The following is a 1,153,433-nucleotide window of genomic DNA, read 5'->3' as shown; positions in this document are numbered from 1 at the left end:
CATATCCGGTGCACCCTGCAATGCCCCAATAAATCATTATTTTGCCAGTAAATTCCCCATATGTAGTATAGAGACACACACGTCCATATATTTGACTGTGATCATATGATACGCACAGGCCCAAATGATCCCTTAATGCAACCCATTGATGTTGTCCCCTTATGTAAGTTATAGCCCCACATGTTCAGGTGCTGGCAAAGACAATTTACAGCATCAAATGCCCGAGGTATACCAAATCCTTATGTGTATTCATGTAAACCAAGACTGAAATAGATATTTGTGAGAAGGGGGCACTGGGTACAAGCTTAGGAGATACAAGCTTAGGAGAACAAGGGGGGGGGGGGTTCATGAAGATAGCGTGAGTAAATGCTCATACTCGAGCGAAGACAGCTACCTTGTAAATAATCCTGTTCAGGAGGGTGCACCGGCCGTCAAGTTCAACCCTTAGCCAATGACCTTTCGGTAGTAGCCTTTAGTCTATATGGGAAGCAGTATGAGGCTTTACCACGAGAGTCCCAATTGGTTATGTGGTTTCCAGAGCATTTTGTTTTCATATGTGTAGCATTGCTGGCAAAGGAGCAAGCAGGCGTTCTTGTGGGTAGGAGGTAGATGATAGCCTTGTCCATACTCCAATTCCATGCCACAGTCAACATGTGTGTTGACTATCCTGTGATATGTGCAGTAGAAAAACAACCATTTCTCATTTGTGTTTGCAGTGAGGAATAAATTGAAGCACACGTTTTGCTGTCTATGTATCAACGAGCTCTTCTTCAATAAACTGTTAAACAATAATTTGTTAGCTTCGGAGAGTTAAACAACATATGGAAAGCTTTCCTTGAGAGTTTCATTGCGCCAATTATTAATCCTTCTCCGATTACTGTCTCATTTCTCCAAAAATGCCTGGCAGAATCAGGCACATTATTATTACGAGTAATGACACTAGGGATCCATCTGTTACCCTGCAGATTGCCATTTAGTTCAGGGATAGCATCAGCCTCTGATATACGACCAGAACTTTAAAGCAAATCTTTTTCCAAGGGTTTAACTAAACATGCTGAAGTCCTTCCACTATTAATATTCGTTTCCCACATTTGATATGGAAATGCATTTACACAGATGACAATTAGTTTAAAAGACTGCCACTCTAGAAAATTACACAGTGGTAAACGAAAACGGTAACATGAGCTAGAAGGAAGTCATGTACGGAAACATTTCATGGAAACATGTAAATAGATTCCACACCTAATGTCTGAGTTTACAATCAGGCCTTGGAGATTTGGGAAATGGTACAAACTGTACAGACCTAATTGTGTTGAAGTAGGAGCAAAGACAATACTCAGGTTTAGGTGTAAAGTGCACCATTCACAGTATGCCGAGACAAGGGACCGTTTTACAGAAAATTGCAACAGTGGCGTAGAATTTGTGTGCATGCACAATTAAATTCACCAATGCAAATGTATAATGTTTCGAAATTATTAACACTGTCTCATTTCACTGGCAGTAAAACTGCATAGTGTCTTTACTGATAGTTTGGAATTCATGGTGGGCCAATATGGAGGTGGTAGACACACCTGTGCCCCGAACAAGCCACAGAATCGGACACATCTAATTTCGCCTCGTCTCATTTCATTTCAGTTTATTTAATCCCATCTAATCTCATGAAATACCCAAACTTTTCCCTCATAACTAGGCAAAATGGGTGGCATGTAGCTTGTATGCAGTACTGACCTGAATGTTAAAAGGTAGTGGGTACTAACATGTGGCCATCTGTGTATCTACCAACTCCCACATCCCTATGCCAGACATTCTTGAAATGAGTGATGAACCGTGCTTTAGAGCACCCATGTTCATATTAGTGAATAATAGATACAGGGTTATTATTTTGTTTAAGCATAACATTCATTAACATTGATCAAGAAGCCTTTGAATCGGGTGTCTTTATGCCAGGAAGGTTGTAAATCAAGTTGTCCTCCTCTAGGAAAAGTTATTTTTCAGGGGCAGCATAGTGATCTCGGAATTCTTTGCCTACTGACCTTCGCTTGAGCCCTGATTACTTGAAGTTTAGAAAAACGTTCAAAGCCTGGCTGTGTCAATCTGTTTTTAAATTTTTGTATTGATTAGCCTCTCTTAATTGTACATTTCAGGACATGTTGTATAGTTTTAATTGTTGTGGGTTCTGTTTGTTTACGAATGTGTTATATATGTTTGGAATGTGTAAAGTACTCTGATGCATGTGTGCCTGGTTTGCACAATAGAAGAATTTTAAATAAATAAATAAATGCTTTTGATTTCGGACACAATAGGATTGCGAATATGGGGTCTATGCTGTGCGCTTTTGCCCACACGAAAATCTTTGAGACGGACTAAGCTGCAGTGCACAGTTCACAAAATAGGCGTACCCGCTAACACCTAATAATTTGAACTGTTTAGGGTTGTGACATGCATCACACTTTTCCCTTTTGATTATCTATAGGCAAATATAAATATAATAAGATTCTGGCTCCAATCAATTCTGATTATTTATTGATGTTGTAGCACCAGCCGACACGTGTTTCGACTTGAGCGTCGTTTTCAAGACTGACAACATCTTTTAATGTAATTGTGTAGTGATTTACAAAATGTTCAACATGAAATGGGATATGCGAGTACAAAATCATATTCAAAATCACAAACCATACATTTAAAATGCAACAAGATTCACATACCCCAATAGCAGTCATAATCACAGGATACAGGGAGGGAGAACAGAACAGCAAAGGACAGAATAAATAAAAACATTTTTTAATTTTTTTTTTAGTAACAAAGTTCTGCATATGTTAGAACTGTTGGTTATGAAGTACTGACAGCATTGATGCAGTCGAGCCACATGCCCAAGTGAGAACAGAAATTAATATCCTAAGCAGTTTTCAAAAAGGAAATATCTCCATTGAATATATAGACATGTTCATCACTCCTTAGCACCAGACAAACTATGGTGAAAACCGAGCTATGAGTTTCTAGGTAACCAGAAGAACTACACGCCAGTGAAGACAGAGTGAGCACTCCAATGAGTCCATGCGAGAAAGTGTGGACATTTTTATATGGAAGTGGAGCTCATCTCACCTATCTTCTTTGGTTTGATTGATCAATTAGCATCTCTGCTTGAAAATGGTTGTGAGGATTTTTTTCTAATGCACGAGTAATGTGAATGTGTAGAGAATTAGTACATAACCAAACATTTGGCATAATGGATAGATCTGTTTGGAAAATTAGTATAATGGTGATTTGACATTAAAGAATTTATAACCAAAAGACTCACCAATTCAAATGTGATGTGACCAGAACATTGGGTTCGATAACCTAGGCAATTACTATGATGCAGTGACTTCAAATGTTGCCTTGGTGCCGTTAGGCATACTAATCTGGTTGATCTATTGAAAGTATTGAAAAAGAGATAGCCAGAGTTATGAGTGGGATTATTGATTCAGATCTTGGATAACAAAAGTATGTTTCATGTCTAACTTGATGAAGTGTACTTACCAATTCTTGCAGGCTCAATCCCCTGTCACAGATTATATTGAACACTCGAGCGTTACTTCCGTCCGTATTTATCTGTAGTAACTGGCGTATAAAGCATTGTGATTGGTTATCATAAGACTACGCATTGTGCATGCTCGGGAGGAAGCCACTAATTACGTGTGCATGATTGGTTTTCATAAAACAACGAATTGCGCATGCTCGGGAGGAAGCGACTAATTACGTGCGCATGACTTGAATAGAAGCCACTATTTTACGATGCTATCGCAATGCGCTTATGTATATTGTTAGCGTTGTGAATGTCTTAATGTACTTAACAATTGAGTATGGAAAGATGCGAAAATGTATAACTCAAAAAAAGCTGTCTATAATGGAGTTGACAAATACGTATGTTAAAGTGAGAAACATTTTGATTTTTAAATGATATCACAAAGCCAGTGGCTCAAGCACACTGGGCTCATTATTGAATTACTGTTTAAACCTTGAATGGGAGTAATTAGCTTAGTTGCAAGACAAATTAATTGAGCTATAAATTAGCACGCACAATATCAATTGCGCGCAATAGGATTCAAATGTAAAATTACTTTTATGTCACAGGGACGGTGGCTCGAGCACATCAATGTTCACAATTATTAGTGCAATTCTCCAAGCCATAATTTTTACACACTTATTGAAAGTTAGTAGCTCAATTGCCAGCTAGTAAGACAAATTAGTGATGTACATACATGTATCTGACACTGATGTGAATCTGCCACATACAAAGCGGCAGAATCACAAAAACACATTTCATTGTCAGTGTTAAGACCGTCCTGTGTGCAGTGTAATAAACAAATACATTTGGCTTCCAATTGTGTCAATTTCAATACAGTGTCACCACCTCTTTCTCCTTTCTTGGCCTTCATTAAGCCAATAAAGTGTATATCTTCCTTATTGCTTGTCTAATGCATTGTTTGCCAGTGGATGGCAAGAGGGAGTTTCGGGTCTTGACTACTCAAGCTTGCCATATGTTCCCAAATCCTGACGCACAATTTTCTAATAGTGGATCCTACATAGGACTTGTTGCAAACGCATCTTAAGGCATAAACCACATATGTACTTCTGCAATTAATAAAATCATGTATCTGAATTTGGGTGTTTATATTCAGTTGTATGGTTAAGAGCAAATTTACACATCGAACAGTTGCCACATTTATGAAATCCTGTGACTGAGTCAGCCATGTAGTGCTTCTCTCAATTGTGTCTCGCAAAGGTTTGAAAAATGAAGGACTAATCTTGTCTAGTATAGTTGCTGCTCCAGTGTCGACAAGTTTACGTTTCTCTGCCAAGAAGGGCTTCATGTCTTTATCTAATAAAATAATATTCCAATGTCTTAGCAATAGCCAATATAGGCAATTGGTTTCCCTTGAGTATTTAGTAATAAAGTCAACACTATTCTGTGAGTTAGATATATGTTTCTTTGGTTCAAGCGTAATAGACCTGTCCATTGTAGAATATCTACTAAGGCTATTTCTATTAGTAAGTTCAGAATAACCTCTTTGCTTAAACCTTTCTGATACAAGCTCACATTCCTTTTCAAAGTCTTCATCTCTACTACAATTTCTATGAGCTCTATAGAAATCTCCCCTAGGAATATTCTGGATAGTGGATGGCCGATGGCAACTCATTGAATGCAGAATCGAGTTGACCTTGGTTGCTTTACGAAAAGTCTTTATGCTGATCATACCATCTACTATAAAGATTCTAAGATCAAGAAAGTCAATATACTCTCTACTAGATTCTCCTGTGAACTTGATGCCAAATGAGTAAGCGTTGATATGCTCTGTGAAACATGCAAAGTCTTCTTCTGTATCAAACCAAATCATAAACACATAATCAATAAATCTCTTCCAGAGGACAGTATTGTGAATGTAATGTGTGTTAATTAAAATGTGAGTCTCTTCCATTTGAGCCATGAATACGTTAGCAAGAAAAGGAGCATATTTAGCTCCAATGGCCACGTGAGCATGTCCGCAGACGGATGCGCTCAACATCAACACTATCCAAAAACTCAGGGGGTATCTTAAATTGTTGTATCATGCAATAAAAACACTGAACATGTTCAAAAAGCAGCACATAAATAAATTACATACAATAATAAATAAGGATTTTAAACTGTATAAGTAAGACACCAACAGTCAAATTACATTGCATATGCAACATAATGGAACATACCAAAAGAAATTAAATATTCCTCCAGCATAATCACCTCATAGAAACTGCACAGCAAAACTAGACAACACACCTATGCAGCAGTAACAGCAAAACTTAAAAAGAAACTGGTAAGCACACTACATTAATTTCATATATTTATTCATTTTCTGTATTAGGCTACACTAAAAGTATTTTTTTATTCACAAAGAAATGTCTAGTACTTTGGAATGGCTAGAAGAACATTTTCCTCAGGACGAAATGAGTGAAAACATTGATACTAATGGTAGACACTACACTTCTCTAAATAAACCAATTAATAACCATTATTTTATGTGTACTTAACATATTTTTTTAACAGACCATACAGACAATAAAAATAATACAGAAACAGACACCTTTGAAAATCATCTGCAGCATGTACAGCAAAATATACATCTATTCATGACAAATTTCATTCTTTTAAAAAACGTTGTGGAGGACCATATGAAGAAAACAAATAAATATCACTGTCCCATGTGTACATGTACCCCTTCTCCATCTCCCAGCCAACTATCCCCAAAAACTTTCCAGCAAGAAAAACATTTTAATGAAACTTCAATCCCTTCCTCCCCTAGCATTCAACATATACAAATCCCTAATTCCCCAGTATATGTATCAGTTTTTGCTTCCCCCTCTCTTTCATAATGTTTATATTTTTATACAATAATATTATATTATGTCTGCTGTTACTATATTCCTCTCTTTCTTATTTTCTTTTAAAGGCAACCAAAATGGGGGTGTCCTGAGGACAATATACCTGTTCGCACTGTCCGCAATCAAAATGGAGGTGTCCTTAGGACACATAAGATGTCCGCTTGTCCTCATTTAACCAAAATGGGGATGTCCTAAGGATACTCTACCTGGGGTGTTAAGGTGTCCTAAGAACATACCCCCTTCCCATTCGCAAACGTGTCCGCAATGTCATCATGTGACCGCACCTATGCTAAGCATGGGTCCTTGTTCATGAACAAAGTCTGGACCCCCGGACACCTGAAAAGTGTTTTATGAGCAATCCAAGGTATTTTCCTGTGAAAGTTCACCCTTGTAAATATCCCAGACCATATCCCTAGCGATCTGCATACTTTTTGGTACTTTTTAAACCCTTTTTTGTTTGGTGTTCAAAGTGTTCGTGGACAGTGCGGGTATCTGCGAAGTGCGCCCCAGCACCCCTATAAAAGGCCACACCCCAGAACTGCTCCTCGTTCTGTTTTTGGTGTTCCAGGACATACACTGCTGAATTTTATATTCTGCTAATTGTTGCCTTTGCTGTGCCTCCTGACACCATTGAAGATGGCAACCATGGCTGCTGCTGCTCCTGCTGGTGCTACTTTTGCCTCAGCACCACCCCACCCCCTCCACCATGACCACCTCCCCAAGGGCCTGCAGAGGGGAACAGGTGTGAGGATGCAGAGGGGATGAAGAGGATGATGAGGATGAGGTAGTGGAAGTCCCTACTACTAGCACTCACCATGAATCTTGGGTGTGGAGGTTGTTTGCCACTCTTGATGGAGTACTGAAAGCTTGTGTAAACAAGGTGCGCTGCACTCAGTGCCAGTTGTACGGTTGTTCCATCGTGGGACCTTGTGATAAATGTAGTAGGTTGAGTTCCCCTGCAGTATCCTCTGTTTCTGCTCCTGCCACCACAAGAGACATTCCTGCAGGGCAGCGCATCCCTCCAGCTGCCTTGCAGGCCATACGTGATGCTGTTGACCCTTACCTTTCGAAGATCACAGTGTTGTTTATGTTCTGCGACGCAGTACTCTGCAGGGGGGAGACCCTTTGAAGTGCTTTCGAGGCTCTGGTCCAGGAGCATGAGAAGGCCTGCTCACTACCGGAATAAGGCCCACCCTACATCTTCCTCTCTCCATTTGCCCTTTCTGATCCCCGTGGTTAGTGCCCCTTCCTTACCCTCTCTTCCCTCCCTTTCCTTATGTGTCATGTCTGAAAAACAAAGCAAAAATATAAAAACAACAAAAACCAAACAAAAGGCTCTTTTCAGAGTCGCCTTTCACAGTTCAAAAATAGAAGTATCAATGAAATGCTGCGGGCCCTGTGCATTTTTAGATGTCTGCGGACAATGTGCAGGCATTTAAATAGTTTGGGGTGCTGTCCTACCAGAACCATTGCCCTTTTCTCTGGGAGGAAGTGGTGGCTCTGAAGAAAGCCTTTTTGTTGTGTTTCTTTGTGTTTCAAGAACTTCCAATGGTCAAAACATACTGCAAAATGGATTGTTATAATTCCAAAAAGGGTCGCAATGTATTTTGTATATTTCACAGAAAAATCTGATTGCCAGCATAAGTAAGATGAAATGTGTGTACTATGAAACATAATATTTTCATTGTGAAAAGAGGACATGCCAACATCTCTCAAAAAGGCACAAACAGCCTTGTTGACATTGCGCCTCGCTTTCTCCATTTGTTGACCAAATTAAGAAGAATGCAGCCACATTTGTCTCTGTGCAATACGAGAAAATATTACTCTGGAGTTTGGAAACATATCCATGACTTTCTGAAGTCCTTCTTTCATTGCAAATTGCAAATAGATTCCAGAGACATGTTCTAAACTGTTCCCTCCACAATGAATAATAATAATGTCTGGATGACGCTGTGTCACCAAAGTAGCACAAAGAGGTACCAAATCCAGCCACGTCATTCCACACACTCCATGCCAGTGCACTTCCACATGAGGGAATCCAAGATGTGCAGCCACTCCACAGTGATCTGCATGCACCTCCAACCTATTTATCCACAAGTTTCCCAATATCCAGACAATCTGCCTTCTGAAAGACAAAGCCATAGCTATCTGCTCTCCTCTCAGGAAAATGACTTTCTGCCAAAGTCTCTCCTTACACATTACACCCAGTAATCCTTATTGACCAATCCCTTGCTCTACTAAGTCTCATTTGCATGCCTCTCAGCCTCAACATCCCTGTATGTAATATGCGCTGTCCACAGGCAACTGCAGAGTCCTCGGACAAACTGTAAAATCTGAGAGTGGGGGAATGAAAATTTAAATTGTGCGCCCCGTTTCCCCTTTGAGGTTGGCTCTGAAAAGATCCTTTTTTGGGTTTTTTTAAAGATGCTTCAGAAACACCTTTTATTTTGTACATTTTTTTGTTTTTCCCCCTTATTTTCCTCCAAATAGCTTCACATTAGCTTCTCTAAAGCAATCCTTATGTTCCAAAACAGCATGGCATTTCCATAAAAGACAAAGCCATGCCATCTTCTTTAAAGTAAACAACATTAACAGAATCAATGTTGTCATTATTGCAAAAGAACATAAAAGCAAACATGCCTTGGTTAATTAAACACCTAGCAACATTTTGCTGAGGACGGACAAAAAACAGAACTGTTGTCCCATACTGCCCTAGTTACCAAAGCAGAAAAAATAACCTTAGCATTTGGAAGTACTTTCATGAATGCCTGAACCAAGTTTTCCAGATCTTGCAACAAAGTAGGGGCACTGACGTAGCCCAAATGCAAAGCACCACAGTGCAGGACAACTACATGTGGACTATTACATCTAGCCATATCCTGACAAACTTTTAGCATTGCCTGCAAATTAAAACCAGGCACATTGCACCTCACCACCTCCACTCCTTTTATGTCAAAATTGTTAGCCACATTCCTAGATTTAGCATACTGCTCCAAACCATTCACAAACATTTCTCCAACCACCAACACCCTGACTTTCTCCACCTCTACCATCTTCACTACACACAACCTCTCTCAATACAAAGCAGAACCTCAACCCCTGATTGGCTAATCCCCAAAATACACTCCCATTTCATGCTCAGAAGCCCCAAATGGGACACGCCGTGTCCGGAGACAGCCGTGGTGTCCGCGGAGTGTGTAACACTGGGGCAGCCCTTCTAACCTTTCCACTTCGTTCTCTGCACCATTCCGTCATATGCTATGGTTAAACAGTCACACAGCCATCCACCAATCACATCCAAGAACTCTACATCTAACTCCATCATCACAGTCCAGCATTTTATATGTACTGTTCATCACTCTGAGTACAATTAGGCTGTGATTGCAATGCACCTACAGCAACAACTACTATAAAACTCTCCAAGATTTCTACTTGCAGATTCATGCACATCCACATGCATGAACACAAACTACAGGTATGAATATGTTCTGCACAGTACATGTACAGCTCTTGTATACATGCATGTAAACAGGGTAACTGCCACTTACCCTGTATAACCTGTAAAAAGAGCTTACTGTCATTTCTCCCATCTACTATGATCACATGTCACTTGCAAAGCTGTCTGCTCTCCACATTTTTGTTTACCCATATTACTAACTGTAATGTGCAAACTGTTATTTTCTCATTCATTCTATCTTTTGTGTAACCACTGCCACCTATTTATCCACATTTCAATCATAATAGCATTTAATGCATTATAGTGTATAGGATTTACATACAATGTCCTTTCTATACATTCTGCATATTTAACATACAATCTATCATTTGAACTTCCTTTAGAAATGATTATAATAGTAATCAGTCACAACACACACAGCTGTCTAACAATGTGTCATTTCATGTTAAAAGGTGGAGGAAATAACAGTATAATTGTAGGGAAAGGCTTTGTAGAGTGTTATACAGTGACACACAGCCAGGATGAGTACATGCATCTTTATTCATGCACACGGATATCCAATATCATTTGAATGGCTCCCAGCTGAAACAACACCACTGCCTCTACAACTGTTTTTCCAATCTAGACAGCTCTCTCATTCCAGCTAGTTGAGCATCCTGTTCTAGAATTTACAACAGCATTCAACTATACACAGGTGCAGTCATGTCTATCACATCATGTACAACTATGTACAAACAGTGTAGTAAACCAAGACATACAACATCTCCCCCCTTCTCTTCAGTCTGCAACGCAAATACCAGACCCTTCATTGCAACCCTTACTTAATTTCAGGCTCTCCCATCTCTAAGCACCACAGGATCACCCATTAGTTTGCTAATCACCTGCAGTCTGGTAAACTTGCTTTGTCCCTTTGACACTTCTCCAGGTTTTCTTATTTGAATATTCTCCCTTACAACTATCCTGGACAGTAATTAGCTGCTGAACCCATGAAATCATTCTGCTTTATTTCCCACACCTTCACACATGCATACAGTGCATGCTTTTCCCCACAGTTCCTGCCATTTACCCTGTATAAATAGCAAGAAAAGCATACAGTTATTTCTTCTATCTCCTAACATCCAATAACACTGCCTTAAAAAGCCAAGTGTGCTCTGTGGCTTACTATGATAATCATTTCTAAAGCACGTTCAACTGACCGATTCTAAGTAAAATATACAGACTGCACACAGGCAAGGGAAAGTGCATCTGCATGCTATGCACAGTTATCAGAAAGCATTACTACTGCAAAAAAAAGAAATCAATGTCTACATTAACAACATTGCTATTAACACACATATTTACTAATTTCTTTCTTTCACAATTGCAGTGAAGACCATTCTCCTGAAAAGCAGCGTCTGACGTACGAACCAGAACTCAGAAGATACCTACTCCTTCCATCCAAAAAAGTAAGTGCAACACTGCCATAATTTCCTTATTGGTTGGTCAAACACTGTAGAATTCTAGTATTGTAGATCAAACAATTGTATTAACCCTGCAGCATTAGATTCATTATTACTGCTTTCCCCTCAGCATCTGCATACTTTGTATTGTCATCTGAACACCAGTATAGTAACACACAAATACGAGAATAGCCTTCCCAACCTGAAGTAGCAGCCCACTGCACAATCACACACCTCTACAAACATCCTTACCCTCATACTCAGACACTCATGCATAAAGCACACATACACTGCACAACATCCCAACCCACACTTTCTTTTTTTCTCCAACAGACCCCAAAGAATCCTTACCAAAAAGCAAGTCTGTAGAAAGCAACACAGAAGCAAACAAAATCAAAATAAAAGTCTCTAAAATAAGCATCTACCTGTAGCAGAATTTTTACAAAAAGTTCAAACAAAACAGCTAATACAGTCACTGAGCGAAACAAAACCAGCTTCCATTACAGAAACTTTGCCTCTTCTTTCAAAATGTAAAACAAAACAGAAAGTGATTAACAAGACTGCAGCTACCACTAGTGCTAACACTGCACCTATAAATCTTGAGGTAGCCGCAAGTAAGCATACCAGAAAAAATAATCTACAAAAAAAGAGTCCTTCAGGACCTTATAAAAACAGGGGCGAAATCACGTACATCCCTTAAAATCTACCAAAGAAAATGAATAATAGAAACTCTCATAGACAGTGCAATCCTTCTCAAAAGGAAATTATTTATTTAGTTTTAAACAGAATGAAACCACTAACAAAACTAAGTTCTAAACTACAAAAAAGACTTATCAATAAATGGAATATCAACAAAGATAGCTTCACAAACATATATGGAGGTGAATGGAATCACACCACGAGCACAGAACCATATTTCAATGAAGAGGCATACACACAAAAGCAAATAAACCCAATTGCCATACATAGCAGTGGACGAGAGTACGAAAAATGGAACAATACTGTTATGGAACAAGAAACGCTGCTCACACAAATATCCCCAGAAACTTAGTTCCAACTCTCCATTCCACTGAACCAATACGTCCGGTCTACAAATGACAGTGAACATCAATGTGTAACATAGCCAAAAAATCCTTCAAATCTTTACACCAGTTCCTCAATCAGTATGTGAAAGGTAAAGACAAATTCATAATAAAACTACTACAAAATATGGACTCCTGTCCAGTGTTCAAATACACAGGACTACAAGGACATTCATTGGCCTGCATTTCTGGACCTATTTGCAAAAGCACCTTCCACCATATCAAAATGATATCAACACACCATTCAACTATAAGAAATCTGGTTCATAAACTGTACTATGCCAAAAGCGTTAGCAGTAGCCAATTTAAATAACAATCTTGGTACAGCCAAAGAACAACTCGAAAAAATAGAGCTTATCCAGAGAAAATATTTTGGAAGTGAAAGCCACTTACAAAATGCAATAACTTTACAACAGACTAGTAACAACTTTACAGAAATCTTCTATTACACACGTACAAAAAAAGAAATACTAAAGTTTAAAAGTATATCTTCTGAAGTCCCAAACCATGTGTGTTGCTGCAGAACTTTTTTAAAAAATAGCACAGAAACATAACATACAAAATAGAAGACAATGAAGATTCCAAGTGGTTCCAATCAGCACTATAACAGACGTAAACTTTACACAGTATAAAACAATGTTGCACAATGAAAAGCAACATGAAGAAGAACTCCAGGCGCAACTAGATGTGGATACTCCTGACAGTAGTCAACCTTCTGTAACAGGAAGCCAAGACCCACTTGGACAGCCACTAATAGCTAATGAGGCAGAATTAGCCATGAAAGAATTAGAAAACACCATGTGTCAGTATGAGCAGTATGAGCAGAATAGCATTTTCCAAGAAGTAACACAACAAATTGAACATGGATTGCAAAATGACAGTAAAAATTGTACCTGCCAAGACTACAAACCTATACTGCTATACCTGAGTGCTCAAGCTGGTTCAGGCAAAACGTTCTTAAACAAAATCATCAGCAAGTTCCTCCACTCCAACAATTGACAAACAACAAACTGTCAGCTGTTGTAACTGCACCCACAGGTTTAGCTGCCACAACATAGGCGGTGCTACTTTACACTGACTACTACTCCTTCCAGTAGAACACAAAAACAAATTAGACTATTACAAACTTTCTCCAGAAGCTTCAATGGAACTACGCAGAGTTTTCAAACAAATGAAAATGCTGCTAATAGATGAGGTAAGCATGGTTTCCAATCTAATGTTAGCCTTCATTCACCTCAGATTACAAGAGGTTCTGAAAACAGACTATGAAGAACTCTTTTGAGTAAAACACATTATAGTGTTCGGAGATCTTATTCAATTAATACCAGTTAAAGGTGAACCTATTTTTAAAACCTTAGGACACAAACTATGCCGTAAACCTCTTGGCAGCATAGGAATTGTCAACCTTTGGCTACATTTCCAATACAGAGAATTAACTGAAAACATGCGTCAGTCTGCAGACTGTTTGTGCCCTCCCTGTCTTACACGTGCAAAAGAATGAAATAGACACACCCCGGACGGGGAATAAGGCAAAGAGAGCAGGCTGCAAGAGTTCAAGGCAAGGTTTATCTAATAAATGGCATTCAAAAGATCTCTATGAGCGCTCTGCCAAAATTACTGTTACATTACATTTTATAAGCTGAGTGACGCCACTAACATAGGATACTACGTTGGTCCCGGATTGGCCAGGTTGCGTGGTGCCTTAGGTGTGGTGGCATCTCTTCCTCTGGGTTGGTTGCTTGTTTGGTGGGAGGATGGACGTCAGACATCTGTGCTCTGAACGGGTGAAGGACAGGTCACTGGGAAGCAGGGTGGTCACTATCTAAGCAAACATGATATATTCTCAAAAATGCATGCACTAGATAACAATTGTTCAAAGTCTTTCAGTAGTTCATCATGTCTCTATAAAAGTCACACATATATCTACACTATCAATAACATTGGATTATACAGGTCTTAGGTTAAGGGTCTTGACCACTATAATACACTGGTTGAAGTTAAGGTCTGCACTCATAAGAATCTCTGATATGTGGCATTTGTTAGTGGTGGGCAACGATATACTGCAGCAGAGGTCTAATGTTAGTTTGGGATCTGCTGGGTGGGCATCATGGCGTGCTCAGTGGTCTGGCACATGAAAGGAATATCTTGCAGGGACACAGGGTCACAATAGCAGTAAGTTTGCACTGGCGAGGGTGCGGGGGCAAGGACACGTTTGTGGAGATGGACGAGCTATGTGCTTAGCTCATGCTGGTTCACATGCAGGAGAGTGATCTCAGAGGAAGAGTGATGTGGTACATTTATTATTTGTTGCAAGCATCTCCGGCTTCAGCGTGAGAATGGAGCCGCAGAGTTTTCCAGCCAAAGTGAGAACAGGGTGGGGGCCCTGTGCCCTGCATGCCTGGCTGCTGCGAGAAAGGGAGGAGAAGCGCTTTTGTAATATCACAGTGAGGCCGAGTCACCAAGATGGAGTTGAAATGGGGTACAAAAATGGATGCCCCGTTTCCTGCTCAGTGGTCCCATCTACGCGAAAGTCAACCAGAGTTAACATCGCATAAGGGCTGATGGCCCCTCACTCCCACACAAGACCGCACATACGCCAACATTTTAAAAATTATTAGAGTTGGTGTACTATCTCAAGAAGCACAATCTATATTAAAAACCAGGCACATCCATGCACTCTACGGATATAACTCATGTGCTACTGATGTCATGGAACAGTTAGAACACAAAAATGTAAACTGTATGTCCTTGATGCCAACTCTTGCAAGCTGTTCAAAATTTAATGAAACAATGTAAAAAAAAGAAATGCAACCAATACTTCAGATTTGCTCCACAGACAAACTGGATGTACATGGTATGAAACTACCCATGTGTCAACAAAGCCACAACAAGGCCAAATACCTTAGAAAACGCTATCTCTAACAAAGCTAGTTTGGAGAAAATATTAAAATGATCTTTAAACTTTAGCGTAATGCTTAAATTTAACATTTTTTTGTTGTCTTTTTTTTTATGAGCCTATTTTCCCCCACACTCTGTTCCTGCATCACGTGGTAGGGTCTCCCTTTCCGTGGGTTCTGTTAGATCTTGTATTGATCCAAACAATTCCGCTATCAATGATTTCCAGGACCTCAGGGTTCGCGCCTCCTCCTCACCCCCACATTGCTCGCCTCCTGCAATGCCATGGTTTCTGCATCTGCCAATTTCTGCAACTCTTTCCACCACACCTACACCCGTGGTTTATGACATGTCTTCCACCCCATGACAATTCTCCTTTTTGCAAGCACATATGCTAGATCCTTCAGTTTACTTACATGCTTGAGTTTCCGTGATCTGGGGAACCCCCCAAAAGACAGGCCTATACTTCATCTATTACAATCCTGACCCCCTTCTCTGCAAGTTTTTGTGTTACTTCACCCCAGAAACGCTCAATAACCGGGCATGACCAAAACATATGTACCATGCTGGCCTTCTCGTCGTCATATTTGGGACATGCTTGTCGTCCTGCATTTTCAAACCTAGATATCCTCTGGGGTGTCATATATGCCCTGTGTGTTATATACAGTTGTATCTGTTTTAATCTTGCATTCCTTGACACCTTCTTCTGGTACCCCAGGGCACGCTCCCACATCCCGCCCTCCATTGGGGCTCCTACTTACACTTCCCAGTCTAGTCTCAATTGTATTAATTCCTTCCCAACCTTGGACATCATCATCTCGTACAGTCTAGAGATCTTGTGCCCCCCTTCCGTTATATCATATATTGTATCTATGATAGCATCTGGTTCCTCTTCCAGTACTCTTTCAGGGCATGTTCTCCTAATTCTATGCACCATTCTATCATACGTGATATACTGGCCTGTGTGTAACCATGTTTCCTCCCCCAGCACTTTGAAATCCATGATATCCCCCTCCCGCCAGATATCCCCCATCGTGACTAACCCAACCGTTTCCCAGTGGTTCCTGATTATCATCCTCAGTTGCATTTCTCCCCCTGGCAGTGCATCTTGTGGTAACTGCGGGGAACATGGGAATGGGTTCTTCATCATCAGGCATGCCCAGCGCCACATCTTCCATCCAAGTATCATCATCTTGGGGCGCCCTCCCATTTCCGTCTTGGACAGCCAGATCATCTCTTTTAAATAATATGGAGCACAGTCTTGTTCAAACAACCTGGATTCGGGGTCATTTCATCTGAGAGCCATTTGGCAATATACTGCAGTTAGCTCGCAATATAGTAGACCTCGTAATTAGGCAATTTTATCCCTTCTTCCAGGAGGGAGGAGCCTAGGTAGGACCACCATCTTTAGCATTGCCCCCCAGCCCCATCATTGTTAGGGGCAGCTTCGCCCAGAATCTCATGAAATTCTCAATTTTCTTAATGGCTACCTCAGTGCTGTGTCTATGCTCCTCTTCCACTGTGTGGTATGATATATGATATGATATGATATGGCATTTGTAACGCGCCTATACACAAGTGTTTCAAGGCGCGACACGTCTATCCCAAGATAACGAAAAGTATTATCTGCCCATGGTATTTGTCACACCGGTACTTGTCCCACTGGGGTCCCTTTATAGCCGCCTAGCGGGAAAATGCTTGATTTTTGAGGATCCACTGCTATACTAAATAGCCCCGCATATCTCCATCACCTTCAGGATGTACTGAAGATTCTCCTCCGGGTGCCGCAGGTACAGCAGCAAATCGTCCGCATGAAAGGAGATCAAGTGTTGCTCCCCTCCCACCGCAATGCCTACAATATCATATTGTTGCCTAAGGTATATTGCTAGGGGTTCCAGGGCTAATATATAGAGCATTGGGGACCATGGACATCCCTGTCTGGTGCCCCTATGGAGTTGCCACCTTTCCGATATCACTGTTCCCTATCTAACTCTGGCCAACGGTTCGCTGTATAGCATCTTTGCCCACCGTATATATCCAGGCCCCATCCCATAGCCCGCCAGGGCCACCATCAGCCATGGCCACTTGACCGAGTCGAAGGCTTTTACCGTGTCCAAGGAAACAATTGCCATTTTGCCCTCGTTCTCATTCCAAACTCGATAACCTGTTGGAGTCGTCTGTGATTATTAGTTATATTTCTATTCGGCAGATAGCCTGTCTGGTCGGGGTGAATTAGTTTGCTAATAACTCTCTGCAGTCTGTTTACCAAAACAGCCGTCAATATCTTGCTGTCTTGGTTCAACATCGACAAAGGTCTGTAGGAACCAGAGCTATGCCCAGGCTTGTTGGGCTTCTGAAGCAGTATTATGATCGCTTCTCTAAGTGACTCCGGCAGCCTTCCCACCTGAAATGCTTCATTTAACATTTCTAACATTGGGGGGAGCACCTCTTCTTTATATACTTCATACAATTCACTTGGGAATCCATCAGCCCCCGGAGTCTTACTAGTGGGCAGCTGCCTTACCACCTCTTCTAGCTCCTCCAAAGTAATCGGTGCATCCTCTCCTCAACACTTATCTTAGGCAATCCTATGTCCCCCAGAGTTTCTGTTATCATTGTGTGATTTTCTCCCCCCTCATCCTCATATAGCAACCTATAATATTCTGCAAACTCCTGATTGACTCCCTCTTCGATGTTAGCTACACTTCCGTCTTCTCTCGTTATTGTTCTAATCGTGGGTCTGGGGGTTTCACTCTTATATAACCATGCCAAGAGCCTTCCTGTCTTGTCCCCTCCCGCATGCTGTCTCTCTATATATTTTTTAGAGTTGAGGTTACACAATCTCTCCCAGTGCCCCGCGCATTTCTGCTGCAGTGTTAGTGTCAGCTCCATGTCTTCCTTCGTGTTACTTCCTCCTTTCAGTGCCTTTTCCAGATCCCTCTCTGTTTCTTGTAGGCCAGCCAAGATCCCACCCTGCAGGCCTTTAGATTTTGCAATGGCTATCCCTCTCATCACAACCTTGAAAGCTTCCCATAATGTGCCCGCAGAATCCACACTACCAGCATTTGTCTCAAAATAGTTTATAATCTCCTCCCTCATATCTTCCCTAAAAAGGGGTTCCTTGAGTGCCTCTGCTCGGAGGCGCCATGTCAGGATCCTTGCTCTCGGGGGGCAGTATTGCCATCAGAGGACCAGGGGCGAGTGTTCTGAAAGGACCCTTGCTTTATATTCTGCCTGTGTAATCTCCCTCATTACCTCTGATGTGGCAAAGACATAGTCCTGACTCGTATGTAACTGCTGCGGGGCAGAAAAATGCAAATATTGTCTTTCTTGGGAGTGTCTCATCCTCCAGACATCCTCCATATCAAAATCATCTAGTAGTGTCTGTAACGCTTTAGCAGCTGGGGCAGGTCTAGCCATCTTCCCATCTGATCTATCCACCCTCGGATTTAATACACAGTTAAAGTCCCCACCCCAGATCACTGCACTCCCCATACACATGCTAAGGTTAGTGCACAAAGTTCTGAAATATGCCGCTGTATTTTGATTCGGGGCATAAGTATTTACAATGCTTATCTCCCTGTTCTCTACCAATCCCCTTATTATGACCATCCTTCCGTCCATCTCCGCTATCTTCTGCAACAGTTGATATGGGACATGCAGCGCAACCCAGATAAGCACTCCCTTTAGCATAAGCGGAATATGACGAGCCCCCCACAACCCCTTTCCATTTCTTCGCAACCATCTCCATCTTTTCCCTTGTCAGGTGAGTCTCCTGAAACAGTGCAATATCTATGTTTTGTCTACGCAGGTACAACATGACCTTGTTTCTCTTTAAATAGCTATTCAGCCCCCTGACATTCCACGTAACTATTTTAAGATCCCCCATGGCCTATTAGAGTTCCCTCTCCCCCCTTACCGGTGCAGTCCTAATCCCACTTCCATCTCAATGCATATAGGCTTGTTCCCCATGTCAAACTCCCAATAACTACAAACACCTGAAACACCCCTTTCCCAATCATTCCCACCTCCCTTCCCTTCCCCAACTTCACTCCCCCCAACTGTCACCCAGCTCCATCCCTGGATCTCAGGCACCCCTGCATCTAGCTCTTTCTGGCGATAGCCTGTACTCCAAGCTCAGCAGGGTGAGGTCGCCCTAATGGCTATCCTGCTACTACTTGGGGGGTAAGGTGCCTGTATCCTGCCACTCCTTTCGCTGCAATTCAACCACACAATGCTGTCCAGTTTACTCATTGTTCAATACTCTATATTCCAGTCCATTACGTATCAACCAAATCAGGAATATCACAACCTGGCCTCAACACTATGCATCCGCACCCGTCTATCAATGTCTTATCAGGTCTCTACTGGGATACCCCGCAATGTGATATGCCAGTATACATATAGCATCCCAATCACTTATCGTGCTCTTCTTGGGCCTGCTCCGCTTCTCGTTCCGGACAGCCCTGCCGGTCCAGCCATGTAGCTGCTTCCTCCGGGGTGTCAGAAAAGAACATTCTACATTTATGTAATATTTTCAATCTTGCAGGGTACAGGAGCATATACTTGATGCCGGCCGTGCGCAACCTCCTCTTCACCGCCACATAGCTATACCACTGCCTTTGGACCAGCATTGTATAATCAGGATACGCTGTGATACTAGCCGAAGCTCTTTCGATTGTTCCCCCTTTGCAAAAGTACTCCAAAATCTTCTTGCAGTCTTTATAGTTCAATATCTTGGCAATTATTGTGCGGGGAGAGGCTCCAGGCTTTGGTTTTCTCATGAGGGCTCTGTGCGCTCCTTCTACTGTGAATCCTTGCAAGAGTTTGTCGGCCCCTATTTCTTGCAGGATCATGTTCTCCACATAATCTGTAGGGTCCTGGCTTTCTTCTCCCTCCGGCAGGCCCACCACACGGATGTTATTCCGTCTTGCTTTCCCTTCGGCTTACTCCGCACGGTTCTCCAGGTTAGCCACTTGTTGCTTTAGTATGTGGACCTCCTTTGCATTGACGGCGCTGGTGGCTGTGTTTGTTTTGACCGCACTCTCCAGGCTGCTTGTTCTGTCTGCCAGCGCTCTGATGTCTTGTCGCAACAGATTAACCTCAATCCCCACTGTGTCTATTTTAGCCTCCAATGAGGTTCGCAGATCCGCCATTGCTATCCCCCATGAGTCTCTTAGCTCCGTTATGGCAGTTAGTATCTGGTGATTTTCAGTCGCCGGGGAGCTTTCCATGGGTACATTTGCGCCACTGTGCGTCGATGCCACTGGAGACTGCTGCGTCTTAGCAAACGCTTCCAGCGTGGGCTGTTTGCTTTTGCTCTTAACCACTCATCTTGCGATCTTGATCTAGTTTCCAAGATTACTTGTCTGTAGTGCAGCAGTTCTATCTCTCTATCTCGCCGTACCGCCAGTGAGTCACTCTAGGCCCGGGCTGTTATCCTTGGTGTGCCCGTATGGATTCGTGTGCACTGATCGTTGTCTTCGGGTGGATTATGTCCTCCCACGGTTTAAGTTGGCACTATACCGGCCCCTTTAATTCTTGCACAGCATGACCTGCTACGTGTTGATTGTTCTAAGTGACCTTGGTCTGCTTAACAATGCTCCACGAGTGGTTGCAGCTGTGGCTCGGGGGACTATCAATGTTCACTCAAGGCTTCACTGTCTTTTAACCGCTCCTGCACCCCGCTATTATTCGGTGCGAGAGCCTCTCCACCATGGTCAGTTCAACCCAGTATTGGTTGTGTGCAGCTAGGGGCGCCTTATTGTAATGCCCGCGTCGTTGTGCTCCCGCTTGTGTGATGGCAGCGCTTCGTTTCGGTTATTTTAGCATTTAATTTCGCCTACCGTGTAGGAAAAATGTCCAGCAAGCCGCACAGATCTTCTATTCCATAATGTCTAACGCTCGATGAATCACTTGAATTAGCAAGCCTTAACACGGCAGTCCCGCTCGCACGGGTGCCTTCATGTATTCATGGAGCGCCCAACGCGCATACAAGGGACCTCCGTTCTATGTTGGCACTCCGCCCAGCAGCTATTCCTCGCACGGGTCATTCGCCACACCTCCTCTCTTGATATGCAGCCCCTGTGCCTCCAAAGCATCCTCACACGCGGGTGGCAGGGAGCCGCATGCACGATAGTCTCATGTAGCTGGGGGGGCTGCGTGGGCTCCAGACACCGGTCCCCACCATTCCTTACGTGCGGCCACCGCACTCACAGCCTGGGTCCGCCCGCTACTCGGAGCCCCACACGATGGCACGCGACCTTGATGACAATCGCGGCTCACTGTTCCAGAAGCAAAGATCCACGCGACCTCCAGGGGACAACGTCTCTGTATTCTCTTCGCGCTCAGGTCTGTTCAGCTGATCCTGCCACTCTGTATTTGCTTCTGCTGCTCACACGATTAGCTCAGTTTTTGTAGTGGTGGCGGGGCGTCTATTCACATGCTCGTGCTTCCATTCTTGAAGTAGGTTGTTCATTTTTAATGCATGTTCTTACGGTTCGATGTCGGATCCCTGGAGCAGCTCTCTCAGACACGTCCTATTTCATGGCTAGTTACCCACGCTGCCCCCTGCTTAAACGTAACATTGACGAGAACCAAGGACTAGTTAGTGGAGCACTTGGTACAGTTGTTGGATTTCAAACATACCCACGTGACAACAACATTCTGTTTGTCAATATTCTCTTTGGCAAACTATCAGAAGTTAAAAGGATAGGACGATCAACAGCCCACTTCCTTCTGTTCAAAGACATGTATGTACACAGAGAACATTTTTCTCTAACTCTAACATACGCAGTCACCTAGATAATCCATTGATCGATATTGGTAGCACAGTCTTTAAAGAAAGCATGAGCTATGTAGCACTATCATGCTTACATACACTTGACAGATTATTTCTAATCAACTTTGATGCAAGTAAAGTAAATACTGATATTCCATGCATTCTATAATACAATAGACTGCGTTCACTTTACACCCCACATCTAAAAACCTATCCTGTTCTGCAAAAAGCAAAACTTTGTAAAACAAAACTACTTCAGACTCAAACTATCCTGGATCTCACAGCAATTCCTCCGAAGAAAGTAAAGGAAGCTAATACTTAATCAAGGACCACAACCAAAGAAGTATCTACTGCTCAAAATAACTCAACTACCCCTTCAAAGAAACAACACACACTCCGAACAAATGACTTGGACACAGAACTGTTAGGTCCATTAAAATTTTCAAATACAACTGGTGTAAATTGCTACGCAAATGTAGCAATCAATGTTCTATTCCAATTGCCAACAATAATTGACAACATTTACTTACACGGGCCAGACCAATTGTGTTTGCAAATGTTAGTCCTTCACAGAAATGCAACCAACAATCCTGATAACACTTACAGTGTTTCTGGAATAAGGCAGGAATTAGACTATTGTGCTGGAATAATCAAATTCCCTATAAACACACAAGAAGATCCACAAGAATGTCTAATGTACTTACTAGAAGTACTAGAAAACAAAAACATACCTATAAATGAAATCTTCCAGATTTCATACATGTGTAAATATAAATGCACTCTGTTCAGCCATGTAGCACAAGAAGAAGTTCTTAATGAACGCTTTGTATATGTATCCATACCTAACTGTAAATCCATTCAATTTCAGCAACTTGTACAAAATGCAAACCATAGCAGATTATGTATTACCTGCAATTCAGATAATCGCTCCACCTTACAAATACAGACACATAGTAAATACGTAATAGTAATGCTTTTACGTTACAATGCAGATGGTACCAAAAATAACTGCAAGCTGACTGGATTTACACATGCGCAAGTATCACTAGGTAAGAAAACCTCCACAACAATAGGTATAATCTACCATGGAGGAGCCACAACCAATGCAGTTCACTACACTGCATATATGAAAAAGAATTGTGCATGGTTTGAATGTAATGATACTACCATTACTCTAAAACAGAGATTACCAGCAAATCTTGTAAATGCTTACTTAATATTCTTATAAACAAAAGTTAATAACTAATCTGTGTATGAACATAAATAAAACTTCAACTTAAAAACTATGAACAGTTAGAATACGCCAACAGGTATCTAACTGCTCCAAGATTCTGCAACAAGCAAACAGATAAATGAATACCACTAAAATGAAACAAGAAATAACCAGCTAGAATACGCCAAGAGGTATCTAACTGCCCCAAGATTCTGCAACAAGCAAACAGATAAATGAATACCACTAAAATGAAACAAGAAATAAACAGTTAGAATACACCAACAGGTATCTAACTGCTCCAAGATTCTGCAACAAGCAAACAGATAAATGAAAACCACTAAAATGAAACAAGAAATAACCAGCTAGAATACGCCAACAGGTATCTAACTGCCCCAAAAATCTGCAACAAGCCAACAGTTAGATGATTACCACTAAAATGGAAAAAGAAATGCAAAAATAGAATACACCAACTGCTATCTAATTGCAACAATACTACCACCACTTCAAAATCAAAAACCACACACCTATTTAATTCCTCCTACTGAAATCAATGAAATAAATATAGTGTACCACAACGTAGAAAGTTTGTTTTTTTATATCCAACATAGATTTTTTTCCCATAGACCAAATGATTTAATAAACAAACATAGGATTTGAGCAAATTGCACAGTGCACTGGTTTGAGCTATAGTAGTTATACAGTACTAACTATGAGGTTCGACAAAATACAGAAATGTCTACTATACAATGCAATACCTATTATAAACTACCTACACTAACATGTGATTTTTTCTTTTATCACAGTGATTGAAAAAAAAATGTCTGCTCCAACTACCCATGTCATGAAAAAACTGCATACAACCACAAAAAGTCAAACAGTAAGTATATAATGATTGGACTCACAAACACCACAGCATAACACGCCCATTCCAGCAAACACTTGACCACAGACCAGAATCCAAAATGTTTGCTTCCATGGGTATCTTATGCTGCAGTGTTTGTTGCCAAACACCACAATTCTGACTGCATGGCCTGGCCAAAACTCTACATTCAGCCTCAACAAAGGAAACAGTAAGTATATAATGATTGGACTCTCAAATACCGCAACATAACACAGCCATGCAAAGGAACACCTCACCAATAAATACAACCCAAAATCCCAACAGTCTTCATTACCAACATTCTGAACACAATCCAACAAACAAACCAGCACACATCATCTCACTACCCTATAAACAATATTGCCCATCAGTACTCATATTTTGAAAACATATCCCCTAAGCAGCCCACATGCCACAGTCAAAATGTTTGGCAACATTGGTGTATTATGCTGCGGTGGTTGTGGCCAGGGCTTATAGTCTCAGGTGCATGGCCAAGTGAGCCTTTGGCCATGCACCCGGGACTCTAGGCCCTGGCCACAAATACCACAGCATAATACACCCATAGAAAAAAACACTTACTGAATGAACACAACCCAAAAACATAACACATCCACCTCAAAACCTAACCACTTCAATTAACATTCTAAAATAATAATTACAACCAACGCACAAACTCTACAATACATACCCTCTTCACCCAGTGCTCTACTAACAACCCAAAAACCAACATCATAGCAAAGTAAAATAGCCAGCAGTGCGCCCAGTGTTTAGTATGTCCACGTACAACCCCGGTGACCGTGGACACCGTGAACACATCACTGCCTTCTCCCACCTAAACAAACACATCATTTGACCCATCTCTTACTCCCCCACCCTCTCCAAGCACTCCTACACACCAACACACTGCCCAAAATTGGATTTTTACTCACTTCCACGCCGCTCTGTCCGCGGATCCAATATGGCAGGCACATCAAAACAATGTGACGCACCTCACGCTTCATCACAACCAATCAGCGAACACGTTGCATGTCCGCGGACATGACACAAGCCGATTATCCAATCGGTGTCCTGTCGGCAGAGCGAACAGGGAAGTGTGACCACGGAGTGGACATAGATATCACTATTTTTTTTATACCCACTTTTTGGTCATTTTTTTACAAAAAACTACTAGACGCATTTTCACCAAATTAACAAAAGCACGCTTTCGGGATGAAGCGGATTTGGTGAAAATCCGTCCAGCGGTTTGGGCTGTAGGTGTGAGCAAAAAATGTTTTCTCCATTTAGTCTATGGGAAAAATGGACATTTTGGGACCCCACTATAACGTTGCCCCCGCTGGACCTAATCCTCAACAAACTTTGCAATTTCAGAATGTGCCATATACTGTTTTTGCAAAGTTTGGTGAGGATTCATCCAGGGGGAGTGAAGTTATAAGCCACCCAAAAAGTGCTATTCCAGTAACTTAACCATAACTACATGGCTACCGCAGGCCATGTAATATATTAGTTAAGTTGAGTCGGAGACGCATTGGGGCCCCTCAAAATTCTATTTTTAATAACCTTAGATTCGAGTAGATTTTGCCAAAATTTTGAAAGAGAATAAAAGTCTGCGGGCCTCCCCAGACTGCAACGTTTTGTAAATATTCGTACCCTACTTCCCATTAATTTTCCCATAGGTAAAAAAGGTCAATTTATGCCAAATCGCACAGCCTAAACTGCTGGATGGATTTGGACCAGGTCTGAAACAACTTGGGCACCAAGCGTTGACTCGCGGTCCTTTTGTAGTTGGGGGTTATTCCATGCAGTTGTTATTTTAAAATTTGACAGAGAAGGGGGTGCCCCCATCCCTGAAAAAAATATATTTATAACTCCCATGGTGCATTGCAGGATCATGTTTTTCAGAACGGAAAGTACTGCCATCTTGTTTTTCACTTGATGTGAGAGATTTTTGCGGCTATAGCCAGGTTAATGGGAAAACGAAACAAAGTAAAAAGCTACTTTTAGGTAAAAAAAAACATACAAATGTTGTCAGGATAGAAGTGGGGGTATGGCCATAGGGTACTGAGTGAAATTTGCGATTTGGAGGGGGTGTAGCGACTGAGTTTGCAGCACAAAGCTTTCTGTAAACTCGGCTGTAGCCACGAATAGCTGACATCTCGATGCAAACTGCATCACAGAAGCAGTGTGTGTTCTGGAGTGAAAGGGAGAGGGCAGAGGAGGTGAGGAGGCCATCCGGGGATTGGGGGGAGCTGTCAAAGATGAAGGGGGCAATTGGTGAGGGCTTGGGTGGGCATGGAAGCATATTTTTCTGCTGTTTTGATGATATTTGCGGCTACATTCGAGGCAACAAAAAAAACTACAGATAGCCGCAGGTATGTGTAGTTTGGTATGCGCAGCTATATAGTTTGGGGTGTCAGTGTTTTATATTTTTTGGAAAGTTCTCTGTTTAGGTATTGTCACATCGGGAGAGAAAAATCCCTGGCCAAAGGCCATGGTCAGAGAGTTGGTAGGTATTAGAGAGTGTTTTTGTTTATTTTGGATATATGTTTTCAGACTTCTGAGGATAAGGAGAGAAATAGAAGAAAATAGTTTAACAAAATTAGTATGAAAAGGAAGAATTTTAGTGTAGTTTTAGATGTACAATAGAATGTATTTTAGGGTTTGTAATATCAAATATGGTTTTATATTGTGTGGCTGTGGAATGTTAGTCTACCTAGTTTATTGTTACATATTTTTTATTGTGTCTCAGTTAGTTTATATAAGTACATGAGCATTGTTGTTCGGTATGGATTAATGAAGTTGCATAGTAGTATAAATGTTAAAGTCAGTCCCCTTCTCAACTAACTTTTTGTAACCGCGGCAATGATAAAAGTCAATGAACTGTAGCCGCGGGTATAATAAAAAATGTTTTTTTTGTTATTATTTTTTGTATTTGTGTATTTATGTATGATAAGTAGTCCTTAAAAAGACTATTTGGTGGAACAGTGAGTGCAGAACTTTAGCACACCAGGCATATTGTTTTGATATTATCAAGGAACAATGCATTACCTTCATCAATTAGGTGTACTGTGTCATGCCTATAGAAATTGGCCATGTAGAGTTGTATGCTGTTGTTCGAAATCCATAATTGGTTGGGGTCTCTCATGAATGCTGAAATGGCTTTGCTAACATTTCTCTGGGATTTCTCAATTGTACCATTAAATCTGGTGGTCCATCTCCATTTTTGCCTCTGAGTTATATTGGAAAAAATTAAGATGGTGTGAGGAAATAGTTCCATTAGTTATTCCTCAAATCATTGCCTTCACCACGAATTAGTATGACGTCTGGGTGCCTTGTACTTCTCAGACTTAAGAATTTTGGAAAAACATGGAACCAGCAGCCAATTGTTTCAAATCAGCCACACAGTTTTGAAAGCAGCCATGATATCTGCAGTATTTGTCTGTTTCCAGGAAAATAATACCTTCTTTGAATTTCTAGTAGTTTGTATGAGTAAGGTATGTATGATGTGTGTGTGCTGTACTTAGTAATTTGTGGATGGTGCTATTGTTAGTATTCGCAGCTAACAAACAGCCGCCCAGCGTGTGGCATTGCTAGTCACGGGTAGACACCTCCCCCATTGCAGACATGACTATAATAGAACAAATGACAAGTCGTGTGTTTGTGGACATGTGGTAGTTGCGGCTATCTGAAATTTTGGGTGGGGAGGTATGTTATATGCATTGAGTGTTTCGGGGGATTTTAAGAGACTAGGGGGGTGGCAGAGGATTATGAGGAGTGGAAGGGGTGCTGGTAAGCATGTAGGCATGTTGGAAACAGTTTGGGGAGTTTGGTGTAGTGGAAATGCAATTTTTAATTTAATGTGTTTGTGGATAGCCACGGCTATCAACATACTTCAAAGAGGGGCACTGGTTTAGTCACATCTATAAAAAAAAGCATGTGCATGTGTCAGTAGTACTCTGCATTTCATTCATTGCGGGTGGGGCCACGGGCATATAGTCGCTCTATAAATATAAATGGTCTGTGCAATAATCATACATTTATGTGGATGATACAGTACAGCTTTTTATTTGTTTATATTATTTAATGTACTTGGCTCTTCACTTATTTGATTTGAAGGTTTCAAGGCCAATTTAGTTTGATTTGGGTCTTGCAGAAAAATGTACAAGTGAGCGTTGTAGCCGCGCTCAACATATGTTTGATGCTGAGCAGGGTTTGTATGTGTTTTGGTATTTATAGTTGGGTAGTGTTCATTTTATTAATGTGTACTTCATTGTAATAGGTTGTAGTGAACATGTTGGATATTTGATTAGTTTTCTTATAACATAGTTCTCTTTTTGTGGTTTTGATTTTGTAAAGTATTAAACTCCCCTTTTGGTCAACTGTACTCATTTTGACTGCAGAACTTACACAGTGCAGTTCATGTTACCTGTTATAAAATATGGTTGGCATTCATCAGTCGTTGGTGATTGTTATGTTGAAAGTTGTATTTGATAATATGTTCATAATGGGGCTCTGTGGTTTTCTTTGTTGTTTACTGCATTTGTCAACAATGAAGTGCTGCTGCTGTATATGTATAAAATGGGTGGGAATAATTTTTGAAAGTAATTTTTTTAGGAAATACATTGAATTTTAGTGAGGCGCATGATATAAAATCATGAAGTATGCTTGTTGTTTTCAAAATAAAATATTTATCTCAGAGCAGTAGAAATGTGATTTTATCTACAATGCTTTTCTAATCATGTATGGGGCCTCATTACAACCTTGGTGCTAAGTGCACCAACTTTACCACCATGGTGTAAACTCTGTTTACATCATGGTGGATGGCGGATTTACCGCCCCATTCCAAGGTGAGTGGGGCGGTAAATCCCCATTTCCCATTTTCCCTTCCCCATTCCCATTTTTGCCCCATAGGGCATAATGGGAGTGGGGAAGGCGCTAATTACGCCGCCGTAAATTACGGCGGCGTAATTAGCACCATGGCAGGTTAGCGCCATGGATTTTAACGCCTGCTAAAAGCAGGCGTTAAAATCAGAATCAGGCGTTAAGGGTTAACGGTGGCGTTAACCCTTAACGCCTGAGTTGTAATGAGGCCCATGGTGTGTGTTGAAGTACTTTTTGGGGTAATATAAATTGTGTTTGACCCAACCTTGAATGTTTGTGCAAAGTCTGAATGGATTTTCTGATGTCGGGGCTAAGTCATATGACTATTGTATAGACATACGTTTTGACAGTTTTGAACAAATAAAACATGGGCGGATTTCCAGCAAAGTCGTATAAGGAGCATTGGCAAGGACCTGAAAGCATGATTAGTTTTTGAGAAGTGGCATAATGTAGGTACAAAAATAATGATACATCAGCAGTGATTGAGGTATAGCCTGTGGCCATGGGCAGTGGACAGATTTTCTGGGTCATGGCATAAGGTTATGACCCGGACAATATAAATAATGGCCATGATGAAGAGGGACAACCAATGGGGTTAAAGAGCCATGTGCAAAAGGGACCAGCTATGTGGCAAGGTTTTTTTTAAAAAACTGGAATAGGTTTGAAAGGGAAAAAAAAATGGGCTTATGGGTACAGGTTGAAGTGCTGGATGGTATTGCGGCACATTTGTACAAGGGATCAGCAAGAACTGGAAAGCATGGTTTTGCAAATATGTCTTGTGTTTTTTTAAAGTATAAATAATAAGTACACAACACAGTGATATAACTCTGGTGACAGGGCAATGGTACGGGTGTTAGCATGGAGAAATGTGTACTGTAATTTCCTAATTGTGGCATGTGGCATTGTCGAAGCGGTAGGTTTGCATGGGTAAACATATTTAGCTTGTGGTTACAATCTGAATTGGTGGACTAGATTACAACAAACCTGTGCAACAAGCTTTATCAAGGACATGCAGGCATGTTTTAGGAAATTTGTGTTGTGTTTTATTTTTTCAAAGTGTAAGCATGTAAGTAGAATAACTGGGTAGTGGGCCTGACCCTTGGCAAATGCAAATGTGTACTCTGATTTGCTTATTGGGGAATGTGGCATGGCTGATGCCTATGCTCCATAGATTTGGAGACTTGCCATGGTTGCATGCCATAACCAGTGGCCATTGGTTACATTATTATGGGAAAGTGGACAATGAACTAGAATGCACGGTAGGTGCAACGAATAATAGGGGGTGTTTGGTTTGACTGGGGTCATGGCGGAGCCTTATGACATAGGCAATTGAATGATGATTTCCATCCCCGGCATGCGCTGCTGATAACAACAGACATACGTATGTGTTGAAAACAATGGGCCACATTACGAGCTTGTCCGTCCGGATACACCGGTACCGGTAAGCTTGCTGGTACCATTGTTTCCGGACCGGCAAACTCCGAGTTGTGCTCGCGGGAGACTTTCATTTCACCAGGTCTGACCTGGCGGAATGAAAGGCACCCACGAGCACAGCATGCCTATAGCACAGGCACCTTTATGAACAGAACCGGTGCTACAGGCATCCCTATTCCCATTGAGCCCTACGGGGCTCAAACGGTAATGGTGATCACCCAATTCCGGCACCCACGAAAGGGCAATTACCGGGGCTCGCGGGGTCATAATATCCCGGTATTGCCCACTTGCGGTGTCAGACTTTCTTGCAAGTTTGAAAGCAGCTACCTCCAACCTTGTAATGAGGCCCAATATGTTTCTTGAAGGAGCTTTATAGTTCTTTCATGTATGTGAAGAGTGGCATATCTAATGTTCTGTTTTAAAGCATGGGGATATTAATTATGATAAATTATGTGGTGCAGGTTTCCTGAAATGATGTGGATGATGCGTATTAGAAATTGCATGAGCACTACAAAAAATAAAATGCTTGGGGCTCAATTGGATTTTGTGAAGAGCGGCAAAATTAGAGGGGGTTCAAAAATAAAACATGGGCGGATTTCCAGCTAAACCATGCAAGGAGCATTGGCAAGCACGTAAAATGAGGTGGATGATGCGTATTGGAAATTGCATGAGGACCACAAGAAACAGAATGCTTGGGGCGCATGTGTTATGTGTATGGAAATCGGCTGCACGTGGAGTAGGTAATACCCATAGTGCGATGGCACCAGTACTTAATGAACCGTTGGTTTTGACAATAGTGTCTACTTTACATGTCCCAGTTTTTCCTTCTGCTAATGTCTAAGTGTTCTGATCCATAAAAATCCTCACTTTGAAAAAATGGGCTGCATGTTTGAAATATCTAATCCAAGAATACATTTACCCTAAAAATAGCACAATCTCCTAAAACTACACGTCACTCATATGTATATGTAAAATGAGACTAACAATAATGTTTTCAGAAATAAATATCAGTCACCAAACACATATAGATTGTCTGTCTACTATACATTTTGTATACAAACAACACAATTATTTTTAAAGTGTGTTATATCTTCAATTGTTTCCAAATATTTGAAATATTTTCAACCATGTGAAGAAGTTATTGTAGTAAGACAAAGCATGTTGGAAAAGATGTACAATCAATTAAAAAGGATATTGAAAATTTAAGATAAATTTAGTAAAAATCACATTGAGTGAGAAAACATGAAGATGTGACATTTTTAATGGTCTGTCACAAAATGTGCAAACATGAATCATAATAAATCATGTGGGGCGAGTAACCTGGGATTATATGGATGATGTGTATTGGAAATTGGACGAGATGGTCTGGCCCATACTGGACTGCAGTCTTTTTTTACTTATATGTGGTGTTATATCTTTACTGTAGCTGTGACCAGTGGTTATGTAGAATAAACCTCACCCCATTAAAGGTGCTACAAGCAATACGCAGGGTATTCAATCACTGGCAGCACTAAAACATTCTATTTGAAGAATTATTAGAGAGGTTCTGAGAGGAGGCTTTTCATGAAGTGTGTTTATATGTGGTGTTCCTAACTGCAGTAGTTGCACTAAGATGAGCGAGAGGTCTTCCTAGGATCTTTTCTTTTTTATGCCATGCATCTGCTTGAAGTTTTCATCCACTTCATTGAGTGGTACTAATACTGTATTTTTTCGATTGAAGACACACCAGCATTTCAGAACTGAGAAAAGAAAAAAAAGATGTGGAACATCAATTATGATAAAGCATTTGGTGCAAGTCTCTTGGGATGATGTGTACTGGAAATTGTATGAGATGGTCTGGACCATACTGGGCTGCAGTCTTTTTTGGATTACATGTGGTCTGATATGTTTATTGTAGCTGTGGATTGGTGGCTGTGCATCATCAACCTCCACCCATTAAAGGTGCTGTTAGCAATAGCCAGAGATTCAAACACTGGTATCACTGGCACACTCTATTTGAAGAGTCATTAGAAATGCTAGAGAGGTTCAAAGAGGATGCTTTATTTTTTGTGACGTTTTCTTTTTTCAGAATTGTAATTTTTGTTATTTTATATTGTCGTGACCATTCGGACATTTGAATATGTCTAACATTGTGCAAGAAAATAGTAAGACATAGGGCCTCATTACAAGGTGGGCGGTAAGGTATTACCGGCACCGGTAAGGGCACTGGTGCCGGTAATTCCTTACCACCCTACTACGAGTTCCCTTTCCGGGTCCTCCCTTAACACCTGGTTTTTCCAGGCGTTCAGGACGGGACCTGCATAGGGACTCTGGAGCTAATAACGGTGTCGCAATTTGCGGTACCATTATTAGCACCTTCCCCATTCCCATTGAGCCCTTCTAATATTCCCTTTTTTTAAATGTTTTGAGACATTGGGCCTCATTACAACTGTTGCGGTAAGGCAACAACGGCGCTGGTAGTGCTACCGGCGCCATTGTTGCCATGCCGTAACATTACGAGTTTGCTTGTGGGCGCCTCTCTGGATGCCTGGTCAGACCAGGCGTGCAGAGCGGCACCCGCAAGCAGACCAGGATGGTGGCAACAGTACCATTGCTACCATCCTCCCCATTCCCATTGAGCCCTATTGGAGCTCAAATGGGAATGGGGACATACCGGCTCCGGGTCCCGCATAAGGGAATTTACCAGGCCCACCAAGGTCAGAATGGCCTGGTAACTCCCCTTTTTTGGGTCCCGGAGCCAGACCCGGGTTTAGGGGTAGCCATGCCCTTATTATTATTATTAGCACCATGGCTACCCCCTTACTGCATACCGGGTCCGGGTTCCCGAAATAGGGATTTACCGGGTTATTCCTTGTTTAACATTACTCAGAACTCTGATAAGGTAGCATTCAGTATTTTACTATCCAAAATTACCAGATTTACAATATTGTACTCCTACAGTGCCTGCTTCAACCATTGCCTATCTGTATGTATGATTAGGTTGCTGTATTAACAACAACACTCCAATATAATGTTCTGTTTAGATGAGTATATTCTTTATTATAGTAAGCAGTTCATGATAGGTGTCCCGATCACCACAGGCATTGTGTTACCAACATTATAAACAAAACCCTTTGTAGGGACTTTTCATCTAAATTAATTTCTTATGTGATGTCATCAGTGATGTCATCAACCATAATGCCCCTTTAACAACGTTTTTTTCTGTGAGTTTTATAGGTTGTTATGAATTAAAATGTTTCATGATGTTACATCGCTGTATATACATTATTAATAATTCCTCTTATAAAAAAAAAACAATATGTAATATATATGGGATACATTGCTCACCTTAATCGTATTTCTGATGCTTGTATCTGCTTAGATTCACATGCTGTGCATAGGCCGACATCTAGTGGAAGCTACGGAGTATTACAGTTTGTTTTTCGAAACTCGAAAATGGGCGTCGACACAGGGCGTGCCAGTAATACTATCCCTAGTGTGACGTCCACTGTACCCAATATCCCTCACGCGTCTAGGATCCTCAGATTGTATTTTTTCTGACATGAGGTAGCATGAGGAGTAGCGTGAGTACAGATAATCCAAGCAGATAGACAGAAAGGTAAGACTACAAGCAATCATGCGCCTTCTCTCAGAGTGGAGGAAGGGTGGGTCGCATGTGAATCTAAGCAGAAACAAGCATCAGAAATACGATTACGGTGAGTAATGTATCGCTTCTGAGGCTTGTGGAATCTGCTTAGATCACATGCTGTGCATAGATTAGCGAGCAGTACCAGAAGAAGGAGGTGGGATGTGAGAAGGATCATGAGCAAATAAGTGTCTTAGAACCGCTTGTCCCACTTGTGTATCTGCCTTGGAATGGGTGTCAGTGCAGTAATGCTGAGTAAAAGTGTGAATAGAGCTCCAAGTAGCTGCTTTGCAAATGGTGTCAAGGGGTACATTTGCAATGAAAGCCAGAGTGGCCCCAATGCCTCTAGTAGAGTGGACCCTTGGCGTGAAAGGCAGAGTTTTTTCAGAGAGTGAGTAACACAGCTGGATACAGTTAATAATCCACTTCGAGATGGCACCTTTAGAGACGAGATCCCCCTCTTTGCCTTTAGCTACGGAGACAAACAGTTTATCTGTTTTTCTTAGCGGTCTGGTTTTATTTACATAGTAGAGGACCGCCCTACGCACATCTAGGGTGTGTAGTTTCACCTCAGCCGAGCTTTGCGGGTTCTGGAAGAAAGCCGGAAACTCGATGGACTGGTTTACATGGAATTTTGATATACATTTAGGTGAGAACCTAGGGGTGTGTGCGTAAAACCAGTTTGTCTTTATGGATAGCAAAGAAGGGATCCTGCACTGACAGAGCCTGAATTTCACTGACCCTTCTTATAAAAGTAATAGCTACTAAGAAGGCCATTTTATAAGTCAGGTGTTTGAGACTGCTCTTATGCATGGGTTCGAAAGGGGGGCCCATGAGCTTGGCTAGCACCACATTAAGGTCCCACCCTGGTGGTGGGTTAGAAATAGGAGGGTGAAGTCTCTTTACTCCTTCCATGAAGGCTTTAACTACTTGTACCTTCCACCACAAAACCTTGCTATGGGAAGTGGTGTAAGCCGACAGGGCTGCCAGTTGTACTTTCAGTGAGTTAAAAACCAATCCTGCATCTAGCAGGTGGAGCATGTATGTAACAATAGTGGAAGGAGTGCAATCAACTGGGTTGATTTGTCTACTCTGGCACCAGATAACGAACCTCTTCCAGTTGTCAAAGTAACAGTGCCTTGTGTTTGGTTTCCTAGATTCCTTTAGGATGTCCATACACCTCTGTGGCAAATTGAGGTGTCCAAACTCTATGACCTCAGGAGCCATGCTGCCAGGTTCATTGAGTTGGGTTGCTGGTGCACTGTTTGACCTTGGTGCTGGGACAGTAGGTTGTACCAGGCTGGAAGTTTGATGCGCTCGCACACCGCCATCCTGCGTAGGTGTGGGAACCACGGTTGTCTTGCCCAGATGGGAGCAACTAGGACGAGCGTCATCAATTCCCTGTTCATCTTGTTCACCACTTTCCTGATGAGAGGAGTTGGTGGAAAAGTGTACGCAAACATCCCTGACCAGTTCATCCACAGGGCGTCCCCCTGGGAGTCTGGTTGGGGGAACCTGGATGCAAATCCTGGGCATTGTCTGTTTTCACTTGTGGCGAAGAAGTCTATAGTGGGGAAACCCCACTGAGAGAAGATATCTTCTACGACCTCTCTGTGAAGAACCCATTCATGTTCCTCTGGGAGGGAGTCTCTGCTCAGAGCATCCACTAGGGAATTGAGCTCCCCTGGAACATGTTGTGATGACAGGAAGATGTGCCGTCTGAGTGCCCATATCCAGATTTTCTGGGCAAGCTTGGACAGATTTGGCGAGCGAGTCCCTCCTTGCTTGTTCAGGTAGAACATGGCTGTAGTGCTGTCCGTCCGGATTTGCACTGACAGGTTTAGTAGGTGGGGCTTGAACGCCTGAAGCGCTCTGAATACTGCCAGAAGCTCTAGCAGGTTGATGTGGTTCTTGGCCACTGAGTGAGACCAGAGACCCTGAGCTGTGTGGTGGAGATGGTGAGCTCCCCACCCCGTCAGACATGCATCTGTAGTGACTACTGCCTGTACTTCGGGATCGTAAAAAGGTTTCCCCTGTGTGAGATTTTCTCTTGTCCACCAGTGAAGGCTTTGTACCAGTGTTGACGAAACGACCACTAGATCGTCCCACTGACCACTTGCCTGAGACCACTGTTTTGCCAACCATTCCTGCATGGGACGCATGCGCAGGCGCGCGTGGGGGACCAGGTAAATACATGACGCCATCATGCCCAGTAAACGCATTGCTTTGCGTACCGTTATTTGTTGACCGGACTGATAATGCGGAATTTGCAGTAGTATATTCTGAATTCTTTCTTCTGAAGGAAAGGTCAACCCCTCCTGGGTATCCAGGATTGCTCCTAGGAATTGTTTTGAGGTGCTTGGCACCAGGCTTGACTTCTTCTCGTTGATTGAGAAGCCTAACTCGTGGAGGAGGTTGATAGTTCTTTGAATGTTTGTCCTGCAAATTCCTGGGGTTTCCCCCGTTATGAGCCAGTCGTCCAGATAAGGGTACACTGGGATTGCCTCCCTGTGTAGGTGTGCAGCCGCCACCGCCAGTACCTTGGTGAATACCCTTGGTGCTGAAGCTATCCCGAAGGGCAGTACCTTGAATTGGTAGTGGCGACTGTCCACCTTGAAGCGCAAGTACTTTCTGTGCGCTGGGAACATGGAAATATGAAAATAAGCATCTTTCATATGCAAAGTTGCCATGTAATCCCCCTTTTTTAGGATGGGGATTACCTCTTGTAGCGTGGTCATACGAAATTTTTGGGGCTTGACATACTTGTTGGCAGGCCGTAAATCCAATACTGGGCGCATTGTCAAGTCTTTCTTTGGCACAAGGAAGTAAGTTGAATAAATACCCTTGTTTACCTGGTGTCCCGGGACGAGTTCTATCGCGTCCTTTTGTAGAATAATGGCGATCTCCTCAAGGAGAATCTTCTGATGTTCTAAGGAGTGTACTCTTTGTCGTGGAGGATGGTTCCGGGGACGCTGCATTAGCTCTATACAATATCCTGTGGATACTGTTGACAGCACCCATCTGTCTGATGTGATCCCTTCCCAAGCCTAGGTGAAGTTTGAAATGTGTCCCCCTACTGGGGTTGCGTGAGAAGGGACCCTGAACTGAGCGTCACTGCTTTGGTGGAGGCGTGCTGCCTCCCTTGCTGGGGCTGCCTCTGCCTTTACCACGACCTCTCCTATTACCTCTGCCATAACCCTGGGTAGACTGTTGGTTGTTGTTCCACTGTGTACCCTGCCCCTGGGAATAGTTAGATCCTCTCTGGGAATTATGGCCGCGTGGGCGACGAAAATTACTATTCCCTCTCTGGTTAGGGGGTTTATTGGTTAACTGGCCACGGGATTTGAGTGTCTCGTATTCGTCCTTGGCATTTTTCAGTGCGTCTTCGACCGCCTTACCAAACAACAGATCGGTTTCCACCGCTTTGTCCAACAATGATGCCTGGGTTCTGCTTTAAAACCAGACTGCCGTAACCACGCATGTCTCTTGATAACAGTGCCCTCCGCTATCAATCTGCCTGCGTTGTCCGCGGCATCAAAGATTGCTTTCAAAATGCAACCAGACACGGCTCTACCCTCTGCGGAAATCCGAGCTAATTGGCCCTTGAATGGTTCAGGAGCAGAGGCTATGAGTGCCGCGACTTCTTCCCACTGATGGCAGTTGTAGCTAGCCAACAGGTTGGTGGAGTTAGCAATCCTTGCTTGATAGGCGGACGTTGAGGCTACCTTCCTGCCGAAACCATATAGTTTTTTGCTCTCCTTGTCGGGAGGAGCTTCTGACGAAGACAAGGGTGTCCCAGCCCTCTTATGAGTGTTGGTGACAACTAGGGAGTCTGGCTTCAGATGTCCTCTTATATAGAGAGGGTCAGACTGTGCCGCCCCAAAAAGTTTTTCAACCCTGGGATTGACTGCTCTGGTGAGGTTGGGGTTCACCAGGGACGGATCTATTCTCCGCTGAATAGATTTAAGGATAGGGATGGTCTGGGCAACAGGCCTCCTTTCTCCCACTAACTCTTCTGCGAAGTCCCTTTCCTCCTGTACACCGTGGGTGTCAATGTGGAAATGTTCTGCTGCGCGAGCGAGAACCTCATTTAGGAGGGGTTGGTTATCGACCATGGAGTCGGTAACCGGGGCTTCGTTCTCTACCGGGGAATCTACTCTGTATGTTTCCGGGTCATTTTCTTCTTCCTGGTCCTCATCATCCCCATAGTAGCCCGTCCCGGTTTGCTCTTCTATCATACCAAATTCTTGGTCTTCACAACAGGAAGCCTCTCATTGATACCGTGAGTATGGTCTTGCGTAAGATTGTACCTCGAAGGGTTCTGACCTCATCTGAGTTTCAAACCGGGCCTTTTTACTCGAGGGGATAGGATCAGTAGAGCCTGAGGGTGTGGCCCCTTGTGGATCATACGAGAGGAAATTTTCTGGATTTTTATCATAAAAATCAGCCAAAGAAGACATTCTTGACATGACCCTATCTATGTCTTCACTGGACCATTTTTTGGAACTGGGAATGACTCTCTCAGCAAGTCTATGGGATTTATCTTGAGTAGCTTTGCTGGTTTTGGACCTATCAGCAGACCTGGGCTTGTCTGTCTGTTTAGGGGGGGTGGAGTGTTTCAAAGGTGTGGAAGAATGTACAGGTAGTTTCTTCTGCTGTTTTCCCCCCTCCCCGTGCGTAGAAAAATGTTTTCCCTGTCCCTTAGTGGCTCCAGAGTTTTTCGACGCCTGGCCTCAAGGATCGGGAGAGGTGTCCCTGTCCTTTGAGCGTGGGGCCTCGCTGGCTTTAATTGCGGGCTCCGACTCCTGGAGCACGGCCTGGGGGTGGAAGTCGTCTTCGTCTTCCGACGATCAAACTTCTGTTAGCCTAGGGAGCGAGGCACTCTTGGCAAGAGTGGATGATTGCCTGGAGTCATGCAGCGATCTTGATCGAGAGCGCCCAGAGGACACCGAATTGGACCGTTCTGTCTGTGCCTCTTTCCGAGAACTCGACGTCGTCGAGTCTCGGTTGGACATAGTGTGTTCAGTGTGTGTAGTATGTGCAGCGCTAGTGTCGCCGGGGGTCTTCCCCATAGCCGCCCTGCTGGAAGACCTTCTGAGGTCGGGGACCTGCGCTCGATTGTCTTTCGACGCCGTAATGCCCTCGCCGTCCAAAAGTACGGCGGCGCTGCCATCGCTGAAGGCGCCCTCCGCTGCCATGGCCGCCTGCCTGGCGTGGTGGGCCCAACGCTTCGTCGAACGGTCCTTATGTGTCTTAGGTTTAAACCTACTACACGCTCTGCAGTTCGCTTTGGGGTGGTCCCTCGGCAAGCAGAGATTGCACGTGGCGTGCCTGTCGACCCAAGGGTATTTGCGATTGCACTTGGGGCAGAATTGAAAAGGGGAACCCTCCATACGCACCTTGAGGCAGCGGGCTGTTAAGTGTAGGAAATGTATAAGGTGTACCTATATAACAAGAGTGTAGAGTATGTACCACCCCCCACTCTCCCTACTTGCAGGGCCGAGGCCAGCGGCCTACCAGGCCCGAGCCAAGGCCAGCGGCCTACCAGGCCCGGGCCGAGGCCAGCGGCCTTCCGAGGCCCAAATCCGTTGTGCAGCAGCCGACGGTCGATTTCTTCTCCAGCCGGCGTCGAGTGTCGAAGTTCGACGTTGGGGTGGGGAAGGATGTCAATAGATTATTATTTTAAATTTCAGCAAAAGTATGGCTAAGGCCAGGGGACTCCGCAAAATGCTTCCGACCAGTATGGCGGAAAAAAACAATCTGAGGATCCTAGACGCGTGAGGGATCTTGGGTTCGGTGGACGTCACACTAGGGATAGTATTACTGGCACGCCCTGTGTCGACGCCTATTTTCGAGTTTCGAAAAACAAACTGTAATACTCTGCAGCTTCCACTAGATGTCGGCCTATGCACAGCATGTGATCTAAGCAGATTCCACAAGCCTCAGAAATATATATATTTACAAAAATAATAATAATAAAAATTATAATAATAAATAAATCAATAAAAGGGGGCAGAAAAGGTGTGATGCAAAAGTCAAAAAGCAATAGCAATTCATAACATTGACCTGAAAACAACCTTCTAGAAAACTTTGGTATAGCAACAAATCAAGAAGCAAAAGACATGAACATTATAATGAGTAAATTGAAACATGCATGTCTACTTATCTGAATACAGGTAAACTCGTCACAGGAAGCTCCAACGACTGACTAACCCTTATCCAAAAAGGCCTTCCATATTTTATCAAAAATACGTCCTTCCCCATTCACAGAATATATCAGTTTTTCAATATTGCTTGTGCGACAGATCTCCTCCATCCATTTTTTATTTTTTTATTTTATTTTTTTCATTTTTTTTAATGAATTTTATTATTAATGTTTTTTTTCTCAATATATTTTTCATTATTATTGTATGGAAAATTGTCTATTGTATCTCTTTGTTACACTGATTTCTTCTGTTAATATTTAATAAATTGGTTTAATAATTCCTCTTTTAATATATGTCAAAGAACTGTAATCCTTCTTACATATTTTTTTGTGACGCATACTGATATGTGTTGTTATCAGCAGTGCATTCTGGGGATGCAAGTCATGGTAGAAATGCCTATTGCATGAGGCTCGACCATGACCCCCAGACCCACCAAACCACCACCATTATCCACTGCACCTACCCTGCATCCTAGTTCAGTGTCCAATATAACCCCCTAATGTGACCAATGGCCAGTCCATAGGGCATAGGCTTCGGCCATGCCGCATTCCCCAATAGGCAATCAGAGTAGACATTTGTCCTTGCACAGGGCCAGGCCCACCGTCCAGGCAAGGAGGTTATATTACTGTTTTTTGTGCTTACATTTTGACACTTTCAAAAAAGTAAAACACTGGACAGGTTTGCAAAAGCATGGATTGTTCTTGCTCATGCTCCTTGCGCAGAATTGCTGTAATCTCTTACAAGCAGAATTTTTTTCCCCATTTAAAACTAGGGCTTCGGCCTTGCTGCATGTCCCAATAAGTAAATCAGAGTAGGCCTTTGTCTTTGCCGAGGACCAGACCCACTGTCCATGCACCAAAATCATATCACTATTTTTTGTACTTACATTTTGATACTTGGAAAAATAATAAAACACAAGACAGATTTACAAAAGAATGCTTTCAGGTCTTTGCTGATGCTCCTCATGCAGGTTTGTTATAATTCAGTCCAGCACTTCAGGCGTAGCCGCAAGCAGAATATTTGTTCCCACTCAAACCTAGGGCTTCGGCCATGGTGCATGCCCCAATAAGCAAATCAAAGTACACATTTGTTCTTGCTCAGGGCCAGGCCTATTGCCCAGACACCAACGTTATATCACACTTTTTTGTCCTTACATTTTGACCCTTTATACAAAATAAATCACAGGACTAATTTGCAGAACCGTGCTTCGAGGTCCTTGCTGATGCTCCTCACAAATGTTTGCTGGAGGAATCCGGTCCAGCACTTCTGGCCATAGCCACAAGCAGAATTTGTTTTCCCCCATTCAAACCTATCCCAATTTCGAAAATATTTACCACATAGCCGGTACCTGGTGGACCTGCCCACTTTAACCCCATTGCTGTTCCCTCATGGTAATGAACAGTAGCCAGATTGTCCAGACAATCTGGCCACTGCCCAATGGCTCAGGTCATACCTCAGTCGCCAAAGGGATATTTCTATTTGCTGTACCTACATTATCACACTTTTCAAAAAATAAAACACAGGCACATTCACAAAACTATTTTTTCGGGTGCATGCAAATGCTCCTTGCACAGGTTTGCTGCAAATCCAGCCATTTCCAGTTTTATTTTTTGAAAAGTGTCAAAATAAACGTCAAAGTTTTAGTTTTTGAAAAGTGTCAAAATTAACGTTAAAAAAATAGTCATGTATTTAGCCCCCGCTTGACAAAATCCATTCAGACTTTTCACAAACATTTAAAGTTGGACCTATAACCTTTCTGAAAACGTTTGTGCGATTCATCAACAGTTTTAAACCATCTAAAAATGTTGAGACCCCCCTCGAATATTGTCCCTCTTGCCAAAATCCCACCAAGCTTTGCAAATCTGGCCCTAAAATCTTGTTTTCAAACTTTAGTTCAGACTCGTCAAACGTCACAAAATTTATAAGCCTTTCAGATATTTTGGGACTCCGCTTCTAATATTGCACCCTCTTGGTGAAACAACAACAAACTTTGCATAAACATTCAGGGTCAGGTCTAATTTATAGTGCACATTTCCATGCAGTGTCTTTGAGTGGCCCCAAAGTTATAAGCAATCCAAAAACTGATTTTCACCGACCTTGTAATGCAGAAATATGAATGGATGGCCCACAACATCTGAATGTTCACAAACATCACAGGAATGTCCCTTAACATCTGAGATGTTTGCAGACATCAGAGAGGAAAAAACACATGGGGCCTCATTGCGACTTAGGAGGTAGTCATGGCACTATTAGCGCCATGGCTGCCTCCAAAATCGTGTCTGGGTCTGGTCTGGTGGAGTGGGGACTTACCAGGACATTCCGCCGTTGGTGGATCCGGTAAGTCCCCATTCCAAATGCCATTCCCCATTGCCATTTGAGCCCCCATAGCAGGCCCGTAATTAGAGCCTTGGTCCCCTAACGGGACCTCAGAATTGGGCGGTAAGGGATTACCGGCACCGGTCTCCTTAACGGTGCCCGGTATCCCTTCCCGCCCACCTCAGAATGAGGCCCATGATTTTGAACATATCCCATACGATTCCTCATCACCCCTCAGCTCCCAGAGACTGTTTCATTTGTTTGACAAGTGCAATGTTGTGTTTTTTAATATGTTTTTACTGCGATGTCCGCAGACTACGGGTGCTGTTCGCGAATGAAACATGGCGTCTATTTTAAGAGTTTTGACATACCTTGAGTATTTAATTGACCAATCAGTGGGCGCATACAGTGTCCCCGGGCATCGCACCGGATTGGTCAAGAGGGGTATCCGCAGACAGAATAGGGAAGTGAATTGGAGAACCAGACCCCGATATTACTAATTTGTGTTTACCTACTTTTTGGGATTTTAAAAAAAAATACTGTACTTATTAACACCAAACAAAAACACACTTTTAGGACCAAGCCTGGCACAAATTTGGTGAAAATCCCTCCAGTGGCTTGGGCTATAGGCATGAGTAAAATTTTTGTTTTCATTGCGTCTATGAGTATAACTTTGGACCTATGGGTTTAGTAACTGAACCATAACTACAGGGCCACTACTGTTCAAGTTTCGTCAAGGGGTGGGCAAAGCTATCAGGGGGGGTCCCAGAATGTGTGTTTTTTCCTATAGACACAATGGGGGAAAACAATTTGCTCACGCCTACAGCCGAAACCACTGAATGGATTGCCACCAAATTTGTCACAGGAGTGGCACATTGGTCCCGAAAGTGTGCTTTTGTAAATTTGGTGTAAATCCATTCAGTATTTTTTTTTTAAACAACCAAAAAAAGGTCCACAATGTTTTCTAATATCAGGGTTCAATCTGTGGACCGAGACTGGGCAAAATTAGAGGGGGGTCTCAACATTTTTTGATGGCTTATAACTTTGTAGCCGTTTGACGAATGTGGAGAAAGGTTTTCAGAAATATTATAGACCCCAAACAAGTTTGTGCAAAGTCTGACAAGTGGGGGCTAAGTTATATGACTATTGTATGTACGTATATTTTGACACTTTTGAAAAAATAAAACATGGGCAGATATGCAGCAAACTTGTGTAAGGAGCATTGGCAAGCTCCTGAAAGCATGGTTTTGTAAATGTGTCAGTGTTTTATTTTTTGAAAAGTGTCATAACTTAAGTACAAAAAATTGTGATATACCTTTAGTGACTGAGGTAAAGCCTATGGCCATGGGCAGTGGCCAGATTGTCAGTGTCATGGCATAAGGTCATGACCCGGACAATCTGGCTACTGGCCATGACCACGAAGGGCGACCAATGCAGTTAAAGTTTGTATGTCCACCAGGAACCGACTATGTGGTAAAGTTTTTCGAAATTGGATAGGTGTGTAAGCACGAGGGTGGTCAGCAATAGTTGGAAAGCATGGTTTTGCAAATATGTCCTTTGGTTTTATTTATTTTTTTAAGTGTAAAGAGTAAGCACACAACATAGTGATATTACTTTGGTATCTGGGCAATGGGCCTGGCCATCAGCAAACAGAAATGTGTACTGTAATTTGCTTACTTTCCACCCTATTAGCTTCAAAAGTACACACTCTCACACTCCACGCACTCAAAACAAGCCGCTATTTACACAATGCACCTCCCGGTCCTCCACCCTACACAAAAAAGAATTCCAAAAACACAAAAACAAAAAGCTAAAATGACAAGCTAAAATAGCAACCACTACTTTATCCAAGCCCACTAATTATGTGGGGCTCCAATGTATTTCCTTTTCCTCCATGGCATACACAATATAGGTGGTACCAGCTTCTCCCCTCACTCCGGCAGGCTCGCTACACTCCTGTTTTCCTTTCTGTAATGTTCTCCGGAAAAAATAATTGGTAATAAAATCAAAAAATCACACCCACACCATACAAACAACCTCATTCTCCACTTGCTCACAACCCACACTCTTTCCCATATACCAATCCCCTACTTGTTTTCACTTGCAAGAATATACACACATATGCATGTTCAACCAAACTCCTGCATCATGGGGTTCCAACTATCTGCCCTCTCTCCTCTCTCTGGAGCCACGCCCCACTTCAAAGAGCAGACAGTTATTCTGTAAAAACAGCTCATGCACACCTCTGGGACTGACGCTTCTGGGACTGGTCACTGCAGGTGGGCAAGGCCCTTTTGGAGAAGTGGCCTGGAAGCCCCTGTCAGTGTTGGGGTTGCTGGGATCACATCTGGATCACCAATAGAAGGCACGCCCCTGCACGCTCACCAGAAAAAAGACAGCTTGTTAGGGAAAAGGCCCAAGACACGCTTGAAAGGAGAAGTATTTTTTTTCAACAAAATAGAAATGCAACAACAAAGAACTCTGCTGCTGCGAAACGTCCTGAGTTCTGTAGGCATGTGTGGCACATTATAAGTACAAACAACATAACTGATGATGCAATTCCATATGGTATAATTCTGCAATACGGATTGGAAGAGCCCTATACATGTAGGGCCTGCTCCATGCGGGATTTCAGGCCATTGGTCTGTCTTCATCTGTCCATCTTCATCCACGTGGGCGTCACTGGGCTCGACATCCGCGGTGAAGCTGGCTTAACAATTAATTAGCTACTTGCACAAACAATGGTATTTTATCATTGTAATAATACACCTGGCAGATACAGGGATGAGCTCGGGTGAAGAGCTGAGGTCACACTAACTCACGTGCTTCACTCTCTACCAGATGGATCAGCAACTCTCAAGGTCCTCCACCCTAGTATTAGGCTTATGACGCTACCCTGCACCTAACTGCACAAATCACGTGACACGTTTCTGAAGGCATGACAGCTTTGCCTTCTGATCTTAGTGATCGATTGAGGGGTATACGGGTTTTATGGTTGGTGGTCTGGGTTTCGATGCTACTGTGGTATGCGGGGGTCATGGGATGAAAGCATGACAATGCTGGATTTCTCATGTGGGGATTTTTGGGGGTAGGAAGGCCTTGGTATCTGTTGCGTGGGATGGTACTACCAAGAGGCAATCTGCTCCCTTCTCACGGCCTTGCAGGGCACATTGTTTCCAGGACGCAAGGGCCTGTAACTTTCTGAACAATGGAGGATGTTGTGGATCTCTCGCTCATGCAAGGGGTCTAATACTAACACAGTAAATGTTGTTCGCCGTGCTTGGGCCAGCATTCTAAGATGGCTGACACTTGCAAAGATGGAGTTCACACCTGCCAAATAGCTTGCAATGCATGCACTATGGTGATCGCGCACCCTCCTCTATGTGCACCCCCTGCCCTGTGGATGTGCTCCCTTAGAGTTTTGTTCTCATTCTGTATCGCCTAGGGTGGTGGGAAGATTCTCTCTTCTTCCCAACACCATCTTCCCACTAAACTGCTCTAGCTCCACTCCAGTATTGCTGCTTTCCCTAAATATCCTAAACCTGTCTTTAGCAATGACGTCCTGCTTCCCTGAGGAAAAGCACACCAGTGTCCTGCCTGCACCGTGACCCGTTGCCATTTTCGCATTGGTTAAATATAACTAGAACGTGCTTTAATGGCATATGCAATTACTTTATTGTGGATATTTTTATGGTATAGAACAGCTGCCAGGCTAGTATCTAGGACCAATTACTTACCTTAATAGGATACACCATTCAGAGAGCATGGCATAGACTTCTATCAGAATGTTGTGCTGCTTGACTTTTCTGCTTTCCTAATTTACATTTAACTTTTAACAGCTGCACGAGTGGTGGGGTCCTTCCTTCAAAATAATGCATTTCAGCTAAAAGAAGCAGCGACATGCTTCAATGCAATCGATGTCACTGCTGTAGGGTAATGAACCCCCAAGGATAGTGGGAGTGCCGAGGCTGTGACCACTGGCCTTCCACGACATTGGCAGAAGAGGGTCCACGTCCTTGGCAGCAAAGGGGTTACATTCTTCATGTGAAGGGAGGCTGCCACAGCACGAGTGTAAATGTGACGGCTACCTAGCTTTCATTTTGGTCAGTAAAAAACCCAACCCCCCTAACCTTGGGTCTGTGCACTTCTTCAACACTGTTCACTCGACCATCACATATCATGGGCTCATCTTGTCTCTTTTCTTCATTTCGAGCAGGAAGAGTCTATTATTACATTGCAATTTATGCCATTTTTCTCACATCAACTAGCTATTTAAATTATAGATTGCCAGGCAGATCATTACACACACAAGGATAGACATGTTTTTCTTTCATTTGCATCATCGACTAAAATATGTAAAGGAGGGTTACTTTTCGCTGCTTTACAGAATGTTTCCTCAGCGCGCCGTGCATCTGTATGTAGCGTTGCTCAAGCCCACGCTGCATTCCATTCTGCAATTTTAGAAGTAGGTGGAACAGCTCTATGAAGGGAGTCCTTGAGTCATTTCCTGCAAACAATGGTACATATCATGTGGATTCAACATAATCACGTGTTCGCATTCTATATGTAGAAGGAGAGGATGTCCTTGGTCACACTCTCACAATGGATAGTCTGTAAATAAACAAGTGCTCATCGGGTTATTTCAGCGGCAATAGATGAACATAAAAACATGTCATCTCCTCTCCCTGAGAAACAAAAATCTGATGCTCTGCACTGAAATGCGGCTGCTGCAGTTAGCGTTCAGAAACAGGCAACGGAGCGTAAACAACATATAGGAGAGCGCATCCTTTCTAACATTGAGACCCGCGTGCGCCTCAGATACTTTCACATTTTAGGTCAGAGTTTTTTTTTGTCAAGACTTTTTAAACCCACTGTAACTTTACTGATGTTTGCTAAACATGCCCCAATACTCCAACCACAAGAGTATCAGCCTGTATTGCACTGATTTGTTTGTTTGTTTGATTTAATATTTATATTGCATGTAGGACCTGAGGGTACCAGGGCGCAGAAAGGCAGTAAGGATATTTTCAGCTTGCTTACATTGCTGTACAGGAGAGGGAGTTCCAGTGTTGTGCAGCTTTCACCTGACAGCTAGTGCCTCCAGTTTTGGAACGTTTGTATCTAGGCACTATGAGGGTGTTGGAGTTGGATGTTCTGGTGGGGCGGTTGGAAGAATATCTAGTGAATCTGTCGGTGAGGTATCGTGGAGTAGCGGTGTTGAGGCATTTGTGAGTGATGCTATTTTCAGAGGAATTTTGTCTTTGGTCGTTAGCCAATTATGAGATCTTCTAAGGTCAGAGATGTGCTCTTTTTTGGGGAAGCTCAATGCCACTCTCAGAGCATTGTTTTGTAGGATCTAGATTTTATTTGTGATGTATTTATTTGCTCCTATGTAGAGGGTGTTGCAGTAATCTAACTTTGATAGAATAAGGGCTCTGGCCAGGGTCATACAGCTGTAAGGGGAGAGGAAGTGTTTAGCTGCTCTGATTAGTTTACACGTATAAGCTGTGGTGGAGGCCATGGAGCTGACCTGTTTTTTGAAGGAGAGGGTGGAGTCTATGTAAAAACCTAACGTTTTTACTTCCTTGGCTACCTTGATGGTGGTTCCGTCAATGGTGAAGCTTGAATAGTTGTGTCTGTGCCTCTTTCCGAGAACTCGACGTCGTCGAGTCTCGGTTGGACTTAGTGTGTTCAGTGTGTGTAGTATGTGCAGCGCTTGTGTCGCCGGGGGTCTTCCCCATAGTCGCCCTGCCGGACGACCTTCCGAGGTCGGGGACCTGCGCTCGACTGTCTTTCGACGCCGTAATGCCCTCGCTGTCCGAAAGTACGGCGGCGCTGCCATCGCTGAAGGCGCCCTCCGCTGCCATGGCCGCCTGCCTGGCGTGGTGGGCCCAACGCTTCGTTGAACGGTCCTTAAGTGTCTTAGGTTTAAACCTACTACACGCTCTGCAGTTCGCTTCGGGGTGGTCCCTCGGCAATCAGAGATTGCATGTGGCATGCCTGTCGACCCAAGGATATTTGCGATTGCACTTGGGGCAGAATTGAAAAGGGGTACCCTCCATACGCACCTTGAGGCAGCGGGCTGTTAAGTGTAGGAAATGTATAAGGTGTACCTATATAAGAAGAGTGTAGAGTATGTACCACCCCCCACTCTCCCTACTTGCAGGGCCGAGGCCAGCGGCCTACCAGGCCCGGGCCGAGGCCAGCGGCCTACCAGGCCCAGGCCAAGGCCAGCGGCCTTCCGAGGCCCAAATCCGTTGTGCAGCAGCCGACGGTCGATTTCTTCTCCAGCCGGCGTCGAGTGTCGAAGTTCGACGTTGGGGTGGGGAAGGATGTCAATAGATTATTATTTTAAATTTCAGCAAAAGTAAGGCTAAAGCCAGGGGAATCCGCGAAATGCATCCGACCAGTATGGCGGAAAAAAAACAATCTGAGGATCCTAGATGCGTGAGGGATCTTGGGTTCAGTGGACGTCACACTAGGGATAGTATTACTGGCACGCCCTGTGTCGACGCCCATTTTCGAGTTTCGAAAAACAAACTGTAATACTCTGCAGCTTCCACTAGATGTCGGCCTATGCACAGCATGTGATCTAAGCAGATTCCACAAGCCTCAGAAATATATATATATTTACAAAAATAATAATAATAAAAATTATAATAATAAATAAATCAATAAAAGGGGGCAGAAAAGGTGTGATGCAAAAGTCAAAATGCAATAGCAATTCATAACATTGACCTGAAAACAACCTTCTAGAAAACTTTGGCTAGCAACAAACTAAGAAGCAAAAGACATGAACATTATAATGAGTAAATTGAAACATGCATGTCTACTTATCTGAATACAGGTAAACTCGTCACAGGAAGCTCCAACGACTGACTAACCCTTATCCAAAAAGGCCTTCCATATTTTATCAAAAATACGTCCTTCCCCATTCACAGAATATATCACATTTTCAATATTGCTCGTGCGACAGATCTCCTCTATCCATTTTTTATTTTTTTATTTTATTTTTTTCATTTTTTTAAATGAATTTTATTATTAATTTTTTTTTCTCAATATATTTTTCATTATTATTGTATGGATAATTGTCTATTGTATCTCTTTGTTACACTGATTTCTTCTGTTAATATTTAATAAATTGGTTTAATAATTCCTCTTTTAATATATGTCAAAGAACTGTAATCCTTCTTACATATTTTTTGTGACGCATACTGATATGTGTCGTTATCAGCAGTGCATTCTGGGGATGCAAGTCATGGTAGAAATGCCTATTGCATGAGGCTCGACCATGACCCCCAGACCCACCAAACCACCACCATTATCCACTGCACCTACCCTGCATCCTAGTCCAGTGTCCAATATAACCCCCTAATGTGACCAATGGCCAGTCCATAGGGCATAGGCTTCGGCCATGCCGCATTCCCCAATAGGCAATCAGAGTAGACATTTGTCCTTGCCCAGGGCCAGGCCCACTGTCCAGGCAAGGAGGTTATATTACTGTTTTTTGTGCTTACATTTTGACACTTTCAAAAAAGTAAAACACAGGACAGGTTTGCAAAAGCATGCATTGTTCTTGCTCATGCTCCTTGCGCAGATTTGCTGTAATCTCTTACAAGCAGAATTTTTTTCCCCATTTAAAACTAGGGCTTCGGCCTTGCTGCATGTCTCAATAAGTAAATCAGAGTAGGCATTTGTCTTTGCCGAGGACCAGACCCACTGTCCATGCACCAAAATCATATCACTATTTTTTGTACTTACATTTTGATACTTGGAAAAATAATAAAACACAAGACAGATTTACAAAAGCATGCTTTCAGGTCTTTGCTGATGCTCCTCATGCAGGTTTGTTATAATTCAGTCCAGCACGTCAGGCGTAGCCGCAAGCAGAATATTTGTTCCCACTCAAACCTAGGGCTTCGGCCATGGTGCATGCCCCAATAAGCAAATCAAAGTACACATTTGTTCTTGCTCAGGGCCAGGCCTATTGGCCAGACACCAACGTTATATCACACTTTTTTGTCCTTACATTTTGACCCTTTATACAAAATAAATCACAGGACTAATTTGCAGAACCGTGCTTCGAGGTCCTTGCTGATGCTCCTCACAAATGTTTGCTGGAGGAATCCGGTCCAGCACTTCTGGCCATAGCCACAAGCAGAATTTGTTTTCCCCCATTTAAACCTATCCCAATTTCGAAAACATTTACCACATAGCCGGTACCTGGTGGCCCTGCCCACTTTAACCCCATTGCTGCTCCCTCATGGTAATGAACAGTAGCCAGATTGTCCAGACAATCTGGCCACTGCCCAATGGCTCAGGTCATACCTCAGTCGCCAAAGGGATATTACTATTTGCTGTACCTACATTATGACACTTTTCAAAAAATAAAACACAGACACATTCACAAAACTATTTTTTCGGGTGCTTGCAAATGCTCCTTGCACAGGTTTGCTGCAAATCCAGCCATTTCCAGTTTTATTTTTTGAAAAGTGTCAAAATAAACATCAAAGTTTTAGTTTTTGAAAAGTGTCAAAATTAACGTTAAAAAAATAGTCATGTATTTAGCCCCCGCTTGACAAAATCCATTCAGACTTTTCACAAACATTTAAAGTTGGACCTATAACCTTTCTGAAAACGTTTGTGCGATTCATCAACAGTTTTAAACCATCTAAAAATGTTGAGACCCCCCTCGAATATTGTCCCTCTTGCCAAAATCCCACCAAACTTTGCAAATCTGGCCCTAAAATCTTGTTTTCAAACTTTAGTTCAGACTCGTCAAACGTCACAAAATTTATAAGCCTTTCAGATATTTTGGGACTCCGCTTCTAATATTGCACCCTCTTGGTGAAACAACAACAAACTTTGCATAAACATTCAGGGTCAGGTCTAATTTATAGTGCACATTTCCATGCAGTGTCTTTGAGTGGCCCCAAAGTTATAAGCAATCCAAAAACTGATTTTCACCGACCTTGTAATGCAGAAATATGAATGGATGGCCCACAACATCTGAATGTTCACAAACATCACAGGAATGTCCCTGAACATCTGAGATGTTTGCAGACTTCAGAGAAGAAAAAACACATGGGGCCTCATTGCGACTTAGGAGGTAGCCATAGCACTATTAGCGCCATGACTGCCTCCAAAATCGTGTCTGGGTCCGGTCTGGTGGAGTGGGGACTTACCAGGACATTCCGCCCTTGGTGGATCCGGTAAGTCCCCATTCCAAATGCCATTACCCATTGCCATTTGAGCCCCCATAGCAGGCCCGTAATTAGAGCCTTGGTCCCCTAACGGGACCTCAGAATTGGGCGTTAAGGGATTACCGGCACCGGTCTCCTTAACGGTGCCCGGTATCCCTTACCGCCCACCTCAGAATGAGGCCCATGATTTTGAACATATCCCATACGATTCCTCATCACCCCTCAGCTCCCAGAGACTGTTTCATTTGTTTGACAAGTGCAATGTTGTGTTTTTTAATATGTTTTTACTGCAATGTCCGCAGACTACGGGTGCTGTTCGCGAATGAAACATGGCGTCTATTTTAAGAGTTTTGACACACCTTGAGTTTTTAATTGACCAATCAGCGGGCGCATACAGTGTCCCCGGGCATCGCACCGGATCCTGATTGGTCAAGAGGGGTATCCGCAGACAGAATAGGGAAGTGAGTTGGAGAACCAGACCCCGATATTACTAATTTGTGTTTACCTACTTTTTGGGATTTAAAAAAAAAAATACTGTACTGATTAACACCAAACAAAAACACACTTTTAGGACCAAGCCTCGCACAAATTTGGTGAAAATCCCTCCAGTGGCTTGGGCTATAGGCATGAGTAAAATTTTTGTTTTCATTGCGTCTATGAGTATAACTTTGGACCTATGGGTTTAGTAACTGAACCATAACTACAGGGCCGCTACTGTTCAAGTTTCGTCAAGGGGTGGGCAAAGCTATCAGGGGGGGTCCCAGAATGTGTGTTTTTTCCTATAGACACAATGGGGAAAACAATTTGCTCACGCCTACAGCCGAAACCACTGAATGGATTGCCACCAAATTTGTCACAGGAGTGGCACATTGGTCCCGAAAGTGTGCTTTTGTAAATTTGGTGTAAATCCATTCAGTATTTTTTTTTTAAACAACCAAAAAAAGGTCCACAATGTTTTCTGATATCAGGGTTCGATCTGTGGACCGAGACGGGGCAAAATTAGAGGGGGGTCTCAACATTTTTTGATGGCTTATAACTTTGTAGCCGTTTGACGAATGTGGAGAAAGGTTTTCAGAAATATTATAGACCCCAAACAAGTTAGTGCAAAGTCTGACAAGTGGGGGCTAAGTTATGTGACTATTGTATGTATGTATATTTTGACACTTTTGAAAAAATAAAACATGGGCAGATTTGCAGCAAACTTGTGTAAGGAGCATTGGCAAGCTCCTGAAACCATGGTTTTGTAAATGTGTCAGTGTTTTATTTTTTGAAAAGTGTCATAACTTAAGTACAAAAAATTGTGATATACCTTTAGTGACTGAGGTAAAGCCTATGGCCATGGGCAGTGGCCAGATTGTCAGTGTCATGGCATGTATGTCCACCAGGGACCGACTATGTGGTAAAGTTTTTCGAAATTGGATAGGTGTGAAAGCACGAGGATGGTCAGCAATAGTTGGAAAGCATGGTTTTGCAAATATGTCCTTTGGTTTAATTTATTTTTTAAGTGTAAAGAGTAAGCACACAACATAGTGATATTACTTTGGTATCTGGGCAATGGGCCTGGCCGTCAGCAAACAGAAATGTGTACTGTAATTTGCTTACTTTCCACCCTATTAGCTTCAAAAGTACACACTCTCACACTCCACGCACTCAAAACAAGCCGCTATTTACACAATGCATCTCCCCGGTCCTCCACCCTACACAAAAAAGAATTCCAAAAACACAAAAACAAAAAGCTAAAATGACAAGCTAAAATAGCAACCACTACTTTATCCAAGCCCACTAATTATGTGGGGCTCCAATGTATTTCCTTTACCTCCATGGCATACACAATATAGGTGGTACCACCTTCTCCCCTCACTCCGGCAGGCTCGCTACACTCCTGTTTTCCTTTCTGTAATGTTCCCTGGAAAAAATAATTGGTAATAAAATCAAAAAATCACACCCACACCATACAAACAACCTCATTCTCCACTTGCTCACAACCCACACTCTTTCCCATATACCAATCCCCTACTTGTTTTCACTTGCAAGAATATACACACATATGCATGTTCAACCAAACTCCTCCATCATGGGGTTCCAACTATCTGCCCTCTCTCTGGAGCCACGCCCCACTTCAAAGAGCAGACAGTTATTCTGTAAAAACAGCTCATGCACACCTCTGGGACTGACGCTTCTGGGACTGGTCACTGCAGGTGGGCATGGCCCTTTTGGAGAAGTGGCCTGGAAGCCTCTGTCAGTGTGGGGGTTGCTGGGATCACATCTGGATCACCAATAGAAGGCACGCACCTGCACGCTCACCAGAAAAAAGACAGCTTGTTAGGGAAAAGGCCCAAGACACGCTTGAAAGGAGAAGTATTTTTTTTCAACAAAATAGAAATGCAACAACAAAGAACTCTGCTGCTGCGAAACTTCCTGAGCTCTGTAGGCATGTGTGGCACATTATAAGTACAAACAACATAACTGATGATGCAATTCCATATGGTATAATTCTGCAATACGGATTGGAGGAGCCCTATACATGTAGGGCCTGCTCCATGCGGGATTTCAGGCCATTGGTCTGTCTTCATCTGTCCATCTTCATCCACGTGGGCGTCACTGGGCTCGTCATCCGCGGTGAAGCTTGCTTAACAATTAATTAGCTACTTGCACAAACAATGGTATTTTATCATTGTAATAATACACCTGGCAGATACAGGGATGAGCTCGTGGGAAGAGCTGAGGTCACACTAACTCACGTGCTTCACTCTCTACCAGATGGATCAGCAACTCTCAAGGTCCTCCACCCTAGTATTAGGCTTATGATGCTACCCTGCACCTAACTGCACAAATCACGTGACACGTTTCTGAAGGCATGATAGCTTTGCCTTCTGATCTTAGTGATCGATTGAGGGGTATACGGGTTTTATGGTTGGTGGTCTGGGTTTCGATGCTACTGTGGTATGCGGGGGTCATGGGATGAAAGCATGACAATGCTGGATTTCTCATGTGGAGATTTTTGGGGGTAGGAAGGCCTTGGTATCTGTTGCGTGGGATGGTACTACCAAGAGGCAATCTGCTCCCTTCTCACGGCCTTGCAGGGCACATTGTTTCCAGGACGCAAGGGCCTGTAACTTTCTGAACAATGGAGGATGTTGTGGATCTCTCGCTCATGCAAGGGGTCTAATACTAACACAGTAAATGTTGTTCGCCGTGCTTGGGCCAGCATTCTAAGATGGCTGACACTTGCAAAGATGGAGTTCACACCTGCCATATAGCTTGCAATGAATGCACTATGGTGATCGCGCACCCTCCTCTATGTGCACCCCCTGCCCTGTGGATGTGCTCCATTAGCGTTTTGTTCTCATTCTGTATCGCCTAGGGTGGTGGGAAGATTCTCTCTTCTTCCCAACACCATCTTCCCACTAAACTGATCTAGCTCCACTCCAGTATTCCTGCTTTCCCTAAATATCCTAAACCTGTCTTTAGCAATGACGTCCTGCTTCCCTGAGGAAAAGCACACCAGTGTCCTGCCTGCACCGTGACCCGTTGCCATTTTCGCATTGGTTAAATATAACTAGAACGTGCTTTAATGGCATATGCAATTTCTTTATTGTGGATATTTTTTGGGTATAGAACAGCTGCCAGGCTAGTATCTAGGACCAATTACTTACCTTAATAGGATACACCATTCAGAGAGCATGGCATAGACTTCTATCAGAATGTTGTGCTGCTTGACTTTTCTGCTTTGCTAATTTACATTTAACTTTTAACAGCTGCACAAGTGGTGGGGTCCTTCCTTCAAAATAATGCATTTCAGCTAAAAGAAGCAGCGCCATGTTTCAATGCAATCGATGTCACTGCTGTAGGGTAATGAACCCCCAAGGATAGTGGGAGTGCCGAGGCTGTGACCACTGGCCTTCCACGACATTGGCAGAAGAGGGTCCACGTCCTTGGCAGCAAAGGGGTTACATTCTTCATGTGAAGGGAGGCTGCCACAGCACGAGTGTAAATTTGACGGCTACCTAGCTTTCATTTTGGTCAGTAAAAAACCCAACCCCCCTAACCTTGGGTCTGTGCACTTCTTCAACACTGTTCACTCGATCATCACATATCATGGGCTCATCTTGTCTCTTTTCTTCATTTCGAGCAGGAAGAGTCTATTATTACATTGCAATTTATGCCATTTTTCTCACATCAACTAGCTATTTAAATTATAGATTGCCAGGCAGATCATTACACACACAAGGATAGACATGTTTTTCTTTCATTTGCATCATCGACTAAAATATGTAAAGAAGGGTCACTTTTCGCTGCTTTACAGAATGTTTCCTCAGCGCGCCGTGCATCTGTATGTAGCGTTGCTCAAGCCCACGCTGCATTCCATTCTGCAATTTTAGAAGTAGGTGGAACAGCTCTATGAAGGGAGTCCTTGAGTCATTTCCTGCAAACAATGGTACATATCATGTGGATTCAACATAATCACGTGTTCGCATTCTATATGTAGAAGGAGAGGATGTCCTTGGTCACACTCTCACAATGGATAGTCTGTAAATAAACAAGTGCTCATCGGGTTATTTCAGCGGCAATAGATGAACATAAAAACATGTCATCTCGTCTCCCTGAGAAACAAAGGTATCCAATCCGATGCTCTGCACTGAAATGCGGCTGCTGCAGTTAGCGTTCAGAAACAGGCAACGGAGCGTAAACAACATATAGGAGAGCGCATCCTTTCTAACATTGAGACCCGCGTGCGCCTCAGATGCTTTCACATTTTAGGTCAGAGTTTTTTTTGTCAAGACTTTTTAAACCCACTGTAACTTTACTGATGTTTGCTAAACATGCCCCAATACTCCAACCACAAGAGTATCAGCCTGTATTGCACTGATTTGTTTGTTTGTTTGATTTAATATTTATATTGCGCGCAGGACCTGAGGGTACCAGGGCGCAGAAAGGCAGTAAGGATATTTTCAGCTTGCTTACATTGCTGTACAGGAGAGAGGGAGTTCCAGTGTTGTGCAGCTTTCACCTGACAGCTAGTGCCTCCAGTTTTGTAACGTTTGTATCTAGGCACTATGAGGGTGTTGGAGTTGGATGTTCTGGTGGGGCGGTTGGAAGAAAATCTGGTGAATCTGTCGTTGAGGTATCGTGGAGCAGCGTTGTTGAGGCATTTGTGAGTGATGCTATTTTCAGAGGAATTTTGTCTTTGGTCGATAGGCAATTATGAGATCTTCTAAGGTCAGAGATGTGCTCTTTTTTGGGGAAGCTCAATGCCACTCTCAGAGCATTGTTTTGTAGGATCTAGATTTTATTTGTGATGTATTAATTTGCTCCTATGTAGAGGGTGTTGCAGTGATCTAACTTTGATAGAATAAGGGCTCTGGCCAGGGTCATACAGCTGTAAGGGGAGAGGAAGTGTTTAGCTGCTCTGATTAGTTTACACGTATAAGCTGTGGAGGAGGCCATGGAGCTGACCTGTTTTTTGAAGGAGAGGGTGGAGTCTATGTAAAAACCTGAAGTTTTTACTTCCTTGGCTACCTTGATGGTGGTTCCGTCAATGGTGAAGCTTGAATAGTTGCGACCTAGTTTGTTGATGTTGGGGGTTGTGCCAAGGATGATGAGCTCAGTCTTGTCATCATTCAGGCATAGACCATGCAAAGCCATCCATGCCTGAATGATGAGGTACAGCCTGTTCACCAAGGCCAAATCCTTGTCATAATCTCCCGTCAGTGGAAAGAGGATCTGGGTATCATTCGCATAGTTAGTGTAGGTGATATCCAGACCGTCGAGATCATAGAAAAGGGGCTTTGTGAAAATATTGTACAGAGTGGGGGAGACACAAGATCCCTGGGGCACACCGCAGGTGATTGAGATTGGATCGGCCGCTGCGGATGTGGAAAAAACGCACATAGTTCTGTTGCTGATGAATGATTGTATCCAGCTTACTCCTAAAAAGGGGGAAACCAGGTCTGAAGTTGTCCGCCGCCTTGAGAATTGTTTGTCTTGGGATAATTGAGATCTGTTTACAATAACACTGCCCTTTCTTGAGCAAAACGTTTAAATGTGGCCTAACTTGCCTACCCACAATGCTGTGCTCATGTGGTTCAGAACTCCAGGTGATCATCCAGTCATCAGTACTCAGTGGTGCTCCTGCAAAAAAGAGATATATCAGAAAATATATTTGGATGGCATGATTAACCACTTAAGTGTTTATGTAACAGATTTAACAGCAGAAGAGAGTGTACTATCCTCACTGATCTTTGATACGGATTTGGGGTTATGAATTGGATAGGGTGGTGGAAACACATTTGGGCCACAAAACTAGTTAGATACATTAAATCCAGGTGTGGAATCCAAATGTTTTTAAAGGTTTCCAATATGGTCTTTTCCAGTGAGGCCATTAAGAGATTATATGAGTTTTATACATTCGACATCAAGTGAGCAATTATATGATTTTTAAAAATTAAGTTAGGATGCTGGCTTGACCCACCAGCATACATATCTTCGAGCGCAATGATACAGTAGTTATGAAGTGTGTGCTGCAACGTCACGAAAAAAGAATCAGCAGAAATATGTCAAGTCTTTGTATTAATTTGCATAACAGTGGGGATGAGCAGGGGGAAACATTCATTTCTATCCAATGAGAAGACACATACACTAAACAATGCTCTTATTGGTGGGGCTTTCCTCAAGTGATTCTGTGGAATGGCATTTTTTACTGAGCATGATCAAGGCTACAGCAAACATGATAAGTGTCATTACGTGTCTGGCCTACATTTTACAGCCAGTTTTAACATGCTTTCTTATGGGGGCATTGCATTTTCAAAAGCAAAGTGGTAAGATAGCTCAGTGAGCTGAGCACTCGCTGCTGCGATCTGTGTATGATCTGCAGGTCGCAAGTTCAAATCCTGGCAAGGTCAACCCAGACTTTCATTCTTCCAATGTTGATAAATGAGACCCAACTTTGGTGGGATGATAATTGTATGTAAATATGAGCTATATACCGCGCTTTTGTGAAAGCGCTATATATTTAACACACCATTATCATTAAAGCATTAATGCTCCTGTGCACTGAAAGTGACTTGCATTTATTGGATTTTTGGATACTGTATTATCGCAGCAACTGGCAATTTAGGGGATCTAATTTTCATAAAATGACAATACCAGACATGCAAATATAATTGGCATGATATTGAAGTAACTGGCCTTACAATGCTGAAGTGGAATATCTATGGCAGTGCCTCTTCCTATTTTCTTTGTGTATGTATAGTCTATTAAAACTTTAACACATTTTCAATCATATACTTCACAACTATTAGTTTATTACAAATAGCAATGCATTACTTCAGGCACAACATTCTAGAACAAACATTACATACATTAATTCGTTCAACACATCACAATATTATTAAGGCTTCCAGGGTTCTGTTTTAACGGATTTGTACACATTAATACAGACTACGATGTCACTCATAAAAATAAAAATAGGATTAAAGTTCTTCAAATTGCTGATAGCATAAATTTTAAGGCAGCAACAGTCACGGAGAAACTGTTATGAAAAAAATATAGCTAGCATGTCTTTCCTATATGGCTGCATTTGTGCTTTAATAAATGCATTTGTTATGAGAATAAATGCAAAGAAATACTGGTTGCAAATTATCTTTTTATATGACAACAAATAAATGTGGATAAATACAGGAAAAAAAATGAGCAAGAAATATATATGGGTAGATACAGATGGAAATGGCAGAAAAATAAATGCCATAACACTGTAAGCCTTAACTATTATATCATGTTCTATATACCTATCAGGGCCTCTCTTTCTATCCCCCAAGATTACATTTTCCACCTATCTGACAAATTACTGCCTTCCCTACTTCGTTATGGTGGACTAATCGAGAAAAACATTTTCTTCAAACTCTTTTTGTACCATTAAGATATTCATTAAAGCAATGGTCATTGAGATAGAGTATCCATACAAGAGACTAGCCAACTTGACTTCACTGTTTAAATCCTCTAATTTCCTTATGAACATTTTCCTTGGCCAAAGTGTTGTGCTACAGCCAATCAGCCAATGTTTTAGCGTTTCTGCCTCCCATGGCTTTTTACAAAGCCGAAAATGTCTTTCTTGCCAAGTGATTGCTCTTATGGGACCCCACCTTTGTAGGGAGTCTAGTAAGCTAAGACGAAAGAGCATGTAAATGTTACACTATTTTGTCCCAGGGAATCTCATCACAGAGGACTGCATCTCCTTATGTGTCCCCTCTGGTGTGTGGTTAGCTCCCTTTTGTAGTGCACATAATGGGCCTCATTACACAGTAGGCGGTAAAGGTTAACGGTCACTGGTAAGGGTACCGGTGACCGTTAACACTTACCGCCTTACTACGATGTCCCTTTGCGGGTTGGTACTTTAACGCCAGCTTTTAGCAGGGACCTTGGTGCTAATTACGGTACCGCAATTTGCGGTACCGTAATTAGCGCCTTCCCCATTCCCTTTATGCCCTATGGGGGCATAATGGGAATGGGGAAGGGCCTTGGTGAATGGGGAATTACCGCCCCCGCTCCCTTGGAGTAGGGCGGGAATTCCTCCATCCACCAAGGCGGACACGGTAAAAAACTGGCGGCAACCATGGCGCTAATTGCGCCATGGTTACCGCCTACCGTGTAATGAGGCCCAATGACATTCTCTGTATATCTTTTCCCATTGTACATCTTCACTGGGCTTTCCATCAATGTGAGATTATCTGTGTCCATTTCATCAAGAATTGGATCACAGCACTTCCCAAATTTGCACAAAGCTTTGTCTTAAATATTGCTTGAAGATATATTCAACCTTCAAATAGTGAACCTGATGGTTGAACCAATATTGTCACGGCCCATGATGTACTATTGGGTCTAACGCTATTATATCATGACTCCATCCATAGCACATGATGGCACACCCCTGTTGAAATGTGGTTGGTTTCTAAAATATTCTTGTCTGCCTCAGTACGTATTTGGTATTTTAAAATGTTTACGTTCATGTCCTTTTTTTACTGCCGCAAGCCACTTGCGGTAATGTCACCAGGGTTAAAGAGAAACGTATGCTATCTGGGTCAAAGGTCAAGTTACATCACTTCCTGTGATGTCATCAGGTCTGCAATGTCACTTCCGCAACACCTCCCATTTTGGTGAATCGATGTCCCTGCAAGTGAAGCACTGGGCCGGAGCACTTTGGATTGGGAAAAATCATCATGAAAATAATAATATGCCATGCACTAAATAAATGATTACACACACTGCACAGGTAAAACCAGTGAAATGCAACAGAAATAAAGATACATTGTTATTTATTTTCTATCTTTGAAGTTAAGTATTTATTACAGGCACCTTACCTCAGTACGCAAGAGCACACCCCTTCACAATTTATAAAATAGACCTCAGGCCTTTGCATAAATGCTGTGCTAGTGCGCTGAAAGACACGTTCATCATTGCTTGTCACAATCTGTATTTCAGAGTGCACCAGGCATTGCATGTGGCAGGTGCACACTTCAGGGGATTGCACATACCCTGTGCAGTGGGGACCTCCATGTTAATTTCCATCTATCTCAACAGATACCTGTGCATTCATTTAGCACCTTCTCCAATGATGGCCCATCATTACTTATTTAAGAGCTGATGTTATTTAAAGTCATACATTGCATCGAGGGGCGTATTATGTTTGCATTTATATGCAAAGAGTTAGGTAAAAAAAGAATGCTAAATCATCTTTGTGCCTCCCTTTTGTACTTCACTGTGAGAATTGATTAAAATGCTGCCTACCATTTGCACATGGCATGCAACATGTTCAATGGATTCCAGTGGGATCCGCCTGCTCTTTGCTAGTGTAATAAAAACTGACAGGTCCCAAAGGAATCCACTGGTTTTATGCCAGCATAAAAATGTCATAATAGTGTACATGCTAGTGGGGCTAATTTCCCATGTCCGGGCATAAACAAAGGAGCAAAAGGCAGACTTAAAGCTGTTATACCCGTCTTGACACCTTTGTTCATGCTCCGGGACATTTTTGTGTTTTTACAATGAGAGGGTGAGGAGTGGGGGTTACATTGCTGCATCCCTTTCTCCCTCCACCTCCAAAAACCACTTGAGGTACACAGCATGACTGTGACAAATTGGATTCTGCTCCACATAAGTACAAGAATGTGTAGAGGTAAAATGGCCCATTCAACCCTCACACTTCTACAAACCAAAACCCAATTAAATCATGAAGTTAAAACAGGGACAGAAGAGATATAACTTCTTTGCCTTTTGTGGCAATGTGGGCTGAGGGAAGGCTATGCTTTTAAGAGGGGTTTGGAAGTGAAGCAATAATGACCCAAACAACGCAGTATCACTGTCCAAAATAAAGGGAATGTCTAATCAAGGTTGCAAACTTTAATCAAACACACCATATGCAAAAAGAGCAAATTGAAAATACTGTTCAAAAACCCACCCTGTAGGAACAACAGAGAAGATGTGACAGACTGAGGAAAGTAGCAGTCTGAGTGTGGTTCCAGGAGAAGTAGGTAAATTACTAACCGCAAAAAAGGATATGTTGTTGGTGATAACAGGAGCAATCATGATCTACCTGTCTCTAGGGTCCGACCGAGATGGCAATACAGAGTCAACAGTACCTGGATTCAGTTTGTTATGGGCTGACAGAGTCACGCCCAGTGTCGAATGGTGATGCGAGCGGATCAAGCCGCGTTCTGACACATTGGATCATGTGTATCAAAGGAGAAAGCAAGTGCTGAGTATGAACGAATGTGGTTGCGTGGTGCGGTTGAAGGGTGGCTCTCGAGGATTCAGGTTGGGGCAGTCCCAGGATCACTTGGCAGTTGGGCCAGGCCGAGTTGGGCTTTACACGCTGGGAGGGGTCGATGAATGATGTTCAAACAGTTACTGTCAGCGGGCCATAATCATCAAAGTGTTGATCTTGGGTGTGTCGATGAGGTGGCCAAGGGCTAGCTGGGTCGAGGCATGGTTGTAACTCCTGGTCAGAGTCTGCGTGTGACTTATCAGTGATTCGGTTTCGGTTTCGATCATGGCTTTGAGCAGTTGTTTTGGGCATAGCAGGTGACAAGCTTAGCCAGTGCACGATGCAGCATCATTTGAAGTGCAAGCAATAGTTTGGATTGGTGGAGGGGTACAAAAGCCAGTGATGGTGCCTTCCCTCTCATGCAAGGTCTGGTGAACACAGAGCGACTGGTTGGTGTGGTGGAACAGGGAGCTTTGGCTGGTCTGGCCCTATGGTTGCTCTAAGTCTCACTCAGAGGGACTGAAGGACAGGATGGTTCCTTTCAGGGTTTGGCTCCCAGCTCTCGGAGACGACAGTGCAAATGTGTGGGTCCCGGTCCACAGCAGAGGTCACTCCTGATGTTCCCTGGATAATGTGATGGGAACAGATCTTCCTTTTGCCTTGGATGACTCCTTCTTCATTTCAGGCTAGGGGTTTTAGAATTCACAACTTTCCAGAAGGAATTCTGGTGAGTTCTTCCAGAGCGAATGTGTGGGTCTTGAGAGGATCCGGCAGGATTGGGAATCTGAAGAGAATCTGATGAAGTGGTGGGAGACCTCTTCTTTTAATGGTAATTGTCCTCTGGTGATTGGGCTAAAGCTAGCCTGTCTTACTGGTCCAATCCCTGCTCTTCGATTAAGTGGACTTTGACCTTCTGATGTCACATCCAAATTGCTTTGCTCACAAGAGAAAGTGAAGGGGAAAGGAAAGGGAAAAGGCAGAGAGATACAAAACGGTGGAAGTCTCCTTCCATTGAACAGAGCACCCCTGACTAATCTAATACTGCCCCTTCCCTTCTCACTACAAATAAATGCCTTTTGAGATGCAGCACCCTGGCATGATACTACTCCTTTTGAATGGGTGTGCTCCTTTGATGCCCATGCCCAGGACTGCTGCCTGGGGTGTGGCTGTATCTAGTAGAGGTTGTTACCTGTCTCACAATAGTATCAAATAAGAGACCAGGCTAATGTCCTGCCATTTGGCAGACTCCACACGGCTGACCAGACTACACATCATCTTCCACAGGAGAGCTGACTCTCATGGTGGTCGTTCATCGTTCTTATTTCCGTCAGTACCAAGTTCCACACTTTTGCTATCAAATAGGAGAATGCAGTTCCTCAGAATTATTTAGACAGCTTTAAAGTAAATGCATTTTTTTTAATTGATTGCCAGTGTATACTCCTCAAGGCTGATGTGAAGAGGTCTCTTCTATTGAGTCTCAGGAGTAGTCTTACTGCAGTATTTTGGAGTTGTAGTTTTTTTTGTGAGGTGTTCTGGCATTCCAAAGTAGAGGCTGTCTATACATATTTACCAATTACCCTCTCTGCTGGGTGTTGGAGACCATTTTGTGAAGAACCCCATGTCTATCATATCAAAAATGGGAGCTGCATTAACACAGAGGGCTTATTATTATTTTCCCCTCCCCATTCTGAAGGGACTGAACACTGTTGTACCAGCAGAGAACCTAAAGTATGTGGCATGCACAGCCAGTAGCCTAGAGAAGAAGACTGATGAATGGCCAAACACAGCCCATCCAGAGTAAGACCCAATGCTGGCCCCTAGATCACCATAATATCCACAAGCCCAACAAAGGAGGTACCTCATTGGCAGTCAGGACCGATGCCCCTTACACAAACTGGGACACTACTTAGCCTCCATTGCCAAGCAGTGACAGCAGTGCACAGAGCAAGAGAGTGCTGCTTAATGGGCCATGTAATGCTTTACATGTGTGCAACCTTCCCTTACAGGGCCAGATGGGCCAGGGCCAGAGAACCAATACACTAAGGGGGAGGAACATAAAAGGAGGGACAGGAAACAGGAAGTTGAATGTCTTTTGGGTCCGAGGAGGTGATTGTGAAGGATCAAGAAATTAGCAGAGGAAAGAAGTGAAGCAGGAGGTATCTTTTTTTAGATGGATGTGTAATGTGGAGAGGGAATTGTAGTGAAGGGAGTGAATTTGTAGAGAGGAAAGGGTAGTTGTAGTGTGGAGAGGAGAGCTGTAGAGTAGAGAGGGGTGTTGTAACATAGGGAGGGGAGTTTTTGATTTGAGAGGGAATTTGTATTGCAGAGAGGGTGTTGCAGTGAAAAGGAGGGAGTTGTGGTATAGAGAGGGGAGAAGGAGTAAAGAAAACATTAGAGGTAAGATCAACGGGTGGAGGCAAAGCATAGAAGCAGTGAGTAACATTGGAAGGACAAAGGAGGGTGACAGAGTAGAGTAAGTGAATAGGGTGGACATGGGAATAGGAAAGCAGAGAGATAGAGAAGGGAACATCAGAGGTGGAGAGAGGGGGGGCATGGGCACAATACAGGATAGGGTACATGAGGCAGTGTGCCTTCAAGGCACAACCCAGTACCATCATAGACCACTAACCACTGTTAGAGTAGGGAGGCTAGGTAGATAAGACACTAGACTTCATGTACATCTCCTCCATAACAAGGAAGAGCTTAGACAGTAGGGTTCTATCTTCACTAGCTATTAACCTATGGGTGAGGAATGCTTGGCTTTGAGAGCAAGTACTTTTCGAATTGATGGAGAGGGCTGACCATAGGGCCCATTGCAAAAAATATTAAATTGTATTTGGGTCTTGGAGTGTTCTTTCAGCTATTTGTGACAACTTTTATAGTATGTTCTGCTAGGTTTAAAATCAGGGTATATTTGAATATATATAGAGCATGAAGACGCAGGGGCAACAAGTAAGATTTCAGCTGTACTCTGGTTCAGTCACAACCACTTTTGAGCCATACATTGTTCTACAAACCTAAAGATGGGTTATATTTGACTAATATTTTGATGAACATCGCCATCAATACACAAGATAACCTGAGTATCATTGACATAGTTCTGAAAAACTGCACCCAAATTTACAAGGAGGTAATTTAGGGGTTTCATGCATTGTATATGATAAATAAATAGGGGAAATACATGGCCCCTGCAGAAGTCTAAATTCAGCTAATTCAGTATTGGGACTGAGTACACTTACTTGTATGTGTTATGATGAATCTCAGGGTATTGTCGCTGCTCCCAAGAGGGAGGTCCCTTTCCATGAGGCCAGAGAGGTGACGCTGCTACCCAATATTCTCCCTGGGGGTGGTGCTAAGCGGGTGGATCTCATGGGGTGGGAAACCCTTCATGGGATTGGTGACAATGGAGCTATGAGAACGCAGTATCCATTGGGCCCCTTGATATCCGCAACCTCCTTAAGCCACACTCATGTCCCTCTGATCCCCCACAAAACTATGTATTGCAGTGAGGTAGAGGATGTCCTTGAAAGGACTGAAATGAGGAAGAGGGAAACTCACCTAAGCTGGATGCAAAATATCACTGCAATGAGGAAAATGGTTCAAGGAGGAGAAGGGCCAATGCAGAACAACACACGTGGTACAGTTATCCAACAAGAACCTTGATCATAAAAAGGGAAGAAGGACTTATTGTCTTGTAAAGCCAGCCCTGGAGGAGCAGGGAATGAGACAGTTGCACTGAAGCAAAATAACTAAAAGCTGGAAGCAGAGATGTGCAAGGTCGCTAGTATCCTGGAGGTCCTGCCAAGACAGACCTATCCGGTGGAAGAGAAGCAGGCAGCCCGACCAATGAACACAGAAGCAGATGAAGAATGTGGGCAGCCAAAGGCATAAAGGCGAATCTGGAGCTGCAGAGCCATGAAAGGAGAACGCTGAGAATTGCAGCAGAAGGGACCTGAAACAGAGCATTAAGGGAGCTAAAGGAATTAAGCTGCATTGTGAAAGCATCCAGAAGAGCAAAAGGGGGCACAAGAGATCCCAAACAAACTAATATGAACTTTGTAAATCGCATGAAAGCATCCTGAGGAGCACAGGGGGCAAAAGGGATCCCATACATATAAATGCAAACTTTGTAAATTATATGAACACATCCCTAAAAGCACAAGGCGCTGAAAGGAATCTGATACCAGTTGATAAGAACTTTGTAAACCATATAAATCTCAGCCCGAAGATTACAAGGGGATGGAATAGGAAACATCAAGATATATGATAACATGATGAAACAGATAAACCCATACCAAGGGGTATAAAGAGATAACAGAAAAGGTGCATACTCTGACACAAGGACAGGAGAGTCCACCAGTTCTGTCCAAATAGACAATAAGTAAAGTGGGAACAGGAATCTCATTAAAGCAATGGAACAATGTCTGGGACCCAGACAGAGATGTGCAGAGCCCATCAATGGAATGTATAAGGGTAAAAGCTCACACAAGGGATACTGGCAGGAGATTAGACCAGGTCTGTCCAAATGGACAATAAGTAACGTTGGAACATGAACCCCTTTAAAGCAGAGGAACAGGGTCTGGGGACCAGATGGAGATGAACAAGGCCCATCAGTGGAATGGATAAGGGTCAAAGACCCATTTCAGTGCAAGAAAACTGAAAGCTGCTAACAACAAGTCTGGCAGGCTAGTAAACCAGGCATGATACATCATTTGGAAAGTCTACGGTAAGGCGTAGGCGGTTAGTGAAACAGGCGTTCGTACAGTTCAGATAACACTTTATTACACTTCTGATTCTACTCAAAAGGAGATTACTTTGACCTTAGATTGTTATCATTCCCTTGGTAATGTCTTCCATTTGTTTGTTCCTTTCATCTTTACTTTTACTACTAAGATTTATTCATCTCTTTTCCTAGCGCAACGTCATCCAAACATTGTGAATCTCTCTCTCTTGAGACTACCTTCCCTTCTGCGCAAATCACAACCTTTGTTCCCTCTAATGAATCTGTCTTTGAACTTATATAAAATGTGTCCTTCTCTTCAGGCTTTTCTCTTATATTTGTGCTTTCTTTCTTGACTATGCTTTCTTTAATTTGACTGAGACGAGTATGTGTACTCCAATAAGATTCTCATCCACTTCTCTCACTTTCAGGGTGATAGTCTTACTATATTAACTGGGACGAGTATGAGAAGTCCCGTAATGGTTTGTAAAGATGATAGCAACCCAAAACCTGAACAATAAAATTACTCCAAGAGATCAAATTATCACTGCACCTCTTTGCAAGGGAAAATAAGGTGTATTAATTCCCAAGAAGTTACAGGTTATGTACTGGAAAACCAGAAAAATCTGAATACATAGGTTACAATGTCATCCCACCACCCTCATTGACTACCACCTGTTGAACATACTAATACCACTCTATAGTCAATGGACCAATTGGCCACACCTTATGTAAACCCATTCCCTTAGACAGTGGCCATTGCATCATCACTATAAAATCCAGGTACGGGATTGGTTGTTTGAACATATTGATAGGGCAGTAGTGCTCTAAATCTTTGCCATGCCTGTTGGTATCACAGAACCTTATGCCCTACTCTCATGGATATGTCCTTCAAAGAGTGCATCCCTTCATACTCTGCTCAGAGTAAACATTCTGTTCCCACCACATTCAGGCCCAGCAGGTGGATATAGGTAGTGCTTATCTGTGCACCGCGGGTGCCTCTGACCTCAGCTTCTTGCCCGCGGAACGGAAAAGGGATTTGTTTTGGAAGTGAGATAAACAGAGCTACAGCTCCACATCAGGGCCTGTGTTATATTCTGTTAATTGTTTACTCAGCCTTAACATCCAATATGGAGACAATTCTGCCATGTTAACTTGCTGACCTTATTTCTACCACAGTACCTTTTTGACTCCATCTTCCGTCAGTTTCAGCTCTTCCGCACACCTCACAAAAAACATAACTTTAGATACACCAGCGAAACAGAGGGCCTAGAATACTGCCCTATCTCTAACCTTTGCAACTGCCAAATTAATATGTTTGTTGCTCCTTCTGTATTGCTGTATGTGGGTATCTATTATGTGTCAAAACTAACTAGAAATGATATGTGCGCCTTCTGTGTCACCAACCTGACCCTGCTCACATGAACATGGGAACTGATAGGTTTGTCTCAGCCTGAACCTGTTTGCCTGGCTGGGACGCTGTATGTGCATCCCAACAGCCCCCCCTCTAGTTAATATTCCATTAACTAACACTGATGCTTCCTTTCTTCTAGTGACATCATCTTTGGGTATCAATGCCCTACACACTTTCCATAACCACCCCATGGGCATATTCTTGAAGAACGCCTTTCATAAAGCAACACCCCCCATCTCCTGCTAAGTAAACCCAGTGCTCTATATAGCTCTCTGGTTTGGGTGGGGGTTTGGTCAAGGTACCCAGGTGCCTGAAATCCTGCTCTATTTTCACCATCCTGGGATTTATGACCCCATCCCATTTATCATTATGATTGTAATTGTGTTTGTGAGAGGAGGAGCTCTACCCATCGTTATTGACACCATCATTGTTGCATTCTTATCACATCTCAGGATCATCTAACATGAACAAAAAACGATGAGCAGAAAAACCACGATGGGAACTGGTAATTTTACTGCTATTTCTAACCACAGTGTGGCCCAAGAAAATATTGAATCGACTAAGTCATCAGCATTTCCTCCTGCTTCTTTCTCCATGGCAATCCTCAAATTATGAAGGGCCCCTATTGCATGGGTCAGAGACTTATTTATTTATTTATTTATTTATTTATTTATTTATTTATTTATTATGCATTGTAAAGTGCTTATACATCAAGTAAATTGTGTTTCAAAGCGCCCACAGGGCAAAGGGGTAGGGAACATAGGAGTGAAAGGCAAATATAACAATCAAAGGGAGATGCAGTCCTACTAGGCCTTGTGAGCATTCAGACTGAGTATTCAGGCCAAGCATTGCCTGCATCATTTGGGGGACTGTACATGCAACAAGACAAGACAGACCAATTTTAATTTCTTACACACACACACCTCCATAGCCGTGGGCAAATCCCGAATATAGCTGTTCTGGAAGGTCATAAACCTGCTTGTCTATAATAAAGTCTTTATTAAGTTAAGACCCTACTGTGTCTGGTTCACCAAACGAAGCGTCTCCCACTGAGTAATCTGCATCTACTTGGCATTGGTTGCAGTGTGCATACCTGCCACCAGGAGGGAAGTGAAAATAGTTTCAGTTTTAGTAAATAATGTATACTTCTCTTCAATTTGTCAGAAGAGTCTTTGGACAAATAGTTGGATCTTTTCTGGTGATGAAGTCTTGGGGAGCCACGGTCAGGCTTATTGTATGGGTACTTAGCTGTTTCTGGGGGTGGCACATTGATAACAGTTAGATACGCATCAGGAACTAGCAGAGATGCTGAGTGCAAGGTGATGAGTGAACATACACTGCCCCCATGATGGCGGGAGGTTTAGGCATAAGTATTGTCCACACAACCAATCGACATTCATGAATGCCGCTGTACCTTTGGTCGGTCAGGGATGAATGTGTTTTATTGCAATTAATGTTTGTTCCTACAGGTATAATGCCATTTCCTCGGAAGCAAAAGGAATACTCTGTTGCCCTCTGTGCTTTTGTTGTGGTCACACTTAACTCTGTAGAGGAGGTGTTAGAGACTCCCCTCCCTCAAACTAAATGCAGATAACTTGTCAGGCTGATCAATAGTTCCAGTATTACAAAAATCAGAATTGTAGCACGTTTTAGGCCAAAAAAGCACATTTTAGGGTGACATATATAAGGGTCAAGTATTGAGACGGGGCTGTATTCTTAAATGGCTGCTAGAAAAACAAGATTGTGGAATTTCACATAGTCATGCTGAAATAATTAAATAATTCTCTAATCACATTTCATTGAAAGTTCACTGAAGAAGGATATGGTCGGGTGTATTTTAGAACATTTTGGCAGCAATTCTGACATTGATGTGCCAGGGATGGCAAGTTAGTGTTCTGGGATAGTAGCAATAAGAGCAGCCAGCTGTTAAACTAGCAACAATTGTGTGGAGTTCATGGGCAGTCCACTGCAGCTGATACTTATAGTTAGACTTCTTTGGCAAGAAAGCATGGTATTGCCTGCCAAAATGACCCTGACAGGGGCTTCCAAAGCTTTTCTTTCTCTAGACATCAAAGGATGTATAATAAAGGTCAGTAGGATATCACACAAATTTAATTAGCTTATATGCCAGTCAAGTGAGGCATGACAAGGCATATTATGGGGACCTGGTGAGTGGCAGTTAAGCCAGCAAAGCAGAGGGACATGAGGGCTTGTCTTTAATTGTAAAGAGCCAATCAGTGTGTATTGTGTAATAAAGTATTGCACCAGCTGTAGAACAGTATAACAGGCGCCAATGTTAAGAGTCTGTTGCTGTCTTTTATGATGTCTTGAATAAAGATGACATTGAAATTAGCCCACGTTCCTGTCTTCCTCTCTGCCTCCTGAGTCCAGTCTCTGCTGCTTTAACCCACAGGTGCCTATGTCCAGGGAGGGCATGGGCTCTCCTCTTCACTTGGCATCAACAAAGGGAACCTGAAGACTGTCCTTCCAGGGTCAAGAATCCAGACAGAAGCACATGCTCACAGTGCTGGGAGATGGGCCCTGACAAGGGTGGCAGGGTAATTAAATGAATCTGCAGTGTGCCGCCATCCTTGCCATGGGGGGTCTCCTATGGCTGTCGGCATGTGATGATAGCATGGCGCTGTCGCACCTTTGGATTTTGGTATGTATATGGGTACTGCGGTAAAGAGGGAGAGAATAAAAATATGTCTTTTTAAGGGGTCAGGTAGTTTAGAAATGTAACATGGGGTTGTCTTAAGTATTTGGTTTAATGATGAAGAGCGTCAAGTAAGTGAAGGACAAGGAGTGTCAGAGTTTAAGCCCATTAATCATTAATCCTACGTCAAGGGACATCTAGAAGGAGTTGTTTTGCAATCCAAGTGGATGCATAGGCTACGAACAGATAGAAATGTTAAAGAAAACAATTCACACTCCAATTGGAATCATTATTAGGGGCAAGAGTAGCCACAAGGAGCGTTGGTAGAGATTTGTGTTGGGGCCGGCCAGTTTGTCTGTATGTATATTGTATGTATTTTATGTAGAGAGGAGAAAATGAGATGTTGGGAAGCAAAAATGAGGTGTAAATAATTGAAACAGGTTAAGAAAATATAATATTTATTTAAGAAAAATAATTAGCACCAATCCAAACAAGTAAGGTGAAGAATAAGTGAAGAAAAAATATAGGTATGAGTAAGCTATTTATGAGAGTGCACTTATGTGCAAGATTTAAAATGTGATTAAAGTAAAAATCCAGAAAAAATAACGAAAACATAGCCAGAAAATGTCCTCGTTTGAACCCTTGTAGTGGGCAGGTATTGTTAGATACAGGGTTATTTTTTATATTCCTACGTAGTAGACATTCTTGGCCAGCTAAAAAGCTTTGAACAATATAAATCCACATTTTCCTTCATACTAAAGATGGAGCAATAAACTAATTACAGAAATGAAAAAAGATTAATCAGGGTTTAAACAGCCAGCTACACAGTTGCAAAGGAAAGCATTTAGGGAAGTATAAATCAAGGTGAAACATAAATCCGCCATCAAATTCCTTTCTTGCTAGAGAGAGCAGAGCTAATAAGACGCAGTACAGTGCTTGAAGAAAAAAGTTCATGAAATTAGAACCATTTTTAGAGGTGCTAAGCAGCTGATAAACGTAAGCGTTGACAAGTGGGAAAAGGGAGATGTGTGTGTTTGAAATCGCACAGAAAGTAACTGCGGTGCCTGATTCAAAGGACTGAGAGATCAGTTGGAAGGGTTAAAGGAAGTTATTTATGATTTTAGAAAAATGCAAGGCTGTTGCTTAGAAAGACACAGGGATGTATAGTTATTTCAGCTAATGTAACTAAGGCAGTTTGCATAGGAGGAACAGTAATATGTCATTGTTAATTCGATGGATAAGGAAACTGTATGTATATTCATGATGAAAAAATAGGGAGAAATTGTATTCAGAAAATTATGAAATACTGATTTAAATTAAGTAGGATTAACACTAGTATATATGAAAGCATGCACGGAAAGTGCTTAGAAATGTATTTTGTGTGATTTTCAAAAACAGTTTTTTCTAATGCCTAACTTAATGTGGCCTTTGACTCGCAAGGATGCATATGGAAATGTGGACTTGAACCCGGATGTATTCAATACATTTGTTATTGTTTGAGATTTCTAAGGTGTAGATGTGTAGTGGTGATGGTCTGTAGTGGGGACACTGAGTTAGGGGTTGAAATGACTAAAAATTATTGAGCAATTGATAGATGAAGTATTTAGAAAAAATTAATTTCTTTAATGGCATTTAAATGTATGGTTGTTAGAAATCAGATGCTGAGTAAAAGCGCTGGTTTTAATTTGATATGCTGCAAGTTGAGTTAACCCCTAGTTACCTAACCAAGAAAGATGCATATTTTGAAAAATATAGAATCTATGTTAGAAAAGCGATGTATAGTTGAACTTTGTTGTGAATACACCACCTTTGTACTAGAGGTTGTTCCCAGTTTATATGAGAGTCCTGAGGGAGACACTGTTTAAGAATTGCACAAGTTATTTCCCATTGTAAAGGGGTTGGCTAGTCATTTAATGAAATAATGGTGGATGTTGTATGTGTGAGCACACACTGAGAAGTGCCACTATGTTGTTGATTTTATATGTGGCAAATAGCCATCCATTATTGAGAAGGGAATGGGACATTTAGAATGGACATGGGTTATTGAGGCGTGTATGGGCTGATTGTGCAAATGAGAAAGAGAGAGAAAAAAACATTTAATTAAATGATCTTCAGTGCGCTTTGAGGGGAAAGAAAAAAGACATATTGTCAAAGGGAGACGCGGGAGGGAGCTTTAGGTAACCAGAATTATGAAAATGCTTGGAGTTGGGAATAGAAAGACGGCATGGGATCGGCATTGCAATATAATGAAGAAGTATTGGGTGCTGTGCATGTAAATGTAAGATTTGCTCCAAGAAATGTAGAGTGCATTAGAGAGGTGCCACACATGGGAACAAAGGGCCTCATTACGAGTAGGGCGGTAAGGGATACTGGGCACCGGTAAGGAGACCGGTGCCAGTAATCCCTTACCGCCCTAGCATGTTCCCTTAGCGGGTCCCTCCTTTAACGCCTGGTCCGACGAGGCGTTATGGACGGGACCCACTAAGGGAAATCAGAGCCAATAATGGTACCGCAAATTGCACTACTGTTATTAGCTACTTACCCATTCCCATTGAGACCTATGGGGGCTCAAATGGGAATGGGGAATGTTTTTTTCAATGGGGACTTACCAGTCCCGCAAAGGTCGGACTACAAAGGTAAGTCCCCATTGAACAAGACCGGTGCCAGTACCGTTATTGGAGGCAGTCATGGCGCAAAAAGCGCCATGACAACCTCCAATCTCAGAATGAGGCCCAATGTTTCCTCACAATACATTATGGGCCTCATTCTGAGTTGGGCGGTAAGAGTTAACGGTCACCGGTAATGATGTTGGTGCCGTTAAACCCTTACTGCCCAATTCTGAGGTCCCTTAGCAGGACCCACAAAGGACGTGTGGTCTGACCACACGTCCTTTGCGGGTTCCGCTAAGGGACCAGGGTGCTAATAATGGGCCCACTATTTGCGGGCCGTAATTAGCGCCTTCCCCATTCCCATTGAGCCCTATGAGGGCTCAAATGGGAATGGGGAACGGTCTACAGAATGGGGACTTACCGGGTCATTCTGACCTTGGAGTCCCCATTCTGTCAGACCGGACCTGGACCCGTCTCTGAAGTATTGAGACATTTAGAGAAAAAAATTGAAAAATAAGTGTGTCGAGGATCACAAATTGGAAAAGGTGTTGCAGAGATTTAAAATGTCATTATGAGTGTGAATTACAGTAGAATGTAGGCTAATGTGTTAGTAGATGACACTAAACTAAGTACAATGAATATTTATGGGGAAAAGTAAAATAAATGAAATTAAAAAACATTTTTTTTAAAATGTAGGAATGCATGTAAAAATGCCAAAATCTGTGTTTAGCATAAAAAAGCAGTGAGCAATGAAAGAAGTGCTTGCAACGCACGCTGAGACTGAAACCACACAAATACACACACACACACATACTTGCACACGCATACATGCAAGCCCACACGCAAACGCATGCATGCATGCATGCATGCACACACGCACATATGCACATAAGAAGGCAGAGGGCATGTAACATTGAATGGAGAAAGAACTAATGGAACCAAATCCAGTAGTGGCATGGGAGGACAAAGACAAGTTCTTCCCAGTACAAGAAGCCAGGACCCTCTAGAATAGATCTTGAGGATAATTTTGAGATAGGAAATATTGGAGGCAGAATCAAGAAGGATTAGTAGAAGATGAGGACAAAAGGTGAATCGAGAAGCAAAGGGAACGATGACTGATTTGAAGGTGTTCAGTCGAGTGGCAAAGATGGGGGCCTGTCCAGCCTCAAGCACAGAGCCTTGTTTTTGGACGGGCTGACTTTAAACAGAGATGGGAAAGGTGATAGCCACACTAGTTGGGAACAAGATATGTCAGACAAAGAAAGGGAAACCTTGTTTGGGGAGCAGGGCGCTGGTGTGTGTGGTCCCGAGGGGTGTTCCCGGATAGACAAGGAAGTGAGGTGGTTGGATCTGGATCTACCTAAACCAAGGACGCCAGAGCCCCTGGCATGGCCAGATCAAACTAAAAGGTGACCTCTTAATGAGAGGGAGGATTTGACACCATATGTGGACAGGTTGAGGTCATTAACAGGAAGAAGGCGATCAGGAACCATTGTCCCTGCTCTGAATAGGAAGACGATGGGAGACTAGCGTGGAAAAGGGCCAGGATTACAGCATACAGCAGGTAGGCCACAGGTAAATTACCAACGGCAGTTGGATCAAGGAGGGAACAGATTTATGCCAAGAGGCAGGGGAGGCTCCGCGGAAGAGGAGGCTTTCTGAATAATCAGCGAGAATTTCAGAATAGCCAAGGTAGTTTTCAGAATATGCAGAATGAGAATCAAGGCATGCAGGGAGGGAAAATCAGAAGACTCCCTCCTGTGTGTTGGACATCTGGAATGGCAGGCCATATTGCGTGTTGGAGCCAAGGATATTTACAGAATGTGCAATTCTCAAGAGTGGGGACCGCTTATCCACCAGTATATAGCTCATAAACTAGGGAAGGGTTTGGCCAGGGTCAGACATTGTATAAGATTTAAGCACTGAGAGAGCAACTATCAACATCATCTAGAGCAAGTGTAAAAACGAGTTCACTGCAGGGGCGAGTGTAGTGAGCCCCCATGCAGATTCAGCAATATGCAAACACAGGACAGATATTGACACCTAAGATAGCACATGCCGCTGGGGTAGGAAAATATACTTTCACAGGAACAGGGGTATGCATACACCCACAGCAAAGGGAGACTTGATGTGCTGAGAATTAATAGTGACACTAGGCCCCAAAAAGGTCTAAGGGTTAATGTGACACTAGGAGGAAAAAATCTTTGTTCTATTGGTAGACACTGGGACTGCATGTCCATGGAACAAAGGCAGAAAAATGTTGGATGATGAGAATTATCAGAAGTTTGAGGGTTCTTTTGTAGCTACAAGTGGATTTTCTTTTTTGTTTGATGAACTATCAGTCTCTTTAGGAGAGTTTGTTTGTGTTATGACTGGTAAAACCAGAGGTCTTTTTTGTCATGAGGTGAGCATGTTTTAAACATGGTTATTTGGCCTGGTGTAAAAAAGTTGTGAGAATATTTGATGACTTTTGTGTTTAAACCGCAGATACCTATGGATGAAGAGGGGTGACTAACCCCCAGAAAACTAAAAGTAGCCATAGTGCGAAAGAAAATGAACATGCTCAAAGTAAGGGACAATAAGAACGGACTGTGGGGGAAAGTGATGGTTCTCATGGAAAGGTCTAGGTTGATTGACATCATTAATGACAACATATTTAGACAGGACTCAACAGATGATGAAGTAGTGCTTCTTTAAAAGCATCACACGCTGTAAAAAGAAAAAAGGAAGATCTTATAGCATGTGGCAATAATGTAGCAGTATTCAGCCTAATTTCAGGAAGACTTGGAAAGAGTGCCTAGTGTCCTGTGGACCACAGGCCCTCAACCCATGCGTCCAGTAAAATGAATAGAGGAAGATGAAATACATGATTGACCTTAAACAGCACAGGAATAAGAAACTCAAAAACTAGAGGTTTGATGACAACATTTAGGGAGCCCAATAAAAATAAAAATAAATAAATAAAAAATGAATGAAGGAATTAATAAATGAAGGAATTAATGATTGGACGAATGAATTATTGAATATTAAAACAGCGAGAACCATCAAAAAATAAAATATTTGAAGTTGGAAAAAATATAATTGAACAATGTAGTGTATTTTAATAAAAAGGACAATATGATTAATGAAGGGCCAAAGGGGTATGGTTGGCCATAGTCCTTCTGATCATATTAGAAAACCTTTAGTACAATTGCACGAAAGAACATATGTGTGGCCATAGTCGTCCATATTATATTAGAAAGACTTTAGTACAATTGCACGAAAGAACATACGTGAATAAGTAACACAATAGTATTTACATGTATATAATGGTATTGATTTATATTTTATAGATGAAGATTATTCACCTTTCTTGTGCAAAGGAGGAATGTCTACATGGCCTTAGCAAGGGAAGAGACATTATACTACAACAAAAGTAAGTATTTACTGTACAGGTAGGCAAGAAAGAGGTGAGTATTGGTTCACATCGCAGTATGAGGACACACTGCTGATCACTATTAGGAGTAAGAGGACCCAGGTGAGTACAGAAAAAGGCAGTAAGGGATACAGTCTTTTCAAATATGTAGCATTTTCCCAAGATAGGTCACAAAGGAGTGAGTATAGAATAGCATGTATTCACACATCATCTGCATCCAAGCAGAATGCGGCCATCCTTGAAATCACCCTAGATCTGCAGCAGCCTACTTATCTGGTGACAATGAGAGTCCATAAAACAGTGAGACCCCCAGTACAAATCCCTCTTAACAATGGGATCTTCCCTGCCTTGTGTTTATGGCTGGATCTATTGCAATCTTGAGATGTCAACTTTACAGAGTAAGATTTGTAATCTCAACCCTGCACACACAGAGCATGGACATAGGTTGTCAACAGAAAAGGTTGCAAAGTCAAGGCTGACAAAACGATTCTGCCTTGCTAGGCAATGAAAATTGCTCCATTATTTTATTGCCCAGTCACTCAAATGGTAGATTATAAATACAATCCCAGAATGTAAATGGGTCTGATTGGAACAAGGCGTGTGTGTTAAACCGAACTAGTCGAGTAATGTTCCTCAATGACCAGTGCATGCTTGTGTGCTACTGTACTGTCTGTTCTCCCTGCCTCTTTTTTACGTTACATGCATGTTGCATTAGTTTAAGTGCAATTGTTTACCCTGGCCATGTTTGTCCATTTGCTTCAATGCCAGGTTTCTACATCCTGTGGCACAGGACTGGGAGCAGGACAGCCTGAGCACACCAACACCCAGTAGGAGCAGCTTGTATTGTCTTTTCCGGAACCTCCATATCACCGCAACTGCAGGCAAACCAAGGTAGGTGCAAAGGCTTACATTCACAGTAATTTAGTAATATGAATGCTACATATGGTGATGCCTTCTTGCATGAAATGTATATCATATTACAGTGATATCGTAACCATATTTTACTTAGTATGCTGCAGAACAATGCTATGTGTTGCCACTTTTATGTTTTGTCAAGGGTTAAAAGGAACGGTCATGTGCCTTCATTTCCTGTGATGTCACGTGGGGGTGGGGTCAAATCACACAACTTCCGGTGATGTCATCAGAGGTCAAGGGTCCTGTGATGTCACGTCTGCTACCCCTGGCATTTTGGTGAAATGACGTCCCTGCATGTCACATTGTAATTTGGTGCGTACATCCTTCATTTACAATGTGTAAAGTACAAGTGTTGCAGAGGAAATCAAAATGCCCCACATGCCCTAAAACCCACGACTTGCACAACATGATCCCTGTTGCTGCATGTTTTGGGAAAACAAGAGTGTGAATGTGATAGCTGAAAGCGAGACAATGGGCAGCAAGGGCTGCATGTATTATATGGTCTTGGGTTTTCTTAATCAACATTTAGTTTCTGAGCTGATGTCGTTATGTGACAGAAGAGATAAACCTTTACTTCTGCAGTTAAGTAGGTTCAAATCATGGCCAGGAACCAAAGAGCTTTAGTGATATGTGTGTAACCTGAATGCCTATGTTTGAGATCTGGCAGGGCCATCTCAGCTTGCATGTGAACTTGTAGCTACACATCTGCATACGATCCTGGGCAAATAAAACTCTTTCCAGTTCATGAGACATCATGTTGGGTGATTCACCTGTGAACCTTAAACTGGATCTGTAGCTGTGTGGGCATATAATGATGGGATAGCAGCATATGTCTAAATACCTGTGCATGTGATGGATAACCTTGGATTATAGAACTGAGCATAGGTATGTGAGCCTACATCTGGTCCTATGCTGGTGTTCCTGCCATATGGTCACACGTCATTTAAGACTTGAACTTTGCACATGATGGTCCCCCTGACCTACATAGCGGTACATTGGAAACTGAGGTATAGGTGAATGTGCATACATAAGGAAAATGCCAATGTCACCTTTCTGAACACCTGAAGAGTCCATTGGGTGATTGCTGATCCCCTCCGTTTTGGGTTGTCTTCTGAGCATCCCCAAATAATTGCTCCACAACAGCAACACATTCATGGGGGTGTTGGTTCCTGTTGTTGGATTGTTACATAATTATTATATTGCAAACATTAGTGAATTAAGTAGATAAGATAAGAAGCGTTATACTTGATTGTACAAAAAAGAAAGTAAAAAAGCAAAAGTCAAATAAAGGAGAGAAAATACCAATAAGGGAGACATAATTGAACAAGCAGGGTACAATCCTAGTAGTCTGTGGACGTCTAACATAAGAGCTCTGGGAAAGCAAAAGGTGTAAAAGTGATGGGATAGAGCCCTTATGGCAGAGCCACTTCAAGAAAAGAAGGTGACTGAGACATTGCAACACCAAAATGACTCAATGTATTGGAATAAATCAAAAAATAGAATTAGAGTGATGCAAAACAAAAGGCGAAACGAAAAGAAAATACAAAGAATCAAATGTCAGTTTACAACATTACAAAACTGTCTGACGGTATGTGTGAGAAAAAGGAAAAGGAATTGGAAAATACCTTAAATCGGTCAAGTCCAATACTTTCTCAAAGGAGAAACTAATGAGTGCTAAAACACTCGATTCCACAAGCTGAAAACAAACCAGAGTCGGTTAAGAATGAAAGCGTGTGAGATATACACAATATGCAAGGAAAGTGTATTACGGGTCGTGGCGCGCAGGGTAGCTGCTTACCTGCTGCAGCCATAGGTGCACCCAGTCAGTAGGGAACGTGCATGATTGCGCGCCTCTCATGATTAAATATGGTTGTTATAGAGACTGCTAGGACACCACAGTGCAGATGACCTGGGGGTTGTGGCCAGACCTACATCGCCTTGTGTCCCGATCCCTCCACTAATGGATACCTACCCTTCACTGCAGCGCCTTACCTATCCAGCCTACCTCTACTGAGACACCAATTCTCATGATGTTGCACTCAGCCACCTACTCAGGTCACAACCTGCCATTAAACCAGAGAGAACCTACGCACAGTCCAGCCCTGCCCAGTGCCCTGCAGCACTGTACTAGCACCTCATTGACATTCACAACACATTCTACCAACCCTTACCTGCCCCTGCCAAACCCTCCCCAACCATGCACCTTGCACGCTAGGAAGCTCAGACTTGGCTCCAGAGTCCCTTGTGCAGCCCGTCAACATCACAATAACAACAGTACTACAAAACCACAACTATCTCTAGCAACCACCACCTTCACCCCTTTGTCTACTTGCATTAAGAACACCAACGCCAATACGAGCACCTCCAACATCCCTAAAGAAACCGTGATTAAGGGCACCCTGGTCAATGCTAGATCCCTCCCGGCTGATGCGCTGGACATAGCTGATCTTTTCACATGCAAGATTTAGATTTGCTCGCCATTACAGAGACTTGGTTACATGCAGCCTCCAGGCCTTTACCCTCCCTTGCCATCCCCAATGGATATTCCATCATCAGATGCGACTGTAATACTAATCAAACTAAAGGCGGTGTGGTTGCCATTATTCACAAAAGCTCCATTGGCCTCAGAGTCATTCCCAACCAACAGATTCCCTCGGCAGAGTTACTGTCAGTCAAACTATCTATCTCACCCAACCAAACTGCCACATTACATCTCATCTATAGGCCTACAGGACCACTCACCACGTTTGACGAAGACATTACCTCCATCCTAGCAGATAAAACTAAGAATACATCTCTAATTATCCTACTTGGAGACTTTAAACTTGGTTTCCAAAATCCCAATGACCTCAAAGCACTGGACATTGCCAACACCCTACCCGAACTGGGCTTCTCCCACCGCATCAGTGAACCTACCCACAACAAGGGGAGAACACTTGATTGGCTGGTCGATTTAAACTGCAGCATCAATATAGAGTCAAACGAACCGTGCGCTGGGTCCGACCATCATACGATTATCTTCAACATCAAAGCCAACGACCTTTGTGTCAAACAGGACATTGCACCCTCAATTTGCACGAGAAACAAAAGGGACATAACATGCGAAAAACTGCTCCCCCTTCCCCTACCTATTCTAAACAAACTTTCACTGTCATTCTCGGACTGCACAGTCCTAGTGGATACCTTCAACCAGACCATGCTTAAAGTCTTCAATTCCATCGCACCTATCAAATCCAAGAAACCCAAACCGCGTGCACACCTCAATTCATGGTTCACATCCCACCTGAGAGTAATAGGCAAAGAAAAACATAACTTAGAAGCCTGCTAGAAAAGCATCCCACCGGCATTAACAAGGACAGCCTCTTTATAGCATCCCTTAACTATAAAGATGCCATCCTCCATGCTAAAAAAGATAACTATAATAAGCGCATCTTGCAAGCGGAATCCAACACCAAGGAGTTCTTCAAGATATTAAAAGAACTCCAATCCCCTTAAACCCCACCGGACACCTGCAATACAGACAGTACCTGCTGTGCCAATATTTAAAAAGCGCTCCTTGACAAAATCTCCACACACAAAGACAAAATCAATGACAAAAAAAATGTGCCTCCAGATTGACCCGCAGTTCAATTCTCCCACTGGCAAAACCATACCTATTACTCACACCCACAAACCCTTCAGCTTCACACCTCTAACTATCCTAGAGGTTGTAAGTATCATCAGTAAACTCAAACCCTCTAACTGTGAGGGCGATGCGTGCCCAGCTCCCATTATCAAGGATTCTACACATGAACTAGCTCCTTTTATCACTACCCTTATAAACTCTTTGTTCAACACAGGCATTGTCCCTGACATCCTTAAGGACGCCTGGGTTATCCCCTTTCTTAAAAAGCCCACCCTGGACCCTAGCATACCTACTAATTACAAGACCATCAACACCATGCCCTTTCTGCTTAAAATCCTTGAACATGCGGCCTATCTGCAGATCCAGGACTACTTGGAATCCAACAAACTCCTCAGTCTCAGACAATCAGGCTTCCGTCCTAGACACAGAACCGAGACTGCCCTCATTGATTTAAAAACTCAAATTGAGGATCTGAAAGATAACGGGAATCTGGCCCTACTACTACTTGACTTATCGGCAGCATTTGATTTGGTTAACCATCAAAGCCACTACATGGATCAAATCCTTCTTGGACAACAGATCCATGAGAGTCTTCTCCCTCTCTGCTGAACCCTCACCAGTCATGTGTGGGGTACCCCGAGGATCGTGCATCTCGCCAACACTCTACAACGTGTTTACGAAACCACTTTTCGATATCCTTGACTATCTGGGTGTCATCTATATGAACTATGCCAATGACACCCAGATACTTATCCCCATCACCGGAGATAATATGTCAGACATGAAAGCCTTAAATTATGTCTATCAGGTCATTCAGGCTTGGATGGCACAACATGAGCTCTGTCTCAATGACGATAAGACAGAGCTGCTCATATTGGGCTCCCATCATCGACTTTATAGATTAGATCCTTCCTTTAAATCTTTCATCATTGATGGCAATACCATCAAGGTATCCACCGATACAAAAACCCTAGGCATCTATCTTGATTCAAACCTATCACTCTCCAGAAAAACCAATGCTGTAATCTCGGGATCCGCTTACATGTGCAAACTTAACACAGCTTGCCGTCCTTTCCTTACTACGGCGAATGGCACCACCCTGGCCAGAACCCTGATTATGTCGAAACTCGACTACTGTAATGCCCTTTATCTAGGAACGAGTCAACGAAACCTCAGCAAGCTACAGGTCACCCAGAACAACGCCATCAGAGCAGCGCTAAATATTTCCAGGAACCAACACATCTCTGATACCAGATGCAGACTATGCTGGCTCTCAGTATCCCAAACAGTCTCCCTCAAAACTCTCTCCCTAGCGCATAAATGACTGGCCAACCAGGAGCCCAGCTACCTGGCTAGCCGATTCACTCATCACATCTCTAGCTACCCCCAGAGAGTTGCCCAGGCTCATTGTCTCTCCTTACCTAGGTTCAAAGTATGGTTGTTCACTCAAGACCCTATAAACTCTCACCGGCCATAATCCACCCTGGAATGTCTCTGCACTGCTGCCAGTGCCTATGCCTTTACGGCAAGCTCCCTGAATGTAAATACACTGTAAATTCACTGTAAATATCCTGTAAGTAATTTGACTGTATTTTCTGTTTGTATCCTGTCACTGTTTCTGATGTATATTATTTCATTGAAACCTAAGTTCATGTCATTGATGCTTATTATGTCACATATGGGCCCAGATGCCTTAGGGCCAGGCGCGCTATACTAATAAACAAAATACAAATACAAATTATATTTAGGAACACAGGACCTCCAAAATGGCTATGTGAATGGTTTTGCTGCAAACCTTTTTATCATATGCCACAACTATGTTTAGGAGAAAACACTGGAGCCAGTAGATCCGAGGCCTTAATGAGTCACAAATTGCAGGACATGTCAACAACCTAAAGAAACACAAATAAATAAATAAAATGCTACACATTGCATAAAGAATGCTTTTACAACCATATCAGAAAACCGAAACCTCAAACAGAAAGTAACTACATACCACATGTGAAGTGTCTTTTATACTGCAGCAATCCACCCTTGTCGTAGTCTTATTGTGCCATGATAAATAGGGATACAAAATAACACAGATTGTTGACTAAAGTTAGAGAGACAAAGCAATAGACAGGAAAGATGACATATGGTGATGAGCATGATGTGGATGGGGAAGATGTGGTGTTGTTATGTGTATATGTATGTGCATTGTGCAACTTTTGAAAAATAGTCATGATGAAACAAAAGGAAAATGTGATTCCTCATGGAAACAAATATTTTTCTGTAAAGGCAGTTTTTTTCAAAAATTCCGAGGCAAGGGATCAGGAACTTAGTGATGCATGGATGCTTGATGCGCCCAAGAAGTGCTCATCTTTTCACAAATAAATTGTTGGCCCAAGGTTTGTCAGTTAGAAATGATAGCTGCCTGTGCTGTCACAATTATGTAAACTGGGGTCTGGCAGTCCGTTTGACAGAGGTGGCATTGCACATCTGGCTGTGTAAACTCTTACGTGGGGCACAGGGAAGGAAAGCTGGGAGAGGGAAATGATATGAACACTATATCTAAGTGCTGCGTGTGTGGGTTTGATCACTGCATTGGCGGTGTGGAGGTCATATCTTGGTGTCATAAAGTGAAGGTCTAGATAGAGTGACCAGCTAAGATACTTCAGGAGGCACAAACCCATTTAACTATTAGACCCCCTTCTTTACTCTGATCTGCCTCCCTGCTTCTCACCCTTGGTGGTATCACCAAGCTCTGGAACTTCTGATGCTCTAGCAAAACTCCATTAGCTCCCCAATCCTGAGCCCCAAAACATCAATCTACCTGCCACAGTCAGTCAGATGTACCTCACATAACGCTACTTCAAAATGGGGGAGGTCTAAAATAGTGCAATCATGATGGGAATCACAAAATGACATTATCCTGGAATAAGCATGTTGTGATATTTCAAAGGAAGACCATCACTTACATATCACAATATTGCAATAATACTTGAATGATGCATGTTTGGCAAAACGTTCTAACTTCCACACCTACCATTCATTGCTGATCTATTGCAACTCACATAGACACTTAAAAACCTCATCTGGAACAAACTTTCATCTACACCCTTAGGAAAGATTACACATCTGAACATCTCATATGCATTAACTAAGAACAGGGACTTCTCATAGCAGCTAGTGTCAAGAGAAGGTAGAGCAAACTCTACAAATTACAAAGTAAAGCATTCACTCAGAGTGTGTCAGTAGAAACATCACGAAATATCAACTGTGTTAATAACCAAAAACAGAACTACCTTATTATCTACAATTAGTAACAACTCATTAAATTAATGGCATGCAGTTAATTGCATGAATCAGTTGCAAAATTATCACCTATCTAACCCTTGGAACCAACATTTTTTTATTTATTTGGAGGTTGGTCAAATGGACCAGGGGCTGTCATGGGCTACTGGACGCTCGATCCAGGGAAGGTAAACAGGGAATCCCAGGACCATTCAAACTGGCTACCCACAATCACGCAGGAGGCAGTCACAGAAGCATTCACATTCACCCCAACAGTGCAGACAACTGTGGCCACCATGGAGTCAATGGCGAGCGACAGACCATGAACGATCCTCCTTTGCCTAAGGTTGACCCACCTCGAGAGCCATTTCATCTGGCAAACCCCCACAGATAAAAAGTTGCAGGCAAAGTGAAACAGATTGATAATACACATGATAGAAGGAAAGTTAATAAAGCACCCCCTCTCACCCCCCAAACTGGTCAACATCTCAGGAGTTACAAACTTGCGATGTTCCTATGATGAAGGAGATCAAAATATACCAGGCAGTGTCACAGGTTTACAAGAGGGTGTTCTGCCATATAATCCGCATGGTAAGCAGGAATGGGACATAGGGTAACGTTGGGAATAGAAACAGAGTTTCTAGAAGGGTGGGTCATCTAATAGATGCCCATGACACCTCTAACATAAAATATTATGGAAGACCAGAATGTAAGCTTAGGCCAACCCTCCCTCAGCCAACCTGTCTCTATGAACATTACCCAATCACATTACTAACATTACCCAATTGCAGTACAGCTTAGCATGCACAGCCTATGTGCAGTGTTGGGGTATGTTGAGCCCCAGAGACACAGGACTACGTGGTCTGATTCTTATATTGGGATCACGAGCGGCAAACCAAAAGCCAGACCTAGTGCGTACCTTAGTGGTATTTCATTGTTGGCATTGTGTTGTTGGTATTTCATTGGTGGTTTGGTATAGAAACTCGGAATAGACTTACCAGGTCAATTAAACACTGTAATATGGGAAATCAGCTCTTTATGATTTGCCCCAGCTCAAAGTGTTTGACATATCTTGCTTTTTACCATCACAAGTAACTAGAACACACAATAAATAGACCAAAGCTGATCTAATTCTTTTCAGGTACTCTACAAGCAATTATGGTTTATGAGTAATACAAGAAACATGTGCAGTGCAATGAGTTTAACATGACCTTCTTTGTGATCCAAGAATGAAAGCGCACATCTCAAAATCTTGTTTCCCTTTCAGTGATAACAGATTCTATTCTTCAGGGTAAAACATAACTACAAGCACATTTCATAGTTATGCTTGACCAGCGATAAATAGTTTTTTCCCAAAATAAACTTCAATCACCTTTTTAGCATTGCAGTTCAAAACACTGCTATCTAATAGCCTTGAAATATATTGTTCATTTTTGCAGAGCCTTGGGCTTTCAGTTTATATATGAGAAATCTGCTTCTTGGATGGAGCGGAAAATACATGAAAATAGTTATCTACGTTTGTAATTGTAAAATGTTACACACACACAAAAAGCTGGCAACTCTCTCACTTGTACTTTATGCTCACCTAAAGAATGCTTGAAATAGCCATACCAGCAGACTCAGTGAGGAATAGGTTCAGTGTGCCGTCACTCTCGTCATAGTTGTCTCCCCCTCAGTGCACCCTCCTTCCTCTGAAGCAGGACAAACACAGAAAAAACCTCTCCAGATCATCCATATTACCGCCCCTTGACTTTCTCTGCACATCCCTTTGTAAGGCCTCTCTCTGTGATCTGCCCCTTGATTTATGTTCTACCTACAGAAAGTGTAAGATCTGCCTTTCCCTTGACCGTGATCTCACATGCCAATCAGACACCACCTCCTCCAACCAAACCTTAAGAATCTTCCAGAGAACACATGCATTGCCTGTCACCTTTCCATAGAGTTTCAGGCAGCAAACAGATGCCAGAAAGTTACATTTCTCTATGATGGCTTCCTGCAGAAGAACATGAACAATGGAGCTATTTTGACCAACGTGGCTTTTCACATTCCACATCTTCATTGCAGATGCAGCTTTACTTCTTGCATTTTTCAAGCAACGCCACACAGCCTGTATTTGTGAACTCATGAATTGGACCAATTTGTACCCATAATCTACACCAATGATTAGCACCAATGAGCAATGGATTTAGCTGCCTTCAATATTAGCAATGTATTAGAGATTAGTTGGTTAGGGGTTAATAATTGGTAATTGTGTGCTTCATTGCTTCTATGCTATGGTATGGCTACCATGCAGAGGTAGGTTCAAATTAACTTTTTGCTTTTATGTCTTCATGTTAGGGAGAATTCTCCAGAATGGCTAATTTCCCTTACCTACTGAGTCCCTCAGCAGCGGTTGGATTTCTAGGATTCACCTGGTAAGAGTGTGAGCTTTTTTCCCACTCTTAAAGTGTTTTGCTGTGTGTGTTTAACATTCTTGTGTTCATAGACTGTGGAGTCTCACCTACTCCATAAGATTCATCGTTTTACTGTGTGTTACACAGCACCTTCAGTGCAGTGACACAGGGTTGTCTTTTGCACTTGCCAACTCAGACTCCATTTTCTGGGATTGACTACTGTCTCCCAGAACATATAAAGTTGCCATTGACTTTATTAGTCTCTTTAAAATCCATCGACACAGTGCAAATGATCTTACATAGAGTAGTGGAAAGGGTTAATACCTATCCCTTTTTGTCTGTTTCTGTTGGAGCCTTGTTTCACTCCCTTTTCATCAAAACTTGGCTGGTGGCAGTGGTAACTAGCCTATTTTTCCTACTGCGGTTATCTTAAATAACCTTGGTTTTGTTTTAGGCTATCTTGGTAGCCTCGAACTTAAACCCGCTGGACCATATACGTTTTAAACAGTTCCAGCTAGGTTTATTTGCCATTTCTTTTTGAAAATGTCTTTCTCGTGTTTTACTCTGCATGCCAAGCCAGGTTTGGTTCCTTTGTTCACCGTCTTTTCACGGGCTTCACCGCAGAAGCACTCCTTAGGCGCCTGAAAGTCTGGGTAGGCAGGATGTGAGGGAGGGGTTTTAGGACCCCTGCCATGGGTTCCCTTGGTAACCCAGGTCACACTCCTGTTTGATTGGCTAGGTGACTGTCCCGCCAGGACAGCCACCCTGCTGTGTGATTGACAGCCAGGCTGTGTGAATGGGGGAAAACTGCATAAAAAGCTGGTCTCTGTCATTGGAAAGGCAGAGTCGCCACTGGAACGAAAGAACCGACGAGGAGCTGACAGAAGAGGACCTCTACAATGACTGAACCACCCGGTGAGCCCTGATGCAGTTCCGAATCTTCAGACTCCAACGACAGAGAAGATCTACCAGGAATCTTCTTCCCCTGAGCTGGTGGGACCAACCAGTTCACCCAAACTGCAAGCCAGGACTCCCTCCTCTGGTCGAATTTGCTGTGCGGAGCTACAGTGAACCGGATAGCCTGGAAGGTCAGATCCTGCTTGGGTTTTAAGGAGCGCACCTTTTATTTGTTGCTTTGCTCTGCTGCTGGTTTCTTCCTTGGGCAGTGTAGGACCCTCCAGTCTTCCTACTTCATGTCAGTCTCACAGTCGCTTCAGGAACCATGAGCCTGCAGGAACTGCCAGGAATGTCCGCCTCAGCTACAGCTTCTCCATTTAAAGGTACTGTGCAAATCCGGTTGTTCGTTTCGTCCAGCCGCGGTGAAGGTGTGGGAAACCTTTCGCCAATCCGAGGGCTTGTCCTTCTCTACTCTTTAAACTAACTTTTCTGCCAACCAACTTCGTCTGGAACTCTTGGCAAAGACTTAACCGCGAACTACCCTGAACTTTGATCTTGCGCAAAATACTTTTTTCCTATTAACTTTGGCCTTAAGCCTTTTTGATTTGATTCAATAACTGTAGTTCCTCTTTCTAGATTGCCGTGCTTACTTATCTGTTGGTTTTGCTCAATTTTTTACCTAACTTTGTCTTTCCCTCCCTTTTTAAATTACTGGAGTGCCATTTTGCTTATACTTCATTTTGAGTTTAACTTGTCCAGAATCTGTTGGGAGTGGTATGGTGTATTAAGAGTGTGATTTTCAACTGCTTCTCTTTAGTGAGATGTTATACAACTAAGGTGTAAATAAATGTATGTTCTTTTACTCAGAGACCTTGAGTCTGTGCTTGTTTGAATCGTAGCAATTGCTGTCCTTTGTGTTACTATTAATACTGCTCACTTGCTCTAAGTCTGGCTGCTCAGCCATTGCTACCACTTTACTGTGTAGTACAAGCTTGTAGCAAAGGTCAATTTGTACTGTCACTCGTAGTCTTAATTATGTGTAGTGTTCCCAAAGGGTACTGCATATAATTCCGCCTAACACTTCACAGTACTAAATCGCACCAGATTCACATCAGAGTCTAATACCAGAGTCTCAGTCCTTGATAAAAGAGGATGTCCTGGCTGAAATTCAAAGTCTCTTTTTCCCTACAGAAGTCAATGTCCATAAACACTACCTAGAATGAGAGCCAACCCTATAAAAATAGTCAGTCCAGCCTGAAAGTATGGGGTATTTGGTAATGAGATGTTGGATGGCATTTGGAGGATGTTTACAAGGGTGAAAACATTTGTCAGGTGAAGTGAATGGGAGAGCTGTAGGTTAGAGAAACATGAACCTGGAAATACAACCATGTGAGAGAGATAAATAGAGGGAGAGAGGGTTATATGAAGATATGAGGTAGAGTATTGCAGACTGAAGGAGGAGGTGATACTTTTGAGATGGATTTCTAGAATATTGACTGGTGGACCAATTTTTGGATGCCACCCTAGTTATAGTGTACATGGTAACTGTGAGAGGTTAGACAAAACCCAACCAATGTAGCAGAAGAGAGCCATCAAGGCTATTCTCAGGAGAGTGTTAGTGGGGCCAGGTGTCCACAATGAGTCCACACAGTAAAGCACACAATAATTCAATTTAGACAGGAAAGTACACAAATACTATATTTATTCTATGCCCAAAACACGCAATAAAAAATGCAACAAGCAGGTGATAATATTACACAGCACTGCATTATAAACATATAAACAGTCACCATAGGTTTTTATGAATGCATTTACATTCAATACATTTTTAAACAAATGAAAGTGAGTATGTGATGCAGTAAGATTAAACAAAGTCACAAGAAACGTGCCCTAACTTCAGAGGTCCTATCCCTATGAGTGGGACTTATGCCCAAAAGCCACAAAACTTCTCTCCAAAAAAAATCTTAAGCAGATAAGGTTCATGTGTAGGGGAATGTTTGAGAGAAGATAAGCAACAAGTTACTGGAAGGTAAAATTATGCATCCATCCTTCGAGTTCAGCTGCTCTTTTACGCGATGATCAGTATAAATACGATGAAATTGAATAACCAAACTTTATTCTAAGGAGAACGGCGGGGAATGATATACATTTAATTAGCCCCGCAGACTCAGATTTTCCCAAATGACTAGGTGGATTGACTGGAAGTATGCTTTCCCACCATTGGTTCCTGTGAGAAGTACCCAGGAGCTGCAAGTGCAAGGATTCTTCCGGTCGGTTCCAGGAGCAGAGTGCAACTCTTGGCGATGAAGAAATTCAGAAGGCACCAATGCAGACTTCTTCAGGAAACTTCCCCAGACGGGGAAAGAGGAGTTCCAGCAATGGCCACTGAACACAGGCAACAGCAGGTGTCCCTCCATTCACAGTTGAAGACCTTCCAGAGCAGGATTCCTTGAAACTGGGAGGCTGACATTCGTCAGTAAGGTGTTTTAGACAACAAGCTGGCGACTCTTGAAGATCCGGCGATGAACACAGAATGGCAACGGTTCTAGCGAGATAACCCACTGGAGCACTGGTCAGTACACTGGGTGGAAAAGAGAAAGTTCCCTACTAGGGAACTCACGTCCCCTGCACTCCATTTTATAACCTAAATAAGGCAAGTAGATAATAGTAAGTGGCTCCTAATGGGTAACAGGACTTGCTACTTGTAGATTTGATGAAGTACAGTAAATAAATATACAAATTATGTGAGGTTCAAAATGTAATGCTTAAACAATATTCAAATAACCATTCAGTAGTCAATTAATTCATGCATTTAATGCACAATCCGCCCAACACATTTTGAGTATTACTCTTCATCAGGGGATTCTAATCACAAGATTTCTACAAAGAAATATAAACAGAGATAACTTAAGTGTCAGAAATCAGTTTGTAACATAGGTTTGTGACATGTTCAGAGTGGTAATATATCTCAATTCAAGAATAAACAATAAAACCTTAATTGTTACTACAGCAATTTACATGCTTGTCCTCTCCACCAGTGATGGCCACTTATGGGTATAAGGTCTATAGCCTTATTGTCAACATATTATGCTGTTGGTGGGTCTCAAGTGCTAAACCTATTGTGTGCCTATCTGAGTTGTTGAGATACACATTGAAAGAGTTCAAATACCTTGATTAACTAGTAGTTTAGTATGTAAGTATCTGCACATATATTGTAAAGCTAAGCCAAAATTCAAACCTCATATTATGTCCACATTGTTCCATGGGACCAAGTATATTTTTCTCTTGAAGAATTCACCTTACAGTATGCTTGCCTGCAGATAAAGTGTGTGCTCTGTATAGAGGTGAATAAAAGCTAAATAACATTTTTTGTAATTTATTTAAGAGATAAAATAGTAAAAGCTTATAATACGCTGAGCAAACTTTAAGGGAGTCTTACCATAAGATGTCATTGCTAGTAGTATGCTACTGAATCTTTAACTGTAAGTACGGCAATGATAATGCAACATGCCTCTCTTGCTGCTAAGTAAAAGACACTCACTGTCAAGAAAAAATAGAGTAATTACAGAAAAGAATGGCGATACCTCGGGTACTTCTATAATAAAGGACAAAGAATGGCTACTTACAAGATTAAGAAGTTCAAGAAGGAACTTCATGCTGGAACCAGTATCGCTGGGTAAGGAAATTCTTGAAGCATCAGGGCTTTATTTGGTGCTGTGCCTGTAAACTGGGGATTTGTTAATGGCCATTCTAATGCTGGATTGTGCTCTGTCCATGTCTCTTTGGCCCTTACGGTTGTTTTCCCAACGTAGGTCTTCCCGCATAGACACCGCAATACATACACCATGTTTTTTCTGTCACAGGTTGCGTAGTCTTTCAGGGGGATTTTTTTACCCGTATTAGGGTGTCTGATGTAATCAGCTTTAATAATACTGGTACAATTCTGAAAATTCAGGCATGCAAATGTACCACACTTAGGCTTGTTAAAGGTGATTAGTTCCATTTTTTTCGGTCTTTCTGCTATCACCAAAGTGTCTCAGAGATGTTTACCTCTTTTGTAGACTAGCATGGGAGGTTCGGGAAATAGCCGATTGAGATTGGCATCCTCCTTGATAAGGTTCCAATTTTTGTGAATGATCCGTTTGATAGGGAACTTTCTCTTTTTCATTGTTATTTATAGAACCTATATGCCAAGGTTGTGGTTTTTCTGCCACGCACCTGAAATACCATTGAGTATCTCGTTATAAAATTACATGAGTTTATTTAAAAGCTTTTGGCTGGTAAATCCCTTTACCATATTACAAGTTTGTGTGCATTGTGTCAACTTAGTGTGGTCAGTCCACTGGGTGGTGCAGGGGCTCTGCCGAAGGCTCGGGTTGGCTGGATCCTTGAAAATGCATCAAGATTGGTTGGTCCCACCATTCCAAGGGCTGAATGACTGCTCATGGCCTTCGCAGATCAGGTAGTCCAGCTGGACTTCAATTGGCCAATTGCAAGAAGGGATGCTTAGCATCTTTGGGAGTTGTCCAACGATCTTCCATTCGGCTGCTCTTCCACACAGGACACTTGTCTCCAATGCTGATCTGAAGAAATAGCTGCAGGAGTCCTCTCCTTATCCGTGAATCTGCCTGGACGTAAGCCCAAGCCCAGGTTCTGCACCATTCAATCAGTCAGCAGTGGTCCAACCAGGGGTCAGTTTGGGTTTCACTCATGCCACACCTAGACTTTCAGGCATCATGGACGTGGAGTGGGATACACAGTCCCATCCCTTCCTGGGCCACACACATACAAAGGCATCACTAGCCCATAAAAGCAGCAGCTTTCCCAGGCAAGTCCATGACCTTATATGGAATTTCCTGACCTGGCAAGGCAGGAAGAAGGCCAAACAACAATATTTGCAAAGAACATGCAAAGATCTCATGGCATGGCAATTTTAGGGCACTAGCTATGTTCAGTAACCATACATGGTAAACACAAATGTGCATTTTATGAATAATACAAACATTGTAAAAATGTGTTTGCTTCCTCCAGTTTATGCACATAAAAAGTAGCCAAAAATACCAAGTGTAAAAGTCTAGGGGATACAAAACTATCCCCTCTTCAGTGCATTGTAAGATGCTGTCTGTACTGTTAAAAAGTTCCCGAAAAGTAAAAAGGTAAAAAGACAAAAGGGAAACATAGTTTCCTAGTACTGATAGTCTGAATGACTGATCAGTTTCACTGTAACAAATTAGCAAAATCTGAAGGCTTCACTTCCTGTTAAAAAGTCGTGACAGGTTCAAAGACAAAAGCAAAAGGCTTGGGCGGCCATGGAAATATGGATGGAAAATTACTAACAGAGAAATCTTTCCTAACAGATAACATATGTAGGAAAGAGTATGAGGAAGAGTATTAAAGAGGTTTTAGGAGCTATTAACACTATCTAGAAAGAAAAACCTTGAGGGGGTTGAAGGAGAGGAGTTTCCTGGTGATAGTTGTGCAGTGGGTGAGTCATATACTCAACACTCTCTAGGGTGGAGGACTGAAGATATGTAGAGAGCCAGGTAGACCCACTCAACCTGAGAAGGCATGAGGAGAACCGGTGACCTCTATAGAAATAACAAGTGGAGAGGTTACGGTGGACCAGGTGGGTCCAGAACATATTACAGAGTCAGGAGAAAGTATGAAATGGTGCAAGGGAGCTTATGACAGGGACCATCAAGAGAGAAGAGGTCTGGGGACCAGGACACTGGAGCGGGTAGGTTGTCAATTGAGAACCAAGCCCCTCAGACTATTCTGCAGACCATGGGAGAGTAACACTATCCAAAGGAAGAACCAATGGTTGCTCAAGCTGCTGGAGGAGTCCTAATGACTACTACAAGGCCAGGACTAGTGGGTCTCAGTTAGCCTGTACCCTAGGCACAGAGGAAGAGGTTTCCGGAAATCCAAAAACCCTGTAGCCTTGAGTAAAAGACAAAGGTACACTACTGGATATAGGAGCAGGGTCAGGGCATGCCCAGAACCTTGGAAGAGACTCTTTCTTTTCATCATTACTTACTGGATATTTAGCATGATATTTCATTTTGCTTTGTGGATAAACCTTGTTGCTTTTGCAAATGATATCATTACGTCATTCTTTTTTTTATAATAAGTAAACTGGGCAAATACAAACATGAACGTCTCCACTTTCACATTCACATTTATGTGCATTCCAGAGTGTTTGCAGAACTCAGTAATCACAACCACCTTAGGCTACTATGAGACTGCTGCATTTAAGGCTTCATCCCTGATACGTTGCATAGAGTAAATTCATATTATTGTAGCAAAAAAATAATATAACTATTATATGGCATTGGCCATGGGCACAGTCATTAGCATGCTTTCAACCTATTCACACCTCCACAACGCTCTAGTATCACCAAATACAACTTGGGGTTTATTGAACAGCTAATCAGCACCTATTGGGAACACGTGCTATTCACACCATAACTGTAAAAACAGCCACAGCATTAAATTCCTCTACATACCTGTCCATTGCACAGGCACCTGGGTCCCAAGAAAATTGCAATGTATACACTACAAACACACCAAAACAGACAACGTCATACACAAATACACTAACTATATCATCCACTAACATCACTAAACTATGCCATACAAATAAAAACACCTACAATAAGAAATCATTATCTACATTCCCCCAGGGCTACTTATGACACAAAATCAGACAATTGTTCTCCTGATATTTGGAAGACATACCCACGTCCAAGGTCAAAATTCAAATAAAGAAAATCAACAACTATTATCAGCGGAAAAATAACAATTTTGTCAGTGACGGAAAACGAGCATAACAAATTAAATGTTATAATATAAACGGCAGGATAATTGCTTCCCTGGCAATATTCAATACATTTCCATTAGGAAAAAAGAAACAAAAACTTGGGGTTATTTCTTAAGTACTTGCAAAAAGGCCACACAGCCAATGTAAGATGAATCAGCGACTTGTCTCAAATATCCAATATGCAAGGACTCACCACTGTAATTTTTATCACACACTTACAAGAAAGTCTATACATAATAATTAAAAGATGAGGGAACATGCGCACAGGAGCGTTGCACCTAAAACACAAATGAAAAAACAAAACAAATAAACATGTGCAAACATACATACAAGATAATATAATCTCATTAAGAGAGTCCCCTTAGTACACACATGCAACTGCAAACATTATACCTAACAATGGCAATCATCTCACTAGACCATCAAGCCTTGCTTCCCAGAAGCCTTCATCAGAGTACAAACGTAACATCATTTAATCCGTGGATGAAACAATGCATGCTAGGAAAGTCATCTTGGTACACAGAGATCAGCATTTGATCCATGAAAAAATGGCAACACATTCTTCTAATAAAAAACAGTGCTTTGGGAGAAAAGGAGTATGCATGCGTGACTTAACAGGACAAAATGTTCCCTCACTAAACCATGGATAAACAACGTGCCACTGAACACATAACGCAAACTATAAATAACACTCCTTCGCCCTATTTTGGTAAAAAAATGTTGTATAATGTTCCACTAGTCAAACTGAATGGTGTACACCTCTAAAGCCGATGCTGGAATCAATTGAAAAATGTTTCCCTGAAATACAACCAAAAAACCCTCTATAAAAAGAGAATACCATACAAAAGTTAATAGAGTACCCACATACAAAAGTAAACAGCAGAATAAAGAAAGGACCACAAGAAGATCAAGAAGATATAGAAACAAGTGCACCTGACAAAACATACATTAAAACTTGAATGAGGAAAAAGACTCACATCTATGAAGACAAACAAAACTTGCATCTCATTTGGATATAAATACAGGAACCTCAATATACATCATTCTTAAAAGCACTAATCAAGGTGTATGTTTTTTCCCACCACCCCATCCCAAGAATTATGCAACAAAGTATGCCCACATGACATTTCATCAGGTCCATTGACAGTCCAGCTAACTTCTTAATCTCCATACATCAAACAGAGTGCAGATTCCTAACCTCAAGCTACGTCCCATAGAAGTGTTTTAAAACCAAATTAGAAGCCCCTTCGTAATAAAGTGCAAGTGCTCTCCCTGTATCTACAATCTCAAATGAGTTTAGCTATCTGTATACTATAGCTGCCATTCCAAACATGTATGCTATAAACTACGGTCTACATCTACATCAACTGCTGACGCTGTTTTTCAATATTGCACTGTAATCTTTCTCTACACATTTTTAAAACCTTAAAAACACAACCCTAATAAAGTGAAGGGCTTTCCCAACATCGATCATCTTGACTAACTTTATCTACATATGTGCAATAGCTGCCATCCGTAAAATGTGTACTGTAAACTACATTCTATACCTACATAAAGTGCAGTTGCTGTCCTTTAATATTTTTACTATAGTCTTTCTTTACACTTCATGAAGGTATACATGGATACATTATGTGACCATTGTTAAGTATATTGTTTGACTTGTATGGCGTTTGCCGTAATAACGTCATAATAAGCAAGTAAACCAAACATACTGCAACAATAACAACATATTTTTAACACTGACCTACTCCTGCCTGAAAACAACCACATCGAGTTCATGCACACAAGATACATCTACAAATCCGTTGCTGCACTGTCTGACCTCCACAAAAGCACACACACTGCAGGAAAACAAAAACTGCCATTTAGCCCTTTATCAATACAAGGCTACCCATACACAACTCCACACTTGCTTAACATCCACATATTGTACAACATGTACACATCAATTGAAAGGCCAAGTTACAAAATGTTGCCATTACCTAAATATAAAATCGGACACATCACAAATAGAAAACAAGCATTGGCAAAGCCAATAGTTTTGGAGTTTACTGATGTTATTTGCATTTTGCAATTGTAGGCACCAGGGTGTGAGGTGGAGAGAGCATAGTTTCAAAGGGGATGCGATAAAGGGTGTGGGTGTGCAAGAGAATGAGAAGGAACGGGAATAGACTTATGTGATAGGCCCAAAAACCCATTGCAACAATCAATCCAAGGGAGCAATAATGGAGTGCACCATTTGGAAGCAAAACTGCTTTAATAAATGCAAATTGCGGCCGGAAGGGTCAGTCGACTCCTTAGAACTGAAAACTGAAAACTTTCTCGACCGGCCAACATTGAGTTACAGTATTTAAAGACAAAAACCACAGAATTTGAATACATTGCAAGTGTCAAGTACATGTTAATCCCACATTCGCTATTGGCACTCACCTTTATAGAAATCTAAACACAATATACATTACTACACTCTGTTTGTTAGTACATTACCCATGACCAATCTACGTGCAGTCCCCTACGAATGACCTATTTCGTTCTAAAACCTATTCCCTTTTTCTTTCTAAAACAAGGATTGCCTTACAGAAGAGAAACCTCCCTAGAAGGCATGGTAAAAACACAATTAGTGATACCCAAAAGCCACTGAAAGGCTGTATTGGAAATCACACATTCCTATCTTACCGCAGGGCATCTAGGGCAATCTAAATCACAGGCGCTTATTAGTGGGAGGTATTACTGGCCAGGTATCGACGCTGATGTAAAAACTTTCATCCAGACGTTCAAAATATGTCGAAAGACCAGCACACACATCCGACCACCTGCCCCTCTGAATCCATTGCCGATCATAAAAATCCCTTTTTTAAGAATTGGTATGGACATAATTGGACCACTTGAAACATCCAGATTAGGTAAGAAATATGTCCTGGTGATCGTAGATTATGCAACCCGATATCTCCAGGCATTCCCAAAGAGAAATAATACTACCCAGAAGATCCTTAAACATCTTCTACCGTATTTCTCTAGGGTAGGTTTTCCCAAGGAAATACTAATGGACCAAGGCTTGAATTTTATGAGTATGCTGATGGCCGAAGTCATGGAGCTACTCCACATTACCCTCTTGCAAACTTCTGTGTACCATCCTCAGACTGATGGCTTGGTAGAACAATTCAATAAAACCCTGAAACTAATTCTAAGAAAACTGGTAGACAAGGACGGGAAGGACTGGGACCAAATAATCCCATGGGCACTATTGCAGTTGCTCCATGGAAGAGAACCGAAAGATGTCTTGGACGTGCTCCACGAAACCTAGGAAGAACGCAAGGAGGCCCCTATTACCATCTCAACAAGTGCCACCCGAATGCGAGAAAATATGAAATTGGTCTGATACTTAGTTTCTACTCATATGGAAAAGGCCCAGAGCCAACAAAGACCACTTATGACAAACAAGTGAATTTAAGATCATTCTCCATAGGACAAAAAGTACTGGTCCTCTTACCAACCTCAGAGAACAAGCTCGTAAAGACCTTATGAGATAGTGGAAAGAACGGGAACCTGTACTTATAGAGTAGCCCAACTAGAAAGAAAACAGAAAATCCGATGATATCATGTAAATCTCTTGAAAGAGTGGAAAGAGAACACATCAGCCACTCATGCCAAAGTACTAGCCTGTCTGGTTCCCATAGATATAGATAATTTTGATTTAATTCCTTCTGAGTTATCTACTCATCACCAACAAGATCTAAAAGATAGAATCATTTAATTCACTGATGTATTCTCAGAAAAACCAGGAAGAGTAAAAGGTGCATATCACTATATTAGAACAGCTAAAGGTAAAGTGGTACAATTAAAACTGTATTGACTTTGAGAAGCCCGTAAACAGATAGTGATTGAGGAAGTCAACAAAATGTTGAAAGCTGACATCATTGAGCCCTCCTTAAGTCCATGGTCCTCTTCTGTTGCATTGGTCAATAAACCTGACCTTTCCTGGAGATTCTGTTTAGATTTCTATCAAGTCAATGCCATATCAGATTTCGATGCCTATCCAATGCCAAGCATTAACGATCTAATTGATAAACTCAGAGCAGCCACCTTTCGATCAACCCTAGGTTTAACTAAGGGGTACTGGCAAGTTCCCGTATATGGACCAGATAAGGAAGCGACAGCGTTTTCAACACTGCTAGGATTATTATTCCAATTTAAAGTCCTTCCTTTCGGTCTGCACAGTGTGGAACGGGAATGCACAACCCCAACATAAGAAGGTAAAAGCTGTCTTAGATACACCAACGCCCAAGACCAAAAGAGATCTTAGAGCTTTTCTCGGCTTAATAGGATATTACCGAAGATTTATCCCTAACTTTTCAGACAAAATAGCCCGGCTGACAGATAAACTTAAGAATGTCGAACCCCAGAAACTTCATTGGAATGACAAAGATGAGATATGTTATAACACCTTGAAGCAGAAGTTGTGCAAGAACCCAATCCTAAAGGTACCCAACTTCTCTTAGGAGTTTGTCTTACAGACAGATGCCTCCCTTAACCCTTTAAGTGCCATGGGTTTTTCCACCCAGTGCCAAGGCCTTTTTTGGTGATTTCGGTATGTCACCATTCAATGCATTGTAACTTTTTAATCCTAGGTTGCTTTAGGGGGGTGAGAGGAAATACCCAAAAAGTGCAAAAATGTTGTGTTTTTTTTTAAAAATGCCAATAAAATGATGTACAAAGAAGACTGTGGTTTTTTTCCTTGTAAGAGCTAGGAACAAATGGTTTTCTGTGCCGAATTCCCCAATTTTCTGGCTTTCAAGAACAGGTTGAGTGGAAACGAAAGAAAATTATTTTGATGTGGTTATTAACCATTTTGTGAGAGGTAGGCGATTTTGGCCAATTTTGCCAATTTGACATGCATGGACGGAATGGAAGAAAAGGGTAGGAAAGCTGAATTGGAGGACAGAAAGGCATACATTCCTGAAAAGTAGACAACATTCCAAGTTTAAGAATGGGTGATTTGCGCAGGTCGGGCAACAACTAGGTGGAGGAAAATGCCATAGTTTGGGGAAAAAGCGGGACAATGACCAAAAAAAGAAGGTATGTGGGGGATATGGTTGGCTTGGTATGGCAATAGCTTCTATGAATTTTGAGAAAAACAATGCTGTGATACATTCCCCCGACTCTTTCAGGTAGGAAAGCACACATTTTTTGTAGTGTTTCACAAAACAACCAATACCACTAGCCAAACACTGCACCATGGTACACAGGAGTTTTATGCTTACGGCCTGAACAGAGGTACTTAGCATGTATAAATCAGGAAAACCAATGTGGAGAGGAATGACAAGCATACATGTTTTGAAAGAGAACAGGCAGACCTTTGTGCAGTTTACAAAAGTGTATGGTGCCTAAAGCAGCGACTAAATGTAGGGCACATTTGGGAAATGAAAGGGTTCTGTTACAAAGGGCACAAGCAAATGGGTTGAAATGTTATGAAAACCACACAAACACAACAAATGTCATACCTTTCCTCATTCCCACACGTGTCCCAATGAAAACGGTACTTCATATGTGTGGGTGCACCTACCTGAGCGCCAAGGGGAAAACCTAAAACAACCCTAACCCCAAGTCTTTTCCGACAGCTGAATTTCACTATTTATTCAGACGGGCACACCATACAGATATGGGCCTAGGGTGTCCAAGCCACCAAGGAAAACAGGGAACCCCATGTATTTCTGAAAAGAGGACATCCGTGGGAATGCGCAGAGGTCTGGCTTGCGTAAATCGGCCCATAATTTATTAGCCAGAAAGCCTGGCAAATTCCTAAATGTGGCCAAAAAAACACAATTGCCACACATTTCACTCAGCTCACCCAGCGAAACACGCCGCCAACAACACATGGCCTACCTTCCTGCATTCCCACAGGTGTCCTGATGAAAACGGTACCTCACATGTGTGGGTGCACCTACCTGGGCGCCAAGGGGAAAGCCTAAAACACCCCTAAACCCAAGTCTTTTCAGACAGCTAAATTTCACGATTTTTCCAGACAGGCACACCATACAGATATGGGCCTCGGGTGTCCAAGCCACCAAAGAAAACAGGGAACCCCATGCATTTCTGAAAAGAGGACATCCGTGGGAATCGGCAGAGGTCTGACTTGGTGTGCCAATCTGGCCCCAGTGTGCCCAAACCTTACTGCCTCTCTCCCTGGGGGGGGCCTGTCCCACAATTTCTGGTGGCCCTCTCCCCCCTCACCCCAAATGGGTGCCGGGCCACCTCATGCAGGCCTCCCTGGGCCTCCTACAAACGGCTGCGTGAGGTACACCCCTCTCCATTCGGGGTGGGGAGGAGAGGGCCACCAAAAATTGTGGGACAGGCCCCCAGTGGGTGGGGCAGTAAGGTTTTGACACCCTGAGGCCAGATTGGCACATCAATGTGCCCCTCTGCGACAAGGCAAGTTTGGTAAACAAAGAACAAAATTGAAACTGGCAGGCTGCACTTTAGGGGGAGCTGAGGGGCACCCTAAACGGGCAGGTAATGTTCTACTGTAATGGGGGGTGACCCCCCCACACCAAATGCAGGGGGGCATCTCATTCAGCCCTCCCTGGGGGCAGATAAGAGGGGGGCATCTCATGCAGCCCTCCCTTGGGTCAGATGCCCCTTCCTAGGAGAAGATATCTGCCCCCAGGGAGGGCTACAAGGGGCTCCCCATATCCCCTTGGGGTAAGGGGGAGAGGGCCACCCCCATTTTCCGTAAAATCCCTGGTGGCTAGTGACCCCCGCTCCCACCCAAATCCCATGTTGGTTATTTTTTTTTTTGTTTCTTTTATTTTCATTTTGCCCCCTTCCCTGGGGGCAGATTATCAGCCATCTGCCCCCAGGGGGGCCCTAACCTGCAGGGCCCATCCTTTGGGGGGCCTGCACACTTATTCCTGATGGCTCCTCCAATTGGATGGGGGGCCACCTCATGTACTCCTGCCACTCGGTGTGGGAGGGCCACCACCTTTCCATGAGTAAAGAAATCCCTGGTGCCTAGTGGCCCCCCATCCCCTTTGCATTTTTTTTTAATGTGCCCCCCTCCATGGGGGCAGATGATCAGCCATCTGCCCCCAGGGTTCTGCACATATGTGCCTCCCATGCTTTGGGGGCCAGGGCTGCTTATTGTAAGCAGCCCCCACGTCCCCCCGGCTCTCAGACATATCCCTGGTGTCTAGTGGGCATTTCTGGGCACGGATCGAGATATCTGTGCCCGATCCATGCCCAGCAATACTTTCATAAAAGGTGTTGTTGGAAAGAGGAGAATCTCCCCTTTCCAACAACACCTCCCTCGATATCCGGCTTGAATTACAGCCAGATATCGAGGGGGAGAAAGGTGGAGACTCACCTTCCATTTTCACCGCGGCAGCCCGAAATGGCTGCTGCTGTGAAAATTACTTTCACTTTCATGCCGGCGTGCATTACGAATGCCGACGTGAAATTGAAGGTAATCCAGCCCCCTGGCAGTGAGAAAGGACCTCCCCCTCACATAGCCCGGGGGTTGGATTACAGTTTTGAGTGATCCCTTTGTTCAAATCAACGTGCCAAAAAGGATGAGGTATCTCGTCCTTGGCACTATGGAGGTAATAAGGGGATAAAGGGTTAGGAACCGTCTTGTCCCACATTTGCAATGGATAGGAACATCCCTTCACCAGCCGCAAGCTGTTCCCACGTGAACAAAAATACTCTGTGTTGGAACTGGAGGCCCTGGCCATCAAGTAGGCCATTATCCCTCTTAGGTACTACCTATTGGGATAAAGGTTCACACTCGACACAGAACACTCACCTCTAGTTTGGATTAGCCAATGCAAAGATTCCAACCCTCAGGTCATGTGATGGTTTCTAGACCTTTCACTGTGGAACGCTGAAAAGGAAAAGACATAGGAAATGCAGATTTTCTTCCTCGGTTACCTGTGAAAGAAATGTGGCTCCATCACATGGAGGAAGGGTATCTGAGAAACCAAACATGTCTCCCTAGCTAGTGCCTGTTGATCTGTTATCCATATTGCCAGGACACAGCCATCACTGTTGGTTCCAGTATCTGGGGGTGGAGCTGCGAGGGAGCATCACCTGGATGGGGGATCCTTAGAGAGTAGGCGTGAGACATTGATGGGGGAGATCCGGTATCCCCTGTCTTTCAACACCATTTCCCCATCCTACTACGTTGGATATTCCAAAACACTGTCTCCCCCTTTTCTGACGCAAACACTTTCGCACAAAACGAAAGACAATGGACTAACACCAAAGCCATGTACCTGACATGTCACAATACAAGTGTCAGGCAAAGTCAGGCAATAGACCAGAATCACATACACCTGACGGGCCTTTCCCTTCCCCACAGGGATAAAAGTTGTAGCACGAGAGGTCAGGATGGGCAAGGCAGACCGCACAACGTAAGAGCTAACTCAGCACAATAGTTTAGGAGGAGGCAAAAGATGGCACATACATAAGGGGTGACAAGGAGAGAAGCAAAATTGCCCTTTCCAATGAAGGCCCGTGAAACCTCTGCAGATGGAAACCCAAGACTGAGAGGCGACGAGAGGTCAAAGTGGTCATACATAACTTTTGTAAAATCCTCTGTACCGTTGAAAGTCTTTGTCCAACAGATGATTGTGAAGGAAATGCAAATTAATCCTGCTTGAACAGAGTGTAGTAAAAGTTGGCATGAGTGAACCCAGCTGAGGGAGGCTAACAAGACGGACAAAGTCTAAAGTACCATGGTGAACTATTTGTGTAAAGTTGGCGAGAGTGAACCCGGCCGAGGGAATCCGACACTCAGGGGCTAAGCCCAAAGAACTGTTTAACAGGACATTAAAACTTGTTAAAGTGAAAGCATTAGAAGATCAGGGGAAGTGAATGGTCCCCCTTGTCAAGTTGTGAAGAACCTGGTCGAGGGAGATCCAAGGGTGAAAAGTCCTCGCCCAAAGTTCATTGAGAAAGGAACTTTTTGTTTATTTGTTTGTTGTTGAATACACCAGGCCCTTGAAGGCAAGAGACTTGTATTTGAAAAGAGACATGGCAATCAAAGAACCTGATAGCTGGAACGGAACTGTCGGCTCGAGCTGAGAATGCTCAAGCATTTGTTGTGCTCAAAGGTCCACCTAGTCCCATGCTGAAAACTTGTGAATACTTCTTTCTTTAAGGAACTCTTATCCCACACTCTTTTTGTAATTAGTTGTAAGGAATTGGCAATAGATTTTTTTAGTATAGGTTTTTTTTATTGGACACAATGCCACAAGGACTGCCTTAATTTTCATTTAATGGTCAACTATTGCTCCCATCATAGATTTAGGTTTAGAATAGGCATTTTTCCACCCTGCATTTGCAGTTTAATAAACACCCTTGAACTGTGATCTCATGTGTCTGTTATTACTGTTGCCACCATGAGTAACATACAGTAGGGAGAGTGGAGGTAAGGTAGGTGGGTGGGGTAGAAAGAGTGGAGATAGGGTGTGTGGGTGCAGCAGAGAGAGTAGAGGTTGGATGGAAGTGGTCAGAGAGAGTGGAGGTAGGGTGGGTGGGTGCAACGTGAGTATAGTTTTGGTACGTGGGTGAGGGCAGAGAGATTGGTGGTAGAGTGGGTAGGTGGGGCAGTAAGAGTGGAGGTAGGGTGCATAGGTGTGGGAAGAGACTGGTGTTAGGGTCAGTGGGGAGGGCAGACAGTGTGGAGATATGGGCGGTGGGGCAGATAGAGTGTAGGTAGGGTGAGTGGGTGATAGCAGACAGAGTGTAGGTAAGTTGAGTGGGGTCAGAAAGAGTGACGTTTGGGTGGGTCGGTGGTGACAGAGAGTGGTTGTAGGCTGGGTAGGTGGGGGCAGAGTGGAGGTAGGGTGGGTAGGTGTGGGAAGAGAGCAGAGGTAGGGTGGGTAGGTTTGATAAGAGAGTTCAGGTAGGGGCAGTGGGGGCAGAGAGAGTAAAGTTTGGGTGGGTGGGTGAGGGCAGAGAGTGTTGTGATAGGGTGGGTAGGTAGGGGCAGAAATATCTTAGGAAGGGTGGCTAGGTATGGGAATAGAGTGGAGGTAGGGTCAGTGGGTGGGGCAGAGAGAGTAGAGATTGAGGAGGTGGGGCAGAAAGAGTGGAGGTAGGGTGGGCGGGTGTTAGCAGACATAGTGGGGGGTAGGGTGGGTGAGTGTGGGCAGAGAGAATAGAGGTACAGTGGGTGGGGCATAAAGAGTGAAGGTAGGGTCGGTATGGGCAGAGTGATGATATGGTGCATGGGTGGAGGCATAGAGAGTAGAGGTAGGGTGGGTGGGTGTGGGTAAAGAGAGTAGAAGTACGATAGAGAGTGGAGTTAGGGTGGGTGGGTATGGTCAGAGAGAGTGGAGGTAGGGCAGGTTGGTGCATTTAGAAAGAGTGGAGGTAGTGCAGGTTAGTGCAGGCAGGGAGAGGGAGGTAGGGTGTTGGGTTGGGGCAGAGAGAGTGGAGGTTGGGTGGGGTAGAGAGAGTGATGGTTGGATGGGTGGGTGGAGGCAGAGAAAGTGGAGGTAGGTTAGGTGGGTAGGGAAAGAGAGTGGAGGTAGGGTGTTTGGGTGGGGCAGAGAGCATGGTGGTAGGGTTAGTGGGTGTTGCGGAGAGAGTAGAGGTATCATAGGTGAGTGGGGCAGAGAGTCTGGAGGTAGGATGGGTGGGGTGGAGTGAGTAGAGGTAGGATGAGTGAGTGGGGCAGATAGAATGGAGGTAGGTTAGGTGGGGGCAAAGAGAATGGGGGTAACATGGGTGGTTAGGGGCAGAGATAATGGAGGTAAGTGGTGCGATGGAAAAGAGAGCATGGCGGTAGGGTAAGTGGGTGTTGCAGAGAGAGTAGAGGTATCATAGGTGGGTGGGGAAGAGAGTCTGGAGGTAGGGTGGGTGGGGTGGAGTGAGTAGAGGTAGGTGAGTGAGTGGGGCAGATAGAGTGGAGGTAGGTTAGGTGGGGGCAAAGAGAATGGGGGTAACATGGTTGGGTAGGGGCAGAGAGAATGGAGGTAGAGTTGGGCGATGGGGAAGAGAGAATGGAGGTTGAAGAGAGAATGGAGGTAGGGAGGGTGGGTGGGGGCAGAGAGAATGGAGGTATGGTGTGTGTGTGTGGGGAAAGGATAGTCGAGGTTGGGTGGGGCAGAGAGAGTGAAGTTGAGGTGGGTGGATGGGTTCAGAGATAGTAGAGGTAGGTTAGGAGGGTGGGGGAGAGAGAGGAGGTACAGTGATTGGGTGGGGGAGAAAGAGGTGAGGTAGGGTAGGTGGGACTGCAGAGAGAGTGGAGGTAGGGTGGTCAGTTCAGAGAGAGTGGCAGTAGGGTGGGTGTGTCAGGCACAGAGAGAGCAGATGTATCATAGGTGGGTGGGGCAGAGTATCTGGAGGTATGGTGGGTAGGGTGGAGAGAGTGGAGGTAGACTGAGTCGGGGCAGATAGAATGGAGGTAGGGTGGGTGCGGACAGAGGGAAAGGAGGTAGGGTGGGTGGTTAGGGGTGGAGCGAATGGAGGTAAGGTGGGTGGTTGGGGGAAGAGAGAATGGAGGTAGGGTGGGTAGATGGGGGCAGAGAGAATGTAGGTAGGGTGGGTGGGTGGTGCAGATAGAATGGAGATAGTGTGGGAGGGTGCCACAGAGAGAATGGAGGTTGGGTGATTAGGTGTGGCAGAGAGTTTAGGTAAAGTGGGTTGGTAGGTACAGAGAGAGTGGAGGTTCAGTGATGCAGAGATAGTTGAATTAATTTGTGTTGGTAAGAGCACAGAGAGTAGAGGTAGGGCTGCTGGGTGTATTTAGAGAGGGAGGAGGTAGTGAGTTTTAGTGCAGGCAAGGAGAGTGGAGGTAGGGTGTTGGGTGGTGGCAGAGAGAATGGAGGTTGGGTGGGTGTCTTGGGGCAGAGAGAATTAAGGTAGAGTGGGTGTGGGCAGAGAGAATAGAGGTAGGGTGGGTTGGTGTTATCAGACATAGTGGAGGTAGGGTGGGTGAGTGTGGGTAGAGAGAATAGAGGTACAGTGGGTGGGGCATAAAGAGTGGAGGTAGGGTCATTATGGGCAGAGAGAGTGATGATATGGTGCATGAGTGGAGGCATAGAGAGTGGAGGTAGGCTGGGGGGTGTGGGTAGAGAGAGTAGAAGTATGATAGAGAGTGGAGTTAGGGTGGGTGGGTAGGGGCAGGGAGAGTGGAGGTAGGACAGGTGGGTGCATTTAGAAAGAGTGGAGGTAGTGCAGGTTAGTGTAGGCAGGGGGAGGGAGGTAGGGTGTTTGATTGCGGCAGAGAGAGTGAAGGTAGGGTGGGGGCAGAGAAAGTGGAGCTTGGTTAGGTGGGTGGGGAAAGAGAGTGGAGGTAGACTGGTTGGGTGGGGGAGAGAGCATGGCGGTAGGGTGGGTGGGTGTTGCAGAGAAAGTGGAGGTCTTATAGGTGGGTGGGGCAGAGAGTCTGGAGGTAGGGTGGGTTGGGTGGAATGAGCAGAGCTAGGGTGAGAGAGTGGGGGTAGATAGAATGGAGGTAGGGTAGGTGGGGGCAAAGAGAATGGGGGTAGGGTGGGTCGTTAGGGGCAGAGAGAATGAGGGCAGGTGGGGGAATGGGGAAGAGAGAATGGCAGTAGGGTGGGTTGGTGGGCGCAGAGAGATTGGAGGTATGGTGTGTGGGTGGGGGGAAAGAGAGTCGAGGTTAGGTGGGGCAGAGAGAGTGAAGGTAGGGTGGATGGATGGGTGCAGAGATAGTAGAGGTAGGTTAGGATGTTGGGTGGAGAGAGCGCAGGTATGGTGAGTGGGTCGGGCAGAAAGAGTGGAGGTAGGGTAGGTGGATGGGCAGAGAGAGTGGAGGTTGGGTGGGTAGATGGGGCAGAGAGAATGTAGGTAGGGTGGGTGGGTGGTGCAGATAGAATGGAGATATTGTGGGAGGGTGCCACAGAGACAATGGAGGTTGGGTGATTAGGTGTGGCAGAGAGTTTAGGTAAAGTGGGTTGGTAGGTACAGAGAGAGTGGAGGTTCAGTGATGCAGAGATAGTTGAATTAATTTGTGTTGGTAAGAGCACAGAGAGTAGAGGTAGGGCGGCTGGGTGCATTTAAAGAGGGAGGAGGTAGTGAGTTTTAGTGCAGGCAAGAAGAGTGGAGGTAGGGTGATGGGTGTGGGCAGAGAGAATGGAGGTTGGGTGGGTGTCTTGGGGCAGAGAGAATTAAGGTAGAGTGGGTGTGGGCAGAGAGAATAGAGGTAGGGTGGGTTGGTGTTATCAGACATAGTGGAGGTTAGGGTGGGTGAGTGTGGGTAGAGAGAATAGAGGTACAGTGGGTGGGGCATAAAGAGTGGAGGTAGGGTCATTATGGGCAGAGAGAGTGATGATATGGTGCATGAGTGGAGGCATAGAGAGTGGAGGTAGCCTGGGGGTGTGGGTAGAGAGAGTAGAAGTATGATAGAGAGTGGAGTTAGGGTGGGTGGGTAGGGGCAGGGAGAGTGGAGGTAGGACAGGCGGGTGCATTTAGAAAGAGTGGAGGTAGTGCAGGTTAGTGTAGGCTAGGGGAAGGAGGTAGGGTGTTGGGTTGGGGCAGAGAGAGTGAAGGTAGGGTGGGGGCAGAGAAAGTGGAGCTTGGTTAGGTGGGTAGGGAAAGAGAGTGGAGGTAGAGTGGTTGGGTGGGGGAGAGAGCATGGCGGTAGGGTGGGTGGGTGTTGCAGAGAAAGTGGAGGTATTATAGGTGGGTGGGGCAGAGAGTCTGGAGGTAGGGTGGGTTGGGTGGAATGAGCAGAGCTAGGGTGAGAGAGTGAGGGTAGATAGAATGGAGGTAGGGTAGGTGGGGCAAAGAGAATGGGGGTAGGGTGGGTGGTTAGGGGCAGAGAGAATGAGGGCGGGTGGGGGAATGGGGAAGAGAGAATGGCAGTAGGGTGGGTTGGTGGGCGGAGAGAGATTGGAGGTATGGTGTGTGAGTGGGGGGAAAGAGAGTCGAGGTTAGGTGGGGCAGAGAGAGTGAATGTAGGGTGGGTGGATGGGTGCAGAGATAGTAGAGGTAGGTTAGGAGGTTGGGTGGAGAGAGCGCAGGTATGGTGAGTGGGTCGGGCAGAAAGAGTGGAGGTAGGGTAGGTGGGTGGGCAGAGAGAGTGGAGGTTGGGTGGTCGGGCAGGGCAGAGAGAGTGGCAGTAGGGTGGGTGGGTCAGGCAGAGAGAGCAGGGGTATCATAGGTGGGTGGGGCAGAGTGTCTGAAGGTATGGTGGGTAGAGTGGAAAGAGTAGAGATAGAGTGAGTGAGTCGGGCAGATAGAATGAAGGTAGGGTGGGTGCGGACAGAGAGAATGAAGGTATAGTGGGTGGTTAGGGGTAGAGAGAATGGAGGTAAGGTGGTGGGTTGGGGAAGAGAGAATGGAGGGAGGTTGGGTGGGTGGGGGCGGAGAGAATGGAGGTAGGGTAGGTGGTTGTTGGCAGAGAGGGGAAGAGAGAATGGAGGTAGGGTGGGTGGATGGGGCAGAGAGAATGGAGATAAGGTGGGAGGGTGGGGCAGAGAGAATGGAGTTTGGGTGGTCAGGTGTGGAAGAGAGTTTAGATAAAGTGGGTTGGTAGGTACAGAGAGTGTGGAGGTTGAGTGGGGCAGAGAGAGTTGAATTAGTGTTTGTGGGTAGGAGCACAGAGAGTGGAGGTAGGGTGGGTGGGCGCATTTAGAGAGAGAGGAGGTAGTGCAGGTTAGTGCAGACAAGGAGAGTGGAGATAGGGTGTTGGGTGGGAGCAGAGAGAGTGGAGGTTGGGGTGGGCAGAGAGAGTGGAGGTAGGGTGGTCAGGCGGGGCAGAGAGAGTGGCAGTAGGGTAGGTGGGTCAGGCAGAGAGAGCAGGGGTATCATAGGTGGGTGGGGCAGAGTGTCTGGAGGTATGGTGGGTAAGGTGGAGAGAGTAGAGATAGCGTGAGTGAGTCGGGGCAAATAAAATGAAGGTAGGGTGGGTGCGGACAGAGAGAATGGAGGTAGGGTGGGTGGTTAGGGTAGAGAGAATGGAGGTACGGTGGTGGGTTGGGGAAGAGAGAATGGAGGTAGGGTGGGTGGGTGTTATCAGACATAGTGGAGGTAGGGTGGGTGAGTGTGGGCAGAGAGAATAGAAGTACAGTGGGCGGAGCATAAAGAGCGGAGGTAGGGTCATTATGGGCAGAGAGAGTGATGATATGGTGCATGGGTGGAGGCATAGAGAGTGGAGGTGGCTGGATGGATGTGAGGGGAGAGAGAGAACAAATATGATAGAGAGTGGGGTTAGGGTGGGTAGGGGCAGTGAGAGTGGAGTTAGGGCAGGTGTGCATTTAGAAAGAGTGGAGGTAGTGCAGGTTAGTGCAGGCAGGTAGAGGGAGGTAGGGTGTTGGGTTGGGGCAGAGAGAGTGAAGGTAGGGTGGGTGGGGACAGAGAGAGTGAAGGTATTGTGGGTGGGTTTCGGCAGAGAGAGTGAAGGTAGGGTGGGTGGGTGGGGGCAGAGATAGTGAAGGTATATGCAGAGAGAGTGAAGGTAGGGTGGGTGGGTGTTAGCAGAGAAAGTGGATTTAGGTTAGGTGGGTTGGGAAAGAGAGTGGAGGTAGGGCGGTTGGGTAGGGGCAGAGAGAATGGCGGTAGGGTGGGTGGTGGTTGCGGAGAAAGTAGAGGTATCATAGGTGGGTGGGTGCAGAGTCTGGAGGTAGAATGGGTGGGGTGGAGTGAGTAGAGATAGAGTGAGTGAGTGGGGGAAGATAGAATGGAGATAGGGTAGGTGGAGGCAAAGAGAATGGGGGGTAGTATCGGTGGTTAGCGGCAGAGAGAATGGATGTAGGGTGCAGAGAAGGTAAGAGAGAATAGAGGTAGGGTGGGTGGGTGGTTGCAGAGAGAATGGAGGTAGGGTGAGTGGGTGTGGCAGAGAGTTTAAGTACAGTAGGTTGGTAGGTGCAGAGAGAGTGGAGGTTGGGTGGGGCAGAGGGAGTTGAATTAGTGTGGGTGGGTAGGGGCAGAGAGAGTGGAGGTAGTGCGGGTTAGTGAATGCAAGGAGAGTGGAGGTAGGGTGTTGGGTGGGGGCAGAGAGAGTGGAGTTTGGATGGCTGCAGGTATGGTGGGTGGGTTGGGGCAGAGAGTATTAAGGTAGAGAGGGTGGGGCAGAGAGAATGGAGGCTGGGTGGGTGGGGGCAGAGAGAATAGAGGCAGGGTGAGTGGTGGGGCAGAGAGAATAGTGGTAGGCAGGAGGCAGAGGGAGTGGAGGTAGGCTAGGTGATTGCGGGTGGGGAGAGTGGAGGTGAGGTAGGTGGGTAGGGCAGAGAGTTTGGAGGTAGGGTGAATGGATGTGGCAAAGAGTGGAGGTTGGGTGGAAGTTGTCAGAGAGAATGGCGGTAGAATGGATGGGTATGCAGCATAGATAGTGGAGGTATGGCAGAGAGAGTATAGCTGTGGTGGGTGGGGAAGAGTGTTTGTAGGTATGGCAGAGCGAGTGTAGGTTGGATGGGTGCATGGGGGCAGAGAAAGTGGAGGCAGGGTGAATTTGTGAGGCATAGAGTGTAGGTATGGTGGGTCGGTGTTGTCAAATAGTGGTTGGGGCAAAGAGTGTGTAAGTAGTTTGGGTGAGTGGGGGGCAGAGAGTGTGTAAGAATGGTGGTGGGGGCAGAGAGAGTGTGGGTCGGGTGAGTGGAGGCAGGGTGGGTGGGTGTATCAAAGAGAGTGAAGATCGGGTGGGCAGGTGTGCCAGAGCCAGAAAATTTAGGTAAAGTGGGTTGGTAGGTGCAGGTTGGGTGGGGCAGAGAGAGTTGAATTAGTGTGGGTGGGTAGGGGCGCAGAGAGTGGAGGTAGAGTGGGTGGGTGTATTTAGAGAGAGTGGAGGTAGTGCGGGTTAGGGCATGCATGGAGAGTGGAGGTATGGTGTTGGGTGGAGGCAGAGAGAGTGGAGGCTGGGTGCCTGCAGAGAGAGTGAAGATAGGGTGGGTGGGTTGGGGCATAGAGTATTAAGGTAGAGAAGGTGGGGCAGAGAAAATGAAGGTAGGGTGGGTGGGGGCAGAGAGAATAGAGGCAGGGTGAGTGGTGGGGCAGAGAGAATACTGGTAGGGTGGGTGGGTGGGGCAGAGAGAATACTGGTAGGGTGGGTGGGTGGGGCAGAGAGAATACTGGTAGGGTGGGTGGGTGGGGCCGAGAGAGTAGAGGTTGGGTGGGTGGGTGGGGCCGAGAGAGTAGAGGTTGGGTGGGTGGGTGGGGCCGAGAGAGTAGAGGTTGGGTGGGCGGGTGGGGCCGAGAGAGTAGAGGTTGGGTGGGCGGGTGGGGCCGAGAGAGTAGAGGTAGGGTGGGCGGGTGGGGCCGAGAGAGTAGAGGTAGGGTGGGCGGGTGGGGCCGAGAGAGTAGAGGTAGGGTGGGCCCGAGAGAGTAGAGGTAGGGTGGGCGGGTGGGGCCGAGAGAGTAGAGGTAGGGTGGGCGGGTGGGGCCGAGAGAGTAGAGGTAGGGTGGGCGGGTGGGGGCCGAGAGAGTAGAGGTAGGGTGGGCGGGTGGGGGCCGAGAGAGTAGAGGTAGGGTGGGCGGGTGGGGGCCGAGAGAGTAGAGGTAGGGTGGGCGGGTGGGGGCCGAGAGAGTAGAGGTAGGGTGGGCGGGTGGGGGCCGAGAGAGTAGAGGTAGGGTGGGCGGGTGGGGGCCGAGAGAGTAGAGGTAGGGTGGGCGGGTGGGGCCCGAGAGAGTAGAGGTAGGGTGGGCGGGGCCCGAGAGAGTAGAGGTAGGGTGGGCGGGTGGGTGGGGCCCGAGAGAGTAGAGGTAGGGTGGGCGGGTGGGGCCCGAGAGAGTAGATGTAGGGTGGGCGGGTGGGGCCCGAGAGAGTAGAGGTAGGGTGGTCGGGTGGGGCCCGAGAGAGTAGAGGTAGGGTGGATGGGTGGGGTCGAGAGAGTAGAGGTAGGGTGGGCGGGTGGGGTCGAGAGAGTAGAGGTAGGGTGGGCGGGTGGGGTCGAGAGAGTAGAGGTAGGGTGGGTGGGTGGGGCCGAGAGAGTAGAGTTTGGGTGGGCGGGTGGGGCCGAGAGAGTAGAGGTAGGGTGGGCGGGTGGGGCCGAGAGAGTAGAGGTAGGGTGGGCCCGAGAGAGTAGAGGAAGGGTGGGCGGGTGGGCCCGAGAGAGTAGAGGAAGGGTGGGCGGGTGGGCCCGAGAGAGTAGAGGAAGGGTGGGCGGGTGGGCCCGAGAGAGTAGAGGAAGGGTGGGCGGGTGGGACCGAGAGAGTAGAGGAAGGGTGGGCGGGTGGGGCCGAGAGAGCAGAGGAAGGGTGGGCGGGTGGGGCCGAGAGAGCAGAGGTAGGGTGGGCGGGTGGGGCCGAGAGAGCAGAGGTAGGGTGGGCGGGTGGGGCCGAGAGAGCAGAGGTAGGGTGGGCGGGTGGGGCCGAGAGAGCAGAGGTAGGGTGGGCGGGTGGGGCCGAGAGAGCAGAGGTAGGGTGGGCGGGTGGGGCCGAGAGAGCAGAGGTAGGGTGGGCGGGTGGGGCCGAGAGAGCAGAGGTAGGGTGGGCGGGTGGGGCCGAGAGAGCGGAGGCAGGGTGGGCGGGTGGGGCCGAGAGAGCGGAGGCAGGGTGGGCGGGTGGGGCCGAGAGAGCGGAGGCAGGGTGGGCGGGTGGGGCCGAGAGAGCGGAGGCAGGGTGGGCGGGTGGGGCCGAGAGAGCGGAGGCAGGGTGGGCGGGTGGGGCCGAGAGAGCGGAGGTAGGGTGGGCGGCTGGGGCCGAGAGAGCGGAGGTAGGGTGGGCGGCTGGGGCCGAGAGAGCGGAGGTAGGGTGGGCGGGTGGGGCCGAGAGAGCGGAGGTAGGGTGGGCGGGTGGGGCCGAGAGAGCGGAGGTAGGGTGGGCGGGTGGGGCCGAGAGAGCGGAGGTAGGGTGGGCGGGTGGGGCCGAGAGAGCGGAGGTAGGGTGGGCGGGTGGGGCCGAGAGAGCGGAGGTAGGGTTGTAGGGTGGGGCCGAGAGAGCGGTGGAAGGGTGGGCGGGTTTGGCCGAGAGAGTGGAGGAAGGGTGGGCGGGTGGGGCCGAGAGAGTGGAGGAAGGGTGGGCGGGTGGGGCCGAGAGAGTGGAGGAAGGGTGGGCGGGTGGGGCCGAGAGAGTGGAGGAAGGGTGGGCGGGTGGGGCCGAGAGAGTGGAGGAAGGGTGGGCGGGTGGGGCCGAGAGAGTGGAGGAAGGGTGGGCGGGTGGGGCCGAGAGAGTGGAGGAAGGGTGGGCGGGTGGGGCCGAGAGAGTGGAGGAAGGGTGGGCGGGTGGGGCCGAGAGAGTGGAGGAAGGGTGGGCGGGTGGGGCCGAGAGAGTGGAGGAAGGGTGGGCGGGTGGGGCCGAGAGAGTGGAGGAAGGGTGGGCGGGTGGGGCCGAGAGAGTGGAGGAAGGGTGGGCGGGTGGGGCCGAGAGAGTGGAGGAAGGGTGGGCGGGTGGGGCCGAGAGAGTGGAGGAAGGGTGGGCGGGTGGGGCGAGAGAGTGGAGGAAGGGTGGCCGGGTGGGGGCGAGAGAGTGGAGGAAGGGTGGCCGGGTGGGGGCGAGAGAGTGGAGGAAGGGTGGCCGGGTGGGGGCGAGAGAGTGGAGGAAGGGTGGGCGGGTGGGGCCGAGCGAGTGGAGGAAGGGTGGGCGGGTGGGGCCGAGCGAGTGGAGGAAGGGTGGGCGGGTGGGGCCGAGCGAGTGGAGGAAGGGTGGGCGGGTGGGGCCGAGCGAGTGGAGGAAGGGTGGGCGGGTGGGGCCGAGCGAGTGGAGGAAGGGTGGGCGGGTGGGGCCGAGCGAGTGGAGGAAGGGTGGGCGGGTGGGGCCGAGAGAGTGGAGGAAGGGTGGGCGGGTGGGGCCGAGAGAGTGGAGGAAGGGTGGGCGGGTGGGGCCGAGAGAGTGGAGGTAGGGTGGGCGGGTGGGGCCGAGAGAGTGGAGGTAGGGTGGGCGGGTGGGGCCGAGAGAGTGGAGGTAGGGTGGGCGGGTGGGGCCGAGAGAGTGGAGGTAGGGTGGGCGGGTGGGGCCGAGAGAGTGGAGGTAGGGTGGGCGGGTGGGGCCGAGAGAGTGGAGGTAGGGTGGGCGGGTGGGGCCGAGAGAGCGGAGGTAGGGTGGGCGGGTGGGGCCGAGAGAGCGGAGGTAGGGTTGTAGGGTGGGGCCGAGAGAGCGGTGGAAGGGTGGGCGGGTTTGGCCGAGAGAGTGGAGGAAGGGTGGGCGGGTGGGGCCGAGAGAGTGGAGGAAGGGTGGGCGGGTGGGGCCGAGAGAGTGGAGGAAGGGTGGGCGGGTGGGGCCGAGAGAGTGGAGGAAGGGTGGGCGGGTGGGGCCGAGAGAGTGGAGGAAGGGTGGGCGGGTGGGGCCGAGAGAGTGGAGGAAGGGTGGGCGGGTTTGGCCGAGAGAGTGGAGGAAGGGTGGGCGGGTGGGGCCGAGAGAGTGGAGGAAGGGTGGGCGGGTGGGGCCGAGAGAGTGGAGGAAGGGTGGGCGGGTGGGGCCGAGAGAGTGGAGGAAGGGTGGGCGGGTGGGGCCGAGAGAGTGGAGGAAGGGTGGGCGGGTGGGGCCGAGAGAGTGGAGGAAGGGTGGGCGGGTGGGGCCGAGAGAGTGGAGGAAGGGTGGGCGGGTGGGGCCGAGAGAGTGGAGGAAGGGTGGGCGGGTGGGGCCGAGAGAGTGGAGGAAGGGTGGGCGGGTGGGGCCGAGAGAGTGGAGGAAGGGTGGGCGGGTGGGGCCGAGAGAGTGGAGGAAGGGTGGGCGGGTGGGGCCGAGAGAGTGGAGGAAGGGTGGGCGGGTGGGGCCGAGAGAGTGGAGGAAGGGTGGGCGGGTGGGGCCGAGAGAGTGGAGGAAGGGTGGGCGGGTGGGGCCGAGAGAGTGGAGGAAGGGTGGGCGGGTGGGGCGAGAGAGTGGAGGAAGGGTGGCCGGGTGGGGGCGAGAGAGTGGAGGAAGGGTGGCCGGGTGGGGGCGAGAGAGTGGAGGAAGGGTGGCCGGGTGGGGGCGAGAGAGTGGAGGAAGGGTGGGCGGGTGGGGCCGAGCGAGTGGAGGAAGGGTGGGCGGGTGGGGCCGAGCGAGTGGAGGAAGGGTGGGCGGGTGGGGCCGAGCGAGTGGAGGAAGGGTGGGCGGGTGGGGCCGAGCGAGTGGAGGAAGGGTGGGCGGGTGGGGCCGAGCGAGTGGAGGAAGGGTGGGCGGGTGGGGCCGAGAGAGTGGAGGAAGGGTGGGCGGGTGGGGCCGAGAGAGTGGAGGAAGGGTGGGCGGGTGGGGCCGAGAGAGTGGAGGTAGGGTGGGCGGGTGGGGCCGAGAGAGTGGAGGTAGGGTGGGCGGGTGGGGCCGAGAGAGTGGAGGTAGGGTGGGCGGGTGGGGCCGAGAGAGTGGAGGTAGGGTGGGCGGGTGGGGCCGAGAGAGTGGAGGTAGGGTGGGCGGGTGGGGCCGAGAGAGTGGAGGTAGGGTGGGCGGGTGGGGCCGAGAGAGTGGAGGTAGGGTGGGCGGGTGGGGCCGAGAGAGTGGAGGTAGGGTGGGCGGGTGGGGCCGAGAGAGTGGAGGAAGGGTGGGCGGGTGGGGCCGAGAGAGTGGAGGAAGGGTGGGCGGGTGGGGCCGAGAGAGTGGAGGAAGGGTGGAAGTTGTCAGAGAGAATGGCGGTAGAATGGATGGGTATGCAGTAGAAATAGTGGAGGTATGGCAGAGAGTATAGCTGTGGTGAGTGGGGCAGATTGTTTGTAGGTATGGCAGAGTGAGTGTTTGGGGGCAGAGAAAGTGGAGGTAGGGTGAATGGGTGAGGCATAGAGTGTAGGTATGGTGGGTCTGTGTTGTCAAAGAGGAGATAGATTGGGGCAAAGAGTTTGTTAGTAGCGTTGGTTAGTGGGGGGCAGAGAGTGTGTAAGAATGGTGGTGGGGGCAGAGAGAGTGTGGGTCAGGTGAGTGGGTGGTGGCATTGAGAGTCCAGGGTAGGGTGGGTTGGTGGTGCAGGGTTGACAGGTTGCTCCTGAGAGAGCACTGGTAGGGTACTGGGTTGGGGCATAGATAGTGGAGGTAAATTAGGTGTGTGGGGGAGAGAATGGAGGTACGGTGAGTGGGTGGGGGAAAAGTGTGGATGTAGGGTGATTGGGTTGGACAGAGAGAGTGCAGGTATGGTGGGTGGGCGGGTCAGAGAGAGTGGAGGTAGGGTGGATGGGTGGGTCAGAGAGAGTGGATTGGGCAGAGAGAGTGGAGGCCATTTTAGGGCACTAGCCACTTCAGTAGCCATACCCAGTAAACACGAATGTGCATACTAGATATAACGCAAATATGGTAGAAATATGATTGCTGCCACCAGCTTGTCCTTTGGCACATAAAATGTGATAAGGCATGCATATAGATCCTGTCAGGTGAGAGTGGGAGCACACCCCAAACAATCCGCAGTGCCCACATGGGTGTGTACAGGTCCCCTCCCCTCCCCACCTTACCTGTAATGATGGCCATGTGCCAGCCGCAGGAGACAACTGATGGGGAGAAGTTGCATCAGGTGGCAACAGAAGGAAGACACCACCCAGCAGCAGTCCACACTTTGCTGCAGGATGCATCACGCTGCATATCACCGGCCGCAAGACATAGCAATGCTGCAAAGACTCTATGAGTCTAAGCGGCCTCCAGGAACAGAAACCTTATTAATGAAACTCCCATCAGCCCACCAGAGAAATTAACATTAAAAGGCCCAGCAGAATGCATTATCAAATGGGGACTCCAATACTTCAGAAAATGTTATTTTCTTTGCAAGAGATGCTGCCAGAAAAAGGGGCGAGCTTTACAAACCCTTTTCAAAGCATGCCTAAGCACTTCCCCTGCTGCACCCCCTTCAGCCTTGTAAGTTATTTGACAAGGAGTTAGTGGGGTATTTAAGGAGGTGCATTGTGCAATGTGCGTTAGTTAGGTGAGGGCAGGAGTTGGATGAGGATGTCTGAGAGACCAGAGGAGGCGAAAGCTAAATGAGTGCAGAGGCAATTGGTGAGAGGGATTGTGTGTGTTTGAGAGTAAGGAGTGTGTGAAATAGCAATAGAGTAGAACCTTATAGTAGTTGGAAGTGGTGTTAGTAGAGGATGGCAGTGAGTGGTAGCAAAAGTGTTGGAAGTGACAGCAGAGGGAAAGAGAGAGAGTGAGATTAGTAGTGGTAGTAGGAGTAGTAGGCACAACAGAGAGGTAGTTGTGGTAGCGTGGAAGTAGTGCTAACATTAGGGTGGGAGTAGAAGGTGGAGTAGTAGTGAGGAGGAAGGAAGGAGATAATAGCAGAGTCATTGGTAGTAGAGTGGTGATTGGAGATAGAAGAATAAGGAAAGTGGTCACATCTAGGTTGGAGGTAGGAAGGCAGCGTATTAGAGCAGAGGGACAGTAGTACGCTGGTTGAGGAACATACTGGGGTCCAGTGTCGAGAAGGGTGAGTAGATAATGTGTGTGCAAGGAGAACAAGTGGAAGTGGCTGGAAGGAGGCACCAAACCGTATTTCCCATATAGTACTACGTGTGGCTAGGTCAGGTAGGTACTCAGCCACCATTTTAGGGATACCCCTTTTAGCCTAAGGAAGAAAAACAGACAGTAGGAGTCACCTTGTGATATTACTAACACCCTGTTACTGCCATCTGGGCTAGGGAGGAGGAAAAGGCTGAGGTAGTTGAGTTAGAAAATACAAACCTTGCACCAAACATCATAATAACTCATTAGGCCCTACCAGCTATTTTGATTGTTGTAATAGCTACAATAAAGACACTTAGAACGTATTGCCATCTCCCAAAGTGGTTCTTTGTGTCACAAGAAGTAATAAAACATCCTAGTGTGATACAAAAGTATCCATGCTGCACTGAATTGTAAAATGCTGTGTGCACTGTCAAACATTTACCAAAAAGAGAACAGGTAAAAAGACAAAATACTGATAGTCTGAAGGACTGATCCATTTCCCGCTAACAAAATGAGCAAATGGCCACAAGAGCGAAGGCTTCACTTCTCTGTGAAAAGTCAGGACAGATTCAAAAACAAAAGCAATACATTTCTGGGTCCATAGAAATATGGAGGGAAAGTTGCCAAAAGATAAATCGTTCCTAACAGTACATTTTATGTAATTTTACAAAACCACCACAGAAGCCTACACATATTTCTGGAATTATTTACACAATGCAATCACATGCTACTATAATAATTTAGTAGAATGCAAAAATATACTTATATACAAAGACAATACCATTACTAATACATTTTTACACATGTCACACATTCCTATTATGAGCCAGTATGATGTTTATAAAGGAACCCACTTCAATACAATCAAATATAATCAAACCACATGGTGTAGCGCAGGGGCCGAGCAACATTGCTTTTTTGTGTAGATGTTTGTAATCATAGTTAAAAGAGAAGGCTTGGGCGGCGGATGCAGCATTGCATGCACTAGGCCCAAACTCCGAGATGAGGGAAATCTCCAGCCATGCCCAAGGTCCCATGAGAACAGCCCACACCCCCAACCACCACAACACCTATTCATTGTTCTAACAGTGTTGCAAATATGTGTTTTTCACTCAAGTGGAATGCACCCTACAAGGCTGTGATCACAGACAAGCACCTAGTGTGCATGTTATCTCACAATGGCCAAAGCATGTCCCAGTCCATCCCAGGGGGACCACGAGTTATAGCCCATATAACTGACTAAACCTTAAAATCCCTTAATTCCATGGTATCAGGTGCCCTCTGACCACCAACACCAAAGTAAAAAGTCCTGAAATGTTCAAAGTGGACATACAGTGCACGTTGTTGGGTGAAAATTGTATGATTTGTATTGCAAGCTACTGGGAGGGATACATAATAGTTTAAAATGATGGTGGATACCTTAGAGCCGGCTGTTGCGGAAGGGAGTAAGTGAAATGTGTGTGTGAAGGCTAGAGTGCCCCAGAACCACCTGTGTGCCCGTTTTAAGGCCTGCCAGATGCACAGCATAGTGATAAAGTAGCATTGTGTTAGGAGTGTAGTTAATTCTGTTCTTTGACCTTCGACATGAGAAGAAGATCATCACTGCAGCATCCACGGATGGAAGACGGAAGGACTGGGCTGGAACCAATGACCTGGCATCTCATATGGAGCAGGCAAATCATGTATAGGAACACACCAACCAGCCGCACAGGTTTCTACTGTATGTGTTGCGTCATCAATGTGTTTCTTCATAAGATTCTGCTTGTACTACTTTTTGGCAGAACATTCATAGCAGCAGAGTTCTTTGCTGTTGCTCTCCTTTGCGTGTGAGATTACAACTTGTTATCTTTACAAGAGCGACTTGTGCGTTTCTTTCCTAGCGGGTTGTATTGTCTATGGTGTGAGCCTTCATGTACTTACCTTCACCAATTTCTCTAATATTTTGCTGGCATTAAAAACATTGAAATAAGAATTAAACTGTCTCCAGAAATAAGTGTAGCATGTACATCAGCACACCATCTAAATATCAATTTGACACACTAGTACAAATATGAATTTGTACATCCCATTTTATGAAAAAAAGGAACACAAGATTGCAGAGTGCTAGTACTGTCTCTAGTCATTTAATGTTCCAATATTTATAGTGAAGCAATTTGAAATATCAAATGTTTTACCTTTTTGAATGCTATTACACATTGTATGCATTCAATATTTCTATGATCTTTAAACACAATCTGAGTTGCTACATCTCCATCCACCACTAATCTTGAGCTATGTGAAGCCATGCTGCTAAAAATAAATACTGACTCAGTTCACTCACTTAGGGCCTGATTCATGGAATTGTTTTATAATGGCTCAATCCCATAAGAAAACATTCCATGAATCAGGCCATTCCATGAATCAGTTCTGATTTTGTATAGGCCCCCTAGGGTTACGCCTCTATTTGAAAAAACACTCCTAGCTTTTATAGGAAGCACATCCAAAAGAACTACTGCCTTTATCATCCGTGGTGATTTTAACTTGTGGGCTAACAATCCACAGGATTTTGAAGCTATATCCTTTCTACAGACTCTTAAGTCTGTGGGTTTTACATGTTGACACTCCAACGCACAAGGAAGGTAATACCTTGGACTGGATTCTATCCAAGAACCTGTCGTTGACATTAGGTTTAGTAGAAAAGTGCATTTGGCCTGATCATTTTCTTCTTCATTTTCAATTTCCCTTTTTTCTCACACTATTCTTAATCCAGCAAGACTACTAGTCCCAACCTGCAATCGTAAGAAAGTTAGTTTTGATGCATTTAATTCAGTAGTAGTCCCACTGTTAACATCATTGGTAGAGAATCTACCTCTTGATGAGTTTATGCATTCTTTTAGGTCAACCATTAATCAAGCCTTTGATCTTGTAGGTGCCTTTCCCCGGCTTACTACGTGTGAGAGAAAATAAAATAACCACTCCTGTCGGGGAAGGAGGCACTGAGACCCAGCTGCAAGAGTTCAAAGGATGGTTTATTTCTCCAGCTAGGAAATAACCCAAAAAAACCCTACCAAACATTTACATCGTACTCGTATATATATCAATTAAAGTAACTCTAACAAAAAGTGCTAAATGGACCCAATTGGCCAGGCGGTGTGGTGCTGTAGGTGTGGGTGGCATCTCTTCCTTCTGGTTGGCTGAGTGGCTGACGAGATGACAGACGTCAAATATCTTGTGCTCCACGCAGGTCAGGGTCCGGTCACTGTGGTCACTACCTAAGCTAATATGTTGCATTCAAAAAACACTAAATAACAAATTATCCAAAACATTTTATGCTACTTTTCATATTTCTACACAAGTTACACATAATAATTATTGTCAGTACAATTGGGACATTCGTGGCTTTAATTAGAGGCCTTGACCTTTATTGTGCATGTAAAAAGAATCAAGCTGTGTTTCACATATCTCCTAAACTTCAAACCTATTAGTATGAGAAAAAAACATATATTGAAGTAAAATTCTTAAGGTTAGTAGTGGGTGTGTTGGGTGGGTTTCGTAGCACAGGCGAGGGTCTGGCACTTGAAAGAAATACCTTACAGGGAGCACAGGGTCAAGATGGCAATAAATTGTTCTAAATGGGGGTGGGTGGCTTGCACGTTTATGGGGACGAACAAGCAGAAAGTGCTTAGCTCATCCTGGTTCACATACTGGTTCTCATGCTAGCAGTGATCTCAGAGGAAGAAAACTGTATCATATTGGTTGTTGCAGCTTTCTCTGGCTTCTGCGTGAGAATGGGAGAGCAGAGCTTTCCTTCACAGGGGGAGTGCAAGGGTGGGGGCCAGCCAGCTGCCTTCGTGCCTTGTGTGTGTGTGCCTCTGTCATTGGCTGCTGCGGTGGAAGGGGAGCTGAGCATTGCTGTACTATCGCAGTGAGGCCTGTTTACCCAAGATGGAGTCGAAAGGGGGCACAAAAGATGGATGCCCCGTGTCCTGCTCAGTAGTCCCATCTATGTAGCAGTCAACCGTGGTTAACTTTACCTAAGAGCAAGGGGCAATCCCACTACCGGAGGCACGTGGTCCAAGCCTCGTACTGAGGAGTGTACGGCGCAAAGGGGCCTGGGGGCCCCTCACTCCCATACATTCCCCCCTTTCGTTACATCTAAAGTTACAAACTACTTATCTCGTTCTTTCCGTTCTCCCTTTGGTAGCGCTCAGCTTCAGCCACAGCCTCATCCCAAGCAGGTGTACCCTTTATTGGCATCCATGCTTTGCACACACTTCTTAAGCTGTTACCTCTTCTTGCGTATTCTTCTGGGGTGACCATTAAGTATATCCCACTATCCCCATCTAAATCTATCCAAACCTCGTTATCCCACAGCAAGTTCTTTGGTTCTTTAATGGTAGTGTGATGTAGACAATCGACCATGTCCCCATACTGCCTATAGATGGCAATCATTCTATACTGCAGTGTGGTGTATTCTCCAGTTTGTACTTGGGCATCTATCATGGTAGCCACCGTTGTCTGTCGGCCCACTGTTACCATCATCATCGCTGAATTAGGCATATTATTTTCACAGCATCTTAGTCCCAATTGGCACACACAGAATATTAGGAGAAGAAAGACAATAATGGGAATGAGTATCTTCGCTGCTATGTTCACCCATGATGGTATCCAGCTGAACAGATTGTCGAACCACGTGTTGTTGTCTGCTCCACCTTCTGCTCTCATTCTTTCTCCTAAATTATGCACTGCTGTTATCACGTGTGACAGTGTCCCGTTATCAGCATCTGAAGTTGGTACAAACGTACAACACGCCCCCCCAATTTTTTTGCAAACACTGCCGTCCATCGCCGTGATAAGATCTAAGACATATCTGTTTTGCATCATCATCAGGCGCAGTGCACGGAGCTCTATTTTTATGATGTTGAATCCTTCTTCAGTGTCATTAGCCAGCTGGATGAGCTCTCAGCGTGTTATCTGCAGCCATTTCGCGTTTGTCCTTGCTTGAACACCTGGTGCTAGAAATGATGCAAAAAAATGTCCCTGCAGATGAGAAAAGCTTGTACTGCTGTGGGATTTCAGCAAGGAGTTCTGGCGATTTGGACGAAATATAATTGGATCTTTTGCTGCGTGACAACTTGGTTCTCAATGTTTCTTCTGACAATAGTTCGTATGCTGGGGGCTCCGTGATTGTCTCATCGGGTGCTGTCGATGGTTCAGCCAATTGCTGTGCTGCCGATATGTCAGCCGATTGGCCTGCTGTCGAACGGTCAGCCGAAGGCCTTGCTGTAAACTGAACGTGGCTCTCTGGTATCACCATTAGTGCTGAGTGAAGTGTGGCTAGGGCACAGGTGCCCCTCCAGGATGCTGGGAGATGCAGGTAAGCTCGTTTGCCACAGATCCAGTATAGGTCCATTAATGCAGCAGTGCCTTTTTTCATATCTGATATTATTAAAGTCTTATTGCACTGCTGTGCGGTTCTCATATTCACCTTCCCCTCTCCATGGAAGCAAAGTTTGTGCTGTATTTCCCTTTGAATCTTTATGGGTCTCTCCAGGGGTGTGACCCATGTCAGCTTGGTGATATGCTGTGACCAGATGGGGATGCACGTTTCTTTTGCCCACTCGTATGTTTCGTCTGGCAGCCCTCGAAGCCCCTCAGCTTTGCATTTCATCATTTCATCATGCCACTTGTCGTCTGCATACCTTGTCCCTTTTATGATGAAAAATGGCTCTTGGAGGCAGATTACTCCTTGTCGTCTGTGTGTGCCTGAAATGTCTTTTTTATTCTACAAAGCATCAGATGAATCAAACATTGGGCCTCAGACAAGGGTACTTTCTGTGGAACTAACATTTTTGGGGTTCCAGTTGCATGAGGAATAAGTGAGTACACGTAGCAACTTTCATACTTGCTTGCTTTGCTGCGGCGCTCATGTCTGAATACCATTTATTTGATTGGTCAGGGTGTCGGGGGTCCTCTATTTCATCTAACCCCAGATTGTGATAAATATCATATCTGTTTTTTCCCGCCCCCCTTTGTCTCCTCCTTCTTTTGTTTTTTAATTGGGTACCAACTCGTTGATATTGCAGCGGGAATATTCTGGACCATGCATCATCAATGTTGTTCATGGTGACATGTGTGTATTCAGTAGTGGTTTCTGGTGCCGTGTGTGTGTGTATGCTTGTATTTCTGGAGTTAGTCAACCAATAGTAATCGTCATTTACATTCCATCCAAGCACTATTTCCTTAGCCATAGTATTACTCAACAATGGAATAGCAGTTTTGTTCACGTGTAATTGTACATAGGGTGGTGTTGCATTTATGCTATTTGATTCAACATTATAAGTGTCCTTCAAAATGGTTGTTACTCCAGTCCATATTAGTTTAGACCCTGGTTTTGTCGTATTAGCCCCGGTCCCCCCTTTGTTCATTTCATTTGCCACAAATAAAACAACATTATATCAAATAAAATAAAACATCATTATTGCAAATATTATCGCAGCATATTTTATAACGCATTCCACATTACTTAATCTACTGGCCCTAGTGGCATCCCTATTTCTATCTAACATTTCAGCATGCTCAGCCGTTTCATCGCATTGGCTCATGTTGAACCTATGTGGGCGAGACAAATTCGTTAAGTCATCATGAAAAGAAACATATTTGCATTTGTTCATTCTTTTTCATCTTTTTGCTCAATTAGGCATTTAACAATTTCTTTCCATTTATCATGTAAACAATGAAGAAAAATAGAAACAAATAACACGATTCATATGAGATTTAAAAAGAAAAAAAGAAAAAAGAGAGAGAGAGAAAGACAGAATATATAAAAAAACATTTTGCTTTTTCACAATTCTTTCTGTCTTAGTTGCAGTTTTCATCATGTTAGACTGTGTTAGCGGTGCCATCCACACCGTCTGTTTCATTTTGGGGGAGTGCACCCAGTATTTCAGTCCCTTCACTTTGACTGCAGTTGGGGTGCTGTACACCACTGTGTATGGACCATGAAATCTTGGTGAATTCCACCTTCTTACAAAGCTTCTAACATAGATGTGTTCCCCTGGCATTAATGGCCCCTCCGGGCTATCTGCTACCGGCATGGAGGTGTCTGTTGCTACATCTTCAGTAAATGGCGGAGCAATTTGTTTTGCTATGCTGCGTACTGCACGCGTTAGTTGTGCTAGGTATTCCTTAAACTCTTCCCCCAGCACTGTGGCAGCCCTGTGTGCATCAGACGCCCTCCTAACAGGAGAGAGCGGCGTGTGCATTCTTCTCCCGTCACGATTTCGTGCGGGCTTAAATGGTGATCCTTGCATGGTTGCTTTCTGAGTTGGAACAGTGCTAGGGGCAGACAATATACCCAATTTTTTTTCAACGTGCTGCATAATTTCGATAAATTGCTTTTGAGCAGCCGTTGATCCTCTCCACAACTCCATTGGCCATTGGATGATAAATCGAACATAGTTTATGTTTCACCCCCAGAAGGGAGGTTACTTCTTTGAAGAGATCATTCACAAAGTGCGTGCCGTTGTCTGAACGGATCACGTCACATATTCCCCACCGCGAGAATGCTTCTCGCACAAGGAACTTGGCAGCACATTTTGCATCAGGATGGGGAAAAGGGCATACCACCACAATCAAGTATCTCGCTCCATTACATCTTTCTCCCATATCGGCATAGTCGATATGTAGTTCTCTGAATGGACCTGTAGGGCGTGGCAAAGTGCCATGCAGAGTTCGTAATGTCATTCCTGAATTGTAAGTTTGGCATGTAATACATTCAATCACAAATTTAGACAAGTATTTGTGCAGATTGGCAACAAACCAATCCTCCTGAATGTCTGAGGTGATGTTTTGTTTTGCAACGTGAGCTGGGAAATGCAGTTGTTGGAACGCTACTTCTAATAATTCTATAGGCATCACTACCTTGCCTGTCGTTTCCTGTCTCCAAATGAGATCTGTGGCTGATTGTTTACATCCTCGTTTGCCCCACAACTCCTGTTCTTCCGATGGGGCCCTTCTCTGGAGTTCTATCAATTGTGCTATGGGCGTGTTACTGTGTGCTTCTGCTGGTGGTTCTGCTGTGGCTGTTTTTACAACGTACTCTGATGTTGGTGTCTCATTGAAGTACGAGGCCTCCTTCGCTGCTGTGTCGGCTGCCGCGTTCCCCAATGAGACAGCGTCTGTGTTATTGGTATGGGCTTGGCATTTAACCACTGCCACTACCGATGGCTCTGCTAAAGCTTCTATTAGTTCATTTAGTAACATGGCATGTTGTACGGGGGACCTGTCTGCTCTTCTGAACCCTCTATTTCGCCAGCGTGATAGCCCTGAGTGAACTGTGGTGGTGACGTAAGCTGAGTCTGAATATATTGTTACGGCACAATCTTTGGCTGTGTGTAACGCACTGATTAGTGCAGTCAGTTCGGCTGCTTGTGCAGAGTAATGTGAGGGGAGGCGCTTTTGAACAATCACTTTGTATGTGTCTTCTTCCATGCGCACTACTGCCATCCCCACATGTTTCTCTCCTGTCTCTGAGTTTATGGATGCTGACCCGTCTATGAAATAGATTTCTCCTTCTGTAAGGGCATTTTCTCTTGCTTTGGGAATGTCATCGCCCTCTCCCTCATACGTGCTACAATCGTGTTCCTGTAAATCCTCAGTTGTGCATGGCTCTGTAATGAATGTGGCTGGGTTCACTGTCTTGCATCTGACCACATGTACATTTGGACTGGATATTATTATTTCATAAGCAGATGCTCTCTGAGAGTAGATTTTGATCTTTCCAAGATAGCAAATAATGAGTGTTCCGCATATAGCGTCACTGAACATCCCATTACGATTGTGGCACTTTTCTCAATGGCGAAGGCCGCTGCAGCGAGGGCCTGTTCGCAAGCGAAATGTACCTGCATTACTGGGTCTAATATTCCACTGTAGTACGCTAATGGTTTGTGGCCTAGCGATGTCTTTTGTGTCAATACTGCTGCCATCAATGTTCCATTGCTGTGTGAAAACAGGAAAAATTCCCTTTCATAATATGGATTTGCAAGGACTGGGGCATCTGCAATAAGGTCTTTTAATCGAGAGAATTGGACAATTGTCTCAAGTGTCCATTTTATTGGGGCCCTGTTCTTCTGTGCTTCATTCAGTGCTTGTAGCATTGGCCGTGTGTATGCTGCATAATCGAGAATCCATGCTCGGCAATAGTTACATATGCCAAGAAATTTCTGCATGTCCTTCACTGTTTTTGGTATGATATCCAACCCAGGCGTTAAGGGGTTTACGGCGCCGTAAACAGCGCCGACCCTTAACGCCTAATTATCTCCAAGGTCCCTTAGCGCCATGGTGAGTTTAACGCCTGCTTTTTGCAGGCGTTAAAATCCATGGCACTAAGGGACCTTGGAGATAATTACGGCACCATAATTTACGGTGGCATAATTATCTCCTTCCCCACTCCCATTATGCCCTATGGGGCAAAAATGGGAATCTGGAAGGGTAAATGCAAAATGGGGCGCCATTGGAATGGGGCGGTAAATCCGCCAACCACCATGGCGTAAACATAGTTTACGCCATGGCGGTAAAGGTACGACCCAGGCGGTAACTTACCGCCTGGGTTGTAATAAGGCACAATGTGTCGAATGGCAGCAGCTCTGTCTGGTGGTATTCTTTTTCCATCTTTAGGTATTTGCTGACTGAGATATACAACGTCTGCAAGGCAGTATTGTTACTTTCCTTTGTCCACCTTGTATCCCTTGGCAGCCAATACGTTAAGCAGTGCTATCGAGTCTTCTCTACACTCTTCTTCTGTTTTGCTGCAGACGAGTAAATCATCTACGTACTATATAATGGTGCTCCCTATATCTATGTTGGCGATGTCTTCTCCTAGTACTCTGTTAAAAATGCTTGGGCTCTCGCAATACCCCTGTGGGAATCTGCTGTGTTCATATCTGCTGTTTCCTAATGTAAAGGCTGTGAGGTGCTGTGATTCTGGTGCAAGTGGCACAGAGAAAAAGGCATTTTTCAAATCAATGACAGTGAAGCAAGTTGCCTCTTTTGGTATACTGCACAATATTGATGCCGAGTTAGGCACTAATGGGAACTCTTTTTGGATGACGTCATTGAGTGGGAGGAGGTCCTGGACCATTCTCCACGCCCCTCCTTTCGCTTTTTCAATCGGAAAATCACTGTGTTGCATGGGGAAGTTGATGGCACTAAGATACCTTGGCTTAGGTGTGCGTTCACTGTTTCTCTAATACCTTCCTCTGCTTCTTTGGATATTGGGTATTGTTTCACTCTGGGTGGGAGGGCACCTGGTTTCAGTTTTATCTTTATGGGAGTCACCTCATGCAACAATCCCACATCGTGTGGCCCTGTAGTCCAAATTTCAGGTGCTACCCTGGCCATGTCTTCCTCAAATGGTGTCAGTGGGGCCTTTATGTTAGCCATTAGTGGGTTGTGTATTTCTCTGTATTGGATCATAATGTCATATGGTATGCTTATTTCCATTATTATTTCTTCATCCCCTTCGTAATCGGTAAACAATTCTTCATCAGTTATATCTTTTAGCATTATGTTCGGCTCTATGCATAGCACACTTCTCCACTTGCGTCTCTGCGCGTCCAGGCCTATGACCACAATGCGTTTGTTGTAAACTTGAACTGCCTCAATGTCTATAGATGTAATTGTGCCTGGCACTACATCTGTTGGTGTGATTGGGCGGAATATGAAGTCTGATGGTATTCTCCACTCTTTTTATGTTATTTCAGGCACTACTCGGGCTAATACCTGTATTCCATAGACGAACATGTCCATGTCAATGGGGATCCCTCTTACTGCAACTTCCTTTGTAATCGTGCTTATTATCAGGAGTGCTTGTACGGGGCATACCCCTGGCGTTGAGCACACTATCCCTCTTTCAGTAAAGGCTATGGTCATGTTTAACTTACTGAGCAAGTCTCGTCCCATCAAATTGATTGGCGCGTCTTCGTAATACAATAAGGGTGCGCGCACGGTTTTCCCCCCTACTTTTAAATCAAGATCTTTTGTATAAGGAACTTTTAAAATAGCCCCAGAGAACCCCTGCGTCTCCAAATTTCTTCCCGAGAGCTGAAACCGCCCTTATGTGAGGCATGATTTTTCTGCTCCAGAGTCTACCATAAAGATAAACTGCTTGTTTCCTATCTACGCCGCCACTAGTGGTTCCTCATTTGCACTTTGGGTGGTGGATAGGACTGGACACGCAAGTACTCCCTGTGGGCTGTCCTAGTCTTGGTATCTTTGCTGACCTGCCACTGAAAAAACGTTGTCACCTGCGACCGTTATGCCACGGAATGGTGCAGGGGCACCGTTTGCGGCCGCTGAAAAAGGGTTATTATTTATGTTCCCTACTGAGTTTTGTCTTGCCATGGGCTGTGGTGCGTTTTGCTGTTGTGGCTGCTGATGCTGTTGTGGGGCTGGCTGTCTTTGTTGCATTTGGGGGTCATAGCAGTACTGATCTTGTTGTCCCCCTCTCCCCATTGGAGCTCCACAAGGGCTACCTGGGTGTGGGCAGCCCCACCCGTGTTCATTGTTCATGGGCTGCTGCTGCTGAAAATACCCTGATGGTCGCATTCTACAATCTTGTGAATAATGTCCCCATCTTCCACAATTCCAACATGACCCCTGTTGTCCTCCTCTTGGTCCTTGCCCACCATACCCTTTGTTTCCCATTCCTCCATATCCTCCCCTCTGCCCAGGGTACCCACCTCTTCCTTGGGCCGGCCTGTTCTGCCACTGTGATCCTTGGCATGGCTGTCCCTCTCCGTTCCACTGTCCTTGGTCCTCTCCAACCCACTGCGCTGCTATCCCAATGGATCTTCCTCCCGCGTTTTCCTCTCCTTCGTTACCTCTGTCTGCGGTTACGCTGGCAGTAAGGGCAGCAACCTTCACTAATTTCATCTGCACTAATTTTGCTTCGCCAGCCAGCCTCTTTTGCGTGTCCTCCTTTTCTTTCTCTTTGATCCTCCTCCAATGGTGTACAATTATGCTCTGAATTTCAGGCCACCCTTTGGCTTCGATCCCAGCTATTTTGTCCAAAGCTTTCTGCACCTCTTTCGGCAACCCCTTTTTAATGATAAAATAAAATAAAGCTGTTGATTCATTCCATGCCGTACCAGTTTCGCTTCTCCGTAAGTCTTGCACTCGCAAAATGAATTGCGCAGGGTCCTCGTTCTCCTCCATCGTGCACTGCATCACTGCATGTAAATCTGGAATGTCTGGAAATACCCGCCGCAATGCATCCCACACTTGTGCTCGAACATTGTTGAATGAAGATCCATCGTGGCGATCACAGTTCATTGTTACTCCCGGGAACTCTGCCCTTTCCCAGATTGTGTCTACTTGGTCCCCGATTGCTGATACTAATAAGCTTTTCACATCACCTATAGCTAACGGCACGCCTGCCGTGTTCTTCTCAAATACATGTATCCACTTACCTGCTCCTCCCGTCAGCGGGGGGAGGAGTTTTAACAGGTTGTTTTTGTCCATTTGGGCCCACGGAATATAGTTTGGCCTACCTGCTCCTTTATGTATCAGTGGCATTTGTAGTTTCTGTTTCTTTCCTGTTTTGCTCGTTCTCCCTTTTTTCGTTTTACTTACCAGTATGTTCCCTGTCCTCCCTGTTCGTTGTCTTAATCTACCTTGCCATAATGGTGGTGATAGTGTGTCTGGGTAACGGCAGTTTGGCAGTGGGGAACCTTCTATGGCAGCTGCCTCTTCATATTCATCTAAATCATCCCATACTGCTTCTATTTCTGACTCTAGCTCGTTATTATCCTCCCAGTTTTCCTTGGGTTCACTTCCTTGTCTTTCACCCTGATCTCCACTTTGTTGACTCTCCGGTGTATCTGGGCGTATAATTCTTACTGGCTTGTTATTCAATTGGAACAGGAACTGTCCTGACTGCCACTCTTGTTCTTGTCTTTGCTGTGATGACGTCCCTTGTGATGCTATAGATTGCCCTGATACCGAGGCTGCTGGGGTTCTATTGCTTACTGCCCCTATCGGGGGTGTGAGATCTGCCAGTGACAGCGGGGGTACCTCCCCTCCCCCTGGCAACATTTGCCCTTTGTCACATAGAGCTCTTAACCGCGTTATTTCTATTTGTGCGTGTGCTAGCTGGCAATTTATATCGCCTGTTAAACGTGCTATGTCCAAAGGAGGCGCACTTGTGGGGCCGTACAGGCCTCCTTTGTCATATGGTGGAAGCTCGGGTGCTGTTGCCCCACCCTGAGCAGTGGGGGTGGGTGGTATATACAGGGGTTCACTAAACACTACTGCTGGCCTGGTCATTAAGGGATAGATTTTTGTTACTTCATTCTCGGTTGTAGTTGTTGAGCACTCCCCTTTTGGTGTCCTGCTTACTTCTTCAGGTATTTTCTGCTTTTCTATCATTCGGCTGGTACCTACCTCTACCCTTAGGGGTAACTTCCTCAAACATTCGCCATAAATCTAATACTTCTCTCCGGTTCTGTAACTGTTTCCCTTTGTTTCGTGCTAGCAAATGTGTTGATACTAGGTCCAACACTCTTTTGTCGAACGGCCCTCCTTCTGGCCAAATTGGTATAACCCCATCTCCTTTTATCTCAGTGATCCACTGATCGTGATACTTCTGTATCCTGTCACTATATAGTGGAAGGTGCTGGCAAATATGTGCCAGTGGTGTTACTCCCCCCATGGCAATGCTTCTTTTCCTTTCTTGCCTGTTCTGGTACCCTTGAGTCCCTTCCCACCTCTCACTTGATATGTCAGTTACAATATGTGAAAAATACGTTCTTTATCAAAGCTTGCAATTATGGTATGTCACATTAGCTGTTCTTTCTGAGAGGTGTTACCTGGTCACCTCTCACAATTTATTTCTTTGCCTATTATACATTAATCAAAAAAGTTACTTGTACTGAAATACTTTAGCGTGTTCATCAAAACATGGACACAAAGCAGACCGACAAACATATAATCATGCAACATACACATGCACTTCCTGCGCGCGTTTGTTCTTTCCCTATTCCCGTTACTGTCCCTCGTTTTTCTTCTTCCCTATTCTACCTACTATTTCGCATTCGCTCCCCACCTCTTTCACCTTTATTATGTCTCAAGATTTCTTACTTCCACGGAAAAGGAATATTCTAAAAAACTACTCTGAGTCTACTCAATATACGAGACCCCTACTATTTTTCTCTTTATCTCTATTCTGCACTTGGTCGGGACAAATGCTACGCGGCAACGCCTTCTACCGCGTACGGGCTAGGATACCACTTCTCTTCTTCTCACTTCTTACAACACCTAATGGCCATATAAAGGATAGATCAGAAAAGCCTCACCATCACTCACACAGACCCTATTCTTAACTACCTTCCCTTTGTTTGCTAATTCCCTTCTTCCCGTATTTTCCCCTTACCTTCCTTTGGGGTCTTTGCAACCGGGACTCCACGTGTTCAGTCAGGTACTCCGAGGGTCACCGCTCACGGCCGGACCTCGCTCAGGTCTGTCCCCCAACCAAGCCGTGGCCGGCCTTGGCGAGCAGCCTTTTCGATCGGGTATTCGTCAACCGGGAACCCTTGACCCTTTCTTCTTGGTGTGCACAGTCTGGTCAACCGCGGAGGCGATGGTTTTGATGGGGGTGCCCTGGATCTCGCTGCCGGGCGGTGCAGGCCTTGAGGCACCTCTCTAAATCACGTTGCGGGGTCACCAAAAATGTAGGTGCCTTTCCCCGGCTTACTACGTGTGAGAGAAAATAAAATAATCACCCCTGTCAGGGAAGGAGGCAGTGAGACCCGGCTGCAAGAGTTCCAAGGATGGTTTATTTCTCCAGCTAGGAAATAACCCAAAAAAACCCTACCAAACATTTACATCGTACTCGTATATATATCAATTAAAGTAACTCTAACATAAAGTGCTAAATGGACCTGATTGGCCAGGCAGTGTGGTGCTGTAGGTGTGGGTGGCATCTCTTCCTTCTGGTTGGCTGAGTGGCTGACGAGATGACGGACGTCAAATATCTTGTGCTCCACGCAGGTCAGGGTCCGGTCACTGTGGTCACTACCTAAGCTAATATGTTGCATTCGAAAAACACTAAATAACAAATTATCCAAAACATTTTATGCTACTTTTCATATTTCTACACAAGTTACACATAATAATTATTGTCAGTACAATTGGGTCATTCGTGGCTTTAATTAGAGGCCTTGACCTTTATTGTGCATGTAAAAAGAATCAAGCTGTGTTTCACATATCTCCTAAACTTCAAACCTATTAGTATGAGAAAAATAACATATATTGTAGTCAAATGCTTAAGGTTAGTAGTGGGTGTGTTGGGTGGGTTTCGTAGCACAGGCGAGGGTCTGGCACTTGAAAGAAATACCTTACAAGGAGCGCAGGGTCAAGATGGCAATACATTGTTCTAAATGGGGGTGGGTGGCTTGCACGTTTATGGGGATGAACGAGCAGAAAGTGCTTAGCTCATCCTGGTTCACATGCTGGTTCTCATGCTAGCAGTGATCTCAGAGGAAGAAAACTGTATCATATTGGTTGTTGCAACTTTCTGCGGCTTCTGCGTGAGAATGGGAGTGCAGAGCTTTCCTTCGCAGGGGGAGTGCAAGGGTGGGGGCCAGCCAGCTGCCTGCGCGCCTTGTGTGTGTGTGTCTCTGTCCTTGGCTGCTGCGGTGGAAGGGGAGCTGAGCATTGCTGTGCTATCGCAGTGACGCCTGTTTACCCAAGATGAAGTCGAAAGGGGGCACAAAAGATGGATGCCCCATGTCCTGCTCAGTAGTCCCATCTGTGTAGCAGTCAACCGTGGTTAACTTTACATAAGGGCAAGGGGCAATCCCACTACCGGAGGCACGCGGTCCAAGCCTCATACTGAGGAGTGTACGGCGCGAGGGGGCCTAGGGGCCCCTCACTCCCATACAATCTCCTGTCCTCCCTTTTTTCAGTTGAACATAATAAAGTGGCTGTACATAACCAATGGTTCACCCCAGAAATTGTGTTAGAGGGGTGAAACAGAAAGCAGAACAAAATTGGAGAAGTCATCCATCAGATGACTCAGCTTTGGCTTATAAACACTCCGATAGACTTTTTAAGGCTGCAGTGTTTACAGCTAAAGAGCTTAATTTTAATGCTAGGGTTGAAAGGGCTACATCTAAACTTAAGGAACTTTTCTCAGTCCTTCAGGAACTAAGAGGGTCTACTGCTGAGCCCTCCCTTCCTATGGACGATGACTGGTATCAGCATATCCTTGATGATTTCACTCAGAAGACCCTACAACATCAGATACCTATTCAGGACCAGGTTAAGGTGTTTCAGCATACAAATGATACATCTACACCACCCGTCAAAGAATTTACTCCGGGCACGAGTCTCTTGTCTTTTCAAGAAGTTTCAGAAAGTGAGGTTTTAGAGATTATTTAAAAAATGAAGCCCACATCATGCAAAGGTGATATTTTCGTGGACACACTATTTAAAGATGTTGACCTGCACTGGTCCCATGGGTGACAAGTTGTATTAATCGTTCTATTCAAGAGGATTATGTCCTTGAGAATATCAAGGAGGCATAGATAACCCCTCTACTGAAAAAGGAGAATCTTGACCCCTTAGCAGTTGGAAACTGCAGCCTACTAGGAATGTTTCTTTTATTCTAAAAATATTCAATAAGGTAGCATGCTCCCAATATCAATCTGTTTTGGTACTGCATGATATCCTAGTTAGAGAGCAATCAGTGTTCCATGTAAATTACAGAACAGAGACTGCTCTACTAGATTTAAAATTTAATTTAACATCACAGAAATTATCGAGGAAGGGAACGCAGCATTGCTTCTGCTGTTGGATTTCTCATCGGTGTTCGATTTTGCCCAATCCTAAATGACGCTACTAACATGCGGTGTCCCTCAGGGATCATGTCTGTCACCACTACTTTTTAATATATATGTCAAATGCTTGTGCTATCTCCTTATCTCTCCGGGATTCAAGTTTTCAAACTATGCAGATGATACCCAGATAGTATTTAATCTCTCTGGGGTGTATAAGGATGATGTATCACGCATTATCGAAGTGTTCAAAGCCATTCAAAAGTGGATGGCCATGAATTCCTTGGCCTTAAATGATTCAAAGACTAAGTTACTTATCTTGGGAACACCACACAGACTAAAGAACGTAGATGTACAATATAAATGGCATGTTATTAATGGGAATATTATCCCAGTAGCTGACTCATTCAAGACACTTGGAGTCTTTTTTGATTCCCATCTCTCCTATAAAAAAAAGTTTCCTATCTGAAATCTTCATGTTCGAACTATGTTCACTTGTTGTGGCAGGTCCATCCCTACCTATAAGAAGAAAATAGGGCCATGGTTGCAGCAGCTATAGTGAACACAAAGCTGGACTACTGCAATAGTCTTTTGGTGGGCAGTTCTCAAGCCAATATTAAGAAGTGCTAGATGACACAGAATGGAGCAGTACGTGCAGTCTATGGACTTGGCCGTTGCTCACAGTTCTCAGACTCTCACAGGAAATTGCACTGGCTCCCAGTTGTGCAGCATATCAGTTACAAGGGCTCTGTTCCGGTGTTTATATGTTTGGCGGGCAAAGCACCACTCTACCTTTCCTCTAGAGTGAAAAGAACCCCTGCTCTACGAACCCTCTGGTCAAACAATAGGGAAACCTTAGATCAACTACGTGTAATCTTAAAAAAGATTGGTGGGCCGATTTTAATGCCTGGGCTCCTTCTCTTTGGAACTCACTTCCACAAGACATTAGGGTTTGTTTAGCTATACTACACTTTAATAAACGTCTAAAAACACTTCTCTTTGAAAGAAAATCTTACTTAAGTAGGCATTTGATCACAGTCTTCCTTAGGGGCTTGTCCCATTATTGTGTGTGTTAACTCACACATCTCTTTTAAGTTTCATGTCCGTGGGTCCTGTGAGTGCCCTAAGTCCTTCGGGTGAGCAGCGCTATATACAAAATCTTTAGATAGATAGATAGATAGATAGATAGATAGATAGATAGATAGATAGATAGATAGATAGATAGATAGATAGATTATAATATGCTTATAAAGTACTACCTAATTATATTACAAACTACCATGTAAAACAATATACCGATTAGTATCAAAACCAATGTTCATAGAGTATAATAATGGCATCTTTATTTAAACTAAATCTACACACTAAAATTAAATAAGCACTCTAAGATACCTAGGCAATCTAGGCTTGAAAGAAACCAAATAATCATTGCTCATATGACAAACCAACAAGCAAGTCAACAGAAATATGTTCATTTTGTACAACCTGAAAGATTGACATGAGAAACACATGTGCCTCTTGTTGGGAAGTTTCAGAAAAATATGAACATTCACTTGCAGCTGCAACCACAAGACAAATTGATGATACATAATGCACATCCTCTGGAGCTGCCTTTATTAATTATTGGAGAGTGGTTAATTTACCACAGAGGATATTGCTGCATGCGTGTTTGCACTTTATATTGCATTTTATATTAATGTTGCCATCTACACCATCAAAATTAAAGTTGATTTGCATTAGCATTCAACTCCTGTTCAGTTACTGAAAGCTAATTCAGTGAATCCATGAAAAGAAACACTACTGTTGTCTTCCATTACCAATATTTACTTTTTAAAGGGATCATTTAATCTCTTTGTCTTTCAGTGACAGCATATGTCTTTATTTAAAACTAGCCCTCACAGGAATTGGCAGTTAACCCAGGTTAGGAGCTTACTGTAAACATAGACTGTAATATTCTACCCTACATTCCGTGCCAGCAGCCTAGACTCCTCAAACGCTACTAAACATAAAGAAAACATCTTAAGGGAGACAATCCCACGTAAGACATGCCTTCTTTAAAGATAGTCCACCCAACAGCCACCAGTTTAATGTCTAAACTTAAACCTTGAGATGTGGGCACTGTGATGGCATAAGCAGAGCACAGAGGAAACCATGCCCTTTAGACATACATATGTTTACAATGTTGAAACCAAGCAGAGGTTCTCCCTACCAACTGTGGGTCTTTAATGTGGTAAACCTGCACAAGAATGACATATAATGACATATTCTGGGAATAAGGCAGACACCAGCTTCTCTTCCCATTGCTCCAATAACAAGTCCAGCCTCCACATTTAAGTTACATCTTCACATAACTCCGAATTTCACAACCAATTTTGAATTTGGCTCGAATCCTGCTGTTCACAAAAGTTACTTTTTCAAGTTAACCAGATGTAACTTTGCTTTTCTGTTTAATGCTATTGAATTACTTGGCCTTCTAAAACATCTACAGATTTTATTTCAAAATATCTTCTTGTTCACTTGCTGTGATTACACTATTGAATCTATCACATTCTACAACGGTAGACAACAATCACAATCACTGCATCCTTTGTGGTATGTTAGAAATTAGTCTATTTTGAAAGTCCTTTTGTGCAACATCATGCAACACTCCCACACATGCATCTTTTAAGATATCCGCCCACTCAAAATCTGTATATTGCCTCATGCTGACAGTAAGTTTATGACATTGGAAATGTCCCTACATGTTCAAATTTCCTACACTCCCAATGCACCTATGCACTTTTTTACTACACGGGGTATTCAAAACAGGCTGACCCTTTACAAGAGTTAACTACAGGAGATCACCAAACACAATCACATGATTTCCACCAAACAGTTCCTCATAATCTGACAATCAAATCTTCAGCAACTCCTGCATTTGCAAAAGTACAAAAGCAAGAATGAGATTGGACACCATGCTAAATTCATCAACAACAAAAACTTTCATTTTCCTAAGAATACTACCAACTTCATGAGCAGTTTCTTCTGAGAGATTTCAAAATTCCAACTTGTCATGTTCAATAGGTCACATACACAAGCAGTGCAGAGCAACACCTCTTACGTGAAATGCTGCCAAACCAGTGGGAGCAGTCAAAAACACAAGAGAGAGAAGAGCTGGTGCTTTCCTGGACAAATGCTTGCAGGGCATGAATTAAAAAAAAAACGTTTCCTGTTCCATTTTGTCCATTTGTGTACAGTAACAAAGGACAACAATCTGACAAATATGTTCAGTAACTTGCTTGAAGTTTGCTTCCTGCTCATTGTTTAGTTTTGCTACTAAATCAGGAGGTTGAAGTTCAGAATACCTAGATTTTTGCATGACATTTTCCACTTCTTCCATAGCAATTTCAGCCTCATTTCATAAAACTGGTTTTCAAAGAGCACTTTTACTGTTTTGAACAGACTCTTGACTTACTTTTGGAGTTTCCTGTTACAATTCCAGCTGCCACCTTTTTCTCCTGGCAAATGTCATCCTCTAGCATCCTTAAGTAACTTTCTAATTTGGGATAAGATATTCCCTTCTTTGTTGTCAAACGCTGCTTGATAAGACTCAAATGTACCAAGCTATTCTTCCCCACTATGCAAAGTTAAAAAACAAATGCAAGATACACAAGTAAATCAATTATTTTTTCTCTACAGTTTCATATAATAGCTTTGTGTTGTTGGAGAGATGCATTCTCATGTCTCACTAGCGACCCTGGACAATCACGTAAATTGAAATATGCAATTCTATGTGTGCCATGTGGTTAGTGCTCTGCTGCATCATACAAGCATAGGTCCTCCATAACAAATGAATCTGTGTACACTATGATAGTTTTCAAGTATATCTTTACAGTACAGTTCTTTTTGTTTATAACTATTCAATTTCAAACAATACTTTTAACAATAGTTTCTTAGAAATGGCAGGTCCAGGGCTCAATCACAAAATGTCAAAGTGGAACATTCTCTTTGATGCATATGACATTCAAAATATCTAGAAAACAACAATGGAAAAAGCGAGTCACAAGAAGAGGGTTCATTTCACAGAGCTCATCTGGTGTCATATGCTCTATCCCAATTATTGATGAGTTGCTTTCATAATAAAGTCCACTGGATCATCTCATCCATTCTCTGCACAGCTCAGTTACACTTGGAACAACTGACTCCTGATACATGTGGACTAATAGTTAATCCCTGAGATAGAGGATTATGATTTTAAGTGACTGGACAAATGGTGATGGTTTAAAAAGTGGTGTTGTGATTTAATATATTTCATTGTATATGGGGAGACACATTCCATCACTATGAATTGTCTGTGAAACACTTTTTTAGATCAACCCTATTTGTACATGTGGAATACATTTTACCTTTGGTGAATGTTTAGATGTTCTAATACTGTTTTATATATGATATTGGTGCCAATTGATTGTGGGTTCTCATTCTTGCAAATTCAATGATTGCAGAGCCACTGGATTCTGATAAAGCTTGAGAACTTGGGTCACGTTCAAATGTTTTTCAGCTCAGAGTTACATACCAAGTGGTAGGGCTTATATTTTGCAGAATGTACCTGGCCTCTAAATGACGCCTGTACCAGAAATCTTTGATTCTACTCATGTTAGTAAGAATTATGGTTATCTTGCTTTCTAATTCCTCATCCTTCTCTTTCACCTTCTGCACCATTTCACTTGCAGGGACATTTTGAAAATGACTGCGAGACTTCAGTTTGTGTGCCGCTAAATATCAAAGAGTAAAGAACACACTACAGCAAGTGGAAAATGTACTCTTTTTGTCTTGAATTGTGGATCCTCAGAATATATGTGTGCACAATGATATTCTGATGCATAAATCAGTGAAGGGCGTTCATCCAATCGGCCACCTCTTTCAGAAGGATAAAACATTGGGAATCATCATGCCTCCAAAAATATTTCGCCCACAAACTAATTGGTGAGCCCCTAACTGGCTGCAATTGACATAATCTGATTGCATCAACCATTAACTCATGAAAATGCAAAGGATGAATAGTGTAGTGTTTATATAAGCCCTTAAATACCTGAGTGACAAAATTGTCCTTAAAACCGCAGTTAGACCTACGAAATCAGCTAACTCCCAATGTATGATTGTGCCTCGCTACAACCTAAAAAGTGCCGGAGGTACCAGCTTCCAGTGCAAGCAGCCTTAGCCTGGAATGCCCTCCCTCTTAACCTACTTACTGACGGTAACCTCCATAGTTTTAGGACCAACACCAAAGAATGGCTCTTTACTAAGGACACCATACTCACTGCCTGATACAAAATAATCTCGACTGTAACTGCCACTTCACTGACAAACGTATTCATGTATACTTAGCTTGCGGAAGAAACCTTGATTCTAATGTTATTTTCTTTGATGTACTTGATTATTACCTTTTTTCACTGCAACCTGTATTAATGCCTCCTCTTATGTATGTATGTATACTAAGTTGTCTTGAAAAGCACCCAGATACCTCAGGGTGTGGCACGCTGTACAAATAATAAACAAACAAACAAACAAACAAGCCAGATGCCAGAAGCCTCAGCATTAGTAACAGAGTGAAATTGTCCGCCTGCCATTGAATGCATATCAATAAATGGAATGTTCTTTGCAATCTGAAAATCAGCATACAATTCATTATTCCCCATCAGAAGTGCTCTTTTCACCTTATTCAAATCAACAGGTTTTTGCCAGAATGTTTTGTCTTTTTTTTGCTACACTATTTATCAATATCAACAATGAACCCTCAATCGGCCATCCAACACCCTAATTCTGATCATTTTCTTACAAATCTTTTACTCCCGCACAAGTGCTTTTGAAAGAAGCTTTGACAAGTTTGTCTCCACCCTGGCTATAACCTCAAATGGATGAACTGTTTCTAATGCAATCATCTCAAACATATTCAGGTTCTGCCGAGCTGAGGGAATCGCACACACTTCCATTTTGTACAAAACAATCCTTGACAACATTGCAAATGTGTTGATACAACTGAAGCAATACTTAAACAAGATCTGAGAATCAGCAAGATCAAATTGACCCTTTCACAAACAAATACAAGAAGAGTGCTTCCACACATCATCTCTGTCAGGATGCACCTTACTCTCAATTTCCCATTTTTGTTCTTGTGACTTTGTTTGGCTTTTGACTGGCAACTGTTTTAGAGACATACCAACATACCTCTTCCCGATTTTTCCATTATTCCTTCAATCTGAAAATCAGCATAACACTCTTTATTTCTCATCATAAGTGCTCTTTTCACTTTATTCAAATCAACAGGTTTTTGCCAGATTGTTTTGTCTTTTGTTGCTACACCATTTACGAATATAAACAATGAATCCTCAATCGGCCATCCAACACCCTGTTTCTTGACATTTTCTTTCAAATCTTTCACTCCCGGCACAAGTGTTTTTGAAAGAAATGTTGACGAGTTTGTCTCCGACCTGACAATAACCTCAAATGGATGAACAGTTTCTAATGCAATCATCTCAAACATATTCAGGTTCTGCTGAGGTGAGGGAATAGCACACACTTCCATATTGTACAAAACAATCCTTGAGGACATTGCACATTTTTTGATACTACTGAAGCAATACTTAAACAAGATCTGAGAATCAGCAACATCAAATTGACACTTCGCAAACAAATACAAGAAGAGTGCTTCCACACATCATCTCTGTCAGGATGCACCTTACTTTCAATTTCCCATTTTTGTTCTTGTGACTTTGTTTGGCTTTTAACTGGCAACTGATTCAGAGGCATACCAACATACCTCTTCCAGTTTTTTCCATTATTCCTTACTTGGGAAGCATGACATTAATTTCCACTACTCCCGCATCTGATCCCAACCATGTCTTCTGTAATGATTTTACTACTGTGTTCAGTTCTTACATAGTACCACAAATCAATACCTTGTTCAAAAGTCCAAGTGAAAGAGCTTGTGCCTTTTAAAAGTATAACTCTGTACGTAGGTGACACATGTTAGTATTATGTGTTGCTAGCTGGTGTATATGGTGTAACTTACTTGAACATTTATATTCAGCTAAACATGCTAAATAGTGGCCGTGTACACCAGTGAATTATTTTAATTCACAATGATCCACACATTGAAGCATTTTGTCACCTTTTTCTTATGTTTGCTCATGCGAAAACCAGTAAGAAATGGCCTTACCATTGTGCAGGATTTCAGTAAAATATTGCAAATCGAAGTACATGTTCATTGCAGGACAGCCTTCATGTTGGCATAATTTGAAGTATCAGTATTATCTTTAATTCTAAGCACCCACTGCTTTCAGTTTATAATTCACTAAGAATGCCATCTCGATCCTCATAACCGCGACCAAGCTCAATTTTTATGTACCTTGCTTCATTAAAATACCACTCTGTGTGGGAAGTGTGCACCCACTTACCTCCAAGCAGTTCACAAAAATTCCTAGCAGTTACCCTGCTCTTAGAATTACAACTCTTTAAAAGCACATGTACAACTTTTTCAATCTTGTCCTGCAATTGAGAATCAAAATAAACAACTTACTTTTGAAGACAAAAGATTCTCTTTAAGAATTCTTTTTGCATAAATTGAGCAAGGAAAGAATGTTCTTGTACTGTGGTAAAAGGGTTTCAAAACACCTTATGGTAAAACATCTTGCGATGCACATCTGTAAACCCCTGTATATTTCTACGACTACATTTTCTTGAATGCTGTTTCAATGCATCAAACTGTTTCTTGGACTTTGTTTATCTATTTCATTGCTTCTTTTCTGTCTACTTGGCTGTTTACCATTAGAAATTATCCCACCAATCTCTATATCTAAACTGATGGCTTCAATTTTACTATCTGCAGGTCCAGAAAACATGGTAAATAATCACTTTCATTAATGTGTTTATGTCTAACATGTGCAGGAAATGAAAAGTGCATGCGGTTACACTGACATGTGACCCATGCGCCCACGTTTTACAGAGAAAGAAGACAAATGACCCCTTTCTCCGTGTTCCAATGTGATTTTTTGGTTTCTTTTTTCTTTTTTCGAAGTGACACTTCTACACAAGACCAAATAATGGAGGCTGGGATTTAACCCGTGACTTGATACCAAAGACCTAAAGACTATCTAATCAAACAAGCACCATTGGCCCTGATTTGAGAAAGACAGGAATACCGTCAAAACACGTGTAATCACAAAGGGCACTGTCAAATGTGTAATACTTTTGAAGAAATCAAAAAAAGAAAAAAATAAACTAAAAAAATCACAGAGAAAGGGGTGATTTGTCTTCTTTCTTTGTAAAACGTGGGCGCATGGGTCACATGTCAGTGTTACCGCATTAACTTTTCTTTCAACTAAACGGAGTGGAGGAACCAGATACTTTGTTGTTACCCTTCCATGCGACCCTGAAAAGGCGATTACTAAATACACACTAGGGCACTGAGGTCCAACTACAGGAAAACCCCCCTTAAAAGGTTCCTCAATTTTGCATCAATGTTCACGAAAAGCACTGTAAATCATTATTACATTCTGTACTTTCCTACTCATAACACTGATGCCACTTTTCACTGCTTCTGCTGCTTCCTTGATAGCATCTTTTGAAGTCACACAACAAAAAACAAATAATGTCATATTTGCAAGTAGATCAACTTAAGTGAGCATCTGTGCCCTGTTCACATAATCATCTGCCTACTCCACTCTATCAGATCATGTAGGTGATCGAGTTGTACAAATTACGATGAGTATGGGGTCTGCTTCATGATCCCAGTTGAATCTATCTAATTGCAATGTATTTGTCTTTCATGTTTATGTTCTTTTCCAAATTGTTTAATATGTGATGTGATGGTCATCTCAACACCAATAATATTATATAATGTGAATAGAGGTTTGTAACTTGGAAGTTTCCTTTTTACATGTACGTATGTTTTTATTATTTTTTTAGATGTTTACGGTTGGGCACTGGAGTAGGAAGATGTTGGATACTTTCATCATAGTGTTGCATTTATATTCCCTCCAATCACCCAAATTAAATGTTTGAATGTGTGTAGTGTAGGAGGCTGTATTGTGGTTGTATAAAATATACGTACCCTACCCCTATAAGTTTAGTTGTTTTCATCTCTTGCATAGTACTTAGCTTTTTACTTTTGTGAAGCCTAATTGGCTCATCTACATTTGGCATATATCGCACAAAACATAGTACTTTATAGGTGTGAAGCCTAGTGTTTAAGATGTTCCACACTTGCATATTAGAGTAGGATGTTTGTTTACTGCACAGCACAAAGCACTTTATTTGAGGAATAGTTTACATGGGCAGTTTTACAAATATTTTAAAGGTGGAGAATTTGGATTTATCAATCTCCTCAGTTTATAGTATTCATTAAGCACTGGACACTTTAAATTTTCATATGTGCAATAACTTTGCTTTTGACATCAAAGTCTGGCTTTTTTGTTACAGTTGATCTGATGGGTGACTCCCTTTATAACCTGGTAATTTGTTAACCACAATGTCCAATGATTAATGAAAAAATGTGCTTGGAGTGGTTGCATTCTCCTGGAGTCAGGGGTATAAAGCCTAACCCGCTTGTTAATTAGGTATAAGGTGAGAGAAGACTCCTTGACTCCAGGAAAACGAGAAGACAGCCAATGCGAATGACTCAGCGGATCTAGGATGAATTTCTGGGATTAATCCTGAGACAAAGGAGCACCATAAAAACCACAGAGAAAAATACTTTGCGCGATTTGGTGATTACGAATATGATAAGATATTTGTGGTTGTAACAATCAGCCCAGATTTTAGGAAGGCTTGGAAGAGCCGAATCACGTGTTATCAAGGGCTTTGATCTGATTAACATACAATTAATTTTGAATATTTGGCGCAGAGTCAAGGAGTCTTCTCTCAACTTTGCTTTTGAGTTTTAGAAATATGACAAATTCTTTTCCAGCCAATGACAATATTATAAAATCCTAATTCATTACAGCATGTTTGACATTTTGCACACCATAAAGCACTTTATACGCACAATACTGCATTCAATCAGCAACACAGTATTTAATCAGAGACGGTGGGTCTCTGAAAATCTGTATTGAGATTTGTCATTATTTCATAATATCATTTTGTTGGAATGACCTATCTATATGGTTGCTACAATGTTATTGTTTATTGATGTGTAATGGTTTATGGTCAAGTGCTGAAGTCCATGTCTAATTCCTATATAACACTGAACACTGTGTGTAATGGCATTTGGCTGATTTGTGAACTTAACTTGTAGAAATAAAATGTTTTGTTTTTCTATGACATTGATCAGTGATAGAGCATTTTGCTCCATTTTTCTAATGCTATTATGTTGTTGACATCGATCCTATGATGATATGCAAAAAAAACATTGTACATCCCTTTCTGTGATGGTTTATTTGTGTGTGCCGGAACGTGCTATAGTGTCAGCGCTTTTAACCTAGTCTGTCCTGCAAGCACTGTCTGATGCATGCTACTGTGGGAACCTGGGTTATTTAACAGAGGTTATGAACACCACATGTTTCGGTGCATATATTGACAGCAGATACTCATTTATGCTGCCACTTTGGAGCCCAATGTGTGTTCCATATTCCTGTCCCTTTCGTGACTAGATATTTGCTAGAAATGCACACTATAAAGGTGCAAAGTAAACATACAGGCAGTTATCTACTGTCCATATTTTACATATGGCTGATATGATGGTATGAGCTAGGACACCTATTGGCCCCCTACACTTTCGATGAATGATAGAAACAAAGAAATGACATAGAAAAACTAATGTACAGGCATCTTTTAAATAATGTTGTGTTTGTCAATGAAACTTAATGTGAACAAGCATCTAGCATGATGTGAAATGCGTCATGCAGCCATGCCTTACCACCTGGTTATGGGATTTTTAACAATAACATATTTTTATTAATTAAATCTTGCTGCGGCCATCAGGATTTGGCTATAATTTCTGCCAATTGGGGTGCAACTCAAATTTTCCTGTGGTTTGTCTACACAGGTTGTTTGAAGAATATTTGGTAGTTATGGCTAAGTTGCTCAACTCATAGGAAGAACACTTTTTTGGTGGCTCATAACTTTGGCGCAGTTTGACGAATCCTCACAAAAATTTGCAAACAAAGTATATGGCCACCTCAAACTGATGTTGCGAAGTTTGGTGTGGTTTCATTCAGGGAGGTCAAAGTTATAGACAAGGTCCCAAAACTTTTGAAATCCTCTTAGACATAATGGGAAAAATAATGTTGCTCATGACTACAGCCTAAACCACTGGACGGATTTTCCCCAAACTCACACAAGAAGAATGGGCTTAGTCCTGAAAGTGTGCTTTTGTAAATCTGGTGGTAATCCATCCAGTACTTTTAAATGAAATGTAGGTAATACAAAAGGGTGATATCTGTGTCCAGTTCGCAGACTCACTTCCTGGTTCGGTGTCCCCGAATGCCTCTTGGACAATCAGGGGGTGGCTTTGTGTTGAAATGCTGATTGTATGTTTGAAAATGTGAAATGCGTCATCATTTTTTAAATGGTTGCCATGTTCGATTCGCGGACCACAGCCTTTGTTTGTGGACACCACAGTGAGAACAAATTCTTGAAAATACATTTGGGGTTATTTTGTGTTCAAAAGAGTCTCTGGAAACAATGGGGGAGTGTTCAAAAGTTGATATGGAGCTATTTCTGTAGGTGAAAAAAGCTATGAAGGTGCCGCTGAGTCACCGGTCAATTTTACTGTTTGCAGACATGTCAGCAAACGTCATTGGGATTGGGGGGGATGTTTCTGGATGAGTCTTGTTTTCTGAAGGTATATTCTACATACTTGATTTATGGTTTAATTCTGGCCATTCCCCAAGGAATTTGGTCTCTGGCCACAACCACAGTAATATGTGTACAGTAATAATAGGTACTGTAAGGGGAGTATAAAGTATTTGTAATATGTGGAATGATATAGTTGTAGTGTACATGGTATTTATGGTTGTAGTACAATTCAGGATTGTCTTTATGGAATATGTAGTTGTTTCTTTGTAAGTATATTGAATCCTGAAACAAAATGAAGTCTTCCTGATAGATAAGGTAAGCATGCTTTCCAACTTCATGTTGGCTTCTGCCGATAATCTGTATTATTCTAATTTTATATGGTGTTCTAATGAGAGGAGCAGTAGTCGGTATAAATTTACACCTCCTATGTTGTTGGCAGCTAGACCTGTTGGGGCTGTTACAACAGCTGAAAGGATGTTGTTTGTTAAGTCTTGTAGAAATGTGTTGATTATTTTAATTAAGAATGTTTTACCAGAACCAGCTTTCACACTTACATACCAGGGCAGAGATTTATAATTTTTACAGCTACAAGTTTCACTTTCATGTTTAAAACCATGTTTAATTTCTTCAGTGACTTCTAAATAAATGGTGAGTTGTTCATCATTTAGTTGTGATTTGAGCACTGACAAGACTTCTTTAGATTGTTTATGTTGAAACATTGTATTTTATACCTCAGTCATGCCTATTTCTGCTTCATTTAGAATGAGTGGTTCTCCAAGTGGTTGTTGGCTTCCTTTAATCTATGGTTGACTGCCTTCAGGACTCTCTTATCTAGTAGAAGTGAAATGCCTTCTTCTTGATGGCGTTCATTGTCCAACATTTCATTGAATTGCTTAAAATTGACATTTGTTATGCTGCTTTCATTTGCATTGACTGCAGCTTGAAATGAGTCATAGTCACATAATAATTCTCATTCTTTTCTCCAAGGTTTAAAAAGTTGTAGGAGGGCCATGTCATAAAGAGATCTCTCTTGTGGAGATTTAAATGATAACGTTATATGATTAATTAGGCTTCCTTCACAAGTTGAGATCGAATATTTGTCAGTTTTCTGGCATGACATTCTTTTTGTAGGCGTAGTTTTGGGCTATGTCGTACAGGCACATGTTCTCCAAAGTAGCACTTCTGTTTGGTTAGTATATGTCAATTACATTGCTTTTAAAATGTCCTGGTTGTTGGGATCATTTATGGATATTGTTTCTATCTCTTGGTAGGATTTTTGCACACTTTTTCATGATGAAGCTGGAAGAATATTTAGTCAGGCAGTCTTTAGAGATTTCCCATATAAGGTTGTACCTATTAAACAGTCTGCCGTTTCGTAGCACCTGCATTCTCTATGGGAGAGCATTTTGATACCAAAGTTGTACAAACAGTGTTTTGTCAGATGATATGTCATCCCAGAGAACTTTTAGCTCTGTTTTCTCAACTTTGGTACATAGGCTATGACATATCTTGCAACTGCAGTAGAATTATTTGCAATGTATTGTATGTCTATTTTTGCATTTCACAAGAGCACAATGATTGCATTATAATCATTGATGTACTTCGATAATTGAAATGTTTTAATGGTGTATGCCTTCTTATGGGATTTTCCATTTATACTGTGTCTAACAGAAGACAGCAAGCTGTTAACTTGTCCTTTTGTGCAAATTGGTCTAGGGAAGCCAAAGCGACATTTGGTACAGTATTTAACTTTGTTTGTATATCAATGTTGGCAGAATTTGCCACACTGTTTTTGGAAGCGTAAGGTTTGTGAACGTAGGTCACAATGTGTGATTTCTGAAGGTATGTCACAGGCAATTAATTATCCAATACATTGTAAAACAGTGGCATTTATGTCCTGGCTTAATTCGGGAGCTTCTTTTATCGACAAAAGCATGTGGATGTGTGCTGCTCCTCTCGATTGATTTTCTTTTCTCCAAAAGAAGTTTTTCACTTCTCTGAGGGGAGGAATTGTTTTATTACAGATGAAGTGCAGCATGGCAAAAAAGCAGTGGTGGAAGTACCCTGATACATTGACAGGGTGAAGAGAACAGAGTTCTCCTGGTGTTTTTATTGCCTCTTAATTTTGGTTTGTAGTGCTTAAGAAGTAATGCAAGTCATCCCATGTGTATTCTGCACAACTTAAAGTAGCAAACTATGTGGTTGGGCCTATGTTCCTTAGCATACAACGTATATCAGCTTCACATCGGAACCAGAATTCTGTTGTACCACGCTTGTTTGCCAAGAGGGATTTGTGATACTAGACTGCAAAACGTCATCTTTGTCGTTCATCTTTTGAAGAAGTTAGGCAGCAGACATATTTAAGAAATTGGAGCCTGTTTTTAATGTGTATGCAACTCCATAACATAGGGCCTCATTACGAGTCTGGCGGTAGCCATGCTGGAAAAACCAGCAGGCTGCCACCGGACCGAAAATACCATTCCACCTCCGTGATTGCAGAATCACTGGAGCATTACAACCCTGGTGACCCGGTAATTCTGGAGGCAGAATTCAGTAAATCCCCCCTAGAACAGGACATTTTGAATGGAACAGTCTATGGAGAAGATTTGGTATAGCAGAATGGTGTGATGCTAACATTTTGATGTGGTGGAAGGTGCTTTTACAAGCCAGTGTGGATGCGCACTGGGCAGGAGTCTATTGTTTGTAAACTTTTCATTCTACTTTCGTCTGTTAGTTTCACATAGTTATTGAGGAATTGTCATAAAGTTTCAAGGATTGTTGGTGTACGTTACATAGTTAGCTGCACATCCATTTGTACACTGGATGATTTGTTTGGTCAAATGGAACACTTGGTTGAACATTTGTTGGGAAATTATTTTCTATAAGGATTAGTTTTGCAATAGTGGTTTCTCCTACCATTTCATACACTAAACCATTGCTGTCTATGGCAATTGTTTTTTTTTGTTCTTGTTTATAAGCCTTTTCAAGCAAAAACATCACTTCAAAAAGACCTGATGGAAATTATTTCAAAAAAGGACCTAGGAATGCACCAGCAAATAAAAAATTAATAAAACCAAAATACAAAAATTGGTTATTTGCGTCCAAAGAGCTCAACACGATGCAGAACTAATGCTAATGGCTATTGGAAATAAAAACACCACAGGTCTATGGGAGCTCATCAATAATGATGGCAGATTTCAAGCTGCCACACAAGCTGTGAATGTATCAGAAGCTTCATGGAAGCTCACTTTACAAAAAGTTTTACTCCAGTACAAACTAGGGGAGCAGGACACTGCCTGACAACCAAAGGATCATGAACCTTTGAGTGCTCAACATCAGACCTCAAAACGGCATTAAAAAAAATGGAATCCTTCCCGCGCCCCAGGCCGTGATGCCCTGACAAACACCATGCTGAAAGAACATAGTGAATATTGGGTGGAATTTATCCACCTCCTCTTTAACCCGATAAAATACAGAAAAATGATTCCATCCTCTTGGAAGCACACAATCATAATTCCCATCCTTAAAAAAGGGAACAGAGAAGATCCATGGAATTACTGCCTGAAAGCCTCCTTAGACTTCACAGGCAAATTATTTGGATCTGTCCTCTTACGTGACCTCAACAAATGGGCAAGGCGCGGTGGTAGGCTCGACAGTAGACAAAATGGTTTTGTTCAGGGAGTCAGAACATCCTTAAATCTTTTCATCCGAAATATATTAAAACTCCAAGCAATTGACCTAAAAATATGTTACTATTTAGCCTTCATTGTCTTAGAACAGGAATTCAACTGCATTAACAGAGAGAAGATATGGCACAAACTTCACACATGGGGATGCCCAAATGGTCTCTTAAACGCAATCATAGTTATGTACTCTGAGACAATGATTGAAGTGAGATTATCAAAGAATGAAGAAATGATTAAGAGAATACACACATATTGCAGATTAAAGTAGGGCTGCCCGCTCGCAGAAACTCTATTCAACTTATATATATATCAGATATTCAAATCTCACAAAAGGATGTTATAGCCTTTCCACCCAAAATACAAGGCAAATGCATCCCCTGGATCCTTTAAGCAGACAATCTTGTCATCATGGACAAAACCCTGATAGGCCTAGAACGCAGACAGAATACATTCTTGCAATATACTTTTGGCAATGACCTAAAGATAAACATGAAGATACCTGCATCATGTAACTAGCAAGCCTTGTGAAATGTCAGTGGAAAAGAAAGGGAGGCTTTATGTTGAAATTAGAGGAGGAGAGGATCTAAAAAGTCAATGCAGTAACATAACATACTTCGGGGTTCATTTAAATAGATCAAGAAACAATGTGGAATGGACCATCAAATTGGGAGCAAGAATTAAGAGCTTATCATCCTAAACACAAAACATACTTAAACGATGTAATACCAGCGATAACATTCTATAAACAAAAGGTATTACCAATAATCTCATATGGTGCAAAGGCAAACATGGTCGATTTTGGAAGGAAAATTCTGGAGAGATGTTCTAAACTTGCCAAATAGACTCACATTAGCTTCGCTCAGATTGGAGCTTGGCCTACAATCAATGGCACCGTACTTTGGAAATCAATATCCCTATATAAGAAAGCCATGATGACTGACAAGCTCCCATCAATGGAGATCATCAGAAATGCAGGGAAGCTGAGCACCAACCCGATAATAAAAAAAATGGCAACAGAATTGTGCCCTTTGGTTAGTAACAATAGGAACAACTCTTAACATTCTGATCATTTATACAAATATGGTCAAAAAGAGACTAAAAGAACATGATTCGATATCTACTCAAGATCAGAGACTCAAATACAAACTGACTATCAACCATAACTCAGAAAAATTAATGTTCAACATTCTACCCTCCTATCTGGCCAAATTTCCATCATGACATTATAGAGATCTTTTCTTGTGATTCCGACTCAACATCATGCCCACGGCTGAAGTTCTCAAATATAGAAGTCAACGGAGATCACAAACACCTTGGTGCCATTTTTTGCAACGATTGGTATACTGTAGAGGCCTTATTTCTCATGTGCACGGAATGCAAACAGTTGTGTGAGAGCAGAACAAAATACCTAGCTTATCCAGTTGTGTGAGAGCAGAACAAAATACCTAGCTGATCTAGTGGGAAAGACACCACATTTATCTGCCCAGGAAAGGTGGGAGATGCTCAGACTTGGAGAAAATATACGCTGTCATGACATTTCTTGAAGAAACTGTACTAAATCTTGATCAGGAAAATCAGGATAAATTAGACAAGACCACCCTGCTCTAAGATAATCAAATTAAAGACAAACGTGTCAAGGAAAGAGTGGAAAGAACGTAACACATGATGATCTTTGCACTGAAGAAGTGGAAACCTAGATGAATTGGTATGAATAAAGATGAAATGTGATATTGAAATGTGATGTTTAAAAATTGTTTCTACACAGTCTTGAAAGGATTGATACAAACCAATGACTTAATAACAAAATAAAAGATAAAAGAAATAAGCCTCTTCATTGAAATATTGTTCTGTGCTGCTTGTGTGAATCCATTTCACCTTCACAGAAGTTTGAAAAGCTATCTATAGTGACAATAATCCAGAACAGGACTGCGAGACTTGCCCTTGGCCTCAAGCCCTGGGATTGTATCTCTCCAGCTCTGAAATCTCTCCATTGGCTCCCAGTGGATGCAAGGATTAAATTCAAAACCCTCTGCATTGTCCACAAGGCTTTCTGGGGCCTGAGTCCAAAATACCTTCTGCTATCCTTCCGCAAATCCCTCCCCTTTCAAGCTCTTCGCTCCTCTACCTCTAACTCCCTCAGTGTTAGTCGTTTTTCAAAGAAACAAGCTGGGGGTAGATCTCTGTCTTTGGCTGGGGCCTCCCTCTGGAACAGCCTCCCTGCCACTCTAAAACTTGAGGAGAACCATCTCCGGTTCCGGAAGCACCTCAAGACCGTCCTCTTTTTTTCTGCCTTCTCTCCCCCTCTCCCCTGCTGATCTGTTCTCTCTTGGCACTGTGCACCTGGCCACCCTCTGTCCTCCGGGCCCAGGTACCTGCTCAACCTGCCACCCTCCGGCACTGCCTCCGAGCCACCCCTTGCACTGGGGTCTGTATCTGTACCCATACAGCCCCCCCTTTTTATTCCTGCACTTATCAGACCTACCCTGTCTGCTGCCTTAATCCTAGCACTTGCAAATTGCTGGCTGCACTACCACTGTTTGTTGCCTTTATTATTTATTTATTGTTATCTGTTTCTCCTCTGCTTCGTACTTTCCACTTCTCCCCTTCTATGCACTTTTCCCCTCCCCCGCTCCCATGCACTTGCGCGTTCTCAAAGTCACTGGGCCTAGTAAGATCGCTGTTTTGTTCTCCCCTGTTCCCCTTCCTTGCCTTGTAGCGCTCTGAAACACTTGTGTATGAGCGTGATAGAAATAAAATATCAATAACAATATCAACATTGTGCATGTTTAGAAGTAGTTTTCGTAATTTATTGATTCATTTATTTAGTAGTTTCATTCTGTTTAAAGTAAAAATAAACAACTTTCTCTTTACTATAAATTCACTGTCAATTAGAGCCTAGAGGATTAGTCTTCTGCAGTCGTTTTTAAGGGTAGAGTGTGGCTTTTCAGCTGTCTTGATAAGATTGTGAAGAACTCTACGGTTGAAAGGTTTTTGCAAAATACATTTTTGGAATTGTTTTTCTGTGGCTACGTTAACAATGGCAGATATAGTGTTAGGTCCATTAGTAGGTTTGCTTGCATTAATACATCTTTTTTTTTACTTTCTGTCTTTGGAAGAGGGGTCTTCCTTTTTTTAGTGGTTGATGGTTTCGTTTTGTTGAGTGAGGTTACTAGTTGTTTTGGTTTAATGCTTTTCTGTAAATAATGTTTTCTTTAAATGAGTACATTTTTTAATGTCTCCCAATCACCCTTTACTTCTTTTTACCAACATTACAACACAACACCTTGTAGGAACTTTTCATCAAAATGTATTTCATTTCTGATGTCATCTTTGATGTTCTGGGTGTCAATCTTAGCAGTGCACAGTGGTGGCACGTGTTATGGTTGCGTAGCTTACCATAACTGGCAAATTTTATTTTTCTTATTTTTTTACATAGCGCCAAAGTTGAACAAAGTTTTTTCACTGTATATTTGGGGACAAATTGAGAGTGCCACAGCACACACTTTGAATACCCTAGTGGTGGAATTAGTGCTGTTGCCTAACCCCTTTGTTTTTTCACTTTGTTTTCTGTTTCCTTGTTTGTTTTATATTTGTTTTTGTTTATTTATTCAGTTTTTAGGGACATTTTGATTCTGCAATGCAGAGTGATTATCCCAAGTATAATCCAGCGATAAAGAAGAGCTTCCCAAAATCCCTGTGCTGGAGGTACCTCAAAGTACCCAAGGACACTCCTCTTTCAGATGTATAACAGGAACAGCGCACCTTATGTGGAGAGGTGCACAGAAGAAGACGGTCAACGGTCGCAGTACAGCACTTGCGCATCACCACTTTGTGAAACACCTGATCCATTACCACTGGTGGCCAGTAGACCAACCATTCAGGGACTGGTTCAGTCAGCAAGCTATCTTTATTTTAGTGCTGTCCACCCCACCTTCGGGCATACAACATCAGAGTCCACAGAGGAAGCAGCACCACCACCACAACTATATCTTCCTCTGAACATTTTCCATCTTCATCATACTATGTTGATGATGATTGGAGTACCTCCTCTGCCACCACTGTGTTGGTTACTCTATGCCAATGCAGGTCTCCAGAAGGTTGCATTGTACCCACAGAAGGTACCCTATGCCTACAGCACTGAATGCAGCTAGTTATTAGGCATTTGAGGATGCCTGGCTAGTGTGAAGCAGAAATTGCCAATAGTATCCTTTAGTTATTTAGAGTTTTTTTACTCAGTTCATTAAAATAAATATAGAACTTGTCCAAAAAATGTCTACTTTACACCTCTCTTCCCCACCTCCTCCCCACCACCACCCCCTTCTTAAACCCCAAAGGTTTCTTTTCAGAACTAGCCAAGAAAGTTATAAAAATAATTAAACTGGTGGAGAGCGGGATTTACAATATGGACACATGTAACATCCCTGACTGTACAGGATGGCAACAGCCCACCACCCAAGTTAATAGGTCCAATCAAAGCGAGGTCCTTTAATAATGATCAACGCTGACCAAATTCCACAAGCCTCTACGGCTCCCCCACCGGCTAAATAAATAAAAGCAAGGAAAAGAGCCTGCAAAACAAAGAAACGCCAGGCAAATGGCCCTGGCACTTTGACTAGCTGGATCTTATCAGAAAAATTGAGTGATACATCAGCAATAAACAGTAATGATATGGGCTCAACATTTAATACAACAGACGAAGACAGTGAAGGTGAAAAGTACTCTTCCTCGCGTAAAAGGAATACATCAAGGGTCCCAGTGATTGTGTCACCAGAAGTAGACAGGTCCACCTCACGTGGGAAAACTAAAACATAAGAAAGTGCAATATGTATTATAAAAAATATGAACCAAAAGAAGAGGGATAAATGGCTAACAAGATCAGAAGTTCTAACTAAGTTACACCTTATACCTCAGCTGCGAATTATCCTATTTGAAGACTTTTTATTTGTGGAACCGCTCAGTAGCCGTAATCCTAATGCAACACTGCTATATTGTAGAGTCCTGGCTACCTCGCAACTGATACGGGACTATAAAAACAGTCTTTTGCAAGTCGATTTAGAAGTGGATGCAGACCAAGAAGCAGAAGATAGCAGCTTACCTCCGAGAGTCACCAATCAATCTAAAAATAATTGCAAACCAATGCTATCTGGAGGGAAGAAGGTGCAAACGAGTGACATCCAGGAAACCCTAAAATGGCTGGCTGATTCTCTTCCGCTAGTGTTTCAGAAGCCCTGAGATTGTTTGTTAATATCGTGGAACACCCGGGGCTTCAAGCACCTCTTATCCGACGATGGATCATTGCCTGCCATTGTAAATCATACCTTTTTATTACACCAGGAGACCTGGTTAACGACACCCATTGTAATCGATGGGTTTACTCTCTACCACTCGCCTGCAAGTAAGGGGATGTGGGGCCGTCCCTTCGGTGGCCTGATAACTGGTGTTGCTAATTCACTGACTAGCAGGAAGCTCATAACCACCTCTGAAGACTTTGTGAGTGCTGTAGAGATTAAGTTCCCTAGGGGGAGGAAGATGACAATCTATTACTGGTCAACGTTTATAACCCCCCTGATTGAGTCTTCGCTACATGATCTTCTAGGTGATTGGCTGTTTGAGACAAAAAACCACTCTGTTATTGTGGCAGGGGATTTCAACTGTCATATTAAAGGATGCAGTGGCACGGCTAATAATCCGCTATTACATCCGCACTGCATTATGGACCACAATATTGATGACACGGAGGGAGATTGTTGGCTGAACTTTTGCGATGGATGGGAACTTGAAATCGTCAATGGCCGCACTCCAAGTGACAGGCCGGGTAGGTGCACCTGGAGCAATGGCTCTTCCTGGAGTAATCTTGATTATATCTTTACAACTGACACTGTGGCTACTAGGATTAGAGACATGGGAATATTGAGAAAAAAAACATATCGACCATGATCCATTGATTATGAACCTGGGATTAATCAATCAATTCCCTAGGATTGCCAATGCTGGTGAGCCATTGGTGAACCACACTGCTAACCAGATACAATGGTCATACAGGAACATCAGAAATACTCTAATTGCATCCTGCGACTGGGACGAGTGCAACGCAGAGATATTCAACTCAATGACACTCGAAGAAATTGAAGGATGGATCACTAGGTTTGTGTGCAAATGTGCCACTACCCGTGTCCCTATAGTCATAAAGGATCAGATGAAAGATGAGACTTACCATAAGGAAATCAGAGACGCTAAGCGCAAGCTGAGAAGGAGAATTCGTGAAATAAGGGCAAAATATTGCTCTTTGATTGTGATCCATAGAAATATCAGAGCTCTTAAAAATACATATAGACACTGGATTAAAGTATGGAAGAGGAAGAATAAGCTGGAACAATGGCAGGAAACGGTCCACACACTATGCTCCAAAAATACCCGTAATATATGGGCACTCCTAGGGGAAGCCTGGGGAAATCGGAAGAAACCACTGATTAATCCAAACGGTGCAAGTGAGTGGACTAAGTATCTGGAAGATCTGAATGGGCCAGAGACCATCCAAAAGGGGGAATCCACGAAGAGAGCTTGGCCCGTTCGACCGTTCACAGTCTCCATCGACTAACTTTTGGTTAAGATCAGTATGTTGAAATCCTCAAGGGCACCGGGGCCTAATGGCTGTCCAATATGGTCATGAAAGGCAACCATAAATTCTGGGCCTGCCTGATGAAGATCTTAATTGACATAGGGCCTCATTACATGGAAGGCGGTAAGGGTTAACGGTCACCGGTAATGCTACCGGTGTCCGTTAACCCTTAGCGCCTTGCTACGAGTTCCCTTCGCGGGACCTGACTTTAACGTCTGGTTTTACCAGCCGTTAAAGTAGGGTACCGCAAAGGGACCTTGGTGCTAATTACGGTACCGCAATTTGCAGTACCGTAATTAGCGCCTTCCCCATTCCCATAATGCCCTATGGGGGCAAAAATGGGAATGGGGAAGGGCCTTGGTGAATGGGGAATTACTGCCCCCGCTCAGCTTGGAGTAGGGCGGTAATTCCGCCATCCACCAAGGCGGACACAGTAAAATACCGGTGGCAACCATGGCGCTAATAGCACCATGGTTACCGCCTACCGTGTAATGAGGCCCATAGTATTAACAGACGGCAGAATCCCAACATCCTGGAAATCAGCCATACTAGTCCCTGTCCATAAAAAGGGAAATAAATCAGACCCGGAAAATTATCGATTGCTTTCTATGCTTGATTGTACAGGAAAACTATTTGCCTCTTTTCTACTAAAAGAACTCCAAGCATGGACAGATAACGGCAGGATTCTGGACTGTTTCCAGAGTGGCTTCAGAAAGGGCTACTCCACGTCACACAATCTGATAATTATGGACTTTCTAAGGAACAATGCCCTGAAACCGAACAGCCTCCCACTATATGCATAATATATTGATTTCAGATCAGCTTTTGATCTTGTAAATAGGGAAAAATGATGCCATAAATTACGCATTATGAATTGTCCCGAGGAATTAATATATTATCTGAGACTCCTCCACACTAACACCTCTGTCCAACTCAAACTCGATCACAAGGGGACTAGGACTAATCTGATTAAACAGAATCATGGTGTAACACAGGGATGTACTACCGCTCCCCTGCTCTACAACCTTTTTGTCTCAGCCATCCCAGAATTCATAGCCGGTTCACACAATTGTCCACCTAGGGTTGGCAATTCAAAATATGTTATTATGGCATATGCAGATGGTATTGTGCTTTTTGACCACACATTTAGCGGCCTATTAAGATCGGCAACACAACTTTGGAAATACGCTGAGTTAAATGAATTGGTCATAAATCACAATAAAAATGAACTCATACTATTCACTGCTGGGAAGGTTGCTCACCCATGCATGCTGCGGGAAACAGTAGAAAGTAGAAATTAGATATTTGCACTCTTATAAATATCTCGGAGTGGATTCTGAAAGCAGGGGCAATTATGAGCAGTGCATTCAGCATCGTAAAATAAACACGGCACAATTGACTGCAATGATCTACAGGTTCATACAAAATCAGAGTGGTGGGGTGCTCGACACTACAGTGTTTGATACCTATGATAACTTATGGTCTGGAGGCACTTATTACTATGAATCTTGAATGGCTCCAGATAATAGAAGGACATTTCTGGAGAAAGTTATTGGGCCTATCGCAATGTATCCCCATGGCTATCCTAATGCTTGAACTGGGAATACTGTCGATGAAAGCGATAGTCCTGGGGAAAGGGCAGAATTATATCTCAAAATCTGCTCTCGTCCTAACAATGCCCTACTTAAGTCCCTAAAGGAGTCTTTGACGGTACGTACGCAATCTAGGTTAACAGCTGCAATGAATAGCCTTTTTGAGTCAATGGGCCTCATTACATGGATGGCGGAGAACCATGGCGCTATTAGCGCCATGGTTCATGCCGGTAAAATACTGGCACCGCCTTGGCGGAAAGGGGAATTACCGCCCCATTCCAAGGTTGGCGGGGCAGTAATTCCCCCTTCCACCATTGCCCTTCCCCATTCCCATTTTTGGCCCATAGGGCTCAATGGGAATGGGGAAGGCGCTAATTACGGTACTGCAAATTGCGGTACCGTAATTAGCTCCCTGGGTCCCTTTGCGGGTTGGTTTTTAACGCCTGCAAAAAGCAACCCGTGAAGGGACCTCGTACCGGTAAATCCTTACCGCCATCCGTGTAATGAGGCCCAAATGAGTTGGACACCCCATTGGGAAGAGGACACTGAATGCATAAAGCACCATATGTGCAAACGATTAAAACTCTGGGATTGGCAGCAGAACTACGCTCATCTAGCTAGCCTAAAAAGCTATCAGTTTTTGTCCCATGTTTTATATACTTATAAAAAAGCACAAAAATACCTGAACCTCTGCCCATCGGAACACCTTAGGTGATTCATTCTATTATTAAGAATCAATCACCTTCCAACTCTGTCGACTCTAGGACCTGAAAGATCCATACCTGAAGTGGATAGCTATTGCAGGTTGTGCAAACAACGAACTTCCCCAGAAACAGCCAGGCACATACTTACATGCTGCACCATCCTCACTACTAGCTATACTAGGAAATACGAGATGCATGTCCACAATATTGACCACATTATGGGAAAGGATTTCTGGCACCGGTGTGTAAATACCCTTGGCGTTAAGCTTCTAATAGCACTTTATAGAGTTGGGAATGACGCTGACAAAATGATGAACTTGGAGTTAACACTTGGGCGCAGAAATAATAATAATAATAATAATAGATAATAAATGACATTCAATAACAACCTCTGTAAATAAGTGATGATTATCGTCTATCTTTTGTTATTGTAATTGAAACAACAATACTCACCGTGTCTACTAACTATCAAGTCTGCTATCTGATAGGTAGCACTGAAATCACCACATTAATGATCATAAAAATTGTTTGTATGCTATGGTCCTTTGATTATTCAATTAACTATTTTCAATTAACTATTACTCTTCCCCCTTTTTACTCATTTTATCCATTTTTATTTCTATTGATATTTTATTCACTCTCATTCTTATTCCTATTATCTCTTTATGCTGAATTAGAATGTGATTTTATGATTAAGCTTGAATTTTTGGATATTAAATTTTAAGTTGGAAAATAATTATATGTATTTATATAAAACTGTATCACATTAAAACAAAATAAATAAAATAAAATAATGATCAGTAAGCTATCACCCCATGCAATCCAGGTTCTCAGAGATTATTGCTATTCGCATCCCAGGCTAAGATCATGCAGTGCAAGTAGCAATGCATTTCTTTGAATGAATAAATTGCAGCAAACAGACAACTCATTAATTCAACCAAATAAACATTCAAAATGGCAACCATACAAAACAGGGCAGCGAACAGAGCCCCTCTTCCATTTCCATTTCACTTCAGGATAAAGAAACGGGAGTGGATGCACAAACACTGATTATTGGTAATAGACATGCAATCAAGATGATGGAGCAAGTGCAATGAACCATCCTTTATTTGCATAATTATGAAACAATCAAATCTGCCATTAGGTGTTCAAGAATGAAATATATTTTGCACGTGAGTGTCATTAGGTGGGTGACACTTTCTTGTACCTTTTTTGTTATGCAACCCATGCACCCCATGTATTTCATAAAATATAATGTGATGATATACCTAACAAGATGTCATCAGTGACCAAAACAATGGCATTTATTATGAAACAGGAAATGTTCTAATGCTAGAATTTGTATGCACTCGTGTGCACATTCCTCTTTTAACCATATATGACCATTCTTGTTCATTTGTTTCTAGTAATCTCAGCAACAAAAATAATGATAATAACAACCTTTTAACACTTTCAAGGTGGATCTATGTATCAACAAACCTTTTTCTTACATTCGATTTTTTGAGGATTAGATTTCCAATTCAATCTATAGAGACCATAACCTTCAATCAGATTCTGATCATGGTCCGATTTCTCTGCAAATTATGCTGTTCTGTCTTTCCTATTAAAGGCACACTTAAAACTTAAATTATCCAAAACATATGTAAACATATAGTGACGAAATGTGAAACCACAAACATCAGGCCGAATCATGAAATTAATGTGCGCCGAAAATTCCGGCGCAGAGGTGCCAAAACGTGCGAAATCGCAGTGCAAGTGCAAAAATCGCAGGGAAACCAAGGCACATCGATTCATGGAAGTCCGTGCGTGAGAAAAATAGTGGATGTGAGCTGAAAAAGTGCGCGGCGCACGCCGGCACACATGTCATTCAACGGCGTGTGCCACGGCCACAGCGAAATCGCACATAGCGCGGCGCACATAACAAAAGTAGGCGGAACACGGGGCGTAACACTCGGAATGGGGAACAACGCGTGAAAATATGGGCGTCACGGGAGAAGTACAGGAGGCAAGTGCGCGGAACGCCCACACGCTCACCTACAACTCGTATTCATGGAATCGAATAGCGCAAACCAGCGCATGGGCAAAGACGCGCACAGGGCCAAACAAGTCCGCCACAAGAAAGCAGGCGGAAGCGTCCCTGCGCCTGAAATAAATGTGCGCCAAAATGTGCGCTAACAAAAAGCACCTATATACAGCTATGATGAACGATCCATACTGTGGCCCCCTAGGACAAATGAGGTGCAAATGGGTATGCGACAAACACGGACACCCGATGTGTGAAAAATAGCCTGTGCATGTATTTTGGGGTGCGTTGGGAAGTTCGACACGCGATTGGCCTGGGTACGTGTATTTCGGGGTGCGCAGGAAGTTCCATACGCGATTGTCCTTGGTACGTGTATTTTGGGGTGCGCGTGAAGTTTCACACGCGATTTCAGCAGGGTGCGTGTATTCCAAGGTGCGCGGGAAGTTTCACACGCAAATTTGCAGGGTACGTGTATTTCGGGGTGCGTGTGAAATTCCACATGCAATTTCAGCAGGGTACGTGTACTTCGGGTGCGCAGGAAGTTCCACACGCGAATCCAGCAGCCTATGTGTATTTCGGGGGTGCCGGGGAGTACTACAAGTGAATTGGCCGTGTGGGTCCTCTCAGGTGTTCCCTTTACACCCTCCACGGCCCCTGCAGGCAGCCCACATCACAGGGGACTACCCTGCACCCCTGCACATGTCCCGCAGGCAGCCCATCCACCATGGCTATGCCCCCCAGCCAACCCACATGTCACCTTGCACTACTGCCCACCAACGCATGTCTACCAGCACCCCCACCCCCCAGCATCCAGGGGCACCCTCCACCAGGCCCCCACTCATGTCCAACTCATGTCTCCCTGTACCCCCACCCCCCAGCAGTCAGGGGCACCCTCCACCAGGCCCCCACTCATGTCTCCCTGCACCCCCCCCTAGCATCCAGGGGCACCCTCCACCAGGCCCCCACTCATGTCCCCCTGCACCCCCACCCCCCAGCATCCAAGGGCACCTGCCAGCAGACCCCACTCATGTCCAACTCATGTCCCCCTGCACCCCCACCCCCCAGCACTGTGGGGCACCTGCCAGCAGGCCCCCATTCATGTCCAACTCATGTCTCCCTGCACCCCCACCCCCCAGCAATCAGGGGCACCCTCCACCAGGCCCCCACTCATGTCCCCCTGCACCCCCAACCCCCCAGCACTGTGGGGCACCTGCCAGCAGGCCCCCATTCATGTCCAACTCATGTCTCCCAGCACCCCACCCCCCAGCAGTCAGGGGCACCCTCCACCAGGCCCCTACTCATGTCTCTCAGCACCCCCATGCCCAGCAGTCAGGGGCACCCTCCACCAGGCCCCCACTCATGTCTCCCAGCACCCCCACCCCCCAGCAGTGCAGGGCACCTGCCAGCAGGTCCCCACTCATGTCCAACTCATGTCCCCCTGCACCCCCACCCACCAGCAGTCAGGGGCACCCTCCACCAGGCCCCCACTCATGTCTCCCAGCAGCCCCACCCCCCAGCATCCAGGGGCACCCTCCACCAGGCCCCCACTCATGTCCAACTCATGTCTCCCTGCACCCCCACCCCCCAGCAGTCAGGGGCACCCTCCACCAGGCCCCCACTCATGTCTCCCAGCATCCCCACGCCCCAGCAGTGCAGGGCACATGCCAGCAGGCCCCCACTCATGTTCAATTCATGTCCCCCTATACCCCCAGCCCCCAGCACTGTGGGGCACCTGCCAGCAGGCCCCCACTCATGTCCAACTCATGTCTCCCTGTATCCCCACCCCCCAGCAGTCAGGGGCACCCTCCACCAGGCCCCACTCATGTCTCCCAGCACCCCCACCCCCCAGCAGTGCAGGGCACCTGCCAGCAGGCCCCCACTCATGTCCAACTCATGTCTCCCTGCACCCCCACCCCACAGCAGTCAGGGGCACCCTCTACATGTCTCCCAGCACCCCCACCCCCCAGCAGTGCAGGGCACCTGCCGGCAGGCCCCCACTCATGTCTCCCAGCATCCTCACCCCCCAGCATCCAGGGGCACCCTCCACCAGGCCCCCACTCATGTCCAACTCATGTCTCCCTGCACCCCCACCCCCCAGCAGTCAGGGGCACCCTCCACCAGGCACTCACTCATGTCCAACTCATGTCTCCCTCCACCCCCACGCCCCAGCAATCAGGGGCACCCTCCACCAGGCCCCCACTCATGTCCCCCTGCACCACCACCCCCAGCATCCAGGGGCATCCTCCACCAGGCCCCACTCATGTCTCCCAGCACCCCCACCCCCCAGCAGTGCGATTGGCCTGGGTACGTGCATTTCAGGGGTGCGCGGGTAGTTTTACACGGGATTTCAGCAGGGTACGTGTATTATGGGTTCGCGTGAACTTCCACACGCGATATCAGCAGGGTATTTGTATTACGGGGTTCGTGTGAACTTCCACACGTGACTGGGCCTGGGAGAGTGGGGTACGTGTATTCCTGGGGTGGCCGGGAAGATATACACGCGACTGGGCCTGGGAGAGCGTGTTACGTGTATTCCTGGGGTGGGCAGGAAGATTTACACAGTCGCCTACAACCCACCAAAAAAGACGGTCCAACCCAGAAACACGTACGCCAGCATGAAGCAGGCGCACGTCGACTCGCAGGAAGCAGGCGTACGTTGACCCGCACAGCATAAAAGTGTGTGCAAACAACAAACAAGCCCAGACGCCAGGATGAATATACCGTTCCTAGCAGCAGTGGCCGTGGGATACCGCAGGAGGAGGAGGAGGATAGTCAGGGCCAGAATCTTTACACCCAGAACCAGCCTTTTTGGTATGCCTGATGACCAGGTGTATGGGAGGTACAGGTTTCCACCTCACATAATACTCGACCTGGTCAGTGAGTGGGAGGATGACCTCACATCACCCCCCCCTGTGCTCCCAAGCACTCAGCCCCCTGGAGAAAGTCCTCAATGTACTGCACTTCTTGGCTACCGGATCATTTCAGCGGACAAGTGCCACAGTGGGGGGGGGGGTGTCACAGGCCACGCTGTCACGGTGCCTACACCAGGTATTGGCCATCATCACTGCACGCACATCAGTCCGCAGGCACATATACCTGCCCAGAACACCTGCAGAAAGGCAGGCTGTCATCCAGGATTTCTACGGGGTGGCACAATTCCCCAAAGTGCTAGGTGCCATTGATTGCACCCATGATATGATATGATATGATATGGTATTTGTAACGCGCCTATACACAAGTGTTTCAAGGCGCGACGAGGCAGGGAGGGAGGGAAACAAGGGGAAAACAGACAAACGATCCTACTAGGCCAGGTGTCATTCAGATCGCGCAAGTGCAGAGGTAAGGGGAAAGGAGGAAGTGCAGGGGGGAGGAGGTGGGGGGGAAGTGCAGTACAAGGTAAGTAGCGTAGAAAATAATAATAAATAATAAATAGAAAGGGCCAGCTGGTGGCAAGTGCGAGGTAAGTGCAGAGCAAGTGCTGGGAAAGGGGCTGTAGGGATACAGTGACAGTCCCACAGTGCAGGGGGAGCCGGGGAGGCAGTGCAAGTGGAGAGTGGCTGGGCCCTGGACCGAGGTTGCTGAGAGTGGCCCAGATGCAGGTTTAGTGCTGAATTCAGTGGGGAGTTAAGCAGGATTAGCAGGGGAGAGGGAGAGAGAAGGCAGAAGCGAAGAGGAAGGTTTTGAGGTGCTTCCGGAACCGGAGATGGTTCTCCTCAAGTTTCAGGGAGGCAGGAAGGCTGTTCCAGAGGGAGGCCCCAGCTGCGGAGAGAGATCTACCCCCAGCTCGTTGCTTCGAGAAGCGGCTGACCATGAGGGAGTTGGAGACGGATGAGCGAAGGGCTCGTGAAGGAAGATATTTAGGAAGAGAGAGTTGGAGGTATTTAGGTCCCAGGCCCCAGAAGGCCTTGTGGACAATGCAGAGGGTTTTGAACTTAATCCTCGCAGCCACTGGGAGCCAGTGAAGAGATTTCAGTCCTGGAGAGATACGGTCCCTGGGCTTGAGGCCAAGGACAAGTCTCGCAGTTCTGTTCTGGATAAGTTGCAGAGGGCGGAGAGTGGAGGCAGGCAGATTAAGATAGAGGCTGTTACAGTAGTCCAGCCTTGAGAGAACCAGGGCTCGAGAGACAGTGAGCTTCTGGGGGAAGGAGAGGAAGGGAAGAATACCTCTGAGGAGGTGCAGCTGGTAGTGTGACTTCTTAGAGACGTCAGATATATGAGGAGAGAAGGAGAGTGTGGAGTCGAAGATGACCCCGAGGTTTTTAGCCTTGCAGGTAGGGGCAGGAAGGGGGCCAAGGGAGGCCGGCCAGAGAGCTGCAGGGAAGGAGGGAGTGGGTGTGCCGATGAGTAGAATCTCAGTCTTACTGGCGTTGAGGCAGAGGTCATTGGCGGCGCACCATTCATGGATAGCAGACAGACAGTCGGAGATGAGGGAAGGAGAGGAGGAGGCTGAGGGTAGCCTGAAAATGAGCTGGGTATCGTCTCCATAGCACTGGAAGTGGGGGCAGAGAGCGGCGATGCGGTGGGCAAGGAGTGCCAGATACTGGTTGAAAAGCCAGGGAGAGAGGTTGGATCCCTGGGGGACACCACAGGTGGAGAAAAAGATGTCAGAGAGGAAGGAGCCCATTTGGACCTGGGAGGGTCGATCGGAGAGGAAAGAAGTCAGCCAGGCCAGAGCCTGACCAGTGATACCCAGGTTATCACGGAGACAGTTGAGCAGGATGGCATGGTTGACAGTGTCAAAGGCAGAGGAGAGATCGAGCAGAATGAGAACACAGGGAGTGTTGGTATCGAGGTTCAGGAGCAGGTCCTCACGGATGTTCAGGAGAGCAGTTTCCGTGCTTCTGGCAGCTCTGAAGCCAGATTGATGGTCATGAAGATTACCAACAGAGTCAGCATGGAGGCTCTACGTCCCCCCAGGGCATCTGAGCACATCTATAGAAACCGCAAGCACTGGCATTCCATCAACGTCCAGGTAGTATGTGATGCCAAGGGAATCATCACCTCAGTATATGCCAACTATCCAGGGTCCACCCACGACAGCTTCATTTACCGAATGTCTACCCTAAGCCGGGACCTAGAAGCTGGGCGGCATGGCGATACATGGCTGCTTGGTGAGTATGAATGCCACTGCACATGCATGCTTGTCAGATACAGAGCAATGTCACTACCCCACTAATGATACCCATCACCACTTCCCCAGGGGACAGTGCCTACCCTCTGAGCACCCACATGATGACGCCAATTCGGAACCCCATCACGCCTCCTGAGGTAAGATAAAACACAGCCCATATTGCAACCCGGGGCATAGTGGAGTGCACATTCGGAGTGCTCAAGTCACGCTTTCGCTCCCTTGACCGTTCTGGCGGGCAGCTGTCATACGCTCCCCCAGTAGTGTGCAGGATCATAGTGGCAGCATGTGTCCTGCACAATGTTGCAACACGCCGGGGCCTGGCTGTGGACATGGTGGTGCCCCCACATCCCCAACCACATGCACGCCCGCTGCGCATGGGAGGGGAAAGGGCACGGGGTGAGGCAGCCCGTACGCAGCTGGTGGTTAATTACTTCACATAGAAATCACACCCCTGTGGAGTGCACACAGCCCTGGCACATACCATCTGACAATCAATGATGACTCAATCTGACAATGATGATGAATGAAGGGACAGTCAACTGTCAGAACCATAGCAGCCTGAGATTGTTCTCCTGGAAGTGTCACAATGTGTGCATCCCTACCTACACAAACACCACCAATGCAGTGTCATCAAAAGACACACTTCTATGCAGCAAAAATGAATACCCACTTGCAAAATACAACATGAGAACAGTGCCATGTCACCCAACCCCTCCCTGGCACCGCCACACAACACACCATGGCATGTCATGCTATGTGAGAGCAAACAAAGTAATCCCCACAACATGACAAAAGTGTCACAAAGTACAGTGCCCCTAATGGAAACTGGCCACACATGAAATGCTCACAGTAATGCAGGACCAACAACACACATTACCAAATATTTAGCAATAATACAAATCACCTACACAACCTCAAACCTACCATAAACATGACAGTACAGATTTAAAAAATTGGTAGTCTCACTACCTGATAATGCCAGCACTTCGACCACTTCCAACTGTACAGTGTTAGCGCCACGCAAAAGTGTAGGTGCACTGCTTACAACATGGACTCCATTTCCAAAGTAGACCGCCTTGTGAAGACATGAGGAATGGACCTGCAAATTAGGAGGATGAGATGGATGCAGAGGCACATATCAATACACCATGCAGTGTACAATACAACAACAATATGCACTAGGAATGTATACACAGTATTGACGAGAGACTGCCCACACAGCAAATGGGAGTCCAACGTCACTGTGTAAGTCAATGTCACTTGGGCACACCCTTTGCAAGCCCATGGAAACGGGAAGCAGGAGGGGGGTGTGTCACACAAACCCAAGCATCTAACCCAAATTCAGGACAAGCCTGCATGTGCCCAGCCACAATACAGCGTATGCCCACGGGAGCCACACAAGGCAACACACTGTTAAAAAAATCAAAAATCAAAAATCAAAAATGGCCATGTATGGGCCAGGGGTGTGGGGGAAGCCACCCAGGAGGTCCGAGGACAGGGTGCACACCAAAACCCACCTGTGTGGATTTTGGGAAAAAAACACCTCCATGGGCTCATGGCCTGCACGGCTACCCTATTGTGAGAGAATCGCTGCTGTCACTCTCCTCACCCTCTGCAGCTGCATCAGGAGGTGGTGGTACCATGGGAGGCAGCCCTAGTCTGATCCTCCATGGCAGCAAGCATGCGGGTGTGGAAGGTCTGGTTCTGGAGGATAATCATGCGGAGGTCCCCATGCAACAACTCACGGGATGCCCGGACCTCCTCCCGAGTTGCCTGCATCTCAGCTGAGAGCGTACGTGTGAGCTGCTCCAGCTGCTGTTCTGTCCTCGTGTCAGTTGAAGCCTCAAGCTCAACAAGAGTCACCCTGAGCTGACGGAGTTCCACTCTCAGGGCTTCCCTGTGGCCCTGGGACTCAATAGAAATGGCTTCCCGCAGAGTCTCCAGTGCCGCACGTCTGTCCCTGTTGGACGCCAATATGTCCTCCCTGTGTGACTGGCATATGGAGTCTGTTGCCTGCTGTAGTTGTTCCATCAGCCTTTCTTGGGGGACAATGGAAGTGGCCACCCTATCCATGGCCTGAGCCATCATCTCAGATGATGCTGCCTGTTGGTTTGCCATACCGTATATGGATTGCTCCCATGCGGTATTGCCAGGTGGCGTACGGCCACTGCGTCGGTGGGCACCACACCTGTCTGGGGCAAAGCGAACTGCGCCTTGCTGTGCCGGCACTGCCTGAGGCTGCAGGACTGCATTCCTCCTCTGATCTGCTGGCCCAGGAACAGGATCAGATGTTGCAGAGTGTGACCCTGTATCCGTAACCACCAAAGGCGGACCTACCAACACTGACATCCCCATTGAGGGTTCTACCCCTGGTGCAGGTGGGTTGGACAGTACAGAATCCCTCCCTCATCATCCGAATCGACACCTGAATAGAGCTCGGGGAGGTGCACCCAGAGACACCCCTTGAGAGAATGGTCTGCAGCAAGTGTGGGTTCTCACCCACCACCACACCACGTCCCTCACTGGTGCCCGGTCGGGCCTAAGACCCCTCCTGGGTCTGCACCATCTCCACAACCACAGCAGTATCAAGTGCATCATCCCCTGCAAAGACATGAAAGAAAAGAAATGGGAACAGGCATTAGCACCATGGCACACAATTAGGGCTGAGAAGCAACAGAACCAGTACTTCATTGACACATGTCCCACATGACTATAACCCTCCCATGCATGCACCGTCACTGCGTATGAAGGGGAGGCAAATGGCACACATTGATGACACCAAGATGGAAGACCAACACATTTGCTGCATGCTGGCTAGAAGTGCCATCACACATTGGCCTGTGATTGGCATGTCCAATACACATACATGACACATGCCATCACACAGATGGCATGTACCATATCCATGTCTAGTGAAAGTGGTGGAATGCAAACAATCAGCCTGAATGAACACAGAATAATACGCAACAATGTTGTGGCAAAATGACACTTCAAGGGCAACTGGCGTGATGTTGGGCTAAATGTCTACTGTTGCCAGAAGGGATACTGCAATACCCAAATCCTAGTGCCCAGAATGTATTGGATGAAGCAGATGGGTGACCCAAACAACTCAGGCACACACATCCTCACCTGGCACTCAATCAGAAGCCCTCACACACACACCATGCACATGGATGACACACACATGCATGTGCACTCACCGGCAATGCCTCGTAATCTGGCAGGTCTCCCACGCCTTGTATCTGTCCCTCCGTGACGTAGGTCCCAGCAACATACTCATGTGGAGTGAGTTCAATGTCCTCTGCTGGAAACCGACCTCCAGTCACTAGAGTAGCGCATGACTTGAGGCCAGCTTTTTCTTTGACCTACGCTTCAGGTCATTCCAGCGCTTGTAGCAATCATTAGCTGTGCGCCTCACGAATCCAAGGGCACTTATGATGTCTGCGATGGTCTGCCAGTCTGCCAGACGTTGTGCAGGTTTGGTCTTGCATCCTGCAGTAATCACCATTTCGTGGTCATATGCGGACACATACTCCACAAGACAAGTGCATCAAGTTCGGCCTGATTGAAGCTGGGCTTCCTTGGCAGGCCGGACTGTGTAGCGGTGTCTGGGGCATCAGCCTGTACTGGACGAGCACTCTTCCTCTTCCGCTTGGAAGGTGGTGGGGATCCTGAGTGTCCTACGCCACTCTGGACACTAGGGGCCGGAACCCCGGTGGACTGTGGAGTAGGAGTGTGGGAATGAACACTCACCATGGGACTTGGTGCAGGCATTAGCTGAAGTGTGATGTAGTCAGGGGGAACGTCAGCAGGATGGACTGGGACCGACACTGTCCTGGCTGGGAGACTCAGAGCTGGGGTGGATGGAGCCGCAGCTGCCCCTGCAGCCTCCCAACCCTGCCTACTCGGGGCAGCAGATGACATAGCTGCCCCTGATCCACGTGGCCTGGTGACACCAACGTGCACCGCCACACGTGGCCTAGACCTGCTGACCTGGAAGTCAGACATGGAGTCACCCTGTGCCAGGTCTGGTGCCACAATGGGCTGGTCCAACAAGGGCTGAGCAGGGATGGTGTCAGCCACGTTACCCTCAACCATGGGGGGGCATGGGTGTCCCTGACTGGTCATCCACAAATGGGGGGCTAGGGTCACCCTGCAAGTCCTGGCCACGTCCCCTACCGTATCCACCACGCCCACCTCTTGAGTCTCGGCCACCCTTGCCACCCTTACCGCATGCTCGCCTCCCAACCATGGCACTGATGTTGTTGTGCATATGGGAGTTGCAGTGAACTATTGTCCTGGGTAATTGGGGGTCAAAGGAGTAAGGTACTAGATGAAATTCGTACCCTAGTGCTCTAGCAAGGCTGTATGTGACCCCTGGGGGAAGATGACGGGTCACGCAACGCACAGGCACCCCAAAAAAGGGAGATAATGTGCACGCAACCCCTCCTAGACCACGTGCATGGAAAAATAAACCTGAACTACGCTGTGGCACCCAGAAACACAAAAATGAACGTATGCGTGTCACATGCAGCCTAGAATGACCTCTGAAGGGGTACGCGACAAACGGGGCAAGCACAGATGTTAAATACGTGCGCGACTCTCCGTCTGCCTGGAAAAATAGTGTGAAAAAGACGCGACACCCCCGCCAAAAGAAGAATTGTACGCTGTCTGAGGAGACAGGACAACAGAAGAAGTGAACGCTGTTTGAGGAAACAGGCCCAGGAAAAAGACAAAAAGAGAAAAAGCTGTCAGAGGTAACAGGGGGTACGAACTTGGAACGCCGTGAAGTAAATCGCGTGTGAACCGACAAGAAGTACAGTTTTCACCCACTCGCTCTCCACGAAAAGCATGTACAAGGAAATGGCGTTCTACACGTACCTTTTAAACATGCCCACACGTCCAGCGTCACTTCCGCGTGTACGCGCTAAGGCCCTATCCTCCAATTACACGAGCTGACACTCTGACGTGCAGTCATTGGACGTGTAATATGCACCTGTGTACAGGGAAATGCCCACACACGCACGTCACAGACGCGCATATGCGCTGAGGCCCTTTCCACCAATTACACGCTTTGACACTCTGACGTGCTTATTTTTTCTACACGCCATGGAAAACGCACGTGCGCGTAACGTCATAGACGCGCCTACACGCTGGGGGCCTTTGGCCCAATGAATTTGCGTACGTGTGCTGACTCGCTTACGCGCTAAGGGCCTTTCCTCGAATTACACGCAGACCTGCTGGGTTTTAACGTGCCAAATCACTCCGTATCAAGCTGGCCACGCGTAAGCACACAGAAGACCACGCTCCTGCCCAGAATGCCGAATTACTGCAACCCAGAGCCCCAAGCACGCTCCCACCTGCCATCTGCTGCTGCCTGACTGCCTGCTGCCCACGTGCCCTGCCATTTGCTGCCTGCACATCAGCCAGGGGTGCTGTTGCTGTGACCACCCGTGCTGGAACTGAAGACTCCCGACTGGGATTCCATCACTTCACAGACCAGCCCCAGGACCCAGTTGCCCACCCACTCCTGCCTCTGGGGTTGTCATGTCAGGCACTGCAACATCTGGCACCACTGGCAACCCCCGGCCAGAGAGGCAGAGGGGCACCAGCTTCACTGCCACCGAAGTTGGTGTCCTGGTGGAGCAAGTCCTGGGGCAGTATGATGCCCTCTTCGGAAGTTTGTGCGCCGACAAGGAAGGACGGACTCAGATCTGGACGGACATTGTGACTGCCATCAACGCGGAGGGGGTGGCAGTCCGACTATTCCATCATGTCAAGAAGCGCTGGGAGGACTTTAGGTCCAGGACCCTCAACAAGGCCTGGCGCCTCTTGAAGGCAGCGGATGCTGAGGGGCGCTGGGGCCTCTTGTCGGAAGATCAGATGAGGGTCCTGGAACGCATATCCCCAGCGCTCCACGTCCAGGTCCTTGAGAGCCAGACCCGTCTGGAGTCGAGCGATAAGTGTACATGCATCCTGATTGTAAGCTGTGCATGTGGTGGTGTGCCAGTATTGTGCAGGTTGCACATGTGTTTTTATGGGCCCAAGTATGGGGGGTGTACAGGGCCGTGAGGCAAACACATGCGAGGGCTCTCATGTGTGAGACATGGATGGTGCTTGTGTGTGTAGGCTTGCATGCCAAATGCAGATGTGTGGGCACACATGTTTGAATGAATGTGTATGTAAGTAGGCATGTTCGTGATGTCACACATGGATGTTGGTTTCAGCTGCATGTATCTGCACTGTGTACATGTGCATGTGTGTGTATTTGACAAGGGTGCAACAGTGATGCAACATGGATGCATGTGACACCGGGATGTGGAAGAGTGATTGGCAGATGTGACATGGATGCCGATCTCAACACTGCGACAGTTGGCAGAGGTGTACACATGCATGCAAGTGTGGTGGTGTGTGTGCATGTGTAGTGCACTCCCTGTGTTGCATGTGATGTCTGGCTCACCTTTGCCTGCTCATGCTGTTGTATGTGTATGGATGGTGCTGGCTGTTGCGATATGGCTGTGGTATGGTTCATGTGTGCAAGTTGAAATGACATGTGTGTTGGCGATTGTGATGCCATGTCTGAGGTTTGCCAATGCCACTCATGTACAACTGTCATGTGTGTATGTGTCCATTGTACAGTGCCCTGATGACTGTATTTTATTTCTCCCTGTCTGCAGCGTCAACTGATGAAGAGGGCGGAGAAGGTGCTGTGGAGCACAGCGGCAGGGATCGCACCGCCAGCCGGAGACGCAAGGCCCGTCTCCCCTCCCAGGTTGTCATCTCGTCAGGGAGTGAGGAGTCCGGTGCCGCGTCCCAGGCCGCAGCTGCCGGGGGGAGGTCCAAGAGACAGAGGTCGGAGTTGGACTCCTCGGCAGCAGAAGGGGCAGCTGGGACCCCACAGGGCCCAACGGGGAAGATGGCACGGAGTCATCCAGGTTGGTGGGGGGTTTGGTGGAGGAGGAGGCCGTGCAAGCAACAGAGACGGGGTCTGGAGGTGGGGATTCCACTGGTGCTAGTGGTGCAGTGCAGGACCAGGGACAGGAGGCAGCACAGGCCACTGCGGAGGTGCCTGTGTGCAATCCTGTCCCTGATCCTGTCACTGCATCATCTTGTACCAGCAGGGATGCCTACGTCCAGACCCGTTTTCAGGCAGGGGATGAGCTTACAACAACTGGCCTTCCTCTGCCTGTGGATGTGGCTATCCAGGTACGGGTTGAACCTGTCCTGACTGGTGTGGCGTTGTGTCAACGGGCCATGCGAGGTGACCTGCAGTCTTTTCATGAGGAGACTGCACGTCATCTCGAATGGCTCGTTGACCGCGTCGGCCTACTGGGTCAGGTCACCCAGGCCGGATTCCTCCGTTTGCTGGAGCTTGTTCCGACCCCCTCCTCAACTGAACACCCTATACGCCAGTCGTCCTCCGTGCCATCTTTCCACCCATTTGTCACCTGGGTGCCCTGTGAAGCTGCCTCTGGCGGTGCGGCCAGGCTGGTGGAGGACACATCCCTGCCACAGTCGGGAGTCGGACGTCCAGCAGGGGTGGCCACATCAATGACTGCACCCTGGCCGGTGGAGGATGTGCAAGCAGCAGGAGCCAGGGCACAGGCACAGGCACAGCAGCAGCAGCAACGAGGTGGGTGCCATGATGGCTCGGGGCCTTCGACATCAGAGGGGCAGGCATCGGCCGGAGGGCAGGAGGACCCAGGATGGGAAGTGTCTTCCGTGTGGCAGCGGTTGGGCCATGCCATAGATGCGGAGTGGCAGCAGGCGGAAGAGGCACGGCTCACGATGGTCAGGGCGGAGAACTCCATGCGGAGGGCCCTGAGGCGGGCCGAGTGCCTCGAGACAATCCGCAGGGAGTTGGAGGAGAACATGTCGTCATCCCTGCGGACCCTCGGGGCCACGGAAGAGGACCGCCTCCGGGACATTGAGCAGGAGTTCGATGATGCCCTGGCCCGGAACATCCAGAAGTGAGCCGTCGGACTAGCCCGCTGCCCTTGTAAATAGTTCTTTAGTGTTAAGTTTCCTTTCGGTTTTGTTTTGTTTTGGGGCGCTTGGACAATGCCCCAACTTCTTGTATATAGTTCTTCATTAGGTAAGATTTTATTTTATAGGTTTCATTTAAAGGATTGGGCACATGGACCCTGGATGTTCACTTTGTACATAGTTTGACAATGGATTTGGATTGTTGATCTTGGTTTTTTATTATTTTTGCACCTTGGATTTATTTTCTCAGACTGACACTTTGGAGACTTGCTTTTGGATTGCTTTTCATTTGGATTTCATGCATCTTTTTCATTTATTGGACATGCTGGATTTCATTTATTATTTGCATTTTCTTCTGTTCCATTTCATTGCCTTGCTTTTCTGTTTAATACATTATCATATGGTACTTCAATGTGTGGTATTCTCTCTTTGGTTTCATGCATGTCACAATGTATGTTTTATCCTTCACATGCTGTCATTGTGTGGGTTTGACGGATATATGTTGATGTGCAGACTAGCGATTTGGGATGCATCATGTGCTGGTGATTTCTTTGTGGGGTGGATGTCATACCTGGTGGTGTGTTCGGACTGGGGTGGCGTAGGCAGTGTATTGAGGGTGCATGGGGGCCATGATGTTGGATCGTCATGAGGTGTTGGGGGGACATGTATGGGGGCCTGCTGGCAGGTGCCCCACAGTGCTGGGGGGCGGGGGTGCAGGGGGACATGAGTTGGACATGAGTGGGGGCCTGCTGGCAGGTGCCCTGCACTGCTGGGGGGTGGGGGTGCTGGGAGACATGAGTGGGGGCCTGGCCGAGGGTGCCCCTAACTGCTGGCGGGTGGGGGTGCTGGGAGACATGAGTTGGACATGAGCAGGGGCCTGCTGGCAGGTGCCCCACAGTGCTGGGGGGTGGGGTTGCAGGGGGACATGAGTTGGACATGAGTGGGGGCCTGCTGGCAGGTGACCTGCACTGCTGGGGGGTGGGGCTGCTGGGAGACATGTGTGGGGGCCTGGTGGAGGGTGCCCCTGACTGCTGGGGGGTGGGGATGCAGGGGGAAATGAGTTGGACATGAGTGGGGGCCTGGTGGAGGGTGCCCCTGGATGCTGGGGGGTGGTGGTGCAGGGGGACATGAGTGGGGGCCTGGTGGAGGGTGCCCCTGACTGCTGGGGGGTGGGGGTGCTAGGAGACATGAGTTGGACATGAGTGGGGGCCTGCTGGCAGGTGCCCCACAGTGCTGGGGGTTGGGGGTGCAGGGGGACATGAGTTGGACATGAGTGGGGGACTGCTGGCAGGTGCCCTGCACTGCTGGGGGGTGTGGGTGCTGGGAGACATGAGTGGGGGCCTGCTGGCAGGTGCCCTGCACTGCTGGGGGGTGGGGGTGCTGGGAGACATGAGTGGGGGCCTGGTGGAGGGTGCCCCTGGATGCTGGGGGTGGTGGTGCAGGGGGACATGAGTGGGGGCCTGCTATCAGGTGCCCTGCACTGCTGGGGGGTAGGGGTGCTGGGAGACATGAGTGGGGGCCTGCTGGCAGGTGCCCTGCACTGCTGGGGGGTGGGGGTGCTGGGAGACATGAGTGGGGGCCTGGTCGAGGGTGCCACTGGATGCTGGGGGTGGGGGTGCAGGGGGACATGAGTTGGACATGAATGGGGGCCTGGTGGAGGGTGCCCCTGGATGCTGGGGGTGGGGGTGCAGGGGGACATGAGTTGGATAAGAGTGGGGGCATGGTGGAGGGTGCCCCTGGATGCTGGGGGGTGGTGGTGCAGGGGGACATGAGTGGGGGCCTGGTGGAGGGTGCCCCTGACTGCTGGGGGGTGGGGGTGCAGGGAGACATGAGTTGGACATGAGTGGGGGCCTGCCGGCAGGTGCCCTGCACTGCTGGAGGGTGGGGGTGCAGGGGGACATGAGTGGGGGCCTGGTGGAGGGTGCCCCTGGATGCTGGGGGGTGGTGGTGCAGGGGGACATGAGTGGGGGCCTGGTGGAGGGTGCCCCTGACTGCTGGGGGGTGGGGGTGCTGGGAGACATGAGTTGGACATGAGTGGGGGCCTGCTGGCAGGTGCCCCACAGTGCTGGGGGGTGGGGGTGCAGGGGGACATGAGCTGGACATGAGTGGGGGCCTGCTGGCAGGTGCCCTGCACTGCTGGGGGGTGTGGGTGCTGGGAGACATGAGTGCGGGCCTGCTGGCAGGTGCCCTGCACTGCTGGGGGGTGGGGGTGCTGGGAGACATGAGTGGGGGCCTGGTGGAGGGTGCCCCTGGATGCTGGGGGTGGTTGTGCAGGGGGACATGAGTGGGGGCCTGCTGGCAGGTGCCCTGCACTGCTGGGGGGTGGGGGTGCTGGGAGACATGAGTGGGGGCCTGCCGGCAGGTGCCCTGCACTGCTGGGGGGTGGGGGTGCTGGGAGACATAAGTGGGGGCCTGGTGGAGGGTGCCCCTGGATGCTGGGGGGTGGGGGTGCAGGGGACATGAGTTGGACATGAATGGGGGCTTGGTGGAGGGTGCCCCTGGATGCTGGGGGTGGGGGTGCAGGGGGACATGAGTTGGACATGAGTGGGGGCATGGTGGAGGGTGCCCCTGGATGCTGGGGGGTGGTGGTGCAGGGGGACATGAGTGGGGGCCTGGTGGCAGGTGCCCTGCACTGCTGGGGGGTGGGGGTGCTGGGAGACATGAGTGGGGGCCTGGTGGAGGGTGCCCCTGGATGCTGGGGGTGGTGGTGCAGGGGGACATGAGTGGGGGCCTGCTGGCAGGTGCCCTGCACTGCTGGGGGGTGGGGGTGCTGGGAGACATGAGTGGGGGCCTGCCGGCAGGTGCCCTGCACTGCTGGGGGGTGGGGGTGCTGGGAGACATAAGTGGGGGCCTGGTGGAGGGTGCCCCTGGATGCTGGGGGGTGGGGGTGCAGGGGACATGAGTTGGACATGAATGGGGGCTTGGTGGAGGGTGCCCCTGGATGCTGGGGGGTGGGGGTGCAGAGAGACATGAGTTGGACATGAGTGGGGGCCTGCTGGCAGGTGCCCTGCACTGCTGGGGGGTGGGGGTGCAGGGGGAACTGAGTGGGGGCCTGGTGGAGGGTGCCCCTGGATGCTGGGGGGTGGGGGTGCAGGGGGACATGAGTTGGACATGAGTGGGGGCCTGGTGGAGGGTGCCCCTGGATGCTGGGGGGTGGGGGTGCAGGAGGACATGAGTTGGACATGAGTGGGGGCCTGGTGGAGGGTGCCCCTGGATGCTGGGGGTGGTGGAGCAGGGGGACATGAGTGGGGGCCTGGTGGAGGGTGCCCCTGCACTGCTGGGGGGTGGGGGTGCTGCAAGATATGAGTGGAGGCCTGCTGGCAGGTGCACTGCACTGCTGGGGGGCGGGGGTGCTGGGAGACATGAGTTGGGGCCTGGTGGAGGGTGCCCCTGGATGCTGGGGGTTGGGGGTTTAGGGGGACATGAGTTGGACATGAGTTGGGGCCTGCTGGCAGATGCCCTGCACTGCTGGGGGGTGGAGGTGCTGGGAGACATGAGTGGGGGCCTGGTGAAAGGTGCCCCTGACTGCTGGGGGGTGGGGGTGCTGGGAGACATGAGTTGGACATGAGTGGGGGCCTGGTGGAGGGTGCCCCTGGATGCTGGGGGTTGGGGGTGCAGGGGGACATGAGTTGGACATGAGTGGGGGCCTGCTGGCAGATGCCCCACAGTGCTTGGGGGTCGGGGTGCTGGGAGACATGCGTTGTTGATCAGTAGTGCAAGGTGACATGTGGCTTGGCTGGGGGGCATGGGCATGGTGGATGGGCTTCCTGCGGGACATGAGCAGGGGTGCAGGGTAGTCCCCTGTGGTGTGGGCTGCCTGCAGGGGCCGTGGAGGGTGTAGAGGGAACACCTGGGAGGACCCAGATGGCCAATTCATGTGTAGTACTCCCCGGAACCCCTGAAATACACAAACCCTGCTGAATTCGCTTGTGAAACTTCCCGCGCACCCTGAAATACACGTACCCTGCAGGATTTGCGTGTGAAACTTCACGCGCACCCCGAAATACACGTACCCAGGGCAATCGTGTGTGGAACTTCCCGCGCACCCCTGAAATACACGTACCCTGCTGAATTTGCCTGTGAAACTTCCTGCGCACCCTGAAATACACGTATCCAGGGCAGTTGCGTGTGGAACTTCCCGCGCACCCCTGAAATATACGTACCCTGCTGAATTTGCGTATGGAAATTCCCGCGCACCTTGAGATACACGTACCCTGCTGGAATTGCGTGTGAAAATTCACGCGCACCCCGAAATACACGTACCCAGGCCAATCACGTGTGGATCTTCCCGCGCACCCCGAAATACACGTGCCCTGATGGAATCGCATGTGACACTTCACGCGCACCCCTGAAATACACGTACCCTGTTGGGATCGCGTGTGAAACTTCCCACGAACACATGAAATACACGTTCCCCGCTTGGCGTTTGCTGTTTGGCAGCCCTGTAAACTGGTCCAGACTTAGCGCAGATATTTGCGATGAATTGGGGATTTTGATGGATTTTCCGTGCGCGAGGGCGTTCTTGGGGGCATAACTGGCACTGCTGCAGGGTCGCTGCGCCACTTGGAGGCTAAAACCCATGAATACGCTGTGCGATGAAATGGATTTTATCGCACACGGCTGGCGCAGTGTATCGCACGGGGACACTGTGCGCCAGACGCGTGCGCTACTTTTGTGCGAAATTCTATGAATTACCCAGTTATTCTTAAAGTAACATATCACGGCACACAGTGAGTTATATGCAGAAAACAAGCAAATATATTCAAGAAGATTCTGCTGGACAGGGTATGCCGGTTTCATCCTGAAATTATGTAGAAAACATACATTCAAAACGTGAATAAATTACAACTGTTCGCCTTAATGCAAGCTCTTGTTGTGTGATGCAACCTATACAAACTAGGTGTATATTTGACCTATATACTTCTGTGGGTCTAGGCTCCTGCCGGATTCTTATTGGCTCTAGGAGTTTTTTAAGATTCAAAGTGTCCTATTTATTGTCATTAATTAATGAAAGGTCACTTGACTAGTCCTCGGTCGATGTCGCTATCTATTAGCTATTGGTTTGGACATTAACTCAATATTTATGGTCCTGTCCTCTGCGTGACTGTTTCAGCAAGTTTTAAGTTGGTCTGCCTTCTTCCAGACATGGAACACAGTACACCTAGTGTGGGAATACCAAATGACTCAATAACTTGTATATGGTTGCAAATACATGAACAAAACAAAAAATACTAAATCAGGGCTTATCTGCATGGCCCAGACATGACTGACCTTGAGTAATACCGACCCTTCCATGTTGTGTCGAACGAGGGCACAAACAGCATGTGGTGTAGCACTCAATGATGTAGGGAATCTCCAAAATTGGGAATCTGGAAAGTAAGTATATGTGTGATTACAGATTTGTTACATCCAACTATATCAGTTGTCAAATATATTGTTTAAATATCACAGACCTGAAGTGGATACTTCTGTCAGGTAGTCTGAGGATGTGAGTTTTAGTGCTGTATCCTCTGAGGAATAATAAGGGAAAAAGAGAAGACGAGACAGGGTGTCATGTTTGATGACCTTGAAGTGACACTTGGGCTATACAAAAAAGGGGGTACTCGGTCAAAGCTACTTCACCTGTTTGGTTTTGTGTCCTGGCAATCCTCATCAAGGAGATCATAAAATTAATGAAGCGGTGGCCCGTTAGGCGCTCCTGCTGCCGGATTGTTTTGGGATCAGTCATCCGCTCTACTGCAAAGAGCAAATGACATAGGATTAGCATAACTACGACCGCACTGGTGCTGTACTGGGTGCACTGGATGCTGATTGGATCAGCAAATGTGATGGGGCTCACCTGAGGGTCAGCTTCTCTGGAGCTCGTTGTGCCATGACACAAAATGCACATGGCCCGCTGCAATGGCATCTTAAGGTGTCTTACGAGTTGGGCATGTGTGCCTCCCAGAGAAATGGATTAGTAGAGTCTGTATGTATGCCGGCGGCCATTTTATAGTGGAGTCATATGCCTGTATAGAACATGTACAGAGCTTATGTTTCATATTACTGTCTGGTCCTGATTGTCACCCATCTGATACAGGGCACCGGCCAGTTGTCATTAATGTGTCTCTAGAGTCAGTTATATACTGTGTGTGTTGTGATGATGCACATATATCAGCGCATAGAGGAGGCTATGATGTGTCCCTCCAGTATTGGTGGAGCAGTGTACTGTTTGTTGGTGCGGACCTATGTATAATTCAGAGTGCCTAGGTTGGATACTGCATTGGTCGCTGAGCATATCAATGGGCTTATATCAGAGTGGGGTAAATCCTATTGCCACCTGCCAAAGGTGTTTAAATGGATGAGCCGAGTTACCTTTGATGACAGCAGTTAAACTATAAGCTTATACAGTGTTTTAGAAATGCGGTGCCTGCTAGGTATTGTACATCCTCTAACATGGGTGAATGAGTCCCCATAAAGTAAAGTCTCTGGGTGCATGCATGGTGTTCTGTGTGCTGAGGCACATCTTGTAGTGTATTGTGCTCCTGGTGAGTGACCTGTGGGCCTTCAGAGGCAGAAGTACTTGTAATAACATATCCCTTGTGTAGTTGTGTGTTGGGGCAGGAGGGTACTACGCGTTACAGGAAGTGTGGGACTAATGCTTTAAGCATAAACCAGCATAAGTTAATTGAGGCCAATGGTTTGAGTCTGGAGCTTGCAAATCCACCATGCTTCTTTACATAGTAGTGTGTTGGTTTTATTTGTTTTACTGTTCACCAGGTCTACCACCCTCCATAGAATATCATCGGGTCCATGTTGGAATTCCATAAAGAATGAGACTAATAGTACTGTATGAACCCTAAATCTAATGCTCCCCAATTCTTTTGTTCAATGGACGCACCGTTTGACCCACATAGAGTAATTTGCATGAGCACTGAATCACAAAGATTACTCTGCTTGTCTTGCAATTAGAAAAGTGCCAGAGGGACCAGTCTCTCTGTGCTACTTTGAATGATTTGGTTTTTCTAGTGAATTTACACACCGTGCAGTTGGCGCATGGATAGTGCCCAGTGATTTCTCTGAGATTCCATAATGAGCTTCTTGTTTCCTGTTTTCACATTCATGAATGTGTCAAGCATTCTTAAAATGTGTATATCTTTTTAGGGCCATGCATGGTAGTGGTTCACTCGGCATGCTTATGTGTACAATTGGCCAGAACTTCTTAATTATTGATCCAAACCGAATGTCGTTATGCAAGTTAGGCTGTTATAACCACTGTTTCTGCTTCTGGGAACCAAAAGATCTCTCCAATAAGGTTTCTTTGGGTGTGCTTTTATCCCACTTTTTAGAATTTCTCTGTAGATTTTTGGGTATCCTCTTGATCTTAGCTTTTTCTCCAATGTGTCCGCATGATGTTGGTACTCAGCAATTTCTGAGCAGTTTCTGTGGATACGTAGGCACTGGATGTAGGGGAGGTTCTCTTTTAAATTTCTTTTGGTGGTGGTTCTCAAAATGTAGTAGCATGTTCCTCTCAGTGCATTTTTGTACAAGGTGCAGTATAGGCTCCCTCCTTTATTATGAATTGTTATATTCAGGAAATTGGTGGTGTGTCAGCTGCAGCACATGTTGAATTTTATTTCAAGTGTTCTATTATTTAGCCAGACCTGTAACTCCATTCGTGTGTATAGGTCCCCTTGCCAGATGAAGATAATGTCTTCTATGTACTGCCTTAATTTCTTAATCCTGTGAAGGAACAGAATTCCACAAACACATGGGTCTCTTCATACATGACCATGGTCAGAATGGATAGACTGGGGGTGAATGCCATTCCCATCATCGTGATGCTGACTTAGAGGTAAAATGTCTCATTGAATTGAAAGAAGTTCTTGGAGAGAGTTATTGTGAGAAGTTACACAATAAAGTTGACTGTGTTGGGTATTTTGTATAGATCTGGGGCCTAGCGGTATTTTCTTACTGCCAAAATGAAAATAATTCAGTAATAATCACTCTTTGCATTCAGATTAGATTTGGTATATAGTATATATACATTATTTCAGCACACTGATACATTTAGTGGTATAAATTATGTTGGTATGCGTTATTGGTGGTATTTATGGGTGAGCATAAATCCTTTGTTTTATATATGTGACCACAATATCCAGAACCCCTTATTTTTGTTTAGTTTGTTCGTGTGATCACTAGAGAGACCTCAGGCTTGCATTTCAGAAACACCACATTTCCAATTGGAGTGCCACCATGGGCTGTTCTCACTGACTTATCTACGACAGCAAGCTGTATGTGGTATTTATCACCAACTTATTTACGTTTGGTGAGCTATGTCCAGGGCCTCTCTTTCTGCCGACTCATAGACCTTCGGCAGCAAACTATTTCATTTTGTTATAATTATGTTCCATTCAGAAAACACACACACACTCATACACTGAATGGATTCATGCACACAGCTACCGCCATGTCTTATCTTTTAGCAACTTTTAAAAATGACAATTGCACTGTGCAAAGATCTTCCCATATTACCAGTGTTATAATGATATATGCACAAAGGACAAGATAAAAATGAAACACACTTCCCGCCTGCTTTCAGATCATTTTTTTGTATTATAAAACTTACATTTCAACACGAGCTTACTCTTTTTTTACAGAAATAAATGGAAAACTCACAGTAACAACATTATCTGTAACAAAATGAAAAGAGAGTGGCGAGGAACAAGAATTCAATTTGCAATATTAAACATGTGGTTAAAACACAGGAATCTCCTCTCCTACTCTGACTGAATATTTTCGCAAACATACGCACAGCCCCCACACTTCAACGAGATAATTACCAGGCTTGTTCAGCATGTACTTCTTTGGCTGGTCGCCTTCAGAAGGGGTTCACCCAGCAAGGACAAGCATTTGCTGTCACTCAAACTGGGACTTGTTGACTGGAAGTCCCAGCCTCTGTAGCAGTATTTAATCTGCTTTAGGAATCAGGCATCCCCAGCTATCAACCCAGTCCTTCTCCGAGCTGTGTCAAGATGTCCTCTCCTAGCTTCTTCCCCGAGATTATACATGAAAACTCTGGTTACCTCCTACCAAAGGATCCTAACCAATAAAATTCTATCATGTCCTATCCACCCTCTGCACACAATAGAAATCTTTTACAGTAAGCAACTGTAACAAAACGGATTTCCTGCTATTCGAATCCTTGCTTCCTGCAAATACTGTGGACAAAGCAGCACAGAAAAACAAAAAGAAAAAAAAAAATCTGCACACAGTCTGAAATGCGTTTCAGCCTGCCTCATTTTGCAGTGGAGAACACATTATATTATTAAGAAGTTAGAATCATGTTAGTATGGTTAATTATATTAGTTTATTAATCTTCAAATGTGTCTCTTGCAACATAGGCATGTCAGATGAAAAGAAAAAAACAAAAAATTGTGTGCATTTTGAATATGAAAAATAAAATGCGCTTTTAAATGAGAAAATGGTTTGTTTTTAACCTGTGTAGCCTGTCTTCATTTACATATCCATATGTTGCACTGGCAACACATAGCTTGAAGCAATTGCATTAAACCCATGCAGTGGCGCTGCATAAAAGAAAATGCTCAATAACACATGTCTTGCTGTACCACATTGTAGCAATGCACCAAACCCATGCCGTGGTGCTGCATGAAAAAAATGCTATACATTGATTCTGTGTAGTGGCGCTGTACTCCAAAAACACACCAAACAATCCTACATATCCCCTCCTTTTTTTGAGAATTTGGCTAATCCGAGCCACAATTGGAAAAAATCCAACCTGCTCCTTTTCTTCTTTCAAAATGTAACAATCCAATACAATTAAAATTCTTGTTGTGAAGATGAACATTGAAAAATCACTGTTCAATCAACATAATATTAAAATTCATCTGAATTCATCAATTCTTATAAAATGTTCTACATTTGCCTTCCCAATGGAAGTGTCCATAGTCCAGTGTTTCAATTTTATACTTGGTCAATTGAAAATAATAAAATAAAACAACTAACTAAAACAAATAATTAACATAACAGATTAAAACAATTAATTAAAATAATAAATACGTGGTACTCCATATGCCAGGACACTTGTCTGCCTCTTTTGGTTCATTCGGGTACTCTTTCATCTTGGTACTCTTGGATCCTTTTCTATAGAAGTCATCTTTTCTTTGGCATTCCGGTTATTTTGTCTTCACCTCCACCCGGAGGCAGGCATCTTTTGGTCTTCATCCAGGGGACTCCAGGACTCCATCGTCTCCCGTGACCTCCGGTACAAATATGTTAATATTCTAAATCAAATAGAAAAGAAACAGATTAAGTATATAGCAAAACACTAATTTCACCCTTTTGCCAAAATAAAACCCGCCTTGTAAAATATTTCGTCCTTTTTCTTTCGCATTCTGAAATTAAACACAGGTTATAGAGAACAAGCATACATAAAACAACATTCAATATTTAATGCATTTTCATTCTGCACACCGACCATGAGCTTACATTATTTTTTTTTTATTTACTTTTTATATTATTTATATTTTATATATATTTACATATATTACAGTGTTTATGTACCATTTCAACCATCTTTTTTTTAACTTCTCTGTCACTGCCTCCTGACTAGACATAGTCACTCCACCTTTTTATGTTCAAGGGACTTACCTGTTTCTACATGCTCAAGCTGCCTGATCTTTTGTCTGGGATGGCATGGCTTAATCTGATTTACATGCACAAATTGCTCTATTGTTGTTTCACCTTCAGTCTTTAAAATTTTATAAACTACAGGAGAAACCTTATCTATAATTCGAAATGGCCCCTGCCAGGCTGCTAGAAATTTAGAATTTTTCTGTTTACTTTTTCCAAAATGAAACTTATACACCTGATCCCCTAAACTGTATTCTCTCACTGATGTTCTTTTATCGTAGTATGACTTTGCACTGTCAGCAGCTCTTTCTAGATTTCTCTGCACAAAAGCAAATGCATGTTGCAAATGCTTCCTCAATTCATCAATGTAATCATGAACTGTGGATGCACTCACAAGTGTCTGCTCATGTGTTCTGTATAGTAGGTGTTGTGATAACACCATTTTCCTACCTGTTAATACCTCATGTGGACTAATACCTGTTGCTTTGGCAGGAGTTGATCTGATTGCCATCAAAACCAACGGTAAACGTAAATCCCAGCTGGAACCTGCTTCTGCCACAAATTTCTTTAATATGTCCACAACAGACTTATTGCTCCGTTCAACTCCACCTGAAGAGGCTGCCCGATATGCGATATGTAGTTTCCTTTTCACAACCAGTATTTGCCATACCTTACTCATTAGAGTATTTGTGAAATTACTTCCTCTGTCTGACTCAATTCTTTGTGGCAACCCAAACCTTGAGAACACGTGGTTCACCAGCAATGTGGCTGCTGTTGGCACACTACAATCTGGTGCAGGAATACATTCAATCCACTTCGACATCAAACATATCATACTTAAAATGTAATGGTTTCCTCTGCTTGACCTTTTTAAAGGGCCTACATAGTCTATTATCAAATCGGACCATGGAAGAGTTAGGCCTCTTCATCAATGGGGCTCTATGCATTGATGAAGCAGTTTTAAATTGGGCGCATACTAGACATCCTCTAGTATATAATTCCACATATTGGGACATATGTGGCCAGTTAGCATAATCTTTTAGTATTTCCAATGTTTTTTGTGAACCTCTGTGGCCTGCAGTTATTGCATCATGTGCATGTTGTAGCATTAGCCCTCTGAATGAAAGGGGTACCACCCACTGTATTTGTCCTGTTATGGACTCTCTAATCATGAGTCCATCCTGCAGTCTAACTCGTTTTTTATTCTTTAATAGCACCCTCAACTCTTCTTTTCCCATACAATCATTTTCTGTTAGAGTTTTGTTCAGGATCTATCAAATGGTTATAATAGATTCCCAAAATTCGATCATTCTTTTGTGCCTCAATGAACTCTTGGTCTGGCATATCATGACCCCACTGTACCACTGGTTGATCTACCTCCTTTGGTGCTTTAGAACGTGGTACTGCATCAATTTGTATTTCACCCAGTAAATCATCTAGAGGTAGCAATTCTCCCATCACAGCCCCAATTTTAGCCACGTGGTCTGCCTTATCATTTCCCTCCTTATCCTCTCCGGGTGTTTTTAAATGCCCACACATTTTTCTCCAGTATATTGTCAAATCATTTTCTGACACCAATTTGTCTATGGCTTGTATCATTTTTCCATGTTTAAGTGGCTTTTTGTTGTATGTAACCATGCCTCTCGCTTTCCAGCCAGGTAAATACTCCACAAAGCTATTTCGTGCATAGTCAGAATCAGTCACCAGGACAATTTCACTGAATTTATTATCAACTGCAGTAGCAATTGCTTTATAAATGGCCGCCAATTCCGCCACTTGACTGCTTCTAGCTCCAATCCTCATCACTACACTGGGGACGCCTTCACATTTCAACCAGACATTCCCTATTCCTGACACTAATTGTTTATTACTGTCATTTTCAATGTGAAAAGCACAACCATCCACATATACAGTTGGCAGATCCATGCATGTTTTTTCATCAAAAGCTTTGTGTGGTGATTGTTCAAATTCCTGCAAACTAGGTTCCACTTCCATTTCGTTTGGTACTTGTTCAGCTGCACAGTCATGTAAGTCAGCTAACCCTTGAGCAATTGGGCTCTTTTTATTTTGTCCATATCTCACTTCTACAGGAAAACCTTGTAATGCCAGCGTCCATGAAGTGATTCTGGACTGCGCTAGATTACCTGACCTAATTCTTTTACTCTCTAAAAACTGCAAAGGTTGATGATTTGTTTCAATAATCATCTTTTCTCCCTGAACAATAGGGCGGCAATGTTGTAGCGCCCACACCGTGGTTAATAGGGCCTTTTCACATTCATTGAATTTCATTTCAACTTGGGAAAATGCTTTACTTGCATATGCAATGGTTTTGTGATTCACATCATGTTTTTGTGATAACACTGCTGACATACAATGTTCAGAGAAACCTATTTCTATAAAGAAATCCCTATCCTTTATGGGATATGCTAAACATGGTGCCTTTACAAGACATTCCTTCAATTTAGCTACTGCCTCAGACTGCTCTTTTTCCCATATCCAGGGTGTATTCAGTTTAAGCAGTTTAGTCAATGGTTGAGTGATTTCAGCATAATTTTCAATAAACTTTCTGTTATAGCCTGTCATCCCTAATAAACTTTTTACCCCTTTCACATTTTTAGGGTCCTTTAGTTTTTGTATGGCCTCTATTTTCTTCGTTTGTGGATTTAGCCCATGTTCAGTCACTTCATGGCCTAGAAAGTTCACTTTTTTCTTTCACCATTGTGCTTTTTGTAAAGACACTTTGGTGCCTGCTTTCAGCAATTGGCCTAGCACATGTCTTATTTCATCAAAATGGCTTTTCAGGCTTTCATTTTTTATCAGGACATCATCCACATAAACTATGGTTCCTCTTTCCGCTGCATCTGGCATACCTTTCTCAAAAATATGCCAAATTCACTCCCACTATTGATGTACCCGAACAGAGCTCTAAGCCAGGCGTATTGAGTCCTGTCAAATGTAAAGGAAAATAAATTGTGTATCTCCTCTGCCAATGGCACACACCAATATCCAGAGGTGAGATCTAATGTGGTAAACACTTTTGAACCATGTACCTGAGCTAGGCCCTGATCAATGAATGGCAGTGGCCATCTGGATACTGGCACTCTGTTATTTAACTCCCTCAAGTCTGTACATAGCCGCCATTGACCATTTGGCTTTAGCACACCTAAAATAGGTGTATTGGATGTGCTATGAATGGGCCTGATGATTCCCGAGCTTCCAAATTCTTTATAATCTCTGCTAATGATTCTAAACATGCCAGCGGTAGTCTATACTGGCGTAAAAATACTGGACTTCTGCTACACCCTTCCAGAAGTGTGGCCACATGTAAATCAGTTAAACCGCAATCATAAGCATCTTTTGCAAATACATCTTTAAATTCCATAAATAGCTTTCTCAGTTCGTTCCTATCCTCATCGTTGTCACACGCATCCGCTAAGGAGATCTGCTCTTCTACCATTTTTGAAAATTCTGGAAAATCTTCTGGTAAGGGAATCTCGGCGCTTTCCTCTAACTGTGTGGCTGTGTCTTTTTGTAAAGCTGCCACTTTTAAATATTTTGGCATATCAGCTTCCACTTCAATGGGCTGATTTTCTGTTTTATTTTCATTTAAATTAAATGTTATGCAATCCTCTTGATGGCAGCACACTGTCTCATTTGAATCATAAGGATACACAGAATGAATTTTAAATATTCCTTTGGGCTGAGAGTCCAGGTGTTCTGGCAACTCACCCTTGACATCTACATACTTTTCAGGGATATTTCCAATCACCATTGAAGTTGGAGAATGGAACAACAGGCTCCCACCAATCCCCTCTCGCGCTTGGCCTAGAGGATCACGGCCTAGGCACCCACCACAAGATGAGTTTGCCCATCTACCAGACGACCAAATACCCTGGTACAGGAACCTACGGATGTGCCCGCCTACCTGCCCTACCTGCCCAGCAGCTCGCCCTACCCAGGCCGACACCTGCAACATGGATCAACTCGACTAAACCAACACATTGTTAGAGATGCCATGACGACCTAGCCAACGGCCACACCTGTACGACCATGCACACTGGACACTCCTACACCAACCTACACGAAGAATATACTCAACGCTATGACGTAGGTGACGAACACATCCACGGACGTGCATCTTTATTATTTTTCACATAGGCTTTTAAGATGCAGAAACGCAAGACGCACGATGAACTTATCTAAATGGCTTGCTTACGCTTCACATAAACCCTATAACCTAAAGCACCTGTGCACTCAACGGCTCCATTTATGTACCTGATTCAAGTAGGCCACAAGCAAGAGCTTCCATGAACATTAAAATGAACAAGAGTCCGGTTGCTGATCCTGCAAAATGAGCTCGACGAAAGGCAGACAGCCAAGCCACAATGTTGCAATCTCGCACGCCGCACACCAACGTCAAGGTCGCACCTGCAAATTAAACAAGGCACACTGTGGAAAAAACAATATTAATTGTGCAGATTTCGGCCTCAAACACGGTCCCGCCTCACGTGACCAAGCCAAACCTGAAAGGATGCGTAGAGAACGGGGGCGCCTGTATCCCTCGTTACAAGACACAGGCAGATACAAATAAAAGACTCAATGGACATCTGCGACAGTGGGAGTAGTCGGCCTTCCAGCCTATGAATAAGTCCTCGCATTGTCTGCACGTACCCATAGTGAAACATTGTTGCAAATGACAGGTGCACCGCGAGCTGGGAACGGCGATGGTCCCAGGCTGGGAGGCTCGCGAGCGCACCAATCAGAACATGGGGCTCTTATCACTGACGCCATTAACATTGACCAATCCTCAGGGGTCTTCATGTAACAATTCTCATGTATCTAATTGCAGGGACAACCCAGGTATACCACCTGACTGACCCTCAGCCACTAACACCCTTCTCTATATGTATGCTATACTAACCCTACCACTCAAGTAACCAATCCAGAGTGGAGATAGGTTTTTTGCTAACTTTTCGAGGTGACGCAAGTAGCGCGTCATACCAAGGTAAAAAGGGCCTGCGAGCCCCACGAGTGTGTGTGTGTCAGGACGGACGCGTACAATCCTTGACCCATCCCTGCCGTTTGTATAATAAACAGCAGAACCACCTTGCTTCTTGCGTGTGCCTCATACTCATTTTTGTTATACGCGGGAGTCCCTGCCCGGAGGTCCGCGGACGGCCCAGCCGACCCCGGCAGAATTTCCCCCCGACAAGTTGGAGGCACTGCTGAGATCTGTTTAAGGTCTGCTTTTATTTTATTTTTCCGAGTGCTCCCGCTGCGACGAGGCCCGGCGGCGCGGCCCCCTCTGCCGCTGCCCCCTTCTGAGGACTACAGGACCATCGCGGAACTGCGAGAAGACCGGACAGCGCAATCCGGATATTGGCCTTCGGGAGCCGGTTGAGAAGTATCCCGCCCGCGGTTGGCGAGTGTTCAGACGTGGTCCAGACGAGGGGAGGTGGCAGGCCGCTTGGAGGGGTGCACGCAGTCGAGCGACCCCGCATCAAGAGAACTTGGTGAGTATGCCACACCCAACAAGCAATGTGAAATTGTGAGGGAGGGGGGAGGAATTAAAATAAGGGAGGTGGGAGGTGTTGCACAGGTGCGCGGCGAAGGTTTGACAATTTAGTGTTGGCTATGAAATGAATGGTAGCCGAACGAGCGCGAGAGCAGTCGGCTACGCTACGCGAAAGAGGGGGGCGGAGCACGAAAACATCACGTGCGGCCGCTCGTAGACACTGATTGGCCTGGGTCGCGACTACGTGTACGGGTGTGGGTGTGTGCGGTTTCCTACGATTTGGTGATTATTGATCAATGAGTAGATGAGGATCCCTATTGATCGAGCAAGAAACTCGATAGGTAGATGACGTTTCCCTGTAGGCGGTAGCTAGTTGGTTGCCCAATACGGAAGATAATTGGCTGGTTAAGCCCTCCTGTCGAGGGGCGTATCACACGCGAGGCGACGCAGCGTGCGCAGTCCGATTATACATTGTTGATTACCTTGTTCCAGGCGTGACAGGAAGACAGCTGTGGGGTTAACGGGGGTAGAGTGCAAGTGTATTAAGAGCTGACTAATAGTTTGAAGAGATCGGTGACGTCACCAGTAGGGCTTTCATAGGATATCCCGAGCACAAGGCATCTCTCTTTCGGAGGGCGGTGGGGAAGAGAGTTGTGGTAAGCGAGTGGAAACGGAGATAAACGGTAACGAGTTGATCGGGAAAAGGCGAAACGGGCAAGTATAGAAGAGGGAGGAGGAGCAAATGAAAATAGGACGACTGTATAAAAACGTCACAAGGAGTACGCAGCCGTAGGGGGCTACGTGCGCCTCGGCCGCAGGGGGCCGTAAGGGTGTTCTGTAAGGAAAGACAAGAAAGAAAAGAATATGCAAATGTAAATAATATATTTTAATAATTTTCCTTAGCGGACTATCGCAAGTCCCCAAACTCACAGGGCCAGGTAAAGGTAAAAGGTTGTGTATTGTAGGTGGTAGTAAAACAACAGCTACCAAATAGGGAAAGGATAACAAGTGGAGCGCTGCTATGTCACACGGAGCAGGATCGGGAGGGTGGGGGAACACCCTCACTACCCCACTACAGCACATATGCAAAACACTGTCACCCCATCGGGAGAAATTGATCAAGTATAGCATTGAATGGACACAGGGGACGGACAACAAAATGACAACACCATGGCCGCCTAATGGTAGCTTCGATCCATATACCCAACATTCACTATTAAACCATCTGCATAATACATACAAGGGGAAGAAATTGACAAACCATGTGGAGATGTTTAACTTATGGCGGATGTTCCAGGGGTCCCGACCAGGACCAAATGGAATGTTCACTGTGGGGGAAACACCGGAAGAAAAAGAGATTAAGGAGGAAGGAGAGAATGGGGAGAAGGAGAGAGAAGGCCCAAAGAACACGGGGAACGGACAAGAGGGAGGAGAAAAGAATAACAACCCAAAAGAAAATGAACTAAAAAAGGAACAGAGCGACGATATAACCCTAGCAAAGTTAGTGAAAACAGAGGGAGGGGGGTTGTACCCTTTAAGAGAACTGGGAGAAATAGGAAGAGAACAACTAAGGGCAGCTGAGGGGTACTCGAACCCGACATACAGCCCGCCACCATATGCAGTGACAGGTGTCCACAAGGGAGGGGAGCGGACTAGTACGACGGGATCAGCCTATAGGAAGATGCCAGAAGGGGAGGGGAGGACTGGAGAAGAGCAAACTGAGGAAATAGGACATGATGAGTGGGTAGCTGCACAGATACTATTAAAATTACGAGGTACATTAACAGGAGAAGAGAGGGAGGTAGTGAGGAAGATGGACGAGGATAATACCAGGGAGAGTGAAGTAAGGGGAGAAGAGCTGATAAGACAAAAGGAAGAGGTTTTGGAGGAACGGCTAGCAGATCTAAGGGATGAGCAGAATGAACTAATCAAACAGCTCGAGAGGGAGGAAAGAGAGAGAGCAAGGGAAAGGAAAGAAGGTAGGAACGAGTTGGAAAGAATAAGGGAACGAAATGAGGAGCAAAGAAGAGAAGCCGAAAGGGTAAAAGCAGCAGCAGAAAGGGTATCAAGAGCAGTACTACGAGAGAGGAAAAAGGAAGAAGAAGAGAAAGAAAAAGAAATGGCAATGTGGAAGAAGAGATTACTATCAGAAACGACCAGGAAATACGAAGAAGGGAGGGTGATAGAGAGTATATTAGAAAGGGAGAGGGTGAGAAGGGAAAGGAAGGAAGAGGATGAAAGGGTATTGGAAAAGAAGAGTAGTGAAGTAATGGAGGAATTAAAAAGGAAAAGGGAGGAAATTGGTAGAGAGATGGAGGAGAGAAATGGAGGGTAAAGAGAAGATAGGAGAGGAGAGATTGAAGAAAGGAGGTATGTATATAGAGATAGAGAAGTAGCAACAACATCAGCACAAAGGGGAGCGGGTGGTAAAGGAGAAAGGGGAGAGACAGACCTAATAGACTTAAAAACAGTAACGATCAAGGGGAGAAAGACAGAGTGGGGGCAGCCATATACAGATGACTTTTGTAGTGAGGAAGAAGAAGGAATGGAGAAGGAAGGAAGAAACAGTGACAGGGAAAGCCTAGATAAACTATACACCACTCGGACCAATACAGACTCACCATGGATATGTATGAGAAAGGATGAACTGGAGAAAAGTGAGGAGGAAGAGCGAGGAATAGCGATAGGACGGATACATGAAGCCACACCCTCACCATCCTACACTAAGTCAACCACCCCACGCTCACTACGTACAACTAAACTTGCGCCTTTCATAAACGAAATGACACCTTATGTAGGTAGGCTTAGAGACCTCCCTAGACGTAGGCAGGAAGGACGAATACACACGCCCACATTAAATACAGGAAATGATGAAAGAAGGGGAAAAGATGGAGAAGAAAGAGTTACGAGCAGGGGAACTACGGACGGAATCAACGATATAAGAGAGAGGGAAGAAGAGGAGGGGTGTGGGGATTCAATGTTATGGAACCCAAGGGAGATAACGAGACACAACTTAATGCCACTTCTGGAGAGGGGAGGGGTGAGACCACAATACGTCCCTTGGAAGCATGTAGACAAAGAAAATATAAAGTGCAGGCTCCCATCATTAAGTGGAGGTGCAGGTAAATGGATATATAAAATGAAAAAACACACCGCAGGACAGAAACTGGCAGTGGGAGATGTAAAGGGCCTTCTAATATCCATATTAGGGGATGCAGTGGATGACATTTGGAAAAGAGCGGGATTCACTGGGGTAACAATAACCAACACATCACACGATGGGGCACCATTCGCAAACTGCAGACATGCATTATGGCAGGCACTAAGGGTACAGTACCCAGACACATCAGACATAGGAGCAATTACCTCACGCAAGATGCGTGAGAACGAAGATCCTGTTGATTATATCCAGGAAATTCAAGAGAAGTGGCGCATGGAAACTAGAGAACAATGGGACAAAACACCAGCAATATTCTATCATATACTGGTACAAGGGCTCCCAGAAGGAGTTCAGAAACAACTGAAGAAAGTGGTGGGAATGGAAGCAAAAGCATGGCCAGAAATACAATTGACAATAGTACATCATTGTAGGACATGGCAAGGTAAAATGAAACAAAAGGAAGAGGACAGGAAAACGGAAGAGGCTAAACTTGTACAGAAAAAACTTACTAAATCCACAATGGAAGGGGCACTAATAACTACACCTGCAACAATGACCCAAAGCCCCACACAAGTAGTGGCTGCACAAGACCCCTCCCAAATACAACCCTCCCAGACTATAACACAACAGATGCCGCCACTCCAACCGTACACGACCAACTTGGGAGGAGGATACTCAATGCCAGGAGCTGGGTATAATAATTACAATAGGGGAAGAGGAGGAATAATGAGAGGGAGAGGATACGGATATAACACACAACAACAGGTGGGAGGACTTAGAAATTCCTACCCCACCGGTCAACCGGTATACCAGGACAACACAGGAAGCTTTCCATGGCAGAGTAGGGAACCACCAGTGTGTTGGATTTGCGGATTAGTAGGGCACATGTCACGCACGTGTAGAGTAAGACTAGGAACACCATCATGGAGCGAGCAGGGACAATTAAGGCCCACACAGGAACAGCAGGGGATACAGCAACAGCAGACGTTGCAACAGGGAAATGACCAGCAACAACTAGTAACACAACAACAACCCCAAGCACAACAAACACAACTGGGTAGGGTGACAGTACTAGGACACAACCCTTACACAGGAAACAGTCAATCGTTGTACCCTCAATAGGACAGCCCACAGGCGGCCTTGGTGTGTCCCATCCTGTCAGTAACCCCTAATAGTGCGGAGGAACCACGCATAGAGGTAACGATAGGTGACAAAAAGTTATCATTCCTTGTTGATACCGGGGCGACCCGGTCTTGCATAAGGGAAGGTAAGTTTAAGATGTCAGGCGAAGCCATGAACACCCAAGGATTCTCTGGGGCTAGGGGGTTGGTTCCCTTTACTGATAACGTTCCCTTATCAATAGGGGATTACGACATGTCAGTCCCACTTTTATATTCTAGGGCCTCACCAGTAAATATACTGGGGAGAGACATCATGAACAGGTTGAATATGACGATCTCCTTTACGGAAAACGGCATAATTTGCTCTACTCCAGGGATCAACATGCTCACAGCACAACAAACCATGCAAGCATACTGCGGACAGACAGCGATTAGGGCTGAGCCAGTTGATGGTGAACTATTCCAGTACGGGACAGACATGGCATTTGCCTGGGTGCCAGGGATAGAAGGAAAGATCTGGAGGAGGCCAGCAGCCTATTAGTTTAGACCAGAAACTCCAGCCAATGAACCAGATGGAAAGGTGATTTCAGTGAACATAGAGAGCATTATAGCAACAGCTGATTACATTGCAGTGCATGCCCAAGACAGCGAAGGAAGAGCATGGAGAGCAGTAATAGCACTAGCAGAGGGATGTAGGCTCACCCAGGTGTCAGACGAGGAGCTCTTTTCAGAAGAAAAGGAGGAAGGTGAAATGGTGTTTATGATGAGTGTGGAGACATGGCTAAGAGTGGCGTATAAACAAGTGGCACAAAAAATTGCAATGGCACTTGAGGCACCCGCACCCACCCCAGTTCCTTTCTTTGAGGAGGATATGACAAAGGTACCCACATCGCTATGGACTACTAGCCCCTATGACGTAGGATGTATAAAAAGTATAGGGGTGTAAGGATAAAATTGAAAAAAGGTGCAATACTCCCCAGAGTAAAACAGTACCCACTATCAAAAGAGGCAGATGAGGGCATATATGAAACCATAACGGCCCTCATAAATAATGGCATACTGGTCCCATCAGAATCACCATGTAACACAGCTGTATACCCAGTGCGCAAGGCTAAAGGGGGGTCTTGGCGCTTCATACAGGACCTCAGGCCCTTGAACAACATAGTGGAGGCAGAGTACCCCATAGCAGCAAACCCGGCCACAATATTGTGTGGCATTCCAGCAGAAGCATCACGATTTACAGTGATCGACCTTAAAAATGCTTTTTTCTCAATACCATTGCATCCAGACTCACAAGATTTGACAGGCTTCACGTACAGAAACACAAAGTGGAAACACACTAGATTGCCACAAGGATACTGCGAGTCACCCTCAATATTCAACAGAGTAATACAGATGGATTTGGGTAACATTGAAGTAGAAAGCACAGTGTTACAGAATGTAGACGACATAATAATTTGCAGCACAAACGAAAAAAGATGTAGAGAGGACTCATTAAAGATGCTGACAATATTCGCTGAAAAAGGTTACAAGGTAGACATGGAAAAGTTACAGTACTGTCAGGAACAGGTACTTAACATTGGTCAGCTCATATCCCAACATGGAAGAAAGATTGCACCACAAAGAGCACAGGCCATTTCAAAAACGCCATTGCCACAAACAGTGAGGGAACTGCAGCAGTTCCTAGGTCTGTGCAACTACTGTAGAGCATGGGTATTTGATTACAGCTCATACATAGGACCCCTGCTTGAGGGGTTAAAAGAAGCTAACAAAGGGGAGAAACAGTTGGGGTGGACAATGGAAATGAAAGAGGCTTTTGATGAACTGAAAGATGCGATATCAACTGCTCCAGTATTGGCCACCCCAGATTATGAGCGACAATTTTTCATATTTTCACATTGCGACTCAGCAGTAATGAAAGCAGTGTTGGCTCAAAAAACAAGCATGGGCTACAAACCAGTAGCGTTTTACAGCGGCCACTTAGATCCTGTAATGTTGGGTCATTTCCCTTGTGAACAAGGTCTCGCCGCGCTGCTTTTGCGGTCGAAAAAGCATCAGCAATCACCATGGGGTGCCCAACCACACTATTTGTGGAACATGCACTATTTGCAATATTGAATAAACCCAAGTCCACCCTAACCACGCAGAGGGCATCAGGTTATGAGATCATCTTATCTAAAGCTGAACTATCAATTGTTAGATGTAGCACGGTCAACCCTGCAAGGTTTTTAGTAGAAATAATTGAGGAAGGAGATTATGCACACGATTGTACGCAAACCACTGAAATGTACTCATGTGCTAGAAAAGTTGAAGAAAACGCACTAGAGGGAGGTGAGCTCCTGTTCATTGATGGGTCATCAACAATTGACCAAAAAGATGGGATAAGGAGGACTGGGGCAGCAGTGGTGAAAATGATGGAGGTACCGGTGTGTGTGGCAATGAAATGTGTGCAATTACCACAGCATTACTCTGCTCAAGCGGCAGAGCTAATTGCTCTGATCTTGGCATTGAAGGAAAGCTTTAATAAACGAGTGACTATATATTCTGACAGCGCATATGTCACGTCCACTGTCCACTCAGGGCTGTCAAAATGGAGAAGAAGAGGGTTTAGAAGAGCTGACGGCACTCCAGTGCAACATGCTCTTTTATTGGCAGAACTAATTGAAGTAATAAACAACCCCCAGGAATTAGCCTTGGTCAAGTGTACCGCACACACCAATGGAGAAGACCATGTCTCAAGAGGGAATGCAGCGGCAGACGCACATGCGAAGTATGCTGCATACTTTGGTGAGATATGGAACCCCCCAGAATCAGACAGAGGGAGAGGGAGGGGAATGGCTAAGGAGATGTTGATAAGAGAAGGGTACACCCCTCTCCCAGCCACACAGATAATGGAGCTACAAGCGGCTGCACCAATGGCAGAAAAAGAAATATGGGTAAAAAGAGGATGCACAATGTCACCAACTGACGCACTATGGCGCCAGGGTAACACTGGAAAAATTGTAATACCACTGCCACTATTGAATACCGCCCTGAGCCAACTACACCACCCAGCCCATACAGGCAAGGAAGTAATTGCAGCAGGAATTAGGGAAGACTGGTTTTGCCCCGAGTTAAATTCTCATGTGTCAAATTTTATAAGTAACTGTCTCACATGTCAACAGTTTATGGCCAGTCACACTCTGAAGGTGATAAAAGGTACTATACCCCGGCCAGAGGGACCCTTCCGACATCTCCATATTGACTATGTTGATATGATCAACGTATGTCAAGGAAACAGGTATATGATTGTAGTAGTATGCCCATTTTCGAGGTGGATTGAAGGAGGGCCATGTTCACACCCAGATGCATTCAGAGCAGCTAAATTCCTAGTGAGGGAGGTCTTCCCCAGGTGGGGGGTGTGCGAGGTACTGCGGTCAGATAATGGCCCACATTTCGCAAACGAAATGTTCCAGCACATCACGTCCTTATTGAGCATCAAGCATAAATTTGCATGTGCATACCACCCGCAGGCCAACGGTTTATGCGAACGCCTGAACGGCCTATTAAAAGAGGCAATTGCAAAAATACAGCAAACAACAAAGAAGAGTTGGTTGTATTGCCTTCCGCTAGCCCTATTTGAGCTAAGGAATAAACCAGGTTCCGACCACCACCTCACCCCTCACGAGGTGGTTACCGGACGCCAAATGCGCCTTCCTCTGACACCAACATCAAGAGCATTCACCGATCACGATAGTACTGCCACTGTTTTTGGTGATGAAATGTACCAATATGTGTCTTCTTTGATTACTAGTGTAGTGTTTGTGTCTCAACAGCTCGAGCGCACACGAGGCGGGTCTAACAGTGATCAACAAGAAGAGGCGGATAAAGAATTGGAAAAGGAAAGACTGTGTAAAATTGCTAAAGGTGACCACGTGCTACTCCGCAATTTCAATAGGAAGTGGAACAGCCCACGTTTCACTGGCCCCCATCTGGTAGAGGAGCTATCAACAAGAGCAGTAAAGCTACAGGACAAACGTGCCTGGAATCACCTACATGACGTAAAGATCTACAAACTCCAGACCCGCCCCAGCGCCACCGACAGGGCCATCGGAAGAACAACAACAGCGTCACCAACGGAGGAAGAGACTTCTGCCATTACTGACGGCTTAAGTGTCCCCATACCCCGTCAACCCCCACCCCCAGATCCCCCAGAGACAACTATTGGACCCACCCACCCCATGGTCAAACGATCAAAGAGTAAAGAGACTTCCGCCAGCTAAGCCCCAAACCCTCTGCCCATTGACCCCCTACCCACTACAGTAACGACCAAACTGAAGGACATTGTTTTGCACATATACACATGTAAACACTTGAATGTTCTCTTTTTCTTTTCTCTCGCACATGCAGGTACTGCGTATTATTGTACTGTTAAGAAAGTAAGCTAACTAACAAATTCACTGCCCAGGAGTAGATGGTACCCTCAGATGATAACTACCCAGAAGAATTGTCACACCAATTTGTATATGAAGTAAGAAGGCCAACGTACCTGAACAAAAGAAGGGTACGTGTCTACTACACAGCATTCCTCTTTATTTAAATCTGCCGTATAATGTGATTTTTGTATGGCCATTCCTAATGGGGAGTTTTCCTCTAAATGAATATCCTGACAACCTTTATTATTTACCATAATTTTTACAGATCCTTCACCAATATCTACCAATGGAATGTATTCATAATCCAGGTCTTGCTGTTTTATGGATTCATTCAGGCATACAAATGCATCAGAGTTTTTCATCTGCTGTCCATTTTTGCATTTCAGTGTTATTGCAAACTGTTTTGTAAATGCAGGAATAATAGTATCTTTCCTCATTTGTAATTCAATTGCATAAGGAACCAGTTGTGCACAATGATAAGCCCTTCTTTTGTCTTCAAATACAGGTGCCGGCCCACCTAGGCGTGACCATATTTTTTGATTAAGGAAATCTAACACCATACACATTCTGTGCATGATGTAATTGCCCATGTAAAAGTCATTTTGTGCTCCACTCACTATCCATACATTATGGTAAATTGTTTTCTGCCCAGTGCTAATTTTAAGCATGCATCTGCCTGCAATTCGGTTTTCAAAGCCTGGACTGTCCAACCCAGAAACATATTGGTTTTTAATCCTAAATTTCGGGATCTCTTCCCTCTCCATTATCTTTTGCAACAATTTCTCATTAATGAAGCTCCTCTCCTGTTCAAGCGCTAAAGTGGCTTTTATTGTTTTCAAACAGTCATTTATACCAACATGAACCCCTGGTTGCTCATCTTCCATGTGTATTTCAGCAAGAGTGGTAATGTGTTTTTCTGAATCTGTTTTAGGAGCAATATTCTGTTTGATTGTTTTCTCTTTTAAATAAAAACGTAATGTGTGCTCATCTATGGCAGTCTGCTAATTTTTCCTTGGGTCCAAGTATATTTGTACAGGTAGTTTTTCTTTGTCGCTCTGCATTTTGTCTTGACACATTAATATAACCGTGACACTAGGTATGCAACTATTCTGGAGATATACCTCCATAGCATCATTTGTTTTGGCAACGGTGTGACATTCATTTATGTTGCTGTTTTGTGATTTTAGTTTCTTAGGTCTCAATGGTTTTTTGGTTAAGGACCACAGCACTCCATTCACCCCATCTATGAGAGGAGACAATCTTTTCAGGCAATCTGTCCCCATCAGAAATGGAATTTCACAAATAGATGTGATCTTGTGGCCTGTGCGCCAGTGTCAATCATAACAAATGTTTGGCATTTTTCTTCTACAGTGATGGGTGCATAATATCTGTCCTCAACTTCCTCTAATACACATAAGAAGTGTGAATTCTTACTGATTTCAGGGCTCACCTTTCTCAGGCCTTTTTCACTTTTGGCTAAGCACATTGGTAAATGGAAAGACATTTTTCCTTCCTTTTTACCCATTTCTGCGCGAGAGACTTTATTCATTTCTCCATGTTCAGAGGTTTTTTGGAGTGTGGCCACTGTTCGCCCACCCATCTGGGTATCATCAATTTTGGGACCAAACAATTGGTCTCCCTCGAAAGGCATGTCTAATACCTTTGACTGAACATCTTCCCTATAATTTGTGCATTTTAACCATGCCTGTCTTCGTAGCACGACACCATTATTGACTTGTTTAAACCCAGTCTCCACTATATATATGTTGATTGCATGATTTGAGGAGTCTTCCCCTTCTCGCAGGATGTCTAGTGCCTGCTTTCATTTATCTTCTGGCAAGTACTCTAATAGCAGGGCCATCTGAATCCACATCTCACGGTCGTATCTTGAGAGTGTTGCCAGTGAATTTGCCGCTTTTATTGCCGTGGCTCCTATGGCTAGAATTTTCTTGCCAAAAGCATGTTGTTTCCTGCCGTCATTGTTTCATGAGTCGGGTGGTATCCCAAAGCTAATTGCATTGGAATACCGGCCAACAGAACTAGCGTTAACACAACTCAGTCCGGCGCAATTTGCGGCAGAGCCAGAGTTGCAGGGGTGGCGGTAAGTCCCCAGTGGGGCGGGAGGGCGCTATTGGTGCCGGCAGTAATAGTGCTGAAAATTGCCTTCAAGCCGGCGCATTCACCTCCAGCTCACAGCTGGAGGTGAATACCCTGTAACACAGGATTGGGCAGAGCAGTAAATGCAGTGGTAGTAGCGTTACCGCTGCATTTTCCCATTCCGCCCAACTAGCGATGACCCCCATTGACAGGTGGAACTTCACATTTATGACTGCGTTTATTAGATTTCTGGCACCCTACTGCTGAAACCGAGTCAGGGGTTGGTTGGGATGCAAGGCATTTTGGGGATATCTCTGGTGCTTTCAATTTTTTCTCTCGGCAGCCTTTTAATGCCAGTTCTGAGAAGGGTTTCTTCAAGAGCAACAGCCCTTCTTCCCAAATATGGTCTAGAATGGGGGTTGACATTAGCGCCTTTCTGCATGTGTGCATTAAATCGAACAGGAAACTATCTTTTTTTCTGCTCCGATGGAACTAGGCCAAATTCTTCACAAGCCTTTTGGACTGTATTGTGGAATGCAGTTATGTCATCAGGTGGGGACTGTCATGACTGTTCTTCCGCTTTTTGGTTTAGGTCTAACTGTGGTGATTTTGAGGTAGAAGAGTCAGTGTCCTCGTTGTCTCCCTCGTCGTCCGTAGTAGAGGACTGTAGTTCTCCTTCCTCTTGACTGTAAGGAGAATGTTGTGTTCTTGGAGAAGACCCTTGTTTTCTAGTTGGAGAAGACCTCTGTGTTTTAGTGGAGTTGTTCAGTCACTTGTGCCTCGTGGCTTGATAGGCAGCCTTTGCAGTGAGGTTGTACACCTGGAGGGTGTATTACCCCTTGGTTCATTAAGTTGGCCCCTTGCTGTTATATCCGACTTGCTGGGTTCTCCCGAAGGGTCTGGTGCGTTATCGGGTGTTTGTGGTTGTGGTTGGCCGATTGGCAATCTAGTGTCCAGGTGCTGAAGTAGAGACTGGAGAGTAGATAAAACTTGTATTTATAACAAGGACTGTGGGTTAAGTAAAGGTTCAGTTGGCCTTAAAGGGGTGTACGGGACCGATGGTGTCTGTTCCATTAACTCTTGTGACCCTGGTTCCACAATATCTTCCCCTGGCGAAAACTGGCTTTCTTCAAACGACTGGGGAGAGTACCCCTGTTCAAATTCTGAATCAATATGGTGCTCCGGTATCTGGTCTGGAAGAATTGACGAGATTGGAGATGGGGCCAGACCTTTAGGCTCCATTGGGTGATCAGCGTCTCCCATCTGGTTGAGGCGAGTATGGGCCATTTCCGCTGAATATAGTCTGGTTGACTACGATATTTGAGTGCGGGGGCCTGACCGGTATTTTGAGGACTATTGGGCTCTGTACAGGGACAGAGTCTCCCATTGGTCCTTGTTTCTTTCTGGCATGTGTTTGCCTCCCGACCTGTGTTTGTGCTTTAACTTTTCTAGTTTCCCTGATTTTCAACATTTTCTTGTCCCTGTGGACGAGGATGCTTTAATGTCCTTTTTCTGCCCCCGCCCTCTGTTGACAGCGCAGACAGGCGCTGTCAATGTTGTTTGGACTTCCATGGACGGTACCGTCATCGAGGGAGCAGCTGGTGCAGCCGACGAGGCCTTTGAAGGCATGGTTGATGTCATCGAGTGTGTAGGTGACATTGTTAACGATTTTGCATGTTTTGCCTTCGACGAGGTTGCAAATGACTGTTTGATGGTCGTCGATGGTGACGAAACAGACAATGCTTTAACAGCAGTCGATGATGAGTGAGTCACAGACAGTCGTGGCCCTTTCGTTGAAGGTGTTTGGGGGGTTGCAGGAATGGTCGCGCTCACCGAGCGCTTGTTCTCAACGGATCTCTTGTCAGCGAGGTCGACAGGCAGATTTTTCTGTTTTTCCTTTTTTCTTTTTAAAAGTAGCAGAAGAAGAAGACATTCTGCCCTCTGACCTGGCCCTTTTCTGAGTTTTTGGCCTGTCAGATTTGTCCTTCACCACACTTAGAGGGCTCAGCCTCTGAAAGATGGTACCTGCCCTCGTTCAACCAAAGGGCTAGTCTCCTTTCTCTATCCTTGAGGGGTGTTGTGCTAAACCAGGCACACATTTCACAATCCTCCTGGATGTGAGCATAGCTGCCTTCCAAGCAGTTGACCCGGGTTCGTTTCCCGGCCAACGCACCATAAATATGTTAGGTATTTTGTATAGATCTGGGGCCTAGCAGTATTTTCTTACCGCCAAAATGAAAATAATTCAGTAATAATCACTCTTTGCATTCAGATTAGATTTGGTATATAGTACTATAGTATACATACATTATTTCAGCACACTGATACATTTAGTGGTGTACATCATTATGTTTGTATGCGTTATTGGTGGTATTTATGGGTGAGCATAAATCCTTTGTTTTATATATGTGACCACAATATCCAGAACCCCTTATTTTTGTTTAGTTTGTTCGTGTGATCACTAGAGAGACCTCAGGCTTGCATTTCAGAAACACCACATTTCCAATTGGAGTGCCACCATGGGCTGTTCTCATTGACTTATCTACGACAGCAAGCTATATGTGGTATTTATCACCAACTTATTTACGTTTGGTGAGCTATGTCCAGGGCCTCTCTTTCTGCCGACTCATAGACCTTCGGCAGCAGGCTATTTCATTTTGTTATTATTATGTTCCATTCAGAAAACACACACACACTCATACACTGAATGGATTCATGCACACAGCTACCGCCATGTCTTATCTTTTAGCAACTTTTAAAAATGACAATTGCACTGTGCAAAGATCTTCCCATATTACCAGTGTTATAATGATAGATGCACAAAGGATAAGATAAAAATGAAACACACTTCCCGCCTGCTTTCAGATAATTTTTTTGTATTATAAAACTTGCATTTCAACACGAGCTTACTCTTTTTTTTACAGAAATAAATGGAAAACTCACAGTAACAACATTATCTGTAACAAATCGAAAAGAGAGTGGCGAGGAACAAGAATTCAATTTGCAACATTAAACATGTGGTTAAAACACAGGAATCTCCTCTCCTACTCTGACTGAATATTTTCGCACACATACACACAGCCCCCACACTTCAGCGAGATAATTACCAGGCTTGTTCAGCATGTAACTTCTTTGGCTGGTCGCCTTCTGGAAGGGTTCACCCAGCAAGGACAAGCATTTGCTGTCACTCAAACTGGCACTTGTTGACTGGAAATCCCAGTCTATGTAGCAGTATTGAATCTGCTTTAGGAATCAGGCATCCCCAGCTATCAACCCAGTCCTTCTCCGAGCTGTGTCAAGATGTCCTCTCCTAGCTTCTTCCCCGAGATTATACATGAAAACTCTGGTTCCCTCCTACCAAAGGATCCTAACCAATACAATTCTATCATGTCCTATCCACCCTCTGCACACAATAGAAATCTTTTACAGTAAGCAACTGTAACAAAACTGATTTCCTGCTATTCGAATCCTTGCTTCCTGCAAATACTGTGGACAAAGCAGCACAGAAACACAAGAAGAAAAAAAAATCTGCACACAGTCTGAAATGAGTTTCAACCTGGCTCATTTTGCACTGGAGAACACATTATATTATTAAGAAGTTAGAATCATGTTAGTACGGTTAATTATATTAGTTCATTAATCTTCAAATGTGTCTCTTGCAACATAGGCATTTCAGATCAAAAGAAAAAAAAATGTGTGAATTTTGAATATGAAAATAAAATGTGCTTTTAAATGAGAAAATGGTTTGTTTTTAACCTGTGTAGCCTGTCTTCATTTACATATCCATATGTTGCACTGGCAACACATAGCATGAAGCAATTGCATCAAACCCATGCAGTGGTGCTGCATAAAAAAATGCTCAATAACACATGTCTTGCTGTACCACATTGTAGCAATGCACCAAACCCATGCAGTGGTGCTGCATGAAAAAAATGCTATGCATTGATCCTGTGTAGTGGCGCTGTACTCCAAAAACACACCAAACAATCCTACACTGTTACACAATGTTGAACCATGTGGTATGTAAGATGGTCCCTGATGCATTCTTGTGCTGCTTCCTGTGGAATGTTAGTAACAACCGACTTGATATTCATAATGACCAGAAGTTGATTTAGTGGGTTAAAGGGTTTGTCCTCAAAAGTGTGTGATGGTACTCATGGTGTCTTTTTTTCGTTTCTTGGCTTAAAGGTTTTAGAAATTAAACAGTAAATGTACATACTGGCTCTAATATTGAGCCACAACCAGACACTATTGGTCTTCCAGGCGCATCCTTGGGTCTTTATGTATCTTAGGCACCACATAGAACGCTGAAATTCTACCTTGGAAGATATTCAGATATTCAAAGTTGTTGTTTGTGATCCATTTTTGTTGGTAAGAGTAATTCATTGTTTCCTCAATCTGTTGTAGGATCTCTACTGTAGGGTCTTTCTAAGTTTCCTGGAGTTACTGTCATCATTGATGAGGTCTCCTACCATCTGTTGGTATTGTTCCATAGACTGGATGACTATCCTACTCCCCTTGTCTGCTGCTTGATGACTATTTCCATGCTATCACTCAAAGATTTCAGGGATGCTATTTCGTTAATCAATAGGTTATGCCTTATCTGATATATGTTAGATTGAAAGTTGGCTATTTCCTTTAGCACACATTTTTCAAAGCAGATGATCTCCCGGGTGTCTGATTCTCATTAGGATTGAAGGTCAATTTTGTTCTTAGTCCTGTGTCAACTTCTAGCTCCTTCCTTGGTATCTCACTAAACAAGGATTTGAGTTTGATTTTCTGGAAGAATTGTTTCATTTCTCTTTCTAGGACAAACCATTTGGTTGGGTTGGAGGGTACACAAAAATACCTTTTTCTAGAACAGATTCTTCATCTATGGTAAACCGGATATTTACATGGCTTCTCAATTAGTAAATGGTGCTCTATTTGTACAATTTATCTTACAGAGGGCAGTGTTGTCCCTTATTCATTCTATCTCGTCAATCAGGTTTTCACACTGCTTATTTTTTTGTCCTCGCTGGCTTGTGACCGTATTTATTTAATGTATTTATTTGTTGGGCATTTGTAAGGCGCTTGTACGAAAATAGTGTAAAAAGGGGCCAATAGGGAAAAAAGTGTGGGGGGAAGAACAAGGTAGAGAGATAACAATAGCAGTCCTACTTGCCTTGTGACATTCGGATCATGCAAGTGCAGTAACAAGAAGTACGAGGGAGAGGAGGGGAGAAGTGCCAGAAGACCAAAATACGAAAAACGAGGGTAGGAAGGGAATTGAGAGGTACGAGGAGAGAGTGCAGGAGAAAAGAGGGCTGAGGAAGGGTGTCAAAGATGGCCGACAGGGGCCAGACAAGTACTACGCAAGGCCAGGAGGGCAAGTGCCAGGGATTGCACAGGGTGTTTGGGGAGAGAGTCTACATGCTAAGTGCATCAACATGTATTATAATACATTTTGATGTACTACTCAGGAACATAAATAGTTGCATCTCTTTTAAACATGGGCTTGGGAACTGAGCTGGGCCAGGGTGTTTGGACCAATCAGTGTACAGTGTCTTTTACTTTGACTCTGGGTCTGATATATTTCTTTGTTGCTCTGTCATGACCTCCTTGCCACATATCAAACCTGTGAACTGATTCACACCCCTTGTCTTAGCCGATCACTGAATAGCATTTAGCCTTTTACTCTGGAAAGTTACAATTGAGATGTGTGTGTGCATCTTTGCAAAGGTTGGGCTGATGATTTCTGCTGTGAGGGTGAGGATGTCACTCCTTGTGAGGTGGCTAACTAGATTTGAAGGCCCACATGTAGTGCATGTTCAGTTTAGTGTAAAGGGCTACTGTAATTCATTATTATTGTTAATACTTTCTTAGGTATCCCTAACTGATGTTGAATGCAACGGTTGTCATTACTGCACAGGGTTATATTCAGCTAAAAATTGAATGTATTGTCATTACTGCACAGGGTTGTGTTCAGCTATAAATTGAATGTGCTATGGTTCACTAAAGCGTGGCTACCTGTACTTTGTTGGATCTACACAAGGGATCTCTTTGGGTGTGTGAGTATATGGCTACTGGCTCCCATGCTGTGCACTCATTTTACAAGGACTTTTACAGCTTGTACTTTTGCACACTTTTAGGGCAGTGGATGTACTTTCCAACACATTCTCATCCTCCACAACAATCCCCCGTTCATCCATTGAGGTTTGAATCTTTCCCTAAACTCTCTCTCATATTCTTCTTCCTCTTGTTGCCAGTCATAGGCACTCCTGGGTATTGATATTTTATGTATATCTCTTAAATCTCCTCCACATATGGCATAATCCCATGAGTTGCACCTTAAGTACCTGGTCGGCCAGTCTGATTTGATGTTTACATAACACTCAAGATAATTGGCAGGGTCAGCAGGTGGTGACTAAAATGCATTGTCTGGGCAACAATGTCCATTTACTGGGTACCTCTTTGTTTCTTTTACCTGTGGTTGCTCATCTGTTTGACAGCTTTCATCTTTCCAATGAGGAGTGGCACTACCTGTCATAACTGCCAGAAGGGTATTTTAATTACCAGGGGACACACAACAAATTACTATTATTTGATGAGTTCAACAGAGTATTATTACAATAACAAGGATAGGAAACATCACTGTGCAACATTTTATTAGCCACTGATGCAGCCATGATGTTAGAACCATTAGCCAGTCATCATCTGTCCAAATTTCTCCTGCTCTCTCCATGTCTGTTCTCAACTTGCTCATCTGTTTGATGGCAAGGGTCAAAGATCCATTGTCTGTGCATTGGGAGGCATTTACGTGCGGTACATGCTCCCTATTTTTCTACAGATCCAGCCCTCCATTGCTGGGAGTAGGTCGAGCACCATCTGGTTCTGAAGTACCACGAGCCACAGTGCGCAATGCTCTTCATGTATTGCATTGTGTCCATTTGTCGTGGCATTTGAGAGTTCCATCAAATCCCAGCTAATTTTCTAGCGCCATTTCAAATTTGTAGCAGTATGTATCTCTGGAGCTAGTAGCAAGGTAAAAAAATACTTTTGTCTTTGAAAATAAAAAAAACTGGGCAGGCACCTTCTTCAGGGCTTCGTCAGCTTCCTTTGAGAAATATCCTGATCGTTTATTTCTTTGCACCCTGGATGAGTTTATTTTTCCTACAATCGTTGAGGGCTGTTCAGGGGATTGGGATTGTCCTTTGGCAATTGGACATGCTTTACAGGTATCATCATTGCGGGAGCATGCAAAGTTACCAGAGAGCAGAGGCCACTCCAAGAGGGTAGTAGGTAAAAGTAGGCCTTTGTGCCGCACTGCCATGGGAAATCCATGTTGGTGGCTGTGCCCTCACTTAGTGCTGGCATCATGTATGTTCGGTTACAATTGCTGTTGGTGCCTACGGGCACACTCTCTTTTCCTCTGAAACAAAATGAAGATCAAGTGAGTTTTTGTACTTTTATAGGTTGTTCTTGTTGATGCAGACTTGTCAATTTATTCACATGCAATGCCCATATTTGCCTACAGCTTTTATCCGTTTGCATTATTTCTTCTTCTGTAAATCCCATTAGTCCCTCAGCATTAAACATAGCTTGCCCCTTCACACATGTCTTGTTCTAGAATGTTGCACCTTCTCATCTGTTGTTTTGCTGGACATTGTGCTTCATCGTCACTTCCCATCCTTTCACACTCATCTTTGGACCTCTTGTCCATTTATTTTATAACTGTGTGTCCATGGGATTGCCCTTGCATTCTGCATATTATTAAATGATTTAGACACTGTGCCTCTAAAGTCAGCACTTCCTGAGATAAGAATAGTCAGAGGGTATGAACCACATGCAGAATTAAGCCCACATATATAACATGATTCAATTACTTGTACCCTACTAATGGCTTTCATGAGGTCGTACCACACATTGGTACTCTCTGAATGATATTCATCAAATGTGTTATTTGCTCCTTCACTGAACTGAACTGTTGTTTATGCCTGGTCATGAGGTTAGTGCTAAATATAGGTGCAGCCTCTATCTTTGTAATACGAAGAGAAGAGAAAAAAAAACATATCCCTATAAGCCTATTCTTTACATTTCTATGATTATTTTCTTTATCTTTTTGCATATCGATTATTGCACTTGTTCTGTTGGGCCCAAAAGGGTTCATTCTCATCTTGTACTTGTTCTTCAGTTCAAAACTAATACTCAACTTTCACTGTTGCTCCTTTGTTTGAGTCCCAATGTCTGTTGATCCTCAAGGTTGCGGTGCTCTGCCTGTGTCTTTGTGGATATCAGTGAGGTGAACCCAGGCATGACGATCTTTCAGCTTGGCTGCAGACTCTGCTGCCTTTTCTACCTCTTGGGGAGTGGTGAATTTGGGGTCTTTTATTTCTGCTTGTGCTGCCTGGTGTAAACTCTGTCTCCGGGATGTAGCTGAAGAGGTTCTTCTGTTGCTGTGTTGTGCTGATATGTTGGGGCCCATTTGCGTGCTTTGTTGTCTATCTGTGAAGAAATTAACTTTGTACGGGTTGACATATTCTCAAGCTATACATTGAATTCTTCTCCTGATGAATTTGAACTCCTGTAGGCATCAGACACCGATTGTGGGGGCACAGCTGGGGTATACATTATCCCTCCTGTCTCTATCCTGGGTGGTGTAAGGTGGTGGTCCTTAACAGGCTGATTACGTAAATTGAACAGGGCCAAGAGAAGGCAGTATAGCAGGCTCCTTTTGAGAGTATCACATATTTTAGCAAACATTAGTTTTAGCAAACAAGTCATACTTTCCACCATCCAATTTGCTTGTGGGTGGTAGGCGGTGCTTATCTTATGCCTTTTTCCTAACAGTTGCTTAACCTCTCCTAGAAACTCATTCACACAGTGCGGCCCATTATCGGACCTCCTACCTCACCAGAAACCTAGTCACAGGTTTAGCATCTGCATTGACGCAAGGTTTGGGCTCTGTCAAGAAAGAATATGGGCACACTACCACTAGTACATACCTGTAGGTTTTGCATTGATTCACAGTCGATATGGAGTTCCTTAAATGGGCCTGTGGGGCAGAGCAATGTTGCCTTCAATGTATTAAGTATGTACCGAGGATGAAATGTGTGGCATGTGGTGGAATATGCCACATACCTGTTGATTTGTTTGGCCAATTGTCCACAAACCAATCCCCACTAATGTCAGCAGCAATGTGCTGCCTAGATGCATGAATACGAAAATGGCGGTACTCTAGGGAAATCTTTGGTAGCTCTACAGGGATTACTACCTTGCCTGTGCTATTTTGTCTCCAGATGATGTCCGTGGGTGACTTTGTACAACCTCGTTTTATCCATAATGCTTTTTCCCCTGCTGGGGCTCTTTCCTGAAACTCAATTATGTGTTCCTTTGATAGTGCAATGTAGATGTCTGGTAGCCTTCCCTGCTGTATGGCTGTAACATGTCTTGTGCTTTCCTCTGGAAAAGGCATATAAGTTGCCTGCTTTGCAACTGCATCCGCAGCTGCATTTCCACGCAAAACTATATAGTTTCCTTTGGAGTGTGCTGCACACTTCACTATGGCTATATGCAAAGAACCTTTCAATGATTCAATTAGTCTGGCTAAAATGACTGCATGCTGAAATGGTGACCCACCTGCCCATCTGTAACCTCTTCTCTTCCACCTTGATAAACCCGAGAGCACTCTAGGCAGAGTTGGTGTATATGGTTTATATGGTAACATCTTCATACACAATATTTGTAGGGCTTCTATGAGCTCTACAAGATCTGCTGCTTGTGCTGAATAGTGTTAGGGTAGTCACTGCTGCATCACTATTTGGAATTCTTCCTCTTGATCATTTACATAGTTTACTGCTGCTCCTGTGTGTGACCTCTCTCCTGATCTATGTTTGATGAGCCATCTACATAATATACTTCTGCTATGTACATATGGTCTTACCTCTCTCTTTTATATTCGTCTGGCTCTCCTTCATATACTGTACAGTCATAGACTTTGTCCTGCGGCTCGACTGGTGTAGCAGTGCATGTTGCTGTTTTAACTGTGTGACACTGTGATGCTGGAAATGCATCGGAGGGACAGGGCCTCCGTATCCTTGTCCTTTACTGCTTTTTATCATGTGTTCTGTTGTGTTTTCTGCGCAGGAATTCATGTGGGACTCCTGGCAGTGCAGCTCTCTCTCTTTTGGTTTGGTGAACAGACCCATGGGATACTCTTATGGCAATTCTGGGTAGGGGCGCAACCCTGTGCCCCTAGTGTATATTTATGGGCATCTGTGTGTGACCCACAGAGCAGGGTACAGGCAGGTGGCAGCTCCGTGCTGAAATGACTGGTGCCCTCAGCGTTCTCCATTTTGGGATGCCCATGCCCTGTCATTGGAATCGGTAGATTCCGGATGGAGACAAAATGGCCCCCATGGCCTCTTGCCTTCCATCACCTGTTACCTTGATCTTCCCGCAGTCCCGGGAAGCCCTGTGTCTGTCCCTTCTCAACAACCGTATGTTGTGGGTACGCCTGTGGGTGGGACCTGGGTGAATGGAGTCTGTGACAAATATACATTCTATGTTGTGGCTGTCTAGTATCTGGTGGTTGACACAATGGTTGAGACAGCCCTGCCCGAAACCGGTGTGAATGCAGCTTGGAATGTTGAATGGCTCGGTACTTATTCCAATACACATAACTTGTTGTGAGTGTATGGAGAGAAGTGAATGGCCTAAATGCCCTGTGTGCCTGGTTGGCTGCCTGCCTGTATGAATAACTGTAGTTGTGATTGGATGCTTGAGTGTGACCCAGCAGAATGAATGGGAGATCAACAGTATATCTGGGGAACTCTTACTGCTAGGAATCGTGTTCAGAAGCTGAAGTCCACTACGACGAGTAACTGGGATAACTGAAGCTTGATCTTGAAACCCTGCTGGACGAGAAGAATTGCTGTAGCTCTCCTTCACAATCGGAAAGCTGCTGTGCTTCAAGAACTGACCCAGAGAGGACTTGGTAAGGCTCCATCTTCCTGAGCTACGAGGGACCATCGTGCACAGCTGATCTTTACCTAATCTCCCTGGTAGACAGACCTTCGACAGGCTGCCGACCCCAAATAGGGATTGCTGAGGAACTCCAAGGAGAAGCACCCGGACTGTTGTCTGCCACTGTTGACGACCACCATCACCGACTGGAGCCGCCATGCTCCCGTTGCCTAAGAACTTCATTGACCCAAGGACGCTCTCATCCGCATCGTCGCTGCTGTATCCTGCTGGAGAAGGCCTGACCGTCGAAGCGCCGAGGAGCATCCACCGGTGGGTTTCCCACCACCCAAAGACCACAGAGACGCCGACGACTCAACGCCCTTGCTGGGCCACAGTTCTTCAACTCTTTGCGGTCCAGAACTATTGACACGAGGTGCCCCGCACACCTCTTCCTGGCAGGCCGTTTACGCTTCCCTGTCAACGAGCACTGCTAGGAACGACACGGCCACCTCACCGTTGTAGCTCAACCTGTTCTCCGTCGGACGTTCGACGACCCGTGACTCCTGCCTGAAAGGGAGGACACCCAAGAAGGGCTGTCAATTCCCCAACGCGGAACGCTACAACACCAAGGTACTTTGGGGTTGCAGAAATATTGGAAAGTCTAGTGTGAACAATATATGGACTGGGCTTGTATCTTTCTTCTACAGGTTGCCCAGGTGGGGGGATCTCCACACAGAACTGTGTCTAGTGGTACAGGGCCAGTATTCTGCCAATTGTTCAAACATCTTGCTTTCCTTCCTCTCTCTACTGCTGGTTTCCTCTTTATTTGGATCTGTGTGTCATTCTGATCGTATGCACTTTAAGGAGATCTAATAACGTTAGTGGTACCACTTTAGAATTGTATATATTTACCATTGTTGATTTTCGGAGTACACAGTGAGTTATCGTGATCGTGTATACGACCTTGAATATTAATTATATAAAGACTGTGTTTTAACCAATACAGTGTATGGACATTGCTTGGGGACTACACTGTACTTATGAACCAGCTTGCATCACCTCCCAAGAAGCTAGGCATTGATTGCTCGTCCGTTGCTACCGTAATAGAGAACCTTGGCAGGGGTAGCTGTGCCTCCCCTCTACCATATAGAGAGCGGAAGTGCAGACCCCCCCCTCCGGGCTTTACAGACACCTCACTATGGTAATGGCTGGATTTGTTACAATTACCTCATACCCACTTGCTTGCTGTGTGGTAAGTGTTGATTTATCTCTCTCTAAAATGGGGACCACTACATACTCAATGTGCAAACTGAGTGGACATCCAGTAACTATGGTGGCAGATTTCTGTATAGCAAATGCTGTGGCAACTAACGCTTGCTCGTTTGGTAAATGGCCTTGCATCACTGGATCCAAAATACCACTATAGTATGCTAAAAGCTTGTGTTTTTTTTCGATGATCGCAGTGTGAGTATTGCTGTCATGACATGTCCATTTCAATGTGAAAATAGAAAGAATGACTTATTGTAATCTGGAGTTGCTATCACTGGTGCACTGCTCATTGCTATTTGTAGGTCCTCAAAGCATTCTGCCATCTCTTCTGTCCATGTGAGTGTTCCTTTAATTTTGTTTGCTTCCTTTAGCACCTGCAATATACCATACCCCTGGAGTATCACACAACTCCTTCCTAACACGGAAGCCAGATCTAGTGACCTCTTCCACCTTGGTTGGCAGAGGTGTTAGAGAGAATTCTCTTTAAAGGCTAATTTCCGTTACCTATAGAGTCCCCCAGCAGCTTTGCTGGATTTCCAGGTTTTTTTTTTTCTCCTGCTAAGAGTGAGACTCTTTTTCCCACTCTTAGGCATATTTTTGATGTGTGTTTGAGGCTATTTTTGTGCTTGTGGTCTATGGGGTTTTTCTCACCCCCATAGGTATCATCTTATTTATGTGTGTTACACAGGACCCTCAGTGCAGTAACACAGGGGTGTCATAGTGACCCCCGAACATAGACTCCATACCCTGGGGCTGACTACTGTCTCCCAGGGCATGCAAAGTTACCATTGACTTTGCTAGTCCATAGTTATGAACAAAACCAGTACACACCATCTTACTATGGAGGTACTGGGAAGGGTTAATAGTTTTTCCCTGGTGTTCATTTTAGAGAGGGTACTGTCCAGTCCCTCTTTCCAAAGTTTCTAGCTGGTGGCAGTGGTTACTACCATTAATATTCAACCACAAATATTTTCCTATGGGATTTTCCCATTGTTCGAGGCTACCACTTTTTATGACAGTCTTTAACATACCGGTGGTTTATCTTTTTATTAACTTTACTCTGCTGGATTTTTTTGCCAGATCTTTGATAATATTTCTTTCTTGTGTCTCGCTCTGTAATCCAAACCCAGGTCGGGCCCCTTTGTTCGTCCTTTTGTCGGGCTTCTGGAAAGAAGCCTTCCTTCAGGCGCCAGTAAGTCTGGGGTAGATAGGATGTGTGGGAGGGGGAGTAGACACCCTGGACAGGGTTGCCTAAGCAAACCAAGTCGCACTCTGCCCTGATAGGCTGGGGGGTTATCCCGCCAGGATAACCACCCCGCTGTGTGAGTGACAGCAAGGCTGTATGAATGGGGGTTTTTCTGCATAAAAGCAGGGATCTGAGGACTGGAGAGAAGCCAAAGACATTTGCAACGACTGAGCAAAACCGGCGAATCCCTGCTGCAGATCGTCTCCACTTTTCTCCAACGATAAGAGAAGATCTTCACCTGCAAGAGCCTTCTTCCCTTGAGCTGGTGGGGCCAACCAGTTCGCCAATTGCCTTCCCGGGCCTGCCTTGGTCGTATTGCCAGTTCCAAGCACTAGGAGACTGGATAGCCAGGCACCCGTCCACCACAACCACAATTTAAATGAGCGGACCTTTTATTCTGTTTTTGCATCACGACGGCCGGCTTCTTCCCTGGGCAGTGCAGTGACTCGAACCTTCCTCCATGATGAGAGCCTCTCTTCCTCTGCTGGATCTCCCAAACTGCAGGAACTGCCAGAAACTACCGCCACTGCCAGAACCTACTCCACTTTTAAGGTACATTGTTCGGCCAGGCCTCCCGTTTCGTTGGGTACTGCTAAAGGTGTTTTAAATCCTTTACTTACCTTCTGGGCTGGCCGCCCCTATCATCTAACATATTCTTTTTACCTTCTGCAACCTCCTTTTCAACCGTTAAACAAAGACTTGACTGCAGCTACTAGAACCGTTTGATCCTGGGCACTTTGCCTCGTACCACTGACTCTGGCACAGGCCTATTGACTCAGGCTAATTCTGTTACAACTGCCTTCTCTAGATTGCTTTTCATCAAGAAATGTGTTGGTGCACCTAAACTCTTATAACCACCTTTCCTCCACCTTTATATATTGTTGAAGTGCCATTTTGCTCGGTTTTCACCTAAGTATTGCTTATGCTAAAATACTACCTTGCCTAACTTGTTCACAATCCAATTGGGAAGTGTTGCGGGTGTGTTCAGGAGTCTAACCCTGTATAACTTGACCTTTCCCTCTCTCTGAAAAAATTGTTAGAGTGCCATTTCTGCTTGGTTTACACTGTGTCATTTAGCTCATTTTTAGCTCTTGCTCAAACTTGTCCACAATTTAAATAGGGAGTTGTGTATACTTTTCTTGACTGTTTTAACTTGCTTGTGACTTGTGTGTTGAATTAAGAGTGTATAACATAAATATGTATATTCTTTTTGATACAAAGCTTTGGTCAGTGATTTCCTGTCCCATAGTGCTGTAGTCCTATTGTGCAAACCCTGAATACTGCTCATCTCCCTCTTGAGATAAGTCTGACTGCTCAGCCACAGTTACCGACTAAATCTGTGTGGTACAGACTGATACCAAAGGGGATTTATTGCATATTCCTGTAGTCCTAATCTTCTGTAGTGCTCCCTAAGGGAACTGCATAGGATTCTGCCTAACAAGAGGTTCCTGGTTTGAGTACCAACAGGCACCACAAGACAGCCAATGGGGAAAGAGGTTTAAGATGAGGTTGTGAAAGGTAAGGGGTATTTAGGATAACCGGTAAAAGGTGTAGGGTGTACCCACATAAACTAACATGTAACCAATCTTGTCTGATAACCAAGTATTCCAAGAGATAAGTACACTTCCTGAGTGCCCTGAACCCTTGCTCTTTGCTCCTAGAGATCTAGCAGCAAGCACATGTAGCATGAAATGACTCAATGCTATGATGACACAACATACATAAATGAACAGACTTGTTGCCACTGTACTTCTTGTCTAGTACTGCCTTTAAACGGTGCCTCCCTTCTTGATTGAGGCTCCAACAAGCTTTTACACATATTATTTGACTTACAATAGCAATGAATGTGACATGAAACGAGAATAGGCACGAGAACAGGCACATGAGCAGTATAAGCAGCACAGCGTTAGTTCACACCATGTAAAAGCTCCATAGACACACGAGCAACATACTGAACACTGCACTACTTCCAGGCATAGTAAGTCCCCTGGAACACATGCACCATACACAGTGTTACTGCAAACTATGTAAATGTTCTATACTCCTATGCTGTGAGTGTAATTTGATCCCACAGGAATATTGCTGATGCCCCAACATGAGTTTGTGAGCTCAGAAAAGTCATGCTTTCAGCAAGTCTCTCACGCGGTGCAAACAGCACACACCAGAAACAAACATATACTTGATACTGCATGTGTTTTCATTAAGTACTTATGTGAGGCCAGGGGGGGCAAACTGGCTCCACCCCAGGCAGTGACTATCCCGTGTTGAAAGGTCTGCCACTGTGTTCCTGCTCCTTCCCTCCGTGACACATGGAGCGCTGCTACGTTAAGCAGACGGTCACCGCTCAGCCCGCGTTCAACAGCTGGCTCCCTTATCACATGCAAATAGCCTATCATGCTAGGCCCACTGATTTTATTACTTTAACTACATTAAACCTTCACACATGAAAACGAATCAAGAGTTGCAAACTTATTTCAACAACCTAGAAGCAAGAAATCAATGGTCACAACCAATCTCCAGCGCCTGTACTCAACAAGGTTTGCCTACCCACCCTTCTGAATCACATACACGGGCTCTGCAATTATTATTGGAGCACCGTCATGAGCATTACTTTATAGCTGTGCTCCCGGATACCATGCTTGTTCCCAAATTGTGTTTGTCTGATCTCCAATTATGCTGGCTAGTAGGGTTTTCATGTCCCCAATTGCTAAGGTAACCCCTGCCGTATGTATTTCTACTGCACTTATCCACTTACCTGCCCCCACTGTAGGAGGTGGCTGTATTTTAGTTACATTATTCTTGTCCATGTGTGGCCATGGTTTATATTGTGATCTGCCCCCTTCCTTCTGTATCATTGGGAACAGATTTCCTCATTTTGGGCTATGATGTTTTCAAGCCTTTTTCCTCCCTTTTACCACTGACATGGTTCAGGGGTGAGGCCTTAATCGCCTTTCCCAAGGAGTCCTCTTCAGTTTCCCAATTCTTCTCACCACCTTCCTGCTCATCTTCACTTTCAATAACTTCCAATTCATGTAGTTTTATTTATTTATTTATGTATTTATTTGGTATACCAAACCCAGAGGTAGCTAGGTGCTTATGCTTCAGAAATTGGTTACAGTGGTTACAGTGCTTAAAGTTACATGAGAAGTAGGTACATCATAAAGTAGTAGGCAAATGCTGCAAAATGTGGTTACAGTATGAGAGTGCAAGGACACAAAATGCAAAAGTCAATCAAGTGGACACATTTGAAGTAGCCTAACCCTAAATTGCCAAGCCGCTATGATCCAAAAAACAAAAGTCAATCAAGTGGAACCATTTGAGGAACTTACCCCCATGTTGCAGGGCAGCTGTGCTACAAAATGCAAAAGTCCATCAAGTGGACACATTTGAAGAAGTCTAACCCCATTTTGCAGGGCAACTCTGATACAGAATGCAAAAGTCAATCAAGTGGAAACATTTCAGGAGCCTAACCCCATGTTGCAAGGTGGCTGCACTATGAAATGCAAAAAGTTAATCAAGAGGAAACATTTGAAGAAGCCTAACCCCATGTTGCTGGGCGGTTGTGATACAGAATGCACAAGTCAATCAAGTGGAAACATTTGAGGAGCCTAACCCCATTTTGCAAGGCAGCTGCACTATGAAATGTAAAAGTCAATCAAGAGGACACATTTGAAGGAGCCTAACCCCATGTTGCAGCGTGGCAGCGATACAGAATGCAAAAGTCAATCAAGTGGAAGCATTTGAGGAGCCTAACCACATGTTGCAAGGCGGCTGCAATACAGAATGCAGCGAGACACGTGGGCACATACAAACAAACAAGGGGGAACTAGGAACAGAAGTATAGACACACTCACAGAGGTTACGCCAGTATGGATTCGGATAGCGGACAGGGAGCATACAGGGGCCTTTGGAGTGGGCCTTTGGTGGGAGGGCTGGCAAGCCTGCTGGCCTTCTGATAGGCCCCTCTGATGAAGGTAGGGGCCAATCCCAGGCCGGCCGCAATTTTGCATCAAGCACTCCAGTGCTTACAATGCGAACAGCCTAACAGCAAAGATTGAAAACGGGAATCAAAGAGAGAGTACCTAAATAGGCGTGTAATCCAAGCTCAGATAGCTCTTGTAAGTGAATGAATGCACAGGATGATGGTGCAGATGGTCCCAGTGGCCAATAAATCAAGCATTTAAACTGATGTAGCGCGGTCGTATACGCGCTCACTGTGGCCCAGGGGAGGGCTTACCTTCTTGAATTAAATGCACTGAGTGCAGTGCAGGGCTCCATATGGCGTGTGGAAGCTGTGCAGCAGCCACTCTGGCGACAATCTCAACAGAAGAGGGGCAGACGAGTAGAACAATCTTTTTGCAGGGGCCAAGAGTGGGCCTTTATACATAGTCTACATCCTGGTGCTCTGCCTATTTGGTTTCTACTTTTACATCTTTAATTACTGCTTTGTGTGATTTCAATAATATTTCTCCTGCTGCCCATGTTTCTGCATCTACCGTATGTCAGGGCCCCTCCCTTTTCCTTGATGCCCTTCGAAATTCTTCCTCTGTCTTACATATCCCAGCTTCTAAACCTTTGCACAGTTCATTTTCTATTTGCAATATTGCTGGGACTCATCTGTCACTTAGTGTGCTTGCTCTTTTTAATGGGTTTGCTATGGAATATGCAGGGAGTTTATATGGGGGGGTTGCATATCCTGCAGCTGGTTTTAATGGGTAGTGGCCCATTACGGCCGGAGCTGCCAGATGCACAGGTGCTGGAGCCTGTGCCGAGTGGGTGCCATTCTGTACACTCGCCTGTGCTGTATTTGCACTACCTGGCAGGGGCAGGGTACATACTCTCTCAGTATTCCCCTTTCCTGTACTACCGCCATTGTCTTCTTCATATAACTTCTGAAGTTCTAATACACTTTGCCTCTTTTTTGGGTTCTTACCCTTATAGCTGGACAATAAATGGGTATAAATGTGCTCTATGATACTCTTGTCATGCGTGCCCTCAGCTGGCCAAGCTGTAAACATGTTTTCTTCTGTTCCTACGGCCCATTCATTATTGTATTTAACTATCTTTCCCTTGTAAATTGGTAATTCCTTACACATGTGTTCTAATGGAGTACTCATTTCTCTTCTATACACTAAAGCAAAAACACAACTGATCCTTATAGCTCTTTGCACAAAGAATAAAATCAAAACAATGCCTTCAATAATGTCTTGTAGGGCTGCCCCTGTATGGCACAACCCTAACTTGCTTCAAAAAACCACAAAGTGTAAACGTCAATATGAAAATCAACACCTGAACACAAAATCCCAGTGTGCTCATGCACATTAAGAAGCATTTCCAAAACCACACCTCTCCCCAATTGTAATTCCGCTCTTCACTGCACCATTCCAGGACTAGCCTTCCGCAAAGCACTGAAAACCACCCTCTTCTCATAAGGTCCCTCGCAGCAGCATGAATACCAACCATAGGACCCACTGCTTAAGTTGTATTGACCAACCGCATAAGCTGTAATGATAACCTTGCTTGTTCCTATCTGTAATATGCCTCTTACTGATACCATGCCTGTAACTAAGCTCATGCAAGTAACAGCGCCTCAATGCCCCTGGGCTGCTTGCGCGCTATACAAATTTAAATAAATAAATAAATAACTAAATAAATAAATAAATAAATCCCTGACTATATGCGGATAACATCCCACAGTGGTAAGTGCCCTTGACTTGATTCGTAGTAATCCATTTAGCATGATGAACTTGGTTTTTTCCCTAAATACAATTGTGACTCTAAAGTGCATTCTTTTATATAGAATTGAAATATTCATTTGAGCAACTTTAAATTACTGCGCTTGTTTAGCCATAGATAGTGTGCAGGGGACGGGAGTTCCCAAATAGGGAACTTATTCTGGTTCTATTGTATCGACAACCCATATGCCAGGGTTGTTTGTATTCTCCTCTGCACCTCTAACCACATTAAAATCTTTAACCATAGAGGAATACAATCTATTTTCCCTACAAAATAATAAAAGACCTTTTTACACTAGGAGTGCATGGTGTATAAATTTGATTGGTTGCCCACTCAAAATCTTACCAACATTTGCCTCTGATCATTCACCAATATGTAAAAATATATACAATGCAAGGCCTTCTAGGTAACCCCGGTGCCTGCTACCTCCCCATTGTTTGCACATTCTTCTGCTCCCTCCAGATGGGCCTCGCTTGTCCCCAAAGTGTGCCGGGGGAGCCTGCAGCTATCCGGAAACACCTGTATCACTGTACTTAGACCACCAAATAAGTATGGCAAGTCTGGATCCAAGTATCAAAATTCAAAACAAAACAGCCAAAAAATGAATGCATGAGATATGAGAAAAACAAAAATGTACTTTAACAGCCTAAGCAGGGAAACATCTAAACAGAAATTCATTTGTATTCTGAAAGAATTTACAGTTTTATAGCTAGTTACAGAGAGCAAAAGACAACAAATGTTACAACTCAATCACATTTTCCAGGCTTCTGATTCACCATTGCCATTGGCACTATAGGCGCGTCCATACATTTCCTAACTCTATTGGTTCATTCTAACCTTGGGACTAAATTAGATTGTCAAAATATTGGTTCATTAGAATTGGGTTCATCCAATTTCACCTGTTTTACTGATAGGATGACACTCTTTTAAACATGTATCAGTTCAACTTACAATTGGCTGCTCCATGAGGAGTATGAGTGGAGTGAATGATTACGTACATGTCAACCAATCCCTAAGTGAGGTATGACAGTGTGGCATTGAGATTATAACCTAACACCTTTTCCCATTGACCTAAGCAGCTTGGCACTATATTACATGACTTGCCTGGATTGCTTTCTTGTGATTGTATCTATCCTGTCTTTGACCTTTCGCGCTGAGACTTAGCTGCTTGCAAACTCCAGTTTCTTACAATGACAAGGATATGTGCATGTGTATACAAATAGATTCAAGGAAGAAACTTTAGTTGCAGGGATGTTAAGGTGAGAACATAATGCAACAAAACCCCTGAAATTCAGCTAAAAGCCCCTTAACATTTTGTCCCCTGTTGCAATGCCTATGACCACAATTATGATGTCACAGATCACAAAACTGATGACATCACTAATTACATGTCGTCGGAGAACAATTATAACATTACAAATCACATCACTGATGTCATCCTTTGTGACAAGACTAAAAAGATTGGATATAACGGATTACATCAATAATGGAATTAGACATAACATCATTTATAAGTTAGCTCATGAAAACTTTGATTACCTTAATCACAATTCAGGCCATGGACTTGGCCATGACAAAGGCTGTGGTCACTGGCCAGCATCAAAGGCCATAGCTAATGGTCGGTTAGTGTTAAAAAATACCAAAGTGCATGGTTAAAAGCCATGCATAGCAGCCCATCACTGTATTAAAATATACAGTTGAAATAACTGTGGTTGGTAGCTACAAGACGGATGGAAAGGCAAAGAGGCTGCCCTCTTACCACATGAGAGACAAGAGTTCCTTTCTAACCTGTAGAGGTTGAAGAAGTCTTGTTTATGTTGCCTAAATATTTTAAAGTTGAAGTAGTAGCAGTTTAATTGTGGTTGGAAGCTGCAAGGTGGAAGGAAAGGCAAATAGGCTGCCCTATCTTACTACATGAGTGAGAAGACTGACTTGCCAACCTGTACAAGTCGAAGAAGTCTTGTGGAAGTTGCCTAACCATATAAAATGCAGTGGCAGCAGCAGAACTGTCGCCACCAATACAATTGTCAGAACTGTAGGAGTTGAATGTAGCAGAAGCCAAAGTCAACTGTGGGGCAAGGGAATCAGTTTAATGAAGGGAATTGCAGGAGAGAGAGAAGACCTCAAGCAGAAGCATCCTGACAAAACTTTATATAATAGACACCACAGTAGTTGCAAGTAGAATAGTTGTTAAGCAGAAGTCGCACTTTTGTATTCAACTTTGTTCATTCTTTCCTGGAAGGAGGCTATCCAGGAAACCCATTGGTGCTGTTGATTTCTTTGTGGAAGTATGAGAGAGAAATCTTTTTATCCAGCGAAGAAGAACTGTTACCAGTGTATTTTTATTTGGGTGAACTTTTATTTATATGGTACTTTACAATACTTTTCTTTTCTTTGGAAGAATTGACTTTGGAACATTGCTGGGAGCACAATATCTGACCAGGTCATATAGAAGTTATCCAAGACACTGGTTGTTTGTGTTACATTTAATTTACGTTGTTTACATGTTACGTTGAATGTTTCTGTCGTTTATTGTGAGTGAATGCAAGGAGGATTTCCCTTAGATCTTAGACTAGGAAGGTAATCCCGTGGTAGAGTAGGTTTAGTTAGGGTTTATTGTTAATTTCAGTTTGAAATAAAATGTTGAACCTTGAGAAAATTGAACCATGTCTTGAGGCTCACATTGGTAAATCCTCACAATATTTAATAGGATTTTACATGGCTTCTCCTTTAGTAAATGGTGCTCTATTAGTACAATGTACCCTACATGAGGCAGTGTTGTTCCTTATTCATTCTATCTCATCCGGAAGTTTTTCACAATGCTTATTGTTCTGTCCTTGCTGGCTTGTGACCTTCATTATAAAACATTTTGCTGTATTACTCAGGAAGATAAATAGTAATATCTCTTTTGAACATGGGCCTGCGAGCTGAGCTAGACTGGTGTGTTCAGACCAGTGTGCAGTGTCTTGTCTTTTGACTCTTGGGTCCGATATATTTCTTTGTTGCTCTTTCATGACCTCACTGCCGTATCTCAAACCTGTAAACTGGTTTGCCCTCCCTTGTCTTAGCCAATCACTGCAGCAATTAGCCTTTCGCTCTGGGAAATTACAATTGAGATGTGTGTGTGCTTCCTTGCGAAGGTTGGGCTGATCTTTTCTGCTCTGGGGGGTGTGAGGATTTTCATCCTTGTGATGTGGCTAACTAGATGTTGGGGCCTACATTTACTGGGTGCTCAGTTTAGTGTAAAGGTTTACTGTCATTCATTATTATTTGTTCATACTTTCTTATGTTTCCCTAATTAATGTTGAATGTAGCTGTTGTCACTACGGCACAGGGTTATGTTCAGCTACAAATTGAATGTGCTATGGTTCACTAAAGCATGGCTACCGGTACTTTGTTGCACCTACACAAGGGAATCTATTTTAGGTGTATGTTGCTGCTAGCTTCCTTGCCGTACGCTCATTTTACCAGGACATTTGCAGCTTGGACTTTTGCACTTGTTTAGGGTGCTCACTGTATTCTGCAACTCTGTTGTAATCCCCCATATTCTCATACTCCCCAAAAGCCCTGTCAAGAATCTCTGGATCAAATATTAACTCAGCTGATTGTAAATAATGAGGTTAGCAACCTATTTCCAGTTTTTGGGCTTCATTATGATGTGGCCGGTTTTCCGGCAGTAAATCTTCCCAACGGAATAACTGTTACCGCCACTTGGTTTGCAGAATTTACTGCTGCATTACAATTGATGGTGGCAGTGTTAGTCCCCATTAATTTGACTATATAGGACTGCATTTGGGGGATTTTGGTGGAATTACCGCTGGTGGAATTACTGCAGAGGTAATCCCGCTGATTTTGCAAATTTTTCAGCAGAAAGTGGAGATTTGCCTCCAGCATGATTATGAAGTTAAATCCCTCACTCCAGGGCCAAACCAGTAGTATGGTGGAGCAGAAAAAGTGCTGGTAATTTCATTACCACCACTTTTTTCGCATGCCACCCAACAGTTCAACATTTCCTATTTCCTAAACCCCATGGCGCCACCACATAAAGTACTGTCAATACAGAAAGTTTATTCACAGATTCAGATCCAGCAGTGGCACGGAACAGGCAGAAAGGACCACTCACTGGAGTATAATGAGTGATCGTCCTGACCGAGCAAGAGGCTCAGGCTGGGAGAACCAAAGAGGTGGAAGCAGAAACATGTTAGCTGATGGTGCGACCACAGGAGAGCAGCAACCGATGCCGAGACCAGCAGAATGAAGGGAGCATGTGTCACTGAGCTCCACCTGGCAAGAGCATTTTCCGCCAATACAGACAGCATCAGTGAAGCAAACGCTCCCAAAGCAACAACGCCAATGAGGGCTATGAATTTTGAGGTCCAAGAAGGGAAAACCCACCAAGGTTGCAGAGTCACAGTCATATGTAAAACAGAATGAAAGAGATACGAACACTTTCCTCACAGGCTCGAGTAGCCCCAAAAGTATGAAAGTCTAATAGAACAGCACAGGCTCATGCCCTTTGTAACTCAGAGTGAAAGAGATTCCTATGTTGTATGCCAAGACTGCGAACACCAATAAGGGTACGAGGAACATATAGAGTCAGCCCCGCAGGCATCCAATATGAAACAGGTTGAAAGGAGCGTGAATCCTCCGCAACAAGGTTGTAAAAGCGAAATTGGTTATGGGACGTGCAAATTCCTAAACAGACAGATGTCCCGTGTGTTTTGAGCTGAATTGAAGAGGAGTCATTAGACTGTGGAGAGTCCTTGTTCAATGAAAATTGGGCATGACAGCATTGTGTTACCATTGGTCCTGGAGGGATTTGAAATACCTGGTCAGAATATCTGAGAAAAGTAGTCTGAGGAACCCCTTCTTTTCCTAAGAAGAGGAGAGAACAATATAAAGAATGAAATACACTTCTATATTGGAAGACTGAGAACAAATCATCAAAGTGTTGGGCCAGACGGAAGCCAACAACAGAGGCTATTACTATGGACTCCTTCTCTGTGTTAAGTTTTTCTTAAGTGCTAGGTTTTTAGTTTTAGTATAGTACACAGGAAACATCCCTCATAGCAGTTGAGCCAGATAGTCATTTTATTTTATTTCATTAAAAACCCTTGAATCATGACCCATTGTAGTCGGGGTCCTTCCTCTAGTATGCCACAGTAGTAATTCAACCGCTGTGAACAAGTGATTTATTTCACATGTGGCTCTAGAGCTGTTTTAGCTGACAACTCCCATTACTGCTTTACATTCCAGATTCTGGATGAGACTCATTGTAGTTGTCAGCCTATGAAGATTTATCAGCCTATAGTGGCCTATCACCTTGCTGAACTCTTTAACCTGTCCTTTGATTCTGCTTGCTTTCCCTCTGTTTTCAAAACAGCCATGGTCATCCCTCTCCTAAAAAGCTGGGGCTGACCTGAATTTACCAGCGAACTTTCACCCTGTGTCTCTCCTTCTGCACTACTCTAAAGTGCTCAAAATGGTTGTGTTCAACCGTGTTACCAATTTCTTAGACTTCCACAGCCTTTGAGACTCCTTATATGCAAGTTTCCGCTCCTGTCACTCCACTGAAACTGCTCTCCTGAATGTGTCCAACCTCATCGCCTGTGCTAAGTTCTCAAATGTATCCTCTATCCTATGCTGTTCTGTGCCCAGATGGGAATTTCTTTTGCCCGGTTCCATTGGGGATATGCGCTATACAAATTCTGAAATACATACATACATATTCTATCCTAATTCTCCTTGACATGTCCGCTGCCTTCGACATTGTTGAACACTGTGATCGCCTTAATACTCTCTTTCTTATGGGAATTCATGATCAACCCATTGCCTGGATTGAATCCTGTCTTCCACCTTGCAATTCTATGTGTCCTGGAGCAGCAACACCTCTCAACCCACTCCTCTAATTGAGTTCTACAAGGCTCTGACTAAGGCCCACTCCTCTTTACACTATACACTTCTTCTTTTGGGACACTAATCTCCTTTTTTGGGTTATCGACCCACCTCTTTGCAGACAACACCCACATCTTCTTCTCTTTTCCTGAACTCTTCTCTGATCTCTCTATCAAAATGTCCAACTGTCTCTCTGCCATTTCGTATTGGATGGCTTTGCACTCTCTGATTTTAAATTCTACCAAAACAGAGGTAATCTTCTTCCATGCCAAAAACTCTCTCTCATCTCTTCCTCTGCCTATCCAGTTCCCACCTGACACTCTCCTCTACTCTTCTTCAGCTAGAAACCTTGGCGTCATCTATGATCCTTCTTACACCTTCTCTACTTTCATCTCCAAAACTGGAACATCAACTCGCCTCAACCTCCTAGATATTAGGAAAAACAGGCACCTCCTTCCTTTCAACACCACCAAGCATATCTTAACCACACCTGTCTTCTCTAAACTAGACTACTGTGCCAGCATCCTCTTTCGTCTCCCCAACTATGTTTTCTGTCTTCTCGACAAGATTATTAACTTCGCTACCAGGACTCTCTTTTAACTCCCTCGCTTCAAATCTACTTCCTGGTACCATCACCAGGATGGATAGCTGATGATGCAAAACAGGGCCAAATTTCAATTGATTGCCTAATTACTTCTGTCCCTCTTGTCCCACGTTTTCAGTAGATTTTATTGTTCATTTTCAATTTTAAATACTGTGCTTTTTAAATTGTGCTAATTTCACTTTTCGCTTACCTGATAGGCTTCACTCTGCATACTTACTTTTTCTTGATGCCTTTCCTTCTGCTCTCAGGAAGGCCGTTAATCAATCTTTCAAATCTCTGGCCCCCCTCGAACAACTTTGCCAGCAGAATTCATTTTCTTCTCAATTGTGGTTTTCCACTGACATCTTAGATGCAGAGGGAATAAAAGGAGAGCTGAACGCCATTGGCATAAGAATCCTTCTGCTGATTCCCTCAATATATATAAGGCTGCTGCAAGACTATTAAAAAGTCTTCTTCTGAAAGCCAAAGAAGAAAAACTTAATGCCAAGATTGAAATTGATAAATCTAAGCCCAGAGAACGGTTTAAGGTGCTAGCTGAACTCAAGGGTAGCCCTGTAGACGCTCTTCCAGAAGCAGATAATACATGGTGCCAGCATAGACATGATAGTTTTGCTCAGAAATGTACCTTACACCAACAAAACATCTCTAATCAATTGATTCTATTCAATCATCTGTTCAAGACACAATGTCAGTGTGTCCCCTCTCTAACTCATCCTTTCCCTGTTTCTCCTTTCATGATGTATCAGAAAGTGAGGTTAATGAAGTCATAACTCAGTTAAAGCCCACATCATGCAAAGGGGTCTGTTTCCCGTCATCACTTTTCCTGGGTTTCCAAGCTACTATGACACCTTGGGTTACCACCCTTTTCAACTACTCCTTTACTGAGCTTGTTGTCCCTGATAACATCAAGGAGGCATGGATCACCCCCTTGTTGAAAAAGGAGAATATTGATATCACGGATCATGGGAACTTTAGGCCTATTACTAACATTTCCTTTCTATTAAAGATCCTGGATAAGATAGCACTCGACCAATATCAACATTTTATTTCACAGAATTACATTCTTGGTATTGGTCAATCCTGTTTCCCTGTAAATAATGGAACCCAGGCGGCCTTACTCGATCTCAAGTCCAACATAGTGGAGATAACAGACAAGGGTGGGCAGCAATAACTGCTTCTGTTAGATCTTTCGGCAGCCTTTGATTTGTTCGACCATGCAATTTTGGCAGACAGGCTAATCAAGTTGGGCAGATGTTCCAAGTCTGCGGCAAATTGACTTAGATCTTTTCTTGGCCTGTGCTCTGCTTTTGTGACTAAGGCTAGTGCACAGTCCCTTAAGGCAACACTGATTTGTGGGGTCCCACAAGGCTCCTGCCTGTCACATCTATTTAATATTTACATGAATCCACTATGCGATCTTCTCTCCTCACTGGTGTTCGTCATTTTGCAAACTAGGCTGATGACACCCAGATTGTGATAGAATTGTCAGGCCTTTACAGTAAGGACCTTGAGAAAGTTAATGCCATCTTTCATGCCATACAACTCTGTAAGGCTAAGAATTCCCTGACTCTCAACAACAAGAAAACTGAGCTCCTCGTGTTGGGAACACCAGCCAAACCTAGTCATATGGATCCATCTTATGCTCGTTTTCGCATTGCAGGTAATACTATTAAGGTCTCTGATTCGGTGAAAACAGTAGGAGTCTATTTCGACTTCCACCTTACTTTTAATAAGCATGTCCTTAACCTTAAATCCTCTTGCTCCTTCTATATCCATCTTCTATGGCAAAATCACCCTTACCTCTAGGAGACAAACCGAGCTATGAATGCAGCATCCATTATTAACTCTAAATTGGATTACTGTAATAGTCTGCTTATTGGATCTCCCCAGGTAAATGTAAAAGGTCTAAAGGTAATCCAAAATGGAGCAGTTTGGGCCACCTGCGTCCTTGGTCGATGTACCCATGTCACAGAGGTCCATAGAAAACTACACTGTCTCACCATTAAACAAAGAATCAAATTCAAAGGCACTATGCTTGTTCATAACTGCCTGGCAGACAAAGCCCCAAAATACTTGTCAGTCGGATCTCCAGAGTTCCTTTCTAGTGAACCCTCCACTCCAACAAAGATATACTTTTGATGCAACCTCAAATCCTACTGAAGGGGATCGACAGTGCAGGCTTTCATGCCTGTTCCTCAGATCTCTGAAAAAAGTGTCTGTCCATTGTCAGGGGCTGCGAGTCTACCACCCAGTTTAGTAAACAATTAAAAACACATATATTTGACCTGGGCTAATGTTACTACTGTTCTTCTAGTAAAGACTCTCCCTTTTCTGACCCAATCTTTGTTCTTTTTTTGTTTTTGTCTCGTGAGCACCTTGAGGCCTATGGGCAAATGGCGCTATACAAGAATATGATAGATAGATAGATAGATAGATAGATAGATAGATAGATAGATAGATAGATAGATAGATAGATAGATAGATAGATAGATAGATTGATAGAATCTATTTTCCTGGCTCACAAATCAATCAAAAGTAAGGCACCACTGTATCTATTCTCCTGTATTCATCTCTGTAAGCCTTCTTGTAGTCTCTGCTCTGCCTCCACAACTACCCTTGTGGCCCTTCTCCCTCCCTGGGCTCCCTGTGCTTCTGCTCTATCTCTCTTCTTGTTCCACTTGCATGGAATTCTCTTCCACAGGACATCTGAGAAACGGTCCACAAGGATTTGATCAAAACCAAACTAAAGGTCTGCCTCCTCACCTCTGAGTTACCTTCTTAACATACCTCTCACCTGTCTGCTAGCTAACATGTTTCCCTCATCTCTAACCTGCCTCTGTCTCTCACATTCTCTGCCTCCAATGTAGCACTTCACCCATCATGTCACATCCTGAGCACAGATGGCTGTTCTGCCTACCTGCACTTACAAATGTCCAATGTTGATTCTTCTAAACCTATGTATGTCCACTTATGTATTGTCGTATGTGACTGTTTCATTTCCTCGCAGACACAACCTGGTCAGAATGTCCTTCAAACTCACCTCATTTTAAGAAGCTCAATGCTTCCAGTCAAATCTGATTTCTTATCTTTTGTGATGAAAAGAACATTGTTCCTCTTGTATATAAATACATGAATGAATACAAATAAATACAAACATAAATGTGGACTCTTCATGGGTCATGAAGAAATAGCTTGAAAAAACACGCTTAACTTTCATGGTCTGTATAGGCTCTGCTTGCATTCCCTAAATCCTTCTGCTGGAAAGGTGAAGAAAAGCTAAATGCAAACCCTAGTTTTTATGGTGTTCAGTAGCAATGGGTAGATCTAAAAGGGAGCCTTTAGTCTCCAACAGCCTTGAAGTGATCATTTACAATGGTGGGATATTGTACGCATGAAAGAAAGAACATGCATCATCATACATTCATGTTATAATCGTGTGATTATGGCCATAAGAGACCTACTTGAAACAATATTAGTGATCCTAGAGGTGTATTTATTAGAACCAGACACAAGCTTAATTTTTGTTTGTGACTTGAAGAGTGAATGCTTAGAAGTCACTTAGCTTAATATTGAAGGTATCCCAGGATTTGAGAGCGAGAGCGAGGGAGAGTAATTCAAATGATTTTAGATGAATGGGAAATCTACGTATTAAATGGTAATCTGTTGGTAATATCCCGACCAATTTCACAAGGTCAAATGGTGTAGCGAAATCTACAGACTATGTGTGTGTTTCGAGTGGGTTGGTGCCATTCTGTAGTAGGTAAGAAGTAATTGATCACAGGGGGAGTGATCATTGTCAAATGATTCTAACCTTGGACTGGTAATGTACAAAGGCAATACAGGCTCTAGACCTTAGAATTTTAGTAAGGCCAAGAGATCAAGGAGTTATTTAGCGCCCACAAATGGTATCTAGGTTCAACTTAGAGGTTGAAGCCTATTACAACAGTGGGGGTTTTGCAGGTGGTGCTCCTGCAGACTTTGCACCATATATGCAGCAGGTTTTAAGAGGCTTAACCTTGGAGAGGGATTTGAATACAAGTTCTGGATACACTGCACACACTCATAGATTTGATATACTTGTCCAGGAGAAGAAAAAACTGCTTAGGAAACAGGCCAGAGAGGCTCAGAAGCAAGTTATGGTTGGTATCTCTAAGATAAAAAAAGATAAGACAAATATATACAAATTGGCTAAATGGACACAGATTTTTTATTATATATAGAATGATTCTGCAGCAAAAGTAAAATTCGATACAAGCAAGTAATGGAGCAGCCTTTTTACCCTGTTAAATAAACTTAAACACTTTCCAATATATATGTCAGGTGCAAATGATAGCGAACACTGTATGGGAATCATACTTTATAAAGCTTTATTCCAATATCTCAAGAGGAAATCAGGCATTGATTAGTAGTGAGGGGATACTGTTTCATAGGATATTTTGGACATTGACATTTTGATGCGCAACATGAAATTATAAGTGCAACAGTGTCCTGATGGCCTTTCAAATCAAACATTAATGTCAGATCCAGCTTTATGGGCAAAAACCTTACTTGATCAGTTTGAGAACATTCAACATCTTGAATTATTTCCTCCATCATGGAAGGGACTCAATGGTCATAGTAGTTTACAAGTGGATACAGATCGAGTCCATCAAAGTATCGCCCAATTTCATTGTTAGATGTGTCTTATGAAATATACTCCACATTTATTCTAAGAAAGCTTAATAGCTGGTACAAGGATTTGAAGTGCTCAGATTATTATCAATCTGGTTTTAAAAGAGGCACTAGTACCTCACTAAGCTGTTGTGCAATTCATCTTTTATATAAATAGGCTAAATGTGCAAAAAGGCAGATTTTCTTATCTTTTTTAGGTATTAATAAAGCCTTGGCATGTGTGATAAGAGCAAAGCTATGGGAGAGGTTGAGAGAGCAGAAGTGCCCTGAGGCACTGCTAATATTGTTGACACTACTACACACAGATACAAGAATCAGGGTCCAAAGAACGTTGTTGCCTGGATACCAACTGAACACAGCTATGCCAGGGTTGTGTTTAGGCAGGGCCCATTCATGTTTAATACATATATTTCAGATTTGAATGAATGCTTGTGTGAGTTAGGGGTAAATCCCACAAAGTTAAGCTCTCTTCCTATTCATTTTCTCCTGTATGCGGATGATGTGGTCCTGTGTGATTATACGCCAATCAGACTGCAGTGCTCACTAACATCAGTACAAAAGTATTTCCAGAATCTAGACTTAGAGCTTCATAGACTATGATCTTGAATCCCATTGGTAAGCCAAGAGGCCAAAAAACCTTGTTTGGTTGGAAGATTGGTAATCTAAAATGGAGTGTGTTCAAAGCTTTAAATATTTAGGAATTAAGGTGATTGGTAAAGAAATAAGGGAGGGCAGAAAGGCTACTTTGAATAGTGCAGGATCTGTTGCTGCTGCACAACTTTGGGCTTTGGACAAAATATTTGGTTGCTGCTTTTCATTACATCCAGTAATCAAATTGTATAATCGGAAAATAGTACCACTAGTCATATATAGAGCAGAGACCCAGGGATTCAAGGTTAAATGGGACATTTTGAATCCCAGCTATGGAAAAGAGTGTTGTCACTTCCACCAGGAATCCCCTTGGCAGCGAACGGACATGAATTAGGGATTACCTCATTTAAGGCACAAATAGTTTCAACAGCATATGCAGCTGAAGAGAAGTCTGCTTAGGCCGCCGGAGGGTGCTCTTTTTGTCAAACTAAATGAACTTTGGCACTTCGGTTCATGTAAAATGCTGTTGCTATGGATAGGTGCAGGCATACAATTCCTGGGCTTGATTGATTCCTCAGTAGATGAATTGTTTTCCCTACATAAAATGAAAAGGAAAAGCTTTTTACAAGATAAACAACAGACAAGCTTTATCTGGTTACAAGATATTTGACCATTTTAAGTTTGAGATCAAACCATTTAATGCTTTACAACCATATTTCTGGAGACACCCTTCTAAGAAACATGGAATTGTGCACTATTAGATGTTGTGGGCACGAGATGTACAATTCCTAAAAATTAAAGAATATGTAGCTTTTGTGGTGAAAATGCAGAAATACTATATCATCTATATGTGGAAAGTATGGCATTAATTGCCATGCGTGCACCTTTATTCGGTAATTTTATGATAAAACAAAGATGTCATCATGGGAATGGATGTGGTTGTCCATTCTATCTGGACCAACAGACGAACCTTGTATAGCACCATGGTGGTTTGCAAACCAAATACTTGGAGAAGAAGCTTTGTAATATACTGATGAACGAGGTAATTGTTGATTCTATTTTTAATTGTTAATATGTATTAATATGAACTTTTATGTACTGTTGTTAGTGGTGATTTAGATATTTATTGTTTTCTATGAATGAAATGTTTTTTTAATGTGATCTTTTTACTCTGATCTTTTAGTAGAACTGCACAGTGTGAGAAGTTTCAGGTTATTGCATTATTTGCCTTGGAATCTAAAACACACTATAAATAAATTAATACATAAATAAAATAAACAAGGTCCACTTTACTGCTTATGATTGGCAAATGCCACTTCTATTTGCACAATGTATTGAAACTCCTCTGCATTGAGGAAAGTAGTTGCTGGGGGCAGCCATGCAGGTGTTTGTCTCTTTCTAGGGCAACCGGAGGTCTTTGTTCTTCATTGAAATGGCTATTTGCCTCCTCCTCCTTCACCCACTTTTCCTGCTCCTCTGCTTCATCAGAATGAATGTAGGCATGCCGAACACAACAAACGGCACTGTACCCCATATCACATTTCCCCAAAAAACAGATAATGAATGGCTTACACGCCAATAGGAACAAAACAGTACTGTAGAGACACGAGAAATTCATAAGGTCTACACAAAATGTACTACGGTAGTTTACAACATAGAAAGATAAATGTGTTCTATTTTGTACGAATTGGAATTTCTGTGGCTTTTCATGGGATGTTCTGTTTCCGAGGCATCCTAATCAAGCCTGGCACATCATGTCCCAAAATTAGTCTAGCAATGAATTTAAGCCCTTTGAGTTGCATGGTGCACCCAATGTAGAACATGTTGTTAGCCTTTCAGAGATCAATGCCTTGGCAAACAGAGTTCAACTGACGAAAGGGTGTGGAATTGTATAAGGAAAAACACTTTGCCAAGCCACAAACCCACACATTCAGAGTTTTGCTGAAAGGGTTGAGGTGTCCACATTTCATGTGGCCAGTAATGTCCCGAGGTTCCTAAGAGCTAACTATGCAAAATGTGGTGCAGATTGGTGAAACATTTTTGAATTGTATAAGGAACATTCATGCTCCCACTTTTTCACAACATTCTGCATAGTCACCCACTTACAGCCTTGCACAGAAACGTGCTCCCTTTAGTTATTATAAGTAGAAAGTTGCCTGCATGATCGTTATTGCATGCAGACAGCTACCTTATCGTTTGTTGATCATCTCGCCAAGCTCGCCACTGTCCGCAGCATGAACCTGCACGGACTGGCAGGGAACACGTCACACGCAGCCCTTAGGCGTGGCATGGCTCTAAACAACTAGATCGTTGCTGTCCAGTGTTGGTGAACGAATACATACTCCAACCTGTCGACTCAAACAATTGGAGCATTACTATCTTGAATGTGTTTATGTCCCTTTGTAAGAGGGATTACATCCGCAGGATTTCAAAAAGGATTAAATGCCTTGGCAATGCAGGCTCTCTTTCGTGGAGACCGGTGGGGACTACTCCATCACTCATTCATACTACTTTGTATGATCATGAATTTAGGGAGCCCTATTGCACACAGACATTGAATCCTTCCTTTGCTGTGTCGAAGCACCTAAAGAATTGTTGTTCTGCTTTTAACAACCGAAGATCAACATTGCCTCCTCCTGATTTATTTTTACTTGCAAAATCACAAACCAAAAATGTGTTCTACCTCATGTTGTTTTGTACAAAATGATCAACTAGTGGTTTTTCCAGCAAACTGTTTCTTACAAAAGATCTATGCTCGCAGATGCCCTGCCAGATATCTCTCTTAGTTTTTCCTATGTAGAGGAGATTACAGGGACATGTAATCCCATACATAACATTTCTGCGTTCATAGCTTGAAAACTGTCCCAATTTCCAAATCGTACGATCCAAGTCAACCTCTTTGATGTTCTTTGTGAGTGCACATACTCAGTACTGGCCACACTTAAAGTGACCCATCACAGGCAGCAACCCCCATAGGGTCCCAATCTCTGGTGCATCTCTTGGTTTTACATGCTGGCCATGTACCAAGCTCTGTCATATATTTTTATATTTTTACTTCTTAGTAATGCAAACGGTGGTCTTGGCACAACACAATTTGCTGTCCAAATTAAAGGCCATTGTTCCCAGATGACCTTCCTAACTTGATTGCTTAGTGGACTAAAAGTAGTCACACAGACCAACTTCTCATTTTTCAGGCGTGCCTGTTTCTGAAGACACATCTCCTGGTTCGTATTTACCACCCGTAGCTTACATTGCTTGATCATCTCTTTTGGATCACTGCATTTGGTCAAGTTTTGTTCCAGACTGTGAATGTGTTGGTATTCGCTGCCCGGGAACCCCGGGGAGGCCCACACATCGTAATTAAATTCAGGGACAGAAGTCTGCTACCTTTGTGCTCCGGGCACGCTCTGCTTGGGAACAAACTGAACATAGGACTTGGTCAGTTGTGAACAATACAAAACTCGTGACTCAATGCGGGTAGTAAAATGGGATGATAAAACATGACTGTAACATTGTATGAACATCAAATGAACCTGAATATTTTGCGTATACAGTGAAGTTTACCACCTCCCCACGTTGCTTGTCCCATAGCTGCCTTAGTCTGACATCACATAGTCATCAGACCGGGTAGGCCTCCTTCTACTTTCACGACTTGGATACCTGCCAGCTCTGCCCTTTACCAGTACCTGTTCACTTACCAGAACAGGGGCATCAGGCTTTTGGGTGGGCCCTGAGTCGTCATCACTCTCAAAGCTTTGGGAATTATTTTCCTCTCTTACCTCTCCAGACAACATACTACCTTCAACCACCCTAATAAAAAACAACTAGAGTGTCGTGTCACTGTTCGTCTGGTGTCCACTGCCATGACTATGGACCCCTTCACCTGAGCAGCATCCATGGGACAGGTTTTGTAGGTGAGGGACTACTTTCCCTCGGGATGTCTGTTCCTTACTAACACGGTGTCACCCACAACTAGGTCTGGTTGTTTTAGGTTATTTTTTGTATTTTCTCTGGTATATCGTCATCTCCTTTCCTCAAAAACTCTTTAATGGTCGATTTCACCTGGGACTCTCCCTTCCATCTCAGGAATCAGTCCTCGGGGACACCTTTGAAAATGGGCCTACTCCTGTTGCACTGTTCGGCATGGACCTGTACTCCCGCTAGAATTGATATAGCATACCTTTGAGGCAGTTTCCTTGTCCTTCAGCAATGCTTGTTCAGAGTGTGCATGAAACGCATCGTGACCAAACAGGTGATATCTTCCGATGCACTATTCCACACTCTCTGCAAAGCATTGCCCATGAAATGGAGGACCATTGTCCGAGCAAATAAACCAGGGAAATCCGTGGGTCATGAATATCTTCTCCATCACATGCGCCACTTGCTCGAATTATGTGGAGTCTACCAGCTCTACCTGCGGGCATCTAGACCACTGGTCAAGCATGACCAGAAAATGTGACCCATGAACCGTGGAGCCAAAATCAATGTGTATGATGTCCCATGGCCTATCACTCTCGGTCATGGACTCCATTTGTGGCTGTTGGTTATCTGGCATTGCAGCTTGGTATTTTACGCACCCGCTGATAAAGTCACCTACACTCTTTTCTAAATTGGGAAACCATACTTTCAGACTCAGTCTGACTTTTGTCTTTGCCAAACCATGATGTCCGCTATCACTCTCAGTATGAGCACCATTGCGATCACCATTCTACTAACTCTCAGCAGGAGTCCTTTGTCATAGCATACTCTCCACAACTGCTCCAACTCCAGTTTGGCCACCTGGACTTTCCGGGTGAGATCTGTCAGTACGTTCTTCCAGTCACCACTTGACATGGCTGCCTTGCCAAGGCAGAAACACTCACCCCAGTTTGGCCAATTCCACTATTGAATGGATGCGGTCCACTAGGTTGTGCACCCTGTGCCTGTACATTAGCTTCACCCTATGCTCCAACCAGTTTGAGCATCCACCGCTCAATTCTTGGGGGTGGCTTTCGAGGATGAGCCTGCCATGATGGGTAACAGCTGCTTATGGTCAGTGATGACTGTCACCAGCTTTCCCAGAATGTATAGATGGAAGTGCCGATGCCCCCACAAGACTGGCAGTGCTTCCCTCTCGATTTGGGAGTACCATTGTTCAGTGCTGGACAGGGCCTTACTCACAAACGCCACTGGCCTCACCTGGGCTTGCGAGTCAATACGAGTCAGAACCACTCCCAAACCAACCGGGCTGGCGTCCACCATGATTTCTGACTCTTTCTGCAGATCGAAGAATGCATTTTTTTTTTCTTTCCGTCAGATATGATATGATATGATATGGCATTTGTAACGCGCCTATACACAAGTGTTTCAAGGCGCGACGAGGCAAGGGGGGGGAACAAAGGGAGACAGACAACGATCCTACTAGGCCAGGTGTCATTCAGCTCGCGCAAGTGCAAGAGTAGAGGAGAAAGGGAGAAGTGCAAGGGGGAAAGGGAGAGGGGAAAGTGCATTACCGGGTCAATAGCATATAGGAAATAACAAGGGCCAACTAGTGGCAGTGCGAGTAAGTGCAGATAAATGCTGAGACGTGGGGGCTGTGGGATACAGACACAGCCCCGTAGTGCAGGGAGTGCCAGGGAGGCAGTGCAGGGGAGAGTGGCTGGGCCAAGGACCGAGAACAGCGAGTGGCCCAGTTGCAGATTCAGTGCAGTTTCAGTAACTTTAGCAGGGGAGAGGGGGAGAGAAAGCAGAGGCGAAGAGGAAGGTTTTGAGGTGCTTCCGGAACCGGAGATGATTCTCCTCAAGTTTCAGGGAGGCAGGAAGGCTGTTCCAGAGGGAGGCCCCTGCAGCGGAGAGAGATCTGCCACCAACTCGTTGTTTGGAGAAGCGGCTGACCCTGAGGGAGTTGGAGGCGGATGACCGAAGAGCTCGAGAAGGAAGATATTTAGGAAGAGAGAGTTGAAGGTATTTTGGCCCAAGGCCCCAGAAGGCCTTGTGGACAATGCAGAGGGTTTTGAACTTGATCCTCGCAGTCACTGGGAGCCAGTGAAGTGATTTCAGTCCTGGAGAGATACAGTCCCTGGGCTTGGGGCTTCAGTCCTGTTCTGGATGAATTGCAAAGGGCGCAGAGTAGAGGCAGGCAGATTTAGATAGAGGCTGTTACAGTAGTCCAGCTTCGAGAGAACCAGAGCTCTAGAGACAGTGAGCTTCTGGGGGAAGGAGAGGAAAGGAAGGATACCTCTGAGGAGGTGTAGCTGGTAATGTGACTTCTTAGAGACATCAGATATGTGAGGAGAGAAGGAGAGTGTGGAGTCGAAGATGACCCCAAGGTTTTTTGCCTTGCAGGTAGGAGCAGGAAGAGGGCCAAGAGAGGCCGGCCAGAGAGCTGCAGGGAAGGAGGGAGTGGGTGTGCCGATGAGTAGAATCTCAGTCTTACTGGCATTAAGGCAGAGGTCATTGGCGGCACACCAGTCCTGGATAGCAGAAAGACAATCAGAGATGAGGGAAGGAGAAGAGGAGGCCGAGGGTAGCCTGAAAATGAGCTGGGTATCATCCGCATAGCACTGCAAGTAGGGGCAGAGAGCGGCGATGCGGTGGGCGAGAAGTTCCAGATACTGGTTGAAGAGCCAGAGGGAGAGGTTAGAACCCTGGGGGACACCACAGGTAGAGAAAAAGATGTCAGAAAGGAAAGACCCCAGTTGGACCTGGGAGGGTCAATTAGAGAGGAAAGAGGTCAGCCACGCCAGAGCCTGACCAGTGATACCCAGGTCAGCACCTTCTTGGTGGTTTCAAATGCCTCCTCTTCTATCTAGGTCCATTTCCATGCCATATCTTTTCTTGTTAGAAGTCTGAGAGGCTCGGATATAGATGCAAGGTTTGGAATGAAGTGTCCACAGTATGTGACCATTCCGAGGAAGCTCTAGATTTCCCATTCATTCCATGGTGGCCTTGCCACCTTCATGAATGATGAATCCAAAGAACTCAATGCATTTTAGCAAAAATGTGCCCTTTCCCTGTGAAAGTTAAGTCCCAGCTGCTGAATTCTCTGAAGCATCTTTTCTAATCTTTCCATGTGTTCCAATGTTGCAAATACCAGTATATCGTCTCTTATATTAAGGACTCTGTCCAGTCCTGCCAAGATCCTATGGATCACATTCTGAAACACCTCTGCTGCTGAGGATACACCAAAGCTGAGGCGCTTTTACTGGTATAAGCCTCGTACATTGTAAATGTTGTGATGTAGCGGGAGTCTGGGTGGAGTACCAACTGGTGATACCCCGCTCTCAGATCGAGTTTGGAGAACATGCATGTCCCTTGTAACTCCTCCACCACAATGTCTACTGTTGGGGGCAGGTGTCTCTCCTTCCTGATGGCCTGGTTGGGGAGCCTCATGTCGATTCGCACTGACCCTGGCATTTTCTGTTTCTGCGCCACAACTATGGCAGACACCCGTGGGGTCGGCCCTTCCACTTTCTCGATAATGTCTAGATTGACTAAGCTTTTGAGCTCCTGATCCACCTGTCCACTTAGGTGAAATGGTATCCGACGGTGCTTGAGTGCCACATGGCAGACCGACTCATCGATGTGTAATATAATGAGTTTTCCCATCATCTTCCCCACACCCACAAACACATTCTTGAATTACTCCAGGACTGCATTATTTATTAATGTCCTCCACATAAACCCCATTTGCAAAATGCACAATCCTTAACGTTTCGGCTGCCGCACAGCTTACCATCATGTTCTTACTGATGTCTGTGACAAAGAACTTTGCCTTGATGTGATGTTCATCATGTTCTACCTTGGTTATGAAAACGCCTTTCAATAGAAAGGGGTGCTTGCCCCCGAATATGAAGATTTTGGCTTTTACAGCTGCTAGTGGAAGCGGGCTCGGCAGAGCCTCATAATGTTGTAATGCCATCATGCACACTGATGCCCCTTATCCACAAGGACCCGTGTCTCTGCCCCTTCTAATGCAACCATGCACTTCGGTTGTCTTCTCTTCTTCGTCTTCAATGAGCCAATGCTAGAGATGAAGAAGCCCTCCTCCTCTTCTTCTTCCTCTTCCGCTAGGTCATGCTACTCAAAGTCGACCCCTTTTCCCACCATTGCAAAGTTTGGTTGTCCTCTCGCGGCATTGATATTTGTCCTGTTCAGCCCTCTAGAGATTGCCACGGGAGTGAGGGCCTTGCACATTCTTGCAAAGTGTCCCGTTACTCCACACCATCTACACACCGTACCCTATGCCGGGCATTCACTCAAATGTGGGAGGTCATAACCGCACTTTGAACAAGGTGCAGGATTTCCCCTCTCTCTCTTCTGGGAACCCACCTTGGCTTCACAGATGTGGCTCCTTGCTGCCATCCCACTGCGCACACCTCCTCCAGGTTGAATTAGTGGATTGCTGCATCCATCTTGGAAGCCCTTACTTCCACCAGCTCTTATGACCTGCCAATCTCTAGGATGCAGGCAAGCATGAGTCCAAGCTCTCTCAGCGCTTGGTGCTGTAATTTGTCAGAAATGCAACCCTGTATAAGCTGATTGCGGACCATTACATCTTCGTTTTCCCAATCCCTTCTCAACGCAAGATGTCTGAGACGTCCATAAAACTTGTCAAGGGATTCATCCTCCTGCTTGGCGGCACACATAATGAACTACTCATAGGGCCTCATTACACGTATGGCGGAGAACCATGGCGCTATTAGCGCCATGGTTCATGCCGGTAAAATGCCGGCACCGCCTTGGCGGAAAGGGGAATTACCGCCCCATTCCAAGGTTGGCGGGGCGGTAATTCCCCCTTCCACCATTGCCCTTCCCCATTCCCATTTTTGCCCCGTAGGGCATAATGGGAATGGGGAAGGCGCTAATTACGATACCGCAAATTGCGGTACCGTAATTATCTCCCTGGGTCCCTTTGCGGGTTGGTTTTTAACGCCTGCAAAAAGCAGGCATTAAATTCCCCAACCCGCAAAGGGACCTCGTAGTAAGGCGGTAAGGTTTTTTTGGTACCGGTAAAATACCGGTACCGGTAAATCCTTACCGCCATCCGTGTAATGAGGCCCATAGTCTTGCTTTTTCAGTGGCATGAAATGTTCTCTTAGACAGTCTTTTGCCACTTGGTATGAGTTATCTACCGGTATTATGGTTTTAAAAACTTTGTGTACCTCTGATCCAGCCGAGTACATGAGCATGGACAGTTTCGCGTCCTCATCCGTCTCCCAAATGGCTCCAATTTACATATCCAACTTCTCGAAACAGAAGTTTTCTACCACCGGAACCTCCTGCAGACCCCTGATCATCCTCCAGCGCATCACCTTGGTTCTCAATCATGGCTACCTGCTTCTTCAAAGTCCACACATGTCCGTGTTCCTTCTGCACTCCAAAAGACCTCCTGACCGCTTAAGCTCCTTTCTGTGTTCTTGTTTTTTTAGTTGGGCCCCTAGACCCTTCCAAGTGCTGGGCACACCACAAGGTACTGCACAGTGACTCAAACAGTTTCCCTCTGGGAACACAAGCCCTCCAAATGGGAGCTGCTGCCATCAGGAAAGTAAAATGGCAGTCTGAACCTTACCGCGATTAGTGAGCGGCAGGCACAGAGAGGTGTATGAACGCTGCCACCTGCCGTCGCAGTATAAACCAAAGTCCTCTATCCCACCGCGGTGTCCGCCTCGTCGCCAATGTGAATTTGTTGGTATTCGCTGCTCGGGAACCCCGGGGAGGCCCACCTGACATAATGAAAGACGCGGACACAGGTATTCTACCATTGGGCTTTGGGCATGCCCTGCTTGCACAGACATAGGAGGACCTCTTTATTAATCACGTGTGACAGCTCAACGTAGCTGTCGCAAATCATTTGATACACTACACAGACTATGAACCTCTTACAAAAATCACTCTTCTTTAAACAATACTTTTGGATAAGTAAAAAGAGGACATATCGTGGATTATCTTTCATGCTCTTGGGAGAGAAGCCTTCGTAATGCAGTAAACTGTTCAATAAACTATAAATGATGGGGGGACAATTTCAGCAACACCTTCTCTGGTGTCAAGAAAAGATTTAAACTGTGCAATTTTGGGATGTTGATAAATAAGGACTCCACATCAAGAGTCACCAGAATATCATCTTTCCATGTCACAAATGGTTTCAGAAAAAAGTCCACATATGTTGATAGTGGTTCCAAAAGTGACGTGATTTCCGAAACAATAGGTCTGCCAGGAGGTGCATTGATATTCTTGTGACCTTTTGAGAGCATGTAAAAGACTGAAACTCTCGGTTTTCGTTTGCATGAAAATTCTTTCTCATCTTGACAAATCAATCCTTCGCTTTCTGCATGTTTGCATAAAAGCAAAATATCTTTCTGTAATCGTTCAGTTGGATTCTCACTATGTGCTTTTTATAGTGCTCTGGATTCCCAAAGAGGCGCAAAGCTTCCCTAGCGTATGCTTCAATATTCCACGAAACATTGCTCCCTTCTTTATCTGCTGGTTTTTGATGATATGATTGTCATTTTGAAGCAAACAGAGGGCTGCTTTGTCACCTAATGATGCATTATCCGGATGTGAATTCGATTGAGCGCCTGGCTCTAAGATCTCTCACAAAATCTTGATCTCAAAGGTTTGAATTTCGTGACTTATCACTATCTAGGGTGGTTGACAAATAGAGGGTAGCTTGAATCCAGTCACGTTCTCTTTAAGTTAAAATAGTTGATCTTCAAAAGAACTTTAATTTGATCAATCTAGAGAACGTTCTCAATTGCTATTTCGAACAAATCAGCTCCCTTGACTGGCACAACATTGCGATGCTTATTGAGCACACTTATCACTCAGCAGAAAGAATATGTTCAGCAATTATGCATAGAAATGTGATTTGCATACATTCACTTTATATATGAAAACATAAAGTACAGAAATATACCGCAAACATATAGCAGGACACTCATTTCCCACATATACTCGAAACAACAAAGTAAACAACATATACCAAACAATGGGCCTCATTACACGGTAGGCGGTAACCATGGTGCTATTAGCGCCATGGTTGCTGCCGGTATTTTACTGTGTCCGCCTTGGTGGATGGCGGAATTACCGCCCTACTCCAAGGTGAGCGGGGGCGGTATTCCCCATTCACCAAGGCCCTTCCCCATTCCCATTTTTGCCCCCATAGGGCATTCTGAGAATGGGGAAGGCGCTAATTACGGTACCGCAAATTGCGGTACCGTAATTAGCACCGAGGTCCCTTTGCGGCACCCTACTGTAACGGCTGGTAAAACCAGCCGTTAAGGTCGGGTCCCGCAAAGGGATATCGTAGTAAGGCGGTAAGGGTTTACCGGTACTGGTGCCCTTACCGGTACCGGTAAACCCTTACCGCCTACCGTGTAATGAGGCCCAATAAGTTCTAACAAGCGAACGCAGAAAAATCTAAGCTTCTATAACCACTACTGTTAAATTATAAAACTGCATTTGGTTGAGGGAGTGTCAAGAACACCAAATATGTACAGTGGTCGGAAAAATGTAAACCAAAAGAATACAGACAAAAGTTAGCACCAGTGTTTTTCTTTAAGCCTGACTCTGTGATTCCATCCTCATGATTAAGCTTTTCATGGCCAATATCTTTCACACTAACAGCAACTTAAGTTATAGACCTTTGCACCATTATAAATATGACAACGGCCTTCTTCAGTGCAGAGCAACTTATTTTGAGTGGCATGTTCCACTCTAGAGGAACTTGAAAAGAGTCATAGAAAAAGTATTTCTTTGGTTTATTTATCACACCACATTGCAAATTAATCAAAAAGCAAAGTAAATTATACCTGCTCTATGAACGCACTATTTTCTTCCAGGGCATTCAGCTCTATTGCAGTTAAACCCATCTCAGCACAGGTACCTGCCAACCCAAGCAGCACCCATATGTAAACCAAAAAAGGCAATTGAACCGATATTCAGGGACTTCTCATTAACTTAAAAGCTTAGTCCATATTCTGTTCAATACATGTCCATTATCTTGCCCCATCAGTCCAGTTTGATGCCCAACAATGTGGTTGACGTTCGACGTCTTCCTTTGTCCTTTTCAGTTGAAGATAATCCAACACTTTAGTAAGCACGATGTGAACCTCATATTATTTGTCAGATGTAAGCGAGATGGCAATTTATTTTATTTCCATTTATTTTTATATTTATACCACACCAAAGTCTGAGGGCATTCAGGCGACAAAAACAGGGATGAAGCCAGCCAGAAGTGATGACAACAATTGTATTCATTATTCAGTAATAAAGTGGTTTTCAGCTGTGCCATCCATTGCCATCCATTGAGCAGTATGAACATGGCATACCATTGTTGAAATTTGCATGCAATTCTTGGGTAGCAATTTGAATCTGACATTTTCTGAAGTAAAGGGGAAACTGGTATAATCAGTTTCTGAGTTAGTGTGAGACAACTGTGAAAATGGCATAAGACATCTATGGAGACAGTACGAAACTAGCATTGTCATGTTCTGGAGGCAATGTAAACAATGGGTGGCAATTGACTGGAGCAATGCAGAAACCGGCATAGCAATGTACCTGATGGGGAGTTAATTTGAATTCCACATCTAAACTTGCATGACAGTTTACTGAATGTTTTTTTTTTTTTTCTAAAAGTAATGTAGAAACTAGAAAAACGGTGGGTCTCCTTACAAGTTCTGCAATGTGGTCAAACAGTGGTGGTAATTCTATGTCTGCCTCTTTTTTTGTTGATGGTAACAGAATTGTTGCATCATGTACCGCACCGCCAAACTACGACCTTGGTTTGAAATGCGAATTTAACTGCAGCATAATGCTGGAGGTACAGCCTTCACTTGCACTTCAAAAATCAGCACATTTATGCAGCACAATACTGCCTGCTTTAAATCCGCCAAAGTCCCAATAGAGTCCTACGGGCTCCAAACATGGGCACTAATACCACCATAACACCACCCAGAGTCATGTGGTAAGTCCATGGAACTCAGTGGTAATAACAGTAATCAAGTTTGGTGGTAATTCGCAGATATACCACCCAGTTACTACCAAACTCACCACCAAACTCATGATGAGGCCCATGTGCTCAAAAAAGTCGTAGTTTGAAACTGGCATGACAGTTTGGAAGTGGAAGTGCTGGGATGTTGAGAGCTGGAATCTGGCCTATCTGCAAGCTCCATGACATATTGGACCACTTCCCTGAAGTTAATACTTTACAAGTCAGATTATTTGCAGCAAGGGGAACATTTGAGAGCCCCTTTCATACGAACAAAAACTTGGATTATTTTAGCACAAACATTCATAGAAAGTAGCATTGCATGTCATATGAAACCTTTTAGACTAATTATAGATTATGTTCAGGACGCTAGGTGCTGTGGTGTAATGCAGTTTACATTGTGTGCTGCATATTCACCTAAGAAACTTTAAATGTTTGTTTGTAGTTGCATTTTATTGAGATTTATGAAGTGCATTAACCAAGGCACTGAACAATTGGATATTATCATTCAAACAAGAAGAAAATACATGAATCATGACAAACATTATGTTTAAAAGTCAGAAAGTGAAGACGGAAGATTGGATTTTAAGCAAGAACTAAAGGTATGGTATGAGTGTGAGGAGCGAATGGGCAAGGGAAAGGCATTCCAGAGTGTAGGAGCGAGGAGAGAGAAGGAACAGAAGCAGGAAGAGGCACAGGGGGGTTTAGGGACAGAGAGAAGAAAGGGGAATTGAGAGCACAGGGTTTGAGAAGGTGTGTGAACTGAGAGCAAGCACGGAAGATAGAGAGGGACAAGGTCATAGAGGTATTTGTAGAAAATGAAGAGAATGTGAAAAGAAGTCCAAGATTCAAAGGGAAGGATCGAGATGTTGAGGAGGGAAGATGAGAGGGAAGAGCAAATTGGTATTAAGAAAAATACATGGATGGCTGGGTTGTAGACAGAGCACAGGGGGTAATGTGAGTTTGGGAAGACCAACTAGCAGAGCAGAGCAGTAGTCATGGCGAGAATAGATAAGATAAGATGTAAGATATTTGGGGGCATAAGAGGAGGGAAACGGTCACACGTGGCAAATATTATGATCCTAAGAAAGGACAAGTGTGGGTGGTGTTAGTGAAGAAAAGGGAGAATGAAAGATAAGAGTCAAAGATAATGCAGTGATCAAGGGCTGAAGGGGAGAAGGACAGGACAGAGGGTGTAACTAGGAGGCCAGTAGGTGGGGCCTGGGAAGGAGAAGAAGAAGGAAAAGATCATTTATTTTTATAAAGGAAATGAGGTGAATTAAGTGGACATACAGCCAATATTGGATTACAGCAAGACACGAGGAAACAGTTGAGTGAAGTGAGACAGAAAAGGAAGGAATTGAAAAGCAAATGTGTGAATCATTAGCATTGAAAATATAAGAAAGATTGAAAGAGTCCATCAAGGAAGAAAGGGCAAGGATATCAAGAGGACAGAGTAAAGGACCAAATACAGAACCCTGTTGGGCAGGAGTAGTAAGCATGAATAAGAAAGATTGAATCCATTTGAAAACGGCACCCAAAAAGCCAAGAGAGTGAAGAGAAGATAGGAGAGTAGGTTCATCCAACGTGTCAAATGCAACCGAAAGATTTAGAGGTATGCGTATAGAAAACAGCTTGTAATGTTGATCAGGTAGAAAGGAGTTTGAGGCATGGATAGAGCTGTTTCAGGAGAATGGGCTGGATGGAAGACAGATTGATAGAGAGGAAGTAAAGAGTGCAGATTGAGAATCGAGGAGATTTGGTAGTAAAGGAAAAGTACTATTTAAATGAGTTTGGGCAAGAAATGGAGAAGAGAAATAGGTTTGAAGTTGGAGGAAATTGTCAGATCAAGGGGGATTTTTTTCTCAGATAGCAATTTTGTTTCTAGGTATTAAAAATGCTAGAAAGGTGGAGCAGGAAAAAAAGATTGAAAAGACAGGTTAGATAAAGTAGGACAGAGGGATTGATGACAAGAAATGAAGGAAGAGGGAAGGAAGTCAAGGGAAGATGCAATTGCTTGAGCAAGGGATATGAGGAAGCAGTGTCAGAGTTCAATAGAGGGGTACATAAAGAGAGTAAGGGGGAATGTTGGGAATCAGGGGAACTAGGGTGAGAGGATAAGTCATTGATGAAGAAGAAATAAAGGAGGTATAGAGTGAAAAAATGTTTGTGGTAAATAGTAGGAAAAGTGAAGAGCCGAGTGAGTAGTAAGGTCATTACTGCAGAGAGATTTGTCACCATTGAGGCCAATGGGACAGAGATACATTTCCTAGACCTCCAGATCATCAATCAAGGAAATTAACTACTGGCACGGGTCTATAAAAAAGACACCGACAGAAACTCACTATTGCAATATAACAGCTATCACCCAAAAGCCGTGAGGGACAATCTCCCCTTTGCCCAATTTCTCCGGTATCGCAGGACATGCACAAGATTAGAAGATTATAAAGAACAATCCGGGGCTCTCCAAAAACAACTGCAAAAAAGAGGTTACCCAAAAAGAATCATCAACGATACATGCAAACGGGCTAAAAATATACCAAGGGAAACCACGCTCCAACAACACAAAAAAGATCATAAAAGAGAAGAAATAACGGCAGTAATGAGCTACTCCCCCATGTTCAACGCCATCAAAATAGAAATAAAAAACTTTGGCCTATCTTAAACACAGGCTCCAGCTTCTTGGCTCCACTATCCTTTGCCATCAAAAGACGCAGAAACTTAAGAGACAGCCTGGTACATACCATGAAAGAAAAAAAACAACAACGAGGCAGAGAACACCATTTGGGGAGCAAATAAACCAATGGGACATACTCCCTGTGAGGGATGCTCCATGTGTGCACAAACCTCTAGAAGCAATACCATCGAGATTGGATGGCACACACCGTGGCAACAAGGAAGCTTCACCAATTGTAAATCCAAAGGGGTAGTCTACCTCATCACATGCCCATGTACCCTCCGATATGTGGGCATGACAACGAGGGAGGTGAAAAAAAGACTGATTGAACATGAATCATGCATCCAAACTAGAAAATTGACTGCCCCGCTTGTGAATCACTTTGTCAAAAAAGGACACACACAGGATGATTTCACATGGACCATTCTCGAAAGACTAACCCCACCAAGAAGAGGCGGGGAATTTGGGCAAATGCTCCTCAAACTGTGGATTATTAGACTCAACACAGTAAAAAATGGACTGAATGAGGAAATTCAATGGCATAACCTGGCCCAAATGAAATGAACATACAACATCGATGCCAAAAGATCTCGCATGAAGATCGTCTAAGACTCTGCAACACTGCCCACCAGGGATGCAGCCTGATGGAACATCCTAAGAAGGACTTTGTGTATGTCTTATACATGTGGAACCTCCTTTCCAAAGTCAATTGGTCCATGTGATGTAAAACACACCCCATATACAATCTGGCATCCCCTCAATTAACCAATTGCAACATTTCAGAACCCATGGATATCAGCATAGCACCAATGATGAAGGAAGAAGGTGCATACAAGTGTATAATTAATTAAAGTGTATAATTAATTAATTTGTTGATATGCTTATAGAATACGTAAACTGTGTCAAAAAGAATTTAATAACTGCACGCACGATCTCTTGCCATAGTGTACAATTATAATGGATAGAGGGATCCAGGCACGTTTAACTACTTCAGTTACTTCCTTGCATTGCAGAATTACATCCTAACAGGTAGCGCCCATATTATTAAATTAAATCCAAGACATCTCAAAATGGCCGCCAAAAAACGAGGGCCACTAACAGAAAAGAGGGACCACTTAAAAGCGTCCCCATTGCTGGGCAACCATTGCTAAACACAGAGCAACAGCGTTGCCGTCTCACGGCTAGATGCGAGCAGAAGCCGCTCAAGACACGTGGTGAGTGGCGTCCCTGCATTCTACGATTAATCATGCGCCCCCACTTAGAACGAATCACTCTCCAACTTCGCGCATGATCGTGAGCTGCAGCAAGCCATCCCGGCTGCTGCACACGCGATCGCGATCACCAATACCCACGAGCTCCGGGACGGGCAGTCAGACACACATTTGTGTTCCGAACGCCGACGACCGGCTGCAGGGCTGCCATCGCTCATTAAAAAAAGAGTGCACAAGACCCAGCGCTGCAGGGCTGCCATCCTTCATTACAAAATAGTGCGTAATACTGAACATTCTGCTAAACTTAGATTCTACCCGGCATGCGCAGGCGGCAATTGAAAATTGAAAATAATACAACAGTGCCCAAAGTGGGTATGTCCTGACACATTCCCCCGTGGTCTCTTATAGGTTATTAGAGACACACTACTACAGCCGTATACCCCTGATACTCGGCTGACAGCATCCGCACGCCAGAGCTGTTATGAGGTAACAACAAGCAGTGAATGCCATTAACCTGTCTCAATTAGCCTAAAAAAAGACTGTTCAGATATTCTTACTGTAAATTAATTTTGTTTGTTCTAAAATAACCAGTAATTACCCTGAAATATGATAAAGTAAATGATCTATAGTGACCTCAAGAAGTAAAACCCACTGTGGTTTTCTTTCTCTTAGGTAGATGGGATGATGGCCTCCCCAATCCCCCTCACCTCTTGATCTTACCAAGACAAGCGCAAAAATCACAGTCCTGAAGAAGATGATAACTAACAATCATCGAAACCGGACGACCACCTTTTAACCAAGGATATCCCAAAAACCAACCCGGGATACCCCGTGAACAAAACCATACAACATTGTGCTGTGGAAGAAGTTCCTTGTATTTAAAACATCTTTCCATGACTTGGGGACCACACAATTCTTAAGAAGGTCAATAAAAGAAAAAAAGGTCTAATGACCCATTCAAACAGTTCCTCTCGGAAATGTGGCCCCAAGCTCCTCTGAAACACCCTATCCCCCTAAATGGGCAGCAGATCCATACACCCCACATCTAAGAACAGAAGCCCACAGATATTATGAGGAGTCTTTTGTGAAAATTGTTCTTTGAGGTCACCCATTAAATGGCACCAGAACATCAATCAGTCTCCACACTGAAAAAGTGGACCCCAAGAAGTGTTCATGTGTGTTAAAAACATTTCTTCAAATAACACTTCGGGCTAAATTATGAATTAAAACTCACCGTCTCCCTGAATGTGATTTAGTACTTTCTCCAGTCTGTCACATCTTCTTTGTCCTTCTATTTGTGGTGTGTTTTGGTACAGTGTTTCTATTTGTTCTTCATGAATATGGTGTGTTCTAATTAAAGTATTTATAGTTTTGTATAATCTTGATTGGACATTCCCTTTATTTTGGCTGTGATACTGTGTTGTTTGGGTCAATATTGGTTCACTTTGACACACCTTTTAAGAGCACAGCCTTCCCTCTGCTATCGTTACCACAAAAAGCGGGTGAGGTATATCTCTTAACTGTCAATGATTTACCTTTATGATTGCATTGTGTTTTAGTTTCTAGAAGTGTGTGGGCTGAGTGGCTACATTTACTGGCTACATTTACTGATCCTTGTACTCCTGCGAGGCAGTATCCAATTCATCACATAAGTTACAGTAGGAATGAAAGAGAATACCCACTACACCACCATTGCCAGTGAGACGAGGGGTGTGAGTCAAGTTAATACTGGGAGAAGACCAACAGGAAGGGGGAAAGTATTAGAGGGAGAAATCCAAGTTTCAGTATGACAAAGAAAATGGAAATTACATTTTAACAACACGTCAAGGTTAGACTTGGATTAATTGTAGATCGAGTGGGTATTGAAAAGCCCAATAGAGATGCAACAAAGAAGGAATGAAGATAGGAGATGCTGGAATGATAAGGAAGTAGGCAATTGTCTATAGGGGTCATGGATAGGAATAGAAAACGTCATAATGATGAGGCTGAAGAGGAGCACAGAATTGTGAGAGAGAAAGAAAGGAAGAGAGGAATAGTGTCATGACAAGGGTGAGTTGTCAGTGCAGGATGCAGATATAGAAGAGTAGGAGATGGTAATGCAAAGTGTGCAAGCCGGAACGAACAGTGGCAAACAGGGGAGAAATCTGTTGTTTGATACCCCCCCTTCAATATGGATATGCACGGCAAGGACACACTATTGGGGCAGAAGATGTGGACAGAATGCTGCACATGATCAATTACATGATCACCTTAAAGGTGTAGATGCAGAGGCGACTCAAGAAGGTCCAGGAAGGGCCAAGTAAGGCGAAGCAGTGATGAAAGGGGCGCCTAAGGTTAGGCTATTGTCACCTGATCACCCTAATGTTATCATATCCATATCCATAGCCACACACACAGAGTGTGTCGTGGAGTGTGGAGCAGAGTGTGTTTGCTGTTGTTGCTGCCTTGCTACTCAGGAAGTCTTTCCACCGTTTTCATAACCAGTTGATTTCGGATTTTGGAAAACTCTCAAATCCATAGCCGCACACGCAGAGTGGGTGGAGGAGAGTGTGTTTGCTGCTGTTGCTGCCTTGCTACTCAGGCGGTATTTCCACCAATTTCATCACCAGCTGATTTTCGATTTCAGAAAACTCTTATATCCATAGCCGCACAAGCGGAGCATATCGCGAAGTATGGAAGAGAGTGTGTTTGCTATGTTTGGCGTGTAGTGTGTAGTGTGTTGTTTTCCATGCTCTGGACTCTTTAATCTGCATGGAGCCTCCACTGAATCTTTGTGATCACGCAGAACTGGACTTGGTGAGTCTTTTGCGCTATGCACTCCCTGATTTCCTCCTCTTCTTGTGTCGTATTCATATAATCTGCTCATTCTCCTGATGCAGCACTCTACTAAAAATGGCTGACTGCAATTGCTGAATGTTTGTTATTGATACTAACCATCCGGGTGTGCTTGCGGCAAAGCAGATTTGGGGGGGGGCTATCTGCTGACCACACGCTGTTACTATGGGGACACGTAGTGCCATTGCAGCTGCGGCCGCTGCTGCCTCTTTTCTCAATCTGCCCCCAGCTGCTGCCGCCCGGCCATGCCCTGATGATCTTCAGCACGATCTTGGGGTTCAGGGCTCTCAATTGTTGGTGCTATTAAAGGAGCTACTAAAGAAGTGGCTCTTGGAGCTACACCTGGCTCTACATCAGTGGGGCGGTTTAAGCCCCTATGCAGTGTGCTGGGCCCTCCACTCTGTCCGTATGAACCTATTGCTTTTAATAGCACTTCTACTAGCATGTTTATAAGTGCTTTGGCTCCAGTCACAGAGCTTGTCCTTTCGCCCCAGCCGCCTGAGGGCATAGCCAAGTCTTGTCCACTGAAGATTTACTGTGTTGGAGGTAATACAAGGAAAACAATTGCCAAATCTTCAACTTGTCTAAAATCCCCTCCTAAAATCAGTGACTACTATCCAAAGCTGTTGGCTCCATCTGTCTCATATGCAGCTACAGACTCTACTATGACTGTAGCATGTTTATCTTTGACCCCCTGTGAACTAGCCAACCAGTGGGAGGCAGATCTATCTGCATCTATTCATTGCCTGGGTTCCAAGCTCATCAAGTCTGTATCATCTGTTTTGGGGACTGGTAATGTGATCCTGGATTTTCCCCTCACTCCCCTTATTCCTATTTCCCAATTGTGTCCCGCAACCCTGTAGCCAGTGAGTGCTCATGGGGACAAAATGGTGGTGGAATCTTCTCCAGCTGTCACAGTAAGAGATCTAACAGCACTATCGCATGTTTCTCTGGGTGGATCTGCTAGCTCTCCTACTACTACTGTGAATACTAATCTGCATGAATGCATGCACAGCAAGGTGGTGGTCTCGATGGTTGTCCATCCTTCTACCACCCCATTGGATTTAAATCTGTCTTTTTCACCAGATGACACTATCAATGACTCTACAGAATCTGCTGCTGTGCAGGAGGACACAGATCTACATGATCTGCTTACTAACCCTCACACCACATCTACTCCCTCGCGGTTGAGTAGAGGCAGTAGGAGCAGCTGTGATTCGGCATCAATATTTAGCACCCTGGAATATCTGCTGTCTAACCTTTTTGCATGGTTGGACTCAACTTTGTCCCATCTTGAGTCTCAGTACATTATAATGTCTGCCCACGCTGCTGCCATCAAATCATTTGACCATACTCTTTTGGCACTTACTGCACTTGTAAAAACCTTCTGTGAACAGCATGATCGTGTAATCCTGACAGTAGCTTTGTTTGCCAAACTTGGGTACCCTAACCGGGCTATTGATGCAATATTTCAACCTGTGGTGCCAAAATGAGCGTATTGATGCTCAGGAAAAAGGGAAAATTGTTTTCCAAGCAATGTAATACACTAACAAAAGACCCAATACTTCTTAGCCCGAACACATGCAGGGCACAAGCTGTATTAATGGAAGGTTGGCTAGTAAGCCTCTCGTGCCTGCTATGGATAATGTCTCTACTGATACCATCTTCTGCAGGACTTCAAGTGCAAACATTGCATTGACTAGTGTGGACCATACTTCATGTCCAGCAAAACAGCTGGGTAGGAATAAATGTGCTGTTCAGACTTCCTTTTCTATCTCGGATCCTAACTCATCTGAAAGTGACCCCTCTGTACTGCCTGCCAATGTTAGTGAGGCAGTCAAAAAGCCTCTGCCTATTCAACCTACCGCTGTTTCCAAGACATGGGAAAGGGCTTTAAATACCTTGAAGGATGTGGGGGGGAAATTGAGTAAATGTCTGGGGAAGGACTTCACCCCTGTGTACTCTAAAACATCTGTTTGTGGACCCTAAGTCAAAACTTCTCTCCAATAAGTCTGTGAGCCCCACGATTGGCCCTGTGAGTTAATCTGTGGAGGAGCTCGGGGGGTCATCGGCCGGGCTGTAAGCGGTGCAAAGTGATGTAAATTCCTCTGCAGGCCCCACGGAAAGGGCAATATTAATTCAAAGTCTTTTCTGGAGAGACCAATCCGATTATTTGAATCAGGCTCAAATTCTGGAGCTCTTCCATTCAATTATTCCTCTCCGTTCAATCTGCAGCAATGACATCTGGGCTGTAGTTCAATTTGAGGGGGCAGAGTATGTCTGTCTTATGGTCCTACATATATCTATATATGGATTTCATGGTCGACTATGTTGTTGTACATTTAAAGCTGTTCTTAAAGGCTGGCTATAAATGCACTCCCAGGCACTTTAAGTTTCTTCCATTATTAATGCATTGGGGTGTTTGGTGGTTGGGGCTAAAGCCGTAACCAGTAAACATATCAATGAAACAGTGCCTTTTATCTCAATGAATGCCCCAGCTGTTTGATCAATGCTTCCCCCTGATTCCACCAATATCCCACTGGGTTGTGGGATCTCCAACATGAATGTGAGGGTGGCAGCCATTGGCAACATTGACAAAGATATTCACTGGGAGTGGCTTGCAGGGATGCTGCAGCAGGGAAATCTGAGGCATCCCTAACCATTCCTCGTTCCTTATCAGTTGGAACAACAGGGTGGAACAGGCATCTGTTTGAGGATGAGGGGTTGTTTGAGATGGTGGACTGCTTTAGTGTCGTAGCCTTGCAGGAAAACTGGATGATTGACCCACTGGTGCTTGATGGGTGGACAATACTGCACAAGTCAGCAGTGAAAGGGATGCTCGGTAGACCAAAGGGCAGCCTAATTATGGGGGCTAAAGAACCACTGTGTTTGACTGAGATTGATTGTGGTTCACCCAATATTCTGATTGGCAGACTGTCTGGGATTAATTTATCTGGGGCACAGGACATTTTGCTTTTGTACGTATATGACACCTAATATGCTGCATCAAACAGCGCCCTAAAGAAAGACCTAGTGTGGTGGCTTGATTCTGAGACTAATGTTAAAACTACAATTATGGTTGGGGATTTTAATTCTAATATCCCTAGCAACCAAAACTCTGATATTAAGCAGATGGTAATGAATGCCAGTAGTCCCAGGTGTGAGACTAGACTTGACCATAGTTTCTCTAGGGGCTTGATTTGGGTAATGCTCCTTTACTCATAGGGATACGTCATGGTGAATGGGGCATGTCATTCGGACTGTCCACCACAGTTCAAGCAGTGTTCCCCCTCTAGCTCCAGCATCTTTGATCATGCTTTTGTGGCCAATGATGCTGCTGTTGTTATTGACATGGGTATTCAACCTCGACCATAGAGTGACCAGTTTCCTGTTATTTTATCTCTGGATTTGGCGTCTCCTAGCTATAAAGATCACAATACAGGGTCTGTAAGTATTAATAAAGCTAAGACTAGAGTGAGCTGGAATCCCACCCAAATTCAGGCTGCATTGGTAACTGCACATCCCTATGGCTAATAAGGGGAACAATCGGAGGGCCGTTGGGACCTCTTAGTCACACAGTCAATCCTATGACAAAATCATCTGTGAGAAAAAAAGGTCAGTTTGTAAAGTGTTGCAGATATTATCAAAGGCAGCGATGGATCCCGTGGCCCACGCTACAGAAAGGAGGGAGATTAAGATCTTCTATTCTACCTGGCTTAGATCCCATAAATATCTGAAAGAATGCCAAAAGAGTCATGATCTGGTGTTGACTATCAATAACGAAATGAAAACATTTTGGCAGATTGTCAATGGCCAAGGTTCCCTCAAGCTAGATCGTAATGGCGTCCCTGAGTCTTATTGGATTGGTTGCACTGCATCCACCTTGGGTCATCCACAGCTGAGAATGCCTTTTGTCCCCAGAGAAATAGAGCATTGGTGTTTTGAGAAAAGTGTGCAGGAGGTTGCCAGACTAATTGGTGCCAGTAGGTCCTCCTGAGCTCCCGTGCCGGATGGGCACTGTAATTTAATTCTTAAGGCAGATAGCCCCCTCTGGGCTAAGATCCTCCACCATCTGTTTAGCTGTATTTCTATTACCCAGGTTTTCCCTGCTCCTGGCATGATAGTGTCTTGGTTCCTGTATATAAGAAGGGTGCCCGTACTGATCCGTGCAACTATCGCCTGCTGGCAATGTTGAACGTCTCGTCCAAGGTCTTTGCACGCATTTAGAGCTGACCTCTTGGGCAGAGAATAATAACATGATTCCCTGGAACCAGACCACTTTCAGAAAGGGCTGTTCAACATTTGTTAACATACTGGCACCCTCGACTATTGTAGAACAGGCAGAGATGATCTGCAAGCGACCTATATACGCTGTGTTTGTGTTTTATAGTGCTGCCTTTGACAGGCTGGACCGTGACAGATTTTGGGGGAAGCTAGATGGTTGGGGGATTCCCTCTGGCCTATTAAAGATGATTATGCTTCTGCATGCTGCGACCCATGTCAAAATAAGGTTGAAGGGAGACGGGGGAACATCAGCTTGGATTTCAATGAAGATAGGTTTGAAGAAGGGTTGTCTCCTGGCCCGATCCTCTTCAACCTGTACCTCTCTGAAATGGGATTCACTTTGGCAGATCCAAAGTGCCTTCCTCCAAAGCTGGGTGATACAGTGGCACTATGGATGGGCTATGCAGATGACATTGTCATCTTGGACATGACACCAAGTGACTTCCGAACCTCCTTGGATAACCTTGGCTACTACTCAACTAGGAACTCCCTGAAGGTGAATATCAATGAAACCAAGATCGTGGTATTTGAAACCTGTCGCAGACAAGCAGCCAGGGTGGGCTGGAACATTAAGGGTGTTGCTATTGAGGTAGTGAGCCAGTATGTCTATCTGGGTATTATCCTTGAGGCAGGTCCAGGAGGCACGTCTCACATGAGCGGTCTTAAGGTGCGCACGGCTCGAATTGTTGGAGCAATATGCTCTTTTGCATTCTGCGGGTGGAGGCTACCCAATGGGGATCCTGCTTAAACTATTAATTGCAAAAGTCGTGCCTATCTTCTGCTATGTAGCAGAGGTCTGGGCACATTGGGGGACATCACTAAGATTGAGATCAAGCTCCTATGGCCTCTTCTGAGATCACCATCTTTTGTCCTGGCAGAGATAATCGCCATGGAATTTAATCTCACTATGATTCATGAGCACATCGTATTGAGCAGCTTCATGCTTAACTGGAGACTCGCACATGCTGAGAGTAACACCCTGATGGGGATCCTGTTTAATGTCATCGCCATCAAGGCTGTTTACATGAAGTGTTGAATTCTGGGAAAGGTGCTGAACTTGGTTGATCAGTGGTTGATCAGTGGCCGAGGAGTGCCCCGGAGGGCTTAATGATGCTAGGTGCTAATGAATTCAAGACTGTCATGAGGGGTAAATAAGTCTCATTTAAATGTGAGCAAATGTTTGTCACCTTGGCTGCTAAATCTACGGCAGATGGTTTCTTCCAGTATATACTTGAAAGACAGTGGATCCCTCCATACATCTGCAAGTTCCTGGGGAATTCTATTGTTTGGGCCTACCTTCGCCTCAAATTCAATGCAGTGAACACATTTGAAATTGTTGGTCAGTGGTGCAAAATTCCTAGTGGGAGCAAATGCTGTTGGTTCTGTGATAATGAGGTTGGGACTGTGCACCATCTTTTGTCACATCGCGATGCACTTGTTGAGCTACGCAGAAAGGCCCTCAGGGCATCAGGTTTGGAACCCTCCCTTCCCTCGACTGCTTTATGGGGCCTATTTATGTTATTAATTTAACTGTATGATACAATAAAACAAGCAAAGAATGAGCAAATATTCAGTCCCACACGTGCCCCCCAACACTAGTGTATTCTAGAAATATTGAAAATAAGTAGAAACAATAACAGCATTTCAGACTGAGGCTGTTACCTAGTGAGCAGATAGACATTAAGGTCCGGATGCAAAGAATTCTGTGCATAGTTCGAAATGACTTTGCACTGCTGAAAAGTGACTGCACTGCCGACACAAACCCTGATTCCAGGAACTGTGCAAAGTGTATTTTTGCAGTGCAAAGGCCGTGCAACGTCATTTTGCACTGCAAAAATGACTATGCAAGGACTTTGCACTGCAAAAATACACTTTGCACAGTTCCATGAATCAGGGTTTGTATCGGCAGTGAAAAAGTCACTTTTCAGCAGTGCAAAGTCACTTTGAACTGGGGAAAACATTCCATGAATCGGGCCCATAGTCCTGACACTGTTGTAATCACTAATGCAGTGTCAATCAATTTCAGCACAGAAAAGTTTCATGTGCGGCGCATTCCAGCTTCTTGAAAATTAGTTATGTTTTTATTGTGTTAGGCTTTTCCTGCTCTGGCATTAGTCCACAGCATTATTTCTACATGAAGATCCTAATCAATTATATGCAGATGGAAGATTATCACGAGGAAGCAGCTGACGACTTTTAAAATAAAAGGGCAGTGCTCCAGATGCCAAGGGGGCAGAGGAAATTCCATTATTCCCATTGATCCTACATTCTCGACGGGTGGCACATTGTTTTTTGCAGATTTCCAACCTCTGCCCTTCCTTACTTCCTTAGCCGATCATTTTCACACACATGGTTCAATCTGGAGTGCTCAAATGGGTTTAACTTGCAGTCAAATGGCTCACAAAATCACACTAGAATTAAACAGGAGCACTAGTACTCATCTGTATGCAGCAGAGTTATCACAGTGGGATAAAATACAGATCATTGTAGACCATGCTCACACAAAAAATCAAAAATGTTCAGAAAACAAACATCCCATTCAGGAGGCTTCATGAGACAATTGGGAACAACCAGCTACAGCAGTTTACAATTTGATAAAGTGCAGACACATTTTCACAGAATATCCTGAAAATAAAGAAGCATATAGATCTGCTGTTTTCAGATGCCTCGTTTTTGAAATGCGCAGGTCACCCTATTCTCAAAGGTGACCTGCACATTTTATGGGGGCTGAGCTGTAGCACAAATGATGCTCTGGCCAGGAATGTTCAACAGGATGCCAGTGCTTTTCACCATGACGGGACCTCAAAGGGCCTGTCACTGACTGTACTTCTGATAAAACAAATATTTCTATCCCGTCGGTGTAGTACATATGCAAGTGAGACAGCAGTGGTTCATACCGCTCCTGTTAGACTTAAAACAAACTGCATTACAGGGTCAGGAAAGAGCCCCTCATGCAAAGAACACCCCTCTGCACCTAGCAGGTGCATGAGTTTTCTTCACATTTAAAGGTGCATCCGGTTTGTGAATTTGCGATGTGTGCATATGTGCAAGGAAGTAACATTGGGCTTCTCCTTTTTTCTCGCACAAGTGATGAGATGTGCTAGTGCATTTCATTGCTTGAGGGGAAAGGTTTTGCAAACCTGGCCCTTTCTGGCTATTTTTGCAAAAACGTGCTGCTTTGCAGGTGTTTTTGTAAAAATTGCAGTTGCACATTTTTTTAAAAACAGCCATATTCGTGGCATTGTGTGGGATTGCGATAGGCTGAAGGGTCTGGGGACTAGAACCGACTCCACCGCCCTTTACTGAGTGGGTGACTATTGTTGGCATACTAGTAAAAGTGAGGGAAGCATGGTGGAATCAGGAGTGGACTGGGAACCAAAAGAGGCCCAGGAAATAATGTTCAAAGTAGCCCCATTTTACGCATTCTCAGCAAGCCCAAACCTTTTCCTATGGGAACATTTACAAATACCACACAAAAGAGGCCCAGGGTGCAGAAGCCTACCAGGAAATCTCCAAAGTTCCCTATGGGCCAGTCCTCCCCTGGGTGGAGTAAACACTACCCAGTGATTTCACTGTAGTAAATTCACTTCACAGATTTTTCAGTGCAGAATAGTCATCACCGAGAACTTCACCTAAAATGTACAATTAAAGAGATATAGATAAATACATTTGGGAAGGGTATATTATGTGTGTATTTCAGTGAGGGTATATTGGGGATAATGGTGGGCTGTGAGGGTGGGCTTCCACTGAAAATTTCATACTGTGCATAACGAAAGCTACTTAAACTAAATTTGAAAATGTTAAGGAGTCATTTAGATTCTGATGAAGTTAGTGTGAATGTAACTCCCATACTATCCCTCATTCTGAATTTGCACAGTGAGATTCATATGTGATTGCGAGGGGGAGGGTTACTTATATGTATTCAATGCAATCCGAAAAACATTTTCTCAGGTTGGGTGAGTGAGTCAAACAAGTTTGCCCATTGTAATTGAAAACTTTACCTAATCCAAAAGCTACAGATCCAAGTTGCACATACATGTTAGTAGCCCACAACACCACATTTATGTGAGAAGTAGAACATCTGAAATATTTATTTAATTGTAGCTTACATCTGTGTCATTGGGGAAAATAAAGCTCTATGATTCACTTGTGAATGTGACATTGTATGTAGTGTTGAGATGGTATAGTGAAGCTAAGGATTTTGAGATACTAACCAACAAGCAATAGAAGTACAATTAGAATGTCCAGTGTTTTACAGAGCATGTTACATATATAAACTTGAACATGGACATATATCCATGTGTTGGAGAAATATTGTGATTCATGTAGATAGGCCATTGTTGTTTTTGTAGACTAGCTGTGTGCTATTGTCTAAAATTGTAGTAACTTCCCTTGCATGAAGCTGGATACCACCTTTGCTTTGATTCCACCTGTAATTTCTGTATTTAAATACATTTGAGTTTTGAGCAGACCACCTGTTTCTTGCCCAAAATTGTAGGGTGGGATGGTATATGAGAGGGCATGAGATCTGGGTGTACACCTGATGAACAACCCACATATAAGCATATAAATCAAATTATATATTACAATGCACAGGGACATGTTGTACCTTTAAAACAATGGTTCACTGCTGTTATTGGATCAAGAGGAACACACCCTTAAATAAATAAAACACATCAGGATCAAGTAGTCTCATCATACCAAAATATAAAGAACAGAATAGGATCACAGATGAAAAGAAACAACAAAGGCAGCCTGCTTACTTCAAGTGGAGGGGGAATTAATGCACCAGCCCCACTTTAGGCCCTTCAGTGTTGCAGGTGGAGTTCTGGCAATGTGATGAAACACTATAATGGATTGCTTTCCTTTGCTTTTTCCAAATTCCAAACCCCAGCAGTGAGCTCACGGCAGCACAGTGTGTTGGCAGGCTTTGATGTTCTGTGTGTCCTCTTCATTAGTGCTGGAAGGTTTGCTGGAGGCAGTATACAGTTTTAGCACCCCCACAACAAGTATGGCAGTGCTTTTCTTTACTACATTGAATGGCGGTGTGAGGAGAGAGGGAATCTTCTCCTTTGGGAGGAAAAGGGAATCCCCTTACTGTTCTTTAGAAACATTGTACAGCACAAATAAAAAGGGCCCAGTTTAGTCTGACACTAAACTTCCATTGAAAGACAAAGACCTTTGGTGTTCCAGGTGGGACGAGAAGGTCTTGGCCAGGATATGTGGACAAGAATGCCTGAGCAATGCAGTCCTCCAGTCACATCACACTGCCCCACGCAACCCTGATTTTATTTGGATCTATGTGATATTTTCGAAAATAAAATACTGCATCCCAAAATACAGACCTTTTTTTTCTTTCACCCCATATAGTAACTGTATTCACCCTCCCACATATATATCCAGGGAAATGGGAAATCTGCAATTCAGTATTTTGGGATTAAGCGTTTTTTTGCGGCAAAACAATGGGGTTATACCCATGTATTCAATATGTCCCTTACACGAGGGATGTTTCAAATGTCTGAACCTCAAGGTGCAGACACTATTCAAAGAAACATATAATGAAGATGCTTGCAGACAATCGTCATGGGAACATCTTGAGGGAACTAGTGTTTGGTTAGTACCATGTGAGCATTGAATTCTAAAGACAAACACTGCTGTGCGTTTTAGAATGTATTCAATTGTAACATGTTTCCTTTAATTTGTGGAACTTTTTAAAGCTACATATACTGTTTGCAGGACAATTATTGTCTACAAGAAGCTTCATTATATGTACCTTTAAAGAGTGACTGCACCCTGCCATAAATGAATGGAAACATGTTCCAATTGGTTATTGCCACTAGAGCGACGCAACCTTAAGACACACATCAGTGCCATAAAAAGACATCTTGGTGGTTCAGAGCACATAAAGCTGCCGATGCTCTATAGGAAAAATTATTGTAACATGTTTCCTGCAATTTGTAGCAAGGTGTAGGCACTGTGTAAAGATGTACAACTAAAGGTCAAACCTCTTCTTTAAGGTTAAGGATCAGATTCGATTGGGAGTTAGTAAAACAAAACATTGTGTTTATCTGGTTAGAATCAGTGAATGTTAAGTAACACATAACACTATGTGGGTGATTTTCATTGCAATGTGGCGCGTATACAACACGTTAAAACAATGTATGTGTAATACATGGTTTTAACAGATATTACATTTTGATGCAATTGTTTGACACAGAAGGGGCCGAGCTCCAAAAGACCAACTCCAACACCTTCATCTGGTTTTTAAGATAAATCTAACTGCGTCTGTGCCTGCGTATGATTTTGATCTGAGGATAGATACCGTGGATTCCAAAGAAACTGAATTTTTTTGAACCTGCAATCAGATTGTTACATTGGGTTATCACTTTGTCCCCCAGTGTGCTGCCCGAGAGCGAGGTGTAAGTGTATCCCAGACTGCAATCCCGGGATGGACATTCACATGGTAAAACATAAGACAGGCATGACTTGCAAAAGTAAATACAAAACTAATGCAACCTAGAAAAGAAAGAACATGAGATGGTTAACACTAATCTCACAAATTAAGCACCATAATCTCTAGTTTATACTTTAGGGGACAGGACAATATGGTTACAAGTAAAATCGAAAAACCCAAGAAATGTAGCAGTTATGGTAAACTATGCAACCATAACTCACACACACGCTATGCATTGTTAAGACTAACACCCAGGACATCAAAGATGACATCACAAATTACATCATTGATGACATCACATATCCAGAGCTGTTATTTTTGTTCTGTGACAGTGCACATTTTAAGCAGAATACGTAATTTGGTCATGCTACATTGAAAATATGATACACATACTCTAAAGCTGCTGTATATGTAAATGTTAAGCATTTGCTCTGTTCTAAAGGTACTTTCGTTAAATTCTGGCCTGGGCTCACGCTACACATACATGGGACAATAAACAGGTCAGAGATAGACAATTCATTTTTTGTACATAACTATAACCTGATTGACCGTGGTGTTTGTTTACTACTTACTATATATCCCTGTCTGTGCCTCAGATTTGTATGCATTGATGCTCTCATTATGTATTGTTGTGTACTAACATATTTGTGTAGTAATTCTTGTATTGTTAACTGTTAATTCCAAGTTTAACATTAGTAAAGATTCTGATAGGCTTGGATTATTCTACTGGCCATTATTACCAGATTAAACATACTCTACTTCAATGGTCTATGCCTCAGACAATGTGCATATGTATTGATTATTATTTTGCTAAATAAGCAGCAACACTTCAATAGAACGTTTATCTCGCACTAAGTACATTGAATGATATATGCAGTAGATCATGAGAGGTCTCTCAAAAAAGTGGTGGCATATGTTACAAAAGACATATTGTGAAGAATAGCCATGTGACAAATTTAGGTAGAGTTGTGAAGATTAGCCATATGTCATAATAGATTTGTGAAGATTAGCCTTGCAAATAATAGACATGCCTCACAGTTAGATAGATTTGTGAAGAGTAGACCTGCCTCATATTTAAATAGAATTATGAAGAATAGACATGTGTCATATTTAGATAGATTTGTGAAGATTAGTCATGCGTCGCTTTTAGATAGATTTGTGAAGATTAGCCATTTAGATAGATTTGTGGAGATTGGCAACAGAGAAAAACTTTGCTCAATGTACTAACTCCCCCACTCCTGCCCCCCTCCTTCACACATCCCTTGAACTATGCATGCCCATGGGATAGACAAACTACACACAAACACACACCCAACATAACTAACATTTGCATACAACAATCCCAGGCACTGGCCCATACCCTTGCAGACACAACATACCAGTGTGCACAACCATGACCTTAAACACCAGCCAATGTACACATAAAACACACAAAACACACAAACACACACCCAATAACAAACATTCACATTCATCAAACAGCCCAGGCACTGGACCTAACCCTTACAGATACACAAGCCAGTATGCTCAACCACAACCTTACATCTCAGCCAATTTACACATAAAACACAGAAACACACACCCAATATAACAGACATTCTCATACAACAAACATGCCAGGCATTGGCCCTCACCCTTATGGATGCAAAAAGCCAGTGCACTCAAACAGCCCATCTGCAACCCAACACACTCAGACACCAGTTTGTCCTTGTTCTAGGCCTATCCTATACCTCTAACCTCAACCATGTCCTCTTTCTTGCAGAGCCAAGTGAGCACCTCGAGATTGTCCCTGGTTGGTAGTGGTGCGTGGTATAAGTCAACATAATATAACATAACAGAACATGCGATGTCAGCAGTGATGTCATCAATGATGACATGTGTGATGTCGATGGTGTTAGTCTTAGAAGTGCATGGTGAAGGCGTGATTTATGGTTGCATAGTTTACCATAACAGTTAAATTTCTCGTTTTCTGATTTTACTCGTAATCATAACGTGCCTTTAACAACATTTTCTCATTGAATTTGATCTGTTTTTATTAGTGCAACTTAACCATAACGTCCCTTTAACAAAGTTGTTTCCAAAGAATTTCATAGTTTTTTTTTTGTTTTTTTACCAGTGCACTCTAATCTATATATATAAAACACTTAGGTATGTTTCCGTACTCAGCTGATGCAACTCATCACTGTTAGGTTGCCCTATGTTGTCCAAATGGAAAACAGTGCACCTCTGTGTGCCCTCCCACTTCATTTTTAACAAACAGAATGAACATGGTTCTACGCGATCATATTCACCACTATAGTTGGAATATTTTCAATGTACTTCTTTCCACTCCCACTTCTCTCCTCAGAGGGTACACCGGTTCCAGTGTCAATGAACAGTTAATTACTGGCTCAACGTTGCAGTCTCCAAAGAGAAAAACGCTTTAAGCAGAAAATGCCTCCCCACGAGCCAAAACTGAAAATAGGTGCTGTAACTATGCTGATGCGCACCTTATGCCATTACGGGGACTCCGCAATGGAACAAGGTTGACAATCATGCGTCTACAAAGATACAAAGACACATCAATGAGGCCCATGTAATTGGCAGAACTTAGATACTGTTCTTATACTGTGCACACCTCTCATTCCATCTGATAGAAAATTGCCTTTCAAATTCAAAATAAGACAGTTACCTATATGTTTAGCCTTTTCAATGACCATTAATAAGTCACAGGGACCTACGCCTTTCCTGAAAGTGTTCAGTGTTAATTCTGATATTTAAGAAGGGAGACAGAAGTGACCCTATGAATTATTGACTAATATTGACCTTTAAGATCTGTTTGAACAGCGCATGTTACACCGGGAAGGGCTAGTTTCCTAGGAGCTCCTTATATCTATTTTGAATGGTTACACCTAAAAATCACACTTGCCTCCAATGTAGCTTCTCTACCATTCGTGGGCAGTATAAAAGTCTGCTGACCTGCCTGACACCAGGTAGCACCAACATAACCCAAAAGCACAGGGGAAAACACAATATTGTGTACCCTTCGAACATCAAAAACATATTCATAAACCAACATTGCTAATATTTAGTACACCCAAATACAATTAAAGGTTTACAAGTGTAAAAATACATGTTTGCTATAGTAAATAATTTCATGGAGTATACCAAACACAAGGCTTAACTGTACACGTCATAAGTGTACTGCAACTGTCCACACACACTGAGGCATAGAAACCACACTGTGTCACCAAATAGTAAGTAAACTTTATTCACGTTTGTATTGCAACCATTTATAATAGCTCTGGTGATGGCTAAAGGAGTGAAGTGGGGCCTACTGGTGACATGCCACCCAAATGAGGAGATCGGAAGAGGCTGGGAGTCCCCACATAGAGGCAGATCAGAGAGTGACCTGAAAAGAACATCTGTCCCCCTCTGCATGAGTAGCAAGGTAATAGGGCTATTTGGAAGGAGACCACAAGTCCCATCTGCCATCTTGGACCATGAGAACCTGAAGCAAGGAGGCCAGGAATCCGAGGTGGAGATTGGAGGAGCTGGTTAGTACTTTTCTCCTGTGGTCAATCCTGAGTAGGGAGGTCCGGCGGGTGGGTGCAACCATTATACTACCATAGATCTCCCGCTTCATCTGATGAGTCTCCATTGAGCATGGAAGTTGGTTACGAGAATAAGTGCAATGTGATGTGTAGTATCCCCAGTGCCCCTGGCTAAGGCTTAAGGGGTTTTGGGTCACAGGTGCTGTAGCTACAGCCTATGTGAGTAAGACCAAGGCATTTGGCTGGGAGTAAGCCTGCCACAGATCCACGCTGCCTCTAATAGTGGCAACCACTGTAATTCTAATGGAGGCCTTCCGGTTGGGCGAAGAACGCAGGTGAGGTCACACCGGCAGGGAATTTCTGCCTCTCCCAGGGTGGGTGCAGGCAGTAGCCCTTGGAAGCCTGGGGGGAAAAAGTTAAAAAATGATCTCCTGGTCTCCAATCCATGTCTGCAATTGCCGACAGCTACGTCAATGCTTCCTCCATGCAGATTGTCCCCAACATTGTCTTTGTCGCTCCTTCCCCTGACCTATGGAGCCACCAAATGGTCTCTGTCCTCTCTCCTTTCTCTTTGTCACCCATTAATGGTGGCACCAGATGGGAAATACTCTTAGCAGGCTTCTCATCTTCTAGATTCATCATTAATATCTATCAGAATGACACTGTCACAGCACAGGGCTCTCAGCCCATCCTTCTCCTAATTGATAGGTGACTTCTGCCTCTCATCAACTTCTTCCCTTTGCCCTCCACTTCTCCTTCTTCCTATCCTCTTTCCCCTTCTCCACCACTGATGGACATACCACATCCCTGTAACCCTCCCCTGGAAGACCTTCAAAGGTGGCAACCAGCCCCCTAAACTCTTTCTCTGCTGTTAAGCACTTGTCCGATATTTGTCTCCTTCTTGAAGACTTTGACCATGACGTTCTCGCTCTCACTGACAGTTGGTTCACTGCCAGCTCTGTCATTGCTTTTGGCACTCCCTTCCCTGAGGGCTACACTATCCTCTCTAACCAGTGTGGAGGTGGAGTTGCCTTGATCTTCCTTGATTGGATCTATGCTACTATCATTCACACTCAGAACTACTCTTCCTTCGAGTGCCTTGTCTGCAGGCTTGGAGTCTCTCCATCCCTCCCTCTGACTTTCGCCACCATTTACAGGACCCCTGGTTTAGTCTTCCTCTCCAGCTCAGAGTGGTCTACTGCCTCCTCATCCTCCTCCTTCATCCCTGACTGTCCGACTACTATTCAGTCATGATGTGCTTCAAATGATCTCTTCCTTAATGCCAGTAAGACTGAGATCCTACTCATTGGGACCCCAGCTTACACCTTCCTCTCACACCCTCTGGCCAACCTCTATGGGTCCCCTCCCATCACCCTGTTGTGAGGCAAAGCACCTTGGTGTCATCTTTGATTCCTTTCTCTCTTCTTCTCTCCTCACATTGCGGACCATGCCAAGAAGGCCTACTATCAGCGTGACCTCCTCAAAGGGATTCTCACGTTCCTCACCTTCGCCAGAAACTCCATGTCTCCAGAGCTCTTGTTCTCTCTAGGCTTGACCACTGCAACATCCTATTCCTCAATCTTTCTTTATCCTTCCTTTGCCCCCTTCAACTAATCCAGAATAGGACTGCAAGACATATGCTTGTCCTCAATTAGTTCAGGAACTGCATCTCTCCAGCCCTGATGTCTCTCCACTGGCTCCCGGTTACTGCTAGGATCAAATTGAAGACCCTTGCATCATCCTCAAGGATTTATGGGTCCTGGCACCAACTGCATCCAACTCTCTCCCCCTAAATACCTCCCTCCTAGAACCCTTCCGTCTACTTGCTCCAACTCTCTGCAGATCAGATTCTTCTCTCAGCAGAGAGTGGATGGTAGATATCTCTCCTCTGCAGGAGCCTCCCTCTGGAATGGTCTCCCTGCCCCTCTCAGGCTTGAGCCGAATCTCCTTAAGTTATGGAAGCTCCTCAAGACCCTCCTTCTCTCCTCTTCCCTCTCCCCCTCCACTACTAACTCCTCCGGCTGCTGCAGTGACTGGCTGCTTGGTTCCATCTGAGCTCTACAGGGCTCCAGTCCCCCCCCCGCCCAGTCCACCAGCCTTCCTTGCACTTAGTATGCAAACCCTCACCACCGCAATCCCTGGCACTTGCTTTACTGGCCTACCCTGAGCACTTGCAACTGCTCCTCTTACCTTGCTTTTCCCTTCCCACCCTAGCACTTTGCTTATTGCACAGACTGGCACTCCCGCCTCACACTTTTAGTTCTGCACTTGCACAATCTGAATGTCACAAGGCCAGTAGGACCGTTTGTGTATATTTCTCCCTTATTCCACCACCCGTGTTTGTCTTGTGGCGCCTTGAAACAGCATTTGTTGTATAGGTGCCTTACAAAAATCCAAGAAATATAAACAAATAAATATTATATAAACACTAGAAGTTGGACCTGTGTTTTGCCCTATAATTCCTACAAACAAAAAAAATTAGACAATGGTACATTTAGACATTAGGACAATATTTGCCCTGGTGATTTATAATATGCCAAACTGCACTTGTTTTGTGCATTGGTTTCTAATATATCCCAGTATTTTTTTTTAATTAATGCACACTTTGCCCTAGTGCTAATACCTTGCAAATGTGCACTTGCACCAGTGCAAATATTCTGTAATCTGGTCCAGATAGTGACAACATAGTTAACATACTTAAGTACTCCACACATAACAAAACATTTTTCACTCCTTTTTCCAATAACTGCTCCTACTACAATAAATAAGCTGTGCTTCTGAACCTACATAAACATTACCACATATACCAACTAACTCTTTTTTACAATTACCAAAAAAAGATTGCCTAAACATCTACCAAACAAAGAAAACAATTCACATGCTACAAAGTAGGTATATTAAAAGCATGAATTTCTCTCTAATTGAAATAAAGTAATTTCACTATGTGTTTGCCTAGACCATTCTTTTCTACTCAACACTATTGTATTACACTCACACTCATTCCATTGCAGTCGTCACACTATTTCAAGTCCTATCTAAACATTGCTCTTTATTCAATAGACCACCAATTCCTTATTGCCTAACACCACAACTTCCTCTCATAAACTTCTATGCAACACTTTCATGACTTCATTCTTCCCTTCTGCTATCCTTATCAACTCTTCAATTCAAATCCAAAAATGTTCTCAATCATTGCATTCCAAATTGCTAACACACATTACCACACATACACTCTCTCACCCCATGATAATTACACCCATACAATCCTCAAACCTCTACTGTTAATCACACCATTACAGCAACCACTGTTTTTTCATCACATCATAGTATTCCTACATATTCAATGACAGTTCCACTCCCTTACTCACTAACACCAGTATTGTGCAACACATAGTACTATAAATAATTTAACAACCAATGTTTCACTTAAACATACTTATTTCACACAGCACTACCCGATTTCAATGTCATATTTACCCAAACCCACACCACCTATACAACCACTTACTTTTACAACCTTCCCTACCACACCTATAATACCACCACACAACCGCAGAACACTCTTTCTCAACCCTCTACAATCACACCAACACACCCATTATTTTTATATAATAACACATGCATACACATTTGACAACTATAAAACACACACTTTATTTTTTTCAACAGATTCAACAGAATGCCTACTAAAAAGAAAATATAGAGCAGGTAAACATACGGACAATCCATATAGGCCCCTGCCAATAAAACTATGTATAGAAAACATTCAAACTGAAAAGCTAGTAACCTCAGTCAACGAAGCAAAACCAGTCCGTACTAAAAACAATATGCCCCTCTTTCAAAAATAAAAGTAAGAAAAGATGTACAATGGAAACTATACCTAAAGATGAACATCACACTGTATCTACCAATGCTAACGTAGCCACAGCAAAACATTTCAAAAAGTAAATTTTACCCTAAAAAATACAGCGTGTAGTTCTTAGCAATCTCCTAAAAAATCAGAGAAGTCACATTCTATGCTTAAAAACTACCACAGAATACTAATCCTTGAAGCTCTGATTGACAGAGCATCTAAACTTAAGAGGGCGTTTTTTATACTGATGTTAAACAGAATGAAAGAGACCAAGGCTTGTGAGCCATCGTTGTGGGCAGCACACCCTAATGCCCAGAAACGGTTAATCTATTTTTAAAAATTGCGTTTAACTTTCTTATTTACGGTATTCTAGTGAAACACAGTTGAAGAAAAAGATTCTCAAGTTCATTTGTAGTACCAAAACATTGTTATTTATTGTTTATTTATTGTTTATTTATTTATCTATTTATTTATTTATTATTTGTATGGGCTATACATAACCTTTACAAAAGCGATTCAATATACAAAAAGCAAAACTAGACATATAAAAACAATTAATCTTACAATACATAAACAATTGATATAAACAGAATAGAAAAGATTATACCTTAGGTTGCATATTTCATAGAGGCTAAATTATATAAACAGCTGGTATGTGGGTATAAAAGAGGTGGTAGCATGGAGCCACACCTGATTACATTTCCAGATACAAGATGGCGCAATTAATTTATGCATTTTAAATGTAATGTGTTGCTGACTAGGGAAATCACAGACCTGTGGGGAAGGGGGAATGAAATACCATCATTGTGTAGGTTCTGTGGCATCTCTGGGCTGTTTCAGACTCTGCAGCATCTTTTAATTTATTGTGATTAATAGCAAAATGATGGTATACATTATTTCTTAAAATTTGTGAACGGGGATAATGTGGATCTTGAAAGACTATGGCTTGAAATGTTATATGGGAATGGCATTTCATTGCAGCTTGCGGTATTTAGATTTGTGAGAAATATCTGCCAGTTAGTACCACCATACGATCTCAGTAAAGGAATTGAATTTCCAGTGAATATTAGTGATTGATCTGGTGGGTTGTTGTAGAAGACATAGCATTAGATAGTGAATGTATTTGTATACTCAACCTCTATGAAATATGCGACCTAAGGTATAATCTTTTCTATTCTGTTTTATATCAATTGTTTTTTAAATTGTTTATGTATTGTAAGATGAATTGTTATTATATATCTAGTTTTGCTTTTTGTATATTGAATCGCTTTTTTAAAGGTTATGTATAACCCATACAAATAAATAAAACATTGTACACATCTCATAACAAAGGGCAAGGATAGGCCTGTGCATTTCGGACCAAATGTCCTTCATCGGGGCCACATGCCATGCTTTTCAACAAAAACAATCCTTTTGATGTAAAAAACAATCAGTGAATATCATCAACATCATTGTGTGTATTATAATATCATTTCAATTCCCAACATACATTTAGTTTTCATATCAAGTACCAAAAACAATTAACAGGGCGCCCACAACACACAACATGACATATAGCACATAAATGGGAGATACAAGATAGTACAGTCAGTTAGATGCATTTTAGTTTATAGACCGCATATATCATGCAATCAAATCACCTGGAATAACGTAAATAAGAATGTTAAACACATTTATTTGGAAAAGATTAACCCTTCCTGGGCATTAGGGTGTGCGATCCAAACCGATGGCTCACAAGCCTTGGTCTCTTTCTCTCACATCTACTTAGAAGTACCCTGCACGGTGGTACTTGACAGTGGGCTGCACCCCATGGAAATTACAAACAGCAAAATCACGAAACTGAGATTTGTTTAAATAACTATTGCAAAGCATGCCCACACACCGACATAGATCATTTAAACAGAATTAAACCATTGTCTCAGGAGGATAGCTCAGTGGCGACATGCTCATCTTGGAAGCAAGTGGACACAGGGCAGCACAGGTTCGATCCCTGGGTACCCGCTTAGAAACCTTTGGGTATTAAGCACGTTATAAATAGCCTATTGGATCAGATCACTATCTAAATTAATCAAGAAACTACAAAGACTGCTTCTAAATAATCCTTTTATCAATATAGCAACCTTGTCCAACTTCTGGTAAAGGTGAATGGTTTCACACTAGCAGCACAGAACCATATTTCAATGAAGAGTTTTATAAACAAGAGCAAAGAAACCCAATTGCCACAGAAAATAATGGATGAGGCTATGAAGTAGTAGCAGACACCATTATGGCAAAATAAACCCTTACATGAAAATCAACCCTTACAAACTCTCAACCAAATGTTCCTTTTTTCCAAACAAGTCATCCAGTGTACAAATGGATGTGCAGCTCGATATATGTGCACCAACAGGCGTTTAAATGTTCATGACAATTCCTCAATCACTATGTCAAACTAAAAGACAAAAGTAGAATTAAAACTTTACAAACCATAGACTCCTGCCCAGTAAAGCATCCACACTCGACTGCAAGGACATTCATTTGCCTGCACTTCAGGAACTGCTTGTAAAAGCACCTTCCATACATCAAAATGTTAGTAACACAACATGTTGCTATGCAAATCCTTGTCCAAAGACTGAACTATGCAAAATGTCTTACTCTAGAACTCCATAAATGAAATAATACTCTCGGAACATCCAAACAACTCCTTGAAAAATGGGACACATCAAAACTAAATATTATTTAACTGAAGATGACTTGGAAAATGCAGTTAGGTTATTTTTCTAAACTACCTAAATTGTCCAAGTCAACTTAGTAAACACCTCACCAGTTCCAATCTCCTTACAAACACATACAAAAAAGAAATACCAGCCAAGGTATGTGTCTGTTGTTGCAGAACCTTTGATAAAAATAGTACAAAAATAGTAGATATGGCATACAACATACAAGACAATGAAGAATCCCAATGGTTCCAATTAGCTGTATAACTAACACCAGAAAATAAATACTAAATAACAGACCTCTCAATAGTTTGCACATACTGCAATACAAATCTTGACAATAACCAAATGCCATGACGGGCAATCACTAATAACTTAGAAATCGCCCCTCTTCCCAAAGCTCTCCAACAACTTAACTTATATGAGAGAATCGTAATTCAAACAGTACACCCATTTCAAGCTATAATAAGCCTCCTACCCAAAACTGCCAAATTGCCTCCATCTGTGTTACTGAAAGGCATTTGTGGCAATGTAAAATAATGTACAGCCTCTCGGAGTAGAACGGATATTAGAACAATCTTTAATTGTACTAGTTAAGGGTGCACAAACAAAAGACAAAAAAAGTGGCAACAACTAGTTCACTTAAATAAACTTAGAGAAGCCCTAGAATATCTTAAACAAAACAACGAATGCTCCAGAGATAAGTACAAGCATGGCTGTCCAGGAACTATGATACCGGTAAGCATGCTGGTACCGTAGTTCCTGGACCGCCATACTACGAGCTGTGCTTGCGGGTGCCTGTCAGCCCACCAGGTCTGACCTGGCTGGCAGAGTGGCACCTGCGAGCACAACAAGTCGGATGCACCGGCACCACTCTGAATGGTGCCGGTACATCCGACGTCCCATTCCCATTCAGCTCTATGGGGTCGAATGGGGATGGGGAGTCCCTCATTACCAGCACCCGCAAATGGGCAAGTACCGGGTCCGCCAAACTTGGCCTGATCCCGTAATTGCTTAGTCAAGGGTGATGGAAAAAAAAAAGGATACCTGAGGCTGCCGTGCCTGTACTACAGGCACGGCTACCGCCAGCCTCGTAATGAGGCCCATAGACATAGAAGAAAACGTATAAAAACACCCAAATAATTCATGATCCACCACAAAATGGTCAATTTCAATGGGTGGATCCTGTTACTGCAGCCAACATTTTACACCAGTACACAATTCACCCACTACATTCCAAACACACCATACAACATGCATTAGAAACATATCAAATGCATCAAGCCAAGGGATTGCCAATGAGCACATGGGAGAAAAGTGTAGAACCATGTTCATTTCCTTTACTTTTTCCTACTAGAAAAGGAGGATGATATGATCAAAAGCCACACAAATTACGAATGTATTCTGAAGACCAAAGATTCTGACAAAATGTATAATACTTTACCCACCTCTTGTTAGAAATCAAACTAGCAACCCTTTGTTATGGACACACTAAAAACAGGCTCTCGTTGCTTAAACATGTCTGCTAGCCAACTCCTTCAAGAAATAAAAAATGAAGATGTTTTGCAGTCAAGTATCACAAATCTCTTGGCAAACATGCGTGGTTCAAAGGAATACTGGTTCCGACATCACACTGATGTACTCTGTATGCTAAGGAACCTCGGCCCACTCATATGGTTTGTTACTTTATGTGTGTGAATATGAATGGCATAACTTGCACAATTTCTTATGCATAGGAAACCAAAACAAAGAAGGAATAGACATGAAAACACAAGAGAACTCTGTTCTCTTGACCCTGTAAATGTATCAAGATACTTACACCACCGCTTTATTGCCATGCTACACTTCATCTGTGATAAAAATGTCCCTCCCCTCAGAGAAGAGGAACACTTATTTTGGAGAAAAGAATATCAATCCAGAGGTGCACCACACATCCACATGCTTTTGTGGATAAAATATGCCCCTAAATTTGGTCATGACAGTGATGTCACTGTTTTGCTGCAGTTTATTCACAAATACATATGCTGCGACATCCCTTCGGAAACCACACATACTGAGCTATGTACACATATGTTACGCTTCCAAAAACATAAGTGTGGCAAATACTGCCGATGCAGATATAAAAACAAAGGTAAATACTACACCAAATGCTGCTTTGGTTTCTCTAGACCAGTTTCAGCAAAAGGACACGTTAACAGCTTGATGTCTTTTGTTAGACATAGTGTGAAAGTCAAATCACCTAAAAACACATACAGCATAAAAAGAAACAAAACTTCACAGTATATCAATGATTACAATGCAATTATTGCCCTCTTTTGGAATGCAAACATAGATATACAATATATTGCAGACAATTCCACTGCTGTTGCAAAATATGTCACAGCCTGTCTAACGAAAGCTGAGAAAACAGAGCTAAAAGACCTCTGGGATGACATATCATCTGACAAAACACTGTCACAAAAATTGTACAGCTTTGGCATAAAAATGCTGTCCCACAGAGAATGTGGATGCTATGAAGCTGCAGACGGTTTAACAGGCACAGCCCTATATGGCAAATCTGAACACATAATCTGGTTAAGCCTTGGTCCAGGTGCATCCAGAAAAAGAGTGCTGAAATCCTACCTAGACATAGAAAAAATAGCCAGAAATGATCCCTAAAGCCAGGGCATTTTAAAAAAAAATATTTATTAGACACATGCTACCCAAACAGAAGTACTGCCTTGGAACACATGTGCCTGTACCACATAGCCCAAAATCTCTCCTAAAAAAATGATGTGAAACCAGGTGAAAAATGTGGAACATACATGGTCTCAGCTTGTGAAGGAAGCCTTGTCAAACTTACCAAACCCAGCCTATTTAATCATATGAAATGATCATTTAAAACTCCTCAACATAGATAACTTTACTATATGGCCCTACTGCAACTTTTTAAACCATGGAGAAAAGAAGAGGATTTATTAGGTAACCATGACTCATTTGAAGCTGCATTCAATGTAAATGAAAGCAGTGTAACAAACGTCAATTTCAAGCAATACAAAAACATGCTGGACAATGAATGCCAAAAGAGGTAGACGTTCAAACACAACTAAATGAAGACACTCCTGAGGGGAGTCAACCTTGTCTTACAGGAAGCCAAGAACCACTTGGAGAGCCACTCATTCTAAATGACAAAGAAATAGTCATGACCGAAGTAGAAAACATCGTGTATCAAAATGAACAGTCAAAAGAATACATGTCAGTGCTGAAATCACAGCTAAATGATAAGAAATTTAGCATTTACATAGAAGTCACTAAAGAAATAGAACATGGATTCAAGCATGAAAGTACAACTTGTAGCTTCCTTTATGTAAGTGGTGAAGCTGGTTCTGGAAAAAACATTCTTAATTAAAATCATCAGCAAATTCCTCAAAAACTTAACAGACAACAACCTTTCAGCTGTTGTACCAGCTCCCACAGGTTTAGCTGCCTACAACATAGGAGGTGTGACTTTACACTGATTACTGCTCTTTCTAGTAGAATACCAAAACAAATTAGAGTACTACAAACTATCAGCAGAAGCTACTACTGAAGTGCGCAGAATTCTGAAACACATGAAAATGATCCTAATAGATGAGGTAAGCATGGTTTCCAACATAATGTTGGCATTAATTCACCTCAGATTGCAAGAAGTCTTTAAAACAGACTACAAAGAACTCTTTGGATGAAAACACGTTATTGTTTTTGGAGATCTCCTACAATTAACACCAGTGAAAGGTGGCCCTATCTTTCAAACCTTAGGACACAAACAGTACTGCAACACACTTGCAAGCATAGGAAATGATCCAGCTGGAGAATGATACAGAACAAGGATTGAACGTGAACAAGAGCGAGATGCAGGCTCTTAGGCTGATGACCCTCCAGAACCATTATGTGCTGGATCTATTGATGCCTATAGAAGGAGGGTCTGCAAAAAATGAGACTGTCTTGCTGCAGGTATATACCCACAATAGATGAAGAAAATGGGTCCCTGTTGCACATCAAAGGGGCCCTACACAGATGAAAGACTGGCATGAAAAGTTAGGGAGGAATTGAAGTGGATAATATATGCAATGTTCTTGTGGGAGCCATCATGGGTGGAAACAGTGGTGAAGATCTTGGTCCCTATCATGGCACTCCTGTTGGTGATATGATATGATATGATATGATATTTTATTTGTATCACACTCATGCACACGTGTTTCAGAGCACGAAATGTGATGTTCTGCACATGCCAGATGATCCTTCGCTGCTGCGTGAAAACACTCCCAAGTAGCACAATTATGATGGTTTTAATTAGGGCAAGTAGAGCACCTTGTGGTACAAAAGATGGGCAGGCTCAAACAGATGATTGTACCAAGCCTGGTTTTGTAAGGATTGAGAGATCTATAGATCCCCCAGAGCCTGTGACCACACCCTTACCAGACCCATACAATTAGACCGAACACTGTGTTGACCTAACAGCGTATGGTGTATTTACCTTACATGTACCCCTGAACAATATGCCCTTGCTGGGGAAAGTTTGCAGAATGTGTGTAGAGTATGGATACCCAAGGAGGAAACCTGGAGGGCCAAAGAAGCCACAAGATTGGCAGCAGAGTTAGTTAATGTAGGATTAAATAAAGGGGGAATGTTGGGATGCATATCCAGGTCCCCTGCCTCCCAAAGCTATTCAGGCCGAGGAAGATGTGCTAAGGATACATGGAAGTGTAGAAGGTGGCTGTAGGGGGAAGGGCATGCCATGTAGGGGTTTGAGAACATTATAGATAACAGTACTAAAGGGTAGATGAGCCAGTTTAGCTTTGCGCAAATAAGCACTGAACTGTCACCATTTTAAGATTGAGGCCTAGGACGGCCATGCTCTAGCAGTAGCACATCGTAGTATCTTAATATCAACACACTTCCCCATCACTGATCCCAGCCCAAGGCACAGATGAACAGGCCTTCACACCAAACAGATACATCCTCCCCATTATCTCATGCAGCAGACAGATACAACTAGAAAGGAATGTGAATAGCCTAGTGAGAGCAGGGCTGCGGCTGTCCCTAACGACGATCTCCTGGGAGCCAGGGCAGTAATCTTCTGCTGCCAAAACAACCCTGTTCAGATTTACAGCCCCGATGCCCACATGAGACTGGTTACTTTATTTGAACTAACATGCCACCAATATAACTCTTAAATCCCTCACAAGCTAACTGATTAGTATGGCCTGAGCAGAGCCCAGGTGAATGTCCATGGAGGGGGTTGCTTCCAAGGGGGAGTACCAAGTAGAATTGCCAATTTGACCTCGAGATTATCCACTGAGCTCCTGTACGACTACCATTTGAACTTCACGTGATCTGTCCATGGTAAGAAAAGAAGTATCAATTAGGGATCCTATCGCTTTTCTGGGACCCAACACTAACAAGGCCAGAGACCATGAAGCAATGATAACCAACCACTTGGCATCCCATGTTGAGTGGGTGGTACGTATATAGGGGAGGGCCAATCAGCGGGAGGCATTAATACTTTATACTGGTTGCATGATATGTGACAACAATTGCATTTAAAAGGTTTTGCATTGCCTTGAACTAACCGGTGAGCTCCATTGCAGTAGGGTATGAATGCTCCTGATGACATGTTATTTCCTTTATTTGTGAAATAAAACCTTGTTATCCGTGCAAGAGGTGGGCAAACACCTAGAGTGACCATATGTATGATGCAATTAGTTAAATTATCATTGATGTCAGTTATGTTATTAGTGATGTCACCAGTGATGTCATCAGTGATGCCATCTGAAATGTCATAAGTGATGTCAATAGTGATGTCATCATTGTGGTCATAGGCTATGCAACAGGGGGCACGAAGTTAAGGTGGCTTTAGCTGATTTTATGGGGTTTGGTGTGTTAAGTTCTCACCTTAACATCCCAGGAACAAAAGTTTTTTCCTTGAAGTTGAAAGGTTTTGTTACAATGTATTGCTCACCTTAATATCCATGCAACTAAAGTGTTTTCCTTGAATTTCAAGGGTTTTTGCCATAGATTTACAGAACACTACCATACCACTAGCAATGGCCTTCGGTCATGGTCAGTGGGCATGGTCTCTAGCCATGTCTGCTGTCCATTTTAAAACATTAGCAGACCACGAGGTGGGCATGGCCACTCTATATTTTAAAACTCTTGCAACCCATCGCACAGAGACGTTCATCAATCACAAACTGATTTTGACCTGTTTTGACAATGGTATTGTTATGTATAAAAGATTGCAAGCTTTGAGAACTCACAATGTTTTTAGGCAATGCACAGCGAGATTAAATTATTGTGGACCACACACTTTGGTTAAGCAGTGTGCTACAAGCCCCATTGTTTCATGGCCAGTCTCTTGGTGACTGTTGTGATACATTGCACAACCCCTACTAACTGCATTTAAGCAGCACGGAAAAGGGAAAAAAAAACATGACATGCCGCTTGAATTAAATATGCCTATGTACTTATGACTTACTTGCCCTCTTATTATGTCCCCTCCTCATTTCCATGTCTGCTTTTAACAATACTCTGCTTTATAAAGATACCTCGAAAAGTACACTTTCCATAGTGTCACTCAAATATATAAATCTGCAGTGAACTATGTTATGCAGTAAGTGTAAAATGTTGGCATTATTCCTCCATCTTGACTGGGAGACTGCAAATAACAGAATACAATTGACTTTACTTCCAAAGACTTTCTCCTGTCTACCACTCCTTCCACTCAAATAGCCTATATAAGAAGAAAGATCAAGTAAAGAGCTAAACAATGCCACCAGCATGCAAGAAGGCAAACCACACAGAAGACAGCACAGTAATGTGAGATATATGAGATGATTTGACCAGGATCTCTGTATCATCTGCTGGCAAACCAAGGATACAAGCATCAACACGTTGGTTCCACAGTCTTGAATTTGGATACTTATTCACCTCTTGACTAATAGTTTATGCTCATCTTTGGAAGGGATTGCCTAGGTTTTAGAACACCCCATCGGAAAAACCAATTTCTAGACCATCACCAACGAATGACATGTTAGTTTGTATAGCAACCCCTATCTGGTGCAGGGACATTGCTGATAATAGCACCTATTATGCTGCAAAACCAAGTACATATGCTGGTATGTTTATAAACTTCAGACATACGAAATTTTCAGCCAGCCTTGCTGGAATGTGCTCTTCTAATCTTGCATATGAACACATATTTCTGAAATGAGTGCTTAACATACTGAGCTAACTTCTGAACCATTGTCGCACTCAATTTATCAATATAGATTTCAACGTTGGCTATTGCACATGATCATCATAATTCCCATAGGAAGGAAAGAATGCTACAGAAGTTGTGCCATACGTAACACACAAACTATATATTTCACAGTGAACACAGAAAACATTACATGATTAATTGATCAAGGCAGAATGTACTTGTCAAAACAGACATGCAATAGGTTTAGCGCCTCAGCAGCATGCCATAAAATCTCCCGGCATGTGCTATTTCAGTCTGGTGAACAATAGAATCTTACTTTAGATCAGGTACGCTTGTGGGGGCCCCTTCCAAGGTGGGGTTCCTGGACAGGTGCCCCTTTTGCCCTCCCATAAAAACGTCTCTGCTTCCCCTTAGAAGAAAGTGTGAAAGACAAACTAACATTGGACTTTAAAAAAAATGTAATGAACACCAGAAAAATGACAGGAGAGAGAAAATGTTCAAAAACATATGCTGGCAAAGTATTAAAGGTGCTCACCCAGCAACCTGTTGTGAGATTTTCTCTGGAAAACAAAATCCCAATATGAAACAAGTGCTTGTGGTCTTGTGGGTAAGCATCTGCACTGGGATCATGATCACCTGGGTAAAATCCTGGTACCCAAATACTTGAGCAAACTTGGGTTTGCATCTGCCCTCTTAAAGAACATTACACTGTCCACCCACATGTGTCCTTTACTGGTGCCCTGAAAATCAACCACAATCAGGTGCAAATAACTGAACCAGTGTCCAGGATTGTAAACTCTCTTGCCACATAAGTGAACAATACTCATGACTTACTTGCCCTCTCATTCCCCCACCTCACCCACATGTCTGACTTTCTACAATACTCTGCTTTATAAAGATAACTTGAAAAGTACACATACCATATTGTCACACAAATATAAAAATCATAATCAAAATATGTTAGGCAAAAAGTATACAGGCATTATCCTCTCCATCTTCACTGGGAGGCTTAAAATACCAGAATGCAAAATATTGTCTTTCAGAGCTAGCTCTCAGAGAGCACTGGGAACATAGAAGATCTTCAAATCATATGGGGCATATTATATACATTACATGGCCTGCGGTAGCGGCTATGTGGTTATGGTTAGGTTGCTAAACCCATAGGAAGAGCACTTTTTGGGCGGCTTATAACTTCGCTCCCCTGGACAAATCCTCACCAAACATTGCAAAAACAGTGTATGGCCCACTCTGAATTTTGGTGAGGTTTGGTCAAGGGGTGGGGGCAACGTTATAGGGGGCCCCAAAATGTCTTTTTTCCCATACATAATGGGAAAAAACTTTGCTCACACCTACAGCCCTAACGCTGGACGGATTTTCACATAATTTGCAGCAGAAACTTGGTCCCAAAAGTGTGTTTTTGTTAATTTGGTGTAAATCCGTCCAGTAGTTATTTTTAAACAACCAAAATGTAAGGCAAAACAATTAGTGATATCTATGTCTGCTCCGTGGACACACTTCCCTGTTCGGTCCCCGGATAGGACTCCGATTGGCTTAGAGGGCAATGTGGTGTCTGCGGACATCGGACATGCTCACTGATTGAATGGTGAAAAGCGTGAAGTGCGTCCGATTTTTGGAAACGCCCGCCATCTTGGATTCGCGGACAGCAGCCAGTGTTCGCAGACATTGCAGTAAAAACATATTAAAAAACACAACATTGCAATTAACAAACTTATCAAATAATCTGTGGGGAGGTGAGGGGTGATGAGGATGGGATGGGATATGGCTGCAAGAAGCAAAAAACAGGTGTTTTTTGCCATGAATGCCTGCAAGCACATTTTGGGCGGCTTATAGCTTCTCTCCCCCTGGACGAATCTGTAACGCTCACCTGATTCCCACGGAGGCGCTGGTCCCGGCTGAACTGTTATAGTCTCTTCAATTGAGAAGCGTAGAGCTCGGATGACTTTCTGGACTGGGCTTCCTCTTATTGACCGTCTGGCTTGCAGGGTAAGGTTTCTGCAGGCGGAAGAAAAAATGGTTAATGACCGTTTGGCTGGACTTCCTCCTCACTAATTGCCAACTCTCCGAAAGTCCAATGTCCTGGTGAGCTCTCACCTTAGGCGTATAAATGCTGGGCTCTTTATCCTGCGACTTATGCAGGGGTGCGTGGGTTCCAGTTACGTCACTGGAGATCCTCAAAGTCTTTTGTGGCCTTAGAAGTGGCACAGGTGCTGAGATGCCAAAAGGTGATGCCGCCGTTACTGCACGAGCGGATGCCAGTAGGTATAAAGAGTTTATAGTCTTGAAGAGATGGGCACCTTTAATGAAGTCTTTGCATTGTCTTTTTCAGGTGCCTGGATGCTGAGGGCGTGGTCACTGAGAGCGTGACACGTGCGGTTGTACGTAGGTATGGGAATTTCAATGACACCTCAATAATGTCCCTGGTTTTCTGTTTTCCGGTCTTGAGATGTTGTGGGCGTTTTCCCAGTCGCGGATGCACGTGGGGAAACACGTAAGTGTTAGGCTTTCTTGCAGTCTTTAATGGCACTTAAATAATGTCTTTTCTTGTTTTCAGGTGCCGGGCTGCTGCGGTTGAAGAGATCGTAATACGCGCACAAAAGCAGGTAAGAAAAGTAAATGCGGCCGCCTTCACCCGATTCCTACTTAACAATGTTCTTTGTCTTTACAGGTGCCGTTAGGCTGCTGAAGAGAAGGCCGCGAAGAATCCGTGAAAGCACAGATGGATCAGGTAAGCGAGCGCGGCTGCGAACGTGTTGTAACTTGCTAACCTTATGTTTCTTTTGCTTGCAGGTTCTGCCGGTGTCTGGATTCCTGGATGGTAAGTATAGTTCTCGTGTCTTTCTTCCACAGGTTGCTGAGCTGAAGCTGGAGATGTCACTGGAATGCTGGAGCTGACTCGGTGAGCGTCCTGCTGCAGATGCAGAATAACGCGAAGCACGTTTTCCCAATCGGGTGTGGTTTAAATAGTGTTGGAGTGATTGGGTGTCTTCTTCCTCAGCCTCGCCCAGGTAAAAGAGTTCCTATGTTCCAGAGCTAAGGAGTGGCACCAGCCCCACCCAGGTAAGAAAGTAGTCCCAGTTCAGGGAATAGTTCCTCCCAGCAGAAGGCTGGGGACTTCATCCTGCCAGTATTTGCAAAGGTGAGTATGCAGCATGGTCTGCTACAGGTAGGTCCACCCAAGCACCTTTGCAAGAATTATGAGCCCGGCGCCCCTGGCACCGGGACTGAGGTTCCTTATGAGCCTGGTGCCAGAGGCGCCAGGACATGGTCCAAAGGGCCCCAATAGGGGTTTGCTGGAGCCGGGGACGAGGGTCGTGAGCCTGCTTCCGGGGATGCTGGGCTTGACTTGGCTTCTAGGGAGCAGTGCTCATGACAGAATCCTCACCAAACTTTGCAAAAAAAGTATATGGCCCACTCAGTTTTTTTTTCAAAGTTTGGTAACGTTTGGTCCAGAGGGGGCAAAGTTATAGGGGGTCTCAAAACGTTTTTTTTTCCCATAGACTGAATGGGGCACGGCTACAGGCCAAACTGCTGGATGGATTTGCACCAAATTTGAGGCAGTGGCAATGGCTTGGGCGTGAAAGCGTGCTTTTGCAAATTTTGTGACAATCCATCCAGTAGTTCCCTTAAAAACGATCAAAAAGTATGCCTCTAAAAATTAGTGATATCTATGTCCGCTCTGCGGTCACACTTCCCTGTTTGCTGCATGGAGAAGATTGCAATTGGCTATTCCGTGGCGTGCTGCCTGCGACCATGTTGCGCTTTCACCGATTGGTTGTGGCACAGCGTGAAGTGCATCGTAATCTTTCGATACGTCTGCCATGTCTACTTCGTTTTCTGTTGAACGCGAACATCGGCGCTAAAATACCTAAACGAAGAAGGCACCAATGCACTTATAACACTTATGGAACACTTTTTCGAAAGGTGAGCGTTAATGAGATGTCGTAGTAGAAAGTCAAACATTGAAGTATTCTTGTTAGCACTGTCATACGGTACAGTGGGACTTGCTACTCATTGTACGAAATGAATTTACTGCGTCCATTGCACAATACATTAACAGAATTACTGTGATTGGCTGGCGTCCTACTGTTTGAAATCTCAGCCAGCCACCTGCACTATTTCGTACACAAAGCCCTTATGTATGTGTACGCCAGTAGCGGTTCTCATGAATAGCCGCTGATATGTTGTTGCAAAATGAGAATGTATTTGCATTCGGATTGAAGGCCACTGCATTTTCTCTTTTCAACACGAGCTCAGTACGGCCGCATATTTGTTGACACCCATAAGGGTCCCTTGTTTTTTAACCTTGAGGTACAGGGAAAGAGTAGAAAGAATGTAGGGAGTAACAGTTTGAAAAACATATCATTTGATAAGGTCATGCTTCAAAAACGTTTGCACCGACCATGAGAAATTTGTTCCCGAACAAGCAGTCTTCCACATACACTACTGTCTGACTACAGCAAACGCAATGGAGGCGCCCCACATCATCTAAGTGTATTTTTGCCACCTATGTACCGAATTGACGTTATGTTTTAGTTTGTAAAAAAAAAAATTCTTTTCCCTAATGATTTACAAGTTTTATGTGCTGTTGCAATTTTTTTCCTATTATGGACATAATGTAGGTTTGTAGGTTGCCACTACATTTCCCCAAATTAAAATAATATTTCATAAAAAGGTATGTGTTACAATTTTGTTTTGTGCACAGGTTGTGCACTGATACACGTTTCATTTCCCCTTCCACCGCGCAGCTTCTTCCAAACAAAAATTGTATTATTAATAACGACTTTCCTGCTTTCTGTGCCGTTCGATTTATGTTTCCAATTATGGACATTGCACATTGTCGCAGTCCCTAGGTTTCCTCCTATTGAATTAAATTTTTATTAAAAATGTATGTATTGCAACTCTGGTTTATCCAAAGTTTGCATATTCATACATCTTTTAATTTCCATTTCCTCCTCAGATACTTCCTTCCGTATTGTGATTGTCACAGATTACAGTTGTCCAGTATCGGCTTCTTTACCCGTCAAATGCAACTGTTCTTAACCGGCTGTCTGAGTGTCATAATTCACTGGGATGATCGCGTGGGCCCTTTGTGTCCCTACGCTGCTGTCGCTATAAGAAGTAACATTCCATTGTTTCTGGTGCTGTAGGTCACAGCAGTTGACATCATCTTGCACATCAATGTGGGAGGAAAACGACTACTGTGGCGGCAACGCTTACTTTCTGTGTGTGGAAAAAAAAAACGTGACCTTTAACATTCTCATTGTTGACCAAAGAGACAAACTTAATACTTCTAGGGAAAAATGAATAGTGCCATCTTTTCGCACAGTTCATTGTGAAACAAAACTACTTTACTACTTGCATAGGGCAATGATTTCACTCAGTTTATTGTGAAATAAAACTACTGGACACATTTTTAAATGTTACTGTTTTCTTTACAAATGTACTCTCTGTTTTCACAATGTGGCATGCTATGTTGCAGGTCGTAATGTGTTCTTTTGTAGGCGCTACAGCACGGCATGTACGTCCATATGGACGCATTTGTTTAAGCTGCCAAGGAACGTTATGGAGAAAGGTACTCCATACCACTTGCATTGGCTACGGGAGGGTCAGGCCCATCTCATATGCATTAGTGCCGTCAGGCCAATTTCTGTCACTGTTAGCCCAATTTCTGTCACCCAGATGCCCTATGCACAGAAATGTTTGTACAATAATATATGGTTACACCCTCCCAATACACATATCTTCACACCTTTCAACCTGTGTCACTTACAAAATGATGTGTCGAAAGGTGAGTGGTAATGGTGTTGCATCCAGTATTTCTGATGTCATTGCGCTTCCCATCACAGAGTTTGTTTGGCATTTTATGTCAACGTAAGTACACTACTCCTTTGTTTTTTTTACGCACATTTTTATAGAAAAAAATGTGTACATGTACAACACATGCATGTAAAGGGCATTGACAACGACTGAAAAGCTTCATGTTGTGCATGTGATAGTCTTTTCATATTTAACAAGTGTCGTAATGTACATAACAAATCAACGGTACAGCTTCCGTCTCTGAGGGGTAGCCTCTATGTATGGGCAGTGGCCACAATGTCGGGGATATGGCTGCTGGCCTTTACTGCAAGGGAGAAAACATTGCATTGAGGTCGCCATGTCCACCAGGGACTGCCTTTCTGGTAAATGTCTTGCTCATCACCACACATATATCAAGGAACACAATTGTGGTGCTGCCATAACAGTAACAGTTTCTTTTTTGCTTTCTGCAGCCTGCAATGGAAAGTGAAGAAGTCTTTCTATCCAATGCCCGTCTTCCCTTTGCATGGTGGCCATCTTGAAAAAGGATTTGTTTTCTTCAGCCGGGAACGCCGGAGGTGTTCCAGTTAAAGACACAAAATTCTCTTTCTTGATACCATGGATTACTGCTGTAAAATCTCGATTGCCAATGACATTCATCCGCCACTCATTGGGGAGGAATGGGGGTGAATGATCCAGAAACATCGGTATGCACTCTTGCTTATATTGTGTTGCGCACTTGCATTGTGGAGTTCTGCGCCGGAAAGTTTGCAGTTAGAAGTTCTTACAAGAATACCTAATGTACTTTCGCACTATCAACCAGTCACACATGTCATTGTGAAGTGTGTATGACTGTTCGAACACGCCCCCATGCTGTACGTCAGCATATGATAATGTGGAATTCTTCGTAAGGTGGGCAGTTACTTCAAATGTTCCTTTAGAGTCGTATGCTTATGTGTTACTATTAGAACCCTGATAAATGTAGTCAAAAATGTTGTTAAAGTAATGTTATGAAGCATTTATACTACTAAAAACCTATGGCATTCACTTAAAAAAAACCTTTGTTACAGAGACGTTATGGTTATGTTGCCCTCCCAAAAACCTGTCAAATTCATTCAAAAAAAACTTTGTTGAGTGGACGTCATGGTTAAGTTGCCCTATGAAAAACCTGTGCACTTCACTAAAAAAATGTTTGCCCTCCCCATTGTGGTTCAAATTAAAACCGAAAAACCCCTGAAATTCACCAGTTATGGCAGACTGATCCCCCATACTTGACATCAACACTGTGCTCTGCTAACAGTCACACCCAGAACATGAAAGATGTATCTCAAATGTAACTGATGACATCACTGACCACATCACATGTTTAGCCCTTTTGTTTTCGTTCCCTGCTCTATATATATATATATGTACATTCAGTAAAAAAAAACTTTGTTAACGGGATGTTATACTTCACAGTGAAACCAAAAAACACTGCACATTCCCCCATTATGGTAAGCTCAGCAACCATAACTCGCAGCATCTACGTGCATTGCTAAGACTAACACCCAGGAAATCAAAGATGACATCACAAATACCATTGATTACACTGTGCATATGCTAAGTCTGTCGCTGATGTGGAAGTAAGTGTCCATACATAGGTTTGTTGGCAGTGTGGAGTGCAGGTAATTATATATTTTTTTGTTGCTGAAGATTATTAATTCGATTTTTTATTAAGATTATATTCTGTGCTGCATGGTCATTTTTTTGGAAGGGATAACTTTTAAGATAGTAAGTTTCATTTAATATTTACAGGTTTATTCGCTATTGAAATTCTGAGAGTGTGTTTGTCCTGTGATTCAGAGCTTGCTGTACATTAAACTGTTGTTCACCTTCTTGAAGATTTCTATTTGGAGATTCAAGAAGATGTGTGTGAATTCCTTTCTTGGGTCCAACAGCAAATATATTGTTTAGGTGCACTGATCCATGTACAATGTTTGTCTTGTGAAGGGATTGAGGTTGATCTGCAGTCTGCAGTTTTCTATGGCGGAAAATTACATTTTCTTCCAGGATCCAATTGTGGCATATGCAGCACACAACTTGATATTGTGATAGATTGTAGGTTTGTAGCAGTGGAAGAGGTTGAGTAGTACTTCTTGATGATTGGGTCGGTAATGTGTATTTTTGAACATATAAAACATGTGTGAGACAGCCGTGGCTTTCAAGAATGTTTTTTTTTTATTAAAAAAAATAGGTTTTCTATGTGCTTTGGTGTTTGCACTTGGTAAATGTTATAGTTGGAATTGTGTAGTTGTCTGTAATGGGGTCCTTACTATAGTTCTCTTTTTGTGCCATTGATTTTGGTAAGTGTAATAGACACCATGCTGTAACGTTTTGTCATTTTGCACTATGCCCTATGCTAAAATGGGATGTACCTACCTAAAGAAACTAAGGATAGTCTGAGTTAGTAAGTTCAACTTAAAAGTCTGTCTGTTTCAAAAACATATACTTGCCCTCCCAACAAAAGCTAAACAGGGATGTCAGCAACAAAAGAAATAGCCTTCCAATTAAAGTTCTGAGTTTCTTCCAGCTCATGGCTTAGTTTCCAGCTCCCCTTCCCCAAGTTCAAAGCAGTTCCAAAAAACCCTTGGGGTTCCCTTCACCAAGACGACAACACAGATCAAAAAAGGGCTTTGGGGTTCCCTTCCCCAAGGCAACAACACAGTTCTGAAAATACCTCAGGGTTCCCTTGCCCTAGTTGTCAGCTATTAAAGCTTTCCAACTCACAATCAGTTCAAGTCGCTTAATTCTCAAAACCAGTTCCAGGTCGACTTTACAATCCTGCAGGCTCTTCAATGATTATTCAGATTGCTATCCTCTGCATTCACTTTAGCAATCTAATTTGCAAGTGAAGATTCATTATCTGTATTTTTCCTTGGCTTTTCCAGACAGCGTTACCTTGGTCTTGGCACAGTTGTCAGACCAAACGGTTCACCCATTACAGGTCATGCAACCGAGAACCCTAGGCTTCCTTGACCACACATGTTTCTCTGTCACTGCACCTCTGCTCTGGTTTACATTCACTTGGATTCTCCTTGCCATTCCCTTGGCTTTGCAACAGTGTGTTTTTCCACAAAACTCACTCTGTGGTGCTCACACTCTTCCACCACCTTGCTTTCACAGTCTTCAGAAGTGCTCATTACTTGCTTTTCTCTTTATTCATAAATATTCTTTCGGTGTCTTTCAGTGTTCATTACATGTGTTTCACACATGTTTAATTTGTAGGCTTATCAAAGTGCTCCTTTAGTTCAGTATTCAATAATGCTTGCTTTATATTCAAGTTCCTTTATTTATTGCTCAACATTTACTTGCATTGCTCAAAACTGTGGGTTTGATTTCAATGGCACACATATTTCAGTTCATCTGAAAATTAATATGTGCCCTATGGTTGTTCCAGGAGTACCCCAGTACATGTGCTCCCTTGTACACACTTCTCTGGAGCTCTGTGGGCAGTGCTTGCCTTCTGCAAAGCTTTCTGAGGATTTCCAGTAGCTCCGCTAGTCACTCATGGATGCTACCAGTGGCCTGCAGCACTTGGGACTCCTCCGTGCTCTACAGCTCTGGCCAAGGGAACCCGGCAGAGAGGCCCTGTCAGTTTTGACCCTATCAAGGCATGCTCGGGCCTCAGCGTCACAGTCCCTCTTTGGCAGTAGCTGGCATCCTGGCCTCCAGGCAGCCTCTTTCTGGACAGCCCAGCTTCTCTCCTGCTGTTTTTCCATTCCTTGCGGGCAGCTCTACCTTTTATGCACCTGTGACCTATTAACAGGTTGCAAGTGTGTGCCCTTCAGTCCAATTGCCTAACTACAACTAATTATGTTCTTTGGACATGCATGACCCTCGCAATAGTTTCCAGGCATCTTCCTAGTCTCAGTACCAGAGTGGTATAACTGTCAGTGTGTACAACTCCTAGTTGCCTCTTCCTCATCCCAGTACTGGAGTGGTGTTACTGAGGGGAACTATGCACACATCTCGGTTGTCTTTTTTACTATTTTGGCCTGATGTTTCTCTGAAGGAATATTACAGGGTTGATAGGTGTTGACCTTCCCTGAATAAAAAAAATCCTCCTATTTAACCACTTCCTAGTGTCAATACATTGATGGCATTTTCTAGAGTAATCCTGAAGGGATTAAAAGGGGAAGGATGACAATATCACATAAACTCTGCCGGGACTGACGATTCATCATGACATTGAAATGAGGGATACCGTGCTTCACCTAAGGACATCCTCCCTCTATTCCCCAAATCTTCTCCACCTAGGTGATCCTTGCTCGCACATCCACCCCAAGGGTCGAGATCGAAAAGCAATGGCCTTTCCCTGGCCACCTAAGCAGAGGAAGTTGGGGAGAAGGAATCACATCATACACTTCAGACAGGAACTAGATTTCAAAATGATTCTGCATGTGAGAGACTGCAGTAAGTAAATGAAAAAAAACAATTTTAGAAGGATACTTTGCCAATATCCTTGCGACAATGAGAGGAACTAAGGAATAATGGTATAGAAGACACTGAGAGGTTTGATGCATGATCAGAAATGTGGGCCATCCAACTTGGTTTGTGACTTTAAGTTGCACTGAGTATGGTTGGGCTGATCTTGCAGAGTGGATATGTGAAAACAATGCACAGAAAGAAGACATAGAACACATGACAACAGGAAAATTATATTCCATGGACCCTGTAAGTGTATCACGTTTATTCCATCTCTAACATTTAGCCATGTTACACTTTATATGTAATACAGACATTGGTCCAGTAGATTCTGTGGAACATTTGTTTTGGAGAAAACAGTATCAGACATGTGGGGCTATACATATAGATATGCTGTTGTGGATTAAAAATGCTGTTCAGTTTGGTAAAGAATGTGATGGCGTGTATACACAAATATGTTACCTGTTCCATTCCTGCTCAGCATGTGAATGCTGATTTATGGAACAAGGTGGAAAACACTCATGTGGAAAGTACTGTGAGAAATAATATAAATACTATACAAGTGCTACAACCAGTGCAGATTTGGCTTTCATGTGCCTTTTACAGCATTTAGTCAAGCAAATAGTTTAATGTCATTGTTCAACACCATGTTAGTGGTAAATTCCCCAGGAATATGTACCGGTTAAAAAGAGATAAGGGATGACAAATCATTAATGATTACAATACTGTCATTGTTCAGCATTGGAATCCACATACTGATGTACAGTACATTACAGATGATACAACAGCTGTTGCTTGTTATGTTACAGCATACATGACAAAAGGTGAAAAGAGAAATGCAGCGGACAACAGTCTTAGTCAAAAACTTCTAAGCTTGGTCCCAAGATGCTCTCTCATAGTGAGTGTGTAAGCTAGTTTGCAAACTAGTTTGTCTCTGTATGGATGTACCATTAATGTACTATGGTTCAATATTGGGCCATCTACTACAAGAAATCGGTTACTGAAGCCTTTGAGTGAAATTCAGCAGTTAGCTGAAAGAGTACTCAATAGTACAGAGATTCTCAAAACCAAATTGATTGATACATATTATCCAAATAGGTCTGCAGAGCGGGAGGATCTTTGTATGATGTAGCAGAACACTACTCATATTGAAACATTGAATCAAACAATGGCAGAGGACCAAGTCTCATCAACCACATGAAACTGTCTAGCCAAACTGCAGAGAAAAAGGAATTATTTTATGTTTGCCTTTTGCAGTTCTTTTCATAGTGCACAGAGAGTGATTTGCTTGGAAGTTTTGAAACTTTTGAACAATCAGTTTTTGCAAAAAAATACTTAATTAAATATCCAAAATTTGAACAGTACTTAGAGTTGCTGGAAAAATAACTATGTAAAGAAGAACTTTCATCAGATACATTGGCAAAAGAGACTCCTGAGGGTGGTCCAGATTCTGCACAAGGAAGTGAAAATATGTAGGCAAACCCATTATTCAAACTGATGTTGAGCTCACCATGCAAGAAGTAGAAAGTGCAATGCAATAGACAAAACTTGCAGATGCAAATAATCAGAGATTACTAAGTAAACACAATGTAGCACAGAAGGAAAGTTATTTAAAAATCAAACGTAGGTTTTTACACAGTTTACATGACAAGCATGAATGTCCTTGCATTGAATATGGACCTCTATTGATGTTTTTAAGTTGACAAGCAGGGACAGGAAAATCATTTTTAATGAATGCAGTGAGAGCAATGATACAAAATGTAACTGATTGCTCTCTGTTGTATATTGTAAGTGCTCTAACAGGTTTAGCAACATTGAACATACAGGGTGTTACTTCACATTGATTGTTGATGTTACCAGTGGAGTATGACAATGGACTTGAGTATTGAAAACTTGTATCAAGTGCAGCACAAAAAGTAGGGAAAATTCTAAGACCATGAAATACCTTGCTGGTAGATGAAGTAAGCATGGTGTCTAACTTGATGCTCATCTTCATTTACTTGCGAATGAAGAGGGCTTGAAGACTGACTGTGACATTTTCTTTGGAGGTAAACGTTTCCTTGTTTTCAGAGATTTTTAAAGATTAACTCTTGTGAAAGTTCAACCAGTCTTCATGAAACTGCAATCTAAGGATAGTAAATAGACTATAGGCAGCATTGGTGATTTCAACCTCTGGAACTGTTTTGAATTCCATTAATATTAGGCAATCTGCAGACAGAGTATGCAGAAATGCTTAGTAGGATTTGTATAGGTATCCTTTAGTAGAATATGAAACTAGTCTAAAAAGGGAGAGGGATTTCTAACATCTTTCATGCAGGTTGTACTGCACCTGGTGTCGGGCTGACTCTTCAAGAAAATAACATTTATTGTGTTGCTTTGATATCTACACTTGGAGAGTGTGACAAGTTCAACTTTACAATCCTGGTTCTGAGAAGCAAGACATTGTAGAGATAAAATAGTGCAATGTTTTAGATGGCCAAGTTATGACATTAGTGTTAGATAAATGAGCAATGACATGAATAATTCAATTAGAGAGTTCAATTTCTAAAACAACAGTTCTAGAATCACTTTTTAAACTGTGCATCAATGCACAAATAATGTTAAAGAGGTACTTGAATGTATACATGGGTCTAGTCAATGTAGCAATGGGAAGAATGGCTGCATTGCACACTTTTCCAGACAGTACAAATATTGAACATATTCGTGTAAAGTTTGTCATGTAGAGGAACCTCATTTGATTTCTCGGATGACTGCACACTTCATGGTATACCTTTGTGATAATACTATGCAATTGCACACTTCATGCATTTGAAGGATACCTTTGTGATAATAATATACAATTACTATTCATAAATCAGAAGGATTGTTTTTCGAAGCAGCACTGAATGACATTGGTCAAAACAGTGTTCAGAGAAGGAATGTCATATGTAGCCCTGTCATGTGTACAACATATTGAAGGTTTATTTTTAATTAACTTTGATTAATCAAAAGTGACAGCTGATATTTCCTGCATTGAAGAATATAGCAGATTACTTGCACTGTCTGCTCCTCACCTTGACCTTATACTTCTTCCTGTTAAGCATATAGCAAGAGAAAATGAGCAACCAGTGAAACTACATTCAAATAAAGTGGTTCCTCTTAAGTCTGCAAAACATAAGAATTTAGCAGTATTTGAAAGTCAAACAAATATGACATACTGTCACTGTAGATTTAGTAATCAAACAAGAGTTGAATGCTATTCAAATGCAGTTTTGTGCATGTTGTTTCAAATGAAACCACTGATACAAGAAATAGCTTCAACAGTAGAGAAACCGCTATGTGTGGAACGTTCAATTCTTAAAGTATCTGCAAATGAAAGACCATACAAAACACATTCGGCAATGCCAATCCGAAGTATAGTAGCTGTTTCAAGTGGAAGTGAATGTTTTTCTCAAAATACACAGGAAGATAGTCACACATTTGTAAAGAATGTAAGAACTTAATGCAACAAAACCCCTGAAATTCAGCTAAAGCCACCTTAACTTCACACCCCCTGTTGTGCAGCATGTGACCACAATGATGACATCACAGATCACATCACTGATGACATCACTAATTACATTACAACAGTAACTGGCATTAAGCATGGCCTTCAGCCATGGTCAGTGTGCATGGCCAAATATAATTGAACAAATGAATGGGTACTAGTCATGGCCTTCAGCTATAGACAGTGGTCACAACCTTAAACTATGGAAACTGAATATTTTAAAACACTAAAAGGCTACCAACCATAGATGTTGGCCTTTACAAGTTGATACAGCTTTCAACCGTGTCCACTGTAAATGATATGGACTGATTAGGCACTAGCCAGGGACTTTAGCACAATACTGGCCAGTGGCAACAACCTTTGCCTGTGCCCATCATATATTCTAACATATAAATGGGCCACTAGCAAGGTGAGTAAGCAATGGCCTTCGGCAGTGCCCGCTGTATATTATATACACTAATCAGCCACAAACCATGGTCTTCAACACAATACTAGCCAGTGGCCACAGCCTTTACCTCTGCCAACTGTAAATTCTAGCATATGAATGGGCACTAGCTATGGCCTTTAGCCATGGCCACCGACTACAGTGTTCAACGTTGCCCACTGTATAGTTTAAAACGGTGATGGGCTACTAGGCTTTTCGCCATGCACATTGGTATTTTTAAACACTAACCAACCACTATAAATGGCCGTCAGTGCTGGCCAGGGACCCCAGCCTTTGTCATGGGCAAGTACATGGCCCAAATTGTTAATAAGGTAATCAGGTTTGAAGAGCTAACTTATAAATAATGTTATGTCTAATTCCTTTATTGATGTAATAAGTTATTTACAATGTAATTAGGGTTGTCACCAGAGATGGCATCAGTGATGTGATTTCAAATGTCATCAGTATTCTCAAACAACATGTAATTAGTGACGTCATCAGAGATGTCATAATTGTGGTCAAAGGCTGCGCAACAGGGGGTGCTAAGGTAAGGTGGCTCTAGCTGAATTTCAAGGGTTTTGTTGTGTTCAATTCTCACCGTAACATCCCTATCCTTCAACTAAAGTTTTTCCCTTAAAAAAAAAAAAAATATATATATATATATACACGAAAAATTACACGAGGGAGGAGAGTTGTAACACTGCAAAAAACTCCCCAAACAACGTGTTGAACACAATCCCTTGCACACAAGATACTTACCAAAATCTAGTGAAAAGGGTGGGCATAAAATTAATAGCCTCTCCCCATGGCATACAGGTCTAAAGAAACACTTACCCCCCCAGGGTGAAAGTTTGCCACGCGTTCCGCTTGTCTCTCCAAGCTTCTTCAGGCTAATTAACCTCCACATTCGTCAACAAAACCATTTAAAATGAAGAAACGGGAACAAATGCGGCTTGAGTGTTAGGCTCCTCCCCTTCCTCCTACTATTCAAAGTCATGTGTTTACCTCGGGTCTAAATCCCAAACGATGTAAATGATCCCGCCATATTGGACTGGCTCGTAAGCCCAATTGAGCTATACATGAAACAATTTCATCTAGCTGTAAAATACATAAATGACTTTTCTACGAGGAACTGAGTTTATCCCACAGCTCAAAAAGCCACGCTTGTAATTCCCAGTTAAAAAAACATTTTATGCAAAATACACAATCTGCTAATGGTGTTTAGCGCCAATGCGGTAATTTTTAACAAGGTTATTGTTTATCTAACTTGATAAACATCTAACCTGTACGCCCCAAGATTCTGAGTGTTTCAGAAGTCTAAGATCTTAGCGCAGCACAGACTTTTTTTAACAATTGCAATTGAAGCTCATTACAGTGTGCTTCAATGTTCCCCCGGGTTGACTGAATGCCACTTTGTAAGTTTACCTACATTTTTCTATCCCACGATGCAAGTGCACAAGTCTATCTAAAAACACACGTGCAGAATAAGTTATAAATACACACATTATAAATGCAATATATTAAAATACTAATTTCTCGGGCAGCAGCATATATATATCTGATATACGGCAACATTCTCTTACAGGATACATGATACTGTAACCCATTAATGAAGGGTGCACCTACTGTTTACAATTGGCAATTGGAGACAGTAACATCCAAAAGAAAAGTGCTAGTGCATTAATAAAACATACTACATAAATGTACATTAAATAATGTACTCATTGTTGTAAAGTGCTAGTATTTAGACATTCAGATATGAAAGTCTCCATAACCATCAAATTATGGTTTAAAACAGCAAATTCACTTCTAAAGTGCTAGTGCAACAATGCAACATTTTAGTAGATGAATGAATGAACAACCGATGAATAAAGTGCTAATGCAATGTTATCCATGATTATGAGAAAAACAGCTCCCAGCCATAAATTTGAAGATAAGACATAAAATCAAAAATACATAATCAAAAATGCAAAATTTGGGAGAGGTTTTTGGATTTAAAAAAGATATCAAAGATAAAATATCTAAATCTCAGTTATCACATTCATTACTATTGTTGTAATTGTACATAAGTACCAGGAGGCACTTTGCTAAAATAAACAGGCCACGTGGTTGCCACTTTCTTCATATTTGGATTCACTTTTAACCTTTATGTCATAATCTAAATGGTTTACTGTAAGAATACATACAATTCTGGGTCAATGTTAAGCCCATTGGGCCTCAAGGTATCAAATTTACAAATCAGTGATGCCTCCAGCTGTCTCAATTTAAGTTCTCTATTCCCCAGTCTCCTGTGTACAGGGACATGTGCAAGTCCCACAAATGTCATTTCATTTACATTTCCTCCATGTTTCTCCAAGAAATGTCCTGTCAATGGATTCGTCACATCGCCATTCTTGATCGCTCTATAATGCTGCATGATGCGTAGCTTTAAAGGCCCTATAGTTGAGCCTATGTAATGTAGACCACAGGTACATGTGATAGCATATACCACACATTTAGTAATGTATGTCATTTTGTGTTTGTACTTCCATCTCATACCATTGTGCCCAATAAATGGCTGTTTTGACACAAAGTCACACATTTTGCAATTTGCACATTTGCAGAAACCTGCCTCATTAGATTTAAAAACTGTGGTAGGGGATTTAATGTCAGTGATGACCATACTTGGAGAAAGTATATTTTTGAGAGTAGGGGCCTTGCGGTATGTGACATTTGGAGTATTGCCCAGTACTTTATTCAAATCAGGAGCAATTAGAAGAACATTTCAATGTGTTTTCATTATACGTTTGATGTTGTGGGCTTGATGGTTATATCCCATGATGAATCTCATCTTTTCATCATTGAGTTTTTTGTGAATTTTGAATAATTCAGATCTATTGATACCTTCAGCTTTATCAAAACAGTCTGATACAACCTTTCTGTCATAGCCTCGTTCTATGACTCTACGGCCGATGTGTCTTGCTTCTGTTTGGTAGTCAGTTTCCTTGCTACATGCCTTTTTGCTCTCGAAAACTTCCCATAGGGGATCGAGTTTATCAATGAGGAGAGGTGTTGTCTACATTCATGCAGAGTAGAATTGGAGCTGGTTTGTTTCCTAAATAATTTGTATGTTAATATATTGTTGGCTATGAAAAACCGCACATCCAGAAAGACCAGTTCTTTATTGCTCACAACTGATGTCAATTCTAGATTTAAGTTGTTAACATTCAGAGTACTCACATAGTTGTCTAGCTGTGTCTCGGTACCGTCCCATATTAAAAACAGGTAATCTTTGAACCGGTACCACACAATAATATGTTTCGTGAACTCTTCCATCTTTTCTGCCCATGCCACTTGTGTTTCCCACCACCCCATATAAAGGTTGGTGTAAGTAGGGGCCATGCATGACCCCACAGCCGTCCCTTGTATCTGCTTATAAATAGAAGACTCATGTAGAAAGTAGTAGTGTTCCAAACAGAATAGAAGCATGTCTAACAGCATTTCATTGTGCTGTCGACGGCTGATGGATCTGGTTTCTAAAAATGCTTTCACCCTGCTGTATGTTTTATCGAAGTGTATAATGAGACAACATCAAGTGAGACCAGGAGGTATTCTGATTCACAATTGACGTTGTCAAGTTTAGTCAGCAGATCCGTAGCGTCCCGTATATAAGAACTGAGGCTAATGACAAAACATTGAAGTATTCTCAAGAAGACTCCCCATGGAAGAAACTATAGGGCGACCAGGGGGATCAACCAGACTTCTATGGATTTTAGGATTGAAGTAGATTAAAGGTGTAACGGGTTAAGGGGTCTTGAGAAAGAAATGTTCTTCATCACTAATTAGTTCACTAATTAGTTCCAGTTCGTACCGTTATGCAACATAGAATAATATAGGATATTAGTTTCTATTAGTACATTTTTGTCCACCTTTATGTAGTTGTATGTTATGCCCAATTGTCTGCAAGCTTCCAAGTTATATTTTTCACTGTCCATGATGACTATCCCACCTCCTTTGTCTGAGGGTCGTATGACTATAGTATGATCATTTTTCAAGCCCTCTAATGCATCGAGTTGTCGAAAATTCAAATTTCTGCAGGAGGATGGTATTGCGGTAGATAGCTTGAGATCTTGTAGGACCAGACTTTCAAAAGTGTCAATAGGGCTGCATGCATTGATATATATATATCAGGGAAAAACTTTGTTAAAGAGACATTATGGTTACAAGTAAAACCGAAAAACCCTATTTGCTAGTTATGGTACGCTATGGTACGCTGAGCAACCATAACTCGTGCCACATATGTGCAATGCTAAGAGTAACACCCAGGACATCAAAGATGACCTCACAAATGTCTCAGAGGGACCCACCCATTACTTTTCCTCATTCTCAATCTGGCTATCCAGGGGAGAGCATCTTCCAGGACCTGCTTTCCAGAACTTTCTTTGTGGACAGTGGACAGCATAATGGCATCTGCTATGTCACCGTCTAATACACAACCACCCCCACCACCACCACCATCACCATCACCATCTGGAGGGCCTGGACAGGAGAATAGGCAAGATGATGTAGAGGCAGCTCAAGAGAAAGACAAAGATGAGGTAGTGGAAGGGCCTACCTCCAGCACCCGGAGTAAGACTTGAGTGTGGTGGTTCTTTAAGACCATGGCGGGGTCCAGAAGATGAAGGCTGAGCGTGTTGAATGCATTGAGTTTGGGGTGAAACTCAGTCATGGACAACAGGTGCACTACCCCTTCAGGACCACATCAATGCACTGCCACATCCGGTTTAACCACCCGGTTGCACTGGGAAAGGCTACTCCTTTCTCAGTGCCATCTTCTCCCGCTCCTGCCCGTACACAGGGTATGCCTGTGGGGCAGAGGATCCCACCAACCACCTCGCAGGCCATACAGGATGCTGTAGATCCTTACCTTTCAACGGTCACAGTGTGCTGCATGTACTGCGACACACCACTCTGCAAGGGTGAAACATTTTGCAGTGCTTTTGAGGCAGTTGTCAAAGAACATGAGAAACAAGCGAGGCGAGAAATTTAAGTCACACCCAACATCTTCCCCTGTCCATCTGTCCCTCCATCTATGTGGTTCGTGCTCCTTCCCTCCCTTCCCTTCCCCACCTTAACTTCCCTCTCCTGCAAATCAAACTGAAATATCCCCCAAAAAAATACAAACACAAAAAAACACACAAAAATTGTTCCAGTAGGAGCCATGTTTCATGGTTAAAAAACAGAAGTGAGAAAAAAGTCAAAGGCCCTGTGCAGCCTGAATAGTCTGCAGACATCTAAACAATATTCAAGGCATGGGACATTTGAAATCATTTTAAATATGTTGCATTGAAAAAGGGTGGCTCTAAAAATATTTTTTTTTCATGTTTTTGGCTTTTCAATATTTTTTTAAATGTTTGGTTTTCCAAACTGAACTAAAACAACCTTTCACTAATTTTCAATATTTCTTCTCACTTCCACAAAAATGGCTTCAAAGCATTTTGAATGTTTTCCACAAAACTCTCTGATTACCTACATCAGTTAGATGAACTCCATCTTGCCGAGAAATGTTGGCTCTGTCAAGGGATTAACACTGTATTGATCGTATTATTAATCCGCACCAGGGAGGACTCACAGCCTGATGTTTATTTAGTTAATTCAAGCAATATCCCTGCTTGCACTTGTACCTCTGTTTTTAAAAGTTTGAAAACTGAGACCAAGGAATTTAAGACAAAGCTCAGGGCTGTGAGAGTGGCTTCATTTGTTTGTGGGCTCACCCAGCTGTCTCCCAACCCCAGTTCAATATCCCCTTCTTCAGGTTGCACCCCTTCCCCTTCTGCCATGATGCCTTGGGGAACAGGGCCAAGCTCCTGGTCGGAATCCTGGGAGTTCCTTACCTCACCATAGTTAGATTTTCCACTCTGGCCATCTCCACCCGATATTCTGGGGTTTCTATCTTTTGCATCGTTGAGGCCCCTACTGTCAAGGAGGTTGGGCGCCCCACTCGGTCATTCACACTCCTACTTCTTTTCCTGGAGAAATGCTCATCTATTCTCCTCTGAATTTTCTTGGTGGTGATTGTGTATTGCAAGCCCCGTTTCCATGCTTGACTTATAGAGGGCATTTCCCCTTGGTAGCCTCCTCCGGGCTAGCTAAAAGATGGGAATGCCCCATGTGGACTTGTGCCTGTATTACCTGGGGTGCAGCTCCAGAAGTACTCTGATATAGACCTTGGTGTACTTGCTGATGCCCCAGTCACTGGGATGGCTGATGTTTCCATAAACGAGCCATCACATTCTGGGGCTCTTACATCATGCATAAGCATAGTACTCTGGAGCTTCATTTCAGTTTGTGCAGCTTGTGTCTACCAAATGCTCCTGTGACCCACTCTTCCTGCTGTTTAAGCATTGATCTTTATGTGCTTCCAAGCGCTTCAGAGTACCCCTACACCTGTTACCGCCTGGGTTCTCATATCCTAGAGGGCTCCTCTGCTGCCCTGTGTATTATTACTTATGAGCACAACTGCTGGAAGGTTTACAGGTTTGCAGGATCACGACAGTGCCACTTAAAAAAAAAGAGTCTTGCACTATCCTACACAGTTTCAGGCACCACACAGTCTAAATGCAGCTCAAAATGTTGTTTTACCATCCTTGTGCAGCCCCATATCCTCTGTGTGATCTGTGTGCTCTGCTGCCCAACTCCTTTATGATAACAGCGCTGAAGCCGATGAGACTATTCCTAATAGCACACCGACAGAGCGCCAAGCCGCGAGTCCGCCAAGTCAGAAGACCCAAGACTCTTGCCTGACTCCGCGGCCACTCCTCAGTGTTATGCAGTGTTAGGCAAAATCACCTGCAGTACCATTTGGGAACACTACAGGCAATTAGGACTACAAGTGTAAGCACAATTTCACCTTTGGTACAAGCCTGTACAACACAGTAAAGGGGTAGCGATGGCTGAGAAGCCAGACTTATCTCAAGAGTTTAAGTGAGCAGTAGAACAAGTTACACAAAGGATCAACAAATGCAGTGATTCAAGTAAACACTTACTCAGTTTCTTGGTAAAAGACTATCAGGGTAATTCATAGAATTTCGCAGAAAAGTGTCGCAAGCGGCTGGCGCAGAGTGTCCTCGTGCGATTGTCTGCGCCAGGCGCGTGCGCCAAAACCGATTTCCGCGCACAGCGTATTCATGGATTTTAGGCTCCCAAACCAGCCGTGGTGCAGAGTATCGCAGCGACCCTGCAGCAGTGCCAGTAACGCCCCCCAAGAACGCCCTCGCGCAAGGAAAAGCCATCAAAATCGCTAAATCATCGCAAAGGGCTGCGCTAACCCCGGACCAGTTTACAGGGCTGCCAAACAAGGAACGCAAAGCGGGTAACGTTCATATCAGGGGTACGCGGGAAGTTTTACATGCGATTAGCCAGGGTACGTGTATGACAGGGGTACGCGTGAAGTTAAACACGCGATTAGCCAGGGTACGTGTATTACAGGGGTACGCGGGAATTTTCACACGCGATTTGGCTGGGTACGTGTATGACAGGGGTACGCGTGAAGTTTTACACGCGATTAGCCAGGGTACGTGTATTACAGGGGTGCGCAGAAATTATCACACGCGATTTGGCTGGGTACGTGTATTACAGGGGTGCGCGGGAATAATCACACGCGATTAGGCTGGGTGGGCCCTCACAGGTGTTCCCTGTACACCCTCCACGGCCCCTGCAGGCAGCCCACAAAACAGGGGACTACCCTGCACACCTGCTCATGTCTCCCACCCCCCACGCCCCCCCCAGCAGTGTGGGGCACCCTCCACGAGGCCCCCACTCATGTCTCCCACCACCCCCACCCCCCAGAAGTGCAGGGGCAGACTCCACCAGGCCCCCACTCATGTCTCCCACCACCCCCACCCCCCAGCCACCATGGGCAGCCCCCACCAGGCCCCTACTCATGTCTCCCCCCACCCCCACCCCCCCAGCAGTGTGGGGCACCCTCCACCAGGCCCCCACCCATGTCTACCACCCCCCCAACCCCCCAGCCACCATGGGCAGCCCCCACCAGGTATTAAAAACAACAGTAATGGCAATCAAAATTAAACACAATACACAAGTAAAAAAAAAAAAAAATTAAGTTGGCTGTCCCTTTTCAAATTAAAATCAATAAATGATAATCCAAAAAAATGTCTTCCAAAGTTCAAGTCCATAAAAAGGAAATGAAGGGAAAAAAGAAATAGAAAACCATTGCTCCATGGAAAAAAAAATTCATAGTAAAAAAAATATCCAAATGCAAAGTCCAACTATGTACAAAGTATTCAGGGTCCATCATCCCAACAGAAGAAATGAAACCTACAAAAAAACCTATCTAAAATAGAACTATATACAAAAGGTGGAGCAGTGTCCGTCGACTCCAAATAAAAATAAATAAAGGAAACCTATCACTAAATAACTATATACAATGGCGGCGGGCCAGTCCAGTGGCTCACTCGGTGGTGTTCCAGGCCAGGGCATCATCGAACTCCTCGTCTATGTCCCAGAGACGGTCCTGTTCCATGGCCCCGAGGGTCCGCAGGGACACCGACATGTTCACCTCCAACTCCCTGCGGATTGCCTCGAGGCACTCGGCCCGCCTCAGGGCCCTCCGCATGGAGTTCTCCGCCCTGACCATCGTGAGCTGCGCCTCTTCCGCCCGCCGCCCCTCCGCATCTATGGCGTGGCCCAACCGCTGCCACACGGAAGACACTTCCCGTCCAGGCTCCTCCTCCCCTCCGGCCGATGCCTGCCCCTCCGATGTTGAAGGCCCCAAGCTATCGTGGCTCCCACCTACAGCCTCCTGCTGCTGCAGCTGCTGCTGTCCATGTGCCCTGTCCGATGGTGCCTGCACATCCTCCTCCAGCTGGGGTGCAGTCGTTGATGTGGCCACCCCTGCTGGACGTCCGACTCCCGACTGTGGCAGGGATCTGTTGTCCACCAGCCTGGCCGCACGGTCGGAGGCAGCTCCACAGGGCACCCAGGTGATACATGGGTGGGAAGATGGCATGGAGGACGACTGGGGCATAGGGGTTCTGTGGAGGAGGGGGTCGGAACAAGGTCCAGGAAACGGAGGAATCCAGCCCTGGTGAGCTGTCCCAGTGGGTCAACGCGGTCAACGAGCCATGCGAGAAGACGTGCAGACTCATCATGAAAAGACTGCAGGTCAGCTCGCATGGCCCGTTGACGCAACACCACCCCACCCTGGACAGGCTCAACCTGGTGCAGGATAGCCACATCCGCAGGGAGAGGAAGGCCAGGTGTTGTAAGCCAATCCCCTCCCTGAGAACGGGTCTGGAGGTAGGCATCCCCGCTGGTGCAAGATGATGCAGTGACAGGAGCAGGGACAGGATTGCACACAGGCACCTCTGCGGCGGCCTGTGCTGCCTCCTGTCCCAGATCCTGCACTGCACCACTAGCACCAGTGGAATCCCCACCTCCAGACCCCGCCTCTGTCGCTTGCACGGCCTCCTCCTCCTCCAAACCCCCCACCAACCTGGATGACTCCGTGCCATCTTCCTCCATTGGGCCCTGTGGGGTCCCAGCTGCCCCTTCTGCTGCCGAGGAGTCTAACTCCAACCTCCGCCTCTTGGACCTCCCCTCGGCAGCTGCGGCCTGAGACACGGCACCGGACTCCTCACTCCCCGACGAGATCAGAACCTGGGAGGGGATCCGGGCCTTGCGTCTCCGGCTGGTGGTGCGACCACTGCCGCTGTGCTCCACAGCACCTTCTCCGCCCTCTTCATCAGTTGACGCTGCAGACAGGGAGAAAGAAAACACAGGCATCAGGGCACTGTCCAATGGACTCATACACACATGACAGTCATACATGAGTGGCATTGGTAAACCTCAGACATGGCATCACAATCCCCAACACACATGTCATTTCAACTTGCACACATGAGCCATACCACAGCCATATTGCAACAGCCAGCACCATCCATTCACATACAACAGCATGAGCAGCCAAAGGTCATCCACACATCACATGCAACATAGGGAGTACACTACACATGCACACACACCACCAAACTTGCATGCATGTGTACACCTCCGCCAACTGTCGCAGTGTTCTGATCGATATCCATGTCACACCTGACAATCATTCCTCCACATCCTGTGCCATGCAAGCCCACACACACAAGCACCATCCATGTGTCACACATGAGACCCCTCGCATGTGTCACCCTCACGGCCCTGTACACCCCCCCCTACTTGCCCACATAAAAATACATGTTCAACCTGCACACTCCTGGCACACCACACGCACAGCTTACAATCAGTATGCATGTAAACTTACCGCTCGACTCCAGAGGGGTCTGCCTCTCAAGGACCTGGACGTGGAGCGCTGGGGATATGCGTTCCAGGATCCTCATCTGTTCTTCCGACAAGTGGCCCCGGCGCCCCTTAGCATCCGCTGCCTTCAGGAGGCGCCGGGCCTTGTTGAGGGTCCTGGACCTGAAGTCCTCCCAGCGCTTCCTGACACGTTCGTAGTCGCGGACTGCCACCTCCTCCGCGTTGATGGCAGTCACGATGTCCATCCAGATCCGAGTCCGTCCTTCCTTGTCGGCGCGCAACCTTCCGAAGAGGGCATCATACTGCCCCAGGACATGCTCCACCAGGACACCAACTTCGGTGGCAGTGAAGCTGGTGCCCCTCTGCCTCCTTGGCCGGGGGTTGCCACTGGTGCCAGATGTTGCAGTGCCCGACATGGCAACCCCAGAGGCAGGGGTGGGTGGGCAACTGGGTCCTGGGGCTGGGCTGTGAGGCGATGGAAAAGCAGTCGGGAGTCTTCGGTTCCAGCAGGGGTGGTCACAGGAACAGCACCCCTGGCTGATGTGCAGGCAGCAAATGGCAGGGCACGTGGGCAGCAGGCAGTCAGGCAGCAGCAGATGGCAGGTAGGAGCGTGCTCAGGGATCTGGGGGGCAGTAATTCGGCCTTCTGGGCAGGAGCGTGGTCTTCCGTGTGTGAACGCGTGGCCAGCTTGATACGGAGTGATTTTGCACGTGAAAATCCAGCACGTCTGCGTGTAATTCGAGGAAAGGCCCTTAGCGCGAAAGCGCGTCAGCACACGTCTGTACATTCATTGGCCCAAAGGCCACCAGCGTATGCGCGTCTATGAAGTCACGTGCACGTTGAATATGGCACACGTTTGAAATGTTGCGTGTTAAAAAAATGAAAGACACGTCAGAGTTTCAAAGCGTGTAATTGGTGGAAATGGCCTTAGCGCGTACACGCGGAAGTGACAAAGCATGTAATTGGTGGAAATGGCCCTACACGCGGAAGTGACAAAGCGTGTAATTGGTGGAAATGGCCCTAGCGCGTACACGCGGAAGTGACGCTGGACGTGTGGGCCTGCATAAAAGGTACGTGTAGAACACCATTTCCTTGTACGTGCTTTTCGTGGAGAGCGAGTGGGTGAAATCTGTACTTCTTGTCGTTTCACACGCGATTTACTTCACGGCGTTTCAAGTTCGTACTCCCTCTTACCTCTGACAGCTTTTTCTCTTTTTCTGGTTTTCCTGGGCCTGTTCCCTCAAACAGCATTCCCTTCTACTGTTGTCCTGTCTCCTCAGACAGCGTACAATTCTTCTTTTGGCGGGGGTGTTGCCAACGCGCACACGCGCTTCTTTTTCACGCTCTTTTTCCTGGCAGACGGTGAGTCACGCACGTATCTAACATCTGTGCTTGCCCCGTGTGTAGCCTACCCCTTCAGAGGTCATTCTAGGCTGCGTGTGACACGCATACGTTCATTCTTGTGTTACTGGGTGCCACAGCGTAGTGCAGGTTTTTTTTTCTGCACACGTGGTCTAGGAGGGGTTGCGTGCACGTCATCTCCCTTTTTTGGGCTTCCTGTGCGTTGCGTGACCCGTCATCTTTCCCCAGGGGTCCCATTCAGCCTTGCTAGAGCACTAGGGTACAATTACCATCTGGTACCCAACCCCTTTGACCCCCAATTGCCCAGGACAATAGTTTACAGTCACTCCCATACGCACATTAACATCAGTGCCATGGTTGGGAGGCGAGGAATCCGTAAGGGTGGCAAAGGTGGACGAGCCACAAGTGGTGGCCGTGGTGGATCCGGTAGGGGACGTGGTCGTTACTTGCAGGGTGACCCTGTCCCCCCATGTGTGGAGGACCAGTCAAGGGCACCCATAATCCCCCCCACCCCCCCTGGTTGAGGCTGATGTGGCTGACACCATCCATGCTCAGCCCTTGTTGGACCAGCCCATTGTGGCACCAGACCTGGCTGACTCCATGGCTGACTTCCAGGTCAGCAGGCCTATGACACGTGCGCTGGTGCACGTTGATGTCATCAGGCCACGTGGATCAGGGGCAGCAAGGTCATCTGCTGCACCAAGTAGGCAGGGTGGAGAGGCTGCAGGGGCAGCTGCGGCTCCATCCACCCCAGCTCTCACACACCCAGCCAGGACAGTGTCGGTCCTAGTCCATCCTGCTGACATTCCCCCTGACACCATTACACTTGAGCCAATGCCTGCACCAACTCCCATGCTGAGTGTGCAATCCCACACTCCTGATACAGAGTCCACCAGGGCTCCTGCCCCTAGTGTCCAGAGTGGCGTAGGACACTCAGGATCACCACCACCTTCCAAGGGGAAGAGGAAGAGTGCTCGTCCAGCACAGGCTGATGCCCCAGACACGGCTACACAGTCCGGCCCGTCGAGGAAGCCCAGCTTCACGGATGCCGAACTGAATGCACTTGTCCAGTATGTGTCCGCACATGATAACAAAATGGTCATTGTTGCAGGATCCAAGACCACACCTGCACAACGTCAGGCACACTGGCAGACCGTTGCGGACATTGTAAGTGCCCTTTGAATCGTGAGGTGCACAGCCAATGATTGCTATAAGTGCTGGAATGACCTAAAGCGCAGGGCAAAGAATAAGCTGGCCTCAAGTCATGCCGCAACTCTAGTGACTGGAGGTGGGTCTCCAGTAGAAGACATGGAACTCACTCCACATGAGTCAGTCGCTGGGACCTACGTCACGGAGGAACAGATCCAAGGCGTGGGAGATCTGCCTGATTATGAGGCATTGTCCGGTGAGTGCACATGCATGTGTGCGTCATCCATGTGCATGGTGTGTGTGTGAGGGCTTCTGTTTGTGTGCCAGGTGAGGGTGTGTGCGCCTGAGTCGTTTGGGTCACCCATGTGCTTCATGCAATACATTCTGCGCAGCAGCATTTGGCCATAGCAGTATCCCTTCTGCCAACACTAGACATCTAGCCCAACAGCACGCCAGTTGCCCTTGAAGTGTCACCTTGCCACAACATTGTTGCTTATTTTTCTCTGTTCATTCAGGCAGATTGTTTGCATTCCACCACTTTTACTAGGCATTTCTCAGTCCTCTAGTCACATGTCTGACATGGCTATGGTAAAGTGGAGTGACTTTGTTACCTGGATATCATTTGTTTAGACAAGTCCCTGTGCAATCGGACCATTTTGGACTGGCAGCTCCAGGTGAAAAATCAGACCTGTTTGAATTAGAAAAGCTATTACATGAGGGAACTGGACTGAATGAATAAGTGCTGCCCTCCTCTCCATCTTCACTCAATAGCAATGGTACATGCCATCTGTGTAATGGCATGTGTATTTCACCTGGCAATCACAGGCCAATGTGTGATGCCACTGCCAGGCAGCATGCAGAAAATGTGTTCATATTCCATCTTTGTGTCATCAGTGTGTGCCATTTGCCTACCCTTCATACGCAGTGAGGGTGCATGCATGGGAGGGTTTTAGTCATGTGGGACATGTGTCAATCAAGTACTGGTTCTGTTGCTTCTCGGCCCTCATTGTGTGCCATGGTGCTAATGCTTGTTTCCATTTGTTTGCTTTTATGTCTTTGCAGGGGAAGACGCACCTGATACTGCTGGGGTTGTGGAGATGGTGCAGACCCAGGAGGGGTCTGAGGGCCGACCGACCACCAGTGAGGGACGTGGTGTGGTGGTGGGTGAGAACCCACAACTGCTGCAGGTCGTGCTCTCAAGGGGTGTCTCTGGCTGCACCTCCCCCGAGCTGTACTCAGGTGTTGATTCGGATGATGAGACCTACGTGCCGTCGCAGGTGAGTGTTCCTGGGAGGGATTCTGTTCTGTCCCACCCACCTGCACCAGGGTCAGAACCCTCAATGGGGATGTCAGTGTTGGCAGCTACGCCTTTGGTGGTTACGGATGCAGGGTCACACTCCGCGACATCTGATCCTGTTCCTGGGCCAGCAGATCAGAGGGGGAATGCAGTCCTGCAGCCTCAGGCAGTGCCGGCACAGCAAGGCGCAGTTCGCCTTGCCCCAGACAGGTGTGGTGCCCGCCGACGTGGTGGCCGTATGCCACCTGGCAATACCGCATGGGAGCAATCCATTTACGGTATGGCAACCCAACAGGCAGCATCATCAGAGATGATGGCTCAGGCCATGGATAGGGTGGCCACTTCCATTGTCCCCCCCGAAAGGCTGATGGAGCGACTACAGCAGGCAACCGACTCCATCTGCCAGTCACACAGGGAGGACATGTTGGCATCCAACAGGGACAGGCGGGCGGCACTGGCGACTCTGCAGGAAGCCATCTCCATAGAGTCCCAGGGCCACAGGGAAGCCCTGAGGCTGGAACTCCTTCACCTCAGGACGACTCTTGTTGAGCTTGAGGCTTCAACAAACCGAAGGACAGAACAGCAGCTGGAGCATCTCACCCGTACGCTCTCAGCTGAGATGTAGGCAACTAGGGCGGAGGTCCGGACATCCCGTGAGTAGTTGCATGGGGACCTCCGCACACTCATCCTCCAGAACGAGACCTACCACACCTGCATGCTTGCAGCCATGGAGGAACAGACTAGGGCCTTGCGTGGGCTGCCTCCCATAGTGCCACCACCTCCGGATGCAGCTGCACAGGGTGATAATAGCGACAGCAGTGATACTCCCACAATAGGGTAGCCGTGTGGGCCATGAGCCCATGGAGGTGTTTTTTTTTCGCAAGATCCACACAGGTGGGTTTTGGTGTGCACCCTGTCCTCGGACCTCCTGGGTGGCCTCCCCAACCCCCCCGGGCCCATTAATGAAAGTTTTTGATTTTTTTTTTTCTTTTTTTTTTTTTTTTGGGACAGTGTGTTGCCTTGTGTGGCTCCCGTGGGCATACGCTGCATTGTGGCTGGGCACATGCAGGCTTGTCATGTATTTGGTTCAGATGCTTGGGTTTTTGTCACACACACCCCTCCTGCTTCCCGTTTCCATGGGCTTGCAAAGGGTGTGCCCAAGTGACATTGACGTACATGGTGACATTGGACTCCCACTACATGTGTTGGTAGTCTAGTCAATACTGTGTATACATTCCTAGTGCATATTGCTTTTGTGTTGTACACTGCATGTTGCATTGATGTGTAACTCATCATCCATGTCTACCTCCTAATTTGCAGGTCCTTTCCTCATGTCTACACAAGGCCCTCTACTTTGGAGATGGGGTCCATGTTGGCAGCAGTGCACCTACAACTCTAAATGGCGGCAACACTGTACAGTTGGAAGTGGTGGGAGTGCAGGCATTTCCAGGTGGTGAGACTACTGATTCCTTACATTCGTAATGTCATGTTAATGGTAGTTTTGAGGGTCAGTAGCTGATAAGTGTTATTGCTAAATACCTGCTCAAGTGTGTTGTTGGTCCTGCATTACTGTGAGCATTTCAGGTGTCGCAAGTTTCAATTAGGGACACTGTACTTTGTGACACTTGTGTCATGTTGTGGGGATTACTTTGTTTACCTGCACATAGCATGACATGGCATGGTGTGTCGTGTGGCGGTGCTGGGGATGGGTTGGGTGACATGGCACTGTCCTCATGTTGCATTTTGCAAGTGGGTATTCATTTTAGCTGCATGAATGTGTTTTTTTCACGAAACTGCATTGGTGGTGTCTGTGTAGGTAGGAATGCACACATTGTAACACTTCCAGGTGAACAATCTCAGGCTGATATGGTTTTGACGGTTGATTCTCCAGACATTCAGGATCAGTGTCAGGTTGAGTCATCATTGATTGTCAGATGGTATGTGCACTCCACAGGGGTGTGATTTCTATGTGAAGTAATTAGCCACTAGCTGTGTACGGGCTGCCTCCCCCCGTGCCCTTTCCCCTCCCATGCGCAGCGGGTGTGCATGTGGTTGGGGATGTGGGGGCACCACCATGTCCACGGCCAGGCCCCGGCGTGTTGCAACGTTGTGCAGGACACATGCTGCCACTATGATCCTGCACACTACTGGGGGAGCGTATAACAGCTGCCCGCCAGAACGGTCAAGGGAGCGAAAGCGTGACTTAAGCACTCCGAATGTGCGCTCCACTATGCCCCGGGTTGCAATGTGGGCTGTGTTATATCTTACCTCGGGTGGCGTGGTGGGGTTCCGAATTGGCGTCATCATGTGGGGGCTGAGAGGGTAGGCACTGTCCCCTGTGGAGGTGGTGATGGGTATCATTGGTGGGGTTGTGACCTTGCTCAGTATCTGACATGCATGCATGTGCAGTGGCATTCATACTCACCAAGCAGCCATGTATCGCCATGCCGCCCAGCTTCTAGGTCCCGGCTTAGGGTGGACATTCGGTAAATGAAGCTGTCGTGGGTGGACCCGGGATAGTTGGCATATACTGAGGTGATGATTCCCTTGGCATTACATACTACCTGCACGTTGATGGAATGCCAGTGCTTGCGGTTCCTATAGATGTGCTCAGATGCCCTGGGGGGACGTAGAGCCACATCGGTGCAGTCGATGGCACCTAGCACTTTGGGGAATCGTGCCACACCGTAAAAATCCAGGGCGGCAGCATGCCTTTCTGCAGGTGTTCTGGGCAGGTATATGTGCCTGCGGACTGATGGGCGTGCAGTGATGATGTTCAAGACCTGGTGTAGGCAGCGTGACTGCGTGGCCTGTGACACCCCACCAACTATGGCACTTGTCCGCTGAAATGATCCAGTGGCTAAGAAGTGCAGTACATTGAGGACCTTCTCCAGGGGGTTGAGTGCTTGGGAGCACAGGGTGGGTGATGTGAGGTCATCCTCCCACTCACTCACCAGGTCCAGTATTATGTGTGGTGGAAACCTGTACCTCCCATACACCTGGTCATCAGGCATCCTGAAAAGGCTGGTTCTGGGTGTGAAAATTCTGGCCCTGACTATCCTCCTCCTCCTCCTTTGGTAGCCCACGGCCACTGCTGCTAGGAACGGTATATTCATCCTGGCGTCTGAGCTTGTTAGTTTTTTGCGCGCAAATGTATGCGTCGCGGGTCGGCGTATGCCTGCTTCCTACTGGCGTACGTGTTTCTTTGCGCGTGTTGTAGGCGAGTGTGTGAAACTTCCCGCGCACCCCTGAAATCCAGTACCCAGGCCAATAGCGTGTGGAAATTTCCGCGCACCCCGGAATACACGTGCATAGGCCAATCGCGTGTACGCGCACTTTTGTCCAATTACACACGATGACACTCTGACGTGCAGTCTTTCCACGTATGCTCCATGATCACGTGCTATGAGGGAAACACCCGTGCAGGTCACGTCACAGACGCGCTTACGCGCTGAGGGCCTTTGGTCCAATAGAATCGCGTATGCGTGCTGACGCGCTTATGCGCTAAGGGCCTTTCCTCGAATTTCACGCTGACGTGCAGGATTTTCACGTGCCAAATCACTCCGTATCAAGCTGGCCACGCGAAAACACACGGAAGACCACGCTCCTGCCCAGAAGGCCGAATTACTGCCCCCCAGTGCCCCGAGCAGCCTCCCACGTGCCATCTGCTGCTGCCTGCCTGCCTGCCTGCTGCCACCGTGCCCTGCCATTTGGTGCCTGCACATCAGCCATCTGCAGGGGTCCAGTTGCTGTGTCCACCCCTGCTGGAACAGAAGACTCCCGACTGGGATAACATCGCTCCACAGCCCAGCCCCAGGACCCAGTTGCCCACCCACTCCTGCCTCTGGGGTTGCCAAGTCGGGCACTTCGACATCTGGCACCAGTGGCAACCCCAGGCCAGAGGGGCAGAGGGGCACCAGCTTCACTGCCACCGAAGTTGGTGTCCTGGTGGAGCATGTCCTGGGGCAGTATGATGCCCTCTTTGGATCGTCCCATGCCAGCAAGGAAGGACGGGAGAGGATCTGGGCCGACTGTGTGGTTGCCATCAACGCGGAGGGGGTGGCAACCCGCAACATCCAGAAGATCAAGAAGCGCTGGGAGGACTTGAGGTCCAGGACCCTCGTGAAGGCCGGGCGCCTCGTGGAGGGGGGCCGGGGCCGCATGAGTTCCATCCAGATGAGGGTCCTGGAACGCGTACGCCCAGCGCTCCACGCCCAGATCCTTAAGAGGGAGACCCGTCTGGAGTTGAGCGGTAAGTGGCCAAGCATTGCTGTGTGAGACAGGGCATGTTGCGGTGTGTTGGTTGTCTGATACTTGCCTGTATGTGTGACATAGGCCATGTATGCATGTATGTGTGCAGGGACATCATGGCAATGCATGTGCGACCAGTGATGTGTGAACCACATGGTTGTTGCATGTGTTTAAATGCGACATGGGGAGCCCTATGCAGATTTTACACATGAGAGCATGCCAGTCTCTGTTCCTGGACATGGGTGGGGGTGAGGGATGGGTGCTGATGCCAGGTACATATATGGTAGCCATGTCTGTGTGCCTGACCTGCGTGTCTGTGACTTGTGAATGCCATGGATGCATGACACATGTGTGTGACAATGCACAGATTCACTGATGCAGCCTAGTTATCCTTGTATCCGCTGTGTTTGGGGTGTATGAGGCCAGATGGATGTGACTGAGGTGAAGTGTGTGCATGTGATAGGCATGACCCATGATGCATGTGAGTTCCATATCATTGTATGTTTCAAGAGTCCATTGGACATGTATGGAAATGTCCAAGGCATGCACCATGCCTGTTACTGTATGTGTTTTGCCTGGACTGACCCATGTGTTGTGGAGGGACATGATGGAAGTGTACTTTGACAGTGGTACTCATCTGCTATTGCTTCCTGTCTAGGGGACCATTGTACAGTACCCTGATGCTTGTGTTCTATGTCTCCCTCTACGCAGCGGCTAGTGAAGAAGAGGGCGGAGACGGCGCTGTGGAGCAAGGCGGCGGGGATGCCCCCATGGCTGCAGCGGAAGGGGTGGGTGAGCCCCCACAGGGGCCTGCTACGGCAGAAGACGGTGAGGAGCCATCCAGGTTGGTGGTTTCCACAGAGGAGGAGGAGGCCGCCACTGAGGCACACATGGGGCCTGGTGGGGGCATCCCTGCTGGTGCAAGTGGTGCAGTCCAGGGGCAGGGGCAGGAGGCAGCACAGGTCACCGTGGAGGGGCCTGTGCATGTCGCTGTCCCTGACCCTGTGAGTGCACCACCATGCACCAGCAGGGATGCCCCATCCCAGGCCCGTCCACAGGTAGAGGGGATGTCCATATCACCTGACTCCCCTCCACCTGTGGACGAGGGGACCCGTGGCCGTATGGAGAAGGTCCTGATTGGGGTCGCGATGCGCACGGTGCAATTCGTGATGACGTGCATGCTTCCCGGGAGGAGCACGCACGTCATCACGAAGAGCACCGTGCCGACGTGGCCCAATTGGGATCTTCCATGTTCGGGGGTTTCCTGCATGTGTCGGCCAATCTGGCGGCCCTCTCCTCATCTGTGGAGGCTATACGCCGGTCGTTCTCCTTGCCGTCTTCCGGCCCAGATGCCACCAGGGCCCCCTGTGTACCTGCCCTGACCAATGCAGCCAGCTCGGTGGGGATCCCATCCCTGCCACAGTCGGGAGTCGGAGGTCCAGCAGGGGTGGACACCACAGCAACTGTACCCCAGCAGATGGAGGATGTGCCGGCATCATCAGGCAGGGCACATGCACAACGGCGTCGGTGGATTCCATCAGCCTGGATGCCGTCGTGCTGGCAGAGGCAGTTGCGTCGGAGGCAGAAGCAGAGTCAACGTGGGAGGCATCATGGCTCGGGGCCATCAACATCGGAGGGGCAGGCATCGACCGGAGGGCAGGAGGACCCAGGACAGGAAGTGTCTTCCGTGTGGCTGCGGTTGGGCCAGCAGATAGGTGCGGAACGGCGGCGGGCGGAAGAGGCGCGGCTCACGATGGTCAGGGCGGAGAAGTCCATGCGGAGGGCCCTGAGGCGGGCCGAGTGCCTCGAGGCAATCCGCAGGGGGTTGGAGGAGCAGATGGCGTCGTCCCTGCGGACCCTCGGGGCCATGGAACAGGACCGCCTCCGGGACATAGACGAGGAGTTTGATGATGCCCTGGCCCGGAACACCACGGAGTGAGCCGCTGGACTTGCCCGCCGCCTTTGTATATAGTTCTTTAGTTTTAGGTTTCCTTTGTTTCTTCTTATGATTTGGAGTCGACGGACACTGCTCCACTTTTTGTATATAGTTGCATTTTAGTTAGGGTTTTTTGTAGGTTTCCTTTGTTCAGTTGGGCTCATGGACCCTTGGATGTTTTGTACATAGTTCTTCATAGGATTGTTTTTTTTTTTTTTTTATTTATTCACCATGGAGCAACGGTCTTTGCATTTATTTTTCTCTCTCGGATTGATTTTATTTTTAATGTGACTTTGGAAAACATTTTTCTGGATTTGGATTTGTAGTTTTGATTTTTTTGGACGGACATGCAGCTTATCTTTTTTTCATTGCCATTGTAGTTTGTTTCATTTCATTTGCATTCAATTTTTTTAATACAATTTTGTTTTCATACTTCACTGTGTGGTATCATCTCATTGGTTTCATGCATGTCATGTTGGGTGTTTTCCCATTCAATTGCAACCATTGTGTGTGACGGACATGGGTTCATTTGCTTTATGAACATTGGGGGTGTAACATGTAATTTCCATTTCCATATGGGTGAATAGGTTACTTGGTAGGGCCTTTTGGCTGTGGAGGCTGACCATAACGCACATGATTGGGGATTGTGAGGACCTGGGTGCAGGGGGACATGAGTGGGGGCCTGGTGGAGGGTGCCCCTGGATGCTGGGGGGTGGGGGTGCAGGGGGACATGAGTGGGGGCCTGGTGGAGGGTGCCCCTGGATGCTGGGGGGTGGGGGTGGTGGGAGACATGAGTTGGACATGAGTGGGGGCCTGGTGGAGGGTGCCCTGCACTGCTGGGGGGTGGGGGTGCAGGGGGACATGAGTGGGGGCCTGGTGGAGGGTGCCCCTGGATGCTGGGGGGTGGGGGTGGTGGGAGACATGAGTTGGACATGAGTGGGGGCCTGGTGGAGGGTGCCCTGGATGCTGGGGGGTGGGGGTGGTGGGAGACATGAGTTGGACATGAGTGGGGGCCTGGTGGAGGGTGCCCTGCACTGCTGGGGGGTGGGGGTGCAGGGGGACATGAGTGGGGACCTGGTGGAGGGTGCCCCTGGATGCTGGGGGGTGGGGGTGCATGGGGACATGAGTGGGGGCCTGGTGGAGGGTGCCCCTGGATGCTGGGGGGTGGGGGTGATAGGGGACATGAATGGTGGCCTGGTGGAGGGTGCAACTGGATGCTGGGGGGTGGGGGTGCAGGGGGACATGAGTTGGACATGAGTGGGGGCCTGGTGGAGGGTGCCCTGCACTGCTGGGGGGTGGGGGTGATGTGAGACATGAGTGGGGGCCTGGTGGAGGGTGCCCCTGGATGCTGGGGGGTGGGGTGATGGGGGACATGAGTGGGGGCCTGGTGGAGGGTGCCCCTGGATGCTGGGGGTGGGGGTGCAGGGGGACATGAGTTGGACATGAGTGGGGGCCTGGTGGAGGGTGCCCTGGATGCTGGGGGGGTGGGGGTGGTGAGAGACATGAGTTGGACATGAGTGGGGGCCTGGTGGAGGGTGCCCCTGGATGCTGGGGGGTGGGGGTGCAGGGGGACATGAGTTGGACATGAGTGGAGGCCTGGTGGAGGGTGCCCTGGATGCTGGGGGGTGGGGGTGCATGGGGACATGAGTTGGACATGAGTGGGGGGCCTGGTGGAGGGTGCCCTGCACTGCTGGGGGGTGGGGGTGGTGGGAGACATGAGTGGGGGCCTGGTGGAGGGTGCCCCTGGATGCTGGGGGGTGGGGGTGCAGGGGGACATGAGTGGGGGCCTGGTGGAGGGAGCCCCTGCACTGCTGGGGGGTGGGGGTGGTGGGAGGCATCAGTTGGCCATGAGTGGGGGCCTGGTGGTGCTGCCCCTGCACTGCGGGGGGGTGGGGGTGATAGGGGCCATGAGTGGGGGCCTGGTGGAGGGTGCACCTGGATGCTGGGGGGTGGGGGTGCAGGGGGACATGAGTTGGACATGAGTGGGGGCCTGGTGGAGGGTGCCCTGCACTGCTGGGGGGTGGGGGTGATGGGAGACATGAGTGGGGGCCTGGTGGAGGGTGCCCCTGGATGCTGGGGGGTGGGGGTGCAGGGGGACATGAGTGGGGTCCTGGTGGAGGGTGCCCCTGCACTGCTGGGGGGTGGGGGTGGTGGGAGACATGAGTTGGACATGAGTGGGGGCCTGGTGGAGGGTGCCCTGGATGCTGGGGGGTGGGGGTGCAGGAGGACATGAGTGGGGGCCTGGTGGAGGGTGCCCCTGCACTGCGGGGGGGTGGGGGTGATAGGGGCCATGAGTGGGGGCCTGGTGGAGGGTGCACCTGGATGCTGGGGGGTGGGGGTGCAGGGGGACATGAGTTGGACATGAGTGGGGGCCTGGTGGAGGGTGCCCTGCACTGCTGGGGGGTGGGGGTGATGGGAGACATGAGTGGGGGCCTGGTGGAGGGTGCCCCTGAATGCTGGGGGGTGGGGGTGCAGGGGGGACATGAGTGGGGGCCTGGTGGAGGGTGCCCCTGGATGCTGGGGGGTGGGGGTGATAGGGGACATGAGTGGGGGCCTGGTGGAGGGTGCCCATGGATGCTGGGGGGTGGGGGTGTAGGGGGACATGAGTTGGACATGAGTGGAGGCCTGGTGGAGGGCGCCCTGGCTGCTGGGGGGTGGGGGTGCATGGGGACATGAGTTGGACATGAGTGGGGGGCCTGGTGGAGGGTGCCCTGCACTGCTGGGGGGTGGGGGTGGTGGCAGACATGAGTGGGGGCCTGGTGGAGGGTGCCCCTGGATGCTGGGGGGTGGGGGTGCAGGGGGACATGAGTGGGGGCCTGGTGGAGGGAGCCCCTGCACTGCTGGGGGGTGGGGGTGGTGGGAGGCATCTGTTGGCCATGAGTGGGGGCCTGGTGGTGCTGCCCCTGCACTGCGGGGGGGTGGGGGTGATAGGGGCCATGAGTGGGGGCCTGGTGGAGGGTGCACCTGGATGCTGGGGGGTGGGGGTGCAGGGGGACATGAGTTGGACATGAGTGGGGGCCTGGTGGAGGGTGCCCTGCACTGCTGGGGGGTGGGGGTGATGGGAGACATGAGTGGGGGCCTGGTGGAGGGTGCCCCTGGATGCTGGGGGGTGGGGGTGCAGGGGGACATGAGTGGGGTCCTGGTGGAGGGTGCCCCTGCACTGCTGGGTGGTGGGGGTGGTGGGAGACATGAGTTGGACATGAGTGGGGGCCTGGTGGAGGGTGCCCTGGATGCTGGGGGGTGGGGGTGCAGGAGGACATGAGTGGGGGCCTGGTGGAGGGTGCCCCTGCACTGCTGGGGGGGTGGGGGTGGTGGGAGACATGAGTGAGGGCCTGGTGGTGCTGCCCCTGCACTGCTGGGTGGTGGGGGTGGTGGGAGACATGAGTGGGGGCCTGGTGGTGCTGCCCCTGCACTGCTGGGGGGTGGGGTGATAGGGGCCATGAGTGGGGGCCTGGTGGAGGGTGCCCCTGGATGCTGGGGGGTGGGGTGCAGGGGGACATGAGTTGGACATGAGTGGGGGCCTGGTGGAGGGTGCCCTGCACTGTTGGGGGGTGGGGGTGGTGGGAGACATGAGTGGGGGCCTGGTGGTGCTGCCCCTGCACTGCTGGGGGGTGGGGTGATAGGGGCCATGAGTGGGGGCCTGGTGGAGGGTGCCCCTGGATGCAGGGGGTGGGGGTGCAGAGGGACATGAGTGGGGGCCTGGTTGAGGGTGCCCCTGCACTGCTGGGGGGTGGGGGTGGTGGGAGACATGAGTTGGACATGAGTGGGGGCCTGGTGGAGGGTGCCCTGGATGCTGGGGGGTGGGGGTGCAGGAGGACATGAGTGGGGGCCTGGTGGAGGGTGCCCCTGCACTGCTGGGGGGTGGGGGTGGTGGGAGACATGAGTGGGGGCCTGGTGGTGCTGCCCCTGCACTGGTGGGGGTGGTGGGAGACATGAGTGGGGGCCTGGTGGTGCTGCCCCTGCACTGCTGGGGGGTGGGGGTGATAGGGGCCATGAGTGGGGGCCTGGTGGAGGGTGCCCTGGATGCTGGGGGGTGGGGGAGCAGGGGGACATGAGTTGGACATGAATGGGGGCCTGGTGGAGGGTGCCCCTGGATGCTGGTGGGTGGGGGTGCAGGGGGATATGAGTGGGGGCCTGGTGGAGGGTGCCCCTGCACTGCTGGGGGTGGGGGTGGTGGCAGACATGAGTTCGACATGAGTGGGGGCCTGGTGGAGGGTGCCCTGCAGTGCTGGGGGGTGGGGGTGCAGGGGACATGAGTGGGGGCCTGGTGGAGGGTGCCCCTGGATGCTGGGGGGTGGGGGTGCAGGGGGACATGAGTGGGGGCCTGGTGGACGGTGCCCCTGGATGCTGGGGGGTGGGGGTGATAGGGGACATGAGTGGGGGCCTGGTGGAGGGTGCCCCTGGATGCTGGGGGGTGGGGGTGCAGGGGGACATGAGTTGGACATGAGTGGGGGCCTGGTGGAGGGTGCCCTGGATGCTGGGGGGTGGGGGTGCAGGGGGACATGAGTGGGGGCCTGGTGGAGGGTGCCCCTGCACTGCTGGGGGGTGGGGGTGGTGGGAGACATGAGTTGGACATGAGTGGGGGCCTGGTGGTGCTGCCCCCGCACTGCTCGGGGGTGGGGGTGATGGGGCCATGGTTGGGGGCCTGGTGAAGGGTACACCTGGATGCTGGGGGGTGGGGGTGCAGGGGGACATGAGTTGGACATGAGTGGGGGCCTGGTGGAGGGTGCCCTGCACTGCTGGGGGGTGGGGGTGATGGGAGACATGAGTGGGGGCCTGGTGGAGTGTGCCCCTGGATGCTGGGGGGTGGGGGTGCAGGGGGACATGAGTGGGGGCCTGGTGGAGGGTGCCCCTGCAATGCTGGGGGGTGGGGGTGGTGGGAGACATGAGTTGGACATGAGTGGGGGCCTGGTGGAGGGTGCCCTGCAATGCTGGGGGGTGGGGTGCAGGGGGACATGAGTGGGGGCCTGGTGGAGGGTGCCCCTGGACTGCTGGGGGGTGGGGGTGGTGGGAGACATGAGTGGGGGCCTGGTGGTGCTGCCCCTGCACTGCTGGGGGGTGGGGGTGATAGGGGCCATGAGTGGGGGCCTGGTGGAGGGTGCCCCTGGATGCTGGGGGGTGGGGATGCAGGGGGACATGATTTGGACATGAGTGGGGGCCTGGTGGAGGGTGCCCTGGATGCTCGGGGGTGGGGGTGCAGGGGGACATGAGTTGGACATGAGTGGGGGCCTGGTGGAGGGTGCCGTGCACTGCTGGGGGGTGGGGGTGGTGGGAGAAATGAGTGGGGGCCTGGTGGAGGGTGCCCTGGATGCTGGGGGGTGGGGGTGCAGGGGGACATGAGTTGGACATGAGTGGGGGCCTGGTGGAGGGTGCCCTGCACTGCTGGGGGTTGGGGGTGGTGGGAGACATGAGTGGGGGCCTGGTGGTGCTGCCCCTGCACTGCTGGGGGGTGGGGGTGATAGGGGCCATGAGTGGGGGCCTGGTGGAGGGTGCCCCTGGATGCTGGGGGGTGGGGGTGCAGGGGGACATGAGTGGGGGTCTGGTGGAGGGTGCCCCTGCACTTCTGGGGGGTGGGGGTGGGGGTGGTGGGAAACATGACTTGGACATGAGTGGGGGCCTGGTGGAGGGTGCCCTGAATGCTGGGGGGTGGGGGTGCAGGGGGACATGAGTGGGGGCCTGGTGGAGGGTGCCCTGGATGCTGGGGGGTGGGGGTGCAGGGGGACATGAGTTGGACATGAGTGGGGGCCTGGTGGAGGGTGCCCTGCACTGCTGGGGGGTGGGGGTGGTGGGAGACATGAGTTGGGGCTTGGTGGTGCTGCCCCTGCACTGCTGGGGGGTGGGGGTGATAGGGGCCATGAGTGGGGGCCTGGTGGAGGGTGCCCCTGGATGCTGGGGGGTGGGGGTGCAGGGGGACATGAGTGGGGGCCTGGTGGAGGGTGCCCCTGCACTGCTGGGGGGTGGGGGTGGTGGGAGACATGAGTTGGACATGAGTGGGGGACTGGTGGAGGGTGCCCTGCACTGCTGGGGGGTGGGGCTGCAGGGGGACATGAGTGGGGGCCTGGTGGAGGGTGCCCCTGGATGCTGGGGGGTGGGGGTGCAGGGGGACATGAGTGGGGGCCTGGTGGAGGGTGCCCCTGCACTTCTGGGGGGTGGGGGTGGTGGGAGACATGAGTTGGACATGAGTTGGGGCCTGGTGGAGGGTGCCCTGGATGCTGGGGGGTGGGAGTGCAGGGGGACATGAGTGGGGGCCTGGTGGAGGGTGCCCCTGCACTGCTGGGGGGTGGGGGTGGTGGGAGACATGAGTGAGGGCCTGGTGGTGCTGCCCCTGCACTGCTGGGGGGTGGGGGTGATAGGGGCCATGAGTGGGGGCCTGGTGGAGGGTGCCCTGGATGCTGGGGGGTGGGGGTGCAGGGGGACATGAGTGGGGGCCTGGTGGTGGGTGCCCCTGGATGCTGGGGGGTGGGGGTCATAGCGGACATGAGTGGTGGCCTGGTGGAGGGTGCCCCTGGATGCTGGGGGGTGGGGGTGCAGGGGGACATGAGTTGGACATGAGTGGGGGCCTGGTGGAGGGTGCCCTGCACTGTTGGGGGGTGGGGGTGGTGGGAGACATGAGTGGGGGCCTGGTGGTGCTGCCCCTGCACTGCTGGGGGGTGGGGTGATAGGGGCCATGAGTGGGGGCCTGGTGGAGGGTGCCCCTGGATGCAGGGGGTGGGGGTGCAGAGGGACATGAGTGGGGGCCTGGTTGAGGGTGCCCCTGCACTGCTGGGGGGTGGGGGTGGTGGGAGACATGAGTTGGACATGAGTGGGGGCCTGGTGGAGGGTGCCCTGGATGCTGGGGGGTGGGGGTGCAGGAGGACATGAGTGGGGGCCTGGTGGAGGGTGCCCCTGCACTGCTGGGGGGTGGGGGTGGTGGGAGACATGAGTGAGGGCCTGGTGGTGCTGCCCCTGCACTGCTGGGGGGTGGGGGTGGTGGGAGACATGAGTGGGGGCCTGGTGGTGCTGCCCCTGCACTGGTGGGGGTGGTGGGAGACATGAGTGGGGGCCTGGTGGTGCTGCCCCTGCACTGCTGGGGGGTGGGGGTGATAGGGGCCATGAGTGGGGGCCTGGTGGAGGGTGCCCTGGATGCTGGGGGGTGGGGGAGCAGGGGGACATGAGTTGGACATGAATGGGGGCCTGGTGGAGGGTGCCCCTGGATGCTGGTGGGTGGGGGTGCAGGGGGATATGAGTGGGGGCCTGGTGGAGGGTGCCCCTGCACTGCTGGGGGTGGGGGTGGTGGCAGACATGAGTTCGACATGAGTGGGGGCCTGGTGGAGGGTGCCCTGCAGTGCTGGGGGGTGGGGGTGCAGGGGACATGAGTGGGGGCCTGGTGGAGGGTGCCCCTGGATGCTGGGGGGTGGGGGTGCAGGGGGACATGAGTGGGGGCCTGGTGGACGGTGCCCCTGGATGCTGGGGGGTGGGGGTGATAGGGGACATGAGTGGGGGCCTGGTGGAGGGTGCCCCTGGATGCTGGGGGGTGGGGGTGCAGGGGGACATGAGTTGGACATGAGTGGGGGCCTGGTGGAGGGTGCCCTGGATGCTGGGGGGTGGGGGTGCAGGGGGACATGAGTGGGGGCCTGGTGGAGGGTGCCCCTGCACTGCTGGGGGGTGGGGGTGGTGGGAGACATGAGTTGGACATGAGTGGGGGCCTGGTGGTGCTGCCCCCGCACTGCTCGGGGGTGGGGGTGATGGGGCCATGGTTGGGGGCCTGGTGAAGGGTACACCTGGATGCTGGGGGGTGGGGGTGCAGGGGGACATGAGTTGGACATGAGTGGGGGCCTGGTGGAGGGTGCCCTGCACTGCTGGGGGGTGGGGGTGATGGGAGACATGAGTGGGGGCCTGGTGGAGTGTGCCCCTGGATGCTGGGGGGTGGGGGTGCAGGGGGACATGAGTGGGGGCCTGGTGGAGGGTGCCCCTGCAATGCTGGGGGGTGGGGGTGGTGGGAGACATGAGTTGGACATGAGTGGGGGCCTGGTGGAGGGTGCCCTGCAATGCTGGGGGGTGGGGTGCAGGGGGACATGAGTGGGGGCCTGGTGGAGGGTGCCCCTGGACTGCTGGGGGGTGGGGGTGGTGGGAGACATGAGTGGGGGCCTGGTGGTGCTGCCCCTGCACTGCTGGGGGGTGGGGGTGATAGGGGCCATGAGTGGGGGCCTGGTGGAGGGTGCCCCTGGATGCTGGGGGGTGGGGATGCAGGGGGACATGATTTGGACATGAGTGGGGGCCTGGTGGAGGGTGCCGTGCACTGCTGGGGGGTGGGGGTGGTGGGAGAAATGAGTGGGGGCCTGGTGGAGGGTGCCCTGGATGCTGGGGGGTGGGGGTGCAGGGGGACATGAGTTGGACATGAGTGGGGGCCTGGTGGAGGGTGCCCTGCACTGCTGGGGGTTGGGGGTGGTGGGAGACATGAGTGGGGGCCTGGTGGTGCTGCCCCTGCACTGCTGGGGGGTGGGGGTGATAGGGGCCATGAGTGGGGGCCTGGTGGAGGGTGCCCCTGGATGCTGGGGGGTGGGGGTGCAGGGGGACATGAGTGGGGGTCTGGTGGAGGGTGCCCCTGCACTTCTGGGGGGTGGGGGTGGTGGGAAACATGACTTGGACATGAGTGGGGGCCTGGTGGAGGGTGCCCTGAATGCTGGGGGGTGGGGGTGCAGGGGGACATGAGTGGGGGCCTGGTGGAGGGTGCCCTGGATGCTGGGGGGTGGGGGTGCAGGGGGACATGAGTTGGACATGAGTGGGGGCCTGGTGGAGGGTGCCCTGCACTGCTGGGGGGTGGGGGTGGTGGGAGACATGAGTTGGGGCTTGGTGGTGCTGCCCCTGCACTGCTGGGGGGTGGGGGTGATAGGGGCCATGAGTGGGGGCCTGGTGGAGGGTGCCCCTGGATGCTGGGGGGTGGGGGTGCAGGGGGACATGAGTGGGGGCCTGGTGGAGGGTGCCCCTGCACTGCTGGGGGGTGGGGGTGGTGGGAGACATGAGTTGGACATGAGTGGGGGACTGGTGGAGGGTGCCCTGCACTGCTGGGGGGTGGGGCTGCAGGGGGACATGAGTGGGGGCCTGGTGGAGGGTGCCCCTGGATGCTGGGGGGTGGGGGTGCAGGGGGACATGAGTGGGGGCCTGGTGGAGGGTGCCCCTGCACTTCTGGGGGGTGGGGGTGGTGGGAGACATGAGTTGGACATGAGTTGGGGCCTGGTGGAGGGTGCCCTGGATGCTGGGGGGTGGGAGTGCAGGGGGACATGAGTGGGGGCCTGGTGGAGGGTGCCCCTGCACTGCTGGGGGGTGGGGGTGGTGGGAGACATGAGTGAGGGCCTGGTGGTGCTGCCCCTGCACTGCTGGGGGGTGGGGGTGATAGGGGCCATGAGTGGGGGCCTGGTGGAGGGTGCCCTGGATGCTGGGGGGTGGGGGTGCAGGGGGACATGAGTGGGGGCCTGGTGGTGGGTGCCCCTGGATGCTGGGGGGTGGGGGTCATAGCGGACATGAGTGGTGGCCTGGTGGAGGGTGCCCCTGGATGCTGGGGGGTGGGGGTGCAGGGGGACATGAGTTGGACATTAATGGGGGCCTGGTGGAGGGTGCCCTGGATGCTGGGGGGTGGGGGTGCAGGGGGACATGAGTTGGACATGAGTGGGGGCCTGGTGGAGGGTGCCCTGCACTGCTGGGGGGTGGGGGTGGTGGGAGACATGAGTGGGGGCCTGGTGGAGGGTGCCCCTGGATGCTGGGGGGTTGGGGTGCAGGAGGACATGAGTGGGGGCCTGGTGGAGGGTGCCCCTGCACTGCTGGGGGGTGGGGGTGGTGGGAGACATGAGTTGGACATGAGTGGGGGCCTGGTGGTGCTGCCCCTGCACTGCTGGGGGGTGGGGGTGATAGGGGCCATGAGTGGGGGCCTGGTGGAGGGTGCCCTGCACTGCTGGGGGGTGGGGGTGATAGGGGCCATGAGTGGGGGCCTGGTGGAGGGTGCCCCTGCACTGCTGGGGGGTGGGGGTGGTGGGAGACATGAGTTGGACATGAGTGGGGGCCTGGTGGTGCTGCCCCTGCACTGCTGGGGGGTGGGGGTGATGGGGGCCATGAGTGGGGGCCTGGTGGAGGGTGCACCTGGATGATGGGGTACAGGGGGACATGAGTTGGACATGAGTGGGGGCCTGGTGGAGGGTGACCTGCACTGCTGGGGGATGGGGGTGATGGGAGACATGAGTGGGGGCCTGGTGGAGGGTGCCCCTGGATGCTGGGGGTGGGGGTGCAAGGGGACATGAGTGGGGGCCTGGTGGAGGGTGCCCCTGCACTGCTGGGGGGTGGGGGTGGTGGGAGACATGAGTGGGGGCCTGGTGGTGCTGCCTCTGCACTGCTGGGGGGTGGGGGTGATAGGGGCCATGAGTGGGGGCCTGGTGGAGGGTGCCCCTGGATGCTGGGGGGTGGGGGTGCAGGGGGACATGCGTGGGGGCCTGGTGGAGGGTGCCCCTGCACTGCTGGGGGGTGGGGGTGATAGGGGCCATGAGTGGGGGCCTGGTGGAGGGTGCCCCTGGATGCTGGGGGGTGGGGGTGATAGGGGCCATGAGTGGGGGCCTGGTGGTGCTGCCCTTGCACTGCTGGGGGGTGGGGGTGATAGGGGCCATGAGTGGGGGCCTGGTGGAGGGTGCCCCTCGATGCTTGGGGTTGGGGGTGCAGGGGGACATGAGTTGGACATGAGTGGGGGCCTGGTGGAGGGTACCCTGCACTGCTGGGGGGTGGGGGTGATGGGAGACATGAGTGGGGGCCTGGTGGAGGGTGCCCTGCACTGCTGGGGGGTGGGGGTGATAGGGGCCATGAGTGGGGGCCTGGTGGTGCTGCCCCTGCACTGCTGGGGGGTGGGGGTGATGGGGGCCATGAGTGCGGGCCTGGTGGAGGGTGCACCTGGATGATGGGGTACAGGGGGACATGAGTTGGACATGAGTGGGGGCCTGGTGGAGGGTGACCTGCACTGCTGGGGGATGGGGGTGATGGGAGACATGAGTGGGGGCCTGGTGGAGGGTGCCCCTGGATGCTGGGGGTGGGGGTGCAAGGGGACATGAGTGGGGGCCTGGTGGAAGGTGCCCCTGCACTGCTGGGGGGTGGGGGTGGTGGGAGACATGAGCTGGACATGAGTGGGGGTCTGGTGGAGGGTGTCCTGCAATGCTGGGGGGTGAGGGTGCAGGGGGACATGAGTGGGGGCCTGGTGGAGGGTGCCCCTGCACTGCTGGGGGGTGGGGGTGGTGGGAGACATGAGTGGGGGCCTGGTGGTGCTGCCTCTGCACTGCTGGGGGGTGGGGGTGATAGGGGCCATGAGTGGGGGCCTGGTGGAGGGTGCCCCTGGATGCTGGGGGGTGGGGGTGCAGGGGGACATGCGTGGGGGCCTGGTGGAGGGTGCCCCTGGATGCTGGGGGGTGGGGGTGCAGGGGGACATGAGTGGGGGTCTGGTGGAGGGTGCCCCTGCACTTCTGGGGGGTGGGGGTGGTGGGAAACATGACTTGGACATGAGTGGGGGCCTGGTGGAGGGTGCCCTGAATGCTGGGGGGTGGGGGTGCAGGGGGACATGAGTGGGGGCCTGGTGGAGGGTGCCCTGGATGCTGGGGGGTGGGGGTGCAGGGGGACATGAGTTGGACATGAGTGGGGGCCTGGTGGAGGGTGCCCTGCACTGCTGGGGGGTGGGGGTGGTGGGAGACATGGGTTGGGGCTTGGTGGTGCTGCCCCTGCACTGCTGGGGGGTGGGGGTGATAGGGGCCATGAGTGGGGGCCTGGTGGAGGGTGCCCCTGGATGCTGGGGGGTGGGGGTGCAGGGGGACATGAGTGGGGGCCTGGTGGAGGGTGCCCCTGCACTGCTGGGGGGTGGGGGTGGTGGGAGACATGAGTTGGACATGAGTGGGGGACTGGTGGAGGGTGCCCTGCACTGCTGGGGGGTGGGGCTGCAGGGGGACATGAGTGGGGGCCTGGTGGAGGGTGCCCCTGGATGCTGGGGGGTGGGGGTGCAGGGGGACATGAGTGGGGGCCTGGTGGAGGGTGCCCCTGCACTTCTGGGGGGTGGGGGTGGTGGGAGACATGAGTTGGACATGAGTTGGGGCCTGGTGGAGGGTGCCCTGGATGCTGGGGGGTGGGAGTGCAGGGGGACATGAGTGGGGGCCTGGTGGAGGGTGCCCCTGCACTGCTGGGGGGTGGGGGTGGTGGGAGACATGAGTGAGGGCCTGGTGGTGCTGCCCCTGCACTGCTGGGGGGTGGGGGTGATAGGGGCCATGAGTGGGGGCCTGGTGGAGGGTGCCCTGGATGCTGGGGGGTGGGGGTGCAGGGGGACATGAGTGGGGGCCTGGTGGTGGGTGCCCCTGGATGCTGGGGGGTGGGGGTCATAGCGGACATGAGTGGGGGCCTGGTGGAGGGTGCCCCTGGATGCTGGGGGGTGGGGGTGCAGGGGGACATGAGTTGGACATTAATGGGGGCCTGGTGGAGGGTGCCCTGGATGCTGGGGGGTGGGGGTGCAGGGGGACATGAGTTGGACATGAGTGGGGGCCTGGTGGAGGGTGCCCTGCACTGCTGGGGGGTGGGGGTGGTGGGAGACATGAGTGGGGGCCTGGTGGAGGGTGCCCCTGGATGCTGGGGGGTGGGGGTGCAGGAGGACATGAGTGGGGGCCTGGTGGAGGGTGCCCCTGCACTGCTGGGGGGTGGGGGTGGTGGGAGACATGAGTTGGACATGAGTGGGGGCCTGGTGGTGCTGCCCCTGCACTGCTGGGGGGTGGGGGTGATAGGGGCCATGAGTGGGGGCCTGGTGGAGGGTGCCCTGCACTGCTGGGGGGTGGGGGTGATAGGGGCCATGAGTGGGGGCCTGGTGGAGGGTGCCCCTGCACTGCTGGGGGGTGGGGGTGGTGGGAGACATGAGTTGGACATGAGTGGGGGCCTGGTGGTGCTGCCCCTGCACTGCTGGGGGGTGGGGGTGATGGGGGCCATGAGTGGGGGCCATGAGTGGGGGCCTGGTGGAGGGTGCACCTGGATGATGGGGTACAGGGGGACATGAGTTGGACATGAGTGGGGGGCTGGTGGAGGGTGACCTGCACTGCTGGGGGATGGGGGTGATGGGAGACATGAGTGGGGGCCTGGTGGAGGGTGCCCCTGGATGCTGGGGGTGGGGGTGCAAGGGGACATGAGTGGGGGCCTGGTTGAGGGTGCCCCTGCACTGCTGGGGGGTGGGGGTGGTGGGAGACATGAGTGGGGGCCTGGTGGTGCTGCCTCTGCACTGCTGGGGGGTGGGGGTGATAGGGGCCATGAGTGGGGGCCTGGTGGAGGGTGCCCCTGGATGCTGGGGGGTGGGGGTGCAGGGGGACATGCGTGGGGGCCTGGTGGAGGGTGCCCCTGCACTGCTGGGGGGTGGGGGTGATAGGGGCCATGAGTGGGGGCCTGGTGGAGGGTGCCCCTGGATGCTGGGGGGTGGGGGTGATAGGGGCCATGAGTGGGGGCCTGGTGGTGCTGCCCCTGCACTGCTGGGGGGTGGGGGTGATAGGGGCCATGAGTGGGGGCCTGGTGGAGGGTGCCCCTCGATGCTTGGGGGTGGGGGTGCAGGGGGACATGAGTTGGACATGAGTGGGGGCCTGGTGGAGGGTACCCTGCACTGCTGGGGGGTGGGGGTGATGGGAGACATGAGTGGGGGCCTGGTGGAGGGTGCCCTGCACTGCTGGGGGGTGGGGGTGATAGGGGCCATGAGTGGGGGCCTGGTGGTGCTGCCCCTGCACTGCTGGGGGGTGGGGGTGATGGGGGCCATGAGTGCGGGCCTGGTGGAGGGTGCACCTGGATGATGGGGTACAGGGGGACATGAGTTGGACATGAGTGGGGGCCTGGTGGAGGGTGACCTGCACTGCTGGGGGATGGGGGTGATGGGAGACATGAGTGGGGGCCTGGTGGAGGGTGCCCCTGGATGCTGGGGGTGGGGGTGCAAGGGGACATGAGTGGGGGCCTGGTGGAAGGTGCCCCTGCACTGCTGGGGGGTGGGGGTGGTGGGAGACATGAGCTGGACATGAGTGGGGGTCTGGTGGAGGGTGTCCTGCAATGCTGGGGGGTGAGGGTGCAGGGGGACATGAGTGGGGGCCTGGTGGAGGGTGCCCCTGCACTGCTGGGGGGTGGGGGTGGTGGGAGACATGAGTGGGGGCCTGGTGGTGCTGCCTCTGCACTGCTGGGGGGTGGGGGTGATAGGGGCCATGAGTGGGGGCCTGGTGGAGGGTGCCCCTGGATGCTGGGGGGTGGGGGTGCAGGGGGACATGCGTGGGGGCCTGGTGGAGGGTGCCCCTGCACTGCTGGGGGGTGGGGGTGATAGGGGCCATGAGTGGGGGCCTGGTGGAGGGTGCCCCTGGATGCTGGGGGGTGGGGGTGATAGGGGCCATGAGTGGGGGCCTGGTGGTGCTGCCCCTGCACTGCTGGGGGGTGGGGGTGATAGGGGCCATGAGTGGGGGCCTGGTGGAGGGTGCCCCTCGATGCTTGGGGGTGGGGGTGCAGGGGGACATGAGTTGGACATGAGTGGGGGCCTGGTGGAGGGTACCCTGCACTGCTGGGGGGTGGGGGTGATGGGAGACATGAGTGGGGGCCTGGTGGAGGGTGCCCCTGGATGCTGGGGGGTGGGGGTGCAGGGGGACATGAGTGGGGGCCTGGTGGAGGGTGCCCCACACTGCTGGGGGGTGGGGGTGCTGGGTGACATGAGCAGGTGTGCAGGGTAGTCCCCTGTGGTGTCGGCTGCCTGCAGGGGCCGTGGAGGGTTTACAGGGAATACCTGGGAGCACACAGCCAAATTGCGTGTAGAATTTCCCACGTACCCCTGAAATACACGTACCCAGCCAAATCGCGTGTGGAAATTCCCGCGCACGTACCCGGCCAAATCGCGTGTGGGACTTCCCGCACACCCCTGAGATCCACGTACCCAGCCAAGTCGCGTGTGGAAATTCCCGCGCACGTACCCGGCCAAATCGCGCGTGGAACTCCGCGCGCACCCCTGTAATCCACGTACCTTTCCAAATCGCGTGTGAGTCTTCCCGCGCACCCCTGAGATCCACGTACCCAGCCAAATCGCATGTGAGACTTCCCGCGCACCCCTGAGATCCACGTACCCAGCCAAATCGCGTGTGGAAATTCCCGCGCACGTACCCGGCCAAATCGCGTGTGGAACTTCCCGCGCACCCCTGAAATCCACGTACCCTGCCAAATCGCGTGTGAAAGTTCCCGCGCACCCCGGAATACACGCACACGTTATTTTTCAGTCAGCGGGTGTCCGTGTTTGTGGGTACCCCTTTGCACGTCATTTGTCCTGGAGGGCCACAGTATAGGACATTCATCATAGCTGTATATAGGTGCTATTTGTTGGCGCACCTTTTGGCGCACATTTATTACAGGCGCAGAGACGCTACCGCCTGCTTTCTTGTGGCGGTCGTGTTTGTGCCTGTGCGCTGGTTTGACCGTGCGCTTTTTTGCCCTATTCGATTCCATGAATATGTGTTGTAGGCGAGCGTGTGGGCGTTCCGCGCACTTGCACCCTGTACTTCCCCCGTGACGCCCACATTTTGGCAAGTTGTTCCCCATTCCGAGTGTTACGCCCCGTGTTCCGCCTACTTTTGTTGTGTGCGCCGCGCTATGTGCGATTTTCGCTGTGGCCTGTGCGATTTTCGCTGTGACCTGGCGCACGCCGTTAGATGGCCTGTGCGCCAACGTGCGCCGCGCACTTTTTTAGCGCACATCCGATGGTTTTCTCGTGCACGGCCTTCCATGAATCGATGTGCGCTGCTTTTCGTGCGATTTTCGCACTTGCACTGCGATTTTCGCTATTCCACTGCGAATCGCACGTTTTTGGCCACTTGCGCCACGCTAATTATTCCATGAATCGGCCTGTATACATTTATTTACTCATTCAGTTATTAAACATTACACTAGCACAAGCAGCTCAATATCACACACTAATACACCACAACAATCAAACCGGTAAGTAAATGAACAAGTTTAGCTCACAAATGAAGTAGGAGCAAAATGGCACTTCAGATACTTAATAAGGGAGGGAAAAGACAAGGTTATAAGAATAGACAGCCCAAATTCATTCATAGGCAGAGCGAAGGATTTCAGTTAAATACAACCACAATTCTTCTCTATAGGCCTGGGCCAAAGTCAATGGTTTAGAGACTTTTGAATAGGATAGCACGGTTCTGGAAGATAACGGTTAAGTCTTTGCCAGATATCTTTAAAGGATTTGGCTAGGCGAAAAGTTTGATGAATATTTAGGGAAGGACAAGCCTTCATAGTGAGGAAATTTTCACGCACTTTCTCGATGGCCGAAAAGATTTCCGGACCACGGTTGCACAGTACCTTGTCAATGAAGAAAGCTATAGCTGAGGCAGTTGTTCCTAACAGTTCTAGCAGATCTCGCTGTTCCTGAGCTTCAGTCATGGGGACAAGAGGGAGGACGTCGGGAGGTTCCTGCACTGCCAGGGAAGAGGCCAAAAGCTGTAGCAAGACATTGGTTTAAGGTGTGAGTGCCTTACAGTTCACAAGCTGGTTTCCTTCCCTCTGGCTATCCGGTTTTCAACAGCACTCTGATGAAATTCGACCAGAATAGGCCGATGTCCAGGTGGCTTGCAAGTTGGTTGTTCTCACCAAACTCAAGGGAAGAAGTTCACTTTGATGGGCTTCTCTGTCGTCAGAGTATCAGGCAATTCGGACCTGCAACAGGCTTCACCGGTCACCCAGGAGTTGCAGCAGTCCTCTTCCTTCCTCGTCTCTTCGGTTCTTTCGTTCCAATGGTCAACTCTGTTTTCAAGTCCCAGAGACCTGCTTTTAAACAGTTTTCCCCCATTCATTCCAGCATGGCTGTCACTCACACAGCAGGGTGGCTGTCCTTGCCGGACAGCCAGCCAGCCAATCACGCCAGAGTGCATTCAGGTCTCCTAGCACAAGGAGTTTTGGGCACCTCCCTCACATCCTGACCACCCCAGACACCCTGACGCCAGAGGAGGGCCTCAGCACTGACGCCCTCCAAAGGCCAACGAACAAAGGGACCAAACCTGCTTTGGGGCGCAGAGACAAACACAAGAAGGACATTTCCTAAAAGAAATGGCACAAAAAGTCGACCGGAGTCTGTTTTTACAGATAGGTCTTGAGCGCCATATTGAAAAACATGGCTGACCCGATTTTTAGCTACCGTTGTTAGCGGTCAGGAAAAATCACAGTAGTTGATCTAAACCACTGCCACCAGCCATTTAAAGTAGGAAAGGGTAACATTTTACTGTTACGTGAGTGTTGTGACTCAGGGGAAGCTAGGCAACCCTTCCAGCACTCTATAGGAAGATAGTGTGTGCTGGGTCAGTAAATTTAAAAAGACTAGTAAAGCGAATTTAACTTTACATGCTCTAGGAGAAGGTAGTCAGTCCCAGAGAAGGTATTTAAGCCTTTGGGGAGTCTGAAAGACACCCCTGTGCAACTGCACTGATGGTGCTGTGTGACACACAGAATAAGATGATGCCACTGGAGTTGTTTTAAAAATACATAACCAAAGAACATAAAAGTAAAATACACTGAAAATGAAAAGTTCAAAGCCCCAAAATATAGCAGAAGAGCTGGAGGGCTCTAAGTTCGATGGAATTAAGCATGTGTGTGAGCAATCGCCCTAACATGCAGTTTTTGTAGAGTCAAACACAGAAAGAGGACTGGAGGCCTTCCAAGGTGCCCCTCGGGCCGTGAAAGCAGCAAACAACAAAAGCAGCATGCACTGAGTTGTTTCCAAAGCCTCTGCTGCCTGACTCTGTGGCCGCTCCACAGTGTTTTGCAGTTTTTGTACAGTCAAACACAGAAAGGGGACTGGACGCCTTCCAAGGTGCTCCTCGGGCTCTGAAAGCAGCAAACAAAAAAAGCAGCATGCACTGAGTCGTTACCCAAGACTGCTGCCCGAGGGGTATAATCTGTTGAACTGTCATACAATGCAAGCTTCCAAAAATTATGGAGAATGGACAGAAAATCATTTCATCTAAGATGTCTCATAAAAAGGGTGGAGGGTAACGATTTATAAAATTCTAAAACCTATGGAGACAACAACATATTTGGGGAACATTGAGAGCAGAACGACAGAGATTCCTGGAAGAATATCATGGATCCCAAGTTTAGACAGAATTACTTTAACAGACAAAAGAGAAGGAACAATCATGGAAGAAGGGCCCTAAAACCAATTTGGGAAATTCTATTGTAGACCAGAACAAATCAGGTGTCCAGTGTTTAGGAGCAAAACAAAATGGCAGACATCTGGAGTTGGTTCTAGGGAGAACCCGAAGGGCCTGCTGATGATCATGTAGTGGGGAGAGATTTGTCAGATGGAGCCATTAGAGTGTCCAGGTTGTACAGAAGCCTGACACCATGTGTTAATTGAAAGAACTCTACAAATAAGTGAGTTAATACCTGAAAGGTGCATTTCCATAGGAATCAAATATATTGCAGGGCATACTGGCCTCTTGTTAACATAATTAAATGTATGACCTTGGTATTCACAGAAGCAAAGTGACATTCCAGTCTGTGAGATACAGTGCACAACCAATTTGACGATTAACAGCAATTATACGTCTTTCATAAGATGACCAAAGCCTAAATAAGTTAATGAATGAACTTATTTGCTAGTCCATAAAGAAACTTGAATAGGGAGTGGAGAAAGGTGGAACAGAATCCCAATCGATACCCGCGGATTGGTAAGATCTCCTCAACTTTTACCATAGATTATAGATTGTCATTTTAAAAAGACACATTTAAATGGCATTTCAAATTTTAGGAGCACAAATCTCAGGATGTTTTGCAGTAAGTAAACTCCTGTGAGTGAGAAAACTATATAACTTCACCTCCAGATAAGCAGCAATTCCTGTTGTTAGGACTTAAACCTAGGCGAGCCCCTTTCATTTAAAGGAACCTCTGTGTTACTCTGTGTTACTGAACTTCATTAGAAGGTAATGACGAAAAATCAAAGGGCTCGGGTATGCCTTAATGTATTTAGGAACATATTTATGATGCAAATAATACTGGCAAGAATGGCCACTGTGCACACGTGTGGCTAGTTCAACAATATGACCTTCTCTATAGTATGTTGCCAGTTGCCCCTACAGCCAGCGTTTCCGGTGAGCAAAGGATATTGCCCCCGGTGGCTGTAAGTAATCATTCAGCCATTTCTCATGCATGCATTTTAACATGCAGAGTGTACCCATTTCTGAGTTTCTATCTATGGTTATGAAGGCCTGCATGTGGAGTACTATTATGGTATCATTTGTTTGCTTAGTTAAATTCTCGTAGCTCATAACTGATCTATCCTATTCTGCTTGAATACACTTAATGCCAAATTCCAGGTACAAATATTCCACGGATATGGTCATGGGAAGACAGATATGTTTCCGAATTAACAACGCTTCAAATTTAACTAAGCAGAAGATATATTTATGGCCCCATATCTTAATGGAATTTAAGAGCATGGATTGTATTTTTGCCATATACATTAGTAATACAGCTTGAGCAGAGTAGCCCTCATTCCTGCCTATGAAAGCACTAATCATATTGGCTCATGTAAGGCACTACGTTTTTATTGCTAGCCAATGTGTTTCCCAGGATAATTTAGTATCAAGTTCAATTCCCAAATACTTATAATTGGATACTTGTTCTAGGGGAATGTTATTCATCGTCCACACGTTTGTTGACATTGGCCTTTAGTGGGAGCACCATAATCTTGCTTTTGTCAACATTTATTTTGAGACCATTGGCATTAGAGTATGCCGCCACTGCATTCAGCATGCTCTGGAGGCCAACTGGTGTATTTTATTTTTTATTTTTTTATTAATACATTTAGTTTATATTCAATCAAGAACAATCTTTTGCACATAAAAAAACAAATTAAAATAGCATTACCTGCTACACAACTTAAAATGGCATTACCTGCTACATTTGGGGAGAAAACAGATTCAACAACACTAGTAATTAAAATAAAACACCTCTATATATAAAATATAAAAATACAATGACACATTTCTATGTTCACTGTCTAGATTTGCAATATGCTAGCTTCTTTTATAACAAAGTTTTTATCAACTCATGTCTGATCAGTCACCTTTTGTCATATATGGTAGGCAGCAGCGTTTTGTACTATTGATTCTGCCCCTATAAGGTTCGACCAAAATTAGTCCTTGCTTATACTCTTTAGGTGTGTGCCACGACCTCCATAACCTTTGATGTAAAGGGATGTCAATAAAATGCATGCAGTCAATAGATGTTGAATTGTTTCCACTTCTGTATCGCCTACAAGTTATAGCTTCAACTTTGTGGGCAGCCTTGTTCCACTTGTTTGTGTTTGTGTTTGTGTATTCTTTAGTTCCAACTGGTGTATAATTGAGCAAGATAAGGTCATCCGCATAGGCTAACCATCCAAATGAAGATGAGACTAACTTTTCAGGATAATTACCAAGATTCGCAAAAGCCTGGACTATGTCTGCCAGGTATAAGTTGAACAGGGTTGCTGCCACAATGCATCCCTGTTTAACTCCACAACTAGTAGGTGTGCTAGCAGACAACTTCCCCCTTGTGTCCGAACGTGTCCTTACTGATGTATTGGAATATAACAACATTAGCATTTTCAGAAGCACTTTGGGTATATTCCAGGCACAGAGCTTCTGCCATAAACAGTTCCATAGCACTGAGGCGAAGGCGGCTGAAAAATCGATTTGTGCACAATATACATTCAGCTTCCTTCGTTGATGGGCATATTCAATTGCAGATGTCAGTACTATTAAGTTTTGTGTAGTACTTGAGTGTTTCCTGAAACCAATCTGGTTTGCTGGTAGTATGTTATTGGTAGAAATACACTCATTTAGTTCTAATAGCAATACTCGAGCAAAAATCTTTGACGAAATATCGAGCATTGACAACATTCTGTAATTTTTTGGGTCATTCCATGCGCCCTTTTTGTGTAATGCCAGAATGTGGCTAGTGCACCATGGTTGCAGAATTCTACCGTGCAAACCAATCTGGACAAATAATAAGTGCAGAGCAGCTGCCCAGAGGTCAGGATTCATTTATGATATGATATGATATGGCATTTGTAACGCGCCTATACACAAGCGTTTCAAGTGTTTCAAGGCGCAAATTTTCAGGAGTTTATTACAAACACCATCTGGACCTGCTGTTCGGGAGCTATTGAGTTCAATAATAACAGTAATACCGAGAACAGACACTTTCGATGTTACATTCAATTTGACCTAAGGTTGCTGTGATATGGGCACACCAGACTTTCTATGGTATACAATTTATCGATAGATAATGTGGTTTGGCACTTCGAATCACCTCCCAAATGTTGGAATTGTCATTTGCCAAGATCATAGAGGCGATGCGTTGCCAATGCTCAGTTTCTTGCACCTTTTGATACAATTTAAGCCAACGTCGGTACCAATTGATTTTACCCTTGAGTTGACTACTGTGTTATAAGGCCATGTCGTAGGGCCATAAACCACATCTGCAATAGCTTTGCTCATTGTTTTTTTTGTCTGTGCGAATGGACTTATCCACAGATCTTTTATTAGGTATGTTTTTGTTGGACCTTTCTATGGGCGACTTATATGCACGACTGGACATCACATGATTTTGGATCTGTTCCATCATCTCAGGAAAGCACAATGCAACTATGGTATTCGCGTCAACTTCATGGTTGTGACAAGCTTCGAGGAATTTTAGAAGCAGTGATTGTGCTGCTATGTGTGCCAATTCTAAATTATTTGGATGCCATTTAATGCAATGTTTTCCCTCGTTCACATTGGCCTGACTGTTCCTATCAGAGTCATTTACTGATCTATTAGTATATGCGAGAAATAAGAGCATACCCATTGGCAAGTTATCACTCTCTTCTCTAATTGAAATTCCCATGTCAGAAATATAGTCTCTCCCCTTGTCATTTACAAATACATATTCTAGGGTAGCAGCCGAGCGTCCTGCTATTCTTGTTGCTGCCATATTAGCATCACTGTGAGTACTCCCATTTAACATCCTTAGACTATGTGATAACAAGGTTAGATAGCATTGCTTCCCTTGTTTGTTGTTTACATAGCTCCCACTAGGCGATGATACACCCTCCGTCACCTTTAATTCATTCCAAGGTAAAGAACTGATCTTAGTGTTGAAGTCACCACTTATCCATACAGGATATTTGTGGTTATACTGTTTCACAATAATATTAACCTCCTTGGTGGATCATATATTACACAGCCCGTGGTAGCAGCCATGTAGTTATGGTTAAGTTGCTAAACCCATAGGAAGACCACTTTTTGGGCAGCTTATAACTTCGTTCCCCTGGAGGAATCCTCACCAAAAAAGTGTATGGCCCGCTCTGAATTTCTTCAGCAAGTTTGGTGCAATTTCGTGGAGGGGGGGGCAAAGTTATAGGGGGAGTCCCAATTTTCTTTTTCCATAGACTGAATGGGGAACAATTTTGCGCACAGCTACGTGCCAAACGGCTGGGTGGATTTTAGCCAAATTTGCAGCAGGAGCTTGGTTCATAGAGCGTGCTTTTGTGTGTTTGGTGTAAATCTCATCAGTACTTTTGGTGCAAAGAACTCAAATGTACGTCTCAAAAAATTAGTGATATTTGGCTCCGCTCCATGGACCCATTTCCTTGTTCACTCCACAGACAAAGGTCTCATTGGCTTGCAGTACGCCATGATGTCGGTGAACATTGGACATGGTCGGTGGTTGGCTGGTGAGAAGAGTGCTGTGCGTCAATTTTTTGGGAAATGCTGCAATGGTATATATGTGGACAGTAAGGCACCCTAGAGGGCCTGGCAAACATACTTTACGCCATCGTGTGGTGGGACGAAGGGATGGAAAGGGTGGGCAGTTAGAAGTGGTTCATCTGAGATATGTTCTTAAGTAGAAGACGACGGTGGTGTGCCTGCAGTATCGGTGCGTACTGTGGCAATTCACGGGTCACTCCACAGGCGACTACCATGTGTGGGGAATGCAGGCAGCCTTCGTTTCGGCACGGTAGCTTGTGCCGCAACCTCTTACCATGGTGACTGGTGGCAGCTGAATTGCAGAAGGGGAGTGCATTGCACATGATATAAACATTGTACCATAGCGTGTGCTATGCTGTGTTGTGTGTAGTAAGCCTGTAGCCCCTTCCATGTATAGCTGGAGGCCTTGCACCAACAACTATGGGCCCTGGTTGCAAGTAGGTTTGACATTGTTGCCTTGTGTGTGTGGTTTGTCAACATTGCATTCATTGTTGGTTCGATGGGAGCACCAGAAGTGAGCTGACATGCGTCTATTGTTGGTTGCATGGGTGTGGTAATTGTTAGAACATCCTACAGTTTTTGGTGTATGGCTGGAAATGGTACAGTGCCAAGTCCTGCAGTGTCCACACTGGGTGCAGTGTTGGAATACTGTGGGTCGCGACCCCCTAGGGGTCCGCGGGTGCATCCCAGGGGGGGCCCTGAGAGCTCAGCATGAAAAAAGATTTATTTTATTTATTTATTTATTTATTTATTTTTTAGATTGGAAGAAATGGGCAGGGGTGGCCCACATGGGCGGGCTGAAGCATGAAACTGTCTCAGGCAACAATGAAAAAGTGGCCCACAGTTGTAAATGGATATTCATTCCTTTAGTCACAGACTGGGCCTCATTACTACTATGGCGGACCAGTAACAACGGTGCTGGTAAGCTACCGGCACCGTTGCTACCGTTCCGCCATAGTAAGAGTTGTGCTCGTGGGTGCTTGACAGCCCCCGCCAGGTCTGACCTCAGCTCGTCGGATGCACCAGCACCGTTATTAACGGTGCCGGTGCATCCGAGCTCCCCCTTCCCATTTGAGCCATATGGGGCTCAAATGGGAATGGGGATCTACCGGCACCTTCGAAAGGGCAATTATCATGTCCGCCTAACTCGGCATGACCTAGTAATTGCCCATTCGCGGGTGCCAGACCCGGATGCAACTCCAGTGGCAGCTGTGCCGGTTTTACCGGCACAGCTACCGCCAGAGTAATTATGAAGCCCACTGTTTCAATAGTACCCAAAGGGGTGCTTTGTGTTAAAATGTAAGTAAATTGTGATATATTCAGCAACAATGGTCAACATTACTAACTGCATAGTGGCCCCTCACCCATTATGGAGGAGCTAAGGAGCCAGCCCAGTGAAACAGTGAGCACTCCCTCAGCTGCTTTATCCAGCTAATGGAGTGCTCCTGGGCTGGCTGAACTGTCAAAGGGAAACACTGTTTCCCTTTGACAGTTCAGTTTAGTTCCCCAGCCGCACATGCTCACTGAGCCATGCAAGTGCTGGGGCGTTTTGCTTCGCCAGCATTGCATAGCTCATTGGAAATGTTGGCTGGGGCACTGCATGTCTTTATGTCCGAGGGGGAGCTCCTGCGCCTCCTCGCACATACGGACAGAGCAGCTGGAGCAGCACCCACACACAGGCCAATGCAGAAGGTACGTTTATGTTCATTGTTTTTATTTAAACATGTGTATGGATGCGATACGAGTGAGTGTATGGTGATGGATGCTCATGTGAATGATAGAGTGATTGCTGTATGAATGTGCAGCGCCTTGCATATACACATAATCATGTTCATTGTGTTAGGACCAGTGGGGCCCAGGGGACAGGGATGGTATCTTTTTACCGGACATCTATCATTCAAAACCCTCTGCCTTGTCCACAAGGCTTTCTGGGGCCTCGGTCCAAAATACCTTCAGCTATTCCTCCGCAAATACCTCCCCTCTCGAGCTCTTCACTCCTCTACCTCCAACTCCCTCAGGGTCAGTCGTTTATCAAAGAAACGAGCTGGGGGTAGATCTCCGTCTTCGGCTGGGGCCTCCCTCTGGAACAGCGCCCTGCCACTCTAAAACTTGAGGAGAACCATCTTTCTTCCTGCACTTATCAGACCTACCCTGTCTGCTGCCTTAAACGTAGCACTTGCAAATTGCTGGCTGCACTACCACTGTTTGTTGCCTTTATTATTTATTTATTGTTATTTATCTGTTTCTCCTCTGCTTCGCACTTTCCACTTCTCCCCCCTTCCATGCACTTTTCCCCTCACACTTGCACGTTCTCAATGTCACTGGGCCTAGTAAGATCGCTGTTTTATTCTCCTCTGTTCCCCTCCCTTGCCTTGTCACGCTCTGAAACACTTGTGTACGAGCGCGATAGAAATAAACTATCAATGCCTGCCCCCTGGACTCCCAGCAACAATTGCAAACTGTTTGGCTATTTACCCATTTTTTGTTAAAAGTATGCTCTACAATGCAACATTTTAACCTATTATTTAAAAAAAAATTCACAGGGGGAAACCCCCCCGAACCTCCCCTTAATGCCCCTCCACTTAAAAGAGATTCACCAGCCGCCACTGGCCCTCAGACTGTGTTGGGAACGGGATGGGGGAACCGAGGGACTATGGTGGGAGCACAATGGGCGGGAACCATGGGATAGTGATGGGAGCAGAGTGGGGAGAGCCCTGGGTGTGTGATGGGGTGGGGAGAGACCAGCGACTGGGTAGGAGTGGGATGAGGGAGCCCAGCGACTTTGATGGGAGCAGGTGACGGCGCGCAATATATACTGTCCATTTGGCATTTCTGGGGGGTCCCGACCTGCCCAAATTTTGCTCAGGGGGGCCCTGGCCAAAAAAGATTGAAGACCACTGGTGTAGAAGAAGGTAGGGTTCAAGTGCATCTTCTAAGTGCTTGGGGACTGCAGTGTGTCAACTGGGTGCAATGTTCTAATAGTGTGTGCATACAAGTGGATAGGGTTGAAGTGCATATTTTATGGGCTTCGGTAGTGTCCATTGCATGGAGTGCTGACTACTGTACTGCACTGTGAAGTATTGGTTGTATGGACTGAATAGACTGTTGTGAGCAGGGCCACTGTTGTGAGCAATTGTTTGAGTCGGTTGGCAATAACAACATAGTATGTGAATGGAAGTGGGTAGGGGTGCCGGAGGCTGTGTTATGTTTGTAGATTCTGCTAACTGTTGCATGCTCCATGTATAGCTGTATCATGGTGCAGCGGTTGGGTAGGAGTACCGGTGGCTGTGGTAAGTTTGTGGATTCTGGTACTTGATCACATGTTGGCATACATGGTTGCATTACGATGCTGTGGTTGTGTCCAAGGTCTATACTCTTGGGTGCATAGCCAAAGGCCGTAGGGCATGCACCCAAGAGCCAAGGCCTTGACCACACCCACTGCAGCAATGCAGTTTGGACTCTGCATCAGTGAGAGGGTGGTGATCTGTAAGGAATACGTGTGGAGAACAATTTAGACTTGATAGAGCTGATAGAGCACCAGAAGTGAGCTGGCCTGTGTAAATTGTTGGTTCCATGGGTGTGGTCATTGTTAGAACATCCTACAGTTTTCAGTGTATGGCTGGAGATGGTGCAGTAACAAGTCCTGTGGTGTGGACACTGGGTGCAGTGTTGGAATGCTGTCAGTATAGAAGAGGGTAGGGTTGAGGTGTATCTTCTATGTCCTTGGATACTCAGCTTTGTGTATGTTGGTGGGAGTAGGGCCAATGCTGTGAAGATTTTGTGGTTTGGTTGGCAGTGACACAATACTTAGTGAATGGAAGTGGGTAGGGGGACCGGAGGCTGTGGTATGTTTATGGATTCTGCTAATTTTTACATGTTTCTATGCATCACTATGTTATGGTTCTGGGGTTGGGTAGATGTGCCGCTGGCTTCTGTTACATTTGTGGATTGTGGTATCTGAGCACATATTCACATGCATGGCTCCATTATGTTGTGCTGGGTTTGGGCAAGGCCTAGACGCTTGTGTGCATGGCCAAAGTCATGCTGGGTGCCGCTCTGGATGATTTTGGATGCTGAAATCGTGGATTATTTTGCAGAACTTTCTACTGGAGGTGCTTTGGAAGCACATGCGTTGGGCACTCACAGTGTGTAACAGTAAATATGGAGTGCTGTCCGCAAATTATGCGTTGGATGCAGAGGTCTTGGCTGTCATTGGTGCATGCGTGTGTGAATTTCTCACAGTACGCAATGAGGGAGTGCTGGAAAAAAGAACATTGGAAATGGAAGGAGTACTGCCCCTGCTTTACTGGTGTGCTGCCCTCGCTGCAGCTGGGAAAGCACACCTGTCACATCATGCCATTCTGAGCAAGGTTGGCATGGAAATGGAACTGTGGGGATTATGCAATAAGGTGTTCAGGGTGTGGTTGCCAGGAAGGGGTGGTTCTATTTATTCCCAAAACTCTGTGTAGTGAGGTTGGTAGAGATGGAGAGACACAGTGCTGATCGTGGGTGATACCTTTGTGCAACATCTGCACAAGTGTGCCGTGCAAAGAGGGGTTGCTGCTAATTTTGGGTTGGAAGGAATGGACGCTTTGTAGGGCAGTCTCTATGAATGCAGTTTCCGCAGGATGGTTTGCCTTTGCAGATGTGTGGCTTCTGTGGCTACCATTTATGTTGTTGTGGTGCATTATGGAAGTCTATATTTGGGTTACATGTCATGTGGACGTTTGCTCCGCCACCTGAAGAAGTTGCTGAATGCAGTGATTCAGATTTTTCCCACTGCCAAGGTCGTTTTCTCATGCATAACACCAAGAAGAGTATAGGACCATGCCGGTGTATTTTGTACACAGCCAGAGGTCGGATGTGTCTTATAAACAGAAGTATGTGTGAATTTATGCCCACTGCTGGGATGTTCTCCACCCACTATGAGATCATGAGGTCGCAACACATGCAGTGGTTCCATAGAAATGGCATTTATTTGACCGCCATTGACAAAGTCATTTTCTTTTACACTGTGCAAGAAAACATAAGGAGGAGAAGCAATCAAAAACATACGTAAAGAGAAAAAAAGTTTGTTTGCAAGCACGTAAAAAAAAACATCCAAAATATAGATTTATTTTCAGACCACTACAGACCCAATCCTGTACCCTGTTTAAAATGTCTTTACCCCTCCCCTTCCTAGCATGATAACGCTGCAGATTCCGCAGTAGTTTCAGTATTACACATGCCACATCCGACCATTTTCAGCATGGCAGGCATGGAAATAGGACTGTGGAGGCTAACGCATTGCGCAATAAGGTTTGTGGTTGTGGTATACGCAAAAACTGTGGCAGAAGTTGAAGTGTGCAAGGCAAGGGGAAGGCATCCTATTTGTATCCATGCACTGTACGTACTTGATGTACGTTGCTAAGAAACATTGAATGCTGCTTTTTCTGCAATATTTTTACGAATCTTGTAGGAGATGGGTATGTGCAGAACAACATTTGTAGCATTGTTGGAAGTCAAGAAGACAGTTAATGTTTGAATATTCGAATGGCTAATATGGGTAAATGAAAATGTTGAAAGCATTTTCTATTGAAGTGGCACTAGATGGTAGGTGATGGGAGAAAGAACAGTACATCCTGTAAGTAAGTTGTGGACGTTAAGTGGCAGACAGCCTGCTCAGAGGCACTTACAATAGAGATGTAAAAATAGTGTACATAAAATATTTCTACCTCTACTTTATGGTGATGGGTGGCCGTGTGGATGTATGTGGATGCAGAAATCTTGGATAGTTTTACCGAACTTTCTACTGGAGGTGCTCTCGATTCACCCGGCACTTGCACCCTGCTTGTGTAACGGTACATATGAAGTGTTGTACAGAACCGACAGTATTATATGCTGACGTCTTTGATGTGATTGTGGATGTGTGTGTGACCATTTAACAGTATCCAATGAGGTAGTGCTGGACTAAAAATAGTGGAAAGGGAAGAAGGACTGGTCCTGCTTTACTGGGGCGCAGCCCTCGCGGTACTTGGGGAAGCACACGTGCCACAGTCTGTGCTTCTCACCATGCGGGCCAATGAAAATGGGACTCTGGGGATTATCCAATCAGGTACTGAGGGTGTGGTTCACAGGAAGGGGCGGTAATACTATTTTTCATTACTCTGAGTAGTGAGGAGGGCTGACATGGAGAAACAAATTGTATTGATTTTGGGTGATGCCTTTGTGGTAGATCTGCACAGGTTTGTTCAGGAAAGGCACGTTGATAGTGATTTTGGTTTGGAAGGAGTGGACGCATTGTGGTGCGCTGTTGATGTCCACAGCTTTTTCGTTATTCTTGACCTTTGCAGAGAAGTGGCCAATTTTGCTACACTGCACGTTGTTGTCGTGCACTATGGTGGCATGCATTTGGGTTACTGACTTGTTCAAGTGTGTTCCATTAACTGAAGAGGTTGATGAAGGCAGTGAAGAGGCTTTTTCCCACTGCCCACATGGTTTTCTCTGCCATAACACCAAGAAGAGTATGGGACTATTCTAATGTATGCTGTGCCCAGCCAGAGGCTGGAAGGGGTCTCATCAATAGAAGCATGTGTGATTTTTTGTCTGCTCGTGTGTTGTTCTTCTGCAACATTTGTTCTTGAAATGCAGTGTGTTTCTGTGCAGATGGCATTTCCTTGTCCAGCATTGGTGATGCTATTTGGTTTGCCTATATACAGGAGGCATTGAAAAGTCTAGTGAAAGAATGTGAGGAGGAGAAGAAAACAGAAAACCCTATCAAAACCAAAAATAAAGGTGTTTCTCCACGTCTCTCCATTACTGTGCGTTGGGAGCCGGGCTGACATGGTTGCCATTACTTGCAAAGGTAATGTAGCATAGCAGAAATTGTTCCAAACTCAGTTACAGCTCACAGCTGTGTAGTCAGCTACTCTGTTCTGAAAAGCTACAAACAGAATGGAGAGCAGGTCTGGGGTGTGACCTTTTCTAGGGCTGCTGTGGAGACCTTTCAACCGGCAAAAGGCCTACATCAGTGACCCAAATACATACATGTGCAATGGCACATTGTGGGGAGTTTGTAAGAATGCAATTTCTCAATAACACTTTGTAGATCGCAGAACATTGCACTTTTCCACTGTTCAAGGGTCCAGATTGTGTTTGTGCCATAAGGGCCCACGCACAGGGTGGGTGCGGTCCCAGGGTGATGTCATGCATGTTCTCCATTGGGATGGCTGTCTGCAGGACGTGTTTTGGGCAGAATATTTTGTGCGCATGTCCATAGGTGTCCTATGCACACCGTTGGGATCTCTGCAGTTATTAATAGTGTGTCAAACATGTGCCAATCATTTTGGGACATGCTGGGTGTTTGTAGGGTATGGTAGGTGGGATGTTTGTGTGTACAGCTACCGCTAAGACGTGGGTGGGCACCTCGACCTATTTAAAGTTCATCACAAGTTTCTTTGCATACGCTGGACAGGGGCGGTGTTACCAGGAGATAGAGGAAGAGATGTGCATGTGCATACTTGTGCAATGGACAAACGTCCTCTCCCACAACTAGTTTTAGGTGGTTCACAAGGTGCATCATGCAGTTCATACTGGCATGGTACAGTTGCCTCCATTGTGATTGCGGATAGGGCAGGTAGGTGCAGTGTCAGTAGGACACCTCCATTTTCCTTAATTGCGGTGATTCCCACCAGTACTGTGCGCCAGTGAGTCATAACAGCATTTTAAAACCAAAGGAAAAGGCACATATACACCCAGCAACAACTTACATATAAATGTTTATTTCCACACATTCATACATGCCAATAGGAAAGGGAGGGGTAGCAGAAGTGGATACTTGTTGTGGGGACTTATGGATTTGCACAAGTTGGCCGTGAGGGGAGGAAGGGATTGAGGTAGCAGCATAACATCTCTAATCACACAGATTTTGATGGGATGGTGGGATGGGAAATGGGGAAGGGGTACACTTGCAGGTCTGGCAGTGATATTTTGGTTTGACCATATTATGTCCTTGTACGTCATCTTTTAAGGCGGCAAAATTGTTCACCAACCCCTCCATTTTTACTTCCAGGCTGTCCAATTTTCTATTTACAGAGTTTCTTTCTTTCCTGTGCCCGTATGCTGTTGCCGAAAGGGTCCCGCTTGTGCTACCTTGCTTTCCTTTGCAATATGTTCTCTTACAGAAAAAGAATCTGTTAGGTGTACATGAAGCGAAAGATATTACATATTTTACATTTCAGACTGCGGTGTGTACTGTAAGAGGATTCAATTCAACACTACAGCTAAGTCAATGCCTAGTCTGGGATACTGAATGGAAACCCTTATTGATATATCTTTATGTCCAGTTCATGCGTTCTGGATGACTACCCCTATATAACACCCCTCCCTTGGAATCCCCCTGACCCCACTGAGCCAAGAAGTAGTTCTGTTTTGCAAGTTTAAAGGTTTATTTGATAATTTAAACAATATCTATATATATCACACTTTATAATAAATTAATAATTGAATATCACACTTAATCTGATCAGTAATCAATAATGGATAGTCTGGCACTAGCACACTTCTTTATAATCAATGATGAGTGGTTATAGGATGGATAAGATAGCAACAATACTTTTATGGTTTCAAATGGATGCAATGTGAAATGAAATGCAGTACAGAAAATAACTTGATAGGATTTCAGCAAAAGACAATGTAATCACTTTCTTGGACAATTCACCCCCCCCCCCTTTTATGCAATGCAAGGAAATGGAAGGAAGGCACACAGTTCTCAGAAATGCAATCAAATGTGATTCAGTTCACCCCAGCAAGCTTAGATTACAGATCGGAGTTTTAAACACAGGCCCAAAATGCTTTTATATGTGCTGGCAATGAAGTGAAAAATATACTAAAATGCTTTTAATTCATTGGCCACTAGGGGGCGCACGGATGAGTCGCCTCTCCGTGTGAGCGCTCATCACAGGGTCCGGAAAGTGGCAGTGAGCCCCCACTTCGAGACCACCCCCAGAGTTGGTTCTTGAGCGAGAGACGTGGGACGGTGTCCCCCCCAGATGAGAGAAAACCCGGAGAAAATCGGAGGCGGCATCGTGGTGAAATCAACATCGGCGCTCTGAGGCCTTCGGCGCGGCGTGCGTCCTGCGGAACTTCCAGTCCAGGCCTGCGTATACGCGGGAAGAGTCGCCTTCTGTGACTGACCCCGCGCTCTTCTTGGAGCTCCGTGAGGAACCTGCTGTGCACTACTGCTCAGTGCGGCTGGGAGCCCCCTCTTGGGGCTCGCTGACACCCCCGCCACGGCACGGTAAGCGGATCCTTCGTCTACGAGTACATATCGGAACAAAACTCGAGAGGCCCTGGTGGCTCGTGTCCGTATCAAGAGCTGGTCCTTCGCGCTGTCCCGCGACTGCGGGTGCTAACGTTACATCGATAGGAGACCGCTAGGACATTTTTCACCCCGCTTTTGGGTGCCGCCCTTCATGGACCCTAAAACCAAGTTGGCGAAATACACGTTTTCACCAATTGCCAGATCCCCAGGGCCCTCCTCGACTCCTACAATGTCAACAGCAGGATCCGAGGCTGCCGCGACCAAGGCGGATGTAGCTGATTTGCTTGCCGAACTGAGGGGTATGCGAGCAGATATTGGTAACAGGATAGATAAGATCACGCAGAGGATGGACAAAATGGACGACAGGCTCGAGCAGGTTGAGCACAACCAAACATCTCTGAACGTACTGGAAGCACAGATGGATCACCGCATTGCAGACATATCGAACAGAGAAGACGAATTGCGCCTTAAGGTCGACGACCTCGAAAATAGGGAGCGTCGTAACAATATTCGAGTCTTTGGCCTTCCTGAGAAAGAGGGTGAAACCGAACTAGACCTGAAGCAATCGTTACACACTATCCTGAAGCTCCTCTACAACGATGACTCAGTTGACGCACCTAAAATTGACCGAATCCATAGGGCTGGAGGTAGACCGGGGGCCCCGAGATCGGTCCTGGCTCGATTCCACAACTACGCGGACAGAGCACGAATCTTGGAAAAGGCCAGAACCGCCCCACAATTGTCCGTGGAGAACTCCGCCATTTCTCTCTACCAGGACTTGTCATCTCTCACACTAGCAATGAGAAAAAAGTGCTCTCCGATCACGAAAATGTTGAAAGACAAGGGCGTCAGGTACCGATGGGGGTACCCATTCTCCCTCACCTTCGAATGGGAAGGCTCGACACTGAGACTTGTCACGGAGAAGGACATTGCTGATTGTGCTTCGGACCTGATAGGCTCGCCGGAAGGTGCCCCCTCTCACGAGGATCAAGGAACATCTGGTGGTGAGTGGAAAATCAAGGCTTCACGGCGGAGGAAGATCCCAGGTTCCAGGAAATTCAGAAAGATGAACACCTCCCAGGACATGGAACACTGACAAGGTGCCTGAAGCGCTTTGGCATACCCTTGGGTAAAAAGTAAACTGGGCAAATTACTCTGCCGAGGGGGTTACGAACTCATGCATAAGAATCAACCTCCTGCTACGAGACTTCCATAGATGGCCTGCAGGCCAAACTGTGTAAGGTCACTTTTCTCCAAGTGTGAGGTATCTTTAGCTCTGTGTGTCTCAGACGCTCGGTATGTGATATGGCGTAATACTCACTGCGCCAGCTCCTGGGGGATGGTTGATGACTCTGTTATTGGACTATTGTTATTGTTAGGTGCACACAAAAGTTGGGGGCTCACTGATATATGTGACTTTATTATGGTAGGACCGCCTGTTTTGCGGTCTCCACTGGTGGTCCGAGTTCGGCTGGGTGATGTTAACCTGGGCGAATCAGGCGCCAAATGTGTTGGGGATGGGGTGGTGGGTGGGGGAGGGGGAGGTTGAGGAACACACACTTTGCAACAATCTTGATCCAAAAGATATGCAGACGCACCTTGGCCACACTGAGGTCTATGGTAGGCACTGGACGATTTGGTCGTCGGCCTCCGTGGGATTTTTTGGGATCTACTCTTATAATGACGACCCATGCATAACGATGGCCGGCAGGACATGTGCCGTGGCACAGATGGAATGGCCGCCCACGATCACTAATTACACCTACGATGGCACTCGCACCCCGTAGGGACACATTACGCATTTGCACACTCAACGTCAAAGGCTTGAACTCTCCCACAAAACGATCAATGGTGGCCAGGGAATTCAGAAGATCGAACGTAGACATCTTGTTCCTTCAAGAAACAAGATACCGGAGGGGTGAGGAGAGAGCCATCCCGTCACGGGAGATTGGCCTCGCCTACTGGAGCTCGGGTATATTGAAAAAGGCAGGGGTGGGAATTCTGGTTCGCAAATGCCTCCGAATGACAATTCTTGACATATGGACGGACACTGAGGGTAGGGCGATCACGGTTGTGGGTAATATAGGGGGCATAACAATCACTCTGGCCACGCTTTACGCACCCAATCAAGGGCAGAATCGTTTTCTTCACAAAATCTCTGAAAAGGTCTTTAACATGGCTAAGGGGCACACGGTCCTGGGCGGGGACTTTAACACATGGATGGACAGCTCTATTGACAGGCAGACCAGGGCCGACGCATTAGACCCGCCCAACACTCGAACTGAGGCTGAAATTAAGTCTACCCTACACCCGTTGGACAGAGGTTTTACCTTTCACTCCCTCCCCCACGACACACTCACACGCATCGACTATATCTTTCTCTCCAACGATCTTCTACGTGTACTGCAAGCTGCCACTATATACCCCTCCGCATGGTCAGACCATGACATGGTTGCAATTGATATATCTTGGGATGAGCTGTCACCCCGCAACACCAAATGGAGGTGTAACGAATCCCTCTGGGCTGACCCGGTCTTTAAGGAGACCTTTGAAAATGAGATCGAGCAATTCTTTCCCACTAATGATACAGGGGAAGTAGGGAAGGTAGCTGTGTGGGAAGCAGCCAAGGCTACCTGGAGGGGAATCCTTATAAGGGAAGGGGCCCGAAGGAAAAGGGAACGTGCCCTGATAGAAAGGGGCATTAGGGAGAAGCTTGCTGTGGCTCAGAACTTGGCGCAGACCACCCCGTCTGACAGACCAAGGTATTTAACTGAAGCTAAACAACTCAGAGAAGAATTGAGGATTCTTATCGCTGGCAAAACAGCCCAGACCTTACAGTGCCTTAAGCAAAAATATTACGAGAAGGGGGACAAAGCAGATGCTCTGTTAGCAGCTCGCCTCCGTGCGCAGAGAGCGGAGAGATGGGTCGATCGAATTGAGAGGACTGATGGCACTCTAATAGATATGACGGTCACGTCCCCGAAGGACATACAGGAGGCATTTGCCTACTTCTACGAAGATCTATATATGTGTGACCCCCCTCCCTCTGTAGGAAGCGTAGACGAATATCTTGAGGGAGCGCGTCTTCCCACCCTCACAGGTGCAGAGGCCGAATCCCTAGATACTCCGGTCACTGAGGAAGAAGTGGAGAGTGCCATTAAGAGGCTGAAAATAGGGAGAGCCCCAGGGGACGATGGATTTACACCGGGTTTCTATAAAGCATTTTCTACCCTCCTTGCCCCCTTCCTAGCATCCTTGTTCAACCATATTTTCAATACGGGTCAGGCCCCCCCATCCTTCTCTCAAGCCCTCCTGGCTGTAATTCCTAAGGAAGGTCGAGACCCCGAATACTGTAGTTCTTATCGACCCATCTCGCTTCTTAATATCGACGCTAAGGTGTATGCTAGAGTCATTGCGGCTCGACTCGAAACATATCTTCCTAGATTGGTACACTCTGACCAAGTTGGCTTTGTTCTTGGCAGGCAGGGGGCGGATACCATGCGGAAAACACTCCACTTACTACACGAGGCACAGGGAATGAAGGGGGACCCATCTCTTTTATCGTTGGATGCTGAGAAGGCTTTTGATAGAGTGTCTTGGGACTTTTTAGAAAGAGTGTTGGTGTCATATGGGTTGGGACCGAAACTCTGCCGCGCCATTAAAGCATTGTACACCTCCCCCACGACATCGGTGGCGGTGAATGGAGGATATTCACGCTGGTTTCCCCTTGAAAGAGGTACGAGACAGGGTTGCCCACTGTCAGCAATATTGTTTGTGATGTCCCTTGAACCATTGGCGCAGAAACTAAGAAGTGACGGTAGAGTTAAGGGCATCACGGTGGGAGACAGGGAGTACAAACTAGGGCTATACGCGGATGATATTTTGCTTCACCTGACCGACCCCTTAGACTCGATCCCAGCTGCGCTTGATATAATTGAGGAATACGGTGCACTGGCTGGCCTAAAGATCAACACAAGGAAGTCAGTCCTCCTCCCGATTGACAAGAGTAGGGATTCCGAAATCGTACGCTTTGCCCCGCTAGGAGTCCAAGTCAGCCTTACTACCCTTCGCTACTTGGGCATTAATGTCACCCGCGACCTTGACTCCTTATATGAAGCTAACTTCCCACCACTGTCACACGCTTTACAGAAAGATAGCCAACGGTGGTCCAAGCTCACAATCTCCTGGATGGGCCGTTTAAATGCCATAAAGATGGTCTTTCTCCCTAAGATATTATATTTGTTCCAGATGCTCCCCATTAGGATGCCCCCGGAATTCTTCATCGATGTGCGAAAAATGTTTTTGTCCTTCCTGTGGCAGGGCCAGAGACCTAGAATTCCAAGACCCTTACTCCAGCTCCGCAAAGACAACGCGGGAGTGGGCCTCCCGGACATGGAAACGTATTACAGGGCGGCGCAACTTAGAGTTCTTGTCCCACACTTTAGGCAACGTTCGGAACCCCAGTGGATAGCGCTGGATAATTATCACCTTCGTCCCTTTATTGTGCCTGAATGGTTATGGGTCCCCAGATCCCAGTTGCGTGAAAAAGTCAGATCCCACCCCATCTTGGGTACGTTATGGGCAATTTGGAAACCAGGCAGGAAAATGATGGGAGTCACGACGTGGCCAGCTCCCCTGGGTCACCTTTGGTCACCAGGGATCCGAGACGCAATCCCAGAACCAGGAAGCTATGAAACGTGGTACCAAGCGGGGCTGGAAAGAGCGGGCCAATTATGGCGCGACAGGACCTTTGTGACCGTACAGGAGCTCCAAGAGGCGCTTGGCATAGGCACGCTTTCAGTCTTCCTGTATTTGAGGCTCAAAGGGGTAATGACAAGGTCAATCTGGAAGGACCAGCTGCAGAGGGATCTTACCCCATTTGAAATGATCCTTGATCGATGTACGGGCTCCAGTGGTCTGATAAGCGCTATGTATTCGGCCCTGATTGAGACTGATATCTCCCCCTCATTGGTGCTTAAGGGCAGATGGGAAGCAGATATGGGCAGACAAATCTCTGAAAAGCTGTGGCTAAACATCTGCAGACGCACTGCGAAATCCTCAATATCCTGCCAGTACAAACTGCATGCCATAAAACTTTTGTATAGATGGCAGTACGACCCGATCAGGCTTGCCAAAATGTATCAGGGGGTTAGCCCATATTGTTGGAGGGGCTGTGGGAAGCGGGCGGGTTACTGGCATATGTGGTGGGGGTGTACCATGGTCCAGACCTACTGGTCAGAGGTTCTTAGCTGGATCAGGGATCTGGACGATGAAGAAAGGGTGAAGCAGCCAATGTTTATCTTGTTTGGTCTGATCGAAACAGGGGACAAAGTTGTAAAAGCACCTAGGATGGTACAAGGTCTGTTGATGGCTGCACGAGCCTGCCTCACTATGGTGTGGAAGAGGGCCAAGCTCCCTACTAAAACTGAATGGCTTGCGGTTGCCCAGACTCTCTATAGGATGGACTACCTAACCGCCGCTTTACGCGGAGATCTTACTGTTGTCAAAGGTGCCTGGTCCGAGTTCAGAGCCAAACATGCCTTGTAAAGACAATGCGTGCAGTATATTGTTGCGATTCGTGCCAATAACGATAACAAACGAAGATTTTTGCTGTGGCGGACCCTTGGATCATGCTATGTGTCCTGGTCGGATATCATATTTATATTAGAAGCTTTCTGGTGTTGTCTCATTGTTTAATGGTGTTTCTCAATCACGTATTTGGAGATAATAGAGAGAGGGGGGGAGGGGGAGGTGAAACTGGGTTTTGTTGATCTTATTCATTATAATGTTTAATTTTCAGGAACTACTCCACATGATATGTGAAGATGGTACTTGCCTTATATGCTCCCTTTACTTATTTACTGGAGATTTTGGATGTAAGTGACTGTTGAACTTGTACAAAATCAATAAATCTTGAATTTTAAAAAAAAAATGCTTTTAATTCCCTCTAGAGGTTCAGGGTGAGTGGTATCAAGTTAACATTAGCCCAGGCTCACTTTAGCAAGGATCTAGGAGTAACTAGCAGGTTAAACGAATTTCTGGCAAATGGAAGCAAGAAAACTGCTGTTTTCACACGTTGAGAAATTTTCAAATCGCTGCAAAATTCGCGCACATATAAAAGCATTTTGGGCCTGTGTTTAAAACTCCGATCTGTAATCTAAGCTTGCTGGGGTGAACTGAATCACATTTGATTGCATTTCTGAGAACTGTGTGCCTTCCTTCCATTTCCTTGCATTGCATAAAAGGGGGGGGTGAATTGTCCAAGAAAGTGATTACATTGTCTTTTGCTGAAATCCTATCAAGTTATTTTCTGTACTGCATTTCATTTCACATTGCATCCATTTGAAACCATAAAAGTATTGTTGCTATCTTATCCATCCTATAACCACTCGTTATTGATTATAAAGAAGTGTGCTAGTGCCAGACTATCCATTATTGATTACTGATCAGATTAAGTGTGATATTCAATTATTAATTTATTATAAAGTGTGATATATATAGATATTGTTTAAATTATCAAATAAACCTTTAAACTTGCAAAACAGAACTACTTCTTGGCTCAGTGGGGTCAGGGGGATTCCAAGGGAGGGGTGTTATATAGGGGTAGTCATCCAGAACGCATGAACTGGACATAAAGATATATCAATAAGGGTTTCCATTCAGTATCCCAGACTAGGCATTGACTTAGCTGTAGTGTTGAATTGAATCCTCTTACAAATTGGGGGCTCGTGCCGGACGTTTGGGTTAGATCTATCACTTGTGCAGATTAATACAGCGTGCCAGCTGACCAGATACCCATATTCGGTCGGATCACCACGCTGTGTTACGCTGTAAAGCACTCCTCAAAGGAACGCTCTAAGAAAAAGGTCTGTTTTGCAAAAATAAAATACTAATTTCTGTAAGTCAGGACAGAGACCAATCTCTACAATGACGACCTTAGTAGACATGAAAATAGCCAGAGAGCACTTCTTACATAAGTTATTTGTGAGAGGTGAGTGGACTCACCAGGACCGCATGGTCTGGTTGCAGGCCATACGCAACAGGTCACGGAAACAGGGTCAGATATATGGAGAGATCAGGGTCCCTTACATGTGGCCCTGAGTGAACTATACATGGCTCCTAAAGCTAAGGATGAACAAGACAAGATGGTTAGGATAGCGGCATACCTGTACCTATATATGAGAGACATGCAGGATAAATGTACTGAAAGCCAAGATCTGGCGAATAAGCGACAGATGGCGTTAGAGAAAGTCCAATCTGACCTGGTCTCTTCTGAGCAGAGGCTGCAGGGGAGCCAGGAGTCAGAAAATGAGAGTAGACAGCACATCATTAAAATAAAGAGGGATATGGACATCCTGCAACAGGAAAAGGCTGACCAGGATACCAGATTTCTGGCCTTGCAGAAGGAGTACCAAGAAGGTTTGGACTCCCTGCTGCAGAGCCAGAAAAAGCTGGAGCATCAATTAGACTTTAACAGGGCATGCACAGAGCAGGTAGCCACCCTGCAAAGTCATCTAGATAGAGTGAAGGCAGAGAGCAATAAACTGATTCTGAAAGACCTGGATACCCAGGCAGAGTTTGATGAAGAACGCCAGAGAGCTGGTGCCTTTCAAAGGCAGAGGGACGACCTGGCGGCACAAATGCAGGCTCTTAGCCAGGAAAGAGACGCCTTAGGCCAGGAAGTCTGCCATTTAAAAAGAAAAACAGAAGAAAATCACCTGGCCCACCAGGGATTGGGTGACCTCCAAAAAGAACACCAGGACTGGCTAGAGCACACCAGGAGGGTGGAGGAGGCTCTGGCAAGACAGGAGCAGGCCAATAGGGACACAGCTCAGGAGGTAACCCTCCTGCAGCAAAGACTGGCCCAGTGCTCCAGGACCAATCAGGAAACACAGAGAGAGAATGAGGCTCTCTGCCAGCACAATGATAGGCTCCAACAACAGGTAGCGATGCAGGAGAGACTGATAGAGTCTAGTAAGGCCTTAACTGAGGAACTGAAGGCGCAGGCTCTTGCATTGCAACAGGGAGCAGGGGCGGATAGAGACCAAGTTCGCTGGGAAAGGGAAACTCCTGAGCCTAACCTCAGGAGCCCTAGTACCAGAGGCCTTTATCTCTCTCAGTCCCTGGACTCTGCCACCCCCATGTCCCCTGGCGCACATGAGCACAGGGACACAGGGATGGCAGATTACTATCCAGCCAGAAGCATGGGGCTCATAGGCCAGTACCACCCAGGAATGGAGGGGCGGGCATCCGGGTATGGGCACCCAAGCACAGTGCAATCTAGTGGGGAACCCCAGGAGAGTAGGCCCATTAAGGGCATCCTGAAAACCTCTGCCCAGTTAGGTCAGTGGGGGGGGGGGTACCCATCAAATCCTGGCAGCAAGGAGGGATCTGAAGACTCCTCTGAGCGGTACAGGACACAAGAGACCAGGTCCCCACATTCTGCCAGCCATTCCCAGGCTCGCAGAATCCGGGAAAACCTGGAAGAACAGACGGGAACCTCTGGGAGCAGTGCCTCTGAGTCAGAAGATGAATGGACCAGGGTTACCCGGACCAAAAGGGCCAATAAGACAAAAAGGGCCTTGCTTAAGCACCCCTTAAAGCAGATTAAGGCAATCAGGACCGTCATCACGCCGTATCATAAGAATGCCAAGTATTCTGTTTGGGAGCACTTAGAGTTGTTTGAGCAAATGATGGAGACTTTCCATTTGAAGGACAGCCAAAGCTGTATCCAATATGTAAAGTGGACATTCTCCGCAGAGTACTCCAGTTTCTTTGCAGGGCTGGAGGACCAAAATCATTCCAGGTGGTCCACCTATAGGGCGGCCATATTGAAACATTTTTCTGTTCACAGAAATCCTCAAGAGGCTCGCAAGGCAGCCTACAATTTACAATGTTGGGAGGATCAGGCCCCACAAGAATTTGTGCAGGAGTTAAAGCTTGCTTTTGCACAGACCACAAGAAGGGTGCGCACGGATAGCAGAGAATTTATTAATACGTTTTTCCATGCCTTGCCCAAATACATAATGACCCAGCTCGTGAGGGATTTTCACGAGAAAAGATCTTTAGACTGGGTCATTGAACAGGCGACCCGGATCTATGAGGTGCAGAAGCCAATAGAAAATAAAAATAATGCGCCCAAAAACCCCAAAGTCAACAACACCCCTGCTGCTGTCAAGGTGGCAGAGGTAAAGGTCACCCCCGTTTTAGAGTTGGAGATGGGGGGGCCTAAAAACCTACCTGCACCTAATAATGCTAGGCCCAGAAGGTCCTCGGGCCAGGCACAGACAGGGAGCCAGGGAGGCAGCCCCACAAATGGGGTCCCTCGCTCTCCTGATTATGTAAGCCCCCGTTACAAGGGAAACAGACCCATCCTGGGTTATGTGTGGACTCCTCCAGCCCAAGGGGGGGGATCCAGCCAAGCACCTAACCCAGGGAAATTCCCTCCCAACTTCCCACAGGAGGGCAGAAATTCTCCAAATCCTGGGCAGAACTTTTTCCCCAGGTATCCACCCAATTTCCAGCCCCAAAATCCTCCACCCTTCTTTCCCCAATTCCCTGAGCCCAGACAACCGAATCCGGGAGAGGGGAGGCCAAGGGCGGAGGGGTATTCAAATCTTCCCAACCAGGGGTACTACCAAAGAAGGGATAGCTACCCTTCCCGGGATCAGCCCAGGGGAGAAAACAGGGCCCCGTATCAGCCTGAGCGGGTTTCCCAGTTAGAGCGCCAGGTTCAAAACATGGCGCGGGATCTGGGTCACATACTGAGGGCTCAGCAGAACCCTCAGATGGGCATGCCGGCGCAGCACACACCCAACTCTGGACCTGGTGCTCCAGAACAAAGACGGGGGCAGCACCCCGATAACTCACCGGTTCCCAGGGAGGAGGCACAAAGGGAAGGGGGGTGTAAAGCCTTGGAGGAAGCTTCCTTCCTCATTTGTAAACAGCCCCTGGAAACCCAGGAACCGGAAACAAAATCTCTTGCCCCTGAAAGTCTGCCTCCCAAGGAGCAGAGGGGGGGTAGGAGAAACAAAAGACCCAAACAGACACAGTTTGAGGAGGAGGTACAGATCTTCCAATTTGAGGGAGAGGTATCCTCAGAGGATCCTGGGAAAAGGATCTTCTCCTTCAGAGATGGGGGAACTCCTCCCAAGGAAAAATGGGTCCCAAAAGATTCCAATATAGACTGGGGAGATGTGGAGACAGCTACCGCCGCCCACTATCTTATCCCAGAACCAACAGCAAGAAAATCCCCTGGTTCAAACCCATCCTGATGACTGCCTCCAAAAAGGGGGGGCGGCCCAGAACCGGAGCCAGGGGAACCCACAATGGCTCTGATCTCCAGTTGCCAACTTTTTCTTTCAGATTCCCAAGGCTCTCCACAGAATTCTGCCCAAATCTCTTCGCTAGCAATGTCCAAAACCAGAAAATTAGCCCACCAGTTGTCCAAAAATGTGCATTATCTGTGCCCCCTTGAGGAGAAGGAGGGAAGATACTATGCCCCGGTACAAGTACAGGGGCAGGGTACAATTTTGGCGCTGGTGGACATGGGATCTCAAGCTACCCTTCTGTCCAGAAGGGCCTTTGACGAACTGAATGCAGGAAGGGGAGGGAATTACCAAATTCCTCTCACCTCACTTCCTGGACAACTCCAGAACTTTGACGGGAAGGAAATTCCCGTTGAGGGGACTGCAGATTTGGACATTAAAATTGGGCGACACAAGTTGAAACATCCGGTCATAGTTGTGACTCCAGGGGGCACCCCTTGTTTACTAGGGAATGACCTCCTCAGAAGGTTGTCACCCCTAATAGATTGTGTAAACAAGGTCCTCTGGACCCAGACTAGCCGACCAATAAAATTAAAACAGAGTGTCAACCATGTTAGTTTAAACGGCACCTGCCACATGGTTGAACAAAAATCTGACCAAGTAGAATTTCACTTCCAGAATAACCAGATTCCAGACGTGACAGTAATAGCAGTAGGACAACAGACTGGTGATGGAGGGTCCTCTCTATTTCTGAAAATCAACCTTCCTTCCAGTCTAAAGTGGTACTCCACGCTGGAAGGAAACACTCTGAGATTCTATACTAATCCACAATCAGAAACTCCCACTCCTATAGTCCAGAAAGATGTGAAATCATCTCAGAGCCTGACTGATATTCAGCAAATTGGAGAGCAGTTGTTCATCCCTGTCCAGTTAAATGATGGGAAGGACTCTGTTCTCGCTCGAGTGTGTGTGAACAACGCTAAGAGCTTCATCAGCGAAGCCATGTTCCGCCAACTCCCAAAAGATCCAGCCATTCCCACATTCAAACTGATAGACAAATGGGAAATGGACCTGGAAGCGCCTAATTCCAAACATCTCCTGCCAAGCAGGTGTATGCTCAAAATCTCCATTGGCAACAAGAGCATAGTCCATAATTGTTGGGTCGTGCGAGACGTCCCTGCCGCCTTTTACTTAGGCAGTGACATTCTCAATCGCTTTGCCATTAGTTTGGACCTAATAAACTTCAAAGCTTGGTCCCGATTAACGGATAATCGCATGGGCTTTGATGATCCAGAAAAAGCATTTAGGTCAGCTCAATTGCTACCTTATGCAGTTGAAATTCAGATTAAAGAGGAAGTCACCATCCCAGAAAGGACCCGACAATTCTCCCTGGAAGTGAAAGTTAAAAGGGGACAAGTGTTAGCAGAGTGTTTGGTGCCTGTGCCTGGAAGCTACCCTGCTGGACCTGAGTATCTTTTCTCTTTTCACTGCCTGGAGGTGGTGCCTGAACATAAGCTCACTCTAGACGCGGAGCGTCCGCGGAGTGTTAGCAGAGTGTTTGGTGCCTGTGCCTGGAAGCTACCCTGCTGGACCTGAGTATCTTTTCTCTTTTCACTGCCTGGAGGTGGTGCCTGAACATAAGCTCACTCTAGACGCGGAGCGTCCGCGGAGTGTTAGCAGAGTGTTCGCAGAGTGTTCGCAGAGAGGGCGCAGAAGGCGACATGGATATAAGACAAACAGCGTTAAACCACCCAAAGAAACAAGCACCTCATACACGGAGCCGCTCAAAAATGACCGATGCCTTGTATGAAGTAGATGAGGCGCCTTACCCTGTGCCTTCTGATGAAACGCAGATGGTCAAAAACAACACTCGGAATGAACATGTCACTGGCTTCGGCATGCCAATATGCAATGGACCCCAACGCGTCAGCGTTGAACACAACAGAGAGCCAGAGGATACTATCTCCGCCCCCGCAGCTGGCCTGTCAGAAACAGGTGCCCTGCGGCTGGCGGCTTCTCCCAATACGGAAACTGCGGTCAATGGATCAAAAGGTACGTGCCAAACAACCTGTTCCCCAGTTTCGAAAAACTTTAAGGCCTCCTCCCTTACGAGGTGCCTCCCCTCACCAGCGGCTGCCGTGCGGCTCGTTGAGTCTGGAGTGGCTTCGTTGGCCCTCTGCTCCGGCCGCTCGCTGCGGGGGGCGGGTGGAGGTGCCTCTGGGAGTGCGGCCGGTGTGTCGGGGGGTTTTCTGGAGCCGGTGAGCGGGCCTCCCCTGCCGGGGGTTTGTGGGGAGTACGTCCTCAAGACCCTTGGTGCTAGGGTAGCTGTGTGCGCTCAGACAGGAAGGTCGAATGACCGCCCCCCGATCACTGGTGGTGGCGGTGCGGTGGGGAGAGAGGGAGTGGGCGTGGCCAGAAGGGCTGTGTGTTTGGACGATACACCTACTGACTCGCGGATCGGAGATACGGCCCCAACAGTGTCGCAAATGAAAGAGGACAGGATTCAAACCTTCGTAGGAGTCGAAGAGACAGAGAGCGCGGGAAAATTTGTTTTCTGCGCACCACGTGAAGAAGCCTTTTTCACGTTTCCACAAACACAGCTAAATAAAGGAACTGAAGAGTTATGTGAAAGCCCAACTTCTCCTGCATATGTGGATGCCATGGGAGACCTCTGGAACGACAATGAACTTTCCCCGAACCCCCGTTCTTCCACTAAAAAGCAAAGTCTGGCTCTCTCTCAAAAAGTCCACGCCCCCCTGACCTTGGAAGAGCCCCCGATTCAAAAAGGACAAAACCAAAACTGCAGTTTAAAGCAACCAGCAAAATCAACCATGTGCAAAAGCATTAAATCAACAAGCCCACCAGCCGCAAAAAAGGACTTACTCAGAGCAAATAAAAGCCATACTCAAAATTTTACTCAAAAGAGCAAAGCAAGAGCAAATTCTCTCACGGACATAAAATCAATTAGATGGCACTTTAATAAAAAAGACCTCGGAACAGCAACAAAAGTAGCCTCCGGTATCAACGGAGAACAATGTTCAATGACAGCTGCACTAGAAGTCACTGATCAAGAATTACTTCAAGCGTCTGGAACCGGAGAACCAGTTGCAAGCGTAACGAACCAGACATTAGCAAAAGATGGAGACCGGAGGAGTCTTCTTTCAGAGAATCACAGTCCATGCAATCCTGCTCGCATAGAGCTACCGCAAACTGTAGCTGGTCCAGTCCCCAGCCAAGACTGCTCCTCGAAGCCACAAGATGCACAAAATGGACAAACATCAATCATTTCAATTACAGAAGCTGAGGCCCTGGCGGTGTTTACCAGCCCAACAAAAACCTCAACTCCTCACCCAAATAGATCGAAACGAGGTTTGGGAGAAGAAGTAATAACTCCAGCTAACTTCAAAACAGCCCCAGAAATAAAATCTAAATCTGTATTGCCGCAGCCAAGCCAAATGAAAGAGTTCTACAACGAATTGCTGTTCTCAGCTACAGCAAATATCAGTTTGCAGAAACAAGCAGGACAAACGAAAAGAAAGGACAGTGACATCGAGCCAACCACAATTGAAAGTACAGATGACGAAAACGAGATTCCGCCTGCTAAAGTATCTTCAAAGCGCTGTCAGGCAGAGATTGCCTATGACAAAATTGCACCAGCAATATTAAAAGCTAATGCAGAAGCCTGCGCTAACATGCAAGCTGCAGTGGGATCTATGATGACAATAACCATGGCACCGTTCCTCAAATTATACGAAGTACTTTATGAAAACTACAAGGATCAATCAACTCTTTTGGCTCTAATTCAACCCAAATTAATATACATAGAATCGTATATTACGACTATTAAAGAAAAGAGAGCAAGAGAGGAAGAAACAGAACATGTCATTTTCAAAACTCTCATCGATCTGATGAAAGATGCCAGAGAAGACAAGAAGGCGTTTCTCCACTGTTTCAGTGATACAATAACAATGATGAAACCGGATGTACTCAGGTATCAAGGCCAAACTATGGAAAAATATACGTCCACAGAAAACACATGGAGTTGTGCGAACGAAATTGATAATATGTCAGATAAAACAGCGGTTATTGACAGTCATCCAGAACTGGTGAGGCCGGAGTCATCAATGGGACAACAAAACACCACCTGTAAAGAAAGACCCGTGAATGCCCCAGCAACTGGTCCTGCTGCACAATCGGACATACAGGATTTGATAATAAATCCATTGACAGGCCATGTTGACAACTGTCCTAAGGTAGATAAAAATAAAGCCCTATTTCCTTTATTTGCCATAGAAAGTCCACTTGCAACAAAGGAAAAGGAAACGGGTGGCCAACCCAAACAAACTGCTGTGAAAATCTCCAAAAAAAAGGAAATTGCTTTGGGGAAAACAGCTAAGAAGTTAAAAAATCTTCCACTGCCAAAACACACCTCGGCAGAAGGAACCCGTTACTTCATTCGTAATTTGAAACCTATTGGAACCTTGCCGCATAATGTTGAAAGAAGTTTTCAACTAAACGGCTCACAAAAATGCCAAAACTATAAAAATCGAGAATTCGTTCCAAAACCGATAACTGTAGATACAGAGGAAGACGAATCAAATACTAGCGAAGACATAGATGCCCTCCTGCAACTCTCGGTCCACGAGTGCGACAGATCTGTAGACTCTGCCAGTCAAGAAGACCTAGTGAACGCCGACCAACAGGACGACGAGAACGAGGAACTAAATCACAGCGAGACCCAATCACCAATATTCAAAACCTTACAGGAAAAAAGAGATTTGCTGGAACGCAAAAGCATAAACGAAATGAGACAAAAACAATTATTGGACGCTATGTTGGACCATTCAAATCAGGAGAACCAGAAAAAGAAAGATCTGCCTCGACGAGAAACCATAAGGAAAGAAACAAAAAAACAATCTGATCGACTCGTGCGGAATGCGTCCACGGAAAAGCGAGCTAAAAAGGAGGAGAAAGGCCATATAATCATAGTCGAACGAGTGTTGAAAGCTAGAGATGGTCTGATCTTAAATAGATCAAATCTTATGAGACTTTTGCATAACGTACCACAACTACGAGTCATTGAGCCTAAAGACATCAAGATAGTGGCTTTTCCTAAAGAAGACGAAACCGATCGAATTTGCCTCCATCTGTTTTCAAAAGCAATCATGAATCTTATTTGGTTAGCTGCCGATGCACTCAGATCCCTTGGCTTTGACATCAAATCGGTTGAATCTAAAAACCAAGACCAAGGATTAAATCAGTTGCATAATTTGCCACGGTCCCCGAGCCACTCTCCATCAAGGGCCGCCCTGACAACAGACGATTTGAATGCAAAACCAATAAGGTTCTCTCCAACAATTTTGCGAGGACCCACCGCTCTCAGAATGAGAATAAAAGGAAACGTAGGATGCAAGGCGTTGTGTCCTTTAGCTGGTAGCGAAGCAGCTCTTGTGACAAAAATCGACACAACTAAACCTTGGAATTGGCTCGCTGGAACATTATCTACAAAAAACAACCTTTAGATCGACTGCGGAGACGTCTCAAATAACCTGCGAATAGTGTCATGGAATACTCGTGGGCATCGACATCTGCTAGATCATCTGAATAAGGAATTACAAGCGTCAGACATTATTTGTATCCAAGAATGCTGGCTTTTAGAACCCCCAGTCATGGGGGGGTCCACATGTTTGCTTAACAAAGGATATAAAGGTCTGAAAGGGAGACCTTCCGCAGGACTGTTGACAGTGATAAAAAACGAATACAAAGGAAATATATTCCGGGTTATGACTCCCTCACCACTTATACAAATAACCATAATTCAAGAGTATAACGGAGGCTTTCATCAATCCAAGAAGCATTATCAAATTATTATTAATCTTTACTGGAATCCTAAAGCTAAGGATGGAGAGAAGTTCCTAGGAACTGTGCTTCAACACATTGACGAACTGAGAGCCGAATTTGAGAAACCCACATTAATCATTTGTGGTGATCTCAATATAGACTGTATAAAGAAGTCTCATGTTGAACAAAGAGGAGTCTCACAACAGAGAGCAACGCGTATGAAAAGATGGTTAGCGGAGATGAATAGTCGAGACCTCTTGCAGGTAAATGGAAATGTGAACGGCGACCGACAAGGAGCAGTCACATGGGCTTCATATAATCAAAACGCAACCCTTGACTATTTCTTTGTAGATAGAGAAACGTTCAAAACAATCTCTTCGCTGAATATAATTCCAACAAGCAAAAGCGACCACAAAATACTTCTCCTTACGTGTGTATCTACAATCAAACCACAGGAAAGTGCATCGGCCTACCAAAAAAACTGGCCTTACAAGGTTGAAACGAACAATGGCCTTAACAGATTACGAATAGCACCAAAAATGACATCGAAGCTCAAAAAAACCATAGAACGCTGGAAACTAACAACTAACATGGGAGTTGAATACGAAACATGTCTTTCCACCTTCAGAGTAAAATCGGGCCACAAGATACAGCGAAAAATTCCTCGACTGCATAAATATAACTCTGAACTGGCTGAAAGAAAATCAAAGCTAGCAATAAAGATAAGAGCTCTAAACAAACTGAACACCGAGGGGGCATGTGAAGAAAGGGCAATGTTAAAAAAAGCCTACCGGAATTGGGCCAAATCTCACAGGGCCTTACTGTTTCAAAGAGACTCTGAAGAGATGCTGTCTGCTACCGCCAATAAAAACGCTAAATTCATGTGGGCCCTAATGAATCAAACAAGCGTACCACAAGGAATAGAACAGATAAACCCGATTCACGAAGGAAAATGGATCCAATATTTCCAAAAAGCGTATAGCCAAGAGATGCTAGAAGAGGCTCAGACGCAAATAATCACGGACAAGACTCCTTGGAACATTCCATTCGAGAAATCGGAAATCATTGTACTAATCAACAAGGCAAGCAGTTCGCGGGCACCTGGGCCCGATGGCCTAACAAACGCCATATTAAAACAATCACCTGAAGTGTGGGCCGACATGTGCTACGTACTGTTTGAATGAATCATCAAAACTAAACAAATACCGGAATCTTGGACTAAAGCGATTATTATTCCCATTCACAAAAAGGGAGATAGATGCAAGCCTGAGAATTATCGTCCAATATCTTTGTTGGACGTAATAGGCAAAATATTTGCAGGTATCCTCTTAAAGAGATTAAAGGAATGGATCATAGACTCAAGAAACTACGACCATCGGCAGACAGGGTTCGTTGAAAAAGTTGACTGCGGGTTAAATCTGCTCATACTCAACCTATTAAAGGCTAAAATCATCTGCGAAAAACAGAAACTTTACCTGGCGTGCATAGACATGGCTGCCGCTTTTGATAAAGTGGATAGACAAATCCTGTGGAAAAAGCTAAAGCAAAGGGGATGTCCTGAAGATCTCGTGGCCGCTATTAAAGCCATGCATACTGACACATGTATCCAAGTAAGGTTAAACCAAAAAGGTAACCTAACCAAACCGATCCCGACAACAAGAGGCCTAAAGCAAGGGTGCCCTATGGCAGCGATCCTTTATAACTTTTACATTCTGGAGATAAAGGACCGGCTTGTCATACCGAGAGGCTGTTCGCCTAAAATAGGCACCTTAGCAGTGGGCCATCTGTTGTACGCAGATGATTTGATCATCATAGATAAGACCCCAATCGGTTTGCAGAAAAAACTGGAAGCCCTAGAAACATATGTCAAAGAAAATAATCAAGAAATAAATCCTGAAAAATCTGAAATCCTAATAATGAAAACATCAAGAGCCAGAGAGAAAAAGTCTTTCAAATGGTATGTCGGGAATAAAGTTATTCCAATAACAACGAGCGCAAAATATCTGGGAGCAATAATAAGTGCAGACTGGAATGACCGACCGTGGATAGAGCACATAATGCGTAAAATGAGTCAACTAACGGCACAAGCGCTTATATTGAAACAAAAATTCGGAAAGTTTTCGATCCAACCAACAGTTGACTTTTATAACACAAAAGTTATTCCGTCTGTTGCTTATGCCGGAGACACAGCACTCAGAATACCATCAGAATTTTGGGGTAAGGTCAAAGCTACATTTTGGAGAAGACTAATGAGACTACCTCAATGTGTCCCAATGATTATAATACGACATGAACTGGGCTTGTATTCCTTGCAGGCCACAATTATATGGAAAGCCCTATTAACATTCAGAAAGACACTAATCAAAGACTGTCCACCTCAATATGAAATCTTAAAGAACGAAAACATAAAAGCGCAATTCTGGCCACTGTCTAGTTGGAAAGAAAAATGCAAAGATCTCTTACAGAACTTAAATATGCCTGAGGACACACTATGCAATAACCCTAAAAGGGTGAAGATTGCGTTACTGTGTGCTGACTGGGATAAAACAGAAACTGCTCGCGCCAATTCCAAATTTCACACTCTCTCAAACAATCTCAGATCAGTACCAAAAACTCTACCTAGCTATCTGAAAAAGAGTGGGAATCCTATTCATCGGGATCTAATCTTACGATTTAGATTAAATATCCTAAGAACAAAAACAAATTTGAAAAAATACGGCACAGTACGTGATAACATGTGCCGGCTCTGTGAGCAGGAAGTGGAAACTCTAAAACACTTAATAATGTTTTGTCCTGAACTAAGATTAGCAAGAGATTTATTCCTACACCCAGCATTAACTCCGACGTGCGGGGTGGATTCTGATTTATGGTGGGAAACTTTGTACGTTAACCCTAATCAGAAAACCACGAGAGCTCTTGGAATTTTTCTCCAAACGATGATGGTCAAATTGGAAAACAAACAGGAATTACACAGTGAAATAGAAAAGGATCTCATGACGAAGGAAAAAGCATAACCTTTGATATATGTCTATACTTAGGCCAAACCAAAGAGGACTTGAATAAACAATTAAAAAGTGGCAAGTATGGGAGGAAATGCCATAGAAATATAAGGAAGACTTCAATATATGGTTTGGCTTTGTAAGTGAGCGAAACAAGCAAAAGTTTGTATTTATTTACTCTATATGCTTAATAAAAAAAAAAAAAAAAAAAAAAAAAAAAAAGGGGACAAGAGTTGAAAAACCCTGATGCTTACATACATCTAAATGCTTCTCTCCAACAGCAAGGGTTGGGGGTAAACCCAACTCCATTAGTCAACATAGAACATGACACCATTCTAATAGAGGTGGATAACAGTGACTTAAAGAGTAGTACTCTAGCCGCAGGCACCATTATTGGAATGGCGGTTGATGACCGACATTTTTCCATAGATTTAGGTAATGAACTGTTAGGGCCAATCCCCAAGGACTGCTTTGGCAGTGACAGTGACGACAATACAACACCAGACAGGATTTTTACCCAGCATGGGGGGAACTTCCTGGTGTACACTTCTTGCCCTTATGGTAAGGAAGATGTGACTTGTGACTGCAGGAGGGATGAGGTGATTTTCCAAGTCCATGAGGGCTGCCTTTCCCACCTGAAGCCTCCAGTCCAAATCAGCACTCTGACCAGGGACTTCTCCACCCAGCTGGAGGAGGCTGCGGAGATAGCCAAACCAGAAGTCTTTCCAGGCTTCAGGCAGATGGTGGAAGAGAGAGTCAACCTAGCTGATGCCTGTGTGACTCTGGAACAAAAGCAAAAGTTGAAACAAGTTTTCTTGGATTTCCAAGATCTCTTTGCGGTAGACTCATATGACTGTGGTCGCACTGACATCCACACGACAACAATCCCCACGGACCCTGGCATGACTCCAGTGTTTGTGAAGCAATATCGTTTGCCCCTCGCATCCATGGAGTCCCTTACTGAAATAATTAAGAACCTTGAGTCCAGGGGAATAATCCGTCCAGTCCACAGCACCTTCAATAATCCGGTGCTGGGAATATTGAAGCCAAACGGCCAGTGGAGACTCTGTGCCGACCTCAGGGAGCTCAACAAACGGGTCCATACTTCCCGATGGCCTCTTCCCTACATTGACCAAGGGCTGGCCCAGATCCAGGGGTCACAGGTATTCACTGCAATAGACCTGACCAATGGATACTGGACTGTGCCTGTCAGTAGGGAGGACCAATACAAGCTGGCTTTTACCTTTGGGGGCCAGCAGTATACATGGACCCGGACTCCCTTCGGATACCTCAACTCCGGCAATGAATTCAACATTTTCCTACATAAGGCCATGCCCGACCTGGGTGCGAGGGGTAACCTGGCTTATGTAGATGATGTCCTCATCAAAAGTTTATCTGTTGAGGAACACATAGCGGAGATCCGTTATGTTCTGACGCAGTTGAGGGCCGCCGGAGCAAAACTTTCCTTTCAGAAAGCACAGTGGTGTAGAACCCGTGTTAATTTCTTGGGGCATGAGATTACTCCTCAGGGTCTCTGTCCCCAGGAAAAGAAAGTGGAAGCACTTCAGAAACTGAAAGACCCCACAACTCTGCGGGAACTAAGGAGCCTCCTTGGACTGACGAATTACACCAGAAAGTTCATTGAGGGCTACGCAGAGATCACCAGACCCCTGATTCATCTCCTGAAGGGGGGGGTCAAGTGGGAATGGGGTCCAGAACTACTGAGGCAGTAAGACAACTCAAAAGAAGCCTCTCACAAGCGCCTTGCCTAGCTTACCCTGTCAGAAACAAGGAGTTCTTCCTGGAGACGGGGTTCTCTAATACGTGCTTGACGGCGGTATTATACCAAAAGCATGACAAGGTCAATAAAGTAATCTCCTATGCGAGCAAAACTTTATCCTCTGTGGAGGAAAAATTCAACCATTGTGAGAAGGCACTCCTGGCAATGGTGTGGGCATTGAAGAATTACCGCCCGTTTATCCAGGGGGAACACATCATAGTGGAGACTCCACACCAGCCTCTGCAATATCTCCAAAGTGATAGAATCCGGGCCGGAAATGTGAGTAATTCCCGAATTACTTCCTGGATTCTGTCAATGCAAGGCTTTCCTGTGGAGGTCAGATATGGCCAAAACAAGAAGAGTCCCCTCGCGCAAGGTCTGGCTGACTTGCATGATTGTGCCAGAGAAAACTGTCTCGAGGACGAAAGTCTAAAAATCAAGGACAACACGGAGGCATACCTTAATTCCCCACACAAAGTCTTTGAAGAGGACAAGTGTGAGGGAATGCCCACTGTCTATGTGGATGGATGCTCGTACCATGTTGACAACAACGGGGAGAAAGAACTGGTGGCCGGCGTAGGGAATGCATGGGTGAATGAGTCCCCAGAACCCTCCGCTGGATACAAAATTGGTCCCCGAAGTAGTCAGGTGGCAGAATTGATGGCTGTGCATCAGGCCATCCTCACTGCTGTCTAGCATCAACTCCACGAACTGGTCATAATCACAGATTCGGATTATGTACGGAACGGGTTCGTGGAGCACCTGGTTAATTGGAAAACCAGAGGCATGTTATGTGCTAACAACAAACCCTTGAAACATGGGAAGTTGATCCAAAACATTGATGATCTGGTCACCTCGAATGAGATGACCATCTATTGGAAAAAGATCAAGGGTCATTCCAAAGTAGAGGGACCAGACAAAACTGGAAATGACTTAGCTGATCAGCTGGCCAAAACCGGGGCCATCCAAGGGGATCTAATTGAGATTGAGTCCCTGTTGGGGGAAATCCAGGTCACTGCTATCACTAGGTCCCAGACAAATGCTCACAACGACCTTTCAATTGCACAATGGAGTAAGGAGACCCCTGATGCTGATTTGATTACAGCTCAGAAGGGGGATCCAATAATTGGTAAATTTTACCAGCACATTGAGGACCCTGAGAACTTTCCCCTGACGGATACCGATTACATTGGGAAAGAGGACCTAAGAGTGTTGATGAAATGTCCAAAAATGTTCCGAATCCAAGACGGTTTGCTGGTAAGGAAATCCAAAACTGGCCACGATCAGTGGGTGGTTCCTACCTCATTCCGAAGCCTGATGTTAAGTCACGCCCATGATGCGGCCACCGCCGGTCATAGGGGGTTTCACACAACATTGGAAATCTTAAGAGAGGTTGCATACTGGCCACACATGGGGCAGGACCTCGACCAATACTTGAAGGGGTGTCTTGTGTGTGCACAATTTCATCCATCATCCCTCACGCACCGTGCGCCTCTCCAAAAGAGGGGGATGACACTGCCATGGTCAGATTTACAAATCGACTTTGTAGGCCCCGTGATTCGCTCTGCTAGGGGGAATAAGTACATGTTGACCGTCACATGCTTGTTCACCAAGTGGGTGGAATGTCTCCCAGCCCCAAACTGCAAGGCAGAAACTGCAGCTGCCTTGATGATTAACCACATCTTTTCCCGTTTCGGTCTACCTCAAAGGATTGAGTCAGACAGAGGTAGCCACTTCACCAGTGAAGTGATGACAAAGATGTGGGAGATACTGGGGGTCAAAAGGAAGTTACATATTGCTTACAGGCCAGCTTCTTCTGGGGGAGTAGAGAGATATAACCGAACCATTGTGAGCATATTAAAAAAGTTTGTGGCAGATTCTGGGCCAAGTTGGGATATCCGATTACCTCTGGTCCTAATGGCCATCAGATCTACCCCTTCATCTGCAACCAAAATGTCACCATTTGAGTTGATGACTGGGCGCAAGATGGTGCTTCCGCAGCATTTGCTCTATAGGACCCAAGAGCAGACACTGATAAATGCCTCCACTACTCATGAGTATGTGGAGAATTTAAGGAAACACCTCCAACATGCTTTTGCTTACGCTCAGCGGAATCTAGAAAGATCAGCTGATAGCATGAAGACCCACTATGACCTGAAGACTTCCAGGAAGGAATATCAGGTGGGGGACCGGGTCTATCTATACAACTTCCAAAGAAACCAGGCAAAACAGCGGAAATTCTTACCTACATGGAAGGGACCCTTTGAGATCATCGACAAGATCTCCCCTGTGGCCTACAAAATCCACATCCCCAAAGGTCATTTGGCAGAGGGGGAAGACAAGTGGGTCCACATGAACCAGTTGAAATGTTGCCATCCCAGGCACACTCTGCAACAACTGGAGGAATCCTCTGGAATCCTAGCGGGTACTGTCTCAGATTAATTCAGTTCTAACCATAAAACATACCACATCTAGTCTCTAAAATTTTGTGATTTGCATGAAACTGTCTTAGTTATACTGTTTTTTTTTTTTTCAAAATAAGAATGTAATGTTTCGTTATGATGAAATGCATATGCTGCCCCACTATCTCAACAGTGGTGGAAAAACGTCTATGAATAGGTATTGCCGCTCTTCCTTTGTCGTCCTAGGAGAAAGAAAACCGGGAGACGGGCCAAGGAGGACGATCCGGAGACCGGGAACAGAGTCGCAACGGGCCCAGAGTACCGCCCAATATTCCCATCAGGACCGGCGAGGAGAACCGATCGATCCGACCGGATGGAGAAAAAGATGCTGAACTGTGCCATCTATTGGAAGAAGATGAGGAAACATCCCAGGTCTTGCGAGTTCCATTAGTGAAATAGAATGGCCATCGCAAGAGGGGGGCTTGTGGGATGTTTTATCCACGCATCCAAGCCCTACCTCAAAACTGTGCAGTACTGACATGGAAAACATCATGATGGCCAGAGCTTCCCAGAAAATGCACAGGGCAATGCATGAAGAATAGGCTGCCACTCATTTTTGCCGATGTTATGGGCACAGAAGGACACTGCCTAAAACCACCATTGGACTACCCACACAGTAGTCTGAAACCATTGGGAATGGCAATGCTGATTGCCAAAAGCAAACCCATAACTGTTGGGAATTCATTTTCTTAAATCCCAAAAAGGGGTGCAGTACCAGTACTCACCACTATCCAAAAGCCGGCGTTTTAAAACAACACCAGATTTTACTTTTTGTAGAAAACTGAATAAATGAACCCAAAACATGCCAAAGAAAGACTTACTGAGAGGTGGATACAATGTAAAGTTATATTCTGAAGTGACATGTTATTGAAGGTTTATAACAAGACTGGCTGAGCTGTGGATTTCAGCAGTTTAAGTAAATTTGGACTGAAAGACACTAAAAATCTAAATGTTTAAATTGACTGAGTGACCTACTTTTGAGTGTCACATAGGCTGCAATTGTTTAAATGTCATAGTTTTAAACTTAGAATCAGCATTCTAGCTGCATATGTAAAAATGTTTAGTTTTATTTGAATGCAGAAAAACTGGGGAACAGAAATGACATGTAGCTAAAAACTGGCTTAAAGAGATTCCAATTCTGCCTGGCAACTACCCCCCATCAGGAGTGAAACTTGAGTCACAGCTGTGTTCCCAGGCCTATCTGCCTTTTGCTGGCCACACTAAGGATATGCCATCTTTCTGATAATTGAATTAAGGGGAGCCCCCACAGAATACAGGAGCTCTGAACAAAGCCCTGTCCTGACTCAGGCAAATGTTTTATTGGCGGGAGTCGTGAATGGAGCTTCCTCCTGGAAGGACAGGGGAGGGGCACTGCCTGTGAGAGCAAGCTGGCTTGGCAGAACTGGAAAAACCAGAAATTCAACCTTGTGCTGGGGGGAAACCACACCCCTTTGGGGCCAGAACATAACTCTAAAAAGATGAATAACTCATAGTACGGACTTGTGAAAATTATTTAAATGACACCATAATTATTGTGATTTTTCTGCCCACATTTTAAGACGTGTTAGGACCCGGTGGTATGTTCAGGGGGGTTTTAGCGGAAAAGAGGATATTACTCAAAATGTGTGCATGTGAAAAATCTGACACTTCATCAACTAATGTCCATACTCCTTGCGCACATGTGTGTAAATTTGGGGTAATGTCCGGTATTGCAAACCAGTTAAAAAGTGCAAAATATTGCCATTTCTGAATGCAAGCCCCCAGGAAGAGCAGGGTTTGAACAGGGGATACCTCCTGTGATATGTGAGGGGTGCATGTAATTTTAAACAAATGTGTACCTGTGCAAATATGTTTTTTGAGCAAATATAGATTGTGTGTAAAGTTGACAGGGGTGGGTTCTCTGTATCATAAACCAAATCAAAAGGAGGACTATTTTTAGGGTAATGCAACTGTGTGTTGCCCAATTTTGTTTTCACACTAATAATAACACAGTCCTATCGATTGTAAAGAGTTTGTCAAAGAAAAGCCAATATGCCTAATTGCGCTTTCCGAATAGTCTCTTAGTGCACTGATGTTGTGCTAAAAGACACATGCTCCACCACTTTGGCTTTGGCATGTGTTGGCTGCCCCCCAAATGAAGATAAACATTAATTTTATTGGGTTTTCTCTGGGTAGGCAGGTGCAAATGCAAGTTAGTTAAAATTGTGAAGAATTTTCTTCAACAAGGGTCTCTCTTGAGGTAGGTCACCTCAGATTGAGAAGGGGTCCCTGGATGCTTTTAGCAGGGTAGCCTCAAATTGAACGAACAAAGACTGTGCGGTACGTATTCAGCACTAGGTTAGAGTCGTTCTCTTAGCCCAGAAAACCCAATAAGTGATGCTGCACACACACCCATTTTAAAAACAGATAAAAGCAGACAGACAGGACAGATAGGGACCTTCAAATCCATTTGCAGCTGGAAGCTCTGCCGGGAAAATCCATACTTTACCTCCCTCAACCTTCAGAGAGCAGACATAGAGACTTCAAATCTATCAAATTTCCAGAACCAGAGAGAGAGCAGAGCTGACCCAGATCACTGTTAGCAGAACCAGAGACCCAGACCAGACCAGCAGAGTAGAGCTGACCCAGACGCTGTGCGCAGAGACCGTCCGGGGCGAGTGAAGAAAACCTGACCAGATCCGTGGCGAGGCCCATTTAATTCAAGAATATAGTGTACCTAGCAAACTGTGCAGAACCAATCTCTTAGTTAAAATAATATAATTCAATCTATTTTAATCTAAGTAGAACTGCCTCCTAACTGTCACCTGTCATTTGCAAAGCTGTCACCTGTCATTTTCTAGTTGCAAGCTGCACTTGTCTTTTTGAACTTTAAAATTTCAAATCTGAAAAACGACCTTCAATTAATCGCTCATATCTCCGTAACCGTTTGTGCTAGAGACTTGCAGTAACTTTCATCTGGAAGCTGAGATCCTAGGCTGTCCTAGGACCCCACAAGGATAGTGATAGTCCTTGTAGTTCCTCTGTAATCGCACCCGGCGCACCCGCGAATTTTGCCGTGATTTGCAAGTTTCTCCACGTGTAAAAATCTGCTGCTGCTTGCCTTCCGTTAAAGAAAAAATTTGTTTAACCTGCTAGATCCTTGCTAAAGTGAGCCTGGACTAATATTAACTTGATACCACTCACCCTGAACCTCTAGAGGGAATTAAAAGCATTTTAGCATATTCCTCACTTCATTGCCAGCACATATAAAAGCATTTTGGGCCTGTGTTTAAAACTCCGATCTGTAGTCTAAGCTTGCTGGGGTGAACTGAATTACATTTGATTGCATTTCTGAGAACTGTGTGCTTTCCTTCCATTTCCTTGCATTGCATAAAGGGGGGAGGGGATTGCCAGAGAAAAGTGATTACATTGTTTTGTTGAAATCATATTGAGTATTTTCTGTATTGCATTTTCATTCAACATTACATCCATCTGAGCTTATATAAAGCATTCTCTAGCACCTTATTCTTCTGTTCCTATTCACAAGTGTGCTAGTGCCAGACTATCCATTATTGATTACTGATCAGATTAAGTGTGATATTCAATTATTAATTTATTATAAAGCGTGATATATATATATATATATATATTGTTTAATTTATCAAATAAACATTTTAAACTTGCAAAACAGAACTACTTCTTGGCTCAGTGGGGTCAGGAGGATTCCAAGAGAGGGGTGTTATATAGGGGTAGTCTTCCAGAACGCATGAACTGGACATAAAGATATATCAATAAGGGTTTCCATTCAATATCCCAGACTAGGCATTGACTTAGCTGTAGTGTTGAATTGAATCCTCTTACAGTACCAATGGGGTTACTATCGTAAGTCATTGAGTCATGAGTGACATTTTTTTCCAGCACTCTTAGGTGCTGGCCATTGCTGCGTAAAAAAAACAAATGTCATGCTTCTCAACTGTTGCATACTGCACCACCTGTGCAATTATCAGACAAACTTCAGTGTGCTTACTACATAGTAGTGACGTTCTGGTCTTAGTACTTTCCAGTCCTTACTCAGCCCGTTCATTCTTTGTTAACATGTAAAGTAGCAGTGCGGTAAGATTGTTGAAGGCAGACGTCACTTCTCTTGTTGGTGCATTTCGCTATGGTGTACTACCTTGCCTTTGTGCTGTTTGTTTGATATACAGTTTGCAGACCTCCTCTATTTTCCCTTGCACTTCATGCACATGGTGCTGTTTGTATATGTTCATTGGGTTTGGTGAATGGCACCACTAAGCAAAAAAGCCCCTACCTTCCTGAGCAGGTTGGATGCCACCGAAAGTCTGCAACCAGACGCATAGTCTGCGACTGCTGTGCGCATTAACATGGTGCCAGCAGTTTCAGTATGTTCTACAGTACATCTTTACAAACTAAAGGTATCCTGGTAAAAACATATGAAATTCAGTTAAAAAAACATTGTTAAAGGGACACAGTGGTAGCGTGAGTTATGGTTGCTTAGCTCACCATAACTGACGAATTTCTGGGGTTTTCGGTTTTACCTGTAACCATAACGTCCCCGTAACAACGTATTTCCATTGAATTGCATAGGTTTTTACTAGCGCAACTTAACCATAACGTCCCTTTAACAACATTTTTTCACTGAATATTAATAAGTATGATTGCTGTTTGCTGTAGCGACATCTTAGCTACTAATAACTGAGGTGTAGATTCTTTCAACATTAGAACTTGCCATGGGAGCTTCACTGAGATCAGCAGCCCCCAGTTCTTGCTCAGCCGGTTGTTGAAAGGTTGTGTGACCATCAAATAGGATTTTACTGGATAGCCAGGTCTCCTGAAGAGCTATTATCAGAAAATGATCGAATTCTGAGACTAAGCCCTCCTCAGTAAATAAATGATTGTGTCCTCTGGTATTCCATGATAACATTAAATTATCTCAACATTGACCCGTTGAAAAATGCTGCTTAAACGCCACTGGTACCCATTGCCAATACCTTTGTTCCGTTATTGCCTTTACTGTACCATCGCAACCTTGTGCTACATCAGACATGCCTAATAAGAGCTGGATATTCAGTTATGTGGACCCTGATTGTGGCAAATTCGATGTAGTTGTATCACTAGGCTGAGGAATAGTAGGTATTTTGTGAGCTGACACCTGTGACCATGTGGTAATTGACTGTACTCTGGTATCCATGCATTTCAGAGGTTGCTCTCTATTTACATGTGATGACGTTGGTAGGGTTAGCTTCATAGTTAGATTATTCGTCATAGGTCTCGGGGGTATCCAATTCAGGACGTGCTTTGACCAAAGGTGTTTGTACAATCTCACTTGAGTAGCCCAATTGTAGAAAATCAGCTTCAAAACTCGATCAACCAACACAATGTCCCTCGAGATGATAGACCTTAGGGGAACAATCACATGGAAAATACTCAGCACTGCTGATCTATTTAGTGGAGGAACATGGGTCTTCTGAAAAACTTGTTCTAACTGTAACGCTTTTTCAGCATTGCACACCACTACAGATTCCTTATTCGCTACACTGGGGTTATCAACAACAATTTGTTGCCCACTATTACACCCATTTGGATGCCATAGATTAATAAGCAGATTCTGTGATCGAGAGGGTACTGATAGGGCAGCATCAAGCCCCCTTTTTTGACCTGGTCTGATCACATTATCTACTGGGGCTTTAGGGGGCTTGGCAATGGTTTTGGAATTAGATGGGGAGGGCGCTATAATGGGTGTTTCATTTAATGCCATGCCCAGGTTCGCAACTTTGGCAGGCTCTATCGCTTCTACTGGAGGTGGATTGTGGGTCTTCTAGATAGTGGAGCCAGCCTCCTTAATCAACTCAATGGGGAAGATGTCTTTGGTTATAAGCTTTTTGTGGTTCCGCAATATGGGTTTATTGCTGTACATAAAGGCATGATGTGTCAAGTTGGATCCTTTTGTTTTGGGCAATTTATTACCAACTTTCTTAATCATCTGCTTATTGCATTTTACATATTTCCTTTTTGGCACAGAGGATACTTTAGCGATGTCACCGGTAAACAGGGCAGCACACTCAACAGGTGGCATGCTTGTGCCCTGATTGCAAACAGTTTTCAGACCAAACTTCAAGTTCAGAATTTTGTGCAGCAACAATGCTTGAATGTCGAGTTTAACTTCAAGCCGTTCGCATTTGGCAATCAAAGTTGTTAAAAGATTGTCGAAGGCGTTAGAGATTTCGTCTGAAGACATACTATTATCTAAAGTATTAGGTACTGTTCTCTCGCTAGGATCATAAACCACTTTAGTCATACCGTCAGCAACACTAGTGGCCTTACTGATTTTAAAACCAATCCCCATTGGTGACACATCTTGGGCATTCTGAGTGACAGATTCGACAATAGTGTTAGATATATTGCCTTGTATAATATCTTAATTAAAAAATAAAGGGAAGCGTTCCTGCAGCAAACATCTTAGGTTTATTGGGCGGTGTTTCCAGGGAAGTTTGTATACTTGGTGCAGTCAGGGAAGGAGGAGTTCAGGTTGATTCCTATGCACACTCTTCGAGGTCCCTACTCGGAATATCAATGGACGTTAGCAGCAGCCTGAATGCCTTCAGGATTGGCACTTGATAAGAACTTGGTCACAATATTTGACCGGCCGCATTCTACTCCCACACTACACATATCAGGCTTGGACCTCGTTGAATCCGCTTCACTGCCCTTTTTATTGTTAGACAACATACCACTTGCATGATCTGGTGAATGTTTATCATTGATGACAGATATTACACTCATATTTGAAGTGCAACCTGTTTCTCGACAAAACACCTCATTGAGCAGTTTCGAGCTGACACACCCCAGTTCTCTGGTGAGGTCACCAACTAACTCATTAACCACACTCAGGGGGTTGGTATCAATTCTACCCCCCACAGATACACTAGAGCTAGACGTGATGGTATGGGGCGTAACTTTAGGAAAGTAGGTTGTTATACTTTGCAGTTTAGGTTTAGTGATAATTTTTGGGACGCATGTCCGTCTCCCATGCAAAACCATTTGCGTGTCCAGGTTTTGAGGCTCGGAACCACAGGATAAGGAAATTAGCATATTTTCAAATTATAAGCTCACGGTGCTACTTGCTACGTATTGTATTTATTGTTATTTTATTATACTGATAGAACGTCAGACAGAGCTAACTCACTACTCCTAAACAATGTGAGACAACAGTGACACTGCAATATTACCGCCAGGTGTTTACACTTTACATGTTCAACAGTCCTAGCAGATTTTTTTTTTACCAGAGCAGTGAAGAGTAACAGAGGTGACAGAGATAACAAGCCATACCTCACCTCACGTTTCTGCCGTTTTTGCCGCAATTCCCAATTCAGCACAAATCAACACAACTCACTTGCTGAGGCACTCCAAAGCTTGCATACACTATTCCGGCCAGGTTCGCAAGCTCCTAAGTGGTAGCAGACTGTAACAGTTCTACACAATGTTACCGAATTCAATGGGTTAATAGAACGGTGCAATGCTTACTGGCAACAATGCGATTGATAGTTCTAAAATGGTTTAGTTAACCTAAAGACATAAAAGCCTAAAAGCATGGGCATGTAAATCGTAAAAACTCATAAAAATCAGTTCATAGACATCTCGTCACGTTGGAATCAAATACATAAAGAGACTGCTGTTTACCGAGCTAACATCAACGGACATGAACTGCTATGAGTGCTCCCTCCACACACCACGCGTCGCACAGCCAAACAGCACAACCGCGACTTCCCAAGCAACTTGCTGGAAGCGCGCACGCAGAAGCGTGCGGTTGCTGGGTTAAATTGCTTTCTGGGAAAGAGGGGCGTGGCCTCTACGAATAACAGCAAATAAATACAATTAGATGATGTTAAACGTTAAAAGTTTAAGTTCATTAAAAGTCCATCAATCAAGTTGCAAATCCAAGGTAAAGAAGCTGTACCAGTCTCAGGTTGCAGTATTACACAGGTACTACGTCTCCTCGAAGGGCTACTTCAACGTTTTCCACAGCACAACAACGACTTACTTACATTTCCAAATTTTGTGATTTGATGACATTTACAAAGTCTGTTTTGTTTTTCCAAAACACTTTAAAATGCCATTGACTGAAAATGATTGGATTTTGCTCTTGCTCAGAGTAAACGATCAGCCACTCCTGCCCCAACCGCTTTGCCACTGGTTAAACACAGTCATGATCATAGAATCTGCTTGGGAAGAAACAATACAGAACCAGCACCAAAGTGACATAATCACTTTATAGAAAGGCACTGTGAGAATTTAACCCAAGTTGATCTTGGCACAGACAAGCAAGTGCTGATGACTTTGCTACATAATCAGTACGATCAAGGTATTACTTCTCCCCTCTCTGGGGGTCCTCGCTGTGGTCTTTTGGGTGCTGTTAGGATTGTAGTTAGCTCGTTGTTGTGTCGCTTTATTAATACTCAAAGCAGGATTGGTCACCAGCTTATAACCAAGAAAAATCTTTCTCTCCTAGAAAGTAGCAGATGTAGGTATTGAGAAACAGAAGAGCTTTCTGATCAGAAATGTTGTCCATGAAAATAATAAGAGTGAAGCAATTTCTATGCAGGATGCAAAACAAAAATGTCAAGTTGATCATTACATAATTAGTGGTATAGACGTGGCGGGGTAAATCTTAGCACATAGACTAAATAATCAAAGTATATACTAAAATATGATAGGTGCATAATACATGCAGCTGAATGACTGAACATACATTATGTAAAGTGAGGGAGAACGTGTATCAAAGGGAAGGGATTATGTTATAAGATTATCTGTCCCATTAGTTAATTTTACCTTTGTGATGGCTGTTTCATAAACACTGAGTATAGCCTTCCACCATACACGAGAAGGCAAGCTAATGAAGACACATGAGCAGTAAACTGCAGCATATAAAATGCATGGCAGTAAGTTGTGTGAAATGCATTCACATATCCAGCGTGAGGGAAAATGGCAAAACACCTTCATAAAGATAATATGAATAAAATACATTAAGTATGAAGCTTGAATGCGTGCCGTGGCTGACAAGAATACTTGGGAACTACCATTCTCAGAAGCCCCAATGTTGCATAAAACGAAAACGTCAGGCCCTTCACCGCTGGTGCTTCCGCAATGAAGCCTGTCTACGCCAGTCCCGGCGGACTGCCTTCTTAAACCTTTGGAATCTTCTGCTGCTCAAGGTTATTAGTTGTCCGACAGCTGTAGTTCAACGCTGCCAAACAGCGCGCCATATCGTAGACTGTCTTTTTCATGCAAATACTGATAGAATTTGCCTAGCTAGACCAGTACGCATTGAAAACGTACTTGTTTAGCTTGAAAATTAGAATTGTGAACAACTTCTATCATTGTAACCTGTGAAACTGAATTGTGAAGTCTGCATAACTTGTGACTTGTGACTACCATAGTTATCACGGAAATCAGAATTTGACTAACACGTACTGCTCGATTTACATGAGCGCATGCTGGAGGGGATTTAAACTCCAGCATCACGTGCTTCTTCCTAGCTTTGTCACCCTATTGTATTTTTCTCGTGCACAAACCAACATCTGTTCAGGCTTGAGCTCGTGCCGTGGCTGACAAGAATACTTGGGAACTACCATTCCCAGGAGCCCCAACGTCACCTAAAGCGAAATGGCAGGCGCTTCAGCATCGGAGCGTCCGCGACAAAGCCGCTCTATGCTGGTCCCGACAGACATCTGCTCATCGGCAGAGAATTCTGTCCAAATCCCTCCTGGCCATAACATACCCTGGTAAGAAATGGGTTATTTAAGGACTTTAGAACTATTAGCTCAAGCTAACCAGATTCACAATCAATATATAGTACAAAAATATATACAGACCAAAAACACCTCGATTAGCTTACATGCCACAGAGGATACTCCTGGCACGGCAAACGTGCCTCACCTCAATCAAAACCCCTTCACGGCTGTCACTCAGTGCTCACAAATTATCTGCAACCAACAGAAAATATCCTAGAAAATCCACTCAGCAGCCCTGCCACCTCTACACATGATGCAGGTAAACATCAGGCAAGCTTATTCCCGAAACCCCTCCCAAATACAGACATACCCCATCCACATATTAAAATCGCCGTACTAAACACAAGATCTCTCAACAAACATGCCCAGAACATCCATGATTATATCATGGAGGACAATCTACACGTCTTATTCCTCACTGAAACTTGGCTACAAGAGCCAGCAGGACCAACCATAAGCACTGCAGTCCCCCAAGACTATAACATCTTATTTCAGAACAGAGAGTCCAGGAAAGGAGGTGGGGTGGCTATAATAGCCAGACAAAACCTCACACTCTTTCCCTCCACCATTCAATGCACTGGATGAAATGTCCTACTCCTAAAAACGGCCAAAACTCAACACCTCTGCACAAACTTCATCGTCATCTACAGGCCCCCTTCGATAATGCCAGAATTGAATGATGAGCTCTGTCATAACCTTAACAACTTGAGAGGACGTAACACAGGGACCCTGGTCCCAGGTGACTTAAACAGATGGAGAGAAAATGCCATAGATAAAGACGCCATGCACCTAGAAAGGGACCTGAAAAACATGGACTACACAGTAGCGAATGAAACCCCCACTTGCATATCAGGAAATCAATTAGATTGGATTATAACAAACAAAGTGGACGTGACAGTGACAAATACACTGCCCTGCATCTGGTAAGATCACCATAAAGTTGAAGCCAGCTTCTCCTTATCTTACACAAATACAAAATTCAACAACACTCATAAGATAACCAGAAATTTAAAAAACATCATGCAAGCCATCCTATCACAGGGAATTACCCATATTATGAATGCCACAACGAATAAAGACCCATGTGATTTTATTGCATCCGCCTACAGCAACCATTTTCAAAAGATACTCGACCAACATGCTCCCCTTAAAAACAAACAAGTCCATCCAAACCCCACCCATCAAGGCTGGTTTATGGCAGAAACTGGTGAACTTAAGAAAACAAAAAGAAAACTTGAAAGAAAGTGGCGGAAAGACTCCTCTGAGACAAATAAAGAAAATTGGAAAAACATTGACTATATATACAGATCCAAGCTAACTGAACTGAAACAAGATTATTACAATGACCAGATATCATCGGCCAAAACTTCCACTGGGAAATTGTTGAAAATATTAAAATCCATCAAGAGACCATGTACACTTTCTCCTCCATTCCAGCCCACCTCAGAAGAATGTGAACCTGTACAAACAGCTTTTTAGAATAAAGTCAAAAAAGCCAGAGAAAACAATAATAAGCTGTAAAGTCAAAGAGAACCCAGATATTCCACTGATAATACAGGGCCGTATTGAGCTCAATGAGCCTAGGTTCCAGTTCTCTCCAATTTGATTGGAAGACATAATGAGCGTTCTTTCATCCATAAACTGTACTTCAAGGCCAGAGAATGTTCTACCCCCAAAACTCATTATTGATAATGCGTAAATATTTGCTCCCTTCATCTGTGTTTTGAGAAATACCTAATTCAGGGACTGTAAAGTCCCAGTGGAAATAAAGGCAGTCACAGTCACCCCTCTAGTTAAAAAAACACAGGTCTGGATCAGCAGGGGCAGTCAGTACACGCATCTCGGAACACCGTTCAAAAATCAGATGCAAAACCCTGACGGCTCCCCTGGTGGAGCATTACCTTACTATGAACCACACCCCCAACGACATCTTGTGGTGGGTGATGGAAAAAATTAAAGGCGGGCCTTACATTCAACACAGCCTTTTGAAAAAAGAATCTAGGTGGATCCACCGCCTAGACACATACCATCAAGGTCTGAATGAGATTTTTCAGCCTCCTTATCTAAATCATTCATACTATGAGGAACATGCTGCCCAGACCACCACACTGCACCCCTCCTGACTGCATTATTCCCAACCTCACGGACATACTGTACTATCACTTGTGCTTTTTATCCCCGAATGCCCCCTTAGGCACTGTGCACCTGTGAGATTCAAGCTCCACACACAGACGCCACGGCACATCATACAGTACCACCACAAGTCTCATACTCCGACATCACTTTACATCAGTCTCTGCTGCCTTATACACTATTTGTTTACTAACAGACAATTATGTGTGTATCCTGGCACTCAGGTCATATACAGACCTACACCACCATGTGCAGGTTTGTTCTGCTATACACTAACCTGCCATGAGGGACAAGCACTGGGCTTTACTTGAGCAGCGCTTCATGCTCTGCGGACCCGTGCTTCTCACGGGTCGCCATGGCTACTAATAAATCAACAAGTCTGCGAGAGCGCGTGCCCGCACTCTCACACGACCACACTTCCTGGCCAAACGGGATTGGCCCGCGTCATGGAGCTTCGAGCTCCACGCACGCACGGTCGTCAGGGACGCCTTTATTTTTACAACGGTATCCAGCGGTCGCGTAACTCCTGACATCGCTCATTAGCATTCTACGCCAGTCGGCCAGCACGTTCCCTGTGTGTGAGATGGACCAGCAAGTGCCTTTAGCTAAGGTACTGTATCACTCTTGTTTCTACAATCCCAGATGAAAACTAACACACTTCGGGTGCGGTCCGTTACATAAATGGGTTTGCATTTTGCAACAGACATAATACCTGCACTCGTACGGCGAGTGTGCAAGTTACCCTTGACTATTCCCTATCACCTGCATAATATTAACGCCACTCTTGCACTTTACCAGTCCGTATCAGTTTACCACAGTACCACCGGCGAGTTTTTGATTTTTCCTCTTGCATTCTCTTTCCATCTTGCACAACCTGTAAAAACTCGTAATAATGTCCTGCAGTTAAAACACTGTAGGCTACCATTGTCTGTCTAGCTCACTCTTGGGTTTTTTCCCCTTTAGTGATCCCGACTTATCCAGGAATCATTTAAAGTAATCAATCGGTTGACAGAAGAAATAACACTGTACTCTTAACCCACCCACCTTCCAGTTAATCATTATTACCCGACCAGCAGGTACCTATTTCATTTATTATTCTTTTTATCTACTACTGGGAATCGCTATTATGATGGTGCAGTGCCCCCGCCGGTTGCCACCACAAGCAGTGTGGTCCCCTTCAGCAGCTCCTCATGCACCACTTCACTTTCTTTCTGTCCTCTACACAGCATCATTGTGTAGAGCACACCCACCACTGTACGGGTCCGCATCTTGCAGTAGGACCAAGCCTGAGGAAGTCCCGGGCCCAGCCACTGGCCTCTTGGTGAATTAAACCCGAGAACTTGGGATTTAAATCACCGGCAGGTAAGCTGCCAGCACAGTGTTATGAGAATTTTGTGGTTTATTAAACAATGCCCTATGAGTACCGGCATTTCTTAAATATACTCACTGGAATTTTCTATATACATTGCAGGGTCGCCCCTACGGAGCCCTGATGAAGATGGATGCAATTAGATGCAAATCCGCCGAAACGTGATACGAACTGGGAATACCCGTTTTCTTATGGTTCACTGTTGTACCAGACTCTGTATATTCAGTCTCTGCCACGTTGGCCTAAAATATATCTTGTTTTCCCTATGACCCTGGAACATTTATTGTCATAATTAGAAGAAATACAAAACATAAACAGGAAATTTCCTATGAATTAGGATACTTTTTGAAATGTGGGCGATTTTATAGCCCCTCCTGTATTCATTCATTTTTTCCTTTGGATTTATTCACAAAAATACCCATCCACCTATATTAGCACGTATGTTGTCACACAATAATGAGAGTATTGAAATCCATCTGTATACTAATCATACAGTATTCTATGTTCACTTTGTTGTATACATTACACTCTTCTTTTGTTATTTGATGTCATTATGATCTTTCTTTTGTTATTTGATGTCATTATGATCTGTTATTGATTTTTCATATGTATGTTGCATTTTTCAGCGTTTTCTTAAATTCCATGCACTATATGTTTGTTTGTATTAGCAAATAAATTATTGCTTTCAAATTGTTGTATTTTTGACCACAGTGAGCGGTTTGTACATTTTTTTGACCCCTTGCTTGGATATGCCACTTAGCAGACCAACCCTCTGATTAAGCTTGTGGACCGGCCTAAACACCTGTATCGGTCCAATTAAATAATTGTGTTGAGTTTTGTTCACTAGTAAGGGTACACTCATTTGTTTTCCTGGATCAGCAGGACCCCTCCAACCTAAGACCAATTACGAATTGCAATTCTTTGTTAAAGATACTTGAAAAATTGCCACTAATCAACTTCGGAATTACGCTGACAAAAATAACCTCCTTCACCCTCAATAATCTGACTACAGAAGTGCACACAGCACAGAGTCTGCACTGTGGTCTTACAAACCAAGATGCTTGGCATCCTGGACAAAGGAAAAACAGGCCTCCTGATTCTCCTGGACCTCTCGGCAGCTTTTGATTTGTTAGATCATCGGAAGCTCCGAGAGGTCCTGAATACAGCATGAAACTGCTCTAAAGAGGCCATTGATTGGGTCGCCTCATTCCTCGAAGATAGGAGTTCCAAAATCACCTGGGGATGTCATTCCTCCAAATCCAGGACTGTGGACTGCAGAGTTCCACAAGGGGCTAGTTTCTCACCAATACTATTTAATCTTTACCTATGCTGTCTCTGCGTCCTTCCAACAAAAATAGGGGTTTATTTAACGAATTTCGCAGATGGCACACAATTGATCATGGAACTGTGCGGAGATCACACCATTGATAATAACAGACTTTCAGCCATCTACAATTCCGTTGAAATATGGATGAAACTAACCTGGATGTGCCTGAATGGCTCAAAAACAGAGCTCATGACTTTTGGTTCAACCAAAGCCATGAGCAAATTAGGCCCTGCATAATCCAAATTTTTAATAAAAGACTCCACCATCAAAGTGTCAGCAAAGTTAAGACGCTTGGAGTCTATCTACAATCTACGTTAGGAGCTGAAGCCCAAACATCTTATCTTAAACGTAACTGTCAATATTACCAAAGGCTACTATGCCGCATTACACCATTGCTGAACAAACAGAACAGTGCGATGATAGCTTGGGCTACGATTCTATCACGCCTCGACTACGGAAACGCATTGCTTCTTGGAGCAAGCACTAAATGCATTAAACAATGCCAGTTAATACAGAATAATGCTGTCAGATCCATCTCGGGCAAAACCAGAAGAGAACACTTTACTAATGACAGAAAGAACCTCCATTTGCTAGCTATGGAGGAATGCATTGCGTTCAAATCTTTGACACTGGTTCACCGCTGCCTATAAGAAAAGGACCTCACTTACTTAAAACAGGGTTTCAAATTATATGAACCCAGCCGGAATCTCAGATCGGAAAATCAGGCACTACTGGAAGTTGGTCCCGTAAAAAAGGCATTGGGCTAAGGCAGAGCTTTCTCCTCCAAAGCCATTACAAAATGGAACAAGCTACCTTGCCATCTTAGACTCGGATGCAACTTCCTACATTTTAGAAAGCTGCTGAAACTACCCTCTTCGGATAACACCAGAGCCGCCATTCCTTACTCCCAGACATATGTGCTATTACTTCTCTTCTTCTCTCCTGTTTGTCCCCTGTCCCTACCAGTCCACGTGTTTTTGTTCCGCGCCCTGGTGCTTGCAAGCTTCGGCACGTTATAAAAATATAAATAAATAAAAATAAATAAATAAGTAGAAACATATCAGTGATGGTGTTATTAGAAACCAACGTACCATGGATAACCAATGGCAAATTGAATACAACCATTTATCTTGAGATGCCCAGACAATAGACTGGTGTTGGCCAAAAAGGGTTGAGAACATGATGGTAATATGGGACATCACATCAAATTCAAACTATGTATGGCAATGGAGATGGACTACCGATATTAGAACACAACACAAAGTGATAAACTTAAATAGGCATGATATGGAACAGTGGGTTAAGTTTGTTGTATCTTTCAGAGGAAGAGAACAAATTGAGAAGGTATCAATGATTGTGTTTTTAATCGAGCAGCAGCAAGTGGCATCCTGCTGAAGATGATCTGGTTACCTTGAAAAGGTTTGGCAAATTACATTGCCCATCTGATTCGAGAAACAAGTTGTTCTGTGATTACATTTATCATCCTTTGTTGGGAAGTCAAACTATGGGCCTCATTACATGGTAGGCGGTGGACAAAGGTGCTACTAGCACCTTGGTCCATGCCGGTAAAATACCGGCACCGCCTTGGAGGAAAGGGGAATTACCGCCCTATTCCAAGGTTGGCGGGGCGATAATTCTCCCTTTCCCCCATTGCCCTTTCCCATTCCCATGTTTGCCCCATAGGGCTTAATGGGAATGGGGAAGTTGCTTATTACGGTACCGCAAATTGCGGTACCGTAATTAGCACCCTGGTCCCTTTGCGGGTTGGTTTTTAACGCCTGCTAAAAAGCAGGCGTTAAAGTATCAACCCGCAAAGGGACCTCGTAATCAGGCGGTAAGGGTTAACGGTCACCGGTACCATTACCAGTGACCGTTAACCCTTACCGCCTTCCGTGTAATGAGGCCGTATGTGTCCTTGCTTTAATAGAATTTGGTCTTTGGTGATGCTAAAGCTAATACTGCTCTTTTGCAGACTACATCGAGTGGTTTTCACATTGTTGGATTTTTTAAAGAATAGTTTTTAAATGCCCCAAATTTGGAATATGCACGTGAGTTGGATACAGTCTTTGCTGTTCATGGAGAATTGTTTTCTTCTGGACATGTACATCCTAAACCAAGACAGTTGTGTCAATTTCACTTTCGACTTTTGGGATTCTGCAGTTAGAGAGTCAGAAGCCTTTTCTTTTATAAACTGGACCTCTGAGTCTTTCATTAGCAAACATTTCTTTTATGAGAGAATTTGTTTGTCTAATGCTGAGACGACAATTTGGATGTAACCTGTTGGAGACGTAAAATAAAATCCTTGGGGAGGATGGTAATTGTTATGCCTAACTAGTTCTGTCTCTGTATCATGAGCTTCTTGGTTATTTTTCAGAAATATGTTGCCAATGCTCTCCTTGCGTTTCCAAGAAGAGCCTGCTAATGATATTGAGTAAAGTTTGTTCTGGGGTCATATTTGGGTTGCTATATACTTTATCTGAACATGCAAATGAGGCAGTGAAGTCATATGTGCTGTCGATTTTATGTTATGGACTCATTGATGCTTCTAAGTACACAGAAGGAACATCAGTTGTGTGTCAAAAAAGACATTGGAATTTTGCGCTATGCGGATTATAGAGTTTTCAATAACATAAACGCATTCCCACATTCACTTACCCGAAAACCCCTAAGGATTACAGAGGATATTGTGATCTTTTAGGCCAGCATCATCCCATCATATTGCAGACTCTGATTGCAGCAGAAATCGCCTGCCGAAATCATGGTGTCAATTCAAGACATTTTTTAGACTGTTTGTGATCCTTCCATGTTTGCTAAGTCATATTTGAAGGGGTCTTATCACCTAATGATCTGTTATTATTAAAAACCATTTGGTCAATACAAATAATACTTAATGCTATTTGACAAATGCACTCTTCAGCAATTTCTCAGGTAAGCATGGGTTCGCTATTTAAAATCTTGAAACAAAAGAATGATTGTGTGTTTATATGCGTTCATCTTTTATTCAGAAGCAACATAGTCGTGTGCGAATGTGCCTTAAGATCTGCATACATGTACATGTCCAGCAAGACCTTAAAACCTGTGCCTTAAGAAGTAGAATGTTGAATGCGTGGTGTTCATACTATGTTCCATGATTTTCCATAGACCCAAAGCAGTAAAATGTTTTACACATTTAGAAATGTGGCATCTGTTTTGGACATTCACCGATTTTAAATGTTCAATGTTATAGAGAATATGTATTCAGAATGATTTACACACGCATTGCATGATTAACCACTGTTTCATCTAGGGAACTCTGGTTAGGTGTATACACTCGGATAATTCAGCCAAGAAGACTTTCCTCTTTCTTGCATGGATCTTACATCAAGACCATTGTTGAAACTGACACGTTCAAGTCCAGGCTAATGGTTCAATTTCAGCAATGAAGTCATCGTGTTCATAATGTAGACAACAGAGCATACGATTTGCAGGAATTTCACATGGAATGTAAGAACATATTTAATACGACGTCAGTATACTTATTTACTTAGTATATTTATTGTATAAAATGCATCCTGGGTTCTAGCAATGTGAATGCAGGTGTGTATTCAAGAGGGCGTCCTAAATTGGCCTGTGATGCCGCACGATGCCAGGTCCATTTGTTTGGTGAGTTCTTTTTTACAGGTTGTTATGAAGTGTTAAGTTCCGATTATTGAGACTGATTATTATACTGATTGTCAGGTATATTTTGGGATTCAGACTCTTTGTGAATGTTAGAGACTACATGTTAACTATTGTGGATAAGTTGTGTCCTGCCCTGAAGTTGCCTGGTGTGTTCCTTGTGAACAATGTATCCTTCTTTAGTCTTCTGGGGGAGAATTACACCTGTCAGGGGCACTCAAAGTATTTTTAACACATTGAGCATTCCCTCAGTTGAAAGAACTATCACATTGTCATATAGCTCTTGCTATAACATGCTGGATGGCTTCTGTGTGCTGTAATTATACATGTTTTATTTTTTTAGAATTCCTCGTTCATAGCTGAGGTAGAAATGGAAGTACATGCATTTGGATTGGCAGTTTCTTTAGGACAATCACTGCATATGTTCTCACTGCTCAATATGAGCACGGGACTGGCCTCCACCCCCAACAACATAAGAACAGACAGTCGAAATTCAAGTGTCAGATGATTCAATGCTGAATTTTCCTGGAGAGGCTGGGTGTCGTAAAATCAAAGAAAAATGGGTTGAAGGTTTTAAATTAATCATACACTCCTCTGTCACATGTTTCTTCAGCAAGGCTCTACTTCATTTCCAAGTTCACACAATGATTTGGGAACTTCTGCTTGGAAAATTGAAACTGCAAAAGATTTTGGAAATCTTCTCCTTTGTCTACATCCATCTTGGTCTAATTGGCTGTGGCTAACTCGTGAATGTCAGGCAAACACTTAGCATCCAGACCCGTTATGAATCCTATTAGCACACTGGGTTGCTAATACGGTAACCTGAGGTGCTGAATGAGTTGTATTTTGTTGAAATTAATGGGATGCCTTGCTGGTCCTGTTCATTCAAACAAAATACTTTAGCAAGATGGCCGCCACGCAGCTGGAAGACGGGGACTTCATACACAGCCCCCCTTCCATTTCCATGGCGGCCAGCGGCGACAATGCGAGGAGGCAGCAGTAGCTGCAGCAGGTGACACAGCTGCAGTATTCAGGTGTGTGGAGGGGATTAAAAAAGAAGGGAAGTGGGGCTGGAGGGAGGATGGCATGGTGGGGAAGCAGCCATCAGGTTGCTCGGGAACGCGGTCTTAGATCGGTAGTTGCAGCCTGATTTCCGAGAAACCTGATTGGTTGCTTCCTCTGCCCCGGGTACTAATGTGAATTGTGTCCTCTCAATTTAGAGAATCAGAGTAGCATGTAAAGGCCTTTGGAGGTTTGTGGCATTGTAAATATGTTCACACTCTTACCACAAGAGGGCAGGCTATGCTTTCAGATGTAGAGATCCCCCTCACAATGGAAATTCCATTAGCTTTACAGCCATCTACATGTGCAAGGTGTTCAACCACTGCACCTTCAACTCCAGCCTGAAATGCACAGCCAATTCCAGGGAGACCTCGCACCCCCATTCAACAGACAACATTAGCGATTTACTTTCTGCCTTACTTCAAATGACCTCAGATCACAGCATGCATTACTGAATATTGACTTTACATAGACCTGTACCGAGACGAGTAAAACAATAACCACAATTCTGAAAGGAGCCTTCATAGCCTGTTTAATGGTGAATTTGGCACACAAAAGAGCCGAGCAAGCATCAACCCACTTTTCTCCCTGTCCACTAAAAGGACAGAGAGCAACTCCAGAATTTCATATCTGCCTCCTGATCAATGGCAATTTCATATTCAAACACAGCACAAATATCTCTAACCTGGTCATCAAAGAAGCACAGCTGTACTCTTCATTAGCAACATCACACTGGAAAGAGGGGATGATGAATCATGCTGATACAAATGGACTTAATTGATGTAACGTTTCACCCCCAGACATGACATGCTCATGCTCAGTTAATCCATCCTAGTGCATTATGTCTACCACATCTATATTTACTTTCATCTAAATCTACACACTGCCCCAACACAACCACTCATTTGCAGAAAATATTCCAGATGCATTGGGAAATCTTAAAGTCGGCCACCAATGCATCAGCATTGTTGGGTGTCCTGACCCACGTTTAAGCTACCCTGCTACAACATTTGGTGCTGTGGGCTTAGAAAATTCAAGATGGCGGAAAACCCACATGTGCGCTGAAATCCAGGAAAGATGCGCAGTTTGTGCGCCCACCAAAATGGTTGCCTCACTTGCCACCCACCAGTGCGAGAATGAAAGGCCGGGTTGCCATGAGGGAAATGGGTTGCCAAAGGAAAAACAGTAGCGCCGGTTAGCTTCAAAGCGCTTTAAAACCACCATTGGACTACCCGCACAGTAGTCTGAAACCATTGGGAATGGCAATGCTGATTGCCAAACGCAACCTAGAATTGTGGGGAATTCATTTCTTAAATCCCAAAAATGGGTGCAGTACCAGTACTCACCACTATCCAAAAGCCGGCGTTTTAAAACCACTCTGTGTGTTTTTCTGAAGGCAAGCAAAATGCCTATTTCAAACCTTGCAACATGTGCAAAATATTCACTGAACACCAGCAGACATTTGGCAGAATGGAGTTTTGTGTGCCTACAAAATCTGGGAAATGAAGAGCCCAAAAACAATGCTTATAACAAAAATGCTATGGAGTCAGCAGCTTAAGCCTAACTGCAACTGGATTTAAAACCACCAAAATCGAAAATGTTAAATTAAATGAGTGACCTATGTTTGGTGTCACATGCCTTTGTAACTGTTGAAATGTCATAGTTTTGCACTTAGAATCAGCATTCTAGCTGCATGTGTAAAATTACAAGTTATTTTAAAAGCAACAAAAAGTTAGCTGAAGGTCTGGCTTAAGGAACTTGATTTTGCCTAGCAACTACCCATCAGGAGTGAAACTTGAGTCACCACTGTGTTCCCAGGCCAACCTTCCTTTTGCTGCCCAGGCTAAGGATATGCCATCTATCTGATAATTGAATTTCCTGTGCTCTGCCAGAGAGTGAACAAAGCCCTCTCCACTCAGGCAAAGGTTTTTTATTACAGACGTCGTAAAAAGTGGCTTCCTCCTGGAGAAGCTGGGAGGAGCACTGCCTGTGAGAAGCAAGCTGGCTTGGCAGAAACTGGAAAGACTGGTTTCTGTACCATGTGACCTGAAAAGACACACCCCTGCAGCAAGGATATGGTTTTATAAAAAGGGGGATAATTCATAGAGCGGACATGTGAAAATTTTATAAATGATACCATAATTCTTGTGATTTTTCTGCCCACAGTTTAAGACGTGGTAGGAACCGGTGGTATGTTCAGGGGGGTTTTAGCGGAAAAGTGGATATTACTCTAAATGTGTGCATGTTAAAAATCTGAAACTTCATCAGTTAATGTCCCTACCCCCTGCACACATGTATGTAAAGTTGGGTCCATGTCGGAAATTGGAAAAGCAGTTAAAAAGTCAATTATGTACACTCTTTGAATGCAAGCTCCGAGAATGAGCAGAGTTGGACATAGACATGGCTAAATTCAGCCACACCATGTATATGTAATTTTAAACAAATGTGTACCTGTGCAAATATGTTTTTAGGTCAGATATAGATTGTGTGTAAAGTTGACAGGGGTGGGTTCTCTGTATCATAAACAGACCTCATCATGATGACACTTCATTTCATTCCCCCAATCAAGTAAGGGATGAAAGTTTGACCAATTAGAAGCTGAGAGAGAGGTAGGGTCAGTGATGCTAGAACACACCCACATTCTAAACACATAAAAGCAGACAGACAGGACAGATAGAGACCTTCAAAATCCATCTGCCGCTGGAAGCCCTGCCGGAAAAATCCATACTTACCTCCATCAAACTCCAGAAAGCCAAACTAGAGACTTCAATCTATCCAGACCAGAGAGAAAGCAGTGCTGTGCCCAGCTGAGACCAGACTAGAGAGAAAGCAGTGCTGTGCCTAGCAGAGACCAGACCAGGCGCTGTGAGCAGAACCCGGAAAGACCTGACCAGACTGTTGACCAGATCGTGACAAAGCCGCTTTCCGGTTCAAAATCTCTTGTGAGTACTTAGCAAAACTCAGAACACATCTCTTAGTTTAAATTCATCTAATTCAATCTATTTAACCTAAGTAGAACAGTCTCCTAACTGTCACCTGTCACTTGTAAAGCTGTCACTTGTCATTTGCTAGTTGCAAGCTGCACTTGTCTTTTTGAACTTTAAAATTTCAAATCTGAAAAACGACCTTCACAAAATCGTTCATATCTCCGCAACCGTTTGAGCTAGAGACTTGCAGTAACTTTCCTCTGATAGCTTAGAATCGTGGCTTTCCTAGGAACCTAGAACCGCATTCCTACCTCTTATAGTTTTACCGCAATCGCGGAACACGCATCCGCGAATTTTACCGCGATTTGCAATTTCTTCACATGTAAAAACTGATGCTGTTTGCCTTCCATTTGCCAGAAATTCGTTTGACCTGCTAACTATCCCTGCATCATTGCTAGTGTGAGCCTGGACTAATATTAACTAGATACCACTCACCCTGAACCTCTGTAAGGGAATTAAAAGCGCTTAGCATATTTCTCATCCATTGCTAGCACATATCAAAGCATTTGGGCCTGTGTTTTCAAAACTCCTATCTGTTTTCTGTTGTCTAAGCTTGCTGGATTGAACTGATTACATTGATTGCATTTCTGAGAACTGTGTGCTTTCCTCCCATTCCCTTGCATTGCATAAAGAGGGGGGGAGTGAATAGCCAGAGAAAAGTGATTACATTGTTTGGTTGAAATCATATTGAGTATTTTCTGTACTGCATTCATTGAATATTGCATCCACCTGAGCTTACATAAAGCATCCTCTACCACATTATACTTTTGTTCCTATTTCCCAGTGTGCTATCTCATCCATTTCATGTCAACTCATTAGTGATTATAAGAAGTGTGTTAGTGCCAGATTCTCCGTTGTTGATCTTTATCATATCAGATTAAGTGTGCTATTCAATTATTAATTTATTATAAAGCGTGATATAATATATATTGTAAATTATCAAATAAACCCTTTTAACTTGCAAAACAGAACTACTTCTTGGCTCAGTGGGGTCAGGGGGATTCCAAGAGAGGGGTGTTATATAGGGGTAGTCATCCAGAACGCATGAACTGGACCTAAAGATATATCAATAAGGGTTTTCATTCAGTATTATAGACTAGGCGTTGATTTAGCTGTAGTGTTGAATTGAATCCTCTTACAAAGTGGGGGCTCGAGCCGAGACGTTGGGTTAGATTTACCATTTGTGCAGATTAATACAGTGTGCTAACTGACGGGATACATACATCCAGTCGGATCACCACGCTGCATTACGCTGTGAAGCATTCCTCAAAAGGGACACTCCAAGAAAAGTTCTGTTCTGCAAAAATAAAATACAAACTTCTGTAAGTCAGGACAGAGACCAATCTCTAGAATGACGACCTTAGTAGACATGAAAATAGCCAGAGAGCACCTCTTGCATAAGCTATTTGTGAGAGGTGAATGGACCGAACAGGGCCAGGATGTGTGGTTGCAGGCCATCACACAACAGGTCACTGAAACAGGGTCAGATATATATAGAGATCAGGGTCCCTTACATGTGGCCCTGAGTGAACTATATATGGCTCCTAAAGCCAAAGAGGAACACAATAAGATTGCCAGGATAGCAGCATACCTGTACCTATACGTTGGAGACATGCAGGATAGATGTGCGGAAAGCCAAAATCTGGCAAATAGGCAACAGATGGCATTACAGAAGGCCCAATCTGATCTGGACTCTTCTGAGCAGAGGCTGCAGAGGAGCCAGGAGTCAGAAAATGAGACCAGACAGTACATCACTAAAATAAAGGAGGATATGGATGTGCTGCAAAAGGAAAAGTCAGAACAGGATACCAGATTTCTGGCCCTACAGAAGGAGCACCAAGACAGTTTGGACTCCTTACTGCAGAGCCAGAAAAAGCTGGAGCAACAATTAGACTTTAACAGGGCATGCACGGAGCAGGTAGCCACCCTGCAAAGTCATCTAGATAGAGTGAAGGTAGAGAGCAACAAGCTGATCTTGAAAGACCTGGATACCCAGGCAGAGTTTGATGAGGAGCGCCAAAAAGCTGGTGCCCTTCAACGGCAAAGGGACGACCTGGCGGCACAAATGCAGGCTCTTAGTCAGGAAAGAGACGCCTTAGGCCAGGAAGTCTGCCATTTAAAAAGGAAAATGGAAGAAAATCACCTGGCCCACCAGGGGCTGGGTGACCTCCAAAAAGAAAACCAGAACTTGGTAGAGCACACCAGAAGGGTGGAGGATGCTCTAGCAAGAAAGGAGCAGGCCAATAGGGACACAGCTCAGGAGGTAACCCTCCTGCAGCAAAGACTGGCCCAGTTCTCCAGGACCAACCAGGAAGCACAGAGGGAAAATGAGGCCCTCTGTCAACACAATGATAGGCTCCAACAGCAGGTAGCGATGCAGGAGAGACTGATAGAGTCGAGTAAGGCCTTAACTGAGGAACTGAAGGCACAAATGCAGGCTCTTGCATTGCAACAGGGAGCAGGGGCGGATAGAGATGAGGTTCGCTGGGAAATGGAAACTCCGGAGCATAACCTCAGGAGCCCTAGTACCAGAGGCCCTCATACCTCTCAGTCCCTGGACTCTGCCACCCCCATGTCCCCTGGCGCACATGAGCACAGGGCCACAGGGATGGCAGATTACTATCCAGCCAGAAGCATGGGGCTCATAGGCCAGTACCATCCAGGAATGGAGGGGTGGGCATCCGGGTATGGGCACCCAAGTACAATACAGTTCAGTGGGGAACCCCAGGAGAGTAGGCCCATTAAGGGCATCCTGAAAACCTCTGCCCAGTTAGGTCAGTGGAGGGGGTACCCATCAAATCCTGACAGCAAGGAGGAATCTGAAGACTCCTCTGAACTGCGCAGGACACAGGAGACCAGGTCCCCACATTCTGCCAGCCATTCCCAGGCTCGCAGAATCCGGGAAAACCTGGAAGAACAGACGGGAACCTCTGGGAGCAGTGCCTCTGAGTCCGACGAAGAATGGACAAGGGTTACCCGAACCAAAAAGGCCAATAAGGCAAAAAGGGCCTTGCTCAAGGACCCCTTAAAGCAGATTAAGGCGATCAGGAGCGTCGTCACGCCTTACCATAAGAACGCTAAGTATTCTGTTTGGGAGCACTTAGAGTTGTTTGAACAAATGATGGAGACTTTCCATTTGAAGGACAGCCAAAGCTGCATTCAATATGTAAAGTGGACCTTCTCCCCGGAATACTCCAGTTTCTTTGCGGGGCTGGAGGACCAAAATCATTTAAGATGGTCCACCTATAAGGCGGCCATCCTGAAACATTTTTCTGTTCACAGAAATCCTCAAGAGGCTCGCAAGGCAGCCTACAATTTGCAATGTGGGGAGGATCAGGCCCCACAAGAATTTGTGCAGGAGTTAAAGCGGGCTTTTGCACAGACCACAAGAAGGGTGCGCACGGATAGCCGTGAATTTATAAACACGTTTTTCCATGCCTTGCCCAAATATATCATGACCCAGCTCGTGAGGGATTTTCACGAGAAAAGATCTTTAGACTGGGTCATTGAACAGGCTACCCGCATCTATGAGGTGCAGAAGCCCATAGAAAATAAAAGCAATGCCCAGAAAAACCCCAAAGCCAACAGCACCCCTGCTGCTGCCAAGGTGGCAGAGGTAAAGGTCACCCCCGTTTTGGATTTGGAGATGGGGGGGCCTAAAAACCTACCTGCACCTAATAATGCTAGGCCCAGAAGGTCCTCGGGCCAGTCGCAGACAGGGAGCCAGGGAGGCAGCCCCACAAATGGGGTCCCTCGCTCTCCTGACTATGTAAGTCCTCGCTACAAAGGTAACAGACCCATCCTGGGTTATGTGTGGACTCCTCCAGCCCAAGGGGGGGGATCCAGCCAAGCACCTAACCCAGGGAACTTCCCTCCAAACTTCCCACAGGAGGGCAGAAATTTACCAAACCCTGGGCAGAACTTTTTCCCCAGATATCCACCCGACTTCCAGCCCCAAAACCATCCATCCTTCTTTCCCCAATTCCCTGAGACCAGACCACTGAATCCGGGAGAGGGGAGGCCAAGGGTGGAGGGGTACCCAAATCTTCCCAACCCGGGGTATTACCAGAGGAGGGACAGCTACCCTTCCCGGGATCAGCCCAGGGGAGAAAACAGGGCCCCGTATCAGCCTGAGCGGGTTTCCCAGTTAGAGCGCCAGGTTCAAAACATGGCGCGGGATCTGGGTCACATACTGAGGGCTCAGCAGAACCCTCAGATGGGCGTGCAGGCGCAGAACGCACCCAACTCTGGACCTGGTGCTCCAGAACAATGACGGGGGCAGCACCCCGATAACTCACCGGTTCCCAGGGAGGAGGCACAAAGGGAAGGGGGGTGTAAAGCCTTGGAGGAAGCTTCCTTCCTCACTTGTAAACAGCCCCTGGAAACCCAGGAACCGGAAACAAAATCTCTTGCCCCTGAAAGTCTGCCTCCTAAGGAGCAGAGGGGGGGTAGGAGAAACAAAAGACCCAAACAGACTCAGTTTGGGGAGGAGGTACAGATCTTCCAATTGGAGGGAGAGGGATCCTCAGAGGATCCTGGGAAAAGGATCTTCTCCTTCAGAGAGGGGGGAACTCCTCCCAAAGAAAAATGGGTCCCTAGGGATGCAAATCCAGACTGGGGAGATGTGGAGACTGAGCTACCGCCGCCCACCATCTCATCCCAGAACCAACCGCGAGAAAATCCCCTGGTTCAAACCCATCCTGGTGACTGCCTCCAAAAAGGGGGGGCGGCCCAGAACCGGAGCCAGGGGAACCCACAATGGCTCTGATCTCCAGTTGCCAACTTTTTCTTTCAGATTCCCAAGGCTCTCCACAGAATTCTGCCCAAAATTCTTCTCTCGCGATGTCCAAAACCAGAAAGTTAGCCCACCAGTTGTCCAAAAATGTACATTATCTGTGCCCCCTTGAGGAGAAGGAGGGAAGATATTATGCCCCGGTACAAGTACAGGGGCAGGGTACAATCTCAGCACTGGTGGACACTGGATCTCAAGCTACCCTTCTGTCCAGAAGGGCCTTTGACGAACTGAATGCAGGAAGGGGAGAGAATTACCAAATTCCTCTCACCTCTCTTCCGGGACAACTACAGAACTTTGACGGGAAGGAAATTCCCGTCGAGGGGACGGCAGATTTGGACATTAAAATTGGGCGACATAAGTTGAAACACCCGGTCATAGTTGTGACCCCAGAGGGCACCCCTTGTTTACTAGGGAATGACCTCCTGAGAAGGTTGTCACCCCTAATAGATTGTGTAAACAAGGTCCTCTGGACCCAGACTAGCCGACCAATAAAATTAAAACAGAGTGTCAACCATGTTAGTTTAAACGGCACATGCCACATGGTTGAACAAAAATCTGACCAAGTAGAATTTCACTTCCAGAACAACCAAATTCCAGACGTGACAGTAATAGCAGTAGGACAACAGACTGGTGATGGGGGGTCCTCTCTATTTCTGAAAATTAACCTTCCTTCCAGTCTAAAGTGGTATTCCACGCTGGAAGGAAACACTCTGAAATTCTATACTAATCCACAATCAGAAACTCCCACTCCTATAGTCCAGAAAGATGTGAAATCAGCTCAGAGCCTGGCTGAGATTCAGCAAATTGGAGAGCAGTTGTTCATCCCTGTTCAGTTAAATAATGGGAAGGACTCTGTTCTCGCTCGAGTGTGTGTGAACAACGGTAAGAGCTTCATCAGCGAAGCCATGTTCCGCCGACTCCCAAAAGATCCAGCCATTCCCACCTTCAAACTGATAGACAAATGGGAGATGGACCTGGAAGCACCTAATTCCAAACATCTCCTGCCAAGCAGGTGTATGCTCAAAATCTCCATTGGCAACAAGAGCATAGTCCATAATTGTTGGGTCGTGCGAGACGTCACTGCCGCCTTTTACTTAGGCAGTGACATTCTCAATCGCTTTGCCATTAGTTTGGACCTAATAAACTTCAAAGCTTGGTCCCGATTAGCGGATAATCCCATGGGCTTTGATGATCCAGAAAAAGCATTTAGGTCAGCTCAATTGCTACCTTATGCAGTTGAAATTCAGGTTAAAGAGGAAGTCACCATCCCAGAAAGGACCCGACAATTCTCCCTGGAAGTGAAAGTTAAAAGGGGACAAGAGTTGAAAAACCCTGATGCTTACATACATCTAAATGCTTCTTTCCAACAGCAAGGGTTGGGGGTAAACCCAACTCCATTAGTCAACATAGAACATGACACCATTCTAATAGAGGTGGATAACAGCGACTTAAAGAGTATTACTCTAGCCGCAGGCACCATTATTGGAATGGCGGTTGATGACCGACATTTCTCCATTGATCTTGTAAATGAACTGTTAGGACCCATCCCCAAGGACTGTTTTGACAGTGACAGTGATGACAACGCAACACCAGACAGGATTTTTACCCGGCATGGGGGGAACTTCCTGGTGTACACTTCCTGCCCCTATGGTAAGGAAGATGTGACCTGTGACTTCAGGAGGGATGAGGTGATTTTCCAGGTCCATGAGGGCTGCCTTTCCCACCTGAAGCCTCCGGTCCAAATCAGCACTCTGACCAGGGACTTCTCCACCCAGCTGGAGGAGGCCGCGGAGATAGCCAAACCAGAAGTCTTTCCAGGCTTCAGGCAGATGGTGGAAGAGAGAGTCAACCTAGCTGATGCCTGTGTGACTCTGGAACAAAAGCAAAAGTTGAAACAAGTTTTCTTGGATTTCCAAGATCTCTTTGCGGTAGACTCATATGACTGTGGTCGCACCGACATCCACACCACAACAATCCCCACGGACCCTGGCATGACTCCAGTGTTTGTGAAGCAATATCGCTTGCCTCTCGCATCAATGGAGTCCCTTACTGAAATAATTAAGAACCTTGAGTCCCGGGGAATAATCCGTCCAGTCCACAGCACCTTCAATAATCCGGTGCTGGGAATATTGAAGCCAAACGGCCAGTGGAGACTCTGCGCTGACCTCAGGGAGCTCAACAAACGGGTCCACACTTCCCGATGGCCTCTTCCCTACATTGACCAAGGGCTGGCCCAGATTCAGGGGTCACAGGTATTCACTGCAATAGACCTGACCAATGGATACTGGACCGTGCCTGTCAGTAGGGAGGACCAATACAAGCTGGCTTTTACCTTTGGGGGCCAGCAGTACACATGGACCCGGACTCCCTTCGGATACCTTAACTCCGGTAATGAGTTCAATATTTTCCTACATAAGGCCATGCCCGACCTGGGTGCAAGGGGTAACCTGGCTTATGTAGATGATGTCCTCATCAAAAGTTCATCTGTGGAGGAACACATAGCAGAGATCCGTTATGTTCTGACACAGTTGAGGGCCGCCGGAGCAAAACTTTCCTTTCAGAAAGCACAGTGGTGTAGAACCCGTGTTAATTTCTTGGGGCATGAGATTACTCCTCAGGGTCTCTGTCCCCAGGAAAAGAAAGTGGAAGCACTTCAGAAACTGAAAGACCCCACAACTCTGCGGGAACTAAGGAGCCTCCTTGGACTGACTAATTACAGCAGAAAGTTCATTGAGGGCTACGCAGAGATCACCAGACCCCTGATTCATCTCCTGAAGGGGGGGGTCAAGTGGGAATGGGGTCCAGAACAAGCCGAGGCAGTAAAACAACTCAAGAGAAGCCTCTCACAAGCGCCTTGCCTAGCTTACCCTGTCAGAAACAAGGAGTTCTTCCTGGAGACAGGGTTCTCTAATACGTGCTTGACGGCAGTATTATACCAAAAGCATGACAAGGTCAATAAAGTAATCTCCTATGCGAGCAAAACTTTATCCTCTGTGGAGGAAAAATTCAACGATTGTGAGAAGGCACTCCTGGCAACGGTGTGGGCATTGAAGAATTACCGCCCGTTTATCCAGGGGGAACACATCATAGTGGAGACTCCACACCAGCCTCTGCAATATCTCCAAAGTGACAGAATCCGGGCCGGAAATGTGAGTAATTCCCGAATTACTTCCTGGATTCTGTCAATGCAAGGCTTTCCTGTGGAGGTCAGATATGGCCAAAACAAGAAGAGTCCCCTCGCGCAAGGTCTGGCTGACTTGCATGATTGTGCCAGAGAAAACTGTCTCGAGGACGAAAGTCTAAAAATCAAGGACAACATGGAGGCATACCTTAATTCCCCACACAAAGTCTTTGAAGAAGACAAGTGTGAGGGAATGCCCACTGTCTATGTGGATGGATGCTCTTACCATGTTGACAACAACGGGGAGAAAGAACTGGTGGCCGGCGTAGGGAATGCATGGGTGAATGAGTCCCCAGAACCCTCCGCTGGATACAAAATTGGTCCCCGAAGTAGTCAGGTGGCAGAATTGATGGCTGTGCATCAGGCCATCCTCACTGCTGTCCAGCATCAACTCCACGAACTGGTCATAATCACAGATTCGGATTATGTACGGAACGGGTTCGTGGAGCACCTGGTTAATTGGAAAACCAGAGGCATGTTATGTGCTAACAACAAACCCTTGAAACATGGGAAGTTGATCCAAAACATTGATGATCTGGTCACCTCGAACGAGATGACCATCTATTGGAAGAAGATCAAGGGTCATTCCAAAGTAGAGGGACCAGACAAAACTGGAAATGACTTAGCTGATCAGCTGGCCAAAACCGGGGCCATCCAAGGGGATCTAATTGAGATTGAGTCCCTGTTGGGGGAAATCCAGGTCACTGCTATCACTAGGTCCCAGACAAATGCTCACAACGACCTTTCAATTGCACAATGGAGTAAGGAGACCCCTGATGCTGATTTGATTACTGCTCAGAAGGGGGATCCAATAATTGGTAAATTTTACCAGCACCTTGAGGACCCTGAGAACTTTCCCCTGACGGATACCGATTACATTGGGAAAGAGGACCTAAGAGTGTTGATGAAATGTCCAAAAATGTTCCGAATCCAAGACGGTTTGCTGGTAAGGAAATCCAAAGCTGGCCACGATCAGTGGGTGGTTCCTACCTCATTCCGAAGCCTGATGTTAAGTCACGCCCATGATGCGGCCACCGCCGGTCATAGGGGGTTTCACACAACATTGGAAATCTTAAGAGAGGTTGCATACTGGCCACACATGGGGCAGGACCTCGACCAATACTTGAAGGGGTGTCTTGTGTGTGCACAATTTCAGCCGACATCCCTCACACACCGGGCGCCTTTACAAAAGAGGGGAATGACACTGCCATGGTCAGATTTACAAATCGACTTTGTAGGCCCTGTGATTCGCTCGGCTAGGGGGAATAAGTACATGTTGACTGTGACATGTTTGTTTACCAAGTGGGTGGAATGTCTCCCAGCCCCAAACTGCAAGGCAGAAACTGCAGCTGCCTTGATGATTAACCACATCTTTTCCCGTTTTGGTCTACCTCAAAGGATTGAGTCAGACAGAGGTAGCCACTTCACCAGTGAAGTAATGACAAAGATGTGGGAGATACTGGGGGTCAAGAGAAAGCTGCATATTGCTTACAGACCAGCTTCTTCTGGGGCAGTAGAGAGATATAACCGGACAATTGTGAGCCTCTTAAAAAAGTTTGTGGCAGATTCTGGGCCAAGTTGGGATATCCGATTACCTCTGGTCCTAATGGCCATCAGATCTACCCCTTCATCTGCAACCAAAATGTCACCATTTGAGTTGATGACTGGGCGCAAGATGGTGCTTCCTCAGCATTTGCTCTACCGGACCCAAGAGCAGACACTAATAAATGCCTCCACTACTCATGAGTATGTGGAGAATTTAAGGAAACACCTTCAACATGCTTTTGCTTACGCTCAGCGGAATCTAGAAAGATCGACTGATAGCATGAAGACCCATTATGACCTGAAAACTTCCAGGAAGGAATATCAGGTGGGAGACCGGGTCTATCTATACAACTTCCAAAGGAACCAGGCCAAGCAGCGCAAATTTTTGCCTACATGGAAGGGACCCTTTGAGATCGTCGACAAGATCTCCCCTGTGGCCTACAAAATCCACATCCCCAAAGGTCCTTCGGCAGAGGGGGAAGACAAGTGGGTCCACATAAACCAGTTGAAATGTTGCCATCCCAGGCACACTCTGCAACAACTGGAGGAATCCTCTGGAATCCTAGCGGGTACTGTATCAGACTAATTCAGTTCCAATCATAAAACATACCACATCTAGTCTCTAACATACTGTGATTGTATGAAACTGTCTCTTAGTTATATATTGTTTTTATTAAAATAAGAATGTAATGTTTCGTTATGATAAAATGCATATGCTGCCCCACTATCTCAACAGTGGTGGAAAAAATCGCCTATGAGTAGATATTGCCGCTTTTGCTTTATCATCCTAGGAGAGATGAAACCATGAAGGATGACCAAGAAGAACGATCCGGAGACCGGGAGCAGAGACGCAACGGGCCCGGGGTACCGCCCAATCTTCCCATCAGGACCGGCGAGGAGAACCGATCGATCAGTACCGGATGGAGAAGAAAACGCTGAACTGTGTCATCTACAGAAGAGGAAGAAGATTATGCGGACAGACCGGTGCATGGGTCAAAACCCTTGTGCACGCGACTCCCCATCGACTCAAATTCAAAGTGCAGTCGCGTGGGGGGGACTTGTTGGGTGTCCTGACCCACGTTTAAGCTACCCTGCTACAACATTTGGTGCTGTGGGCTTAGAAAATTCAAGATGGCGGAAAACCCACATGTGCGCTGAAATCCAGGAAAGATGCGCAGTTTGTGCGCCCACCAAAATGGTTGCCTCACTTGCCACCCACCAGTGCGAGAATGAAAGGCCGGGTTGCCATGAGGGAAATGGGTTGCCAAAGGAAAAACAGTAGCGCCGGTTAGCTTCAAAGCGCTTTAAAACCACCATTGGACTACCCGCACAGTAGTCTGAAACCATTGGGAATGGCAATGCTGATTGCCAAACGCAACCTAGAATTGTGGGGAATTCATTTCTTAAATCCCAAAAATGGGTGCAGTACCAGTACTCACCACTATCCAAAAGCCGGCGTTTTAAAACCACTCTGTGTGTTTTTCTGAAGGCAAGCAAAATGCCTATTTCAAACCTTGCAACATGTGCAAAATATTCACTGAACACCAGCAGACATTTGGCAGAATGGAGTTTTGTGTGCCTACAAAATCTGGGAAATGAAGAGCCCAAAAACAATGCTTATAACAAAAATGCTATGGAGTCAGCAGCTTAAGCCTAACTGCAACTGGATTTAAAACCACCAAAATCGAAAATGTTAAATTAAATGAGTGACCTATGTTTGGTGTCACATGCCTTTGTAACTGTTGAAATGTCATAGTTTTGCACTTAGAATCAGCATTCTAGCTGCATGTGTAAAATTACAAGTTATTTTAAAAGCAACAAAAAGTTAGCTGAAGGTCTGGCTTAAGGAACTTGATTTTGCCTAGCAACTACCCATCAGGAGTGAAACTTGAGTCACCACTGTGTTCCCAGGCCAACCTTCCTTTTGCTGCCCAGGCTAAGGATATGCCATCTATCTGATAATTGAATTTCCTGTGCTCTGCCAGAGAGTGAACAAAGCCCTCTCCACTCAGGCAAAGGTTTTTTATTACAGACGTCGTAAAAAGTGGCTTCCTCCTGGAGAAGCTGGGAGGAGCACTGCCTGTGAGAAGCAAGCTGGCTTGGCAGAAACTGGAAAGACTGGTTTCTGTACCATGTGACCTGAAAAGACACACCCCTGCAGCAAGGATATGGTTTTATAAAAAGGGGGATAATTCATAGAGCGGACATGTGAAAATTTTATAAATGATACCATAATTCTTGTGATTTTTCTGCCCACAGTTTAAGACGTGGTAGGAACCGGTGGTATGTTCAGGGGGGTTTTAGCGGAAAAGTGGATATTACTCTAAATGTGTGCATGTTAAAAATCTGAAACTTCATCAGTTAATGTCCCTACCCCCTGCACACATGTATGTAAAGTTGGGTCCATGTCGGAAATTGGAAAAGCAGTTAAAAAGTCAATTATGTACACTCTTTGAATGCAAGCTCCGAGAATGAGCAGAGTTGGACATAGACATGGCTAAATTCAGCCACACCATGTATATGTAATTTTAAACAAATGTGTACCTGTGCAAATATGTTTTTAGGTCAGATATAGATTGTGTGTAAAGTTGACAGGGGTGGGTTCTCTGTATCATAAACAGACCTCATCATGATGACACTTCATTTCATTCCCCCAATCAAGTAAGGGATGAAAGTTTGACCAATTAGAAGCTGAGAGAGAGGTAGGGTCAGTGATGCTAGAACACACCCACATTCTAAACACATAAAAGCAGACAGACAGGACAGATAGAGACCTTCAAAATCCATCTGCCGCTGGAAGCCCTGCCGGAAAAATCCATACTTACCTCCATCAAACTCCAGAAAGCCAAACTAGAGACTTCAATCTATCCAGACCAGAGAGAAAGCAGTGCTGTGCCCAGCTGAGACCAGACTAGAGAGAAAGCAGTGCTGTGCCTAGCAGAGACCAGACCAGGCGCTGTGAGCAGAACCCGGAAAGACCTGACCAGACTGTTGACCAGATCGTGACAAAGCCGCTTTCCGGTTCAAAATCTCTTGTGAGTACTTAGCAAAACTCAGAACACATCTCTTAGTTTAAATTCATCTAATTCAATCTATTTAACCTAAGTAGAACAGTCTCCTAACTGTCACCTGTCACTTGTAAAGCTGTCACTTGTCATTTGCTAGTTGCAAGCTGCACTTGTCTTTTTGAACTTTAAAATTTCAAATCTGAAAAACGACCTTCACAAAATCGTTCATATCTCCGCAACCGTTTGAGCTAGAGACTTGCAGTAACTTTCCTCTGATAGCTTAGAATCGTGGCTTTCCTAGGAACCTAGAACCGCATTCCTACCTCTTATAGTTTTACCGCAATCGCGGAACACGCATCCGCGAATTTTACCGCGATTTGCAATTTCTTCACATGTAAAAACTGATGCTGTTTGCCTTCCATTTGCCAGAAATTCGTTTGACCTGCTAACTATCCCTGTATCATTGCTAGTGTGAGCCTGGACTAATATTAACTAGATACCACTCACCCTGAACCTCTGTAAGGGAATTAAAAGCGCTTAGCATATTTCTCATCCATTGCTAGCACATATCAAAGCATTTGGGCCTGTGTTTTCAAAACTCCTATCTGTTTTCTGTTGTCTAAGCTTGCTGGATTGAACTGATTACATTGATTGCATTTCTGAGAACTGTGTGCTTTCCTCCCATTCCCTTGCATTGCATAAAGAGGGGGGGAGTGAATAGCCAGAGAAAAGTGATTACATTGTTTGGTTGAAATCATATTGAGTATTTTCTGTACTGCATTCATTGAATATTGCATCCACCTGAGCTTACATAAAGCATCCTCTACCACATTATACTTTTGTTCCTATTTCCCAGTGTGCTATCTCATCCATTTCATGTCAACTCATTAGTGATTATAAGAAGTGTGTTAGTGCCAGATTCTCCGTTGTTGATCTTTATCATATCAGATTAAGTGTGCTATTCAATTATTAATTTATTATAAAGCGTGATATAATATATATTGTAAATTATCAAATAAACCCTTTTAACTTGCAAAACAGAACTACTTCTTGGCTCAGTGGGGTCAGGGGGATTCCAAGAGAGGGGTGTTATATAGGGGTAGTCATCCAGAACGCATGAACTGGACCTAAAGATATATCAATAAGGGTTTTCATTCAGTATTATAGACTAGGCGTTGACTTAGCTGTAGTGTTGAATTGAATCCTCTTACAGCATGCTTGGAGGTTCCAAACTATTGATGAAGATAAAGGAAATCACTGGAACCGAACACTTGTTGGCAAACCTGGATGACTTCCCCGAAAGCAATTAGAAGGATTAGATGCCCATGGAGCCAGACACTCTTTGGATGCATTTTTTTTAAAAAAATGAGAATCGGATCTCCTCTCCCTTTCATTTTCACTACATTCACCCTGGCAGTTCTTCCAAATGTGTCAAGACACACCAGACAGCCAATCAAGTCTTGGAAGGTCATGAAGCTACATTAGCTCCTTGAATCGTATGAGGATAGCTCAGGGGCAACGCGCTCACCTTAGAAGGAAGACGACACGGAGCAACACAGGTTCGATCCCCGGTCCGTGATTAGAAACCTCTGGGTATTAAGTGCGTTACAAATAACCAATCATATCACATTATGTCAAGCCTTGAAACCACATACCACCTAGTAGAGTTAGCCAGCGACCCTGGAAAAAGGACTCCACACTCTCCAGGAAAAGACCTCATAAAGGTGGTTAATCTGGCCCTAAAGAAGCCCTTCAAAGGCTCCCAAAGATAGCGTGCCTCTAGATGGAATACCATCAACCTCAACAACCACAAGAAAGGTAACAGAAGCATGCACCGATTCTGGAGTAAAAATCCATGGGAACAAGTCAGTGTTCACTTAAAAAACAATATCCTTTATATCTTAAAAGTCTCGGCATGGAGGAGGGAGCGGTCCATCATTGTCATGGACAGGAAACGTGTGGTGCAAATTCTGGCTAGTATTATGCACAATACTGAGAAATCTAAGCTTACGACTCTGGACTCTGGAGAAAATGTGCACACATAATGGGACGATGACGTGTCAAATACACAGAAAAAAAACACCTGTACGGACACACTCGTTAACACAATTACAAAGTAATTTCAGAGTCCTACACGAGAATGCGTTGTTGTACGAATACATGTGTTCATGAGACCTGTGTAGCTGTCTGTGCTTTTGAGCTAACCCCTAAGAGGGAGCCACAGATGCCTGTACCACTATCCATGCATGCAGAAGCGGTTTTGGAAAGATGGGTACATCATTTATGAACCTTAGTTCAGTCTCCCATTTCCAACCAGTGTTCAGGAGCTCTATTGATGACCTTGGAAACTGCAATAAATACATCTTTTCTATTTCTACATGAATTTGATAAGTCCGATTAGCAATGATAGCAGGCTCAAATACGCCTTAGTGATTCCTCACGCCTGGAACATTATTTTAATAGGACAGCACAGGGAGAAATCATACCCTCTAACTGCTCAGCATTCAATTACAGCGTGTGAAACAACGAACCCTGTTCAAGCTCCGCATCTCACTGTATCTTTTGATTATGAACCTAGGAAGTCTTTTTTTTTCAGTCTCTTAGCATATTCAAGAATGTCGACATATCACTGTAATGAAGGGCGGCGAATGGCCGCCATTGTTAATAGAAGTAAGATAGATTGGTTTCAGCTTGTGCCCACATTTGTTATCTCCTTTCTTTCTCCTGTGCTGAAAGAGCGAACAGTTTAGCAGCCCTGCTCTTCCATCTTGGTCTGGGAAAGTTTTATCAATGGGCCTGTCAGAAACCTGCAACGGGTAGATCTTGTTGAGCTGCTTCATAAATCGACTCATCTCAAAATGGCTGCTCTCAGCAAAAAAAGCCTCCCTTTAATACAAGGTTTAAAACAACTTTTCTTATTTGAATGTGGATGCATGAAAGCAATTGCCATGCCACAACCAAGTGGCAATGACATATAGACCATTTAATCCAGACCTTGAAAATCAGTAACCATTCCTTTTTTGCCTCACAGTCAGCAACAAGTTACAGTAAATCACTTGAAACTGAAATCCTTTTTTAGCCAGGACAAGGGGCACTAGCAACTCTTCGATATTATGCAGGATATAACAAAGTATCAACAGCAAACGTCATTGAGCGTGTTAACTTGCTATCTTTTGTGTTAGGGCACCGAATAGTAGAGCACACTGTTGTTGTGTTATTGTGTGACGAATAATTACAATAAAATATATTTCAGTCATTAGTAGAATGTCACAAATGCTAGATGTCTCATATATATTTTTTGCTAACGATTTACTCTCCATATTATGAGACTGTATGTAAAATAAGTTAATTCATGTTTACTCTTCTCTTGTGGTTTCATATCATAATAGCTAAGTAATAGCCATATTGACTGTGAACTCCCAGAAGAGTGACAACTGATGAACATAGCGCTAAATCATGAGTATGAAAATAAAGTTAATGGTGGAGGCAAAATGGTGCGCCTAATTGGTAGTGAGTATATCAGGTGCACAGCAGATTGTGAGCGTCTAGTGGTAGGGCCACACACTTCTACAGACACATAAATGAGCCAAAACCTGAATTCTTCTTCAGACACAGCCATATGCAGCATTGAAACACAGACCAACACTCCTGCCCTGGAGAACACGTTGTCCTGTTCAAACAAGCATAGACATTAACAGCTCTTAGCCAGTGCTCTCTTCAATGAAAAGTGTACAACATAATTACTCGCTAAAAAAGAATGCCCCTATGCGCATCAATAATCTTCATAACTACTGCTCCTACTCTTCCTCCTTCCATTGCATACCCCTTTTAAGGCCCTCCACCTCCCACACAGTCAGATCCACTCTTTCTGTTGCAAAGTGTGCCTCCTCCTCCACCCCCACAAGGAGTGAGTACTCACCACAGACGAATACATCTGGAAGCAAACCATTCTGGAGTAGGGTGGGTGGTCTAAGTACTGGTAGAAGGAAGAGTAGGACCAGGAGAAAAGGTTATCAGTAAGCAATCTAGGCACAACCTCCATGCCCCTCTTCCTTCTTCCAGCGCTTATTCTATGAAGTATACCAATAACTAACAGCAAAGGCACGCTGGCAGAAATGCTCAAGACACAGAAATGCTGCACACCTGTTGAGATGCATGTACAGTGTCCCAGCCAGGCGAAAGGGATTTGTCTGAGAAAAACCTATTAGTAAGTGCCAAAATGTGAGCAGTTTGACTTTTGCGTGGCAGAAGGCGCATGTATCACTTGTAGTTAGTTTTGACACCTGATAAATACATCATATAGCAACAAAAAATGAGTAATGCATGTATTGATGTTGCTCATGCAGTGGTTACAGATAGGGCAGTGTATAAAAGGCCCTGTGTTTACAAATAGTACACAAAGTTACATTTTGAGTGACGTAAGTGAAGGGAGCTGAAGAAGGTGGAAGATGGAGTCATGAAGGTATTGTGGTAAAAGCGAGGTCAGCGGGTCGACATGGTAAAAGGGCCGGAATTTTGGATTTTAAGGCCTATTACATGATGAACAGAATGAAGGACCTGATGAGGGGCTGTGGCTCTGTTTACCTCAGTCCTAAGGCAAAACCCCTTTCCATCCCCCAAGAGAGGAGCCAAGGTCAGAGGCACCTGCACAGCGCAGATAAACGTTAATTGTATCCAGCTGCAGAGCTCGCTCGTGGTATGTATGGAATGTTAGATGTGGGGAGGGAAGGTAGGGATGCGCCCTTTGAAGGACAAATTCATGAGAGCAGGGCAGAAGGTTTTGTGATGCCAACAGGCCAGGTGAAGATTTAGAGCACTACTGCCCTCAGCCAGAGAGCAGTCATTCCCATTTGAACCACAAGTAGACACCTAATCAAAGCAACCAAAATCCCTGAAATTCAGACTCAAGAGTGGTTCCCTGATCACGTCATTAGTGGGCACCTGGGGCTTGAAGGAGATAAGGGGGAGCTGTGTCTGGAACATACTGTGATTTGGGATAGGGGGAGCAGAGGTAATGCCAGTAAATTTAGTCCAAGGTTGGGGGTGCAACTTGTGTGTGTTGCAGCGTCTGGTATAATGTGAAGGCCCATTGTCTTATCAAAGCAGAGTTGGCCTTGCAATCTTACTTAGAACGTGCCTGGGTCAGAGGGGTGCACATCACGTGACGGTTAAGATTTATTAGTGTATCGAAATACCTGTTAGCCAATCATGTACCAGGATTCAATAGTGATGATGTAGTGGGCCACATGCCTTGGGGAATGGGCATAGATAAAGTGTGGCCAATTGGTCCAGGGACTATAGAGGTGTATTAGCATTTCATATAGTAGCCAACGAGGTTGGTGCTATGACTTTTTAACCTATGTATGATAATATGCAGTTTTCCGCTATATAACCTGTAACTTCTTGGGGCGTGACAAGCTCCTTGCCAGTTCGGTTCTACGGGACAATCAGAGACCTTTGCATATAATAAACCTTGTTTTCTCTTGCAAAGCGGTGCAATAGTTGTTTGGCCTTCTTGGATTATTTTTTATCGTACAGGTTTTGTGTCATGTCTCTCTACCCACCAAGTGAAACTTTACTGAACTGTGGAAACTGCTCAGCAAGATAAAGCATTCAAAATGGAGCAGGTTGAACCCCGACCCTCCTCATCAGGAAGGAGCAGGCAAGAGTGTCAAATAAATGTGAAATTGGAAGCACAGGTACCATCCCTGCAACAACCAAAACATTGAGTTAGGCTAAACCAATTAGTGACCCTTGAAATTCGAGGAGCCTGTGAGCATATTGAATATTGTTAATGTTGTTTATGTGTTTAGGGAGGCAAAGTAGAAACTATAAAACATGTGTTTATTGATTGCCCTGGTATGGAAGAATCTAGTCATAAAATATTCAGGAAGTTTGTTGATAGGGCTGAGAGTTTGCAACAGGAGGACTTCTGGACAAGATTCCTGAGGAGACACAACTGAGCCTAAATGAAGGTCATTTTGCATTTTGGAATGATTTTATGAGGAATTGTGCTTAATATGTTTTATGACATTTGATAATGTTGTTAAATTAACGTCCATAGTCAGTCTTTTCTCTCGTTCCTTTCACAGGATATAATGATTTTTGCCATTTTTAAATGAATTTCATTCAATGAAAGTTATAATGATTTTCTAATGATGTATGATTTTTTGTAAGTAATTTTTAGATATGAATTAATATCAATTAGATGTGTACATATTTAAAAACATAGCTTATACGGTTTAAGGTAAACAAAATATGCACTTTTTGTTTTAAAAAGCCATTTGATCTTATGCTCAAAAGCACCCCTCAGTAGACTGAATCATAATACCTAAGTAGCATTGAGTCCCCTAGAAAATAGGGCAAGGTGTTCTTTTCTTTGAACCAGCAGCTGATAGTCAAATAAGAAGCTTTTCTTCTGCTTCCTGAAGTCCAGAACTTTAAAAAGAGCCTCAAAGAAGAGTCTAATGCATACATTCTATATAAATATGTTGGGAAAACATGCCTGGTATCAATATGAAAAATACTAAAGCGAGACAACTGGCTACCCCACTCTATGTCCAACCAGGGCAGGCGGGGTGATCTACAGAATTATTGTGATTGTTTACAACTTCAAACTAAATAAGCCAGGTTCATTAAATCTTAACACTTAATAAACCGACGTGGATTGATTGAAGAATAGTAATGTTGTTAGTGTTTGTTGAATGAGTGGGATGGTTCCATTTCCTTCTACAAAGTATGAGATATTTATTGTATGAACCTGGCTTATTTAGTTTGAAGTTGTAAGCAATCACAATAATTCTGTAGATCACCCCGCCTGTCCTGGTTGGACATAGAGTGGGGTCGCCAGTAGTCTTGCTTTAGTATTTTTGTTACAGTGTGTCTCCCGTTCTGAGAAACTGGCCCCCGAAAACAAAAAATTGAGGGAGATTACCTTTGTAGAGATAACTGGTATCAATATGAGACTTAAAATCAGCACCCCTGCCAAGCCCTCAAGAATTGAAGAGATATTAAACTCTTGAGCCAGATAAACTGAAGATACCCTCTTCGGTATGAAATTAGGGTCACACCAACAAGTGTTGCATTAGGAGAGACCTCCAGGTATGGAGAAGAACAAAGCAGCACCCCAACTCCTCAATCAGTCAAGCTGAGGTTATGGCCACCATGAAGGAAGTCTTCAAAGTCAGGAATTTCAAGTCTGCTGAAGAATGTAGGTTGAAGGGGGCTGCAGCCCTTAGAACAGCCATGGGAACTCACATATAAGGTAAATATTTCACTCTGGGGTAAGCAAGAGTAAGACTTTACAATCGTCAGGACACAAAAGGGGCCCTAGAGTCAATCCCCCCAACGGATTGTATAAGTACCACCAACATCAATACAATAAAACAAAATAATGGAGTACAGCAGGTGCAATGAAAAAAACAGCTTTATTTATTTTATTTTGAAAAAGTAACAGCCGGGTGAAAAACCAAATAACTCTCTTAACCTGCCCACATCGGGCCAAGGAATATAAGGTGAAAAACCACAGAATTCACATAATTACAAATAACATTTCACAAAATTCTAACAGTCATTGGTTTACACTAATCAAGATCCTATAGAACCCTGTACATTGGAATCTACCATTGGCTAATCCACTATCTCCAGAACCACCCAAATCAAATCCATCAACTATAATGTCATCACCAGGAGCATCATCACTGTTTCATTGGTTGGCAGATTTCATGCTGACAGTGATTAATTAATGTGAACAGAGAGATCGAAACTTGGCTTAAAAAAAGAACAAAAGCTGCCATCTCACTTCCCATGCTCTAGGCTCAATGATCCCAGACTGTTCCCTAACCTGCAACTCTCATCTCGATACATTTTGCCAACACAGCTGCACAGTCTTCTAAATATTTCATGGGATGAATAGTTGTAGTGAGGGCCCTTTGTGCAGAAAATAATTTCTCATATTTATTGGTCTTGCCAATACATTTTACCCTGGGTGCAATGGTACTACCTTGTTGTTGGGGGCACTGCTTATGCAGCTTAGTTTTGTATCTTTGGCAATGCTACCACATGAATCCTTGTGCACCTGACGATCAAAGCTCTGTGTATTCATCTAGTTATCACCTGGAACAAAAATAATTGTTGCATATCTAGTTTGGAGTCCTGGAAACAGCTGATTCTCACAGCTTCAGCTAACACCATCCTATCCTTCCTTCTTCCCTGATCTTGGCTGTCTGGTGTTTTCTAAGCAAAAGTGAAAAGGAAAACATTTACAGGGTAATTCATGGAATTAATGTGTGCTGAAAAGGGGAGCGCAAGCGTGAAAATCGCAGTGCATGCGTATGCAATCCGCGCACGCATCCGTTAGTCGATTAATGGAATGCGCTGCGCGTGGTTTACCTGAGATGTGCACTGAATAAGCGTGCCGCGCACATGCCATTGCGACATCCCAAAGGCTGTGCGCGAGACAGCCAGTGAAGGCGCACAGGGGTCAGTGCACACACCTAAAAACGGGGTGGAACATGCTGAATGGGGAACAAGACATGAAAATGTGGGCGTTACGGGGGAAGTACCGCTGCCAAATCCTCGCAAATCCCAAACGCGCGCTAACAACACATATTCATGGAATCGAACAGGGGAAATCTGCGCACCACAAAAGACGCGCTAATCTGGAAATACGTACGCCAGGCTGAAGCAGGCGTAAGCGCCCCGCGCAACATAAAAGTGTGCACAAACAACAAACAAGCTCAAACACTACAATGAATATACCGTTCTTCGCAGCAGTGGTTGTGGGACACCGCAGGAGGAGGACAATAGCCAGGCCCTGCATTTTTGGGATGCCTGATAACCAGGTCTATGGCAGGTACAGGTTTCCACCCCATATCATCTTAGAACTGGTTGCTGAGTGGGAAGATGACCTCACATCACCCACCCTGTGCTCCCAAGCACTGAGCCCCTTGGAAAAGGTGCTCAATATACTCCATTTCTTGGCTACTGGGTCATTTCAGTGGACAAGTGCCATAGTTGGGGGCATCTCACAGGCCACACAGTCACGCTGCCTACACCAGGTGTTGGCGATCATGACTGCACGCCCCTCAGTCCACAGGCACATATACATGCCCAGAACACCTGCAGAAAGGCAGGCCGTGGTCCAGGACTTTTACGAGGTGGCACACTTCCCCAAAGTGCTAGGTGCCATTGATTGCACCCATGTGGCTCTACTTCCTCGTAGGGCCACTGAGCACATCTACCGAAACCGCAAGCACTGGCTTTCCATCAACATGCAGGTTGTATTTGATGCCAAGGGAAGCATCACCTCTGTATATGCCAACTATCCGGGGTCCAGTCATGATAGTTTCATATTCAGGATGTCACCCCTAAAACGGGACCTGGAAGCTGGGCGGCAAGGCGACACATGGCTCATTGGTGAGTACAAATGCCTCCGCACATGCATGCATGTCAGACACTTACAAATGTCAAAACCCAACTAATGACAACCATTATCACCTCCCCAGGTGACAGTGTCTAACCTCTGAGCACATACATGATGACGCCAATACGGAACCCCACTGCAGCACCCGAGGTAAGATACAACGCAGCCCATGTTGCAACCTGCGGCATAGTGGAGTGCACATTCGGAGTGCTGAAGTCACGTTTCTGCTCCCTTGACCGCTCTGGTGGCCAGCTGCTATATGCGCCCCAGTAGTGTGCAGGATCATATATGGCAACATGTGTCATGCACAACATTGCATCCCCGGCGGGGCGTGCCGGTGGACATGGTGGTGCCCCCACATCCCCAACGACATGCATGGCCCCTGCGCATGGGAGAGCAAAGGGCACGTGGTGAGGCAGCCCATACCCAGCTTGTGGCACATTTTAGTGCACACAGGCCTGGCACATACCAGCTGACAAATGATGATGACAACAGGGACAGTGAACTGTCACAACCATACCACCCTGAGATTGTTTACCTGGAAGTGCTACATTGTGTGCATCCTTAGCTACTTAAAAAGACCCAATGCTGTGTCAGTAAAAGGCACACATTCATGCTGCATGATGCACTACCCCCTTGCAAAAGAGCACACCCAAATACTGGTATGTCACCCAACCCCTTCCAAACCCCATCTGAGCTGGTCATTACACCATGGCATGGCATGCAATGTCAAAGCAACTAAATGAATGCACAGCACATCACACAAGTCTCACAAAGTGCATCGTCACACATTGAAACAGGGCAGAGACAATTCTCTCTCATCTATGAAAAATAAACAGCACACATGAACAAATACTTACCAGCAAGAGAAAACATGAATACAGGACCCAACAGTGTCAATGTATGACAGTAACCAATGACAATAGTGCAAGTGTTACAACCTGACAAAGGCAGCACATTGACCCTTCAATCTCCAGTGTGTTGTTGGTAGGTAAATGTGGCAGGTTACTGCATACAACATGAACTGCATCTGCAATGGACACAGGGAAGTTAACACATGAAGAAGCTACATGTAAATATGCATAATGGGCAGTATGTTATACAATATACAAATCAACCATGCAGTGGAGAAATCATCAGCAATCCCCACTAGGGGTGTATACACAGTTTGGACTACAGACTGGCCACACAACTGATGGAAGCCCAATGTCTCTGTGTAAATTACTGTCACACAGTGACACCCTTGTGAGCCCATGGAAAGGGGTAGCAGGAGTGGCATATGTGTCAGGACCCCAAGCTGCTAACACAAACACAGGACAAGCCTGCATGGGCCCATCCGGAACACACAGTGGATGCCTATGGGTGCCACACAAAGCAACACACTGTAACATGAATGTACAATAGAATCAAAAGAATTTTCAACAAAAAAGGAAAACATTAAAATAAAAAAATTTAAATGAAAAATGAAACTGAAAAATGAAAATTCCAAATAGAAATGAAAAAAGAAAATTAAAATTAAAAAATTAAAATTAAAATTAAAATTAAAATTAAAATTAAAAATGCAAATGAAAATTTACAAATTACAATTGTAAATGAAAAATGAAAATGAAAAAAGAAAAACGAAAATGAAAAAGAAAGAAGAAAAATCAAAAATCAAAAATCAAAAATCAACAATCAAAAATCAAAAATCAAAAATCAAAAATGGCCATGGGTCGACCAGGGGGGGCAACCGGAAGGGAGGAGGTACAGGGTGCACCCCAACACCCACATGCGTGGATGTTAAGAAAAAAAAAACTCCATGGGCTCATGGCCTGCACGTCTACCCGATAGTGGGAGAACTGCCGTCGCTGTCGTCACCATCTGGTGCTACATTAGAAGGTGTGTGTGGTATGGGAGGCAGACCATGCAAAGCCCTGGCATGCTCCTCCAAGGCAGCAAGCATGCGGGTCTGAAAGGTTTGCATCTGCAGGATGATGGTCCGGAGATACCCATGCCGTACCTCACGGGTAGCACAGACTTCTGCCTGCAAGGCCTCACGTGATACCCGGATCTCCTCACGGATTGCCTGGAGCTCAGCTGAGATTGTGCGTGTTAGATGCTCTAGCTGCTGTTCTGACCTTGTACTCTGGGACACCTCAAGTGCACCCAGAGTATCTTTGATGGACCTGGGTTCTACCCTCAGGTCATCCCTGTGGGCCTGTGACTCTGCAGATATGGCTGTGCACAGAGTCTCCAGTTCAGCCAGTTGGTCCCTGTTGGCTTCCAACATGTCCTCCCTGTGTGACCAGCACGTGGACTTCGTTGCCTGCTGCTGGAGCTCCACCTGCCTTTCTGGGGGGAGAATTCATGGCCTGAGCCATCATCTCACACAATGCCCCCTTTTGTGCTGCAATAGTATACATGGAGTTCTCCCCCACAGTATTGCCCGGTGGCGCACGGCCACCGTGTTGGCGGACACCACACCTCTTTGGGCCAAGGTGATGTGCACCTTGCTGTGCTGGCACTGCCCGAGGCTGCAGGACTGCATTCCTCTGATCTGCTGGCCCAGGAACAGGAGCAAGTATAGTGGAGTGTGACCCTGCATCCGTAACCACCACGCCTGACATTCCAACACTGAATGGGCCATTGAGGGGTCTACCCCCAGTGCAGGTGAGTTGGACAGAACAGCATCCATGCCAGAAACACTCACCTGCAACGGGAAATTTGTCTCAATGTCTGATTCAGCAACTGAGCCATAGAGGTCATCAGAGGTGTACCCAGAGACACCCGTGGACAGGATGGTCAGTAGGACTAATGGATTTTCCTGCACCACCACCCCACGTCCTCCACTGGTGCCTGGTTGGTGCTCTGAGTACTCCTGCCCCTGCACCATCTCCTCCTCCTAAACAGCATCTAGTGCCTCATCACCTGCAAAAAAAAATTAAAACAAACATAATGAAGACAGGCATGAACAGCACAGCCGACACACATAGGCATCACAATCTACACATCGAATACATTAATGAGATACGTCACACATGACACTAACTCTGGCATGCATGTAGTGGCAATAAAGTGAAAGGGGAACCTAAAAACAGACACTGAGGACTCCAAAATGGAAAAGCAACACATGTGCTGCATGGGGCATAGCACCTGCATCACACATTAGCCTGTGAGTGGCATGGACAATCCACAAACATGACACATGCCAGCACACAGATGGCACATAGCATAGCCATGGCAGAATTGACAAGGACACCCAGATGGCAGTAAATCAGTACTGTCCCCCATCCATGTGAGACGCACATCATGAAATAGAACATGCAAAAGAGTGTGACAAAACACACGTGTCACACACTGCAACAACGCCAGTGTTTACTAATACAGTGATGGGAGGCACATCCATACATCAATGGTAGGTCACTTGGACATGACACAAGTCAATTGTCATGTTGAAAATTCAAACAGGGCTCTGAAGTGATTGGGTGCAGTGTATGTGTAGGTGCACAAAAGTCAATCATCCTGATTGATGAAATCATTTCCATAATAAGTTACCAAATGTGGGGCATTGTGGGGTGAAATCTATGTCTGAAGTATGGTGAATGTGGGGCAGAACGACACACAAATGTGTGTTTATCATGCAAATGATTCCATCAATCAGGCAGAATGAAAAGAAAAAGAGTATTAAGAATGTTGTGGCATGATGCCAGTTGAAGGGCAAGTGCAGTCCTTATGTGCAAAGTGTTTTCAGCAGTCAGTAGGGATAATGTGAAACCCAAATCCAAAGGCGGGGGATGGTTTGGAGGCACCACATGGGTCACATATAGCAGTCATGACTACACAGCCTGAACTGGCACTCAATCAGAACACATCACCCAAGAAACATACACATGGTCTGGACACACACACATGGCCACTCACCGGACATTGCCTCAAGATCTGGTAGGTCTCCCATGCCTTGGATCTGATCCTCTGCAATGAACCCTCCAGCGATTGCCTCATGTTCTGTGAGTTCATCCTCCTCGGGTGGAGACCCAGTGCCTGTCACCAGCCTAGAGGCATAATTGGAAGCCAGCTTGTTTTTGCTCGGCGTTTGAGGTCATTCCACCGCTTTGAGCAATCATCAGCTGTGCGCTTCACAAATCCAAGGGAACTAATCTGGTCCGCGATGCACTGCCAGTGGGCCTTACGTTGAGGAGTCGTAGTCTTGCACCCTGCAGTCACCAGCGTGTCGCGCCATGATCCGGCACGTAGCCCACAAGTGCGTCTAGTTTCACATCATTGAAACTCTGCTTCCTTGACGTGCCGGAGGGGGAAGCCGTGTCTGGGTCCCAGCCTGTTCCGCAAGAGCACGCTTCTTCCTCTTGAGAGGTGGTGCGGACCCTGATTGGCTTACGCCGCTCTGGTCAGTAGGGGCTGAAGCGCAGGTGGACTGGCCACTGGAAGCAGGCAATGGCACAATGACCAAAGGTCTCACTGCAGGCATTAGCTTGGTGCTGGGTGCTGTTGCCAGGACCAAGCAGCACAACTGCCTTGGTGTGATGGTCTGGGACCAACACTGTCCCGGCTGGGTGACTCAGAGACGGGGTGCAGCCTCCTCACCCTGGCTACTCGGGGCAGCAGATGACATTGCTGCCCCAGATCCACGTGGCCTGGTGACAGCAACTTTCACCGCCACACATGGCTTTGACTTCGTGACACGGAAGTCAGCCTGTGAGTCATCCCGTGCCAGTTCCGTGACCAATCTGGGCAGCGTTAACAGGGCCTGAGCTGGGATGGTGTCAGCTGCATCTCCTCGACCCATTGGGGGGGGCATAGGTGTTCCTGATTGGTCCTAGACACACTGCCCTCTTGGGCCACCCTGACCACGTTGCCCACCACTGCCACCTTGGCCACCCTGGACACTCTGTTCATCCTGGCCTCATGCCCTAAAACGGACACCTATTGGAGGTCAGCCACCTTTGCCTCCCTTAGCACTTGGTCGCCTCCCAACCACGGCACAGATGTTCTTGTGCGAATGGGAGGTGCAGTAAACAATTGACCTGGGCAATTGGGCTAAAGGGGGCAGGGGACTAGATGGAATATGTACCCCTGTGCTGTTGCAAGGCTGTCTGCGACCCCTGGGGGAAGATGACGGGTCACGCAATGCTCAGGCACCCCAAAAAAATGAAAGTGCACACGACCCCTCGGTAGCCCACGTGCATGGAATGAAGTACCTGCAGTACATTGTGGCACCCAGATACACAAATATAAGCTTACGCGTGGTATACGCAGGCTACAATGACCTTTGAATGGGTACACGACACATGGGGCAACCACCGTGGAAAAATATGTGCACGACTTACTGTCTGCCTGGAAAAATAATGTGAAAAAGGGGCGTGTGGGCACGTAGGCAATACCCTTGCCAAAAGAAGAATTGAGCTCTGTCTCAGTAAACAAGGAGCACGCACTGCAACCGTTGTGAAGTAATCGCGTGTGAACCAACAAGAAGTGCAAGAATCACCCACTCGCTCTCCACAAAAAGCATGTACAAGGAAATGGCATCCTACATGGACCTTTAACCCTTGCCCACAGAAACGCCCATGCGTGCCACGTCACTAATGTGCTGACGCACTAATGGCCTTTGCTCCAATTACACGTAGTCACACGCGGATGTGCTGTTTTTGCATGTTCAGATTCACTATGCACCCGTGCAAAGGGAAATGCCTGCGCGCATTACGTCACTTACACGCTTACGCGCTAAGGCCCTTTCTTCAAATAACACGCTGATGTGCTGTTTTTTCACGCGCCAATTCATTCTTCATCAAGCTGGCCATGCAACAACACACGGAAGACCACGCTCCTGCCCAGAAGGCCTTATTCCTGCCTCCCACAGCCCCGGGGAGCCTCCTATAAGCCATCTTTTGCTGCCTGCCTGTTGCCAGCAGTGCCCCGCCATTTGGTGACTGCACATCAGCCATCTGCAGGGGTCCAGTTGCTGTGACCACCCCTGCTGGAACAGAAGACTCCCGACTAGTGTTCCATCACTCCACAGCCCAGCCCCAGGACCTAGTTGCCCACCCACACCTGCCTCAGGGGTTTCCCATATCTGACACAACACCACCAGGCACCAGTGGCAAACCCCCAGCACAGAGGCAGAGGGCTGCCAGCTTCACTGCCAATGAAGTTGGCATTCTGGTGGAGCAAGTCCTGGGGCATTATGATGCCCTCTTCTTACCATCGTATGCCAACAATGAAGGATGGAAGAGGATCTGGAAGGACATTGTGGGGGCCATCAACGTGGAAGGGATGGCACCCCGCAACATAAAACATATCCAGAAGTGCTGGGAGGACTACAAGTCCAGAATCCTCAAGAAGGCCCAGCGCATCTTGGATGCAGCGGATGCAGTGGGGCGCTTGGTCCACCTTACCACCCAGCAGATGAGGGTCCTGGAGTGCATTCATCCAGTGCTTCACCACCAGATCCTCAGGATGCAGGCCCATCTGGAATCGAGCAATAAGTGCCCATGCATTTCTGTTTAAAACAGTGCATGTTGCAATGTGGTGGTAGTTAGCTGCGTGCCTGTATGTGTGACATGGGTCATGTATGGATGTGTGTGTGCAGGGACGTGATGTTGCTGCATGTGAGTCCAGTCAGGCGTGACCCACATGGATGGTGTATGTGTTACATTGCATCATGCGGAGTAGAATGTGGAATGCGCACATGTATGCATGCCAGTGACTGTACTTGGACATGATTGGGGTTTGAGAGATGGGCCCTACTGTCATGGACATGAATGGTGTACAGGTCCATGTGTCTGAGTAGTGTGTGAGTGACTGGTAAACGCCATGAATGCATGACACATGTCCGTGACAATGTGTTGATTTACTGATACAGCCTAGTCATCCTTGTATCCACTGTGTCTGGGGGTATACAGGGCCAGATGCATGACCCTCCGGTGATGTGTGTGCATGTGATCAGCATGTCCTATGATGCATGTGAGTTTCAGGCCACCATTGGATGTTGGACATGGATGCAAATGTTTGTTGCATGTGCCATGCCTGTTCCTACATGTGTGTTGCCTGCACTGACCCATGTGTTGTGGAGGGACCTGATGGAAGTGATTATTGACAGTGCCACTCATGTGCTATTGCTTTGTGTCTAGGGGACTATTGTACAGTACCCTGATGTTTGTGTTCAATGTCTCCCTTTACACAGCAGCGAGTGAAGAAGAGGGCGAGGTGGCGCTGTGGAGGAAAGCGGCAGGGATGTCTCCACTGGCCGGCGACACAAGGCCCAGTCACCCTCCCAGGATATTCCATTATTCGGGAGTGAGGGGACTGGTGCCACATCTGCCACTACGGCTGCAGCGGAAGGGGTGGGTGAGCCCCCACAGGGGCTGGCAATGGCGGAAGATGATGTGGGGACATCCAGGTTGGTGGTGTGTATGGAGGCGGAGGAAGCCGCATCCAAGCTGCACATGGGGCCTGGTGGGGGTGGTACCACTGGTGCAAGTGGTGCAGTCCAGGAGCAGGGGCAGGAAGCAGCACATGTCGCCGCAGAGGGGCCTGTGCATGTCACTGTCCCTGACACTGTGACTGCATCACCATGCACCAGCAGGGATGCCCCGTCCCAGGCCCATCCACAGGTGGGGCGAGGTCCACATCCTCTGGCACTCCTCTACCTAAGGACTTGGGGACCAGTGACAGGATCGAGTCCGTCTTCATTGGTGTCGCGTTGCGCACACGTGTAATTCGTGATGACGTGCATGCTTCCCGGGGGACCAGGCACGTCATCACGAAGAGACGTGTGCCAACGTGGCCCAGTTGAGAGGGCTCGTGGTCGGAGGTTTCCTCCATGTGTCGCTCTGTCTTGCGGCCCTCTCCTCCTCTGTGCACACTATACGCCAGTCGTTCTCCGTGCCGTCTTCCAGCCCAGATGACACCAGGGCCTCCTATGGACCTGCCCCAACCAACGCAGCCAGGCTGGTGGAGAACCCATCCCAGCCACAGTCTGGAGTCGGAGCACCAGCACAAGTGGTCACCCCAGCAACTGGAGCCCTGGCAACGGATGATGTGCAGGCACATTCAAGCAGGGCACCTGCACGACAGCCCCTCGGGTTGCCATCTACCCGGAGGCAGTGGTGGCGGCGGCAGGCAGCAGAAAGGCAGAGGCGGCAGGCTGAGCGTAGGAGGCATGTGGCCTCTGGGCCATCAACATCATCAGGGCAGGCATTGGCCGGTGGGCAGGAGGACCCAGGATAGGGAGTGTCTTCCGTGTGGCAGCGGTTGGGCCAGCAAATAGGTGCAGAGTGGCGGCAGGCGGAGTGGGCACGGCTCACAATGGTCAGGGCGGAGTACTCCATCCACAGGGCATTGAGGCGGGCTGAGTGCCTCGAGGCAACTCGCAGGGAGTTGAAGGAGGCAATGGCTGCATCCCTGCGAGACCTCGAGGCCAGGGAAGAGGCCGGCCTCTGGAACATCGAAATGGAGTTCGATGATGCCCTGGCCCGGAACACCAAAAAGTGAGCCGTCGGACTAGCCCACCGCCTTTGTACATAGTTATTTAGGTTTAGGTTTCATTTGGTTTATATTTTTATTTGGAGTTCAAAGAGTTGGCTCCACTTTTGGTATGTAGTTGTATTTTATATAGGATTTTCGGTAGGTTTCCTTTTGTTTTGGGATCATGGACCCTTCTGACTTTCATTGTAAATAGTAGCAGACTTGTACATACTTTCGTTGTTACATCATCCCATGGAGCAATGTTTTTTTGTGCTTTTGTTTTTTATCTACTTCATATGTACTTTGGCAATGGACCACTTTTCAGTTTTCATGTCGTGGATTTTTGTTTTTCATTGAATTTTACTTTATTTTTGGTATTGTATTCATTATTACTTAATTTGCATGTGTGTTTTTCATTATGTCATTTTTTATTTTGTTTAATACATTTCATATATCTTCATTTTTGGTGTTGTGTACTCTCATTGGTTTTTTGCATGTCTGAGCATTGGCTCAGTCATGTGTTGCCATTGTGTGGCTCTGTTGCACATTTCTTCATGGTCATGCTGGTTGTTTTCAGACTCTCATGGCATGGGTAATTTGGGAGTGGGTGCAGTGGATGGTTTCGTACTTGTACTGACGGGGGTGGGGGGATTTGGGTTGGCATTAGGGCCATGCATCTGTATTGTTAGGACGTGGTGTTTGGGGGGACATGTGTCGGGGCCTGCTGGCAGGTTGCCGTCAATGGGGGTGGGGTGAGGGGGGCATGTGTCGGGGCCTGCTGGCAGGTTGGCGTCAATGGGGGTGGGTGGGGGGACATGTGTCGGGGCTCCCAATTGCATGGATGATATATCTGAGCCAGGGATGACATGGGGCAGGAACCAGGCTGACTCAGGTAAGTATAAACAGAAGATGCTTTATTCTTGCTTAGTTACATAGGCATAGTTCATGAAAGGTAAGAGAGTAAGTAACAAGCCTCTGCCTTGGTTCCCAGTCTCACTCCAAGTCCCAACCGGCACTCTGTGGAATCCCCAAACCTCCCACACTCCAAACTCCACCTTACCGTTCTATGAGGCCCCTCATACACTGAAGCAGTCAGTACAATCATACCAGAATACCACACATCTCCCTCTTTAACAACAACCACAAGAAATAGAATACACCTTTATCATGCTAGGATAACAATCAAAACAAACATAACACCTTCTACCCTGGCCGGCCACACCGGGGTCTCAGTGCTGCCACCACCAAGCGATTACCTTGCCACATCGACAATAAAAACTAAACTACCATCAAAAATCCTCCTAACCTACCAACTTTTGCCAAAACTGCCACTACTGGCCTCAAGTCTGCCACACCTGAGCACTAACCACGTCTCAGACGAGACCAACATAACTTCCAAAATAGTGTAGCCCCACAAGCGTACACAATGGCCTAAACAAAAATCCTAACATGCCAACAGCAACCACACCCAAAGTATCCAAAAACAAACATGCCTCAACGCCTTATCCCCTCTCCCCAAAGAAAACATTGAAAAAGGATGAAAAATATAGCAAAAAGACAAACTACACAAAGACCACACGAATCATAAAAACGCAACCACTGAAAGAAAGAATTGTGGTGCGTAAAACCAAACACAGTAAAAACCATGCGAAAAATTGTCCACAACCGCCACAAAGATGGGATGTAGCGGTATGCATAGATATAATAATGCAAAAATTAATCTTATAGCACGACAAAGAAATAAAATATGTCATGCTAAAATCCCATAACTCACAATAAAATGTATTAAAAATGTGATGTTCAAATTTATCAACAATTCAATTTGCCAGTGTGTGGTTCAACTGGTCTTCTAATGACCACAACTACAACCAAAAATGTAACCACAGTCAACAATATAACACTGGCCTACTATCTGTGTGCCACTCCAAAAACCATGAGAAACAAAAATCAACTGGGGTGCTACACTACTAAACTTTGCAATACCATGTACCACCTGGCACTACAGACCAACTACTAGGAGTCCAACTACTCCTAAAAGTCACCAACATGTGCGGTCACCTTCAACACACATAACTACAAAATGGGCCCCATGCCCAAAACTTGCATGCACAAATGCATGCACATGACTTTCAAACTACAATATTGGGCCCCTTGCCCTGGTGTCCACATAAATACCCTACTGAAAGGTTAACCTCAACTGGAGCACTACTACCACAAGTGTCCAACCTCCACAAAATATGAGGTTACTACAAAAGGTTTTTCAAATATTTAGGCAAACACACCCAGCCGGCATGTGAGAGCCACCTCAATATTAACACATGCAACTCCAAATACATGTACAACTACAACTCCACAACAACGTAAATTGCCATTTACACATCCACAACAGTCACACCAACCACGCTTCCTAATGTGCACACCATATGTCACATGCTCACAAATACTACAAAACTCCAAATTTATGGTCCACACAACACATATCCACTACATACAATGGCCCTCATTACGACCCTGGCGGATTTTTTCCGCCATCGGCGGACTTTTCCGCCATGGCGCAAAGTCCCTTTACGCCATGGCGGATGGCGGACTTACCGCCCCATTCCGAGGTCGGCGGGGCGGTAAGTCCCCATTGACCCATTTACCCTTCCCCATTCCCATTTCGGCCCCATAGGGCTCAATGGGAGTGGGGAAGGTGTTAATTACGCCACCGCACACTACGGTGGCGTAATTAACACCGAGGTCCCATAGCGCCATGGATTTTTACGCCCGCAAAAAGCGGGCGGAAAAATGACCATGGCGCTATGGGAACTCGTAGTTGGCGGTAAGGGGTCGGCGCAGCTAACGCTGGCGCAAACCCCTTAGCGCCAGGGTCCTAATGAGGGCCAATGTGCATTTTAATTTTTTTTCACATTTCCTATATTTGGATGTGTTGCGCCGCAGCCATGGTGGTGATCAGTCACCATACTGGGGGCACAAACCAAAAAAAAAAAAAAAATCAACAGTAATAATCTTGTGAACATTTCAACCATCCTAATTTAAATACTTCAGCTTTGTCAATCCTTTATAACCTCATTAGGTACATTATAATAGAAATTTCCATTGCATTTCACTTCAAATATTGGACTTCAAACCCTGCACATCTTAATCTACCTTATCTTCCCATCTTTAAATATGCCGTACAGAATTACATCAAAAAAATTGTGTGTGCATGTTTCATTTCCCCTAAACAGCACAACAGCACAACGATATCCATATCATATGTCATCTCGACTCCACTTTGAAACTACAACTTAGAGTTTCTCATTACTCTACTCCAAAAATGTCAGTAACATCTCCATGAAATCATTACGCATTCAATATCCTGTGATTCCGTATAACTCCAAGAATTCTAATAACAATATGTATTAAAATATAAAATCCCAAATACAATGTGGAACACATTTCTTCTGATCAAAAATGTGTCTTCACAACTCTAAACAACTCAAACGCTGCTTACTGCAATCCTGCGGCATGGAACTCAACACATTTAAAATGCCAATTAAAGATAAATAAATCAAGTCTTGAATTCTACTGCTTCCGGCGACTAATGCTTATTGTGCTATGATGACAGGTCTACGTGAGGATCAAAAAGTCCCATAAATCACTGCTGTGAAACACTTACTGCTCCACGTTAAGAGGTCTCCAGGCATGAACAACAGTTCGGAAAACAAAAACAAAAAAAATCACTGCCGACCATGTATATATGCACGTTGTTCAACTCACATCTTTCGTTGCCTGTCTTAAAGCAGTTAAAACACAATTCCGTCACTAGATGAGACGAAATTCGTTTGTTCCGATGGGCCGGAACACTTTACTTCATGAAAGCGCGTCATTTCGTATGATGCCTGGTTTTCTCGGGTCCTTCCTGACACGTCATCACGCCCACGACGCATGGTTTACTTGGGCCCTTCCTGATACGTCATCACGCCCTGTCCACGTTCCTAGGGCCTTTCCTCTAAAGTATTTCCCCGGCCCAGGAGAGAAGAATGATGGCGCCGGCCCCCTTCTTCTCTGCGTTCCAGCCCAACGGGCATGCTGGAATGCAAGCTTGTGCTGCATGCTGAGTGCGCGTGCCACCCACAGCCCCAGGTGACCCCTCCAAGGTCCAAATTTCGCCCACACAAGACTCTGCCAACCATTTTTTTTTCCCAGTACCTTGAAACATGGGTAAAATCCAAATGCCATCCTGCGTTGCCGGCACATGCTGCTGGCACATTCTCGCTTGGACGCCTCCAAACTCACATTGCCTTTATCCACGACCTTACTTGTGGAAACCTACAATAGCACTATGACCAAGGCGTTAGATCTGATCGCCCCTACCAAAGTCCGTAAAAGCAAACAACTCTCACACCTGAATAACTGGTTCACACCTCAACTGAAAGACCTTAGAACCCAAAAAAGAAAATTGCAATCAATCTGGCGACATTCGCCCACTGAGGAGAACAAAATCAAGTTAGCTACCCATGCCAAACGGTACAAAAAGGAAATTATCAACACTAAAAAGAATACTTACAATGACAGAATAGCTAAAGCCAAATCTGATACTAAGGAACTATTCTCCATCCTCCGTGAAATGGAATCACCCACACCGCAAACTGATAATACTCCTAAAAATAAGCTCTGGTGCACTAATATACAAAATGCCCTTGCAGGAAAAATTAGCTCTCTTCAAACCAAAATCGCCATCAAAAAAGCTGCATTGCTATCGCCAGTGGAGTCTATTCCTAAGGCACAGCCCTCCCTAAACCAGCCCAATAACACCCCTCACCCCTTTAGTTTCAAACAGATAACCATACTAGAAACAGAGAAAATTATACTCTCCCTAAAGCCTTCTAATTGTAAAGGAGATAATTGTCCCGCCCAAATTATAAAAGATGCTGCGAGAGACCTATCTCCCTTCATTTCCAAACTGATTAACGCCTCCTTCAAGACCAACCTAGTGCCCAATAACCTCAAACAGTCTTGGGTCCTACCTTTGCTAAAAAAACAAACCCTCGACCCTTCCATCCCGACAAATTACAGACCCATCACCACTGTCCCATTCCTACTCAAAATCATCGACAGGGTAGCTTACCTGCAAATTCAGGACTATCTTGAAACTAATAACCTTCTGGGCTCACGACAATCCGGCTTCCGCCCCCTTCACGGCACCGAAACAGCCTTGATTGACCTTAAGACTCAAATTGACGAGTTGAAGGACAATGGAAAATCAGCTATGCTACTCCTCCTTGACCTCTCGGCAGCCTTTGACTTGGTAGATCATGCAGTTTTATGCAATCACCTTGGCTCCGCTGCCCATTTCTCAAGCGATGCCATAAGCTGGGTACAATCCTTCCTTGCTAACCGGACAATGAGAGTCTTCTCCCCCCTAGCAGCTGCCAATCCCATACAAGTCTCCTGCGGTGTCCCCCAGGGATCATGTGTATCTCCCACTATGTATAACATCTTTACCAAACCTTTGTTTGACAAGTTGGATAGACTGGGTGTCATCTACACTAATTACGCAGATGACACTCAGATCCTTATCCCCCTTTCGGGTAACTTCTTGGAAGACTCAGCTCTGGTAAACAAGATATATCTCCTCATTCAGGCATGGATGGCATCCCATGGCCTCTGCCTGAATGACGACAAAACGGAGATCCTGATCCTCGGCACAGAGACAGCGATTAAAAAACTTGACCCGAACTATGCCTCATTTAACATCGATAACAATGTCATCAAAGTGATGCCTGCAGTTAAAACCCTGGGAGTTTATCTGGACTCAGCACTCACCTTCAAGAAACAAATTAACTCCCTAGCTTCCTCCACCGCCTATACCTGCAAACTGATCCGAGCTTGCAGACGATTCCTAACAGAGGCTAGCTGTATTACCTTAGCTAATGCACTTATCATATCCAGACTGGACTATTGCAATGCTCTATATGCGGGATCCAACAAGTATATCCTCAACAAACTCCAAACACTCCAAAACCATGCTCTTAGAGTAGCCTTAAACATTCCTAACAGAGCCCATGTCTCTACCTCCAGAAGGAATATCCACTGGCTAAAAATTAAAGACAGAATCACCCTCAAAACTCTCTCGCTCACGTCGAAAGGGCTTAACAATATAGCTCCCCCCTACCTAGCAAACAGACTTAACAAGAGAATTTCAAACCGCCCCACAAGAATGACCAACGCATATACCCTGATGGTGCCTAGATACAAAAAGAGTACAGCTGGCGGCGCCAGCTTCCCAGTCATAGCTGCCCAAACCTGGAACAAACTTCCCTTAGAACTTAGAAAGGACCAACCTTATCCAAGTTTCAGGCGTAAGGTTCTCTCATGGATACGATCTAATGACATCTAACGGGATCACCCTCTTCTACTAGAACCACTCGTCCTGAGTGTCACCCCCCGACCATGCCCTTTGTTAACTTGACCTCCTTTAGGGACCCGTCCACCACTGCCAGCATCTAGGAATTTCACTGGATCCGTCCGAGACCACAAAACTGTGGATGATTGCTACCTAGCACTGTACGCCTCCGACACATGGCATCATCTGTACAAGTAAATTCAGACTGTAACACTGCTGAACTGCCTATTTTTGTGTGTCACTGTATATTTTTGATTGTCATTGCAACTAAGTTCTCAAGTCTTCCTGTAAATGTTTGCGCCCGGCTACCTACGGGTTTGGATTTGCGCTATATCAAATAAACAAACAAACAAACAAACAAACAAACTTTGCTGCAATTTTCAACGGCTCTCCACTACAGCGCTTCTACCATCTGCTAACACGGCTGCAGGTTAATTCTCCATCAGTCCTCCTGCACTCTCCATACCTTGCTTCAGGTTCTTTGGACTCTGTAGTAGTTGCTCGCGCTTCCGCGAGCCCTTGTCAAAGGTTCTAAAGTGTGGAATGTTGATGTGTTCACGTTCGGGGTGGCGGTTGGTTTTGGAAAGGAAGGAGCTGGGAAGAGATGATGTACGGCGTTCGGGTTTGAAGAATAAATACATATTTAACCTACCTGTGGAGATCCACGTTATTACACTGGCGACGAGGATCTTCAAACATGACCCACGCGCCTTGCCAGCCGTATACATCATCAGGTGCCTCAGCTGGTTTTCCGGGCTGCGCTCCCGGACGTGGTCGAGCGCGGCCCCCGGCGTGATAAGTGTCAGCTGGGCCAGCGCTACCTTGCTGTCAGCGGCCGGCCGAGCCGCGCTCCCGGAGGAGGTCGAGCGCGGCGCACGGCAAGAAGTGCAGCCGTGCTTACGGCTGAGCGGCCGCTGTCACTACGTAGAAGATCCTGCCGAGCCGCGCTCCCGGAGGGGGTTGAGCGCGGCTTGAGGGAGGGTGCGGCTGACGCCGTGCAGTGGATAAAGGGACTGAAGAGCAGTACAGGTGAGAGGTGGACCCTGGGAGGGGGCACAGCCTGGCGTTCTTCATAGCTGGGAAGGCGCTGATTGTACACGGATGTCCTGCTGTTCGGCTCCGCCCACTACATGAGGAAGAGAGCGGAAGGATTCCTGTTCATAGGTGGGTGTGTCTGCATTGCTTGAACTGCAATGAGAGGAAGTTAACTCCTTGTGTGCGGACATTAAAGGAACTGCACTTTCTGTTTACCACAATTTTTCAAGAGGAGGGAAGTGACTAGAGCCTGCCTGTGTATCAGTATTGTGCAACCCATTCCACTTATTTTCTGCAAAAAGGGTTTGGTGTGGAGTATTTCATCTTACTAGTCTGCCGTGTGGGACAAGGTGTACGTTATAGCACCTTATTATTCACGGAAGTGCGCAGAGATTTTCACTTGTTTCATAGCATTGACCTCTGTCAGTGACTATGTCGGTTCCAGTGACCATGCAGCACAGCAATGCTCGTCCTCCCCCAGCCTTCCTCCCCAATCCGGGGGAGCCCCCCATTGCATGGGAACTTTGGGTGGACACTTTCAAGGTATACCTCAGAGCGTCAGGTGGTTCCAGAATGTCTGATGATGACAAGGAAGCGACCCTACTCAATTGCCTTGGTACGGAGGGTTTGAGGGTGTTCAGGCACCTTCCGGGCCAGGATGTTTTGGCTTTGTCTTCAGGAGAAGGAGATGGAGAAGGGGGGCAGGCAGTGATTTTGGCATTTGAGACTGCTCTTAAAAAGCTTGAGACACGTTTTGGCAAAAGAGCTAACATTGTGCTTGAGAGGTATCATTTCTTTTCAAGGGCACAAGGTCCTGGCGAGAACATTGATTCGTATGTGACGGCACTGCGCACCCTCATTTCTACGTGTAAGTTCACGGGCATGGCAGAAGAATACATTCGTGACCAGATCATGATGAGGACTAGTGACTCAAAAGTTAGGGAGAGGTTATGGACAGAGAAGGATCCTCCGTTGGAGAAAGTAATAGAAATAGCTCGTGCCCTGGAGGAGTCAAGGAAGAGCGTCAAGGAAGTGACGGAAAAGGCGGACATTGTACACATGATTCAGCCACGCAAGAATGAAGAAAATCGGGCCAGGGACAAGGATCAAAGAGTGACGCCAAATAGCAGAGATTTCTGCAAGAAATGTGGTTGGAGGGGTCATGTTGCTGGTGCTAGGGAGTGTCCTGCTTCTGCTGTTGTGTGCAGAAAATGCAAGGGAAGAGGACATTTTGCCCGCATGTGTAAGGCTATTCCACAGAAGGAAGTTGTGCGGATGGTGGCCCCTGAAGAAGACGATAGTAATGTAACGGTTGTAGGATATGTTAGTCCCTCTGTTATGGCGGATGTGCTTCCAAAAGAAGGTGCGCTGTTGAGTGTGGGACCGTCGGAAAAAAGTGCGTGGGCTACCCTTAATGTGAATGGAGTTCCCCTCAGTGTGTTGGTTGACACGGGTTCTCCTTATACTATGATTTCCCCTGAGATGTACAAATCCAAGTTCCATAAGGAGGTGTCTAGTCTGAATCCGTCTGATATTAATCCTTGTGCGTATGGCCGTGTTCCGATTAAAGTATTGGGATATGAGTGGGTTGATATTGAATTTCATGGCCGGAAAACCAGAGGAAAAATGTATGTAGCTTGTAAGGGTGATCCGGTTATTGGCTGGGATGAGCAGGCTGCCCTGGAGATGGAGATTCGCCCTGGCAAAGCTGTCCCTGTTTTGTGTGTGAGCAAGGGAAGAGAAGGTGGTTTGAGTGAAGGGAGTGCGTTGACAGCCGATACTCTCCAAAAGAAATTTCCGTCAGTTTTCTCCTCCGTCCTGGGCAAGTTGCGAGGTTTCTCACACAAGATCGTGCTCAAGAGGAGTGCTGTTCCCGTTGTGCACAGAGTTAGGCGTGTACCCATCATGGCACGTGAAGGTCTCCAGACAAAACTTAAAAAGCTGATGGAAGCTGGTGTAATAGAGGAGGTAGAATCTTCAGAGTGGTTAGCCCCGGTTGTATTGGCACATAAATCCGATGGTGGTATGAGGATGTGTGTTGATCTAAGAGATTTAAATTCAAGCATCTGGATAGACAGGCATCCCTTACCGAATATACATGAAATGCTTTCACTTGTGGGAGGGGCATCTTGTTTCTCCACCTTAGATTTGTCCTCTGCCTATCACCAGGTGGATCTACACATCGAATCACGACCTCTTACTTCGTTCATTACGCCATTTGGAGCTTTCCGTTTCCAGCGTATGCCATTTGGTTTGGCATCCGCCTCCGCTGTTTTCCAGCGGGTGATGCAAAAGTTGTTTTGTGGAGTGGATGGTGTGGAGTATTTCCAGGACGATATCTTGGTCTGGGGTAGGTCACGTGAGGAACACAATGAGAGGATTCTACGAGTTTTGGGCATTTTGGAGAAGAGTGGTCTGACGGTCAAATTGAGTAAGTGTAAGATAGGGGTGGAGAGTGTGACTTATTTAGGACACACGCTGGATGCCAAGGGGATACATCCCAAGGCTGAATTGGTGAAGGCGTTATGTGAAGTATCTCCACCCACCAGTAAAGACCAATTACGGTCGTTTTTGGGATTGGCTGAATATTATAGTAGGTTCATTCCCACGTACTCCGACAAGACAGTGGCCATGAGAGCGTTGCTCAAAAAGGGCGTACGTTTTGAGTTGTCAGAGTCGTGCCAACTTGAATTTGAAGGCTTGAAGGCTCAAGTGGACCAGGCTCCATCGTTAGCTTCCTTTTCTCCATCTAGGAAGACAGTTTTGACAGTGGATGCTAGTGAGTATGGTGTAGGGGCGGTTCTTGAACAGTGTTTTGATGGATCGTACCGCCCCATTGCTTTTGCGTCTAGGGTTCTTAGTGAGGCAGAACGTAGATATGCTGTCATAGAGAGGGAGGCCTTGGCAGCTATCTGGGCATCCAAACATTTTAGAACATTCTTGTGGGGAGTAGAATACACTATACGCACCGATCATAAACCCCTAGTGCATGTTTTGACATCTAAGGGTTTGTTCCAGGCATCCTCTAGAATGATGCGCTGGATGGCAGACATGAGTGAGTATAATTTTAAGGTGGAGTATTTACCTGGCACTAAAAATATGGTTGCAGATGGTCTCTCTCGTTTTCCCCGCCATGATGTAAGTGTGGAAAACTCAAAACAGGCTGTGACGAGTGATGAATATGTGTTGGTGGCCAAGGTGTTTCCGGCCGTCAATGAGCAGGAATGGGGTAGAGAGTGTGCAATGGACCCTGTGTTGAACAACATCAAGGCTGCTCTCGCTACCGGTGCTGGCATAGATGAATTGGACAAGTCGTTCGGACAAGTATGGTCTGAGCTGTCTGAGGGTCCGTGGGGCATTGCCAGGGGTACCAGGTTAATACCACCTGAATCTCTTAAGGCCAAGTTGGTGGAGTTGGCTCATGAAGGGCACATCGGTAGATCTATGATGAAAAGAAGGTTAAGAGAAGGGTATTGGTGGCCCAAGATGGATGAGGAGGTTGAGAAAGTAGTTAAGGATTGTGTGGCTTGTTCAGTCAGTGATAAAAGTAGGACAACGTCGCCCCAACCCGTACAGCCTGTGGAAGTGCCGCAAGACGTGTGGTCAAAGGTGGCCGTAGACATTATGGGTCCCATGGACACTTTGGGTGGAGGTTTCAGATATTTTGTAGTGTTAGTTGACTATACATCTAGGTGGGTGGAGGCCACAGCTTTGTCCTCGGTCACCACTGAAAAGGTGATTGACTTCTTGTCAGCAGTGTTTGACAGGGAGGGGGTTCCTGCTGGAGTAGTCACCGATAATGGTCCCCAATTTGTATCAGTCGCCATGCAAGAGTTCTTCTCCAAACTAGGAATTCGTCACCATAGGGTGGCTTTGTACAATCCAGAGGCCAATGGATTAGTTGAGCGGATGAACAGGTTCGTGAAAGGGGCGGTTCAGATGGCCCTCGCAAATGGTCTGCCGTGGTGCAGTGTTGTGACTGAGGCTCTAAAAGCTTATAGGGTTACCCCTTCATCATTTACTGGGGTGTCTCCGTTTGAATTAATGAGAGGTAGAAAACCAGGATCTAAACTCAGGGTGGCCGCTCTTGGGGGTGGTGTACAAAGTTGCATCAACATGCAGGAAGTTCTTGACAAGGTGCGTGTTAAACAATCCCGTTTTTGGGAATCTCAGCTTAAAAAAAAGAAACCCCTGCATGTACAAGTTGGTGATCTTGTAGTGGTGGAAAATCCAAGATTTGTAGCAAAGGGTTTGTCCAAATTTATGAAGCCATGTGTTGTGACCAAAGTAGGTCATGGATATGTTAAACTGCAAGATGGTACCAGATGGAGTTTGAGGAGGGTGGTCCTTGTTAAGGGAAAGCTGGCGGATACTAAGGACCAGTGTTGTGAGGGAGGTGGTGATACAGTTGGAATTGGTCCAGAATGTGCGTCTGAGAGTGTGGTTCCCCTACAGAGTGATAGGGCTGTGGCAGTTCATGGGCAGGCTACTTGGGTGGGGCATGGAAGTATGGAAGTGTCTGCCTCGGGAAGTGATGATATTGCGCCATTAGAGGGAGCACATTGTGCAAAGGGGGAGGATGAATATTCTGAGTGTGATTCTGATAAAGGTGCTTTTGGTTTGACTGGTGTGGAAACAAGGGTTGCAGAGGAGTCTTCAGTGTTTGTATCAGATAATGCGGGTTTGGTTCCAGACGGAAGGGGACTGTGTGAGGATTCTGCCTTAGCGGAAGCCTCCAACAAGGTGAATAATCGCCCGACCAGAATAAAGAAGATTCCAGCGAAGTACAAGGATTTTGTTTTAGAATTTGCAGATGATTAATTCCTGGACTGTAAATAATTAGCAATATTCCATATATATATATATATGTCTCTTACTGCATATTACTGATTCTTCCTTACTTTCCAATTTCCTTATTTATGTTCATATTTAATGAATCTTCATTTTGTGAGGTTTACAGGGGGAGATGTGTAGTAGTTGCTCGCGCTTCCGCGAGCCCTTGTCAAAGGTTCTAAAGTGTGGAATGTTGATGTGTTCACGTTCGGGGTGGCAGTTGGTTTTGGAAAGGAAGGAGCTGGGAAGAGATGATGTACGGTGTTCGGGTTTGAAGAATAAATACATATTTAACCTACCTGTGGAGATCCACGTTATTACAGACTCCTCGTCGCCAAATGGTGTATCTTGGTGTGGTTAGGACACAGGCAGGATACTCAGGAACCACACCAGAGCCAGGGTTATCAAAAAGGTAAAGTCTTTATTGTTCCAGTTAAAGTGAGAAGGTGATCAGGTGATATGCTTCTGCTTCCCTTGGCTCACTCCCTGCCAGTCCTCTAACCGTCCTTTCCTGGAACCCTTACACTCCTCCATTCCAGGCCTCGCACCAACATTCCAAGCTCCACTGCTCACTCACATAGACACACAGCAAACATAGCAGATATTATGCCAGGATACAACAATGGTGCCATGTGGTCTGCCTGCAGGGCATGGTCAGGGTGGATGGGTTGCCTGCGGGGCATGTCAAGGGGTTGTAAGGGTGTCCCCTGTGGTGGGGCTTGTCTGTGGGGCATGACAAGGGGTTGTAGGGGTGTCCCCTGTCGTGTGGGCTGCCTGCGGGGCATGGGGCAGGGGGAAGGGCACACCCGGGAGGGCCCACACTACCAAATTGCGTGTAAAACCCCCCACCCACCCCGGAATACGCGTACCCTGCTCTTGCCAAGCCGATCGCTTGTAAAACTCCCTGCGCACCCCAGGAATACACGTACCCTGCTCGTGCCAGGTGAATCACGTGTAAAACTCCCCACACACACCTGGAATACACGTACCCCGCTCGCGACAGGCCGATCATGTGTGAAACTCCCTGCGCACCCCTGGAATACGCACAGCTCACTCGCGCCAGGTGATCGTGTGTAAAACTCCCCGCGTACTCCCAGAATATGCATAGCCCGCTTGCGCCAGGCCGATCATGTGTAAAACTCCCCGCGTACCCCCGGAATACTCGCGCCAGGCCGATGGCATGTAAAACTCCCCCTGCACCCCTGGAATACGCGTACCCCACTCACGCCAGGCCGATCGCATGTGAATCTCCCCGTGCACCCCCGGAATACGCATAACCCGCTTACGCCAGGCCGATCGCATGTATAACTCCCTGTGCACCCCCGGAATACGCGTACCCGCTTGCGCCAGGCGAATTTAATGTAAAACTCCCCACGCACACCTGGAATACATGTACCCCACTCGCGCTAGGCGAATCGTGTGCAAAACTTCCCACACACCCCTGGAATACACGTACCCCGCTCGCGCCAGGCTGATCGTGTGTGAAACTCCCCATGCACCCCCGGAATAGGCGTACCCTGCTTGCGTCAGGTGAATCGCGTGTAAAATTCCCCACGCAGCCCCGGAATATGCGTACCCTGCTCGCACCAGGCCGATCGCGTGTAAAACTCCCTGCGCACCCCTGGAATACGTGTAACCTGCTTACACCAGGCCGATCGCGTGTAAAACTCCCCGCGCACCCCCGGTATACACGTACCCCGCTCGTGCCAGGTTGATCACGTGTAAAACTCCCCGCGCACCCCCGGAACACACTTAACCCGCTAGCACCAGGCCGATCGCGTGTAAAACTCTCCATGCACCCCCGGAATATGCGTACCCCGCTCGCGCCTGGCCGATTGCGTGTAAATCTCCCTGCACACCCCCTGAATATGCGCAGGCAGCCCATCACCCCTGACCATGACCCACAGCCAGCCCATAACCATGACCATTACCCGCAGGCAGCCCACATGACAGGAGACCACCCTACACCCCAGACCATACCCAGCAGGCAGCCCATCACCCCAGACCATGACCCGCAGACAGGCCACACCACAGGGGACCACCCTACACCCCTGCGCATGCCCCGCAGGCAGGCCATCACCCCAGACCATGACCCGCAGGCAGCCCACACCACAGGGGGCCACCCTACACTCCTGGGCATGCCCCGCAGGTAGCCCATCACCCCTGGCCATGACACGCAGGTAGACCACACCACAGGGGACCCCCTACACCCCTGGGCATGACCCGCAGGCAGCCCATCACCCCAGACCATGACCCGCAGGCAGCCCACACCACAGGGGACCACCCTACACCCCTGGGCATGCCCCGCAGGCAGCCCATCACCCCTGACCATGACCTGCAGGCAGCCCACACCACAGTGGGGACATTTTACACACAATTTGCCTGGCACAGGCGGAGTACGCGTGTTCAAGGGGGTGCGCTAGTTGATTTGCACACATTTTGGCTGCCACGAGCGGGGTACGAGTATCGAAGAGGGTGCTCGAGTACATTTTCACGCATTTTGGCTGCTGCGAGCGGGGTACATGTATTCAAGGGGGTGCGCGAGTACATTTTCACACGTTTTGTCTGCTGCTAGCAGGATACGCATAGTTTTCTGCGCAATTTCACTGTAGCTGCACTGTAAACTGGTCCATGGTTGGTGCGGCCCTTTGCGCCATATTGGGGATTTCGATGGCTTTTGCTTGCGCAAGGGGCGTTCTTGGACGCGTAACTGCCGCTGCGCCACGGCTTAAAATGGCTTCGGAAATCCATGTTTGCCCGGTGCGCCAGAATGCTGTTTAGCGCACACGGCTGGTGCACGCTGGTGCACACTCCCTCTCTGCGCTGCCCGCGTGCGCTGCCTCTGCGCTGAAATCTATGAATTACCCCCTTAATGAAACACATAAATTGTGCAGCTTCGAATGGTGGCCTTGTCTCAAAATAGCAATATGCTTGCTCAATGTTACAATAACAACAAAACTAATGTTCTAATATATACTCTGTTCAGCCATAGATGCCACCATTCATTGTTTTCTATATAGTCTGTTTATTCAGCAACCTATATGGTCCTTAATTTCAGCAAAAGTAGTTCCTGGAGTGTGGTAACACTAACTCTGTTGTAGTTGTGTCCAAAATCTACAAAACAACATGGCAACCTTCAAATAACGAAAGGCCAAACAACCTTTACTGAAAGAGTTTTCTTATTTTATATTTCTGCTCTTGCTTGGGAGGTCTGGGAGGCAGTTTATGATGGTGCATCTGCAATACCTGCACCATCACAGGATAATGAAAGGCACAAATCTCTGCTCTGTTTATTCATAGAGAGTAGTGGGCCAAACCCACATTCCTCAACCATTCTATCTCAAAATTGCAGACCCCAAAACCACTTGTTCTGTAGCGGAGAGCTGTTCAAACCCAGAAATAGAGTAGGGATTTGTGGAAGTCACAGGAGAGGAAAGGCCACCAGCTGAATCAGATGCACAAGTATTGCTCTCCTTGAGCATTTGGATCGTATTGGTAAAAAGATGGATTTAGACTAAGCCATAAACTAACATCTCTGGTCAAGAAATTGTCAAATCATCCAACACAAGACATGGGCAGAAGGGAGTTTGTGGCCAAAGCAAATATTCACATCCAAGGGAGACTCAAATTCCAGCACAGGAAATAGAGGACTTCATTCACGAGACCTTAATCGGCAGAGGTTGGAAAGGATCAGTTCAGGGAATCCATGGGTTAATTCTCCACCACCTGAATATGAAATGCTCTCATTCACTGTATATTGGCATCTGCCCAGGTCTCCATACCACAGGCAATCTGATCTAGAGGCCTGTATCTCCCCTATCAATTGACACAAGTCAGGGTTGAAGTTATGTTATGTGTAGAGTGGCCCCTTAATGCTCACACCAGAGGAAATATAACCCACACAGGAAAAAGGCCCAATACACCTCTTGCAATGAAAGAATACTCATGAAAAATGTGAGTATGTGCTAGCAATGAACTCTGCTACCATGGAGTGCTCTGACAAAAGCAGCACAAACAAAGGGTTTTAAACATACACAGCTTCACAAGTGATGTACATCACATAGGTTACAAATCCAGGTAGCTGGTTGGTGCAACCCTATACACATACAGCCTGCACCACATGGGATGCTAGGTGATTGGTCCCAGCATCTTCTGTCCATCACCGTCCATGTCGGGATTTTCTTCTTCTTCAATCATCAAGTAGAAAGATTCTAATTGGTAATTTAGTTAAACAATTGATTATTTTGTAGCTCTACAGTGCACCTGGTACCAAGGACATGAGCGAGGCTGCTACTTTCTAGGTTGTGATAACTTCTTGCAACTACGTGAGCCCCAGCTCCATTCCCAGACACACCAGCACCTCCCCAGCTTTCCCATCTGCAGCTTAAATTTGTTACCTTCTCCCCTGGCACCTCGCACCACAGATCACATGAACCAATGGTGGGGCAACCCTTCTCTGCTCTCTGATCTTCCTGGTCAATTGGTCACTTTACAGTTTTATGGCAGGGGTCTTGGGCTCGTCAGTGCACTCAAATATCTGGTCTCAGCTCGGGGATCCTGTGCCGCTATAACTTAAAGATCTGGACTGAGAAAGGTCTAAAGCCCTCACCCCCCTTCTCGTGGGATAGCTCTTCAAAAAATCCATTCCAGCCGTCTCTTGGCCTTGCAGGGCAAATTTCTTCTGTGTTACATGCACTTATGATAAGACACAATGGAGAACTGTGTATCTTCAATGAATTAACCTTATGCAGGTCTGCAAGGGCTGCAAGCAGTAGACGCACGCACAGTCCTCTAACCCTCAGGATGGGAATACGCGTACTGGCATAGCTCTGACATGAGGCCTCGATTTCAAGATTGCATCTAACTTTTAAAATGGAGTCTCATTCCACACATGCTGTTAGTACCATCATTCACTATATTTCCACTACAATCCAACTTCTATAGGGGCCCCCTACCTCCTACATCGCTGCTCCCCAACATATGTTAGGTTAGTTTAGGTTATGTTATTGGGATTAAGAGCACACACCTCTGCCATTTTCATGCTCTTCAGGTGCTCCCAGGGTTAGAAAAGGGAAAGTGAGGAGGGGGTTGGTTAGGGGTGCCAAAGAAAATCTGAAGTATATGTAATTGGTTGCTTACAGAATGTTGATGGGAAATGCAGTTGTAAGCACATTTAAGTGAAAACAAGAAACATATAATGAGGTGACGTCCGACATATGGTTAATCCACTCATTTACGATTATTGGGAGACTCATTCACTACCAGATGCAGAGATTTCTGAATCAATTTCCCTTACCAATGTATGTATATTCAGCTTGAGCTTTGGCCCTAGAAGATTCTCTGACTCCTATGTTTTCATTTATATTTCAATGCAACAGCTACCAATTGCAACTAATCTGGGTATTGTGCAGAAACGAGTACCAGAGTTTGAAAAGTGGTATTGTTCCAGAAAAACCCATACATTGCATTCTGATTCCCTTTGGTGCTCTGGTGCCACCTGATAGCACATACACTTCTTATTTTGCCAGGTTGGCTCGTTCCATGGTTCATTCCATCATCATAATAAGTTTATTTGGATACATCCATCAAAATGAGCACAGTTAAAATGCACAACATTAACACAACGAGGTTACATAAAAACCTAAAACATCACAAACCTATGCAAATGGTCTTGAATAAAACACATCTATTAGAAATGGTCCCCTGACAGTCCTTTCAGCTTTGTGTTTTTCTTGCTTGCCAGGTCCTGCCTAGATAGTTAAGAAAACCCCAGGCTACAACACGTGGCTCTGTCTGAAGCAAGAACATTAATGCAGGTCGTCACTGAGTAAAATTCCATTGTTTCATGAATAATAAGAGTGTCTATTTTCTAATGTCCCTAAAATAAGGACACAATATCACAAAATGAACTAAGTCGTCTTGAGGCGAGCCACAACAGGGGCACTCTGCAGCTTGAACAAAGCCCTTCCAGTTCACTGTGTTTGCCGAAATAATAACAAGTCAATAGTCACAATCCAGCGGTTCACTGGAGAATCATTATACATTAGGTATGGTTGTACAGAGTCAATTTTCGTGTATCCAATGATCACCTGACGAGCCAACAAATGAGTAGGTCTATACAGGCAGGGGGTGTTTATTAGAGCGTTACAGTCAAATATATGCTTCAACCATGGTATCTTATCCCATCCAGAACTACACAACAGAGCTTTAACTATGTGCTGTGTCACCATTGCTCTGGGGTTTGCCCATATCCGTATCCAATCAGACTCCAGATGTTTTGCACCCAGCTCAGCATTGACTGCATAGTTAGTTGCAGAGCTGGGCAGACTCAGTCATTTCTTAAAGAATGTATTCTCTATGGTCTGTAATATGGCAACATTTTCATGACCCCCCTTCCCCAAATGAGGCCCCATAGTTAGTGGCTGCCTTTGTTGGGGCATTATACACCTTCAAGATAATTTCCCATTGCACCTTTCCATGTATCGAGAAACCCCACCCAATGCCAGTGACTATTAGATTATCTGCCTCAAAATATGCGAAGCTCCCTGCCAATTTTCTTCAAAATATATACCTAGTAATCAAACTCCTGCACCCTAGGAATTAAACATCCATCGCTATACATACCATGCATCTTAATTTTTGTCCTGCCTCCCCCTGCCCTGCAGGCCATAACCATCGATTTCAGTGTGTGGATTTTTAGATCTAGGTTTACCATGAAATGGATATACACATTAATTAATTTCTGCAGTGCATTTGGGGTTTGGGCAATGAACATGGTGTCATCTGCATAAGCTAAAAGGGGAAACATGTTCATGCCCACCCATGGACAATCTGCCTTTCAGTCCACAATAACTTTGAAAAAGACCATTTGGGTACAGTGTAAATAGAATAGGGGCAAGTGCACATCCTTGCCTAAAACCTGTGATCACATCAAAGTACCAGGTACATTGTCCATGCTCCCCATAATGGACACATGCCGAGTTCCCTCATGCATCAGCCAAAGTGCCCTCAACGGTCCACTCAAGCACACCATGGACTCAAGCACCGCCCTGTATTTGGAACTATTAACCTTATCAACAGTGGTGCTCAAGTCCATGAAAGCCAAATAAATTGGTTCACCACTTACCTAAACGTAGTGGGCTCCCACCAGATATAAATTTAGAGCTTGATCACATGTCCCCACATCTGTTCTAAAACCACACTGCACATCCATTAATACTGATTCAGTGTCAATCCAGCTCTCCATACGACCCAGGAGTATGCTATACATATCTTGAAAGAAGTGTCCAGAAGCGATATTGGTCTACACGCTACCAGAGTCTCCTTTTTTAAATATAGGGTATATTATTGCACTTTTCCATGACTGTGGAATTTCCCCTGTGTGCAAAAATGCATTAAAACATATAGTCAACAAAGGGCCCACAGGTCCACCTCCCCCTTGAACAAGTCTGTGGGCACCGTGTTAGGGCTGGACACTCTGCTATTGGCTTGTTGGCCAATCGCTTTAACAACTTCCCCAAGGAAAAACAGAATCACTATACCCTGTGACCCCACAGTAGGTCTTTCTACTATGCCACCCTTAAAAAACGAAAAGTGATCCACCCATGCATTTGCCTCAACATGTGTTTCTATGTGTGTGGATTCTCTTTTATACAGTGGCCCTCCTGCCACAAACTCCCCACAAAAAATGTCCAGTCATTTCTGGCAACTGCAGACAGTAGTTCCTCCAAAGCTTGTTGCTCCAGAAGTGCCTTCTTTTTTTAACTGCTTGTTTGGATTCCACCCAGACCCATATCATTTCTACCGTACAACTAGACAGGTCTTTAAGGACCACCAACAGGTACTTCCCCATACTGTTTGTTTTAAAGTCGGATTGCAACATGTTCGTGAGGGATTCTGTTCGCTCCTCCTACATTTTTGTCACCCGTCCAGGGGATTCAGCAGTTTTCAGAATTGACACAATTATGTGTGCATTAAGTGTGTGCTCTTATTCTAGATGAACTTTGTGAGTTATTTGATATGGGGTTTTATTTCTGTTTCTGTTTTGTTTCTGTACCCATAAGTGGTGATGTAATGTAATGTTATGTTGGTTATGATATTTTACAAGTTGAATTGTCCGACTGTATTTGTATTTAAAATTATATATTACCATCTGAAGCAGTTTAAGAGCATGTGAGTCTTAATCGTATTAATAGAATGATAAATACACATCTGTCTTGGTATAATGTAGTCAAAGTGATCTTGGGAGACCAGGCTTGCCCTGCTCCTCACCAGTCAAATATGGTAACTGGAAGGAGTGAAATCCTCCTTTGTGAAATTTCCATTTGTTGCATTGTAGTTAATGTGCTGAAAATCTATACATGTTGTTGATAAAGGTATCAGTGTTGGGATTACTAAGAGCATGTGTGCAGTCCACTCCTGTGTTCATCCTGTAGTGCTACTTTTAAAGATTTACAGAACTAACCTTTCCCAAGTTTAAGTCCGTGTTTGATGCCTATGACAGGGGAGAAGAGGGATATGCCAAGGTGTTGTGGTTAGATGTTGGTGCGAGTAGAACCAGGAGCAAATGGTTTTTGTGTAGGTGTGTCTTTTTGGTAGGTTTTGGTGTCTGCACCTGAGGCACTTTGTTTCCAGATCGAAAGCCTTACATGTTTAACTTGTCAGGGTGTTTAGGATAGCGGGTGAGGTGTTCAAGTTGATTTAAGAGATGTAGAGTTTTGAAGTGTTTTGTCCAATACCAATGACCTGGTATCCCCTATGGAGCAGGCTGACCATGTATAGGGTTGCATCAACAGCCATGCGGGTTTTCACTGTATACAATGAAGTCACCTATGATGATGTATCTCCTTATAAGATTCTGCTTGTACACTTTTTGGCAGAACTTTACACGGCAGCAGAGTTCTTTGCTAAAGCATCTATTTTTGTAGAAATAAATATTTGTTTTACTTGCAAGAGCATCTTGGGCCTTTTTCTCAAGTGGGTTGTATTTTTTCTGGTGTGAGAATTTGGGGAAGTGCCTTCATTTGGTGACCCCAATGTGATCCCAGCGCCCCCATGCCTGCAGAGGCTTCAAGGCCACTTCTCTGGAAGGGTTGCACCCACCTACTGTGACCAGTCTCCAAAACTGTGTGATATCGAGTGGCGCATGTGAGTATACTCTTGCAAGTCGTAACAAGTGAGAGAAGGGTATATTGGAAAGCATGAGAGGTTGTGAGCATGTGTAGTACAAGGACTTTGGTAAGGTGCAGTTGTGGTTTATGTTGTTTGTATTATTATTCCATTTTTTTAAGGAGATTATTATGGGAAGGAAAACAGAATGGTAGCGAGTCTTCCTGAATGAATGGAGAAGGTGGTATCAATTATATTTTGTAATGAGAAAAAAAGGAAATTAGTAGAAGCCCTGCATAATTAGTGGATTTGGGAATATTAGTTGTTCTTATTTTAGCTTGCTATTTTAGTTTGTTTTGTTCATGTTTTGATTGGGTAAGGTAGAGGCCCGAATAGGGACATTGTGGAAGTAGTAGTGTGTTTTGAGTGTGTGGAGTGTGAGAGTGGGTGTGTGGGGAGACAAAGGTGGGGGAGTCATTGTTGATTTTTGATGGGAGGGAGGGGCAGAAGGACTAGCTTTTTTGATGGGCAGCGGCAACGTGCGCAGTGCGCCAGCAAAGGCGCAAGGGCAATAAGGCACAAGGGTCATTATAATGGGGGGAGAAACACCTAAACAGTATATTTGTAAGGCTCCACCACTATATCCTGGCAGGATAGAGACGTATCACAAGTAATGGGTGATGGACACAAGAGGAGGGGGCTGCCCGCTGATGGCCACAGCAGGGCTCCAATAACAAGGGTATCCTGGAACACATGTCCATATTTTTGACAACTAAGGGGAAACAGTTGCAAGAGAGCAGAGAAATGTTAGACCTCTGGTAAATGTTTGAAGAAACAGAAGATTCTGAGGGAGAAAGAGCGCAAAATGATAGCTGGGGTGACTGTCTAGGAATGGAGGACAGGGCAGCAGTGGAACATGGGGGAATATATCCATTGAAAGCTCACCCCACAGTAGGTTATATTTACCCAATTTATGTGTCCACCATGGCAACAGCACCACTACTCCCATATGCGTCCCCTCTTGATGTCCCAGCACATGATGATAGCTATAAAAGACACCTAATAGTAGCACTGGGATTGCAACAAACAGAACTGACAAGATTACGGGCAGCACAGAGCAAAGTAAAGACTAACAAACAAGCAGAACAAAGACTAAATGCATGGAAAACAGGAGACTTTTTGTTCAGAATAGATAACACAGCCATGAAGAACGTGCATATAGAGAAAGAAGGAGAAGGGGGTGTGCAGACTGACAGTTTAGGCTATAAAATTTAAGATCTCACAAGGATGGAGAAAAAGACGAGTAGAATACATGGATGGGTTCAAGGACGATGATGAAGAGGAGGCAGAGCAAGCGCCTGAAGAAAGTCCCCGGGTGGAAAATGTGTGGGATGGCATGTTAAGGAGCAGGTTTGGACAGATGGCAATAGCATGGAAAAAGGGAAGTTGAGAAAAGATTGACAGGGGTAGGGCAGAGATGCAGATACCCCTTATACCTAAGGGGCCCGGCAGGCCGCAGTACTTGCAATGGATGCAGATGGATAAAAATAATTTGATAAAGGTGCTGCCCCCTCTCACTACAGGTGCAGATAAGTGGATTTATGCATTCAAAAAACAGACACCCGGGGCCCCTGTTGGTCGGTGATATGAAAAACGTATTGGTAGCGACCATTGGAGACCTGGCTGGGGATGTGTAGGTAAAAGCAGGATACCCAGGAGTGAATTTGGGGAACGATGCACACAAAGCAGCATTGTTTAACAAGATTAGGGCACAGATAGGGACGCGCTGCAGCAAACATTCACCTACACGTCTGACTGAAAATCGATAATGCAATGTACTATGGGCGATGACGAAGACCCCTCTCAGTTTACTCTTAAGGTTCGGGAGAGCGAGAGCGAAGCCGGGTGTCACGTGGGATTGGTCAATACCCTTTTTCTACTTTATTGTTAAAAAGGGCCTGCCCAAAGCGGTGCTGAAAGCGCTAGACAAAATCGTGGGCATTGAGCCAAAGAGGTGGGCCAAAATACAGAGCATAATAATTCACCATTGTTAGAGGATAAAAGAGCGTGACAAGGAACCAGCCGAAAGGCTGTAAGCAGAGGAAGCGAAACTAGTACAAAAAAATTAGCTGAAATTGGTGTAGAGGCATCAGTGTCCATGCTGCTAGGCCATAAAGACCCCTCATATGGAAACTAAGGCACAATCACCATATGCTAGTGACACGACAGACACAAGGTTCACTCTTCCAAACAAGTCTGGTTTATTTCAAAGTATACTCAGTCGGCTGACTGGGGTCTAACATATGCAACGTGTGAACCCAGACCTCGTGAGATGCAAGAGAGTGAGCAACAATATTTATACATGACATGTAATCATTTAGAAGGCAATTCAAACCACCCATAATGTATCTTTTAGGCTAGAGTTCGATGATTGACAATCATGACAATTATGAAACGTTATTACAATTCCTTTATCAGTATAAGTATACTTATTCTAGCAGCAGTAGCAGAGACAGTTCTTTGTTATGGAGAACATAGAGCTCTCAGTACAGCAAGGATATCATGTTCGTAGGAGAGAGACATTCTTTGGCATGTGATCTGTGCGTTTCTATTCATGTATCAAGGGTCAGACAGTTCTGAGGCAGAAAATACCAGTCTCCGTGAAGGAGTACCGCTGGAAAGAATATAATTCATGCTTTAACTGCATATTGCTACAGAGTTTGCAAGAAAGGCTGGCACCTGGGCCGCTGATTAGATGCAGTTTCTGCTCGCCTTGAAGGACGTTGTGAGGGAGGAAAACAATGTATTTCTGTATCGTCTCACATTCCTGTCTGTGTTGGCCTTTCAGCATTCAGGCTGTGGCCTCGCACAATGCATGAGCTTGAAGTATAGAATACATTTTGCAAAGCGGTTTTACAGAAAATAAAAAAGCAAATGGCAGATATTTCACAAAATGGACGGCCTCTGGTTACATTGACGATTCCATGCTGGCGATGTTTGTCATATGATGCAATTGGTTTCTGGCCAACATAATATACATACTACACATACCATAAGGTTGTTTCTGGACTAACAAACCCACCTTTTGTCCGTAAACCAAGAGCATCACCCATACATCGCATCTTCATCTGACCATGTGTCTGATTCTGAACTACCCATACTACTTTAATCATTATCAGAAATATGAATTGCCATGAATCCTTTGATTGTTGCATTTTCGTGTTGTAGACATCTATTTAATAAGCGAGGAGGTTTCAATTCTAGCTGGAACACATTCATTTGCAACCTGGGAGCAGAGGATTGGCAGGCATTGTATGCAACAACAGCAGAACATAAGGATTCCAAGTATTGTGATTTAAATTGCAATTAGTTTCCATCCCCATGATCGCAACAATTCCCAAAACCATAAACCTATATTCAGATTGCAGCTACCTGTGGGGACATGAATATCAGAACTTAGGACATGCAATTTCTTGATTGCTTTAAATATCGTTCGGGAGGAGTCACTTACAAATACGCACTACGCTGACCCCATGATTTTGCACACACCTCCACGATCAGCCAAAATTATATCAAAGACCACTCTATTTTGAAGTGTCATTAATCTAACTGCTTTCCCTTCTAGTGTCATATTATAGAGTATATCTGTAGTTTCATTTATAGTTTTTTCTAACACCCTGGACAGTTTTCTTATAGTCAATGAATTTATTGCTCGTCCCCAAAATTGTATAAATGATTTTGCTATATCGCCTGCAATCAGTCCTGCTGTATCATCTCGCTGAGGCCTTGATCTGGATAGTTTTGATATTTCAGAAGTTTTAGAGAGAAATACACCAGGGAAAAGTATACCCAAATAACAGGTCCCTTCCCAATTTCTAGGTAACCATGGATAGGCCAGATCTCTACATACAAAATAAACAGAACCTCCAATGTAAAATGGTTCCCCTTCTTTTTTGAGCACTGCAGTATTCATGCATCTAGTAAATGTTCCCACTGGATAGGAACCCTTTTTCCGTAAGCAAAACGGGACAGAACGCGGACTGTAATTTATAGTATAGGAGGGAGGCACAACATCCCTGTTCCCTACTGGAGCCATTTTAAAAGTGATTAGGGATTTGTAAGGCCCAAAGAGCCCAAAGAGCCTATCCAATGGTTTCGTTGTTACCTTGTTTATTTTGCTTGCACCTCTAAATATGGAACAACCCACCGGTTCCAATACCATTCTTCCAAACTCGTTTATTTTTGTTCCATCCAGCTGACCAGTATCACTGTCATTCCACTTTCCATAATATAACGCTCTCAGTGATGCATAACATGCAGTATTAAGAGGCAAAGGTTGCACATACCAACCCATTCCTTTTCCACCATGTTGGAGTAAATGGGAACAGACCCCACAATTGGACCTATTCAAGATGGCATGTGTTGTATTCATAATCAATAGCAGATTATTATTATCGTAACCTTCTCTATGTTTTACTTCCTGTGAGGGGAGAGTGTAAGAGAGCACATGTACTGGGCTGCTCGTAGTAGGAGTATTGGCAGCAGGCAAAAGATCATTCAAAGGGTGCACAGTTTCCAGATAGCAAAACATAAGGACCAGTGTAATCAGAATGCAAAGCAGTATCACAATTATTAGCATATTCTTTCTAAACCAGGATTTTCTAGGAACAGGCTTAGTCTCTATTTCTATAATATCATCAGCGTTGGTGCAGGCGGGAGCAGGAGTAGGTGTATGCATTGTCTGTAGTGCTTCTCGCAGGAAAGGATTTCAATGTCCGTCGAGGAAATGTTCTCCACAGCAACACACGTTAACAGAAAAGCGTCCAAGTAACAACAAAGCGTTCAGGCCAGTTCAGGCTAGCCTGCTTAATAAATGACAGCAAGCCGGTGTAATTTCACACAGAGCTCCAAAAAGGCAGGAGCAAGCATCAATTGTGTCGGTACCATATGTCTCCCCGCTTTTCTGCACAGGCTCGCACTGGTCCTTCACTTTTCAAAAATAGCACTGGGAAACCACGTTTCAGAGCTTTCAATTTGATTCAGATTGATGCAGCTCATACGCTCCATTTCCCTAGGCATCCATTTCCCATTTCAGCAATGTTGGGAAGAGAGGCAAAACAAACACGTAGATCACTTTCGATTTTGAGAGCATAGATTGTACCGTATGGCTCCAGGTACTGCGTGATCGATGAACAATGCACTCTCATTTCCAGATGCAGGATCAGTGTCAGGTTGTGATGCAGTGAGTGATGATGCGGCAGCAATAGGACAAGGCTGAAGCATCTTTGACCGTTCTGTCTTTGTTGCAATCTCCCCGGGCCCTTTCTGGAGCTTAGGAAGTACTTCTCGCAAAGCGCTGGCGATGGTATCTTTGTGATCAAGTGCAGCTGTATTTCTTTCGACCTCAGGATCAGGCAGCTCTTTCAAAGGAAACAGAATTCTTTTTGTGTGCGTTGTGTGGATCCATGACTTGCGGCCATCCACTCGGATAGCAGTCTGTGTAGCAAGGAGCACCTGGTAGGGCCCCTCCCAACGCGGTACGAGCAAAGATTTTCTCTCAAAGTTTTTAGTCAGTATCCAGTCGCCAGGCTGAAGACAATTGTCCTGGGATGGTATATCTGACAGGAAGAGCCTCCTGCACCTGCTGATGAATTAAAAACAAGTTTTGAGTTAACTGTTTACAGTAATTAATAAGCAAAGGGTGTTCTATATCCCTAAGACGTTTTGGTTGTGGAGCATTCCAAACATTCGCTGGTCTCCCCATGATAATTTCAAAGGCGGAGAGTCCAGTCCTTGCCTGTACGGAGGTTCGCATACACAACAGAGCTAGCGGCAATGCATCTGGCCATTTCAGATTACTCCCCTCACAAATTTTGCTAATTTTATTCTTCAAAATACCGTTCTGACGTTCCACCAAACCAGCACTCATCGGGTGTCTGGCCGAATGGAATCTCTTGCCAATTTGGAGACCTGCACAGATTTGTAATATCACATCGTAAATAAAATGCGGGCCGTTATCTGACCATATGACACGGGGTAGGCCAATACGGGAAAAGTACTCTTTTAGCATAACTTTAGCTGTGGACATAGCTGTACAATCTTTCAGGGGATAGGCCTCTACCCATTTGCTAAATGTGCAGACCACCACAAGGACATACTTATAGTTTTGCCATCTTTCCATTTCTATGAAATCAAAATGGATTACTTCAAATGGCATAGAGGGAGGGCCACAACTTCCTGTTGGTGTTGCTGTCCCTTTTCCAATATTATGTTGTAAAGAAGTCATACAGTTTTGGACCAACCTGTCAGCACTTGTTCTGATATTGGTATTCTGCCATACCGTATCTAAATGCTGAATCATTTTTCTAGCACATATGTGTGTAGGACTGTGGGCCATAGTGGCCATCGTCAGTACATAGGCATTTGGTAACATCCATCTTTTGTTCTTTTTGTCCACCCAACAACCTTCAAAGTCTAATTTTGCTGGACCCTCAGACCATGCTTTTATTTCATCTGCAGTAGCTTCTGCTTGCATTTCCTTAACTGTGGTAATCCCATTTTCTATCATGCAGGGTACCCCTTTCATTGTTTCAACGAACATTTTTGTGTGTAAATCAGTGGCAGTTTGTTTCGCAATTTTGTCTGCAAATGCGTTTCCCTTTCCAACGTTACTTGTTACTTTTTTATGCGCTTTGCATTTCATTATTGCTACTCATTTGGGAAGCGCAAGTGCAGACAGCAGTCTCACTATCAAACTGCCATGTTGGATTTTAGTTCCATGTGATGTCAGGAAACCCCTTTCAGCCCATACTCGACCAAAATTGTGTACCACCCCAAATGCATACTGATTGTCGGTATATATGTTTACATTCAAGTTTTCAGAAAGTTCACATGCTCTGCTTGATGCTATTATCTCTGCAGCTTGTGCTGAGTTGTATGGGATTCTTTTGCTTTCTACAATACTTTTTAGTGTAGTGATGGCATATGCAGCAGTTGATGTACCATCAGGCTTTTTAAAACAAGAACCATCACAGAACAGTTCTCCATCTGGCTCTTCCTGTGGAGTATCAGTTAAATCAACTCTTCCTTTTGTCTCCTGCTCAGTAACCATTATACAATCATGGGGGAATTCTTTCTCACCCCCTTTCTCATTGGGAGGAGGCATTAACTCGGCCGGATTTAAAGCACAACACCTCATAATTTGAATATGTGCTGCAAAAAGGACAATTTCATACCTTGGTAATCTGGCTGATGTAAGGTGTTGCGTCTGCATTCTATTTAAAAGAACGTTCACTGCATGGAGCACCATGACGGTTAAAGCGTGACCTAAAACCATACCCTCGGTTTGTTTTACTGACGCGGCAGCTGCAGCAACAGGTCTCAAGTAGCGCGGCAAAGCACATGCAACAGGATCCAACGTGGAAGAGAAGTAGCCACACAGTCTATTTCTCCCTCCTTGTTCCTAAATCAAAAAAGCCAAAGCACATCCATCATTCTCATGCACAAATAACTTAAAACTCTTGTCATAATTTGGTGTGCCCAAAACTGGAGCTGAACATAATGCAGCTTTGAGCAGGTCAAATTCTTCTTCACATTCCATGTTCCATGGCAATAGTAAGGTAACTTCTTTCCTTGTCAATGCCACTATTGGTTTCACAATCATGGAAAATTGGCGATCCACTGCCTACAATACGAAGCCATGCCAAATAAAGCCCTGACTTCTTTCTGCGTATTTGGAATAGGCATACCAGAGATACTTTCTATCCTTTCTGGTGTCAATCTTCTTCCCTCCTTCGAAAGGAGGTAGCCCACGTAGGATACTTCCTTTCGACTATACTGCTATTTTTTTTAGCAAAGCTTTGTGTCCATGTATTGCCAAATCTGTCAATAGTACAACTGTACTTTCTTTACAAATTTCTTCTGTGTCTGCTGCTATTAACACTAATACTATGTATTGTAGCAAAACACAACCCGATGGTAGTTCTAGCATATCTAGTTGTTCTTTTAAGGCTCTTCTGTAAATGCTCAGACTTTCAGTGTAACCCTGCGGAATTCGTGTGCATGTGAATGAACAACCTCCTAGGGTAAAAGCAAATAAATATCTGCTATCTGGATGTACTGGAATGCTAGAAAACACATTCTTCAAATCTACAACACTAAAATACAATGTAGACGCTGGGATCATAGTCAAAATTGTAGTCATATCCGGGACTAATGGGAATTGCGGATCAACAACTTTATTCACTCTGCGCAAATCAATTATGAATCGGTACGGTATATCATTACCTCCTTTCTTGTAGAGTGGAAAAATCAGACTATTGTAAGTGCTACCAGAAATGTCTTCAATTACGCTTCTTTTAATCAAATCTGACACAATGCATTTCAATGCTTTCTCTCCTTCAGCCGAAATTTTGTATTGTGGAATACGTGGCAAAGTAATTCCTTCTTTTAAAACAATTTTCACTGGCTCTACTTTTAAACAACCAACATCATTATAGTTAACCGCCCATATACAAGCCAGTACTTTACTCAATTCAGTCGGTAATGGTTTCGATAAAAATTGTAACATAGGAGCCTTTTGTGGCGATATTGTCAAATAGACTCCATCAGGAGAAAAATAAATAAGCGCATTCAATTTCTTCAGCAAATTTAATCCCAACAAATTTTTACCACAATTTTTCGTCAAAAGAAATGGGCAAGACTCGGTAAATGGATCTAGTGTTATAGGGGCCGATTGTGACACTGGGTTACTTACTGGTGTACCTGAGAACCCTACTGAGACATTGTCATGCCCTGACAGTGGTATATCTGGAACCTGCTGATGGTCAATCGAACATTTTTGTGCACCTGTGTTCACTAGAAAAATGTGTTCCCTATTCCCAACCTTCATTTCTATGTAGGGCCCTTTCTGGTCTACGGGAATAGATACTGGTTCCAACCCCTGTCCTGGGCTGTCCTAGTAAAACAACACATCACAAGATGTATAGTCACCAGTGTAATATGCGCTGGCCTGATTTTCAAAAACATTTATATAATTCGTGCTGTTTCCCTGATGTTGATTCTGATTCTGATTCTGATTTCCCTGCTTATTCTGAAATTGTGTCACTCTTTGTTTTATTTTCTGTCCTAGTGTTCCTGGGCAACCTCTATTCTGTCTTCTCGGGAAAGTCCCATTTCTATTCTGTATCTGTGGGCACTGTGATCACCAATGGCATTCTTGTCTACAATAGGCACATTGATTAATCACTATTGGACCACCTTGCATGTTGGATAATTGGGTTCTGGATTGTGCGTTCCCGTCACCTCTATTATTGTTCGCTACTTGCTGCATCAATACTCTCGTTTTCAAATTCCCTTTGTCCCTTATTTCATTGTCCTTCTCTGCATTTACTCTGTTCTCATAATACTGGGCCATGTATAATACTTCACTTTGTGATTTTGCTTGCCATGCACTTTCAGGTGTGATTATAAAATTTTGAATTTTTGGAAATAACCCTCGCACAAACTTATCAACAAACAACATTTTCCCGCGTTCAGTACTCAAGTCTTGACCACTAAAATCTGCAAAAACCTCTTCTAATCGATTAAAATAATCGGTTGCTCCTTCATCTTTGCCCTGTAAACAAGCAGTCAACTTATCCCAAACTTTCTCTTTTCGGGTACCAAAGTTTTCAATTTCTCTACTATTAGCGCAGGTAAAGCCAACATGACTGGTTGCGGTTTTTCTCCAGCCTTTCTCACACCATCAATTCTAATCAAACTCTCCCATGTTTCACCTAACATCGTTGCATCATTTATATTTCTAACCTGTTTCCATATGTCTACAGGAAGAATCACGGGAAACAATAAATCAGTATCACTCAATTTGAAAATGGATGAATTCAAAACAGATTTCAATTTCTTTATAGAATCCTGATGGATTTTTCCTAATATCAGGGATTGCCTGCATGATATTGTTTACCTCTTGTCTAGAAAAAGGGACATGCACAAACTTTGCATTATAAAGTGTTTCTATCGTGTGCGCTGCGATCGCTCCAGCTGCAGCGACTTCTACTTTTGGGACGTACGTGGGAGGCACTTCCCTTATGCTTTATTGCAAACTAGGTGTTTCTACATTTGCTCATTTACTAAGCAACAAAGCTAAATCAAGAGAAAAAGCTGTCACCCCAGTTTCAGGTGAAAATGCTCGTTTGTAAATTGTCATTAAATCAGCGGGACAACATGTCATTTTCTTCATACATTCATATTGCAAATACTCAACCATGACTTGTAATACCTTTCTCTGCATTTCTGGTGTATTCTGACTAAAAGTATCAGGCACCTCAATTGGAGAAATGGCGGCATTTGAAATCCATCTAAGCGCATCTCGCATACAAATCCTCATCTTTTCACTAACATGTTTCAACGGCAGAAAAAATTGCCGGACATATGACATATGCGGTTTATCTTTCATCCTGATTTCTTTATGCAGTTGATCAAGCTCATGCTTATACTCAAACATTCGACCTACGTGTTCTCGTACTTTCGACACATTATCCCGCAAACAAGAAAGAACAACTAAATTACGCAACCCTTGCAGTGCCAATGTGTCCGTTAAATCACTCAATTCTTTACACAAGATAATCCCCAATGCATTCCAACAATACCTGCTGTTCACCAAGGCCTCTATGAACAGATATGGAACTTTGCACGGCTGCTTCATCGCCATTATCAATATACATGTCTGCCCAAGTTCTCAGCTCCTCTTTCCTGTCATTGCTAACCGTACTACGAGTCACTCGACCGCTTCCTTGCGCAGGCCCCATCTCTGTTGAACTGCCTACAATAGCGGCTAACTCATGCTCAGAAGGTGTTGGAGGAAATGGTGTCACAGGGGAAGGAGATGGGGCTGATGGAACTACGGGAATGGGAGGTACATATGGAGGAGGTGCAATTGGATCAGTACTACTTTGAGATTAATTTCTTCGCTCATTCAAGATTTTGTTTATTAACTCATCTGATGTATGCAAATCTGATTGTAGGGACAGCAACTCTTGTTGTGTATATATTTTCTGTACACCTAATTGGAAAGCTCTGTCAATTGTCCTAAGGTCCTCTGTCTGTTGATGCTGATCAAGCTCTAATGCTTTTTCTGCATTCGTTTTATGTCTGCGCGCATGTTTCTCTCTACTTCTCAAACAGAGATTAGCTTCCTTCCTCCAGTCTCCTATGACGTCAAACGCTGCCGGTCGGGCCTTCTTACATAGCAATACTGATTCTAGGTGTTCTATACGTTCTAATTAAAAGCTCCCATTATTAGGCCACTGCAAGTCTTCTACATGTCTGGTTTGCCTATGCCAAATCGCATTAAACATTATTGCCCCAACACCATAATTCACTCACATTTCAAATGCCGGCGACCCTGCGGGTGGTGCGACCTGGCTAGTTTTCAAAGATTGTCTACCGCAGCGGAAAAATCCCACTAGGCACGAAGACAATTTCCCAGGCATAATTAATCTTTACTCTTCTTTTAACCTATCCATTTCATCTTGCAAGAGTAAGATTTGATCAATATCAGGACATTTTAAGAATCGGGGCACGACTCACCTGATCAATCAATTTGTCACTTAGGACGCAATACGTCCGTATACAGACGCAACCAAGAATCGTTGGAACTACATCTCTGGCTCAATCTGCCTCGTTTCAGGACCCTCGCCTTGATGCTCTCTGGTTTATTTCAAAGTATACTCAGTCGGCCGACTGGGGTCTAACGTCTCACAACGTGTGAACCCAGACCTTGTGAGACACAAGAGAGCGAGCAACGCTCAAGCAACAATATTTATACATGACATGCAATCTTTTAGAAGGCAATTCAAACCACCCATAATGTATCTTTTAGGCTAGGGTGCGATGATTGACAGTCATGACAATTATGACACATTATAACAATTCCTTATTCAGTCTAAATATACTTATTCGAGCAACAGTAGCAGAGACCGTTCTTTGTTATGGAGAACATAGAGCTCTTAGTACGGCAAGTATCTGTGCGTTTCTTTTCATGTATCAAGGGTCAGACAGTTCTGAGGCAGAAAAATACCAGGCTCCGCGAAGGAGCACCGCTGGAAAGAATATAATTCATGCTTTAACTGCCTATTGCTACAGAGTTTGCAAGACAGGCAAGAGAGGCCAGCACATGGGCCGCTGATTAGATGCTGTTTCTGCTCGCCTCCAAGGACGTTGTGAGGGAGGAAAACAATGTATTTCTGTATCATCTGACATGCCTGTCTGTGTTGGCCTTTCAGCATTCAGGCTGTGGCCTCGCACTGTGCATGAGCTTGAGGTATAGAAAACATTTTGCAAAGCAGTTTTACAGAAAAGAAAAAAGCAAATGGCGGATATTTCACAAAATGGACCCCCTCTGGTTACATTGACAATTCTGTGCTGGCGATGTTTGTCATGTGATGCGATTGATTTCTGGCCAACATAATATACATACTACACATACCATAGGGTCATTCCTGGACTAACAATGCCAGTACAGATGGAGGTAGTAGGAAACGTTACTTTACTTTATTCACTTGTATAGTGCACCGTAGAACCCAGAGGCGTGAGGGCGCAAAAAACAAAGATCATTCGCAGGACAGAAACAGCTAGCAGTATACAGTCTAATTTGAAAAGCAATGTCTTGATCCTTTTCCTAAATATTGCTATTGAGTCAATATCTCTAAGGCCGGGTGGTATCTCATTCCATGCTTTACGAGCTGTCATAATGAACACACATTTAATGACTTGGGTAAGATACCATTTGGACATTTTTAGCTGGTTTGAGTTATTTGACCTCAACATTCTAGCATTGGATTTTTTTGTCAATGCTTCCCTTAAATACCGCTGGACCAATCCCTTTAAGAATTTATGAGTAATAATCAGCAGCTGAAACTGAATCCCAGCAGCAATGGGAAGCCAATGCAATCCCCACCTGGCTTCCGACACATCTCTCTTTTTAATGCCAACAAATGCTCTAACCATGGTATTTTGTAGTGTTTGAAGTCAAGAGATATCAATCTTGGCTTCTCCAGCTGAAAGGCTACTACAATAGTCAATCTTAGACACAACAATAGCCCTAGCAACAGTCTCACAGTTGGTTTGGAAATGTAGGGTCTAAATTGGGCCGCAAATTTAATATGATATGCCATAGAAGACATCAGGCTGCCTATGTGTGCTTTCATGTTTAAGTTCTGATCAAGGACAACACCTAGGGTCTTCACTTTCTTTTAATTTTATATATCACAACCGGCTTTTAAGAAGTGTTTATAGTCTTCATCCAATTTCTTTATTTTATTGCTTGTGCCTATTATCATCAGCTCCATTTTTCTTTGTTGAGCGCCAGGTCATTTTCCATCATTCACGATTGGATGATCTCACATGTCTCATTTATCCTTTTTTCATCCTCCATATGTTGGCCGACATGGGAATGACTCACTGCAAAGTTAGTGAACTCTATGTTATTTTTTTTCCAGCAGGTTGAAGAACAGAACCTTAAATGTGTTTTATAGCGATGGTGACAAGCACGCTCCCTACGGAACGCCACACATCAAGATTACAGGAGTAGCCTCTGCCTCCCTGCTTCATACTCTACAACTTTTTTTTTGCTTAGAAATAACTTAATCAAACGAGCTGCATTATCTGAAAATCGTACTGCCTCCTTTAAACTGGTGACCAATTTACCATGGTCCAACAGGTCAAAGATGGCAGCATCATTGTCACCAGATGCCCCTTATCAAATGCTGTAACAACTGTGATTTTAAATCCCTTTCTGAAGCCTGATTGCCACTTATTCAAAATATCATGCTCATTCAAGAACACGAAAAGTTGCATGTAGGCCACACGGTCCACAATCTTCAACAAAAAGGGTGTATTTGTAATAGGATGATAATTTACAGCTGTCGCTGGACAGAGAGCAGGTTTTTTAAGCAGTGGAGTAATTCACGCATTCTTTAGGTCACTAGGAACATGGTTCTCCACAAATGATGTGTTTACAAATGTACAAAGTGGACCTATCAGCTGTGGAACGCATTCCTTAATTACCATGGTTGGGCATGGGTCTCGTCTGCAATTTGTTGGTTTCAGATTGGTGACGATTTCAGCCAATTCAGTTTCTGTTACATGTTTATAATTAAACCGGTGTTCATGACTCTCTGATTGCTGGATGGAATCATATGTCAATATGTTCTCTGTTATATGACAGGTTTTTCTGTTTGTTTCAATATTCCCCTTAATTGTAGCAATTTTTCTCATCAACACATCTTGAATAGTATTACACCATGCAGCAATCTATTCAATTGTGTCTGTATTAACTTTGCACATTGTTTCCAATTCCTTTAATACTTTAAAAAGTTATTTTGAACTTGACTGGGCCTTTGTGATCCTGTGATCATTTTTGCTGCAATCAAAGCTTGTCTGAACTCTTTAGCTGCAATCCAATAGCCCTCCTTCTCATGGTACATTGTTTTACTTTCCATGCATAGGAGTATTTCTGTTTACTAGCTTTTAGCTTTTGTAAATCCACAGAGAACAAAGGGTTACTTTTCCTCTCAACCACTTGTTTAGTTTTCAGAGGAACACATGAGTTAGTAGCTTCCTCATTCATCTGTTTATATATTCCTGTCATATCATCAGAGGTTGTAAGATTCATAATTGTTTTACACAATCGAGTTAGCCATGGTTCTAGTGCCTTGGCTGTAAGCTTTTTCAAATTTCTACCCATTATAGATACCTTTCCTTCTGTTGTTTGTTTAATAGGTTTCTCTGTGTTTACCATTCAATGTATAAAATGTTGTGTGTGGTAATCCAATCCAGGATATTACCTTTTTCATGGGTTGGCATAGAAACATGTTGTTTAAAGCCCAGATTGTCTAAGTCTCCAAGAACCATTGCCCTGGTATTCATTTTCAGTAAGGGTAGTAAAATGCTGCTCAGCTGGTTAGAAAAGTCTGGCATAGGGGTAGTTGGTGTATAAACTAATGGCATTTGTATAGTAGTTTCAGCATTTGTCCGGATCTTAATATGTTTGATCTCAATTCCATCACTAATTAAACATTGTCCCTCCCAGACATCAAGGCTGGATTTAAAAATAAATGCTACCCCTCTTCCTTTTCCTGTAGCTCTATATTGTTGTACCATGCTATATCCCTCTAGGATTGCCAATGTTATTTTAGATACATCTGCTTCATGACTCCAGGTCTCACTGACTGCACAAATATCAATATCTTGACTACTGATATCTGATGCTACTTCTACTGCATGCTTTAATAAAAACATAGTATTCAGTAATAGCAGTTTGAGGCACGCTGCTGCAGATTTCATACTAGTATCAAACACCCAAGAGTTCATAAATGCTAGGATATCTATGGTTTGGTCAGAAGGTAGACAAGAACAGTGGGGTTGGGGTCCACAGTACCTTGCCCCACAGTGGCAACAAGGAAGACAGCAGCAAGGAAGTGGTGGGTTCCGAGGGGCAAAGGGAGGGGGTTGTATTTTGGAGAAATGGGGCCCAGAGGTGGAGGAATGGGCCCTTCACAATGTTGGAACAGTGGAAACTGGGGGCATGTTAAAAGAGAATGCAGGTGCAGACCAGGGATGGGGTATAACTATGGCCCATCACCCCAGGGACCTCCACAAAGGCTGACACCCAGAATTACTCCCATACCCTACGAGATACACATGGCCTACACCCAGTTACCCCCGCAGATTCCTGGTTCACCAGAGCAACAGCATCAGACAGTACAACAACAAACACCTCAGCACACCTTCCAGCATGGAAGTGGCACAACCATGTTCAATGGAGCACCAAATGGTACGTTCGCCCCCATCTGAGGTGCACCCATGGTGGGAGTGGAACCCGGGACAAACACATATCCTAATTAGGACACCCCATACAGAACTCTTGTGTGTCCGGTCCTGTAAATGACCCCTAACCCTGAAGAGGAACCCTTGGTGCGGGCAGAGATAGGAAATAACCAATTAATGAGTATGGTCTATTTGGGTGCAGCAAAATCATGCATTATTGAGAGGGACTTCCCACTATCTGTCAAAACTCTTGACATGCAGGGCTTCTCTGGGGCTATTTCTATGGTTCCATATACAAGAGCTTGACGTAAAGGTGGAATGGAAGGTGGTGCATACTCCTTTACTATATTCTGAAAGCTTTCCTTTCAAGAGGGTGCTAGAGCGCGACCAAGATGGCCGCTCTGGTGTGAGCTCGTCAGCGCACCAATAAATCCTGCAAAGATCACAGACCCGGGGGCCTCCAGACCCCCCCCCAGAGGTGCGTAAACCATCCCAACGTGAGACGCACCCGCCGACTCCCCCCGAAGTCGAGAGACTGCCTGTAGCTGCCTGCCCGAGACTGTGACGGAGGGGGAGAAGGCCCTGACCAGCTGCGTCCCACGGCAGCATCCAAACGCAGCGCCGATAGTGTATATAACAACATCAGACGCAGCCTGGTTGGCGATTCAAGGGAGGGAGGCCACAGGACCCGCGGCCCCCTCGAGACCACAAGTGGGAGCCCAGAACATCGGTGTGGTGACCCCGGGGGTCCACACTCGACGAGCGCAACCAGCGGTCTCCGGCCCGCATGGCAACCCGCACAGCAACCCGCGGAGGAGACCAGTATCGGCGACCCCACCTGCAGAGACACAGTCGCCGGCAGCAGCGCTGACAACGGGCGCCAAGGCGTGGGGGAAACGGCCCACCCCCCTTGCTTCCAGCGGGTCCGGGGGCCATCCAGCTCCCCAGAGGTGAGGCGGTCGTCCCTGGGTGGGACGCGGGGGGCCGCTGGGGCCTGGGAACACCCGCTGAGGCTTGGCGGGTAGGAGGCACAGGATGAAGGAACACCGCCCCAGCTGTGTGGTGGGACAGAAACCATCTGAAGAGAGGCAGCCAGTCCGGCGGCCCGCCTGCGGCCCCCCCCAGAGAGAGCCCCCAGCAGCCACCCAGTGCACGTCAGGCCCTAGAGCGACCGGGCTGTGGACCCGCTCGGGCGACCGCCCAGCGAGAGGGAGGCCACCGCCTCGCCGCACAGCAATACCAACATGCAGCAGCGACATCCAACGCCCCAGGCGGGCCTCCTCCTCTCCACACTCTCAGCAGCATAAAGGACAAGCAGGCCCAGTGTCCTTAGCAAAGCCCAGAGCATAACAACAAAGCCAGAGCCAGGCATCGGGCCCCCCCTCACGCGCCCCTCGGGCAGTTCTAGAGGGAGCACGGTATGGGAGGCAGCACCTCTGCCGCACCCATTGGTCTTAATAAGGGCAGAGCAACAACGGTGTGTTGATCAAAACCTGGGGTTTGTTGGAGACACTGCCAGACCAGACAGCCCCTGCGGGGTTCCCCCGCAGCAGCAGCGGGCTACATGGTCCACTAAGTATCCCCTCAGGAGAGCAGTGGATAAAAGGAGGACGCCTGTGATTACCTCAACAAACTCAATTCAAGCACAACAAAATTATCAAGATGGGGAAATCGGACAAGGCACAGCGGAAGCTCACATTTGAAGCTGTAGCCATAGTAAAAACCCCAAAAGCAAACGAGAGGCAAGAGAACCCTGAAGAGGTCATGACCCGAGACGAAGAGCACGCTCACAATACAGACATTAAAGAAATCCTTCTCAAATTAAAAGCAGGCATTGGCAACATAGACAGCAAGCTTGACTCCCTGTCCACCAAAGTCGATCAGCTTCAAAACTGTCTGGACAAACATGGGGACAGGCTAGACACTGCCGAACAACGAATTTCCGACGTAGAAGATAACGTGTGCTCCATGTCTACCAAGGTGGCAACATTGGAAACACAAATGAAAGCTGTCATGGCCAAAAACGAAGATCTCGAAGGGCGATCACGCCGGAACAACATCCGGATACTTGGGGTAAGAGAGCAGCAAAACACAAGGAAAATGGAAAACTTTGTCGAGACCCTCTTCTGAGACCTGTTTGGAGACCTCGCACTGTCCAACCTTTCCCTAGTGGAGCAGGCTCACAGGGTACCAACCAGCCGACCCGTTCCAGGAGTAGCTCCTCACCCAATAGTAGCAAAACTGCTCAATTATAAGGACCGGGATACAATCCTCCGCCTTGCAAGGGAGAAAGGAAACCTGCAGTATGAAAGGGATAACATCCAATTCTTTCCCGACTTCTCCCCCGTGGTCAAGGCGCTACGCAGGACATTCACCGGGGTGAAGCACCGGCTGCAGGACAACAAACTGATGTATTCCATGCTACATCCTGCCAAATTACGAATTCAACACGACAGCAAGTCACAATTTTTCAACACTCCAGAGGAGGCAAATCTGTTTCTCGATAAGGTGGGGTACAGACAAAACATCAACAATCCACGACCACAAAGGAGAGAGCGAGCGAACGGAGATCCGCCGTGAAGCCCAGCTTTACACATCAACAGGCTGGTCTGCGCCGCTCAAATAGACATCCCGGATTCCGAAACCCACACTAGCATCTGAGGTGCGCTGGACCTTGGAAGTTCCCTAGCGCCCCAAGCGCAGCTAAGTTATGTTGGGGAACTCGGGGAGGGGAAAGCTGATGGGCGAGTTGGGGGTTGCACATGATCGGGAAGGAAACTGTTTAATGTTATGGAAGTGTGCTTGCCTGAGGCCCGAACCCCCCCCCCCACCACCGCCTGGAGACACCCAACGGAAACACCGAAGCCTGCTCTCAGCTGAGATAACGAGATCCCAGAAACAACATAAATGGGACACCACAGGACATGCTGAATCAACGGACCAGCCCAAAACAGATCCAAAATTCAACTATCCACAACATTCAACCTAGCCGTGTGGAACATTAGAGGGGGCAATAACCCGACTAAAACAAGAAAAATGACACAATACCTCAGCAGACACAAAGTAGACATCGCCCTGGTTCAGGAAACTCATCTCCTCCCCGGAACAGAGAATCGATGGGCCCGTGACTGGGGCTGCCACAGGTACTTTGCGTCTTATTCCACATACGCCAGGGGAGTGGCAATCCTCATAAACAGTTCAAACTGCTCGCAATTAAAAGGGATGATGAAGGGAGGTCACTCCTGGTACATAGTATTCTGGACAACACAGAATTTATCATTATAAACTCCTACGGTCCGAACACGGATGGATACAATAACTTTGAATGGGTTATGACACACCTAGGAGAATCTGGATCCGCAACAATCATATGGGCAGGCGACATGAACACCACACTTGACCCTAGAAAAGACAGATCACACTCGACCTCTCCCACTGTCTCCAAAGCTGCTCTCCAAGTTCTTGAAATCTGTAGAGCGTACAACCTCGTGGACATCTGGAGACGCCAACATGGCGAGTCCCGAGACTACTCTTTTCACTCCTGGGTCCACCAAACTAGCTCCCGCCTGGACTACATCCTAGTGTCCACACACAGCCAGGCCCAGTGGACCAATAGTCAAATACTGCCCAGATCCTTGTCAGACCACTCAGCGGTTACAGTCGAATATGCCTCACCAGATCCGTCAGATGGGAGGAGACACTGGAGGTTCAAGGCCGGGTCACTACAGGATCAGGTTTTTGCAGATGAACTCTGCACAGAAATCATAACGTATTTTTAAATCAACCAGGGCTCAGTGACATCCGCCGGGACTCTGTGGGAATCCCTGAAATGCTACGTCAGAGGGACCTGTCTAACCAAAGAACAAGGCATCTTGAAGCTCATTAGAAGAGAACTGTCACAAAGCGAGAACCGCCTAAAAGAGCTTGAACAATTACATGAAACGTCGTCGGAACCACAGGTATTGGCGTCATTGAAGACGGAACTGGACAAGTTCAGAGCAGCAGCAGACAGAGAACTAAAATTCTTGTCACACGGCCACCGCGTCCGCCAATATGGAGAAGGACAGAAACCAGGCGCCCTCCTAGCGAGGCTGATAGCGGTGGACCGCAAGCCCATACAGATTGAACAAATCCGAAACCCCCAGGGCACCCTAGTGCACACCGATAAAGACATAGCGGAAACTTTTTGTATTTTCTACCAAAACCTATACAGCACCAAATTCAATGCCACCCAGGAGGACCTGTCCCACTACTTGGCAGATATAGAATTATACTGGGTAGACTCCACGCTAAGAGAACCCCTAAACGCACCAATCACGACAGAAGAAATTCTCCAGGCCATTAAAGACCTACCAGGCACCAAGGCCCCAGGCCCCGACCGGCTGACAGGCGAGTTCTACAAAGCGTACTCTCCCATTCTTGCCCCATTCCTACAACAGGTATATGAGGAGGCACTTGAATCCGGATCACTACCCCCGACCCTCCGAGAGGCCAACATGATACTACTTCACAAAGCCAATAAACCCCTGAAGAATGCGGCTCTTACAGACCAATATCACTGATTAACTTAGATAACAAAATATTGCCAAGATCCTAGCATCCAGGCTTATCTCCCTTATGCCCGCGTCGGTACTAGCGGACCAAGCAGGATTTGTGCCAGGCGGCAATACCACGTTCGGCATAAGACGCCTGTTCGGGTTCATGGAGGCGTTGGACCCCTCGCTTCAAGCGGTGGCGGTCCTCTTGGACGCCGAAAATGTGTTTGATCCATTGAATGGCCATTCCTCTTTGAAATCCTTCAGAGAATGGGTCTCGGGAAGAGATTCCTCCAACTAACAGCCCTATTGTATAATCAACCCCGCTCCCATATAATCCTAGGGAAAACCAGATCGACGCCAATCAACCTCCAGAGAGGAACAAGGCAGGGGTGCCCACTCTCCGCCCTGCTCTTTGCACTGGTGATGGAGCCCCTCACCTCAGATCTTTGGGCTAGACATATTCAGAGAGGCCTGTCCTTCGGCCCCCATAAATTAATAATCTCCCTATACGCAGATGATATTGCCCTTTACATACGAGATCAGTCAACAAACTTGAATCTGGTAATTCGTGATATAAGAAAATTCGGCAATTTCTCAGGCCTAAAAATAAACCAAAGTAAATCAGTGGTATTCCCACTCACCCCAGAGACCCAAGAATTTCAAGACGACTATGGCTTTCAATGGGAACACACACATGTGCGCTACCTAGGGATTCAACTGGCCAGAGACCACCAGACATTGTTTCAAGACAACTACGGTAAAGTTATACAATCACTGCAGTGGAAAGTGGACAGATGGAAATCACTACGGGGCCGGGTGTCATTGGTAAAAATGGTGATACTCCCCAAACTTCTGTACTTATTCGTAAATCTCCCGCTACTAGTCCCCCAAAAACAGCTACAACATATCAGGAGCATAATCCTAGAACTTCTCTGGGCGGGCAAACCAGCCAGAATAGCCTACACAGCACTCATCCAGCCGGTAAACAAAGGAGGCATGGCACTCCCCAATGTGGAGCGCCATTACTAGGCAGCTCATGCCCAATTCCTGGGGCACTGGTACGCCACACAATTCATCCGTCCCCATGTCCAACTAGAGCGAGCCTTGGCATCTCCTAATCTGCTTAGAGAAGCTATTTTAGGCCTGACAAATATCCCACATCAAACCCTAAATCCATATCTCTCCACCATAGCAATATGGAAAAAAATAGCACTGAAATGCAAGATTCAGACCAGGTTCTCCCCCCTGCTACCAGTAAAATTAATTCCCGGAGTCCCACTAACCGCAGAAAAAGTCTCCCTGAATTGGGTTGACAAGCTACAATTTAAAACTATAGGCGACCTCTTCATCGAAGGGCACTTCCTCACCCCCCAACAAGCCAAAACCTGCGGAGCCACCACCGCCCTAGATACATTTATCTACTTTCACCTCAGAGGCACCCTACAAACCTTACTGCCCACGTTTCCACAAAAACCCACGACGTGGCAACTACTCCACAGGGTCATCCAATCACAAGGGGAGGGTAGGCTGGTCTCGATGCTATACAAGTCCCTACTAACAGACACAGTCGCGAACCCGACAACATCTAAAGTGAGATGGGAAAGAGCCCTCCGGACCTCAATTCCAGATGAAGATTGGGACTATATCCTGGCACAGACCCAAAAGCTGTCACTAAACACCAGATATAAACTAATCCACCTAAAATACCCCTGCTAGAATCCACCACTACCACCCCGTGAACCCCCACAATGCGGCCGCTGCAGTGCACCTTTGGCAGACTTTCTCCACCTCGCATGGGCCTGCCCAACAGTGCAGCATTTTTGGGGAGTGATACTAGAAAAGACGGCCGCAATAGTAGATACACCCATTGTACCCGACCCCAAGATTACCCTATTGGGATTTACCAAACACGTTCCCCCTACAACTCGCAAACTAGGAGGGCTGCTGCTACTACTGAAGAATTGCAATGACGTGAGGAAAGGGGCCCACACCGACCACACAGCAGTGGCTGAAAGACATCTCCTACTGCCAAGACACAGAAACAAATTTCATCAAACTATTACCCCTACACGCTCTCAACCACCAGACATATGGGGCCCATATATCGCTTACTTGCTGTCCACCGAAGATAATGACTCCTCTCGAGGCATGACCCCAGAACCTCAGCGGAGCCCCACAGACTCATGTCCCAACACGAATGTCGCACTTAACCATGGACTACTACTGACTCAGGCTTGGGTGTAACCCAGGAGGAGGGGGAGGGCGAGGTGAAGGGAAGGCGGGAAGGAGAAGCACAGGCTACTTCCATGTTTGCAATGCTACGTTTTTGTTTTCTGTAAATACCAAAAATAAAGTTAAAAAAAAAAAGAAAAAAAAAAAAGAAAGCTTTCCTTTCAACCTGTTGGGCAGGGACATGCTCCGCAAGTTGAACATGACGATCTCATTCAAAGGTCACAGCATTGTTTGCGCCATGCCACGGATGTGTGCAATAAGAGCAATGGTAGTAATACATGCCAGCGGAGGTAGTGGTCTGTGGGATACCCTTGGACCCGCACATCTTCATATATGGAATAACAGTACTTGTGGAATTGGTGCCGGCAAATTACCAAGAGCTGTTGGAGAGTGCCAACAGATTTTATCTTTCGCACTGTGGTTGTGGCGGGCACAACCTTACCCCTAGACCTGCAAGGGTTGGTGGCGTCGCCAAAGAGATTGGCCATACATGGAACTGACAGGCATGGGTGTGGGTGGTGCATTGACCCCACTGTACCTCTGAAGGAGGTGACAGATGCAGAATCGGTGGAAAATAATGACAGAGATGGGGAAATAATACTGGAGATTTGTGTCCCCTGCGAAATGATGGTTCAGCATCGAAGAGTGCAACGCCATTGTGGCTCCGCCTCCCTTCATTGAAGCAGGATTAAAGTATCTACTTGAGCGGTTGTGTACCATCAATCCACATGATATTAGGCTTTTACAGGATGTAACCCCAGTGCACATAACACTAAAACTACTGGCAGTGCAGATCCGTGTGAAACTGTACCCACTATCAAGAGAAGCAGAGGAGGGAATTAAACACACAATACAGTCCCTGGTTGATTAAGGTATAATAGTGGCATCCACATCCCCATGCAACACGGCTATCTACCCAGGGAACAAATCAGCAAGGGCAATTGGAGGATGATCCAGGATTTACTCCCTCTAAAAAGTGTGGTACAGAAGGAATGTTCTGTGGTCCATAACACCGCCAACATTCTATGCATTATCCCCAAACAGGCAGCCCACTTCACAGTAGTGAATTTTAAAAATACCTTCTTTTCTATACCTTTGCACCCCGATGATTCTCAGTATCTTACAGCATTTATCTATGGTGGAATGCACGTCAAACACGCTTGTTTGACTCGGGGGTACTGCGAGAGCCCAAGCATTTTCCACAGATTATTGCACGCTGACTTAGGAAACATCAAAGCATCCAGCACAACCATCCAGTACATGGACAATTTGCTTGTGTATAGTGACAGTGAGCAGCGCTGCCAGAGAGACTCTATACTGCTCCTGCAACTTCTGGCCCATGAGGGGTACAAGGTCGACAAGGCAAAATTACAGTACTGCCAGCAGGAAGTGCTGTATCTAGGTCAGTTGATATCAGCAAATGGAAATAGGATCATACCAGATCGAGCAGCATCTGTGCGCTCCACCCCACAACCCACCACTGTGAAAGACATGCAAACATTGTTAGGGTTATATAACTACTGCAGACCATGAATTGTATACTATGCGTAATATACCAGGCCACTCCTGCAGGCCTTCAATGAAGCACAAAAAAGCAATATCTACAGCCTCAGTGCTCACAACCCCAGACTACATGCAGGAATTTTACATATTCTCACATTCTAACTGTCAATTTCAGAGAGCTTCAGTGTATGAAAGGATACTCTTAAGCTCACACATTCATATTGTATGATGCAAAACAGTGAACCTTGCCCCTTGTTTGACAGAAATATGTTCTGGAGAGGACTTAGCAATGCATGACTGTGTGACATATGAAGGGGAGGAAGATGACATCCACAAGGCAAGCGACAGCTCATTGGAAGAGATTAGGTTTTTTTGTTGATGGGTCAGCAACAATTGATCAGGAGATGGGCCAGAGACATACGGGTGCCGCAGTTGTGCACCTCGAGGCAGGGGAATATGAGACATTGATTATGAAAAGATTGCCAATGCATTATTCGGCCCAAGCAGCAGAGCTCATCGCGCTCATTGAAGCACTGAGCGTGTCACAGGGGTGTCACATGACCGTTTATTCTGATTCAGCGTACGTCACTGTTAGGGAGAATTCTCTGTTTAGGCTGAATTTCCTAACCTAGTGAGTCCCCCAGCAGATTTGCTGCATTTTTGGGGTTTATTTTTTTCTCCTGCCAAGAGTGAGACTCTTTTGCCCTCACTCTTGGGCATGATTTGAGTGTGCTTCTTTGACTCTAGATGTGTTTAATGGGCTATGGGGTCTTTTACTCCATAGGGCTTCATGTGTTTTTGTGATGTGTGTTACACAGCACCCTTAGTGCAGTAACACAGGGGTATCACAGTGACCCCCCAGTATAGACTCCATACCCTGGGACTGACTACTGTCTCCCAGGGCATGTAAAGTCACCATTGACTTTACTAGTCTTGAATTCTGAACAGAACCAGTACACACCATCATATTGTGGACGTACTGGCTGGGGCAATTCGATTGCCCCGGGGTCTGTTAGTCGAGGGGGCACGTCTCCGTCCTCCCTGATCGAGTTTTGGCTGGTGGCAGTGGATACTACTTTTTATATCCAACCGCAAATATTTCTCTATGGGATTTTCCCATTGTTCGAGGCTACTATCTTTATTTATTTAATTACGATAGCCTCGAACATACCGCCGGTTTATTTCATTATTATTATTAATTCCTGGTTGGTATTTTTTGCCAAAACTCGGTTTTAAAATGGCGTTTGTGTTCTCTTCTGTGACTCCAACCTAAGTCGAACCCTTTGTTCCACTTTTTGGCGGGCTTCTCCACAGAAGCCCTCCAAAGTGGTGCCACTCTGTCTGGGGTACCTAGGAGGGGTTGAGGGGGATTTAGGCACCCTGGAATGAGTTGCCTAGGCAACTCAAGTCGCACTCCGTCCTGATAGGCCCAAGTGGTGAGCCAGCCGGCTCACCACTTAGCATGTTTGAGTGACAGCTAGGCTGAGTGAATGAGGGTTTTCTGCATAAAAGCAGGGCTTTGGGGACTGGAACTTGAGAAGTCGCCACAGGACCTATGAATCCAATGAGGGAGAAGTTGAGCCGACCTGCCACGACGACACCACCGGTGGAGCCCTGCTGGACCGTCTCACCACTTTTCCCAACGACAGAGGAGATCTCCCGCCGGAGAGTCTTCTTCCTTTGACTGGTGGGGATAACCAGTTTCACCGTCTTTTTGCCTTCCCGACGCATCTCGTGGCCGCCTTTCCTGTGCCAAGCAACTCGGCAACCGGAATACCACGTTTTACAACGACCGCAAAATAAAGGGTAGTACCTTTAACCGGAAAACTCTGCAGCTGGTTTCTTCCCTGGCAGTGCAACAACCTTCATCTTTCCTCCAAGTCGAGATCTTCTCTTCTCCTGGACGACGACGAGACTTGCACCCGCTGCCAGGAACAACTGCCACCGCTGGAGGATCCTTCCCACTTAAGGTACTGTGTCCCGCCTGGCTTCCCTTTGCCACCGACTGTACGGGGTAGATTTAGCCCCCGGCTTTCGAACCTGGGTTAGCCTGGGACACCCTGGCTAAACTTTTCTGAGCCTCTCTAAACTCTTTTCAAACTCTCTGCAAGACTTTCTAAGCCTAGTGTAACTGTGTGATCTTGGGCGCATTTGTGCTCTGCTCTCTCTAAGAGTGGGCCCAGCCTATGGACTTTGGCTCACAAGTGACTTTTGCTCTTTTGCCTTGCTATAAGTGTTCCTAAATCTTAGAGTGGTGTATCTTTCCATATTCTGTCTTTTTCCCTCCCTTCTTCATAGACTTATTGGAGTGCCATCTATAGTTAAGCGCTCACCTCTGTATGGAAATAAGTGGTGTTAACTAAGACTTATCTGATAAGGAATAAGGGTTGTATATATTATAATAGTAACTGTGTTTAGAGTGTTATACAATAAGAGTGCTGGAGTGTTTCAAACAGTGTGTTTTTTAAAATAAATAATTATATACTTTGATACCAAAGCTCTGGTCAGTGTTTGCTTGTATTATTGTATCTGAGTGCCTATTGTGTATACTTTGCATACTGCCTAACTCTTCTTGAGGGAAGTCTGACTGCTCAGCCACAGCTACCAGGTAAATCTTGGTGGTACAGACTGCTACCAAGTGGGTTTACTGCTAACACCTGTAGTCCTAAATCTTTTGCAGTGTTCCCAAAGGGAACTGCACAGGTTTCTGCCTAACACTGGTGTACAGCGGTGGGATTTGTATTGAGTATACATTTTAGAGTGCTTTAGGATACCTTAGTACAACTAACTACAAAGCTTAGCACTGAAAAAGTAATCTTTCTAACATGTTAACTATGGAAAGTTATGGTCAAGAGTCCCTTGCTACAAAAATTGCTGATTGTTTAAGAGTTCTCTGTAAGTATAAGAATCTCCTGACTAAAGGCAAGAAAATGGAACTAATAGAAAGGTTGTTAGCTAACCAACCTGGATGATGGTTCAGAGGAACCTCCCACTCCAGCAACTGTAGATAACAGTATTGAGATTGAAACTGAACCAAATTTTGATGATCTTGAGGAAGAATCAGAAGAGGAGGGTGAGGCTGCTGTGACTGTCCCCCCCAGGCCTCTGTCTGCTCTACCTGCTGTACCTACTGGTACCTTTACCAAGTCCCACACTTAGTCCTCAATATCTTGAACTAGAGAAGATGAAACTTGAATTAGAGTTTAAAAAACTTAATACTCAGGCTGAACAAAGACACCAGGAACTGAATCAAGAACTAAGGCTAAGGGAAATGGAGCTCAAGCATGAGCTAGAAATGAAGACATTGTCTGTTGAAAATGCTTCTCTCTCTGGCTCCTCTAGAAGTTCCAGTCCCAAAAGACCCCGGATGCCTAAAGATTTGGTTGGTATGTATGAGCCTAAGTTGGATGTGTTGGATTGGTTGTCTCTGTTTGAATATAATCATGGGCTCCAGAACATCACAGGAAATGACTTACTCACCTGGTTGTTCTCTAGGCTTCCCCCTGTTGCAACTGATGTGGTAATGGAGTTGGGGGAGGAGGATAGGAAAGGGTATGTGTGAAACTAGCTCTGATAGCTAGATTTGGGAAGACCTCTTCCCAGTATCTTAAGAGGTTTAGAACCCTCAAAAAGCATGATGGTACCCTTTGGGCTATCTCGGTGAGCGAAGGGTTGAAAAACTTAGAGGGATGGATGAAGGGTTACAAGGTGAACACTTATGAAGGTATGAAGAATCTTTTTATGTTGGAGTCAATTTATGATGCCTGCTCTCCTGAGCTCAGACAGCACTTGGATGATTCAAAGGAATTAGATTCCCGAAAGCTAGCTAAGGCTGCTGACTTGTGGGTTGCCAACAGGGCCACTCACAAGGATTCTGGGGTAACTCAGAAAAAGGATGAGGGGAAACAGCCTAAAAAGGACTCCAAAGAGAATTCTAATACTGCAAATTCCAAAGAGGACCTCAAACAAAACCATAAGGGTAAGCCACAAGGGAAACCACAGCAGAATAGTGTGCCCTCTGGTGCCAAACCAGAGGGAGGCCAGAACAAGCCACCATTCCAGAAGGCATTCGGTAAATGCTTTGTTTGTGGCTCTACTGACCATGTGAAAGGAGATCCCAGATGCAAGGGTAAACCTTCAGGGATCCAAATTGCCTCCTTAGCCTTCGCTCCAGAAGAGGAAGTCCCAATGGCAAGTGGAAACTTTCTACTGCTGGCTGATGAACCCATTGGTGTCTCAGCCAGTGTTTCTTTAGTCTCTCCGGGGTTGTGGGAACAAAAGAATTTAGATGTGTATAATTCTATCCCAGATAATACTAAAGAGTATTATAAAGACAGTGTCCAGGTGAATGGTCAGGAGACTCCTGCCATTAGAGACACTGGGGCCAGCATAACTGTGGTGGATGAATCATTTTTCAAGGCAGAGGATGTTGCTAAGGCACCCAAATGCCTCCCCAAGTTAGCTGGAGGGCCTGTGCAGATGTGTCCCCAGTTACCAGTTCTCATCCAGTGTAATGATATGGCTGTAAAGATACCTGTCAGTATACAATGTGAAGTACCAGGTAGGGTTCTGTTGGGTAATGACCTGAAAGCTCTTGGAGCTTTGTCACATACACCCAAACCTCCTAGTAAAAGGTTACAGGAGCTCACAAAACCTGCAAGAGAGAAAACCCTGCAAGGGTTATCTAAGGAGATGATGACAGAGATCACTCCTTTACCACTGGAGCAGCTCACTGCAGTAACTACCAGATCAGGAGCAAAGGGGCAACCGAAGACTCCTAGGAAAAAGCCAGCAGCAAGCACTCCAGTGCTTCCAACAAGGACTTCCCCTCGGTTGTCCACAGTTACACCTGTAACTCCACCTCCAGCTGAGGCTGAGAGGGAGGTACAAACCTGTGTGGTTGAACTAGACTCTGAAGAAGAGCTAGTGGGAGGCCAAGAGCTTATTGGAGATCTTGACCGTGAGGACTATCCTGAGCTGCACTCTTTACTGGCAGAAGGTGGGCCTAGCAGGGCAGCTTTTCGTAAGGGACAAAGAAAATGTCCAACTCTGGAGGGTCTCCGCCACCAGGCAGCTGCTCAGGCTGATGGGCAAGAGCCTGGGAAGTATAGGTTGCACTGGGAAGATGGCCTCTTCTACAGTGAACCAACTGAGTCTGAACCTGGAGACTACAAGTGCCTTGTAGTACCTGAAGAAAACAGACAACAGTTCTTGCACTTAGCCCATGAGATTACTTTGGCTGGTCACTTGAGTTTCAAGAAGACCAAGGAAAGGCGCTCACTCTACTTCTATTGGCCAAAAATGGGGGCGGAAGTAGATACGTTTTGCAAGAGCTGCCATACCTGCCAAACTTCTGGTAAGGTTGGCTCCAAGAATGTGGCACCTTTAGTGCCTCTCCCAGTTGTAGGAGTCCCATTTGAGAGGGTAGGGATTGACATTGTTGGTCCCCTTGATACCCCAACCTCCTCAGGCAACAGGTTTATACTTGTTGTAGTAGACCATGCTACTAGGTACCCTGAGGCAATTCCTATGAGGACTGTTACAGCTCCGGCTGTAGCTAAGGCCCTCCTTAGTATTTTTACCAAGGTTGGGTTTCCTAAGGAAGTAATATCCGACAGGGGGTCAAACTTTATGTCCCACTACATGAAAGCCATGTGGAAAACCTGTGGAGTTACTTACAAGTTCTCAACCGCATACCACCCCCAGACAAATGGATTGGTAGAAAGGTTTAACAGAACCATGAAGAGCATGATAGGTGCTTTAGAGGAACCTCTGAAAAGAAAGTGGGACCTTCTACTGCCATACCTTCTCTTTGCTTACAGAGAAGTCCCTCAGGAGGGAGTAGGTTATTCTCCCTTTGAACTTCTCTATGGCCATCCAGTCAGAGGTCCATTGGCCCTGATTAAGGAGGGATTGGAAGGTGCTCCTCCCCTCAAGCCAGTCAGAGTGACTGACTATGTAATAGGTCTCCGAAGGAGAATGTTACACATGATGGCAGAAGCTAGTGATAACCTGAAAGCTGGACATGCTTTGGTCAAGCATTGGCATGATCGAAAGGCTAACATGGTTGAGTTCACTCAAGACCAGCTAGTTCTCGTTATGCTCCCAACAAGGCAGAGGGCCTTACATGACAAATGGATGGGACCCTTCAAAGTTGTGGGAAAACTTGGGGAGGTAAACCATCTGGCGGATCTGGGCAGACCCAGGGAAGCTCATAGAGTCTTCCACACCAACCGACTGAAAGCGTACGTCTCCAGACCTGAAGTAGGAGCCTTGCTTCTAGCTTCAGCAGCCGAGGAAGAAGAGAGTGAATCTCTCCCTGATCTCCTCAGAGGTGTACCTTTAGATGAGAAAATTGAAGGAGTCAATCTCTCTTCAGATCTGACACCTGAGCAACAAGAGGAGTGCAAATCTATGTTAAATCAGTTTGCCTCCCTGTTCTCACTCTCACCAGGCTTGACCCCTTGGGGACAGCATGAGATACTCACTGGTGACTGTCTGCCCGTCAAAAGCAGAGGATACAGAATGTCAGAAAATGTGAGAACCCATATCAAAGGGGAGGTCAAGAAGATGCTTGATCTCGGGGTAATAGAGCCCTCTACTAGTCCATGGTCTAGCCCAGTTGTGTTAGTACCAAAGCCAGGATCCAAAAACTTGAGATTCTGTGTGGACTATAGAGCTCTTAATGCAGTCACTAAGACTGATGCCCACCCTTTGCCAAGGACAGATGAGTTGGTGGATAAACTTGGTGCAGCCAAGTACCTCAGCACATTTGACCTTACGTCAGGCTATTCGCAAATAGCCTTGACAGACCATGCCAAGGAGAAAACTGCATTTTCGTCCCCAGTTGGCTTGTACCAGTTTAAGGTCATGCCTTTTGGATTAGAAAATGCACCTGCTACATTCCAAAGGATGGTGAATCAAGTCCTAACTGGGATGGAGGACTTCTGCATGGCATACTTGGATGCCATTGCAGTCTTCAGCCACTCCTGGGAGGAACATGTGAACCACCTAGGACATGTTTTGCAGGCTCTTGAGCTGGCCAATTTGACTATCAAGGCAAGTAAATGCCAGATAGGTCAAAGTAAAGTGGTCTACCTTGGGCATGAGGTAGGAGGTGGAGAAATAAGGCCTTTGCTCAGCAAAATTGAAGCTGTGCAAAATTGGATAACACCTACTACTCAAACCCAGTTGAGAGCCTTCCTAGGCCTCACTGGGTATTACAGGAATTTCATTGAGAACCATAGGACCATAGCTTCTCCACTGAATGTAATCTCCTCTCCAAAATTCCCTAAAAAGGTCAAATGAAATGAGGAGTGCAATCAGGCCTTTGAAAAACTGAAGAAAGCTCTTTGTCAAACTCCAGTACTGAGAGATCCTGACTACCACCAAACTTTCATTGTACAAACTGATGCTTCCAATGTAGGTATAAGTGCAGTTCTAAGCCAACTGGATGAGAAGGGTAGGGAGCACCCAATTTGCTTCATCAGCCGTAAGCTGAAGGATCCTGAGACAAGGTGGGCAACAATCGAAAGAGAATGCTTTGCTATTGTGTGGGCACTGAAGAAGTTTAGGCCATACTTGTATGGTTCTACTTTTGTCATTCAGACTGACCACCAACCCTTGAGATGGTTAATGCAAATGAAGGGAGAAAATCCAAAACTATTGAGATGGTCAATCTGCCTGCAAGGGTTTGATTTCACCATTGAGCACAGGTCAGGGTGTCACCATAAAAATGCTGATGGACTCTCTAGGATGTATGTCATTGACTAGAGGTATGAGGTTCATCCAGGAGTGGATTAAATCCTCCTGTCCCTTAGTCTGGGGGGGCGAGTGTTAGGGAGAATTCTTGTGTAGGCTGAATGTCCTAACCTAGTGAGTCCCCCAGCAGCTTTGCTGGATTTTTGGGGTTTATTTTTTTCTCCTGCCAAGAGTGAGGCTCTTTTACCCTCACTCTTGGGCATGATTTGATGTGTTTCTTTGACTCTAGATGTGTTTAATGGGCTATGGGGTCTTTTACTCCATAGGGCTTCATGTGTTTTTGTGATGTGTGTTACACTGCACCCTTAGTGCAGTAACACAGGGGTGTCATAGTGACCCCCCAGTATAAACTCCATACCCTGGGACTGACTACTGTCTCCCAGGGCATGTAAAGTCACCATTGACTTTACTAGTCTTGAATTCTGAACAGAACCAGTACAAACCATCATATTGTGGACGTACTGGCTGGGGCAATTTGATTGCCCCGGGGTCTGTTAGTCGAGGGGGCACTGACCCGTCCCCCCTGATCGAGTTTTGGCTGGTGGCAGTGGATACTACTTTTTATATTCAACCGCAAATATTTCTCTATGGGATTTTCCCATTGTTCGAGGCTACTATCTTTATTTATTTAATTACGATAGCCTCGAACATACCGCCGGTTTATTTAATTATTATTAATTCTCTGGTTGGTATTTTTTGCCAAAACTCAGTTCTAAAATGGTGTTTGTGTTCTCTTCTGTGACTCCAACCCAAGTTGAGCCCTTTGTTCCACTTTTTGGCGTGCTTCTCCACAGAAGCCCTCCAAAGTGGTGCCACTCTGTCTGGGGTACTTAGGAGGGTGGAGAGGGATTTAGGCACCCTGGACTGAGTTGCCTAGGCAACTCAAGTTGCACTTCGTCCTGACTGGCCCAAGTGGTGAGCCGGGATATAACGGGTGGGGGGTGAGAACTGGGTCATCTGAGATATGGCAATAGTTGGATGAAGACTTTGATGCGCCTGCAGTATCTATGCATACAGTGCAAATTTGCATGTCCCTGAACAGGCGACTACCATGTGTGCTGAATGCAGGCAGGCTTCATTACGGCACGATAGCTGGAGCAGAGACCTCTTTACGTGGTGACTGGTGGGAGCTCAATTGCAGAAGGGGAGTGCATTGCACATGACATGCACATTGTAAGATAGCGTGTACTCTGGTGTGTTGTATGTGGTAAGCCCGGAGCCCATTCGATGCACGGATGGAGACCTTGCACCATCAACTATGTGCTGTGGTAGCAATTAGGTCTGACATTGTTGCCTTCTGTGTGTGGTTTGTTAGCATGACATAGTGTTCATTTAATGGGTCTAGCATACGCAGTCACCATTCACAAATCACAAGGTCTAACCTTAGATAAAGCATTGATAGATATTGAGAACACAGTCTTCAAAGAAGGCATGAGCTATGTAGCATTATCACGCTTACGTACACTTGACGGTACATTTCTAATCAACTTTGATGCAAGTAAAGTAAATGCTGATATTCCTTGCATTTTAGAATACAATAGACTATGTTCACTATACACCCCCGTCTAAAAACATATCCTGTTTCACAAAAAGCAAAATGTTGTAAAAGAAAACTACTTCAAACAGAAATGCAACAGGATGTCACTACAAATCCTCCAAAGAGAGTAAAAGAAACTAATACTTCATTAATTAGTACAACCAAAGAAGAATCTATTACTCAAAGTAACTCAGGTACTTCTTCAAAGAAGCAACACACACTCCAAAAAAATGACTTGGACACAGAACTATCCGGTCCATTCAAACTTTCAAATGTAACTGGTGTAAGTTGCTAAGCAAATGTAGCAATCAATATTCTATTTCAATTGCCATCAATTATTGACAACATTTACTTACACAGTACAGACCAATTGTGTTTGCAAATGTTAGTTCTTCATAGAAATGCAACCAACAATCCTGACAACACCTATAGTGTTCATGGAATAAGACAAGAATTGGACTACTGTGGTGGAATGGTGAAATTCACTATAAACTCACAAGAAGATCCACAAGAATGTCTAATGTACTTGCTACAAGTACTGGAAAACAAAAACATACCTATAAATGAAATCTTCCAGATTTCATACATGTGGAAACATACATGCACTCTGTGCAACAATATGCAATATGAGGAAATCCCTAATGAAAGTTTTGTGTATGTGCCATACCTAACTGTGAATCCTTTCCATTTCAACAACTTGTACACAATGCAAACCATGGCAGATTATGTACTACCTGCAATTCAGATAATCACTCCACCTTACTAATACAAACACATAGTAAGTATGTAATATTAATGCTTCTATGTTACAATGCAGATGGTACCAAAAACAACTGCAAGCTGACTGGATTGACACAGGGTCAAGTATCGCTTGGTAAGAAAACATTCACAACAATAGGTATAATCTACCACGCAGCAGCCACAACCAATGCAGGTCACTACACTGCATACATAAAAAAGAATTGTGGATGGTTCGAATGTAATGATAATACCATTACTCTAAAGCAGAGATTACCAGCAAATCTTATAAACGCTTATTTAATCTTCTTAAAACCAAAATTTAATAGCTAATCTGTACTTAAACATTAATAAAACTTCAATTGAAAAACTATAAAAAGTAGAATACGCCAACAGGTATCTAACTGCCCTAAGATTCTATAACAACCAAACAGATCAATCAATACCACTAAATTATAACAAGAAATAAACAAATAGAATATGCCAACAGGTATCTAACTGCCCTAAGATTCTATAACAACCAAACAGATAAATCAATACCACTAAATTATAACAAGAAATAGACAGTTAGAATACGCCAACAGGTATCTAACTGCCCTAAGATTCTATTACAACCAAACAGATATATCAATACCACTAAATTATAAAAAGAAATAAACAGTTAAAATACGCCAACAGTTATCTAACTGCCCCAAGATTTTGCAACAACTCAACAGATAGATTAACAACTTGAAAATATAAATAAAAATTATAATCAGTTACAATTCAACAACAAGTTTCTAACAATCTGCAACAAACCAACATTAGTCAGAAACAAGTAAACACTGAAAACACAAAAATAAATGTACTATACCAAAAGGGAAAAAAGTTTTTTTTTTAATCCAACATGGATTTTTTTCTTCCACAGACCCAATGATTTAACAAAAAACACAGAAACTGGACAGAGTACACAGTACACTTCTAAATATGAGGGTTGAAAAAAAGCTGAATGTCTATTATGCAATGTTATAAGTCCTTACAAACAACACTAACATGATCTTTTCTTTTATTACAGAAATTGACAAAGAATATATGTATTCCAGTTATCAAACCAAACAGTAAGTATATTATAGTAAGTACAACTCATAAATACTGCTCCATAACACAACCATTGAAGCAAACATGTAACCGTACACCACAATGTAAAATGTTTACTTCCATGGATATGTTATACTGCAGTGCTTGTTACCAATCTCTACAATCTTAATGGCATGATGTAGCCAAATCTTCACATACAAACTATACAAATCAAACAGTGCATAAACTGTAGATTTGCAAATATTTAATACATATTTGATTCTATGGGTGTGATCTATGGGTGTGATATTCTGCGGTGGTTGTGGCCAGGGCCTAGAGTCTTGGGTGCATGGACTATGTCCTACAGCCTTTGGCCATCTATTCAAGACTCTAGGCCGTGGCCACAACCACCGCAGCATATCACACCCATAGATCACACCCATAGAATCAAACTTTTTAACCATGCAGCATTGGCATTTTTTTTTATGTCTGCAGATACCTCTAGTGTTCTAAGAACAGTTTTATTTTGCCAGCGTACAGTACGGACAGGAATAGTGTCCTTAGGACACCCCCATTTTTGGTAAGTGCGGACATCCCGGACACCAGGCCTGTTCTTAGAACAGTTTCAACTTGCCTGCGAACAGTACCGACAGGAACAGTGTCCTTAGGACACCCCCGTTTGGCCAATTACGGACATCTCGAACACTGCGCATGTTCTTAGAACAGTTTCAACTTACAAGCGAACACTATGGACAGGAATACTGTCCTTAGAACATCCCCATTTTGGCATGTGCGGACATCTCGGACACCAGACCCATTCTTAGAACAGTTTCAACTTGCCTGCGGACAGTATGGACAGGAATAGTGTCCATAGGACACCCCGTTTGCCCAATTATGGACATCCCGGACAGTGTGTCTGTCCGCGGACATGACAAACACAACAGGGGTGCTTGCCACTTAAATAAATCCAGCATTACACACCAACACACTTGCCAAAGTTGTATTCTCCACCATTTTTCACCTCCTCGGATCCAAGATGGTGGGTGTTTCCAAAAATCTGATGCACTTCACCATCCAATCAGCGAACACGTCATATGTCCGCAGACATGACGCAAGCCGATTAGCCAATCAGGACACTGGCCGTGGAGCAAACAGATATCACACATTTTTTGTGACCTACTTTTTGGTCGTTTTTTTAAAAACTACTGGATGGATTTTCACCAAATTTACAAAAGCGCGCTTCTGGGACCAAGCCGCTGCATCTGCCGCAAATTTGGTGAAAATCCGTCCAGCGGTTTGGCTGTAGGCATGAGCAAAGTTTTTTCCGCATTCACTCTATGGTAAAAAAATCAATTTTGAGACCCCCCTATAACTTTGCCCCCCCTGTACCAAACCTCACCAAACTTTGCAAAGATATTCAGAGTTTGGTGCAAAGTTTGGTGTGGATTCGTCCAGAGGGAGCAAAGTTATAAGCCGCCCAAAAGTGCTCTTCCTATGGGAATAGCAATTTAACCATAACTACACAGCCACTAGCGTGGCTGTGTAATGAATATATTACAGGGCCTGCGGTAGCAGCCCTGTAGTTATGGTTAAGTTGCTCAACCCATAGAAAGCATACTTTTTGGGTTGCTTATAACTTAGCCCCATGAACAAATCCTCACATAACTTTGCAAAATAAAGTATGTGGCCCCGTCAGATTGATCCTGCAAAGTGTGGTTTGGTTTCGTCAAGGAGGGGGAAAGTAATAGGGGGGTCCCAAAATGTGTGGTTTTTCCCATAGACGTAATGGAAACACAATTTTGCTCACGTCTACAGCCCAAACCACTCGATGGATTTTCACCAAATTTACGGCATGAGCGGCGGATTACTCCCAAAAGTGTGCTTTTGTACATTTGGTGTAAATCCGTCCAGTAGTTTTATTTAAAATGACCAGAAAGTAGGCAAAGACAATTAGTGATATCTGGGTTTTGTCCATGGACTCACTTCCCTGTTCAGTCTGTGAACGGGCCTTCGATTGGCTCAGAGGCCGGCGTGAGGTTCGTAGACATCCGGCGTGCCCGCTGATTAGATAGTGGAAAGCATGAAGTGCGTCATATTTTTACAAACCCCTGCAATGTTGGATTTGCAGACAGGTGCTGGTAAAAACATATAAAGAAACACAACATTGCGCTTTTCTAACTTATCAAACAATCTCTGGGGAGGTGAATGGTGATGAGGATGGCATGGGATATGGTGTTAAAAGCCAAAAAACAGGCATTTTTCTTCTCCGATGTCCGCAAAGAGTCTGGAAAGGTCCTGTGATGTCCATAAACATCTAAGATGTTCGGGTGCATCTAGGCTTATTTGTGCATTAAAGGGTTGGTGAAAAGTAGTTTTGTGATGGTTTATCACTTTGGCGCCACTCAATGAAACTGCATGAAATGTTAGAATTTCATTCTAAACTGGATTCTGAATGGATTTGGAAAGTGTGGTGATGTTCTGTCAAGAAGAAACAAAATTAGAGGGGGGTCCCAAAATATTGTGAAGGCTTATAAATGGGGTGCCATTCGATGAATGTGCACAAAAGTTTGCAAACATGTTTTAAATCTGGATATAAAAGTTTTTGCAACGTGTGGTGGGATTTTGTCAGGAGGTGGCAAAATTAGAGGGCGGTCTCAAAATATTGTAAAGGCTTACAAATGTGCTGTCATTTGATGAATCTGCACAAAAGTTTACAAAAATATGTTAGATCTAGATATAAATGTTTTGTCAAGTTTGGTGCAGTTTTGTCAAGAGGGGGCTAAATTTGAGGGGGAACTCAACATTTTTAGATGTTTTATAGCTTTGTAGCCATTTGACGAATGTAGAAACATTTTGTCCGAAAGATTAGGGTCCCAGCCTTGAATGTTTGTGCAAAGCCTCAATGGATTTTGTTAAGCGGGGGCTAATTTATACGATTTTTGTATGTATGTACATTTTGACACTTTAAAAAACATAAAACTTAGGCAGATTTCCAGCAAATTCATGTAATGAGCATTGGCAATGACCTGAAAGCATATTTTGCAAATGTGTCTGTGTTTTATTGTTTGACAAGTGTCATAGTGTAGGTGCAAAGAATAGTGATTTACCTTTGGTGACTGAGGTATAGCCTGTGGTATATGTTCATGCACCCAGTGTCTCCCACTCAATGCGTCTGTGAACACCTGCTGCCACACACATCCCCAGACGTCATCATGTAACTGTTCCTGTGCAGCATGACAGAGTGTCCGCAGGCAATGTCCATCACCACAGACAGTTTGTAACAGCATTTTCAGCCAATCTACACAATTTCAATTTCAAAGGTGACCCCTAGAGAGCTCCTAGATTCATTCTTATCTGTCAACTTTTTATATATTTTCAAGGCCTGCGTTCGGCCCAGTAGTCCGCAGATGGTTCCTCTACACGAACCCAACCACTATTTTTAGTCATTTATAATCTGACACAACAGCAGACAGAAACTTCCAGGAGACCTGCTTCCAAAAGACATCCAGAAGTTTAACAATGGCATCTCTCATGGCCATCCCAGGGGCCATCACCACCACAACCACCAAGTGAATGTCCTGGACAGGGCAACAGGCACCGTAATGTGGATGAGAACAAGCAAAAGTAACAGTAGGTAGAGGAAGTACCTACCTCCGGCACCTGAAGAGAGTCATAGGTGTGGCAGTTTTTTACCACCATTGGGGGAGTAACAAAGGCTCAGGCTGCCCAGGTGAAATGCATTCAGTGCGGTGTCATACTTACTTGGGAACAACCTGAGCAGTACTCCTTCAGCACCATCTCCATGCCTGGCCACACCAAATCCAACCACTCAGGTGCTCTGAGAAAGTCTGTTCCTTTGTCACGGAGAAGCAGTTAACTTCCTCTACCCCATCTTTCTCAACCACTTCTGCCACCACACAAGATACTCCTGGGGAGCAAAGGATACTGCCAGCCCCCTAGCAGGCCATACAGGAGGTTGTCAATCCTTATCTTTCAAGACTCACTGTTCTCTGTATTTACTGTAACACACCGTTCTTCAGGGGGGAGCAGTTTCAAAGTGCTTTTGAAACCAAAATCAAAGAACATGAGAAACACTGCCCACTACCTTATATTTAAGACCCGCCCAACATCTTCCCCTGTCCACCTGGCCCTTTGTATGTGGTTGCTACCCCTTCCCTCCCTAACCTCCCTTATCTCCACCACTTTACCTCCTCATCTCTCGGACAATTTCTTTTTTTTAAAAACATAAAAGCCAGAAAAACAAAAAAGGTTCCTTTTGCAGCCACCTATAACAGTAAAAACATAGAACTCAAAATAAAAAAAAATCTCAGGACCTTTTTCAGCCTGTGAGGTCCACAAACACTATTATAGTATGCAGACACCTGAAAAACTCCAAGCGCAGGGCAGGGGAATTAAAATCAATCAACTTGTTTTTGTATTAAAAAATGGTAGATCTTAATATAACCTTGTTTTAACTTTCTGACTTCTACATATTTTTGGGATTATTTGGTTTTATATATTTAAGTAACACATGTTCTACTAAACGTCATTATTTCTTTTCTAACTTTCACAAACAGTTCTTCTATTTTTTCTGTTTTGCCTTTTTATTTACTACAAGTACTAAAGAATACTTCAATCCATATTGTATATGTTCACAGAAACTGTTTCAATACATTGTGAACATTTTCAACAAATATCTGATTGCCAACATCAGTGAAATGCACTCCATCTCTTCAAAAATGTTGACAATATACAACTTTATATGTTCCCTCTGAAAAGATGTTATTCCAACATCCTGCAAAAAACCATACACAGCTTTGTTTTCATTGCACCTTGCTTTCTCAATTTGTGTACAAAATACATTTAAAAACCTCCACATTTTTCTTTCAGCTATCCGAGAGCAAACAATTCTTAAATGTGAAAACAGTTGCATCATCTATGAAAATGTATCCACACATGTTCTTTGGTTTTGAAGTCATAAGTGCGGTGGCCTGCATTGAGGAAAGTATACATCCCTCGCCGGGGGACAAATCCGAAAATGAAAAGAGAAGGGATGCACTGTGGGCCCACATGAACATCAAAAAAGTGTCTGGTGTGAAAGAAACGAAACAACAGGACAATTAGCAAAGAGTGGATTCCATTGATGGAAACCATCAACTTCTATCCTGGAACACTCGTGGCTTCACGCATCTGTTTGATGGAAAGTGGCAATTCCCGGTGCATTTATCAATTATATGTCTTCAAGAGACTTGGATGCGTGAGTGCCCGGTGTGTGATGGTTATACAGTACTCCTGAATCCTGCTGGAAAGAACCTCTTTGGCAGACCTTTTGCTGGTCTGGTTACAATGATCAAACATAACAATGATTGGAAGATTGTATCTTCAGAAAATCTTAATATGTTCATACAAGTAACTAAAATTCAAATTACGCAACCTTCTCCTTCTGATAGTCAAGTGATGTTGATTGTAAATATATACTGGAATACAGCAATGATTTCACAATCTAATTTTGTTGGAGCTGTGTTGTCGACGGTGGATGAGTGTTTATTAGTCTACGAGGATCCCATAATTATAATATGTGGTGATTTCAATTATACTTGGTTGAACAATTCTATTGACAAATGCACCGAAACTGGCCCAACAAACAAAGGAAGACTGCAAGATCGGGGAGATCGCTGGCTAAAAGAGATGGCATTAAGAGAGTGCTCAATGCTAAATGGATCCACCCGGGGTGATATTCCTCCAGGCTTTACATGGAAGCGTGGCGTGAGTAAAAAGACTCTTGATTACATTTGGGTGTCCAGAAATTTTCTATCAAGAATCATAACGTTTGAAATAAAAAAAACAGAAAAAAGCGACCACAATGCTTTGCTGCTAAATTGGAAAAAGGTAACCAACTATGTTTCACCCAAATACAAGGAGAGTGTTACCATAAATAATGGAGCAAATAGGCTGCGACTGAGTGCGTCCCAGCTGTTAACATTGACAAACAACCTTGAGAAAGAAAACTCAACAACGGCAAGGATAAACTATCCATTACTGCTATACTACTTCAAAGTGAGGAACCCCAAGCAGAAGGGGGCTGCCATTGAAGTAAAACCTCCTTTCAATGTAACTATAAACACTGAAAAGAAAAAACTTCGTGATGATATAAAATTGCTGAAAAAAGCTGATGAAGAAAGCACATTCATGCAAATAAAAGCCAGGCGCCTGAAATATCGGAAGTGGATCAAATCTTTTAATTCGATCCGGTTGCAGAAGCAAGCTGAACAGATGTTAAAACTGATCATACTAAAGGACAGCAGACACATTTGGGAGATTATCAATACTGGCAGCCTAAATCACTCTTATGCAATGTCGAATAGTGTGAACGGCGCCAGTTGGGTCGCTCATTTCTCTGAAGTATTTAATGACGACAATTGTATTGTGGTTCCACCACCATCTTTAACAACGGCAAAATGGAATGTGGCAGACTCCGCTGATGACATTGAATGGGCGATTATGAAGCTAAAGTCCTCTAGGGCTGTAGGCCCAGATGGAATTTCCAATGTGATGCTGAAAACCCATAGAAGTTTATGGGCAAATATGATGAGTGCCTTGTTTGAAAGAATTTCACATGATAAAACCTTGCCGGTTTCCTGGCTGAAGTGGACTTTTGATGCCGGTTGGCTTTCAAGGTGTGATGGGGATGAACTCTCACAGTTTCACAAGTATCTTTCACCTTGCCTCTTCCCTCAACAACATGGCCAAATAATTCCTTTCCTGACTCTGTGTGTGTACGATGACCGTTGGGCCAACAAGACAACCCATCAGGGCCTTCAGCCCTGTGCAGTCACCGTCAGCAGAGGGCAAGCTAGATCAGCACCCACAAGATGTGCCATTCCACTTTCTCCTTCTTAATACCAGATCTCTCCTGGCCCATGGGGCTGAAATTGAGAATATTCTATCCCACAAAGCGCCTGATTTTTTTTATAAACACTAAAACCTGGCTTAGCAAGTCTGCATATTCTGAGGCCACACTAGCCCTCTTTGCTCAGTACAATCTTCAGTGATGCGATAGGCAGGTGCAAAAAAGGTGGGGAGGTTTCTATCGTCTATAATAGACTCCTGGACTGCCATGTGCTCCCCTGTGAGGCACCTTACGACTGTGAATATCTAGCCGTAAAAGTCAAAATAAATCACAAAGTCTCTATAATCATCTTAGCACTATACCGGCCACTGACAGTTATGCCCTCCTTCAAGGAACAATTAATCGGGCTCCTCAATAAACTCATGAAAGCGAACACTCTTGTCGTCATCCTTGGCGACCTTAACCTCTGGGCCAATGACCCACTGGACAAAGTAGACACTTCTTTGTCAGCAGCCCTAGGAGTCGTAGGGTATTCCCAGATGGTGAACAAACCGACCCACATTGCAGGCCATACCCTTGATTAGATCCTTTCACACTCCCTACCGGTGTCTGACATTTCCATTCGATCATGCCCCTGGTCGTACCATTTTCTTGTATCATCTCTTGTTCATCCCCCTGTCCTTCCAACGAGGTTCAGCTCTAATGTCAATCCCACCACAACCTCAAGAAACCAACCAAAATGTTTTGACCGAGAACCTTCTGCGCATTGTCAAAACCAAACTTACTTGGCTTGAGAATTTCGACAACGCCTTTGAACTGGCCTCCTTTCTTGTGGGCACCTTGAATACCACAGTTAATTTCTTGGCCCCCGTCCAAACCAGAACTGTCAAATCAGTTTCCTGCAAGAACAGCTAGTTCAGCAACGACATATTGGAGTGGAAAAACTCCAAAAGGGCAGCCGAAAGAAGGTGGCGAAAATCCCCATTGCCACTCACGCTGGCCCAGTATAAACAAGCTGCACAAAATCTCAAACTAGGTAACCATAATAGGATTTCTCAGGCCAAGTCATGCTCCAAGGAGCTTTTCACAATACTGAAGGAATTTGAGGGTAAGTCAGAGGTGGGACCCACACCCACTAGAGACTTACAGTGGTGCCAGGCAATTCATGATCAATGTAAACAAAAGATATGCAAACATCAGGAGGTCATCAATGCCGACAGGAAGACCATTCCATCTTCTGGGGCTGATATATCCTTCGAGCCCAACCCAAGCCCACCTAAGACCACACATCGAATGAGTTTACATTCTCGTCTTGCTAAGAACCAGACATCTCACAAACTATAAGCTCCTTGAAAACCCACCATTTGTCAAGGAGACATATGTCCCTCAAGGGTGTTCAAGGACTGCTAGGTTATTCTAGTCCTCTGTGTCACCAAGCTTGTGAATCTTTCCTTCGCTGAAAGCGTGGTACCCCAAATTTTGAAGGAGGACTGGATTACACCTCTCCTCAAAAAAGCAGCCTTGATCTCTTTAAAGCGGGGAACTAGCACCTCATTACTAATGTCCCCTTTCTGTTGAAAGTGTTCGATCGTACAGCAGTGTTGGAATTCCAGAGCCACATTGAGGAACATAACATTCTTGGTATTCACCAGTATGGCTTTCGAGCCAGCCATGGTACGGACACAGCCCTCATCGACCTGAAATCCAACCTCTCTCGTATAGTGGGCGATGGGCATCCCACCCTACTGATGTTGCTCGACCTCTCTGCAACCTTTGACCTTGTGGATCACTCCTTTTTGGTCAACTGATTGCAGGAGTTAGCAGGTTGTTCAGAGGTGGCCTATATTCCTGAGGACATCACTTGCGGGGTGCCACAGGGGTCTTTCATCTCACCAGCTATCTTCAATATTTACATCCTTCCTTTCCTGACACTTCTCAACGACCTGGGTGTGCAATATGCTAACTATGCTGACGACACCCAGGTTGTCTTGAAACTCTCAGGTATTTACACACAACACACAGCAACCATTAATTTGGTCTATGGTGCCATCCGGGCCTGGATGGCAACCAACACTCTTGTTTTGTTGGATAAAATGTTAATAAAAATAGTTTGAAAAAAAGAACAAATACAAAATAGAGCTCCTGATCATCACCAATGGGCATTGGCTAAAAAAGACTACCTGCAGACTTCAAAAACTTTAGCATAGCTGGATCCACCATCCCAGTTGCTAATAATGTTAAGACCCTAGGGGTCATATTTGACACAAAACTATCCACGAAGCATCACATAACCTGCCTACTAGCATCCTGTGGCTACATAAATAAACTTCTAGGTCACAATTGCCCTTTTCTGTCATCTGATAACATGGCCTTCCTTGCCTCAGCACTTGTCAACTTACGCCTGGACTACTGCAATAGTTTGCTTCTGGGCACCTCCCAGGAAAACCTAGCAGCATGCCAGGTGATTGAAAATGGGGCATTTTGGGCTATTAAACATCTAACCAGACGTGATCATATCACCCAAGTAAGGAGGGAGCTCCATTGGCTCCCCATGAAACATCAGGTCACCCACAAGGCCCTGACACTGAGCCATTAATGCCTGAATCTCCAAGCCCCGGCATATCTTTGCAAACATACCAAGATATACCAACCTAGCCGATCACTCCATTCTGCTGACAAGGCCAGCTTTCAGCAACCTAAATTAAACTGAAAGGTTTTGGTGACACCTCTTTTCATGTTCAGGCCCCCCCAGGCTTGGAACGCACTCCCTCCTGATCTCAGAAAGATACATTCCTTGAAAGATTTTAAGAAAAAAATAAAGACACTTCTCTTTAACATGGCATAATGTAACTTCCACCACCTTTCTCTTGATTCCAGTCTTTTGTTTGTCTTCTCTATGTGCGCCCTGGGACCTACGGATGAGTGGCACGTTATAAAAACTAAAATAAAAAATAAATAAATGAATAAACTGTTGCCTCCACAATGCACAACAATAATATCTGGACGTCTAAAGTGAGCCATACTCTTACAGAATGGCAAACACATCAACCAATTTAACCCACAAACTGCAAACCACCAAACTTCAATTTCTTTGAATCAATAGTAGCAGAGATGCCACACGATTCATTGTAATCCTTCAATGAATGCATCCAAGAATCTTCCACCATCCACACTCTGTACTTCTTCATAGCCATCGCTAAAGACATCTTCACTGCACCCAACAAAGAAAACACCTGCTAATCTCTCTTCCTGTACACCGCAATCACAGAACCTGATTGGCAAAACCCCTGATGTTTGCGGACCGCCATGACTGTCCGTGGTCACCGCACTCTCCTTTCCATGCCTGGCACTATTAAAGGACCCGGATGGCATGTGTGCATCTGCGGACTACCGCGGTGTCCACAGACACCATAGCACAGGGCAGCCCTTCTACCTATACTGCCCACAACCACCACAATAGAATTAAACCTGCACCATTTTTTTCACCACCTCCAAAAATTGCTCCATCTTTTTTCCTCTCCCCCACCCTTCTTCTGTCCTCTTTCAGCCACAAAATAACCCCAAATGTGTTTTCCTAACTCTTTTCTCACTGCTCTCTCCGCGGTCAGTACTGATATCTGCAGACTCGGTGGCACCTGAAAACCCTTTTATCACCCTATAAAAACAGCTCCATATTAAACTTCATTCCACTCCCCAAGCCTTTCGAGGCCCTCTTTCGGCCACCAAATGTGTGTAAAAGACTTTTTGTTCACCGTGCTCAGACGCGGCTGACCGCAGATCCAACATGGAAAACGTTTTAAAAAATCTGACGCATTTCACATTTTCCGACAACCAATCAGCGGGCACATACAAAGTGCCCTGATTGGTCCAGGGGTGTCCGCAGACTCCAAATCAGGAAATGAGTCAGCGGACCGGACCCAGAAATCACTGATTTTTGGGCATTTAAAAAAAAAAAAAACTTTGGGACAGATTTACCCCAAATTTACAAAAGCACACTTTCGGGACCAATCCACCACTCCCACCACTACCGCAGGTCCTGTAATAAAAGCTGAAGTCCCAAAAAATAAAAGAATCATACCCAATGCACACCAATATACACCCCCATATGCCCTCACTCAACACACCCCTCCCCTCACACATTCACCCCTTCCATCCATATCAATCACACCAAAACAACACACAACTTCTGCACACTTTCTGAAAAACTTCTTCACAGACCCGCACAATTATTCTTTTCAAACTCACTGGCCCTCTCCACAGGCCCACCCAATTACTCTTATCAAACTTAATGGCCCTCAGACAATTCTATCTTCCTGCTAATCTATTCTTAATGTATGGCTACATGGCCCCTACTCATCCTCCGGCCACTAAAGTACTTCAACTTCCTACTAAGCACTACTATTTTACAGCAACACTCTTGTGCCAGCCCTGCCATCTTGGTCAACTGTTTTATGTATCCTGTTGTTAAAATGTGCAGCGCTTTGGAGTAAAGCGCTATATAAACTAAATAAATACAATCCAATACAAATACAACACAGTACACCTCAATATTTCTCATCTACGGTGTGCGCTCCACAGCAATAAATTAGCATTTACGTTCTTTCAATCCCATAAAGAATGATGTGACTATACAATTGCCTGCACTGCACACTACTCCCATCTATTGGAAGTCTGCCAATGTCAACACACTCGTCTGTTCTACTACAGAGTTTGCCCGCCACACACCCTGTCCCTATCGGAAAGGTGGAATTAATATCTAGCGCTACTACAGCCGATCATCCTCCCCCCTGAAGGATGTGTCCAATACTTCATGAAAAGCCCTGCCGCTTGCGCACATGCACAATGCTGCGCATTCATGCAAGGGTACACTCACATGCTCTAGAGATCCTCAAGTCCTGAAGACTCCGAGTCTTCCCCCACAGCCTGCACCTCCCTAAGAAAACGGGTGGTGCTCCGTACCAGGCAGACCTTTGCGAACTGGATCTGCTTGTTAGTGCTCTTCGAACTGGTCTCAACTCGCCTGCCCTGTGCTCCCAGGAGTGCAGCAAGAATACCCTCAGCTCGCAGAGGGAACTGAGGATCTCACTGGGGCCTCAGGTAGAGTGGCCATACCAGGTTTACGTTCCATGTGTACCGTTCTTCCAGCTAATGAAATTTAAACTTAAAAATCCTCTTTTTTCACTGTCTGGTGTGTGTATTTTTGTGATGCTCATTCCAATCTGCACCATGTGACGAAGTTGACTATGGAACTATGAAGAGTAATGCGTTGTACCATTTCTTAATAATATGCCCAGTTAGTCCAATAAAATATATCAAATCTTGCAGTCTCTTTCCAAAATACTTCAATGCATAAGCAATCCCGGAGCAGCCCACATAAAAAAAAAAAATGTAAGTTATTTGTCCCCATTGAAAAAAAGACATTTCATTGAGTACACTGATTTAAAAAAATAATCTTACCCAACAAGGTTGGCTAGTAACATGTCTCCATTGTGCGTCTAATCAAAATGACACTTTATCAACTGACTGAATTGGATATGCAGCATTTTTTTATTCATATCATTGTTCAAGTGGGAAGCTGCCAAATGCAATGTTTTGTTGTTTGATACCAATTAGTTTGGCAGCATGCCCTCCTGATTGTTTCGCTGCTTTCATGGTGCATTGAATTGTGAGACCTGCCGACTTCCCGAGTGGGGGCAAAGGGATCAGATTAAATTAGGTTGGGTGTAAAAAAACATTCTGGAAAAAAGCCAATGAACTCCGCTTCAAACCACAATTATATTTCTTTAATATGTGTTGTGTAATTTACATCCGACAATGATTTACTTTTTCAAAATCATAGAAGGTCTGGTGAAAAATTGGACAGCCTAGAAATTGTGATAATGTGTGCAGTTTCAAAGCGCCAATACTGCCACTTGCAACTGGTCCTTTACACATGTATAAACTGACTCACATGTATAGCTGGTATAATCTGCACCCTAAAATGCCTCAATAATGCCCACATATGCATGGTATAGTCACTTTATAAAAGATACGCTTTCACATGTGCAGGTGATTCAGTCTGAAGACACGTGAAGACCCAAAAGCCCAAACAAAATCATCATATGCTTACCATATGTTAGGAATAACCATACATATGCAAAAGGCCATACTACATTTGTTGTTATCAGCCTGAGACTTCTAATGGTTTGATGCATTTATTTTTGCTATCCATACCTCTTTGACTCTTCACAATTGCTCATCACAGTATGTTTAATTGTGCATTGTTTTGATACATAATTGTCTCACAATAAATAAATAAATACATGATTGAATGTGCAAATCAATGGTAAATGGCCAATGTGAACCAAGTGCGTGGTCTGGTGTGACCACAGGGTGGATTTATGAGTTGAGGGCTGCTGAGTGTCATATTGCACTCCTATGCCATGCACTGCAGACAATGACCCTCTAAGGACCTAACAAAATTCAAGGAACACTGCAAAACATGTTACATTAATCAGTGTCGAGTCATAAAGAGGGTTGTAAAGGAAGGGACAAGGGGGGTCCTCTTTTATTTTATAGAGGGGCCTGAATCAGGAGGATATATGTACTGTGGAGAGAAGGGGGGTTCAGGCTACCTCTTCCTCTGAAACACTTGCAGGTGTGGCAAACGTATACATGTAACAGATCCTAGTACATGAGATCTGTGTTTTTATTATGATAGATCACAGACCTTTGAAGCACATAGCATTGTTTATTTGCACACAGGGGATAGCTTCCTTTTCTTGACAAATAGACATATAAACTAAAATTCCATGTTTACATTATATTGTATCATCATATAATGTAATTGTATGCTAGACATAGGTACTTCAAAAGTCTGTGACCAACTAACCTTTACGTAGGCAAGAGCAAAAGGGAAGTTAGACAATGTATCTGTGAGCATAGATCTTTTCTAAACAATGCAGTAGAAGACAAGCCCATGGTAGCATATTTTGGTAAATTGAAACACAAACACACAGAATTCCAGTAGTCGATCATTCAAACCATCAGTGAAAAAGAACGTGGAGGAGACAGAGACCTGGCCCTTAGAAAATTGGAACAAAAATGGATCCATAGATTGGACACAGTGAGAAATGGACTCAATATATGTATAGAGTGGAATTTGTTCTTCTGAAACAGACCCTGCCAGCGTCATCTACACATTACACACTCCACTCAATAACATCCTACAGTTAGGAACTTGTTTGCAAACATCATCTATATTTTCTCCTATAGATGTCAAACAGGGACTTTGTATAGGCACTTCTCCAACTACAAATATGCAAATATGTGGTTTTCCCAAAATGTGATTGTTCCATACAAATGTTGGTTTTCTGGTGTTTAAAACGTTTCCAAATGTTTTGGCAGTAATGTGAACAATTTTCAAAAACTACGGCAAAAGTCTCCTTTTGGATATCTACCAGTAACATGCAGTATTATTCAAATGTGTTTCAATATAATAAGGTGTTCGTCAGAAGCATTTATGTATAATGGGTTTGTTGTACAAATGGCGGTCTCTCCCGCAAAACAGCGGGTCCTGAATGTTTCATCAGGCTTTTCCATATGCGTTCCATATGATCATTGTGTATACGGCAATCTTTGTGTAACATCACCGTACCAAACACGATATCCAGTGCTTTCTTGCTTACCAACCGCACACACTGTTGTGCATGTGCAGTTTTTTAAACACTGATCGTTTGCGCATACACAAACCCTTTTAAGATCCTGCACATCCCATGCACACCATTACGCATGTGCAGGCATGTAAACTACGGCATGTAAACCTAGTATCACGGATCTCCAGATTCCGCACTTTCCCCTGCACAACAGTGCACATCTATAGAGGACGTTCGGGTAACATAGTTCATTTCTTGATATGTACCGTGCAGCGACCAGGCAATGTCAGACGCTCGCTTGCCGACATTGAGCACTCGGCTCATTCACCCCCAGATCAAGACAACACCTGCCATGCAGCTTGTCTGGACTTCAACCCAGTTGAGCGGATTTTAGAAACAGAGGCTCATACACCCAGGAGCCCCGTTTCCTCCAGTCTACACCTGGGATGATTACAAACCTTTAACCACCAAGAACTTGATCTTCACTGCCCTGATGAAGGCAGAATACTTAATTTTTCCAAAATTCTTTTGGTTCCAAACCGCCGAAATGCAACAAATGTGAGGGGAGCGTGGGTTATTGAGATTCACCCACACACAGATTGTTTTTTCTTTTCTTTACCCTCTGAACTCATTCCCCCACCGCGTTTATTTGATTTTTTCTGTTTATGCCTTCAATGACAACAAACAATTTTCTGTTTCATGCTTTATGCTGTTAATACAAAACTATTTTGTACGTGTTTACATAGACTGTGTGTTTCTTTTCTCACTTCAGGTACCCCACCTGTTTAGCCAATAGGACTAGATGTGATATTTACCGCAGCATTTATTGCAATAATTTTGGGTTAACAAAGGGTAGGTTACGGAATAATATTTACTCACCCGGTTTCTCAAAACACAAACCTATGGCACAGCAACACTCTTCATTCTGTGATTTATAGACGCTCACACACACGCCCTAGAATACACACGGGCGTATCGGGCACTCTTCTCCCTCTATATAGCCGACTTTAAAGGCTATTGCAAACCCAATAACACGGGGTTTGTTCTCTCACAGGCACTAACCACCTCTGAACCTCTTAGGTTCTTTAGCACCTCTGTAATCATGGTGGAGCCTTTTAAATATCACACGGACCCTCACCCACAGATGTATAGTATACATTTCCTCTGTCAATTCTAGTGATAGATCAGTGAACAACGGTGTCCTTCATTGCAGTTCATATTCTGTGTGCAACCAGAGTCGATTGGGTCCCTCTTATTTGGCATACCCATAGACGCCATTTTCACAACTAATCAGCCCTGAGACACCAAATTCCTTGTAACAGGTATGTGATGGCACAACTACATGTTTTCTATAGTACCTCCGTGTAGACACGTTTTTAAATTACACACCCTTTATGTTCCCAAAGCGTCACTGGCACTACGAGCAACATGTGGACGATCATTCTACAATACTCTGCCTAACTAGTCCTGAGGAAAGCTATAGGACAATACCTCATCTGTACTTGTTTTTGTTCATAGCTTGAAACACATTTGAGTGTCGACTCGATAGGTGCATGTTTAGTAACATCTCACTCTCAGTCACGATATACTAATCCTCACTTTTTACCTATATCTAGCATACAATTACGTTATATGATGATACAATATAATGTAAACATGGACTTTTAGTTTATATGTCTATTTGTCAAGAAAAGGAAGCTATCCCCTGTGTGTAAATAAACAATGCTATGTACTTCAAAAGTCTGTGATCTATCATAATAAAAACACAGATTTCATGTACTAGGATCTGTTACATGTATACGTGTGCCACACCTGCAAGTGTTTCAGAGGAAGAGGTAGCCTGAACCCCCCCTCTCTCCACAGAGTCATAAAGAGGGACTGGATTCATCCACTCCACAACACAATGGATTGACCTGTGCCTCTTTCTGATCTTTGTCAAACTTAAACAATGTCCAAAACCTATGCTATCTTTTTGTGTTTAGAATGGCTGCATCTGACGATTGGGTTCCAGGTAGTGGGTGCATTTATGTTTCCTGTGCTCCTCTTCAAAATGACATATGTCCTTTGAGACGTAGGTCTTTTAGATGGGCACATCCTGGGCTATGCTCCTCTACTGCCAAGGAAGTGGATGGCCACATACCTTTGTCATTACCTTTTAAACATATCCAGCACTTTTTTGATTTTTGATCATAATCTCTTTTACACATTTATTTGGACTGATTGAGTAAACATGTTCACATTTTGAGTAGACTTATAAATAAAACCACCACTGTCTCATATATATTTCCCTAGCATTATTTAAAGATTGGCAAACTCATTTCATAGCATTGGTTCTGTGGGGTGACATATACAAACTGTAAAGAAGTTGTTAATTAAAAAGGAGTGTTTTCTAAATCTTTTTGATTTGATGGCAGGTTAGGTAGCCCTGATGGCGATGCCTAGCCACACTTTAGGGACATATACAGTGCGTGTTTACTGATTCTTTATTTTTTGCAATTTTGCTACTTTAGTCTGACCAACTCAAGACTTCTGGTTATGCACTAACAGAGATGATGACTATGTATGCTAGGTAGGAGGTAGCATGCATGGTGACAGCTTTTGATGCCGCTTGCTGTGAAAGTGATGCGTGTACTCAGGGTTAGTAAGCAATGTTGCAAGAGAGTCGGAATTATATGGTCATGTATGTGGAATTCTTTGATAAGGTGGGCAGCCGCGTGGGCAATGCTTCTCATAGATGCTTGCCGTGTGTTGGGTAATATGGTGAACAGGGCATTTCCTCCATTCAGGTGAGGTATGACCAAGACCAGTGCATTGAATTTAAATCTATTGTTTGCTCAGAAGTGTTTCCTTTTCCCAGGAGGGGAAGTTAATACAATGCTGTCTAAAGTTGTGTTACTATGGTTGTTTTGAAAGTAAGGTAGCTGTCAATGTGGAATCCCCATGACTTGGTATATGGTGTTGTCTGCCATGTGAAGCCCTCGGGGTTCATGGCAGACAGTCAAGTATGTATGTGAGGGTGATTGATGAGGTCTATGAATAGCAGGAATTCTGTCTTGGTGTGGATCAGTTTGTGGTGTTCGCTGAAAATCCAGGTCTAAATCAAGGTGACATAGGGCCTCATTACAACTCTGGCGGTAGCCATGCCCTTATTAAGGGCACGGCTGCCGCTGGAGTTGCATTTTTTCTGGCACCTGCGAATGGGCAAGAACCGGGTCATGCCGAGCTCGGCAGACCCGGTAATTGCCCATTTGCGGGTGCCAGAATCAAGGGCCTCCTGATCCCCATTCTGCCCCATAGGGCTGAATGGGGATGGGGTGGTCGGATGCACCGGCACATACAGAGTTGTGGCGGTGCATTCGACATGCACTGCTCGCGGGTGCCGTTACACCCGCCAGGAAAAACCTGGCTGGTGAAACGGCACCCGCGAGCAGAGCACGTAGTATGGCAGTCAGGGAACTACAGTACCGGCATGCTTACTGGTACCGTAGTTCCCGGAAAACCATTCTTGTAATGAGGCCCATAGTCCTTGAGTTGGTCGACTTCTTCAATGGAGGATAATTTCAGGTAGAGTTGTGTATCATGTGGTTAATAGTGAATGGAGATGTTGTGGCTTGTGAAGAGTGTTCTGTGGTGGGTCAGAAGAACGACACATATGTGATTTAGACACTATACAAAAGTCTTTATTAAAGAATAGTAATAAAACCTGTGTTTCCCTATTCTACAAGGTGTCCTTCTCAAACAAAACTAGCTACGGTGCTCATCAGTCATTAGTGAATGTCATTAAAACAAAATTCTACCATCCAACTGTAATCTACCTGACCATAGCACTTTTTTAACAACTCAAAGTCAGGAGGATGGCTCCCTTCTCCCGAGGTTCAATGACGTGTCTCTCAGCCACTTTTCAATACAGGATCTTTAGACATTCTTTAGTGATACCTTTTATCAATGTCTACATTCCTTTATTAGATTCCTGGACTCCTGTTTCTTCTCTTGTCTTTTAATGTAATGTTTAATCCTTCTCTTCTTCACTGATAGACTTAGATGACTACCTTCCAGGTTATTGACCAGTTCATAGTCCCTGTTTCTCCTTCCCTGGGTCTATTTCTACAAAATCCAGCTTGTTCTTAGGTTTCTCAGTTCTGGCCTGTGCTTTCATTTCTCTTAGACCTTCATTGGATTTATCATATATTGGGACCTTTCCAAAATATCTCTCTTTCTCTTAATCCTAAATTTACTAAGGCAAATACGGGGGCTCCAATAATGATTCTCATTTACTTTTGTTATATTCTCTCTCTCTTGACTCTGACAAGTGTGAATATTCATAGAATAATTCTCATTCACTTTTGCTAGGTTTACTCATTAGGTTTTCTCTCTCTTCACTGTGATGGGTATGAGAAGTCCAAAAATGATTCTCAGTCACTATTTTTAGGTTTTGTCTCTCTTGACTGGGACGAATATGAACAATCCACACGGGATTCTCATTCACTCTTATTAGGCTTTCTCTCTCTTGACTGTGATGAATATGAGCATTCCAATAAAGATTCTCAGTCACTCTTGCCCGGTTCTCTTCCTCTTGACTGTGACAAGTTTGAGCATTCCAATACTCATTATCTCTCACTCCCCCAGGACTCCTGTTATCCCTATTACCTTCAGTTTGTAGAGTTAATGTCATAGAGTGAGGATCATCTTCATTTCTCCTCAGTCAGGCATCTAATTTTTCTTCATCCATTTGTTTTTCCTTCGGTCGTCGTGGATTGCACTCCGGTATGTTGAGTACCGGCGTATATCGAATGGTCACTGCATTTTTAAATAGACTCCTGGTCCAGGATGGACCACCTCTGGTGACACCACCAGTCATGGCGTGTTTAACCTCATTGGCTTTCGGACTCTAAAAATCCCGCTTTAGTTCATTCAGTGTCCTTGCTACTGGTAGTAGCACACCTGATAGCTCTCAGTTCCTCACAGCTTTTGGGCGCTGCACGTCTTGCCTCTGTGGTTGCTTTCTGTAGCCTGTGTGCTGTGGGATGTATTGACCAACTCTGTTATCTTATGTGGCACCACTCTTATAGTTATGGTGCAAGAAACAGCAACAATGGCGGCAAAACTCTTGTGCGCGCCAAAAATCTACAAAAAACACATCCTAAACACACAAAAAGATGGACGCACAACTTGCCGCACATGGTGTGACAGAGCACACACCACAGAAAATGTGCCAGTGGGCTCCAAGACCAGCAAACAGAGAGCAGAGAGAGAAGCAGCACTTTACAAATGAATCTCCAAAATGCGCCTATGAATGACATTTGCTTTGTTGCTAAAAATGCCAAAATGCCTATAACACAACACTTCTCAACATTCAAAATCTTGCTTGGCGCTAACATTCATGTAATCTAATGAAGCATTAAGAACATACAAAGTCCTAAAGTGCAAAGAGCAAAACATTTCTTCAGAAAAACTGGATTGTCTGTAAGCTGACAGCCCCTGTAAAAATCTGCGTGCAGTACCCTGGGCTACCTGTGAATGACAGCTGTCAGATGAGCTCCTGATGAAACTTTAAAGTATTTAAACTAAAAGTCTTCCGGATCAACAAACATAAAAGGATTGTTGCTAAAAGGAATACAGATCCTAGTTGTGTTTTTGATCCCATAGATTTAAAGCTAAGAAAGTAATGTATTTATGTGATTTGATGCAACAAGTTTGGTTTCTGCTGGATTTTAATTAAGAATAAATTAGCCTGGCTGAGCTGCAACCCTTTGGAAGTGGAGAAACGGGTTTCTTCCAGGGGGAGGGGAAATCCTCTCATCAGAAACTCACTGGTAGATGATAATTGTGGGATAGACCAGACTCTTGTCTATAGAAAGAGAATGAACAATAGAAGACCCTTCAACCCAGGAAACGGAGGTGTGAAAGGGGTTGTAAACTGCTCCTGGAAGGAACTCCCAAGGGAGGGGGCTCCTCCTGGAATGCAAGGAGAGACAAAGGGGCAGGACAATTTGCTTTTAAGCATGAAAAATGAAAAATGTTTAAAGACTCATAACTTGTGATTCAAAGTGGTGAAAAATATACCAAGGACAGATCTGTTAGTTTAATTTTTGGCTGCACGTTTCAAGAGGCAGTAGAACTGTGTAACATATTTTGGACACGAATGGCAATATATGTGGTTTTATGTGAACTGTGTTAATGCTAATATTGTGAAACTTTACACACACATCCCTAGGTTAAACACACACACATTTGTGGAAAGTTGCAGAACGTTTGGAAATTGTGTTCATGCCAAAAAGGGCAAAATTCTGTAGAAAGTTTAAACAAGATCCCACAGCTGCGGGATTTTGAGGAACAGCTACTACATAAAATATCGAATTTGTGTGTGTGATTTGTGTAGCGGTGACCAATGTAGAAATATGTATTCAGGATAAAATCCAATTTTGAGACCTGTGGCTAAAGGGTGGTCTCTAAGGACTGTAAAGCAAACCTTAAAATGTGACATCATCTGCCCTTGATCCAATCACTCAGATGCAAGGCGGAGATGAGGTTTTGATCCAATCCCAGCTCACAGGTGCAAGCTAAGTCAGAGAACTATGGACTTCCAGCAAAGCCTAAAATCTCAAACTTTTTCTCACAACCCATTGAAGCGCTGTGGTGTGGGAAGGCCTTTTGAACTAGTATCCGGAAACTCTCTGGCTTGCTACCACAAGGCTTGCCTGAGGAACTTGATATCCAGCTGATTGAAATACCCACAAACAAGAAGGACAGATCCTGTGCATGTGACCTGCCTAGCTAATCCAGTCCCGTGCCTGATGTGCTGTCCTTCCTTGACAGATCCAATCCATGACCATAACTGACGGTCCAATTGAATAACTTATTCTGTGAGTATTAATAGGAAGAACAGTGATCCATAATATATTTACATTGTATGATCACAATCTCAAACCCATCCCATCTTTAATTCAGAACCATAGCATTGCTAGAAATATATTTGCGCTGACTCTTTTCTCATCTGTGTTATTAAACCTTAACTTCTTATGGATTTGATTAAGAAAAGTAAATTCCAGGAAGAAGTAGAGTATCCACAACAGGCGGGTTACGCTGATCACGTGACTGTAAGATCCATCTGTGGGATTCTCTTTTTCATAGTCATAATCTAGTGTAGTCAAACCCATCTGTCAATTCAAAAGTGCATTTCTGTTTTCTCTTCTCGCGCCTATTCTGTAAAAACGCCTCTCGCCCCTGTGTGCTGGGATTGGATCAAAACCTCATCTCCGCCTTGCATCTGAGTGATTGGATCAAGGCCGGATGATGTCACATTTTATGGTTTTCTTTACAGTATTTAGAAATCTCCCTTTAGCCACTGGTCTCAAAATCGTATTTTATCCTAAATACATATTTCCACATTGGTCACCTTTACACAAATCACACACAAGGATTCCATATTTTATGTATTAGCTGTTCCTCAAAATCCTGCAGCTGTGGGATCTTGTTTCATCTTTCATAATTTTAGCATTAACACAGTTCACATAAAACAACATATATTGACATTCCTGTCCAGAATATGTTACACAGTTCTGCCACCTCTTGAAACATGCAGCCAAAAATTAGATTAACAAATATGTCCTTTGTATATTTTTCACCACTTTGAATCACAAGTTATGAGTCTTTAAAAATTGTTCATTGTTCGTGCTTAATAGCAAATGGTCTCCCTTTGTCTCTGCCTGCAGTCCAGAAGCAGCCTCCTCCCTTGGGAGTTCCTTCCAAGGGCTGTTTACGACCCCTTTCACACCTCTGTTTCCTGGGCTGAAGGGTCTTCTATTGTTCATTCTCTTTCTGTAGACAAGAGTCTGGTCAAACCCACAACTATCGTTCTACCAGTGAGTTTCTGCTGAAAGGATTCGCTCTCCCCTTGGAAGAAACCTGTTTTTCGACTTCCAAAGAGTAGCAGCTCAGCCAGGCTAATTTATTCTTAATTAAAAATCCAGCAAAAACCAAACTTGTTGCATCAAATCACATAAATACATTACTTTCTTAGCTTTAAATCTGTGGGATCAAAAACACAACTAAGACCTATATTCATTTTAGCAACAATCCTTTTATGTTTACTAATCTGGCAAACTTTTAGTTTAAATACTTTGAAGTTTCATCAGGAGCTCATATGATAGCTGTCATTCACAGGTAGCCAGGGTACTGCACACAGATTTTGACAGGGGCTGTCAGTTTAGAGACAATCCGTTTTTCTGAAGAAATGTTTTGCTCCTTACACTTTAGGACTTTGTATGTTCGCAATGCTTCATTAGATTACATGAATTTTAGCACCAAGCAAGATTCTAAATGTTGAGAAGTGTTGTGTATAGACATTTTTGAGCTTTTAGCCACAAAGCCAATGTCATTTATAGGCACATTTTGGAGTTTCATTTGCAAAGTGCTGCTTTTCTCTCTGCACTCTGTTTGCTGGTTATGGATCCCACTGGTTTCATTTTCTGCAGGGTGTGCTCTATTCCACTACCCATTCACCCTGGGTGGCAGATTGGGCATCCACCTTTTTGTGCATTTAAACACACGGTTTTTGTAGGTTTTTGGTGCACACAAGAGTTTTGCTGCCATTGTTGCTGTTTCTTGCACCATGATTATCAGAGTGGTGCCGCATAGCACAGCAGAGTGGGTCAATACATCCCACAGGTTCTCTAGGTGCTGTGGGATTATGCCATATTGTGATTTGAACTTGTGAAAATATTATCTTTCCTCTGGATGACTCATTTTCAAAAAAAGAGTTCTTGCATGTATTAGATGACTAGGGTGTGTTTGTCCATTATTTTTCTTGGGTGTTTATTTTGATGTTTGATTCAGGGAGTTGTTTAGTACGGATCTGCTGTCCTGTGGATGAGGATGTCCTGTTTATGGGCATGAGTTGGGTGTACTTAGTTAATGTGGGGTGGTGGATGGTGAAATGAATGCAGAGCTGTCTGACCAATGAAGAGGATTGAGTATTGTAGTGAAGGGCTGGTAGAGCTTTGATGAAAAGAGTCTGATAATGTTGCTTACGTTGTGAGTTTGTACATTTACAAACTTTCTGGAGGCTAGTGTGTCAAGTAGGTTAAGTACTTACGCATTAAGTATCATGGTGGTAGAGAGGTCTGGAAGGATGAATGCAGTGTGGAATATTGGCATGAGTGAGGCATCCATTAATGATGTGTTTGGCTTAGGCAGTCTGTAGATATGTTTGAAGGTGATGGTCTATGTGTGGGAGACTGAGAAATAGTAGGGGAGTGTATGAAATTAATTTATGATAGACATTTCTACTCCGATGAAGCTCCTGGACTACTTTTGGATGATTTCTAGACGAGTGCACATGAGTCCTGTCTCTGAGATGCATTCAATAGCCACTGGAGTCTAAGGCTGTCCAAGTAATGGTTTGCGGTTGCTTTCACCCATATTTCAGTGATGAAGTGTGAATCCATGTCTGAGGTGGTCATGCTGTCTGCAATGTCGGCTGTTTGTGAACTTGCCAAGGGACATGGTTTAGTATGAATTTCCAGGTTGTTGCAGTTGAGGAGCCAATTGATTTGCTAGTGGGCAGACAGAGGCCATGAACAACTGGAATGCAATAGAACAGCTCACATGCAGGTATTTGCCAATATGGTGTGTGCCCATTAGTCATAGTTCCAGAAATATTTAGGTTTGCTTTGTAAAAAGTATGATAAAGAACAAATTGCATGTTTATTGTGTGAGAGAGCCCACTTTTGGGGTGCATTGAGTATAGAACTGAAGTATAGTTCAGTGACATATATGGCCCCACGAAAATGAAGGCCGAAGTTTGTTTTCTTTTTTAATTTTTTATGAACATTGGATTTACTCTGAGGGAAGGACAATGCATTTACATTTTTGATTTTGAAGAAACTATACATTTTAATGTACTGTTGTTAAAAAAGAGCAATTTTTTATAAACATGGCTCTAAATAGTTGTATACTGGGCACATTCCAAGTGAGGCTCCTTCTAATGACCTCGTGTCTTGCTTCAGGTTAATTTCTAAAATGAGTTGAAATATACTTATTGGTATTCTATCATTTTAAAAGCGTGGTGAGCCAATGTATTAACAAAAGTTATTATTTGAACATGTTCCATGTGCCAATGTTGAATCAGCTGGTACGAAACTCAAGTAAAAGGTTAAAATGATTGCACAAATATAACAGGCACATCTATTATTATTATTATTATTATTATTATTATTATTACTATTTAGGGATTCAGCACTATGAATTGATACAAAGCAGACACAGTCTTTTTCTGTAGGCATGCCTAAAGTTCAGTGAACTCATACAGAAAGAACAGGCAACATACAGGTCAATGTGGTCCATACATTCAAGTATATATGTATTATGTATTATTTTATGTTATGAGTAATTTATTCTGAGCCAGTCACCACATTAGTGGTCTGAAAACACTGCTGCTTGTTCAGAGAGTGCTGCACTGTGCCACTGTGCCGCTGTTAGGGTATGCTGGCACTAAGAATGCACGAGAATACAAAAGGGGCACAGAGAAGAGGGAAGAGCAAAGGAAGAGACGCATTAAACACATATGACAGATTTGTACAAGCATGCAAGTGAGTGAGGAGCTGGGATAGCGTGTGCAATAGTTTGCCTGTAGATTGCATGTAGAATGGCGAAAGCACAGAGTTGATGACTAAAGGGCACCTATTTAAATCAGCGTTTCCCTGTGTGGGGAATTTCTAATGTTAATATAAGTATTGTCCTTGGTTCGTGAGTGGTTATGTGATGGGTGTCATATGTGCTCCAATGTACCCTTGCAGGATAGAGACTGCTTTATCCAATAGGAATTTCTGTAACCCAACACACTCCTAACTCTAACTCCATGATTGCCCAGCCAACTGTCTGCAGTGGCAGAGGCCACAGTGGACTGTGAGAAAGACAAATAGGGTGGGCATACAGGAAAAGAGAAATCAGCTGTGCGTGCTCTTCTCAGAGTGCCATCTATGCATGACACATACCTGTAGATGAGTACATTGGGAGTGACTAGTATAATATTCTGTTATATGAGGAGCAGATCAGGTTGCTCAAATTGTTGGCATTACTTAACAATATAAGTCAGTGCACCTTGAAAGAGTTGGGCTGCAGGTGCCACACCTATTCACCTCATAAAACCAGCTGTCTACATACTGTCTGTTTCCATCTTTAAAAAAGCTCCTCACAGAAAATTAACCCCCCCGCCCCCAGCCTACCACTGTACATGGATACACCTCTAAAACCGTTATGCACTTGGCTACCAATCATCTCCCTCTTACTGGGATGCCATGGAAATGGAAGAGGGGGTCCTCCTGTATCTAACGTGTGTTTTATTGAATGGATGGGAATTGCACACTGTGGAGTCCATTTATTCCCTCAAGAAATGTGCTATTAGTATCCTGTACATTACTTGAGGTGCTAATGGAGATAACCCCCTTTGGGTCAGCCCATGCCAACTGGTAACAGCCGTCAGACCTTAGTAAGGGCCCAAGCAAATTCTCCTGCCGTGAGGACAATGTGTTTCTTTTTTTTAACCAACAGGCGCTCCAGCCTGCCAGACGCTGCTGCCTCCAAGGGAACTCTACCTGTTTTTCTGCCCTGGCTTCAACTCTCCCTCTCTGCCCAATGCACCATTTACTCACCAATCTCACCTCCCTACCTTAAAGCCGTGACGTTCTCTGTCAGCTGCCTCTTATTCATCTGGCCGCTGGCTTCCTTATCAGATACACCTGTAGTCTACCCCCCAATTTAAGGTGTTGTTAAACCTGTGCCTCACTATCTATCTTCCCTGGTCCATGCCCATTCCCCAGGTCATATGTGTCTTTTTTTTTGAGTTTACACATATTTTCTCTTTTCTCCTTAGTCTTTTTCTTCTGGCTGCTCCCCATTTTACGTGTGCTTGCTCATTTTCTATTAGTGCAAAAAAAAAAAAATGGAATGCCTGCCCGTTGCCTTTATTCTCTGCCCATATCCTTGCCTTCACCCTCTCTGAATACCACTCTTTTATCTGCCTCTCATCAGTAATACCAGCTGTGTGGTCACTGTCTCTTGTTATTTATAATGTTGTTACTGTTCATTTAATTCAGTTTTATGGCGCCTTTGCACAAATGCTTCATAAAAACAAATGAAATAAATAAATACATGAATCTATCAAGAAAATGCAACAGATACTTCACTCAGTGCCACCGCTTCTATTTTCACGCAGACTTTTTTGTGTGGAAAATCAATTGTACAGGACACGCAGACGTGCTGTTGTATTTGTTTCTTTCTTTAAACAAGTATATGCACTTTGGCACTACTAGCAGCAATGTTCTGTCCCATGGGCTGTACCTGTTATTAATGGTCTTCAGACCCTTGTTTACAGCCCACCCTGTGGCCTTTTACCTCAGGGAGTTGTTACTCAGTATAGCACCCAGGTTGGTTGCACCAGCCAATCAGATTGTTGCAAACCCAGACTGAATATCACAATCCAAGAATAGGTTTGGAGTAAGTCCTGTGCTGGTTTCACCCTCTCCTGTCATCTGTAGCCTGCCCTTCACCCCACAGCCCCTACCTATTTCCACTCTTCCTTCGACTTGTTCCATTCCACACGCACTGCTCTCTCCCTGCCTCCTTACCTTTCCATGGTGCAATATAGCTTCCAGGGGTACTGCCTCCCCGACCTGGCATGGACATCAAAGAAAGGCTGTTATGGGCCATGAAGACCTTATTAAATGCCCTTGCTGCGCTCCAGCTTGTCAGCCGGTCCTCGGGGCTCATAACACCTCGTATGGCCAGTGGGCTGGGTATATAAAGCTTAATTATATGCCTACCCTATTTGTAAAGACTCCTTCTTGCTGCCCAGGCCATTACTCATGGAGTGGGCATAAGGTGGCTGTTATAGCCCTCAGCAGCGGGCAATAATGTGCTCATCCTTAAGCATATCTCACTAGGAAAGTTCAGAGAGAGTAAGGCTGTTGTATTCAATTGAGAAGCGTTGATAGTGATAAAAAATAACACAAGATCTAAGTGGTCTAACATGTGGAAGAAACGCAGACGCATGTTTGTGTTGAGCTGCATTCACACATCCCAGTTGTAAGTCATCCACATGCTCCTTTCGGCTTTCATGGTTCCTAACAGGGATATCATTGAAGAGTGGTTCTTCCGCACTATATTGTGTAGGCCCACACTATATTACATACTGGGCAACATAAAAGAATCCTTGCAACAGTGTAAGTGCAAGTCTGTATGGCATTAGTACTAAGACAACAATATCCCTGAAGTAAGAACACATTAATTTAGTGTATTTTTGCACCAGAGCTGAATTTGCACTACTGCTAATAAGGAACATTGTTATAATAAGAGTAAACCTTGCCTTTTGCAAATATGCATTAAAATAAAACCCCTTTTGCACTAGTGCAATATTTGCCCTACTACTAATATTATGCACAGTTGCACTTGCACCGGTTCGCAGTTAATGTAATCTGGTCTCTTGGCCACATAAGATACCATAAATTAAGCCATAAGTCATGAGAAAGACATTTTAATTGGTGTACTCATTTTTAATGGACATTCTCCAATTCGTATCCTTAGGACCACAGTGCCCGAAAAACCTAAGCGCCGCTGCTAGCTACTACATGGACCAATGAATGTGACAATCATCTTTAATAGCCATGAGCACCACACACCATGGGTAATAATGAGCAGCGCTCAGAGGCCTGAGGGTTTGTAGCGCTATATTAATTTGAATTGATATTATTATTATTATTATTATTGTAATAATAATAATAATAATAATAATAATAATAGTTATTATTATTATTATTATTATTATTATTATTATTATTATTATTATTATTATTATTATTATTATGTCTTCCCCTGGAGGGATCTTACATGCTGTAAACCTTCTGATTGCATTGAGTATAATGTTAAAAAGTGTATTTCTTTCTTCGCCATCTGTACCTCAGACGCACAGTGATTGATGACACCTAATTGTGTCTCACTGAACATTTCCAATACTAAATTCGTGTTAAGAAGGTTCCTGTCTCAGCTTTTCACTCACTATCTCTATTTCTCAAAAGATCCATGTGGACCTAGAAATAAACGTTTGTGCATCTTCTTAACCTCCTATCTCTTCGAACACAGGTGTTCCATGGTGGCTGTTAAATAACCCCTAACATGACAGTGACAACACAGGTCCTGGTGTAGGAAATACTGAATTCATGTTATAATGGGTCTCTTGGATTCAGAGGAGTAATGGTACATTATTCCCTATATTCAGTTTACGTGAAAAGCACATATGTAGGACTGTAACATAAACACTGATTAAACAACATTTAGAAAATAGGGACGAGAGACTAGAACATTGTAGTTGAATTATGAGTGAACATATGATGCATACATCTTGTTGACAGAAGGACAAATATGTAAAGGGTACTTATAGATTACAAATAACGTTTTTGGGGCTAAGGATTTATAGGGCAACTATGTACAATACTTCATATTATACATACGGTCCCTCTGCCTGTAAATGCACAATACATTTAATACTTATATATGTCTTAGTAATGGCCTGTGTGACAGGGTCTCGTGTATGGCCCTATCAGGAGGCAGGGGGAGGGTTGAAGGGCACCCCTGTCCACAGTTCCCCGGTATGCCTGCAGCTATTCATGTACATTGTGCAGCTGTCTCTGTCCCAATGCCTATCCGACTCTGTCCTGGCCAGGTCTCTTTTACAGTTCTTTCAGAAGCAAATGAAGGCCTCTGTGCACAAGACTCCTCAGAACCCTGGACGAGATCAAACATCCGGTTATGCAGTACAAAGTACAGAAAAAACGGGACTACGAGAACTACAATGCACCTAGATCCTATGCACAAGACCTGGCATGGAACAGGAGAAACAAACAGTTTGCTCATATTGGAATGGACAGGGCTTCCACCTTCAGAAGCAGACTGGGAGCCCAATCACTCACCTTGCAAACCTAGGCGGACTACAGGGGAGCCGTGGGGTGGTAGCAACGAAACTGGAACTGCAAAAAGACTAAATAGGAACACAGGAAATCTAGGATCACTCCCGAAACCCTGTTTGAATAGTGACTCACTAAGGGCATTGTTAGGCAGAATCATATTCAGTACCCTTTGGGAACACCACACACAATTAAGACTACAAGTGTAAGTACAATTTCACTTTTGGTATAAGCCTGTACTACACATTAACGTGGTAGCGATGGCTGAGCAGCCAGACTTATCTCAAGAGTAAAGTGAGCAGTATCAGAAGTTACACAAAGGACAGCAATTACTATGGTTCAAACACTGATTCAAGGTTTCTGAGTAAAAGAATACACATTTATTTACACCATCAGTTATAAAACAGTTCACTAATATCAAGCAGCAGAAAATCACAATCTTAATACACTACAATAACCCCAATCAATTCTGGACAAGTTAAGCTCAAAATGAAGTGTGAGCAAAATGGCCCTCTAGCAATTTAAAAGGGAGAAAAGTCAAGGTTATTAACAATCAATCAGCACCAACAAGTTATAGGCAGGGCAATCTAGAAAAGGCTTACTACAACTAGGATTCAAGTCAATAGGCCTGGGCCAATGTTAATGGTTCAGAGTCTTTGCAGAGGATCACACAGTTCAGAGTAGTTCGCGGTTAAGTCTTTGTCAAGAATCCAAAATGAAGTTGGTTGGAAGAAAAGTTATTCAAAGGAGTAGAGAAGGACAAGCCTTCAGAGAGATGAAAGATTTCAAACACTTTCACTGCTGTCGGATGGAACGAACGACCGAAATTGGCACAATACCTTAAAAGAAGAAGAATGCTGTACTGAGGCAGTTGTTCCTGGCAGTTCCTGCAGGCTCACGGTTCCTGAAGTGACTGTCGTGGTGACAGGAAGAAGACTGGAGGGTCCTGCGCTGCCCGGGGAAGAAGCCAGCAGCAGAGCAAAGAATTGAATAAAAGGTGCGCTCCTTAAAATCCAAACAGGTTCCATTCCTCCTGGCTATCCGGTTGACTGCAGCGAGGTGCAGCAAATTTGGCCAGGAAAGGAAGGCCAGCATTTGGTGTTTGGCAAGCTGGTTGGTCCCACCAAGCTCAAGGGAAGAAGATTCCTTACAGATCTTCTCTGTCGTCGAGTTTCCGGCGATCTGGACCTGCAGCAGGGCTTTACCGGGATGTCCAGTAGTTGCAGCAGTCCTCTTCCTTAAACTCCTCATTGGTTCTCTTGTTCCAGTGGTGGCTCTGCCTTCCAAGTCCCATAGACTTGCTTTTAAGCAGTTTTCACCCATTCACAAAGCCTGGCTGTCAATCACACTGCAGGGTGGCTGTCCTGGTAGGACAGCCACCTAGCCAATCAAACCAGAGTGCGACTTGGGTCTCCAAGGAGGCCCTGTGCAGGGGGCCTCAAACCCCTCCCTCACATCCTGTCCGCCCAGACACTCAGGCGCCTAAGGAGGGCGTCTGTGCAGAAGCCTGCCAAAGGATGGCGAACAAAGGAATCAAACCGGGTTTGGCGCACAGAGTAAAACACAAGAAAGACCTTAACAAAAAGAATAAACCCAACCGGAACCAAAGAAAAATAAAAGGGGTCCAGCGGATTAGAGTTTGAGGATACTACCATAGCCTCTAACGTTACCAAGGCTATTTCCATAGCTCGCGGTAAAATAAAAATGGTAGATACCACTGCCACCAGCCAAATCTTAGAGAAAGGGGAACAAACTAATGTTCCATGAGAATCAGACAAAAAGGCATGACTATTAACCCTTCCAGTACTCTATGGGAAGATAGGTTGTACTGGGTCTGTAGATTTAAAAAGACTAGTGAAGTCAATGGTAACTTTACATGTTCTGGGAGACAGTAATAAGTTCCAGAAAATGGAATTTAAAGTGGGAAGTCTAAAAAGCAACCCTGTGTCACTGCACTAAAGGTGCTGTGTGACACACTGTAAAAAGATGATGCCTATGGAGTGGGTGAGACTCCATAGTCCATGAGCACAAAAAATGTACAACAAGCACAGCAAAACACATGTAAACATGGGAAAAAAGGCTCACGCTCTTACAGGGTAAAAAAAAAAAAATCCTAGAAATCCAGCATAGCTGCTGAGGTACTCAACAGGTAAGGGAAATTAGCCATTCTGGAGAATTCTCCCTAAAAGGCATGAGAGAACTAGAGAGCATGGCTGGCTGCAGAAAATTGGAAGAAGAAAATGGAGTGGGCTAGTGTGCCTTCTGAAGACTTCCAGTGGAAGCCCTGGACCTCGTGGGGATAGCTAAGGCAGAGATTGCCCCAGGGAAGAACCTGACTCAAGTTACCAAGGGGAGTTAAGGGGAGCTTCCAGGTAATACAAAAACAGCAGAATCGAGGGCTGCGAGTGGGTGAGTTCTCAACGGAGCTGGGAGGAGGCCAGAGAGAATGGTACTGCCGGTGGAGGCGAACGTGGAGGAGACGTGGGTTGTTTGGGGAGGTTGAAGGTATGATATGATAAGACATTTATAATGTGCCTGTACACAAGTGTTTCTAGCTGTGTTGGTAAGGTGTTAGGATCAAGAAACTGGTACCAGTTTGGCAGTTGGGTGTGAGCGAGTTAGAGAATGATTGAATGTTGTTTTGGAACGAGAGCAGGGGATGGGCTTGAGAGTAAGTGTGTGAGAGATTGTGTGAGAGGCTGGAGGGTAGAGGGGAGTTGAGGCAGGGGTAGTTTTGGGAGAAGGGATGTCTGCAGAGATGGTAAGACCAGGAAATGTCATATGGGAAGAGATCAGTTAGAGGGTGGAAGAGAGCGAGAGAGAGTGTGTGTGAGGATGAGAGAATATAAACATTGACATGTAATAAAAAAGAAATGCTGCACTTCTTAATGTCAGTTAATATTTGTATTTTGGACAAAGACGATGCTAGCGTTAAGAAAGTGTGTCCTTTCCCCACTTGTTTACTTTTGCATGTATTGAGAAATTGGCAATGTGCTTTATGATAATAGTAACACTGCACGAATGATGTGTTTTGTGTGATTGTTCACAGGCTCTGCATTAAAAGCTGATTTGCTGTGTTCATTAAATGCTTTACCTTTTATATGCTATCTAAATTGTGAGTTATTCTTCATCTGAAGGGGACATGCAAAACGTGAGAGATGGGTACCCCATATTCTTCAGAACAAAACATGTATATGCCATTGTCAGTACATTTCAGTTCCATGTGAAATCAATGGAATTCTGGGAATTCATTTTATCACTAGACAAAATCTGCATGGACCGAGAAAAGGGCAACGGAATTTCAGAATGGCCTGTTCCTGGTCTGACGCTGGGAAAGAAGTCTCACAGCCTTTCAGTTTCAGCAATTTTACAAGCAATTAATTGTTTTAACTTCATTGTAACTTTGATAACTGTCTTGTGTTGGCAAATCTCGAAATGTTGGTGTTTGCAGTTGCTTACTGCATGTTCAATGTGTATGCATCAATGTCCAAGTCTACTTACACCTTGATATCCAGTCTGACAAGTGACATCTTTCTATCTTCCCACACACTCTCCACATTCATAAGGTATCTCTAGAATTAAAGGAGTGTCAGTACATACCTATGAATATGCCAGATGTAGAACCACTAATTCTACCTTGTAGGGCTTCCATTACGAAAGCCGCTAACGGAGGGTGCAAGAAAGGTACTCTCACAAATGATCAATGTTCATGTGTTCCCCACCATGTGGGACCAGCTTGTACTTTTTTTCGTTTTAACAATCTGAAAGAGAACTAATGCCACCATTTGTTTGAAAACATGTAATCCTTAATGCACACATTCGGTTGTATTATTAGTATGAGGCAGTGCAAATGGGTGAGGCGACATGAGGCAACTCCTGTCAGGATGATGCTAGATACTGGTAGGCAGCCCACTGTGGGTGTGAGTGCAAAAAAGACAGAGTCAGGACCATAGAAGGCAGTGCAAATATTATGTGTGATAGTGTGAGGGGAAATGAGGCTTTGTGTTGGGACAAGGGAAACATTGAGTTAATGGAGTTATGTGAAGGTATGTGAGGCAGTGTCAGTGTGGTGAAATGATAGGTGCGCCTGAGGTAATGTAATGGTAGTGTACATGGGTGATGGTATATGAAGCAATGGGAAGCAAGGTCCGGTCAAAGATAGTTAGTAGTAGTTGAGGTGAGGCACTATCACTGAGCGTGCCAGTTGTAGGGCAAAGCTGGCCGGTTGGGGGACTGTGGGTAAGGGAGAGCTGATGTAAGCATATATGATGCATGGTGGGTGAGGCACTTTGAGGGGGATGGGGCATAGGAAATGGATTGCAGCTAAAATATGTGATTAAGGGGCAATGTAAGTCACCAATTGGGTTAAGGCTTTGTGGAGGTGATTTGAGCGTGAGTGGAGATCATATGAGGCAGTGTCTGTGATTGTGAAGCATCGTGGTAATGGGAACACCAGTGAGGATATGGAAACCAGTGTAAGGGAATGGGAACAGGCTTCAGAGGATGGGGACTTCTGTCAATCAACGAGAGGGAGACAAAGTAGGATAAATGTATGGCAGGCAGTGTGTGGGATTGGGAGGCACTACCAAATGAAGGACGTCTGTCTGAGAGTGATGGTTGGCAGCAAGAATGTATGGATCCGTTTGAGAGGATGTGAAGCAGTGTCATGGTAAATAAAAGGCATTGCCTGCGGCTCATACAGCTGAATGAGGGAGTCTGAGGCAGTAAGAAAGGAGGTGAGACAGAGTCTAGAGATCAAAGCAGATTCAGGTGGAAAAGTGGCAATGTGAGGGGATGTGTGTTGGTGAGGTATGGGGGGCACAGGAGCAGATTTGAAACCTGATATGGATCTATTGGAGATGTGAGGTAGTGTCATGGAAAAGAGGATATGTGAGTGGATTGTAACAATGTGTGGAGGAACAACCATCATGCATAGATGCTATCCAGTTTGAGGAGATGGAACACAGTATTAGGCAATGCAGATGAGTATGAGTTAGTGTCATGTGAGAGGCAGTGTTTCGGGATTTGAGACATGCCAACTCAATGTGTTGGCCACTGTGGGGTTGGGACACTATCTGGGTTCATAACAGGTGTCCATGATGGGAAGGACTGGAGATGGAGAAATATGTCTCCTTTTCATTCTGGGTTTGAGGATTGTATACTTTGAGAAACCCCTATGTTGCATGCAGATATTTAGATGCACATAATACGTTTGGATGAATATAATATTCAAGAAAATCTGTTTGACCTGACACTGGATCCCATTGTTTTACAAACGTTCTGCTCCCCACCCTACCTGAGACTGGGTGATCTTCTCCCCACTGTGTCCTTCTTGATTGCTTGTAGATCCCTTGCTATAAAACTGCCTTCCCCTCCTGTTAGTGCCCCACTCCCTTGTGTCTCTGCTTCCCTCATCATGCTCTTCCCGCTATGATTGCAAAGGGCTCTGTTGCTTCCCAAAGCTAGGTTAACCTTCAATAAATATAATAATAATAATAATAATAATAATAATAATAATAATAATAATAATAATAATATATATATTTTTTTTATTCGTATATAATTGCATTAACAATTTTTACAAAAAGGTGATGTTGGTGGTCAAATAACAAGAGCCACACGAAAAGCGACAAAGGAAAAGAGAAAAGTGCAGCAGTCCCACAGTTGAAAACCAAACAGGGGATGATTCCCGCCTGGTTTCCTCCTCTTCCCTGTTAAAGGGTTGCTTCCAGGTCGGGGGCCTCGTCGTCGGTCAGCGTCGGGACTTTAGAGGCAATTGCTTCTAATGCACATTCCAAAATTTTCACGGTCGCTATCGTCCATTTAATAATAATAATAATAATAAAAGAACTGTACTTTGTTCTCTTTATGAATATGTGTAATACGATTCCTGTACATCGATAAGACACATATTAAATAAGTACACACGTTCAAGTTAATGCATGTCTAGACAATTGGGAGTAGACTCATTCGTCTATCCAGGGAAATTTGAGGTATAGAAGGGGGACAGGAATGATTAAACAGGGGCTAAAATCACAGGGCATCTATGGCAGGACCAGTAATGGCGAGAAGGGCAGGAGGAGGCAGAGCCACAGAGAAGTGGTGGTGCTACAATAGAAAGAAGTTGGGAGTCAAGGATGTATCACTGTTATACATGTTTATTGACAATCTAAACAGTATATCTACAATTGTTCTGCCTAAAAGGCTGTGAAGTTTGTTCTAATTAGTTCATGCTTTTTTTGAGTTCCTACCTGAATTGAATGACTCTTTTGCAAGGCCACGAACCTGAGAAATCTTATCAAGTCTTACCTATGGGTTACACGGTCTCAATATTAAGTTTTTAGAGAAAGTGATTGCCCTTAGCCCAGAAAGTATGGCTTCCTCAAGTAGGATAAGAGTGTGTATAACCTCAAGGAAGACCAGTAAGGGTTCAAGGTGTCTATGCTTCTCACAACCAGCACAGGTGTATCCTGCACATTCTCCCGTAAGATTCATGGCACGCTGATATGTACCAATTTTGCAAATCCAACCATCAATCTGCTTCACCTATACCTACTTTAAGGAACTTCTTGGGTGAAGAATAAGCCATAAAGAGAGCATCTATGACATTTAACAAAATACATTTCCAGAACTCATCCAATATTTCTTGACCCAACTCCACACACCACTTCTAAATATACTGTGAACAGATACCCCCATGCTTAGTAGCTACATATCAATATGAGTGTTAAGTTTCAATTTTGCTATTGTTATCACCGACTGGAACTGCCACACATCACATTTGATGAACTTTCCTTCACACAAGGTTTCAATCCTGGAAACTACTTTCTTCACCTTGGATGTTTTTATGTTCTTTATTTATTGTATATTTGTAAGGCCTCTATACAACAATAGTGTTTCAAGGTGTCACAAGACAAAAAAAGGGCAGGGAACAAGGGAACACATAACAATAACGGTTCTACTAGGCGTTGTGATATTCAGATTGTGCAAGTGCAGTAACAAGAAGCGCAAGGGGTGGTGCTGGTCTGCGCGAAATGTGAAGTGCTAGGGTGGTAAGGGAAATGCAGGGCAAAGAGGAGAGAGTGCAAGCAAAAAGGAGGGGGCCAGGTGGCGAAGAGGGCTAAGGGGCTAGGCGAATGCTAAGGGGAGGTCAGTTGGGCAAGCGATAGGGATTGCATGAGTGCAGGAGGTAAGAGTACACATGCCAAGTGTGAGGAAGGGGTGGACTGGGCAGGGGGGCCTAATACCCTGTAGATCTCGGAGGGAACCAGGAAGCCAGTCACTGAGACAGAGGGGGGAGTTATCAGGGGAGGGGAGAGGGAAGGAAGAAGAGAAAAGGAAGGTCTTGCAGCGCGTCTGAAACTTAAGAAGATCCGTCTCAATCCTGAGAGAAGGAGGGAGACCATTCCAGAGGGAGGCTTCTGTGGAAGAGAGAGATCTACCCACCACTCTCTGCTTAGAGAAGCGTCTGATCTGCAGAGAGTTGGAACTAGAAGACCGAAGTGCTCTAGAAGGGACGCATATAGGGAGAGAACGTTGGATGTAGAGTGGGCCCAGGCCCCAGAAAACATTGTGGATGATACACACGGTGTTGACCTTGATTCTAGCAGCAACCAGGAGCCATTAGAGAGATTTTAGGGCTGGAAAGATGTGGTCCCCGGGCTTGAGGCCAAGAATAAGTCTTCTGGCCTATTCGGGTTTAGCTGGAGTGGACGAAGGAAGATTAAGGAGGAGACTATTGAAATAGTCCAGCCTGTAGAGAATCAGAGCACGGGTAACATAGAGTCTCTGGGGCAGGTGAGGAAGGGTAGAGGTCCTTTGAGAAGGAAGAGCTGAAAGTGGGACTTTTTGGCAATGTCCTGAATATGAGGGATGAAGGAAAAGGAGGAGCTGAAGATGACTCAGAGATTCCAGCCTTCAGAGGAGGGCTGAGGGGGAGAGCCCATGGAGGACAGCCAACGTGACGGGAAGAGGTAGGGTGCAGGGGATCCAATAGGGAGAATATCTGTTTCATTGGCATTGAGGCAGAGGTCATTAGCAGTGCACCAGGACTGGATGGCAGAGATGCAGTCAGGGATGAAGGAAGGTGCAAGGACATAAGTGGGAAGTTTGAAGAAGAGTTGTGTGTCGACGGCGTAGCACTGAAAGTTGGGGGAGAAGGAGGAAATAAGGTGTGCCAGAAGAGAAAGGTATATGTTAAAGAGCCAGGGAGAAATAATGGAGCCCTGGGGGACACTACAGGTGGAGGAGGAAGTGGGGCAGGAGAAAGGGCCCATGATGGTTTTGGAGGAACGGCCAGTTCAGTGCCCACCCCAAGATACCCAGGGTATCGTGGAACATTTTTAGGAGGATGGAATGGTTCACTGTGTCAAATGCAGAAGAGAAATCAAGGAGGATGAGGACAGCAAGGGAGTCAGAATCAAGGGAAGGAACCAGTTCTTCACAGGTGTTGAGAAGGGCAGTTGCGTGCCTCTGGATGCTCATAATCCAGATTGGTGGTCATGAAGACCACCAACAAGTTTGGTATGAGAGATGAGTTGGGGAGGGACAACCTCTTGAGCAGTTTCCCCAAGAAGGGGGTGATGGAGATGGGGCGGTAGTTGGCTGGGTAGGAAGAGTCTACAGATGTTTTTTTAAGGATGGGGCGCACAAGAGAGTGTTTGAGGAAGGATGGAAAAGAACCAGTTGCAAAGGAGTTTTCTGAAGAGATCAGAAAGAACAGGGGCAAGAGAGTCGATGTTGTCCTTGATGGTTCTGTAAGAGCATGGGGAAACCTGTTTGGAAGAGACCTTCATGGAGTTGACGACTCTGGTGACTTCTTCAGGGGAGACAGGAGAGAAGGAGGTGAAGGAAGAAGGAGGAGGGGGTAGCTAGTAGGGAGAGCTGAGGGCAGAGGGTTGGGTTGGAGGAGTGCATGACAAGTCTGTTTAGTATGTTCTGGGTTTTGGAAATGAAGTGAGAGGCCAGTGCATTGCAAAGGGACGGAGGAAGGAGTAGGGCCACAAGATACTGCAGATGGGTTGCAAGTTCCCTGCAGATTTAGAAGAGATCAGGTGTGTTGTTGGATGCATTGGACACTTGTGCCTAAATGTGTGTTCTTTTTTTGTCGTAGATGGAGAGTTTGTAGTGTCTCTGAATCAGGCAGCAGGTCAGTTTGTCAGAGGGTGTTCCTGAAGTGTGCCACTTTTGTTCAGCAGCCCTGCACTTTCATTTTTGGTCTGCAAGTTTGGAGTCATACTAAGTGTAACGCTTGGAGGCAGGTTTCAGGCGGATCCTCATAACTGGGACAAGGATGTCAAGGATGTTGGTAATGGACAGATAGAGGTTGCTGAGGGCAGAATCAGTGTTGGAGTCTTTGTTGGGTGGGCAAGGGGGATTGAAGGTAGAAAAGAAAGCAGCAGCTGACACTCATTTCATCGGACGGATGTTCGTGAATGAGGTTGGTAGAGCTTTATGTCACAGGGCCATAGGGACCCAGGTGAGAGGTTAGGAGAGAGTGGTCAGACGAGGAAAGAGAGGTAAACCGGGGAGTAGAGAGAGTGAGGTTGGAGTGGATCATGGCGTCTATCGTGTGTCCAGCAGATGAGGTAGGGACAGAGGAAAGAATGGAGAGGGATATGGAGGAGAAGAGGTCATTGAATGGGGTGGTTGCTGTGCAAGAGGAGTCTAGGTGGATGATGAAGTCACCTAGTAGTAGCAGGCTGGAGGTGGTGGAGAAAGGGGGGAACAGAAGTCCACTCACTCAAAAAGGAACAGAGGAGAAGTGCCAGGGGGCCGGTAGATGGTAGCAATGGTCAAAGGTGGAGGAAGGAGAGATGACCAGTTTGCATACTGGACTCTCAAAGGACAAATAGGGCTGAGTGGGGAGGATGGAAGAAGGAATCCACTCTGGGAGGATTAAAACAACCCCGCTGCCAGCACGGTGGGGTCGAGGCTTTGAGGTGATCCTAAAGCCATCAGGTAGGAGTGAGCCAAAGGAAGTAACTGAGCTGGCCTTGAACTAAGTTTAAGTGAATGCGAGTAGGTCCAGGTCATTGTCTTCAAGGAGAAGGCAGATGTCAGAGTATTTGGTGGCTGAGCATGAATTGAGGTTCACCAGGTGGAGACGACTGCTTTTGAGGAAGAGTGATGGGGCGTTGGGCATCAGTCAGAAGTGGTGTAGCAGAGGGAATAGAGAGGGGAGAGTCAGTGAAGGAAGGAAATTGATGAGAGAAGGCATGATCTGATCAAAGAGAAGGATATTGACCTGAAGGCCTTGAATCAGGACTGTGCCTTTGAGGCAGACATTGAAGAAGCCCACAAGGAGAACTTTCCACTTTGTGCCACCATTAATGAATGTGGAAGAGTAAGGTGGGAGAGTTGCATTTAGGTGAGAGGTCCCTAGGTCAGGAGATGGGACAGAGAAGAGGATGTCAGTGAAGATTTCTCTTAAGGAATCACTGACATAGTTGTCTGAAATTCGGAGGCCAAGGTTTGCAGCAAAGATGCCTTTTTTTATGTTTCTTCTGTCCAGATTTTGACAGTGGGAGGATAGGTGATGGTGTAGCAGTGGAGTAGATGGGTAAATGGAGAGTGCCATCTCAGTGCAAGTGGAGGCAGAGGGGCAGAGAGAAAGCAAGAGGTGGGTGGTGGTGTGTGTTCTGCAATACACAGTTCTGAACCTGATACACAGTTGGCCAAGTGGGTCGTGAAAGTACAAAACAAAACAATGCAGGATGAAGGCACACCTAAATTCGATTTTTACACTAAACAGACACATACAATGGTGGATGAACGCACACCTACATTCGTTTTTATTTACACTAACAGACACATACATTGCAGGATGACACAGGAAATACACCCAAGAGTACAGCAAAGAGGTCAGTGGAAATGTAGCTCAGGGAGTGGAAGCAAAGTGAAGTTTAACCAAAGTACAGGGGACATCTGCAAAGTGAATGACTGGAGAGGTAGAGGAAGTGAGTCAAGTAGAGACAAAGCAGCCACTAGCAACAGACAGAACTCACATGATGGCAAGAGGGGGATGTCACAGTCCATTTATAACCAAAATGATGGAGCATATTTGGCTGTAGATGTAAGAGAGTAGGGCCCAAGGCATGGCCAGGCACTGACAAGAACAGAGAGGGTCTTCTGTGGGGGCCTTGATAGTGGGGGCGAGCTAACGCTTACCGGTGACTCCTGGTTGGTGAAAAAGGCCACAGGCTGCCCAATCATGGAAGGCAACAGGCATCAATGCTACAGCACAATACACGCTGCTGCAGTGGATATTATTAAAAGTACTTTTTTGTATTTTTTTTAAATAGCAACTTAACAGTTGCAGATGTAGAAGAGCCACCCAACACACAGTTACACTTCAGAAGTGCGGTGGCATCAATTTAACTTCAATGCTGCGGAGGTACTCAAATGATCGAGCATATGCCACAAAATTCAGGATTGCAATGGATAAAAGCTTCCCAAAGCCCATCAAGGATTACCTTCTTTGCACGATGTGGAACGCTGCTCCAGCATCTTCCAGGATGGTTGTGGGGGGGTGATTTCAGCACCAGATGCTAGCGTCCAGCCTTCTTTGATGATTGTCTCACGAGTATAGCTCAGTGGCAACGTGCCTCACCTTGGAAGCAAGATGACACGGAGCAACACAGGTTCGATCTCTGGGTGCGTGCTTAGAAATCTCTGGGTTTTAAGCACGTTATAAATAACCTTTCATATCATATCATGATAGAGAAACAGGAATAGACAGGGCCTTACTGTGGGGGTCTTCATACTGGGGGCTAGCTAACGCCTACCGGTGATTCCTGTTTTTGTGAAAAAGGCCACACTCTGCCCAATCAGGGAAGGCAGCAGGTACCAAGGCTACAGCACAACACACGCTGTTGTGGCAGCCATTTTTAAAAGTACTTTTTTCACATTTCTTTTAAATAGCAATTAATCTGTTTCAGAAGTAGAAAAGCCACCCACACACAGTTACACTTCATAAGTGTGGCAGCATCAATTTAACTTCAATGCTGTGGAAGTACTTGCATGATTGAGCATATGCTGTGAAATTCGGGATGCAAAAGATAAAAGCTTCCCAAAACCCATAAGGACTTACCTTCTTTGTGCTGTGTGGAATGCCTTTCCAGCAGCTTCCAGGATGGTAGTGGGGGGGTGGTTGCAGCACCTCATTGCTGGTGTACAGCCTTCTCTGATGATGAATGTTATGATTAGGTAGGCCACTGTCTTCCTATTATGCAAGCAATGCCTCGTACTCCCCTGTGCCTAAATTTCGACTCTGGTGATAACTCGCCTACAGGGGTTAGTGGTAGATTGTCTGAACCTATGGTCTCATTACAAGCTGACTGTAAAGCCACGTGCATCAACATACTCAGATCCATATACCTACTAAATTCTGTCAGGGGGATATTATTATACCCGTCTAGCTCAATAAGTTAATCAATTGAAAGTCTCCTTTTTGGAGATTCAATACATAGAGCATCTATTGTTGGATACAAGGGGAGAGACACAGAAAGAATTGATACATTGTTGGACATCATAAGTTCTCTATCTAGCGTGCAGGGCAGAATCAACTCGGCCAAGCAGTCTGGTCTTTCTTGTGCAAATGCAACTTTGCAGACATTTTGAAGTAATGGATGATGCACTGGACAAATGTGCAAATTACAAGGATCCCAAGAGCATGTCCATGGAGTGAAGTGTGGAAGCGTTCCATTCACTCGCTCGGGGCACCAACATGGCTCATCATGTTCAGGCCTCTTATGTCATCTTACAAGCAGGTTGTGGTATTTCTACCCAATCCAACCCCACTCTGAGTGTCGTCAATGAGGATATAAATCCCTTCATTGGACCGCAATGCAAGAGGCATTTTGCGCTAATGAGGGCTGTTCTGGGACTCTTCTCCCTCAAGCGCAAAAGGATAGATAGAGCCCTATGGCACTCACAGACCTTTTAGAGGGTTGTTGAGAACAAAACTTGATTTTTTGTTTCAAGGGCAACACGCATGACAATAAGAGCGTATATAAAAAAGCATTGGTTAAAGCTCTATCCGAAATTCTCAGAGTTAATTATGTCTCTTTTACATTTTTTCCCGGTGCGAGTATTGTATCTGACTGTATGTTTTTTGAAGGTTATAATGCCCATTTCTGTTTTATGAATCAGCATTTTCATGCATGTGTTCTAAATTGCAGAGATGTTTTAAAATGAATTGATGTGTTCCCGGATCTTAGATTTAATTTGTGGCATCTTCACGACCCTGATGCCCGTGGGCTACCAGCGCGATACAAGCACGTAGATAGATAGACACATGGCAAACTTCAATGAATCAGTTTGTGCAGTCTGAAATAACCAGTAGGGCCCCCATAACAAATTCCCAAATTACTACCCTCGCAGATGCAAATCACCTTCTTAAAGATCTATCCAGGGCAGAGCTTGAGCAGTCGCTGGGGCTGACTCGCCCTTTTGGTCATGTTTTATCTAAACAGGAATCGGAAATAGTGTATGCCTATATCTCACAAACTGCTCCGGCTAACTGTCTATGAGTCCTGGGGGATACGAACCTCAGAGTAAGTTAAAAAGGGGCCAGTGAAGCACAGACATGCTTGGTGAAGTTAGTAAACTGGAATGTGGCTGGGGTGTGTAAGAAGGTATTTGACTTTTCTGCTGTAGTGCTACGAGCGGGTTGCTGCGGGACTCGTAAAATTATACCGGCACCTGACTTCACGGTGCCACCAGGCTATTACAAGTCCAGCGGCCCAGGGAGTCAGGCGCCGGTAAAATGTAAATCCCTAGTCCCATAGAATCCTATAGGACTCTGTGGGAGTGGGGACTTGGAAGCACTAGCACCGTTCTTACTGGTGTCGGTGCTTCCGTGAACAGTCTGCTTACCGGCACCCTTGTTTCCAGACCAGCAAACTTAGAATGAGGCCCATAGTTCTTTGATGCTTTGATGTGATCTGCATGCAAGACGTGGCTGAAAGATGATGAAGGATTGCGCTCAAGTTTTACTGACTGCTGGGTTTTCTCATCCGCAGCACATCAGTGTGGCTGAGGGCGACCATTAAAAGGCAGTGCAATTTTATTTTGCAAAGCAATTTGTATGTGCCCAAAGTTAGCCATGAATGCAAATGATCAAACAATAGCAATTTCCTTTGCCTGGAGCTTTGGCTCTGGTGACCAGCTAACAGTTGTTAATGTGTATTTACAAACTAAAGAGAGCATCATCAACTTCTTTACATCTAATAGATAGGATTGTGAATTTGTGCATGTGCCACAGCTAGATGGAATGCTTAACTTTAGCCTGCGTCGCACCTAGATAGAAATGTTAATGTTCGCATGCGCCACACTTAGATGGACTTAGATGGAATGCTTAACCTTAGCCTGCGTCACATCTAAATAGGATTGTGAGTGTCAGCATGCGCCAAACTTAGATGGAATTCTTAACTTGAGCCTGTGCCGCATCTAGATAGGACTGTGAATGTTAGCATGTGCCACACTTAAATGGACTTAGATGGAATGCTTAACTTTAACCTGCGTCGCACCTAGATAGAAATATGAATGTTAGCATGTGCCACACTTAGATGGAATTCTTAACTTTAGCCTGCGTCGCATCTAGATAGAAATGTGAATGTTAGCATGTGCACCCCCTTAAATGAAACTGTGAATGTTACCAAGTGCCACACTAGATGGAATCGTGATCACGAGCCTGCCTCACATCTCGATAGAATATTGAAGATTAGCAAGTGCCACACTCAAATGGAATAGTGAATGATAGCAAGCATCACACCGAGACATAATTGCAAGGACAGTAATGCCAATTAACCGATCCACTAACAATTTCACCCCTCTGCATACACCTCTCAAACTCTAACCAAACACAACCACAAGCCTACAACACAAAAATTTGCACAAACTTCACTGCACTGCAACAACAAAACAAACCACACATAGACTTGCACAGCAGCACATGACGAATACTGACCGTAAAAACTCCACCGGGCTGAGGCTGCAACAGCACATCACTGCTCTCTTGCACTTTTCCAGCTTTTTCCCACTAACTCACCCCCCTTCAGAGCCGCCAGAGCGCCAGGGGACCACTCCGTTGGTTGTAGTGTGTGCTACAAATATCCTTTAACATTCACATGAATAGTTGCCCAACAGAATTGATTACTTCTAATCATAATGTAAGCCTTATTAATATGGGTGATTTTGACCTAAAGCTGGGTTCATATAAGGAATCCGGTATGGGATGGAAAGAGCCAGAAATGGCTTGCGGCGTCCCAGAGTGGAATTTACCTATGCTGAAGGGTGACTTACGAGGGTGTCTGCTTGATTCCTTTATGGAACAATTCTCATTAGTAGAAATACATGGAAGATGTGTGGGGGAAAATCCCCCCAAAGAACAAAGAAATGTTTAGACCTGGGAGTAGAACATCATAATTAGACTATTGCCTGATCAATTGCTTTTCCTTCTCGCATGTCTGTAATTTCAACGCCCATACAAGACCAAAAAGTGAGCACAATGCAATAGTCTTGACCTGGAAATTGGAGGTTCCCAACAATCATAACCCAAGATGGCAGTAAGTAGATCCTAAATATTCTGGTGCCTTAAAAATGTATAAAGATGAGTTGGTTGTAATTGTAGTTAAGGATGATGTAAGTAAATGAGCATCAGATTTCTGTACTTTGACTAGCCCTCCAGCCTTAATAATATCTGCTTATGAGAAGCTTGCAAGACTCATTTCCTGTGAGTACTGTTAGTTACCAAGTTTGATAACTAGACCTGCCGTGAAACTGAGACACAATGCCCGTTGGTAAGAGAAGGATTGCCTGAGGGCAAATCAGGTCTTATTTTATATAATGACTCAGTCATGACTCATGATGACTTAGACTCAGTTTATAAGTCTAAATTGGCCTACAAAAAACTTCTGAAGGAAAAGAAAACCTATATTGAGTCACAATGGTATTGGTTGGACAAGATGGTTAGGCAGAACGATGCGAAAGGGTTTTGGGGTTTTGTTGCCCGGTGTTTTGGGAACAGGGAAAGAGAGGAGTCTGAGCAGATCCCAATAGCATGGGTACTGCATTATAAAGCGATTCTGTTTGATGCGGCAGATGAATTAACTCAGTCCGCTTGGAGGGCTAAATTTGCCTCATGCAATGTAGTGTTAACTCTTGAAGTGGTATCAAAAGCAATCTCTATTAGTAAAATGGCCAAAGATTGGTGGGCCCCCATTTTATTGCGGGTATTGAATGCAATCACCCAGGACCGAGTTTATCCGGCTTCATGGTCCAGGAGTATGATCATTCCTGTTAATAAAAAGGAGTCATGTAGAGACCCTCATTGCTATCGGCCAATATCCCTTCTTGATAGGGCTGGAAAAATCTTTGTATGTTGTCTTGCTGCAAGATTAGAAGAGTGGGCTATTAGTATACTGCCAATTTACCAAGCCAACTTCAAGATAAGATATGGGACAATAGACTGATTGATTGATATTTTATTTCTATCGCGCTCGTACAAAAGTGTTTCAGAGTGCAACAAGGCAAGGGAGGGGAACAGGGGAGAACAAAACAGCGATCTTACTAGGCCCAGTGACACTGAGAACGCGCAAGTGCATGGGAGAGGGGGGAGGGGAAAAGTGCATGGAAGGGGGGAGAGGTGGAAAGTGCGAAGCAGAGGAGAAACAGATAAATAACAATAAATAAATAATAAAGGCAACACACAGTGGTAATGCAGCCAGCAATTTGCAAGTGCTAGGTTTAAGGCAGCAGACAGGGTAGGTCTGATAAGTGCAGGAAGAAAAAGGGGGGGCTGTATGGGTACAGATACAGACCCCAGTGCAAGAGGTGGCCCGGAGGCAGTGCGGGAGGGTGGCAGGATGAGCAGGTACCTGGGCCCAAAAGACAGAGGGTGGCCAGGTGCACGGTGCCAAGAGAGAACAGATCAGCAGGGGAGTGGGGGAGCGAAGTCGGAAGAAAAGAGGAAGGTCTTGCGGTGCTTCCGGAACCGGAGATGGTTCTCCTCAAGTTTTAGAGTGGCAGGGAGGCTGTTCCAGAGGGAGGCCCCAGCCGAAGACAGATATCTACCCCCAGCTCGTTTCTTAGAAAAACGACTGACCCTGAGTGAGTTGGCAGTAGAGGAGCGAAGAGCTCGAGAGGGGAGGTATTTGCGGAGGGATAGCTGAATGTATTTTGGACCCAGGCCCCAGAAAGCCTTGTGGACAATGCAGAGGGTTTTGAATTTAATCCTTGCATCCACTGGGAGCCAGTGGAGAGATTTCAGAGCTGGAGAGATACGATCCCAGGGCTTGAGGCTAAGGACAAGTCTTGCAGTCCTGTTCTGGATTAGTTGCAGAGGGCGGAGAGTAGAGGCAGGTAAATTTAGAAGGATGATACAAAACACCAATCTTGAATGGCAGTTAGGCAATCAGAGATGAGAGAGGGAGAGGAGGTGGCAGAGGGCAGCTTGAAAATGAGTTGAGGGTCGTCAGCGTAGCCCTGGAAATTTGAGCATAAAATGGCAATGCAGTGGGCGAGAGTTGCCAGGTACAGACCACTATGTTGTTCTGAACACAGTATTAGAGAGTTAGAGAATTATGTGTGAATGGCATGCTTTGCTATATGCAGCATTCCTGGACCTGGCCAAAACGTTCAGCGCTCTGGATAGGACTTTACTCCCAAACCACAGTACTGAAAGGGTGACTGTGGTGTTTGGTATCAAAATGGGTTTTAGGCAAATATGCTAATGATACATTTACATTGCCTTTAATACCAAAGTCCCTCGGATGCAGTTTGGGATATGAGGTTAGCTATTTTGAGGCTCATGCCCTGAAGCTAAATCTTTCAAAATCTAAAACTGTTACCTTTGACTAAAAAAAAATCCCAATGATGTATGGATGATCAACAAAGTGAACATTGAGGCCCCAGACTCCTACAACTATTTGTGGACTCTGTGAAAAATTGTACCTGGGGACCTCATTTGATAATGCTAGAAAATTATATTTGTATGGAATTGGGTTCTTGCCACATTTTATTATAAATTTGGGGGCTGTTGGTTAGATAAATGCTTTGAGGTTTTTCAGGCCAAAGATCATGCTGCAATTCTACATGGCTGCACGTTATGGGGCCATTTGGACTCTGCAGTATTAGATCGCATACAAAATGACTTACTAAGAAGGATACTTCTGCTTGAGCTCAGCATGCTGGGGGGATTCCTGTGGCTGAAATTGGGCATACCAAGCATTAGGATTTTAGCGTTCCAACAATATTTACAATATGCTGTAAAGTTATTTACCCCCAGCTCTGCAAACCCAAATATGTTAAATATATAATGGTGGAAATTATGTCCCAGCTCTCACAAGTAAAATATCTATGGCTTAAAAACAGCATATCCCTGTGGAAGAGCTGGGTTTTGGATGTTATGGAGCTTATCAAAGGTGAAATAAATACGTAGGACTTAAAAAAGTGAGCTAGGGATCAAGACTATGGGGGTCATTACAAGTTTGGCGGTATCTCGCCGGTCTTACTTGCGGGATACCACCAAACTAGTAATGACCCCCAGTGGTTTTACCAGCAGGATACCACCAAACAGGCTTACAATTACCGGCAATCTCTCTGCAGGAATTACTTGCTGATTCTGAGTGCCTGTAAAGCAAGTAATTTCCCATTCCATGGAGTTCCTTAGGACTCAATGGAGGGGATTGCCTGGAATTACTAGCATCAGTTTTACCGGAGCTGGTAATTCTGAAAATTTTTTGCTGGTGGGGCCCGATTTACCTCCCGCCCTTGGTTGGAGATAAATCAGTCACCTCAATGGCAAAGTGGTAGTATCACAGTGTGGAAAAAGTGCTGGTGGTGATATTACTGCCACTTTAACTGCTATTTTTCCAACACATGAAAACCTTTAATAACTTCAAATGACGTTATCATATAATAAGGCATAGCTTGCACCTATGTTTTTCGAAAGTATTTGGTGGCTTCTCTTTCACTGCCTCAGGTTGATATTATTATTCTAAAACTGTGTTCCGCTGAGCATAGAAACATTATTTCAATGGTGAGACTGAATGTTCTGCCCCTGAGGGGGTGTATGTGTTGGTTAGCCAACACTAAAGCTTTGTTCATGTGGATCGGTGGCCATGGAAAAATGTATACACTTTATGTTGATCCATAGCCGCTTGTACGATATTAGGAGATTGTGGCTCAGGACCCATTTTATGAACCCTAATAATAGAACTATGGCAGGGACAATGGAGTTTTTACTGTGTACTAAGATATAATTATGCCGCAGTAATTGCGCCGAAAATGGGTGAAAAGTCAGCACATTCACATCCATCGTCCAACTTTCCCCCAAATCCCTAATTGGGTGATGCAGTAATGCGGCAGTAACACTATTAGCGCCACATTTGAACTGCACTGCCCAACTTGTGATGAGGCCCTAGTCTTATACCAGTCTACTAGATTGTCTAAAACAAGCATTGTCAAGACCTTGCTTTCCACGTCCAAGAGGGTGATGGGCCAATAACTATTAGGGTTCCATTTTGGGCCCTTTTTAAAATCTGGCACGATAATTGAAGTGTCCCAAGACTTCAGTTGAATCTTAATTCAATAAGATTCTCAAACAAGGTGCATAGGATATTTGAAAAGAAGACAGATTCCCTTTTCAGAATCAAGTCACAATTCACATTTTTACTGGGAGTAGTCAAATGTTTTAGATGTATGATTTTATTGTAGATGTCATATTCAGTAATTTTTTTTATATTTAGCTAATACATTAAGAGATGTTTTTGCTATGAGGTTATTTACCTTGATGGGAGCAGGGAGAACATGTTCATACCATGTGCTAGCAGAAATGGAATTTGGGAATTTGTATCCGCGAGGGGCTAAGTCATTATTTAATTAATACCAAAAATTGCCACATTTTTTCCCCATATGACTTGGATTTTATTGAGCCAGTTATTTTGCTTATACCATGTTTGCAACACAAAAAAATGTGTTGATCTCCACGAAGGGCTCTTCTTTTCTCACTCTTGTAATTTGGTAGGTGTCATAATGCATTGCCGTTACAAACACTTGCCCTGCTTTAATAAGGAAAGGGATGTTTTGTTTAGAGCAATCTAATTTTGTTTCACTGAAACATCCAGGTTCTAATTGCATACCTATTTCCCCAGTACATGTAGGAAGCATGTGATTTCTTCGAATATATTTCTCCTATTGGAGATTTCACCGAATCCATTTCACTGAAAAACCACATCTTCTTTTAACTTTTTATACTACTTTTAATGCGGGGGAGATCCCCCCGCTTCCCTCCTCATCCCTCCCTAACCTAACTTATACCCTTACCCCACATCCCACCTATTATGCATTACACATATACCATTTCCCCTACCATTTTCGGTTACATCTCATCAGGGGAAATGGTATTCGAAGAAATCTACGGTAATGGTACCTGTAGAGGGCCACCAATCTAGCACAGTGTGAGATAGTAACACAAATCTGCCTTTGGCCTGCCGCTAGTGGGCAACCATGCATCAGTCTAAGACAATCTTCTAGGGGGGTTTGGATCACTATGCCTCTCCTGCTCTTGTATCTCAGGGCCTTTGTGCACTGTGTTACTCCTAGATTACTCCTATCTTACTCCAATTGATACATTACCATAAAACACAAAGGGCCTCATTACGACCCAGGCGGTAAGTTACCGCCTGGGCCGTGACTTTACCACCATGGCCTAAACTACGTTTACGCCATGGTGGTTGGCGGACTTACCGCCCCATTCCGACCTTGGTGGGGCGGTAAGTCCCCAATCCCCATTTACCCTTCCCAATTCCCATTTTTGCCCCATAGGGCATAATGGGAATGGGGAAGGCGTTAATTACGCCACCGGAAATTACGGTGGCGTAATTAACTCCATGGTCCCTTAGCGCCATGGATTTTAACACCTGCTAAAAGCAGGTGTTAAGTCTGCCATGGCGCTAAGGGACCTCGTACTCAGGCGGTAAGGGTCGGCGCTGTTTACGCCACCGTAAAACCCTTACCGCCTGAGTCGTAATGAGGCCCAAAGAAAACACATGAATCGATTCAACAATAGAAACACTTTTATTCCTACATAGCAATGCATGATGAAAACACTACTATAATGCAAATCTCAAATCCGCACCTTTTATGCTTTTGGTGCAAATCTACCAGCAATGCAATCACTATAAGCCTTACAGTCTAATAGGCACACCATTCCTCTCCATTCCACACCATACTTCACACTCTCTCTCTAAGACAAACCCTGTCTGATTACCCTATCTATCATGTCAGCCAAAACTCTGTGTGAGAGTCTGTTCTAATTCCCCATGCATGTGTCTTATTCAGCAATATTCTCATCTCCAGCTCACTCTGCCAGTCTGGTCACTCGAACTGCCTAAATGCCTCTGCCAAGCTCTCAAACTCTGCTCTCATCAGAATGCTTCCCCACGCTTCCGAAATCCCAAAGCCATTGGATTCTGGTGCACCAAAAACACTTCTCCCTCAATGGCAGCTTCCTTTCATTCGCCTCTTGATCTCATGCCAACCAAAACGTCTCTCTCCAAGTCATCTTTCGATCTACATATAAAAATTACAATTTCCTCACCTCTGGTTATACTATTCAATGACGTACACATATCCATGGTTACACTCGTTCTGTAAGCTAAAATGCCTCTCTTACAGTCTGTCAGCGTTTCTAAATATGAGCAGTTCCTAAATGTCTTTGTTGCATGTACTTGTACTTTTTCAATCACTGCGTGTTCTGGTCAATGTGACATTTTCTACATATTTATACCATATCTATCTTCTGTCTGCCTGTACCATCTGATCATATTTCTCCATTCAAATCCCTCTATCCTCCTGCTGCATATCTCTGCCTGCACAAGCTCTTCCTCTCCATGGCGCTGCCTACCTTCACCTTTCCTCTCTCCGCCCGAAGCACTAGCCATGCTGATAAGGCCAGCATCATTCTCCTCTCCGACAACGGTCGCGTTTATCTATGTCTGCCATGCAACTGTTTACACATATTTGTACACTGTAACTCATAACGTCTCTCCGCATTACGCAGCGCTTCTGTGTGTCTCAATGGAATGGCTTCATAATGCCAGCTAAATGCATTCTCTAGCATTTACTCTTTCTCTCGCAAACCCAAGCGCTATCTACAATGCCTCAATGCATATTCTAAGTGCACACTCAATGCATATCTTTCTACGTGCATACATAATACATAACATATCTCTACAAATATAACATGTCTCTAAATAACACTTCAAATATAACAGGCCTCATTCTATATTCAATACATATGGCTACATATATGTGAATAGTCTAATGATACTACTTCATGTCACTACTAATCAGTACTAATCAGAATGTATGATGGATAACTAAACAGGATGCAATGATGGATAACTAATCCCTAAATGGGTAATGATTCTCTAACAATGGGTAATTATTCTCTAATGATAACAAACCAGGCTTCTCCATACTATCATGATTCACAACCTATGTATATAGTCTTAGTATTTAGCTCTTACAGTGACCCTCATCCTTTCTATACAATTAAGATTTATTTCGATAACAAGACATTTTAAGGTACATTTTTAATATTGATCTTGAATGATCGCTCAGTATGAATGAAGTGGTAAAACATACATACATCATTAAGTGCTTTCGATAGAAAAATGTAGCCACTGATGGATTTGCCGGCTCCCTTTTTCCAGATATATATTTCCTTATACTCAGTATCTAGGTATTCAAATATTGTGACAAAAACCCATGATTTTAAAAAGTCCACCAACTTAGTGCCTCAAAGGTCTATTGTGCACTGAGTCTGAAATGTCTTTTCTTCTAAGCACATCCCACCCATTTTATCCTCAAGGAAAGGGGATTGTAAATGGTGATATTAAAATCACCTGCCAATATAACATTTGGTAGATTTACATCCTTAAACCAATCAATCAACATTTATGAAATCTCTCTCATAACACAAAATACCTCTTGATTTATTGGACTAGAATATACATTAATAATAAGAAAGTCACCAAACCCCTTCCCATGATATGATATGATATGATATGGCATTTGTAACGCGCCTATACACAAGTGTTTCAAGGCGCGACGAGGCAGGGAGGGGGGAACAAGGGGAGACAGACAAACGATCCTACTAGGCCAGCTGTCATTCAGATCGCGCAAGTGCATGGGTAGGGGGGACGGGAAAAGTGCAAGGGGGAAAGGGAGAGGGAAAAGTGCAGTACAAAGTGATTAGTAAAATACAAGATAAATAATAAGGGCCAGCTGGTGGCAAGTGCAGGATAAGTGCAGACAAGTGCTGTGAAGGGGGGCTGTGGGATAAAGAGACAGTCCAGTAGTGCAAGGGTTGCCAGGGAGGCAGTGCAGTGGAGAGTGGCTGGGCCAAGGGCCGGGATTGGCGAGTGGCCCAGTTGCTGATTCAGTACAGTTTCAGTGATTTAGCAGGGGAGAGGGGGAGAGAAAGCAGAAGCAAAGAGGAAGGTTTTGAGGTGCTTCCGGAACCGGAAATGGTTCTCCTCAAGTTTCAGGGAGGCAGGAAGGCTGTTCCAGAGGGAGACCCCTGCTGCAGAGAGAGATCTCCCCCCAACTCGTTGCTTGGAGAAGCGGCTGACCCTGAGGGAGTTGGAGGCGGATGAGCGAAGAGCTTGAAAAGGAAGATATTTAGGAAGAGAGAGTTGGAGGTATTTTGACCCAATGCCCCAGAAGGCCTTGTGGACAATGCAGAGGGTTTTGAACTTAAACCTTGCAGCCAAAGGGAGCCAGTGTAGCGATTTCAGTCCTGGAGAGCTACGGTCCCTGGGCTTGAGGCCAAGGACAAGTCTCGCAGACCTGTTCTGGATGAGTTGCAGCGGGCGGAGAGTAGAGGCAGGCAGATTTAGATAGAGGCTGTTACAGTAGTCCAGCTTCGGGAGAACCAGGGCTCTGGAGACAGTGAGCTTCTGGGGGAAGGAGAGGAAAGGAAGGATACCTCTGAGGAGGTGCAGCTGGTAGTGTGACTTCTTAGAAACGTCAGAAATGTGAGGAGAGAAGGAGAGTGTGGAGTCGAAGATGACCCCGAGGTTTTTTGCCTTGCAGGTAGGAGCAGGAAGAGGGCCAAGAGAGGCCGGCCAGAGAGCTGCAGGGAAGGAGGGAGTGGGTGTGCCGATGAGTAGAATCTCAGTCTTACTGGCATTAAGGCAGAGGTCGTTGGCGGCACACCATTCCTGGATAGAAGAAAGACAGTCAGAGATGAGGGAAGGAGAAGAGGAGGCCGAGGGTAGCCTGAAAATGAGCTGGGTATCATCCGCATAGCACTGAAAGTTGGGGCAGAGAGCAGCGATGCGGTGGGCATTAGGGGCCATAATCCCATTGGCACTATACCCCCTTCATATTAGGACTAGAATATACATTAATAATACGAAAGTCATCAAACCCCTTCCCATAATCCCATTGGCACCATACCCCTTTATATTATTTGATGATTCTCTGAAAATTGACACTTTAAGCTTTATTAAATGCACAAATGAGACCTCCTGAGCCTTACCTTTTGGCACCTTTAGGTGCACTTTAAACAGTATTGTAAAACCCACCATCACTTGGCATTCCAAGAGCCAAACCTTTTGAAATAGGGCAATATCATAGGCTCTTAAATAACAATTCCTTATACTGTTAAATCCCCTTGGAATACCAAGACATTATTAATAGTTCACATATTAAACTCCATGCTTAACTATGGTGTGCCTGGTAAGGGCCCCTGGCAGCCAGAGCCAATCCTTTTTCTGCCACATCATCCATTTATAAATGTACAGATCTGTTTCTTCAATTGCCATTTCTTCACATTTATATAAAAACATTTAAATTGATATTTACATTTTTTGAGATAACTTTCATCATTCTCCGGCCATTCATTTGTTACTGCACTCAAGAAGGATAATCGATTGCTACCCAAGCAGCAAAACCAGAAAACATTTCATTGTAATGAGTCAAGAGCAGGTGTTCTCTAAATATTATAATATAATGTTGTCACTTTACGTCATGTTAGCAAATGTCTAACCATTTCTAATGATGTACCATCTTGACATGAACAGCAAAGTTGAGATGCTCTGGGGATATTATATCTGATACCTAAAACAGCGAGAAAAGGACACAAGTTAAGATGCAATACTAGATAAGACCTTCTTAAAGTGATTGCGGAAAATGTAATGAAATACGGTTCAGCTTCATTCATGAAGTATGTCACTGATATACAATTTTGTGTTTTCTTGCAAATGTCCACCTCCCTTATGTTTTATTCATAATCCAATTTTTGGATTATCTTTTTTGTTTCATTATTTTAACATTTCAAAACAAACATCTGAATCAATTCCATCACGTTTATATAATGCTATTTTCCCTTTTTAAACCCACAGTTTGGATTTGATTAGGGGGCATGTAGACATTAATTAAGTCTGTCACAACCTTATTTACAGAAATCGTTTTTAGTAACAGCATTTCAACAGCAAAATTAATCAGTCATATTTTTGCCATAGCATTAGTAGATATGAGACCCAATGCTAACCTGATGGTGTATGTACTCAGATCATTAATTAGGTCCAAGGCTCTCCACTGAGAAATTCCCTCCAATTGATCAAAATCTGAATGTATTCGACCGATGTGTTTCAGTGCCATACACAATGATAGGGAGTAAACTTTGTTTGTATATTAGGAGTAGCCCTTTAACGCTATACCCTCTATATTCATGTAGGAATCCTTTGATTTTGCAAGATTTTTGCAGACATATTTTGCATCTAAATTCCAAGTATTTTCTTTCCATACTTTGTGATGATATTAGGACCCCCAAGTAGGGATATGATTTTACACTTTCAAACTGCAGATTATTTACCCTCCATTTGAAGGCTTTCTAACCATTTTGCTTAATCAATTACATAAACATTGGTTTCTTCCCATGTATTCTCAAAGAATTTAGTCCAGCATAATTCATCACTCCCATTAGCGTACATTAGATGCCAGTCTTGGTATGATCAAGCAACATCACATCGTCCGCATATCACATACATTGAATATGTCTGTTAGACACTTTTCATGATGCACATCTTTATGGGGAACTGAGATCTTTCAAAGATTCTTAGCAGGTTTCAATATGAGATTTGTTCACATTGGCTGGATGAAGGTCAAAGCAAAGTCTCAGACAGGTTTCCATTTCTCCTCAGAGCATTTGATAAACAATATCTGACTTCACATGTATCAAGATCGAAGAAGAGTTACTATCAGCAGGAAACTCTATTAGTTATATCTGAGGTTGAAATTACTCTCAGACTAAGGGCCTCATTACACGGAATGCAGTAAACCATGGTGCTAGTAGCACCATGGTTGCCGCTGGTACCATACCGGTACCACCATGGAGAAAAGGGGAATTACCACCCTATTCCAAGGTTGGCGGGGCGGTAATTCCCCCTTTCTCCATGGCCCTTCCCCATTCCCATTTTTGCCCCATAGGGCTCAATGGGAATGGGGAAGGGGCTATTTACGGTACCGCAAATTGCGGTACCGTAATTAGCACCAAGGTCCCTTTCCGGGTCCCAACTTTAACGGCTGGTCTATACCAGCCGTTAAGGTCGGGTCCTGCAAAGGGACCTCGTACTAAGGTGGTAAGGGTTTACCAGTACCGGTTCCCTTACCGGTACCGGTAAACCCTTACCGCCTACCGTGTAATGAGGCCCTACGAATCGGTTTTAGCAGGTCCAACACATTCTTCTGATTTAGAGGAAGACAATAAGGGGCCGATTCATAGAATTCAGCGCACAAGTGGCGAACGCGGCTGGCGCACAGTGTGCGCGTGCGAATCCCTGCACCAGCCGCGTGCGCTAAAATCCATTTCCGCGCACAGCGTATTCATGGATTCCAGCCACCAAAACCAGCCGTGGCGCACAGTTGCGCAGCGACCCTGCAGCAGCGCCAGTTACGCCTCCAAGAACGCCTCTCGCGCAGGGAAAAGCCATCAAAATCCCCAACCGAGCGCAAAGGGCAGCAGCAAACGCAGAGCTGGGAGCGTGTATTCCAGGGGGGTGCGGGTGTTTCCATACGCGACTGGGCTGGGTACGTGTATTTCAGGGGTGCGCGAGAAAGTCTACACGCGATTGGCCTGGGTACGTGGATTTCAGGGGTGCGCGAGAAAGACTACACGCGATTGGCCTGGGTACGTGGATTACAGGGGTGCGCGAGAAAGTCTACACGCGATTGGCCTGGGTACGTGTATTTCAGGGGTGCGCGAGAAAGTCTACACGCGATTGGCCTGGGTACGTGGATTTCAGGGGTGCGCAAGAAAGTCTACACGCGATTGGCCTGGGTACGTGGATTTCAGGGGTGCGCGAGAAAGTCTACACGCGATTGGCCTGGGTACGTGGATTTCAGGGGTGCGTGAGAAAGTCTACACGCGATTGGCCTGGGTACGTGGATTTCAGGGGTGCGCGAGAAAGTCTACACGCGATTGGCCTGGGTACGTGGATTTCAGGGGTGCGCGAGAAAGTCTACACACGATTGGCCTGGGTACGTGGATTTTAGGGGTGCGCGAGAAAGACTACACGCGATTGGCCTGGGTACGTGGATTTCAGGGGTGCGCGAGAAAGTCTACACGCGATTGGCCTGGGTACGTGGATTTCAGGGGTGCGCGAGAAAGTCTACACGCGATTGGCCTGGGTACGTGGATTTCAGGGGTGCGCGAGAAAGTCTACACGCGATTGGCCTGGGTACGTGGATTTCAGGGGTGCGCGAGAAAGTCTACACGCGATTGGCCTGGGTACGTGGATTTCAGGGGTGCGCGAGAAAGTCTACACGCGATTGGCCTGGGTATGTGGATTTCAGGGGTGCGCGAGAAAGTCTACACGCGATTGGCCTAGGTACGTGGATTTCAGGGGTGCGCGAGAAAGTCTACACGCGATTGGCCTGGGTACGTGGATTTCAGGGGTGCACGGGTGGTGGGTGTGCGGGAAGTTCAAGACGTGAATTGGCAGTGTGGGTCCTCCCAGGTCTCCCCTCTACCCCCTCCACGACCTCTGCAGGCATCCCACACCACAGGGGACTACCCTGCACCCCATGTCATGTCCCACAGGCAGCCCATCCACCATGGCCATGCCCCCCAGCCAAGCCACATGTCCTCTTGCACCCCCACCCCCCAGCACTGTGGGGCACCTGCCAGCAGGCCCCCACCCATGTCCAACTCCTGTTCCCCACCCCCCCCACCCCCCAGCACTGTGGGGCACCCTCCACCAGGCCCCCACCCATGTCTCCCAGCACCCCCACCCCCCAGCCACCAGGGGCACCCTCCACCAGGCCCCCACCCATGTCCGACTCATGTCTCCCAGCACCCCCACCCCCCAGCCACCAGGGGCAGCCTCCACCAGGCCCCCACCCATGTCCGACTCATGTCTCCCAGCACCCCCACCCCCCAGCCACCAGGGGCAGCCTCCACCAGGCCCCCACCCATGTCTCCCAGCACCCCCACCCCCCCAGCCACCAGGGGCACCCTCCACCAGGCCCCCACCCATGTCTCCCAGCACCCCCACCCCCCAGCCACCAGGGGCAGCCTCCACCAGGCCCCCACCCATGTCTCCCAGCACCCCCACCCCCCAGCCACCAGGGGCAGCCTCCACCAGGCCCCCACCCATGTCTCCCAGCACCCCCACCCCCCCAGCCACCAGGGGCACCCTCCACCAGGCCCCCACCCATGTCCGACTCATGTCTCCCAGCACCCCCACCCCCCAGCCACCAGGGGCAGCCTCCACCAGGCCCCCACCCATGTCTCCCAGCACCCCCACCCCCCCAGCCACCAGGGGCAGCCTCCACCAGGCCCCCACCCATGTCCGACTCATGTCTCCCAGCACCCCCACCCCCCAGCCACCAGGGGCAGCCTCCACCAGGCCCCCACCCATGTCTACCAGCACCCCCACCCCCCCAGCCACCAGGGGCACCCTCCACCAGGCCCCCACCCATGTCTCCCAGCACCCCCACCCCCCAGCCACCAGGGGCAGCCTCCACCAGGCCCCCACCCATGTTTCCCAGCACCCCCACCCCCCAGCCACCAGGGGCAGCCTCCACCAGGCCCCCACCCATGTCTCCCAGCACCCCCACCCCCCCAGCCACCAGGGGCACCCTCCACCAGGCCCCCACCCATGTCTCCCAGCACCCCCACCCCCCAGCCACCAGGGGCACCCTCCACCAGGCCCCCACCCATGTCCGACTCATGTCTCCCACCACCCCCACCCCCCAGCCACCAGGGGCACCCTCCACCAGGCCCCCACCCATGTCTCCCAGCACCCCCACCCCCCAGCCACCAGGGGCAGCCTCAACCAGGCCCCCACCCATGTCTCCCACCACCCCCACCCCCCAGCCACCAGGGGCAGCCTCCACCAGGCCCCCACCCATGTCTCCCAGCACCCCCACCCCCCAGCCACCAGGGGCACCCTCCACCAGGCCCCCACCCATGTCCGACTCATGTCTCCCAGCACCCCCACCCCCCAGCCACCAGGGGCAGCCTCCACCAGGCCCCCACCCATGTCCGACTCATGTCTCCCAGCACCCCCACCCCCCAGCCACCAGGGGCAGCCTCCACCAGGCCCCCACCCATGTCCGACTCATGTCTCCCAGCACCCCCACCCACCAGGGGCACCCTCCACCAGGCCCCCACCCATGTCTCCCAGCACCCCCACCCCCCAGCCTCCAGGGGCACCCTCCACCAGGCCCCCACCCATGTCTCCCACCACCCCCACCCCCCAGCCACCAGGGGCACCCTCCACCAGGCCCCCACCCATGTCTCCCAGCACCCCCACCCCCCAGCCACCAGGGGCAGCCTCAACCAGGCCCCCACCCATGTCTCCCACCACCCCCACCCCCCAGCCACCAGGGGCAGCCTCCACCAGGCCCCCACCCATGTCTCCCAGCACCCCCACCCCCCAGCCACCAGGGGCACCCTCCACCAGGCCCCCACCCATGTCCGACTCATGTCTCCCAGCACCCCCACCCCCCAGCCACCAGGGGCAGCCTCCACCAGGCCCCCACCCATGTCCGACTCATGTCTCCCAGCACCCCCACCCCCCAGCCACCAGGGGCACCCTCCACCAGGCCCCCACCCATGTCTCCCACCACCCCCACCCCCCAGCCACCAGGGGCACCCTCCACCAGGCCCCCACCCATGTCTCCCAGCACCCCCACCCCCCAGCCACCAGGGGCAGCCTCAACCAGGCCCCCACCCATGTCTCCCACCACCCCCACCCCCCAGCCACCAGGGGCAGCCTCCACCAGGCCCCCACCCATGTCTCCCAGCACCCCCACCCCCCAGCCACCAGGGGCACCCTCCACCAGGCCCCCACCCATGTCCGACTCATGTCTCCCAGCACCCCCACCCCCCAGCCACCAGGGGCAGCCTCCACCAGGCCCCCACCCATGTCCGACTCATGTCTCCCAGCACCCCCACCCCCCAGCCACCAGGGGCAGCCTCCACCAGGCCCCCACCCATGTCCGACTCATGTCTCCCAGCACCCCCACCCCCCCAGCCACCAGGGGCACCCTCCACCAGGCCCCCACCCATGTCTCCCAGCACCCCCACCCCCCAGCCACCAGGGGCACCCTCCACCAGGCCCCCACCCATGTCTCCCACCACCCCCACCCACCAGCCACCAGGGGCAGCCTCCACCAGGCCCCCACCCATGTCTCCCAGCACCCCCACCCCCCAGCCACCAGGGGCACCCTCCACCAGGCCCCCACCCATGTCCGACTCATGTCTCCCACCACCCCCACCCCCCAGCCACCAGGGGCACCCTCCACCAGGCCCCCACCCATGTCTCCCACCACCCCCACCCCCCAGCCACCAGGGGCACGCTCCACCAGGCCCCCACCCATGTCTCCCAGCACCCCCACCCCCCAGCCACCAGGGGCAGCCTCAACCAGGCCCCCACCCATGTCTCCCACCATCCCCACCCCCCAGCCACCAGGGGCAGCCTCCACCAGGCCCCCACCCATGTCTCCCAGCACCCCCACCCCCCAGCCACCTGGGGCACCCTCCACCAGGCCCCCACCCATGTCCGACTCATGTCTCCCAGCACCCCCACCCCCCAGCCACCAGGGGCAGCCTCCACCAGGCCCCCACCCATGTCCGACTCATGTCTCCCAGCACCCCCACCCCCCCAGCCACCAGGGGCACCCTCCACCAGGCCCCCGCCCATGTCTCCCAGCACCCCCACCCCCCAGCCACCAGGGGCACCCTCCACCAGGCCCCCACCCATGTCTCCCAGCACCCCCACCCCCCAGCCACCAGGGGCACCCTCCACCAGGCCCCCACCCATGTCCGACTCATGTCTCCCAGCACCCCCACCCCCCAGCCACCAGGGGCAGCCTCAACCAGGCCCCCACCCATGTCTCCCACCACCCCCACCCCCCAGCCACCAGGGGCACCCTCCACCAGGCCCCCACCCATGTCTCCCAGCACCCCCACCCCCCAGCCACCAGGGGCAGCCTCAACCAGGCCCCCACCCATGTCCGACTCATGTCTCCCAGCACCCCCACCCCCCAGCCACCAGGGGCAGCCTCCACCAGGCCCCCACCCATGTCCAGGAACAGAGACTTCCATGCTGTCATGTGTGCAATCTGCACAGGGCTCCCCATGTCACATTCAAACACATGCAACAACCATGCGGTTCACACATTACAGGTCGCACATGCATTACCATGATGTCCCTGCACACATACATGCGTACATGGCCTATGTCACACATGCAGGCAAGTATCAGACAACCAGCACACTGCAACATGCCCTGTCTCACACAGCAATGCTTGGCCACTTACCGCTCAACTCCAGACGGGTCTCCCTCTCAAGGACCTGGGCGTGGAGCGCTGGGTGTACACGTTCCAGGACCCTCAACTGGATGGAACTCATGCGGCCCCGGCCCCCCTCCACAAGGCGCCGGGCCTTCATGAGGGTCCTAGACCTCAAGTCCTCCCAGCGCTTCTTGACCTTCTGGATGGTGCGGGTTGCCACCCCCTCCGCGTCCTCTCCCGTCCTTCCCTGTTGGCGCGGGACGATCCGAAGAGGGCATCATACTGCCCCAGGACATGCTCCACCAGGACACCAACTTCGGTGGCAGTGAAGCTGGTGCCCCTCTGCCCCTCTGGCCGGGGGTTGCAACTGGTGTCAGATGTGGATGTGCTCGACATGGCAACCCCAGGGGCAGGAGTGGGTGACCAACTGGGTCCTGGGGCTGGGCTGTGGAGCAATGTCATTTGAGTCGGGACTCTTCTGTACCAGCAGGGGTGGACACAGCAACTGGACCCCTGCAGATGGCTGATGTGCAGGCACCAAATTGCAGGGCACGGTGGCAGGTGGCAGCAGGCAGGCAGGCAGGCAGCAGCAGATGGCATGTGGGAGGCTGCTTGGGGCACTGGGGGCCAGTGAAGTGGCCTTCTGGGCAGGAGCGTGGTCTTCCGTGTGTTTTCGCGTGGCCAGCTTCATACGGAGTGATTAGGCACGTGAAAAATCTGCACGCTGCGTGTAATGCGCGTAAGCGCGCGTGAAAAAATGCACGTCCGTGTGTAATAGGAGGAAAGGGCCCATGCATAAGCGTGCGCGTGTGAAAAACTGCACGTCCGCGTGTAATGCGCGTAATCAAACGTGAAAAAGTACATGTCCGCATGTGACGTGACGCGCGCGTGCGTTTCCCTCAGCACGGGTTAAAGGTGAGCGGGCCCAGCAGTTCGCGGTACGTGCCTTTCGTGGAGACCGACGTGTGTTGCTGCTTCCAGTTGTTTCGCGCGCCATCTACTTCACAGCTCTCAAGGACGTATCTCTTCTTTTGGCGGGGGTATTGGCTACGCGTGTTTTTCTGCATCGCGCTAGTCAGACGGTGAGTCGCAAACGCTCCTTTTCCCACTGCGGGTGCCCCTGTGTATCGCACCCATTTTCGATGTCATCGTAGCCTGCGTGTCCCACGCGTACGCGTTATACGTGTTACTGGGTGCCACCGCGTACTGCGGGAGGTTTAATCCACGCACGTAGGCTGCAGGGTTGCGTGCACGGTTTTACTGCAGTTTTGGGGTGCCTGAGCGTTGCGTGACCCGTCAACACATCACCGGGGTCACATACAGCCTTGCAGGTGCAGGGGGGCTGTTAACATCTTGCTTCCCACCCCCTTCACCCCAATTGCCCAGGTCAATTGTGCTGTACACCTCCCATTGGCACCACTCCATCTGTGCCAGCACTATAACATCTGTGCCATGGTAGGGAGGCTACCAAAGGTGAGGGGCGCCTCAGCTGGGCATCCTCCTCGTGGCGGGCGTGGTCGGGGACGTGGCCGTGGTGACCAGGGAGTAGGGGGACTCCAGGGTGTCCAGGGCAGCCACAGAGGGGGAAGAGGCAGGGGTGCGCCACTTGAGCACAATGTTGTGCCATGTGTTGGTGCAGCCATGCCACCACCCCCTGTGGTTCAGGGGGATGCAGCTCCTGCATCTGGCACTGGCACCCGTATGACCCGGCAGTCCGTTTCATCGACTGCCACGGGCCCAAGGGTAGCGGTAGCTGCAGGTGCAGTTGTGGACACTGCCACCCAGGCTCAGGGTCTGCCAGCGCAGGCTGCGTTGGCACTTGAAGAGCCCTTGGTAGATCTCCAACAGGCCAGGGGGGAAACCATTGGGGCAGGCCGGGCTGCTCAGACCAAGACACGTGTCCCTGGGGCAGTCATGTCATCTGCTGCCCCGAACAGCCGGGTGTTGGCAAGTGCAGGGGCAGATGCACCCAACAGCACCCCGGTTGTGAGTCTGCCAACCAGGACCGTTGCGGTCAATGACCCTGCCACAGCTGATGTTGCTGCGCAGGGTCCATTAGTGGGCACCCAGCTGCCACTGACACAAGTCAGGCCTTTGGTCATCCCTCCACCTGCCACTCCCTCGGCTCAATCCACCCAACCCACTGGCCATACTGGTCAGGGCGGCATTAGCCAGCCAGGGTCTGCGCCACAGTCCAAGAGGAGGAAGGTTGCATCTGCAGCACAGGCTGGGACCCCACACACAGCCACGACCTCCTGCACGTCGAGGAAGAAGCCTTTCTGTAAGCAGGAACTGGACATCCTCGTGGACTACGTGCGGGGTCACAGCCGTGACATGCTAGTGGGTGCCAATAGTCAGACTACGGCTGCCCAACGTGACACCCACTGGAAGCATGTGGCGGAACATGTCAGTTCATTCGGCCATGAGGTGCGCACGGCGCAGGAGTGCAAAAAGCGCTGGAATGACATCAAGCGCAGCACTAAGGCCAAGCGTGCCTCAAATTACAACTTGACTCTGGTGACTGGCGGTGGGCCTGCACCAGAGGAGGAAGAACTCACTCCGCATGAGGCTCTCGTTGCGGAGTTCATACCACCAGAATTGGTCGAAGGTGTGGGAGAGATGCTGGACTTTGATGCCCAGTCCAGTGAGTGTTGATGCGTAGTTGTTGAGGACGTGTGTGTTTCACTTGTGGGATGTGTTGTGCATGATTGCTGCTACATGTGACCTGTACATGGTTCTGATGTGTAAGTAATGCAATGCCACCGTCATGCATGTCTCCTCTGCCTGCATGCGGGACTCCATGTGGCCATGCTCCCTTGCCCCTCCTCCGCCACTCTGCACCCCAGTTCCACCTTTGCACTGGTCTGCTACATTCTTGCCAATGTGTAGTTTCATGTTCATGTGTCCTGTGTAGATGCTAACTTCCAGCTTAGAAACTGCCAGACATATGCCGTGTGGTACAGCCTTAGTACTCGATGCAGGGCATCCCACTTGTACTGTGCATGGGTCAGATGTCCCGCAGGGACATGAGTGCCCATTCATGCTCCATGTGCATTGCACACATGCCCCTATGTGTCCTTGACTGGATGATCACTGTAATATGAGTCCTTGGTTACATACATTGCCTGCCATATTATCGGCCTCCCCATGTCAACTGTGGCTCAGTCCTGCGTTGCACACATGTTTAGGCTCTGACAATCTGTGTGGCTCACAGGCCTCAGCCTGTTCAATGGCCAATGACTCTGTCCAACTCTTGTCGTGTCATCTTCACATGTGGCCAGCCTCCGGATCTTCCATCATGTGTCCTGCCCACTGTCCCAGCATCATTTGCAGTGTTGTAATTGAAATCACATTAAGCTGTTGATGCCAGTCAACACTGCTTGTCAATACACAGGTGTATGGTCAGCCTTTTGATACCATGCTAGGCATCCCTGCTTTGGTACTGGGGTGGAGGGGTGCTTGCCTTCTAGACATGGTACACATTGAATACACAATGCACGTGATGTCTGATTTTGACATTGCACTGCCTTCACATTTCCTGGCACACACCATGGAGTGCTTGTACATGTAGGTAGTGAGTGGCGTACACATTTTCTGCACTGCATAGACCCACTTCCATGCAAACTGCCACCTTTCAACAGGTCTGATCACAGAGGCTATTCTAAGTAGACCCAGCATGCATGCAAGGTCATATGTTGTGTGTCACATGTCTGCCAGATGCCTTTGCTGTCGGTGTGTGTGTGTGTGTGTTGTGTGCTTCTGACATGTGTACTGACCTTTTCCTCTCTATTTTTCAGGTGATGACGCAATGGATGCAGAGGATGGTGTTGTCATGCCAGACACAGGGTTGGTAAGACCACATCAACCCGGCACTAGTGGGGGTCGTGGGGTGGTAGGCCACGAAAACCCCCAAGTGCTGCAGTCCATCCTGTCTCTGGCTGCCTATGAGTCCAGCCTTGATGACGACTCTGACGTCCATGTTGAGTTGGATGACCATCAAGTCCATGTGTCAGGGGTGAGTGATTCTGATGTGGACACTCCTCTGTCTGCGACCCCTGCACTGAGGGATCAGACAGTCTTGGTTCCTCCGCCCGTGGTGGATCGGGACGCAGGGTCACCGTCCACACCAGTCACTGATGTGCCTGGGACATCACGTCGACGGGGGCATGTAGTCGTGCAGCCGCAGGCGGTGCCAACACAGCGAGGACCCCCGGTCCTTGGGTCCCGCAGGGGTCAAGCCCGGCAACGCGGTCGCCGCGCGCAACCGCTGTATACTGAGTGGGAGCAAGACATGACTGCCAATTCAGAACGGCAGGGGGCAGCAATGGAGAACATCGCTGACAGCATGGAGCGTGTGGCCCGATCTGTGCTCCCCCCTGCTAGGCAGGTGCTTCTCCAGCAGCAGGCGGCACGGTCCACGGCCCGCTCACTCAGGCTGGGCATGGCGGCCTCAGACAGGGCACGCCAGGCTGAAATGTCGTCTCTGCGTCAAGCAATTGCTGCTCACGCAGTGGCGCACATGGATGCCCTGAGGGAGGAGTATGCCTCCCTCAGATCCACTCTGGGTGTCCTTATGATGTCCCAGAGGCAGCAGGCAGAGGAGAGGTTTGCACAGCTTGAGCGCACCATCTCGGCTGAGCTACAGGCTTGCCGGGAGGTGCAGCGGTTGTCCAGCCAGGCCTTGCAGGAGGAACTCCGTGTTACACGTGCTACCTTGCAAGAGGAAGCACGTGTATCACGTGAGGTCCTGCATGCAGACCTATGTAACATCGCCACACAGAACCAGGCTCACCTGTCCGGCAGACTTGCTGCCGACGAGGGGCAAGCTGCGGCTAGGCGTGGCCAGGCTACTGTGCCACGTCCTCCTTACCAGGATGAGCCAGACTCGGACGACCATCTATCTCCCACATAGGTCGTGCTGTGAAGGCGTTGAGCCCATGGAGGTATTTTTTTTTGGCTCAGCATCATCGCATGTGGATGTTGAGCAGCACCCTGTACCTCCCCCCTCCTGGGTGCCTCCCCTCCCCCCCGGGTCATATGTGGCCATTTTTGATTTTTCTTTTAGTTTAGTTAGTTAAGTTTCTGTTTGATAGTTAGTTTAAATAGGTAATGTAGGTTTTCCATAGTTAGTGTAATTAGTTAATAGTTGAGTTAGTTTAAAATTTGTAGTCTATTGTGCTTACATGTGACTGTGCGGTGCCTTGTGGTTTTTGAAGGCATCCACTGTCTGTTCCAGCTGGGCCCTTCATGGTTGTCTTGTGTATGTGTTTGCTGCTTGGGTTCCTTGACTCACATATGCCACTCCTGCCTCCCTTATCCATGGGCTCGCAAGGATGGTTCGGTGTAACAGAATTTTACACAAGGGCTTTGGAGTGTCATATCTGTGGCATGTCTGGTGCTTTTTGACTTGTGTTGACACCCCTAGTGGGGATGATTTAGGTGTAATTGTCCACTGTTCAGCTTTTGCTAGATGGGGCGTGTCATGATTAATGTGGACATTGATTGCTATGCATTGTGTATTATGTTTCATATCTTTCCTGTACACGTGCTTGTTGCAAATCATGCTGTAGATAGTGTTCCACACTTTGGAGGTGAAAGACGGACTGATGGTGTGATTTGTGATGTGACTCTCTGACATGGTCAAGTAATGAGATGCCTGATGAGACACACACAGATCACTTTGATGCATTAATCATGTGTTTCATGCACTTTCTGCAGGGGGATGAGGCACCAGAGCACCTTTGCCAGCAGACATGGCCCATTGGACGACGTAATTCCTGACCCGTTTGTTGGTGCCCACATGCACATGTGTGCACAAGCAGAGCCACAGTGATTGCAGACCCACATCCTAGAACTGCTGACATGTTCCAAGGAACTCCAGGCAAGGTGAGCATCACAGGGGGGGCACGAGACAGCAAAGCTTGCACCAGGCGAGTTGCACGTGAAGGCTTAGTCACAGCACTGAGGGTGAGCTTAGACAAATATTGGTGTTGAAGCACACAATGCAGCTCAGATGTGTTTGTGGACTGATGGCTGTTGATAGTAGGGTTGTCTGGGACACATGCGGGGGCAGTGGCACATACCCTGCGGTACACCAAGGTTCATTGAGGCACTTGTATCAACCATGTAGCCTTCCAAGACATGGAAAGGGGCAGCTCACAGGGACATACAGCAAGGGACATACTCGGGTGCAGTGCATGTCTATTCCACGTACTTCATGATAAATGCACTGGCAACTTTGTTTTGGTCATGGTGGTACGCAACTTGCTCTATAGTCATGGCTTGCCATATGGGTCTGTCTGCTTACCCAGGGAACATTGCATGTTGTGTGAATTGTGACACATTGGTGTTCCATTTGCCACGCACCCACCAGCGGCTGACTTACTGCATTGACTGTGAATGACCCGTCACAGGGGTGATGTTATATATGGGTACGAAGCATGGAGCACAGATTGTCTGTTTGTAGAGTTGTATGTTGTTATGGGGCATGTTTTGTGTTGTGTTTTTGTGTAATTGGCACGTACTGGTTGCTGACTGTGTCTCTCTTTGCAGCATTGCAGTGCTCCTGTAACCGGACCTGAGAGTGTGCAGGCAGGAGGCCAGCACTCAAAACCAGAGCTAAGTGTCTTGTTGTATTTTCTTACAAACTGCCCTGCATAGGCTTGCTGGGGAGTGTACTGATGCATGGATGTATGTGTGGTCCTATTTGGTATGTTTTTTACCCTAATCACCCTTGATCCTATGCAATTTCGAAACCTGTACCCTCTACCCGGTGTTCCTGCTTCCCATGCCTATCCAAGCAATGTTCCCTGACCCTCTTTCCCCACTGGGGTTGCGGATGCCTGTGTAAGCCCCGAACTTGCAGGCGCCAAAACCCTAGAGGGGGTGGTTGGTTCGTACCACTCCTGAGCCTGGACTACAGAAGGCCATGACAATGATGTCCAAGTTTGTTTGGATTGTGCATGTGTTCATGCAGGTTGTACATTTTCGTGCATTCCCTGGTTTCATGTGTCATTCCTGCTCCCCTCACCTGCCACGCATTCCAGTCATCCAGTGTGTCTACACCTGTCCAGACTGCATATCCCTGAACCTCTTTCCCCACCAGGATCTCAGGGGCCTGTGTGAGTTTGACCTTGCAGGCACCCGGGACATGGTGTGGGTGGTTGTTTCATGAGACTCCAGCGCCTGTACAGGGGATCTGTGACAGTACACATCCATTCATGGTGCATCATCCTATGTCATGTACCACACATGTCTCACATCCTGTCGTGACATTGTTTTGCTGTGCTACCTTGGTTGTTGCATCATTGTGGTAGTACTTGGCCTTTGAGACGTACTGCTATGTCAAGTCATCTACTGGAGGGTGTTTGGGTTCCTTTTCATGCCTTGGATTATGTGATTTTGGAAATGAGTGTGGATTCTGAGGGTTCAGGCATCTCTTTACACACAAGGTGGGAGATGGACACGAAGGGTAAAGGTGATCCTGTGGCCAGGTGGGAATGAGGGTTGGAGGCTCCATGACCCAGGTGCAGTTGTTCAGTGGGTCATGGTCATTTGCGAGGGGGGGGGGGGTTGTTGTTGATAGTTGCGTTGCCCTGCAGTGTGATGGGAACTCTGACATTGTAATGTTGTTGTCCTATGTACATGTTGTGTTCTGCTGATCAATGCCTGTTCATGTGTTGTGTTTTCCTTTCAGGTGCGAGGGGATAGTAGTGGTTTGACATGCTGGGGTGTACACATGGTGGATGTTCACATGTGATGTGTAGGGAACACTGATGGTCACTTGAGTGCACATGCATATGTGGAGTGCATGTCCTTGCAGAACCACACACTTGCACTCGGATGCACTCCATGTACTCCCACCCTTGCATATCCACGTGTACACTGTTTGCCTTCTGGTGCCCACTGTGTCCCGCCAGCACATGTTCTGTGACCGATTATGGTTCCAGTACATGCCTAATTTGATGTTTGATGTAGTCTGTCACTTAGATGTGATGCTCAGGGTGTGCATCACACGCAATGGCTGTTCACTGTGCTGTGCGCTGAGCAGTGTGATGCAGGAGTAGGACATTGCACACATGAGCTGCAGTGTTCATTTTGCAATGCATCATGTGCATATAGCCAGCCATTCATTGTGATGTTACGTCTACGACTGTTGTAATGCATTTGGAATCGACTTATTTTTGGTGGGACATTTTGTTGGTCTGTCATTTCATCGGATTCCGGGTCAGGCATCATTGTCCGATGCCACTGTACATTTAGGACATGGAAATGTGTACCTTATCGTTACTTGGTCGGTGTATGGGTATTGCTTGCCATGTCATGTTGATGTTTGGGAGGGTTTGACTGACATGACAGTGATGGCCATGGCCTGTTTTGCAGGTGTGTGTGATGCACAGCTTGCATGTCCAGGTCATCCGCTTCTCAGAGCAACTAGCTGGGGGTAGGTTTCTCTCCACAGCAGGGCCCTCCCCCTCAAACAGACTTCCTGACTTGAACTTGAGGGGAGCCATCTCCAGTTCTGGAAGCACCTCAAGACCTTCCTCTTTGCTTCTGCTTACTCTCTGCCTCTCCCTTGCAGAATTGTTCACTGGAACTGCACAGGAGCTGCAACTGGGCCACTCTCACCAACCTCGGTCCCTGGCCCAGCCACTGTCCACTTGCACTGCCACCCTGGCAACCCCTGCACTGCAGTACTGTCTCTCTATCCCTACAGCCCTCCCTTCCCAGCACTCGTCTGCACTTACCTTAGCAGTTGCCACCAGGCGACCTATGTATAATTGTTTGGCCTACTTCCCCTGTACTGGACTCCCCCCCACCCTTGCACTTTTCCCTTCCCCCTACCCCTGCACTTGCACAATCACAATGACACCTGGCCTAGTAGTACCGTTCTCTGTGTTCCCTTGTTCCCCCCCCCCTGCCTCATTGTGCCTTGTAATACTTGTGTATGGCTCATGTCATGTCACATGTCATATGTGTGCATTTTGGTTGCACAGGATAGCTTGTGTTTAAGTAGCTAGGGATGCAGACGATGTGGCACTTCCATGGCAACTATCTCAGGGTGGTAGGGTTGTGACAGTTGACTGTCACTTTGTCATCATCGATTGTCACCTGGTATGTGCCAGGCCTGTGTGCACTCCGCAGGGGTGGGAGTTTAGGTGAAAAATGTGGCCACAAGCTGGGTCCGGGCTACCTCGCCACGTGCCCTGTCCCCTCCCATGGGCAGCGCCTGTGCCTGTGGTTGGGGATGTGGGGGCACCACCATGTCCACCGGGACGCCCTGCCATGTTGCAACATTGTGCAGGACACATGCTGCCACAATGATCCTGCACACAACTGCTGGTGCATAGAGTAGTTGCCCACCAGAGCGGTCAAGGGAGCGGAAACGTGACTTGAGCACTCCGAATGTGCGCTCCACTATGCCCCTGGTTGCAATATGGGCAGCGTTGTATCTTACCTGGGGTGGTGTGGTGGGGTTCCGGATTGGCGTCATCATGTGGTTGCTCAGAGGGTAGGCACTGTCCCCTGGGGAGGTGATAATTGTTCAGATTATTAGGGTTGGTATATTTGTCTGTGTGTGACTTGCATGCATGTGCAAGGGCATTTGTACTCACCTAGGAGCCATGTGTCGCCATGCTGCCCAGCTTCCAGGGCCCGGCTCAGGGCGGACATTCTGTATATGAAACTGTCATGGGTGGAGCCAGGGTAGTTTGCATACACAGAGGTGATGATTCCCTTTGCATCGCATACCACCTGTACATTGATGGAATGCCAGTGCTTGCGGTTTCGGTAGATGTGCTCAGTGGCCCTAGGTGGACGTAGGGCCACATGGGTGCAATCTATGGCACCGAGCACTTTGGGGAAGTGTGCCACCCTGAAAAAATCCAGGACAACGGCCTGCCTTTCTGCGGGTGTTCTGGGCATGTATATGTGCCTGCGGACTGAGGGGCGCGCTGTCATGATTGCCAGTACCTGGTGTAGGCAGCGTGACTGCGTGGCCTGTGAGACCCCCCCCACTATGGCAGTGGTCCGCTGAAACGACCCAGTGGCCAAGAAATGCAAGACATTGAGCAGCTTCTCCAAGGGGCTCAATGCTTGGGAGCAAAGGGTGGGGGATGTGAGGTCATCTTCCCACTCCCTGACCAGGTCTAGGATGATATGGGGTGGAAACCTATACCTGCCGTAGACCTGGTCGTAAGGCATCCCAAAAAGGCCTGTCCGTGGTGCAAAAATGCGTGCCCTGGCTATTCTCCTCCTCCTGCGGTGTCCCACAATCACTGCAGCAACAAATGGGGCATTCATCGTCGCTGTATATATGCTGTTGTTTGCGCGCACTTTTATGCTGTGCGCGGGCGCGGGACGCCTCCGTGTGGGCGGACTCGTTGGTTTCCCGTATTCGGGTGTCATCGCGTGTGATCGGAGGGGAGCGAGCGTACACGCGATTGGCCTGGGTACGTGTGTTTCGGGGTGCGCGGGTAGTTCCACACGCGATTGGCCTGGGTACGTGTGTTTCGGGGTGCGCGGGAAGTTCCACACGCGATTGGCCTGGGTACGTGTGTTTCGGGGTGCGCGGGTAGTTCCACACGCGATTGGCCTGGGTACGTGTGTTTCGGGGTGCGCGGGTAGTTCCACACGCGATTGGCCTGGGTACGTGTGTTTCGGGGTGCGCGGGTAGTTTCACACGCGATTGGCCGGGGTACGTGTGTTTCGGGGTGCGCGGGTAGTTCCACACGCGATTGGCCTGGGTACGTGTGTTTCGGGGTGCGCGGGAAGTTCCACACGCGATTGGCCGGGGTACGTGTGTTTCGGGGTGCGCGGGTAGTTCCACACGCGATTGGTCAGGGTACGTGTGTTTCGGGGTCCCGTGAACTTTCACACGCGATTGGTTGGGATCCACGTGTGTACTGTCATCACGTGCAATGAGGGATACTCCCTCGCACGTCACGTCACAGACGCGCTCACGCGCTGAGGGCCTTTGGTCCAATGAAAATGCGTATGCGTGCAGACGCGCTTACGCGCTAAGGGCCTTTCCTCGAATTACACGCTGACGTGCAGAATTTTCACGTGCCAAATCACTCCGTATCAAGCTGGCCACGCGTAAGCACACGGAAGACCACGCTCCTGCCCAGAAGGCCGAACTACTGCCCCCCAGAGCCCCGAGCACGCTCCCACCTGCCATCTGCTGCTGCCTGACTGCCTGCTGCCCACGTGCCCTGCCATTTGCTGCCTGCACATCAGCCAGGGGTGCTGTTGGTGTGACCACCCCTGCTGGAACCAAAGACTCCCGACTGGGATTCCATCGCTCCACAGCCCAGCCCCAGGACCCAGTTGCCCACCCACTCCTGCCTCTGGGGTTGTCATGTCGGGGCAAACTCCATCTGTGACCACTGACAACCCCCGGCCAGAGAGGCAGAGGGGCACCAGCTTCAGTGCCACCGAAGTTGGTGTCCTGGTGGAGCAAGTCCTGGGGCAGTATGATGCCCTCTTCGGAAGTTGCCGCGCCGACAAGGAAGGACGGACTCGGATCTGGACTGACATCGTGACTGCCATCAACGCGGAGGGGGTGGCAGTCCGCGACTTCCAACATGTCAAGAAGCGCTGGGAGGACTTCAGGTCCAGGACCCTGACCAAGGCCCGGCGCCTCTTGAAGGCAGCGGATGCCAAGGGGCGCCGGGGCCACTTGTCGGAAGAACAGATGAGGGTCCTGGAACACATATCCCCAGCGCTCCACGTCCAGGTCCTTGAGAGGCAGACCCGTCTGGAGTCGAGCGGTGAGTGTACATGCATCCTGATTGTGAGCAGTGCGTGTGGTGATTGTTCAGTAGTGTGCAGGTTGCACATCTGTTTGTATGGGGTCGAGTATGGGTGCGGGTGTACAGGGCCGTGGGGCTGACACATGCGAGGGCTGTAATGTGTGAGACATGGATGGTGCCTGTGTGTGTGGGCTTGCATGCCAAATGCAGTTGTGTGGGCACACAAGTTTGTATGAATGTGTATGTGAGTAGACATGTCTGTGATGTCACGCATGTATGTTGTTTTCAGCTGATTGTATCAGCGCTGTGTACATGTGCATGTGTGTGTATTTGACAAGGGTGCAACAGTGATGCAACATGGATGCATGTGACAGCGGTATGTGGAAGCCTGATGGGCAGATGTGACATGGATGCCCGTCTGAACACTGCGACACTTAGCAGAGGTGTACACATGCATGCAAGTGTGGTGGTGTGTGTACATGTGTGGTGCACTTCCTGTGTTGCATGTGATGTCTGGCTCACCTTTGGCTGCTGATGCTGTTGTATGTGTATGGATGGTGTTGGCAGTTGCAACATGGCTGTGGTATGGCTCGTGTGTGCAAGTTGTAATGACATGTGTGTTGGGGATTGTGATGACATGTCAGAGGTTTGCCAATGCCACTCATGTACAACTGTCATGTGTGTATGTGTACATTGTACAGTGCCCTGATGCCTGTGTTTTGTTTCTCCCTGTCTGCAGCGTCAACTGATGAAGAGGGCGGAGAAGGTGCTGTGGAGCACAGCGGCGGGGATCCCACCGCCAGCCGGAGACGCAAGGCCCGGCTCCCCTCCCAGGTTGTCATCTCGTCGGGGAGTGAGGAGTCCGGTGCCGCGTCCCAGGCCGCAGCTGCCGGGGGGAGGTCCAAGAGGCGGAGGTTGCAGTTGGACTCCTCGGCAGCAGAAGGCGCAGCTGGGACCCCACAGGGCCCAACGGGGGAAGATGGCACAGAGTCATCCAGGTTGGTGGGGGGTTTGGTGGAGGAGGAGGCCGTGCAAGCACCGGAGACGGGGTCTGGGGGTGGGGATCCCACTGGTGCTAGTGGTGCAGTGCAGGACCAGGGACAGGAGGCAGCACAGGCCGCCGCGGAGGTGCCTGTGTGCAATCCTGTCCCTGATCCTGTCCCTGCATCATCTTGCACCAGCAGGGATGCCCATGTCCAGACCAGTTTTCAGGCAGGGGATGAGCTGACGTCAACTGGCCTTCCTCTGCCTGCGGACGTGGCTATCCAGGCCCGGGTTGAGCCTGTCCTGGCTGGAGTGGCGTTGCGTCAACGGGCCATGCGAGGTGACCTGCAGTCTTTTCATGAAGAGACTGCAGGTCATCTTGAATGGCTCGTTGACCACGTCAGCCTGCTGGGACAGGTCACCCAGGCCGGATTCCTCCGTCTGATGGGGCTTTCCACGACCCCCTCCTCAGCTGGACCCCCTACGCGCCAGTCGTCCTCTGTGCCATCTTCCCACCCATCAGTCACCTGGGTGCCCTGTGGAGCTGCCTCTGACGGTGCGGCCAGGCTGGTGGAGGAGGCATCCCTGCCACAGTCGGGAGTCGGACGTCCAGCAGGGGTGGCCACGTCAACGACTGCACCCCAGCCGGCGGAGGATGTGCAGGCAGCAGGAGGCAGTGCAGGGGCAGAGGCACAGCAGCAGCAGCACCATGGTGGGAGCCATGAAGGCTCGGGGCCTTCGACATCGGAGGGGCAGGCATCGGCCGGAGGGCAGGAGGACCCAGGACAAAAAGTGTCTTCCGTGTGGCAGCGGTTGGGCCACGCCATAGATGCGGAGCGGCAGCGGGCGGAAGAGGCACGGCTCTCAATGGTCAGGGCGGAGAACTCCATGCAGAGGGCCCTGAGGCGGGTCGAGTGCCTCGAGGCAATCCGCAGGGCTTTGGAGGTGGACACGTCGACGGCCCTGCGGACCCTCGGGGCCATGGAGGAGGACCGCCTCCGGGACATTGAGGAGGAGTTCGATGATGCCCTGGCCCGGCACATCCAGAAGTGAGCCGTGGAACTAGCCCGCTGCCCTTGTACATAGTTATGTAGGTAGTGTTAAGTTTCATTTTTGTTTTTATTTCATTTGGACCTTTTGGACATTGGCCACATTTTTGTATATAGTTTTTTTTATTAGTTAGTGTAGTTAGTTAGGTTTCCTTTATTTTGTTGGGATGATGGACCCTGGCTTCTTGCATTGTACATAGTTGTGGACTTGTACATACTTTCTTTTTTAACATTATCCATGGATCAATGGCTTATAATTTTTTTTTCACATTGGATTTTGTTTGGTGGACATTGACTTTGTACTACATTACTTTGGATTTCTATATTCTTTAATTTTTTTTTTTTATTTTGAACGGACATGCTTCTTTTCATTTTTTTCCATTCACATTTCTGTTTCTTCATTTTTGTTTCTATTCATCTTTCCTTTAATACATTATTTATTTGTTGCACTTCAATGTGTGGTGTCTCATTGTTTTCATGCATTTCATGTTATGTGTTTTGAGAATCACTGACACCCATTGGGTGTATGTGAGGGACATGTGTTTGTTTTGGAACTTGCAATTGGTGTTCTGTGATGTAATTGCAGAATATGAGTGGGTGGATGCAATACTCGGGTGGGTGTTTTGCATTTGGGGGCTGACCATAGAGACCAGGGATCTGGACTGTGATGACATGTTGGGTGGGGAACATGAGTTGGACATGGGTGGGGGCCTGCTGGAGGGTGCCCCTGGATGCTGGGGGGTGAGGGTGCAGGGGGACATGTGTGGGGGCCTGGTGGAGGGTGCCCCTGCACTGCTGGGGGGTGGGGGTGGTGGGAGACATGTGTGGGGGCCTGGTGGAGGGTGCCCCTGGATGCTAGGGGGTGGGGGTGCAGGGGGACATGAGTGGGGGCCTGGTGGAGGGTGCCCCTGGATGCTGGGGGGTGGGGGTGGTGGGAGACATGAGTGGGGGCCTGGTGGAGGGTGCCCCTGGATGCTAGGGGGTGGGGGTGCAGGGGGACATGAGTGGGGGCCTGTTTGAGGCTGCCCCTGCACTGCTGGGGGGTGGGGGTGGGGGGAGACATGAGTGGGGGCCTGGTGGAGGGTGCCCCTGGATGCTAGGGGGTGGGGGTGCAGGGGGACATGAGTGGGGGCCTGTTTGAGGCTGCCCCTGCACTGCTGGGGGGTGGGGGTGGGGGGAGACATGAGTGGGGGCCTGGTGGAGGGTGCCCCTGGATGCTAGGGGGTGGGGGTGCAGGGGGACATGAGTGGGGGCCTGTTTGAGGCTGCCCCTGCACTGCTGGGGGGTGGGGGTGGTGGGAGACATGTGTGGGTGCCAGGTGGAGGGTGCCCCTGGATGCTAGGGGGTGGGGGTGCAGGGGGACATGAGTGGGGGCCTGGTGGAGGGTGCCCCTGGATGCTGGGGGGTGGGGGTGGTGGGAGACATGTGTGGGTGCCAGGTGGAGGGTGCCCCTGGATGCTAGGGGGTGGGGGTGCAGGGGGACATGAGTGGGGGCCTGGTGGAGGGTGCCCCTGGATGCTGGGGGGTGAGGGTGCAGGGGGACATGTGTGGGGGCCTGTTTGAGGCTGCCCCTGCACTGCTGGGGGGTGGGGGTGGGGGGAGACATGAGTGGGGGCCTGGTGGAGGGTGCCCCTGGATGCTAGGGGGTGGGGGTTCAGGGGGACATGAGTGGGGGCCTGTTTGAGGCTGCCCCTGCACTGCTGGGGGGTGGGGGTGGGGGGAGACATGAGTGGGGGCCTGGTGGAGGGTGCCCCTGGATGCTAGGGGTGGGGGTGCAGGGGGACATGAGTGGGGGCCTGTTTGAGGCTGCCCCTGCACTGCTGGGGGGTGGGGGTGGTGGGAGACATGTGTGGGTGCCAGGTGGAGGGTGCCCCTGGATGCTAGGGGGTGGGGGTGCAGGGGGACATGAGTGGGGGCCTGGTGGAGGGTGCCCCTGGATGCTGGGGGGTGGGGGTGGTGGGAGACATGTGTGGGTGCCAGGTGGAGGGTGCCCCTGGATGCTAGGGGGTGGGGGTGCAGGGGGACATGAGTGGGGGCCTGGTGGAGGGTGCCCCTGGATGCTGGGGGGTGAGGGTGCAGGGGGACATGTGTGGGGGCCTGTTTGAGGCTGCCCCTGCACTGCTGGGGGGTGGGGGTGGGGGGAGACATGAGTGGGGGCCTGGTGGAGGGTGCCCCTGGATGCTAGGGGGTGGGGGTGCAGGGGGACATGAGTGGGGGCCTGGTGGAGGGTGCCCCTGGATGCTGGGGGGTGAGGGTGCAGGGGGACATGTGTGGGGGCCTGTTTGAGGCTGCCCCTGCACTGCTGGGGGGTGGGGGTGGGGGGAGACATGAGTGGGGGCCTGGTGGAGGGTGCCCCTGGATGCTAGGGGGTGGGGGTGCAGGGGGACATGAGTGATGGCCTGGTGGAGGGTGCCCCTGCACTGCTGGGGGGTGGGGGTGGTGGGAGACATGAGTGGGGGCCTGGTGGAGGGTGCCCCTGGATGCTAGGGGGTGGGGGTGCAGGGGGACATGAGTGGGGGCCTGTTTGAGGCTGCCCCTGCACTGCTGGGGGGTAGGGGTGGGGGGAGACATGAGTGGGGGCCTGGTGGAGGGTGCCCCTGGATGCTAGGGGGTGGGGGTGCACGAGGACATGAGTGGGGGCCTGGTGGAGGGTGCCCCTGGATGCTGGGGGTGGTGGGAGACATGAGTGGGGGCCTGGTGGAGGGTGCCCCTGGATGCTAGGGGGTGGGGGTGCAGGGGGACATGAGTGGGGGCCTGGTGGAGGGTGCCCCTGGATGCTGGGGGGTGAGGGTGCAGGGGGACATGTGTGGGGGCCTGGTGGAGGGTGCCCCTGCACTGCTGGGGGGTGGGGGTGGTGGGAGACATGTGTGGGTGCCAGGTGGAGGGTGCCCCTGGATGCTAGGGGGTGGGGGTGCAGGGGGACATGAGTGGGGGCCTGGTGGAGGGTGCCCCTGGATGCTGGGGGGTGGGGGTGGTGGGAGACATGAGTGGGGGCCTGGTGGAGGGTGCCCCTGGATGCTAGGGGGTGGGGGTGCAGGGGGACATGAGTGGGGGCCTGTTTGAGGCTGCCCCTGCACTGCTGGGGGGTGGGGGTGGGGGGAGACATGGGTGGGGGCCTGCTGGAGGCTGCCCCTGGTGGCTGGGGGTGCAGGGGGACATGCGTTGGTGGGCAGTAGTGCTAGTTGATATGTGGGTTGGCTGGTGGGCATGGCCATGGTGGATGGGGTGCCTGCAGGACATGTGCTGGGTAGGCCCCTGTGGTGTGAGCCACCTGCAGGGGCCGTGGAGGGTGTAGAGGGTACACCTGGGAGGACCCACACGTGCAATTCACGTGTGCTGCTCCCCGCGCACCCCTGGAATCCACGTACCCGGCCAAATCGCGTGTGGAACTTCCCGCGCACCCCTGGAATCCACGTGCCCAGCCAAATCGCGTGTGGAACTTCCCGCGCACCCCCGAAATACACGTACCCCGCTCAATCGCGTGTGGAACTTCCCGCGCACCCCTGAAATCCACGTACCCGGCCAAATCGCGTGTGGAACTTCCCGCGCACCCCTGGAATCCACGTGCCCGGCCAATTTGCGTGTGTCACTTCCCGCGCACCCCCGAAATACACGTACCCCGCTCAATCGCGTGTGGAACTTCCCGCGCACCCCTGAAATCCACGTACCCGGCCAAATCGCGTGTGGAACTTCCCGCGCACCCCCGAAATACACGTACCCCGCTCAATCGCGTGTGGAACTTCCCGCGCACCCCTGAAATCCACGTACCCGGCCAAATCGCGTGTGGAACTTCCCGCGCACCCCTGGAATCCACGTACACGGCCAAATCGCGTGTGGAACTTCCCGCGCACCCCTGGAATCCACGTACCCGGCCAAATCGCGTGTGGAACTTCCCGCGCACCCCTGGAATCCACGTACCCGGCCAAATCGCGTGTGGAACTTCCCGCGCACCCCCGTAATACACGTACCCCGCTCATTCGCGTGTGTCACTTCCCGCGCACCCCCGAAATACAAGTACCCCGCTCAATCGCGTGTGGAACTTCCCGCGCACCCCTGGAATCCACGTACACGGCCAAATCGCGTGTGGAACTTCCCGCGCACCCCTGGAATCCACGTACCCGGCCAAATCGCGTGTGGAACTTCCCGCGCACCCATGGAATCCACGTGCCCGGCCAAATCGCGTGTGGAACTTCCCGCGCACCCCTGGAATCCACGTACACGGCCAAATCGCGTGTGGAACTTCCCGCGCACCCCTGGAATCCACGTACCCGGCCAAATCGCGTGTGGAACTTCCCGCGCACCCCCGTAATACACGTACCCCGCTCATTCGCGTGTGTCACTTCCCGCGCACCCCCGAAATACACGTACCCCGCTCAATCGCGTGTGGAACTTCCCGCGCACCCCTGGAATCCACGAACACGGCCAAATCGCGTGTGGAACTTCCCGCGCACCCCTGGAATCCACGTGCCCGGCCAAATCGCGTGTGGAACTTCCCGCGCACCCCCGAAATACACGTACCCCGCTCAATCGCGTGTGTCACTTCCCGCGCACCCCTGGAATCCACGTACCCGGCCAAATCGCGTGTGGAACTTCCCGCGCACCCCCGTAATACACGTACCCCGCTCATTCGCGTGTGTCACTTCCCGCGCACCCCCGAAATACACGTACCCCGCTCAATCGCGTGTGGAACTTCCCGCGCACACCCGGAATACACGTACCCCGCTCAATCGCGTATTTTACTTCCCGCGGCGCCACTTTTTTGATGCGCTGGGACTCTACCGCCTGCCTTCGTGTGGCGGACGTGTTTCAGCTTGTGCGCGGCTTTGGCTGTGCGTGGGTTTGCCCTATTCCATTCCATGAATACGTGTGGTTCGTGTGCGTGTGGGCGTTACCTCTGCTTCCGTGCAGTGCATCCCCAGTTACGCCCTTATTTTCGCGTGTTGTTCCCCATTCCGCGCGTTACGCCCCATGTCCCGCCCACTTTCTGCTGTGTGCGCTGAGGTTGTGCGCTTTCACTGTGCGCGTCGCGCACCGTCGCGCACGCCTTTCGCGATGTTGCAGTGACTTGTGCGCCATGCACGGGTTTGGCGCACATCCCGCGGTGAACACGCGCAGGGACTTCCATGAATCGCACGCGTGCGCGTGCGCCTGTTTTTTTCCGCTTGCGCCTGCTTGCGCCTGCTTGCGCCTACTTGCGCGTAGATTTTCGGCGCACGTTTGTTCCATGAATCGGCCCCTTAATACCTTTAAAGATGGCTTCTAGTCCTAGAGTTCTATTTTGCCTGTTATTAATCCCTTTTGATCCATGGGATATACGTCCACACCTTTTCAATCTTGTGTTTCTCTAACTCGCTGGGTTTGTACCTTATTTTCCAATCATCTTGTCAGTGCCCTGTTCAACAGGCTCATCCTGTCTTATTTGTATAGATGTGGACTGGATATTACACCCTCTTAGCGCACTATTTGTGTCAGATTGGAGTTTGGATCTCAAATTAATATCATTATTTCACTGATCATTTTTTGCACTGCCTTAAGCAATTCTATTATGTGTTTGTTTTTGTCTTTGGGTTTAAGTTAATTCTTGGGCAAGTTATTGTTTTGCCTTCTTCTTTTTCATTTTTTGTCATTTATCTTCTTCTGGGCACTGTTGCAGATTTCTGTCAAAATGGCATTCTCATACTGCTGGGATATGTTATGGTTTTGTGACCCATACAGTTCCTCTGGATGGGACACTGTCTGTTCTGTAAGCACACTGAGCTCCTGCTCTGTGCATTCTGGCTTGTGTATCAGCATTTCAGGCACCTTGACCTTGTCTTTTCCTCCTGACATGATGTTTATGTGTTATGGGGTTGAATTAAACTGTTGAGGCACAGATGAACACGTCATACATAACTATAACCACTACCCCGGTCCATTACCGCCCAGGAGAGACACGCTACTCACTAAGGCAACCATTTTGCCCATATCCTGAATGAGTGCAAAAGGAGATGAAAACACTATAAGCTAAAATGGCGAGAATAAACATGCTGACAATGAAATCACACATATACATCTATTAGACATGAAGCACATGTGCACGCAACACAAAGAAAACTCACTAGGTCAAATATGCATTTATACATGAAGAATATTAAAATGTGCAACCATAAAGACATGAAGAATATAACATTAGCTATATACAAGTAGACTGCAAAATGAAGAGCATGTAAGTATAACACACTAATATAGAAATGTGATAGTAATGGGCAGCAATCTTTTTTAAAATACCTAAAAGCCTTAAGACTTTAGAGCGCATAGAATGCTGAAAATACAGAAAAAAACAGATCCGTGAAGAGCTCAGACAGTAACTTAAAGTCTAAGCCAAGGTCATGAAGAACTTATGGGGGATCTGCAAGTTGCAAAGAAGACACCAGATAAGGATTCCAAGGACACAAGAAGTATACTCATAAACTAATTGAAGTCTCTAAGAGCATAACCACCCATTGTAAGTCAAGGGAAGGATAAATGTAAGTCAGAGTACCCAATGAAGAACAAGCTCAAGAGTGCCCTCAGTGGTCAAAGAAACTGCAACACTTATTATACCAATTTTAGCTAAACTAGTCATAAATGAAGGGTGAAATCATTTCAAACACGGTCCTCTCACACATGACCCATAATTCAAGAACACTGTGTATTAATTAGAGCAGACACAGATAAAACACCTGTTTTAATCCTCACACATATTCCCAAAGGCAAGGGATCTTAAAAGCTGATCACTTTGGCTCATGGCCTAGGAGATGAGTGATGGTATTTTTATTTTATTGAAGCAAGAAGCCTGTGGACCTCTCTTCCCCTACTCTTAATTTGGCTTATGATTTGATGTTCTGTCAGTTGCTTAAGGTTGGTCAGCAAGATGCCAATCAATGAAAAGCACAACACCAGTCCACCTCTTATGTATTCTGCCAACCAAGTAATAGTTGTAAGAGTGATGCAGTTTTGTTGATATCAATTTAGAGGTGGTTTTAGGAGGAGCCATCAGTTAAGTATTATCCAATTGAAGTCTAACACTTACAGAAGTATATACATAGTTACTTAAATGATCCAATCCCCTTGCCACACAGGTTTTGTATTATGATGTGATCATTATGACGTGTTTTTGGTTTAAAATACAATGTTTTGTATGAAGCGCTTGAAGAGTCAAGCAATTTGATGCTTGTATGATGTCCCTGCTTTATGTTGGATCGTTAATTTTCAAAACAATTTTTATTAGTTTTCACAACAAACTATTAACATTCAACAAACCAGCAATACACATCATGAATCTGCCACATATAATACTTAACGTTTATACTCTGCTGTTTACTGTTAACCCTCCCCACCAAGTTGAGCCTACTCCACCTCACATTCTGCCATTCCTTCATTTTGGGTTGTTCCTGCAAATGTTGGATTGTTAATAAAGCGGGTTCTGCCTTTCACGTTGACTATTTCCATTATTGAGTGGAGGATTTACCAGCCTTTCATTTTCTGCTCAAACTGCAGTATTCCAGACCATCTTAACAAAACGTTCTTAATTTTGAGTGCATTGAGTTTTCAAAGATGGCCACTGCTGAACTTCCCATTCACGCTATGACGACTTCCAGGGACGTCATTTGGGGGTCGCCAGAGGTCGCAACTGCGACCTCTGAGGTCTCCCTTGCGACCTCTGTGGTCTCCCTTGCGACCTCTGTTAAAAAAAAGAAATAAAAAAAAAACATTTCGTTTTTTTTTCTTTTTTTTTCTTTTCGTTTTTTGTAATGCAAGGTCCTGGAGTGGCTGGCTCTCATGTTCAGGCCCTTTAAAAAAAAAAAATAAGACAAATAAGAACAGGAGTGCCACAAGTCTAACACTTTCAGCACTGACCCTAAATAAGAAAGAATAGGAAACCAAATAATGTGTCTTTCTGGAATTCTGTACAATAATTACTAAACTCATTAAAGGTTTATTTCAGGCACACTTCAGGGGGTGAGTCACTGATTTAGTCTGTTCTTAAACGCCTCAACTCAGCCTTTAATCCTTCTGAGGTCGATAAATGAGTACCAAGACAGGTTGGGTGATATTGTGTGTATATTTTTTCTATATAAAGCGATTAAGTGTAAGTGCTATATAGTAACACATCATTATCATTTGGTCATGGACGTCTGCTTGCATTCACAGTAATTTGGTAATATGGGCCTATACACACTGACCTTAACGCTACATATGGCAATCCATTCTTGCATGAAATGTACATCACATTATAGTGATATCGTAACTATATTTTTCGTACTGTACAATGCTGTGATGTCACTTCCTGTTTTGGCAACGGGTGAAAGGTTCGTGTTCCATCGCTTCCCGCGATATCACTTCGGGGTGGGGTCAAATGATATCACTTCCTGTGATGTCATCAGGGGTCAAGGGTCGTGTGATGTCACTTCCGCTACCCCTGGCATTTTGGTGAAATGACGTCCCTGACGACTTCCCGTTCAGCAGAAATTCCACCAATTTACAGTGGTGGAAAATTAGCAGATTAACCCTTGATGAACAGTTTTTAGGTTGTAATTTTGCCAGAATGATTGTTACAGTCTACTCATGATTTGGCAGAACTGGGATGCTCGGCAGTAACAGTAATTCCACCTGCCGGAATTACCGCTATTCATTCTCCCAAACTGATCATGAGTGCCATAGTGTTAGAAGAAGCAATGTTAGTTTTACAAGTGGTGATGGCATTAACAATAATGCATGTTCTATTTATGATACAAAATGTATGATGTACATAATATATTTAGCAGCAGGAAAGCCATTACGACTATGACAATGTACTAATGTGTTTTTACATATGACATTTATCACGTTGTAATATATTTTTGGGTGTAGTCATATGTATTGGTGATGTGTAACATACTATTTTTTATGTACATACATTACATGGTATGTTTGTATTTTGTATATACAATCATATTTTTAGTGCAATGTATGTAAATGTTATGTTATATCTGTTCGATAAATAGTAGTATGTGCATTTTAGTATTTGATGTTTAAATCTAACGTGTTGATGGGTTGCATGACAAACGTTATTTATTGTACATTTTTAGGGCCTGATAATGAGTTGGGTGGTAGCCCTACTGGGATACTGCCCAACTTTATTAGGGTTAGTGCCCACCCATTTGCCGGTATTACCGGTAAATCAGGGGTTTGGCGCTATCTGTTAGTTCTCATTCCCAATTGGGTCCATTGGACCTAATAAGGAATTTCTGCTCAATTACCATGCAGTAATAATGTTGGTGATAATTGCACTGAAAATGGGCATTTTTCTAGTGAGATTCGGCAGACCCTTAAATGCGGCGGTAACAACCTTACCACCACACAAAAGGGCTACCGCCCAACTCGTGATTAGGCCCTCAGACTTTAATTAAAATTAGGTTAACATATAATCACTTTTACATTGAGTACATGTTGTAAAATAAGTTATTTATTACTACATTTGAAGTCCATTATTTCTAATCTTTACATGAATAAGTGAACAATATTAATATATTATTTGAAAGTTATCTAAAACGTGCACTTCCTTGTGATAAGTATACAATTCATTTGAAGTCTGTAATTGTCATTTGTACATGAATAAAATGAAAATGATTAATATGTTATTTGAAAGTTATCTAAAACGTGCACTTCCTTGTAATAAGTATACAATGCATTAATGAGTCAAAGGTTTTACAGTAAGGGAGTTACATGTTATGTAAAATGTACTTTTGAGAAGCATGTTTAATTTTTTACCATTAGCTAAGTGTGTATTCAAATGTACTGTCATTGAGATAATATGTTATATTGGTTTAGTAAACAAAACAGAAACTGTTTTAGGAATCATGCGATTGGAAATGTTCCAAAAGTTTTGGAATGGTGAACGTGCATCTTACATATCCTGGCAATAGGCATTTTCTTTCCAGTATTCATAATGCAGTGAATATTTGTTTGTGAAAGAAATTCCATTGTATACTCAGCCCAACATAATCAAAAAGTGTAAGTGTACACATTTTATGTGCGCATATTCAGATCACTCTCTTAGAATAACAAAAAGGCTATTTTAAGAGACAGCAGAATAGAGTACCCAAAAATGGGTCAAGTTGCTACAGCATCCATTCCATACGAGCATGTCATGCATTGTTTAATTGGAATTTTGAGTGCTGCTTGTCATGCGAGCAAGGCAAGCAGCAATCACAGTTACAAGTTAATGCGGACTGTCGTTAGTATTTATTTCATTCTATTTTAGACCTTGAAAAGTAGTCCCCGTGGAACCTACCCTTTCATTTTATTGTGTGCTATTTTGTTTTTTATATTTCAGGAGAAGGAGTGAGGGAGGGAGGTTAGTGAAGAGCCATGAACCAATACGATGGAGGGGCATATGGAGAAGGGAAGCTATGGAGCACTGTGATGTAACTGTCGAATTGGGCACTGACCTTCACTGATCCATCAAAGGCACAATAGAATTGTTCCGCCGCTGTGGATGAGAGCATCACAACATATAGAGAGGACCTTTGTCTTCTGAAGGTAGGGGTGAACTGCCTCATGTATAGCCTGCAATGTGATAGTAGGAACCCTCTGCCCAACTGAGGAGATGCGAGTATGGGCTGGAGTGAGGTGATGGTGCTGTGGAAGGGGCCTCTACACCCTGAAAAAAGAATTGCCTTTCTGAGGGTGGTTGGATTGAATGTCTAAGTGTGATGCCACATAGAGGTGGTGCCAAAGGAGTAGTGCCCCTTCTGTTCATGAATGAGTGTGGCACCTCACTCAGTGCAGCACACGCAAAAAGCCTTATCCTTCGGCATTGCGCCAATGGTGGAGAAAAAACATCACACCCATTATTCCCTCTGACCACTGGATGTAAACGATTCCTCTTCCATGGTATTCTCCTCCTCCTTTCTCTCCTGCAGCTCATCTGCTGCAGTGCCTATGTTCCCTTCTCCAGGTGCTAACAAGTGGCACAATGCTGTACTCCTTGGGGGACGCAAAAAATCCCAAAGTTTCAATTAAACATGATACGCAATAGACCCCAATGTTGGGTGATTACCTCCCAGGTATTAGTTCTAGTATCTCAAAGTGTAAATAAATTCAGAAATTAATGATCAATACAACATCAATAGGGAAAACATTCACTCGGTATCCAGGTACTAAGTCCGGGAAATGTTCCATTAAATCACAACTCATGCTTTGGTGTGTTTCTTTTAGTAATTATAATTCGGAAGACAAAATTTCACAAAAGGAAGAACATAACTCATCACGTACAATTGTGCAAAAAAGCCATATGTGTGTATGTACAACAATTAGAAATGTACAAAGAAGTGTTTACATAAGTTGGTAACATCAAAATCGACAGTTGTGTTGCGAGTCTCACACAGCTATCTGGTAAGCATCAACATAAGTTCATTTCCTATGCACTTTTCATGTGTATCTAATAGGCACTTCTTATGGTGTATCAGTTGCCGACATGTTTCGGATTTCAAAACAATCCTTCTTCAAGGCTCCAGTGCCTACTATTCCTAACGATGTGTGTCCTTACTTGTCTGATTGTGCACCTGCAAGGTAACACAATAAAGTCTAAATAGTATGTAAATAATGGACAATAGATATATAGTTAAGTGTGGGTGTTTAAAGTTGAACTAACCTTAAAAACTCTTCTTAATCTAAAATATGGTCCCAGGTCTCTGTATTAGATCTTCATACAGGTTGGGAGATGTACCCACTTGTGTTGCTATCGGGTCGTCTTAAGTCGATAATAATGCCTTCATTCAGAGCCCACTGTATTGCAGCCATTAAATATCACGTTAAGCTTCTTGCGTGTGTCGAGGTGGAGGCAAGGGAAATTTGCAATCCTAGGTCTGGGGAAGAAGAAAAGAGGGGATAAAAGAATAGGTAGCTCGGATAGGGGACAGTAGAAACCTACATGTAAAAAGATTTGAGTGGAAATGGTGAAAATGGTGCCGCGGATGACCACGCATTTAGACATCATCGCAGCAGATGCCAGTTATCAAGAAGTCCAAGCAGGAGCTGCAAATACCCTGTGGCAAATCCTAGTGCCATATAAGAATAAACAAGTATAAATCTCACTTTAGTTTTCAGAAACACTGCAGACAGACGGTGCTCACTGGAGGCAGCCTTCTGCTGTGCCGAGTGTTGCTGTGGTTGCCCAGCAACTCAGACGCAGGCCTGTTAGGTCGCAGACCCGACCATCTTGGAGTGAATGTTTATATGTTGTTATGGCAACGTGAGTGTCCATCTTGGTATGGGCATGTGCATGGAATCTGGTTCGCCTGTATGTCGGCTTCTATAGATCAGCCTTCCCTGCGTTAGGTCTGGATATCACAAAATCTCTTAAGCATGCCAGGGCCCGGGTGTTTATATACCTCATTGAAGTGGATAGGAAAATGTTCATATTGGGTTGACAGGGGAAGGGGCAGTCAACCAAAATAAATTCGTCTGGGTGCCCCATCCCAGTCCATGTTGACATCATGCATGGTCTAATGATCGTGCGGAGCCCACAGCTGTAGCTCCCAACTATGTCTGGCTGGGCTAGACCAACTTGTCCAAGTAGCGTCTCATACGGATAGCTTCCTGAGTAGCGGTCGGAGTGATGCACATTACCGAGGAAGGATACATATCATTGCCACATTCGTGGGGATGACATATTACTTCAATCACTGATGCACAGTTTACCGACAATCATAGACACATTTCCATCAACAAGAAGTTCATGTTTGTACACATTTGATATTACCCCTAGTGTACAACATCCTGTCTTTTACCCATTTGGAGCAAGTGTCAAACAATATTCAGAAGGGGTGTGATCCACTGATTGGTGATGTGCATTGTGCAGGCTCTCTATCGTGCAATGCAATACCCAACTTTAAACTACATAGAAAGTGACAAAAACACAGGGCAGTTGCATTGTTGATACTGAGTAGCTCCTCCGGTGTCAGAGGAATTGGCTGAGGGCTACACTCTCACTCGTGCGTTTCGGGTGGAAGCTGGTTACTAGTAGCAAGGTGTTTCGGTCATCGTTTTCTTATAAATTCTGGTTGCCAGTCTGTATTAATGTTGTAAAGCTCTACATCCAGGAAGTTGATCCTTGTTCTGCTGCTGACATTCGTAAACTTCATGCGTGGGTGCATGTCATTCATCATGCTAAAGAAGTTCTGTAGTTCTTCTACTGGACTTGATCAAATGCCAAAGACATTGTCGATGTATCTTACACAAATCCGAAGATGTTGTGCCCATCTTGGTGAGGTCAGCACATGTTCATATTCTAAGTAGAAAATGTAGGCATTAGCATATGTCGGTACCATCGTGGCTCCCATGCTAGTCCCTGATAGCTGCAGAAAATATCTGTCCCCTAATTTAAAGAAGTTGTTCATCAGGACAAATTTTAGGAGAGTAAGGACAAAAAGTCTATCACCTTGGCAGTCCGGAGAACATAGTATCAGCCATTCAATTGCTTTCACTCCTGCTCCGTGTGCAATATTTTTTTAAACAGAGGTGACATCCATAGTGAAGAGGGTGACCTCCCTTCCACAAACTGAACCTCCCGGAGCTTACTTAGGAAGTGTGTTGTGTCTTTAATATAAGTCTCTGTTGTTTGGATCAACGACTGTAGCACTTTGTGAAGATATTTGGCTAGAGGTTCCAGAATGCTGTCTGTGGCTGCGATGATAGGCTGCCCTAGAGGTTTGTGAAGCTTTTTATGGATTTTGGGAAGAACATACAGTACTGGAGTGATAGGGTGCTTATTTTCCAGATATTTGTGTGTCTTCTCTGAGATACCTACTCTCTCTCCAGAGCTTCATCAAGGGCTCCTTGAATCAGTGTTTGAATTCGATCTGTGGGATCAAATTGGATTTCCCTATAGGTCTTGCCATTGGCCAATTGTCGTTCAATTTCTTGTATCTAATCAGATTTTTCCATGAGGACCAAGGCCCCTCCCTGGGGTCTATTGCGTATCATGTTTAGTTGAAACTTTGGGATTTTTTGCGTCCCCCAAGGAGTGCAGCATTGGGCCACTTGTTAGCATACAACAAGTTTAGCTTGGATTCTTGTTTTCTCAGTCTTTCTTTAAGAATGTACCCTTAAATCATCTTAATCATCCCTATTCAAACCCTGACATTGAATTTGTTGTGCCCCCCCACCCCACTCTCTTTTCTACCCTTCTCCAGGTGCCCCAGGTGGTGGTGGTGGCCCCTGAGGAGGAGGGATGGCCATGACCGATGGCATTCTTCCTCTAATCAGTTTTTCAACCAACTCCCAGAAGAATGTTAGTAGCAGTTGTGGAAGGGTAAAGTTTTAATGAAAGAGTTGTTAGGGTCAGTGTAAAATGGATTTTCAAAATCCTGCACTGGTGCTTTCACATCATAATGTACAGAGCCGTCCGTGAACACATAACAACGTTCGAAAGCATTAGCGCGCCCAGGTGATATCACGCAGGTGCGTTGTCAGGACTGCAGCTCCACTCTGATGCTTGTGCACCAATGAAAATTGTGTAATTGGTGCGCAAGGTTGGAAAAGGAGAGTTAGTAGCAGCTCCTGGGTATCCAGCATGGAGCTGCTATTAACTCTCCTTATCTAACCTTAATTTCAAGCCCTCTTTAGTTATATAAAATGAGCACACACGTATTACAATTGCATACTACATGTTTACAAATGAAATGAAAAGGTACCATTCACTTACTGAAGTTTTGAAATTGTTTTCCTCAATGGGATAAATATTCAGCTCCGGTGTATGTCATGTGTTGAAGTGAATTGTTTCTACTGGTTGTACTGTTTTCTTTAATATATGGTACGATCCATAATATGGTATTACAATTTTAAAAACAGTATTCTGATGTCAGCGTTGATGTCGTAGGTGTTAATGTGAACAGTGCATGGCAGGCGCGTGAGTTATGGTTGTGCAAGTTACCGTAACTGGCAAATGTGTTTAATTTTTCGATGTTGCCTTGCAACCATTATGTCCCTTTGACAAAGTGTTTTCATTGAATATGCTAGTTTTTTTCTTCATACACATCTACTATTACCTCCCTTTAGAAAAGTTTGTTCACAGATTAAAAATATATTAGAATATATATATTTGTCAGTGATTTGAGAATGATGCAGAGGCTTGTGGCAATAGGTATTATTGTTGGCCTTGCAAATGCTTGACTGATTTATCACAGTCATTGGGCCTCATTATAATAGTGGCGGGAACGGTATGAACCATGCTGGTAAGCTACTGGCACCGTTCATACCATCCCACCGCATTACGAGTTCTGCTTGCGGGTTCCTGACAGCCCGCCAGGTCTTACCCACGATCAGAACTTGTGATTGCACCGGCACGGTTATCAACGGTGCCAATGCAACCATGCTCCCCACCCCCATTCTGCCCTATGGGGCCGAATGGGGATCGGGAGCCCGGCAATACCGCCACCCGCGAATGGGCAATTACTGGCCCATTCATCTCGTAATGGGCTGGTTATTGCTCAATTTCGGGTGGCATGGAGGTAGCCATGCCTGCCATTCAGGCACGGCTACAACCATGCTCGTAATGAGGCCCATTGAATGTAAGAGAAGGGTGCTTGCTCGGTCAGACCCAGAGCAGAGAAATGCTTGCCTCGTTTGCAAACTAACAATGAAAGGGGATGCTTGGGAGATTCATAGAGTTAATAACAAAGCTGATCTTAAGTGTAAAGAGACATAATGCAGTCTCATGAAAGATCACAAAAATAGAGGATGGGGAGAATAATCTTCCATTTAGGTGAGATGTGGAAGAATGTGTGCAATGAACTATATTCGAATTCATGCAAAAAACATTTTAATTAAAGCCAGCTCATCAGGATATGCACATCATGCCTGGAATATGCTCAGAGTTTAACCGAGTCCACATAATAATGTAACTCATTTAAAAAGTAAATGGGAAGATTTAGGAGCCTTGTGTTTCCTGTAGAGGACTTACAGTAGAGCTTAACCAGAAGGCGTCAATTGAGAGCGTATTTACCGAGCCCATGCGTGTATTCTAGCTGCATGTTTACCATGTTCTACATTTCACGTCCTGAAAGGGCGCTGGGATTATGGACTCCAAAAATGTTAAGATCCAATCAGAATTTCAGGATAACTTAATACATCTGCACACAATCTCGGGGGAAAGTCATCTTAAAAGGATTATTGTCATACACATGAATTGGGGCTATCGTGAAACCCTGACGGGATGTTTCCATTTAATAGGTTAACAAGCCCATCCCCTTAACCGAAGTATATTTCCATGCCACAATACTGTGTGCTTTCCTGTAGCATAAATTGTTGAATCCTGGTTTAATTGGTGCCATACAAAAAAATGCCTTGTGCACAGCGGGTCAAAGGAAGCAGTAAATAACCAGTCATAAGGAATAAGTGGCAAAAAGTATTTGGTGATGCTGGATTACACACCTCACCAAGGAAAATACAAAGTGTTGTGTTATTGTGGGTTCTGAAGCGCCAAATGCAAATGGTGGAAACAATTATCATCAGATACAGTAACTGCGCAGATAATGAACAGCCTGAAAAGACGAGACTGGGGAAAGACAGAGAAAATTCCCGTATTCCAGTGGTCGAAGTGAGCAGGAGCGGTCGGGAGCAGTGCTCCTATACTTTTTAAAATTACCTTGTACAGCTCCTATACTTTTATTTTAAAAAGAAACCGTTCCGGAATGGTTTTTAAAAAAAAAAATGTGTAGGAAGAAGTTGAAACCTTCACTTTCAGTGCACTGCACTGAACGTTCCCTTAAACAGCAGGTGCATGTGTTTGGGGGGAGGGGTATATTGTGCGTGGGAGGGGTTGTGGCAATGGCGTTTGTGGAGAGCAGGGGCAGGCCAGCAGGGAACATAGTTCCACTACTTCTTTTCGTACACTTCGACCACTGCCATATTCATCAAAAAAAAGATCATAGCTGAGCACTTTGGAAAAATAAAGATGTATATGGAGTCTCAGTGGAGAAGCTGTCTTCAAGCATCAACACAGGTGAGCCTATATCAATGCGAACCTTCAAGAACTTGAACACGGGATGTGCTGCGTGCCAATACTGAAATGATTTGTGGACAAAGTCAGGTTTATGTCAAAAATGGAACTGATTTGTGGACAAGTTTATGTCTAAATTGACCCAAAACCACAGACTGAGGTTCTAAGTCGGTGACAGTAAGTGTGATTAGGCAGTGGCCAGCAAACACCTCAAAGCTTGGCATCCCATGACTTCCACTAACTACACCAGCATGCTCTGAGCTCAAAGTCTATAGGCAATTGGAGGTAACGAAAATGTACCAAGAAGATGGCAACTCAGAGCACATCCTCACACACAAAATAGAAACTGAAGCCCAAATCCATAGTAGTGCACAGAAAATGTTTATAAGACGACCTGCCACACTAACACACAACATGCAAAAATAAATAAATAATGAACACAATGAACACAACACACAAAAGAAGAACAATAGAAATACATAATTGCAAATTAGCACGCGAGGAAAAGGTACCAACCAATCAGCTGCTGATGAACTTTGACTTAATTAGATGTTCTAAGCTCATAATTCAGGGCAGCAGTTGATTGATATTGCCCCTGCTGCCACCACTGATGTCTCCTGTCCACACTGGCTCTCTGCTAAGGTGACACCCCTACCCCCCATGACCACTTGCTTGACTTTGCCGGCCTCCACTATCTGCCACTTACCGTAAGGGACATAGAAAGTGAATTAACACATGCACTCCCTGTCCGATTTCTTTGACAACCATCATACTTGTTGAAATATTAGGGAATTTGGTACATGCACTCTGTGCAACAATACTTTGCCTCAAAAAAGGGTGAATTTAGGGTATTTATAGCAAATGTGGTTGCGCGAGGGACTTACCCAGCCTAAAATGGCTGTAAACGCTTGGTAAAGACCCATACTTCACGTGGATCAATCAACCTGGGCTAGCAGGCGATTAGTAGCCTGGTAAGCCCCTTCTGCCGCTTGATGCAGCAGTGCAAGTAAATGCATTGACATGTCAAGAAAACAATGCACATGTTCGGATCGACAGAAGGAAAATGGCAGAACAGACTGCAGCATGTTCACCAGAACATGGGGGACGCCAAGCAGTTGCACTGCCCTTGTCTGTGCCTCCTTTCCATGTGAAAGACAATGCATGTTTTGGGAATATCCTCACCTGACAGACATTAAACGTAAACACCAGCAAGAATGAAGCAGGAGCACCCACCTATGAACATGAACGTATTTCATGAGAAATACTTTCTACATCACAACGCCCCAAATACAGTGCAGATAACGAACATTAACATTAGAGCAGTAAGTAAATGGGCAAATTTACCAAAATAGTGCACCACCTTGGAGTGTAGGGGCATAAAACTAAGAGAAAATGTCTAGCATCGAAAAAAGAACTGAAAACAAAGGGTACAGTTGAACATATTGATATTAGTTTCATATTAATCACACAAAAGTGGGGAAAAAAACTTCCAAATATAGTTTTTTACCATGATCCTAGGGTCGTGGCCGTTTTCACAGATAAGACGTTCCCTTATATATTTAAGATCATGACACATTAACAGTAACCTGTCACTTTCTAAACAACCCCCCTCCCCCTCACCCACCCAAGAAAATTGCATGTCAGGGTCTGTAATACTAGTTTTTGTTTGATAACTTTTCAGTCAGAAATTCAAAGGGAGAACTTCCCTTATTTTCGTAGGGTCTTCTATTATGCAATGAGAACAGAGAGAGAAGAATCCCCAGGGTGCCCTTTAGATGGGTAGGATGTAGGAGATTTCCAGGAATAATCTGTGGGCCATAGAACTTGAAGAATGCAGTCAAAGACTTCAATCCCCGAGGGGCCAGAGAGACCAGGCCCTCCACACACGGTGCTCAATGAACTTTCATTGGCAACATCAACCACCCTGCGTTGCATTAGGTATTAGTTCTGACACGGCAGCAGAATATTTTAACCATTGTTCAAGTATGTTTAACCACTCATAGGCACAGCAGGTGCACTACCGAGCAGTGTGTGTTTACAGTAATTGGCTACATGATGTATGTACTTATGCAGGTAGAGGTCAGAGATTCGTTAATACAACCCGGGATATATTTTTGAGTTGTTTGTCATACTTTCACATTCCATTTATATTTGTTAAATGTTATTGGTTACACTTGATTTAAATGGTGCCACACAGATTATACACAAACACACAATTACATATACCCAAAGCATGTCCTGTTCCTTCCGCTTTAAATGCATGCTAATCTATCTTCTATATAGATAAAAGTAAAAATATGTTTGTTGGTCTGTGGTGGGATTTGTGCGAAGCATTGTTCCTTATACATTTCCATGCAGTTTCACCAATTTGCACCTGATTTTGCATAGCTACCTGTTGGGACACTCTGGACATTACTAGCTACATGATATCTGGTCACCCCACCCTTTTCCACAGATTTAAGCACCGTGACATGTGTGACGGTTGCCTGAAATGGGCAAAACATCAATGTGGTCGTAGAAGGACCGGTCCTGAAATGAGGAACAAAACTCGAGGTCTAATCCCTAGGATGCACAGTATTGAAATTATTTACACTGCAATGCACTGCATCAAACTGCCCCACACCAGGGTGAGGCGACATGTGGCCAGAGAGCTCAGAAGGTCCCAGGATGCAGCAGCACACCGACTCTCGCCTCCCCCCAACGTCTGCTCTGGGGTACGTCAGCCAGCCACACACACCCATTCTCAGTGTAGTTTAATTCAGGTTGCAAAGCACATCAAGCAATAAGCGAATCGAAACAGCAACCTACAAGATTAGTGTTATCATGCCTGTTTACAGAACCCGTTCGGAGAACGAGTACTTCTGCTAGTGTTTAATGCAGAATCAAACAAAAACTGCATTACACCACATAGCTCTGTCTGTGCAGTCCTTTATGAGGTTGTTGGCTTTACCCTCACAAAGAAATTATCACATCTAGAGCTTGCTTAATAAATACTTAGGCTACCAATCGCTTGTTTATCAGATACTGCGTGGTGGACTAAGGCCCAGAGTTATCTTCTTGCACAATGCCAGACAGTTTTATCTGCCTGGATTCATCCTACCTGCGCCTCTCATGTGACTCTTTTGTGCATATTGGTGTTCAAACTACTAACCAATAATTACCAATCCCACCCACACATCTATGGGTGGTTCAAATGGGCTGGATTACCCAGAAACTTCCAAACAATTACACAAGCCTGCCAACGACACCTAGGCAGGGTGCGGAAAAATGTAAGAACTGGGATGCGGAATAGTAGGACTAGGAGTAATGCAGATCATTATCAAATAACCTGATCATTAATCCAATGTCCATCTTCATTGTTACAGTCTATACAAAGTGAGAAATACTAACATAAAAAGATGTACGTTGTAACAGCCAAACTGAAATACAAAAAGTGGACTGCCACACTGAAATATAAATGTGCATGATAATAAATAACAAAACACATTTATTATTTGACTTAGTGAATGATATCAAACATGGAAGTCCCAGAATGCCCAATGTGCAGACACTGATATGACATGGGAGAATGCAGTAGACCACATGTATATGCTCAGCAAAGATGCACAGGAGGAACAGTTCTACATCCAAGATGCTTCCCTTCCTGTAATTGTTCTTCTCATTGTATAAAAGAAAATCCTGTGCGCAGAATATGCATTAAACACATTTGTCGGAATCACACTGAACAATCAGAGTTCAGAGCTTTATGCCATTTATCAGCCAAATGAACAAATCCGGTGTCTAAATTCAGCAGGAATCATTTTCTGCTAATAGATGGAAAGTCACCAAACCTCAAGCATAGGAGTTGATCTTTCTACCAGGAAGATGGACAGCATTCTATAGCACCTTTTGACACCAATAAATACTTCCTACAAGTGATAAACTCAATTGGTCATGGTCTACTAGGAATTAGTACCCAGCGGTGGGGGGGTGGGTTTTAGCCTCCCAGCCATTGAGGAGGATCAGAATGATAGGGGAATTGCCACAGGGTAATTCCCCGCTCCGAGCCTACTCATGGGCTGTGAGCCATGGCTGGAGGCTGCCATCTTCCCCCGCCGGGGAATCAGGTATGTGCTTCGCTCTTCGCCTCTCCCTCCCACCTTCCCTCTACAGATTTCCCTTCCCCCTTCCCTCCACTTACCTGCTTTTTCGCTCCTCTTCGGGAGTCGATGTGCTGGAAACACTTCTGTCTTCAGCGCGTCCACTTCAGAACTGCGGCATGCTGCCATGCAAAGAAAGAAGGGATTACCTTCTCTCCTTTCCATAGCGAGACTTTTTTTGTTTACTTTTTCATATTCTTTTATGGCCGCCATGGAAAGGGAGAAGGGACTATGTGTAGACAGAGGTACTAAACACCTTTTTTTCTGTTGCAAAATGCTCTGGCGTTTTGCAACAGAAGAAAATAAAAAGTCAATAAAATGGCTGCCAAGAAAGGGCAAATTATGTCTGTTCTCCCTTATCTAATAAACTCCAAGGCTGGAGAAACCTGTAGTGAAATACTAGCTCCAGCTGCACTTCTCATATGAAATCTGTAGCATAGGTTATATATAATAAAGATGAGGCCTAGAATAAATAAAAAGGATAAAAGCCTTCCTGGAAAGAGCGAGAGAGACGAGATGTACCAGCTTTGGCACACATGGGGGATTTCTGCCTCATGCTGAGTGTCAAATTTGAAAGGACGCCAGATGTTATAACACACATGTACAACATATTTAATTGTAAGAAACTCAAAGGATGAATCTGGGAGTTCAATAAGAACATTTTTAGAGTGCATTCATTTTCCAGGTAATACAATAATCCACAGAAAGTGTATCAGAAATGCATTTCGATCAATGTCAATCTTGAATATGTGCTGTGGATTACACAAGCCTCCCTGGCAAAACATATCCCTGGCATGCGTGATATCCGGAGGGCAATATATCAAGCCGGATGTTATTTATTTGAGATGCAGCTTTGAGCAAACAAAACTGTAATGTTTGAACCAAACTGCCTTTTGATTTCCAAGAATGTACCATGCTAGATGTGACAGGCAGATAGTTTGCAAGGAGTACCACAAGCCATGAATCAAGTGTGTACTATGTTATGTGTCTTTTCAATATGAATAGTATATGTAAAGATAATGTTATTACAGTAGAAGGTGTATTCCAGTCAATGTGAGAATGAATATATATTGTGTCCCTTTATGTTGATCATTCATTCAAACTATAGTGTATGAAACTCAAGAAAGGGAATGGAAATGCTATTGAATTTCTTTTACTTTGTGATGTACAATGAAAAGATAGGTTTGCATCTATAAAGGAAGACATGAAATAGAGGGGAAATTAAATGAAATAACAGAGTCAGATTGCTCTTTAAGCTTTAAGTTTCTATTCCCATATGTAAGCATACAGACCAGAACAAAGTTAAACAGACTAGTGGGAACTGGAGAGAAAACAATTAAAAGTTATGGTCAGGCATTTACGATCACTCTGAGATGCTCCTCCATTGCATTCAATTGAGGCTTTCATAGCATGTAGACATTGCAAATCGTCATCAGGTATTCACTCGTGGCACCAGGCGTTGCTTTCAAAAGAGCAGCCACATGCGTTACTTCATATAAACCCATGGACATAATCCATTAGCAAAGAGAGGTCAGCACGTGTGGTTAAGACGTTATGTGCACTGCAACCAGACATCTGATTATTCTTTTATTTTTTTATTACGGCATTCAGTTTATTACAAACTTTCGTCAAAACCCAAAATTAAAGAGAAACAAAGTACAACAAAAAGGACAAGCAACTGCTCAATAACATATCAAAAACAGAGAGATGGTAAAATTGAAAGTGCAAAATACATAATGAAAACAAGTTTACATTTTCATGAACACTCTATTTAAACAATTCATTTTTTTAAACTAAAATCATCCAACTAATTAAAAATCCATCTCTCAATATCCCTTGCTTTACCCTTCTAAAACCAATTTCAATGTTTCCTCTATACATTTTGTCAATCCAAAAATCAATTTAAAATGTTCTCCTCTGCACAGGTGATCCCACCATTTAGGTGCACTCCTGGAGGGTGTTTCTTGTACAAATTCCCCCAGTAATTCTGTTCTCAGATGTGTCGAGGCTGGACAATAAAGTGTCAAGTGCTTCTGAGTTTAATTTTGAGCCTAACATAACCTACATCACCTTGGTTTTCCAAGACTTTGCTGTGAGTATTCAAGCCCTCTATAAAATAGGTTCATCCTAAATCTCATGAAGAGGGCACAGTTTTTAAAAACGAGGGAATTTTGCCAAGTGTTTAAGCAATGTATTCAGTGCTTTTGATTCCTTACCCAAATGTTCAAATAGCCTATATTGTGCCTTAGGTTTTTCAGTGATAATCCAAACCCAGTCCCATATTTTATTTTTTGCAGAATCCGGGTTGGATTTCAACAACTCCTCTGTAACATCAGCATTGCACAATGTTTCAGCACAACAATTCAGCCACAATTCCAAGACCCAGTTCAACTTTTTTTTTTTTTTTTAATACATCAACGTGTGTGGGTGGCTTCTCTATAATTCAGCAATAGGGAATTCCAAGCCACTATAGCATATATTGAGTGTAGCCCTAGTTCATGCCTCATTATTACTGTTGGTACACTCTTATTGTATTACAAGCCCTTGGGTAGCCAAGTTCCTCATCTTTGTTTTCAGTTCCAGTTTACGAGAATTGTCATCTAGGTTGGAATGTATCTGAATTCCCAAATATCTAATGGTTTTCACTAAATTCACTCATTCATTTCCCAGTCGCCAAGTGAAGGAGTTACGTGTGTGCCATTTTAGGCTTTCTAAGACCAAAATCATTGACTTTGGCACATTCAATTCCAGGCTGTTCTGTTTAACATAAGCTTGTAGGGTATCTAATTTTCTTTGCAGGCCGATTTGGTGTTTGATCCAGTACAACCAAGTTCTCTGCATATAGCATCCAACTGGCTGTCTCCCCATTGATCCTAGGTGGAAATGCACCACTTCCGTCTATAACCTTTAGGTCTGATATAAATAGGTAAAAAAGCTCTGGGGAAAGTGGGCATCCCTGTTTCAAACTCCTCGATGTAGGGATTCCTCTGGAAATTAGGCCCCTCTGAGTTAATCTGATCTGCATAGAAGTATTAGAATACAGCACCAAAATTGGTTCTAAGAGGTCCTTGGGACAGTCCCACGCAGCAAATTTAGCCCATAGAAACTCACAATTTATACTGTTGAATGCTTGGTGAAATCGACAAATGCAATATAAATTTTACGCTTCTCCTTTAGTGCTTTAACCTTAAGTATGTTCGGCAAAAACAGGTTCAGGCTAAATCCCACTTCCCTTATGAATTCAGTTTGTCTCTCGTCATAATGCCCCAAATCTTTCACCCAGGGCTTCAGTTTGACCAAGAAGATGGATGCAAACATCTTCCCAAAAACGTCTAGAAGGGCAATGGGATGGTAATTATTTGGATCCTCCCTACTGCCCTTCTTAAAAATCAGGACAACCACTGCCCTTCTCCAGGAATCAGGGACCACCATCCCGATCATGATTTCATTAAATAAATTCAGGCAGAAGGCCGCCCAATCCTCCAGATCTTCTCTAATTATGGAGTTTGAGAGTCCATCCAGACCAGTGGCTCTAGAATTGCTTGCACTCTTTATCATCCCAAGGACCTCTTCCTTTGTAATGCCCAGGTTCCACCCAGTCCTTTCCAATGTAATCCTGAGATGAGACTCTTTCTCCCGTGCCCTGACAAACAAGGCACTGAAGAAAGCAACCCAAGTCTCTTCCTTCAACGTGGTCCCCTGAAGCGCCATGGGTGAACCACCCGTCTCATTCAAAAGGCACCATAGACTCCTAGAGTCCTGGGCTGACAAACGCTTTAGCATATATTCAGCATCCTGCTGCAAAATAGGGCTCTTGTGGGTCTTTAACCTATTTTTATATTGCTGTCTTCGCTTCTTGATTAGGGGGAAACTTTCTGAGCCTGATAGATGCCACAGTGATCTTATTTCTCTGTTGAATTTTTTTTCTGCCACTTCAGCATCCTGTTTGGTTTAAGCTGAGATTCCAATGCACCTGCTTTAACCTCCCAAATAGTCCTTCAACAACAGTACATAATCACAGCTGATGTTCCAGTGCCTCAAGGCAGTGATGTATCTATTACTGAGGGAACTGATTTGTCTCAGATTTAGTAGGAGTCGGTTCCTTCCCTCTCCCACAACCACTTCATGATCCCAGGACTCTGATTTCTCACCTATTGGTAACCCCAGAGTCAGCTGTACTAAATCATGGTCGCTGTTTTCCATTTTGATTACCTCCAATGATTTAGCCAAGGGAGAAACACAAGCAGAGACGAAGAAGTAATCTAGAGTGGAGCATTGTTTACATCTTCCCCAGTTGGCAGCAGCCATATATCCCCAACAGTGTGACTGTTTAACATGTGGAAGTTAAGCTCTTCCAGTTCTCTCAACCACATTTAAACCCTTTTTTCTCTCCCAAATTTGTCCCAGATGTGTCCCCCCACCTTGCAGCGTTTCTATCATTCAATGTTTGTTGAGGTCGCCACACAAAATAATCAAAGGATTATGCAGGTTCACCCTAAATTCATCAATCAATCTCATTAATTTGTCAACAGATCATACAGGGCACAACTTCCTGAGACTCTATCTCCATACAAATTGTTTGCATATAGGGTTTGGGTTTCTAGCTTTGATTATTTCCATTCACCGCCCCTTTTTCATCAATGTCATAAGGCCGGTGTCCGGTCAAAGGGTCGACTACAAAGGGTCGAATGGTCAAAGGATCAACACCAAAGGACCGAAAACAAAAGGATCAATTTTTTTTTTAAATTACATTTTTTTGGGGGTTTTCATTTATGGAAAAAAGTGTTTTTTACCACAAAAAACAGTGGTTGGGGGGACCCCCCCAAAAAAAGTTAAAAAAAAAAACATTCGACCCTTTTGTTTTCGGTCCTTTGGTGTCGACCCTTTGACCATTCGAACCATTTGGTTGTCGATCCTTTGACCTACAACCCATAAGCCCATAGATGGCCTACCCTTCCTTTCCCTCTTAGCAGGGTTTAGGAAAAGGTCAAAGCCCTCAACCATGGGGGCATTCGAAAGCCATGTTTCCTGGAAAACTAAGATGTCAAATTGTATGACGTTTCCCTGGTCACAATTAAACAAATTACTAAATCCTCTCGCGTCCCAGATACCCAATACCATCAAATCAATAGTTGTGGGGATAGGGTATTACTGGGCCTTGTTGGCATTAAGGGTCTTAGCCACTCACCCCCAAAATTAGGTTTTGGGTACACTTGCATGACTTTCAACATCTCAGCCTCTGATTGTCGGTTAAGGTTGATCCTTCGGTGGAGTTTTGACAGATCGCACCCCACCCAAAATAAGGGAGCCATCGACTCCCCTGGCCCAATTTTCTTTAGGGACCTGGGATTTGCTGTAATGAAACCTTTTGTCTACCTCATTTGTAGAGGTCTTTGGCTTGTACTCACATGGACTTTACCACCTGTGGCATTTGGAGTCTCTCTTGTCTCTAATGTCAACACCCAGGGGTCACAAGCCTCTGCGGATTCAAACAACAGACTGTACATTATTTTAGATCTTATATGCAGGCAAACATAATCTAGTAGTTTAATTATTGGCAACTCCACTGCTGTAATGTCTTCTGATATTATGTCACTTAATATGGGAATGTGTTGAAACAATCTCAGGACATTTGTTCAGTTTAGTCTCAGCCCATCGGCCACTGATAGTAAGTATTCTGTCCAAGAGTATCATATACAAGCGTGAGTTGCTTTCAACCTAGGATCAATCATCCTCTCTAGCGCCTTCAGGGAATCCTCTCTTGTGTGAGGTCATTGGAGGGGGCAATTTTATTGATTTATGCTCAACCCATCTGTGTCTTTCTTGGTAGTTACAGGGAAAATGTGAACACAGTCTGCACACCAGGTTGTATCAAACAATTCTGATTGACTGATATATATTTAATGAGGTGCAGAGGAGAAAAACACTACCTTGACACTAGGAGGTGGTACAAAACAAGAGAAAGAAAGTGTCCACGGGCTGTGGATCACGCGCGTCCCCTGCACACTCGGGTCAATGCCAAAGGCAATCAGTTAATTAAGACACATAGTTATGTGATACTCATAGAGATATAATTCAATAATCTATTTGTATAATTTAGTTGAAACTGCTTTCAAAGCAGAAAGGGGTAAATTAAGGTTTAGTTGAAGTATAGGGCTAATATACCACAAATGGAGTTATTTGTATAGATAATTAGGTAATGATTTCTTAAATGCTTTCTTAATCTGTACAAATAATCATGTAATCACTTGGTTATCGATTTCAACAAACAAATATCCAATTTATTGATACATGCCAGTCTATATTCAGCAATATTACCAATTGTTGATCGTCATATAGTGACATGTCTTCAATCCAACAATATACACATATTGGCTACAGTAGAGGCCTAACTACTGTTCCAATAGCTCAACACGTTTCGGAAAGTAATTTCCCTTCTTCAGGAGCAAAGTATTCAATGTTATGAACTGTAAATTTCATATGTTCAAAATCAAAATTCTTCCGAGCAATCTGCTTCCCTCTAAAGAGAAAATTACAGAAAATGGGAATAGTTTTAGTGCAATGTTCACCAATGTCAATAATCATAAAGATCATAAAGATTTGTAGTTTTTATAGCTGAAAAGTTCTTAGATGACGCCTCCACTGGTGTGCTAACTATGCCACTAGCTAGTCTCTCCACCCTCAAGTGTAGATAAAACCACCCCATGGCTTGAATCCACAGCAGACAAGGGCTCTAGGGGCAAGATGGATGGTGTACGCACATTTGTAATCCACCTCTTTTTAATGTTATGTTATGTTATTTTGCATTTATATAGTGCCTTATATACCATTGGTATGGTCTGAAGGCGCTGGTAGGTTGAACACCCTTGGAAACCGAAGTTCGGGTCAGTGGAGAGAGTAGAGAGAGTCCAAAAAGTGTGTGTGCGCACCAGGTATGTGTGCAGCTGGTGCGGAATTCATGTGGTAGCTGCTTCTTAGCGGTAGGTGTGGTGGTTGAGAGATCAGGAGTATGTGTTCGCTCTGGCCGGAATTATCCAGACCGAGTGTGGCTGCGTTAGGCCTGAGGAGAACGCCTGGCTGGGGGGTGTGAAACCAGCAATGTTTACTTAGAGTGATGGGGAGTGAGCGGAAGATGTTGATATGAGAACAGTTATACCGAATGGTGTCATAGTATCTCTGTGTTCTAGTTGAGTGGTGGTGTAAAGGAGAGAGTAAGCGTGGGGTGTGGTATGATGTATGCTCTTTCAAATGTTCCCTGCATTCCAAGGCATATTATGTACGTCACGCAATTCCGTGCGGACAGGTCCGTTCTATGCATTTTTGTTCATTTCAGGCGTTCTAGATTGTCCTACACATTCATGTCTGCTCGACATACTCACCCACTCTGGTTCACCTTGCGTGCTCTAGTCTATCCTTCATTCTCCAGTGTGCCCCACGCATGCTCTCATGTGTTTCATACGCATGCACTCTTGTCCTTCTCGCGCATGCACTTCAGTCTACCCCGCGCATGTACTCTTGTCTGCCCTCGCACTCATCCGCTCTGTAGACTCGTCCGCTCTGTATACACATCCGTTCTGTACGCTCATCTGCTCAGTACGCTCATCTGATCTACACACTCATCTGGTCTACACACTCATCCGGTCTACACTAATTCTCAACATACTATTCATTTGTACTATTGGGTCGAGACAGGGGAGACGAGGAGTGCTGAGAGATTGAGGGGGACCAGGAACGTTTCCTCTTTAGTTTCTTTGCTGCGACTGGTGTGTGAGAGAGGGTATGGGGGTCAGAGGGGGAGAGGGAAGCAGCTTCGGTTCTTGCTAGGGCTAGGCGCACAGTTTTTTGGGAGGGGAAAGGGAGCGGTCGGGGGGAAGGTGGCAGGGGTATCAGGGCAAGGCAGGGGGTGGGTGATTGCAGGGTGGGGTGTACCAGGTATGATAGTGAGGGGAGCGGGTATGGGCAATGCTGGTGGGTCAGGGTGGGGTTCAGGGGATGAGTGGTCTTAGGGTGAGTGGCTCACCATCTTGCCCCCCTGGCTTGGTGTTTGGAGAGGGGAATGGCAGGGAGTGCGGAGGAGGGTGGGGTGATTTGGGAGGAGGGGTGGGAGGGAAGGCAGATTGGAGAGTGGGGTTGGTCCACAGGGGTCGTTTCTGACAGACTCTGGTGGAGTGGGTGCGCTCATGGTTGGTGCGAGCTTTAGTTTGATTTAGGAGGGTTTTCTGACTGTAGTTCTAAGATCGGTGGCTCATGCTTTTAAGCACACTTCCAGGTTCAACTGGTCAAAGACTATTTGGTGCTTTCTAGATACAATTGTAGACAGAGATGATATTAGTTTATTAGGTACACTTCTAAGTTCACCTGTACACAGAGAAGATATTCGGTAAGCCTCTAGATTCAATTTGCTTAGAGGGGGTATTAGATTTTTAGTTACTGTTTTAGATTCTACATTACACAACTATACTGTTAGTTATACTAATAGGATTGAGTAGGGCATGCTAGTGGGTGGACTTGTTTCAATTCACCTTTATACAGGGAGGGTATTAGGCATGAATGTAAATCAACTTTGTATTAGATTATTAGTCGCCGTTTTAGATTCTACATTAGCCTCTAGATTCAATTTGCTTATACAGGGAGGGTATTAAGCATCAATCTAAATTCAACTTTCCTCAGAGAGGCTATTGGTCACAACTTCTAAATGTAATTGGGGACACGTCTAAATGCAACTTTCTCAGAGGGACTACTGGGCGCAACTTGATTGAGTAGGGCACGCTAGTGGGTACACTTCTAAATGCAATTGGGTGCACTTCTGAATTCAGCTTTTCTCAGAGAGGCTATTGGTCACAACTTCTAAATGCAATTGGGTACACTTCTAAATTCAGCTTTTCTCAGAGAGGCTATTGGTCAAAACTTCTAAATGCAATTGGGTACACTTCTAAATTCAGCTTTTCTCAGAGAGGCTATTGGTCACAACTTCTAAATGCAATTGAGTGGAAATCTGAATTCAACTTTTCTCAGAGAGGCTATTGGTCACAACTTCTAAATGCAATTGGGTACACTCCTAAATGCAATTGGGTACACTTCTAAATTCAACTTTCCTCAGAGAGGCTATTGGTCACAACTTCTAAATGCAAATGGGTACACTTCTAAATGCATCTTTCTCAGATGGACTATTGGGCGCAACTTCTAAATGCAATTGGGTACACTCCTAAATGCAATTGGGTACACTTCTAAATGCAATTGGGTACACTTCTAAATGCAATTGGGTACATTTCTAAATGCAATTGGGTACACTTCTAAATTCAGCTTTTCTCAAAGAGGCTATTGGGCGCAATTTCTAAATGCAATTGGGTACACTTCTAATGAAATTGGGTACACTTCTAAATGCAACTTTCTCAGAGGGACTATTGGGCACAACTTCTAAATGCAATTGGGTACACTTCTAAATGCAACTTTCTCAGAGGGACTACTGGTCACAACTTCTAAATGCAATTGGGTATACTTCTAAATGCGATTGGGTACACTTCTAAATGCAATTGGTTATATTTCTAAATGCAATTGGGTACACTTCTAAATTCAGCTTTCCTCAGAGAGGCTATTGGGCACAACTTCTAAATGCAATTAGGTACACTCCTAAATGCAATTGGGTACACTTCTAAATGCAACTTTCTCAGAGGGACTATTGGGCGCAACTTCTAAATGTAATTGGGTACTCTTCTAAATGCAACTTTCTCAGAGGGACTATTGGTCACAACTTCTAAATGCAATTGGGTACACTTCTAAATTCGATTGGGTACACTTCTTAATGCAATTGGGTATATTTCTAAATGCAATTGGGTACACTTCTAAATTCAGCTTTCCTCAGAGAGGCTATTGGGCGCAACTTCTAAATGCAAATGGGTACACTTCTAAATGCAATTGGGTACATTTCTAAATGCAATTGGGTATATTTCTAAATGCAATTGGGTACACTTCTAAATTCAACTTTCTTAGAGGGACTATTGGTCACAACTTCTAAATGCAATTGGGTACACTTATAAATGCGATTGGGTACACTTCTAAATGCAATTGGGTATATTTCTAAATGCAATTGGGTACACTTCTAAATTCAGCTTTCCTCAGAGAGGCTATTGAGCGCAACTTCTAAATGCAATTGGGTACACTTCTAAATGCAATTGGGTACATTTCTAAATGCAATTGGGTACACTTCTAAATGCGATTGGGTACACTTCTAAATGCAATTGGGTACACTCCTAAATGCAATTGCGTACACTTCTAAATTCAACTTTCCTCAGAGAGGCTATTGGTCACAACTTCTAAATGCAATTGGGTACACTTCTAAATGCATCTTTCTCAGATGGACTATTGGGCGCAACTTCTAAATGCAATTGGGTACACTTCTAAATGCAATTTGGTACCCTTCTAAATGCAATTGGGTACATTTCTAAATGCAATTGGGTACATTTCTAAATGCAATTGGGTACACTTCTAAATTCAGCTTTTCTCAAAGAGGCTATTGGGCGCAATTTCTAAATGCAATTGGGTACACTTCTAAATGCAATTGGGTACACTTCTAAATGCAACTTTCTCAGAGGGACTATTGGGCGCAACTTCTAAATGCAATTGGGTACACTTCTAAATGCAACTTTCTCAGAGGGACTACTGGTCACAACTTCTAAATGCAATTGGGTACACTTCTAAGTGCGATTGGGTACACTTCTAAATGCAATTGGGTATATTTCTAAATGCAATTGGGTACACTTCGAAATTCAGCTTTCCACAGGAGAGGCTATTGGGCGCAACTTCTAAATGCAATTAGGTACACTCCTAAATGCAATTGGGTACACTTCTAAATGCAACTTTCTCAGAGGGACTATTGGTCACAACTTCTAAATGCAATTGGGTACACTTCTAAATGGGATTGGGTACACTTCTAAATGCAATTGGGTATATTTCTAATTGCAATTGGGTACACTTCTAAATTCAGCTTTCTTCAGAGAGGCTATTGGGCGCAACTTCTAAATGCAATTGGGTACACTTCTAAATGCAATTGGGTACACTTCTAAATGCGATTGGGTACACTTCTTAATGCAATTGGGTATATTTCTAAATGCAATTGGGTACACTTCTAAATTCAGCTTTCCTCAGAGAGGCTATTGGGCACAATTTCTAAATGCAATTGGGTACACTTCTAAATGCAATTGGGTACACTTCTAAATGCAACTTTCTCAGAGGGACTATTGGTCACAACTTCTAAATACAATTGGGTACACTTCTAAATGCGATTGGGTACACTTCTAAATGCAATTTGGTATATTTCTAAATGCAATTGGGTACACTTCTAAATTCAGCTTCCCCTTGAGAGGCTATTGGGCACAACTTCTAAATGCAATTGGGTACACTCCTAAATGCAATTGGGTACACTTCTAAATGCAACTTTCTCAGAGGGACTATTGGGCACAACTTCTAAATGCAATTGGGTACACTTCTAAATGCAACTTTCTCAGAGGGACTATTGGTCACAATTTCTAAATGCAATTGGGTACACTTTTAAATGCGATTGGGTATTTCTAAATGCAATTGGGTACACTTCTAAATGCAATTGGGTACACTTCTAAATTCAGCTTTCCTCAGAGAGGCTATTGGGCGCAACTTCTAAATGCAATTGGGTACACTTCTAAATGCAATTGGGTACATTTCTAAATGCAATTGGGTACACTTCTAAATTCAACTTTCCTCAAAGAGGCTATTGGGCGCAACTTCTAAATGCAATTGGGTACACTTCTAAATTCAACTTTCACAGAGAGGCTATTAGAGATTCCATCTAAGTGTGGCGTATGCTAACAATCACATTTCTGCCTAGAGGTGGCGCAGGCTAACCTGTGTGGTTCTCTCGGGCTATGGTACTGGTTAACATTAGACTGCAGGCCATTGAAAGGTAGGTTAGAGTGGCAGGAGCTTTCTGGAGTAGAGTAATTGCTCTACCCCCCACCCAAGCCAACACTTACAGTTTTGTCGGTGTCTGGTGGCTTCCTTGGCTTCCCCTGCGGACACCTGCTGACACTTCCTGGAGCCGCCTCTGTTGGAGCCGCCCTTGGCCTTGGGACCCTTAGCCGCTGGGGCTGCCGGGCAGAGGGCTGCCCTGGGAGGACCAGTGATGAAGGGCAGGATGGGCGGGTCGGGAAGCGGGAGGAAGCGGGACCAGGAAGGGGTGGGGGGGCGGCCTGGGAGGCGGGCGGGCAAGGGAGAACCAGGAAGGGGGGGCTGGGAAGCACGGGGCAACGCGGGGCCTGGGGAACCAATTGAACAAACAAAAAAAACACGGAAATGGGGTCACGGATGGGCAGGCACACTCACCTGCTCCTTAGATGGGAAAGAGGAGCGGGTGCACCGAAGGGGTCGCTAGACCCAGGCAACCACTTGGCAGCAGCCAATCAGGGGTGGGGGACGGGCTGGGAGGCGGGTGGGCAAGGGAGAACCAGGAAGGGGGGTCCGGGAAGCACGGGGCAATGCAGGGCCTGGGGCACCAATTGAACAAACAGAAAAAACACGGAAATGGGGTCGCGGATGGGCAGGCACACTCACCTGCTCCTTAGATGGGAAAGAGGAGCGGGTGAACTGAACGGGTTGCTAGATCCAGGCAACCACTTGGCAGCAGCCAATCAGGGTTGGGGGGCGGGCTGGGAGGCGGACGGGCAAGGGAGAACTAGGAAGGGGAGGCCGGGAAGCACGGGGCAACGCGGGGCCTGGGGCACCAATTGAACAAACAAAAAAAACCAAGGAAATGGGGTCGCGGATGGGCAGGCACACTCACCTGCTCCTTAGATGGGAAAGAGGAGCGGGTGCACCAAACGGGTCGCTAGACCCAGGCAACCACTTGGCAGCAGCCAATCAGGGGTGGGGGGTGGGCTGGGAGGCGGGCGGGTGAGGGAGAACCAGGAAGGGGAGGTCGGGAAGCACGGGGCAACGCGGGGCCTGGGGAACCAATTGAACAAACAAAAAAAAACACGGAAATGGGGTCGCGGATGGGCAGGCACACTCACCTGCTCCTTAGATGGGAAAGAGGAGTGGGTGCACCGAACGGGTCACTAGACCCAGGCCACCGCTTGGCAGCAGCCAATCAGGGGTGGGGGGCGGGCTGGGAGGCGGGCGGGCGAGGGAGAACCAGGAAGGGGAGGCTGGGACGCACGGGGCAACGCGGGGCCTGGGGCACCAATTGAACAAACAAAAAAAAACACGGAAATGAGGTCGCGGATGGGCAGGCACACTCACTTGCTCCTTAGATGGGAATGCCAGAGGGGGACTCATAGAGGGCAAGGGCCCATTAGGGGATCTTGTTGTGACTTGCAATACATTTTTTGTGATAGCCCGATAAGGAAACTCTCATTTCCCAATAACTCCACATCAAATAATTCCTTAGAGGGAATATTTGCACATTCGGTGAGCCCTGCCACATCCCCATCAGCCCCAGATGATTTTGCCAAGTCAGGTACAGATGCTTCCGCCGTAACTCCACTTCGATGACTAGACCTATCTGTGATGGTCAACAGGCCCATTGTGCAAGTAGCTGAAGTGGGGCATGTAAAATTACAGTAGTCGTGAGGGATCTAGATGGGAAGGCATGCCCCTTGCTGTTTTCCTCATTAGTAGTAAAGCTGTTACAAAGTGAGGGGGCCACTTTTTGGGGCTGCACCATGTCAAGCCCACTCTCAGATCGGGGGGCCACCGAGATGTTGTAAAAAGTGAGATATCAGACAAGGATGAGGAATTCGGCACAGCACCACAATCGCTTGTTTTATCAACAAGCAAACTCCCAACTGCCCGGTGAAGTTCAGATGCAGACATGGCCCGCAACAAGCTTTGACTTGGGCTGCTTGCCTTCACCTCCGGACAATCTCTGGATTGCAGAGAAACCTAGCTCCAGGTCCGCTGCCCTCCTCCCGCTCCCGGCTCCATGATAGTTAAGAGTCACGTAGGGGTGGCTCAAAGGGACTAAAACCACGGATGTGGTAGAATGGACCGCATCCAAAAGTTTGCATGGACTAAAAGTCAGAAAAATGCTACCAACAAAGGTTTGAACCACCAAAAGTTTGAACCTTTGGTGGTAGCATTATAGGTAAGTATAAAAAAAAAGACTGTGGGGGCTGTGGGGGTGTCCCTGTGTGGTATAGTGAGCGGGGTGTTGCAGGGGACACCCCCACAGCACACCGCGAAAAAAAAGAAAAGAAAATTTAACTCAATTTAACAGTATATTGAGCAGGGGCTGCGGGGGAATCCCCTGCAGACCCCGTAAACAAAAAAAAATGAAAAGCAAAGGACCCTGCGGCACCGGTTTGAAGTGGGAGAATGGAAGAACAGGCTCCCGCCAATCCCCTCTCGCGCTTGGCCTAGAGGATCACGGCCTAGACACCCGCCACGAGAGGAGTTTGCCTATCTACCAGACGACCAAATACCCTGGTACAGGAACATACGGATGTGCCCACCCACCTGCCCAGCAGCCCGACCTGCCCATGCCGACACCTGCGGCATAGATCAACTCGACTAAACCAACACATTGTTAGAGATGCCATGATGACCTAGCCAACGGTCAGCACACCTGTGCAAAACATACACACCGGACACTCCCACACCAATCCACATGAAGAACATACTCAGTGCTATGACATAGGTGACGGACACACCCACGGACGTGCATCTTTATTATTTTCCACATAGGCTCTCAAAATGCAGAAACGCAAGACGCATAATGAACTTATCTAAAAAGGCTTGCTCACGCTTCTTCTAAAACCATGTACCATAATGAAGAATATAACGAAGACACGACACTGGGGATAGAGCAATATGATACCGTAACCTAAAGCGCAGTGCACCAACGGTTCCACCTATGCACCAGGCCCAAGTAGGCCGCAAGCAAAAGCTTCCATGAACATTGAATGAGCAAGAGCTCGGTTGCTGACCCTGCAGAATGAGCCCGGCGAAAGCACACAGCCAAGGGTACAATGTTGCAATCTCGCACGCCGCAAGCCGACGTCAAGGTCGCACCTGCAAATTAAACCAGGCACACAGTGAAAAAAACAATATTAATTGTGCAGAATTCTGCCTCAAACACGGTCCCACCTCACGTGACCAAGCCAAACCTGACAGGATGCCAAGGCCAGGGGGAAGGAGACGCCTGAATCCCACGTTTCAAGACACAGGCAGATACAATTAAAAGACTCAATGGACATCTGCGACAGTGGGAGTAGTCGGCCTTCCAGCATATGAATAAATCCTCACATTGTCTGCACCTATCCATAGTGAAACATTGTTGCAAATGACAGGTACACCGCGAGCTGGGAACAGCGATGGTCCCAGACTGGGAGGCTCGCGAGCGGACCAATCAGAACATGGGGCTCTTATCACTGACGCCATTAATATTGACCAATCCTCAGGGGTCTTCATGTAACAATTTTCATGTATCAAATTGAAGGGACAACCCAAGTATATCACCTGACTGACCCTCAACCACTAACACCGTTCTCTATACGTATGCTATACTAACCCTACCACTCGAGTAACCAATCCAGAGTGAAGATAGGTTTTTTGTTAAACTTTCTAAGGTGACGCAAGTAGCGCGTCATACTAAGGTAAAAAGGGCCTACGAGCCCCACGATTGAGTGTGTGTCAGGACGGACGCGTACGATCCTTGACCCATCCCTGTCGTTTTGTCTAATAAACAGCAGAATCACCTTGCTTCTTGCGTGTGTCTCATACTCTATCTCTTTCGGGATATACGGGAGGAGTTGGGGCCTCCCTGCCCGGAGGTCTGCGGACGGCCCGGCCGACCCCGGCAGAATTTCCCCCCGACAAGTTGGAGGCACTGCTGAGATCTGTTTAAGATCTGCTTTTTATTTTTATTTTTCCAGGTACTCCCGTTGCGAGGAGGCCCGGCGGCGCAGCCCCCTCTGCCGCTGCCCCCTTCTGAGGACTACAGGACCATCGCAGAACTGCGAGAAGACCGGACAGCGCAATCCGGATATTGGCCTTCGGGAGCCGGTTGAGAAGTATCCCGCCCGCGGTTGGCGAGTGTCCAGACGTGGTCCAGACGAGGGGAGGTGGCGAGCCGCTTGGAGGGGTGCACGCAGTCGAGCGGCCCCGCATCAAGAGAACTTGGTGAGCATGCCACGCACAACAAGCAATGTGAAATTGTGAGGGAGGGGGGAGGAATTAAATACGGGAGGTGTTGCACAGGTGCGCGGCGAAGGTTTGACAATTTAGTGTTGGCAATGAAATGAATGGTAGCCGAACGAGTGCGAGAGCAGTCGGCTACGTTACGCGAGAGAGGGGGGCGGAGCACGAAAACATCACGTGCGGCCGCTCGTAGACACTGATTGGCCTAGGTCGCGACTACGTGTAAGGGTGTGTGTGTGTGGTTTCCTACGATTTGGTATTTATTGATCAATGAGTAGATGAGGATCCCTATTGTTCGAGCAAGAAACTCGATAGGTAGATGACGTTTCCCTGTAGGCGGTAGCTAGCTAGTTGCCCAATACGGAAGATAATTGGCTGGTTAAGCCCTCCTGTCGAGGGGCGTATCACACGCGAGGCGACGCAGCATGAGCAGTCCGATTATATTATTGATTACCTTGTTCCAGGCGAGACAGGAAGACAGTGGTGGGATTAACAGGGGTAGATTGCAAGTGTATTAAGAACTTACCAGTAGTTTGAAGAGATCGGTGACGTCACCAGTAGGGCTTCCATAGGATATCCCGAGCACAAGGCATCTTTCTTTCTGAGAGTGGTGGGGAAGAGAATTGTGGTAAGGGAGTGGAAATGGAGATAAACGGTAATGAGTTGATCGGGGGAAGGCGAAATGGGGGACGTGGCTGCGCACGGAGAACGCCGGCCACGGCAAGTGTAGAAGAGGGAGGAGGAGCAAATGAAAATAGGACGGTTATATAAGAACGTCACAAGGGGTACGCAGCCGCAGGGGGCTACGTGCGCCTCGGCCGCAGGGGGCCGTAAGGGTGTTCTGTAAAGGAAGAAAAGAAAGAAAAGAATATACAAATGTAAATACTATATTTTAATAATTTTCCTCAGCGGACTATCGCAAGTCCCCAAACTCACAGGGCCAGGTAAAGGTATAAGGCTGTGTATCGTAAGTGTTAGTAAGATAATAGCTACCAGATAGGGGAAAGATAACAAGTGGAGCGCTACTATGTCATACGGGTGTCGGGGGGAAATTCTGCCGGGGTCGGCCGGACCGTCCGCAGACCTCCAGGCAGGGAGGCCCCAACTCCTCCCGTGTGTATCCCAGATAAGATGAGATAGAGTATGAGACGCACACAAGGAGCAAGGTGACTCTGCTGTTTATTAGACAAAACGGCAGGGATGGGTCAAGGAGCGCACGCGTTCGTCCTGACATACACTCAATTGTGGGGCTCGCAGGCCCTTTTTACTGTAGTATGACGCGCTACTTGCGTCACTTCAGAAAGTTAACAAAAAACCTATCGCCACTCTTAATTGGGTGTTCGAGTGGTAGGGTTAGTATAGCACACATATAGAGAAAGATATTAGTGGACAAGGTGTAGTCAGGTGGTATATCTGGGTTGTCCCTACAATTAGATACATGAAAATTGTTACATGAAGGCTCCTGAGGATTGGCTAAATGTGCTGGCGTCAGTGATAAGAGCCCCAAGTTCTGATTGGTGCACCCGTGAGCTTCCCAGCCTGGGACCACCGTCGTTCCCAGCTCTCGGTGTACCTGTAAGTTGCAACAATGTTTCACTATGGGTACATGCAGACAATGTGAGGACTTATTCATAGCTAGACGGGGTACCGTTCCCACTGTTGCAGATGTCCATTGAGCCTTTCAAGTGTATCTGCCAGTGTCTCGTAGCGAGGGATCCAGACGCCTCTGTTCTCCAGGGTTTGGCATCTCGTCAGTTTCGGCTTGATCACGTGGGGAGGGACCGTGAAAGAGGCATAATTCTGCACAATTAATATTGTTTTTCTACTGTGCGTCTGGTTTAATTTGTCGGTGTGACTTTAACGTTGGTGCGCGGAGTGCGAGGTTGCAACATCGTGCCTTTGATGATTTGCTCTTGGAACATGGGTTTGCAACATTGCGACCTTGGCAGGTTGCTTCGCCAAGCTCATTCTGCAGGATCAGCAACTGACTCTTGTCTTGTTGATGTCCACGGGAGCTCTTGTTTGAGGCCTACTTTGGCCTGGTGCATAAGTTGTCCGTTTGGTGCACAGGTGCTTTAAGTTATAGGAGCATATAATTCCATAATCGGTATTGTCTTTATTATATTTCTCATCATTGTACCTGATTTCAAAGAGAAGCGTGAGCAAGCTAGTAAAAGTTCATGACGCGTCTTGCGTTTCTGCATTCTGAAAGCCTATATAAAAATAATAAAGATGCACGTCCGTGAATATGCCTGTCGCCTACGTCATAGCACTGAGTATATTCTTCGTGTAGGTTGGTGTGGGAATGTCCAGTGAGTATCGTTGTACAGATGTGCTTCCCGTCGTCTAGGTCGTCATGGCATCTCTAACGACGTGTAGATTTTAGTCTAGTTGATCCGTGCCGCAGGTGTCGGCATGGCCAGTGCGGGCTGCTGGGCAGGCAGATGGACACACCCGTATGTTCCTGTACCAGGGTATCTGGTCGTCTGGTAAATGGGCAAACTCTTCTCGTGGCGGGTGTTTGGGTCGTGACCCTCTAGGCCAAGCGCGAGAGGTGAAGGACGGGAGCCTGGTTTTCCATTCTCCCACTTCAGTCCCCCCTCTGGTCGACTTGTCGACCACAAACATATCCTTCTCGTTATCTCCTCTTACTCGCCATATCTTAGTTATTCCTCCGAGATGTCCATAGTGGTTTACATGATCTTCAAATGACCAATACATATATTCACAGGTACCCCCAGCAGTACAGTATACCCATCTTCCTATGTAGTTCCTGGGGTTTCTTGGGTTCTCGGTCTTTACTGACGGTGGGTCTAGATGGTTGGTAATTATTTGGGTGCGCAGCTTCTCCCTTTCCTGTATAATTACACCTGTATGCTGGCCGTCATCTGCTGGCATCAAGGGGTGCATTCCCACCATTTCCAGCAATTCGTCAGTAGTGCGTGCCTTTCGTGCCTTCCAAAATCTAATTATGATCAGGGTAGCTCCAGCCAATATAGTACAGCCCACTATTATTTTCAGTCCATCTGACAGCCAGGATGGCATCCATGACCATAATAGTGAAAACCAGCTCTCATCCTTGTTCACACCATTGCTTTCATCCGTCATTTTGGAGTGCATCTGAGCTAATTGTGAAACTGCTTCTGTCAGCGTACCATTGTCATCATCATTGGCAGGTATGAACGTGCAGCATGATTGTCCTATCTTTGCACAAACTCCTCCTTCCATTGCTGTGAGAAGGTCCAATACATATCTGTTCTGTAGTGCTACCATCCTTACAGCTCGCAGCTCCTCTTTTATTGCGTTGAACCCATTTACTGTAGAATTGATGGTCATCATTAGTTCCCATCTGTAATCCCGGGTGTATTATTGAGGAGAAGAACATTGCTGCTCTGCTTAATAGTCTGTGTTCTGGCGGTATTGATGTTAGTGCCGTTTCCGACCTTCCCCACAGGTAATTTCCTGTCAGCGGCTCTCCTTGTCTTTTTCTTCTATTTAGTACAGTGCCATTGCTGTTGGTCCTGTTCACTTGCTCCTCCTGGAGTGGTGCAGATCTCTTTCTTCTCTTATCCCCTTCATTCATTCTAGGAAATTTCGCCACATCAACGTGCTTCTTAGGTACCACTAATGATGGTACATTGACGTGTACAATTGTGCACACACCATTCCACAGGGGAGGCAGTGTATGGTATGCCTTTTCTCCACAGGCCCAATAATGATCCATTATTACTGCTGTTCCTGCTCCCCCCTCAGGTAACTCCGTCACACTTGCGCAATTGGTGTTATACCCTACGTCCACCTCTCCTTTATGCTGGTAACATACCTTGGGCGCAGTCAACGGTAGTATCGTTATTGGGTCTTCATCTTCTTCTACCCATGTGAGCATTGGAACATACTTGATCCATGTCGTCCAACATCGGTGATTATGTGTCTCGATGGTTGAGATAGTTTCTTTTGTTACCATGTTGCTGCCAATCACTCCTATCTCCCAGCTGTTATCCAGATACACCTTTCCTGTTATCGTCAGTAGCGGCCTCTCCCAGCATCCTTGTTTACCCGGAATTTCAGTGGCGTACCAATCACATGGTAGATACTGCAGTGTTACTTTCTGTGTTTCTCCTTTTGCAGGGCCACTTGTTATATATTTGAATGCTTCAGCATGTAAACTGGTCTTGTGATAACTCAAGTAGGTCTTGAGGAAGTTGTTTTCATATGGGTATGAGTCTCGTGTTTTCCATGTCATGTGCACTACAGTTCCTTGAAATCTTCCTTTCGTCTGGAACAGTGCCAAGTATATTATGCACTGTGCTATCTTCTCATTTATTTCTGTGGCAACAAATGTTCGTGAAGCACTCATGGCGTATGGTATTAATGAGCAGACGTAGCAGCTATCCTCAGTTGTCTGCTTACCAATGCGGGTCATGTGTTGGTACCATATATTGTTTGTGACGTGTGCTGAATCCTGTACATAATTATCAATACCTTTATTGTCTGAGTATGTGCTGCGTTTAACTCTATTTTTCTTTGGTGCAATGTTACTACTACCACCTGACGTAACACCTGTTGCAGCAAGGAACGGGGGTATATTAGGTTTGGGTACAGCAACAAAATTGATAGCACAGCTATACTGCCATACAGAAGCAGCCAAAAATCCGGTGATTATCAAAATCCCTATTATTTTTATTACAATTGCTAATCTCACCGGCATTTTGCTCTTACCTTGCTGCAGTCCTGGCAGCTTATTCTTGCGACGTTAAAGTTGCCCGCCTAAAAATTCTCAGAAATGCTCGTTTTAAATGTTAGTTTTGTTTTGTTTAAGCTCTCCCTATCAAATAGTCATTCAGTGCCCAGGCGAAGAGCTGCTCCCATGCTACTCTAAGTGATTGGTCTCTTAAGACCGGCAAGTATGGGCGGAGGTGGGGCATGTAATATTCTATGGCCAGGAGGAAGGCTGTGTAGTAAACACGTACCCTTCTTCTTTTTAGGTATGTTGGCCTTTTTATTTCGTGTTTTGGGTATCTCGTTGCTCGGTTCCTTTTTTATGTCTTCTAAAGTGTCAATCTTTTTTCTTCCCTCTCCTTCATTCTCCGCATTCTTTTTCCTTTCACACCCCTTTTCCCCATCCGTTCCCTCTTTCATAATCTCCTTTACTTCCGGTGTTTCTCCCACAGAGAACATTCCATTTGGTCCTGGTCGGGATCCCTGGAACATCCTCCATAAGTTAAACACCTCCATATGGCTCGCCAACTTCTTCCCCTTGTATGTATTGTGCAGATGGTTTAGCAATGAATGTTGGGCATATGGATCGAAACTACCATTAGGCGGCCATGGTGTTAACATTTTGTTATCCGTCCCCTTGGTCCACTCTATGCTGTACTTAATTAATTTCTCCCTATGGGGTGGCAGTGTTGTGCATATGTGTTGTAGTGGGGTAGTGAGGGTGTTCTCCCACCCTCCCGACCCTGTCCCATATGACATAGTCGTGCCCCACTTGTTACTCCTCCCTTCGCTATCAGTTTGCAATTTACAACCTTATATTGTTTACCTGGCCCCGTAAGTGTGGGGACTTACGACAATCCTTTACAAAGTATGCAATAATAATAAAAAACAAGAAATAATAAAACACAAATATGTATAATTTTGTATTGTATATTCCTTCCCCTACGGCCCCCTGCGGCCGAAGCGCACGCAGCCCCCTGTGACTGCGTACCCCTTACGACGATCTTATACAGTCGTCCTTTATTCCTCGTTCTCCTCCCCCTTTTACATTTGCCGTTGCTGGCGTTCTCCGTGCTCAGCCACGCCCCTCTCCCCTTCTCCTCTTCCAATCCACTTGTTTATTGCTTATCTTCGTACCCGCTCCCTCATCATTTTTCTCTTCCCCACCACTTTCAAAACTCAATGTTCCTTGTGCTCGTGATATCCTATAAAATCCCTACTGGTGACGTCACCGATGTCTCTACGCTACTAGTACAGTCTCATTATTAGTTTCAAAATACACTTGCAATTTACCCCCGCTAACCCTACAGCTGTCTTCCTGTCTCTCCTGGAACAAGGTAATCTCATCAATAATATAATTGGACTGCACACGCTGCGTCGCCTCGCGTGTGATACGCCCCTCAACAGGAGGGCTTAACCAGCCAATTATCTTCCGTATTTGGCAACTATGCAACTAGCTACCCCCTACAGGGAAACGTCATCTACCTATCGAGTTTCTTGCTCGAACAATAGGAAACCTCATCTACCTATCGAGTTTCTTGCTCGACCAATAGGAAACCTCATCTACCTATCGAGTTTCTTGCTCGAACAATAGGGAACCTCATCTACTCATTGATCAATAAATGCCAAATCGTAGGAAACCACACACGCCCAACCCTACACGTTAGTCGCGATTTAGGCCAATCAGTGTCTACGAGCGGCCACACGTGATGTTTCGTGCTCCGCCCCCCTCTTTCACGTCACTGCTCTCGCACTCTTTTCACTCCCTTTCATTCCATTGCCAACACTATATTGTCAAACCTTCGCCGCGCACCTGTGTAACACCTCCCTCCTCCCTCATTTACTTCCTCCCCCCTCCCTCACAATTTCGCATTGCTCGTTGTGTGTGCCATGCTCACCAAGTTCTCTCGATGCAGGGCCGCTCGACTGCGTGCACCCCTCCAAGCGGCTCGCCACCTCCCCTCGTCTGGACCACGTCTGGACACTCGCCAACCGCGGGCGGGATACTTCTCAACCGGCTCCCGAGGGCCAATATCCGGATTGCGCTGTCCGGTCTTCTCGCAGCTCCGCGATGGTCCTGTAGTCCTCAGAAGGGGGCAACGGCAGAGGGGGCCGCGCCGCCGGGCCTCCTCGCAACGGGAGTGCCTGGAAAAAGTAAAAATAAAAGTCGATCTTAAACAGATCTCAGCAGTGCCTCCAACTTGTCGGGGGGAAATTCTGCCGGGGTCGGCCGGACCGTCCGCAGACCTCCAGGCAGGGAGGCCCCAACTCCTCCCGTGTGCATCCCAGATAAGATGAGATAGAGTATGAGACGCACACAAGGAGCAAGGTGACTCTGCTGTTTATTAGACAAAACGGCAGGGATGGGTCAAGGAGCGCACGCGTTCGTCCTGACACACACTCAATTGTGGGGCTCGCAGGCCCTTTTTACTGTAGTATGACGCGCTACTTGCGTCACTTCAGAAAGTTAACAAAAAACCTATCGCCACTCTTAATTGGGTGTTCGAGTGGTAGGGTTAGTATAGCACACATATAGAGAAAGATATTAGTGGACAAGGTGTAGTCAGGTGGTATATCTGGGTTGTCCCTACAATTAGATACATGAAAATTGTTACATGAAGGCTCCTGAGGATTGGCTAAATGTGCTGGCGTCAGTGATAAGAGCCCCAAGTTCTGATTGGTGCACCCGTGAGCTTCCCAGCCTGGGACCACCGTCGTTCCCAGCTCTCGGTGTACCTGTAAGTTGCAACAATGTTTCACTATGGGTACATGCAGACAATGTGAGGACTTATTCATAGCTAGACGGGGTACCGTTCCCACTGTTGCAGATGTCCATTGAGCCTTTCAAGTGTATCTGCCAGTGTCTCGTAGCGAGGGATCCAGACGCCTCTGTTCTCCAGTGTTTGGCATCTCGTCAGTTTCGGCTTGATCACGTGGGGAGGGACCGTGAAAGAGGCATAATTCTGCACAATTAATATTGTTTTTCTACTGTGCGTCTGGTTTAATTTGTCGGTGTGACTTTAACGTTGGTGCGCGGAGTGCGAGGTTGCAACATCGTGCCTTTGATGATTTGCTCTTGGAACATGGGTTTGCAACATTGCGACCTTGGCAGGTTGCTTCGCCAAGCTCATTCTGCAGGATCAGCAACTGACTCTTGTCTTGTTGATGTCCACGGGAGCTCTTGTTTGAGGCCTACTTTGGCCCGGTGCATAAGTTGTCCGTTTGGTGCACAGGTGCTTTAAGTTATAGGAGCATATAATTCCATAATCGGTATTGTCTTTATTATATTTCTCATCATTGTACCTGATTTCAAAGAGAAGCGTGAGCAAGCTAGTAAAAGTTCATGACGCGTCTTGCGTTTCTGCATTCTGAAAGCCTATATAAAAATAATAAAGATGCACGTCCGTGAATATGCCTGTCGCCTACGTCATAGCACTGAGTATATTCTTCGTGTAGGTTGGTGTGGGAATGTCCAGTGAGTATCGTTGTACAGATGTGCTTCCCGTCGTCTAGGTCGTCATGGCATCTCTAACGACGTGTAGATTTTAGTCTAGTTGATCCGTGCCGCAGGTGTCGGCATGGCCAGTGCGGGCTGCTGGGCAGGCAGATGGACACACCCGTATGTTCCTGTACCAGGGTATCTGGTCGTCTGGTAAATGGGCAAACTCTTCTCGTGGCGGGTGTTTGGGTCGTGACCCTCTAGGCCAAGCGCGAGAGGTGAAGGACGGGAGCCTGGTTTTCCATTCTCCCACTTCACGGGGCAGGATCGGGAGGGTGGGGGAACACCCTCACTACCCCACTACAACACATATGTAAAACACTGTCACCCCATAGGGAGAAACTGATCAAGTATAGCATAGAATGGACACAGGGGACGGACAACAAAATGATAACACCATGGCCGCCTAATGGTAGCTTCGATCCATATACCCAACATTGACTATTAAACCATCTGCATAACACATACAAGGGGAAGAAGTTGACACACCACGTGGAGGTGTTTAACTTATGGAGGATGTTCCAGGGGTCCCGACCAGGACCAAATGGAATGTTCACTGTGGGGGAAACACCGGAAGAAAAAGAGATTAAGAAGGAAGGAGAGAATGGGGAAAAGGAGAGTGAAGGCCCAAAGAACACGGGGAACGGACAAGAGGGAGGAGAAAAGAATAATAACTCAAAAGAAAATGAAATAAAAAAGGAACAGGTGACGATATACCCCTAGCGAAGGTAGTGAAAACAGAGGGAGGGGGGTTGTACCCTTTAAGAGAACTAGGAGAAATAGAAAGAGAACAGTTAAGGGCGGCTGAGGGGTATTCGAACCCGGCATACAGCCCGCCACCATATGCAGCTCATAGGAAGATGCCAGCAGGGGAGGGGAGGACTGGAGAAGAGCAAACTGCAGAAATAGGACATGATGAGTGGGTAGCTGCGCAGATACTATTAAAGTTACGAGGTTCATTAACGGGAGAAGAGAAGGAGGTAGTAAGGAAAGTGGACGAGGATAATACCAGGGAGAGTGAAATGAAAGGGGAAGAGCTGTTACGACAAAAGGAAGAGATTTTGGAGGAGCGACTAGCAGACTTAAGGAATGAGCAGAATGAACTGATCAAACAGCTCGAGAGGGAGGAAAGAGAGAGGGCGAGGGCAAGGAAGGAAGGTAAGAACGAGTTGGAAAAGAAAAGGGAACGAACTGAGGAGCAAAGGAGAGAAGCCGAAAGGGTAAAAGCAGCAGCAGAAAGGGTATCAAGAGCAGTACTACGAGAGAGGAAAAAGGAAGAAGAAGAGAAAGAAAAAGAAATGGCAATGTGGAAGAAGAGATTACTATCAGAAACGACTAGGAAATACGAAGAAGGGAGGGTGATAGAGAGTATATTAGAACGGGAGAGGGTGAGAAGGGAAAGGAAGAAAGAGGATGAAAGGATATTGGAGAAGATGAGTAGTGAAGTAATGGAGGAATTAAAAATGGAAAAGGGAGGAAATTGGTAGAGAGATGGAGGAGAGAAATGAAGGGGAAAGAGAAGATAGGAGAGGGGAGAGTGAAGTAAGAAGGTATGTATATAGAGACACAGAAGTAGCAACAACGTCAGCGCAAAGGGGAGCGGTTGGTAAAGAAGAAAAGGGAGAACTGGACCTAATAGACTTAAAAACGGTAACGATCAAGGGGAAAAAGTCAGAGTGGGGGCCGCCATTTACAAATGACTTTTGTAGTGAGGAAGAAGAAGGAATGGAGAAGGAAGGAAGAAATAGTGAAAGGGAAAGACTAGATAAACTATACACCACCCGGACCAATACAGACTCACCATGGATTTGTAGGAGAAAGGATGAACTGGAGAGAAGTGAGGAGGAAGAGCAAGGAATAGCGGAAAGATAGACACATGAACCCACACCGTCACCATCCCACCCTACATGCTCAACCACCTCACGCCCATTACGTACAACCAAACTCGCGCCCTTTACAAACGAATTTACACCCTATGCAGGTAGGCTTAGAGACCTCCCTAGACGCAGGCAGGAAGGACGAATACACACGCCCACACTAAATACAGGAAATGATGAAAGAAGGGGAAAAGATGGAGAAGAAAGAGTTACGAGCAGGGGAAACACGGACGAAATTGATGATGTAGGAGAGACAGGAGAAGAGGAGGGGTGTGGGGACTCGATTGTATGGAACCCAAGGGGTAAAACGAGACACAATGTAATGCCACTTCTGGAGAGGGGAGGGGTTAGACCACAATACGTCCCTTGGAAGCATGCAGACAAAGAAAATATAAAGTGCAGGCTCCCATCATTAAGTGGAGGTGCGGGTAAATGGATAATGAAATGGAAAAACACACCGCAGGACAGAAACTGGCAGTGGGAGATGTAAACGGCCTTCTAATATCCATATTAGGGGATGCAGCGGATGACATTTGGAAGAGAGCGGGATTCCCTGGGGTAACAATAACAAACACGTCGCACGATGGGGCACCATTTGCAAATTGCAGACATGCACTATGGCAGGCACTGAGGGTACAGTACCCAGACACATCAGACATAGGAGCAATTAACTCACGCAAGATGCGTGAGAACGAAGATCCTGTTGATTATATCCAGGAAATCCAAGAGAAGTGGCGCATGGAAACTAGAGAACAATGGGACAAAACACCAGCAATATTCTATCATATACTAGTACAAGGGCTCCCAGAAGGAGTTCAGAAACAACTGAAGAAAGTAGTGGGAATGGGAGCAAAAGCATGGCCAGAAATCCAACTGACAATAGTGCATCATTGTAGGACATGGCAAGGAAAAATGAAACAAAAGGAAGAGGACAGGAAAACGGAAGAGGCTAAACTAGTACAGAAAAAACTTACTAAATACACAATGGAAGGGGCACTAATAACTACACCTACAACAATGACCCAAAGCCCAACACAAGTAGTGGCTGCACAAGATCCCTCCCAAGTACCATCCTCACAGAGTATAACACAACAGGTGCCGCCACTCCAACCATACACGACCAACATGGGAGGAGGATACTCAGTGCCAGGAGCTGGGTATTATAATTACAACAGGGGAAGAGGAGGAATAATGAGAGGGAGAGGATACGGATTTAACACACAACAGCAGGTGGGAGGACTTAGAAATTCCTACCCCACCGGGCAACCAGTATACCAGGACAACACAGGAAGCTTTCCATGGCAGAGTAGGGAAACACCGGTGTGTTGGAGTTGTGGATTAATAGGGCACATGTCACGCACGTGTAGGGTAAGACCAGGAACACCATCATGGAGCGAACAGGGACAACTAAGGCCAACACAGGAACAGCAGGGCATACAGCAACAGCAGACGTTGCAACAGGGAAATGAACAGCAACAACTAGTAACACAACAACAGCCACAGACATATTCACTGACACAACAACAGGTAGCGATAACACAACAACCCCAAGCACAACAAACACAACTGGGTAGGGTGACGGTCCTGGGACATAACCCTTACACAGGAAATGGCCAATCGTTGTACCCTCAATAGGACAGCCCACAGACGGCCTTGGTGTGTCCCATCCTGTCAGTAACACCTAATAGTGCGGAGGAACCACGCATAGAGGTAACGATAGGTGACAAAAAATTATCATTCCTTGTTGACACCGGGGCGACCCGGTCTTGCATAAGGGAAGGTAAATTTAAGATGTCAGGCGAAGCCATGAACACCCAAGGATTCTCCGGGGCTAGAGGGTTGGTTCCCTTTACTGATAACATTCCCTTATCAATAGGGGATTACGACATGTCAGTCCCACTTTTATATTCTAGTGCCTCACCAGTAAATATACTGGGGAGAGACATCATGAACAGGTTGAATATGACGATCTCCTTTACGGAGGACGGCATAATTTGCTCTTCTCCAGGGATTAACATGCTCACAGCATGACAGATTATGCAAGCATACTGCGGACAGACAACGATTAGGGCTGAGCCAGTAGATGGCGAACTATTCCAGTACGGGACAGACATGGCATTCGCATGGATGCCAGGGATAGAAGGAAAGATCTGGAGGAGGCCAGCAGCCTATTTGTTCAGACCAGAAACACCAGCCAATGAACCAGAAGGAAAGGTGATTTCAGTGGACATAGAAAGCATTATAGCAACAGCTGATTACATTGCGGTGCATGCCCAGGACAGAGAAGGAAGAGCATGGAGGGCAGTGATAGCACTAGCAGAGGGATGTAGACTCACCCAGGTGTCAGATGAGAAGCTGTTCTCAGAAGAAAAGGAGGAAAGTGAAATGGTGTTTATGATGAGTGTGGAAATATGGCTAAGAGTAGCGTACAAACAAGTGGCACAGAAAATGGCAATGGCACTTGAGGCACCCACATCCACCCCAGTTCCCTTCTTTAAGGAGGATATGTCAAATGTACCCACGTCATTATGGACTACCAGCCCCTATGACGTGGGGTGGATAAAAAGTATAGGGGGAGTAAGGATAAAATTGAAAAAAGGTGCAATACTCCCCAGAGTGAAACAGTACCCACTATCAAAAGAGGCAGATGAGGGTATATATGAAACAATAACGGCCCTTATAAATAATGGCATATTGGTCCCCTCAGAATCACCATGTAACACGGCTGTATACCCAGTGCGCAAGGCTAAAGGGGGGTCTTGGCGCTTCATACAGGACCTCAGGCCCTTAAACAACATAGTGGAAGCAGAATACCCCATAGCCGCAAACCCGGCCACAATATTATGTGGCATTCCAGCAGAAGCATCACGATTTACAGTGATCGACCTTAAAAATGCTTTTTTCTCAATACCATTGCACCCAGACTCACAAGATCTGACAAGCTTTACTTACAGAAACACAAAGTGGAAACACACCAGATTGCCACAAGGGTACTGCGAATCACCCTCAATATTCAACAGAGTAATACAGATGGATTTGGGTAACATTGAAGTGGAAAGCACAGTGTTGCAGTATGTCGACGACATAATAATTTGCAGCACAAACGAAAGAACATGCAGAGAGGACTCATTAAAGATGCTGACAATATTGGCTGAAAAAGGTTACAAGGTAGACATGGAAAAGTTACAGTACTGTCAGGAACAGGTATTTTACATTGGTCAGCTGATATCCCAACATGGAAGAAAGATTGCACCACAAAGGGCACAGGCCATTTCAAAAACGCCAGTGCCACAAACAGTGAGGGAACTGCAGCAGTTCCTATGTTTGTGTAACTACTGTAGAGCATGGGTATTTGATTACAGCTCATACATAGGACCCCTGCTTGAGGCGTTAAAGGAAGCTAACAAACGGGAGAAAAAGTTGGGGTGGACAATGGAAATGGAAGAGGCTTTTGATGAACTGAAAGAGGCGATATCAACTGCTCCAGTACTGGCAACCCCAGACTATGAGCGACAATTCTTTATATTTTCACATTGCGACTCAGCAGTAATGAAAGCAGTGTTGGCTCAAAAAACAAGCATGGGCTACAAACCAGTTGCATTTTACAGCGGCCACGTAGATCCTGTGATGTTAGGTCATTTCCCTTGCGAACAAGGTCTCGCCGCAGCTGCTTTTGCGGTAGAGAAAGCGTCAGCAATCACCATGGGGTGCCCAACCACGCTATTTGTGCAACATGCACTATTTGCAATATTGAATAAACCTAAGTCCACCCTAACCACGCAGAGGGCATCAGGTTATGAGATCATCTTATCTAGAGCTGAACTTTCAATTGTTAGATGTAGCACAGTCAACCCTGCAAGGTTTTTAGCAGAAGTAATTGAGGAAGGAGATTATGCACACGATTGTACACAAATCACTGAAATGTACTCATGTACTAGAAAGGTTGAAGAGAACGCACTAGAGGGTGGTGAGCTACTGTTCATTGATGGGTCATCAACAATTGACCAAAGGGATGGCATAAGGAAGACTGGGGCAGCGGTGGTAAAAATGATGGCGGTACCGGTGTGTGTGGCAATGAAATGTGTACAACTACCACAGCATTACTCTGCCCAAGCAGCGGAGTTGGTTGCACTGATCTTGGCGTTGAAGGAAAGCTTTGACAAACGAGTGACCATATATTCTGACAGCGCATATGTTACGTCCACTGTCCACTCAGGGCTGTCGAAATGGAGAAGAAGAGGGTTTAGGAGAGCTGACGGCACTCCAGTGCAACATGCTCTCTTATTGGCTGAACTAATTGAAGTCATAAATGACCCCCAAGAATTAGCTTTGGTCAAATGTACCGCACACACTAATGGTGAAGACCACATTTCGAGAGGGAATGCAGCAGCAGACGCACATGCGAAGTATGCTGCATATTTTGGTGAGATATGGAACCCCCCAGAGTCAGAGAGAGGGAGAGGGAGGGGAATGGCTAAGGAGATGTTGATAAGAGAAGGGTACACCCATCTCCCAGCCACACAGATAATGGAGCTACAAGCGGCTGCACCAATGGCAGAAAAAGAAACGTGGGTAAAAAGAGGATGCACAATGTCACCAACTGACACACTATGGCGCCAGGGTAACACTGGAAAGATTGTAATGCCACTGGCACTATTGAACACCGCCTTGAGCCAACTACACCACCCAGTCCACACAGACAAGGAAGTAATTGCAGCACGAATTAGAGAAGATTGGTTCTGCCCCGAGTTAAATTCCCATGTGTCAAATTTTATCAGCAATTGTCTCACATGCCAACAGTTCACGGCCGGTCACACGCTGAAGGTGGTAAAAGGTACTATACCCCGGCCAGAGGGACCCTTCCGACATCTCCATATTGACTATGTTGATATGATCAACGTATGTCAAGGAAATAGGTATATGATTGTAGTAGTATGCCCATTCTCGGGGTGGATTGAAGCAGGGCCCTGTTCACACCCAGATGCATTCAGAGCAGCTAAATTCCTAGTGAGGGAGGTCTTCCCCAGTTGGGGAGTGTGCGATGTACTGCGGTCAGATAATGGCCCGCATTTCGCAAACAAAATGTTCCAGCACATCACATCCTTACTGAACATCAAACATAAATTTGCATGTGCATACCACCCACAGGCGAACGGTCTATGCGAACGCCTGAATGGCCTACTAAAGGAGGCAATTGCAAAAATACAGCAAACAACAAAGAAGAGTTGGTTGTATTGCCTTCCGCTAGCCCTATTTGAGCTAAGGAATAGACCAGGTTCCGACCACCACCTCACCCCTCACGAGGTGATTACCGGACATCAAATGCGCCTTCCCCTAACGCCAACATCAAGAGCATTCACCGATCACGAAAATACTGCAACTGTTCTTGGTGATGAAATGTACCAATATGTGTCTTCTTTGATTACTAGTGTAGTGTTTGTGTCTCAACAGCTCGAGCGCACGCGGGGCGGGTCTAACAGCGATCAACAAGAAGACGCGGATAAAGAATTGGAAAAGGAAAGACTGTGCAAAGTTGCTAAAGGTGACCACGTACTACTCCGCAATTTCAACAGAAAGTGGAACAGCCCACGCTTCACTGGCCCTCATCTGGTAGAGGAGGTATCAACAAGAGCAGTAAAGCTACAAGACAAACGTGCCTGGAATCACCTACATGACGTAAAGATCTACAAACACCAGACCCGCCCTAGCGCCACCGACAGGGCCACTGAAAGAACAACAACAGCATCGCCAACGGAGGAAGGGACTTCTACCACAACTAACGGCCAAAGTGTCCCCATACCCTGCCACCCCCCAGATTCCCCAGAGACAACTACCAGAAAAGAAAGGGGTGATCCCCATACCGCCCACCCCATGGTCACACGATCAAAGAGTAAAGAGACTTCCGCCAGTTGAGCCCAAACCCTCTGCCCATTGACCCCCTACCCACAGCAGTAATAACTGAACTGAAGGACATTGTCTTGCACATATACACATGTAAACACTTGAATGTTCTCTTTCTTTTCTCTCGCACATGCAGGTACAGCGTATTATTGTACTGCTAAGAAAGTAGATAAATAACAAATTCACTGCCCAGGAGTAGATGGTACCCTCAGATGATAACTACCCAGAAGAATTGTCACACCAATTTGTATATGAAATAAAAAGGCCAACGTACCTGAAAAGAAGGAGGGTACGTGTCTACTACACAGCATTCCTCTTGGCCATAGAACATTCAATGCCCCACCTCCAACCATACTTGCCTGCCCTGAGAGATAGATCGCTTAGATTGGCGTGGGAACAGCTCTTCGCCTGGGCACTAAATGACTATCTAGTAGGCAGAGCTTAAAAACAACAACTAACACTAATAACAAGCATATTGAGAATTTTCAGACGGGCAACTTTAACGTCGCAAGAATAAGCTGCCGGACTGCAGCAAGGTAAGAGCAAAATGCCGGTGAAATTAGCCTCTGTAATAAAGTTGATAGGGATTTTAATGATCACCGGGTTCTTGGCTGCCTCTGTATGGCAGTACAGCTATGCTATCAATATTATTGCTGTACCCAAACCTAATGCACCCCCACCCCCAGCTGCAACAGGTGTTACGTCAGGTGGTACTAGTAAAATCCCACACAAGGGAAATAGAGTTAAACGCAGCACATACTCAGATAATAAAGGTATTGACAACTACATACAAGATTCAGCACACATCTCAAACAACATATGGTACCAACACATGACCCACATAGGTAAGCAGACAAGAGAAGACAGCTGCTACGTTTGCTCATTGATCCCATACGCCATGAGCGCTTCTCGAACATTCGTTGCCACGGAAATAGATGAAAAGATAGCACGATGTATAATATACCTGCCACTGTTCCAGACGAAAGGAAGATTTCAAGGGACAGTGGTGCAACTGGTGTGGAAAACACGAGACACATATCCATATGAAAACAACTTCCTCAAGACTTATTTGAGTTACCACAAGAGCAGTTTACATGCTGAAGCATTCAGATACATAACAAGTGGTCCTGAAAAAGGAGAAACAAAGAAAGTAACACTACAGTACCTGCCATGTGATTGGTACGCCACTGAAGTTCCTGGTAAACAAGGATGTTGGGAAAGACCACTGGTGACAATAACAGGGAAGGTGTACATGGACAACAAATGGGACATAGGAGTGGTTGGCAGCAACATGGTAACAAGAGAAAATATTTAACTATTGATGGACACAACCATAGGTGTTGGATGACTTGGGTCAAGTACGTACCCATGCTCACGTGGATGGAGAAGGATGAAGACCCAATAACAATACTGCCGCTAACTGCGCCTAAGGTATGCTACCAACATAAAGGAGAGGTGGACGTAGGATACAACACCAACTGTGCAAGCGTGATGGAGTTACCTGAGGGGGGAGCAGGAACAGCAGTAATAATGGACCATTACTGGGCCTGTGGAGAAAAGGCATACCACACACTGCCCCCTCTGTGGAATGGTATATGCACAATGGTGCACATTAATGTACCATCACTAGTGGTACCCCAGAAACATGTCAATGTGGCGAACTTCCCCAAAATGGATGAAGGGAACAAGAGGAAGAAGAGATCTGTACAACCTCAGAAGGGGCCAGAGAACAAAACCAACGGCAATAATACTGTCCTGAATAGAAAGAAAAGACAAGCAGAACCTCTGACAGGAAATTACCTATGGGGAAGGTCGGAAACAGCACTCACTTCAATTCCGCCAGAACACAGACTATTCAGCAGAGCAGCAATGTTCTTCTCCTCAATAATACATCCAGGACTGCAGGCTTACGCAAACGCAAAGTGGCTCCAGATAACTCGATGGGAACTAATGATGACTATTAATTCTACAGTAAATGGATTCAACGCAATAAAAGAGGAACTGCGAGCTGTGAGGATGGTAGCACTTCAGAACAGATATGTACTGGACCTCCTCACAGCAATGGAAAGAGGAGTTTGCGCAAAGATAGGACAATTATGCTACACATTCATCCCTGCCAACGATGCTGACAATGGTACACTGACAGAAGAAGTTTCACAATTGGCCCAGATGCACTCCAAAATGATGGATGAAAGTAAAGGTGTGAAAAAGGATGAGAGCTGGTTTTCAATATTATGGTCATGGATGCCATCTTGGCTGTCGGATGGACTGAAGATTATAGTTGGATGTACTATTTTGGCTGGAGCTACACTGATCATAATAAGATTTTGGAAGGCCCGGAAAGCACGCACCACAGACGAGATGATCGAAATGGTTGGTATGCACCCCTTGATGCCAACAGATGACGGCCAACACACAGGCACAATCATAAAAGAGAGAGAGAAGTTGCGCAACCAGATCATCACCAACCACCTGGACCCACCATCTGTGAAGCTCGAAAACCCAAGAAACCCAAGGAGCTACATAGGGAAATGGGTATACTGCACTCCTGGAGGAACCTGTGCATATATGTATTGGTCATTTGAAGACCATGTTAACCACTATGGACATTTGGGAGGAATAACTAAAATATGGAGAGTGAGAGGAGATAAAGAAAAGGATATGTTTGTGGTCGACAAGTCGACCAGAGGGGGGACTGAAGTGGGAGAATGGAAGAACAAGCTCCCGCCAATCCCCTCTCGCGCTTGGCCTAGAGGATCACAGCCTAGACACCCGCCACGAGAGGAGTTTGCCTATCTACCAGACGACCAAATACCCTGGTACAGGAACATACGGATGTGCCCACCCACCTGCCCAGCAGCCCGACCTGCCCATGCCGACACCTGCGGCATAGATCAACTCGACTAAACCAACACATCGTTAGAGATGCCATGACGACCTAGCCAACGGTCAGCACACCTGTGCAAAACATACACACCGGACACTCCCACACCAATCCACATGAAGAACATACTCAGTGCTATGACATAGGTGATGGACACACCCACGGACGTGCATCTTTATTATTTTCCACATAGGCTCTCAAAATGCAGAAACGCAAGACGCATAATGAATTTATCTAAAAAGGCTTGCTCACGCTTCTTCTAAAACCATGTACCATAATGAAGAATATAACAAAGACACGATACTGGGGATAGAGCAATATGATACCGTAAACCTAAAGCGCAGTGCACCAACGGTTCCACCTAGGCACCAGGCCCAAGTAGGCCGCAAGCAAAAGCTTCCATGAACATTGAATGAGCAAGAGCTCGGTTGCTGACCCTGCAGAATGAGCCCGGCGAAAGCACACAGCCAAGGGTACAATGTTGCAATCTCGCACGCCGCAAGCCGACGTCAAGGTCGCACCTGCAAATTAAACCAGGCACACAGTGGAAAAAACAATATTAATTGTGCAGAATTCTGCCTCAAACAAGGTCCCACCTCACGTGACCAAGCCAAACCTGACAGGATGCCAAGGCCAGGGGGAAGGAGACGCCTGAATCCCACGTTTCAAGACACAGGTAGATACAATTAAAAGACTCAATGGACATCTGCGACAGTGGGAGCTGTCGGCCTTCCAGCATATGAATAAATCCTCACATTGTCTGCACCTACCCATAGTGAAACATTGTTGCAAATGACAGGTACACCGCGAGCTGGGAACAGCGATGGTCCCAGACTGGGAGGCTCGCGAGCGGACCAATCAGAACATGGGGCTCTTATCACTGACGCCATTAATATTGACCAATCCTCAGGGGTCTTCATGTAACAATTTTCATGTATCAAATTGAAGGGACAACCCAAGTATATCACCTGACTGACCCTCAACCACTAACACCGTTCTCTATACGTATGCTATACTAACCCTACCACTCGAGTAACCAATCCAGAGTGGAGATAGGTTTTTTGTTAAACTTTCTAAGGTGACGCAAGTAGCGTGTCATACTAAGGTAAAAAGGGCCTGCGAGCCCCACAATTGAGTGTGTGTCAGGACCGACGCGTACGATCCTTGACCCATCCCTGCCGTTTTGTCTAATAAACAGCAGAATCACCTTGCTTCTTGCGTGTGTCTCATACTCTATCTCTTTCGGGATATACGGGAGGAGTTGGGGCCTCCCTGCCCAGAGGTCTGCGGACGGCCCGGCCGACCCCGGCAGAATTTCCCCCCGACAGGTTCCTGATCACGGAAGTGAAAGGGAACTGGAGCCGCAGGAAACCAGCGTGAAGAAGAAGGTAAGAAGGGTATGTTTATGTTGGGGGTGTGGGTGGGGGTGTGCTGAGGGTGTGGGTGGGGGTTGTTATGGGTGTGTTGTGGCTGTGTTGTGTGTGTGTGGGTGTGAGTATGTATGTGTGTTCGCATGAGAAAGGTGTAAACTTTTGGTAGTTCATACCTTTCTCATGCAAACGTTCTGGCCATGGTAAATTCAGCCGCAGGCGGATCACTTAGATTCTGAACCACAGTCACCACTCCAACACCAGTCAATTTAAACAGAGCAACATTACAGGTAGGTCACTCAAAAGTAGCAGGGGCATCTCTGCTTAAGACAAAACTTACAGCACCAGTAGTAGCACTTGAGCCCAGGCTCAACTCAACAGCCGACAGCCGGTAATCAGTTTAAACATATCACCTGCAAGGGTCAAGTTAAATCAAATTGTGCAGATCAGAGCAGCGTTATGGTGCAAGAGGCAGCTGGGCAGAGGAGAATGCATGGCTAGCGGCGAGCGGATACAATCAATGCACACTGAAGGCGGAAGACTTGCTGCTCTTACCTTTACTCACACGTAGTCACCCTGCCGGTGCCCCACACTCCAATCACAAAACACACTGCAGCACACCACTGTGCTCCACACAGTATTTGAGCTTTTAAACACTCCTCCTCCAGGAAAAGTGAAAAGTGAAGATAGACTCTGCTGCAGACCTGCATTCAAGCTTGTACCTCATAACTGCCACACAACACACCGCATCACACCTACTGACATTGATTAGTCAAAATTAAAGGTCATTGCAATATGCATTTCAAGACATTTGGACATATGCAGAAAAGTTTGCAGAGGCGTTTGTCTTTGACTGTGCTGTGCTGAAGTCTGTCTAGCCTGTCTGCTGACTGAAGGAGGAGCTATTCTTTAAAAACTGCATCTAGATGCAGAATATCGGCGGAGCCATTTGCAGAGGTGTTTGTCTTTGACTGTGCTGTGTTGGAGTTTGTCTACCCTGTCTGCTGACTGAAGGAGGAGCTATTCTTTAAAAACTCCATCTAGACGCGCAGCGTCCCTGGAGCACTTTGCAGAGGCATTTTCTTTGACTTTTTTTGACTGTGACGGCTCAACAGACCATGGCTGCCTTCACGTCCCTCTCCTCAGAGAAACACAGTACAATTCTGTTATCCTCTATTTCCTACAATAATTCCTCCTCTCAGACAAACTGCATTAACCTTCATTCATTGTTACAATATTTCTCGTTGAGCACCTTCACTATCTCTGTAAAAGCAGGGACTATTCCCCGGGTGACTTCGGAGTTGTTCTTGTTTGCTTCTTGAACCCTTCACCTTCACACTGGGTGACTGAAGAGCTGTTTCCATAAGCCCATCGAGCCCACTACCTTAACATTCGGGTGTCTGGCGAGCTGTTCTGTCAGGTCTTTGAGCCCACCACTTTTACATTGGGTGACGGCAGAGTTGTGTTCATCAGCTCTTTGAACCCAATAACCGGAAATTATGACCCTCAGAACTGGTCTCAGAAGCCAAATCTAGGGTCCTGAGACAATTCATTCCTTGGTCACTCCCACAGGCTTACCAACCACGGCTGTTTGTTTTGCCCACCCAACAACTAGTATTGAAGACTCAGAAGAACCATGTAATGAAGCAGAAATCGTTGCTACGCGCTCCGAGAAGTGGCTCAGAAGTGGCTGTTCGGCTGGGAGGACTCTGGAGTGTTGTTCCTGTATTTGGAAGTCCATTGTGATCTGGTGGTAGCCCCGCTCACTTTTCCCAAGAGCCATTATAAGCAGCCTGCCACACGCTCCTGCACACACTCCGAAAAGTGGCTCGGAAGTGGCTGTTCGGCTGGGAGGACACTGGAGTGTTGTTTCTGTGTTTGGAAGTCCATTGTGATCTGGTGGTAGCCCCGCTCACTTTCCCAAAGAGCCATTATAAGCAGCCTCCCGCGCTCTCCTGCGCGTGCGGTCTGAGAAGTGGCTCGGAAGTGGCTGTTCAGCTGGGAGGACTCTGAAGTGTTGTTCCTGTGTTTGGAAGTCCATTGTGATCTGGTATGCCATTCACCCAGGGAAATACTTTGATGTACTTTTTTGGACTTCCTAAATTATCTATCCAGTATCAGTCAGAATTATAGTACTTATATTTGTCTGTATTCCATTTTACGTGGTAGCCACGCCCACTTTTCCTAATAGCCATTATAAACAGAGCAGCCTCCCTCGCGCTTCTGCGCATGCACACCGAGAAGTGGCTCAGAGGTGGCTGTTCGGCTGGGAGGTTTATGGAGTGTTGTTCTTGTGTTTGGAAGTCCATTGTGATCTGGTACGCCATACGCCCAGGGAAATACTTTAATGGACTTTTTTGGACTTCCTAAATTATTTATTCAGTATCAGTCAGATTTATAGTACTCATATTAAAGCTGGGCACTACCCTTTTACTTCATTGATGGGGTATACCACATGACTTGACTCAACAGGGGAGTGGTACTAGTGTACTGTAAGTGTGCCATGCAGAATTATCAAGTTGTGTGATGTGTAGTGCGTCCGAACATTAGCAGTACTGCGTGTCCATCTTTATCGTTTTTTGCAGTAAAGTCTCGGACAAGCGGCACTTGGTAACTTGGTAACCGTTCATTGCAGTGTGTGGTGACTGAAAGTCGAGTATCTCAGCCACAAAGTAACAGCAGAGAATAGCCAATATTGTTTATGTCTTCTTCCCACTTGCTCTCTTGGTTTGTGATCAGATTGTGATCAGCTTGTGATTTAGGATCTGTCACATTGGTATTCCTGCTGGAGTGTTTTTGTGTGTGAGAGAAGACATAACTATCACGTTAAAAGGCGGCAATTAGTATTTTGTAGTGTGCACCGCCTTTCCATATAAAATTGTGCTTTATTTTATGGCTCAACTGTTCATGTAAACGTATACTTAGGGCCTCATTACGACCCTGGCGCTAAGGGATTACCGGTACCGGTAAGGGTACCGGTACCGGTAATCCCTTAGCGTCTGATTACGAGGTCCCTTTGCGAGTTCCCACCTTAACAGCTGGTTTTACGAGCCGTTAAGGAATGGACCCGCAAAGGGACCTTGGTGCTAATTACAGTACCACAATTTGCGGTACCGTAATTACCGCCTTCCCCATTCCCATTATGCCCTATGGGGCAAAAATGGGAATGGAGAAGGGCCATGGTGAAATGGGGAAGTACCGCCCCGCCAACCTTGGATTGGGGTGGTACTTCCCCATTTCACCATGGTGGACTCGATACAATATCGGCAGCAACCATGGTGCTAATAGCGCCATGGTTTAGCGCCGGTGTTGTAATGAGGGCCTTAGTCTCCTATTGGTCCTACGTCGCAGTGGTGAATCCCACGCACGCACGTATTGTTAGATCATAATGTTACTACACTTGCAGGTGGTACGCCACGGGTTGGTTTTAGCATGGACGTATATGAGAATGAAATCGCATTACACAAGAATCTGCGTAGTTTACCTATCTGTATACCGAAAATAATTTTGGAGCCTAAAACGGCCCCTCCTTATGGTTAACAGATGACAGAGGGCCTCATTACAACACCAGCGGTAACCAATGGCGCTATTGGCACCATGGTTGCTGCCGATATTGTATCGAGTCCACCATGGTGAACACAACAACACCCTCTTGTTGATTATGAACGTCACACATGCCATTCTAAATAAGACCAATTGTTGTATATGTTCACATCTGCCACAACACAGGGAAAAGGATTGGGCTGGTATACACATCCTCTCCCTCTAACTACTGCTTGTTATGCTTCACTTAGGGCATTATTCTTTGGCAGGTGGAACGATAGTGTCACTGGGAATTTTGATGGGACTAATCTCAACGAGTTTGAAAAATGAGTTTTAGCACCTTTTGGATGTTCTCTGTTTTCAAATAGGAGCAAGCTAAGCATTGCTTCTATTAGGCCTTCTAGTAGACTCTCCAGACCTTTCCAATCTTTGATTACCTTTAAAATGATTCCCGTAGGTAATAGGGATGCCATGCCTCCTTCCTATACCATTAACTATAGTCCAAACTTTGTTCCATTTTGCATATGAAGAGAGGGTTCCCAGCCAATGGGTACATTTGAGGGATGTATGAATACTGACGTACTAACCAGTGAGGACAGACCTCTGCATGTAGGAGATCCTGTTTACTTTGTTTGCGGTAATGAAGCGTATCCATGGTTGTCAAGAGACTCGGAGGGTACATGCTATTTAGGAATACTGTTACCAGGTGTGTATATTTCCACCGCTGCTGAAGTTTCTAGAACTCATCCCAGGTGGGATGAGGATGGTCACACTCCCTCACAGATTCTGGGTGACGTTGCTAAATCTTTTGTACCATTTCGTGGACAAATAATAAACTCCCAAGATATTAGAAAATTGGCGAGGGTTTTGAAGAAAACCATCAATGAAATCACTGACATCCTATAAAACATGACATTAGAGCAAAAGGCTATTAGATTAGTGGCTCTCCAGAACAGGATGGTGCTAGACATCATTCTAGCTAAGTGTGGTGGAGTGTGTAAAATGGTGGGAACTGGGTGTTGCGTTTTTGTACCCGATCCCTCCGCCACCGTATTTAAGGCAACTAAGAAATTGCACACCTTGAGTACTGAAGTACATGTTCCAGAGGAAAAATAGGATATTGGCACATGGTTCTGGGGCTTGTTACGATCTTGGGGCTGGAAAATCTTTGCAGTCCTAATGGTGATCTTTGGCATTGTACTGTTTTGCTGCTGTTGCATAGAGTGTCTTCCTGTCATATGTTCCATGATAGGGGGAAGTTGTGCACAAGCAGTTGGTAAACTAGAACCTAAGACACATAGGCCGGGAAAAATTACTAATTTGTTAATGCAGGACATTGCCATAAAGGAATTAATGGCAATGTTTTTGAAGATAACGATTCAGATGCTCTGATGATGATACGTGGTTTCCAGATGATGACATTGTTTGAGTAATGCTCTTGGCTTAGGCCAAAAGGAGGGTTCATAAAAGTATATTTTGCATGAATACCGCCTGATAGTAAACATTGGCCTAAGCACATTCACATTGCACGATAAATTGCATTGAATGAACTTGAAACAGGCTGACTCAATTTTGAGTTTTCCACCATTTTTGATTCCAGCAGAGCAAAAGAACTTTGTACTGTTTCCATGATGTCCACGTAGATAAGAATGTTGAAGCTGCTAAAGGGGATTGTTTGTCCTACACTGAGAAACCTTGGAGTTAAACAAAAGCCATACTAATCAGTCATTTAGATACCATCTGTTTCATTAGTGCCTTCAACGTTCAAACAGCAAAGTAGAATGATGAATAGTTGAACATGCTCTTCTTGCAGAAATCTTTGTTTTCGCTCCTTGAAACTAAGCTGACTTTAAACTCAAGAACAAATAATAGACAAATATTAGCAAGCAAAATAAGGAATGTTACCTTTGTGTCTTATATTTGGAAAACATGTGAAATGTTTAAAGGAAAACAACAAACTATTCAAAGATGTTTAAGCATGACTTAGTTATTTGGATAGGCCATGAACTCTAGGTAAATGTATTACACGAAGAGGGGCTGGATGATGTGTCCGGGATTGTGGAAAACTTGTATAAATACTTGTGTGTTTGAAATGTACAGCTCTCTCTCATCTCACAATGCCTGCTTACACACATTGCGGGCCGTTGAGAGCCAGACAGCTGCCTTTTAATAAATGTACATGGTACCTTTGGACTCCTGACTGGCGTATTTCTATTATGTGGTATTAAGCCTCGAAATTCTTTAATCTTTCAACGGATTTCGACACAGTGTTGAAAAATCGATTATGGTGGAAATTAAATTCCTAGGATATCCCGTAGGGTTTTCTACGATTGCTCATGCTATTATATACTGACACCAATTTCTGTGTAGGATTGAATGCAATGGGCAGACTTTCATAATTCATGGCTACAAGTAGTGGAGTAAAGCAAGGGTGTATGATAGCAGCCATATTATTCAACCTATATCTGGCAGATATGAAGGAGGCCTTCAGTATAATGGATGCTAACCCAATGAAGATCAAATCTGCTGTTGTTGGCTGACTTGCATACGCTGATGACCTGCTAATCTTAGATTATACCCCTGCAGGCCTACAGCATATGCTTCACTCCCTAGTAGTCTATTCCAATGTCAATGGTCTGACCATCAATTATAAGCCAATGTGCAGTGTGCTATGAACATTTATGTAAACTGAAAACTGACACGATTATAGTTCCCTATGTAAAGGCATTTCTGAGGTTAGAAGGTAAAGTGCTGGTAGGAACAATGGGGACTTTGCAAACCATTTACAAGAAATGGACGAGGGAGCGAAATTGGCCAATTGAAAATCTGGAGTTTAAATTCTAGTTAAAAAAGAAACTGTGTGCATTTAGTTTCAGGCAAAATGTGATAAATATGGCTAGTAAAGTACATAGTGGGTCATTTTGCCAAGAACGATTAACTCGTTCAATGTCCCCTATGTATATAAAAGCATACCCTAGCGTGAGAACGTTCTGCACTTGTCTACTGATAAAATTCAACTCCTCAGAGGTGCTGGAGACTAAGGGTGACCGTTTGGCCTTACCAAAAGAATGTCGGAAGTGTTGCTTATGTGGCAATGATGTCATCGAGTCGCTGTCCCATCTGATTATGGTCTGTGGTAGTCTGACGCAATTACGCCACAAGTATTTTAAATCCTATAATAATGGAATTGACCTGAATGAAATTGTGGACTTATGGATGATTTTTATGAGGCGTAATGACATCACTCTTATCTATTTTATTATATTATTTTATTTAAAAATGGTGGATATTTTAAGAGATATTGAAAAATGTGTATAGTTTATGTAATTGTTTTTTTTAAATGTTATATGATGATGAATTTTATGTCATGTATGTAAGTCTTGTGCTATACAAAGCATTATGGCTATAAGTATATCTAATAAACTTTGAAACTTTGAAACATTAAGGCATAATTTAGTGGTTGATAACACAAAGTTTCAGTGAAAATAACAACCCCCCGTTATGCTCCGACAGAGCTACAACCTAATGGTGCAAAAAAACAGAGAGCAAATCCTGCCATCTAAGTGTGCAGCACGTTTTTGTAGTAATTAGTCAGCCCCCACGACACACTCAAATTTGATATGATGAACGTAAGAGACTCAGCAGCGGGAGGGTCACCTGGCTCAATCTCCAGGAGTCCTACTCTAAGCCTCTGGGGCGAGCCGCTCAGGTCAGAAGTGTTAGAATGGCCATCTGTCACCCTGCTGGCTCTAGGGGAGCCTCAAGCCCTGAGTGAGGATACCCTTACATTTGAAACATCTACAATGCCCTTACCTAGGCTAACAATTATCCGACTCGACCCTTGGCCTATCACCAAGGAGTCTCAGGATCCTGCGGCACCTGCTGCACAACCACGGCCTATGATCCCTTCTGCCATTGTGATGAACGTTGACGGTAAGCTATGCTGAGCCATAGACCCCATGTTCATAGTCTGATATACAGGCACCCTCATCCCTCATCCCTCAAATGGAAATGGAGGGAACCATGAGAAACAAGAAAGACTATGGATAACTCGCCACTCTCAAAGGTTGCAAACACTGTACAAAAACAGGTGGTACAGACAATCCCCCAAAATACCTTTTCTGGGCTGTTTAGGGAAAATATGGAACTATCAGTATCGGGACAAAGAGTTGATCTGACAGATGAAGAACTATTAGAAGGCTTGAGGGACAATTTAGAGCCACAACAGTCTCCTGGAAAAGATCTTTGGCCGTGACAGAAAAGCCTGATGCCAAATCATTTGTGTAAAGGTACCTCTGAATCCCTAACTCTCTTAAGAAAATGATCAAGACACTCCTCCTCCCTCATCAGAGGCACACCAGAATTGCTGACTTCATCTGAGGTCCTGGATAGGAATGGCGCCTGAAGCCTACTGACCCCCCTAGCTCCATTCTTACAGGCCATGCATACAAAACCCTCTGCTGCTAATGGGCCTGCATCTAGTACGAAGAAGCCTGCGATGGGAGGCTTTCCACTCTGGGTCTAGTGATGAGTTAGCAGGTCAAGGGGGTCTCTTCCCTTTTTTCCATGGCCGACGACCAAACTGCAATTAAGAGAGCATCGGTTGGTGATCCTCCAGGCAGAACTGGCTACAATGGACCCATACGTAGTTCACGGGCAACCGGATTACTTAATAGAGAACTTATCATCAGACTCCAGCCAAACGCAGCCATACAAACCCATGCAAGGCGATGAAAGTGCCAAGCGAAGAGACGATGAGCACATACAGCTATGTCACGGTCAGAAACAGCCGAAAGCTGCCAAACAAGACCCTTTCACTCAGATGTCTGTTGTGACGATCGCCATGGCTCCATTCATGAAGATGTATGAAGCGATTCTCAAAACTCTAGCGGACCACACCACCATGTTAGTAAAGCTTCATACTAAGATGATTTTTGTCAAGGGCTTCATCACGGCTTAAGAGACCGCTATGGGGCAAGATGGCCTCAGTCACCCCTCAGAGCCATCTGCCTGTGCGGCTCTGAATATGGGTTAAGTACCAACAACAAGTCTTGTTACACCAAAGGCCAACAATGTGGCCCTGTAAACCCAGCCTCTGAGCCCTTGCAGAGAGTACCTTTGCAGAAGACTTCTACTGGTGCCAGAGCCCAGAAAGGCAACATCCCGCCTCTTTAACTTCAGAAGAGGTTGCCACTTCCTCTAGTTCAATCTAACCTAACAGCCAGAGATCAGCATAAAGAAGTGGTGACGCCTCTCCTGGGAAGTGCTGAAAGACGCCCGGGTGAGCGGACCTAGCCTCTGTTGGGGAATACCAGGAAAGTACTCACTGTGGCCCCGGAAGACTGAATCTAAGACAACACAAAAAGGACCCAAAACATCTGGGTGAAAATCTGTCCCAATCCTCCCATGAGTTGACAGGGACGACCTGTAATTAAGAGCCTAAAATCGGAGTCACCACCCTCGCTGAATCTGTAGCCAATTCTGGACCTATTATTTCCACAGAACAGACGGGTCAATCTCAAGTAGATCTTCTGGACCTTTCGAGGTATTTAGTTGAAAATAGTTAAGAGGATATTTCATCCCCAAGGAGGGAAGTTTGTGAAAGACATAAGATCATTAATGAAGGAAAGTCAATTTCAACTCCAGGTCTATCTCCACCATCAGCGGAAAATTTGAATCAGAGAATGTCCACGGATACCTCACCTTTCCTTACTCTCTCAGAAAAACGAGAAAGATTGCTGTCGAGATTGCAAACGAAATCTGGGGCTCTAAGTCTTCATCAGCCCCAGAACTCTAAGGATAATGAGAAATCCCCGTCTATAGAGAAGGATGAAGTCTGTAGACAGGAACTAATTCATCTGTCTAATCATTGATTAAGTAATAGGGGAAACCCCAAGACTAATTTGTGGAATCTGACTTCAGGACAGATCAATATCAAATGTCAGGGCTCCCCTTCCAACCATCACAAGGATATAATTAAAGTAAAATACACATCGACCGAAGTGAATAAACCCTCCAATCTAAAGAAAGTTCACCATAAATGTCTCAGATTGGAACAAGTGATCGATAAGGGGGATGGTTTAATTTTAAATCAGAGGAATGTGGTGGACTTATGCCATCTGATCCCATCTTTGAATCATCTCTCTACTGAAGATTTTGCCATAATCGAGTTCAGACAGGAAGCCAGATCGGACCTCATCCATATACATTTGCATTCCATGATCAACAAAAAGCTACTGCTATCGGTGAGCCATACATTTCTAGCGCTGGGATATGAAATTTCAGAACGATATCCACAGATTTCTATTAGGACATCCCCAAAAAAGAGCCATAACAGAAAAGGAAACTCTAATATAAAACAAACCCGGGACTTGGGCATGGTCCTATCTGTACCAAATAGTTAAATTAACAGCAACAATCCAGATTCATCAAACATGATGGGAAAAGGTTTCAAAAGAGAAGGCAAGCCTTCATTGAGGCCAAAAGCCAAGATTACCTTGACGATCAAGAGAAATACATAACAAGATCTGCCTCTAAAACATCAGATCCAACGGGGGAGCGTGACAATCACAGATTCTGACGATCCTTGGGCTTGGCTTCCTGGGGTCTTAGCATCAAAGAAAAAGAACTAGCAAATAATCAATGGTTCCTGCCCAACAAACACCCATAAGGTTGTCTCGTGGAACACAAGAGGTTTTACCCATCTAACCCAATCAAATACCCTAACCTGGAAGGACCTGGGGAGCATATGCCTGCAAGAGACTTGGATGCGAGAGGAACCACTCTTAGATGGCTTCACACTCTTGCTTAACCCAGCCATCAGGCAGATGGCAGAAAGACCAAGGGCTGGGATTGTGACTATTATAAACATTTGGGCAGGCTATGAGAGCTTGAAAGCTCAATACACACTATTAAGAAAAGGTGGCCACTGGAGAAGAAAATGTCACCCTCACAAAGCCATTTAAGTATACTTGTAGTGATCCTGATGTAGACCCATTAGGCATGATAAACAAAATCACTGATGCGTGCGATGTTGGTCTAATGTGTGAATGTGCATCTATTATTATCTTTGGAGATTTCAACATGCCCCTTTATTCCACCTTCACTAACAATCCAGATGAATAATTGATGGCCAGTGAGGTGAAGGGCAAAACACGACTCTGGTATGATTTTGTGAATAGTCGCAATCTGCACATGGCCAATTGTCACTTTGAACCTGATAATCTATGCCATGCAACCTGGAAAAGGGACATGATTATATTTTTGTGTCTGAGAGCTAATAACAACGCTGGACGTCATGCAAAGCAACCATAACTGGTTAAAATGATCCTGCAGAGCCCAAGTTCCTAAGTCACGTTTGCTACTACCCCTCTCAGTGATAGTAAGCGGACATGGGAACCACCTGCATTTGGATGCCTCTGAAGTGGACCAACTAGCTGTAAACCTAAGTTAATAATTGAGGTTTCTCATCGAATGAAAAAGGAGAAACTATGGTGGATTATACAAATCTGCTGGCTATCTATAGGACAAAGAGGTCCCCGAGGGGATCCTTGTCTAGAAATATTAATGTATATGGACAGACCACTACAAAGTTGAAGCTACATTCTCCCCCACTTTCAAAGCTGTCATTTTGATAATTCCCCTAATCCGGTTCTAAGCAGAAACTTTAAGAAAATCACACATGACATTCTCAAAGAAGGTCTTACTCATGTCATGAACAATACTGCAGATAATGATTCTTGTGAAAACATCATCCGCAATTTCAATAATCATTTCCAGGAGATTTTCGATAAACACGCGCTGCTTAAAAACAAACAGGCTCGCCCCAACCCTAACCATCAGCATTGGTACACACCGGAATTGAGCACCTTCAAAATAGCTAAAAGGAAATTAGAAAGAATATGGCACAAAACCCCTTCAGAGGAAAATAAAGAAAACTGGAAAAAATGTGACCTTTCATATAGAGCTAAACTGGTTGAACTAAAAAAAGAATACTATAATACTCAAATCATCAGTGCTTCTAACTCCACTGGAAAATTGTTCCAAATCCTAAAATCTTTCAAAAAACCACCCACTCTCTCTTCACCCTTCCAACCAACCTTGACCGACTGTGAAGCAGTTCAACTTGCTTTCTCAAATAAAATCAAAAAAGCCAGAGACTCCATTATAAATTGCAAAACATCAGATCTGCCACCACCTGCGCAACCTAAGGTGACGTATCCTGTCTCAGACATCCCTAAATTTACATTTTCACCAGTTTCCATCGAAGACATGAACAACACTCTTTCTTCCATAAATTGCACCACTTGCGCCAAAAACATCATACCTCCGAAACTTATTCTTGATAATGCTGAAATCTTCTCCCCTTTTTTCCGTCGCATGACAAATGCTTCCTTTAGGGACCAGAAAGTACCGACAGAAATTAAAACAGTCACAGTCACCCCCCTAGTCAAGAAACCCGGACTAGATCAACAAGACTCCACCAACCTCAGACCCATTACTAATTGTAACTTTCTTCTGAAGGTACTCGACAAAATAGCAACCAAGCAACTGCAAGATTATGTAGACCAACACAGCCTGCTACACCCCCAACAATCGGGTTTTAGAGGTGCCCATAGCACAGAGTCAGCATTGCTGGACTTACAGATAGAAATGCTGAGTATCCTAGACAGAGGCAAAACAGGTTTGTTAATCCTCTTGGACCTCTCGGCGGCTTTCGATTTGTTAGATCATGGGAAGCTCTGAGAGGCCCTAGGTGCAGCTGGTAACTGCTCCCATGATGCAATAGATTGGGTATCATCATTTCTAGAAGACAGGAACTCAAAAATCAACTGGGCAGGTCACTCCACATCACCCAAACCTGTAGACTGCGGCGTCCCTCAAGGAGCCAGTTTCTCTCCTTTGCTTTTCAATTTATACATCCGTTGCCTTTGTACTCTTCTATCTCAGCTTGGAATTTTTTTCACCAATTTCGCTGACGATACACAGCTCATCTTAGAGTTGAGTGGAAACCATTCCTTAGACAACGAGAAATTATCGATTATCTATAACACCATTGAAAACTGGATGTTAACACACTGGATGTGTCTTAATAGTTCTAAAACAGAACTTATGACCTTTGGAAGCGCTAAAGCCTTAAAAAAACCTGGCTCGAACTATTCCACCTTCACTATAAAAGACTCCACCATTAAGGTATCAAATAAGGTCAAAACCCTAGGTATTTATTTACAATCTTCCCTAGGTGCAGAAGCCCAAACCGCTTATTTAAAGCGAAATTGGCAATATTATCAAAGGCTTCTCTGCCAGATCAGACCATTTCTTAACATTAAGAACAGTGCCACGATAGGGAGAGCTACCATCCTGTCTCGCTTGGCCTATGGTAACGCGTTAATGCTTGGCGCTAGCAATAATTGCCTGAAACAATGCCAGATTATTCAGAATAATGCTGTCAGGTCCATCACTAACAAATCTAAGCGAGAACACATCACCAAGGACAGAAATGATCTCCATTGGTTGCAAGTGAAGGAACAGATCCTGTTTAAATCACTAACCTTAACCCACCAATGTCTCTACGGCACGGCACCAGCATACCTTAAGAAAAAGTTCAGGTGGTATGAGCCAAGTGGTAGCTTGAGATCCGCCAAGCAAGGACTGATCAATCCTAGCCTTCCAGGCAAAGCCACTGGTCTCGGTCGAGCTTTTCCGAGTTTGGCAACTTCCCACTGGAACAAACTGCCTTGCAGCCTTAGACTGGAAAGCAACACCCAACTCTTTAGGAGGCATCTGAAGACTTTTCTCTTCAAATAACTAGGCAATTTCTACACCGAATCATGTTGCCATCTTTCTGCCCCCTCTCTTTACTTTCTTTTGTGTCGTCCTGTTAATCTTCGTCCTCGTGTCTTTTTCTCGCCCTGATGCTTGCGAGCTACGGCGTGTTACAAATAAATAAATAAATAAATAAATAAATAAATAAATTCCTCAGCAAACTTACGACTCCGCTCTTGCACAAAAACATAAAGAGATGAGGAAAGCGTTTCGTCTGATAAAGGCTCTGACGCTTATATTCCAGGAGTCTCAAAGGAAGCAAATTAAGTCAGTCTACAGAACTGGTGCAAAATCCATAAAGCTGGCCTCATCAAAAAAGATGCCAAATGTATGCTGATGGCAATCAAGGCGAAATCAATAGCACAAATTTGGACAACACTAAAAACGCCTCTTCAACCTAACACTATGTTCAAGCTACATGTGTATCAGAAGCAGCTTGGGTGAAATTCTACTTAATGCTTTTTGAGGATCCTAATTGCAATAACACAATGGAATCCTTGGCACAGAAGTACTGGATTCTTCCCTATGACTTAGAGGACCTAACATCTTTGATAAAAAAGACTCTACACCTCAAGAGCTCGGGGGCCTTATGGTATTTCTACTAAAATGATGGAGGAAGGTCCAAGACAATGGGCCAGGCTGATGGATCTAATTTTTTGAGAACTTCTAAAGCAAAAACAGATCCCGAGGTGCTGGAAGACAGGGAACACAATTCAGATTTTTTAAAACGGATCCAGAGCTGAGCCCACCAAATATAGGCCCATTGCTCTGCTTCACTTCATGCGGAAAGTTTACTCATCTTTGCTGTTGAAAAGATTGACTCACTGGTTAAAACTTAATGCTCTACAGGATCCATTCCAGGTGGGATTTGTAAAGGGTCTAGGTACGGCCCCTCCGGCATTTATCATTGCAATGCTAAAAGCGAACAGTCTGACCTTTAACAAGAAAATCCATTTAGCCTTTTACAAAGGCTTTCGATAGCCTTAGTCGAGACTGTCTATGGCATAAACTACAGGAGAAAAACTGCCCGGGAGACCTACTAGAACAGCAAAAAAGTTTACATTTGAATACTTCTATCAGAATACGGTTCACAACAGCAGGCCAACTAAGTGAAGAAATAGCAACCTTTTCACAGAGTAAAACAGGGATGTGCCCTGGCACCTGCACTGTAGAATATCTATATCTCTGACTTGGGCAAGTACATGACTTCTATCTGCTGCTTTCTGCCCAAACGGGGTAACACAACCATTAACCATTTACTGTATGCAAATGATCTTGTTCTCTTGGACTTTACTGAGATCGCTCTGTAGCGCCAGCTCACGGGTTTACATGACTATGCCATGAGTGACCATCTGTAGATTAATACAAAAAAAGAAAATCCTATCCGTCAAAAAGGGGAGGGAAGGAACCAATAACAATTTCAAATGGTTCCTAAATAATGAAGTGATAAAGAAAGTACAGTCTTTCAAATAGCTTGGAATAGAGACTTCACCAAGCAGGGTGGAATCGCCTGCAGTAGATTGACTTGCCTTAAAGGTCAGAATGCTGACGAGCCAAGCAATGATAATTAAAAGAAAATATTGCAAATTCTCTTTGACCCCAATTATTGAGTTCTACAGAGCAGAAGTCCTACCAAACCTAACATACGGTTCTGATGCACTTCTAAATCTGCCATCCAAGTGGTGGGCGCTTATGGAAGGCCACTTATGGAAAAAGCTATTAGGCTTGCCATCATCAATCCCTATTCAACTTATAAGGAAGGAATTTGGCTTGAACTCACTTCTAATGGCTGTTTAATGGAAAAAACTATCCCTGTATGCAAAATGTTTCTGAGTCCCAGCAGTACCTATTATTGAAGCTATTCAGTAGGTATTCCTCAAGAGATCAATTATGACCTGGGAAGAAGAATGTATAGCCCTAAAAGAGGCATCGGAAACACATACAGATGATCTACTGATTGCTCCGGCATCAGTTACAAAGAAACCAATATCAAATGACTGGATTACAACACTTGATGACATCGCCGATTTATCCCTACATCACAAGCTAGTAATGGAAGCAACAAGCAAAAGAGGTTTTGCCCATCCCTACATAATTAATTGCACTGATCCTGGGCTACGAACTGCCTTAATGTGAATATGGTTCAATTTATGTCCAACTGGTGAAATCCTTTCTGTGCAGGATTCAGAGCAATTAAAGTCGCCTACATGTCCATTTTGTTGTATAAAAGAAAGGAAAGAAACCCTTAAGCACCTCTTTACGGAATACCTGTTTTTCTCGGAACAGAGAACACGTTTCTTTGATCGCTTCTTGGTGAATTTTAGAACAATATCGCCTGACAGATGGTGGTTATACCTCCTAAGTGGGCCTAAAATCTCCTTGACGATTGCTATGGTTGATTTTTACAAACTGATCCTAGAAAAAGAACTAGTCAAGCACATTCAGAAAATTCCCCTGTAAGGGGGTCCATTGAGGGACCCTACCCTTGTGGATGACGTAATTATGGTGGAATTGAAGACTGATGTCTCATTTTCCGGGGCTTGGATGTTTTGCTAAAGGTTTAACTGTAAACTATAAAGCATAAAATAAAAAAAATACAAAAATGATAAACACCCCAACACTTCTGTTATGAATCCTACACAGTTCTCTCAGAAAGTATCTCATGCATAACTGTAATAAGGGGCAGACGAATGCTGCACAAAATATGATCTCAAATTGTGGGGAGGTTGTACAAACTGATGGAGTTTGGGATCACAAGTATGTAGCTGGGAACATACTGGTGATCCCTAATCTACTTGGAGATAGCTTTCCTATTTGCTTAAATCGTACACATGTACTGGTGATATTTTCAGAAATTCCCATCCTGAGTGCTCTATCCTAAGCAAATATTCAAAAAGTGGTTTTCCCAAACAGGCAGAATACGACACAATAACTGCTCAACTTCCAATCTAGATTGGTGATTGATCTGATTCTGTCAGAAAGGGTGCTCCTAAATAACATAGGCTTCTCAATTACTCGATGGTCGGAATGTCAGCAAATTTCTCACATCCCCTGGTCGAGAGACATTTCATTCACTACTAAGCCAAGAAATGTTCAATACAAAACTGATGGGGCGCGTAACCAAGTAAGAACACCTCATTTTAGAGCTCAAGGTTCAGAGAGGCACAATCATCTTAGATTTAAATCGAGACAGTGATGTAGCTAGACATCTAGCACAACTAATTGGTAAAGAAGAATTGAAGTTACTCTCCTGGAATTCTCGAGGCAAGTTGCACTTGCTTACAAATCTCAAAATGACTGCCCATTTATGAATCAACAACTGTTTAATGCTCCAGGTAACTTGGATCACTTCCATTCCTTCTCTCCATGGTTCTAAGGTATTTTTCCAGCCAGCAAAACCAATCTGTGGTGGTAGACCCTAGGGTGGCCTTATTACCGCTTTTCGTAGTGATCTTTGTTTAATTGGCCAATGTTAGGCAGAATTATATGCAGTACCCTTTGGGAAGACCACACCCAATTAGGACTACAAGTGACAGTACAAATTCACCTTTGGTACAAGCCTGTACTACACAGTAAAGTGATAGTGATGGCTGAGCAGCCAGACTTATCTCAAGAGTAAAGTGAGTAGTATCAATAGTTACACAAAGGACAGCAATTACTATGATTCAAACAAACACTGACTCAAGGTTTCTGAGTAAAAGAATATACAATTATTTACACATCAATTATTTAACATTTCACTAATATCAAGCAGTTGAAAAATCACGTTTCTAATACACTACCCCACACCCGATAGATTCTGGACATGTTAGGCTCAAAATGAAGTTTGAGCAAAATGGCACTCCAGTAATAAAAAGGGAGGGAATGACAAAGTTAGACGGAAGTTGAGAAGCACCAGCAAGTAAGTAAGCAGGGCAATCAGGAAAAATGAACTACAGTGAGAAAATCAAATCAAGAGGCCAGGGCCAAAGTCAATGGACCAAAGTCTTTGCAGAGGATCACACAGTTCAGGGTAGTTGGCGGTTAAGTCTTTGCCAAGAGATCAGAACGAAGTTGGTCAGACGAAAGTTGACTTTAAGGAATAGAGAAGCACAAGCCCTTGGATTGGCAAAAGATTTCACACACTTTCACCACGGCTGGACGAAACGAACAACCAGGTTAGCACAGTACCTTTAGAGCAGAAGAATGCTGTAGCTGAGGAAGACGTTCCTAGCATGTCCTGCAGGCTCACGGTTCCTGAAGTGATTGTCAGACTGACAAGAATGAGGAAGACTGCAGGGTCCTGCAATGCCCAGGCAAGAAATCAACAGTGGAGAAAAGAAATGAATAAAAGGTGCGCTCCTTAAAATGCAAGCAGGGTCCGTTCCTCCTGGCTATCTGGTTCACTGTAGCTGTGCAAAGCAAATTCGACCAGAGGCCTGGCTAGCAGTTTGGTGAACTGGTTGTTCCCAAAAGCTCAATGGGAGAAGATTCCTTGCAGATCTTTCCTGTCGACAAAGTTTAGAGATTCGGACCCTCAGCAGGGCTTTACCAGGAGGTTCAGTCGTGGTAGAGGTCCTTTTCTGTCAGCTTTTCTTTGGTTCTCTTGATGCAGTGGTGACTCTGCCTTCTCTGTCCCAGAGAACTGCTTTTCATGCAGTTTTCCCCCATTCGCTGTAAGTGATTTCAATCCGGCACACACCCAAGTCAAAGCCCAGCATGTAGTGCACAACTGAAACCATTATTAATTTTTTCAATATTCTGAACAATATACCATTCATATCACACCCTTCTCCTGAGACCCCCCCCCCCTTGCCGGTCACACTGAAGCAGGAATCAGGCTAGTTTGCAAAGGTAAATATTTATTTATGTATTTAAAATGTAATCACAATATATTTTTAACATGTAAACAAAAATCACCAATGGGGTGACAGAACACTGAATAATACCTTTCATACACTAGGAATAAGTAATGAGCAAAACAAATGCAGCACAGAAATAATACTTTTGTGTTGGTTCAGATCAGATAGCACTATGGTTAGAGGTTCCCCCTGCAACACCCCTCAACCCCCAATAGGCAATATAAAGAGATGGGAGGAGAGAGCAGGTATTCAGGAATAGCACAAATCAAACCAAATATCAGTCCCACCTTCCACCATTAAACACAAGAGAAAAACAGAATGGACTTTTCAGCTGTCAGGATGGCTTTAAAATTGTTTTTAGAATTGACTGGGCAAAAACACGAAATATGGTCAAAAATACTTAAATTGTTTTAAATTCCTATGGGAGCCGATTTGAAGAGTTGGACACAATCACAAGCAATGATTTAGTCCAAAGAAAGCATTTGAAATCTCAAAGTCCAAGTCACAAACAATTTAAAGTTATTTCACACGTTGAAAAATTTCTCAGACTTGTAATTCGTTGCAAACTTTTATGGATAGCTACAGATGTTAGGTACAAGTATGAGTTGAAATTTCATTTCTATCATGAAAACTGAGGGAGTTATAGAGGTTTTAGTAAAGGTCATTTTTGTAAATTAGGTGCTAGAATGGAAAACGAAAATGCACTTTGAAAACGAAAAGATGGGTTGTTTACACTAGATCATGACTATGAAAAAGAGAATGTCATGTGTGAATTTCCACAGTTATGTGGCCAGCGTAACCCTTCAGGTGTGATACTCTAGTTTCCGTTCTGGGATTTACTTTTCTTACTCAAAATCACTAATGACTTATGATTTTATAAAACAAATGAGAAAAATCAGCGCAGGAAAGGTTCTGACAAGACTATGATTCTGAATTAAAAGACAGGATGGGTTGAGATTGGGATAAGGCAATGCAAAGATACTAGAGGTCACTTTTCTTTATTAATACTCACAAAATAAGTTATTAAATTGGACCGTCAGTTCTGGTCATGGATTGGTTCTGGTCATGGATTGGATCTGGTCTAGGAAGAACAGCACATCAGGCACGGGATTGGATCAGTTAGGCCGCTCACTGGTTTTGCACAGGATCTGTCCTTCTTGTTTGTGGATATTTCAATCAGCTGGATAGCGAGTTCCTCAGGCAAGCCTAGTGGTGTCAAGCCAGAGAATTTCAGGATACTGGTTCACAAGGCCTTCATGTCCCTCCACAGTGCTCCACTGGGTGGAGAGAATAAATTGGAGAATTTGGGCCTTGCTGAAATCAATAGTTCTCTACTGCTGGCAAGAGTTTTGGCATCTGGATCTGGAAAGATGTTAAAGTTGGATGTTAAATGCCTGATCAGATCAGTGAGTCCCTATGTGCTGTCAGCTGTCTCTATTTATGCTTTAAAATGACATCACAAAGTGGGTGTATGGGCCGGCTTAGCTAAGCTTGCCCCTGTGAGTTGGGATAGGATCAAAACTTCACCTCCGCCTTGCAATTTGAATGATTGGATCAAGGCCGGATGATGTCAGAATTTATGGTTTGCTTTACAGTCCTCGGAGACCTCCCTTTAGCCACTGGTCTCAAAATCAGATTTGATACTAAATGTACATTTCTACATTGGTCACCTTTATACAAATCACACACAAAGATGCCACTTTTTATGTAGCAGCTATTCCTCGAAACCCCGCAAAGGTGGGATCTTGTCTCAACTTTCTACTGAATTTTGTCCTTTTTGCTATGAACACAATTTCTAAATTGTATGCAACTTTGCACAAATGTGTGTGTTTAACATAGGGATGTGTGTGTACATTTTCACAATTCTAACATTAATACATTTCACATAAAACCACATATATTGCCATTCCTGTCCAGAACATGACACACAGTTCTACCGCCTCTTCACACGTGCAGCCAAAAATGTAATTAACAACCCTGTCCTTTTTATATTTTTCACCCCTTTGAATAACAAGTTATGAGTCTTTTAAAAATTGTTCATTGTTCATTCTTAACAGCAGATGGTCGCTTGGCTCCACCCCTTTGTCTCTCCTGGGAGTCCAGTGCATCCCCCTCCTTGGGGGAAGCTCCTTCTAGGAGAGTTTACGATCACCTTCACATCTGCGCTTCCTGGGCTGAAAGGCTTGTCATTGTTCCTTCTCTTTCTGTAGACAAGAGTCTGTTCTAACCCACAATTAGCATCTCCCCTTGAGTATCTGCTGAGAGGAAGGCCCTCCTTCTGGGAGAAACCTGCTTTTCCAGTACTTGCAGCTCAGCCAGACTAATTAACTTCTTAAATCCAGCAAAAAACAAATGTGTTGCATCAAACATAAATACATTACTTGCTTAGCCTTAAAATCTGTGGGATCAAAAACACAACTAAAATCTGTATTCCTTTTTGAAAATAATCCTTTTTACGTTTGCTAATCCAGCAGACTTTTAGTTTTAGCTCACTTTAAAGTTTCAAAGTAAATCATCTGACAGCTGTCATTCAGGTAGCCCGGAGACTGTACCCTGATTTTGGCATGGGCTGTCGGTTTTCAGACAATCCAGTTTGTCTGAAGAATGTTTTGCTCTTCACATTAGGACTTTGTATGTTCACAATACTTCATTAGATACATGAATTTTAGCACCAGGCAAGATTTTTAATGTTAAGAAGTGTTGTGTTATAGGCATTTTGGTTTTTTTAGCAACAAATCAAATGTCATTTGTAGGCACATTTTGGGGTTTCACTTGCAAATTGCTGCTTCTCTCTCTGCAGTCTGTTTGCTGGTCATGGAGCCCTCTGGCACTTTCTGCAGGTTGTGCTCTATTCCACCGCACATGCACCAAGTGTTTTTCCGCCATTGTTGATGTCTCTTTCACCATAACTGGCAGGGTGATGCCGCATAGCATAGCGGAGTGGGTCAATACATCCCACATCACACAGCCTGGCTGTCAATCACACAGCAGGGTGGCTGTCCTGGCGGGACAGTCACCTAGCCAATCAAACAGGAGTACGACTTGGGCTACCAAGGGAACCCATGGCAGGGGTCCTAAAACCCCTCCTTCACATCCCGCCTACCCAAACTTTCAGGCGCCTAAGGAGGGCTTCTGTGCAGGAGCTCGCCAAAGGTCGGCGAACAAAGGGACCAAACGTGGTTTGGCTCGCAGAGTAAAAAACGAGAAAGACCTTAACAAAAAGATGTGGAGAATAAACACAGCCGGAACCGCATAAAAATATATATGGTTCAGCGGGTTTAAGTTCGAGGTTACCAAGATAGCCTAAAACAATAGCAAGGCTATATAAAATAACCGTGGTAGGAAAAATAGGGTAGATAACACTACCACCAGCCAAGTCTTAATGAAAAGGGAAAGAAACAATGTTCCATGAGAGACAGACAAAAAGAGATAACTATTAACCGTTTCCAGTACTCTATGTAAGATAGTTTATATTGGGTCTGTGATTTTAAAAGGACTAATAAAGTCAATGGCAACTTTACATGTTCTGGGAGCTGGTAGTCAGTCCCAGAAAATTGAGTCTTAGTTGGGAAGTCTAAAAAGACAACCCTGTGTCACGGCACTGAAGGTGCTGTGTAATACACAATAAAAAGATGATGCCTGTGGAGTAGGTGAGGCTCCACAGTCTATGAACACAAAAATGTTAAACATACACAGCAAAACACATGTAAGAGTTGGAAAAAAAGTTCACACTCTTACCAGGTGAAAAAGAAATCCTAGAAATCCAGCAAAGCTGCTGAGGGACTCAACAGGTAAGGGAACTTAGCCATTCTGGCGAATTCTCCCTAACAGCCAACAAATAGAAAACCTCCCATATGGAATACTAGCTGTAGAAGTTTTGGCACATACAGATAACTTCCATTCATTATTAATGAATGTCTACTGGTGTAAGGGTGTTGCAGTATTAAAGGATTTTCTATTTATTTTCAATGAGTTAGTCTCTGCCTGGAAATCCAAAGCTGGTTGTAGATATGTTCTCTTGGCTGGTGACTTAAACACCAGCTGCATTCCAACAAGTCTAAAAGGTAATCAGTGGGACTATTATTCTTTCTCTTCAGTCCCTGACCTAAAATCAAAAACAGGCTGGCAGTGGAGTTATACCATGACCTCTGTGGGTCTCTATATGATTAATGGGCAGTTTAGGGGCGGGCTTAGATGTTCAACATACCTGCTCCAGACGTTCGAGGGAATCCACTTTGGACTACATCTTTGCTGACCAACAGATGTCTGAGCTTTGCTCTGATTTTAAGATAACAGAAAACACATGGAGTGATCATTGGACCTCATTACGAGGTTGCCGGTCCGGATACAACGGTAACGGTAAGCTTGCCGGTACTGTTGTATTCGGACCGGAAAACTCATACCCTGGTGGAATGAAAGGCACCCGCGAGCACAGCAAACCTGTATCACTGGCATGGTAATGAACCGTGCTGGTGCTACAGGCATCCCCATTCCCATTGAGACCTATGGGACTCAAATGGGAATGGTTATCTACCGGCACCAGCACCAGCGAAAGGACAATTACTGGGTCTGGATGGGCTGGAATACCCCAGTAATTGGCCATTCGCGTGTGCCAGATTTTCTTGCCAGTTTGGAGGTAGCCTTGCCGGTTTTACCAGCAAGGCTACCTCCAACCTCATAATGAGGTCCATTGTATTTTAAAAGCTAAATTCACTCTCCCTTTTAAAATGAAAGAGAAGGCAACAATAGGGCACATTAATCTGAAATTGACCTGCAGCAAAAATGCTGTTCCCTGGACTCCATGAAATATTGAGCTACTGACTATCAAATTTAATCAGTTGATGTGCTATACCACCTTAGAGTGGAAACTAGCAGTTTTCAATGTGGACAATTTCGATTCAATCATCAAAGAACTAATGATAGCACCCATAAATAACTATAAGTTAAAAAAGCAGAAAATAAATAAGAGACACATTCATGTATTTGATGAAAAGAGAGCATCTGAGAAGGCACGCATGAGACGGGCTCTCAGACAGATAATGAGCTCTAATACTTTCCCTACAATACAGCTATCCAAATGTAAAGCTGAGAAACAAAAATGTCAAAACTTTGTAAGTTCAAGATCCACGCCATTACAATGTGATGCAGAGATGATGCTTCAAATACTAACTAAAAAAAGACCTACGTGCATTTTGGTACATAAATAATGGGCAGGAAGGTCATGTAAACACCTCACAGCTAAATGCTGTGGAGGAATCTGCTTGGGTAATGTGATGTGAACAAAGTATATGAATTGATAACTTTATGTAAGTCTTCCAGAGTCGCTGGTCCAAATGTCCTCACAAGAAGCACCCTAAAGATGGACCCTACCAACTGGGAGAATGCCCTCACTATTCTCTTTAAGAGTGTTATTGACTCTACAACTTTTCCGAAATCCTGGCAGACTGCCCTTGGTGTACCTATTTTTAAAAAGGGTGCAAGATCAGATCCGAAAAATTACAGACCAATCTCTCTGTTAGAAGTTGACAGTAAGATGTTTACGTCCATTCTACTCCAACACCTTGCTACATGGGCTACTTCCTTTAATAGGTTATCAATATTTCAGTCAGGGTTTTGTAAGGCACACTCTACCAATCTTAATGCCTTTATAATACGAGACTTCCAAGAATGAGCCTGGTCTCCTCCTGCCAGCTACACGTATGTTGCTTCTGTTGACCTGTCCTCTGCTTTTCATTGTGTTGATCGGGTCAGATTGTTGGGAAAGTTAGCAGGCTGGGGTATTCCATCTGGTATATTGAACTAATTATTATTCAGTATCTAGTATTCAGGTCAGACTAAATAGACAGGGAGGTATGTCCAATCGTATTCCCACCCCCCTGGCCTATGTCAGGGTTGCATCTTTGCTGCCTGTATATTTAACCTATATGTGTCTGATATAAATAATTATCTGAGTCCGGCTATGGTTGTGTCTCCTAAGGTGGTTGCTGTGAAGGTACCGTGGTTAGTCTATGCAGATGATTTTCTACTGTTTGATAATTCTTGTGTTGATTTAAAAAGGCTACTCTCAGCATTTTCATCTTTTGCAGGCGATACTGGCCTTCTTATTAACCCAAAAAAACGAAAATACTTGCCCTAAAAAGATGTAAGAAATGAAAGGCCCAAATATGTTACTGGGATTAAACAACATAAACCAGCACTTAATATGATATATTTGAGCTTTCCTATATCTGCCACCCCCAGCTATTGCAATTTAAGACAGCCCCTCCTCCAAACATCTATTCTTCTGCTTAATTAACTGATAACTCTAAATCAAATATTTTGATTTTATTCTATTATTACAGCACTAACAATTTATGAAGGGAAAATAATTCCAAAAAACCTCATATGGGCTGGAACTTTATTTTTATGTTGTTCCAAAATGGTTGGATTTAGCAGAGACTAAGATTTGGCAAAGGGTATTGGGGTTACCTAACGTTGTCCCTCTTGCTGCCATCAGATGTGAGCTAGGCCTTGTCTCTATCAGAGTATCTGTAGAGTGGAAGGTATGTGTTTATTTAGAAAATTGTGTGTACCACTTTCTACTTCTTTGTACGAAGACCTGAATATAGTCATGAACCATAATCCTAGAGGAAAGTCCATGAATTGTATTTCTCAGATTCGTATCTGAAGTGAAAACATTCTGCAAGGCTTAAACTTGAAAATTAACGATCTGATTGAGAACCCGATAAAGGTCAAATGATGGGATCAACACAGTAGAGAAATGACATACTTATCTGTCAATCAGTCATCTCCAAAATGAGCACAAGAAAAGAGGCACATTGCTGTCATATTTGGTAAGATTTCCTAATAATCTGCATAGAGCAGTTTTCCTTAGATTTAGTTGGAATATTGTACAACACATTCTGCCTGAGGAGTGGTCTAATTACAGCAGCTGAGTCTAGGTGTTGGTTCTGTTAGAATATGGACACAGTGGAAACCGCTCGACATCTGATTCTGCATTGTCCAGTACTCAATGGTATGAGGAGGTGCTATCTCGGAAATTCGTTTTTTTTTCAAGTCATTGGTGTATAGAGGAATATCTTTGCCAGAGATGTTTGTATGACGACAATTCTCATGACACGATAGTGGTAGCAGCCTTTTTTTTAAATCTATTGAATTGAAATGAATGTACTGCTAACCCCTCTTTTTACTCTTTTATATGTTTTGGAAAGATTAACTTATGACATTTTCGATATATATTTCATAGATAATATGGCAAAAACAAGTTGTGATATTTTAATACTTGTTTTATATGTCCTGTGCTTTTTTCTGTACTATTCTCAGTTTTGATTTCATCTTAATGTTCCAAATAAATATGACAATTGCCATGTTGTTTTATTATGAGATACATAATGGGCCTCATTACGACCCAGGTGGTAATCTTCTGTCATTACCGCCATGGCGTAATGAGCGTTTACACCGTGGGCCGATGGCGTAAAGAGCGCCACATTACGACCCATCGCACACGAGCATTACGCCATGGCCGTAATGCAATTAACGCCATGGCGGAAAAGGCCCCTACCGGCATCGTAAAGCGAGCATGGTGCACTTCCGCCACCGTAAGTAGCGGCCACCGTATTTAGCGGCCACCGTAATTAGCGGCCACCGTAAAACCGTAGGTGGCCGTAAAAAGCAGGACCGGAAATAGCGTCATCGTGCCGGAACGGGAAACAGCACGTCGGCCATCTTTAAAAACACAATCCATTGCCATCCTACCGAACAACACCAGATCCAACCCTGACACCTGTCCCAACCAATCACCCACCCATCCAACTACCCAAAAATGCCTAAAGCTGTTAAGAAGGCATGTGACCGCCAGCGCCAGGAAAGATTCAGCCGGGACGAACTCTGCATGCTTGCGGAGACCCTGCAAGACAACGCAGCTGTCGTTTTCTCCCCTGAAATGACCAGGACAGCGATAGGGAAAAAGAAGGCCATCTGGGCCCTGGTGGCCGAGCGCGTCAGCGCGGTGGGGACCGTACCCCGCACCCCACAGCAGTGCAGGAAGCACTGGGACAACCTCCGCATACGGGTCAGAGCGGTCATCTCTGCGAACCGCAACCTTGCAATGGGTACCGGTGGAGGGTCGGAATCCCCACTAAAACTCCAACCGTGGGAGGAGATTTGTGCAACCACGATTGGCATGGAAGCCATTGAAGGCGTCGGAGGGATGGAAAGGGGAGCTCCGACATCAGGCGATGAAGGTAGGTGCCTCAAACAAGACATGCCATAGTCACTGCAGTCCATTCATGTGTAGCACAAGGTTGCCCTAGAGTGTAAATGCAACACATTTCCACACTGCCCATAGCCACATGCGAGCACCACCCTGTATACACTGCTGGCACCCGCATACCTGCATCCACATTCCACACTAAAAGGAGACAACCTGTATGGCCCTGCCTGAAATCTGCCTCATCTACTGACCAGAATAATGTCCATCATTGTCATTCCAAAGTCCGCAGACCCATCAATAACGCCCTCCGTCCTTTGCTCCACCACAGGCACAGATTCACACCCCGAGGACCAGGACACCCTTGCGACGAAGAGAGCCAAGGAGGCCAATTATACCGTCCCCGCACCCTCGACCTCAGCTGCAGTGAGGCAGACCCCACAAAAAGCAGGACCCACTGCAAGCATACCGGACGTCCCACCGGCAAGCACCCCTGTAGTCAGCAGGCCAGCAGCAGCTGCTCCACCTCTACCAAAATTGCCTGCCACAGAAGGCACCGGGTCAGCGGCCAGCAGCAACATGGGTGAGACAGCTGCAATAGCTGCATGTTCAGACTCAGACATTGAGGAGCAGGAAGTCAGAAGCCCCACTGACCTACTACATTCCCCCTGTTTGTCAGACGCCAGCCCCCATGAGGATCACACACAGGGGCACACAGAGGTAGAGGAGTGGCCTTCTACCCCATGCCCAGTCCTCAGTCCACAGGAGGGGAGCAGCCCCTCCATCACACCACCAGCACTGGCCATGGGCCAGCAGGGGCAGCAGTCCCTCGAGGACATCACAGAACAGCAGCAACAACTGTCCACGATGCTGGCTGAGCATGCCGCGGAATGTGTGGGGGCTAGGGCAACCATTGAAAAGGCCACGGAGACCCTAAGGGACGAAGTTGCGCAGAGCACTGCCACCCTGAGGGATGCCATGCAGGCTATGTCCAGGGACATCTGTGCTGAACTTGCCGGCTTGCGTCGTGGGCTCACTGAGCTCACCCACACCCTACAGGACGTGCATGCACGGGGGCAGGCAGGGACATCCTCCACTGCCAGTTCTGCACAGAGCAGCCCCGTCCGACGTTCCGGACGTAACCTGCGCTCCACAGCCAGGGGTGCCCCGGGGGCTGGGAGAGGGGGCTTGTAACAGCCTGTGCCCACTGTCACAGGCATCTGTTGACACCTACATGGGGTGTGTTGGGGTGTGCAGGGGGGAGGGGGGAGGGGGTGTGTTGGGGTGTGCAGGGGGGAGGGGGGAGAGGGTGTGTTGGGGTGTGCAGGGGGGAGGGGGGAGGAGGTGTGTTGGGGTGTGCAGGGGGGAGGGGGAGGGAGTGTGTTGGGGGGAGGGGGGAGGGGGTGTGTTGGGGTGTGCAGGGGGGAGGGGGGAGAGGGTGTGTTCGGGTGTGCAGGGGGGAGGGGGGAGGGGGTGTGTAGGGGTGTGCAAGGGTGAGGGGGGAGGGGGTGTGTTGGGGTGTGCAGGGGGGAGGGGAGAGGGGGGTGTTGGGGTGTGCAGGGGGGAGGGGGGAGGGGGTGTGTCACGACGTTTCATAGTTTAAATACACTTTTTTCTTTCCCAAAATGAAATGTGTGGACATTTTCATTGCGTATGTGTGCTTTATTGGTGTACAGTCCACAGTGTGCATGTCCCAGAGACACACAGTTCCCCAAGTGCAGTCTCCATGTGATTCACACCAGCCGTGTGTGCTAGAAGCAGTGGTCGATGATACTTTGGTGCATTGCACGCCCCTCCTGTGCGTCGCCTCCTCCATGGGGTGCCGCCCCATCTGCACCCTCCTCATCCTCATCGTCAGGTGGTTGCAGTTCTGCGTCAGGGGGCAGGGGCACATTCCGTCTGACGCACATATTGTGTAGCATGACACATGCCATGACGATCTTTGCCACCTTCTCATGGTGGTACATGAGTGCCCCACCAGACCTGCTGAGGCTTCGGAACCGTGCCTTCAATAGGCCGAATGTCTGCTCTATGACCACACGAGTACGTGTATGTGCACGGTTGAAGTCCTCCTCGTGCTGGTTCTGCGGGTTACGGACTGGTGTAAGGAGCCACCTCTTCAGGGGATAGCCTGCATCACCTGTATGTAGGCGAGAATGTATGTGTCAGTCATGTCGTCTGATCAAGAACATGATGTGCCAACATGGCTTGCATCCAACTGTTACTTTGGCTCACTTCTACATGCACTAATTGATTCACACAATGCAACCAGTATATGCTCATGGCTCCCATGGCCTGTTTTGCATGCCATCACCCAATGTATGCAGAGGGGTTGAGTGCATTGTGAGTGCCCATCCTCTGTCTCCGTTCTCTGTGTTACTCACAGCCAGGTGGAGTATGCATCATCCCCCCCCCCCTTTCAGCCAGGTGGAGTATGCATCATTCCCCCCCCTTTCAGCCAGGTGGAGTATGCATCATCCCCCCCCCCTATCAGCCAGGTGGAGTATGCATCATCCCCCCCCCTTTCAGCCAGGTGGAGTATGCATCATCCCCCCCCTTTCAGCCAGGTGGAGTATGCATCGGTACGTCATTCACCTGCCCACTTCCATGACATTGGACTCACCGAGTAGCCAGGATCTTGGGACTGCATGTCGCTCCATGTAGCGTGGTATTGTGGAGTTCCTCAGGACCATAGAATCATAGGTTGATCCGGGGAATCGGGAACAACAATGTGTGATGATCTTGTTGGAGTCACAGACCATTTGCACGTTGATTGAGTGCAACTGTTTCCGGTTGCGGTACGGTACCTCCATGGCACGTGGAACCACCAATTCCACATGGGTGCAGTCGATGGCACCAATGCAACCGGGTATGCCGGCTAGTGCATGGAAACCCACTTTGGTGTTTGCAATGTCCTGGGCAGTCCGTGGTAATGCGATGTGGTCGTCTGTGTGCTTGAGGAGGGCATCGAGCACTTGGATGAGTGTTCGTGAGAATAATGGTTGTGAAATGCCATGCAAGTGCCCCACTGTGTGCTGGTAGGTGCCTGTGGCCAGGAAGTGGAGTACAGACACTACCTTCAGTAGGGGGGGGGTGGCGGTTTGAGTTTCTATCATGCTGACGATGTTGTTGTGTATCATGTCTACGATGGCGGTGATGGTGTCCCGTTCCAAACGGTACAGGGTGTGGATCTGCTCAGCAGTGAGGTTGAACGGATTGGCTCTGATGCGTGGGATTGGGGGCTGCCTGCGTGGTGGCACTGGCTGTGCTGGTGGGGCTTGCTGGGCCTGCCTTGCCCTCCTTCTCCTCATGCGTCTCCTCTGTGCTGCCTGTTGTTGTTGTTGCTGTTGTAGCACATGCATTGCTATCAGGTCCTCCAGCCCCAACATTGCTAGTCGTATTGGTATCATTGTGGAGTGTGACTGGGTGTGGGAAGGGGTGGGGTGTGCTCTTTTTGTACTTCCTGAGTCTGTATTGCCTTCACCTGTGCTGTTTCTGTGCACCTGTGGCAGCTGCATTCACTTTACATGGCCCTTTACGGTTGGTTCACGATGGCGTAATTAGCACCATGGCGGTAAGGTACTTAACGGGCTGGGTGATGGCGTTAGGTGCATGTCCGCTTGGGTCGGCATTTGCGTTCCTTTCCGCCATGGCGCTAAGTACGGTGTGGCCGGTCGCGTGCGCGCACCCTTAGCGCAGTTAGCGGCAGCGTTAACTACGATGCCGCTATAGGCATCGTAGTTAACGGTCACGGGTCATGATCGGACCTGCGGAAAACGATGGCGGTAACCATTTACCGCCATCGTTTTTCACTTAGCGCCAAGGTCGTAATGAGGCCCAATGTGTTGAAATGTTAAAACTTGTATCTTGTGTTTTGTAAAGGTTTTATAAACCATAAACAATAAAACAAATACAAAAAATAAGTGGTGACATAGAAATGGAACACTTGGGTGAAGTATAGTCTCTGTCCTCTTGTGGAGGACTGCTGTAATAGTACACTGAAGAAATCCCAATGCATTCACATGAACATAAATAGTGCCTTCAATGCGTGAAAAGCAAATGTAGCATTTAATCACCATGCAAGCACTGATTGAAATGAAATTTTGGTATGTTCCAGATAAAAGTAAGTGCATCAAAAAATGGAATTGTATGTCACTATGTAAAGAATTTCCTTAATTTTCTCAAAATGTGTTAAATTGTGAACATGTATCAGAATCCTTTGATTCTATGCATCAGAATGTTCACCTTGAAGTGCAGCATTTGAACATTTAAGGTGCATTAAGATAGCACAGATGTGTCAAAAATTCGAGCATATAAACAAAATTAGCTTCTTTTCAGAAAGAGTAAGCTCCCTCCTACCTGTTTGGTTATGTGTACAACAAACCACTCCACAATTACAAACCAGGAGTGGGACTAGGTGGAGATATGATGGGATGCCCACAGGACAGAAGGGTGGATTATGGAATATTAGGAACAGAAGAATCAAGAGGGGATGCTTCTGGAGTTTGCAGATCAAGAGTACTGACACTTAGCAGATGGCAGACCAGTCCATGAAACCTGTCCAATGAGAAAAGGAAGCCAAAGCAGTCCATAGAGGTATGACCAGTTGACACTTGGGGACCGAGAAGGCCACCAAAACTGAGGGTCTGCTAACAGTATGATGTCTGGCTGACTGGGCCACTTGCTGGTTTTTCCCAAACCAGAAGTCTCATCCTAAAAGGTTAAATTCAAAGAAATCCCTACCCATTCTCCAGAATTGTCCAACTTTGATCAGGGTAAAATCTGGGAAGGGAAAAGGTTGGGGAACGCAAAGGGGATGCATTTGTAAATTAGGGGCACAGGTGCTAATATCCCAATGTTCTGTGTTCCTTTTTTATATATCAAATACAAAGTGACGTGTGGTTTCGTTTAAGCCCATTCTGTTGAAAAAATGTTGTCTGCCATTTTAAAATTGGATTGCCTTTGTAAATATATTTGCGAACATTTGTAATGGTTTAAACTGGTGCAAATCACAGTGGGTCATAGTGCCATGGTAGTACTAGTGCCTGGTATGATATCATGCAGTCAATGCTGCCAGCTGAGACCATAGTATAGAACGTTTATATGAGCAACACAATGTATGCTGTAAGAATGTATTCTGTTCATTGAGAATTGCGCGAAGAGCAAATCCTCTGTATTCCTTTACCTGTAAACGCATAGGCAGGATCAAGTGTATTGTGGGAGAGAAGATAATGTTTAACAAAATATATGCTTCTGGAGAATATTACATTCACTACAGAAATCTCAAGATACTCAAAACATTGCATGCAGGCCCCTTTCAAATTGTGTATGTATATCATTTGAAAATAAATATCTATGTTTAGCGAAACTCACACACAAATGTGCATTAATATTATGTAGGCCTATGTAGAGTGAAAAGGGAGCATGCCAGCAGATGTTAAACACTCACACACATGCACTCATTCACAAACATGCTTACATTCTAAATCACACATTCTTGTTAGGTGAAAGTCACACAGGTATGAATATTGAAAGTGCAACTCACACATGCAGGAAACACAGTGTATATGTGAGCTCAGAACATAACATATAGATTCCTGAGAAGATTGCCTGTGAATTTAAACTTACATAAACCAATGCAAACAAGTTACCTTTTGCATTTAAATGGCTTAACCCATAGCCCCATGTTAGCCGGTCACCGCCTATATGTCAAGTGGCCTCTACATAGCTAATACATTCACTACCTTGCATATACACTGGGGAGTTGGTGCATAGATATTTGTGAATTTAAGTGATGTCAATTTCTCCTGCATCATACTTGTATTGATGCTGTAGAGGATCACATGCTTTAACCATACTTACAGCATGTAGAATGTACCATTGAAGAGTTAATGATGTTTAAAAAATTCACTGCACTTGCACAATCCAAATGACACAAGGCCTAGTAGGATTGTTTGTGTTCTTCTTCATCCCTGCCCACCCCCTTTTGTCTTATTGTGCCTTGAAATGACTTTTGCTGTATTTGCCCAATAAATAAATGAATACATGTAAAGTAAGAATGCCAGTATTTCTAATGTTTATTGGAATACAGCAATTTTATATGGAGTGTGATGAATCCCTAGATGTCATCACTTCTCCCCAAGGTGGAGCCCCTTCCCACAAGGCCAGGGGGGTAAGGCCACTACCCAGCAGTCTCCCTGGGGATGGTGCAAAGCGGGAGGATCTCATGGGGAGATACTCCCCCTCTGGGGATAGGGACGAAAATCTAGGGAAAACACAGTATGTTCACTTTAACCCAACCTCTCCTAAACACCCCTACCCTGTACACCCTAATATCATCCATAACCAACCCATATACATGTGTACGAGGAAGAGGTGCAGAGCAATGAAGAACACCCAGTGGAACAGAAGTGAGCATTCTAGTCAACATAGAAAGAATAGGAAACATTTCTGCATATAAAGGGAAGACTGACTCAATATGGAGTTATATGGCTGGACCCCTTTTGCAATGGTGCAGACAGGCTAAATAAAAACCGGTGGTGTGGAAGGTTGCCCAGAGAAGTAACAGGGGTTCAGATTAATTCAAAGACTTCCACCCTTTACTTTTTGGTTTTAGTTTGTCTCCCTATGTGAGAGAGGGTATGCTTAGATGGGGGTTCCTTGCTCGCTGCACCTCACTGATGAGGTCCAACATGGCCGAAACATTTGGGATTGCTTGTGTTTTTGTGCAGAGGGGACCTTGCCTACCAGTTTGGGTAGGGCACTGACATTGGTGCAGTCCCTGACTGATTTGCACATGGCTGGACCCCTTTTGCAGTGGGGCAGGCGGGCAAAAAACAGTGGTGTGGTAGGTTGTCCGGAGTAGTGCCAGTGGTTCAGATTGATTCAAAACCCTCCACCTATCACTTTTCTGGTTTCAGGATGGAGTCAAGCCATCCCTGGGGGAGCCAAAAGGTGGGAAATGGTTCAGCGGGGAGCATGAAGAGGTGGCAGAGAGGGACGCGATGAGGAGGACCAAAGTGTCTTTAAGGTGCCCAATGCTGAAGGACCCCTCCAGAATCCAGCGAAGCAGAAGCCTGGCAGAAGGAAGAGGGCAGACCATGCAATCCAAAGCGGGTGCAAGAACTGAAGAGAGCCAGAGGCTGCAGAGACACTTTAGCAGAGCAAAGGGGTGTGGAAGATGCAAGCAACTTGAACTCGGACTGCAGGACAGACCCTAGCCCACCAGGAAGCTCCCTGACAGTACAGGAGCACCCAAGCTGGCTGGTGGGGACACAAGAGGGTTTTAGGAAGTACATGAATGTAACAGAGGAACAAATCATACAAGCTGGGGTAGGAAAAGACCCACTTGTATCAAAAGAAACTCTCAGAGCCATAAAGGGGAGTAATTCCCAGTTAGCCGTTATCATCAAGCCTCTATATTTTCACAACATAAGCAAGAAGAAGTTCCAGATCATCGTTTCTGTGGCAGTACCAGGCTGGAGAGTGAATCATTTCTGACAGATCACCAAAGCTTGAGAAATACGGGTCTGGGACCTGCACGCACAAGAGAAGAGTAAGTAAAAACCATCTTCCTCCTGGCAGTACTTGGCAAGAAAGTCAACCAAGTCTGCCCGAGTCTGGAGACGGGGAAGCCTGGGTTTGGTAACCTCAAACTGAAAGACTGAAAATGTTCAATTGTGAAACCAAAGTTAGAGAGGCCAGGGGAAGGACATAATTCCCCCTGGTGGTGGTGAACTGTGCATCCAAGTGAAAAGAAACCAGGGCAAGGTGTCCATTCCCCCTGGTTGTATCAAACTCTGAAGTCAAGATACTAGGCTAAGAGAGTAATTATCCTTGTAACCAAGGCCAGGGGAATGGAGTAATTCCACCTAGTTATGTTAAAACTGTAAAAAATTAAGATACCAGGAGAAGGGAGTTATTCCCCTTGTAAACAAAACTGAGAAGACTTTCTGATACAAAGTGTTAAAAGATAAGCAGCGTGCCTGCAAAAAAAGAAGGGCTGGAACTTTGTCTTTTGAGTTGGAGGACCATTTTGACCAGGGTAAGGGAGTCATGCCCCCTGGTTAAGAACGTGGAACCAGAACTGTGCCACCCAGTGCAGGAGAAGGATAACATTCCCCTGGATCAACAACATTGATGCAACATTCTAGTTTAAGTTATAAGTGTAAAGGACAGAATAAGAGATGTTGATGGTGGACTCTTTAGTTTACAAGGACACTCTAGCAGCCCTCTTTAGCATTTTAGTTGAGGAATGGAAACCACTCATAGAATTGTGGTAAGTTAGGTTTTCTCTTTATTTTCTAAGTGGATAAAGGTCTACACCAACCACCATGCCACCTGCCTGTCATTCTTCTCTTTGTTCACCCTTACAGGAGATTGTTGTTATTGAAAGTGATTTTCTTTGTGGATTTACAACAGTGAGAGTCTATAGATGGGTAAAATTGTGTTTGATGTTTCTTTTGTATACATACTATATTGTAGTGGACACCAGAGTGAAACTGGAGACTCAGTTGTCAGACACTGAACTTTTCTTTAAAATACATTTCAATTTTTGAATACCCCACTGCCTGTTCTTTGTCCAGAATTGTGGGAAGGGTTTGTCTAAATGGGATTATTAGATTGGCATGTCACGTCTACATGAGCCAATATCAAAATATAAATATTATTCCACAGCAAATGGTCAAAAACCTAGTCATATATCTATATGGAAAACTGAGAAACATATGCTATTATACTTAATCCAGAGCCGCAAGAGGGACACAACTGGGCCAGACATAGGTTGAGCTTTTTACTGGAATTGGAAAGACATACAATGCTCATATTTGTCTCACACCTCGATCTGATTTATCATCTTGTGGCTTGTTACAGTGTATCACAGAGCCCTGTAGCCAACAGATTTCTTTCCCTCCCTTTTGACTGAGGGCAAAAAACAGCAAGAAAGCAAAAGAAGGACCAAATAATTTGGTGCCTGCAGATGAAGGCCAACATTCTCCAAGGAACTGAAATTTGGTGCAGTCAATCATTCTGAAAGAAAAATGCAACTGATCTCTAACTTGAAAGGCTGGGCCATTCATACCATAGCTACTAGTCTGCGTACGTCTGTGCTGGCAGCACCATACTTAGCAAATGATCAAAGCAAATATGAGCCGATTTAAATCTAAGCCAGTTATGCCCCTGTGGTGTCAATGAAAGCAGATGAGGTGTATGCTAAAGCAGTGGAAACCTAATGGGAGTACAACTTCAATGAACCGAGATCCAATATGGGAAGATATGTTCACTTGAACATGAAGAATCAATTACATAGAATTGGGAATGGAATCTTTCTCCTTAACAGAGGAACACATCAATCAAGACTCCGATTTGAAAAACTCTGTAGTGGTCACGATGTTGCTTGAAATAATTTTGTAATATCTTATAGAATGGCTAATCAGGTTTGACAGGCCTCAGGGCTTATCTGAACCTCTGATGTACTGGGACCATCAAGGGCAGCTAACATTCAAATTACTTATAATGTATGGTCAGCATCACTTATAAAAAAAAAACACCCCTCCCCCTCCTCCTGTATTCAGCATTTCAAGTGATCCAACCCCTCCAGATAAAATTAGGCTGTGGAAAAAAAACAGAGAAAAGATGATTAAATACCCCTTCTTGTCTCAAAGCATGATTTATTGTATAGAATTACACTAGTGGAACCATCATACATTGCTTCACATGTTCAATATCATGCCACTTCTTAATTTCCAAGGTTCAGAAATTGGAGAAGTGTCAGCATGAAAGACCCCAATGGGTAAAGTGTTCTTTTTTTTTAAATTGAGTTTTATTGAACATTCGGGTTATATCAATATGAGAAAACATGACAATCGCATTAGTATACTTAACTGGGGTCATAACATTTTGCCATCCTCCCCCCTCCCTTGTCACTCCCCCCTCCGCCTTCCTAACCATGGATCAAGCAACAGTAGTTAGAACAAGGGTCGGACACAGTGTGGTTCAATGCACTCCAAACTCAGGGTAACTCTCACGTGTGGGCTCAAAACATAGGGCCCCACTCTCTGCTACCTAGTCCTCCAACCATCGGACCTTTCCCATCTACAGAGTATACCCCTCTGGGGTCAGTGGTCGAGTTCAATGTCCTACTGTATGTGTTCCAGAGTCCACAGGCAGATCTCCCATACTTATCAAAGAAGGGGAGCATATCCCCTCAATACTGGTCTTGGATTCATCTATTAGATGGGTCAGGAACTCCATGTCATTTATTGCTCGCAGTTTAGTAACCCATTCTTTTTCCCCAGGCCTTCGGGATGCTTTCCAATTTTGGGCCCAACAACCCCTGGGAGCGACCAACATGACCTGTAGCATCTGGTCGTGTGATACATTCGGGCCTCCCTCTGTCTCAATTCCAAACAACAGTAACCATGGTGATAGGGTCCTCTCAATGCTGTCCACCCCCTTTATCCAAGACAGGACCTTGCTCCAATAAGCTTGCATCACCTTACACTTCCACCACATGTGTATATAATCCCCCCTCTCAGTACGGCACTTCCAACAATGTGGGTTGTATCCCTTCCTCGTCCGGGCTATCCTCTGTGGAGGGTAATGCCATCTATGGATCAGTCTCGAGGCCTGGTGGTGGTACTGGAGCGAGGCCATTGACTGATTAGCCTGCTTGCACATGGTGGTCCATCTCTTATCTGTGATGGGTTCTCCTAGGTCTTTACCACATTGCACATGGGCGGTGGAGGGGTCTTGCAGAGTCGCTAGTAACAAAAGACTATAGAGCCTGGATATCACTCCCTTGGTTCCCTTGTACGTGATCAGGAGCTTCTCAAAGTCTGTTAGGTCCCACCTGAGAGTGACCCCCCCATCTGTTTTCAGTAAGGACCCCCTTTAGTTGCAGATATCGAAAGGGTGAGAGGTTGTCCAAACCCAAGACCTCTTTCAATTCCCCTAAGGATATAAATACACTGCCCATCCAGAGCTGCCCTGCCCTGCTAAGACCTGCTTCATACCATTGTTGGAAGGCTAGCGGTTCGTCAATTCCATCCCTGAGCAGTGGAGCCCAGATACAGCTCAGGGGTGAGGGCCATGTTGTGAGCCATATAAAGTAATCCCCCTCTTTCCATATAGACCATATTACACCCAGGACTGGATGACACAACACCCTCCCCGGGATGTGTGCTTTGGGGACCCACAACCACTCATCAAGCGTTACTGGGGAGAGAAGCTCATTGTCCATTGCGACCCACTGTTTCCTTGCACCCATCGCAAAGTGGTCTACCAGGACTCGTAGTTGGGATGCCCTGTAGTACGTGTATAGATTCAGGAAACTTACTCAACCCTCCTCTTTAGGCCTCGTCAATACATCATAAGAGATCCTGTGGCACTTTCCCGCCCAAAGATAGCGCAGGAGGGCCCGCCTGACCTCCAGAAGGAATGATTTGGGTATTTGTCTCAGTAGCATCTGAAATAGATATAGAAATTTGGAGAGGATCACCATTTTGATTGAGTTGAGGCGTGCCATCCATGATAGACCAGATCTAGCCCATCGTTCTATGTCCCGGTTAGTTGTGGACCACAGGGTAGGAAATTAGCGGCAAAAAGATCCCCCAGATTTTGTGTCACCTGAACCCCCAAGTAACAGAACCTGTCTGCCTGTATACAAAATGGGAGACCCTGTACATACTGCCTTTCTGCCTCTAGGAGGTGTCCTGCCATGAATGCAACCAACTTCTCTAGGTTAACCTTGTAACCCGAGAGGGCCCCGTACCGGTCCAAGCTATTCAGTACCCTAGGCACAGATTGAAATGGGTTGGCAAGGTAAAGCAACACATCATCGGCAAACAGACTGATCTTAGAGTTTGTTTCCCCTACCCTTATTCCCTTGATCCCCTCATTTCCCCGAATCGCTATCGCCCAGGGCTCCATCACTAACGCATATATAAGGGGGGAGAGAGGGCACTCCTGTCTCATACCTCTCTCCAATGGGAATGTTCCTGACTCACTACCATTGACTTGTCACGATGCCTGCCCCCAGACATCCGGAACAGGTCCATCTGTCCAGGGAACAGGCACCCAAGAAGACACAGGAATTCCCAAAACCCCACCTAGGGGCTATATGGGTTCAGTCCTGGTGCCGTAGGCGCCATGCTCATATTGCCAACTTTAAACTATGCAGGTCATCCTGCAAAGAACTCATGTACAGGCCATCATGAGGCCATGAAGGGACTACTTTCCTTTAGGAACTATTTTGCTGCATGGGTGTGGTACTGGAACTTCTTACCTGGGAACTACTTTTTTGATGCTATTTAAACCACGCCCGAAGAGCAGCACACGCTTCGAGTATTCTGCATCTTAGCAGCGTAACGCTCACCGTGTCTGCAGTCCAGCATCCAGTCTACATCCACACCCGTCTTGTGTCCGGAGCCGATCCTAGAGAAAAGGAAAGAAGAAGAGAAGGTTAGGACAAGGAGATTTCCATTTGGTCATCATCTTTTCCTGGAGCAACCGCACCTGTGGATAAAGGAAAAAGACATTAAAATAAACCGCGTCGCATTGCCAGCTGCAGCGCCGCGCCATACTCACCTGTCTTCAGAGCATCTCAACGACCCGGCGCAGCACCTGTTGAATCGCCGCCCAAAACATCAGCATCTGAAAGGACAAGAACAAACAAAAGGTGAGCGGAGTTCCGCCAAAGACATTCTTTTACTTACCGCAAGATACTTACTCTGAATTTTACCGCTCGAGGCAGCGCTGGTCACCATCCTACATTAGACATTTTCGGCAAGGCGCTGCACCTGCAAAGAAGATAGAGAACTAATTACATTTGGAACAATATTACTTGCTAGACAGTGCTTGGTAAAAACTTACTCTTACCTAAGCGCTACCTTCATCCATCGAGACAAACTCACTCCTTGGATCATGTTGCAAGGGAAAAGGTATGAAAGGAGCAAGAGTGAATTACCAGACATTTGAACTCTAAAAGAACTATACATTCGGTTTACACACTACTTACCTCGGAGTCATTGTTGTCTGGAACTCTGCCAAATACCTTCGGATCAGTGAAGTAACTGAACTTCTATGCGCCCCTGCACCCCACGCAGGATGGAGAGTTCATCCTTCCAAACAATAAGGTGAGACTTTATGAAGGGGAATACTGGAAGTTTTCAGGGGAAATAGTGTTAGTGTAACCTCTCTACCACGGGTGGCTAATCCCCTTTACTGCTTTTAGGAAAATATTCTTGCGGGCCAGGCAGACGAAACTGAGTGGGCAAGTGCAGTCGATCATCACTTCGCCACGAGTCACACTGGTGGAGACTGCAGCAGTCCAGCTTCGTTTGATGCCCCTGTGGAATCCAGGTGAGCGTAACAGACTACTACCCTCGCTGAGGGTTCAGAGTAGAGGGCTAAGATCCACCCCAACCATTTTGGTCCCATCCCCAGGGTTGTTAACACCTCGCTCATGAAGGTCCAACTCACGCTATCGAAAGCTTTCTCCGCGTCCAAGGATAGGAGAAGAGCGCCCTCCATCCTGATTTCCCTTGAGCTTAATACATGTATAGTTTCATGCATGCTGTCCGCCCTCTGCCTTTTCAACACAAATCCTGCCTGGTCCAGGTGAACCAATCGGGGGAGACACCTTTCCAAGCAGGTCACCAGGATCCTGGTGAAGATCTTTGCATCCACGTTTAGAAGGGAGATGGGCCTATATGAACCACATTCCGCCAGGTCCTTCCCAGGTTTGGGTATCATCGCAATCAGAGCCTGGAGGAATGTTGGTGGGATAGTCTCTGGGCTCCTAATTTGATTAAATAGCTTGGGTAGTGGTTGTACCAATACTGATTGATATTGTTTGAAAAAGTCGGTCGTATAACCATCTCCACTTGGGGTCTTACCCACCTTTAACCTTTTGATGGCCCCATCAACTTCTTCTTGTGATATCTCCCCTTCCAGGGCTTCCCGTTCTGATTCCGTAAGTTTGGGAAGAGGATAGTCCTCAAGGTATGTTCGGATATCCTCTGGAGATTCAACCTCTTGTTTGGCATATAGTTCCCTATAAAACCCTGCAAAAGACTCTGGCCCTCATTCCGAGTTTGGAGGTAAGTTCCATTCCTTACCGGCATGGCGAAATAGCGTGTACGTGCTGGCATAAGCCCGCTAAAAGCAGGCTATCACGACTTTGCGGGCACAAGCTTTGCGCCATGCCGGTAAGGTCCCTAGCGCCATGCCGCAAAAGGGCCCCAAAAAGCCCTTACCGGCATGAAGCGCACCGTAGATAACACTACCGCTATAGTCCAAAGCGGCATTAGCGGTGACCGTAAAAAAGTGGTGCCCGTAATTAGCGGTCACCGCTATTTACAGTAACCGTTAAATAGCGGAACCGGAAATAGCGTCATCGCACCGGAACGGCCAAGAGCACAGCGGCCATCTTTAAATACACAATCCATTGCCATCCTTACCACACAGGACCCCTGGGACACTGGATCGTCTGGAAAGTTAATCAAACCATCCAGGAATACCTAAAGCACCCAAGAAGGAATCTGCCCACCTCTGAAAGGAGCGCTTCAGCCAAGATGAACTCCAGATGCTAGCAGACACCCTACACGAGCATGCTGGGACTGTGTTCAGGGAGGGCGTGTTGCGAAAAAAATAAATTTGGGCACTAGTATGCCAGAAGGTCAGCGCAGTGGGCAACACCCCCCGCATGGTCAAGGATTGCTGCAAAAGGTGGGATGACCTGCGGCTGAGGGTACGTAACATTCTTTCTGCAAACCGTGCCCAGGCCTTGGAGACCGGAGGAGGACCAAGTTCTCCAATTAAGCTCACACCGTGGGAGGAAACATGTGCGAGCATGATTGGTCCAGAATCCATAGAAGGGGTCGAAGAGATGGAGTGTGGCACCACGTCATCAGCTGATGGAGGTGAGTGTCCAAAGCAAAAGTTGCTAATCCAAAAGTGATGAAAGTCAATGCCAATGTCTGTCCAAAGAGTGACGCCATGGTCGGCCACACACACACTCCCTGTAAAGTATGCCGAAGCAAGTGAGATACAAGCCGGTGCCTGGTGCAAGGCCATAACGTACATGACACATACCACACAAAGTAGCAAATTCCATGAGGCACACAGCGTCCATGATCTACATAGTGTGCATGTCAGACAGCACAGTACCTGGCCAACATGAGTGACACCAACTTATGCCTGCATGTACCACCCATGTATGGAATGACGTGCCGTTCCCCACACAAATGCCTATTACCCACAATTGTGTGGATGTGCAATTGTGCCAATGTATGTATGCAGGCGATCCAAACATCACTCATGCTGCCCCTCTCTTTCATCCCCACAGGCAGTGAGCATGACAGTGAGGAGCAGGACAGCAACCGTCCCTCCACATCCAGGGGCCAAGACAGGGGGCGCTGTGTCCCAGCAAGGGGGCCACCACTGGGACATATACCACCAGCACCAGCAAGGCCCATGGAGGGCACACCACCCCCACCCCACCCCTCACTGCACTGCCTGCAGACACCTGTCCAACAACAAGTTTGGAGGAGTCCAGTGTGGCTGGGGAGACGGCACCCACGGCCCCCCTCACAGTTGATGCCACCCCAATGACATCTGGGGAACCATTGAGGACGACTCAGTGGAAGTAGTCCATACCCCAGCACAATTGTCAACCCCCCAGGTATCCATGAGTGACACTGGTGATACCAACACACCAGAGCAGTCTGGGCAAGAACAGACAAAGGGACATATCAGTCCCGTATACAGTTCCGGGGAGGATGAGCTGGCAGGACATGGCAGCCCGATCCCCAGCAGGGCCACTGGTGCAGCCGCAGGAGCACAGCGGGCTGACCATCTCTCTGCCCTAATATCAGAATTTGTGCAGGACAATCGTCAGGCCAGGGAGGAGTGGTGTGCGGATTTGAGGGCAATGGGCCAGTCCATCACTGAAAACACAAACCGCCTCTGTGAGGTGCTCGGCCGCATAGCCGATGCTTTGGAGGCAGCTCTTCCCGGTCAACAGCCTCAGCATGAGGACACAATGTCCACAAGCAACTCTACGCAGACCAGCCCGCTCTGCCGGTTGCTCCGTGCGCTGTGCTGACGGGACATGCCTCCCCCTGGCTCCGGGAGCGCAGAGTGACTGTACTGGCAGCCTCATGTGGGCTCAGTGGACCCTATGGGACTTGTGTGGGGTAGTTGTGGGGGCAGGGGGTTGAGGGTGTGTGGGGGAGCTGTGGGGGAGGGGGAGGGGAGAGAGGGTCTAAAATTAGTGATGTGTTATGTTCTGTGAGATTTAGTAGTAGGGAGCGTTGCCTATAGTGTGTACAATATTGGGCATTCTGCACTGATCATTTCCATGGTGACATGCAGCACTCCTATCCCAAACCAGTGACACACTGTGGAATCCCTGGTTGGCTCAGTTCAATGCACTCCCAGGGATGATTGTCCTGTGTGGTGATATGCTGGAGACAGCAACATATTGCATATGCACTGCATGGTGCAGGATGGCCTTACGGTGTGTGAGGGCCGCTGATGAGTGGTGCATGTGTTGTGGGATGTGGGCCGGTTACCTGTTAGTCATGTAGTGATAGATGTCGGCCTTACTTCATCACTATGGGATTTGGGTGTCATGTACCGTTTCTGATGCTTTGGGGCACAGTGTTTGGTGATGTGCACATCGTGCACTGACATCAACATTCCCACCCAGGTGGAGTATGCATCCCCCCTTCCCACCCAAGTGGAGTATGCATCTCCCCCCTTCGCACCCAGGTGGAGAATGCATCCACTCACCTCACAACCCCGATGCACTGCCATGGCCCAGTCAGGCAACTCACCAAGCAGCCAGGCACGTCATTCAGCATGTCGCTCCATGAAGCATGGTAGCGTAGAGTTCTGCAGGACCAAAGAGTCATGAGTTGATCCGGGATATTGGGTACAGCAATGCATACCATCTGCACATTGATGGAGCGGTATTGCTTGCGGTTGCAATACACCACCTCCATGGCATGCAAGATCACCAACTCCACGTGGGTGCAGTCGAGGGCACCTACACAATTTGGCATGCCTGCTAGTGCATGGAAGGCAACTTTTGTATTGAATATCTCCTGGGGAGTCCGTGGTAGGGATATGTAGTCTCTTGTGTGCTTGAGGAGGGCATCCAGCACTTGGTTCTGAATCCGGGAAAATAAGGGCTGTGATATGCCATGCATGTGTCCCACTGTGTGCTGGTAGGTGCCTGTGGCAAGGAAGTGGAGCACAGACACTACCTTTAGTCGAGGGGGATGGTGGTGCGTATTTCTATGAGGATCACTATGTCGTCGTGTATCAGGTCCACTATGGTGGTGATAGTGTCCTGGTCAATCTGGTACAGGGTGTGGATCTGCTCAGGGGTCAGATTGAGTGGACTGGCTCTGATGCGAGGGATTGTGGGCTGCTGGGGTGGTAACGGTGGCTGCACTGGTGGGGCATGCTGGGCCTGTCTCACCCTCCTTCTCCTCCTGCGTCTCCTCTGTGGTGGCGGCTGTTGGTGTTGTTGATGTTGAGGCATTGCAAGCAGGACCTCCAGCTCCAGTAATGCTACTGCTATTGGTATCATCTTGGTGTGGGAGGGGGTGTGGTGTGTGGGTGTGCTCCTTTTGTACTGGCCCTGACTCCATTGCCTCCACCTGTGCTGATTGTGTGCACCTGTGGCAGTTGGAAGCACTGCTCAGGGCTCTTTACGCCTGGTAAGCGATACTGGTATTTACACCATGCCGGTATGCACTTTTTCTGCCTTCATAATTTGCATGTCCGCCTCACTTGTGATCCTCTGTGGTTTACGGCATGCCACTAATGCCAGCATGGTGTCACGCACATGCGACCAGACCACTATTTTTGGCATCGTACTTTACGATGTCGTTAATAGCAGTCTGCTTGGTCAGAATAGCCCGTAGCGGTAAGCGATGCCAGTAATCCTTTACCGGCATCGTTTTTCCCTTACCTCCAAACTCGGAATGAGGGCCTCTGTTATGTTTTCAGTCTTCATGTTTATATTGCCGTTCTGTCCTGGACAGCCTCCACCCGCCACTCTGCTCTATTCCCTCTTATCCTGTGCGCCAATAAAGTTCCGACCCTGTCTCCCTTTTCATAGTATCTCTGCTTCGTGTACCGCATCTTTTAGACCACTTCCCCAATTAGAACTGTATGCAGAGCCTGTCTCTTCTCCCTCATTTCTCCCAGGAGGACTTTGCGGTCAATGACCCTCTTGGTGAGTCGTACCCTCATGGCCCGTAGGTCATCACGGAGCTTAGTTTCTATTAACGCCCTCTCTCGCTTCCTCCTCGAGCCCTCCGCGATACGGAGGCCTCGGAAGGTGGTCTTTGCCACCTCCCATACTGTAACCATTGCTGTTACCCTTTGTCATTTGTTTTGAAGTAAGCTTTTGTTTCTTTCCGTAGCAACTCCTTAAACACCTGGTCTCTCAGGAGAGTGTCGTTACAACACCACCTGTAAGACTTTGCGGTCCCCTGCAATCACCAGTCCACCATGAGGAGCTTGTGGTCCGACTAGGTGATGGTCTCCACAGTCGGGATCCCTATCTCCCCTCCTACCTCTTCTGACACCAGAATTAAGTCAATTCTAGTGTAGGTTTGACGAGGGGGAGTAAAGAACGTGTAGCCCCCGGGACCCTGCCAAGACTTTCACCATACTTCCACCCAGAAGTATTCCTGTAGGAGGCCCTACATAGTGAGGTTATCCTTCGTAGGTTCCCTTGGCCCTGCCCCTTTTACCGACCACCAGTCTAGTCGGGGGGTCTGCGATGAGGGCGAAATCCCAACCCAGGACCATAGCCCCTTCCGCCCATTCATCCATGGCCTTTAACACCTTGCAAATAAATTTGATCTGACCCACATTAGGCGCATAGAGAGTGACCAATGTAACTCGCTTGCCTTGAGATAGCCCTTTGACCCTGGGAAATCTACCGCTGAAGCCCCTCTTTATCTCGACCTCTGTAAGATGCATCAACTTTCCCAGGAGAATACCCACTCCTTCCTTCTTGGAGGATTTATGCAAGGCCTAAAAGTTCTTTTATCGTTGACTCGGCCCCCCTCCTGTAGTGTGTTACCTGTAAAAAGAGGACCATCAGTTTTTGTTTGCGGAACATATTGCTTGTGAGAGAGCGTTTGTTCTGTGAATTTAGGCCCTTAACGTTGAGCGTACCAATCCGACCCTCAACCATGGTCGTTGGTTGCCCTGCCCTTTAAGATTCCAGCGTATCCCCCTCACTCCACAACTTCAAACGGCCTGTGGATCCATGGCTTGGTGTTCCCATCTCCCTTCCCCCTTTCCCCTAACCCATCCCTTCACTAACCAATCATTCCCCGAGCTCCTCCCCTCTCCCACCCTTCCCTCCCTCCCCACCCCCAATCCCCTTCTTTGAGGTGTTCACCCCCGTCCCCCAGCAACACTGGGCCTGGCCAGTGAACCATCAGAGGCTTGTTTCACTGCCCCGGGTCATCCATCTAAAGGGAAGACCCATTCCTGCTACAATAAAACCAACTCATTAACATCATAACTCTATAAGGAGATCTATCCTCGGACCACCAACATTCTTTTAACGGGTTCCCCCACCTCCCCCGTGGAAGCAGTTCCTGGCGATCTCTCCGAGGTTCGTTGTTCCGTGGAGTCCCCAGCAATAGGGCCGGCCTCGCAGCCCTGGGAGCTCAACCTCACCAGTCTCGTGTCAAGAGACGTAGTCATCACTGTTTTATATATAAAGATAGGAAAAGAGAGCTAAGTGACCTCAGAGGGGCAACAGGCCTGTGTAGGTCTCAACCCCCCAAGTAGGCCCATGAGGAATGCAGAAAGGTTTCCGAACCAGAAAACATTCTCAAGGGAGTCTTGTTACTCCTATAGGGGTCTTCCTTCGTCTGTCGGGGGATGCATGGTTTTCCTGAATTTCCGGGTCCCTTTCACCTTGTGCTTTCCATCTGGCAAATCTGGGCCCCTAGGGGCCTGATCAGGGACCCTTTCTCCCTCGGCTCGATCCACTGAGTGCCCAGGGGCCCTCTGGATATCCTCCTCAGTAACAACGTGGTGCTTCTCCCATTGCCATTCGAAGGCCAGGTAGAATGGGTGCCCCCAGCGGTACCGGACACCTTTGTCCTGCAACCATCTGGTGATGGCACCACGTTTCTTTCTCATCTGTAGGGTGAGGGCCAAAAGGTCCTGGAAGATAGCTACCCTGGGTTCCCGTATTGTATTTCTCTGAGGTTCCTTGCCCTTTCCAGTATCCTGGCCTTGTCTCAGAAGTAGCGCAGCCTCGCTAGGACCGAGCAGGAACCCATCCCACCCCCACTGGCCCGGTGTAGCCTCTCAAACACCACCGATTGTCCTGAGTCCGTACCCAGGACGATCCTGATGATGTCCTGGACCTTGTCCTCAAGGCCCATCTGGGTTTCGCCCTCGGTCTCCGCCAATGACATTTGTGAGGTCATCTTTGATGTTCTGGGTGTTAGTCTTAGCAATGCACGTAGGTTGCGCGAGTTATGGTTGTTTAGCATAACATATGTAGGGAATGTCTAGTGTTTTTCGGTTTTACTGTGAAGTATAACGTCCCTTTAACAAAGTAGTTTCACTGAATATACATAAATGTATATGGCAGTGAAGAAAACAAAGGGGCTAAACATGTGATGTCGTCAGTGATTTCATCAATGACATTTGTGATGGCATCTTTCATGTCCTGGGTGGTAGTGTTAGCAGTGCACAGGGGTTGATGGCAGGAATGGGTGCTTACGTTAGAAAGCGTTTTTTAGTGAAGTGGACAGGTTTTTGGTAGGGCAACTTAACCATAACGTCCCTTTAACAAAATTGTTTGTGTGCTGCAGTTGACATTTTTTGTGAAGAAGGCGCACGCACTACAACGAAGGGAAAGTACAACAAAATAGTAAGGGAACTTCATTTTTCTTATATGTGAGTCTACTTTTTTTGGTATGTGGGGCAGAAAAAATAATTTCTTTCTGTTGTTTTGACACAGAAATGGGCAGTACTTTGGAGTGGTTGGAGGAGAATTTTCCGCTTGGGGAAATGTCCGAAGACAGCGACAATAATGGTACACACTGCTCTGCATCAGCAAAATAATGATCAGTATTTTATAGGCATTTAACATATGTATATTTATTTTTAACAGAGCAGGGAAGAAATGAAGAAAGGGCAATAAACGACACAGAGGAAGACAAGCTGAAAAGGATTGAACTGAAAATGGAGACACTGAATGACAATTTTAAAAGTTTAAGGGAATTTGTGGAGGACGTTGTTAGAGGGAAAGTACTTTATCACTGTTGCACCTGTACCTGCCCCCCTTCTCCATTCCCTATTGAACCACCCCCAAACCTTCAAGAAGAACGTAGACGTTTTGATGAAACATCCATCCCTTCTTCCCCACACAAATCATCCCCTCATAAACAGCCTTTGTTGAATCCTAATTCCCCTATATTTGTGTCAGTATCTGCTTCCCCCTGTATTTCTCTTGACTGAACTGTGTGTGAGTTTTTGGAAAGTTTTTTGTATATGTGTTGTTGTTGCAGAGGTGGAGGACATTTTTTTTAAAAAAGACTTAAAATGTTTGCGAACAGCAAAACTGTTCGAGCTACCAGTAAGCAATAGAATAGGAATGGTCTAATGACAACACACCTACGCGTACCAATATCAACAAAGATGGACCTGATCTTAGAACGCACCTCCTGTGCAAGGTGTGCGTAAATAAACAAAGGGGCGCCCTAATGATAATATATCTCTCAGTACTGCTTACAAACGAAATAGAACATGTTTCTTAGAGCACACCAGGTGTCCGGGATGTCTGAAAATGAGAAAAATGGGAGTGTCTTAAGGACAGTATACCTGTCCGTATCGTCCGCAGCCAAGATGGAACCGTCCGTAGAACAAGCGTGGTGGCCGGCATGTTCATAGGCAAACAAAATGGAGGTGTCCTAAGGACAGTGGACCTGTCCGTGCAGTCAGCAGATGATGTATGTACATGCGCAGTACATCCATAAGTACAACGAACATTGCGCCTGTCCCTAACTGTCCGTCTCACTTGTGGCACACTTGTAATTAGTTTGAGGACCTGAACACTGTCCGTAGGACAGTTGTGCGCATGCCTACGTTTGGTAGTGTACATTTGCTGTCCACCGGTCACCCATTTCCCTCGCGGATGTGTTCAGGATGTCACCATATGACCACACCCACACTGAGCGTGTGGACTAATTTGCGCTGTTTGTGTGCTTCCGCAACATTACAAAAGAACGTGTACACACAGGGGAAGTTATTTCACAGTGTAAAATAAGCATTTCACATGCCCCATACAATAGGTGTACCGGTGGATGTATTGTTTAAAATTTTTGGAACGCTTTTGAGTGATCAAGATGGTCATGAGGCGCAGCCCTCCACCCCTATAAATGGCCACACCCCGAGCGCATCTTCATTGTGCTTCTGGCTATAGCAGATTGAGTTGTGCTGCCTTTACTGCTGTAGCGAACAATAGGAAAGTATCCGGCATGGCATCCATGGCTACTGTAGCTTCATTAGCCTCAGCAGCACCCCCAAACCCTCCACTACCACCACCTCCCCAAGGGCCTGCAGAGGGATATACGGGTGAGGATGTAGAGATTGAGGAGGAAGAAGAGAATGAGGTGGAGGAACTCCGCACTGCAAGCACTCGCCGGGAGTCGTGGGTGTGGTGGTTGTTTTCCGTTTGTGGGAACGTACCAAAAGCATGTGCGAACCTGGTGAGGTGTAACCAGTGCCAGTTGGTGCTGAGTCTCGGGAGACCTGGTGCGTACAGCTTGGTACGACAACCATGCAGCAACATCTAACTTTGTTCCACAGTGTGGACATTCGCAAAGGTGGTGCCATGTGAAGAACAAAGTAGATTGAGTTCCTCCTCAGCATCCTCCGTGTCCGATCCTCTCACCACAAGAGACACTCGGGTGGGGGAGCACATCCCTCTAGCTGCCTCGCAAGCCATTTGCGATGCTGTTGACCCTTACCTTTCGAATATGACAATATTGTGTGTGTATTGCGATGCAGTACTCTGCAGGGGGGAGAATTTTCAAAGTGCTTTTGAGGCTACGGTCACGGAGCATCAGAAGAAGTGCCTCCTACCCAAGTAAAGCTCACCCTATATCGTTCTCTCTCCTCCTGCCCCTTCTTATCCCCGTGGTTGGTGTCCCTTCCCTTCCTTTCCCTCCTTTGACCTCCTCTCTTAGTGTGTCGTGTGGCCAAAAGCAGTGAAGTGGAAAAGTACAAATAATTTAAAAAATGTCTCTTTTCAGAGCCGCCTTTCGTAGTTTAACAATAGAACTATCAAGTGACCGTTGCAGGCCTCTGTGCATTTTTGAAAAAGTCTGCAGACATTCGTAGGACACACAAAAATGGAGGGTGCAAGCGGAACAAAACCAATGGACTGTACGCTGGGAGTAAGTGGCGGCTCTGAAAAAAGCCTTTTGGTGGTGTTGTGTGTGCATCAAAAATTGAACATTTGAAAGAAGGGATTGTCAAATAGAGTACAGTCAATGCAAAAAAGGTTGCAGTGCGGATTGTACATTGCGAAGAAAAATCTGATTGCCAGCATATGTGAGATCGACTCCATCTCTGTGAAAAATGAAATAGCTGTGAAACAAAATATTTTCATTGTGGAAAGAGGACATGCCAACATCTCTTGGCGTTGCGCCTCGCTTTCTCCATTTGTGGACCAAATTCAGAAGAACTGAGCCATATTTGTCTTTGTGCAATACGGGGAAAAAGTATTTGACAATTCCGAAATATGTCCATGATCTTCCCAAGTCCTTCTTTCATTGCAAATTGCAAAGAAATTCCAGAGACATGGCCTAAACTATTTCCTCTAAAATGAATGATAAATATGTCAGGATGTCGCTCTTTTGTAAAGTAGTACAGAGAGGTACCAAGTCGAGCCACCTCATTCCACGCACGCCATGCCAGTGTACTTCCACATGAGGAAATCCAAGATCTGTAGATAGACCGCAACTTTCTGTGTGCATCTTCAACCAATGTATCCAGGAGTCTCCCAAAATCCAGATAATCTGTTTGCGCATGCACAGAGCCATGGCTGTCTAGTCTGCTGTCAGGGAGAAGACGGTCTCAGTAAATTTCTCCGTTCAGAACACACCCACTGAACTTTACTGACCAATCCCTAGCTCCGCTCATTCTCATTTGCATACGGCTCCACCCCAGAATCCCCCTTGTTAACATGCGCTGCCTGCAAACCACCGCCATGTTCGCGGACACGTACAGGATCTGAGTGTGATGACTGTACATTTAAGTATTATTCCTCTTTTCCCCTTTAAGTTGGGCTCTGAAAAGAGCCGTTTTATTTGTTTTTGGGCAGATGCCTTACAGACACCTGTTATTTTGTGTTTTTTTCATATAATCTTTTTTTATAGCTTTACTCCTACAACCATTATAGAACCTTCTCTAAAGCAAGCCGTACATTCCAAAAGAACATGGCATTTCCCAAAGAAGACAACGCAACACAATCTGCTTCAAAATAATCAGCATTACTGGGCACAATGTTATCGTGGCTGCAGAAAAACATACCAGTTCGTAACATGAAAGCACGCAAGCCGCGATTGATGATACACTTCCCAATATTTTGATCAGGACAGAAAACAGAACTGTTGTCCCATTTTCCTCTAGGTAGTAAACCAGAATAAATTACTGTTGCAGTTGCGAAAATGTTCATGACAGCTTAAACCAACTGTTCCAAGTCTTTAAACAAAGTACGTGAAGACACGTAGCCCAAATGGCAAGCACCATAGTGCAAAAATACCACATGCGGAGTGGTCATCATACGCATGTGTCGGCAAACTCCCAGAATTGCCTCAACATTGCGATCACTCTTAGCGCTCCACACCATCTCCACTCCTCTCACATCGAAATGGTGTGCCACATTCCTACTCTCGGTATAGTGCTGAAACCATGGACAAAAATATCCTCTAGCACCAAAACCCTGACTCTCTGCACTTCTGCCATCTTCAGTGTACGCACCATCTTTCGACACAAAAAAGCAATGGGAACATCTGATTGGCTGAAGCCTACAGTCCCCTTTCCATGCTGGATTTGCTGTAGAAACCCGTATGCAACACGCCCTACCCGCGGACAAGCGTTGTGTACGTGCAGAACGTAACTCTTACCCAGTCCTTCTACTATTCTACATCAATCGCAAATTCATTCCCTCATTGGACAGCACTAAGCAGTCACACAGCCATCCACCAATCACAATCATCTTCGCTAAATCAAACTCCGTCATCAACATTTCGCATTTCAAATGTACTATCGATGACTCTGAAGGGAAGTTGCATATCATTGCAAAGCGCCTACTTCAAAAACTACTGTGCAAGTGTCGCAGATTTCTACGTACATCTCCATACATGCACACATGCATGAGAATAGAGTACAGGTATGCATATTATAATCAGAGAACATGTGCAACCCATATGATTTAATTTAAACAACTTAATGCCAATAATTCTGCCTAGGCAATACATACCAATGCTCCCCCTTTATGTGCAAGATATGTGATTTTTCATTGACAAACCGCACTACTTCTTAATGTTCTACGGCATAACATATACATACGTCACAACCGTCCCTATTGGGCGTGAAACTCTATTGTCCATTAGGAAATGTCTGAATTTTGTGCTGTTATTGTGAATGAACTTGTTTTATTTACCCTGAAGGACTTTGCCTTTTAAACCGGCACTGCGAGCTGCTACTGTGCTCTTGCCAGCATCTCTGCGCTTCCTGGAGGCGGCGGGGCCACATTTGCCACGTGATCCATCACGTGACCCAGGACGCTGATAAAACGCTGAGGCTGCCGCCCGAGCGGTGTGTGCTGCTATTGTGAATGAACTTGTTTTATTTCCCCTGAAGGACTTTGCCTTTTAAACCGGCACTGCGAGCTGCTACTGTGCTCTTGCTGGCATCTCTGCTCTTCCTGGAGGAGGCGGGCCACATTTGCCACGTGATCCATCACGTGACCCAGGACGCTGATAAAACGCTGAGGCTACCACCCTTGCGGCGTTAAGCCCATCGGGGTAAAGGCCGGTGACTGTTGTGTGGTGACTGTTGTTAGCCTTTGATCCACTATACGCAACAACGGTCTGGGAGGCACACACAGGAGAAAGCCCTGGAAATTGGCATTCAAGAACTCAACTCTTCGTAATATTTAAAAAAAAAAACGCCCACGACACGTAAAAAATAAGCTGCAAACCAGTAACCAAAAAGTACATACAAGAGAAAAACATACCCTACAGTGCCCGAACGGGCAAGAAAGTGTGCATCTCTAAAAATCACTCTTCGAATGACACGAACAACAAAGCGCGGGTAACCCGTTGAACTAACACCCCCGCACATGAATCTCAGAAGAAAGACAATGGAGACGCCAGAACTACAACATGAAATGACCAAACTCTGCGGTAGCAACAAAAATACTACCCCTAGAGAATGTAATGCCAAAGAATCACCAATAATCACCGAAAGCAATACCAATACAAGCGGAGCAACAGAAAGAATTCAAATAATGGCACCAACAAATGAATGTGACAGACACACCAGAGAACCTTCTCCTCCAATCTCGAAAGCAGATATGAAGTTGAACTCCCCAATTAAAAAGATACAAAATACATCCGAACCAAAAGAGAAGCCTGTAACAAAAAGTGAAAACGAGAATTTAGCAACAGGAGACATGAAATTTGAAAAAAAAGAGTCCATGAATGTGGAACGAAGCGATAATACTACCCCTATTCAAAAGAACAAAACCAAAAGAAAGAAGGAGGATGAGATAAAGGAAATCGAGAAGAATCCAAAGCTGCCGGCCCTACAAGAAGGAAAGGACGAAAAAGAAAGAAAAATCATAAACCAGCAGGAAAAGGCTGCCAAAGCACAAAAGAAATGACAGGCCCTATACGAAAGCCGTGGACACTCGCAACAACTGGACTCAAAGAAACACGAACAGACAAATCCAAAAACCGCAAGTTTATCCCTTGCTATAACAGAAATTGAAAACCCAATGAAGAACCATGAAAGAAGAAAAGAGGTCTTCGGTAGCCCACCATCACTCGCAAAGAAAAAAGAGACAGACACTTGGATACAAAAGCAACAAAAAGGAAATGTACTAACACCAAAAGAACAAGAATTCCACAACAATGACAGAAGATCACAAAACAAAAATGATTGGCAAATAGAATGCGAAGAAACACAAAATCCAAACCAAGAATTATCAGACAAATGCAGATGCAATCAACATACCGAACAAGAATTAGCATCTATACCGACTTCAATGCTAGACCTACAAACTATGCTGATCACAACTACAACACAATCATTATTGCCATACATAAACCTGCAAGAGGCACTAGTAGATTCAATAAAAGACCAAACAACACTCATTGCATCGATACATTCAAAACAAAGCTACTTAGAACAATGTATGATTAAAATACTGGAGCGACTAGAAATCGAAGCACAAAACAGCCACCTATGGCAAACTAGGCTATTTGACATCACACGCAGCGACAGAGCCGAAAAAACAGATCTGACTCAGGCACTAATTACAATGATGACACAAGGAAACCAAGAAAAACCAAAGCAGATGCCTCTTTCAAATCCCCACAGTTTAAGCAACACGTCGACATGGCAAGAAGGGATAGATAACAGCGATCCCCCAAAGATTGCAGAAAGACAAAAAGCAAAAAGCAATCTCACTTCCGTAGAAATACATCTAATTGACCTTACTGGGGAACCTCTTAAAGTGATGAATACAAACAACCACATAGATAGAGACAAAGGAAAAAAGGAAAGCAAACCAATTGATGATAAGAAACCTATACCCGATCGGAAAGGAAAAGAAACATACAAAATCTTTGTGAAAGGAAACAAGACTCAACTCAACAGAGAGCAAGATAAAAAAGGAATAACACCCAATAAAAAAAAAAAGCAAAGAGGGTCATGCGCTTTCTTAAGAAACCTGACGAATCCCCCAAAAGAACTGCATCCAAAAATGAACAAATCAACACAGCGGAACAAACAAAAAAACATCAAACCCAAAGAGAACAAGATAGGTCTAGACCACAACGATGAAGTCATACTAATAGATGAACTAATCAACCTATCAACTTATACGGAAGATGAAACTGATCAATCTGAAGAAGCCCAAATCGAAATGACAGAGACATCTTGATAGATGAATATGAAGAAGAGCACCGAGAAGAAGACCATAACCAGGAAGAATCCGGATATGAAATGACACTTGATGAAATATCAAAAATTGTATGGGAAGATGACAACGAAACAACAGCGGATGTAAATAATCAATTCACACCGACAAGGGAATACCAAAATAACAATGACAATGATGAAACAACTGATGAACAAACAGGAAAAGTAATAAAACTACCAATCTTTGTACTCCCTCAAAATCAGCAGACAGAAAAAATAGATAAGAAAATAAAAATAAAGAGAACAACAAAAAGCGACAACTTAATCATGAACCGCTCCAATGTGCTAAGACTGATACAAGCTATCCCAAATATGACAGAAATTACAATGAAAGATAAACGAACAGTAGAATTTTGTGATGAAACAACAATGGATCAACAATGGATCAAGTGAATCACCTTTGAATTTGAAAAAACACTGAACAGAATGCTAGACGATAAACATATCTGCAAGCAGATAGGCTTCGAAGTGACCTTGATCGAAGAATTGCAAAATACAGAGTGGAGGAAAAAACAAAAATATTAAGTTGTTGCCAGTCTGGGATGAACGAAAGTAGTTGCGAAATGGATGATACCTATGAGAAGACACTATCTGAACACAAGAGAAAAGATGACAAGTATGAGAATAAAACAAACGACAAGAAAGACTATCAAGACCGTCACGATCTCTACAGAAAATACAGAATATGGAGGCAACAAGACGATTCACCTATAAATACAGAAGAAAGATACAACCAAAAAAGATAACAATTAAAAGAAGACAACCTGCAAACCACCACGTTATGCTCATGGAACACCCGAGAACATAGCCTCTGGACTTCTAACTATAATCAAAAATGGACGAAACATCGACATATTAGAATATGAAAACTTAAACCCGTGGATACAAATTACAATACTTAAGCACAAAGCGGGAAACAAAGAGAAAGAATCCCCAACAGTGATTCATAAGAAGAACCGCATTTGGGCGATAATGAACCTGTATTGGAACCCGGCAGGAATAACGGATGAGAAATGTATAGATATGGTAACGTCAGCAATAGACAACACCAAAGGAAAATATAATGAGACAGAATTTATATTATGTGGAGATCTAAATATCCACATATTTAATGAAAAAGGAGAAGAAATAGAAAAATCTCATCTGTCACCCCGAGCCAAATGCTGGACCAAAGAACTACTATGCAGGAACTTAAGAAGATCGGATAGCATCGATATAATAACTGGAAGGCAAAAGGAAACCTGGGCAAGAGGCAAGTCCATCGTCATAATTGATTACATCTACATGACTGAAAACATACATGAAGAACTGAGGGAATCCAGAAATATTAAGACAGAAGCAAGCGGCCACTACATAATAAAAAGATCGTGGAACACTGGAAAAGTGGTAAACAACAAACTGGACTCAAAAATCGAAATAAACAATGGAAAAAACAGATTAAGAATTGGAAAAAAAATAATGGAAGAACTGCCAAAAATAATGCATAACTCAAAATTAGATGAACTAGAAAAAATCAACTATGGATGGCTACGTTTACCATACAGATGCCAAAATACATCAAATGGAAAGCAAATAACAAAGAAACACACCCATGCATATAACGAGAAAATAATAATAAAGAAAAGAGAATTGAGAGGAGAAATAAAGAGGATAAAGAAACAAAATCCATTGGAAAAATACAAGGAAATTAAAATAACAAAACAACAATAGAGAAATTGGATAAAGAACAACAAAGCTATGATAGTACAAGATGACACGGGGAAAATGCTCCTGACTCTAAAGAATAGAAACATGAGACAACTATGGTCGTTACTACACGATCAAACGCAAACACAGAACAGCATGGTCACTGATGTACCAGAAGCAAGATGGACGGAATATTTTAAAGAGATCTATTATGGAAACAATGATTCAATGAAAGAAGAAAATAACACACAACAACAATTATGGCAATGGGAATGGGACTATGAAGATCTAGAAGAGGCAATAAATACCCTAAACACCTCCAGAGCCCCAGGTCCAGATGGCCTTTCCAACACGATAATCAAGCAGAATGCAGTAGTCTGGACAGCGATATGCGAGAGCATCTTCAAGATGATACAAAACACACAAAAAATTCCAAACACATGGACACAAGCCGTCATAATATCCATATTCAAGCATGGAGACACAAAAGAACCACGAAACTATAGACCTCTGGCACTTTTAGACCCTTTGGGTAAGATTTTCACAAAAATACTACTAGGGAAACTGGACAGATGGGCAAATAAAGAAAAGAAATACGCAGCGAGACAAACCGGATTCATGAAAACAATGGGCACTAATATCAATCTATTTTTACTAAATCTATTGAAACATGAAGCCATAAGAAACAAAATACAAATTTACGCCGTCTTTGTAGATTTACGGCTAGCTTTCGACTCTGTGAGTGGAGACAGTCTATGGAAAAAACTGATTGCATGGAAATGCCCAACTGATATCATCAAACCGATTAAACTCTTATATGGGGATACCAGCGTGAGAGTCAGACTATTGAGAGACGGTTCACTCACGGAACAAATCAGAACATGGAATGGCCTAAAACAGGGTTGCCCATTAGCAGCTACTCTGTTCCACCTCTACATGGCCGATCTGGAAATAAACATTTACACACAGCAAATAAATCCTCCAAAAATAAACAATACAGCCATACCCTGCATTATGTATGCTGACAACATAGTGCTTCTTGCAAAAACACCGGGAGGATTGCAGATTGCACTAGAAAAACTAGAAACATACAAGACAAAGAATAAACTGAAAATAAACACGAAGAAAACGAAATTCATGTCTCTAACGAAAGAAAATAAGATCAATCGCCAGCTCCCGTCTTTCCACATAGGAATGGAAAAAATGGAAATAGTAAAAACCATAAAATATCTTGGAATATGGATCTCCCAATCACCAACAGAAGAAGAATGGGCATCTCAAAGAAAAAACCTTATCCTTAGCCCGGCAAACGAAAATAATCCATCGAAAGTACGGAAAATTCTCAATGACCCCAGTAGTTACATTCTACAAACAAAAAGTAACAGCCATACTAACATACAGAGCAGAATCCATGATAAATGTCAACTCCAACATCTGGGACAAACTAGAAGGGTGCTTCTGGAAAAAAGTACTAAACCTGCCGATTTCACTACCCATCACACGAATTAGAGCAGAACTTGCACTTCAATCGCTCAAATCCATTGTCTCATGGAAACAACTTGATTTATACAGGAAAATTCAGAACGGGGAAAAATTGCGACAGAGAACATGACTTAGAAAAATGAAAAACAGCGACAGAAGCGAAAAGAGAAGAGCAAGATATATCGATGGAAATGTTATTAGAGAGACCGCAAAAAGCGAAAATAAAACTAAAAGAGAATGACTGGATGAAGACTAACCAAGAGAAAAACAAATACCGGCATAATATACATAACCCATTTGATAACAGAAGAATTAACCAACTACCTTCATACCTGCAAATATTTCCGTCTTCAAAAAACAGAGATACATTTATGAGACTTCGGTTGAACATCCTCCCGACACGAGAAATAATGGCAGCCAGAAAACAAATCCCCAGAAGCAAAAAATAGTGTCGATTTTGCAAGAATCCCAAGATGACCGAGAGTTTACATCACATAATCATGATATGCCCGGCATTGAATGAAAAAAGACAACAATCGAGAGAATGGTTCATGAACACCGAGACTGTACTAACACCTGAAGATTGCTGGGCGAGGATGATATCTGGGAATGAGAAAAAACTGGTGTTTGCCCTAATATCATTCTGGCACAATATCATGAACAATAGATGAGTACGACAACACATATACACGAGGAAAGAAAACAAGAAGTAAGAAAAAGGACAAAGCTCCCATAGCACTCGCTTTGTAAAATGAGTAAAGATCACAAGAAAAGTAAGATGAAAGGTTTGAATGCAAACCAAATGTTTAAAAAAAAAAAAAAAGTCTGAATTTTGTAACGTGTACCGCCTACATTAATGCTACTTGCAGTGCGATCGTATCAGAAAAATAAATGCTCCCGATTGCTGTGGTAGCATCTCCCGCTGAGGGTCTTCCGATTTTTCAGATTCGTACTTATTATATGAAAGTAGAGGAACTTTTCCCATCTACTTTAATGACCTATTGCTTACAAACCTCTCTCCTATAGATAATACAGCTTTAAAAAACAAGGCATTTTGATAACCTAAAAAGTGTACTCATTTCTGAAGCACGTGCAATTAGGATATTGCAAATAACATATAGAGGTGGCACATAGGGAAGTGAAATGTGCACATGCACTATGTTGAAATATGAAAGGCGAATACTCCGATAAAAGAAGCACAAGTAACGTATATAGTAACATCACTGCGTTAAGCACACAAAGGTAGTACATTTTTTTTTTCATTCGCAGTGAAAACTACTCTCCTGAAAATCACCAGCAGCTACACTGCAAACGACATATCCGAAGAAAACTGGTCATTCCGCAAAAAAAAGTAATCACAGTACTACCTTTATATTCTAATTACTCCTCAAAGAGACAGTGTGGGCTATTTATTTAATTGGTACACCAAAGCAAACATTGATTTCTGAACCATTCTACCCACAAATTCTCATTCATTATGTAAAGAATAACAGGCAGCATAGCTCAGAAATCCCTGTGTGTTTGAAACGCAAATAACAAAAAAAAATTGTTAGAATGTTAGTACTTGAAAAAAACAATTAGATATTTTTATTGTATGCCATTACGTTTACTATTAATACTTCTGCTCACCACTAGTCCACTTTGTACTCTCATTTGAAGCACATTGTAGTAGTATACAAACAGAAAAATAGTCTTCCCAAATCATTGTAAGAGGCCAATGCATATAGACACACCACCACAAAGAGTTTCCCCATCAAACGCATGCACGCATGCACACAGCACACATACATTGTACAACAGACCAAACCATGCATTCTTTTTTTCAACAGACCCGAAAGAATGCCTACCAAAAGGCAAGTTTGTAGAAAGGAACGCAGAAGTAGAGCAAATAAAAATAAAAGTGTCCAACCTAAGTATCCATCTGTAGCAGAGTTTGTACAGAACGTTGGAACAAAACAGCTAATACAGTCATTTAGGAAGACAAAGGAAGCTTCAACTACCGAAACTTTACCTCCTCCATCATAATGTACCATGAAACACAAAACTCTTCACAAGAAATCATCTACCAGTATTTCTAACAATGCTCCTATTAATCCTGATATAGTAACAAGAACTCATAGTAAAAGAAATATTTTAGCAAAAATGTTTCGCCACAGAGTCCTTCAAAATCTAATAAGAACAGGACCGAAATCATCGTCAACCCTTAAAACCTACCATAGAAAATTAATCCTACAAGCTCTCGTGGACAGTGCAATCCTTCTCAAAAGCAAGTTGTTCATATAAGTGTTAAATATAATGAAATCACTAACGAAACTAAGAACCAAACTACAAAAGAAACAAAATAACTTCTTACATATTTGTGGCAGTGAATGGAGTCACGCGACAACCACAGAACCATATTTTAATGAAGAAGCATACAAACAAAATCAAACAAACACAATTGCCATCCATAGCAGTGTGCGAGGGTATGAAAAAAACAATAATACCATCATGGAACAAGAAACAGTGCTTAGAAAAGTATCCCCTGAAAACTTAGAATTATCTCGCAATTTGACTGAACCAGACTGTCCAGTATACAAATGGCCGTGCACACCAATGTGTGCCATTCCTAACAAAACTTTCAAATCTTTACGTCAGTTCCTTAATCAGTATGTGAAAGGTAAAGACAAAATAAAAATGAAAGTGCTGCAAAATATGGATATCTGTCCAGTGCGGAAATACACAGGACTGCAAGGACATTCATTAGCCTCCATTTCTGGACCTATTTGCAAAAGCACTTTCCATGATATCAAAAGGATATCAATACATCATTCAAATGTAAGAAATCTAGTTTATAAAATATACTATGCTAAAAGTCCAGCTTCAGAATTAGCCAATTTAAATTACACTATTCTGCATGGTACACCCAAATACCTACAAGAAGAAATTGACCGTATCCAGAGAAAATATTTTGGAAGTGAAAGTCACTCACAAAATGCAATAGTTTTAGAACAGAGTAGCAACAAATCTGCACATAGGAAACGTCTATTACACACATACAAAAAAGAAATACTAAAATTTAAAAGTGCATTGGCTGAAGTACCAAACCATTTGTGTGTGTGTTGGCGCAGGACGTTTTACAAAAGGAGCACAAAAAATGTAGACATAGCATACAAAATAGAAGACAATGAAGATTCCAAATGGTTTCAATTAGCTCTATACCTTTTAGCAGAAAACAAATATGAAATAAGAGAACCCCTAATTTGTTGCAGTTACTGCACTACAAAACTAGACAACAACCAAACTCCTTCAAGTGCTATCACAAATAATTTGGAATTGTTTCCACTACCAATCACTAGATCTAACCAAAAATGTACACACTCTAGGAGTGAAACGTTCAATAGAGCATTCTTTAATTGTCTTGGTAAATGGTGTTCCAACAAAGGATAAAAAAAATTGCCAACAACTGGCGGACTTACATAAAGTTAGACACGCCTTGCAATATCTGAAAGACAATAATGAGTACTACAAATAAATAAATATTGAAGAAAACTTAAGGGAAGCAACTGAAATAATTCAAGAGCCATCAGAAACTGGACAACTCAAACTTCTGGATCCTGCGCAGTATGCACTCTTTTGGACCAGTACACAATTCATCCATTGCATTCCAGTGGAAGCATAGATGATGCACTAGAAACTTACCAAATTAGACAAACCAAAGGTTCACCAATGAGTATATGGGAAAAAAGTATAGAAGCACATTTTCCACTGCTATTTCCTACTGGCAAAGGTGGAAGGTCCGATGATAGACCCACTCAGATTACGGCATCAGAATACCACTCATTACGAATGTATTCGCAAGATCCCAGATTTAGACAAAATGTGGAGTACATATTTCACCTACTCTTTGAAAGTGAACTAGCAATGCTATGTTACGGAGCTGCACACATTTTGAAATCTGGAACAATCTTTCAAAATATGTCAGCTACACAATTAATACAAAAAGTACAGGAAAAAGATGAGGTTTTACAATCAAATATAACAAATTTGTTTGCAAACATGCGTGATACAAAAGAATACTAGTTTCGACGGCACGGAGACGTACGTTGTATGATAAGAAACCTTGGACCACCGACAGAATATGCATGGGAAGATTTACACGAGTTCCTACACATAGCAAACAACAACAAAACCAACATAGATATGTTAACACCTGGAGAACTTTGCTCTCTAGATCCAGTTAATGTGTCAAGATATTTCCATCATTGTTTCATTGCTATGCTACACTTTATTTGCAATAAAACTGTTCCTCCCCTCGGAGAAGTGCAGCACTTCTTTTGGAGAAAGGAATATCAAGAGAGAGGAGCACCACATATTCACGTGCTTTTATGGATCAAAAGTGCACCTAAATTTGGTCACGACAGTGATGCCACTGTTTTGCAGTTCATCCAAAAATATGTCACTTGTGAAATCCCGTCACAACAGACACATAGTGACCTGCATGGGCAGATTTTACAATTTCAAAGACACAAACGTGGCAAATATTGTCATCGCAAATACAAAAACAAAGGTAAGTACTACACCAAATGTCACTTTGGTTTCCCTAGACCAGTTACAGAAACAGGTGAAGTGAACAACTTCATGTCTTCAGTTCGACATAGTGTTAAAGGTAAATCAGCTAAGAACACGTATTACACAAAAAGAACAGAAGAAGCAAAATATATCAATGATTACAATGCAATCATTGCCCTGATATGGAATGCAAACATAGATGTGCAGTACATTGCAGACAATTCTACTGCTATTGCACGATATGGTACAGCCTACTTAACCAAAGCAGAAAAAACAGAGCTTCAAGACCTGTGGGATGACCTAGCATCAGACAAAACACTATCGCTGAAATTTTACAGCCTAGGTATAAAAAAGCTCTCTCATAGAGAATGTGGCACCTATGAAGCAACAGATTGTTTAACCAGTACGGCTTTGTATGGGAAATCAGACAACATAGTATGGCTAAGTCTTGGTCTGAAATCATATGAGGACATAGAAACAATTGCCAGAAATGATCCCAACAGCCAAGACATTTTAAAAACCAATTTACTGGACACATACTATCCGAACAGGAGTAGCACTTTGGAAAGCATGTGTCTATACCACATAGCGCAAAACTTTGCATACAAAAATAGTGTAAAACCCGATGAAAGCAAAGGTAGATATGGAGTAACCAATTCTGAAGGCAGCTTAGTGAAACTTACCAAACGAAGCTTAATTAAGCATGTTAAATTGTCATTAAAAACTCTTCAACAAAAAGAAGCATATTAAATGTCTCTGCTACAACTTTTTTAAACCGTGGAGAAAAGTGGAAGAGATACTGGATAACTATGACTGCTATGAAGATGCTTTCAAAGCAAACGAGAGCGCTATCAACGCTGTGAACTTTACGCAGTACAAAACAATATTACACAATGAGCAGCAACACGAAGAAGAACTACAGGCCCAACTAGATAAGGACTCATCCGACAGTAGTCAACCTTCTGTAACAGGAAGCCAAGAACCACTAGGACAGCCACTAATAGCAAATGAGGCAGAATTAGCTATGGCAGAAGTGGAAAACACCATGTGTCACTATCAAGAAGATATAGAAGAGCTAACTGTACAACAAACAGAACTTAACAAAGATCAGCATAGCATTTATGAAGACGTAACAAAACAAATTTTTCATGGTGTGCAACACGAAAATAAGGAATGTACCTGCCAAAATTAAAAACCTATACTTCTGTACGTCAGTGGTGAAGCTGGTTCAGGGAAAACATTCCTAATCAAAATCATCAGCAAGTTCCTTCAACAATTAACAAACAACAAACTGTCAGCTGTTGTAACTGCCCCCACACGTTTAGCTGCCTACAACATAGGCAGTGTCACTTTACATCGATTACTACTCCTTCCAGTAGAGCACCAAACCAAATTAGATTATTACAAACTTTCTGCAGAAGCTGCAATGGAACTACGCAGAGAATTAAAACAAATGAAAATGCTACTAATAGATGAAGTGAGCATGGTCTCCAACTTAATGTTGGCCTTGATTCACCTCAGATTGCAAGAAGTACTTAAAACAAACTATGAGGAACTCTTTGCAGGAAAACACATTATCGTTTTCAGAGATCTTCTAAAATTGACACCAGTGAAAGGTGAACCTATTTTTAAAACTTTAGGACACAAACTCTGCCTTAAAACTGTTGGCAGCATAGGAAATGTCAACCTTTGGCAACATTTCCAATACAGAGAATTATCAGAAAACATGCAGAAATCTCCAGATCTCACTTATGATAACATCTTAAAAAGTATTACAGTGGGTGTACTGTCACAAGAAGCACAGGCAATATTGAAAAAGCAGCACATTCATTCACTCGATGGCGATAATGCATGTGCTACTGAAGTTATGGAACAATTAGCTCACAAACATGTCAATTGTATGGCCTTTATGCCAACTCTTGCAAGCTGTTTCAAATTCAATGAATCAATGTTAAATAAAGAAATGCAACCATAATAGAAATTAGCGCCACAGACAAACTAGACGTACATGGTATGACACTACCCATGTGTGAGCAAGCCACAACAAGACTAAATAGCTTAGAAAATTCAATCTCCAACACAGCTGTTATCCTTACATTGTAGAGTAATGCTTAAACGTGACCTTGACTTGGAGCAAGGGCTAGTTAATGGGGCACTGGGTACAGTTGTTGGCTTTCAAGCATATCCACGTGACAACAACATTCAGTTTGTCAATATTCGCTTTGACAAACTTTCAGAAGTGAAAAGGATAAGGCGCTCAATTTCTCGATTCCTTCTCTTCAAATACATGTATGTAAGTAGAGAACAATTTTATATAACTCTTGCATATGCAGTCACCATTCATAAATCCCAAGGTCTTACCCTTGACAAAGCATCGATAGATATAGGAAACCCAGTCTTTAAAGAAGGCATGAGCGACGTAGTGCTATCACGCTTATTTACACTTGACGGTCTATTTCTAATGAACTTTGATGCAAGTAAAGGGAACGCTGATATTCCTTGCATTTTAGAATACAATAGACTACGTTCACTGTACACCCCACACATCTGAATGAATATCCTGTTCCAGAAAAAGTAAAACGTGGTAAAAGAAAACTAAATCAAACAGAAATGCAACAGAATCGGATAGCAAATCCTTCAAAGAAGCTAAAGGTTCATCAAGTACCACAAGCAAAGAAGAACCTATTAGGGTAAGTAAACTAGGTACTTCTTCAAAGAAGGAACAGAAACACTGAAAAAAGCACTCAGATACAGAACTAGCTGGTCCATTCAAATTTTCAAATGAAACTAGTGTAAGTTGCTATGCTAATGTAGCAATGCATATTCTATTTCAATTGCTACAAATTGTTAACAATATTTACTTACACAGTACAGACCAATTGTGTTTGCAAATGTTAGTCCTGCATAGAAATGCAATAAAAAACCCTGACAACACGTACAGTATTCACGGAATAAGACAAGAATTGGACTACTGTGCTGGAATGGTGAAATTCACTACAAACACACAAGAAGATCCACAAGAATTTCTAATGTACTTACTACAAGTACTGGAAAACAAAAGCATACCTATAAATGAAATCTTTCAGATTTCATAAATGTGGAAACATACATGCACTCTCTGTAGCAATGTGATACAGGAACAAATTCCAAATGAGTGATTTGTGTACGTATCCATACCTAGTTGTGAATCCATTTCATTTCAGCAACTTGTACAAAATGCAAACCATGGCAGATTGTGTATGCAATTCAGACAATCGCTCCACCTTACTGATACAAGCACATAGTAAATACTTAATACTTATGCTTCTATGTTATAATGCAGACGCTACCAAAAATAACTGCAAGCTGACTGGATTCACACATGGTCAAGTGTTACTTGGAAAGAAAACCTTTACAACAATAGGTCTAATCTACCATGCAGGAGCTACAACCAATGCTGGTCACTACACTGCTTACATTAAAGAGAAATGTGGATGGTTGGAATGTAATGATAGCACCATTACTCTAAAGCAGAGATTGCCAGCAAATCTCTCAAATGTGTATTTAATCTTCTTAAAGCCAAAATTTTATAACTAATGTGTATGTCAACATTACCAAAAAAATTAAGAGAACGACTACAAACAGTTAGAATACGCGAACAGGTATCTAACTGCCCAAGAGTGTATAACAATGACACAGATGAATGAATATCACAAATCCGTAACCATAAATGCACAGTTAGAATAGGTCAACAGGTATCTAACTTTTGCTAGAAATCAGCAGCAAGGCAACAAAGATAACATTAATCAGAAAGAAGAAGGAAACACTCAAAGAAACAAAGAAATCGTGTGTAGCATAGCAGATAAAGTTTTTTGTTAATCCAACAAGGATTTCTTTCCCCCAGACCCAATGATTTGAATAACAAACACAGAAACTGAGCAAAATGCACAGAACACTGGTTTGTAAACTAAATATGAGGCTAAAGAAATAAGCTACACTGCCTATTATACAATGTAATAAGTCTTCATAAAATGGAAACACTAACATGCTTTTTTCTTTTATCACAGAAATTAAAAAAGGATAGTCCCGCCAAGTACTAAAGGCATGTAAGACATAAATGGATTCTGAACAAAGTAAACAGTAATTATATTACAGTCATCTCATACATATGCAAATCTACACGTTTAATCTATGGCACTAATAAGCTGCAGCGGCTGTAGGCTAGCCCTAGCATCTTTGTTGTATAACCTACCACCTACACCCTATGGCCAAGCTACCAAGACTATATGTCCTACTCACAACCATCGCTGCATAGAAAAAGCATGGGGCTTGTAATTTGACTAATTATAAGTTTACTCTTGGGTGCATAGTCTGCAGCCATGCACGCAAGACGCAAGGACATGCACATAACTACTGCACCACACCACACCCATTTTCACTTACAAACTCACTGCTTATGACTTCAGTCTTGGGTGCATGGGCCTTGGCCATGCACCCAAGAATCTGGGTCCTGGCCAGAACCACCACAGCATATGGCATCCATTGTGGCTTCTACTTTCACTACGTGTAAAGTTCATTTTGGGAGCATGGCCTTTGGCCATGCCCCCAAAAACGCTACGCCCGCCCCACAGCCACCGGAATGATGTTTTACAGTACGAGTGCATGTATATCTGCGAAATGTTGCAGTAGTTGTGGCCACAGGCTACAGACTCTGGTGTGAGGCAATAGATTTTTCAATGAAGGGGTATGCAGTATACAAAATCCATAGTGGCTTAAACCTCCAGTGCTTATAACTTTGTTCTTGGGTGCAGACTGCACACACTCCCCACAACGAGCTAATCGATACTCAATACTACAGATGTAGCCAAGGCTGTGACATGCTCATTGGTTGTGGCCAGGGCCTAGAGTCTTGGAAGTATGGCCATCGGCAAACGGCCTACGGCCATGCATCCAAGACTCTAGGCCCTGGCCACAACCACCGCAGCATGTCACAGCCGTGGTGGCGTTTGAATGAATGGCGTACGCATAGAAAAAGGTAATGTAAACACGGCATGTACTCAATGTCAATGTTTGCTAACAGCACGCGTGTCATTAGAAGAGGCTCTGGCCACAACCACCGAAGCATGTCACAGCCGTGGTGGCGTTTGAATGAATGGCGTACGCATGGGAAAAAGTAATGTAAATATGGCATGTACTCAATGTCAATGTACGCTAGCAGCACGCGTGTCCTTAGAAGAGGCCCTGGCCACAACCACCGCAGCATGTCACAGCCGTGGTGGCGTTTGAATGAATGACATACGCATAGGAAAAGGTTATGTAAACACGGCATGTACTCAATGTCAATGTTCGCTAACAGCATGCATGTCCTTAGAAGAGGCCCTGGCCACAATCACCACAGCATGTCACAGCCGTGGTGGCATTTGAATGAATGGCGTACGCATAGGAAAAAGTAATGTAAATATGGCATGTACTCAATTTCAATGTTCGCTAACTGCACGCATGTCCTTAGAAGACTTTCACGTTCCCTGTACAGAGTACGGACTGGAATACTACCCTTATTAGACCCCTCATTGTCTGTACGTACAAACATCCTGAACAAGTCGGCCATACAAAGTACATCAGGAACACCTACCGCCACTACAACAGCAGTTTTTCACCCATCTTTTACTGTCTAAACCTCCCTAAGCACTTTGACAGAGCAAAATAGGTTTCGAAATACGGTATTGCCGCTGCTACCTGCTCAGCAGTCGGCGGATCCAAGATGTCGGGAGCACCAAACAATCTGACACAGAACACGTCTCGCTACAGCCAATCGGCAGAGACGTCACGTGTCCGCGAGCATGACGCCAGCCCCTTAGCCAATCGATGTCTTGTCCGTGGACCGAACAGGGAAGTGTGACCGCGGAGAGGACATAGATATCAATACTTTTTTACGCCCTACTTTTTGGTCGTTTTAAAGAAAAGTACTATACGCAAGGTCACCAAATTTACAAAAGCCCTCATTCGGGATCAAGCCGCTTCTCCTGCTGCAAATCTTGTGAAAATCCGTCCAGCGGTTTGGCCTGTAGCAGTGCGCAAAGGTTTTCCTCCATTCACTCTATGGGAAAAACAAAAGTTTTGGGACCCCCCTATAACTTTTCCCCCCCTGGACGAAACCTCACCAAACTTTGCAAAACAATTCAGAGTGGCCCATATACTTTTTTTGCAAAGTTTCGTAAAGATTCGTCCGGGGCGAGCAAAGTTATAAGGCGCCCAAAAAGTGCTCTTCCTATGCAAACAGCAACTTAACCATAACTACACGGCCACCACTGTGGCCGTGTAATATGTGGGTGGCGTAAGGGGTTAAAATGCGTGGAGGGTGGAGTGGAGCTATAAACACTGGGAAACAGGGGGATTGAGGGGACGCCCAACTGTGTAAAAAAAGGTATTTTTTCAGTAAAAATATTTCCTTAAACATGTTTACGTTATTTATTGATGTGTTAATATAACAGTGCACCGGACTAGTAGCAGACAGGAAGAACAGACTCTCAAATTTCGAGACGTTTAAATGAAAAAAATGGGTGTGCATCCCGAGTTGTATTGCAGAAAAGGAAATATTCTTGGTCAGAGAGTCATAGAAGGTAAAAAACAAAAACAAAAATGTGGGAGTTATCAGCATAGAAATTTGGGGAAAGAAGAAACAAACAAACTCAATTCAATTCATCAAGCTTTATTTTAGCAAAGCCATCAAAGCAAAACAAAACATTTATACAACCATTTTAACATTTCATAAAATCATGAAAGTATTAAAAAAATCTCATTGCATCATTAACATATTAAAACAATAAAACTGTATTTACAATGCAGTTCATGCAAAGCTGGGTATAACATAGGTAAGACTGTACTTCAAACTAAATGGCACTATGATTCAAGGGGTACATGTCCAACCTAGCCTAACCTGCATGTTATAAGCCTCCAACATTAAACTACCTGGTCCATTCCCTGAATCTGAAGCAACCCTCCCCAAAGTGCCAGCATGTCTTGCCAACCTTCCTGCTACCCAATCAATCTGAATAGACCATTTGCAATCCTCTGTAATCCTAAAGCATAAATAATCGTTTTGTAGGCTGACCATTAAGAACCGAGCCCTCTCTCAGATTCCATCTAGCTCAAGGGCTCCTATACACCATAGATGTTGTTTTAGCAGCATTCATTGTTCGGACATTGGTTACGAAAAAACTGCTCAAACATCTTAAACTGATGCCTAAGCACAACGGGCATAATCGAGAGCAGAACATCATCATCTGCAAATAACATTAATGGAAACACGACATGTGTGTGCTTCAGTGCATCTGGAGGAGAATTCATCAACTCCTGAATTACCCCATTGATAAAGAGGCAAAATGACTTTAGTGCTAGGACTCAACCCTGTCGGGCGCCCATCTGGATATTTATTACTCCAGTGGTGCGTCCGTCCAGTTTTCATCTGACCAGCACTTCCTTCTTCTCTGTAAAGCATCTGAAAGGCCCTCAAGAGCAATAATGGGATACCTAGGTTATACAAAACACCCCAAAGCCTTCCTCTTAGAAACCTATACAATGCTGTGTCAAGATCAATAAAACGAACTTATAGATCCCTCTCAGGATTACATATTTAGCTAGAAGTAGCCTGAGATGCAGGCATTGATCGATTGTGCTGGTGTGACTGAGGAAGCCTACCTGAAGATTGTGTAAGATGATGTAAGATGTTACTATCTTCTCTTTCCACTAACTCCTAGGAGTGAGATAGGGTGGTAATTGCCAGGATGGTGACTCAAGCCCCTTTTGGCAATAGGGACGATCCTTGCCCTGGTCCAGGATAAGGGCACTTGATTAGATGTAAGTGCTGCATTGATCACTTTGGTCACAAAAAGGACTCCAAATCTCAGGTTCCACCAGATAAAAATTAGCAGGGACTCGGCCGAGACCAGGTGCTTTGCCTGGATTCTGTGCTAATAAGGCACACTTTACTTGACCCTCAGTGAGTATTATATTAGGAGTATTATCACCAGTTTGCAATAATCACTTGGGCCCTCTCCACTTTGAAAAAGTCAACTTTCCTTACAGAGACTGCTAAAATAATCTTGCCAAACGGCCTCAAGAATACATCCCTCTATCATGCCCTGTACTGGTGGTCTGCTTTGCCCAACAGAGCCCAACAATTCCTGGAATCCCTACTATTGATGGCTTCTGGCACTTTATTCCACACATCTTTTACACACTCTTCTTTTTTACCCCTAGTCATACTCTTGTATGCACCCCTGGCTTCATTCAAGGCCTGTACCCCTTCAGTGCAAACATTCTTAGCACACAATAGCACAGCCCCCATGGGATACCATGGGGTGGCCCTACATGCAGTTATTTATTAAAGCTGCACTAGGCACAGAGGAAAACTCAGGCAAGCTGCTCATGACATCATAGAAGACATCTATTACTGCAGTCGGGGCATCTGTAGGCAACCTTGAGAGAATTTTCAAGCCTGAGACAATTGAACGATCAATTCGAGGTAGGAGAGTATGGTGTCCACTTTGGACTATTTAATTACTCTTCTTGCATGTCCTGCTACATTAATTGGAACACTTATCAAACTAGTTGCAACAAAGCCTACTCCCATAAGTGTACTTTTTATTATCATGACAATCAGACATTGATCGCTTTCAACACTGGGAAACACCTGGCAGTCCTCTACGAAAGCCCAGGCTTCCAGGTTAACCAAGATGTAGTCTATTAAACATGCACAATGGCTGTCCTCCAATGCACTATTAGTGGGGGAATCCCCAGGCAAATGGCCATTGGAGGCCCTGACACTCACCGAAAGGAGTACAATGGTGACTTCCACCACTAATTGATTTATCCTCTTTGGTTTGGGTACAGCCAGATCTTCTATGCCCCAAATTCTGCCTTCATCCGCGCACACTCCCATCATAGCTTCTAAGGGTTCTAACTGAGTCTCGGAGGATAGCTGAGTGCAACGTGCTTGCCTTGGAAGCATTGTGACACGGAGGAACACAGGTTCAATATCCAGGTCGGCACTTACAAAACTCTGGATATTAAGCACGTTATAAATAACCTATCATATCATGTTAAAATCCCCCACTATTACAGTTTGTTGGCAGCTGATGGGACGTTTTTCTCCAGAGGTCTAGCCTTGACCTAAGGAGTGTAAAAAGCCCAACCCCTCACCATAGCGTCTGCTGGTTATATTAATTAATTAAAGGCATCCAGTCCCATCATTACCTTTGAGACTTACTTCAAGTAAATTCCAGAGCAGATATCAATAACTTTGGCAGAGATACATAGTGACGGGTCTACTCAAAGGGTAATCCCACCACTTGGTCACCCGCACCTCCCTGGACTATCAGGAATGGCCAATGTAGTGTAACACTGCAAATGCAATAGTTCCATAGTCCATGTCTCCTGTAGACATATCACCTCATATTTCTGTATGAGGTTTACCCAATCCTCATCACCAAGATACCTTCTGACGCCTGCTATGTTCCACGACAGAATATGCACAGACGATTCCTCTGCGATTTCCCCATCTCATGTAAGACTCTACATCGGAATTGTGGTGCTCAGGCTATCATTCAGGATCTTCCTGCTGCATAAGTCCTTAGTCCATTGGGACTCAACCTCGCTGCCTGCAGCATACTCTGTAAATTTCCCTGCTCAGCTATGTTTTGGGATCCTGGGTTTACGGAAACATGACCAGAACACGGTGCAACGATGGTGCACTTAAAACAATTTCTCCTTGCACAGCAGTAGTAATTGGCTTTGTTCCATTTGCTTCATTTGCCCTGCACCAATTCACCAAGGGTCCTACTAATTTGGGGATGCTTAGCTTAACGGAAATTTCCAAGCGGTGGGGGGGAAGGGTGCTTTGCTCCATGGCCAAAATTCCAGCTACCAGATCACAGTTAGCTAGCTCTACCCTAATGCAATCCCTGCGTGTGTTGCCAGACATAATAATTTGCTCGCAATACACAGTGTCCCTCATTATGACGCTGAGGCAGCCTCTCTTAGCCCTTAACCATTGTGATACTTTATTAATCAATAAATCACGCGATTCTTTATTACCCTTGGCTGCACTCAGGACATTTGCTAAGTATATGCACCAGTTCTGAAAACTATTATTGCATACTTGCCAACATTCTGTGACCAAAAAGATGTAGGATTTTTCAGGTTTAATAAATAATAATCGCATAACAATGACATCACAGGAAAATACAAAACGTACATTGTTGGCACCATTGAAGCATTCTAAAAAACGCAACCCATCAAACAGCACAACATGGAAAGATGTTCAAATGTTAAAAATGTATAATTCTGAATGGTAAGTTAACACCAAATTCAATTACACAGAAGGTAATCACAGAGAGCTGGTAGGCAATGTTTACCACTGCTCAGTAGCAGCAGCCTGGCGAATACATATGTATTCCTGCAGTGCAAGTTGAACACTGAATCACATGGAGACTGATACTCCCTTCAGTCTGATAAGCAGATGCTGTGTGATGGTGGTACGCCAGGGTTGTACTTGCAAGAGTGCAGGACATAGTCGCGTAGCTTTCAGGTCAGTGGATTGGTGTGAGTGCAATCAAAGTAATCACCTACCCGCCCACTGTACAGACAGACTAACTAATGTGTTGCATGCTTTGTTCTGCAGCCTGCCTTAAAGTCACATAAATTACCTGCCACTGTAAAAAGCAGTAGGATCTGTCACTCAAATCTGTAGGGGGTAGGACTGCTTAAAAAGCAGTAGCCTACTGCCTAAATCTGTAGGGTTGGCAAGTATGTTATTGTCCCCTCCCTCTTTAAATTACTGCTCTTTTCTATTCCTGACCCCCAAGCAACACTATCCCCTGGACAGGTTACGGGATGGGTTTTAGAGGTGTACACAATGATGGCCCTAGTCACTTTGTCTACCATGGGCTGCACAGGAACAACAGGTCCTGTGGTTGTAATAGTTGGTTTAGGTGGAGAGGCAGTTGGTATACTTCAGGCTCTCTGCGCGCACCTTCAACCAGGAACAGCTGTGTCTCTCCACAAGTCCTGTGGACCACACGCTCTCGGAGGTTGAGCTCGCGCTCTCCGGGCTTACTGAAACCTGGATCAGCTTTGCTTCTTCGTTTGATCTCCACGGCCTTGTTCCTGAGGTGATTACCTCCTTTACTTGGTAAGCCCTCTGGCCCTCTTTTGTTGATACAAACCCCCTGTAGGCTTCACTTGAGCAGTGCATAGGTCCTTGTTTGTTGTAAAAAAAGAAAGAAAAGACACAATGTTTTGCAACTGTTTACTTGGAGCGTTTAAAAACGCAGCAGCATGTTTAAAAAAGCATGTGGTTCGTAACACCTGTTTTTTGCCCAGCATTCGGCAAACCCCTTCCAAGATGGCTGCGTGATGTTTTAGATCAGCCTGTGCAGCCTTTCCTTGACCCCATGCCCATTGGCTACCTCGGCTATCATCCACCAATTGGTAGAGCCGGGAGGCAGGAGCCTGCCTGTTGTTCGAAAGCCCACTTCTGGCCCCTGGTCCTCCATTCGTTCTCGTGCTCCTGCACCCTGCCACACACGCGCTCTCCGCGTGCTCCTTTACACAGTGGTCAGCTGTTTCTTCAGGTCTGCTGATCTCGCACTCTCTGCATGTACCTTCAACCAGGAACAACTGGGTTTCTCCGCAAGTCCTGTGGACCACGTGCTCTCTGCGAGCACCTTTCACCAGAAATAACCTGTTCTGCATCGGCCGCTGATCTTGTGCTCTCTGTGCATACCGAAATCTGGATCAGCTGTTCCTCTTTGTTTAATCTCCACGGCCTCGTTCCTGAGGTGATTACCTCCTTTACTTGGGAAACCCTGTGGCCCTCTTTTGTTGATACAAACCCCCTGTAGGCTTCACTTGAGCAGTGCATAGGTCCTTGTTTGTTGGAAAAAAAGAAAGAAAAGACACAATGTTTTGCAACTGTTTATTTGGAGCGTTTAAAAACACAGCAGCATGTTTAAAAAACTCATGTGATTTGTAGCACATGTTTTTTGCCCAGCATTTCCGCTGTGGATGCTCAGGATTTGCTTATTTTGCAAGCCGTTTGCGCACCATTGCGGTTGGCTAATCCCTTCCAAGATGGCTGCGTGATGTTTTAGATCACTCTGTGCAGCCTGCTTCTGGTCCCCTGCTCATTGGCTACCCCTTCTGTCATCCACCAATAGGTGGGACCGGGAGGTGGGAGCCGGCCTGTTGTTCGAAGGCCCAATTCTGGCTCTTGTCTGCTCCCTATCCACTACCAGGTCGCTACATGATACTACTGCCACAATCTGATCCTCTCTGAGGTTGCTACCTCCCTCAGCTATGAAACTGGTCGAGCAAGACTCTCTTGCTTCCCTCATCATGGGTTAGTTCCCTCTTTCTGTTTGCCCTTTCCCGTCTTGGGGTCTCTACTCTCTTCTCTGCTTGTTCTACCAGGTCTCCCTATTATGATCTCTATCACACTTGCTCCAGCACTCACCTCTAACTTCTGATTCATACCTCATTTCTCTACCTACTCTGCCTTAGCACATGGGTTTGTTTTTCATTTAACTTTGAAAGTCAAATTTGGTGTGTTTTTCATTTACCTTTTGAAAGTCAAATTTGGGTGTGTTTTTCATTTAACTTTGGCCATTAATTGTAACCTGCTAGCCCAGTGACTGTTTCATACTGCTGAACTTGCATACTTCTCCCACTGCCTTCTCTCTCTACTCACCCATGGCACTATCTGTTTCTCCTATCTACTCCAACTGCTTCTCTATCAACTATTCTTCCCGTCTCACTAAGTCTGGTAAGAAGAAGTTTAAAAAGGATATCTTGGCCTCCAACCCCGGTCTCCCCATTGATGATACCTATTCCACTGATTCTTCCAGACAGACCCTCACTGACATCCTCTTTGTCGTTTGTTCATCAGATCTATGGACTCCTCACATGTACTCTGGGCTCTGTCCTGTCTCCTCCTCTCCCATTAATGGTGGCACCCATTGGGAAGCCTTCATGGATTCCTTCGACTCCTCGAGAGTCATCAGTAATGTCTACCTAAATGGCACTGTCATGGTCCAAGGCCCTCAGGCCAATCACTTCCTCTTCGATAGGCGGTTCCTTCACCTCATCAACTTCCTTTCATCTTCAGCTGCCCCCTCCACTCACCCCATCACTACCTTGCCCTCTCTTCCCTCCTCCTCTGCCCCACCTCGGGCTCCCTCCACACCTCCGCAGGGTGTACCTCTGATTTGTACCCCTCCCCGGAAGGTCTTTAAGGTTGACAACCTTCTTCATCTTGCCACCCTGAACTCCCGCTCTGCTGTCAAACACTCCTCTGACATCTGCCACCTCTTAGAAGAACTTGACTTTGATGTCCTCAGTCTTAATGAGACATGGTTCACGGCCAGCTCTGTCACAAGCTTTGACACTCTCCTCCCTGATGGTTACAAGATCCTCTCCGTGCCCAGATCTACCCAGCCCGGGGGGGTGTAGCCCTGATCTTTCCTGAGTGGATTCCTGCCTCTATCATCCCCACTCAGACTTACTCCTCTTTCGAATGCCTTGTCTTCAGGCTCTCTCTCTCTCTCCTAGACACTCGCTTACTATTGCTACTCTCTACCTCCCCCCTGGTCAAATCACCTCTTTTCTCTCTGAGTGGGCAGACCTTTCATGCTCCCTTCTGGCATCTACCACACAACTCCTCCTTCTTGGTGACCTCAACATCCATCTCGATTCTCCCTGTTCCTCATCTGTGCTCTTTAGTGACCTCTACGATTCCCTCTCCCTCTCTATCCTCCCCTCTGGCCCGACTCACTCTGCATGTCACACACTTGATGTCTTGATCTTCCCTGGCCTCTCCCTCTCTATTCCTCTGACCACTCATTTCTCCTGGAGCAATCACCACCTCCTCTCTTCTCATCTCTCCCTCTCTTTCCCCCAAGCCAAGCCTACCTCAAGCTTGCCACCTACCCTCTCGCACATCCGGCCCATGAAACGTGTGTCGTTGAGGCTTTTGTTGCCACCTTCTCCCCCCTCTCCACCCCTGGCTGACTCACACCCTGACATAGCCCTGTCCCTGCTCTACTCCTCTATTGCTGCTACTCTTGATGCTCTTTCCCCTGTCATGAGGATCTGTTTGAAGTCCAAAGCCAAGTGCAACTCTTTGGTATTGCTGCAACCTAGCTACACTTAAACTTAAGTGTAGTGCAGCTTAGAGGAAATGGAGGGCTTCTTGTTCATTCTCTGACAGGCTGGGCTGTCACCTGCTCCAAAGACAATACTGACTCTCTGTCCACACCAAGAAGAGAGTTCACATTTAAGCCTGTGTCTCTGCGGCATCTAACAACTCGGCCGAACTTTTTAAAATCTGCAAGGAGCTGGCCAACTCTGCTGCAGTCTCTACCCCTCCTCTTTCCTCCCAGGCTCTTTGCAATGACCATGCCTCTCACTTTATGTCTAAAACCCAGGCCATCCTGTCCAGCCCCTCCTCCCATCCCATTTCTCTCCCCTCTCTTTCTCTTCCTGCTGAACCTCCTTCAGCTACCCCTCACCACTTTCTCATCCTTTCCTCTTTTCTCCCTTGACAAGGTTGCTAGACAAGTCTGATCTATGAAAACCTCATCAAAACAGGTTCATCCCTGTTCCTCTTGTCAAGGACCACATCGATACCCTCGCTCCTGCCCTTGCTGATTTTTGCAACCTCTGCTTTGCCTCAGGATCCTTCCCCTCCCCCCTGAAGCAATTCCTTGTGCATCTACCCTTCAAGACACCCACAGCTGATCCTTCTTGTCCGGCTAACTATTGCCCAATTTCCATTACTCCCTTTTTGGGTAAACTCCTGGAAAAGCTGGCTATCTCTCAGCTTAACCTTCATTCAGATTCTGTTGGCTCTCTCCATGACCACCAATCTGGCTTCAGAGCTGCCAGAAGCATGGAAACTGCTCTCTTGAACATCTGTGAAGACCTGCTCTCCAACCTTGACTCCAACATTTCCTGTCCTCATCCTACTTGATCTCTCTCTGCCTTCGACACGGTCAACCATACCACCCCGCTCAAACGTCTCTGTGAAAACCTGAGTATCACCGATCAGGCTCTGGCTTGGCTGACCTCTTTTCTCTCTGGTCGACCCTCCCAGGTCCAACTTGGGTCCTTCCTATCATCTATCTCCCTCTCTACCTGCAGTGTTCCCCAGGGGTCTAACCTCTCGCCCTGGCTTTTCAACCAATACCTGGAAACTCTTACATGCTGTATTGCCATTTTCTGCTCAAATTTCCAGTGCTAGGCTGATGACACTCAACTCATTTTCAGGCTTCCCTCGACCACCTCCTCTCCTTCTCTTATCTCTGATTGCCTAACTGCCATTCAAGATTGGTGTGCTGCCAGTGATCTTTGTCTAAATGCCAACAAGACTGAGATCCTCCTCATCGGTACATCTTTCCCCTCACTCTCAGGCCAGCCTCCCTTGGCCCACCTCCTACCCCTACATGCGAGGCGAAGAACCTCGGGTCATCTTTGATTGCACACTTTCTTTCTCCTTCCACATCTCTGACGTCTTAAAAAAGTCAAACTTCCTACTGCACTTCCTCAGAGGTATTCTGCCTTTCCTCTCCTTCCTCCAGAAGCTCACTGTTCCCCAAGCTCTGGTTCTCTCTAGGTTGGACTACCGTAACAGCCTCTTTCTAAATCGATCTGCCTCCACTATCTGCCCTTTAAAACTAATCCAGAACAGGACTGCAATACGTGTTCTTGGTCTCAAGCCCTGGGATTGTATCTCTCCAGCTCTGAAATCTCTTCACTGGCTGCCAGTGGATGCAAGGATAAAATGTAAAACCCCCTGCATTGTCCACAAGGCTTTCTGGGGCCTGGGGCCAAAATACCTTAAACTATCCCTCTGTAAATACCTCCCCTCTCGAGATCTTCACCCCTCTACCTCTAACTCCCTCAGGGTCAGTCGTTTTTCAAAGAAACGTGCTGGGGATAGATCTCTGTCTTTGGCTGGGGCCTCCCTTTGGTACAGCCTCCCTGTCACTCTGAATCTTGAGGAGAACCATCTTCGGTTCCGGAAGCACCTCAAGACATTCCTCTTTGCTTCTGCCTTTGCCCTTTTTCCCCTGCTGATCTGTTTTCTCTCTCGGCATTGTGCACCTTGCCACCCTTTGTCCTCCGGACCCAGGTACCTGCTCTCCTTGCCACCCTCCTGCACTTCCTCTAGGCCACCCCTTGCACTAGAGTCTGTATCTGTACACATACAGTCCCCCGCCGCTTCTCTTCTGCACTTATCAGATATACCCTGTCAACTAAAACCAGAACTTGCCACTTGCTGGCTAGACTACCCTCGTCTATCGCCTTCATTTATTTATTTTATTTTATTATTAATGATCTGTTTTCTCGGTTACGCACTTTACACTTCTCCCCCTTCCATGCACTTTTCCCCTTTTCCCTTTCCCATGCACTTGCGCGTTCTCAATGTCACTGGGCCTAGTGAGATTGTTGTTTTGTTCTCCCCTGTTCCGCTCCCTTGCCTTGTCGCACTCTGAAACACCTGTGTACGAGCGCGATATAAATAAAATATCAATTCAAATTCAAATACGGGGGATATCTTTCTGTGCTGGCGCTTGGAGTTCCCTAGCCTGATGTGTTAGTGCTCATAGGTTCCTGTGCATGCCTCATTTTCTGCTTGCAATTGCACTACAACTGGGACCACCTCACAGCAGCTCGCAAAACTATAGGTATTTCCATCATCAGTTCCACTGTTCCCCACAGAGCAGGTAGCACTAATTAGCTCAGGGTCAGTAATCCCCCTCTAATTTACATCCTATCCACTGCATGTATCAGCTATCAGGGTATGCCTGTTGTGCGTTACCAAATCTAGAGGCTGATTATAATCACAATGATCGTTGCTCCCGCTGCTCACTGTCTTATTCCCCTCCCCTGGACCCCCACACTCACTAGATCTGTTAGCGGGCTAGATTCAGTTGATGGAAGTGTTCCAGTCACTGCTGCTGGTACAATATAATATTTCCCCTCACTCGGGAAAGGAGGGTTTGGTACCGTGTATCCAGGAAGCTATTCCCCTGCATTGAGGAATACAGGCAAAGTGGTCTTGCAGCCCTTCATACTATCCTTAGCTAAATCGCACATTGATTCTACTACCAGAACCTGGGGTCTGTCACTTTTAAACTGCCCACTCTTTGCATTCAAGTTCAGAGAGGGAGCAAAGACATGTTTTTCCAATTCATCACTAAATGTGCTGGTACAATACGACCCATGGTTGGCCCCAACTCTGCCCTTCCATTGACCGTTAAGGTGGCCCTGTCTTTCATTGCCAATATCAGTCTGTGATTCCAAACCTTGTAAAAGACTGCCGATTTCACTAATCATAAGGTTCGCTTCACCTATATGATTAGAAAGATTGGCCTATCATTTGGTGGCTTTCCTGTTAGGGGGAGACCTAACCCTACCCCTTTTTCCCCTCAAACTACAATCAGGAAATGTAAATGCAAGTTGGCGGGAAATAGGTTAAAATTTTATAAGTTAAAATCAATAAAAACATCAAATAAGGCAAATGTTTCAAATACAATTATTTCATAAGCAATAACAATTAAGCAGGCATCATATATTTTTATACATTTGTAACCATCACTGCTGTCATAAAATAGTGAAAAATTAAGCAGGTACTTAAACCAATTCTGCTGGAAATATCAACCGAAGTTTGAGAGCAGGAATAAAGAAGATCACTATTATAGACACTACTAACAAGATCTGATGAATATTATTAATATGTGGGTCGGGTGGAAGCACGCTTGACTGCTTAAGTAGCCACCATAGTCCGATTTACCCCCTCCACACCCAACCAAAAGATAGCACCATTCACTATGCAATTGAGAGCGTTACTAACGTGGCACGTCCTTTGATGAACTCCACACCCCTCAGGATCACTATTCGATCTGTTAAGGCACAGGGGTCCTTCAATATATTTTGGGCCTCATTATTCAATTTAATTGGTATGGCAGAGCCGACCCGCTCCTGCTTTGCCCCAGGTCTCCACAAGTCACAAATTCTTTAACTTCAATTGAAAAGAGCTTCTGCGTGCTCTCGCCTTCTCAGACAGGCTCCTGCCGCACTTCAACTAGAGTTGATCCCCCGCATGGAACATGCATTAGCCTCCAAGTCCCAACAGCCTGCGGCTTCAAACAGCTGCCCTTTACCAGCTGCCGGGCTTTAACGCTCCAGGTAGGCTCTGAGGAATATGTGGTGTCTGCGGCATGGCCTTCTCTACCACAAGTCCCCCTCTAGAGCTTGACTGCGGCAGGATAAGATTGAAACCATTGCAGTGTAGTGTCAGATGATCCAAAGGGAATGAGGGTAGAAATAGTAGGATCATCCGTGGATTCATAAACAGCAGAGAGATCAAGAAGAATAAGAATAGAGGACATTGTAAGATGGAAGGCAGAGAGGTGTGAGTTAGAGACACTAAAAATGGCAATATATTTTGACTAGAGGTGCCAGAAGCCGAATTGAAATGACGGTAGCAGGGAATTAGGGTCAATACAGGAATAAACCTGGAAATAGATGACCCATTCGAGAATTTCTTTAACAAAAGGGAGAAGAGCGATAGAATGAACATTGCCTTGGAATTAAGGATCCAGTGAGGGATCATTGTGATTAGATATAATCACAGCCTTCTTGAAGGAAAAGAAAATGATGCAAGAGTTAATGGGGCAGCTGAGAGAGGGAAGTAGACATGGTAGATTTTAAGGATAAGGACATAGTGAAGAGGATTGGGAGGGCTGTTGCATGGGATTGGGGGAGAAATCATGTAGTATCACAGACAAACAGAAGAGAAAAGGAGGACAGAGAAGAGGCAACTACAATAGGAGAGGAGGGAGAAGTAATATATGAAGACAAAGAGGAAAGGATCAATATAACTTTGTTAGTAAAGTAATTAGCAAAATCAGTGGGAGATAGAGGGACGATAGGGGGTGAATCAGGTGATAGAGGGGACAGACTTTGGTTAAGAAGCAGAAAAAGGCAGCGAGGATTGGTAAAATAAGATAAGATGAGATCAGAGTAATCAGCCCTTTTTCTTACTCACAGAGAAGCATTGTAAGTGGAGTAAAGAGAAGAGAGTAGAGCAAGGCTTCCAGAAGAAGGGGGTTTCTTCCATTGCTGTTCAGCATGACTAACAGAGAGAGAGAACGTCAGGGGTAAACCAGGGCTGGGTAGGTTTGAAAGAGGGATGAAAAGGATGAGGTGGGTAAAGCAAATCAATAGTTGTCACGTGATTAGATTTAAGTATCAATGTGTTAGCCGTCTATTTACTCCTTGTCCTCTCGACTTCTCCTTCCCTGACCTGAAACATCTCCTTGAGTCACTTCAGACCACTGTCCTCATTGTCATTCATAGGGACTTTACTTTCTCAAACCATTTATAGCCACATACCTTTAAGTTAACTTCATATCTGACCACTTCCCCTATTCCCTCTACTCCCTCCACAGCCAGCATAAACACAATGCGGAAATGTCTCTCTACCTTGTCTTCTCTCTATTTTGCTTGCCTCCTTTGACCTATTTATTGACCATTCTTTCTCTTAGAACTCTAGTGTTCAATTTAAAATGTCAATGCCTCCAAACCTCCTCTCACCTTTTCAAGGAGCAAGAGAAAATACAAGCATTTATGCCCTTTACCTTCGTGATGTGAGGACCTCTCTCCTTTCTTAGTACAGTATTTCTGACTCTTACATTGACCATGCTTTTTTCTGACGTTCACTAAGAACATATGACTCTCCTTGATGAGCACTATCCTGCATGCACATTCTCACATTCCCATCCCAACATTCAGCTCTATATCACCTCTAAAATCCAGACCCTCTAAACAAACTTGCATCATGTCCTACGATGCTGGAAAAGCGAACTGACCCCCAGCCTATAAGAAATGCTTGCTGTCCTAATTTCTTTGAATCCTCCAACTTCACTACTTCACAAACCTAATCTACTTTATTTACAATCAACCCTTCAAACTTCCATCGACCCTCTGGGCTTTCCACACCCCTCCGAAGCCAATATCCATTGCCTTCCCCCTCTCTGCTAGTTTCATTTCTCGTTACTGTTCCATTCAAATCTTTTACAATTTGTGACAATCTGACAGTGCTCCTCTTTCTCTCCCTCGCCCTCCTTTTTTGTACCACCTCTTCTACTCTTGACTACTTCTCTCCTACCTCTCCTACTGAATTACCAACCATCCTTTGAAGTGTCAACCCATCTTCCAACTCTATCAACCGGTTTGCTTCTCAGTCAGAAACCTAGCCTCAATCATGTCTCCTTATCGCTCTCAGCTCTTCAACCACTCTCTTTCCACTGGACTCTTCCCTGCCTCCTTTGAATCTGCAATTGTCCTTCCCCTTTTGGTGAAACCCTGTGCTGACCCAAACATCCCACCAAAATATTGCCCCATTTCCCTCTTTACCCATTACTCAAAGGTGTTGAGCAGGTGGTCTCCAACTAAATCATTATGTAACATGAGGATGTTCAGTCTTCAGGACTTTTGCTTTTTATCCTCTATACCTCTGCCCTCATCCTACGGCTTTTGCTATCACCTCTCTGATGATGACATTCATCAGAGAGGTGTTGTTTCTCCTTACCCTCCTTCACACCAGCCACCATGCTCACTGAAGCTGATCACTAGATGCCTTTCTGCTGCTTTATGCTGAACTCTTTAAAAATGGAAGTCATCTTTCTCATAGAGTCAAATGGAATCCCTATTCTCCCATCTCCTTCCTGCCTGACCTTATTGCTCCCTAGCCCAAGGTTTGCAACCTTAGGGTGCTCTTTGATAGCAACCTCTGACTGAAAACATTCATCACTACACTTCCTCTGCTGCTCGTGTTAACGTTCTCTACAATTTAGAAAATGTGTCGGTTTCTTACTCACCACTCTACAGAAAATCTCCACTTCATACTCAGGAAACTTGACTACTGCTCATGCCTACTCCTTGTTTTACCTTTCTACTCCCACAAGCCTGTATGCAAAGTCTACAACATTTCTGCCCACACTCTCTTCAATTTACCACATTCCCTCACTTCTACCTGCCAACACTATGCTGGCTGTCTCTCCATGCATAACTGGTGCCTTTTAATCTGTCTGATAGTGTCTCTGTACCCTCACTATCTCATTCCCTCTGGTCATTATATGTACTCAACCTTAATGTCCCAGGCTTTCTCACTACACACGCCACTCCACTGGAACTCGCTACCCATCACACTCAAAGTCAGCCTTACTGTGGATCTCTTGAAAGCCTGGATTAAACTTCACATACTAAAGAGCGAGCTCACCCATCATTCATACTAAGCTTAAGATTCCATCTGGTGGAATATTAATATAATAATGAAATTCTGTAGATTTGGAAAGTACTTCTCAATAGTTTGAAGCACTTGCCTCCCCTAGGTTAATGTCATCTGTTTTAAAAAATATATATGTTTGTATGTTTTGTTTCCTTCCCTGCTCAAAACATGTTCTCATCATTGTGCTACTGTACAGGCACCCTTCTGGATAATGCTGCGGTTATCTGTAATGTGCTATTATAAGTAATTTCTGAGTGAAATTGACATACCTGCTCTTGAAATACAAAATGCAAATACTAAAACGTACCTTTTAACAAAAATTGCTTTTTGGTGCATTACATCAAGTGCAGCAAATGAAAAGTCCATCTCCCAGACTGGAAAATAAACATCTGGACTGTACATTACACGTTAATGTCATTTGGAGAGTTGCACTGGACGTGCATCCTGCCATTCACAAAGAGACATACTTCAAGACTGTGTGCCAGCATCTTATATGGGTAAATGAAATCCAGGGGTGACAATATAATGCTTGATAATACTTCAGAGTTCCCAGTGTACTACCAGTCGAAGTGCTGACATTCTCAAATTTCTTTGGTAGATATGAATGAATGAAAAATGCCTGACCAACCTGAATATCCAGCATTGGTATGGCTCTTCCGGGATTGAAGAGAACCCACAAGTTAGCCCTCAACCTGCACTAGTGCCCAGTAGAGGCAAAGCTACAAAACATAAAATGCTCTCCAGTACACAACCTGTCCCAAGTCTTGCCAGGGCACAAGGAGAAATCTACCATCTGTGCGCATACCTCTATTTTCTCCCCACTCCACCTTGCCTGCACTGAGCGACCACAGGGGCTACTAGAGACGTATGCCCTGGTGGGGCACCCTCTTAAACACAACTGAAGAGACTGTCGAAATGAGGAGACAGCAAGCTCATAGGAGTTTTCTGGGTACACTAGATCCCTTTTTCCTCATCCAGATGTGTGGGCATAACTGGCCCTAAAAATTACTGAAAGCTTCTGAAAGTTATATTGTTTGCTACCTTGGAGGTGGGATCCACCTCACTTTGTAAGGTCTGTGACAAGGAAGGGGGTTGGTGGACTCAATTAAACTATTCCCATGTTATTACAATGCCTTATAGTAAGTAGCATCATTATGTTGCATACAGGAGGATTACATTGACCTGCATTGGATCTTTTGAAAGTAAAACGGAACCACCTCAATGTCCAAGATTGATCTTGGCACTTCCAGGATTGGTGAGAACCCACAAGTTAGCCCTCAACCTGCACTAGTGCCCAGTAGAGGCCAAGCTACAAAATATCAAATGCTCACCAGTAAACAACCTTGGGCCAAGCCTGACAGGGACGCACGAAGAAATCTTCCATCTTTAAGCATACCTCTACTCTCTCCCCACTCCACTTTTCCCACAGTAAGGGGCCACCAGGGTCTGATAGAGTTTTTGTTTGATTGTATACATATGATCTTATTAAGACCGTATATGCCTTTCAACCTCCAATTTTTCTAAAGAAGAGACAAGCTTCCCACCCCAAATTCTGACTACATAGGTCATGATGGATACAATTTTGGTTTTATAAAGTGTAGAAATGTCTTCCAGTCCATGATGGTTCCATGTCATTTCATCGCCTACCTGTGCATCCCCAGGCTTTTTAACGTGCACATTCCATCGAATGTGCTCATGATTTTTTTTGTGGCGGGCACCCCCCAAACCCTCCTCCCACACTTATTTTTTGCTATTGCTCACCCATTGCCCACCCACCCAATCCCTTATCTGCCCTTTCCCACCCCCTAAAAAAATTGATGAGCACATTCGAAGGAATGTGAACGTTAAAAAGCCTGGGGATGAACAGGCAGGCGATGAAAGGACATTGTACTGTCCATGACAACCATGAATACCAGAGAAAACATTAATTGCTCCTGCAATCTTATTAACGTTTAGCTTTACCGATGTCCAGTGTTTAACCCATTTTAACTGATTATCTACAATTACTCCAACATATTTGTAGTCTCTTACCACCTCTAATTCATTGTCCTGGAGGAACCACTTATATGTTTGTCTTCTTTTATTCCCTTGGCTAAAGACCACATTATCTTGGTTTTCACTGTATTAATCCTCGGGTCATTGTTCTTAGAATATAGTTCTGAGTTTTTGCTGTAGTCCATGCAGAGTATAATCCATAGTTATCAGATGATCTGCATAGCCTAACCAGGATAGCACCAGTTTCCCACATTTCAGAAGGCAGACATCTGGTCATCTTAAGGCTCCTTGGAGATCTGCTAGGTAATGTTTAAATAAGAAGGGTACCAATAGGCAACCCTGCTTAACTCCCCTAGTGTTGTTGACCCACTTAGTAACCTTAACAGCCTGATCCAGGTGCACATGAACCCTCGTGTTTGTGTATAATGCCACAATCATACTCAACAGGCCCCCTGGCATGGTACAGTTTGCCTCTATTCACTGTTTTGAATGTGGCCAAATAGTATATATTGGCAACATACAAGGGAGGTCCCCGCCTGTACTACATAAACTCAACTATACTTATAAGAGTCATATGTTATCCGTGGTGACCATTTATGTACAAAAACAGGTTTAGTTCAAGGGCAAGAATGTTGCACTCTCACTCTAGACCGTTAGTTCGTCAAGGAGAACCCTTGCAAAAAATGTTTGAGGAAATGCTAAGCATATCAAGCATCCTGTAGTTACAAGGATTGTTTCTCTGCCCCTTTTTATACACTGGCAATATAGTGCTATCCTGCCAAGTCTTTGGTAGTTTTCAAAATGTACTAAATGCTTCCAGGACAATGTGCGAGCCCATATTGGGGGATCCAATTTCAGTATAGCATTACAAGTCCCATCAGGGTGCATGGCTCCCAAAACCTTAAATTCAGTGAATATTTTGGAGAGTGCATAAATAGAGAGTTTAAATGGCCATTCAGTGACACATAAACTTTCCTAATTCTGATTGGCCGTTGTCACCATACTCAGAGAGTAAATAACAAACTCCTCCCACACTCGACTCGCTGCCGCATTTATTAGGATCCCCAGGTTATTATTTATATTAATATATTGCCGGAACACCTATAGATGTTATCCTTCAGTGCTTTTCCATACCCAGCCACTCTTCCTGTTTTTGTTTCTAAAATGGGATCAAACCCATCTCTAAAATTTCGATTTTCTAGCCTTAAGCATAACATAAGCTTTAACTATAGTCATTTGACCCTTGATGATCATGATTTTTTTACTATCTCCTCTAGGTCCCTTTTAAGCCTTTTTTTGCTAGTTGTATCAAACCATCATAATCCTTCCTTTTAGATTTGGATTTTACTTTGTATTATCATGTTATTGTATTCCTACTACCAGTCTGAAATACCAGATAAGGGATGTTATCCAACACTGTCTCAAACTCCCTGATGACCCATTATGCACTATTATCACTAGCTAGGTGTTCTAGTCTTAGCAGGTAGCTATTCAACTCTTCTTGTGCTATTGCACTAGTCCCGTCTAATTTATCAGAGCCCTGTCGCATCCTATTATGACAACAGTTCACACTTAGTTCTACCACCTCTGTCACTTCACGCGACTCTGGTGCTCCGTCTAGCAGTGCACACAGTGGCATGTGATCGCGCTCCTCTCTTACAACAATGGCCATATCCAATATCTCCTCTGGGTACGAGATCCTGATAAATAGATAATCAGTCATTGAAGATGTTTTCAGGTTGATCTGATTATAGCCCCTCTGTTGATCACTTTCTCAGTTATCATTCAACACTGAAAATCCATTTAGCAGCAGAATGTTGACTCAAGAATGGCCCTTCTTATAATGCTTCCGTTTATTAGAAGTGGCCTGTTCCTCTATGTTAGTGTTTTCCACTGATACCCAGGGTATGCTAGCATTAAAATCTCCCCACTATAATGGTTACCGGATATGCCTCTATTGACTACATGATTGTAATAGTCTTCAGGATAGAGTGATGCCATCTGGTCCATGGTGGGTCTTATACATTAATCAGAAACATACATTTTGTCATCTTTCACCCCGCTTGCTCAACCAAGCCTCTATGTACAAATTCCATACTTTGGGAGTGTTTTTGATGTGACACGTGTTATCAACTGAAATGTGTAAACCTCCCTTGGGCTGCTCTATATCCCCCTTGGTGGCTGTGATGTTAATTGATGCCTATCCACAAACACACACCCATCCACCATCCACGTCTCCTGCAGTAGGATTATGAAAAATAGGTTGCACGCCTCATTTAGCCCCTTTTTATCCCAAATGTGACTATGTCCTCTTGTGTTCCATGAGTTCAGTAAGGACCACCTATTAGTATTGGTTATTAAGGTATTTCTGAAAGGCTGTTGGAATCCATTGCAGAAAACCTTTAATGAGCAATTTATCTTCAAGCCTGTCTTTTGAGGTAACGTTACACGGCTGCTTTGCCGTCAAGGGCTCAGACTCATTTACAACGGTTCCTTCTTTAACCTGATACCTCAGTAACTTGTCTCTTTTTTCTTCTCTTTGCAAACAGAGACCTATTTGCATGCATATCCACGTTCCTCATGCAGCATAACAGCATTTTAAATACCATTGGACCTAACTACAATATTAGAAACAGAGCCCACTGTGTCCTCTTCTTGGTCTACTAACAATAGATCATCACCTGAAATTACTCTTAAGGGTATGACAGTGTGTAGAATCTGCATCATCACATTTCGATTAATTGGTGGGTGAAGTTCATACCTAGTGATCCTGCTAATGTAGAGGGGAAAATAGTCACCCACAAATTCCTCAACTTGATTACTCTTCATCATCGTCCCAACTGCCATTCTTGGGGATTTATTATCTGACCCTCTACCATTCCCGGGGGCTTCTGGGTTCCCAATTTTTTTCATATAACAGCAGATATTCTCATTTCTGACCTCGCTCCTAATTTCCACTCTACCACTAATAGCAGGACGGGGTTCTTCCTCAATCTGATCTATATCAGGTATATTATGTTTGTCGACAGTCAGATTACTTCTCAACCCACTACCACTCTGATTGGAGTCTGATGCAAGTGCTCGATCTTGAGTAACCAACATTTCACTGATCGTGGAGTTATTCTTTTTCCTTCCATATCCACCGTCAATGGAGGCCCCCTCTAACACCTCATACCTGCCATCTGCAGATTCTACTAATGTCATCTTCTCAGAATTGAAGACCCTGAATTGCCTTTTCTTCTTCCCAAATCTCTTGTTGGCATACATCTGAGCTTGATGTATGGGTGACTGTGTCTTCTTTTTTTCCTTCTATCAGTCAGGCCTGCATCCCCTGTTTTCTCAATACTATCATGCTCTATGACTGATTGGAGGTCGATGGTTAATTCCTTTATTTCATTTACATCCTGAATGAAGTCATCAAAAGCCACCCTTTCTGCCCAAGTCATCAATTTAGATATACCTCCTGTTATACCCAAACTCAGTAGTGTTAGCTCTTCCAATGAGGTAGTATAACTGTCTAATTTATTTTTTAACAATACACATTTCTCTCTAAGCTCAGTACATGGGCTCATCTGTTTGTTTCCCTGCACGCAAAGGTATTTAAGAACACATAATGCATCTGCTTGTGCGATCAGTTTTGACTCCATGTTATCACATTTCACCAGAAACTTCATTAACAGTGGTTCCAGGGCCAGGTATTGATTAGTAGATGACGCACTCTCCTGGTCACTAACTAGTGAGTCATTCACACAATGTGCAATCCAATCTTAGTTGCCTGCTCCCATGACCTCCCCAGTCCCCTTTTCTTTTGTCCCCTGGTGCTTCCAGAATTGATGAGAACCCACAAGTTAACCCAACAACCTGCACTAGTGCCCAGTAGAGTCCAAGCTGCAAAACATCAAATGCTCACCATTACACAACATGGGCCCAAGTTTGACAGGGGTTCAAGGAGAATTCTTACAGCTTTAAGCATACCTCTACTCTCTCCCCGCTACACCGTTCCCGCAGTGAAGGATCACCAAGGGCTAATAGAGACTTTTGCCCTGCTGGGGCAGCCTCTTAAACACAACAGAAGAACCTGTCCACATGAGGAAACAGCAAACACACAGGAGCGTTCTGGGTAGCGAGAACACTTTTTCCTCGTTCAGATGTGTGGGCATAGCTGAACCTAAAAAATACTGAAAGCTATAATGCTGTCTTTGAGGTGAGATCCACCTCAATTTGTAAGGTCTGTGACAAGTAAGATGGATGTGGGCATCAAACAAATGATTTCCATTTTAGTAAAATGCCTTGTATTAAGTTGTTTCATTATGTTGCACCCCCATTGGACTAATTCAGGAATTCCCCATTGGGCCCAATGGGGAATTATCGGCGCGGCTACCGTTGGCGTTATTACCATGCAGTAATTGCGCCACAAATAGGAAAATCCACAGCAGATTAACCCCCAGCTCAGAGCTGGGTGGTAAATCCTGCCAAACCCATGATTTGGCAGCCCCTTAAATGCAGCGGTAATAGCTTTACTGCTGCATTTAAGGGTTACCGCCAAACTCGTGATGACCCCCATTGTGTATAGGCGCTATATAAATAAACTATCATATCACATTAATCATGTGCATGCACGTTTGCACCATCTGCCAGATTATTTTATTTCAGTGTAAATGGACTAAATGCACTAATAAAAAAATGCTACTGAACAGTTTGGTGACCTGTAATGAGAAGTCTGACCAGGGCTTTCAATATTTGATTATAATCTTGTATTATGTATTTCCAAATCCTATCCTTCCCTATCACTAAAGGTGTTTTTCCCTACCTCAACCAACCTAAAACTCAGGTCTGTCAGGAAGTCTGTGATGTCTAAATATTATTTTAGCATTGTGGTCCCAACATCCAAACTATCCCTGTCACTACAACAGGAAAGTCCAACAACAACAAAACCATATCCTAGGAGAATGCCTCCCTTCTCCTAGCTTGTAAATTTGACTTTGACCTGAAAGTCTCTTCTTTTTTATTCAGTCTTCTCTGTGCTTGCTTCCTTCTCTTGGTGTCCCTTCTTTACAGGGTTTAAGGATTTTGTCTCTTTTTGTTGAAAAGAGAGGGGGGTGAGTAGCTGACTGTTGGCGTGATCCGGTGTTGACACAATAACCGAAGAAAGATCTATTTTGACAAAAGACTAACGCCTTCGCCACAGATGGCAGGGATGTGGAAGAGATGTCTTGATGCTCTCAGAGACGATGCTCTCAGATACAACTTACAAAGGATGCTGGCTTCTGCTTACCAGACTTCTTTGATTCCTATTTCCCCAAATTGCTAAACTGAAGAAAAAGAGTTATTCCCCAACCCAGGAGAGAAGGACACCCTTCTCCAGAGTAAAAGTCTCTCAAGTTTAGTTTTCACAATGATGCTCAGAAATTTCACTGGTTTATTAGAATGCCTCACTTCTCCTATTTTATAACCAGCTTTTAGTCAGCTAGTCTTTAACTAGCCCGACTGGGATGAGAGAGAGACTCCCCAAGCACGCCTTGACTCTTCTATAGTTTCTTGAGTTACTTCAATTTCGGATTCTTCATCAATTCTGTAAGTTCTCTCCTTGGATTTATTGTTTCCCTGATTGAACACTGTCCTTCCACTTGCCTCCACTGGGACAAGGAAGAGGCTCCTGAGTCCTTCTTGACTCTGCAATACCACAGTCTTATGATCTACTTCTTTGTTTTGGTTTCACCTTCTCAAGTTTTCCCGGACCCCACCTGGACTTTCTAGCATCCCTGTTATCTTTTCTCGGGGGAACTATTCACTGGTTTTGCCAGGGGTTGCAGGTTTGTTTTTGCGTTGTTTCACCTTCTCATGTTTTCCCAGCCCCCACCTGCACTCACTATCGTTCCCATCAACTACTCTCGGGGAACTCGTGACCGGTTTTACCTGGGGTTGGGGGTTCATTCTTCTTCTCTCTTCTTCGGCCTGCTTGACTTTATGGCCCATTACTGCTGGCGTTCTGTGTGCACGTTTTGGACCAAACAATCCACCTGTTACTTGTCACGCAACAATCACAGTTCCTCGTACTTCCCAAGCAATTGCCTTCGTGACTCCACAGTAGGCTAGTATTGTCGGTCTCTGCATAGGTCTTGGACCCCACAGTCCACCCACCACAGATCACGCCACCACTATACTGACTCTCGGCTTCAAGGTTGTCGACTCCCAGACAACAGGCTAGATGCTTTACTGGCATCCTTTGCTTCGCTCTTGTCACTTCACACTACTGCTTTGACACATCCTTTGAACGCCCTGTTTCCAAATTGCTGGCTTATTGGTGTGCTCCTTGCACACGAACTTATCCTTCCAGATGTTGCTCCCTCTTCTTGTCCTTCTTTACTGGTTAGCTTAAGTAACTGGGACTGCCCCAGCGCAACATTGGTTTGATTGACAAGAACTGGTCAAACAGTGTTCATGGTTGAAGGTACCATTCCTGGGTTCTTCTTCATCCTAGTGCCTATAATAGTGAGACGGACAGCTTACAGTAACACATAGGGCATCATTATAACTCTGGCGCTCCTGTAATGAAGGGGGCTGATACGGGACCGGCCCCCTTCATTACGGGAGCGCCGATTATGAGGGTCACGCAAGGGGAAGAGGGAGGTGATAACGGGCCACTTGTAATGTGCCCATTGTGAAGATACTGGTGGGGGGTGCCTGTACTTCCGCTCTCTATATGGTAGAGGAGAGGCACAGAGGACCCCAGCCAAGATTCTCAATTGGTAGCAATGGACGAGCAATCAAGGCCTAGCATTTTGGAAGGTGATGCATGCTGGTTCTTAAGTACAGTGTAGTCCCCCAACCCCCACAAAGGAATGTCCACACACTGTATTACTGAAAACACAGTCTTTATATAATTAATATTCGAAGGTATGTACACGATCACAATAACGCACTTTGTACTCGGAAATAAACAATGATAAATATATACAATTCTAAAGTGGTACCACCAATGTTATCAAATCTCATTAAAGTGTATCAACTATATGGTTAAAATGTCACACAGATCAATAACGAGGAAACCAGCAATAGAGATAGGAAGGAACGCAAGATGGTTGAAACAATAGGCAGATTTCTGACCCCTACCCTTAGGCAAAGTTCTGTGTGGAGATCCCCCCGCCTGGGCAACCTGTAAATAAAGATATATAGCACAAGCCCAGTCCATATATGGTTCAATAGTCTTATTTCCTCCTATTAAGGTTTTACCCCCCCCAATGTACCTGGTGGAGTAGAGTTCTTCGAAGATGCGTCAACCGATCCTTCTTGAGTGACTCCCTTTAAAGCAGGAGCCACGGATCGTCGAGAGGCGTCGAGGAACTCGGCGTTCGGTGTCGGGGAATCGACAGCCCTTCTTGAGTGCCCTCCCTTTAAGGCAGGAGTCACGGGTCGTCGAACGTCCAACGGAGAACAGGTTGAACTATAGCGGTGAAGTGGCAGCTTTGTTCCTAGCGGTGCTCATCGACGACGGAGTGTTGGCTTCCTGCAAGGAAGAGGCGTGCGGGGCACCTCGGTGATGATAGTTCTGGACCACAAAGAGAGGATGAAGAACTGTGGCCTAGCAAGGGCATCGAGTCATCGGCATCTCTGTGGTCTTTAGGTGGTGGGAAACCCACCAGCGGATGCTCCTTGGCGCGTCGACGGTCGGGCCTTCTCCAGCAGGATAAAGTGGGCGACGATGCAGACGAGAGCGTCCGATGATCAATTGAAGTTTTTAGGCAAACGGGAGCACGGCGGCTCTGGTCGGCGACGGCGGTCATCGACAGTGGCGGACAACAGTCCGGGTGCTTCTCTTTGAGATTCCGCGGCAGTCCCTGTCTCGGGTCGGCAGCCTGTCGAAGGTCTGTCTACCAGGGAGCTTTGGCAAAGATCAGCTGGTGCACAATGGTCCCTCGTAGCTTGGGAAGAGGGCGCCTTACCAGGTCCTCTCTGGGTCAGTCCTTGGAGACACAGCAGCTTTCAGATTGTGAAGGAGAGCAACAGCAATTCTTCTCGTCCAGCAGGGCTTCAAGGTCAAGCTTCAGTTACTCCAGTTACTCGTCGTAGTGGACTTCAGCTTCTGAACAACTTCCAGTGGTGAGAGGTCCCCAGATATACTATTCGATCACTCATCCACACTGCTAGGTCACACTCAGCAGCCAGCCATTCAGAAGGGCATTCATGCAGTCAATCAGCCAATCAGGCACACAGTGCATTCAAGCCATCCTTCTCCCGCTCAGACACTCAAAACAAGGAATGTGGATTGGTACCCAGCCATTCAACACTACACACTGCATTCAGGCCAGTTTCGGGCAGGGCTGTCTCAATCTTTGTCTCTAATGCCAGAAACCAGACAACCACAACAAGAGGTGCATATTGGTCACACACTCCATTCACCCAGGTTCCACCCACAGGAGGTACCCACAACATACATCACCGAGAAGGCTCCAGCTAGTCTGGCCAGGCCTTCACAACAACACCATATATGACACTTCCACCCAACAGCCAGTCAGGGGGAAGGGACAGAGTCAGGGCTTCCCAGGACTTTGGGAAAACAAGGTAATAGGTAATAGAAAGCAAGAGGCCGCAGGGGCCATTTTGTTTTCCATCAGGAATCAACTGATTCCAATGGCAGGGCCGGGGTATCCCAAAATGGAGGATACTCTGCGCACCTGTCAAAGTCAGCATGGAGCTGCCACCAGCCCATACCCTTCTCTGCGGGCCACCCACAGGTGCCCAAAAACATACACTAGGGGCACAGGGTTGTACCCCCCACCCAGGGGTGCCATAAGGCTATCCCACGGGTCCGTTCAACAAACCAAAAGAGAGAGAGCTGCACCGCCAGGAGTCCCACATGAACTCCTGCGAGGAAAACACGACAGAACACACGATAAAAAGCAGTAAAGGACAAGTGAACGGAGGCCCTGTCCCACCGATGCATTTCCAGCATCACACCCATTATTACCTCCCTCCCCATTCCGATTGAGCCCTATGGGGGCTCAAATGGGAATGGGGAATGGTTCCTGCGAGGAGGAATTACTATGTCCTCCTATGTCGGAATGACCCAGTAAGTCCCCATTTCAGGAACCCGGTAATGGAGCCCGGTTTGGAGGCAGCCATGGTGCTAATAGCACGTTGGCTGCCTCCAAACTCGTAATGAGGCACATAGTCTATGACTTTATCATAGGTAAGGAAGGTTTGGGTGTTGTTATGACCTGTGGGGTTGGGAGATAAATGGGCTGTTTCCCACACTCACATTTTTGTCCTGAGGAGGGAAGTCCCTTCCCATGAGATACTCCTGCATGTTCCCACCCCTAGGGGGACTATCGGTTAGCAGCCTCACCTCCATAGCCTTATGGAAAGAGGCTCCCCTCTGGGGAGAAATGGCATAATCTGAAGGATCATCACAACAGGCACAATATGATTTGAGTAATACTGCACGAGACCTGTTGTACTGAAATAGCCATTCCAAAATGTTCTTTGGGGCATGCAATCATGCAAATGAGCTGACCTTTCACCCATACGCACGTTTGCATTATCAAAGTATGAACCAGGCCATGGTGCAACAAGCTGAATGAGCGGCTACCGAGAGGTCGCACGCAGTGAAGGCAGGCAAACAGGGTGCCTTTTGGTAGGGAGCATGGAGGCGTACAAGGCCTCTTTGGCCATAACAAGAGTACCTCGCTGCCCTCCCCACCAACGTGGTGCCCTCCCACTCCTCTCTAGTGGCAGTGATTCTCTAGAAGATGTGGCAATGTTAGGGAATATTAGTGAATGTGCACATCCTAACAGTGCAGAGGCTTCACTGGCCACTCTGTCAATGCGTTCTGCACTTTCCCATTTGCTGCACCTTTGCATGGGCACGCGACTGTCCTTTCATTATAGGCTTCACGTCGAGGGTGTGCACCTGGTGCAGCCTTTGTGCAAGACACCAGCTGCCCACAAGGACCTTTCAAAGCCGGGCCTTGGCATTTCTAAATATTTGTTTAAATGCCAATATAAAAGGGTTTGAACACGCTTGAAAACCTAAGATATTGGTCAAACGTATTGCCTTTTGGTATGCCGTGTTGTGGTAACATCAGACACAGTTGTGTTTAGGTACATTGCAACTGTGTGATGATTGGAATGTGGGGGCGTTGTGAGGTTCACATGGATTTCATATTCATCACTTGATTCATAATAAAAACACGGCAGTGCAATGCAGAGATAAGGGACTAATAGATTAGCCACCACTGCCTAAGCCACCGAATATGCTGCCGATGGTTATTCGAGCATAAAATACAGCATCTGCCGAGAAAGAATAATTGCAGTTAGAAATGTTTCGGAGTTGTTATAATGGGAAAGTTTGCAGTGCTAAGTGTAATGGGAGTTCTATAGGAACTGGAACGCTCGCTCATAAAGTACCTGGGGCGCAAACATCGATTAGCAGTTACTGTCTACAAGGAATTTCAAGTGTCTTTGAAATGTAACATTTGTTTTAATTTCTCTTAATTATGTTTCTAAATTAATTTGCCTTTGTGTGGTATGTTAGATGACTCCAGGGACCACTTCTGGGGAAATGAGCACGCATTCTAAAGCGACCCTATGAATGAATCATAGCTGAATCGATAGGTTTGATTAGGTTTGCTGAATTCATGAACGTGCTCAAATGTGCTATTACAGTTGTTAAAGCATAATACTCTCTCCCAAATGTTTAAAATCCATAAAAACGTGACGATGTTGGGACTTGGGAAATCAGAAATATATTCAGGTTAGCTGTGTTGCTAGTCTCAAGGGTCACGTGAGTCACGCTGCTCTCGCATAAAGTGTTGGCTGCCGTTATTTCACGAACTGTTCTCATGCCCCGGCGTCTGTCCATTAACTGGTGAATCCGCTGTCGCATAGTTATTGACGTGGATCTCCGTCATGCCAGTGCTTCTTTTCACGCTCTACCCTACAGTACTTGAATCAAGGACCCCTGCTCAGTGTATTGTTTCTTAGGTCACTCCAATATAAGAGAGGTTTGTTTACCGTTCGAGACGATTTTTACAGACATTCTGGATTCAAAGCACACATAAACAATTCACCTTTTCTTCACCCCTGTTTTGGAACATGTGTTGTGACTTCTCGCATTTTACAGAGATCGTGCTCCTCATCATGAGTTTGGTGGCCATCCCACAGTCAGCCTGCGGGAATACCACCAAATTTACCTTCCAGTCACTGTGGCAGTGAAATTACCACAGGACCTTGAGTGGCCTCCATGGGTATTTTCTATGGATTTACTGCGAGCGGTATAACAGCGCCGTAAATCAGCTGGGTTTTTAGGCAAAGCGGTGCATATTTACTTCCAAACCTAGGGTACAGTGGTGCAGTAATGTGTTGATAATTTGACGGAAATTACTTCCACCGGCCCGCCACTTTTACACCATACATGTGATGAGGCCCCATGTTTTTTTCAGAGATATGCTAATGACAACAAACAAACAAGCTTCTGTCAGTTCTCAAGGTTAGTTGTACACATGACAAGGGACAGTGCACTACTGTGGTGACCTGGGTAAGCCCTGTGATGGCGTGCGGGCCCCCCAGGGTCTGAGCACTAGCGCGCGCGGGCGGGCGTGCAAGAACGCACGCCGGAGACGTCTGGTTGTTCCGGTGCTCCGGCGCGAACTGCCCGGGCACCGCCTTTATTATTTCAGTGTGCATGCGCCGGCCTGCAGGGCCGCGCATGCGCACCTCGTGTACTACGTACACAACATCCCTCCTTTTCCCCCCAAACAACAAACACATTGAACAGTGGAGCCAACGTGGCTCAAATCAAACTGTACTTAACAGGGCTTGTTACTCATGCCGCTGAGTCCATGATGAAATCCTGGAATCTTTGCGGCAGACGACGTCCTTCCCTGCGCGGGTACCTGGGTGAACCTCCCTCGGGGTTCTCTGGTCCCCCAGGGTCCTCTGGCGGTTCACCGCCTCCATGCGGCGCCTCCGCTGTTTGTCCTTGGTTAGGATTAGTTTCTTCTTCCTCTGCCACAGGTCCTATGCGCTTGAAGAAGGATACGTTTCTGGTTACTGTACCCCACGCATTCGCAGCTGTGACCATTGACCCTTTGACATGAGTGACTCCCATTGGTTGGGTTTCGTAAGTCATCGAGAGTTTTCCTTCCGGTTTCCTGTTCTGGACTAGGACGGTGTCTCCTACCGCTATCTCTCTTTCTGGCAGCCTCCGCCTTGTTGTCGATCACTCATGGGTGTCTGTCTCCCGCTTCGGGTATCAGCCCTCTGGGTATTCGCCTGAACAGCACCTCGGCGGGTGCGATTCCGGTGGATCGATGTGGGGTGGACCGGTATTCACGAAGAAAGTCAATTAGATTGTGTCGTAGGTCCTCCCCTCCATTGACAGAAATTCGAAAAATCGCGTTCAGTGTCCGCATGAATCGCTCAACCTCTCCATTGGCCCTTGGCCATAGCGGGGTTACCTTCCGGTGCTTTATACCTCGTTCTTCGCAATACCTAGCAAAACGCTGTCCTTGGAACGGCGCTCCGTTGTCTGAGCAGATCTCAAAGGGGAACCCATGGGTGGCGAAAATTTTGTCCATTGCTAGGATGGTGTGATCACTGGCGGTGGATTCTACGAGCTCCACCTCCGGATACCTCGACCACTGGTCCGTGACCACCAAGAAATATAGGCCCCTTCCGGTCGAGCCGAAGTCTGCGTGCACCGTTCCCCATGGTACGTCACTCCGCTCCATGGCCTGAACGGGTGGGCCCCTTTCCACAGGACTCGTAGCTTGGCAGGGAATGCAGGTCCTCACAAACTCGATCACCCTGTGCTCCAGATCGGGAAACCAGACCTTCAGCCTGAGGCGTGCCTTCATCTTGGCCATGCCTTGGTGCCCTGTGTGGGCCAAATGGAGGACCCTCATAACCAGTGACCTGGGGATCACGATCTGGTGCCCTCGCAGTAACAGACCGTCCGTGGACACAGAGAGCTCGTGTCGAGCTTTCCACAGCAGTTGCAGGTCCCTTTGCACATCCGGGTTCCTCCTGGCGTTGTTCAAAAGGATGTCCCGCCACTCTCCTGTGGCCACCGCCCTTTTCACCCTCAGGAACGCCTCGTCTGAGTTCGAGTCATCCGCAATGTCCTGTCTCGATAAGGCCACGGGCAGGGCCGATTCAATGACGATGTGTACGGCGTCCCCAGTGTCGGTCATCTCCACGGGACTCTGGGTATCCCTCGTGCCTGGGTGACGCGAAAGATAATCGGCTGGGTTATGTGTACCTGGGCGGTATACTAGCTTGACGCCGTATTCCATGAGGGATAGCATCCATCTCTCGATGCGGGGTGGCAGCTTGGATGATGTTCCTGACAAAATAGGAATCAGGGGTTTATGGTCCGTTATCACGACGACAGGTTTGCCGAGGATGTAAATTCTGAAGTGTTTGCACCCCCACAGGATGGCAAGGGCCTCCCTTTCTATCTGGGAATATCTCTTCTCCGTGTCGGTGAGGGCTTTGCTGGCATATGCTATGGACCTCATGACTCCTAGTTCGTCTGCCTGCATGAGGACCGCCCCCAGTCCTACCGGACTGGCATCGACCACAATCTCCGATTCCTGGCTGGGATTGAAATAGGCCATTGTTTCCTGCTCTGACAGGGCTTCTTTGATGGTCCTGAAGGATCGTTGTTCATTCTCAGTCCACTGCCAGGCTACGTCGTTCCTGGTGAGTGCCCTCAGTGGTTCCGACAGAGAGGCCAAGTCCTTGATAAAATGGCCGCAGTAGTTGACCATCCCTAAGAAGCTCCGTACTTCGGCCGGTGATGTGGGTGGAGGTGCATCTCTAATGTCCTTGACTTTTCCAGGATCCGGGTATATGCCCCCAGCATGGAAGGTGAACCCAAAGAATTCCAGTCGGTCCTTTAGGAATTCACACTTTTCTTGGTGCAGGGTTAAACCCACCGCCTGTAGTCTCTCAAAAGTGTTCTCTAGCCGTTTAAGATGTTCTACTTCCGACCTGGCAAAGACCAAGATGTCGTCGGACATGTTTATGACTCCTTTCAGTCCGGACAGGGCTCCTCTGATGGCGTTTTGGAAAACCTCCGCTGCGGACGAGATTCCAAAGTTTAGTCTTTTGTACTGATACAGTCCCTCGTGAGTAGTAAATGTCGTAATGTACCTCGACTCGGGGTGTAACTCTAACTGGTGATACCCAGACCTGAGGTCCAGTTTAGAGAAGACTTTGGCACCTTGGAGTTCTCCGACGATGTCATCTAGAGTGGGTGTGAGGTGACGCTCCCTTTTGATGGCGGCATTTGGGAGCCTCATGTCCACGCAAATGCGTACTGCCCTGGTTGCTTCGGCTTTGGGGCCACTACGATAGGCGAAACCCAAGGGGTGGGGCCTTCCACTCTTTCAATGATGTCTCGGTCGACCAGCTGCTGCAATTCCTCCTCCACCTGGGCTCTTAAGTGAAAAGGAATCCGGCGATGTTTGAGGGCCATCGGCCTCACGGACTTGTCGATATGTAAGCGTATGGGTTCATGGGTTCTGCTTTCAGTTTTCCAATGCCCTTGAAGAGAGTTTCAAATCTGTGTAGCATGCTTTTCAGATCGGCATGGTATACTCCAAACGAGAAGTGGACAATGTCGAGTGCTTCTGATGCCGCACAGCTCAACAGGGAATGTGGGCTGACGCTGGTGACAAAGAACCTTGCTTTGATAGTGTTCCGTCCATGAGAAACTGGGGCTACAAACACACCTTGGATGGGTAGAGGTGTTTCCCCTCCGAAAGCATATATTCGCGCCATGGACGCAGATAGCTCCGGTGGGCCTGGCAGGGCCTCGTAATGTTTGGTGGCCAGCACACAGACCGATGCCCCAGTGTCTATGAGAATGGGGGTGGGGACGTCATTGATGTTAACAGTGCATGTGGGTTGGCGTCTCGTGCCAGGACCTTTCACAATGCTGGAAATTAAGAAAATCTCTTCCTCCTACTCTTCTGCGATGTCTAGGTCCTGCAGACCCTGATCGATCGATGAGATGCCTCTCACTCTGCGAGCGCCTCCACGTCCAACTCTCTCCGGTCCTCTTCCTGCCGCTACAGGGGCGGCAGCCCGGCACATCCTTGCATAGTGCCCCGGTGTGCCACACCGGCCGCACGTTCTCGACTTAGCTGGGCATTCACCTCTGTGGGGGAGATCATATCCACAGTAGGAGCAAGATGAGGCGTTGCCTGGTGTGGGGGGGCATCAGGCCTTCTCGGCACCCATTTCGACCTTCCCGCTGCTAAACGTCCCACAACAAATGCGTCTTCATCATTCTTCGGTTGAGTGGCAGCGTCCATTCTCGCACCTCTGGCTTCTGCCAGCTCATGTGCCCTTCCCAGGTCCAAAATTTGCTGGAGGGTCAGACCAGGCTCTCTCAGTACTTGCCTTCTAAGTTTGCCGGAGCTGCACCCCTGCAATAGCTGGTTGCGGACCATTTCTTCCTCATCGACCCATCTGCAGGAGGTTGCCAGGTGCCTCAAACGGGCACAGAATTTGTCTAGAGGCTCGTCGTCTAGTTGTCTTTCGGCGCCCATGACAAATCTATCAAAATCCACATTTGCCATGGGGAGAAAATGGTCTTTGAGTGCCTGCTTGACTGCGTCATACGTGACTACGGGGATGACGAGGGAATCGTAGATCTTGTGGACTTCCGCGCCTGCCGAGTAGATCATAGTCGCGATTTTGGTGTCATCATCGTCCACCCCAGATGCCCTGAAGAACATATCTAGCCTCTTGACCCACAGCAGCCACTTCGGGCCCAGTTTGGAAGGGGGGCCAGTTGTATCGAATTCAGGCATGGGGGCCAGGGAGCTGCGAGATCTGCGCGGAATTGGGGTTATGGCACCCTCATCATCAGTCTCTTCACCCATTTCTGCGTCACATACTCACAGTTGTCTTTTCCTAGAATGATGGGTGGCTTGTCCTGGGCTTGTAGTAGTGCTGGGGTGTAGAAACCCACTTCTTTCTTCTTTGATGCCACAGCCCTGTGCCTGCAGGACTGTGGGAGTTCCAAAAATTGAGTAGTTTTCCCAAAACACAGCTGGCAGGTGGCGCACGAGCACCCTCTCGGGCCGCAACCACTGCAGCTGTGTGTGAGGGGAGGAGCGAGCGAAAACAAAATGGCCGCCGGCACTCCGTGGGTCCGTAATACGGAAGAGCTTTCCGTCTCTCCGAGGCTGTCGGAGCAGGGAAATCATCCGTACCTCCTCGTTGCCAGTGTGGTGACCTGGGTAAGCCCTGTGATGGCGTGCGGACCCCCCAGGGTCTGAGCACTAGCGCGCGCGGGCAGGTGCGCAAGAACGCACGCCGGAGATGTGTGGTTGTTCCGGTGCTCCGGCGCGAACTGCCCGGGCACCGCCTTTATTATTTCAGTGCGCATGCGCCGGCCTGCAGGGCCGCGCATGCGCACCTCGTGTACTACGTACACAACAACTACGTTCTCTTATATAATAGCCACAAAGAAACGAACCAATTAAACAGTGCATAACATATAATACTTGCTCTAGATATTTGTAACCTCGGGGGACAATCAATGTGCCCTGGGCCGCAATACGATAGACTGCATCTCAGAGAGCCAAACATTACACTGTAAGAGGATTCAATTCAGCACTACAGCCAAGTTAACGCCTAGTCTAGAATACTGAATGAAAACCCTTATTGATATATCTTTAGGTCCAGTTCATGCGTCCTGGACGACTACCCTTGTATAACACCCCTCTCTTGGAATCCCCCTGACCCCACTGAGCCAAGAAGTAGTTCTGTTTTGCAAGTTTAAAAGGTTTATTTGATAAATTAAAATATATATATCACACTTTATAATAAATTAATAATTGAATATCACACTTAATCTGATATGGTAAATATTAACAACGGAGAATCTGGCACTAGCACACTTCTTTATAATGACTAATGAGTTGACCTGAAATGGATAAGGTAGCACACTGGTAAATAGGAACAAAAGTATAATGTGGTAGAGGATGCTTTATGTAGCTCAGGTGGATGCAATATTCAATGAATGCAGTACAGAAAATACGCAATATGATTCAACCAGACAATGTAATCACTTTTCTCGGGCTATTCCCTCCCCCCCTCTTTATGCAATGCAAGGAAATGGAAGGAAAACACACAGTCCTCAGAAATGCAATCAACGGTAATTCAGTTCAATCCCAGCAAGCTTACAGAAAACAGATAGGAGTTTTGAAAACACAGGCAATGCTTGGATATGTGCTGGCAATGAATGAGAAATATGCTAAATTTGCTTTTAATTCCCTTATAGAGGTTCAGGGTGAGTGGTATCTAGTTAATATTAGTCCAGGCTCACACTAGCAATGATGCAGGGATAGTTAGCAGGTTAAACGAATTTCTGGCCAATGGAAAGCAAACAGCAGCAGTTTTTACATGTGAAGAAATTGCAAATCGCGGTAAAATTCGCGGATGCGCCGAGCGCTATTACAAAGGAACCGCAAGGACTATCTCTACCGTTTTGGGGTCCTAGAAAAGCCTGGGATCTCAGCTTCCAAATGAAAGTTATTGCAAGTCTCTAGCCCAAACGGTTGCGGAGATATGAGTAATTTAGTAAAGGTCGTTTTTGGTTTTGTAAATTTTAAACGCACACTTTTTCAAAATGACAAGTGACAAATTTTTGCAGCTAGAATGACAGGTGACAGCTAGGAGGCAGTTCTACTTAGGCTAAATAGATTGAATTAGATGAATTTAAACTAAGAGATGTGTTCTGAGTTTTGCTAAGTACTCACAAGAGATTTTGAACAGGAAAGCGACTTGGTCACGGACTTCAGTCTGGTCAGGTCTTTCCGGGTTCTGCTCACAGCGCCTGGCCTCTGGAACTGCTCACAGGGGTCTGGTCTCTGCTAGGCACCGGTTCTTTGGGTCTCTCTGCTCTGGATAGATTGAAGTCTCTAGTTTGGCTTTCTGGAGTTTGATGGAGGTAAGTATGGATTTTTCCGGCAGAGCTTTCAGCGGCAGATGAAAAATGAATGTCCTATCTGTCCTGTCTGTCTGCTTTTATGTGTTTAGAATGTGGGTGTGTTCTAGCATCACTGACCCTACCTCTCTCTCAGCTTCTAATTGGTCAAGCTTCCATTCCTCCGCTTGATTGGCAAACTGAACTGTGAGTCAGATTGATGTCATTTTACAGCCTGCAGAAAGTCCACTCCTCCTGTCAACTTACACACAAATCTAGATTTGAAACCAATACATATTTGCAGAGGTACATATTGTTTTAAAATCATATGCACCCATCATGCATTACAGGAGGTATCCCCTGTTCAAACTCTGCTCTTCCTGGGAGCTTGCATTCAGAACTGGCACATATTTCACTTTTTAACTGATTTTGCAATTTCTGACATGGACCCAACTTTACATACATGTGTGCAGGGGGTAGGGACATTAACTGATGAAGTTTCAGATTTTTAACATGCACACATTTAGAGTAATATCCACTTTTCCGCCACAACCCCCCTGAACATACCACCGGTTCCTACCACGTCTTAAACTGTGGGCAGAAAAATCACAAGAATTATGGTATCATTTATAAAATTTTCACATGTCCGCACTATGAATTATTCATCTTTTTAAAGTTATGTTCTGGCTCCAAAGGGGTGTGGTTTACCCTCAGCACAAGGTTGAATTTCTGGTTCTTTCCAGTTCTGCCAAGCCAGCTTGCTCTCACAGGCAGTGCTCCTCCCAGCTCCTGCCAAGAGGAAGCTACAATTTACGACTGCGGTAATAAAAACCTTTGCCTGAGTGAAGAGGGCTTTGTTCACTCTCTTGCAGAGCACAGATAATTCAATTATCAGATAGATGGCATATCCTTAGCCTGGGCAGCAAAAGGAAGGTTGGCCTGGGAACACAGTGGTGACTCAAGTTTCACTGCTGATGGGTAGTTGCTAGGCAAAATCAAGTTCCTTAAGCCAGACCTTCAGCTAACTTTTTGTTGCTTTTAAAATAACTTGTAATTTTACACATGCAGCTAGAATGCTGATTCTAAGCGCAAAACTATGACATTTCAACAGTTACAAAGGCATGTGACACCAAACATAGGTCACTCATTTAATTTAACATTTTCGATTTTGGTGGTTTTAAATCCAGTTGTAGTTAGGCTTAAGCTGCTGACTCCATAGCATTTTTGTTATAAGCATTGTTTTTGGGCTCTTCATTTCCCAGATTTTGTAGGCACACAAAACTCCATTCTGCCAAATGTCTGCTGGTGTTCAGTGAATATTTTGCACATGTTGCAAGGTTTGAAATAGGCATTTTGCTTGCCTTCAGAAAAACACACAGAGTGGTTTTAAAACGCCGGCTTTTGGATAGTGGTGAGTACTGGTACTGCACCCATTTTTGGGATTTAAGAAATGAATTCCCCACAATTCTAGGTTGCATTTGGCAATCAGCATTGCCATTCCCAATGGTTTCAGACTACTGTGCGGGTAGTCCAATGGTGGTTTTAAAGCGCTTTGAAGCTAACCGGCGCTACTGTTTTTCCTTTGGCAACCCATTTCCCTCATGGCAACCCGGCCTTTCATTCTCGCACTGGTGGGTGGCAAGTGAGGCAACCATTTTGGTGGGCGCACAAACTGCGCAGCTTTCCTGGATTTCAGCGCACATGTGGGTTTTCCGCCATCTTGAATTTTCTAAGCCCACAGCACCAAATGTTGTAGCAGGGTAGCTTAAACGTGGGTCAGGACACCCAACAAGTCCCCCCCACGCGACTGCACTTTGAATTTGAGTCGATGGGGAGTCGCGTGCACAAGGGTTTTGACCCATGCACCGGTCTGTCCGCATAATCTTCTTCCTCTTCTGTAGATGACACAGTTCAGCGTTTTCTTCTCCATCCGGTACTGATCGATCGGTTCTCCTCGCCGGTCCTGATGGGAAGATTGGGCGGTACCCCGGGCCCGTTGCGTCTCTGCTCCCGGTCTCCGGATCGTTCTTCTTGGTCATCCTTCATGGTTTCATCTCTCCTAGGATGATAAAGCAAAAGCGGCAATATCTACTCATAGACGTTTTTCCACCACTGTTGAGGTAGTGGGGCAGCATATGCATTTTATCATAACGAAACATTACATTCTTATTTTGAGAAAAAAAAAACAGTATAACTAAGAGACAGTTTCATGCAAATCACAATATTTTAGAGACTAGATGTGGTATGTTTTATGATTGGAACTGAATTAGTCTGATACAGTACCCGCTAGGATTCCAGAGGATTCCTCCAGTTGTTGCAGAGTGTGCCTGGGATGGCAACATTTCAACTGGTTTATGTGGACCCACTTGTCTTCCCCCTCTGCCGAACCACCTTTGGGGATGCGGATCTTGTAGGCCACAGGGGAGATCTTATCGACGATCTCAAAGGGTCCCTTCCATGTAGGCAAAAATTTGCGCTGCTTGGCCTGGTTCCTTTGGAAGTTGTATAGATAGACCCGGTCTCCCACCTGATATTCCTTCCTGGAAGTTTTCAGGTCATAATGGGTCTTCATGCTATCAGTCGATCTTTCTAGATTCCGCTGAGCATAAACAAAAGCATGTTGGAGGTGTTTCCTTAAATTCTCTACATACTCATGAGTAGTGGAGGCATTTATCAGTGTCTGCTCTTGGGTCCTATAGAGCAAATGCTGAGGAAGCACCATCTTGCGCCCAGTCATCAATTCAAATGGTGACATTTTGGTTGCAGATGAAGGGGTAGATCTGATAGCCATTAGGACCAGAGGTAATCGGATATCCCAACTTGGCCCAGAATCTGCCACAAACTTCTTTAATATGCTCACAATTGTCCGGTTATATCTCTCTACTGCCCCAGAAGAAGCTGGTCTATAAGCAATATGCAGCTTTCTCTTGACCCCCAGTATCTCCCACATCTTTGTCATTACTTCACTGGTGAAGTGGCTACCTCTGTCTGACTCAATCCTTTGAGGTAGACCAAAACGGGAAAAGATGTGGTTAATCATCAAGGCAGCTGCAGTTTCTGCCTTGCAATTTGGGGCTGGGAGACATTCCACCCACTTGGTAAACAAGCATGTCACAGTCAACATGTACTTATTCCCCCTAGCCGAGCGAATCACAGGGCCTACAAAGTCGATTTGTAAATCTGACCATGGCAGTGTCATCCCCCGCTTTTGTAAAGGTGCCCGGTGTGTGAGGGATGTCGGCTGAAATTGTGCACACACAAGACAACCCTTCAAATATTGGTTGAGGTCCTGGCCCATGTGTGGCCAGTATGCAACCTCTCTTAATATTTCCAATGTTGTGTGAAACCCCCTATGACCGGCGGTGGCCGCATCATGGGCGTGACTTAACATCAGGCTTCGGAATGAGGTAGGAACCACCCACTGATCGTGGCCAGCTTTGGATTTCCTTACCAACAAACCGTCTTGGATCCGGAACATTTTTGGACATTTCATCAACACTCTTAGGTCCTCTTTCCCAATGTAATCGGTATCCGTCAGGGGAAAGTTCTCAGGGTCCTCAAGGTGCTGGTAAAATTTACCAATTATTGGATCCCCCTTCTGAGCGGTGATCAAATCAGCATCAGGGGTCTCCTTACTCCATTGTGCAATTGAAAGGTCGTTGTGAGCATTTGTCTGGGACCTAGTGATAGCAGTGACCTGGATTTCCCCCAACAGGGACTCAATCTCAATTAGATCCCCTTGGATGGCCCCGGTTTTGGCCAGCTGATCAGCTAAGTCATTTCCAGTTTTGTCTGGTCCTTCTACTTTGGAATGACCCTTGATCTTTTTCCAGTAGATGGTCATCCCATTCGATGTGACCAGATCATCAATGTTTTGGATCAACTTCCCATGTTTCAAGGGTTTGTTGTTAGCACATAACATGCCTCTGGTTTTCCAATTAACCAGGTGCTCCACGAACCCATTCCGTACATAATCCGAATCTGTGATTATGACCAGTTCGCGGAGTTGATGCTGGACAGCAGTGAGGATGGCCTGATGCACAGCCATCAATTCTGCCACCTGACTACTTCGGGGACCAATTTTGTATCCAGCGGAGGGTTCTGGGGACTCATTCACCCATGCATTCCCTACGCCAGCCACCAGTTCTTTCTCCCCGTCGTTGTCAACATGGTAAGAGCATCCATCCACATAGACAGTGGGCATTCCCTCACACTTGTCTTCTTCAAAGACTTTGTGGGGGGAATTAAGGTATGCCTCCATGTTGTCCTTTATTTTTAGACTTTCGTCCTCGAGACAGTTTTCTCTGGCACAATCATGCAAGTCAGCCAGACCTTGCGCGAGGGGACTCTTCTTGTTTTGGCCATATCTGACCTCCACAGGAAAGCCTTGCATTGACAGAATCCAGGAAGTAATTCGGGAATTACTCACATTTCCGGCCCGGATTCTGTCACTTTGGAGATATTGCAGAGGCTGGTGTGGAGTCTCCACTATGATGTGTTCCCCCTGGATAAACGGGCGGTAATTCTTCAATGCCCACACCGTTGCCAGGAGTGCCTTCTCACAATCGTTGAATTTTTCCTCCACAGAGGATAAAGTTTTGCTCGCATAGGAGATTACTTTATTGACCTTGTCATGCTTTTGGTATAATACTGCCGTCAAGCACGTATCAGAGAACCCCGTCTCCAGGAAGAACTCCTTGTTTCTGACAGGGTAAGCTAGGCAAGGCGCTTGTGAGAGGCTTCTTTTGAGTTGTTTTACCGCCTCGGCTTGTTCTGGACCCCATTCCCACTTGACCCCCCCCTTCAGGAGATGAATCAGGGGTCTGGTGATCTCTGCATAGCCCTCAATGAACTTTCTGCTGTAATTAGTCAGTCCAAGGAGGCTCCTTAGTTCCCGCAGAGTTGTGGGGTCTTTCAGTTTCTGAAGTGCTTCCACTTTCTTTTCCTGGGGACAGAGGCCCTGAGGAGTAATCTCATGCCCCAAGAAATTAACACGGGTTCTACACCACTGTGCTTTCTGAAAGGAAAGTTTTGCTCCGGCGGCCCTCAACTGTGTCAGAACATAACGGATCTCTGCTATGTGTTCCTCCACAGATGAACTTTTGATGAGGACATCATCTACATAAGCCAAGTTACCCCTTGCACCCAAGTCAGGCATGGCCTTGTGTAGAAAAATGTTGAATTCATTGCCGGAGTTGAGGTATCCGAAGGGAGTCCGGGTCCAGGTGTACTGCTGGCCCCCAAAGGTAAAAGCCAGCTTGTATTGGTCCTCCTTACTGACAGGCACAGTCCAGTATCCATTGGTCAGGTCTATTGCAGTGAATACCTGTGACCCCTGGATCTGGGCCAGCCCTTGGTCAATGTAGGGCAGAGGCCATCGGGAAGTATGGACCCGTTTGTTGAGCTCCCTGAGGTCGGCACAGAGTCTCCACTGGCCGTTTGGCTTCAATATCCCCAGCACCGGATTATTGAAGGTGCTGTGGACTGGACGGATTATTCCCCGGGACTCAAGGTTCTTAATTATTTCAGTAAGGGACTCCATTGATGCGAGAGGCAAGCGATATTGCTTCACAAACACTGGAGTCATGCCAGGGTCCGTGGGGATTGTCGTGGTGTGGATGTCGGTGCGACCACAGTCATATGAGTCTACCGCAAAGAGATCTTGGAAATCCAAGAAAACTTGTTTCAACTTTTGCTTTTGTTCCAGAGTCACACAGGCATCAGCTAGGTTGACTCTCTCTTCCACCATCTGCCTGAAGCCTGGAAAGACTTCTGGTTTGGCTATTTCAGCGGCCTCCTCCAGCTGGGTGGAGAAGTCCCTGGTTAGGGTGCTGATTTGGACCGGAGGCTTCAGGTGGGAAAGGCAGCCCTCATGGACCTGGAAAATCACCTCATCCCTCCTGAAGTCACAAGTCACATCTTCCTTACCATAGGGGCAGGAAGTGTACACCAGGAAGTTCCCCCCATGCCGGGTAAAAATCCTGTCTGGTGTTGTGTTGTCCTCACTGTCACTCTCAAAACAGTCCTTGGGGATTGGTCCTAACAGTTCATTTACTAAGTCGATGGAAAAATGTCGGTCATCAACCGCCATTCCAATAATGGTGCCTGCGGCTAGAGTAATACTCTTTAAGTCGCTGTTATCCACCTCTATTGGAATGGTGTCATGTTCTATGTTGACTAATGGTGTTGGGTTTACCCCCAACCCTTGCTGTTGGAGAGAAGCATTTAGATGTATGTAAGCATCAGGGTTTTTCAACTCTTGTCCCCTTTTAACTTTCACTTCCAGGGAGAATTGTCGGGTCCTTTCTGGGATGGTGACTTCCTCTTTAACCTGAATTTCGACTGCATAAGGTAGCAATTGAGCTGACCTAAATGCTTTTTCTGGATCATCAAAGCCCATGGGATTATCCGCTAATCGGGACCAAGCTTTGAAGTTTATTAGGTCCAAACTAATGGCAAAGCGATTGAGAATGTCACTGCCTAAGTAAAAGGCGGCAGTGACGTCTCGCACGACCCAACAATTATGGACTATGCTCTTGTTGCCAATGGAGATTTTGAGCATACACCTGCTTGGCAGGAGATGTTTGGAGTCAGGTGCTTCCAGGTCCATTTCCCATTTGTCTATCAGTTTGAAGGTGGGAATGGCTGGATCTTTTGGGAGTTGGCGGAACATGGCTTCGCTGATGAAGCTCTTACCGTTGTTCACACACACTCGAGCGAGAACAGAGTCCTTCCCATCATTTAACTGAACAGGGATGAACAACTGCTCTCCAATTTGCTGAATATCAGCCAGGCTTTGAGCTGATTTCACATCTTTCTGGACTATAGGAGTGTGAGTTTCTGATTGTGGATTAGAATAGAATCTCAGAGTGTTTCCTTCCAGCATGGAATACCACCTTAAATTGGAAGGAAGGTTGATTTTCAGAAATAGAGAGGACCCCCCATCACCAGTCTGTTGTCCTACTGCTATTACTGTCACATCTGGAATTTGGCTATTCTGGAAGTGAAATTCTACTTGGTCAGATTTTTGTTCAACCATGTGGCATGTGCCGTTTAAACTAACATGGTTGACACTCTGTTTTAATTTTATGGGTCGGCTAGTCTGAGTCCAGAGGACCTTGTTTACGCAATCTATTAGGGGTGACAACCTTCTCAGGAGGTCATTCCCTAGTAAACAAGGGGTGCCCTCTGGGGTCACAACTATGACCGGGTGTTTCAACTTATGTCGCCCGATCTTAATGTCCAAGTCTGCCGTCCCCTCGACGGGAATTTCCTTCCCGTCAAAGTTCTGCAGTTGTCCAGGAAGAGAGGTGAGAGGAATTTGGTAATTCTCTCCCCTTCCTGCATTCAGTTCGTCAAAGGCCCTTCTGGACAGAAGGGTAGCTTGAGATCCAGTGTCCACCAGTGCTGAGATTGTACCCTGCCCCTGTACTTGTACCGGGGCATAATATCTTCCCTCCTTCTCCTCAAGGGGGCACAGATAATGCACATTTTTGGACAACTGGTGGGCTAACTTTCTGGTTTTGGACATCGCTAGCGAGGAGATTTGGGCAGAATTCTGTGGAGAGTCTTGGGAATCTGAAAGAAAAAATTTGCAACTGGAGATCAGAGCCATTGTGGGTTCCCCTGGCTCCGTTTCTGGGCCGCCCCCCCCTTTTTGGAGGCAGTCGCCAGGATGGGTTTGAACCAGGGGATTTTCTTGCTGTTGGTTCTGGGATGAGATGGTGGGCGGCGGTAGCTCAGTCTCCACATCTCCCCAGTCTGGATTTGCATCCCTAGGGACCCATTTTTCTTTGGGAGGAGTTCCCCCCTCTCTGAAGGAGAAGATCCTTTTCCCAGGATCCTCTGAGGATCCCTCTCCCTCAAATTGGAAGATCTGTACCTCCTCCTCAAACTGAGTCTGTTTGGGTCTTTTGTTTCTCCTACCCCCCCTCTGCTCCTTAGGAGGCAGACTTTCAGGGGCAAGAGATTTTGTTTCCGGTTCCTGGGTTTCCAGGGGCTGTTTACAAGTGAGGAAGGAAGCTTCCTCCAAGGCTTTACACCCCCCTTCCCTTTGTGCCTCCTCCCTGGGAACCGGTGATTTATCGGGGTGCTGCCCCCGTCATTGTTCTGGAGCACCAGGTCCAGAGTTGGGTGCGTTCTGCGCCGGCATGCTGATCTGAGGGTTCTGCTGCGCCCTCAGTAGATGACCCATATCCCGCGCCATGTTTTGAACCTGGCGCTCTAACTGGGAAACCCGCTCAGGCTGATACGGGGCCCTGTTTTCTCCCCTGGGCTGATCCCGGGAAGGGTGGCTATCCCTTCTTTGGTAGTACCCCTGGTTGGGAAGATTTGGGTACCCCTCCACCCTTGGCCTCCCCTCTCCCGGATTCAGTGGTCTGGGCTCAGGGAATTGGGGAAAGAAGGATGGATGGTTTTGGGGCTGAAAGTCGGGAGGATATCTGGGGAAAAAGTTCTGCCCAGGGTTTGGTAAATTTCTGCCCTCCTGTGGGAAGTTTGGAGGGAAGTTCCCTGGGTTAGGTGCTTGTCTGGATCCCCCCCCTTGGGCTGGAGGAGTCCACACATAACCCAGGATGGGTCTGTTACCTTTGTAGCGAGGACTTACATAGTCAGGAGAGCGAGGGACCCCATTTGTGGGGCTGCCTCCTTGGCTCCCTGTCTGTGACTGACCCGAGGACCTCCTGGGCCTAGCATTATTAGGTGCAGGCAGGTTTTTAGGCCCCCCCATCTCCAAATCCAAAACGGGGGTGACCTTTACCTCTGCCACCTTGGCAGCAGCAGGGGTGCTGTTGGCTTTGGGGTTTTTCTGGGCATTGCTTTTATTTTCTATGGGCTTCTGCACCTCATAGATCCGGGTAGCCTGTTCAATGACCCAGTCTAAAGATCTTTTCTCATGAAAATCCCTCACAAGCTGGGTCATGATATATTTGGGCAAGGCATGGAAAAATGTATTGACAAACTCTCTACTATCTGTGTGCACCCTTCTGGTGGTTTGCGCAAAAGCACGCTTTAACTCCTGCACAAATTCTCGTGGGGCCTGATCCTCCCCACATTGCAAATTGTAGGCCGCCTTGCGAGCCTCTTGAGGATTTCTGTGAACAGAAAAATGTTTCAGGATGGCCGCCTTATATGTGGACCATCTTAAATGATTTTGGTCCTCCAGCCCCGCAAAGAAACTGGAGTATTCCGGGGAGAATGTCCACTTTACATATTGAATACAGCTTTGGCTGTCCTTCAAATGGAAAGTCTCCATCATTTGTTCAAACAACTCTAAGTGCTCCCAAACAGAATACTTAGCGTTCTTATGGTAAGGCGTGATGACGCTCCTGATCGCCTTAATCTGCTTTAAGGGGTCCTTAAGCAAGGCCCTTTTTGCCTTATTGGCCTTTTTGGTTCGGGTAACCCTTGTCCATTCTTCCTCGGACTCAGAGGCACTGCTCCCAGAGGTTCCCGTCTGTTCTTCCAGGTTTTCCCGGATTCTGCGAGCCTGGGAATGGCTGGCAGAATGTGGGGACCTGGTCTCCTGTGTCCTGCGCAGTTCAGAGGAGTCTTCAGATTCCTCCTTGCTGCCAGGATTTGATGGGTACCCCCTCCACTGACCTAACTGGGCAGAGGTTTTCAGGATGCCCTTAATGGGCCTACTCTCCTGGGGTTCCCCACTGAACTGTATTGTACTTGGGTGCCCATACCCGGATGCCCACCCCTCCATTCCTGGATGGTACTGGCCTATGAGCCCCATGCTTCTGGCTGGATAGTAATCTGCCATCCCTGTGGCCCTGTGCTCATGTGCGCCAGGGGACATGGGGGTGGCAGAGTCCAGGGACTGAGAGGTATGAGGGCCTCTGGTACTAGGGCTCCTGAGGTTATGCTCCGGAGTTTCCATTTCCCAGCGAACCTCATCTCTATCCGCCCCTGCTCCCTGTTGCAATGCAAGAGCCTGCATTTGTGCTTTCAGTTCCTCTGTTAAGGCCTTACTCGACTCTATCAGTTTCTCCTGCATCGCTACCTGTTGCTGGAGCCTATCATTGTGTTGACAGAGGGCCTCATTCTCCCTCTGTGCTTCCTGGTTGGTCCTGGAGAACTGGGCCAGTCTTTGCTGCAGGAGGGTTACCTCCTGAGCTGTGTCCCTATTGGCCTGCTCCTTTCTTGCTAGAGCATCCTCCACCCTTCTGGTGTGCTCTACCAAGTTCTGGTTTTCTTTTTGGAGGTCACCCAGCCCCTGGTGGGCCAGGTGATTTTCTTCCATTTTCCTTTTTAAATGGCAGACTTCCTGGCCTAAGGCGTCTCTTTCCTGACTAAGAGCCTGCATTTGTGCCGCCAGGTCGTCCCTTTGCCGTTGAAGGGCACCAGCTTTTTGGCGCTCCTCATCAAACTCTGCCTGGGTATCCAGGTCTTTCAAGATCAGCTTGTTGCTCTCTACCTTCCCTCTATCTAGATGACTTTGCAGGGTGGCTACCTGCTCCGTGCATGCCCTGTTAAAGTCTAATTGTTGCTCCAGCTTTTTCTGGCTCTGCAGTAAGGAGTCCAAACTGTCTTGGTGCTCCTTCTGTAGGGCCAGAAATCTGGTATCCTGTTCTGACTTTTCCTTTTGCAGCACATCCATATCCTCCTTTATTTTAGTGATGTACCGTCTGCTGTCATTTTCTGACTCCTGGCTCCTCTGCAGCCTCTGCTCAGAAGAGTCCAGATCAGATTGGGCCTTCTGTAATGCCATCTGTTGCCTATTTGCCAGATTTTGGCTTTCCGCACATCTATCCTGCATGTCTCCAACGTATAGGTACAGGTATGCTGCTATCCTGGCAATCTTATTGTGTTCCTCTTTGGCTTTAGGAGCCATATATAGTTCACTCAGGGCCACATGTAAGGGACCCTGATCTCTATATATATCTGACCCTGTTTCAGTGACCTGTTGTGTGATGGCCTGCAACCACACATCCTGGCCCTGTTCGGTCCATTCACCTCTCACAAATAGCTTATGCAAGAGGTGCTCTCTGGCTATTTTCATGTCTACTAAGGTCGTCATTCTAGAGATTGGTCTCTGTCCTGACTTACAGAAGTTTGTATTTTATTTTTGCAGAACAGGACTTTTCTTGGAGTGTCCCTTTTGAGGAATGCTTCACAGCGTAATGCAGCGTGGTGATCCGACTGGATGTATGTATCCCGTCAGTTAGCACACTGTATTAATCTGCACAAATGGTAAATCTAACCCAACGTCTCGGCTCGAGCCCCCACTTTGTAAGAGGATTCAATTCAGCACTACAGCCAAGTTAACGCCTAGTCTAGAATACTGAATGAAAACCCTTATTGATATATCTTTAGGTCCAGTTCATGCGTCCTGGACGACTACCCTTGTATAACACCCCTCTCTTGGAATCCCCCTGACCCCACTGAGCCAAGAAGTAGTTCTGTTTTGCAAGTTTAAAAGGTTTATTTGATAAATTAAAATATATATATCACACTTTATAATAAATTAATAATTGAATATCACACTTAATCTGATATGGTAAATATTAACAACGGAGAATCTGGCACTAGCACACTTCTTTATAATGACTAATGAGTTGACCTGAAATGGATAAGGTAGCACACTGGTAAATAGGAACAAAAGTATAATGTGGTAGAGGATGCTTTATGTAGCTCAGGTGGATGCAATATTCAATGAATGCAGTACAGAAAATACGCAATATGATTCAACCAGACAATGTAATCACTTTTCTCGGGCTATTCCCTCCCCCCCTCTTTATGCAATGCAAGGAAATGGAAGGAAAACACACAGTCCTCAGAAATGCAATCAACGGTAATTCAGTTCAATCCCAGCAAGCTTACAGAAAACAGATAGGAGTTTTGAAAACACAGGCAATGCTTGGATATGTGCTGGCAATGAATGAGAAATATGCTAAATTTGCTTTTAATTCCCTTATAGAGGTTCAGGGTGAGTGGTATCTAGTTAATATTAGTCCAGGCTCACACTAGCAATGATGCAGGGATAGTTAGCAGGTTAAACGAATTTCTGGCCAATGGAAAGCAAACAGCAGCAGTTTTTACATGTGAAGAAATTGCAAATCGCGGTAAAATTCGCGGATGCGCCGAGCGCTATTACAAAGGAACCGCAAGGACTATCTCTACCGTTTTGGGGTCCTAGAAAAGCCTGGGATCTCAGCTTCCAAATGAAAGTTATTGCAAGTCTCTAGCCCAAACGGTTGCGGAGATATGAGTAATTTAGTAAAGGTCGTTTTTGGTTTTGTAAATTTTAAACGCACACTTTTTCAAAATGACAAGTGACAAATTTTTGCAGCTAGAATGACAGGTGACAGCTAGGAGGCAGTTCTACTTAGGCTAAATAGATTGAATTAGATGAATTTAAACTAAGAGATGTGTTCTGAGTTTTGCTAAGTACTCACAAGAGATTTTGAACAGGAAAGCGACTTGGTCACGGACTTCAGTCTGGTCAGGTCTTTCCGGGTTCTGCTCACAGCGCCTGGCCTCTGGAACTGCTCACAGGGGTCTGGTCTCTGCTAGGCACCGGTTCTTTGGGTCTCTCTGCTCTGGATAGATTGAAGTCTCTAGTTTGGCTTTCTGGAGTTTGATGGAGGTAAGTATGGATTTTTCCGGCAGAGCTTTCAGCGGCAGATGAAAAATGAATGTCCTATCTGTCCTGTCTGTCTGCTTTTATGTGTTTAGAATGTGGGTGTGTTCTAGCATCACTGACCCTACCTCTCTCTCAGCTTCTAATTGGTCAAGCTTCCATTCCTCCGCTTGATTGGCAAACTGAACTGTGAGTCAGATTGATGTCATTTTACAGCCTGCAGAAAGTCCACTCCTCCTGTCAACTTACACACAAATCTAGATTTGAAACCAATACATATTTGCAGAGGTACATATTGTTTTAAAATCATATGCACCCATCATGCATTACAGGAGGTATCCCCTGTTCAAACTCTGCTCTTCCTGGGAGCTTGCATTCAGAACTGGCACATATTTCACTTTTTAACTGATTTTGCAATTTCTGACATGGACCCAACTTTACATACATGTGTGCAGGGGGTAGGGACATTAACTGATGAAGTTTCAGATTTTTAACATGCACACATTTAGAGTAATATCCACTTTTCCGCCACAACCCCCCTGAACATACCACCGGTTCCTACCACGTCTTAAACTGTGGGCAGAAAAATCACAAGAATTATGGTATCATTTATAAAATTTTCACATGTCCGCACTATGAATTATTCATCTTTTTAAAGTTATGTTCTGGCTCCAAAGGGGTGTGGTTTACCCTCAGCACAAGGTTGAATTTCTGGTTCTTTCCAGTTCTGCCAAGCCAGCTTGCTCTCACAGGCAGTGCTCCTCCCAGCTCCTGCCAAGAGGAAGCTACAATTTACGACTGCGGTAATAAAAACCTTTGCCTGAGTGAAGAGGGCTTTGTTCACTCTCTTGCAGAGCACAGATAATTCAATTATCAGATAGATGGCATATCCTTAGCCTGGGCAGCAAAAGGAAGGTTGGCCTGGGAACACAGTGGTGACTCAAGTTTCACTGCTGATGGGTAGTTGCTAGGCAAAATCAAGTTCCTTAAGCCAGACCTTCAGCTAACTTTTTGTTGCTTTTAAAATAACTTGTAATTTTACACATGCAGCTAGAATGCTGATTCTAAGCGCAAAACTATGACATTTCAACAGTTACAAAGGCATGTGACACCAAACATAGGTCACTCATTTAATTTAACATTTTCGATTTTGGTGGTTTTAAATCCAGTTGTAGTTAGGCTTAAGCTGCTGACTCCATAGCATTTTTGTTATAAGCATTGTTTTTGGGCTCTTCATTTCCCAGATTTTGTAGGCACACAAAACTCCATTCTGCCAAATGTCTGCTGGTGTTCAGTGAATATTTTGCACATGTTGCAAGGTTTGAAATAGGCATTTTGCTTGCCTTCAGAAAAACACACAGAGTGGTTTTAAAACGCCGGCTTTTGGATAGTGGTGAGTACTGGTACTGCACCCATTTTTGGGATTTAAGAAATGAATTCCCCACAATTCTAGGTTGCATTTGGCAATCAGCATTGCCATTCCCAATGGTTTCAGACTACTGTGCGGGTAGTCCAATGGTGGTTTTAAAGCGCTTTGAAGCTAACCGGCGCTACTGTTTTTCCTTTGGCAACCCATTTCCCTCATGGCAACCCGGCCTTTCATTCTCGCACTGGTGGGTGGCAAGTGAGGCAACCATTTTGGTGGGCGCACAAACTGCGCAGCTTTCCTGGATTTCAGCGCACATGTGGGTTTTCCGCCATCTTGAATTTTCTAAGCCCACAGCACCAAATGTTGTAGCAGGGTAGCTTAAACGTGGGTCAGGACACCCAACAAGTCCCCCCCACGCGACTGCACTTTGAATTTGAGTCGATGGGGAGTCGCGTGCACAAGGGTTTTGACCCATGCACCGGTCTGTCCGCATAATCTTCTTCCTCTTCTGTAGATGACACAGTTCAGCGTTTTCTTCTCCATCCGGTACTGATCGATCGGTTCTCCTCGCCGGTCCTGATGGGAAGATTGGGCGGTACCCCGGGCCCGTTGCGTCTCTGCTCCCGGTCTCCGGATCGTTCTTCTTGGTCATCCTTCATGGTTTCATCTCTCCTAGGATGATAAAGCAAAAGCGGCAATATCTACTCATAGACGTTTTTCCACCACTGTTGAGGTAGTGGGGCAGCATATGCATTTTATCATAACGAAACATTACATTCTTATTTTGAGAAAAAAAAAACAGTATAACTAAGAGACAGTTTCATGCAAATCACAATATTTTAGAGACTAGATGTGGTATGTTTTATGATTGGAACTGAATTAGTCTGATACAGTACCCGCTAGGATTCCAGAGGATTCCTCCAGTTGTTGCAGAGTGTGCCTGGGATGGCAACATTTCAACTGGTTTATGTGGACCCACTTGTCTTCCCCCTCTGCCGAACCACCTTTGGGGATGCGGATCTTGTAGGCCACAGGGGAGATCTTATCGACGATCTCAAAGGGTCCCTTCCATGTAGGCAAAAATTTGCGCTGCTTGGCCTGGTTCCTTTGGAAGTTGTATAGATAGACCCGGTCTCCCACCTGATATTCCTTCCTGGAAGTTTTCAGGTCATAATGGGTCTTCATGCTATCAGTCGATCTTTCTAGATTCCGCTGAGCATAAGCAAAAGCATGTTGGAGGTGTTTCCTTAAATTCTCTACATACTCATGAGTAGTGGAGGCATTTATCAGTGTCTGCTCTTGGGTCCTATAGAGCAAATGCTGAGGAAGCACCATCTTGCGCCCAGTCATCAATTCAAATGGTGACATTTTGGTTGCAGATGAAGGGGTAGATCTGATAGCCATTAGGACCAGAGGTAATCGGATATCCCAACTTGGCCCAGAATCTGCCACAAACTTCTTTAATATGCTCACAATTGTCCGGTTATATCTCTCTACTGCCCCAGAAGAAGCTGGTCTATAAGCAATATGCAGCTTTCTCTTGACCCCCAGTATCTCCCACATCTTTGTCATTACTTCACTGGTGAAGTGGCTACCTCTGTCTGACTCAATCCTTTGAGGTAGACCAAAACGGGAAAAGATGTGGTTAATCATCAAGGCAGCTGCAGTTTCTGCCTTGCAATTTGGGGCTGGGAGACATTCCACCCACTTGGTAAACAAGCATGTCACAGTCAACATGTACTTATTCCCCCTAGCCGAGCGAATCACAGGGCCTACAAAGTCGATTTGTAAATCTGACCATGGCAGTGTCATCCCCCGCTTTTGTAAAGGTGCCCGGTGTGTGAGGGATGTCGGCTGAAATTGTGCACACACAAGACAACCCTTCAAATATTGGTTGAGGTCCTGGCCCATGTGTGGCCAGTATGCAACCTCTCTTAATATTTCCAATGTTGTGTGAAACCCCCTATGACCGGCGGTGGCCGCATCATGGGCGTGACTTAACATCAGGCTTCGGAATGAGGTAGGAACCACCCACTGATCGTGGCCAGCTTTGGATTTCCTTACCAACAAACCGTCTTGGATCCGGAACATTTTTGGACATTTCATCAACACTCTTAGGTCCTCTTTCCCAATGTAATCGGTATCCGTCAGGGGAAAGTTCTCAGGGTCCTCAAGGTGCTGGTAAAATTTACCAATTATTGGATCCCCCTTCTGAGCGGTGATCAAATCAGCATCAGGGGTCTCCTTACTCCATTGTGCAATTGAAAGGTCGTTGTGAGCATTTGTCTGGGACCTAGTGATAGCAGTGACCTGGATTTCCCCCAACAGGGACTCAATCTCAATTAGATCCCCTTGGATGGCCCCGGTTTTGGCCAGCTGATCAGCTAAGTCATTTCCAGTTTTGTCTGGTCCTTCTACTTTGGAATGACCCTTGATCTTTTTCCAGTAGATGGTCATCCCATTCGATGTGACCAGATCATCAATGTTTTGGATCAACTTCCCATGTTTCAAGGGTTTGTTGTTAGCACATAACATGCCTCTGGTTTTCCAATTAACCAGGTGCTCCACGAACCCATTCCGTACATAATCCGAATCTGTGATTATGACCAGTTCGCGGAGTTGATGCTGGACAGCAGTGAGGATGGCCTGATGCACAGCCATCAATTCTGCCACCTGACTACTTCGGGGACCAATTTTGTATCCAGCGGAGGGTTCTGGGGACTCATTCACCCATGCATTCCCTACGCCAGCCACCAGTTCTTTCTCCCCGTCGTTGTCAACATGGTAAGAGCATCCATCCACATAGACAGTGGGCATTCCCTCACACTTGTCTTCTTCAAAGACTTTGTGGGGGGAATTAAGGTATGCCTCCATGTTGTCCTTTATTTTTAGACTTTCGTCCTCGAGACAGTTTTCTCTGGCACAATCATGCAAGTCAGCCAGACCTTGCGCGAGGGGACTCTTCTTGTTTTGGCCATATCTGACCTCCACAGGAAAGCCTTGCATTGACAGAATCCAGGAAGTAATTCGGGAATTACTCACATTTCCGGCCCGGATTCTGTCACTTTGGAGATATTGCAGAGGCTGGTGTGGAGTCTCCACTATGATGTGTTCCCCCTGGATAAACGGGCGGTAATTCTTCAATGCCCACACCGTTGCCAGGAGTGCCTTCTCACAATCGTTGAATTTTTCCTCCACAGAGGATAAAGTTTTGCTCGCATAGGAGATTACTTTATTGACCTTGTCATGCTTTTGGTATAATACTGCCGTCAAGCACGTATCAGAGAACCCCGTCTCCAGGAAGAACTCCTTGTTTCTGACAGGGTAAGCTAGGCAAGGCGCTTGTGAGAGGCTTCTTTTGAGTTGTTTTACCGCCTCGGCTTGTTCTGGACCCCATTCCCACTTGACCCCCCCCTTCAGGAGATGAATCAGGGGTCTGGTGATCTCTGCATAGCCCTCAATGAACTTTCTGCTGTAATTAGTCAGTCCAAGGAGGCTCCTTAGTTCCCGCAGAGTTGTGGGGTCTTTCAGTTTCTGAAGTGCTTCCACTTTCTTTTCCTGGGGACAGAGGCCCTGAGGAGTAATCTCATGCCCCAAGAAATTAACACGGGTTCTACACCACTGTGCTTTCTGAAAGGAAAGTTTTGCTCCGGCGGCCCTCAACTGTGTCAGAACATAACGGATCTCTGCTATGTGTTCCTCCACAGATGAACTTTTGATGAGGACATCATCTACATAAGCCAAGTTACCCCTTGCACCCAAGTCAGGCATGGCCTTGTGTAGAAAAATGTTGAATTCATTGCCGGAGTTGAGGTATCCGAAGGGAGTCCGGGTCCAGGTGTACTGCTGGCCCCCAAAGGTAAAAGCCAGCTTGTATTGGTCCTCCTTACTGACAGGCACAGTCCAGTATCCATTGGTCAGGTCTATTGCAGTGAATACCTGTGACCCCTGGATCTGGGCCAGCCCTTGGTCAATGTAGGGCAGAGGCCATCGGGAAGTATGGACCCGTTTGTTGAGCTCCCTGAGGTCGGCACAGAGTCTCCACTGGCCGTTTGGCTTCAATATCCCCAGCACCGGATTATTGAAGGTGCTGTGGACTGGACGGATTATTCCCCGGGACTCAAGGTTCTTAATTATTTCAGTAAGGGACTCCATTGATGCGAGAGGCAAGCGATATTGCTTCACAAACACTGGAGTCATGCCAGGGTCCGTGGGGATTGTCGTGGTGTGGATGTCGGTGCGACCACAGTCATATGAGTCTACCGCAAAGAGATCTTGGAAATCCAAGAAAACTTGTTTCAACTTTTGCTTTTGTTCCAGAGTCACACAGGCATCAGCTAGGTTGACTCTCTCTTCCACCATCTGCCTGAAGCCTGGAAAGACTTCTGGTTTGGCTATTTCAGCGGCCTCCTCCAGCTGGGTGGAGAAGTCCCTGGTTAGGGTGCTGATTTGGACCGGAGGCTTCAGGTGGGAAAGGCAGCCCTCATGGACCTGGAAAATCACCTCATCCCTCCTGAAGTCACAAGTCACATCTTCCTTACCATAGGGGCAGGAAGTGTACACCAGGAAGTTCCCCCCATGCCGGGTAAAAATCCTGTCTGGTGTTGTGTTGTCCTCACTGTCACTCTCAAAACAGTCCTTGGGGATTGGTCCTAACAGTTCATTTACTAAGTCGATGGAAAAATGTCGGTCATCAACCGCCATTCCAATAATGGTGCCTGCGGCTAGAGTAATACTCTTTAAGTCGCTGTTATCCACCTCTATTGGAATGGTGTCATGTTCTATGTTGACTAATGGTGTTGGGTTTACCCCCAACCCTTGCTGTTGGAGAGAAGCATTTAGATGTATGTAAGCATCAGGGTTTTTCAACTCTTGTCCCCTTTTAACTTTCACTTCCAGGGAGAATTGTCGGGTCCTTTCTGGGATGGTGACTTCCTCTTTAACCTGAATTTCGACTGCATAAGGTAGCAATTGAGCTGACCTAAATGCTTTTTCTGGATCATCAAAGCCCATGGGATTATCCGCTAATCGGGACCAAGCTTTGAAGTTTATTAGGTCCAAACTAATGGCAAAGCGATTGAGAATGTCACTGCCTAAGTAAAAGGCGGCAGTGACGTCTCGCACGACCCAACAATTATGGACTATGCTCTTGTTGCCAATGGAGATTTTGAGCATACACCTGCTTGGCAGGAGATGTTTGGAGTCAGGTGCTTCCAGGTCCATTTCCCATTTGTCTATCAGTTTGAAGGTGGGAATGGCTGGATCTTTTGGGAGTTGGCGGAACATGGCTTCGCTGATGAAGCTCTTACCGTTGTTCACACACACTCGAGCGAGAACAGAGTCCTTCCCATCATTTAACTGAACAGGGATGAACAACTGCTCTCCAATTTGCTGAATATCAGCCAGGCTTTGAGCTGATTTCACATCTTTCTGGACTATAGGAGTGTGAGTTTCTGATTGTGGATTAGAATAGAATCTCAGAGTGTTTCCTTCCAGCATGGAATACCACCTTAAATTGGAAGGAAGGTTGATTTTCAGAAATAGAGAGGACCCCCCATCACCAGTCTGTTGTCCTACTGCTATTACTGTCACATCTGGAATTTGGCTATTCTGGAAGTGAAATTCTACTTGGTCAGATTTTTGTTCAACCATGTGGCATGTGCCGTTTAAACTAACATGGTTGACACTCTGTTTTAATTTTATGGGTCGGCTAGTCTGAGTCCAGAGGACCTTGTTTACGCAATCTATTAGGGGTGACAACCTTCTCAGGAGGTCATTCCCTAGTAAACAAGGGGTGCCCTCTGGGGTCACAACTATGACCGGGTGTTTCAACTTATGCCGCCCGATCTTAATGTCCAAGTCTGCCGTCCCCTCGACGGGAATTTCCTTCCCGTCAAAGTTCTGCAGTTGTCCAGGAAGAGAGGTGAGAGGAATTTGGTAATTCTCTCCCCTTCCTGCATTCAGTTCGTCAAAGGCCCTTCTGGACAGAAGGGTAGCTTGAGATCCAGTGTCCACCAGTGCTGAGATTGTACCCTGCCCCTGTACTTGTACCGGGGCATAATATCTTCCCTCCTTCTCCTCAAGGGGGCACAGATAATGCACATTTTTGGACAACTGGTGGGCTAACTTTCTGGTTTTGGACATCGCTAGCGAGGAGATTTGGGCAGAATTCTGTGGAGAGTCTTGGGAATCTGAAAGAAAAAATTTGCAACTGGAGATCAGAGCCATTGTGGGTTCCCCTGGCTCCGTTTCTGGGCCGCCCCCCCCTTTTTGGAGGCAGTCGCCAGGATGGGTTTGAACCAGGGGATTTTCTTGCTGTTGGTTCTGGGATGAGATGGTGGGCGGCGGTAGCTCAGTCTCCACATCTCCCCAGTCTGGATTTGCATCCCTAGGGACCCATTTTTCTTTGGGAGGAGTTCCCCCCTCTCTGAAGGAGAAGATCCTTTTCCCAGGATCCTCTGAGGATCCCTCTCCCTCAAATTGGAAGATCTGTACCTCCTCCTCAAACTGAGTCTGTTTGGGTCTTTTGTTTCTCCTACCCCCCCTCTGCTCCTTAGGAGGCAGACTTTCAGGGGCAAGAGATTTTGTTTCCGGTTCCTGGGTTTCCAGGGGCTGTTTACAAGTGAGGAAGGAAGCTTCCTCCAAGGCTTTACACCCCCCTTCCCTTTGTGCCTCCTCCCTGGGAACCGGTGATTTATCGGGGTGCTGCCCCCGTCATTGTTCTGGAGCACCAGGTCCAGAGTTGGGTGCGTTCTGCGCCGGCATGCTGATCTGAGGGTTCTGCTGCGCCCTCAGTAGATGACCCATATCCCGCGCCATGTTTTGAACCTGGCGCTCTAACTGGGAAACCCGCTCAGGCTGATACGGGGCCCTGTTTTCTCCCCTGGGCTGATCCCGGGAAGGGTGGCTATCCCTTCTTTGGTAGTACCCCTGGTTGGGAAGATTTGGGTACCCCTCCACCCTTGGCCTCCCCTCTCCCGGATTCAGTGGTCTGGGCTCAGGGAATTGGGGAAAGAAGGATGGATGGTTTTGGGGCTGAAAGTCGGGAGGATATCTGGGGAAAAAGTTCTGCCCAGGGTTTGGTAAATTTCTGCCCTCCTGTGGGAAGTTTGGAGGGAAGTTCCCTGGGTTAGGTGCTTGTCTGGATCCCCCCCCTTGGGCTGGAGGAGTCCACACATAACCCAGGATGGGTCTGTTACCTTTGTAGCGAGGACTTACATAGTCAGGAGAGCGAGGGACCCCATTTGTGGGGCTGCCTCCTTGGCTCCCTGTCTGTGACTGACCCGAGGACCTCCTGGGCCTAGCATTATTAGGTGCAGGCAGGTTTTTAGGCCCCCCCATCTCCAAATCCAAAACGGGGGTGACCTTTACCTCTGCCACCTTGGCAGCAGCAGGGGTGCTGTTGGCTTTGGGGTTTTTCTGGGCATTGCTTTTATTTTCTATGGGCTTCTGCACCTCATAGATCCGGGTAGCCTGTTCAATGACCCAGTCTAAAGATCTTTTCTCATGAAAATCCCTCACAAGCTGGGTCATGATATATTTGGGCAAGGCATGGAAAAATGTATTGACAAACTCTCTACTATCTGTGTGCACCCTTCTGGTGGTTTGCGCAAAAGCACGCTTTAACTCCTGCACAAATTCTCGTGGGGCCTGATCCTCCCCACATTGCAAATTGTAGGCCGCCTTGCGAGCCTCTTGAGGATTTCTGTGAACAGAAAAATGTTTCAGGATGGCCGCCTTATATGTGGACCATCTTAAATGATTTTGGTCCTCCAGCCCCGCAAAGAAACTGGAGTATTCCGGGGAGAATGTCCACTTTACATATTGAATACAGCTTTGGCTGTCCTTCAAATGGAAAGTCTCCATCATTTGTTCAAACAACTCTAAGTGCTCCCAAACAGAATACTTAGCGTTCTTATGGTAAGGCGTGATGACGCTCCTGATCGCCTTAATCTGCTTTAAGGGGTCCTTAAGCAAGGCCCTTTTTGCCTTATTGGCCTTTTTGGTTCGGGTAACCCTTGTCCATTCTTCCTCGGACTCAGAGGCACTGCTCCCAGAGGTTCCCGTCTGTTCTTCCAGGTTTTCCCGGATTCTGCGAGCCTGGGAATGGCTGGCAGAATGTGGGGACCTGGTCTCCTGTGTCCTGCGCAGTTCAGAGGAGTCTTCAGATTCCTCCTTGCTGCCAGGATTTGATGGGTACCCCCTCCACTGACCTAACTGGGCAGAGGTTTTCAGGATGCCCTTAATGGGCCTACTCTCCTGGGGTTCCCCACTGAACTGTATTGTACTTGGGTGCCCATACCCGGATGCCCACCCCTCCATTCCTGGATGGTACTGGCCTATGAGCCCCATGCTTCTGGCTGGATAGTAATCTGCCATCCCTGTGGCCCTGTGCTCATGTGCGCCAGGGGACATGGGGGTGGCAGAGTCCAGGGACTGAGAGGTATGAGGGCCTCTGGTACTAGGGCTCCTGAGGTTATGCTCCGGAGTTTCCATTTCCCAGCGAACCTCATCTCTATCCGCCCCTGCTCCCTGTTGCAATGCAAGAGCCTGCATTTGTGCTTTCAGTTCCTCTGTTAAGGCCTTACTCGACTCTATCAGTTTCTCCTGCATCGCTACCTGTTGCTGGAGCCTATCATTGTGTTGACAGAGGGCCTCATTCTCCCTCTGTGCTTCCTGGTTGGTCCTGGAGAACTGGGCCAGTCTTTGCTGCAGGAGGGTTACCTCCTGAGCTGTGTCCCTATTGGCCTGCTCCTTTCTTGCTAGAGCATCCTCCACCCTTCTGGTGTGCTCTACCAAGTTCTGGTTTTCTTTTTGGAGGTCACCCAGCCCCTGGTGGGCCAGGTGATTTTCTTCCATTTTCCTTTTTAAATGGCAGACTTCCTGGCCTAAGGCGTCTCTTTCCTGACTAAGAGCCTGCATTTGTGCCGCCAGGTCGTCCCTTTGCCGTTGAAGGGCACCAGCTTTTTGGCGCTCCTCATCAAACTCTGCCTGGGTATCCAGGTCTTTCAAGATCAGCTTGTTGCTCTCTACCTTCCCTCTATCTAGATGACTTTGCAGGGTGGCTACCTGCTCCGTGCATGCCCTGTTAAAGTCTAATTGTTGCTCCAGCTTTTTCTGGCTCTGCAGTAAGGAGTCCAAACTGTCTTGGTGCTCCTTCTGTAGGGCCAGAAATCTGGTATCCTGTTCTGACTTTTCCTTTTGCAGCACATCCATATCCTCCTTTATTTTAGTGATGTACCGTCTGCTGTCATTTTCTGACTCCTGGCTCCTCTGCAGCCTCTGCTCAGAAGAGTCCAGATCAGATTGGGCCTTCTGTAATGCCATCTGTTGCCTATTTGCCAGATTTTGGCTTTCCGCACATCTATCCTGCATGTCTCCAACGTATAGGTACAGGTATGCTGCTATCCTGGCAATCTTATTGTGTTCCTCTTTGGCTTTAGGAGCCATATATAGTTCACTCAGGGCCACATGTAAGGGACCCTGATCTCTATATATATCTGACCCTGTTTCAGTGACCTGTTGTGTGATGGCCTGCAACCACACATCCTGGCCCTGTTCGGTCCATTCACCTCTCACAAATAGCTTATGCAAGAGGTGCTCTCTGGCTATTTTCATGTCTACTAAGGTCGTCATTCTAGAGATTGGTCTCTGTCCTGACTTACAGAAGTTTGTATTTTATTTTTGCAGAACAGGACTTTTCTTGGAGTGTCCCTTTTGAGGAATGCTTCACAGCGTAATGCAGCGTGGTGATCCGACTGGATGTATGTATCCCGTCAGTTAGCACACTGTATTAATCTGCACAAATGGTAAATCTAACCCAACGTCTCGGCTCGAGCCCCCACTTTGTAAGAGGATTCAATTCAGCACTACAGCCAAGTTAACGCCTAGTCTAGAATACTGAATGAAAACCCTTATTGATATATCTTTAGGTCCAGTTCATGCGTCCTGGACGACTACCCTTGTATAACACCCCTCTCTTGGAATCCCCCTGACCCCACTGAGCCAAGAAGTAGTTCTGTTTTGCAAGTTTAAAAGGTTTATTTGATAAATTAAAATATATATATCACACTTTATAATAAATTAATAATTGAATATCACACTTAATCTGATATGGTAAATATTAACAACGGAGAATCTGGCACTAGCACACTTCTTTATAATGACTAATGAGTTGACCTGAAATGGATAAGGTAGCACACTGGTAAATAGGAACAAAAGTATAATGTGGTAGAGGATGCTTTATGTAGCTCAGGTGGATGCAATATTCAATGAATGCAGTACAGAAAATACGCAATATGATTCAACCAGACAATGTAATCACTTTTCTCGGGCTATTCCCTCCCCCCCTCTTTATGCAATGCAAGGAAATGGAAGGAAAACACACAGTCCTCAGAAATGCAATCAACGGTAATTCAGTTCAATCCCAGCAAGCTTACAGAAAACAGATAGGAGTTTTGAAAACACAGGCAATGCTTGGATATGTGCTGGCAATGAATGAGAAATATGCTAAATTTGCTTTTAATTCCCTTATAGAGGTTCAGGGTGAGTGGTATCTAGTTAATATTAGTCCAGGCTCACACTAGCAATGATGCAGGGATAGTTAGCAGGTTAAACGAATTTCTGGCCAATGGAAAGCAAACAGCAGCAGTTTTTACATGTGAAGAAATTGCAAATCGCGGTAAAATTCGCGGATGCGCCGAGCGCTATTACAAAGGAACCGCAAGGACTATCTCTACCGTTTTGGGGTCCTAGAAAAGCCTGGGATCTCAGCTTCCAAATGAAAGTTATTGCAAGTCTCTAGCCCAAACGGTTGCGGAGATATGAGTAATTTAGTAAAGGTCGTTTTTGGTTTTGTAAATTTTAAACGCACACTTTTTCAAAATGACAAGTGACAAATTTTTGCAGCTAGAATGACAGGTGACAGCTAGGAGGCAGTTCTACTTAGGCTAAATAGATTGAATTAGATGAATTTAAACTAAGAGATGTGTTCTGAGTTTTGCTAAGTACTCACAAGAGATTTTGAACAGGAAAGCGACTTGGTCACGGACTTCAGTCTGGTCAGGTCTTTCCGGGTTCTGCTCACAGCGCCTGGCCTCTGGAACTGCTCACAGGGGTCTGGTCTCTGCTAGGCACCGGTTCTTTGGGTCTCTCTGCTCTGGATAGATTGAAGTCTCTAGTTTGGCTTTCTGGAGTTTGATGGAGGTAAGTATGGATTTTTCCGGCAGAGCTTTCAGCGGCAGATGAAAAATGAATGTCCTATCTGTCCTGTCTGTCTGCTTTTATGTGTTTAGAATGTGGGTGTGTTCTAGCATCACTGACCCTACCTCTCTCTCAGCTTCTAATTGGTCAAGCTTCCATTCCTCCGCTTGATTGGCAAACTGAACTGTGAGTCAGATTGATGTCATTTTACAGCCTGCAGAAAGTCCACTCCTCCTGTCAACTTACACACAAATCTAGATTTGAAACCAATACATATTTGCAGAGGTACATATTGTTTTAAAATCATATGCACCCATCATGCATTACAGGAGGTATCCCCTGTTCAAACTCTGCTCTTCCTGGGAGCTTGCATTCAGAACTGGCACATATTTCACTTTTTAACTGATTTTGCAATTTCTGACATGGACCCAACTTTACATACATGTGTGCAGGGGGTAGGGACATTAACTGATGAAGTTTCAGATTTTTAACATGCACACATTTAGAGTAATATCCACTTTTCCGCCACAACCCCCCTGAACATACCACCGGTTCCTACCACGTCTTAAACTGTGGGCAGAAAAATCACAAGAATTATGGTATCATTTATAAAATTTTCACATGTCCGCACTATGAATTATTCATCTTTTTAAAGTTATGTTCTGGCTCCAAAGGGGTGTGGTTTACCCTCAGCACAAGGTTGAATTTCTGGTTCTTTCCAGTTCTGCCAAGCCAGCTTGCTCTCACAGGCAGTGCTCCTCCCAGCTCCTGCCAAGAGGAAGCTACAATTTACGACTGCGGTAATAAAAACCTTTGCCTGAGTGAAGAGGGCTTTGTTCACTCTCTTGCAGAGCACAGATAATTCAATTATCAGATAGATGGCATATCCTTAGCCTGGGCAGCAAAAGGAAGGTTGGCCTGGGAACACAGTGGTGACTCAAGTTTCACTGCTGATGGGTAGTTGCTAGGCAAAATCAAGTTCCTTAAGCCAGACCTTCAGCTAACTTTTTGTTGCTTTTAAAATAACTTGTAATTTTACACATGCAGCTAGAATGCTGATTCTAAGCGCAAAACTATGACATTTCAACAGTTACAAAGGCATGTGACACCAAACATAGGTCACTCATTTAATTTAACATTTTCGATTTTGGTGGTTTTAAATCCAGTTGTAGTTAGGCTTAAGCTGCTGACTCCATAGCATTTTTGTTATAAGCATTGTTTTTGGGCTCTTCATTTCCCAGATTTTGTAGGCACACAAAACTCCATTCTGCCAAATGTCTGCTGGTGTTCAGTGAATATTTTGCACATGTTGCAAGGTTTGAAATAGGCATTTTGCTTGCCTTCAGAAAAACACACAGAGTGGTTTTAAAACGCCGGCTTTTGGATAGTGGTGAGTACTGGTACTGCACCCATTTTTGGGATTTAAGAAATGAATTCCCCACAATTCTAGGTTGCATTTGGCAATCAGCATTGCCATTCCCAATGGTTTCAGACTACTGTGCGGGTAGTCCAATGGTGGTTTTAAAGCGCTTTGAAGCTAACCGGCGCTACTGTTTTTCCTTTGGCAACCCATTTCCCTCATGGCAACCCGGCCTTTCATTCTCGCACTGGTGGGTGGCAAGTGAGGCAACCATTTTGGTGGGCGCACAAACTGCGCAGCTTTCCTGGATTTCAGCGCACATGTGGGTTTTCCGCCATCTTGAATTTTCTAAGCCCACAGCACCAAATGTTGTAGCAGGGTAGCTTAAACGTGGGTCAGGACACCCAACAACACGTTTCCACTATTAGGGCTACACTTAAAAGAAAACCAGCTGCACATGTCCACTCTTTCCACAGTTAGGCACTAGCTGAACATTGAATAGCGCATGTGCGTCGATTTAGCTATCGCCACAATGTTGGTTTAATTAAAGTCCTGCAGAGTATTCACTGAATGCAGTTCCCAAGATGGCGCCCAGCTCATAGTGACATACTGTGCTCTATATTAAGTTCACATACTCTTGAATTGAACGTATCACTAGCTCATTGGTAGTAGAGCAGTATGGAGGCTTAACTTTAACAAAATGATAGCATAAAGGCATGGACAATGATGCAGTTTGGCAGCTGCAGTAAATACCATCAACAACCTGAATGCATAGCTTTTTAACCACAGTGCCCACAGATTGTCTCATAGACTATGAGTGGTCCTCTGAATAAGGAATAGAGGCCAGCTCTGCCCCTTGGGCCCCTGACTGGGCCTGCATGCTCCAACTCAGTCTTAGACCTAGCTGGAGTCCCACAGGTCCATGGGCATCTGCAAACCAACAATGGGTTCCTAATGACTCCTGAGTCTGAGCACGGGTCAGGGGCAGTTGCCACCTCACATGGCTTGTCTGAGCTTGGTGTCAGCCTGAAGGCCATTGGCCTCGGAAAAGTGGATAATTTCCGTGGATTCAGAACTATGGCAAGTTTCCCAAGGGCTACAATGTGTGCATAGTGGCTACTGATGCTGGCCACAGACCTGGCTGAGTTAACAATTTGGGTGACTTGCCATGGCACATGGTGGCCCTGGCTTGGCTGATTTCTTTCCTCTCTGACCGACCCTCCCAGGTCCAACCTTGGTCCTTCCTCTCCTCTATCTCAATCCCTACTTGTGGTGTACCCCAATGGTCTAATCTTTACTCCTGGCTGTTCAACCAATACCTGGCACCGCTCGCCCTCCACATAGCTGCACTCTGCTCCAACTTTCAGTGCTATGTAGATGACACTCAGCTTGCTTTCAGGCTCCCCTCAGCCGCCTCCTCACCGTCTTTTATCCCGGATTGCCTGTCTGCAATTCAGAAGTGGTGTGCCGCCAATGATCTCTGCCTTAATGCCAGTAAGATGGAGATCCTTCTCAATGGCTCACATGCACCTTCCTTTCCTGTCACTCTCTGGCCTCCAAACCTGACTGAGTGGTTTTAATTTCTTCTATTGTATCAAAGTATAGGCTCCATAAAAGAATATAAAACGCCTAGTGGTTTCCAATTTATCCACACAAAAGGAACACATCCAAAGCTCTGGCTTCAGCTTGGTGAACATGTGAGTGTATGGCTCTGCGTTCTGTTTTTCCCGTTTCTCTTTGAATTTTTCATTGTATTTTAACTTTATGACCATTGTTGGCCTCCACCTGCACTCAAGAGTATTTAGCTTCAGCTTGGGGGCACAGGTGAGTGTGTGGGGCTGTGTCCAATTGTGCCTGTTTCTCTGGACATTTATAATTGTATTTTAACAACTTGTTGACCATTCTTAACTCGTTCCCGCACTAGTGTGCGCTCTCCCCTTGCCTTGGCTCCCAGGCACAAACTTCATTGTTCCCACCTCCCTCCAGCCCCTGAGCTCTGTGAGTGGGAATGGTAGGCCATAGATTTATCTCTGAGGGTCTCATCCCCCTGCAGCTGCTCCCAAGCGTCTTTAGCCTCAGCTTGGTACACAGGTGAGTGTGTGGGTCTGCTTTCCGTTTTTTCCAGTTTCTCTTTGCATTTGTCATTGTAGTTTAACAAGTTTTCGACCTTTCTTGGCCTCCACATGCATCCACACATCTTTAGCTTTAGCTTGGTGCACAGGTGAGTGGCTGTGTTTGTGTCCCATTTTGCCCATTTCTCTGTGCACCTGTCATTGTAGTTTAACAATTTTTCGACCTTTCTTGGCCTCCACATGCACTCAAGTATCTTTAGCTTCAGCTTGGTGCACAGACAAGTGTGTAGGTCAGCGTCCCATTTTGCCTGTTTCTCTGTGCATTTGTCATTGTATTTTTCAACTTTTTGACCATTCTTGGCCTGCTTCCTGCACTAGTGTGCACTCTGCCCTTGCCTCTGCTCTCCAGCACCCAATTCTGTGTTCCCACTCCCTCCAGCCTCCGAGCGATGTGATTGGGCTTGGTAGGCCATAGTTCTACTCACAAGAGTCTCTTCCCCTGCGCCTGCACCCAAGCGTCTTGGCTTTAGCTTGGTGCTCAGGTGAGTGTGTGGGTCTGCATCCTGTGTTTCCTGTTTCAGCCATGCTACCCTCTTCCTCTCTGAATGGATTGACCTCACCTCTTCTCTCCTTGCCTCTACCACTCAGCTTCTACTCCTCAGAGAACTCAACATCCACCTGGATGCTTCTATTCCCTCCTCTGGGCTCATCCGCAACCTTTGCAATCCTCTCTCTATCCATTCTTCCCTCTGGTAGACACACTCTGTCGTCGACAACTTGGATGTCCTCCTCTCCTCAGACATCCCCCTCTCTAACCCTCTCCCCACTCCTCTCTCATGGACTGAACACTTTCTGTTCTCCTCCCATCTGATAGTGCGTGTCCAAATGCAAAGCCTACCCCAGCACTGCCACCTTCCTTCTCGGTCATTCGGCCCATGAAGCGGGTGTCAGTAGATGCCTTTGCCTCTACTTTCTCCACTCCTTCTACTCCTGTGGCTGACTCACACTCTGACACAGCACTCTCAAAACCTGCATCTCGCCATCTCCAACACTCTGCACATCCTTGCCCCTGTCATGAGAATCCATATCTGAAGCTTACCTCCAAGTGCAACACTTGGTATGACTTCGACCCCGCCACCCTGAAACACAAGTGCAGGGTGGCTGCGAGGAAGTGGAGGGTTTCGGTACATCCTCCAACAAACTGGCCTGCCACTGCCCCAAAGGCAATACAGACTCAGTGCCTTCTCCAAGAAGAGAGTCCACATCCAAGCTTGCATCAATGTGGCCTCTAACAACACAGCCAAACTCTTTCAAATCCGCAAGGAGCTGGCCAATCCTAATGCAGTTGAAACCTTTCATGTCCCCTCCCAGGCACTCAGCATGGCACAGGCTTCTCATTTCACCTCTAAATCTCAGTACCTCCTGTCCTCACTTTCCTCTTCCTCTCCCTCTATCTCTCACAGGCCCCCTTGTCCGCCTCTTCCTCTCTTCTTCCTTTTTCCTCCTTCTGTCTCTCAACAACTGACAATGTTTCGAGACAAGTCCGATGTATGAAAATATCATCTAAACAGGTGCCCCCATTCTCTTCCAGAACCATTAAATGCCACATTGACACCCTCACTCCAGCCTTGGATGATTTCTGCAATCACTTTATTTGCCACTAGATCTTTCCTCTCTCTCCTCCAGCACTCTCTTGTGCACCCCTCCTAAAAAAGCCTTCTGACAATCATACCTGTCTGGCAAACTATCACCTGTTTTCTATTACTCCTATGCTGGGCAAACTGCTGGAAATGTTGGCCATCTCCCAGCTTACTCTCCACACTGAATCTGTTGGTTGCCTCCAAGACTATCAGTCTGGCTTCAGAGCAGCCAGAGGCACTGAAACTGCTCACTTGAACACCCACGAAGATCTGTTCTATAATCTTGACTCTAGCTCTCCTTCTGTCCTCATCATCCTTGACTTTTCTTTTGCTTTCAACACAGTCAATCAATCCACCCTGATCAATAGTCTTAATGAGAACCTGGGCATCACGGATCAGGCTCTGGTGTTTCTGACCTCCTTCCTCTTGGACCGACCCTCTGAGGTCCAACTTGGGTCCTTCCTCTCCACCACCACTCTGTCTACATGAGGTGTCCACAAGGGCTCTATCCTCTCACCCTGGCTCTTCAATGTTTATCTGGCCCCTTCGGCCCACCGATCTCCACCTTCTACACTGACAGCTCTCTTTCAGGCTTCCCTCAGCCGCCTCTCCCTCCTTGCTCATTCCTGACTGTCTATCCGTGAATCAGGATTGGTGCTCCTCCAACAATCTCTGCCTTAATGCCAGTAAGACGGAGATCCCTCTCATTGGGAGCCCTGCTCTCTTACTGTGGCTGCCCTCCTTGTCCCCTCTATGCTCGTCTTTCTGTGAGGCCAAAAACCTTGGTGTCATCTTTGACTCCACTCTCTCCTTTTCTCCTCAGAACACAGACCTTGCCAAAAAAAGGTGCACTTCCAACTGCATCTCCTCAGAGGTATTCTACTTTCTCTCACTTTCCCCTAAAAGATCACTGTCTCCAGCGCTCTGGTTCTCTCCAGACTGAACTACTGCAACAGCCTCTTTCTCAATCTGCCTAGCTCTACTCTTCGCCCTCTGCAACTAATCCAGAGCAGGACTGCAAGACTTATCCTTGGCTTCGAGGCCAGGGATCGTATCTCTCCAGCCCTGAAATATCTCCACTTGGTCCTGGTGACTGCAAGGATCAATTTCAAGACCCTCTGCATCGTCCACAAGACTTTCTGTGGCGGGGACCCGCACTACATCCAACTCTCTCTGCCTAAGTACCTTCCTTCACGAGCCCTTCGCTCAGCTACCTCCATCTCTCTAAGGGTCAGACACTTCTCCAGACAGTCTGTGGGAGTATATCTCTCTCCTATGCAGGTGCCTCCCTCTGGAACAGCCTACTCAGACTTGAGCCGGACCACCTGACATTCTGGTAGCAGCTCAAGACCCTCTTTTTCTCCTCTGCCTTCTCTCTATTGCTCCCCTGCTAACCTTCCTGCCTGATCCACTGACTGGTTGCTTCGCACCCTCACTGGGTACCAAGCTCCTCTACAACCAGTCCTCCTGCACTGCTGCCTGGCCTACTTGCACTTAGGGGCTATATTCTGTAACTTCTACAGCCCCCCGGCCACCTTGCACTTACCCTGAGCCACGCTGCCCTGGACACATTTACCCAGAGACTTACTGGCCCTGACCACACTTCCCCCTACCCTCTCCCTTGCATTTCCCCTACTTCTATCCCCCTGCACCACTTGTCATCGCACTTGCATGATCTGACTCTCACAAGGCCTACTAAGATAGTGGTCCTTATTCTGAGGTGGGCGGTAAGGGATACCGGGCACCGGTAAGGACACCGGTGCCGGTAATCCCTTACCACCCAATTCCGAGGTCCCTAAGCGGAAAAAACCGCAAGGTACGTGTGGTTGGACCACAAGTTTTTTACGGGTCCCGCTAAAGGACCAGGGCGCTAATTACAGGCCAGCTATTAGCAGGCCCGTAATTAGCACCTTCCCCATTCCCATTGAGCCCTATGGGGGCTCGAATGGGAATGGGGAATGGTTGGGTGAATGGGGACTTACCGGGTCCGCACAGGTAGGAATGTCCCGGTAAGTCCTCATTCACCCAGACCGGACATGGACCCGGGTTTGGAGGCAGCAATGGCGCAAATCGCACCATAGCTACCGCCATACTCGGAATGAGGGCCAGTGGGCCTCATTCCGAGTTTGGTGCTAGTCATGGCGCTGTTAGCGCCATGACTAGCACCATTACCGGTACCGTGTCCGCCCTGGTTCAATGGGGACTTACCGGTCTAGTACAACCTTGAAAATGTCAATCCCCATTCCCATTTGAGGCCTTATAGGGCTCAATGGGAATGCGGAGGGTGCTAATAACGGTACCGTAAATTACGGTACCGTTATTAGCTCTGAAGTCCCTTTGCGGATCCCGTCCTTAACGCCTGCTAAAACCAGGCATTAAGGAAGGACCCACAAAGGGACCTCGGAATAGAGCGCAAAGGGATTACCGGCACCGGTGTCATTGCCGGTGCCTGGTATCCCTTTGCGCCTGGGTGTGTCTTGTCTTCCCTCCCTTGTATTGAGGTGCCTAGAAACACATGTGTACAGGCACGTTATGAATGCAATATCATATCATATCACATATCATACCTTCCTGGAATCCTCTTACGGTATACAGTTGAAGACAGTTAAATCTGAGGGGGGGGTTATATAAAAGCGCTCACTTCTCCTAGTGTACCACTCCAAATACATCTGTGTGGTCGGAGTAGAGAATGTCATGTGACCTCTGTAAGGTTTCCTACTATGCTAAGTCTGCACTGTAAAGTATAAAAATAAAACAAAATGAAAGTTCCCATGCAGAGTTGGCTACCTCGAAATTTTACTGTGGAATTTGTTCTGATTTTTGAATGGAAGGGTAATTTAGAAAAACATTTTTTGAAACTTCATAGACAATTCATCTCAAACTTACCTACCGCAATTGGATTATACAGAACAGCTATACATCCTCAAGTCACTCCGAATTTTCCTTGCTTGAATAGCCTTTGGAAAAAAACATTTCTTCATGAAAAATGTATATAACGTCCTTGAGAATGCAAGATTGTTCAAATTAACCTATGCTATCATATAGCGTTACAGCCTGTGCCAAGGGCCCTAATATGTGATAAGTAGCTGTCACCCAAGTTAATGGTACTGAGCTGAAGGAAAAGGCCTCTAACAAGATTAAAGGTCACCTGGCACACATGAGAGCTTGATGCTAAGGGTACTAATGCTATTGGAGCTTGTGCAGGGAGAATAAAAAGGAAGACTTGCCATGCTCTTGTTGTTACAGAGTTAGGCCATGTCTCCTGGCCCGGTTCGCAGTGTTTACACATCACAAAGGGAATGTGAAATGCAGCCCTTGCAGAAGCTGGTGTCCTGTAGCAGATTTAGGCGGTGCACATTTTCAGGTGGTGCAAATTTCAACTTGGCCAGGAACAACAAATCAGACTCCTGCAGACGAGATACTATAGTGTGTATGGGAGACACCGCTGTGGGACTGCATTGAGAATTCATACAAACAAAAAGAGGGATAACTTGGGATTCACCCTGCCATGGCAGTACATAGTGTAGGGACTAATATCTAACTTCTAATAATTAACCTACTAACTCCCAATTCTTAACATTTAACCCATTAATATAATTAGTATTTAGAATGGGATAGCTGAGTCCATAGAACAAATCATTGGTGCAAACTTAGAGTGCAAACTGGGATGTAGAAATAGGACTGTAATCACAGTCTATGCAATGCTGCTTTTGCGATGGGAGACGTGAGGGTTAGAGAACTTGGAATTTGTAAAATCATGTTGGTCAAAGAAGGCCCATTGTCTGAGCTGCTAGCGCAGGAAGCCAAAATCTTGCATCCATTGGACTAAAACTCTGCTCAAAGCAGACAGTGGAAAAGAATAGGCACTTCGGGAAGTTTACAGGAGGTTTGAGTATGCCAGAGTAAGTGTCGGATTGATGTATTGATGTATCACATCACAGCCAGGGGCAGAGAGATCATATACTGTATGTAGGGGGCTATACATGAAGTGGGTTGCACTGAGTGGGGGATAAAAACAAGACACAGAAACAAGGAGGTTTTTGGGAGGGAGGGAGGGAGGGAGGGAGGGAGGGAGGGAGGAGAGAGAGAGAGAGAGAGAGAGAGAGAGAGAGAGAGAGAGAGAGAGAGAGAGAGAGAGAGAGAGAGAGAGAGAGAGAGAGAGAGAGAGAGAGAGAGAGAGAGAGAGAGACTTCTGAATTGAGCACAGCAATTTACATGCAAGCTGACTTCCTTTAGTGGATGAGGCGAGCATGACTTTTCAGTAAAGATAATAACTGGCATTAATTATTAGAAAGGCTCTGGGACTTGGGGAAGGGGAAAAGTGAAATAAATAAACAGACAATTCAAACTCGGATAGCTATTCGATATGTTTTATCCCCTGTTCCAGGGGTCCATTTCACATACCAACTGAAAGCTTACAATCCTGCCAAAATAGCTGATACTTTTCAAGGTTACAGACAGCAGTTCGGTCCCTGCCAAACGGTAAAAGTCTAAGTGAAATTTGCTATGGGGGGGAAAGGACATTATCGCATGCAGGGCATTGGCTATGAAGTGTACTCGCATTCCTGTTTTTGTTTAAAAATATAAAATGATTTCACACAATGAAAAAATGTGAGATTACAGTGTCCGTTTTTATTTTGTATCATTCAAAATGTCATGCTAGGAGCATTACATTACGTCTGTTGTTTTGTTTTTACGAACACTGTGTGCTAAGCTGAGAATGTCAACTGCTTTAAAATACTTGAAAGAATTAGCTTAGTGCTGGTCTATTTTCTTGTGTGCTCTACTTATTTGTGATACCTGATAGACTGATGCAAAGCTGAGGAAGATTTCATACGCCTACGGTAAAAAGTAAGGTGCGCCAGCACACTAAGCCTGGCTGTGATCTGAGTTAAATCATAGTAAGCTAATTTCCCCATGTATTAATCTTTGGGTGCCTTTATTTGTGAGCCTGCATTTAGGTGTTTCAAATCTAGGTGTTGTTGCCTTCACCAGTGTGCCCCCACTTTGGCCCTTTCTCCCTCTGTCCAGGTGTCTTAGATCTAGGTACTGTTGCATATACCAGTGTCTCAATACTAGCTATCCAGCTGTTACGGCATTGACTGGACCTGGGTGCCTCGCTCCACCGAGATACCCCTGACCAAAACGCTCCCTACCCGCAGTGACCCACCCAGTCCCGAACATTTGCATCTAATACAGTGCTCCCTCACATGACCATGACCGCAATACCAGTCTTACAAAAATGGAGCAAGAACCAAGAGCCCCTCTACGCCCCCTTAACTCTACCCAGCAACCACACACCCACTTTGAACAACAATCCTGCACACAGCTACCCCCTAACACTCCCCAACCAGAAAACAAAAGAAACATGCTGGCAAGCAAGCACGCACCGAGCCCGGCCCACCAGCGCCAACCTAGCACCTTTGTTCTCAAACACTGGATACATACCATCACACTCCCCCCCCTTCCCTGGCTCAGGAACTATCTTACACTCAGCACGCCACCTCCATCCCTCAGACCAGAGGAGCCATCTGGTGCACACTACTGTCTCTCCCCTACCCAGCACCCTCACACTTCCACACATGCTGCCTCTTTGTAAACCCCCCGCCCCGGTCATATGCCAAGAGTGACCCTCACCACCACTCCTCGACAAACTGCGCTACATCCAACTCCCAAGACAAAGGGGCACTCTGGTTCTCCAAACACAACCTGCAAGCCACCACAACAACAACTGCATATATTTCACACTCAATTCATCAGCACTTCCAGATCCACTGCCCTCATTCTTGCCAACTTCAGCCAGAACCCCATACCACGCCACATCAGACTCCCAAACCAGGGAAGCACTCTGGCGCTCCAAACACAACCTCCCAGCCACCACCACAACATCGGTCCTCCCTGCAGAATTTCAGCCCATAGAACAGCTCCACCACCCTCATCCCTCCCCGCATCAGGCAGAACCGCTTAGACCCCCCCTCTCCCTTCAGTCCACAGCAAGCACTCATTGGTGGGTAGCTGCATGTCACTCCACTAACCCTGTCAACCCGCCAACATTTCTACCGTCCCTCCAAATCACCTATAGTTCACCCCCCTGACCATGTCTTCCCTTCCCACCGATACCTGGCATTCCCACAGCAAGCCCAACTCATTCACCCCGCCTCTCTTGCCAACTTCCTCTCACACTAACCCCCTTTGCTCTCCACCTGCCATGCCCATCCCCAAACACACACCCCTTCTCAGCATCTCCTTGCCCTCTAGCTCTAGCCCACCCCCTTCTACCACTTTCCCCTCTCTCAGAATGGCACACCTTGCTCTCTCCAGAACTATTGCCTCACCCTTCCCCTCTGACCCTCTACCCTCTTTCTCACACCTTGTACGCCCAATCGCACAAACATAAAAAAAGTGCCAGCCCTCACCCGCGACTCTTCAGGCCTCACCTCGCCTGCATTAATCCTCCTTCCAAACCACCCACAGCCCTGCTGTCAGGAACTCCCTGACTGTCCCTCTTTGAACATGACCTCTCACCCACCACCTCTACACCTCCACTTTCCTCCAGACTTGCAGCCCATCTATCAGCCAGCCAGTACCCACACACCACAATGGCACCGCTCACCACCCAACCCCCTACCTCTCTCCACCTACCTCCATTGCATGTAAACCGGCATCTGCATGCTCACTCTTCCCACTCCCTCCCAACCTCAATCCACCCTCAAACATTATCCCTGACTATCCAGACTGTTCCGGCCTCTCCACACACACCTCCTCCCGCTGCTACCATCTCCTCCCCACCAGCCACTCAGACCCGCCTTGTCCATCCAGCCACTAGCATCAGAGGAACCACCTCCTCCCACCAAGTCTCCTGCCTCCTATTCAATGCCTAATCCATGGCCAGAAACAGACACAACATCTTTGACTTGCTATCCTCTGACAACCCTAATCTCATTTTCATCACTGAAACATGGATCAGTGATGGTTTCAAACCAATCACACATGAGATTTTCCCTCCCAACTACGCGCTCATCCCCCACAACAAACTCTCCAGAGGTGGCGTAGTAGCCATCCTCCACAAATCTCACATATCCATCTCACTCACTGAAACCCAGTCATGCACAGCTCACTGCCAATCCCTGCTGGTCAGACTTCCCTGCTAACCACTATTTCAAACAGTTCCCTACCCATCTAAAGGCCACTAGGGTACAACAGACATTTTGCCAACAATCTCTTTGACTCACTAACTACCACTCTGGTAAACCATCCTTCACTCACTCTACCGGGGGACTTCAATATCTGGTTTGACGTACCAACACCTCCATGGCCCAACCCCTGGTCAACAGCCTAGAGACACTCAACCTTTCCCGGCATACCACAGATCCCACCCACACTGGAGGCCATACCCTGGATGTAATCTTCTGCTCTTCTGACCTCATCTCGGGGTCCAGCCCTAAACCCCTCATATGGACAGAGCCCTCAGCCCTACCAATCTCTGTCCGCACACCGACACCTCCATCCAAGGGCTGCCCAATCCCACCACACAACCACAAATGCTGGAACATGGTCAAGGTACTGCCTCATCTGGCTGAAGCCTTGATATGCTCAATTTCATCCTCAGACAGAACTCTACCTATCAAATCTTTGACTCTTGGCTCAACGAATCACCTCTCCCTCTTACTCCCTCCTCCCCTGCTCCCACCTGAAAGGGGTCTACCCCCAAAAGGTTCACACCCTACCTGAACACTGTCATAATGCATAATCACTCCCTAACATCCAAAAAGAACCTTAGTAAACCCTTTTTGCCGACCATCAACATAACTAAATGTCTGAGATCCAAAAGGCTAAAGAAAACTACTACAATAAAAGAATCCTGAACTGCTGCAACAGTAGCAAAGAGCTCCACAGGATCATCTCAGAGTTTGAGAAGCCTGTGTGCACCTTTCCCCCGACCACACCCTCGGAAGCGCTCTGCAGCTCCCTCTCCCATCACTTCCACAGTAGAGCACTGAATAGGACGGCCACCATCAATGCAAAACTTCCCAACCTCACCCCCGCCCAACACCCACCCCTCAAGATCCCAACCCCCAATTGTTGTCCAGCAGCAAACCCTGTGGGACCCCCTCTTGGCCAATGACCCGCCTCCATCCTCAAAATAATCTTTTCCTCCACCTGTGCAGGAGAACAGGCTACGTCCATGCTCAATGATTCCTTCACCGCTGGCACCTTCCCAGACCCCTTTAAAGTAGTGCTTGTCAAACCCTTTCTGAAAAAAGCAGGTCTTGACTCCCTCCGCCAATCAATTACAGGCCCATGTTTAACACCAGATCCCTGGTGAAAATCATCGACCGCTCTGCCTACTCCCAACTCAACCTTTTCGCTAAATCCAACAACCTACTAGACTCTGCTCAGTCTTGCTCCTGGCCTTGCCACAGATCTGAAACCACATTGATCTTGATCTGGGATGACCTCAAAGGATGCACCGCCCTGGTTCTCCTTGATCTCTAAGCTGCCTTTGACACCATTAACCACTAAATCCTCCTCGACCAACTCCACTCCCTATGAATCCAAGACTCAGCACTCAGCTGGATTGCCTCGTTCCTTAACAACAGGAAACAAATCACTGTTCCCCCCTTTTAACTCCTCCTCTCACCCAGTGAACACTGCAGTAACCCAAGGTGCTTACCTCTCTCCTCTCCTTTTCAACATCTACATGACCCCAGTGCCAGGGACCATCCACTCGCACAACCTCACCTGCTCCAATTATGCTGACAAGACCCAAATTATCCTGCGAATCTCCAAAATAAGCTCTGATCAATGCCCCGACCTAGCAGTCTGCATCAATGGTATAAACCTATGAATGACAAGAAACCACCTCCTTCTCAAGCCAGCGTAAACAGAGATCATGGTGTGTGGCAATGCAGCGCTTCTCCCGCAACCACACCCATGGCCCCCTCCCTTGGCACTCCCCCTCCTACCTCCAACACAGTCAAAAGCCTTGGCCGCACAACAGACTCGGGTCAAACCCTGTCCCACCAGATCAATAATGTATCAAAATCCTGTCACTACAACGTCAGGTTTCTGAGACAAGTATTCCCTTATCTCACCTTCCCTAACAGATTGGCTTCTATTATGTCCATTGTCATGTCCAGACGGGACTATGCAAACTCCATGTAACTGGGTGCACTGGCCTACCATGTTAACAAAATCCAAAGAGTCCAAAAGGCATCTGCCAGACTCCTCCTGTCACTGGGACGAAGGGACCACATAGTGCCTCCTCTCTGCACCCTCCACTGCCTACCTATTGAATGAAGGTCCACGTTCAAATTCCTATGCATCACCCACCGAGCAGTGCACAAGGACGTCCCGATATACCTCCAAGAGAAGATTATGCCCTACCGCCCAACGCTCATCCTAAAGTCAAGCACTGCCCTCGTACTAGTAATCCCAGCCTCCAGTTCAGCCAGGTTTGGAGGATCAGCCTATTCTAGCATGGCAGCAACCCTGTGGAATTCCCTGCCTCTCCATATTCGACACAACCAGGACTATATGGCCTTCCGAAAAGCATTAAAAACATGGCTTTCCCCAAATCTGTGAAAGGGGCACACATCCATCCACCAATGGCCAAATCTCTGATAGAATCTTCTCTACATAAAACACAACAACAGTAGGCCCATGGAAGCTGGCTAATTAATTACTTCACCTCAGAAAGCAGGAACAGTCATGGCTCTGAGTCCTACTACAGAGCATCTGGAAAAGGTCAGCCTGACTGAGCAAACACAACATACCCTCACCGGCCAGATTATCCCTAGCGGAAATCCACTTCCACAAACTACCAGGACAGACATATCCGCATCACTTATCTCCCAAAGCAAGCGTGTAATGGGGGCCTCAGACCAGTAACCACAGACACTCACTCCTACTAATATGCTCCCTCTCCACTTTGCATCAACAAACAATAGAACACAACTATACCCCTGGATCAATTTGGCCTAGCTGCACACACACCTGTATTACTCCAAGAACAGCTCAGCAGCCTGGTAGATCGCATCTATACCCCAGGAAATATCAACCTACCACCACACATAATCTCATACACAGGCTCCATGGCTGCCAGAATGCAGACTCCAAGACCATCCTCTTTGCTGCGCACATTACACTGACCTTTTTCATCCACCCCACAACACCTAGTATTAGAATGCAGCCAACCCTGCACAAAACACTCTGCCTGCACACATACCCAGTGCACCCAAGCACTATTTGCTACACTACTCTCTCCACTGACATGGACCACGGTCCCAAAGGGCGTTCAAACAACAGCACTTTGAGATCATACCAATGGTACATAAGGCACTATACAAATGCAACATAACATAACATGTTATAAATACAAGCTCTCACAGGTGATCTGGTAAGTCTACTCTGGGCAATTACCTAGCAATCCAGTATAGCCATGGTAGAGAAAGTGTGCATATAGTGCAGCACTAAGTCCTGCTTTTGTTTTGGCCAAGGATCCCGGTATAAGAATAACTCAGCTGGCCCTGTGGTTTTGGCAAGCTAAGAGTCCTCACAAATACATCCAACAGTCCCCACTTCAGGATTTCAGATTGGCTAGTGAGCTAGAAACACAGCAGTCAAAAGAACAAAGGAGATGCATGGAACAATTCTACTGGTGGAGGGATATAATATGATATGTAATTTATAATGCCCTTGTAGACAAGTGTGTCTAGTTGCCACAAGACAAGGGAGGGAGAACCGAGGGAGGACAAGACAAACAATCTTACTAGGCCCTGTGTCATTGAGATAGGGCAAGTGCGACAACGCAAAGTGCAGGGGGAAGGGAGTGCCAGAGAGAGGTATGAGCAAGTGCAATCAGGGCAGCATTGCTGTAAGTATGTGCAGCCAGGGCAGTGCAGCCCTGGGTAAGTGCAAGGAGGCAGGGGATTGTAGAGTTACAGTGACAGGCCCCTAGTGCGTGGTATGCCCAATAACAGTGTAGGGGAGACTGATCATGGAGGAGACTGGTACCCAGTGAGATTCTGAGGGTAGCCAAGCAACCAGTCTGCTCAGTAGACAGGTAGGTCAGCAGGGTAGAGGGAGAGAAAAAGCAGAGGAGTAAGGGAAGGTATTGAGCTGCTTCCAGAACTTCAGGTGGTCCAGGTCAAGTTTGAAAGGGGCAGGGATGCCATTCCAGAGGGAGCCACCTGCATAGGAGAGATATCTACCCCCCACTCTTTGCCTAGCCAAACTCAGGGAGTTTGAGGTAGCTAGCTTTAGAAGGAAAGTATTTTGGAAGAGGGAGTTGAATGTATGCGGGCCACGTTCCCAGAAGGCCTTGTGGAGGATTCAGAGGGTCTTGAACTTGATCACTGCAGCCACCGGGAGCCAGTGGAGAGATTTCAGGGCTAAAGTGATACGGTCCCTGGGCTAGAGGACAAGTCTTGCAGTCCTGTTCTGGATTAGTTGCAGAGGGCGAAGATTAGAGGCAGGCAGATTGAGAAAGAGGCTGTTGCAGTAGCCCCGCCTAGATAGAACCAGGCTCTGGAGACAGTGAGTTTCTGGAGGAACATGAGGAAAGAAAGAATAACTCTCAAGAGGTGCCGCTGGTAGTGGCCCTTCTTGGCAAGCTCTGTGATGTGGAGAGAGAAGGAGAGAGTGAAGTCGAAGATTACCACTTTTTTGCCTCACAGGAAGGCAAAGGAGGAGGTCCAAGGAGGGAGGCCAGCGTGCGAGAGAAGGAAAACTGGAGCAGGAGTCCCAATGAGAAGGATCTCTGTCTTACTGGAATTAAGGCAGAGATCGTTAGATGCACACCAATCCTGAATCGTGGTGAAACATAGTCAGGAATGAACGAGAGAGGAGAGAAGGCTGATGGGAGCCTGAAAGAGAGCTGAGTGTCATCGGCATAACACTGAAAATTAGAGGAGAAGGTAGAGATCAGGTGGACCAAAGGGGACAAATAGACATTGATGATCCATGGTGAGAGGTTAGAGCACCCAGGGACACCACATGTGGAGAGAGAGTTGGTGGAGAGAAAGGACCTAAATTGGACCTGGGAGGGTCGGTCCAGAAGGAAGGAGATAAACCACTCCATGGCCAGATCCTTGATGCCCAGGTTCTCACAGAGTCAATTGATAAGGATGGCGTGATTTACTGTGTCAAAAGCAGAGGGGAAAGGCAAGAAGTATCAGGACAGAAGGAAGGCAGGAATCATGATTAGAGAGTAGATCTTCAGGTGTCTTCAGGAGGGCAGTTGCCATGCCACTGGCTGCTCTGAAGCCAGACTGATGGACATAGGGACAACCAACAGATTCAGTTTGGACAGTAAGCTGGATCTGGCCAGAATTTTCAGGAGTTTGCCCAGAAAGGAGTGGTAGACATTGGGTGATAGTTTTCCAGACACGTTGCATCAGCAGAAGGTTTTTTTAAGGTGTGGGTGTACATGGGAGTGCTTGCGGAGAGAGGTGAAAAGGGTATAGTGGCGAAAGAGTGATTTCAGTAATGGGCCAAGGCTGGAGAGAGGGATTCAATGTGGTCCTTGATGGCACTGAAGGAGTAGGGGGGCACCTGTTTGGTCGATACTTGTCTAGAAACATTGTCAGTTGTTGTTGGAGAGAAAGAGGAGAAAGGAGGAGGAGAGGGAGAGGGAGAGGGAGCCAGAGGGGGCCAATTAATTTGGAGGGAGAGGAAGAGGAGAGAGAGTACAGGATGTCCTGAGTTTTAGTGTTGAAGTGAAAAGCCAGAGCCATACAAAGGGACTGGGAGGATACATGAGAGGTGGAGACTGCAGAAGGATTGGTCAGCTCCTTGCAAATTTTAAAGAGTTTGGCCATGTTGTTAGAGGCCGCAGATACACAGGCTTGGATGTGGACTCTCTTCTTTTACTGGACAGAGAATTTGTATTGCCTTTGGAGCAGTGTTGCAGGCCAGCTTGTTAGATGATGTGCCCAAAGCCCTCCACTTCCTCTCAACCACCATGCACTTGTGTTTCCTGGTGGCGAGGTTGGAGTCAAACCAGGAGTTTCACTTGGAGGTAAGCTTCAGATGGATTCTCATAACAGGGACAAGGATGTCCAGAGCTTTGGAGATACAAAGATGCAGGTTAGAGAGTGCTGTGTCAGAGTGTGAGTGAGCCACAGGTGTAGGGGGAGCAGAGAAGGTAGCAACAATGGCATCCACTGACACATGCTTCCTGGGCAAAAATGACAGGTAAGGTGGGTAGCAGTGATGGGGTGGGCTTAGCCTGAGGGTCAGGGAGTTCCAGGTGAGAGGAGAGCAGAAAGTGGTCCGTCCAAGACAGAGGAGTGGTGAGAGGGTTAGAGAAGGTGATGTCTGAGGAGATTGAAACATCCAGGGTGTGTCTGGCAGAGTATGTCGGACCCGACTGTAAAATGGAAAGAGAGAGAGTTTTGCAACAGTTGCGGAAGAGGAATTAGAAGCACCCAGGTGGATGTTGTGGACTCCGAGGAGAAGTTGAGAGGTAAAGGCAAGGAGAGAGGAGTAGAGGTCAGCCCACTCTGAGAGGGAGCGTAACTTCCACATTGTCTGATTGTCTAATATGAAGAATATGTCCTTTAATACTGGGGCACAATCTTAAACACATGGAGGGCATGTAGCAGTTTTCTGTTGCACATTGCTTAAGTGCAATTTTATTTTTAACTATGTTTTATTAGATCATATACTGAAATACACTTTCCTCATACGAGGTGTGTTTATAATTAATAATGTTTGATACATGTTTTTGGAATGTTAAACCTTCCACTTTCTAGTAGATACAATTATGGCAAGTTCACCTCACAAAAAAGTAAAGTAATCAGTGTAACTGCTTTGTGAAAGGGAAGTTATAGTGACTACAAAAATAAACCAGTTATTGTTCCTATTGCAAACATAACTTGGCCGGCGTACTTCAGGCCATGACAAATACTATACTGGGCACTTGACCCTGCTGTAATGAACCCATGTTGGAGCAGCTCTAGTTTTTAAGCTCTTCACAGTGCATTGTGGTTTGCTCAAAACTGTGCAGCACCATGAAGGGTTGAGCGAGTTATTCTCACCATTTTCTTTTTACTTTCAATTGCAAAATAAGCATAGATTGGTATTAATGGAACACCAGTAGAATCTGCCCTCTCTCATGGAACAGTTAAGTTCAAAGCTCCCCCTCGACCCTCATTTGAGATGAAATTACTTTCACTCACGTTGCTTACAACATCAATATAGGAAACAATATTTTGCAATAGAGACTTGTCTTACCATAATGGCTAACCCTTTGCCAAATAATTGGTGTCACTTGAAGTTAGTGTTAATAATACCAATTACCTCATCACACCAACATATAAAACAATAGGAGATCATTAAAGGAATAAGGGAAAAACCAAAAAGAGACCAGTAGGCTGGAGTGCATAGGTAGCAGATTCAGGAGTGAAGAGGTGTCCTACAGGAGTCTCAGGAAAGGAATTCCAGATGTCAAATGAGGGCAGGATCCGAGGAAAAAAAGCAAACCCAAAATTAGAAAATCCAAGACAAATCCAGGTTACAAAGACAGGACATAATCCAACACCATTCCAATTAGAAGAGCCAGTTAGATTCCAGGAATTCAGTCCACAAAAACACCAAATCCAATAAGGGTGAGCCAAGAGAAATCCCTAACTGCAAAAACAGGGACAAACAGATATGCAGGAAAGAATACACAGGTTCCATGAAGCACTTCTCAAGAAAATATTGAGATACAAATCTCCATTGTCCTTCTGCATCTTCTAGCCTCAAGGCTTCCGGGGAGCAGTGAAAAAAGCCCTCGAATTGGGCTGAGTGGCGTCATGATATCATGCGCCGATGTGGCTTCCGTAACTGGCACGGGATACTCCACCGGTTGTAGAGTGTCTGCATACTCGACCTCTGACACCTGACAAAGATGCACCATACTGCTTCCACTTCCATTAGGCTTTGGTACTCCAGCACCAGGAAATACCTCCGACTGTCATGATTCTCAATGGTTTTCGCCTTCTTACAGGGTGAATTTGAGTTGGGGACCAGAATATACTGCACTCATCTGTAACAGTCCACTGAGGCACCTTCTCCTCCCCAGCAGCGCTATCTAGATATGAAGCACAGTTGTTGTGTCCCACCAAAATGGTCAATTGGGACGTGGGGATAAAATATCAAACACACGTAAGAACCCAAAAGAAATTGCACTTAAATAGATAACTAAAATATTGAATAGAAACAATACAAACAATGAACAATACAAGGGAGAGAAGGGTAGGAATGAGCAATGAAAAAGAATGGGCAAGACACTTATCCAGACTTAGGAGACTTAAGTGGCTTAAAACCATCTCAGTTACCAAGATAAAAGGCAATTGGAACTCATGGGAACATTCCCTGAATATCCATGTCAGGAATGAAACTCAGACACAAGATAGCCATGAATTTGGTTAAAGAGTATTATTGAAAATAAAAGGTGCTGGGAAAATGCCTCTCTGACCCTATTCTACCCTACCTAACTAAGGATCTGTCTGTGTCAGAATGGCCAACATAAAAACTGCCCTGTGTTCAAAGTTCTATTCTGACCCTCACACTGTAAACCAAAACTAAGGTGAAGATGGTAATGTCCTTAACCTTGGGTGGTTTGGAAAAGTGTTCACAAATAAAGAATACATAGCTCTAACACAAAGTTTCTTCAAAGATAAAGGTACTTGCTCCAGAGGGTGGTTCCCTTTCCCTGCATATCTCTTTACTCTCTGGCGCTTTCACCAAAAACATGTCCTTGTGCCTTTCCTGGCCAGCAACAACTCTGGCACACAAAGCCCTCTGGTTTTGCATTTTTGTCTCTTTCAGGATTGCATATTTTTCTGCCAGGATTTTGCTCCTCTTCTCTTTGCTAACATAATCCTTGTCCTAGTCCCAATGTTTCTTCTCAGGACCACTTTATTTATTTATTTATTTATGTATTTATTTATTTTTGTGTATATATAGCAACACACAAAACCCATGGGCATCTAGGCACTAATTATATGAAATGCAAGTCAGGCGGGGTACACAGAAAAGTAGGTAAGGCATGGTACAGAGTTTAGCAGAACTGGTGAGTCTTGTGTTTCTTTCTGAAGGAGAGATAGGAGGGGTCATCTGGCAGATTGAGGGGCAAATTGTTCCACCGAGTGGCTCCGGAGGCTGGGAAGCTGGAGCCCCCTGTTTTTTCCGGTGAACCTTAGGTACAGTGAGGATCTGGCTGTTCAAGGAGCGTAGTGGCCTTGCAGGAGAGTATCTATTAAGTTTTTGGACCTGGAAAAGAGGAAGCATTGTTCAAAAGGCAACTATGTGAGATGGAGAGGACTTTTAATGTGATTGTTTCCCTAACAGAGAGCCAGTGAGCAGCTCTTCTAGTGTCAGAGATGTGGTCATGTTTTATGTGGTCCACAGCAGCTTGGATGTCATAATGTTGTACAATTTGGAGCTTGTTCAAGTTCTTTTCTGATGTTCCACAGATGAGGGCATTCCAATAGTCTAGTCAAATAAGGGCCTGGGCAACTACTATGTGATTGTCAACAGAGAGTAAGGGTTTGCTTGCTTGGATGAGCGTGGTGTCACAGGTAGAGGTGGAGGCAATGTGGTTAACCTGCCTATACATGCTAAGGGTGGCAGATAGACCCCTAGAGTTTTTACAGCAGAAGCTGCAGGGATGACATGGCCTTCGATAGTAAATGAGTTATAGAGTCCAGGTGGTGGAATAGTGTTAAGTGTAAATGTTACAATGTGTGGGGGAGATGCAGCAGCCTGTAGGATACCACAGGTGATGGGTGTGAGGGTTGTGGAGGCTTTGCCTGTGAAGACTCTGGAGATTTTGTCTGAGAAGAAGGATGAGATCCATTTGGCAGCTGCAGTGAAGAAGTGTGCAGAAGTGGTGAGGTGATTTGTTCTGTGACAATGTGGTAGTCAAGTTTGTTTCCAGTGTGGCTGTTTTTCTGCTGAGTCACGGGCAGAATCCAGGTCAGTGGGAACTGAGAATGTGGTTGGATTTGTGGAAGTTTTAGACTTTTGCCAGCAGCAGACCTCAACTCTACACTTCTGCTCTTTAAATTTCCCTGTCACAGGTGTATGCGAGCAACTACTAGAACACTCGCTGGACTTGTGGCCTCCTTCTCTCTGCATTGCTCAATCCTTCTTCCTCGTCACAGTATTTTGGTAATTCTGGGAACAGGAGTCCATTCTTGACATTTGGCACAAAGAACGTAAATAAACATTCTTAATGGTTTTCAATGGAAAGTAAATCCTGGATGATTGATGGGTGGAACTGGCAAAGTTGTTTTCACAAGTTTTACGGAAGCAGACCCGAGTTGTAATGTTGGCCTGTAGGTCGTGGGGAAAGGTTTTCCCTATTCTTCATAGGAGTATGAGCAGAATTGTGACAATAGGCCATGAGGGTATTGGGTATTCAAGGGTTATCTTCAAGGGAAAATGGGGGATACCATGTCTCACCCGATGAAGCCATAAAATCTCCCCAGAGGTTGTCCCCCCCATGCATATCCCTCTCTTTCCTTGGGAGATTCACTGTAGGCACAAATGCATGATAAATACACATCTTTGAAAAATGATAATTCTCTGCTAATTGGGCTTCTCATTGACAATAGAGTGTGTCCCTGGGCATTGGATGGCAGTAGTATGAGTATATGGAGGTTTGAAGGCAATATCAACACCCATGTTGTAAGAAACTATGCTTTAGATCATAAATCCAGACATTATTAATTACCAAGAGTTTAATGGCAATGCCATATGTAGGAGAAATCCTGACACTTCCCTTTTTGCTACAGTTTCATACCACTGGGTCTTAGCTGGGCATTTACAGACTGTGTACTGTGCATTTCACTCTAGATGTGCATTTACTTCCAGGTGCAAACCAAAGGGAATTAGAAACAATAACGACCACTACAAGCTTACACAGTTAGGCACTTTTATATAGGTATTCAGTTTTATCAGCCAGAAAAAACATGCTCTGCATCAATAAGCATTTTACAATGTCCACATATATGAGTCTTTGCTCTAACCTTGGAAACCCTAACTGGTATTCATTAATGATGAAGGCAATACAATATGATGACAGTTTCAACCCTCGGTTATACCCCTACCCTTGTCTAATGTTAGATTGATAGTAAGATTATGAGATTATGACCCCCCTCTGTGTAGGACAACAGACACCCATTTAATATTGTGGATTTCAGCTACTCCATTTGTCCTTTGGTACCTCAAGGAGGAAGCAGTTTTGCCTTCAGTGTCCACTATGACCCTGAAGAAGGATGTCCTGATTAATTGTTCACCTATTTATAATCAACCCCCTTAAACTGTCTTTAGACACTTTGCCTTCCAGAATGCCTCTCGGAAAGTTCATCTCGCCCTTGGCTCGGCAGCAACCTTTCTACAGCTGGGAACATCATGGCCCAGCTCTGTCAGGACACAGCCTTAAAAAAATTGCTGCACCGTTCTCTCAGCCAGCTTCACAAATGTTGCAGGTTATCACAACCACCAACAGCAGAAGACCCCAGCCTTTCGCACTCTCTCACTTTCAAACCGGAATCACAAAAAAGGAAATGTTTTATATCCGGTAGTAGCAGAATTACTGAGCCTGTCCCAAGTTTTATCACACACGATTCAATCAGAGACAGCAGAGCCAGTCTGCCCAAAGTCCAAAAAGTGAATTTCCTCCATGTGTTCTCCCACCATGTTTTAAAACCTTTTCCCAACACTGCCCCCTTCAGATGGCTCTGTATGTACTTTCTAACATTTTCCCTCCTATTCTGTGATGTCACATCTCACCACCCCTCATACATTTCCAGCCCCTTTCATGATGTCACCTCTAACCACATCCCATGCCAGACTTCCATGACCCATCTGACTCAACTCCTGCTTTTGGCAACCTTTAAAGAACATTTTGTTCAGCACCCCATCATGCGGCCGGAGAAATATGCAACATTTAAGTAAGGGATGTCCAGGAAAGCAGGTACGTTTTCTGATAGTCTTTATTTCCATAAAAAGAAGATCCTCCTGTCCAAGATGAATCTGCTGATTGTACAGGTTGCTTACTTATATATAAAATAAAATTGGTGCACGTCATTCTCTGCAGTTTCAAGTTGGACTTGGCTGTGTTATAAATGCTGTACTTTGCATACTACCACTCAGGCTATATTATACTGGCTAAATAAATAAATTCTATACTGTTGCTGGCAACAAAAATGTCACCACATTTTGCAATAATTTCAATAAAAATGCTTTCACATTTAGTAAAGCACTATATATATATTCTTACATATTCCCTCCTTTTCCGAAAATTCTGGCTACCCAATTCCACAATTGGAGGAAACCCAAATTGTGCTTTTCTGTTTTTTTTTAAAATTACTTTAGAATGTATGTGCATTGGAATATCTTTCGTTTCCCATTGTTTCCAATATCATAAATAACATATTCATCTTTATGGACAAAATGATCAACCATCTCCCATCACTAACACTACTACTGCTCAACCCACCATAATGCGTTCCACCCAGGTTCCCCAATTAAACGCATCCACCTCCATTACACCCAGGCTACTAACTGTAATGTTGTTCTTTCCCAGATTCATCTTAATAGTATGCTTTTCGTTATGACTCAACAAAAATTCTACATCCGGGTCTATCGAAAATGTATTCGTTTGAAAAAAATCAATATTTTCCACTTGGCTTTCCCAAATATCACTTGTAATATGGAATAATGTTAGCCCCCCAATCGAAACAACTGCATCCTTTGGAACCTGCAAGTAAAATACATTATATTTCAATTGCTTGACAACAAACGTTCCATGATTTAGATGCGTGACAGTCATATTCTTCATAAAGGTGCTGACCAACCATCTATTTTTAACCATTTTGGCTCGTGCTAACTCCTCACCAACCGAATTGCTAATGACCACTTCACATCCTCCTGATACACCTGGATCAGGTTTTAAACCACAAATAGCATCTGTAGCATCAGGAACAAATTGTTTACCTGGACACATGTAATTTTGTTCTTTAAACTTTATACATGTTTCCAGGTTTGTGAAACAAAATATAACGGTATGTAACGGTATATGTCCTTGAATTAATTGGAAATTGCAGTTTGGACTTCCATCATATCAACATTTAGCAGGATTTATCACATTCATAATGTCATTCAATATTCTGTCATGCTTAATTATTAGTTTGATACTGTGTTGTATAATTTCAGCCTGTTCATTTAATACGACCACAGTTTCATCGATGCCTGCGGGCTGTGTGAGCGCTTAAAAAATGTAAAATAAATAAAAAATTAATACATTTCACTTGTTCATCCAATCCACCTCTAATTCCATCCAAGGTTTTTTGGATCATTTCTAGATCATGGTTCAATTGTTGTGCTTTGGCACTCAATGTCCCTACTGAAATGGCATTAGCTGTTGACATCGTAGTACCTATTACAGCTCCAATAATAGACATTACCAAGGAGACCACAAGCATTACTGCCCCTCTCTTCCCTTCCTTTTCTTTATATCCGCTGAATTCACAAATGAATTTTCTAATTGCTTTGACATATCTCTTATTGTCTGCTTAGCGTCCTCTTTTCTTAATTCTAGCCACTCTTTAGTCTGATCAGTTACAATCGCAGTTGTGTTAAAACTTTTTCCATCAAACTATCAGGATTCATGGATATATATATATTCACTAGAAAAAACTTTGTTTGAGGGATGTTATGGTTAAGTTGCACTACTAAAAACCTGTGAAATTCACTAAAGAAACTTTATAAATGTGACATTATGGTTCAAAGTACAATCGAAAAACCCCTGAAATTCGACAGTTATGGTAGGCTAAGCAACCATAACTGCCTGCACCACACTGCACTGCTAACACTATGTCATGGTGCAGGCACCCAAAACCCTGGTTTTGGTCCTCTGTTCCTGCAATTCAATTGACACCTTGATCTGACTGTTCTGTTCTCCCCCCACCCCTCAAAATACAGCTGGGTAACTTGTGTACCTAACCGTATGAGTGGTCTTACAAATTGGGCTATTTTGTGTTACAGAACAACTGAATAATTTGCTGATAGAACCATAAAAAACCTGTTTGGTTTTTTTCTTTTCATTGTGCACAAATATGTTTGTTTTGCACAACTAATTGATACTAACCCGATCACTGTGTGATTTCTGAACAAGCAAGAGTATCCATTGTTTAATTGCTTTTCCTACCATTGGATTTATGTTTCTTTTTCTGTTTAGTAATTAGCCCGCTATGGCTTATGATTTCTTGGTTAATATAAAAAATCAATACATTGAATTTAAGTACAATTAAGAATGATGGATTTGTGCCTTCTTCTTTCACGCTTGATGACCTAATAATACATGTAAAGGATATTTGGCTTACTTATTTGAAGCACTACCCTGAATTTTTTTTTACAATAGAACTATTTAGACACCCCAGCATTAGGACAGTGTCTGAAAGTGAATCTGTGGATGGAGCCTTTTCTGTTCCCCATCCAAAACCCTGAGACTGGTGGGGCCATCCGGGACTTTGGCCCCCTTGGGGGCTTATCAGGCGCCAGCCAGGCTCACCTGGACCCAGTCCTGGCACCGCTGGCGCCAGGCTCTTGGAGGTGTTAGTTACATGGTCCATTAACTTGGCTCTGAGAGGCTGAACCATTCAGTTCAGGGATACGAAGAAGAGGACTATTTACTTGGAACTACTTGCAAGGCTATTTAAACCGCACCCAACAATCTGAACACGCTTCGTGTTATTCTGCACTCCTGCAGCGTAACGCTCACCATGTCAGATCAGTTTGTGCTTCCTTCTGCCACACCCGTCCAGAGTCTTCCATCCATCGGTACCTGCTAACAGAGAATAACAGGAGTTATTTAAGCATTGAAGGCCTTACCTGCAGAACATCCAGAACTTATCTCCTGCTTTCCCACGGACCGGCACATCTGCAGAACAGAACGAAAAGCACCCTCTCGGGTAGCTACTCACCTAATCGGCCTGCTCCAGGAACATCATCGAACAGGTCTTCACTCAGCAGCGCGCCACAGCTCGACACCGCCACACAGATCTTCTATTCATCTTCCTGGACTCGCGCTGTACCTGCTGAACAGAAAAGGACAAAAAGGTTAGTCGCACGTAGCAAAGGAAAGCTACGGAGGCGAACAGTCGCGCGCCCAGCACAGCGCTATACTTACCGGCAGGAATCCTGAGCATCATTGTCAGGAGGGTCATCGATCATCCGAAGGTCGCTTAATGCTGCACTTGTAAAACAATAACGGACATTAGTTATCTTGAACAGAAAGACTTAAAGGCAGTCATTCCAAGCAGTTATTGGAAAAGAGACTTACCTGCTTACTCTCGGGCCTTCTACTTCAACAAATTCCTTCGGATCAGTGACGTAACTCGATCCAGGAAAGACTGTGAACCGTGGCTCTGCCAGAGGTTGCAGGATGGAGAGCTTGCCCAATAAAACACAGAGGTGAGCCAGAAGAAGTGAAGGATAGACCGGAAGGAGGTGAAACTGACCAGCTCCCTTCGGGAGCTAATATCTTGTTTTGACTTGCAGGCTAACATCTCCTGAAGCAAGAACTAAGGGAAGACGCAAGCTACCATCACCAGCCAAGCCGAGCAGCATCAGGACAGACAACACCCTACGCACACGAGCATGCCCCCGTGGAGACCAGGTGAGCGTGACAGAACGCAAAGCCTACACAAAATTCTCTACCTGGGCATCATGGAAACCTCGGAAACTGATCAGCTGGCTCAGCTTTTGGGGGAACTCAGGCCCGAGGTCAGGGGTGGACTGGGAACTAAAAGAGGCCCTGGAAATAATGACTGGGGACCAAAAGAGGCCCTGGAAATAGTGTCCAAAGTGGCCCCATATGACACAATTTCAGCAAGCCCAATGTGTTTCCTATGAGAACATTTGGAAATACCACACAAAAGAGGCCCAGGGTACAGAGGCCCACCGGGAAATCTCCAGAGTTCCCTATAGGCCAGTCCACCCCTGCCTGAGGTCCATTCGGCTAGACAGGAAACCAATGCCTTACGAAGAGAACTGATTGTAGCCAAAGAGCGCACCAACGATCTCACCAGACAGCTGCTCCAGACACAGGCGGGGCAGACGCCGCTACCCGGGGTGGGGTCAGCAGTCCCCCTTGCATCAAGCAATCCGGTTCAGGTGGTCCTCCCAGGAGTTGTACCCTTGGCACCCCCAGAACGATTTGCTGGATATCCGAAAAGGTATGCGGTGTTTATGAACCAGTGCCGTCTACATTTTCTATGCAGGCCAGGAGCCTTTCCAAATGACCAGTCCAAAGTGGCTTTTGTACTTTCATATCTTAGCAGCAGTGCTGCTGACTGGTCTGTACCGCTGGTCAGTCGGGATGATCCCATTTTGCAAGACTTCCAAAGATTCCAATTGGATATGGAGAAGCTGTTTGCCCAGCGTTGTCTAGGTCAGGCATTAGATAAAGAGCTCTTGTCTTTGCATCAAGGCAATCAGGATTTGTTAAGATACATCACGACCTTCAACAGACTGGTTGTGCAAACTGATTGGCCGGACGACAAGAGAACAACGCCTTTTTATTGTGGTCTGAGAGGGGAGTTAAAGGACGTTTTAGCACAAGTGGTGAACCTGCCCAGGGACTGTGCTGAGTACATAGACTTGATAGTCCAGCTAGATCACAGACTGCAGAACCGTAAGGCAGATCTTGCTAGAATTGATTCTAGAGTATTTGTGCGCCCCAAGGAAAATGCCTCCAGGACCACCGATGTGTTAGAACCCATGCAAATCGGGGTAGTACGGGGGCCGTTAACTAAGGCCGAAAGGGAAAGGAGAAGACAACAACAGTTGTGTTTATATTGTGGTTCAGCCAGCCATTTTCTCAGAGAATGCCCAGTGAAGCCACCCAAAAAGGCAGTAGGAGTAGCCGGTAAGGTTGAAACAGAGTCTGAGCCAGAAAACCTCTCTGCCCGGCAGGCGTAGAGGTCTGCTTGCCGAGCTAAAAGAAGGACTCCCAGACCTCGCACCTAGTTTTGCCTATGGTCCTTATAAACCACCAGCAACCGTCTCAAATGCATGCAGTCAGAGCATATATCGACAGTGGAGCCATTGGAAATTATATGGATCAAGAATTGGCTTCAAGGATGAACGTTTCCCTTTGTGAAAAGGCAACAACAGACTCAGTCACCACAGTCGATGGAACTGAAATAGCTTCGGGTCCGGTAACACAGTCTACGGCTGAGATGACTCTTTTGTGCCAAGACGGTCATCGGGAAACCATAGTGTTTGATATAATCAAGGCCCCACAATTTCAGATAATTCTGGGCATGCCATGGTTGGAATCACACAATCCTTGCATAGACTGGTGTGCCAAGAGGCTGACCTTATCCAGTTGACTGTGTTCAGACTTGTTATCCTTTGGTCACTGGAGTGACAACGATCACGAAACCAACCAACTCGCTACCTCTGGTATATCAAGACTATCAGGATGTATTCCAAAAGGATCAAGCCAACACACTGCCCCCTCACAGGTCGTATGACTGCCAGATCAACCTAGTACCAGGAGCGCCGATTCCGTGCCGTCGAATCTATGCTCTCACAGAACCCGAGAACCTGCATTTGAGAAAATATTTAGACCAGTATCTGGCTAACGGTTTCATCCACCCATCCAATTCCCCTGGCCTCACCGTTATTCTTCGTGCCTAAAAAGGAAGGTGACCTTAGGGCGTGCCTCGACTATCGCGCATTGAATCAGGTCACTCTTAAAAACCATTACCCGTTGCCTCTGATTCCTGACTTATTGGATCAAGTTAAAGATGCCCGGATTTACACCAAGTTAGACCTCCGCAGATCTTACCACCTGGTGCGGATCAGGAAAGGGGACGAATGAAAGACCACTTTCCGCACCAAATACGGGCTAATTGAATACCAAGTGATGCCTTTTGGCCTTTGCAACGCCCCAGCGGCGTTCCAATATTTCATGAACAATGTTTTGCAAGAAATTATTGCTGTGTATGCCGTAGTATACATCAACGACATTCTGGTATACTCCCGTTCAGAGCAAGAACATGTGCAACATGTCCGAGCAGTTTTAGACAAACTTCGACAACACAAGCTATTTGCAAAGTTGGAGAAATGTTTTTTCCATGTTACTGAAGTTGAGTTCCTCGGATTTGTTCTAACTCCTCATGGTGTGTGCATGGATTTACGAAAGGTGGATGCCATTTTCAACTGGCCGTCACCAACCTCGATTAAAGGAGTTCAGAGTATGCTCGGATTTGCAAACTTCTATCGGCGCTTCATTCCAGGATTCACGCAACTAGTGCATCCCATCACCACTCTGTTGCGCAAAAACAAGCATTTTCAATGGTCCGAAGAAGCTGAGAAAGCCTTTCAGGAACTAAAACAAAGATTCATCTCAGCACCGATCTTGAAACACTCTCGTCCAGATCTACCGTACCTGGTCGAAATGGATGCTCACAGTTTTCCAATGGGCGCAGTCCTTTTTATAAAGGGATCTCGAAACGGGTCAACTGCACCCGGTAGCCTTTTGGTCACGGAAATGTACGGCTCCCGAGCTGAACTATGCGATTACAGACAAGGAACTGTTAGCCATCTGTTAAGATGGATTTCTGAACTCTGTCCTGGAGGGGCAGAGGTTCAGAAGGCCAGCCTAGTTTCTTGGAACAGGGTAACCTCTGGACGAGCCAGACCAATCAGGGTAGCGATCGCAACGAGCAAGCCTAGGTCTCAAGAGGGGTGAGGGTGACTGAAAGCCCGCAATGAGCACACAAAGCAAGGACACTTACAAATTACTCCAAGCAGGTGTAATATTAAAAATATATACACATTTATTACAAGGCCTTTGTAACATTGACCGTAGCGAGAAATCACAATAAAACTCAAGTAAACCAACACATACCAAACCAATACAATATATATACAAATACAAACGAGTCTAACTAGTTAGACGCATGAAATTTGTAGACCACCTAGATGGGGAGTAAAACAGGCAGTGCAAATAATAATTAGGCCCAGTCTGCCTTCATAGGCACCTAACCAAAAGGAAATCCAAGCCCTACGAAGAGTGGAGCCTTGTGCTCAAAAGTACCTGCACACACTGGTCCCAACGGGCAAAAAGGGGAGTCTCTTCGAGGGAATCAGGCAGTTTAGTTCGGTGAACAAATGAAGATGAACAGAGCTCCGCGACTCAAGCGCAGCCTCCACTGTGGGCAGAAGCAGAGCGCGAGTACGGAAAGCCGTGCTGTTAGACACAGCGGGGAAAAGCTATGGGCTCCTGCAGGAGGGCGACCAGTTCCTAGCGATGCTACTCACCGGTCCCCGATGCAAGCAGACCCAGGCTTATCTGCGTCAGTTTCAGTGCTGGCAGGTTCAGATACGAGCAGGGGACGTCTCGGCGTCGTGTAGATTCCGCAGCAGCAGAAGTTGAGTTGGGGACGTCCCAAACGCAGTGAACCCACACAGTTTGTTACCACAGCAGGGCAACGGAGCGGCCGTGAGTATTTCAGCCAAATGTACACTACTCACTTCAGACCTGGGAATGCCAAGTGTACGAATCGTGTGAGAGTGACAAGGACTCGTAATACAACACAACCCGACGGCGGTTACAGAGCAAGACTCTTGGGTAGGCTGGTCAGTCTGCTGGATGGCCCAGAGACACTTCCGAAGGCTTACGTGCAGAAGATGGTGAAAATGCCGAGAATAGTTGTTCCCACTATTCCAAGGGTCGAAGTACCAGTACAGGCCTTCTCGTTCGATCAGAGGTAGAAAGGGTTTCACCAAGCGACAGCAGTGCAGAGGAGCAGTCCTTCAGCAGGTCACCAGCGATTCCTCGGTTCAGCCTCGTGGTTGCAGGACACTTGGCTCCTGTATTCCTTCGTTCGTGAGAACTCAGGAGATCGACATGGTAGTGGTGTTTCCAGCCCCCTCTTACCCACGGTTCCCTTCGAGCCAAAACAGAGGGGACCCAATGGGAGATCTGCTCACAAAACACTCACACCATACTTGGCCCTATCACGGACCACTGAGGTCCCAGGCATTCACACCACCCTAGACTCTCTGGCACCCAGGATGTGTATTGGGACCAGACATCCCAGCCCACATCCTGGAGGGACACACAAGGCCTGTAGAAGCCCGCAAAAGCATCTGTGTTTCGTGGGAAAGTACATGCCCAAATGAGGAAGGCCCCAGGTCAGCTTGACCTGGGGAAGGTGAAGGGGGAAAGACGGTCAGTGGACAGGACAACGAGCCTCGTGGTCTGGCCATTTTGGGAGCCAGGCCACCATTTTGGGATAAGCACGAGAAACACGCTTAAATGCCAAAAGGAGCTCAAAAACACAATAACACGATCGCTGCCACCAGTCCCGTCCGTGATTCACTTGAACCGTTTGTTAACAATCCCAAGAGAGTATCTAGGGCCTGTAGTAGACTAGAGACCCAAGAGAGCAGTAACTTAGCTTACAGTTCCCTCTTGTGTCACGTTGCGCGAAAGCTGCAACATGATAAAAGAACTATGGAAAACAACGTTTCCCGGTACTGACTGTCTTAAGGACATGTCAGTTTCCCCTTAAGAATGGAGCGAAAGCTCAGAGGAGTGCGGCAGAAGGCTGCACTTCTCTGGCAAAGTCTAGGTCCTGGTGAAAACAACAGCAAAATGTTTAGGGGTTGCCACATGGAAGGAAAATTACCCACAATTAAGAAATCTTTCCTAACACCATCAAGGCGGCCTTCAAAGCCTGGCAACATTACCTCCTCGGAGCTAGACACACCATCACAGTAATTACCAGTCATCGCAATTTACAGTACTTGAAGGTGACAAAAGCCCAATCATCTTGTCAACTCCGATGGGCATTATTTTTTGCGGAGTTTAACTTTGTAATTACCTACCGACCTTGCTGTCGAAATGGCAAGGCAGACGCAATGTCCCATATAGGAGTAGATGAGGAAAAAGCCAATCCTGACCCAATGCCTATCATTCCTGGTGAGAAGATTCTTGGGATTACTACGTCTCTAACATTAGAAGACGTTCAAGAGAGTATCTCTCATCTCATGGATTCCTACACCCTAAAGGATTGGCCAACCAAAAGTCCTCACCATTCGGTCACTAACCAACTACCCTATTTTCGAGGACGTCTCTATCTACCCAGCAGAGAACTTCAGGAAAAAGTCATCTCACATTACCATGACTCATTAGTAGAAGGTCATCCTGGAATTACAAAAACTGAGGCCAAGGTCAACCAACACTTTTGGTGGCCAACATTGCGGAAGGACATCAAGCAGTTTGTGCTATCCTGTGGAGTTTGCGCTCTAAACAAGGCCCAAAAGAAAAAATCACCAGGCCTGCTTCAGTAATTAGACATTCCACAAACGCCTTGGCATACACTATCTCTTGATTTTATAACAGACCTTCCTCCGAGTAACGGATTCAACACAATTTTAGTAGTGGTGGATTTGTTTTCAAAAATGGCCCACTTCATCCTGTTAAAAGGACTACCCTCAGCTTCAATTCTGGCTAAATAATAAATAACAGATTGTCCAATTCATGGATTCCCTGCCATTCTGATCTCAGACCGTGTCAACCATTTTATCTCACGCTTCTGGAAGAAGTGTTGCAAGTTAGCTCAAATCAAACTAAGACTTTCCACCAGTCACCATCCCCAAACCGATGGTCAAACAGAGAGAACAAACCAGACATTGGAGCAATATATCAGGTGCATGTTACATCAAACTGAAAGCAGCTGGAAGGATGTTTTATGGATCACAGAGTATGCGTATAAGAACTCCCTGCCACTCTAAAACTTGAGGAGAACCATCTCCAGTTCCGGAAGCACCTCAAAACCTTCCTCTTGCTTCTGCCTTCTCCTCCCCTCTCCCCTGTTGATTCTGCTCTCCCTCGGCACCATGCACCTGGCCACCCTCTGTCCACTGGGCCCAGTTACCTGCACATCTTGCCACCCTCACGCACTGCCTCCGGGCCACCCCCTGCACTGGGGTCTGTATCTCCACCCATACAGCCCTCCCCTTTTCTTCCTGCACTTTCAGACCTACGCGGCCTGCTGCCATAAACCCAGCACTTGCCACTTGCTGGCTGCACTCCCATTGTTTGTTGCCTTTTTATTTATTATTTTATTATTATTTTTGTTTTTTTTTCCTTCTCGCTCCGCACTCTCCTTTTGTTCCTCCTTCCATGCACTTCTCCCCCTTCTCCCTCTACCCTGCACTTGCACGTTTTCAATGTCACTGGCCTAGTAAGATCATTGTTTTTGTTCTCCCCTTTTCCCTTTCCCTGCCTGGTCGCGCTCTGAAACACTTGCGTTTGAGCGCGATAGAAATAAAATATCAATCAATCAATCAATCAACTCACTCCATTCCAGCACAGGTAAAAGTCCCTTCTATACAATCTACGGGTTACACCCACGAACTTCCAACCTTGACCCGCCACAACTTCTGGAAATGCCAGCTGTGAAAGTTTGCACTCTACCATCTTCCAAGCCTTCAAACAAGCAACAGATCATTTAAGGCAGGCTAAGGGAAGGTACAAGAAATCAGCCGATGCACATAGAAGAGAAGCTCCAAGTTATCAGGTTGGGGATGAAGTCTGGTTGGCGTCAAAGCACATACCCGTTAAAGGGCCTTGTACCTTCAATCCAAGATATTTGGGTCCGTATATCATGAAGGCCATAATCAATCCAGTGGCTATGAAATTGGACTTACCCCCGCACATGAAAATTCATCCAGTGTTCCAAGTCTCACTTTTGAAACGGGTGCAACCTGGAACATGAGTTGTGAAACCACCAAAACCGGTCACAGTGAACGGAGAACCCGAGTTCGAGGTTAAAGAGATTCTGGACTCAAAAATCACCAAATCAAAACACTTTTACTTGATAGACTGGAAAGGGTACGGACCGCATGAAAGATCATGGGAACCTAGCGAGAATGTACATGCTCCACGGTTATTCAAAAGGTTCCACCGTAATCACCCAAACAAACCAGGACCAATGAGTGGTTCGGCCATTAGGGGGTTTTTGGGGGGGAGTGCTGTCATGGTGCAGGCACCCAAAACCCTGAGACTGATGGGGCCATCCCGGACTTTGGCCCCCTTGGGGGCGTCTCAGGCCCCAACCAGGCTCACCTGGCCTCAGTCCTGGCCCCGCTGGTGCCAGGCTCATGGAGGTGTTAGTTACATGGCCCATTAACTTGTCTCTGAGAGGCTGAGCCATTCAGTTCAGGGTGTGGCCTGGAACTACTTTACCTGAGAGAAGGGATACGGAGAAGAGGACTATTTTCTTGGAACTACTTGCAAGGCTATTTAAACCGCACCCAACAATCTAAACACGCTTCGTGTTATTCTGCACTCCTGCAGCGTAACGCTCACCGTGTCATATCAGTTTGTGCTTCCTTCTGCCACACCCGTCCAGAGTCTTCCATCCATCGGTACCTGCAAACAGAGAATAACAGGAGTTATTTAAGCATTGAAGGCCTTACCTGCAGAACATCCAGATCTTATCTCCTGCTTTCCCACGGACCGCCGCATCTGCAGAACAGAACGAAAAGCACCCTCTCGGGTAGCTACTCACCTAATCAGCCTGCTCCAGGAACATCATCGGACAGGTCTTCACTCAGCAGCGCGCCACAGCTCGACACCGCCACACAGATCTTCTATTCTTCTTCCTGGACTCGTACCATACCTGCTGAGCAGAAAAGGACAAAAAGGTTAGTCACACATAGCAAAGGAAAGCTACGGAGGCGAACATTCACGCACCCAGCACGGTGCTATACTTACCGGCAGGAATCCTGAGCATCATTGTCAGGAGGGTCATCCGTCATCCGAAGGTCGCTTAATGCCGCACCTGTAAGACAATAACGGACATTAGTTATCTTGAACAGAAAGACTTAAAGGCAGTCATTCCAAGCAGTTATTGGAATAGAGACTTACCTGCTTACTCCCGGGCCTTCTACTTCAGCAAATTCCTTCGGATCAGTGACGTAACTCGATCCAGGAAACACTGTGAACCGTGCCTCTGCCAGAGGTTTCAGGATGGAGAGCTTGCCCATTAAAACACAGAGGTGAGCCAGAAGAATTGAAGGATAGACCGGAAGGAGGTGAAACCACTGACCAGCTCCCTTCGGTAGCTAATATCTTGTTTCGACTTGCAGGCTAACATCTCCTGGAGCAAGAATCAAGGGAAGACGCAAGCTAGCATCACCAACCAAGCAGAGCAGCATCAGGACAGACAACACCCTACGCACACGAGCACGCCCCCGTGGAGACCTGGTGAGCGTGACACACTAACACCGAGGACATCAAAGATGACATCACAAATGTCATTGATGACATCACTGATGACATCACATGTGCATTTACTTTTCAGACAAGGGGTTGTGAATGTAATTTTAGCAAAAAAATATCAGGGATTATCAGGACATGTGTAATAAAGTACATACTTCATCACGTAATGTAGTGTTATAAAGAAAATTCCATTGCAGTGTTCTTTCTAGTACAGGAACCTACTTATACAGAAATGTAGGTATTGGCTTCAGCATACACCACAGAGGTGCTAAGTTTGTACTTTCCAAAGTTGTATAATAAAAAGGTGAATGTTTCTGTATCACACTTTTCTGGTCTGTGAAACATGTGCTAAGTTGCTAATAATGCCTCACTTACTACATATATCTAGTACTATACACAAAACATAAATAGACTACAATGCATACAAAGATGGGGCTTACATGTGGAGAGTAAAGTAAGCATACAAGAGGCAGTATCATTAGAAAATGTGTATGATCTACATGATAGGATTCACGCACAAAAATGATTGCTGTGTTTCAGGCCTGCTTCTTCCACAATATATGTACATCAAACGCTGCGATTACATTCTAAAGAAAGTAGTGCAAGAACATGTGAGAATAGCAACATTAGTAAATGTAATACCTTTTGAAAGTGAAGTTTCTGACTGTCAGTAAATAAACCCACCTGGCCTAGATATGGCAGTGAACAAAAACGAAGGGGCTACACATGTGATGTCATCAATGACATTTGTGATGTCATCTTTGATGTCCTGGGTGTTAGTGTTAGCAGTGCATAGTGGTGCGGGCAGTTATGGTTGCTTAGCCTACCATATCTGTCGAATTTCAGGGTTTTTTTTCGATTGTACTTTGAACCATAATGTCACGTTTATAAAGTTTCTTTAGTGAATTTCACAGGTTTTTAGTAGTGCAACCTAACCATAACGTCCCCCAAACAAAGTTTTTTCTAGTGAATTTTACGGGTTTTTAGTAGGTTAACTTAACCATAACGTCCCTTTAACAAAGTTTTTTTTACCCAATTTTACAGGTTTTCAGTAGAGCAACTTAACCATACCGTCCCTCTTGCAAAGTTTTTTGCTAAAGATGATCGGTTTACAGTAGTGCCACGTAACCATAATCTAAAGCAATTTCTGACTTATTTAAACATCTTGCGGAGAATACCACTTGACAATATGCTGGTGTACAGCACGGTAACGTGTCCCAGAATCCGTAAACACTTAACAGTAAGATGTTTGTCTCGTGGACAATGTGGAAACAGATTTCATATTGATATAGGAACGTCTACCTGCAACATTTGCCTTGCACAACGTCAATACGTATTGGTAGTTAGCCATTAACAATGTAGTGCACATTGCATACTTTCAGCAAAAGTTTTAGTTATCTGAAAATGACATCAGCTAAGGCCATCCATCCTCCCCAAGGAACAACAACACTACTTTAATGAAGGAGCATGACAAACAGAAGAAGAAATAACAAACGCACAATATTTTTGCACTGGCCACCCACTCCCCCATTTCACTGTTTGATACGTCTTTCCTCATTTCCGTTCGCAAATGGCCTTATTAGCTGTCTTACCAAAAAAGAAAGCCATCCGTTAACAAAGTAAATGTTGCGTTAAGAACCACCTTTCACAGTAAAGGACGTAGACGCAATAAGATTTGACAATAATAGTGTAGATATGCAAAGCATTAATGTATGCTACGGAAAAATAGGATTTCTGGTTATAATCCGGGCCGCCGCGAGCGGATTACAAAACAAAATCCTTTTTCAAGATGGCCACCATCGAAAGGAAAGGCTGTTGTTCCATACATAGCCCCTCTTCGCTTTCCATGACAGCAAGGAAAAAGCAACAGTATGTACCGTGACGCAGAACCTGTAAATAAACATACAGCGACGAATAACATGGTACTTTACATTTTGAAATGATACACATGATTTTAAAAGAAAACAATAACATTTTAGAATTTGGAAAATACTATTATTTAACAAACAACTGTCAGAGATCAACGGACTAATTCCATTTCCAAATAATTGGTAGAAATGACTCTAAGGCCGACATTGAAAATGTTCATGAAGAGACACATGCAGTTAATTTCGCATACACAAAGTATGCGTTTCTGTTAAAGCACCCGCTTTGTTTGCACAGGTATTTCCAACACGGCGGCATCACGTTTGCCTTACACCACCATAATTGATTTATGTCGCTCCTTGTCGCTAGTTCAGCGTAGGGACAGAGCAGCCCTGGCCTGTCATCCCATAACATTATAATGGACATGCACCTGGTCACCAGCAGTTGCATCTGGCGTGGAAAGAAGCTGTCACTCGGCATCTGCAAACCATGGCACGCACAGTATGGCAAAATGTAGCTAGGTGGAAAACGTAAGAGAAAATCTATGTCAATACCCAACCTTTAGGAAAAAACACCAAAACAGACACAAAGATTGTGGAAAGTACTACACAAATGTAAGTGGCCAAACATGACATTTTAAAGAAATATTAGAGTTGACCATCGGTACATATAATGACACCCTACAAACGCAGATAAACAACAATCGCTGAAAAGGTTAAAAAAAGGACAATTACACAGTGAGATGGTTATTCAGTTATGAAGGCAGCATGAATGGACAAGCAAGAAAAAATTACATGTCACAAGACCAAAAAAACGTGCAAACTGATACACAAAGCTATGTGAGCAAGCATAACATTTGAAAGAAAAAGAAGTAACGGTCACCAATGGTGAACACAAACAATGCCTACGGCCATACACCCAAGACTACAGACCCCGGCCACAACCACCACAGCATGTCACACCCATGGCAGCATACAAATGAATAGCACACCAATAGAAAAAAATAATTTAATTACGCCATGTACTCAATTTCAATGTTCGCTAACACCACGTGTGTCCTTAGAACAGTTTCAAGCTGCCTGCGCACAGCACGGACTGAAATATTACCCTTATGAGACCCCTCATTTTCTGTACTTACAAACTTCCTGAACAAGGCGGGCATAGGGAATACATCATTAACACCTACCGCCTGAAGAAATACAGTTTTTCACCCATCTATTACTGTTTGAACCTCCCCCAGCACTCTGACACAGCAAAATAGTTTTCGAAATAGCATGTTGTTGCTGGTCGCCGCTGCACAGTCGGCGGATCCAAGATGTTGGGCGCATCCAAACAATCTGACGCAGAACACGGCTCACTGCAGCCAATTGACAGAGATGTCGCATGTCCGCTCTCATGACGCCAGCCCCTTAGCCAATCGGTATCTTGTCCGCGGAGCGAACAGGGAAGTGTGACCACGGAGCAGACATAGATATCACACATTTTTTGGCTTAATGTTTTGGTCATTTAAAAAAAAAACGACTGGACGGATTTACCCCAAATTAACAAAAGCACGCTTTTGGGACCAAGCCACCACTCCTGCCGCAAATTTGGTGAAAATCCGTCCAGCGGTTTGGGCTGTAGGCGTGAGCAAAGTTTTATTCCCATTATGTCTATGGGAAAAATAGACATTCTGGGACCCCCTCTATAACTTTTCCCCCCCTGGACCAAATATCACCAAACTTTGCAGAATAATTCAGAGTGGGCAAAGTTTGGCAACTTAACCATAACTACACGGCCTCCACCGTGGCCGTGTAATTCTGAAAAATCATCCTTCTATTGCCCATAATAAACCCAGGTGCTTCTTCCACTGCAATGCCAGATGCTGGTCTGGGCTCAATGATAACATGTGCTTCCATAGCTTTAAGATTCCCTGCAATCATTAGAACGGTTATCCATGTAGCTTGTGCCATCATCAATGACATCCGTCTTATAGATTTGGTCTTCGCCCCCGCCCGGGGCTTTTTTGGAATTTCCTCCCACGGACTCCAGGACACCGTCATCTCTTGTGTCCTCTGGTCCTGCAACCTCCGACCTCAAAATATCAATTAGTTGTTCTAAATCAAATAGAAAAGAGACAGATTAAGTACATAGCACAATACCAATTTCACCCTCTCTACCAAAAAAAAAAAAAATATATAGTCCAAAACATTCTGCTCGCTTTCTGGAACTAAGCACTTGTTAGAGAGAAAACATATACATAAGGCACTATTATACACCAAAATATATTTCAACATTGTACCATAATAATTCAATCTGCTTCAGCCCCTTATATCAATGTTTATCACCTATGGTATTTTCATTTACATTTATCTCTATAATAAGGACCAAAACTATTTTTTTTTTAATTTCTATGATGTGGGATACTATGAAAACAACCACTGTGTCTTCTTCCCTTCCATGTCTGCAGGGCACTTAAACTGTTTCTACTTGCTCAAGTCTCCTGATTTCACGTTTGGGATGACAGGGCTTGATTCGGTTAACATGAACAAATTGCTCTGTCACTGTTTCACTCTCTGTCTTTAATATTTGTAAACTACTGGAGACACCTTATCCACAATTTTAAATGGCCCTTGCCAGGCTGCAAGAAATTTTGAATTTTTATGTTTACCTTTTCCAAAATGAAATTTATATACCTGATCCCCCACATTATACTCTTTCATAGGCGTCTTTCTATCATAATATGATTTTGCACTGTCAGCAGCCCTTTCCAAATTGTTCTGCACAAATGCAAATATATGTTGTAAATGCTTCCTCAGTTCTTCCACATATTTGTGAACTGTAGATGCACTTACAAGTGTCTGTTCATGTGTCCTATATAATAAATGTTGTGGCAGTACCATCTTCCTACCTGTCCTATATGTTGATTTGGCAGGAGTCGATCTGATTGCCATCAAAAGCAGGTAATCGTAAATCCCAGCTGGAACCTGCCTCTGCTACAAACTTCTTTAATATCTCCACAACAGACCTGTTGCAACTTTTAATATTCCCAGAAGAGGCAGGTCGGTACGCAATATGCTGTTTCCTATTCACCCCCAATATCTGCCACACTTTACTCATTAAATCGCTTGTAAAATGACTTCCTCTGTCTGACTCTATTTTTTGTGGTAACCCAAATATTGAAAATATATGATTTACAGGTAACGTACCTGCGGTTTGTGCACTACAATCTGGTGCAGGAATACACTCTATCCATTTCGACATCAAACAAACCACGCTCAAAATATAACGGTTTCCCCTACTCGACCTTTTAACAGGCCCTACATAGTCAATTTGCAAATCTGTCCATGGAAAGGTTAAGCCTCTTTTCATCAGTGGAGCTCTATGCATTGGTGAAGCCGGTTTACATTGGGCACATACTAGGCATCCCCTAGCATATAATTCCAGATCTTGGGACATATGTGGCCAGTAAGCATAATCTTTCAGTATCTCTAAAGTCTTTTGTGAACCTCTGTGTCCTGCAGTTATTGCATCATGTGCATGGTGTAGCATTAACCCTCTGAATGAAAGGGGTACCACCCACTGTATTTGTCCTGCTATGGATTCCCTGATCATGAGTCCATCCTGTAGTCTGATTCGTTTTTATTCTTTAATAACACAACTCAACTCCTCTTTTCCTGTACAATCATTCTCAGTTAAATGATTTTGTTCGAGATGCATCAAATGATTATAATAGATCCCCAATATTGGATCATCTTTTTGTGCCTTAATTAAATCTTGATCTGGTGTATCATAACGCCATTGCACTACTGGTTGTTCTACCTGTTTTGGACTCTTAGAGCGTGTAACTGCTTCTATCTGTATTTCAGCAATTAAGTGTTCTCTGGGTGGCAACTCTCCCATCACAGTCCCAATTTTGGCTAAATTATCTGCTTTATTTATCATTTTCCTCCTTATCTTCTCCTGGAGTTTTTAAATGTCCACAAATGTTCCTCCAGTATATTGTTAAATTATTCTATGACACTAATTTGTCTATAGCCTGTATCATTTTTCCATGTTTGAGGGGCTTTTTATCACATGTAAGCATGCCTCTTGTTTTCCAGCCAGGCAGATACTCTACACAACTATTTTGTGCATAATCAGAATCAGTCACCAGGACAATTTCACTGAATTTATAATCAACCACAGTAGTAATTGCTTTATAAATGGATGCCTATTCCGCTACCTGACTACTCCTAGCCCCAATTCTCATCCCTATACTAGGAATGCCTTCACATTTCAACCAGACATTTCCTATTACTCATACCAATTGTTTATTATTGTCATTTTCAATATGAAAAGCACAACCGTCAACATATACAGTTGGTAGATTCTTGCATGTCTTTTCATCAAAAGCTTTGTGTGGTGATTGTTCAAACTCCTGCAAACAAGATTCCACCTCTACTTCGTCTGATACACATTCAGCTGCACAGTCATGTAAATCCGCTAATCCTTGAGCAACTGGCCTCTTTTTATCTCACTTCTAGAGGAAAGCCTTGCAATGCCAATGTCCATGAAGTAATTCTGGACTGTGCTAGGTTGCCTGACCTAATCCTTTTACTCTGCCGGTATTTTCCTTTTTAAAACATTAAGAATCTCAGAGTCATTATGTAAAATCAAATCAGGGCAATCTGTCTGTTTAGCATTGCAGCTATCATTAATATTTAGTCACTTATTATCGGAAACCACCCGATCATTGCTGTGGCCTTCTGCCCCCTCCTTTGATGACTGTTTTTGTGCCGTACATAGTTTTCCTATTTGTTCAGCCAACATATTCACTTGGGCCTCGAGACCCTGGAATCTTTCCCTCTCTCTAGAATATTCTCTCTGTGGCCTAGGTCGATATTGGTTGTTTTCCCCCTGATTGAATCTATTCTGATATTTCTCAGGAGAATGGTTTCTATTGGGGTTATTTCTGAATTCTTGATTCATTTGGGATGGGGAGCGGGGTACACCTATCCTTTGGTTGAAGTCCACCGGTGGTGGTGATTGATTGTATTGACATGGGGCATAATTCATGCTCTGCGTCATGTTCTGGCTCTCATTTTGTAAGTATTGTCCCCTATGCTGATTCCCATTTCCAGTAAATCGATCCACATATCGGAGTCTATCCTGATTACCACAAATCATGGTGTTGGGGTCAAATCTGCTCTGTGTCCCCAATGTCTGGTAGGGACCATTATTTCTTTGGTCCTGGCCTTGTCTCTGATTATTGTTCATACCTGACATATCAGGCTGATATCCTGCCCGGGGTCTGTCACCTAAGTACCTAGGGCTAACGTAGCTCTCCCTATTACTAGGATCAAGTCGGTGCAAGGAGTGACAACCTCTGTTTTTTACCCCTTTGTCCAGGTGTCACATTATTCTTGCCTGGACTTTGAGCAGACTCAAGTGACATTTTAGCTGGCCTGATCTCCATCACTGTTGCTGCGGGTTCTTTAGATTTTGGTCTAGTGTCTTTCATTTTATCACTCTCTCTACCCTGACAATATAACACTTCCTATATTTTTGTACTTTGGTGTACAATCCATTCAAGGGACTTGTCACGATCAAATTCACGGACTAACTGTGATATGATGTCTTTCTGTAGCCCATGGGTAGGAAGTAGGCACTTTTAAACTCATTGGAATTGGGGTCAAAAGATACATCAAAGTGAGAAAAAGCTCTTTTTGAGTGTTGCAAAAATTGGCGAGGAGACGTATTAAGCCCAGCCGTAATTGTGTATGCCACTTTCTTTGTCTCCTGTAAGGACTGAAATGGAGAAAAATTACGTCTAATCTCTTTTTCAAACTCTGCCCATGTCTTGTTCTGCTGTTCATGTAATCCTCTAATGATACTGGCTGTGGGAGCGTCTAGAGTTAAATGAAAGTATTGTCTGTATATTTATTTAGGTATCTGGAGGGTTTTAAATATATCATGCACCGCTTCTAAGTGGTCCTCTATACAGCACTCCCCTCCTTCTTTGAATGGTTTGATCAGAGCCTTGATTGATTTCATTATTTTGATAGGGATACTTGTTTCTATGCATGGGGACGCACTACTTTGTAATTCCTTGTTCCAGGTGTATGGGATTAATGGCGGCCCCCAATGGGTCTGTCAAATCCCCCAATGGCGCTGCAACAAAGTTCAGCCATCGGCACAGCCACTGGGGCACTAGCTCTCTGTGTAGAAATAGAATTCACCTCGACTCCATTGAATGTGGTGCCCTGTCGTTTGTCCTGGGACCTGGAAATGCATATTTGCTGTTCCAAATCCTTGCACTTTTTAAGGAGCCTATCTGCCTCCTTACACAAATAATTGTTTTCATCACTCATCTTATTAATCACACTTTGCATATCGCTCATTTGCATTTGGCATTCATTGAATTCTTTGTCTCTTCCTTGAAACATTTTTACCTCCTATTTCTCTTACCACTCCCTTTATGACTCTTGCCTCTCCTCGGCAAAACGCTCCTACTACTCTAACCTTCTTCAATCCCAAGCCTCCACCCCCGCTGCATCTTCCAAACTCTCTCTCGTATTCTCTCTCCTCCAACCCCTGATCCTTCAACCTCCTCCACCTTTCTCCCTCTGACTTTGCAAACTTCTTCTCCTCCAAGATTCTTGCCCTTCGGCAAAAAATCTATTCCTCCTCTTACTCCCCCTCCCCCTTCTCCCTTCTCTCCCTCCACCTGCATGACTGACTTCTCCCCTGTCTCCCCTTCTCACGTCTCCATCCTCCTCTCCAAAGCCCACCCCTCGTCTGCTCCAACTGACCCTTTCCCCTCCCTTCTTATTCCTAAAATCTACCCTCTTCTTATTCCCTACCTAATTTCCTTCTTCAACACCTGCCTTTCTCGGCCACCTTCCCCTCTGCTTTCAAGCATGCCACTATCATTCCAATTCTGAAGAAACCTTCTGCTGATCCCCTGCTCACCTCTAACTTCTGTCCTAGCTCACTTCTCCCATTCCTCTCTAAACTTCTCGAGCGCATCGCCTACTCGCAGCTCTCAACCTTTGTCACTAATCTCTCTATCCTTCCCCCTTCTCAATCTGGCTTCCGTCCTAAAAACTCTCCTGAAACAGCCCTCACTTACATCCTTTACTCCCTCCTCTGCGCTCGACACTCTAAGCAATACTCTGTCCGTTTTCTTCTCGACCTCTCTGCTGCCTTCGACACTGTCGATCACCCCCTTCTTCTCAGCACTCTCTCTTCCTTTGGATTCAAAGGCTCTGTACTCAACTGGCTACCCTCTTACCTCTCCTCCCACTCTTTTACTGTTTCCTGGGGAGGCCGGTCCTCTCCTACCCAGCCTCTGGAATACAGAGAACCCCAAGGCTCGGTGCTTGGCCCTTTCCTATTCTCACTCTACACCTCCCTCCTTGCCCCTGTTATCTCCTCATTTGGCATTTCTCTCACCATTTCTATGCTGACAACACGCAGCTCTTTCTTTCCTTCTCTTCCTTCTCTCCGGACCTCCACCTTAAACTCTCTACTCTCTTCCTGTCTTACTGCCATTAAAAACTGGATGTCTTCTCACTTTCTTTCCCTTAACACTGACAAAACCGAAGTATTTTTCTTCCCCTCCAACTCCCTTCCCCCTCCCTCTCCTCCTCCTTTCATTCATTTTCCTCCTTCTAATCTTCCTTTCTCCGCCCACGCTTGCAACTTAGGCATTCACTTTGATGCCTCTCTCACTTTTTCCCATCATATCTCTCTCACCACTCGTGCCTGTCGCTACCACCTCTTTAAAATTCACAAAGTCCGCCCCTCTCTTACTTTCCATGCTACTAAACATTTTATCTCCTCCCTTATCCTCTCTCGACTCTTCTTCTGCTCCTCCTTAATCTTTGGTCTACCTACTTCTCATCTTGCCCCCCTCAAATCTATCTACCATTCTGCCATGCACACCCTCTGTCTCCTCACCTCCCGAGACTCAATCTCTGCTTCCCTATCCTCCCTTGGCTGGCTTCCCTTTCACCCCCAACTTAAATTTAATTTTCTTTGCTTAGTCTTCCAATCTCTCTATGGTCTCACTCCCTTTTACGCTCACCTGGTATCCACGGGGACGCCACCCAGCTGCGGGGACTCTGGTGCTCTTCACAGCCGCTCCCTGGTATAATCAGCGGGGAAGTTCTGCCTGGAAAACAGGTGGGCAATGTTCAAGACTGGGCAACTGGGGTAAGAGCCTCCCAACACCCTGTATACCTGCAGCCCCTCCCCGGACCTTTCCTCACCTTGTTATGGATTTTGGCATGCTCTCCGTCCTGCCTTCTTGGCAGGGGCGCGTTGTCCTTTGTGGGCGAGTGCAATCTAGTTACTTCACTGATGCTGCCCTTTAGAGTCTTTCAGGTAGGTCTTATTACTGTTATACTGTAAGCCTTTCTTGGATTCAATAATGTCTTTTTTCTCTCCTTATGTGAGTGGAAGTTCGCTGTGGAACATTGGCTGAATTTGGACTCACTGGCAGGTGATGGTGTTTCGAGAGCGCCTTGATGCGCTAAGTAGGCACTATGCGGAGCGCTATAATGCCTTGCCTTTGCTAAACTGTTGTCTTTTGTTCCCGTAGCTTGCGGTGCTCACCCGGAACAAGAAGTCCCAAGGCGGTGCTGATCGATGGGCGACTTGAGAGGTAAGCTGCCGGCACAATTGTAAATGTCTAATGTCTTGTTTCTCTCCTTTTGCAGATCCGACGCTCTGGGAGGCTCGCTGTTCCTTGGATGCTGTTTGCAGGAGCAGAGGGCAGCTAGCGGTGGAATCACAGGTAAGCTGCTGCTAATAACGATGTCCCTTTTGTTTTTCAGGCGCTGCTCTTCCAAGGTTCGCAGATGCTGCTGAACACGATAAGCGTCTCGTTGCAGGATTGCAAAGTAACGCGAAGCGTGTTCTCCAAGTCGGGTGTGGTTTAAATAGCATCAAGAAAGTAGTCCAGGTAAAATAGTCCCTAGGCTACCACACCCAAAACACAATACCGCATAGCTTAGTTCCAAGGAGCCAAGCTATGTGGATGCCTCCATGTTGACTGGCATTGAAATAAAGTAGTTCCCAAGCACAAGTCTTCATTAAGTATGAGCCTGGCGCCAAAGGCGCCAGGACTGGCCCCAAGAGGGCCTAGGCAAAGGATGACTAAGCTTGTTGGGGGCCCGAGCCGAGACCCCTCCTGGCCCATGGGCCTGCCAGGGGGGTTTCAGGAAGTGGGTTGTGACTTCCCTTCTCTTTTTCTACACTCCCTCTCACTCCCTTCGCTCAGCTTACCACTTCCTTCTCACTGTTCCTCCTTCCCCGTGTGCCTCCTCCTGTTCCGCTCCTTCCAACTCCCAGCCCCCCTGCACTGGAACTCCTTATCTCTCTCAATCTGCTCTGTTCCTACCTTTTCCTCATTCCGCAGGTCCCTTAAATCTCTCCTTCTCCATTACCCGCCATGGAACCCCTCCCCCTTCTCGCTCCTCGTCCCCACCCTCACCCTCTTTCCCCATAATCATCTCCCTCCACTTCCCCCTCCACCCCATTCTCACCCCTTTACCCCTTCCGTTTTCCTCCTCCTCCTCCTCCTACCTATCCCTCCCTCTTCCTCCCAGCTCTACTGCACTACTCTCCCTCTTCCCTTCTGTCTAATTGCTCTACATACTCTTTTGTTGGTCTGATTCAAAATTGTAATTTGCTTCTACTGTTACTGTTATTTTGTTATTGTTAAATGTATCCTGTTGTTAAAATGTGCAGCGTTTTCGAGTAAAGCACTATATAAACTTAATAAATACAAATACAAATACAAACTATCTCTTGTTCAGCATTTTGAAGATCACTTTCTTTCTCGAAATGTTCTTTTTGTAAAATCTGCATTTCCAAAACAACCTCATGTTTATCTTGTCTAATATGATCTACCAAGCTTTTCAAGTGTTTTAATTCTTGCATGAATGTCGAGATCTTTACATTTTGACTGCATTTCCTTTTGACATACCTCTAGTTCTGCTCTTAATTTTTCCTCTTGTGCACTAGCTCCATCCAGTTCAATTTTTAATCTGCTAATCAGCTTTTCATCATTTTCTTGCATTCACAGAGACCTATTTAAAATGAACCATGTCTTGGCACATAGCCGTATCAGACAATCGTTCTCTGCATGTTTATCAGGAGCATTTAATAATCTCAAGAGACAGACCTGGATTATGCTACCTTCTGCAAAGATATTGTCCAATGATTCTTTCTGCACTTCACCATATATGCGGTCATGCCACTCTGTGGCATTATTTGATGACCATGCCCCATGTGCATATTACTTTGCCTCCAGATATTGCACTAACTCTGGGAATGTGGTCTCCATTTGAGACATTCCAAGATTCACTTTTAGTGTCCCACTGCTCTCATAAAATCGGTTCCCTTTAATGCACGTATGGTAGTTTGAGACACACTTGCCACGCCCAGTAGGTGCTCTACAGCCACTTTCCCGGCCAAAGCACCATTATTTGTAAGATATTTTGTCTTATTGGGGTAAATTTGGTGGTAAATTAGTCTTGCATTTAGATTGGGTTTGGTCTCATATTATTTTAGTGACCATACCTTGTTAGCTTATATTGGTGGTAATTTTAGTGGTATTTTGTTTTGCGGTATTTAGTTATGAGCATGGTTTTCTTCCTTATATTATAACCCCATCATAAAACAAAACCTTTCTTTCTATTAGAATACCTCCCAGTGGTCTATAGAGAGCCTTGGACCTATGCACTGTTATAACCCAATCATTTTATTCCGAGCGCCATCTACAGTTTGTGGCTGGTATCACTGGCTTATCTATATCCAGTAATCTATGTGCCTTCAGGTATTACGGGCTCATGGATGTCCAGGTATCTGTATATTACATCAGATTGCTTTCAATCAGCATGAAAGGAAGGCACACACTCACACACAAACCTTTGCTTATCTGTTACTTGGCTTGCATTGGTAAATTGGCAAGCGCACTACTGCACTAATATGAGCCTCCCCTTTATACCTTGTCTGCTGAAAATAATTCACATATGCATGAATGACACAAACTCACATTTGTTTCCGTAGGTGCTTATATTGAATTACAATTACATGTCATCAAGTCTTACCATGGTTATTTACAGCAGCCTCTGGAATACAAAAAAAAAAAAACAAAGCAGAACAGACAGGTCTATTTGAAATGTAGATTAATATTCTCACATCCTGAAATGTCAAAAATACATATGCAGGAATCCCTATCCTTTCTACACTGTTATAATTTGTAGCCAAGCATCCGACATTCAAATGATCCTCACTTGGCACAAATCTTACTGAGATTAGCGCTTCTTTAAAGTTCTCGGTACGGCCTTGCTCCAAGGCCCAGTCAGCGCAAAATGCTTCTGTAAATCTTGTATGGGGAGCACAGCAAGATAATTCTCCCAGCCAGTGCTATGTACCCCCTTGGAACTCCCTCTGCCTTCACAACCCAGTCTCAACTAACTCCTCTCCGCAACTTTTGCCATTAGCAAAGCTCTGATGCTTCCCATTTTTATGTGGCATGTCTGCAGACACTTTCTTCCAATCAGGTTAAAAAGAATCTTTTCTGTGCCACCCTCATGTTCCAACAACGAGAGCTTCAGAGCAGAATTATTGTATCTCTTTGGTTTCCTATTTCCCTCTGCTCTCCACAAGCTAATAAAGAAGAAAGAACATAAAATGCCAATGTGCATTTAAAAACGAATTACAGCAGTGCCACCAAAACATGTATTTTCACCTCATTTTGCACATGACACTACATTATAATGTTATGGAGGTTAGAATTCGTATTTAGCAATGTTAATTAAGTTAGTAAGTTATATGAATAATGTAGTCTCCATGTATAAGGCATCACAGAAAAAGAAATTGGTGCACTTCATTCTCTGCAGTTTCAAGTTGAACTTGGCTGTGTTATAAATTCTGTACTTTGCATACTACCAATCAGGCTATATTATACTGGCTAAATACAATTTCTATACTGCTTCTGGCAACAAAAATGCCACCACATTTTGCAATAATTGCAATAAAAATGCCAGCACATTTAGTAAAGCACTATATATATTCTTACAGGAAGCATGTATGTAGATGGTAAAATGGGTGTAAGACTAGTGATAGAGTGATTTGATTTTATGGATTGTGCACAGTGATTTGGGTGCCAGTAGAGGGCTTGAAAAGCAGAGGACATAGAATCCTGAGGTTTCTTGTAGAAGATCTTTCCAGCAGCTTCATTCTGAAGCAGTTGATGTTGATGTACAAGACCCTTGTTAAGGCCCATGTGTTGAAATAATCTGAGACATATCAAGAGCTGGGGGCAACTCAATTGTCTAGGGTATTTTCAGAAAGTGTCCAATGTTCCTGAGGACATGAAGTTGAAATGGGTCTCTCGGGAAGTGATTGGTTTGTGGGATGGAAAACTGGTCATCCATCATAATGTAGAGGTTTTAAGCTTTGAGGAGAGGATTTAAGAGGGATGGCCAGAGTCAGGATGCCAAAACAGATTATCTCAGTTTTGTCAGCACTCCATCAAAAAGGATTCAAATAATTAGCTGCCAAAGTGAGGATTTAAACAAGGTTGAGCACCCGGCTTGCCCAGAGGAGTATTTGGGAGAATCATGTTACTTGATCTCTTTCACATCTTATGCTCCTGCCACTTCCTTTCTGTTCATATTCCCCAAGTATCTTTCCTCACTCCCAACCCCCTTTGCATGCTGCTCTTCTCATGCATATGCAGTTTAAATAATTGGGGGACATCTGCACTGCTGATTGATTGGTAGCAGATGATGCCATGAGATGTGAGCCCTTTATGATGAAATGCATGGCTTCACCTCATACACTGGTCAACGTAAATGGATTTAGTTACATCTGCAGCTCCAGCAGGGGAGACAAGACAGCTGTGTAGGGAGAAAAGTAAAGAGTTGGTAAGTAGCCGCAAGAGCTACATCTCCTTTAATTTCCCCTAATCTTGTATTTCCTTTCCTTGAATGCTTTTACCAATGTTTTAGAAATTAGATATGTGCCAATTTGCTTATGATGAATGTGATTAGATGTTTAAGTTAGATTTACTATGCAGCCCCATTAACCCCAACACAGTTTGTAAACTGACAGGAAATGGTTCACTGGTGTTTGTTTGGCTGTGCGAACATTCCTCTAGGTGCCAGAATAGTTCCGAGTGCCAGAATAGTTTGAACCGTAGCACTCAACCAATCAATTCTTTGGGAAATGATGCAGTTTTCAGTTATTTAGTAGTTTTGTGCATTGTGAACATTACAATAGACCCTTCAAAGTGCTTAGGCAAAGAGAGAATCTTTACTCCATAGAAAAAGGGGCAGAGAATATTAAATGGTTGAAGCATATAAGGAAAAAACTAGATAGTATGAACGCAATTCTGCATTTTTTTGCACGGATCGATAATCCTGAATTCTCTTCAGTGCCGTGTTTATACAGAGAGGTTGAAATTCATGGCGAAAGAGTCAAGGGAGTCAATGGACATCATGAAACCAGCGAAGAGGCGTTTTATGGTTTTTGTTACAGATTATATAACGGATTACTTCATTTGGAGTCATTTTAATGCTCAAAGGTGCCAAGTAACAATAGCTCATTTGAATGGTCTTCTCTTAAGAGATGTTGTATCTGAAAGAATAGGGAATAGCACAGAAGCATCGTGCCCTATGTGCCATGCGTAGGTGGAGGATATTCTCACTTCTTTTTTTGCCTTGCATATGCTTCACTGAGAACAAATTGGTTGTTGCCTGTGCCGAAGGGAAGAAACTGTTCCACAAAATATCTCCCAGCACTTTACTTTTAATTGAAGGTGGAGACCTCACCAAGCCCGGGCTTTGTCCATTTATATACAGAAAGCTTGGCATCTAAGGAGAATTTATCACTGGCGTAACGGCTAATTTGGCAGACTGTGGCATTTATATTTATGATACATTGGGCCTCATTACGAGTCCGGCAATAACCGCGGCGGTAAAACCGCCTGGTTACCGCCGGACTCGTATTGCCATTCCGTCTCCGTGATTCCCAGAATTACCGGGGCATTACAACCCCAGTTTTCCAGGAATCACGGAGGCGGAATGGTGTTAATCCCCATTCCCATTGAATCCTATGGGACTCGATGGGAATGTGGATCATGGAAACACCGGCAGCATCTCGTAATGCTGCCGGTGTTTCCTTGGCCGCCTGCAGGAATCGGGATCAGGCGGTCCGGAAACAACGGTGGCGGCGGGTTTACCGCGACCTTTATTTCTGGACTGCCCGAGTTATAATGAGGCCCATTGACCTTTCTTGCTGTGATCTCTTTTAAATCACAAATGTTTGAACTTTTTTAAAGCCTGCCAATATGCTTTACGTTTTGCACTATCAAACATTTTAAGCACGTCCTTTTAGGATTATGATAATGGCTGCATGTTTATATGAAATATTGTGTGTAATTAGTTCATAACCATTGGTAGTGTGGTTTTATTTGTTGCCTGGTCATATTATTTACATGTTGATTTTACCCTTGCTTCAACCCGACAATAGATGTTAATGATTGATTATCATCTATCCTATGTTCTATATCTTAACTACAATAGTTTTACACATTTTATTATAATGAAGATGTGTACTTAGTTCTTGATGATTTTAACGTATTTCTAGATCTGTACATGGCTTATGTGTACTTTTTGCTATTATGGATTAAATGTTATCCAAATAAAGTATTTTGTGACTGCCCAAAATAAAAGTGACATACATATAAAAGAAAAACAGGGGCCCTGGTAAGTATAACCATATTTAGAGGTAGGCTAAAATGTGGATATTAGGCCTTATAGTATGTCTTTGCAGAAAACGTGTGCTACCTTTTATTAATATGCAACAAAGCTGCAGTGGCTGCTAAAACAATGCAGATCCCACGATCCCAGGCTGGTATTGTAAGAAGCAAAACAATAGTTGTTATTTTTTCAAGGTCACAGATTAGAACCTCATGGTCCGGCGGACTGACATGGATAGCATAACCATCTTTATAATTCAAAGTGATTTGCAAAACATGATTTTTAGATGAACCACTGCGGTTTCAACTTGCCCCTTAGTATGTTTGCCTGGGAAGAAGGTTGATAAATTCTTAATACGCAATATTTTTATAGCAGTACGTCCGTGGTTCAAGGCTCTGACAGTGCCGTGGTAGGGAGCGCTTCTCATGAGAACCTAGATAAGATGACCAGGGCAAAAGAATAAAGTTCTGCTGGTCATCTCAAATGATGAAATGAATAGTTATTATGATGTGCGAAGTGGGGGTTGGAATGTGATGTCATATATTAAAATTTAAGGCTGGTGTGGGAAGTTTTGGACCCAATTACAGAACTTAATCTATGTTTTTCTATAAGGGTCTAATGTGTGAGCACCAATCAGCTAGGAGTGGGGAGATGTTTTCATATTGCAAACTTACTAATGTTGATAAACTCAATTATTATGAAATTCTTAGATATAGGGGTGTTTCTTTGACAGCGTCTCTTCATGCAGTTCTGTACCACGATCTGTTCGAATATAGCTGTCCCAGCTGCTCCTGGGCCCCGAATAAACCTGTGTTACTTCTTGCATGCGTGCACTAGTTTTTTTACATTTGTAATTTTTATTGGTGAGTTCCTAGGTGACCCCGAACACATATTTGGAGGCCTAGAGAGATATCTTAGCCTTTCGACCAAGGCAGGACTCCCGGAGGAGTGCGGGACAGTGTCTGTTGACCAGTACTAAGAGCTCGAGTAAGTGCAGGCCTTTATAGGGAGTCTCTGAGGTTGAGAGAAGGAAAGAATCTCCTAAAAGCATAAGTGAGTGTACTCGTCCATGAAATGCATGAGGGATTGGAGGGGCTATTTTTTGGTGTATAGCGACGCACCCTCAGAGTGGTGGCGGGCGATTGACAGTAGTAGACTTAGATTTTAAGTTTGCCAATCTGATAAGGTGAATGGAGGCACATCTGCATTAGTGCAGAAATATGCGTAGTAAGTGGCGGACCTTCTTAGAAAAGAGTTGCACGTAGTGCATGCAATTGGTATAGTTGCGTCATTTTATTTTCTCGGGGAAGAATTCTTTGTAGGACATGCACATATGTGTTTTTTATGTGTTTTGGAAAGCGGTTGTAGTATTTGTTTAATATGGCTATGAAAATGACAGAAGGGCCAGAGCCGAAATAATGTGTAAATATTTACAGAGCTGTGTAGCACGAGTTAAAGGTGCAGTCAATTGAAGGGAGGAGTAACTGTTCTTTTAACATACTAACATAGGGCATTTTATCAAGATGTTGGGCCTGGGGAGAAGGCTAGTTGTGTACTAATACAACCTAACAAGATGGGCCTGTGGAAAAGGCCAGTGTATGCAAGTGTGGATTGCGAGGTATGAAAGGGCTGGGCCTGTGGAGAGGACCAGAGTGAATGAAAATAGGGCAAATTAGTAAGAGTTAAGTATTCAATTGAGTGAGTGGGATTGATTGAATAAGTGTTTGGAAGTTTAAAGGTTTAATTTATAAAGGAGAAGAGGAAGAAGGAAGGAAATATTATTGCACAATAAGGATTAAGGTCCGATAATGACGTCTTATTGGATGGATGCACCACTTAATCACATGTGTAGGAAACTGCCCCAATATCGTGACAAGATAATAAAGTACCATTTTTGTAAATTGTTTATTTAAGCTAGAACCAGAGTGAACATATTTCAGGCATTTCAGCTATATTATCATACAAATAGATGGCACCGGAATACGGGCTAACACTTTACATTTTTTGAAAAAACATAATGCAACATTTCAAATTCTCCCTCCCTCCTCCCATCCCCCTTTTAAAACAGACAAGGTGATTCACTGTTACAATTCTGTGTCAGTGGTTTCTGGAGGACTAGATAATACCATAGAAGGGCTGAACAAAGTTTCTTGAATCAGTGTTTCTTGACCATTAACTTCCAACGGTGTACTGACTCTACTCTTGGGGTCATTCCCTCTTTTGTTCCTTTCCCCTTTAATCTCTTTTAGCTGTATGCACTAAGGAAGGTTGTCCATTCCATTTCTCTTAATGGTGATAGTTTGTGTAGGGCCCCCATAATATTCTCCATGTCATAGATCTCTCTTGACTTTTGGGCCCACATCCGTTTGCTGGGGAGCTTTTCACATTCCAACCCAATGGTGAGGTAAACCCTCGCAGCTAGTAGGATAAAGTACAGCATGTGTGGGAGAAGCTCCCAGTTGCGCCCTTCCACTTCCTCCAAACCAAACGCCATTAGCAACGGGTCACAGATTCTTTCAATACCCTCTAAACTTTTTACCCATCCCAAGACCCCCTTCCAGAAGCTCTGGACTTTTGTTCCAGACCACCCCATGTTCTAGTAATCTTCTCTCTGGCCACACCCCTCCAGCACACTGGCCTCGAACCGTGAAATATTTTGGAGAGGCGGACAGGGTCATATTGCCACCTGTGTAGGAGATTCAGTCCGTGCAACTTGTACTGGCAGGTGATGGATGTTCTATGGGCATTAGTGCAGAGACGCCTCCAGTGGCTCTCTTTAATATCTCTATCCAAGTCCCATTCCCACCTTTCCCTGAGGGCTTCCCTTACACCAGTTCCCTCCCCCAGCAGGGCTCTACACATTCACAAGATTAGTCCCTTGGAGGAAGTGGAGTTGCTCAGTATTCCTTCCATCCGTGTTAAATACCTTTGTAGGTTGCCCCCCTACCCCATTGTGCTGACATCAGAACCCCCTTTGGCTGCAGGTAGTAAAAGACTGACAGGGTTCCTATGTTAAGCTCTTCTTCCAGTTCCTGCAGGTCTCTCCTTTCACCACCTGTCCTCCCCTTTCCAGGCCCGTCTCGGACCTCTTTTGGAAGTGCTGTGGCTTTTGTATTTCATCCCTGTTTAGGGGGGGCATACGTGACTCATCAGGGAGGGCCGTGTTGTAATTCACTTCATCTCATGTTTGTTCCACCATAGCTTCAGGACAGGAGTGAACAGAGTATTGTGTGGTTAAGGACGTTTCGCATGACTGTTGATTTTGGGGCCCAAAACTATTCCACTAGCGTTGCAGGCCTCAGAAGATGATTTTCTATCTCCACCCATTGTTTGTCCCTCCCAACTCTCAAGTGTGGAACTGCGCCACTCGGTAGTATGTGTACATGTCTGGAAGACTCACACCGCCCTCCTCTTGGGCGTGTATTAGGGTGGAGTATGCTACTCTCTGCTTCTTGCCCTGCCATAAGAACCTGTTGATTCTGTGCCTCAGTTCTATCTGGTAGAGGTAAATGTGCCTGGGGAGTAGCATCATTTTGACCGCGTTGAGGCATCCTAGCCAAGGCATGGTCAATCTGGAACACCTGTCCAGGTCGGCGGTAAGGTCTACTAAGAGTGGGGGGAAGTTTGCTGTGTAGACATCACTGGCGTCCTTTGTGATGTGTATACCCAGGTATTTAAGTGCTACTGGCTCAACCGGGTTCCCCAGCACTCGAAAATGGCTCCCCACATCGTCCATACTCCATTATTGCCTGGAGGGCCCCTGGTATTGATGAGGTGGGATTGGTCAAATAGAGGGGCATGTAGTCTGCATACATTTCAAATGTACACTCCTGTCCTCCCACCCTGATTCCTTCAATACTTTCCTTCTTCCTAATCCTATTCCCTAGTGGTTCAATGGAAAGAGCATAGAGTAGTGGTGAAAGTGGGAAGCCTTGTCTAGTTCTCCTTCCCAGGCGGAACTCTGCGATGTTGTCCCATTGACTGTCACCCTTGCTGTCAGGGTTTTATATATCACCAGCATGCCCCTCAGGAATTGCTCTCCAAACCCATATTTCTTAATTGCTATGAAAAGAAACCCCCATTCTACCCGATCAAAAGCTTTCTCCGATTTGAGACTAAGCAACACATGATCCCCCACTTCCACCCAGGAATGCCCATAATATTCAGGGTTTTGCGCATTGCGCATTGCATCAACTCCCTGTCTACCTTTCACGAATCCAACTTGGTCGAGGTGTATTCGGTGGGGCAGGATTCCCTCCAGTCGGGTGGCTAGAGTTCTGGTATATACTTTTACATCTAGGTTTAGGAGGGAGATGGGCTGATGTGATTTGCATTTGGCTGGGTCTTTTCCATTTTTGGGGATCACTATAATCAGTGCCCTTTGAAATGAGGCTTGCGCCAGCCCAGATTCTCTCATGTAATTGAATAGTTTGACCTGGTACAAACCTCTTATAGAATCCCATAGTGTAGCCATCCTCCCATGGGGCCCCACCTGCAGGTAATCTAGCTATGGTGAAGGTGGCCTCATACTTCAGATGTGAAGGGGGCCTCTAGGAGTGCCCTTTCATCTGGACACAGTTGTGTTATCTCTGCCCGTTCCAGGTATTGTTCCAACCCTGTTGGGTCTCCCTTTCCTTCACTTTTGTACAGCTCTTCATAGTAACCCGTATAGTGATCCACCACTTCCTCCGGGGGTCATGGCCCTGTCGGGGGGGAAATTCTGCCGGGGTCGGCCGGGCCGTCCGCATACCTCTGGGCAGGGATGCCCCAACTCCTCCCGTATATCCCAAAAGAGATAGAGTATGAGACACACGCAAGAAGCAAGGTGACTCTGCTGTTTATTAGACAAAATGGCAGGGATGGGTCAAGGAGCGTACGCCTCCGTCCTGACACACACACAATCGTGGGGCTCGCAGGCCCTTTTTACCTTAGTATGACGCGCTACTTGCGTCACTTGGAAAGTTCAGCAAAAAACCTATCTCCACTCTGGATTGGTTACTCGAGTGGTAGGGTTAGTATAGCGCACATATAGAGAACGGTGTTAGTGGCTGAGGGTTAGTCAGGGGTATACCTGGGCTGTCCCTTCAATTTGATACATGAAAATTGTTACATGAAGACCTCTGAGGATTGGTCAATGTGAATGGCGTCAGTGATAAGAACCCCATGTTCTAATTGGTCCGCCCACGAGCCTCCCAGTCTGGGACTATCGCTGTTCCCAGCTCGCGGTGCACCTGTCATTTGCAACAATGTTTTAATATCGGTAGGTGTAAACAATGTGAGGATTTATTCATATGTTGGGAGGTCGAATACTCCCACTGCTGCAGATGTCCAATGAGTCTTTTAATTGTATCTGCCTGTGTCTTGAAACGTGGGATTCAGGCGTCTCCTTCCTCCTGGGCTTGGCATCTTGTCAGGTTTGGCTTTGTCACGTGAGGTGGGACCGTGTTTGAGGCAAAATTCAACACAATTAATATTGTTTTTCCTACTGTGTGCCTGGTTTATCTTGCAGGTGCGACCTTGGCGTTGGCTTGCAGCGTGCGAGATTGCAACATCGTGCCCTTGGCGGTGTGCTTTCGCCGGGCTCATTTTGCAGGGTCAGCAACCCAGTTCTTGCTCATTCAATGTTCATGGAAGCTTTTGCTTGCGGCCTACTTGGGCCTGGTGCATAGGTGGAACCGTGTGATGCAGAGCGCTTTAGGTTGCGGTATCATATTGCTTTATCCTCAGTATCGTGTCCCCGTTATATTCTTCATTATGGTGCATGGCTCTTAGAAAAAGCGCGAGCAAACCTTTTTTATATAAGTTCATGATGCGTCTTGCGTTTCTGCATTTTAAGAGCCTATGTGGAAAATAATAAAGATGCACGTCCGTGAGTATGTCTGTCGCTTACGTCATAGCACTGAGTATATTCTTCGTGTGGATTGGTGCGGGAGTGTCCGGTGTGTATATTTGCACAGGTGTGAATCTTCGTGTGGATTGGTGCGGGAGTGTCCGGTGTGTATATTTGCACAGGTGTGCTGACCGTTGGCTAGGTCGTCATGGCACCTCTAACGACATGTAGGTTTAGTCGAGTTCGTCCGTGCCGCAGGTGTCGGCATGGACAGGGCGGGCTGCTGGGCAGGTAGATGGGCACATCCGTATGTTCCTGTACCAGGGTATTTGGTCATCTGGCAGATAGGCAAACTCCTCTCGTGGCGGGTGTCTAGGCCGTGATCCTCTAGGCCAAGCGCGAGAGGGGAAGGGCGGGAGCCTGGTCTTCCATTCTCCCACTTCAGCCCAATTTTCCGCTACCCCCTGGACGCATTCCACCCATATGCCTGTTCTCTGTTCTCTATGCCTAGCTTCCAATAAAGCGTCAGCTTTATCCCCTTTTTCATAGAACCTTTGCTTTAGAAATTTCAGTTTCCTGATTGTGCCCCCCAGTCCTAGCTACTTTATTTCTATCCTCTTCTGTATGAGTGCCCTCTGATCTATCACCTTCCAATTCCCTTCACCGTGCAACCTGCCTTCCAGATCAACAATTTCACTGCAAAGCCTCTCTTCCTGCAACTTTCGTTCTCGTTTCTTTCTGGACTCTTCGCTTATCAAAAGTCGCCTCCAGGTGGCCTTACCTGCTTCCCAGATTGTGTTCTCCCCACTTCCCAGTTATCGTTCACTAAGATGTATTCTTCCAATGCACTCGTCAACTGCTGGGCAAAGAGCGGGTCCCGTCACAGGAAGTCATTGCATCGCCACCTTGAATCCCTTTTATTCATACCACCTGTGTCAAATTCCAATGTGACCATGTTTTATAGAGCAAATTCTCACTCGTGATGTGTGTTCCCTGTCCAGCAACAGGTAGTCTATTCTGGTGAAGGTTCCATGCACTCTCATAAAGAATATATAGCTCTTTCGGCCCGGGCGTGTAATCGTCCAAAAATCTACTAGGCCATGGAGCTGTAGACATTTCTTAAACATGTCCCCTCCACCTTGTGTGTGACTGGGTGGTTCTGTTCTTGTTGCCTGCCTGTTGAATTGCTCCTCCGCCAAAGAGTTAAAGTCCCCTCCAATTAGGACCGTTTCCCATCTTTAGGCCAGTATTGTTGATAATGCCTTCTCATTAAATAGTTTTTGGCCCAGATTGGGGGTATATACAGAGGCGAACATAACCTAGGCCCCCTCTAACATTCCCTGGATCAGTAGTAGCCTCACCTCCATCAGAGCCATTTTCTCTGGATTGACCATGCGGAGTCGCCTATGCAGCACTATGCCCAATCCTCTTTTAAATGGGCTGGATGCCCAATAGGGTGACCCCATCCCACCTCCTCTCAGGGGTCTTTCCTCCCCTGCGCTTAATCTTGTCTCTTGCAAAAACAGTACATCCAGGGATGCTTTCTGTAAAGATACTGGTGGGGGGTGCCTATACTTTCGCTCTCTATATGGTAGAGGAGAGGCACAGAGGACCCCAGCCAAGATTCTCTATAAGGTAGCAATGAACAAGCAATCAAGGCCTAGCTTCTCAGGAGGTGATGCGGGCTGGTTCTTAAGTACAGTGTAGTCCCCGAACCCCCACAAAGGAATGTCCACACACTGTATTACTGAAAACAGTCTTTATATAATTAATATTCAAAGGTATGTACACGATCACAATAACACACTTTGTACTCGGAAATCAACAATGATAAATATATACAAGTCTAAAGTGGTACCACCAATGTTATCAAATCTCATTAAAGTGCATCAACTGTACGGTTAAAATGTCACACAGATCAATAACGAGGAAACCAGCAATAGAGATAGGAGGGAAAGCAAGAGGGTTGGAACAATAGGCAGAATACTGGCCCCTACCGATAGACACCGTTCTGTGTGGAGATCCCCCCACCTGGGCAACCTGTAAAATAAAGATATATAGCACAAGCCCAGGCCATCTATTGTTCACTAGTCTTATTTCCTCCTATTAAGGTTTTACCCCCCCCCATTGTACCTGGTGGAGTAGAGTTCTTCGAAGATGCGTCAAAGGATCCTTCTTGAGTGACTCCCTTTAAAGCAGGAGCAACGGATCGTTGAGAGACGTCGAAGGTGGTGAACTTGTCGTTGACGGAGGCGATGAGAAGTTCGAGGATGCCGAGACCACAGCGTCAATCCAGGCGGTGTTTGTCAGCGACGTCCTGCGAGGATGAGGTGTGCAGGGCACCTTTGCGATTGATTGTTCAGGACCGCAAAGAGTTTCAGAAGAACTGTGGCCCAATAAGGGCATCGGGTCGTCAAAGTCTTTGTGACCTTCAGGTGGTGGGAAACCCACCGGCGGATTCTCCTCGGTGCGTTGGTCGTTCTCGATTTTCTCCGGCGGGACAAAGCGGTCGACGTTGCGGACAAAGGAATCCTTGGATTCAAATGTTCTTAGAGAAAAGAGCGGGCGGCTCCGGTCATCAGCGGCACAGCGTCAAGTGGTCCCCACGGAAGGGCAACACAACTTCGACTAGCCTCCAGCGGTTACACAAACCTGTGAACCCTGGTCGACGGCAATAGACTTCGACAGCTTCGAAGTCCGGGTGCTTTGCTTCGTTCTCCTCAGCGGTCCCATCTCGGGTCGGCAGCATTACGAGGGTCTGACTTCCAGGGAGCTTCGGCGCCTTACCAGGTCTTCTCTCAGATCAGTCTTCGACGAATTTGCAGCTTTCAGATCAGGTTGAAGCAAATGCAACAGTAAGTCTTCTTCTTCCAGCTGGGCGTCGAGGATCAGCAGTTCCAGTTACTCTTCAAGTGTAGATACAGCTTCTGAACAATTTCCATTGGTGAGAGCTCCCCAGATATACTATCCTGTCTCTCATCCACACTGCTGGGTCCCACGCAGCAGCCAATCATACAGAAGGGCATTCATCCAGTCAGTCAGCCAATCAGGCACTCAGTGCATTCAGGCCATCCTCCTCCCTCTCAGACACTCACAACAAGGAATGTGGATTTGGTCAAGTACCCAGCCATTCAACACTACACACGGCATTCAGGCCAGTTTTGGGCAGGGCTGTCTCAGTCTTTGTCTCTCATACCAGAAACCAGACAGCCACAACAAGAAGTGCATATTGGTCACACACTCCATTCAGCCAGGTCCCACCCACAGGGTGTACCCACAACATACAGTCACTGGGAAGGCTCCAGCCAGTCTGGACTGGACTTCACAACAACACCATATATGGAACTTCCACCCAATAGCCAGTCAGGGGGAAGGGACAGAGTCAGGGCTTCCCAGGACTTTGGGAAAACAAGGTAACTGGCAATAGAAAGCAAGAGGCCACAGGGGCCATCTTGTTTTCTATCAGGAACCAACTGATTCCAGTGGCAGGGCCTGGGTATCCCAAAATGGAGGCTACTCAGAGCACCTGTCAAATTCAGCATGGAGCTTCCACCAGCCCATACCCTGCTCTGTGGGCCACCCACAGGTGCCCAAAAACATACACTAGGGGCACAGGGTTGTACCCCCACCCATGGGTGCTGTAAGGGTATCCCATGGGTCTGTTCACCAAACCAAAAGAGAGAGCTGCACCGCCAGGAGTCCCTCATGAACTCTGGTGCGGAAAACATGACAGAACACACAATAGACAGGCAGTAAAGGACAAGGATACGGAGGCCCTGTCCCTCAGATGCATTTCCAGCATCACAGTCGCCCCCCCAGACTGAGGTGGAGGGTGCCTAATCTCCCACGGAATAGACACCCTCATCCAGATGGTCAACATACCTTCTGGAAAGGCCATCTGCATTATTGTGACTCTTCCCTGGTCGGTGCTCTATGGTGAAGTCTAGCCCTTGCAGGCTAATGGACCACCTGAGCAGTTTTGGGTTTTCACCCTTCATCTGCATAAGCCACTTCAGGGGTTTATGATCTGTTTGGACCTTGAAGGTTGACCCCGTAAGGTAGGGCCTAAAATGCCTAAGGCTCCAAACTATACAGAATCATTCCTTCTCAACAGTAGCCCACCTAAGTTCTCTACCCTTGAGGTGTCTACTGATGAAGATGATAGGATGTTCCCTCCCTTTGTCATCTAACTGGGACAAGACAGCTCCAATTTCGGTGTTGCAGACATCCGTCTGGACGATAAAGGGTCGGCTGTAGTCAGGCGCACACAACACTGGTGCCCTACACAGACTTTCTTTCTAGCCATCAAAGGCCCTCTGACAGTCTTCTGTCCAATTAAGCTTCCTAGGTTGTTTGGGTGAAGTCAGAGCTGTCAGGGGTGCAGCTATGGTCCCATAGTCTGCCATGAATTTGCGATAATACCCAGTGAGGCCCAAAAAGGCTTTCACCTGGGTTTGAGTAGTGGGAGTCTCCCAGTCCTATACATCCTGTACCTTACTGGGGAGAGGTTGGATTTGACCCCCTCCTACCTCATGACCAAGATATGTGACTTTCCCTTGAGCTATCTGGCACTTGGTGGCCTTGATAGTGAGTTTAGCCCTTTTCGAGGCCTGCAACACCTTACCCAGATGTGTCAAATGCTCTTCCCAAGTGGAACTGTAGACGGGGATGTCGTCTAAGTAAGCCACACAAAAGGCTTCCAGCCCACTGAGTGCATGGTTGACCAATCGCTAGAAGGTGGCAGGGGCATTCTTCAGCCCAAAAGGCATGACCCTAAACAATAACGAGGAAACCAGCAATAGAGATAGGAGGGAAAGCAAGAGGGTTGGAACAATAGGCAGATACTGGCCCCTACCGATAGACACCGTTCTGTGTGGAGATCCCCCCACCTGGGCAACCTGTAAAATAAAGATATATAGCACAAGCCCAGGCCATCTATTGTTCACTAGTCTTATTTCCTCCTATTAAGGTTTTACCCCCCCCATTGTACCTGGTGGAGTAGAGTTCTTCGAAGATGCGTCAAAGGATCCTTCTTGAGTGACTCCCTTTAAAGCAGGAGCAACGGATCGTTGAGAGACGTCGAAGGTGGTGAACTTGTCGTTGACGGAGGCGATGAGAAGTTCGAGGATGCCGAGACCACAGCGTCAATCCAGGCGGTGTTTGTCAGCGACGTCCTGCGAGGATGAGGTGTGCAGGGCACCTTTGCGATTGATTGTTCAGGACCGCAAAGAGTTTCAGAAGAACTGTGGCCCAATAAGGGCATCGGGTCGTCAAAGTCTTTGTGACCTTCAGGTGGTGGGAAACCCACCGGCGGATTCTCCTCGGTGCGTTGGTCGTCCTCGATTTTCTCCGGCGGGACAAAGCGGTCGACGTTGCGGACAAAGGAGTCCTTGGATTCAAATGTTCTTAGGGAAAAGAGCGGGCGGCTCCGGTCATCAGCGGCACAGCGTCAAGTGGTCCCCACGGAAGGGCAACACAACTTCGACTAGCCTCCAGCGGTTACACAAACCTGTGAACCCTGGTCGACGGCAATAGACTTCGACAGCTTCGAAGTCCGGGTGCTTTGCTTCGTTCTCCTCAGCGGTCCCGTCTCGGGTCGGCAGCATTTCGAGGGTCTGACTTCCAGGGAGCTTCGGCGCCTTACCAGGTCTTCTCTCAGATCAGTCTTCGACGAATTTGCAGCTTTCAGATCAGGTTGAAGCAAATGCAACAGTAAGTCTTCTTCTTCCAGCTGGGCGTCGAGGATCAGCAGTTCCAGTTACTCTTCAAGTGTAGATACAGCTTCTGAACAATTTCCATTGGTGAGAGCTCCCCAGATATACTATCCTGTCTCTCATCCACACTGCTGGGTCCCACGCAGCAGCCAATCATACAGAAGGGCATTCATCCAGTCAGTCAGCCAATCAGGCACTCAGTGCATTCAGGCCATCCTCCTCCCTCTCAGACACTCACAACAAGGAATGTGGATTTGGTCAAGTACCCAGCCATTCAACACTACACACGGCATTCAGGCCAGTTTTGGGCAGGGCTGTCTCAGTCTTTGTCTCTCATACCAGAAACCAGACAGCCACAACAAGAAGTGCATATTGGTCACACACTCCATTCAGCCAGGTCCCACCCACAGGGTGTACCCACAACATACAGTCACTGGGAAGGCTCCAGCCAGTCTGGACTGGACTTCACAACAACACCATATATGGAACTTCCACCCAATAGCCAGTCAGGGGGAAGGGACAGAGTCAGGGCTTCCCAGGACTTTGGGAAAACAAGGTAACTGGCAATAGAAAGCAAGAGGCCACAGGGGCCATCTTGTTTTCTATCAGGAACCAACTGATTCCAGTGGCAGGGCCTGGGTATCCCAAAATGGAGGCTACTCAGAGCACCTGTCAAATTCAGCATGGAGCTTCCACCAGCCCATACCCTGCTCTGTGGGCCACCCACAGGTGCCCAAAAACATACACTAGGGGCACAGGGTTGTACCCCCACCCATGGGTGCTGTAAGGGTATCCCATGGGTCTGTTCACCAAACCAAAAGAGAGAGCTGCACCGCCAGGAGTCCCTCATGAACTCTGGTGCGGAAAACATGACAGAACACACAATAGACAGGCAGTAAAGGACAAGGATACGGAGGCCCTGTCCCTCAGATGCATTTCCAGCATCACAGTCGCCCCCCCAGACTGAGGTGGAGGGTGCCTAATCTCCCACGGAATAGACACCCTCATCCAGATGGTCAACATACCTTCTGGAAAGGCCATCTGCATTATTGTGACTCTTCCCTGGTCTGTGCTCTATGGTGAAGTCTAGCCCTTGCAGGCTAATGGACCACCTGAGCAGTTTTGGGTTTTCACCCTTCATCTGCATAAGCCACTTCAGGGGTTTATGATCTGTTTGGACCTTGAAGGTTGACCCCGTAAGGTAGGGCCTAAAATGCCTAAGGCTCCAAACTATACAGAATCATTCCTTCTCAACAGTAGCCCACCTAAGTTCTCTACCCTTGAGGTGTCTACTGATGAAGATGATAGGATGTTCCCTCCCTTTGTCATCTAACTGGGACAAGACAGCTCCAATTTTGGTGTTGCAGACATCCGTCTGGACGATAAAGGGTCAGCTGTAGTCAGGCGCACACAACACTGGTGCCCTACACAGACTTTCTTTCTAGCCATCAAAGGCCCTCTGACAGTCTTCTGTCCAATTAAGCTTCCTAGGTTGTTTGGGTGAAGTCAGAGATGTCAGGGGTGCAGCTATGGTCCCATAGTCTGCCATGAATTTGCGATAATACCCAGTGAGGCCCAAAAAGGCTCTCACCTGGGTTTGAGTAGTGGGAGTCTCCCAGTCCTATACATCCTGTACCTTACTGGGGAGAGGTTGGATTTGACCCCCTCCTACCTCATGACCAAGATATGTGACTTTCCCCTGAGCTATCTGGCACTTGGTGGCCTTGATAGTGAGTTTAGCCCTTTTCGAGGCCTGCAACACCTTACCCAGATGTGTCAAATGCTCTTCCCAAGTGGAACTGTAGACGGGGATGTCGTCTAAGTAAGCCACACAAAAGGCTTCCAGCCCACTGAGTGCATGGTTGACCAATCTCTAGAAGGTGGCAGGGGCATTCTTCAGCCCAAAAGGCATGACCCTAAACTGGTAGAGTCTTTTCCTTGGCATGGTCCGTCAGAGCTATTTGCCAATAGCCTGAGGTAAGGTCAAAGGTGCTCACAAATTTGGCAGCACCTATGGTGTCCACGAGCTCATCAGCCCGGGGCAATGGGTGCGCATCAGTTTTGGTGACTGCATTGACTCCTCGGTAGTCCACACAGAACCTCCAATCCTTGGTACCTACCTGGGAACTTGCCTTGGGGACAAGGACCACGGGACTGGACCAGGGACTGGTTGAGGGTTCAATAACACCCAGATCCAACATCTTGGCGACCTCAGCTTGGATGTGGTTCTTAACAACAGTATCTGACATACGATAGCTCCTGCTTCCGACAGGCACGCTTTCACCAGTGTCAATCTCGTGCTTACACCACGGTGTAAGGCCTGGTGTCAGTGAAAACAGAAAGGCATACTGCTAATGGAGCTATAGGCACATGCATCCTCCGCCCTGGAACAATGTCATGGGGAGGTAAGGTGATGGTCCCCTCCAGGCAAGTTGTGCAATGTGAAAAGTGCAAGAGGGAAGCATGACAAACAGGATTTTCCAAGCATCTGCGTAAGCTTTGCTAAGCACATTTTAAGCAGCCTGTTCGTTTTCCCAAAAAAACGTGGTTGCCATCTCCTTAATTAAGTCATTAGCAAAATGCTCACCATTGTCAGAAAAAATCTGGTCTGGGAGTCTCCACCTCCGGAACACCTCCCTCACTAATAATTTTGCTGCTGAGCAGGTGTCATTATGGGCAAAGGGACCAGCCTCAAGCCAACATGAAAATGGACATACAACTGTAAGTATTTATCTGTAGGAGACACATCTTTCTTGCATGTCTATATATTCAACATGCATGTCCCGGAAGCGACCCTCTGGGCACAGCAAGGTGTCCATACAACTCTCAAGGTGTGAGCCGGCACAACCGTTTAACAAATCATGCAGTTATTTATGAACTCAGAAGCATTTTTGTATAGATTCAGAACAAACCAGTCTTCACTAAACCCTGCAGCCATATGTTATTTTGCTGCTCTGTCTGCTTTTTTGTTACACAATGAGAAAATGTCTTGCCCTCTTGTGTTCATTTTATTGAAGCAAGTTCTACTGGAAGTAATAACACTTCCAATAGCTTGCTCAATAGTGCTGCATGTTGTATGGGTGTACCATCACTTCTTTTGAACCCTCTCATTTCCCATCTTGCCAATCCGGAAATCCTGTGTGTAACAAAGTCAGAAACAGAGAAGATGTTAACTGCCTGACCCTCTGACATATTTAGCACCTCAATTAGTGCTACTAATTCTGCCACTTTTGTCAAATAGTGATTTGGCAATTGTGTCTGTGAATACACTATTAACTCCTCACCTTTATGTAGTCCCTGTTTATATCCCATCACTGTGGAACCTGAATGCCTTAGTACCATACTTTGGTCAATACTTGAGCTTCCATCGATGAAAACCATGTCCCCTACCTCAATGAGTTCCTCTTTCACCAGGGGATTACCATTGATCCTGTCTATGCATGCCATGCAATCATGTACATAATCTCCCTTTTAATTTTTTTCTGCAATTAAATTGGCAGGTTTTATTGTTCTGCACCTCACCACATCTGTTGCAGGATTTGCCAGTATTATTTCGTACCCTGAAAATCTCTGAGTTGTTATTGTTCACTTTTTTTCTGTAATATTTAAAATAGTACATTCACAACGTACAAAACTCTGTTGTAATTGTGGAAGCTTTTTCAATTACGATTGCAGCAGCAGCAAGTGCCTGCTCACATGGAAAATATCCTTGTATTACTGCATCTAGTGATCCACTGTAATATGCTAGTGGCTTGTGTCCCTGTCCTTTCTTTTGTGTCAATACAGCTGTCGTTACCTTACCATGTGTATGGGAAAACAAGTGGAATTTGTCCTTGTAATTGGGTGTGGCCAACACTGGTGCATGTGCTAACTCATGTTTGAGTTCATCAACATGTTTGCCCTTTTCAGCTGTCTGTGTTATGTGACTTTTTGTTTTCTATTCTTTCAGTGCCTGCAGCAGTGGCCTGGTGTAAGTGGAATAATTAAAAACCCAGGCTCTACAATAATTACATAGCCCTAGAAACTTTTGCATTTCTTTCACTGTCTTTGGTGTCAAGGTTTTGTGTATTGCTTCAACTCTTCCTGGTTCTATTTTCCTCCCATTTGCTGAAAGGATCTGGTCCAAATAAACCAGCTCTTTTGGTCATTCTGCAATGTTTCTTTGTCCACTTTGAACCCTTTTTCAACTAGCAGTGTCAGTAGTGTCACTGTGTCCAAACTACATTCCTCTTCTGTCCTGTTACAGACCAAAAGGTCATCAACATATTTTATACCTTTGCTTTCAGCTCACAAATTGCTCAAGTCCATTTGCATTACTCTATTGAATATGCCAGGTCCTTGAGAGTAACCTTGAGGTTTTATTGTGTGTGTTCAAATCTCATCCCGTGATAGGTAAATGCAGTGAGATATCTGGAGTCTGGGTATATGGCATCAGAGAAAATGGCTATTTTCATATCCATCATTGTGAAATGATGGGCCTCTACTGGTAAGCCACAAGAAATTGTTGCTGTGATTTGGAACCAATGGATATTCTGCCTTGATAATTATGTTAAGGGATCCTAAATCCTGTATAAAAAGCCATGCCCCTCCCTTTGATTTCTTGATTGGATCGATAGCCATGTTTCAAGGTGATGGTGATTCCTCTATTATATTCTGATGCCACAGAGCATGTAATGTCTCATATATGCCCTCCTCTGCTTCTTGGGAGAGAGGGTATTGCTTCACTTGTGGTAATAGTTCTCCTTTGTTCTCCTTCTTTTAGTTTAATATGTACTGCAACTTTCAATATTCCTACATCATGTGGCCCCTGTGTCCACAGAGTGATGGTAACTTTATTCAGATCGTCCTGAAAATATTTTATTTATTTCTTTGAGAATTGTGTCAGTAGAGACAGATCTCTTTCCTTTTTATATGTACTGGACATGGTACCCTGAGCTCGAACTCTATGTCTCCCTCTTCATAATATTTAGTAGCAAACAATTCTGTGTCAGTTATTCCTGTCAATGTCAGTGTTGGATCGATGCATAATACTAATGGCTACTCCAAGTTGTCATCATCAGTGTCAACCAATATTATCATGTCACTTCTTTCCACTACCTCCCCCAGGTACAGCAGTGTGTGTGTGTGCCTGAAGTAACAATGGAAGGGCACTGTGGTCTGAATAAGTATTGATTGGGCAATCAAAACACATTCACTTCAATTTCTGGTATCCATCCCAACAGCACCTGTACCCTGTACAGAAACACCTGAGTGTGTGTGGGTATCTCTCTCATTGTGCTGTGTGATTAGTATGCCAGTATGAACACTGCCACCCTCACAAGGTACATACCAGGTGTGGTGCACACCATCCCTTTTTCTGTGAATGAAACTGTGTCATTCAATTTGCTGAGCAAGTCTCTTCCAAGAATGTTGATCAATGTGTCTTTTGATTATAATAAAGGTGCTACAATATGATGCATCCCTATTGTCAACGGTACATTTTTTGTCAAATGTACCTTCAAAATGGTCCCTGAAAAGCCTTGTGTTTCCGAACTCTTGTTTGATAATGAAAATCCCTCTTCTTTTGTGCACGATCTGGTCACCCTAGTATCTATGAGAAAGGGAAATCCCCTCTGTCCTATTTGAACTTCTACCTCAGGCTCCTTTTGGGGGTCTTCAGTTTGTTCTAGGACTGTACACACTCTCACCTTTTGTGGGCACACCATGGGGAAGGTGTATTGGAAGCAGGCATAAATGGATAACCGCCACCATTGTCATTCCTGTTTATTGGGGCATGGCATTCTGTCCCAATATAGTTACTCTTTCTTGTCCTTGTGTCTGTGCTGGTGCCTGCTATCTCCCCACTTTACATTTGTACTTGTCCCTGTGCTGGTATACCCTGTGTAGGTACCAGGGATAGCTGCTGTTTCTCTGGCATCACTTGTATTTGTGGAGATGCCTGCCACTGTGTGTAAACCTGGTGTAGACACAATAAGAGGGCATGTCTGGGCAAAAGGATCAGAATTGGTGCATATGAACACAGTCCCCAATTTGTGGCCCCATAACCCTGTTCCTCTTTCCCTCGTATTATGTCCTCTTCCTGCTGGACACTGTCCCATATAACCACCTGCATATGAAAAAGCTGACCGTTGTACGATTGAATATGCAAGTTGTTGTTGCATCTGCACCATCCCACTTTGCTGATTATTAGGTGCTTGTGTGTATCATCCATGTTGTGTTATCACTGTTACTGAGAGTCCCCCTTGTTGGGCAGGTGGGATGACAACAGGTCCTGTGAGAACTGCTCCTTCCATGCTTATTTTTGCCAATTTACTCTACACTAATTAATGTTCTGCTTTTACTGCATCATCTGATATTTCTTTGCCTTTCTCCTGCTTTCTTTTACAATAGTGTACAATTTGTGCATATATCTCAGGCCACCCTTTTGCCTCAATCCCAACGATTTATTCTAGGGAAACCTGCCCATCTGCAGGGAGGCCCCTCACATGTATGTTATAAAACAATGGTATTTTCTCATCCCAGGAATGTTTTTTTTTCCTGTGTCCAAATCTCCTGTATAGCTTGTAAATCAGATGATGACGGATCATCATCTGATTTCATTTTGCGCGCTAGTATTGACCCCATACCTGAGGTGTCTGGATACAGCTATCATAGAGCTTTCCATACCTGTGCTCGGAAATTGTCAAAAGGTGCTCCATCATGTACATTGGAGCTTAATGATACCTCTGTGTAACCTGCTTGCTGCTAAATGTTGTCACTTTGTTCCCCCACCAACACTGTTAATAAACTCATAGGGCTTGATTCATGGAACGTTTTCCTATGGGATAGCACCATTATAAAACACATGCATGAATCAGGCCATTAATGACTCCTATGGCCAGTGGAATCCCCTCTCTTCCCTTTTCAAAAACATAAATCAATGTACTCGCTCCTGCCATTAGCGAAGGTAAACTATAAACCAAATTATCCCTGTGCACGTCTGCCAAGGTACGTAATGCAACTCACCTTTTGCTTTCTGTAAGAGAGGCATCTGTGTTTGTGCTCTACGCTTATTCCATCACTGGTCATTTAGCTACTGCTATTCTCATTTTCCAAATCCGAAGCCTACATCCCCAGTCCCTCAGTGATTCCTTTCTTTCTCCCTCTTCCTCCGTCTCCAGTCTCATCCTTCCCCATGTTTGTTTCCCTACATGTGCCAAGTTTGTCATCCCCCTGGTGACTGTTGTTACTGTCCTCCCAGGCTGATGCAGTGTGTTCACCCTCTGTCACATCTAACTGCCCAATTGTCTAAGTACTTTTCCCACTTTTACATTTTGAATTTGATATGATATGACATGATATGTTATTTATAACGCACTAAACACCCAGAGGTTTCTAAGCAGTGACCCGGGGATCGAACCTGTGTTGCTCCGTGTCGTCTTGCATCCAAGGCGAGCATGTTGGCACTGAGCTATACATGTCATTTTAGGACTATGGGCCTCATAAGTTTGCCGGTCTGGAAACAAGGGTGCCGGTAAGCTCACCGGTACCCTTGTTTACTGACTGCCAAACTACGTGTTTGTAGGCAGTGGCCGCTGCGCCCGACAGGTCTGACCCTGCCGGGCACAGCAGGCATGGTAGGCAGACTGTTCATGGAAGCGGCATCACCATTAACAACGGTGCCAGCGATTCCAAGTCCCCACTCCCACAGACTCCTATGGGAATTTATGGGAATGGGCTGCGGATTTGTAATCTCCTGGTGGCACCGGGAATTCAGGCTCTGGTAAGATATTACGAGTCCGGTGGCAAACCGCGATAGCACCGGAAGGGTTACCGCCGGACTCGGAATGAGGCCCTATGTCATTGTCTTCATGCCTGTATGAATTCTTGTGTGTATTTGTTCTTAACCATTGGTAGTGTGGTTTTATTTGTTGCCTGGCTCTCCATAGAATCATTTCTCTGCCGGAAGGCTGCTAATCATTTGTGCATTTGCATTTGCAATTGTAATTCAGATTTCGCATGTATTACTTACACCTCACTTAATTCAAGGAATTGAGTATTCAATTAGACAAGGATCTTTGGCCTTAGAGGAAGAGCTTTGCTTGAAACACGTGTCAGGCTGTTGAACGGAATTAAAATACACTACAATTGTTTTTGAGGTATTTTCTGTAACTTGGAGCAGTTCACTGGTTAACTTCACTTCATATTTTTTACATGTCGATTATTCCCTTGCTTCAACCCAACAATAGATTTTAATAATTGATTATAGTCTATCCTATTTTCTGTATCTTAACAACAATATGTTAGACATTTTATTATAACTTAGTTCTTGATGGATTATAACATATTTCTAGATCTGTATATGGTTTATGAGCACTTTTAGCTTTTATCGATAGAATGTTATCCAAATAAAGTATTTTCTGACTCTGGCTAGACGATTGCACAGTGACATTTGGGTGTGTGTACATTCACAGGGAACATAAGAATAACAAAACCCAGAAAAGTGCAGGCCTCATTAGTTAAGTGGCATCCCAGTTCTGCTACTGCTCTTGTCAGAGAATGTGGGTAACCACATACCAACGTTTAGGAGATTGCTTAGGGCCACCAGAAAGCTGCAAGGTTACAATGGACCAATAACATTGCACTTTTGATCGGTAGTGGTAAATGAAGGAGTAATGCAAGTACAATTAATGGCTGAAGGTCTTGGGATACATTGACACAGTGTCAACTCGGGGATTGGGAAGACTGTGAATTCAGAAGGGACAAAGGAAGGTACATTAATTGTTAAATGCATGTGAGAAGACAGGCTTGAATTTTTATTTAAAATCTGGGAAAGGACAGTTCCAGTCAAATGTTCAAAGATACAGCATTCCAATGTCCATCCCTCAGAGGTCAGCTCCATCATCCGCAACAGTTTTTAAACTGACAAAAAATGGTCAATTGCTGTTTGTTTGTCAGTGGGAAAATCCCTCTGAGTTCTGACAAAGTCCTCTTTGGTAAGAGTAGCCTGATTATAATGTACTGCGGGTTGCTTTTAAACTCACCAATAAAATAAATACAAAAGCATACCAAAGGAGTGTATACCAGGCAAGAACTATCACTGTTTTATACAGGGCACCAGAAGCAGCTGGGACAGCAATATTCAAACAGAACGTGGAGGAGGACTGCATGAAAAGGAGCTGTCAAAGAAACAACCCTAAATCAAAAGCTTTCGTAATCATCTACACTAATTAACATCAATACACAATGACACATTCGATCCATACTTTGAATGAAGATCATTGGAGCAAACAGGTCATTCCCCTATATTGGGATTTACATTAGCCTGCAATTATTGGGTCCCGAAAATCTTACCACACCACCCTAGACCCCCACCCTGATGTCACAGTCCGACACACAATTCCCACATTATGCAGCCAAGATATTGAAACATTTGGAATGACCAGCGGATCTTTAATCATGTACTGCTGATCATCCAATTCCGCTTCCGATGAGAACACTTACGATCATGACACTGACAAAGCCTTGAACTAAAGACAAGTTACCATTTTAATGTTGCATCTCAAGAACACTTAGAACTGTTTCCCAGGCTAAGTTTTGGTAAGGGACAATTTGAAACTGCCATGGGGCACATTGAAATTGCCAGCAGACCAGTTTCTTAACTAATATGCCGAATTATTGAATGAGGTTACGTTCACTGCCTTTACCCTATACCCGTGAGCTCAGCTCTGTGACCTTGAAAGTACCATAAATTGTTAATTCCTTCCCTCTCATACGATCCTGGGAATGTGTACTCTTGCATTGTTGTAGAGGAGGTCCCAAGTACGTCCCGCATTCCAACCGTCCATCTGAAGTACCAGCAACATTCACGCTGAAGTATGTGACGTACGAAGAACAAATCAAAAAGCAGAGAGCTGCAGTGGGGCTCTGTCCACTACCTATCAGAAGAACCGCACCCATTGAGGTACTGACACATAAGAAAACCTGGACAGTAAGGTATCCATTGAGAAAACCATATCAAAAAATGAAACAGGATGAAGATTGTTTGAGTACAGTCCCTGAAGAAGCCAAACAGGTCATAATAGAAGACGAATGGTGACGTCACAAGAACCCGGACTGACTCACATATAGAAGATATAACGACATGCGAATGACGAAAAGAGACAAAACGCCATGGATAAGAGACATCATGAACCCAAAGAGAAAGGACAATGCCAAATGTAAGAAGCTTATGCCATAAGCATGGTGAAGATATTCAGTTAGTTTACATGTGTACATATACTTGGAACCGCAAGAAAGCTAAGAAAATCGTGTGGCTTGCTATGCTTAGTAGTAAGATAGATTGCGGCAAGCGCCACCTATACATATCTACCTCAATTGAAGCACTTTAAATAAGTATACTTCCACTATGCACAAAGGCAGTATCAACCAAAGGTTAATGGAGGCCACATGAGAAGAGTTTCATAGTTAACAAATCAAGAATAAAAGACAGAAGCGAAACTCAGACAGAGACAAATCATGCCAAAAAGCTAAGGTTGTATCACCTAGAATAGACTAACAGTAGCTACAATTAATGAAGCAAGGAACAGAATATCCTGCTCCGAAAGGTCAAGTTAAGAAGCAGAAGGCAAGTGGTGGGCAAAACGAAAATCAAATGCACGAATTACATGGAGAATGAGGGGATTTTATGGTGTCTGGATCACGTGACCAGCCAAGCGAGAAGAAGGGGGACTCTCACACCTACGCATGGCAGTGTGCCATGAAAAGATATCAGAACTTTTCTAGACAGAAATACACTCTCAAGACCAACCACAGTGAAATAATTGACACACGACCACTGAAGTTTTGATTGATTGTAGCAATAATTTGAAAGGCTGGGGGAGCCGATGAGCACCCTGCTCCTGGCCGACCATTCTGCATGCTGCTAGGCAAAGAGGAAAAGTATGAGTGGGGTTGGTGCCAACCCAATCATAATGATTCAAGTCATCTAGAGTCCTATAGTTGGTAGAACCAATGGGACGTCGTACTTTTAGTGACGTGTACAGTGGCCATTTTTAGGTAGGGCTTAGATGCCCCACCTGACAGTGTTTACCCAATCCCCTAACTCTGTTACCATATACAGATATAGTACCTATATTAAAGTTACCTTCCTAGAACCAATAGAATTGCATGCAACATTTTAAGTATCACCGTCAGTGATGACGTGTTTTTAGTATACATTTTGTGTTTTTATGAAATTCGTTGGAGATGTGAAGCATGAAGGAAGATCAAGCAACCGCTGATACTCATGAAATGCCCCATTTTTTGTACTTGTCATTAAACTGACTCCCATTGCCAAACTATTGAGTTGTCATTATTGATTTGATGCTAGAGTATTATTCTGCATCCCCATCCATCTCACAGGTGCTGCTACTCATCTTAATGTACTATTGGGCAAACCTCAGATTTATGGGCCGATTGAGGTCCTAGTGCACACTTGGTAGCACAGATAGGATGGTTTATCGATTATCGATTAGATAAGACACCCATTGACCGTCAACATAAAGTAACTTTAGGTCCTCGGAAATATCAGCAGTCCTTTGTCATCCGGCTAAGTTGACTGAGGAGCTCACCGTAGACAGTGGCTTCCCCCACAAACCCCTTCCCACTTGTACGAGCAGCCGATCGGGTGAACAGCAGGAGGGGCGATGAGAGGATACGCCCAAGTTCCTACGCTTAATATAGCGGTTAGAAGAAGCATGCACCCAAAGTCCTGAATAAAATAGGAATAACTAGGAGACCAAAAAGGTTAAAGACGCTTTCTTTGAAAGGGATGGGCTTACACCCCATGTCGGGATAAAATTTAGGGGCACAGATCTCTGCAGCCAGCTGGAGTCTCTCTAGTCTCTCTAGGTCTGTCTTATGTGTTGTTTGTTGTGACGTCATAGCATGAGATTTTCCCCTTGAGGAATTAGCATAACAATTATGCCATTGCTTAGCTGAGATATTGTAGGAATACGAATTGATGCTTGTTGTTTGGAAAAGAAAGTATAATTTTTTGTGAAAAAACCATATTGGAGCTTACAACGATTGGTGCTCGCTCATATTTCTGAAGTAGTTTAAAGGAACGGAAAAGCAAAACAAATGTTATACAAAGAGAAAGTGAACAGATTTAAGCATGGAAGACATGACACCATTAACACACTTGTCCAAGGAGTTGCCAAAACACACATCTAAAATGAAAAGGTACATTGCAGAATGGGTTAAAGGAACTGCAAACAAAATGTTTATGCCATGGCCCCAAAACTGTCCTGCAGCACATGATGACGTATTTACATGCCACATACACTGGCAAAAAGTTAGACAAATGCCTAGCTAGTTTAGAGCTTTGGAAGATGTACCAAGAGGATAAGCAGGAGGAGCCGCCAGTAGATTGGATACTTAACGTGTGTACAGAGGGGTGTGAGACGCCTTCCACACCACCTGCCACCTCTGAAACAAAAAGTATAAAGATGAAGGATTATACCCGCTAAGGGAACTCAAAGCAGCCACAGGGTATAGCAACCCAGCATTTGAGTCACCTACGCAAAGTAGTGACAAAAACCCAGACAAAGACAGAGGTAGAGATATCACCTCCAAAGTCCCGAGAGACAAAGAGAGGCGCAGAAAGAGAGAGAAGGTAAAAGATGGAAAGGAAACAAGCATAGCACTGATGAGATAGCATTCACACAGAACAAATGGATGGGGGGTCAGATTTTATTGAAACTCTATGGTAAAGGCATTGATGACGCGAGACAAAAGGGGAAGCTAGACAATTTACAGAGAAAGGAGAAGGAAGAGGAAAAAGGATTGAGAGACGAAAGGATCAGGATAAAAGATAGGCAGAGACGAGAGCAGTTGTATCGCGACAACGCAATCATAAGCAGAAAACAGGTAATGATCAGAGCAGGCAGGAGCAACGGAGAATAGAAAAACAAAAACAAAAGATATGTGAAAAAAGAATAAAGAGACGAAGGGATGAGGAAATGCGAAGGGCAACTGAACGTAAAGATGCAAAGAAAAGAGAAGAAGATAGGATCAGAGAGGAAGCTAGGAAGCGCAGAGAGTTTGATGACGACATAGAACGTAAGCGAAGACAGAGAGCACAAGATCTTGAATATCTGGAGAGAGAGGTTAAAAAAGCCCAATCCAGTAGTAGAATGAGAAGACATTGAAGAATTATTTCCTGAGTATGATTCAGTACCAGGCATGTCTAGGGCAAATATCGAGGATGACTTTGACACTAGAATCATCGGAATGACGATCGATAGGATATATGATGAAATGGGGCTAGAACAATTACCCCAAGGGAAAGGAGAGGACGAGCGCTTGGAGAGCACTCAGTTATATGATGCTGAGGACACCTCCAAAAGTAGTAAAAATAGATAACTGTCCTTAGAAAGGTTAACAATCAATAGGAACAAGGAGAATGAGAGAAGTTGCACTAGTTGGGCACAGACGATATCAGATGCCGAACGAGAGGAACATGAGGAAAAGGAGGAAGAGAAGAGATGCAAAAAATGCTTCTCCAGAGGAAAAGGGATACAAATGGTCAGATCATAGCAAGTCTGCACCTACAGCATTAGGGTCAGCCACACATTCAGACCGACAAGAAGAAGTATCTTATGGGCAGAGGGGGGTGCCTCCACCACCCTATGTGAGCCGACTAAGGACATTACCAAGCAGGCGGCGATGCAGGAATATTATTCCTGAAATAGAGAGGAAAATTATGAGAGAAGAGGGGGCAGCTATGCGTCACAGTTTGCGTTGCTCGAGAAAGGAGGAATGAGGCCACAGTATATTCCAGGGCCACACATGGATCAGGAAAACCTGAAAAATAAGCTTCCAATGTTGACATTGGGAGACGAAAAATTGATACACGGGCAAGAAAAAATGACGGGAGGGAACACATTAGCTATAGGGGATATCAAGGGTCTTTTAATCGCCATACTTGGTGATGGAGCTGACGATGTGTGGACTTGTGCAGGGTATCCTGGTGTAACTACAGTTAATACTGCGCACAACGGAGCACCATTTAATAATTGCAGAACTGCGGTATGGAAACATAACAAATGCTATATCCGGATATGTCCGACATGGGAGCTATAATGGCGCGTAAATTGAAGGAGTCAGAGGATCTTATCCAGAATTTCCAAGACGCGTGGGTGCTGGAAATTCGTGAATTTTGGCGTGTTTTACTATATATCATGCCGAGGGCTGCCAGATCAGGTACAGAAGCAGCTCAAGAAATTGGTAGGAATCGAGGCCAAACAGTGGTCTGAAATACAGTTGACCATAGCACACTATTGCAGACTACTGCAGGGCAGGATTCGCAATAGAGAGGCTGCACAGAAAGCCAACGAGGCAACATTAGTGCAGAAAAAATTGTCAAAATATGACATTAAAAGGGCAAAGTTAACCAACACAGACAGATCGAACATACAGCAGTTCAAAAATCCACAGCAGGTTAATCAGGGCAATAATGGATTTTATCCCAAAGGGAGAGGATTTAGAGGAAGAGGATGACAGAGTAATCAGGGAGGTTTACAAAACAATCAGGGCGGCTTTCAAAACATGCCAAATGGCAATCAGAATATGTCGAATGGGCAAATAATCAGACCACTGCTGCCAATATGTTGGACGTGTGGGATGACAGGGCATCTAGCACGCACATACAGAAGTCAAGGCATGGTGCAAAATTACCAAGGAGCAAGAGCAGGTATGGTGAATCCACCTATGTTTTTAGAGCAGGGAGGAGAAGGTGTTGCACAGAATCACACGGTGCAACAGCAAGTACCAGGAGCACAGCAAAGCTTGCAACCTCAGAACTTGATAAGTTTCCCGCAAGGACAGACTCAACAGTCGCTGATGCAACTGGTAAAGACAGTAAGTGCAGGACACGCTGCAAATTCTGGAATAAGAGCTAACAGTAGTGATGGAGGAAATCTATTTACGCAAAATGGGACAAAGTTGTATATGGACTAGCACAGCTCACTGGGAACCCTGATGTGTTCTATCCCATCAGTGACACCAGACCCTCACCAGGAACCAAGGGTGGATGTCGGTAGAGGGGATAAAGAATATTCCTTCTTAGTTGACACAGGTGCAACACGCTTGTGTATACGTGAAGGCAGGTTTTCCTTGCCCGGCAATGCTATAAATACTCAGGGCTTCACAGAAGCAACTAGTCGTGTTCCTTTTACATATACACTTCCAGTCTCTATAGGAGAATGTGATATGAATGTACCACTGCTATATTTGAGACAAACCCAGTAAATATCTAGGCACGAGACCTAATGACAAAGTTAAACATGACAATCTTGTTCAGGATGACATGGCCTAGAAGCCTTTCTCAGTATGGACCACAGGCCCCTATGACGTAGGCTTATTGAAAGGAGTTGGAGAAGTAAGGATTAAATTGAAGCCAGGAGCAATTTTACCCAAGGTGCGACAGTATCCCATGTCTAGGGAAGCAGATGAAGGAATTTTTAAGACAATTTCGGCTATGATGGAAGAGGGCTTCTTAGTGACGTCAGAGATGTCATGCAATACCGCAGTTTACACTATCAAAAAAATCAAAGGGAGGGTCTTGGAGACTAATTCCTGATTTACCCCTGATAAACGATATCGTAGAGGGCGACTACCCTTTAGTACCTAACCTGGCCACAATCCTATGTAACATACCTGCTGAGGCAAAATATTTCACGGTGATTGACTTGAAAAATGCATTTTTCTCAATCTCATTGCACCAAGACTCACAAGATTTGATGTAATTTACATTCAGATAGATAAGTCTGAAAAGCATGAGGTTCCCCCAAGAGTACTGTGAGTCTCCTTCGATTTTTAACAGAGTCCTGCAAATGGACTTAAGCAATATTGCATTGGAGAGTGTTGTCTTGCAATATGTGGATGATATCCTAATTTGCAGCACAACAGAGGAAAGATGAAGACACAATTCTATTCAGCTATTGACCATATTGGCTGAGAAAGGATATAAAGTTGACAAAGAAAAGTTACAATATTGTCAGCGAGAAGTGCTGTACATAGGCCAACTGATCTTGCATGAGGGGAAAAGGTTACCCCTGAAATAGCCGAAGCCATACTGAACACAGCTAAACCACACACGATAAAACAGATGCAGAGTTTTTTAGGTCTTTCAATTATGTCAGGGCTTGGGTCTTTGACTACAGCTCATATACCAAACCCTTGCTACAGACTCTAAAGAAGGCACAGGTGACGAAAGGGAAAATTGAATGGTCTGAGACCATGGAAAATGGGTTTGCTGAACTCAAGAGAGCCATTTGCACGGCACCTGTTTTTGGGATTCCCAATTATGCAGAGAAATTCACTTTTTTTCACACACGAATGGCAGCGTCATGACAGCAAAACTCACACAGAGAACCACATTGGGGTACAAGCCCCTGGCATACCACAGTGGGAATTTGGACCCAGTGATGAGAGGCCATTACCCTTGTGAACAAAGTTTAGCTGCCGCCGCATTTGCCATAGAGAAAGCTACAATCATTGTGATGGGATGCTCCATGACGTACATCGAGCACATGCTATTTCCTGTTCTAGAAAAACCAACGGGCACATTGACATCTCAGAGAGCTTCTGCTTATGAAGTGATCATATCAAATCCATCAATTAAGATAATTCGATGTAAGATAGTGAACCCAGTTATGTTTATAGCAGAGCCAGTCACTGAAGGAGAGCCAATACATGACTGCGCAAGGGGAGAGATTTTATCTCACGAGGAAATCAAGCAGCAAACACAGAAGCCAAGCGTATGGCATCCAAAGATGAAACCATAATGAATGTGGAAATAACTGATGTAAATGAAAAAAATGATTGCTGCACGAAGTGACCCTGAGAGCTATAATAACACGGGGCAGACCCAGTTAATGGAACTTCAAGGGGAGGCAACACAGGAAGAGAAAAACCTATGGAAGCGGCGAGAGTGTTCTTTAAACTCCTCTGAAAGCTTGTGGTGACAAGACAGCACTGGTAAACCAGTTATGCCTATACCAATGTTAAAGTTAACATTGGAACAGTTGCAATAACCAGCGCACATGACAAAAGAGAATCTTGCAGCAACGCTCGCTGAAGACTGGTTCATACGGAACTTAGCAGAGCATTACATTTTTTATGGTGAACTGTATAATCTGCCAGTAGTTCACGGCTGGGCATACAATAAAGGTAATTAGAGGAGTCATCCCAAGGCCCAATGGTACTTTTCAACACTTGCATGCCGATTACGTTGAAACGATTCAAGTATGTAACGGGTACAGGTACTTAATTGTTGTGGTGTGTCCATTCTCTAGATGGATAGAAGCAGGTCCATGCACACACCCATACTCTACCTATGTGGCCACATTTCTGGTGAGAAAGGTATTTCCCAGGTGGGGATTATGTGAAGTCATGGGATCAGATAATGGGGCTCACTTTGTTAACAAAGTCTTTGAACAGATCAGCTTGCTGCTTAGTATAAAGCATAAGTTCTCATCAGCGTATCACCTGCAAGGTAATGGAATATGTGAGAAGTTCAACGGCTTGTTAAAGGAAAGGATAGCCAAGTTGAAGCTTACTTTAAGAAAGGGATGGTTACACTGCCTTCCATGGGCACTGTATGCACTCAGAAACCAGCCTGGTTCTGACCATCATCTTACGCTGCACGAAATAGCAACAGGCAGAAGGATGCACACTCCTGTGACACCCTGAGACAGAGCTAGAAGCGATGCCCAGCCAACAGGAGAAATCTTAGGGTCTGAAATGCAAAAGTACTTGAATTGCATGACATCTTGTCTTACTGTACTTTCAGGCCAGCTGCAGCGACGATGAAAAGGGTGCAGGGCAGCACAGAACATAGAAGGAGATACTACTGCAAACACAGTTCAGAGTTTATGTGTACCATCAATCTACCCTGGAGACACGGTCCTGGTGAAGAATCATACAAGAATGAAATGGGATGAGCCAAGGTTCAACGGTCCCTTCACAGTGGAAGACGTCACTCCCTCTACAGTCAAGCTACAAGGAAGAAGAGCTTGGATCTTTCTGGGTGACATCAAGCCATACATCGGAGAAGGCCCCCTACCCACACCCCAAAGTGTAGAGACTACAGACAACGGGGAAGAACTATAGCATGTGCAGACGAGATCCATGACTAGGAAGAAGCACGCATGACTAGCAAGGACAAAGAACTTTTGTGCGAAGTTGTGGTTTAATTTTGGACATTTCCTTTGAGCAAAAAAGGGGATGAGGACATAAAAAACAGACACTCTGTGCATCCTAGTTGCAGGGTGAAGAAGAGAATTACATGCATAAGCCACAACAGAGGTCATTGACTTTGAACTTTGAACTGAGGCACACTGAAGCCTTGATAAGAAAAGGATATGCCAAAGTTTGATCGAGGACACACAAATTGGAAGAAAATACAGTATCCAGATTCTTTCCAAACTGAAATATTGTTCGGACTCACTTATGGTGTCCCACACTAGCAACATCACCAAAGATGTCCTGAGTTACTTTTACCTAGTTTTAAGGAAATACCCGTATTGGTGGGAAGGCCCACCAACATCACTAGATTTCTTCAAGATCCTGTAAACGAAAAGACAATAAGGAGGCTGCTCACTCTTATTGCCGAGCAGTTCCTCCTGCTTCCAGAATAGAGAGAGAAATAAAACAAATGTCCCAAGCAGAGGAAGAAGCAAATAGGCTTATCAACGTCCTGCTCTTTTGCTTAATTGAAGATTGTCCAGATCTTGTCGGGAGAAACACAGACGTTTTGACATTTCTTCGAGATCCAGCAAACACAGAACACAGAAGTATAATCCTGAACATTATCATCCAAGTTGCTCTCCACACACATCGAGATTGCAGTAACTAACTGCTCACAGTGAGTGAAGGCCAAAGAGTTCCAAACTTTAGCAAGGGCAGGACAAATGTCCCTGTCACCAGAAGATAGCAGATTGGCAAGCAATGTCTTCTTTCGCTTAATTGAGGATTTTCCAGAACTTGTGGTGAGACCTGCCGGTGTTGACATCCTCACATTCATCAGAGACCCAGCTAACTGTACACAGATGAGCATGCTCTTGCATGGTATTGTGATGCAGGTCGAACTTTCTAACCAACAGAACTATCTGAGAAGATTTTAAACTTTCTGCCAAGGGACAGATCGAGAAGGTGTTGCCAGAGACTTCACTCTTGTTCATACTATCAAGGACAGGACATGTCTTCCGCAGTGAAACAAATAAGAGGCATTGGCTGGGAACTCATGTACTTTGAACATGCACAGTAAAGAGACTTGCTGAATTTATTACCTTGGTTTGACATTTTTGTATACAAAAAAGAGAACTGTATCCAGAGACGATAGACAACCCATTATCCAGGCAAAGAAGGACAATTGTTTCAGTACCAGCAACCCACAAGCAGAAACGGCATAATCCAGAGATAATACTGACTAGAGTGTATTAAAATGTTGTTTTCTTTCCTAAAATGATAAAGATGGGTAACCTAAGGAGAAATGTTGTCATCCCTCAAGAGGAAGGTACTCACACTGCTCCACAACTAAGTGTTGCCGCCTAACCTACAGAGGAATCATGTACCTATGCATTGTATTTATCATTGTTTTACTGTCACTGACAATTAGAACTGCATTTTTTATTGGTGCAAAAGTGTTCCAATTTCAGTGCACCCACCTAATGATGTACGCATCACACCTTCTAAAGTACCCAGACCTTTTATAATCCTTCCAGTCCCTAGAAGGTCTGATAGCGGAATGAGTGAACTTAATTTGGATGTGACTAGCCACAACAAACACACACACACTTATGGTAACAAACAAATTGAAAAGCCGGAGAAAGGGTCAGCAGAGTAAGAATGAAAGAAGGTTAATAACAACCACACGCATGCAAATGATAAATGCACCCACACCAGGTCTAGTGTCAATAATTCCAGAACCACATGCCAAAGAAGATGGGAAGGCTGGACAGCCAACAGTGAGAAGCTCTACTATAAGCAAAGTTAAAAGCCAAATGAAGACAGCTGATCTAGTGAAGAGACAAAAAGAGTTGGCGAGGAAGCCAACTGAAACAACATTAATGAACACCCCTGATCCAGCACTGCGAGAGGCAAGTGCAAGCCCAGAGAAAATCTCAAAAGCACATATGATAGCAGAATCAATATGGTTGTTCATAACCAGAGCCAAGAAAATACAAGAGGACAAGGAAAGGATTGCCAGACTTTCCTCTACTCGACTGGCACAGATGAAGATGCCTACACCCTGGATTGGGATACCTGAGAATCCTCCAGCAAGAAGAAACCATACGGACGCATTCAAGGACATAGTTATAGCAAACTACATAAAAACCTTGAGAATAAAAGAGAAGCATCCTAGGAGATGACAGTGAGCTAAACGACTACTTGGACAGCACAGCACAATTGGGAAATAACATATGGCACCAACATATGAAAGAAGTTGGAAGACGGAATTCAGAGCAGAGGGGGAATGCTTTCTTTGTGCACTCCTACCTTACAGCATGGGGACGTCAAAGATCTTTGTAGCTGTAGAAATTGATGTCCAGACAGCACACTGTTTATCACACGTAGCAATGTGCAAGACCAGAGGACAGTTCATGGGAAGTGATGCCTCACTGAAATGGGCAACTGAAGCAACAGATCCAAATGAAGATGATTATGGCCAGGACATAAAGACAAGACACAATGGATATATAAAACACATTGTGATCAGATATGAGAAGCCTGGAGTTAAAGGAGCAGAAATCAGAAGAGAAGCAAATCACAAACTAAACGTTCAAGGGAAGACGCCAGAAGGGACTCGAAAGCGGAAAGACAGTGGCCAAATGCAAATTTGGGGAGCAGTGCTTTCACCAGATGGATGGGAGAACGGAGTCGTGATTTGCAGAGCATGGATGGTCATTGGAGCCTGCAAAGAAGCAATTGAAAAAGAAATAAGGAAATGCAAGCCATTATGGCCAAAGCTTGCTAAACTATTGACATGGGTCAAAGACAGAGGAGGACCCTTACAGAAAGTGCCATTGGAGAATCTGAAAATGAGCTTCAGAAATAATGGCACAAGGAAGATGGGGGGGAATCAGAACTGCGGATGAGTCTTGGACGCTCCAGGAATGATACACGGTACTGCAGTAATCATGGATCATTATTAGGCATGTGGATCCAAAGCATACATTAGACTACCGAAAAACTTGAGAGGTATATGCACAATAGTGAATGTCCATGTTCCAGCGTTGGTTATTCTGAAAAGTGACCAGAATATTGACAGTTTCCTGAAAGCAGATGCTCATCTGAGGAAGAAGAGATCTGTGGAATTGAACCGAATAAAGCGAGAGAATGACTTTTCTGCCAAATCCATAGAAGCTTTTGATGCCATCCCTTATAAACATAGGCTGTTCAGTCAGACTTCCTCAGTGTTCACATCAATTTTCATGCCAAGAATTCAAGTTGGAGCAAATACCAAATGCTTGCAGAAGACCAGATGGGAGTTATTGTAGACCATCAACACAACCATAAAGGGATTCAATGCAATCATGGAAGAGTTAAGAGCGATATGACTAATGACTCTCCAGAACAGATCTGTCCTTGACATGTTCACAGCTATGGATGGAGGTGTTTGTGAAAATATTCGTGAAACATGTTGCACATTTATACCTTCTCACGATGAAGAAAATGGAACTCTCACAGAGGCCAAATGTATGCTGACAAAACTACAGAACCAAATGATGGAGGAAACTGATGAACTATTCTCATGGGTTCCGCAAAGGATGGCAGATGCATGCAAATACCTAGGAGCCCTGCTATTGATGATATTGCTCGGATACTGTGTTATCAAGATAATGGGCCTCATTCCGAGATTGGTGGTAGTCATGGCGCTATTTGAGCCATGACTGCCACCAATAATGGGTCCGGCACCGGTGTAGTTCAATGGGGACTTACCGGTGTAGTCCGACCCTGGCGGGACCGGTAAGTCCCCATTGAACATGCCATTCCCGATTTCCATTTGAGCCCCAAAAGGGCTCAATGGGAATAGGGAGGGTGCTAATAACGGGTTTGCGACTTGCAAGCCCGTTATTAGCACCCATGTCCCTTAGCGGGACCCGTAAGGGACGTGTGGTCAGACCACACGTTCCTTACGGTCCCCGCCAAGTGACCTTGGAATAGGGTGGTAAGGGGTTACCAGCACCGGTCTCCTTACCGGTGCCCGGTATCCCTTACCGCCCACCTTGTAATGACCCCCAATAATATCGCAGTGTCATAAAACTGCGAAAAAGGCCATAGGGATGAAGATCATAATTGCTGTTGAACCAGGATGGAAGCCCAAATACCTGACTGATGAAGAAATAAGAGACTTTGTGAAAGCCAGCATTCATGCACCAGAAGGAACAACGTTTCGATATCCCAGGAAACATAGAAATTATGTGGGAAGATGGATCTATTGCAGCCCAAATGGACAGTGTCAACTAATGACGTGGAACAAAGAGGAACACGTAAGAACAGCAGGAAGTCTAAACAGAGTCATAAAAATATGGACCCTGAAGAGACACTTCTTCAGACCATTATGTATGGACCCAGAGGACGAAGTGAAAGTGAATACAGAGGATCCAAAGAAGATGGATACAAAGGAAGAATTGAAAGTGGTCAATGAATCGCCCAGAGAGGGGAGTGTAGAGGAGATCCCAAGTATGGCCCGCACACCAACCGTCCATTTTGAAGTACCAAGAGCATTCATGCCGAAGTATGTGACGTACGAAGAACAAATCAACCACCAGAGAGCTACAGTGGGGCTCTGTCCAGTACCTATCAGAAGAACTGCACCCATTGAGGTACTGACAGCTAAGAAAACCTGGACAGTAAGGTACCCATTGAGAAAATCATATCGACAAATGAAACGGAATGAAGAATGTTTGAGTATTGTCCCTGAAGAAGCCAAAACGGTCTTAATGGAAGACGGTGATGTAACAAGAACCCAGACTGCCTCATTGTTACGACTGGCCTCCGACGCGGTTTGTTATGGAACCGCTGGCAGCTTCAACCGAGGTTGAGGCTTTGTGCATCCAACATGGCGCCTGTGCTCGGAGTTAACGGTCTAGTTGTTAGGACGAGAGTCGGGAGAGAAACTCTGCCTCCCATCCCGGAAACAGTACAAGAATCCATGACTCCTCGACAACAACACGTTGCTACTGTTGTCAGAGGCTTCGCTCCGTGAGTTGCCGTCGGTGACCTTACGTTACTATTACTGAATTACTTTTCAATCTACTAACCCATAATTTCTTTCTTTACACATTGGAGCAGGGAAGCTCCACCCCTCCTACCATCTACGCTCGCGCTGCCGACTCCCTTCGGCCATCGAGCACGGCGTTCTTCATCTGCTCTTGTAAGATACTTTGTTCCATATTGGGTTACCGGACTTATAAGTCGGGCCTCTCCTCTTCTAAACTTTGATCTCCTTTCTTCATCCCTCTGAAGAATACCAGCTTTCCAGCGTTCCATCTCGCTCCATCTCAGAGACCCCCCTGGGAGTCCATCTCAGAGGCACACACGCATATCAGCAGCTGTAGGGATACTCTCCACATACCTCTTCTTTCTAACCTTATTCGTAATTTCCCTCATTAATCCATATCCTTCTGTCTACCCCTTAAAGATTGGAAACCTTCTACCAAAAAACCAGTTCCTACCAATCGCTCCCGGTGGCTCTCAACAGGTACTGCTACCACCACCAAAAAACTCATAGGAAGTCCACTATGATCACCTTAGTTAATTTTCTATTCTTTTATTCGCAGTTCACCCTTCGTAGGAGACCACTTACCTACCTGCAAAAGGCATCATCCCGAAAGACCAGTGAGAGATTTATCCAGCTCCACATCCTGTGCTCCCTACCTGCGGTCGGGTTTTCTTCCCCAAGAGGGTTTCCCGGGAGCCTCCTTTCGGCGCCTGAGTTGGAAGGTGTCGGAAGCGGGTTCCAGGTAGACCTTTCTATTCTACATCTCAGAACGTAGACAAGGTAGGCATTGTTGTCTTGTTTATGCCGGAGAGTGTGCATGTGGGGTCTCTCCAGAAGAGATAACCAGTTGAAACATTACACTCATATATAGAACATATAACGACCTGAGAATGACAAAAAGAAACAAAATGCCATGGATAAGAGACATTGTGAACCTAAAGAGAAAGGATGATGCCAAACGTAAGAAGCTTATGCCATAAGCACGGCGAAGATATTCAGTTAGTTTACACATGTTCATATGTTTGGAACCGCAAGAAAGCTAATAAAATTGTGCGGCTTGCTATGCTTAGTAGTAAGATAGATTGAGGCAAGCAACACCTATACATATCTACCTCAATTGAAGCAATTTATATAAGCATACTTCCACTATGCACAAAGGCAGAATCAACCAAAGGTTACTGGAGGCCACATGAGAAAAGTTTCATAGTTAACAAATCAAGAATAAATGACAGCAGCGAAACTCAGACGGAGACAAATCATGTCAAAAAGCCAATGTTGTATCAGCTAGAGTAGACTAATAGTGGCTACAATAAATGAAGCAAGGAACATAATATCCTGCTCAGAAAGGTCAAGATAATAAGCAGAAGGCAGGTAGTGCGCAAAATTACATAGAGAATGAGGCAGATTTACGGTGTCTGAATCACGTGACCAGCCAAGCGAGAAGAAGGGGGACTCCAACACCTATGCATGGCGGTGTGCCATGAAAAGATATCAGAACTTTTCCAGACAGAGATACAGTCTCAAGGCCAACCACAGTGTAATAATTGACATACGACCACTGAAGTTATGATTGATAGTAGCAATAATTGGAGAAAGGCTGGAGGAGCGGATGAGCACCCTGTACCTGGCTGACTATTCTGCATGCAGCTAGGCAAAGTGGAAAAGTATGAGTGGGGTTGGTGCCAACCCGATCATAATGGACCAAGTAATCTAGGGTCCTATAGTGAGTAGAATCAATGGAATGTCGTACTTTTAGTGACGTCTACAATAGCCATTTTTAAGGTAGGGCTTAGATGCCCCACCTGACAGTGTTTACCCAATCCCCTCACTCTGTTACCATATACAGATATAGTATTTTTATAAAAGTTACCCTCCTAGAACCAATACAATTGCATTCAACATTGTGAGCATTAAACGTCAGTGACAACGTGTTTTTAGTATAAATGAAGTTTGTTGGAGTTAGAGTTGTGAAGCGAGAAGGAAGATCAAGCAACTGCTGACATTCATGAAACTCTCAGTTTTTTTTACTTGTCATTAAAAGGACTCCCTTTGCCAAACTATTGAGCTGTCATTATTTAGTTGATGCTAGAGTATTAATCTGCATCCCCATCCATCTCACGGGTGCTGCTACTCATTTTAAGGTGCTATTGAGCAAACCTCAGCTTTATGGGCCGGTTGGGGTCCTAGTGCGCACTGTGCTTTTAGCCCCTCTCGATGCTAAGCAAATTAAAATCTGTTGACTTGATTTCTACTAAAACGGCATTCATGCTGTGATACCTGTTTACAGTACTTCGATCTAATGTTAAACCCAACATACTTATCTGTAAACAATCTTTATCGTTTAAATGATGCTATGTACCTACATTTCGAAACTTTAAAACACTCTCAAGTCTAACACCTAAAATTATTTAACCATTAGTGGGTCCCCCTTCTCTTTTAGTGAGCTATTCCAGCAACTGATATGTGTGTGCCTCTATTCCGTGCAAAGTTTGCATTTCCACAACATTAATAAGATCTTCTGGAGAATGCACAATGGTTTGGGGTGGATTTGTTTTTCGATTGGGTGTCAGAGAAGACTTTACAGCAGGTTTTCCTGAGGATTTGGGAGAAGGTCATTCTAGCAGTTGTCATTGACGTGTGAGGCCTTTATTGAGGTCTGTGTGCTAAGGAAATCTAGCAAGATACAACAAGTGTTTGGGTCAGCTCTCTTTCTGCAGCATTTTCAGAAAGTGTCTAATTTTCTTGAACATGTTGCAAATGGATCTGTTAGGGTGTGAGCTTAGTGTGGGATGAAGGAGAACTGGTAATCCAGGATAATGTGCAGGTCTCTTTGCTCCTTTGAAGGTAGAAATTGGAGGGTTGGTAGGCCATCAGAATGGGAAGAGTTGGGATGCCATAAACAGATAATTTGGGCTTTGTCATTATTTATGCAGATTTTGCAATTTGCCCAATTTTTCATTATGTTAAAGAATTAGTAGCCAAATGAAGGATGTTTTATCCTGGTTGAGCAGAGCTGGGAACGCTATCTGGTCTCAATTGCCAGAGGCCCCCAAGTAGTGGTTGGGAGAATCATGCTGCTTGCACATTGCATGCTGCGGAATCTGTCTGTTCATGTGCATCCTCACAATGGAAGCTGCTGTGACCTTAACACTCTTCGTTTAGCTTGGAACTTGTTTTTTCAGGTTTCATAATTGAGGGCCGAACATTATCCCTGTTGATTGGTGGTGCATGTCATGAGCTTGGCACCTCTTGTTATAAAATATATTGGCTTTACTAGATGTGCTGGTCAAACTCATTACATTTAGTTGGTTAAATTTGGAGCTCCCACCAACCTGAATTATTTGTAGGAAGAGAAGACATCTGGGTAGCGAGAACATCAAAGAGGTAGTCATTAATCTGAGGTCTACCTTTCCTTCAATATGCCCCTAAAGCAGACTGTCTTTTCCTGCAATGCTTTTAGCAATGCTTATGGAATAAGTCATCGGACCATTTCCTTATGCCGAAGTAGCTTACATGTTTAAATTACATGTAGTATGCATGTTTTTTATCAACAGCAGGGCCTTCAAAATAAAATGGTCCACTTGAGTGTTTTAGCAGGTGGTAAAATGACTGTGGCCTGACAAAGTTCTGTTTGATGCTTTTGCATAAAACAATGCTGTTGGCTTTGTAAATGCTTGTTTTTATGGGTGGGGGCTGAGTGGTGGGCACGGGGGTTGTGAAACTGATGACAAGAATCCACAGGGTTTTGATTATTCAAGCGTAGGTAGTTCTGATTTCCATGATAGCATAGCCAGTGAATTAAATTGAAATGCTTCAATGTCACATCCCCCAGAGGTGCAGCTAAAACTCCAAAAAATATGCTTTCCGGTATTGGGGACAAAACAAGGTAATACAAAGATCCTGCATGTAAACTGTAAAGAGCGCTGCTTGGTTTATGCTCAGCCTAAGAATCGATCACATGGTTTCAACAGGTGCCAGTGATACAGGTTTATTTTGTCTCTTATTTAATTTCACTGCATAGGCTTGTATAGCGTAAACTTTGCAGTAAGTCCCTTTGCAGCGCTCAAGGAAAGGGAAAATGGTAGGGAAGGGAACAGAAGGCAGACAATTGTATAGTCACAAGTCAAGTCATGTGCATTCATAAGCAACTAAATTATAATAACAAAACCCAGAAAGGTGCAGACTTGGGTATGTAAGTGGTTTCCTAGTTCTCCTAATGCTGTTGTTGCAGGGAACGTGGGTAACCACAAAAAAGACAGGGGAGATTGCTGTGGGCCTGACACTGTCAAGGTCATAATCAGCAGATAGCATTCTGTTGATAATTGACGTAAATGCAGGAGTAAGGCATTTTATATTAATCGGCAATGGTCATGGGAGACATTGTCACAATGTTAAGACATAAGGATTGAGAGGAGCCCAAACTGAGAAGGGGCAAGGTGAGGTGCTTTAACTATTAAACCACCTGAGAGAAGAGAAATACTTCAAGGTTATTTTTATATCTGGGGAAGGAAGTTTTAAGTTTTATGTGATAGAGCATTCCAATTTGCCTTTTGACAAATTGATTTCTTTTGTAGCACTGGCAGGTTTGCAGGTTGTGCTGAGCTACGCTGCCTCTCTGGAAGCAAGTATGTTGATTCTAACATGGGTGTAAAACAAGCAAGAGGATGATTTGATTTTATGGATTGTGCACAGTGCTTTCAGGTGGATACATTTTTCAATTGTGTGCCAGTAGAGGGCTTGAAAAGCAGGGGACATGAGGTCCTGAGGTATCTTGTAGAAGATCTTTCCACCAACCTCATTTTGAAGCATTTGCCATTGATGTGCAAGACCTTTGTTGTAGCCCATGTGTTCAAGTAATCTGAGACATATCAAGGGCTGGGGTCAATTCAATTTTCTGTGGTATTTTCAGAAATTGTCAAATTTTCCTGAGGACATAAAGTTGAAATGGGTCTATCAGGATGTGAGTTTGGTTTGTGGAATGGAAACATGGTCCTCCAGCTTAATGCATAGGTTTTAAGCTTTGAGGATAGGATTCAAGATGTATGGACAGAGTTGGGATGCTGAAACAGATTATCTCAGATTTGTCAGCACTCCGTCAAAAAGGATTCAAAGAATTAGCTGCCAAAGTAAGGACTTCACCAAGGTTGAGCATTCACTTCCCAAGAGGAGTGTTTGGGAGAATCGTGTTACTTGACCTCTTCCACATCTTATGCTCCTACCTCTTCCTATCTGTTCATATTGTCCCTGGGTAACGTATGTTGCTACTGCCTTTACCCCCCCCCCCACTTTGTTTATAGCTCGGCTCTTGTATTTGCAGGTTTCAGAATTAGGGGTAGGGCATCAGACCTGCTGATTGGTGGCACATGATGCCACAAGCTGCGAGCACTTTCACATAAAATACCTTGGCTTCACTATATATATGGGCCAACCTCCTGTACATTTAGTGGCTGAACTGTAGAGTATTATTTGAAAGGAGAGAGGACAGCTCAGTACATAAAACAGGCATGAGTTGATAATTAACCCCAAGGTTTAAATTCCCCTGCAAACTCCCCTAATCCTGTTTTGTCTTTTTATCAATTTTTTGGGAATCGAACATGGGTGCATTTCCTTGTGCTGAAGCAGATTAGATATCTAAAATAGTATGCAGCCCTATTATATTTAAATTAAATGTAGTGCGTAGCCTGATAAACCCCAACAAGGTTCTAAAACACAAACAGAATTTGGTCCACAGGGGTTTGTTGGCCTGTGTCTCTTAAGATTTTTCAGAGGTGTGGGTGCGACACTAAATTTGAAGTCCTATAATTTGTACTTGTTTTATGTCGTAAGTATTTTACATGAGGTACTATGTTTCCAAATGGGGCACAAAATACTGTCCACAAGGCCATAACAGAATCTAAGCCAATGATCCATAGAGGCTAGTGGTATATGTTTATTTTTTTACCTTAGGCAGAATTACACTACTAATGAATGGACTTTTCTCTATAGATAATATAATTTCCCTTAACCCACCAGACCTTCAGACCTGTGTAGTTTGTTGAGCGCAGTGCCAGAGGTGAGTGCATGATAAATTGGGACGTCCATGTCTGGCACATTCCAACCCCTGGGTAAACAGCGTATGATGTCACAAGGATGATTATAGTGATGTGATGCAGTGTTTTCTGGATTATGCTAATGCCAGTGTTAATGACATGAACGCGGTAAGGCCAGCAATGACCCTAAACCCAAGGAATCTGGAAGGAAAGGTAATTCAGTGACTAAGAATATATAAAATCATATGATTTTACATTGTTTTGCATGTGTACCCTGTATCAAAACAATGGCCTTACGATTGCTCAGTAGCTGAGTGTCACACGGAGAAGTGCTCCAAGTTACCACTTGTTGTTAGTGGATAAAAGGGCACAATTTGGGGTTTCGATTTCAGTCAATTGTGGGTATCAATCCATAGTATGTTACAAATGGAGACAACATTCTTTTCCTTGGTTTGGGGCTCCTAATTTAAGCATGTAACTATGGTACATATCATGAAGGGGAGGCTCTAAAGCCGATTTGCAATACATGAAGAATAATTAAAGCCTATAAAATGTATCTTGGGTGTAGTTGAAAGATAAAGTAGAATGAAAACCATTGTTGAGAGGCAAATATACACTCCAGTTTACGACCTAATGAATGCAATGCTAAGGGGATGATTGGTGCAGCGCAGGATGAGAAAAATGGATGAACGTTTTTTACCAACCGACCCCAGGCTAAAAACAATTTGTGAAGATTTTTAATAGCTTGTTATTTCCTATCAGTCACCAAAATCTGAACAGCTATTTGAGAAGATATGGGTGTTGGGAGAGTGAACAGAAGCTGTATGGTAGGCCAGTCTCCATGCTGGACAATTTATGACATTATGATGTATTCTTATTTATTTATTCACATTTGTTGAGCGTGCAGCAGCCCAGGGGCATTGTGGCGCTAGTTACAGAAATTTTTTTCTCTTAGTTACAGAGATGTATTCTGTGGGCATGGTTGATGGAGCTGTGGGGAATTGTTATCTAAAATGCTCACCTGTATTAGGAACTGGTTCAATGTGGTTTCTGAAAATGTCTAAAGCAGCTACAAGATCCTAATTGATTGCATTATTATGTGGTTGTGCTGGTGACAGAACTGTGCAGGACTGGTATTGAAAATTCACGCCTGTGTTGTGAAGTGGCTCAATGTGATTTCTGATTTGTAAAAGATACATCCAAAATGTCTAAGTAGTGATACAATCCTAATTGCTGCATACGATTTTGCTAATGGCATCCGTATTTTAGGTTGTAACAGAGGATTGCACAGTACTCAAATAAATATGGTAATACCCACACGGCTGCATGCAAGTACAAAGCAAATGCATGTTTTGTGTCTTTGCACATGGAAATAAGACAGATTGTTGTATTCCATCTCCCTTTGCTCCAAACTTTGTGTTCTAGGGGTGAAAGGTTAATGATCATTATCCCCATCAGTAATATGAGCACTCTAATGAGGCTGGCATTTAGGATAGTGGTTTTGGTGCCCATTGGTGGCCAACTGCTTGTGGTGTCGTAAACAGAGGACATGCTGAATTTTATCTCTCGGGAGCCATGTTGGCCGGTGCATACATGATTGAAACCGGGACATTTCTCCTTCTGGCTGGCTCTAGCTAGCACACACATTTGTTTTGCTACTGAATTGAGCTTTTCAGGAATGTGCCTCTGAGATCCATTAACTTAAAATGCCAACATGAAATAGCCAACTGATGATGTTATATGTGATCGAGTGTCCAGCTGGGGCTCGCACTTGCCCTATCACTCTCAAGACTTCAAGGTATTCCTATCGTAATTAAGACAAAAAGGGGGCTCCACCTGTTCCTGTGAGCTGTTCACTCCAGTTAATCTACCCCTTGATGAAACTGATGGATGATTTTTCCTTTCTAATCGAAGATCCAGGCATTAGTAGGGAGCAAGGAATTTCCGTGGGGACTCTTCCTTTTTGAGGCAGGTTGTCATGGGGAGTTCTAAATAGCACTGAAGTGACAACACCTGCTGGAGAACCTAGGCCTTCCACTCACTAAGGCGCTTCCTAGACCATAATCACGGAAGCTAATAGTCAGTCGAAAACCTGGTGTTTTTTGTACAGGGTGGCTGATGCAGAAGGTTTGCGGCAATAAAGGACAGAGTGCAAACACAAAAGGGTACCTGGGGTGTAGCAGGTAATTGGTTTTCTTTACCAGTGAAGGAATATGGGTGTGAAGGTTGCATGGATTGGAATCAACAGCAAGCAGAAGGGACGAGAATGCTGACTGCGCTGCAATCACATTGTGGGGACTTCTTGTGCATGAAGGAACACCTACATAGAACTCTGTCATTAATAAACAGTAGATGGGGGAAGGATTTCTGGCGCTGAGGCCCGCATTACTTACAACACACTCTTCCCAAATACACTCCCTCTAGAGCACTCTGCTCATCCTCCTCCAACTCTCTGAGAGTGAGCTGTTCTTCCAAACAGAGACATGGGGGTATATCCTTTTCCTCTTCAGGGGCCACCCTCTGGAACAGTCTCCCTGCATCTCTCCTTAAATTCCATAAACTCCTCAAGACCTTCCTCTTCTTCTGTGCCTTCTCTCTACTGCTCCTCTGCTAATCTCTGCTTTCTACTACTACCTCCTCCTTCTTGTCAGCTTGCTGACTGGTCGTCTGGCTCACCTCAGAACCTACAGGTCCCAGGCACCCACACCAGTCCCTGCACTTTTCTCCGGGCCCGCAATACTTGCAGTAATACTCACTTCCGTAAGAGGCAATCCTCTGCACTTACCCGGCCCTCCTGGAACAGGCGCACTTGCTCCTGTCCTAACTGCTGGTCTGGCACTTGCATCATTGATAATTTGTCTTGTCTGTTATGTTTTCCGCCCTGAAGGGTATTTTGTGTAGATTTGGGGCCTAGCGGTATTTTCTTACCACCAAAAATAAAAGTAATTTAGCAATAATCACTCCTTGCATTCAGATTGGGTTTGGTATTATAGTGGTATCTTGGCTATGCATTATTTCAGTACACAGATACATTTAGATGGTATGCATTTTGTTGTGGTATAGTGATGAGCATAATTTCTTTGTTTTATTTGTGGCCCCAACATACAAAACCCCTTTCTTTTATTTAGACTGTTCTTGTGATCTCTAGAGGCCTCAGGCTTCTACATTATTCAGGCCCCGGGCAGGCTATCGACCTGATATGTCAGGTATGAACAATAACCAGAGACAAAATCAGGATCAAAGAAATGATGGTCCTTACCAGTCATTGGGAACACAAAGCAGATTTGATCCCAATACCATGATATATGGTAATCAGGATAGACCCCGATATGTGGATCGATTTGCTGATAATGGGAATCAACATAGGGGCCAGTACCCACAACCTGAGAAGATGAGATGCTTTGCTGAATATAAGCTACTCTAGGACCTAAATGGTTACAGGTCCACAAGAGCGCCAATTTCTTTTGACGCCCGTAGCTTCCACATGTGTTACACATGGGGCATGCTTTACACTTAAAATCATTTGTGTACCTTCCCCTCACGGGTTACGTTTTATATTTTCCATTTAACAAGCACTAAAGAGCCCAGATGGGTTATGTTCTGTACTTCCAACTCACCTATGTACTGAAGAGGACTTTAATTTCTGATTTTACTAGTTATTGATGTCTAGATTATTGCAATTTGTCATATGTATGTTGTTTACAAAAGTTTTTTTGATGTTCTTTGTTTTAATACAAACCACGTATGTTCACAACCTTCGATATGTGTGAGTCTCCTTTTTCACCCTTTTTTCTTTTTGGACAATTTCATGGGTTACAAACTTAGGGATTTCATCCATTAGTACCAATATACCAGGTTCCCCAATTTCCATTATATATTTTTTTCATTTATTGACAAAAATTGGGTATGGACCTGTAACGTAGCAGTTCTACCTCCTTTTGGTTTTGTAATTCTCATGCCCGAGTCTGCTACTTGTCACCAAGGGCACACCGAAGCTCTCAGTATATATTCCCACAACCTCAGAGACAAGACATGAGGCAGAACATGAACTACACTTCACGTCAATACAATGATTCCCCACCAGGGGACTACAAGCAAAGGATGGGTGCACCCCGCTCCCCTCCGCAAATGAATCAAGAGTTCAGGAACCATCCCAATAGAAATCATTCTCCTGAGAGGTATCAGAATAGATCCAATCAGGGAGAAAACAACCAATATCGATCTAGGCCACAGAGAGAGGATTCTAGAGAGATGGAAAGATTCCAATGCCTCGAGGCCCAAGTGAAAATGTTGGCTGAGCAAATAGGAAAGCTCTGTACCACACAAAAACAGTCATCAAAGGAGGGGGCAGAAGGCCATAGCAATGATCGGGGGGCTTCTGAAAAGTGACTAAGTACTTATGATAACTGCAGCACAAAATAAAACAGTTTGCTCTGATGTAATTTTGCATGATGACTCTGAGATGCCTAATGATTTAAAAGTGAAAATACCAGTACATGAACATGTAACAGAAAATGTAAATACTTCTAAAAGAGAGGTACGGTTTAACCTAGAACTAAATCAAACATTGGCGATCTGTACAAATGAAATAGGAAAACCTGAAAATCCAAAAGAACAAAGAGACAGGTTTAAGAAAAATGACTCATGCATGGGGAATACCAGTGAACTGGGAGTAAGTGGCAATGCTATAACTCCTTCCCTAGGCAATCAAAACAATGACCAAACACAGGCAGGAAAAAGAAATGCTCAAAAGGAGGGTACTGGTCAATCACCTGAAGAATTTTTTGAACCACATCTTTTTGAAGAGGTTAAAGGGCTGGTACCATACTGAATAATCACAAATGCACAGAATTAGACAATGACAAATTGCCAAGTGATGTTGTTACACATGTTCAGTTGGAGGGTTGTAGTGTGACTTCTGATGATACCTGGACGGATGGGCAAACAGTGGCCACACTCCAAAGGACCCCTGAATATGGGGAAATGAGTAAGGATTCTCAAACGAAAATGGACAAAAAGGAGGGAATAATTTCTTTCCATTTACCAAAAAACCTCTGAACTTGGGGACATGAATAAATTCTCTCACACAGGAATGAGCAAAAAGGAGGGAAACATGTCTTTCATTTAACAATGTGCTTAGCCAAAAGTGAAAAAGGCCTGAGAAAGGTGAGCCCTGAAATCAGTAAGAATTCACATTTCTTATGTGTGTTAGAGGAAGTTGAAGACAGGTATTATGCTCCCATCATTGTGGAAGAAAAATGCCATACATTTGCAATGATTGACACTGGCGCACAGGCCACAATTATATCTAAAGAATTAGTAAAGAGTATCAATGAAGGGAGATCCCCGCAGAATCAGATCACAGTAAAGGAGAATCAAGGTCCAGTGCATAATTTTAAAGGGGAGGAGGTGCCTATTATAGGCGCCACCGAGGTTAACATAAAGATAGGTAAACACAGAATGAAACAGGAGGTATTGGTCACATCCATTTGTGATGTTCCATTTCTAATGGGAACAGATTGCCTGAAAAGATTATCTCTGCTCATAGATGGGGTGAATGGAGTACTGTGGTCCTTAACCAAAAAACCATTGAGACCTAAGAAACTAAAATCACAAGACAGCAATATAAATGAATGTCACACCGTTGCAAAAACAAATGATGCAGTGGAGGTGTATCTCCAGAATAGTTGCATACCTAGCGTCACTGTTATATTAATGTGTCATGACAAATGCAGAGTGAAAATGAAAAATTACCTGTACAAAAATACTTAGACCCAAGGAAAGAATGGCAAACTGCCATAGATGAGCACACCTTACGTTTTTATTTAAAAGAGAAGACATGCAAACAGAATACTGCTCCTAGAGCAGGTTCAGAAAAACACATTACCACTCTTGCTGAAATACACATGGAAGATGAACAACCATGTTGGGATAAATGACTATTCTAAAACAATAAAAGCCACTTTAGCGCTTGAACAGGAAAGGAGCTTCATTAATGAGAAATTGTTGCAAAAAATAATGGAAAGGGAGGAGATCCCGAAATTTAGGATTAAAAACCAGTATGTCTCTGGTTTGGACGGTCCAGACTTTGAAAACCAAATTGCAGGTAGATGCATGCTGAAAATTAGCATTGGACAAAAAACTATTTACCATAATATTTGGATAGTGTGTGGAACACAAAATGACTTTTACATGGGCAATGACATCATGCACAGAATGTGTATGGTGCTAGATTTCCTTAATCAAAAGATATGGTCACGCATAGGTGGGCCGGCACCTGGATTTGAAGACAAAATAAGGGCTTATCATTGTGCACAGCTGGTCCCTTATGCAATTGAATTACAAATGAGGAAAGATACTGTTATCCCTGCATTCACAAAGCAGTTTGCAATAACACTGAAATGCAAAAATGGACAGCAGATGAAAGATTCTGATGCATTTGTGTGTCTGAATGAATCCATAAAACAGCAAGGCCTGGATTATGAATACATTCCATTGGTAGATGTGGGTGAAGGGTCTGTAAAAATTATGGGGAATAATAAAGGTTGTCAGAATATTAATTTAGAGGAAATCTCCCCAGTAGGAATGGCCATAAAAAATCAGATTACACAGCAGATCTAAATAACATGGTGATTGGAATTATCCCTGAAAAGTATGTAGATGCCAAGGGTGAGTTGCCAGAATACCTGGACTCGCAGCCCAAAGGAATGTTTAAAATTCATTCTGTGTACCCTTATGATTCAAGCGAGACAGTGTGCTGTCATCAAGAGGATAACATAACATTTAACTTAAATGAAAATGAAACAGAAAATCAGCCCATTGAAGTGGAAGCTGATATGCCAAAACATTTAAAAGTGGCAGCTTTACAAAGAGACACAGCCACACAATTAGAGGAAAGCGCCGGGATTCCCATGCCAGAACATTTTCCAGAATTCTCCAAAATGGTAGAGGAGCAGATTTTGTTAGCGGATGCATTTGACAACGAGGAGGATAGAAATGAATTGAGGAAGATATTTATGGAGTTTAAAGATGTATTTGCAAAAGATGCTTATGATTGCAGGCTAACTAATTTACATGTGGCCACACTTCCAGAAGGGTGTAGCAGAAGCCCAGTATTTGTACATCAGTATAGACTACCGCTGGCATGTTTAGAATCATTGGCAGAGATTATTAAAATTTGGAGTCGCGGGGAAACATCAGGCCCATTCATAGCACATCCAATACACCTATTTTAGGTGTGTTAAAACCAAATGGTCAATGGCGACTGAGTGCAGATTTGAGAGAGTTAAATAAAAGAGTGCCAGTATCCAGATGGCCACTGCCATTCATTGTTCAGGGATTAGCTCAGGTACATGGTTCAAAAGTGTTCACCACATTAGATCTCACCTCTGGATATTGGTGTGTGCCATTGGCAGAGGAGATACGGAATTTATTTTCCTTTTCATTTGATAAGACTCAATACGCATGGGTTAGAACTCCATTCGGGTACGTCAATAGTGGGAGTGAATTTGGCATATTTTTGAGGAAGGCTATGCCTGATGCAGCAGAAAGAAGAACCATAATTTATGTGGATGATGTCCTGATAAAAAATGATAGCTTGAAAAGCCATTTTGATGAAATAAGACATGTTCTTGGCCAATTGCAGAAAGCAGGCGCCAAAGTATCTTTACAAAAAGCACAATGGTGCAAGAAAAAGGTGAATTTACTAGGCCATGAAGTGACTGGACATGGGCTAAATCCACAAAAGAAGAAAATAGAGGCCATACAGAAACTAAAAGATCCTAAATATGTGAAAGGGGTAAAAAGTTTATTAGGAATGACAGGCTATAACAGAAAGTTCATTGAAAATTATGCTGAAATCACTCAACCATTGACTAAATTACAAAAACTGAATACACCCTGGAAATGGGAAAAAGAGCAGTCTGAGGCAGTGGCTAAATTAAAGGAATGTCTTGTAAAGGCACCATGTTTAGCATACCCCATAAAGGATAGGGATTTCTTTATAGAAATAGGTTTCTCTGAACATTGTATGTCAGCAGTGTTATCACAAAAACATGATTTAAATCACAAAACCATTGCATATGTAAGGCATTTTCCCAAGTTGAAATTAAATTCAATGAATGTGAAAAGGCCCTATTAACCACTGTGTGGGCGCTACAACATTTCCGCCCCATTGTTCAGGGAGAAAAGGTGATTATTGAGACAAATCATCAACCTTTGCAATTTTTAGAGAGTAAAAGAATTAGGTCAGGTTATTTAGCGCAGTCCAGAATCACTTCATGGACGCTAGCATTACAGGGTTTTCCTGTAGAAGTGAGATATGGCCAAAATAAAAAAAAAGCCCAATTGCTCAAGGTTTAGCAGATTTACATGACTGTGCAGCTGAACCAGTATCAAATGAAATAGAAGTGGAACCTAATTTGCAAGAATTTGAACAATCAACACACAAAGCTTTTGATGAAAAAACATGCAAGGACTTGCCAACTGTATATGTTGATGGTTGTACCTTTCACATTGAAAATGACAGTGATAAACAATTAGTGTCAGGAATAGGAAATGTCTGGTTGAAGTGTGAAGGTATCCCAAGTATAGGGATGAGAATTGGTGCTAGGAGCAGTTAGGTAGCGGAATTGGCAGCCATTTATAAAGCAATTGCTACTGCAGTTGATAATAAATTCAGTGAAATTGTCCTGGTGACTGATTCTGATTACGCACAAAATAGCTTTGTGGAATACTTACCTGGCTGGAAAGCGAGAGGCATGATTACATACAACAAAAAGCCACTTAAACATGGAAAAATGATACAAGCCATAGACAAATTGGTGTCAGAAAATGATTTAACAGTATACTGGAGGAAAATTTGTGGGCATTTAAAAACTCCAGCAGAGGATAAGGAGGGAAATGATAAGGCAGATCACCTGGCTAAAATTGGGGCTGTGATGGGGGAATTGCTACCTATTGAACATTTACTGGGTGAAATACAAATTGATGCAGTAACACGTTCTAAAGCACCAAAGGAGACAGATCAACCAGTGGTACAGTGGAGTTATGATACACCAGACCAAGATCTGATTGAGGCACAAAAGAATGATCGAATTTTGGGAATCTATTATAATCATTTGATAGATCCTGAACAAAACCCTTTAAGAGAAAATGATTGTATGGGAAAAGAAGAGTTGAGGGTGCCATTAAAGAATAAAAAACGAATAAGACTACAATATGGACTCATGATTAGCGAGTCCATAACAGGACAGATACAATGGGTGGTACCCCGGTCATTCAGAGGGTTAATGCTACCCCATGCACATGATGCTATAACTGCAGGCCACAGAGGCTCACAGAAAACAATGGAATACTAAAAGATTATGCTTATTGGCCACATATGTCCCAAGATGTAGAATTATATACTAGAGGATGTCTAGTATGTGCCCAATTTAAACCTGCTTCACCAATGCATAGAGCTCCATTAATGAAAAGAGGCCTAACTCTTCCATGGTCAGATTTGCAAATAGACTATGTAGGGCCTGTAAAGAGGTCGAGCAGGGGGAACCGTTTTATTTTAAGTGTGGTGTGTTTGATGTCGAAGTGGATTGAGTGTATTCCTGAACCAGATTGTAGTGCGCAAACAGCAGCCACATTGCTGGTGAATCATGTGTTTTTGAGGTTTGGGTTGCCACAAAGAATAGCATCAGACAGAGGAAGTCATTTTACAAGTGCTCTAATGAGTAAGATATGGAAAATATTGGGTGTGAAGAGAAAGCTACATATCGCATATCGGGCGGCTTCTTCGGGTGGAATTGAACGCAGCAATAGGTCTGTTGTGGACATTTTAAAGAAATTTGTGGCAGAAGCAGGTTCCAACTGGGATTTACGCTTACCTTTGGTTTTGATGGCAATCAGATCAACTCCTGCCAAAGCAACAGGTATTAGCCCTCATGAAGTTTTAACAGGTAGGAAAATGGTGTTACCACAACACCTGCTATACAGGACACATGAGCAAACACTTGTAAGCGCATCCACAGTTCATGAATACATTGATGAACTGAGGAAGCATTTATAACATGCATTTGCTTTTGTACCGAAAAATTTAGAAAGAGCTGCTGACAGTGCAAGGTCATATTATGATAAAAAGACGTCAGTAAAGGAATATTGTGTGGGCGATCAGGTGTATAAATTTCATTTTGGAAAAGGTAAACAGAAAAATTCCAAATTTCTAGCAGCCTGGCAGGGGCCATTTCGAACTATAGATAAGGTCTCTCCTGTGGTCTATAACATTTTGAAGACTGAAGGTGAAACAGCAACAGAACAGTTTTTTCATGTGAATCAAATTAAACCATGTCACCCCAGACATGAGATTAAACAACTTGAGCATGTAGAAACACATAAAGTCCCTTAAACATAAAAATGTTGAGTAAATGGGTCTAGTCAGAAGGTAGTGGCAGAGAAGTTAAATAAAGATGGTTGATTATAATAATGGCAATAAAAACACTGTAATATATGTACATTTTTTTTATTTATTTTTTTATTTTTTTTATTTTGATTTAGCTGAAATCAATTAACTTTTCAAAAAAATAAGAACTTCATAATCACAATAAAACAATAAACAATAAAATTTAAAATGAACTTTGTCAACATAAAAGAGCATAAAAATAATAAACAAGACAACATGATAAAAGACCCAAAGAGCCTCAAACTACTGGTCACACTATTTCAGGTGGCAACATTTTTTCTAGATATTGTACTATTGCTTTTATGACGGCATACCTGGGACTATTTAATAGGATACTCCACGTTTCAATTTCATTTCTTTCTGTATACAAATTTAATAAATTGGAAAAATACTTGTTTCTAACATTTTTCAAATTTGGACATGTTACCACTACGTGCTGTAAAGTTTGTCTAATCATATCATTTTCACAATGACAACAATTATATGTTTTACAAGAAAGATTTTGTCGCCTGAATAACTGATCTCTAGTGGCCCATAAGTTTAGCCTTATACGTAAAAATTGTTGTCTAATTTTTGCTGATGGACATTTTACTAGAAAATTTGCAACTTGACCCAATTTCTTAATACAGTGGCCCTCATTACGACCCTTGCGGAAATCGGAAAACGATGGCGGAAATGCAAAACCGCCATCGAATAGCGCTCGGTGCGACTATGACCCGTCACCGCAAAGTACGAAGCCATTAGCGACACCGTAGTGAACGCCAACGCTAACTGCACCAAGCACGCGCGCGCGCGCCATGCGAAACCGCAAACACCACCATGGCGCAAGGGTACGCCAATTCCGACCCTAGCGGACATGTATCTAACGCCATCAGGCATGGCGTAATGTACCATTCCGCCATGGTGAGAAGTACGGCATCGCGAATCAACCGTAAACGGCCCCACTGAGTGCCTGTACACCGCTCCCTGCCCACAAAGTACAACTCCCCGTAGGTGCAATGAAGTCACAATGCAACCATTGAAATGTACAAGTCACCCATGCATGGCAACGAACAAAAGAAACACATGAGGGGCCAATGGGAGCTGCAGGGCACAGATGGCACGAATACAGAAGCCATCCCAATGGACATGACCACAGTCCCCCACCAAGAAACGCACGCAAACACAGGCACCTGTGACCAGCAATATTCCGAGAATCACATCATTCCACCAGTCCACCTGGCTGACCGGCATCTGTTACACAAAACCCAATCCCCCGCCCCTGAGCATGACAACATTCAAACTGTCATATTGGCAGCCCCCATCCCTGACCTCACGGGCTTAGTAGGCAAACGCGCCCAGTACAGTACCACGCAACTAAACTCCGAAGCTGGAACCCAATGCAGATCTCCTCACAATACATCGCCCCCCAAATAGGCATATGCCACATAACTTGCAAAGAAAAACGCTACACGGGCCAAATCAGAATAGAAATTTTATGCACATCAAAGTCACCAAGCCCATACAGCCATCAGGCCATGAACTCCAAAACACTAATCACCATTGTGGGCTGCATCCGGAAGAAATGACCAGCCACTACTTGTGTGTCGCCCTGTTCCCCCATGGTACACAGAGCCACATTCACGTACGAAAAGGCAACATGGAAGCGCACAGAACCGCAGGGCCGTCCCAATGGGGAGGCACTAGTCCAGCTGAAAGGCTGAAATGTTGCTCCGAGCCACCAGTACTGCGTAAGGGCATGTGGGCCATTGGCGATCGTCCCATAAGATCGTAATGCTGCTCCACTGATTAACACGAAGCAGCAGGTGTCGGGAGTAAAACCCATCTGCAGGAGTGGCATACAGATGGCAGTGGCAAAAGGGGAGGAGATACCTGTCAACCAAAAGAAAAGAAAAAGAACAGAATGGCCATCAGAACTACATTCCAACAACTCACTTCAATGATCACACGAAATCCACAGCCATATGCATGCTAGCCCACTCCAAAGGATCATCACCACCCCAAAACCACTTGCGACTCATAACCATCTATATCGAGGTGCAAACACCATCACAAACGAGTGTACCTGTGCATGCGTCTGTCAAAACAGAATCCATCAGATGGGAATGTTAACGTGCATGGACACAAGTGTCTGAGGGCGCGTCGAGACAGGGAGGGCTCAACAAGGCCAGATAGACGATGGTCCCACTATGGCAGCCCTGCATCACATAGCGTAGGGGAGGCGGATAGATCCCAAGAAGCCCTGTACATGGCAAACTCTGTATCAAATCACCTGCCCATGCATCCATTCATCATTCCCTCATCCCGGGATCAAAACGCCTGAATAATTACTCACATAACATTAGAAACATCCATTGAGTCTGTGCGTTATGCAGCCTGCAAAATCCACAGTGCCCCAGCCCGTAATTCCAGTGTTGTGAAGTAACATGTATTTGGGAACGGCCGGCCTCATCGCCCACGTAGCTATTGCGCATCCCAAACTATTCATATCAATCATTGCTTCCTCGCCATGGGCCCTGTCTCAAGGACATTGAACAATAGAACGTTATATTTGCAGTCAGACCTGTGGGCATCTCCTCGCCGCTAGCTGGAAACCGAAAGCGCCGCCCTTCGAATTCCTCATTTGCAACATCACGTCGAAAAGGCATCTGTGGCCGTTTGAAATCACTAATTATTCCATCGAGTGCGGCTGTGTGTGAAAATGGCAACTGCCTTCACCCACAAATGGGACGCCCCGCCCGTCGTTGCAACTCGGTACAGTGATGCATGAGGGCCCACCGTTACTCGAGTACTACGTTCCACTGACCCTTCACAAGTCTGTTCGCGACTGCACAGATAGTATGTGAAACAATGGGACCACAGCAGAATGAACATATCAACCAATCTTACACGGCCATCGGGTACAAATACATGATTGCAATAGCAAGATGCCATTCCCCGAATTGCAGCGTTGTGCGCGGGACGTGCTCGGCCAAAGGGGAGAGCAGTTTGCACAGGTGGAATTAATCACCACAGGTGGAGGCCATACAGCCTGAAAACACATAAATTGCACAGCCAGTCTCCTCCCACAACCACACCGAAATGCTACCGGCAGGACTCGCGATGTTGGCCCTGGGGGACCTGATAGCACTGCAAGTGCTCCAACTCCAAGAAGAAGACGAACACCAACTACAACCAGCCGCACGGAGGAGACGCAGGAGGAGGAGGAGGCCAAGGCAGGGCCAGCAAGGCCCACCAGCACAGCCACTACCACCACGCAGGCAGCCCGCAATCCCACGCCTCCGAGCACATCCGTTCAACCTCACTGATGAGCAGATCCACACCCTCTACCGTCTGGACCGGGACACCATAGCCGCCATTGTGGACATGACACAGGCTGACCTTGTCAGCATGATAGATAGCCCAACCGCCATCCCACCCCTACTGAAGGTGGTGTCTGTACTCCACTTCCTGGCCACAGGCACCTACCAGCACACAGTCGGACAGTTGCATGGCATTTCTCAGCCACTGTTCTCACGGACACTATTTCAAGTGCTCGATGCCCTCCTGCAGCACGCAGACGACTACATCTCTCTACCACGCTCGGAGCAGGAAATTACCAACACAAAAGTGGGATTCCATGCACTTGCCGGCATACCGGGTTGCATTGGTGCCATCGACTGCACCCATGTGGAATTGGTCGTCCCACATGCCATGGAGGCCCAGTACCGCAACCGAAAACAATTTCATTCCCTGAATGTACAAATGGTGTGTGACTCCAACAGGATCATTACACATTGTTGTGCCCGATTCCCTGGATCAACCCATGATTCTATGGTCTTGAGGAACTCTACAATACCACGCTACATGGAGCGACACGCAGGGAACAGATCCTGGCTACTCGGTGAGTCTCATTACATGCATGATTATGTGGGGTATGTGAATTGGCAATGACCTGGCAGGAAGGGGGGGGGGTGTGTGCGTACGTATCAATGGCATTCCACATCATACGTTTCTCGTCCACATACAGGTGATGCTGGATATCCACTGAAGAGATGGCTCCTCACACCAGTCCGGAACCCACGGGACCAGCATGAGGAGGACTACAACCATGCCCACTCACGTACCCGTGTAGTCATTGAACAGGCATTCGGCCTACTGAAGACTCATTTCCGCTGCCTCAGCAGGTCTGGCGGGGCACTCCTGTACCGCCATGAGAAGGTTGCAAAGATGGTCATGGCATGTGTCATGCTCCACAACATGTGCGTACGTAGAAATGTGCCCATGCCCCCTGACGCAGAACTGCAAGCACCTGATGATGGTCATGATGAGGGTGGGGATGTGGCTGCACCTCATGGAGTCTGCGAGGCACCGGAGGCCCGTGACATTCGTCTGCATCTCATTGATGCATGCTTCTAGTACTCACGCCTGGTGGCTGATACATGGACACGGGACTCGTGGCACTGCGTGTGTCTGGGACATGCACAATATGGACTGTACGCCTATGATGGCCTAGTACACAAAGATCAATGTCCACACATCTCATTGGTTGATCGTGCACTTTTTATGGCATATGTGATGTCATGTTGAACACCCTATCGACCCGCCACCCAAGTGAGCCCAACACACCCCCTCCACCCTCCTACCTCCCCCCCGAACACCAGTGTCCAAAGATACTCATTGTCAGTGGGCTGTCGCTATTGCAAGCCCCCTCTGCGGGTATCAGGGGCACCCCTGCCTGTGGAGCGCAGGTTCCTTCCAGATCTACGTTGGGGGCTGCCCTGGACGGAACTTGCAACGGATGATGTGTCTGCCTGCTCACGTCCATGCATGTCCCTAAGGGTTTGCGAGAGCTCAGTGAGCACACGGCGCACTGCGGCAAGTTCGGCACATACGTCTTTGGACGTCGCATGCAGTTCCCCCCTCAGGCTCTCGGTGCTTCTCTCCATTTGGACTCTCAGGCTCTCGGTGCTACTCTCCATTTGGACTCTCAGGCTCTCGGTGCTACTCTCCATTTGTGCCCTTAGCGTCTCTGTACCTCTCTCCATTTCTGCCCTAAGTGTCTCAGTTGATGTTTCTATGTCTGCCTTAGTGCCCCCACATTCATCGGCATGGTCCTTGAGGAGTGTGGCCAGTTGCTGCTGTTGTACGATTAACTGGTCGAGGGACTGTTGCCTCTGCTGGGCCATGGCCATTTGCGGGGGTGTCACAGAGGGGCTGTTGTCCTCATGTTGCCTTGCCACAGGGCTTGTGGGGGATGGCCAGTCGTCGTCTTGTGGGTGCCCCTGCGTGGTATCCTCATGTTGTACGGAATGGGACAGACAGGGGGATTGGGACAGGTCATGGATGGATCTGACTTCGACATCCCCGTTTTCTGTGTCCGAGCATGCTGCCATCAATGGGGTGTCACCTATGGTGCTGCTGCCACCAGAGGCAGTGCCTTCTGTGGCATCCATTGGGGGGACCTGTGGTGGTGGTGATGTGGGCATGCTGGCTGCTGGGGTGCCTGTTGATGTTCCCTCCTCTGTGCTGCCACCTGATTTGTGCTGCTGCCGTGTCTTGATGCTTGCAGCTGAGGTGGAGGGTCTCTGGCCGTTGGTCTTGGCCCTCTTTGCAGATGTGCTGGTAGGGGTGTCCTGTAGCTCGTCGTTTGGATCGGACCCTGTGGTGGAGTAAAGGAGGGCGAGGGTTATTGATGGGTCTGTGGGAATTGGAATGGCATTGTATCACATGCTTTGGGGTGGTACCTGAGGGTGATTTGGGTCGGGGCCTTGGAGGTGCTTTAATTTGTGTGTGGAGTGAGGGTGCAGTTGTTTGGCAGCCTGCAGTTAGGGTGTGCCTGCTGCACGTGTAGTGCGTGTATTAGGGGTTTTTAATTATTTATGTATTTATTGTGGGTTTTAACGTGCGCTATCAGGCCGATGTGTGTGGACGTTCTCCTGGACATGTGTTTCTGTTGCACTATGTGGACGCATGGTACTTCACATGGATGGACTGTGTGGATTTGGCATTGTTTTATCTGGCCCACCTACCTGAATCTTCGGATGTCTGCACTCCTTTCTCCATCCCTCCGACTCCCTCTATGCTCTCCATTCCGATGGTGGAGGCACAGATTTCTTCCCAGGGGGTCAACTTGATGGGTGATTCAGGACCTCCCCCGGTGGCTGTGGCAATGTTGCGGTTGGCAGAGAGTATGCTGCGGACGCGTATCCGCAGGTCGTCCCATCGCTTGCGGCATTGCTGTGGGGTGCGGGGTGTGGTCCCCACCGCACTTACCCGCTGTGCCACCAGAGCCCATATGGTCTTCTTGTTTGCAAGTGCCGTTCTGGTCATTTGCGTGGAGAAGACGACGGCAGCATTCTCCTGGAGGGTCTCTGTTAGCACGGTGAGTTCCTCACGGGAGAAGTGGACCTGCCGCTTGCGGTCGCACGCTTTCTTCGCTACTTTTCCCATTTTTCTTGGTTTCGCTAGGGTGGGTGACGGGTTGGGGTGTGTTTCAGGGTAGTGATTTTAGTGGTTGTGTGGTTTTAGTGGTTTTATAGGTGTACGGCGGGATGTTTCCCGTTCCGGGCCCATGTTTTTACTTCCGTTTCCGTATATTTCCGGTCACCGTACTTTCCGGTAGGCGCACACTGCGGTGACCGCTAAGAGGGGTGGCGGTATAGTACCTAGGGCGCCGTACGGCGGCGGTGTGGGCCGTTTTGGGGTCATTTCCGCCATCGCGGACTTTGCACTTCCGCCGTGGCGTGGTGCTCGTGCCCGATGGGTCGGAATGGGCCGCACTTTGCTCCTTCTTGCAATGGCGGAAACGCTATTTACGCTGTGGCGCTCCGGTCAGTCACTTTCCGCCAGGGTCGTAATGAGGGCCAGTGAATTCTAATATCAAAGTATTTATAATTTGTACATACTTCATAGTTTTGAATCCAAGTCCATTGATAAAATTTCTTTTTAGCGCTCATTGGATTGTTCAATAGCATCTGTAGAGAGATGCTAGCCTCTTCAAGAATTTTCAAAACAAAACTACGCCATGAATTCGGGAAAGTTTGCTCAGCCAAGATCAAATAATGGGCTACTGTATTCAAAATGTTATTATTTGTAAGACCTAAGAGACATCTGCGGAAAAAGGCACACACTTTCCATTTCACTTGGCTTGCCAAAGAATTGAAACCCAGTTCATAACGTAAGATTGGCATAGGTACACAGTTTGGTAAGTGTAATACCCTTTTCCAAAAAACAGCTTCCAACTTGTCCCATACTAGATCATTCAAATAAAGTTTTGACTCAGCACCATATAATAGACTCGGAATCACTTTCTGTTCATAGAACATAAATATATGCTTTAAGGTAAATTTGCCATATCTATAGACAAGAATTTTTGCTTGTGATAATAGAGACATTAATTTTGTCTGTAACATTACCATATATTTGGGGTCTCTAATGGTGTTTTGAATAAACAAACCCAAATATTTGTACTGGGAAACTATTTGCAACGATTCATGATGCAGTTTCCAGACAAAATTCCGAACCGGGACTTTTCCCTTCGGAGTGCATATCATGACTTGCGATTTTTCTAAATTTATCGCTAAGATGTTTTTTGCGGCATAATCTGCAAGAGCCGATAACATGTTTTGGAGACCTGTCGGAGTTTGCGATATTAGGACCACGTCATCGGCGTATAGTAACCATGGTATACGCTGATGGCCTAATTCCGGGGCATCTGACATTGTTTGGAGAAAGGCATTACCCAAGTCAAAAATAAAAAGGTTAAACAAGAAGGAGGCTAAAATACAGCCTTGTTTCAATCCCAAAGATGTAGCAAAAGATGCAGACAAAGACCCTTCAAACGAAAGTCTCACTCGCATGGTGGTTTCAGAGTGTAAAAGAATGATTAAAGACAATAATGTTGAAGGACAACCAAGTGCATATAACTTGTTAAATAATAAATTACGATTAATTGAATCAAAAGCATGACGAAAATCAATAAAAGCAAAATATAAACATTGGTTGCGAGCTGCATATTGTGCCTTCAACATGTTCAACGAAATCATGTTTGGCAAGGTACCCAGACCTGAAACAAAGCCTGATTGAAAAGGGTCCATTTTAGCACAGGTTAAAGACCATGTTTTCAGGTCTCGCAAAATTAAGCGTGAATAAATTTTACCTGGAACATCTAAAAGTGAAATGGGCCGATAGCTAGAGGGATTTGCTCGACTTCCCTTTTTATAGATTGGAATGATGATTGCTTGCTTCCATGAAGAGGGGATAATCTGGGAGACATTAATATGCTCAAACAAGAGAAATAAAATGTCCGTCCAGATTTCCGGATGCTGTTTAAGATGCATGTTAGCTAGGCCATCAGGGCCAGGGGCTCTAGAATTACTTGCTTGTTTGATATAATATAATATATCCTCTCTGTCAAAGACTAGATGAAATTTCGGTAGAGTTTTTAAATGATTTGATCTTAAGACAGAGGAGGTATCAGTAAATAACGTTGAATAATGATTGATCCAGATGGTTTCTGTTACATCATTTGCTTGCACAGCCACCTGTTGCCCCGCTGTCACATGATTTATGATGTTCCAAGATTGAGCTAAATTTTTGCCAGCTAGAGCTTTTAACATTGAGTAGCCATCAAATTGATATAGTTTCGCCTTTGCACCCCTAATCCAATTTCTATACTTAGTTCTGATTTGTTTAGAAATTGAGGTGCGCACAGCTAATGGTAATTTATTGGCAGCTCTCTTTTCTGCCCGCATGGAGGCCTTTTTGGCTCTAATTTCAAGGTCAGGTAAATGAAGATGGGGTTTTTGTTTCTGAGTATGTGAAACTGAGTTTTGTTGAAACACTTGCATTAAGTCATGATAAGCTACGTCATCCATCAAAGGTCTCCCTTTTTGTTTTTCCAATTTTGCCTGAAGATGATCTTTAAAGGCTATGAGGGATTTTTGTGACCATTTCAGTCTATTTCTGGCTGGATTAACATTTAGAGCACCTATTGGGTTTGAAGGTTGTGAGTTTTTTCTGAAGGTATTTAACGTACAAATCATACTTAAAATGTTATGATCACTGGCTTCCGAGTCAATTATTTCAAAAGCTGTTATCTTGTTTAAAAGGCATGCATTTACATAAATGAAGTCAATTATGCCATTACTTTGACCACGATGCCAAGTTGTTTTGGGAGGTATATCTTGTAAGAAAGAACCATTTAACATGAACAAATTTCGAGATTGAGTCAAACTCTTCCATTTTTGTAAGCGATAACTTTCAGAGTTACATTGAGGTCCTAAACAATGCAAATTTAAGTCACCAGCCAATAAAACACAATCAATCATACCTTCAAGCAAAACTATATCTAAAGCCTTAGTGACAGAGATGAGAAAGACATTTTCGGAGATTCCTAAAGGATTCCAGTATACATTAATCAAAGCACAAGAAAAATTACAAGTTGAAATTTTTGACATTTGTAGAAAAATATTCGGTGTATACCATGATTCAAGTTTTAACATCGACGATTGCTTTACTGCAGTAAGGAGTCCAGATGTAGGGCGCCCACTACAACCCTTTTTTGCCGGATTTAATAGCACATCATAATTATTCCAAAAGGGGATTTTCGTAAGCCAAGTTTCTTGAAGCATTATAACATCACGACCCAATAACTGAGCATTATTGTTGTTTAACAGATGTACATGACCTCTTGTATTCCAGCTGATAAAAGACAGTAAAAGGGTTGTGACCTTACAGAGCTAACATTGAATTTTCTGGGAATTACATGTGCATTTTTGTGAGATAACAGACTGAGTTTTGTTTACTATTTGTGGACCAGTAGAAACCTCAGTCATGTACGATGAATCAACCATAGAGTGCAGTACAAACCCCAAGTCTAATAATTGTTGTTTAACAGCCATTATTAAGTTTATCACAATGCGCGAATTTATCCAAAGATTTACAGATGAAACATTATTCTGATTGATAAACTCAACAAGCTCAATATCTATAGAGCCAATATCGTCTAATTCAGGAATTTCGCTAAAAATAGCAAGAATAGATGCTCGATTTAAATTGTACTGTTTAGCTGGACAAGGCTTACAAGTAAGCATTAGAGCATGTATCGCCGGACGTTTGACTCGGTTTTGTACTGACTTGAGTTTGTCTTTTTGAAAAGATGAACCAACTTTGGAAGTTTGCACTATAGCACTAGAGAGGCTATTTCTTGCAGAATCAGCATTTTGATAAAACTTGTTCAATGAGCTGTGAATTATTTCTTCAATGTGCTTTGTGAGTTCAAGCTTGCTCTCAATAGTATTTGTCACCACCTGTGCAGATAGTAAAAAACTGCTTTGAGTTGTTGGAACAAGGTTGTCTCTTTGACATGCTTCCTGCAAAGAAGATATTGAGCCTGTCTGAGATATAATCTGAGGGACAAAGGTCTTGTCAGCTGTTTGTGAGGCTGGGCAGGGAAACTGTGACAAAGCAAGAGAGGATTCTGGAGCAGACAAGGACTGCAAAGGTGCAAAAACTAGTTTTTTCGGAGCAGACTTTGCTAACATATAATCATCAATAGCTTGTCTTAGTTCCTCTAAGCGCGTGTCTTTGTCATTTTGATGTTTTAACATGTCTGTTTGAATAAGAGAGACATCTGCTGTTTGAGATGTAGTGGGATTTTTAGATATACTAGTTGCCAAATTAAATAAATTGTTTAAAGGACTGTGTTCTACTGGATCAGGCCGAGGCCTCTCTTTGCGGTTTAAAGACTGCATAGAATATTTTTTTGCAACTTTTTTTGCGGCTGCAATCGTGATAGCCGCAGGTATAGATAGTCTTTTGACAAAAGCTTTAGCTTGATTGTCATGTTTAGTGACAGTTTTAATGTTTTTAGATTTTTTAATCGCTAAAGGTTTTTTTGAAGCTTTTTTGCCTAGGTCAGTGGGGTGTAATTTAGCACCAAATAAAGGATAGATTAATTTTGGTGATTGTTTTGATTGGTCTACAAGCGACACATGTACACCATTCATAGGATCTAAGATTGGATTCAAAAAGCATGGAAGCTGATGAAATTCTTTTGTATTAATAGACAACAAAGAAAGAGTCTGCGAACCTGTCGTTTTCCTATTTTTGACTGGGTCAGACAAAAAATTGAGCCTTTCTAAACTGGTAGAAAGAGTAAGATGTTCTGCCAGAACTTGATTTAATTGAGTTGAATGTAAGTCAGCCTTTTTACCCAGAACTTCAAACAGTTTGGCCACAGCTAGAATGGCTGTATTCATAGATATTAGAGTTATTCCTATTTGAGCATCTTGTGATCCTATTTGACCTGGATCACCCGTGCCAAAGACCTTTATTTTTCACGGAGTTGGGACACTGAAAGATGGATTTGCTACAGAATCTACAAAACTATTGTTGGTAAATAAGGTAGGAGATTTAGACAAGTTGTCAAATAGAGTGTGCATAGAAAAAGCTGTATCATTTGGATCTAAATCTATTACCGGCATATCGCCAGAACAAGTGTTATTCAAATGTAAATTGCTGATAGAAGTTTTATGTTTGACTAAAGGTACTGTGTCAGGAATAGCAACACCAGTTAAGACATTGTTCAACAAAATACTATCAGTTAAAGAGACCTGTTCATCGGCAAAAGAAACAAATTCTGAAACCACCGGTTTTGAATTAGGTAAGTTGTTGCTTTTTTCATCCAACACAGTACTTCTTACTGATCGTCCATTTCGTATGATTTTGCACGATGTATCAATCATTGTGTTAGGATTGCTTGTTTGTCGAGTTGTATTTCCTGCTTCATTTTCCATCATTTGAGTCGCACTTTGATTTTTACAGAAGGAACGAATGTCCATTCCCAGAGGCATTTTAGACCTCTTCTTATTGTCCAAATTTATATTTACACCACTTGCTCGAGGTGTTGAGCTCCGCCGAGGTTTTCTCTTTACGGGGGCTTTTTCATCATTAGCATAAAAACCTGCAGCAGTTTCAGGCATTCCTGCTCTCAGGGATGTAAAACCTCGTTTCATTTTCAAATGCCTACGTTCGGTCACTGTTGACAGAACTCAGAGGGGACAAAGAAACCAATAAATATAAAAAGAAAGTTTCCGCCGCTTGCCGCGACAGACCCGTGAAAGCGGCAAAGCGGGATTTGTATGGCGTTTTCACGGGTGCGCGCCAGCTGTGCGCGCGCGTGCCTGTTTAATTAGCCCGCCTCCAGATGGAAGTGAAGTCTGCTGGTTGATGCAGTCCACAGCCAAAGTTCAATTGTAGAAAAGAAATCCAAATGCAGTGAAAAATATATATATAAAAAAATCCAAATGCAGCGAAAAATATATATAAAAAAAAATGGAAGCTGAAATTTATGGGGTTGGTGTGCAAAATGAAAATGTATTAAATATTGAATGCTGTTTTATGTATGTTTGTTTTCTCTTTAACCTATGTTTAATTTCAGAAAGCAAGAGGAAAAAGGGCGAAATGTTTTACAAAGCATGTTTTATTTTTGGCAAAAGGGTGAAGTTAGTATTGTGCTATGTACTTAATTTGTTTATTTTCTATTTGATTTAGAATATTAACGTACATTTAATTGCTGGTTCCGGGATCAGAGGCCACAGGAGACGATGGAGTCCTGGAGCCCACGGGGACGGATTCCGGAGAAGCCCCGTAAGGGGTCGAAGACCAAGGCTGCAAAGCGATCAGCATTGAAGATGAGGCCGACAATATGGATAATTATGTTGATATTCGGAGGGAACTTCAAAAATTCAGAAGCACAGGTTGTCATTGAACCTGGACCAGCATCTGCTATTGCGGTAGAAGAAGCACCAGGATTCATCATGAGTGATAGAAGGATGATTTTCCAGAACATTTATATACCATTGAATCCTGATATTTTGATAGAAAAATGTTTTAACATCACTGGAATTAAAGCTGAGCAGACTAAAGAGAAAAGACTGCCTCGCAAAACTGGTAGTGGCTGGAAATAAGAAAAGAGGACGCTAAGCAGTCAATAAGAGATATATTGATGCAATTGGAGAAAACATTTGTGAATTCAGCAGACATTAAGAAGAGGAGAGGAAAAAGAGGAGCAGTGATGCTTGCGATCTCATTGGTAATGTCTATAGTTGGAGCCATAATAGGTACCACGATATCAACAGCCAATGCCATTTCAGTAGGGACGCTGAGTACTAAAGCACAACAACTGAGTGTTGACCTAGAAATAATACAAAAAACATATGATGGGATTAGAGGGGCATTGGATGAACAAGTAAGGTTCATAATTGAAACTGCGATCATATTGAATGAACAAGCGGATGTGATGCAACGGGCAACTAGGCTGATTATTAAGCATGACAGAACACTGTGGGATTTTGAATATAATGAGTCCTGTTGATAGACTATTAACGAATTATATGAGAGAAGTTCAAACTGCAATTTCACAATTGATTCAAGGACATATACCATTGTACTTTGTTTCACAGGATATTATTCATCAAATGATAGAAAGGTTGACCAGAAGGGAGATGGATGTGGTACATGTAAAAATTGCATTTGAAATGGGTAATGCAATGCCATTATATATGGGCTTGGAAAGGTTGGAAATTGGATTCTTACTATGCATCCCATATGTAGCTCCTGAACTTATTTATCAAACCAAGTGGGTACACAATGTGGGATTTTGGCAAGAGGACAGATTTATTAAGATTAAGACTCCAGAAGTGTTGGCATTTCAGTCATGGGAGCCTGAAGTTTACTTGATACCAAACTTGGAAACGTGTGTCAAATTTAAAGAACAAAATTATATGTGCCCAGGTAAACCGTTTGTTCCTGATGCTACAGACGCTATTTGTGGTTTGAAATCTGACCCAAGTATATCAGAAGGATGTGAAGTAATCATTAGCAATATGGGGAGTGAAGAATTGGCACAGGCTAAGATGGTCAAAGGTAAATGGTTGATCAGCACCTGTTTAAAAAACCTGACAGTAGTACACTTAAATCATGGAACATATGTGGTTAAACAGGTGAAATATAATGTCTTTTACTTACAGGTTCAAAAGGATACAATTGTGTCGATTGGAGGGTTAACATTATTTCATGTTACGAATGACATTTGGGAAAACCAAGTAGAAAATATTGAATTTTTTCAAAGGGATGCATTTCCAATAGACCCGAACCTAGAATTCTTTTTGAATCATAAAGAGAAACACATAGTGAAAATGAATCTAAGAAAGAACAATATTACGGTTAGTAACCTGGGTATAATAGAAGTGGAAAGATTTAATTGGGGAACCTGGGGGGAACGCTCTATAGTGGGTTTAGCTGTCCTGGTGCTAATAATGGGAGGATGGTTGATTGTTTTATCAGTAAGAATGAAGATGTTGCTCATGTTAGTGGCTACAACGGGGAGAGAAAGATATCCCAACACGCATACATTTTAAAAAGAAGAAAGGGAGCAGGTTGGATTTCTTCCAATTGTGGCTTGGACCATGGCCAAAATTCTCAGAAAAAGGGGGGGATATGTAGGATTATTTAGCGTGTTTTTGGAGTGCAGCACCACTGCATGGGATCAATGTATTGCTATAATGTGGTATAGCAAGCCATGTGTTGCCGGTGTAACATATGGATATGTAAATGAAGACAGGCTACTCAGTCAAAAATACATATTTTTTTCACATTTAAAAACGCACCATTTTTTTTCTCACCTGAAATGCCTATGTTGCAAGAGACACATTAGAGGATTAATGAACTAATATAATTAACAGTACTAACATGATTCTAACTTCTTAATATCATAATGTGTTCTCCAAGTGCAAAATGAGGCAGGCTGAAACTCATTTTAAACGGACATTCAGAATTTTTTTTTTTCCTTTCTCTTTCTCTGTGCTTTTCACAGTCCTTGCTAAGGAAACAAAACTCGAATAAGCAGGAAATTAGTGGATACAGTTTCATACTGAAAAGTGAGCTATTGTTTGAAGAAGGAGGGTATGACATAGTGGATTCTTATTGGGCAGGCATCACGTTAGGGGTTGTAACAGAGGTCTCTTGAAGCAGCCCGGTGAGAAAGAAAGGCAGTAGACATTTTGCACAGCTTCAGTGAGGACTTGGCGGGAGTTGCTGTGGGGTTGCCTGATTGAGGGGCGTTGTTCCAGTGCACTGCTGACCTTCACAGGCTGGAGATTCCAGTCAATTAGTACCGGCTTGATGACCAAAGAGTGCAGATTGGAACTGCATGTCCTCGCCAGGTGCTCTAAAAGGAAGCCCTGAGCCATTTTTAAAAAAGCGACCAGCCCAGAGAGTTTGCGTGCTGAACAGCTACAATTTGCTGGTAATTATCTTACACAAAGTGAGAATGCGGTGTGTGAATTAAATCTATTTCAGTCAGGCAGCGTAGCGATAGCTGCATTCTAATGTTGCCATTCAGAAATGCAAGTCAACTGATGCACGGTTCTTTTTATTATTGCAAAGAATCTAATGAAATGCCATGTATTTTGCAATTGTTTCTCTTATGTTTATTCTAGAAAAGACTGCCTCGCAAAACTGGTAATGCATGATTTTTGAAATGAAACTGATGTAAATCACAATCTGTGTAAAGGATTCTATTTGCTTCTGTTTTGCTATGGTGCAGTAAGTCCATACCACCTGATAAAGGGGGAGGTTATTAGGTAATATATGCCAAGCATCCCATGTGGAAAACGTTATGTTATGAGTAAACATAAATAGCTTTGTGTGTGGTTCCACTCAGTGTATATGTGTGTGTGACTTCTGAGTGGAACACAATCTGATAGTCTGCTGGACGTACATGAGTCAGCAGAGAGAGAGGCCTCTGGAAATAGTTTCACTAATGTAAATAAATTAGTGATTATACCACATGTTATTGTGAATACTTTATGGAAGCATAGCTCACTGATGTAGATAAACCAGTGATAACATCCATAAGTGGCACTTCATATGAAAATGTGGTGTTCTTGAATAATGTAGAAGCCTTAGGCCTCTAGAGAGCACAAGAACAGTCTAAACAAAAGAAAGGGGTTTTGCATGTTGGGGCCACAAATAAAACAAAGAAATGATGCTCATCACTATACCACAACAAAATGCATATCATCTAAATGTATCTGTGTAGTGAAATAATGCATAGCCACAATACCACTATAATACCAAACCCAATCTGAATGCAAGGAGTGATTATTGCTAAATTACTTTTATTTTTGGTGGTAAGAAAATACCGCTAGGCCCCAAATCTACACAAAATACCCTACAGCCCCCCCGCCAACCAGATATTAATGCACTTTAATTAGCAGAAAGGTTGTCAGGCCTAGTATGCTTATACTTACTGTATATCATTGTGAAATTTTCAAGGCCTTATGAATGATTGTATCCCATGTTCCCCTCCCGTCTTGGAGCGCTTTGAAGCACTTGTTTTGTGTGTAAGTGCTTTATAAATAAACAATACAATACAATACAATACAATAAAAGTGAAATCCCTACTTTTCAGTTACAGAAGTAATGACACTCCTCTACTCATTAAATACTTCACCAAATACCATTTTGGAAGTTATATATAGGGTTCCCAGTTTTCTGTTTTTACATTTGTGAAAATAAATGGAAAAAAGTATACATTCATGTGTCTTGAGTACATCTTCAGATTGTCCATTAAGTCTTAGAGGTCAATGGCTGTGCAAAGTAACACAGTGGAAAGGCTAAAAAGGTGATTCATTTTTCTTTGAAATTGTTTAAAGAGCTACAGAGATCTTTATCACATTATCATAAGGAGCAGTTGTTTGTTTTTAAGGTAAACATGGATCTTGGCTTGATGTGCAAGAATCCAGCTCTACGAGCTTACACCCATTGATGCACATTTTGAATTTGAAAAAAATGCAGAAAATTGGTAGTTGCAATTTTTTTCAGAGCAAATCTAAATGTGGATAAATACTCATAAAAGGACTAAAAATTAGTAGGGATGAATACAGATGGACATATTGAAAAACAAACGACCATGAAAACAGGATTGTTTGTTTGTTATCTCCCTAAGATAAAGAATAGCTTTGGCCTGCAGGGTAGCTCAACATCACATCTCCCTCTCCAAGGTGTTTATGGGAATAACAACTAAGAGTGAAATCAGGAGCAAGAAGATTACTAGCTAGCTGCCGATACATACCCTTAAACCCATACCCTTTCTAATTGAGATTTTACAACTTTCATTGCACTGGAAATTAGGATCACTTCAACCACAAACTCCTTGATCACCCACTGGAATGGCTACAGGTAACTTTGTTCCTGTATGAACAAGTTTCACTAAACTAACATTAAATACATACACTACTTCTCTACCCCTGGTCCTCTACTCTACCATGTCCCCGCTACCCATCCCAGCTTCTCCTCTACCCTGACCCCCTTCTTGTAACAACATTCATAGGTTGCTTATGTACAGTGTGCTGTTGCTTTATAAATCCCATACATAATATACATAATGGAAACCTCTTGGATCTTATATGACCCAGGGCGAGCATTAATCGAACATCATTTCATTCACAATCTTCTAAATGGAGAATGGCCCAATGAAATAAGGAGAGCACTTAGCCAACAAAATCTCTATGGTGTTTATCTTTCATTGGGAATTGTAAATTAGAACAATATATAAACCGTCTCAGATTATTCTCGCGGGTTCTTACACCTCACATTCACGCATTTGTTCTAGACTCATCCCATCGTTAATGGACTGACTTTCGACTAAAACTGATTTTGTCCTGTAAGAATATATATAGCATTTTACTAAATGTGATGGCATTTTTTACATATTTTATTGCAAAATGTTGTGGCATTTTGTTGCCAGCAGTAATATGGCACACATATATATGTGTATTTTTGCCAGTATAACATGTCAATATGTTGTTGGTGGCATGTAAGGTACAGATTTTACAACACAGGCAAGCCCAACTTGAAACTGCAGGGAACAAAATGCATGACTAGAAAAGCTAAGTGCTGCTAGGCCAAAATATTGAAGTGCACCATTGTTGGATACCTCATGCATGGAAACTACATTAGAACATACCTAACTGACTAACCTTATTTTATATTACTAAAATACTAGCTCTAACTGCTCTAACACTAACATGCAGTATTCTATTCAAAATGAGTGGAATATACATGCTTTGGTGGCACTGCTGTAATTCGTTTTTAAATGCACACTGGCATTTTTTTTTCTTCTTTTTCTTCTGTGTTACCTTGTGGAGAGCAGAGAGAAGAGGCAGCAGGAAACCAAAGAGATACAATTATTCTGTTCTGAAACTCTCATTGTTTGGAACATGAGGTTGATACAGTATAAATTCTTGTTGACCTGATTGGGGGAGAAGTATAGGCAGACATGCCACGTAAAAAAAGTGGGAAGGCTCTGAGTTTTGCTAATGGAAAAACTTGCAGAGAGGAGTTAGTTGGTGCTGGGCGGTGAAGGCTGAAATAATGCAAAATGGTTCCGAGCGCTGGCTGGGAAAGAAATCTCGCTGGTGCACCCCAAACAAGATTACAGGAGCCGTCCGTGCTGATTCTGGCCTGCATTTGTAAAAATAGCAAGGTCACGCTCGGAGCTTCAAAGTAACTCTAATCTTGGTGAGATATATATGTGCCAAGTAAGGGTCATTTGAATGCTATATGTTTGGCACAGTGTAGAAAGGTTAGAAAATCCCTGCATGTTTATTATCGTCATGTTCAGAATGTGGGAACATTAACCCATATTTTAAAAGGCTTGTTTGTTCTGTTTCTCTTTCATTTTGTATTCCAAAGACTGCTGTAAATAACCATGGTAAGATTTGATGACATGTATATGTAATTCAATATAATGAGTACCTATGACAACAAATGTGGGGTTGTGTCATTCATGCTTCTATGAATTATTTCAATAGACAAGGTCTAAGGGGGAGGTTCATATTAGTGCAATAGTGCATTTGCTAATTTACCAATTTAAGTCAAGTAACTGATAAAGCAGGTTTGTGTGTGTGTGTGTGCCTTCCTTGCATGCTGATGGGAAAGACATAGATTACTGGATGTAAATAAGCCAGTGATACTTTATGATATAATATATAGATTACTGGACTTCCATGAGCCAGTAATACCTAAGGGCACACAGATTACTGGATGTAGATAAGCCAGTGATACGAGCCACAAACTGTAGATGGCGCTCTGAATTAAATGATTGGGTTATAACAGTGCATAGGTCCAAGGCTCTCTATAGACCAATAGGAGGTATTCTAATAGGAAGGAAGGTTTTGTTTTATGATGGGGTTATAATATAAGGAAGAAAACCGTGTTCATCACTGAATACTGCAAAGAATTTACCACCAAATTACTGCCAATATTTGTACGGTAAGAAAATACCACCAAACCCCAAATTTACCCCAATAAGACAAAATATCTTACAGATAAGGTGCATTGGCCGGGAAAGTGGCTGTAAAACACCTACTGGGCGTGGCAAGTGTGTCTCACACTACCATAACCATACGTGCATTAAAGGGAACCCATTTTATGAGAGCAGTGTGACACTAGAAGTGAATTTCAGAATGTCTCAAATGGAGGCCACATTCCCAGAGGAAGTGCAATATCTGGAGGCAAATTTATATGCACATGGGACATGGTCATCAAATAATGCCATAGAGTGGCATGACCACTTCTATGGTGAAGAGTAGAAAGAATCACAGGACAACATCTTTGCAGAAGGTAGCATAATCCAGGTCTGTCTTTTGAGATTATTAAATGCTGCTGATAAACATGCAGAGAAAGATTGTCTGATACGGCTATGTGCTAAGACATGGTTTATTTTAAATAGGTCTCTGCAAATGCAAGAAAATGATGGCAAGCGGATTAGCAGATTAAAAATTTAATTGGATGGAGCTAGTGAACAAGAGGAGAAATTAAGAGCAGAACTAGAGGTATGTCAAAAGGACATGGAGTCAAAATGTAAAGATCTCGATATTCAATTGTCCCAAAGAAAGAAACAGTTTGAGGATAGTGAGAAAGAATTAAAACACTTGAAAGCATTGGTAGATCATTTTAGACAAGATAAAGACAAGGTTATTTTGGAAATGCAGATTTTACAAAATGAACATTTTGAAAAAGAAAGTGATCTTCAAAATGCTGAACAAGAGATAGTTAAAAAGACAGACGAGACAAAGAGTTCAATGAATGCCAAATACAAATGAGCGATATGCAAAATGTGATTAACAAGATGGGTGATGAAAACAATTATTTGTTTTAGGAGGCAGATAGGCTCCTTAAAAAGTACAAGGATTTGGAACAGCAAATATGCATTTCCAGGGCCCAGGACAAACGACAGGGCACCACATTCAATGGAGTCAAGGTGAATTCTATTTCTAGACAGAGAGCTAGTGCCCCAGAGGCTTGTCGGTGACTGAACTTGGTTGCAGCGCCCTTGGGGGATTTGACACACCCATTGGGGGCCGCCACCAATCACATACACCTGAAACAAGGGTTGAATCACAAAGTAGAGCAGTTCCATGCATAGCAACGAGTAACCCTATTAAAATAATGAAATCAATCAAGGCTCTGATCAAACCATTTAAAAAAGGAGGGGAGTGCTGTATAGGGGACCTCTTAGAAGTGGTGCATGATATATTTAAAGCCCTCCAGATACCTTAAGAACAATACAGACACTATTTTCATTTAACTCTAGACTCTCCCACAGCCAGTATCATTAGAGGTATGAATTGATGAGTATGAGTATGAATTATGCCCCACGTCAATACAATCAATCACCGGCACTGGAGGATTATAACCAAAGGATAGGTGCACCCCGCTCCCTGTCCCACATGAATCAAGAATTCAGAAACAACCCCAATAGAAACCATTCTCCAGAGAGATATCAGAATAGATTCAATCAGGAGGCAAACAACCAATATCGACCTAGCCACAGAGAGAAGATTCTACAGAGCTGGAACGATTTCAGTGTCTTGAGGGCCAAGTGAAAATGTTGGCTGAGCAAATAGGAAAACTATGCACTGTTTAAAAACCATCATCAAAGGAGGGGGCAGAAGTCCACAGCAATGACCGTGTGGTTTCTGATAATAAGTGACTAAATATTCATGATACCTGCAATGCTAAAAAGACAGATTGCTATGATTTGATTTTGCATAATGACCCTGCGGTGCTCCTTGATTTAAAAACAAAGATACTTGCAAATGAACATGTGACAGAAATTGCAAATACATCTAAAAAAGAAGTTTGGTTTAACCTGGAGTTAAATCAAACATTGGAGATTTGCACAAACGAAAAAGGAAAACATGAAATTCCAAAAGAACAAAGAGACAGATTTAAGAAAGACAACTCATGCATGGGTAATACAATTGAACAGAGAGTAAGTGGGAATGTTAGAATGCTCTTCCTAGACAATAAAACAATAACAAAATACAGGCAGAAAGAATACGTACTCAAAAGGAGGGTACAGATCAGTTACCTGAAGAATTCTTTGAGCCACAGATTTTTGAGGAAGTCAAAGAGATTGATACCATGCCAAATACCCACACATGCCCAGAATTAGAAAATGACAAACGGTCAAGTAATGTTTCTACGCATATTCAGTTGGAGGAGTGTAGTGTCAACTCTGATGATCCCCGGATGGAAGGGCGAACATTGGCCACACTCCAAAGGACCCCTGAATATGGGGAAATGAGTAAGGATTCTCAAACGAAAATGGACAAAAAGGAGGGAAACATTTCTTTCCATTTACCAATGTGCTTAGCCAAAAGTGAAAAAGGTCTGAGAAAAGTGAATCCTGAAATTAGTAAGAACCCAGACTTTTTATGTGTGTTAGAGGAAATTGAAGACAGATATTATGCTCCCATCATTGTGGAAGAAAAATGCAATACTTTTGCCATGATCGTCACAGGCGCACAGGCCACAATTATGTACAAAGTATTGGTAAAAAGTATCAATGAAGGGAGATCTCCACAGAATCAGATCACAGTGAGACAGAGTGAAGGCCCAGTGCATAACTGCGGAGGTGCCTATTGTGGGTGTCACTGAGGTTGACAAAAAGATAGGAAAACACAGAATGACACAGGAAGTGTTGATCACATCTATTTGTGAAATTCCATTCCTAATGGGAACAGATTGCCTCAAAAGATTGTCTCCTCTTATAGATGGGGTAAATGGGGTACTGTGGTCTTTAACAAAAAAACCATTAAGACCTAAGAAAATAAAATCACAAAACAACAGTATAAATGAATGCCACACTGTTGCTAAAATTAATGATGAAGTGGAGGTAAATCTACAGAATAGCGGTGTGCCTAGTGTCACTGTCATTTTGATGTGTCAGTATAAAATGCAAAATGAAAAAGAAAAGCCATCTGTGCAGATTTATTTGGATCCCAGGAAGAAATAGCAAACTGAAACAGATGAACACACATCGCATTTTTATTTAAAAGAGAAGAAATGCAAACAGAATACTATTACCAGCCTTGCTGAAATACACATAGAAGATGAGCAGCCATGGATTCACATTGGTATAAATGACCATTCTAGAGTCATAAAAGCTACTTTGCATGTGCAATTGAATTACAGGTGAAGAAGGATATTACTATTAATGCATTCACCAAGGAGGTTGTTATGACAATAAAGTGCAAGAATGGACAGCAAATGAAAGATTCTGATGCATTTGTGTGCCTGAATAAATCTATGAAACAGCCGGGGCTGGATTATGAATACACCCCATTGATAGATGTTGGAGAATGATCCGCCAAAATGATGGTGAACTATAAAGGGTGTCCGGATATTCATTTAGAAGAGAACTCTTCATTAGGAATGGCCATACAAAAATCACATTATACTCCAGATTTTAATAACATGGTGATTGGAAATATTCCTGAGAGATATGTAGATGCACAGGATATGTTGCCAGAATATCTGGATTCTCAACCTAAAGGGATCTTTAAAATGCAATCTGTGTACCCTTATGATTCAAATGAGACAGTGTGCTGTTACCAAGAAAATTGTATAGTATTTAACTTAAATGAAAACGAAATAGAATCACCACACAAAGCTTTTGATGAAAAGACATGCAAGAATTCACCAACTGTATATGCTGACGGTTGTGGTTTTCACATCGAAAATGACAGTAATAAACAGTTGGTATCAGGAATAGGAAATGTCTGGTTTAAATGTGAAGGCATTCCTAGTACAGGGATGAGAATTGGGGCTAGGAGTAGTCAGATAGCGGAATTGGCAGCCATTTATAAAGCAGTTATTACTGCAGTTGATAATAAATTCAGTGAAATTGTCCTGGTGACTGATTCTGGAAAACAAGAGGCATAGTTACATATAATAAAAAGCCCCTCAAACATGGAAAAATGATACAGGCCATAGACAAATTAGTGTCAGAGAATGATTTAACAATATACTGGAGGAAAATTCGTGGACATTTAAAACTCCAGGAGAAGATAAGGAGGGAAATGATAAAGCATATCATTTAGCCAAAATTGGGGCTGTGATGGGAGAGTTGCTACCCATTGAACACTTAATTGGTGAAATACAGATAGATGCAGTTTCACGCTCTAAGGCTCCAAAGGAGGTAGAACAACCAGTAGTGCAATGGAGTTATGATATACCAGATCAAGATTTGATTAAGGCGCAAAAAGATGATCCAATATTGGGGATCTATTATAATCATTCCCGAACAAAATCCTTTAACTGAGAATGATTGTACAGGAAAAGAGGAGTTCAGGGTATTATTAAAGAATAAAAAATGAATTAGCCTACAGGATGGACTCATGATCAGGTAATCCATAACTGGACAAATACAGTGGGTGGTACCCCTTTCATTCAGAGGGCTAATGCTACACCATGCACATGATGCAATAACTGCAGGACACAGAGGTTCACAAAAGCCTTTAGAGATACTGAAAGATTATGCTTACTGGCCACATATGTCCCTAGATGTGGAATTATATACTAGGGGGTGCCTAGTATGTGCCTAATTTAAACCCAATTCACCTATGCATAGAGCTCCACTGATGAAAAGAGGCTTAACCCTTCCATGGTCAGATTTGCAAATTGACTATGTAGGGCCTGAAAAAAGGTTGAGTAGGGGGAACTGTTATATTTTGAGCGTGGTTTGTTTGATGTCGAAATGGATTGAGTGTATTCCTGCACCAGATTGTAGTACGCAAACCGCAGCTACATTACTGGTAAATCATATATTTTCAAGATTTTGGTTACCACAAAGAATAGAGTCAGACAGAGGAAGTCATTTTACAAGCGCTTTAATGAGTAAAGTGTGGCAGATACTGGGGTTGAAAAGGAAACTGCATATTGGGTACCGACCCGCCTCTTCTGGGAATATTGGACATTGCAACAGGTCTGTTGTGGAGATATTAAAGAAGCTTGTAGCAAAGGCAGGTTCCAGCTGGGATTTATGATTACCCCTGGTTTTGATGGCAATCAGATCGACCCCTGCCAAATCAACAGGTATCAGCCCTCATGAGGTATTGACAGGTAGGAAGATTGTACTGCCACAACATTTATTATACAGGACACATGAACAGACACTTGTAAGTGCATCTACAGTTCACGAATATGTGGAAGAACTGAGAAAGCATTTACAACATGCATTTGCATTTGTGCAGCAAAATTTGGAAAAGGCTGCTGACAGTGCAAAATCATATTATGATAGAAAGACGTCCCTGAAAGAGTGTAATGTAGGGGATCAGGTATATAAATTTAATTTTGGAAAAGGTAAAGAGAAAAATTCTAAATTTCTTGCGGCTTGGCAAGGGACGTTTTAAATTGTAGATAAGGTGTCCCCAATAGTTTACAAAATATTGAAGACAGAGTGTGAAACAGTAACAGAATAATGTGTTCATGTTAACCAAATCAAGCCCTGTCATCCCAAGCATGAAGTAAGGAGGCTTGAGCAAGTAGAAACAGCTTAAGTACCCTGAGTACATGGAAGGAAAAACATAGTAGCTGTCTTCATAGTATCTCACAACATTAAAAAAATACATAGTTGTGGTTCTTATTATAGAGATAAATGTAAATGAAAATAACATAGATGATAAACATTGATATAAGGGGCTGAAGCAGATTGAATTATTATGGTACAATGTTGAAATATATTTTGATGTTTAATGGTGTCTTATGTATATGTTTGTTTTTTCTCTAACATGTGCTTAGTTTCAGAAAGCGAGCTGAATGTTTTGGACTATATTTGTTTGTTGGTAGAAAGGGTCAAATGGGTATTGTGCTATGTACTTATTCTGTCTCTTTTCTATTTGATTTAGAACAACTAATATATTTTTTGAGGTCGGAGGTTGCAGGACCAGAGGACACAAGAGATGATGGAGTCTTGGAGTCCACGGGATGAAGCTCAAGTAATGCCTCCGGACCGAAATATAGAGGTGAAGACAAAGTAACAGGGACACACAAAGAGATGACTTCTATGGAAAAGAATCCAAGGGTGCCAGGATGGATTTCACCGAATGAACCAGATAACGAAAAGTTGATGATCAGAAGATCGTGGAGGTGAATGTTAATCATAAAAATGATAAACGTTTTAAAAGAACAGTAGTGAATTGAACTTAATTCTACGGCGTTCCTGATGAAGGATAGTATTATTCTATGGAACTGAAAAGGAGCGTGGTGGAGAATCACATGTTTGCTATTTTAATTAGTTGTTTTATTTAATTATATTAGTCATTTATTTTATTTATTTATTTCATTTTATTGTGTTGTTATTATACATAAAATGTTGATGGCGGACACTTTGTTTAAAAAAAAAGCTATACATACATATGCACATGTGTATGAGGACACATGGACACATTTGGACGATGTTACTGCTATTATGATTAAGTAGTGGTGTATTATGAAACGTTTCAATGTTCATTATATTTAGTTGCTATTATTTCAATAGTGATTCATATGATGGCAAGAAAGAATAATAATTTGGGTTTCCTCCAATTGTGGTTTTGGGTAGCGAGAATTGTCAGAAAAGGAAGGAATATGTAAGAATATATATAGCATTTTACTAAACGTGATGGGATTTTTTATATATTTTATTGCAAAATGTAGTGGCATTTTGTTGCCAGCAGAAATACGGCACACATATTACACGGCCATGGTAGTCGCTGTGTAGTTATGGTTAAGTTGCTGTTTCCATAGTTAGAGCACTTTTTGGGCGGCTTATAACTTCGCTCCCCCTGGACGAATCCTCACCAAACTTTGCAAAAAAAGTATATGGCCCACTCTGAATTTTTTTTGCTAAGTTTGTTGAGGTTTGGTCCAGGGGGGGGGAAAGTTATAGGGGGGTAACAAACATCTTTTTTTCCCATAAATTGAATGGGGGGAAAACTTTGCGCACGCCTACAGGCCAAACCGCTGGACGGATTTTCACCAAATTTGCGGCAGGGGCTTAGTCCCGAAAGCGTGCTTTTGTAAATTTAGTGACAATCCGTCCAATAGTTTTCTTTAAAAGTACCAAAACGTTGGTCTAAAAAAATGTGTGATATCTATGACCGCTCCGCGGTCACACTTCCCTGTTCGCTCCGTGGACAAGAAATCGATTAGCTAATCCATAGTGTCATGTGACATGGTGGTGCTTTCACTGATTGGTTGTGGAACAGCGTGAAGGGCGTCAGATTTCTTCGCTGCCCCCACCATCTTTTGTTCATGTTTTGGTGTACGCGGACATCACCGGTAACACATACAAAACAAGACACCAATGCACTTGTTATACTTAAGAAATACTGTTTCCGAAGGTGAGCTTTAATTAGGCTGGGATGGAATGTGGCAGCGGAAACTCAAAAAGTGGTGTTTTCTTGTCACCAAATTCATACGGTAAAGTGGAAGTTGGTGCTCAATGTACGGCGACCAATTACTGCATCTGTAGTACAATGTATTTAGATTAATATTGTCGTCAGACTGGCGTCCGAAGTTTTGAAATTTGAGGCCGCCACCTGGACTGTCTGATGGTGTCAAGCAGAGAAGTGCGTGAGAACTGTGTACCTGTTTTCTTGACAGTGGATCTAGTTGGGACCGCCAGGCTGCATCCAGTGAAATGACGAGCATGTGACTCGGGGAACCAGCCTCTCCACCACCCTAATGACACAGGGTGGTAAATGGACCAACTCCCAGCGTCACGGAAAGCACTCTCCTGATTAACGTGACGAAGGGACTGTGCAAGCACAGGCAGGAGAGGCCACAATCTGATGGAAAGTTACTGGATACGGGTGAATTCCAAAAGAGTCTATTCCAAAGGTACGTGATCCGATGATGAAGCAAGATAGTCCAGGAACCTCTCAGATGAATACAAGGTAAGGCCCCCAGTCCACAGGGAGACAAGTTCAAGCAGCTTCACATAACTGGTCTGGAATGACTGATCTGCTCGAGGTACAGTTGGTCCAAAGGATGAGGCACCAGGCAGGTCCAGACAGGAAGAGGGAACCAGATTGGGAGGGGAGACCACCACGAGTTGGGATCCCTAAGGTAAATCCAAGGACAGTGAACGAGGGCCCCAGGAAAGCTGGAGGAGAGGCTAAGCCCAGAAAGACCCAGGGAGAACCCAGGACAAGGAGCAGTGGTCCCCAGGGAAAAGAAGGGGACTGGGAACTGGACCCCAGGGAGGCTCGTGGAACAGACAGGAGCCAAGGAGAACCCAAGCAGGTAACAGGAGACTGGGAACCAGGCAGGCTGGGGACCAGCAAGGCAGGGAGACCAAAGAGAAGGCTGGAGCTGAAGCAAGACCAGGCACAGGGAACAGGAACCATAAGAAGCAGGAGCGAACAACACGACCGTAGCAACCGCGTTGAGAAGCAAATTGCTACTGCTCGTGGTTCCTCTTATTGGCCGCCGGCACTCGCGAAGCCTGGAACGCAAGCCGTTTCGTCTCCGAGCGCCGGCGGACCCAGAACGAGGCTTGGAAGGCAAGCCCTTCCCAGCGCGGAGGCCCAATCTACGGCGCATGCGCGGAACCGAGACAGGTTTCCCGCGCATGCGCCGCAGCCCTCTAGCACCGGCCCTAGCACCTCTTCCCCCGGCGAACGCCCAAGCGCGAAAGCGCGGGTAGATCCGCCAGGAGGTGGGAAAGGGAGCGGGTGCAACAGACCCCAGTCTCCCCAAAAGTGGCGTGACAGATGGAAACAGCAGTTCTGGAGGCGTATGGGAGTCGCAGTTCTCATGATTGGATTCTCATATGCTGTTGCAAAGTGAGAATGTATTTGCCTTTTGAGTGAATGTCACTTGATTTGCTTTTTTGGTTGCAAGCTCAGTAGGCCCACGCATCGAAGTGAATTCATAAGGGGCAATTGTTTTTTGACCTTGAACGAAAGGGAAACTACACACGCAATGCAAGGAATGAAAGCTTGGAACAAATACCATTTAATAAAGTTATGTTTTAAAAACGTTTGTAAGGAACATGAAATATCAGTTCATGAAGATTCTTTGGTCCGAACACATTGCTGTCTGACTTGGCCAAAAACAATGGAGGCAGTAAACATCATGTAAGTTTAATTTTGACGACTCTACACCGAACCGCGTTTTAATTTTATATTGCCAAAACACTAATTGTGACAATATAACGGAAGTATTATCTTTCTGCGCAGTTGTAATTTTCCTCCAATAACGGAGAGTGCAGATTCTCCGCGTTTGCAGGCTATGACTAGAGTCACCCTTGTTGACCGTTAATATTTCTTCTTTAAATGTTATGCTTGCCCACATAGCTTTTTGTATCACTTAGCACATTCTTTTGGTCTTGTTTAAAAAGAAGAGATGTCATTTTTTCTTGCTTGTCCATTCATTTTGCCTTCATAACTTCATCTCACTGTGTAGTTGCCCTTTTTTTAAACCTTACGGTGAGTGCTGATTCTCGGCGTTTATAGGCTGTCACTATATTTACCCATGGTTAATGCTGATAATTATTTAAAATGTCATGTTTGACCACTTCGATTTATGTACTACCTTGCACAATCTTTGTGTCTTTTTTGAAATGTTTTGCTAAAGTTTGGGTATTGACACATATTTTCTCTTACGTTTTCCGCCTAGCTACATCTTGCCGTACTGTGCATGCCATGGTTTCCAGATGCCGAGTGACGGCTTCTTTGGATGCCAGATGCAACTGCTCGTGAGCGGCTGCCTGTCCATGACAGTGTTGTGGGATGATCGGCCAGGCCCCCTTTGTCCCTATGCTGAACAAGCCATTAGGAGTAACATAACCTCATTTATGGTGGTGTAGCGCAAAGGTCATGGCGTCGTCTTAGAAATCACTGTGCAAACAAAGTGGGTGCTTTAACAGAAACGCATACATTGTGTATGGGAAAATAACTATATGTGCCTCACCATGAACATTTTCAATGACGCCCTTAGAACCATTGTTACAATTTAATTAAAAATGGGATTAGTCTGATGTTCTCTGACAGTTGTTTGTTAAATAAAACTACTTTACAAATTCTAAAATGTTAACGTTTTCTTTTAAAATCCAGTGTATCATTTCAAAATGCAAGATACCACATTGTACCTTTATTTACAGGTTCTGCGTCACGGAACATACTTTTGCTTTTTGCGGGGTGTCATGGAAAGCGAAGAATGGCCATGTATGGAACAACCACCTTCCCTTTCTATGGTGGCCATCTTGAAAAAGGATTTTGTTTTGAAATCCATCCCGCCGCAGGCAGGCCCGATTATAACCAGAAATCCTATTTTTCAGTAACACACGTTATTGCTTTGCAAATCTATACTATTACTGGCAAATCTTATTGCATCTATGTCCTTTACTGAGAAATATAAAGTACATGGAGTGTATGCGACTTTTTTTTTAATATACTTACACTGTGAAAGGTGGTTCTTAACGGAACATTTACTTTGTTAACTGATAGCTTTCTTTTTTGGTAGGACAGCTAATAAGGCAATTTGCGAACGGAATTGAGGAAAGAGGCACCAAACAGTAATATGGCAGGGAAGGTGGGCGGCGCAATAATATTGTGTGTTTGCAATTTGTAAGGTTGGGGCAGTGTTTGTCATGCTTCTTCATTACAGCAGTGCTGCTGTTTCTTGGGGAGGAGGGATGGCCTTAGCTGATGTCATTTTCAGATAACTAGAACTTTTGCTAAAAGTATGTAATGTGTACTACATTGTTAATGGCTGACTACCAATACGTGTTGGCGCTGTGCAAGGGAAATGTTGCAGTTGGACGTTCCTAGATCAATATAAAATCTGTTTCCACACTGTCCACGAGGCATACATCTTACTGTTAAGTGTTTATGGATTCTGGGACACGTCACCAAGCTGTACACCAGCATATTGTCATGTGGTATTCTCTGCAAGGTGTGTAAATAAGTCAGAAGTTACTTTACGTTATGGTTACGTGCCACTACTATAAACCGATGATCTTTACCAAAAAAAGTTGTAAAAGGGACGGTATGGTTAAGTTGCTCTACTAAAAACCTGTGAAATTCAGTAAAAAAAAACGTTGTTAAAGGGACGTAATGGTTAAGTTGCCCTACTAAAATCCCGTAAAAATCACTAAAAAAACTTTGTAAAGGGGACGTTATGGTTAAGTTGCACTACTAAAAACCTATGAAATTAAGCTAAGCAACCATAACTCGCGCCACCGCCGTGCATTGCTAAGACTAACACCCAGGACATCAAAGATGACATCACAAATGTCATTGATGACATCACTGATGACATCACATGTGTATTTAGTTTTCATGAGAAGTCTGTACAAGGGATTCTTATTATATTGTTGACAAAAAAGTGTCAAGGATCATTGGAATAAATATTATGAGCTAATTAGTGCATTAAGCAATGCATTGATATAAATAACATTCTATTATGAAGTTCTTTACAGTATAGTAAGCTACTCATGTATAAACATACGCATTGTGTTCAGCATACATGATGGAAGTGCAATAATCATAATCTTCCCATGTTGAATAGTGAAATAATAAATGCTTTCTTATTACAGTAAAAAATAGCTAATAAAACCCACATACTACATAATTTCATTATTCCATACAAAACACAAAGACAAAACAAAATAAAACATACAAATATTATTATATAAAGGGAAAGTGAACTACGCAAAAAAGCAGCAGTAGAACCATAAAGTGTTCATAACCTACCTGATTATCTTTATGCACAGAAATGATTACTCTGCTTCAAACCTACTACTTCCCTATGTATAACTGTCACATGATGTGACTGCACCCTAAAGAAAGTAATGTGCATACAAATATGAGCCTATCTAGAGAAAGTATAACAATAAAAATCAGCAGAACAATAACAAAGTGTTGATAACCTTACTGATTGTCTTCATACACAGAAAGCATTACTGTATTTCAAGTGTGTATTTTCCTTATGTATATGTTTCATATGCTGTGTGTGGACCCTAAGTGAATTATTGTAAGAAAATATTTGAAGTATAAGTCTATAAATATAGAAGTTTTTGACTTTTTTGTTCCTAACTCTTACTGGACAAGATATATCACTAAAGGAAAAGAGAGCGAGTCAGACATGTGATGTCATCAGTGATGTCATCAAGGACATTTGTGATGTCATCTTTGATGTCCTGGGTGTTAGGCATAGCAATGCACGGTGGTGGCGTGAGTTATGGTTGCTTAGCTTACCATAACTGGTGAATTTCAGTGGTTTTTGGTTTTACTTTGAACCATAATGTTCCGTTAGCAAAGTTTTTTTTTTTTTTGTGAATTTCAAAGGTTTTTAGTAGTGCAACCTAACCATAACGTCCTCTTAACAAAGTTTTTTTTAGTTTTTTTATATGTGTATTTTTGCCAGTATAACATGTAAATATGTTGTTGGTGGCATGTAAGGTACAGATTTTACAACACAGCAAAGCCACACTTGAAACTGCATGGAATGAAATGCATGAATAGAAAAGCTTAGTGCTGCTAGGCCAAAATATTGAAGTGCACCATTGTTGGATACCTCATGCATGGAAACTACATTAGAATATACCTAACTGACTAACCTTATTTAATATTACTAAAATACTAACTCTAACTGCTCTAACACTAAAATGCAGTATTCTTTGCAAAATGAGTTGACAGTACATGCTTTGGTGGCACTGCTGTAATTCGTTATTAAATGCACACTGGCATTATTTTTTCTTCTTTTTCTTCTGTGTTAGCTTGTGGAGAGCAGAGAGAAGAGGCAGCAGGAAACCAAAGAGATACAATTATTCTGTTCTGAGACTCTCATTGTTTGGAACATGAGGTTGATACAGTATGAATTCTTGTTGACCTGATTGGGGGAGAATTATAGGCAGACATGCCGCGTAAATACAGTGGAAAGGCTCTGAGTTTTGCTAATGGAAAAACATGCAGAGAGGAATTAGTTGGTGCTGGGCGGTGAAGGCTGACAGAGTTCAAAAGGGTTCAGAGCGCTGGCTGGGAGAGAAATCTCGCTGTTGCTCCCCAAAAAAGATTTCAGGAGCCGTCCGTGCTGATACTGGGCCTGCATTTCCAAAAATAGCAAGGTCACACTCGGAGCTTCAAAGAAACTCTAATCTTGGTGAGATATATATGTACCAAGTGAGGGTCATTTGAATGCTGTATGTTTGGCAGAGTGTAGAAAGTTTATATAATCCCTGCATGTTTATTATCGTCATGTTCAGTATGTGGGAACATTAACCCATATTTTAAAAGGATTGTTTGTTCTGTTTCTCTTTCATTTTGTATTCCAGAGACTGCTGTAAATAACCATGGTAAGATCTGATGACATGTATATGTAATTCAATAAAATGAGTACCTATGAAAACAAATGTGGGTTTGTGTCCTTCATGCTTCTATGAATTATTTCAATAGACAAGGTCTAAGGGGGAGGTTCATATTAGTACAATAGTGCATTTGTCAATTTACCAATGCAAGTCAGGTAACTGATAAAGCAGGTTTGTTTGTGTGTGTGTGTGTGTGTGTGCCTTCCTTGCATGCTGATGGGAAAGGCATAGATTACTGGATGTAAATAAGGCAGTGATACTTTATGATAAAATATATAGATTACTGAACGTCCATGAGCCAGTAATACCTAAAGGCACACAGATTACTGGATGTAGATAAGCCAGCGATACCAGCCACAAACTGTAGATGGCGCTCTGAATTAAATGATTGGGTTATAACAGTGCATAGGTCCAAGGCTCTCTATAGACCACTGGGAGGTATTCTAATAGGAAGGAAGGTTTTGTTTTATGATGGGGTTATTATATAAGGAAGAAAACCATGGTCATCACTAAATACCACAAAACAATTTACCACCAAATTACTGCCAATACTTTTACGGTAAGAAAATACCGCCAAACCCCAAATTTACGCCAATAAGACAAAATATCTTACAGTCCACAATGTGCCAAGAAGGTATCACTTGCACTGACTCCATCTGCTCGACCTTTACACCACAGTGAAAATGCTGAAATGAGGTGTCCACTATACTATCTCCCTTTGTTGTACTTGTATTAGAGGTCAATATCTTGAAAGAATGCAGAAAGTGGAGATTTCAGTAATAGGAAAAGATGGTCAGAGGATGCAAAGCTCCTAGAAGATAGTCCCCCTTCCTAAAATGCAATCTTGATGGTGAAGAGCTAGTTGTAAACGTTTGTAAAAAGAAGCGTCAGGATGCCACTGACTTGATTTGCATGTGTCTGCTCGAGAGCGGCCTGTAAGACCATGTGGAGGCATCTATTTGGACAAACAAATGCGGCTGAGAACCTGAATAAACTGCAAAGGTGTGCATTCTGCGAGAGAGGTGAGGTGGTGGTGAAGAAACACCCAAAGTGGAAGGAGATAATATTAAACACCTGGAAGGTAGGAGATAAAGAGGAAGAGAAACCAATAGCAAGGAAGAAGAGAACAATATGATGGGTAGAGATGAGCAGTACCTAAGAGTGAGGCAAATAAAATGACAAAACTGGTAGAAGTAGAAATTAAGAGGAGCAGATGAGAACTGGAGGGAGGAGAAAACCAGGAGGAGAAATGGAAGAATGAGAAAGGAGTGTTCTTTACGATTTGGCAAGAAAGGTGCATATAAGCCAGTCAAAATGGGGATGACCATGGTACAGAGAAAATTGACAACAGGAGGATAGTGGGGGTGAACTCAAGGTAGGAGAATTTTCATTAAAGTTTTTAAAAAAGGGGAATGTTTACGTTCTTGGGAACTATCATTTTCTGGAGTATACATACGAGACCCCAACAAGGCGACTCAAGGGTACTCAGATAATGTAACCTGCTAGGAGAATCCAGGAGGATTAATGTGGTAACATGATGGATTCTGCATCAGAGAAGAATGACCTGGACCAAGAAAGGTGGGCTCAGCACTGCTATAAAACCCCAGAGCCTGTGAGTGTGTATACCAATCAGGGAGAAGCCCCTGGCCCAGAAAGCAAGGGAAGTACTGAAGTCCATGTTCCTGAAAAGCCAAATTATAAATCCCTGATACATTTTTATCAGTCTCCACCACTGACATCTCAAGAATAAAGTTTAAAATAGAATTAGTTTAATGATGTTTGTAAACACGTCAGCCATCATAGGATATAAATTCCACTTGGGAATCTGCAAACTATACCTTTTGCACTATCAAGTTGGTATATGAAAACAAACAGCAAAGCCAGTGACTGGTGTCAATGCAGAAGACAACATTTAGTTCAGCAATAGAATAGCTGAGACGACAGAATTTGAATTTCATTTAGGTGCAGTAGTCATCAATACACATAAGTGTCTGAAAGGTGGTAAGTCAGAATTAAACTTTAAGGTAAGTAGCTGTGTTTGTTAAGACATGTGTACACATGCCAAATATAAATTAAATAAAGTAACCATGTTCTACACAAAACCCAACCTCAGGAGTTACCTTGTCATGGTGGTTGGGCTTAACTGCGGTTTCACTTTTCAAGACGCAGGACCAAAGACTCCCTCTTTGTAATAATAACAGGATTTTCTGTGATATTTAACTGGTGATAGAAGGGCTGAAGCTTTCCCACAGAATCCTCCTACCTTTCATAACTCTCAGTATCCTCTCAAGTGGAAGTGGATTGAGCTAGCTTATTTGCCAAGACATAAGAGTAAAATTGTAATATCATATATATTTCCTAGATAGAAAACAGGGGCTGACAAAAATAAAACCTTTGGATATTTCACACATCTTTTCTTGTCAAGAGTCTTCCAATTCTTAAACTATAGTGAGCCTTCAGTTGGACAGACCTATAAGCCTGCTCTTGTCTGAAGTCCTAGATCCTCTAAATGTACTATTTACAAGGTAACTATCTCCTGTGAGGACCTTCTTCTCCTCTTGGTCCTGATGGTCTTGATCCTGATGTTTTCCAATATTCAGCGGTCCTTTAGTTTCTTTTAGGACATGCCTAGTTCCATTTCTAGGATAAAAAAATGAGGTGTAAGAAACACTTCTTGATTAAGCAGAACAACCACTTCAAATCGCAATAACCCCAAATGTTTCATGGCAAATAATGACACTAGCAACACTCTTAGGGACAAAATCCCATGCTCAAGACATTACTTTCCTAAAACATGTAGGATGTTCCAAATGATACAGCACATAAAGGTGCCTGTTCAAGTGCCAGCCCTGCAAGAAAGCACAAATTTCAATAATTGAAGAGAGAGTCTTATATGGTCAATTTTACTGTTGTACCAATTTTATGTGGCCTAGGATAATCTATTTCTATGACATCGGATTCTAAATTCTAAAAGTATTGATTTTAAGGCAAAGAGGAGTAGCACAGATCAGATCATTATGATTTGGCAAGAAAGGTGCATACGAGCCAGTCAAAATGGAGATGACCATGGAGGGGCGCTGTTGTGCGGCACACAAAATGGCCACAGCCTGAAAGTGCTCCTGTCGCAGGCCGTGAGATGTGGAATGAAATCGGTACTTTCAGATGGTTGCCGATTGAAACCGCAGCGTCTTGTTGAACCGGAATTCGGACTGATCTTGGGGGTGTCACAAAGCCCTCACTGACCTTCTAGAACCCCAGCTATCAGCGTGGACCCCTGGAGGCTTTATATGAGGATGCAGCAGCGTGGTACGAAACTCTTCCCCCATGGCTCAGCGCTGAACCAGTGAGTCTCCACGGCGCAGGAAATGTCCGTACCTGAGTGCGCACTGCATCTTCAGCGCCTCACCCCTGGCTGGGAGTCGAAATTGGCACAGAACCAGTGAGTTTCCAAACGTACTTGGGTGTGCACCGTATCCTCAGTACCTTGGCCCCGGCTGGGCTTTGGGCCTGGTCCCTCAGCCCGGCTCCTGTGGTGGGGACGCAGGGTGCAGCCTTGGCACCTGGAGATCTGTGCTGCACCTCGAGACAAATCCATCCCACACGCAGGCGGCCGGGCGCTCGGCCCGCAAGGACCAGCCTCACCTCTGGGCCTCCGGTCGCACAGTTCACCTGGAGAGGTGGGAGGGCCCGCCTCTTATCCTGCAGGAGATGGCCACGCCGGTCCCAGAGCGCTCCCTGCCATGATCCATCCACCAGCCTGAATCTAGCGCTGACCCGGGCCCTGAGCCTTGGAGGCCAGCTGGCGTGTCAAGCCATAGGGTTAGGGGCCACCGGACATGGGTCCTGGCTCCGCTGCAGGCCCTTGCCTTCACACCCACAAGCCTCCTGGACTTGCAATCCCATTCGATCCAGTGGAGGATGCCCTCGGAGGAGATGGTATCCGGAGCACATCCCCAGCAGATACGGTTGGTCCGGGGCCCCGGGTGTAGGGGACCCCTGCACACCTCACCATCCCTCTCTCTCCGGTACCATGATTTGGGAAAAGGTGTGGATTAGCCTGAGTGGACGACTTCGGAAAATGACTTCATCCTTCAACATGTTATCGAAATGCTCAAATCTGTGGGGTTCCTGTGACTGTAATGAGACAGTGGTTGCCAACTGTGGAAGCCCTACCTCAAATGCTCACTATCCCCCTGTCACCGCTCAGTGGTAAAACTCTTCTGCAAGGATACTGGAACCCTGGCCTGGGTCCCCTGCCGTGTCTCTCTGAAATATTCAGTTTACAGCTTGCAGATCCCAGCGCTGCTTCACCTGTGGGTCAGACCCATGGGCAACCAAGGCCCGTTGCCCACATGTCCTGAGGGGTAATGAACATTTGTGGGGTCAAGAGGACTTACCCATAGGTAACTGGTATGCTGCTGGTACCCGTCCTGCCAGCGCCCCTGCCTTATACACATCAATCGGCCGCATGGACATTTTCTGGGAGCTGGCCCAGAGCTGGAATGCTCGACCCCTGATCCTGCCCCTAGATGTCAGAGCGGGTGGTGCCCACACTGGCAGCAATACCGTCAAACCCCCTGACATCCCCCTGTGAACCACCACTAATCCGTGGGCCTCAGACTACACTGGAGTTCCCCCCCTCTTCTGATAAACCCTTCCTCAACCCCGGAGACATCCGGACCGAACATCCTGTCAAGGAGTACTAAAATAACTTTGTGGCTTTTACCCGTTCAGGAGTAACAGAATCACTTTGCAGCCTCCAACTCCTATCCATCGATTGAATCTTCTCCCCACCAGGCAGGGCTCATCCCTATCCCCCCGCACCACAGAGCACACGTCAACGACCAACCCAACGCCTCTGCTTGGGCCCCACTTGGACTGTCTAATTAATGATAATGATAATGATGTTAATGATGTGTTATTTATATAGCGCCTTTATCCAAAGCACTTTACAGAGCACATATTTACATACAATATCACCCAACTGAAATTGGTACTAGTTAAACCCCTTGTGACTCTACCTCTTGGCTTGGATCTGCAACCCCCACTGCCACCTCTTCAAAAACATCGCTACTTCTCGGGGGTGGCCCGGGGCCCTCAGTATTACAACCCCCAATCCCCTGCTCGGGCACTAGCGCAACTCCTGGGGATGGGAAACCAAAAAAGACAATCCAAAATGGAGTAGTTCACCAGAGCAGATCGGGACACACCTCAACAGGAGAATATTCCCAGTTCCTCCCAGCTTGACATATCTGCCCTCAACCAAAATCTATTAGCACTTCAAAGCAGTACGGACAATAATGGGGGCAAAATTGACGCTTTAACCTGCAAAGTCGATCTGTCTGCTGTCAAAATCGACAAGCTGTGCTGCAGGATAGCGGAGGCAGAGCATAGAATCAGTGACGAGGAGGATGAAAGTGCAGTACTTCAACACGAGGTCACCTCCTTACCATTCGAAAAGTAGTGGCCAAGAACGAGGATCTCAATTGAAGACCCAGAAGAAACAACATAAGGATTACAGGGGTGGCTGAGACAATATGGAACAGTTTGTGGAAAAACTACTTCGGGAAATCCTTGACAATCCGCCAGTCATTGACCTGTTCATGGTGGAACGTGCTCATCGCTCGCTGCCGACCAGACCTCCACCAGGGCCCCCCAGGAGGGCCATCATTGCCGGCATCTTCAATTATCGAGACTATGACATATTACTATGGGTGGCGAGGGAAAGAGAATCTCTGAGGTGGGGCTCAGTGACAATCCGCCTGTTCCCAGACTTTAGCCAATAAGTACAAGACCAACGTGAGCCATTCCAAAGCGTGAAGAACCTTTTGAGGAAAAAGGGCATGCAATATGCAATGCTATATCCAGCCAAACTAAGAGTTGTGCATGACAGGAAGACATTATTCTTTAAATCCCCGGAAGAAGCAGAGAGATTCGGCGTGGAAATTCTGGAATCGGGAGCATCCCCTCAGAGCTCCCCATAATCTGTGATAGCGGGAGACGTGTCACTCGCTTAGACAGCCAATCGGCACCATATGGCGGTTCACCCGGAACCTGAATTGACAACCTCCAGAAGTTACACATAAGTTAGGAATGGTACATGTCGTCTGTGGAAACAAGCCTCTCGATACAGGATGCACAGCGGCCGCGGGCACCCCCCACGGCCAGTCGCTAAACAGACCTGTTTGGGGTAAATGTTCAAAGTTGTTTGGGAGGGTGGAGGGTTGTGACAACCGGTAGGTTGGTGTTTCTGGTTTAGGTGTGGGGGAGTTCAGAGTTCAATGGGGGTCATAACACAGCACCCAGGTGGGGGTGGGGAGGGATCTACATTCCAAGGTCTCAAAACTTCAGGTACATCTCAACATACTCAAAGTTCCAGCTCACTCCTTAGTGTTAAGTTCTGCTGCATTTAACCATCCTGGCATGTATCTCTGCTCAGGCCCACAATGACGGTTCCCTTAGGAGAAGGTACATCCTCTAAATCGAGATTTCTTTGATGTCATGGAATATCCGGGGCTTCACTAATGGAGAAAAAACCTGCCTGATCTCGAGCTACTCCAAGATTCACCATGTAAATGTTCTCTGCCTCCAGGAGAGCCACTTGGGGAAAGATCATAGACTACCCACCATGGTGGGATGGGGCATCTCAGGCCCACCATGACTGTTCCCTTAGGAGAAGGTACATCCCCTAAATTGAGATTTCTTTGATGTCATGGAATATCTGGGGCTTCACTAATTGGGAAAAAAACCTGCCTGATCTCGAACCATGCCAAGAATCACCATGTAAATGTTCCGTGCCTCCAGGAGACCCACTTGGAGAAAGATCATAGACTACCCACCATGGCGGGATGGGGCATCCACAGACATGGCTCATCACACACCACCCGCTCCCGGGGGGTAGCTATTTACATACACTTAACGTTAGAATTCAAACTACATGGCCAGAGGTCCGACACAGGGGTCGATTTGTCCTGGTAGCGGTGGAGATAGCAGGGTGGTCCGTTCTCTTCATCAATATATATGGCCCAAATTATGACTCCCTTGATTTCTTTCAAACATGCTCCGAACACTTACGCTTGTTCCCCGGCTATAAGGTAATACAGGCAGGGGACTTCAACATCACGCTGCCGCTGCTCCAGGACAGGTCCTCCTCCATACAGGCTACACCACCAAAGTCGGGCTACAAATGGGAGTCCATAGTAGCTGATTACGCCCTCATAGATATATGGCATCTTCACCACCCTAACAGTTGAGAATTCACATTCTCTTCAGAAGTCCACAGGAGTTCGTCCATGAGCGATCATATTCACATGTCCCCTGAGTTGGCCCGGGCATCCCATAGGGCTCATATATTATCCCGGACCCTGTCCGACCACTCCCCAATCCTGGTAAAATTCTCAGGCCCGACCCTCCCCCCAAAGCGGCTCTGCTGGTGGTTTAGGGCCTGCTCTCTAGAAGACACAGCTTTTCGCAAAGACCTCCACTTTCCCATCGCTGAGTTCTTCCAAATAAATGCTGACTCTGTCCCTGACCCCAGGGTGGTCTGGGAAACCTTTAAAGTGTACATTCGGGGCTGGTGTATCTCCCAGGAGGGTGGGTTCTTGAAATGCATTTGCAGATCTATTTTGACCAATGACACGGAACTAAAGGGGCTGGAGACCAGACACGCATGGCAAGACTCCTCGGAGCTTCAGGCTGAACTGGAGCTCAAGAGGGAAGAGATTTGCGCTCTGATGTCCAGTGAGAAATGGTTCCTAGGGGACCCAATGATCACGTCTAGGTATGGTGAGGGAGACCACCCCAGTAAGACTCTGGCATGGGCCATCAGGCAGGAGTGTCACATCAAATCGATAGTGGAAATACAGACGCCCAACAATGTACTCACTGGGGAGACTGGGAAAATAAACAATACATTCCGGGAGTATTACGAGAATCTTTACTCTACCCAGACCGTCACTGGGCACGACGATGTGCAATATTTGGATAGGATTGCATTGGGGTGGCTAGACCCGTAACACAGCACTTCGCTAAACAACTCTCCCTCAGACGAGGAATTTGTCAAGTTGGTTCACTCACTTCCGAATGGTAAAGCCCCTGGAACGGCTGTCATCATGGCCGAACTGTATAAAACTTACCCCAATTTACTAATTCCCAACCTGAGGGGCATGTTTGAAGCAGCCAGCTCACTAGGTGTCCTCCCAGAATCTAACAGGATGACCTTAGTGACAGTCCTGCTTAAATCAGATAGGGATCCCAGTAAATGTTCGTCCTAGAGACTTGTTGGGGAGAAGCTGCATTCCCCCCCCCCCAGGGCAGTGGGGGGCCAGCAGCCATACCCTCACCAGTTATGGGAGGCCCCAACACCTCCCATATGGCCCCCAGAAATGCAACAGAGTCCCAAGCAGGCAGCAGCATGTTTCAAACTGCATTTATTTCTAGGCAAAGAAAAAAGAAAAAAACAAAAGAAAAGCACAGAGCATCGTGCATCGCGAGTTCAGGCGCCGTCTCCCCCGGGGCTGTCTTGCAAGTCAGTTTTGTAATCACACTGCAGGCTGACCTCACAGAATTGGATCAGCTCCCAGAAACCTATCTCCTCCTGCTATTGGCTGCTAAGTGATAGGTTACCTATGTAGCCCTTATAGAGAGCTTGATAATTGGGTGTTAGCCTTTCTGCGTCAGTGGGTTGATTTAGCTGTGCCAGCCCCATTACCTAATTCTAACCTTGTTGCAATATGACCTTGTTCCCATAACTTTTAGCTGAACAAACAGTTCGCACCTGGGCTCTTGCTTGTTACAATTCATGTTTCAATTTTGTGCGAGTCCTTGAGAAAATGTCTTTCTTTCCCGGAAAGAAAAAAAAGCACACTGGGTTGCCGTGATTTATTCGCATTTGTGGCAGTCTTATCTTGAATGTGCGGTCTTGGCATCTGAGGAATGTGCTGAAGGCTTCTGCAGCCAGTGTTCAGTGAGCGAAATTAACTTTGGCTGTAATTTTCCTGAAACATGGCTTTACACTGTGCAATTAGACCATGTTAATTCATGTAGGCATTTGCAAGCCTTTAAACAGGGATTTTTGTGTCTGTAGGTTCTGATATTGCAGCATTGATTCTAATGTAGCATGGAAGTTGCACTGTTGGTGAAGTGGGTGTGTTTCCGCATATTTGTCACCCATGGGTGCGCTGGGGCCTGGTTCAAATGATAAGTGCGCTCCTTGTTCTTCTTGCTGTTCTTTTATATATGCGCTTGGGGTGAGGGGGCACGGGTTTGATCTCGATTTTCCCTCTTCAGTCCCCCCTCTGGTCGACTTTGTCGACCACACCACCAAGCAACATTCACCTCCTTCCGGTCTTCATATCTTTGTCAATTCCTTGAAGTGTCCATAATTTTCTGCATTGTTGTTGATGAACAGTACATATAGGAGTTTTCTCCTTCTGTGTTCCACCACACTCGCTTCCCTTCGTACTTCCTCTGATCACAGGGAGTGGCCACCTTTATTACTGCTGGAACCATGTTGCACACCGCTATCTTCTCCCTTAGTCCGGCTCTTCCTTTCACCATGTCTCTTATTTGCATTCCGATAACTTCTTCTGTTGTTCTCTTGCAATTTATCTCTATCTTGCACAATGGTGCTGTGCTCGGTACTCGTCCTTCCGTTATCACCTTCAAGCAACCAGGCAGTCATGATGTCATCCATTACCATGCAAGCACTAGCTAGTTCTTTGCTTTCTCTTTTCAGATGCATTTTTTGCTGATCATTCTTTGGTATGCTGGTACTTCACCCACTCATTCTTCTTTCTTGCTCGAGAAGTAATTCCCCCCTCTTTTTACTTCTCTGTCTGTTTCTCTTCTTCCGTTGTTTTCCATCTTTGTTAATGTGTCACTCTTCACATCTTCCTTGGTCATCACCAACAAGGGCATGCTGATGCGCACCAATGAACACTCTCCTCCCCAATTCAGTGGTAATTTCTCTTGATCTTTAGATGCATGTGCTCAATAGTAGTCCATAAGCAGTGATGTTCCTGCTCTCATCTCGCAACTTCTCTCAACCTTCTCGCATCCAGCATGATTGTCCACTTCTTGTCACTGTTGTGCTGGTAACATAACGTTGGTACCTTAACAGTGTACGTCCTTCTTCAGTGACCATCTTTGCTCTTTTCTCCCACTCTGTTAGGCACTTATCATATTTTTGTCTTTTTCATTTTATTTTTTCTTCTTTCTTTTTGTTTTTCTTTCTTCTTTTATTATTTATTTTTATTTATTTTATTATTATTATTTTTTTTTTCTTTTTTTTTTCAATCTCAATGTTTCTGTCTTCCCTTGCAATCTTCTTCGCACCTTGCCATACATGGGCGTCATGCTCTGCTGTAGTAATTTCTGTTGTAGTCAATTCTCTTCCGGCATATGTTAAAGAACAGTCAGGACAGATCTCTCCAGTGGTGTCCCTACCAATTTTGTACATGTGTGCATGTTGTTGGTCACTTCTGATATGTGTGTTATGTGTATGTTTTACTCCCCTTGTGTCTGCCTTTAACTCTCCTTACTTTAGCAGCAGCTTTTCCTCACCCACTGACGCCGTAACTCTTCCTGCTTAGGTTAAGGAATGTTAGCAGGGGATACAGCGGTAATGCTCACTATTACATATAATTTTCAAAGTACCACCCCCATTATTTCGTTCATCATTAATAGTCCCATCGTGAAGGTAAAAGTCCTTATTTACGTGCCCATAACCACTTACGCTGCTGGGTCCTTGCAGCTGATGAGATGATAAAGTTGCCCGCCTGAAAATCGCAAGAAAGTCGTTAATACGTTAGTACTTGTTAGTAACCTCAAGCTCGGCGAACTAAACAATCACTAAGGGCAAAAATCAAACCTCCCCCTGGACATTTCGTGTTTTCAAAATTTCTCAATATGGGTAGGGAAAATCTTGGGCTGTTTATTCAATGGAAGCAAGGAAATATACTTCAGGGAAACATGCTCTAAGGGGTCTGAGGTTCTTGATAGGGTGGGCAATTGAGTGGGGAATGCTACACAATGTTTTAATCAGTAGGCCTCACAGTTTCTAATGGAAGATAACATTAAGGAAATTTCCTACACATTTCTAACAACATACATACGCAACAACCTGCATGTGCGGGGAAAAGACAAGAAACAAAACAGTGTTACAGCTGTAGGTGCACAAAATGTAATATGAACCGCAATTAAACTTTGGAAATGCGTGTGTCAGTCCCTATTCTAGTTGCTAGTGTGCGTTGGACCATAGGATGGCCATGTTTCCCTAACTCGGGAGTGTTCGTGCTATTTTGCAGTTCATGAAAATCTCTTGTGTTGGCCCTGTTGATCGTTGCTCCCTTGTTGCCAGGGTGGCCACCGCTTTGTAGGGCTTGACGCCTTACACTTCTAACACAGTCTGTCAGGAGGGGAAAATGTCCCACTGTAGTCCATAGCCATTGGGTGTTGGTTGTCCGTTGTCTTCAGGCCTGCCCTGGGTCCTTTGTATCTGGCGAGAAATGAAATGGAAGCGCTTGAGACCTGAGAATTTACATATTCTTCAATTTCTTGACCTAACCTCTCTGCACTACTCTCACACTATTCAGTGTCCTAGTGGGAGGAGCCAATGGTACACCTATGCACCACCCTGTCACCACCTGGTGGCGTTCAATGGCGGTCTGACTGTAAATTATTACACAATTCGGAATGTACCCAGAAAATGGGTAGGCACTTAATTTATGTGAAGATACTCATTACACACTTTGATCATATATATGCAATTTGGGTGCTAGTGTACAAATGGGCCTTTGGATCTTTATATTTACTGTGCTTTTGTTGTGAGTTATTTATAGTGCGTGCCTTTGTCCCGTGGGGCATCAGGCACTGACAAGCTAAATAGGGAAACATCAGGGTGGTAAATTTGTCATATAGGGTGGCTGTGTTTCTAAATTAAGTGCACCATGTTACTTAGTTAAAATAATCGCAGGGTTTTTAAATCTTTTTTTTTTTTTTTCTATGGCTCCTCTCACACTTCTCAGGGCGTGCCTCGCAGTGAACTGCAGGCACTTTAAGCTGGTACTAATGAAATCCGCTACCAATTTACTCCCATTCTCTCTATCCCACCCCATGTCCACTTTTTAAAGCCTACCTACTCTGTTAATTACTCATTTAGTCTAGTATTTTATTACTCCACTACTGTAATTACTGTTACATTTAAACAATATATATTTCTCCCCCCAATATCTGCTCTCAAATTTTAATACAACCATCATTCTCCAGTTCGTGCAGCAATGACCTCTTTCCCTATGTGTGTTTGCTAATGCATTTGTGCCAGTGCTATTTTCAAAAGCGCTAGTGGCATTACCACTTGCACTGTTATTTTGTCGCCAAATTCATTCTGTTGGGAACATGGATCATCCACCCTTTACCCCTATTTCTCTCCTCCTGTGGTGAACTGTCAATGAAATGTAGGCCTCCCCCCTCAAGTGCACCTTCTTCCACCTTGTGTGTCTCATTTAATTGTTCTGTGTTATTCGTGTATTCATGAGCCCAGTCTCCTCCCTGAAAGATGTGTGCTCAAAATGTAGCTAAATGTACTCTCTTGTGATGCGCTATCATTATGCACCCCCCTCTGTACCGTGCACCCCCATTATGCTTAAACAATCTTCCTTACTTTCAACATGTGTATGTCTGGTGTTTAACAAGTTATGGATTTCTCTGTTAATAAGGTGGTCATATCCACATTGCTCATGATGTCACAAATCTCTCTTCCCTAATGCATGGCCTAGTCGCCCCACTGTCACCCAGAAAAGAAAATGTTTTGATACCTATCACCACCCCTATGCAATTGTCCTCTGCATTATTGAGTGTGCGTGAGTGTGTGTGTCGGTGCGCGTCTCGCCCGCTCTGTCGGGGAGGTGGAGCATGAGTGTGGGTGGCAGAGTTAGTCAAATCAAGTTTGTCTTGGGCTGTCCTATTAGCGGTATAATGTCAATCTATGTCCTTTGAAAGGTTTGTTCCCCATCAGGAAGGCCCCACCCAGTCATGTAACCGGTACCATTGCTATTGTGTCAGTGTTCTGTATGGGTGCTGGCTGCTGTGCAGTGCCCCTGTGTTGTCATTCTAGTCAGTCCTGGGGTAGTGGTGCTGTCATTTGTTGTGTCTGTACATGTAGTGGTAACAGTACCTGTGTTGGTGCTTGTGGTGTCTGCTGAAATGATCCCATCCTGCCCCATGTATCCTCCCCACATGGGCGGTGCATATTGTGGTGATTGTTGACACTGCCATTGTTATTCTTGTGCGTGTGTGTTGAAGCTGTTTTTAACTGCCCCTCCCATTGCATACTTTAATGATTTATTTTGTGCCTACTTGTCCTCATCTCCCTTTCTCTGCCCCTGTGTCATCAAATATTACACTCCCGGAGGTTCAGAAGGGTGAGTCCCCTCTCCCCTCTGCTCGCGCTGGTTCAGCATCAGCTGACCCCTCGCATCTTCCCTTTCCTTCGTGCACACAGTTCAACTGTAGCCATGTGCTTTTAAAGCTATTCCCGTGTAAGTGCTGTGCATGTGTGTCCTTAGCGATTGCTGCACGCTTCTGGAGAAGCCGCCTATTAGCAGCCATGATCTTTTTAATTTACCTTCAGTACTTTTTAATCTTTGCACACTATGTTTTACTGACTTATTTCAGCATGGAAGCTGTGTGCTACACAACAAGTGAAGGGGAGTCATTTCTGTATTGTGTGATATATTTTACCTCTATTCAATTCGAAAATTTCGATAGTCCGCTGTTCAGGGAGCAAAAGTTAGAAGATAATTGAAAATTTTTCAACTTCTGTGAGCCTTCTTGGCTCCGCACCTTAGCCAGTGCACTCCACGTGCAGCCCATCTTCACCAAACCATTGCCTTCTCCGGCACACCCCCACAATCTTGCGCATGTGTCTTCCACACACCGCCTCTGGGTCACCTATTCTCCAAATCCAAAACCACACCACTATCTCCTCACCATCAAAACTCTGTGTCCTATGCATCAATCTGAAGGTGACGTCACCAAACTAAAAACACAGTGCAAATGAAAAGACAAATGTGCATACACAGAACAATAACCCATTTCTCCCACCCCACAAAAATCCCAAAATAAAACCCCACAATCCCCACAGCTGTCTTCCTGTCTCAACTGGAACAAGGTAAACCACAATAAAAACTCTTATAATTGGACTGCACACGCAGCGTCGCCTTGCGTGTGATACGCTCCTCACCAGGGGACCTTAACCAGCCAACTATCATCCACTCACTGAACTAAAAACGCTCAATTAGCAGGGAACCTCATCTACTCATTGATCTATAATGTCAATTCATAGGAAATCCAGACCCCTTACATGAAATCGCCATCCAGACCAATCAGCGCGGCACTCCTGTTCTATATGTAGGGAGTCACTACCCCACCCAATATGCTCAAAAACACAAGAAGGGACCACTGCCACCACCCCAGTTCCAACTACAATTCACGTGCCGATCACCACCAATGCACTGAATTTTGCAACAATGTACAATCACCCACCACCCAATTTACAATCCCTCCCCCATTTTCTACCTAAACGAAACAATTTTAACATTTCTGCAACATACTAATCAACAATGCATCATAATACTTTAAACATTTCCCCCCTCAAAGCCCATGTTGCTGGTTGACTTACATTTTCCTATGCTGCACTGGCAGTTGCACCGCTGCTGGACACCCCCTCAATGCGCTTCACCGGACCCCTTCTCCTGCAGGGCTCTCACCTGCCCTCAAGCGGGGTATTTCCAAGTGGCCCCCGAAGCCTTTAGCCGGTTACGCGTTTTCCGGTGGTCTTCAGGTGCAGGCGAGGGTCCCACAGCTTCCTTGAGTCGGCGGCAGGGAGCTCAGTCCACCGCAGGGCTTGCACAGGCAGAGCTCATTCACCCATGTTACAATGAGCAATGAGCCTCACAGAGGGCACCAACTTGTTGGGGAGAAGCTGGATTCCCCCCCCAGGGCAGTGGGGGGCCAGCATCCATACCCTCACCAGCTATGGGAGGCCCCAACACCTCCCATATGGCCCCCAGAAATGCAACAGAGTCCCAAGCAGGCAGCAGCATGTTTCAAACTGCATTTATTTTTAGGCAAAGAAAAAAGAAAAAAACAAAAGAAAAGCACAGAGCATCGTGCATCGCGAGTTCAGGCGCCGTCTCCCCCGGGGCTGTCTTGCAAGTCAGTTTTGTAATCACACTGCAGGCTGACCTCACAGAATTGGATCAGCTCCCAGAAACCTATCTCCTCCTGCTATTGGCTGCTAAGTGATAGGTTACCTATGTAGCCCTTATAGAGAGCTTGATAATTGGGTGTTAGCCTTTCTGCGTCAGTGGGTTGATTTAGCTGTGCCAGCCCCATTATCTAATTCTAACCTTGTTGCAATATGACCTTGTTCCCATAACTTTTAGCTGAACAAACAATTCACACCTGGGCTCTTGCTTGTTACAATTCATGTTTCAATGTTGTGCGAGTCCTTGAGAAAATGTCTTTCTTTCCCGCAAAGAAAAAAAAGCACACTGGGTTGCCGTGATTTATTCGCATTTGTGGCAGTCTTATCTTGAATGTGCGGTCTTGGCATCTGAGGAATGTGCTGAAGGCTTCTGCAGCCAGTGTTCAGTGAGCGAAATGAACTTTGGCTGTAATTTTCCTGAAACATGGCTTTACACTGTGCAATTAGACCATGTTAATTCATATAGGCATTTGCAAGCCTTTAAACAGGGATTTTTGTGTCTGTAGGTTCTGATATTGCAGCATTGATTCTAATGTAGCATGGAAGTTGCACTGTTGGTGAAGTGGGTGTGTTTCAGCATATTTGTCACCCATGGGTGCGCTGGGGCCTGGTTCAAATGATAAGTGCGCTCCTTGTTCTTCTTGCTGTTCTTTTATATATGCGCTTGGGGTGAGGGGGCACGGGTTTGATCTCGATTTTCCCTCTTCAGGCCCCTCTCACTAGTAAATACCGATAATAAGATCAAAGAAAAACTCCTGGCCGACAGGCTCTTGCCATTCATGCATAAACTGGTCCTTCAGGAGCAGGCAGGTTTCATACCTGGTCGCTCTACCCAGAACAACCTACGGAGACTTTTCCCCCTGATGCACAACGTTAATCTATCAGTCCCTATGGAAGTCACTGCGTTAGAAGCAGAAAAAGCGTTTGACTAAGTGGAATGGCCCTTATTGTTCGAGGTTCTTTGTCGCTCTGGACTGGGCATGACTTTCCTACACTGGGTTTGATTGCTATATAAAGCTCCCAGGGCCTTGGTGTACACCAACGGCAAACAATCTGAACCTATCCTTCCATCCCGGGGCACCAGGCAGGGCTGCCCCTTTTCCCCTATCTTGTTTGCACTGGCAATCGAACCAGTAGCTTGCGCACTGAGGGAATAACATGCTCACAGGGGGATAACACTCTGCTCGCACACCTATCGTCTCCTTACACACGGGCAAAATGCTAATTTATGTCAAACACCCACCCACCAACTTAAGCCCCGTCTTTGATGAAATTACCAGATTTGGCACCCTGATCTGCGGATCAATTGGTCCAAATCAGAGGTCCTCCCACTCACCACGAGCGTAACCCCACAAGACATTGGTAGCGCTTTCGCCTGGTGCCCACAAGGCATTCAGTATCTCAGTATTCGTGTATCCACGTCCCCTGTTAGGCTCTACGAGGAGAATTATATGTCAGCCCTTCAAAGCATGGAACATAAGGTAGACACCTGGATGTCGCTCCCTATCTCACAGGCTGCAACAATCTCCCTTTCCACGATGATAGTTTTACCAAAGTTATACGTTTTCTACAATGTCCCGATCTGGCCCACCAGGTGCTTTTGGGACAAACTCAAGAGCCTGATGAACAAATTGATATGGCCCGGCAGACAACCCTGTCTCTCTCTGGACACGTTGTGCCGATCAGGCATGCAAGGGGGCTTAGGGGCACCAGACCTATTCTTGTTCTTTCTGATTGCCCAGGCGCAATACGCTGTTTGGTGGTGGTGCCCCATGCGTGACCTGCCCCACACGACACTTGAAAAAGCCCTAAAATAGCCAGATTGAAACAATGGTTCTCCCCCACCATGTCCATCTATCACGCCCAGGGTATACTACTCCCCCATGAGGTTATCTATATTCAATAATTCAAAAAGCTACAGATCGAGACATTGGGAGACATAGCCCCTCTGGGGAGATTTATCTCCTGGGAGGACCTTAGGATCAGGGGTGAATGGACCTCTATAACGTTACTTCTGTATTATCAACTGCAGGAGGAGCTGTGAGCTAGATGGCCGGACTTCCCGAATGCCTCCTCTACATTCCCGATAATGACATATATCACCCCACCAATGTCCACCAAGAAACTGGTAGCAATCCTATACCGCCTGGCCCAGTCACTCAAACCCACCCGAGACAGCCTCTATAGAAACAGATGGGAGGGCAACCTGGGCCGCACACAGAGAGAATATCAATGGAACTCTATATGTGCCCAATCCGGATCCATATCCATTAACAACAGATTCCGCCTGATCCATTTTAAATTCCTGCATCAGGTGTATTACTCCCAACTCCGGTAAAATAAGTTTTACACACTCAGATCTTCACACTGTAAAAGATGTAACCAGATGCAAGCCAACTTTTACCACGTGACCAGGCTCTGCCCTCAGATCCTACCCTTGTGGTCAAAGATCACCAAAACCATGTCAAATATGCTTGACACTCACTTACCACCATCCCCAGAGATCTGGCTGCTGGCTCTGTTTGAAGAAGGTACCAATACCACAAAGCGCCTAGTGGGTATGCCATCTGTGGTCGCTAGATCACTGGTGGCATGGTCATGGAGAGCCCACAAACCCCCAACATTTCAACATTGTCTCAATGTTATGTCGATCTGTGAACAAAGGGAGATGCAGTACAATCAAACACTCCCACTAAACAGCATGTACAGGGATTATTGGGCACCCTTCAGGTATTACTTGACCAGAGAATCAGAACCAGACTCTCCACCTTGATGTACAGGCCCTCCACAATTACATTCTGGCACAGCCTCTACTATAGAGTGCCCCGCAGACAGTCAGCACCAAGGAGGGTGCTCTCCTGAACTATCAATGGGACATTGCGGCGTCCAGACCAATGCAGTTCGCCCAGTTGTTCTTTGTCGAATCCCAATTCAGTGATTGACTGGTAACACTTGCGTTACCTAGTATACTTTTGGTGTACCGCCTCAAATATTTTTTCAAATATTTTTGTTTTCTAAGTGGAAGGTGGGGTTTTGGGGAGTGGGACTGGAGGTGCTGTGCCTCAGGTAGGGTTTGGGGTTTTGCCTTTTTATGTATGTTGTTCCATGATACTGAGAAAAAAAAACAGTTTAAAAAAAAATGGAGATGACCATGGTACAGAGAATAATGACAACAGGAGGATAGTGGAGGTGAACTCAAGGTAGGAGAATGTTCATAAAAGTTTTCACAGAAGGGGAATGTTTACATTCTTGGGACGTACCAGGTTTTGCAGTGAATATACGAGATCCCCCATAAGGTGACTCAAGGGTACTGAGATGGCGTTACCTGGTAGGAGAATCCAGGAGGATTAATGTGGTAACAAGATGGATTCTGCATCAGCGAAGAATTACCTGGACGAAGAAAGGTAGGCTCAGGATTGTAATAAATCCCCAGAGCCTGTGAGTGTTTGTACCAATCAGGGAGAAGCCCATGGCCCAGAACGAGAGGTAAGTACTGAAGACCATGCTCCTAAAAAACCAAATTGTAAATTCCTTGGTAGATTTTTATCAGTCTCCACCACCAACATCTCAAGAATAAAGTTTAAAATAGAATTAGTTTAATGTTGTTTGTAAACACGTCAGCCATCATAGCATATAAATTCCACATGGGACTACTGAAAACTAGACCTTTTGTACTATAAAGTTGGTATATGAAAACAAACAGCAAGGCCAGTGACTGGTGACGATGCAGAAGACAACATTTAGTTCAGGAATAGAATAGCTGAGACGACAGAATTTGAATTTCATTTTGGTGCAGCAGTCATCAATACACATAAGGGTCTGAAAGGTGGTAAATCAGAATTAAACTTTATTTAAGGTAAGTAGCTTGTGTTTGTTAACACAAGGGTACAAATGCATTTGAAATGTCAAATATGAATTAAATAAAGTAACCCAATTCTAAATAAAAAATGTGCACTGTCATTTTCCCAACCTCGGAAGTTACCTTGTCGTGGTGGTTGGGCTTAATTGCGGTTTCACTTTTGAAGCAGCAGGACCAAAGACTCCCTCTTTGTAATAATCAAAGGATTCTCTGTGATATTTAGCTGTTGATAGAAGGTCTGAAGCTTTCCCACGGAAACCTCCTACTTTTCATAACTCTCAGTATCCTCTCGACTGGCAATGGATTGAGCTTGTTTATTTGACAAGACTTAAGAGTAAAATTATAAAATCATATCTATTTCTCAGATAGAAAATGGGGGCTGACAAAAAGAAAACCTTTGGTTATTTCACACATCTTTTCCTTTCAAGAGTCTTACAATTTGTGAACTAAAGTGAGCCATCAGTGGGACAGACCTCTAAGCCTGCTCTTGTCTGAAGCCCTAGATCCTCTAATGCACTATTTACACAGTAACTTCCTGATGTGAGGACAATCTTCCCCTCTTGGTCCTGATGCTCTTGATCCTGATGGTCTCCCATATTCTGCTGTTCTTTAGTTTCTCTTAGGACATGTCCAGTTCCATTTCTATGATAGAAAATAATGAGGTGTAGGAACCACTTAACTTGATTAAGTGGAACAACCACTTCAAATAGCAGGTTTCAGCCACTTACAAGCGTGGGATAACCCCAATAGCTTGATGGCAAATCATGACACTAGCAACACTCTTAGAAGCAAAATCCCATGCTCAAGACATTACATTCCTAAAACGTGCAGGATGTTCCAAATGATAGAACACATAAAGGTGCCTGTTTAAGGGCCAGCCCTACAAGAAAGCATGAATTTCAATAATTGACGAGATAGACTTGAATGGTCAATTTTACCATTGTACCAAATTTACATGGTCTAGGATAATCTATTTCTATGACATTGGATTCTAAATTCAAAAGGTATTGATTGTAAGGCAAAAGGGAGTAGCACAGAACAGATCATTTTGTGGGTACATCAGACTGGCATTATGCAATATCAAATGGCTTTGTGTCACAAAGAACAGAGACCCTCAAATTTGGAAGACTGACTAACCTGTTACTGGCTAGTATAGCACTCTGGCTGCAGATACTTAGGGCCTGTTTCATAGAATCCTTTTATAATGGTGCAGTCCTATTGAACATCGCTCTGTGAATCAGGCCATAGAAAACTAGGGATATTTCCTCTATGCCTTTCTAAGTTTATCCTAAATTAGGATGTTTTTGTTACTTTGGTCACTGTGTGCGGAAATGTCCCTCACTCCTTTTACAACATGCAGTTCATTTTGCACTTTTATCATGTTTCCTACTTCTTAACATGCTTCCATATTTGTCTCTCGACATTTTTGAACTTCAGCACAGGTCATTTTTTACGAGGCTCTTATACATAGACCTTATTCCTGATTATCTATCTATGGTCATGATTTGATTTGATTTGAGGATTGATAATGCGCATTTCACTTAGGACCAGGCAGGGACTGCATCTGGGCACAGATGTAAAAATCAAGAGAGCAAAAGTTAAATTGTAGAAGAGGCAATTTTGCGAACGTCAGCTGGTATCATGAAGACCTTGAAATGCTTCAGGGCCTCCAATAATGAAGCAGATAAGCCCATGTTCACTGTACTCCTTATTCCCCAACATGTATAACTTGCATTAGCTGTTTGGAAAATCCAATTGACGTTTCCTTGATTGGTTTGTTTTTCTAGTTTATGTATTTATATTTCGTATCTGTTATTTAACCAACATATTTTACTTGTATTTCATATTGGTAAACCCACTTCTCTGGTATCATTTTGTTTCCTCAGACTTTTAGTTTTCATTAACTGCTCTCTCTATTTCCTGTTTCTTTTGTGATGCCACGTTTTCTAACTGTTCGCTTGCAGCCTTTGCCATACTAAGATGGTGTCCTAGTGAGCAATGCTGCTGTTTCTGCCTTGAGGTCTCTGATCTTTCCTTTATATGCCCATAATGAGAATCCTCACTGCAAAGCCTTTGAGTTTGGTTCTAATTTCTAATTTTCTATTTCACCTTTGTTGCCTTTAATTTGGGTTTTGTTCCTTGTACTTGGAGGTTGCCTGGACTCCACATTCTTCCCATTTTATCACTTAATTGTACCATTGAAACTCTGCAGCCAGCTGCTTTTGTCCATTTGTGTTTGTTTTTCCATATTCAGTTGAATAATTTGGCTAATTATTTCAATTGCTCACCATTTAGTTTTTTTGACTTGTATTTATTTCCTTGTGTTTGGGATTGCCTGGTCCTGATTTGACCATATTTTACTTCCTTGTACTTTGGGTTTGCCTGGACCCCTCCCATCCAACCTGTTTTTATTACTTTGCAGTATGTTGCTCTGCTTCCTTCTCTTTGGCTGCAGCCCTTACCATTACAAAATAGAAGGCTATTGAGCAGAGCTGTATTTCTCCTTTAAGTGTCTTTCAGTGTGTTACATCCTCATTGGCACTGTACATGTGTTTTTGCCAGTTGATGTCTGTACTGCACTTGGAATTGATGCATCTGGCTGCTCTATTCTAAAACTCCATGCTTAGTTTTATTTTATTTCCTAAATGTTTGCTGTTTGATCTTTTATTTAATTTAATTTAATTTTTTGAAACATTTATTTATAGGCGGAAATTAACAGCACTCACATTCATTGAGAATATACCATACATTTAGGTGGTCAAAGTTCTCATTACACATTGGCAATTGACATATACAGACGTCCTAGAACACATTGGATGTAGTAGTGTCTTACGTGGTGTTTTGTTGTACAGATTACTCCTGTGGGGCTTCCGGTGACGGCAGTTCTGAGCCACCATCATCCAGCCCAGTGAGATGAGGCACAGAATGCAGACCATACATTATTGGGGCGAGAGTGTTCGGGAAAAGAATTAATGTATTCCTCCTCACAAGTATGAGTCCAGGTGAGTGCCTTCAGCCATATATCAAAAGTAGGGAGGGAGGGACGTTTCCAACAAAATAACACAAATTTCTTGGCCACCATACAACTTACATTGAGACATTTAGACATTTTCTTTTGTGCTATCGCTCCCCCATACTCCAAACAACACAGCTAACGTGTCCTGATCCACTGTGTCACCCAGAATATCAGAGAGTGCTCGTAGAACCTCGCCCCAGAATCCGCTAAATTCGGCACAGGACCTGAACATGTGCATATGGTCAGCCCCTTTCGTATGGCACCTTGAGCAGGCCTGTGTGCGGTTAGGAGTGAAATTGGCAATTTTGTCTAGGGTATAGTATAACCTGTTTAGTAGCTTGTACTGCATGCAGCGGAACCTGAAATTAAGGGAGACTCGGCATGTGTGGAGGTACAGTTTCTTCCATGCATCATCTGAGAACTCGGTCCCCAGTACATAGCCCATTCATCAAGTGCAGTGGAGGGTTGGTCTGGGGATTTTCCAAGCAACATTTTGTACAAAGCAGAGACCACTCCATGGGCGCCACCCGAGATAGCTATATAGCTTATTTCGGGCGAGTTAGGGGGTTTGTTTGGGTAGGATGACCACATAGTCCGAGCAGCCGCCCGGAGTCCGCAGTATTGCAACAACTCCAATGCAGATCCAGAGTAACCAGGGCGCCACGTTTGTGGAGTAATGCATTTCCCTTCAGGGAACAGGTCGGACAGAGTTTGGTAGCCCAGCGCTACCCAGTGCTGGGTCAGAAGTTTATTTTGTGTGGGCTTGAGCCTGGGAAATCCCCAGATGGCGAGCCATTTGTAATAGGGGCGTGAGTCTGAGGTTGGGCTTAGTAGCTGGTTCCATGCCAGCAGGGTGGTTGCAACTGGGTCAGAGGGAGTGTCTACTTCATAGTTACGATGGAGAATCAGAGACATGATGTTCACCTCAGAGAGCTGCGAGTCTCTCTAATTTAAGATGAGGTGGAGCGTATGCTCTCGGGTACCAGTATATGGCATATTGAGCTTGTGCCGCTATCCAGTACAATGCTAGGTTGTGGGCAGTGAAGCCACCCCTCTCATAAGGCAAAGTCATGTGTATCCACTTTTTACGGACCGCACCAGTATGCCACAGGAACTGTGCACACAATTTGTGTAGACTGTCGTATTGTAAGTATTGTTTCCCTGGCCAGGCAGTTACTTTCGCAAAAATATAGAGCAGCTTAGGGACCAGGACCATCTTGACCAATGATAACTTCCAGGCTAGATAAAGTGGGAGGGAACGCCATCTTGTTATTTAAGATTCAGTGTATTGTGCAGTTGCGATATAATTATCAGCCAACAGAGTCGATTTAGATAAGGAGACCTGGACCCCCAAATATTGGATTCCCCCGGGGACCAGCACAGAGGGTACTCAAACATCGGCTGTTGCATTATGCTTGTGAGTGGAAATATCTCCAATTTGGAGTAGTTTATTGTGAAGCCGGATGGTGTCCAAGTGAGTTCCAGGGCACCTGACATAAAGCATTTTGTGGTCCGCATAGAGTGATATTATCTCAGGGGTGTAATTTAACTGTATACCTTTGCAGGCATGGTACACTCTAATATAATCAGACATTGGTTCAATGACCAGCGCAAAGAGAATCGGGGAGAAAGGGCCGCGCTGTCGGGTGCCCCTAAGTAGTGTGATGGGTGCAGATGCCAGGGACTTGACAAGGACCCTGGCTACAGGGCATGTGTACAGCAGCTTGATGTATCCTTGATGTATCCTATCATATTGGGACCCACTTCCATTTTCCCCAGGACCTCCCACATGTATCGCCATGAGACCATATCATAGGCCTTTTGGGCGTCCAGTGTGATTGCCACAGCCTCTATATGATGGTCGATTCTAGACATTACATTAAAGAGACACCTGATATTAAGCGCAGTCGAGCGCCCTGGGACAAAGCCACTCTGGTCTTCATGCACCAGGTACGGCATAATCGGCAGGAACCTGTTCGCTATAATTTTGGTGAATATTTTCGTATTTATGTTCATTAGCGACAGTGGTCTGTAGATTCTGCATTCGTCACTAGGCTTACCAGGCTTTAGGAGAATAGCTATGGTTGCCTCTCGCAGTGAAGGGGGAAGTATGAACTCCCGGAGTGATTCAGTCCAAACCTCAAACAACCTAGGTGACAGAAGCACAATATGCTCCTGCTAAAATTCAGAAGTAAGACCATCAGGCCCAGGGGCCTTACCCTTCGGCAGGTCTTTGATGGCCTTAACTATTTCATCTAGCGTGACTGGGGTGTCTAGTTGGTCTCTGGTTGCTTTAGATATCTATGTCATGGAGATCTGATCAAGGAATTCTCGTGTATCTGTTCCTGGTGTGGGGTGTAAAATTTAGTGTAGAACTGCGTGAACACTTCTAGTATCTGCTGGTCCGTCCATAGTCAGACTCCTTGTGTATCCTTAATACTCTCAATCTGGGTATGGCCCCCTTCGGCACGGATCAATCTAGCCAGTGTCCTCCCTGGCCTTTCACCGTCCCCTATTTCTTAGCCACCTGTGGGCTGGAAAAATAGCATATCTCGGGTAGGGCATGTGAGTGGAAGACCCCAAGTTCTTCCCTTATCTGTGCTAATTTAGGAGGAGAAGCCGGTGTTGTGCACTCCAGTTCCAGTTTTTTGAGTCTAGTCTCACAGTTGTGTAGGTCATTCCTTATTACTTTTAGTATTCCCGCCTCCTTGGAGATGGATATGCCCCTTATGTATCCTTTGAAGGCTTCCCAGCGCACACCCATCGTTGTGTCCTGCTGCATATTGCAAGCAAAGAAGGTCTCTGTATCAGAAAGGATCTCAGCCCTGCAGACGACATCCTGCAGGGCCTCTGACTTGAAGCTCCAAGTGGTGCGAGGAGGTGGGGATGACCCCAACACAATGGATAGTGTTATGGGGGCCTGGTTAGACAATGTGCAGGTGAGTATCTGGGCACCTTACCCTTTGCCGATTAATTCGGAATAGGTCTATCCTGGAGGAGCTATCATGTACCGATAAGTAGTATGTGTATTCTCGCGCCTGGGGGTTGAGAGCCCACCAGACGTCCCTTGTGCCTAGCTCTGCCATGTGCATGTGTAGCCTCTGGGCCGCGCACGACAATGTCCTGGGGGCAGTTACAGTTCTATCTAGGTGAGTGTCCAGTATCAGATTCATATTGTAACGCTCACCTGATTCCCACGGAGGCGCTGATCCCGGCTGGGCTGCTATCGTTTCTTCAATTGAGAAGCGTAGAGCTCGGACGACTCTCAGGACTGGGCTTCCTCTTATCGAATGTCTGACTTGCAGGGTAAGTTTTCTGCAGGTGGAAGAAAAAGGGCTAATCACCGTTTGATGGGATTCCTTCTCCCACCAATCACCAGTTTCTCCCACAGCCTAGCTTTCTACTTGTCTCGGCGAGCTCTCACCTTAGGCGTATAAATGCTGAGCTCTCCATCCTGCGTCTGGTGCAGGGGGGCGTGGATTTCAGTTACGTCACTGGATGAGTTCAGTGTTGAGGCTCAAGTCTTTTGCGGCCTTAGTTGTGGTACTGGTGCTGGGATGCCGAAGAGCGATGCCGCTGTTACTGCACGAGCGGATGCCTGTAAGTATACTGTAGTCTTTAGGCTTTAAAAGATGGGCACCTCAATAATGTCCCTTTTCCTTTGTTTCAGGCCTCGGGATGCTGTGGGCGTAGTTTTCCGTTGCCGCTGCACGTGCCGATGCACGTAAGTATAATGTTCGTTGGCCGCTTTTAATGGCGCCTCTAATAATGTCCTTTTTCTAGTTTTCAGGTGCCGGGATGCTGCGAGCTTTATATCCGTTGCCACTGCACGTGCCGATGCACATAAGTATAATGATCGTTGTCGCTTTTAATGGCACCTCTAATAATGTCCTTTTTCTAGTTTTCAGGTGCCGGGATGCTGCGGTTGATGCGGCCGCTTCTGCGCATGCAAAAACTGATAAGTTAAGATGAATGCGACTGCCTTCACCCGAACCCCTTTTTAATTATGTCCTTTGCCTTTCAGGTGCAGAGAAGCTGCCGAAGAGAAGGCCGCGGTTAGCTCCGTTGCAATCACGGATGGATCAGGTAAGCGGGCGCGGCTGCGAGCGAGTTGCACTTTTCTAACCTTATGTTTATTCTTTGCAGGTTTTGCCAGTGACTGGATTCTGGGATCTGGTAAGTATTGTTCTGTGTCTTTCTTCATCCACAGGTTGCTGCGCGGAAGCTGAAGATGACTCTGGACCTGGAATGCAGGAGCCGACTCGGTGAGCGTCCTGCTGCTGCTGCAGAATAACGCGAAGCACGTGTTTTCCATCGGGCGTGGTTTAAATAGCAGAGAAGTGCTTCCAGTGTGTGTTCTTCCACCGGTTCCACCCAGGTAAGAAAAGAGTTCCTGAATGGAGGGAATAGTTCCTCCCAGCCCTGATGGCCGGGGACTTCAACCAGACTGGATTGTTCTGGGTAAATATGCAGCATGGTCTGCCTCAGGTAAGTCCACCCAAGCATTATTACAATGTTTATCAATATGAGCCCGGCGCCTATGGCGCGGGACTGAAACCCTTCATGAGCCTGGCGCCAAAGGCACCAGGACACGGTCCAAAGGGCACCTGTAGGGGTCTGCTGGGTCCGGAGTAGTGGAAGACGGGTCTGCTTGCGAGGGCGCTGGGCCAGTCCTGGCCCCTCGGGAGTAGCGCCCATGACAGCACCCCCCCTCAAGGCCCCTCCCAAACTTGTCCTCCCGGGGGTTTTGGTTTATCGGGAAAGGTTCGGTGAAATTTCTGGACTAGACGAGGAGCATGGACGTGGTCATAGGGTTCCCATGACCTTTCCTGAGGTCCGTAGCCTTTCCAGTCGATTAGGTAGAATAGCTTCGATCTGATGATTTTAGAGTCCAAAATGTCTTTTACTTCAAATTCGGGCTCCCCATTCACTTCAATGGGCTCTGGAGGATTGGTCAATCTGGTTCCAGGTTGCATGGGTTTCAAAAGAGATACGTGAAATACAGGATGTATTCTCATATGGGTTGGCAATTCTAATTTAACGGCCACTGGATTAATTATGGCCGTAATTGGATATGGTCCCAGGTATTTGGGGTTGAAGGTGCGAGGCCCTTTAAGCGATAAATGTTTGGTGGACAGCCAGACTTGATCCCAACCTGGTATTGAGGGGAATTGCTTCGGTGTTGATCTGCTCCTTTTTTGTACCTCTCTTTAGCTTGTTGTAGATGTGCAGTCGCTTCCTTAAAAGCTTGGGTAATAACGGTGTGCAATTGATCCACGGCGGGTGTTCCAAGATCTTGAGGTGGATCAAGGTTGGAGGTTCGAGGATGAATCCCATACAAGATGTAGAAAGGACCCTTCCCGGTACCCGAATGAACTGAATTGTTGTAAGTATATTCAGCTATCCAAAGGATGTCCTTCTAGTTACTCTCTGACTGTTGTAGCATGCATCGTAAATATTGCTCGAGAGTCTGGTTTGTTCTCTCGGTTTGCCCGTCGGTCTGGGGATGATGGCTGGTCGAAAGTCTTACATCGATTTGAGCTAATCGACAACAGCTACGCCAAAAGTGGGAAATAAACTGGCTCCCCCTATCTGACATTAGTACTGACGGGAAGCCGTGTAGCCGGACGATGTTTTCTAGAAATTCTTTGGCTAGGACTGATGCTGAAGGTAAGCCTTTTAGCGGAATGAAGTGGGCCATTTTAGAAAACAGGTCCAAAATATCAAGAATGGTGTTGTACCCGGAACAGGAGGGTAGGTCTGTGATGAAGTCCATGGAAAGGGTATGCCAAGGACACGGTGGGATGTCTAATGGTTGCAGAAGACCAGCCGGCCTCTTCTTCTGACCCTTGTTTTGAGCGCACACACCGCAGGACATCACAAATTCCTTTATGTCTTTTCTCCACGAAGGCCACCAGAAGTGTCTCTTCACCTTTTCTGTGGTTTTGGCAATGCCAGGGTGACCCTCAATTAATGAATCATGATAGCAGGAGATTACCTGTCTTTGTAAATCGGCGTGTGGTAGGAACAATCGTCCTTGGAAATAAGGCAAGTCATTGCTTACGGTGAAATCTTTTCCTTTTTGTAACCAGTTCAGTAAGTCTGGTGAGGTTACAAGTTGTTTAGTTTTTTCTTCAATATCCTCAATGGATTATGAAGAAATCAGACCCACGATCCTTTGTTCAGGAATTATTGGTACAGGTTCTGGATTGGCAACGTTATCTCCCATTCCAATTCGGGAAAGAGCATCCGCTTTGCCGTTCTTGTTGCCGGGGCGATAAGTGATCACAAAGTCAAATTCAGCAAAGAATAGAGCCCAGCGAAGCTGTCTGGAGGATTGAGCCTTGGCGGTTTTCAGATACTGCAGATTTCGATGATCGGTGATCACTGTGACGGTGTGTCTGGCCCCGAGGAGATAATGCCGCCATGCCTTAAAGGCTGATTTAATCGCTAGAAGCTCTTTGTCTGTGATGGTGTAGTTGATCTCAGGCGCCGAGAACTTCCGAGACCAGAATGCCACAAGATGCAGTTGGTTAGTCTCTGGATCTCTTTGTGATAGGACTGCTCCCATTGCTAAGCTGGAGGCGTCGGTTTCAACGATGTAAGGGAGGTCCGGGCGTGGGTGTTTCAGTATTGGCGCCAACGTGGATTTAGCCTTTAGCTCTTGGAAGGCTTGTTCTGCTTCTGCGGACCATTCAAAGCGTTTATTTTTTCTTAAGAGGGCGGTGATGGGTTGTACCACTCGTGAAAACTCTGGAATAAATCTACGGTAAAAATTGGCAAAGCCTAGCATGCTTTGAACGCCTTTCACGGAAGTAGGAGACGGCCATTTGAGGATAGCGTCTACTTTTCTCGAGTCCATGTGGACTCCTTTGGGTGTCAGAATAAATCCCAAAAATTCGACCTCAGTGACATGAAAAACACATTTTTCGAGCTTGGCAAAAAGTTTATGTTGGCGAAGTTTTTCAAGGACCGTCCTAACATGATTTTGATGGTCAGCTTCTGAAGATGAGTACACAAGAATGTCATCTATGTAGACGACAACGCAGACATCAATGAGCTCTCTGAGGACATCATTCATAAAATATTGGAAGGCGGCCGGTGCATTGCATAGTCCAAAGGGCATCACTTGGTATTCAAATAGCCCATACTTAGTGCGAAAGGCTGTCTTCCATTCATCTCCTTCCTTGACCCGTACCAAGTGATAAGCTCCCCGTAGATCAAGCTTAGTATAAATACAGGCGTTTTTTACCTGGTCAAGGAGTTCCGGGATCAGAGGTAAGGGGTACCGGTTTTTTACTGTTATCTGGTTCAGAGCACGATAATCTATACAGGTTCTGAGGTCACCTTCTTTTTTTGGTACGAAGAACAGAGCCGAGGATGCAGGGGACTTCGACGGACGGATAAAGCCATTGGCCAGGTACTGCTCTAAATACTGTCGCAGATGAAGGTTCTTAGGCTCGGTAAGGGCGTAAATCCTACTGCAAGGGGGAGTTGCACCGGGTAGCAAATCTATCTGACAATCGTATGATCTGTGGGGTGGCAAGGTGTTAGCCTGTTCCTTTTGAAAAACATCTTGGAACTCTCGATACTCTAGAGGTAATTGTGGACCGTCAGCCGTTACTGACGCTAGGCCAATGTTGGGTCGTGGATAACAAGTTGGTGTGCACTCTGGGAACTTTATCGTCTTTGCTCGCCAATCAATCTGAGGATTGTGTTTCTCCAACCAAGGAATCCAAAGAATTACTTGGAATTGAGGAGCCTTGATCACATTGAACACAATTACCTCCTGATGCCCGTCTTGGCCTAGTATCGTCACTTCAGTAGTGGTATGGGTCACTGGTCCAGAGGCGATTTCCGTCCCATCCACCGTGGTAATGATGTCTTTAACCACCTTTGGACAAAGAGGTAAGTTCATCCTGGAAGCCAATTCGCGGTCCACATAATTTCCAACTGCTCCGCTATCAATGTATGCCTTAATTGCATGCAAACGATCCGGTTGCTCTGGGTTTACGAGGACCATTGGCATTATGAAGTGCGAGGTCAAAGAACTGGTTTTTACGCTCGGCAAGCGGACCTCTACACTTGTCGGGTGAGGTCGTTTCCCGGCTCAGGCTCATCAGAACTCTTATCAGAAGCTCCCACTGTCTTCTTAGGTGGTTTCACCGGGCAATCTCGAAGAAAATGTCCTGAATTTCCACAATAGAGACATAGTTGCATTTGTCGTGTCCTGTCGCGTTCTTTCTGGGTTAGGGGACCCTTTACAACCCCAATTTGCATAGGTTTGACGGCTTCAACTCCTTTGGTGTGACTTTGAGGCTTAGGGAACACTCGTGTTTCAAACCTGGATCGATCCGCCTTTCTGTTTTGTAGTCTGTGATCCAATTGGACCACCAAATCAATGTACTCTGAACAATCCTGAGGAGGATTCACTACCTGGGCAAGGACGTCTTTGAGTTCGCCACGTTAACCCCTGTGAAAAAGCGTGATTCTTTTGTCCTCAGGCCATCTGGTTTACACGATTAGCCTATTGAATGATGTAATGTAGGCCAAAAGATCTTGATTGCCCTGTCGTAGGGAAAGGAGTTCGTTGTCCAGGGCCTGCCCCTGGGAATGCCTTGCAAAAAGTCTTTCCATATTTGCCTGGAAGGTCGGGAAATCACGAAGGATCGGGACATCCTGTGTAACCAGCGGGATCGACCAATCAGCGGCACTGCCGCTAAGATACGAAAGCACAAAGGCTACCTTAGTCTGGTCAGTCGGAAAGGCTGCAGGTCTACAAAGAAAGTGCAATCGGCATTGATTTATAAACACCGCAAACCTTTTAGGGTCACCAGAGAAGCGTTCAGGCGGTGTCAATGGCACATTTCCGGGTAGGTTGATTTGAACAGGATTGGCTGAAGCCGCTGGGATATAGCTCACTCCTGAATTAGGTAGCGGGGTTTGCCCCGCTTGTGTCTGTAATAACTGTCTGGCGAGATCATCAGTTCGTTCTTTTGATATTATCAATTCCCTCCTAAGGGCATTCGTTTCCTGGCGGGCAGCATGAACTTCAGCTCTTAATTCCCCTAATAACTGGGCCAGTTGGTCTGTGTCGGAAGTTTCCATAGCGCCTGGGTAGGAGGTGATTCCCACGGAGGCGCTGATCCCGGCTGGGCTGCTATCGTTTCTTCAATTGAGAAGCGTAGAGCTCGGACGACTCTCAGGACTGGGCTTCCTCTTATCGAATGTCTGACTTGCAGGGTAAGTTTTCTGCAGGTGGAAGAAAAAGGGTTAATCACCGTTTGATGGGATTCCTTCTCCCACCAATCACCAGTTTCTCCCACAGCCTAGCTTTCTACTTGTCTCGGCGAGCTCTCACCTTAGGCGTATAAATGCTGAGCTCTCCATCCTGCGTCTGGTGCAGGGGGGCGTGGATTCCAGTTACGTCACTGGATGAGTTCAGTGTTGAGGCTCAAGTCTTTTGGAGCCTTAGTTGTGGCACTGGTGCTGGGATGCCGAAGAGCGATGCCGCCGTTACTGCACGAGTGGATGCCTGTAAGTATACGGTAGTCTTTAGGCTTTAAAAGATGGGCACCTCAATAATGTCCCTTTTCCTTTGTTTCAGGCCTCGGGATGCTGTGGGCGTAGTTTTCCGTTGCCGCTGCACGTGCCGATGCACGTAAGTATAATGTTCGTTGGCCGCTTTTAATGGCACCTCTAATAATGTCCTTTTTCTAGTTTTCAGGTGCCGGGATGCTGCGAGCTTTATATCCGTTGCCACTGCACGTGCCGATGCACGTAAGTATAATGATCGTTGGCCGCTTTTAATGGCACCTCTAATAATGTCCTTTTTCTAGTTTTCAGGTGCCGGGATGCTGCGGTTGATGCGGCCGCTTCTGCACGTGCAAAAACTGGTAAGTTAAGATGAATGCGACTGCCTTCACCCAAACCCCTTTTTAATTATGTCCTTTGCCTTTCAGGTGCAGAGAAGCTGCCGAAGAGAAGGCCGCGGTTAGCTCCGTTGCAATCACGGATGGATCAGGTAAGCGGGCGCGGCTGCGAGCAAGTTGCACTTTTCTAACCTTATGTTTATTCTTTGCAGGTTTTGCCGGTGACTGGATTCCGGGATCTGGTAAGTATTGTTCTGTGTCTTTCTTCATCCACAGGTTGCTGCGCGGAAGCTGAAGATGACTCTGGACCTGGAATGCCTGAGCCGACTCAGTGAGCGTCCTGCTGCTGCTGCAGAATAACGCGAAGCACGTGTTTTCCATCGGGCATGGTTTAAATAGCAGAGAAGTGCTTCCAGTGTGTGTTCTTCCACCGGTTCCACCCAGGTAAGAAAAGAGTTCCTGAATGGAGGGAATAGTTCCTCCCAGCCCTGATGGCTGGGGACTTCAACCAGACTGGATTGTTCTGGGTAAATATGCAGCATGGTCTGCCTCAGGTAAGTCCACCCAAGCATTATTACACTGTTTATCAATATGAGCCCGGCGCCTATGGCGCCGGGACTGAAACCCTTCATGAGCCTGGCGCCAAAGGTGCCAGGACACGGTCCAAAGGGCCCCTGTAGGGGTCTGCTGGGTCCAGAGTAGTAGAAGACGGGTCTGCTTCTGAGCGCGCTGGGCCAGTCCTGGCCCCTCGGGAGTAGTGCCCATGACACATATCGCCCACCTAGACAATGTGCACCCCAACGTACCCCATGAGAATGGCGGTGATGGTATCAAAGATTTCGGGGGGAGTCTACATTAGGGCCATTTGTGTTCACAAGCAAGTATTCACCATTGGTAATTGTAAAGTGTAGGATGACATATCTGCCCTCCAGGTCTAAGTAGCTCTTTTTTAGTGTGAATCTGACCGTCTTATGGATCAATGTCAGGACTCCTCTAGCTTGTGTGGAGTATGTCCTATAGAACCTGTGTGGTCCCCAGGATGGAGTTCGGCTGGATGCAAGACAGCCTCGGGCATGAGTCTTTTGCAGCATGAGTATCTTTACTCCATGTCTCTGGGCATGTGCTGTAATCTTGCGGGCCTTTGTAAAGTTGCCCAACCTGTGAACATTCCATGACTGACATTAAGAGTATCGCCATGTCAGTTCTTCAGGGGACATCCCAACTTTCACACCTATTACTGTGTCACATAAGTCACCAAGTTGTCTACCAGATATGTTGTGTAGTGTTGCAGCACCCCCGCCATTTTCAATATAACTTCCACCACTACATCCCCCCTCCCTCACCACCCACTCAAAACAAGCAGTGCGACTCCCCTCCCTTAGGCACAGGTAGGGGTGGGCCGTCCCCAACTTGGCCCACCCGAAGCACAGGCCCAACGGGTCCTCTCACACACATAACCTCTATAACAACCATTGCAGCTGCAGTGGGGTGCGTTGCTGCTGTATGACCAGTTATACAGGATCCGTGGCATAAAACCACGCCGTGATGCATGCGCTGGATTAGCACCTTCCAGGTAATTTCATTTACTCATGAGAAGAAGAATGGCATAGTGTGAATGCAGAGCCACATCAGGCTTACATCAATTGGTCAATACAAACATTGCGATGTATGGTGAGTGAGAAATATCAATATGAGATGTCAACAGTATGTGGACTGTCGTACCATGGGAAGTCTCTAGCAAAATGTAGCACTATGGGAGAGGTTGGCCCCCCTACTCAGTCATTGTGCGTTAGGTCTACAGTGGGGTTATTCAGTGGGACATGTGCTTCAATGAATTTCACCGCTTCTTCCGGAACGGTGTAGAAGTAAAGCTTATCTCTAAAGGTAAACTTGAGGCGTGCAGGAAATAGTGTCGCATAGGGGATGTTCCGTTCTCGCAGCATCTTCTTCACACCGATGGCGTCTCTCTTGTTGCACCCCCACAGAGAAGTTGGGGAAGATTCTGAAGATTTGTGATCCCAGTCTGAGTTCTTGCTTCTCTCACGCAAGGCGGAGGACATGGTCCCTGTCTCTGTAGCTGTGCAGCTTTGCAATTAAAGGCCTCGGGAAGTCACCAGGTTTAGGGCGCGAGACCAGAGTGTGATGAGCCCACTCAACAGCAAAGAAGGGAGATAATGGAGGGTTGACTAGTAGTTCTTTAAGGAGATCTTCCATGGCAAGCTCCATCGTCCCCTGCGTTCTCCGGCACACCGATAATTCAAATTGTATTTCTGTGCGATCTGGACTACAAATCGTTGCACTTTTCCTTGAAGAATCTCATGACCTTATTGAGGGAGGCCACCGTACCCTGGAGTATATGTGTTTCATCTTCATTTGTTCCGATTCTAGTTTCGGCCTCAGTGAGTCTGGTACCGGCATGGTCCAGTTGTGACTTGAGTGATGCTACGTTAGCTTTGATGTCATCCAGTTTTTTTGTGGAAGGATGCAAAGTTTTTCGCGATGGATTCCAACATATTGGTTAGGTCTGGTGTAGGTGTTTCTGTGGGCACCGGCTCATCCTCCTGGCTGGTAGTGGATTGCCCCTGATCGGGCTTCAGTGTTGCTTTGGCGAATTTATCCATGGCACTGGTCTTGATGGCACCCTGAGACCTGTTTGACATTGTTGAGACAGGTGGGGAAGCACTGATTGGACGCGTGGGGTCCGCACTGCGTTAGCTTCCACAAGTGTAGTGGTCCAACCCTGCCACAAGCGCGTTGTGAAAGCCAGTCCGGGCCCTTGCAGGTGTTAGTAGCAGTTGCACTGCTGGTTAGCTGGTCAGGCCCCAGCATCAGCGGCAGGGAGCATCAGGTGGTTTGGCTGTAGCAACAGTTAAGGGCCTCCACGGCCGATTCTTGTGTCAAGACCGATGCCCTACAGATAGATGGTGCTTTGCAGGATTGGTAGGACCAGAGCGGGCGTCTTGAGGACCAGGAGGGGTGACTCCAGCCCGCAGGAGTACAATATACAAACGCACCTGCTGGAGTAGCATGCGTTGTTCAGGGCCGGGTTGGAGGCACGACCGCCAGAGTGCCTGGGCTCCCTGCGTAGTTCTCCACTGTTGCTCGGGATATGCTGCTTCCACTGGTTGCAGGGTGGGCACCCGGGAAGTAAGTTTGGCATGAAACTATGGCACCCTGGGAGGTATATGGGCTCTTGGCTGCTGGTTTGATGGCCCAGTTGGTACAGGGTCTGGGGTGCAAGTCTTGGTGAGGTAGGAAGACTGCACAAGTCCAAATGAGGGGTCAGCAACACCAGCACAAATCTCCAATGTGGGGATGGTTTGTGGGCAGATGAGCAGGGGCCAGCAGAGCGTTGGCGCCCGCCCGTGGGCCCCCCAGCTAGCCCAGGTGGGGAGAACAGCAAGTGACAGGAGGCTGGTAAGCAAGTGAGGGACAGCGTTGCTCCAGGACGGTGGCAACCCACACGGGCAGTGTTAGAGCACTGGGGGTCTCAGCCAAGTCACAGCGCTGCAGCGCAGCACGGTTCATAAGTTAGGGGGGAGGATACATGGGCCGCCCCCCACCTGGCTTACCTGCTGAATCCAGATGAGCTCCACTGCCGGCGCAGCCCAGCAGGGGCAGTTGGCAGTACTCTGAGTCCAGATGGGTGTCCACCGTGACACCAGGGAAGCAAGGACCATGCGAGATCTGGGGGCCAGCACCAGCTAAAGATGAATAATGCACAGTGGCCGCAAGCATGGCGCTGGTCCCACCACGCCAATTCTCGTCCCCCCATGCCAAATACCCGCAGCAGCGAGGAGGAAGAGGTGGAGGAAGAGCAGGCGTGGACTAGCCTGCGGTTGTGCCGATCGCAGTGGATGTCAGCTCGACCCGTTCGGGGGATCGGCGTTTGCAGAGGACCGGGATCTGCGATGACAGTCTGTGTAGTCAGGCAAGCGTAGTCTCGGGTCACGTTCCCACTACTGGCTGCAGTCTGGAGGAGTTGGCAGGCGCGGGCCGTGCCTCCTAAACAGAAGATATTCTCTCTGCTCTGATTTGCTCCACACTTGTGAAATTCGGCCCAAGTTTGCCCCACAACTTAGTTGTCAGGTGGTCGTCCCCTTATCAGTCGATGGCCAGCGATGCAGCCATTATAGTCAGATTGTTACCAGTTAATCACAGAGCCATACAGCTAGGCAGCCATTTTCGGAATGCTCAACAGCGCCCCATCCTGCTCTTTTATTTTCTTATCTTCATTTCTTATTATCTGTTTTTAAAATGTATATTTGTTTCCTTGTACTTGGGAGTGCCTGGTCCAGATAAAACCTAAATTTTCTTTTCCTTGTACTTGGAGGCTGCCTGGACTTCACCCTTCCTGCCCCCATTTTAATGTTACAAGAAACCACTGCAGCATATTGCTTTATTTTGAAACCCCCTGCCCTTTCTACACTTATCTTGGTTCCTTGATTTGAAGTTTTCTTTCAGTTGGATTGCTATTTCTACTTTTGTCGGGTCAAATTTTTACCCTTGTTCTCAGATTGAGAAATGGTCTTACTTTCCCTGGTATTTTCATTATGTTCTTTGGAAGTTAATTAACTGTTTTGCTCAGATGAATCCTATTCTACCCTGCTTTTATGGCTTAACTGAGTTGCAGTTTCCATTTTCATTTATTGTGAATTGCTCCTGCTGGGGCGGCTATTAAATATATACTGCATATTTCCAGCCTCTGTTGTCCCTCACAAAATATACAGCCATTACAACAAGTGAAATCCCGACTTTCCAGTTAAAGAAGTAATGACACTACTCTACTCATTAAATGCTCCAAACAAATACCAATATTTTGGAAGTTATATATAAGGTTCCCAGTTTTCCGTTTTCACATTTGTGAAAATAAATGGAAAGAAGCATGAATTCATGTGTCTTGAGTATGTCTTCAGATAGTCCATTAACCCTTAGAGACCAATGGTCATGCAAAGTAACACAGTAGAAAGGCTAAAAAGGTGATGTATCTTTATCTCATTATCATAAGGAGCAGTTGCATGTTTTCAAGGTGAAAATGATTCGTGGCTTGATGTGCAAGAATCCAGCTCTTTAACCTTATACCCATTAAAGCACATTTTGAGTTTATTCTAAAAAATGCAGACAAGTAGTTGCAATTTTTTTCCAGAGCAAATCTAAATGTGAATAAAAACTCATAGAAATAAGTAGGGATATATACAGATTGACATTTTGACTAAATAGCTTCCATAAAAACAGGATTGTTTGTTTTGTATCTCCCTAAAATAAAGAAGAATAGCTTTGACTGGCGGGGTAGCTCAACATCACATCTCCCTCTCCAAGGTGCGTATGGGAATCACAACTATGAGTGAAATCAGGAGCAATAGGATAACTAGCTAGCTTACATATCAAACCCTTCAACCCATACCCTTTCTAATTGAGATTTTACAACTTTCATGGAATTATCCTGGACTGTTGGATCACTTCAACCACAAACTCCTCAATCACCCACTGGAATGGCTACAGGCTTTGTTCCGGCATGAACAGGTTTCACTAAACTAACATTGCATACATACACTACTTCTCTAGCTCTGGATCTCTACTCTTCCCTGACCCCACTACCCATCCCAGCTTCTCCTCTATGCGTTTCTTATTGTTAGGCAGAATCTAGTGCAGTGCCCTTAGGGACCACTACACCCAATTAAGACTGCAGGTGGCAATACAAGTTTGACCTTTGGTACAAGCCTGTACTACTATGTCAGAGTGGTAGCAGTGGCGAAGCAGCCAGGCTTATCTCAAGAGTATATGAGCAGTAGCAGAGATTACACAAATAGACCACAATTACAGTGACTCAAGCAAACACTGACTCAGGATTTCAGGTAGAAAAATATAAGTACATTTAGTTTTAAACCATTTGTTATAAACACAACACTTCTAGTAAATGTAAAACCACACAAAATATATACTACAACTAACCAATTCACTTTGTACAGTAGGTCTCAAGGTAAGTACACTGGGTTTGAATGGACCGATGTTACGAACAAAACATGTTACCGTGAATACGATTGTGATCACTTTTTGTCAGTTTGGTCTAATAATTAAACGTGTATCTGTGACATGAAATGCTACCGGGGCAAAAACACACTTAGCACCTGAGATACCCAGAGGGAGTTGGAGGCAAAAATCATAGGCAATATTTTGGTTAGGCAGACAGAATCGAGAAACACTCAGAGACAGGAGTTCAAGAGCCAAAGGGCCGGAGCCAGGGTCAAGTGACACCGGGGAACTGTTGTCGAAGATCACACAGTCCGACAGTTCATGATTCAACATAGCCAAGAGTACTTTGATATTGTCAATGTTCGGAAGCAAAAGTTGTAAGAAGGAGGGAAGACAAGGGCAAGCCTTGAAGATGAAGAAAAGTGGGTTCACCATGTTTCCTCAAGCAGAGCACAGTACCTTATTCCAATGGTGCAGCTGGTGCCCTGGCAGTTGTTCCTGTTGGTTTCCCGCAGACCCATGGTTCCTGGACCTTTGAGGCGAAGGAGGACATCTGAAGGGGGTCTGCACCACACAGGGTGAAGCCGGTAGCAGCGATGTGAATAAAAGGTGCGCTCCTTAAAAAAAGGAGAGGCTCTTCAGATGGTTATCTGGAACACTACAGCAGTGTGCAGCGATTTTGACCAAGGAAGAGGATCCTCTGGCTGTGGAAGATGAGCTGGTTATCCCCATCAGGCTCAAGGGAATAAGACTCCAGACTGGATCTTCTCTAGTCATCGAAGGGTAGATAGCTCAGGACTGCAGCAGGGCTTCAACGGGACGAGGTAGTTGCAGCAGTCGTCGTTCTCACCGCTTCTCTTCGGTTTCTTGTAGTTCCAGTGGCGACTCTGACTTCTAGCCCAAGAGACCGGCCTTTTATGAGCAAAACCCCCATTCACACAGCCTGGCTGTCAATCACCCAGCAGGGGGGTTGTCCAGCCTGGACAACCACCTCATCCAATCATGGCAAAGTGTGACTTGGGTTTCCTAGGATACCCTGTGCAGGGGGTGCCTACACCCCTCCCTCACATTCAGCCCACCTAGACACCCAGGCACCTGGTGGAGGGCTTCTGGGCAGAAGCCCGCCAAAAGACGATGAACAAAGAAGGCGAACCTAGTTTGCCACGCAAAGTAAAACACAAGAAGGACTTTAACAAAAAGAAATGGTGAATAAACCCAACCGGAGCCAAAAGAAAGACAATTTGGTCAAGCGGGTTTATGTTCGAGGCTAATAAAATAGCCTAAAACAATACCACGTTTATCTAATATAATCGCAGTAGAAAAGTTAGGGTAGATACCACTGCCACCAGCCAAGTCTCAATGTTAAAAGAGCAAAACAGTGCTCTTGGAGGTACAGATAAAAAGGGATATGAAGTAACCCTTTCCAGTACTCCATGGAAGATGGGGTGTACTGGATCTGTGGTAGATTGACTAAGTAGAGTTAATGGCAACGTTACCCTTTTCTGGGGGACTGTAGTCAGCCTCAGAAATGGAGTCAGTGGGAAGTCTCAAAGACAACCCTGTGCCACTGCACTGAAGGTGCTGTGTGACACACAAAAGAAGGGTGGCTACTGAAGTGGTGTACTCCAGAGTCCACAATCACAAAAACAGAGAAATACACATGGCAAAACACAGGTAAGAGTGGGGGAAAAGCTCACACTCTTACCAAGTGAAAAAAAAAAAATAAACTCCAGAAGTCCAGCAAAGCTGCTGGGGGACTCACTAGGTGAGGGAAATTAGCCATCAAAGAGAATTCTCCCTAACACTTATTTACAGTGCGCTGTTAGTTTTTAAATCCCATATATAATACATAAAGAAAACCTCTTGGATCTTATATGACCCAGTGCGAGCGTCAATCAAACAACATTGGATTCACAACCTTCTAAATGTAGAATGGCTCTATGAAACAAGGAGAGTACTTAGCCAACGCTATTCCAAGCGTTGGTGGACAACCATGTGTAATTAATTAACAAAAAAGGGGAGAATCCCAATGTTACTACTAGACTAGTTGATCTACCTTTTATCGGGAAGATACAATCATTTTACAATAGAGATAGTTAGCACATACCAACAGCTTACAGTAATTATTAAATCAGAACTGTAGTTTTCTCATGATCAAAAAATACATTTTTATTAATAGCAAATTATCAGACAAAGACACAATTCATTTTATAAAAAGAACGAGAGTGGAATCACTTTCGCTTGATTGTTGTAAAGACTAAAACACTGTCTAAAACCTGACAATATAGTTGTGACATATGGACCTATATGAAGTGAGGTAACATATTTTTAGTACACGTTAAGAGAATCATGGAGAGGGTATAAGGATAGTTAGCCGACTTGGACCTCTCTTGCCTCTTATTCTTAAAGTACATATACAATCTAGAGGTTACTTATCTAGAGGAGGAACACGACATGTTTCAGTTCTCGTATACTAATTTTGGAACTTTCTTCAGGAGTTATGTTGCTGTGATTATGATTAATAAAGTAGAGACAGAAAATAATATAAAAACAGTATTCGTTGTTGGTCTTTGTTCTTGTATGGCGTTTTTAAACATCAAACATTTCACATTCGGACTGTAGCTGTTGGTATTAGGAATAAAAACAAAGAAGATGGGCTTTAGTTGCTTAAATTCTCCATATAATCTTATTTTATATCTACACTGGGCTTTGCAAAATAATTTTTTGGTCCAGTGGTTTAGAGTGTATCCAAGGGGATCTGGTCCTGAATGAAGCAGGAGTTAGTCCTTGGGGCTTGCTAGAGACTCAAACTAGCTAGCTAGAGTCTAGTGTGGCCTGCAATTTAAATTTGCATCATTTTTAGACATACTGCTGTGGGAAAATGACTGGGCTACATCGCTATAGGTGACTTAAGCAATATATTCAGTTGGATTTGGGCTTACCTAACACATAGGAGCCAGGTTAAGGCGTCAAAGTAACTTCTAGATATTGCTGTTCTATTCAGTATTCTATAGGGTGTTCAGTCCTTTCTTTATTGTGTTGTAAGCTCTTAGTAGGATTTCTAGAGAAGGTAAGTTAATGACATGTTATAAAGGTCTATCAGTGGTTATTGATACGAAAGTAAAGTGTAGATCAGCTCTTATACTTTGAGTTTATTTTTAAAAAACGTACCCAATAGGTAGTTGTTGATATTCTATCTACTTGGAAGGAAATCTTCGCATTTAGGTCTATTTTTCTTAGTGTGTTGGCATCATAGTCTTTTTCATCCTTCTTGGGTCTTAATATGAGACCAGATCAAAATGGGATCTGGAAAGGAACATACACAGGTTTTAGACTCTCTTTTAGATTTAATTAGTTGGAGGCAATCACTTGATCTAGTTAAGCGAAGAGTAGCTCTTTTATGGGGCTCTCACGGTGGTCGATTTTTCCATTTTCCGCCTGATGCGAATTGCAACAGTTCAGTGCTTACCTGTGTGGAGGGAGTTAGCTCCTTGGTCCCTGCTGCTTATACGTATCATTCGCGCAGGCACCCGGCTCCTTTCTGATGAATAAAGAGTCGCGGCCGCCATCTTGAGAGGGTTGTATTTATAATGGCTGAAGTCCTTTCTTTATGTTCATGGCTATACTTGGCGTTCTTTATGCCATTTACGCATTATAAGAGGCGCATTGATTACATCTTGTCTTTTAACTATGATCATTATCAGGTTTAAAACCCACTTTAATTCTCATAGTGTGAAAAAGAAAGTATTACGCTTTTCACAGGAATTCATTAGCACCATATTGGAACATTATTATTGGTAAGAAGTGTGTCCTTGTTTTGTTTTCAATTAGTCTATTCGACGTTACAGCCGAATTTATAAATCAAAGACTTAATTAAACTTTTGTTCTTCTGCTCGACACGCAATATTATAGCCAATACTTACCCGGTATATTCATCTTTATTGTCCATAATTAGATTGGAAATAGTAGCACCAAGTTTCTTAGTGCTACATTTTTAAGGGAATGGCCAAACACAAAATAGTTTCAAACTCTATGCAGTATATTAATATATCTAGATCTGAGGTAGTCTGCATTGCTTGCATAGATTTATGGTATTAATGGCTATCCCTGGGAATTTAGATTGTATTCCATTCTATGGCGTCATTAAGCCCTATTTGATACTTTTAGATAGGAAAATTAATCTTTGTTCTTTTTCTAGTAGCATTTTTTGGAGCATAACCATACAAGTGATGATCTACGTTGGACTGTCCTCTTGACCCTTTTAGGGAATGATACCGACAAAAATAAAAATAAATGCAGTGATGTGGGTGAGTGAACTATGCCAGTCAAGTGCTTGTGTGTGAAGCAGGTACTACGCACTTTGCACTACATGTGTTGTTGAGCCCTTAAACACACATCCATGGCCGCTTTCATGCAAGCCACCCCTTCCATTGACACTGCGTATGTGTGGGAGTTTGTGACATGAGTGGCATGGCATGTTAATGTGTTGCAGGACAACATTGTGATACCTATGTGGGTGGGATATGCTATTTACATGTGTCTTCATGTTTTTTTTTCTGTCTGTGTGCAAGTGATTTGGCACTGGATGCAGAGGAGGAGGTGATATGATATGATATGGCATTTATAACGAGCCTATACACAAGGGTTTCAAGGCGCGATGAGGCAAGTGAGGGGGACCAATGGGAAGACAGACAACGATCTTACTAGGCCAGGAGTCATTCAGATCGCGCACGTGCATGGGAGGGGGGAAAGGGAAAAGTATGTGGGGGAAGGGAGAGGGGAAAGTGCAGTACATGGGATAGTAGAATAAATAAGATACACAAAACGGCCAGCTGGTGGCAAGTGCAAGGTAGTGAAGAATCTGAGTGTTGGTAGGGGGACTGTAGGGATACAGAACACAGTCCCCAAGTGCAGGAGTTGGAAGGGAGGCAGTGCAGGTGTGCAACTGGCGGGGCCTGGGCCCAAGAACTGAAAGAGTGGCCAGGTAACCAGTGCAGTTTCAGCCAGGAATTCAGCAGGCAAGAGGTGGAGAGAAAGCAGAAGCAAAGGGGAAGGTTTTGAAGAGCTTCCGGAACCGGAGGTGATTCTCCTCAAGTTTCAGGGAGCAGGAAGGCTGTTCCAGAGGGAGGCCCCTGCTGAAGAGAGAGATCTACCAACAACTCGCTGCTTGGAGAAGCAGACTGACCCTGAGGGAGTTGGAGGCAGATGAGCGAAGAGCTCGAGAAGGAAGATATTTAGGAACAGATAGTTCAAGGTATTTTGGCCCCATGCCCCAGAAGGCCTTGTGGACAATGCAGAGGGTTTTAAACGTAATCCTTGCAGCCACTGGGAGTTAGTGCAGAGATTTCAGTCCTGAGAGATACAATCCCTGGGCTTGAGAGCAAGGACAAGTCTCGCAGTCCTGTTCTGGATAAGTTGCAGAGAGCGGAGAGTAGAGGCAGGCAGATTTAGATAGAGGCTGTCACAGTAGTCTAGCCTAGAGAGAACCAGTGATCTGGAGACAGTGAGCTTCTGGGTGAAGGAGAGGAAAGGAAGAATAACTCTGAGGAGGTGCAACTGGTAGTGTGACTTCTTAGAGACGTCGAAGATGTGAGGAGAGAAGGAGAGCTTGGAGTCGAAGATGACCCAGATGTTTTTTGCCTTGCAGGTGGGAGCAGGAAGAGGGCCAAGAGAGGCCAGCCAGAGAGCTGCAGGGTAGGAGGGGGTGGGTGTGTCGATGAGTAGAATCTCAGTCTTACTAGCATTAAGGCAGAGGTCATTGGCAGCACACCACTCCTGGATAGCAGACAGACAGACCAGACAGGAGGCCGAGGGCTTCAGGTGGATTCTCATGAGAGAGGCAAGGATATCAAGATTATCAGATATAGAAGAGTGGAGCGAGGAGAGGGCTGAGTCAGAGTGAGAGTCAGACAAAGGGGGTGAGAAGGTGGTGGTGAAAGCCTCAACTGACACGTGCTTGGTGGGTCCGATGAACGAGAAGGTGGGTGGCAGTGATGGAGGTGGCTTGGCCTGAGGGGTAGGGAGGGTGAGGTGGAAGGATAGGAGAAAGTGATCACTCTAGGAGAGAGGAGTGGAGAGAGGAACAGAGAGGGGAAGGTCTGAGGAGATCAGAACAACGAGCTTGTGCCCTGCAGAATGTATCCGGACAGATGGGACAATGGTGAGTGAGAGAGAGTCGCAGAGGTCGTGAAAGAGTCCAGAGGGGGGACAGGAGGCAGCCAGGTGGATGTAGAAATATCCAAGAAGGAGGAGTTGAGTGGTTGAGGCCAGGAGTGAGGAGGAGAGGTCCGCCCACTCAGAGAAGAAGGAAGAAATCTGACCAGGTGGCCAATAGATAGTAGCCACAGTAAGGGAATGGCTGGGGGATAGAGAGAGCCTGCAGACAAGGCATTTGAAAGAGGAGTAGGTCTATGTAGGAGTGACAGAGGCAGAAATCCACTCAGGGAAGATAAGGACAACACCCTCGCCAGAGCGGTTGGGCCTGGGCGCATAGAGGATCTTGTAGCCGCTGCACCGAGCATCAGTGGAGGATGTGATGTGGCAGACCATGAAGATACACCGGTGCTGCAATACATCCAGGCCCTGACTCAGTAGGAGTACGCCTCTGATGAAACCTGTGGCTCTGGTGGTGAACTGGAATTTGATTCCTCTGTGTTGTCGCAGGTGAGTGCATCAACTGTGGGTGCTGTTGTATCCCAAATGTCTGCAGGGGGGGAGACCCCTCACAGGGCCAGTCAGTGGTGGTACATCGTCTGTGGTGGTTACAGGTGCAGGGTCATGCTCCACAGTATTGGCTGCTGGGACAGATGATCAAGGGAGGGATACAGTCCTGCAGCCACAGACAGCGGCAGCACATCAAGGGCCAGGTTTCCTTGGGTCAGGCAGGTGTAGGATGCACCAACACAGTGACCACGTGGCAGCTGGTGATACTGTGTGGGAGCAGTTCATGTATACTGTTGCACAACAACGGGGCTTCATATGAGATGCAGGCTCAGGCCTTAGATAGGATGGTTAATACCATGATCCCCCCAGAAAGACAGGTGCAGCTCCAGCACTAGGCATTGCAGTCCACATGCCGCTCACACAGGCTGCACATGGAGGCCAGCAACAGGAGTCGACGGGCACAACTGAGGGTTCTGCGTGCATCCATGGCCGCAGAGGGTCAGGCCCACAGGGATGCCCTGAGGGAAGGGTATACGTCCCTCAAAACTACACTAGCTGCACTAAAGGCAGCCCGCGGTAGACGGGCAGAACAGCAGATGCAACAGTTGACTCATACCATCTCAGAGGAACTGTGTGCATCCTGTGAGTTGTTGCATGCGGACCTCAGAGCCATCATGTTGGCAATGCATTAACCTCAGTCCCGCATGGCTGCTGCCATGGAGGGACAGGCCAGGGCTATGCGTGGTGAACCTACCTTACCACTATCATCTTCTACTGCTACACCGGAAGGTGGCAACAGCAGTGACAGCTCTCCATCGAGGGGTTTTATTTGTTCTTCTCAACATCGACACATGTGGGTGTTGACATGTAACCTGCCCCTCCACCCTCCCGGGTGCCCCCCCCCCCCCGGTCCACCCAGGGCATTTTGATTTTTCTTTATTTTTTTTCATCTTATGAACCTTGGTGACTTTACTGCCTATTTGACCCTGTTTATTTTGGTTTCCATTGTTGTGTCCTCACTTGTGCATATGTTAGTCCTTTGTTCCAAGTTAGACTGCTGGGGTTCCCAGCAGGCGAGCTCTGCACCTTCCCTTCCCTTGTCTTACCTTTGGTCTATTGTGAATTTATGTGACAATGTGTTGCTTTGTGTGGCATCCAAGTGCATCCACTGTAGGTTCCGCTTGGACCCATACCGGCTTGTCTTGTGTTTGTAAACTCCTTGTTTGTGCCTTAGGGTCCAGACACATTAGCCACTCCTGCTTCCCCTTTCCATGGGCTTGCAAGGAGTGCAGCGTGTTAAAGTAACTTACACAGTGGCATTGGGCTTTCATTATATCTGTGGGCAGTCTCTAGTCCAACCTGTGTATACACTCCTAGTGGGATTTATGATTGTTTGTCCAGTGCATGGTTACCATCCCTGTTTGTTTGGACATTGAAATCCATCCTTTGTTCCTGTTCCATCTTCATGAATGACCTTGCCTATCCCCAGTATGGTTTGCCTTCCTGCTGTATGCGCTTATTTGACACCTCTGGTTGGCAGAGCCAGACAAATACTACAGCGGTGCCCATTGCCAGTTACGACACATTGAGGCACTTGTGCAAAGATGATGAGTCACTGTGAGACAGATTCTCTTGGATCATGTGTTTCTGATATGTTGTACTTGGCAATTGATGGTCCTGTGTACGTAATTATTTTGATGTGTGAAAGTGTGTTATTTCTGAGCTTGTTCCATGTATCGTTGAATGTGTTATGAAAGTAGTGTTATGTGCTGGCCATTTATTTGTCTCTTTTGTCATTGCATGCCATGCCATGGTGTGGCAAACAGGTTAAATGAAGTGTGGGAAGGTTTAGGTGACATACAGGCATTTAAATGTGTACTTTGGCATGGTGTTAGTGGCATGCTCCAACTTCCATGTGTTTGTGTTATGCACTACTTATTGATATAATTGAAGATCTAAGGGGTGCATAGAATGCACACTTCCAAGGACATATTCTCAGGGTGGTAAGGTTTGGACAGATGATTGTCCCTTTGTCATCATCAAATGTCACCTAGTATGTGCCAACGCTGTGTGCACTCTGCAGGGGTTGTATTTTATGTGAAAAATTGTGCCACAAGCTCAGTATGGGCAGCCTTGCTATGTGCTCTTTCCCCTCCCATGCGCAGCCGGTGTGCATGTGGTTGGGGATATGAGGGCACCACCATGTCCACCGATACACCACGCTGTGTTGCAACGTTGTGCAGGACACATGCTGCCACAATGATCTTGCACACAACTGGTGGTGCATATAGTAGCTCACCACCAGAGTGGTTAAGGATGCAGAGGCATGACTTAAGCACTCCGAATGTGTGCTCCACTATGGCCCGAGTTGCAATATGGGCTGCATTGTATCTTACCTGGGTTGGTGTGGTGGGGTTCCGTATTGGCGTCATCATATAGGTGGTCAGAGGGTAGGCACTGTCCCCTGTGGAGGTGACATGGTTTGTCAGTGGTGTGTTTTTGTCTGTGTCTGACATGCATGCATTTGCAAGGCCATTTGTACTCACCAATGAGCCATGTGTTGCCATGCCTCCCAGCTTCTAGGGTCCGTTGTAGGGGTGCATTCTGAATATGAAACAATCATGGGTGGACCCTGCATAGTTTGCATATACAGAGGTAATGATTTCCTTGTCATCACATACAACCTGCACTTTGATGGAATGCCAGTGCGTGTGGTTGCGATACATGTGCTCTGTGGCCCCAGGTGGACTTAGGGCGACATGGGTGCAATTGATGGCATCAAGCACTTTAGGGAAGTGGCCAACCCGTAAAAGTCCTGGACCATGGTGTCCCTTTCTGCAGGTGCTCTGGGCATGTATATGTGCCTGAGGGCTGAGGGGCTTGCAGTCAGATTGCCAACACCTGGTGTAGGCAGCGTGACTGTGTGGCCTGTGAAATGCCACCCACTATTGCAGTTGTCAGCTGAAATGACCCAGTGGCCAAAAAATGTAGTACATTGAGCACCTTTTCCAAGGGGTCCAGTGCTTGGGAGCACAGGGTGGGTGATGTGAGGTCATCTTCCCACTCCCTGACCAGGTTTAATATGATATGGGGTGGGAACCTGTATCTGGAATTAGACCTGGTCATCAGGCATCCCAAAAAGGCTGGTCCTAGGTAAAAAATGCAGGCCCAGGCTATCCTCCTGTTAGGGAGATTTCTCACATAAGTGTTTAATTCCATCTACCTTAGAGTCCTCCAGCTCTTTTGCTATATTTTGGGGCTTTGAACTTTTCATTTTTAATGTGTTTTACTTTTGTGTTCTTTGGTTATGGAGTTTTTAAAACAAACTCCATGGCGCCATCGTTTTTTGTGTGTCACACAGCACCTTTAGTGCAGTGACACAGGGATGTCTTTTCAGTCTTCCCACTTTAAACTCCATTTTCTGGGACTGACTAATGTCTCCCAGAACATGTAAAGTTACCATTGACTTTGCTAGTCTTTTTAAATTTACAGACCCAGTACACCCTATCTTCCAATAGATTGCTGGAGGGGTTAATAGCTATCCCCTTTTGTCTGATTCTCATGGAACATTAGTATGTTCCCCTTTCTCTAAGATTTGGCTGGTGGCAGTGGTATCTACCATTTGTATTCTCCCGCAGACTATGAAAATAGCCTTTGGTACCATTTGAGTCTATGGTGGTAGCCTCAAACTCAAATCCGGTAATCCAATTTTATTTTAACTTGATTCTGGTCGAGTTTTTTTGCCATATCTTTTGGTAAAGGTCTTTCTAGTGTTTTACTCTGCGCGCCAAACCAGGTTTGGTTCCTTTGTTCGCGTTCTTTGGTGGGCTTCTGCATAGAAGCCCTCCTTAGGCGCCTGGGTGTCTGGGTGGACAGGATGTGAGGTAGGGGTTTGAGGCCCCCTGCACAGGGTCTCCTTGGAGACCCAATTCACAATCTTGTTTGATTGGCTAGGTGGCTGCCCTGCCAGGACAGCCACCCTGCTGTGTGATTGACAGCCAGGCTGTGTGAATGGGGGATTTGATGCATAAAAAGCCAGTCTCTGGGACTGGAAGGCAGAGGCGCCAATTGAACGAGAGAACCAAAGACAAGCTGAAAGAAGACGACTGCTGCAACTACTGGACACCCGGTGAAGCCCTGTTGCAGATCCGAATCGCCTCAAACTTCGTAGACAGAGGAGATCTGCAAGGAATCTTCTTCCCTTGAGCTTGGTGGGAACAACCAGCTTGCCAAACACCAGACACTGGTCCTCATCCTGGGTGAATTTACTGTGCATTGCTGCAGTAGATCAGATAGCCAGTGGGAAGAGAACCAGTTTGGGTTTTAAGGACCGCACCTTTTATTTGTTGTTTTGCTCCACTGCTAGCTTCTTCCCTGGGCAGTGAAGGACCCTCCAGCTGTCCTCCTTCTTGTCACCACGACGGAAGCTTCAGGAACCGTGAGCCTGCAGGGACTGCCAGGAACAACTGCCTTAGCTACAGCATTCTTCTTCTTTAAAGGTACTGTGTAAATTTGGTTGTTCGTTCCGTCCGACCGCAGTGAAAGCGTGGGAAATCTTTCACCTCTACGAAGGCTTGTCCTTCTCTTATCCTTTAAGTAACTTTTCCTCCAACCACCTTCATTTTGAACTCTTGGCAAAGACTTAATTGTGATCTACTTTGATCTGTGTGATCCTCTGCAAAGACTCTGAACCATTAGCACTGGCCCAGACCTATTGACTTGAATCCTAGTTTTAGTAGCCTTTTCTAGATTGCCCTGCCTATAACTTGTTGTTGCTATTGATTTTGGATAACCTTGTATTTCCTCCCTTTTAAATTGCTGGAGTGCCATTTTGATCACACTTCATTTTGAGCTTAACTTGTCCAGAATTGATTTGGTGTTGTTGTAGTATATTAAGACTGTGATTCTGCTGCTTTATGATAGTGAAGTGTTTTATAAATGATGGTGTAAACAAATGTATATTCTTTTACTCAGAAACCTTGAATCAGTGTTTGTTTGAACCATAGTAATTGTTGTCCTTGGTGTAATCTCTTGTAATGCTCACTTTACTCTTGAGATAAGTCTGGCTGCTCAGCCATCGCTACCACTTTACTGTGTAGTACAGGTTTGTACCAAAGGTGAAATTGTACTTACACTTGTAGTCTTAATTGTGTGTAGTGTTCCCATCATTCTGTCTAACACCTCCTCCAGCGGTGTCCCACAATCACTGCTGTGAAAAATTGTACATTCATCGTAGCTGTATCGCGCGTTGGTTTTTCGTGTGGCCTTTTTATGCATTGTTTTTCGTGTGCGGTGATGCTCACGCCAAATGTCGGGTGCCGGACGTGATTCCGGATTAATGCATCTTTTTCCCCACGCCGAGGAGTCCTGTTTGATTCCATGAATATGTGTTTTTAGTGTGCGTGTGGGCGTTATGAGTATTTTACTGTGGTACTTCCCACGAAATGCCCACATTTACGCTTGTTGTTCCCCATTCTACGTGTCCCCCCATTTTTTAGTGACTGCGCAAGATGGTACGCCCCTTCTCTGGGAGTCTTGCGCAAGGTGTTCATAGTGTCACAGTGACATGTTGGACCTGCACGGACTCCTCGCAAGTCTCTGGCAAGGCCGGCGCATTGTGTTCCATGAATCGACAAACGGGCGCTTGCATGTGTTTTTGCACACAAGTCCCTCTTTTTTGGTGCAATTAATTGAATCAGGCCCATAATGTCTGCTAATAAAATTGATGAGGATGGTAATGAACTAGAAGAGCAGCCTCCAAGGATGAATAAGGGAGAGGACGGAGTGCATGTGGTTTTTGCAGCACCCGCACCAAATGTAGAAGTTTATGATTCTTTCGGGTGGCATGTTCCTTAAATGGATGGGATTGTCTAATAATTGGGGACACACTGCAGGGGTATGAAGAAGAGGGATGGGACATGAGCAGGCTAACTAGGCTATGGATGCCCAAGGATCTATGTACGGAGATAATGGGAACAAAGGTATCGATCGAAAGATTGATCAAAGGGGGAATTTAATGAAGGTGCTGATTTAGCACCAACAGGGGGGTGCATCTAGCAATTGAGGGAATAAGCGGGATGGGCTGGGACACCGCCTATGGAGGAAACAAGGGGACTCTCCACCTCACTTAATGGGCATGCCACAGGTTGGACTTCACTCCGAAGGCCCACTTCGTGACCCGTGCCCCATGGGAGGAGAAGCTGAACTCAAACTGCATGTCTCCAGCAGATCATAGTCACTGAGAAAGCACTGGGTGATGTAATCAAGGGCAGCGAGCCAGTCCCACGGCTGCCTGTGGTTCTGGGGAGGCAGACCTGACTCACACAATCTAGCCAGTGGGTATGGGAACGTGGAGGTAGAATGGAGCAGCATTCCTTGAAGAACCAATCAGACAGTGAAATTTGATGTCCCTGGGAAGTAACCAGCCCTCTGATTGTCCACTACGTTGTTTGTGAAGGTTGCTATCTTGCTGGTGCCATGTGAATGTCTCCATTCCCACTAGTTCAGGGTGTCTCATGGTCCTTCCGCTGTGGTGCTGATCAATGGCAGAAGAATAAAGGACCATATGTCAGCACAAATATTTTGTACTAATTGCAAACTGTTTGCGGGAGGAGTGGGAAACAATGTGGTGCCACGTGGAGAGGGAATGAGCCTGGAGCTGTCAGACCAGTTTGCTCCAATCATGTTTGACTAATATATGTCTATCTATAGGGGTATGACGTATTTTAACCAGTAAGCGTCATGAGAACTGCAAGGATATGAAGTTTGAAGCGGAACTGTTTCTAACTCCATGAACGCTATATTAGCAGTATAAAAGTGTTTGTTGTGTGTCAGTTTGTCATCTCTCATCAACCAGTTCAATTCCACTGTTTGATGTGTGCTCGCCCAGGTTTAATAAACAGTGTTACTTCTTCCCAGGTGTGCGCTTCTATTTGGACTACTTGTGGTAACTGTTTATTACAAGCTTTCTGAGGACACCTTATACACCATCATCACACACAGTTCAACAAACCATAGAGGAGCCTGCATGCATGTGCCTCACATAGCCTCATCATGTCAATCTGGCTAATGTTCCTATTAGAGGCCTTGCTGCCAGCATCACAGAGTGCATGCAGGCAAGCATGTTTTGTTCCTAAAAGCTGACAGTGCACATGCCTACTCCTGTCCACTTCACAGATGTGTGCCATTTTATCCCTCCTTCATCGGCAGGAGCCAAAATGCCACTGAAGTATTGTGCAACACACACACTGTGAAAAGCATTAAATAGTTGAAGTCATGCATATTCATGCAGGACATACAAATGTCTGTGTTATTGTTTAGCCTGTGAGTACTCGAAAGGGGCTTGTATGCATGCCTGCGGGTCAGGGACCTGGGGATAGACCATTGGGTTGATCCATTCCAGGATACAGAGGTGAAGGGGTGACACCTAATGGCGGCCTGCAATGTGTACCTGCCTCAGGGGCCACCTTCACCTTCACCTGGATCCGGATCCTGAGGCCACCCCCCGCGATACTGGCAACATGATGTCCACCCAGAAACTCTGATGGCCACACATTCTAAGCTGCTTCTCCAAAACGAAAAGGCCATCGTAATTAGCAGGGACATGCTCATCCAGGATGTAAACTTCGGAAAGCTGAGAAGTTGACAGCCGTTAGCCTCATCTTGGGGGTGCTGGTTGATGTTCTGGACATGACGCACCTGAAACTGGTGGGTTGATGCTAGGCCCTGACTATGGGTGCTGTGGAGCTGTAGTGGTGGTGTAGAGGCATGGAAGTCCTAATATGCAGATGAGGTGGTAAAAGAGGCTTAAAGGAGAGCCAAAGAAGGACAGGCTCTAGAGGAATGCCAGGCCCTCCAACACAGTGCTAGTGGTCAACAGCCTGTGACACAATTCCAGGAAGTAGAGGAGTTGAGGTAAGGAGGCAATAAACGGCTGGACGAGGCAAGAGATGGCACAATGCAGAAGCTACAGCAAGGCACATGTGTCTACACTCCATGCATGAGACAGCAGTGACAAAATCAGAGGATGGGCCAAGTGTACCTAATTTCCCTGCCACACGCAGTGCCCCTCCCTTGCCTGCATGGAGATGAAGATATTTAGAGGGTACAATGTAGAATTCCTGGCATGCACAGAGTCCGCGATATCTAGGGGGAAGAACGTGAAATTCCTGGCATGTACAGAGTTGGCGAGATCTAGGGGGAAGAATGCAAATTTGGTGCTGAATTTGCGGGTACATTGCAGTGAATGCCACTTGCACCATGGGTGGGAGGGATCTACTGAGAGGGAGAGGACGATGACGGGGAAGAGGGCAAAAGAAAGGTACATCTGCTATATGTGGTGGTGAGCCTACATGTGCCCCTCTACCACCAAGGTCAAATAGGTGCTAGAGGGACCAGGCTGCAGAACAGGAACAGTCAACACCCACAAAGAGGCCCAGGCCAAGGGGAAGGGCCCACCAAAGAAGAGGAGCTGACAATACTCACTGAATAGGCTGATGAAAACCCATTCAACTTGTACCCTTTGAATGGCAATACCCTTCCTGTGACCCAACGGTGGAGGATGTGGCAGGTTGTCACACATCACATCAATTCCTGTGGTGTGGAGAGGTGCACTGTGGAAGAGGCCCACAAGAGGATGGGGGACCTCATGCAACAGGAAGGAAAAGCTAATCAGCAATGTGGCATTTGCCTAGACTACTGGAGGTGGGTCTCCACATGTGGATTTACTGACTCCATTTGAGGTGGTCACCATTGGACTCAACAGTGGTTGGTGTGGAAGGCATGGACAACTATGCAGCCTCATCAGGTAAATGCCATGTGTGCATGTCATATATGCTTCCATCTCCACATGATATGCTACTAAATGTTCTGGTACAGTTAGCCGGGGTCCTTCTCACCCATCCATGAGTACTACAGTCATGCTTACATAGTCACTTCCATTACATGTTGTGCATTCCAGAAGATGGATTCTTAAACTCTGTGTGCAGTTGACATTGATCTCATAGCACACATTGATGTAAACAGAATTGTTTAGTGATGCCAATGCACCTATATGTGACAATAGCCTGCAAGACACATGCTATTGGACACACTCACAGTGTCATTCTTGTCGATAGTGCATTGTGAGCACAAATAATGACTCACATGGAATGACAACAAGCCAGAGTTATCCATTCACTGGCGCTGGCCTCCAGTGGACATGGAAAGCCGACGATGTCTTTGCAAAGCAGCATGAGGGTGTGTTGCAAGCAGGAGTTGCAGTCCTTGGCCAATAGATGCTTGAGTGATGTTCATTCCACATGTGTAGTTTCATATTTCAGTGGTCACGCAAATACACACTGGTCAATCCATGTCGCACTCTCCTCACACATAATTGAGATGCACGTGATCGTGGGTAACCACAAATCTGGCCTTGGACAATGCGGCAAAGGGGCTGATTTGGTCACACAAATGCTGGCATGCCGATTTGGTCAGCAGGAGTAAATGTGATACTTCCACATGTTGTAAGTAGGCATGGTTGAAATAGAGAAGGAGCTCAGCAATGACGCATGGACCTCCGTCCACCTACCATTAGACCATCCACTCTCATACATGTCTGCATGTATGAATGGTTGTCTACTCCTCCAATCAATGGCGTTATGCAGAGCCTAATATGCACCAACATGAGTGCACAGTGCATTGCATGTCTGTCACCTGTGACTTTCACATTTGAAAGTGGCTGGCCCTATAATGTCTGTATGCATTAGATCCCCACTCCAAGACTATGATCTGTGGGGCAAGCTGCGCTTTTAGTAGGCTCTGTTGTGTCCTAGTTTCACGGACACGCTCATTAATAATCTTAGTCCTCTTTTAATGTTTATGCCCGGCTGTGGCGTGGCCACAGAAAAAGGGAAGAGGCGGGGTTACCGCCTCTAACGCCAGTTCTGGCGTAGTTAATAAAGTGTGTACATCTACGAGCCCGGCTCCCGCGTATTATTGTGTGCCTCATTGTCGGAGCCTGATATATTTTACTTTCGCTTCCGACCTACGTCGGAAGCCAACACTGGCGACGAGGAGCTTCGACCCACGCCCTTCTACAGGCAACCCCCAGAGTCGCGCGGGGACCGCGCTACACCGCCTCTGCCTCCGGCATCCGCCCGCCTGCAGGCAATTTCAGCGTCGCGTAAGGGCCGCGTCGCATCCACTGCCTCAGGCGTCTGCTGCTCGCCACCGGCCCGCCCACGCCCACTCGATGAAGACTGCAACGCTTGAGGGGCAGTGAAGGTGCTCAGCTACCGTCGGCTGCACGCATCAGCTGGCAGCCTGCTCGCCGAAGGTTGAGGGGCAGTGAAGGTGCACTGCAACCGTCGGCTGCACACATCAGCTGGAGGCCTGTATTTCACGTGTGGCTCATCGACCACAGCTGCTGCCTGGACACGGCAGCCCCCTTATCATCCTGGTTTATCTCAAGAAGTAACGCTGCAGCCCGACAGCCAAGGGCCTACTCCTGCACATGACGCCTTCATGCTGCCAAAGTCTCCGCTAGCCCCTACGTTCAGCGGGCGCGACCTAACCGCTACAAGAAGTGGCGCAAGTCCCTCAACTCAAGCCATTCCCGTGAGTACAGCGTCACAACAGAGCAGCCAGGCTACATCATCCACCGACATGTTAACGGACAACATTGACAGTGGCCTACAGAGCCCCCAAGCCAGCTCCACTCCGAGAGCAGTCAATCATGGAGAGGACACATCCTCTGAATCTCTGCAGCTGCAAGCAGTCCCTCATTTCGACATGACGGACACCAACAGCCTGGCGCCCAGATGGGCCAGGTGGCTGAAAGAACTTCACATTTACATCGACGCCTCGGGTGTGCGAGAAGAACGCCGCTTGAGGGGCATCCTACTTCACTCTCTGGGTCCTGTGGTAAGAGACATCGTGTTTGAAATGCCCGAGGACAAAACCAACTCTTTTCAAGGCATAATTGACGCATTGAATGCATACTTCGCACCCCTACGGAACGTCGATTACGAGAGACATGTGTTCCACACCACGACGCAAGACAAAGATGAAACCATGGACAACTTCGTCATGAGACTAAGAAAAAGAGCTAAGTACTGTGATTTCGACAAATATTCTACCGAAGAAGCCCTGAAATCTCAAACCATAGCAGGATGCGGCTCTCCCGACTTTCGCAAGAAATTACTACAAAAGAGCAGAACACTAGAGGAGATTCTCCAAATTGCAAGAGCCGATGCTGCACTCACCCTTCAAACGGAATCCCTAGGCAACATTTCCATCACGCACAATGCCAAATCAGCCTCCCTTTGCCCCCTCCGCACGCCTGCTAGCCCGTCGGACCAAAAAAAATGCTATCGCTGTGGTTTCCGTTTTCCACATACAGGCCCGTGCCCTGCAATCGGACATCAATGTGATAAATGCGGAGGGGACAACCACTTCCAGTCCGTCTGCAGGAACATCAAATTCCTTCAAAATGCGGGTAGCAGCAGAGAAGGCGGACGTCCAAGAAAGGAAAGCCCGCGCAAAAACTCACATCGAGGCTCCACATACGGAAGGAGGCGCTCTCATAGCTCATCGAAAGAACAAGCGCTTTCGTCAAGGAGGCGAGAAGAGAGGAGAGAGAGAGAGACATCCACTCACCGAGAGAGCAGACGCCACTCTCCGCACCGCAGACCAAGGCACAGGATAAGGTACGTCGATGACTCGCCGCAGGACAGACAGCCTGTAAGGTCATCCTCATCCAGTGGAGAAAGGAAAAGAGCATATGTGCATGCCATTGGAAATGCCACAGCGGCCGAATACAGTCCGACCCTATTACTCCAACTAAATGGCCAAAACCTTGAATTCCTAATAGACACCGGCGCCACTGTGAACGTCATCAATGACATAATATACAAATCACTGGTAGTCAAGAAAGACCTGAAGACAGCCGACACACTAATATACCCCTACGGATCCAACAGGCCACTAGATTGTATCGGAATGTTCACTGCACGCTGCAGCTACAAAGAACAGAACCAGAAAGTAAAGATATACGTAATAAAAGGTGAAGTCCCGGGAGGAAGCATCCTGAGTTTCCGCACAGCGATACAAATGGGCCTCATCAGCATCATGTATCAGATCATGTCTGCATACACCTCTAGCGCCAAAGACATGATACAAAAGATATTCCCGTCACTCTTCAAAGGACTAGGGTGTTTAAAAGACAAACAAATCAAGCTGCACATTAATCAGCAAGTCAAACCCATTGCCCAACACTACAGGGGCATTCCCCTCAACATACAACGGCAAGTGGAAGATGAGATTCACTCACTGCTTCAACAAGGCATAATTGAACCAGCGTCGGGCCCGACCCCATGGGTGTCACCCATAGTACCGGTACCCAAGAAGGACGGCACCTCCAAAATACGCATCTGCGTAGACATGCGGGCCCCAAATGTAGCCATTGAAAGAGAACGACACTTGGCTCCACGCATGACGGACATGATACACCTACTACACGGAGCCACCGTCTTTTCGAAGCTTGATCTAAACAAGGGCTACCACCAACTTGAACTTCACCCGTCCTCTCGATACATAACCACGTTCTCAACTCATCTAGGACTTTTCAGATACAAGAGGCTAAGCTTTGGCGTATCATCTGCAGCTGAGATCTTTCAGAACGAAATACATCAAATAATAAAGCACATACCGCACTGCTTGAATTACAGCGATGACATTCTCATCTTCGGCACCTCCAAAGAAAGCCATGATGACACGCTACGAAGGGTCTGCATGGCGCTAGAAAACGCCAACCTCACGCTCAACCCGGAAAAGTGCGAGATAAACAAGACCACCCTAAAGTTCTTTGGCCACATCTTCTCAAACAAAGGCATGCGCCCCGACCCTGAGAAAGTGCAAGCTCTGGTGGATGCCCCCACTCCCAGCTCGGCGTCCGGCATACGATCGTTCCTGGGCATGGCCAGCTATTGCACGAGATACATTCAAGACTTTGCGTCTGTAAGCACCCCGCTAAGAGCCCTCACCGGGAAAGACCAGGCATTTAAGTGGACAACAGAATGCGAGACAGCATTTCAGGAAATCAAAAGGCGCATATCCTCTGCGTCATGCATGGCCTACTATGACCCCAGTTATGACACGGAACTCACCGTGGACGCCAGCCCGGTAGGTTTAGGGGCCATTCTAGCCCAATCCAGACCGGGAGCGCCGCCCAATGCACCCAAGCGCATAGTAGCCTACGCCAGCCGGAGTCTATCAAAGGCAGAGTGCGCATACTCGCAACCCGAAAAGGAGAGTCTTGCCGTGGTATGGGCGTGCGAGCACTACCATCTTTTCCTATATGGCCGCCCCTTCACGGTCGTGACGGATCACCAAGCACTGACAACGATATATGGCAAACCCACGGCCAAAATGCCACCCCGAATCGCCAGATGGGGTCTACGCCTACAGGAATATTCCTTCAAGATCATACATCGCCCAGGCAAAGAGAACAACCCAGCTGATTTTCTCTCCCGATACCCGCTACCTGCTCAAGTAGAACGACAATCCGTGAAAGCAAATCAATATCTTAACTTCCTAGTCAACAATGCACTCCCCAAACATGTCTCCATTGCTCAACTTGTGGAAGCCACCTCTACTGACAAAATGCTGTCCCTCATAAAAGAATGTCTGCGAACAGACCGGTGGCATGTCAAAGACCTGACCGAAGCCGAACAGGCTCAACTCCGCGTTTTCAAACTAATACGACACACCCTATCCGTGTCCCCAGAAGGCCTGCTGCTCAAAGAGAACAGAATTGTAATACCATCCAACCTGCAGAAACAAATACTGGACATAGCACACGCCGGACACCGCGGAATTGTGTCCACCAAGAGACAACTGAGGACAAAGGTCTGGTTCCCCAAACTAGACGAACAGGTGGAACAGATCCTAGGCAAGTGCCTCACCTGCCAAGCGGTGGGTCACCGAACCTTCCCGGCACCCCTACAGCCGTCTGCGATGCCTCCACAAGTGTGGGACCGAGTGGCTGTAGATATGTTTGGACCACTGGCAAACGGGAAATACGTGCTGGTAATTGTGGACGAAATGTCACGATTTCCGGAGGTGCACCTCATTCACTCAACAAGTGCTCAAGCAGTCATACCCGCCCTGGACAAGACGTTCGCTGACTACGGCATTCCATCGGTAGTCAAGTCGGACAATGGCCCCCCATTCAGCGGGCATGATTTCGCAATGTTTGCGGAACATCTTGGTTTTCAACATCGAACAATCACACCGCTGTGGCCGCAAGCAAACGGAATGGCGGAAAAATTCATGAGCTCTCTCAAGAGAACCCTCCAAGTATGTTCCATCACGAATCGGTCATTCATGCAGGCCATTTGCACCCTCCTACGTGAATACCGGAACACCCCACACAGCACCACAGGGGTGTGTCCGTCCACCCTAATGTTCGGGCGCATCTTACGAACACAACTGCCCCACAATCCGCACGCCCATCCGTCACCAACGGCCGTGGACGACGCCATCACAAAAGACACGAGGAGCAAACAGCTGACCAAGACATACACTGATCAAAAGAGACAGGCCAAGCCGTGCCACATCCAAGTGGGAGACGTAGTGCTGGTGAGGCAAGAACAAAGCACCAAGGACACTCCGGCATTCAGGCCCGAACCCCTAGAAGTGACGCACGTAAATGGCTCCATGATAACAGCAGCCAGCCCCACAGGGACTATTACGAGAAACTCGTCATTCTTCAAGAACTTTAAGGGACACTCGGAACCGATCACCGACCACTCGATGACTGACCAGGAATCCTCAGAAGTGGAATCGGAATATCAGGTTGAAGTGGAAGACGCGGACGACAGCGACAGCGACACACCAGTGCGGTGGGAGAAGACCCCACGGAGAAGTCCCTCCAAAAGGACCATTCGCCGACCCCCTCGGTGGATAGAAGAAATGTAAGGTTATGAGCTCCTCATTTTAAGTGGGGGGGAGATGTTGTGTCCTAGTTTCACGGACACGCTCATTAATAATCTTAGTCCTCTTTTAATGTTTATGCCCGGCTGTGGCGTGGCCACAGAAAAAGGGAAGAGGCGGGGTTACCGCCTCTAACGCCAGTTCTGGCGTAGTTAATAAAGTGTGTACATCTACGAGCCCGGCTCCCGCGTATTATTGTGTGCCTCATTGTCGGAGCCTGATATATTTTACTTTCGCTTCCGACCTACGTCGGAAGCCAACAGGCTCCATCCGGCGACATGTGATAGTATCACCTTAGCAACCAAAAGCCTGTGCTTCCCGCGATGGGCTGCAGTCAGTGTCCACAGCACGCAGGAGCGCGACCGAACTAACGCATGCTCTGTTAAGCCACTTTCTTTTTCCTTTTTTTACACGGCCCAAGCGATGCAAGAGTCTGTATGCTGGTAGTTGCAATCAAAACATGCAAGCACATTTAATATGGGAGGGAGGATAGGGTAAGGACAACACGTTTGTCTTGGAAGCAAGACTAATGGTGCAACACAGATTCCGATCCCGTGATTAGAAACTGCTCGCTGGTATTAAGCACATTATAAATGAACAATACAATTACATTTAAATTAAATTAATAAGAAGGCTTTATGAGGTGGACATGCAGCCACCCGTAACTAACAAGAACCCACGGAGACGCTTTAAAATAATGCACGTCTCTGTGTGTATTGTACCTGTATTTACAGATAGATGTGAACTGGGAATGATCAACCAGCTCTTCTCATCAATTCAACAAGATGTACATGCCATACTCACAAGAGAGGTTTGACAGAATGAGTTTTGATTTAGCCACAAAATGAGGGGTCACAATTATAATGACAAAATTAAATGAGACCTGGTATATCTGGCACATGCTCAAGTTATACCACTTTCTGATGCGAAGCTCCACATTGAATCAATCTGATGGTCATTATTTCTCAGCCCATGCACCCCAAAATAACAAATTGAGGTTAGTGTACCAACATGGATAGGCATTAAATGGCACTATAGATTGTGCTTCGAATCCAAGTCTCATCAATGTGGTTTTCTATGCTACATGAATCTGTATAATAAGAAAGGTTTTGTGGAGTAACACCCTGTTTGAAAATATACACCTCTTGATGGCGGCCCACTTACATTTTTTTTAGTTATTTTTTTAGTGATTTGGCATAATAAAACAATAACATTAAAAAACTATGGCTAGGTGACTATAAGTATGACAACTTAACATTCATTTTTACATCAAGGTTTGCTAAAGGCAAGCTTCCAGGAGAACAGCATTAATCGGTCTGGTAGGGCAAACAAAGTTTTCTGTCACTACAAACCACTGAGTTAATGAACACAGGCGGACAATTTTTAACCTGCCAAATGTATTCACAATTTCCGTTTCTACGTTTGGTTAACAGTCAAATTACTCTTCAACACATTACATTTGGTCATAACTTTTAGGTTATCTTATACAATTATTATCCTTTCGCTTCTTCATTCAGATATAACACTTCCAGGAATCTTATTGTTGCCAGTCTTACTGATATTGAAGGTGTACAAAACATATTTAACCATAATTTGTCTGTGCACATGATTCTAAAATTGTTAAAAAACATTTTCAGATAATGATTCCGTTTGTCATTAAGCATCGGTCATTCAATCAAAAGATGTCTTTACATTTCTCTTTGCGACCCACTTTGACAAATGCGACACACAGGGCCTCATTACGACCCTGGCGGAAATCGAAAAACGATGGCGGAAATGCAATACCGCCATCGAATAGCGCTCGGTGCGACTATGACCCGTCACCGCAAAGTACGATGCCATTAGCGACACCGTAGTGAACGCCAACGCTAACTGCACCAAGTACGCGCGCGCGCGCCATGCCAAACCGTAAATACCACCATGGCGCAACGGTACGCGAATTCCGACCCTAGCGGACATGTACCTAACGCCATCAAGCACGGCGGAAAGTACCATTCCGCCATGGTGAGAAGTACGGCATCGCGAATCAACCGTAAACGGCCCAACTGAGTGCCTGTACACCGCTCCCTGCCCACATAGTACAACTCCCCGTAGGTGCAATGAAGTCACAATGCAACCAGTGAAATGTACAAGTCACCCATGCATGCCAACGAACAAAAGAATCACAAGAGGGGCCAATGGGAGCTGCCGGGCAAAGATGGCACGAATACAGAAGCCATTCCAATGGACATGACCACAGTCCCCCACCAAGAAACGCACGCAAACACAGGCACCTGTGACCAGCAATATTCCAAAAATCACATCATTCCACCAGTCCACCTGGCTGACCGGCATCTGTTACACAAAACCCAATCCCCCGCCCCTGAGCATGACAACATTCAAACAGTCATATTGGCAGCCCCCATCCCTGACCTCACTGGGCTCCGTAGGCAAACGCGCCCAGCACAGTACCACGCAACTAAACTCCGAAGCTGGAACCCAATGCAGATCTCCTCACAATACATCGCTCCCCAAATAGGAATATGCCACATCACTTGCAAAGAAGAACGCTACACGGCCCATATCAGAATAGAAATTTAATGCACAACAAAATCACCAAGCCCATACAGCCATTAGGCCATGAACTCCAAAACACATTTCACCATTGTGGGCTGCATCCGTAAGAAATGACCAGCTACTTCTTGTGTGACGCCCTGTTCCATCATGGTACACAGAGCCACATTCACGTACGAAAAGGCAACATGGAAGCGCACAGAACCGCAGGGCCGTCCCAATGGGGAGGCACTAGTCCAGCTGAAAGGCCGAAATGTTGCTCCGAGCCACTAGTACTGCGTAAGGGCATGTGGCCCATTGGCGATCGTCCCATAAGATCGTAATGCTGCTCCACTGATTAACACGAAGCAGCAGGTGTCGGGAGTAAAAGCCATCTGCAGGAGTGGCATACAGATGGCAGTGGCAAAAGGGGAGGAGATACCTGTCAACCAAAAGAAAAGAAAAAGAACAGAATGGCCATCAGAACTACATTCGAACAACTCACTTCAATGATCACACTAAATCCACAGCCATATGCATGCTAGCCCACTCCAAAGGATCATCACCACCCCAAAACCACTTGCGACTCATAACCATCTATATCGAGGTGTAAACACCATCACAAACGAGTGTACCTGTGCATGCGTCTGTGAAAACAGAATCCATCTGATGGGAATGTTAACGTGCATGGACACAAGTGTCTGAAGGCGCGTCGAGACAGGGAGGGCTCAACAAGGCCAGATAGACGATGGTCCCACTATGGCAGCCCTGCATCACATAGCGCAGGGGAGGCGGACAGATTCCAAGAAGCCCTGTACATGGCAAACTCTGTATCAAATCATCTGCCCATGCATCCATTCATCATTCCCTCATCCCGGTATAAAAACGCCTGAATATTTACTCACATAACATTAGAAATATCCATTGAGTCTGTGCGTTATGCAGCCTGCAAAATCCACAGTGCCCCAGCCCGTAATTCCAGTATTGTGAAGTAACATGTATTTGGGAACGTCCGGCCTCATCGCCCACGTCGCTATTGCGCATCCCAAACTATTCATATCAATCATTGCATCCTCGCCATGGCCCCTGTCTCAAGGACATTGAACAATAGAACGTTATATTTGCAGTCAGACCTGTGGGCATCTCCTCGCCGCTAGCTGAAAACCGAAAGCGCCGCCCTTCGAATTCCTCATTTGCAACATCACGTCGAAAAGGCATCTGTGGCCGTTTGAAATCACAAATTAATCCATCTAGTGCGGCTGTGTGTGAAAAGGGCAACTGCCTTCACCCACAAATGGGACGCCCCGCCCGTCGGTGCAACTCGGTACAGTGATGCATGAGGGCCCACCGTTACTCGAGTACTACGTTCCACTGACCCTTCACAAGTCTGTTCGCGACTGCAAAGATTGTATGTGAAACAATGGGAGCATAGCCGAATGTACATATCAACCAATGTTACACGGCCATCGGGTACAAATACATGATTGCAATAGCAAGATGCCATTACTCGAATTGCAGCGTTGTGTGCGGGACGTGCTCGGCCAAAGGGGAGAGCAGCTTGCACAGGTGGAATGAATCACCACAGGTGGAGGCCATACAGCCTGAAAACACATAAATTGCACACCCAGTCTCCTCCCACAACCACACCCACTCCGAAATGCTACCGGCAGGACTCGCGATGTTGGCCCTGGGGGACTTGATAGCACTGCAAGTACTCCAACTCCAAGAAGAAGACGAACACCAACTACAACCGGCCGCACGGAGGAGACGCAGGAGGAGGAGGAGGGCAAGGCAGGGCCAGCAAGGGCCGCCAGCACAGCCACTACCACCACGCAGGCAGCCAGCAATCCCACGCCTCCGAGCACATCCGTTCAACCTCACTGATGAGCAGATCCACACCCTCTACCGTTTGGACCGGGACACCATAGCCGCCATTGTGGACATGACACAAGCTGACCTTATCAGCATGATAGATAGCCCAACCGCCATCCCACCCCTACTGAAGGTGGTGTCTGTACTCCACTTCCTGGCCACAGGCACCTACCAGCACACAGTCGGACAGTTGCATGGCATTTCTCAGCCACTGTTCTCACGGACACTATTGCAAGTGCTCGATGCCCTCCTGCAGCACGCAGACGACTACATCTCTCTACCACGCTCGGAGCAGGAAATTACCAACACAAAAGTGGGATTCCATGCACTTGCCGGCATACCGGGTTGCATTGGTGCCATCGACTGCACCCATGTGGAATTGGTCGTCCCACATGCCATGGAGGCCCAGTACCGCAACCGAAAACAATTTCATTCCCTGAATGTACAAATGGTGTGTGACTCCAACAGGATCATTACACATTGTTGTGCCCGATTCCCTGGATCAACCCATGATTCTATGGTCTTGAGGAACTCTACAATACCACGCTACATGGAGCGACACGCAGGGAACAGATCCTGGCTACTCGGTGAGTCTCATTTCATGCATGATGATGTGGGGTATGTGATTCGGCAATGACCTGGCAGGAAGGGGGGGGGGTGTGCGTACGTAGCAATGGCATTCCACATCATACGTTTATCGTCCACATACAGGTGATGCTGGATATCCACTGAAGAGATGGCTCCTCACACCAGTCCGGAACCCACGGGACCAGCATGAGGAGGACTACAACCATGCCCACTCACGTACCCGTGTAGTCATTGAACAGGCATTCGGCCTACTGAAGACTCGTTTCCGCTGCCTCAGCAGGTCTGGCGGGGCACTCCTGTACCGCCATGAGAAGGTTGCAAAGATGGTCATGGCATGTGTCATGCTCCACAACATGTGCGTACATAGAAATGTGCCCATGCCCCCTGACGCAGAACTGCAAGCACCTGAAGATGGTCATGATGAGGGTGGGGATGTGGCAGCACCTCAAGGAGTCTGCGAGGCACCGCAGGGCCGTGACATTCGTCACCATCTCATTGATTCATGCTTCTAGCACTCACGCCTGGTGGCTGATACATGGACACGGTACTCGTGGCACTGTGTGTGTCTGGTACATGCACAATATGGACTGTACGCCTATGATGGCCTAGTACACAAAGATCATTGTCCACACATCTCATTGGTTGATCGTGCATTGTTTATGGCATATGTGATATCATGTTGAACACCCTATCGACCCGCCACCCAAGTGAGCCCAAAACACCCCCTCCACCCTCCTACCTCCCCCCCGTACACCAGTGTCCAAAGATGCTCATTGTCAGTGGGCAGTCGCTATTGCAAGCCCCCTCTGCGGGTATCAGGGGCACCCCTGCCTGTGGAGCGCAGGTTCCTCCCAGATCTACGTTGGGGGCTGCCCTGGACGGAACTTGCAACGGATGATGTCTCTGCCTGCTCACGTCCATGCATGTCCCTAAGGGTTTGTGAGAGCTCAGTGAGCACACGGCGCACTGCGGCAAGTTCGGCACATACGTCTTTGGACGTCGCATGCAGTTCCCCCCTCAGGCTCTCGGTGCTTCTCTCCATTTGGACTCTCAGGCTCTCGGTGCTACTCTCCATTTGTACTCTCAGGCTCTCGGTGCTACTCTCCATTTGTACTCTCAGGCTCTCGGTGCTACTCTCCATTTGTGCCCTTAGTGTCTCTGTACTTCTCTCCATTTCTGCCCTCAGTGTCTCAGTTGATGTTTCTATGTCTGCCTTAGTGCCCCCACATTCATCGGCATGGTCCTTGAGGAGCGTGGCCAGTTGCTGCTGTTGCATGATTAACTGGTCGAGGGACTGTTGCCTCTGCTGGGCCATGGCCATTTGCGGTGGTGTCACAGAGGGGCTGGTGACCTCATGTTGCCTTGCCACAGGGCTTGTGGGGGATGGCCAGTCGTCGTCTTGTGGGTGCCCCTGCGTGGTATCCTCATGTTGTACGGGATGGGACAGACAGGGGGATTGGGACAGGTCATGGATGGATCTGACTTCGACATCCCCGTCTTCTGTGTCGGAGCATGCTGCCATCAATGGGGTGTCACCTATGGTGCTGCTGCCACCAGAGGCAGTGCCTTCTGTGGCATCCATTGGGGGGACCTGTGGTGGTGGTGTTGTGGGCATGCTGGCTGCTGGGGTGCCTGTTGATGTTCCCTCCTCTGTGCTGCTACCTGATTTGTGCTGCTGCCGTGTCTTGATGCGTGCAGCTGAGGTGGAGGGTCTTTGGCCGTTGGTCTTGGCCCTCTTTGCAGGTGTGCTGGTAGGGGTGTCCTGATGCTCGTCGTTTGGATCGGACCCTGTGGTGGAGTAAAGGAGGGCGAGGGTTATTAATGGGTCTGTGGGAATTGGAATGGCATTGTATCACATGCATTGGGGTGGTACCTGAGGGTGATTTGGGTCGGGGCCTTGGAGGTGCTTTCATTTGTGTGTGGAGTGAGGGTGCAGTTGTTTGGCAGCCTGCAGTTAGGGTGTGCCTGCTGCACGTGTAGTGGGTGTTTTAGGGGTTTTTAATTATTTATGTATTTATTGTGAGTTTTAAAGTGCGCTATCAGGCCAATGTGTGTGGACGTTCTCCTGGACATGTGTTCCTGTTGCACTATGGGGACACATGGTACTTCACATGATTGGAAATTGTGGATTTAGCATTGTTTTATTTGGGGCACCTACCTGATTCTTCGGATGTCTGCACTCCTTTCTCCATCCCTCCGACTCCCTCTATGCTCTCCATTCCAATGGTGGAGGCACAGATTTCTTCCCAGGGGGTCAACTTGATGGGTGATTCAGGACCTCCCCCGGTGGCTGTGGCAATGTTGCGGTTGGCAGAAAGTATGCTACGGACGCGTATCCGCAGGTCGTCCCATCGCTTTCTGCATTGCTGTGGGTTGCGGGGTGCGGTCCCCACCGCACTTACCCGCTGTGCCACCAGAGCCCATATGGCCTTCTTGTTCGCAAGTGCCGTCCTGGTCATTTGCGTGGAGAAGACGACGGCAGCATTCTCCTGGAGGGTCTCTGTTAGCACGGTGAGTTCCTCACGGGAGAAGTGGACCTGCCGCTTGCGGTCGCACGCTTTCTTCGCTACTTTTCCCATTTTTCTTGGTTTCGCTAGGGTGGATGACGGGTTGGGGTGTGTTTCAGGGTAGTGTTTTTAGTGGTTGTGTGGATTTTGTGGTTTTATAGGTGTACAGCGGGATGTTTCCCGTTCCGGGCCCATGTTTTTACTTCCGTTTCCGTATATTTACGGTCACCGTACTTTCCGGTTGGCGCTCACTGCAGTGTCCGCTGAGATGGGTGGCGGTATTGCACCTAGGGCGCCGTACGGCGGCGGTGTGGGCCGTTTTGGGGTCATTTCCGCCATCGCGGACTTTGCACTTCCGCCATGCCGTGGTGCTCGTGCCCGATGGGTCGGAATGGGCCGCACTTTGCTCCATCGTGCAATGGCGGAAACGCTATTTACGCTGTGGCGGTCCGGTCAGTCACTTTCCGCCAGGGTCGTAATGAGGGCCACATTGTTAATATTGTCAATGTCCTTGCTCCTTGCCCTTATATCACGTGTTGGCCACAAATTCAACCTAAAACGAAGAAAGGCATTCCTGTGAGCTGGTGAGGAGCTTTTTGACAAGTAACCGGCCATGTTATTTAATTTCTTGTTAGGAAAGGGGTTGTTTGTAAAGACCTATACTTCTGACAATGGAGTTTTGATCATCAAAACATCTTACCTTTTCTGCTCTTCTCCCAGAATTTTTAGGGCACTGCTCTTCCAGGTATGCACATTGGAGATCATTAAGCATTTTCTCAGCAATGCGCACCCCTTCCCAGCATACTTTCACTATAGTGATGTCACACCAAGTTCGTAGCGTAACCTCGCTTTAAGTACACTGACTGGCAAGTTTAATATTTGGCGCCAAAAGGTGCCTTCTATCTTTCTCCAGAAAGTTTCCTGAAAGATATTTTTCGTCTCCAAACCATATAGCAGGATCGGTACTGATTTCTGATTATAGATATGTAATGCTGGTGTGCAGGAGAATATTTCGTATTTAACTAGTGTAATTTTAGCTTGTGAAATTGTTGTTGTGAGTTTGCTCTCGCTGCTACTCAAATAAGGCTCATCATTTGTTTGATCATTAAAGTTTACGCCCAGGTAGGTATACTGATGGACAACTTCAAGCGGTTGTTCTTGCATAGTCCATTTATATAATATTTTCTTAACTCACGTATTTTGACACTGCATAATCTTGGTCTTGTTGCGGATAATGCTTAAGCCATTTTGCTCTGCTGATGCGACTAAAGTGTCTAGAAGTCTTTGTAGTCCCTCTGGTGTTTAGGAAAGCAAGACTAAATAATCTGCATAGAGGAGCCATGCGATGGGGTGTGTGCCTAGTTCTGGGGATCTGCTATGATGTTTTCAAACTTCTCAAAATAAAGAAGTCAAACAGTTTGGACGAGAGAATACAGCCCTGCATTAGGCCCATATGTGTAGTAATAGGGGAGGAAATCATCCCTTCCTGAGCAAGTTACACTTGAATTGTTGGTAAATTAGAGATATGATAGCTGGGGGGCACTGGGCTTGTTGTAATTTAGCTAGCAATAGACGACGCGACACAGAGTCAAAAGCGGCTCTAAAGTCAACACAAACTAGGTAGAGCAGGTGTTTTTGTTCTAAGCATTGAGTCTTCAGAGCCGTTAATGTAAATAGATTGATTGCTGTACCCATACCCTTAACAAAACCTGTTTGGTAGGGATCGAGATTTTGCATATTGTCTAACCATTTATTTAGATCTCTAAAAATAAACCTCACAACCTCTCTCGGCACTTCCAGTAATGCTATCAGTCTATAATTATTCAGTGCTTATCTGTCTCCTTTTTTGAAAATTGGAATGATTATTGAATGGTGCCAGTAAAATGGGATGAAGTTAGTTTGCATTATGTGTGAACAAATTTTAAACACAATCAGTGACCAGATTTGCAGATGCTGTTTGAACATCTTATTGCTCAGACCGTCCGGACCTTGAGCTCGGGAGGAGCTGGATTTTTTAATATCAAATTCTATATCCCCTTGCGTTATTTGAAGATAAAAGTCTTTATGTATTGGAAGTAGAGCAAGCTCTTGATTCAAAGAGGTAGGAGAGTATAGTGCTGTGTAATGTGAAATCCATTGGCTCTATGTTACACCATTGATTTGTAACACAGGATGGGCTGTGGAGGAGGATAGGTTGAATAACGCCCATGTTGGTGTCAATGGCTTTTAACATGGCTTCTCCATCTTTCTGGTACAGTTTAGCTTTTCAGATTCTCAGCCAATATTTACACTGCTTTTCAATGTTCCTTAGGGCATCCCCTCATTCGCTCGCAGGCAACTGTGCAGTCTGTTATTTATCGCAATGCAGTTTTTTTTTTCTGTCTCATAGTTTTTGATCATAAATATGTTTGTTTTTATATATATGTTGTTTTCATATATTAGGTTGCGTTCTAAAAAATGGAAGGACAGATTCATACTGAGTGACTACAGGATTCATTTGATCATCACCCACTCCGAGATGTTGCTTTAGGGATTTATTTAGGTATACTAACTTTGATTCTGAACATCTGAAACGGTTGCACCATCCAGTTAGTTTTAGTTCATCTCTTCCATAATGTGTCCAAACTAAAAGAGTAGTTATGGAACCTGACCATTTTAGGATTAACATATCATGATCGCTATTCCTTTGAGGTATAATTTCAAAGCTGCTCGCTTCTGCAAATATGTTTTTGACCAGATATATATGTAGTCAAATATTGACTTTTGTGACCCTCTTTGCCAAATACTCCTGGGAGGAATATCACTGGTTAGAGAGCCATTGGCCATCAACATGTTTTTCTGTTTCATCATTTTCTTCCAGTGTTGTGCAATAATATTCTTTGGGACATCTTACCACAGAGGATTACAGTGTGGGTGATATGTTGCGCCCGATTATCAAATTAAATATGTTATCCAAGTGTCTAAAGAATGTATCCTTATTGATGCCCACGGGGTTCCAGTAAATATTAATCAGGGCTATCTCCTTAGGCGGGCTAAGTACTTTGACAACTTGGATACATTTGTTTGGTGTTAACCAGGCTTCTACTGTTATGCTTGAGCTCACTTTTACTGCCACCTTTGGGCCCTCTTTTTATCAGATGTAGGACAATTTGATGATCATTCCAAGTGGGACATTCTAGGAGCCAAGTCTCCTGGAGGGCTACAATGTCTGCTGTATTTAAATATTGATTATAGTTGTCAGAAATATGGGCCGATCCTCGGGTATTTCAGCTAGCCAAACAGGTTTTCTGGTTTAAATCATCTTCGAATTGTTATGCCCTCAACGCACAACAGCAACAGGGTCTGTTTTGTTTTTTGAATCACCACTTGCCAGCTGACCTGCGTTCCTTTGTGATTCTTCAGCCATCATCACATGCTGTGAGGACGGAGCCACCAGGACATCTTGAGTGTTTTTACTTATTTTTTGCAAGGGAGACTTTTTGTCCTGCAGTAGCATGAACCTTAGTTCAAAAACTTCAGCTCTAGCCTTCCAGATAGTATTTAAGACGACCCTTGATCATATCCAAAGTCTACCAGTTGTTAGCTCAATTTCGTGTAAAAATTCAACCTGTTGAATGTCTGTAGAAACAACATCTTCCAGACTTGGGATATCTCCAAAAATAGTGAGAATACTAGTCCTATTCAAATCATATCTAGGATATGGAGCTGGATGTCATGTAATGATCAGCTGATGATACTTCACCAATTGTGTTTTGGTAGGGTCTTGGTCTTTATTATATCTATGCATGAGGTTTTATTTGAGGTAGTGTATCAGTTGGCTTTCGGTCAGCGGCATGCAGCTCTTTTTTTTCCGCACAGCCAGAATATCTCTCTTGTTCACACTCTCTTTCCTTGCAATTTCAGACTGGCAGTACTTCTTGGTTATCTATGGAAGCCAAGAGGTCTTTTTGTTTTGAGCGGTTGATTTATGTATTACTTTCCTGAGCTTCTAGGGGGACCTCTAATGAGTTTATCCCCACAGAGCCAGCGGTTGGAATAGTTGCAGGGTGAGTACTTGGTTCTTTGACTTTTCTTGCTGCTTTTCTACACACTCAATTAGGTTATCTAAAGCAGCGTATGGGATCATTGTGGTGGGCTCTGTTGGTATGAGCCCTTTCTTTGTCTTGGAAATGTTGAGGTATTATTTGGATCACTGTAGCCGAGGCTTTAGCATTGCTCTTCTTCTGTAAATTGATGCCTTTGAAAATCTGCCTGGAGACTGATTTCGGAGCTGACAAGGTGTCACTCACGTTTTTAATTTTTTTGTTCGTTAACATTGTATTTGAGGGACTTTTTTTCATTTCCTTTCCTTTGTTGAGCAAAATAGTGTAGGTTTGTTTGGATTGCTTTCTCAAAGGCGTCATATCAGACGGGCCTGTCACAGGAGGGGATTATATCACTTTGATTTGTTTATTGTTTTCTCTTCTATGGGTTTGATGATTTGTTAGAACGTAGGCACAGATCGTTTTAGATGCATTATGAAATTAGTTTTTACGTTGTTACTATTTAGCGGCAAAACAGGAGTCAGAGCCTTATCTAAAGATGAGTTAATTAACGATTCTTTCTTTTCTTTCTCCTGCAAAAGTCTTGTGTTTATTCTGTCCTGTTGCACCAATTGCTTTATAAGCTTTGATTGCTAATCTAATTGTGCTTCTAATGTTGCAAATAATCTCGATAGAGAGATCAAGGCTGTATTCATTGCTGAAAGAGTTATATCTATCAGCGATTAGTGTGATCTGGCTCTTTCTGTGTATTAAATAGAGAATTTGGAATGGTACTTAATTTATTTGGGTTGTGCAGTGTCAAGTCTGTGTAAGATAAGGACAAAGGAGACAGGTTTTGGATATAATGGTCAAACATGACCGGAGAGTGAGGAAGTCTATTATTTTGTATTTTTTGGATAATGTTGTTTGTTTCCAATGGGGTGCATACATCAGCAAAGCTCACATTACTCGCATTCTCACTTATCATGGCGTGTGAGAAAACCACTTGCGATCGTGTTAAATTTGTGTTAAATTGCCCTGCACATTCTTCATAGACTCCCCAGCGCATATTGCGTCTGGGAAAGTCTCTGCCATGCATACGTTTGGAGACGAAAAACAGCCTTTCTGTGTTTCCAGATCTATAATATTTGCTGTAACATTTTTAACCACTGTTGTTATTCAGTGGATTTCAGGGTTGACAGCCTGGTCATTAGTAAGAAGATCACTTGGTAACTCCCTTAGCGTCTCAGCGAGGGCGACTGCTATCACGGAATCAGTAGTCGAGATGGTCTCGAATTGTTCATTTAGTGACAACAAAGCAGAGACCGGTTTTTGAAGTCTTACTGGTACAGAAGCCTCACCGGCTTAGAAGCCTCAATTTGCGATTGTTCTAGACCGCCTAAGTGGCAGTATTGTCTAATATCTGCGTTAATAGTCTTTTTTCCGTAGCATAGGCGGATTTACCGGCGCCATTTTCCTGACAACTGTTGGGGTGAAAGTTGGCCTTTCAGGAGTTTGTCTAAGTTGTATGGCAATGCCAATGCAAGACGGCGTGTTTGACGTAAGAGTATATAACGGTTTAGACATCGTTAATAAAGGCAGGAGGATTATTTGCTCTTGCTACATGGCTCGAACCTTGCCTTGTTTACTTATCGGGTAATAAGTACCGATGCAGAAAGACCCCGCCGCTCGCCGGCCAAGCAGCCAAGCAGTACTTCACTGGTACTTCGCACTGGTGTGCGCAAATGTTGAATAATTGCCTTCTGGGTATTTGGGAGCGAAGCCAGATGGAAATCACCAAATTTATCACAAAACAATGCGTATCTAGTAAAAAATGAGAAAGTAAAACATACAGTGATGAATATAGTGATAAATACTATACGTTTTTCTAGTCTCTGCAGTCCATCTTATAATCAAATGAATGAACGCTGGAGCATACCAAATATATACAGTCCAGGGATAGAGAGTGTAGCAGCTAAGCGGTACTTCACTGGTACTTCCCACTGGTGTGCAAAAACATTCAATAAATTACTTCTGGGTATTTGGAGGTGGAGCCAGATGAAAATCACCAAATTTAGCACAAAACAATGCGTATCTAGCAAAAAATGAGAAAGAAAAACATACCGTGATGAATATTGTGATACATACTATACGTTTTGCTAGTCTCTGCTGTCCATTTTATAAACAAATGAATGAACATTAGAGCATACAAAAAATATAAAGTCCAGGGACACAGAGTTTAGCGGCTAAGTGGAACTTCACAAGTACTTTTCACTGGTGCGTGTGCGCTATGGCTGCAAACGTTGAATATATGCCTTCTGGGTATTTGGGGGTGGAGCCAGATGGAAATCACCAAATTTAGCAAAAAACAATGCGTATCAAAAATATCCAGGAACACAGAGTATAGTGGCTAACCGGTACTTCATCGGTACTTCCCACTGGTGCGAGCCACTGGTCCACTTAAATATTTGAAGAACAGGTTTGGATGCCCATATCCATTACAAGGGCCAAAACACATAGGGGGTAATTCATAGAATCCAGCGCACAAGTGGAGCACGCGGCTGGCGCACAGTGTGCACGTGCGAATCCCTGCGCCAGCCGCGTGCGCTAAAATCCAATTCCGCGCACAGCGTATTCATGGATTCCAGCCACCAAAACCAGCCGTGGCGCACAGTGGCGCAGCGACCCTGCAGCAGCGCCAGTTACGCCCCCAAGAACGCCTCTCGCGCAGGGAAAAGCCATCAATATACCCAATCCAGCGCAAAGGGCTGCGCTAACCCTGTACCAGCACAGCAAGCAGGCTACGTGTATCACTGGGGTGCGCGGGAAGTACCTCACGTGATTCCATCAGGGTACGTGTATTTCGGGGTGCGCGTGAAGTTCCACACGCGATATCAGCAGGGTACGTGTATTTCAGGGTGCATGGGAAGTTACACACGCGATTTCCGCAGGGTACGTGTATTTCAGGGGTGCGCGTGAAGTTCCACACGCGATATCAGCAGGGTACGTGTATTTCAGGGTGCAGGGGAAGTTACACACGCAATTACAGCAGGGTACGTGTATTCCAGGGGTGCGCGGGAAGTTCCACACGCGATTCCATCAGGGTACGTGTATTTCAGGGGTGTGCGGGAATTTCCACACGCGATTGGGCCCGTGCGAGCAGGGTACGCGTATCTCAGGGGTGTGCGGGAAGTTCCACACGCGATTCCATCAGGGTACGTGTATTACAGGGTGCGGGGGAAGTCTCACACGCGAAATCAGCAGGGTACGTGTATACCAGGGGTGCGCCGGAAGTTCCACACGCGATTCCATCAGGGTACGTGTATTTCGGGGTGCGCGTGAAGTTCCACACGCAATATCAGCAGGGTACGTGTATTTCAGGGTGCAGGGGAAGTTACACACGCAATTACAGCAGGGTACGTGTATTTCAGGGGTGCGTGGGAAGTTCCACACGCGATTCCATCAGGGTACGTGTATTTCGGGGTGCGCGTGAAGTTCCACATGCTATATCAGCAGGGTACGTGTATTTCAGGGTGCAGGGGAAGTTACACACTCGATTTCCGCAGGGTACGTGTATTTCAGGGGTGCGCGTGAAGTTCCACACGCGATATCATCAGGGTACGTGTATTTCAGGGTGCAGGGGAAGTTACACATGCGATTACAGCAGGGTACGTGTATTCCAGGGGTGCGCGGGAAGTTCCACACGCGATTCCATCAGGGTACGTGTATTTCAGGGGTGCGCGGGAATTTCCACACACGATTGGGCCCGTGCGAGCAGGGTACGCGTATCTCAGGGGTGCGCGGGAAGTTCCACACGCGATTCCATCAGGGTACGTGTATTACGGGGTCCGGGGGAAGTCTCACACGCGAAATCAGCAGGGTACGTGTATACCAGGGGTGCGCGGGAAGTTCCACACGTGATTCCATCAGGGTACGTGTATTTCGGGGGGCGCGTGAAGTTCCACACGCGATATCAGCAGGGTACATGTATTTCAGGGTGCAGGGGAAGTTACGCACGCGATTTCCGCAGGGTACGTGTATTTCAGGGGTGCGCGGGAATTTCTACACGCAATTGGTCCCGTGCGAGCAGGGTACGCCAGGGTACGCGTATCTCAGGGGTGCGCGGGAAGTTCCACACACGATTCCATCAGGGTACGTGTATTTCAGGGGTGCGCGTGAAGTTCCACACGCAATTTCAGCAGGATACGTGTATTTCAGGGGTGCGCGGGGAGCACCACACGTGAATTGCACGTGTGGGTCCTCCCAGGTGTTCCCTCTACACCCTCCACGGCCCCTGCAGGTGGCTCACACCACAGGGGCCTACCCTGCACATGTCCTGCAGGCACCCCATCCACCATGGCCATGCCCCCCAGCCAACCCACATGTCAACTTGCACTACTGCCCACCAACACATGTCCCCCTGCACCCCCAGCCACCAGGGGCACCCTCCACAGGCCCCCACCCATGTCTCCCACCACCCCCACCCCCAGCCACCAGGGGCAGCCTCCACCAGGCCCCCACCCATGTCTCCCACCACCCCCACCCCCAGCCACCAGGGGCAGCCTCCACCAGGCCCCCACCCATGTCTCCCACCCCCCCACCCCCCAGCACTGTGGGGCACCCTCCGCCAGGCCCCCACCCATGTCTCCCACCAATCCCCACCCCCCCCCGCAGTGCAGGGGCACCCACTACCAGGCCCCCACCCATGTCTCCCACCACCCCCACCCCCCAGCAGTGCAGGGGCACCCTCCACCAGGCCCCCACTCATGTCTCCCACCCCCCACACCCCCAGCACTGAGGGGCACCCTCCACCAGGCCCCCACTCATGTCTCCCACCCCCCCGACCCCCCAGCACTGTGGGGCACCCTCCACCAGGCCAGGCCCCCACCCATGTCTCCCACCACCCCCACCCCCCAGCAGTGCAGGGGCACCCACCACCAGGCCCCAACCCATGTCTCTCACCACCCCCACCCCCCAGTAGTGCAGGGGCACCCTCCACCAGGCCCCCACTCATGTCTCCCACCCCCCACCCCCCCAGCACTGAGGGGCACCCTCCACCAGGCCCCCATTCATGTCTCCCACCCCCCCGACCCCCCAGCACTGTGGGGCACCCTCCACCAGGCCAGGCCCCCACCCATGTCTCCCACCACCCCCTAGCAGTGCAGGGGCACCCACCACCAGGCCCCCACCCATGTCTCCCATCACCCCCACCCCCCAGCCACCAGGGGCAGCCTCCACCAGGCCCCCACTCATGTCTCCCACCACCCCCACCCCCCAGCAGTGCAGGGGCAGCCTCCACCAGGCCCCCACTCATGTCCCCCTGCACCCAGGTCCTCACAATCCCCAATCATGTGCGTTATGGTAAGCCTCCACAGCCAAAAGGCCCTACCAAGTAACCCATTCACCCACATGGAAATGGAAATTACATGTTACACCCCCAATGTTCATAAAGCAAATGAACCCATGTCCGTCACACACAATGGTTGCAAATGAATGGGAAAACACCCAACATGACATGCATGAAACCAATGAGATGATACCACACAGTGAAGTATGAAAACAAAATTGTATTAAAAAAAATTGAATGCAAATGAAATGAAACAAACTACAATGGCAATGAAAAAAAGATAAGCTGCATGTCCGTCCCAAAAAATCAAAACTACAAATCCAAATCCCAAAAAATGTTGTTCAAAGTCACATTAAAAATAAAATCAATCCGAGAGATAAAAATAAATGCAAAGACCATTGCTCCATGGAGAATAAATAAAAAATAAAAAAATAAAACAATCCAATGAAGAACTATGTACAAAACATCCAAGGGTCCATGAGCCCAACTGAACAAAGGAAACCTACAAAAAACCCTAACTAAAATGCAACTATATACAAAAAGTGGAGCTGTGTCCGTCGACTCCAAATCATAAGAAGAAACAAATGAAACCTAAAACTAAAGAACTATATACAAAGGCGGTGGGCAAGTCCAGCGGCTCACTCCGTGGTGTTCCGGGCCAGGGCATCATCAAACTCCTCGTCTATGTCCCGGAGGCGGTCCTGTTCCATGGCCCCGAGGGTCCGCAGGGACGACGCCATCTGCTCCTCCAACCCCCTGCGGATTGCCTCGAGGCACTCGGCCCGCCTCAGGGCCCTCCGCATGGAGTTCTCCGCCCTCACCATCATGAGCCACGCCTCTTCCGCCCGCCGCCGCTCCACACCTATCTGCTGGCCCAACCGCAGCCACACGGAAGACACTTCCTGTCCTGGGTCCTCCTGCCCTCCGGCCGATGCCTGCCCCTCCGATGTTGATGGCCCCGAGCCATGATGCCTCCCACGTTGACTCTGCTGCTGCCTCCGACGCAACTGCCTCTGCCAGCACGACGGCATCCAGGCTGATGGAATCCACCGACGCCGTCGTGCACGTGCCCTGCCTGATGATGCCGGCACATCCTTCATCTGCTGGGGTACAGTTGCTGTGGTGTCCACCCCTGCTGGACCTCCGACTCCCGACTGTGGCAGGGATGGGATCCCCACCGAGCTGGCTGCATTGGTCAGGGCAGGTCCACAGGGGGCCCTGGTGGCATCTGGGCCAGAAGACGGCAAGGAGAATGACTGGCGTATAGTCTCCACAGAGGAGGAGAGGGCCGCCAGATTGGCCGACACATGCAGGAAACCCCCGAACATGGACGATCCCAATTGGGCCACATCGGCACGGTGCTCTTCGTGATGACGTGCGTGCTCCTCCTGGGAAGCACGAACGGCATCACGAATCACAGCCGTGCGCATCGCGACCCCAATCAGGACCTTCTCCATACGGCCAGGGGTCCACTCGTCCGCAGGTGGAGGGGAGTCAGATGACATGGACATCCCCTCTACCTGCGGACGGGCCTGGGACGGGGCATCCCTGCTGGTGCATGGTGGTGCACCCACAGGGTCAGGGACAGAGACATGCACAGGCCCCTCCACGGTGACCTGTGCTGCCTCCTACCCCTGCCACTGGACTGCACCACTTGCACCAGCAGGGATGCCCCCACCAGGCCCCATGTGCGCCTCATTGTCGGCCTCCTCCCCCTCTGTGGAAACCACCAACCTGGATGGCTCCTCACCATCTTCTGCCGTAGCAGGCCCCTGTGGGGGCTCACCCAACCCTTCCGCTGCAGCCGTGGGGGCATCCCCGCCGCCTTGCTCCACAGCGCCGTCTCCACCCTCTTCTTCACTAGCCGCTGCGTAGAGGGAGACATAGAACACAAGCATCAGGGTACTGTACAATGGTCCCCTAGACAGGAAGCAATAGCAGATGAGTGCCACTGTCAAAGTACACTTCCATCATGTCCCTCCACAACACATGTGTCAGTCCAGGCAAAACACACACAGTGACAGTCATGGTGCATGCCATGGACATTTCCATACATGTCCAATGGACTCTCGAAACATACAATGTAATGGAACTCACATGCATCATGGGTCATGCTATCACATGCACACACTTCACCTCAGTCACATCCATCTGGCCCCGTACACCCCAATCACAGTGGATACAAGGATGACTAGGCTGCATCAGTGAATCTGTACATTGTCACAGACATGTGTCATGCATCCATGGCATTCACAAGTCACAGACACGCAGGTCAGGCACACAGACATGCATACCATATATGTACCTGGCATCAGCACCCATCCCTCACCCCCACCCATGTCCAGGAACAGAGACTGCCATGCTCTCATGTGTACAATCTGCATAGGGCTCCCCATGTCGCATTTAAACACATGCAACAACCGTGCGGTTCACACATTACTGGTCGTACATGCATTACCATGATGTCCCTGCACACATACATGCGTACATGGCCTATGTCACACATACAGGCAAGTATCAGACAACCAGCACACTGCAACATGCCCTGTCTCACACAGCAATGCTTGGCCACTTACCGCTCAACTCCAGACGGGTCTCCCTCTCAAGGACCTGGGCGTGGAGCGCTGGGTGTACGCGTTCCAGGACCCTCATCTGGATGGAACTCATGCGGCCCCGGCCCCCCTCCACGAGGCGCCGGGCCTTTATGAGGGTCCTGGACCTCATGTCCTCCCAGCGCTTCTTGACCTTCTAGATGGTGCGGGTTGGCACCCCCTCCGCGTTGATGGCAACCACACAGTCGGCCCAGATCCTCTCCCGTCCTTCCTTGTTGGCGTGGGACGATCCGAAGAGGGCATCATACTGCCCCAGGACTTGCTCCACTAGGGCACCAACTTCGGTGGCAGTGAAGCTGGTGCCCCTCTGCCCCTCTGGCCGGGGGTTGCCACTGGTGCCAGATGTTGATGTGCCCGACATGGCAACCCCAGCGGCAGGAGTGGGTGGGCAACTGGGTCCTGGGGCTGGGCTGTGGAGCGATGTTATCCGAGTCGGGAGTCTTCTGTTCCAGCAGGGGTGGACACAGCAACTGGACCCCTGCAGATGGCTGATGTGCAGGCACCAAATGGCAGGGCACGGTGGCAGCAGGCAGGCAGGCAGGCAGCAGCAGATGGCATGTGGGAGGCTGCTCGGGGCTCTGGGGGCAGTAATTCAGCCTTCTGGGCAGGAGCGTGGTCTTCCGTGTGTTTTCGCGTGGCCAGCTTGATACGGAGTGATTTGGCACGTGAAATTCCTGCACGTTAGCGTGATATTCGAGGAAAGGCCCTTAGCGCGTAAGTGCGTCAGCACGTGTACACGATTTCATTGGACCAAAGGCCCTTGCAGCGTAAGCGCGTCTGTGATGTTTCACGCATGGGCGTTGCCCTGGCAGGGCTTGGAGTTCCCGCGTGCCTTTGAACTGCTCTGTACGTGCTTTTCGTGCGGTGCGTGTGTTTTCCATCCGTTGGGGTTCACACGCTATTACTTCACAGCGGGTGTTGGCTACGCGTTCTTCTACACGCAAGGCAGACGGTGAGTGGTACCCCGCTCCCCCAGGCGAACCCCTGAAATACACGTAGCCCGCTCCCCCAGGCCCGATCGCGTGAGATACTTCACGCGAACCCCTGATATACACGTAGCCCGCTCCCCTAGGCCCGATCGCGTGAGAAACTTCACGCGAACCCCTGATATACACGTAGCCCGCTCCCCCAGGCCCGATCGCGTGAAAAACTTCACGCGAACCCCTGAAATACACGTAGCCCGCTCCCCCAGGCCCGATCGCGTGAGAAACTTCACGCGAACCCCTGATATACACGTAGCCCGCTCCCCCAGGCCCGATCGCGTTAAAAACTTCACACGAACCCCTGAAATACACGTAGCCCGCTCCCCCAGGCCCGATCGGGTGAGAAACTTCACGCGAACCCCTGATATACACGTAGCCCGCTCCCCCAGGCCCGATCGCGTGAAAAAGTTCACGCGAACCCCTGGAATACACGTAGCCCGCTCCCCCAGGCCCGATCGCGTGAAAAAGTTCACGCGAACCCCTGATATACAGTAGCCCGCTCCCCCAGGCCCGATCGCGTGAAAAACTTCACGCGAACCCCTGATATACAGTAGCCCGCTCCCCCAGGCCCGATCGCGTGAGAAACTTCACGCGAACCCCTGATATACACATAGCCCGCTCCCCCAGGCCCGATCGCGTGAAAAACTTCACGCGAACCCCTGAAATACACGTAGCCCGCTCCCCCAGGCCCTATCGCGTGAATAAGTTCACGCGAACCCCTGAAAAACACGTAGCCCGCTCCCCCAGGCCCACGTGAAAAAGTTCACGTGAACCTCTGAAATAAATGTAGCCCGCTCCCCCAGGCCCGATCGCGTGAAAAAGTTCACGCGAACCCCTGAAATACACGTAGCCAGCTCGCACAGGCCCAATTGCTGTATGTTGCCACTTTTGTAATGCGCAGGGACGCTACCGCCTGCCTTGGTGTGGCCGACGTGTTTCGGCTTGTGCGTGTCTTTGGCTGTGCGTGGCTTTGCCCTATTCAATTCCATGAATACGTGTGGTTCGAGTGCGTGTGGGCGTTCCGTCTGCTTCCCTGCAGTACATCCCCAGTTACGCCCTTATTTTCGCACGTTGTTCCCCATTCCGCGTGTTACGCCCCGTGTCCCGCCCACTTTCTGGTGTATGCGCCGAGGTTGTGCGCTTTCACTGTGCGCGTCGCGTACGCCTTTCGGGATGCTGCAGTGACTTGTGCGCCATGCACGGTTTGGCGCACATCCCGGGGTGTACACGAGCAGGGACTTCCATGAATTGCACGCGTGCGCGTGCACCTGTTTTTTTCCGCTTGCGCCTGCTTGCGCGAAGATTTTCGGCGCACGTTTGTTCCATGAATCGCCCCATAGTGTCAACTATATTTATATGTTACCAAGTCGACTGGGTCACCATCTTCCTTTGCTGTGATTTAATGTAGTGATTGACACTGAAATAGTGAGCCCTGCTATTGTGTACTTAATCATTGTCTCAACATACAAATGGATGATAACCATGTAAAGAAGTGCTAATTAGATATGGATCCACATTAGTGGAGACACCCTGATTGTCTCATTTGTCAAATAGGATTGACAACTGTTTTGTTATATATTTGTAAATGCACTTGATTTCAGGCTCTTTTTACTAACCACTGATCACCATTGTTCAGAGTTAGTGGTATGATCACACAATCTCAATTAGGATTTTATCTTGATGTATTTGGATACAAATATAATTACATTTTGATTTATGATATGATATTTGTGCTTGAACCTATGCATTTATAATTAAGTTTACATTTTTGTCCACTGTCAATGTTGTGAACAAGACAGTGCAACAATGGAGGCTTAGTCGGTACTCACCTCTTTTTCTTTCTGTATGCGTTCGAACTCACATGTGCCTGTTCAGCCACACAGGTAGGCCTCTAAATATTGTTGACTGACCTTGTGCAGGTGAGGATGTATCGGGTGTGAGGAAAAGTAGGAGGAGGAGGAGGCGGATGATGCACAACCATCCATCAGTACAGCCTGGGGTGCTGTGCCTGGGCAGAATCCCCTGGTGTTGCAGGCCATCATCATCAAGCCTGCCTGCCGACTCTTCCGATGATGCTGCCGAATTTGATGTGGAGGGCATGCGGAGGGTACACCACTGACGAGTTCAGGTGCCATGGAGTTCCATGAGTTCCTTGCAGATGCTGAGTAAGAGGAAGAGAGCCAGGAGACTCTGGGTCAAGCAGTGGGAATCCCTGCGTAAATGGTGGCTTCAGTGTCAACAAGATTGCCTTCGCCCATCATGGTGCCAGCAGCAGAGAATGGTGTCAGTCAGAGAGTTGTATACCACCAGCCAATGACTGTGCACTTACTGTGACTGGCACATGTGATAGATGAGTGCCTGCTGGAGTCTCAGAGTGGGAGGAGAAGTTGCTGCACATAAGTGCCCAACATGGCAAGGTCCTGCAGGAGATGGCCAGGGACAACCATTGCCTGGACAACAATCTAATCTCTGCAAATGCTTCACACACTTCCGAACTCCACCTATTGCAGCAGGAAAAGAGAGAGGACATGCAACAACTGAGGTAGGTGATTTGCTATGATGTTTCAGCTTTGAGACAATCCCTGCATGATAAGTTATTGGCCTCATGGGACCACCAGCAGCAGGTAGTGGAGACATTGGGGGAAAAACTGCTTGCAGAGATGTTGGCCTCAATGGAATCCCAATGTGAAGACACGATTACCATGAGTAAATGTCTGCACGTAGTGATGTTGGACTCAAGAGAATTCCTCCATAAAGACAGAGATTCCTTGGGCAACCTCTCAACATGCAGTTGGAGACTTCAAGGGTCAGAATGCATAATCAGATGGACATCATCCTTCCTAAAGGATAGGCAAATCAGAGTTGCCAGCGAATTAGCAGAAGCTGATCCCATGCTTTTGTTATATGGAGTTCCACAGGGAGCATGCATGTCTCTGTGTTTTTATAACATCTTCATGATCCCCTTCTTCCAAATGCTGGAAGAGGAAGGGATCGTGTTTGCCAACTACACGGATTACACGTAATGCATCCTACCTATCTCAGGAATATATCAAAAAGATGAAGTCTTCATTAATGTAATCTATGCGAAGATTCAAAATTGGATGGTGTCCAACGGCCTGGCCCTGAATAGTGCCAAAACTGAGCTCCTCCTTGTAGGCTCTCCAAGCAAATTAGATAAATTAGGAGCGGAATATAAGAATGTCAACCTCGACAATAGCGTTATTAAAACTCTGTCCAAGGTTAAGACTCTGGGCGTATGTCGGGACAGACATTTAAACATGAAGGCGCAGGTTAATAGCCTCGTGTCGTCAGCCTCTTACGTCCTTAAACTTTTCCGCCATCTTCGCCCGTTTATCTCTGAAAGAAATTCAGAAACTCTAGATAGAGCCATTATTGGCTCAAAATTAGATTATGGCTGCAGTCTCTTGGTGGGTATCCCCCAGACGGAGATCCATCGCATTCAGGTAATTCAAAATGCGGCAGTAAGAGTAGTGAAGGGCCTGAAAAAAAGAGATCATATTTCTGAGGCCAGAAGGAGCCTCCACTGGTTACCGGTGGGAGAAAGAATTCGGTTCAGGCTCTTCCTGATCACTCAAAAATGTATTGTAGGACCAATGCCATCTTATCTGAAGGAAGCCATAATTGTGAAGGACAAGGGAAGGTCACTGAGATCAGACAACTCAAATATACTCATTGTTCCCAGGCACAAGACTAACAAGACAAGGCAAGGGTCCTTTGAAGTAGCGGCCCCCACTGCCTGGAATGCCCTCCCAACCTCAATAAGAACGCTGGTCTCAACAGAACTCTTTAAAAAAAAGCTGAAAACATTGCTCTTTGTGTAGAGCCGTGCCATCAGTCAGTTTATAGTTCTGCTGCATGTGTAGTTTTGTTCTGTGTTTGTGAGTCTGCGCCCATCAGCCTTTGGGTACCAGGTGCGCATTACAAATCATTTAACATAACATAACATAACATAACATAATGAATCTTTGGCCACTCGCAACATTCATCACCATGACCTTGTAGCAATTGGGGCCTTCATGCATGCATCCCTCTCATGAGTGGCTGTAGGCAATGAGGACTGGGCTTTGACATTGCGTGGCCAGATTGCACTGTCCCAGGATCCACCACAGATGGGGGATCCAGTTAAAGAATGCAGGTGATGGCATTTGCCATTTCCCTACACATCCTATCCTCTTGTCACCATCACCCCTTCTTCAATCACCATGGTGTCCATGAGCCTGTGGAGGGCCATAGAGTGTTACCATTTTGTTTAATTTAACCAATTCTCCCTGCATGGTGGACAGGTTTTCTTTTCTTCATATTTTAACCCCGTCCAAGGTAGACTTTATTCAAATGTTTTCCCTTGCCCAACGTGAACTAGATAATTCGTATTTTTCTTCTTCCAGGATGGACTATGTCATTCTTTTTTTGTCCTCATCCAGGGTGGACTGTAGATTCTTTTGGGTTGCCATTGTGCTCTTGAGGGCTGTGAGTTAATAGCTCATGGTAGTAGGCATATTTTCAGGCTGGGGGACTGAACATGCGGTCATGCTCAGTGGAGTCAACTTACATGGTGTTGTGGACTGCTACAGCATTCCATATACAGGTGAACAATCCAGTTCACATTTATGTGTATATGTGCAGTCTGTCAGATAGACTCCTTTAGCTGGTCCTAACATGTGTCCAATGTAATCTCAGGTATCGTGACTCATCCGGTGCCCACTCTCCATGAGAGGACCCTACAGCCCTCTATTTCCACCCAAGTGCCTGTTCCCTCTGATGGACACTGGCCATACTAGCACCAATGTGGAGGTCTAGTGTTAGGTGGAGTTGATGATAGATTGACAGCACACCAGCTGTACCACAAGGTTAAGTTGTGCTGTCATTCATTTGCATGGCTGGTGACATATGCATCCTATTATTGGCATGATGTAGCATGAGTAGGGTGTTCATGAGCAATGTAATATGGTAATGATTGGGTGAGGGTCACTGTCAGTGAAGATGTGAGTGTTCTTACATAAATGTGTGTGTGCGTGTCTCCTTGATCAGAAATATATATGCTTTGTGGTACTGGTTGCACATCCATGACTTGCTGCTCAGAGTCAATGTCCTCAGGATGGTCCTGTGCACATGTTTTTGGTGAGGGCTGATGCAGTAGCTTCTTTTCATGTGGCAATAAATGTGCACACCTGCCTTGTCAACCTTGCATGCCGTCTCCTTGCATGTGTCATGTCGAGTAGCCACTCCATGATCATGGATGGACTGACATACAGGGAAGTTTGGTGATTTCACAGTAGGCCTTGTACTCAGGAACTCTTTTGTGTGGTATTTCCACATTTTCTCATTACAAAAGGGTTGCACTTGTTGTGGGAGTGTGATATGTGTACATTCTCTAAATTATTTCCAGGCCCTCCTTTGTTTCCCAGTCCATCAAAACCTGACTCTCACTTTCCACATAGGTGGATGATCCAGTTGACAGGTATGTATGTGGGTGATGTGTGAAGCATGCATTGCATTGCTGGCCAGGTGTGAGAGACCTAATTGTCTTTCTCATGTGTCATGTGTAATGTTGTATCTGTGTTCCCATTGATTATCTCAGGGACTGTTGATAGGAAGGGATGTGTAACCTTGCATCATATTTTAATGTTTGTGTATCCTGAAAGTGGCTGGATAGATTTGTGATGGTGCAAATTAGAGTTGCGCTGAGTCTGGCCACGCCCCCACCTGTTCCAGAGCATGATAGAAAGGACAAGTTGAGAAACGTAAAACACTAATGGTCATGCAGCCAGCAAGAAGAGTAGAATAGGTTGTGTGACACAAGTAGGGCAAGAAGTAGTGTGGATTCACAGAAGCAAGGAAAATGTGCAGAGTACCCAGACAGGGAATAATGAATGGCGGAATGAAAGACACAAAGAACAGTAACAGGGCGGACAAAGAGCAGAAGTACCGCAATTAGTCAGACCATATCTTGCAAGGTTTAATTCCTGAAATATTGAAGCTTAACACAAACATTCCAGGCCTCATGATGCTCAGACAGCAGCCCAAGCACCAAGGTCAGTTTATGAAAAGGGAGTTCAGCCCAACAGTTGAAATTACACTAGGATGGACTATGGAAGGGAGCTGTTGTGGGCATTACAACGCTGTGAAATCGGCGTTTCAACACACATTGAGGATGAATGATTGGACACCTAATGTTTCACACATGTCTAAATTGCATAATTATAAATGTATCCAAGGAATAATGTGCACCTATTTCTACCCCCAATTGTATTTGATGCGTTGTCCTGATCCCTCAATTTGTAAGTTTTGTTTGCTTATGAGAACTTACCAGCTCCCAGTAAGAGCGATTCGTGGTACCCAATGGAAGTTGGCTAATGATCAACGTTATTGTCATATGTGTAATAACATCAGTGCACTAGAAACATTAAGGCATGTCCTGACCAGCTGCCCACGTTTGTAAAATGTATATTATTTGAATTATGGCAGCTATGTGGATAATTGGTCACATATTCTTTCTGATCACTTTTGGAAATATTGCCTGAACTCCTATTCTAAAGCATTTCTTATTGCTCTTTATCGGGTGTGGTCCTAGCAATTGTAACCATGGAGTTCATACACTAGCAATGTTAAAGATATCCTGGCTGCTTGTCTGTCATATGATTGATTAATACTAAAATGTACTGTAGCTAGTATGAACTGCATTGTTACATGTAGAGTAAGGTTGTAGACTGATGAACAATGATATACTGGGTCATTATACTCTGTATATCTATTTAAGTATTATTTGCTTTAGAAATATTATGATCTTGATTGGAAAACTCTAAGAAGTATGATATGTGCTGACTATATCATATGTTTTATTTATGTTTGTTTCTTGTATTTGTGGTTTCATTATAATTGTATAAGTTCTGTGAACTAAAACAATTAAATACATAAATAAATAAATAATGCTTCCCAGGGCACATCATACAAGTATTAAGTTAATTCATTTGTATTGCTAGCAGCAAGAACACAGACATAGGTCTGAATGCTGGGTGCAAGTAGCTGCCATGCCAGATGATCACAGAATGAATTAACATATAGCACCTCATGTGGCCACTGAAGAAAGGCAAAAACACGGTGCAACTGAAGGAAATTCAATAAATAGGCAACAATGGGTGGTAAGAACAGTGACCATTTATTCCATGCCCAATTAGATAGCGCACCTGCTACGCCCATTGCAGATCTAGATAGGGGGATGACACACCAAGGCCACAAGCATGTCTGATAGACATAACCTCGGCATGGGAATGAGATTGGAGTTAACTTTCAAGGCAGGCTCACAGTGGTTCCCCCATCTCTCCTTCCCCACCACGTAACTTGGCACTGCATGACAGAGCCCAAGGCTGGATGAACAAATAATTAACCAATCACAACGTTCTTCACCTTATTGACTAGTGTAGTAGAATGCCAACCAATGGCAAGTTAGATTGAAATGCATCATTTTTTGAAAGGATACACCTATGCGGAAGTATTAGTTGTGGAATAACCAATAGTAGAATTTTACCCATAGATAACTATATGTTCTATAGTCCACTAACCAATTGAATAAGCAGATAGACTTGTTTATGATAATTACAAAACATGTCATCAGCTGTGAAATGTTTCTAATTTAAAGTCTTGTTGTTCCTAATGCCATTTTGAGATTGTCTTTTGCACACTCTGCCAGCCGTTCGCATCTGAATAAAGCTGGGGTTTCTTGTGCACTTGGAGTTACTCTGTTATTCAGTTGTTTCTGTTATTGCTATGCTTGGGCCTATCTTAACAGCTTTCTGGGAGATTTGGTATGCATCTTCATGACGGGACACAGGACATGTTTAGGGTATCAGAGACAAGAGTTGGGAGGGGGTGGGTGGGCACCTGTTGATTTTTCCCATTGCAGGATTGCAGGGGACCACCTACACGGATGGCAGTGGCGAGTGTTGGTGAGCAGGACCAACTGCAATAGTACAGAGGGATCCAGCTCCGAGATAGCAGTCAGGTGAGTTTTTTTTTTCTCCACTTGATGCAAAGACTCAGGGTTGGATCCATCATGCAAGGGAATAGCTTTGCAATGTCAGGTATTTTGGGCATGTGACAGGCACAGTTTTCTTCAAACTTGACATGAGTGTGGATATGGTTGTGCACTTCATGTCAAGGATTTCAAAGAGGTTGCAGTGTACTTTTATTGTTATGGGGCACACACAGTTTGGAAATCCAAGAGGCCCTTTCTCAGGGTGGTATTATGGGCAAGCTAGATTGGTCAGATTGCATCGTTGAAGGCCATCAGGGATGAGGCATTGATGTGTTATTCTACAGAGGTTGTTAGTCATGTGAAGTAGGTTTGTACTACCTGGTCGCGTGCATCCTGTCCATGTGACCTTTGGCCTGCTAAGGGAATGGTTGGTGCCTGGGGATGACTGTGTATGACTGTGGAAACGGTCATGCACCTCGACTGCTATGCCACAACATGTGGCAATATTATGCTGACACAACATGCCATAATGATGTTGCATACTACAGGGGGTGCATATAGACATATGCTGCCTGAGTGATCAAGGGAGTGGAAGCATGACTTAAGCACTATGAATGTGTGCTCCATTATGCCCCTACTGGCAATGTGTGTGCGTTGTAGTGTGCCTCATATGTGTTGGCTGAATTCCTGATCAGTGCCAACAGGAATGGTGACAGTGGAACCCTGCAAAAGAGTAAATGGTTATTTATTGCATGTATATTTCATTTCTTTTTCAATTCACATATTTATACATTTACATCAAGATTGACAGGAAACCCCAAACCCAATACCCACCACCATAATCACATAATTAGTACAAATGTAAAAGCCTGTGCCAGATATTCTCAAAGAGCTTGTTTCTCCTGTGACGTCTATAAATCACTCTCTCGATCTCTGCTAGTTTAGACATCTCACCAATCCATTTGTTCTTCATAGGCGTTACCCTTGACTTCCAATGTCTTAGAATCAGCTTCTTTGCCATAAAGGAGCCTCAAAATAGCCACTTCTATTGTGCAACAGTCAAACCTTTGACAAGTTCACCATCACCCAATATCAGCGTCTCAAAATCATAATCAAAGGCTAACTTAAGCACACTGTTGAAAACAGAGGATAATCCCTCCCAGAAATGTCTCACCTTAACACATTCCCATAGCATGTTCCAAAGTCCCTGCTCTATGTGTGCACCCCCTACATTCCTCTGTATATGTCATGTCCCGTTTGTACAGGCATTCTGGTGTCCAATAAACCCTTCTCAGGAGTTCACCATGTCTGGACCTCTCTCCCAAGTTCATAGATGATAGAATCACATTCCTAAAGGCATTCGCCAATCACTCCTCCGTCATTCCAGTAGACAACCTTGCTGACAACTCCTATAATAAAGCAGTATTACCATTTGCTGATGACACAATCAATGTGTAATACTTGCTCGCTAGATGGCCCTCAACCTCAGCTTGGGCATTCATTAGTTCAAAATCAATCTCTCCCATCTCTGAGACTTCTCCAATTGCTTTCTTCAGTGTACGAAATTCCTGAACTGTACAATGGAGAATTTGCCAGGTGCTCCTAAATTGATTAAATGCTAGCCATTGCCCTCCCGCCCTGAGGTCACCAATCCATTGGACAGCCCCACGGAACCATTCTAGCCAATATAGTATTTGGCTGAGTTATACATATTGAAGCGTCAAGATGTTTTAATGCATTTGAACCCAGAAGTGATAAAAACTTCTTCCAAGAAGCCATCGAAAATTCAGTAATTGACATTGTAGCAATTAGGCCAGACCGATTTCGTTGTCAGAACCGCCTTTGGTATCAATGGTCCAATCAGGCTTGCTTCAGCTTCCACACAATGATCTGGCTCTGTTTGGTGGCAAGTGTCTGGCCGTAAAACTAAATGATAGGCTTGATCATTTGGGATTCCGAAGCCAGCCCTACCTACAGGCAATTGCAGGTTCCAGAAATTGATACGTGGAGGCTTGCCAAACAATAAAACATTTTGCAGCAAAATATCAAACTCTGTTCACACTGCCCTCCCAACGTGCAATGGCGACATACTGAGCACATAGGTAAGTATGGGTATAAAAGTTCTCTGTTAACGCATTAACCTTCCCCCACAGGAGGAGGTTGAACAGTTTCCATCACTCCAATTCATTCTGCAGAATATAGGAACAGGGGTGTATAATCAACAGATCAGTGCATCAGTCCCCAACACTTGCACTTTAAATTCTACAATCCCCACCCAAGCTAACAATTGCACACAGCCCATCCCTTAAAGAACAAGTCAGAGTATAGTAATTGTTGCAGTGCTTGAAGGTGAAGAAATCGGACATGCAATAGTACAAGTAAAAAGTAATCTGGATACAAAATGTTTACTCTAGAGAAACGCCAAAACATGCACCACTTTATCAAGCACAAACTTGTAGGCCATTGAAACATTTCAGTGGAGCAGACTCTAAATGTATATCAGGCCGACCAAGGCATCGAGTCTGACCACTCTGTATTGTCCACCCCTGTTCTCCTGTTATATTTTACTGAATAACACATCTTGAGTGAGGCGTTCCTCAAACGAATGTCCAGCAACAGACCCTCTGGGTCCCCGCTTGACCCTTGTCACACCTCTATCCACAAAAAACTCTTTACTTCAACCTGTGCAGGAGAACATGCTAGGTCCATACTCAATGACTCCTTCATCTCTAGCATCTTCCCACAGCCCTTCAAAGTAGCACATGTGAAACCCCAATTAATTACAAGCCCATCTCCAACACCAGACTCATGGAGAAACTCATGAATGCTCTGTCTACTCTCAGCTCAACGCTTTCGCTGATCTCAATCTGGGATGACCTCAAAGTCTTGACAGACTCTAAAGGATGCGTCGCACTGGTTCTCCTTGATCTCTCAGAAGCTGCTGACACCATTAACCACTCAATCCTCCTCGACCAACTCCACTCCCTAGGAATCTGAGACTCACCACTCAACTGGATTGCCTTGTTCCTTAACAACAGGAGACAAATGACCCCCCCCCCGAATTTACCTCTTCCACTCGCCATGTGAACACCGGAGTAATCCACGGCACGTGCATCTCACCTCTCCCTTTCAACCTCTACATGACCTCGCTGCCAGGGACCATCCGCTCGCACAACTTCACCTGCTATAATTACTCTGACGACAGCCAAATTATCCTGAGAATCCCCAAAATGAGCTCTGACCCACAACCCGACCTAGCACCTTGCCTCAGAGATATAGACCTGTGGATGACAAGAAACCACCTCCTTCTCCAATTGGTGAGGAGAAGGAGGTGGTTTCTCTACCACCTGACACACGCCACTTTCTTAACATTACACCTCCGGGGCATCCATTCCTCAGGTGGGTAGACAAAGAGCAGTTAGGCTAAGGGTATCACTTGTATACCTGTTTTCTTGCTCACTCTCCACTTGACCCTAGCAAAATTGCAGTTACATTCAGCATCCAGTTACTCAGAAAGTAACTAGCCCACCCTTAACCCCCAACCATCATCATCTAGCCTACATACTACTAACCCTTGATTTCAATTTACTCACAAATTAATCACACCTACGATTACAGACCTAGCATGTGTTGGGCATGTGTTGGACACTTTTGACCAAATGTATGACCTGCTTATTTACTCATGCATATATGCCCTGCATGCCCTACCTAAATTCACTTCGATTATATTTCCACTACCTCTCTCCCATAACACTGGGTTCTACAACATCACTCTCTTAATCCATTCTCACTGAATCAGCCTCCATACCGTGCACCTCTGTATCCTTAGCTACGCACTCACTGTATTCCACAACCCTGGCACTTATAGATTCATGAGTACTCTGTGGATGTCCCCCAACTCCTCCACAGCCCTTCTAAACCACATGTATATCCTTATAGTAATTCACAATAGAAACCCTCACTGCTCCTTTCACTCTAGCACCAATAGCCCAAACTCATTTTCCACCCCTGTCCCTTTCTATTTTTTAACAGACTCCTTTGACTCTCATCCTTTCCACCTCTCAGTCTTCAGTGAATCATGGATCACCCACAATGACAATGCCACCATGATACATTCTCTCACTCCCCTCAAGCAACCAAATGAGCAGGAGGTGTTGTGGGGTACCATGATAAGCAATCAGTGTCCATCGGCCCCTCTTCTTCCAATAGACATGCTCTTCTCATCCTTTTAATGCAATACTGTCAAAATCCTTGCTAAGAAACTGTTCATTATTCTCCACATCTACTGACCCTTGACTAACTCAAAATCGTTGTTCCTCATCGTGACCTCCTCTTTGACTCCTTACCCACTTCTCTTCTGTACTGTTGAGAGTTTATTTCATGTCAGTGCAGACAATAAAAACATACAGATATCCATACTAAACTAAAATATATAATGAGAACGTAAGTACAAGAAGAGAACCTGCTCATTGTACAATACAACTGTACTGTTAAAAAGGATCTTTTAAATAATGTATCATCAAGAAAACAAGGAACGTAAGAATCACTAAAATAAAAGGAGGCTAAGAAGGAATTATCTGGCCTTGGACTGATTTAGTCCATGATCTCATCAAAAGAGTAGGCTCAGATATGTCAGTTGACTTGGGCTCTCTGTAAAGTCAGCATCTAAGAGAGAAGGTATTAGCCTCTGAATTTGGACTAGTGGAAGCCCCAATTGGAAAAAGGTGAGCTGGCTATAAAGAGAGTGGACGTGGGATGTTCCAACTGAGTCGTATGATGAAAGCTCACTTTTTATCAGCCTTCTAATGAGTTTACAAGGATATGGCTTTATCTAGTACTTTGTATGAAATGAAACTTTTGGGGTACACTAATAAAAATGGGCAGATAGAGGAGAACATATTTCAAAAAGCACTATTGGGACTTGGCACCTCCTCCTCTACTATTATACTATAATGGTATTGGAGGAGCTGCGGAGAAGCACATCAATAAGGATGAAGCTTTGAGACTTGACCTATTGTGCGTGTTGGTGCTACAGAAGAGGTGAAAGTCAATAAAGTCTATCTCCAGAGGTTAATGTCCTTGAATGGTGATTCTGCCATGTGGTTGCTGCCCCCTATAAAGAGTTGGTTAGGTAAATTACATATACTCGCTAACGGGATTCACCTAACTTTATCTCGCTACCTGTTCTTAAAATAATCAAATCAACATACTGGGACATGATTGCCACAGTATAACATTATGCAGAACAGGCAAACATTAGACTTGAGCTTTACAGTAAGCATAAATGCCATGAAGGACAGGAAATGCAATTTAAGGAAATAAGGATACCAGAATTGCAATCACGTTATCCCAATTTCCGGTTGAGAATCTTATATTTGAGAGCTGTAGTAGAGAATTGTTGTAGGCTCGAGCCTCTGGACTGCCTCTGCTTGTGTGGGATTTGGCAGGAAAATGTGGCCCTCTTTGTATTCTAAAGTAATTACTACACAGATCTGTTTGAGATCTCTGGTTGAGGTCTCAACTGAAGGAGACCATTATCAGACACCTACAGGAGGCTACTAGTTCAGTGGTTGTTTGATATTTTGATGCTCTATAGTTGGTATTCTTCTAAAAAGAAACTCTTAAAGCATCACTATTCAAGTTGCCATTTTTTTGGATTTCACACATTTAGGATTGCAAATTCATCACGTCATTTATAATCTACTGTGTCTTTGGGTCCACCACTTTATGCAAAGTATACTTATTTACCATGTCCTTCTGGTAATGTAGCATGATGCCAGAATCAGAGTATGGCTTCCGACTTCATCCCTACTCGTCACAGAATTTCAGAAATCACAATTCTTCATCAGGCTCTCACAAATTTACTCAAATCCGATGACAGAGCTGACAGGGATTCCGGGGGGAGGAGTTATGGATATTTGCACAAGCTTAGTTACTATTTATAAACATTTTAAATCTGTAACCAATGGAAATGCCAAAGGTGTTGCCACATTACAACATGCACATCTGTTAACCAACACGCAGATGCATCTTTAGCAAAAACCTGTTTAAATTCCATATTTTTCTCAATTGGTCTTTTTCTTCTTCATTTGTGCAAGCGTCTGCAGCCTGAATTTGATCTTTGATCATTTCAACTATGGGAAGTCCTCCAAATGAGGAATCCCTGTACTTTCCTCTAATCGTGTGGCTGTATCTCTTTGGAGAATTGACACACTTAAATATTTAGGAATATTGACCTCCATTTCAATATGCTGTTTTTCACTTTCAGATTCCCCTAATCTGAATAGAATGCAATTATCTTGATGAAAGCACACTATTTCATTCGACTCATAAGGATACACAGACTGAACTTTAAAGATTCCTTTAGGCTTAGAATCAAAGGATTCTGGCAACTCACCCTGTGCAGTCACATAGCTTTCAGGGATGTTCCCAATCACTGCATTACTGAAATCAGCAGTGTAGTAAGACTTCTGTATTGCCATTCCTATTGCTGAACTCTCTTCTAAATGAATGTCTTGGCACCCTTTGTTATTGCCCATAATTTGAATGGGTGCATCCCTATCTCTATCAGTGGTGTATATTTGCATTCTAGCCCTTACTGCCTCATGGATTCATTTAGGCATACAAATGCATCAAAATCCTTTATCTGTTGTCCCTTTCTTTATTTTAATGCTTTTGCAACTTGCCTGGTGAATGCATATGGTGCCATTGGTTTTTATCTTAAATTCAGGTGTGGTCCCTTCTAACCTGGACAAAACCTTTTGATTTAGAAAGTCTAACACCGTACACTTTCTGTCTGTGATGTCATTTCCTAAATAAAAATTATGTTGTGTCCTGCTCACAATCCACACATTGGAGGTCATTACAACCTTGGTGCTAAGTGCACCAACTTTACCACCATGGCTCACAATCCACACATTGGAGGTCATTACAACCTTGGTGCTAAGTGCACCAACTTTACCACCATGGTGTAAACTCTGTTTACACCATGGTGGATGGTGGATTTACCGCCCCATTCCGAGGTGAGTGGGGCGGTAAATCCCCATTTCCCATTTTCCCTTCCCCATTCCCATTTTTGCCCCATAGGGCATAATGGGAGTGGGGAAGGCGCTAATTACGCTGCCGTAAATTACGGCGGCGTAATTAGCACCATGGCGGGTTAGCGCCATGGATTTTAACGCCTGCTAAAAGAGTTGTAATGAGGGCCATTGTGATGGATACTCTTAGCACTAATTGTAATCTTCAACATGCATCTTCCTACAATCCTTTGCCCTGACTCTGGATCATCCAGGCCAAAGATAGGCATCTCTTCACCATTGAAGGTTTATACAGGGCCTTCATTGTGTCTCACCTTTATGTGATTTTGTGGGGATCTCCCTTCATTGATACTTTTTACTAATTCTTTTGACATTATCATAGTTTTGGCCCCCATATCAATCATTGCAAATGCATTACATTTTTCTTCAACAGTGAAAAGAGAATAGTACCTGTCTTAAACCTCTTCTAGTACACATAAAAAACATGATGTTTTGCTGATTTCAGGACTCACCTACCTTAGCTCCTTTTTACTCCTTGCTAGACATGTGAAATGCCATTTTTCACTCCTTTTTGCCCACTTCATTTTGGATTTCTTTGTCTACTTCCGTGGGCCCAGAACCCATTTGGATTGCAGCTGTTAAACCTCTGACTGCCCCTCTGACCTGGGACTACCAGTGTTCACATTGCAACTTTTTTGACTGGGTATTTTCACAAGTGTCATATGATAGCCGAAATACTCCTCAGGTCACTGACCTGTACCCTCCTTTTGAGCTACTGTTTTCTCTGTATGGAGCTTAAGAGTATTCTGATTATCAAGGCAGGGTATTCTAACTACTGATCCTACCTCTTTGCCTTGTGTTTTATTTCCACATTGGATGCTCTTTCTAAATAGGTTTATCTTTTCTTTAGGTTTTTCTTGTTCATTTTCCCCTTTTTGTCCTTCATTTTCTCACACTTCAATAGTCTGATGTAACTCTAAACCAAATCACACTCCCTTTTTATGTGTGCTGAAATTCCCTGTCCCACTTCCGTTCATTTGTGTTCTTATTTTTGAGTCGGTATGCAATTCAGGACCGTTATTCAAAGGTAATTGAGCTTCTATGTATTTATCAGTATAGGGGCTATTACATAGTCACTTATTGTCAGAACGCACAAGATCACTCCTATGACATTCTGCTCCTTCACTTTGCTGTTGTTTTTTAACTGCACATAGCTTTCCTATTTGTCCAGACAACATTTTGACCTCGGCCTCTAAGCATTTAAAACCTGTCCATGGATTCTTCTCTTTGTGGCCTGGGCCGGTACTGGTTAAATTCACCCTGATTAGGCCTATTCTGGTACCTCTTAGGAGATTGATTTATATTTATGTTACCTCTGAATTCATGTGACATAGGAGGTGGAGAACGCAGAGTGATCATCCTTTGACCATGGTCGACTGTTGATGGCGATTGTTTCTATTGGTGTTCTATTGGCGAGGGACATAGTACATATTTTGTCTTTCATTTGGTGGGAATTGTCCTCCATGCTGATTTCTATTTTCAAAGAATCTGTCCACATATCTTGGTCTTTCTTTGTGGCCATACACCATTGTGTTAGGGTCAAAACTGCTTTGAGTTCCCAGAATCTGGTATTGGCCATTGTACATTTGATTTTGATTGCTATTTAGGCCTGAAATATTGGTGTGGTATCACACTCAGAGAGCGTTACCCAAATATCTAGGTCTAATGTAAGACTCTCCATTGCTTGGATCAATAGATGTGAACATAGGAGTTTGAGGTGTTGTCCTCTGTGGAGGCATACCCCTTTGATTAGGTGTCATGTTGTTTCTTGCCTGCGTATGGGTTGACTCAAGCATTTTAACAGATTGTACCTCCATTATGGCTGGTGTGGGTTCTTTAGATTTCGATTTTGCCTCTTTATTCTTAAACCCTTCCTCCCTCTGACCAAACATCACTTCATATAGTTTGGTCCCCTCTTCTATTATGTACTGTGATTTTTCCCTGTAAAATTCACGAATCAACTAGGATACAATTTATTTTTGGAGCCCATAAAAGTATGCAGTCTTATATTCTACAGAGTTAGGGTTAAGGGCCACGTCAAGGCGTAAAAAATGCTCTTTTTAAATCTTGCAGTCATTGTATATACGCTGCTTTATTTGCTTCCTGTATCGATTGATAAGGTGAAAATTGACATTTAACCTCTTTCTCAAAGTCTGCCCATGACACATTTTCCTGTTCATTGAGACCCCAAATGACACCAGCAGCTGCTGAATCAAGTGTTAGGTGAAAGTACTGTCTTATCTGGGGGGCTTTAAATATATTGTGGACTGTCTCTAATTGGTCTTTCATGCAACATCTGCGTCCCTTTTTGAATGGTTTAATCCAAGTTTTGATAGACTTCATGATTTTGATAGGGCTACATGGTGCATTTGGAGGAGTGTCACTTTGTCACTCATTTCTGTTCTCTTTTGGGCAGGAATGATTGTAATGATTTGTTGGTGATTCATACCCCGCCATTGGGCTATAACCAGGTCTGGCCACAGGAATAGCTGTTGATGAATTGTTCCTTTGGACAGAGCTGTGATTATGTTCAACTCCATTGAATGTAATTCCTTGTCACCGTTCATGAGATTTTAGATTAAATATATGCTGTTCTAAATTCTTGCACTGCCCATAAAGCTGTTCTGCCTCATGACAGAGATCAGAATTCTCATTCCTAATCTTATTAATTACTGCTTGACATTGATTAAATGCCCTGTGCTTCTTGCTATTCCTTTCCAACAATTTAACTATTTCCTGTTCCACAGCACAGAATTCCTTGTCTTTTGCCATGTTATGCTCCCTAAGGGTTTGTATTTCTGAAACAGCAGCATCTTTGTTCTGTCTTATTGCATTGAAAATCCCTTTTAAGTGCATGCATTCTTGCTCACTCTTGTTAAATTGTTTTTCCTTCTGAGCCAATTGAGTAGCCATATTGCTGCATTTAGATTTCAATTCTGTGCCCTGTTCTAATTCTGCTTTTAGTTGCTGGACTTGTTCATATACATCATCCAAACTACACTATGGGCCTCATTACGAGTCCGGCGTTAACCGAGGCGGTAAAACCGCCTGGTTAAAGCCGGACTCGTATTACCATTCCGCCTCCGTGATTCCCGGAATTACCGGGGCATCACAACCCCGGTTTTCCGGGAATCACGGAGGCGGAATGGTGTAAATCCCCATTCCCATTGAGTCCTATGGGACTCAATGGGAATCAGGATCATGGAAACACCGGCAGCATCTTGTAATGCTGCCGGTGTTTCCTCGTCCGCCTGCAGGCGGGCGGTGTTAAACCCGCCAGGTCAGACCTGGCGGGAACATCACCTCCCGCCTGCAGGGGTCGGGATCAGACGGTCCGGAAACAACGGTGGCGGCGGGTTTACCGCCACCGTTATTTCCAGACCGCCACGGTCGTAATGAGGCCCTATGACTTGCTAATCATCTCAGTGTCATTCATCTGCATTTTAAAAGATCTTTGTAACAAAAACCAGAACGTTGCACATTATCTGAGATTACAATTGTTTTCTTCCTTGTGATCTGGAGTTCTGAACAGTCTCATGAGGCATACCTGCACAATGCTCCCTTCCTCAATTCTTTTTTCAAGTGGCTCCTTCTCTACTTCCGTGCAAATCCTGTCCTTTCATATTGTTATATTTTCTGAAAACCAAACTGCATGGGCAAAAAGCTTTGCCTCAAGATAGTTTGCCAGATCAGAAAACGCAGCCTCAGTTTGGGACATGGTGACACTATTGTGTGAGTCAAATGAGCACACAGCGCTGCACCATTCAAAGAGCTAATCACTTAATAAGTGCACAGTTTGGCTATGCCTATAATGCAATGCCACACCCAATAACTGTTTCAAAGTTCCCAGCCAACAAACAAAATACATGGGATGTATTTTGGGATTATACCTAACTTTGTGGTATTTTATTATGATGGTAAAGATTGGTATTGTGTTGGGGTGTCCTTTATTTTTACAGTGGTAAGACTAACTTCAGAATATTTCCTAACAACTGTTCTTTTTACTAGGGTACTTTCTCTCAAGAACTGGACTTGGTACACTCTGGAGAGTCACCTACCCCTCACAGCATCTTATGTACAATGCCATTGTAGGCCCTGATGGCTGAAATGTACAGCCATAAACAATAAGTTGAAACACCACAAATTCATTCACCAACTAGATAATTCACATCAGTTATCTCAGTTGGAAACAAATATTTTTATGCACTTGTCTGTGTGTGCAGATCAAATAAAATGACTAAGTGCCGCCAAAATAACCAGAACACCCAAATATTTTATGTTGCTATGTTTTATCATAATAGATGAACGTACCACAGGAGCATGGTAACGATAATGCATGGGACAGAACTTCTCAATGCAAATGTTCTACAAGGACCAAAAACACATTACGAAATAGAATGAGCTATGACCAGTCTTACCGATCTGACGTTGGACATGAGAAAATTGGCAAGAAATGCACTTTGACAGAGAGAAAGAACAAAACTGCAAATACTTTCATGTACATTTGAAATCACATGCACCTTTAACATTAACAAATGCTACACATAAAATGGTCTTTTTCCCTGGATAACTGCTTAACAGGCACACCCAACCCCCTCACTTTTGACCTACATTACTTAGAGGCAGTGGTTTTCTTGGCCTGACTGGAACTGGAGAATCCCCCTCAGTATGTTCGCCCACGGATAAGTACTACCACAACCCCAGGAAGTCTTCCAGCACTGGACTCTGCCTGCCAGCCCGTCTCAGCCCAGCATTCGAAGATCTCTGCCCAGTATGTCTTTCTCTGTGGATGTTTCTGAATGTCTGACCAGCTACACCCACTCAAAGCCTTTTTATGACCTCTTGCTGCCACTCAAAAAGAAAATACCTCCCATCTAAATGATACCACTGAAACCCACATGATCTTACTGTTGGAGAGCAAGAAGATACATCTCTTCCTGCATTTCCTGCACACACAATAGCTTGTCTTTAGTTCTCGCATATTTCAGCTTGTCACACAAGCTCATGATGCATGTTTAAGAACCCCATGGAAACAGAGCCACATGCATTTCAAATTTGGATTCAAAACATGTATTTCCATATAAACTAATTTGCACTCAATGTTAAGGATATGGGATTCAGTTTGTTAACTGGGATTAATTGAGTTAGTATGTTAATGTATATTAGTTATTAGGTGGCATGCAAATTCAGTCAAATGGAATATCATCCTGACATGAAACAATTTCAAAGCATGCTCTGCATTTCTGAACTCAGTACCTTCCCATTTGGTGCGCCGATTGCCTTGCATATGTTTGTATCTCTGTGTTTCTGTATAAAGCTCACACTAAAACTACATGTGCATGCTAAGCTAATAAACCCCTGTAACTCACAGCCCACCAGCTGTTCTGATCCCCCCATCTATTCAGAGCACCCATCGACTCCTCCAGATCCCAATCATAAAGGTAAAACTGGCACAAATAAGAGAAGTACCTTCTTGCCTTTTATGGTAATGTGGGCAGAGGGAAGGCTATGCTGTCAGAAGGGGGTAAATGTGAGCCAGTACCAACCCAAACAACAAAGTAATGCAGTTGGAAAATAAAAGACTATCCAATCAAAGTTCTATAAAAATATAATTTGCTAAACAAATCAGTTGTACTAATGCCATTTGAAAACTCACCCCTGCAAAAGAAAGAGTAAAGCAGAACAAGCCTGTAGATGAATTTACTATCCCTTAAGGTCACAAAAGTGCACCAGGGGAACAGGGTCGCTCAAAGGTACCTTGTTTAAATGTCTGGTGGTTTGACCGAGTCATTCCAGGCTTGCAGCTGTACTGCAGGATAAACCAGGTTCAGGTGCAGCGAGTCGTTCTGGCTCAAGTGACAAGCTGGCATCAAGCAAGTTTCTAGTGGGAGCTCGGGGCAGCAAGAGTGCAGCATTCATGTCATACAGTGTGCTGGCTCCATGGGATTGGTTCAAACGTCGAGCTGGTTCATGACATTGATAACAGCTGGTTTGGGTCAGTGCGAGATGTGATGCTGAAGCGGTTTGAGTAAAGGTCTGTCAGTTTGATTCAGTGACCTTGGTGATCTGATACAGGGTCCGAAGAGGCAGCAGTTTAAGTTTGTCTACACCGGCAAGCTGGTTGTTTGAGCTGAACATGTGATGTGCTCTGCTTGGCATGATGATGTGGTGAGTTGGTTTGACAGATGCAAAACAGCAATTTTCTGAAGTTTGATAAAGTGCCAAAAGCAGCACTGGCTGTTTCCCCTGGTTGAAGGGTGGTGAACACAGTTTGGATGCATTTTGAACATTTTGATGCAGTAGAACAGGGATTCTGGCTGATCTGGCTCTTCCGATTCTGTGATCATACGGCAGGGGCTGTAGGACAGGGTGAGTCCTGTTGGTTTTTTGCTCTCCGGGTTTGGGAGGTTTGTGCAGTGTGGCAGGTCGAAGTCCTAAGCAAAAGACACCCCCAATGTGCCCTGGAAGTTGATAGGGTACAGATTTTGTCTTTGACTTGGAATACTCCTTCTCCACCTCAATGGCTGAGAAATTTTGAAAGATCAAATTCTCCCAAAGAAGTCCAGATTCTTTGTTATCTCCTAGAGGGTACAAACGTGAATCCGAGATGTATTTTATAGGTAATAGGCCATAGTGGATTGGTGTAAAGCAAAGCTGCTTTAAGGCATTAAAGACCCTGCTTCATACAATTGCTCTTGTCTTCTGAAATCATATCCACATGTCCTTGTTCCACAGGTAGTAGAGGGAACAGGAAGGAAATAAAAGTCTACAAACAGTAAAATGTAGGAACTTCTGTCCCCTGGCTCTCCTAGCTGTGCCCTCTTCTCATCCTGCAACTTCAAAGGCTTTATGTGGTGCAACCCGCTAGTGTGAGGCAGCCTTTTGTCATGTAACTAGCAATTTATTGTCAGGCTTTCCTTTTTGTATGGCTGGGATATCCCACCCCTGGCAGGATGGCATTACCTATGCTCCTAGAGAGTCAAGAGAGGTGGGCATCGCACCCGATTGTTTCATTCACCATAATGCAGACCTGTCTGAGCTCAGACCTGTCTGAGCTAACAGTGGTATGCTGTGATGTGGCTTTAATAATTATGTGAAAACTCAGTCACAACACCCTGACTTGGGTATGACTTATTTGTATTAATTAAACTTCCACCCGGATGAGGGTTTTTGATTATTATGTATTTTTTGAACAGATGTGCATACCTTAAATGCTGTCCTTGCGCGGCAGTGACTTTGCGATCACAGGAAGCAGCTGCAAGACTTGGCACCTTTACACTTTCAACCTGCTCTGTGCCACTGGAAAGCAGGGGGTGCAGAGCAGGAGACTGATGGCACAGGGCACTTGTGTCACTACGCTCTTGACATGGAGTATGTTGAAATGGATGCTCTGTTTATCAGACCACCATTTCTGAGATAGAATTATCTGTATCTTAATATCAATAAAAATAGAATAAAGCTAGGTATTCTATGGAATAACCAGGTGACAAACCTTCATGCAACGTGTCTGTGTTGGTATCTTCATCTACCCATCTTTGACTATAATAATGAATTCTTCTCAATGTTTATACTAGATGACTTAGGAACATGTATGAACATTTTTTCCATGGTGGCTGAAGTGGTGCTGCCTTGGGATTGTGATGTTGTTAATGTTTCCATGCTGTGATTCACATAGTTTCAAAGGAGGGGGAAGGAGAGGTAGCTTGGCAGTGAAGGTTCTAAAAGACTGGCGCTTGCACAAATGGCCTTTTGTGCTATTTGCCACGTAGGGAACTCACATTTATATTACAGCAGGGTTTTGCCACGTGTGGAATTCCAGAAATTTTGATCTATCACGCACATTTTCCCTCACCACTGACTGTGCTGGATATTGCTGATGGAATTTGTAGTCCAAGATATCTGAAAAGCCAAGGATTAAAGACCCATTTGTTATAGCAATCAAATCAATGGGGTAACGTCTCAGGCATATAGGAGGGAATCCCATGTTTCTATATACATGCTTTCCTATAACAGATCATGCACACAATAAGCTCCTTTGAGTATGCCCCTCATGTGTGTCATTTTGCATAGAACTCTCAGAGGGTGCCCCTGTTCTGTGATCATTGGCAAAGGCAGCACAGTTGCAACACCCCTGTCAGAGCTGTACACCACTCTAACCATGCCACATATAATGCACTCCTATTGACCTACACGCACATTCCCATCGTTTTCAGTTCCCAACTAGAAAAAGTAGCCACACAAACGCCCATTGTTTATTAACTGCAGTAGTACCTTTGGCACCTTCCAATCAGATTTCCACCAAGAACATGGGACATCCCCCTCCCTGTGGACAGTTTGAGACGGAATCCTCGAAGTAGCAGGTATGCTGAGGCACACCCTGTTCTTCCTGCAAGAGCTCTTGACTGCATGTATTGCAGTCGACCATGGGTTATTGCTTGACAGAATACGCGTTTAGCTACATATGCATACTCTTTAGTGATCTCATCATTGTTGCAGATAAGATCGCAGCAGATTGTGATTGGACCGTGGCATTACATGACCCTTCAAGACGGCTGGGCGTGCTCAATACTCAGTGATCTCGTTTATGTTACTCAGTCTTTGCATGTTGCCTCTCTTTGATCATATTCCCTGCTTTAAGGTTGCCTATCATTCCTATATTGATGATGTGCAACTATACATTTCAGGGCAACTTGTAGAGTTAGATGAATGTCTGAAGCCCTCAAAGCATTGATCAGATCTCTCTGACTGCAGCTGAACCAAAGCAACATGGAAACCCTTCTATGTTAACCCTACAGTTTACGGAAAAAACACAAAGTCACTTTCCCTCTGTCTTCATTTCTGGCTGTCGCTCCTGTTCCAAATCTTGAGGATTCCAATATGTCCTTTGTTCCGAAGACTAACAAGGTAACACAAAAAGGAAATTTCACATTAAAAGACATTGACACATTTAAAGATAGTTGGTGCTATGGCATTTTTCCTGCTTGGATTAAACTAAGGCCACCTGTACATTTTTATTTTTCTCCAGTAACTGCACAGACAAACAGGTAGAACAGAATTCAGCAGTGAGACTTGTAATGAATCTGGCAGGTTTTGAACAAGTCTTTGGGGTCAGGGCACTAGGTTTGTTCTGAAACACACTGAATGAAACTCCCATCCTTGATCCCTTAGATCATCTGATTCCAATCGTTGAGTTGTTCCTGAGCTGTACTATCCATGCTTGTTGACAATTTGTGTTCTTACGTCATTGGAAATCTCGTATTTTGAGTCATAGACTTGAGCACTATAGAGCCTGCCTTAAAACCTTTCTTTTCTATATATATCCACGGTGGGAGTCTTATCTGCAGTAATGATGAGCTCCAGGAGGAATTGATGTTTTGCCATGCACGCTATACAACTGTCCCCGCCCACTAACTCACTCATTGCACACGAGCACTGAAGCAGGACGCAGAAAAAGCTTATTTTGTGTAACAGCATTGACGTCCATGGGTTGTGCCAGGAACTACCCAGAGATTTGCTAATCCATCTCCCAGATACCACTGATGATTTAGATTGCAGGGAAATTATTTCATGTGACATATACATGGTCAATCAGGTAAATGATAGATATGATGTTTGATTTGAATAGATGCTTAAATAGACATTGGAGCTCATGTTGCTCCTGTGCGTAATGTAGTGGTGGGGACCCGTTACATTTACACTGTAATGTAAGTGGGTCCCTGCTGCCAGATTTTCGTCATTTGCATTGCAGTGTGCAAATGTAAGGGGCAAACAGTGTAAAACGCCTTTTGCTGGCATGTCAGACAGCATTTACTCTCATTTGTGAGCACCGCTCGGCATGCTGACATGGCAAGCGGTGCTCACAATTGAAGCAATTGAAATTAAACCCTCTTGACATGCTCGCATCTCACATGTCGTGGAGGGTTTAATTTCAATTGCATGGCAGGGAGCATGCACAATGGATATGATATGATATATGTCATTTATAATGCGTCTGTTTCTAGGTGTGACAAGACATGGAAGGACAAACAGAACGAGGACAAAACAAAAATCTTACTAGGCCTTGTGTTATTCAGATCAAGCAAGTGCAGGGAATATGGAGGGGAGAAGTGCTAGGGGGGTGGGAGAAGTGCAGGTAACCCAATAAATGCTGTCAGAGGGTGGCTCTTAAGTGCCAAGAGAAGGAACTGTAGGGCTGCAGATAAAGGCCCTTAAGTGCTGGTGGGGCCCGGAGGCAGTGCAAGGGCAACCGTGGACATGCATGAGCCTGGGCCCGAGTTCCGTGGCTGGACAGGTGACCAGTGTGCAGAGCAGACAGGGACATCAGCACGGGAGAGGAAGAGAGAAAGTGGAAGTGAAAAGGAAGGTCTTGAGTTGCTTCCGGAGCCAGAGGTGGTTCTGCTGAAGTTTCAGAGAGACATGGAGGCTGTTCCAGAGGGAGGCCCCAGCTGAGGACAGAGATCTACCCCCCAATCACTGCTTGGAGAAGCGTCTGACCAACAGAGAGTTAGCGATGGATAAAGCAGGGGCCCCCTTGCTTTATGCTTCTGCCGAAAGCAGGGGGACACCATTGGGATCTCCAGCATGAAAATACATGCCGGCGCAGATGCTGGAGCATTTGTATGACGAAGAGAAAGGGTGCGAAAGAAAGCACAAGTTGCTTTCCAGCCCTCCCATCCACCATACATATAATGGAAAATTAGCCATGGCATTAATGCAAGGTGTTAAAGCCTTACTGAAGGCGTTTACGCCTTTCATTCACGGTATGGCTCAATTAAACATCAGCCCTATTGTCATTGATTTTTCCTAGAATTGCTCCTGATGTTAGATTTATGGGATCTTTTACTCAACGTTTTCGAGTCTGCAGTTCCCTTTGTAGCTAGTTCAATGATAAGCTATTTAGCCCAGATGGTTGTTTAATTGCAAGGAGTTTTGAGCCTTTTGACTCATTCCAATGGTTCCAATGGGATTTACAGAGAGACATTCTCTGCTGGGGGTGGGGATCGGGGTTTAAACTAGAGGTTCAGGGTAAACGAACAGGGCCTATTGTTTAAGCATTTTCGATGGGACTGAAGTGTGAATGAATATATGAGTTCGGTTTCGCTACAGTCTGTAGGCATCGGGGGCACTGCTGTAGTGATGTGGGAATGGTGTCTGCAGAGAGATGCACCGCTAGGAGGGGGGTGGGCGTGCTATAGCCCTGTGTCTTTTGGTTGCAGCCCCAAATAGAAGCTCAGTGGCTACAACCAAAAGGCGAGCTAGCCCCGAGTCCAGACAGCCCCGACATTACCATAGCTCCAGATTATTTCCAGACCTAGCAACACCCCTGTCTGCAGCTGAGTGATACTGGAAATACCTCAAAGGGTATTAGGAGCATACGGTTTGACAATTGTTAATTTTGTTAAATATATGCTGGCAAGCCAAACCGCAATTGTCTATGGAATTGACTGCAAAAACACACATACATTACACTACAAAGCTGTTATTATAGCACTTAATTGTAGCAGTTTGTTTCAATTTTATTTAAAAAATATGATATGGTGAAGCGTGTAATGTGGCAGGACCTCGAAGGAGTAATTAAACTGTTGCTTCAGCTTGTACTGCAGCAATCATTTAGAGAGGAAGATGCATTCGTTTTCAAATTTGCAGTTATTTAGACTTTAGGGAGATGATTATATTTTTACTGGGATAGCAAAATGCAGTTTGGGTTTACAAATGAGGTGCATGTTGCTGAATCATGAGGCTATGAAGTATGAATACTTATTGGATAAGGAAGAAACAAGGTTTTATTTATTGCAATATGTGTATAACAGTTGGTTAAAGTGTGTGCGTGTGTGTAGAACTAATTGGGTGAGAACTGATACCTTTCTTTAAGGTTATACCTATTGTTTTGAATTGATTCTTACACAGCAATGTAAGGTTTTATGCTGGAACACATGGATATTGCCGTACACTCAAACGGCACCTGCTTCTGTATGCTGAAGACATGCAACGGGATGATTCATAAAATGCACATTTTGCAAAAGTTATGTAAACCGATATTACGCCTTTAGAAATATGCAACGCAGTGTGTGTGTGTGTGTGTGTGTGTGTTTATGTGTGTGTGTGTGTGTGTGTGTATGGAACTCATTTGAAATGCATCATGCCTATACAGAATCAAATCTGTGTCCATATGCCTAATGTCAGTGTAGTAGTACACAGGCTTTGTGGGGTTTGCTAAAAAATAAGGCTTTAGCCAAACCTGTGCTGATTGCTGAAGCAGGAGGTGATGCTGCGAGCAGTTAGAATAGGCATCACCGGCAAGATACATATTATTTTTCCTTGCTACGGCATAACTTTGGGATTCCTGTCTTTTTTGTGGCCCCTATTTTTGAGAATCTAGTAAAGGTCACATGTCTAAAAGGTGCACATTGACACAATCTGACATGATGATGAGGTAGCTAACTGATGGCTACCTGGTCCAGCTGTTAGTTTCTGAAAGGAGCCTCGCTATTGTGAGTTTTGGCCTGATCTGACAAATGCACACCTTGGCTGGCCAGCAACTCTCAAGGTTACTGGATAATAGTCCCCATGGATCTGGTGGAACAGGACTTATTTATGAGATGCATTCAGTGGGGTCTTATCTGGCGTGGAGAATATGAGGAATGTCTGGCAGGTGTCTGATCTGGTGAGAAGACATGGGTCGCAGTCCATGTTGTGGTGGGAACATAGTTGCAGGGATCATCATGATGATTCCTAGTGCTTTGCCGCTTCTTGCGCATGATGTTTTCCATTCCATCTTCAGGTAAGCGCTGTTTCCATGAATTGAAAAGGGCAATGAACAGGTCCTCGACCATTATGGGGTATTGGGATATGGGATGTGTGCCCAAGCCACCATTCACTGAGCTGCATCATTTAAAATGATTAGCTTCCACCCAATCAGACGTGGTTCCCACTTTCAACCTTCACAGTTTTTCTTTTCCGGGGAAACACTCTAGGCTTGAATTCATTTCAGACATCCCAATCATACTAGCCAGAACTTGTGAAAAAAAATGAGATTTTTGGAAATCACAGACTGGTTAACTATGACCATATGTATCGCCATCTGTATCGCATGCGCACACTTTACAGGAACACTGTCTGAGTGCAAGACACAGCTCAGGATTTAGGTAACGGGTGGGTTGGCCAAGCACATTCACAAGGTACTCATTCTAGTTATTGTCAGAGGAGACATCGCTTCAAAACGTGCAGATCAGTCTGAAACTCCTGAGTGGTTGGGGAACAGCACAGATTGGCTTCTTGCTGTGTGAAAAGAGGAAGACAATGCACAGGTTCCCAGACCATGAAATTAATTATTAATCATCTCAGTAACAGAACTGTCAAATGTGGCTTCCTCCTTGCTGATGACCTAAGTTAGTGCATGAGCTATTATATTGGCACTTTCACAACTTTGAGGAAAACCTAGCTAAGAGTGAAACATTTATTTTTTAGGGCCTGGACTCGAGGGCATAATTCTGATAGACTACCTTGGGAAAGTCCAGAAAAATGTCAGGTACTGGCTTCCTAGCACTCAGTGGAATTGTCCTTTAGTATTGCCGCATACAACTATAACAGAACATTTAACATTTGCCCTTCCTTAATTATCTCAGTTGTTTAAACAGATAACAGATTTATATTGTTCCCCGGTGTAATGGTAGTAATAGGTGCGCTTGATGCATAAGGATGAAAGAGGTTCAGTGGGCCTGCCTGGATACAAACCTCGCTGTGACCTTTAGGTTACACAAAGATCGTTGCCGTGCATGCATTAGTGAACTGAGCTATCTGAGTGGCAGCTGAGAAAGAATAAGAAACAAAGCAAGATAAGCCCGTGCACTTGATCATTCCGCTGCGAATTTCGAATCAGGTTAGCACTGTACTTTGCTGCTTTTTACCTATTGTGGATAGACCACACTGGTAGCTGCTCTTTCCATCTAATGCAATTACATCGAATTTTTTCCATCTAAAAACATTGCATCTAATGCATTTTTTTGGGGGGTAGAGTGTTCATTTTTGTTTAGGTGCATTATAAAGGGTAACAAACGGGGTTTAGGGGGATGCAAAGTTTTAAGATGGAAAAAATGTGATGGAATGGTATTAGATGCAATGACATTAGATGGAAAGACCATAAACCACCACACTGTTCCTTCTGACTTGGGAGGAAATTGATTTGTCAGGACAGCAATATGTCGTAAGAGCAACAGTTTCTTTGAGTGTTTCAGCACATTCCTTCCCATCCAATATTCCTTTCTCAATGGGTGCTGATCAGAAAGGAAACCGAGAACATGATTTCACATGCTGTAGTACTCGAGATACCATTAGGCAGCAAAGGTCTCTTTTCTTCCAAGAGAAGGAGATGAATCCATAATCAATACAAGCCCTAAACAATCTTCTTGTCCCTTGTTGAAACTTCAAGATGGGGAAGACCAAACTGCCCAGGAAATCAGATGAGTGGTGGATGGTGTATTTTTGAACTGGAGGGGCATTCAATGTAGGCCAGTCTAGTCACGTGATAACAGTTCACTTATCACTTATCACATTGCTTTACTCTTTATGCACAACAGTGCACATCAAAGGGGAAGAAAAAAAACAATGCCTTGTGCAAGCAGTCCCCACCCCTAAATTTAGAGGCCCTGCTGAGTAGACATGAGTAGACATGAGTGGACTTTTCAGACTCAACAAGTACTATCAGAAAGAAGCAGGCAAATACAGTATTGCCCTTGAGAGTGCGATGCTTTCCCAAAAACATTGTATATGCATGAACACAGTGATCCCCAACAAGTAGCTCGTGAGCAACATGTTGCTCTACTGACCTAACATGTTGCTTGCCAGTTGCTCTGGACCATTGTGTGGAGGCCAAGAAGAAGGACATTCAGGGATCAGACATCAATGGCAGTACACTGAGCCAGAACTGCATGGGAAGGGTAGTCAATCAGCCTGCTATATTTGACAGACATGACGTACTGTTAGTTGTTGAAACATTAGCTGTGGAGGCATCAGTAGAGTGCTATGAGTGGTGGGGTAGGCCAGATGCGTGCAGGGAGCAAGGGCGTACTTTGGAAATTAATCTCTTGGGGCTTCAGATAAGATGGTCCCCAGTGATTTAAGATAACGTAAAGCAGAGAAACTAGGCAGACCTGGCCATCAATGTGAATATGCATTCTACTACTCTGTAATCAGAAGTAAAATTGAATCCCTACTGAACCCACACTTAGCACACAAAATGTCTATGCCACTTAGAGCTCTGGTACACTATGCAGTGAATCGCTGGCTGGATCAAGTACACAATCTGCGAAGAAAATAATTACCCTGCTGCCCTCAGGTAGAAAGTAAAGGGGTTAGTTGTTGAATAGTAAGATAAGTGATTTGAATGCCCAACTGCCAAGGCAGTTCTTATAAGCTTTTTTTGTACATGTAAGATTTGCATTTGTTGCCAGAATGCAATTACTGTTGTCCAAAATGTTCCACACTAACTGCATAGTCTTTGTGGAGGCATTTTCATCTTCTGATTCCTCTTTCCAGTACGGAAGTCCATTAATGGGAATAATAATCAAACCAAATGCCCATGTTTGTGTTCTGGTGACAATTGCCAACGTTTGTGACTTTATACAGCTGGTACCGGCATACAGGACAAATAAGTTGCAGGCATGCCCAAACTTTTCTTCTTAAACAGTTTCCTTATGCCAATTTCTTTACATGTGACGTTTGTGTTTGCAGGCCCTATGCATAGTAATTGATACAAATGTTACATACTATGGCCATTTCTCATTGTATGATGCTTTGCTAATCTGGCATGTGACTAATGGGTTATTAAGGGGAATGAGTTCCAAATTGTGCTTAAGTTATAAAAAATAATTTCTTAGTGGCAGTAATTATGTTTACTTTAGTACAGAATTTCTTTCTAGATTCTGCTTGCTTCCAGATCCTGTAAGAACGGATATTACCCAATGTAATGTTTTCAATTCAGCAACCTCGAACGATGAATGGCTAAGTCGGCCCTCCCACATGTTTGAAATTGCGAAGTGCGGGCTGTACCCATGTCAAGGGTGAGCACTTAACAAGAGGTAAACAACCATAAACATAGAGGGGGTGGAGGCCACCAGGGGGCGCAGGCAAGATGGCTGCCTGATTCACAAGCTCCCCGAACGGCCCTGGGAAACACGCAGAGTTTATGTTGAAAAATTAACTTTTCCCCGTTCTCCTGTGAAGATCCAGCTGGCTGAACCTTAGGGGAACCCAGAGACACCAGAACGAGTCCCAGAGCCTCGCTGGACCCGGAGATATCAGCCGAGGCATTTTGGCGCCTGCCCCTCCCCCATTGGACCTCGCAACACACGCAAGCTAAGAAGCCCGGAGCTGTCCTCCACCTGCGAGCGGGCGATCTCTGGGCCACCTACCTGCAGCGGAGATACCAGGGGAGGGAGTCAGAGTGCCCCCCCAAGCGACGCAACCGTAGGACCTCCGGCTGGGGGAATCAGCCCGCCTCCCACTGGGAGCATAACATCGAAGGAAGTCGCGGGCAGTAACCCTGTGTTGCTGGAGGCTCGCCAGGGCCCCCATTGCTAAGGGGGGCTCCTGCGGTGTTGCCTCAATCACCCACACCTGTGGGGCTTTGGGCCCGCCCGGTCCGTCGCGGGAGCGCGCCCGGGCCCCGCCTCCTCCTCCCTGCATCCGACTGAGCTCCGGCGCCGCTCTAAATCAGATGAGTGCGGCGGGTGGAGCCATGGCCGAGAACACTCAGCTGCTGCCGCGGCTCTCCCCGGGCTCCCCCCCCTGCGGTGTTGCCTCGCCTCCATCTCCCACGGACTTAGGCGGTAAGGGTCGGCGCTGTTAACGCTGCCGTAAACCCCTTACCGCCTGAGTCGTAATGAGGCCCAATGACAGCTGGACCCAGGTAGACATCCCAGGCTTGCCAAAGTGGGAAGTGCCGCACGGTATTGAGTCTAGGGGCTCAACCAGACAATCATTAGAGGCCCCCGACATACTGCCACAGAACGATCTAGACCATCCCTCTGGAAACCGCTGAGGGGCTGACTTAAGAAGATTGAAGGAGCAAAGCACGCAGGAGTTTGGCCCCGGAGACCATCTGAATCCCCCAACAAGCGCAACACACAACAAGGACTAGCATACCACACAGCGTGTTGCGCTAACTGCGGCAGGCCTTGGGGGGACAGACATTTCAGAGGAATTGTGCCCTATGAGCTGGAAAGAAACCCTGGCGAAGTACCACTTTGCCCCTGGAGACTCAACAATGGAGACCGGACCCCCCTCTTCCCAGGCCCCCAACATGAACACCATGCAAAACAACATCCAGACAATCCTTGATGAAATCAGAGGGATGAGAACAGACATGGGAGCCAAGCTAGCAGACCTTACTTCCAAAGTCTCCACCCTGGAACACAGAATGGAGAGTGTCGAAAACAACCAGGTGTCCACCGCCCTCCTGGAGATGCAAATGGAAATCAGGTTTAAAGAAATACAACATCGAGAGGGGGAACTCCGTCTCAGGGTGGATGATATGGAGAACCGCGAACGGAGAAACAATCTGCAGATTTTTGGCCTTGCGGAGGTGGAGCGGGAGACCCAGATGAGTCTAGAGGGCAAGGTGCACAACATTCTTAGGATTGTTCTGGGAACTGATTCTGGGGAGACGGTCCTGATTGACAGGGTTCACCGGGCTGGTGGAGATGTTAGGGGTCCCCGCTCAGTCCTAGCGAGATTCCACTACTACAGAGACAGAGCAAAGATACTCGAGAGGACGAGGACCCTGGGAGACATACAATACTGCAATTCCAGACTTGCGATCTACCAGGACTTGTCCGCCCTCACGCTACAAATGAGGAAAAAAAGTGCGGCAATTACCAGGTGGCTACAAGAGAAGGGGGTCCGATACCGTTGGGGACACCCGTTCCACTTGGCATTTGAATGGCAGGGGGAGTGCCACCACCTGGTGACTGAAGATGACATCCAAAGAGCTATTGATGAGCTACTCGGGGACCCCCCGGGATCATCTGGAGATCGGACTGTGACAGACAGGGACCCTACCCGAGCCCCACGGGGCCCTGATTTGACTCAAGGGAAACACAAGGTGAAGGGTACCCGGAAATTTCAGAAAACTAGACATCCACCGGCGGGCCGAGGCGAACCCCCGTGATCGCAATGGAAAAACCACAATGTTACCTTTTGTGTTGAAGTTGTTTATACAACCTCTTGGGGGTTCTCCGGGTTAGGTGAATATCGTGTTGCCTGTGGGCGTTGCCACAATTGGCGAGGTCTCCGTTTGTTTGTTGTAACATGAAGATTGGCGCCTGCCTAGCGAGAGGTGCGGAGAGTCTCATGGTAGGGGGGGAGTCACTCACATCTGGTCCCCGGCCGCGGGAGACCCTCGCCGAGCCACACTAAAAATCTATGAGCTGGGGGGGCCTGCGGCGAGTGAGGTGAACTCTAGGCTGTGGGCACAAGAAAGGGGTGAACACTGCAAGGAAATTACTGATGGGATTCCGGTCTCAATCATAATTGAGAAAAGTGTTTGAATAGAGATGGCGAGGAAAACGTTCCACGCTATCATCTCTCCCAGGACCAGGGTAGTGACCCTGGTGGTTCGTCGTCGTCTAAAACCTCCGATGTTTGGTGGGTGACGAAGACAAACGCCTTATAAAATGGGTAAAGGAGACAGGGTATTGGGGTTAGGGAGGGGGAGGGAAGTGGGTAAGGAAGACACCACATCATGGTACAATGAGTCAACAAATGAAAACGTGCAGGGGGACCCCATTGTGAGTCATCAGAGCAAGGACAAGCGCTCTCTTACAAGCAACATGTTCAGAAAACAAAAACTGTCGGTCCTCTTCTTGCAAGAAACACACTATAGGAGAGGGGCGGAATCGACAATAAAAGGAAGGGAGATAGGAAGGAACTTTTGGGCCTCGCACAAATCATCCAAGAAAGAGGGAGTGGGCATTTTGCTGGGAAAGTCGCTGCATCTCACTGAGGTGGAGACGAAAAGAGGTTTTGGGGGAAGGTTTCTGGGGGTCAAGGGTCTGTCCCAGGGCATACATGTCACATTGGCCACTTTATATGCACCCAATGTTGGGCAAATCAGGTTCATTCATGAAGTACTCAAAGTTATGGATGAATGGGCGGAGGGCGCGATGATCCTGGGGGGAGATTTTAATCTCATTACAGACCCCTGGTTAGACTGGTGGTCCGCGAAGGGGATGGGGCCAAGGGCACCTTCCAGGGATAACCTTGCCTTGAGGGACCTCCTGCAAGAATACTATTGGGTTGAGGTGTGGCGAAAATGCTGGCAAGCCCCGGGGGGGTACACGTTCTTCTCTCCCCCGCACCAAACTTACACCAGAATTGACCTTCTACTGGTATCGGAGGAAGGTGGAGGGGTGATAGCTAATCCCATGGTTGAGTCGGTGACCTAGTCAGACCATGAACTCCTTGTCATGGACTGGCGGTTAGAGGGTGCCCCAAAATCATATAGATGGCGCTGCAACGATACTCTTCTGAGGGACCAAGTATTCAAGGAATTCTTGAGGAAAGAAATAGAAGCTTTCTTTATAACGAATGACACAGAGGGGATCCCAATGGCCACAGTCTGGGAAGCCGCAAAGGTCACCTTCCGGGGCCTCCTCATTGCGGAAGGCTCAAGGAGGAAGCGTGAGAGGGCACTCATTGAATCTAAGCTCCGCAAGACCTAAAGGCGATGAGGGCACAGCTCAATAAGGGCAATGTGGATCGTGAAAACCTTCTTGGCGAAATGAGGCAAAAGAGACAGGCCCTGCACACGATCCTAATAGGGGAGGTGGTCAAAAAAATGAGATACACAAAGCAGAGATATTACGAGAAGGAAGATGGGGTTGGCACTCTCCTGGCAAACAGGTTGAGGGGAAACAGAGCTGATAGGCGGGTGGAGGGTATCAGCGATGGTGTAGGTAGTATCCACACAAATCCCAAACAGGTAGCCGAACTATTCGCAGGGTATTATAAGGCACTATACGCTAAGCACCATAGCGTACCCCACGACGAAATCCAAAGATAGATTTCAGAAGAAGAAGTAGAGGAGGCGATTAAACATTTGAAAGTGGGAAAGACGCCCGGGGGGGGACGGATACACGGCCAACTTTTTCAAACAATACCAATCACTGCTCATACAACCGTTAACCAAGCTGTTCAACCAAATTAAGACCCCGGAAACCATCCCACCCACATTTTTGCAGGCTTTGATTACGGTCATACCCAAGCCCGGTAAGGACCCGGCGGAATGTGGCTCTTACAGGCCCATCTCGCTTTTGAATACAGACGCAAAGATCTTTACCAGGATCTTGGCGACACGCCTAGAAAAATGCCTCCCCGACTGATCCATTCAGACCAAGTCGGCTTCGTATTAAATAGACAGGGAGCCGATATTATGCGTAAAACCATACATGTGTTAAGCTCAAAAGGGGTCAGTATGGAGGGCGCTCTTCTCCTATCCCTAGACGCGGAGAAGGCGTTCGACAGGGTGAGTTGAGCCTTTATGGAGGGTTTTTTTTTACATCCCTAGGGATGGGACCCAAGTGGAGGGGATGGATGGCAGCCCTTTATTCTGATCCCTCAGCAAGGGTGGTGGTTAATGGCGTTGAATCAGAAGCCCTCCCATTGGAAAGAGGCACGAGGCAGGGGTGCCCGCTGTCTCCCCTTATATACGCACTGGTAATGGAGCCTTGGGCCATAGCGATCAGGGGAAACGATAAAATCTAAGGTATTAAGATAGGGGAAACCAACTGTAAAATTAGCCTGTTTGCCGATGACGTGCTACTATATCTCTCTAATCCATCCCAATCAGTCCCTGAGGTGTTGAATAGCCTGGAACTATATGGGTCTCTTGCGGGCTATAAGGTCAACTTGGGGAAATCAGTCGCATTTATTGCAGGTCAACTGGAAGAAGCAGAGAGGCAATACATTAGGGACCTCCATTCTGTAAACAAGAGGAGGGATTCTGCCACCTGGGGACCCAGATACCACTAGACCTGGCGGTCCTCTTCAGGGTAAATTACCTCCCCCTATGGTTGGCGATTAAGCGAGATTTAGAGCGATGGAAAATGTCTGGCCTCTCCTGGATGTCACGCCTCAACTCCATCAAAATGGTTATCCTCCCCAAATTCCTATACCTGTTCCAGATGTTGCCAACTCAGATACCGAGGTCATTCCTCCAGGAGGTAAAGCGGGCTCTCCTCCGCTATCTCTGGGCGGGAAAATCCCATAGAATTGCATACGAAACATTGATAAGGCCCAAAGACGAGGGGGGAGTTAACTACCCAGACCTAGAAACCTACTATAAAGCGTCGCAGCTGCGAGTGCTAGTTGACCATCTGAAACAGTGGGTGGCACTAGACAATGTGCTTTTTGCCCCGGTTACACTAGACGAATGGTTGTGGGTCCCCAAGATGCGTATCCCGAGGAGAATTCTGAATCACCCGGTCCTGGGGGTGTTGTGGTCCATATGGAAAGAGGGGGGTTATCTTAGGTGGCTCACGACATGGCCCTCGCCCCTAAACTGCATATGGGCTCCCCCACTCTGGGATGGAATCAATGAACCATTGGCCTTTCAACAGTGGTATGAAGCGGGACTAAGCAGGGCAGGGCAGCTATGGGTGGATGGAGCATTTATATCCCTGGGAGACCTGGGGGACGCCCTGTGCCTCACCAACCTCTCCCCCTTCCGATATATACAGCTTAAGGGAGCCCTTACCGAGAGCAGATGGGGAGATACTCTTAGGCGAGACCTTACAGACTTTGAGAAATTCTTAATCACATACAAGGGGACGAAAGGTGTGATATCGAGACTCTACGGCTTCCTGCTGTTCTCCACCCCGCGGAATCCCCCGTCTGCTCAGGTACAATGGGAAAAAGATCTGGGCACCCCCATCACCGACAGGATGTGGACCAAGATCTGCAGACAGGGCAACCACTCCACAGCCGCGCCCCAATATCGCCACCAAGCCTTGAAACTGATTCATAGATGGCACTACCCTCCACAGAGGATAGCCAGGATGAGAAAGGGCTATGATCCGCATTGCTGGAAGTGTCACACCGAAAGGGGAGACTATGTGCACATGTGGTGGAAGTGCCGGGTGGCGCAAACCTATTGGAGCGAGGTGTTGTCTTGGATAAAGGGAGTTGATGGAATTGAATGAACCCTATCCCCCTGGCTAATGTTGTTTGGCATCGAGGTGGAGGGAGGACCGAAGGTGAAGCACGATCACATGGTACAGGTCATGCTAGTTGCCGCCAGATCCTGTTGGGCTCAAAAATGGAAGTCACCCCGATCCCCAGGGGAGAGAGAATGGGTATCCAAACTGCGAACCATATATGACATGGAATTTTTGACCCATCTGATTGATGAATCTAGAACCAATATTGAGGCCCTTTCTTTGACAAATATGGGAGAGTAACCTGAGAGACGCGATCACAGTAAGACTATTTGTGGGGCTTGAACACTGCCCTCGGGACACCCCCTGACCCGATTTTCAACTGAAGAGCCTTGCGTTTTGAGTGTTTGTACGTGAACTATCTCTTGCAAGTATTGTGTTACGAACTCCTGTGTTGAACCCTGCTGATAATAATATTAGCCAAAGACCCATGAAGTGGAAGAGGGAGGGGGGAGGGTGGGAGGGATGGGGGGGAAAGGTTGTGATTTGCTTTGTATACATTCTTATGGTTATATTGTTATCTTGATGATGTCGTGACCTTAAAAAACTTTAATAAAACTGAATTTTCAAAAAAAAACATAGAGGGGTTAATTCATGGAATAAATGTGCGCCGAAATTTGTGGCGCAATCTGGCACAAGCGTGAAAAAGCTAGCGCATACGCACACATGCGATTAATGGAAGGCCCTGTGTGAGTTGTTCCCGGGATGTGTGCCAAATCCGCGCATGGCGCACACGGGTGCACACGTCACTGCAACATCCCAAATGCTGCGTGCGACGCGCACATCGAAAGCGCACAACGTGTAGCGCACACATCACATGGAATGGGGACCAAAGCATGAAAATTAAGGCATAACTGGGGAAGTACTGCTGGGAAATAAACAGAATGCCCACACGCGTGCGAACAACACGTATTCGTGGAATCGAAAAGGGGAAACCCGCGCACGCCACAAGACATGCACAGGCATAAACATGTCCGCCACACGAAGGCGGGCAGAAGCGTCCCCATGCAGTATAAAAGTGCGCGCAAACAACAAGCACGTATATACAGCTACAATGAATAGCCAGGCCCCGCATTTTTTTGCCCAAGTTCAGCCTTTTTGGGATGCCTGATGACCAGGTCTATGGCAGGTATAGGTTTCCACCTTATATCATCCTAGACCAGGTAACTGAATGGGAGGATGACCTCACCTCACCCACCTTGTGCCCCCAAGCACTGAGCCCCTTGGAAAAGGTGCTCAATGTCCTTCATTATTTGGCCACTGGGTCATTTCAGCAGACAACTGCCATTGTCGAGGGCGTCTCACAGCCCACGCAGTCACGCTGCCTACACAAGGTGTTGGCAATCATGACTGTGTGCCCCTCAGTCTGCAAGCACATATACATGCCCAGAACACTCACAGAAAGGCAGACCATGGTCCAGGACTTGTACAGGGTGACACACTTCTCCAAAGTGTTTGGCGCCATAGATTGCACCCATGTGGCCCTACGTCCACCTGGGGCCACTGAGAACATCTACTGCAACCGCAAGCACTGGCATTCCATCAGCGTACAGTTTGTATGCAATGCCCATGGGTCTACCCATGACAGTTTCATATACAGAATGTCCGCCCTGAGCCGGGACCTGGAATCTGGGAAGCATGGCGACACATGGCTCATTGGTGAGTACAAATGTCTGTGCACATGCATGCATGTCACACACGGACAAATACACAAACCCAACTAATGACAACCATCCTCACCTCCCCAGGGGACTGTGCCTACCCTCTGAGCAACCACATGATGACGCCAATACGGAACCCCATCACACAACCCCATGTACGATACAATGAAGCCCATATTGCAACCAGGGGCATAGTGGAGCACACATTCGGAGTGGTCAAGTCACGCTTCCGCTGCCTTGACCGCTCTGGCGGGCAGCTACTATATGCACCCCCAGTAGTGTGCAGGATCATTGTGGCAGCGTGTGTCCTGCACAATTTTGCAACCTTACCACCCTAAGAATGTTGCCATGGAAGTGCTACATTGTGTGCATCCTTAGCTACTTAAACATAACCAATCCTGTGTGACCAAAAGGAATACATGCAAGGTGCATATCACACCACCCCCCTGCAAAACGGGCCATAAAAATCACTGGTATGTCACCCAAACGCTCCCAACCCCCATTGCCCTCGTCGGCCACACCATGACATGGCATGCAACAGCAAAAGAGCTAACGAAAAGCATAACCCATGGCCAATCAGATACGAAGTGACACGTGATAAATGGAAAGAGGCCTGAGACAATCACACCTGATATGGAATAAGATGAAATGACTAACCAACAACCTCCCACACATACAAAGTCATACACAAATGCATGCCACCAGCGGTACCATCAACAAAAGACAGAATGCCTGTTGGCATACACATTGCCCAATCCAAATCCGCAAATCCCAAAACCGTGTGCTATGTGTGTCTCCTCCAAAAAACCCTGGAAGAGTCTCCAGTAGATGACTTTATGTTGCAGAATATGGCCAAGCACATGTCCACGCTGAATGATTGAATGACTACCAAGGTAGCACAGTTGAAGAATGGTTCAACAGGATGGATAGAAATTTCAGTACACAATAATCAATGAGGATGCCACAACTGATGGGTAGTGTCACAGCTCCGGTCTCCATGCACAGGAGTGGCATGAACCAACCACCCCCTCCGCGGTCTGGGCGCCTGCAAGGTAAAACTTACACAGGCCTCTGAGACCCCGGCAAGGAAAGAGGGTTAGAGATCCGTTGGTTGGATATGTATCGGTATATAGGATAACCGGAAAAAGGGTCAGGAGAGGGGAGGTGGATGGGCAAGGGAAATTAGGGAAAATACAAAATACAACAATTGACAATTTCACATATTCAATTAGAGAAACCATGTTCTTCATGCACATTGTACAAACTGGCTTAAAGGTGAGGGTTGAGTGCTGGCCTCCTGCCTGCGCACTCTCAGGTCCGGTAACAGGAGCAATTCAATGCCGCAAAGTGAGCGGGAGTTACTATTCTGTGGGTGTTGCCTCACACACACACAACACCATTCATGCCTCGAACTTAGTGACTCCTCCCCAAACAAGGCCTCTTGTCTGCTGCTTCATTCGTATTTTTTGCTTGCCCCGTGATGGTTCATACACTGTTTATGCGGTAAGGTAGCCGCACGTGGCTCCACGGTAAATGGAAGACTATGGGTTAAGAATCACACATGATAATATGGCCCTTGGATGTGCTGCTAGCCACGTATGGTGAGGTGCGACTGCAGTACAAGTTGCGTTCTGCCAGCCGCGGCTTTCAATAGGCAGCGCACGTGGCTAATTGCATATGCCAATGATATGCACTGCTCTCGAGTTCCTCCGTTGCTGGGTGCCCCCCTTTGCGCTGTATTAGTTTGTGGCTAGGAACACTACTCCGCTAATAACTTGGCTTCTCTGGAGCTGGGGGGACTCGAGGATATGCATCTGCATCTACCACTACCCTTGGGCCCGTGGCAGTAGATGAAACTGACTACCGGGTCACATGAGCGCCAGTTTCAGATGCAAGAGCTACATCTCCCAGAACCACAGGGGTGGTGGCATAACTGCACCAACACGTGGCAGAACATCCTGCCGAAGTGTCGTACCCCTGCCTCTTCCCCCTCCGCGGCCTCCCTGGACAGCCTGGAGTCCCCCTACTCCTTGGTCACCACGGCCACATGCCTGACCACACCCACCATGTGAAGGATGCCCAGCTGAGGCGCCCCTCACCTTTCGTAGCCTCCCAACCATGGCACAGATGTAGTAGTGCCAATGGGAGGTGTACACAACAATTGTCCTGGGTAATTGGGGTGAAGGGGGTGGGGTACTAGATGTAAACAGCACCCCTGTGCACCTGCAAGGCTGTATGTGATCCCGGTGAAGAAATGACAGGTCACACAATGCTCAGGCATCCCACTGGGAGTTTTACACGCGGGGTATGCATATCCCAGGGGTGTGCGTGTAGTTTTACACACGATTGGCCTGGCTTGCGCGGGGTACGTGTATTCCAGGGGTGCGCATGGAGTTTCACACGCGAGTGGCCTTGCGCAAGCAGGGTACACGTATTCCGGGGATGCGTGTGGAGTATCACATAAGATTGGCCGGGCGTGAGCGGGGTACCAGTATTCTGGGGTGCGTGGGGAGTTCTACATGCGATTTGGCAGTGTGGGCCCTCCCGATTGTGCCTCTCCCCATGCCCCGCAGGCATGCCCCGCAGGTAGCCCATCACCCCAGACCATGATCCGCAGGCAGCCCATCACCCCTGACTATGCCCCGCAGGCAGCCCATCACCCCAGACCATTACCCGCGGGCAGCCCATCACCCCTGACCAGACCTGCAGGCTGCCGATCACCCCAGACCATGACCCGCAGGCAGCCCATCACCCCAGACCATGACTGGTAGGCAGCCCATCACCCCTGACCATGACCCGCAGGCAGCCCATCACCCCAGATCATGACCCGCAGGCAGCCCATCACCCAGACCATGACCCGCAGGCAGCCCATCACCCCTGACCATGACCCTCAGGCAGCCCACACCACAGTGGGGACATTTTCCATGCAATTTGCCTGGCACAGGTGGAGTAAGCACATTCAAGGGGGTGTGCCAGTTGATTTCCACACGTTTTAGATGCCACGAGCGGGGTACGGGTATCAAAGGGGATGCGCAGGTAGATTTTCACGCATTTTGGCTGCCGCGAGCAGGGTACCCGTATTCAAAGGGGTGCGCAGGTACATTTTCATGCGTTTTGGCTTCTGTGAGCGGTGTACGAGTAGTTTTTCACGTGATTACAGTGTAGCGGGCCTGTAAGCTGGTCCAGGGTTAGCGTGGCCCTTTGCGCCATATTGGGGATTTTTATGGCTTTTCCTTGCGCAAGGGCGTTCTGGGGGCGTAACTGGCACTAAGGGATGTTCGCTGCACCATGGCTCAAAATGGCTTGGGAAATCCATGAATACGCGGTGCGCCAAAATGCTGTTTGGTGCACACGGCTACGCCGAATTCTATAAATTACCCATAAAATATGCACAATATGAAGGAAAAATCCCACCCCTTTCTGTAAAGTACTCTTCAAATGTTCTAAATTGTGAACAATGTTACTGGCCCACTAACATGCGTACTAACTATATTTCCTGGAGGATTTCTTGGGGAAAGAGTAGCCAAATCCATCAGAAAAATATGTTTTATCCATAATCACGTGTCTCCAATCTAACAGGCATTGAGTGCTTTAAAAAGCACTATTTTCCACTACCTTTCTTAGGTGGATAATCCTCCCCCCAACTAAAGCCTGGTTGAAATGTTCTTTACATGCTACCATATTCTGCCTACTGTTACTCGTCCTGTGCTCTTAAAAATGCACAATTTGACACTAAAGATCCTGACAATCTCCTTGAGGGAGCATGGGCACCAAAATAAGCTTTCATATTTTGGAATAAATGTTACTGTTGAAACGTGCTTAAAATATATTTGCCACTAACCCTCTTGAACATTTCCTGGGAGAGAACTCCAAGTACTGAAATATTTTGTTACATCCTGCAATGTATGTTTTTGCATTATGTTCCTGGCCTTTAGCCTAAAAATGCACCGTTTGCTACTTATTTTTCTAAAGATTATACTCCTATTCCAATTTAGGGGGTAATACATTGAATTCAGTGCACAGTGTGCGCTTGCGACTTTCTGCGCCAGCCGCGTGCGCTAAAATCCATTTCTGCGCACAGCGTATTCATGGATTTTAACATCCAAAACCAGCCATGGCGCAGAGTGGTGCATCGACCCTGCAGCAGCGCCAGTTATGCCCCCAACCTCTCCCTGTGCGCCAAGTACAGCGCACAAATCCTGTACATGGCGCACAGGCTCACAACCTCGAAAACGCCTGTAAAAATCCCCGCGCACCCCTCCAAATACACGTACCCGCTGCGCGGGTAGTCTCACACGCGATTGGCCCTGTGCGAGCGGGCTACGTGACTTACTGGGGTTCACGGGAAGTTTCACACGCGATTGGCCCTGTGCGAGCGGGCTACGTGTATTACTGGGGTTTGCGGGAAGTTTCACACGCGATTTGCCCTGTGTGAGCGGGGTACATGTATTACTGGGGTTCGTGGGAAGTTTCAAACGCGATTGGCCCTGTGCGAGCGGGGTACGTGTATTACTGGGGTTCGCGGGAAGTCTCACACGCGATTGGCCCCGTGCGAGCGGGCTACGTGTATTACTGGGGTTCGCGGGGAGTTTCACACGCGATTGGCCCTGTGTGAGCGGGCTACGTGTATTACTGGGGTTCGCGGGAAGTTTCACATGCGATTGGCCCTGTGCGAGCGGGCTACGTGTATTACTGGGGTTTGCGGGAAGTTTCACACGTGATTGGCCCTGTGCGAGCGGGGTACGTGTATTACTGGGGTTCGCGGGAAGTTTCACATGCGATTGGCCCTGTGCGAGCGGGGTACGTGTATTACTGGGGTTCGCAAGAAGTTTCAAATGCGATTGACCCTGTGCGAGCGGGGTACGTGTATTACTGGGGTTCGTGGGAAGTTTCACATGCGATTGGCCCTGTGCGAGCGGGGTACGTGTATTACTGGGGTTCGCGGGAAGTTTCACACGCGATTGGCCCTGTGTGAGCGGGGTACGTATATTTCTGGGGTTCGCGGGAAGTTTCACACACGATTGGCCCTGTGCGAACGGGGTACATGTATTACTGGGGTTCGCGGTAAGTGTCACACGCGATTGGCCCTGTGCGAGCGGGGTACGTGTATCTCTGGGGTGCGTGTGAAGTTTCACATGCGATTTTGTTGTCAGAGCGGGGTACGTGAATTTCAGGGGTGCACGTGAAGTTTCACATGCGATTTTGCTGTCAGAGCAGAGCACGTGTATTTCGGGGGTGCGCTGGGAGTCCTACATGTGAATTGGCAGTGTGGGTCCTCCCAGGTGGCCCTTCTACTCCCTCCACAGCCCCTGCAGGCAGCCCACACCACAGGGGACTACCCTGCACCCCTGGTCATGTCCTGCAGGCAGCCCATCAACCATGGGCATGCCCCCCAGCCAAGCCACATGTCACGTTGCAATATGATCACCAACTCATGTTCCCCAGCACCCGCACCCCCCAGCAGTGAGGGGCACCTGCCAGCAGGCCCCCACTCATATCCCACTCATGTCCCACAGCACCCCCACACCCCAGCATTGAGGGGCACCTGCCAGCAAGGCCCCTACTCATGTCCCCCTGCACCCAAACCCCCCAGCAGTGAGGGGCACCTGCCAGCAGGCCCCTACTCAAGTCCCCCAGCACCCCCACCCTCAAGCAATGAGGGGCACCTGTCAGCAGGTCCCCACTCATGTCCCCCAGCACCCCCACCCCCCAGCAGTGAGGGGCACCTGCCAGCAGGCCCCCACTCATGTCCCACAGCACCCCCACCCCCCAGCAGTGAGGGGCACCTGCCAGCAGGCCCCCACGCATGTCCCACTCATGTCCCCCAGCACCCCCACCCCCCAGCAGTGAGAGGCACCTGCCAGCAGGCCCCCACTCATGTCCCCCAGCACCCCCACCCCCCAGCAGTGAGGGGCACATGTCAGCAGGCCACCACTCATGTCCCCCTGCACCCCCACCCCCCAGCAGTGAGGGGCACCTGCCAGCAGGCCCCCACTCATGTCCCCCAGCACCCCCAACCCCCAGCAGTGAGGGGCACCTGCCAGCAGGCCCCCACTCATGTCCCCCAGCACCCCTACCCCCCAGCAGTGAGGGGCACCTGCCAGCAGGCCCCCACTCATTTCCCCCCCAACATATCAACATGACCCACAATCATGGCCCTCATGGCCACCAAAATCCCACGGCACGCCACCCCTGCCCAAATAACCAACCAAGCATTACATACACCCCACATTGAAATGCCCATTACATGAAACAAACCAAATGGCATGTATGTACATCAACACATGTCCGTCACACACACACACAATGGGTGCCAGTGAATGTGAAAACCCACATCGTGACATGCATGAAACCAATGAGAAAATATCACACATTGAAGTACGGGAACAAATGTATTGAACAAAAAATGTGGTGAAAGAAAATCAAATACCAAACAATGGACATAAGGAAAGCAATGCAGAATGTCACATAATGATAAAAAAAGGAAATCAGAATCCAAAATATATGAAATCAAAAATGTCTCCAAAGTCTCCTTCCAACAAAGCAAATCCAAACAGAAATGAAAAAGTAAAATCCATTGCTCCATGGAAAAATCAAAAAGTAAATACCGACAAATCCACACTCCAACTTTTTACAAGGATGAAATCCTGAGTCCATGTGCCCAACTGTCCAAATGAAACCTACAAAAATACACTAACTAATGAAGAACTATATACAAAAATGTGGGGTATTGTCCAAGCGCCCCAAAAAAAAATGAAAACCAAAATGAAACCTAACACTAACTAACTAACTATTTACAATGGCAGCGGGATAGTCCGACGGCTCAATTTTGGATGTCCCGGGCCAGGGCATCATAGAACTCCTGCTCAATGTCCTGGAGGGGGTCCTCTTCCATGGCCCCGAGGGTTCGCAGGGACGATGACATGTTGGCCTCCAACTCCCTGCGAATTGCCTCGAGGCACTCAGCCCGCCTCAGTGCCCTCCACATGGAGTTCTCTGCCCTGACCATTGTGAGCCGTGCCTCTTCCGTCCACTGCCGCTCCGCATCTATGACATGGCCCAACTGCTGCCACACGGAAGACACTTGCAATCCTGGGTCCTCCTGCCCTCTGGCCGATGACTGCCCCTCCAATGTTGAAGGCCCCGAGCCATCATTGTTCCCACCATGTTGCTGCTGCTGCTGTGCCTGTGCCTGCGCCCTGGCTCTTGCTGCCTGCACGTCCTCCTCTGGCTGGGGTGCAGTTGTCGTGGTGGCCACCCCTGCTGGACGTCCGACTCCCGACTGTGGCAGGGATGTGTCCTCCACCAGCCTGGCCGCTGGGTCAGAGGCAGCTCCACAGGGTACCCAGGTGATACATGGGTGGGAAGATGGCATGGAGGACGACTGGTGCGTAGGGGGTTCAGGTGAGGGGGGGGTCGCAAGAAGGTGCAGCACACGGAGGAATCCAGCAATGGTGACCCATCCCAGTAGGTCAACGCGGTCAAAGAGGCATCCGAGATGACGTGCAGTGTCTTCACGAAAACACTGCAGGTCACCTTGCATGCCCCATTGACGCAATGCTATCCCAGCCAGGATAGGCTCAACAGGGAAAGGAAGGCCAGTTGTTGTGCGCCCATCCCTGCTGGTGCTGGACGATGCAGTCACAGGATCAGGGGGAGGATTACACACAGGCACCTCCGCGGCAGCCTGTGCTGCCTCCTGTCCCTGCCCCTGCACTGCACCACTGGCACCAGTGGAATCCCCACCTCCAGACCCCGTGTGTGTCCCTTCCACAGCCTCATCCTCCTCCAAACCCCCCACCAACCTGGATGACTCCATGCCATCTTCCTCCTTCGGACCCTGTGGGGTTTCAGCTGCCCCTTCTGCTGCCGAGGAGTCCATCTCCAACCTCTGCCTCTTGGACCTACCCTCGGCAGCTGCGGCCTGGGACGCGGCACCAGACTCCTCACTCCCTGAAGAGATGACAATCTGGGAGGGGAGGCGGGCCTTGCGTCTCCGGCTGGTGGTGCGATCCCTGCTGCTTTGCTCCAGAGCACCCTCTCCGCCCTATTCATCAGTTGATGCTGCAGACAGGGAGAGATAGAACACAGGCATCAGGGCACTGTACGATGGACTGATACACACATGACAGTTGTACATGAGTGGCAGTGTCAATCTTCAGAAATGGCATCACACTCCCTAACACACATGTCATTTCTACTCACAAACTTGAGCAATTCCACAGCAATATTGCACCAGGCAGCACCATCCATACACATACAACAACATCAGCATCCGAAGGTGAGCCTGACGTCACATGAAACATGGGGAGTACACAACACATCCACACACACCAACACACTTACATGCATGTGTGCATGTCCACCAATTGTCAGAGTGATGAGATCGCCATCCATTTCACATCTGGCATTCAGCCTTCTACATGTCAGTGCCACATGCATCCATGTTGCATCACAGTTTCACACTTGTCAAATACACACACATGCACATGTACGCAGTGCAGATACATGCAGCTGGAACCAACATCCATGTGTGACACCACAACCATGCCAACATACATACACAGTAATTCAAACATGTGTGCTCCCACATCTGCATTTGGCCTGCATGCTTACCCACACATACACCATCCATGTGTCTCACACATGAGAGGACTGGCATTTGTCAGCCTCACGCCCCTGTACATACACATCCATACATGTCCCTACGAAAACACGTGTGCAACCTGCACACTACTGTCACACCACGACACACACAGCGTCCAATCAGTATGCATGTACACTTACCGCTCGACTCCAGACGGGTCTGCCTCTCAAGAACCTGGACGTGGAGCACTGGGCATTTGCATCCCAGGACCCTCAATTGGTGGTCGGACAGGTGGCCCGGGCGCCCCTTTGCATCCGCTGCCTTCAAGAGGCGCCGGGCCTTGTCGAGGGTCCTGGACCTGAAGTCCTCCCAGTGCTTCTTGACATGTTTGATGTTGCGGACTGCCACCCCCTCCTCGTTGATGGCAGTCACGATGTCCATCCCTGCAGATGGATGATGTACAGGCAGCAAATAGCAGGGCACATGGGCAGCAGGCAGGCAGGCAGGCAGCAGCAGATGGCAGGTGGGAGCGTGCTCGGGACTCTGGGGGGCAGTAATTCAGCCTTCTGGGCAGGAGCGTGGTCTTAAGTGTGTTGTTGTGTGGCCAGCTTGATACGGAGTGATTTGGCACGTGAAAATCTTGCAGGTCTGCGTGTAATTCGAGGAAAGGCCCTTAGCGCGTAAGTGCGTCTGTGATGTTACGCACGCTGGTGTTTCCCTCGTGACGTGGGCATAGTGGTTCATGACGCGTGAAAAAATTGCACGTCCACGTGTGAATGCGTGTAATCCGAGGAAACGGCCTACGCGCCTGTGACGTGACGTGCGTGGGCGTTTCCCTCAACTTGGGTGCATGTTTATCGTACAAGTCCAAAAACTGCACGTCCGAGTGTCAGCTCGTGTAATTGGAGGAGAGGGCCTTAGCGTGTACACGTGTAAGTGACGATGTACGTGTGGGCTTGTTTAAAAGGTACGTGTAGGACCCCATTTCCATGTACGTGCTTTTCGTGGAGAGCGAGTGAGTGAATTCTGTACTTCTTGTCGGTTCACACGCGATTACTTCACAGCATTTCAAGTTTGTACTCCCTGTTACCTCTGACAGCGTTCACTTCCTCTTTTGTCCTGTCTCCTCAGACAGCGTACAATTCTTCTTTTGGCGGGGGTGTTGCCAATGCGCACACGCGTTTCTTTTTCAAGTTCTTTTTACAGGCAGACGGTGAGTCGCGCACGTATTTACCAACTGTGCTTGCCCCGTGTGTCGCGTACCCTTTCAGAGGCCATTGTAGGCTGCGTGTAACACGCATATGCTTATTTTTGTGTTTCGAGTGCCACAGGGTAGTATGGGTTCATTTTCCCACACACGTGGTCTACGAGGGGTTGCGTGCACGTTATTTTTTGTTTTCGGGGTGCCTGTGCGTTACGTGTCCCGTCATCTTCCCCCAGGGGTCACAGACAGCCTTGCTAGAGCACTAGGGTACGAATTCCATCTAGTACCCTACCCCTTTCACCCCCAATTGCCCAGGACAATCGTTTACTGCTACTCCCATACGCACAACAACATCAGTGCCATGGTTGGGAGGCGACCAAGCGGTAAGGGAGGCAAAGGTGGCCGACCTCCAAAAGATGGGCATGGTGGGCACGGTAGGGGACGTGGCCATGATTTGCAGGGTGCCCCTAGACCCCCATGTATGGAGGAGCAATCAGGGATGCCCATGCCCCCCCCCATGGTTGTGGGAAACGTAGCTGACACCATCCCAGCTCAGCCCTTGTTGGACCAGCCTATTGTGGCACCTGAACCGGCACAGGATGACTCCCAGGCTGACTTCCAGATCAGCAAGTCTACGCCACATGTGGCGGTGCAAGTTGATGTCACCAGGCCACGTGGATCTGGGGCAGCTATGTCATCTGCTGCCCCAAGTAGGCAGGGTGGGAGGCTGCAGGGCAGCTGCAGCTCAATCCACCCCAGCTCTGAGCCTCCCAGCAGGGACAGTGTCGGTCCTGGTCCATCAAACCGACGTTGCCCCTGCCAACATCACCCTGCAGCCAATGCCTGCACCAAGACCTATGGTCATTGTGCATTCGCACACTCCTAGTACCCAGTCCACCGGCGCTTCTGCCCCTACTGACCAGAGCGGCGTAAGCCAATCAGGATCCGCACCACCTTTGAAAAAGAGGAAGAAGGGTGTTCTGGCACTACAGGCTGAGACCCCAGACACGGCTACACACTTCCGCACGTCAAGGAAGCCTAGCTTTAATGATGCCAAACTTGATGCACTAGTGGCCTATGTGTCGGCACATAGCCGCGAAATGGTGGTGAGTGCAGGGTGCAAGACCACACCTGGTCAACGTAAGGCACACTGGCAGACCATCGCGGACATCATTAGTGCCCTTCGATTTGTGAGGCGCTCAGCTGATGTTTGCTACAAGCGCTGGAATGACCTAAAACGCAGAGCAAAGAACAAGCTGGCCTCAAATCATGCTTCTGCTCTGTTGACTGGCGGTGGGTCTCCACAAGAGGACAACCAACTCACTGAACATGAGTCTGTTGCTGAAACCTTCGTCACAGAGGAACAGATCCAAGGCGTGGGAGACCTACCAGATTACAACGCATTGTCCGGTGAGTGCCCATGCATGTGTGTGTAATCCATGTGTATGTTGTATGGGTGACGGGTTCTGATTGAGTGCCAGGTGAGGGTGTGTGCACCTGAGTGGTATGGGTCACCCTTGTGCTTCCTCCAAAACATTCACTGGCCTTGGATTTGGGTATGACAGTATCCCTTCTGCCCACAGTAGCCATTTAGCGCCACATTACTGCAGTTGCCCTTGAACTGTCATCTTGCAACAACATTGTTCAGAATTTTTCAGTGTTCATTCAGGCTTATTGTTTCAATTTTCCCACTTTTGCAACGCATTTTTCAGCCCTATTGTCATGTATGTGACATGCTTCTGTCATTGATTACACTCCACATTAGTCTATATTTGTTACCTTGTTATGTGAATGATTAGACCATTCAGGCTGATTGAGTATTGGCCTGCTCACATTGATTTTTGGTGCCTATTTGTATGTGGTACTTGATAGTTGTTTCCTGTGATGTTTAAGTGGCCAACCATTGATTTGCACATCTACCTGCAATCGCTGTATTCTTGTACACTGGATGTGTTGCAATGAGTGGCACATGCGTATTTTGTCACACCATGGGCCTCATTACACGGGTGGCGGTAAGGTATACCGGTACCGGTAAAATACTGGTACCGGTAAATCCTTACCGCCTTACTATGAGGTCCCTTTGCGGGTTGGGGTATTTAACGCCTGCTTTTTGCAGGCGTTAAAATCCAACCCGCTAAGGGACCTCGGAGCTAATTACGGCACCGCAAAATTGCGGTGCCGTAATTAGCGCCTTCCCCATTCCCATAGAGCCCTATGGGGCAGAAATGGGAATGAAGGGCAATGGTGGAAGGGGGATTTACCGCCCCTCCAACCTTGGAATGGGGCGGTAAATCCCTTTCCGCCAAGGCCGTGCCGGTATTTTACCAGCATGAGCCATGGCGCTAATAGCGCCATGGCTCACCGCCTACCGTGTAATGAGGCCCTATGTAGCATTGTTCATCTCATCATGGCCATCTCACATGGATGGCTGACAGTACTCATTCACTGACATGGCTGTACTTGTCAAATGTACCATGGCTATGCTACATGCCATCTGTGTGCTGGCATGTGTCATGTATGTGTATTGGACATGCCACTCACAGGCTAATGTGTGATGCCAGTGCTACCCAGCATGCGGCAAATGTGTTGCTTTTCCATCTTGGTGTCATCAGTGTCTGCTTTTTGCCTCCCCTTCCAACTCAGTGACAGTGCATGCATGCCAGGGTTATAGTCATGTGGGACATGTGTAAATCATGTACTGGATCTCTGGCTTGTCAGGCCTATGTGTGTGCTATGGTGCTAATGCCTGTTTCCATTTTTTGTGTTTCATGTTTTTACAGGTGATGACGCACTTGATGCTGTTGAGGTTGAGGAGATGGTGCAGACCCAGGAGGAATCTCAGGCACGACCGGGCACTAGTGGGGGACGTGGTGTGGTGGTGGGTGAAAACCCTTTCGTAATGAAGACCATACTGTCCAGGGGTGTCTCTGGGTGCACCTCCCCAGACCTCTTTTCAGGTGCTGAATCAGATGATGAGACTTATGTGCCGTTGCAGGTGAGTGTTTCTGTCCAACCCACCTGCACCAGGGGTAGAACCCTCTATGGGGATGTCAGTGTTGGTAAGTCCGCCTTTGGCGGTTACAGATGCAGGGTCACGCAACATCTGATCCTGTTCCTGGGCCAGCAGATCAGAAGGGGAATGCAGTCCTGCAGCCTCAGGCAGTGCCAGCACAGCAAGGTGCAGATCGCCTTGCCCCGAACAGGTGTGGTGCCCGCCGACGCGGTGGATGTATGCCACCAGGCAATACTGTATGGGAAAACTCCATGTACGGTATGGCAACCCAACAGGCAGCATCAGTTGAAATGATGGCTCAGGCAATGGAGAGGGTGGCCACTTCCATTATCCCCCCTGAAAGGCAGATGGAGCAACAACAGCAGGCAACAGACTCAATTTGCCTATCACACAGGGAAGACATGTTGGCGTCCAACAGGGACCGACACGCGGCACTGGAGACTCTGCGGGAAGCCATTTCTATAGAGTCACAGGGCCACAGGGAAGCCCTGAGGGTAGAACTCCATAACCTCAGGGAGACTCTTGTTGAATTTGAGGCTTCCACAATTTTGAGGACAGAACAGCAGCTGGAGCGGCTCACACGTTCACTCTCAGCTGAGCTGCAGGCAACTTGGGAGGAGATCCGGGCATCACGGGAGGCCATACATGCAGAAGTGCAGGCAACCTGTCAGGTGCTGCATGGGTATCTCCGTACTATCATCCTCCAGAACGAGACCTTCCACACCTGCATGCTTGCTACCATGGAGGACCATACGAGGGCTTTGCGTGGGCTGCCTCCCATAGCACCACCACCTCCTGTTGCAGCAGCAGAGGGTGATGAAAGTGACAGCAGCACTTCTCCCACAGTAGCGTAGCCCTGCAGGCCATGAGCCCATGGAGGTGTTTTTTTTTGCAACATCCACACAGGTGGGTGTTGGTGTGCACCCTGTCCTCGGACCTCTTGGGTGTCCCCCCCCGGGCCCCTCATGGCCATATTTGATTTTTCTTTTTTTTTTTTTTTTTACAGTGTGTTTCCTTGTGTGGCTCCCATGGGCATCCACTGTGTATTCTGGCTGGGCACATGCAGGCTTGTCCTTTGTTTGGGTTGGATGCTTGGGTTCCTGACACACACACCCCTCCTGCTTCCCGTTTCCATGGGCTTGCAAAGGGTGTGACCAAGTGACAGTGACTTACACATTGACATTGGGCTCCCATGAGCTGTGTGGGCAGTCTGTAGTCATAACTGTGTGGACATCCCTAGTGGGGTTTGTTTTTGAATTGAACACTGCATGGTGTATTGATATGTGCTTGTGCATCCATGTCTTCCTCCTTATCCGCAGGTACCTTCTTCATGTCTTCACAAGGCCGTCTCCTTTGCAGATGCAGTTCATGTTGTATGCAGTACACTGACACATTTGCCTGACAGCAACACTCTGGAGTTGGAAGGGGTCGATATGCTTGCTTATTGAGGTTGTATGACTTACATTACTTTGAGTTTGGACTGTCATATTTTGGTGATGTTTCATGCTGTGTTGCTGTATTGTGTTGCTGGTAAGTATTTGGTCATGTGTGCTGTTTGTTATTGATTACTGGGAGCATATTGTCTGTGGCCTGTTTCCATTTGGGACAGTGCACTTTGTGACATTTGTGTCATGTGTTGTGCATTCCTTTGTTTGCTTTCACATTGCAGGACATGCCATGGTGTGTTGGATGGCGGAGATGGGGAGGGGTTGGGTGACATGGCGCTATTTTCATGTTGTATTTTGCAAGGGGGTAGTCATTCATGCAGCATAAATGTGTGTCTTTTTGTGACACAGCATTGGTTGTCTTTCGGTAGGTAGGAATGCACACAATGTAACACTTCCAGGTGACCAATCTCAGGCTGGTATGGTTGTGACAGTTGACTGTCCCTTATGTCATCATCATTGATTGTCAGCTGGTATGTGCCAGGGCTGTGTGCACTCCACAGGGGTGTGATTTTAGGTGAAGTAATTAGCTACCAGCTGCGTAAGGGCTGCTTCACCACATGCCCTTTTCCCTCCCATGCGCAGCGGCCGTGCTTGTGGTTGGGGATGTGGGGGCACCACCATGTCCACCGGCAGGCCCCGGCGTTTTGCAACGTTGTGCAGGACACATGCTGCCACTATGATCCTGCACACTACTGGGGGCGCGTATAGCAGCTGCCCACCAGAGCGGTCAAGGGAGTGAAAGCGCGACTTGAGCACTCCGAATGTGTGCTCCACTATGCCCCGGGTTGCAATATGGGCTGTGTTGTATCTTACCTCGGGTGGTGTGGTGGGGTTCCGAATTGGCGTCATCATGTGGGTGCTCAGAGGGTAGGCACTGTCCCCGGGGAGGTGATGATGGGTATCATTAGTGGGGTTGTGACATTACTCAGTATCTGACATGCATGCATGTGCAGGGGCATTTATACTCACCAAGCAGCCATGTGTCGCCATGCCGCCCAGCTTCTATGTCCCGGTTTAGGGTTGACATTCTGTAAATGAAACTGTCATGGGTGGACCCTGGATAGTTGGCATATACTGAGGTGATGATTCCCTTGGCATCACATACTACCTGCACGTTGATGGAATGCCAGTGCTTGGGGTTTCTGTAGATGTGCTCTGTTGCCCTGGGAGGACGTAGAGCCACATGGGTGAAGTCAATGGCAGCTAGCACTTTGGGGAAGTGTGCCACCCCGTAAAAATCCTGGACGACAGCCTGCCTTTCTGCAGGTTTTCTGGGCAGGTATATGTGTCATGATGCCTGCCTCTAAGGAGCCAGACCGGGCCCAGCAACCGCAGAGGCAGACATCATTTTCCCCTGGGAAGTCCCAGCGGGCCCAAGTCGGGGCCCTTTGGACTCAGTCCTGGCGCCTTAGGCGCCAGGCTCATAGGGGCCCCCAGTCCTGGCGCCTTAGGCGCCAGGCTCATAAGAGAGGATATGTGTTTAAGTGCTTGGGTGCACACTTACCTGATGCAGACCATGCTGCTTCATCCGGGCCCTCTTGAGGCCTGAATGGGACTACTTTACCTGTGGGACTACTTCACCACCTGGGAGTGGTCGGGGAAGGATACATACCTGATTGGTGGAAGGATACATACCAGGAACTTCTTCCAAGGCTATTTAAACCACACCCGATCAGCCACACGTGCTTTGCGTTGTTCTGCACCTAGCAGCTGGACGCTCACCGTGTCTGCTCCTGCATCCTGACTTCAGCCACGCCTGCCAGCACCCTGGAACACCTGCAAGGGGAGAAAGGAGAGATTAGGTGAAGAAAAGCCCTTACCTGCTAAATCCGCATTCCGGAGTCACTTCACCGACGATCCTGAAAAGGAAGACATCTTTTTTAAAGCATTTCGTTTCGATCGCTGCAGCGCTGCATTTCACTCACCTTGGCAAGGCGCTTCCATCTTCAGCAGCGATCTTTCGGATTCAGCTACGTTCCGGTGCCTAGAGGAAAAAAGACAAGAACAAAGGTGAGAGGGAGAAAAGGAATAAGGAAAGCTCAGTTTCCTTTTAAGACTTACCTGTTGGATATTTCCCTCTGCATTTCGGGTCCTGCCGCTTCCTGGCATCTCCGGACCCCGGCCCCTATGGGGAAAAAAGACAAAGTCATTGTTGAGCGTTTGTAAAGGCAATAACCCCCGCCTCTCTAAGAATAGCATGTGGGGCTCCCAAATATCGGATAAGGAGGGATTGGGCTGGTTGTCCTTTTTTAAGTGTTGGGAACTGGAAATAATGAATGGCCGAACCCTTAGTGATAGGCCGGGCAAAAATACCTGGAGCAATGGAAAATCGGGAAGTACCCTCGACTATTTCTTCACAAGTTGGGAGGTGGCTAGGAATGTGTATGATATGCAGGTGCATGAATATGAGTGGAGCGACCACGATCCTCTGATCATGATACTTAGTGCCCCACTACCTAGTACAATGGAGACCAATTTAGGCCAATTGCTCAGTAATCACTCCCTAAACCGTATTATGTGGTCGGAGAGGAATATAGCGAAGGCTACGACGGCTTTGGGAGTTTGGAATCTAAATTGGGCTGACCACTTTAACCAACTAACCCCTGAGCTAATTGAGGACTGGATTAGCATCTTTACAGGCCAGCATGGTACATGTAAAATGCCGACTATGGTGGGGAAGGAGGGGAAAGAGGTCAGCTATGATCGGGCTATTCGTGATAGGAAACGATCACTAAGAAGGGATATCCGTTGGGCCAAGAAAGGAATTGTATCAAGGATAGCCTTAAGGATAAAAACTAATAAACTGAAGAAAGATTATCGAGGTTGGCTGAAGATACATAAAAGGTTAAGGAAACTAGAAAACTGGCAACATACGGTCAGCACCCTATGTAGTAGAAATTCCAGGAAAATCTGGACTATATTAGGAGATGCTAAAGGGAAGAAATCTGCTTATACTGTCAACCCTATAAGTGATAACGAGTGGACTGCTTTCTTAGAAAATCGTAATGGGGGGCGAACTGAAAATTCACCTAGCCGTGAGTGTAGCAGACCTAAGTCGCCTCCCTTTGCAATTACTACTGAGGAACTTCACTGTAGAATAGAAAATCTGAATTCCTCCCGTGCCCCCGGACCGAATGGGCTTTCTAATGCTGTACTCAAGAAAAACCCTTCCTTCTGGGCTGGCCTATTAAAAATCCTTTTTGAAAAGATCCTAAGTGAGGGACAAATACCTGCCACATGGCAATCCGCCATACTTATACCTGTGTATAAAAAGGGCAATAGAACCGAACCCGAGAATTACACACTATTGTCTATGCTCGACTGTACGGGCAAGATGTTTGCGGCCCTTATATTGAAGGAACTGCTAAAATGGGTTGAGACTGAGGGCATACTGGACAAATTCCAGAGTGGCTTTAGGCCTGGTTATTCTACCTCTCACAACTTGTTTGTAATGAACTCACTAAGGGAAAAGGCTTTATCTTATACAAACCCCCCCATCTATGCCCTATTCATAGACTTTAGGGCAGCCTTTGATACGGTTAATCGATCCCTGCTTTGGAATAAACTCAGGAGATTAAGCTGCCCCGAACCTCTACTCTATTATTTAGAACTACTGCACACAAATAATACGTCACGGGTACGACTCGATAATCTAGGAGCTTCCACCTTACCGGTGGCACAGTATCGAGGGGTGAAGCAAGGGTGTGTTACGGCTCCTACTTTGTACAACCTATTTGTTTCTGACGCTCCTGAATGTCTGCGTGGGATCAAAAACTGCCCACCTAAGATCGGAAATAGTCACTGCCCTATATTAGCCTATGCTGATGATTTAGTGATCTTAGATCACACTTTCAGCGGCATGTCGAGATCTGCAAAACAAATATGGAACTATGCAGAGACTAATGAACTTGTGATCAACATAAATAAAACCAATCTCTTACTATTTTCAGCAGGTAAAGTTGCCAGACCACGAATGATGATGGAAGGGATTGAAATAAATTATACATTCAGCTACAAATACTTAGGGGTCGAGTTTGACCACAAAGGGAACTACCATAATTGTATTGTATCTCGAAGAGCTAAAGCGGCCCAACTCACATCCCTCATTTCCAAATTTACGAAGGAACAATGTGGTTTCTCTATATGGGCGGCACGCCAACTGTATCTGCAGTGTCTTGTACCGATGGTTACGTATGGCCTCGACCCCCTGTACAATATGAATCTTGGCTGGCTTCAGCTGGTTGAAGGCAGGTTTTGGAGGAGAATTCTGGGGCTTCCCCAATGTATTCCTATGGCCATCATTAGGCTGGAGTTGGGTATTTGCTCCCTCAAGGCTCTGGTCCTGAAAAAAAGGATAGAATTTTATATTCGTCTTAAGAATAAACCTACCAACGAACTGCTTATGTGTATTAACAAGGAGGTTGCGGCTGGCAAATTGAAGAAATATGAATCCCACTTGAAAACATTACTTGAAGAGTTAAGCTGGACTCCGGAGTGGGGCAGAGATAATGAAAGCTTGATCAGTAAATGTGGGTATCGCCTAAAGTTGTGGGACTGGCAATGTAATTATACGCACCTGGAAAATTTGAAAAGCTATAACTCTGTCCCTTATATCCTCTATACATTTATGAAGGCGCAACTGTATTTAAACCTGTGCCCGTCAGATCAATTAAGACGCTTTATATTACTCCTGCGTATAAACCATCTTCCAGTACTGGCAAGTAAGGGACAGGAGATAGGACTCGAAAAATCTGAGAGGTATTGCAGAATCTGTAATGTGCGAAATGAACTTGAAACGGCTCGCCATGTACTGACTCGGTGCTTGGGGATGGAAAAGAGTTGTATTAAACATTTGGGAGGTTTTGTCCATGATCTAGAATTTGTAAAACAGCCTGATTTTTGGATACAATGTATTAACACCTTAAACTCCAAACTCCACATGGCACTATTCCGGGTATGGTCTGAAGCATCTGTCTGTTTACAGCGGAACGGCAGAGGGTCTGAGGGACTGAATAAGTAGCACGAAATATGCCTTTTCCCATTGTATATTGATGTCTGCTTATTTTGGAGGTGTGATATCACTGGATATAATGCTAAGGTGAATTTATGAAGGGGTTGTTTTTACTAGCTACAGAACGATATGAAAGTGCCTTCTGAATGTTTATCCGATTTGATACAGCAGGATTTTATGATTTTATTGCTGATGATTTTAGATTCAAAGACTTGTTTTATTCTATGTGGAGGAATATTTCGTCCGTCTTCTTACGAGATCTATATTTAAAGTAATGTTGTATATATTTTATATGTATTCTGTGTATTATGTGTAAAGTTTGTACGTTTGTACTAAACTATATCACATTAATAATAAAATAAAGTAAAGACATTACCTGAGCGCTCATCCGGAACTTACCTGCCATTTACTGAAGCGGCACGCTTCACTTCGGGTCGGCGCCATTTCTCCGGCATCCGAACCCCGGCCCCTAAGGGGAAAAGGACATGAGCATTAGCGCTTGCTGCAATAAGACAACGGACATAATTAAAGAGCTTGAACTTTTGAACAGAACTATTACAGCGCCTTACATGAACAGTCAAGCTTACCTGAACTCCATCAACCCTCAATCCAGTGAAGTAACTGGGTTTCAACGCGCCCCTGCATCTGAAGCAGGACGGAGAGCTCACTATTCCAAACCCTAAGGTGAGGCTTCACGGGGAACCGTGGAAGAGGTTTCGTGGAGGGTTGGATGGGAGTGGGAGGCTTGAACATTATTTCCGCCAGTTGGTAATACTCCCTTTCCACGTACAGGAGGGTATTCTTGCGAGCCAGAGAAGCCAGAATAGAGGGGCCCTTCCAGTCCATCTTCAGAGCCGCGCCTCTGTGGGAATCAGGTGAGCGTTACAGAACGCGAAGCCTTACCACAATTTCCCACCCGGGCGCTATGGAGACTTCCGAGACAGATCAGCTGGCACAGCTTTTAGGGGAAGTACGGGCAGAAGTGCACTCAGCCAGCCAGGAGACTAACGCTCTTAGAAGAGAATTAATCCTATCCAAGGAAAGAACCGATGATCTGGCCAAAAGGTTGTTGCAGGGCCAGGCAGGGCACACTCCTTTACCCGATTCCGGGGGTACTTCTACATCAATGGGTTCGACTAACCCGGCACAAATCAATCTACCTGGACACATGCCTTTGGCCCCGCCTGAACGTTTTGCGGGGGATCCCAAGAAATATGCCGTTTTTATGAACCAATGCCGTTTACACTTTTTATGCAGGCCCGGGGCCTTCCCCAACGACCAGACCAAAGTAGCCTTTGTACTATCTTACCTCAGTGGCTGTGCTGCCGATTGGTCTATTCCATTGGTAAATCAGGATGATCCCATTCTACGGGATTTCCAGGGCTTCCAGGCCAGCATGGAAAGATTGTTCGCTCGACACTCGCAGGGACAGGCCCTTGACAACGAACTGTTATCCTTACGGCAAGGTAATCAGGATCTTTTGTCCTATATCGCCACCTTTAATAGACTGATTGTGGAAACCGGATGGCCTGAAAATAAAAGGATCACCTTGTTTCATCGAGGCCTGCGCGGAGAGCTTAAAGATGTTATAGCTCAGATAGTAGATCCACCCCAGGCCTGCACAGACTACATAGACTTAGTGGTTCAACTTGATCACAGACTTCAAAATAGAAAAGCAGATCGGCTCAAGTACGAAACCAGAGTACCCATCAAGACCCATGTTAACTCCAAGAGTACTGACATTTCCGAACTGATGCAAATAGGCAGTGTTAAAGGACCATTAACGCAGAAAGAACGAGAGAGAATGCGACAAATGCAACTTTGTCTGTATTGTCGGACTTCCGGTCACTTTCTCCAAAGTGGTCCAGTAAAACCACCCAAGAAGGTGGTTGGAGCCACTGATAACGAGTTATTGACACCTGGTTCGGGAAACGACCTAGCCCGACAAGCGTAGGGGTCCGTTTGCCGAGCTTGAAAACAAACTCTTTGACCTCGTATTTTGTCATGCCAATGGTGCTAGTGAATCCAAAACAGCCTCAGCAGTTGCATGCCATAAAAGCATACATAGACAGTGGAGCTATTGGAAATTACATAGACCATGAATTGGCTTCCGGGATTAAGCTTCCTCTCCGTCCAAAAGTAACCCAAGATGTAATTACCACAGTTGATGGAACCGAAATAGCCTCAGGGCCTGTAACGCATTCCACTGTTGAAATCACACTGGTGGGTCAAGATGGACACCAGTAAGCAATTATGTTTGATGTGATCAAGGCCCCACAATTTCAAGTACTTCTTGGAATCCCTTGGTTAGAAACACATAATCCAAGAATAGACTGGCGAGCAAAGAAGATAACTTTTCCTGATTGTGAACCAACCTGTTATCCAAGGAATCCAGTTATGGGTCTAGCCTCTGCAACTGCCACCCCTGTACAGCTACCATCCGAATACCAAGAATTCCAAGACGTTTTTCAGAAAGAGCAGGCTAACACTTTGCCTCCCCATCGATCTTACGATTGCCAAATCGACTTGGTACCCGATGCGCCACTACCTTGTAGCAGGATTTATGCTCTTACTGAACCTGAGAACCTGCATTTGCGTCAGTACTTGGATCAATACCTGGCCAATGGCTTCATTCGCCCGTCAAAGTCTCCAGTCTCTTCCGCTTTGTTCTTCGTACTTAAGAAGGAAGGAGACCTCAGGACCTGTATTGACTACCGCGCCCTGAATCAGATAACAATTAAGAATCGGTACCCTTTGCCCCTGATACCTGAACTCATCGACCAAGTAAAAGATGCTTGTGTGTACACCAAGCTAGATCTCCGAGGAGCTTACCACCTGGTGCGTGTAAAAGAGGGCGACGAGTGGAAGACTGCATTCCGCACCAAATTTGGGCTCTTCGAGTATCAAGTAATGCCCTTCGGTTTGTGCAACGCACCTGCCGCCTTTCAGTACTTCATGAATGATGTTCTTCGGGAACTTATTGATGTTTGTGTCATCGTTTATATTGACGACATCCTGGTGTACTCTTCCTCAGAATCTGATCACAGAAAACATGTTAGGGCAGTTCTTGAGAAATTGCGCCAGCACAAGTTATTTGTCAAGCTTGAAAAATGCGTTTTTCATACCACAGAAGTGGAGTTTCTCGGATTCATCCTGACGCCTCAAGGAATCCGAATGGACTCGCGAAAGGTGGACGCCATTCTCAAATGGCCATCTCCTAGCTCAGTGAAGGGAGTGCAAAGCATGCTTGGCTTTGCCAATTTCTATCGAAGGTTCATCCCGGAATTTTCTCGAACAGTTCAACCCATCACAACTCTCTTAAAGAAAAATAAACGCTTCGAATGGACTCATGAGGCCGAACAAGCCTTTCAGGACCTGAAAACCAAATTCACCTCTGCACCTGTATTAAAGCACCCGCACCCAGATCTCCCTTACATTGTGGAAACCGATGCATCCAGTTCGGCCATGGGAGCTGTCCTGTCGCAAAGAGACCCAGAAACTAACCAATTACACCGTGTAGCCTTTTGGTCGAGAAAATTCTCTCCACCTGAAATCAATTACACAATTACCGACAAAGAACTACTGGCTATTAAATCGGCTTTCAAGGCTTGGCGTCACTATCTTCTTGGGGCTAGACATACCATCACCGTAATTACGTACCACAGAAATTTGCAGTATCTAAAGACAGCCAAAGCTCAATCTTCACGACAACTCCGATGGGCTTTATTCTTTGCGGAATTTGATTTTGTAATTACCTATCGCCCTGGCTGCAAGAATGGTAAAGCAGACGCCTTATCCCGGATTGGCATGGAGGAACCCAATTCGAGTATAGAACCTGTGCCAATCATACCTGAACAAAGAATTTTGGGCTTAACTTCATTGCAAACTATTGAGGACATCCAAACTCAAGTAAAACAACTTTTAGACTCTTCAGCCTTACAGGAATGGAGTCAAAAGGGTCCTCACTACACCGTTAAGGATGATTTACCCTATTTCCAGGAGCGGTTGTTTCTGCCAAGTAAAGAATTACAGGAACTTGTCATCATCCGTCATCACGAATCATTAATGGAAGGACACCCTGGTATCGCGAAAACAGAAGAAATGATCAAACGCCACTTCTGGTGGCCTTCTTGGAGAAAAGACATACAGTCTTTTGTGTTGTCTTGCGGAATTTGCGCCCAAAATAAGAGTCAAAAGAAAAGGCCTGCCGGTTTACTTCAACCTTTGGACATTCCACCAGCACCTTGGCACACCTTGTCAATGGACTTTATAACTGACCTGCCTCCTTGTGGAGGTTACAACACTATTCTCGTCATAGTGGATCTGTTCTCCAAGATGGCCCATTTCATCCCTCTAAAAGGATTGCCGTCAGCTTCCACCTTGGCCAAGGAATTTTTGGAGAGTATAGTGCGCATACATGGTTTCCCCTCTATACTAGTCTCAGATCGTGGAAGTCAATTCATCTCCCATTTTTGGAAGAAATGTTGCCAACTGGCACAAATAGATGTGCGGTTATCCACCAGCCACCACCCCCAGACCGACGGACAAACCGAGAGAACCAATCAGACTCTCGAACAATATCTTCGGTGTATGTTACACCAATCCGAGTTAAATTGGAAAGACATCCTTTGGATTGCAGAATATGCATACAATAATTCAGTGCATTCTGGAACCGGACAGACTCCTTTTTATACTTTGTATGGTCACCATCCTCGGACTTCTGACCTTGATCCACCTCTGACCCTGGAAACGCCCGCGGTAAATCACCTACATTCCACTATCACCCGAGCCTTCAAAGATGCTACTACGCACTTACAACTAGCCAAGAAAAGGTATAAAGAAAACGCTGCTGTGCACCGAAGTAAGACTCCTCCTTACCAAGTAGGAGATCAGGTATGGCTAGCAACTAAACATTTACCCCTCAGGGGCCCGCGAACTTTTAATCCCAGATTCATTGGACCTTACCCCATCAAGGCTATAGTCAGCCCAGTGGCCTTTAAACTCGATTTACCATCTAACATGCGGATTCATCCCGTTTTTCACGCATCTCTTCTGAAACCAGTGCAACCTGGAACCAGACTGTCTAAGCCTCCGGATCCTGTCCAAATTGATGGAGAATTCGAATTCGAAGTGAAAGACATTTTAGATTCCAAGATAGTTAAGTCGAAACTTTTCTATCTTGTTGACTGGAAAGGATATGGACCTCAGGAAAGATCTTGGGAACCCAGTGACTTTATTCATGCACCACGACTGGTACAAAGATTCCATCGGAGATTCCCGCACAAACCAAAACCCCCGGAGGAAAAGACCTTGGGAGTTGCCTTGAGGGGGGGTACTGTCATGATGCCTGCCTCTAAGGAGCCAGGCCGGGCCCAGCAACCCCAGAGGCAGACATCATTTTCCCCTGGGAAGTCCCAGCGGGCCCAAGTCGGGGCCCTTTGGACTCAGTCCTGGCGCCTTAGGCGCCAGGCTCATAGGGGCCCCGAGTCCTGGCGCCTTAGGCGCCAGGCTCATAAGAGAGGATATGTGTTTAAGTGCTTGGGTGCACACTTACCTGATGCAGACCATGCTGCTTCACCCGGGCCCTCTTGAGGCCTGAATGGGACTACTTTACCTGTGGGACTACTTCACCACCTGGGTGTGGTCAGGGAAGGATACATACCTGATTGGTGGAAGGATACATACCAGGAACTTCTTCCAAGGCTATTTAAACCACACCCGATCAGCCACACGTGCTTCGCGTTGTTCTGCACCTAACAGCTGGACGCTCACCGTGTCTGCTCCTGCATCCTGACTTCAGCCACGCCTGCCAGCACTCTGGAACACCTGCAAGGGGAGAAAGGAGAGATTAGGTGAAGAAAAGCCCTTACCTGCTAAATCTGCATTCCGGAGTCACTTCACCGACGATCCTGAAAAGGAAGACATCTTTTTTAAAGCATTTCGTTTCGATCGCTGCAGCGCTGCATTTCACTCACCTTGGCAAGGCGCTTCCATCTTCAGCAGCGATCTTTCGGATTCAGCTACGTTCCGGTGCCTAGAGGAAAAAAGACAAGAACAAAGGTGAGAGGGAGAAAAGGAATAAGGAAAGCTCAGTTTCCTTTTAAGACTTACCTGTTGGATATTTCCCTCTGCATTTCGGGTCCTGCCGCTTCCTGGCATCTCTGGACCCCGGCCCCTATGGGGAAAAAAGACAAAGTCATTGTTGAGCGTTTGTAAAGACATTACCTGAGCGCTTATCCGGAACTTACCTGCCATTTACTGAAGCGGCACGCTTCACTTCGGGTCGGCACCATTTCTCTGGCATCCGAACCCCAGCCCCTAAGGGGAAAAGGACATGAGCATTAGCGCTTGCTGCAATAAGACAACGGACATAATTAAAGAGCTTGAACTTTTGAACAGAACTATTACAGCGCCTTACCTGAACAGTCAAGCTTACCTGAACTCCATCAACCCTCAATCCAGTGAAGTAACTGGGTTTCAACGCGCCCCTGCATCTGAAGCAGGACGGAGAGCTCACCATTCCAAACCCTAAGGTGAGGCTTCACGGGGAACCGTGGAAGAGGTTTCGTGGAGGGTTGGATGGGAGTGGGAGGCTTGAACATTATTTCCGCCAGTTGGTAATACTCCCTTTCCACGTACAGGAGGGTATTCTTGCGAGCCAGAGAAGCCAGAATAGAGGGGCCCTTCCAGTCCATCTTCAGAGCCGCGCCTCTGTGGGAATCAGGTGAGCGTTACAATATGTGCCTGTGGGCTGATGGGCGTGCAGTCATGATGGCCAACACCTGGTGCAGGCAGCGTGACTGCATGGCCTGTGACACTCCCTCCACTATGGCACTTGACCGCTGAAATGAACCAGTGGCCAAGAAGTGCAGTACATTGAGCACCTTTTCCAAGGGGCTCAGTGCTTGGGAGCACAGGGTGGGTGATGTGAGGTCATCCTCCCACTCACTCACCAGGTCGAGTATTATGTGAGGTGGAAACCTGTATCTCCCATACACCTGGTCATCAGGCACCCCAAAAAGGCTGGTTCTGGGTGTAAAAATTCTGGCTCTGACTATCCTCCTCCTCCTGCAGTATGCCACGACCACTGCTTCGAGGAACGGTATATTCATCTTAGCGTCTGAGCTTGTTTGTTGTCTGCACGCACTTTTATGCTGCGCGGTTCCACGTACGCCTGCTCCCTGCTCGCGTATGTGTTTCCGGATTAGCGCGTCTTTTTTGGCGCACGCGTTAGCTCCGTTTGATTCCATGAATACGTGTTGTAGGCGCGCGTGTGGGCGTTCCGCGCATTTGCCTCCTGTACTTCCCCCCTGAGGCGCACATTTTCACGCGTTGTTCCCCATTCTGCGTGTTATGCCCCGTGTTACGCCTACTTTTGTTGTGTGCGCTGCGCTATGTGTGCTTTCGCTGTGCGCGTAGCACACGCAGTTTGAAGACGTGTGTGCCAGCGTGCGCCACACAGGATTTTAGCACACATCCATGGATTTACTCGCGCACGGACTTCCATGAATCGCTGTGCGTGGGTTTTGCTGCGATTTTTGCACTTGCGCTGTGATTCGCACGCTTTCGCGCGCTTGTGCGGAAATTTTCAGTGCACATTAATTCCATGAATCGGCCTGTTAATGTCAAATTATGTTTATGGCCATTATGATTTGCCTGTTCTAGACTTGCACCTGGATGAGATTACTGTTCATTACTGATCATTAACATGTTCTATTTACAGTATTGAGTTTAGGAGAGTTATGTTTTGTGCTGCAATCATTTACCACCAACGGAATGCCCATCAATTACATCAAAGTACTGAAGTTGCTCACCATTCTATCCAACGTGCACATGTTGCTCATTGCTACCAGAAGGTTGGGTGCACCTGCTAACATAAACCATATGAGGCACAGCAGTGGGGCTGGAAAAATCTGTGTGACTAGACAAGTTCAAAACCTTTTTTGCTAAACAAACTGAAGGTAAACGGCTTACGCAACCATATGGACACTTTAAATGGCTAAGGAGGGATGGTAGAGAAGGAAGAGGGCAAACACACTCAGGAAAGAGGGAAACGGGAAAGGTACTTCTTCCCATGCTTTTATAGCAGTTTATGCCAACCTAAAACTATTGAAAGCATTGTCGGCTAATATTATGGAGAAAGCCCTGAGGAGAATGGATTGTGGGCAGAATGTGGATATGGAAAAGAGATCCAGGATTGCCAGAAACAAATGAACAAGGGAATTCTAATTTTTTTTTTAGGACATAGCATGCAACACGGCATTCGGGAAATGCAACTTGGTTATTGATGAACAAGGACTCGAAATTAGAACTTTTACATTTAGGAAGGAGATGTGAGTAAAGTAACATAACTTTCCAGTGACTGGGAAATGTATAAATGCACAGAGAATAAAAAGAATAATATAAAGAACATTTTGTTTAGGTAGAAATCAAATGTGTCTTGCATGCTTTCAAAGTTGGTGGTAGAAAGTATCACACTCTATGTAGGAAAACCCAAAGGATATAGAACACATTTAAATGAATAGGCCTTAAATGAGCTATGCACAGCAGAATGAATGGATTGTTGCTAGATAACCAGCACTAAATCTAACCACACAACAAAAGTCATATGCTAAATGACTGTGAAATCCTTCCTTAGAAAGAATTAGTGGAAACAGACTGCAAACCCGTACCTTCATTCCCTAAAGTACTATCAAAAAAGCTCTGCTCATTAAACATATCGTACATTTTGTACCATGTGAAATAGAAGAAAAGTCAGGCTGTATCAGCATTGAGATAATTGGTTCTCATTTGATATAATTAAAAACAAGATTTATGTGACACTCGTTCAGCTTCTATTTGATCAATGCACCTTAAGTTAAAAAAGAAAAGAATTTTCAGGTTGAGCGTGGCATCCCAAATATTATCATCAAATTCTGCAAAACACACAAGGTTCACAATATTTAGTTGGCTGAGTGCAAGAGTGGCCAAAAAATGTCCATTCTGTATTAATCATTAGTACCCGGCAAGGGTCAACCAGAATGTAACAAGCATTCTGATTGGCCTTCGCCGGGGAATTACCAGGCCGGGAATCCCTTGCACGCAGGCAAGTGCCTTTGTATGTTCCCGGCTGGGGCGTGGCGGCCCCTTAGCCAATAAGGAGGCTCAAAACGGGGCAATCCCCCACTCTTATCCTCCCCATGACTGGAGGCTGCCTTCGTCCCCCGCCAGGGACTCAAGTAGGTTTTTTTTCCCTCCACCCCCCCTATGCAAACTACCCCCTACCTACCCTCCCAACCCCACTTACCTTCTTTTTTCTTCTTTTCTCGGGAGCGAACGTGCTGGGAACACTTCTTTTCCCAGCACGTCCGCTCCCGATGGCCGCCATGGAAAGGGAAAACGCACTACATTTTCCCTTTCCCGGCAGCCATTTTATTTCACTTTTTTTGTTTTGCAATTAGTACCCCGGTCTAACGGGCGGCATTGGCCCGCCGTCTCAGGGCTTATTGCTAAATTTGGCATGGATCAGACCACACACCCTAGAATAAAGTAAAGAGTTGTGCAGTGTGACTTCCAGATGTTGTCCTGTAGCAGTGTAGAGATGCGTTTGCTGCGTGTCCTGTGGTCCATTATTACTATGAGCACTGTTTCTAATATTCATTTTCTATCTTGAATATATCTTCTTTAGACAATCGTAAAAAATTCTGATATCCATAAATTGGTCAGGTGCTGCCCAGAGCATCTCAGATTAGCTCCTCATACCTTAATCTGTATACACATTCCCCAAAACTGGAGCAAGTCAGGAGCTCACTGGCACATCTTTGAGATGCTCATTTTCTTACCACCATGCACAAGCACTGGCGGATTAGAATACCCAAACCTCTCCACCATTGCTGACTGGTTTCTCTGGGTCATAGTTAAGGTGAATGCCTTCTTACGGAAATGCTTTTCTTCCTTGCACATCTCAATACTTTGTCAGTCTTCCCGGGCAGACATTTTTGTAATTCTCCATCAGCCCTTAAGTATAGGGTCCCTTGTATTTCCTCTATGTGCTCTGCTCCCTTCTTCTTCACTCGCCTTGTGTCCCCACTCTGGTGCCTTATGTTTCCTTTTCTCAATGGCTGTGCACCCATTCTCCTTACCAGGTTATCCATCCTCCTTTCTTGGGGACCATCTCTTCTACTAGAATTCGGTTCTTCCCTAATTGGCCATCATTCAAAGTACTCTTGCTTTAAGTTGTGACTCCGATTTACCTGTGCTTGTGGCATTCCATCCTCTTCAGAGTTCAAGAGTATATCCGTGTGTAATTCCTGGAACTGATTTAAAACTTGACTCCTAGTGCCCTCTCTTGGCCAACCTCTCTTGTTACAACTATGAGCCTCCTTCTTTATCATTATGTAATGTTGGTTTCTGAACTCAAGGGTATGGTTGGGTGGCCTGGATTGACATACACTACTCAATACACCTTACTTGTTTGTTCAAAAGGGTCTCAAGATCTACTGACATATGTTATCAAATTCAGGTAATTGGGCAGGGAAATGGGCAGGCCTTATTTACCAAGTTTATCATATTCCACAGAGGATGACCTAAAAGAGGAGTTAGCCCACGTTCCAAGACCAGCATTCTTCAATATTCTCATCATGAGGGTCCTGCAATTGGACTATCGCCTCCATGAACATGGATCCGAAAGGAAAAAAGCAGAAATTGATCACCATTTTCTACACGACATTGGGCTGTGGTTTGGGAGAAACTCCTCTCGGGAAACGTGTCAGAACCAATGTAGACTGGATTCACTCATGGACGGTCATCGATAGAGGAAAGTAGGTGGTGGAGAAAATACAGTCTGTGCATGTACTGTGCCTTTAAGGACCATAATGTGAAAGCTTGTCTGACAGTTTCCTCCTTGATGTTCTGGGAATTCTGGTTCCTGCTCCTAGGTTGCCCTGGGGAGTGAGATGTCTTTGCAGGTCCTACTCAATCTACCTTAGAACAAACTAGGTATCCAGATACTAGTCTTTTGTATTGTTCTTGATACTTCCCTTATAGACAGGCAGTAAGTTGATAGCATTAGGGGATTCTGAAGCTGCAGAATCTTACTAGCCTCGGAAACATCATATAACTAGTTTTTTGAAGAAAGTGTCTGTTTCTATTGAAGGAGTGAACTTCAGGCCCAGTCACTGAGAACTATGAACCACTAATCATGACTATCTATCACTGCCCCGAGGAAGAAGATGACTTTTGATCTAAAAACAACACTTTTCCTATTATTCTGGGGATCCCCTGGCTTCGTTATCCTAAACCTTTTATAAATATGGCATGCAGCACCTTAGAACTTGGGTCAGAAACCGTTTTAAAGAAGTGTCTCAGCATCTAACTACTGGTCCTAGATGAACCTTTTGCTGACACTTCTCTTGAGTCTATGGTATTTAACGCTTGTAATGCCCCTTATAAGCAACTTCAATTGTGAGACATATTCAGTGAGTCTAAAGAAATGACCTTATCCACTCATCGACCTGAATGTTTCGAAATTGACTTGCTACCAGGTAATTCAGTTCCCATTGGTAGAATGCACACGTTGTCTGAAATTAAGAAGAAGGCATTAAGAGAGTGCCTAGCTGTAATATTTGTGATGGGGTTATTCAGAATTCAAGTCACCTGGTGGAGTGTGCTTGTTCTTAGTTCTGAAGAAAGATACTATAGAACTCCAAACCCATGTGGGCTTAAGAGCCCTGAATAAAATGACAGTGAAAAATAAATAACGCCTTTCTTTAATTTTTGACATCCTCACTGGTCTGGAAGCTGCTACCATATTTACTAATCTGATACAGATCTGTTAAGGGTATGAATGGAAGACTGCATTCAGGTCCACCTACGGACATTTGAATGCCAAGTTATGCCCCTTTGTCTTGCCAACGTGCCTTCAGCGTTCCAGAGGTACATGGACCACGTCTTCACTGATCTAATAGGACACAACACAATAGTGTACCTATGCAACATCTTGGGTTGTTCGAAGGATTATGAGAAGCATACAGAGCATGTCAACGAGGTATTGAGAAGGCTCTGAGTCAATCATTTACTAGTCAAGCTTGAGCAGTGCACATTTGATGTGTCCAAAATGTTCTATCTGGGTTATTGATTATCTAAGGAGGGTATCGCCATGGAATCATGTAAGGTGGGAGCAATCATTCCATGGCTGGTACACACTTCTGTAAAGGATATTCAGTGCTTCCTGGGAATAGCAAGTTCATATCCCATTTTTCAAAGTTGCTGCTTCCCCAGGCAAAACTCCTTGAGAAGAAGGCAGTCATTTTCTAGACATCGCAAGCAGCTAAAGCATTCAGCAAGCTTAAGTATCCGTTAACTACAGCCCTGATGCGTTGATGACTGGATCCTTTAAGGCTATACATCACAAAAGCCTACGCTTCTGAAAACACTCTTGGGAAGTTTTGAAGCAATTTCAGTAGTATCACCTGAAAACCTGATTTCCTTTACTTATGCATGCTTCTGGCTTGCAAAGAATGGAGGCAGTTCCTGTTGGGAGCTTAACATCCAGTGGACATTTGTTCAGACCACTGCAGCCTGCAGATACTGCAGAACTTTGAGTTTTTCAGTAGCAGACAAGCATGTTGAGCATATTTCTTAGCCCAATATGACTTCTTTATTACCTACATTTTTGGATCATCTAATACAGTAGCTGACACCTTGTCTCATACATATGGGCATTAGTCAGATTACCAAAAGTACCCGGATAGGGTTTTAGAACAGAACAATGTTGGCCCTTACAGTCGATTTGTTTATTGAAATCATCAGTTTGGGAGCCTTTTAGAACATGCACTCTTTTAATTCTCTTTCAGGCCATACATAATGGGTCCCATGTCTTTACTGTCCCTGCTCTGCTGGATTCCTGTTCTTTGCTCCCAGTGTCCCTGCTGTGGTGCCTTCTGTTTCCGTTTCTCTGTGGCTTTACCGATATTTTCCTTATCAGTCTATCCATCCTGTTCCTAGAAGTGTGGTTTCCCACTTGTCCATCATTCAAAGTACCCTTAACGTCCCTGGTGACTCTGACTCACCTGTTCTTGTGGCTTTCCACACGTTTGAGAATCAGAGAAGATAGCAGTAGGGAATCCCCATTTTCTTTCTGCTAACTGCTTTTTCCTCCGCAGGAAGATGCTCTTCCTGAATATCACTTTGGCCGGGCAGCGTTGTTCCCGTGTAGGACCATTCTTATCACAGAACTTTGACTGGTCGCTGAGAGATGTCAAGGCCAGTTGCTGAGCCATGTGCAGGTATGTTTCACACACATTTGCTCAAGGGAATCTCTATATTTGCTATGGTTGTAGGTATTGTGAATTAGGTATGAGATAACAGGAGAAAACCTGAAATGCTCCTGATTATCTCATTGCAAATCTTTGTACGTTTGGCCTATAGTGTATTATCCCACCATAGCAGGGATTGTGGAATAATTATGGATGTGCTGCTATGAAACCCTGCGTTACTATATCTAAAAATGGTCAGTATGATAATAATAAAAGCAGTATTTTTAAAAAAGGGTGGGACTAAAGAAACATGCATACATTACTGTACTGGCCTGGAAGCACAATAAGGAGACAATCATCTTAGATGTCCTTTTTATTCTTCTCTAGGCCATGGTTTGATACATTATGCATATGTTTTCTAATTTGAAATGTTCTTGAAAATATGTTAAATCAGCGTATAGCAGGTTTAAACATATCATGTAAAAAAGTAGTGTAAAAAGATGACACCGACAGTGCTTTTGGAAATAGTGCCAGGCAAATGCTCCTTCATCTGTTACATGGTCTTGGGTGTCTGGTTATTCAAGTCAAACAGCGGGACACACTGGCCACGAAGACAATCCAAATAATACAGCAAGGAGGTACACAGTGCACATGTATGTATAAGAAGTGTTTTTGTATATTTGAACATGTGCAAATACCTTTTCCATATGCACACTAACATTAACACATTCAAATGCTTTATTTGATGTGTTGCTAATGTGATTGTGCACGTGCAAACATATGAAAATACTGCCCATGGTGTATTTTGTCTAATTCATCTCGAAGGTGAATAATCTTCCCCCAAATTAGATGCCAGTATGGTTTAGGGGCTATGAAAGGGACACGCTAGTCAATCAATATCATTCTTATTACGATGACATTAAAAGTTGCTCTGTAATCAGCTGATATTCATAGACAGAGAAATCCTCTCCTGTTTTCGTCTTTACACAGACACAGAAGCGTGATCACAAAAATACAACACACATATTCTCATTATGACCCATTGTCCATTTCAAAAGCTTCTCTACCAATGCAAAGCAAACTATTCCAATGGCTGTAAACAGGCAATAATGTATCTTTGCATGAAAGGGAGCATGGAGGTGGAAACAAGCGAAATTATGGCCAGTGCTTTAATTTCTCCAAAAGGACAGTTGAAATTGACATCACTGTAACCCAGAAGACATCAGAGCATGGCAGGGTTGTCAATCTTTGGGTACAAAAGCACTGACATTTATTTTTTAAAGCAGAAGTGAAGTATTCTCTGCCCTTTCATTTCTCACACCAGCTGCAATTATCATTGAGTCATCATTGAGACATCCTGGTAGACATTTGCAGCCCTCCAATGCTGCTACTGATTGAATCTGAGGCAAAAGATTTGATCGGACATGAAAAGCATTTGCTCTTTGAAAAAAGGCAACTGAAGCATGACCAGCATTTTCATTTCTCCTCCCTACAAGGTGCAGTTTGCATGGCCCAGAAGGACATCAGACACTGGGGCCATGCGAGGGATGACCTTTATTGGGCTGTGGCCTACCACTTGATCATGACAGAGAAAAGCATTTATTGTTCGGACCAAAGCTGAAGTGCTCCCAACACTTTTATTTCTTACCCAACAAACACAATCAACATCAGGGCAGCCCAGAGCTCACCAGTGCCAATCCAGTGTTGACAATCCTTGCTCTCATCCTACCACATGAAGAATACCCAGAAACGCATTTACTTTTCTGGAACCAACCTGACACCTGCTATCAACAATGGTGTGCCTCAGAAGATGCTGGTCCTGTGGCCTACAATCAATGGGATGTGGACTACCAACTGACACACGCCGCTTTCTTATCATACAATTACACCTCGGTGGCATCCAGTTCTCAGGTAGGTAGACAAAGAGCAGTTAGGCTAAGGTTATCACTTGTATGCCTGTTTTCTTGCTCACTCTCCACTTGCCCCTAGCACAATTGCAGTTACATTCAGCATCCAGTTACTCGAAAGTAACTACCCCACCCTTGACCCCCAACCATCACCATCTAGCCTACATACTACTACCCTTGATTTCAATTAACTGACAAATTAATCACACCTACCATTACAGAACTAGCATTTGTTGGGCACTACTGACCTATTATTTAATGGGCTGGCCACTTTTGACCAAATGTATGACCTGCCTATTTACTCATGCATATATGCCATGCATTTCTTACCTAAATTCACTTTGATTATATTTCCACTGCCTCTCTCCTGTAACACTGGGCTCCACACCATCACTCTCTTAATCCATTCTCACTGAATCAGCCCCTATACCATGCACCTCTGTATCCTAAACTATGTACTCACTATATTCTCCAACCCTGGCACTTGTAGATTCATGGGCACTCTGTGGATATCCCCAACTCCTCCACAGCCCTTTTACACCACACTTATATCCTTATAGTACTCCGCAATAGAAACCCTCACTGCTCCTTTCACTCTAACACCAATAGCCCAAACTCATTTTGGCTCTAATCCTTTCCACCTCCCAGTCTTCAGTGAATAATAGATCACCCACAATTACAATGCCACCATGATACATTTTCTCACTCCTCTCAAGCAACCAAATGAGCAGGATGTGTTGTGGGGTACCATGATAAGCAATGGGTGTCCATCTGCCCCTATTCTAAGAATAGATACGCTCTCCTCATCCTTTTAATACAATACTGTCAAAATCCTAGCTTAGACACTGTTCACTATTCTCCTCATCTACTGTCCCTTGATTAACTCAAATCCTTTGTTCCTCATCATGACCTCCTCATTGACTCCTTACCGACTGAGTCCTCTACTGTACTGTTAAAAGTTTATTTCATGTCAGAGCAGAAAATAAAAACATACAGATATACATACTAAGCTAAAACATATAATGAGATCGTGAGTACAAGAAGAGAAACTACACATTGGGCCTCATTACGACCCAGGCGGTAAGGGGTTAATGTTGCCGCAAAAGGTTGCAGCGCCGTTAACCCCTTACCACCTAATTGCGAGGTCCCTTTGCGGGTCCCTACCTTAACGGCTGGTTTTAACCGCCTTCCCCATTCCCATTGAGCCCTATGAGGGCCAAAATGGGAATGGTGAAGGGCCAATGGTGAATGGGGAATTACCGCCCCGCCAACCTTGGAATGGGGCGGTAATTCCGCCATCCACCATGGCGCAATCGGTAAAATACCGGCATCAACCATGGCGCTAATAGCGCCATGGTTAACACCTGGGTCGTAATGACCACCATTGTACATTCAAATGTTACTGTTAAAAAGGATCTTTTAAATAATGTATCATCAAGAAAACACTGAATTTAAGAATCACTCAAATAAAAGGAGTCTGAGAAGGAATTATCTGGCCTTGGACTGATTTAGTCCATGATCTCGTCAAAAGAGTAGGCTCAGATATGTCGGTTGACTTGGGCTCTCTGTAAAGTCAGCATCTAAGAGAGAAGGTATTAGCCTCTGAATTTGGACTAGTGGAAGCCCCATTTGGAAAAAGGTGAGTTGGCTATACAGAGAGTGGACGTGGGATGTTCCTACTGAGTCGTATGAGGAAAGCTCACTTTTTAACAGCCTTGTAATGAGCTCACAAGGGTATGGCATTTTCTAGTACTTTGTATGAAATCAAAATTTGGGGTACACTAATAAAAATGTGCAGATACAGTAGAACATATTTCATAAGGCACTCATGGGAATTGGCACATCCTCCTCTATTATACTATAATGGTATTGGAGGAGCTGGGGCGAAGCACATCAGTAAGGATGAAGTTTTGAGACTGGACCTATTGTGCGTGTTGGTGCTACAGAGGAGGTGAAAGTCAGTAAAGTCTATCTCCAGAAGTGAATGTCCTTGAATGGTGATTCTGCCATGTGGTGGCTGGCCCATATAAAAAGTTGGTTAGGTAAATTAAATATACTCGCTACTGGTATTCACCTAACTTTATCTCACTGCCTGATATTAACATAATCAAGCCAACGTACTGGGACATGGTTGCCACAGTTCAACATTGTGCAGCACAGGCAAACATTAGACTAGAGCTTTACAGTACTGGAAAATACCATGAATGCAATGAAGTACAGGAACTGCATCTTAAGGAAATAAGGATACCAGAATTGCAGTCACTGTATCCCAATTTCTGGTTGAGAGTCTTATGTTTGAGAGCTGGAGTAGAGAATTGTTGTGGGCTCGAGCCTCTGGACTGCCACTGCGTGTGTGGGAGTTGGCAGGAAACAGTGGCCCTCTTTGCAGTGTAAAGTAATTACTACACAGATCTGTTTGAGATCTATGGTTGAGGTCTCACCTGAAGGAGACCATTATCAGACACCTACAGGAGGTTCCTTTGGACCCATTCAACAACTAAACTAGGGGGGTCATTACGAGTGAGGCGGTAAGGGGTTAACAGTGCTGGTAAAGGTGCCGGAGCCGTCAACCCCTTACCGCCCCATTACCAGTCTGCTCGCGGGAACCCACTAAGGACGTCTGGTTTTGCCAGGTGCCCTTAGCAGGTCCTGCGAGCAGACCAGGGTGCTAACAATGGGCCCGTTATTAACGGATCCGTTGTTAGCACCCTGCCCATTCCCATTGAGCCCTATGGGAACTCCAATGGGAATGGGGATGGGTTCCTTGAATGAGGAATTTCCAGGGCCTCCAAGGTCGGAATGGCCCGATAATTCCGGGTTCAAGGAACCTGGACCCGGTACCCGGTAAGGGGGTATGCATGCCGCTAATAGCAGCATGGTTTCCTCCTAACTTGTAATGACCCCCTAGGTCTTTAAGCATCACTATTCCAGTTGTCAAGTTATTGGATTTGACACATTTAGGATCGCAAAATCATCATGTCATTTATAAGCTACTGTGGGCCTCATTACATGGATGGCGGTAAGGGATTACCGGCACCGGTAAGGGCACCAGTGCCGGTAATCCCTTACCGCCCTACTACGAGGTCCCTCAGTGGGTCCCGTCCTTAACGTGTGGTCAGACCACACGTTAAAGACGAGACCTGCTGAGGGACTTCAGAGCAAATAACGGTACCGCTAATAGCAGTACCGTTATTTGCTCCTTCCACATTCCCATTGATCCCTATGGGGACTCAAATGGGAATGGGGAAGGGCCACGATGAATGCGGAATTACCGCCCCTGCCAACCTTGGAATGGGGCGGTAATTCCGCCATTCACTATGCCAGATTCCGGCGGCAACCGTGGCGTGACTCGCGCCATGGTTACCGCCATCCATGTAATGAGACCCTGGGCCCCATTACACGGTATGCGGTAACCAGGGCGCTATTAGCGCCATGGTTGCCACCGGTATTTTACTGTGTCCGCCTTGGTGGATGGCGGAATTACCGCCCTACTCCAAGGGAAGCGGGGGCGGTAATTCCCCATTTACCAAGGCACTTCCCCATTCCCATTTTTGCCCCCATAGGGCTCAATGGGAATGGGGAAGGAGCTAATTACGGTACCGCAAATTGCAGCACCGTAATTAGCACCAAGGTCCCTTGGCGGGCCCGTTCCTTAACGGCTGTTAAAACCAGCCATTAAGGTCGGGTCCGGCAAAGGGACCTCGTAGTAGGGCGGTAAGGGTTTACCGGTACCGGTGCCCTTACCGGTATCGGTAAACCCTTACCGCGTTCCGTGTAATGAGGCCCCCTGTGTCTTTGGGTCTACCACTTTATGCAAAGTATACTTATTTATTAAGCTGATGATGGATATTTCAAGACTCCCTTTTTCTCGCTGGGCCCTCCTATGAAGTCAGCCTTTCGGCCTGGACATGACCTCTCTTGACTTCCATACTTGTTTCTTTTTATCCTGGTCCTAGATATGTCTGTGTGATGGCAGGTGCTACATTTTATTTTAGAACTTGATCAGCAGTGTGGGTAATATGGTCAATGAGGTTTATGGAAAGGCTGTCTATATTGCCCCATCTTGCATTATGAGTTCATCTTGTAGAATTATTGGTATATGTTTTGAGTTTGCTTTATGTTTTTATGAATTTCATCAGGGTTACATTTTCAACATCCGATCCTTCAATGGCGGAGTCCACTTTATCCCAGGCTAGTTTCTTTTTCGCCTAACCGTACCTTTTTTTTTTAGGTTATGACATTATTTGCATAGTTGCTAATTTTGTAATGTTTGCATCCAGCCAGTAAATAAACATGAAAAAAGGTGAGGAATATGCTTGCATATAAAGGATTGTAGTTAAGCTGGCCTATGTCAGGCCCTTTCTGTGTGTAGTTTCAAGGTTAAAATACAGGTGAAGCTTGGGAGTGCTATTTTAAAAAGCCTCAGGCTATTTCCATTGTACCTAACTCTGGGATGGTTTTATGCTGTTTGAAAAAGAAATCACACTTTCCATTTCAATCTTTGTTATGTCTCGTTTTTTCAACAGCGACCACACTTTTGACTGTTTCAAATTGTCTCATTTATGCTTGTTACCATAAACTGTCATCCATTTTAGTTCTACTTCACCTCAGCCACACTTTTGACATTGCAGATCACTTAATTTTAGTTCATTCTCGGTCTTCTCTGTTTTAAATTTAATTTCTTATCAGTGAGCAAATCTTCTCAGTCCTTTAAACATGTCGCATTCAGCTCTTTGATATTCAGAAAATGTGTCATCTATTGACTTTTTTTATACTAAAATCCTGCTTCAAATTTTAGTTCTTTCTCAGACAAATTATTGTTGCTCACTTTATATTGGATTATCTAACTATGCAATTATTCATTTTCATTCCATTTTGCATCATGCTGTTTATATTTTATATAACCTTGGCTTCTCAGCAATACTATTTCCCTGTGTTTAGCTCAAGTTCATTGGCTTCCTATTGCTGCTCGTTTTCAGTTTCATTTCCTATATCTTGTTTACAAGTATCTGCATTATCTTGCTTACAATTAAATGACTTGTCTTACTGTATTCTACATAGGCTATCTATTATTTTCATTAGCGCAAATGATGTCGAGCTAATTTTCCCTGACAATGCCTACTCATATAAAAACATATTTATGTAAATTTCCTTTGCATGCATAGATTTTGATTCAATCCCTTTTTTAATACATAGCATTGATTACGGTATCTTATTTGTTAGGGCCATTCTTATTGTAGTTGAACACTTCCTGCGTCTTTTCTGGCATCATACGTTTGGTATCGTCACTGCATAATGACATTGCCACATATACTCAAGTTAGACTAAAAACAAGATGGTAACATGCTGATTCAAAACTGCGCTGTTTGAGAGACTGATAGTTGGTAAGCTTACTTTTTTAATATGTGTCCAAATAATTCAGATTTTTTTCACATGAACTTCATTTAAAACTTATGCACTTCATTTTTAAGATTACATAACCTCTCCCGGCATAGCTGATTAAGGGTACACACTGCTTTTTCATTTTATTTTAGAGTGGTTGGATTAAATTACAATTTGAAACCAACTAATATTATGATTGTATTCTTCACATTTAAGCATTTCCTTAGCAATCCAATCCGACAAACCTTTGGCTATTATTGAGATCACCTAACCTAAACGGAGAGCATGATATGGTTTACTAGGTACGTGCTTGTACCTTGGGTTCACTGGTATGCATACACTTCATGAAGTCACTTAACATAACCTCACTTTTCATTTGGATGTTGAATTAATGATAGATTGTTCATGTTTAGTTCTGAAACTCACTTGTATGTCCAAACAAAGGTGTTTCACTCATGAGTCACTTCGAAGCGCAGCTAGCTAACCTTCAGATGATGTTTTTATGAAAACTAAGTGCCACTATAAAGCAATCTCTTGATCCTGAGTATACAGAAATGCTAAATCATTAATGTGGGATTAATGAATGAGTGTGTCCATGAGTCCATTCAAAGTAAATTAATTTCCAACATATACAACTAAGGATGCACTGTTTCTGAGTTTATGTGTAATTTATGCCAAATGAATGTCCAATGTGTCTGTTTGCTATCTACTATTGCAGAATGTGAGAGATTTGATTCTTCAATTGTGGAATTTGGGAATGCAGACATTGTACTAATAAAGCCAGTAAAGGTCAATCACTGTTGTTAGAAATAAATAGAAAGCCTTTGGCTCATCCCATTGACTTTAAGAAGTCAATTTCTTAAACAGCAGGGTTAAAACATATTAAAGATTGTGTATACAATTCCTAGGTATGTGGAGATGTAACATTAATGTAGGGGCTGAATTTTAAAATAACAAACTGGAAGAGTAGTTGCTTCTGTGGCTTATTCATAGAGTAATTCAGTTGAGTTCACTTGCTTGAAATGCAATGACATTAGTGAACCACAGTTGGTAGGGGGAACTGCTGCATGGTTTGAACTTTTTAAAGACATGTACGTCCAAAGAGCTCCGCTTCCACTGTGTTCTTTATATGTAATCACATGGTACACATCTTAAGACTTGAGTTTAGATGTTGCACTGATGGATGTTGGACCACCCCTCTTTAAGGAAGGTAATAGTTATGTGGCATTTTTGCCAGTGAGATGTTTGTTAAGATTACATTTAACAGCACTTGAAGAGTCTAACGTTGTTAATGACATTGAATGTGTTATCAAACAAAACTGTCTATGATTAAAGCTTGCTCCTCATTTAGGTAATACCTGTCGATGTAAGAGCTCTCCGTCAAAGAAAAAGGAAAAGTACTGTGAGTGTCACACATTGAGTGGCAGTACCACATACTAACAAGGAACATCTGTTTCTCAACTCACTGGATGGGCATTCAGTAACTAGAAAGATGTTGAATCCGATTCCAATTCAAACTTGACCCTACTGTTTCAGAACATAACTACTGAAAACAGTAAACAGTCATGACGAACACTGTCTCTGTGTGGGTCTAAGTAATCTTCAAAGACTGGTTAAGGCTCAGCAGGTAAGGTGAATTGTATATACTCAATTTCCCATTTGGTTGCTACTGGGTCAGGATATCCTTATTTTTCTGAAACCTTTCTAAAATATGCACATACATATCTGAAGTCAATCATTGTGGTTTTAGAAAATAAACAAGATCCTGTGGATACTTTCCTTGGATTATCCTATGTGTGGTTATATGTTTGCTTGTTTTGTCATCATCAAAGTGTGTTCCTAGAAGCATTGAATGGTTTCTGTACCGTACGTTACCTGACCAAGATAGTGTGCACTTTTGTGACCTGGTTACCAAATCTTACCAGGACATGGTGTGCGGAAACTGTGACGCTTCCATCCAATTATAAATGTGCAATGTCAACAATTTTTGACACTCATGTTGAAATGATATAGACATTTTGAACTTTGTACATGGCCAAATCTCTATACTGCTGAAAAGCCTTAAAATGCTCGCAATGACAGTCCATGAAGTAGTAATCATTCACAATGGGCTATATTTAGCTTGGCTGTGACAAGAAAAAAAACAGGTTTGTATGTACATTTTCTTTGGTTTCTAGATTGCCTAGAACTCTTAAGAATGATTGCTTACTTTTCCTAAAACCCTAAAACCAAAATGTACAACTTGATTTCAGGTTTTAATAAAAGCTCCCTAAAAAGTGTTCAATGATATAAAATTAATAAAAGGATATCTTACATTTTTGTAATACTTGATAGGTATGTTAAATAGTAGTTTGAAGAGATATTTAATTGTGTGAATTTGACCATTTGTGGATGCACACTTTATTTGGAAAGAACATTTTTACATTAGGTAATTTATCATTTTAGAAACATTAAGAACATGTAATTATTCTGTACACTGTAGCATTCTGCAATCTTTTGTTTCTATTTTTTTTACAAAAAACATGGTCCGCATATGAATACTTGTAGGAATGTTTACAACAAATGTTTAGGTTGTGCATTTATGTCCTGCTAAAATATGTCTGGTGATAGGGAAGTAGAGACATGATTTTGTATTCACTGAAAGATACATATTGCACTGAGTTATCGCTGACAAATTGCCTTTCTTCCCCTGTTGTTAGATCTGCACTACCTTGTTCTTGTTTCTCTGCTTCCATAACCATGTTATTTTCCCTATGATTTTACAAAATCTGTTGTCCCCCAAAGCTATGTTTGCACTCAATAAATACACAATAATAATAATAATTAATAATAATAATAATATTACAGTCTATCTGCAACTACAGGGAATGTGGTGGTGAGTGAAATACAAATAATGTGTTAAAGAATTATAGGTCAAAAAGATGTTTGCATGGTTTTAGTTTGTATGTTTCTTACAAGAGTGAGAAGGTGCCAACTTATGTAGTGTGTTCCTTGCCAGAATTGTGCCCCCCTTCCTGACTTAGCTGTTTAATGCTTTATTAAGACAAACCAAATCCCGGATATTTGGAAAATTATTACTATTGTCCTGATATTCAAAAAGGGTGTCAAAAGTTCCCTTCTTCATATAGACCTGCCACTTTGCTGAAGGGATATCTATGTTGTTCTCCAGTATCATTTTGGAGCTATTGGCTGACTGACTTACAGAAAACAACATCTTGTCTGATACCCAATCAGCTTTTCACCCAGCTCCTGAGACAATACACCAGAGCCTCAATCTGTATATTTCTGGTGAAACATATTTGGGTAATGGACACTCCTGTTTATGTGGCCTTTATGGATCTCAGATCGGCCTTTGAACATTGAGACAGGAATTTACTCTGGAATTCCCTGAGTGATTTTGGAGTTCCAGACCCTTTAATCCATTTACTGGAGTAACTCCATGAGAACTCTAAGATACGTTTACGCTAAGGCCAGGATGATGAACTCTCTGAATGCGTGAAGAGGGTTAACCAGGGATGTATCCTTGCCTCAATTCTTTTTCATTTATATGTTAACATGACTGGTTTTGATCTTGGATCCCTCACCAATAGTGATGTTCCTTGGTTTGGTGCCAGGAGACTGCCAGTGCCCAGCTATGCTAATGACGCTCTTCCCCGTGCAAAGACACCCAGATCTCTTCAGGTATTGATTATTGAACATGATAAATATGTTAAAGATCTGGGGCTCCAGTTGAGTAGTGACAAGTGTTTATGATGTGTGTTTATAAGAAACCTAAACGTTACCCACAGATGTTTCTGTATGGAACCTGCTCATTCTTTGTCTACATGGGGATCAGATTTCATAGTTGTTTAAAGTGGGATTGACCATACCTCCGGGTTATGTGTCAGGATGAGTCAATCCACTGGGGGAATCTTCAGATTTGCTGACAATATGGGGCACTCATCCGTGGAACATATGATTTTAGAATGTATATGTCTGCATTATGTGGCACATTAAAGTGTAATATGTATAGTATTGTTTAGTGTGGAGATGTTCTGAACTTAGACTAGGCAATGCCGAAGAATGAGTAGTTGGTTTTCATATCATATATAAGTTGAATGTTTGTATCTGATACTCTTTCAAGAGGGCACTCAGTTTTGGAAGTAAGAACCTACTTTTGGTGTACCAGTCCTTACCAGAGAACCATTATACAGGTCTCCCACAAGAAGTTTGTTTAAAACGGAACGCTTGAGATTTTCAATGTGATAACATATTTATGAAGCCCTGGCATGGTTTGAAAACGTGGCGATTGGTTTCAGAAGTGTTTACACCCTGCCATGTTTCCCTGGGTTTTTATGATTTGTTTTTTATCAGTGGAGTGCCGTAAATAAATGTTTTCCTTTCTGGACATGCGAGTATGCCTCATTAAGTCTTAAAGGATGTGTTTGCTAAATATATATATATATTTTCATCTTCCCCAGAACCGCATTAAATACAGAATACGCATGTACCAACTGCAATGTGCCACTGTTGAATGCTGCATTAGTGTCAAAAGCATTTGTAACATACTTTAATGCATTCTGCCAAAGGGAACCAGCAGCACTTTAATATTACAAGATGTCCGATCCTTCACAGCAGGAAACAGAGGTCTCTCAGTACACGACTACTGTCTATATAGCTGAAACCATAGAGCTTTGCAATACATTAATGCCCTAACTTTGTGTCCGCTCCCATATACGTGAACAAGCGGTCTGTTTACCGCGGAACGTGTCGTTGTGTGCTTCCCTGTCCATCTATTTGCAAATTCAAATTTGTTTTTTGTGGATTCTGTGTCTGTGATTTTTTGCAGATTGAAGGATTTGCAGCGGTCCGCTGCTTTAGTACACACTTTATTTACATATATATATATATAAATATATATTTGCCTCTGTTTTTTTTTTGATGCTGTCCAACTATTTGACAAATATTATAATTTATATATTACACGGCCTGCAGTAGCAGCTGTGTAGTTATGGTTAAGTTGCTCAACTCATAGGAAATGCACTTTTTGGCGGCTTATACCTTCGCTCTTCCTGGATGAATCCTCACTAGACTTTGCAAAAAAAGTAAATGCCCCGCTCTGAATCTGTTTGGTCAGTTTGGTGAAGTTTCATCAAGGGGGGGGGGGGGGGTCAAAATTATAGGGGATCCAGAGACGCAATGGAACACAATTCCAAGCCCAAACTGCTGGATGGATTTTCACTATATATGCGGCAGGTGTGGTGGCTTGGTCCCGAAATTGTGCTTTTGTAAATTTGGTGGAAATCCATCCAGTAGCAAACAGGACTCTGATTGGTCTGGAGGGTGGCGTGATGTCCGCAGACACCCAATGCATCTGCTTATTGGCTGGAGTAAAACGATATGTGCGTCATATTTTTCCGAAATGCCCGCCATGTTGTATCCACGAATATCCATGGATAGTGCGGTGGAGAGCAGGGCTGGGAAACAGGTTTTGGGGCATTTGGCATTGGGAAGAGGGGCTGGGAAGGGTGGGGGATTGAAAGATGGTTAATATGATGTATTTGTTTGGGTGGAAGAAGACCGTGCAGAGCATGCCACGGACATCACAGTAGTCCGCGGACCAGGCCTCGGGCAGGTGGCTAATCTGGTGACTGCAGGCAGGCTTCATTAGGGTAGGGGAGTGGAATGTTGATGATATGAGGATGTTTGTATAAGCTGCATTATGCTGTTGTAGAGCAGGAGCCAAGTACCCCCACCTAAAACATCACACCCATGTTGCCTGTATGCTGGGAACCAGAATGTGAAATGCATGCAGTGCCAGTGAAGATACCAATACCAAGGAGAATCCTGAAAGCAATGTTCCCATTAAGAAAGCCGTACCTGCATACACAACAATATGACGGCCATTTGAATGAAATACCAGGAGAAGTGTGAAAAGTGAGCAAAAGAGCAGATTGGTGACGTCACACAAAGCAAGACTGACACACCCAGAAGAGATGCAGAGACAAGAGAACATAGATATTCTGTAGTAGAGAAGAAAGTATCAAAGACCAGTAACATTTCGGGGTCGAGATGAAGAAGGTTATGTTACAAAAACAATGAAGACATCAAGTCATTTTACACGTGTACAGATGCAAAGAAACACAAGTATTCTTGAGGCTAGCTATGTAGTGAATAGATTGTGGCATGCGCCAATAAATATATATATATATATGGTACGTGAACAAGCTGCGAGCTAGCAGTGAAACGCGTTGTACCGTGCTTTTTTAATTGTTGGCTGATGCCTAATAAAACTGGAAATTACATGGACTTGATGCTGTAGTTATGTTGGGTTTCTATTGAAGGAAAGTGTCTGTGATCGGCGTCCTCCACACTTCTCTGAGTGCTATCCCCCTTGGGAGAAATTGAATCATTTTCTCCTTTTTCATATATATATAAATATATATATATATATGTAAAAAAGAGAGGATGGACTGGAAACCAATCCGAATTACATCGGCACACCGGCTGTGATAAAAGCGAAAGACTGGATGTCTCCAACAAATCCACACACAGGCTTGTGTACCGTGCAGTCAAAGTGTCCTTTATTAATTGAAATACATGGACAAAGGAGGCAGCAACAGTCTTGGATGCAAGAAAGGAACGATGCGTTTCACCCTACTCGGGCTTCGTCTGGTATGTGACAGAGAGAGAGGACTGTAGTGTTATAGAAAAAAGTGTATAAGTCCTTTTTCAATGTTTTGCACTTAAGTAAAGTAACAAGTGGTAGACAGGAATGCAGCCATGTTGGAACTTGCATGACCACCCATTTCAGTGCATTCATGAAAGACACGTTGTTTTTAGAGGCACTATAGTAATTCGAAACGCTTTTGTCATATCAAACCAATTATCCCATATGGGTTGGGGATGGACAATTTGCCCGAAATTACTGGTACAAAATTATATATTTTCATCCTAGTGTTCGCCAATGCCAACGAAATTAAAAGAAACGATTGTACATTGTCTTCTATTATACTAGGCTTGTGGGCCGACACAGTGTTTTAGCATGAACTGAAATGTGGTGTCAAAAAAGTTTACAAAAAATCATGTTGCAGACATCAAAATTGAAATTTGCAGATGTTTAATAGGTAATAAAGTGCTGTGTGCTATGTAAACATTAAAGGACTATTAATTGACAAAGTGCTGAGTGCTATCAATAAAGTGCATAATATAAAGTGCATATTGCAAAATCACAAGTAGTTGGTAATTTAACCTTGGGTCTGTATGTAACCCTTGCGGGTGCCTCTATGGTATGTTCTATCATACTCAGATCGCATCAACTCCACAGAAATTTTCTGAGAAACGCTGAAAAGCGCTAAAAAACGCTAACAAACGCTAAAAAACGCAGAAAAAGGTAAAGAAGGGGGGGAAGGGGGGCACAATTCATAATAAAACACACAGGTTGGTCTGATACAGACATAGAGGCAGTATGTTACCCTTGCGGGCGCCTATATATTGTAACTGTGCTAACCTGTATATTTGGCAATGTGTTAAAATATATATATATTATGTATGTAAGTGAACTATGGAGCATTCCACTTCGCATTCTAGCAGAGCTGGACCAGAAAAGAAAGGCTTTTCCAGTGTGTCACAGCTGAAAAGCAATTGAATTACAGAAGTGAATCAAAGAAGAACAATTGTGATGTGCTGTGCCTACGCAAGGAGATAGAGTATGCTATACTCACTTTTATTGTCTGCCATGAAGAAAAAACTCAAGGCCAATCTTCAAAAGGCTAATTGACTGGCAGACAGCAGTGTGATGATGGATAGAATACTAATTGGTGGGAAGCTATGGTGAAGACCACCACAAGCACCTGCGGCCAGCCTGCATGCTGCTGGCATATGTTTAAAAGTACTGACGGATGTAAGGGTGCCAACCTATTATAGAGGACCACATAGTAAAGAGCCCTATAGTTTGTGTAACCAATGGGACTTGTCAAAATCAAGGATATTACTCTGCTTATACATCTATGCAAGCAGTTGCCAAAACACGCACCCAAGCTTAAAAAGTACAGTGCGGAATGGGTTAAGGGCATGACATATAAGATGTTCATGCTGTGTCCACAAGGGGGATCACTATCAAAAACAGTTTTGCAACACATGATGACATATCTGCACGCAGTATACACTGGAAAAAAGTTAGAAAAGCTTAGAGCTCTGGAAAATGTATCAGGAGGAAAGATAAGAGCCACCTCCTGAAGACTGGGTGCTTAACCAATGCAAAGAGGGGGTGAGGAGCCTTCTGCTCCCCCGCCACATCTGATATAAATGACGATAGTACAAAGGATGATAAAGGATGACAAACTGTACAAAGGATGATGAAGGATGACAAATCCATTAAGAGATACTAAGGCAGCAGGCTACAGTAATCCGGCATATGAGTCGCCTGCGCATACAGCGATGAGAGTACAGAAACGACTTGATTTTGATTCCTAAAGACCCACGGGACAAGGAGAGAAGTAATCAACCAAGTACATCTTTAGATATAGGGTGGGAAATAAAGAGATGAAAAGGAGAGAAAGATAAGACTGACAAGATAGCACTCATAAATAATTAATGGAGGGGTGGTCAGATTTTGCTCAAACTCGATGCAAAGTGTATCGAGGAAGTAAGGCAAAGGAAAGATCGAGACAAACAAGATAAAAAAGATAAAGGATGAGAGGAACGATTGAAAGGAGATGAGGCGAAAAGAAAGGATAGACAAAGACGGGAGCAGCTAAGAAAGTAGCAAAGAGCAGAGGAGCAATTAAATAACAGGATGAGCTAGAACAATAGAGAGAGGAAGAGGAAGAGCATAGATATAAAAGATATAAAAGAATGCAAATACACAGAGATTAAGAAATACATAGGGTAAACGAAAGAAGAGAGGTGAAAAGACTGGAAAAGGAAAGGGCAAGAGGAAAAGCAAGGAAACAAAGAGAACTTGATGAGGAAATATAATGCAAGAGAAGGCAAAGGGCATGTGACATTGATTGCAAAGAGAAATAATTAATGGACCCTTATCCAGTAGTAGCATGGGAAGAAATAGAAGAATTCTTCCCGGCACATGAACCAATACCAGGTCCGTCTAGAGCAATTCTAGAGGATGAGTTTGATATAAGAAGCATTGGGGGCAAAATCGATAAAGTCTATCATGAGATGAAGGCCAAGAAAGAGTCGAAAAGAAAGGGAAAATCCAATCGACTTGAAAGTATGCAGTTGCACGACAAGGAGGGAGGTTTGTACAATCACGTGCATAGAGCTTTGTCTTTGGACAGGCAAACTCTGAACAGAGCCGTCTTAAGCATGTTTGGGGCCCTGGACACGGACATCTTTGGGGCCCCCATCCACCAAACCAAAGGAATTAAGTGATGAAGAATATCTGCCCACCCGCCACCGCTGTGATCACAACCCATAGGTTGATATGTTGCCTTCAGCATTAAAAATGAGCATGTTTACACCCTTTAAGTCCCTTTACACTCTTCATTCTTGCTCTTATTACAATGATAAACAAGTACCATTTGAAAGCCAACATTATGAGTCTATGAAGAGGTTACTTATGTTCTAGCATAGATACAGGTGACTTTTTGTCAGTAGCATCCAGGAAGGTATGCCGCCTGTGATTAATGCAAGACTGAATGCAGGACTGAATGTAAACAGTCTTTTGATGTGTAAACACAGCCTTATAGCAACTTATTTCATTCTAAAGAGAAAGTGATTTTTGGATTGTTAGATTGTTTGATCGGCCGCAAAGTCAGGTTCAGTTGATACTGAGGCTATCCATTATACTCGATACTGACTTAGAAAAAAAGGAAAATAATCCGATTTGTTGTGCCAAGATCAGTTGTTTACATTAATAAAGTTCAAACAGAAAAACAATTACATCTTGTTTACTGATGTTGGAATTCGTTATGATCCCTCAAAGTTCGAACAGAAAAACAATTATATCTTGTTTACTCATGAAGGAATTTGTTATGATCCCTCGACACATGTTTCTCCACCTTTTTGGGGTGGTTCATCAGGAGGGTTTAATGGAATTAACAAATTATATGACCTAAAACAAAATAAAACTTTTAATCAGTTTTGGCAATTCTTAATATGTAGTTTTTTACTTTTGATTTCAGAATCAAAAACCCTAAATTACTGGGGAATGATAATGCTTACTATTGGATAAGTGCTTTGGCTCATTATTCACTCCATAATGTCCAATTTGGAATTTGAAATGGAACACTTCTTTGTTTTTCTCGTGTGTTTGTCCAATTGTATTTCTACAAGATATAAACACGTGTGTTCCATTAGGCTAGCTGAACTGTTTACTGCATAGCACAATTCATCTATACTAGGAGGTAGCATAGATATTTTAATATATTGGATTAGTGTCCCTTCCGCTTACCTTAAACATCAAATTGCATGCTGGTTTCCCTTTTTAAGAAGTTTTCCTTACGGCATGTTAACCACGGTAAAACAAAGATGGCAGTTTAATTATAGTAGCATGATGACGCAGTCACGCTTATTGAGCCCGATCGCGTCATCACGCATATTCCATCTTGCTTTGTGCTCATTTTGGTTGCTTTACACTCGTTTCTGAAATTAATATATTTTGAAATAATCCAATTGTAATTACATATTTATTGTTACACTTATTTTATGTGTTGGTCTGGAATCAAAATGTATAGGTGGAAAGGTGGAACATTTTTAAGGAAATTATATATTATTATATGCCCTCTTTCCCGCTGAGGGTGTAAACTGAAAATAGTTTTACAAAAATACATTTGTGAATTAGCACATTGACATGCATTTTGAATAAAGAAGAAAGAGGAAACAAAAAAAAAAAACCTTGGCTGCTGTCCTTGCTACATGGTGTCACAAGAGCAATAGCTAATTAAAAGTGAGAGTTTTAAAGAAAATGATGTATCTCTGTATCTACATTTAAACATGTGAAGCAAGTGTCCATTAAGCATATCCAAGATGCTTCTTTGCATCTCAAACTTTTCTCCCTATTTCCTCCTCTAGGAGGCATACAGACACTCTCAAGTCCAAAATATTTATTGTTATCCATGGAGTCTTCATTATGTTGCTGCTGGAAATGGTAGGCCAAGGGAAATCTTAGGTCCTTATTTTTGATAGATCTCAAGTGTTCTGCTATTCTTTCCTTTAGATGCCGAATGGTGCTTCCTATCTTATGTTTTTGAACAAGTAACAAGTGCATTGAATGCCAAATATGACCTACTTCGTATAACAGTTTATAAACTGAAGGATTTTCCGGATTGTGCCATTTGGCATTTGAATTTCTTTCATTCCATCGGCTAAATAAGGGCATAGATTGCATTTGCCACACATAATTTCCTTGCAATGCCTTCTGGTTCCACATTTGTGGGAGACCAATGTCTTGATTATGATGCAAAAAGTCTGATGAACCACCCCAAAAAGTTTGAGAAACACGTGTCGGGGGATCATAACGAATTCCAACATTAGTAAACAAGATGTAATTGTCTTTCTGTATGTAAAAGGTACATGTAACCCAGAATAGAGAGATAACTCACATTAGCTGCTTCACAGAATGCAAAAATGCTCAAGCATAGATAGAGACCAATTGGAAGGAAGGAGAAAGCCACACATATCATAGCATGGATAGTGGATGCAGATAAGAACCTACCAGGAATGTGTCTGTATCCCGACAGACTGAGATTAGAAGTGGGACATGGTTTTCAAATAGTGTTGCCATTAGAGATCAAAGGAGCAAGTTCCTGTGGTGTGCAATATTTCAATGCTCACTATTACAGTGGAAGCAACACTATAGCCAGTGAAACCATGAGTGAGGCTGTTTTGAAGATTATACCCTGAGAAGGAAATCACTCTGAAGGGCTGACAATTTTGAAAGCTTTAGGGACTGGCAATTTCGAGAGGCTAGGCAATACAAGATTACATCAGATGGCCAGAATTACAGACACTGGTGAAGGGGTGAATCAGGGATGTGTGCCAACAATGCAATTTCTGCATTGGACACGTTTGTTACCAGTTCTTACCATTAAATAAAATAATCTAATTTTATAAAACTGACTTGGAAAGTACACCAATCACATTAACAATCATGACAATTTGTTTTTTAAACAAAATATTATAGAAGGATGTAACACAGAATGATTCTAGCTTCATTCTCTTCATCATCAAGAGAAGTATATAAGTACCAACATACCAATCAGTGTGATTTAATAGATTTAATCTTTTAAAGCTTTACATACTTCCAAAACACTGGCTTGTGAAATTGTCGTTTATAAACATGCAGAACATTTTTTGATTTTTACAAAAATGTGTTAAACAAGCAGACTTTAAGAAATGCTTGCCTAAGTCCTGCACCATCAGGTCCACTGCCTTCTGTCTACGACCCATTCTACTCAAATGGCCTACATAAGAAGAAAGATCAAGTAATGGGCTAAACAATGCCACCAGCATGCGAGAAGGTAAACTTCACAGAGACAGTACAGCAATTTACTAGATATAAGATGATTTGACCAGGATCACTCTATTGTTTGTTGGCAAAGCCAGGATACAAACGTTTTGGTTCCAAATTTGGATACTTATTTATCTCCTGGACTAACAGTTTATGTTCATCGTTGGAGGTGATTTCCTAGGTTTTACAACGCCTCACCTGAACAAACCAATGTCTAGACCTTCACCATAAGGATGACATGTTTGTGTTAATTGTAACCACTATCTGGTGCAGGTACATTGCTGATAATAGCACCTGTTGTGCTGCAAGACCAAGTACATATGCAGCAGATTTATAAACTTCAGACATAGGAAAGGCTCAGCCAGCCCAGCAAGAATGTGCTATTCTAATCTTGCATAGGAACACATATCTCTGCAATGAGTGCTTAGCACACTGAGCTAACTTCTAAACCATTGTGGCACTCAATTTAAAAATATGCATTTTAAATTTGGCTATTGCACACAATCAACATAATTCCCACAAGAAGGAAAGAATGCTACAGGAGTTGTGCTGCAAGGAAATACACAAACTATATATACCACTGTGAATACAGAAAGCATTACATGATGAGTTGATCGAGGCAAAATGTACTTGCCAAAACTGGCAGGCAATAGGTAATATCATGATGTGTGCTATTTAAGTCTGGTGAACAAAGGAGTCTTGCTACTTTAGATCAGGCAGCCTTGTGGGGCCCCCTCCAAGGTGGGGCCCTGGGCAAGTACCCCTTTTGCCCTCCCATAAAAACCTCTCTGGCTCTGCATAGAGATGAGAAAGAGGGACGTCACACAAGCTGGGGACAGCATATGTCAGACGAGGACAGAGAAACCTTCTGTGGGGAGGGGGTAGATGACGCATGTGGTCCTGGAGGATGTTCTCCGATGGACAGAAAAGTAAGATGTTCAGATCTACCTAAATCTCAGACGTCAGAACCTCTGGCGCGGCTAAATCTCAGATGTCAGAACCTCTGGCATAGCTAGATCGACCCAGAGGGTGATCCCATAGTGAGAGGGGGCACTTGCCACCTTATGTGAGCAGGTTAAGGTTGCTACTGGGAAGAAGGCAGTGTGGAACCATTGTCCGAGCTATGGACAGACAGACAATGGGGGATGAATGTGAGTTTGGGATATCACAGTTTCCTTTGTTATAAAAAGGAGGGACCAGACCGCAATATGTACCATGGCCACAGATGGATAAGGGTAATTTAAAGTGTAAACTTCAGAGTTTAACTTCTGGTGCTGGGAAATGGATACATGAGTTGGGGAAAATGACAGGAGGAAACACGTTAGCTATAGCAGACATTAAGGGTCTTCTAGCAGCTATCCTTGGGGAGAGAGCTGATGACATTTGGTAATGATCTGGACCCTGGAGTGTTACTGCACAGAACACCGCTCATGACGGAGCGCTGTTTAATAACTGTAGAGTGGCAGTCTGGAAAGCGCTTGGAGTGCAAATATCCAGATACGTCAATTATGGGAGCTATAATGGCACGAAAGATGCAGGAAGGGAAAGACCTCTTGTTTACATTCAGAATTTTCAGGAGGAATGGAGTTTGGAAACACAGGAAACTTTGGGGAAATCGATACCTGTATTGTACCATATAGTATATCAAGGGCTGCCAGAAAAAGTGAAGAAACAGCTCACGAAATAGGTGAGTATGGAGGCAAAACCATTGTCAGAAATACAGCTGACCATTGCGCATTATTTCTGATTGCTGCAGGAGAAAAATCGAAGGAAAGATGATGTTGGGAAAGGTGAAGAAGCAAAGTCATGCCACAGATGAATAACCAAAGGCAGTTTGATCAAGGTAATAATGGATTCGTACCATGAAGTAGGGGAGGTTTCTGAGGAAGAGGCTTCCAGAATAATCAAGGAGGCTTTCAGAATAATCAGGGACATATCCAGAATAATCATGGTGGGTTTCAGAATACACTGAATGATAGCCAACGCATGCAGTGAGAGCACATTAGGAGGCTTCCTCCTGTACGTTGGGCACGTGAAATGACAGGGCACATAGCGCGCATGTGTGGGAGTCAAGGGTTTGTGCAAAATGGGCAATTCTCAAAGGTAGGGACCACTTATCCGTCTGCATATAGCCAACACAGTAGGGACGGGTTTGTTCAAAGTCAGACAGTGCAGCAAGCACAAGTGCCACGAATACAACAGACTTTGCAACCACAGCAGGCACCATCAAACCCGTCACAAGGGCAGCCTCAGCGCACATCCGTGCAGATACAGCAGGGCCCAAACACGGAACAGTCAATGACTCCTAGGATAGCAGGTGTTACTGTCGAGGGAGGAAATCCTTTTACGGACACAGGAATAAGCATGTACCCACAATAGGACAGCTCACTGGGTGATTTGATGTGTTCAGTGCTATCTATGACTCCCAATCCTCAAGAGGAACCGAGGTTTGACATCACCATAGGAGGCAAATATTTTTCTTTTTTGGTAGACACGAGTGTAACACGCTCATGTATATGAGAGGGGACATTTACATCATCTGGAAATGCCATGAATGCTCAAGGTTTCACAGAAGCTACAAGTAGAGTCCTTTCACTGAAAAATGGCCAGTCTCTATAGGAGAATGTGATATATCTGTGCCATTATTGTATTCTAGGCGAACACCAGTTAATATACTAGGTTGAGATTTAATGACAAAGTTGAACATGACAATTTCAATTACTGATGAAGGCATAATGTGTTCAATGCCAGCAATGCATTATTTAAACGTGAGTGAATTTATTATGGCATTTACAGGGCAAATGGCCATACGAGGGGTACAGTTAGAACCAGAGATCTTACATTATGGGGTACGCATTTTGTTAACATGGCTACCTGGTTCAGTGGGTAAGACTGTGAGAATACCTGATGAGTATTTATTCAGGCCAAGCATACCTATGGATGAAGAGGGGGTATGAGTATTTCCCTTAGAGTACAAACAGCTATAGTGTGAGGATAAATAGATATGCTTAATGGAGTTGATAATGAAGGCAGACGATGGAGCACAGTGATTGCCATTGGAGGGGGTTACAGATTGACTGATGTCTCTGACGAGGATATGTTTAGGGACCACCCATCAGATGACAAAGTAGTATTTGTAATGAGTATCACTTATTGGGTGAGGGCAATAAGACGTGAAGTTCCTAAGAAGATGATGATAGTACGGCAACGTCCTGCATTTTTTGATGAAGACATGTCAAAAGTGCCCATTTCATTGTGGAATACAGGCCCTAATGATGTAGGCCTATTGAAACAGGGTTGGAGAAGTTAAGATTAAACTGAAGCCAGGAGCAATTTTGCCTTGAGCACAACAGTATCACATCTCTCGAGAGGCAAGTAAGGGTATTTTAAAGACAATATCAGCCATGATGGATCAAGGCATCTTAGTGATGTCAGAGTCACCATGTAATAGTGCAGTGTATCTGATTAAAAAATCTAAAGGGGGTCGTAGTGTTTAATTCAGGACATGTGCCCAATTAATCCGATTGTAGAGGCCGAGTTTCCTCTAGTTCCTAATCCAGCGATCATCTTATGTAGAATCCCTGTTGAGGCGTGATATTTCGCTGTGATTGACATGAAAAATGCATTTTTCTCAATCCCATTGCATACGGATTCTCAAGACTTGACATCATTTCCATTCAGACAGACTATGTTAAAAAGCACAAGATTACATGAGGGGTACTGTGGGTCCCCATCGATTTTCAATAGAGTCCTACAGATGGACTTGAGAATTCCTGATTTGCAAAGTGTTGTGTTATACGTGGATGACATTTTAGTCTGCAGCACCACAGAGAATGAGTGCAGACGATATTCAGTTCAGCTCATGATTATTCTAGCAGAGAAAGGATATAAAGTGGACAAGGAGAAATTGCACTATTGCCAATAAGAGGTGTTATACATAGGACAGTTAATCTTGCATGAAGGAAAGAAAGTTACACCTGAAAGGACTGAGGCTATTTTGAATACGGCGAAGCCACACACGATAAAGCATATGCAAAGATTGTTGGGTCTATGCAATTATGTTAGAGCATGGATATTCAATTATAGTTCATATGTAAGACCCTTATTACAGGCTCTGTAAAACGCACAGACAAGACAGGAAAAAAATGTCTGGACTGAGGAAATGGAGGAGGGGTTTGATGAGTTGAAAAAATCTATTTACAGAGCTCCAGTTTTAGGGATTCCCAATCATGCTGAGGAATTCTTATTTTCACACACAAATGGCACAGTCATGGCAGTAGTACTCACTCAGAGAACCATGTTGGGGTACAGTAATGAGGGGTCACTTCCCCTGGAAACAATCTTTGACAGCTGCCGCATTTGCCATTGAGAAAGCTGCCAGTATAGTGATGAGGTGCTCGATCACGTTATTTGTTGAACATGCTTTGTTTGCTATTTTGGAAAAACCTTAGGGTACTTTGACACCTCAAAGGTCTTCTGCCTTTGAGGTGGTAATATCGAATCCAGCAATCAAAATAGTCAGATGAAGAATAGTGAATCCTGACATGTTTTAAGTGGAACCACTGACGGAAGACGAACATGCATATGATTGTTCAAATTATGAGGAATTTTGGATGAGATCCCAAGGGTGAAGGAAAATGCTTTAGCAGCTGGGGAGTTCCTCTTTATTGACGGCTTTTCAAAAATCAATCAAAACAATGTCAACAATATACAGGTGCTGCTATGGTAAAGCGCAGGGCCAATGTGTGAGTTTGAAGTATTGATAATTGCATGACTACCGTCTCACTTTTCAGCACAGGCTGCAGAATTAGTGATGCTGATTGTCGCACTTGAGAAAACGCAGACCAGAACGTAACGGTTTACAGTGACTCCGCCTACGTGACGTCTATAGTACATGCAGGGCTAGCACGTTGGAAAAGGAGGGGCTAACCCCGAGCAGACGGCACTCCAGTGCAACATGCTGCCTTATTGAACAGACTTTTTAGAGCACTACAGCTCCCAGTAGCCATCACAGTCATCAAATGCACAGCACACACTAAGAGAGCCGACTTTATTTCACGTGGAAATCAAGCCGCAGACGAAGTAGCAAAATGAGTTGCATGTTCAGAAGAGATAATTAACTTTGATACGCCTGATGTGAATGAAAGAATGGTGGTGTTGAAGAGTGTGAATGACAGTTTTAACAATTTGTCTAAATCTCAATTGATGGAAATTCAAGGGGAAGCACCACAGGATGAGACAGATCTGTGGACAAGGAGTGGGTGTTCTTTAACCCCTTCTGAAGCATTGTGGTGACAGGAAAGCATTGGTAAACCGGTGATGCCTCTTGCCTTATTGAGGATGGCGTTGGAACATCTGCACTACCCTGTGCATGTCACTAGAGAAAGCCTTGAAGCAGCTATTGTGGAGGACTAGTTCATACCGAACCTGCTAGAAAACGTTGCATTTTATGTAGTGAACTGCATCGTATGTCAAAGGTTTACTGCTGGGCACACGCTGCGTACAGTTAGAGGAATTATCCCACAATCTAATGGTCACATTTCAGAATTTACACATTGACTATGTCGATAGGCTGCAGATCTGTAATGGATAAATGATAGTGGTAGTATGTCCCTTTTCAAGGTGGATTCAAGCTGGTCTGTGTACAAATCCAGACTCCACCTGTGCAGCAACATTTTTAGTATGAGAAGTGTTTCCTAGATGGGGAATTGTGAAGTATTAAGATCAGATAATGGCCCCGAATTTGTGAATGAAATCTTTGAGCCAATAAGCTTGTTGCTTAGTATAAATCACAAGTTCTCTTCGGCTTATCACCCGCAAGTGAATGGGATCTGTGTGAGACTCAACAGCCTGCTTAAGGAGAGGATAGCTACATTGAAGCTTACATTGAAGAAAGGATGGTTACATTGCCTGACGCTTGCATTATATGGACACCCCTCACTCCTCCATCAAGAACTAGAAGTGATGCCCAGACGACAGAGGAACTTTTAGGAAATGAGCTACATGCCTACTTAACGTGAATGACTACAAGTCATTTCAGAACAACTCAAGCAGACGGGGTGTTGGGCCAGAACACAGATGAAGACCATACAGCAACCAGACAAAAATAATTACTACTGCCTAGATTTTTCCTGGTATTCAGGTTTGTTCGCAAGTGGCATGAACCACACTTTCATGGCCCTTTTATTGTGGAAGATGTCACAACTTTGGCAGTAAAACTCTGGGGAAGACAAACTTGGATATTCCTCAGCGATGTAAAAGTCTACACGGAAGAGTCACCTTCACCCCCACCCCAGTCGGAAGCAAGCATCAGAGAAGATGTTCAGCACGTGCAAACGAGATCGATGATGAGGAAGAAGGATGCAGAGACTGTCCAATAGACAAATAAAGAGTACATTGGACTGTGGTTATATCGAGACTCCCTTTATAAGCTTCTAAATAAGAAGTGAAAGAAGAAGCTATTTGTTCTTGAGCCACAGAAGGTTGCTAACATTGGACTGAGACACGTTTAAAGTCTCGATCGAGAAGGGAAAGATGCCAGATTTTGAATTCCTTTTGGATGACTGAAAGATGGAACAGTTCCCCGATTCCTTTCTCACTGAGTTTCTTTTTGGAGGCACCAATGGTAGTATCTGATGGCCACATTCATTGGATCATTCTTACTGTTTTTCTCTATATTCTTTGTGCATACTCTGCACTTGTGGGTAGAACTGTTAGTGTTCATCTGTTCCTGGAGGATCCTAGAAATGGTCCAATCATAAGGAGATTGCTTGCAGCCATAATAGAGCAAGTTCTCCAGCTTCCTGATTGCAGTTTGGAAAACACAGATGCCCCTATCTGGGGACAATGCTAATAGACTAGTTGGAATGGTCTTTTATTTCCTGGTTGAAGAATGTCCTCATCTTGTTGGAAGGCAAACTGAGGTTCATACTTTCTTGACAGATCCAAGGAACTTATGGCAATCAATCAATTGCTACGTGGCATCATAGAGCAAGTACGTCTATTTTCTGAGAGAATATAAAGAACAATCCTGAATGAGGCTTTCGAGGGAAGACATTCAGAACGTACTATCCTTGGTCTTCTGTTACTTACAGGAACCACATCCTTATTTCATTTGGCGAAAGGATGATTCCTTTGCATGTCCGTAATCCTGTTAATCGTCCTGCAATCGGTCAGCTGCTTGAGGAGCTTGTGGAGCAGATTCAGATGCTGCCATTATATATATATTAGTATTATATGATGTTGCCCGAATGAAGTTTTATTTCTCCTTCCTTAAAAAAGATTAAGAATGGGCAACATTGATAACAATAATAACGTGGCTAATAATGAGAGACCACCATGACGAGCAAGAAAATATTGCTGCGTCAAGTGGGCCTATTGGTATATCATTTATACCTGCCTCTTGTTTATTGTGATTCTTCTCTCACTTACAGTATACACTGACTATTATGTGGACCCAAATAGAGCAAGGGTCCATGTCTATCTTCCTATGCAGCAGGAGGGTACAGATGTGGCAACTACGAGACAACCAAGGGCTTATGTAATTGTGCCTGCACCAGTAGCACATGTAAAGACACCCTGTTCACTGACAAATCTTCCTATGATTCCCCCAATGAGAAGGAATTATGATGAAATACTTAATAAGATGACTAAGAAAGCTCATGAGGCAGGAGGGAGACATAAGAGAAGTGCTAGGGAGGAGGATCATGAGTTGAATGATTATCTGGATAGTACAGCACATTTGGGAAACAACATGTGGTATCAGCACATGAAAGAAGTGGGAAGAGTGGGAAGGAGAACCTCGAAGGAGGAATTCTATGTATGTGCACTCCTGTCTTATAGTACGCGGAAGTCTAAGATTTTCATAGCTATTGAAATAGATTTCTTGACAGCACATTGTCTATCACACATTGCATACTGCCGAACAAGAGGTCAGTTCATGGGCAACGGAATGGACGGATCCGGATGAAGATGATTATATTCAAGACACAAAGACAAGACTAAGAGCGCATACGAACAACCTGCAGTGAAAGGAGCTGGAATCAGATGGAAAGTAAACTGAACATTTGAGAGTCCAAGAAAATCTGGAGAAGAAATTTGAAAATGGAAGGAAAGAGGACAAATGCAGAGCTGGGGTTCAGTACTTTTATCAGACGGATGGGAAGAAGGTGTGGTAATCTGCAAAGATTGGGTAATAGTTGGGCAGCTTCATATAAGCTCTGGATCCACACCCGGGAACATGCACTTGTGAACTAAGGACGTGCAGATTTTGTATAGCCTTAAAAGATGGTTGGGGAGGAATCCTGTACGAAAACGCAACAAGCGGACCCCACTAATTTACATACTCCACCACGCTCAGCCAGGATGACGTCTAACGCCATCTGGTTCTGTAGTGCAACTAACCTTATTGCTTTCTGTTCTAGAGTCATGTTATAGAGTATGTTAGTGGTCCGGTTGATGTTTCTCTCCAATACCCTTGCTAGTCTCCTTATATCCTCGGAGTTCAGTATTTGTCCGCAAAAAGGTACAAAGGATTTCGCTACGTCACCCAGAACTTGTGACGAAGTATCGCCATTCTCGTCCCGTCTTGGACAAGCCCTAGAGATTTCTGTGGTACTAGCTATAAATACCCCTGGCAACAGGATTCCTAAATAACAGGTTCCCTGCCAATCCCTAGGTAGCCATGGTAAAGCTTCATTACCACAAATAAAGTAGACAGGTTTTCCTAGATAAAAAGGTCTGTCCTCACTGGTTAAGTTCGCAACATGGGTGCAACCCTTGAAATCACCCATTGACTGAGAACCGTTCCTCTGTATGCAGAAAGAAACTGAGTCGGGGCTATGGTTAACAGTGTAGGAAGGTGGCGTGGCATCCCTATTGCCTATAGGAGCCATCTTGAAAGAGATCAGAGATTGAAAAGGTCAACACAGTCTATCAGAAGGCCTAACGGAAGAAACATTAAGCTTGCTTCTATTTGCGAATAGTGAGCATCCTAGGGGCGTTAGAACCCGTCTTTCAAACTCATTCAAATTTGTTCCATCAAAGTTCCCAGAGATGCTATCATTCCATCGGCCAAAGAATAATGCCCTTAGAGAAGCATAACATGCAGTAGTTAGAGGCAAAGGATGAATATACCAGCCCAACCCTTTGTCTCCATGTTGTGTTAAATGAGAGCAGACCCAGCAGTTAGACCTGTTCAAAATGGCATATGTTGCATTCATTATAAGAAGTAGTGTGTTATTATGGTAACTGTGTCTGTGTTGAGAGTCTCTAGGAGATAGAGTGTGCAGATGCATGAAAGGTGTAGGTACAGTGGGTACATTTTTAGTGGGCAAAAGTGTTTTGAGCGGACGTATTTCTTCCATGTACCAAAATCCTAAAGCAATTACTATTGTGAAACCGGTTAACATGATTACAAGAAAACAATATGTTTTAAAAGACCATGGGCCTCATTATGACCCGGGCGGTAAGGGATTACTGGTACCGGTAAGGGCACCAGTGCCGGTAATCCCTTACCGCCCTATTCCGAGGTCCCTTTGCAGGTCCTCCCTTAACGCCTGGAGTTAATAACGGTACCGCAATTAACGGTACCGTTATTAGCGCCTTTCTCATTCCCATTGAGCCCTATGGGGGCTCAAATGGGAATGGGGAAGGGCCCTGGTGAATGGGGAATTACCCACCAATCTTGGAGAGGGGCGGTAATAGCTCCATTCACCAGGGCGGAGTCGGTATGGGTTTGGAGGCAGCCATGGTGCTAATAGCGCCATGGTTACCTCCAAACTCGTAATGACCCCCCATGTGTTTGATCGTCCATTGTCTTTGCTGGCAACACAGTCACTTATTTGTTCCGTACAGGTAGAGGCGATAACAGGCATTGTTCCTTTGATCTCCAGATCATGCATTTTCTTTGTCTTTCCCTATCCCCAGCCAACAACTTTCCTTTGTAGGCAAAAGACAGGGCAAAGGACAAGCCCTATGATGATTTTCCTGTTGGCACAGCCGAACCGTGCAGTAAGTCTAGCTCTGTGGACACAGATTGTACCTTGTGACTCCTGGTACAGTGTGATCTGCGAACAGCGTGTCGTTGCTTCCTGATGGAAGAGATACATTTGCAACAGAACCTAATAGCGGTGAAAAAGGATCTGCAGGAGAGTGTGGAGATCAAGCAGCTGTTTCCCCATGCGCCACAGGCTCAGGGAATGTCTCAGAAGCACTCTCAGTACTGCTCAATACTGAGTGATCATTGGGAGCAGAGCAAGTAGGTTTCTCTGTATCTTCTTGATCGTGTGGTAAAGGGAAGGGTATCCTCTTGACATGCGACGCATGTATCCAGTGCCTCTTGCCCTCCACCAGCCGTTTGTGTGGCCAGGAGGACCTGGTGCGGCCATCTCCACCACAGTGCGAGACTGGATGCTCTTTCGAATGCCTTAACGAGCACCCACTGCCCAGGTCGGATACTATGACCTGGCCCCTCGTACTTTGCTGGGAGGGCTTCTCGCACCTGTTGGTAAATCAAATACAGATTTTTAGTTAACCGGTCACAATAATCAGAAAGAAGTACATGCTCAATGTCCCTCAGAGCCCTGGGTTTTGGGAGGTTCCAAATGTTAGCTGTCCTACCTATTGCCACCTCATATGGGGAGAGCCCAGTATTAGTCTGTGGGGTGGTGCGCATTGACAGTAACACTATTGGTAAGGCATCCGGCCATTTCAATTTGGTGCCGGCACACGTCTTAGCGAGGTTGTTCTTTTAAATGCCATTGTGTATCTCTATCAATCCAGCACTCTGAGCATGTCTAGCGAAATGGAACTGTTTATCGATCTGTAATCCCGCGCATATCTGCAGAATTACAGCAGCGATAAAATGTGGACCATTGTCCAACCAGATGACCCTTGGCAAACCAAACCTAGGAAAATATTCCTTAAGCATGGTTTATACCGTTGTCATTGCTGTGGCATTTTTTACAGGAAAGGCTTCAACCCATTTACTAAAGGCGCAAATAACAACCAAAATGAACTTAAAATTGTTACAACGCTCCATTTCAATAAAGTCAAAATGGATCACTTCAAAGGGGACAGAAGGTGGACCAAAACTACCCCTTGGTGCCGATGTGCCCTTCCCCATATTGTGCTGTAGACAGATCATGTAACTTTGGACAAAACACTCAGCTATTTTCGAGATGTTATCGTTCACCCAGACATTTTCTAACATTTTGCAAATCTTCCTTGCGCAAATGTGGGTGGGCCCATGAGCCATTGTGACGATCATAGTAATGTACGCATCTGGCAGCATCCATTTTCCTTCTAACTTATCCACCAAACACCCATCATCATCCAACCTCACCAAACCCTCAGCCCAGTGCTTAGTTTCTTCTGAAGTGGCATCGGCTTGGATATTCTTTACAGATTCAAAACCTTCATCTATGGTACAAACATGTGTGGCTTCCCTTGTAATGTACATATATGAATAGAGATCAGTAGCAGTTTGGCTATCTGGTCAGCAAAAGCGTTCCCTTTTCCTACATCATTTATGATTTTCTGATGCGCTGCGCATTTCATAATCGCTAACTGAGTGGGAAGTGCAAGCGCTGAAAGCAACTGCACTATCAAGGAGCCATATTGAAACTTCGTTCCATGTGAGGTCAAGAAACCTCGTTCTGCCCATAGTCTACCAAAGTTGTGAACTACCCCAAAAGCATACTGACTATCAGTATTTATGTTTATTCTAAGCCTTTCGGTAAGTTCACACGCTCGAGTCAATGCAATAATCTCTGCTGCCTGCGCGGAGTTATGTGAGATTCCTTTGGTTTCCACAATCATGCTTAGTGTGGTGATGGCATAAGCAGCCGGCGATGTACCATCCAGAACTTTGAAACAGGAGCCATCGCAAAACAGCTGGGTCGTTCAAAGGTGTATCTTTCAGATCAATCCTGCCTTTAGTCTCTTGTTCTGTGGTGTAAAGGCAGTCATGTGACATTTCATCACTGCAAGCAGTACCTTGTGGGAAAGGTAATAGTTCAGCTGGATTCAATACACAACACCTCTTGATTTGTATATGCGGTGCATACAATATCAATTCATATCTCGTTAATCGTGTAGAGGTGAGTTGTTGTGTTTGTGTTCTATTTAATAGAACATCTACAGAGTGAGGTACCAACAAGGTTAAAGCATGGCCTAGGACCATACCCTCGCTCTGTTTTCCAGACGCAGCAGCAGCAGCGACAGCTCACAGACATCTCAGCAAAGCGCATGCAATGGGATCAAGGTCGGAAAAAAAGTAACCGCATGGCCTATTCTTCCCTCCAAGTTCCTGCGTTAATACAGAAAAAGAACATCCATCACGTTCATGCACATACAACTCGAAGGCCTTTCCATAATTTGGTGTGCCCAAAACTGGTGCTGAACACAGTGCAGTCTTGAGCAGATTAAAAGCTTTCTGGTGTTCCAAGTTCCACAGTAATGGCAAAGAAATGCCCTTCTTCGTCAAAGCCAACATTGGTTTAATCACTAGTGAGAAATTGGGGATTCACTGCCTACAGTAAGAAGCCATTTCTATCAAGGATTTGACTTCTTTCTGTGTATTTGAGACAGACATGCTAGAAATGATTTTAATCCGTTCAGGCGTCAACCTTCTTCCCTCCTTTGACAGGAGAAAGCCTAAATAGGCGACCTCCTGTAGGCAATATTGAAACTTTTTCAGTGAAGCATTATGTCCATGTTTTGCTAGGTGAATAAGCAACAATACGGTGCCCTCCTTACAGGCACTTTCTGAATCTGCAGCTAAAAGAAGATCATCTGAAGCAATGTACAAGTGGTGGGCAACTCGACTGTGTCAAGCTGCTCTTTCAAAGCCCTACTGTAAATCCTCAGACTTTCCGTGTATCCTTGTGGTGCACGGGTGAATGTAAATGAGCGTCCCCTTAGGGTGAACGCGAACAGCTATCTGCTAGCCTTGTGTATAGGAATGCTAAAGAAAGCATTTTTAAGATCTACGACACTAAAATGAGTAGCAGAAGCTGGGATCATAGTTAATATAGTTGTTACATCAGGCACAATAGGAAATTGTGGAGCAACAATCTTATTGATAGCGCGTAAATCAATGATAAAACAAAAAGGAATTGCATTATCTTCTTTCTTATACACAGGCAAAATTGGACTATTGCACAAACTACCTGCAATTTCCTCAATTACCCCACGGTGTACAAAATCGGAAACTATACACTTCAAAGCTTGCTCACCATCAACTGAAATTTTATACTGAGGAATATGTGGCAACTTTACTCCTTGTTTCAAAATGATTTTAACATGCTCAATCTGTAGAACACCAACATCATTGTCATTCATCGCCCATAAACACTAAGGAACATCACTAAATTCCGGCGGCAAAGGTCTAGTCAGGAACTGTGAGGCAGAAAGTTGCTGTGGTGAAATCGTCAAACGCACTCCATCCGAAGAACAATGAATTACTGCATTTAATTCCTTCAACAGATTCAACCCCAACAAATTATCTCCACAGTTCGTTGTCAAAAGAAACGGACAGTGATCCGTGAATGGAACCAGTATAATGAGAACCGGCGAAGAAAACGGACAAACCACTGGTGTACAGGAAAACCCTACAGAAACATTGGTTTACCCTGACAGTGGAATGTTTGGAACCCGTGAATGGTCAATGGAACACATCTGCGCTCCTGTATCTATCAAGAATAGATGTTTCCTATTTCCCACTATCATTTCAATGCAGAGACCTTTCTGATTAATGGGAATAGGCGTCGGTTACAAACCCTGCTTCGGGCAATCCAAGCAAAACAACATATCATCAAAAGGAAGGTCTTCAGAGAGATATGCAGTAGAAGGATGATCGAAAATGTTTCTATTATCCACACTCAGTGGCTGATTGTCTTGTGAAAAAGGCTGTGAATTCTGAGAAAACTGGCTTCTACCAGGAACCCATGCCCAAGGGTGGCCTCTGGATCGTCTACCCATGATATCAAATGTGTTATTCGACCTCTGCTGGAGGATCGGTCATTGTGCTCACCAATGACCCTCTTGTCTGCAATAAGCACATTGGTTCGCGTGTACAGGACCCAACTGCACAGTACACTGTGGAACATACTGTCCCCTAAACTGTGTACTACCCCCTCTAGGGCCACTAACAATCTGTTGCAATAAAACTTTAGTTTTCAAGTCTCCATTTTTCTTTTCATTCCTCTTCGTTTCATTATTGACTCGGTTTTCATAATACTGAGCCATATGCAACACTTCAGACTGAGACTTAGCTTGCCAAGCGCTCTCGGATGTCATAATTTGCGACTGGATGTCAGGTAACAATCCACGCACAAATTTGTCTACAAATAGTCGTTTTCCAGACTCTGTGCTCAAATCGTGTCCACTGAAATCTGAGAACACTTGTTCAAACCGATTAAAGAATTTGGTAGCACCCTCAGACTTTCCTTGGACACAACCAGTAAGTTTGTCCCAGACAATCCTTCTCTCAGGAATGAAGGCTTTCAGTTTTATCAGTAGTCTATCAGGGAAAGTCAGTATTACCTGTGGCGGTCTCTCGCCAGCTGGTCTATCGCTATCTTGTCTAGCCATATTATCCCATGTGTCCCCTAACCCTGGTACATCATCTACTGTCCTAATCTGTTTCCACAAATCAATGGGTAGGATCACGGGAAATAACAAATCTATATCACTCAGAGTAAATACTGATGACTGCAAGACAGATTATATCTCTTTATAGAACCATGTCTGATTCTTTCTAATATCTGCGATGGATTGTCTAATGGTGTTCACTTCCTGTCTTGAGAACGGGACGTGAACAAACTGTGATACATAATGTGCAGGAATGTCATAAGCAGCAGTACCTGCTGCGGCATTAGCTGGAACCTCGACTTTTGGGACAAATGTCGGAGGAACCTCTCTCATAGGCAACTGAGAGATAGGAAACTCCAAACGCTTACTGAGCAACAGAGCTAAATCGAGTGCTAAAGCAGCTGAAGGAGTGTCAGACGAAAAAGCTCTCTTATAGATATTCGATAATTCTGCGGGAAAACACATCTTTCTTTTTATACATTCATCCTGCAGGTATTCTACCATAACCTGTATCACTTTCCTCTGCATTTCTGGTATATACTGACTATACGTGTCATATACTTCTACGGGAGATATCGACATATCTGAAATCCATCTAATTGCATCTTTTGTGCAAAGTTGTGTTTCCTCACTCATCGACTCACAAAGAGGAAGGAACCGTTTCTGTACAAAACTAGCGCTTAAACTATCACCATCGATTTCTTCATCTCGTAACTTTTCCAACTCCATTCTATACTCAAAAACCCTCTCGACGTGCTCATATACTTTCTCCGCAGTATCTATTGAATATGCTAAAACATTCAGATCCCTCAACCCTTGTGGGAGATCTACATCATTCAGTCTGTTCCACATTACAGATAAATAAATTCCCAGTCCTTCGATAAAAACATTTTTTGCAGGAAAACTTTCTAAATTAGAGAGTGTGGCAAAACATCAGATTGTTCATTCTTCTCCATGCACTGTCTAGCCCATGTAGTCAAATCGCGCTTTCTCTCTTTAGACACAATATTGCGAGTTACAATCTTTGATTCTGCTCCCTTATCAACTACAAGCAGAACAGAACCACTTGGAAGAGAAAGGGTAGAAGAATCTTGTACAATCGGTAACAAAGGTGCTATCACTGGTGCAGAACACAAATCTACCAGACCCATAACGGTAGGCAAAGGCAGAGGTACAGGTGGAGCAGCGAAAGGAGGAGGAGCAATAACCTGAGGAAGAGGAGCAATAGGAGGAACGATAGGACGAGCAGGAACGACCATGGGAGGAGGAACGACAGCAGGAAGAGGTAAAGCAACAGGAATAGGTACATACGTAGGTGGTGCAGTGGCACCAGGCCTTCGTTCATTTAGAAGCTTGTCAATTAATTCATCAGACACATGAACATCTTTAGACGGATATATTTGCTGGATGCCAAGTTGAAAATTCCTATCCATATTTTTAACTGACTCTGACTGTTTACTTTGATCATACAATAATGCTTTCTCAGAGTTGGACATATGTCAGCACGCATGCTTCTCTCTACTTTTAAGTTGCTGCATAGCTTCTTTCTTCCAATTTTGTAATGCATCAATTGCTGCAGGTCTAGCTTTTTTCTTTAACAATATAGACTCTAAATATTCTATATGAGGAATCTCAAAGCTACCATTGGTTGGCCACTGAAGTTCGATAGCATGTCTAGTTTGTCTGTGCCAAATATCATAAACACCACACTACCAATGCCATGCTTACAGTACATAGCACACGCCGGTGACCCCTCCTGTGGCGCCGGACAGCTAAATTCCAAATATTGTCTGTCTCTGTGGAATAATGCCCTGAAACAGGCAGACAATTTCTCAGGCATATCAGATTCCTGGTGTTACCTGGTCAATAATTGTTCTTGCTAGGACAATACGCCAAAATCAAATTATCAGGATACTTAAGAATCGGGTCACAACTCACCTGATCAAAGAACTAAAAGAGGTCCGATCGGATTACAAAGGACAACTAAGGACCCTCGTGGTTGGTGATTTTGGCAAAACTGCCCTTCTTGAAATATGGACCCTCATCAAGATGCCGTCTCGGACCGCAGGCTCACCATCCAGGGATCGGGTTGTGCAGTACTGTTGAGGTATCGCGTCTCATCCAAGAAGGGGCCCACTATCTCACTGTCCGACCCCGGTCCGATAACCACGTCAACACTTCAACGAGATGGCATCAATCTTGAGGGTCCCTATTCGGGCACCATCTGTAAAACCAAAGAAATATCGAGGCTGAGTACCACAAAAAGAAATACACCAAACACAGGCTATAAAGATTCACAGATCTTTAATACTGCACAGTTACAAAGAAACACAGATCTGATACAGATAGCTATCTGGCTCTTGACACCCCACAATGAGTACCAGCCCGTCAGAGTGAAGAGGGAGAGTGCTGGAAGTCTAAACATTTGCATTTTTATACATTTCCTACAATATTGTCCAGCCCCTCTACAGGTTAATAATCTGCGGTCTAAAATTCATGCCGAGTTCACATATAGCTCATACAATAATATGCACATGGATTACATAGGTTTGTGTTTCCAACAAGTTACAATGGTGAAGTGTATTCCTGGATTTAGCAGTGAGCCTTAGTACATATCCCTTAACAATGTAGTTCTGGCAGTGTCCACGCTCGACATAACATTGTCCTCGGTGTGTAGTCGTGGATGAGGCTTGTTAGTGCAGACATTCCTAGGACAAAAGTCATGCTTGGTGCAAGGTCTCATTTTCTAGTCTAAACAGGCAGCCCTCGGACAGTCTAACCATTAACAGAACTCAATGGTCGAGAAGGCTTGGTTGCAAGTTAGAAACACAGTCCACCATTTTAGAACAGAGAATCACATACAAACAGAAATCAAAATTGCGGATGATTCTAAAATGGTGGCGAAGTCGATCTAAAATCGGAACTTTGGAACGCAGTTTTCTTCACAGAGCAACTAGGCTTAGGCCTATATAAATCAAAAGGAGGCACAATATGATTTCCCGTTTAACAAAACCTAGATGTTCCCTTACACCCATATTACTTCAATAGGTTTTTGTAGTTTGCCACGTAGGATGGCATCAGCAATGACATGTTTTTGCTATATAAGATGTTTTTTATAAGGTTGAGAGAGAGCAAGAAGATCGAACAAATTGTCGATGTTCGTTGTTACTCCCTGTTTCAGACAACTGCAAATAAAACACCTGCCAACTTCCTGAGTTAGTTTGATTATTCATGTTTGAGTATCTTCTGCATCCCCATCCATCTCAAAGTATTGCTACCTCATCTTAAAGGGCTGGGTTGAGAACCCTGGTTCACTGTGGTAGCTTTGTCCAGCCCCTAGACTCTTGACCCACAAGTCTGCTCACTGGTTGCAAGTACTGTAATAGTTTGTGTACAGAAGTAGACAGGGCCTCGGGCAGATGGCTTATGTGTGTGGGTTGTGGCCACTGGACAATTTTTTGGTGCATGGCTGTATTATGCTGTGGTGGTTGTCACCCGCCCCTAGACTCTTACGTGCATGGCTGCACCCAACAGTCTGCCTACTGGCTGCAAGTACTATAAAAGCATGTGGACAGAAATGGGCAGGGCCTGGCTTATGTGTGTGGGTTGTGGCCACTGGCCAGATTCCTGGGTGCATGGCTGTATTATGCTGTGGTGGTTGTGGTCAGCCACTAGACTCTTGGGCGCATGGCTGCAGGCCATGCACTCAAGAGTCTGTCCACTGGCTGCAAGTACTGGAATAGTATGTGTACAGAAGTGGACAGGGCCTCAGGCAGCTGGCTTATGAGTGAGGGTTGTGGCCACTGGGCAGATTCTTGGGTGAATGGCTGTATTAGGCTGTGGTGGTTTTGGCCAGCGACTAGACTCTTGGGTGCATGGCCGGACCCAAGTGTCTGCCCACTGGCTTCAAGTGCTGTAATAGTATGTGTACAGAATTGGACAGGGCCTCTGGCAGCTGGCTTATGTGTGTGGGTTGTGGTCACTTGCCAGATTCTTTGGTGCATGTCTGTATTATGCTGGGGTGTACCTACACTCTTGGGTGCCTGATAGTCTGACCACTGGCTGCAAGTACGGTAATAGTATTTGTACAGAAGTGGAATTTGGCTATTGGAAAAAACCATTACAATCATATGTGTACAGTAGTGCATGGCTTGGCAGGCGAGGAACGATGGTCTGGAGGGTTGCCCAGAGCGGTGCCAGAGGTTAAGATTCATTCTAAAACCTTCCAGCCATCACCTCTTTTGTTTTGCTATTTTTCCCCCGAGTGGGATGGATATGTCCAGACGTGGGTCCCGTGCCTGCAGGGCCTAGAGACCCAAGCTACTCCTCACTGATGACGCCCAGCAAGGGTGAAACATGTCTGGGGCTGCTTGTGGTCTTGTGCAGAAGGGATGTGACCTAGCAGTTCGGGGTGGACTACCCCTTTGGGGATGGGACCAAGCCTGATTTGCATATGGTCTTTCCCCTTTTGTAATGGCTTGGCAGGCGAAGAACGATGGTCTGGAGGGTTGCCCAGAGCAATGCCAGAGTTTAAGATTCTTTCTAAACCTTCCAGCCATCACCTCTTTTGTGTTGCTACAGTAGTGCATATACCAGGCCTTTGGGCAGAAAGCTTAAGTGGTGAGTACAGGCAGGCATTGTAAGGTTAGGGGGTGGAATGAAGATGATAGGAGGATGTTTGGATAGGTTTAAAATAGGCCATACGTCCAAGAATCTAGGCACTTGCAGAATGACTGCACTATCATACAGCCATGCAACCAAGACTTTATCACAACTATTTCAGTAGTAAGTGTTTGGTGGCCAGTTGCAGACACATGTTTCAGCTTATTTGATGACCGCATGAGGGATTCTTACAGTAGGGGAGTGGGTTCTGCATGCTATGATGATATTGGCATTAGGGAAAAATAGGGTTGGTGGGCTACTTTAATATGTGGAGATGGCGTTCAAATTGGGAAGGTACAGGTTCATCGTTGTGTGGGTTGTGGCTACTGGCCAGATTCTTGGGTGCTTGGCCGTATTATGCAGTGATGGTTGTGGCCAGCCCCTAGACTCTTGGGTGCATAGCTGGAGGCTGTAGGCCACAGGCCAGGTACCCAAGAGTCTAGGGGTTGGCCATAACCACCACAGCTTAATACCGCCATGCACCCAAGAATGTGCCCATTGGCATAAGCATTGCACAAACATGAGTATAGAAATGCAATTTACTCATTACAATGGCACTAATAAGCGCATACTCACTATACCTACTGTTCAGGCACTGCATACATTTTGGAACACAGTGACAGAATACCATTGAAGTGGAAATAGCAATTTTGAATATTGTGCCATTGCGGGAACACTTGTGGAAATGCAGGAGAAATCTTTTTTTCTTTGTGAAAAAAACAGCATAACATGTTAGAGACGGTACTTCATAATGTTGTATTGTACACAATTTCACATATTGATGTACTTTGTAGTCCCTCATAATTAGCACATTACAAGTACTATGCTTCAAACAAGTATACTGTGCAAGTTACTCAGGTCCTGTGTTTGGTTGCATACTCATTGGATTTAGTGGGATAATAAATCCCTGCAGGATAAAAAAAAAAAAAAAAACTAGTGCATTTATTTGATGTTATGTGTCACACTATGTTTGCTTGAAGTGTTGAGTACTTACAGGAATGTTTAAGGTTCACATCTACATGGTTTTGCTGTTACAAGCACTGTTGCAGTAGGAGGAATTGAAATGGTGTATGTGTTTTGCTTTTTGGAAGTGGTGGTGGTATGGTTGCAGTTAGATACCAGTTGGCATATCCTTACTGTTTATCCATTTTCACTTTTTAACACTGTCCATTTATGCAGTTTGATTCCTTTTGGTGTATTGTAAGTACTGTACTATTGAAAACTAATATTGCAGTATTGTGGGGACAGTTAGATACCTGTTGGCATATTCTAACTGGTGCTAGTTTCACATTTCTCAAGGGTATCTTTTGAAGCAGTTTAATTATTGAAGGTGGATTTGAGCAGTTTGATGGCTGGAAGTTACATTGTAGTACTGTGTGTGTACTGAGATAGCAGTTGGCGTATTCTGACTGTTGATACGTTACTTGAAGGGCATCTTTAGAAGAACTTTAATTTGTCCTGGTGGATTTTAACTTTTCTAGTAATGGAAAGTAATATTGCAGTATTATGGTTGCAGTTAGATACCAGTTGGAATCATCTAACTGGTCACGGTTTCACAGTTTTGCAGGGTATGTTTTGAAGCACCTTCATTCCTGTTTAGCGGATTTTAGTTTTACACAATTGCCAAGTGACATTGCAGTATTATGGGTACAGTTATATGCCAGTTGCTGTATTCATTTCAGTGGTATGGGCACAGTTGGCTTATTCTAACAGTTGGTAGTTTTACAGGTTAGTGAGGACAGTTTGTAGACACTCATACTCAGCAGTACTTTTTAAGTACTGTGGGTTAACCAATATTAGGGCATGTTTCCCACAGTTGTTGTTTCTGTGTCTATAATCATTGGGTCATTGGGGGAAAAAACTGTATAGCAGCGCAACTCATGTACTCACGGGCTGGTTGGTGTATACTAAGTTCTTACAGTTTCACAGGGCAGAAGTGTATTTTTTGTTTGCAGTTACATACCTGTTGGTGGCTATCGGGTAGTAAGTTATGCTACTTTTATAGGTCAGGGAGTAAATTTAGGTTTCAGGAATATTAAGTAGGCATTTGCTAGATTTGCTGGTAATCTCTGTTCCAGAGTAATGGAAGTATCATTGAATTCAAACAAGCCACATTTATTTTTAAAGTACGTAGTATAGTGACCTGCACTGGTAGTGGCACCCATGTGGTAGATTATGCCTACTGTTGTGAAGGTTTTCTTGCCAAGCGATACTTGCCCGTGTGTGAAGCTAGTAAACTTGCAGTTGTTTTTGGTACCATTTGTGTTGTATCTTAAAAGCATTACTATTGCGTACTGGCTATGTGAGTTTATGTATAAGGTGGAACGATTGTCTGAATTGCAAACAGCACATAATATCCCATGATTTGCATTTTGTACCAGCTGCTGAAATTGAATGGATTCACAATTAGGTATAGATACATTGTTAGGCAGAAACCTGTGCAGTTCCCTCTGGGACCACTGCAAAAGATTTAAGACTACAGGTGTTTGTCAGTAAACCCACTTGGTAGCAGTCTGTACCACACAGATTCACTTGGTAGCTGTGGCTGAGCAGTCAGACTTCCCTCAAGAAGAGTTAGGCAGTATACAGAGTATTCACAATAGGTCAAAAGAACACAGTAGAACAAGCAAACACTGACCAGAGCTTGTTGTAAAAGACATATAATTATTTATTTAAAACCACATCTAGTAAAACACACAGGCACTAATATTAAGCAGTTCAAAAACACAGTCACTAAAAGATATACACTCCCTTAAAAGAATATTAGACAAGTCTTAAGTAAAGCCCCACTTATTTTCAGACAGCGGTGAGCGCTTAACGCACATGGCACTCCAATAATTAGTTTTAAAAGGGAGAGAAAAGCAGAGTATAAATTGAAACAGATCCCAACACTTTCACAAGAACACAGTAAGAGAGGAAGGCAGAGTCAAACCGTGAAGTTAGAGTTCAGAAGGCCGGATCCACTTTAAGAGGATCAGAACGAAATGTGTCCAAGGTCACACGGTTGAAAAGTGCACAAGAGTCTCGAAAAGGTTCAGAAAGAGTTGGATCAAAAGAAAGGGACCAGTTAGATGGTCAAGGCAGTCAAGGCGGCCAGCCCAGTCCAGAAGGTTAAGGGATTATTATTACCTTGTAGCAATCTTTAGAAAGGGAGGCCTGGCGGACACGGTACCTTAAAGTGGTGAGAATACTCCAGCGGGGGCAGTTGTTCCTGGCAGAGGATGCAAGTCGGTGCTTCATACGGGGAAGAGAGGATCTCGTCGGGGAGGAAAAAAGGAGTCTGTTGCAGTTCGCGGTCCAGTGCTAAGTGGCTATCCGGTTGCTGGGGTGCTTGGCACAGGCAATTCAACCACAAGACGTCCTGGGATGCGAGGAAAAGAAGGTAAACTGGTTGTGCCCACCAGTCAGGGGAAGAAGACTCTCCAGCAGGGAGATCTTCTCTGTCGTCGGGAAGTGGTGAGTCAGTTCCGCAGGGCTCCACCGGTGGTTTCGTCGTAGCAGGTCGGCTCAGCTTCTCCCTCGTCGGATTCTCAGGTCCTGTGGCGACTTCTGAAGTTCCAGTCCCCAAAGCCCTGCTTTTATGCAGCACATCCCCATTCACTCAGCCTAGCTGTCAAACATGCTAAGTGGTGAACCGGCCGGCTCACCACTTGGGCCAATCACACAAGAGTGCGACTTGAGTTACCAAGGTAACTCAGTCCAGGGTGCCTAAACCCCCTCCCACACTCTCTGTGGTACCCAGACAGAGTGGCACCACTTTTGGAGGCTTCTGTGGAGAAGCCCGCCAAAAGTGGAACAAAGGGCTTGACTTGGGTTGGAGTCACAGAAGAGAACACAAACGCAATTAGAATCAAATCCTGGCACAAAATACCAACCGGCAAATTAATATTAAATAAATAAACCAGTGGTATGTTCGAGGCTATGAGAATTAAATAATTAAAGTTGGTAGCCTCGAACAATGGGAAAATCCCATAGGGATATATTAGCGGTCGAATATAAAAAGTAGTATCCACTGCCACCAGCCAAAACTCGATCAGGGGGGACGGAGACGTGCCCCCTCGACTAACAGACCCAGGGGCAATCGAATTGCCCCGACCAGTACGTCCACAATATGATGGTTTGTACTGGTTTCTGTTCATAATTTGGGACTAGTAAAGCCAATGGTGACTTTACATGCCCTGGGAGACAGTAGTCAGTCCCAGGGCATGGAGTCTATGGTGGGGTGTCACTGCACGGAGGGTGCTGTGTAACACACATAGTAAAAACACATGAGACCCCATACTTGCCAACCCTACCGATTTAGGCGGTAGGATACTGATTTTTAAGCAGTCCTACCACCTACCATTTTTTTGACACCAAATACCGATTTTTTTTTTTTACATTTTTTTTTTTTGCCCATGCCACCTCAGGGGAGTCTTTCAAGGGCTCCCCCGAGCTGGTGTACCGGGAGAATGTGCGGCATGCAGGCTTTTAATGTCAAAGGCACCCACGGTGGTGGGCTAAAGCACCCCCCGCCACGGGTCCTTTGGCAAAAGGCGCCATTAGCCCCCCACCACACCAACTCGGGGGTATCTTTCAAGGACTTCCCTGAGCTGGCATAGCGGGAGAAGGCACAGCATGCAGGCTTTTAATATCAAAGGCACCCACGGCGGTGGGCTAAAAGCGCCCCTCCACCGTGGGTGCCTTTGGCCAAAGGTGCCATTAGCCCCCCACCACGCCAGCTCGGGGGAGTCTTTCAAGGACTTCCCTGAGCTGGCGTAGCGGGAGAAGGCATGGCATGCAGGCTGTTAATGTCAAAGGCACCCACGGCGGTGGGCTAAAAGCGCCCCTCCGCCGCGGGTGCCTTTGGCAAAAGGCGCCATTAGCCCCCCACCACACCAACTCGGGGGAGTCTTTCAAGGACTTCCCCGAGCTGGCGTATCAGGAGAAGGTGCGGCATGCAGGCTGTTAATGTCAAAGGCACCCACGGCGGTAGGCTAAAAGCACCCCTCCGCCGCGGGTGCCTTTGGCAAAAGGCGCCATTAGCCCCCCACCACACCAACTCGGGGGAGTCTTTCAAGGACTTCCCTGAGCTGGCATAGCGGGAGAAGGTGCAGCATGCAGGCTTTTAATATCAAAGGCACCCACGGCGGTGGGCTAAAGCGCCCCTCCGCCGCGGGTGCCTTTGGCAAAAGGCACCATTAGCCCCCCACCACGCCAGCTTGGGGTAGTCTTTCAAGGACTTCCCTGAGCTGGCATAGCGGGAGAAGGCACAGCATGCAGGCTTTTAATATCAAAGGCACCCACGGCGGTGGGCTAAAAGCGCCCCTCCACCGTGGGTGCCTTTGGCCAAAGGTGCCATTAGCCCCCCACCACGCCAGCTCGGGGGAGTCTTTCAAGGACTTCCCCGAGCTGGCGTAGCGGGACAAGACATGGCATGCAGGCTGTTAATGTCAAAGGCACCCACGGCGGTGGGCTAAAAGCGCCCCTCCGCCCCGGGTGCCTTTGGCAAAAGGCGCCATTAGCCCCCCACCACGCCAACTCAGGGGAGTCTTTCAAGGACTTCCCCGAGCTGGCGTAGCGGGAGAAGGCACTGCATGCAGGCTGTTAATGTCAAAGGCACCCACGGCGGTGGGTTAAAAGCACCCCACCGCCGCGGGTGCCTTTGGCAAAAGGCGCCATTAGCCCCCCACCATACCAACTCGGGGGAGTCTTTCAAGGACTTCCCCGAGCTGGCATAGCAGGAGAAGGCGCAGCATGCAGGCTTTTAATATCAAAGGCACCCACGGCGGTGGGCTAAAAGCGCCCCTCCACCGCGGGTGCCTTTGGCCAAAGGCGCCATTAGCCCCCCACCACGCCAGCTCGGGGGAGTCTTTCAAGGACTTCCCGAGCTGGCGTAGTGGGAGAAGGCGCAGCATGCAGGCCTTTGATGTAAAAGGCGCCCACGGAGGTGGGCGAAGGGCGCCCCTCCACCGCGAGTGCCTTTCACAAAAGGCGCCATTAGCCCCCCAACACGTCAACTCCGGCGAGTCTTTCAAGGGCTCCCCCGAGCTGGCGTGATGGCAGAAGGCGTGGCAGGCGCCTCATTGTCATTGGATGCACCAGCAGCGGCGGGCTCATTCAATGACAATGGGCTGCTGACACGCCCTATTCCTATCATTACCTCCTCGCCTGACTATTTTTGAAACTTTAAGATTCCTACAGATTTTTGGTCACAGAATGTTGGCATGTATGAGACGCTATGGAGTAAAGGACCCCATAGCCGATAAAACACATTAACAGTCAAAGGAACACCATAAATCATGTCCAAGAGTGGGAGAAAAAGAGTCTCACTCTTGGCAGGAGAAAAAGAACAAACTCCAGAAATCCAGCAAAGCTGCTGGGGGACTCACTAGGTTAGGAAATTCAGCCCAAACAGATAATTCTCCCTAACATACATACACAAAGCACTCATTAGGGACTTGATCATGTCTCACATGGTTGCAGAGAGAGCATGTATGTTTCCACATATATGAAATCTGTAAGATTTAATTTATAGGTGCACTTGCAGTAAGTACCTTAGACATTCTTGAGGATCTTCTTGTGTTTATGGTGAATCGTACCATGCCCACACAGTAGTCCAATTGCTGCCTTATTCCTGAGACATTCCTGAGACACTCTAAGTGTTGTCAGGATTGTTTGATGCACATTGAGGAACATTTGCAAACACAATGTGTCTGCCCGGTTCAAGTAAATGCTTTCAACAATTGGAGGCAATTGGAACAGAACATGTATTGCTACATTTGCATAGCAATTTACACCAGTTGTGTTGGAAAAATGTGAATGGACCTGACAGTTCTGTGTCTTTGTCATTTACTGGGGCTACACTTGTTTTTTTATAAGGCATACTTCTCTTTGTTTGTGCTGTTCGATGTGCCTTTGCATTTGCACTACATCCTTTTGTGGTTGTGCTTCTTGATAGAGTAGCAGCTGCTTTCCATTTCTTTGGTGGTACTGTTAGGAGTTCTCTTATAAGTTTTGTTTGCATTACTTTTCATTTAACGGTTTCCTTTTAGAGGAACAGGGTACATATCGAGATGGGGTGTGTGAGTGCACATAGTCTGTGTACTCTACGATGCAAGGAATGTCAGCCTTGACTTTATTTGTATCCATATTGCCTAGAAATAGCCTTCAAGTGTACATATCCATGACAGTACTACGTAACGCATACCTTCTTTAAAGACTGTGTTGCCAATGTCAATCAATGCTTGATCTTGGGTAAGACCTTGCGGTTTATGAATATTGACAGCATATGGAAGAGACAGAGAAAACTGTTCTCTCTGTACATACATGTCTTTAAAAAGAAGGAATCGGGCTGTTAAGCATCCAATCCTTTTAACTTCTGAAAGTTTGTCAAAGTGGATGTTGACAAACTGAATGTTGTTGTCACGTGGATATGTCTGGAAGCCAACAACTGTACCAAGTGCTCCATTAACTAAACCTTGCTCCATGTCAAGGTTAGGTTTTAGCATTACTCTACAGTTTAAACACAATGTTAAAATGATCACCAAACCAGCTGTGTTGCATTCTTAGAAAGCCCACGAATCCAAATGCTTTTAAAAATGTTAGCATAGGTGAGGTCTGTAGACTGACGCATGTTTTGAGTTATTTTTCTGCATTGGAAATGTTGCCAGAGATTATATTTCATGTGCTGCCAAGTGTGTTACGGCACAGTTTGTGTCCTAAGGTTTTAAAAATAGGTTCAGCATTCACTGGTGTTAATTGAAGAAGATCTCCGAAAACAATAACGTGTTTTCCTCCAAATAGTTCTTCGTAGTTCGTTTTAAGGACCTCTTGGAATCTGAGGTGAATCAAAGCCGACATTAGGTTGGAGATCATGCTCACCTCATCTATTAGTAGCATTTTTATTTGTTTCAGAATTCTGTGTAGCTCCATAGCAGCTTCTGCTAAAGGTTTGTAGTACTCTAATTTGTTTTGGTGTTCTACTGGAAGGAGCAGAAGTCGGTGTGAAGTAACAACACCTATTGTGTAGGCAGCTAAACTTATGAGGTCTGTTACAACAGCTTAAAGCTTGTTTTTTGTCAATTTTTGGAAGAACTTGCTGATGATTTTTATTAAGAATGTTTTGCCTGATATAGCTTCACCACTGACATACAGGAGTACAGGTGTATAATTTTGATGCCTACATGTTTTAGTTCCTTACGTCCAGGAAAATGCAACAGTTTTTAATTATTGAGTTGTGATTTCAGGAGAGCAAAGTTTTCTTCATATTCCTCATATTGACACATGGTGTTTTCCACTTCAGACATGGCTAATTCTGCTTCATTTACTATGAGTGGATCTCCAAGTGGTTATTGGCTTCCTGTAAGAGAAGGTTGACTGTCCGCAGGAGTATCTGCATTTGGTTGTGCTTGCACCTCTTCTTGTTGGCGTTCATTGTCCAACATGTTTTTGTTCTGCTTGCAATTGATATCTGTTCTACTGCGTTCATTTGCATTGAAAGCATCTTCATAGGAGTCATGAGTGTCCAATGACTCTTCTTCTTTTCTCCATGGTTTAAACTGTTGAGTAGGGACATGTAGTAAAGTTCTTTATATTGAGGAGTTTTAAATGATAGCTTCATATGATTAATGGTTTGGTAAGTTTAACCAGGCTGCTTTAACAACATTTGACTATGGGCCTCATTACGACCCTGGCGGAAATGGAAAAATGATGGCGGAAATGCAATACCGCCATCGAACACCGCTCGTTGCGATTATGACCCGTCACCGTAAAGTACGATGCCATTAGCGACACCGCAGTGAACGGCAACGCTAACTGCACCAAGTACGCGCACGCGCGCCTTGCAAAACCGGAATCACCGCCATGGCGCAACGGTACGCGAATTCTGACCCTAGCGGACATGTACTGAACGCCATCAAGCACGTCGTAAAGTACCATTCCGCCATGGCGAGAAATACGGCATCGTGAACCAACCGTAAATGGCCCACTGAGTGCCTGTACTCCACTCCCTGGCCACATTGCACAACTCCTGGCAGGCGCAATGTACTCACACTATGCAACCAGTGAAATCTACAATTCACCCATGCATGCCAACGTAGAAATGCATGCAGGGGCTCAAAGCGCCCCGTGAGTGGGCATCCATGTACGGCATGTCACCATAGCCGTACTGATGCAGCACAGGCATGTGAAGGTACAATACATCAAAATGAAAATCAAGAACACATGACACAAAACAACAGTAGTCCCCCATCGCTTGCCACCAGCGCAAGGCAACATCCAAAACAGCATCCTGAGGGGGATTGCACCAGGCCTGTACTCTTGCCAGTAAACAAACCAACCATCAGCAGAAGCATGTACCACACAAGTTGGCAGAGTGACTGAGCAGCCAGGCTCATCCCAAGAGGGGCCGATGGGAGCTGCAGGGCACAGATGGCATGAATACAGAAGCTATTCCAATGGACATGACCCCAGTCCCCCTCCAACAAACGCACGCAAACACAGGCACCTGTGACCAGCCACATTCTGAACATCCCATCATTCCACCAATCGACCTGGCTGACAGGCACCAGTCGGCCAAAAGCCAATCCCCCGCCCCTGAACAGCACATCATGTAAACAGTCACAATGGCAGCCCCTATCCGTGACCATACTGTGCTACGTAGGCAAACGCGGCCAGTACTGTACCACACAACTCAACTCAGAAGGCGGAACACAATGCAGATCATCTCGCAATACATACCGCCACAAATCGAAAATCGCCACATCACCTGCAAAGAATAACGCAACACGACAAATATCGGAATACAATTTAAATGCACATCCAAATGACAAAGGCCCCACAGCAATTTGCAAAATAACACCAAAACATCCATCATCACCGAGGTCTGCATCTGCAATAATTGACCAGCTTCCACTTGTGTGACGCCCTGTACCATCATGGCACACAGGGCCTACATCAACGTTCCAAAAGGCAACATGGAAGCGGCAAGAACCGCAGGTCCGTCCCATGAGGCAGGCACTAGTCGAGCTGAAAGGCCGAAATGTTGCACCTAGCCACCAGTACAGCGTAAGGGCATGTGGCCCATTGGCGATCGTCCCATAAGATCGTAATGGTGCTCCACTGATTCACCCGAAGCTGCAGGTGTCGAGAGTAAAATCCATCTGGAGGAGTGGCGTAGAGATGGCATCTGCAATAGGGCAGGAGATACCTGTCACCCAAATGAAACACAAAATAACCGATTGCATTACGGGACTCATGATGCATTACAATCTTCATTCAACACACCAAATCCACACCCATATGCATGCTAGCCCACTCCAAAGGAATATACACACCCCTAAATCAGTATCGATTCATAACGAAATCAATCGAGGTAAATACACCATTGGCAACGTCGGTTACTGTGCATGCGTCCGTCAAGATAGAACCCATGACATGGGATTAGTAACGTGCCTAGACACAAGTGTATGAAGGCGCGTCGAGACAGGGAGGATCCGACAAGGGCAGATAGACGTAAGTCCCACTATGGCAGCCTTGCATCACATAGCGCAGGGGAAGGGGAGTGATTCAAAAAACCCATGTACATGGCAGACCCTAAATGGAATCATCTGTCCATGCATCCATTCATCATTCCCTCATCCCGCAATGAAAACGCATGAATATTCACTCACATAATATGTGAAACTTCCATCGCGTCTGTGCGTAATGCAGTCTGCAAAAACCACTGTGCACCTGGCCGGATCTGTAGTGTTGTGAAGCAAGATGGATTTGGGAACGTCCTGCCTTATCGTCCACTACGCTATTGCGCATCCCATTCAATTCATATCATTCATTGCTTGCTCGTTATGGGCCATGTCCCAAGGACATTCTACAATAGAACGTTACATTTCCAGCCAGACCTGTGGGCGTATCCTCGCCGCTACTTCAAAACCAAAAATGCTGGCCTTCGAATTCCTCACTTGCAACATTACGTCGAAAAGGCTTCTGTGAACGCTTGCATTCACAATTACATCAATGTAGTGCGGCTGTGTGTCATAATGCTAACTGGCTGCAATCACAAATGGGACGCCACGCCCGTCGGTGAAGTACGTTACTGTGCTGCATGAGGGTCGGCCATCGATCGAGCCCTACATACCACTGACTCTTCACAGGTATGTAAGCGGCTGCAATTATAGCATGTGTAACAATGGGAGCATAGCATGAAAATCAGTCAAAGTACATCACACTGCCATCGGGATTTGATACATGATTCCAATCCCAAGATGCCATGCGGCCAAATGCAGCCTTACGTGCGGGACGTGCTCGGCCAGAAGGGATTGCATCTGCCACAGATTCATTCAATCAGCACAGGTGGAGGCCATACAGGCCGACAGCACATATATAGCAGACCCAAACCCCTCCCACAACCACTCCCACTCCAAAATGCTACCGGCAGGACTAGCGATGTTGGGCCTGGGGGACCAGATAGCACTGCAAGTGCTACAACTACAAGAAGACGACGAACAACAACAGGTACAACAACCGGGCGCACAGGGGAGACGGAGGAGAAGGAGGAGGAGGAGGGCAAGGCAGGGACAGCAAGGCCCACAAGCACTGCCACTACCACCACGCAGGCGGCCCGCAATCCCACGCCTCCGAGCTGATCCGTTCAACCTCACTGCTGAGCAGATCCACACCCTCTACCGTTTGGACCGGGACACCATAATCGCCATTGTGGACATGACACATGCTGACCTCGTGAGCATGATAGATAGCCCAACCGCCATCCCACCCCTACTGAAGGTGGTGTCTGTACTCCACTTCCTGGCCACAGGCACCTACCAGCACACAGTGGGACAGTTGCATGGCATTTCACAGCCACTGTTCTCACGGACACTCTTCCAAGTGCACGATGCCCTCCTGAAGCACGCCGACGACCACATCACACTACCACGCACGTACCAGGAGATTACCAACGCTAAAGTGGGATTCCATGCACTTGGCGGCATCCCGGGTTGCATCGGTGCCATCGACTGCACCCATGTTGAATTGGTTGTCCCACATGCCATGGAGGTCCAGTACCGCAACCGGAAACAATTTCATTCAATCAATGTGCAAATGGTGTGTGACTCCAACAAGATCTTTACGCATTGTTGTGCCAGATTTCCAGGATCTACCCATGATTCTATGGTCCTGAGGAACACAAGAATACCACGCTACATGGAGCGACACGCAGGGCACAGATCCTGGCTACTCGGTGAGTCTCATTCCATGCATGACATCGTGGCCCATTTGATGCGTCAATGACCTTGCAGGAGGGGGGGGGGCTACTTAGCACTATCATTCCACTGACACCCTTTATTCGTCTCATACAGGTGATGCCGGGTATCCACTGAAGAGATGGCTCCTTACACCAATCCGGAACCCACAGAACGAGCATGAGGAGGACTACAACCATGCCCACTCACGTACCCGTGTGGTCATTGAACAGGCATTCGGCCTACTGAAGGCTCGTTTCCGCAGCCTCAGCAGGTCTGGCGGGGCACTCATGTACAGCCATGAGAAGGTTTCTAAGATGGTCATGGCATGTGTCATGCTGCACAACATGTGCATACGTAGGAATGTGCCCATGCCCCCTGACGCTGTACTGCATGCACCTGAAGATGATGATGATGATGAGGGTGGGGATGTGGAGGCACCTCAAGGAGTCCATGAGGCACAGGATGCACGTGCAATCCGACAGAGCATCATAGATGCATGCTTCTAGCAACCACGCATGGTGCCTATTACACGGAAAGGGGACCTGTGGCACTGTGTGTGTGTAGTACAGGCACATTGTGGACTGTACGCCTATGAAGGCCTCGTACGCAAATATCAATGTCCACACATGTCATTGGATGATAATGAGGTGCTGTATTGTTAATGTGATTTGATTTATACACCCTATGGACCCGCCACCCAGTGAAGCCCAACACACCCCCTCCACCCTACTACCTCCCCCCCCAACACCAGTGTCCAAATATGCATGCTGTCCGTGGGTAGACGCTATTGCAAGCCCCCTCTACGGGTATCAGGGGCACCCCTGCCCGTGGAGCGCAGGTTCCTGCCAGATCTGCGTTGGGGGCTGCCCTGGACGGAACTTGCCACGGATGATGTCTCTGCCTGCTCGCGTCCATGCATGTCTCTGAGGGTTTGTGAGAGCTCCGAGAGCACACGGCGCACAGCAGCAAGTTCAGCACAAACGTCTTTGGACGTCGCATGCAGTTCCCCCCTCAGGCTCTCGGTGCTTTTCTCCATTTGTGCTCTCAGGCTCTCGGTGCTTTTCTCCATTTGTGCTCTCAGGCTCTCGGTGCTTTTCTCCATTTGTGCCCTCAGGCTCTCGGTGCTTCTCTCCATTTCTCCCCTGAGGCTCTCACTACTTTTCTCTATTTGTGCCCTGAGTGTCTCGGTGGATGTTTCCATGGCTGCCCTGGAACCCCCGCATTCATTTGCATGGTCCTTGAGTAGCGTGGACACTTCCTGCTGTTGCTCGATCAGCAGGTCGAGGGACTGTTGCCTCTGCTGGGCCATGGACATTTGCGGTGGTGTGACAGGGGGGCTGCTCAACACATGTTGCCTTGGCACAGGACTTGTGGGGGTTGGCCAGTCGTCGTCTTCAGGGTGCCCCTGCGTGGTTTCGTCATGGTGTAGGGGATGGAACATGCAGGGGGATTGGGAAAGGTCATGGATGGTACCTACGTCGCCAGCACTGTTTTCCGTGTCGGAGCATGCTGGCATGACAGCTGTGTCACCTATGGTGCTGCTACCACCAGAGGCAGTGCCATCAGATACGTTCTTTGGGGGGACCTGTGGTGCTGGGGTTGTGGACTTGCTGGCTGCTGGGGTGCCTGTTGCAGTCCCCTCCAGTGTGCTGCCACTTGATTCCTGCTGCTGCCGTGTCTTGATCCTTGCACCTGAGGTGGAGGCTCTTGGGACGTTGGTCCTGGCCCTCTTTGCAGGCGTGCTGGTAGGGGTGTCCTGCAGCTCGTCGTTGGTATCGGACCCTGTGGTGGAGTAAAGAGGGGCGAGCGTTAGTTATGGGTCTGTCGGATTTGGAATGGCAACGTATCAAATGCATTGGGGTGGTACATGAGGCTGATTTGGGACTGGGCCTTGGAGGTGGTCTCATTTTCGTGTGGATTGAGGATGCATTCATTTGGCTGCCTGCAGTTAGGGGGTGCATGCTGCACATGTAGGGGTTGTTTATGGCATCTTGATTGATTTGTTTATTCATTCTGACTTTTAGAGGGCGCTGTCAGGGCAAAGTATGTATTGCACTATGGGGTCACATGGTACTGCACATGTTCGTGTTTTGTGGATTTCGCATTGTTTCTCTTGGCCAACCTACCTGATTCTCCGGATGTCGGCACTCCTTTCTCCATCCCTCCGACTCCCTCTATGCTCTCCATTCCTATGGTGGAGGCGCAGATATCCTCCCAGGGGGTCAACTTGATGGGCGACTCTGAACCCCCCCCGGTAGCTGTGGCGATGTTCCTGTTCGCAGAAAGTATGCTGCGTACGCGGATCCGCAGGTCGTCCCACCGCTTGCGACATTGCTGTGGCGTGCGGGGTGTTGTCCCCACCGCACTTACGCGCTGTGCCACCAGGGCCCATATGGCCTTCTTGTTGGCAAGGGCCGTCCTGGTCATTTGACTGGAGAAGACGACGGCGGCATTTTCCTGGAGGGTCTCGGTGAGCACGGTCAGTTCCTCTCGGGAGAAGTGGACCTGCCGCTTGCGATCACACGCTTTCTTGGCTACCTTTCCCATATTTATTTTTTTAACTGGGGTTGCTACCGGGTTGGGATGTGTGTCAGGGTCGGATTTTTAATGGTTGTGTTGGGATTCGGATTTTATAGTTGTGCGGCGTGCTGTTTCCCGTTCCGGCCACATGCTTTTACTTCCGTTTCCGTATATTTACGGTGCCCGTAATTTGCGGTGCCCGCTCGTTACGGTGACCGCTCATTACGGTGACCGCTGAGATGGGTGGCGGTATTGCACCTGGTGCAGCGTACGGCGGCGGTAAGGGCCGTTTTGGGGTCATTTCCGCCATCGCAGCCTTTCGGATTCCGCCATGGCGTAATGCTCGTGCCCGATGGGTCGTAATTAGCCGCACTTTGCTCCTTCGTGCAATGGCGGAAACGCTATTTACGCTGTTGCGGTCCGGTCAGTCACTTTCCGCCAGGGTCGTAATGAGGCCCTATGTATTTACCCTTTTTTCATCTGGTTTAATATTATTCTTGTTTGAGAAATGTTGGGCTATGTGGTATCGACACATGGGGCCTCATTACAAGGCTTGCACTCCCGTAATGAAGGGTGCTGGTACGGGACCGGCACCCTTCATTACGGGATGCGCAATTACGAGGTTTTAAACTTTGTACGTGTGTATTAGAAGGTTGGCATCTGTGAGGTTGTCGCTACTCTTTTCTAAAGCTACTGGATTCTGTAAGTGCTCTTCACTCCCAAAATATTTGCTTTGGAAGTGGTCTATTTCTTCCAGGAGTTCTTTGACTGTGCCATGTAGCAAAATATGATTAAAATTCTCCAGTTCTCAAGCAGGACTTTTTGCATAGTACAGTCTCTGGATGAGATTTTGTATAGTGGAATGGTGTGTTTCTAATATTTTGATGTGGTGGAAGGTGCTTCTGCAAGCAGGCCTGGAAATGCAGGATAATAAATGTCCTCGCAGTCCTGTGTATTTGCCCACATTTTCTCTTTTTTTTCACATAGTGATTGAGGAATTGCCATAAAGATTTGAAGGATTGTTTTTGTACATTACACATTGAGGTGCAGGGCCATTTGCAGACGGGATGGATTGGTTCAGTGGAATGGAGAGTTGATTGTAAGTTTGTTGGGGATATTCTTTCAATGAGCGTGTCTTCAACCATAGTGGTGTTGTCTACCATTTCATACCCTCTGCCACTGCTATGTATGGCAATTAGGTGTCTCTTTTCTTTTTTTGTATGCCTCTTCATTGAAATATGGCTCTGTGCTGGTTGTATGTGAATCCACTCACCTGCACAGAGGTTTGCAATGGTATCTATGTTGATATTGCACATGTTGCAATGTACATTTTGTAGTTTACTAATTAATTTGGTTAGTGGTTTCATTCTGTTTAAAATTAAGATAAACAATTTATTTTTATGGAGGATTGCACTGTCTAAGAGAGCTTCCAGAATCAGTTTTCTGCAGAAAGTTTTAAGGGTTGAGTGTGATTTCGCTGCTCTTTTTATAAGGTTCTGAAGGACTATATCGTGGAACATATTTTGTAAAATTATTTTTTTGGAATGCTTACCTGTGGCTGCGTTAACATTGGTAGGTGCAGTGCTAGTGCTACTGGTAGTTGTATTCTTCTTAATACATTTCTTTTTAGTTTTACATTTTAAAAGAGGGGTCAGACTTTTTTTCCTGCTAGCTGGTTCATTTTTGCTTAGTGACTGTATTAGCTGTGTTTTGTTTGAACATTTCAAACAAACTCTTCTAGAGGCGGATGACTCTTTTGCATGCTTTTAGTTTCATCTGCTCTATTTCTGCATTGTTTTCTCAGGAGTTGCTTTTTGGTAGGCAAAAGAAAAGTGTGGTTTTGCAAGTTGTACAATTTATTTGCTTGCACTGTGTATGGGTGTCTGAATGTGAGGGCAGGTATAAATGGAGGGGTGTGTGATTGTGAAATGGATTGTTACTTCTGGTTGGGGCGGTTCTACTGGTATCCGTGTGTGTTGATGTGTGAAAGGTTTGCTTCAGTGTGTATGACAGTGTACTGTGCATGAATAAGTAAGGACATTAAAATGTTTTCACAAAACTAGTGGGTGTTACAATACTGGTGTTCAGATGAGAATGCAAAGAGTGGATCCGCTGAGATGCAATGAGTAAGAGTGAGACAAATGCTGTTGGGTTGGATAGAATTTTGTAGGGTAGAATACAACAACACTGTACTGTCGGAGTAACAGGAAGAATATTAATACAGTACTGCACTTACTTTGTTGGATGTGGAGAGTAGGTTTCTGCTGGGTTTTAATTTCCAGTAGAGACGTTTCTGTCTTTCAGGAGGCTGTTCTTCACTGCAATTGCAAAAGAAGGAAGTTAGTGGGTATGTGTGTTAATGGGACAATAATTGCACTAGGAGAACACATTATTTTACATTGTAGGAGGAATTGTTGGGAGGAAGAGTTAGTATGTGTGTGCAATTGTACAGCACTGCATAGGAATGGGGATTTGGGAGCATCAGCATTGTTGCTATGGGGGTCAGTGATGCAGTGATAAGTATGCCCTACAGAGCTGCATTTTCCAAGTGTGTGAGTTGTTGTTGCACTACTTGCATTGTAAATGGAATAGTGCAAGACCCAATAGGATAAGAAAAAGGCTAAGAAAGATGTACAGATTAGAAAGAAGAATGTTAGTGTGTGGAATTGTATTAACTTTCCCACACATAGATGGTTGCTACATGAGTGCAGAAATCCTTTTTCTGTTGCTTTCATGTATTCATCCAAATGTACAGATGGCACTGTTGCCAATGTACACACGCAATTGTTTGCTTTCCTTCCAATGGTGCATTGTGTTAATTTTGCTATGTATGTACTTGCCGTGCTTTGGTAACATACATGCAGTTTTTGTTTTCTGTGCATTCTTGGCATTTGACAGCAGGTGTGTTAGTGGAAGAGTGGTTGTAAAAGGGACAGAAGGAAAGAAGAAAATCACAGTTTGCACATTCAAATAATGGGTGATATGTGCAAGCATGCATGTCGTGCCAGTATATTGAAGTTTCACATAGGATCTGGCATTTGAACTTGCTGTGCAAATACTCCCAATGCGGTTTTCTTTTTTTTTGTTTTCACAAAAAAATCACAGACAGTGCTGCTAAAATTCAAATATGTGGTTTGCAACAGTTATGCAAGTTATGCAAGTGGGCATTAAAAGAAAACTTTGAAAGCACTCAGCATTGTAAGTAAATGTTCCTGATGTCAGCAGATGAGACAAATGAGAGTATGGGTAGGTTATGCAGGGTTAGTGGCAGGGACCCTGCTCATATGCATTTGTAAGAGTTGCAAATGTACTCTACAACATATATGCATACCTGTAGTTTGTGTTGATGGATGCAGATGTGAATGAATCTGGAAGAAGACATTTTGGAGAGTTTTCAGTACTTTTTGATGGAGGTGCTTTGGAATTATAGGAGACCTGTACTCTGAATGTTCAACAGTACATCTAAAGGGTTGCACTGTGATGACAGAGTTAGATGTAGAGTTCTTGGATGTGATTGATGGATGGTTGTGTGACTGCTTAACAGTAGCTAATGAGGGAGTGCTGCAAAGAGTGAAAGGGAAAGGGAAGAAGGGCTGTCCATGTGTTACGGGGTGCTCGGACACCGCATCAGTGCGCGGACAGGGGCTACCACATCCATGGCTTCTCAGCATACCTGGCATGGAAATGAGACTGTGGGGATTATCCAACGAGGTGTTCAGGTTCTGCTTTACAGGAAGGGAGGGTGATATTTGTTTTCATTGCTGTGCTGGTTGTGTAGTGAACATGGCTGGTGTTGGAAAGATGCAGAGAGTTAATGTATGGATAGTGGGAGATTCCTTTGTGTCTGATCTGGAGAGGTATGCAGAGGGAAGAGGCATTTCTGCCAATCTTGGTTTTCAAGGTGTGCAGGCTTTGTGGTACAGTGTGCCTGGCTACAATTTGCAAGGAGTGTTTGCACTTTGCAGTGACATGGTACTTGTGATGTTGTAGTGTTGCACTGTGGAGGAGAACATTTGGATTACATCAGTGCTTCAAGTTTGCTTAGTGCACCGAAGGACTTGGTGAAGGCATTGATGCTGCTTTTTCCCAGTGCAATGGTGGTTTTCTCACAAATATCACATAGAGCACTATGGAACAACCCGAATGTCCTCTGTCCCCAGCAAAATGCTGGAAGGTAACTCGTTACCAAAGGCATGTGTGCATTTCTGCGAAGTGCTTCAATGTTCTCTTTCCACAAACAGAACATTGACTCCCTTAGTGTGCACCATTTCACCCCAGATGGCACATCTTTGTCCACTCTTCAAAATGTCATTTACCTTCATAATCTAAGGGATGCGTTGCAGAGGTTGATGTAAGGCAGTAAGAAGGAAAATAAGAGAAAAAAACACAAACAAATACAAAACAAAAGGTGTTTCTTTAAAAGCACCTTAAAAAAAAATAAGGCTCTTTTCAGAGGAAATCTACCCTGAGTTAAATTTCTCTCACCACCCCCTTGAATTGGCTAATGTATCCGCAGACACTGTGGTAGTCCGCTGATCGCATGTGCCAAATCCGGGGCTTTTGAGGATGGCAGGCATGGAAATGGAACTGTGGAGACCAGAGGATTGGCCAATAAGGTTCCCTGGATGTAGTGTGCAAGGAGAGAGTGTGGCAGAAGGTCTGTTTGCTGAAACGAGTGCAGGTGGCTATGGCTCTGTCTTTTAGGAGGGAGAGTGTCTGGAGTTTGTGTGACTTTTGGATACATTGGTTGCAGGTATGCAGAGCACTGTGGAGTGGGTGCACATCTTGGATTTCATCATGTGGATGTGCACTGGGATGGCGTGCGTGTGGCATGAAGTGGGTGGACTTGGTTCCCTTTTGTTACACTTTGTTGACGCGTCATCATCCAGCCATTATTATTGTTCATTGTGGAGGGAACAGTTTAGGCCAGGTTACCGGAATCTCACTGTAGTTTGTGATGAAGGAGGCACTTGGGAAAGTCATAAACGTGATTTGTGTTGTGCATTACCTGTAGTCACTACTGCACTCTTGCTAAAAACCCATGAACTTCACTGCCCCCATCATCAGAGCCAAGCCACTTACAATGGCCACACTTAGAGGTACCACTCTAACTATGGCTACCCTCCTCCCGTTGCTCTGCGCCCACACAACCACACCTCTTTAACCAGACCTACTATCTCCAAGAGAAAGGATAAACAGATTCGCCCGCCCACCTTCACCACGCATACCCTGTGCCACACCCATTAGAAATACAAGACTAGGTTCTCGCCTTGTTGTACCCACTACCACATGCCTGAACGCAGCCCCACTGACCATGGCTAAAAAGGATAGACTCAGCCATCGTACTAATCTTGTCACAAAATTCACTAGAATGCTCACCAATCAGACTACGAACCCCAAGCAGCCTACCTCACTTTCTGAACTCCCACCCAGTCATAACCCTACTATACCGCACTCGCCACCACACACAAAAGCTAACCCTCCACAGACTTCTATCAAGGGAGCCCTCATCAACGCTCGCTCATTGGTTGCCCACGCGACTGATGTCGCCGACATTATCTCCACTAACCACCTAGACTTTATCGCCATCACGGAGACATGACTCCACCCAGCAGCCGGTCCCACAATAGCTCTAGCCACTCCTGACAACTACAACATCATCCGAGCTGATAGGACCATTTATGCTGTTTGATTGCTGTTGGTGTTTTCTAAGTACTGTACTATTGCAAACTAATATTGCAGTATTCTGGGGGCAGTTAGATGCCTGTTGGTGTATTCTTTTTGTAGCAGTTTGATTGCTGAATGTCGATTTTTAGCAGTTTGACCACTGGAAGTAACTCCGGGTGTACTAAAACACCAGTTGGTGTATTCTGGTTGTTGATACTCAATAAGTCTTGAAGGGTTTCCTGAGAATAACTTTCATTTTTGCTGGTGGATTTAAAATTGTGTTGTAATGGGAGGTAATATGCAGTATAATAGTTGCAGTTAGATAACAGTTGGCATATTTTAACTGTTTACAGTTTCAACGTTTTTCAGGCTATGTTTTCAATCACCTTCATTTGTGTTGGCAGATTTCCATTTTCCACTATTGCCAAGTGCCATTGCAGTATTATGGGTGTAGTTAAATGCAGTTGCGTATTTGTTGCAGTGGTATGGGCATAGTTAGATAGTTAGATAGCTGTTGCCTTATTCTAACAGTTGGTAATTTTACAGGTCATTGAGGACAATCTGTAGACCCTCATACTCAGTACTTTTCCTTTTAAGTACTATAGGTGAAACACAATTAGTGTGTGTTTTCCACAGTTGTTATTTCTGTGACTATAATCATTGGGTCATTGGGGAAATAAACTGTATAGCAGCGCAACTGATGTACTTATGGGCCAGTTGGTGTATACTAAGTTGTTCCATTTTCACAGGGCAGAAGGTTATTTTTCGTTTGCAGTTACATATCTGTTGGTAGGTAATTGTAATCTCCTTAACTTGTCCTAATGTCCATATGCAGAAAGAAATATAAAGAATATATTGGACCTCCTTTAACTATATTTCCCTTACTCTCTTTTAGCTTCCCTTCCCTTCATCTGACTCTGTATACTACCCCTATATCCCTCCTCTATCTACATTTAACGTCACTCACACTTGATACTCACGTGTCCGTCTTGATCCGAGACCCTGCAGACCAAGTTGGTCCAAGTGCTGCCCCACACTCAATGGCTGCCCCCGGTGAGCAATACGGTGTACCGGTTGCCATAGGCGGCCAGCTCTCTTGAGAAGGCATGCCCTGGGTCTCCGCTGTGGCCGGGGATGTCTGGTGCCAAAAGGAACGAAGGGACAAATCATGTCCCGGGGTCACCACTTGAAAGTGAGCGGCTCCAAAAATACAAGCAAACATTCCCCAATGAGAGTCAATAATGGACACACCCTAGGAGGGAATGAGACCAAGACCAAGTGAGGGTCAAGGTAAAAAGTGTGTTTATCCAATGACAAAAATAGGGCAAGCAGTGAACTCTGGAAACTCCGAGAGCGCTCCGCAAAACATCAGAAAGCATCTACATTTTGACGTGGGAGCTAGGGATTACTTGAATCGATGAGATTGGGCAAAGGGGAGAAGCAGTATAGACTCTATGGTTTGAAGCTCCAGGATTGGTGAGGCTCCTCGTGGTGTCATGGTGATGTTTTTAGGTCAGCTGGGCTCATCGGGGTGGAGTGCTGGATCAGAAGTCTGAATTGATACATCTTGGCTGCACTAACATTTGCCCTTGTGGCCACATATACTCATTCACTGTTAACTATAATTCAAGATGGCCTGTAAATCTAACAAGTTGTTGATCTAACATCACAAGGGAAATAACACATAACTCTGGGTGTGCTTATCTCCTTATCATAAAACACATCATACAATAAAGGGACTGCTTCATGAGTTGAGGTGCCTTGTCAGGGGGCACATCAGGGATACCTCTATCATTCTCCTTTGTTAGATCTGGTCGGGGTCATTTTTATAGTATGTTGGTACAAGAGCAAATATACTGCCACCATGGTCAGTCGGGGTTGGGGTGAGCCGGGATGCTATCTGGTCAGGGGGCACATAGCTGATACATCAACAAGGCAGTGGAATGAGAGGCATGTTGACTATATTTAGTTTAACTAAGGCCTTGGGGTATGGAACACGTTTTATGGTGCTGTTGTGGGGACTTAGGAGAGGGTGGACCCCTGGTGCAGGCTTAGTGGAGGGGTGAGAGGTTACACTTACAGCATCACATCGTTAATGTAATAAGGGCCTTCAGATGTCAGCTCAACCTGAGGCAGGAGGATGGTGGGGGCTGGGTGTGCTGTGCTGCAGGGGAAGGGAGAAAGGGTCCTGTGGCTTGTAGCTCGTCTATTTTACAGGGTTACATGCACATCATTTAGAGTGCGAGGTAGGATTAGGCCAGTGTGTTTGCAGGTACATCGAACAATATGCGGGCTTATGAACATTGTATAGGTTACACGTTTATATTTATCATGAGTACCATGTTGCAAAGTAAATTCTATCTACAACAGTCAACATCATATACACTGGGAACATTATGTAATTTAAGCATATTTTGTGAACACAAGTATATTTGAAAAGCAAGTGAACATCTGGATTGTGTGCCTCATATTATATTGAACAGGTAAATCAACATGTCATACATTAGTGTGAGTGTTTTTCAAAAGACAAGATTCGCTTAACAGTATGGAACTGAAACATATGACCAATAGCTTCATGTGCTTTACAAATAGGTGAGGATCTTCTTGTTTCGTTTTCTGAATTTAGCTCCTTAATACACCCCTATATGAGTGGATTTACAGCCTTCACAGAGGGATTAGCAGTATGGGTGAACCAGGGTGCCACACAGGCGTAGAATCTATGTCTGTTACTTCAAAAGGAGAACAAGGTTGGGGGGTTATCCACAGTGTATGTCATAAGTGCGTGGTCTGCAAGGGGACGAGGCATATTTGTGGAGATGGGATGTTTTCTTTAAACCCAAGCGTTTGTCTGGTCATCCGCAGGTCAGTGATGGACTGCGGAAGGTGAAAGGTACTTAGTTTGTCATGTAGCTTGTTTGCGCCTAATCTCCCGTGGGAAAAGCCCTTCTGCAGGGACGCAGAGGGGAGGAGGGAGAGGGAGATGACAGACTAGCTGTGCGTGATCTCGAGGGGAGAGCTGCAGCTCTGCAGACGACCTTTGTCTACGAGTCCTGTGGAACCATGTACAAAATGAAGTCTGGCTGTCGTACAAATATGGAGTTTGGGATTAGCTTTCTGGCCAATGTGTGCATACATATGCGTCGTCCCGCAGCCATCCCACATCCCTGGCCACAGGCGCATAGGTGGCTAGTGGACAAATCATAATATGCACGTGGGGTTAGAATGGAGGGGAGGGGGTCTCAAGGACTTTGCCTCCCTTACATTAGCTTCATATGAATAATGAGGCTGTGTTTGGTAAGTTTAACCAGGCTGCCCACACAACCTTTGACTATGTTTTTACCTTTTTTTCTCATCTGGTTTAATATTATGTTTGTATGGGAAGTTTTGGACTATGTGGTATAGACACATGGTTTCAAAGCAGTGCTCCTGTTTGTGTAGTATGTGTACAATACATTGTTTTTCAAAATGTCCTGGCTGTTGGGATCATTTTTGGCTACTGTTCTATGTCTTGGTACAGTTTGAGAACAATTTTACTGGATGCAGCAGGTCCAAGGCTTAGCCAGACTATGTTTCCAGATTTTCCATATAATGCTGTTCCGGTTAAATGGTCAGCGGCTTCGTAGCAACCAAATTCTCTATGGGAGAGCATTTTTATGCCAACGCTGTAAACTTTGTGTGACAGTGTTTTGTCAGATGATATGTCATCCCAGAGGTCTTTAAGCTCTGTTTTCTCCGCTTTGGTCAAACAGGGTGTGACATATCGTGCAAATGCAGAGGAATTGTCTGCATTGTACTGCACATCTATGTTTGCATTCCACAGGAGGGCAATGATTGCATTGAAATCATTGATGTACTTTGATGTTTTGCTTCTTTTAACGCAGTATGTGTTCCTAGGCAATCTGACTTTCACACTGTGTCTAACAGAAGACATGAAGCTGTTTACTTGTCCTTTTGCTGAAACTGGTCTAGGGAAACCAAAGTGGCATTTGGTGTAATATTTACCTTTGTTTTTATATCTGCGTCGACAATACTTGCCACATGTGTGTCTTTGAAACTGTAAAATGTGTGTATGTAGCTCACTATGTGCGCTTTCTGAAGGGATTACACAAATTGGCATTTTTGTGAATGAACTGCAAAACAGTGGTCACTGTCCTCACCAAATTTAGGAGCATCTTTAATCCACAAAAGCATGTGGGTGTGTGGTGCCTCTCTGGATTTATTTTCTTTTCTCCAAAAGAAGTGTTGCACTTCTCTAAGGGGAGGAAATGTTTTATTACAGATGACGTGCAGCATGACAATAAAGCAGTGATGGAAGTACATTGACACATTTACAGGGTCAAGAGTGCAGAGTTCTCCTGGTGTTTTCATGTCTATCCCTGCTTTGTTTTTGTTTGCTATGCGTAGGAAATCGTGCAAGTCTTTGCATGCATACTCTGCACAACTTAAAGTTACAAACCAAGTGGGTGGGTCAAGGTTGTGTAGCATACACCATACATCTGTGCAACGTCGGAACCAGTATTCTTTCGTACCATGCATGTTTGCCAAGGGATTTGTAATACTTGAATGCAAAACTTCATCTTTCTCTTATACCTTTTAAGTAGCTGCGTAGCAGACATGCTTAAAACAATTGGAACCTGTTTTCAATGTGTGTGCAAATCCGTAATATAGAGTTGCTAGTTAACTTTCAAACAGGAGATCGAATATGTATTCAACATTTTGTCTGAATCTGGGGTCTACAGAATACATTCATAAAGAGCGGTATTCTGATGCTGTTATTTTTGTACATCTTTCATCATACCTTCCACCTTTTCTAGTAGGAAAGAGTAGAGGAAAGGCTCATGCTTCTACGCTGTTTTCCCATATGCTGATTGGAGATCCTTTGGCTTGCAGCATTTGATATGTTTCTAGTGCATCGTCTATGCTGTCTTTGGAGTGCAATGGGTGAATTGTATACTGGTCTAAAATAATGGATGCTGTAGTAGGATCTAGAAGTTCAAATGGGCCAGTTGATGAGGAATCCTGAATTATTTTGGTGGTTTCTCTCAGGTTCTCTTCAATGTTTATTTCTTTGTAGTATTCATTGTTCTCTTTAAGATTTTGCACGGCTTCTCTAACTTTGTTTAAGTCTACTAGTTGCTGCCACATTTATTTGTCTTTTGTAGGTACACCATTCACTAGGATAATTAAAGATTGATCTATTGGCCGTTACACTCCCAGACTGTCTGCATTTTCTTTAAGATCTAATGGCAAATAAACTACTTTGCCACAAATGCATTTCAGTAATTCAGACGGAGGACATTTGGCTGTTTTCGGTTGAAGGTGCATTACCGCTTGAAATGAGTGTACTGTTTGGATTACACTGCTCTCATACATATTAAGGTGTTGGAGTGGTTTTGGAAGTAGGAATATTTCCAAGTTATTACTGATATCCCGAGAAGGCATTTGTTTATTATCAAGCTTTGCAGTGCAGTATGTGCAAAGTATTTAGGAGTTAGTAATTTCATATTTGTTTTCTGCTATAAGGTAGAGAGCTAAGTGGAACCATTGGGATTTTTCAGTGTCTTCTATTTTGTAGGCTATATCTACAGTTTTGGTGCTCTTTGTATAAAAATTTCTGCAACAACATAGACATATTGTTTTGGTACTTCAACAGATGTGCTTTTAAACTTTGCTATTTCTTGTTTGTACGTGTGTTATAGAAGGTTGGCATCTGCAAGTTGTCACTACTCTGCTCTAAAGTTACTGGATTTTGTAAGTGCTCTTCACTTCCAAAATATTTGCTTTGGATGTGGTCTATTTCTTCCAGGACTTCTTTGGCTGTGCCATGTAGGAGAATGTGATTTAAATGCTCGAGTGCGTAAAGCAGGACTTTCTGCATAGTGTAGTCTCTGAACAAGATTTCGTATAGTAGAATTGTGTGTCTAACCTTTTGATATGGTGGAAGGTTCTTTTGAAAGTAGGCTTGGAAATGCAGGGTAATGAATGTCCTCGCAGTCCTGCGCATTTGCGCACTGGTCAGGAGTCCATAGTCTGTAATATTTTCATATTTAATGTGTCTTTTGCTTTCACATACTAATTGAGGAATTGCTGTAAAGATTTGAAAGATTGTTTTTGTACGTTACACATTGAAGTGCACGGCCATTTGTAGATGGGATGGATTGGTCCGGTGCAATTGAGAGTTGATTGTAAGTATGTTGGGGATATTCTTTTACTCAGTGTTTCTTCTGCCATAATGGTACTGTCTACTTTTTCATACCCTTGGCCACAGCTATGTATGGCAATTGGGTTTGTTTGCTCTTGTTTGTATGCCTCTTAATTATAGTTCTGTGATGGTTGTGTGAATCCACAATGTTTAATCATTATTATTTTCTTAATTTTACGTTTATTTACTCGATTTTTTCATTTCGAGTCAGAAGTCATTCCATTAGGCTCTGGGGGGAAGCAATAGAGACTAGACCTAGGAACACAGGGAAAGATTACATTTAGCATGACCCAACAGTAATTATATATCTTACAAGTTGGCCGCCGCCGCTGCCGTAACAAATCGTTGGGCGTTTTCCATGGTTACGCTTTCCAAACAAGCTGGAGAATCTAGTTATTCAGCACACGACTCGCAAGCTTACAAGGCGTCCTTCAAGGATTCACTCTTGTGGTTACTAGGTAAGCAGTCCGTTGATTTTGCATGCAATCTCAATGCACCAGTTAATCGCTTACAAGTCTGTGCTCACCGCACGTACATAGACCTGATACTTGCATTTGTATACATTTTCTAGCGCTGCAGTCCTCGCTAGTCAGCCATACTGAGCAGTTTTTCCGTGCTACTCTACAGTAGAAGTACTGACACTGGATACACACCAAGGTCAGTACCTCTTGTTTATTGATAGTAGTTTTACAGCATTTCACATTAGCGGACAATCAGTTAATTTAGTAAATCCGATGTTTTCTCATTCATCTTTTCTTTTCTTCTTTTCTTCTTTTTTCATACCTCTGCGACTTGGCACGTATGTATGGGCTATATTTCATGATTTTATTTTATATTACAATCATCATAATCTAAATGATGCGCTTTATATTCCTAGACATGTGACACTTTAACTTGATGATGATGGTGGCTGATATGATCAAATGCTGACGCGGTGAATTTTCACTGGCCTTATTTGGAATGTTAATTATGATGATATTGCACCACACGGCCCACTTATTCCTTTGTTCTACTCATAATGTGACTACTGTTCATCATAATACTCTCTGTATTAATTAATGGTGCACCTCTATTCTGAATGCCATTTATATGATGCATGCCCGACATATATATATAATGTACATTGTGGGATTTAGACTGAAACCGATGATAGGTTTCTGATACATTGAAGAGTACATGAGCTGGCCCTGAGGAAGGATATTGACTCCGAAATGCATAAGCCAATTTGGGCTCATGTGACGCATCTGCTAAAACAGTGATATATAACTGTAGAGCACTAAGGAAATTAAACTCTTTTTCTTCATAAATATTAATATAGTATTTGAATGATTATTACCTCTGATTGACCGACTGAAAACAGTTATATCACTCTGTGGTTATTGGGAGTGCAGCCCGCACCGCTGGCCTCACGGCCTTGGTCCAATTTTTGTGTGAATCCACTCACCTGAACAGAAGCTTGCAAAGGTATCTATGTTGAAGTTGGGTGTGTTGTGAAGTACTTTTTGTAGTTTACTAATTCATTTTGTTAGTGGTTTCATTCTGTTTAAAATGAATATAAACAATTTCCTTTTGAGGAGCATTGCACTATGAGAGCTTCCAGGATCAGTTTTCTGTGGTAGGTTGAAAGGGTGAGCGTGATTTGTCACCTGTTTTTATAAGGTTCTGAAGGACAGTATTCTGGAAAATGATTTGTAAAATAAATGTTTTGGAATGCTTACCTGTGGCTGCATTAACATTGGTAAATGCAGTGTTTGCATTCTGGAAGAGGGGTCACACTTGTTTTCCTGCTACCGTTTTGCTCAGTGACTGCATTAGCTGTTTTGTTTGCACTTTTCGTACAAAGTCTGCTAGTGGTGGATGGCTATTTTGCATGCTTTGAGTTGTATCTGCACTATTTCTGCGTTGTTTTATATGGAGTTGCTTTTTGGTAGGTATTATCTTGTGTCTGTTAGAGAAAAAGGAAATGTGTGGGTTTGGAAGTTGTGCAAAGTATTTGTGCTCACTGTTTATGAGAGTTTGAATATGAGGTTAGCCATACATAGAGGGGTGTGTAATTGTGTAAAGCGCTGTTTTATTTGGTTGGGAAGGTTGCACTGGTATGTTTGTGTGTTTCTCTGTGAAAGGTTTGCTTCAGTGTGTGTGACAGCGTACTGTGCCTGAAGAAGTAAGGACATTACAATGTTTTCACAAAACTAGTGGGTGTCACCATACTAGTGTTCAGATGACAACATAAAGAGGGGGCCTGCTAAGGTGCAATGAGTAAGAGTGAAGCAACAGCTGTTGGGTTGGATATAATTTTCTAGGCTACAATAGACCAACACTGCACTGTCTGAGTATTAAGAAGAACACTACTACAGTACTACACTTACTTTGTTGGATGTGAAGAGTAGTTTTCTTCTGGGTTTTATCTTCCACTGGAGACATCACTGGCTTTTAGGAGGCTGTTCTTCACTGCAATTGCGAACGCTCATTGAAGAGGGAAGAGTTTAGGCCATGTTACTGGAATCTCTCTGCAGTTTGTGATGAAGGAGGCACTTGGGAAAGTTATGGACATGTTTCCAAAACTCTCAAGTAATTCTTTCTTGCATTGCCCAGAGACAGATGCGGCTGCACTCTTCTTCATTTGATCCGCAAATGGAGAAAGCTAGGCACAATGTCAGCAAGGCTGTTTGAACATTTTTGCGAGATGATGGTATGTCTCCCTTCCACAATGAAAACATTGCATTTCGTAGTACCAACATTTTCCGCAGAGATGGAGTTCATCTTATTGATGCTGGCAATCACCTTTTTTTGTTAAATATCCAAAATGCTTTGCAGTCCTTTCTGTAAGTATAGCAAGCATGTGTGCAGTAGGTGATGGCCACTTCAAACGTTCAAAACACACTCAAAAAACATAAAAAAGGCTTTTTTGCTGCCACCACCTGCATGCTCTGGAAGTCCGCAGACTACTGCACTGTCCACGGACGGGCCCTGCACCTTTTCATTGGTACTTCTATTTTTAAACTGTAAAAGGTGGCTCAGAAAAGAACCGTCTTTTTGGTGTGTTTTCTTGTTTTATATTTTTTATATTTTTTGGGGTATTTTTTCAATGAGACACACAAGGAAGGGAACTGAGGGAAGGGGCACCAACCACATGGATAAGAAGGGGCAGGTGGAAAGAGGAAGATTTTGGGTGGACCTCATCGAGGAAGGGGGCCCTTACCTTTGTGGTTCCGGACCGCAGCCTCAAAAGCACTCTGGAACTGCTCACTCTTGCAGAGTACCGCATCGCAGTACACACACAATACAGTGACCTTTGAAAGGTAAGGATCTACTGTGGTCCGTATGGCCTCCAAGGCTGAGTAAGGGATCCGCTGCCCCACAGGAGTGTCCCTTGTGGTGACAGGAGTAGATGTTGAGGATGCTGCAATGGAACTCAACCTACTACCCTGCTCGAAGGGGATGACCCTCCTAACTGCTGCCTTGTGGCACGAGCTTAGGTGTTGCCGCGTGGAGGTGGTGCAGTCGAGGTTTGCCGTAACTGAGTTCTATGTGGCACTCATTGCAGTGAACTTTGGCCACACAAGCCTTGGCTACCATCCCAACAGTGGTAAAAAGCCTCCACACCCAAGACTCACATCGGCAGCTGGTAGTGGGGACTTCCACTACTCATCCTCTTCCTCTTCTTGGTTAGAAGAACATTTCCCTCATGATGACATGAGTGAAGGAAAAAGTGATGTAAATTGCCTGCATGTCACTAAAACATGGTTTTCTTTTTAACAGTACATAGTGTAAATGAAGAAAGTGGCCCTGAATTACTGTTAGATTACTAAGAAGATGGCCACAGAGAGTCCCTAACGCCGAATGCAGAAAATCAACTGCTACTCCTATCTGCAAAAATGGATGAATTGAGCAATAATTTTGTACAGTTGATGACATTTGTTAAAAATCATGTTTAAAATAATTTCTGGGACCACTGCCCCACTTATACCTGTGCCCATTCACCCTGTCCCAACCAATTATCCCTATCGAATTCCCTCAATCAAAGATGCTACGATGTAACCTCAATCCATTCCTCCCCTCATGAACAGTCTGTAGATAACTCCAATTCCCCCATATATGTTTCCCATTCTGCTACCCCATCCCTTTCCTAATTGATTGTATTTGTTTCTCTTAATAAATCTGTGTACTGTTTGTGCGTATGTTTTTATTGTAAAGCCCCATTTGGAGTCTGCGTACAGTGCGACTGTCCGTAACCAAAATGGAGGTGACCACGTGGATCACGCCTATCCGGAGATGTCCACAAAGTCGTGATGCACATTTAAATAGTTTGGGGGCCCCACCCCTGTCCTCCAGACACCTGGAAACATGTGCACCTGATCCCTTTGTGCCAAGGAACACTGTGCCTGTCCGTAGATGTCCGCTTGGTTGTGTTGCACTTTTTATTTGTTTGGGGGGCCCACCCCTGTCCTGCGGATACCTGGACACATGCGCACCTGATCCCTTTGTGCCCCTAAATACTGCACCTGTCCAGAGATGTCCGCTGGGTTGTGGCGCACTTTTAATTTGTTTGGGGACCTAGGCCCTGTCCTGAAGAAACCTGGACACATGCGATCTGATCTCGCTTTGCCCCCGAACATCGTGCCTGTCTGGAGTTGTCCGCAAGGCCGTGTTGCACTTTTAATTAGTTCGGGGATCCCGTTCCTGTCCTGCAGACACCTGGACACATGCACACCTGATCCCTTTGTGCCCCCGAACAGTGTGCCTGTCTGGACCTGTCCGCCTGCACATGTTGCACTTTTAATTAGTTTGGGGGCTCCACCTCTATCCTACGGCACCGGCACACATGCGCACACCATATCCCATGCAGTAGGTGTCCACAGGACAACCGTCCTATCCGCAGTCGTACGGGGACATCATCATGTGACCGCAGCCGTGTTGCACGTCGGGAGTATCCGCAGACACTGTTTGTACACCCGGACAGTTAAAAAGTACATTGTTGGCCTATCCAGGGTGTTTTAAGCGGAAATGTCACCCTTGCAGATGACCTAGACAATGTCCTGGTTGATCTAGCGACTTTTTGTAACTTTTTGAGCCCCACCTGTGGATCAAACTTTCAACGGACAGTCGCACGGTCCGCAGACAGCACCCCAAAAGGGACACACTGACTGCTTCTCCTCATTGTGGCTCTGGCTGTTCAGGAGTGAGCACCTGCTGCTGATCAGGATATTGCCTATCTCTGCTTTCTTTGCTTTCTTGAAAATGACTTCCATGGCTGCTATAGCTGCCCCACCACCACCACCATCTGGAGGGCTTGGAGAGGGGAACAGGCGTGGAGATATAGAGGTGGATCATGAGGAAGAAGAGGATGAGGTAGTGGAAATCCCTGTCACCAGCTCTCAGCGTGAATCTTGGGTGCGGAGGATTTTTACCACTGTTCAGGGGGTACCTAAGGCACGTGCTGACAAGGTTTGATGCACTGAATGCAAAGTTGTACTCAGTCATGGAAAACCAAGTCTGTATAGCTACGGGATCTCCTCCATGCGGCAATACCTAAGGTTGAACCACAAGGGAGCAGTGTGAAGGGTTGTACCTTTTGAAGGGGTGAGCAGGTTGACATCCACTGTCACATCCTTATCATCCACTCCTGCCACCACGAGAGACACTGCTCGGGGCAGAGGATCCCTATAGAAGCTTCGCAGGCCATACATGATGCAGTTGACCCCCACCTTTTGAGGGTGACAGTGCTCTGTATGCACTGTGACACACCGCTCTGTAGGAAGGAGCAGTTTCATAGTGCTTTCGAGGTTGCAGTCCGGTAGCATGAGAAACACTGTCCCCAACCTAATTAAGGCCCACCCAAAATCTCCCTCTCACCACCTGCCCCTTTGTCCCTGTGGTTGGTGCCCCTTCCCTATCATCCCTTTGGTTCTCTCCCTTCCCTTGCCTTGTGTCTCCTGTGAAAAAAAGCCAAAAAAATAGTTTCACTGTTCAAAAATAGAAATACCAAAAAACGGTGCAGACCCCTACACAGAATCCAAGGTCCGCGGAAAGCCAGGCAGTTCACAGACATCTTAAAAATGCATTTAAAAATGTTTCTTTTTAGGAGCTTTTTCATGAAAGTGAAACGAAAAAAAAAAGACTTGATAAGCACCTACATATTGGAATGGATCATGTTGGCAAATATGCATGTACTGCCGAAATATTACACCTCCACAAACCAAGTGCCACTTAAAAATGTTCTACAAATATTTTGCATCTGCTTCTCTTTTCTTTAACAAAAAAGCTACACACAGTGCTCCTATAAATGCACATATGAATTTTTTAATGTTTCATGAAAACGCTGCTAAAAAGAAAAATGTGTAATCGGTCAGCATTTTCAATGTTTCATTCCATATAAATGTCACACTTTCCAACCTCACTCATTGCATCCCTTACACTGCCACCATTCTCCACCAGTTCAGACATATCTGTATACCGCCAAAGTATACATATATACAACACTTCACCTTACATATAAAGTACCCTTCTTTCTCTACTTTAAGACATCAAAAACTGCTGCAACAACAATCCACCATTGCATTATCACCAGGCCACAGTTTCCCTTTTTGTTAAAAACACTGCAACACATTACAAATACATTACACCACAAACACAGCACTTCTTTTATTAATAATAATAATAATAATAATAATAATAATAATAATAATAATGTTGCATTTATATAGCGCTAGAAACCCTAAGGCATCTGAGCGCTGTTAATTATTACCCATGGTGTGTGGTGCTCATTTTTCGACCTCAGAAGGATTAAAGGCTGAGTTTGGCCCTGCCGGGATTTAAACCTGTGTTGGCAGGCTCTGCACGGATGTCAAAGCAAACACTCTACTGGCTGTGCTATTAAAATCAGCAACACAAAAATATCATAAATATGCACCTTTTTCTCACACATATTTTTGCCCTGTTCCTTCTAATGTGCCAAACAGAACTACTCATACTCCAACAACATAGTTAACACACTTTAGTACACCACCCATAACACAACTTCATTAACACGTTTTCCGAACAACTCCTCCTACCATCAAAAATAACGAAGTTGCTTACTCAAAGTACTTCACCATTATCATATATGACAGCTAACGAAAAAAGAACACTCTTCATATCAGTACATTAATAGAGCATGTATATCTCTTTAATTTTAACAGCGTACTTTCACTATATTTTAGCTTAGAGTATTCTTTTCAAGTCAACAACATTAATTGAACTCTTACTCATTGTATTGCAACACTCACACTCTTTCTATTCACATCTAAACATAGCTCTTTATTCAATGTACCACCCATTCCTTACTGGCTAACAACACATCCATCTCTCATCCACTTCTGTACCACAATGTTACTTCCTTACTGTTCCATACCCCTATCCACATGAGGTCCTAATTCCAGCCCAACAGGTTTCACAGTCATTGCATTCCAAATCACTATCACACATGACCACACATGCACACAGTGCCTCACCCATTTTCCTTTACACCCACACAACCGTTATACTTATGCATTAAATCACACCATTATATCAACCACTGCTTTCTTCAAAACATCCTTATGTCCCTACTTATTCAATCACCAGCCACTCCCTTACTCACTAACCCAAGCCCATCACACCGGTACAGACTCTTACTCTTACAACCTTACCAACCACACCTTTCAACCCACTACACAATCACAGAGCACTGTAGTTGTCTCTAGAATCACACCCATGCACAATGTATGCTAATACATAACACAACTGTCAAATCCAATCTTTCTTTTTCCCAACAGACAGAACTGAATGCCCACTAAAAACCAGCTCTGTAGAAAACAAAGAAAACATTGAGCAGATAAGAATAAAAGCAAGCCACATAGTAATCCACCTCTAAAACAATTTATGGAAAACATTAAAACAAAGCGGCTAGTTACCTCAATCAACAAGTCTGTACCAGCCACAACTGAGTAAGTAAGGCCCCTCTTGCAAAAACTAAAAGTAAAACAATATGTGTAAACAAAAGCAGACCTATTAGTGAACCTAACAATATATCTAGCAATGTTAATGTAGCCACAGAAAAACATTCCAAAAAATAATTTTACAAATAATGTTCCACAGTAGAGTTCTTCATAATCTTATGAAGACAGCTAAAAAGTCACAATCTACCCTTAACAACTACTGCAGAAAACTAATCTTCAAAGCTCTAATTGATAGTGCATTTCTACTAAAGTGAAAGTTGCTTATATTGGTTTTAAACAGAATTAAACCATTAACTCCCCTCTTGCAAAAACTAAAAGTAAAAAAAAGATGTACAAAGAAAAGCAGACCTACTAATGAACCTAACACTATATCTAGCAATGTCAATGTAGCCACAGTAAAGCATTCCAAACAATTAATTTTTATAAACAATGTTCCACCATAGAGTTCTTCATAATCGTGTAAAGACAGCTTCAAATTCACGATATACCCTTACAACCTAAAGCAGAAGACTAATCCTCAAAGCGCTAATTGACAGCACATTTCTACAAAAGAGAATATTGTTTATACTGATTTAAACAGAATGAAACCACTAACTAAATTAATCAATACATTACAAAATGTACTTCTTAACATGCAAAATGTCAATATAGATACCTTTTCAAACTTATGTGAAAGTGAATGGATTCACACAAGCAGCACAGAACCATATTTCAATGAAGAGGCTTATAAACAAGAACACAAACAAAACAGAGGGTATGAAATGGTAGATATGATATGATATGATATGATATGGCATTTGTAATGCGCCTATATACAAGTGTTTCAAGGCGCGACAAGGCGGGCAGGGACAGCGGGAGATAGACAACGATCCTACTAGGCCAGGTGTCATTCAGATCGTGCAAGTGCAAGGGTAGAGGGGAAGGGAAAAGTGCAGGGGGAAAGGGAGAGGGGAAAGTGCAGAACGGGGTTAGTAGAATACAAGATAAATAATATGGACCAGCTGGTGGCAAGTGCAAGGTAAGTGCAGACAAGTGCTGGGAGGAGGGGGTGTAGGTATACAGAGAACAGTCGCACAGTGCAGGGGTTGCCAGGGAGGCAGTGCAGGGAAGAGTGGCTAGGCCAAGGACCGAGATCGGTGAGTGGACCAGTTGCAGATTCAGTGCAGTTTCAGTTGATTTTAGCAGGGAAGAGGGGGAGAGAAAGGGGAGGCAAAGAGGAAGGTTTTGTGGTGCTTCCGGATCCGGAAATGGTTCTCCTCAAGTTTCAGGGAGGCAGGAAGGCTGTTCCAGAGGGAGGCCCCTGCTGATCCGAGAGATCTACCCCCAACTCATTGCTTGGAGAAGCGGCTGACCCTGAGGGAGTTGGAGGCAGATGAGCGAAGAGCTCGAGAAGGAAGATATTTAGGAAGAGAGAGTTGAAGGTATTTTGGCCCATCGCCCCAGAAGGCCTTGTGGACAATGCAGAGGGTTTTGCCAGTGTAGTGATTTCAGTCCTGGAGAGATACTGTCCATGGGCTTGAGGCCAAGGACAAGTCTTGCAGTCCTGTTCTAGATGAGTTGCAAAGGGTGGAGAGTAGAGGCAGGCATATTTAGATAGAGGCTGTTGCAGTAGTCCAGCTTCGAGAGAACCAGGGCTCTAGAGATGGTGAGCTTCTGGGAGAAGGAGAGGAAAGGAAGGAAAACTCTGAGGAGGTGAAGCTGGTAGTGTGCCTTCTTAGAGACGCCAGATATGTGAGGAGAGAAAGAGAGTGTGGAGTCGGAGATAACCCCAAGGTTTTTTGCCTTGCAGGTAGGAGCAGGAAGAGGGCCAAGAGAGGCTGGCCATAGAGCTGCAGGGGAGGAGGGAGTGGGTGTGCTGATGAGTAGAATCTCAGTCTTACTAACATTAAGGCAGAGGTCGTTGGCGGCACACCATTCCTGGATAGCAGAAAGACAGTCAGAGATGAGGGAAGGGGAAGAGGAGGCCGGGGGTAGCCTGAAGATGAGCTGGGTATCATTCACATTGCACTGAAAGTTGGGACAGCGAGCGGCGATGCGGTGGGCAAGAAGTGCCAGATACTGGTTGAAAAGCCAGGGGGAGAGGTTAGATCCCTGGGGGACACCACAGGTAGAGAAAAAGATGTCAGAGACGAAGGACCCCAATTGGACCTGGGAGGGTCGATTGGAGAGGAAAGAGGTCAGCCACGCCAGAGCCTGACCAGTGATACCCAGGTTATCACGGAGACAGTTGAGCAGGATGGTATGGTTGACAGTATCAAAGGCAGAGGAGAGATCAAGAAGAATGAGAACACATGGGGTGTTAGAGTCAAGGTTCGAGAGCAGGTCCTCCCGGATGTTCAGGAGAGCCGTTTCCGTGCTTCTGGCAGCTCTGAAGCCAGACTGATGGTCATGAAGACTACCAACAGATTCAGCATGCAGCATGTAGATTAAGCCGGGAGATGGCCAGTTTCTCCAGGATCTTCCCCAGGAAGGGAGTGATAGAGAATGGGCGATAGTTAGCCGGGCAGGAGTGGCCGGAAGAGGGTTTCTTAGAAGGGGGTGCACAAGGGAGTGCTTGAGGGGGGATGGGAAGACTCCAGAGGAGAAGGAGTGATTGCAGAAGTCAGCCAGGGCAGGAGCCAAGGAGCCAATGTGGTGCTTGATAGTTTTAGAGGAACAGGGGTGGACCTGTTTTGACAAGACTTTCATAGATCGGACTTGTCTCGAAACCTTGTCAGCAGAAAAAAGGGGAAAGGCAGAGAAGGAGGGAGGAGGGGTGGCTGCAGAAGGGCCAGAGGAAGAGCAGGGAACAGAGGAGGGAGGTGATAGGAGGAGAGTGAGGACAGGATGTCCTGAGTTTTTGAGATGAAGTGAGAGGCCAGTGTCGTGCAGAGGGCCTGGGAGGGCACAGGAGAGGTAGAGACTGCAGCAGGGTTGGCCAGCTCCTTGCAGATTTTAAAGAGTTCGGCCGAATGGTTAGATGCCGCAGAGATGTGGGCTTAGATAAGGGCTCTCTTCTTGGTGAGAATGGAGAGCCGGTATTGCCTTTGGAGCAGGCGGCAGGCCAGTTTGTCAGAGGATGAACGTGAAGTACACCATTTCCTCTCTGCCACCCTGCACTTGCGTTTAAGGGTGACGAGATCCGAGTCATACCAGGAGTTGCATTTGGCTTTGGGCTTCAGGCGGATTCTCATGACAGGGGCAAGGATATCAAGAGTATCAGTTATAGCAGAGTGTAAAGTGGAGAGGGCTTTGTCAGGGTGGGAGTCAGCCGAAGGGGGGGGTGAGAAGGTGGCAGCGAAAGCCTCAACTGACACGCGCTTCATGGGTCAGATGACCGAGAAGGAGGGTGGCAGTGATGAGGGTGGCTTTGCCTGTGGGGTAGGGAAGGTGAGGTGGGAGGATAGGAGAAAGTGATCACTCCAGGAGAGATGAGTGGAGAGAGGGACAGAGAGGGGAAGGTTGGAAGAGATCAGAGCATCAAGAGTGTGCCCTGCATAATGAGTTACCCAGACGGGAAAATAGAGAGTGAGAGAGAGTCGCAGAGGTCGCGAAAGAGTCCAGAGGGAGGACAGGAGGCATCCAGGTGGATGTTGAAGTCTCCAAGAAAGAGGAGAGATCCGCCCACTCAGAGAGGAAGGAGGAAATTTGACCAGGTGGCCGATAGATAGTAGCCACGGTGAGGGAATGGCTAGGAGAGAGAGAGAGAGTCGGCAGACAAGGCATTCAAAAGAGGAGTAGGTCTGCGTAGGAATGACAATGGCAGGAATCCACTCAGGGAAGATAAGGGCCATACCCCCCCAGCACGGTTGGGCCTCGGCACGGAGAGGATCTTGTAACCATCAGGTAGGAGTGTGTCAAAGCTGGTGACAGAGCTGGCCATGAACCATGTCTCAGTGAGACCGAGGATGTCAAGGTCCAGTTCCTCAAGAAGGTGACAGATATCAGAAGAATGTTTGACGGCGGAGCAAGAGTTAAGTGTGGCAATGAGGAGAGAGTTGCCATCCTTGAAGGACTTCCGGGGAGGGGTACAGATCAGAGGTATGCCCTGCGGAGGTGAGGAAGGAGCTAGAGGGGCGGCAGGGTGGGAGGGTGGAAGCAAGGTAGCCAAGGACAGAGGAGGGGGGACAGCAGGAGAGGAAAGGAAGTTGATGAGGCACAGGAAGCGTCTATCAAAGAGGTGGAGGTTGGCCTGAGGGCCTTGGACCAGGACGGTCCCATTACCGTAGACATTAATGATGGTCTTAGAGGAGTCGAAGGGGGCCAAGAGGACATCCCAACGGGTGCCACCATTAATGGGAGAAGAGGTGAAAGGAGAGAGCACCAAGACCGTATGAAGGGTCCATAGGTCAGGAGAAGGCACGAAAAAGAGAATGTCAGTAAGAGTTTCCTTGGAGGAGGCACTAGTGTAGGTGTCAGCGATAGGGAGGCCTGGGTTGGAGACCAGGATGTCCTTTTTAAACTTTTTCCTACCAGATTTAGTGAGGAGAGCAGGATGGTCAATGGAGAAGCAGTTAGAGAAGATAGGTGAGATTGATAGCACCATGGAATAGGGAGGGATTGGGGGTGGGGAATACAGATGAGAGCAAGCGGACAGGAGTGACCGGCAAGCCCTAGTTTACCACATTTCAGAACAACAGTAACAGACAGTAAATGCGTATTTAGGTACCAGTGGAGAGGCCACCTAAGTTTGAGAGTGCTGCGAGGGGGAGAAAAAGCCCTATTTTTGACACAGATTTCAGAAAACAGTGAAGAGTAGATGCGAAAGAGGATTCTGGGAGAGCAGGGGAGCAAAGAAGGGGTGGCGGAACGGCGCCTGGCGTCCCCTGCGGACACCTGCAGACACACAGGGAGCCGCAGCCGTAGGAGCTGCCCTTTGCCTAAGGGGTCCATAGCCAAGGGGGCTGCCGGGCAGGGGGGCTGCCCAGGGCGGGTTTGATTTAAGGAGGAGGAGAGGAAGGGGAGGGGGTGTGGGCGAGCAGGGAGTCAGGAAGGGAGAGGGGAGAGGAGGACCAGGAAGTGGCTATAGGGGGGAGAGGGCAGGGGGCAGCACAAAGTGCACGGAGCGTGACAACAAACAACAGTGCCTGAAAAAGAAAATGAATTTGCACAACTCACTGGAAGCCCAACGGGGCCTGGAAATGGCAACCCGCACAGCTGGCCACGCAGTGCTGCGGGCGACCGCTCGATCCTGCTCAGCTCAAAAAAGAAGCGAGCGTGGAGAGCGGTCACCGCGTAGCCCTGGAGGGACCAGAAAGAGACCAATCAGAGGGGGGTGGGCGGGCAGGGCGGTGGGAAGGGAGAGGGGAGAGGAGGACCAGGAAGTGGCTACAGGGGGGAGGGGGCAGGGGGCAGCACAAAGCGCACGGAGCGCGACAACAAACAACAGTGCCTGAAAAAGAAAATGAATTTGCACAACTCACTGGAAGCCCAACGGGGCCTGGAAAGGGCAACCCTCACAGCTGGCCATGCAGTGCTGCTGGGGGAGACCGCTCGATCCCGCTCAGCTCAAAAAAGAAGCGAGCGTGGAGACCGGTCGCCGCGTAGCCCTGGAGGGACCAGAAGGAAACCAATCAGAGGGGGGTGGGTGGTTGGGAGGCGGGAAGGTAGAGGGGAGAGGAGGACCAGGAAGTGGCTACAGGGGGAGGCAGGGGGCAGCACAAAGCGCACGGAGTGCGACAACAAACAACAGTGCCTGAAAAAGAAAATTAATTTGCACAACTTACTGGAAGCCCAACGGGGCCTGGAAAGGGCAACCCCCACAGCTGGCCACGCAGTGCAGCGGGCGACCGCTTGATCCTGCTCAGCTCAGATGACACCGTTATGGCAAAATAAACCCTTATAGAAAACACTTCCCCAACAAACTTACAACCAAATGTTCCTTTCGCCCAGTCAAACCATCCAGTGTACAAATGGACATGTAACTTAATATGAAATGTACACCAACCATCCTTCAGATCTTTATGACAATTCCTCAGTTACCATGTGAAACTAAATAGCAAAAGTTGAATGAAAACTTTACAAACCATAGACTCATGCCCAGTGCGCAGCCACACTGGACTGTGAGGACATTCATTAGCCTGCATTTAAGGAACTGCTTGCAGAAGCACCTTCCACCAGAACAAAAGATGCTCCCGAATTCAGCCATGACAGTGATGCCACTGTTTTACAGTTTATTGAAAAATATATTACCTGTGACATCCATTTAGAAACCACACATAGTGACCTGCGTACACAAATCTTATGCTTCCAAAATACTTAAGTGTGGCAAATACTGCCAACGTAGATAAAAAAACAAGGGTACATACTATACCAAAAGTCGCTTTGGCTTCCCTTGACCAGTTTTCAAAAAAGGACAGGGAAATAGCTTATTGTCTTCTGTTAGGCACAGAGTAAAAGGCAAATACACTAAAATCATATACAGCATTAAAAGGGACGAAGCAGCCAGGTGCATCCATTATTACAATGCAATATTTGCCCTCTTGCAGACATACAAGACATTGCAGACAATTCCATTGCAGTTTCAAGCTATGTAAAAGCCTATATCACCAAACCTGAGAAAATAGAGCTAAACGACCTCTGGGATGACATATCATATGACAAAACACTGTCATAAAAGTTGTACAGCTTTGGTATAAAAATGCTCTCCTGTAGAGAATGTGGGTGCTACGATGCTGGAGACTGTTTAACAGATATAACCCTATATTGCAAATCTAAACACATTGCGGGTCATTACAAGGTTGGCGGCAAGGGGTTAATGGTACCAGAGCCATCAACCCCTTACCACAGCATTACGAATTCCTTTACCGGGTCTCGCTAAAGGTGCCTGGTTTTAAAGGACCAGCATGCTAACTACGTTAGCCCCTATGGGGGCTCGAATGGGAAAGGGAATGTGTTCCCTGAATGGGGAAATACTGGATCCTCCAAGGTTGGAATGGCCCGGTATTTCCCCATTCAGGGAACCCAGACCCGGTATGTGGTATGGGGTAGCCATGCCACAAATAGCGGCATGGCTACCTCCAGCCTTGTAATGACCCCCATTGTCTGGCTAAACCTTGGTCCGGGTTCATCCCGAAAAAGAGTACTAAAATTCTACCAAGAGTTAGAAACAGTAGTTACAAATGATCCCAACAGTCAGGACATTTATAAAAATTATTTATTCGACACATACTATCCAAACAGAAATACTGCTTGGGAAAACATGTGCCTGTATGACTTAGCCCAACACTACTCCTAAAAAACATTGTTACACCAGATCAGACAAATGGCAATTATTCAGTCTTGCAAAATATACAAATGGAGACTCCAAGCAAAATATATCCATGACCGTGCCTGGAAAGAAAACTTGTATATAAAGCAACTTGTGCAGGAAGCCTAGTGAAACTTATCAAACCCAGCCAAATGTATCATATACAGTTATCATTTAAGTCTCTGCAACATAAAACAACTTTATAACATGGCCCTGCTGAAATGTTTTAAACCTTGAAGAAAATAAGAAGACGTATGAGGTGACCATAGCTCATGTGAAGCTGCATTCAAAGCAAATGAAAGCAGTATAACAAATGTCAATTTCGTACAATACAAATACATGTTGAACAATGAACGCCAACAAGATCAAGAAATTGAAGCTCTACTACATAAAGACACTACTGAGGACAGTCAACCTTCCCTTACAGAAAGCCAAGAACCACTTGGAGAACCACTAATTTTAAATGACTGAGGTAGAAAATATCATGGATCAAGCTAAACAATCTGAAGAAAAATCAGAGCTAAATGATGAACAGCTCACCATTTATCTAGAGGTCACTTAACAAATTGAACATGTTTTAAACATGAAACCTGAACTTCCAGCTGTAAAAATGATAAACCTCTGCTCCTGTATGTAAGTGATGAAGCTGGTTCTGGTAAAACGTTCTTAATTAAAATAATCAGCACATGTCTACAAGACCTAACAAACAACAACCTTTCATCTGTTGTAATAACCCCACAGGTTTAGCCGCCTACAGCAGCTGGTTACTGCTCCTCCCAGTGGAACACCAAACAAATTAGCATACAACAAATTATCAGCAGAACCTGCTGCTGAAGTATGCAGCATTCTGAAACAAGGTCCTCCTGATAGATGAAGTAAGCCTGTTTTCCAACCTCAATGTGGCTGTAATTCATCTCGGAATGCAAGAAAAACCGACTACGAAGAACTGTTTGGAGGAAAACACATTATAGTTTTCAGAGACCTCGTACAGTTAACACCAGTAAAAGGTCAACCTATTTTCAAAACCTTAGGACACAAACAATGCTGTAACACGCTCAGCAGCATTGGAAATCTACATCTTTGGCAACATTTTTGCTACAGAAATTGAACTCAAAACATGTGTCAGTCTGCAGATCTCACCTATGCTAACATTTATAAAAGCATTAGCACTAGTCTGCTTACTAAAGATGCAAACTCCATCTTAAAAACTAGACTAATCCTTGATCTATATGGGCAAAACACATCTGCCTCTGATGTCATGGTACAATTAACTCAACAAAATATAAAATGCATGTCTTTAATGCCAAACCGTTCAAGCTGTAGTCAATTCAATGATACAATGTTAAAAAAAGAAATGCAACCCATATTGCATATCAGCTCCACAGACAATCTATAAGTGGATGGCATGACACTCCCTATGTGTCAACAAGCAACGATATGATTAAATAGCTTACAAAAAGGTATCTCCAACACAGCAGGATTAGAAAAAGTGTTAACTCTGTCTAAATTGTAGAGTAATCCTAAAACATAACCTTGACATAGAACAAGGTTTAGTCAATAGAGCAATTGGTACAGTTGTTGGCCTCCAAGCATATCCACATGACAACAACATTCACTTTGTCAACATCCACTTTGACAACCTTGCAGAAGTTAAAAGAAAGACATGTATGTAAGCAGAGAACAATTCTCTATATCTCTTGCATATGTTGACACTATTCACAAATCGCAAGGTCTAACCCTAGATCATGCGTTGATTGACATTGATTGACATTGGCGGCACAGTCTTTAAAGAAGGTATGAGTTCCTTAGCAGTTTCCGATCTGCGTACATTCAATTGTCTATTCCTACTTAATTTTGATGCAAACACTGACATTCCTTGCATCCTAGAATACAACAGGCTACGTGCAAGGTAGAACCCCATCTAGATATGTACTATGTGCCACAAAAAAGAAAGCCTTTAAAAAAGAAAACTATACAAACAGAACCTATAACAGATCTCCCAACAATACCGCTAAAGAACAAAGAACAACTTCTGCTCCATCAAATAATCCAACCACAAAACTGTCTAGTCCTAAATCAACTGCACCTCCATCATAAGACAAAGAGACAAATGTCTCTTCTCAAAAAACAACTGCACGCCCATCAAAGGATACAGAGGGACACCTCTCCGGTCCACTTAAATTCAGAAAAACAACTGGAGTAAATTGCTATGCAATTGTAGCAATCTTCTCTTCCAATTCCCACCTATTGTTCAAAACTTTTAATTAAATGGCTCAGACCAGTTGTGTTTGCTAATGCTCGTCCTACATGGAAATGCCACAAATAATCCTGACAGCACTTACAGTGTCTCAGTTATAAGGCAAGAATTGGACTTCTGTACAGGAATGTTAAAATTGACCATAAAACCAGAGGAAGATCCACAAGAATTCCTAATTTACAAGTACTCAAAACAAAAAACATCCCTATAAATGAAATCTTTGGAATTTCATACACGTGGAAACATACATGAACTCTCTGCAACCATGTTTCACAAGAACACATCCCTAATGAACGATTTGTGTATATATACATACCTTAATCCATTCCATTTCACCAGCTCTGCAGAATGGAAATCATAACATATTATGCCTTTTTGTAATTCAGAAAATCGTTCCAACATAGAAATAAACTAACATGGCCAATATGTGATACTAATGCTTCTAAGGTACAATGCAGATGGTACCAAAAACAACTGTAAGCTTACTAGCTTCACACCAGCTTCAGGCCACTATACTGCATATATAAAAAAACAAAATGATTGGTTTGAAAGTAACAATACTTCCATTACTCAAAAACATAGGCTATCAGCAAATCTAACAAATGCCTACTTCATAATTTAATGACTAAACTGTAGCTCAATAAACAGTTAGAATATGCAAACGGGTTTCTAACTACCTCCATAACCCTACAATTATACTTTTAAAAGCCAAGATAATTAGCATACACCAACAGGTATCTAACAACTTCAAAAACACCCTTCATTGCAAATCACTTCATATATGCCATCACAGTTATTCTTACTCAAAACTTCTTGTAAAGTGCAATACAGTTAGAATACACCAACATGTATCTAACTACTTTAACATTCCCTTAATTACAACACACTTCAAACAAACATACTATGGGCCTCATTCCAAGTATGGAGGTAATCATGGTGCTATTTGCGCCATGACTACCTCCCATACCGGTACCGAGTCCGCCCTGGTTCAATGGGGACTTACGGTCTATTCCAAACTTTGCGGAACCAGTAAGTCCCCATTGAAAAAGCTATTCCCCATTCCCATTTGAACCCCCATAGGGCTCAATGGGAAGGCGCTAATAACGGTACCGCAAATTGCGGTACCGTATTGGCTCTGATTTCCCTTAGCGGGTCCCATCCTTAACGCCTGGTAAAACCAGGCGTTAAGGAAGGGACCCGCTAAGGGAACTCATAGTAGGACGCACAGGGATTACCGGCACCGATGTCCTTAATGGTGCCCGGTATCCCTTAGCGCCCAACTTGTAATGAGGCCCTATAACACTTACACTCACATATTTAAAACAGTTTTGTTTTAATCCTCTTTGGATTTATTTTCCAAATGACCTAATGATTCTTTCATATCAATACAACAACAGTGTAGCACACACTAATGTTGTACCAAAGGGGGAAAAAAGCACATTTATATGTAAAATGGTATGCAATTAAAGCTTTTAAACTATCCTGCTTAAGAAATTATACTGTTTTTTCACAGAATAAGAACCTGGGATTCCAGATTTATTACCATATACAACTAAGTAACCATACCAAGCATTATCCTACTTGTTATCTTCACAAAGAAATAAATACATATTCCATAAGCACTATCATCAATTGCCCTACCATCACAAATACCATGTACACTTCAATGTTATCATTCCACCATATTACAAATACTGTATAGTCCCCATACAGTACCAATAATTACTATACAAATGTTACAATCCTATGTGTTGCCAGTGGCCTATGGTCATGCCCCCAAAAATCTGGCCACTGGCCGCAACCACCACAATAGAATTAAACCATATAACAAGTACTTTTAATACACCTTAATACGACTCACCCTGAAACCCCTGCAATCGGAATTATGTCTGCAGACACAAAAAGTGACCGCAGACAAAGCGGAACCTGCACACCTTTTTTTGTCCTATAAAAACAGCTCCATATCAACTTTATTTCACTATCCCATCCTTTCCAGGCCCTGGTTCGGCCACCAAAAAACCCTAAATGTGCTTTACAGACTTTTTTCTCACCACGCTGTTTGCGGTCAGCAGTGATGTCTACAGACTCAGCGGCCCTTGACACCCTTGTTTTACCTATAAAAATAGTTCCATATCAACTTTATTCCACTCCCCACCCTTTCCAGCCCCTCTTTGGCCACCAAATAACCCCAAAAGTGTTTTCCACACTTTTTCCTCACTGCGCTATCTGCAGACACCAGCGGCTGTCCGCGGATCCAACATGGTGACCATTCCCTAAAATATGACGCAGCATGTGTTTTTCACAAACCAATTAGTGGGTGCGCATGCTGTCCGAAGACATCACGCCAGACCTTCATTGGTCCCGAGGCCAGAGGCATCCGAGGACACAGATATCACTAATAAGATATCTCTAATTATTTTTTACCCACTAAAAACTACTTGACGGACGTACACCAAATTTACAAAACCATGGTTTCAGGTCCAAGCCGCCACTCCTAGTGCACATTTGATAAAAATCCATCCAGCGGTTTGGGCTGTAGGCGTGAGAAAAAAAGGTTTGCATTGCGTCTATGAGGATTTCCACACATTTCGGGACCCTTTCTATAACTTTGGCCCCCCTGGCCAAAACCGCACCATGTTTGCAAAATCATTCTGTGGGGAGCATATACTTTTTTTTTGTTGCAAAGTTTGGTGAGTTCATCTTGGGGCAAAGTTATAAGCCACCCAGAAAATGCACTTCTAGAAGTTGAGTAACTTAACCATAACTACAGGGCCGGTACTGCAGGCCTTGTAATATATCTCCCAACTCAGATACAGGCAATGGGAAGTTGTGTATCAGTTTTCCATCACTGATACCACATATGGGTCCTCAATACGACCCTGGCGGTACAGGGTTAATGGCGCCGTAAAAGGTGCCAGTGCCATTTACCCCGTACCGCCTCATTACGAGGTCCCCTCGCGGTACCCGGGAAGTAACGCCTGGTTAAACCAGGCGTGCTTACGGGGTCCCGCGAGGGGAAGAGGGAGCAAACAACGGGCCAACTCGTAATGGCCTGTTGTTTGCTCCCTCTCCCATTCCCATTCAGCCCTATGAGGGCTGAAATGGGAATGGGGAAGGACCGGGTCCGGGTCCTTGGAGGGAGGAATTACCGGGTCTTCCGAACTCGGAATGGCCCGGTAATTCCTCATTCTGTGAACCCGGACCCGGACGCGATTTCAGCAGCAGCCATGCCGCCAACAGCTGCATGGCTACCGCCCAGGTTATAATGAGGGCCATGGTGTTGATGTTCCATTGGTAAGCTATTGTAGCACATTTAACCTTGAATTGGGGAAAAGGAAACACGCGTTCTTCAGCTAAGCAATTGAGTTTATCATCCGCATGAAGATAATATTTAGCAATCGGCTTTGGGGCTCATGTGCCAGTAATTTGTGTTAGAGACACACGAAATTATGAGTGTTTCCCAGATTTGTAAAACTGGCTTCACAAGTGTCCCCTGCCCAATACCCAGCACTTCCTTAGGCGGATGTCATATGCACCGATTGCCCCGTAATCAGATGCTGAGTTAATGGATTTTTTAACCAATCACGCAACGTATTTTTTTCGGGTAGCAGCATTTGTGTGTCAAATCTGTACATTCCATAACAAGATAAGGGGATATGGGATTATTTTCTTCGCCCTGGTATCATTACTGTAAAAGCCAGCCATGAAAAATAGTAACGCAGGATTAAGTTTGGCTAATCCTTTGTATGTATTCGTTAATTTCTAGTAATTAACCTTCCACTTCTTTATGTCTTACTTGACACAATGCGATTGTGTTGCAATGAATAATTAAAGTCAACTGAGCTATGCCACTCTTTTTGTTCTTTTTCAGAATCAGCACAACATTTCCAATTTCAAATAGGGAACATTCTATCTTATGAATTCAAAGTAAACATGGCAAGGAGTGTTCAATTAATTGTTTTTTTTTAAATGAAATGCATAAGTAGTATTTTCTTTTCTTTTGATGTTGACATAGATATCCATGAAGTAGGTTCCTCGTACACTCAGCAATTAGATTACCATGTCATTGCAAGACCGTACAAGATGAGAATATGTATGACTTCTCTTGTCTTTTCACTCACTGGATGCAGCAAAACATGTCCTGCACAGTGTCCTGGGTTGCATGTTCAATGAAATGGTAAGAACTTTGTAATTGTACTGCATGACGTCTCTTCAAGTCGAAGACAATGATTTTGACTGTGCAATGTCTATAAAGCTCCCCTGCCTGTTTATCTCGTGGATGTGGATAGACATATTGCTTGTCCCCAAAGAAAGCTTCTCCTCTTCTTGCTTATTATCTTTCAGCCATCCTAGTGTCATCTGTGTCACCACTGCCGTTAACACAGCATTTAGTCTGTCCATGACAAATATTTCGTTTTGCACTTTGGGGCTCACTACAAGTATAGAGTGCAGGGAAAAAGAGAGGTTAATGCAGTGGAAACGCTTTTTTCACTGCCTTACCACACCACTGTCCTACAACCTTGCTGGTAAGGCACAGGAAAAACCTCCATCAAAATGGTGGTAGTAATTCTGCTGACTTACTGCAAAAAATTGGCAATATCTGTGCTAATTCCTGTAAGAAACCTCAAGGTGTCTCTATGAACTAGTGCCAGGGGTCTGTCATCCAGAGGGTCTGTCATCCAGGTGGCCAGTACATGGCCATTGCTATTGGATCCAGTTCCTGGGGGTGGGCCAGTGAGGGAGGATCACCTGGATGGGGGGTCCTCACGGAGTGGAAGTGGGACACCGAAGGGTGAGACGTGGTATCTCCCCTCTTATAATAAGTTTTCCCCAAACTACCACATAGGATACTCAAACACTCTACCCCCTCTTTACCCCCCTTTTCTGATGCAAAATGTTCGCATATGATGAAGGACAACGTACTAACACCCGAGCCATTTACCTGACATGTCCCAACACAAGGGTCAGGCAAGGTCAGGCAATTTATCAAAACTGCACACACCTAACGGCCCTATCCCTTCCCCACAGGGATAAAAAGTGGATCACGAGAGCACAATATGAGCAAGACAGACCGGACGGCGCAAGAGTTAACTCAGCACGGCAATTCAAGAGTAGGAGAAAGATGACGCAAACCGAGAGGGTCCTTTCCGACCAAGGTCTGTGAAACCTCTGCAGAAGAAATTGTAAGACCACAAACAATAGCCAGCGTGTGTTGCAGCAGATGTCAACGGTACATGGGACACTCCTCCGCTGATAACCAAGCTGGGGAGAGACGCTTGTCTCTGTGGTATCAACCTTTACTCCAGAGAGAAGAAAAGCCAAGCGGTTTATCACAGCGTGTGAGTCGAGGGAAGAGCCGATAAGAAACCGAACTGTGTTGAAGTTAAGTAGCAAACGGCTTATTGCTTTGTGAAAGAGCATAAAGAACTATTGATTCTAGAACGTGGAAACCAGCAACTGGGGAGTCTTGGACCACGTGGGTGCTCACTCAGGAAAGTATTTGCCCGACAGAAGATTGTGCAGCTAAGGGAACTGAATCCTGCACTATGAGAACTGATTGACAAAGTTGGCAAAAGTGAACCCAAAGGAGGAATGCCGATAAACAGGGGGCCAAGTCTAAAGTCCCGATATACAGTGTGTTGACAGGAGTGAACCCAGCAGAGGGATGTCCACAGTGAACTGTTTAAAATGACGTTAAGATTTGTGAATGATACAGAAGACATTGGGCCTCATTCTAAGTTTGCTTGTCTGGGAACTAGGGGTTGTACTTGCGGGTGCCTTTCTGCCTGCCAGGTCGGACCTGGCGGGTAGAAAGGCACCCGCGAGCACAGCATCTTGGATGCACCAGCACCATTATTAAACGGTGCCGGTGCATCCAACTTCCCCATTCCCATTCAGCCCTATGGGGCCGAATGGGAATGGGGAGCATCTTTTTTTCCGGCGCCCGCAAATGTGCAATTACCTGGTCCAGCAGGGCCGAAATGACCCGGTAATTGCCCATTTGCGGGCGCCAGAAAAAAAATGACACTGGCGGCAGCCGTGCCAGTATTACAGGCACGGCTACCGCCGATGTCATAATGAGGCCCATTGTGCTGAAAGCAATAGTGAACCCAACAGAGGAAAGAAACTAACATTTGAGAAAGGAGAAAGGGTTGAACGCAGAAGAGGGGGACCCAAAGGTGAAAAGGCATCACCCAAAGCACAAACAGAAAAGAACTTGTGTTTATTTTAAAGCCCATCACGTCCTCAGGCGAAATATACTTTTTTGGTGGAAAAGAGACTTAACCACCCAAGGCCCTGATTGCTGAGAGCAGAACTGTTGGCTTGTGCTGGGAAAGCTCGAGCATGTACTGTTCTCCAGAATCCTACCTTGTCACATGCTGAAAACGTGGGGAAGGGAGACCCCGACTACCACATCCTGACTTATTATTAGTGAACACTTCCTTCTTTCTTAAGAACATTATCACACACTTCTTTTTGTATTTAGTGTAAGGAGTGGCAATTGTTTTTTCAGTATAGGCCCTTTTATTTTGGCAAGATGCCACTCGGACTGACTTAATGTTTGATGGTCGAATCTTGCTCAAATCTTAGATTTAGGTTTAGATTAGACGTTTTTCCAACCTAACTATACAATTAATAAACACCTTTGCACTGTGATCACTTGTGTCTGTCTTTACTGTTGCCACCATGAATTCCTTGCATTCCCTGTAGAGTAACACCACCATACCCCAATTTGTAATCCAACAGTAACGGCAGACCGAGAGCAGGTAACAGTAATTCCATGTGATGGTATTCCAGTTGATTTACCACTCGAAAACCTCAGAATGTGAGGCCTTTGTCTTTACTGCATTGTGTACCTGCAATTGTCATCTAACTGACCCGACCATCCATGTGTCTCATACTGCCGAGGTTGGTCCTTTAAAATTGTCAGCCTTGAGTTCTCCTTTTTTGCCCAGGTGAGCTGCACTGTGCTATGATAAGAGGTGTGTTTGTTTGTTTGTTTATTTTATTTATATAGCGCGCCTGACCCATGGGTATCTGGGCGCTCATGGTGAAGATAACAGTTGCAGGATACAGATTATGCAGTCATAATACATCGGACATATTATACATACAAGGGCTTATGAAGCGAATGATACATACAGAAGCATACATTACGAGCATAAATTGCATTCATACAAGAGAGAGTAGGGACATAAATAGGCAGACTGAGGTCATGGTGATGCAATGTAGGGGCACTTCCACTCAACATTGTATGATCGGTGGGCCTTCCCTGTTAATCATGTTTGGTTCAGCAAGGAGGATCGTATTGCAGTTCACTGGACTGGGGATGACCATGTCACAAATGGTGGGACGTAACCTGGCAGTGGAGCTCTACTCTCGCTGTTGTAGGTTAAATCACCAGTGATCAGACCAAGAAAATACAACCCACTAGGGAAAAAGGCTAGGTGCGCCCTTTTTCGAGAAAGACAAGAGCTTTTATTTTGTATACAAAAGAATAAGGTGTCAGGCTACTATAAATCCACTGTTATAGAGATCTCTCTCGTCCTTCACACAGAACTCAGATCATAAATACAAAAATCGTCACATGTGACACATTCGATATACAGTATTATTCCCCCACCCGCATTGGCTACCACCTATCTATGTGCTAATGATCACATACAGGCTGTTCATCAATTGATTCTGCTGTCTTCTCATCCACCTTTGTCCCACGTTGGTGACGTCCTTGTCCATCTTGAAACACAGCAAAATAATTGGTTACATTCATCTGGCACTAACCTACCTTCAATCTAAATCAGGTTGTGTACCCCTGGTTATCAACATGAACTCGGTGGTCGACTTCGAGGTCAGTCTGGCGCTTGCAAACAAAACATCCTTCTTCTCATCCCTGACACGTTGGCGCTTCCACCATGCCCTCTGCACTGTATGGGCATCACTCTTGGCTCTACCTGGCACAAATCATAGCTCACGCTGTTCTCCGCTTTCCCCGTTATCAGTTCTCCCTCCCAAGAGTAAACCTAGTGTCCCACTAATGAATCCAGCTCACAAAGTATTTGGGACCCATTCTCCTACACAACTGGTAGTTCAAATAGAATGTCCATCGTTCTGGGAGGCACTAGTGTCTTAAATATTAGTTAATGTTTTGGCAACCTGTGACCTCTGCCTCGTTTCTCAAGAGTATGACTTTGTGCTAGGCTGTAACCCCTTGCCTGTTCAGCTGCACACATTCCTGCGTAATAGTTCAAAAGGCCAACTAATGTGGGTGTTCCCTGCATGTTTTCTGCCCCATATGGGAACCAAAATGTGATGGTTGAACACGGAATTAGACCACATTGCTCTGGGTCTTCGATACGGCCTGTGAGGATTCAGACCTACTCTTAAATACAACACTGGTTTATGTTAGGTAGGACTACTATATATATATATATATATATATATATATATATATATATATATATATATATATATATATATATATATATATATATATATATATATATATATATTCAGTGAAAAAACTTTGTTAAAGGGACGTTATGGTTCAAAGTAAAACCGAAAAAACCCTGAAATTCGGCAGTTATGGTAAGATAAGCAACCATAACTCGCACCACCGTGCACTGCTAACACTAACACCCAGGACATCAAAGATGACATCACAAATGTCATTGATGACAGTACTGATGACATCACATGTCTGGCTCTCCCTTTTTTCCCTTTACTGACATATATATAGGCCACGTAGTTTTCTTCAATAACAGTCAGGAAGTAAAAATTGAAAAGGTACTATATTTGTAGACTTAGGGTCAAGTCACATCATATGAAACATATACATAGTGGAAGACAAAGGCTTGAAAGAGGGCAATCCTTTCTGTGCATGAAGATAATCATTAGGGTTATCAGCACTTTATCATAGTTTTATTTGTATTACTCTACCTTCCCTGTATATGCTTATATTTGTATACATTGTACTCACTCGCCTTTCCTTTGGGTGCAGTCACATCATGTGATACACATACATATGGTAAGTAGCAGCTTTGAAACAGAGCAATAGTTTCTATGCATAAAAACAATCAGTTAGGTTATGAACTCTTTCTGCTACTACTTCTGCTTTTTTGTTTCCTTCACTGTCCCTGTATATACGCATATTTGTATGTGTTGTTGTCTCTTTGTGTTTTGTCTGTAATAATTATGTATTAAGTGGGTTTTATTATCTACTTATTACATGTTTCACAGTATGCAAAACTCTAATAAGAAAGCAGTTAACAGTTCATTATTCAACATGGCAAGATTATGAATATGGCACCTTCATCATGTATGCTGCACACACTGCCTATGTTTCTGCATGAGTAGCTAAGTATACTGTATAGAACTTCATAATAGAATGCTATTTATATCAATGCATTGCTTAATGCACTAATTAGCTCATGATATGTATCCCAATGATCCTTGACAGTTTTTGGTCAGCATTATAAGAATCCCTTGTACAGAGTTTTCATGAAAAGTACATGCACATGTGATGTCATCAGTGATGTCATCAATGACATTTGTGATGTCATCTTTGATGTCCTGGGTGTTAGTGTTAGCAGTGCACGGTGGCGAGAGTTATGGTTGCTTATCTTACCATAACTGCCGAATTTCAGGGGTTTTTTGGTTTTACTTTGAACCATAACGTTCCTTTGACAACGTTTTTTCACTGAATTTCATAGGTTTTTAGTTGCGCAACTTAACCATAACGTCCCTTTAACAAAGTTTTTTTACTGAATTTCATAGGTTTTTAGTAGCAAAACTTAACCATAACGTCCCTTTAACAAAGTTTTTTTACTGAATTTCATAGGTTTTTTAGTAGCACCATAATATCCCTGACTTTAAATACATGTAACATAGAACATACTGAACCCATAGCTAGTGATTTCCATGTCCACGGACTACCGCCATATCCACGGACATATCGAAAATCTGAGCGTGGTGAGTGTAAATTTAAATAGTGTGCCCCATTTCCCCTTTGAGGTTGGCTCTGAAAAGAACCGTTTTTTTTTGTTTTTTTTGCAGATGCTTCACAGACACCTGTGATTTATTTATTTATTTATTTTTCTTACTTTACTCGTAAAATCTTCACATAACCTTCTCCAAAGCAACCCCTACATTCCAAAACAGCATGGCAGTTCCCATAAAAGATAAGGAAATGCCATCTTCTTTAAAATAAACAGCATTACTGGAATCAATATTCTCATTATTACAGAAGAACATACCAGCTCTAAGCATGAAGGCACACATGCCTCAGTTGATTACACACCTAGCATTGTTTTGCTGAGGACAACAAACTGAACTATTGTCCCATATTGCCCTAGGTAGTAATCCAGAAAAAATTACTTTGGCATTTGGAAGGATGTTCATTACTGCTAAACCAAGTGTTCCAAATCTGCCAACAAAGTAGGGGCACTGACATAGCCCAAATGGAAAGCACCATAGTGCAAAACTACCACATGGGGACTGTTCATCATGCCCATATCTTCTCAGACTTGTACAATTCCCTGTACATTGCAATCAGGCACAGTGCTCCACACCACCTCCACTCCTTTAACATCAAAATGCTTTGCAACATGCCTGCATTGAGCATACTGTTGTAAACCATGCACAAACATATCTCCAAGCACCAACACCCTGACTTTCTCCACTTCTGCCATCTTCACTACACACAGTCTCTTTCAACACAAATCCACAACTTCAACATCTGATTGGCTGATCCCTACAGTCTTTTTTCCATGCTGGATTTGCTGGGAAACCCCGGATGTAGCACGCCCTGTCCACGGACAGCCGCGGTGTCCGCGGACCGCATAACTCTTGGACAGCCCTTCTACCATTTCCACTTCACTCTCTGTGCCATTTCCTCATTGCATACAGCTAAGCAGTCACACAATATGGAGAACGTCCTCAGAACACCCCCATTTTGTATATTTTCGAACATTTCAGGACACCGCAAGTGTTCTTATAACACATGCAACTTGCCAGCGAACAATATGGACAACGTACTCAGAACACCCCCATTTTCTTTATGTACGAACATTTCAGGACACCGCGAGTGTTCTTCTGGCTCATTCGTTTTTCTTTTGCTGACATATCTAGGCCACATGGTTTTCTTCAGTAACAGTCAGAAACTAAACATTGTATTTTATTTGTAGGCGTATCCTACAAGTAGGTTATTATAGTAATTCCCTTAGAGTCCAGTCACATCATATGAAACATATACATAGGGGAAGACACAGGCTTTAAAGACAGCATTATATTCATGCAAATAAATGATGATTTCTCTGTTTCAAAGCTGCTATTTACCCTATGTATATGTATATTGGTATGTGTTCTTGTCTCTTTGTGTTTTCTCTATTGTAATGCTATTATGTAATACATGGGTTTTATTAGGTGCTTATTACATATTTCACAGTACACAAAAATCTATTAAGAAAACAATTATCATTTCATTATTCAACATATTAACATTACGAATATTATACCTTCATCTTGTACGCTGCACACAATGCTATGTTTCTGCATTAGTAGCTTAGTATACTAGATAGAACCCCATAATAGAATGCTATTTATATCAATGCATCGTTCAAAGCACTAATTAGGGTATGATATTTATTGCAATGATCCTTGAAACTTTTTTCGCAACATTATAATAAGAATCCCTTGTACACATATTTCATGAAAAGTACATACACATGTGATGTCATTAGTGATGTCATCAATGACATTTGTGATGTATGTCATCTTTGATGTTGTGGCTGTTAGTCTTAGCAGTGCACGGTGGTGGCGCGAGTTATGGTTGCTTAGCTTAGCATAACTGGCCAATTTCAGGGGTTTTTCGGTTTTACTTGGAACCATAACGTCCCTTTAACAAAGTTTTTTTCATTGAATTTCATAGGTTTTTAGCAGCGTAACTTAACCATAACGTCCCGTTAACAAAGTTTTTTTATTAGCAGGCAAACAATATACAAAGATGGAGTGTAAAAAGCAATTTCTCGGAGATGGCTGTACACAGAATGTTGCAAACTAAGAATTTATGGTCGTTTACAGTGAAGGTCAGCTGCTTCCATTTTTTGCTTGCGTGCCGGAGAGGCCCACGACTCGCACTATAAGGTTCTATTGTTTTTTGACCTTGACAGACAGGGATCGTGCTAAAAGGCTTCTTTTGAAGGAGTGTTGCAAAAACGTAAGACACGATAAGGATGACATTTCTGAAACAAAACTACTTTTATATATTATATCACTATGAGAAAGATCGTTGGCACAGACGGAGTCGTATTTTGGGACTGCACTATGCTTAGACAATGGAAAATGCCAATATAATGTAAGTAACCCTTTAGATTATTTTATACCATAATATAATAACAATAGCGTGGCGTTAAAGCCTGGGTAAGTTGTACTTGTTCGTTCAATGTGGCATAGTGTTTTCTACCGCGCACTATCACTGCCGAATTGGTCCCCTGTTGCTTAGAGGGCTCTGAAAAAGGCAGAGGACAGAGGGTGGGTTAATGGGAATAAGTTAACATACTCTGTTGCACTATCCTCGCTAGCAAATAGTTTCACGCCCTAATAAATAAAATGAATATTTTTAATGAAGATCGGCTGGTGAGACTAATTTATGTTTTTTAAAACAGGTACGTCCTTCCGTATTGTCAATGCCATGATTTTCAGACCCCAGCTGATGGTTTCTTTAACTGCCGGGTGCAGCTCCATGTAAGCAACTTCATGACCCTCACCATTTTATGGGACAATCGCCAAGGACCAATATGCCCTTACGCAGTACTAGCGGCTAGAAGCAACATACCAACCATTATGGTGGTCTAATGCCTCGTTGTTGGAGCAGCCTTCCGATTATCAGTGCGACCATTTGCTTCTTTTATCATAAACCAACAGCCTGTGTACCGCAAAGGAACAGCGCGTGGCTCAAGATGAACTTTTGCTGATCGACAGCAAAGACAAATGCAAATCGCTGAATATTCTCTAAACATTTGATGTGAAATGAATGTACTTTACCAAATGTACAATCTTGCTGTTTACTTTTAAATCACAGTTTCATATTCCGAATTGTGGCGCACTGTTTTGTAAGCTGATCTAACACCCTCTGTACAACAAAGGAACAGCGTGTGGCTCAAGATGAACTTTTGCTGATCGACAACAAAGACAAATGCAAATCGGTGAATATTCTCTAAACATTTGATGTCAAATAAATGTACTTTATGAACTGTACAATCTTGCTGTTTGCTTTTAAATCACAGTTTCATATTCCGAATAGTGGCGCGCTGTGTTGTGAGATGATGTGTGTTGTTTTCCGGGTTCTGTGTAAAGTCGCGCAGGACTGGAGATGACTGAGCGCGTTTGGCTACGCACCCTGTAACGTCACGGAGAGAGGCGGGGAATATGAATGCTTTGATAATGTCAGGCTTAGGGGCGGGACATATGATTAGTGTCGCAAAAGCAGGTCAGCCAGGTCGATGGTGCAAGTGATAGGATTATCACATAATGTCGGCGCACAGCAGCCTGATTTATCGTTTCTTTAGTGGACAAAAAGTCAGGTAAGACCCATAGGAAATTGTACTATCAGCGGACATAAGTAGGGTTCTTAGAACACTTTCAACCTGACAATGAACAATACGAACTTCGTTCTCAGAACACCCCCATTTTGTTTAATTGCAAACATTTCGGGACACCGCAAGTGTTCTTAGAACACATTCAACTTGCCAGAGTACAATACGGACAGCGTCCTCAGGACACCCCCATTTTATTTATGTACGAACATTTAAGGACACCGAAAGTGTTCTTAGCTCAATTTTAGCTTACTTAGACATAATGGGAAAAAACTTTGCGCACGCCTACAGCGCAAACCGCTGGACGGATTTACACCAAATTTGCGGCACGAGCGATGGCTTGGTCCCGAAAGCGTGCTTTTGCAAATTTGGTGTAAATCCGTCCAGTATTTTTTTTTAAAATGACCAAAATGTAAGGCAAAAAAATGTGTGATATCTCCGTTCGCTCCGCGGACAGTGCCCTGATGGGCCGAGCGGCTTGCGTGATGTCCGCGGACATGCGACGTGTTCACTGATTGGACGGCGTGGTGTGTGAAGCGCGTCAGATTTTCTGTGGCGCCCGCCATCTTGCATTTGCGGATGACCGCGGAAAGCGAGGTGAAACTTGGTTTAAAAATTGTATTTAGTGGAGTGTGTTGGTGTGTAAGAGTGTTTGGTGAGGGTGGGGCAGTATGAGATAGGTGCAATGTTGTATTTTTTATGTGCTAGATGCTTTTGTTGTGTTCGATTTGTCTGCGGACAACACGGCTGTTCTGAAATGTTCGTAAATAAACAGAATGGATTCGGTGTCAAGTTGAAAGTGTTCTAAGAACACTCGTGGGGTCCTGGAATGTTCGCAGGGGGTGTCCTGAAGACCTTGTTTGTATTGTTCGTTGGCAAGCTGAAAGTGTTCTAAGAACACTCGCGGTGTCCTGAAATGTTCGCACATTAAGAAAATGGGGGTGTCCTGAGGACGCTGTCCGTAACGTCCTCTGGCAAGTTGAATGTGTTCTAGGAACTTCCTTGTGTCCGCGGACATTAAAATGTTTGCAATGCTTGAATCTATGGGTGTGATATGCTGCAGTGGTTGTGGCCAGGGGGTGCATGGCCATTGAGCGATTATCTGAATTGCAGGTCGAACATAATCTACCATGGTTTGCATTTCATACAAGTTGCTGATTCACAATTAGGTATTGATAAATATACAAAGCGTTCATTGGGGATTTTTTTTCTTGTGTCACATTGTTGCAGAGAGTGCAGGTATGTTTCCACATGTATGAATTTCACCATTCCAGCACAGTAGTCCAATTGTTGTCTTATTCCATAAACACTATACGTGTTGTCAGGATTATTTGCTGCATTTCTGTGAAGTACTAACATTTGCAAACACAATGGGTCTGTACTGTGTAAGTAAATGTTCTCAACAATTGGTGGTAATTGAAATGGAATATTCATTGCTACATTTGCGTAGCAACATACACCAACTATATTTGAGAGTTTAAATGGGCCAGGTAGTTCTGTATCTGACTGCTTTTTTTGGATTTTGTCTTCCTTCTTTGAAGAAGTACCTGGCTTACTTTCCGTGATTGATTCTTTTTTGCTTGTGGCAATTGATGAAGTATTACTTTCTTTTACTCTCTTTGGAGGATTTGCAGTGACATCCTGTTGCTTTTCTGTTTGATTTATTTTTCTTTTATAATGTTTTACTTTTTGTGGAACAGAATATGTGTTTAGATGGGGAGTGTATAGTGAACGAAGTCTATTGTATTCTAAAATGCAAGGAATATCAGCGTTTATTCTACTTGCATCAAAGTTGATTAGAAATAGACTGTCAAGCGTACGTAAGCGTGATAGTGCTACGTAGCTCACGCCTTCTTTAAAGACTGTGTTACCAATGTCTATCATTGCTTTGTCTATGGTAAGACCTTGTGATTTATGAATGGTGACTGCATATGCAAGAGTTAGAGAAAATTGTTCTCTGCGTACATACATGTCTTTGGAGAGAGGGAATCGAGCTGTTGAGCGTCCTATTCTTTTTACTTCTGAAAGTTTGTCAAAGAGAATATTGACAAACTGAAGTTTGTTGTCACGTGGGTATGTTTGAAAGCCAACAACTGTACCCAGTGCTCCATTAACTAGTCCTTGGTCCACGTCAAGGTTACGTTTCAGCATTACTCTGCAATTTAAAGATAATTTTAATATCTTTTCCAAGCCTGCTGTGTTTGAGATTGATTTTTCTAAACTATTTAGTCTTGTTGTGGCTTGGTCACACATGGGTAGTGTCATTCCATGTACATCTAGTTTGTCTGTGGCGCTAATTTCCATTATTGGTTGCATTTCTTTACTTAACATTATTTCATTGAATTTGAAACAGCTTGCAAGAGTTGACATTAAGGCCATACAATTGACATTTTTGTGGGCTAATTGTTCCATAACATCTGTAGCACATGCATTATCACCATAAAGTGCATGAATGTGCCGGGTTTTCAATATTGCTTCTGCTTCTTTAGAAAGTATACCAACTCTGATACTTTTTAAGATGTTGGCATAAGTGAGATCTGCAGATTGCCGCATGTTTTCTGTTAATTCTCTGTATTGGAAATGTTGCCAAAGGTTGATATTTCCAATGCTGCCAACAGTTTTACGGCAGAGTTTGTGTCCTAATGTTTTAAAAATAGGCTCACCTTTTACTGGTGTCAATTGAAGAAGACCCCCGAAAACAATAATGTGTTTTCCTGCAAAGAGCTCTTCATAGTTTGTTTTGAGTAATCTGAGGTGAATCAAAGCCAACATTAGGTTGGACACCATGCTCACTTCATCTATTAGTAGCATTCTCATTTGTTTCAATACTCTGCGTAGTTCCATTGCAGCTTCTGCAGAAAGTTTGTAATAATCTAATTTGTTTTGGTGTTCTACTGGCAGGGGTAGTAATCAGTGTAAAGTGACACCACCTATGTTGTAGGCAGCTAAACCTGTGGGGGCAGTGACAACAGCAGACAGTTTGTTGTTTGTCAATTGTTGAAGGAACTTACTGATGATTTTGATTAGGAATGTTTTGCCAGAACCAGCTTCGCCACAGACATACAATAGTATAGGATTGTAATTTTGACAGGTGCATTCTTTGTTTTCATGTTGTAAACCATGTGCAATTTCTTTTGTTACTTCTTGAAAAATGCTACATTGCTCATTGTTTAGCTTTGATTGTAGTATAGTTAAGTCTTCTTTATCTTCATACTGACACATGGTGTTTTCTACTTCTATCATAGCTAATTCTGCCTCATTTGTTATTAGTGGGTCTCCCAGTGGTTCTTGGCTTCCTGTGACAGAAGGTTGACTACTGTCAGGAGTGTCCTTATCTAGTTGGGCCTGGCTTCTTCTTCTTCTTGCTGTTCATTGTGCACTATTGTTTTGTACTGTGCAAACTTTACATCAGTTATACTGCTTTCATTTGCTTTGAAAGCATCTTCATATGAGTCATAGTTATCTATTATTTCTTCTTCTTTTCTCCATGGTTTAAAGAGTTGAAGCAGGGACATGTAATATACTTCTTTATGTTGAGGAGTCTTTAATGACAATTTGATATGATTAATTAAATTTGGTTTGGTGAGTTTTACTAAGCTGCCTTCACAGTTTGTCACTTTGTATTTACGGTTTTGTTCATCAGGTTTTATATTATTTTTGTATGTGTAGTTTTGGGCTATGTGGTATAGACACATGGTTTCCAAAGTGGTACTCCTGTTTGGATAGTATGTGTCCAATAAATTGTTTTTTGAAATGTCTTGGCTGTTGGGATCATGTTTGCCTATTGTTTCTATACCTTCGTATGATTTTAGAACTCTTTTTCTAGATTTAGCTGGACCAAGACTTAGCCATACTATATTTTCAGATTTACCATACAATGCAGTACCAGTTAATCGATCAGCTGCTTCATAGGATCCACATTCTCTATGGGACAGCATTTTTATGCCCACGCTGTATAATTTCTGAGACACTGTTTTATCTGATGACAGGTCATTCCATAGGTCTTGGAGCTCTGTCTTTTCTGATTTGGTTAAGTATGCTGTGACATATCGTGTTACTGCAGTAGAATTGTCTGCAATGTACTGCACATCCATGTTTGCATTCCATAAGTGGGAAATGATTGCATTGTAATCATTGATATATTTTTCTTCTTCTTTTCTTTTTATGCAATATGTATTTTTAGGTGACTTACCTTTAACACTATGTCTAACTGAAGACATGAGGTTGTTCACTTGACCTGTATTTGTAACTGGTCTAGGGAAACCAAATCGGCATTTGGTGTAGTATTTCCCTTTGTATTTGTATTTGCGACGACAGTATTTACCACATTTGTGTCTTTGGAATTGTAAAATTTTTGCACGAAGATCACTCTGATGGAATTTCACAAGTGACATATTTTTCAATAAACTGTAAAACAGTGGCATCACTGTCTTGACCACATTTAGGAGCATCTTTAATCCATAAAAGCATGTGGACATGTGGTGCTCCTCTGGCTTGGAATTCTTTTCTCCAAAAGAAGTGTTGCACTTCTCCAAGGGGAGGAACAGTTGTATTACAAATAAAATGTAGCATATAGCAATGAAGCGATGGTGAAAATATCTTGAAACATTAACAGGATCCTGAGAACAAAGTTCTCCAGGTGTTAGTATATCTATGTTTGTTTTGTTTTCGTAGGAAAGCATGTAAATCTGCATAGGAAAGCATGTAAAACTTCCCATGCATGTTCTGCACAACTTAATGTAACAAACCAAGTGGGTGGGCCAAGGTTTCTGATCATACAACATACATCTCCATGACGTTGAAACCAGTACTCTTTAGTACCACGCATATTTGCTAATAGATTTGTAAGATTTGCTTGTAAAACCTCATCTTTTTGTTGAACTTTTTGTGTGTGTAGCTGTCATATTTTGAAAGTGTGATCCTGATTTTAATATGTGTGCAACTCCGTAACATAAAGTTGCTAGTTCACTTTCAAAGAGTAGGTGGAATATGTATTCCACATTTTGTCGAAATCTGGGATCTTCAGAATACATTCGTAATGAGCGATATTCTGATGCTGATATTTGAATAGGTCTATCATCGTATCTTCCTCCTTTGCCAGTAGGAAAGAGTGGAGGAAAAACACGTGCTTCTATACTTTTTTCCCATATGCTGATTGGTGATCCTTTTGTTTGACGCATTTGGTACGTTTACAATGCATCTTCTATGGTGTCATTAGAGTGCAATGGATGAATTGTATAATGGTCTAAAGTGTTTGATATTGTAGCAAGATCTAGGAGCTAAAATTGACAAGCTTCTTGTGTCTCTTGAATTATTTCAGTTGTATCTTTCAAGTTTTCTTCAATATTAATTTCTTTGTAATATTCATTATTCGCTTTAAGATATTGCAGGGCTTCTCTAACTTTATGTAAATCTACCAGTTGTTGCCAAATTATTTTGTCTTTTGTAGGTACTCCATTTACCAAGATAATTAAAGATTGTTGCATTGGACGTTGCACTCCTAGAGTGTGAACATTTTCTTTTAGATCTAATGGTAAATACACTACTTTCTACGAATACCTTTCACTAATTCAGAGGGAGGTAATTTTGCAGTTTTTGGTTGAAGGCGTATTATTGCTTGAAATGGGTGCACTGATTGAATTATGATGCTCTCATATAAATTAAGTTGTTGAAGGGGTTTTGGTAGTGGATATAATTCCAAGTTATTTGTAATAGCACGTGAAGGAGTTTGGTTGTTGTCAAGTTTTGTAGTGCAGTAACTGCAAAGTATTATGGGGTAAGTTATTTCGTATTTGTTTTCTGCTATAAGGTAGAGAGCTAATTCAAACCATTAAAATCTTCATTGTCTTCTATTTTGTATGATAGGTCTACAGTTTTTGTGTTACTTTTATAAAAAGTTCTGCGGCAACATACACACGTGGTTTGGTACTTCAGCTGAAGTACTTTCAAATTTTAGTATTTCTGTTTTGTATGTGTGTAGTGAAAGGTTGCCATGTGCAGAATTGTTACGAAGTTTGTTTACAGCTAATTCATCTTGTAAGTGGGTTTTACTTCCAAAATATTTTGTCTGGATATAGTCAATTTCTTCTAGTAGGTCTTTTGCTGTACCATGTAGAAGAACGTTATTTAAATTGGCTAGTGCTAAAGCAGGACTTTTAGCATAGTACAGTTTATAAACTAGATTTCTTATACTTGCATGATGTGTTGATATCCTTTTGATATCATGGAAGGTTGTTTTGCAAGTAGGTCCTGTAATGCAGGCCAATGAATGTCCTTGTAGTCCTGTATACTCTCGTACTGGACAAGAATCCATATTTTGCAGTAGTTTAATTTTGATTTTGTCTTTGCTTTTCACATATTGATTGAGGAATTGGCGTAAAGACTTGAACATTTTTTTGGGAATGTTACACATTGATGTGCATGGCCATTTGTACACTAGATGTTCTGATTCAGTTGAATGGAGGGGTAAATCTACGTTTCAGGGCATATTTTTGTAAGGAGTACTTCGTGTTCCATTATGGTAGTATTAACTTTTTCTTAACCTCGACCACTGCTATGTATGGCAATTGTATTTGTCTGCTTTTGTTTGTACGCTTCTTCATTAAAGTATGGTTCTGTGCTTGTAGTGTGATTCCATTCACCTCCACTGATATTTAAGAAGTTATTTCTGTTCACATTTCGCTTATTGAGAAGTCTTTTTTGTAATTTAGTTATTAGTTTTGTTAGTGGTTTCATTCTGTTTAACACTAAAATAAATAAATTTCTTTTGAGAAGAATTGCACTGTCTATCAACGCTTCTAAGATTACTTTCCTACGATAGGTTTGAAGTGTTAAACCTGCTTTCTCTCCTGTTTTTAAAAGATTTTGAAGGACTTTGTGACGGAACATTTTGGCTAAAATATTTTCTTGGTATGCTTACTTTGTACTATATCAAGATTTATAGAAGAAGTTTTATTTGTAGTAGTTGATTTTCTGTTCATTGTTTTTTGGGTTGTTTTACTTTTTGATAGAGGAGGCAAAGTTTTTATACTAGAAACTTCTTCTGTTTCACTACATGACTGTATTGGCTGTTGTGTTTCAACTTTTTTTTACAAATTCTGCTATAGATGGATGTTTATGTTTGAGACTTTTCTTTTCATTTGCTCTACTTCTGCGCTCCTTTCTACGGAGTTGCTTTTTGGTAGGCATTCTTAAGGGTCTGTGAAAAAACGCCAGAAGGTATGGGTTGGGGTATTCTGCAATGCATGTGTTTTGTGTGCATGAGTGTTTGAGTAAGATGATAAAGATGTATGTAATGGTGTGTGATTGTGCATTGGGAAGTACAACTACTAGGGATGGGTATTCTTGAATTAATGTGTTACTAAACTGGGGCTCAGATGACAGAAAAAGGTAAGCCAGTGGTGTGGAGAAGTATAAATAGTATATCTAAAGCTATACAATTAAAACAGTTGTTTGTTCTGCAACATCTAAATTCTAGCGGCTGAGTTGGGTAATTTGTGTGTCGAAAAATAGGAATTTGTGGGCCATTCTGCCAGTAAATCACTGTTTAAGACGGGGGGATTTTTGGTCAGAATGGTGCAGAATCTCTATTTTTAGGCACAGAAATAGCATGAATTAACCTTACAGTGTGTTTGAATAATAATTCAAATATTATGGTGACATTCTACTTACTTTTTTTCTAAAATGAGTAGTTTGCTTCTTAGTTGTTCTTTGTACTTCAAATTTGGCTGCTTCTTTTCAGGAGAATGGTCTTCACTGCAATTGTAAAAGAAGGAAATTAGTAATTTGGTTTGTATATAGCACTGTTTTTAATTTAGACATAGATGTTTTAAATCGAAATGCTCAGCGGCTTCCTCAAAACCATTAAAACTATCTTATGACTAACTGTAGGAAAGAAGATATCTTTACTATGGCTTGTGAAATTCATAATGTACCACTGTATACCACTATTCCTGTAACTAAGCTTTTCCACGTAATAGTGAGTCAATGTCATAGCCTGCTTTTCCACATAATAATGAGTCAATGTCATAGCCTGCTTGTCCTATATAAATGTAAGTAATTATATAAATTAAACAAATTAAAGCCAATTATGTGTTTGTACAAATATTATTGTTTGAGGTTTGATCATAGTGTGCATGTAATTTTGTTTGATTATATGTAGTCTATATATTTTATTTAAAAAATGTTAGTGTAACATTATTTGAGTGTTTGTGTGTGTATGAAGAAATTAAACGGTATAATGGTTTGTAAGTCACAGTTCATTTTAGGACAATGAAAAAATGATCGTAGATTCATTTTACAGATTATACAAGGTAAAAGTCGGTTAGAAAATGTGTTCATGTACTGTATAGAAAATATGCATACCTGTAGTTTGTGTTCATGCATATGGATATGGACGAAGCTGCAAGTAGAAATCCTGGAGACTTGTATAGTATTTCTCGTAGATCGTGCCTGCCAATGATATGAGACTTGTACTCCGAGAGATTCACCATACATTTGCAGTGCTGATCTATGATGATGTAGTTACATGTAGAGGTCTTGGATTTGATTGGTCTTAGCTACATCCAATGAGGGAATGGCACAGAGAGTGAAATGGAAATGTAGAAGGGCTGTCCATGTTACGATATGTTCGCGGACATGGCAGTAGTTCTAGGACACCGCAATTACATCCGCGGAATTTGGGGTGGGGAGGCATGAAAATGAGATTGAATGTAACAAGGGATTGGTCAGTAAAGTTTAGTGAGTGTGTTGTGCTAGGAGAGGTTTTCTCAGATATTCTTTTTGCTGAGAGAAGAACATATAGCTATGGCTGAGTGTTTCAAAAAATAGATTGCGTGGATTTTGGGAGACTCATGGATACATTGGTTGAAGGTGCATGCAGAAAGCTGTGGAGTATCTATAGATCTTGGATTCGCTCATGTGGAAGTGCACTGGCATGGAGTACGTGGAATGAAGTGGTTGGACTTGCTATCTATCTGTGCAACTTTGAAGATAGAGGAACATCCAGACATAATTGTAATTCATTGTGGAGGGAACAGTTTAGGACATGTGTCTGGAATTTCTTTGCAATTTGCAATGAAAGAAGGACTTCAGAAGATCATGGACATGTTTCCAAGCTCCAAAGTAATTTGTTCACGGATTGCGCAGAGACAAATGCGGCTTTGTTCTTTCTCATGTGGTCCACAAATGAAGAAAGCAAGGCTTAATATTAATAAGGCTGTTTGTGCCTTCCTAAGAGATTTTTGCATTTCCTCTTTTCACAATGAAAATATTATGTTTCGTAGTACATACATTTTTCGCAGAGATGGAGTCCATCTTACTTACGCTGGCAATCAGATTTTTCTGAGAAATGTACAAAATGCATTGCGACCTTTTTTAGAAATGCAGCATCCATTTTGAAGTAGGTGTTAATTATTTATGATTTTTGACAAACAAACACCTCCCAAAGGCTCTTTTCAGAGCCACCACTTCCTCCCAGAGAAGAATGCAATGGTTACAATAGGGTAGTACCCCAATTTTTTCTATGTTCGTGAACTGTCCGTGGACTTTCAAGAAATACAAAGGGCCCTGCTTTATTTATCTTCACTTCTATTTTTTAGCTGTGAAAGGCGGCTCTTTTGATTTTTGTTATTTTGTATTTTTTTTTGTTTTTTTATACACGACACACTAGGAGAGTAGGGGAAAGGAGGGTAGAGGGGGGGACACCAACCACAGGGATAAGAAAGGGCGAGCTGAGAGAGGAAGATGTAGAATGGGTTTTATTTGGGTAGTGAGTAGGTCTTCTCGTGCTGTGAGACGATAGTCTTAAAAGCACTCCGAAGTCGCTCCCCCCTGCAGAGTACTGTGTCACAGTACATACATACAACTGTGACCCTCGAAAGGTAAGGTTCATCAGAATTCTGCATGGCCTGTGAGGCAACTTGAGGAAGACACTGTCCCACAGAGGTGTTCCTTGTGGTGACAGGATCAGAAATGGGGGATGAAGTAGAGGCAATCAACCTACTACGCTCTTCGCAAGGTACAACCTGGTGAATGGCCCCAGTGTGGAATGAGTTGAGGTGTCGCTTCATGGTAGTGGTCCCAAAGCTGTACGAACCATGCCTCCCGTGACTGAGTACCAATTTGCACTCATTGCAGGTGACACGGTTCGCACGAGCCTTAGGACCATTCCCATGAACGGTAAACAACCGCCACACCCAAGAATCACGCTGAGGGCGGGTAGTAGGGATTTCCTCTACCTCATTCTCGTCATCCTCTTCTTCCTCCTCTGTATCCTCACTCCTGTTCCCCTCTTCAGGCCCTTGGGGAGATGGTGGTGTTGGAGGCAGATGTAGCACCAGGTGGCAATAGTGGAGCCATGGATGTCATCGGCTTGGAGATGGAAATCTCAAAATCTGCAAAGTATGCAGCAAAATGAGAATAGCCAGAAACACAATGAGAATGAGCTCTAGGGCGTGGTCTTTTATAGGGGTGCTTGTACGCGGTTTGCGGACATGCGCGCCGTCCGCAAGACAGATCGAACACCAAAAAAGGTTCAAAATGTCACAAAAACTAAGTGGAAACTTAGGATTAGTATGTGGGATTTGTGCTATGGTGAGTTTTTAATGAGAAATATTGTGGATTACTTGTCCGCATTCAGAACGCGTGATCAGCATGGGCGCGGTCACATGATTGCTTCGTGAGCATGTTCGCTAAGGAAGGGACGTTATGGTTCCAAGTAAAATCGAAAAACCCCTGAAATTCGCCAGTTATGGTAAGCTAAGCAACCATAACTCGCGCCACCACCGTGCACTGCTAAGACTAACACCCAGGACATCAAAGATGACATCACCAATGTCATTGATGACATCACTGATGACATCACATGTGCATTTACCTTTCATGAAAAGTCTGTACAAGGGTTTCTTATTGCAATGTTAATTAAAAAAAATGTCAAGGATCATTGGAATAAATATCAAGGGATAATTAGTCCATCCAGTATACTAAGGTGCTCATGTAGAAACATAGGCATTGTATGCAGCATACATGATGGAGGTTCAATAAGCTTGCCATGTTGAATAGTGAAATAATAACTGTTTTCTTATTACACTTTTGCACACTGTGAAACATTGATAAGTAGATAATACAACCCACTTACTACATAATTGCATTATTATAGACAAAACACAAAGAGACAACACCACATACAAATATGAGTATATACAAGGAAATTGAAGTAAGAAAAAAAAACAGCAGTAGTAGCAAAACGTGTTCATAACCTAACTGATTACCTCTATACAGAGAAATGATTGCTCTGTTTCAAAGCTGCTACTTATCCTACGTATATATATCGCATGATGTGATTGGACCCGAAGGAAAGTAGTGTGAATACAAGATATAAAAATAGGTGCATATACAGGGAAAGTACAGTAATAAAAAACAACAGAACTATCAGAAAGTGCTGACAACTCTACTGATAATTTTAATGCACAGAAAGGATTGCTGTCTTTCATGCTTGTGTCTTCCCCTATGTATATGTTTCATATGATATGACTGGACCCTAAGGGAATTATTGTAAGAACATACTTGAAGGATAAGTCTACAAATATACTACCTTTTCCACTTTTAATTCCTGACTGTTACTGAAGAAATACATGTGGCCTAGATATGTCAGTAAAGGGAAAAAGGGGTCGCCAGACATGTGATGTCATCAGTGATGTCATCAATGACATCTGTGATGTCATCTTTGATGTCCTGGGTGTTAGTCTTAGCAGTGTGCAATGGTGGCACGAGTTATGGTTGCTTAGCTTACCATAACTGGCGAATTTCAGGGGTTTTTCAGTTTTACTCGGAACCATAACGTCCCTTTAACAAAGTTTTTTTACTGAATCTGATAGGTTTTTAGTAGCGCAACTTAACCATAACGTCCCTTTAACAAAGTTTTTTTTTTACTGAATATATATATATATAATGTATCTCACGTATTAGTTGCCCCCTATGTGATTCCCCATTCCTGCCAGTTAGTCCCATCTGTGAAACCCCACCCTGCCCCCTACACCGTCCTGTACCCACTCGTCATTTTGTAATGTATTTTCTGCAATCTAAATCGTCTGGGAGGGGCGGGGTGTTTTTATGGTAACCTCTGGCAGCATACCTGTGAGGACCATTGTCAGAGCACACTGTGGAGTGGAGACAGGATACACTAGCTGACATATGAACGTCCACTGTGCAGAGGGAAATAAAGGCAGAGAAACTTTGTCATGGGAACAATGGTCAGCATTCCTTTGGACGTTAGCCCAAACCTGTACTTGGCATGCTGGAAGTGGGCCCTCTTTCTCAAGTGGGCAGGGCTCCATGATGAATCACCAAATTAAATTACTTTGAAGTGATTCCCTCGAAATTTTATTTTTATTTTATTTTATTTTTATTTGCGGGGACCCCCCATTCCCCTCTTTTCCCTTCACTACTACCCCTAGCCAAACCCCTCCGGACCCCCTTTTGACCTTTTAACCCACAACAGCATATATATATATATATTTCAAAGTAATTCAAAGTAATCACTTTGAAGTCATTTCAATCGTTGAAACCACGGGACACTGTAGGTGGCACCTCAGCTCATGCTGTAGTGCTGGACTGCCTTGTGTGTAGTGTCACAACTTAAGGGCTTGGTCGGACTCATGTTTGCTACATTTACTACCTATCAAGCTCATTCCTTGTCCTCTGGGGTCTCATTTCATTATTCTGGGTGTTTTACCTTTGAGTGATGATGCTATAGTTGGTCTCATATGTGATGTCATGTGTAATGTAATATGTGATTTTGTCAGTGTGCTGATGGATGGTACAGTGGGGTCTCAGAATTAAGGTGGCAAACTAAGGGTTTTGTTGTGTTTAACCATCACCTTACTATTACTTTAACTAATGTTTTTTAATTATATTTCCCTCTCAGATCTCCCCATACAAAGACCATTAGTGTGATGGCGACATTCCTGAATGACACACAAGATGATAATCCATGCCTCACCATACCTAGCAAGTCCCCAGCTCAGGGCACGCCTCATTGCTGTTTCTCTGATTCTTCTTTTGACCACAAAATACACAGTACACCCTGGCCCGCTCCTTCAAAAGATCTATGTTTTATCTCTGGTCACGCTGCTACAAGCAACAATTTGATGGCTCTAGCAAACCTAGCCTGACAGAGCACCTGCACAAAGAGATACCAAGATAGAGGACCTGAATGTGAGTTTGACGGAAGTGACAAAATAGATGGGCCCTCATTATGAGTTCGGCGGTAACCATGCCGCTATTGGTGGCATGGCTGCCGCCGAAATCGTGTCAGGGTCCGGGTCCTCGGAATGAGGACTTACTGGGCCATTCCGAGTTCGGAAGGCCTGGTAATTCGTCCCTCCAAGGACCCGGACACGGTCCTTCCCCATTCCTATTTCAGCCCCCATAGGGCTGAATGGGAATGGGAGAGGGAGCAAACAACGGGCCATTACGAGTTGGCCCGTTGTTTGCTCCCTCTTCCCCTTGCGGGACCCGGTAAGCACGCCTGGTTTTCCCAGGCGTTGCTTCCTGGGTCCAGCGAGGGGAACTCGTAATGCGGCGGTAGGGGTGAACAGCGCCGGCACCTTTTACGGCGGCGTTCACTAGGTACCGCCAGGGTCGTAATGAGGCCCATGGTATTTAGCACACCATTGGCCTCATTACGACCCTTGTGGCCCCGTAATGAACGGTGCTGGTACGGCACCGTTCATTATGGGTTGCCCTATTACGAGGTTCCCTTGCGGAACCCTCTCAGATCGTCTGGTCAGACCAGACGTCCTTAGCGGGTCCCGCAGGAGGACCAGGGAGCTAATAACGGGCCTGTTATTAGCTCCTTCCCATTCTATTAAGGTATTACATGTGTAGTAGTATATAGTGTGCAGTAATACCTCACACTCAGTCCGGCAGAAATAACCGCCTTATTATGAGTGCCGGTAAGGGTAGTAAATCCCCATTCTATGGAGTACCATAGGACTCAATGGTGGATTTTGCTGGTATTACAGGGTATTATTTTGTCATTAGGGTAGGTAATTCCTCCACCCCATTGGCAAACGTTTACTTTTCCAGTGGGCAAACGTTCCGATATACGGTAATAATGGCAAGTTATTCCTACACCAGCAAAGTTGTAATGAGGCCCAAAGGCCCTTATTCACAGAGCGTTTTCCAACGGAGTTTAACCATTATACAACGCTTCTGTGAATCAGACCATCTCTGTGGCACAAGGGGTGAGATAGAGACTAAGATAAACACAAGAGAGAGGAATGAGACAGAGCAAGAGAGGGGAGAAAGGCAAATATTTTTATTGGAAAATAGTGAAGAATGGCGCACTAATCTTGAAGTATTTTTCTAGTGTGGCTTCAGCATAGCAAATACGTAATTAATGAAAATTGAGTTTTGTGCGCTTGTTTGTTCATTTATGAATGACACATGAGTTCATAATGTATTGTTGTTGCATGTCAAAATCTGGGATGGTATTATTTCTGCAATGATGCTTTGCATCCCTAACGACCTTTTCCCTGGATAGCATTTTTAGCGAAGCATTATTTTTCCATCGTCACACGCAGCACGATCGAATGAAGGGGCTTTTGACTGAACCATCTGCACGGGAAAAACAACTATGCGGTTACGCACTTTTTTTGTTTTCAAGTGGAATTCACTGATTGGGAAATCCTTTCACGGGAACATTTTGTTTCCAATAACATCTTCAGAGTCTCACATGATTCCCCTCTACACAGAACCGAAAAGCTTGTTTTGAGAACATGGTTCTTCAGGTAATGCGCATGAATTGTTCTGAACAAACCTCTACTCAACCTGCAATTACCGACTTTATTATTTCACGTTATTGAACACTGGAATTCGCTCCATTAGTACAGCCCTTTCGCTACTTTGAGATCATTTGCCAACGGACGTAACTTTCGATATTGTGCAGCATGTGCGGAAGGAAAGGATTCGTTGACAAACTGATAGGAGAAATAACATGACATCATGCTAATTCGTCATGAGCGTGAACAACGATTTCTACTGACTTGTAGCATGTGTGAACGCCCCAAACTTTGAAACGTGAAGCATTTGAAAACGTTTAGTTTTATGTAGGTTTATGAAAAACTGTGAAAACCCTGATTTCTCCTTTCAGTTACATAAATGAACTCATCAATGACATCAGACACCCGATTTTTCAGCTCCAATAACTTAATTCTGGAGCAGAATTGGATTTGTGAAGTGCCTTTGAAGCCTAGCCAGAAAACGATAATGAAAGTGTTACATGTGTTTGGGTTAGTGAAAAAACATAGGGCCCGATTCATCCAATCGGGTGCAGAAATGGCGCAAGGGCCGCGCGCCAAGAAGGACCCTGGGCGAGCAATGGCGCAGTAAAAACCTTGCACGGCACACGTATTCATGAATTTCAAGAGTCAATACTAGCCATCGCGCAAGTAACAACAAGCTGTGCGAGGAACGCCCCCAACATGCCCCCACGCACACTAAAAAGCAAGACAAACGACTAACACGGTGCAAGCCTCGGCACCATGTACTTATTATTTATTTATTAACATTTTTAAAGCGGGCAGCAGCGCGAAGGCATCCCTGGCCCAGCGTCCCAGCAAAATTGCATAACACCATGCGTTTCCCAGGCCGCCCCCCACAGAAAACGCGAGCCCTCCCTCGCAAGCCAAGGCCGTACCCCAGAAAAATCATGCGACAACACCTCGCAATTCCAGGCCGCACCCCACAGAAAACACATGCCCTCCCTCGTAAACCAAGGCCGTAACCGAGCGAAATCGCGTGACAACACCTAGACCAATGACCCAAGAGAGTTGCATCTCTCTGCACTTACCTGAGCATCCACTAACTGGACACACTTGAAGCAGCCCTGAACGTGTTACCACCCCCCAAATATCATGCCCCTGTAAACATCTGTGCACTTGCTCCTTCAGATGGCAGCATACAGGTATGGTGTCTGTCTGTTCCACCCTGGCCACACTCCCTGCTTGGTGGCACATTCATGCACCTGATGAAACTTACACCTCATTATCAAACATAATCCCTGTTCCCACCACTGTTGATTGTGTGGCATGCACAGAGGCGGACATGAGTGACTATTATGGTTTTAGTGATTTTAGGGCTCTGTCCAAGTGTTCTTTTTCACCCCTTGTTCCATCCATCCTTGAGCTCTTTAAGAAACTTGCCTTGTGCATGAGGAATTTTGGTATATCCTTTTACATGACGTGCCATACAGTGACACAGTGGGGGTCATTCCGAGTAGGGCGGTAAGGGTTAACGGTCACCGGTAACGAGACCGGTGCCGTTAAACCCTTACCGCCCTATTCCGAGTTCCCTTTGCGGGTTGGTACTTAACGCCTGCTTTTTGCAGGCGTTAAAAAAACCAACCCACAAAGGGACCTAGGAGCTAATTACGGCACCGTAATTTACGGTGCCGTAATTAGCGCCTTCCCCATTCCCATTGAGCCCTATGGGGCAAAAATGGTAATGGGGAAGGGCCCATGGTGAATGGGGAATTACCGCTCCCGCCAACCTTGCAATGGGGCGGTAATTACGCCATTCACTATGGCAGAGTCGGAAAGATACCGGCGTCAACCAAGGCGCTAATAGCGCCTTGGTTAACGCCAGGGTCGGAATGAGGCCCAGTATGTTGTTAATTTGACATGACATATGGGTTGGCTTGAGTGACACAGAGGTGAGTTAATGGAATGTTTGGCATGTTGGTAGTGGCGTCATTGTGTTACTTGTGGTGGTAAGAGAGAAATGTCGTTTAAGTTGTAAGGGATGCACATAATTTAGCACTTCCAGGGGCACATTCTCAGGGTGGTTTTGTGGGCACTGTTGATTGGCCCATTGTCATCATTGAACGGCACATGAAATGTGGCATGGTCATGTGCACTCTGCAGGGAATGGGGTTTAGGTGAAAAAAGTAGCCACAAGGTGGTAGCCTCTCCACGTGCCCTTTGCCCAGCCATACGCAAGCGGTGTGCCTGTGGATGTGGGGGCACCACCATGTCCACCGGTATGCCATGCCGTGTTGCAACATTGTGCAGGACACGTGCTGCCACAATGATCCTGCACATTAGTAGTGGTGCATATAGCAACTCATCACCGGAGTGGCCAAGGGAGCGGAAACGTGACTTCAGCACTCTCAATGTGCGCTCCACTATGGCCCGAGTTGCAATATGGGCTGTGTTGTATCTTACCTGGGCAGGTGTGGCATGTAGATGTGCCTGCGGACTAAGGGGCGCGCAGACATAATTGACAACACCTGGTTGCAGGCAATGTGACTGCATGGGCTGTGAAATGCCCCCAACTACGGCAGTGGCCCACTGAAATGACAGAGTGGCCACAAAATGCAGAACAATGAGCACCTTTTGCAGTGCAGCACAGGGTGGGTGATGTTAGGTCATCTTCCCACTCCGTGACCAGGTCTAAGATGAAATGAGGTGCAAACCTATACCTGCCATAGACCTGGTCATCACGTATCCCAAAAAGGCTGGTCATTTGTAGATAAATCCAGGCCCTGGCCATCCTCCTCCTCCTCCTGCGGTGTCCCACGATCACTGCTCCGAGAAATGGTACATTAATCATAGCTGTATACGTGCGTTTGTTGATCGCCCAGGATTTTTATGCATTTGTCTTTGTGCGCGTTGATGTTTACGACAGCTATCGCGTGGTGTACGTGTTTGAGGATTTGCACATATTTTTCTGCACGCCAACAAGCCCTGATCAATTCCATGAATACAGGTATTTAGCGCACGTATGGGAGTTGGGAGGATTTTAGTGTGGGACTGCCCTCGTAACGCCCACATTTTCGCTTGTTCCACATGCCACGAGTTCCACCCCATTTTTAGGTGACTGCGCAGGCACGGGCGGGCCTTCGCTTGGAGTCTCATGCAAGGCGTTTGTGGTGTTGCAGTTACGTGTTGGACCGTCAAGTCCCTGGTAAACCCTGCACATTTTGTACCGCATTTTGTACCATGAATTGACTAACAGGCGCTTGCTCCGCGCAGAAAATGCCATGAATCGGCCCCATACTGTATAACCAACACTTTGTGCCTGCCGCTCTCACTGTAGCTACCTATAGATTATGGCTCACTCCAGTCGCAAAATATATTTATTTCTATTAGTATTCATTTATTCAGGTCTATTAAGAAGTCAGGTACCAGTTGGCGACAGTATGCCATACAAGAAGACACAGACAGATATGACAAAACAACACATTTTCAAATAATTTACATTCATGGAGAGGTAGGGGCCGATTCATGGAATTTTTTGCACGGTACAAAGTGACATTGCACTACTGCCAAATGACTTTGCACTGTCAACAAAACACCCTGTTTAATGGAGCACTGCAAAGGCACTTTGCACTACAAAAATACACTTTGCTCTGCTCCATGAATCAGGGTGTTTGTTGACAGTCATGACAAAAATTCCAAGAATTGGGCCGGTAATGTTCACATTGCATAAGCAGTAACAACACAATATTTTCTCAAGTTCAGTTTGATGATACCTAGGAACCCATAAAAGCTTGAATGGTTGAAGATGGGAAAAAAGAGGGAGGCACATGCACACCTCACTGACAGATATAGCTTGGATACAATAAGATGCCAAAGACTAAACAATCCAATTAGGGAAAGGTACAGTGGGTAGGCAGGGACGTTATTTCACCAAAATATCAGGGGTAGTGGAAATTACATCACATGACCTTTGACCTATGACGACATCACAGGAATATCTGTCATTTGACCCCACCCCGAAGTAACATCACAGGCAGCGATGGAACACAGCCTTTCACCCCTTGACAAAAAGGGACGTGGCATCACATAGCATTGTTTCTAAGTGGACTTTGAAATATATGGTTACAATATCACTGTAAGGTGATATAGATTTATACACGAATGGATCACCAGACGTCCAAGGCCAAACGATAATGATGTGTTATTATGTAGCACTTATGCTTAAGCACTTCATATAGAACAAATATACATACATTATCACCCAACCTGTGTTGGTATTCATTTATCAACCTCGGCAGGATGAAAAGATGAGTTAACCTTGCCAAGAGTCCAACCTGCAACATACAGATCACAAACACATTGCAGCTGCGAGCGCTCAACCCACTGAGTTATCTTACCAGTTATAACTATCAGAAAAACAGCCACTCCAGAAACAAAGAGCCACTTGCTGCTGACGACTGGCCAGGTCATCAGTTTAATTAAAAAAAAAAAAGGAAAGTACATTTTTTTTTTTTAGGGGTAGCAAGTAAGACCACAGGGGTAGCAAGGGAGACCTCAGGGGTCGCAGGTGCGACCCCTGCTGACCCCTAAATGATGCCCCTGTGGGTAGGTATTGCATTATGGAAGAGGTTTTCAGGAAGAGAGGATGATTTAAAGCGCCATGATGGCTATAAAAAAGGTGTAAAATGCATCATTACACAATAAATTGAGTGGTCAAAATAGTGGCTGTAATTTCGTTACTGCCCCTTTTTTTGGCAGTAATGAAATTTCTGCTATTTTTACTGCACCACCGAATTCTGAGTTTGACCTTGAATTGAAGGTAGTAGATCCTCCTCTTCAAGGTAAACAATCAGGGACCGAGTGGAAGTTACGTTGAATGAGTTTGGCAGTTATTCAGCAGATTTACTTCTGATTAATCACCAAACTCGTACTGAGGCCCACATTCCTTGTAAAACCTGTGTTAGAAGCAGAGGATTGCATAGTCAATCCTAGTTTCAGTTTGTACAGAATCTGATTCATTAGAGTATTCATGTGTGGGATATTGGATTGGCTCTTGTGTATGAGGTGTTTCTTGAAAGGAAAAGTCTTCCGTTCTTCCCTTAAGGACATAGAATGAGCGATGGCAAATCCTGCATCCCATCAGCAAGTATTGCATTGAGGACACCGGGTATCAAAGGTAGAGACAACCTTTATTTACATGAAGCTTTGCAGAAAAGGGCAGGGAAACTGCCAGAGTTTCTCTGTCCCGAAATGGAGGCACCTGAGCTCATTAATCTCTGCATTATTATAGGGTTTTACGCAATGAGCCTTACACATAAAAGTTAGTATGATACATTTAGTAAGTCACATTAACAATGGCCTGCCAAACACAGATCCTCCAGCCTTGGAGGCCCAGACTTTACAGTACCAATCAAGCCCTGTAAAAGTCTTGTAATCTGAAATCATGGCTACAGCTTTGCTCTGTCCATAGCTCAGGTAATATAATATAATGTTATATAAGTGGTCTTGAAGCACCCTTCTCACACTGTTGATGAAATCACTGCAATTGCCTATGTAAGAAAAAAGAGCCATTTGTGAAACCATTAGATCCACAATGGAAGAGACAGATATGAAACCTATGTTGTGGATGGGTGGAGGTTAGACATATCCAGTTCCCGAGTGGAAATCTGGTTTCCATGGGTTTGGTGGGGAAAATGGGAGGGTGTTGTATAAAGGGAAGAGCTCAAGAGGTGATAGACTACATGACATTGGCTTTGTTTAGCTGCTGTTGTGTGAGAGTTTGATAGGCCTAAGAGAAGAGCTTAGTTATGCTCCAGATATTGTTGATGTGCTAAAGGCTAAACCTGTGACAGCCTAGAGGCGAGGCAGTAGTCGGGCAATGCAGGAGTAGGCCTTACAAGGCAAACCAACCTTTCACCCTTCACTCTGACCATAAAGGAGCAAGCAAGATCTTTGAGCTGACAGATAGGGTAAAGGGTAAAGGGTAAGTCTGGACCCTCCATTACCTGCTAAGGGTTATGGATGGCTAGCAGATTTGATTCAGAGGAAGGGCTGCTCGAAATTGTCAGGCCACAGTGACCCATTTAATCTTCCTTAGTATGTTGGTTGGTAGGGTGAGATGCCTCAAACCTCACTCTAAGATGCTTACATGATGTGCCCAATAGCCTGCTGGGACTTCTGTCCATTCAGGGCAGATTAAGGCATTTCAAAGGCATTGGCCAAGCAGGGAAAAGAATCCCAGAATCCTGGCCCATTTGTCTCAACAGTCTGCTTCCCACATGCCACAGACTCTTCTCACAGTACGAAATGAAACATTCCCCAACATCCCGTTCCGCTCCCAATAATCACAACAGATCAGGATTTGATGTAGCACCAGGACTTTGGTATCAGAGTGATGCTGGCCACCTCCATGGGGTGCTTGATGATGAAATGAGGTGAACAAAGGATAGAAGGTGGAGTGTGGATTCTTCAAAATGTGCAGCCTCTTGGCCTAAGTGGTGAGGGTGTGGTGGCTGCAGGACTGTGCACAGAAGTATGCTGGCAATGATTCAATGATAGAAAAGGGTTTTGGGTTTGGAGATATGATGGACTTTCCAATAACACCGGCATCTTATGTTTTCCGTCTTTATGGAACCTGGCTAGGTAAGGGACTCACCAGATTTCTTTACAAAGCTGTGTGCCACAGTTAAATTATTTAACCAGAGGATGGATGACATGCTTTATTTATTCACATTTTAAGGCTGTCCTTCCAAGGTCAGGGAGGGTCCCTCAATGATTAGCATATCTATAACGTATGAGCTGTCCCCACCAAGGTTCTCCTAGAGTCAGGATAGGTACCACCACACACATGAACTGCTACCTAAACTATAGAAGACATGATGGGGGAGAGAGGGTGCCTCTCTGAAGGATGTGGGGTATTGACTGACTAGACCACTTGCATTTAAACACTTTACAATACTTGATGAGATATCTGAGGAAAAATGATAGAGAAACCAGTGCAAGTACCCCAAACTCACCCCTAACTTGTGGAACTGCTGTGTCTGCCCTTGATGACCACAACACAATAAAGCATTGCCATTCCCCCGCCACATTGTGAACCAGATGACAAATGTTCACAGCAGATGTGCAAGAAGAAGATTGTAACTCTCTGAACATAGAGGGAAATGTCACATGTGTTGATACGATCAGCCTTTTGTAAATGCCTGGGCTATTGTGTAAGCTCTGTTTAAGCTTTTAGAATGATGCACATAAGAGATCCTTTAGTCTACCTTGACTAGTTTATAGACATATACTTGGGTGCATACATTTATATATACCCACATACATTCACACATACACATATACAAATATACTTTTTCTTTTCTTATGCCAGTCCCCACCAAAATAGCTAAAGCGACTAAGATATGTGTCCTATAGAAAAGCATCCAGGGCAGAAGTACAGTGCAAATACAGCACTGGGACACTCTCAGATCTCTCACAGTGCATCGCTATCCACACGTACTGCATAATCTTATACCTAAAATAAGGTACCCTCAGGGCTCTCAGAATGCACCTCTGCCACACTTATATCAACACTATGCCCATGCAAAACTTGAGAAATCCCCAGAAATATCACAATATCTCTATCCAAACTTACAAGATGAATGTATATATGCAACCTCAGACCTCTCACAATGCACCAGATAGGGTGGTCCAGCAATAGTCAAGGACAATCCCCACAGGGGCATGTAATGCAGAAGAAGGCATACGTAGGTCCTTATCTCATACAGGAAATAATACCTCTTTTGCGCCTTCAATCTGAGTTCCGAAATCATTTTATTTCTCCAATCCTGATGTTTTGTTATTAACTCCCCTCTGGTCTCATCATAACCCTACTGCTAACCATCTAAATGTATTAGTCTAATTGGGTTACATGCACATAATTAAGTACATGACTATTTCATCAAAGAACATTAATAGACAGTAATTTCTCAATTTCATTTTGCATGGTGTCATCTTCCTCACCACTGCCATGAGGACTCAGGTACTTCACTTCTATGCTGTGAACTATTAAAGACCGGTAACTGCTCACAGCAGTTCCGAAGGCAGCACCGGAGACAGAATGAGCAAGAGAAATCACATAATAGTAATGAGAAAAATTATCCATTTGAAAGAGTCAGCCACTTAGTTGCATAGCATATCACATCGAATGTAGTGCATACAGTGATTGTATGGTGAGCTACTCCAAAAGCAGCATTCTTTAAATTGAACTTGCCTTCAATCACATACATATTTTTGTTCATGTTGGTACTTCTGGCAATAACTTAAATACATTTTTCAATCAATGTTAGGATGGATTTCTAGAATCTGGCCTGGTGGACAGATTTTAGGATGCCACCCTAGCTATAGTGAAAAGGGAACTCTGAGAGGTTTGCCAGAACCCAATCAAGATAAACATCTGGAGCAGTCAATGCTATTTTCAGGAGAGTGTGAGTGGGGCCAGTGGTCCCTAGTGAATCCACACAATGAAGCACACAATTATTCAATTTAGACAGGAATATATAAAAGTACAAATATTTATTCTAGACCTTTACACACACAAATAAATTAAACTACCAGGTGATATAGGAAACTACTCGATAATAAACATATATACATCAACATAGGTTCTTAAAATTGATTCACATAACTTAATAGACACTTGAGGTAAATAAATGAAAGCAGTACAGTAAAGATGGAACTAAGTCACAAGTGAATTGCCCTATCTTCAGAAGTCCAATCCATAAGAAGAATGGGGCGCCTTATGCACAGAATTCACCTGAGCCACAATGCTGGTCCCAGATTATAGTCTCTGTAGTTAGGTTCTAATTTGATTGTGTTGGTCATAGTTAAAAGAAGATATTCAACAAGGTTACTAGGTAGGTACACTGTGTTCTTATCTTCCAGATGATACTACCCAGGCTTGATGACCAAAAGGCAGTGGAATGGACTTTTAGGATGAAAAGGGACTGGTTCCCAATATTATCCTAAGGAGGAAATAGGCAGAAAGATGCTTTGCATTTTACTGTCCCCCTGACTCGGATTTTCCCAGATGACTTGATGCGTAGACTGGGGGTTGCTGGAGGTTGCATATCCCGACATTGGTTCCAGTAAGAGGTGCATAGGAGCTGCAGGTGTAAGGATTCTTCCGATCAGGTACAGAAGCAAGATGCAACCCATGGCGATGGAGAAATGAACGAGCCACCAATGCAGGCCACTTCAGAGTACATCACAGCATGGGGGAAGGTGAGTTCCAGCGATGGCCACCTCACACAGACAAAGTCAGGTGTCCTTCCAGTCATGGTTGGAGAAAATTCTCCAGGGCAGGATCCCTTGATGATGGGAGTGTACAGGTATACCAGAGGACCGGGGTTCGTGCTACACAGTCACCGTTCAGCAGAGTACCCAGGGCCCTGCAAACCTTCCCCGGTACACAGACAGAGTACTCAGCCAAGGGCGTGTTAGGATTGTCCTTTATTTTCCATAAAAGACAGGGATCATACAGGAAATATGATATATCCAGCAATCACAGCTCCTGATCCCGTGTCAGGGGCTTTTGTTGGTGTGTGGCATCACAAGTTGGGGCTCTTCCCCAAAACCTAAGAGCGTACACTATTTGGTGGCTATGGTGGTAGTGCTTATGGATGCACATATAGAGGTTAGCTGACTGGCCGTTGCATGTCAGGTGGCTTTACCTTAGCCTTCCCCAAAAACAATCTATTACATTGTTGTAGGGTCACAGGATTACCATTGGCCCTTGCCCTTTGCCATCCGCACCTGGATTTGTGTTCCCTGATTGTCTGGAGCGGGTTTCCTCAGGCCTAGGGACCCAGCTCTGTTCACATTGCTCTGTGTACCTTCTCAAGGTGTTGAGAAAGAATATGTGTCTCCATTGTTGCTACTGGTATAGCCACTTTGCCTTAGAGAGTGCCTGCAGGTTGCATTCTTGTAAAACAACACATGTATCATGTCTTGCCTGCTTTGCTGGGAACTGCTTCTCTTCCCACAGTGGGTAATTAGCCATTGTTCAGCTTGGCCGAATCCCGTGGATGAAGACCGCAAAATTGAGTGTTTCTGTCTGCAATTAGTGAGGATTCATTCTGCTATTTCTCAGGTGGCTCCCTGTCCCTGGAGCCTGGAATGTTCTGCACATCTCTTGATCTTGGCTGTGAGCACCAGCCCTGAAAAGTCTGCTGCAAAATCTGTTTTCCTTCGTCCCATATTCTGAAACCTGTGGCTTCATGCAATTCTACTATAGTTGCGCTATGATTTCTATATGTCTATATCGTATTATCTTCCTTATGGGTTAGTGGTACTTCCTTATGAGTTAGTGGTACTTGGTTCTTCCAGGTTCCTTACATGACCCTGTAGTTCCATATGGTTAGTTGCAATAAGCGACAGCAAGCATTCTCTGCATCTCATACTTTTCTTGTGTTCCTGCGTTTCTGCGTTTCTGCTAATGAAAGCGAAAGTCCTCTGACAGGATGTACATGTATATTCAATGAAAAAACGTTGTTAAAGGGACATTTTGATTAAGTTGTGGTAATAAAAACCTATCAAATTTAGTGAAAAAACGTTGTTAACGGGACGTTAGGGTTCAGTTGCCCTGATAAAAACCTAGCAAATTCAGTGCAAAAACTTTGTTAAAGGGACATTATAGTTACTTTGCACTAATAATAACCTATCCATATTATGGTTACAAGTAAAACCGAAAACCCCAATTAATTCACCAGTTATGGTAAGCTAAGCAACCATAACTCGTGCCAGCATTGTGCACTGCTAAGACTAGCACCCATGACATCAAAGATGACATCACAAATACGTTTTTCCAACATTTCCATTAGCATTTTGTGTTTTACTAATTGGAATGATGTGACGTTCATCCCACGTTCCAGGTACCGGAACAGGGGATAACAGCCCGGCAGCCCACGTTATTGACCCAAGCGAAGTGTGTCTGTGTGCGTCTTGATGTCTGTGGGTTTCGGCGTGTTATAAATAAGTAAATTATGAGGGCTCCGGACCATAATAATCCATTGTAGCCCCTGCAATGGGGGATAAAGGCCATTAGCACCCCTGGTTCCCAAAGCGGGAACCCGGGGTGCTAACAAATTGATTTTTCTTCCTACAACGGGATGCCTGTGGCATGCCATATGGGCACATTTGCAAAACCATGCTTTAATATCCTTGCCATTGCTCCTTACACGAGTTTGCTTGAAATCCGTCCATGTTTTATTTTTTCAAAAGTGTCATAATGTATGTACATACAATAGTCATATAACTTAGCCCCCACTTGACAAAATCCATTCAGTCTTTACACAAACATTGAAGGTTGGGTCTATAATCTTTCTCAAAACGTTTGTCCACATTCGTCAAAATGCAACAAAGGTATAAGCCATCTAAAAATGTTGAGACCCCCTCAAATTTCACCCCCTCTTGCGAAAATCCCACCAAACTTTAGAAAACCATTTTTATCTTGATCCAAAATCGTTTTGCCAACTGTTGTGCAGATTTGTCAAATCGCCCCACATTTATAAGCTTTTACCATATTTTGGAACCACCCCTCTAATGTTGCCCCTCTTGACAGAATCCCATAAGCCTTTGCAAAACCATTAAGAATTAGGTCTAGAATAAAAATCCAAAATTTCACGCAGTTTCATTTAGTGGCGCCAAAGTTATAAGCCATCCAAAAACTGTTTATCACCAACCCTGTAATGCAGAAATGGGCACAGATGTCCCAGGACATCTGAAGTGTCCGCGAACACCACAGCACTGTCCCAGGACATCTGGATTGTTCTCAGACTTTCGGGTATTAAAAACACCAGTTTCTAGGCTTCTTATGGCCATATCCCATCCCATCCTCACCCCCCATTTCCACAGAGATTGTTTGTTGAGTCTGACAAGTGCAATGTTGCGTTTATTTTCCCACGGTGTCCGCGGACACCGGCAAAAGTGTGCAAATCCAAGATGGTTGGGCGTTTCAGGAAAACGGACGCATTTCACATTTTTCTCCATCCAATCAGCGAGCGTGCCTGATGTCCGCGGACTTCACATCTCCCGCTTGGCAAACCAGATGACAGTCCGCGGACAGAATAGGGAAATGGGTCAGCAGACCAAACCCAGATATCACACATTTTTTGGACTTACATTTATTTTGTTTTAAAGAAAAATACTGGACGGGGTTACACCAAATTCACAAAACCCCGCTTTCGGGACCAAGCCGCCGCTCCTGCCACAAATTGGGTGAAAGTCCATCCAGCGGTTTGGACGGGTAGACATGAACAACGTTTTTTCCCATT

This window comes from Ambystoma mexicanum, chromosome 7q (genome assembly GCF_040938575.1).
Source record: "Ambystoma mexicanum isolate Mex_15411 chromosome 7q, UKY_AmexF1_1, whole genome shotgun sequence".
Taxonomy (NCBI): domain Eukaryota; kingdom Metazoa; phylum Chordata; class Amphibia; order Caudata; family Ambystomatidae; genus Ambystoma; species Ambystoma mexicanum.
This window is presented reverse-complemented; position numbering follows the sequence as displayed.